At 45.1% G+C, this 1,153,433-nt stretch overlaps 1 protein-coding gene across 2 annotated transcripts; it reads right to left on the bottom strand.

Moving 5' to 3' along the window:
- Positions 1 to 400,692: 400,692 nt before the first annotated feature.
- ADGRL1 (adhesion G protein-coupled receptor L1) lies at positions 400,693 to 962,580 on the bottom strand. 2 transcript variants are annotated; one of them, XM_069231717.1, is made up of 23 exons: positions 960,838 to 962,580; positions 780,703 to 780,885; positions 655,721 to 655,934; positions 607,967 to 608,076; positions 549,908 to 550,708; positions 517,713 to 518,027; positions 512,807 to 512,910; positions 507,372 to 507,557; positions 505,173 to 505,211; positions 502,518 to 502,701; positions 500,803 to 500,925; positions 499,885 to 500,090; positions 484,272 to 484,442; positions 439,318 to 439,527; positions 436,618 to 436,838; positions 435,392 to 435,458; positions 427,864 to 427,955; positions 420,992 to 421,160; positions 416,488 to 416,616; positions 414,367 to 414,463; positions 409,480 to 409,608; positions 408,647 to 408,695; positions 400,693 to 403,854 (listed from the first exon to the last, which is right to left on the bottom strand). In XM_069231717.1, exons 2-23 carry the CDS (start codon positions 780,770 to 780,772, stop codon positions 403,761 to 403,763), a joined length of 3,780 nt encoding a protein of 1,259 aa, XP_069087818.1. In that variant the 5' UTR covers positions 780,773 to 780,885; positions 960,838 to 962,580; the 3' UTR covers positions 400,693 to 403,760. The 2 variants fall into 2 exon arrangements, with proteins under 2 accessions (XP_069087818.1, XP_069087817.1); XM_069231716.1 differs by having other exon boundaries at positions 408,678 to 408,695.
- Between the last annotated feature and the right edge of the window lie 190,853 nt (positions 962,581 to 1,153,433).

Here is a 1,153,433-nt window from a genome sequence, read left to right as displayed (position 1 = left end):
TGAAATGTACTCTTCCTCAGTCTCATCTGTTTCCTGCTTTCTGCTCAAGAAATTCAATTGCTCCAAAATATCACTGGGCTGTACCAAAAACATAGGGCCTGATTACAACTTTGGAGGACGGTGGTAATCCGTCCCAAATGTGACGGATCTACCACCTACGGTATTACGAGTCCATTATATCCTATGGAACTCGTAATACGGTAGGTGGTATATCCGTCACATTTGGGACGGATTAACACCGTCCTCCAAAGTTGTAATCAGGCCCATAGTATTTAACCTTTGTATTACCTCAGTATAAACATTCCAGTTATCACAATTATCGGAGGGTGGACTTAATATTGGTAAGTGGTCAAATATTTGTTGTCCCTCTGTGCAAAGGTAACTAAATAGTAGTGCCAATTTTCTCTTAGGTGAATAATTTCCTGGATCAATTACAATTGCAAAGTTTTCAAATGAACGATACAAAATTTTCCATGGTATCTTTGGTTTTGCATGAAGTGGTAAAAATGAAGTTAGTTGTACCACTTGTTGAGAGTTTGCCATGCTTTTGAAAGTATTTCATTAATAGAACTAACAAATGCAATGTGATGTACAAGTACTGATGATTACAAATTCAGATGTATTTGCAGTCAATATCCTTTAAAATACCATGCATTTATATGCTGCAACATTTTATGCCCCCAATCCAATATGGCAGTTAAGCGTAGCTTTGTAATAACAGCAGTACTCACGTTAGCGTCTTGAAGTGTTTCATGCATGCGCGAGGCAAGCGAAAAGCAATTTTTGCTCCAATGAGTCAAATTCCCAATATGGTACAAGAAAATCAATGGAGCCCGAATCAAAGATTGTTCTTCATAACGTAGTGGATCCAGTAGGTGGCAGTAACCAAGAACAATGTCACCTCTTGGACAAATTCACAGCCAATCAATGAAATCTGGAAAAGCACACAAAAATCTGGGTGGGCTCCAGCAGCTCATCGCCACATATAGAAAGGTGAGAAATATGGACGCAGAAACTGAGGAGTTCAACTCTCTTTAAAGTTTATTCCATAAAGTGCAGGAGCCCACGACAAGCATTCTGGTACTGTGCCTTCCATTTGCCACTGCTTCGCATCAGCATTTGAAACTTACAGCTCAAGTCGGCAGTTGCGGGACATCAATTGAAGAACAATAATACAGTGTGTGCAACAGCACAATTGAAACATAACAATTTCATAACACATTCATGTTTGGTATGATTAGTAATAAAGAATGGACTAACTATATGTATACATCATTACATGCACCCACCTTCATTCAGTTCACTCAGGACTGCAGCCTCCACTCCAGTGGCCTGTCCAAATAGCAGGCTCTACACCTTTTTGGTGGGACACATCGATGTGTCTGATGAAGACCACTGCCGCAAGACCCACACCTGCACAGGATAAAGTGCTGCAACTGTAGAAATAGCTTCTGAAATCCAGACCAAACCAACAGAAAGTGCTCTCTTTGGCTTGTTCTAGGCTGATGCAGGATAGCCCTGATATACATGCACTGTATGGGCAACAGGTTAGGGCAGTGGCAGTGGCACCAATACCTAACACCCCTCCATACCACAGGAATTTGAATGGGACATAAGGAGATTTTTCTTCACAGACTCATATTTACTACACTTGGAAGTTGCAAAGATACTGAGACACTCAGCCTGAGGATAAGGTAGATTGGTTCTAGATCATACACACTAAGCACTAAGCAGGAGAAGGGTGAAAGTGTGCATTCATACTGGGTGTTGTGGGCACCGCCGCGGGGTCATTGTGAGTATCGACGCTGTCTGGTGTTTACCTACACTTGCCCCTATCTTGTGTGCCAGCGCTACTGTGGTTAGGGTGTACCACAGTTTCTTCCACTGCCGGAGCAGTGTGTTTGAGTGTCTCAAATATTTTTGAATCTTCCCAGCCTAGTAAATCTGAGTCTGTGAAGGTAAATCTCCTTATCTCCCCTTCATAACCTGTTGCCCACACAGTGCATGTATGTCAGGGCCTTCCTGCTGCAGCCTAGAAGCAGCCAAAGAGAGTACTTTCTGTTCGTATGGCCTGACATATCTTGTGGTAAAACTATTTAGCAGCTGATCCCCTCCCACCAGTTTCTGTAGGATGGCTCAGCAAGCAGCAGTGTCACTCTTGTAAACATCTTTTTGTGTGGTAGGGGAATTAAGTGGAGTAGACGTCCTAGAGCCAGCATCACCTTTGGCTAACATCTGTCTTTGCAATGTGGGGGAATTATGTGGTTTGGATGTTGTAGAGCCTGACGCAGGAAGGCTGTGCCTTTTGTTCTCGAGCTGCGTTTTCATAATAATAATCACCTCCTGACACATTTTGGTGTTATGCATTACATGGTGAACGTATGTACACCTTTCCCAAATGAGATCATGCATCCCATCACTCCTCCTTCCCTCATCATCTGAGTTGTTGTAGAAGCTTTGTTGCTACTTAGGGCTGATCGGCTTTGGCTCTGCTACCCCCCCCTTTGTGTACCTTCTTTCACTATATGATTGTATTCTTGTTTATATTTAATAATAGTGTGAGCCACTTCCTTCTTTACCGCGGCCAGAGAAGGCATATCTAATTCCTTTGCAAGTTCTATTTTTGTCACTTCCTCATTCAACAGGCTCCGCTCTAGAGTGCAACTCTCTTGTTCTTTGTTTGCCAGCTGCTGTGCAGCCATCTCTGTGTTCAGCCTCTGCAGTGAAGCTGTCGGGCAATGTTGTCTCTCTCATTCTGCCCATCACAATATCCTCTAACACAGGGTCTTCTCTCTCAATTTGTTCCTGCGATGGTGCACTCACTACAGGAAGTGACTGGAATGCCCAAATCACTTCTTGTTGTGTCTTCCTCCAGTTCTCTTTAACCTTTTGCTCTGTTACAGTTTGAAGGAAACCATTGTTTATTTCAAGCAATTCTTTGTGTACTTTGTCCTTCACATCACTTGTTGCCCTCAAATCACGCAACGTGGCATGCCACATCCAAAAAGCTTCCCATTTATGTGGTTTTATTTTCCTTTTTCCCTTTAGGATCAATATCTGTCGCAGGTAAGATGGTTTAGCCATGTCATAAGTGCCAGTCAGTGGGAATTGTAAGTCTGGTCTCTTGGCTGTCAGTGAATGCCATTTCTCAAGGTACAACAGTGCCCCTAGACCTTGATGTGTGGCTACCTGAAAGGATGGAGAATCCTTTTTTTGGGGGGCGGGAGGCAGTTTACTAACATCAAGCTTGCTCTTACTAAATGGGTTACCCATATTGTGAAGGTAACTGCTGACCTTGTTGCAGATACTTTGACAAAAACTGGAAAAGTCCTACTTAAGAAAGTCTTTGTTTAAGGGCCTAATGCCATAGGTTTCAAATGATTCAGGTAGACAAAATTTCAGGAGGCGTCGTTGTTGATCCAAAATGTACTCATTTATTTTGTATGAAGAGAACAAAATATTTCCAAAATAGGATACATCAGTAAATGGATCCAGAGAGAAGACAACAGGGTCAGCCAACACGTGTTTCGCCCCACCAGGCGCGTAAGCCGGGGCTTTCTCAAGGCTGAAAGAAAAGGGAAACAGAATCCAACTGAGGATAATACAGTATTAGCGAGAAGGGTTATTATCACTTTGCCCACACAGGAGTTGCCCCTGACCGCATCTCTCATTTCAGTTCCTGGCGGAAGCCATTGCACTGTGTTCCTTATCAGGCCATTTGCAGCTGCCACTGACTGCAGTCGGCCTGACCGAGGACTGCACCTACAAGATTGATGTTGGCCAAGCTAGACTGCACTGTAGAAAGGTAAGAAAGTTGGACGCGGGAACTGAGGAGTTTAATTTTCTTCAAGTTTATTCCATAAAGTACAGGAGCCCACCAACCAGCATCCTCGTACTGTGCCTTCCGTTTGCAACTGCTTTGCATTAGCATTCAGAACTCACAGCTCGAGTAGGCAATAATGGGCCATCAAGTAAAGAACAACAATGATAGTGTGTGCAACGGCACAATTGAAACATAACAATTTCATAACACATTCATGTTTGGTATCGCTAGTAATAAATAAAGGGCTAACTATATATATATATATATATATATATACATATATATATATATAATAATTACATCTTCTTCCCCTTTAAAGAAACTAAAGGACTTTTTACTGTAAGTGTTAATAAAGAAAAAAATCATTGTACTTTATTGTTCCTGTACATCAAGTGATGGTCTGGTTACTGTATCCATATCATCATGTGAAGTGCCTGTGTCCATTGTGTCACATGAAGTATCTGCAGTGCTTTGAGACTGACGCACAGAAGTCCCTTGTGGATCTACCATGCCAGTGGTTTATGAACCAAAGTGCGGTTGTGAGTGAACAAGCACATTCCTGTTCCATGTACACTCATTATCAAAAGACTAGTGAGAAATATCATTTAAATCATTATTTTGCTCATTTCTGTTCAATATTTGAACAGGTCAAGAAAAAACCGAAGCACTTTTTTTTTACCTTGACTGGACTGTTGATCATTATCCAATCTCCAATACTGAAATCCTGACCATTGACCTTATGTTTAGAATCATAATACATCTTTTGTAACTTTTGTTTTTGGAAGGTGTTATGTATAATTTTTTGTTTGTCAATACATGCACAGCAATTTGATTTGGTATTTATTTCCTTGATCCAATCTGGACATTCATCTGATCTATGATCCCTTTTTTAAGCAAAAGAAGGAATAGAGAGATCCCAGTAGTAGAGTGCGGGGTAATTAGATAAGACCAAGTTTTCCTCTACAAATGCATTAGTGGAAAGGGCTGTTTGTATCCCCTCCTTCATGAATTTGTTCATTCGTTCAACAAGTCTGTTAGAAGAAGGGGAATACTGAGCCACCTTAAGATGTTTGATATGATGAGACAAGAAAAAGTTACTCATCTGTGTTGAAATAAAATGTGAACCATTATCTGTTATCAATTCTTTAGGAGTGCCCTCAGTATTAAAACAACAGCAAAGATGTCGAGGGCAGACGTAAATTCAAAGTATACCCACTTAAAATAATAGTCTATTAAAACCATAAGATACTTTTTGTCTGCAGGCAACAGATCAAAGGAACCAGCAAAATCTAGGGCAACTTTGCTCCACGCCTCATTTGGTATTGGGGCAGCACGCAGAGGGGCCGTTCCTTGAACCACCCTTTTCTTACCAAATCCATAGCCATTTGAAGAATTTCATAGTTTTGTGTGGCATCTAACCAGTCCTTATAATGTACCACACCTGTTGATTCCAACATATCTTCTACACTTGCCACAACACATTAGACATAATCTTTTATAGCAATTTGTGGATTATCTTGTAAAGGCATTCTAGAGAGACAATCAGAGATGATATTTCAGCCTCCCAGATATGCATCTGATCACAAAATTGAACTCTGGTAAATGAGACAACAGCCTCACCAATCTTGCTGAGGCTTTGCCTAATCCATTGCCATTTAATAATTGTAACAGAGATTTGTGATCAGTAACAATCTCAAATTGTGTTCCCTATAAGTATTTCTTGAATTTTTCCACAGGCCAGGAACAGGCAAGAGTCCCTCTATCGTGCTATAGTCAGACTCTGTTTGCGTAAGACTTTTGGATGTGAAACCAATTGTATTCTCCTTTCCAGAAATCCATTGACACAGCACCTAGTCCACACTGACTAGCATCAACAGTGAGAAAGCATTTTTGACCTGAAATGTAAGGTGTCAACACAGGAGCATTGAAGATCAAATGTTCAACATTCTGAAAGGCTTGATCAGAGATGGCTTCCCATATGAATGACAATCCTTTCTTAAGTAAAGAATGTAGAGGCTGCACAACTTGAGCATACCCAGATACAAACCTGGAGTAATATTCACTCATGCCTAAGAAAGATCTCAATGTGTCTTTTTTCTTTTGGAGGATGTACCTCTGCATTGGCTTGAGTGAGTGAAAACTTGGGTCTAATCCCAGTGGAAGTAATAATTTGACCCAAATAATCCAAGTTGTTTGTGAGGAGTTTGCATTTATCATGAACCAGAGTGATTCCCACATCCCTAAAAATGTTAAAAAAATTTCTTAAAATTACCTTGTGATTTGAGACAGTTTTTGAGAATATTAGTACATCACCCTGAGATGCTTGTACACTATCAATCCCTTTCAAAATGTAATCCATAATTTTTTGGTAAGTGCTTGCTGCTGAGACAAGACCAAAAAGTTATCTCTAAAACTTGCCCCAGATGGGGTCACAAAGATGGTTAGGTCACATGATTCTGGGTAAACGGGTTCTGTTGATATGCAGATTTTAATTCCAAAAGGCCAAAAACTTTTGCAACCCCAATGTTTGCAAGTAAGCCTTGGATTTATGGGAGTAGGAGGCAGTCAATAACAATATTCTTATTTAGGGTGCCTAGATCCACGTACAGACAAATATCTCCAGTCATTTTGCATACTACTACAATGGGATTGACCCATTCAGATGAGACTGTGGTGGTAATTTTGCCTTCCATAACTAATTTGTCTAACACATGTTGGAGATCATCCCTTACACTCGGTGGAATTGGTCTGATCTTATGTGCAACAGGAATGGCATTCTTTTTAAGTTTAATTACATGTTCAAATTTGGTGATCTTGCCAATCTTAGAGTTAAATACTTCTGGAAAACTTCCTAAAAGCTTTTGTACATCATTCTCATCATTTATGCATGTTATCAGAGCAACCTGTGTGTCATTCAGTTGTACTGGATTGTCTGAACCTGGAACAAGGTTCAGGCCATCAGTGCTAAATTCTGCCACCCCACAATGTTTTTGCCTTTAACTGCAACGTATATCTTGGTCATAACTTATCTATCCAAACATGAAGGAGTTTCAGCAAATTAGCCCAGCAAATCAAAGTTGTTATCTCCATAAGCCCTAGGTGAAATATCTATTTGTTGTAATTGTATCTTTGAAGGCCATTGTTGGGTATAAAACTGATCTGAAATTATAGTGATAGGAGAACCAGAGTCCACCATAATGTTAGAGCAAAATCACCAATCATTACATCATAGAACAGATTCTTGGCATTGGGACTTACTGGGACACTGGGAAACAGCAGTGTCAATAGTTTAAAGCATTTTTTGGAACTCATCTTGCAACCAGCTATCACTTAGGAGCACATTGCTCACCTGTACTACATTCTTTCCTCTACTCACAGACTGAAAATAACCCACTTTGTGACATTTGAGGCATTTCTTACCTAAAGCTGGACATGTAAGAGTATTACTCAGATGTGAACGAGAAGCACAACGGAAACATACAGTACCAGATTTCTTTTGAATAGGTTTGATTTCTCTGTTTTTTAAAGAAATTGCATGAACAGTTTTGATTTCATGGATTAAATTAACACTAGAATTATTGGGTAGGTCATTTGAAATACATTTGGAAGAAGCAATAGCACGTTCAGTCCCTCTTGCTATGTCAATAACTTCAGTGAGTGAAGGATCTTTACAACTCAAAATTCACTTTTGGATTTTTTTAGAATAACAGCTGTAGAAAAATTGATCTCTAATGTAAGTATCCAGTGCTGGTCCAAAATTGCAATTGAATGCCAGGTTTTTGAGAGCTGAAATGTACTCTTCCTCAGTCTCATCTGTTTCCTGCTTTCTGCTCAAGAAATTCAATTGCTCCAAAATATCACTGGGCTGTACCAAAAACATGGTATTTAACCTTTGTATTACCTCAGTATAAACATTCCAGTTATCACAATTATCGGAGGGTGGACTTAATATTGGTAAGTGGTGAAATATTTGTTGTCCCTCTGTGCAAAGGTAACTAAGTAGTAGTGCCAATTTTCTCTTAGGTGAATAATTTCCTGGATCAATTACAATTGCAAAGTTTTCAAATGAACAATGCAAAATTTTCCATGGTATCTTTGGTTTTGCATGAAGTGGTAAAAATGAAGTTAGTTGTACCACTTGTTGAGAGTTTGCCATGCTTTTGAAAGTATTTCATTAATAGAACTAACGAATGCAATGTGATGTACAAGTATTGATGATGACAAATTCAGATGTATTTGCAGTCAATATCCTTTAAAATACCATGCATTTATATGCTGCAACATTTTATGCCCCCAATCCAATATGGCAGCTAAGCGTAGCTTTGTAATAACAGCAGTACTCACGTTGGCGTCTTGAAGTGTTTCATGCATGCGCGAGGCAAGCGAAAAGCAATTTTTGCTCCAATGAGTCAAATTCCCAATATGGTACAAGAAAATCAATGGAGCCCGAATCAAAGATTGTTCTTCATAACGTAGTGGATCCAGTAGGTGGCAGTAACCAAGAACAATGTCACCTCTTGGACAACTTCACAGCCAATCGATGAAATCTGGAAAAGCACACAAAAATCTGGGTGGGCTCCAGCAGCTCATCGCCACATATAGAAAGGTGAGAAATATGGACGCAGAAACTGAGGAGTTCAACTCTCTTTAAAGTTTATTCCATAAAGTGCAGGAGCCCACGACAAGCATTCTGGTACTGTGCCTTCCATTTGCCACTGCTTCGCATCAGCATTTGAAACTTACAGCTCAAGTCGGCAGTTGTGGACATCAATTAAAGAACAATAATACAGTGTGTGCAACAGCACAATTGAAACATAACAATTTCATAACACATTCATGTTTGGTATGATTAGTAATAAAGAATGGACTAACTATATGTATACATCATTACATGCACCCACCTTCATTCAGTTCACTCAGGACTGCAGCCTCCACTCCAGTGGCCTGTCCAAATAGCAGGCTCTACACCTTTTTGGTGGGACACATCGATGTGTCTGATGAAGACCACTGCCGCAAGACCCACACCTGCACAGGATAAGGTGCTGCAACTGTAGAAATAGCTTCTGAAATCCAGACCAAACCAACAGAAAGTGCTCTCTTTGGCTTGTTCTAGGCTGATGCAGGATAGCCCTGATATACATGCACTGTATGGACAACAGGTTAGGGCAGTGGCAGAGGCACCAATACCTAACACCCCAGCCATACCACAGGAATTTGAATGGGACATACGGAGATTTTTCTTCACAGACTCATATTTACTACACTTGGAAGTTGCAAAGATACTGAGACACTCAGCCTGAGGATAAGGTAGATTGGTTCTAGATCATACACACTAAGCAGTAAGCAGGTGAAGGGTGAAAGTGTGCATTCATACTGGGTGTTGTGGGCACCGCCGCGGGGTCATTGTGAGTATCGACGCTGTCTGTGGTTTACCTACACTTGCCCCTATCTTGTGTGCCAGCGCTACTGTGGTTAGGGTGTACCACAGTTTCTTCCACTGCCGGAGCAGTGTGTTTGAGTGTCTCAAATATTTTTGAATCTTCCCAGCTTAGTAAATCTGAGTCTGTGAAGGTAAATCTCCTTATCTCCCCTTCATAACCTGTTGCCCACACAGTGCATGTATGTCAGGGCCTTCCTGCTGCAGCCTAGAAGCAGCCAAAGAGAGTACTTTCTGTTCATATGGCCTGACATATCTTGTGGTAAAACTATTTAGCAGCTGATCTCCTCCCACCAGTTTCTGTAGGATGGCTCAGCAAGCAGCAGTGTCACTCTTGTAAACATCTTTTTGTGTGGTAGGCGAATTAAGTGGAGTAGACGTCCTAGAGCCAGCATCACCTTTGGCTAACATCTGTCTTTGCAATGTGGGGGAATTATGTGGTTTGGATGTTGTAGAGCCTGACGCAGGAAGGCTGTGCCTTTTGTTCTCGAGCTGCGTTTTCATAATAATAATCACCTCCTGACACATTTTGGTGTTATGCATTACATGGTGAGCGTATGTACACCTTTCCCAAATGAGATCATGCATCCCATCACTCCTCCTTCCCTCATCATCTGAGTTGTTGTAGAAGCTTTGTTGCTACTTAGGGCTGATCGGCTTTGGCTCTGCTACCCCCCCTTTGTGTACCTTCTTTCACTATATGATTGTGTTCTTGTTTATATTTAATAATAGTGTGAGCCACTTCCTTCTTTACCGCGGCCAGAGAAGGCATATCTAATTCCTTTGCAAGTTCTATTTTTGTCCCTTCCTCATTCAACAGGCTCCACTCTAGAGTGCGACTCTCTTGTTCTTTGTTTGCCAGCTGCTGTGCAGCCATCTCTGTGTTCAGCCTCTGCAGTGAAGCTGTCGGGCAATGTTGTCTCTCTCATTCTGCCCATCACAATATCCTCTAACACAGGGTCTTCTCTCTCAATTTGTTCCTGCGATGGTGCACTCACTACAGGAAGTGACTGGAATGCCCAAATCACTTCTAGTTGTGTCTTCCTCCAGTTCTCTTTAACCTTTTGCTCTGTTACAGTTTGAAGGAAACCATTGTTTATTTCAAGCAATTCTTTGTGTACTTTGTCCTTCACATCACTTGTTGCCCTCAAATCACGCAACGTGGCATGCCACATCCAAAAAGCTTCCCATTTATGTGGTTTTATTTTCCTTTTTCCCTTTAGGATCAATATCTGTCGCAGGTAAGATGGTTTAGCCATGTCATAAGTGCCAGTCAGTGGGAATTGTAAGTCTGGTCTCTTGGCTGTCAGTGAATGCCATTTCTCAAGGTACAACAGTGCCCCTAGACCTTGATGTGTGGCTACCTGAAAGGCTGGAGAATCCTTTTTTGGGGGGGCGGGAGGCAGTTTACTAACATCAAGCTTGCTCTTACTAAATGGTTTACCCATATTGTGAAGGTAACTGCTGACCTTGTTGCAGATACTTTGACAAAAACTGGAAAAGTCCTACTTAAGAAAGTCTTTGTTTAAGGGCCTAATGCCATAGGTTTCAGATGATTCAGGTAGACAAAATTTCAGGAGGCGTCGTTGTTGATCCAAAATGTACTCATTTATTTTGTATGAAGAGAACAAAATATTTCCAAAATAGGATACATCAGTAAATGGATCCAGAGAGAAGACAACAGGGTCAGCCAACACGTGTTTCGCCCCACCAGGCGCGTAAGCCGGGGCTTTCTCAAGGCTGAAAGAAAAGGGAAACAGAATCCAACTGAGGATAATACAGTATTAGCGAGAAGGGTTATTATCACTTTGCCCACACAGGAGTTGCCCCTGACCGCATCTCTCATTTCAGTTCCTGGCGGAAGCCATTGCACTGTGTTCCTTATCAGGCCATTTGCAGCTGCCACTGACTGCAGTCGGCCTGACCGAGGACTGCACCTACAAGATTGATGTTGGCCAAGCTAGACTGCACTGTAGAAAGGTAAGAAAGTTGGACGCGGGAACTGAGGAGTTTAATTTTCTTCAAGTTTATTCCATAAAGTACAGGAGCCCACCAACCAGCATCCTCGTACTGTGCCTTCCGTTTGCAACTGCTTTGCATTAGCATTCAGAACTCACAGCTCGAGTAGGCAATAATGGGCCATCAAGTAAAGAACAACAATGATAGTGTGTGCAACGGCACAATTGAAACATAACAATTTCATAACACATTCATGTTTGGTATTGCTAGTAATAAATAAAGGGCTAACTATATATATATATATATATATATACATATATATATATATAATAATTACATCTTCTTCCCCTTTAAAGAAACTAAAGGACTTTTTACTGTAAGTGTTAATAAAGAAAAAAATCATTGTACTTTATTGTTCCTGTACATCAAGTGATGGTCTGGTTACTGTATCCATATCATCATGTGAAGTGCCTGTGTCCATTGTGTCACATGAAGTATCTGCAGTGCTTTGAGACTGACGCACAGAAGTCCCTTGTGGATCTACCATGCCAGTGGTTTATGAACCAAAGTGCGGTTGTGAGTGAACAAGCACATTCCTGTTCCATGTACACTCATTATCAAAAGACTAGTGAGAAATATCATTTAAATCATTATTTTGCTCATTTCTGTTCAATATTTGAACAGGTCAAGAAAAAACCGAAGCACTTTTTTTTTACCTTGACTGGACTGTTGATCATTATCCAATCTCCAATACTGAAATCCTGACCATTGACCTTATGTTTAGAATCATAATAATTCTTTGGTAACTTTTGTTTTTGGAAGGTGTCATGTATAATTTTTTGTTTGTCAATACATGCACAGCAATTTGATTTGGCATTTATTTCCTTGATCCAATCTGGACATTCATCGGATCTCTGATCCCTTTTTTAAGCAAAAGAAGGAATAGAGAGATCCCAGTAGTAGAGTGCGGGGTAATTAGATAAGACCAAGTTTTCCTCTACAAATGCATTAGTGGAAAGGGCTGTTTGTATCCCCTCCTTCATGAATTTGTTCATTCGTTCAACAAGTCTGTTAGAAGAAGGGGAATACTGAGCCACCTTAAGATGTTTGATATGATGAGACAAGAAAAAGTTACTCATCTGTGTTGACATAAAATGTGAACCATTATCTGTTATCAATTCTTTAGGAGTGCCCTCAGTATTAAAACAACAGCAAAGATGTCGAGGGCAGACGTAAATTCAAAGTATACCCACTTAAAATAATAGTCAATTAAAACCATAAGATACTTTTTGTCTGCAGGCAACAGATCAAAGGAACCAGCAAAATCTAGGGCAACTTTGCTCCACGCCTCATTTGGTATTGGGGCAGCACGCAGAGGGGCGTTAGAAGTTTTCAAGTGTTTGTCTGATAATAAGCATGTTTGACATCTATTAATCCACTCTGAAACATTATTATCCATTGAGGGCATCCAAAAATGGAGTGTTAGACTCCTACAGGTTCTGCCTACCCCTAAATGTCCTTCATGTGCAGCTTCAATGAGTTCATTACGCAGTGACACTGGTGGAACACTTACATCAGCATGCATAATAACCCCTTTCACAATGGATAACTCTGTGGCAATTAGTGCAAAAGGTTTATGAAGCAACAGAAGAGACCGTTCCTTGAACTACCCTTTTCTTACCAAATCCATAGCCATTTGAAGAATTTCATAGTTTTGTGTGGCATCTAACCAGTCCTTATAATGTACCACACCTGTTGATTCCAACATATCTTCTACACTTGCCACAACACATTATACATAATCTTTTATAGCAATTTGTGGATTATCTTGTAAAGGCATTCTAGAGAGACAATCAGAGATGATATTTCAGCCTCCCAGATATGCATCTGATCACAAAATTGAACGCTGGTAAATGAGACAACAGCCTCACCAATCTTGCTGAGGCTTTGCCTAATCCATTGCCATTTAATAATTGTAACAGAGATTTGTGATCAGTAACAATCTCAAATTGTGTTCCCTATAAGTATTTCTTGAATTTTTCCACAGGCCAGGAACAGGCAAGAGCCCCTCTATCGTGCTATAGTCAGACTCTGTTTGCGTAAGACTTTTGGATGTGAAACCAATTGTATTCTCCTTTCCAGAAATCCATTGACACAGCACCTAGTCCACACTGACTAGCATCAACAGTGAGAAAGCATTTTTGACCTGAAATGTAAGGTGTCAACACAGGAGCATTGAAGATCAAATGTTCAACATTCTGAAAGGCTTGATCAGAGATGGCTTCCCATATGAATGACACTCCTTTCTTAAGTAAAGAATGTAGAGGCTGCACAACTTGAGCATACCCAGATACAAACCTGGAGTAATATTCACTCATGCCTAAGAAAGATCTCAATGTGTCTTTTTTCTTTTGGAGGATGTACCTCTGCAATGGCTTGAGTGAGTGAAAACTTGGGTCTAATCCCAGTGGAAGTAATAATTTGACCCAAATAATCCAAGTTGTTTGTGAGGAGTTTGCATTTATCATGAACCAGAGTGATTCCCACATCCCTAAAAATGTTTTAAAATGTTCTTAAAATTACCTTCTGATTTGAGACAGTTTTTGAGAATATTAGTACATCACCCTGAGATGCTTGTACACTATCAATCCCTTTCAAAATGTAATCCATAATTTTTTGGTAAGTGCTTGCTGCTGAGACAAGACCAAAAAGTTATCTCTAAAACTTGCCCCAGATGGGGTCACAAAGATGGTTAGGTCACATGATTCTGGGTAAACGGGATCTGTTGATATGCAGATTTTAAGTCCAAAAGGCAAAAACTTTTGCAACCCCAATGTTTGCAAGTAAGTCTTGGATTTATGGGAGTGGGAGGCAGTCAATAACAATATTCTTATTTAGGGTGCCTAGATCCACGTACAGACAAATATCTCCAGTCATTTTGCATACTACTACAATGGGATTGACCCATTCAGATGAGACTGTGGTGGTAATTTTGCCTTCCTTAACTAATTTGTCTAACACATGTTGGAGATCATCCCTTACACTCGGTGGAATTGGTCTGATCTTATGTGCAACAGGAATGGCATTCTTTTTAAGTTTAATTACATGTTCAAATTTGGTGATCTTGCCAATCTTAGAGTTAAATACTTCTGGAAAACTTCCTAAAAGCTGTTGTACATCATTCTCATCATTTATGTATGTTATCAGAGCAACCTGTATGTCATTCAGTTGTACTGGATTGTCTGAACCTGGAACAAAGTTCAGGCCATCAGTGCTAAATTCTGCCACACCACAATGTTTTTGCCTTTAACTGCAACGTATATCTTGGTCATAACTTATCTATCCAAACATGAAGGAGTTTCAGCAAATTAGCCCAGCAAATCAAAGTTGTTATCTCCATAAGCCCTAGGTGAAATATCTATTTGTTGTAATTGTATCTTTGAAGGCCATTGTTGGGTATAAAACTGATCTGAAATTATAGTGATAGGAGAACCAGAGTCCACCATAATGTTAGAGCAAAATCACCAATCATTACATCATAGAACAGATTCTTGGCTTTGGGACTTACTGGGACACTGGGAAACAGCAGTGTCAATAGTTAAAAGCATTTTTTGGAACTCATCTTGCAACCAACTATCACTTAGGAGCACATTGCTCACCTGTACTACATTCTTTCCTCTACTCCCAGACTGAAAATAACCCACTTTGTGACATTTGAGGCATTTCTTACCTAATGCTGGACATGTAAGAGTATTACTCAGATGTGAACGAGAAGCACAACGGAAACATACAGTACCAGATTTCTTTTGAATAGGTTTGATTTCTCTGTTTTTTAAAGAAATTGCATGAACAGTTTTGATTTCATGGACTAAATTAACACTAGAATTATTAGGTAGGTCATTTGAAATACATTTGGAAGAAGCAATAGCACGTTCAGTCCCTCTTGCTATGTCAATAACTTCAGTGAGTGAAGGATCTTTACAACTCAAAATTCACTTTTGGATTTTTTTAGAATAACAGCTGTAGAAAAATTGATCTCTAATGTAAGTATCCAGAGCTGGTCCAAAATTGCAATTGAATGCCAGGTTTTTGAGAGCTGAAATGTACTCTTCCTCAGTCTCATCTGTTTCCTGCTTTCTGCTCAAGAAATTCAATTGCTCCAAAATATCACTGGGCTGTACCAAAAACATAGTATTTAACCTTTGTATTACCTCAGTATAAACATTCCAGTTATCACAATTATCGGAGGGTGGACTTAATATTGGTAAGTGGTCAAATATTTGTTGTCCCTCTGTGCAAAGGTAACTAAATAGTAGTGCCAATTTTCTCTTAGGTGAATAATTTCCTGGATCAATTACAATTGCAAAGTTTTCAAATGAACAATACAAATTTTTCCATGGTATCTTTGGTTTTGCATGAAGTGGTAAAAATGAAGTTAGTTGTACCACTTGTTGAGAGTTTGCCATGCTTTTGAAAGTATTTCATTAATAGAACTAACAAATGCAATGTGATGTACAAGTATTGATGATGACAAATTCAGATGTATTTGCAGTCAATATCCTTTAAAATACCATGCATTTATATGCTGCAACATTTTATGCCCCCAATCCAATATGGCAGCTAAGCGTAGCTTTGTAATAACAGCAGTACTCACGTTAGCGTCTTGAAGTGTTTCATGCATGCGCGAGGCAAGCGAAAAGCAATTTTTGCTCCAATGAGTCAAATTCCCAATATGGTACAAGAAAATCAATGGAGCCCGAATCAAAGATTGTTCTTCATAACGTAGTGGATCCAGTAGGTGGCAGTAACCAAGAACAATGTCACCTCTTGGACAAATTCACAGCCAATCGATGAAATCTGGAAAAGCACACAAAAATCTGGGTGGGCTCCAGCAGCTCATCGCCACATATAGAAAGGTGAGAAATATGGACGCAGAAACTGAGGAGTTCAACTCTCTTTAAAGTTTATTCCATAAAGTGCAGGAGCCCACGACAAGCATTCTGGTACTGTGCCTTCCATTTGCCACTGCTTCGCATCAGCATTTGAAACTTACAGCTCAAGTCGGCAGTTGCGGACATCAATTAAAGAACAATAATACAGTGTGTGCAACAGCACAATTGAAACATAACAATTTCATAACACATTCATGTTTGGTATGATTAGTAATAAAGAATGGACTAACTATATGTATACATCATTACATGCACCCACCTTCATTCAGTTCACTCAGGACTGCAGCCTCCACGCCAGTGGCCTGTCCAAATAGCAGGCTCTACACCTTTTTGGTGGGACACATCGATGTGTCTGATGAAGACCACTGCCGCAAGACCCACACCTGCACAGGATAAGGTGCTGCAACTGTAGAAATAGCTTCTGAAATCCAGACCAAACCAACAGAAAGTGCTCTCTTTGGCTTGTTCTAGGCTGATGCAGGATAGCCCTGATATACATGAACTGTATGGACAACAGGTTAGGGCAGTGGCAGAGGCACCAATACCTAACACCCCAGCCATACCACAGGAATTTGAATGGGACATACGGAGATTTTTCTTCACAGACTCATATTTACTACACTTGGAAGTTGCAAAGATACTGAGACACTGAGCCTGAGGATAAGGTAGATTGGTTCTAGATCATACACACTAAGCACTAAGCAGGAGAAGGGTGAAAGTGTGCATTCATACTGGGTGTTGTCGGCATTGCCGCGGGGTCATTATGAGTATCGACGCTGTCTGTGGTTTACCTACACTTGCCCCTATCTTGTGTGCCAGCGCTACTGTGGTTAGGGTGTACCACAGTTTCTTCCACTGCCGGAGCAGTGTGTTTGAGTGTCTCAAATATTTTTTAATCTTCCCAGCTTAGTAAATCTGAGTCTGTGAAGGTAAATCTCCTTATCTCCCCTTCATAACCTGTTGCCCACACAGTGCATGTATGTCAGGGCCTTCCTGCTGCAGCCTAGAAGCAGCCAAAGAGAGTACTTTCTGTTCGTATGGCCTGACATATCTTGTGGTAAAACTATTTAGCAGCTGATCTCCTCCCACCAGTTTCTATAGGATGGCTCAGCAAGCAGCAGTGTCACTCTTGTAAACATCTTTTTGTGTGGTAGGGGAATGAAGTGGAGTAGACGTCCTAGAGCCAGCATCACCTTTGGCTAACATCTGTCTTTGCAATGTGGGGGAATTATGTGGTTTGGATGTTGTAGAGCCTGGCGCAGGAAGGCTGTGCCTTTTGTTCTCGAGCTGCGTTTTCATAATAATAATCACCTCCTGACACATTTTGGTGTTATGCATTACATGGTGAGCGTATGTACACCTTTCCCAAATGAGATCATGCATCCCATCACTCCTCCTTCCCTCATCATCTGAGTTGTTGTAGAAGCTTTGTTGCTACTTAGGGCTGATCGGCTTTGGCTCTGCTACCCCCCCTTTGTGTACCTTCTTTCACTATATGATTGTATTCTTGTTTATATTTAATAATAGTGTGAGCCACTTCCTTCTTTACCGCGGCCAGAGAAGGCATATCTAATTCCTTTGCAAGTTCTATTTTTGTCACTTCCTCATTCAACAGGCTCCGCTCTAGAGTGCGACTCTCTTGTTCTTTGTTTGCCAGCTGCTGTGCAGCCATCTCTGTGTTCAGCCTCTGCAGTGAAGCTGTCGGGCAATGTTGTCTCTCTCATTCTGCCCATCACAATATCCTCTAACACAGGGTCTTCTCTCTCAATTTGTTCCTGCGATGGTGCACTCACTACAGGAAGTGACTGGAATGCCCAAATCACTTCTAGTTGTGTCTTCCTCCAGTTCTCTTTAACCTTTTGCTCTGTTACAGTTTGAAGGAAACCATTGTTTAGTTCAAGCAATTCTTTGTGTACTTTGTCCTTCACATCACTTGTTGCCCTCAAATCACGCAATGTGGCATCCCACATCCAAAAAGCTTCCCATTTATGTGGTTTTATTTTCCTTTTTCCCTTTAGGATCAATATCTGTCACAGGGAAGATGGTTTAGCCATGTCATAAGTGCCAGTCAGTGGGAATTGTAAGTCTGGTCTCTTGGCTGTCAGTGAATGCCATTTCTCAAGGTACAACAGTGCCCCTAGACCTTGATGTGTGGCTACCTGAAAGGCTGGAGAATCCTTTTTTGGGGGGGCGGGAGGCAGTTTACTAACATCAAGCTTGCTCTTACTAAATGGGTTACCCATATTGTGAAGGTAACTGTTGACCTTGTTGCAGATACTTTGACAAAAACTGGAAAAGTCCTACTTAAGAAAGTCTTTGTTTAAGGGCCTAATGCCATGGGTTTCAGATGATTCAGGTAGACAAAATTTCAGGAGGCGTCGTTGTTGATCCAAAATGTACTCATTTATTTTGTATGAAGAAAACAAAATATTTCCAAAATAGGATACATCAGTAAATGGATCCAGAGAGAAGACAACAGGGTCAGCCAACACGTGTTTCGCCCCACCAGGCGCGTAAGCCGGGGCTTTCTCAAGGCTGAAAGAAAAGGGAAACAGAATCCAACTGAGGATAATACAGTATTAGCGAGAAGGGTTATTATCACTTTGCCCACACAGGAGTTGCCCCTGACCACATATCTCATTTCAGTTCCTGGCGGAAGCCATTGCACTGTGTTCCTTATCAGGCCATTTGCAGCTGCCACTGACTGCAGTCGGCCTGACCGAGGACTGCACCTACAAGATTGATGTTGGCCAAGCTAGACTGCACTGTAGAAAGGTAAGAAAGTTGGACGCGGGAACTGAGGAGTTTAATTTTCTTCAAGTTTATTCCATAAAGTACAGGAGCCCACCAACCAGCATCTCGTACTGTGCCTTCCGTTTGAAACTGCTTTGCATTAGCATTCAGAACTCACAGCTCGAGTAGGCAATAATGGGCCATCAAGTAAAGAACAACAATGATAGTGTGTGCAACGGCACAATTGAAACATAACAATTTCATAACACATTCATGTTTGGTATCGCTAGTAATAAATAAAGGGCTAACTATATATATATATATATATATATACATATATATATATAATAATTACATCTTCTTCCCCTTTAAAGAAACTAAAGTACTTTTTACTGTAAGTGTTAATAAAGAAAAAAATCATTGTACTTTATTGTTCCTGTACATCAAGTGATGGTCTGGTTACTGTATCCATATCATCATGTGAAGTGCCTGTGTCCATTGTGTCACATGAAGTATCTGCAGTGCTTTGAGACTGACGCACAGAAGTCCCTTGTGGATCTACCATGCCAGTGGTTTATGAACCAAAGTGCGGTTGTGAGTGAACAAGCACATTCCTGTTCCATGTACACTCATTATCAAAAGACTAGTGAGAAATATCATTTAAATCATTATTTTGCTCATTTCTGTTCAATATTTGAACAGGTCAAGAAAAAACCGAAGCACTTTTTTTTTACCTTGACTGGACTGTTGATCATTATCCAATCTCCAATACTGAAATCCTGACCATTGACCTTATGTTTAGAATCAAAATACATCTTTTGTAACTTTTGTTTTTGGAAGGTGTTATGTATAATTTTTTGTTTGTCAATACATGCACAGCAATTTGATTTGGTATTTATTTCCTTGATCCAATCTGGACATTCATCGGATCTATGATCCCTTTTTTAAGCAAAAGAAGGAATAGAGAGATCCCAGTAGTAGAGTGCGGGGTAATTAGATAAGACCAAGTTTTCCTCTACAAATGCATTAGTGGAAAGGGCTGTTTGTATCCCCTCCTTCATGAATTTGTTCATTCGTTCAACAAGTCTGTTAGAAGAAGGGGAATACTGAGCCACCTTAAGATGTTTGATATGATGAGACAAGAAAAAGTTACTCATCTGTGTTGAAATAAAATGTGAACCATTATCTGTTATCAATTCTTTAGGAGTGCCCTCAGTATTAAAACAACAGCAAAGATGTCGAGGGCAGACGTAAATTCAAAGTATACCCACTTAAAATAATAGTCTATTAAAACCATAAGATACTTTTTGTCTGCAGGCAACAGATCAAAGGAACCAGCAAAATCTAGGGCAACTTTGCTCCACGCCTCATTTGGTATTGGGGCAGCACGCAGAGGGGCCGTTCCTTGAACCACCCTTTTCTTACCAAATCCATAGCCATTTGAAGAATTTCATAGTTTTGTGTGGCATCTAACCAGTCCTTATAATGTACCACACCTGTTGATTCCAACATATGTTCTACACTTGCCACAACACATTAGACATAATCTTTTAAAGCAATTTGTGGATTATCTTGTAAAGGCATTCTAGAGAGACAATCAGAGATGATATTTCAGCCTCCCAGATATGCATCTGATCACAAAATTGAACTCTGGTAAATGAGACAACAGCCTCACCAATCTTGCTGAGGCTTTGCCTAATCCATTGCCATTTAATAATTGTAACAGAGATTTGTGATCAGTAACAATCTCAAATTGTGTTCCCTATAAGTATTTCTTGAATTTTTCCACAGGCCAGGAACAGGCAAGAGTCCCTCTATCGTGCTATAGTCAGACTCTGTTTGCGTAAGACTTTTGGATGTGAAACCAATTGTATTCTCCTTTCCAGAAATCCATTGACACAGCACCTAGTCCACACTGACTAGCATCAACAGTGAGAAAGCATTTTTGACCTGAAATGTAAGGTGTCAACACAGGAGCATTGAAGATCAAATGTTCAACATTCTGAAAGGCTTGATCAGAGATGGCTTCCCATATGAATGACACTCCTTTCTTAAGTAAAGAATGTAGAGGCTGCACAACTTGAGCATACCCAGATACAAACCTGGAGTAATATTCACTCATGCCTAAGAAAGATCTCAATGTGTCTTTTTTCTTTTGGAGGATGTACCTCTGCATTGGCTTGAGTGAGTGAAAACTTGGGTCTAATCCCAGTGGAAGTAATAATTTGACCCAAATAATCCAAGTTGTTTGTGAGGAGTTTGCATTTATCATGAACCAGAGTGATTCCCACATCCCTAAAAATGTTAAAAAATGTTCTTAAAATTACCTTGTGATTTGAGACAGTTTTTGAGAATATTAGTACATCACCCTGAGATGCTTGTACACTATCAATCCCTTTCAAAATGTAATCCATAATTTTTTGGTAAGTGCTTGCTGCTGAGACAAGACCAAAAAGTTATCTCTAAAACTTGCCCCAGATGGGGTCACAAAGATGGTTAGGTCACATGATTCTGGGTAAACGGGATCTGTTGATATGCAGATTTTAAGTCCAAAAGGCCAAAAACATTTGCAACCCCAATGTTTGCAAGTAAGTCTTGGATTTATGGGAGTAGGAGGCAGTCAATAACAATATTCTTATTTAGGGTGCCTAGATCCACGTACAGACAAATATCTCCAGTCATTTTGCATACTACTACAATGGGATTGACCCATTCAGATGAGACTGTGGTGGTAATTTTGCCTTCCATAACTAATTTGTCTAACACATGTTGGAGATCATCCCTTACACTCGGTGGAATTGGTCTGATCTTATGTGCAACAGGAATGGCATTCTTTTTAAGTTTAATTACATGTTCAAATTTGGTGATCTTGCCAATCTTAGAGTTAAATACGTCTGGAAAACTTCCTAAAAGCTTTTGTACATCATTCTCATCATTTATGTATGTTATCAGAGCAACCTGTGTGTCATTCAGTTGTACTGGATTGTCTGAACCTGGAACAAGGTTCAGGCCATCACTGCTAAATTCTGCCACCCCACAATGTTTTTGCCTTTAACTGCAACGTATATCTTGGTCATAACTTATCTATCCAAACATGAAGGAGTTTCAGCAAATTAGCCCAGCAAATCAAAGTTGTTATCTCCATAAGCCCTAGGTGAAATATCTATTTGTTGTAATTGTATCTTTGAAGGCCATTGTTGGGTATAAAACTGATCTGAAATTATAGTGATAGGAGAATCAGAGTCCACCATAATGTTAGAGCAAAATCACCAATCATTACATCATAGAACAGATTCTTGGCTTTGGGACTTACTGGGACACTGAGAAACAGCAGTGTCAATAGTTAAAAGCATTTTGTGGAACTCATCTTGCAACCAACTATCACTTAGTAGCACATTGCTCACCTGTACTACATTCTTTCCTCTACTCACAGACTGAAAATAACCCACTTTGTGACATTTGAGGCATTTCTTACCTAAAGCTGGACATGTAAGAGTATTACTCAGATGTGAACGAGAAGCACAACGGAAACATACAGTACCAGATTTCTTTTGAATAGGTTTGATTTCTCTGTTTTTTAAAGAAATTGCATGAACAGTTTTGATTTCATGGACTAAATTAACACTAGAATTATTGGGTAGGTCATTTGAAATACATTTGGAAGAAGCAATAGCACGTTCAGTCCCTCTTGCTATGTCAATAACTTCAGTGAGTGAAGGATCTTTACAACTCAAAATTCACTTTTGGATTTTTTTAGAATAACAGCTGTAGAAAAATTGATCTCTAATGTAAGTATCCAGTGCTGGTCCAAAATTGCAATTGAATGCCAGGTTTTTGAGAGCTGAAATGTACTCTTCCTCAGTCTCATCTGTTTCCTGCTTTCTGCTCAAGAAATTCAATTGCTCCAAAATATCACTGGGCTGTACCAAAAACATAGTATTTAACCTTTGTATTACCTCAGTATAAACATTCCAGTTATCACAATTATCGGAGGGTGGACTTAATATTGGTAAGTGGTCAAATATTTGTTGTCCCTCTGTGCAAAGGTAACTAAATAGTAGTGCCAATTTTCTCTTAGGTGAATAATTTCCTGGATCAATTACAATTGCAAAGTTTTCAAATGAACAATACACAATTTTCCATGGTATCTTTGGTTTTGCATGAAGTGGTAAAAATGAAGTTAGTTGTACCACTTGTTGAGAGTTTGCCATGCTTTTGAAAGTATTTCATTAATAGAACTAACAAATGCAATGTGATGTACAAGTATTGATGATGACAAATTCAGATGTATTTGCAGTCAATATCCTTTAAAATACCATGCATTTATATGCTGCAACATTTTATGCCCCCAATCCAATATGGCAGCTAAGCGTAGCTTTGTAATAACAGCAGTACTCACGTTAGCGTCTTGAAGTGTTTCATGCATGCGCGAGGCAAGCGAAAAGCAATTTTTGCTCCAATGAGTCAAATTCCCAATATGGTACAAGAAAATCAATGGAGCCCGAATCAAAGATTGTTCTTCATAACGTAGTGGATCCAGTAGGTGGCAGTAACCAAGAACAATGTCACCTCTTGGACAAATTCACAGCCAATCGATGAAATCTGGAAAAGCACACAAAAATCTGGGTGGGCTCCAGCAGCTCATCGGCACATATAGAAAGGTGAGAAATATGGACGCAGAAACTGAGGAGTTCAACTCTCTTTAAAGTTTATTCCATAAAGTGCAGGAGCCCACGACAAGCATTCTGGTACTGTGCCTTCCATTTGCCACTGCTTCGCATCAGCATTTGAAACTTACAGCTCAAGTCGGCAGTTGTGGACATCAATTAAAGAACAATAATACAGTGTGTGCAACAGCACAATTGAAACATAACAATTTCATAACACATTCATGTTTGGTATGATTAGTAATAAAGAATGGACTAACTATATGTATACATCATTACATGCACCCACCTTCATTCAGTTCACTCAGGACTGCAGCCTCCACTACAGTGGCCTGTCCAAATAGCAGGCTCTACACCTTTTTGGTGGGACACATCGATGTGTCTGATGAAGACCACTGCCGCAAGACCCACACCTGCACAGGATAAGGTGCTGCAACTGTAGAAATAGCTTCTGAAATCCAGACCAAACCAACAGAAAGTGCTCTCTTTGGCTTGTTCTAGGCTGATGCAGGATAGCCCTGATATACATGCACTGTATGGACAACAGGTTAGGGCAGTGGCAGAGGCACCAATACCTAACACCCCAGCCATACCACAGGAATTTGAATGGGACATACAGAGATTTTTCTTCACAGACTCATATTTACTACACTTGGAAGTTGCAAAGATACTGAGACACTCAGCCTGAGGATAAGGTAGATTGGTTCTAGATCATACACACTAAGCACTAAGCAGGAGAAGGGTGAAAGTGTGCATTCATACTGGGTGTTGTGGGCACCGCCGCGGGGTCATTGTGAGTATCGACGCTGTCTGGTGTTTACCTACACTTGCCCCTATCTTGTGTGCCAGCGCTACTGTGGTTAGGGTGTACCACAGTTTCTTCCACTGCCGGAGCAGTGTGTTTGAGTGTCTCAAATATTTTTGAATCTTCCCAGCCTAGTAAATCTGAGTCTGTGAAGGTAAATCTCCTTATCTCCCCTTCATAACCTGTTGCCCACACAGTGCATGTATGTCAGGGCCTTCCTGCTGCAGCCTAGAAGCAGCCAAAGAGAGTACTTTCTGTTCGTATGGCCTGACATATCTTGTGGTAAAACTATTTAGCAGCTGATCCCCTCCCACCAGTTTCTGTAGGATGGCTCAGCAAGCAGCAGTGTCACTCTTGTAAACATCTTTTTGTGTGGTAGGGGAATTAAGTGGAGTAGACGTCCTAGAGCCAGCATCACCTTTGGCTAACATCTGTCTTTGCAATGTGGGGGAATTATGTGGTTTGGATGTTGTAGAGCCTGACGCAGGAAGGCTGTGCCTTTTGTTCTCGAGCTGCGTTTTCATAATAATAATCACCTCCTGACACATTTTGGTGTTATGCATTACATGGTGAGCGTATGTACACCTTTCCCAAATGAGATCATGCATCCCATCACTCCTCCTTCCCTCATCATCTGAGTTGTTGTAGAAGCTTTGTTGCTACTTAGGGCTGATCGGCTTTGGCTCTGCTACCCCCCCCCTTTGTGTACCTTCTTGCACTATATGATTGTATTCTTGTTTATATTTAATATTAGTGTGAGCCACTTCCTTCTTTACCCCGGCCAGAGAAGGCATATCTAATTCCTTTGCAAGTTCTATTTTTGTCACTTCCTCATTCAACAGGCTCCGCTCTAGAGTGCAACTCTCTTGTTCTTTGTTTGCCAGCTGCTGTGCAGCCATCTCTGTGTTCAGCCTCTGCAGTGAAGCTGTCGGGCAATGTTGTCTCTCTCATTCTGCCCATCACAATATCCTCTAACACAGGGTCTTCTCTCTCAATTTGTTCCTGCGATGGTGCACTCACTACAGGAAGTGACTGGAATGCCCAAATCACTTCTAGTTGTGTCTTCCTCCAGTTCTCTTTAACCTTTTGCTCTGTTACAGTTTGAAGGAAACCATTGTTTAGTTCAAGCAATTCTTTGTGTACTTTGTCCTTCACATCACTTGTTGCCCTCAAATCACGCAATGTGGCATCCCACATCCAAAAAGCTTCCCATTTATGTGGTTTTATTTTCCTTTTTCCCTTTAGGATCAATATCTGTCACAGGGAAGATGGTTTAGCCATGTCATAAGTGCCAGTCAGTGGGAATTGTAAGTCTGGTCTCTTGGCTGTCAGTGAATGCCATTTCTCAAGGTACAACAGTGCCCCTAGACCTTGATGTGTGGCTACCTGAAAGGCTGGAGAATCCTTTTTTGGGGGGGGCGGGAGGCAGTTTACTAACATCAAGCTTGCTCTTACTAAATGGGTTACCCATATTGTGAAGGTAACTGTTGACCTTGTTGCAGATACTTTGACAAAAACTGGAAAAGTCCTACTTAAGAAAGTCTTTGTTTAAGGGCCTAATGCCATAGGTTTCAGATGATTCAGGTAGACAAAATTTCAGGAGGCGTCGTTGTTGATCCAAAATGTACTCATTTATTTTGTATGAAGAAAACAAAATATTTCCAAAATAGGATACATCAGTAAATGGATCCAGAGAGAAGACAACAGGGTCAGCCAACACGTGTTTCGCCCCACCAGGCGCATAAGCCGGGGCTTTCTCAAGGCTGAAAGAAAAGGGAAACAGAATCCAACTGAGGATAATACAGTATTAGCGAGAAGGGTTATTATCACTTTGCCCACACAGGAGTTGCCCCTGACCACATATCTCATTTCAGTTCCTGGCGGAAGCCATTGCACTGTGTTCCTTATCAGGCCATTTGCAGCTGCCACTGACTGCAGTCGGCCTGACCGAGGACTGCACCTACAAGATTGATGTTGGCCAAGCTAGACTGCACTGTAGAAAGGTAAGAAAGTTGGACGCGGGAACTGAGGAGTTTAATTTTCTTCAAGTTTATTCCATAAAGTACAGGAGCCCACCAACCAGCATCCTCGTACTGTGCCTTCCGTTTGAAACTGCTTTGCATTAGCATTCAGAACTCACAGCTCGAGTAGGCAATAATGGGCCATCAAGTAAAGAACAACAATGATAGTGTGTGCAACGGCACAATTGAAACATAACAATTTCATAACACATTCATGTTTGGTATCGCTAGTAATAAATAAAGGGCTAACTATATATATATATATATATACATATATATATATAATAATTACATCTTCTTCCCCTTTAAAGAAACTAAAGTACTTTTTACTGTAAGTGTTAATAAAGAAAAAAATCATTGTACTTTATTGTTCCTGTACATCAAGTGATGGTCTGGTTACTGTATCCATATCATCATGTGAAGTGCCTGTGTCCATTGTGTCACATGAAGTATCTGCAGTGCTTTGAGACTGACGCACAGAAGTCCCTTGTGGATCTACCATGCCAGTGGTTTATGAACCAAAGTGCGGTTGTGAGTGAACAAGCAAATTCCTGTTCCATGTACACTCATTATCAAAAGACTAGTGAGAAATATCATTTAAATCATTATTTTGCTCATTTCTGTTCAATATTTGAACAGGTCAAGAAAAAACCGAAGCACTTTTTTTTTACCTTGACTGGACTGTTGATCATTATCCAATCTCCAATACTGAAATCCTGACCATTGACCTTATGTTTAGAATCAAAATACATCTTTTGTAACTTTTGTTTTTGGAAGGTGTTATGTATAATTTTTTGTTTGTCAATACATGCACAGCAATTTGATTTGGTATTTATTTCCTTGATCCAATCTGGACATTCATCGGATCTATGATCCCTTTTTTAAGCAAAAGAAGGAATAGAGAGATCCCAGTAGTAGAGTGCGGGGTAATTAGATAAGACCAAGTTTTCCTCTACAAATGCATTAGTGGAAAGGGCTGTTTGTATCCCCTCCTTCATGAATTTGTTCATTCGTTCAACAAGTCTGTTAGAAGAAGGGGAATACTGAGCCACCTTAAGATGTTTGATATGATGAGACAAGAAAAAGTTACTCATCTGTGTTGAAATAAAATGTGAACCATTATCTGTTATCAATTCTTTAGGAGTGCCCTCAGTATTAAAACAACAGCAAAGATGTCGAGGGCAGACGTAAATTCAAAGTATACCCACTTAAAATAATAGTCTATTAAAACCATAAGATACTTTTTGTCTGCAGGCAACAGATCAAAGGAACCAGCAAAATCTAGGGCAACTTTGCTCCACGCCTCATTTGGTATTGGGGCAGCACGCAGAGGGGCCGTTCCTTGAACCACCCTTTTCTTACCAAATCCATAGCCATTTGAAGAATTTCATAGTTTTGTGTGGCATCTAACCAGTCCTTATAATGTACCACACCTGTTGATTCCAACATATGTTCTACACTTGCCACAACACATTAGACATAATCTTTTAAAGCAATTTGTGGATTATCTTGTAAAGGCATTCTAGAGAGACAATCAGAGATGATATTTCAGCCTCCCAGATATGCATCTGATCACAAAATTGAACTCTGGTAAATGAGACAACAGCCTCACCAATCTTGCTGAGGCTTTGCCTAATCCATTGCCATTTAATAATTGTAACAGAGATTTGTGATCAGTAACAATCTCAAATTGTGTTCCCTATAAGTATTTCTTGAATTTTTCCACAGGCCAGGAACAGGCAAGAGTCCCTCTATCGTGCTATAGTCAGACTCTGTTTGCGTAAGACTTTTGGATGTGAAACCAATTGTATTCTCCTTTCCAGAAATCCATTGACACAGCACCTAGTCCACACTGACTAGCATCAACAGTGAGAAAGCATTTTTGACCTGAAATGTAAGGTGTCAACACAGGAGCATTGAAGATCAAATGTTCAACATTCTGAAAGGCTTGATCAGAGATGGCTTCCCATATGAATGACACTCCTTTCTTAAGTAAAGAATGTAGAGGCTGCACAACTTGAGCATACCCAGATACAAACCTGGAGTAATATTCACTCATGCCTAAGAAAGATCTCAATGTGTCTTTTTTCTTTTGGAGGATGTACCTCTGCATTGGCTTGAGTGAGTGAAAACTTGGGTCTAATCCCAGTGGAAGTAATAATTTGACCCAAATAATCCAAGTTGTTTGTGAGGAGTTTGCATTTATCATGAACCAGAGTGATTCCCACATCCCTAAAAATGTTAAAAAATGTTCTTAAAATTACCTTGTGATTTGAGACAGTTTTTGAGAATATTAGTACATCACCCTGAGATGCTTGTACACTATCAATCCCTTTCAAAATGTAATCCATAATTTTTTGGTAAGTGCTTGCTGCTGAGACAAGACCAAAAAGTTATCTCTAAAACTTGCCCCAGATGGGGTCACAAAGATGGTTAGGTCACATGATTCTGGGTAAACGGGATCTGTTGATATGCAGATTTTAAGTCCAAAAGGCCAAAAACATTTGCAACCCCAATGTTTGCAAGTAAGTCTTGGATTTATGGGAGTAGGAGGCAGTCAATAACAATATTCTTATTTAGGGTGCCTAGATCCACGTACAGACAAATATCTCCAGTCATTTTGCATACTACTACAATGGGATTGACCCATTCAGATGAGACTGTGGTGGTAATTTTGCCTTCCATAACTAATTTGTCTAACACATGTTGGAGATCATCCCTTACACTCGGTGGAATTGGTCTGATCTTATGTGCAACAGGAATGGCATTCTTTTTAAGTTTAATTACATGTTCAAATTTGGTGATCTTGCCAATCTTAGAGTTAAATACTTCTGGAAAACTTCCTAAAAGCTTTTGTACATCATTCTCATCATTTATGTATGTTATCAGAGCAACCTGTGTGTCATTCAGTTGTACTGGATTGTCTGAACCTGGAACAAGGTTCAGGCCATCACTGCTAAATTCTGCCACCCCACAATGTTTTTGCCTTTAACTGCAACGTATATCTTGGTCATAACTTATCTATCCAAACATGAAGGAGTTTCAGCAAATTAGCCCAGCAAATCAAAGTTGTTATCTCCATAAGCCCTAGGTGAAATATCTATTTGTTGTAATTGTATCTTTGAAGGCCATTGTTGGGTATAAAACTGATCTGAAATTATAGTGATAGGAGAACCAGAGTCCACCATAATGTTAGAGCAAAATCACCAATCATTACATCATAGAACAGATTCTTGGCTTTGGGACTTACTGGGACACTGAGAAACAGCAGTGTCAATAGTTAAAAGCATTTTGTGGAACTCATCTTGCAACCAACTATCACTTAGTAGCACATTGCTCACCTGTACTACATTCTTTCCTCTACTCACAGACTGAAAATAACCCACTTTGTGACATTTGAGGCATTTCTTACCTAAAGCTGGACATGTAAGAGTATTACTCAGATGTGAACGAGAAGCACAACGGAAACATACAGTACCAGATTTCTTTTGAATAGGTTTGATTTCTCTGTTTTTTAAAGAAATTGCATGAACAGTTTTGATTTCATGGACTAAATTAACACTAGAATTATTGGGTAGGTCATTTGAAATACATTTGGAAGAAGCAATAGCACGTTCAGTCCCTCTTGCTATGTCAATAACTTCAGTGAGTGAAGGATCTTTACAACTCAAAATTCACTTTTGGATTTTTTTAGAATAACAGCTGTAGAAAAATTGATCTCTAATGTAAGTATCCAGTGCTGGTCCAAAATTGCAATTGAATGCCAGGTTTTTGAGAGATGAAATGTACTCTTCCTCAGTCTCATCTGTTTCCTGCTTTCTGCTCAAGAAATTCAATTGCTCCAAAATATCACTGGGCTGTACCAAAAACATAGTATTTAACCTTTGTATTACCTCAGTATAAACATTCCAGTTATCACAATTATCGGAGGGTGGACTTAATATTGGTAAGTGGTCAAATATTTGTTGTCCCTCTGTGCAAAGGTAACTAAATAGTAGTGCCAATTTTCTCTTAGGTGAATAATTTCCTGGATCAATTACAATTGCAAAGTTTTCAAATGAACAATACACAATTTTCCATGGTATCTTTGGTTTTGCATGAAGTGGTAAAAATGAAGTTAGTTGTACCACTTGTTGAGAGTTTGCCATGCTTTTGAAAGTATTTCATTAATAGAACTAACAAATGCAATGTGATGTACAAGTATTGATGATGACAAATTCAGATGTATTTGCAGTCAATATCCTTTAAAATACCATGCATTTATATGCTGCAACATTTTATGCCCCTAATCCAATATGGCAGCTAAGCGTAGCTTTGTAATAACAGCAGTACTCACGTTAGCGTCTTGAAGTGTTTCATGCATGCGCGAGGCAAGCGAAAAGCAATTTTTGCTCCAATGAGTCAAATTCCCAATATGGTACAAGAAAATCAATGGAGCCCGAATCAAAGATTGTTCTTCATAACGTAGTGGATCCAGTAGGTGGCAGTAACCAAGAACAATGTCACCTCTTGGACAAATTCACAGCCAATCGATGAAATCTGGAAAAGCACACAAAAATCTGGGTGGGCTCCAGCAGCTCATCGCCACATATAGAAAGGTGAGAAATATGGACGCAGAAACTGAGGAGTTCAACTCTCTTTAAAGTTTATTCCATAAAGTGCAGGAGCCCACGACAAGCATTCTGGTACTGTGCCTTCCATTTGCCACTGCTTCGCATCAGCATTTGAAACTTACAGCTCAAGTCGGCAGTTGCGGACATCAATTAAAGAACAATAATACAGTGTGTGCAACAGCACAACTGAAACATAACAATTTCATAACACATTCATGTTTGGTATGATTAGTAATAAAGAATGGACTAACTATATGCATACATCATTACATGCACCTACCTTCATTCAGTTCACTCAGGACTGCAGCCTCCACTCCAGTGGCCTGTCCAAATAGCAGGCTCTACACCTTTTTGGTGGGACACATCGATGTGTCTGATGAAGACCACTGCCGCAAGACCCACACCTGCACAGGATAAGGTGCTGCAACTGTAGAAATAGCTTCTGAAATCCAGACCAAACCAACAGAAAGTGCTCTCTTTGGCTTGTTCTAGGCTGATGCAGGATAGCCCTGATATACATGCACTGTATGGACAACAGGTTAGGTGTATTTACTACACTTGGAAGTTGCAAAGATACTGAGACACTCAGCCTGAGGATAAGGTAGATTGGTTCTAGATCATACACACTAAGCACTAAGCAGGTGAAGGGTGAAAGTGTGCATTCATACTGGGTGTTGTGGGCACCGCCGCGGGGTCATTGTGAGTATCGACGCTGTCTGTGGTTTACCTACACTTGCCCCTATCTTGTGTGCCAGCGCTACTGTGGTTAGGGTGTACCACAGTTTCTTCCACTGCCGGAGCAGTGTGTTTGAGTGTCTCAAATATTTTTGAATCTTCCCAGCCTAGTAAATCTGAGTCTGTGAAGGAAAATCTCCTTATCTCCCCTTCATAACCTGTTGCCCACACAGTGCATGTATGTCAGGGCCTTCCTGCTGCAGCCTAGAAGCAGCCAAAGAGAGTACTTTCTGTTCATATGGCCTGACATATCTTGTGGTAAAACTATTTAGCAGCTGATCTCCTCCCACCAGTTTATGTAGGATGGCTCAGCAAGCAGCAGTGTCACTCTTGTAAACATCTTTTTGTATGGTAGGCGAATTAAGTGGAGTAGACGTCCTAGAGCCAGCATCACCTTTGGCTAACATCTGTCTTTGCAATGTGGGGGAATTATGTGGTTTGGACGTTGTAGAGCCTGGCGCAGGAAGGCTGTGCCTTTTGTTCTTGAGCTGCGTTTTCATAATAATAATCACCTCCTGACACATTTTGGTGTTGTGCATTATATGGTGAGCGTATGTACACCTTTCCCAAATGAGATCATGCATCCCATCACTCCTCCTTCCCTCATCATCTGAGTTGTTGTAGAAGCTTTGTTGCTACTTAGGGCTGATCGGCTTTGGCTCTGCTACCCCCCCTTTGTGTACCTTCTTTCACTATATGATTGTATTCTTGTTTATATTTAATAATAGTGTGAGCCACTTCCTTCTTTACCGCGGCCAGAGAAGGCATATCTAATTCCTTTGCAAGTTCTATTTTTGTCACTTCCTCATTCATCAGGCTCCGCTCTAGAGTGCGACTCTCTTGTTCTTTGTTTGCCAGCTGCTGTGCAGCCATCTCTGTGTTCAGCCTCTGCAGTGAAGCTGTCGGGCAATGTTGTCTCTCTCATTCTGCCCATCACAATATCCTCTAACACAGGGTCTTCTCTCTCAATTTGTTCCTGCGATGGTGCACTCACTACAGGAAGTGACTGGAATGCCCAAATCACTTCTAGTTGTGTCTTCCTCCAGTTCTCTTTAACCTTTTGCTCTGTTACAGTTTGAAGGAAACCATTGTTTAGTTCAAGCAATTCTTTGTGTACTTTGTCCTTCACATCACTTGTTGCCCTCAAATCACGCAACGTGGCATCCCACATCCAAAAAGCTTCCCATTTATGTGGTTTTATTTTCCTTTTTCCCTTTAGGATCAATATCTGTCGCAGGTAAGATGGTTTAGCCATGTCATAAGTGCCAGTCAGTGGGAATTGTAAGTCTGGTCTCTTGGCTGTCAGTGAATGCCATTTCTCAAGGTACAACAGTGCCCCTAGACCTTGATGTGTGGCTACCTGAAAGGCTGGAGAATCCTTTTTTGGGGGGGCGGGAGGCAGTTTACTAACATCAAGCTTGCTCTTACTAAATGGGTTACCCATATAGTGAAGGTAACTGCTGACCTTGTTGCAGATACTTTGACAAAAACTGGAAAAGTCCTACTTAAGAAAGTCTTTGTTTAAGGGCCTAATGCCATAGGTTTCAGATGATTCAGGTAGACAAAATTTCAGAAGGCGGCGTTGTTGATCCAAAATGTACTCATTTATTTTGTATGAAGAAAACAAAATATTTCCAAAATAGGATACATCAGTAAATGGATTCAGAGAGAAGACAATAGGGTCAGCCAACACGTGTTTCGCCCCACCAGGCGCGTAAGCCGGGACTTTCTCAAGGCTGAAAGAAAAGGGAAATAGAATCCAACTGAGGATAATACAGTATTAGCGAGAAGGGTTATTAGAAAAAGGCAGCACCGAAAGGTGAGAAGTTCCAAAGTACGTGCAAAGGTGATCAGGTGCTAATTAATCCCAGATAAGAGGATACATGTGAGCATTATTGAAGGTAAGTGAGAGATAGTGAAGAAGATTGACCCACGGTATAAAATACTTGTTAGTTATTGAGACTGATAAGAAGAGGTAATGTAAATGTATGAATCGGTAAGCAAGCTACTGAGGTATAACAGGAGTGTAATAGGCATAACCTTAGAGTTAGAGACAATAAGTAAATAAACCGTGAGTGAGGGGTGAATGGTATAAACTGTGTACTACGTTATGATGCCTGTGATTAAAGTGAAGTATTTAAAATGAGGAAGGGAGAGTGAAAAAATGTGCAAGATGAGAATTAAGATGATAATTAAATGAGCTGATGTACCGGGGGGTGTGACATAAAATCAGGCGTACCCTTAGAATAAAGTTCTGCAACATAAGTCACTTGTTGTATACATAATTAGGTGTTTTCAATAATCTGCAATGAATACATACAACAGACATATAATGTTTGCCATAAATATAAATCCAAAAAAGAGCACTAATACACATAAGCATTATAATCTGCAATACAATTATTAGCTGGCCGTCACTCAGAATAGGATGCTAATAAAAAATGGAGAAACAATGTATCCTGCTAATGCGGTGAAACTATGACAAAAGGGACAATACGTGACTTGAAAAAATAGTGTGTAACTTAAAGCAGGGAAAAGATTTGAGGACGGGGCTTCTATTGTTCTAGTTAATAATACCCCGTACTAATGGGAGAATAACTACAATGAAGTTGGGCGGCAAAACAAAGGTGCAAAGTATTAATGTTTGAATGGTGGTGCTAAAATGCAACCTCCTAAGCTCACATGAAAAGAGCATCAGGATTCGAAGAATTGCGTCCGTCTCCTGTAGGAAAACGGGACGGATGCGAGAATGCCTGCATAGTATTTATAAACTGTGCCGAACATAAAAGGATCGAAGAGTCCTTCCTCGATGATGTTAGCAAGGTGAGGAAAGGGAGAAGGAACTACCTTGGCCACAGATGGGAGGCGCCATCTTGGGCCAAGTATAAGAGAGCTGCCATCTTGTAATGAAAAATAACAATATTAAGAAATAGGTTAAAAGAAGATAGAAGAGAGATTAATGGAGGCTAAATAGGAGAAAAAATAATGGAATTAAAAAATATAAGAAAAAAGATTGAAGTCCTAATTAAAAGATAAAAGTAAGAATAAGGGGAAAGGACAGGAATAAATAAAAAGCAAAGAAAGGGTGAAGAAAATATGAATAAGGAAAAAAGGGAAAAAAAAAGGAAAAAGTGGAAAAAAGGAAAAAAAGTGAAAGTCTTATGAGATAACACAAGATGTTTGTGCAGCGTTGGAAAAATGTAAAGAAGAGGGTAACCAGAAATAAAGGGAGAACAGTTTATAGACATAACTTCCTGAGTACAGATCACCAAACGTAATTCAATGTAATTGTACGAGTGACCTGAGTGAGGAATTTGGAGTAGTGTGAGTCACAATAAAAAAATTGCTATAGGGAATTTAAGTAAAAAATGAAAATAACAGAAAAAGCTAAGAGCACAATAACCAGAGAGGCATAAAAATAAACGATAATATATGAAAACCATCATATGAATGCTGAGAGGAAGCCAATCTGATCAGGACAAACAAATAGAGTAAGTGCTTTGGCGAGTACAGATTACATTAACCAGAAATGCCACTCATGGTCTTTATTAAGTCCATTGTTCACTGTATCATACTTGATTATGAGACGACTTTCTTCCTGACGTAAACGTACAAGTATGTTACTGCCTCATGCGGATGATGTAATTCGTCAGAGTCCACTGAAGGTAAAAGTACGTTGATGGGAGTGAAATTCAATAAAATGTTCAACTAATGGTGCTTTTGTGTCTAACTTCTGTATGTTCCGATAGTGTTCTTGAATCCTAATTTTTAAAACACAGGTGGTACTGCCTATATAGGCTTGATTACATGGGCACCAGATGGCATAAACGACATGGGAGCTATCACAATTGATGAAGTCATGAATGTGATGAGTTTGGTTATTGATGGTGACTAGTTTAGATTTAGAAAGACCCAGCTTTCATACAGAACATTTGCTGCAGGTGTGGAAACCTCTTGGTTTATGCGGAAGAAAGGTAGAAACTGGCTTCTCTTGGAAAAACGATGAACATAATTTGTTGCGAAGGTTAGGGGCCCTTCTGAAGCCGATTTGAGGGTGATCAGTGATATGTTGATTAACGGAAGGATTGTTCAATAATAAATACCAGTATTTTCTCAATAATTTCCGAATACGGTGATGGCCATAATGATACACTGTGATGAACCGGATAACCGGATTTCTACTGGTCTGTTGAGATTTATTAAGCAATTGATTGCGATCCATGTCTCTCATTTTTTTCCTCATGTTTTTGAGTGAATTGCGGTTGTAGCCCCTAATTGTCAGTCTCCTAGTCATTTGAGTAGAAATAGCGTCATAATCAGAGATATTAGTGCAATTGAGTCTGGCTCTCCTGAATTCACCTTTAGGAATATTGCGAATAGTGCTAGAAGGATGACAGCTGGTGGCATGAAGGATTGAGTTAGCTGCTGTTGTTTTCCGGAAGAACTTGGTCTGAAGTTTATTGTCTTCTATAAATATCAAGAGATCAACATACTCAATTGAGGAGTTGGAGATTTGATAAGTGATCTCGATATCCCAAATGTTGTGTGTTAATGTCTGAATGAATTAGTGAAGAAGAGCCTTCTGACCTTGCGAAATTAGCAAGATGTCGTCAATATAATGACCCCAAACAATTATATGTTGGGTAAATTGATCCGATCGGTCACTCCAAAGCCAGGAATTTTTCACTGCTCCCATAAGGATACAAGCGTAAGGCGGAGCAAATTGTGCCCCCATCGCTGTCCCTTGGAGTTGTAAATAAAAGTGGCCGTCGAAGAGGAAATAGTTATTTTCGAGACAGAATTTAAGCATATCCAATATCATAGAATTGTGTGCCATGTGTTTGACAGATTTCGTGGAGAGACATTTGCTCACTGCTGTTAGGCCATCACTATGTTTAATAGAGGTGTAGAGGCTAACAACATCGATGGTGACAAGAAAATAATCAGGTTGCCACTCAATGTTCTGTAACTTTTGTAAAATATCTTTAGTATCTCTGACATAGGAGGGTAGATTGAGCATAAATGGCTGGAGCTCCTTATCAATTAGAGAGCCCAACTTGGAACATACAGAATTCACTCCTGAGATTATAGGTCTGCCCTTTGGTGGATGGCCTTTTTTGTGAATTTTAGGTAGGAGATATAGGCGGTCATTCTGACCCTGGCAGTAAAAACCGCCAGGGCCGAGGTCCGCAGGAGCACCGCCAACAGGCTGGCGGTGCTCCTTTGGGCATTCTGACTGCGGCGGTACAGCTGCGGCCAGAAACGGAAAGTCGGCGGTGTACCGCCGGCTTTCCACTGCCCAGGGGAATCCTCCATGGCGGCGCAATGGGGATTCCGACCCCCATACCGCCATCCTGTTCCTGGCGGTTTCGTCCGCCAGGAACAGGATGGCGGTATGGGGTGTCGTGGGGCCCCTGGGGGCCCCTGCAGTGCCCATGCCAATGGCAATGGGCACTGCAGGGGCCAATGGCAGGGGCCAATGGCATGGGCACTGCAGGGGCCCCCGTAAGAGGGCCCCACTTAGAATTTCAGTGTCTGCTTAGCAGACACTGAAATTCGCGACGGGTGCTACTGCACCCGTCGCACCCCTTCCACTCCGCTGGCTCCATTCGGAGCCGGCTTCCTCGTGGAAGGGTGTTTCCCGCTGGGCTGGGGGGCGGCCTTTTGGCGGTCGCCCGCCAGCCCAGTGGGAAACCCAGAATGACCGCTGCGGTCTCTTGACCGCGGTACGGTCTTCTGGCGGTTCCCGCTTGGCGGGCGGCTCCCGCCGCCCGCCAAGCTTGGAATCACCCCCATAATGTAGGAACAGTAGGAAATTGAGGAAAAAGGGCAGATTTTTCTTGGTTTGAAAGGATATGGCGTGAATGCCAGAGCTCCAAGAGATCAGACAGTCTTTGTTGTATTTCCGCTGTTGGATTGTGTGAAAGTTTTTTGTAACAATTCTTGTCCTGGAGATGTCAATAGGCTTCCTTCAAGTAATCATGAGTGTTAAGGATGACAATATTCCTGCCTTTATCGGCCTCTTTGATGATAATATGACTTTTAGAAGACAAGTGTGTTAAAGCTGATGCTTTTTCTCTGTTAATATTGGAAGGTAAGTATTTTCGTTGATCACAACACCGTTTATATTCACGGTCTAAGTCTCTCAACACTGCCGTTGAAAAGAGATCTATAGAATTACCTGCCGAGAGAATAGGAGTAAAGATTTATTTGGGTCTTAAGTCAAAAGGATAGTATTGGTTAGTCTCAAGGTCGAGTTCAGGTGCTATGGAGGAGAGTGAGAGATCTGGTTCAACTATATTAGAAAGATTGCAAAGGAGAGAGATGTCAGTAAGGTCCTGAATGGAGATATCCCTCAGACTCTGTTCAGGAGAAGGTGGAGTAAAAGATGGAGACATAGAAGAAAAGAAAGACTTAAGTTTAAGGTGACGTATGAATTTAAAGAAATCAATTTTGGTTTGAGGATATCCCAGAAATTAGTAGGCCAGAAGGACAGGCCACGATTCAAAATAGATTGATCAGTTGGGGAGAGTTCATGATCGGAAAGGTTAACTATCAGTAGTTCAGAGATCATGGTTGGGTTGTTTTGCTGCGAGCTCTGGTCTGTATGTCTGAAGTACTGGGAATGGCTATTGAAGTATCTGGTGGTGTTGCTCGTATATCTTGTAGAGTTCCCAGGCGATAACGCATTGCCTCTTCTAAAAAATTGACTTGAGGTCTAGTCGAAGGGCAGCTTTCAGAATCGTCTGAGGATTCAATTTCAGATGACGGAAGAGTGTCAGGGCAAGTTTGTATATCCAGGGAAAGGTTAGAGTCCTTAATATTGTCGTACTTTTTACTAAAGGTATAAACTCTACCATGTTGGTAGTCATACAAATCTCTTCTAAATTTCCGATTCTTTCTCTGTATTAGATCCTCCTCATACCGATCTATAACACTATTAAGAATAGTATAGTTTTTAGTAGTTATCTCTCCCCAATTGGCTTCCTCAATCCGTTGTGTCAGATTATCCACTTCTTTACGATATTTTTCGTATTCTTCTTCAGATATTTCAATGAACTGTTTGATCATATTGATTGATGCCATTTTCAGGTTAGCTTCCCATTTTTGTAAATGTTCTTGTTGCAGATACTGCTAGGGACAATGCAGTCGTTCTGCTACCAGTCCTCCATAAAGCATTCACCGGTAGGAAGGAAAGGTAAAGGCTGAATGTGTTGAGTTTTTCCCTCAGTGTCCTTGTACAGCCAGATATAAGGTGATAGAAAGCATGAATGAGTAACGTGTCTGTACTCCCTTGTGTTCCTCCCCGCCAGGGAGTTTGCGGCTGAGTACAGATGAAGCTGAACTGAATCCACAGCCAGCAACACACAGATTATGCAGATAGTGGAGAACTGTACATGCACTTGCAGTCATACACATATAACGTGATAAGCGGGGAACTGTTCCCTGAGCTAAATTGGTGTTCGTACCCGTGCACCAATGTCTCTGGAGTATATGGCCAAAGGATGGGGGGGTGAAATATAAGCAGTATAGGGAGGAAATCAATGGAAATAAGAACCGTAATGTAACCTAACGGTAATGTACTATTCAAAAAGATGACTATAAAATCAGGAAATATTTTACAATCTTTGCATGGCACATAGAAGACCAAGCATAGAATCTTACAAAGTCCTGATAAAGGATAGCAGCATATTATTATCAGTTCGTCAAAATGTCAAAATACCCCAACATGAACAAGCATTTGCAATGCATTGGGTCTCGTGCTTGCTTGAGTTAGACTTATTAGCATTCTAAATTCCTAACTGGACTTTTCTTGCCACATCAATTGAAAATGAAAAGTAAAACAGTTGGCATAAGCAAGCCGATTCAAAGTGCCATTGCCGCCAAGAGCATGAGCGCAAAGGAGAGAGACCAAAGGAAAAAGAAGTATCGGCAATCATGCAATAATCCATGTAACAGAGTTAATGTCCAAGGCGGTAATAAAACCACCCCAAGGAGGGACAAAAGTAAAGCATTTACCAATTATAACAAAGGATTTTTGAAAGGCGAGCCCATGAACGAGTGATAATAATGGGGGTGCGGTGCGCCTGGTTAAAAGCTCACAGATAGATTACAACAGGTCAAAGCGCATGCGCGCTCGACCTAAAAAGACCTCTACCAGAACCAGCAAGCCATGACAATGACTGATACTAATAATTACATAGTGAAAGCAAATGCAATACATATAGATATCACAATAAAACACAATTTAAAACCCAAACAGCCGCAACTGCCACCCCTCTCTTCTACCCAGGATCCCACTGATCCTGGGGACAACCGAAGGCTATCTCGGGCACCAGGCATCTGGCACTGAAAAAGAGAGTGGAGGAGAGGACAGAGAACCAGAGCACCACCTGCACGCCGGACCTCGCGGACCGCTTCCACCCCAAAACTGACTGAAGACCTTCAATTCATTACATAACCTGCACACTCAGCTCCATCAGCCGCAAAAACACAAGGAGAGCTCAGCCAGCTCACATCAAGGCTCACACCTGCACCTCTGCAGGAGAACTTATTCTGTGGAGGCCCACTATCTCAAAGTCACTGGAAATGGTCCCACATGGACATCTATCATGACACACAAGGCAATAAACAAAGAAGGCCAGGAAGAGCAAACAACCGTAGAAATATTAAAAAGACAATCTCAACAGGCACAACCGATGCCATTGGGGAAGGAGGGGAAGAGGAGAGAAAAGAGAGTACAGGAGCAAGATCTTCGCCAAGAAGGTGACATGTACTCACGGCCACATCAGACTCTCCACAGCGAGGGCTGCACAGGGATACACCAGAGGTCCACAAACTGGCCCCAGGGCAGGCTGGGGAAGCAGGGACGCCGGGTAACAGATCAATCTTCAGGTCACATTCTCCATCATCTGTAGAAGTAGCTCCTTAAATCCAGGCCAAACCAAAGACAGACAACACCCAGCTGTAGTGAGAAAGAAAATGTAATACCATGACATAGAGCAATAGACCCTCACCTCTAGTTTTCAATTGCAGAAGTAAAACATGATCTTTTATTCCTGTAAACCACAAAGGGTGGTTTCATTACGTGCCATATTTATACTTTTTGACGCAAAACTGCGCTAACGCAGTTTTGCGTCAAAAAAATTAGCGCCGGCTAACGCCATTCTGAAGCGCCATGCGGGCGCCGTATTTATTCAATGACGTTAGCCGGCGTTAGCCGCCGGCGCTGCCTGGTGTGCGTGAAAAAAAACGACGTACACCAGGCAGCGCCGGCGTAGGGGGATATGGAGCTTGGGCGCCAAAAAATGGGGCAAGTCAGGCTGAGGCAAATTTTTCGCCTCAACCCGATTTGCGCCATTTTTTTCGACTCCCAACCCCCATTGAAATGACTCCTGTCTTAGCAAAGACAGGAGTCATGCCCCCTTGCCCAATGGCCATGCCCAGGGGACTTATGTCCCCTGGGCATGGTCATTGGGCATAGTGGCATGTAGGGGGGCACAAATCAGGCCCCCCATGCCACAAAAAAAAAAAAAAAAAAACTTACCTGAACTTACCTTAATGACCCTGGGATGGGTCCCTCCAGCGTTGTGTGTCCTCCTGGGGTGGGCAAGGGTGGCAGGGGGTGTCCCTGGGGGCTTGGGAGGGCACCTCTGGCCTCCTTCCGAGCCCACAGGTCCCTTAACGCCTGCCCTGACCAAGCGCTAAAAAATGGTGCAAAAGCGGGCGGACGTCATTTTTTTGGACCCGCCCACTCCCGGGCGTGAATTTTGCCCGGGAGTGTAAATACGGCGCACATGCCTCGGAGTCAATTTTTTAGACGGGAACGCCTACCTTGCATATCATTAACGCAAAGTAGGTGTCCACACTAAAAAATGACGCAAACTCCATGGACTTTGGCGCTAGACGCGTCTAACGCCAAAGTATAAATATGGAGTTAGTTTTGCGTCGGAATTGCGTAAAAAAAAACGACGCAATTCCGGCGCAAACAAAGTATAAATATGCCCCTAAGTGTCCAATGAGAATTTAGCACATAGCCATTTCTCGGCAATTACACATATACAGATCATATGTCCAGTATTACTGAATTCTAAACAAGTAAATAGAAATATACATATCTTCCCCATAGTATCAGTTGGGGACTTTTCAAGATTGAGAAATATGTCAGGCATAGGCAGGTGTCTTGATACAATAATAAAACATAGTGCTGACCTAGCATGCTCAGGTATATCATGAGTGCTGTCTCTTGAGCAAGCCTTGCATCAAATTATGTTTAAAGTATAAAATCAGAAAAACAATGATTCATCAAGGTCATGTGATTCAACAACTGGCAGTGCCTTATCACTGAGTATCACTGGAATTTCCAGAAAACACCATGGATTCCTTACCATATAAAAATTGGGATTCCGCACAACCTCTCTAATAGAAGCTGAGTGTGCGCTCCTGCCAGGCATGCAAGAGGGCCACCTTGGTACAAAGCAGCAACAAAAGGACTTGTAAAAACTTGCATATCCCATGGAGGGGTAAGACGAAGCATAGACTGAGCACATTTGAATCGTGGGCTCCTATAAACTGCACCTGAGCCTGGTTCATGCTACTGCTGAGTCACCGCAGAGAGGTAACACAGAATTAGGGGGCTCATTCTGGAGCAAGAAGAGAGCGATTGGGGTGGGTATAAAGCCATCAGCAGATGACTCTTAGGAACATTGACTTTTGTTGTCATTTACATTGTACAGCGTTTAGTACAACTGATGATTAAAGTACTTTCTTTCTTGAAAAAAGAAGTACCAGGATCGACATTGAGATTATTGTGTCCATTTGTCAATTGTTGAGAGCCCTGAGCCCGAACACCCACACACCACCACCCAAACACCCACACATCACCGCCCGCTATGACTGTTTGCTCTGGCTACCAGGAGGGTCCATTGTGGAAGGGGTTGTCCTTGGCCCAACTTGCAGAGCCATAATACAACAGGCAAGGGGGACATCAGTGCAGAGCAATCTCAACCCCATGGTTAAAGCTTAGAAGGCCCTGCAAGCCCATTGACCACCTGGACCTGGGTCTGACATGCGATCCACCACTAATTTTCTATGAATCACTACATGGACACAAGTCCCATGTGAAAGAAAGGCACACTTTGTACACCCATCCAGACCACAAAATCCTGCTGAAGGTTGTCTTTACCTTTTCACATAAAAAGGCTTGGTGCCCTGGGCATTACAAATGTAAAATACTGTGGATGTGTGCAGTGAGGTAACTCAGGGCATTGGTGCATGCTCCCAAAACCATGCAGAGGACATTCCATTCCCCAAAGAGGCTTAGGTGATGCTAAAATGTGTAGATGCTAGATATAGGGGGTCATTCTGACCCTGGCGGTCTTGGACCGCCAGGGTCACGAATGACGGAAGCACCGCCAACAGGCTGGCGGTGCTTCAAATGGCATTCTGACCGCGGCGGTAAAGCCGCGGTCGCCCTGCCGGGGCCGGTGGTTTTCCGCCGTTTTTGCCCTGGCTGGGAGAATCCGCCAGGGCAGCGCTGCAAACAGCGCTGCCCTGGGGATTCTGACCCCCGTACCGCCAGCCTGTTTCTGGCGGTTTTCACCGCCAGGAAGAGGCTGGTGTTAAGGGGTGTCCTGGGGCCCCTGGGGGCCCCTGCACTGCCCATGCCAGTGGCATGGGCAGTGAAGGGGCCCCCTAACAGGGCCCCGGCCAGCTTTTCACTGTCTGCCTAGCAGACAGTGAAAAGCGCGACGGATGCAACTGCACCCGTCGCACCGCCGCAACACCGCCGGCTCCATTCGGAGCCAGCTCCTGTGTTGCGGCCTCATTCCCGCTGGGCCGGCGGGAATGTTGGAATGGGGACTGCGGAAAGTAGCCGCCCACCAGAGTTGGAATCACCCCCATAATGCTTACACATTTGTGGTCAATAGTTCAGAATCTAATATACATGGTGGAGAAATTCCATATAAAATGATTGCACAGCAAACTAGGTTCAAAAGGAAGGATCCTTAAGAACATATTGTTTGAGATTAAAAACAGGTGTTAGAGGCAGCATTAATGAGCTGGTTCAGTGATAGCTGTAGTCTAGAAGCCCAACTATTAGCCGCTGAACATGTTTTTTCATTATATCTATAACACAAAGCCTTGAGAAGGCCTTGAGAACAAGTTACTTATCTTCAGTAGTGCTCTTTCTACCATTAGATTCCTTAGCTTTTGAATAGTTCCCCTGGTGCTAGACTTGATCTCTAAACCTTTGGTGCTGGCTCCATATCAGTGTGGAAGCTGTGCATGTGTGATGTCAATAGAGCCACTGTGTTACACTGATGTCAGTTCCCTCCCTCTATTTTCACAAGCCCCTAGAAGCAAAGACCAGCATAGCATCAGATCAAGCATGGATGTGCAGTGCAACAAACTAATTTAGAACCATTTTAGAAGAAGGAATCTATGATCATACTTCAGAAAGTGGAGGAAAAAGGGTTGGTGAGCAACGTGCAGGTACATAGAGTATCCATCCACCAGAAAGATTATTGCCAAAAATAAGTAACTTTTCTCCTGATAGGTACTTGTGCTTGCTGATTCCTCACCATTTGAGTAGATGCCAGAACAGTACCTGCTAGGTAGTGGGTCTGGAGGAATGATCAGATAAGAAAATCCTACAGCAAATGTCACTGAAAATATGGAAAAAGGAGGTGGCCCACTTTTGCTAATGCATGAATTAGGAGGAAAATGTGCAGAATTGTACATGATCAGGGAAGAATACAGACCTAGAATGCTCATGATGTCCAAATAGAGAGCCCAGGATAGGATGCAGTGAAGCAAGGACAGGGACAAAGAAACATGTATTCATAAATGCAGCTGGAAGTACAAGGCCATAGAAAGCTTGAGTCATAACTTGATAACACATGCACAGGGAGGGTGCACAGTCCGATCCAGGTTACAAGGGAAAGGGTACACCATGGTTTTGGAAAGGGAACACAATAAGTTTTGATGCTTGAAGGCCAGCAGCTGCACAAGGGAGGACAGAGCCTGTTTCCAAACATGTTTCCAAGCATGGAGCTAGCTGAGGGAAAAAACTTACTGATAGGCTTCAGAATGTGAGATCAAAAGTACTTGCGGTTTTATTAACAATTGTGTTGATGACAGATGTGTAACCTTTGCTTTTCTGTAAATGCGCAATTAGATGCTTTCTCAAGGAGAAATGTGGCTTTGTGCTAATGTACGTAGAGATAACAATGTACCAAGCAAGTGCTTAGATCAAAGTGCATGACGAGTGAAAAGACGCATTCAAAGCACTTAAAAAGTATAAAAGGAGTTGTTTGTACTGACAGATCTGAGTGCGGGATCAGTCACAGAGCTGTGCTGCCCTCCCGGACGTTATTCATAAATGCTCATATTATTTGCCAAACAGAGTTGTGTCGTTCTTTTCATTTCCTGACTCTACAACATCTGGCGAGCCAGCCAGGAGCTATCTTCTCTTTCCCGGACTGCAGCTGAAGGAGGCACCACCTGCACTGCTTGAATAGAACACTGCGTGCAAAAAAAACAGGTGAGCTTACACCTGCCTATTCAAACAGGCAGTCAGGAATTCCAGATGTTGCTGTCCTAAAGGGTGGAGAGAGGTTGGGCTTCATACCTTATTATTTTTAATTGCATGATTCTTTTTGGCAACTATGATACGAGAAAATGCATGCATGATTTATGTGGGGTTTAAATGCAATGGTGTTGTTATGCTCAAAATGAACTGTGATTTCCCGGTCAGACCGGAAGACTAGCTAGTGGGACTAAATGCAATGTTTTGTTGGTATGGTACAAATGAATTGTGATTTCCCGATCAGACCGGAAGACTAGCTAGTGTGTCAGGCAGCAGTGCATTACCCAGGGGGCAGGCCCTGGAAGAGACATCCATTTGGGAATGCCTACCAGGTATCCCGGTTAGATCCGGAGAATCATAGTAGAAATAGTAAGGTGGACCTAGTACCAAGTGTGAAGTCTGACATGGTAACAGAAAACCTTGCTCTGAGTGAGTCAGATGCCCGGTTCACCAAATTCCCAGATTTAATAACATCTGGAAGGCGTCTTTGAGGGAGAGCGACAAAGGCTGAGATATCAGTGGGGAGTCTGACGTTTCGGTAAGGGGCAACCCAATGGTTGGTGTCAGTTGACTTTGCCCTGAGCACAGTCAGACCCGTGGTTACAAACCTAAAAACCGAAATAGTAACAAGTGGATGTATGTTATGAGTAATGAGTAAGAAAGAGGACAAAAATAGTATAGTGTTTTACAATCATAAGGGTCAGGTTATAGAGAAATGGCAGGTGTCCCCACCAGTTGTCACACAGTCAGATATAAGTGAGGAGGAGAGGGTGCGAGATCGCTGCCATATTTTTGACATCCCAATAGACACCCTTCAAGCGTCCCGTAAGTGAGGAATAATTAGTGTAGATAAAAACACAGGGGGGGGCAGAATAAACAGTCCCAAAGTAAGTGAAGGTTGATAACAAATCCCTATGAGTGAGGTTGATGATTCTCTGTGGCAGGAAACAGATACCATTGAGTTAGAACTAGTGTTTAAATGGGCTCACAGACAACCCCCATGCCCATGCAACACCCGCGGTTTGAAATAATAACACAATCACCCCTTGTACTAGAGGCTCTTCTTGATGCATTTCTCACAGATATTCGTAATTTTACAGTCTTAAACAATGAATAGCCCAACACATCCCGAGCACCACAAGTAGTTATCTACATACATGACAACGTTATAACATGCATTCCATCAGGTACTAATCCACTCAGACCCCCATAAATTCACCCGCCCCAGACATCACCATAGAAGAAGTGTTACACAGATTGGCGATAAGTATGGCTGACGTTCACCAATTCGGTCTCATAACAATATATGTAAAGTCAGGTAATACTGAGTAGGACTGCCCCTACACATCACTGCTATAGGTCAGTAACAGTGGTAAAGTGAAATACAAATTAAGAAGAGAGACAAGAGCTGAAAAGAAATACACAGCACAGCAGTCAGACTGCAAGAGGTACGCATAGGAAACACCCGTCCTGTGGGGACCATGGATACCCCTCTGGACCATATGATAAAACGTTCCCTTCAGACAAGAAAAGAATACTAAAATATTGTAAGCAGTGGCACAAAGGCACTGAGAATAACGCTCAACCATGGCCAAAGGAACGGACATTTGATGAGGACATAGCTGAACATACATTGACTTACATTTGTTCAACGGATAAGAAAAAGAAAAGACAGAAGAGGGAAGCTATTCTGTCACTATGGCGGGTAGTCTGTCATGAGAAAACAAAGGTAAAATCAACAGAGCCTGAAGAAGTAGTGGCACAAACACAAACAGAATCCCCAGGAGAGTCACTAGGGGAGCCCCCGCCTTATGGTCTTTACCCTGTTCTGCCAGCTGCAGGATTCCAAGATCCAGTTCGGGTTGAGCCTAAGGAGGAGAGGTTAGAGGTGCAGGGAGCTGAGGTAACCCTCTCTTCCGTCCCATCAGCTCCTTGATCCGACTCTGATCAGAGCTGGAGAGACAGGCTAATAAGTGAGTTGCAACACACGGTGAGACAGACAGAGCAATCTAGGAGCCTTGCCCCCCTCTGGGGACAATGAACTACAGGAAATGTCATTCTTAGGCTTGGAGACACATCTGCAGACACACTGAGAGAGGCAGCAGAGGAGTGGATAGAAGAGGAAGAAGAATGGGGTAGATGTAGAGACGCCACAATATAAGGAGCCCCCGGATGGCTCGCAGGGGCAGATGATGATGATTGGGACAATGGATTTAATAGGAGTGCACATGAACAAGGGGTTAACAGAAGGTTATACAATTTTCACCCGCGCCTTACACGAGAATTAGTAATGACAGCAAGAGGTGCCACAGATACATAAAGACGGTTGATCCTAAAAACAAGGTCAGAATTGACACCTATAGAGATAAAAGAGCAAGAGGAGGGTAGCTATTATTGTCACCCTTTCTCAGATGAATTGGCGAGGTGGACTAAAAGAGAAAGAAGGAAGCCATGGCCCCGACAAGGGTCTTTTCAACCCTTTGATTTAGCGACAGCAGAAGATTGCATACGGCAGGGACGGGGTGACCAAGATTGGAACTACCCCTACATGCAAGAATGCCTTGCAGTTTGGGAGAAGTATGCCGTAGACAAACCAACTAACGTGACACGCAGTACTAGACCAGATCCAAGGTTAAGTCTCAGGTCAGGAAGCCCTCGACCAATAACTCAGTTGCCCCTTATTTTTATTGGAGGACAAGTGGCAACGTACGTGCCACGGCCTCAAATGGACCATTTTATTTTTTAAAAGAGCACTACCCCGCTGTCTGAAGGTGCAGGAAAAATGGATAGGATGCTTTGAAAAACACACTGCCGGGATTTACCTTGGCTTAGGTGATGTCAAAAGCCTGCTCAGCTCATTAGTGGGGGACAAAGTAAACACAATTTTTGTTAGGGCAGGGTTCCCTCAAGTAACACTGATAAATACACAGTTTGACGGGTCATCTTTTAACAATGTCCGCCAACATGTTTAGGATGCACTTCGACGGACGTATCCAGATAGACCAGACATTGAAGCCCTTATGGCAGAAAGTATAAAGCCAATTGAGGATATTGCAGAATTCATTACTAGAATGAAAGAACGATGGGTGCAGAAGGTAGGATGTAACTGGGAAAACACGGGAGGAAATGCAATTTTGTTTTATAATATATTAAGGCGAGGCCTTCCCACTGATATACAAGCAAGCTTAGATGGAGTGGTGGGAATAGCGGCTAAACCATGGCCCGAAATACAGGCCCACATAATACATTATTTTAAGCAAAAACAAGAAAAAGACAAGGAAAGGGCAGAACAGGCAGAAAGGGCCGCAGCGAAGTTGGTGCAACAAAAACTTAAGAAGCTGAGTAAAGAAGGGGCACTTGTGACTCCACCACCAATGACTGTCACAATGCCAGTACAGGTACAAGCACCAGGAGGACAACCATTAAGTGATACAAGGAAGGAGCAGGGGAGTTTTGCAGGATAGCAAGGGTCAACACAAGGGAAAAGACCAGGGAGCTATGGGGCAGGACAACAATGTTATTATTGTGGTAAGATGGGCCATTTTGCAAGAGTATGCAGAGCCAGGAAAAAAGATGAGAGAGTACAAGGTTGGACAACCCCGCAGGGGCAGGTGAGGCCTCAACAGATGTAATGGGCACCCCGGCAACAAGCAATGCAGGGCCCCCAAGCCCAGTGCGTTGCACCCCAAGGGCCAATGTCGCAGGGCAGACCCCAAGGCATCAACAACACTACGGGAGGACAGACACAGGTCCAGGTGGGAGGGGTAACAGTGCAAGGGGGAAACCCCTTCCATACATCACCTCAAATGTTTGGGGGAACACCAACTCAAAATGATACTCAATGACAGAGCCCGCAGATGGCCACTGTGTGTCCGATACTATCGGTATCCCGCAGGTCAGATGAGGAACCCACTGTGACGGTAGCCATAGAAGGTCACCCCTACAGGTTTTTAATTGATACTGGGGCCACCAAATCGTGTATAAAGGAAGGAACACTACCACTTTCTTGTAACTCAATGGACACACAAGGGTTTTCTGGGGCTGTGAGGAGGGTTACATTCACCAAATCAGTAAGTATGATTGTAGGAGATAAACAAATTGAAGGACCACTACTGAACTCCCCAGGGTCACCAGTCAGTCTTCTTGGGAGAGACCTAATGAGTAAATTGAACATGACCATCTCTTTCCTGGAGGATGGGTCAATGGTATGTTACACACCAAGTGTCAGACCAAGCAGGATATTGTCCCTCAGAGCTGTTCCTGTTGATAGAGAGGCTTTTTTGCACGGTATATATGCCTTGATAGCGCACACACCAGCGCTTCAAGGGAAAACAGTGCAATTACCAAAGGAACTACTGTCCAGGCCTGACGAGCCTGTGGATCCCATAAAGAACCTGAAATTATATTGGAAATATCCGCCCTTGAAATAAGATCAACATATGCCGTGCTATGTGGGCATCAATAATATTCACAGATCCTGGGGTTAAATTAAGTGATATATCGGACGAAGAAATATTTGATGATTGCCCTCTAATTGAGACAGTTGTGTTTGAGATGGACATTGCCATTAGAGTGCAGTTACAATGCAGAACAGTGTCCACACATGCACAAGACAGAGAGACTTGGCAAAAGTTCCACAGGTGTTGTGGACAAAGAGTCCATATGATGTGGGACTGATCAAAGGAGCTGAGCCTGTGAAATTTACATTGAAACCTGGAGCAATTCTGTCCACGATACGCCAGTACCCCTTGTCCAAGGAGGCAGAAGAGGGCTTTCTCCCTACAATACAAGCATTACTTGAGCAAGGAGTAATATATGAGAGGTCGACATTGTGCAACACCCCGATTTTTCCGATACGTAAGGCAAAGGGGGGGTACTTGGAGAATGATTCAGGATTTACGCTCCCTAAACGATGTAGTGATACCAGAATTTCCAGTGGTAGCAGACCCATCCGTCATACTAACAAACATTCCTAAAGAAGCCACTTATTTCTCAGTGGTCGATTTGAAGAATGCGTTTTTCAGCATTCCACTGCATTGTGACAGCCAATATTTGACTGGATTCACATTTAGACAGACTCAATACTGCTATAGGCGTCTTCCACAAGGCTTCTGTGAGTCCCCGAGCATTTTCAACAGAACAGTGAAAAAGGATTTAGCAAACATAAAATGCAAGAGTACTCTGTTACAATATGTGGATGATATCATGGTTTGTAGTGCTACTGAAGACATAAGTAGAGGTGACACCATTGGTCTTCCTTGTATGCTTGCAGAAAAAGGTTACAAAGTGGACAGAAATAAATTGCAGTATGTGCAGAAGAAGTTCACTACTTGGGACAGATAATATCTAAAGATGGGAAGAGGGTGACACCGGACAGAGTAGAGAGCATCAGGAACATGTCTAAGCCCACAACCACAAAACAAATGCAGAAGTTTTTAGGACCCTGCAACTATGGGAGGCATTGGGTATTCGATCACACCACTCTGACCCCACCACCTCTAACTGCTTTAAAAGAGTCCCACACAAATGCAAACAAAATAGACTGGACTGATGAAAGGGAGACAGCCTTCATGGAGCTAAAGAGAGCAATCACAAATCCTCCAGTGTGAGATACACCTGATTATAATAAAACATTCTACCTCTTCTGTCATTGTAATGGAACAACAATGACAGCAGTACTAACTCAAAAGACATCTATGGGACACAAACCAATTGCTTCTAAGGAGACTACTGGACTTTGAGCAGCAAGATCGTCCACGGTGTGGGAGACTGAGTCTGACCCACGGTGGGTGACACCTGTCGCTCTAAATCCGGGTTGTGCTCCGGCTAACTAGCAGTGCCTCTTCGCTACCAGAAGATAGAGGTGATTGGGCAGCTGAGCGCATGACATATTAGGCTTCTCAGGGAAGTCGTGGTCACTCAGGTCACATCCGGTTCTCTCATTCACAATTCGGTCCCATATATTAATGACAATAAGAAGCAGTATGAGTTTTAATGACTGGTTTAATAAAACAACTGCATTTTAGATAGCAAAGCGTGATCTGCAATAACCAGGACGACACAACATGACAATACTAAAATGGTGACGAGGAGAGTGAAGCATAAGAATAATGCTATCATATTGTCACTAGGATTTATGGACTATTTCCTATCTAAGTCATAATCTTAGCACAGCATGTTAAGCTCTAATTCTGCCTTTCAGGTTCCCCCGGGAGGACATCAGCCCTCATACCTGAGCAAAGGCCTGTAGTCTGCTTTAGCATCTGCAGCGAAGCATTCAGCAATCAGCATACAGTAGTGGTTCCCTGCCTGGAATCTCCCTCTTAATGTGTAATGGGACTAGGAAGTGTTTTTATAATAACACAGCTGATGTTCTAAGAAAATGTCCCTACGTAAGGATGTGTATTTTCTACGAATGTTGGAGACTAAACTTCTACCACGTTCATCGCCAATGCACCAAACTGTAGCATTGACTGAAGCACAAAGTGATCAAGAATGTCTTGTTTGAGAACACAGTGCTGGGCTAAGCAAAAACAGTGCTGGGCTAAGCAAAAACAGTTAGATAGATGAAAATAAAACAAGACCGTAAAACTGGTTATTGTAAAAATAACAATGCGAAGCCGATTCAAATATATCTAGGTCAAAGTGCACAGCGGCCTGGTGTGTTAAACTAACGTGCATGGAGCTATAACTAAAATGGCTACACAACAGCCTACTACAGTGGGCTGCTAGATCCCGTCATGAAAGGGCATTATCCATGTGAGCAAGCACTGGCCACAGCAGCTTTTGCAGTTCAAAAGAGCACCACCATAGTGATGGGATCACCTTTAACACTGTATGTAGAGCATGCAGTGTTTGCTATCTTGCAAAAGAGCAAGAGCACCCTTACAACTCAAAGGGTATCCGGATATGAAGTAATACTTTCAATGCCATTCTTGCAAGTGGTATGGTGTCACACAGTTAATCCAGCAACGTTCTTTGCACACCCAGTTTCTGACGATGAACAAGTACACAACTGTGCCACTTACACCCCAGAAGAAGAGAGCAGGGTAGGAGAAGACCCCATTCCTGGGAGCACGTTGCCTTTTGTCGATGGGCTCTCTTTCATAGATCAGGAGACTGGGATTATGCACTCAGGAGCAGCCGTCGTAAAAGCCGAACAACAGGGATCCTCTGACACCTTACAGATAGTGAGTCAAATACCACTTCCATCCCATTTCTCAGCACAAGCTGCAGAATTAGTGCCCATTATTGAAGCGCTGCAACACGCCGAAGGACTGGAGGTTACCATTTATTCAGATTGAGCATATGTCACCACCACTATACATTCCAGCATTCACCGGTGGGAAAGGAGGGGATTTCTCAAATCTGATGGATCCCCTGTAATGCATAAAGATTTATTGACACAATTGATAAAGGCTTTAATTCTGCCATCCAAGGTAGCAGTTATAAAATGTGCCGCACACACCAATCAGCAAGACCTTGTCTCCAGGGGGAATGCCTTGGCATACTGGGCAACAAAGGAAGCAGCTAAAACATCTCCAAATTATAGTGAACAGGATGAACACACATTAGGGATGATGACAAGCAGACAACAGAATGCTACTGAATTACCACCCCCATAAACAGAGACAGCACAATTACATTTACCCAAATTGCAAGAACAGCACTACCTCATGAAAGGGAGTTGCGGGAGCAGCGAGGGTGTATACAGTCACCAACAGAGTTTATCTATAGGCAAGAAAGCACAGGTAAACCAGTAATGCCACAAGCCCTGTTGTATGCAGCCTTAGAGCAACTACACCTCCCTGCACACACTACCAAGGAATATCTTCTTGCTACGGTACAGACAGATTGGTTCATTCCACAATTATCTGAAATAATTACTATGTACATTGCAGAATGTGCAGTATGCCAACAATATAGCCCTAGACCCACATTAAAAGTAATTATCTCAACAATACCACGTCCGACAGGCCCATTTAAAAATTTACATTTAGATTTTGTTGACATGATTGAGAGATGTAACAATTACAGATACCTTATTGTGGTGGTCTGTCCCTTTTCAAGATGGATCGAGGCAGGACCATGTGTACATAAGGATGCTAAAGCAGCAGCCAACTTTCTGATAAGAGAGGTGATACCTAGGTGGGGAATCGCAGAAGCGATCCGCTCAGATAACGGCACACACTTTGTTAAGGCAATGTTTGAGCACATCTGCACCTCTCTAGGAATAAAGCATAAATTGTCATCTGTTTATCATCCCGAAAGTAATGGTGTAGTGGAACGCCTTAACGGCCTGTTAAAAAACAAAATTAGTAAATTATGTGCCACACTGCAGAAAAACTGGCTATATTGCCTTCCACTAGCTTTATATGCCCTCAGGAACCAAACAGGAAGTGATCATCACTGGACCCTTCACCAGATAGTGACAGGGTGTTCTATGCCAACTCCTTTAACGATAGCTCGACAGAAGACAGATGCTCAAAAGACAGCTGAGGTTTTAGGACAGGAGATGACTAGTTATTTATTTCAGTTATTGAAGTCTGTCAAGTTCTTCTCTAAACAGGTGTTACGACAGGAGAAGTGCACCACCGCAGCCCAGCAGACCAGTCCAATTTCCATTGGCCAGCAAGTGTACATCCGCAATTTTGTACGACGATGGAGAGACGGCAAGTTCGAGGGCCCCTACTTAGTTACCCAGAGCACCCCAACAGCAGTGAAGGTGGAGGGCAGGAAACCATAGATACATCTGTCAGACGTTCAACTGGCCCCTGCTTCATGTCACGCATCACCATCTTCACAGGAACTTTTAGAGGAGGGCAAAGAAAAAGACGAAGGACAACGTAATTTCTAAAGAGGCCAGTGGAGCTCCTATTCAATACTGCTAGTGGACAGTTATGTATTTCAATTTTGTTTTTCTGTTCATGTCTTGTTATGCTAGCAATTACATTTCCATAGCATTTTAGCCCATGCATGGCAATGTGTCAGTATACTAAGCGCTTGCAGAGAGAAGTATATAAGTATGAAAATGTATCCCATAATATTCATGTTAGTTTGTTAGACAACATATGGTACCAGCATATAACAGAGATAGGCATGCAGACTACTAATAAATCATGTTTAGTTTGTTCCCTGATTCCACATGCTAGTGACACAGACAGGCTATACTCATCAAAAGAGATACCCCCTAATGTTACTCAATGTTTATTACATTTGTATCTTTGCAGAATGGGAGCACAAATTTAACCCTTACAGATAAGACAGGGAGAGTTCCTAGTAAACACCACACAATATGATGAGGTGTTAGCCGATATATAACAAATGTCCTGACAGACTGCAAGGAGTTATTAGTGAAGTTAGAAACAATGGCTGGGACAGGGGTCATGAGGTACAAGAGTAAAAGATGGAAAACTAGAATACTAAAGCCGGGATTCCTGGGAATATCACAACCTACACTTTTCTGTAAAAATTATTCAGCCACACCTATGCCCCATGATTGTCAGGAGAGGCCATATTTTCGAGTAAATGGATCAGTATACGTTTATGGTCAGTGGTACTATGGCGCAACATTTGGATGTAGAGCTCTCTCTCTCTATGGATGGGAAATCAGAGTGACAATAGCACGCGACAAAAATTTTACACAATATGGGACGAAAATATATCTAAATTATCTTGGTTAGAAACGCCATCTGCTCTTCGAGCAGGTAGAACACCAATTGTTTTCTTTTTATGTTTCAGAGGGAATGGAATGGTCCCGGTAGGGAGGAACATCAATTGTATCACCACAAGGTACAATGCTGACATACAATGGGGCACCTCCAGTCTGATGGACTACTATTGGAAATGCGGAGAATGGCTGTATACGCGACTTCCTTCCGGATGGAGAGGTCTTTGTTCCTTGGTTACTGTGCACACACCCTCCTTGGTGATTCCAGGGGGGGACATCTCAAAGTTACATGACCACCTCATGAGCCGTCCAACCACCTTGCTACACCATCAGAACAAGAGATCTGCAGATTATTTAGTCACAACAACCTGGAAAGATGTTCCACAAGAGCACAGGTTGTTCAATGATGCCCAGTTGTTCTTCGGACGCATCTTCCCATTTGTCCAAGCAAAGGCAACTGTCTGCTGGCTGCAGATAACACAATGGGAATTGATGAAGACAATTAACGCAACTGAAGATGGTTTTAATGCAGTCAAGGAAGAAATGCGGGCTCTGAGGGTGATGCTTATGCAACATAGGTATGTGCTAGACTTGATGACGGCCATGGAGGGTGGGGTCTGTGCCAAAATCGGAATTGCATGCTGTACATATGTGCCAGCTAACGATGCAGACAAAGGAACAATAAAGGAGGCCATACAGACTCTACATAACCTACGGAAGAAGATGGCAAATGAGGGGGGCGCCCCTGGCGAATGGTTTTCAGGGTGGTTTGTATGGATGCCATCCTGGTTGTCAGGACTGGTTAAGGGGTTACTCCCGATACTTGTGGTGATCCTATTAATGTTTTGTATCTTCCAGGTAGTGGTAGGATTCTGCAAGAGAGTTAGCCAGAAGTTGAGTGGGATGTTCACTATTAGGGTAGCCAGGAAAGTGCAGGAGGACGAGGACAACATATATACACTAATAAATGTATGTAGCAGGGAAGGTGAGGAAGTAGTTGAAAGTTCAACTAAAGGGGGGAATGTTACTGAAAATATGGAAAAGGAGGAGGCCCACGTTTGCTAACGCATGAATTAGGGACAAAGAAACGTTTATTGATAAATGCAGCTAGAAGTAGAAAGCCATAGAAAGCTTGGGTCTTAACTTGATAACACATGCACTTTCCGATCCACGTTACAAGGGAAAGGGTACACCATGGTTTTGGAAAGGGAACACAATAAGTTTTGATGCTTGAAGGTCAGCAGCTGCACAAGGGAGGAGAGACAGAAATGTTTCCAAGTGTGGAGCTAGCCGAGGAAAAAACGTACTGATAGGTTTCAGAACGTGAGATCAAAAGTACTTACGGTTTTATTAACAAATGTGTTCATGACAGATGTGTAACCTTTTCTGTAAATGTGCAATTAGATGCTTTCTCAAGGAGAAATGTGGCTTTGTGCTAACGTACTGTACGTAGAGATAAAAATATACCAAGCAAGCGCTTAGATAAAAGTGCATGACGAGTGATAAGACGCATCCAAAGCATTAAAAAAGTTTAAAAAGGAGTTGTTTGTACTGACAGAGTTGAGTGGGGTATCAATCAATCAATCAATCAATCATGGTATTTATAAAGCGCGCTATGTACCCGTCAGGGTTTCGAGGCTCTGAGGGGGGGGGGGGGGGGAGCGCTGCTGGATTAGCGGTCGAAGAGCCAGGTCTTGAGGAGCCTTCTGAATGTGAGGAGGTCCTGGGTCTGGCGAAGAGATGTGGGGAGAGAGTTCCAGGTCTTGGCGGCGAGGAAGGAGAAGGATCTGCCGCCGGATGTCTTGCGCTGGATTCGGGGTACGATGGCGAGGGCGAGGTTGGCGGATCGGAGTTGACGTGTTGGAGTGTAGAAGTTGAGTCTGGTGTTGAGGTAGGAGGGTCCGGTGTTGTGAAGTGCCTTGTGAGCGTGGGTCAGGAGTTTGAAGGTTATCCTCTTGTCTACCGGGAGCCAGTGGAGTTCCTTTAGGTGAGGGGAGATGTGACTTCGGCAAGGTATGTTGAGGATCAGTCGGGCGGAGGCATTTTGGATACGTTGGAGGCGTTTGATGTCTTTGGTTGGTATGCCTGTGTAGAGTGCGTTGCCGTAGTCAAGTCTGCTGCTGACGAGGGCCTGGGTCACCGTCTTTCTGGTTTCTGTTGGAATCCACTTGAAGATTCTGCGGAGCATTCGAAGGGTGTTGAAACAGGAGGAGGAGACGGCGCTGACCTGTTTGGACATGGTGAGGGCGGAGTCCAGGATGAAGCCGAGGTTTCTTGCGTGGCTGGCAGGGGTGGGTGGGAGTCCGAGGACGGAGGGCCACCATGAGTCGTTCCAGGCCGAGGGGGTGCGTCCGAGGATGAGGACTTCCGTCTTGTCGGAGTTGAGTTTCAGGCGACTGTTGTTCATCCAATCGGCGATGGATTTTAGTCCCTCGTGGAGGTTTGTTTTGGCGGTGAGCGGGTCTTTGGTCAGGGAGAGGACGAGCTGGGTATCGTCGGCGTAGGAGATGATGCTGAGGTGGTGTTGGCGGGCCAGTTGAGCGAGGGGGGCCATGTAGACGTTGAACAACGTGGGACTGAGGGAGGATCCTTGGGGGACGCCGCAGATGAGGTTGGTGGCTTTGGAGCGGAAAGGGGAGAGACAGACTCTCTGCGTTCTGTCGGAGAGGAAGGATGAGATCCAGTGGAGGGCTTTATCTTGGATGCCGGCATCTTGGAGGCGGGTCAGTAGGGTGCGGTGGCAGACGGTGTCAAAAGCGGCTGATAGGTCGAGGAGGATGAGGGCTGAGGTTTCGCCGTTGTCCATTTGATGTCTGATGTCATCTGTGGCGGCGAGGAGGGCAGTCTCAGTGCTGTGGTTTCGTCTGAATCCGGATTGTGAGGGGTCCAGGATGGAATTGTCTTCGAGGAAGTGGGTGAGCTGAGTGTTGACGATCTTCTCGATGACTTTCGCTGGAAAAGGGAGGAGAGAGATCGGACGGAAGTTTTTGAGGTCGTTGGGGTCAGCCTTGGGTTTTTTGAGGAGGGGTTGGATTTCTGCGTGTTTCCAGCGGTCCGGGAAGGTGGCAGAAGTGAAGGATAGGTTGATGATCTTGCGGAGTTCGGGGGCGATGGTGGCGTTGGCTGAGTTGAAAACATGGTGGGGGCAGGGGTCCGTGGGGGAGCCTGAGTGGATGGTGTTCATGGTTGCTATGGTTTCTGCCTCGTCCACGTGGGTCCAGGCGGTGAGGCGGCAGTCGCGGGAGGAGACGTCAGGGGTGAGGTCTGGCGGTGAACCGGTGATGAAGCTGTCGTGGATGGTGGTGATTTTCTGGTGGAAGAAGGTGGAGAGATCGTCGCAGAGTTTCTGGGAGGGCGGGATGTCGTTGGAGTTGGCTTTCGGATTGGAGAGTTCCTTCACGATGCCGAAGAGTTCTTTGCAGTCGTGGGTGTTGTTGATGCGTTCGGTGAAGTGGGCGCGCTTGGCGGTGCGGATCCGTTGGTGGTGTTCGCGGTTGGCGTTTTTGAGGGCGGCGAGGTTGTCGGGTGTGCGTTCTTGGATCCATTTCTTTTTGAGCTTCTGGCAGTTGCTTTTGGAGGTGGTGAGATCGTCTGTGAACCAGGCTGGTTTTTTCTTTCCTTGGATGGTGGTGGGTTTCTTGAGAGGGGCAAGGGTGTTGGCGCAGTCGAGGATCCATTGATGGAGGTTGATGGCGGCTGTGCTCGGGTCGATTGCGTCGGGTGGAGGGTTGTTGCTGAGGGTGCTGGTCAGTTGTTCTTGGGTGACTTTGCCCCAGCGGCGGTGGGGAGGTAGCTGGATGCGGTGTTGCTCTGTGGTTTTCTTATAGGTGAAATGGACACAGTGATGGTCAGTCCAGTGGAGTTCGGAGGTGTGGTTGAAGGAAATGTGGTTGCTAGAGGTGAAGAGGGGGTCAAGGGTGTGACCGGCGATGTGGGTAGGCGTGTTGACTAGCTGTCGGAGACCGAGGTTGAGGAGGTTGGAGGTCAGTGACGCTGTGTTGACGTCGTTGGCATTTTCCAGATGGTAGTTCAGATCTCCCAGGAGGATGTAATCCGGGGAAGCGAGGGCGTGGGTGCTTGCAAGGTCGGCGATGGTGTCGTTGAAGGGGGCTCTTGGTCCTGGTGGGCGGTAAATGAGGGTTCCTCTGAGGGTCGTGTTGGGGTCCGTGTGGATCTGGAAGTGGAGGTGTTCTGCTGTCCTGAGGGTGTCGTCCGAGTGGGTGTGGATTTTGAGGGTAGCTTTGTGAGCGATGGCTATTCCGCCGCCGATTCCGTTGGTTCGATCTCTTCTGGTGATTTTGTAGCCGTCCGGTATGGCGATGGCGATGTCCGGAGACGAGGAGTCGTTCCACCAGGTTTCGGTCAGGAAAGCCACGTCAGGAGCAGTGGTGTCGAGCAAATCCCAGAGCTCGATGGCGTGTTTTCGTGCGGAGCGGGTGTTGATGAGGATGCAGTTCAGGTGGTTGGGGTTGGATGTTTTCGTAGTTGGAATGGTCGTTCTGGTGCAGGAGAAGTTGCAGGTACGGCAGGAAAAAGGTCCTTTCGTGTGCTTCGGGGATGCCCGGTAGCATTCAGTGGAGGGGCCGGGGTTGAAGGCGCGGAGTTCGTTGATCGAGTAGCGGATGCGGGGGCGCGAGGGCCAGGGAGTGTGGCGCTGGGCGCGGTCCAGGCGCGGACGGGCGCAGACGGGCATGCCCCTGGCGCGCCTCCGGCGCGCCAGCGGCGCGCCCGCTGCGCGGACGCGCAGCGCCAGCCATTAAGAAGGGAGGGGGGAGGGAGGAGCAGCTGGGAGGCGGGAGGGAGCGGCAAATGGGGGCGCGAGGGGGGCGGGGCCGCAGGGAGGCAGCGGCAGGGAACGAGGAGCGCACAAGGGGCAGAAACACTGAAAAACGAGCAAAATACGAGCAGATACAATAAGAAAAATCACACAATCAGAAAAACAGTATGGCACAATTTACGATCGGGGAGACAGCAATCAGGGGGGCACAAAGGGGGCAGAAGCGCCGGCGGCGAGGCGCTGAAAAAGCGAGAAAAATGAAAAAACACTTACGGGACGGCGGAAGCGGCACACGGGTCAAGCGAAGCTAGTCAGAGCCCACTAGACCCCAGGGATGAGGCGCAGGAGGATGCCTGCGGGTGGAGGAGGGCCTCGAACACGCAAACAGCAGCGTGGTCAGGGGACAGAGGCAGGAGGCAGCAGGTTGGTGCTGCGGTCGTGGGGGGCGAGCTCAGGACCTGAAACAGGTCAGAGGTCGCTCACTCGCGACGCGCAGCGCCAGCCATTAAGAAGGGAGGGGGGAGGGAGGAGCAGCTGGGAGGCGGGAGGGAGCGGCAAATGGGGGCGCGAGGGGGGCGGGGCCGCAGGGAGGCAGCGGCAGGGAACGAGGAGCGCACAAGGGGCAGAAACACTGAAAAACGAGCAAAATACGAGCAGATACAATAAGAAAAATCACACAATCAGAAAAACAGTATGGCACAATTTACGATCGGGGAGACAGCAATCAGGGGGGCACAAAGGGGGCAGAAGCGCCGGCGGCGAGGCGCTGAAAAAGCGAGAAAAATGAAAAAACACTTACGGGACGGCGGAAGCGGCACACGGGTCAAGCGAAGCTAGTCAGAGCCCACTAGACCCCAGGGATGAGGCGCAGGAGGATGCCTGCGGGTGGAGGAGGGCCTCGAACACGCAAACAGCAGCGTGGTCAGGGGACAGAGGCAGGAGGCAGCAGGTTGGCGCTGCGGTCGTGGGGGGCGAGCTCAGGACCTGAAACAGGTCAGAGGTCGCAGAGCTGTGCTGCCCTCCCGGCCATTATTCTTAAATGCTCATAATATTTGCCAAATAGAGTTGTGTCGTTCTTTTCATTTCCTGACCCTACAACACACAGAACAAGTGAAACGGCCATCCCTTCTCACCTCTGGTTCCAATCAACAGTGCTTTGCAAAGGTGTGGAAGGAAGTCCTTGTTGCCACACTACAAATCTCACCCAAAATCAATCAATCAGTAGATTTGTAGAGCGATATTTGCCACCCATGAAGGTATCCAGGCACTGGAAGGGTCCAGTTGCTTAAGTCTTCAGGGACTTTTGAAACTCTGGAAAAGATGGGGAGTTCTGTAGATGAAAAGGTAGCTCGTTCAATGTTTTCACTGCTAGGTAGGAGAAGGAACGACCTCCACATCTGCTTTGTCTGATGCAGGGGGGTGAGGGTTAGAGAAAGGCATGCACAGCGGAGGTGGTCTGGTGGGCTGATGGAAGTTCAGACAGTGGTTCAAGTAGGTGGGTCTGCAGTTGTGTAGAACTTAGTATGCAGGGATCAGAAGTTTTAACTGGCATATTTTCTGTACAGGACGCCAGTGGAGTTCCCTGAGGAAGGGGGTGATGTGGGTTCATCTAGGGAGATCCAGGAGAAGTCTGGCTGCAGTGTTCTGTATGGCCTGTAGTTGAAGGAAGAGGTGAGCTGCCATCCCTGCATAGAGAGCGTTGCTGTAGTCCAGTCCACTGGAGATGATGACCTGGGTGGTGGTGTGTCTGGATCTTTGATTGAGCCATTTGAATATCTTATGAAGCATGCAGAGGATGATGAAGCAGGAGGAGGAGATGGAGGTGACCTGAGTTGCCATGGGTAGCTTGTCATCCTGAATGATGTATAGTTTCTTAGCATGGTCAATGGGGGTAGGAGTAGGTCCAAGTTCTGAGGGCCACCAGGATGCGTCCCAAGGGAAACTTTTGTTTCCAAAAATCAGTACTTCTGTCTTGTCTGTGTTGAGCTTCAGGCAGTTGCCCTTCATCCAGTTGGTGATATCTGTCATGCATTTGTGGAAGTTGGTCTTGGTGTTGGTGGTGTTTATGGAGAGGGAAAGGATAAGTGGTGTGTTGTCACTTAGGATATGATGTTGAGTCAGTGGGTTTTGGCAATGCTGGTTAGAGGTGTCAAATAAGTATTGAATACGGGCTGAGCGAGGATCCTTGGGGTACTCATGAATGATTTCCTTGGGTTCAGAGGTAAAGAGGAGGAACAAGGTGATCCGCTTGAGGGTGGCTCCTTGGATGCCTATGTTGTACAGCTTTGTGAAGAGTGTGTGGTAGGAGACCGTATCAAAGGCTTCAGAGAGGTCTGGAAGGGCCAGAGCCTTAGTCTCTCCTCAGTCGAGAAGGAATCAGATGTCATTGATAGCTGCTTGAGGGCTGTCTCAATGCTGTGGTTGCTGCGGAATCCAGTATGGGAGGAGTAGAATAGGAGATTCCATTCCAGATGTGAGGAGATTTGTTGGTTGATGACGTTTTCTAATACTTTGGCCGGGAACGGGAGCAGGGAAATTGGTTGGTAGTTGTTGAGTTCACTGGGGTCTGCCGATGATTGTTTTAGTAGGGCATTGACTTTTGCGTCTTACCAGTCTTCAGGTAAGGTAACTGTCGCAATTGAAGTGTTGAACAAGGTAGTGAGTACGTGGCTGATTCTGGCTTTGGCTAAGTTGAAGAAGTGGTGAGGGCATGGTTTGGTTGGGGCCCTGAATTGGCCCAGTTCATGGCGGAGATGGTATCCTGCGGGGCGAGCTTGCTCCATTCGGTTAGTCAGATGTCTGTGATGGTAGTGGGGTCATAGTGTTGCTTGAAGAAGTCGGTGACCTTGGGCTGAGGTTTGACGTTTCTGTAGATGTTTGGTGATCTTGTTGTGGAAGAAGTTTGCAAGATTGTCGCAGTGTTCCTGTGAGAGGGTAATGTTGTTAGTTGCAGCTGAGAGGTTGGAGAATTCTTTGATGATGTTGAAGGGTTAATTTCTGTTACTGGAGCTTGATTCGATGCACAAGAATAAGGTGTTTTTCTTTGATTCTCTCAACTGTCTTTGGTAGAGGTTGAGGGCTGTCTTGAAGGTGGTCTTGTCAGTAGTCTCCTTGCTGGTGCACCATCTCCTTTCCAGCTATTTACAGTGTCGTTTAGCGGTTTTGAGGTCTTCAGTGTATCATCTAGCCTGCCTGGTGGACCTTCTGTGGGTTTTGTTGCAGATAGGAGTGATGCTGTTGGCGCAATTGGTGATCCAATTGTTGATGTTTCTGACATTTTGGTCTAGGTTGTTGGAGGAGATGGGGTGGGTGATGTTGAGGGCATTGATCCATATGTCCTTTGAGACTTTGCTCCAGCTGCAGTGGGGGAGTTTGGCAGACTAGGGGAGAGGGCCATGAGCTGGTGATGTTGAAGTGGACGATGGGGTGGTCAGTCCAGTTGAGTTGACGAGAAAAAACTTGTAGTCTTGGGCTGGGGATTGCAGTCCTACATACTAGATGGTAACCTTCCCTATTTTCAATCTCTCCAAAGCTGAGCCAGTTTTGCCTCTGAACAGACAAGACCCATCAAAGGCATATCCATGAGACGTGCCTGCATATCACAGAGAAGCCAATGAGCCTCAACAATATGTGCCTCAGGCCCATGGAAGAACACACAGCCCTGGCCATACAGCCTACTGAGTCCAGGACTGCCCAGATCATCTGCCTGGAAGCTTCCAGGCCATCCCTCACCACTTCATCAAAATGCCCTTCAAGTGGTTTGGTAAGTTCAGAACCAGTAGTTCTCCATCTGCCTTGATATATCTGGCAAGCAGACCATTGGCTTTCATGGACCGGAAGGCTAAATAGCCAGCATGGAAAATTGTCTTCCACACCTTCTCCAATTTTGAGAATTCACTGTCTAGGCAGCCATAGGGAAAGCCAGTGCGTTCTGTTTAGTACATTACCAAACTTTCTGGGGAATGATGGGACAATCATCTGTTTCACTGCTAGGATAGAATTGGCTTTGTCCCAAGCCGCTTTCATGGGGTCCAGCAAGGCTTCTTTGAAGTAAACAGCAGTTCACTGAAGATGGCTGTAGGTTCTCTGTTAGGATATTGGACCTGGTCTCCACCATAGGTAGGGGTAGTTCAAACACTTTTTTTACCTTCCTCAGCACAACATAGAAGTTACTTACTATGGGGAGCAGTTCCTGTGTAGCACTCCATCTCTCTTTCCAGGGATGTGTCCAATCCACTGGCATTTTTCAATACCAAGTAACAAGTCGTATCGAAGAGGCAGAAGTGAGAAAATTGGCTGCCTCAGTGCTATCATTGTTATGAGGCACCACCTTAGACATTTTGATGTTGTCAGAGTCTGACCTGAAGACATCCTCCATTGTTTGCCAATATTGTTGGCGTGATATGAGTACAGGTCAGGATTCCTCTTTGTACCTTGCTTCTTCAGCCAGCCTCCGAGCCTCCCTCATAGATCTCATTATAAAGTGTTTTTTTAGGATTGTACCTGGGGAGGAACCTGTGCTGGTGTTGGTAATACCTGCGATGGTGTTAGTATCTGGGTTTGGTGGTGGAACTTCTGGCAGAGGGCATGGCAATGGAAAAGCTCCAGCTGCCGCCGGAGGTGTGCCATGAAGAAGCTTATGATGCTGGGTGGCTCGGAGGACAGACACTCTGGTGATATCCTAAATGGTCTCATGGACCCCAAAGGCACACCAAAAGGGAGTGCTGCATTCCTGAATAATACCATCATGGCATGCTGCAACTATGCCACGTCGGCGCCCTGTGTTGGGAATTTCAAGTAAGCCAGAATAGATGCCAACCCTGGCTCAGGAGCTAGAGGAGGCAGAAGGAGCACTGAGGAAGATTCTTGGGCCAGTGGTGCTGTTGGTAGCGGCTCCATGGGTCGAGAGATGTTGACAAGCTGCAGTTTAGAGAGAACTGAAGTGACTTACCTTGAGTGACATCGAGGTGAATTGTCATCTCTTCTACTCTATTAATGTTTTTCTCTTCTCCTTTGATGTTTTGGAGGATGGAGGAGAACTCAACGTTGAGACCAAACAGTGCAAATGGTGTATAGGGGTTTAACATGCTCCATTCCAAATTTGCAGTTACATATTTTGCACTGGTTTTTAATGGCCCAGTCATGATCGAGAAAGAAGTGGAAAAGGCAAAGGGCCTCATTACGACTTCCCGAAGCCGCTGCAGGCAAGACCGCCAGTACTGGAGGTCTTTTGCCTGCCATATTTTGAGTGTTCCGCTGGGCCAGCAGGCAAAAACAGTGTTTTCTCCTGCTGTCAGTGGAACACTCACCACAGCATTGACGGCAGCTCGTAATTGAGCTGGTGGCAATGTTGTGGTGCATCGGGTGTGACAGCACCCATTGTGCATTTCACTGCCTATAATTCGGGCAGTGAAATGCGGGGCCCCTGCACTGCCCATGCCAAGTGCAAGGGCAGTGCAGGCACCTCCAGATCCCCCATTCTGCTGACCTTTCCATTGAAAGGCTGGTGGATGCAGACTCGTAATCCCCAGGGCAGCACTTCTTACTGCACCGCCCTGGCGGATTACAACTGCCGGGACCGCCAGGCTGCAGGCTGGCGGTGTCGGCAGTTGGACCGTGGCTGCTCTGCCATGGTCATTACCTGTCTGCAGCGGGCCGACCGCCATCGCGAGGCTGGTAATGAGGCCCAAAGTCAGCGACAGAGTGAGAGGCACTGCTGGAATCACCCATGCTTTGGTGTAATTAAAAGCCACCCATCACAGAGTGGCCATTACATACCTGAGTTAATATTTTGCTAGGACTATCAGGCACTTTGAAATCCAGACATACGGTGGAAAAATGAAATCAAATGAAGAGGAAAAATATTTGAGATCCATATGAGAATCCTGACTGAACTGTTAAGGAAGTAGTTTACGCTGGTTAATTATAACAGCATCCAGATGTGTTTAAACGTACAGTGTTTTTAAAGATGTAAACTCTTGGGAGCTCTGAAGCTCTGCCAATGCACCTTATTCTTGACCAGCCCAGCATCACAATCAGGCCTTTCCATAGCAGTGCTGAAATCCATGTAGAGCCCTAGCACTGTGCCTCACACTGTAACGGCAGCACAGTGCAGCGCCCTCTGCTTTTCAAGTGCTGCATCCTTCCCCATCTCTGACAGTGTTCCACCAGACTTACCAGCAACACCCTACGCCATCCTAATGATAAGAGTTTTGTGATGGTTTACCAAGGTACCCTATGGCAGATTCATGGAAAGTGGCGCTGCACCGAGTGCAGTACCACTTTCCCTGCGCCCCTTAGCACCCTCCTACCACCACCTTGTGTGCACCGTATTTAAAATATGGCACACCATGGTGAGGGTAGGTGGCAATAGCATACGTTTTCATGACGCCATTGATGTACTCTGCAGGAGTAGCACCAAAATATTGGTGTTACTCCTACAGAAAACATAGGGCCCCATTACAAAGAATGGAAGGCCCCTTTTAATGCCTGCTCTTGATAGATTCCCTTATGCCTAACGGGCATACATTATGACAGGCGCAGGCATAATGTAGCACAAAGGGTCACAGGATGGCACAATGCATGCATTGCACCACCCTGTAAATAAGGCAATGGGATTTCGGCCTTGTTGGGCCACATTACTGTAAAAAACAATTACGTTAATGTGGCGCGAGGTGGCGCTAGGGGCCTATAAATATGTGCCCCGTCCCTGACCATCAGCACTCTAGTAATCAACTCCCTGGCGAGATTCAAATAAGGCTTTTATGCATCCCTGTCCTGCTTATTCAGAAACATCCTTGTCCTGTCACTGGTGAGCTACATATACAGCGCTACAATTCGAAAAAGCAGTGCAGTTTGAGGTGTGTTATACACAGTGCTTAATTTGTATTTGTAAATAAAACGTGCTGGTGCCCAAAGCCCTCCTCTTAAACATGCGGCTGCTGCAAATAAATGTGCTAACACGGAATACTGAGGCAGAGTAATCCTGAAGCCATCTCGGTCCTCTTAAGTCCATTTAAAGCCTGTCCCTGTCCCTTCAGCTCACTCTTGCAGTTGTCTGCTTTCTCCCATTGTGGCGCTTTTTCATGTTTCTCTTCCCCTGTCTTTCCCATATGTGTCTTTCGCTTGCAGTAAATGCTTGAGGCAGAAAAATAAGTGCCGTCCCTCAAAGATAAGTACCGGTGCTTCGTACAGGAAACAACAAGTACAAATTAAGTACTGGTTATACATAAATATTTAGTATCACTTGGAATTGTCAAGTTTATTTGTCTAGCCCCCAGCAACATTGGTATTAAATCTTAAATTATAGTTGGATAAAGAAACAGTTATTGCATATAGAGAAGTTGTGCAGAGAAGAAGTGGTTTAACTAAGAACACACACGTTGTTAAGTGTGTATACTGGCGAAGGGTGGACGTCATAGGAGGGAGACAGTATCCTTTAGCACAGAAAGGTTAAGCAACAGTAACTCTCCGGCACAACACCTTAATAGACAATTATTTTCTGGCTCTGTCACTTCATGTGTGGCATAGCAACTGCGGAGGGCACAATCACTGGAACTCTGGGGCACTTAAGCCCATATTTATAATCTGTTTGTGCCGGATTTGCACCATTTAATTTTTTTAAACAAATCCGGTACAAACTTAACTCCATATGTATGTTTTGATCTAGACACGTCTAGCGTCACAATACTGGAGTAACGTCATTTATTGTCTGCGGAAAAATACCTTGTGTCAGTGAGATGCAAGGTAGGCGCTCCTTGGCAAAAAATGACACTTACGGCCATATTTTTATTTTTTTACACAAAACTGCACCAATGCAGTTTTGGGTCAAAAAGTTTAACGCCATTTCATTGTGCCACCCGGCGCGTCAAATTTATACTTTGACGCATGTTGGCGCAAACCACTACTTAGAGTCATTTTTTTTACTCAAACCAATGCGCCACATTGTAAAGGAAAACGTTAACGCAGCAAAAAGTACTTTAATCCGGTTTACGACATTGCAAACCGGAAATGCGCCATTTTTTGATGCAATAGCGTCAAAAAGCAGCGCAAACACAGCAAAATGTGTAAAGGAGCCCCAAAATAGATTCCAGAAGCTATGAGAGACCCCAGGAAGATGACAACCGACCAGGAACCAGCCAGGAGGACCCACACAAGACAAATGAAGTGTCGGTTCAGTGAAGAGGAGCATGAAATACTGGTGAAAGAGGTGACGGAACAACAGCACCAACTTTTTGTCACTTCTAAATTGCCAATAGGTAGGAGAGAGGCAATTTGGCAACACATTTTCGATAAAATCAACAGTGTGGCAGAAGTACGGAGAACAGTCACTGAGTGCAAGAAACGCTGGCATGACTGCAAGCGCAGGACCAAGGAAAAGATGGTCAGGAACAGGAAGGCAGCACTGCAGACAGGAGGTGGGAGTCCAGCACCGCAGGAGGCCCTGGACCACATAGAGGAGATGGTGGCAGCCGTCATCCCTGAGGAGCTCGTCACAGGGATTCAAGGACAGGACAGCACAGACTACCAGGAGACAACACAGATGCAGGGTAAGTGGCATGGGGAGCTAAAATGCCTAATTGTTTACTGCAAGCATGGGGGGACATACCTACTACACAATGAATGTAAGCCATGATAATCAGGTAGTGGAAAGGGGAAAGGGGCACAGCACAGGGCACGGGCTGTGCAGGGCAAACCTGGGGCACAGCACAACACTACACCAACAACCTTTGCATGGGGGTACTCAGCCATGCCAAGAATGTTTGAGAAGCAAAGCCAGCCCAGGAGGGTAGGGTACAACGTAAAACTGGCCTGCTGGAATTGTCACTATATGAACTAGGGCTCAATTTCCAGTCTCAGGCCATATCCGCAAGTGGTATTTACCACTGACAACAGTTGCCACTACCACCTCTGCTGTGTCTGCAGGTCAAGTAGCAAATGGCTTTTATGTGCCCATGGATCAAACACACTCAAATTAGAGGGTTCAGGATGACAACGTTATCAGTCCCCTATAATGAATATAAATATGCAAATCCTGTCAAATGCCCATGTCCATAGGCGCAACAAACATCAGGTATTGTATGTAACATTATGAGGTACACAGCAGTAATATCATACCCATGCTGCACGTGTCAGGGTCTACCCTGTGCCTGGGTCACAATATCAGCAATGCCACCATGCAACATCTCAAGTGTCATAGTGCTAAGACAAAAGCATTGAGGGGGAGGACATATGTTTCCAGTTCGTGAGACATCCCCCCACAATCATAAGAGGAAATGGAACACTGCTAGGACCATCATTGCAATCCAATGTAGCACACATTTCCCAACATCAGCAGTACACACTACCAATGCTGACACCTGTATCGTGCCATGCCAATGCAATACATAGTATATGCTAGGTCTCAGCAACATGTAGGTGGATGTGAAATATCAGATACTGGGTCAGTTCCAGATGTTAAGTGTGGTGCAAGTGCCATCAAAACACCCACAGCCAGTGCAGGCCACACCATGATAATGGAAGTAGATGGAGAGTTGAGTAGGACAATAAGGTGGCAATATACAATTTGGGCAGAACCTACACCTAGAGGATGTGACGCACACATTTCCCCAAACTGCCCACACTACATGTGACATGCAGGTGGGGCAGAGGCCTGGGAGCATGCTAATCTTAATGACAGGAACAATGAACAGGAATCAAGATCACAATGTGCAACTAACAGGAAGTCAGGCACGTCACATTACAAATGCCACAACACAGACACACTAATTGTACAATATCTCATTGCAGAGGACAATGGCTCTCCTGGGGATATGCCTGTCCTGGACTTCCCTGATGACATGGATGACGAGCTGACAAACATCAGCCAGCAGACCCACCAAGATGTCCTTGGAACCCTCCAGACCCCACCTACAGTCACAAGGAGGAGCACAGAAGGAGCAGCCATCACAGAGGACCCACCCACCACCCCAATTGTATGACCTGCCAGCTCCAACCCAGCTGAGGACTCTGATGACACTGGCACCAGCTTTGAGAGGACTGTAGTTGGAGTACAGCGGGAGCTGGCTAAGGAGGTGCGGGTGGGGATGCAAAATATGGCAGCCAGCCTAGAGGGGGTGCGTTAGTGCATGATGTCATCTGCAGAACAGGCAGCAGCCATGCAAGGGCGAACATCTATCCTGCAAGAACTTCAACAAAGTGTGAAGGAAATCAACACAGCAGTAAGGGAGTTGCCAAAACACCTCGCACACCAAACCTTTCACTGCGTGCACAAATGCAATATTGACCCCCTCAGGGCCGACCTGGCTGCCTACCACAGTGATGTAGCTGCTATACCTAGGAACCAGCAGCTCCTCCTTGCTGGCATACTGCCCTTAATAGCCCCACAGTTGGCAGCTACTGGGAATTCTGACTCCATGTCTTCAAACACTGAAGTGTTTGTTGCCCCTTCAAACCCACCACCACCAAGGGCATAGGAGACAACACACACATCAGAAGATGAAGACGTGGAACAGATCACCTTCACCCGTAAGAGTACCCAGTAGCCCAAGTCCATGCCAAGTGGGCACTTATATCGTAGGTCCTGTGCTTGTCAAAATGCCAGTCTTGCAACAGCTGCTCACATGCACTGTTCTCCAGCCACTGTTTCCCTTGACACTAAGTTCTGTGATTGTCTCTCACTACCTCATTGGCAAGTCATGTTCCTCTGCACTGTATGATACTTCACCCCAGCATGTCCAATGACATGTCCCATTGCACCTGTGTAGAATCACAATAGAATGTGTCACACCAATGGACTCACAATCCTGGACTATGTAAATATTGCACTACAGCACTTTAAAATAAATAGCACTTACACAACCATTTTGTCTCTGTGTAATGTGACTCTCTGTAGGAGATTAGTGATGTATGTCACATGTCAATGGCCATAGAATGTCAATACAACTGCCTTGAAAGATTGTGGGCTGATAACTATGCACTGGGGTCTAGATTGTGTCATCATCTGTGCTTCCTGATGGTTATTTCTGAAGTAAATAGAAAAATAACACTATAATGTTCCAAGGGATGTTTAAGCAGAAAATCAATGTGTTCAAATTTTCCTTCTAGACAGTCTTTAGGTATGGGACATCTGACTCTAAACTTTAATCACACACACACACACACACACCATACAGCAGGAATAGATGTGTATGGACAAATATGTAACCTGGCAGTACACTGTAAGAAATGATAGGTGTGAGTTATGTATACAGAACTACATAAGATTATACCATCACTCACCTTATCAGGGTTCACATGAACATCAGGCTGCAGGCAGACGTACCACAGTGCTCAAGATTCCAAATCTGGTCTCAAACTATGACAGATTGAAAACATACATCCAAACTTAACAACACATTGGGAACCACAGTAACCTTGAGTGGTGGGTGCAATGGATGGCAGATGCATAGAGAAGTAGCTTTGGTGTAGCTGGCAATGTGACAGCTCAGTTGGAAGTGAGAATAACCATGTCAATAATGGGATTTGGATGCAGGATGGAACACAAATGCTAATACTACATTGACACTGTTCACCCATGCCAAGGCCCTGATCCCCAAGCATATGACACATATTGTTAAGGAGTACCTAAATATTTATTTAACAGTAAAAAACGGATACTAAAACTAGGGGAAACACCCTAACTAACCTAACCTATCCTAACTACACATTACCCACAACTGGCCCTAACTACCCTAATCTATACTCATCACATTTAACTAAACACTCTAAACATCAACCCCCCCACTCCCCTTATATGACGGGACAGACGTAGGACGACATATACTAACCTAAACACATACTATCTTATCCTAAACAAACATATATTTTTTGGGATTTAAAAAAAATAAATGTTTTTTTATTTATACACCAAAAACCCCAACATCATCCCCCAAACACAAATAAAACAAAAAATATAATCCCCTCCACCCCCAACCCACTTATACTAACTAAACTAACAGCCCATTCTAACCTAACACTATGCCCCCTAAACCCACTAAATATAAGAACCAGGAAAGAGGAGGGAAGGGAGGGAATCATGGCTGAGGGTCCAACAGTTACACGTTCCGCAGGATCTTCTTTATCCCACGCAGTCGCCTGCTATTGCGGGACACCTCCTGCTGCAGCCTGTCCATCCTTCGCAACATCCGTTGCATGTCACGTCGCATGTTCATAAATTCCACATTGTCAATGACTGCAGCAGGGGTGGTCTGTGTGCCACTAGCGTATTGTTGTGCTGGTGCCATGTTTGGAGGGGGAGGTGCAGGAGCTGCTGTTAGTGATCCAGGAGCGGATGATGTAGAGGGACCTGCAACGGTGGCTGTCATCCTTGGTGCCACTTGGATTTGAGTGGTGGTGCTGGTGGTGGCGGCTGTTGTTGACATGGATGGGGCCCCTCGGGCAAATGCCCTCTAGACCCCTGTGGCTCTCTCATGGCGATAACGCCGTGCCATGTGGCGGAACCCAGACTCCACATCCAGAATGTGGCGGTAACACATAACCCTCCTCAGGAATTCTCGGATCTGATTGGCATCCATATTGGCAGCTGTAAAAAAAGAGGAAGCCAAACATTAGTTACATCATTGTGTGATACATCTACTGATGATAGTCAAACACTTCCTCACAATTAGCTTAAGCAGCCCAAATCACAGTACAGATCATAGATTGACTCTGAGGAAGTACATGCCAAAGCAGCCTACACATCTCCTAACTAACAGCACAGTAATGCTCTAAAAGGTGTGTACCTACTTAAATGATCTATGCATCATTGTTCTGCCATTAGTCACATTACAAATGCTGCAAGTAGTCCACATGTGACAGGCCAACTAATGACTATCTTTGGGATGACAATCAAGGTCCACAAGATCTGTGATTTGTAAATGGAATTGCCTGGACGGTATGCAGTTGATAATCATGAGGGGGTATCCTAGGTCGGAACAAATGATTGTTGGAATTACATGTCTGTCTTCTACACTGGGATCCTCACACCTAGGTACACATATTTCATAAACCTAACACTGTGCCTCAGGGGGTCATGGACATGCAACACATACTTTCAAACATCAAGGACAGCCAGGAAGCTGTGGACAGCTGTCCATGGGTTTAGTCAGTCCACCACAGATAAGGAGGGCTGCCAACTAGGATAGACACAGACATTGGACAATCACATCCACATTTATGTTCCTAATTGCGGACAATTGTCCACATCATTTGCTATCACTAATACCTTTCCAAAAACAAGCCCATAAATGCAAGCACCCATCTGGGCATGAGCTGCCTGCACACCTATGACATTCTACTCAAGTGCTATATAAACGTAGCACAACATGTGGAGCTAGATGCTGCTAGGAAGTCAAACATACATTCCTACATGTTCATTAGTTAACAGGGAGGCTCAAGTCTGTGGGTAATACTTCGGCATCACTGCTCTGTGTGAATCAGGGTATGACTTACTGACTAAATCATGAAAATGGCTACGTCCAAAATTTTAATTGGCATAAATGTCCAACTCAAATATGGAAAAACAAGGCCAACTCCAGTCAAGGCACATATCAGATCACATCATATCTTGCTATGTGTCCGACACACAGGAGTCAATCACACAACAGCTGCAAACACAACACAGAACTAACATATCAACACTTACTGGATATGTCTGGGTCCGCAAATTGAGGCACTTCTCTGGGTTCGCAAATCGAGCCACTTCTCTAATTGTGTAGGGGCCTGGTCCACCTATAAAACATGGAAGGGTGAAATGTGCTCAATGTCTTCACACTGTACAACACTTGGAACAACAAATCGCTGTGTGTGACAATATATATGATAGACCAGCACCTCAGGCATGTAGACACCCCAACAGACATACCACTGCAAACATGTATTGACCCTGTCACTCCAGTGAGTGATACACACACATATGCACACAGGCAGTGGCCCTAACAATCATGTGGTGACAAACCTGATTACTCAATTGGTTGCAGATTAATTTATAGAGGGTACTCCATGTCTTCATTTGTTGTTATGAGAGACATGCCAAGCCACAATCCAAGTGCACTGGAAAACCAGTCACTCAGGTATTGTGGCTTGTGCATCAAGGGACAATCAGTTACTGTGTGATGTTCATGTGGGTTTAGTTTAGCTCATGATTTATTATGCTTTCCATGGTCAATTATATGTATACCTGTGTTGTCTGTAGGTTACATATGTCACATTGCCAGTGTACCCAGAGCCGGATATGCCTCCTATGACACCATGATGGCAGGGATCCTGTTTGTTACTTGATGACAATCTTACGCTAAACATGGATTGGCCATTTATTTAAATCAAAACAACCAAGAAATATATGCTGACTGTGTCTATTTTGATCATCTGTGACAGAATGCATGGGCACAGGTGTAGTCATTGCACCTGAAATGTGTTACTCATGGCCCTGTGTACCTATATCGGGTATTGTAAATCACAGTTAGCCACAATCATCATCTTACATTTGCCAAGTTGAGTGATCTGTTGGTATACAACGAACTGACCCTGTCCCCTAATTGAAACATGGTTTAGCAAATGTCCTACTGTGGCAATCTTGATGAGGTAGGTCTCAGTTTGTATGCACCTTGGGAATGGCAGCAGTCACAGGAATGCTTACAAATTCCCCCGCATTCAAAGATCAATATATTTTTCATGGATAACCAATTTCATGGGGTGCAGTTTTGGAATTACCGCTAGGGACCAATGGATGTATAATGGCTGTGAGCCTCATTTTTCAACGCATATGCAGCAAAATTTGACGCATATGCTCTTCCCAGACCTGATAACTTTCTTGTGGCCCTTCCCCACCTTGGAAGGTGTCGCAGCTGACTCCACACTCCCACCTGTACCTCTGGGAGTGGCTTTGGTGGCTGGAGTCTTCCCCCTCTTCCGCCGGGCACTGGCCAACTTTAGATGCTTCACAGGAGGGGGACTGTCTGTGCTGTGGCTCTGTGCCACACTGGCTGCCCTGGTGGCCGGTGCACTCCAGATTCCGGTGACTACAGGCACCACTGGTCCCGGAGATGTTGTGGCTGAGGTGCTAGGTTTGGACCTGGAGAGTCTGGCCTTAGGAGGCGGACGGGGTGGGGACGGTGTGGGAAAGAGGTCAAGGTTGGACAGGAAAAGTTTTTGGGAAACACTGGAACGGGTAGCTGGAGGGAGTTTGGGAGTGGAGGAAGAGGTTGTGGTTGTAGGAGGTGTTGGTTTGGTGACTTTGGGTGAAGGTGCATGCGCTGGAGGCTGTCGTGAGGTGGATGGCTTATTGGGTGGGTGTGTGCCTGCCTTTGTGTATCTTGGGAGGTGGCGTCACAGACACTCAGGGAGAGGACACAGGGGAAGTGTGAATGGCAGTGGGGGTGGTGACTGCACGTGAGCGGGGTGTGGTGGCGTGTGTGCTGGTGATGGCAGTAGTGGGTGTAGATGTAGTGCATGTAGGTGTGAGTGTAGACGAGACTGGGAGGGAGGAGGGAGATGAGGAGGAGGGGGACACAGTGGAGGCAGTGGATGTTGGTGTGTCTGCATGTGTGTGATGCTTGCGTGAGTACCTGTGGGATGTGTGGTGCTTATGTTTGCCTGAGATTACCTTGTGTGTTGAGGTGTGTGCATGCTGGTCTGAAGGTGTGCTTGGGATAGGCTGAGGTAGATGGGATTGGGTCTGGGTGGAGGAAGTTGGAGGGGGGAGGCTAGAGACAGGGACAATGGCTGCCATCAATGCTGAGGCCAGAGTTTGAAAAGCTCCCTGAAGGGCCGCCTGACCAGAATGAATGCCCTCCAGGAATGCATTTGTTTTTATTTGCAACTGCCTTTCTACATCCTGGATGGCATTCAAAATGGTAGACTGCCCAACAGTGAGGGACCTGAGGAGGTCAATGGCCTCCTCACTGAGGGCAGCAGGGGTGACTGGGGCAGGGCCTGAGGTGCCTGGGTGAAGGTGATGCCCAACCTCCTGGGTGAGCGGGCACGGGGCAAAGGCTGAGGGGCTGCTGGGAGGGCGGTGCTGGTAGGGGGGGTGGTGGCTGTACATGTAGATGCGGGGGGCACAGATGTTGCCGCCACCACAAGGGAGCTCCCATCAGAGGACGAGTCTGTGTCACTGGTGTCAGCTCCTGTCCCTGCCGTGGAGCTCCCCCTCGCCCTCCGTCCCACTGGTGTACTCCGACTCTGTTGTCTCACCCTCCAGGGCCATGTGGGATACAGCTCCCTCCTGCTCCGCTGCCACTGCTCCTCCGCCTGATGATGCTAACGCACACAAGAACAGGGAGACCACAAAAAGGGGGGGGGGGGCGACAGAAGAAAGACATTTTGAGTGCATGCATTACCGCTACCATTGGCGGACACGACAGACACTGAAGCCCCCTGCACTACGCCGCACACTTGGCCTCCACTGTTCAATCCCTGGGACATGGCCTACAAGGCTATGGACGACATCTGCGCACATCGATTTCAGAGGAGCCTGACTAGGTGTACTTGGCACTGTACACAGGTGGGGTGGGGTGCCACAGGCTCTGCCAGCACAAGGGGACCTTGCCTCCTAAACTCGCCCTGGTCTAGGGAAACCCACAGCCCACCTCCCCCACCCAGACACCTCCACTGCGCGCAAAATCAGCAGAATGAGAGTGTACTCACCCCCTTGTGGCTGCGGTGATGCCCCCAAGCGCCCATCCGACTCCGGGTACGCCACCGCCAGGATCCTGAACATCATGGGGGTCATGGTGCGACGGGCACCCCTCCCACGTTGGAAGGCCATCCCCAGCTGGGCCTCCGCCGTCTTCTTGCTCCAGCGGCGAATGTCCTCCCATCTTTTACGGCAGTGAGTGCTCCGTCTGTGGTAGACCCCCAGGGTCCGGACGTCCTTGGCGATGGCACGCCAAATATTTTTTTTCTGGTGGGCGCTGACCTACAAGGATTGTACAGGGGGAAAAGAAATGTTATTACCAAATGCACTGTCACAGTCATTGGCCCCCATCCCTACCCTTGCCATGATGCACATGCACTCACCGTCATTTCATGCACACCTCAATCTCCCCCCCATCCCATCTTTCATCCACCCCACTCCACACAGGCATAGCCCATACAGCATGCTCCCAGTGTATTTACCAGTTTGTCTGGAGGACCGTAGAGTAGCGTGTACTGGGGGAGGACCCCATCCACGAGTTTCTCCAACTCCTCCGATGTGAAGGCAGGGACCCTTTCCCCAATCGCACGAGCCATTGTCTCTTCCCGACCAAGGTCACAGCAGCACTTGCAGTGTAGGTCCTCTCCTGTCGAAGATCAGGTATTGAATGATTGAACAGATAGAAAATGGCGGTCACGTCCGCGGCGGTGCGTACTGTCACCGCTGGCGTACATCGTCATTGGCTCCTGGGACCCATAGGGTCCAATGTTAACCAATGCAGGATTGCGTCGCGGTCTTCGACCGCCTACCGCGATAGTGTACAACGCCAGCCCAGTTACCTTACATCCCATTGTCCCACTTTACAGGTCAGGCAGCCGCCATTTCAAGGGCCCACATGGCTTAATTTTTAACTGCGTCACACATACCTAGGCCTAGCCTCAACACACATACAGGCCAAATATCGGATTATGATTCGTGTTCGGTGTAAGCTGTGTTTATGTACCTCTGAGTTGTTTGACTCTGTGCTCGCTGTTGTCCTTCATAGGCACCGTCCGCTGGGACATGTGAGGAGATGGCTGCATCCTCCGGTGTATAGACCGCTGGAGGACCTGTTGACAATGGAGGAAAGACATGTGATCATCACCTACAGGCTTGACCATGCCATAATCCAGGAACTGTGTGCCCAGCTGGAGCCAGACCTGATGTCAGCTATCCGCCTTCACACAGGAATCCTCCCTCAAGTGCAGGTGCTGTCAGTACTCCATTTCCTTGCAAGTGGGTCATTTCAAACAGCAGTGGCCATAGCATCAGGGATATCCCAGCCTATGTTTTCCAACGTGTTGTCCAGAGTGTTGTCTGCCCTGCTGAAACACATGCGGAACTACATTGTTTTCCCTCAGGTGGAGGATTTGCTTACAGTGAAAGGAGACTTCTATGCCCTGGGACATATCCCCAGGATCATAGGAGCCATTGATGGGACACATGTGGCTTTGGTACCCCCCCGCAGGAGTGAACAGGTGTACAGAAACCAGAAGAGTTATCATTCCATGAATGTGCAGATGGTGTGTTTTGCAGACCAGTACATCTCCCATGTTAATGCCAAATTCCCTGGCTCAGTGCATGACGCTTACATCCTGCAGAATAGCAGCATCCCTTATGTGATGGGTCAACTCCAGAAGCACTGTGTGTGGCTATTAGGTGAGCAGCTGGAAGCAAGTCAGTGGGAATGGTTGTCTGGGTCTGGGGATATCCCTACAGGTTAGTGTGTGTCTAACAGTTGTCCCTCGCCATTTGCAGGTGACTCTGGTTACCCCAACCTGTCATGGCTACTGACCCCAGTGAGGAATCCCAGGACAAGGACAGAGGAACGCTACAATGAGGCCCATGGGCGAACTCGGCGGTTAATAGAGCCGACCTTCGGCCTCCTGAAGGCCAGGTTCAGGTGCCTACATATGACAGGTGGTTCCCTATTCTACTCACCAAAGAAGGTGTGCCAGGTCATTGTGGCCTGCTGTATGCTTCACAACTTGGCTTTGCGACGACAGGTGCCTTTTCTGCAGGAGGATGGTCCAGATGGCGGTGTTGTTGCAGCTGTGGAGCCTGTGGACAGTGAAGACGAGGAAGCAGAAGAAGAGGACATGGACAACAGGAACTCAGTGATCCAGCAATATTTCCAGTGAGACACAGGTAAGAATACAAACCTGCCTACTGCATGTACTTTAACACTACTACCTCTCTACTGTCTGTCGTTTTCACCCAGTGTATGGTCACTGAGTTGTGACTTTCCCTTACGATTTCACAGATCTGGGTCCCACTGTGTGACATCTGCTTTGATCCTCATGGACTAGAGCTGTGTGAAATAGGTATGTTGACATTACAATTGAAAGAGCATTTTGCCACAGTAATTGCTAATACACTATTCCAAAATCACAGATTGTGTTGTGCTTCAAGGGTGTTTATTTAAGTGCTCAATATTGGAAGGGGTTGCAAAATGGTGAGGGTTGATGGTGGCGGAATGTCTATGGCAGAGTCCAGTCTATTAGTCTCACAGGTGCATTGTCCAAAGGGGTGTAGGAAGTGGAGCTGGGGCAGTTTAAGGATGGACAGGGTGACAAAGTGGGACAGAAGGATAACATTCAGGGTGGTCTCATTTCTTGGCGGGGGTCTTGGCATCGTTCTCTGTCTTTGTCCTGGATCTCAGGGACCGTTTGCGGGGTGGTTCTCCCTCTGCAGGGGGTGGGGTGCTGGTGTGGTGGTCCTGTGGCGGTGCCTCCTGTCCACTAGCGCCAGCGGAGGTGGTGGGCAGTTCATCGTCCATGCTAGTGTCAGGGGCCCCTTGTTGTGCCACAGTGTCCCTCCTGGTGTTGAGTAATTCCTTAGGCACCCCTACTATGGTGCCCAGGATGGAATTGATGGTTCTGAGTTCCTCCCTGAAGCCCAAATACTGTTCCTCCTGCAGGCGCTGGGTCTCCTGAAACTTGGCCAGTACCGTTGCCATCGTCTCCTGGGAGTGGTGGTAGGTTCCCATGATGGAGGAGAGGGCCTCGTGGAGAGTGGGTTTCCTGGGCCTGTCCTCCCCCTGTCGCACAGCAGCCCTCCCAGTTCCCCTGTGTTCCTGGGCCTCCGTCCCCTGGACCGTGTGCCCACTACCACTGCCCCCAAGTCCCTGTTGTTGTTGGGGTGGTGGGTTAGCCTGGGTTCCCTGTAGTGGTGGACACACTGCTGATTGACGTGTCCTGGGGACAGAGGTATGGGCCCGCTGGGTGGGTGCAGTGCTGGTGTTTCCAGAGGGGGGAAGCTCTGTGGTGGCCTGTGACTGTGTGAGGGGAACCGACTGTCCAGAGGTCCCCGATGGGCCGGGCTGGTCATCTAGATCCAGTTGGACAGAGCTGCTGTCATCACTGTGGGCCTCTTCTGTTGGTGGTGTGGTCATGTGTGGACCCTCCTGTCCGGTGACGTTGGGTAGGGGTCCTGCAGGGGTATAAAAGGATGTTTATTACATCTGTGTGTGCCATGGTGTGCAATGGGTGGGTGTCCGTGTACCCCAGTACTTGCATTCCTGTGTAGGACCTTGTGTGATGATGGTTTAGGGGGGTGTATGGGTATGTGCAGTGGCCATGCTTTGGTGATGGGTGTCCATGCTTTGTTGTTGCATGCAGGGCTTGGTGTTGGGATGTGTGGGTTGTGATAGTGGAACATTTGTGAGGAATAGGAGTGATGGGGGTGAGGGTGAGGGTGAGGGTATGTGATGGCTTGCAGGTAGGGTGGGGGATGTAATAGTTAAGATTTGACTTACCAGAGTCCATTCCGCCTCTACTCCTGCGAGGCCCTCAGGATGCAGTATCGCCAAGACCTGCTCCTCCCATGTTGTTAGTTGTGGGGGAGGAGGTGGGGGTCCGCCGCCAGTCCGCTGAACCCCAAGGTGGTATCTTGAGATCATGGAACGCACCTTCCCCTGTAGGTCGATCCACCTCTTCCTGATGTCATCCCGATTTCTTGGGTGCTGTCCCACTGCGTTGACCCTGTCCACTATTCTTCGCCATAGCTCCATCTTCCTAGCTATGGAGGTGTGCTGCACCTGTGATCCGAATAGCTGTGGCTCTACCCGGACGATTTCCTCCACCATGACCCTGAGCCCCTCCTCAGAGAACCTGGGGTGTCTTTGCTGTGCCATGGGGTGGTGTGGGTGATGTGGGGTGGTGTGTGTAGTGATAAGTGGGCTGATATTTAGTGGTGTGTTGTGTGAGGTGCGTGGAAGTTCTGTGGGTGATGGTATTGTGTGCCTGTGGATGCTTTCTAGTTGTTTGTGGTGTCTCTATCTGGCCTTCATTCGGGATTTTGGTTGTAGGGGTTTGTGGGTGTGTGTTTTATATTGTATTGGGTGTGTGGGTGTGGTGTGTGTATGTGTATCAGGTGTGTGTGTTTTCAAATTGTCCAATGTGGCTGTGTATTGTAAATGTGTGTGTATTTTGAGCGCGGCAGTGTGTACCGCCAAAGGAATACCGCGGTTGAAAGACCGCCACGTGGATTCGTGTGTCGTGATAGTGTGGGCGTATTTCTGTTGCCGTGACGGTGGAGGTTTTGTTTTCACCAGTTTATCACTGACCTTTGGTGTGGCGGACTTGTGTGGGTGTCTGAATTTTGGCGGTTTCCGTGCTGTGGGTCATAATAGCTGTGGCGGAATTCCGCAGCCGCGGCGGTGTGTTGGCGGTCTTCTGCATGGCGGTAAGCGGCTTTTACCGCCAATGTTGTAATGACCCCCATTGTGTTTTGTGCTGAAGGCACCGTACCAAATCTATGCATAGAGCCATAGTACACTGTCACTGTTTGTCACTCATGAATACATGAAACCCAGACAAGGGATGGGGGCTGGATTTGGCTATTTGAATACATGTCCCAGACCATAATACGATAAGTAAACTGATTAAACCATACCATACAGTTGAGGATTCATCATAGATCTACCAGACACAATACCCCAGAAGGAAAGAGACTGCATGGAAAGCAACTATGTGACAAATGTAGCCACAGGGTACCTCTATGGTAATGCAAAGACAGGAACCAGTCAGGCTAACAGGATGCAGGGTCAGTCAGGAACAAAAATGAACAAGGCAAATACACAGTGAGCAGACTCTGACTGGGAAAAGCTGGAACAACACTGTGGGAAGTAAAACCTCTACTTGTGCTGTGGGCTGCAACGTTGGACAATACCCCAAGGCCTGTGTTACACAAGTGATTTATACGGCAATGCACAACAAGAATATTCAGAAAATGTCAGCTTCTAAGCAGTTCCAGGCAGCAGCAAGTGCATGGCAGAGTCAAATGGCTGGTCTGCATGGAAGTGCTCATAGGCGTGTGCAGCTTCAGTCTCTCACAAGTCCTGTAGGTGAGAATCAAGTTCAAAGGGCCCACAGTACCTTTCACATGGGAAGCAATGGACAGCTGATTACAGGTCCTACCGAATACCAGGCAGTGCATTATCGGACCTGAAGCCCATGTAGACAGATGAACTATGAGTATGGCATGCCATACTAAAGAGGGAAGCACACAGCAGTCAGAATGGGAGTCTGCGCAGGGCATGTCTTGTGAGCAATGCTTGTCATACGTAGGGCACTCGTGCTATCTATTTTCAGCTTAGATGGACTTCTTGTCACACATGCTCCTTGCAAAGATAGCTGATGTCACACTTACTGCTATCAGGGGCGTAGTCATACATTCCTGTTACCAATGCAATAGTACATCCACTGCCTCATGTATGAAACACCATTTAACCTTATGATTCATCGTGTCTTAGTTCGTATGTCATGTGCTACAATGGCCCATGTTGGCAACATGGATGTGTCTCAGAGATGCAGTCCTCTGATTTTGCCCTTCACATGTGAAATAGACACGACACATGTCATTTCCACTGTGTGTGATGTGGGGTGTACATTTATACCCATCAAACGTGATGTGGCTTTTTCAGTATCCTAATCTGTATTTCTGCAATACTCCATGAGGCTAAACTCTGATTATGATTCCTACGGATCATGTGATGCATAAATAATTACACAGACCATGATTGAGTGATGAAGTGAGGTGTTTAATGACATATGGTAAGAAAGTGGTGATGGTGACTATAGTTAAAAGACATTTTGTACAATGTGTTGTCTCCGACGCAATCCTGCTGCAGTGTTTGGATGGTCCCCTTCATGTTACCAAACAGCATCCTCCTCATCCTCCTCTTCAGGCATTTGTGGGTCTGGTTCATAGAGGGGAATGTTCCTCCTTACACAAATGTTGTGCAGGATGGCACAGGTCAAAATGATCTTGCGCACCATTTCAGGGAAGTATAGGAGGCTGCCTCCGGTGATGTCCTGGCACCTGAATCTTGACTTCAGGATGCCAAAAGTCCTCTCTACTATGGTGCATCTCCTCCAATGTGCCTCATTATAGGCACGCTCTGCTGCAGTGCTTGGGTTTGCAAATGTGGTCATGATTCAAGGCTGGATCCCATACCCCTGATCAGCTGAAAGAGAAAATGAGTGTAAATATTTGGATGTTGCTTCCACCTTGAATAGAACTTTGCACGGCAGTTGTTATCTTGTGTCGTCTGTGACTCATTTGTGTTTGTGTTATTGTGTTGGATCCTAGGCTTCTAGGATGTTCTATCAGCATTGGGTTGTTTCTTTACCTAAACTGGTGTTTGGCTGATTGACCGGATATCAGAGGTATATTTGTAAACTTACAGTACATTGTGTATCTCCCATGCATTATGTCATGTGAAAGAAGTGTCCATGTGTCTTCACTGGAGGTGACATGATACTTCCACACAAAGAATCAATTCCACTGTGGTGGTAACACGGTTGCACTATGTGGCCTGAACATCCCATCCAATTCAACATATGTAATAGCATGTGAAAAACAACATTGAGGCCCTTTGATTTGGGTAGGTGACAATGTACAACACATTTCCATAAGTTTGCAGCACTGAAGTGTTGACAACTGACAAGGCACAAATATCCCATGTGCGACAAGTTCTGTGCAAACCTATTTTTCTGCCCTCACCGAGTTGGCTCATGTGCAAACGTATACCTACACTACTTAACCTGGTCCAGGTAACCTGGCTAACTTTGTTGTGGGGTGAAGGTTTAAGTGTCAGAAGGTCCATATGCCTGTACATCTTTAGTGTATATGTGTAATTGTCTCAATCTGTATGTGAAGCAATGTGCACTTTGCAATAATGTCACATCAATATGTGTTCTTAGCACAGTCCACTTGCTGATTGGTAGCGGGCAATGTCACCCCAGGAGTGATGTGAGATGTTGGTACTGCCTCAATGATTCCATGTCACCTTCACTAGAGTCATCACCATCATGCAATGTGTCTCATGGTGTTTAACCTGCAGCGAACCACATTACACATCCCTTACACAGTACGTATTTGTTGGAAGGGTGTGTGATTGAGTGTTATTGATGTGATATTGTAAGATTCATCTTCCAAGATGTACTGCCAGTTAAGGCCATGTCATTGTCACTGTGTGGTTTTAAATTGGTCCCTTGTGGCTCTGGAGTGGCATCTGTTGGTTTTTGCATCTGTAATTTGTTCGTAGGTGGGTATCCCATTGGGTCAGGATATCAAACATGACTATCAGTGTCACAACCTCAGTGTCTTCCTGACCACATGTTAATGGAGTGGTGTATGGGTTGTGTGTCCTACAGGGTTGCTGGGCAGTGTGTATATTACTAGGTTTCTATACTTACCAACAAGTAGGCCATTTCCATATCGTCCATCCTGGAAGTGTTGATTGATGGTGCAGTGGCGGAAGCTGAATAAATCATGTACACTCCCAGGATACTTTGCCACAATGTTGGTGATCAATCCCCGGTGATCCACAATGGCCTGCACATTGATGAAGTGTGTGTGCTTCCTGTTGCGGTATAGATGCTCGGTTGCAGCAGGTGTCACAATCCGTACATGTGTGCAGTCAATGGCACCAAGCACGTGTGAGAAGCCATTGATTTGGTAGAAGCCCTGTTTGGTCTTCTGCTGCTTCTGCTGTGTGTTGGGGAAGCTGATGTGGTGGGTTGTGAGGGAGATGATAGCGTTCAGTACCTTGGGTAGGAAGACAGAGAATGAGGACTGTGAGATCCCGGCAACCAGTGCACCAGTGGTTTGAAAAGAGCCAGTTGGCAACATGTGGAGGACAGCTGCAGCTTGGTCTCTGGTGGAATGATGTGGGGTGTCTGCAAGCTGGGTGCCAACTGTGGCTCAATGTGGCGCAGCAGCTGCTGTATGGCTTGCCAGTTTAAACTGTACCTCTGGATGGTGTCATGTTCCCGGAGGCCCTGAAGGGTTGTCCTGGTCGGGAATATCCTGTCCTGCCTTCTGCGTTGCCTTTGGGGTCTCTGCTGGTGTGGTGGAAGCTGCTGCTGTTGGTCCTGTGCTCTGCGTCTTTGTGCATGCTGGATGAATAGCACCTCCATGTCTTCCTTTTGGAGCTCTGATGTTGCTTCAGTGGGTTTTCCTTAAGTACTGGTGTGTTTGCCCCATTTTAATGCCTGCCCTGACCCAGGCGTTAATTTTTGACGTAAATCGGGCTGTGTGTCATTTTTCGCCTCCGCCTCCCAGCCGTGCGGGATTTTTGCACATTTGGATAAATATGGCGCACAAATGTTTAAGTGAATTTTTGGATGGGAATGCCTACCTTGCATGCCATTAACGCAAGGCAGTTTTCACGCATCCAGAAAATGACGCACACTGCGAAATGTTGATGTTCGCGGGGTCGGGCGTCAAAGTATAAATTTGGTGTTAGGTTTGCACTGAATTTGCGTAAAAAAATTATGCAAATCCGGAGCAAGCAGAGTATAAATATGCCCCTTAGGCCTTTGTGCCTTATTTATCCTGCAGTGCAAAAATCATGCATGGGAGGAGGAGGGCCTTAAATAATGGCGCTAAGCCTGCTTAGCACCATTATTTAACGCCTGGGTATCGGCAGGCGTTAGGGGACCTGTGGGCCATTTTCTATGGTCAGAGACCATGGAACCAGCCCACAGGGGCCCTTTCCTATACCCAGGGACACCCCCAGCCACACCTGGAGGACACCTAAGAATGGGGGGACCCATCCCAGGTAAGTCCAGGTGAATTTTCTGATTTATTTTAAAAGTGCCATAGGGGGCCTAACTTGGGCCCCCCTACAGTGGTGCCCAATGGCCATGCCCAGGGGACATAAGTCCCCTGGTCACGGCCACTGGGCTGGGGGGCATGACTCCTGTCTTTACTAAGACAGGAGTCATGTCCATCGGGGTTGTGCACCAAAACAATGACGCTAGTCAGGTTAGAGTCATTTGTTTGACTTTAACCTGCCTAACGCCATTCATTCCCGCACAACCTCCAGTTTGCCCTACTCCTCCCTTACCCAGTTAGCTTCATTTATTTTCCTTTACATTCCTTTAATATAGCGCCTGGAGGCGTCCTGGAATGGTGCTAGCCGGCGCTATACTTTTTGACGCAAACCTGCGCAAATGCAGGTTTGCGTCAAAAAGTATAAATCTGGGCCTCAATTGTTAACACAGTCCTTTTACAATGCAATGGTCCAATCGTAAAAATCAACTAATGTTGTTGTGCCACAGAATATATGTATTGTCATTTTTCAGTGTCATTTCTCAGTGAGTGTCAGAATATTTTCCTTACAGTTCCTGTAACAGAGAATTATTTTCCTTAGAATGGTAATTCTTCTTATAATTTTGAAGGATAATTGTTCTTGTCACAGTAACTTACAGTGGCAATTAATTATATGGATTATTCTTGTGATGCCATAATGTTTCAAATAAGTACTCATTTTTCAATGGCTCAGTCATTTTCTGCTGGACACAATATGGCATACACGCTTGCATGATCCTTTTAGATGCACATTAAAACATACAGAATTGTGTGGGCACACTCACAGACACACAAAAACCTTAACTCAACAGTCCTCATTGAATAGACCTTAGAAGGATGAAAAGCATAGACAGCCAAAACGAGGTTCAAACCAGCAACTTCAAACCACATAATGAACATGATCACCATGCAGGACTGTATTGAGCGGGACCCAGACAAATTTACGTTCCAGCCACTATTTTTGAGCCGGATCCACAATCCGTTCCAGCCCCTGCCTTGTGTCCCTGTTCAGTGTACAAACATGAGGACACATGTAACGGCACATGGACATTCAGGAGCAGATTTAAGGGCCCCTTGCGCCACTTTAGCTCCACCTTAGCATCATTTTTTTGATGCTAAGACAGCGCTAAGGTGGCCTTTTCCCCACAACATATTTACAAAGTGGCGCAATACATGCATTACGCCACTTTGTAGCCCTTGTGCCACATTATGCCTCTGCAAGGCATGATGTATGCAAGAGGGGGTGTTTCCTTATAAGAAAGCCTGAAAAAACGATGCAGTGAAATTTAAAAGGTTTCACTGTAGCATTTTTTTCTGCAATTTTTAACTCCTGCTACACTAGCGTGAAAATGTTTGACGCTAGTGTAGCAAAGCGCCACAATAGCGTAATTTTTTTTGACGCTATTGTTCTAACAGCGCACACGGTGGCATTAGGGAGATTTAGGGGGGTGCAAGAAAAGTGGTGCTGCATTGGATGCATAGCCACTCCTCTTAATTCGGCCCCCAGTGTTTTGGAGGTTTTGTATACGAGCAATCTGCAAGGTACGCATAGATTCTTTTTTTCTTCCCAGAATGGTTTGGAGGCCAGTATCTGACTACAGTGACTATTAGTAATTCCTTTTATCCAAGTAGTTCATGGACCTGTACCAAGTGCTGGAAGTCAAAGAGAGCATAGCCAGATTCTCACACCTTGTTTCCAGATGCAGCAGTTCAATATGGCAATAAAGCCCACGCTCCATAAATTACTAATAGATAAAGTGATAGGAAAGTGCTTTCTGTCTTTCTCAAGCTCCATATTTGCGTGAACTGTTGTATAGGAATGTCAGGTGTGGATGCACATTAATAATAACTAGCTACCTAGATACAACTTTTTTAATACAGCACTCCAAATCACACTTCTGCCTTTTCTAGTAGCATACTTAACAAGTGCTACTATTATCATATTTAATGAAGTAATTGTAACCCAAATGAATTAGCTAACAGTAACATAGGTTACTGAATAATGGTACTTTGCAGAGTCTGCTTTCAAACTTTTGACTTTAAGATTATACTATGTTTCACTCACCATTTCACTCATCATTGGGCCATTGTGGCAGATCAACTGGTGTTTGGCTTTTGATATTAGGCATTAGTATTACCAAGTAGAACTTGCTTTACCAACGTCACTGTCATGAAAGATTAAGGCCCATATTTATACTTTTTTAGCGCCGCATTTGCGCCGCTTTTTGACGCAAAAACGGCGCAAACTTACAAAATGCAATTGTGGGGCATATTTATACTCTGTTTGCGCCGGAATTGCGTCGTTTTTTTTTTACGCAATTCCGACGCAAAACTAACTCCATATTTATACTTTGGCGTTAGACGCGTCTAGCGCCAAAGTCCATGGAGTTTGCGTCATTTTTTTGCGTGGACACCTACTTTGCGTTAATGATATGCAAGGTAGGTTCCCGTCTAAAAAATTGACTCCGAGGCATGTGCGCCGTATTTACACTCCCGGGCAAAATTCACGCCCGGGAGTGGGCGGGTCAAAAAAAATGACGTACGGCCGCTTTTGCGGCGTTTTTTACCGCCTGGTCAGGGCAGGCGTTAAGGGACCTGTGGGCTCGGAAGGAGCCCAGAGGTGCCCTCCCATGCCCCCAGGGACCCACCCTGTCACCCTTGCCCACCCCAGGAGGACGCCTAAGGATGGAGGGACCCATCCCAGGGACATTAAGGTAAGTTCAGGTAAGTGTTTTTTTTTTTTTTTTTGTGGCATAGGGGGGCCTGATTTGTGCCCCCCTACATGCCACTATGCCCAATGACCATGCCCAGGGGACAGAAGTCCCCTGGGCATGGCCATTGGGCAAGGGGGCATGACTCCTGTCTTTGCTAAGACAGGAGTAATTTCTATGGGGGTTGGGAGTCGAAAAAAATGGCGCAAATCGGGTTGAGGCAAAAAATTTGCCTCAGCCTGACTTGCCCCATTTTTTGGCGCCCAAGCTCCAGATCCCCCTACGCCGGCGCTGCCTGGTGTACGTAGTTTTTTTTCACGCACACCAGGCAGCGCCGGCGGCTAACGCCGGCTAACGTCATTGAATAAATACGGCGCCCGTATGGCGCTTCAGAATGGCGTTAGCCGGCGCTAATTTTTGGGACGCAAAACTGCGTTAGCGCAGTTTTGCGTCAAAAAGTATAAATATGGCCCTGTATTTTGTTTGTTTGCGCCGTTTTTGCGTCAAAAAGCGGCGTAAATGCGGCGCTAAAAAAGTATAAATATGGGCCTAAGTTACTTTGCAGATTACGTGCCATGGGTGCATAATCCACTGAGCTACTGCACCAAGAATGTGACCAGTGGGTTTAATGAGGATCTCTCAAACAACCACATTAACCCATTAAGTAGTCTTAAAAATAATATGGCTCTGAGCCCTACAGATTATGCTCTGCTTTAGGCACATTAACTCTCTAAATTTTTGTATGATTCAAATCTGTTACTCGCAGTTACACAATGATCTCTCCAGCAAGTGTAGAGACACCTGAGCTACCTTACTAGTATTATACCCTGACACTTGCTGGATTCACATGCATCTGCAGCAGGTTCCTTGACTCCAAACTATCTACAATGCAGCATGTTTGTGACAAATTAATTAGGGCAGAACAGCTTCACTATCACATTTTCAATTTCTTGACAGCTTATTTTTGGGAGGAAAATGTACAAATAGCGAATTTATGCTGACTAACCATAGATCAACTTTCACTGTCTTCATAGTGCCACCCAGTCAGGACTCCACCCCTCATGACTGTGCCCTATTTTGTCAATGGTAACAATCTCTGGCTCAATCCATTTGGGAGGTTCCAAAATAATATTTCTGTGTTGCCACCAGTTGCGACTGCTACCAGGAAGGGGTGGGGGATAGGGGTGAGGAGGGCAGAGCGCGGGAAGGGCAGTTAAATAAAAAAAATAATAAACTTACCTGTCTCTCTGTGATGCGCCACTCCACTCCAGCCGCCTGGTCTTCTCTACCCAACCAATCACAACGCTTCTTTCATGTTGTTACACAGCATGAAAGAAGTGCTGGGGGTGACCTGAGCAGGCAGAATTGCCGCTCAGGGTAATAATGGGGCACTGCGCTTGGTCTCCACCTAGCTGTAAAATACAGCCGGGTTGAGAGTTTCTAAGTGTGCATACCACTCCTCCTCCACTGGACATAGAGGAGGCTGGCCCCGCCCTGCCCTATGAAGGCGGAAAAATAAAGGGATAATAAAATACTTTTATTATCCCTGTATTTTTCTGCTTTTCGTCAGTGGGGCAAAGCTTCTTCAGCATAGTGGAGGTACCGCTCCTGGTTGCCACATTGGTCCATTAAGCTCTAACACAGGATAGATCTTTTAGTAAAGTGCATCCACCAGAACTATAGCTCAGTGGGTCAAGGTTCAGGCACAGGTCTGTGTGTGTAGCCAGCATGTCTGAGAATGTAATATTGGTAAAGTACATCAGGTGGTTAGTGTGTTTACTGTAGACATCTGCGAGTAATCTACAAGTCACAGGTTTATAAAAATAATGCTCATAAAATCTCAGAATGTTACTAGAGAATACCAATTCTCCAATTATCATGCAGCAAGAAACTTGATTTCATTAAAGACAATGGAGGCTAACATTATGCATTCATCCTTTACTGCTGCCCCAAACTGTAGAAAGTGGAATTTTAAAAGTACTATCATTTTGTAACAACCAGGCACATTCCTCTTAGTGCTGCGACGAAGCAAATGAAAAACTTCAGACTTGATGGTGAAACTTTTCTTTTTACAAGGAAGCGTCTGAAGGAGAAAATACATGAGGTAGTACCATAACTCCTTACAAAAGCAGAAAAACTTCAATCTGTAAATGGAGAGCAGCAAATACATGGATTTAAACAACAACTCTTTCTTTCCCCTTTTTCTTTTCTTTTTTTAAAATCTGTTACACAAGGGTGTGGTGGGAGGGATAATGTTAGCCTCTGTTGTCTTTAATTAAATCAGAATTGTCTCTTCATGATATTTGGAGAATCGTCATTTCATTAGAAGACCGGAGGCCACCATTATGCATGTTTAAAGCTCTCTAGCGCCAGACTGCTCACATGCTCCACTGGTTTAAGATAAACCTTTGCATAAGTGCTAGCACTTGACCAGTCGGCTGCCTTCAAAATATCAGTAAGTGTTCCACCAGCCCAGAAAAGTTACTAGACATTGCCCCCCTAGAAGAGTGAGCTCCAAACCTGGATAAATCAATTCCAGCTTCAGACATCACTGCTCTTACCCACCAGGAAATAGTAGTAGTTGATACAGCCCTATAGGATATCACATATGAAATTAGTAACTGATCCTCACCATCCGCTCTATACTCCAGCATCCTCTGCTCGTAGACTTTCATACAATTCACAACACAATTTCTTGCACTCATTGAAAAAGGTTAGAAAATGTTCTCAGATGTCGTCTTAGTCCTTTTCCAGATGTCAAACTGAACCCCATCTGGGGAGTAGAACCTATTGCATATTTTGAAAGCCTTAACATCAGACACTCTTCTGAAAGAGATACGACAAAGCAAACTTGCCAATTTTCAAGATATTTGTCCCAAAGAAAGGTAAACATTATATAGCCAAGAGATGAAAAGGTCAAAAACTTTATTAACATTCCACAAAGATTCTCAACCGGCCTTAGGAGGCCTCTTAAGCCTAACACCTTTCATAACTCTGTGGACCAAAGGGTCACTGCCAATAGCAAGGTTATTAACTAGAGAATGCCCTGCAGAAATACCTGACCTGTAACAGTAAACTGTTCTGTAGGAGAGACCTGACCTGAAATGTTCAGCAAGATAGTTTGCAACCTCTACTATAGGAGCCTGAATGGGATCCAGATTCCTCTCAATGCACCAACAACACCACTTCCTCCATACTCCTCTGTATCTTTTCCTGGTAGCTTGTGCCCAGGATTCATCTAATAATTCTTTAGCCTGTCCTGAAAGGCCCATGTATCTAGAAGATCCCCTTATGTCCTCCACACAAGAAGGTTCAAAGTCTCTTTGAGTACCAAAGGATGTTCCTCCCCGTCCTGACCTTCCAACAGGCCTGGATACACCGGAATCAAACAAGGCATTTATACTGTTAGCTTCATCACCCCAGGAAACCACACCTGATAAGTCCAAAAGGAAGTTACCAGGACAATATTGCAACATTCCCTTCAAACTTTTAAAAACACTCTCTGAGCCAGGGCAAACGGTGTGAATGCATAACAATTCCCTCCTCTCCAGCTCTGTACGAAAGAATCCACTGCTAACGTCCTGGGATTGGGCCTCTAACTGTAATAGTTTGTTACCTGGAATGGCAGTCTGCTGGCAAATAAGTCTACCGGCAAAGGGCTCCAGAGATTCTGAATCTGATCAAAATACACCGGATTCAGCTTCCAGTTGCTGGAATCCCTAAAAACCTTGAGTTCTAATTTGCTCTCTGGTTCTGTTGACCTGAAATGAACTTTCAGCACAACCTTCTGATCCCAAAAAAATACAAAAGTTTCTTGACTAGGTACGATAAAGGCCTTGACCTTGGTCCCCCTAAACAATTGATGTAAGAAATGGCAGTGAAATTGTCCATCCTGATCAATACTACACTGTTTGTTAAGGTGGATTTGAAACTCATTAAGGCATTCAGGCCTGCTAACATTTCTAAGAGGTTTATGTACAAAGTTTGTTCTTCCCTGGACTATCTCCCTACAGTCTCTACCTCTCCTTGTCTTGCACCCCAACCAAGGCTGCTTGCACCCGATTCCACAGTAAATTCCGGGATATTCCCAAATGTAGCCTTGCCATTCCAACGTCCTAGGTGGTTCAACAACCATTCTAGATCCTCTTGAGTGCCCTGGGATAGAGGGACTGTATCTGCATCCCAAAGACCCTTCCTCAGTCCCATTGTCTTGAGTCTCTACAGAGCCCTGGAATGCAAAGGACCCAGAGAAATAGCTTGAATAGCGCAACACAGGAGTCCTATCATCCTTGCTAGATCCCTCAGAGTCATCCTTTCTTTGTGAGGACATGACCCACGTCTTTCTTTATTTTGGAAAGTTTTTTCGAGGAAAGCATAGTTGGCCCAGATTGGTATTCACCTGAAAACCCAGAAACTCCAGAACTTGTGAAGGGGACAAGACTGACTTCTCTAAATTGATAATAAATCCTAAGGATTCCAAGAGTTTTCTGGTCCACCTCATGTGTTTCAATAGCTCTTTTTGATCTTGAGACATCAGTAATGTATCATCCAGATAAAGACTGTGATCACATAGCCTATTTCTGATTCCAAAACCTCGGCACTCGTCATTTTTGCAACATGAGAACAACCTTTGAATCTACCAGTGTAATTTGCTCCTGATCCAAAGATAACTCTCTTGGTTGACAAATTTGAAGAGGGGTATCCCAAAAATCTATTTTGAAACCTTTCATGTTGTGTAATACCCATGAATCTTTTGTTATGGTTAGCCAATTTTGTGTGAAGATTCGTAATCTCCCCTACCTTTGTATGGGAAGAACCAACTAAAGGAGGGACACTTCTTGTTATCCCCAGCTTCTTACAATTTTCCTCTGCCAGAGGAACAGGATGCTCGGCCTCTTTAAGGAGTCCTTCTGTAGCCTCATTGGTCTTGGTAATAGGATTTGGACTTTTGCATACCACAGGCGACAGCCAGTCCCCTCCTGTCAGCCCTTCCAAAATCTCTACTATTGAACATGCAATGCATGATATATTGGGCTATGTTGAAGGCAGTGAAAGTTGAAACGTACTTGTCTAGGGTCCTAAGAAAGCTTTCCTCAAAAGCAGACCATTAGGATCACTTGAGGATTCTTTGTTTGCTAAATCCCCTAAATTTGGATTTATTCACATTAGAAAAGCCCTCCGTCTTTTGGCTATAAGGCCAGCATTAGAATTGCCAAGCAGGCATAAAGCCCTTTGGCCCCATTCTCTAAGTAACTCGACATCAATGGGGACTTGTTTGAAACTAGCTTCCTCCACCATATTCAAAATCCTGGAAAGAGGGCCCAGGATGTTTAGTCCTCGGTCCTGGCATTGTTTAAGGGAATGTTCCAGCCCTTTCCTAGGATCTTTTCCTGATTTGAACAAGAAGGTGGATAGCTCTGGATTCAGATTAGGGGTGATTCCGGCTTTGTTATCCAGGAAGGGTCTAGGGCACTTCACTCTCATTAAATTACGAGTCTCTCTGTTCAGAGGCTTGCGGATCCACAATTTAATAAAATAACTAACATGGTACTTAGGCCACCAGTTTGATCCCCTTCGGTGTGTAATAAGAGTAGTGTTAAACATATCTGCAGCCCTTGGGTCCTTAATAGCTTTGGAAGTTGAAGGCTTTTCCAAGTCAACCTCAAGAAAATCAGTATATAGGACTTCCTGTGGATCAAAGATATATTCATCCACCAGATCCATATTACTGTCATAAAATTAAATCATCACTAGATGTATGTTGGAAGTACAAGACAAAAGGATGATGGACGGAGTGCTGACAATGCAAACACTCACCCCCAGTCACAGATCTGGGTTTAATCCATTGTTCTTTTGCTCACCATGCCACCCCAGTTTGGATCCAGCCAAATGCAAACCAGTCTTGACCCTGTTCCTCATGGGGACAGTCCAGCACGAACTGCCAGGCCAGGTCCTCCCTGGACCGGAAACAAGCATCCTGGAACTGGTTTCAGGGTATCACCCTTCATCAGCCAGGCTAGCTTGAATCCAGTGGCACAGTGAGCAAGGGACCCACATCTGGGCATACCCTTCCCACTTAGGGCAACTTTAGCAACTCAAAAGAACGATGGACGGAGTGCTGACAATGCAAATACTCACCCCCAGTCACAGATTTGGGTTTAATTCATCATTCATTTGCTCACCATACCACCCCAGTTTGGACCCAGCCATATGCAAACCAGTCTTGACCATGTTCCTCATGGGAACAGTCCAGCCCGAACTGCCAGACCAGGTCCTCCCTGGACCAGAAACAAGCATCTTGGGTTTCAGGGTATCACCCTTCATCAGCCAGGCTAGCTTGAATCCAGTGGCACAGTGAGCAAAGGACCCATGTCTGGGCATACCCTTCCCACTTAGGGCAACTGTGGCAACACAAAAGAATGATGGACAGAGTGCTGACAATGCAAACACTCACCCCCAGTCACAGATCTGGGTTTAATCCATCGTTCTATTGCTCACCATGCCACCCCAGTTCGGACCCAGCCAAATGCAAATCAGTCCTTACCCTGTTCCTCATGGGAACAGTCCAGCCCGAACTGCCAGGCCACGTACTCCCTGGACCGGAAACAAGCATCCTGGGACCGGTTTCAGGTTATCACACTTCAACAGCCAGGCTAGCTTGAATCCAGTGGCACAGTGAGCAAGGGACTCACGTCTGGGCATACCCTTCCCTCTTAGGGTAACTTTAGCAACACAATCAATCAATCAAAAAATTTATGAAGTGCGCTACTCACCCGATAGGGTCTCAAGGCGGCGTTGGGGGGTGGGGGCTGCCGTATTACTGCTCAAAAAGCCATGTCTTTAGGTGCTTTCTGAAAGTCAGGAGGTCCTGGGTCTTGCGTAGGATGGTGGGGAGAGAGTTCCAGGTCTTGGAGGTGAGGTAGGAGAAGGATCTGCCTCCGGAGGTGGTGCGTTGGATGTGGGGGACTGTGGCATGGGCGAGGTCAGCAGAGAAGAGGAGTTGAGTGGCTGCGTGGAAGTGCACTCGTTCGTTGAGGTTGGCTGGTCCAGTGTTGTGGAGGGATTTGTGAGCGTAGATGAGGACTTTAAAGACGATCCTCTTGCTGTTGGGCAGCCAGTGAAGGGATCTGAGGTGAGCGGAGATGTGTTAGTGGCGTGGGAGGTTGAGGGTGAGACGTGGGGCTGTATTCTTGATACTCTGGAGTTTCTGCTGAAACTTGGCTGTGGTACCAGGGTAGAGGGCGTTTCTGTAGTCTAATCTGCTGCTGATGAGTGCATGGGTGATGGTTTTTCTGGTTTCTATGGGAATCCATTTGAAGGCCTTCCGTAGCATGCGAAGGGTGTAGAAACAGGAGGATGATATGGTGTTGATTTGCTGGGCCATGGAGACAGATGAGTCTAGGATGATGCCGAGGTTGCGTGCGTGGGTGGAGGGTGTTGGGGGTGGTCCAAGGGCAGTGGGCCACCATGAGTCGTCCCATACTGTCTTGTTGGGGCCGAAGATGATGAATTTTGTTTTGTTGGAGTTGAGTCTGAGGTGGCTTGCTGTCATCCATTTGACGGTGTCGAGGAGTCTGGCGTGGAGGTTTGTCTTGGCGGTGGAGGGGTTCCTGGTGAGGGAGATGATGAGCTGGGCATCGTCTGCGTATGAGATGATGGTGATTCCGTGGGGGCAGAGGCTGTTGGCGAGCGGGGCCATGTAAATGTTGAAGAGGGTAGGGCTGAGGGAGGACCCTTGGGGGACCCCCCAGATGATCTTGGTTGCTGGGGACTGGAAGGAGGGAGGCGGACTTTCTGGGTTCTTTCGGCGAGGAAGGAGGTGAGCCAGTCTAGGGCCTTGTGCCGGATTCCTGCGTCGAAAAGGCGTGCGCAGAGGATTTTGTGGCAAACAGTGTCGAAGGCTGCGGAGAGGTCCAGGAGGATGAGTACGACGGTCTCGCCCTTGTCGACTCTGGTTCTGATGTCATCAGTGCAGGCGATGAGGGCATTCTCAGTGCTGTGGTTCTTGCGAAATCCAGACTGGGAGGTGTTGAGTCCATTGTTTTCCTCTAGGAAGTGAGACAGTTGGGAGTTCACTATCTTCTCACCGACCTTGGTGGGGAAGGGGAGAAGAGAAATGGGGCGGTAGTTGGTGAGGTATTCCGGGTCTGCTTTGGGTTATTTGAGGAGTGCAGTGACTTTGGCGTGCTTCCAGGTGTCTGGGAAGGTTGTGGCGTCGAAGGAGCTGTTGATTACGGCACGGAGCTGGGGAGCGATGAATGGGCTGGCCTTGTTGAAGATGTGGTGGGGGCAGGGGTCTGTGGGGGAGCCTGAGTGGATGGATTTCATGGTTTGTTCGGTATCTTCGTCATTGGTGGGGGTCCAGTTGTGGAGTTGGTTGGGGTGGGGGGGTGTTGTGTTGTTGGTCATGTCCGTGGTGTCGGTGGTGGTGGTGGGTGCGGATGGAGTGAAGCTGTTGCGTATGTCTATGATTTTGAGGTGGAAGTAATTGGAAAGGGAGTTGCAAAGGTTTTGTGTGTGAGGGGGGTTGATGGTGCAGGATTTGGGTTTGGCGAGCTCTTTGATGATGGTAAAGAGTTCCTTGCTGTTATGTGAGTTACTATCTATGCGTTCTTTGTAGTAGACCCTTTTGGTGGCCCGGATGAGTTGGTGCTGTTTGCGTATAGCAGTTTTGAGGGTGGAGAAGTTGTTCATGGAGGGCTCTTGGCGCCATGCTTTCTCAGTTTTGCGGCATTCACGCTTGGAGGCTTGGAGTTCAGTGGTGAACCAGGGGGCGGTCTTGATGTTGCGGGTGTTGTTGTTACTTTTCAGTGAGGCGAGGGAGTCTACGCAGGTTGTTAGCCAGTGCGTGAGGTTCTGAGCAGCGATGTTAGGGTTGTTGGTGAACGAGGGTGGAGTTTTTGTGAGCTTGGCGTTCAGGTGTTCTATGGGGATCTTGTCCCACATTCGGTAGGGTGTGGTATGTTGTAGGTAGTGGGTGGAGGGGTTTCGTGAAGGAGAAGTGGACGCAGTGGTGGTCAGTCCAGTGGATTTCGGTGGTGGGTGTGAATATGATGTGGTTGCTGGAGGTGAAGATTGCGTCCAGCGTGTGTCCTGCTGAGTGACTGGGTGAGGTGACCAGTTGTTTGAGTCCTAGGTTTGTGAGGTTGTCTAGCAGGGTTGTGAAGTTGTGGTCGTGGGTGTTTTCCAGGTGAAAGTTGAGGTCACCAAGGATAATATAGTCTGTGGAGGTGAGGGCGTGGGAGCTGATGGTATCAGCGATGGCGTCACAGAAAGGGGGGCGGGGGCCTGGTGGTCTGTAAATTAGGGTTCCTCTGAGGGTGGTGTTGGCGTTTAAGTGAATTAAGAAGTGTAGGTGTTCTGCTCTGTCTAGGGTGTCGAGGGTGTTGGTGGTGATCTTGATGGTGCTTTTGTGTATGATGGCGATGCCTCCTCCTGGTTTGTGTATGCGGTCTCTGCAAGAGATTTTGTAGCCTTCTGGGACTGCTATGGCTATGTCGGGTTCTGATGAGGGGTTCAGCCAAGTTTCCGTGAGGAAGGTGATGTCAGGGGAGTGTGTAGTGATCAAGTCCCAGAGCTCTATGGCGTGCCTGTGAACGGAGCGGGTGTTTAGGAGTATGCAGTTAAAGTGGTTGCGGGGGCTGTTGTGGTTGTGGTGCGTGTTGGTGTAGTTGTGGTGCGTGTTAGTGTTGTTGGTGTTTGTGGGAGTGCAGAAGCGGCATACGTGACATGTGAACGGTCCGTGTGTGTGCTTGGGGTTGGCCTGAGTGAGGTGGGGTGTTGTCCTGGTTTGAGGGTGTGGAGTATGGTGGAGGAGTAATGCTGCCTTGGTGGGTTGGGGCAGCGAGGGCCAGGGGGACCGGCGCTGGGCGCGGTCCAGGCAAGGACGGGCGCAGATGGGCTTGCCTCTGGCGCGCCTTTGGCGCGGCTGCCATTAAGAAGGGGAGGTGGGAGGGAGGAACAGCTGGGAGGCGGGAGGTGGGAGCGAATGGGGGTGGGAGGGGGTGGGGCCGCAGGGACGCAGTGGCAGGGAAGAACACAAGAGGATGATGGACGGAGTGCTGACAATGCAAACACTCACCCCCAGTCACAGATCTGGGTTTAATCCATTGTTCTTTTGCTCACCATGCCACCCCAGTTTGGACCCAGCCATATGCAAATCAGTCTTGACCCTGTTCCTCATGAGAACTGTCCAGCCCAAACTGCCAGGCCATGTCCTCCCTGGACTGGAAACAAGCATCCGCGTTGGACACCCTGGTCTTTTGTTGTTCCCAGGCTACACTGTCTCATGTCCTTATTGACATAAGGCATCTCATTTGAAAAATACTTGCTTTTCTTTAATGCTTTACCCACTTTTTTGGTTACAACAGGAGATTCCTCCTAAGATAGGGAAAATGATCCTCCTCTGAGAAAGGGCCTCTTTTTCTCTTACTAATCTAGCTTCAATAGTGTGCTTAAGAGTACTTTTAACTCTTTATCCAAATAGTTTCTAATAACATCCTCACTGAGGGGAGGGGCAGAGGCCACTTGAAAGGATGATTGCTCAGACATAATTAGCAAGAGGTTTGAAAAACTCAAAACCAGCTTATTTCTAAACAAAATCCCTTGGAAGCTCTTGCTTACAGTCTTTAGTTTTAATTTGTTTGACTAAAACGTCAGCAAGCCCTTTGATGCCAGTTGCGTCTCTTTCGAGCTAAAAACTGCATCACTTTTAATATGAGTTACCATAGTAACGCTCATGAGGCATCACAAAACATATTGATGCCCAAATAAATATGGCCATAAGCAGCGAGTCCTCTTTCTATTTTTAACATGGATTCTGCCATCAATACCTTCAACCACAAAAAAGGCGCCCTCAGGCGTCGCTCTATGCTGGACGTGCTCCATGGAGAAGAGCAATCAAAGTAAGTGGCCCGCCCTTAGGCTTCGCACTCTAGGAGCATCCTGCTGGCTGAAAGGAGACCTGGAGCTAGGGAAGTGAGCCAAGTAACTCACTCCCCGGTTTCAAAAAGACGGGATTCAAAACGTGAGGAAATGTTTCCTAATTTGCACGCTTTAATCGCTTGTTTTGGCCTCAAAGAACTCGCAGACAGTGCAGGCGCCTTTGAAGACGTTGCAGAAAATGATATGAAAAAAGAAGGACATGATACCAAAAAATACTAGAAACCCGATCATAAATCGGGACACACTTACAGTGACACCAGTCAATTTAGTGTAAAAGGTCATCTATTTAGGACAGGATTTACCAAAAATACAACATATAACTTTTTGAACATTTCCCCAAACCTTAAAGAACCCCAACTTTTCAATATTTCCTTGCTCATCTTGTTTCTTCAAATCCGTACTTCGTTTCCCCTCCCCTAGACACTCCCCTATTCCTTTTTATGCCCTACTTTCTACGTGCATCACCCCCCACTCTGCTCCTTCTCCTCCTTGTTTTTCCCCTTGGAAGGGTGGTCAAGCCCGCATCTGGATCTCCACCCCCCCCATCTACTGCCTTAACTCTTCTACTCCACCTGCCCTAACTGACTCCTCACAACCCTTGCCTGTCCGTCCTCCTGACTCTCAGAGTCTCCCTTATACCCCATTCTCCTAAAGATTGCCGGGTGGGTGGGCGGACAAATTCTGCTCCGTAAAACAGTCGGCGCGGAAAGAGGTTGTTCCTTTCCCCCACCCCCCTTTTAAACCTTCCCTAACTCCCTCCCCCACTTACCTGATACCCAATCCTGTCCTCCTTCATCACTTCCACTCCAGAAAGAGCCCGCGGAGACACTAGCGCAGTGCTCTCTTCTCCGCGGGCCCCTTCATCGGGACACACTTACAGTGACACCAGTCAATTTAGTGTAAAAGGTCATTTATTTAGGACAGGATTTACCAAAAATACAACATATAACTTTTCAACATTTCCCCAAACCTTTAAGAACCCCAACTTTTCAATATTTCCTTGCTCATCTTGTTTTTTCAAATCCGTAATTCGTTTCCCCTCCCCTAGACACTCCCCTATTCCTTTTTATGCCCTACTTCCTACGTGCATCCCCCCCACTCTGCTCCTTCTAAACCTTGTTTTTCCCCTTGGAAGGGTGGTCAAGCCCGCATCTGGCTCTCCACCCTCCCCTATCTACTGCCAACCAGCAAAACCCGCTAGGCGTTTTGCTGCCCCACCCCAGGCACAACATTTTCCTGACCAGTTTGCTTCCTTTTTATTTTTATAAACCTTATACTTGTTCTCTAACCCACAAATTTTCTCCCCATAACTCTTCTAACAGCAATCTCAAATCTGTCAAATAATACGCATTGCCCAACTGCGACAGGTGCACTCCGTCCGCTCTGAACAGTGCCCCCTCTTGCTCTTTTATGTCCTCGTGCTTCAGGACCTTAATCCCTTTTGCCCAGCAAAATACCCTCATTGCCCTGTTCAGTTTTTTCCGAGCCCGTTCCACTGCTGCATGTTTAACCGCCCCTCTCCAGACTCTCCTGGGCACAAACTCCATCCACACCAAACATGTACCCTGTAGATTCAGTTTTAGCAGCTCAAGATCCCTCTGCATATGCTGTATTAGTGTCAGCCCTGATAATTTCACCATGTCATTTTCACCTAGGTGAATCACCAGCAAATCCGGGCACCCCCATACTGGCAAGTTAGCAGTGATAAATGGTAGCAAACTGCCCCACCTCATGCCGCTTTTTCCCCACCATATGACTTCATGGCGACTGCTGGGGAGTCCCAATGATCTACCGTAAATTTGCTTCTCCGCAAACTTCGCCACCCAATGCATGAAGGAATGGCCGACCAGCCATGTCACCGTCTTATCCTTCTGTGGCAAGGCCACACATCCTGTAAAGAAAAAACACTGTAATATCTGTTCCAAAACCCCCAAACTCTCCCATAGCATCCTTCAACCACCAGCCCCACCCCTTATCCCTGTACCCCTCATGGCCTCACATAACGCTCGCAGCATCTAGATTTCCATCTGCCTATAGCCTTTATTCTGGCCCAATCCCACCCCAAATGCGCCGCTGCTGTAGCTGCCCCAATTCTAAAGGAATGCGTACCAAAATCCATCGGTCTTCGACCTATCCTTCTTAGCGCCATCCTCAACACCTGCAAGAGCTGTTAGCTTGTAACCTTGCACCCTCCCTGTGTACAAACACTCCATTATCCCCTGCCCCGATTAACCTTTTTCTAAACGCCAACCATTCTCTCACTGGGCATGCTGCTACATTCCCCCCCCTTGTCCAGCCACACCCATCTTCCTTTTCCCAACTGATCAGTCTTTGATCGCCTAATCCAAATTCCCAGCCTCTCCCCATGCATGCAAACCTCCCTGACCTTGACCCCTACCATCTTACCTACCCCCAACAATCCGGACACCTGAAATGCCCCAAAAAACATCCACACCATACAAAGCCGGAACAATGCCAACTCATTCTCATCCCTACAGCACACTGGCAACACATGCAGGAGTTCAAGAAGTAATTCGAAAGTGATGGGCTCCCTGGCTGCTTTACCCGCCTCCGTCCTAACCCTACCCCAACCTTTTAAAATTTTTCCCAACAAATCGTTACGCGCTGGATCAATACCAAAGAGAAGTTTTCCATAAAAGGGAACCCCTGCCTGTTTTCCTCCAATTGTCGCCGGGGATAAGCCCTCCTTAATGAGGAACAGCACAAAACGCAACGCGCATGCCTCAAGGTCCTGCGATCCTTGTGACCAAAATCCACCTACACACAACTCAAAAGATTGGAACTCCCACCATGCAAGCCTGTAAGTCCGCCTTGTAGACACCGCAATGGACTTCTCCACCAGCCCCGTTATCATCATGCCCCCCCACTCCCAAATGTCTGGCGGGACCGCAGTCTTGCTCCATTCCGCTGCTGGGGCCAATTTGCGAAAACGCTGCCACTGTGAAGGAGACAGGGAATCTGCAATCTCGTTATATATGTGTGCTGCTTTAAAAATAACATTTAATGATAAACAACGCAGCATAAATTGGCGCAACAAGCGCAGTACCCTGAGATCCCTTGCTCTCTGTCTATTCACCAACTCCACCCTTCCGGCCATGACAGATGGTGAATCAGCCGAAATTCCCCCTCTGCTTTTTTGGGTACGACCCCCGGAGGTGATATCATCAATTGCTTACTTGGCCAGTCGTAAAAGGGGCCTACAATTCTCCCAAGTGATACCTCCTTCGCCAATTTTTCTCGCACCACGTGTGGCTGTTCTTTTGCGGATCGCAAATTCTCCGCCCATCTCCTACGCCGAGGACCTTGATATCCCACCGACAACCTTCTCTAAAGCCCCACTCCAGCTTCCTGGCCTTATCCTGATCTGGGTAAATGCTCAACCAAGGCAGCAGAGTCTCTAGCCTAATTGGCGTAGGACCCCTTTGACACAGCAGCGTTTTGCATGCCCCGTCCTCTGGCCGCCCTCCATTGTTCCGCTGGACTGGAGAGGGAAAAACATTGAGTGACTGGATGACGACCCCCGCACTTGGAGCAGTTCTGTTTGAAACGGCACTGTTGCCATGAGCAGAAACCTTTGTTAAAGTTCCAACAAGCCCCCGTGGTGGGCACTGGGGTCTTGTTAACCCCACCCGCCCCTCCCTGGGCGGGACGAGACTGAAAAGGTTTATATACCACCAGCACCTACCACTTGCTGTGTGTGTGGACGCTGAGGATTGCGCCGATGCCATCCATTGCATCCATAGCTCGGGGTCTACATCCCCCCAAGGCTTGTCGGGATTAACGCTCACTCTGGCCCTAAATTCCTCATCATAACTGAGCCATGCAAAACCCCCAAAGTGCATCTGTGCCTTCCGTATAATGTCCATATATTTGAAAAGCTCTATGGCTCTGTCCTGGTATTTTTCGTAATATATACTAGCAAAAATCAAAAAGGCTGACGTCCAATTGTCCATCGTGATGGGTACCCTGGGCCTGCGTGCCAGCTCCCACTCTTCCTCCTTTGACCCTTCCTTTGCCTGGATGTCCCTGTGTAGTAGTTTAAAAACGTCTACATACTCATGTTTCCAAATCTTTGTTTTAGTCTTATCCGCCACATGTGACCCCAGTGGCATGGCCTGGCCCATATAGGGGAGCCGTTTCCAATGTCCTCCCCCCTCCTTGTCTTCTGGCCCTGTAGTTTCCCCGGCCTTCTGTGTGTCCGTCTCCTTGCCTGCCATGGTAGGTACGTCTTTTGCCTTAGCTGTGTCACCCTCTTTACTCGCCCCACCCATGGCTGGAGACAAAACTGACCCATCACTCACACCTATGGATTTTCGCGTGCATGCGCCCCTGTCAGCTGTCCCATCACCCCAAACTGACCACCTGCCACCTTTACCTTTTTCCATGTTCCGGAATGGCCTAGCCGCCTTCCTCATCACACGGCCGCGTGCCGCCATGTGGCGCCCTCCAGATGGCCCTTCAACTGCCCCGGCATCCTGCAAAACAAAAACAGAAGAATAGGTTGCGCCACTCTTGCGCCCTCGTCCCGCCCTCCCGTGACTCTGCTCACCTCTTCCTCCCGGAGCTCTCCTTCTTCCCACTCGTCCCCTTCCTCCTCATAATCGAGTTCACACTCCTCATCTCCCTCCCAATCACATCTATTTGAGCCATAGCCCTTGTGCTTCGCTGCGGTCTCAGCTGTAACTTCATGCCCCTCATGGCGCCAACCATCTGTGTGGTGCCCACGATCCCTCGGTGTAGAGAAGGCCGCCGCAGACCCCTCTATGGCTTCAGACCAACGTGATGGGACCGTGTTGCACCCCGCTGGTATCCTTTTCTTCCTGCCTGCCTCCACTGCCGGCATTGATCTGCTACTTCCCCCGTGACCGTGTGCGTCACTGGGGCTTCCCGCGCCGGCCGCCCCTCCGGCTGCCAAAGCCTCCTGACCCCTCCCTGTTTCTACCTGCGGTACCCACACCCAACTCCCAGCTCCTGAGCTGGATGGCGGCGGCCCCATAGCGTCACCAGGCTCCCTGAACCTCTTACTCATCTCACCCCTGGCCCCGTTTTCCTCCCGGTCCCAGCACAATTGTGCCCACCTGGCTTCTGTTTCCGTGACGACCCTGCGTTGCTCCCTGATCCTGGCCTCAAGGTCCAAGGCCTCTGCGGGGTCCCAACCTCCTAAAACCATGGGGCCTGGGTGGGGGAACGCCCGTTGCCCCCTCTGCCTCCTTTGCCTTGCTGGTCTTGCCCAAACTGGGCACTACTTTTAGTTTGGACGCTCCCCCCCTGCCTTTAGCTGTGTACTTCCCCCGTTTTCTGGCTGGGGCCCCGGGGCCTCCGATGGGGGCGGGTCCCCCCTTTGGGCAAGACAAGTCCAAAGGCGTCCAGGCGTTGCTGGTGCCGGGCAGGGGCTGCCCCTCTGCCTCTGTGTAAAATTCAGGGCCCGCGGGCCCTCCCTGTACCATCTGCTCGGCTTGGGGCCCTTCAGGGTCCTTAGTAAGGGCCCTAGCCACTGGGGTCTCCTCCACTATTTGGCCCCCTTCCGTCCCTACCTCTACCTACATGGGGGCCTGGCGTGCCTCGCACTCGCTCCCCTGGGGTGCTGACCCTCTCGTGGCCCCCCCCTCCTCTCCTGCCTCTGAATTTGGGGATTGACAAGCGGCAATAACAGCCGCTATCCGGCTCGACGCAGCCCGCGTCGGCCGTGACATACCTACCCAGGCCTGGTCTAAAACCCCAGGCCTGAGCAGGTCGGAACGGCCGGCTTCGCCAAGAACACGAAGCGCGGCCTTCACGCCTCTGCGTCATGGCTGGTTGCCATGGCGCCCACGCGGGTAACAGCGGCTCAGCCGCGTTCAATTCTTTTTACAAAAAACCCGCCACGATGGGGGGAGGCTTTCCCGCCCCTTCCGCGTCGCGCGCGACATTAATTATTTTAATAGAATGCGTAGGCGAAAGCCTCGTGACAGGGGCTTCCCTACGTTCTCCCTGAGCTGCTGCCTTACCGCCATTCCGTTGGAGGCGGCACGTTCCTGCCCGCCTCCGCGCTAATTCCCCACTGTCCGCCCGGCTAACTGGGAAGGCCGCACCCTCGCCGACCAACTTTCCCCCGGATCGACCAAATCCCGCTCCGTAAAACAGTCAGCACGGAAAGAGGTCGTTCCTTTCCCCCACTCCCCTTTTAAACCTTCCCTAACTTCCTCCCCCACTTACCTGATACCCAATCCTGTCCTCCTTCGTCACTTCCACTTCCAAAAGAGCCCGCGGAGACACTAGCGCAGTGCTCTCTTCTCCGCGGGCCCCGCCATTGGAGGGGTGAAAGTTATATTCATCTAAATCAGTAAGTAAATCTAACAGTCATGGAGGCAGATTTAAGAGCCCTCAGCGCCACCGGAGCATCACTTCTGGTTGTGCTAACCATGGCTCCATATTTACAAGGAGGTGTAACGTCACTTTATGTGGCGTTATGCATCCTTGTAAATATGGGCCCCTCAAATGCAGTTTCCTGCACCTGAGGGGCGTGCAATGGGTGTTGCTGTGGGCGTTCCATCGCAACACTCATTGCTTTTTTTGCTGCCCCACATTTATGAGTAATCGTAAACCTGTGGCAGAGCCAAAAACGAACGCCGCCCCAGGGGTGGCATTAGCATGGCAAAAAGTGGAGGAATGCTTTTATTCCTCATCATTTTTTTGCCTTTTCCATGGGTGCTGCATTCTGCAGCACACACAGAAAGAGCAAAATGCAATGGGTGATTGTTTATGTGCAGTAAGGAGTCCCTTCCAAAATGATGTTTTGGTACTTCTAAATGTGCTGCATTTTGCAGCACACAAAGAAGTGCCAAATCGCCATTATAGATTGTTTATGTGCAGGAAGGGACATCTTCCTGCACATAAACAATGTATCCCCTCTACACAGGCAGCTTAATTGAGAGCCGGCAGAGGGGGAAATGCATAATACGGTGCATCCCTGCATTTCAAAAGTGGTGCAGTACGGCGCTGCTTTTTTTGGCGCAGCACTGCGTTGCGCCACTTTTGAATAAATCAGGGCCTTAATATGAAGCGGTACTCACCTGTTTATCAGTAAATCAGGATAACATTTATAATACCAGCAAAATATATATAATGAATAAGCACAAATGAAAAAGACACTTATCTTGTTGAGGAGCAGCCAATAAAAGAGGAATGTGCCTAGTTGTTATGGACCGATATTACTTTTAAAATTCCACTTTGGAATTTCCTGTTTATGATGTATTTATTGTTCTGTAAAGGGCTGCAGTTTGGGGCAGCAATAAAGGATTACTGCATAATGGTAGCCTCTGGTCTTGTAATGAAATTACTTATAACCTGTGGGTCATAAGTATGAACCCAAATAAGAAGGTTTAGTGGGAATGTGAAACAAGAAATGCAAGGGGATGGGTGTGTGTGATGCAGGTGGCATGGGACAGTAGCTACCTAGGGGTAGGTAGCGGGTACTCCCTTACATAAATTTGCAGTGGCACCCCTTCTGGTTTGTTATGCCCCTGGTTTTAGCTGAGGCACCTGTTCCAACTATGAAAGGCAGATCACCATTATGATGTTTCAAAATGGGTGTAATGGTAAAGGCGGATTGAAAGGCTAAACATGCTTGTTCTTGTTCAGTGCTCCAAATGAAAGGCACCCCCTTCTGGGTGAATCGAATAATGGGTGAGATTAGTGAAGAGAATGACAGAATAATTTGGAGACAGAAGTTGGAAAACATTTCAAATCTTTCAGTCTCTTTAATGGATTTGGATAGTGGGTCACTGTAAAACTGCATGCACCTTTGCTTGAGCCGTTTATTTTCATTGCTTGGGCAGAACTAGCGTATCCAAAAATATGCCTAATGCAAATTGAAGTTCACAGTCATATACCTTACCATATAGTCTGATTCGTCTGAAATGTAGTAAAACGTCACTGTCATGTTCTCCATGGTCTTGCAAGTAGTTGGAGAAGATCAAAATGTCATATAATTAGACTACTACATATTGATCTACTAAGTCTCCTAAAAGATCATTAATAAAGTGTTGGAAAGCAGCTGACACATTACAAATTATTCAAGAGGACTATATTTTGTGTTGAATGCTGTCATCCACTCATCTCCTTGGCCAATAAGAACTAGATTGTACCAAGGAGGTCTAGTTCAATGAATACTCGAACAGTCTGTAGTTGGTCTATTGCAGTGAAGGCATTGCATTTGTGGTAACAATGGAAGGTAGTGTGTGTAGTAAATATATACGTTCAGTCAAAGCAAAAATCACCAGTTCTACAAGGTAAGTATTTTTATATTTTGCTTGTATTGCTTTAATTGATATGCATGTTAATCACAAGTATGTTACATAATCACCAATTTGATTCCATTTAAAAGTTTCACAAACTCAAGAAAAAAACTAAGAAATCACAATTCATGAAATGTTTACAATGCAAAGTAGTGATACACAAACGCAGGAGATGCAAACAATACATAGTTATTAACCAAAGATGCTGGATATACCACCACGTATTTCATGGACTTAATCCGCTTCTCCAGAGCTGAAAGGGATATGATGGTAGGACTTACTGAAAGGAAAATAAATTGAGCACAGACATTAGGTTAAAAAAAGTTAACAAATTTTATAGCCTGAATAGTGTAACTCAAAATCGGAGAATGGCCTAATACAGAATACAATGTCAAAGACCACCAGAAACCCAGAGAAGTAAAGGAAGCAATGGTAATAAAAAGAAGAAGATAAAAGTTAAAGAAAAAAGCAGATACAGATCAAAGATAATATGTAAAGATATAGAATGAAGACAAAAGAAAGTGTAAAAAGGTAGACAGATGTGTGTAGTTATGTCAGAACGAGGGTAACCTATAAATCTCATGTGACTAGTGTCCTGAAGAAGTGACAGTTACTTCACTGAGTCGTTAGTTAGATTACTATCCTACATTCCAAAATGATATATATTACACTCAAGTGAGACTCACCATAAATTACTCTACAACTGTCCCAAAATGCTTAAATGTCTCAAGAGAATCGTTACTTATCCCCAAAAGATTCCTATCTGAAGATACAAAATAATCATTACATAAGAATGTAATATGCAAAGATACAATAACATCTTAAGTAGCCTAATAGATATTACCAGCATCTCCAACTGAGCCTGAACCAAAAAATCCACAGATAGGTTTGCCTCTCAGACCATTGCTTGTAAAATGAAAAGGTACGCATTCACTGTCCACATTCTCATCAAAATTCACCTATAAAATAACAGATAACGCTTCAATTTGAGATAACTAGTATTAATCACATATAGAAAAAAACAAGTATTAAACACTGTTGCGTTTGTGCCAAATCACTTAAAAGTGATTCTTTAGCCACGCTCACACCTTGCGACATGATCGCTACTCCTAATATCCCAAAATGAAGTATAATCTAAATGTATTATTGCTAGCCTCGCCCCATGCCAGAGGCCCTTATTTTTCTAAAACATTAAGATGGACAGCTTCATTTATGAATCCCTACTCACCATAAGTATTCAAAAAATATCCTCACTAGATTGCTTCTGCAATGGCATATTTATACTTTATTTGCACCTCCTTAGCATCATATTTTTGACGCTAAAACATCGCAAACTTAACTCCATATTTACATTTTGACGCTAGACCTGTCTAGCATCAAAATACTGAATTTATCGTCATTTTTTGGATACGTGAACCCACCTTGGGTCAATGGATTGCAAGGTAAGTGTTCCCATCCCAAAAATGAGGCTAAGCCCTTAGGGCCATATTTATCCCCACCTGCAAAAATGGCAAGAGGCAGACCAAAATATTGACGCTAAGCTTGTTTAACGTCATTATTTAACAGCTGGGTCAAACCAGGTGTTAAAATACCGGTGGACCCATATCCATGGCCAAACACCATGGAATGGGCCCACAGGTGCCCACTCCCAAGCCCCAAGTCCCACCCGCACCAGAGGGACACCATAGGAAGGGGACCCCATCCCAGATGAGTAAGGTAAGTATTTATTAACATTTTATTACAGTGCCATTGAGGGCCCTTGCATGGGGCCCCCCTGCCTGCCACTGGGTGTAATATCCCTGCCCAGGAGACAATGGTCCCCTCTGCTGGCCATTGGGGTGGTGGGCATGACTCCTGTCCCTCCTGCTAAGACAGGAGTCATCTTTGGGTGGTTGTGTGTCTAGAAATGACGGTATGCTGGTTACCGTCATTTTCTGTCGCACAACCTCTTTTCCCATACCGCCACTCATCACCCGGCTAGTGACTTTTTTTGTGACGCTAGCCCACGCTTAGCGCCGGCTTCTGCCATTCCTTAAATATGGTGTGTGGGTGGTGCTGTAGAATGGCGCAAGCCGGCGCTAAACTTTTTGATGCAAAACTGCATTTGCGCAGTTTTGTGTCACAAAGTATAAATCTGGGCCCAAGTATCCATTCTCATTTCACTAAACCAAGCAGAAGACACCCTGTGATTTTCATTGCAAAACACTCACGCTACTCCTAATGTCCACAAAATGAACTATAATCAAAATGTATTATTGCTAAACTTGCCCCATGTTGGTGACTGTTAGGCCCATATTTATACTTTTTGACGCAAAACTGCGCTAACGCAGTTTTGCGTCAAAAAAATTAGCGCCGGCTAACGCCATTCTGAAGCACCATGCGGGCGCTGTATTTAATCAATAACGTTAGCCGGCGTTAGCCGCCGGCGCTGCCTGGTGTGCGTGGAAAAAAACGACGTACACCAGGCAGCGCCGGCGTAGGGGGATATGGGGCTTGGGCGTCAAGAAATGGGGCAAGTCAGGTTGAGGCAAATTTTTCGCCTCAACCCGATTTGCGCCATTTTTTTTCACTCCCAACTCCCATAGAAATGACTCCTGTCTTAGCAAAGACAGGAGTCATGCCCCCTTGCCCAATGGCCATGCCCAGGGGACTTCTGTCCCCTGGGCATGGTCATTGGGCATAGTGGCATGTAGGGGGGCACAAATCAGGCCCCCCTATGCCACAACAACAAACAAAAAAAATGACTTACCTGAACTTACCTAAATGTCCCTGGGATGGATCCCTCCAGCCTTGGGTGTCCTCCTGGGGTGGGCAAGGGTGACAGGGGGTGTCCCTGGGGGCATGGGAGGGCACCTCTGGGCTCCTTCAGAGCCCACAGGTCCCTTAACGCCTGCCTTTTGCAGGCGCTAAAAAACGGCGCAAAAGCGGCCGTACGTCATTTGTTTTGACCCGCCCACTCCCGGGTGTGAATTTTGCCCGGGAGTATAAATACGACGCACATGCCTCGGAGTCAATTTTTTAGACGGGAACGCCTACCTTGCATCTCATTAACGCAAAGTAGGTGTCCACGCTAAAAAATGACGCAAACTCCATGGACTTTGGCGCTAGACGCGTCTAACGCCAATGTATAAATATGGAGTTAGTTTTGCGTCGGAATTGCGATACAACGCAATTCCGGCGCAAACGGAGTATAAATATGCCCCTTAGTGCTCTAAATCATTAAAGGTAGGCAGCTTCAATTGTGAATCCGTACTCACCTTAAGTATTAAAAAAATATCCTCGCTAGATTGCTTCCACATTGGCATGATTCAGAGCATCCATTCTCATCTCGCTATAATGTTACAAATCCACAGCTCTTAACATGGCTCTCCACGTTCATGTTTCAATCTTCTTGCGATACAGTGTCATACCTTGTTGGGCACTTTATCACTAAAGAAAAACAAAATATACACAACGTAATTTCTATAATATGTAATTTATCTCAAACTAAATTATCTATTATAGCCTTAAATTACTCTTTATTAGAACATTGGAATGCTTGGGGCTCCATTGAAAACAATGGAGTGCTGTGGGCTTTTACTGGCCGGTAAAAGCCCGCAGCGCCAACATTCCAATGTTCGCTTTGTTCACAGCAACAGCTGTGAACAAAGCCTCACGGAGCCCGAGGGGTTTTTAATTCCGTCGGGCTCCGTGAACATTTTTTTTTTTAATAGAACATTCTGTCCTGAGTGGCAGAATGTTCTAATAGCCTTAGAACCCGCTGTAGCGGGCTCTACCGGCTATTAAAGTCCCTCTCCCTTGGCTTCGAGCCTTCGGCTCGGGCATTTAACGCGGGGAGCGGGCCTTTAATAGCCGGTAGAGCCCGCTACGGCGGGTTCTAAGGCTATAGTAATTCACACGCTAACTAAACTCTTGCAGCCTAGCTTTTCAATAAATACCTATCATCAAAGAGCTTCCACCTTCATCTTCAAGAATCCCATGAGATGCCCTGCATTCAACAGAGCCCTTTATATAGTTACCGTAATCATACAACTAATTGCACCTGGAGAAGTGCCTTATTGTCCCTAGGGGGCCACGGACCACAGGTTGGGAACCACTGAACTAAAGTATTAGGTTAGGTTTATGCCACTGTGCTACAGAGTCATCTTAAGTACCACACCACAACTAGCGAGAGATATGCCAATCCTTAATTCAAGGGTACTGTTCTTCTTGCACATTGAATTGTTACCACAACCTTTTCATTCTAAATTATGATTTAACAAATACAACAAATATGTGTCTTTAGTACAACCAAAAGTACAAAATGCTTTGAAAGCACTCAGGTGATTGAAAACTAAAATAGATGTTGTTACATAGTGGCTAATGACCTTGGTCTCAAACCCTTGTATATTAAGAACTTAAACACTGAATGAATACTGCTACTCTATCAATTAGCCTTGAGTACATCACCACATCTAATTAGAAATAAACAAACTTCAAGCTCAGTCTCAAACCCATATAATTAAAAGTATTATGGAGTCCCTTCAGTGGCTTAAACTAGGATAGCAATTCCTCTAGCACATTGTTTTATATCAAAACTTAAAAGATAATATAGAACAACGCCGAACAAAAAGGTTTGAGCAATTTTGACAATAAAAATGTATTACCTAGGTAAATCGTAAGGATTATCATTCACCATACATAATCACCATTAAGCTCACCATTCCAGTTGGTCACTATAAGAATGACCCTATCAAATATTGATAAAAGTCATTAGTCCATGCCCTTTGAAGAATTCTTGTTTAGTTTAATCAAGATTAAAGAGCAAAATTACAGAAATATTCACAGAAAAACCTAAACATTGTACAAATCCTATCATAACTCTGGCCACTGGGTTACCTCACAGATTTCGGAAACAACATGAAAATCATATTACACCAAGCAGCACAGCAAATTCCCATAAGGCGATAAGGCCTGTAAATAAATGTGTATGTACCTATGAATATATTGGATTTCTAATATTCAAGCGTCAGAGAATAGTATATAAATTCTAATCAATATTCAAACTGAACCTAACTGTTTGTAATTTATTAATCCACCAGTTTTCTTTGCACCTCCGTTGAAGTTCTTTGTCTCCATTTCTAAGGTGTTTGGGTATATGTCCAGTGCCTGTCAAGGAGATGTGACTGAGTTGTATGTGTTGATGTTTATCTCTAAAATGCATTGCAATAGGAAGTTTTGTATGGCATTGAGGTGTTCTTTCCACCTCTCCTTAAGCGGTCTTATCGTTGAACCTGCATATTGTAATGAGCAAACAATTAACCATGTAAACACAATAGACAGTGTTACCGTTCATAAAGGTTTGGATATTGAATACTTGGGAGTGATCATGATTCGGAAATATTACAGTTTTGTCTTTGACATATTTGCAACAGATACATCCACCACATCTATAATATCCTACAGGTTTGTTGCCCAGCCAGGTCTTAGATTTGACCTCTCTTTTTCATGCCTAGTCACTGAGACTAAGGGTACAGTGGACTCTCCCTCCCATTAGAAGAGGTGGATTTCAACAGTGCTCATGGTGGCAAAAATATGCATTGTACAACACTGGCGACCCAGGCCATACCCATGCATGTAGAGTTAATGACTGAACTATTCAGGATAACCACATATGAGAGGCACATGTATAAACTGCAAGACAAGCTTCCCTTGTTTGACAGTGTATGAGGACTATTGTATACCTCATTGAACAGTAGCACATAGTCTGTCTGATGCCTCCCTCCACAACTCCTATTGTGAAAGGCACCATTATAGTGAGGTACGAGTAGGAGGGGATAAGGACAGCCAATAACTGACCCTTAAACACAATGGCAGGACCAGCTAAAAAGGGTTGCTTTTGTATGACATGAGAGGGGGCGAGAGCTGACGCCTGCATTGAGTTGGTGTGAAGCACTTGTTAAGGGTATGGACGGGGCACTTGGTGTGATGTGTGATGTGGTAGCTTTCTATGTTTCTTCTTATTTCTGTATGAAGTTGGATTTTATATGTCACAAATATTATTTCCTGTGATATAATATATTATTATTATATTTTACTGTACTGTTATGTATACTCTCACAAATGGTGATCATAGAATGGCTGTACATTGAAAGATGAAGAATTCAAAACAATGTGTTTATATTCCTGTTGTAACTTTGTTAAAATATTGTAATATTGGATGAAGATATCTGTGTGTATTCTAAGAACATATCCCATTGTGTAGATTAATTGGAAACTCAATAAAGAAAGAAACAAAAATAAAGAAAAGGTAGGTCCTGCTATGATGTCAGAATGCATCTATTCCAGATGGGCCGTTAAACATAACATGAATAAAGATTTAGGCCCTCATTACAACCCTGGCAGTCGGTGTTAAAACGGTGGTAATACCGGCAACAGGCCCACGGTAAAAGAAATGAGATTTTGACCATGGCGGTTACCGCCATCCAAGACCGCCACTTTAACACACCGACCACCAGGGTAGTAACGGCCGCTGGGCTGGAGACTTTGGTCTCCAGCCCGGCGGATGTCACAATCCCACCCTCGGGATTACGACCCGGCCTACTGCCATGGTTTTCGTGCCAATCTTACCGCTATGAAAAACCATGGCGGTAGGCAGTATCAGTGCCAGGGAATCCCTTCCCTGGCACTGATAGAGGTCTACCCCGCTCCCCTCCCCCTCACTAGAACCCTCCCCAACCCTCACCCTCCCTCTCCTGCCCCCCCACACATATACACCCACACGCGCACCCATATACACACATGCACACATGCATACTCACTCTCACCCATGCATGCACACATACATACCCACACACTGCAACACACACCAACATAACTTGTCACACTCATGCATTCACAACACACAACACTCACAATCACTCATTCACGCATGCATCCTACGTGACCCACACCTGCATGCATGCATACCAATACATACACCCCCCCACATACATACAACACCCCCCACCACTCTCTCCGGTCGGAGAACCTGACTTACCTGCTTGCAGGGAGTCCTCCGGCTGGAGACGGTCTGCAGCCCTGCTGTCAGCAGCAGCGTCCGCCAGCAAAACACTGCCAGACCGTATCATTGGTCATGATATGGCCGGCGGTGTTTTGCTGGCGTGGCGGTGCTGCTGTCAGCAGCGCGACCTTACCGCAGTCCGCCGCCACGACTGTCAGCGGTGTTCTGCCAGCATTCTGGCGGAATACCGTCGGCGGTCATGATACTCGTAGACGGCTGGTAGCCACGGCGGTGGTATGTTGGCGGCCGTTGCTGTGGCGGTAGGCGGTCAATATTGCCAATGTTGTAATGAGGGCCTTAGTATCCTTTGTCATATCCCTGGGCGTCACTGGATTTCCATCAACTCTCTCGACTAGCTGTGCCTTTTCTTTGGCAACCAATGGCATATCAATGCTCATGTCAAAGGAGTAATCTATGAAGGATCCATAGGCTCCAGAATCATCTTAGAATTCAACAATTAGTGTACCTGTCAGAGAGGAAAGAATCATGTCCACAACAAAATGTGCTTTACTTATAGTGGGAATAACTGCCATCGAGCTTGAACCAGTCCTCCTGATCAAGAAAAAGCTAGGGAGTTTTCCAATAGCTGCGGACAATTTCTTTCGACATGACCAGGCTGTCTGCAGTACATATGCAGGGGCTCCTCCCTTCTTCATTCTTGCTTCTCATTAGATCTTTTTTTCATAACCCATCCAATGTGCAGTACCTGTTTAATTTCTGAGGCACAAGAGTGAGCTAATATTGAGGCCTGTACACCATTGCAGGTCTTACTAAATGTATTTTCAGTTCTCTCTTCCATCCCATTAACTGCTGATCAATTTGCAGAGTTAAGTTGATTAACTGTTGATTAGCGACAATAGATGGTATGGGGCATATTTATAAGCCGCTAGAGCCACCTTGCGCCACATTTGCGGCATTTATTTTGACGAAAACGTGGCATTAAGGTGGCATTTCCCACAAGCCATATTTAGAAAGTGGTGCAATGCTTGCATTGCATCACTTTGTAAACACTTGAGCCACATTATGCCTGCGCCAGGCATAATGTGTGCAAGGGGGCGTTCCCCAACTTAGGGGCCTGAAAAAATGTCACAAGGAAATCTAAGAGATTTCCTTGTGCCATTTTTATCAGCACATTTAATGCCTGCTCGGAGCCGGTGTTAAAAGGGGGCATACCATTATTGATAATGGGCTCCTCTGGGTCAACATTTTGGCGCTACTCCTGCAGGGCACATCAAAAGCTTCACAAAAATGATGCTATTGCCCCCTACCCTACACCATGGTGCACTATAATTTAAATATGGTGCACACATGGTGGCGGTAGGAGGGAGCTAAGGGGCACAAGGAAAGAGATGCTGCACTGGGTGCAGTGCCATGTCCTTTAAATCTGCCCCAATGTTCTTAAGTTCACCCTCTAAATCATGGTAGAAAGTGCCTGGAGCCGTTTTGGAGGTTCAAGAGACTTCAGATAATGATCACTGGAACTAAGCACTATAAGCCACAATCTCCACTGAGTAATCTAGCACAAGGGTTGACCCAATATGCAAATCAGAAACCAAGGGCAGCTAAACTGATAACAACAAACAGTAGTTCATCTAGAGAAGCATAATCCACCCAATAAAAGGAACAAATTACCGGAACATAATGTCCAACCAATCAGAATTAAATTGTTAAAAGTACAGTTAGTAGCATGTATGCTATGTATTGGCATTCAAGTGCTCTGAAAAGTGACACAGTATGATAAACGTGAAGGAGTGATGTATGTAAACAGAGAAGTACGAATGGCTCTTGACCCAAGAAAGTATATACCATCGGGGGTCAGCGAGCCTATGCACCGGATTACAGGTCAGGATTTATTTTCTGACTCATGCGTACCTCCTTTTTCACGCACAGGTACAAATCAGAAGTTAAGTGTTATTTCTATCCGATGCCTTAAATACCTCAACCTTTGTTAAAATTTGGCAGGTCAAAACCTGTGGAATATAACAGGAGAAAACCATACAGTAATTACCATATCATGCAGATTTTGGTCCATTGAAAACCAAAATCCACGTTATCCCCCAGGAGCTCAGAATAGGTGCTATTTATCAGACTCGATAAATAATAAACCCCGTGGTATGAATATTTACCAGGTGTGCTAAATAGCATCTATACTTGTAATCAGGCCCTAAGTGTTTTCTATTCAATGGCATTTCAACCTCTATGATGAGTTTGAGGCCATCATTAGGACAAGGAACAGTGCAGTGTGCCCTTCAAATTTTTTGGTTATTAAATCCCAATGGCTACTATTGCACCAATATGCAATGATGTAATTCAGTTCAGTTCGCCTCTACAGTAACATATGAGGCTATTGTCTGCCACCGATTGAGGACACTTCACCCCAACCAACTTCTCCTCATAGGACATATGGACATTACTCATATTATTGACCTTAGGGGCCAATGCACCACCCCTTCTTCCCTCACATTTTAGATAAGATACATTTCTCTCTTCCTTTTGTCTATCTCATATCACTGGATTTTCAGCTAACCTTGTTCTCTATGTATCCCCTCTCAGAACCCCTAATCTACTTCTCTGTCCATGAGTATAGCATGTTTGATAATTAGTGGAATTCTTCCCCTTTCTTTTTCTATGTCAATTTGACAAATACTCTACTATTTATTACTGTACATAGAATGGTCAGCTGGACTGTCTCTTACCTTAATTAATTTTTCAGACCATAGTGCTCTGCACCGTTCCCCACTACAGTTAGTTGATGACCTCCCACTAATCATAGCGGTCGAAGTGCCATTAACTACATAACACATTCTCTGTATGTGTACATCACTCCTGCAAGTTTGTTGCACCGTGTGAACACTTTTCAGAGCATTTGAATGCAAATATATAGCATACATGCTAACAAATATATTTATTACAATATGTTTCTCATTGGTTGGACATTATGTTTTGATGATTTGTTCCTTTTTAGGTGAGTTATGCATCCATATGTTGTTAAAATTATGATTTAAATAAATATGCACTGAACCATTTTCAAACACTGCTCAGAATCTGTTTAAGAGTGCCTCAAACTGAAAAAGACATGGGTCTTGTTTAGTAATCAAAGCATCCTTCATCAGACAAGACAAAATAAATGAAATCTTGTCTGCGGTAATGCTAAAGAGTGATGAACAACTCATAAAATGTAATGACTCCCTGCTGAAAAAGCAGAAAATGATTTTGGTCCCCCATATATTTTCAGGTGGGGCTAACCCAAGATTTACCACGGATGAATTTCTGGGTGGGGATGTTAGCTGATTCACCTCTAATCTTTTGAGTTAAATACAGACCCCGGAGAACCCATTGGATTGAGAAGAGCAGATGCTGGTAAAGCCATAGTTTGACTTTGAAACTTGTTGAGTTTGTCTAAGAAGAGATTTTGATCAACTTTTGCTGTCTCTATTTCTTTCTGGTAGCCTTCAATGGCTTGTAAAAGTGAGGGAAGGAATTAACACCGGGTACCTTGTGTAGCCTGGTAAGGTGTCAGGAGTTTCTACTTTTCAGATACAACCCCAAGGCACACCTTGAGCCTGATTCCAAGTACTCACTGTTAAAAACCGCTAGGCCCTAGGGATATCAATGGAGATGGGTGGGGAAAAAAAGGCCCTTTGGACTTTGAGGACACCATCACTCTCTCTCTGTACTTGTCTACCAACTGTTGTGAGGCACAGAATATTAGATACAGTGATATCAGGATTACCACAGTACTTAATATTTGTGCTAGGTTTTGTACTTATAAATGGTCCTGAAAAGAATGTTGGGATTGTTGTCAAACACAGAATTTCAGTCTATTTCTGAGTTAGCAGCCTCGCCTTTGGCTTATTGTACTTTTGAATCCTTAGCTCAACAATCTCTGTGGGCTTTGCTATCATAGCAAGTACACTGGTAAAGAAACATCCCGTGAAGGAAGTTGATGAGAGGAATCTCTGTGTCTTTTCCCCATGAGCCTAGGTATTCATCTTTGTGGAATGTCAACAAAGCCTTAATGTTTTTTAAATTTAAAATTGTTACCCTCAAATGCTGATCTTTCCTGTAAACAGTTATCAACCAAATTAACCATTTGACTTTGTTAGTTACTTTGTTTCTGGGGTGCAGATGTGACTGCCCTGGACCATGAAGGAAGAATCTTTAAACCAGACGGTTTGTTGTTTGTTGTGGCAAGAAGAACTTAAAAGCATAAAAGAACTATTTCCTAATCAGCCTTTCCAGACAATCCAAAATTATATTTTGCCTAATGCTGGATAAGAAGATAAAACGCAAGAATATGGGCCCAGAAGAGCTAAGTATCTCTTTATCTCCTTTGTCCAACCCTTTTATTGTTTCTACAGCTACACTGACTTGTAATAGTATTTTGGCGATGGCACAACCAGGGATTGATGTGTAGAAATTCTCAGGTCACTCGGTTAGAGGCACTAAGACTACTAAGTTCCTCTTATCAGGAGTCAGGTTAGAAGATGGTATGAAGATTCATCTAAATATTGCACATTTAAGAAGTTTTACTTTAAACCCATTCCATCCATAGTTTTACAGGTGGCCTCTAAGCTTTGAACTACCATAGTCCTCGTATCTGGTCATGTCATCAAACACAAACTTTCCTGGCTTTCGTGTCTAAAACTTTTAATTCTGTTAATGACATAGAAACATGGATACTTCCTGTATCCAGCCTTGTTGTGGTTTAAATGGAAACAACTGGATTTTGTTCTTTAATGTTTACTTATTTGTTTTATTTTTTCTGGGAGGTGACGAGAAACAGGATCATTCTTGAGTCTTAGAAGTTTGATCTTCGCAGCAAAGAAATTATGACAAAATGGCAGTGATTGATTACTGAGGTTGCATATTTTGAATACTCAACTTTAACAAACCGAGGGCCCCTGCTACAATCCAAGGAGCAGCTCCCAGGGGAATATCACATATAGAAACAGAAAACAGCCGCTGCTCCAAACTTTTACAAAATGGTAATAACTCCTATGGATATAACTTCAAAATAGTAAAGGAGCCATATATAAAGAAAACATGTTTACAGAATTTATTTGATAAACCACTGTAGGAAAGAACCATCTTGCCTGGCATGTTACCCCCATATTTCACTGTATGTATGTTGTTTTAGCCCTTGTGTCACTGGGATCCTGCCAGGCAGGACCCCAGTGCTCATAGTATGCGTCCTGTATGTGTTCCCTGTGTGGTGCCTAACTGTTATCACTGAGGCTCTGCTAACCAGAACCTCAGTGATTATGCTCTCTCTGCTTTCTAAATTTGTCACTGCAGGCTAGTGACTAAATTTACCAATTCTCATTGGCACACTGGTACACCCATATAATTCCCTTGTATACGGTACTGAGGTACCCAGGGTATCTATGGGATGCAGCATTTCTTTTGCCACCCATAGGGAGCTCAGTCAATTCTTACACAGGCCTGCCACTGCAGCCTGCGTGAAATAACGTACACGTTATTTCAGAGCCATTTTCACTGCACATTAGTAACTTATAAGTCACCCATATGTCTAACCTTCACCTGATGAAAGTTGGGTGCCAAGTTACTTAGTGTGTGGACACCCTGGCACTAGCCAAGGTGCCCCCACATCGTTCAGGGCAAATTCCCCAGACTTTGTGAGTGCGGGGACACCATTACACACGTGCACTATACATAGGTCACTACCTATGTATAGCGTCACAATGGTAACTCCGGACATGGCCATGTAACAAGTCTAAGATTATGGAATTGTCACCCCAACACCATTCTGGTATTGGGGGAGACAATTCCATGATCCCCTGGGTCTCTAGCACAGAACCCGGGTACTGCCAAACTGCCTTTCCGGGGTTTCCACTGCAGCTGCTGCTGCCAACCCCTCAGACAGGTTTCTGCCCTCCTGGGGTCCAGGCAGCCCTGGCCCAGGAAGGCAGAACAAAGGATTTCCTCTGATAGAGGGGGTTACACCCTCTCCCTTTGGAAATAGGTGTGAAGGGCTGGGGAGGAGTGGCCTCCCCCAGCCTCTGGAAATGCTTTGATGGGCACAGATGGTGCCCATGTCTGCATAAGCCAGTCTACACTGGTTCAGGGATCCCCCAGCCCTGCTCTGGCGCGAAACTGGACAAAGGAAAGGGGAGTGACCACTCCCCTGACCAGTACCTACCAGGGGAGGTGCCCAGAGCTTCTCCAGTGTGTCCCAGACCTCTGCCATCAGAGACCCCCTCTGATAGGCTCTTACCTTTCTTGGTAGCCAATCCTCCTTTCTTGGTAGCCAAACCTCCTTTTCTGGCTAGTTAGGGACTCTGCTTTGGGGAATTCTTCACATAACGAATGCAAGAGCTCACCAGAGTTCCTCTGCATCTCCCTCTTCGACTTCTACCAAGGATCGACCGCTGACTGCTCCAGGGCGCCTGCAAAACCGCAACAAAGTATCAAGACGACTACCAGCAACATTGTAGCACCTCATCCTGACGGCTTTCTCAACTGTTTCCTGGTGGTGCAGGCTCTGGGGGTCGCCTGCCTTTACCCTGCACCAGAAGCCAAGAAGAAATCTCTTGTGGGTCGACGGAATCTTCCTCCTGCTAACGCAGGCACCAAAAGACTGCATCACCGGTCCTCTGGGTCCCCTCTCATCCTGACGAGCGTGGTCCCTGGAACACAGGAACTCTATCCAAGTGACTCCCACAGTCCAGTGACTCTTCAGTCCAAGTTTGGTGGAGGTAAGTCCTTGCCTCCCCACGCTAGACTGCAAACCAGTGTACTGCATGATTTGCATCTGCTCTGGCTTCTGTGCACTCTTCCAGGATTTTCTTCGTGCACAGCCTAGCCTGGGTCCCCAGCACGTCGTCCTGCTGTGCCCAACCTGCTGAGTAGGCCTCCGAGGTCGTGGGACACTCCTTTGTAACTCTGCGTGGACTCCAGTTCACAAATCTTCCAAGTGCCTGTTCAGGTACTTCTGCGGGTGCTGCCTGCTTCTGTGAGGGCTCTCTGAGTTGCTGAGTGCCCCATCTGTCTCCTCTTCCAAGAGGCAACATCCTGGTCCTTCCTGGTCCTCAGCAGCACCTAAAAACCTCTACCATGACCCTTCCAGCTAGCAAGGCTTGTTTGCAGTATTTCTGCGTGGGAACACTTCTGCAACCTTCATCGCAACGTGGGACATCTTCCTTCCAAAGGAAAAGTTCCTAGTCCTCTTCGTTCTTGCAGAATTCCAAGCTTCTTCCATCCAGAGGCAGGTTCCTTACACCTTCATCCGGGGTTTCCTGGGCTCCTGCCCCCCTAGACACTGTCGCCACTATTGGACTTGGTCCCCTTGCTTTGCAGGTCCTCAGGTCCAGGAATCCGTTTTCAGTGCACTGCTGGTGTTTGTGGTTCTTGCAGAATCCCCCTATCACGACTATTGTGCTCTTTTGGGGTAGCAGGTGTACTTTACTCCTACTTTTCAGTGTCTTCGGGTGGGGTACCTTGGACACCCTGACTGTTTTCTTACAGTCCCAGCGACCCTCTACAAACTCCCATAGGTCTGGGGTCCATTCGTGTTTCGCATTCCACTTTTGGAGTATATGGTTTGTGTTGCCCCTAGACCTATGCTTGCCTATTGCAACTTACTGTAATTCTACATTGTTTGCATTACTTTTCTGACTCTTACTTACCTATTTGTGGTTTGTGTACATATAACTTGTGTATATTACTTACATTCTTACTGAGGGTACTCACTGAGATACTTGTGGCATATTGTCATAAAAATAAAGTACCTTTATTTTTAGTAACTTGAGTATTGTGTTTTCTTAAGATATTGTGCATATGATATAAGTGGTATAGTAGGAACGTTGCATGTCTCCTAGTTCAGCCTAAGCTGCTTTGCTATAGCTACCATCTATCAGCCTAAGCTGCTAGAAACACCTCTATTCTACTAATAAGGGATAGCTGGACCTGGCACAAGGTGTAAGTACCTTTGGTCCCCACTACAAACCAGGCCTTTCTCCTACAAACACACTAGTATATGATTACATTACATAGAAACATATTAATTCTGGGTAATGTATATATAGATAGATAGATACACACACACACACTACTCAGAATTGATATGTTTTCATGTAATGTAATCATACATTAATGTGGTTTATCAAATACATTTTGTAAACATTTTTTCTTCATCTATGGCCCCTTTTCTATTTTGAAGTTATATCCTTTAGGAGTGGTTCCCATTTTTATAAATTTCGTAGCAGCGGCTGTTTTGTGTTTCCACATGTTTTGCATGTCATTTGGGTTCTGGATATTGTAGTTTTTGTGTAACATTAGTATTAAGCTGCTGTGGAATAAAGACAAAGGAAAGTAAAACATAATCATCACCTGCTTCTCTTTAATAGAATTCACAATTTCAGATGCAAATGGAAGAAACTGAGTTGTTTGCAATTCCTCTTCACTTTTATTTGTTATCAACAAAGCACAGAATACATAATAAAAATTTATTTACACTCAAATGTTAATTTGAAATAGTACTCATTAACCCACACCACATCAGTTAACAGCATAATCTATAAATGAATGTCCTTCATTTGCTGCCCTATCAGTTAAGTGTCACTATGCAACTTTATTAATTTTTATTGTATATATAATTATACATATTTTATTTCTCTGTAGTTGTCTGGCGTACACGGGTACAAAAACACTGGTGTTTTGTTTATTTGTTTTTCAAAAACTTTCTCTCTTCAGTAGTTCTGCGTTCACACGATCCTAGGGGGCTCAGTGCCAGGGACCTGACGTAAGCGTGGATCTGCTCTCTCTTCAATGTGCATGCTTGTAATTCTGCATTGCCCGTGGGTATTTCATTCGGCTCTCCAGCAGCTGTGAGTTCCTCTGTCTTTAGCTCATGGAACATGTCTGAGATAGAAAACATGAAAACTGACTGGCAGGCCTCTGACATTGCAGCAGCACTTTGTTTTGTGGACTAATGTCCGGGACCACAAAAATGGAAATATCTTTGCCTTCCCTTGAAGTCTCCTTGACTCCATGGTGTTTCAGTCAACTGATTAGGCTAATAGGTGTATCACTGAGAGTCAGAGGCATTTGTCTCAATGTGTATGTAAAAGCATCCTTCTTCTATCTCGGAGCAGGCTATTATGTTGCACACTCACATAAGTATAAACATATTATAAAACTCTTGGGTTCCTTTATAAATTGGGAAAAGTCTCACCTAGCACCAACTCAAACCTGGGGTTTCTAGGATTTCCATCAGTCCTGGTGAGGTCTTCAAGATGTGCATTTACAGTCTTCGCAATGGTTCCACAACTTGTGTGGTCGATGATGGTGCAGAACACTTCTGTGTTTTTGTGACTCGCTGTGTTTTGTGTTCACCATGGAATCCATCACAAAGGATGGCTTCTTTCTGTTTGCAGGTTTCCCTCTTCTCTACATGGATCCAAATGGAAATCCGTAAAACATTCTGGTTAGGCCCTTTTTCTAGATGCATTAGGAGTGTCATAGGAACCATGAATGTCCCAGAATTTTCAATATTAACTATTAATATTGTTAGAGAATCTTGGACCCTAAATCCTCGAATGGTTATCAAGCAGCTAATCTGAGCAGCAATCTGAGGTTTGCTGGTGTCTGGGAAAACACCTGGATTATGTTACAGTGATTGCTGTAGATGTGGTACATTTTCTTTCATCCCTCTTGAAGGGGAAAATCATTTAGAGCCATCACTTAGTTTCAGTGAGGAATATCTAAGGGTCATGAACTGGTTGATGGAGTTTCAGTAAGGTCCCAAGCAATTGTATGTAAGTTACAGTGTTGTCTTAATACTTTTTGGTTCCATGAGCAATAAATATTTTGAGAGCACCTCTTCAAAAGAACTTTAAATTCTATTACCCATTTTCTGCTAATTCAAGCCTGGATGATGCCAAACAAACTTTCATAAATGGGGGTACTGGACACACAAATGATTAAGATGACATTGGGCAAAGAGAGACAGAGGTAGGAGCAGGCTAAGGGGCGAAAAGTAGACAGACAGAAATAGACAGAGGTGAGGCCGAGAGAAAGTTTACTTTTCCAGAGGACCCTTGGTAGGTAGGGACACTAGGCAATTGCTCACTTTGCCCAACCATAAAAGGCAGGAAATTGTTCACATCACCTGCAGCTAAATATAATTCTGTAAGCTACAATAATTTGGTTGTGAATTTTCTTAACAGGTGGCCAAAAACAAGACTCTGTCATTGAAACGAAGCTCAGCAAAATTATCTATATGTTTACTTTCTGGAGAGTTTCTGATGTAAATGTTTTGTATACCAATAACAGACGTTTTACTGCTTATGGTAATGATAATGGCAAACTTTATGTGAGTAAATGTTTGAAAGTCTATGAGGCCAAAACAGTTAATTTCAGAAATCCTGGTTCAGCACCCCTTGGCCCAGATTTACAACAAAGTGGCACATCAGCTGTGATGCACCACTTTTCTTGCGCCCCTCCCACACCCCCTAACGACACCATGTGTGCGCTGTATTTACAATACGGCACACAATGGCATACGTTAGGACAATAGCATCAGAATTTATTATGATATTGTGGAACTTTGCAGGATTAGTACTAATCCTACAAAGTAAAGGGAGGCCCATTGAAAGTAATGGGCATGTCATTTTAACACCTGCTCTGACCAGGCACTAAAAATGACACTAAAAATGGCATAGTGAAATGTTGTAAATTTCACTGCAACATTTTTACAGGCATCCCTGCGTGGGAACGCCCCCTTGCATACATTATGCCTCTCCCAAGCATAATGCGGCACAAGAGGTTAGAAAGTGGCACAATGCAAGCTTTGGGCCACTTTGTAAATATGGCTAAGGAGAATTGTCTCCTTTACTCCACATTAACATAAAAAAATTACGCTAGTGTGGCGCTAAGAGGCACTAAGGCTCTAAGACTATGACATAGTAATAGTTATTAACAAAAGCTTTTCCCCACTGGTGCAATGTCATAAAGAATATCCAATGTACTCTGGTAGAGCTGTCGCAGAGCCTGTCAGTTCAATGCTGACAGAGCAGATAGCACCTCATTGGGAGAGGAAGAAGGAAAGCACAGAGGGTGGTGAGGATGGTTGCCAGGGGCTAGTTTTCTAAATATTTGGGATCTGGAGGAGAGGCGACTTTATGTGTGGCTCTGTCACAGCTATAGATACTTATCGTGCATGGGGCCCTTATTTACAAGCAGGCTGTGCCGCTGGTGTGTCACTTTTTTTGATGCACTGGCGGTGCAGGCTGCAGGGCCTTATTTACAAGGCCAAGCAAAGTCACTTGCGTGGCTTTTCATGGGCTTGTAAATAAGGTCCCCTTTCACGCATGACTCTGCGTTCCATAGGTATGGAATCTAATGCACTCCAAGATTTGCAAAGTTTCGTAAACCTGGGAATGCATCAGTTTCCTATGCCACCCCAGGGATGGCGTAAGGGTAGAGCCACGGGGAGCCATACATTTATTTCTCCCTGATTTTTCCTCTTTCTATTTGTGCTGCATTCTGCAGCACAGATAGAAGTAGGAAAATGGCGCTGGTGATTGTTTTTGTGCAGGAAGGTGTCCCTTCCTCCACAAAACCAATTATACCCGCAACACAGGCATCCTTGCACCATTGTGCAAGGGTGCCTGCGTTGGCTCATGGCAGCAATTTGTGCGGCAGCCCGGGGGACAAGGACAGGAATGCACTGTATCTTGTAAATTCAGTGCATTCCTGCCTTTTTGTTTTGACGTGTGCCAAAACTTTGTAAATGAGGCCTTCAATTTCCACCGTAGGTGTTTGATGGACTTCTGAAGAACATTCACACCTTGCCCCATTGAATCTCAACCTCCTCTATGTTAGAGCGCAGAGACCTCCGGGATAAAGAGAAAAGGGGTAAAAAGACAACAACCAGTAATGAATCCGATCCGGTCAATTAGTGGCACCTAAAAGAGAAGATAGGAACACTGATTACTGCTTCTCTATTTCTTTAGTGGTCATGTACACCTAGAATAAAAACCCACCTATTGGTTGACACATTATTTCTTGTCTGACTGCCTCCCTGTAGAAATGTGTACGTACATATAAGTAGCTGGAACACAAAAGGTGCCAAGGAAGCATGAACTTAGAATTTAGGGTGACATTATTATATTCTTTCAAATCATGTGTGCCAATAATCCTTGAGTACAATTACCTGGAAATTAAAACATCAATGTCCATGACATTCTTTTCATGCCACATAATAACTTCGATCTGTTTAGTGCACCTCTACTAGTCTTTCATATGAACAATTATAAATAGATGCTGCTTTTATGTTCAATTAATTCATTAACAGAAAAAACTACTTTTAGTCACCAGACGGCAATGTTGAACCTTCATTAAGCACCATTGAATCAACTTGTGTCAAACATTTTATGATTTACTGTCTCCTTAAAGTATACAAGATAAACACAAAAATTAATTAGCTTCTGTAGAGCAGCATTCCTTAAAACAGTTATCAAAACACACAAAACTTTTTTCTTCCAGACTAGCAGACAAGAGTCCTGAAAACAGTATATCAAGAAAAGCGGAGGTTATGCGCCCGGCCTCCGTGGCTACCACAGTAACAACAGCTGGGAAGCACAGATCTCTGTTCGGTCTGTTTAAATACTCACCACTGTTTTGCACGTGACTGCAGTCTCAACCATTAGACCATTAATCCAAATGTACACACGTCTGCCAAGCATGCTTAGAAGTTCAGTTAAGTCCAGTCCTTTCTTGTTTACTGCAGTAACTGGAGGGACGCTGCAAAACTTGTGTTAAGGGAACACCCATCTATGATTCCACCCATCTATTTTTTCCTCTCTCCGACTGTAAGAAAGAGTATTACTCCTCAGCACCTGTGTATTAGTTTAAAGCAGGACAGAAGAAAAGGGGGGACATCTTGTATTCCATTGGCGCAAGAGTAATGAAGACAAGAATTCTTCCATTTAATTATTCATAACTTTGCACGAATAAGCTGACAATTCCAAAGCGTGAACCAGGTGCTACATGTGAAGGTGCAGTGAAAGTGAAAATAAGTTAAGAATGTGTAAAAGAACATCTTGCGAGCATACCGATAGAGTATCTTAACCAACAGGATGTACATTTCAGGGTGAAAACCTTTTAGATAGCTAAATAGATTGAACCAACTTCCCAAAGTCCGGCAATCAATGCAAATTCGGTTAAGATTACAAGTAGACGTTTCAACCCCCTAAAGATTATTTGACAGGGACTTCATCAGGACAGAAAGTGTAGCAACCTAGAAAGGGAAAGGAATTGTCAGAATGTAATATAGATGGGTAAAACATTGGAATCTCATGATAGGTCCCATACTACTGCTCACCTGACGCAAGAGGTGACCTGAAACAATTATTATGTTAAAAAAAAAAAAAGCAGACAATTATTGTCCTATGAAAAGGCAAAATTACATAAAAAAGGAAACAAATCAAGGATAACTTACGGATATAAATGCCGGGCCAACAAACAAAGATGTTTAACGACAAACCCAAATTGTGTCCCCAAATAGTTATAACAAAGCTACCCACAGACAATTTGCCAAAAGTAAAAAAAATGCATTGACCAACATCCAAGGTTAGCTCATAAAGCCAAGTGCAGGACAGAAAGCTGTGGCGATAGCAAAATAGAGAATGTCACCAAAAGTATAGTTATTCACGGTCAAAACCAGTTAGTAGGACTGAAAAGTGACCCAGTCACAATACAAAATAATAACGACATACATAGAGTAGAGCCTACTGACAAGTGCAAAGGAAGTCAAAAGCAGGCAGAGGATGTTGCATGCTGAGGATAGATCCAAAGATACAAAAAAGATTATGTTAAGGCAAACTGGGGGTATCTTCATTATCGACATCCAAATACCTACAGGCATAAAAGCAGCCAGGACCTAAGTCAAAAAATACATATAAAAACTGTTAGAAATGGGGTCTTTGGTTGACAGTCAGGTTACCCCCTGTTCAAGCAAGGACCCTCACTCTAGTCAGGGTAAAAGAGAATCACCCTCAGCTAAACCCTGCTTACCCCCTTGGTAGCTTGGCAGAGCAGTAGGCTTACCTTCAGAGTGCTAGGTGTAAAGTATTTGTACCAACGTACACAGTAACTTAATGAAAACACTACAAAATGACACAACACAGGTTTAGAAAAATAGGAAATATTTATCTAAACAAAACAAGACCAAAACGACAAAAATCCACCATACACAAGTCAAGTTCTCAATAAAAATGCAAAAAGAGTCTTTCAGTAGTTTTGAACACACACTAGCGCTGCTAGCGTGAAAATTTACCTGGTGCGCGTCAACAACAACCCCGCACGGGTGGGTTTGCTTCAAAAGTAACCCCGCACGTCGGTATGTGAGTTGGTAATCCAGCTGCACGATGATCCGAAATCCCCGCAGCGCAGGTTGTGATCTCACAGCCTCCGTCAGCGAAGCTGCGCGTCGTTTCTCCTGCTCCGTGCATTGATTCTTCGGTCGCGTTTCCTGCGAGCGTCGTTTTCTCAGCTGCGGAGCCGGCGGCGAGTCGTTTTTTCAGCCGCAGATCGGAGTCGTGTCAATCTTTTCCCCGCACAGCGCTCTGTGCATGCATTTCCTTGTCTTTAGGCTGCCAACTTCTCCTTTCAGGGTCCCAGGAACTGGATGGGCACCACAGGGCAAAGTAGGAGTCTCTCCAGAGACTCCAGGTGCTGTCCCTGAGACTTCAAACAACAGGAGGCAAGCTCTAGATCAAGCCCTTGGAGATTTCTTCTCAAGATGGAAGGCACACAAAGTCCAGTCTTTGCCCTCTTACTCTGGCAGAAGCAGCAACTGCAGGATAGCTCCACAAAGCACAGTCACAGACAGGGCAGCTCTTCTTCCTCAGCTACTCAGCTCTTCTCCAGGCAGAGGTTCCTCTTGGTTCCAGAAGTGTTTCTAAAGTTTGTGGTTTTGGGTGCCATTATTATACCCAATTTCTCTTTTGAAGTAGGCCTACTTCAAAGTAGAGTCTCTTTTGAATGTGAAATCCTGCCTTGTCCAGGCCAGGCCCCAGACACTCACCCTCCCTCCTAGCACAGATGGCTCATCAGGATATGCAGGCTACACCCCAGCTCCCTTTGTGTCACTGTCTAGTGTGAGGTGCAACCAGCCCAACTGTCAAACTGACCCAGACAGGGAATCCACAAACAGGCAGAGTCACAGAAATGGTATAGGCAAGAAAATGCCCACTTTCTAAAAGTGGCATTTTCAAACACACAATCTTAAAATCAACTTTACTAAAAGATGTATTTTTAAATTGTGAGCTCAGAGACCCCAAACTCCACATGTCCATCCGCTCCCAAAGGGAATCTACACTTTAATCAGATTTATAGGTAGCCACTATGTTAACCTATGAGAGGGACAGGCCTTGCAACAGTGAAAAACAAATTTAACAATATTTCACTGTCAGGACCTATAAACCACGTTACTAAATGTCCTACCTTAACCATACACTGCACCCTGCCCTTGGGGCTACCCAGGGCCTACCTTAGGGGTGTCTGATAGATAAGAAAAGGGACGGTTTAGGCCTGGCAAGTGGGTACACTTGCCAAGTCGAATTTACAGTTACAACTGCACACACAGACACTGCAGTGGCAGGTCTGAGACATGATTACAGAGCTACTTATGTGGGTGGCACAACCAGTGCTGCAGGCCCACTAATAGCATTTGATTTACAGGCCCTGGCACCTCTAGTGCCCTTTACTAGGGACTTACTAGTAAATCAAATATGCCAATCATGGATAAACCAATTACATACAATTTACACAGAGAGCATATGCATTTTAGCACTGGTTAGCAGTGGTAAAGTGCTCAGAGTTCAAAAGCCATCAGCAACAGGTCAGAAAAAATAGGAGGCAGGAGGCAAAAAGACTGGGGACGACCCTGCATAAGCAAAAAAGTCCAACAAAAACTATGTGAACTATCAGAATAATGAATAGATTGCCCTACAAACATAAAGACATACCAGTGTGCATCAATAAAATAAATTCTAGCTGTCACAATAAGAATTTTCAATTCTATTAAGGACATGGAGGCGAGAATTATGCTTCTCTTTCTTTCTTTACTGTAATTCAACAGCAGCCAATCAAATTAAACATAAGAAAAAAACTACACCCCCCTTGAACCCAAGTCCACATATCACAGGGTCCAATAACCAACTATACAGCCCCTTAAGACTCATTGCCACCATTTTAACTCCTCTTTGTTTGCTGCTCTACAGCCAGATAAGTACACCTTTGCTCTCAATATCATTGTTATTGCACTGCATTACTGTTTTTCTTACTATGATTATTGCTTAGCGTTATGTTCAGAGTGTCCAGCCGGTATCTTGCGCCATAGAGTTTATAACAGTATCTCGGCACAGTTTTTTCCTTTGGGCCTCTGGTAGAAACTTACCTTTGTTTTTGGGAATTCTGTTGTCTATTTTGTTATCAATTTTGCTGTCTATTTTCCCTTTGCAGGGGAGCGCGCTGGGCCTTTGAGGCCACGAGTCACATTGTAGGCCTCTTTTCTGTGCAGCGAGAGAGGGAGCGGGACGCGGCCGCCATCTTGGTTTGGCCACAACACCCATTCTAGTCCTTCGGGACGTTAACAGCACATGGGCATACGTGCATCCAGCGCGCTTGATTTCAACACGTGACAGAGGTTCGGACAGCGATCTGTGGTGCGCTTTACAGCTGTCGGGCACAAATCCATTAAAAAATTTGCCTCCAGTGTGCATAGTCTGCTCCCCACACCCTGAGGTATCGAAGTGTGCCCAGGGTTGTAAAATTGGCATAGGCTCTGTCTAAAGTGATCTTGTAGGCACCTGAGCGAGTCTATTCTAGACTGTTTCTGCCAGGGTTGCTCTTCCCCCTTCATCGCAGCTTGTTACGTTGGCTATTTCCTGCATTGAAAGTGTGTGCCAGCACTTTTGAGTGAGCATCATGGCTCAATACAATCCCTATGAGGAAGATATCAATGAGTATCAGGAGTTACCTACTTCCTTTGAGGAGACTCTAGTAGAGGCACTGGACAATGACGTCCAGCTGCTTGCCAACAAGGCTTTGGCCAAGGCCCTAGGCCCCTAACTTTCCACTTTAAGGGATTCACACGGCAACAGGGTTGGCTTCTGCCCCTCGCCACGTCTGTGGACCTTGCGGCCTAACCTTATGTTTAATTTGATTGGCTACTGTTGAATTACAGTAAAGAAAGAGAAGCATAATCAGAGCCTTCGGTCCCGACATAGAATCACCAATCTAAGCAGCACATGAAAGGTCTATGTGTATGAGCCTTAGGATGTATTCAAGATGTGTATATAGTAGGGAGATAGAGAAAGGATTAATAATGTAACTGACTAAGTGGTAGGTGCCATGTTGGACTGTGACAGCCCGCATTGTTACCATCCAAATCCGGACAAGCATCTTTACAAACATACAGGAACAAGACCCACATGAAACTAGAAATGAAACGCAATATAAATGTAATTATAAACTGTCCTACAAAAATTAAGACATGCTGGTGTGTGTGAATCACAAATCCAGGTTCCACATGAAAGATCTACCCGGTGAAACCTCAGGACGAACTTGTGACGTATATGTACTGGAGGGATCAAGGAAGGACTAACAAATTGTTCTTGACTGTGTGGAAAGTGCCATGTTGGACAGTATCAGTCCTCATTGTAACCATCCAAAATCTGACAAAAGACTCTTCAGCATACAGGAAAATGAACCGTAAGTCAAATATACTGTTATACATAAAACACCATTCCAAATGTACCATAAGCGAATACCACGTTCATGCAGTGTAACATGCTCAGCAGTGATAATAGCAAAAATAGGACTTGTGATATCTTAACCTTCCAATAAGTCTGTTCTAACATCAGCCCAAGTCAGCATATCAAGGATGTGAGGGAATCAGGGAAGGACAGAGATAGAACAGAAGGAAAGATGGTAAGAGGGAACTAGATAGCAAGACAATTCAAATTTTTCTCCAACAGTACTCCAAAATGATAATCCACAGAAGTGATACGTATTGAGGAAAGCACCAGTTAGGCAATAATTTGCATCCCCCTTGGAATCATTAAACATACACTTAGAAGTTTGTTTAAAATCATCTTGAGTGTACAATAGGTGGCAGACGAAATAAAAAAAAATAACAATGTTAGAAAATAAGAGGAACATATCATAAACCAAACCTAATTATAGAAACATATCCACTGATTAACTTGCCATTGCTGTAGATAGTTGACTTCATTCATCATTTGTGTTCAGACCAATGTCCATTGACTTCAGACTTTTGAACCATCAGAAGCCGACATTTGGTTTGATGATTGCCACCTCTTGGGTTCCGTGTCAGTACCTCTACACTTGCCATCTTATTTCATCAAAAGAATGTCCATATACCTTGAAATGTTCAACCAACAGAGCTCCAATGGTCCCACCATTGATTTTCCAGTGGCGATGGAGTATTCGTACCTTGACCTTTTGTGATGATTGTCCAATGTAATTTTTTTGACATGGGCACAGGATGGCATAAATTATCCCACTCGTATTGCAATTGGAGAAGGCATTCAATTCAACTTTAACATTTTCATGTTCAAAGGTCTTGGTTTCAAAACAGTATTTACATGCCATACAATTGCCACACTAAAAATGTCCCTATAGAGGTGGAAGGCCCCACTGTGATTGCATTGATGGGGCATAGGCAGGGGGAGAGCAACCCTGATTTTCTTTATCTCTGATATTAACCCCTCTTTTAAATGAACAAAGTAGTACGTCAGTGCAGTTCAGAGACCCCTGGATCAAATGCCAATGTTTATGTACAATCATTTTGATGGCATTATTGTCTGTACTGAGATGTTGAAGCGATCCTGTCCAACCTGATGGGTTTTCAAAACCAACAGGGCATTACGTTTGGTGTGCCATGCCCTCTTAAATGCTTTTTAAAGGAGTCTTATGGGGTAGCCATGTGCACTAACTGAGACATTAAAGAATCAGATTCCCTAAAAAAATCACTCTTTAAAGTACAATTCCTACGTACTCTCGGAAATTGTCCCTAGGGCAAGTTGTCTCACAGCCCTCTGAGATGATGACTGGAATACGTCAATAGTGAGTTCTCCAGAAGCATTCCTTTACAGTGTGATATAAAGTATACCCTCACTCACTTTGCTATTCAATTCAAAGAAATCAATGTTATTCATGTCATACTGCATGAGGAATTGTATGTCTGGTGATGTGTTATTGGGCTACTGTAAAAACGTCTCAACAGATGTGATGTGCACTTCCTAAATCATAAAGACGTAATCTAACTAGTGGCACCACATAGTTATATTTAGTTTGAAAGGGTTTTCTTCATTGTAAAAATGTGTCCATTCGTAATCAACCATGAACAAATTAGCTAGATCCGGGACAAATACAGCTCCCATCGCAACTCCTTTGCTTTGGTAATAAAAAGTGTACATGAACTGAAAAACATTTTTGAGAGATCGATTTCTGTAAGTTGAACTATAAACTCTGAATGGGGATGTTCCTTTGATTCCAAAATACTAGAGACCACCCACATTACCTCTTGTTGGGGCATGTTAGTATAGAGCACTTGTATATCTAATGTGACTAAAGGGGGTTGAAAGTAGCTGAAGAGTGTACCCTGTATGAGTTGAATCAAGTTCATACTGTCCCGAACATAGGAGTGAGTTAGAGGAACAAGAGGTTTAAGGAAAATGTTAAAGTATTGACACAGTGGTCCCAATAGTGATCTGTAGCCAGAGACAACGGGTCAGCCAGGAGGTTTAGTCAAATTTGTATGTTTCATAGGTAAAATGTATATCGCTGGAATTCTGGGGTGTTTGAGATTCAGTAAGATATATTCATTCTTAGTAGAAAAGCCTTCTTGCACACCTCTATTAGTGTGAGCTGGGAACAGAGATTGTACCTCTAATGAAATATCATATTTTTTAACCCACTATAGTGTTCTTCAACAGAGAGTTTCCTGTGAAATTATGTGCAGTGTGAATCTTTGTCCTGGACCACAACCCCACCACCTTTCTCCGCAGGTTCGATTATAATGTCAAGATTGGCTGTCAAAGCTTGTAGTGCAGCGTTTTCTTCTTTGGATAGGTTGCATTTGATGTACTTGTGTGTGCTGGCAATCTTATTATTGTCTCTCAGGACAATTTTCTCAAAGGTAATAATCTCTGCATGAATGATACTAGAAAGAGGGTTAAAGGTAGAGGTGGGTCTTAATCCAGTGCTACTGTGATCTCTGAGAACTCTTTGTTGGCAAAAATGTCTTCGCCTTATTTTTAGAAAACATCTTTATTTCTAGTTTAACTCGTTATCTAGAAAGGGTTGTGTTTAGTTGTGGGAACAAAACGTAAACCCTTACTTAATAAGAATCTTTTGTGTGAAGTCAAAGACAGAAGTATGAGTGGTGAGTTCTAGATTGGGTCCGACTGTGACACCTGCACTCCGTATACTTAACTTATCTAGACACGCATTGACTTCGCACCACAGTTGTGAACAGATCCGAAATATGTTTGCCACCCATTGTTCACATGACATGAACCAATTTATTTTTTCTTGTAAAACTCATAACTGTCAAGGCAACAATGGAGTCTCACTGCATGTATTGTAGGAGAACTTTATGTCACCCAAATGCAAACGATTTATGAAAAGCTGGGTGGAGACCCATAATTAATTACAAAATACATTAAAAACTGCCAACATAAGGTTAGCATCCTTCCCATCTCATCCTGGTATCTGTGGCTAACCTAGCATGTATATTTTCTCAATCCAAGATGGCGGCGGGTAGCACTTCTAGAGTTAAGGTGGGAACGGATATTATATAACACTGTACCATCCAGCACTTTTACCTGGATGTCCACTCTGTTGAGTTTCTCCCGTGTCCTAGCAGTTTGCACCTGGCTCCCCACCTGTATGCACCTTGATTGTTTTGCCACTGTTTCGGTTTCCTTTGGTGCCTACGTGCTTGTCCTTCTGCATCTACACTCCTGCAATTTGCTGCTACCAATCCTGCTTATAAATAATTGACATTCTCTCTATACCATTGTACCTAAGTCTTCCGCAGGAGGTTACTCACACAATGGGTGATGTTGCACTCCCAACCTACAGTGGTGAGTACAACAAATAGTGCAAATATTACTCACTGTAACACTCCTGAATTCTCTGTGTCTGATATGTACACTGTGTATTAGCACACATGGTGGATGAGTAAAGAGAGAGCGGTACTGTCCTCCGACGTCCTCAGGGACACTACAGTATTTATCTCTTCGCTTCCCTTTCCCCTATTTCCTCCGAAAGCCTTTTGTGTAGTGCTTGTTTACAATTAAGGCCCATACTTATACTTTTTGATGCAAATCAGCGCTAGCGTAGATTTGTGTCAAAAAGTTAACCGCCGGCTAACGCCATTCCAACGCACCAGCTGGGTGCCTTATTTATGAAATGACATTAGCCGGCGCTGCGGCCTGGTTAGTGTCAAAATAAATGACTCTAACCGGGCAGCGGAGGCGAAGGGAAGAATGGGGGTTGTGCGTCAAAGAGTGGTGCAAGTCAGGTTACAGTCAAAAATACTTTTTTGACGCACAACACCCATGGAAATGACTCCTGTCTTAGCAAAGGCAGGAGTCATGCCCCCTTGCCGAATGGCCATGCCCAGGGGACTTCTGTCCCCTGGGCATGTAGGGGGGCCCAAGTTAGGCCCCCCTATGCCACTTAAAAAAATAAAAATAAAATACTTACCTCTACTTACCATAGATGGGTCCCCCCCATCCATGGGTGTCCTCCGGGGGTGGGCGAGGGTGGCAGTGGGTGTCCCTGGGGGTGGGGAAGGGCACCTGTGGACTGCTTCCATGGTCAGAGACCATGGAAATGTGCCCACAGGTCCTTTAATGCCTGCCCTGACCCAGGCGTTAAAAAATGACTCTAAACTGGTTTAGAGTAATTTTTTAAGGCCCTCCCCCTCCTGTGCGTCATTTTTGCACAGGAGTATAATTAAGGCGCATAGGTCTTAGAGTCATTATTTTGCCCTGGAAAGCCTACCTTGCATCTCAGTAACGCAAGGTAGGTTTCCACAGTAAAAAAATGACTCAAACTCGATAAATTTGGTGCTAGACGGGTCTAGCCCCAAAGTATAAGTATGGAGTTAAGTTTGCGCCGGATTTGCATAAAAAAAAAGTGATCCAAAACCGGCTCAAACAGAGTATAAATATGCCCTTAAGTATTTGCACTCAGGTCCAAGGGGAGGCACATGGTCGGCGTTGGCATCCTCAGTACTAACTATTCAGAGTTTGCCAGGCCATACATGGATCCTGCTGTGATTCCTTTCTCTTTCTTGTACAAATTGAAAAAAATGGAAATGACAAAAGCCAAACAAATTCCCTTGTTAGACAGACTAAACCATTTTCAAAGTCAAGCTACAGCTTTCCCAGGATGCTCTTCCCAATCCACCGGGTCCTCGGGTGTCTGCATTTAACTCACAAATGAATGGATTGGGGTTAATTCTGCCTACATCCCCACCCATAAACCTGTCTGTGCCAATTCGTGTGTTAGCTCCTCCTCACGAATGTACACAAAATAATTCTCTGCTTTTCCAGATTGTCAATTGCGTTTCATCACTCTTTAGTACTTATACAGACAAGATTTTGCTTATTCTGTTTTATCTGATGAAGGAACCTTTGACTTGGGTCACACCTTTGATTCTTAAACAAGATCCATGTCTTTTTCAATGTAAGGCATTTGAAATAGATTCCCAGCAGTGTTTGAGAGACGTCAAACAAAACAGGAAGCTCACACTGTGAAGGATAATTGGATACTGTGGATTATATTGCCCAGTTCCAGCAATTATTATCTAAAGCCACTGAGACCGATGAAGATGCATCCACCACTTTCTACGATGCTAAAGAGTGAACTTAAGGATGCATTGCCAATGAATGCTAATCACCCCACAATTTATGTGGCATTAACCAACTTATGGGCATATTTAAGAGCCCCTAGCGCCATCTGCCGGCACATTAGCATCATTTTTTATAACGCTAATGTGGCGTTAGATTGCCAAAATCCCCGTGCCATGTTTACAAAGAGGCGCAATGCATGCATTGCGCCAATTTGTAACCCTTTGCGCTACATTATTCCTGCGCCAAGCATAATGTATGCAGAGGACGCATTCCCCTGTTTGGGGGTGTGGGGGTGAACAAATGGCGCAAGGAGGTCTTACAGATTTCCTTTCATCATTTTTTTGGGGAACTTTTAACACCTGTTCAGAGCAGGCGTTAAAAAGGGGCACACCATTGAATACAATGGGGCCCTGTGTACTCTGCAGGATTAGCGCCAATATTTTGGTGCTACTCCTGCAGAGTACATCAATAGCATCAATACAATTTTCGCTATTGCCCCCTACCTGTGCCATGCTGTGCAGTATTTTAAATACGGCACGCACATGGTGGCAGTAGGGGGTGCTAAAGGGTGTCAGAAAAGTGGCACTGTGTGCAGCGCCACCTTTCTTAAATAGTCCCCTTAATGCTGCAAATCGACCTACAAGTAATGGGACAGACGAGAGAATGGAAAATACATTTTGCAAGACCTGCAGTGGTCTACAGGTCTCCTACATTTACTCTCTCTAAGACCTCAGCATTTGAATAGCTAATGCAAATAGGATTAGTTAGGAAAAAATATCTAATGGGGGAAAAATAATGAAGAAGGAAGGAGCGCCTGTGCATGGATTGCAGACAGCCTGGTCATTTCATAAAAAAGTGCTCACAGATTTGGAAAACTCTGTAGCTTGTCATAGTGTAGTGGGACGGAGTCGAGCTTGATGCCATTAATTCCTGTTACAAGTGAAGCACATTTTTTAATGGACATGATTCTTTCCTTATTAACAGTTCCACTAAATGTTGTGGTGCTGGTGTATTTTGCAGCCTTTGATTCCTTTGCGGATTACTCTTTTGCCATAAAAATGGATATTCCATTGGTAACCAAAAAAGGCAGAGCTCAACAGAGCAATTGATAGAAAACGATTAACCCCCAGGAATTTAACAAAGGAAATGAAACAATTGTTCATTATATCTTTAACTGGCCATCTGGAATAGATTATTTTCGACATAGCAGTACCTACCATTCCTATCATTCTGGGAACAACCTGTTTTAAAAACATAACCAGGTCAATACCAAGGAACTATTTGCTTTTCCTCATGGTAGTGTCAAGAAACATGGTTTCAGACTCCACTCTCTATAGTTACTAATACCAAGGAAGCATAGATAACGACAGAATACAAGCAGTTTGAGAATGTCTTTTTGAAAAGGCACTGATCAATTACCTCCGCAGAGAACATGCACTTACACAGGAAGAAAAAGAACATAAAAAGTATATTGCTGACAACAAATGATAAACCTGTGACATATTGTATACTTTTTGTTGAAAAATTCTGTCTAGTGGCATAACAAGTGTGCTATGGTCCTTAGTGCAAGCAAGGAAAATGGGATCCTGACTGCTGTTTGGTAATAACAAGCATTTGCAATGCAATATGGCTTGAATTTGCTTGGGTTAGAGCTATTTGCATTGTAAATGCATAACTGGACTTTTCTTGCACATAAATTGGTCAACCCAACCTCATAATTTTGTCTTTTCCTGCCACATAATTCCAGTGGTCCTGCATATAACTTAAACACTTCGATTTACCATTTCCATCTATCTGTAGCCAAAAAATGAAAATGTTGCCATTTAGCATCCTAATTAAATCTGCCATGCTAATTCCAATAGAATACCACTTTCACCACTCCACCATCAGAGTTGCTGGCTGGCTGACACAGTTCCCCAAAAAAAGACACACGACAGTCAGGGGAGAGAAATAAACTAGAAGGGTCACCCAAACATATCAAGAGTGTTCAAACAGTCATAGTGTAATAAGGATGTTAAGTTGGCTTGTATCATGGTCATAACTGCAACAAGGAGAAATTAATAAAACATGTAGAATTTTCATGTAAATCCAATCAGAAGACTTTATCAGAAATAAACCTTTGGTATTGTACTGTAATGCTCAGAATAGACTAGCAAGCTTACTACAATGAAAGTGCAAACCAGTCCTTTAAAACACAAACTACCCCCAAGTATAAAACAAAACTTACAACCATGTGAGCACTTAAAAAGGCACTGAATGGTGGGAGGGGTTATTGTTTTGGGTCCCCACTAACCTAGTGTGGGGACCGAAAGATGATGTAGACAGAAAGAGTACATTGTGGTGAACGTTATGAGCAAAAATGTTTTGTCAAAGTAATGCCCTGAAGCATTATGGGGCAAGTTTTCGTGCCTGCAAGTATTGTAGTATGTTGACTGTAATGCTTATAACAGCTCCTAGAGGACCCCACAATAAAAATAGCATTTGTAAGAAACATGCTCATGTAACCATATAGTTAGTCCCTAGAGAACATAATCACATGAAAAGAGAATGGCTGTAAGTAATGCCACGTAGCCATATATTTAGTCCCTAGAGGGTGTAGTGCACTATACATTTTGAAGACTATCAGGCCTACTGAAATGATATAACAAACAAGGCCCTTAAAATAAAATTACTGTCAGCTGCAAAACAAAAGTTCCAGCTATGAATTAACTTTAATAAAAAATAAATAAAAAAAAACTGAATGGTGGGAGGGGTTATTATTTTGGGGTCCACACTGACCTAGTGTGAGGACCCAGAGATGATGTAGACAGAAAGAGCATGTTGTGGTGCATGTTTTGAAGGTGGTCCCATTGTCCTAGAACCACCACAGGCTGAGTTATGAGCAAAAATGTTTTGTAAAAGTAATGCCCTGCAAAGCATTATGGGGTGAGTTTCCATGCCACAAATATTGTACTATGTTGATATGTTGACTGCAGTGCTTAGAACAGCCCCTAGAGAACACCACAATGCAAAGCTAGGTTGTAGCAAATAAACATCCATGTAGGAAAGTGCCTCTTTTGACATGGTTACCCCCTTCCACTTTTTGCCTGGTATTTGATGTGGTTCCAAATTTGTTAGTGCCCACGGCCCATGCTAATCAGATCTGCTGGGCCAGATCTCTTTCCCAAAATTGTTGTGATGCATCGGCACAGTAACTGGGAAAACCATTATGTGCCACTATAAGTCCCTAGTAAATGATACTAAGGTACAAAGGACATGAGGTACTAAGGGTAGGCCTTTGAGGGCAGCAGTACAGATTGTGCCGCCCTCAGAGACCATGCATCCAAGGGCACACAGCACTGCCATTGCAGGATGAGTGTCCTGGTGCAATTCTAAATTGCAAAACTGACATAGCACACAACCTGTGTGCCCTGTCCACTATGCACTGCGTGCAATATATATAAGTCCCCCCTCTGGCAGGCCTTCCAACCCTAAGGCAGGGTGCCCCATAGTACATGTATGGACCCTACGGTGTCCCTGCCAAAAAGCCATTTTACATGCATGTGTTGGACACTGGTCAGTATGAGTTTCACAGCTACATGATGGTCACTCTGCACCGTAGGTTGCTTGGTATCAAACAACTCAGAATAATAAATCCAAACTGGTACTAGTACTGGATTTATTACAAAATGTAACCAGGGCCACCTTAGAGGAGATCATTGCAAAAACTAACTACCCTGGCATGGTTGCTGTCCGGACACAACCAGCCTGCCACCACCAGACAGGATTCTGGAACCCTGGAGTGAGAGCCTGTCCTTGCAAGGTCCAGAGAATAAAGCCCTTCCTAGGCAGAGGTGTTACACCTCCTCCCCCAGGAATGTGCACTGTCCTGCCAGCGAGCTTCAAAGGCCTTGCTGCCCTTGAAACTCAAACCCCAGCCCTACTGCTAGCAGGAGATGGCAGCCCCTGTTGCAAACCCCCACTTTTGGCAAGAGCAGTGGTGGGAAAGCACAACAAAGAAAGGAGGAGTGGTCACCACCAGCTTGCACCACCCCTAAAGTGTTGCATGCGAGGTGACCTCTTCATTTCATTTTCCTCCAACTTACATGGTAGGAAAATAGACTATCAGGGATAGGGAAGTGACCTCTGCCCACAAGAAATGGTCACATAGTGGGTGTAGCCACCCTAAGGTAGATGACCCATTGGTCACTACTAGGTACTCCCCTAAGCCCACTAAATGCAGAACATAGTGGGCACCCCTAGACCTGCAGATCAGATTCCAAATACACAAGAAGACCAGCAACAAAGAAGACCCAAGGCTCAAGAACTGCATTCCTGCCACACAAAGTAAAAGGCACCAAACCCAGCCTGCTGCACCCAGGACTCGACAATCGCTGCTGAGGGGTTGCTCGGACATCTGCCGGACTCTAAAAATCCCCAGAGCACCTCCACTATTCTACAAATTACTGAAGAGCTCCCTCCAGAGCGAAGGCATGACTCTCCTGCAACAAAGACTAAAAGACCAGTAAAGTCCAGTTCACTGACCGGTTGCTGACCAAGGAATTGGATGCCGCAGCCAGACCAAATTTCACCTGATGGACCGTGAGGATAAAACCTGCAAGTGTGCCCAGTTTGGTGGCAATGCAACCCTCCAGTGGCTGAACTGTGCAATAGCCCTAGGTACTGTCACTCAGCGACGGACACCAGGAAGAAAAGTTCACTTCGGACTCCAAAAGGACCAGGAGGAAGCCCCAGTCAAGGGACTTCAGAAACCATCAGAATCACCCACCAGAGTGGCCTTGTGACCTGCAAGCGGCCCTCAAAGTGACCTCCCTACTGCTTCCAAGGGCACCTTTGCGCACAGCCCTTGGCTTATCTGTCTGCTCTGCACTGAGCCTCCCTGGGCCCTGCACTAGAGAACCAGCAGTGCTCTAAGGGTCCCTCATCCCTTGCAACCTCTTCACTCCAAGGGGAACCACCACACTCACCTTGAAGTCCACCTGTGCATTGCTGTTCCAAGTCGTCCCCCGCAGTGGTCCTGCGTCAGCTCCAAGGACTTTTCAGCAGCTCTTCCCCCCACAACCGGGAACCACCTAAACTCCTCCGGCTGGCTCACAGGACTTCTAGATGACCTTGACCTTAGAACAATAGGAGACATTGGTAAACGCATTGCCTGATTCTATAGACATTTTAATGTTTTCTCCCATTGATTCTTATGGTGCGTAATTAAGCACAAAAGACTATTTTTGCTAAACTTTGAAAAATTATAGCTTGAAAAATACTTACCCAATTCTGATGATCTTGGTCTTAAAAATTATATAAAAATCTGAAGTAGTTTTGTAAATTGGTCTTGAGTTATTCCTTTGAGTGTGTGTCTTCATATATTGATACTGTGAGTACAACAAAGGCTTTGCACTTCTCCAATATTGGCCTAACTGCTCGACCAAGCAACCATAAAAATTAGAGCATTAGCTGGTCTAGTTTTTACCTCTGTAAACCAAAGTGTGGTTGCATGGACTCTCTGCACAGTGTGCCCAGCTTTGTAGACTACAAAGAGAGCCAGCCTCCTACAATCCAAGTCGCCAGTTATATGTCAAAGTACCAACTTTAGGTCAGGCTGCAATGTCCAACCCAGCACAGAGCTCAAACAGGAGAGTATCTTTTCCTAGTATGGATTCAGGACCGGACAACTCCATGTAGTGTGTATGAAGTCTCTACCTCGTGCAGAGCAGGGAAGACAAGAGGGGGGAGCCACAACACCCATCATTCATAATCTGTGCCATGTGAGTTATACCCAGTGGCGGTATTTGGGTTGCATGAGACAAAACTTAATCTATAATGCCTATTCTATTGGGGAAGCCCGAGCCTCCCTCTAGTATTCATATGCAAGGGGGCCCAGATCCCCCTCCCATGCCAAGCGCAGTTTTTCAAAGGAGTCAGCCATGTTTTTAATTAAAAAGCGATAAACATGGGCAATTTTATGGTCACCCAATTCTCCTACAAGTAATTTCACCTCTAGGGGATTGAAACAAAACTCAGGAAGCACCTTCAGTACCAAGACAAGATTGTAAGCAACAAATAATTGATTACGTTAGGGCTGGCTTTAGGGGAGTGTGACCGGTGTGTTCACACTGGGCGCTGACATGCAAGGGTGCACTGTGTTTAGCAATAGCTTACGAAGTCCAGCTTTCAAACAGCAATACAAAAGTCAAGATAACTCTTGTGATTAATGTTCCTGCTAGAGAGAGAAATCGGAGTTTTGTCAAATGGCAGTTTTGACTTACCATAAATTAGCGCATCGCTATCACACTTAGTAAGGAGATTCTACAACATTGCTTGTCCCTTGACTATGCCTTACACATCCCTTGATTCAAGTATGTTAAGGCCTCCTTTCAGGAACTAGGTAGGAGCAGTGCTTAATTTGCAAACAAAAACACATGCCAATGCCCAGAGCTCTCCTTTGAAGCACACGACTGCTGCAATTAAATGTGCGAACACAGAATACTCAGGCAGCGTAATCCTAAAGCCATCTCGGGGCTCTTTAATCCATTTACAGGCACTACCTGCCCCTTCAGCTCACTCTTTCAGCTTTCTGCTTTCTACCTTTGTGACGTTTTTTTGTTTTTCTCTTCCTCTGTCTTTCTCATATCTGTCTTTTGCTTGCAGTAAAAGCCTGATGCAGAAAAATAACTGCTGGCCCTCAAAAATAAGTGCTGGTACCCCAACTGGAAACCACAGGCTCAAATTGAGCACTGGGTAGGAGTGAGCTTTTCAGTTCCCCGGAGGGGATTTGTAAGGCTGATGATGCCTGGGTTAAAGCTCACTTCTTTAGACAAAGGCTTTTGGACAGAGAAGGGTCTGCTTTAGCCAAGCGCTGTGCCCATCGACATATCATATTGAAGGCAGTGTCATCCAAACAACCCTATCTTCTAATCTTTAAGAACAGACATAAGGGATTCCTGTTATTCAGGTTTCGATTGGATTTATTACTGTATCCGGTAGCTTACCCTGCGGGCAAGTTCAGGGGGTACAAATTTGCACCCTGCAGTTGTGACACTAAGGGCCAGATGTAGCAAATGTTTGCGAGTCGCAAATGGCTTGCAGCGCTATTTGCGACCCCGCAAAATGCAAAATGGGATGTTCAAATCCCATTTCGGAGTACCAAATAGCGATGCGACCCATTACCGACTCGCAAAAATTGCAACCTGATTTTGGGACCCGCAATTAGGAAGTCGCAAACCGTGTGCAAAAGCCAGTCGCAAATTGCGACTAGTCGCAAAAAGCCTGTTTTGCACACCCAGATTACCACTGATTCAGAGCAGGTGGTAACCAGAACCAAAGTATAAAAGGAGACATAGAAGGCATCTGGGCCACTCAAAATGGCTGCACTATATGTGATTGCATGGAGGAGGAGAGTCCAGGCTGCCCAGCAGAGGAGGAGGAGGCAGAGTCAGGAGAGGAAATACCGAACCAGGCAGACACTATTTCAACAAACTGAGGAGGAGATTTATGATAAATACTGACTGAACAGCGCTGTTATCTTAGAGATTATTGAACTGCTGAAACCTCAGCTTGAACGCCAGACAATGCGCGGCAGCGCCATCCCCACACATGTGCAAGTGCTATGCTCACTGCACCTCTTGGCCTCGAGTAGCTTTCAGGGAGTGATTGCTGTGGCAGGTGGGGTATCCCAAAATGCACTCTCACGATTCTTCAGACGTTTCCTAGATGCCATACTCGCACACATGTCCAGATATATATACCTTCCCAGAAATGAGTCAGAAATGAACAGCACCAAGTTGGACTTCTACAGAATTGCCAACTTTCCCCATGTAATAGGGTTTGTGGACGGGACACATATACCAATTTGCCCACCAGCAAATCTGGAATATGTGTTCCGCAATAGGAAATGTACCCACTCACTAAACATCCAGGTGGTATGTGATGGCCATAATGTCATTACTGACATTGTGGCTAAATATCCAGGGAGAACACATGATGCATACATATTCAGGCACAGTGGGATACACCAACGCCTAGAATGTGGGGAGTTTGGAGAAGGATATTTTTTAGGTACTGGCGAGTACACTCTGAAGCCTTACATACATGTCACTGCGTAACCCTGTGATGCCCTTCTAAATTTGCCTCTTTTGTCAAACAGGTGACAGTGCATCTGCCCTGAGACCATGGATACTCACCCTATACCTAACACCTGGCGATCAGAATGAGAGGCGATACAACATTGCACATCGGCGGTCCAGAACTGTAGTCGAGAGGACGTTTGGCTTGTTGAAGTCAAGATTCCGATGCCTCCACAAAAGTGGAGGAGCACTTCAGTATGCCCCAGAAACATCATGCAAGATATTTGCCACCTGTGCCATCCTACACAACATTGCCACCAGACATGGGCTATATCTCACCCCTGAAAACACAGATTCGGAGGATGAGGAGTAAGAGCTACCAAACCAACAGCCTGGGGATAGAAGCATCGCAATGGAGGGCAGACAGAGACGGAACCACATTGCAACCCACTACTTTGGCAGGTACGTAGGAACTGTGACAACACTCACTAATGTAAGACACACATAGCCCAGTTGTGTAGTCAAACAAACTAACCCTTTTATTGCAGGACTATAATGTTGAAATAATTGTGAACTATAGTACAGTGTGGAAAAAAACAAGTGTAATCTGACACATTATGTCCATATGCCTCTGTAACAGTACGTGTCAGTAGCTCACAGCCTCCTGCGACTGCGGCCCCCATGGCTCACTCCAGCTTGGTCCCCTGAGCCTGCCGTGCACTGCTACTCTGCAACACATGTGCATCAGTGGCAGACACACTACTCACAGTGGAGCCCTCTTCACTCTCCTGCAGGGTATCCCCAATGCCCCTTGCAGCCTGTCTGGTCTCCAGCAGATCCACCACATGGCTGATGCGGCCAAGTCCTCGTGCCACATCTCCTGCAAAATGCCCCAGCTCCACTTGCAGGCTGACAGTGCGCCTTGACAGGCAGGTTGTATTGGTTGCCAGGTGCCCTATGGACACACCTAGCCTGTCTAAACAGGCAGCAGTGTTGCGCTCCCTGCGCCGTGCCTGTGCCCTGTCAGCCACCAGTTCCCAGACCAAATTGTCTATGGAGTTAGTCAGGTTACCCAAGTGAGTGTTCATTGTTGTGAACTGGTTGTCCACATTTGCCAGCCCATGCGTGATAGTGGTCTGCAGTCTTGAGAGGTTACGGTTCATTAACCTCATTTGTCTATTTTGCAGGCGCTGACTCTGCAATAAGGATGCCTCAATTCCCACAAAATCCCCATAGGACACATCCTCCCTATCAATCAATCAATCAAAAAAATTTATAGAGCGCGCTACTCACCCGTGAGGGTCTCAAGGCGCTAGTGGAGGGGGGTGAGGGGGGCTACTGTTCGAACAGCCATGTCTAGAGGTTTTTTCTGAAGAGTAGGAGATCTTTGTTTTTTTTTAGGTTGGTGGGGAGGGAGTTCCAGGTTGTGGGGGCGAGGTAGGAGAAGGCCCTGCCTTCTGTGGTGGTTCGGTGGATGCGGGGGACTCTAGCTAGTGCGAGGTCGGCTGATCGGAGGTTGCGGGTGGGAGTGTGGAAGTTCACTCTTTCGTTGAGGTAGGTCGGGCCGGTGTTGTGGAAGGATTTGTATGCATGGATGAGAATCTTGAAAGTGATTCTCTTGTCTATGGGGAGCCAGTGAAGAGATTTGAAGTGTGGTGAGATTCATTCGTGGCGGGGGAGGCCAAGGACGAGGCGTGCGGCTGTGTTCTGGATTCTCTGGAGTTTGCGTTTGAGTTTGAGTGTGGTGCTGGCGTAGAGGGTGTTACCGTAGTCAAGTCTGCTGCTGATGAGTGCATGGGTGACTGTCTTCCTGGTCTCTGGGGGAATCCATTTGAAGGATTTTTTTAGTTTGTGGAGTGTGTGGAAGCAGGAGGAGGTTAGTGCATTGATTTGTTGTGTCATGGAGAGGGAGGGGTCCAGGATGATGCAGAGGTTGCGTGCGTGGTTTGCGGGGGTGAGTGCGGGCCTAGGGCGGTGGGCCACCAGGAGTCGTCCCATATGGTTTTGTTGGGGCCGAAGATGATGATCTCAGTTTTGTTGGAGTTAAGCTTGAGGTGGTTAGTTGTCATCCAGTTGGCGGTGTCGAGGAGAGCAGCGTGTAGGTTAGTTTTGGCGGTGGTGGGGTTGCGGGTGAAGGAGAGGATGAGTTGGGTGTCATCTGCGTAGGAGAGGATAGTGATTCCGTGTGGTCGGAGGATGTTGGCCAGGGGGATCATGTAAATGTTGAAGAGTGTGGGGCTGAGGGAGGACCCTTGGGGGACTCCGCAGATGATCTTGGTAGCAGTGGAGTGGAAAGGTGGAAGGCGGACTCTCTGGGTCCGGTCGGTGAGGAAGGAGGTGAGCCAGTCTAAGGCTTTGCGGCGAATTCCTATGTTGTGTGGGCGTGTGCGGAGTGTGTGGTGGCAGACAGTGTCAAAGGCTGCGGAGAAGTCTAGGAGGATGAGTGCGACGGTCTCGCCTTTGTCGACTTTGGTCCTGATGTCGTCAGTGCATGCGATGAGGGCGGTTTCCGTGCTGTGGTTCTTGCAGAACCCGGATTGTGAGGGGTCAAGAGTGTTGTTTTCTTTGAGGAAGTGGGACAGGCGGGCGTCAATCTTGGCGCGGAAAGGGAGGAGGGAGATGGTGCGATAGGTGGAGAGGATCTCCGGGTCGGCTTTGTTTTTTTTTAGGAGAGCGGTGAATTCTGCGTGCTTCCAGGGGTCTGGGTAGGTGGCGGAGTCGAAAGAAGAGTTGATTATGTCGCGGAGTATGGGGGCGATGGTTGGGCTGGCTTCGTTGTAGATGCGATGTGGACAGGGGTCGGAGGGGGATCTGGAGTGGATGGAGTTCATGGTTTTTTCGGTTTCTTCGTGTGGGGTGGGGGCCCAGGTGGTGAGTGTGGTGGGGGGTCGTGAGTGGGGGTTGAGTTGGGTGAGTGAGGGGTGTGTGTGGTGGGTGTGTGTGGTATGAAGCTGTTGTGGATGTCCAGGATTTTGTGGTGGAAGTGGTTGGAGAGGGCGTCACATAGGGGCTGTGTGTGTGTGGGGTCTATGTTGCTGGCTTTGGGTTTGGCAAGTTCTTTAATGATGGTGAAGAGTTCTTTGCTGTTTTGAGAGTTGTTGTCAAGGCGTGTCTTGTAGTGATCTCTTTTGGCGGTGCGTATGCGTTGGTGATGGGTGCGAATGGTGGCTTTGAGGGTGGAGAAGTTGGTTGTAGAGGGTTCTTGTTGCCATATTTTCTCCGCTTGGCGGCATTTGCGCTTGGAGTTTGGGGATGAACCATGGGGCGTTCTTGAGGTTGCGGGTGGCGATGTGTTTTCTGAGGGGGCTAGTGTGTCTGTGCAGGTAGTGATCCATTTAGAGAGGTTGTGTGCTCCTGCGTTGGGGTCGTTGGTGTGGGGGGGGAGGTTGTGAGCCCATTGGGAGTTCAGGCGTTCTGTGGGGATCTTGTCCCACATGCGGTAGGGTGTGGTGTGTTGATGGCGGTGTGTGGGGGGTTTGGTGAAGGAGAAGTGGACGCAGTGGTGGTCAGTCCAGAGCAGTTCGGTGGTGTGGGTGTAGGCTATGTGTTGGCTTGAGCTGAAAATTGCGTTGAGCATGTGGGTGGGTGCGGTGACCAGTTGTTTGAGTCTGAGGTTGGTAATGTTGTCTATGAGGGAGGTAGAGTTGTAGTCTTGAAGGTTCTCCAAGTGAAAGTTGAAATCACCGAGGAGGATGTAGTCTGTGGAGGTGAGGGCGTGCGAGCTGATGTTGTCGGCGATGGTGTCGCAGAAGGCAGGGCGTGGTCCTGGTGGTCTGTAGATTAGTGTACCTCTGAGGGTGGAGTTGTTGTTAATGTGGATTAGGAAGTGCATGTGTTCTGTGTTGTCGATAGTGTCTTGGGAGCTGGTGGTGACTTTGATGGTGTCCCTGTGTAGGATGGCGATGCCACCACCTGGCCTGTTGAGGCGGTCTTTGCATTGGAGTTTGTATCCCTTGGGGGTGGCGATGGCTATGTCGGGTTCCGAGGAGGGGTTGGTCCAGGTTTCCGTGAGGAAGGCGATGTCAGGTGAGTGTGATGTGATGAGGTCGCAGAGTTCTATGGCATGTTTGTGAAGGGAGCGGGTGTTGAGGAGTACACAGTTGAGGTGGTTGTGGTGGGTGGTGTTGGTGTGGTGCATGAGGGTGTTGTTGCGGGGTGTGTTCTGGTTGTGGGGTGGTGTGCTGCGGGGCAGGTTGGTGGGGGTGGGGGCAGAGCAGGTGTGTATTACATTGGGGGTGCTGTGTTTGTTGTCTGGGGGGTCGCTATGGTTGGTGTGTGGTGTGAGGGATGAGGAGCAGGAGAAATGTCAGGTGTGGCAGGTGAAGGGGCCATGAGTGTGTGTGGGGCTGGAAAGGGTGCAGCTGGGGCGAGGGCTTGGGTTGAGTGAGTGGAGGGTGAGGGGGGAGTAGATTTGTCTGAGGGGGTTGGGGGGCTGGCGCTGGGTGCAGTCTTGGCGCGGATGGGTGCAGACAGGCTTACCTTTGGTGCACCTTTGGCAAAAAAACAAAGGAAAACGGACGGTGAGGAGGTGGGGGGAGGCCGGAGGGGCCCCTGGGATGCAGCGGCAAGGGAAAGGAGAAAAAGATGGAAAATGGACGGTGAGGAGGTTGGGGGAGGTAGGAGGGGCCGCGGGGACGCAACGGCAAGGGAAAGGAGAAAAAGATGAAAAACGGACGGTGAGTAGGTGGGGGGAGGCGGGAGGGGCCGCGGGGACGCAGCGGCAAAGGTAAGGAGAAAAAGATGGAAGACGGATGGTGAGGGGGTGGGGGAGGCGGGAGGGGCCGCGGGGATGCAGCAGCGGGGATTTTAAGCAAAAGGGAATGGCCAAGTGGAGGTGGCGTGGGGCGGTGGTGCGAGGAGCGACCAAGGGTTGTTCCTTGTTACAGTGCCACGGCTGCCATAAATGGGGAGGAGGGAGGGAATGGCAGCTGGGAGGAGGGAGGTCTGGGCGAATGGGAAGGCTGGGGGGGTGGGGCCGCAGGGATTAGCCGCGGCGGGAAAAAAACAAAAGGAAAACGGATGGTGAGGAGGTGGGGGATGTGGGAGGGGCCGTGGGGACACAGCGGTAAGGGAAAGGAGAAAAAGATGGAAAACAGACGGTGAGGAAGTGGGGGGAGGCGGGAGGGGCCGCGGTGACGCAGCGGCAAGGGAAAGGAGAAAAAGATGGAAAACGGACGGTGAGGAGGTGGGGGGAGGCGGGAGGGGCCGCGGGGCGCAGCTGCAAGGGAAAGGAGAAAAAGATGGAAAACGGATGGTGAGGAGGTGGGGGAAGCGGGAGGGGCCGCGGGGACGCAGCAGCAAGGGAAAGGAGAAAAAGATGGAAAACGGACGGTGAGGAGGTGGAGGGAGGTGGGAGGGGCCGTGGGGACGCAGCGGCGGGGATTTTAAGCAAAAGGGAATGGCCAAGTGGAGGTGGCGCGGGGCGGCGGTGCGAGGAGCGACCAAGGGTTGCTCCCTGTTACCGCGCCGCGGATGCCATAAATGGGGAGGAGGGAGGGAGTGGCTGCTGGGAGAAGGGAGGTCTGGGCGAATGGGAAGGCTGGGGGGGTGGGGCCGCAGGGATTAGCAGCGGCGGGAAAAAAACAAAAGGAAAACGGACGGTGAGGAGGCGGGGGGAGGCGGGAGGGGCCGCGGTGACGCAGCAGCAAGGTAAAGGAGAAAAAGATGGAAAACGGACGGTGAGGAGGTGGGGGGAGGCGGGAGGGGCCGCGGGGACGCAGCGGCAAGGGAAAGGAGAAAAAGATGGAAAACGGATGGTGAGGAGGTGGGGGGAGGTGGGAGGGGCTGAGGGGACGCAGCGGCAAGGGAAAGTAGAAAAAGCTGGAAAACGGATGGTGAGGAGGTGGGGGGAGGCGGGAGGGGCCGTAGGGACGCAGCGGCGGGGATTTTAAGCAAAAGGGAACGGCCAAGTGGAGGTGGCGCGGGGCGCCTGATGATCCATGTGTTTGCCTTTCCATAGGCATTGGCCCTGGTGTCCCAAAGGCTGCCTCCATACCCAGAGCAGGGTCGTCCATGGTCTCCTGTGCCAATTCCACGGGTGGTGTTGTCCTGCACTCCCCTGTGGTGTCTGTGCCATGTTCCTCTCCCTGCACAGTGGCGCTGATGGGGGGGGCCTTGTGGGAGACCTGTGGGACATAGGGGATACACTGTCAGTATCGCACATATGTTAGATGCCTCAAAATAAACATTTGCCTATATTTTGACTATTGTACTACATTGCCCATAATGCACTATTCTATAGGTTGCAAAACTGTGAATGCAGCTACTCAGTAGGTGCCTGCTGATATCTACTGTGATTGTGTGCATAGTGCATATGCTGGTGTAAATGCATTTATTTTGGTACTTACTTTTTGATGTTCCTGGTGCAGAACTGTCTACGTCTCCAATGCCCAGTACAGCCTCCGGCTCCAGAGTTGTCTCCACCATGCTTTCGATTGCTGTAGGGGCTGGAACAGTAGATGGCCCTCCTCCAGTGCCATGCATCTCCCTCATGCGCTCCACCACCCTCTCCTTGGTCCTGGAGCGAAGGTCATACCACCTTTTGCGGATTTCATCCAGGGTGCGGTGGCTGACACCAATGGCATTGATTTTGTTCTGGATGTCCTGCCAGATCTTGTTTTTTTGGGTGTCAGGGACACTCATTGCTGCCTTGCCAAATAATTCTTCATGGTGCAGGCAGCACTCCTCGGTCAGCACCTCCAACTCCTCCTCAGAAAACTTGATTTTGCGTTTTCTGCCTTCACTGGGTGTCTCCTTGTCCTGTGTAGCCATTGTTGCTGCAGCTCCTCTCACCTGGGTGTGGCTCTGCAATTTGGGCTGGGTGGGCTCTTCCCTCTTCCCTCTTCCATGTAGTTACTTCCTGGTTCTGATGTGATCACTGATAACCAGGAAGTGGATATTTCAAAAGTTAAATTCCACCTGCATGCAATTTGCGAGTCAGTCGCAATTTACGACACCGGACCACACCCTTAGTGCAAATTGCGAACTCGCTAAAAGCGAGGTCGCAAAATGTGGTGCGACTCCGCTGCGATTCACTATTTGGAATAGCAATTTTGACTAGAAAATCGTTTTGCAAGTCAGAAATAGTGATTCGCATGGCGTCACTATTTCCGACTCGCAATTTTTTGCATTCCTACATCTGGCCCTAAGTCCCCGCAGGATACCTTGCATTTCATTATGTTTTGCAATTTTTATGCAATACCCCCCAGGGTCTATCTCATCCCTGCCTTGAAGAGAGCAAACCTTTCTCAAGTAAGACCAGCTCTTATGTATCTGCAGATGCTCTCGGGGGACATTATTTTTAAAGTACTTAGCTTCCTGAAAGTTGCTGTAAGACTGAGGAACAGTAGTGATTAAGGTTTGAAGCGTTTTACGGTGTTGTAATTTGTTATGACGTAGTGTACCATTATTTTAGCACATTTAGGCTGTATTAAGGCTCGCTGCCATTTTATGTAGTGCCTTGCAAATATTTATTGCTGATTTTATTAGCTGCTCGTTGCATAGTCTTGCTTTTATGGATTGTACATTCACAACTAAATAAAGCTAGTTTGATTGATTTATGATAGAGGGTTAATATTCCTGCTGCAAAGAACAGCCCTATATTTTATGTTGGTACCTGAGTAGACTAGTAAAGGCAGCCTTTACTAGGGCTTTAAAACAAATTAATGCATGTGAGAGAGAGGCACTGGAGAGATGAGGGGCAGTATTCCTTGGTGGTAGTAAGGTCATCTGCGAAGGAGGTGATGGGGGGGGGCACCAAAAAAGATTGTTGCACCGGGCACCACCAGTGCTAAAGCCGGCCTTGAAATACGCTGTAAATTGTATTCACCTTAGAGGTTTGGTAAGATTTGAGGATCGTCATATCTCCAAGGTTGTAGATCCCTATAGCTTCCCACTTTAAAACTCCCTTAGTGTAGTGACCTGTTGCAGCACAGTTCTCACCCAGTGTGGTGTTTGTTTAGTCAGTGAAACACATCCAAGCTCAAATACCTCAAGGTGACTTTCCAAACAGTTAATAACAATTTGGTTGCCGGGGAGCAAAGAAAACCCTGCTTCCATATAATATATGTTGCACAGAGACTGCACTCATCACCCATTTTTCAGCAGTGTATGTGGGGGTCTCCCTGGCTACTGCAACACCATTCATTTTCTGATCAGTCAATGAGACGCTCTATGCTATATAGTAAGACTGGATCTGGATGTCCACGGCCGTGATCCCTCACTCATAAGTAGATTTAAGACACTTTGGGGGTCATTCTGACCCTGGCGGTCACCGACCGCCAGGGCCAACGACCGCGGAAGCACCGCCAACAGGCTGGCGGTGCTTCCTGGGCCATTCTGACCGCGGCGGTAAAGCCGCGGTCAGGAAAGGGGAACCGGCGGTTTCCCGCCGGTTTCCCGCCGGTTTACCCCTGGCCCAGGGAATCCTCCATGGCGGCACTGCTTGCAGCGCCGCCATGGGGATTCCGACCCCCTTCCCGCCATCCTGTTCCTGGCGGTTTTTACCGCCAGGAACAGGATGGCGGGAACGGGTGTCGTGGGGCCCCTGGGGGCCCCTGCACTGCCCATGCCACTGGCATGGGCAGTGCAGGGGCCCCCTAACAGGGCCCCACAAAGATTTTCAGTGTCTGCTTTGCAGACACTGAAAATCGCGACGGGTGCCACTGCACCCGTCGCACCCATGCAAATCCGCCGGCTCCATTCGGAGCCGGCTTCCTCTTTGCAGGGGCTTTCCCGCTGGGCCGGCGGGCGATCTTTTGGAGATCGCCCGCCGGCCCAGCGGGAAAGTCAGAATGACCGCCGCGGTCATTTGACCGCGGTGCAGTCTTTTGGTGGTCTCTGCCCGGCGGGCGGCGGCCGCCGCCCGCCAGGGTCGGAATGACCCCCTTTCTCAGAGATATGGGTGGGAAGCCATGTTTCCATAAGAAGCTCTTCACGATAGTCTAGTTCAGTAAATAATGAGTGTAGTAACTCAAACTGGACATTTTGCAAATGGTAAAGAAAGCAGGGCAGCACTACCATTTAGAAAATGGCAGAGCTGCCTAAAAGAGATAGGTGGTGCTGTGGCCGAAACTTGATAGCAGTGGCACCAAGGAGGGGTTCCAGGGGCAACACTGTCTCATTCCTCCATGTCTGGGGAAGGGCTCAGATGTCTTGCAGCCCACTCAAACTTTGGCTGTCAGGCCTGTATATAGAAGTCGTACATAGGCAATAAAAGTTGGGTCCAAAGTTGAGCCATTGAAGGAGAGTGATCAGGTACCCCCACCTCATAGAGTTAAACACCTTCTCAATATCTGCAAGCAAGACCACAGTCGTACTCAGCAGATGATCTGCCAAGGACACAGGGCACTATACAGTCGACAGATATTGGGTCTAGTAGCTCGTCGGTGCATGAACCCCGATTGATCTTAATGGACTAGTGAGAGGATCACTGTGATCTGACGATAAGCTAGTGCTTTTGCTACACTCTGGATCTCTGTATTGAGGAGGGAGATAGGGTGCTATGAAAAGCATAGGTGGGCGTCCAGGCTTTGAGAACATAGCGATTTCCGCTGTACGCATGTGAGGGGGCGATAGCTGCTTCTGATTGGCCTCCCACAGAGCGCCCTCAAAGGAGTCCATAAGCGTATTAGCAGAGCGTTTAAAGAGTTCAACTGGACCTTTGGAGGTAATGACCCCGGAAGTAGAATCTGTATCCCACCCTTCACTACTGTTTAACATCGTGGTACTGTTTCTCTTTTTATGCCACCGTAGTACAAACTGTATTATGAGTTGTATGAAATGTGAGGTGCTCTTACGCACTCTTAGACCTTGAATTATGCTTATAGAAAACGTCAAAATAAAAAGTGAAAAAAACCAAGCATTTTCAATGCACTAGGGCAGTGGTTCCCAACCTTTTGATTTCTGTGGACCCCCACATTAACATTAATGGAACCCAGGGACCCCCACTGAATCATCATGGGAATCCGGGGACCCCCGCCTGAGTCATTACCGGAAGCTGGGGACCTAATTTGTCAATATTCGAAATATGTTTTAATTTTCTAGGCTCTCGCGAACCCCCTGAGAAGGCTTCGCGGACCCCCAGGGGTCCCGGACCACAGGTTGGGAACCACTGCACTAGGGTCTCACATTTCTCTGTATTACAGCTATTAGCAGTTGTAAACTCCCAACCAGATTTTTCTTGCCACATTGAAAGAAAAAAACAGCGCGATTGCGCTGCTATAGTTCACTCGTAATGAAACCTATCGGCAAAAGTGCAATTATCTACGTGACCGGCAGAAGTGAAATTAACTATATAACAGGGTCGATGTTATGCAAAGCGCTGGACTTATGCCAAGCGAGATCGCGCTGCGAACAAAAGATAAAAAGTAGTCCACAAACATGACAGGAAACAGCGAGCCTCACATGTTTTCAATACTTGGTCGCTGCGCTCGAGGAGGGCTAACCACCGGAAAAGGCATGACCTATGCGTGCCTTCCACTAATGAAAGCAAGCAGATTTTAATAGGCAAGCCCACGAACCAATGAAAGACACTGACTTGATGTGGACAGGGCTCCGAACCCTTTTCTAACTCCTAAAGCGCCTCGCAAGCGAAATGCATGCGCAAGCGCATGCGACGCAGCTCGACCCTAAAAACTGAGTTAGCCTTATCCTTATTTACTGTCAGATAATTATTTTTACAGTATTATACGGAACTATCTGATCTGCTCTGCATCTCAGCTACCGATTTTGAAAACTGTACGAAATGCTAGTACTTTGCCCATGTTACCTAAAAGCTGCCAAACACTGCGTCCATAATGAGTTAGGAGGAATGTAATTTCAGATTTTTTGTCAATAATGCTTCTAGATAATTTGGATAAGGAAGTCATGAAGGATAATGAGAGGGTTTGTATGGCTAGTACTCAGAAAAAACATGTCCTGGATTGTGCAAATTTGGCATAACTCCAAGAAGTTAGGCACGTATCATATCACTAGCGGCAGCTCCTCCGCTATGGCGCAGGAACATCGCCCCCGCCTGCAGGAGCAGCTGCGAACCTTGTACAATAAAACGATAATAAACTGTGTTTATTATCGTTTTATTATTAAAGGGGCAGGGCCATGGGGCATGACAAGGGATGGGTGCTCAGTTCGCAAGTATGTTTGGCCAGCTGTTTTGGGCTAGCCAAACACACATGCGCACAGGGCTCTCTCCAACCCGGCATTGTGTTGCAGGGTTGGAGACAGCAGGCAGAGGTGCCCACTCTGCCTCGCAGCACCAAGGCAGGGCGCCCTGGTCAATCCTAATGCTGCTTACATGGTGCGAGCAGCATGAAAGCAGCATTAGGATTGGCTGAGGGGCAGGCTGGGAGCCTGTGCCTACTGTGAGTGAGGACTGAAGAGCGGCGCGGAGGAGGCAGAGAGAAAGGTATATATTTTTATATTATTGTATTTTTTGTTTGTCCTTCCCCACCACCCGCCACGGGCCCCCGCAAGCCGCACCTGTATATGACACCATAGACACACCATTTCACACCACGTACAGAGAATGCAAGAACCCATCAGAATGTAATAGAAAGAAGCAGTAATGCAGTACTTTATTATCATTTGTATAGTATTTCCCTAATCCTTTAGTGATACAAAGTGCACATATGACTGAAATGATGCTTAATTTCTTTTCTTAATGCTTTGAACCCCTTCATAACATCAGGCACCATGTAAACAAAAAGTGAATGACATTATATATTCTGGCATCAGGTTTTATAACTGATTCTAATGAATGCCTCAGCCCTGCACACATATCCTCTTTCCTGATCACGTGTTGCCTTGAGGAGAGTATCGCATGGATGCTGTGGGCCCCATTCACTGTGAACTTCATATGGATATTTTATTCCGCAGATGCTGTTTTGAGATTGGGTGGATGCAATCTCGGGCCTCATAACAGCCTGGATCCCTAGGTTTGCATCTACCAAGGGTACCTTCCTTTATCCCAGTGAACTTTCTTAGCCCTCTTTTCTATGTGGCTCAAACTCTATATGCAGACCACTTAATAGGAGGAAATGCCTTTTGCAGCCCGACTATCCTGACTTCTCCTCTACACCTATGAGTAAGTGCAGCAACATGCTTGTTTATCTCACAATTCGAACAGTTTCAGTCATATCCAAACACCAAAATATCAGGGGCAGTGGCAATTTTAGAAGAAAATGAGCAGAAAAGATTAGTTGTGGCCCCTGCCCATTGGCAATGGAGAACTGCCACCTAAGGGATAGCTCAGGTGTTTGGTGCTGGCCTATGGCTAGACTGAGAGATGGCTCAGCTACGTGGAGCCTGAACACATATTTTTTGTATAACATGAGAAATAACTCTGCCGCATAAATATGCAGTTTCTCTGAGTGTATCATAAGGCAAATGTGGGATTTTATTTTACAAAAGCTTTGTGTGTTTTTCTTCGGGATGTTGTCTATGCAGAGGAAGTACACAAGCAGTCCCCAGGTGTATACATTGTATTGCTTTGTCTTGCTTCATAAAACTATTGTAGTTTGGCAGCAAAATGTTTCAGGAACCTTTTTGTGCTATCAAACTAACTCTGGGTCTGTCAACAGCAGCACAACTCTCAATAGGCTACACATGCAAATGCATTGCACAGTGAATGTAATCTTTGGGCATTACTTGCTCCAATGACAAACTGGTAACCATGTTGTCTGCCTAGTATCTCACTTGTGCTGTAATCATGGTTGTCCCTTTCTCTACACAAGTCAGGCTAATTCCTATAAGTAATATAATCTTTTAGAGACAGCCATGAGTGAGAATATGGTTATTCTTCTTGAAGGAATTTTGGAAAAAATATGTTAACACGTGTTGCATTTTATATTGCACATTGCCGCTGCAGGATTTGAAAACAACAGATTTTTTAGTGAATTTGACACTTTATGTTGGGAGCTTCAGAACGGAACTGAAAGCATGGTTATTATTATAACCTATGCTATTAAGTGCCTCAATTTATGTTTCTGTGGGAGTGATCTCTTTGCAGAACATTGGCCGTCAGACACATATTTTAGATGTTGTGAGGATTTCGGTGTAATATATGATGTGGTTGTGGGGGTCTGATCATGGAATACACTTGCTAAAACTGTCTTGGGCACAGTCAGCCTCATTTCAACAACCTTAAGCTCAACTCTGTGTAACTACGGCTTTCAAGCAGCAAGGCTTGCACAAATGTACTTAGTGTAAATCAGTTAACAGTATCATATAACAAAATAAAAAAAGTCACAAAACAGGAAAGAACCAGGACACCAATTTATAAAAATAGATTATATTTGTATGACTTTTAGAGACCTTGATGAGGAAAATCCATGGTAGGGCTCCGGAAATACAGATTGTATCACTTTTAAATCCAACCACAAACAAGCATTGGTCAACAAAAACTTTGGAAACTTTTCAAAAGTTTGTAAAAGTTTGTTCGGTTACTGCAGCCTGGTTTGGGTGCCCAAATCCAACAGGATGAAGGTCTAGGGCCCATGGGGGTTGATCTGAACATTTACCTGGCCATCAGAGCATTTTCCAGTCCAGTTCCAAACTTTACAGCATGACTGTTTGTTAGAAATGGGGTCTCTAGTTGGCAGTGGTTTGCACCATGTTCAAGTAGGGACCCTCACTTTAGTCAGGGTAAGGGAGTCACACAGCTAAGATAATCCCTGCTTACCCCCTTGGTAGTTTGTGTAAAGTATTTGTACACACACACAGAGTAACACAGTGAAAACACCACAAAAGTACTCCACACCAGTTTAGAAAAATAGCCAATATTTATCCAAGTAAAACAAGACCAAAGCGACAAAAATCAAACATACATAAGTAAAGATACACATTTTCAGAGATTAAGGCCCTCATTTTGACTTCGGTGGTCTTTTTGAAAGACTGCGAAGCTGCTGCAACCAGCAGACTGCCAGTGCTGGCTGTCTGCTGACCACCATGTTAGGCATCATAAGACTGGGCGGAGGTCTGACTCCAAAGAGGCAGCTGCATCGCCAGCACTGCCTCAGCAGCAAGACTCTGCCCTCTGTATTACGAGGCGTAATATGGCTTGGCGGAGTCTTGCTAGCATGGTGGTGCTGGCGATGCAAGACCGCCAGGACCCATCCCCTCAAAGACGACCTTCTCGACGGAGAAGGTAAGTGATCTTCCGAAAGGGAGGGGGTGGGGTCAGGGGTGGGGAGGGTTGGGTGCATGTGTGTGGTGTGTGCGTGTATTTGTGCGAAAGTGGGGGTGTCTATGAATGTATGCGTATGCTGAGGGTTTTGTATGTGAATGCATGCCTACATAAAGAGGTGGGGGGTGTTTGTAAGTGTGTGGATGGATGGGGGAGGTGTGTGCATGTGTGTGGACGTGTGGGGGTCCATGTGCCGGTGACAGGAATGGAGATTCCTGTCGCCAGGTGCATTTCTGCCAGGGTTTTCATGACGGGGTGACTGCCACGGAAAGCCTAGTGGTCTGCAGCAGTGTAGTCCGGCCAGCAGGCTAAGACCTGCTGCAGGGTTGGAGGTGCTCCTTGCCGGCCGCAGTGGTGCAATCGCACCGGCAGGCCAGTCGCATTGTAGAGGTTTGGTGTCTGCCAAACTGCACAACTTTTGATGTGGTGGTCTTTACTGCCGCGTCCATGGCGGTAAGACTGCCACGGCGAGGCTGGCGGTTTGATGACCGCCAGCCTTGTGATGAGGGCCTAAACCTTAGTATAAAGCTTAGAAAAACAATAGCTCCAACTGGGACTATCACAGCATCTTGACGGAGTCATTCCCAACAGTCCAACACCACACACGAGGGAGTGTGGCCTGGACATGGAGTCACACGGACCACAGGTATAGTATCTTGGAAAATGATGAGTAAACAAAGACGATGCAAAGAGTCCAGTAGGTGAGGGGTCATTGGTGCCGGTGGAGCGTTGGTTCCTTACTGCCACCAGGAAGGCGAGGCGTCGGTTTGTTACTGCTAGGCAGGGGAGGTGAGGCATCAGTTCCTTATGATAACAGGGGAGGTGATGGGGCATTGGTTGTGAGGCGTTGGTTCCTTACGACCCAATGGGTTAGATGAATCCAACAGGTCAAGACGCAAGCCCTAGACTTTGCGGTGTTGTGATCACACCACAGGCCACAGATGTTGTGTGAGGAGTCAGAGTCAGGTGTCCCGAATGTCGGGGACACAGCACTCGGGACTCACACTATGGTGGGACTTTGGAGGCGCTGCGGTGGAGTAGGGCCTGTGTTGCTGGTCGCGGTCTTTGCACTCAGTGGGGACCATGGCTTTGATGCAAGCAATGGCGTGGAGTCAGAGAGCGGGGCCTTTTCGGAAGTTGCTATGGTGTCGATGTGCTTAGTTTCTTCTTGGTTGCACCAGAGCTCACTTCCAAGGGTCCAGGAACTGGATGTGGCACCACTTGGCAAGCCAGGACTCTCAGCAAGATAGGCCAAGTGCTGGCAGGTGAAGACTTTGATGGCTGTGAAACTTCTTAACAGGAAAAAGCTCAGGATGTAGAAAGCAAAGTCCACTCCTTTCACTCCTAGGACAGAAGCAGCAAGCAGCAGGCAAGCATAACAAAGCAACAGGCAGAGTGGCAGTCCCTCCTAAACTATCTAGCTCTTCTTCCTGGCAGAGCAACCTCAGTCCAGAAGCATTCTAATTATGTGGTGTCAGAGATCCAGTAATTATACCCTTTTCTGTCTTTGAAGTAGGCAAACTTCAAGGAGAAGTCTTTGAAATGCACAATACCCTGCCTTTCCCTGCCCTGGTCCCAGACACACTCCAGGGGATTGGAGATTGATTTATGTGAGGACTGGCACAGCCTTATCCAGGTGCAAGTGTCAGCTCCCCACACTGCTCTAGCTCAGGAAGACCCATCATACTGGTGATGGGCCATTAGGAATTGTGGGGCACATCTCAGCTCCCTTTGCGTGACTGTCTAGAGTGATTGCACAAACAGCCCAACTGTCATTCTGACCCAAACGTGTTTTCAGCAGACACGCAGAGGCAGAGAATGGTTAAGCAAGAAAATGCCCACTTTCTAAAAGTGGCATTTTTGAACTCAGGGTGCAACAACCAACGTCTCCAAAAAGAGTATTTTTAAATTACGAGTTCAGAGACCCCAATCTCCAAAGCGCTATCTGCTCCCAATGGGAAATTACACTTAAAAGATATTTAAAGGCAATCCCCATGTTACCCTATGTGCAAGATAGCCTTGAAAACCAAATTTAGCAGTATTTCACTATCAGGACAAGTAAAACACACCATTTCATGTCCTATCTATTAAATACACTGCACCCTATGCTGGGGCTGCCTTGGGCCTACTCTAGGGGTGACCTGCATGTAGTAAGAGGGAAGGTTTGGGCTTGGCCAAGTGGGTGAACTTGCTGGGCCAAAATGGCAGTTTAAAACTGCACACACAGACACTGCAATGGCAGGTGTGAGACAGGTGGCACATTAGGTGGCAGAATCAGGGCTGCAGGCCCCTTAGTAGTATTTGATTTACAGGTCCTGGGCATACATAGCGCACTTTACTAAGGACTTACTAGTAAATCAAATATGCCAATCATGGAGAAACCAATCACCAATACATTTTAAACGGAGAGCATATGCACTTTAGCACTGGTTAGTAGTGTGAAGTGCCCAGACTCCTAAAGCCAACAAAAACAGGTCAGACAAAATAGGAGGAAGAAGGCAAAACGTTTGGGGATAACCCTGCACAAAGGGCCGGATCCTGCACTGCCATAGACTACAATGAAGTGTTCTTGATGCTGGGGATGCAAGATGAAAAGATGCTGAAGGATGTTCTGGTTGCTGTGCGGTTGATGGGGTCCCCTTTGTGGTGATTTTGCAGTCCATGTGAGATGTGGGGGGACTTTGGCCACAGATGTTGGGATCCTACGAAGTCCTCTTCGATCCAGTAGGACAGATGCGGCTGGGCTACTTGTCTCCGGGCACAGCACTTGTAGTGAAAAACCTTTGGTGGAGGCTGGTGCCCCTCTATAGCAACTAATCTGGACTCTTGATGATACTTCCTGGTCTGGCTGACTTGGGTGCAACTTTTGACCATCAAAATTCGGCCTCTTGGGGGACCCAGTGGCTGGGAGCTGTGGATCTTCTGCTGTGGCTGCCAACTCGTCGGTTTGGGCGTCTTCAGCTCTTTTGTCCCTGGAGCTGGTTCCTGAGGATCAGCTCACTGGTCCTTGGAGTCACGATTTTGGTCTGGCGCTGGAGCATGACTTTCCCCCACGCCAGGACCCACAGGCACCCAGGTTCACAAGCTCAAAGTGCAGAAGGTGCAATCCAGCTGACAGTGCAGCCTCTCTTTGTGCAGGTCCAAAGAGCAGCAGGGCAGTCCTTCTTCAGACCTTGTTGCAGTTTTGGTGTGATCTGAGGTTCAGGGTGCCAGGGGTGCCATATTTATCCCCGGAAAGTGCCCCGAGGGGACCCCAGGGTCTCTAGCCAATGGGCTACCAGTTCCTCTCCCTTTTGGGTGACAAGTTTCCAGAGAAGTGCTGTATGTGGCAATCCCAGGGTGCACTTTATAGCCACCATTAAGATGTTGGAGCCTTCTGTTGACTGTAAGGAGCTTAGTTGCCCACCCTAGAGGTGTAGCTACCTTGGTGCAACATGCCCACAGAAAAAACGATTTGGGCACTAGACTTCACTCTCCATCTGGCCCTGTCTCTAGCATGTCTATCTGATCAAAGCGGAGTCTCTCAGGAATGTTATTGCCATTTGTCCACCAAAAGCGGCTTCCCCCTTGAAGCTCACCTTTTTGGCTAACACACAGAGTGGCTTCCTACCAAGGGGAGATAACACCTCGCCCTTTCATAAAAGTCTATTGTTCCTTGGCATGCAAGTCATTCACACTGCTCTCCAGGTGGGCAGAAAGCTGTCTGTTGGCCAGTGACCATGTGGAGATACTGTACCGGCTGAGTCACAGAGTGGCAACTTTCTAAAAGTTGCATTACTTTAATAATGACATTAAATTAAACTTGGGCATCAGGTCAGGTTTAATGACACGATTAATTTGATGCCTTACAGTAGCCAGGTAGGTAGTCCCATTCAGAAGTTAGCCAGGCTTGGATGCCAGCCAGTAACCCTGTTCTAGCCAAAGGGGCTAATAACCTTTCCACAGCAAAACAGCAGTTTACAGGTGTTGATGCTAAGACATATATAAAAATATATATCTTATTTAATAATATACAGCTCCCTGCCATAGAGCTCTGTAGGCCTGCCTTAGGAGAGACTGACATATATTGTTAAGGGAAGTGGAAAGTTGAACTAACAATGTAGACACTGCCCTTCCAGTCTGCAGTGGCAGACTAGGAGCTATTTTGTACTTGGTCACACTCAGAGTGGCATAATCAGTGCGGCAGCCCTGGACATGCTGCCTTACATACCTGTGGTACCATGGGTACCATATACTATGGACTTATAAGTAAGTCAGTACTTACCAATTGGGTATAGCCGATTCGACGTACACTTTGTAAGGGATTAGAATGCTGACCCTGGGGTCTGGTTAGCAGGCCTCAGTGCACTCTCAGAGTGGAAAAAACCAGCAGCATCTGTCCAAATATGTGGGAGTGAACATACAAAACGAGGCATTTCCTTGCAGATGTTCTGAACTTGTAGGAATACGTAATCCACTACATGCTTGAACACAATCTGGTGAAATGCTATTTCAAAGCAAATATACTTTTGCCGGTTCTTTATGCCTGGTGGCTTCCTGCATGGACGTAGCTCAGTTATCCTGTGGAATCCCAATTTTTCTATGTAATATGGAATCCATCTTATTTTTAATAAATCCTGTGATACTCAATGATAATACCGCCTGTTGTTGAACCATATGACCTTGATGAGCCATTATTTTTCTCAGTTTATGCTTGAAATGCAATATGATGCAAGGCTTGCTCAAGAGACAGCACTCGTGATGTACCACAGTATGCTAGCACAGCATAATTGTTCTATTATTGAATCAAGACACCTACCATTGGCTAACGTATTTCTCTTTCCCAAAAGTCCCCAGCTGATATTGTGGGGAACATGTGATTATTACTGTGTAGCTGCTTATAATGCAGTATTACTGTATGGTTTGATTGGATATTGTATATAAATGTTATGAAATCTTGCCTGGAGATAGCTGAAGATGTGATATGTACGTTTGTGATTTATGAGAAATAACCATGTACTCAATTCTTATTGGACGATCAACGGAAAGACCCTTTGTGGTTTGCAGGAATAAAAGATTATGGTGGTCATTATGACCCTGGCGGTCTTCTAACCGCCAGGGTTAACATGGCAGTATCACCGCCAACTGGCTGGCGCTAATGATCGTTAAATTATGACCATGGCCACGATCCCTCTCATAGACATCCAATGTACCACACCAACCACCAGCGCGGTATGAACACCGAACACAGCGGTAGCCACCTATAGGCATGCGGAAGACAAGGATCTGCCCACCATATAATGACATAGCACACAGCCTTGATTTCCGGGGCGGTAGCAACAACACCAAAAGCCTGGTGGAAACACATCATTTAAAAAGAGACACTCACCTCCAGGGACACACAGGAGTCTGCAGCCGCCATGGAGCCAGAACTGCAAGTAACCCGATGTTGTACCACTCCATGGCTGTCCTGGAGCACCAACGCTGATGAAAACGATGACTGTGAGTACAGCTGCCTAGCACATAAGTGTGGTATGGCGGAGCGACACACACATGTACAACACACACTATACACACTCCACACACCCAGAAACACATGCACAGGAAAATACCAGTAACAGAGCCCCTGAGTAAATAAACCCAGGACACATACACAGTCCCAACTACTGTATTCCTTTTGTATGAATATGTAAAATGCAAAACATGCACAACTGCAGAAATAAATAAATGCAGGCCCAAATGCCAGTCCAAAGACACTAATGCCCACAGGGCAAAGTCCAAGCCCTAACTTGACTCCTGGCATGGGGACTCCACTGTTCAGGGGCATCATATTGGAAATGGGCAGGCAACTCAGGGGGCTGGGGGGTTGGGGTGGGTGGGGGTTGCAAATCATTGTGAGGGGGCCTCCTCCCACTGGTTCTGGAGTGGGCTTCCTGCCCACAGGTTGAGTAGGGGGCTTCCTGCCCACTGGTTCTGGAGGGGGCGTCCTGCCCACAGGTTATGGAGGGGGCTTCCTACCCACAGGTTGAGGCGGGGGCTTCCTGCCCACTGTTTCTGGATGGGGCTTTCTGCCTACAGGTTGAGAAGGTTTCTGCACACAGGTTGAGGAGGGGGCTTCCTGCCCACTGGTTCTGGAGGGGGCTTTCTGCGCGCAGGTTGAGGAGGGGGCTTGCTGCGCACATGTTGAGGAGGGGGCTTTCTGCCCACTGGTTCTGGAGGGGACTGCCTGCCCACAGGGTGAGGAGGGGGCTTCTTGCCCACTGGTTCTGGAGGGGGCTGCCTGCCCAAAGGTTCTGGAGGGGGTTGTCGGCCCAAGGTTTAGGAGGAGGCTGCCTGCCCACTGGTTATTGATGGTGCACCTTTGCCTCTGGTTCCGGATGATGCTCCTTGGCCTCTGGTTCCAGATGCTGCTCCTTGGCCACAATTTTGAGTGGGGGCTCCTTGGCCATAGTTTCGAGTGGGGCCTCCTTGTCCAGGGATTTTGTTGGGGCCTCTTTGTCCAGACCAGATATTTCTGTGGGGCCTCCTTGGCCTTGGATATCTGGGGGACCTTCTTGGCCTTGGAAGTCTGGGGGGCCTCCTTTGCCTTGGATTTCTGGGAGGCTTCCTTGGCCTTGGATTTCTGGGGGGCCTCATTGGCCGTGGATGTCTAAGGGGCATCCTAGGAGCTGGATTTCTGGGGGGCCTCCTTGGCCTGGGATTTCTGGGGGATCTCCTTGTCCTTGGATGTCTGGGGGGTCTCCTTGGCCTTTGATTTCTGGGGGGCTCCTTGACCTGAGCTTTCTTGGGGTCTCCTTGGCCTGCGATTTCTGGGAGGCCTCCTTGGCCTAGGATGTCTGCGAGGCCTCCTTGGCCTTGGATTTCTAGGGGGCTTCCTTGGCTTTGGATTTCTGGGGGGGCTCCTTGGCCTTGGATTTCTGGGGGGCCTCCTTGGCCTTTGATTTTTGTGGGGCCTCCTTGAGCACGGTGTTCGTTGGGGCCTCATTGGCCCTAGGTTTTGGAGGTGGCCGCATGGTCTTGCCAGTCGTTTTATGAGGGGGTCGCACATTAGCCCTCCGTTTTGGGGAAGAGGAGTGTCCTTGGTGTGGGGGGCTGGCTTCTCACTCATGCGCCCCTTAGTGGCAGCTGGAGACTTTGAGGGTGGAGCTGTGTCAGATTGGGTGCTTGAGGTACTGGGCTGGGGTGGTGTGACCTTCTTATGAGCAGGACGGGGGGAAGAGGAGGGAAGGGTTCAAGGTGGGCAAGGAAAAGCTTCTTAGGGACAATGGTGCAGGATGTGGGAGGAGGGATGGGAGAAGAGGCAGAGGAAGTGGTTGTAGGAGGAATAGGTGTGCTGGACTTGGGTGTAGGTGCACGGACAGTGTGCGTGTGTGAGGTGAATGGCTGTTGGGGGTCTGAGTGCGAGCACATGTGTGTTACTGGAGGGGGGCAGACTGGGTGGGGGAGGTCAAACATGACGTGTGTATGGATGTTGTGGTGTCTGCAAGTGAGGTGGGTGTGCTGCATGAGAAGGTGGTGGTGGTGACTGCACATGTGGTGTGTGGGATGTGTGGTGTGTGTCTCCGGGTTTGCTGTTGTGGTGAATATGGGCAAGGCTGTGCAGGTGGCAGGATCTAGGACTGACGATGCAGTGCATACAGGTGTGAGTGCAGATGTGACTGTGAGGGAGGGGGGAGACAGTGGAAGCAGTGGATCATGTGTGTACGAATGCTTGAGGACTTAAGTGTGCTGCTTGTGTTTGTGCGTGCATGCTTGTCAGAATCTGTGCGTGGGATGGGTTGGGGGTGAGAAGACTGGGACTGGGTAGTGGTACTTGGAGGGGGGACGGATGAAACAGGATCACTGGCCGCTGTCAGTGAAGAGGCCAGAGCCTGAAACGATCTCTGTAGGGCCGCCAACTCACCGTGGATGCCCTCCAGGAAGGCACTGCATTGCTGCATCTGGGATGCCAGCCCCTGGATGGCATTCACAATGGTTGACTGCCCTACAGAGATGAATCTCAGGTGGTCAATAGCCTCCTCACTGAGAGTAGCACCTGAGGTTCCTGGGGCGAAGGAGATGCCCACCCTCCTGGGTGAGCATGCACGGGCAACTCGGTTGGGGGCAACTGGGAGCACGGTGCTGGTATGGGGGTGGCAGTAGAACCTGTAGCTGGGGTGGTCCCAGAGGGGTCCGCCACCACTAGGGAGCTCCCATCGGAAGACGAATCAGAGTCAGTGTAGACACCTCCTGTCCCCGGCGTGGTGCTCCTCTCGCCCTCTGTCCCACTGGTCCTCTCGGCATCAGTGGACTCTGCCTCCTGGGTACCGTGGGCTGCTGCTCCCTCGCTCGCTGGTGTCCCTGCTTGTCCACCAGATGATACTATTGCACACAGGGACAGGATCTCAAAAGGAGAGAGTGGGAGAGAGAGAGAGAAAGGGAGCACAGGGTCAATCTCAGCACCAACAGCACAGATGGCAGACACATCAATGTCACACACTGAGACTGAGAATGGGCAGTATGGACCACATTGGCATAACACTGCCAGCTACACACCAACTGGGACCAGCTAAGCCCTGTCTGACATGGGAAGCCACCTACCTGGCTAACTAATACATTATTTCCACCCTATTAACCTGAGCTGGCCCACGCAACAATACCTGAACTGGCATATTGGGGTATCCACTGACTAGTACCCTGCACCCAAATTCCATACCAGTCAACAAAGATGGTTGACAAACACACTGTACTCACCCCCATATGGCTGCTGTGATGCCCCCAAGCGCCCATCCAGCTCTGGATAGGCCACCGCCAGTATGCAGGCCATCAGGGGAGTCAGGTTCCAACGAGCACCCGTCCCTCATTGGGAAGCCATCCCCAGCTAGGTCTCTGCGGTCTTACGGGCCCAGCCTCTCAGGTCCTCCCACCGCTTTCTGCAGTAAGTGCTCCACCTGCTATAGACCCCCAGGGTCCGCATGTCCTTGGCGATGGCACACCACAAACCCTTCTTCTGATGGGCGCCGACCTGCAGAGGAAACACAGAAAGCAGGACACCATGAACCTGACAATCCAGCCTGTCACATATGGCCCACAAAAAGCATTTCACCTCATCAGGCACACACATGACCTGCATTGACGCTGCCACCAGCCATACCCCCCCAACCTGGCACACTGCCAGCACACACAGACATTTCCATGCAGTCATGTCGCATGCAACATACCCATGGTGTACTCACCTTTTGGTCTGGAGGCTCATACAACTGGCCATACTGGGGTAGGACCATGTCCACAAGGCACTCCAACTCCTCCGATGTGACGGCTGGGGCCCTTTCCCCTGTTGCACGAGCCATGGCAGGTTCAAGACACAGGTCACAGCAGCACACGCAGTAGAGATGTCGTCCTGTGGAAAGTCAGGAATCAAGTGAAGTGGTAGAAAGGAAATGGCGGTCACGTCCGTGGCGGTGAACACTGTCACTATCGACGTTGATCATCACTGGTTCCCATTATCCATTGAGGACCAAGTTAGCCAATGAGGAATTGCACGGCGGTGCAGACCGCCTTCCGCCATGACGTGAACACCAGGGGAGTGAGGTCACTTCCACCTGTCCTTGAACACAGGACAGGTGAGTGCCATTTTTTAATGCTGGGACACATGTACAGATGAATTAGAGCCTCATTGTAGTCAAATGTACTCACCTACACTCTCCAGTGTCCAACATACAAACATGCTCGGTGTACACTGCTGTAGTGTCTCCATGGTTCGTGTTGTCACTCCTTTCTTACATTTGGGTCCCTTAAGTACTAACCACTGTGGAGGAATAGAAGGAAGCACACACCTGTGTACAGACCCTTTGTGGACTTGGCTACACTGGAGGACCAGCACATCATACTTACCTATCGTCTGGACAGGTCCACAATCACAGAGCTGAGTGAACAACTGGAGCCTAACCTGCTACATGCCATCCATAGCCCCACAGCAATCCCCCCTTTTGTGCAGGTACTCTCAGTGCTCCATTGCCTGGCAACAGATTCTTTCCAGATGACAGTGGGCTTAGCTGCAGGGATGTCACAGCCAATATTCTCTATTGTGCTGGCAAAGGTCTTGTCTGCCTTGCTCAAACACATGTGCAGCTACATCGCATTCCCCCAGATAGATGATTTACCCACTGTGAAGGCTGGATTCTATGCAATGGGACATATACCACATGTTATTGGGGCCATCAATGGGACCTATATTGCCTTAGTCCCTCCCAGGGCCAATGAGCAAGTGTACAGGAATCAGAAGAGTTTACACTCACTCAATGCGCAGATGGTGTGCCTTGCTGACCAGAACATCTCCCACGTCACTGCCAAGTATCCAGGGTCGGTGCATGATGCCTTTGTCCCGAGGAATAGCAGTGTCCCAAAGCTGGTGGCACAACTACAGAGGCACAGAATGTGGCTTATAGGTGAGCCTGTGTTCCCCACCCAATGTTTCTGAGTGTATGCCTTCACGAGTCATAGCCCATGAGATTGTGCAGGGCTAATGTGTGTCCCTTACTTCTTGCAGGTTAATCCGGCTACCCAAAACTGTCATGGCTCATGACCCCTGTTAGAAATCCTAGAAAAGGGGCTGAAAATCGGTACAATGGTGCTCATGGGCGTACCAGGAGGATTGTAGAAAGGACCTTCGGGCTCCTGATGGCTAGGTTCAGGTGCCTCCATATGACAGGTGGATCCCTATGCTACTCCCCTGAGAAGGTCTGCAGAATCGTTGTTGTGTGCTGCATGTTGCACAATTTGGCCCTCAGACGGCATGTAGCCTATCTGCAGGAGGAGGGGGGTGACAATGCAGCAGTGAACACTGAGGACAGTGAGGAGGAGGTCGAGGAGAAGGATGTGGACAACAGGTCACATTTGATCCAGCAGTACTTCCAATGACACTCAGTTAAGACTGTTGAAGTAAACATTTCTACATTTTAGTGTTGTACTGTGTGACTGCAGCATAATGCCGGTCATTCCCTTTGCATTCCACCTGACTATCCCCTATGCCTTCCCTTATTGCAGATGTTGGTGTTGTTCCAACAGTGTACTGCTGTGATGTGTAAAGACTGCTGAGACACATTTGTTGGATGGATCAACATGTTACTGGACATTTACACAGGATCATGCCGTTCATTACATTGTACATTACCTGTAGATAAAACACTATTACTCAAGTTTTGTCCAAGGGTGTTTATTGAAAATTATTCTACAATGGAGTGGGGTGATGGTTGGGAATAGTCCAGGGTAGTGGTCCAGTCTGTTTGTAGCACAGGTCCAGTGCCCAAGGGGCCATAGGAAGAGGAGCAATGGTAGTTCAAAGTGGACAAGGTGACACAGTGGAACACAAGGGGGACATTCAGGAGGGGCTCATTTCCTGGCGGTGGCCTTTGTCTTGGCAAGTGCCTCTGGTGCCTGTCTGGGTCTCAGGGAACGTTTGTGGGGTGGTTCATCTTCTGCAGGGGGAGGGGTGCTGGTGGCCTGTGGATCCTGTGGCAGGGCCTCCTGTCCACTAGCTGCAGCAGATGTGGAGGTCTAGTCAGTAGACTGGCTAGTGGAAGAGGCCCGCTGGTGTGATGTGTAGTCCCTCATGATGTTGGCCATATCACCCAGCACCCCTGCAATGGAGACCATGGTGGTGTTCAGGGCCTGCAATTCTTTCTTGATCTCCTGGCGGTATTCCTCCTGAAGCCGCTGGTTCTACTGCATGATGTCTATCACCTGACCCATCTTGTCCTGGGATTGTTGGTAAGCCCCCAAGACATTAGTGAGTGCCTCCTGGACAGTGAGTTCCCTGGGCCTGTCCTCCCCCTGGTGCACAACTGTCCTCTGAGTATCCCTAGCCCCCTGTGCCTGTGTCCCCTGAACAGTGTGCCCACTGCCACTAACCCCAGGACTCTTATTGTCTTGCCTGTGAGGTGTGGACTAGGGTCCCTGTACAGGTGGTCACACTGCTGATTGACGTGTCCTGGGGACAGAGGTCTGGGGATGTTGGGTGGCTGCTGTGGTGTTGGGTACTGAGGGGGAGGCTCTGTGGTGGACTGGGTGTGGGCTGGGGTAGCCGACTGACCAGTTGCACCTGATGGGCTAGGGAGTTCATCCAGATCCAGAACTCCAGAGCTGCTGTCATCACTGGGGGCATCTTTTGGTGGGGGACTGGGTAGCCGTGGCACCTCCTTGTCACTGAGATTGTCTGGGGCACCAGTGGGGATGTAAGTGGTGCATTATGCTACATGTCTGTGACATATTCTGCATTCCTAGCTTCCCCTATATTGTTGATATTACCCTGCCACCTTTGTTAGTGTATGGTGATGTATTGTGGGATTGTTAGTTCTCTATGCTGTGCATGCATTGGTGGTGTGTGTACATACAGGGCTGGAAGGGATGTGTATGCAGTGGGCATAGCATGCAGGGCTTGCCGTTTAGGTGTGTTAATTGTGGTGGTGCACTGTGTGGGACGATGTGGAGTGATAGGTGTCAGGGTGAGGGGTGGTGGTGGCATGCGGAAATGGGGAGGTGATAAGTAGTAAATGTTGACTCACCAATGTCCAGTCCTCTGGCAACTCCAGTGAGTCCCTCAGGATTGTCAAGACTTGGTCCTCCCATGCTGTCAGCTGTGCAGGAGGAGGTAGGGATCCACCGCCAGTCCTCTGGTTGGCAAGCTGGTGCTTTGCAGCTATAGAACGTGCCTTCCCCCGTAGGGCGTTCCACCTCTTCCTGATGTCGTCCAGTGTTCGTGGATGCTGTCCCACGGCATTCACCCTCTCCACAATCCTCCGCCATAGCTCCGTCTTCCTGGAAATGGATATCTGCTGGATCTGTGCTCCAAACAGCTGTGGCTCTACCCTCACTATTTCCGCAACTCCTCATTAGTGAAACGGGGGTACCTTTGTGGGGTCATGGGTATTGTGTGGTGTGTGTTTTGTGCAGAGGGTGTTGAGTATTGCTGTGGGGTGTGGTGTGTGTGTGAAGTTGTCTCTGTGATTTGCTACTGTGGTCTTTTCATGTTAGCAAAGGATTGTGGGTGATGTGGGTGTGTGTTTTATAGTGCTGTTATTGAGTGTGTGGGGTGTGTGTAATTGTGTCAGGTGTGGGTTTTTTGTTCTGGCCACTGTTGTATTGTTTTGTCTTTGGGTGGCCTTATCCACTGCGCTGGTGTTCACCGACAATGGTTTATCGTTGTTGGATGTCTACTGTGGTGATTGGTAGGTAATCATTTGGAGGGCGTGGTATTGGTGGCGTAACAATATGGGTGGTAGTACCGACAGTTTATCACATTCAGTGGGTCTGGCGGATTTGTGGCTGTGGCTGTTTTCTGTCGATTTGGTATGTATGTGTCATAATGTGGTTGACAGATGTCCGCCTCGCTGGCGGCAGTCAGCACGGCGGTATTCGGTATTTACTTCCATGGTCATAATGAGGCCTATGTGTTTGTTCTGCAGTTTAGACATTTGGCTTTTGAGTCAGTTGACCCCATGCCACATTAAATACATTTTTCCTATCTACTATAGCTGGATGGTCTGTGTCTTTGATTGGGCCCGAATTTCCAGGCACCTTAACAGGTGGTGCAGAATGCACCCCTGGGTGTGACCTGTTACCTGGCTTGCCCTGCGGACCTCCAGCCTTCCCCTATGCAGCCCTCGCCTTGGAGAGTTTGGGGAAGCCGTGAGTAGACGTCACCTCCTCGGAGCAGGTCTTGCTTCTGTCCTCTCTTTCTCTCTCTTCTCTACCCTTTTCCTCCCATGGAGTTGCATGTGCCAATTTAAATTGTCCTGTGTATCTTTTTTCCCTTTGGCCGTTTGGCTTTTTTTTGGCCCTCTTTGTTTATTGCCTCCTTTGTCATGATAAGTGTCTGTGTGGGACTATTTCTAGGGCCTCAGAGTTGGTGGTCCTCGGCCTCATTAAATATAATGCAGAGGAACCTGTGAAGGTCCTGATGTGTGTGTGGGGGAGGGGTAATGCTCTCCCTGGGTTTCACAGCTTGTGGTGCTGTGGGTGGGGTTTGTCAATGTGGTTTTGGGTCAGTGGTGGACCATCCAGTCGGGCAGGCATGGGGTGCTCTACTGGCTTTTTCTCCCCTCCTCCTCTGACTGTTCTGGTGCCGGACGCCAAGTACCTAGGGTGGCCTCTAGTTGTCCCAAGTTTTAGTGAGATCATGGGTACAAGAGGAGGGGCGGTATTCTCAGTCTGGTGTTTCACTGCATTATGTGCATATGTTTTATCTTGCATTTTGCTAGTGCCATGTTGTTAACAGTGTTGGAGATTGTAATGTCTTGTGTGTTCTGTTGAAGGCCTCTTATATTGGGGTAATATGACATTTTCACGAACTGACAACATTATGCTACTACCTTTAACCATGACATTCAGTATTATTGCATTGTGACTCTTATGCGCCATGTCAGGACTGTAGAATATTCCCTGATTTTTTATTCATCTTTCTGAATAGTACATTACCATTAGACTACATCACGGTCCTTCTCTGGATCAATTCCTTCCCCACACTACTCATATTTCACATTACCATCATTCGGGAATACATTCCCGGGATACTGGTGCATGTGTAGGGAGTGCCAATATATTTAGGGATAGTCCCTTGCTTATTATGTTATATGTGTATGACTGCAAGCGCATGCACAGTTCACCCCTATCTGCATAACCTGTGTGCAGCTGCCTGTGGATTCAGTCAGCTTCATTTGCATCCAGCCGCAAACTCCCCAAAGGGGAGGACTGCAAGGGGACTTATTCATGCTCTCCTATCACCTTGTTTTCTGGCTGTACAAGGACGCCGAGGGAAAAACTTAGCACCTTCAGTCTCTTCTTTCTCCTTCCCATTGGTGAATGCTTCATGGTGAACTGGCAATGAATGAAACATTTCAAGAATGAAGCACTGAACGCTTCACCTGCACTAACAAACAGGCTGCTGGCTGATTGATTGTGATGGCTGTAGTGCACCGTATGCTTTCCCATTGTGCACCTTGGGCATGAGTGGTGGAACAAGTTCACTGACCCTTTCTAAGGATAACTGAATTATCTGTATGAAGCAACAGAGTCAGTTAACTGCACACAATGGGGAACCCATTTTGCAAAAGTGACAACACCAGTCAACCCACTCCCCCAAAAGAGTCTCCAGCCTTCCAGGAATCTACATGATAAGGGCTTGGGGCACTCCTATACCTTGATAAATGGCATGCACTGACAGCAAAAAGAGCAGGCTGACTGACACATGTGACATGGCTAAACTGTCTTACTTGCGACAGATAATGATTTTAAAGGGAAAGAAAAAGATCAGACCACTTGAATGGGAAGCATTTTGGATGTGGGATGCGACCTTGCGGGATTTTAGGGCAACCAGTGATGTGAAGGAGAAGGTGCATAAGGAGCTTCTCGAACTAAAAAAGGCCTTCCTTCAGAGTATGGTGGAACAGAAGGTCAAAGAAAACTGGCGGAGAGCACAGTTAGAAGAAATAGGAGTTTCCCTCACTCTTCCTGTGGTAAGTGCACCACCACAGGAACAGGAGAACCCATTGCTCGAGGATACCTTGATGGGTAGAATGGGAAACATTCCACAGGTGACTATCCCCACTAGTGATCAACCACCTGACAGCTCCACATCAGGGGCTGAACCCACTGTGCTGTCTTCGATGCACCATGCAGAGAAGAAATGAGGAAGCTGCACCCTAGTGTGGCACCTGGTGGATGAGGAAGCTGCTAAAATAGATTACGAGAAGGAGTTAGACATGGAATGTTTAGCTGAAGTGAAAAGGGAAGTGGCCCACGCTGTGGAAAAATGTTATAAGGAATACGAGCGAATATCTAAAAATGCGGAGACAAGGGTCTAATGCAGCCGAAGTTCATCAGTACTAAATGGCAACAGATGTTTCAGGACGATTCAGCTGATGAGGGGATGGGATGTGGAGGAATTTATGACTTAATATGTGATATGTGCACATATGCACGTAACTTTGCACATACAATCAAAATGTTTCAGGAAGCACTTAGCAACCTGAACACCCAGTCAGGGAATTGAAGGCACAATCTCTCCACACCTGGCTCTAGAACACCCACCTCACACAATCCCCCCACCTTCCATAGAAAGATGTTTACTAAGGGAGATGCTTCTAAATGCCTCTCCATTCTACAGGAACTACTGGAGGGTGGCCAGTCGGTAGAAAGTTTCACCTCTAGACACAACAGGTCATACCAAGAAAATGTGTTGCCTTTTGCTCTTTTCGAGGGTGATGAAAAAAGCCCCCTCAGATCCCCCTGACAATGGTAGAACCCCCCCACCCATGCCACAGGAATATACACGGGGCAGGGAAGGCTTTCTTTCATGGATGCAGACTTACAAAGTTGGGAGGACAAAAAAATATTTGACCCTATCAGAAGCCCCTCACCCCTGCAGGCAGAGACCCCCCGGTACCCGTACTGACCCCACCAACCCCCAATCCACATACGCACACACCACAATTACATACATACATGCACACATCCACGCTCACTCATTCACACACATGCACACATGGCTACAAAACCCCCCCACCACCATGGACATGCACACATACTTCCCCTACCACCACATACACGCACACATGTTCCCCCATCCCCGCATACACGGATTCACACAAGCACACAAACAATTGCACACACGCACACAACACTCAACATCCCCCCTCCCCTGTTGGACGATCACCTTACCTGGTGGTTGCGGTGGTCGCCTGAGAGGGAATGGGGTCCTTGGCGCTTGCTCCACTGTCAGCACCCTACCAACACAACACGGCCATGCCATTTACAATGTTGTAATACGGCAGGTGGTGTTGTGGTGACATGGCGGTGGCGGCGGAGCAAGCTCCACTAGACTGCCGGCTGCTAGTATGGCTGCTGGCGGCTTCCCTGCCAAATAGTGGTGGAGAGCAGCCAGCAGCCATAATACGGCGGCCTTCAGACTGCCAAACCTGGCAGTCATATGGTGGCGGTGACTTTGGTGGTCTATGAAATAGACCGCCAAAGTCATAATGAGGGCCTATGTCTCACAAGGTAATGCCTCCATTGATGGTGAGGCAACAAGAATTGCTCTGACTGGATGTGAGTTATAAATGGTTCAAATGGTATTCGCCCCTCAAATAAAGGAGATTGTCTATATGTTGACGCCAAGTACATTCAACAACATGCTGGGAGGAACAGGAAGAATGGAAAAAAGGAGGTTGTGCAAAGACAGATTGGGTTTGGACAGGTCCGAATGGTAAAATATGTCTACCTCTGGCAATGCTCCTTTCTATGGCTCGCCTTTTCCTCGGCCCTTCACATGTGAGACAAGATGGTATAATTCGGTTGTTTTCCCAGAGTTGGTACAACACAAGATGTTGTCAATGTGCTGAACACCTATGTAGGCAAGTACTGTTTGTGCACAATACAATACAGGGAAGAGTACACCAACTGCACCAGGCTACTTTCCACCGCTGCGTGGACCCTTTGAGAATTTACAAATGGATTTCATTGATATGCCTACTACACGGAAGTACAGATACATGCTGGTTATAGTGTGCATGTTTAACAAATGGACTAGGGCCTATCCAACAAAAAAACTGTGATGCACAAACCATTGTTAAATGTCTTTTGAAAGAACTTATCCCACGGTTTGGGATACCAGTACTTCTGAGTTCTGACAATGGACTGGGATTTATTTCCCATGTGATTGAAGGCATATGTAAAGAGCTGGGGGGGTCACACAAAAACTACATTGTGCATATCACCCTCCTGTGGCAGGAGCTGTTGAAAGGAGGGAAAAGGCATTGAAAAACAAGGTAGGGAGAATGTGTGCATCCACTGAACTGTCCTGGATTGATGTATTTCCACTAGCCTTTTTGGCAATGAGATGAACCCCTGACAGAGTAACCAGACTCAGTCCTCAGTCACAAAATGTTGTTTGGCCGCTACATGAACATACCAGGCCACCTGTCAATCACTCCATTGTCAATAACCGTTGACCTCTTGTTGCAATATTGTAAGAATCTAACAGAAGCATTACATTGTCTTCATTGCCAGGTGCTGCAGGCATTACTAGACATCACCCTCAACAACTGGACCCACATCAACACGGAAGAAACCAAATCCATCATGAACTCTATCCACTCCGGCGCCCCTTCGGACCCCTGCCCGCACTTCATCTTTAACAAAGCCGACGACATCATCGCCCCGCACCTCCAGACCGTCATCAACTCTTCTTTTTCTTCTGCTACCTTCCCCGAATGCTGGAAGCACGCTGAAGTCAACGCCCTACTAAAGAAACCTACGGCTGACCCAAGCGACCTGAAAAACTTCCGCCCCATCTCTCTTCTACCTTTCCCAGCCAAGGTAATAGAAAAGACCGTCAACAAACAGCTGACCACCTTCCTGGAAGACAACAACCTGCTCGACCCTTCACAAACCGGATTCCGAACCAACCACAGCACGGAAACCGCCCTCATCTCAGTCACAGACGACATCAGAACCCTGATGGACAACGGTGAAACAGTCGCCCTCATTCTCCTCGACCTCTCGGCTGCCTTTGACACCGTCTGTCACCGCACCCTAATCACCCGCCTGCGCTCCACCGGGATCCAAGGCCAGGCCCTGGACTGGATCGCCTCCTTCCTCGCTAACCGCTCCCAAAGAGTTTACCTCCCTCCGTTTCGCTCAGAACCCACCAAGATCATCTGCGGCGTACCTCAAGGCTCATCGCTCAGCCCGACACTCTTCAATGTCTACATGAGCCCCCTCGCCGACATCGTACACAAGCACGACATCATCATCACCTCCTACGCCGACGACACCCAACTTGTACTCTCCCTCACCAAGGACCCCGCCAGCGCCAAGACCAACCTACAAGAGGGTATGAAGGACGTCGCAGATTGGATGAGGCTCAGCCGCCTAAAGCTAAACTCTGAAAAAACGGAAGTCCTCATCCTCGGCAACACCCCGTCCGCCTGGGACGACTCCTGGTGGCCCACGGCCCTCGGCACCGCACCGACCCCCGCAGACCACGCCCGCAACCTCGGCTTCATCTTGGACCCTCTTCTCACCATGACCAAGCAAGTCAACGCCGTGTCCTCCGCCTGCTTCCTCACTCTCCGCATGCTCTGCAAGATCTTCCGCTGGATCCCCGCCGACACCAGAAAAACCGTGACCCACGCCCTTGTCACGAGTCGCCTGGACTACGGCAACACCCTCTACGCCGGGACCACCGCCAAACTCCAAAACCGCCTGCAACGCATCCAAAACGCCTCGGCCCGCCTCATCCTCGACGTACCCCGCAACAGCCACATCTCCGCACACCTGAGACACCTGCATTGGCTCCCAGTCAGCAAAAGGATCACCTTCCGTCTTCTCACCCACGCACACAAAGCCCTCCACAACAAGGGACCGGAATACCTCAACAGACGCCTCAGCTTCTACGTCCCCACCCGCCCCCTCCGCTCCGCTGGCCTCGCACTTGCTGCCGTCCCTCGCACCCGCCGCTCCACGGCGGGTGGGAGATCTTTCTCCTTCCTGGCGGCCAAGACCTGGAACTCCCTCCCCACCAGCCTCAGGACCACCCAGGACCACTCCGCTTTCCGGAGACTCCTAAAGACTTGGCTGTTCGAGCAGCGATAACCCCCCCTTTCCCCCCTAGCGCCTTGAGACCCGCACGGGTGAGTAGCGCGCTTTATAAATGTTAATGATTTGATTTGATTTGAAGAGAACACACTACCAGAACACAGACTACAGCCAGGAGACCTAGTGTGGGTAAAAGCACATTCTCAATGATACTGCCTTCAGCCATGGTGGAGGAGACCATACCAGGTCCTCCTGATAACTGCCACAGCTGTTAAGTGTGCAGGGCAACCATCTTGGATCCACAGTTTACACACTAAGAAGACAGTAGACCCAGAACACCAAAAGCAGGAGCTACTGGTGGTGTCTGTACCAATTTCATCATTGGCATCAAGATGCCACCTCTGGTCAACAAGGGCTGCTCATGCTGCACCTCTTTCAGGAGTACAGGATGCAAGCGGGTCCTGTTAGGGCTGCTCGTGCTGCATACCCTCAGGAGACAGTGGGTGTAAGCCCCCCCTATGTCCACACTGCAAAGCACCCAAGTGGGCACTAAATGCTGGTTTACCTTTGATGCCACACTAGAGAGGTTCCACAGATTCTGATGCCACCAACTTTCAGTCCATTCTACTGTGACCAATGTTGCTGATCCGGTTGGATAAATTAGCCAGCTACACAGACTACCACTGCCACATTGAGGATTTCAATGTTTATCCAACTGCGAGGACAATGCGAAGAATGAAGGAAGAAGAAAAAAGGCCATGGGTGCTGACAGCTATTTGTACGCCTGGCCCAGGAATAATAGTGACAACAATAGTAACAGTATTTGCTAATGAAATATATATACCTTTCTTGGATAACCCAAAGGCCCTAAATGAAACCAAAATTTTATATCAAGAACAACCACATTTAAAGATCCACAATTCAGTGGTGGCAGCTTGGTGCATAAGGTACTCCAAGGATAATGGTTCAGTAAATACCAACAAAAAACGATGGGCCTTGCACAATACTGAAGGTGCTTAGTTATGAGAGGTCGGCGGCACATTTGATATGTGAGGAGCACCCACTAGGATAGAAACCTAGCATATGTGTGGGCACTAGTAAGTGCAGCATGTATGCAAACTTAGACAGGATAAAGGATGGACCGATGCAACTGTCACTCCAGTTGGAAGGGCCTGAGGGACTCTTCTTTATATGTGGAAGTCAGCATACTTCTGGCTGCTTGCTGGATGGTATGGTAGCTGTTACCCTTTACTGGTACTGCCACAGATGACCCATATTACTAATATGTCACTGACAAGTCGTTTGATGAGCTTAGGGGCCCGGAGCAGGAGGATGGCCACCTGCATAGACAATACCTTCAAGGTTATCAGTTTGACGACACCCCCTATAGGGGATTTACTCAACATCAAAAATATGCCAACTGCAGAGGTTAATAGAAAAATTTGCAGATTTCACAGCAGCGGCCCTAGGGAACATAACAGAAGAACTAACTGCCATGAGGGCCGTGGTGGTTCAAAACCATATTGCGCTAGATATTCTCCTGGCAAAGGAGGGCGGGGTATGTCAGGTGATTTACCAGGCCTGTTGTGAGTATATACTGGATAACAGCAGTAGTATCACTAGTGCCATAGGGAAAATCAGAAAGGTCCAAAAGGAGGCAGGGGGAATACATACAGAGAAACGTTGAGAACATGGCTTAGCAATTGGGGATCCTGGTTGTTAGAAGGCCATAATGATAGGAATTGTAGCTGTGATAACACTGTGGGGGTCATTCAGACCCCGGTGGGCGGCGGGAGCCGCCCGCCTGGAGGGAACCGCCATTCTGGCTTTCCCGCTGGGCTGGCGGGCGACCGCCAGAAGGCCGCCCGCCAGCCCAGCGGGAAACCCCTTCCCACGAGGAAGCCGGCTCCGAATGGAGCCGGCGGAGTGGGAAGGTGCGACGGGTGCAGTTGCACCCGTCGCGAATTTCAGTGTCTGCTGAGCAGACACTGAAATTCTTTGTGGGGCCCTCTTACGGGGGCCCCTGCAGTGCCCATGCCATTGGCATGGGCACTGCAGGGGCCCCCAGGGGCCCCACGACACCCCATACCGCCATCCTGTTCCTGGCGGGCGAACCGCCAGGAACAGGATGGCGGTATGGGGTGTCGGAATCCCCATGGCGGCGCAGCAAGCTGCGCCGCCATGGAGGATTCCTGAGGGCATCGGAAAACCGGCAGGAGACCGCCGGTTTTCCTGTTCTGACCGCGGCCAAACCGCCGCGGTCAGAATGCCCTGCGGGGCACCGCCAGCCTGTTGGCGGTGCTCCCGCATCCCCGGCCCCGGCGGTCCTTGACCGCCGGGGTCGGAATGACCCCCTGTGTGTCTTTATACAGGTATGCCCCCCCTGCATTGACATATTCTTCGCAAATTGCTGCAGTAGAACAAGGCCCTCCCTGCATTGTAAATCAAAAGAACATAGGAACTAGAATACAGGGGGGCAGTGAGGAGGTATTCCCATTGAATGAGTTTGTGTAGGGTGTCATTGAGTGTCAGAGAGTGGAATGTGGAATCCTATTTTTCCTATATGATACGGAATCCATCTTGTTTTTTATTTTATCCTATGATACTCAATGATTATACTGCCTGTTGTTGAACCATGTGACCTTGATTAACCATTGTTTTTCTCAGTTTATGTTAGAAATGCAATATGATGCAAGGCTTGCTCTAGAGACAGCACTCGTGATGTACCACAGCATGCTAGCACAGCATAATTGTTCTATTATTGGATCAAGACATCTGCCATTGGATAACTTATTTCTCAATCCCGAAAGTCCCTTGCTGATATTGTGGGGAACATGTGATTATTACTGTGTATTTGCTTATAATGCAGTATTACCATATGATTTAATTGGATATTATATAACTGTTATGAAATCTTGCCCGGAGATAGCTGAACATGTGATATGTACGTTTGTGATTTACGAAAAATAAACATGTACTCAATTCTTATTGGACAATCAATGGAAACACCCTTTGTGGTTTGCAGGAATAAAAGATTACAACCCTGGCGGTTGGTGTTAAAGTGGCGTTAATACTGCCAACAGTCCAGCAGTAATTACCACCAAATTATGACCATGGCGGAAAGATCTCCGATAGACAGCCAATGTACCCACCGACCGCAAGGGTGGAAATAACAGCCAGCACTGCGGTAGCCGCCTACAGCCAGCGGAAGTCAATGTTCCACCCACCATATTAAGAGACATCAATCTGCCACCTTTTCTGGGGCGGTACCAACAACATCAAAAGCCTGGCAGAAACAGACCTGAGAAGGGAAAGGACTCACCATTGGAGACACAGGGAAGAACCACACCGCCATGGAGCCCAAGCTGCATGTCTTCCCCATGATCTTCTACGTGCTGCTCCACCACGAACACCAACGCCGGTGAAGACGACGACGGTGAGTACAGCCGCCTAGCACACAAGGGAGGGAGGGAGGGAGGAAAACGAGAGTGACACACACACGCACCACACAAACCCCAAACACCATACACACAATCAACTGCATTACTAAAACATTTCTACCCTGTACCTCGGATGCAAGGACAAAATGATTTTGCAAAAGTGAATGTAATGAGAGCAACACATCAAGAAAAATAAGTTAAGCAAGGTAATAGATATATACATATGTACACAAAAAGAGACACACCCCAGTCCACAATGTTTGTAGGCCACAGGGCCACAGGACAAAGTCCAAGGCCACACATGTCACCTGCCTCAACATGGAGAGAGCACTGCAGGGGCATCAGTTGGTAAATAGGCAGGCACCTCAGGGGATGGGGACGGGGGGAACCTCAGCCGGGAGATGGAACAAGACCACTTGTTCTGGAGGGGGCAACATGCCCTGTGCTTGGTCTGGGGAGTGCAAGGCCACAGTCTCTTGAGTGGGTGACTTGCCCACTTGCTCTGGAGGGGGCAACATGCCCTGTGCTTGGTCCTGGGGAATGCAGGGCCACAGTCTCTCGAGTGGGTGACTTGCCCACTTGCTCTGGAGGGGTCAACATGCCCTGTGCTTGGTCCTGGGGAGTGCAAGGCCACAGTCTCTCAGGTGGGTGACTTACCCACTTGCTTTGGAGAGGGCCTCATGCCCTGTGCTCATGATCCTGGGGAGTCTTGGGTATGTGGGTGTCTTACCCACTGGTTCTGGAGGGGGCCTCGTGCCCTGTGCTCTTGAACCTGGGGAGTGCAAGGTCCCAGTCTCTCAGGTGGGTGTCATACCCACTGGATTTGCAGGGGGCAGGCCGTACAGCAGACCATGGAGGCAGGATTACATACTGTCCGCCGGCGGTGACGGCTGCTCAATGGAGGTGGTGGTGCTGCTGGTCTGGGGAGGCTCCTGCCCATTCCCTGCAACCTCAGACGGCTGCTCAATGGAGGTGGTGGTGCTGCTGGTGGGGGGAGGCTCCTGCCCACCCCCTGCAACTTCAGACAGCTGCTCAATGGAGGTGGTGATGCTGCTGGTGGGGGGTGGCTCCTGCCCAACCCCTGCAACCTCGAACGGTTGCCCACTGGAAGTGGTGGTGCTGTTGGGGGGGCTCCTGCCCATCCCCTGCAACCTCGGACGGCTGCCCACCGGAGGTGGTGGTGCTGCTGGGAGGGGGGAGGCACCTGCCCATCCCCTGCAACCTCGGTTGGCTTCTCAATGGAGGTAATGGTGCTGCTGGGGGGGAGGCTCCTGCCCATCCCCTGCAACCTCGGACAGCTGCCCAATGGAGGTGGCGGTGCTGATGTGGGGGGGTGGAGGCTATGGTTGAGGGTGGGGGCTACGTCACAGTTACTGCCCCAGACCCCTTGCTCTTCCTGCTTGCTGGTGCAGGTTCCTTTGTCTTCCTGGCAGCTGGGGCATGCTCCTTTCCCTTCTTAGCAGCTGCTGGGGCAGGCTCCTTTCCCCTCTTGCCTGCTGGGGCAGGCTTCTTGCTCTTTCTAGCAGCTGAGGCAGGCTCCTTTCCCTTGTGGCTACCTGGTGCAGGCTCCTTCACCTTCAGGACATGTGGCCTGGATCCTTTTCCACCACAAGTGGATGTGGTGACGACTGGGTCCGTGGACTGGGTGGCTGAGGTGCTTGGCTGGGTTCTTCCCACCCTGGCCATACGTGCAGGACAGTGGGGAGGAGGGGTAGGGAAGAGGTCAATGGTGGATAGGAACAGTTTTTTAGGGGCATTGGGGCGGAAAGAGGGAGAAGGAATGGGAGTGGAGGAAGAGGGAGTGGTTGTTGGAGGTGTCTGTCTGTTGATTTTGAGTTCAGGTGCATGGGCTGGATGCAGTTGTGAGGTGGATGGCTGGTGTCTGAGTGCTTGCATTTGTGTACCTTAGGAGGGATGGGACAGACACAGTGGGGGAGGACACAGGAGACATGTGCATGGCTGTTGTGGAAGTGTCTGCCAGTGAGGTGTGTGTTCTGCTTGGTGTGGTGATGATGCTGGTAGTGAATGATGATGTAGTGCATGCAGGTGGTGGAGGAGGTGGAAGAAGGGGAGACAGTGGAAATAGTGGATGTTGTTGTGTATGGATGGTGTTTGTGTGAGTACCTGTGTAATGAAGTGTGGTGCTTGTGTTTGCCTCTACCACTCTTGTGTGTTGTCTTGTGTGCATGCTCGTCTGCCTGTGTGCTTGGGATAAGTTGGGGTTGAGGAGAACAGGACTGGGAAGAGGAAGCTGGAGGGGGGGCGTGGAAACAGTGACAATGGCTGTCATCAGAGAGGAGGCCAGAGCCTGGATCGATCTCTGTTGGGCCGCCAATCCAGTGTGAATGCCCTCCAAGAATGCATTAGTCTGTTGCATCTGGGCTGCCAGCCCCTAGATGGCATTCACAATGGTTGACTGCTCTACAGAGATGGATCTCAGGAGGTCAATAGCCTCCTCACTCAGGGCAGCAGGAGGCTGCCTGGGGCGAAGGAGATGCCCACCCTCCTGGGTGAGCGGGCACGGGAAACTCAATGAGGGGCTGCTGGGAGGGTGATGCTGGCACAGGGGTGGTGGCTGTACCTGTAGCTGGGGTGGTCACAGAGGAGTCCGCCACTACCAGAGAGCTTCCATCGGAGGAGGTATCTGTGTCAGAACTGTCCCCTCCAGTCTCCGCCATGGTGCTCCCCTCGCCCTCCATCCCACTTGTGTCCTCGGCGTCAGTGGACTCTGCCTCCTGGGTCCTGTGGGATGCAGCTCCTTCTGTTGCTGTTGCCCCTGCTCCTCTGCCAGATGATGCTAATGCACATAAGCACAGGATGACAAAACAATAAGGGGGGAAGAGATAAAGGATACACTTGGTCAGTGGCTGCACCAACACCACCATTGGCGTACACAGCACCCTCACACACAGGGAACAGCCCTACGCAATATGCCATAGCACTACCAGAGAAACAGTTAGCAGCCAAGGCATGGGGAGGGGCACACACCGCCAAATGCAGCACACCTGGGACCCACGCAGCCCTGACCAGTAGTGGATGCCTATGAGCTAGGTAGCAGGATTATGCCTTCAGAACCTTAGCCACCAGGTGACCTACACTGCAATGTCAGGCCTGGCCTAGGGGCACCCACTGACACACATCCCCCACCCTAATACCACCCTACCATGCGTACGTTGTAATGATGGGCACTATACTCACCCCCTTGTGGCTGCTGTGATGCCCTCAAGCACCCGTCCAGCTCAGGAAAGGCCACCCCCAGTAGGCTGGTCAGGGTTTGACGGGCACTTCTTCCTCGTTGGGAGGCCATCCCCAGCTGGGCCTCTGCCGTCTTCCGTGCCCAGAGTCTCAGGTCCTCCCACTGTTTCTGACAGTGGGTTCTCCGCCTGCCGTATACCCTGAGGGTTCGCACGTCCTTGACAATGACACACCATGTACTCTTCTTTTGATGGACGCTGACCTGCAGAGGAAATACACACAGGAAAATAGAATTAGTCAAACAGTCCTGCCTGTTACACTTATTGCCCACCATACACCTTCACAATACCATTTACACACACATGGCCCAGCACACAACAAATACGCCGCCCAGAGGACATCCACCCACCCCCCTTACACGAGGCTTTCACACACACCACTCTATGCATTCATGCCACATGCATCGTGCCCACAGTGTACTCACCTGTTGGTCTGGAGGCCCATACAGCAGTCAGTACTGGGGTGGGACCCCATCCACGAGTCTCTCCAACTCCGCCGAAGTGAAGGCTGGGGCCCTTTCCGCAGTCACAGGGGCCATGGTAGGATCCATACACAGGTAACAGCAGCACACGCAGTGTAGGTCCTCTCCTGTTGAAGATCAGGTAGCAAGTGAGGAATGAGATAGAAAATGGTGGTCCGGTCCACAGCGGTGCATACCGCCACCGCCGGCGTAGATCACCATTGCCACTGTAACCCATAGGGCCCAATGTTATCCAATGAGGAGTTGCGCGGCAGTTTCTGACCGCCTCCCGCCATGGCACACAACGTCAGCGGAATTACCTCACTTCCACCTGTCCCTCCACATAGGACAGGCGGACGCCATTTCAGGGGAGGGGCAGGCCCTGGATAATTGCTGCGTCACTGGTGAAATTAGGACATATTAGACAAATCACACTTACCCATTACAAGTTAACAGCATGCAAAGTTTTGTTGTAGCCCCATTGTTCAGTTTGTGACCAGCTCCTCACTCTTTTGCCCCCATTGATTGCTACTGCTGCAGATGAATAGGAGATGGAGACATACCCCCATGTACAGACCCCTGGTGGACTTGGCAACAATGGAGGACAGGCACATTATCCTCACATGTAGACTTGACAGGGCCACAGTCACAGAGTTGTGTTCCCAATTGGAGCCTGACCTGATATCTGATATCTGTCACCCACTGGGATCCCCCCACTTGTGCAAGTTCTTTCAGTGCTCCATTTTCTGGCAGCTGGTTCTTTCCAAGTGACAGTGGGCTGGGCAGCAGGAATGTCACAGCCAATGTTCTCAATAGTGCTAACAAGAGTGTTGTGTGGCCTGATTAAACACATGGATATCTACATTGTATTTCCTCAGGTTTAAGATTTGGCCACAGTGAAGGGAAAGTTCTATGCAATGGGACATATCCCCAACATAATTGGTGTGATTGATGGAACATGTATTGCATTTGTCCCCCACCCCCCATCAGAATGAACAGGTGTACAGAAATCGGAAGAATTTCCACTCTATGAATGTACAGATGGTGTGCCTGGTGGACCAGCACATCTCCCACATCAATGCTATGTATCCTGGGTCAGTGCATGATGCTTTTTTCCTGAGGAATAGCAGCATCCCAAATGTGATGGGCCAACTACAGAGGCACAGGGTGTGGATAATAGGTGAGCCCTGGTTCACCCCCAGTAGATGTTGGTGTATGGGTATGGTGTGGGCCATATGGGATAATGTGTGGCTAAATGTTGTCCCTCACAATTTGCAGGTGACTCTGGTTACCCCACCCTATCATGGCTGCTGACCCCCTGTGAGGAATGCCAGGACAAGGGCAGAAGAACGTTATAATGAGGCTGATGGGCGAACCAGAAGGATAATAGAAAGGACCTTGGACCTCATGAAGGCCAGGTTCCGGTGCCTCCATCTAACAGTTGGATCCCTGTGCTACTCACCCAAGAAGGTCTGCCAGATAGTACTGGCTTGCTGCATGTTGCACAACCTTTCCCTGAGATGCCATGTGCCTTTTCTTCAGAAGGAGGATGCTGGAGATGCCCATGTGGCAGCAGTGGACCCTGTGGACACTGAGGATGAGGAGGCAGAGGATGAGGATGAGGACAACAGAACATCAGTGATCAGACAATACTTCCAGTGACACACAGGTAAGACAGTGTTACTTCACATTTCAATTACATTTGTTTGGATTTCTGTGGCACTGGCATGCTGTTAATTTCCACTTCTATGCCCACTTACTGTACCCTCTGGCAATTCATTTTGCAGATGTTGGTGACCTGACATATGCTCCTGGTGCGATCACTGCAGATAGCTACAGGTCATTAATCTATGCTCATTTTCTGTGCAGTTGAATTGCAATGTTTGTACATGTTTAAATGAATACATGCTTGATAAGTTTGACTCCAAACTTATTTTTTATTGAAGTGCTAAGATATAGATGGGTAAGTGCAATGGGATGGGGTGATGATGGAGGAAAGTCCAGGGTATTGTTCCAGTCTGTTTGTAGCACAGGTGCACTGTCCAAGGGGACATAGGAAGGGGACCAATGGCAGTTTAAGGTGGACATGGTGACAGAGTGGGACACAAGGGTGACAATCAGGAGACTGTCATTTCCTGTCCGGGTCTTGTCGATAGTCTCTGGCTTCTGTCACGCTCGCAGGGAACGTTTGCGGGGTGGTTCTCCTTCTGCAGGGGGGAGTGTAGGATGCTGGCCTGGTTTGTAGTGGGTACCTTGGGTACTTACACCTTACACCAGGTCCAGTTATCCCCTATTAGTGAAATGTAGTGTGTTCTAGCAGCTTAGGCTGATATAGGTAGCTGTAGCAGAGCAGCTTAGGCTGAACTAGGAGACATGCAAAGCTCCTGCAATACCACTTATAGTTACACAGTACCTATACACAAGTAAAGACCATATTCAGTGTTACCAAAAATAAAGGTCGTTTATTTGGGTGACACAAGGCCAAAAATATCTTAGAGTCAATATTCCTTCTGGAGGCAAGTATTATACACAATATATACACTAGACACCAAAATAAGGTAAGTAATTAGACATAGGATAGTGCAAACAATAGGAAATGCTATAGAATGCAGTGGGAGAAAATAGGTCTAGGAGCAATACAAACCATATACTAAGAAAGTGGAATGCGACTCACAAATTCCCCCCTAGACAAGTATAGTGTGTAGAGAATCACTGGGAGGGTAAGAGTACAGTAAAGGTAAGTAAATTACCCCACCCCAGAGCCCAGAAAAGCAGGAGTAAAGTACTGCAAATTTCCTTAGGACACACTGCAAGTCGTGATTAGAGTTATTGCTAGAACCAAGCAAGATTACAAACAACAAATGGTGTATTCCTGGACCTGAAGACCTGCAAAGGAAGGAGACCAAGTCCAAAAGTCGAAAGAATTTCCAGGAAGGACAGGAGCCCCTGTCAACCCAGAAGAAGGTGCAAGGGAAGAGTCCCAGGTTGGACGAAGACTTCAGAAATGCACCCAAGGAAGATGTCAGCGGGTTCCTGCACGATGCACTGGATATCCCACGAAGAGAAGTTGGATGCAGGCAAGTTTTGGCGCTGGATTCCTCCAAAATGCCTTGGTTCCGGCAAAGTTGCTTTTTGCATCAAAGTGGCACTATCTGGACCCAGGAGGGACCTGGGGGCCTCAACTCTGTGTGAGGAGGAAGAGGGGGCTTTCAGCACTTTAGAGAACCCTCAGAACACCAGATAGCAACCCACGGGAGTCCCAGGACGCAGGGACAAAGGAGGTGCAAAATGCGGTTGGTGCAGCACTACAAAGGAAGGTCCCACGCCTCCGGAGAACAACTCAGTGAGTTGAGCGTTACAGGATAGAGTGCTAAGGAACCTGGGCCAGGCTGTGCATGAAGGAATTTTGCAAATAGTGCACAGAGGCTATAGGAGGTAAAGAAGACGCAGTGCACAAGGGTACTGTCGTTCTCGGGGAAGGCAAGGTTTTACTTCCTCCAAATTGGGACAGCAGGACCTCAGGACATTCTGTGTCAATGGGGTCCACCCTCTGTGTTCCAAGGAGCACGCTCGTCGCCAGCAGAGGAGTCCAAGAGAACCAGTCATCGACTTAGAAGGTGCATGCATGAGCAGGGAAGTGACTCCGTCACTTCACAGGAGATTTCTTCGGTCCTTCTGGTGCAGGGTGAAGACAGGGAGTCCCCAGAGCGTGCACACCATGGAAACTGTTCCAGTTGCTGGCTGGAGCTGAAGTTGCAGAGGAAAAGTAGCCCTTCTGGATACTTTGTTACTGTTACAGTGGCTCCTGGAGCAGTCTGCGGTTGATCCAAGGTCAGAGGATGAAGTAGTAGTTGCAGAGGATTCCTGCTGGAAACTTGCAAGTACAATCTGAAGAGAAACCCACGGAGAGACAATAATAGTCCTGAGAGGGGGATTGGCTACCTTATCAGGTATGGACCTATCAGGTGGGGTCTCTGACGTCACCTACTGGCGCTGGCCACTAAGAGGCCTCCAGAGTGTCCCCACACCGTGCAAAGCAAGATGGCTGAAGTCTGGGACACACTGGAGGAGCTCTGGGCACCACCCCTGGGGTGGTGATGGACAGGGGAGTGGTCACTCCTCTTTCCTTTATCCAGTTTCACACCAGAGCAGGGACTGGGGGTCCCTGAACCGGTGTAGCCTGGCTTATGCAAGGAGGGCACCATCTGTGTCCTTCAAAGCATTTCCAGAGGCTGGGGACACCTTACATGGCCATATTCGGAGTTACCATTGTGAAGCTACATATAGGTTTTGACTTATATGTAGTGCACGCGTGTAATAGCGCCCCCGCACTCGCAAAGTCCCGGGAATTGGCCCTGAACTATGTGGGGGCACCTTTGCTAGTGCAAGGGTACCTTCACACTTAGTAACTTTGCACCTAACCTTCAGTAAAGGAAGGTTAGACATATAGGTGACTTATAAGTTATTTAAGTGCAGTGAAAATGGCTGTGAAATAATGTGCGCACTATTTCATGCAGGCTGCAATGGCAGGCCTGTGGAAGAGTTTGTCTGAGCTCCTTATAGGTGGCAAAAGAAATGCTGCAGCCATAAGGATCTCCTGGAACCCCACTGCCCTGGGTACCTAGGTACCATATAAAAGGGACTTATAAGGGGGGTCCAGTGTGCCTATTGAAATTGGTAAATGAAGTCACTAGCCTATAGCGACAAATTTAAAAGCAGAGAGAGCATAAGCACTGTGGTTTTGGTTAGCAGAGCCTCAGTGACACAGTCAAGCACTACACACACACACACATTAGGCCATAAACTATGAGCACTGAGGTCCTGACCAGCAGGATCCCAGTGAGACAGGCAAATACATACTGAGATACAGGTAAAAATGGGGGTAACATGCCAAGAAAGATGGTACTTTCCTACAAGGGGTGCTGGTGGCCTGTGAGTCCTGTGGCGGGGCCTCCTAGCCACTAGCGGCAGTGGAGGTGGAAGGCTGTTCAGATGTCTGGCTAGTGGCAGGGGCCCGCTGTTGTGTGACTGCCTCCCTCATAATGTTGGCCATGTCTGCCAGCACCCCTGCTATGGAGATCATGGTGTTGTTGATGGCCTGCAAGTCCTTCCTGATCCCCTGGTACTGTCCCTCCAGCAGCCGCCTGTTCTCCTGCACATTGTCCAGGATCTGGCCCATCGTGTCCTGGGAATGTTGATATGATCCCAGGATCTCTACAAGTGGCTCCTGGAGAGTCGTTTCCCTAGGGCCTGTCTTCTCCCTGGCGCACAGTAGTCCTCCCAGTGTCCCTGGTGGCCTGTGCCTCTGTCCCCTGGACCGTGTGCCCACTGCCAGTGACCCCAGGTCCCTGATTGTCATGGGTATGAGGTGTGGCCTGGGGTCCCTGTAGAAGTGGACACACTGCTGATTGACGTGTCCTGGGGACAGAGGTGTGGGTACGCTGGGTAGGTGCTGTGGTGGTGTTTCCTGATGGGTAAGTCTCTGTGGTGGTGTGTGACTGGGCCTGGGTAACCGGCTGTCCAGAGGTCCCTGATGGGCCAGGATGGTCATCCAGATCCTGAAGACCAGAGTTGCTGTCATCACTGTGGGCCTCTTCTGTTGGGGGACTGGATATTGCTGGCACCTCCTCTCAGCTGACATTGGCCTGGGTACCTGTGGGGATGTAAATGATGTGTTATGGTTTCTGTGTCTGACATATTGTGCATCCGTGGCTTGCCCTCTTTCGTTGTATTTGCCCTGGCAGCTTTCACTTGTGTACATTGGTGTATAGTGGGATGATTAGTTCTCTATAGTGCACATGCATTAGTGATGAGTGTCCATGCAGGGCAGTGTGTGATGTCCATGCATTGGTAGAGCATGCAGGGCTTGGCATTGGGATGAGTGAGATGTGATGGTGGGGTGTGTGGGTAGTGGTGGAGTGATTGGAGTGAGGGTGGAGGTATGTGATGGCATGCATGCAGGGGGGTAGTAGTAGTAGAGAGTTGACTTACCAGAGTCCAGTCCTCCTCCTACTCCGGCCAAGCCCTCAGGATGCAGTATTGCCAAGACTTGCTCCTCCCATGCTGTGAGTTGTGGGGGAGGAGGTGGGGGTCCACTGCCAGTCCTCTGTACAGCGAGCTGGTGTCTTGCTGCAATGGAACATACCTTTCCCCACAGGTCGTTCCACCTCTTCCTGATGTCATCCCTAGTTCTTGGGTGCTGTCCCACAGCCTTGACCCTGTCCATGATTCTCCGCCGTAGCTCCATCTTCCTAGCTATCGATATCTGCTGCACCTGTGCTCCAAATAGCTGTGGCTCTACCCTGATGATTTCCTCCACCATGAGCCTTAGCTCCTCCTCTGTGAAGCGGGGGTGTCTTTGTGGTGCCATGGGTGTTGTGTGAGGTGTGTAGGTGAGGGTGTGTTGGGTAATATGTTGGGGTGTGTAATGTGGAGTGCATGAGTGGTATAGGTGTGAGTAGTGTGTGGCTTTGGTTGTGTCTGTGGTCTTGCTGTCTCTCTGCTGGCAATTGTTTGTAATGGTAAAGGGTTGTGGGTAATGTGGGTGGGTGTTTTATAGTGGTGTGGGTGTGGTGTGTGTATGGGTGTCTGGTGTGTGTTGTTTGAATTGTCCAATGTGGTGTTGTTTTGTTTGTGTGTGTCCATTTTGATCGTGGCGGTATGTACCGCCAATGGTTTACCGCCTTTGAATGTCCGCTGTGGTGATTCGTGGGTCATAATGTGGTGGGCGTAGTTCTGTTGGCGTAACGGTGTGGGTTTTGATACCGCCAGTTTATCACTGACCTTTGGTGTGGCGGAATTGTGTATGTGGCTGAATACTGACCGGTTGGTGTATGTGTTTCGTAATATGGTGAACGGATATCTGCTGTGGCGGCGGTAAGTTGGCATCCGTCAGCGTGGCGGTAAGTGGGATTTACCGCAATGTCATAATGAGGGCCTTTGTGTTACTTCTGCAATTTGGACATTTGGCTTTGGAGTCAGTTGTCCCTGTGTCACGTTAAATACAATTTTCTTATCTACTATAGCTGGATGGTCTCTGTCTTTGATTGGGCCTGATTTTCTAGGCACTTCCACAATCTCATACAAGAACTGCTAAATGCTAACAACAAATGTTTTATTGTGATTTAGTGCAGGATTCTGTCATAGACATTAACAGATGGTAGGTAATAGTACCAATTACCCATTGATTGGTGCTCACGTACTCAATCTCAAAAAGAAAGAAAGATGCACTAAGAATCAAACCTGTGAATTGCCAGTCACAGAATCAGAATTGTTGTGTTAACCTGCTAAGCTCTCTATTCTGAGACTTATGCCTGTGTGCGGCCTCAAACAAGTGGAAGTTGCAATGTCCCAAAGAGCAGACCTAAAGCACACCTTTGGTCAACAATCAGGCAGCAGCTTTTCTCTGAAGATGGAAATAAAACAATTTCATGAGCTCACTGTCATTTCCAAGAAGGCATTGTAAAAAGGGTTGCGGTCTTGAACCACCATTTTTTGCAAACTGGTCATAAAGTACTTTCTATTGAAATCTGTAGAAGCTCCTTCTTAGCTGTCAAATGGTGCACCCCATTTAAAGAGCTTTGTCAGTAGCAAATAAACATTGCCAAATTTCCTAAAGCATGTTTGTTATACTTGTCTCGGGTTTTTTTGCCAGTATGTTTAAAATGTTCAGTTTATCAATCTAGTTTCTTGTATTGGCTCCATAGATAGTTCTGCCACATTGTTGGTAGTGTTAGCCTCACCTCCATTGGCTAACGAGTTAGGTAGCCCCATCTAATTCACCCACTTCTTGATGTTTGTTGTTCCCCTGTTAGCTGTCAGGCCAGGCCCGTAGCCAGGAGTGTACGTTGACAAAGAAATGTTTTCATGATGGAGGAGGGGCGAGTTGAATGTGGTAGCTTCCAAAAAACAAACTGTGATATTTTAAAGCCCAAATTATTTTTGTTCTATGCTGTTGTCCCTAGAGGTGAACTTGGGAGACAAATAGTACATTTGAAGGATGTTAGTTGAAGCTGAACTTCCTTTAAAGGCATCATTATATGAAGGATATCAGATTCCCTCATGAAATCTGTCAGAACAGGAATTTCCATAGTTGCACATATAGCACATTGGGCTACGATATTGGCGTAAAACTAACCAGAATATGAAAACAAGTTTGCATGGGACTTGGATGTTCTCTTGCAATGGACTTATGCCATAAGTAGTGCAATATAGAACATTACAAAGCACACTGGAGCAGTTAAATTAATTAAAAGAGGATCAATTTGAAGACAACTTTACAGCTGGAGAATCTCCCCCATGGATTATTCGAGAGTATTTAAGCTAATAACACATTTTGATGTGCAAAGGGTCAGCAACACTGATGAAAACTCAACATGAAAAGATAACCTAATTGGCAAGGGAGTAGCCAGAAAATTAACATATGTCCCGCTGTGAACCAAAGCTCTTATGGCACCATGAAGCAAGTCATAGCGACCTTCCCCCCAGCAGCTATCTTGTCTCTTTCACCCAAGCATCTATCCATCTATCCATTCATCCTTGTACCCACCCGCTGACATCCACCATTTCACCTTTACTTTCTGTAATCCATTGAAATTTACAGCCATCATTCAGTCTGACACCCTTACGTCCATCCCTCCACCCATCCAAATCCAAACCTTTCTATCCTTATTCAAACCTATCCATCAAAACTATCTATCCATCCATTCACTCAGTCTTCCATCCTTTCACTTATCCATCTTCCATTCATCCATCCATTCATCCTTTCAATCCTCCATCCATCCTTTCATTAATCTATCCAACCTTTCACTTCATCCACCCTTTCTCTCCATCATTCATCTTCCCTTTCATTCATCCATCTATCCACCCTTTTACTCAGCCATCCGTCCTTTCACTCATCCATCGATCATTTTATCCATCTATCCACTTATCCATCCATCCGTTCACACTTTCACTTATCTATCCGTCCACCCTTTCTTTCAGCCATCTATCCAACCTCCCTTACACGCATCCATCCATTCTTTCACTTATCCATTCTTACAGCCCTTGTTTCACTCATTCATCCATCCATCCATCCATCTATTTGCTCATCCCTCCATACTTTCACTCATTCATCTACCCACCCTTTCTCTCATCATCCAGCCACCCTTTCACTCACTCACCCATCCATCCATTCACCCTTTTACTCAACCATCCATTATCCTTCCTTTCAGTCATCCTTCCTTTCACACATTCATCCATGCATCTATCCATCAACCATTTCACTCACTCATCCATCCATCCATTCTTCCTTTCACTCACTAACCCTTTCATGTTAATTACGAGCCTTTGTCTGCTGAGTTGTAGACAGATGAGACCCATCAAAAACCCCACTCCCACTGTAGCTGCTAAAACAGCGGGTTGACGGCTCCCATGTTCATAGGATTGGGGTTTCAGTCAGAAAATACTTCAAGAAATCCAAGAGTAAAATACAAGTCAAACGGAGCGTTGTAAGCAATGTTTTGGAAAGATATTTGTGCACACTGTTAATGGGTTATTATCAAGTGCTGGGTTTAGTAAATATAATGTTTGTAAGTGATATATATTAGTGCCAACTACCTGCTGTAGGTTCCAATGTATGTGCTAGTATTCCATCAGTGACCACCAAGAGGTCTAAAAAAACTCCAGTCTTAAAAATAATTCCCAGCCCTCATGCCTTTCAGAAACTACCACTACTATTCTGAAGAAAGGTGTTACTTATCAATAACTTATAGCCCATCAATACCCTATAGCTCATACTCTGCAAATGTATATAAATGCAAGGTCTAAGCCAGCTCCAAAATAGTCACAAACCTGACAAAACTATTATTTGTATGTATTCACTTTTTAGATCTCCTCGTAGATCTCCATTACCCTGACCACAATGGCTAGTACTTCCCTAACTAATAAACAAAGCCAGTGCCCTGGATATTAAAATCTTCTGATCGATGGAATAAAGATTCACCAGAGAAAGATACTCTAAGTATGGCATTGAAAACAGATAATGTTTCAATTCAAAATCCTAGAAAATGGGCACCTGGTTCAGAGAAAATGCCCCTTTTTGCATGGCTACCCACATTTTTGTACTGAAATTTATTGCTGGTTTTTAGACTCTGCACACTGGGGCACTGTGGTCTAGTACCAGGTGTATGTGCTTTGACCACTAAAACATGTCCAAATTGGATACTCCCTGATTATTATTATTTTTTAACTTTTCTTTAAGATTATAGTATATAGTGTGGAAGTACACGCATGGCATGAAAAGATAAATGTCACCTGTGGTCAGAAGCACTTATTGTGCCGTCCACTAGAATGACAAAGGAAGACTTGACTTTAGGCCTACCACAGTATCCTGACTCCTGCAGTGTAATTCCTGCAATGTAATAACTGCAGTGTAGCCAACCCAAATTTATTAATGCATAGTTAGTTAAAACCATTGCATGTTGGATATACAGTCGAAAAAACAATTAAAATATCACCATACTACACCATGTAACCATTGTAACATATAGATAAAAACTTTAACTGATTGGATTAATTGGATATTAAAGTGTACCTTGATAACAAGAAATTCGGATCTAGACCCAGTGGATTGGTGGCCTAAGCCTTAAAAAGTGAAGGGGCTGGAGCTAGCTGTTCACTAAAGTGCCAAAGGAAACAGAAATCAATCATGATTGTTCAAGACAAGTTCAGAAAACCCTCCTAAGTGTCTACCAATTGGAAGAGCAATTTTTTAACATGCAAGATAAATTTAGTAGCTCTAGCCACTAGATGAATGTTTTGCCCATCTAAAAGCGCAAACAATGCTGTGTGACAAGTTCTAATTCGTAGGGCTTTCACTGAGGGACGTAACAGTTTCTTTCTCATTAACAGGACCGCCGGACAAACACACAAGAAATGTCAAATACGTTCAGTTGACAAGCTGCAAAGGAGGCAAGAAATGGAATGGAATCAAGTCCTTAGATGGGGAAACACCCATGCGGATTTGAAGAAGAGAATGTTGGATGGGGCCAGCTAAATGGATCGTAAGTAGAGCTGGGGATTCCAGGCAATATAAGTGTGCAAGACTGACCAGCCATGATGTTGACTTGTCCAAGAATGAAGTTTGGAAGCCTTGCTAATACTGTTTTTTAGCAGAGGGAAGGGGGTGTTGGTGTCCCATGCAGCCTATAAGTTTAAGTTAGCCAAGGGTTGCCTGAGTACGTATGATTAGCATGAGCTACTGTCAGGTTGCAGCCCATTTCCTTCCAGCATAGGGCAGCCAATATGCCAGCGGGAGCAGCTCTTAATTTCCAGCACATTTTTTTTATTGCCCCCAAACTGATCAGCACTTGATGGAACAATCCAAATTCCAACCCCACCTGAGCTTGCGATTAATGCTTTGGTAGATGGAAAAGGTGTTTGAACAAGGCTGACTGTAAGCGTTTAAGGAGAGGGGCGTCGCGCCCTTTAAGTAGCTCCAATCCATAGGTTAGCGATGGAAGGAATTTTTCTCTGATTACCTGCAAAAGATAAATCTGCAATGTACCGCTCAGCTTTTTTTTGTAACTGTGAAAGCAAAACATAGTTTGTGAGCCACCCTTTGTATTTGCAATAAATGTTCTTTGTATGTTAAAGATGCGTCCAGCGTTACGTAAAGATATTTATAATGTTTGACTAGCACTATGTGTTTGCCAGCAGCCACCCATTGGTACTTGATGTGACTGGTGTTATGTGTGCCCGAAAAGCAGATCACTTTGGTCTTGTTTTGATTTAGCTCAAGACCCCATGTGGTCAGGTATTTTACCAGTTTGGCAATTAAATGCTGGAGACGCAACTTTGTCTGTCTGAAGAGCACGATATCATCTGCGTGTTGTAGGATGCACACCTGTTCGTTCGCTAGTTTTGGGGGGTTGCTTGCCACTCCTGCTAATCTGGAATCAAGATCTGCCATATAGATGTTAAATAAGGCTGGAGTGAGCACGCACCCCTGTTTTAGTACATTGTATATAGGGATCTTCTGGGCGATTCTATCGCCATTTCCAGTTTTAACCTGTACCCAGGTATCTGTGTGTAGGGTTCTGATTACATCTAGCAGATTTTGTAGTATACCCCAGCTGGCTATTTCTGACCATAGTTTTTGGTGCGGCACCTCATCAAAGGTGGCTTTTAAGTCAACGAAGCAGGCATAAAGTGAATGTGTTTTCTCTTGGCTTTTTCAGCAAGAAATGAGACTGCCAAAAGATTGATTGAGTATTCATTTCTGCACTAAAACTCGTCTGTGTTTTTGGGATGATATTGGAGGCGGAAGTCCATGCTTCCAATTCCAGTAGTAGGTTAGAGGCAAAGATCTTGGCTTCCATGTCTATCAGTGCAATTAAACATTAGTTTGTTGGGTCTAATCTCGAACCAGCTGTGAGTATGGGATTCAAAATGCTGCCTCTCCATGACGGTGGTATAACATTGGCGGGAAAAGCCTGTGTGAATAGTGGAGTAAGGATCGATGCCCAGAAGGGTTAGGCTTCCTTGAATAAACGGTTAGGGAGATCATTCAGACCAGGAGCCCTGTCAGATCTCAACTTCTTGAAGGTTAACTGCAGTTGTGCCTAGGGCAGCCAATGTGTCTCCAAAGGAGATTGAGATTGAGAAGTTAAAGAAGCACGTTCCACTCTAGGCAGGGTGGACAGCGTGTTCCTTACTTCCTGGTCCCCTGAGAATGCTGCCATAATGAAAGCTGACCATTCTGCTTCCAAAATTCCTGCATTATGATGGCTGTTTCTCCCGTTTGCAAGGAAATTAATTTCAGCCCAAAAGAGGTGGCTATTTTTCGTTTTTCATGTGTGAAAAAGTTCCACCAAACTTGGGTCTGGTAAGGCTGCTTAGCAGACCAAATGATGTTCTTGTATTGTTGTCTTAAGGCAATGATTTGTTTTCTGAAATCGTAGCCAGCAGTTGGGACATACTTCTGGAGCTTTCTGACGACAATGTTTAGTTTTCTTTTTTCCAGCCGAAGGGCATTGGTAAACCATGTGGCCCCTCCCTTGGTGGTTTTACAATTTTTTGCTCTGGTTGCTGCAAAGTGACTCTGGAGTGTTGTAGCTAAGGTCTTCGAGAAGTGTATCAAATGTGGATCATAAATGGGGTAATGGTGTCGTGCAAAGTTGAGTATGAAATGAATTAAGGACTCAGTTTCTGCTCCTTTCCATGTCAAACGCCTTGGGTTATAGGCACTTGGGGTGATCAACAGGTCGTTCGCATGAGATGCTTTGGGACTATTTAACAGGAGTTCGATGTGTGGTGGGAGTAGTCACTCTCTACTCTGTCAAGGATACTGTAGTGAGTGATCATTGGAAGTCACTCCAAGTCAACAAAAGTATAATCCAGGGTGGAAGAGGACTTGTTCATGACTCTGGTAAAGGCTGCTGGTTGGTCATGAGGGAGCCGGCCAGTGAGGTTGAGTATGTACAGGCCTCTGCGTTCCAAAGCCATGACGCATTCTTTCCCAGGCCGGTCATTTTTGTAGAATGAAGTTATTACCAGGGGGATTTTGGTATTCGCAATCAACAGTGAAAAGTGATTATAATTGATGTTGCATTCTAACAGGTGCATGTTGAAGCCCCCCGATAGGACCAACCTTACAAGGTAAAATGTTTAGTAAAGATTTAACTAGTTCATATAAAACTTCTAGTTTCCCCACTTTGTCTTTTTTTTGTATGCATATAGACATTGCACAGTAAGAGGCAGGGCTCATGGTCTAAATGTGAGGTAGTTAGGGAAGTAAATTTAGCACATCAGGCCCATGAAAAGGCCAAGTCAATTGGAGCATGTTGCCATAATAGATGTGATCCAACGTATGTTGACATTCCACCTGATGCTCTGCCTGCCTTTGTTAGTTTCTTGGCAGCTAGGTGGTATTCCTTAAAGACTGTGATGGAAGTCGGCTGCTCCGACCATGTTTCCTGCAACAGCAAAATGTTGTATTTTGACAGATGTTTGATGAAATCTTCCTCTTCCACCTTGTTGCCTAGGCTTTTTATGTTCCACGAGCACAGGTTTAATAAGCTGGGGTTGTGGCTGCTTGAGATTCATGCCGCCATCTTGTCCCCCTCCCGAGGCACGTGGTTCGCTAGCAAAAGATACTTGTCTCATGTAACTGGGTGCACCAGGAGCCGTTGTTTGCTGAATCATAAAATTCAAGGGAGTATTGGGAGGCGGTTCGAGAGGGCCAATTGCTACCCATAGCTTCCCGGTGCTCTGGTTGTTACTCCTCATAAATAGACTCTGTTTTGGATGATGGGGACTAGGATAGGGCTCTGATACAGTCTTTGTCAGTTTGATGCCCCATCTTAGAAAACTGTCCCTGTTTTGCCATACTAGTGCGGCAGTCCTAGTATCAGACCAGGTGACCACTATTGTTTCTCTTCCTGGTCTGTACACGGGGGGGATGTCTCCATCTCCTATTCATCCGCAGCGGTAGCAATCTATGGGGCAAAAGAGGGAGGAGCCAGTCTCAAACTGAACAATGGAGATACAACAGAACTTTGCATGCTGTTAACTTATAATGAGTAAGTGTGATTTGTCCAGTATGTCCTAATTTCACCAGTGACGCAGCAATTTTCCAGGGCCTGCCCCCCCTCGAAATGGCGTCCGCCTGTCCTGTGTGAGGGACAGGTGGAAGTGAGGTAATTCCGCTGACGTTGTGCACCGTTGCGGGAGGCGGTCGGGAACCGCCGTTGTGTACCGTTGCGGGAGGCGGTCGGGAACCGCCGTGCAATTCCTCATTGGTTAGCATTGGGCCCTATGGGTTACAGTGGCCAATGGTGATCTACGCCAGAGATGACGGTATGCACCGCCGCGGACGTGACAACCATTTTCTATTTCATCCCTCACTTGCTACCTGATCTTCAAAAAGAAAGGACCTACGATGCATGTGCTGCTGTGACCTGTGTCCGGAACCTACCATGGCCTGTGTGATTGGGGAAAGGGCCCCAGCCTTCACTTCGGCGGAGTTGAGAGACTGGTGGATGGGGTCCTACCCCAGTACGGACTGCTGTACGGGCCTCCAGACCAACAGATGAGTACACTGTGGGCACAATGCATGTTGCATGAATGCATGGAGCGGTGTGTGAAGGCCTTGTGTATGAGGAGTGGGTGGATGTCCTCTGGGCGGCGTATTGGTTGTGTGCTGGGCCATGTGTGTGTAAATGGTGATGTGAAGGGGTATGGTGGGCCGTAATTATAAGAGGCAGGACTGTTTTACTAATTCCATTTTCCTGTGTGTATTGCCTCTGCAGGTTAGTGCCCATCAAAAGAAGGGTATATGGCATGACATCACCAAGGACATGTGGACCCTGGGGGTCTACGGCAGGCGGAGCACCCACTGTTAAAAACGGTGGGAGGATCTGAGACACTGGGCATGGAAGACGGCGGAGGCCCAGCTGGGGATGGCCTCCCAACGAGGAAGGGGTGCCCATCGAACCCTAACCCCCCCCATGGCCCACATACTGGCGGTGGCCTATCCTGAGCTGGATGGGCGCTTGAGGGCATCACAGCAGCCACACGGTGGTGAGTACAGTGCCCATCATTACAATTTACGCTTGGTAGGGTGGTATCCGGGTGGGGGATGTGTGTCAGTGGGTGCCCCTAGGTGAGGCCTGACATTGCAGCGTAGGTCCCCTGGTGGCTAGGGTTCAGAAGGGAAAATCTTGCAACCTAGCTCATAGGCATCCACTACTACGCAAGGAGGATAGCATTAAGCGGGTGCGACTATGAAATGGTACAGGTCATGCCTGCCCCACTGGCTAAGGAAGAAAGTGCATACTTTGATCCCAAACGTGTTCCACAGCAGACTGGGGAGCAAGAATTAGAAGAATGGAGGAGGGGTGGCTGCAGAAAGAATGAAGAGAGAGTTTGGTAGCCCCAAATGGTAAGATATGTTTGCCATCCACATTACTCCCCTCCATGACCCGCCTTTTTCATGATCCCTCACATGTGGGGCGGGATGGGATGATCCGGCTGTTTTCCCAGTGTTAGTTCAATACTAAGGCCCATATTTATACTTTTTAAGCGACGCATTTGCGTTGTTTTTTTATGCAAAATCGGCGCAAACTTGCAAAATACCATTGTATTTTCTAAGTTTGCGCCGATTTTGCGTCAAAAAAACGACACAAATGCGGCGCTAAAAAATTATAAATATGGGCCTAAGTTTTGGCAATATACAGAACATTTGTGTAAGAAGTACACTATCTGTGCACAGTACAACACAGGCAAGGGTACACCCACTGCTCCAGGCCACTTCAATCGCCACACAGACTTTTTGAGAGTCTTCAAATGGACTTCATTGAAATGCCCCCACGCACAAATTCAGATACGTCCTAGTAATAGTTTGCATGTTCAGCAAATGGACGGAAGCGTACCCCACCAAGAACTGCGATGCAGAGAGAGTTGCTAAATGCCTTCTAAAAGAGCTAATACCACGCTTTGGGGTATCGACTCTTTTATGGTCTGACAATGGACCAGGATTAATTTCACATGTGATTCAGGGCCTTTGTCAAGGTTAGGAATAACACAGAAGTTGCACTGTGTGTACCACCCACCTGCAGCAGGAGGTGTTGAGAGAAAAAATGGGGTACTAAAGAACAAAATAGGGAAAATATTTGCAGCGACTGAACTATCATGGATTGATGCACTGGTGCTGGCGTTGCTTGCTTTGAGAAGCACCCTCAACAGGGTTACAAAATTAAGCCCCCATGAGGTGGTATTCGGGCGCTCTATGCATGTCCGTCACGCCACTGGCAGTGACAGATGATCTATTGTACAATATTACAAAAAAATAACAGACATTGCGTTATTTCCACCTCATGGTACTGCAGGCTTAGCCAGAAGAAGAAACACCACCAGATCATGGACTGCAGCCTGGGGATTGGGTCTGGGTCAAGGCCCACACCAGGCGCCACTGTCTACAACCGAGGTGGAAAGGACCCTACCAGATCTTACTGACAACAGCCACAGCGGTCAAGTGGGAAGGGCTAACATCCTGGATCCACAGCACCCACACCAAGAAGGCCGCGGGACCAATGGATCTCCAACAGCCGCCTGCGGTGTTGCTAAAATGCCCAACACCACCGCACCAATACAATCTCCGATCAACCAGCCAGACAAGTCAATACTGAAGGGACTGCTCGTGCTGCACCCCCTACAGGAGCAAGGAGGTGCAAGCGGGTCCTGTGGTGACTCTTCATAGGACTGCTTGTGCTGCACACCTCAGGAGCCACAGGGTGCAAGCGGGTCCTGTCTGCATATATCTACAAAGAACCTTGGTTGGCGTCAAGTGCTAGTTAACCTCTGACTCCAAACTATGAGGTACCACCGAGGGAACAAGAGGAAAGAAGACAGCAGCATAAGGATTACACTTGAGATTCCGGATAACGACCTGGGAGCAGCTGCAGATTGTGAATAGTCTCATCGATAAGAAGAATAATGCCTGGAAGAAAGAAAGAAGAAAGAAATGGCCTGCAGTATTGACTGCCATATGTACCCCAGTTCCAGGAATAATTTTGACAATAATAATAAGAGTATATGCAAATGAAATTTATATACTCTTTTTGGATGAGGACAATTATATAAATAAAAGTGAACATGGGCATGCAAATACTTCAATGGGAAGGGACACAGGACAGCTGGAAGAGGTGAGGAGCAGGGGAAAGACATCATGGGGCGAGAATGAGGAAACTTAAACTGATAACACATTTGTGCAAATGGTTAGATTTTATAAAGAAGCTGCAAATGTCTCTGATTGCTATATATGTACCCACCTGCCCCGTCCTCTGTCTCTCTCCTGTTTTCTAAGGACATTGGGCCACATGTACCAAAGTTTTGAGAGTCGCAAATTGGTCGCAGCACTATTTGCGACCGTGCAAAAAGCGAAATGGTGTGTTCCAATGCCATTTTGGAGTCCCCAATAGCGATGCGACAATTACCGACTCGCAAAAATTGCGACTCGCAATTAAGAAATTGCAATTTGCGAGTCGCAATCCGCATGTACAAGGTAGTCGCTAATTGCGAATAGTCGCAAAAAGCCTGTTTTGCACACCCAGATTAACACTGATTCCAAACAGGTGGTAACCAGAACCAAAGAATAAAAGCAGACCCAGAAGGCATCAGGGTTTATCAAAATGGCTGCATGTGATTGCATGGAGGAAGAGAGTCCAGGCTGCCCAGCAGAGGAGGAGGAGGCAGAGACAGGAGAGGATATACAGAACCAGGCAGACCATTTTTCAACAAACTGAGGAGGAAATATATGACAAATACAGAACGAGCAGCGCAGTTATCTTAGAGATTATTGAACTGCTGAAACCTCAGCTAGAACGCCAGACTTTGCACAGCTGCTCTATCCCCACACATGTGCAAGTGCTCTGCTCACTGCACCTCTTGGCCTCGGGTAGCTACCAGGGGGCGATTGCTGTTGCTGGTGGGGTGTCCCAAAGTGCCCTGTCACGATTCTTTAGACGGTTCTTAGATGCCATACTCGCACACATGTCCAGATACATATACCTTCCCAGGAATGAGGAGGAAATACACAACACCAAGTTGGACTTCTACAGAATTGCAAACGTTCCCCATGTAATAGGGTGTGTGGACGGGACACATATACCTATTTGCCCACCTGCAAATCTGGAAAATGTGTTCCACAATAGGCAATGTACTCACTCACTCAACATCCAGGTGGTATGTGATGCCCATAATGTAATAACTGACACAGTGGCAAAATTTCCAGGGAGTACACATGATGCATACATATTCAGGCACAGTGGGATACACCAACGCCTAGAACATGGGGAGTTTGGCAAAGGATATTTATTAGGTATTGTGTAGTACACACCGATGTCTTAAATACATGTCACTGCATAACCACGTGAAGCCATGCTCATATCTCTGAGGCCATGGATACTCACCCCATACCTAACACCGGCCAATCCGAATGAGAGGCGCTACAACATTGGACATCGGCTAACCAGAACTGTCATTGAGAGGACCTTTGGCATGTTGAAGTCACGTTTTTGATGCCTGCACAAAAGTGGAGGGGCACTCCAGTATGCCCAGAGACTGCATGCAAGATTGTGACAACATGTGCCACCCTACACAACATAGCAACCAGACGTGGGCTACATCTCACCCTAGATGACACAGATTCGGAGAATGAGGAGCAATAACCACCACAACGACAGCCTGGGGATGGTAGCATCACAATGGAGGGCAGACAGAGACGGACCACATTCCAACTCACTACTTTGGCAGGTACGTGGCAACCGTTACAGCACTCACAAATGTAAGACACACATAGCCAGGTTGTGCAAAACAAAAAAATCCCTTTATTGTCAGGAGTGTAATAATGAACTGTTGACATCTAAACAGCAATAAAAACATAAAATGTTAAAACGTATGTCACATTTACATCATATGCCTCAGGCAAATCCCATATTAGCAAAATCACACCCTCCTGTGACTACGGCCACCATGGCCCGATCCTGGTTGGTCCCCTGATGTTCTGCGGGCACTGCTACTCTGCAGGATGGGTGCATCTGAGGCAGAAACGCTGCTCACACTGGAGATGTCCTCACTATCCTGAGGGGTATCGCCAATGCCCCTTGCTGCCAGGGTGGTCTGTATTACGTCCATTGCATGACTGATGCGCCCTAGTCCCCTTGCTACATCACAGGCAAAATGCCCAAGTTCCACCTGTAGAGTTACAGTGCGCCTTGACAGGCAGGTAGTAGTGGTTTGCGAGGCGGCCAATCGACTGACTCAGCCGGTCCAAATGGGCAGCAGTGTTGCGCTCTCTGCGCCTTGCATGGGCCCTATCCCCCACCATTTCCCTGCACAGGTCATTGATGGCGGTGGTGAGGTTTGCCATGTTGTTGTTCATGGTGTTGAATTGTGTGTCAACATTAGCAAACACCTGTGAGGGAGGGTCTGTTGCAGTCTGTGCAGGTTCCTGTTCATTAACCGCATATGTTTATTTTGCAGGTGGTGACTGCTCAGTAAGGATGCCTCTAGTCCTAGGAATTGTTCACCTGTGACATCCTCCTCACCTGCTGACTGTGTTTGACGTTGCGTCTCCGCCCAGACCCAGCTGACCTATGTGGCCGACTCACACTCATCTGTGGCCCCGGTGTCAGGTTGCCTGTCTCAGTGTCCACATCTGTTTCCTCGGTGGTCTCACGTGCATGGTGGACAAGTGGTGTGGTCATGCATTCCCCTGCTGATACACTGGTTTCCTCGTCTGCTTTGATGGTGGCAGATTCATCTCCCTGCACCGTATGGTCATTGGTGGGAACTTGTGGGAGACCTGTGGGACACAGGGGATACACTGTCAGTGCCTCTCATATGTGTGGTGTATCAAAATAAATATTCCTCAAAAGTTGGACTACTGCACTACATTGCCCATAATGCATTGTTCTGTAGGTTGCAATATATGCATGGAACAAATTTGGAGGATGCATGCTTTTGTGTACTGTGGTTGTTTCATGGTGCATTGAATGGTGTAAATAAGTGAGAGTTGATACTTACTTTTGGATGTTCCCGGTGCTGAACTGTCCAGTTCCCCAATTCCTACGACAGCATAAGGGCTCCAGAGTGGTCTCCACCATGCTCTCAATGGCTCTAGGAGGTGGTACTATGGATGGTCCTCCACCAGTTCCGTGCGCCTCCCTCATCTGCTCTGCCACCCTTTCTTTGGTCCTGGACCTGAGGTCGTACCACCTTTTGCGGACCTCAACAATGGTGCAATGGCTGACTCCTATCGCATTGATCTTATTCTGAATGTCCTGCCAGATCTTCTTCTTCTGTGTGTCAGGGACACTCATTGCTGCCTTGCCAAACAGAACCTCATGGTGCAGCAGCACTCCTCAGTCAGTACCTCCAACTCCTTATCAGAAAACTTCAGTTTCCTCTTCCTCCCTGCAGTGTATGTCTCCTCTCAGCTGGGTGTGCCTCTGCTGTCTGTGCTGGGTAGACTCCTCCCAGTTCCATGGGGGGTACTTCCTGGTTCTGATGTCATCACTCAGAACCAGGAAGTGTGCTTCCTTCTTTTTTTTTGGCACCCGCCCGCAAATTGCGACACAGTCGCAAATTGCATCTCCGGGCCACACCCTTGTACAATTTGCAAAATAGCAATTTGTGATTTTGCAAATTGCAATGCGACTCAGCACCGAATCGCAAAATGGAATTGCGATTTCTACTTGCATCCCCTTTTGCGAGTCAGAAATAGCGATTCGCATTGAGCCGCTATTTCCAGCTCGCAATTCTTTAGCTTCGTACATGTAGCCCTAAGACTCTTAGGGCCTGATTCCCCCCCGCCAGCCAAACGGGAACTGCCACTTGGCCGCTCCGCGGTCAAAAGACCGCGGAGGCCATTCTGGCTTTCCCGCTGGGCCGGCGGGCGCCCGCCAAAGGAGCGCCCGCCGGCCCAGCGGGAAAGGCCCTGCAACAATGAAGTCGGCTCCGAATGGAGGCGGCGGAGTTGCAGGGGTGCAACGGGTGCAGTTACACCCGTCGCGATTTTTACTGTCTGCAATGCAGACAGTGAAAATCTTTCTGGGGCCCTGTTAGGGGGCCCCTGCACTGCCCATGCCAGTGGCATGGGCAGTGCAGGGGCCCCCAGGGGCCCCACGACACCCGTTCCTGCCATCCTGGTTCTGGAAACCAGGCTGGCGGGAAGGGGGTCGGAATCCCGCCATGGAGGATTCTCCCAGCCGGGGGTAATCCGGCGGGAAACCGCCGGACCCGGCTGGGCGACCGCGGCTGTGAATACATAAGGAAGCACTGCCAGCCTGTTGGCGGTGCTTCCGTGGTCGTCGACCCTGGCGGTCGATGACCGCCAGGGTCAGAATGACCCCCTTATTCTTTTTTTAATTTATAATTTGACTTGTGTATGGTAGATTTTTATTGTCTTGGTCTTGTTTTGTTTAGAAAAATATTACCTATTTTTCTAAACCTGTGTTGTGTAATTTTGTAGTGGGTTCACTGGGTTACTGTATGTGGTGGTATGAATACTTTACACATTGCTTCTGAAGTTAAGCCTGCCTGCTCGTGCCAAGTTACCAAGGGGGTTAGCAGGGTTTAACTGAGGGTGAGTCTCCTTTACCCTGACTAGAATGAGGGTCCTTGCTTTGACAGGGGGTAACCTGACTGCCAACCAAAGACCCCATTTCTAACATTGGTGATCAGCGGTAGGGATTGGACTTGTATTTGTACTTGACTTACAGTGATTTAGTGTACACTACTGTTTTCAGTGCAGACCATTACGTGACCGCATACTATTGTCTTTGTGATTTGTGCTTTTTTCTATTTTTGGACTTTTCCCTGCTTTCATATTTTGGGTGATCTTCTTTGTTGATTTTTGAAAATCTATTGGGAACTCTCTGTTCTTTTTGGGACTTTGCATCTGTGAATGAACCTTACCAACATGCCTCAGTCTGGGGATGCACCAGCTGTGTCCGCAAAGGCTGTTTTTGAGTTGGATAAGCTGGAGAGTTACACAGTTGCTCAACTGAAACGGTTTTGTAAGGATCTTGCCTGCCCCATCAAGAGCTCCTCCAGGAAGGTGGAGCTGCAAAAGGCATCGAGGGCCTGGGTGGCAGCTAAGGAGGCTGGAGGACACACAGAGGAGGAGGATGAGGGTGAGGAGGTGCAGAGAGTTCATAATGGTGTAGTGGATGTACCTGTTAGGCCTTGGGGGAGGGTCTCCAGGATAGGTAGCAGTGTGTCATCCATAGGTCTGACTCCTGAGGAGTTGCAGGACAGACAGGAAGAGAGGGCTCACCAGTTGGAGTTTGAGAGGCTGAGGATGGCCTTAGAAGAGAAAAGGGTAATCTTGGCTTATGACCTAAGATTGATGAAGCTGGAAGTCATGAGGGCTGAGTCCAGCTTAAATGGTGGCAGCAAAAATCTTATGTCCAGTGCTGATGAAGAAGTGCACATGCCCAGAGACTTGGTGCCCAACTTAAAGGAGGGGGTTTACATGCACCAGGAGGTTCAGGGGTATGAAGTAGCTCCAGTGGTGCGCAGGGTTCCTGAGGTAGCTGGGGGAACTGGCATGAGCAGTCATACGCCTACTGGTATGAGGGACACTCCTCTGGCTCTAGGTGAGAGTGACAGGGAGAGGGGTTCCCCCAGGTAGAGGTCCTGGTTATGGAATATAGAGACATCCCAGACGAGTGTGGGTTATGTGACAGGGACAGTCAGGTACTGTCCCACCAGTCTCAAGAGGGTGATGTGGGGCACTTTTTGAAGGCTGAGTTACTGGATGGTTGGGTGAAGGGTAGTTTGGTTAATTCATGTGGGGGGCTGTGTGATGTAATTGCTAGAGAGCATATGTCCAGTCCCTGTTTTCCAGAGGTACGCCAACACCAGGTGGAGTTTGAGTTCTCTGACCCCAGGGAACTTACACTGGAGGCAGACCTCTGGGTGAGTACCAGAGAGTCTGAAGAGGCATTTGGGGGTGTTCCTGAAGGGAGTGGCCTAGGTGTTTCCCAACCAGGTGAGGTGGGAAAGGCTTGCAGTGTCCCAGGTAGGACCCAGTGTAGTAGGATGGGTGAGGGATCCCATGTCCAGTCTCAGAGGAGAGGGAATGGGGTTGGGCTGAGTCCCAGGGTGCCCGAGATCCAGTCCCAGGTCCTGGAGGGTTCCATGAGTGAACACTAGGAGGGGAGCCTAGCCTGTACCATAGAGCCATCTGCTGATGGAGACCCAATAGTGTCAAGAGAACTTGGCGGTCGGCTGTAGCCAGCGCACCACCAGTTCTGGTGTCTGGCAGCACCACTCCTAGTGATGGGGTGCAAAAATCCAGACAGAAGGTTGAGAGGGGGTTGAGGGCCCCAGTGGAGAACCTGGAGGGTCAGGGGTTAGCTGAGGTCAGAGCGCCCCAGGAATGACCTTGGTGATACCATTTCTGGCCGGGGGGGGGAACCAGGCCCTGCCAGGTGGGCAGAGGTCAGGGGACCAGCACCAGCCAGACTCTCATGTGGCCCTTAGGGAAGGTGTTTCCCTTGAGGGGGATAGGTGTGCTCCCAAGGAAGTTCTGGGTTGTCAGACAATGGTCCAGTCTGAGGGTACAGACCCTAGACTGGAGGATCAGGTGCAGAGGGTAAACTCTGACCTGATGGGGGGGGGGGGGTGGTTGGCCCAAACACCCACCCCGTATGACTTTTAGGGGCACTCTCCATGGTGGGGTGCAGATCCCTGGGACTAGGGACAGGGGTGGGAGAGACACACCACTGATCCCAGTTCAATCTAAGGTTACAGACCCTGGATTGAAGGGCCAGGTTTAGGGTGTCTCCCCTGACTTTGAGGGAGGGGCTACTTCTAACAGTGCCCCTACTATGTTGTATTCTTGGGGGGGCACTCTGAGGTGAGGGAGGGCAGGGGGAGAGAAGCCACGCCCCTGGCCCTGGTCCAGCCTGAAGGTGCAGTCCCCAGGCTGGAAGACCAGTTGCAGGTTAACATCCCTGCACTGGTGGGAGAATTCTGCAGGTCTGCTTCGTTAGGCATCCTGACAATTCTGGACTCTGGGGGTGCTGCTCCTGGGGGGAGGGTACAGAGGCCCGGAGGGGAGGACCAATGTCAGGCTGTCATCCCTGACCTGGTGGAAGGGGGAGTGGTCAAAGGGTGCCAGGCACCTGGGGCTACGGCCCCCCACTCTCCACAGTCACATTGGTTGGAGAGCCTTGAAAGGCCTGGGGCCTGGCTCTCATACCTGACAGCTGTGAGTGCCCACTGTGGCTTCTTTTCCTTGTGGACAGAGTTTCCCCTGGGGAGGGGGGACTGGAGTCACACCCCGGGGGTGAAGTGGGCCACACCACTGTTGTGGCCATGGTGGTACTGTCTTCCCCCTGGGATACATCTGTGAGCAAAGTAAGGTTAGGTGCTGCATGGGTTAGCTTAGTGGGCCCTGAGAGTATGGACAGAGGGATCCAACTGGAGTAAGGTAGGCGTAGAACTGGAACATGCCCCTGCTGTGTAGGGCTTATGTGTTTTACATGTCCTGACAGTGAAATACTGCCAAATTTGTTTTTCACTGTTTCAAGGCCTATCTCTCTAATAGGTTAACATGGGGGCTGCCTTTAAATATCATTGAAGCGCAGATTCCATTTGGGAGCAGATGGAAATCTGGAGTTTTGGGTCTCCGAATTCACAATCTAAAAATACATCTTTTAGGGAAGTTGGTTTTTAGATTGTGTGTTTGAAAATGCCACTTTAAGAAAGTAGGGATTTTCTTGCTTAAACCATTCTGTGACTCTGCCTGTTTGTGAATTCCCTGTCTGGGTCAGTTTGACAGTTGGGCTGTTTGCACCTCTCCTCTAGACAGTGACACAAAGGGAGCTGGGGTGTAGCCTGCATATCCTGAGTGCCATCTGGGCTGAGGGGAGGGGAGGAGTGGTCACTTACACCTGAAAGAACTGTGCCTGCCCTCACACAATGCAGTCTCCAACCCCCTGGTGTGTGTCTGGGGCCAGGCCTGGGCAAGGCAGGATTTGAAAACAACAGAGACTTCTCTTTGAAGTAGGCCTACTCCAAAGGCAGAAAGGGGTGTAAGAAGAGCACCCAAAACCCCTGAAAATCAGATTACTTCTGGAATCAAGAGGAACCTCTGCCCGGGAGAAGAGCTGGAGAAGCTGGAGGAGGAGTACTGCCACTTGCCTGTGACTGTGCTTTGCTGTGTTGGCCTGCAGTAGCTTCTTCTGCCTGAGAGAGGACAAAGACTGACATTTGTGTGACTTTCCATTGGTGAAGAATCTTCAAGGGCTTGCCGCCTGTTGTTGAAGTCTCAGGGACAACAAATACTTCTCTCTGCCAGAACTTGGGCTTTCTGCTGAGAGTCCTGCCTGCAAAGTGGTGTCCTAACCTGTCTCTGGGCCCTTGAAAGGTGCAGCTGGTGGAAAAGGACAGAAATCTACGCAAAGACCGCCATGTGGGGAAACCTTGAACGCACCACCTGCCTCGCGGCTGCTAAACGACACGCCACCAGCCTCGCAGATAAAATCGACGCTCTGGCTGCATCGTGGCTGGGAGATCCATGGAACACGGCTGGAAAATTACGTGCAACACCCACAGCGGCTGCTGTTAACAACGCAAGCGCCCACGCAGCGTGGTTTCTTGACACCGCACGACCGGATTTCAACGCAAGATCGCTGGGCGTGGAAAATGAAAGCAAAGCCTGCCTGGACCCGAGGTGCCCGTCCAGGATTGACGCATCACTCTCTTGTGAGAAAGAAGAAACGACGCACCCAACCGGAAAAGTAACGATACACGGTGTTGCTTTGAGTGAGAAATCGATGCATCGCTGCCCTTCTTCAACGCACTCCTGCCCGTGAGGCTTTATTTTGATGCTACCAAGGTACTTTTGTGCAATAACAGCATTCTCACTGTTTTCCTAAGGATTAAGACTCTTAGGGGCATATTTATACTCTGTTTGCGCCGGATTTGCGTCGTTTTTTTTAACGCAAATCCGACGCAAAACTAACTCCATATTTATACTTTGGCGTTAGACCCGTCTAGCGCCAAAGATCTTGGAGTTTGCGTCATTTTTTAGCGTGGACACCTTCCTTGCGTTAATGATATGCAAGGTAGGCGTTCCCGTCTAAAAAATTACTCCGAGGCATGTGCGCTGTATTTACACTCCTGGGCAAAAATGACGCCCGGGAGTGGACGGGTCAAAAAAAATGACGTCCAGCCGCTTTAGCGGCATTTTTTAACGCCTGGTCAGGGCAGGCGTTAAGTGACCTGTGGGCTCGGAAGGAACCCAGAGGTGCCCTCCCATGCCCCCAGGGACACCCCCTGCCACCCTTGCCCACCCCAGGAGGACGCCCAAGGATGGAGGGACCCATCCCCGGGAACTTAAGGTAAGTTCAGGTAAGTATTATTTTTTTTTTTTTTGGGTGGCATAGGGGGGCCTGATTTGTGCCCCCCTACATGCCACTATGCCCAATGACCATGCCCAGGGGACATAAGTCCACTGGGCATCGCCATTGGGCAAGGGGGCATGACTCTTGTCTTTGCTAAGACAGGAGTCATTTCAATGGGGGTTTGGGGGTCTAAAAAAATGGCGCTTATCGGGTTGAGGCGAAAATTTTGCCTCAGCCTGACTTGCCCCATTTTTTGGCGCCCAAGCTCCATTTTCCCCTACGCCGGCGCTGCCTGGTGTAAGTCATTTTTTTTTACGCACACCAGGCAGCTCCGCCGGCTAACGTCATTCCATAAATAAGGCGCACGCATGGCGCTTTGGAATGGCGTTAAATTTTTTGACGCACAACTGCGTTGGCGCAGTTGTGCGCCAAAAAGTATAAATACGGCCCTTATTCTTTTTAAAATCTATAGCTTGATTTGTGTATGTCAGATTTTTATAGTTTTGGTCTTGTTTTGTTTAGATAAATATTACCTATTTTTCTAAACCTGTGTTGTGTCATTTTGTAGTGGGTTCACAGGGTTACTGTGTGTGGTGGTACAAATACTTTACACATTGCTTCTGAAGTTAAGCCTGCCTGCTCGTGCCAAGCTACCAAGGGGGTGAGCAGGGGTTAACTGAGGGTGAGTCTCCTTTACCCTGACTTGAGTGAGGGTCCTTGCTTGGACAGGGGGTAACCTGACTGCCAACCAAAGATCCCATTTCTAACAACCCAGGTTTTGTCCTTACAGACTTCCTGCCTCCGGGTTTGTTGTGGGTAGAGTGCTTGGTTCCACCTTCAAATCAAAGCCTCAGTTTAGTGTTGTCTAAGATACTTTTTTTGGATTTGCCCTGACACATTGCATTTTGGGCCTGCTTGCCTGTAAAGCAAGCAGGAACTACTGCAAACAGAGGTTGGCTAAGGTCTTTGGGTGTCCCCATCCACAATCTGATGAACCCTAAAAAGCTTGACCTTCACCCAGCCTTCCTCAGACCTCTGCTGGACTTGCCAAGGATTCCAGAAGGTCCAAACCTGTTGCATTTGGCCTGTGTGATCAGTGAGAAAGACCTGAGGCCAGTGGACCTGTTTACACTTGAAATTCAACGAAAGAAGAGTCTTCAACGATCATTAAGTCTGATCGCCTGGGTGGGTCCAGGAACATAAAAAAGTCAAAGAGGATATTCTTGTGAAGAATCCCAGCTGACCAGTGACAACTGGACTTAGACTGGACTTTCCTGATGCCCTCTGTCTGACACACTGAGACTCTCTAAGTGCACCCCCAGGGGTCCTTTGAGCCTATGGAAGTGTACTCCTATGATTGTTTCTGCGCCAAAAGAAGTTTGGTAATTCTTTCAAAAGTTTTGCTCCTGAGCTTTAAAGGGATCAACCTCGAAAGGTATCCAGCTGGCAGTTCCACAGCATCGGATCTTGTTTCATGTTTTTCTCAGAAAAACAACAAAGCCCCATATAGATTGGAACTTAAAAACATTTTTAAGCTTCTCAATTTCCAGGCCCTAGTGTGGCCAATCTATGTGTTGTATCTTATCTGCTCTCAATTGTGCTTTTGTGTTTGACCTCAAATCACACCTAGGTACCAGACTACAGCGACCATTGTCTACCATTGACAATTTGCACTTTATTCGTTCTATATTCACTTAAATCTTTAAAAATGTATATCTCTGGTTTCCCTTATTGGATTTGTGCCATTTTGATGTAATTTTGCGTATTATGTTTTTCTTTCTTTTGATAATAGTGGGATTTTGACTGTGTTGTGGTTTAGAATCTGTAATTGTATTGTTGCTTTCAAATGTTTTATGATTTTCTCTAAGCTAAACCTGTCTGCTCCGTGCAATATCCACAGGTTTAAATGACTGAAACCTTTGACTGGACCTAGCACGTTAATTACCTTATTACTTGTACTACCATTCATCATAATGAATAATTCACTTTTCCACACTACTGATGTTTTATAGTGTTGTGGTGTATATACTCTTGACCCAAATGGCACAGAGTGTGGGAGGGGATATGCAGGCCCAATGTTCTCCAGATGCCTACTGAGAAAGGAGGCTCTCCACCTGAAAATATTTTACAAAATTAGCTGAACAATGCTCCTTACAGTACAGTGTTCATGTAAATATGCTAAAAATGAGTCCAAACTTCAGTGTGTAAGTTTCATCTTAGATTCTACCTTGCATGACATTTATTACAATCTCATGAAATGGGTGCCCACATCAGAACCAGTATTTTAGAAGAGGTAGGCACTGTCATGCCAATTTCAAGAAATACTATCACAATGTCAGGGTTAACGTTATACTATGAGTAGGTGAGATCGTGCCATAGATGCCCTCAGTAGGGCAAGAATTACCTCCAGTATGCTAAGCTCTTATATGAGCATCAAATACTACAAAATATTTTGATATGAAATAGTTACATGTTCTTGCTTAAGTAGACACTTGGGCCCACAGTTATACTTTTTTAGCGCCGAATTTGCGCCGCTTTTTGACGCAAAAACAGTGCAAACTTACAAAATACAATTGTATTTTGCAAGTTTGCGCAACTTTTGCGTCAAAAAATGACGCAAATGCGGCGTTAAAAAAGTATAAATATGGGCCTTGATTTTACAAAGCAAGAGGAACATGATATGTACTGAAATTGAGTGAATCTCTCCCATTACTAAATATTCGGCATTGTGTTATGGTGTAGCACTGATACACTTGGGGTCCACTAGGAACTTGATTTTGGAAGTTGTGCACCAATCATATGTTACTGTGAATGCAGGGAATACAATGAAGAAAACACACAGCAGCATTTAAGGCCTTTTCATATACTCACTCTGCAAGCAAGTCCCACTTTCCAAATCAAGGTGCTTCCACTCTTTTCCAATTGCCTGGCAGGCCTTGTCTCATGGACTCACTGTGGTTGAAAGTTCAGTGCCTGTAATACAGCCAATGCAGCTTGATTTGCATAGTGGCTGGCAGTTACAGGCCATGCACTGTCAGTCAATTGTAAGCATGACACAAGTCATGTCATTGGCTTTGGAGTGCTGTAGAGAGATGTGTGAAATATTTGTTAGACCTGTTGTCTTTTACAGACCAACAGTGTATCAGAGGTCTTTACAACAAACATTGTGTTTGTGTGTGAAAGTCTGAAACGGGACCCACTGACTCCAGATGTTGGGGACTTTTTTCCACATTACTCTGAGGGTGAGGACCTGCTCAGCTGAGGCTGTTCTGCAAAACTTTACAACTATATTTTAAGTGGAGGCCAGATATGTTAGCAAAACATTCAGGAAAATCTTAATTTGGAATATGTAATATTACATATTAAATAGGTATTTTTAATAGAATAACATGTCATTCACATAAGAAGCTTGATTGCTACAGAAGCGGTTTATTAGCACTGATGGCAGATGTGTATTGTTACTCATTTGGTGTGCTCTTTTTATCTGTCTCGAAAGGATAAATGGTTGAGTGAACCCACTGGGAGTTGAGTCTCTGCACAAGTTCCTGCAGAGGATCTAACAGGGTACTTAATTACCAAACCTCAAAGCACCTTCAGAAATTAACAACGTGGAACGACTTAACACGTGGGGTGATTCCAGCCCTTAATATCATAATAATAACTTGTAATAAAACTTGCCTTTTATATAGCACCTAGTACAAGAGTTTTATACTTTCAAATGGTTGTAAATAACAAGCATTATTAGTCAATTAATTGTAGTCAATTTATAAACCTGTGAAGGATAAAAGGCTGAGCTGACCCAGCCAGATATTCAAACTCATGAAATATCGTGGAAGACTTGAAGTGGCTTAAGAAAGGTCAATAGAGACATAAGATTGTTGGCTTAAGGTGTTGTATGCTCAAATATAATATGATTGATTGGAAAGAAACTGACATCTACTCTGTCCACCTGAATGTTGAATTGATGTTGCTTAACACATGTTTCTCTATAACCATTACCCGTCCATTTGTTTCTCCCTGGGGTTTTCTCACTCACAGTCTTCACTCCTTTTTTCCCTTATGTTCATTCTCTCTCAAGAGATTTTCACGTTCTTTGTCACCATTTTCTCTCATACTTCACTTACCCTGTTCAACTTGCCCTCTTACTAATAGGGTGTAAAAAGTGCTAGTTTATCACCAGACCAACCATAAGCAGCAGCAGGCCGTTTCAGGTCCTATTCTGCCTAGCAGACCAAAGGAAGCAAAGGGCCTTATGGCAGGTGACATTCAATCACATTGAAGGCACAGGCGCCTATATATTTATTTAGCTTTAGTGGTAATAGTGAGTTCATATCCTCAGGGAATGGTGGGGTATTCGGATTACCCCCTATTAAAAAATGGTAATAAATGTAACAAAAATGTACATTTTCTAGCTCAATGCTCCAAATATATGGGCACCCTTACTACACAGCAGCAAAGTATGCAAAGCAAGATGAATGAATGAGAGCACTATGAGACGATGATACCAGACTCTGCTGTACAAATGTCATTAACATAGCATCATGTATGCACCAGTAAGGAAATATAAGCACTCACTGAAAACACTGAGTGTGTTGTTTATTCCATTGGGCATCAACTATTGCCAAGCATTGACCTCTTTGCCTTTTTGTAATGCAGGACGAAATCACAAAATATAAGTGTTAGTGATAGTCCATAAAAAAGGGGCCTGGGCTGTGAGATGGTGAAGTGAAAGTTGTTAGTTCAAATTTTTCATGAATCATTAATCTGTTTTGCATAGCCCTAAAGCTTGAAATGGGTATTTAAAAGCACGGTCTCCATAAATGAAACTGGACATGTTTTGCAAAAGGCTCTCAAGATTACCTAGTCTTCTCCTAGCAGCTGTGTTTAAATTGTTACAAAATAAGTGCAGTGGAGCTCCCAGCCAGTTCTTCTGAATACCAGCTACCCAATGCTGATTCCACCTAATGCTTCATTTTTCCACCACTATGCCCGTCATGTCTCTATCTCACTCTTGCAGGTCCTTATTTTATCCCCAGCCTTTCGCATTGTCACTGTCTCCTATCTTTCTCTCCTGCTTTTCACTCCTCTTTGTACCTTCTTGTTTGCTTTTTTGCTCTCGGTTAAATTCTGATCATGAAAACAGAACCCCCACTGCCCAAAAATTGGTGCTGTGTGACCACTGGATAAATTAGGCACTGCATAACAGTGGATGTCTTTAAAGTGACTGCCAGTTCAAGAATGGAGTTCTGCGAGACACAGAAACAGTAGAATCATGGTAATTGGCTAACTTAACATGCTTCCTAGCAGGCAAAATCAATTGTATTGTCATGAGAGGGACTGGGGATAAAACGGGCCATGACCGGATTTAGAGAACCACAAATAGGCCAAAAGTAGTAGGAAACTAGTGAGGGATTACATCATGGGCATTTACTTGCAGCCACACCTGGACTGGCTGTGGGCAGAAGTTACTGGGTCATGTCACTTACTACATGGTGGTCCCCAGTTCTGTCTGAATGTCTTGGGGAGACACAGGCATTCAAACTCAAGTCTCAGATGCATTAACTCAACAGTGAGAAAGAAGGTCAAGCTTTTGGTGTGACTTGCACCCTCCTAGGGTGGTGGTGTTCAGGCCTTGTGAGTTGCCCGACTGCAGGCCCTTGTGTATCTCCTGCCATGCTGTTGGCCTGGACGGCTGAGAAAACAAGCCGGTAAATCTGTCGGTCACTGTGAAATGGGCTTGGTGTAATAACAGTGCAGAGCACAGAGACGCTGGTCAGCGATGATGGCATCTGTCAGCACCTGAACCCACAAGTGGGTGACACTGGACATCTTTGAAGGTGGAAGTCACTAGTATAAACAATATTCAAAGTTGGGCCAGAGACACTGCTAGGTTGTGGTTCATGCTGTATTAGTGCAACTGAGAGCTTACTGGATGAGCTGCAGCATCACTATCGTGCCCTGTGCAACAAATTGATAAAGGCTATAGGTGCAAAAAGAAAGCTGATGATGCCCAAGCATGGCACATGTGCAGTTGGCAGCAGCAGTAAATTATGTGCACAACTCGATGTCAGTATGCCGAGGGGCACTGGCCTGGGAAGTGCATAGGCAGCCTCTCTAGTGGTGATAGATGATAACTCTGGCTGCAGAGGCCAGCAAGTGCTTGTTCAGGCAGGAACTTGACTTTGCACTCAGCCTCCACCAATCGCCCTAGTGTTTGCTTTCCTGTCTAAAGGTAGCTTCCTGCCTACCCGCACCCCAAGCTGACTTGACATGCATACCATCACACCATGACCTGGCAACTCTTCAGCTTCCAGCAACTGGAGGCAGGGTCAGACTGGGAACTAAAAGCACCTATTGTAAAAATTCCCATACCAGCCATACATTGGAACACTGTGAGTGAACTCAGCGAGTGAATCCAATGCTGTCCAGTGGTGTATTTGAGGGAGGGGGAGTCACCTCTAATCAGTGGTGACTGGTGATTTTGTAGAGGGTTGGGAGGTAAATATCAACCCTGAATTGGACTGACTGAGTGAACAAGCAAGCAAGCCTGACTTCCACATGAGTGCAAGAAGATGTTCTCCTACTCAAAAAGTTTTGAAACCATTAGGCCAAATAGGGTCTTTACAACACTATTCTCAAATAAATTGTAAAAATGCCACAGGTTCTGACGGTGGACTTCTGTAATATTCCACTACTTTCACCCACCCCAAATTATTTTGAGAAAATGGTGAAGTGGTGAATATTTCTAAGAGATGCCACACATAATAAAGACGGTTCAGTAAATAGACTTTCACATGGCATGATTCTTTCCTTCTACAATTTTTACTTCCTGACATTTTGCAATCCTGTCCTTCCTTTTCAGTCACATGCCATGACTTAAATGTGTGTGTGTGTGCATGAGTGTTTGTGGGGGCATTCACACACAGATCTATTCATTTTGGGTAAAACATCGGCTTTTCAATTCCTGATGATACAAGAATTTTGCTAATACAAGTTAATAATTTTTAAATAATAAAAATAACTCTCTAAAACATAAGCTGATCACTTTCTTGAAACAAAATAATTTTGCCCTGAAAGACAAGCTTTTCATTTTTAGTAAATGCCTGGTGTTCAGCTACCCGTTTGTTGTTTTCATCACACATCCACATGTACTCCTGCCACATAAGGAAAGATTTTCCCTTGCATGACAGCATTCAAGTTTTAATGAGGATGACTTTCTGTCACAATAAAATTCATGTTTTGTACAACATTAAGCGCTGCAATGTTGATGCCTCTAAGTGCTGTACATAACAGGTATCGCCTAGATACCCTATCAGGTGATTAGCAGCACTTTATAAATCCTGAATGATTAACAGTAACTCAGTTTACCAAACTCAGAGGGATGGAAAACTTACTTGGTATGCTGAGATTATAACTTATGATTTGGAGATCTTACACAGATGTCAGGGTGAGTGTGAAACTGACAAAGATAAACCAAGTAGTTAAAGATGAATTTTGTTTAAAAGAACCTTGACTTGTCGCAAAACACAATTTTGTCATGAAAACAGGAAAAATGTAAAGTTCTGCAAAACTTCTCAGTGATTGCAATCTGTATTGCATTGCTGAAAAACAAAAATAGTCTCAATAATAAATTTGTAAATGCCGGCAATATAGCAGTTTGCAAAATAAGGTGTAGGTGTTTATACCCAGCACACTGGCTCGTTCACTGTGTGGAGCAGATGAATTTTGTATGTTTACATGTTGCCCATGTTTAGAGACCCCTCATCCCATTCCACTGAGAGCTCTGTAGTGTCTTGGGCCCTATTCCCGCTTACTATATAGAATGACCACACGGACACCAGTAGGTAGGGTAGAGAACTGGCCTCGAGCATGTGCACTTGGGCTCCTTTATTGGCAGGGACACCTGACCGGTGACGCGTGTTGGATGTGTGTGGGTGTAAAGTCCAGCCCTTGGTGAGTGGCTGGCAAACTACTAGGTGCAGAAGTGCACGTGTGCATTGAGCAGGACACTACACCTTTCAACAATAAAAGCAAACTAACTCACTGTCTCATGCTTTCAAGTTACCGAGGCAGTCCTCCTGAATGTGGAAACACCTCTGTGATTCCTTGGGCCCACCAGTGCTTCTAATTCACAGAAACCACAGACAGGAGAACACAGCGTCGTCTGCAAATGCCAACTCTCCTCTTTTTTACCGATGCCCGCTTAACCCTGGTGTGCACCACGCTTTTGCTTTCTAAGCACCAGCACGCAAGCTAGGCATGCGTAGTCAAAGCATGAATTTAAAATGGTGCAGTGGACGGTTGTAATAAACACAAAGCTCGCTTCAACTTTTTAATTGCATGTTTAGACAACTTGTGGGCGACGGCAAGGAAGCATCAGAAAACCTGACCCGTTTAGGATGCCACAATCAAATTAAGAGGGGCCCAGCCCCTCTGGGCCACCCCCCGGCTACGAGCCTGTATCAGGCCAGGTAAAAGTATCGGAGGCAACACACACTCAACTTTTTTTAATGGAAATTAATATAAATTGCCCTCTTCAGTTATTCTTGCAGACTGTTCGCTGCAGTCACGCGGTACAAAATGAGGCTGGGGTGAACACATTTCATGGCTGTTCTTAGCCCCAAGACCACCCCTGAGTTCCCCTCATCGCTAATGGAGCCGGGTGGCTCCCTGCACATGGTTTACTTGCCCCACTGATTGTGTTTAGTAAGAACTAAGGGGCCGTGGGCGTTGTGTGTGTAAATATATTTGCCAATCGGCTTACTAATGGGTTAAAATGCATCAAATATTCTTGTTTGCTCTTGGGCCACATGGAATGAGACAGCACTGGTCGACACCATGAGAATGTTCTTTTTTAGGTCAGAGACCAGGAATTAGTATGTCAATATGAGTGACGGCAATTAAAGTACTGACCTCAGGGTGGCAGCCAAGCTCCATACGAGTATTTCGCTTTCCTCTGCACGCCGGCTGATTCAAAATATCGCATAACAATTATCAACTAGTATCGGCAGACGTCAGTGCTCTGTTCGGAGAAACAGGGCACTGTAATAGGGAGGGGTGGGGAGGAAAAGATTAAGGCATAGGTGTAAGGCATTTCCTGCAGTGGACAAAGTTGTTTAAAATGGAGACGTCTCTCCTGTGGGCATCATGGTTCACTATGAGCAACTTAATAAAAACAAGCACTGGCAAAGCCAATGGTTCTCACCTTTGAAAGAGCTATGGGCTTTGCCAATGTGTTTCACCCATGTTGTACACCAGGGTGGCTGCTGTTAAGCACGGCTAAAAGTTAGAGGCGTAGAGGAGAGTGGCGTGGAGTGCCGTAGAGTGAAGTGGCGAAGAGTGGAGTAGAGTGTCGTAGGTTGAACTGGCAGAGAGTGGAGCTGCATAGAGTGGTGTACAGTGGAGTGGTGTAGAGTAGAGTGGACTTGTGTAGAGTGAATTGGCACCTAGTGTTGCAAAGTATTGTGGCTTAGAGTGTAGTGGCGTAGAGTGCAGAAGCATATAATTCAGCAGCATTCAAACAGCGTAGTAGAATGGCGTATATTAAAGTTCTACATAGTAGAGGGCAGTGCCATAGAGTGCGATGGTGTAGAGTAGAGTGGAGTGGGTAGAGTACAGTGACATGGGGTGCAGTGGTGCAGAGAAGAGTAGAACGGCATAGTGTATAGTGGCACAGAGTGGGGCAGAGTAGAGTGGCGTAGACTGGTGCACAATAGAGTGTAGTGCCATAGAGTGCAGTGGTGTAAAGTGCTGCAGTGTGCTGTGGCATAGTATGGAGTGATGCAGAGCAGAGTGACATAGCGTTCAGTGGCGGAGAGTCCAGTGTTGCAGAGTAGAGTGATACAGAGTGAAGTGTGTGCAGTGGTATAGAATAGTGTAGAGTGTATTTACGTAGAGTACAGTGGCATAGAATAGAGTGGTGTTGAGTAGAGTGACATAGAGTGCAGTGGTGCAGACTAGAGTTCAGTGAGTAGAGTGGTGCAGAGTAGAGTGCAGTAGCACAGAGTGGCATACAGTTGTGTGGCATAGAGTAGACTGGACTGTTGTAAAGTGCATTGGCATAGATTGTTGCAGAGTATAGTGGCGTAGAGTGCAGCAGCACGGAATTCAGCAGTGTGAAATGTTGCATTGTAGAATACAGTGTCGTAAATTAGTGGTGTATAGTAGTAGCATTGGCACAGAGTGCAGAGGTGCAGAGTTGAGTGGTGAAGAGTAGAGTAGCATAGAGTGCAGTGGTATAGAGTACAGTGGCATAGAGTGCAGTGGTGTAGAGTGGCATAGAGTGCAGTCATGGGAGGGAATCGATGTAAGTGGCTAAACAAGGACAGCCCACTTTTAAATGTTGATCGTGTAACGTTTTACAAAAACTGACCACTCATTTAGGAGGTTCTTTTACTTGAAGGAGAGACTGATTTACATTGTAGGTGTCTGGAATTACGATAAGAGTATTCCCTCGCATCTCTGCTCGGTGCTGTATCTGGTGATGGTTCAGATGTTTCAGATGAAAGGACTAGATTTGAGACAGGCAGGCAGGCATCTGCTGTCTGTCATTTGTGAGTCCGAGACACATGCCTCTGAAGTGGGAACAGTGGGGGTTTTATGTGTTCTGTCAGCACCCAGTGCTCCGACGTATAAGGTCCCAAGGAAATAACACATTGGATGTGTGGCCACGGAGGGGGACAACCAGACCCACTAAGTTGCATAGGGCAGGACTTGGAAGTGTTCAGTCTGTCGACCTGTGGGTGGGAGTGTGATGTCCAACCAAGACTTGCATGTTTTGTTCTATAAAAGTTTCAGTGTCAGCTGAACCCTGATTAAAGCTCTTGCGGACATCCTCAAAGCACCCAATGTCTCTTCTTGTGAAGCAGACCAGTTGACCAGTAGTAACTGATCTGGCACTGGAGTTGGTGAATATTCATTTTTGGAACTGGAAAGTGAGTGGCCACTTGTGAGTACTGTGCAGGAACTTTCATTGACCGTCCATGCAGAATGTAGCAGCCATGTGGAATTCAACCGCCTCTTTCAAACTTACAACTTACCAGTGATCCAGTTGTTGTTGTTTTAGCCTTAGTTTAATCTTAAAATACTTTCTCATTTGGGAACTGTCCTGAGTGGCTCCTGGTTCCAAGTGTCACGCTGGTACTGCTAATTCTTAACACACATTCTCTGCACTACTGAAGGGTGGATGAGGCTGTCTTAAAGAAACAATGCCTGGATTTAAAAAGCTCTAGCGCCACATTAGCATTATATTTTTGACGCTAATGTTGTTAGGCTTCAAGAATCGCAGCACTATATTTGCATGCATTGCGCCACTTTGTAACCCCCTGAGCCACGTTATGCCTATGCCAGGTGTAATTGTTGCAAGGGGGTGTTCCCCTATAAGGGGGCTGAAAAAATGGAGCGATGAAATCTAAAACTTTTCTTTGTGCCATTTTTAGCGGCATTTTTTAATGCCGCTCTGGGCAGGCGTCAAAAGGAGTCACACCATTTATTAAAACGGGCCTGTATGTACTTTGCAGGACTAGCGGCAAAATTGTTGGCGCTAATTCTGCAAACACATCAATAGCGACAAAAAGTTTGACACTATTGCCCCTACCCTGCACCATGTTGCACTGTCTATTGAATACGGCACACACATGGTGGCGGTCGGGGGGCACTAGAAAAGCAGTGCCAATGCAGTGCCACTTTTCTCAAATATTCCCCAATGTGTGCCTGGTGAGGGGCTGGGTGTAAAAGAGTAACAGCACAAGAGACAGTGAAGTGGAGAGCTTTACTAAACAAATTCCATCCACCATCAGTTGATGACTGACTGACTGGAATACACAGTCAGCACATATGACAGCATTGGAATCATGGAATGCATCTGAAAGGACTGAACCGTATCGGAGGGGGATTCCTAGGGATGGAAGATACCCCGCATCTTCCTTCAACACAGAGAAGAAAGCTCACAACAGGAAGAATGCATAAAACAACTAATCATACACTCAGATAAACAACACAGACGTTTGCGAGCCTTGTTAGTGGCAAAAAAAGGTGCAGAAACATCTGAAGTTATCTGCCTCTGAAAGCCACAGCGCTGGAATCTAAATAGACTAAGGGGCATATTTACAAAGAACTGGGGCAGTTTGGTGCTGTGCCAAAATTGGCAGTGCCACACTGTGTCAGTTCTGAAACACAGGGATGTGCCGTATTTACAAAAATATTGCACATCCCTGAGTTTCCCTCTGTACTGGTGCTAAATTAGCTGCTTAGCATTAACACAGCCACCCCTGCACCATGGTGCAAGGATGGCTGCGTTGTGAGGGAGAATGTTTTTTGAAGGAAGGGACACCTTCCTGCAAAAAAAGCAATATTCAATGGCAATTTGCTCCTTCTATGTGTGCTCCAGAATGCAGCACACACAGAAAGAGCAAAAAAAGTGGAAAAATAAAAGCCTTTCTCCTCATTGCACTATCCTAACACCACCCCTGGGGTGGCGCTAGATACTGACGCTGCCACAGATTTTCCATTTCTTGTAAATCTGGTGCAGAGTCAAAATGCAATGGGTGTTGCTGTGGAATGGCCACAGCAACACCCATTTCACGCTCCTTCCACACAAAGTGCTGCATGTTAAGGGGCCGTATTTACAAGGTGGTGTTAAGCCACAAAAAGTGGCTTAATGCCGCCTTGTAACCATGGCGCAGGCAACAGCGCCACTGCAGAGTCACAAGAAATGAGGGCTAGGGGCTTGTAAATATACGCCTAAATGTTCCAAACAAGGTCAAATGACGCCACCCTCATAACTCTACTTAAAGAGCCATGGACATTATGGGGCTCATTACAACCCTGGTGGTCAAAGACCGCCAGGGTTGTTTTGGCGATTGTACCGCCAACAGGCTAGTGGTACAATCTGCCTCATTACGACCGCGGTGGAAGCGCTGCGGTCACACCACCGGGCCCGGCTGTTTACCGCAATGGTAGTCCCGGCGGTTTAATCCTCCAGGGCAGCGCTGCTTGCAGCGCTGGCCAAGGGATTACGAGTCCCCTTCCCGCCAGCCTTTCCATGGCGGTAGAGACCGCCATGGAAAGGCTGGCGGGAAGGGGAGTCGCGGGGCCCCTGGGGGCCCCTGCACTGCCCATGCACTTCTGCCCCGCCCTCTGTCTACTGGGCCTGTTCCCCATACCAGCCCCCAAGAAAGTCAGAAATAGATCCCTAGACTTGGCCTTGGTGCTGGCTAGATGCCTGGCAGCCATGGCCTGGAAGTTTCACAAGGGCTTGTCACTGGAGGCGTGCAGAAGAGGTGTGAATGGGTGCGGGTTAAGATGCAGGCTTTACGGAGGGAGGTGGCACAGGGGGTGCGAGCCGGCCCCATTGCCTCCGTGTTGGCCAAGGTGGTGGATGCCTAGGAGATGGGTGGGCAGGTCAAAAACCGGGCAGAGGAGGAAGCGGTACATCCATCTCAGACACGGTCCAATCCGGCCTGCCGGGCCAGCGAGAGCCCAAATGGAAAGAACACCACATTGATACCCAGCCAGTACACACCCCTACGACAGGCGAAAGCGGATAATGAACGGTAACCCACAGACTCTCATCGCTCTCTGGAGTACAGGCAGCGCACAGAGAGGCTGGATGCTCCCCTGGCCGGACTAAAGTAGAGGCCTCTCGACTTGAGTAGATGTCCCGGAATGACACAATACCCCTCCCACACTGACTAACCCCCCCATAGTACAATATGTCACATCTACCACTGAAATAACGAGACACACAGGTGCTTTGCTCGGAGTTTTGTTCAGAGTTTATTTAGTTAATAATGATCATTATAGTACTTAAGACGTTTGGCATGCAATTCTCCAATGTAAGACGTGTATGTGCACGTACAATATGTAAATAGTTCTGAACCACTCTGGCTATTACATTCTTTGGATGTGGGCTAATCCTCACTACTGAGAACACCATGGGATAGGAATCCTTATTAATATATAGATCTAAGAATATACTAAATAAATGACAACAAGATGTGAGATGTAATGTTTCTGAAAATGCCAATAAACAGAGTTTAAAAAAAATCCATGATGACTTGTAGGTAGGCATTTTTCACTTAATGGATGCTTGTAACCAACTAGGCCTTGACCATTCACAGTGTTGTGGATAAGCTCAGGCACCATACACATCCCTTCCTCTAGTTCTTTCTCTTGATCTTCATACTCTTTGGAATTCAAGTCTGGCGAGTTACTTCGTCTAAACATTCGAAATGAGATGCATTCATTGTCACAATTGCTCTTTACTCTGTGACTGATATTATGCTACCTTTAACTGAGTAACTTTCAGGAAGGTACTTTTGAAAGAAGCATCTGATGTTCATAATTGTGGTGCTTCAGCAGTACCAAGTCACCGGGTCTGATATCTGTTTCTGTTGTATAATGACAGGATGCAGCACATTATTTCATCTTCTCTTTTGCAAGACTATTAACAGACTATTTCGTGTTTGGATGGAATATTTTTCGCGATCTGAGCCAGTCATATATTAATTATCCTTCCAAACATCAACTTTAACAGACCTTTTACAGTGGTGGAATAAGGCGTTTCTCTGTAATCACGTGACAGAGGTAGTTGGAAATGATGCTTTCTGCAATTGCTTTGCCTTTCGAATGGATCTTTTTTATCGTGGCCATGATGCTTTCTGCATTGCCATTTGCTTGATGGGACGTTGGAGTAATCTTCGTATGATTTATTCTTAAGTAACAATTCCTTGGAAATTTGAGCCATTAAATGATGGCCCGGTTTCAGGTTTCAATGCTGTACTCCATTCGGTGAATAATTCGACAAGAACTGGAAGGACCATTGCTGCAGAAGTTGTAGACACCTGTTTCCCCACAGGGACCCAGGAATATTCCTCAATCACGACGCATAAATAGTGGTCCGGTTTCATTGTACCATAGAAGTCTACAGCGACCGGTGTCCAACAGTCTCTGCAATGTTTGTCATTAACAATAGTGCAGGTGAATTCTGTTTCCCAACTGTTTGACAAAACTGACATTTTTATATGGTGTGCTCAACCACAAACTTACATTTCTGGAACCAAACTTGTTCCCCCAGTAATTTCTTTATCCAAATTACGTTAATTCGAGACATCAACCACCCATTTTCGCATGGTTTGTGACATTACTACTTATTTTGTCTTAACAGTAATCCATTGCTGATATGGTTACTTCTTCATGTAGCTGCTTAAATATTAAAATCTCATCACATTTCACTAGGATTTTCATGATTTGCTGCGGAGTTAACAAGTTTCTTCGTGTTGTTTTTTATTAATTGTGGTTCCTCTTGGATCATTATATGTTCTTTAGTTACCTTTTCTATATCTTCAATTGTTAGTTTTTAAGGGTTTGACTCTGATAAACAAAAATGTTTATATACTCTCCTGTATCGTGATATGCATTCAGCTGCAATGTATTATTTGCTAGGTTTGTGCACAACTTTAAAATTGTAGTCCTTGAGTCTCATTAACCACCTTTCAATCTGTAGCAGCATTTTTAGGGTCGAGCCTGCGTTGCATGCGCTCGCGCATGCGTATCGCAGCGAGACACTTTAGTGTTTAGAAAAGGGCTCGGAGCCCTGTCAACGTCACGTCAGTGTTTTTTATTGGTTAGTGGGCTTGCCTAATAAAATCGGCTTGCTTTGATTAGTCGAAGGCACGCATACGTCATGCCTTTTCCGGTGGCCAGCCCTCCTCGAGCGCAGCGACCATGTACAGAAAACATGCGAGGCTCGCTGTTTTCCATCGGGCTCGTGGACTTCTTTTTCTCTCATTTACAAGCGTGATCTCGCTTGGCAGAAGTCGAGCGCTTTACATAATTAATTTAACTTTTTCGGGTTATGTACATAAATGCACTTTTGCCCGATAGGTGAAAAGTCGGGTTAGGAGTTTACAACGCGATCAGCTCTAACACGAGCAAACGCGAGACCCGTTGCATTTCAAATGCTTGTTTTGGGGATTTCCACATGTTGCAACAAGGGCCTGACGCTCTGTCACAGTCGTAAACTGTTTTCCATATGAAGTAAATTATGATATTCACATGCTGACATAACAGACAAACCTTCTTTTTCTGCTTGAGAATACAACTTTTCTATTTATGTCAGGCTTCGGCTTGCATACAATATTGTTTTCCTTTGCCAATCTCTTACCGGTTCCAAGAATAGCTCCAAAGCCAATGGGATTGGCTCCACCACTAATTCTGTGCACATCTGTGTTTTGAAATAAGCCATGTTTCCAGCAGCAAATGCCCTTTTTCTTATTTTTTCAAATGCTCTGTCACAATCTTCTGTCCATTCGAATGCATGACTTGCTCTAGTTAGCTCTCATAGTGGAGCACTAAAGACTGTGAACTGAGCTCCTTGTTCCCCACCCCCAGAAATTACAGTGCTTCTTATACATTCTGAGGAACTGTTGATTTTCATATGGTTTCTACTTTGCTTGGGTCTGGCCGCATACCTTCCCTCGCGAATATATGCCCAAAAAAACCCAATTCCTTTTGTTCAGCTCACAATTGTCTGCCTTTAATGTTAAACCAGCTTCTAATATTTGTGTATACACTTATGACAATGCACGGTTGCGTTCCTCTTGTGTTTTTCCACACACCAGTATGCCATTGATGTAGTTCAGGCTAGTTTTGCCAGATCTTACTACTTTCCTGGTGATTTCTTGGACATTTCTGAGCTACTGGTGATATGCCAAAATTTCGAATATTGAAATATACCTTAATGTGTTGAGAAAACTCCAGTGCATCTTGATTGTTTATGCAGTTCCAGCGGAAGGTACCATTTTCATGAATCTAATTTAAAAAAACACAGCATCTCAGTTTAAACAACTGATTTGGTTGGTCAAAGGTAGGCCATGGTGTTGTTGTTCCGGCTCTATGGCCGTGTTAGGAATGCGCATGTCAACATAGATGCAAATTTTTTCTGTCCTCTTTTTGGCACTGCCACAATGGGAAACACCCACAGGGTTGGTAAGGTAATGCGTTCTACAATATCTTGGTCCAGCAAACTTTGGGGTTCTTTTTCAACCTTTTGTTGGAGATGCATTGGCATCCTCCTATGATGTTAGAAACTGCTTTTATCACTTCATTTTAGTGAAGAGTGATTTGCAAAGGCTTAACTTTCCCTAACCATTGAAACAAATATAGGAAAAGCTGCACTGTTTGATGATCCTCCATTTTTCTAAAAGTCATGGCAACCAGTCCCATTAGCTAGGCAGTCATGTTAATCAGCAAACAAGGTGGCAATATGTTTGTTTTCAGCGCACATATTTCCTCTCAAGATAATGTATAACCATATGTTATGAACTTTTCACATTTGCCCCTATTCTCCATAGGACTGTGTGCTCCCTATTGAAATGTTTTGACATTGGATGGCTTAAGGACAGGTTTGTTGCCCATTTTTAGGTTTTGCCTGCACAGCACTTGCGCTGTGACGAAATCCTTTGTCTTCGAACTGGAAAGAGACTTACAGCCTGCCCACCTGCTTACAATCCACCCACAGTCTTCCCATTACTTAGCATTGACTGGCTTCTCCGGTCACTCTCCTTTCTTTGCTTTTCATTGGTCAGCAGGAATCCTCACGTCATCAGGTTGTACTTTCTCTCTCCTCCTCTGGGCTTTAGCTCTTCTCTGGAGTTTTGACCAAGTACTGCTTCCGGTTGGTGAGGAGTGGCTGGTGGCCAGTGTCCTTCTATATGCAGTGGACTGCTGAGGTACTTCTTTTTTACTTCATTCCCAGCCATTGGTGTGCCTGCAACGTTGTCATTTGTCCTTACGCTTGCCAGGCCTTCACAAGTGTGAAAGCTGAACTAATTAACTAATGTTTTACGTTTATTATTGGTTAAGAATTTGCATATAATTAAGCTAATATGGAAAATAACGTGTGACTTACAAAATGTGCCCACTTGAGTGGCAACCATATAATACGTAATGCTTTTATTAAATGCATATTATTATTAGTTGAAGTGCTGGAGTAAAGAAAAATGGTAGTAGAGTGTTATATTAATGCTTTTACATTATGTTTTTAGCTTTATTAATTATAGGCCTTAAGTTAGTGAGGTTTGGGCCTAGTCCGCACAGCCTCATATTAAGCTGCAATGTTTAATACAATTGTGGGAATGTATGTCCAGAGATATCAATGCATTTATCGTTCACACTGTGTTGACCAAACATTTAGCAGATGTCTTTAACTTTCTCATGAGAGCTGCCTGCTACAATGTCTTGTATTAAAAATTGAAACCTTGTAATGTTTGAGGCATGAGACAGTGATGTTCCCAGGAACCAACAATGGATGCAATGACTGGAGTAGGGACTGAAACAAGAAGGTTACCTTACGAGTCAGACAACGGGAACAGGAGAAGAGGAGCCAATCATCAACATGTGAAAGTCAGTTTAGTTATATCTTAGGTTTGGGGTTTCATTTCTATTGGAATATTTGTAAATGTACAATGTTCTGACCAATGACAAAGAGGGAAGTTCTTTAGGACACTCTAACTTAGCCCGACTGCACAGAGGAAAGGGATGCTCCTTTCCATCCTGATTTTCCCTGTAGAGGTTCCATTTGAGCAGCTGAACGGTTCCTGATGACTTTATTTCTATCTTTGACTTTATTGCTTACATTTTCTAATGCTAATCCCTTAGATATTGTGCTTAAATGGTTCAGATTGCTTAGTGTTCCTCGTCTCTGAACCATTTCCCATTCACTGCCTGTTACTGAAGCTGACCAGACAGATGTTCAACTGACGAAGAGAATCGCAACTTGCTGATCCATATTGAGGAGAGGTATAACAAACGCTATTGTCCTTGTTGTAGGTTATGCTCTTTGTTTCTAGGTACCAACCGCTAATTTGATAGAGGCATAGCTAGTTGTTTTCCAAATTAACTTTAACCAAAGTGTTTTGCTTGAAGCCCAAACATGCTATTCTAATCAGAAAGTTAGTTAGGTTGCCCTGGAACTGCTAACCATTTGCTATTAACAAAGAGTTGATGTTGTTCACCTGTTGAATCTAGATGTATGTCATTTCTATTGTGCAGTTATTCTTGCTCTTAATTTGTACCGTGACTCTTGAATGCTTAACTGTTAATGCTTTAGTCAAACTGAGATTCTTTAGAAAATTTGGCCAACTGGTGTTACTCATGTACGTTTACCATTTGGTTTTGAGATTAATTAACATGATATTAGCATTGTTAATATAGGGAAATAAACTTTTTAACTTCTACATAAAGGTGTGGTTATTCATGGCCAAATGGATCATGGTGTGTGAAGATTATTGACTCCAAAAATGATTGTTTATTAATTGTGTTGAAAGGGCTGATGTATAATTGGAGCTTCTGCTGGAATCACTCCAAGCATAGTTAAAAGGTCTGTCGAACCTCTAACGCGTCCCCTTACAAATTAAATGATAAAAGACCAAATAAGGTCAGATGGGCTCACACGAGTACTGACGTTCTGTTTGACTCTGCAGTGACTGCCGCTCGTTGCTACCGCCTCTTGTTTGCTTCTCAAGGTGGATCCAGGGATTGTAAAAATAGCTGATCTGTTACTGTCTCCCAAGCCCTTCTTCCACCCCGGTCTATACAGCTCTGTGCATTGGAGAAGATGGTGGCATGTGAGCTGGATGGGGCAGCACCTGAAAACAATAACAGTATCATGTGAGTGGGGTCACAACCTTGGGTATGAAAAGGGACTGTACATTTCGTGTGCCATTTTCTTTCAAATGAACATGGTGCAAACGGTCTGTAATTAGGAGTTAGTTTGGGTCCAAAACAAACTGAAACCACAAGGACCCCTGCACAGCTCAGTGAACGCGCCTCAGTTATGCCCCGCTGCTCTGCTGCTGAGGTGATCGCCCCGCCTCCCTGTATCCCATCCAGGGTACGTACTCCGCCCCCACAACATTTCGGAGCATGCTCAGGTGGTGACGCACATGCTTGACGACTTTCCCCGCGCTGCAAGCCCACCTTGGGCACGGGCTATATATGTTTGATGCGCTTCAGCCAAAGTCACGGTAATGCTGAATAAGGCGCTTTGGTTGAAGGTGCTCGTTGTCTCTTGCTGAGCAGCAACACATTTGTGTGTTTCCGACGTGTTCTCGATTTTTTTTTAATAGGGCCCTCAATGCTCAGGTTTTTCCTATTCAATGTGCTTTCAGTTTTTTTGGGGCATGGCACAATGAGTTTATTCACTGAGCGTCGGTGACGCGCTAGACCGCTTTGGAGCTTGGAATGGAGTAAGTGGGGTTGGCACAAGATCACACATTATAGCTTAAAAATGGGTCCAGTTTTGTAAAACAGGCCTTTTGTTTCTTCAGTCCACCTATTAGCCTCTAAGTAATTGAAGATGGTGTAAGCATTGTACTCTTCTGGCCTTCGCTGGCTTATGCAGCAGCACTCAAAAGCCGGTTCAACAACTCTGTAAAATACTTCTATCAAAAACAGTAAGTTGACCATTGTCATGTGTGAAGAGTCACAGTGAACTTCACGCGGTCCGGTTTTGCTTTCCTTTTATATATTTAAAACGAAAACTATCAGGATTCGGTTAGTTACTCAAATTTTACAATGGACACGTTGAAATGTCAACTGCATGCTGTAATATCAGTCTAAAGTAATTATAGTAGTAATGAAGTAGTGTAGGAGCGGAGGGCAGCCTTCTGCTCTAAAAGCCAAGGGATATAAATGTTACATACAGATCTCTTCTCAGACGGTACTTGGACTGTTAAGTGCTATTCTGCAGCTTGTCTGAGCAAGGATGCGGTCTGCCCCGACAGGCGAATGTACATTGTTCTTTTCACTGTATTGCTAAATATTGCTGTGATGGCCAACCCAGACAGTAAAAGTCCACTCTCTATCTCTGTCTCTCCTTCTTTCACTCATGGTATACTTCTCTCTTCATCCCTCCATTCTCGCTCTCTTTCTCCCTTTCTCTCTGTCTTCTGCTTTTGATCCATCTCTCACTCCTCCTTCCTGTTTTTCTCCCTCGGCCTCTACTCTCCCCACTCCTTACCCCTCTTTCTCCCTTGTTTTTATCTCTCTCCCTACGTTTATCTCCCTCTTCGCTACTCACTCCTGCTCTCTGCCCTCCCTTTTTTGTCTCTGTCTTCATGTCACTCATGCATATTCCTTTAGTATCTGGGTGAGCAACAAAACATTCTCACAATAAAAAAAGCAGATAATGTTATTAATAAAAGGACCCAAAGGCGAAACCTACTGGATTTGCCAATGCTTGTTTAATACTTAGTTCTTCACATAATGTTGCAGGTTGTGCCACTATCTAATACAAATGTGGCTAAGTGCTTCCCAACTTTGAGTTTTATTTATCTAATTTTTATCTACAACGTTTATTTCCTTTTTATTTTTACCTTCCATCATGTTCATACGTTCGGTAAGTTTCCTTTCAGGGGATACTTCCTTGTTTTTTCTATTTATACGTTGTGCATCTGTCTTACGTGTTGTCCACCTCATTTGTTGCTAATGTCATGGATAATATGATCTCTTGGCTTATTTTCTTTTGCTTTGCTGACAGATGCAAAATGATTATACTTCTCATATTTACGGCATTTTTGTCCTTGTAGTGGACATGTCTCAGGATACGGAAACGACAGCCCACATTTAGGACAGAACTTACTTTCCGATTCATTTTCTTGCCAGGTTCTTCGAATATTTGTTTTTTGTTATTTCCATTCTTCATACTTGTTCTACAATTTTACATCCTCCAGTTTCCCCGTCTGTTGCATAAGCTCCCGCTATGATTGTCTGTTCTATATAATTGTAGTGTTTTTATAAAATCCATTGCTTTCCTCTACAATGTAACCCTGCATTCCTTTGAATAGCATTCTTCTATTACTTGAAGTCTTTTTGCCTCTTCATATTGATCTTGTGAGATTCGCAATAAGTTGCATAGTTGTGCAACGACAGTGGACTCATCCTCTTCATGATATCCCATATTAAAAATGTACCTCTCACGATTAAAGTTTCTTTATGGCTCGAATTGTTATTTTAGACATCGTATTATCCCTTCACATGTCTCTGACCAGCAGGCTACATTAGTAGTAACTCTTAAACATCACCTCCCTCTAAGTTTGAAAACAGATCTTTCTTGTTCATAATTATGTCTGTTGCACTTGGCTTGCAGGTCATTTTGAAAACTGTGCATCATTTATCCCGTCTTGATACTATGGCTTAGGTTTCTGACATATCAAATGGTGGAGGCTTTCTAAACACTCTACTTGCTATGATTTCTTCTTCATTGTGCCATCTAGTTGTACTCTGTCATAGGCACTGGGAGTAGCTGTGCAGGGTGTGTAGCAGCACCCCAAAATAACTTGCTTGAGTTCAGATTGTGAATTAACAACAAAGATGTTTTTAAATTTTGTTTTTATCTTGTCACCTTTGCTGTGTGTTTAAAGATAGAGGTCAAATGTCAGACTAAGGGGGTCATTATGAACTTGGCGGTCGAGACTGCCATGCCGGCGGCAGTGGAAATCTCTACCATTGGCATATGAACACTGTGGGGACCGCCACAGGCGGCCCTCCACCACCGCCGCCAGGCAGGCTGACGATGGTGGAATTCTTCATCCGACAGGGCAGCACTGCAAGTGGCGCTGCCCTCCGGATAAAGAACCTGTGTTCTGCCAACCATTCCCTGGCGGTTTCACCCACCAGGAAAAGGCTGGCAGAAGGGGTGCTCTGGGGGGCCCCTGCACTGTCCATGCGCTGGGCATGGGCAGTGGAAGGGCCCCCGTGCACAGCCCCGTCATGCAGGTCACTGCCCGATTTACAGGCAGTGATTTGCGCGATGGGTGCTGCAGCACCCGCCGCACTGCGGCATTGACGACGGCTCCATGTGGAGCCATCGGCAATGTCCAGGCCCAGTATTCCGCTGGGTCGGTGGGGTCCTCAACAGGCTGGCGGTCTGTTTATAATGAGGGCCTATGTCATCTGACAGATTACCGATTGTTCTTTTACCTGGAGATTGGTATTTACTTTTCTTTCCCTGACTGCAAATTGAGAGGATTTTGTAAAGAGAGCTATTTGTTAATCTTGGTGGGATAAAGGCAATTTGAAATATAAGGCTGTAAGATGTCATTTTTTAACACACAAAAAAAATAAATGCCTTTAAATAAACTGTAAAAAAAAATCAGATACATCAGCTGTTAGTAAAGCTAAAATTAAGCACATTTGTTTGTAAGTCTAAAGTGTGCTGGAAAGATTGTAATAAGATCAAAACAAATTAAGATAGTTTACTTGACAATCCGCAAATGATAAATATGTGCTTAAAGGCAATTTACATACATTATAATTTGTGCTCTATATAGTTGTACAAGCAAAATGGGGGGGGGGGATCCTTGTAAATTTAGATACAATTTCAACGGAAAATGCTCTGTCTATAAATCACAATGTATGACCATAACATGCTTTAGTAATATATTTGTAACAGTGGGCTCCAAAATACACCACAGGCTACATCCCATACCCTTACCGTTTGCCTGTTGAATGGGCTCATTTGCTATACTTGTGCTTTGTGTGATGCTTGGATTTTTCACAATCTGTATGACTTCAGTGATGTAACACTGGTTGCAGTACCCCCATTCTGAAAATGGTTCCAGCGCCAATGTATTGCATGACATTATTTGATTAGATGACCCAGATTTGACATAATTTCCTGCATTTATCACTTCTTCTTGTGACATTTTTTTATTTTCACTTATGTATGTTTTTGTCCTTATTGTAAGAGATCAGATGACTAATACATGTTTTTACTTTTTGATTTTTTGGGATAGACTCAGAATCTGAAACATCACAAATGTACTGTTTGTCCACACAAGTCATATACACTATTGATCAGGCACTTCTCCTGTTTTTCTTCTTCTTTCCTTTTTTAGCAGTTTTTTCCTTGCGCAACCTTTCCACTCATTATCACTGTCAAAGAGCAATTATCATACAAGCCATTAGCTGAACAGGTTCTTTATTAACCAAAACAGGGTGCACAAACAACTGATGTTTCCGACTCTTAACAGACACGGCACCGAAATGTAAACATCCCAAACTAGGTCATAAGGAACCCACCTTCATCATAGCTCAATTTATCCAGTAGGATATCGAGCTGGTCTCGTCCTCGGCCACGGTCGCCATATGCTGTGGATGAGGCCAGCTCGTCCTGCACCCGGCCCACGGGGGGGGCTTCCCCTTCCACCCCCGACCTTCTCCAGCAATCTGATGACATCAGGGCGCTCACAGTGCGCCAATGTCATCAAATGCTGCCGAGGACGTGCTGGAAGCCATTGGCTTCCAGCGCGTGGAGAGAGAGGACGCACAAAAGGTAAGTCCTTCTCTTTGGGTTTTTTTTTGGGGGGGAAAACAGACACAGGGGGAAGGAAATAGTTTTCCCTTTCCCCCTGTGCCTGTTTTCAATGGATTCCTGCTCCATGATCGCGGGCGAGGCCTGCGATCATGGAGCAGGAATCCACCACTAGACACCAGGGATGATTTTTTTTTTTAGTTCATTTTGGGGAGCGACCCCTGAGGCAAGGGTCACTTCCCTGGGGGCATAATTATATCCATGTTTCGGCCCCCCCAGGGGGCAGATTGGCCGTTTTTTCGGACGATCTGCCCCCGGGGGGGTCAAAACCCACTAGACTCCAGGAACTATATTTATGATAATGTTTTAGGGCAGCGACCCCTTAGGCAAGGGTCGCTGCCCTGGGGGCAATATTTTTTTATATGTTTTGGCCCCCCTGGGGCTAGATCGGCCATGTTTTCAGCCTATCTCGCCCCCAGGGGGGTCAAAACCCACTAGGCCCCAGGGATTCTGTTGTGTGTGTGTTTGTGTCTGGGGGGCACCCCTTGGGCAAGGGTCACCCCCCCCCCCCAAGGGGGCACAGAACTGTTGGCTATTTCAGCCCACTTTGGGAGCAGATTGGCCTATTTTTTTAGGCCCATCTGCCCCCAAGGGGGTAGAATCCACTTAGGCACCAGGGATCTTGTGTGTGTGTGTGTGTGTATTGTGTGGGGGTGTGGCCTCTTTGGTAAGGATTGGTCCCCCAAAGGGGGCACATTACTGCCCATTTCTGCCCCCTTGGCCCCTTTGGGGGCAGATCGGCCTATTTTTTTAGGCCCACCTTCCTCAATGGGGGCAGAAGCCACCAAGACGCCAGGGATTTTTTTCCCCCTTTGTTTTTTTTTGTTGGGGGGGCTTCCCCTTTAGCAGGGGTTGCCCCCCCAAATGGAGCAGAGAACTGTTGGTCATTTCTGCCCCACTTTGGAGCAGATCAGCCTATTTTTTAGGCCCATCTGCCCACAAGGGGGGGGGGGGGCAGAATCCACTTAGGTACCAGGGATCTTGTGTGTGTGTTTGATGTGGGGGGGCACAGAACTGTTGGCCATTTCTGAGATCAGCCTATTTTTTGTAGGCCTATCTGCCTCAAAGAGGACAGAATCCACTTAGGCACCGTGGCAAATTTTTAAATGCTTGGCGGGGGGGTGTTTGCCAACTGGCAAAAGGTTTACATTTGTGATTATAACAGTTTATTTCTTCTTTTCGATCTAGTTCAAAGCTTTTGCTTCCTTTGCTGTGGCTCCTTGCGGTTTTGGCACTGGTTGACCTGCGGTTTGCGTAGTTGCATGTTTTAGGTAAGTAAAAACAATTTACTCCAAAGGAGTAATGTTGCCATGCATGAATGACATGTGTGTAGGTGGTGTCCTAAATGCAGGATTGTGTGTGAAAATGTCCTTAGATTTGTGCACAATGATGTTTGTGTTGTCGTATGTCTAATTTGCTTTTCGTTTTTCTTTTTAGTGGGATATCATTGGTGATTGCTGTGTCTGTGCAGAGTAGTTGCTGGTGAGTCTAGCTTTTTCAGGCAAGTGAGTGGTATAGTTTTTGAGTACATAACTCTTTTGATAAAGCCACACTTTGTGTATTACTTATTTTAGACAGTTCTGGTTGTTGTTGGCACATTTGTCAAGTTACACTTCTTGTAAGGATCATGGCTAGCCGCAGAGTGACCGTTCAGCAGGTTGTTGGCATGCTTTTTGAGTCGTCTTCTGACCATGATTATGAGACTGACTCTGAGGCAGAGTTGGAAGCGAGAGATCCTGGCAGTAAGTTTTCTGTCCGAGAGGAATCTTCTGATGACGATCCCACTCTGAGTGCAGATGAAGGGCCTGTTTTAGAGGAGGACACTGATGTGCCAATAGTGCAGCAGCCTGGGTCTGAAAGGTTTCCCAATGGAAGACCTGACACATGGGTTGCCCCAAACATGAAGTATCCACAGTTGCCTGCCTCTACTGGTCTCCCAGGGTGTAGCGTAAATATGGAAAACTTTTTGCCTGTCAATTTCTTTGAGTTGTTGATGGATGATGTATTTTTGGAAGAGATTGTTGAGCAGACTAATTTGTATGTGGAGCAGTATTTGAGGGACAACGCTGCCAGACTTAGGCCTCAGTCTAGAGCTACCCAGTGGGTTCCCACAAATCTGGAAGAGATCAAAAAGTTCTTGGGTTTGACTTTTACAATGGGGTTGATAAGGAAGCTGTCACTGGCTTCTTATTGGTCTACTAGTCCCTTGATGGCAACGGCTATATTTCCTGCAACCATGACTCGGAATTGGTATTTGCTTCTTCTTCGGATGCTGCACTTTGTTGACAATGCTTTAGCCTTGCCTCAAAATCACCTGATTGCGACAGTCTATTTATTTAAGATTATACCTGTACTTGATCATTTTGCAGATCGATTTTCAGAGGGGTACGTTCCAGGCAAAGAAATAAGTGTGGACGAGCCTTTGGTCCTGTTCAAGGGACGTTTGGTTTTTAAGCAGTACATTCCTAGCAAGAGGGCACGTTATGGAATAAAATTGTATATGCTGTCAGAAAGTAGTACAGGATATGTTCCGGGTTTTCTCTGGTAGAGATGCCAGTATTGACCCCCCTGGTTGTCCACCCACTTTTGGAGTTAGTGAGAAAATGTGTGGGAACTTGGTAGATGACTGTTACCATTTGTACGTAGATAACTTCCACACTGGAGTGCAGTTGTTCAAGGAATTGTTCAGAGTGTACACTGTTGCTTGTGGCACACTCCATTCTAACTAGAAAGACTATCCAAGGGAGCTTGCGTGTAAACAATTTGAGAGGAGACAGTGTAGTGCCTTGCATAGTAATGAGCTGCTAGCTCTGAAATTTACAGACAGGAGGGATGTGTACATGCTAAATACCATCCATGATGAGAGTACTTCCCCTGTGACTGTTTGGGGTCAGGTTGTGGAAGTGTGCAAACCTGCATGCATTTTTGACTACAATAAGCACATGGGTGGTGTTGATAGAGAAGATCAGAGGTTCAAACCTTACATTGCTCTTTGTAAGCCTTACGTGTGGTATAAAAAGTTAGCCATCCATTTGTTTCATTTGGAAACTTTTAATGCTTTTATTGTGTTCAAGGATTGTTCCCCTGAGTCAAGGATGAACTTTTGTTAAATTTCAGGAGTCAGTGCTAGTGAGTTTTATTGTGGCGGAACAGGCAAGAGTTCCTAGAGTAGCAGTGGTGGAGGATGTGGCTAGATTGAAAGATCACCACTTCCCTGATCACATTCCTCCCACTCCCAAAAAAGACTTGCCCACTCAGAAATGTAGGCCCTGATTTATACTTTTTGATGCAAACCTGCGCTAATGCAGGTTTGTGTCAAAAACTATAGCGCCAGCTTGCGCCATTCGAGGACGCCAGCCAGGCGTCATATTAATAGAATGGCGCAATCCGGCACAAAGGGTAGGCTAGCATCAGAAAAATGTACATTAACCGAGTGGGGGTATGGGAGATGGGTGTTTAGCACCAGAAAATGACGCTAGGCTGGTTAGAGTAAAAAAAGACGACTAACCAGATTAGCATCATTTAATGGTGCCATGCCACATGACTCCTGCCTTTGAGAAGCCAGGAGTCATGCCCACCAGCCCAATGGCCAGCACAGGAGATGAGGGTCCCCTGGACATGGCCATTGCACCCTGTGCCATGTATGGCATTTAAAAAAAAGGTAAATACTTACCTTTACCTACCTGTACTTAGCTGGAATGGGGTCCCCCATCCTCCACTGTCCCTCTGGTGTGGGTGGGGGTGTCCCGGGGGCCTGGGGAGGGCACCTGGGGACTCATTCCATGGTGTTCCACCATGGAAATGAGCCCACAGGTCCCCTAACCCCTGCCCTGACCCAGGTGTTAAATAATGGCGCTAAGCAAACTTAGCGCCATTATTTAGGCCTGCCTCCCTCCTGTGCACAATTTTTGCATGGGAGGATAAATAAGGCGCAAGGGCCTTAGAGTCATTTTTTGCTGGGGAACGCCTACCTTGCATCTCATTGATGCAGGGTAGTTTTCTGTTGGCAAAAATGACTTTAACTCCAATATTTTGATGCTAGACAGGTCTAGCGTCAAAATATAAATATGGAGTTAAGTTTGCACTGAAATTGTGTAAAAAAAATGATGCTATTTCAGCTCAGAGTAGAAATATGCCCCATAGAGTCTGTGCCCGAAGAGGTATCTGGAGGGAGAGCCGGATGTACTGCCCGCCTGGACTGTCCTTCAAAGCCTTGGCTGTGTGTGGCTGGCTGTTTCAGGAGTTACCACACACAGAAGAATTACTGGGAACTACTGTGAGCGTAAACTGGCGTTTTATATTTTCATATGTCCAGTTTCACGGTTGGCATTACGGTCATGTATTCAGTTAGAACTTTTGTGTCTGTAGAGTTGTACTTATTTATAATTAGTTAGTGGTTTCTTTGTTGTTTAAAAACAAAAAAAAGTGATGGCAGTGTGCATGGAGTGGCGCTTGGCTGGTGGTGTGTGTGGAGTGGAGCTTGGCTTGTGGTGTGCGCGGGGTGGCGCTTGGCTTGCAGTGTGCGTGGGGTGGTGCTTGGCTGGCGGTGTGCGTGGGGTGGCGCTTGCCTGGCGGTGTGTTTGGAGTGGCGCTTGGCTGGCGGTGTGCGTGGAGTGGCGCTTGGCTTGTGGTGCCAGCCAAACAGCAGTCTCACACTCCTATCAGCTGGTGTGATTGCTGTATCAGGCATGTGGGCGTATGAAAGTGGTGGGCCCTTGACTGGCACTATCTGTCGATGCGAGTGTTATAATGTGCTGGGCCCATGGCTGGCGGCGTGAATGGTCTTGTGCATGTCATGTATGAAAGGTATGTGAATGGACTGAATAGCGGTTGGTGCCTTGGTGCTCCTTTACAGCTCATGAGCTGTGAGTCATTGGTTCAGTTTTTTGGCTTTTCAGTTATTAACAGTGCATTTCATTTTTGTGAAATTTCTTGGTAATAAAATTGGATCTACTGATCCATCACTCGCCCTCGTGCCAAATCCAACCAGTATGTGTGGTAAAAATGACAAAACCTGCTCCACTGTCATCCGGCATCGCAGCACACCTGTGACACGCCAGGTGTTTCGGGTGGGACCCCGATGATGAAGCATGCCACCAACTTGGTTGGTGGGTGAGGTATCTTTCTAACATAACCTAAGTGTGTTTCTTTTCACAATTTTAGTGTTTGGAACATCACAGAAGTATGTGGATACATGAAAATGATCTATTACAAAACTACCTGTGTTTGGGGGGGGGCACTTACGTTTTTGATCCCGGGTGCGGCCTCCATCTAGGGAAACATACCAAACCCAGACATTTTTTTAAACTAGACACCCAGAGGACTCCAGGGAGGTGTGGCTTGCATGGATCCCCCAACATTTTTCTTACACAGACTCCTCTGCAAACCTCAAAATTTGCTTAAAAAAGCATATTTTACTCACTTTTCTTGGTAGGATCACCGCTCCGTCACAAATTTCCTCACTTGTGTGGGTCCCAAGGCAGAGTCAGCCTAAAGATGTTTGAAAGAACAATATGTGCTTATCATCTTGCTGTGCTATCTCCTCAATCTCTGCAGGTTTTTGGCCTTTTTCTTTTGCAGGCACCTGGGCCACCCACACAAGTAGGTATCATTTTTATCGGGAGACTTGGGGGAACGCTGGGTGGAAGGAAATGTGTAGCTCCTCTCAGAATACAGAACTGTCTGTCACGGAAATGTGAGGAAAAAGTGTTTTTTTGGCCAAATTTTGAGGTTTGCAAAGGATTCTGGGTAACAGAACCTAGTGAGAGCCCCACAAGTCACCCCATCTTTAATACCCCTAGGTGTCTAGTTTTAAAAAATGCACAGGTTTGGTACATTTCCCTAGGTGCTGGCTGAGCTAGAGGCCAAAATCCCCAGCTAGGCACTTTGCAAAAAACAGCTTTGTTTTCTTTGGGAAAATGTGATGTGTCCACGTTATGTTTTGGGGCATGTCCTGTCCCGGGCACTAGGCCTACCTACACAAGTGAGGTTACATTTATATTAGGAGACTTGGAGGAACGTTGAGTGGGAGGAAATTTGTAAGTCCTCTCAGATTCCAGAACTTTCTGTCACGGAAATGTGAGGAAAAAGTGTTTTTTTTGGCCAAATTGTGAGGTTTGCAAAGGATTCTGGGTAACAGAACCTAGTGAGAGCCCCACAAGTCACCCCTTTTTAGGTTTCCCTAGGTGTCTAGTTTTAAAAAATGAACAGGTTTGGTAGGTTTTCTTAGGTGCCAGCTGAGAAAGAGATCAATATCCGCAGCTAGGCACTTTCCAAAAAACACGTCAGTTTTCAATGTAAAAATGTGATGTGCCCATGTTGCTTTTTCTGTTGTGGGGCATTAGGCCTACCCATGCACGTGAGGTACCATTTTTATCAGGAGACTAGGGGGAACACAGAATAGCAGAACAAGTGTTATTGCCCCTTATCTTTCTCTACATTCTTTCCTTCCAAATGTAAGACAGTGTGTAAAAAAGACATCTATTTGAGAAATGCCCTGTAATTCACATGCTAGTATGGGCAGCCTGGAATTCAGAGATGTGCAAATAACCACTGCTTCTCAACACCTTATCTTGTGCCCATTCTGTAAATACAAAGGTTTCCTTGATACCTATTTTTCACTCTTTATATTTCACCAAATGAATTGCTGTATACCAGGTATACAAGGAAACCCCATTGCAAGGTGCAGCTCATTTATTGGCCCTGGGAACCTAGGGTTCTTGATGAACCTACAAGCTCAATATATCCCGCAACCAGAAGAGTCCAGCAGACGTAACGGTATATTACTTTTGAAAATCTGACATCGCAGGAAAAAGTTACAGAGTAAACGTGGGAAAAATGTTTTTTTTCACCTCAATTTCGATATTCTTTTTATTTCAGTTGTTATTTCCTGTAGGAAAACCTTGTAGGATCCACACAATTGACCCCTTTGTGAATTCAGAATGTTGTCTACTTTTCAGAAATGTTTAGCTTTCTGGGATCCAGCATTGGTTTCACACCCATTTCTGTCACTAACTGGAAGGAGGCTTAAAGCACAAAAAATAGTAAAAATGGGGTGTGTCCCAGTAAAATGCCAAAATTGTGCTGAAAAATGCTGATTCAAGTCTGCCTGTTCCTGAAAGCTCGGAAGATGGTGATGTTAGCACCGCAAAAACTTTGTTGATGCCATTTTCAGAGAAAATAACACAAGCCTTCTTCTACAGCCCACTTTTCCCATTAATAAAAAATCGCTGTAATTTGGCTAATTTCTTGGTCTCCTCAAGGAGAACCCACAAACTCTGGGTACCCCTAGAATCCCTAGGATGTTGGAAAAAAAGGACGCAAATTTGGCGTGGGTAGCTTATGTGGACAAAATGATGTGGGCCTAAGCGCGAACTGCCCCAAATAGCCAAAAAACAGGCCTGCCACCTGAGGGGGGAAAGGCCTGACAGCGAAGGGGTTAAAGATCCATGGCAATACATCCACAAGAACAGGAGAATAAAAAATGCAATCTGAAAAGGAAGGAATGATAGTGTAGAGAGAGATTACAAAAGGACAAAAGGAAGATAATACAATTATAAATTTACAATGAAACATTCCTTGAAATAGCACATTTTCCTACATAGCCTAACTCTTCTAACCTCAGTAGCAAGTCTCCCATTTCCAACACCATGTACATAGGATTAACTGTCCTCCAGCCAATTAGGTTTTTTGTGTCATTTGATCCTGCATAGAAGCTTCACTCTCTACCTCCTTTTCAACCACAGAGGCATGACTCAAATTCTAGATGTACCCATCACCATCCTTTACTGTTTTGTAGAACAAGCTTATCATCCTGACAGGGTTGGTAAATTTGGACCAAGCAATACATCCCAGAGGAGCTTTTTTAACATAGTGCCTCCAAATTCCACTTTGGACAGACAAGTGGGATGTTTCCTATCACAGACGTTGTTTCTGTACCAACATCTTATTTCTTCCTTCTTCCTTCTTCCTCCATGCACCCTCCACAGACATATCCACTCATCCTTTATTTCACTGCATCCAACCAGTCACAAATCTCTTATTTGGTCTCCTACCACAAAATAATATAAAAGGTGATATTACACTTGTCGTATGGGGAGACATTCTGTGGTTCAACAGTAAATCCAGCACTTTCTCCTTTCAACTTATCCCTTTAACCCAGGCCAACTGAACACATTCCTTTAACATTCTACTAAACCGTTCGATGCCTTAATTCAACTGAGGGTGGTGTAAAGCACACTTTCTGTACCCAACATTGTTTTTTAAGAACCCTTCCATTTTCTCAGAGTAGAACTGTGTTCCATTGACTGTCAAAGGGTTATATGGCAACCCCTCCTCATGAACATCTCCTCCATAAACTTACTTACTCCTTGAGAAGATATCTTATTCACCCAAGCAGCCTCAGTCCACCGGGAAAATAAATCAACCAGAACCAACAAATACAGAGTGGCACTTTCCCCCTTTATATTTTCCACTACATCAAGAGCAATTTCATTCTAAAGCTGAATGGGAATAACGGGACTCACCAGTGGAGGAACACAAGGTTTGGTAATGTTATCGCTATTCATAGATATACTACATTCCCCGACTGCTCTCTCAATCTCCATGTCCTTCCGGGCCACAGCTAGCGACACCACGCTTTCTCTTTGGATTTTACAATTCCTAAGTACTATTCATGGACTAGTTTAACTAAATGAACCCTCCAACATTTAGGTGGAAGTAAACATGTCTATCTAAATAGCAAATCATTAATCATAGTTAACTCATCTTTCATCAGCCAGAATGGTCTCACTTGCTTCCTAATGTACTCTTCTTACTAGACCATGCTTTTCCAAATAAAGCTGGATCTCTTTTAAATATGTGTCATTCCCCAGTTGCTCCCAACACCTTTCCTCCAAAAACCACTCCCTCGGTGACAACACAAACCTTCTCCTGGACTCCCTTCAGCTTCACAATCACCTCCCTCTGTGACTTCCATGCTGCAAAAGTGTATTTTTGCAGAGCCACCACCCATTACGTATCCTACTTGCCAAAGAGTTCTATTCTTTTTTGTGAAAATCTCTTTCAGAAACTTGTGGGCAGTTTTTACCATGAACTTTTCACCCCACAAAACACACCAGAGGATATTATCAGGGGCGGCTCCTTCACAAGGGTGGAGGAGCGTCACCCTTTCCCACCCCCCCACAAGCAGCAGGAGCATATATGTTGGGCCAGCCGTCTGTGTTACTGGGCTGGAGAGAGACTGCACAGTCTGCCTGGTAGCGCCCTGGCTGGGTGCTCCCAGCCAATCATGACGCTGCTTTGAGCAGCATCAGGATTGGCTGCAGGCTGGGAGACTGTGCTTGCAGCCTGGAGCAACGGGAGAGGAGTGGATGGAGTGGCGCAGCGTGGGAAAAAGGTAAGTTTGATTTTTATTTATTTATTTATTTTTAGCCCTGCCCCTACCCCCTCCCCGCCACGCGCCATGCCGCCCCTTTTCCCTCCCTGCTGCCGCGACTGATATTCATGGCTCAGTTAGTCACCATGGGATCTGTTTCAACTTTTGAAGAAAACGTGATTGTCACCTCATCTCTATCTTCCCTCTACAAAATCACCAATCATATTCTCTTAAAACTGGCACTGGCATTGGTAACAATTACTGACCCTCTTCCAGGAACATATGCCTGGAAAGAAGGCTCTGCCTTGAGATTACGCTTCAGATCTCTCTGGCCATACAAAATTAGTATTTCTTTTAAAAAAAACGTTTGTTGACTCAGGTTTGACTGCAAATTCTCAACAAACCGCTATAGTGTTAACCTTACCTAAGAAGGTCAGTGGTTAATTGTTATGTGCCGGAAGCCCATCTAATGGTTTTCCTCAAATCATTCTTGGATTTCACTTCATCTGCAGTTACTAGATGGCTCAAATAATTGAACTCTGTTCTACCTAAGAAATGTTTCCACATCTTGAGTGTTATCTCCCTTTCCTTGAACTCATTCAAACCCACCTCTACATGCTCATCATGGTCTCTTCTCACCTGCCCAAAAATCAAGATATCATCTTGAAAGAATCTTACTCCAAGCAAATTTCATAACATGTTGTGCATATATTGTTGGACAAATGATGTGCCAGATATTAAATACATTGTTATGGATGGATGGGCTTCCAACTGGGTGATAAAGGCATTAAGGGCCAGATGTACAAAGCTTTTTTCTTGTCACAAACGGTGAATGGGGCCATTTGCGAAAAGAAAAAAACATTTCCTCATGAACAAACACAATTTTGCAATTCGGTAATCTATTTACCGAATCGCAAAAAGGGGTGTTCCTTTCTAATTGTGAGTCTCAGTGGTATGTATGATTGTTTTGTGACCGTGAGTGCGGCCGCAAAACAATTGCAGTTAACACCAATTTCAAATTGGTGTTAACCCATTCACGGGACCTATTCCCCTTTGTGAATGGAAGAAAAAATATTTTTTCAGAGCAGGTAGTGGTCCGACGGACCACTAGCTACTCTGAAATAATGAAATGAAAACTTTTCATTTTTTTATTTGAAATGCATCCCGTTTTCCTTTAAGGAAAACGGGCTGCATTTAAAAAAAAATAAACTGATTTATTTAAAAAGCAGACATAGACATGGTGGTCTGCTGTCCCCAGCAGGCCACCATCCCTGTGAGTGCAGCCATTCCCAATGGGGTCAGAAATTGTACCTACCTCATGAATATTGATGAGGTAGGTCATTTGCGACCCCACTGGCAATAAGAAACAGTGTACTTAACACTGTTGTACATTTTGTTTTGTGACTCGCATTTTGTGATTCCCAAAAGGATCACAAATTGTGAGTCGCAAAATAAAAGGTCATACATCTAGCCCTAATTTCTTGGCTATCTTTGTGCAGCTGAATCTGGTGACGTGATGAGGCTAGATCAAACTTTGTGAAATGATTCACCCGAGATACCCTTAACATCATCCCTCAGATTTTTGGGAGTGGGAACCTGTCAAGTTTCCTGCTTTGTTTATCACCCTAAGATCACATTCCTTTTTGGTGTCAACAATAGGTGCCAGCTATTTGGTTGCTTCAACAGGTTTGATCACCTCACTCTGACATAGTGTCTCCAAATCTTTCATCACACCCACATGTACACCCAAAGACAAACTGCTGATCTTAGACATGACAGGAATGGCAGCTTTTTTTACTTCTATTCGTGCATGGTACACTTAAGGCAACCCAAATTATTTCTAAAAACTTCAAGAAACAATTTCTCAAAATCCACTCCCTCCTCTGGCTCCTCTTGGACTTGCACCTGTGGTACAACATTAGGATACAAGAAAATGGTATGTTCTTTTTGATGGAGGCTAACCCAGATTGAATCCCTGCGAATGTGTGATATTCTCTTCCTTGTGCCCAGAATACAGCTGCATTCCTCCTGGGGCAGCCGGGGCGGCTCCTCCGTTAGAGTGGAGGAGTGCCGACCCCCCAACCAGCAGCAGAAGCTGCAAACCATTCACAACGAAAGGATAATAAGCTATGTTTATTATCCTTTTGTTGTGAAAGGGGCGGGCCATAGGAGGGATGAGCAGTGAGGGGGAGTGCACAGAACTTCCCCTCAGAGCGCCTGTGTGTTTGGCTGTCTGTCTCGGGCCTGCCAAACACACATGCGCAGTAGGCTCTTTCCAGCCCAGCAACACTGTTTCTGGGCTGGAGAGAGCATGCACAGGCGCTCCCAGCCATTCCTGATGCTGCTCCAAGCAGTGTCAGGATTGGCCCCAGGGAAGGCTGGAGCCTGTGCCTGCAGAAACAATGGAAAGGGGAGCGGTGTGGCACGGGTCCGCGGATCAGGTACGTTTACATTTCTTAAATTTATTAAATGTACCCCCTTCTCTCCCCCCCAATGCAGCACCCACACAGCCCCTTGTTAATACAGCAAGCAGCAACTGTGGGGCAGTCCTTTCTGTTTGGACTGTGCCATTTGGTCTCACTGATGTCAAGCAGGGCAAGGTTATATTTTTTCGTCTCCGCTGCCACTTGGGCTGTGTTGCTTATCTCATGCATGGTCCTTATGTCCCATGTCTCAATGCTGATGGGCTTGGTTCAAAGCAGGTGGATCAGCTTTGTGACTTCCAGAGATCTCTGGCTTTCACCATAAGGCATCATAGCTCTCCGTGTAGGAGATTCCTGGAGAAATGTCTTGAGAGAAACATCACCATACTGATAAGACACCTCAAATTCAAGATTCGAAGCAACAACGCTCGGTACGAAGAAGTCATGGGCAACCATGGCCTTGGCGACTTGAACAATATTGGTGAAAGGCTCACAAATCTCTGTGCCCTGAATAGTCTGGTGATAGGTTGTAGTGTATTCCCACACAAAAGAATACAAAACGCAACATGGGTGTCACCAGACCATTCAACAGAGAATCAGATTGACCATGTCTGCATTGCGAAGAAGTTCCGGAGATCCCTGTAGGATGTGGTAGTGATCACAAGAGTGGATGTGGTGTCAGAACATCACCTTGTCGTGGCTAGGCTAAAGCCAAAGCTGAAGAAAGCATGGATCGAACTGACAAAACTGATAGAACAACACCATCCTCAAAGATGCACAGAAACAGAATGAATACGCAGTCACCCTCAGTATCAAATTTCAGGTCCTTCAAAAACTAGAGGATGACAGAGACGCAGTAGAAAGTCAGTGGGAGAAGTTCAACAAAAAAGAGTCATCAACCTGCCAGAAGTTACTGGGTCAAAGGAAATACCAGCATAAACAACCGAGACTCTCCGCAAAATCCAAGAGAGAAAGGAAAAGAAAGTTGCAGTCAATACCAGCCAAATAAGAGCAGAAAAAGTGAAAGCTCTAGGCTAATACACCAAAAGCAACAAGGAAGCAAAGAGAAGCTTAAGAGCACAAAAGTGAAGAATCATCAGTGGCCTGGCCACAGAAGCTCAAGAAGCAGTAATCCATGGAAACTTGGAAGAACTCTACGACCTAACAAGGAAACTCTCTGGCAGACACAGCAAGCCAGAAAGACCTGTTCAAGACAAAGCTGGGAAGAAAATCATTGGTAGCAAAGGACAACAAGATGAGAGGAATTCGTATGTTTAGAAATGCGGAAAGATACTCCCGTAGGAGTAAAAACTCTACCTGCAATATCCAAGCCTTTGACATCTGAAACACTTCTGCATGAAATTAAACAAAGCAGCATAGTTAATTTTACTGATAATTGTTTTCTTGAAAGACCTTCATTGGTTGGCCAAGCCACCAAGAATCTTAATATAACGTTGACATCCCAAAGAGATGAATATTTTGGGAGAGGGTGGCGAAGCATATGATCGCCACGCAATAACTTACAAATTAACTGGTGCTCACCCACTGGTTTACCCTCAACATGGGGATGTTTAGCCGAAATGGCAGATCTAAAATTATTCACTGTCCTGTATGCAAGTCCCTGAGCCGCAACATGAGACAAAAAGTTTGCTATCATTTGCACTGAGGCCCCCAAGGAATCCACATTCCTTTGACTGCACCAATCCAACCATCTCCTCCAGGCGGAGGCATATCTTTTATGCATACTAGGTGCCAAGGATTGGGAAAGGAAGAATCTAGTGTCTTCTGAAATTTCAGGACCTTGAGGGGGGTCCCCCGATATCCTCCAGGCCATGTGAAATAATTGTTCCTCCAGAATCAGGGGTTGAGGATTCCCCATGGGATCCAATAATAGGTCCCTTGACGGAAGGATTCGAATTGGAGCGGCACAGCATAAGGTCAGCGCCATCGGTAACTAAGATTGTGCCTTCCAAAACGGTGTTATCAGAATCAATTCCGCTTTCTGCCAAATGACTTGCAAGAGAACTCGAGGGATCATGGGAAACAGGGGAAAGGCGAAGTGCACATCCCCTTTCCAGTCCTGGAGAAAAGCATCTGAACAGAGGGCATTCGGATCCGGTCTCCAACTGAAGAAGAGCGGGATATGAGTATTCAGATGGAAGGCAAAAAGATCTATTTTGGACGGGCCCCAGAGATGATTCAGGAATTGAAATATCCTGGGATGGAGATGCCAATCGCTCGGATCTCTCAGATGCCTGGAATTCCAGTCCGCCACTTTATTCACTTTCCCTGGAATATATTCCGCTGACACAGAAATCTGACGAGCTAGGCAAAAATGCCAGAAGTCTTCGGCAATCTCTACCAACATCCTGGACCGGGTTTCCCCCAGCTTGCTGATATATCGAACTGCTGGAATATTGTCCATTTTCAGGAGAATACAACATTTCGATTTGGAGGGGGACAATGTCTTTACTGCAAAAGAACCCGCCAGAAGTTCTAGGCAATTGATATGCAGTTGAAGCTCCTCTAGAGACCAACGACCCCCCGTCTCTCTCTGGCCACACCTGGCACCACAGCCCCATCTGCTGGCATCTGACTCTATGACCACTTCTGGAACCGAGGTGAAAATCGCTCTGCCATTCCAAGCGTCCATATGATTCAGCCACCATTGAAGCTCCGTCCGGGCTTCGTGAGACAGAACAATCAACTCGGAGTACGTCAGACCTTTCTGAAGATGAAGAATCTTTAACCTTTGAAGGGCACGATAGTGAAGGGGTCCCGGGAAAATGGCCCGAATAGATGATGCTAGGAGGCCCACCAGACGGGCAAGTACCCTCAAGGAAATTGAATGAGCAGACAAAGCTTTCCTCAACTCTTTCTTTATAGCAAGTCTTTTGGTCAATGGCAATTTCAACAGAGTTGCGATGGAATCTATCCTGAACCCTAAGAATTCTATGTTCTGTACTGGTTGTAGCTGAGATTTCTCCACATTTATAATGAAGCTGAGATCTTGTAGGAGCTGCATAGTCCATGAAAGATGGAGACGAGCAAGACGCTCCTCTTGGGCCATAATGAGAATGTCGTCTAGATAAATTATCAGATGAACTCCTTTTTCCCTAAACCACTGCATCACCGGGCGCATTACTTTTGTGAAGCACCAAGGGGCCGAAGAAATACCGAAAGGGAGGGCTGAAAATTTGTAACATCAGTTTCTCCAAAGGAATTGAAGAAATCTGCGATGTGGAGCAAAAATTGGAATGGTCAAATACGCGTCCTTGAGATCCAGGCGGACCATTCAATCTCCTTCCTGTAAAAGATCTCTGAGAAGATGGATACCTTCCATCTTGAAGTGTCGATACACTAGCCAGAAATTGAAATGTCTCAGGTTGAGGACTAAACGAGACCCCCCTCCCTTCTTCTGAACCAGAAAAATTGTACTTATAAAACCTCTTGGGTGAGGACATGATTCGACAATCGCGCATTTTTGGAGCTGAGTCCCTAACTCTTGATCTATAAAAAGCATCTCCTGTTGGGAAAAACTGAGAGGAGGCTGGATCTCGGATTGACATGGTTCTAAATAAAACTCTAGATGATAGCCTGAAATTGTTTTCAACACCCAAGCGTCTTGAGTAATCAAATGCCAATTTTTGAACAAAACGACTCACTCTTCCCCCCAAAACAACCTCTGTGTATGATATTAGATTTACCTGCTTAAGAGGTGTTTTGTCCGTAGTATCCTTCTCTGTGAGGTCCTCAGGGGTTACGACCCTTGTAACCGCGACATCTGTTTGGATAGAAGTTGGAATTGGACTGACAAGTGGATTCTCCATGGTTTCTTTGGTAGGGGTGACAGGTCTGGGAGGAGAAGCGATCTGACGAGCGACCTCTGAAATGCCCGGCCCTATGAAAAAGGCCACTGTTAAACACTTATTATAATAGGAGTCTGTTCCTTGTCTAATGCTGAAAAGGTAGCGACGTATTTGGCAAGGTCCTTGACAAACCTATCACCGAACAAAAGGCCTTTGGCAGCCGGTCCAGCGTCCGCTGAAGCCAGTTCTGCAAGCTTTGGGTTGATGCGAAGTAAGAATGATTTCCTGCGTTCAGTGGACATTGAACAATTAGCTTTGCCCAGCAGGCAAATGGCCCTTTGTGCCCATTCTAGCAAAGTGTCTGGGTCAATGGGCTCCTGCGATTCCTTGGCTTGGATTGCTAGGTCCAGGATTTTGGTTAGAGGACCTGAGATATCCAGAAGTTTGTCCTGGCAACCGCGCCAGGCTCTATCAATACCCTTCTTTGGATCTTTGGAGAACTTCTTAAGAAATGTTATCATATGTGTGCCTAATTTGGGAGTCTCCGCTACCTTTCCCTCGAGAGCCGGCCGAGGGCCCTCTGAACGTAGAGTACTATGAATGTCTTTTTCAATACTCTTCCTGAGTCTGGATTGTACATAAGCAGCCACTTCCGGACACGGTGTCCATTTTCTTGATTTGGGGTGAATGATATCATCAGGATCGAAGAGCAAGTTCTTCGCCGGAGGGGGAGAAAGGTCAGAATTGTTGCGTTTGCCTTTGTGCTTATCTGAAGAGGACTTATCTTCAGAATCAGATGTGGAAGAAGTGTCTTAGGAATTGCATCTTGACTGCGTCATTGGATCAGCGCTCTGATCAAAAAAGGCGCTGTATTCGTGATCATTTAATACCGAGTTAATGGTATGCTCAAAGGGTCCAAATCAGACAGGCCAGGCTTATTTATTTCAACCTCATTTGGGGTGGGGTTCCCCGAGCCTGCGCCAAATCGCCTGCGGCCAAAACTAAATATAGGCTGAGCAAAAGGGTGCAAAGCCTTCACCAAAGCCTTATTTACAGAGTCCTGCGCATGGAAATCAAGAGCCTCGACCAGGCGTTCCTCCATGTGTTGGCCTTCTGTATACTCCCCATAATAATCATCCTGATGTGCCATGCTGGCAGTTTGAGGTAATATCAAGCAGAGGTCCCAATTATAGTGTTGTAAAAAAGTCAGCAATGGGGGGGGGGAAGCCCTGGTGCCAAAAGGTCTAACAGATCTCTGCAGGTGAAATGAAGATAGCAATCAGGGGGAAAGGGAGCCTGGCACTTAATCTCCTCGAGCAAGGCTCTAACACTATTATTACAGCCCTAACGGGCATTAGAGGGGAGCCTGGAATCGGCATGTGTCCAGCTCTCAAGGCTGCCGATCGCGCGCTGGCAAACTCAAAAGATTCAAGATTTGCGCAAGCGTGAACGCAGCCAGAGAATGCAGACTGTGCTGCGGAGGCCGCGCTTCCCCAGAGGCACCCCCAACGGCTGTTTCGCAGGGAAAATGATTTGAAAGATAATTTCCTAGCAACGCGGCAAAACCGCCAAAAGGAAATTTATAACAGCGCTTGAAGGCAATTGCCGCGCTCGTTAAAAAGGCACATAAGTAAACAATGCGAAAAGTACACAAAGCTAAAATGTACAAATACACAGAAATGAGGCACTTATCTCTTGTGCGAAACAGCAAAGAAAGAGGACGGACTTTGCTTGCTTTGTGCTATACATGAGATAGTGGAGCCTGGCTGTAGGGTCATTACCTGGCTTGTGTTTATGGGAAATGTAGTTTTTCATGTTTTATTGTTTCTATTGGCTGCTGTGTGTTGCAGTAAAGATAAGAGATAAGCATAATCCGAAGCCTCCTGTCCTGACATAGAATCTTAACCACGACTAGTGCGGAATTCCAGGAGGCGGTCGGACACAGGGAGATGCGTAACACTAGACCGCGACCCCCTCTTTGGTTGCCTTCTTCTCCTCACTTCCAGGTTTGTCTGAGCCGCCCGACCCGAGAAGGGATGATCGGCAATAGTTGTGACAATGTGTGGAGACTCAGAGAAAGAAAGATAAGAAGGCTCCGCTTGGCTCAAGCTGAATGCCTAACTCAGATATAGATTTCAATTGGTGATTGTTCTTCCGAACCCTGCTCTTCCTGTCCTTCCTTGATTCAGTTTTGCAAAGAAAAAGCAGCCTTCTGGTAAATGAGGGACATAGTTTTGTGCCTACCAGGAATGGAAACGAAAATAAAACCCCACTGGGTATACCGTATGACTGCCCAGGGATACGCATGGAATCCTGTGTCTTGCACAACTTTCCACATGGATTCCGAGGAAAGTTTGTGAATCTCAGAAGGAGATAAATCTACAGTTAAAACAGGAGTAAATCGGCGAGTGTCGATTTACTGGTTTCTTTGTGAATCAAGCAGAATGTAAGCCTTTTTAATGACCAGAGTATGCTTTCTGAGTTCTTGAAAGTTATGTCTGGGAGACAATGGGGCTGATTCAAAAGCCCCTAGTGCCACATTAGCGGCATTCCTTTTTTAATGATAATGTGGTCCAACGAGACCAAAATCGCCACACCATATTTACAAAGTGGCATAATGCATGCATTACGCCATTTTGTAACACTTTATGCTACATTATGCCTGCACCAGGCATAATGTATGCAAAGGGGGTGTTCTCCTATTAGCGGGACCGAAAAATGGCACAAAGAAATCTAAGAGATATCTTTGTGTCATTTTTTTGGCACTTTAAATGCCAGCTCGGAGCATGCGTTAAAAGGAGGCACACCATTATTTACAATGGGCCTCAGTGAGCTTTGCAGGATTAGTGTCAACATTTTTTACGCTAATCCTGCAAAGCTCCGAACAAGCTTCAAAAATGTTGATGCTATTTCCCCTAACTACCGCCATGGTGCGCCATATCTTAGGTACGGCGCACAAATGGTGGCATTAGGGAGGTCCTAGGAGGTGCAAGAAAAGTGGTGCTGCACTAGGTGCAGCGTAACTTTTCATAAATCAGGCCCATTGTGTTTTAGGACCTGAAAGCTTGTTTATAATGACTTTGGTGATAGACTGGAAATTATGTTATTCTGGGCATTGTAAGCATGTGAAATGCAATTCAATTTTCAAAATGCAAACTGTAATTCAGAATGTGTAGATTGCATACCGATGCAAGAATTCAACTCCCTACCACCCCAACCTCAATTACTGTAATTTGATTTGATCTTTTTTGCACGCGGCATTAGGTTCATCTCAAAAGACTTCTTGATGCTGAAAGAATTGCTACAAACTACACCCAGTAAAAATAGAGAAGTCAAGCCATTGAGCTAAGATGAAAAAAATTACCAAAACAAACAGCTCTTCAAAACTTTTCTGGAAGCAAGAAGTCTGTAGATTGATCTTAGCTGAGCAACGAGGCTGTGCAGGGTTTGGCATCTAGGATTCTGAGTTAACATGCTCTAGTGCAAATTTGATTTGAATTGAAGAGTAAGGGTCTGTATGTGCTATAATAAAAGTGTCCTTGAAAAAGGCTTGTCAGTCCCATAGAACAACTTATACTTCATTAACATGCTGACACTCTATCTTACATGTAACCAATGCAGAGCTTCCTGAGGCTTAAAGACATGATCAGGCAAAGGGGCGTCACCCCAGTGCTTTTAGCGGAAGGAAAAATGAAATAACTGAGCGTTCTTATCATTTTATTTTTCAGCTGAGCCAGGTTAGGGCGGGGCAGGGCTGGAGGAGGTTGAAGGGAGGAGTGGTTTGTACACCAAAAGTCCGCGTGTGTTTGGCCGGCTGTGTTGGGCCGGCGAAACACACATGCCACTTTGCATTTCTCCTCCCGGCTGTATTGCACAGCCCGGAGGAGAAAGTGCACAGGCCTTCACTCCCTCTGTGAGTGCCGAAGCAGGCCGCTCACACAAATCACGACGCTGCTGTCATGCTGGTAACAGCAGCTTCGTGATTGGTTGAGGGGACTCTGGGAGCTTTTGCGCTTTGTGGACAAGGAGAATGGAGGAGACAAATCTGTTATTCCCCCCCCCCCGTACCGCCACCCCCATTCAGTGGCAGCCATCACCGCTCTTCAGCCGTGCCACTCTCTGGACCTCAAGTTTGAACCTTCTGAAGCTTAGCAAGGACAAGCTCATGGAGATCCACATAAAAGATCTTGTAGTAATTGATCTGAGATAGCACACAGACTAATACAATTTTGGCATTAGTGCAGGAGCAGACGTTTTGGAACACAGAAACAGAGAGCATCACATTAGTTTGCTACTTAAGTTTGAATTCCTTGTGTAGGACAACTGCTTGGGATTTTACTCATGCTGGTGGTTCAGCATGAATACTCATTTGGGATGGCTGGATCGAGTTATTGCTGTTTTCACTTTTGCCCTCCACCAGAAATTTGATTGGCCTGTTTTTTTTTATTTTACAAAGCTCTGACTCATCCAGATCTGAATTACAGGTAGGCGAACCAAAGAAGGCTTGATCCAGATGCCCAGCTCTAGCTCAGCTCGAGGCCCTCCTGTGCCTCGAACCCACACTGTGGAGAGGGTTCATGAGGCTTATGCCTGCCACCCAAACTCTAACCTAATGTGCCATCGAATTAAAGGCAAAGCATTTTGTGATGTTATTCTGCGAAAAAGATCCCCATTTAATGGCTGAATTGCATAATGTGAAACAAGCAAATCTTGGACCAATCCTCCTCTTTACCACTTGACCAAATTGTGTCATCCTATGCAGTTATTTTATTTCACTAATCCTACTTTTTCTTCATTATCACATTTGAGAGCACCTTATAATACATGAGTTCAGGGTGTGCACTGCACAAAAATCTCTCTTATGTTTAGTTTAATAGACTGCAGTGCTGCTTAATGGAGCAATAACAAGCTAAGCCTGATAGCGGGTGCACATTACAACTGACTTGCCACTTGGTTAACTAATGGCTTTGTCATCAAGGTGGGGGAGGAGGAAGGTCATGCATGTTTCTTCCTTCAAGTTTAAAAATGAATGTCTGATGATAAACCAAAGTAAAAAGTGGAAATGTGCTTGGTCGCCTTTCTGTTTTCAACCTTAATAAGGGCAGGTAAGAGCGTAAGACAGGTTCTCTGGTGCTCCCAGCTAGGTTTCTGTAGTATAGATAACAATATATACAGATACAACTATGTCCAAACCGCTTAGATGTTGGTTGTGAAATGACCCCTAGTCAAAGTGTACTGCCTGCATTCCTAAGGAGGTGGCTATGACGCTAGAAACAGAAGAGTGGAGGGATGGAGACAGGACTGCCTTTTGAAATCCTATGTGACCTTTTTAGCAAGGGATTGCTGATTGTTCCTTCCTGAGCACTGCGTTTGGTTAATGGTGGGGGAATAAGGGTGAGCCAGCAGAGAGAGCTGCTAGTGACAAAGACGTTTCTAGAGAGAGCCTGGGTCCTTTATTTTCCCTTGAGTGGCCCATCCTGAAAGGTTGATGACACCATGGTGCAGAGCTTTGCACCTATTGTGCTCATGTGGTACTCCTTGGTGTCAGCATCAACACTACTGAGGTGATGAGCCATCACCTTGCACAAAGAATATGTCTGTGCTTCCAAGGGAAATGAACTGTGAAACGAAACCAGGAAAACCATTTTTAAACCCAGAAAGTGGATCGTCATCCTCTGTTTAAAAATACCATATAAAGGTGGGTCCTAAACCTTCCAGCTTTGTTTCAGTTTGGGCTGCTTCACTGCGCGAGAAGAACTGGTGTGTATCAGGAAGGGTGTCGCTATCTGCCTGTCTCCTGAAGATTAGGAGACATCAGCTGGTTTCTGAAAATCTTGCTGAAAGAAGCAGCAGGAATGCTGGCCTGTTGAGAGGGGAGAGGCTAGTCCCTTAGTAGTCTACCTACCCAGGGAGGAGAACCCAGCTGCTAAGCCTGCTGTGACGATCAACCCAGAGGGAGCATATAGGAGAGAGTGCCAAGAGGATCCATGAAGTCCAGGGTCACTCTTTCTCCTTTTCTGACCACTGAGTTAGTCTTAAAGAGTGGGGCCTGTAACCGGGCATCCGTCGACGCCGGTTCACGCGCGACCACAGAGGCTGTGTTTACATACCCCCGGGGCACTCGAGAGAGTCCCGGGGGAATGACGTCAGACGCAGAAGGCGTCTCATGGAGCATGAAAAAGAAAGACGGACGATTCAGTCGTCATCAGGAAGAAGAGAAGGAGACCGGAGAAACGCGCACGGAAGGGAGAGAAACGCTGGAGCGGCAGAACGTGGATACAGAGCCCAAATGCGACAGGAGGAACGCCAGAGAAGGGGGGAGACCTTAGGGCGCCTCCCGTCCCTACCGAAGAGAAGTCGGGAGACCACGAAGGGGCCAGCCACGTCCCAGGAGGGGCGTGGCACCCACAGGTACGTTCGTACCTAAACTGGGCTTTCTGGCCGGGGTGGTTAAGGGTAAAAGAAGTAAGGGAGGGGAAGACGGGGAGTAAGGAGGGGAGGTCCTGTAAGGAAGGGAAAACCCTGTAAAAAGGGGAAACCATACTGATTCTCCCTCCCTAACCTCACTGTGAGGGGAAGTCCGTCGAAGGAAACTGTGAAGAAACTAGAATACTCATGGGAAGGTGACAGTCACTATTGAATAGAAGTGTCCCACCACATACCCCCACACGTACCTCCCCTCCCATCACCCCACTAACCCTAATTAAATCCTGCCTTACCGCCACACTTACCTATTTTTCTGCTCTTCTTTTCTTCTGGGGAAACCTGGGCTGCCGCCTCGAGGGAAAGACCAGACCTCTTTCCATTTGGGAACAAGCCAGATTGGACACCAATTAAAATCCTGACAAGAGAAAAAGGACCCAGATGAATAACAGGAAGCAGACCTGGGACATAAGAATAAAAAAGGACAACCTTAATTAATACTAAATAAACCACTTATCCACTCAAGCCTTTGCCTATAGAGTTATTCCAATATCTCTCCCACCTGGAGATAAAGAACCCCATTACAGGTCCATATTTTTTTTTAAAATGATGCGATGAGGCGCCGTAGGCCAGCTTGTTGCACCGTGCTGTGTCATTAGGAAAGTGGAGGGATGTGTTGTAGTTACAGCAATATGACGCATCCCTGTACAGCACTACGGCGCACAATTGGCTACCTTGTGCCAATGCCGGCACCCTTGCACCATGGTGCAAGGGTGCCTTCATTGCAGTGGTGATTATTTATGTGTAGGAAGGGACACCTTCCTGCACATAAGCAATCATTACTGCCATTTTCTCCTTCTATGTGTGCTTCAGAATGCAGCACACATAGAAAGACCAAAAAACAAGGGAAATAAAGTTATTTCTCCTCGTTGCATCACTTTTACATCACTGCTGGGGTGGTGTAGGAAACTGATGCATTCCCAGGTTTACAAAACCTTGTAGGTGTAGGAATGCACCAGATTCCATGGTTGTTGTTGACACTTCATCTGGTGGTAACACCAGTTCAGATAATGATAGTTCATCATCAGATAATATGCGGCAACGTCGTGGACGACGTGGGCAACACCGGGGAAGGTGGAATCACCCACCTATGTTACCCCCCTGCCCACCATACCATAATCAACAATGGGGTTGGCCTTCCCAATATGGACTCCCACCTCAATACCAGGCGCCCTTTTTCCAACACCCTGCACAATGGTCTTTTCCTGAGCCACCGCAGCCTTTTTTAGACAGAGGCAACGGGAGGGGAAAAGGAAAAAGGAAAGAGGTACATTGGAGGCCAAGAGAGGACACCCCAGAGAATACTGCACAAAGGGAACCCCTCCCAGGGACAAGCAAAACACTGTAACGAGCCTGACGGATAATCAAACAGATAACATTATCAATCTGAGTAACCGGGTTCTGAGTGAAATTGAAACTAAGGCACTAAACAAGGGCTTAAACTTTGTGCCCACGCCCAACATTGACTTATTTAAAACCCGAACAGAACTAGCGGGTTTGTTCCGAAAAATACGCTTGAAAACGTTCTTTTTGGGTAAACATTACGAGGCCTCAGAAAAAAACCCTGGTCTACGCCCCAAGTCCACTTTCTGCCCAACCACGGGACAGATGCCCACCGAGGTCCTGGCTTTTGAGAAATCAGTATCCCTAAAGGTCAACGCACTTACTAGGACCACCAAAAAAACATACCATAATATGAGTACGGCCGAACTTTCAGCTCTGAAAGGCCTAACATCTGACCCCATGATAATCATTAAACCAGCAGACAAAGGGGGAGCAACGGTAATTTCTCCACTTAAAATGTATAGAGATGAGTGCGAACGTCTGTTGGGTAATACCCACCATTATAAACGCTTATCTCGAGACCCCACACCTGATATTCAAGACGAAATTTCCTTTTTCGTGATGAAAGGCATGGAGAACGACTGGATTACTCGACATGAGGCAGACTTCCTGATACAGGCTAACCCTAGGATTCCCTATTTTTATATTCTCCCAAAAATGCATAAAGGGAAAATTCCCCCACCAGGGAGACCTATTGTATCCGGGATCGGATCGGTTCTAGAACCCCTGTCTCAATTTGTGGATTTCTTCCTTCAGCCATTGGTCAGAAGAATTCCTACTTACCTAAAAGATACGACGGATGTGTTAGTCTTATTAGACTCTGTGGCTTTTGACACAACTAGAGAACTGTTGATCACCCTGGATGTGGAATCCCTGTACACCAACATTCCCCAGGAGGCCACTCTGCAGGTCATTAGCGACCTTTTGGAAGCCAATAGAGGAGAGTCACGTACACCCCCTGACTTCATACTGGACCTGGCACATTTGGCTCTCACAAGGAACTATTTCAAGTTTGAGGATAACTTTTTCTTGCAAATACAGGGTACATCTATGGGTAGCACTTTCGCACCTAGCTTGGCATGTCTCTATGTTGATCACTTTGAGAGACAGGTAGTCAACCACGATGACAACCCGTTTTTCCAGCAGATTAAACTCTGGAAACGATATATAGATGATATTCTATTGGTCTGGACAGGAACTAGAGATGAGGCTATGAATTTTGTAAATTGGTTGAATACAGCTAACCCTTTCCTGAACTTCACCATGACCATAGGTGACAACCAACTAGCATTTCTTGACTTATCAATCTATGAAAGCAATGGGGCTCTAGCCACAGAGGTCTATTATAAACCCACAGACCGGAATAACCTGCTCCAATTCCAAAGCTTCCACCCAAGGTCCCTGAGGGAGAATCTCCCTGTTGGTCAATTTTTACGTCTGCGACGGAATTGTTCCACCCTCACAGACTACCGTAAACACGCTGAGAAATTGGCTAGTAAGCTGCAAACCAAGGATTATCCTACACATCTGGTGAAGAGAGCATACAAAAGAGCGGGGAATAATAATAGGGATCAACTACTACAACCACGCACTAGGACGTCTGACACTGAACAAATTGTGTGTGTGACTACTTTTAACCCACTATCCAATAAGATTCAGAAAATCATCAAAGATGAGTGGAAAATCCTTATATCTGGGGGTTTACCTTTTCAGCAGCCACTACATGCGTTTAAAAGAGCCACAAACATACGGGACATGGTTGTCCACACAAGACCCAAAGAAAAAAACAATTCCCTAACGACACAAACCACACTATGAGGCCTCCCACCACCAAGAGGACACTACCCATGTGGCAACTGCAGTGTCTGCTGTTTCACTAAAAAATCAACCACAATAGACCTAGACCTTAAGACTCCATGGGCTCAAAGATCCCTAACCAACTGTAACAGCAAAAACGTGATCTATTTGATTAGATGCCCCTGTAACCTTAAATACGTGGGAATGACATTTAGAAAGGTCGCCACAAGAATCTGTGAACATAGGAGTACGATCCGTTGTAAACGAGAGGCTACTAAATTGACTAACCACTTCCTTCTGGAAAAACATTCTGCAGATGACTTAAACTGGACGGTCATTGAGCAACTACCTCCATCGTCCTCCAATATGACACAGAGACTGCTCCAGACCGAACAACGCTGGGTCTGGAGATTACACACGGACACCAATGGTCTTAATGATGAGATCCCCTGGTTCACACTCAATAAATGATTTCTCTTACTAATCTATGAGTCCTCCCTTCCGTCCGCTTCTGCCCTATCTTTTTCTCCCCCCCCCTTCTTTTCTTTCCCCACCCCCTCCCCTGATCCTTCACGGGACTTTGCCCTGGGACCACTCTGTTCTTTTACCCCCTACTTTGTTTCTATCCCCCTCACTCCCGTCATCTTGCCATTTCTGCCTCCCCTTCCTTGTACTACATATCTATTTCTTTCCCTCTTCTTCGTTTCCCCCTCCCGATTTGCCCCTTTCATCTCCTGTTCTCTTCCCCAAAACCCTCCCCTCTCTCCTTTTCTTTTCTCGGATTTTTTATTTTTCTCCCCTTCCCCCCCTTTTTTCTACTGCCCCTCCCCTGGTTGTCACCCCCTCCCTCCCTCCCTTTTCCTTTTCTTCCCGTTCTGTCTCTCCCCCCCCGGTTGCATTTCTTTAACCACACCCAACCCCCCCCCCTGTTCGTTTTTTTCCCACTTCCCCCTCCTCCCTTTCTTTTGTCCCCCCTTTCCCCCCCCACCTTTCTTTCCTTCGTCCTTTCCTTCTTTTTTCTTTTTTGGCCCTTTGGGCCACGGGACCGCTGGGAACTACATTTCCCAGCGGCCACTGGAAACGCGAGGCTTCCGCTGGTGGCGCTCGGGCCGGAATCTTCCGGCTCGGGCTCCACCATTGCACTCGCCCGCATTCATGCCGGCGCCCCGGCTCAGCTGGGGCGCCCGCGGGTGCGGTAAAGCACATCGAGGGCAGCAACGTAAAGAGGCCCGCCCTTGCACTCGATCACATTCATGCCGGCGCCCCGGCTTTGCCGGTGCGCCCGCCATTACGGCAATCATATCGAGGCTAGCAACGCAACGAGGCCCGCGGCGGTGATTAACCTCAATTGAACTCCAATTAACGCGCAAACAGGGCGCACCTGGAATATCTTACAGCCATAAATAGACCGTTCTCCCTCAGCCACTTGTCTCAAGCGGTCCAAGGAGAGGACGAAATAGGCGCACGGCGAGCGTCCCCTTTGATGTAGTGAGTGGCATACCGGATCACAGGCAGCACAGATAAGCCCTTATTGCTTTTAATCTTACTTTTTATGTCTATTGTCTATAGCCACTTCGGTTTCTCTTAACCAGTATTTTTCTACCAGCAATAGTGGGTTCCTAATGGGAACTTGCTCCCCCCTAATGCTCCCTCTGTATCTATTCTGCCTACTTCTGTTCCTCTCCTCACTTCGTCTTTATGTTCATCTCTTTCCCTTAGTGTGTGACTATAAGGGGACACTCCCCCTCCTGGATACCAGAGGCTAGCAGCCTCTAAGAAAAGGGTAAGAACTATAATTCCCTGCAGTGATAGGACTGTCCACTTGTGTAGATATACCCACTCAGTCACTCCACGCATGTATTTTACCTTTTTGAACATATGTGTTTCGTGCATGAATGCATCCCCTTGACACGTGTGTAATTGGTTGGTTTTGCAGTGCTGTGTGCCACCAGTGTGCTAATTATTTGTTTATCCCCCATAGGCCGCCTCAAGGTAATTCCTTGGGTAAGGTAGATCTTTCATTTTTCATTTTTTCACTCTTTGATTTCCACATAGAGTATTTTCCTCCAACGTGAGACGTAGGGATCCTAGGCCCTGACGAATGCCCCGAGACCTTCATTGGCTCACTTCTGAGGGCAGAAACATGTTGGCTATTAATTAGTTAGGTGACCCTGTGAGTCCTTGTCCTCACAGAGGTGTCCCAACCCCCCTTTTTAACTACACCAGTCAGACACCACTATTAAATTTGTTGCTCTTCACAGGTGTCTGCTTAGGTGTTTTTAGTTTTTTCAGTAGATTAGCTGGATCCCGATCTTTCCAGAAACAAGTTTATTTACGCACTCCCTCCTGTTCCTTTAACAGTGAGGTTGAGTCCGCCCAGGTGGCACTGTCCTACCTGGGTGGGTCTAGGTGGTCAAATGATGAAGCATGACACTATATAGTGTGTGAGACCACCTAGTCCGTAAAAGGAAATCCCTTTTTCCCCCCCCCGTTGTTCCTCTCCGTATATGTACTCGGCAGTTTCCAACTGACATTCCACTGACATTACCCTTCCAAATAGGAATACATACAACCCAGGGCTACGCTGATATCCGCGACGTCCTCTTTTAGAGAACCCCGTACTTTCGTGTGTATTTTGAATTATAGGGAGTTAAGTACGGAGTGTTCCTCCATATTTATCCCCCCTCCTCCCTCTTCCTCTCTCCATGTGTAATGATAGTTGAGCAGCTGCTAGCTGCGAGAGTCCCCTCTAGTGAGAAATTATTGCTCCTTTGTCCAGGACCACACACCAACACTAAGGTTGTTTGTCTTCTTCCTTTTTTTCCCCTCTCCCCCTACTGCCTCATAACGGTGTTCTTTCTTCCCCAGTATAGCGGAAGGACTCTCCTTCAGTGATGAGGATCTGACAGCCATTCTGTCGGCCCCCTCACTTCTTGGTGATACAACCCTCTCCAAGAGTTTGTCCCAGTTGGGCGACTGGGACACACTAGTAGAACTAAAACGATCTCATGTCAAAACTATTCTCCACGGGGCCGTTCTGACTGAATACCTCCGGAGCAATACAGCACCAAACGGATTGTTGGTCACCAATGCCCCACGTATATTCCTTGAAGATCTAGAATTTAGAAAGGATTGGGCCTTGATAGCATGGAAGTGTACCAGAGATTGGCTCATCCTGATCATAAAAACAGCGACAAGGTTATCCGAGGCACTTCTAATTCAGATAAAAACGAGTGAGAATAACCTAAAATCAGGGATGAGCATTCTCTCCTTTAAAAAGAAACTAGAGGAGGTAAACAAAAATATGAACGAGCATAAGGAATATCTCACTCAGCGAAAGATTTCTAAATTCCAAAAAGATCTCGATCGGTTCTCCCACGAGAAGATATACCCTTACACCAAATCGGATTATGTAGCAAAAACTAACAACATATCCGACACTTCATCTGGTGGTAACACCAGTTCAGATAATGATAGTTCATCATCAGATAATATGCGGCAACGTCGTGGACGACGTGGGCAACGCCGGGGAAGGTGGAATCACCCACCTATGTTACCCCCCTGCCCACCATACCATAATCAACAATGGGGTTGGCCTTCCCAATATGGACTCCCACCTCAATACCAGGCGCCCTTTTTCCAACACCCTGCACAATGGTCTTTTCCTGAGCCACCGCAGCCTTTTTTAGACAGAGGCAACGGGAGGGGAAAAGGAAAAAGGAAAGAGGTACATTGGAGGCCAAGAGAGGACACCCCAGAGAATACTGCACAAAGGGAACCCCTCCCAGGGACAAGCAAAACACTGTAACGAGCCTGACGGATAATCAAACAGATAACATTATCAATCTGAGTAACCGGGTTCTGAGTGAAATTGAAACTAAGGCACTAAACAAGGGCTTAAACTTTGTGCCCACGCCCAACATTGACTTATTTAAAACCCGAACAGAACTAGCGGGTTTGTTCCGAAAAATACGCTTGAAAACGTTCTTTTTGGGTAAACATTACGAGGCCTCAGAAAAAAACCCTGGTCTACGCCCCAAGTCCACTTTCTGCCCAACCACGGGACAGATGCCCACCGAGGTCCTGGCTTTTGAGAAATCAGTATCCCTAAAGGTCAACGCACTTACTAGGACCACCAAAAAAACATACCATAATATGAGTACGGCCGAACTTTCAGCTCTGAAAGGCCTAACATCTGACCCCATGATAATCATTAAACCAGCAGACAAAGGGGGAGCAACGGTAATTTCTCCACTTAAAATGTATAGAGATGAGTGCGAACGTCTGTTGGGTAATACCCACCATTATAAACGCTTATCTCGAGACCCCACACCTGATATTCAAGACGAAATTTCCTTTTTCGTGATGAAAGGCATGGAGAACAACTGGATTACTCGACATGAGGCAGACTTCCTGATACAGGCTAACCCTAGGATTCCCTATTTTTATATTCTCCCAAAAATGCATAAAGGGAAAATTCCCCCACCAGGGAGACCTATTGTATCCGGGATCGGATCGGTTCTAGAACCCCTGTCTCAATTTGTGGATTTCTTCCTTCAGCCATTGGTCAGAAGAATTCCTACTTACCTAAAAGATACGACGGATGTGTTAGTCTTATTAGACTCTGTGGCTTTTGACACAACTAGAGAACTGTTGATCACCCTGGATGTGGAATCCCTGTACACCAACATTCCCCAGGAGGCCACTCTGCAGGTCATTAGCGACCTTTTGGAAGCCAATAGAGGAGAGTCACGTACACCCCCTGACTTCATACTGGACCTGGCACATTTGGCTCTCACAAGGAACTATTTCAAGTTTGAGGATAACTTTTTCTTGCAAATACAGGGTACATCTATGGGTAGCACTTTCGCACCTAGCTTGGCATGTCTCTATGTTGATCACTTTGAGAGACAGGTAGTCAACCACGATGACAACCCGTTTTTCCAGCAGATTAAACTCTGGAAACGATATATAGATGATATTCTATTGGTCTGGACAGGAACTAGAGATGAGGCTATGAATTTTGTAAATTGGTTGAATACAGCTAACCCTTTCCTGAACTTCACCATGACCATAGGTGACAACCAACTAGCATTTCTTGACTTATCAATCTATGAAAGCAATGGGGCTCTAGCCACAGAGGTCTATTATAAACCCACAGACCGGAATAACCTGCTCCAATTCCAAAGCTTCCACCCAAGGTCCCTGAGGGAGAATCTCCCTGTTGGTCAATTTTTACGTCTGCCACGGAATTGTTCCACCCTCACAGACTACCGTAAACACGCTGAGAAATTGGCTAGTAAGCTGCAAACCAAGGATTATCCTACACATCTGGTGAAGAGAGCATACAAAAGAGCGGGGAATAATAATAGGGATCAACTACTACAACCACGCACTAGGACGTCTGACACTGAACAAATTGTGTGTGTGACTACTTTTAACCCACTATCCAATAAGATTCAGAAAATCATCAAAGATGAGTGGAAAATCCTTATATCTGGGGGTTTACCTTTTCAGCAGCCACTACATGCGTTTAAAAGAGCCACAAACATACGGGACATGGTTGTCCACACAAGACCCAAAGAAAAAAACAATTCCCTAACGACACAAACCACACTATGAGGCCTCCCACCACCAAGAGGACACTACCCATGTGGCAACTGCAGTGTCTGCTGTTTCACTAAAAAATCAACCACAATAGACCTAGACCTTAAGACTCCATGGGCTCAAAGATCCCTAACCAACTGTAACAGCAAAAACGTGATCTATTTGATTAGATGCCCCTGTAACCTTAAATACGTGGGAATGACATTTAGAAAGGTCGCCACAAGAATCTGTGAACATAGGAGTACGATCCGTTGTAAACGAGAGGCTACTAAATTGACTAACCACTTCCTTCTGGAAAAACATTCTGCAGATGACTTAAACTGGACGGTCATTGAGCAACTACCTCCATCGTCCTCCAATATGACACAGAGACTGCTCCAGACCGAACAACGCTGGGTCTGGAGATTACACACGGACACCAATGGTCTTAATGATGAGATCCCCTGGTTCACACTCAATAAATGATTTCTCTTACTAATCTATGAGTCCTCCCTTCCGTCCGCTTCTGCCCTATCTTTTTCTCCCCCCCCCCTTCTTTTCTTTCCCCACCCCCTCCCCTGATCCTTCACGGGACTTTGCCCTGGGACCACTCTGTTCTTTTACCCCCTACTTTGTTTCTATCCCCCACACTCCCGTCATCTTGCCATTTCTGCCTCCCCTTCCTTGTACTACATATCTATTTCTTTCCCTCTCCTTCGTTTCCCCCTCCCGATTTGCCCCTTTCATCTCCTGTTCTCTTCCCCAAAACCCTCCCCTCTCTCCTTTTCTTTTCTCGGATTTTTTATTTTTCTCCCCTTCCCCCCCCTTTTTTCTACTGCCCCTCCCCTGGTTGTCACCCCCTCCCTCCCTCCCTTTTCCTTTTCTTCCCGTTCTGTCTCTCCCCCCCCGGTTGCATTTCTTTAACCACACCCAACCCCCCCCCCTGTTCGTTTTTTTCCCACTTCCCCCTCCTCCCTTTCTTTTGTCCCCCCTTCCCCCCCCCCCACCTTTCTTTCCTTCGTCCTTTCCTTCTTTTTTCTTTTTTGGCCCTTTGGGCCACGGGACCGCTGGGAACTACATTTCCCAGCGGCCACTGGAAACGCGAGGCTTCCGCTGGTGGCGCTCGGGCCGGAATCTTCCGGCTCGGGCTCCACCATTGCACTCGCCCGCATTCATGCCGGCGCCCCGGCTCAGCTGGGGCGCCCGCGGGTGCGGTAAAGCACATCGAGGGCAGCAACGTAAAGAGGCCCGCCCTTGCACTCGATCACATTCATGCCGGCGCCCCGGCTTTGCCGGTGCGCCCGCCATTACGGCAATCATATCGAGGCTAGCAACGCAACGAGGCCCGCGGCGGTGATTAACCTCAATTGAACTCCAATTAACGCGCAAACAGGGCGCACCTGGAATATCTTACAGCCATAAATAGACCGTTCTCCCTCAGCCACTTGTCTCAAGCGGTCCAAGGAGAGGACGAAATAGGCGCACGGCGAGCGTCCCCTTTGATGTAGTGAGTGGCATACCGGATCACAGGCAGCACAGATAAGCCCTTATTGCTTTTAATCTTACTTTTTATGTCTATTGTCTATAGCCACTTCGGTTTCTCTTAACCAGTATTTTTCTACCAGCAATAGTGGGTTCCTAATGGGAACTTGCTCCCCCCTAATGCTCCCTCTGTATCTATTCTGCCTACTTCTGTTCCTCTCCTCACTTCGTCTTTATGTTCATCTCTTTCCCTTAGTGTGTGACTATAAGGGGACACTCCCCCTCCTGGATACCAGAGGCTAGCAGCCTCTAAGAAAAGGGTAAGAACTATAATTCCCTGCAGTGATAGGACTGTCCACTTGTGTAGATATACCCACTCAGTCACTCCACGCATGTATTTTACCTTTTTGAACATATGTGTTTCGTGCATGAATGCATCCCCTTGACACGTGTGTAATTGGTTGGTTTTGCAGTGCTGTGTGCCACCAGTGTGCTAATTATTTGTTTATCCCCCATAGGCCGCCTCAAGGTAATTCCTTGGGTAAGGTAGATCTTTCATTTTTCATTTTTTCACTCTTTGATTTCCACATAGAGTATGTTCCTCCAACGTGAGACGTAGGGATCCTAGGCCCTGACGAATGCCCCGAGACCTTCATTGGCTCACTTCTGAGGGCAGAAACATGTTGGCTATTAATTAGTTAGGTGACCCTGTGAGTCCTTGTCCTCACAGAGGTGTCCCAACCCCCCTTTTTAACTACACCAGTCAGACACCACTATTAAATTTGTTGCTCTTCACAGGTGTCTGCTTAGGTGTTTTTAGTTTTTTCAGTAGATTAGCTGGATCCCGATCTTTCCAGAAACAAGTTTATTTACGCACTCCCTCCTGTTCCTTTAACAGTGAGGTTGAGTCCGCCCAGGTGGCACTGTCCTACCTGGGTGGGTCTAGGTGGTCAAATGATGAAGCATGACACTATATAGTGTGTGAGACCACCTAGTCCGTAAAAGGAAATCCCTTTTTCCCCCCCCCGTTGTTCCTCTCCGTATATGTACTCGGCAGTTTCCAACTGACATTCCACTGACATTACCCTTCCAAATAGGAATACATACAACCCAGGGCTACGCTGATATCCGCGACGTCCTCTTTTAGAGAACCCCGTACTTTCGTGTGTATTTTGAATTATAGGGAGTTAAGTACGGAGTGTTCCTCCATATTTATCCCCCCTCCTCCCTCTTCCTCTCTCCATGTGTAATGATAGTTGAGCAGCTGCTAGCTGCGAGAGTCCCCTCTAGTGAGAAATTATTGCTCCTTTGTCCAGGACCACACACCAACACTAAGGTTGTTTGTCTTCTTCCTTTTTTTCCCCTCTCCCCCTACTGCCTCATAACGGTGTTCTTTCTTCCCCAGTATAGCGGAAGGACTCTCCTTCAGTGATGAGGATCTGACAGCCATTCTGTCGGCCCCCTCACTTCTTGGTGATACAACCCTCTCCAAGAGTTTGTCCCAGTTGGGCGACTGGGACACACTAGTAGAACTAAAACGATCTCATGTCAAAACTATTCTCCACGGGGCCGTTCTGACTGAATACCTCCGGAGCAATACAGCACCAAACGGATTGTTGGTCACCAATGCCCCACGTATATTCCTTGAAGATCTAGAATTTAGAAAGGATTGGGCCTTGATAGCATGGAAGTGTACCAGAGATTGGCTCATCCTGATCATAAAAACAGCGACAAGGTTATCCGAGGCACTTCTAATTCAGATAAAAACGAGTGAGAATAACCTAAAATCAGGGATGAGCATTCTCTCCTTTAAAAAGAAACTAGAGGAGGTAAACAAAAATATGAACGAGCATAAGGAATATCTCACTCAGCGAAAGATTTCTAAATTCCAAAAAGATCTCGATCGGTTCTCCCACGAGAAGATATACCCTTACACCAAATCGGATTATGTAGCAAAAACTAACAACATATCCGACACTTCATCTGGTGGTAACACCAGTTCAGATAATGATAGTTCATCATCAGATAATATGCGGCAACGTCGTGGACGACGTGGGCAACGCCGGGGAAGGTGGAATCACCCACCTATGTTACCCCCCTGCCCACCATACCATAATCAACAATGGGGTTGGCCTTCCCAATATGGACTCCCACCTCAATACCAGGCGCCCTTTTTCCAACAGCCTGCACAATGGTCTTTTCCTGAGCCACCGCAGCCTTTTTTAGACAGAGGCAACGGGAGGGGAAAAGGAAAAAGGAAAGAGGTACATTGGAGGCCAAGAGAGGACACCCCAGAGAATACTGCACAAAGGGAACCCCTCCCAGGGACAAGCAAAACACTGTAACGAGCCTGACGGATAATCAAACAGATAACATTATCAATCTGAGTAACCGGGTTCTGAGTGAAATTGAAACTAAGGCACTAAACAAGGGCTTAAACTTTGTGCCCACGCCCAACATTGACTTATTTAAAACCCGAACAGAACTAGCGGGTTTGTTCCGAAAAATACGCTTGAAAACGTTCTTTTTGGGTAAACATTACGAGGCCTCAGAAAAAAACCCTGGTCTACGCCCCAAGTCCACTTTCTGCCCAACCACGGGACAGATGCCCACCGAGGTCCTGGCTTTTGAGAAATCAGTATCCCTAAAGGTCAACGCACTTACTAGGACCACCAAAAAAACATACCATAATATGAGTACGGCCGAACTTTCAGCTCTGAAAGGCCTAACATCTGACCCCATGATAATCATTAAACCAGCAGACAAAGGGGGAGCAACGGTAATTTCTCCACTTAAAATGTATAGAGATGAGTGCGAACGTCTGTTGGGTAATACCCACCATTATAAACGCTTATCTCGAGACCCCACACCTGATATTCAAGACGAAATTTCCTTTTTCGTGATGAAAGGCATGGAGAACAACTGGATTACTCGACATGAGGCAGACTTCCTGATACAGGCTAACCCTAGGATTCCCTATTTTTATATTCTCCCAAAAATGCATAAAGGGAAAATTCCCCCACCAGGGAGACCTATTGTATCCGGGATCGGATCGGTTCTAGAACCCCTGTCTCAATTTGTGGATTTCTTCCTTCAGCCATTGGTCAGAAGAATTCCTACTTACCTAAAAGATACGACGGATGTGTTAGTCTTATTAGACTCTGTGGCTTTTGACACAACTAGAGAACTGTTGATCACCCTGGATGTGGAATCCCTGTACACCAACATTCCCCAGGAGGCCACTCTGCAGGTCATTAGCGACCTTTTGGAAGCCAATAGAGGAGAGTCACGTACACCCCCTGACTTCATACTGGACCTGGCACATTTGGCTCTCACAAGGAACTATTTCAAGTTTGAGGATAACTTTTTCTTGCAAATACAGGGTACATCTATGGGTAGCACTTTCGCACCTAGCTTGGCATGTCTCTATGTTGATCACTTTGAGAGACAGGTAGTCAACCACGATGACAACCCGTTTTTCCAGCAGATTAAACTCTGGAAACGATATATAGATGATATTCTATTGGTCTGGACAGGAACTAGAGATGAGGCTATGAATTTTGTAAATTGGTTGAATACAGCTAACCCTTTCCTGAACTTCACCATGACCATAGGTGACAACCAACTAGCATTTCTTGACTTATCAATCTATGAAAGCAATGGGGCTCTAGCCACAGAGGTCTATTATAAACCCACAGACCGGAATAACCTGCTCCAATTCCAAAGCTTCCACCCAAGGTCCCTGAGGGAGAATCTCCCTGTTGGTCAATTTTTACGTCTGCGACGGAATTGTTCCACCCTCACAGACTACCGTAAACACGCTGAGAAATTGGCTAGTAAGCTGCAAACCAAGGATTATCCTACACATCTGGTGAAGAGAGCATACAAAAGAGCGGGGAATAATAATAGGGATCAACTACTACAACCACGCACTAGGACGTCTGACACTGAACAAATTGTGTGTGTGACTACTTTTAACCCACTATCCAATAAGATTCAGAAAATCATCAAAGATGAGTGGAAAATCCTTATATCTGGGGGTTTACCTTTTCAGCAGCCACTACATGCGTTTAAAAGAGCCACAAACATACGGGACATGGTTGTCCACACAAGACCCAAAGAAAAAAACAATTCCCTAACGACACAAACCACACTATGAGGCCTCCCACCACCAAGAGGACACTACCCATGTGGCAACTGCAGTGTCTGCTGTTTCACTAAAAAATCAACCACAATAGACCTAGACCTTAAGACTCCATGGGCTCAAAGATCCCTAACCAACTGTAACAGCAAAAACGTGATCTATTTGATTAGATGCCCCTGTAACCTTAAATACGTGGGAATGACATTTAGAAAGGTCGCCACAAGAATCTGTGAACATAGGAGTACGATCCGTTGTAAACGAGAGGCTACTAAATTGACTAACCACTTCCTTCTGGAAAAACATTCTGCAGATGACTTAAACTGGACGGTCATTGAGCAACTACCTCCATCGTCCTCCAATATGACACAGAGACTGCTCCAGACCGAACAACGCTGGGTCTGGAGATTACACACGGACACCAATGGTCTTAATGATGAGATCCTCTGGTTCACACTCAATAAATGATTTCTCTTACTAATCTATGAGTCCTCCCTTCCGTCCGCTTCTGCCCTATCTTTTTCTCCCCCCCCCCCTTCTTTTCTTTCCCCACCCCCTCCCCTGATCCTTCACGGGACTTTGCCCTGGGACCACTCTGTTCTTTTACCCCCTACTTTGTTTCTATCCCCCACACTCCCGTCATCTTGCCATTTCTGCCTCCCCTTCCTTGTACTACATATCTATTTCTTTCCCTCTTCTTCGTTTCCCCCTCCCGATTTGCCCCTTTCATCTCCTGTTCTCTTCCCCAAAACCCTCCCCTCTCTCCTTTTCTTTTCTCGGATTTTTTATTTTTCTCCCCTTCCCCTCCTTTTTTCTACTGCCCCTCCTCTGGTTGTCACCCCCTCCCTCCCTCCCTTTTCCTTTTCTTCCCGTTCTGTCTCTCCCCCCCCGGTTGCATTTCTTTAACCACACCCAACCCCCCCCCCTGTTCGTTTTTTTCCCACTTCCCCCTCCTCCCTTTCTTTTGTTCCCCCTTTCCCCCCCCCCACCTTTCTTTCCTTCGTCCTTTCCTTCTTTTTTCTTTTTTGGCCCTTTGGGCCACGGGACCGCTGGGAACTACATTTCCCAGCGGCCACTGGAAACGCGAGGCTTCCGCTGGTGGCGCTCGGGCCGGAATCTTCCGGCTCGGGCTCCACCATTGCACTCGCCCGCATTCATGCCGGCGCCCCGGCTCAGCTGGGGCGCCCGCGGGTGCGGTAAAGCACATCGAGGGCAGCAACGTAAAGAGGCCCGCCCTTGCACTCGATCACATTCATGCCGGCGCCCCGGCTTTGCCGGTGCGCCCGCCATTACGGCAATCATATCGAGGCTAGCAACGCAACGAGGCCCGCGGCGGTGATTAACCTCAATTGAACTCCAATTAACGCGCAAACAGGGCGCACCTGGAATATCTTACAGCCATAAATAGACCGTTCTCCCTCAGCCACTTGTCTCAAGCGGTCCAAGGAGAGGACGAAATAGGCGCACGGCGAGCGTCCCCTTTGATGTAGTGAGTGGCATACCGGATCACAGGCAGCACAGATAAGCCCTTATTGCTTTTAATCTTACTTTTTATGTCTATTGTCTATAGCCACTTCGGTTTCTCTTAACCAGTATTTTTCTACCAGCAATAGTGGGTTCCTAATGGGAACTTGCTCCCCCCTAATGCTCCCTCTGTATCTATTCTGCCTACTTCTGTTCCTCTCCTCACTTCGTCTTTATGTTCATCTCTTTCCCTTAGTGTGTGACTATAAGGGGACACTCCCCCTCCTGGATACCAGAGGCTAGCAGCCTCTAAGAAAAGGGTAAGAACTATAATTCCCTGCAGTGATAGGACTGTCCACTTGTGTAGATATACCCACTCAGTCACTCCACGCATGTATTTTACCTTTTTGAACATATGTGTTTCGTGCATGAATGCATCCCCTTGACACGTGTGTAATTGGTTGGTTTTGCAGTGCTGTGTGCCACCAGTGTGCTAATTATTTGTTTATCCCCCATAGGCCGCCTCAAGGTAATTCCTTGGGTAAGGTAGATCTTTCATTTTTCATTTTTTCACTCTTTGATTTCCACATAGAGTATGTTCCTCCAACGTGAGACGTAGGGATCCTAGGCCCTGACGAATGCCCCGAGACCTTCATTGGCTCACTTCTGAGGGCAGAAACATGTTGGCTATTAATTAGTTAGGTGACCCTGTGAGTCCTTGTCCTCACAGAGGTGTCCCAACCCCCCTTTTTAACTACACCAGTCAGACACCACTATTAAATTTGTTGCTCTTCACAGGTGTCTGCTTAGGTGTTTTTAGTTTTTTCAGTAGATTAGCTGGATCCCGATCTTTCCAGAAACAAGTTTATTTACGCACTCCCTCCTGTTCCTTTAACAGTGAGGTTGAGTCCGCCCAGGTGGCACTGTCCTACCTGGGTGGGTCTAGGTGGTCAAATGATGAAGCATGACACTATATAGTGTGTGAGACCACCTAGTCCGTAAAAGGAAATCCCTTTTTCCCCCCCCCGTTGTTCCTCTCCGTATATGTACTCGGCAGTTTCCAACTGACATTCCACTGACATTACCCTTCCAAATAGGAATACATACAACCCAGGGCTACGCTGATATCCGCGACGTCCTCTTTTAGAGAACCCCGTACTTTCGTGTGTATTTTGAATTATAGGGAGTTAAGTACGGAGTGTTCCTCCATATTTATCCCCCCTCCTCCCTCTTCCTCTCTCCATGTGTAATGATAGTTGAGCAGCTGCTAGCTGCGAGAGTCCCCTCTAGTGAGTAATTATTGCTCCTTTGTCCAGGACCACACACCAACACTAAGGTTGTTTGTCTTCTTCCTTTTTTTCCCCTCTCCCCCTACTGCCTCATAACGGTGTTCTTTCTTCCCCAGTATAGCGGAAGGACTCTCCTTCAGTGATGAGGATCTGACAGCCATTCTGTCGGCCCCCTCACTTCTTGGTGATACAACCCTCTCCAAGAGTTTGTCCCAGTTGGGCGACTGGGAAACACTAGTAGAACTAAAACGATCTCATGTCAAAACTATTCTCCACGGGGCCGTTCTGACTGAATACCTCCGGAGCAATACAGCACCAAACGGATTGTTGGTCACCAATGCCCCACGTATATTCCTTGAAGATCTAGAATTTAGAAAGGATTGGGCCTTGATAGCATGGAAGTGTACCAGAGATTGGCTCATCCTGATCATAAAAACAGCGACAAGGTTATCCGAGGCACTTCTAATTCAGATAAAAACGAGTGAGAATAACCTAAAATCAGGGATGAGCATTCTCTCCTTTAAAAAGAAACTAGAGGAGGTAAACAAAAATATGAACGAGCATAAGGAATATCTCACTCAGCGAAAGATTTCTAAATTCCAAAAAGATCTCGATCGGTTCTCCCACGAGAAGATATACCCTTACACCAAATCGGATTATGTAGCAAAAACTAACAACATATCCGACACTTCATCTGGTGGTAACACCAGTTCAGATAATGATAGTTCATCATCAGATAATATGCGGCAACGTCGTGGACGACGTGGGCAACGCCGGGGAAGGTGGAATCACCCACCTATGTTACCCCCCTGCCCACCATACCATAATCAACAATGGGGTTGGCCTTCCCAATATGGACTCCCACCTCAATACCAGGCGCCCTTTTTCCAACACCCTGCACAATGGTCTTTTCCTGAGCCACCGCAGCCTTTTTTAGACAGAGGCAACGGAAGGGGAAAAGGAAAAAGGAAAGAGGTACATTGGAGGCCAAGAGAGGACACCCCAGAGAATACTGCACAAAGGGAACCCCTCCCAGGGACAAGCAAAACACTGTAACGAGCCTGACGGATAATCAAACAGATAACATTATCAATCTGAGTAACCGGGTTCTGAGTGAAATTGAAACTAAGGCACTAAACAAGGGCTTAAACTTTGTGCCCACGCCCAACATTGACTTATTTAAAACCCGAACAGAACTAGCGGGTTTGTTCCGAAAAATACGCTTGAAAACGTTCTTTTTGGGTAAACATTACGAGGCCTCAGAAAAAAACACTGGTCTACGCCCCAAGTCCACTTTCTGCCCAACCACGGGACAGATGCCCCCCGAGGTCCTGGCTTTTGAGAAATCAGTATCCCTAAAGGTCAACGCACTTACTGGGACCACCAAAAAAACATACCATAATATGAGTACGGCCGAACTTTCAGCTCTGAAAGGCCTAACATCTGACCCCATGATAATCATTAAACCAGCAGACAAAGGGGGAGCAACGGTAATTTCTCCACTTAAAATGTATAGAGATGAGTGCGAACGTCTGTTGGGTAATACCCACCATTATAAACGCTTATCTCGAGACCCCACACCTGATATTCAAGACGAAATTTCCTTTTTCGTGATGAAAGGCATGGAGAACGACTGGATTACTCGACATGAGGCAGACTTCCTGATACAGGCTAACCCTAGGATTCCCTATTTTTATATTCTCCCAAAAATGCATAAAGGGAAAATTCCCCCACCAGGGAGACCTATTGTATCCGGGATCGGATCGGTTCTAGAACCCCTGTCTCAATTTGTGGATTTCTTCCTTCAGCCATTGGTCAGAAGAATTCCTACTTACCTAAAAGATACGACGGATGTGTTAGTCTTATTAGACTCTGTGGCTTTTGACACAACTAGAGAACTGTTGATCACCCTGGATGTGGAATCCCTGTACACCAACATTCCCCAGGAGGCCACTCTGCAGGTCATTAGCGACCTTTTGGAAGCCAATAGAGGAGAGTCACGTACACCCCCTGACTTCATACTGGACCTGGCACATTTGGCTCTCACAAGGAACTATTTCAAGTTTGAGGATAACTTTTTCTTGCAAATACAGGGTACATCTATGGGTAGCACTTTCGCACCTAGCTTGGCATGTCTCTATGTTGATCACTTTGAGAGACAGGTAGTCAACCACGATGACAACCCGTTTTTCCAGCAGATTAAACTCTGGAAACGATATATAGATGATATTCTATTGGTCTGGACAGGAACTAGAGATGAGGCTATGAATTTTGTAAATTGGTTGAATACAGCTAACCCTTTCCTGAACTTCACCATGACCATAGGTGACAACCAACTAGCATTTCTTGACTTATCAATCTATGAAAGCAATGGGGCTCTAGCCACAGAGGTCTATTATAAACCCACAGACCGGAATAACCTGCTCCAATTCCAAAGCTTCCACCCAAGGTCCCTGAGGGAGAATCTCCCTGTTAGTCAATTTTTACATCTGCGACGGAATTGTTCCACCCTCACAGACTACCGTAAACACGCTGAGAAATTGGCTAGTAAGCTGCAAACCAAGGATTATCCTACACATCTGGTGAAGAGAGCATACAAAAGAGCGGGGAATAATAATAGGGATCAACTACTACAACCACGCACTAGGACGTCTGACACTGAACAAATTGTGTGTGTGACTACTTTTAACCCACTATCCAATAAGATTCAGAAAATCATCAAAGATGAGTGGAAAATCCTTATATCTGGGGGTTTACCTTTTCAGCAGCCACTACATGCGTTTAAAAGAGCCACAAACATACGGGACATGGTTGTCCACACAAGACCCAAAGAAAAAAACAATTCCCTAACAACACAAACCACACTATGGGGCCTCCCACCACCAAGAGGACACTACCCATGTGGCAACTGCAGTGTCTGCTGTTTCACTAAAAAATCAACCACAATAGACCTTGACCTTAAGACTCCATGGGCTCAAAGATCCCTAACCAACTGTAACAGCAAAAACGTGATCTATTTGATTAGATGCCCCTGTAACCTTAAATACGTGGGAATGACATCTAGAAAGGTCGCCACAAGAATCTGTGAACATAGGAGTACGATCCGTTGTAAACGAGAGGCTACTAAATTGACTAACCACTTCCTTCTGGAAAAACATTCTGCAGATGACTTAAACTGGACGGTCATTGAGCAACTACCTCCATCGTCCTCCAATATGACACAGAGACTGCTCCAGACCGAACAACGCTGGGTCTGGAGATTACACACGGACACCAATGGTCTTAATGATGAGATCCCCTGGTTCACACTCAATAAATGATTTCTCTTACTAATCTATGAGTCCTCCCTTCCGTCCGCTTCTGCCCTATCTTTTTCTCCCCCCCCCTTCTTTTCTTTCCCCACCCCCTCCCCTGATCCTTCACGGGACTTTGCCCTGGGACCACTCTGTTCTTTTACCCCCTACTTTGTTTCTATCCCCCTCACTCCCGTCATCTTGCCATTTCTGCCTCCCCTTCCTTGTACTACATATCTATTTCTTTCCCTCTTCTTCGTTTCCCCCTCCCGATTTGCCCCTTTCATCTCCTGTTCTCTTCCCTAAAACCCTCCCCTCTCTCCTTTTCTTTTCTCGGATTTTTTATTTTTCTCCCCTTCCCCCCCCTTTTTTCTACTGCCCCCCCCCTGGTTGTCACCCCCTCCCTTCCTCCCTTTTCCTTTTCTTCCCGTTCTGTCTCTCCCCCCCCGGTTGCATTTCTTTAACCACACCCAACCCCCCCCCCTGTTCGTTTTTTTCCCACTTCCCCCTCCTCCCTTTCTTTTGTCCCCCCTTTCCCCCCCCCCCACCTTTCTTTCCTTCGTCCTTTCCTTCTTTTTTCTTTTTTGGCCCTTTGGGCCACGGGACCGCTGGGAACTACATTTCCCAGCGGCCACTGGAAACGCGAGGCTTCCGCTGGTGGCGCTCGCGCCGGAACCTTCCGGCTCGGGCTCCACCATTGCACTCGCCCGCATTCATGCGGCGCCCCGGCTCAGCTGGGGCGCCCGCGGGTGCGGTAAAGCACATCGAGGCCAGCAACGTAAAGAGGCTCGCCCTTGCACTCGATCACATTCATGCCGGCACCCCGGCTTTGCCGGTGCGCCCGCCATTATGGTAATCATATCGAGGCTAGCAACGCAACGAGGCCCTCGGCGGTGATTAACCTCAATTGAACTCCAATTAACGCGCAAACAGGGCGCACCTGGAATATCTTACAGCCATAAATAGACCGTTCTCCCTCAGCCACTTGTCTCAAGCGGTCCAAGGAGAGGACGAAATAGGCGCACGGCGAGCGTCCCCTTTGATGTAGTGAGTGGCATACCGGATCACAGGCAGCACAGATAAGCCCTTATTGCTTTTAATCTTACTTTTTATGTCTATTGTTTATAGCCACTTCGGTTTCTCTTAACCAGTATTTTTCTACCAGCAATAGTGGGTTCCTAATGGGAACTTGCTCCCCCCTAATGCTCCCTCTGTATCTATTCTGCCTACTTCTGTTCCTCTCCTCACTTCGTCTTTATGTTCATCTCTTTCCCTTAGTGTGTGACTATAAGGGGACACTCCCCCTCCTGGATACCAGAGGCTAGCAGCCTCTAAGAAAAGGGTAAGAACTATAATTCCCTGCAGTGATAGGACTGTCCACTTGTGTAGATATACCCACTCAGTCACTCCACGCATGTATTTTACCTTTTTGAACATATGTGTTTCGTGCATGAATGCATCCCCTTGACACGTGTGTAATTGGTTGGTTTTGCAGTGCTGTGTGCCACCAGTGTGCTAATTATTTGTTTATCCCCCATAGGCCGCCTCAAGGTAATTCCTTGGGTAAGGTAGATCTTTCATTTTTCATTTTTTCACTCTTTGATTTCCACATAGAGTATTTTCCTCCAACGTGAGACGTAGGGATCCTAGGCCCTGACGAATGCCCCGAGACCTTCATTGGCTCACTTCTGAGGGCAGAAACATGTTGGCTATTAATTAGTTAGGTGACCCTGTGAGTCCTTGTCCTCACAGAGGTGTCCCAACCCCCCTTTTTAACTACACCAGTCAGACACCACTATTAAATTTGTTGCTCTTCACAGGTGTCTGCTTAGGTGTTTTTAGTTTTTTCAGTAGATTAGCTGGATCCCGATCTTTCCAGAAACAAGTTTATTTACGCACTCCCTCCTGTTCCTTTAACAGTGAGGTTGAGTCCGCCCAGGTGGCACTGTCCTACCTGGGTGGGTCTAGGTGGTCAAATGATGAAGCATGACACTATATAGTGTGTGAGACCACCTAGTCCGTAAAAGGAAATCCCTTTCCCCCCCCCCCCTGTTGTTCCTCTCCGTATATGTACTCGGCAGTTTCCAACTGACATTCCACTGACATTACCCTTCCAAATAGGAATACATACAACCCAGGGCTACGCTGATATCCGCGACGTCCTCTTTTAGAGAACCCCGTACTTTCGTGTGTATGTTGTGTGGGAACACCCACAGCAACACCCATGAAACGCCCCTTTTGTGCATAGTTATCCGTAAAAGGGGACCATATTTACAAGGCCTGAAAAACCACGCAAGTTAGCTTTATGTGGCCTTGTAAATGTGTGCGGGCACACTGCATCGGCCGAGGGTCACAAAAGTGATTTAGCTGTAGGGGCCTTGTAAAAACGCCCCTAAATGTCATGTCCATCTTACCAGTGTCAGTCGCAAAGTAAATACTGCCTGGTTTGTAGACCATCACGGGAAAAACACAGATGTCCTTTGCTGACTCTGCTTTCATTGGGACTTGGACTGAAGGCAGAAGATCCTTCTACCCCAATGGCTGAAGCACACTGCTAGGGATGTCTGCTGTGCCAACTGGCCGACCATGAAAGAAGTAGGTGGGGTTGACCGAATGAGTCCTGGTCAGCAGCACAGCCTCTCACTGGCAAACCCATGTTTGGTAATCCTGAGTGGTCACCAAAAATGGCGCAGTGAAATCTACAAGGTTTCACTGCAACATTTTTCCCATTATTTTTAACGCCTGCTCAGGGCAAGTGTTAATGTGACTGGCACATAGTAATCCATGGGCCTCCACACTGCTTTGCTGTACTAGAGCCATAATTTATGGCACTAATCCAGCAAAGCGCCACAATAGCGTAATAAATTATGATGCTATTGCGGAAATGAGCTTCATGGCGTGCCGTATTGTAAATACAGTGCAACCATGGTGTTGTTAGGTCGGGCATGGACGGTGCCCTAGATCTTTCTGTGGAGACAGTGCCTGTTCACAGCCACAGTGGCTTTTCCTGAGAGCCAGGGGATGCCAGTGACCAAGCCGGGTGCAGGTCCAGAGGCCCCGGGGTTCAGAGGCTTAGGCGCCCACTCAACTCTGATTATTGCTGTATTTTACTAGTCGACCAGTGGCCAAGCGGGCATATGCTTGCTTGCCCTAGGGTTCAATGTCACCTGACGGCTTTGTTGAACAGTGAAGGTTCCGCTATAAGGGAGCATGGCTTTTGGAGAGACAAGGTGCACGTTTTACCGATCAGGATGTCCCAGGATGCCAGAGGGTGGGGTTAAACAAAAAAAGTGCCAGTCCAGAGTGGTGGCCATATAATTATTCAGTGGGGAGCAGCTTGAGGCCCCACCAGCCCCTTGAACGCCGCCATTTCATTTACTAAGCAAACATGCCTCACGTGGCCAAAAAGGCTTATAGAAACCAATGAGAACAGGCTGAGAGATTGAAGAGACATAGAAGGGTCTAAGAATGTACAATAAATAGTGACTTTGTCTGCTGAAATCTAAAGCCGTCCCTTTGTGAAGCAACAGAGGCAGTGACTGTACACTAGTAAAATGGATTTTATGCAGTTGGCTACTTTCTAAAGGAACAAAAGTATTGAAAGGATGCGTGTACGTGGACTATATGCCTTTGTACACCTTGTAAAGCAACAAAGGGAGAGAAGGGAAGCTTGTGCAGCCACTAGCTGATTTTGGCCAATTCTAAAGCAAAAAGTGGAGTGAAGAGAGGAATGTGCCTGACTACATGACTGTCTACTTTGTGAAACAAAAAGGGCAGTGAATGGATACTTGCACGTGAACTATTTTCATTTGTGAAGCAACAATGGAAAGAAAAGACGGTTCCTACTTTGAATGAGAGAGAAGAGGGTGCACTTTGATTCAAACGCTTCCCTTCAAACCTAAAGACTAATAGAACTTGAGTATTTCCGTGCCTTTTGTCGAAAAACGTACCGAGTGTTTCTTTGGAAATGTCGAATGTTAATAAATTCCCCAATGCAACATGCATGAGTATTTATTATATTGAAACATTTAACAATGTAAAAATGTAAATAGCTGCTTTAAAAGTTTTATCAGATTTTTACATATCACCTGTTTGATTTACATGATATCTTTTTATGTGCTCGGCTCGAAGTTGCCTCTCAGGGCCAAGCTACATCGCCAGCTCAGCTGTGGCTTCGTGCTGCCTATCCATATTGTGGCTAGCCCACGACCTACCACAGATGTATTCTATAACTGGCATACTGGCAGTTTTCTGTGGAAGGCCTCCCTGTGTGTTCTTGGCACTTCCGTTGTCGAAATTACAACTCATACCCATCTCTTGTGCTGTACTGTCTTCCAGTTGCTTTCCAAAGTTAAACACGCATTGCCAAAGTCAACACTTCTGATCTTGGCAAGCTGGTGCAGAATTTACTTTTAATTTTTTTTGCTGAAGGCATATCCGATAAAATAGACAAAAAGCATGTCACCATCTAAATGTGGCATCCATATGGTTGAATAAAAATCTGAAACTTAAGAAACACTGACTAATATCACCGTTTTACAAATGATGTTTTTCAAATAACAAGACTTTGGATTAGCACCATGCATTTTATTATTATTTTTGTGAGAACACACGAATAAATAAAAACCTAACTAAACACTAAACTAGAAGGTGATACACTCTCACTTACACACTTCAGAGCAGCAGCAGAATCTTTTGCACTTCTCTAGAACTTCCTAGGGCTCAATCGACTAGCCCCTGGCCCAGCAGACACTGAAGGACACACGCACAACCTTGAGTTTTGCACAGCGGCCTAAAAGAGAAATTGCAATACTGACTTTCTGGGCTGATCAGCTCGTGGGAAGCAATCCTGCACGAGTCTTACAAGCCAAAACCTTTCATGAAAGAACCAACCTTTTTGCAAAGAAACAGATGTGAGATGATACCGGAGGGCTTTCCCAGCCTGTTGAAGCAGCCCCCAATAGGCGTGCGCCCAGCAGACAGTACAGAAGCCCCCATCAATACCATAGAACGGCAATTGACAGCGGCGCTGCACAGAGAACTCCACTGGGGGAAAAACACAAGCATGAAAAGAAAGTGATTGAAGCAAAAAGAAGATAGAAGGTCACTGGGATATTTGACCCAGTCGATCCCCAGAGGTCCTTATCAGGCTTCAAAATAAACATCGTTATTAGAGACAAAATGTTTTTATCTGAAGGATAGAATAGGAACCTGGGGAACGTGTTCAGATCATCTAGAACGTTTTATACCGGGCAGTTTAAAGTTTATGGCCAAGTGCAATGTTAAGCACAACAAAAACAGGATCCGGATTATATTAAAAGAAAGAAGGGAAAAAATAACAGTGGTAAAAATAGGGCTCGTAGTAATAGAATATATTTTTTCTGATGCTAAAACTGCAGTATTTTAAGGGAAACATGAACTGACAAACTATGTCAGACGAAGGAGCGAGAAATTGAGTTAAGGCACACACAGATGGGAGGGAGAGAGAAAAGTAAAAACATTAAAAACAAATACTGGGGTTGAGGGAAGAGACTATGGTCTCACCAAGTTAAAAAACATAATTGGGGCAGTAGGGGGAAACAGATCCCACTCTACAAACATTTCAGCAGATGCGCTTTAGAGAAAGCAAATTGTTGTGCTATACATCAATGTTTTTCTGCAGCATTACAAAAAAGATCTGCTTTAACTAATTTTCAAAACAAGTTTGCTCGTGCATAAATTGCTTGGTGTGACTGAGGTGCAATTTTTCAGCTTGACTAAGTTAGTGCTGGGTTGCTGTTTCATATTGTCTTACGTGGTGGTGGTCATGGTGGTAGTTGTGGTGGCAGCGGCAGTGTATCTCAAGCCTTTTGGACAATTTAGCATGACACTGGAGCACTTGTTGAAGGCGGCAGCACCCTAGCATTGATCCCCGATGGACTTCTCGGACCCCATTCTTATTAATGCCTTTATACTTAGGCTACTTGCTAGAATAGCCTGTGCAATTACCCAGGGCAGGTCTACACTGAGGTCAAATGCTAGGCTTGTATCTTGAGTTTGAAGACCTCATATGAGGATTTTCACAAGTTTGGATGCAACTTATCCTTTGGCTCTATTATAGTGCAGAGTCCATCTGTGGCCACAAGCTCTAGATTTTTGCTAGAGTCATGTTCACTGTACTTTGATTTCTGGAGCAGAGAAGCGTACACTGTGCCGGTCTCTGTGAATAGGGGGTGGTTGATGGGTCTCAGAAGTTGCAGCCAGGAGACATTTCAGTAGAAAGGTGACTAGAGTTAGTTAAGAGAAGTTATCATATAATTACAAGCTGTGTTCCCCCAGACTGCTCTTCTACCCAACATGAATGTCAATTCACCGAAATGTTTTTGACCTCTGGCTCCTAATTTAGTTTTTTTGGGTGAGGGTTAGCTTTCCAAATGTAAAAAAAAAACTGCAGGAAGAATTTGTGCGTTCCACTTTCAAATGGAAAGTGCTATCGGCAAAGTGCTGTGGCATGTGGTTTCTATGAGTTCCATATCTGTTACAGTCCTTGGCAAACATTACCCTTATAATGTGTCTTCCACTCACTTTCTATGAGTCACCAAAACCTCTGTGGGTTAAAATTGAGTACAGATTATGTAAACAGAGAATTTGTCCTCTCTTTATGAGATTTCTTAGGCACAGTGTATGAAGGTGGCTCTCTATCCCAGTTTATGATATGCATTTGAGTACAGACTGTATTAACCCTTTGGATGCTCAGCCATTTCCAGTGGCGGCCGGTAATTTTAGGATGGAGGGGGGCGGGAAGCACACTCACACTCATGCATTCACACACGCTTGCACATCCATTCACAACACTCATCAGCATTCAAACATACTTTCATGCACCAAATATTCATTTAAAAAACACACACACACACACACACACACACACACACACACACACACACAAACACACACACACACACATACACTCTTACCTTCAGCCTCGGAGGTCCCAGGAGGGTTGGGACTGCTGCCTTCCCTCACTGGCTGACCTGGTCAGCCAGCGAGGGAAGGCAGCAGTCTCAACTTCGTCACAGAGTGGGATGGGGTCAGTGAGACTTCTGACCCCTCCCCACTCTGTGACAAGGTCCTAAACCTGAAGCGCCCAAGTCGAAGTCAATGGGTGACACTTCCCCTCGTCACCGAGGGGAAGGGCCTCAAGACACCTTTGCTGAGCTGAGGAGGTCACGCCCATAGGAGCTGTGACCTCTTCAGTCCAGCAAAGTTCAGCTCAGACAGCCAGGAGTCTGCGCAAATCGCGCACGTCTCTCTCCTGGCTGCCTGAGCTGAACATGAAGAGTGTCTGTCAGGCTGACCTTTGCTCAGCCTGACAGACAGTCTTCATGAGGGGCAAAAGGTGGGGTGGAGGAGGGGGCGTGGCCCCTCCGCCCTAAAGGACGGGCGCGGCTGGCCATTTCTCCCTAGAATGCTAAACCCTTTTTTAGCTATTTGGGGTAGTTTGCGCCTAGTCCTCCATAACTTTTTTCCACTTAAGGTATCCCCACCAAATATGCACCCTTTTTTCCAACATCCTTGGGATTCCAAAGTTACACAGGGTTTATGAATTCCCCTAGAGGGGACTGCGGAAACAGCCAAAATATAGCTACATTTTAGTTTTTGGGAAAAAAAGGAAAAAAGTGCTCCACAAAAAAGTGTATTATTATTTTTTTTTTTAAATAGGCATCAATGAAAGGTTTGCTGTATGAAAGTCACCATTTTCCCGGCTTTCAGGAACATGGAGAGCTGAAACAAAAAAACAATTTATTTTACTACAGTTTTGTCATTTTTCCCAATTTTTGCGCTTTTAACCTACATCCAGTTTGTGATGGAAAGCGGGGTGAAACCCATGGGTGATCCTGGAAAGCTATAGATTTCTGAAAAGTAGACAAACTTCAGCAAGTGGTCATTTATGTATATCCCTCAAGGCTTTCCTAAAGAAACGAACTATTGAAATAAAAAAATATTGCAAATGCTTAGGAAAAAAAGTCTATTTGTGAAACATTTTCCAGAGCCAACAACTGAACTGCACCTTACTGTGGTTGTTCATTGTGTACCAGTGATAAAGCAATTCATATGGTAAAATATAAGACTGAGAAATGGGTTTCAAGGAAATCTATGTATTTCTGAAATAGACACCAGATCAGGAGTTTAGGAACAGTGGATATTTGTACATCCCTGATTTTGTGGGTACCCATGCTAGCATGTGATTCAGAGCGCATTTTTGAAAATGTTTTCTTTCTTGCACACTGGCTTATATTTGGAAGGCACACATGCAAAGAAATACAATTGGTGATAACAAATATTCTAATATTCTCTATTCCAACATGTCTGCCAATAAAAATGGTACCTCACTTGTGAGGGTAGGCCTAGTGCCTGCCACAGGAAAGGGCCCAGAACACAACGTGGACACAACAAATTTTGTTAATTGAAAACTGACGCTTTTTACAATGTGGCTAGCAGTGGATTTTGGCCCATAGCTCAGCTAGCACCTAGTGAAAACTAGCAAACCTGTAAAAAAATTTAAACTAGACAGCTAGGGAAATGCAGGCTGGGTGACTTGTTTTTCTACCCAGACGTCCTGGCAAATCTCAAGGGTTGTCTAAAAACACACATTTTCCTCATATTTCTGTGAGGAGAATTTCTGGATTCTGTGCAGAGCCATGAATTTCAAACCACCCAGCATTTCTCCAAGTTTTCTGATAAAAATGGTACCTCACTTGTGTGGGTAGGGATTGTGCCTGCAACAGGAAAGCCCCCAAAATGCAACATGGACACATCACATTTTTCCACTGAAAACTGACCGTTTTTTGCAACGTGGCTAATGTGGAGTTTGGGCTCTAGCTCAGCTGGCACCTATGGAAACCTAGCAAACCTGCACATTTTTGAAAACTAGACACCCAAGCGTATCCAGGGAGGGGTGGCCTGCATGGCTTTCACTGGGATTTCTTAACAAGAAGTCCCTGCAAACATCAAACTTTGACAAAAAAACAAATTTTCCTCTCATTTCTGTGATGGAAAGATCTGGACTCCACAGGGACTAACAAATTTCCTACCACCTACCATTCCCCCCGGCCTCCTGATAAACATGGTACCTCACTTGTGTAGCTGGGCGTAGTGCCTGCAATAGGAACATATCAAACCAAGGTCGAAGAGTTTCCTTTTGGAGGAATCCCACTGACTTTAGTTTGATCCGTTCTTGCTGCAGGCACTAGGCCTACCCACACAAGTGGGCAGCATTTTATTGAGACAAGTAAGGGCATGCTGGGTACTTGGAATTTTGGGGATTCCTTTTTATTCTGGAAGAAAATGTCACAAAACTACAATGAAAAAGTGTGATTTTAGGCACATTTTGAAGTATGTAGGAAAGTGGGGTACGAAAAGTTTGTGGGATCAATGAGAGGCACACCACCCTGTACTCCCCTGGGTGTGTAGTTTTCAGAAATGCCTGGGTTTAGTAAGTTTCCCTGGGCGATTGGCTGGTAGTGTGTGTGTGTACTGACCAGCAGCCAGTCACACACACTAGGAGTGGGTGGTGAGCACCGCAACCCTGGTGGAGCTAATGGGTTTTTGGCACTCCCGCTTCGCTTAGAGCTCAGAGTCCACCCAAAAACTCCACTAGCCCCTCCAGCGGAGCATATCTCACCGCATGCACATTGCAGCCCAATTATGGGTCACACAGCGCAAGGGCAGACAGTCTGCGCTTGCGCTGTGTAGCCCATAACTGGGCTGCCGTGCGCACTCTCGGCTCGGTGTTGGCGTGGCAGCATGGAGCTGCTGCCAGCACCAGCTCCGGACCAGAACCAGCAGGGGGCAGGGAGAGGCAGAGAGCGGCTGACAACGAGGAATCAGGTGAGTCCTAGTTTTTTTTTGTTTTCACTGTGCACATTTGTGCACAAGAGGCCTGAAACCGCAGCTTTCGCTGCCTATGGCCCTGGCCTGAATTCAAGCCAGGGCCAGAGACAGCAAAAGAAAACTGCTGTTTCTGGCCTCCTGTGCACCTGCTTGCCCTGTGTGCAGTGCACACGGTACAGGCTAGTCACAAGAGGCCTGAAACGGCAGCTTTCACTATCTTCAACCTCTCCTGAATGCACCCAATCTTGGAAGCGCTAAGCAGGGTCGGGCCTGGCTGGCCAGGCCTTACCCTGCTTAGCGATTTCGAGATCAGATGCATTCAGGACTCCGCGGCTCACGGAACTCCACCTCCACGTAATTCCACAGAATTTTTAATCAACTCCGCGGAGTGGAACGCCGTGAACTCCACCCAGGCCTAACACACACACATATTGCCAGGCAGCTGCCACTACCCTCACCTCCTCCCCCACAACTCACATCTTGGGAGGAGAAGGTCTTGACCATCCTGCATCCCGAGGGCCTGACTGAATACCTAGAGGACTGGACTCTGGTGAATGTACACAACCTCCATCTCACACAACTGTCTTGTACTGCATGCTTCCTCAACACCCAGTGGACTGCATGTCTCACTACACATCACACCTATCCACCTAATGCCCCTCTCCTGCATTCCACACCTCCACTCAGCCCAAATGCCCACACAGCCCTTGGAAAAGGTGCGCCTACCATGGCTAAAACTAACATTACGACTCAATGCACAAGGCTATCTACCTGAATACCTGGACTGTGCACACCAGATCACATCCCTTGCATGAATGCCTATTGGACTAGTCATACTAACTAGATGTTATGACAGGGGACCACAACATGGCAATGACAGCAATGCAATGGAACAACACAATGCCAAACAAGGCCAAAACATAGCTGCAGCACTGTGACTAATCCAATTGGCCACTAATCAGGATTCACAACCCAGAATGTCACCCACCATGGTATGGTATGTCAGATGGTAGATACCATGCACAGCATGCACAGACAGCTGATTTAACCTTGCATACTCCCATACCCTCCACCCACTGGGACACCATGCTGCCCCTTTTACCACTCACAACTACCAGGGCTGAATAGTCACTAGCTGACAGTGCAGAACAGTCTTGTGAACTATCAGTCTGCACCAGTACCCATTTACACAGCGAGATGTACTAAAACTGAATGACACCTACCTAAATGGAGAATGGAACACATGTCACATACCACTACCTAACACCAATGGTATGCTGGGCAGCATCTGTCATTGTCATTGTTGGGAAGAATGTCAAGCAACCGTATGAATATAAAAAAGAGTGAACCAAACACATTTTCAATATGTAACTCGCTCTCTCACTCCATCCCCAGGCACCCCTGCCAGTGCTGCCATGGAGAGGATACCAGAGACTGCCAGCCCACCACAGGATGAAGGCCCCAGTGAGGGCAACACGCCTGGATGTCTGGACACTGATGACCTAACTGGTCCATCAGGGACATCTGATCAGTCTACCACTCCCTGTCTCGCCCTGCCCACAACATTCCCCCAAAATCATATGGCCTCAACATCACAGCCTACCCTTTGTCCCCAAACCTGTGTCCCACGACAGATCAAACTATTGATCCACAGTACAGGGACTTGAATCGACCCCTCACATCCCAGACAATGAAGTTCCTGCAAACACTGGGAGAGGGCACACCGTGCCAGGGGCACATGAGGACAGAGGGAGTGGGAGGGAAGGTGTGGGCCAGAGGATGGGGTCCTCAAGGGACTCTACTGACCAGGCTACCATTTCTCAAGTCCTGTGAGCATACCAACAATCCCAGGACAGGATGGGCCGGATCATAACCACGTTGGGGGAAAACCAAAGGCTGCAGAGTGAATGCCATCAGGAGGTCATGCAGCAGTGGCAGGCCTACAATGCCACCATGGCCTCCATTGCAGGGGTGCTGAGGGATATCAACACCATCCTGCGTGCTTCCTCCACCTACCAGCAGGCCCCTTCCGCTATCAACATAACATCACACCCATCTATGTCAGTGGTAGCCAACGGAATGGAGGCCCTGCCAGGGGAACCACAGGCATCAGTCACCCTTCTCTCTGTATCTGATGAACCACCCCCCCCCCCCAAACGTGGATGTCCATCCAGACATCCAGCTGGAGCAGATGGCAAGACCACACCCACTGCCAGGAGGTGACCCTCACCTGATTTGTCTCCCTTGTGTGCCACTGAGACACCCTGTTGATTGTTCAATGACATAACTCCATCTTCCCATTGACAATTTGACTCTGGACCTGTGTAACCAACAGCTGTACCACATACTCTGATGATTTAATCTACCACAACCCAACTCATCACCTCTTGGACAATGTTTGCACCACTTGTGTATGCTACCATTTCAATGTATGCACAATAAACACCAACGGAACACAGCTACTGTATAAGTGTCTTCATTACAACTTCACCAAAAGTCATGATTGCCATATGTGAGATGGCTATGCAAACCCACATCCAAAAGGCAGAGTAATGGACAGGAGAGGGAGGCATCCTCAGCAGGAGACATGTCAGACAGTCCACAATCCTGAGCCACATAAGAGTATAGTCAGCATGCAAACCTGCAAAAAGACAATTACAGAGAGTACCATCAGGATGGAAGGCGTGGAGCCACACAAAGCACATATGCAGCATATAGAGGTCATCCCCAGTGTAGGTTACCACCTAACCAGGGTCCCCCAGAGATTACCTATACAACATCATTCACAGTATATTAATCATGTAGCACTGTAGCTTGCATCTGTCATTTACAACTCTCAATTCTCTAATCATTCAGCTATGGCTAGTGACTATAAAGGCCTAAACCATTGGTAGCAGAGGCACACGTATTCTTAACACAGTCAGTCGGTGGAATGACATGACTACAGGAGAATGCAGCACACATTTACCATTACTGGTCTGTACATTGAAGATTAAAATCAAGGTCACTTCAGTGGGTACACTTGTTAGATATGAGAAATTGTAACTGTGCATATGATCTACAAACTGTCTACTACCCCAACACACACATAAGGATAGGACCACATCACACCACCACTGATGAGTTAACTCTGGGGGACTACTGTCAGAATTTCATGAGGATATTCAACACTTGCCAAAACAAAATCACCATACCTGTACATCACTGGAAGTACTGATTGATGGGCTCAGTCCTAGAGTCAGCTGTACCTTCCTCCTCTGCCTCCTCATCACTTACCATGTCAGTATTACCAGCCACTGGTCCAGCTGCCTCACCCTCATCAGCTACCAGTGGTATCTGGCGTCTCAGGTCCAGATTATGCAGCATGCAGCAGGCTATTACTTTCTGGCATACCTTTTGGGGTGAGTAGAGGAGGGCACCTCCAGATAGGTCCAGACTCTTGAATCTGGCTTTCAGGGGGCCAAATGTCCTTTCTATCACATGCCTCGTTCTCTCGGGGGCCTCATTGAAACGGACTTCCCCATCCATGGCAGGGTACCTCCTTGGTTTCAGCAGCCAGGGAAGGTTAAGATAGCCAGAGTCACCTGTGTGTAAAAATGTAGGACCAGTGACATAACAGGTACAGTAACAGGGAAGAATATGATGACAGATGCAATCACAATGAACCAGATCTAAATTGATACATACCAAGAAGCCAGGCCCTCTCTGTGTGTAGTCGTGCCATCATGTGTGGGCTGTGACCTGTGAGATGTATTGGTCTGCCAGACACACCAGCTGAAAATTAAGGGAGTGGTAGTTCTTCCTGTTTCTATACAGCTGCTCTTTGGCACTGGAAGGAACCAGAGCTATATGGGTGCCATCAATGGCCCCTATCACATGAGGGATGTGTCCCATACCATAAAAGTCTGCCTTCACATAGGCCAAATCTGCACTTTGGGGGAACCTGATATAGCTGTTCAGGTGTTTCAACAATGCACACTGTACATCCTTCAAAACTAGACTGATAATTTGCTGTGACATCCCTGCTGCCAAACCCACTGTACTCTGAAAGGAGCCTGTGGCAAGAAAGTGTAGCACTGACAGGACTTGTACCGTGGGAGGGATGGAGTAGGGGTTGTGTATGGCTGGTAAGAGATCAGGCTCCAACTATGTACATAGATCCGTGATGGTCCGACGATTCAGACTATGGTGGTCATTCCAAGTTTGGCGGGCGGCGGTTGCCGCCCGCCAAACTTACGCCGTCACTTGGCCGCTCCGCGGTCAAAAGACCGCGGGGGCCATTCAGACTTTCCCGCTGGGCCGGCGGGCGCCCGCCAAGGGAGCACCCGCCGGCCCAGCGGGAAAGGCCCTGCAACACAGAAGCCGGCTCCGAATGGAGCCGGCGGTGTTGCAGGGGTGCGACGGGTGCAGTTGCACCCGTCGCGATTTTCACTGTCTGCTATGCAGACAGTGAAAATTATGCTGGGGCCCTGTTAGGGGGCCCCTGCACTGCCCATGCCAGTGGCATGGGCAGTGCAGGGGCCCCCAGGGGCCCCACGACACCCGTTCCCGCCATCCTGTTCCTGGCGGTAAAAACCGCCAGAAACAGGCTGGCAGGAAGGGGGTCGGAATCCTTGCAGCGCCGCCATGGAGGATTCTCCCAGCCGGGGGAAATCTGGCGGGAAACCGCCAGACCCGGCTGGGCGACCGCGGCAAATGCCAAATGAAGCACCGCCAGCCTGTTGGCAGTGCTTCCGTCGACATCCACCCTGGCGGTCTATGACCGCCAGGGTTGGAATGAGGGCCTATATGCCTGCCCTCCCGGGTTGCAAAGTCAACTAGTGGGTGGTACACTGGTGGCTGTCTCAATCTCCTCATGGCATCAAATCTAGGTAGAGAGGAGAGAATGTACCTTAAGAAAAGGACTTTACACATGTAAGCTGAACCTTTCAAAATTAGCACACACCTAACACTATCGGACATGCGTAGCACTGCAGACATATACATAAATGGGCATGCAGATGCGATTTGGTCACCAGCCTTGCAGCACAATGCTGAACGTGTAAGTCGTTCAGAACACGCACATGTGTTAGCACTGCTATGATGGCACAACATGGGGTTACTCACCAATTTGACCTAATATATTTATGGCGCACATAAATTGGCACATCAATGCATGAGATGTGCACAAATGGCAGCCACCTGTCCTGCAGCACTGGACAGATGGAAGTGACCTAAGTTCTCCGGCATATGTCGTCATGGTGGTAGGCGGTCACTACTGCTGTGCCACTTGTCATTGGTTCACATTGATGTCTATGGGGGATTGGGGCCAATGGCAATGACCACCGGCAGTGACGTTCCTGTACATGGCGGCCGTGACCACCATTTTCTGCAGCCTGCTCATTTGATTCCTGACACTTTTGCCAGCAAGGCCTCCATGACCTGAGCTGCTGTGTACTGTCTCTGGGAGCCATCATGCCACACCCTGCAGGTGATAGGGCCCCAGCCTTCACCCCAGAGGAGCTGGAGAAGCTTGTGAATGGGGTCCTACCCCTGTATGAACAGCTGTATGGTGTACCAGAGGAACAGATGAGTACAATGCCATAGTCATGTGTAATAGGGGTGAGTGTGATGGTGAATGTGGTAAGTGTACTGGTGAGGGAGTATAGATGCTTGCAGGGGGCATGAAGTGAAGGCATGTGGGCAGTCAGGATGGGTATGTGTGGGTACTTGGTGAGTCAGAAGTGTATATGCCTCTCCTGTTAGTATGGTACCAGTGTACATGTCTTTCTCCTTTTGTTTGTGCCATCCATGCAGGTGTACGCCCATCAGAAGAAAGGGATCTGGCGTGCCATCACCAAGGAAGTGTGGACCCTGGGGGTTCATGGCCGGCGGAGCACCCATTGTAGCAAACGGTGGGAGGACCTGAGATGCTGGGCCCAGCAGATCGCAGAGGCCCAGCTGGGGATGTCCTTTAAACAAGGGAGGGGTGCCTGTCAGACCCTGACCCCCCCCAATGGCCCACGTATTGGCGGTGGCCTACCTTGAGGTTGTTTGAGGGCAGCACAGCAGCCACAAGGGGTAAGTATTGATTGTAACCTGAACTTGCATAGAGTTTATGGGATTAGCTGCCTCACAGTAGCTATAGTGGAAATGTACTACATGAAAATAGACTTAGGGGTAATGGGTAGTAACCACCCAGCCTGAGCATTAGTTGTAGATGTGTCTTGAAGGTTTGCTGTCAGTGGATGTACTTCTCCCCATATCCAGTATTCTCCATGTCTGCATTGTGGAGTTGGTCAAATCAGATTGGCACATGTGTGACTCCATCCTGCCTTTACTATGGATGGGAGCGTGTGTACCACCCTTGCCATTGAGTATGACTTGCTTCATCCCTTGGCATTTGGGCATTTGTGGCTCTAAGGTGTCAGTTCACTCACATATGTATGGCACACATGGTATATGCAACAGTGTGACTCTGCTTTTGTCACAGGGACAATAGTAATCAGGTATTGGTAATGGTGTTGACTCCATGTGAGTCAGCCATTACATTTCCACCACAGATGTGGCTTGTGTATGACTGGACTAATGGCTCGACACTTGCATCCCCATATATTGGTAATCTGCCATCTATTGGATATGGGAAGGTTAGTCAAGTAGGCTCATTTGTAATGTAGCTTTGAAATGGTCTGATTGCAAACATCATACATTTGTAAGTGCTAGACTTGTGGGGATGAAACCTTAAACACAATGGGATAGCGCTAGAGGTGGTAAGTGCCCAGACAGACCCCTTCATTCACAGTGTGTAATGTAAGTACCATGTATGCCAAAGCCCTAGCAGTTACGGTGCTACACAGCTTATTGTCTGCCTACATCATGTCACAATTTTTACTTGGGGGCACATCTGATGAAATGTGAACATGTCAGCTAGCCTTGGCCTCGCTGAAGTGGGTGATTAGGACAGGGCAGGACAGGATTGCGTTTTGTATTACTAAAGAAATGTTGATGTGAGATGTATGTTGCATTTCCACTGCTGAGACAACCCTATGTAGTAGTGTGATGTGTTGTCAGTGCCAAGGCAGGGCTGTTGGGCCATATATGCATATTGCAACCATGTATTGAGCATCAGAGATGTGTCTTGTCAGGAGTTAGGAACAGGTATTCTCTAATCAGGAATGGTGTGATTGAGGGAGGTGTTATGATGTTGTGAAGTCCTACTGGTGAAAATGCATGTGTGGTGGTTTTGTCTATGGACCATGATGTCATATGTGTGTTCCAGATACTCATTAGTTGTGACACTGCAATTAGTGAATGGGTATAGATGTGTTATATGTGCAACATGGGCCATTGTAGATGCACTTAGATGTATGGTTATTTGTGATAGACATGTAATTGGTGTTTGGAGATATTCCTCTATGATTGGTTTAGACCGATCATATGCCTGTACCCATGGCTTTAATGTACACATCACATGTCACATGTATGGATGTTCAACTTACAGTAGCTTAATCAGTCATTAGTGAGAAATTACCATAATTGTACAGAGTGTTATGTCAGCCATGTAATGTGACAGGCAGATGCTGTGTGGTGTGTGAGTGTAGTAGTATTCACTGATATGGATATCTCACAAAGGTTATGGACTAATCAGCTGTCGTAGCTGTACAGGCCTGATGCTTTGGGCCATGCGACCCAGAGTGCTGCTACCAGTGACAGCGACAGACCCAGTGGCATGGAAGGTGATGGGAGTGCCACCGGGGAGACCGGACCATCAACATCATCTTCAGAATCCTGCTCCAGTGGACACTCCCTGGCAGTGGCAGACCCTTCTGGGACCACCCCAGCACCATCATTGTCTGCCACGCCCCTTACTACCACTGCCCTCCCTGTAGCTCCCCACCCAGATGCCCTTGCCCGCTCACCCAGGAGGGTGGGCATCTCCTTTGCCACAGGCATCTCTGCCCCTGTCCCAGTCAGCCCTGCTGCCATCAGTGAGGAGGCTATTGACCTCCAGAGGTCGATCTCTGTGGGTCAGTCGACCATGTGCATGCCACCCAGGGACTGGCAGCTCAAGTCCAACAGAGCAATGCGTTCCTGGATGGCATTCACGGTGCACTGTTGCCCTACAGAGATCCTTTCAGGCTCTGGCCTCCACACTGATGTCAACCAGTCACTCTTTGTCTACGTCCCGCCTCCACCTACCTCTACCCAAACCCCTCTTCCCAAACCCAGCCAAAGCACATGGACACACAAGCATGCATCCACCTCAACAGTTAAAAGTACCACTGACAAACACAAGCACCACAAGACACATGGACCAAAGCCAAAGCACATGGACACACAAGCATGCATCCACCTCAACAGTTAAAAGTACCACTGACAAACACAAGCACCACAAGACCCACAGCATGCAAACAAACAACACCCACCTGCAGACACACCAACATCCAGCGCCTCGACCGAAACCCCCACCTTCACAGACACTACAGCAGACACACTTGCACCCGCCACACCAACTTTGACAGATCCTGCCACAATCCTATCTTACCCTTATCGTCAGCACAATAGCAGACCCACAGATATCCGCCCCAGTCACCAGATCTGCACGCACCACAACCACTGACACACTCACATGCAGCACATCTACCATACCTGCAGTCACTACCCCAACAGACAGTTACCCACCCAGCATGGTATTTCCCAGCACCTCCTCCCCCAAAAACACATAAACGCCCACATTCACCCACCCAACAGACACCCACCACCCACAAGCATTCATCCCATGTACTTGCACCCAAGACACCCACACCTACACCTCCTACAACCACTCCTTCTACCTCTACTCCCAAACCCTTTTGCCATGGCCACCCTCGTGTGTCTAAAAAGCATTTCCTCTCAGAGTTTTTCCTGTTCCCTACTCCTCCTTCACCCCGTGTTACCCCCAAATGGTCTCTATCCCTCCCCAAGTCTAGCCCTTCCACCTCCAAGGACTCCCTCTGCCAAGAAGTCGAACCCTCCAAAGCCCAAGCCCAAGGACCCCCCTCCCAAGCCGAAGCCCAAACCCAAAGACACCCCTCCCAAACCCAAACCCAACCCCCTGATCCCCCCAACCTCCCCAACCCCTGGGGTGTCTGCCTGCCCTCTTGATGCCCTTTCCCTGTGGAGGTCATTTCGCAGTGAGGAGTCAAGTAGGGGCACTCAGTGGTGCCATTTGTGCCTTTGGCATTTTGGACATTGGCATGCCCCATTGGCTGATATTTGTATATAGTTATTTATTTTCTTGCCTAACAAATGCTTTTAATACATCTGGCCCAACCTGTTGTTGGATTCGATGGTAACATACTTGTCTTGCCTTTCTTTCCACATGGCTGTATTGTATTTGGCACCTTTGGTTTGTTTGTGTGTGACATGTGTGTGTGTGTGGGGGGGTTGTGCTAGCTGTAGTGTCTGGCCCGCATGTGTGTGTGTCCCGGCTTTTGTGACTCTGTGAAAGCTGTGTATTGTGTGTAGGATATGGCTGTGTTTGGTACATGCATGTGTGTTGATAACTTGTGTATTGTTTGTGTTGAGATGTGTAATGGTGGTGTTGTGTGTCCTTGTGTGATTATTGTGTGTGCCTGCGTGTGTGCGGTGATGGATATGTCAGATGCATTGTGTGTTGTATTAGTGTGGTATGACGTATGTTTCGTTGTATGGCTGTGTGATTGTGTGTATTGTATGTCAGGTGTTGTTACATGTTGTAGTATCTATGTGGTGTCATGTGGAGGTGTGTACTGAAAGTGCTTGACGAAGCGTATGTGTAGTTACGTTTGTGGTGTTGTTGTGTGAATCGGTGCTGTTGTGTATTGTTGTGTATGATTGTGCTGGTGCTTTGTATCTGTAAGTTGCTGTGTGCCTTGCACATGTGTTGGCCGTGGTGTGTGTAGTATGGGTGTGCATGTGTGTTGTGTGGGTCTGTGTGTGTGTATGTAGGTGTGTGTGTATGTGCGTGTGTTTGTGTGGCTACGCGTGTGTCACCGTCGCCAGGATGTGTATGATGTGTGTGCGTGTGTACTTTGGGTTTTCCCTACAGTGTCAGGTAGGTGTGTATACTCACAGATTTTGTCTTTGTCGCTGCCGCTGGGAGCTCCGGAGTCATTGTGTGAGCAGGAGCAGTGGGAGGACTTCCAGTTCGGGTTCCATGGCGGCTCCAGAATGGTTGGTGCTCCTGAAGGTGTGTCTCCTTTTATATAGTTGGTTTCTGCCAGGGTATTTGTAGTGGTTCGACCCCGGCGGAAACCTTGGCGGTGTGCAGCCTCATAATGTGTCCGGCAGGAACACGGTCCCCGCCAGCCTGAAGGTGTCTACCGCCATCCGTGGCGGCCTGACCGCACTGGCGGTAGTTTGGCTGTCTTCTGTTGGGAAGACAGCCATGCTCATAATTTGGCGGTCTTCTCCGCTGGTCTGTTGGCGGTACAACCGCTGCTGCCGACATATCGGTCATGGAACCACAATGTCTTAAAAATACAGGACTCCAGGTCATTTGTTTAGCAGGTAACTTATTCAGAATTATATTTCAGTTTGATCATTTTACTTTTCACTGTGGTTCTTGGGACTCTCCAAACAAAAATTGAAAACCTTTCAATGTCTCTTTCATCTAGTCCAGTCTTTGTCAGATATGTCCAATCAGGAGCTGTGTACTTCTTGTTCAGAACTCTTTTTCTTATTGCACCACTTGTTGTTGTACCCCCTTCTGATTATTCTCCAATATTCACTTCAACATCTTTGATAACACCTCCTTTGATTGAGTCAGCTGATTTTGCACCAATTTGTGCAGGATCTTTTTTCTTGCTCTATTTTTCTCCCTCTTACTTTTAAACAGACGAGCTTGAGACAGACGAGCTGGAGTGAAACTTCACTTTTGCCGGCCTGCTTCTTCTTGTTTTGCTTGTTTTTCTTTACCCCTCTCTGGATCCATGTATCAAACATTTTATTTCTCTATTACTACCTTGATGAACTAGACCATAACCGCATGCCTTCACGTGGAATTCATAGCAATTTGGAAATATATCCAATTCCTTCTTTAGTTGGCCAGCAGACTGATTTAAAATGAATGATCTAACTCCTCCAGAAGTAGCACGTTTATGTTTCAAAGACAGCACAAAATCTCATTGCATGTTTTTATGTTGAAAGGCATCACTAAAATGTCAGTTGCACATTTAACCACTAAGGCTTCGAATTTCCAAAGGACTACTAGAAAGTGATTTTCTTTGGACATTGTGTACAGGAAAATAAACAATAAGCACAACCTTACAGAATAGACTTTTTCTGCACATTCATAATGACAGCATGGAGATTTCGGTACATAACCTCATAACTGTGCAAAAGTACATTGTTTGGTCCGAGGAAGCTAGAAAATGTTACTTCATGTAGATAGAAAGACCATGACTGGAGCTGAATTTCAATGATTTTCTAAAAGGTAATGAAACAAAATATTAGTGAACAACATATAAATATGCACTTTTCATAATGTAGCCTCGTGCAACCCGGCTATGCGAACTAAAAAACCTCTATGTTAATGATTATTTTTCTAAGGCAATTTACTTTCTCACATTGTGTTTCCCTGAGGAACTTTCAGGCCTCGAATTGGAAGCAAGGCTGAGCTTAGTTCGTGGCTTAGCAACAAACTGACACCCCTGTGGAGGAACGCATGGTGTGTTTCGAATCTTGTAATGTGGTTTGCTGAAGGCTTACTTTTTGCACTCATTCACGGGTGATGCTCACATTTCTTCTCATCTGTGTTACCCATCATCAGTCTGGGGGTTTTACTACCTCATTAAAGCACCTGTTTATCAAGCGCATACCAACTACACACTACTGTCTTCATGCTTTCATTCTAAGCGATGTGCACACCTGTTCTCATTACGCTTGTGTTGCAATGAATGCAAGTATAATTTAGTTTTTTTGGCTTGTTGTAACAGAGACTGAAATGTATGGTGTGAGCGTCTTCAAAAATGCACCTGTGAGAGTATTTGATGAGGCATTATTTGGGTTCAGTTCAACACAAGACTAAGGGCCTGATTTTGGATTTGATGGATGGGGTTACTAGTCGCAAACATGACCCATATCCCGTCCACAGTAATGCAATTCCATTTTATCCTAGGGAAATCTTAATTCGGCGGACGGGATATCCGTCACGTGTGTGATGGTGTAACCCGGGGTCTGCCAAACTCTAAAAATCAGGCCCAGTTGTTTGTCGTTTTTAAAAACTTTACTCATCCAGCGCAAGAAGTTTAACATAATACAAAGTAGTTTATTTTTCCTTTTATGGGACCTACGTGCAATGGATGCACAACTCCACATTGAATGTAATGCTGCATAAGGAGAGATTTAGTGGCACACAACTGACGTTTCGGCAATTGTTGGTTGCTTCAATATGCAATCTATGATCCCACCTCCATGATTTTTGGAATATCCAGGAGATCCATCAATTGATTGGAGACATTGGTGTGATGCATTTGGAACCTATTTGGGTGCTACTAGAGCACAAAGATTTAGGCCAGAACGGAAATAATGTTTACTTCTTCATTCATTAAGTTTTGAAGGGAGGGCAATTTATTAACAATTACCTGAACTGACACTAAATGCTGATGAGGAACTGGATAATTCTGAAGAGGGGGTGAAAAAATCAGAAGCTCATTTTGATGTCTTGCCCAGCTTAGTGGTTCTTAGACACAAAGAGATATCAATTCCAAGCATAAAGTGTAGACACCCACATAGCAGCTAAGTTTTCAAATTGCTTGTTTGATATTTCTGTGTATCTAGAGTGATTATATGTGGCATTTAAATGCCATAGGTCTGACTCTCGGAGTGACACTTTGCAAACGAGTAAATCAAAGCAGTTATGCCCATGTGGCGAGACAGATGTCCGCAATTAGCTCTTTCTGTACAGTATAATGGAATATAAAGAGCTTCAAACCAGCTGTTATTGTGCACAGCAGCTACAAATCTACAACAATCAAAAGCTATAAACCACTAACTCTCTGTGTACTGCAAGAAGGGCTGCCATCTGAATATTTAATAACCGTCCAGTCCTATATTTTTAAATCCAGGCCAGTAAATATATCAGGGAATGCAGTGAAATCAGGCATTTTTTTCCTTTTTGAGACATAAACCTAAATAGCAAACACATACAATCTTTTAATAAGTTGAGATCTGTGTCAATTGTTTGAGAATGATTATTAGAGCAAGCAGATGGATACTTGTGTGGCCATTTAAAAATGTTGACATATATAATATAAATATCCTCCTTGTTTGACAGGCTGGCCTTCATGGCGTTTGGAAGTGACAGCACAGCTACAACAGGCCTTCCACCCTCTTTCTCCATTTTCTGAGTCCTGCCACAGCTGAGGCCCAAGACACCTGGAGGCAGCGTCCCAGCGCCCAGCAACACTAGCAAGCTTTTTCACAGCTTCATTATTTACAAGCTTGCAAAAGCAAAGTTAAAAGCTAGGCAGATGTCACTCTTACTTTCCTCTCCATTAAAGACACTTATGTCCATGATATGTAGTGACCTTGATGCTCTCTTTTCTTACATAATCCAGTGGCATTACTCAATAGACCCAGCTAAGCTAATTGCTCTGGCATTTCTCATGCCTTGGAAAGCATGTGACCCAGAGCTGAGTTCTTGTAGCTCCGGGAAGTGCTGGCCTTAGGATATTTTGGGCACTGTGCAGAATACTCTATGAGCCCTTCATGACACAAGTCAAATTTTTTTTTATTGCTAATCATTTTATTTCAGTGGATTGTTAACAAGTACAAAAAGTAAAATTTTACTTACAAGTGCACCTGTAATAGAATAATATATAATGCTGCTTCTTCGCATAAATGGAACTTTGCTTGTTTCCTGTCCTGCAAATTGTTTTTATTAATTTACTGTAGTTGAGAGTTCGTCCAACTTCATGTTCAACTGATATCAGTGCCAAGCCAGTCAGCTGGTCCTCAGCTATTGAAGAGCACAAGTAATTCTAAATAATTTTCAACTTTGAGAAGGATCGCTCCCCAGAGGCTACTGTGACAGGAACTGTCAAAAACATTCTAAGAATGATGTTTAAATTGGGATAAATGTCATGCAAGTGGTTGTCATACATGTATTTGAGAACAGAGAGAGCAGTCACAGTACATGCTGCAACTGTATTAGGATGGCTTTTCTTGGACAGACCCTGGAAGCTTTGAATTTCTGTGATAAGTTAATCTCCTGCAATGTCTTCTTAAAAATATGTAGCTGCATCTTTGTGCTTTTTCTCGAGCTCTCCTTTTTCTAAGGATTCTCTGAGATGACTTGGTGCACAAACCCATATCTGTTCTTGATTTGTTACCATTTGTTCAAAGCGTTCTTCCAGTTTGCCCCTTCCTGATCAACAATGACTTTGAAGTATTCAATTTAGAATTTTTCTTCTCCCCCCAATTACTGGATCATCTTCTCCTTCATAATCAAAATGTTTCTTCCTTCTTGCAATCCTCTCAGTCTCAAAGGTGGTCTTTACTGGATCAGCAATCCATGAGGCTATCTCAGGGGCAACTTCAATATCGTTATCAAATCCTGTGTTACAATACTCTCGCAGTAAAACCCAGTCCTTTTCAGCACAGCAATGGCAACATCTAACTCCATGTCAATACTTTGCATTAATTAGCTAACTTTATGAATTTGACCTAAAATTCCATACCAGATAACAATGGCAATAAGAAATGGAAATGAGTGAACCTCATTCTGTAAACGCTGGGTCTCAGAGAATGTCTGTCCATCCAGTTAGGCACATCCACAGCGTTTATCAATGCTCTGTAAACATCAGGGGAATAGTTGAACAGAACCTTCACACTCTCAATTCAGTTCTCCCATCATGTGTCTGATGGCCTCTTTATGAATGCAGTGCTCACTAAACAGGTAAGTATGACCCATCGTTTTGTTGATGCTGCAAACCTTTTATATTCTCTGCAAATACCCAAAGAAGGGGAGTGCTGTAGTTGATGACTTTGATGCACCACACAAGACTATATTGAGAGGGATGAAAATTGCTTTGGGGTTTGTGCTTCTGAATCCTTGGTGAGGTGCCCTGCAGCAGAGGAAGGATAGATCCTACACCACATTCAACAGCTTGAGCTCCTAATCTAAAGTGGAAAATAGCTGACCGTTCACAGCCTGCGCTTTAAAATGAGCTACACCCCAGGCTACAAGTTAAAACAACAAGATCTGCGTCATCCTTGATGCACGTTAAAACAAGTTGCTTGAACTTCTCACATTGCAGATAATGGGGAAATGTACTTACTGGATAATAATGAATCGAGACAGCGTTTATGAATCGCTCTGCCCTGTGATATGGCCTCATACACAATGTACCGTGTACGCTGCTGCTTTTTGTCCTGCTGTGCACATTTGATAACTCACACTGGCCAATGTAGAGGAGGCTGCCGAAGTTCCTGCGGCGCAGCAGATTACAACAATGAGGTAACCTGCAGCGCACGATCCGAAAGTATTCCACAGAGGCACTATGCCCTTATGTTACCTGCTACTGTTCTGTGATCTCAGAGCTAGAAGTGGCATAGCCAGTGTTTACAGAAACCATGAAAAGCCTTCCGCTTTCTGTGGGATGTGTCAGTTTACAGGGCTTCTGAGGCGCACACACTCTCTTCTGTCTCCTTGCCCTATTATTCTTTCATTACCTCCATAGCTGACTGTGCACAGCTCTTCTTCAGCTGAGAGTGCTGGCTGACGAGAGCACCAGCGCCGAGGAGAAGGTACTCTGATGTCGATGGTAAATTTCTGTGAAATTTTCTGAGACATTTCCAGGCCCCTCCTAAGTTGCGGATCCTGTGTGACTGCACGGTTCACACACCCTAAGGCTGGCCCTGCGCCATGAGGTTTAATCACAGGAGAGGGAGGTGAGGTGACTTGCCCAGGCATCAAGAAGATGCACAAGCTTTTCTTCCCCATGGCAACCTCACATCGCTTTGACCTGCCTCTGACTGGCGTTACCCGGGCCACACAACAGGCTGCCAGGAGCAGATCAGACCTCATGCTGAGAGTGCCTGGAGCATTATGGAAAGTGAATATACAGACAGTCTAGAAGAGACAGCCACATTGCGTGACTAACAGATTTCAGTGCGATGATTCAGGGTCAGTCGCTGAAAAGCGTTAGACTAACCCTTTATGCGTACCACTTGGCCAGGCTGCTCCTATATTCCTGCACTTTCTCAATTCATTTCAGAGTTTTAATTTGGGGAATTCATGGATCAGCTAGTTTGAGACCAATTTGTAAGTCACTGTTCCGATAAACGCAGAAGAGCATATTTCTGGTATGGTTCCTCATGACACGCCAAAGTGAGAAACAACATGTCCAGTCAGAAATGCAATTTGTAGGCACTGTAACAATATGAGGCACTTCATTAATATGTTTTAAAGTTTAAAACATGGTTTGAATAAGGTTGTGGTTGTATGTGAGAAAGGTACAGTTGTGCCCACAGTTCAATCCATACAGATTAACCTGCAAGACATGGTTTTGGTTGTGAAGGTTGCTAATATTAGATCTGGTGAACCCACGAAAAGTGTTGATCCATATGTTGATATCAAAGTGGGCAACAAAGTATTTCACATTGGGGGATTCTGTAGCAAGAATTATCACAATAACAAGTATTCTCCTTGAAAGAATATGGGGAAATAGGGAACAACAACTCCCAGACAGGTCTCCTGAATCTTCTGGAGGAGGGAGTATTAACTTAAGGGTTTTGTTCACGTATGTTCTTGAGATCAAAGGAAGTTGTATACAAGGTAAGGTTTACATTGTGGTCAATGGTTTAACCATATTGTGTTGGTTTCCCCAGAGTCTTTTTGGAATAGTTTTGAAGTCCAGTGCGAAAGATCTGGTACTGGTTATTTGTTTTAATATATTTATTATTTAACATTTTAGCAAATGCAGCAAAAACATAACAGAAACTCACAACTTATCAATATTATTATTTCCCACACCCTTAAGTCAAGAGTCATATACCAAATTATCCTTCCCATTCAAGTACATTGTAAACATATACACAATACCAGTATTTAATACCGACATTGATAAATTAAGGCCCAAATTGAAGAAGGACCTAGTGTCACATTAGCGTCATTTTTTTACGCAATGTGGCGTTAGGTTAGCAAAAACACCACGCCAAATTTACAAAGTGGTGCAATGCACGCATTGTGCCACTTTGTAAACCCTTGCGCCACATTATGCCTGCACCTGGCATAATGTATGCAAGGGGGGCGTTCCTCCATTAGGAGGCCTAGAAAAATGGCACAGTGGAATCTATAAGATTCCACTGCTCCATTTTTCTCGTCATTCTTAACACCTGTTCAGTGCAGGCATTAAATTGAGGCACACCATTGTTTATAATGGTCCTCTATGTACTTTGCAGCATTAGCACCAAACTTTTTGGCACTAATCCTACAAAGTACCACAATAGCATGAGAAATTATGATGCTATTGATTCTAACGTGCGCCATGGTGCGCTGTATCATTAATGCAGCGCACGCATGGTGGCATTAGGGGGGCGCAATGGGGTGCAGGAAGAGTGGCGCTTCATGAAATGATGGAAGCAGTGTGTCTTTGCTGTATAATACACACCAGCGGTTCGAGCGCAAGAGCAAAGAGCAGCAACGACAGGGGGCACACCTGTCAAGTCCCTCTGCCAATAGGAAATTCCACTGATGTCTGTTCATGAATGCAAAACCTACCTACTGGGTTAGTGTACAAAAGTTTAATTCAGTGCAGGAATGGTTGTGGCATCCCAATTCGTCTCAGGACTGTAAACATAACTCCCCATTCAATGGAATCAAATGCTTAAGAGGTGTTAGAAATGGGGTCTTTGGTTGACAGACAGGTTACCCCCTGTTCAAGCAAGGACCCTCACTCTAGTCAGGGTAAAAGAGAATCACCCTCAGCTAACCCCTGCTAAACCCCTTGGTAGCTTGGCAGAGCAGTAGGCTTAACTTCAGATTGCTAGGTGTAAAGTATTGTACCAACACACACAGTAACTTAATGAAAACACTACAAAATGACACAACACAGGTTTAGAAAAATAGGAAATATTTATCTAAACAAAACAAGACCAAAACGACAAAAATCCACCATACACAAGTCAAGTTATCAATTAAAAATCAAAAAGAGTCTTTAAGTAGTTTTAAACACACACTAGCGCTGCTAGAGTGAAAATGTACCTGGTGCGCGTCAAAAATAGCCCCGCACGGGCAGGTGTGACTCAAAAATCCAGCTGCACGATGATCCGAAAATCCCGCAGCGCAGGTTGTGATCTCACAGCCCCCGTCAGCGATGCTGCGCGTTGTTTCTCCTGCTCCGTGCGTCGATTCTTCGGTCGCGTTTCCTGCGAGCGTTGTTTCTCAGCTGCGGAGCCGGCACCGCGTCGTTTTTTCAGCCGCAGATCGGATTCGCGTCAATCTTTTCCCCGCACGGCGCTCTGTGCGTGTATTTTCTTGTCTTTAGGCTGCCAGCTTCTCCTTTCAGGGTCCCAGGACCTGGATGGGCACCACAGGGCAGAGTAGGAGTCTCTCCAGAGACTCCAGGTACTGGCAGAGAGAAGTCTTTGCTGTCCCTGAGACTTCAAACAACAGGAGGCAAGCTCTAGATCAAGCCCTTGGAGATTTCTTCTCACAATGGAAGGCACACAAAGTCCAGTCTTTGCCCTCTTACTCTGGCAGAAGCAGCAACTGCAGGATAGCTCCACAAAGCACAGTCACGGGCAGGGCAGCTCTTCTTCCTCAGCTACTCAGCTCTTCTCCAGGCAGAGGTTCCTCTTGGTTCCAGAAGTGTTTCTAAAGTCTGTGGTTTTGGGTGCCCTTTTTATACCCAATTTCTCCTTTGAAGTAGGCCTACTTCAAAGTAAAGTCTCTTTGGAATGTGAAATCCTGCCTTGCCCAGGCCAGGCCCCAAACACTCACCAGGGGGTTGGAGACTGCATTGTGTGAGGGCAGGCACAGCCCTTTCAGGTGTGAATGACCACTTCTCCCCTCCCTCCTAGAACAGATGGCTCATCAGGATATGCAGGCTAGACCCCAGCTCCCTTTGTGTCACTGTCTAGTGTGAAGTGCAACCAGCCCAACTGTCAAACTGACCCAGACAGGGAATCCACAAACAGGCAGAGTCACAGAAATGGTATAGGCAAGAAAATGCTCACTTTCTAAAAGTGGCATTTTCAAACACACAATCTTAAAATCAACTTTACTAAAAGATGTATTTTTAAATTGTGAGCTCAGAGACCCCAAACTCCATATGCCCATCCGCTCCCAAAGGGAATCTACACTTTTATCAGATTTAAAGGTAGCCCCCATGTTAACCTATGATAGGGACAGGCCTTGCAACAGTGAAAAACGAATTTAGCAATATTTCTCTGTCAGGACATATAAAACACATTACTTTATGTCCTACCTTAACCATACACTGCACCCTGCCCTTGGGGCCACCTAGGGCCTACCTTAGGGGTGTCTTACATGTAAGAAAAGGGAAGGTTTAGGCCTGGCAAGTGGGTACACTTGCCAAGTCGAATTTACAGTTAAAACTGCACACACAGACACTGCAGTGGCAGGTCTGAGTCATGATTACAGAGCTACTTATGTGGATGGCACAACCAGTGCTGCAGGCCCACTAGTAGCATTTGATTTACAGGCCCTGGGCACCTCTAGTGCACTGTACCAGGGACTTATTAATAAATCAAATATGCCAATCATGGATAAACCAATCACATACACATTTTGTAGAGGAGCACTTGCACGTTAGCACTGGTTAGCAGTGGTAAAGTGCCCAGAGTAACAAAAACAGTAAAATCAGAGTCCAGCACACATCAACAACCTGGAGAACAGAGGCAAAAAGTTAAGGGAGACCACGCCAAGGATGAAAAGTCTAACGAGAGGCATCCGAAAGAACCCCAGCTGCTGATATAGAAGGGTCTAAATAATATAGAAGTGCAAACAGGGTGCACAAGTTATGGACAGAAAATCTAGAGGGGATAAACCCCGACTCCTCAGGTAGCACCAATGTGGGGAGAAGCGACTGCAGTCTTGCCGCTATAACTTTAGCTAGTATTTTTGTACTGATATTTATGAGTGGTAACTGTCTATATGATTCACATTGTTCTGGTGCTTTATCTGGGAGCATTAGCATCACAATTAAGGCTTCTCTCAGGGAGGGAGGCAACTTCTGTTCTTGATAAGCTAATCAAGTGTGGGACTAATAAATCAGCAAACTCTTTATGGAATTCCACAGTTAAACCGTCCAACCCTGGCGCTTTCTCATTAGGGAGTTGTTGTATTACATTTTTTATCTCCTCTATCGTTTGGGGCTGCACTAGAGATTCACATTGCTCTGTTGAGGCCAGGTCAGTGCCACATCATCTCAGTAGGCATGAGTTTCAGCCACCGTGACCAGCAGGCGAGAGCCATACAAGATACAGTAAAACTGTGTGAAGGCCTGAAGGATCGTTACAGTGCAATAAAGCTCTTGTGTGTCCAGAGTGGTTATATTTAGGATATGTTCCTGCCCTTTTGAGAGCCTAAACTTATTTGCTAAACTGTGGCCAGGGCGGCCTCCCTCACCATATGTTCTCACTAGATGTTGTTTCCATAGGAACTGCTGTTCCTTGGTCACCAGGTGTTGAAAGTTCAGGAGCTCTTCACAGATAACAGCTAAAGTGGTCCCCTGCGGGTCTAAGTGGTATTCCCTCTCTAGAGCACATAGTTTGTCTTTCGTGTTTTGTAATTGAGTATGAATTGCCTTCAGTACACTGGCCTGTTTAGCAATGCAAGCAACCCTAATCATGACCATGAACGCCTCCCAGATAATGGCCTTTCTCTCCACTGTTCCCGCATTTAGTCCAAAATAGTCAACTATGTATTTTTTAAGCTTGCCGTGGAAGACAGCACCTAATAGTGCAGTCGCCCTAAACTGCCACTTGTATGGGGGAATACGCAGTGTTGGTGGTGAGATCTTTAGCAGTACCAGTGAGTGGTCAGATAATATCTTGGACATAGGTGTGACCTCTAGCAGCCATGAGCACATGTCCCTAGAAATCAGCTGGTAGTCTAGCTTAGACCACGAGCCATGAACAAAGGATGTGAACGTGCCCACCCGGGTCCCCCGGTGACTTAGTCTCCAGGCACCTACCAAGCCATAATCTTCTATCCCAGCCTGTATCACTGCAGCCGACTGTTTACCATGCCGGTCTGTGGTCACTGACCTATCTGTCTTGGGTTCAAGGTAGATGTTAAGGTTTCCACCATAGTACATTCAATGATGACAGCTTGTGAATATGTTGCCACACTTAGGGGCATATTTATACTCTGTTTGTGCCGGATTTGCGTCATTTATTTATGCAAATTCGGCGTAAACGTAACTCCATATTTATACTTTGGCGCTAGACCCGTCTAGCGCCAAATTTATGGAGTTAAAGTCATTTTTTTACCAGGGAAACCTACCTTGCGTTAATTACATGCAAGGCAGGCGCTCCCGGGCAAAAAATGACTCAAAGGCATTTGCGCCTTATTTATACTCCCATGCAGAAACGGCGTACGGGAGGGGGAGGGCCTTAAAAAATAACTCTAAACTGGTTTAGAGTCATTTTTTAACGCCTGGGTCAGGGCAGGTGTTAAGGGACCTGTGGGCTCATTTCCATGGTCTCTGACCATGGAAGCAGTCCACAGGTGCCCATCTCTGCCCCCAAGGATGCCCTCTGCCACCCTCGCCCACCCCTGGAGGACACCCATGGATGGGGGGACCAATCTACGGTAAGTAGAGGTAAGTATTTTTTTTACGTAGAAGTGGCATAGGGGGGCCTGACTGAGGCCCCCCCTACACGCCACTGTGCCCATTGGCCATGCCCAGGGGACAGATGTCCCCTGCACATGGCCATTGGGCAGGGTGGCATGACTCCTGTTTTTGCTAAGACAGGAGTCATTTCCATGGGGGTTGTGTGTCAAAAAATGACGCTAGTCAGGTTAGACACAATATTTTTGACTCTAACCTGACTTGCACCATTCTTTGGCGCACAACCCCCAGTCTTCCCTACACCTCCGCTGCCCGGTTACCGTCATTTATTTTGAAGCTAACCAGGCTGCAGCGCCGACTACCATCATTCCATAAATAAGGCGCCCGTCTGGCACGTTGGAATGGCAGTAGCCGGCGTTATACTTTTTGACGCAAACCGGTGCTAGCGCAGATTTGTGTCAAAAAGTATAAATATGGGCCTTGTTGTAGAATTCCGAATCGTCTACATTAGATCCCTATGTGTTGATCAATGTCACTGAGGTATTCCATAGCTGACCCAGAGTGATCGCTAGCCTGCCCTGCTCATCTACTACCGAGTGTGTGACAGTGAAGGGTACCCCCTTCTTAAACAGAATAGGAACTCATATGGAATATGATGAATAGGATAAAGCTAATTTATACTCTACCCACTGGACTCCAACAGCATTCTCTGTCGCCCCTGTAAGGTGCGTTTCTTTGAGGAAAGCTATTTGTATACCCTGTCTGTCTAAGTAGCAGAGTATCAGCCTAGTTTTCCGGGAATTGTTAAGTCCCCATTCGTTCCACGTTAGGAGTGAAATAATGTTCTGTTGTCAGTCCACTTTGGTAATAAAGTGAGTGCTGTGTCCTCTCAAATTTGATGGATCTGTCTACCAGGCTTAGGGTTATATAAGATTTGTGCGATGACGTGATGACCGTGCAAACGAAGAACACATTTTCCATCCCCCTCTCACTTCAGCAACCCAACCTTGCTAAAGACTTTCCGAAAAGCAACAAACTCCAGAAAACACCAATTTTGAAAACAACACAACATGTATACAGGCGTTCTACTTATCAAAGTCATGTGAGGTGCTCCCTTGGGGGGCCGCCGGAGGCCCAGTGCCCCTCCTATGGTGAGGAGGTGGCACGGGTAAGATTATGTTCGCCACTCTGATTTATCTTGTAGTCCACTGAGCTGAACACGAAGCCCAGCCACCATTCCAGTCCCGATTGAACTACAGCTCAACAGACCAGCTCCCAGTCTTAGTGGAGGACCAGGTTAGTCGTCACCTGCATCCTCATCTGCTTTACCGCGGTTTTTATTCCTGGATGCAATGGTCTTAAGGAAGTCTTTCGCTGCCTTGGGAGTCATGAAAATTCTCTGTCTCCTTTCCAATTGACGCGAAGTCTCGCAGGGTACAGCATTGAATACTGAAGGCCCAGTCTCTGCAGCTACCTTTTGACAGACAGAAATTCTTGACTGGCTGTCTGCACTGAAACTGTGAAGTCCGGATAGAAAGAGATCTGGTTGCTCTGTAAATTAAGCTCCCCCCTTTTCTGTGCCGTTCTGAGCACCACATCCCGGTCTCGGTAATTCAAAAGGGGCACGATTATGGGTCGCAGAGGTGTACCTGGTGAATCAGCAATCAGTGACCACATTTGACCACCAGCATATTTGACAGGCTCTGAGCTCTGAACAAAGTAGTTATCATCTGTCTGCTCAACATATAGCTAATCTTCCCAATATTAGTGTATTTCGGTACTCCTCTAATTCGTGAATTGTTTCTGTGGGAGCAAGCTTTTAAGACCTAACTTTTGGGGTGGATCGCCACCAGGATCTTTTCCATTTCCAGGCCCAAGGTCTGAAGTTCATCTTCATTGGACGAGAGTCACTGCTCCGCCATTGTAAACATGGATGCCTGCTCATCAAGTTTTGCCACAAGGTGGTCCATGCGTAAGTTTAGGCAGTTGATTTTTCCTTCGATTGATTGTAGGCTTTGTTGAATAGCATGTAGTGTAGCCTCCAGTGCAGGGGACCCTGTGCTACTACATCTGCACTGTTCACTAGGGACAGGTCCTGCACTGCCTTTGCTGAGCGCCTGTCCTCCAATGTGATGCGTGCTTTATTTTCAGCCACTTCCCTCGTTCTGCAGGAGTAGGTGTATCTATCTATTTACAGGGGTTACTGCGTAGTGAGTGTGGCCAGGGGCCCAGTCTTTGAGGTATATTTCTTCACCCACCCCGAACTACGTTGAGCCTGTGTAGACCGTCTTGCACCCACATCCGGCCGTCCCGTTGGTGCCTCTTATTCGCATTCACCAGTTCTGTACAGTCAAGCCCAGGCTAGCAGCCACATTCAAAGAACCTCAGTAATCACCTCGGCAGTTTAACGTCATGGCTTGTCCATCTTTTACCATGCACTGGTTAGGGTTGTTTCTTTTGCAAGCAGGTGTGCAGCCCCGATTTTCCACTTGGTGTCTGTCAAGCCTTCTTGGGTGCTTCCTAAATCGTCGGCTCAACCCCCGTCCTCGCCCCAAGTGCGATGACTTGCCAGCACGCCTGAGCCCAGGCCACAGCACCTCTTCTGTGTGCCGCTACAACAGTCCGGTGCAGGGGTGTACACCGCCACTTGGTTCTGCCGCACCTCCGGAGCGCAGGCACACCAGGGGTGTCTAGCAGGTGTATTTCCCAGTTCTCTCCATCCTGGGCGCTAGAAGCCTGAAGTGCCCAGCTGCCCCCTCTCATCTGACACGTGTGGCCTCTTCACCCACCCGTCTTCCGCCGGGAGGCACTGATGTCATCCTATGGCTACCCGAGGTTGTTAGCGGCGGCCGCGGTCTGTAAGGAGAGTCATGTCCTCCCAGGGCAAGGGTTTTTTGGACACCGGGCGCGCCACACCAGTTTACTGCTGCTCTGCATACAGTTGTATGCTGCTGTTTTAAATTCGGCTGCGCTGTCTGGGCGGCAGGCCTGAAAAACTCTGTCCGATCAGTTCCCCTCCGCCACTTCAGGCTGTCCGCTGACGTCAAAGTACTGCAGTTACATACTGGCTTGCATAGTTGATGTTATATATAATGTCATTATGGCTGGATTATCGTCGGATTGATATGCCCAGCCAGAAGAGCTACACTACTGTGCAGCCATCTTGCCGTGGGCTCTCTAGCGCCCCCAGGTACTGGTTATTTTTGAGGAAGAATTGGTTGAAAATGTATTTAGCCATTTTCCTAAATACTTTCAGGGTCATTGGGAAAGATAACTGGGTTCAAGCATAAGATCAGGACAAAAGCAATTCCTCTTAAGCACAACGTGTAGGGAATTTAATTTAGCATCAGTAAAAATTTAGAGAAATAACTTGAACTGTTGTCTGAACAAGATATCATTGATCCTACTGGGTCTTCCCTATGGCTTTTTCCTTTAGTAGTAGCATGCAAATGAAAAAGAGAGCACAGAGGTTTTGTCAATTTACGTAGTTTAAATACATAGATGTAGGTGAATTCCCACTTTTGCCCAACATCAATGAGATACTACCTAAACATAATGGCTTTGAATGGTTTACTGAATTGGATTCGGCTTGAGCCTATCACACGTTGAGCTTGAGCCAAATTCCTGTAATTTTACAGTACTTGGTTCTCCATAAGAATGACATTTGGCTGGGATCAACTGCATCTGTTTTAGGAGGATTATGGATCACATGCCAAAGGATATCAGAGAGGTCATTGTGTTTCAAAATGATATTTGGATTTTTGTTTTCACTCGTTTGGAACATGATAGCATTTTGGAACTAGTTTTGTCTGTTTTCCAGGCAAGAGGAGTATGTTCTTCAGAAAGAGAAATGTTACTTTTTGAAAAAAGATGTAGAGTATCCTAGACATGGAGTTTGAAGGATGGAATTTTCCTTCATCCTGGTTTGATTCAGGCCATCAAATATGCTTTTCCTCCCATTGAGAAGACTAAATTAAATATTTCTTAGCTATATGCAAATTCTACTCAAGATTTCTATCTGAGTATGGTTTACCATATGTGGTCTTTCATACATGCTGTGGAAGGATGTTCATTGATCTGGAGCAATGATTGTGAGAATCCATATGAGTGGAGGATAAAGGGAGTGGGTAGGAGCTGAGGGTCTCTAAAAATGTATGATCCGTCATTACCCTGCATTGTTCCTGATTATGACAGTAATATTGGACTGGGGGTCTCTTTTGGCTTAAGAGTCATGAAAGGATCAGCTCACCGTTAGTTATCCTTCCAGAAGCCTCAAGAAGACAAAAACATTTTTTTCAGTAATTGAGAAAGAGCATTTCTGTGTTTATGGGCTGTGGAAAAGTTTCATGAATATTTGTGGAGAACGAAATGTACAAGTTTAACCTATGATAAGAAACTTGTTTCTGTTCTCAGTGGTGAAACTATTAAAAGTTACACCCCCATTGTATGCCTGTTCTCATTTTGCAGTATCAGTTTGTCAATCATTATATTCCTGATAGAAATAACTACATGGTGGATTATCTGCCCAGATTTTCTCTCCAGACTGAGAGAGAAGCTGAAGTCAAGGATGAGTTCGAAAATTGTTTTGATAGAAGCAGTTGATGTAGATAAACAAAGGGCCAGATTCAAGAAAAGTGGTGCTACATTACATGTAGCTCCACTTTCCTTACTGCCCTGTGCCACTTTGTAAATTTGGTGTGGCGATTTTGGCCTCATTGGGCCACATTAGAGAAAAACTAAATTACGCTAATGTGGCACAAGGAGGTACTAGGGGCTCTTAAATATGCCCCGAAGTGCCATAGCTGAAGGTGAGTGAAAATGCCCTTCAGAGCATGATTCAGTATTGGAAAACGTTGTAAGTTTTGTCAAGACAGGCTGGCCTAGATAACAGGATTTTGAGAGTAGGGTACATCCTTTTGTCAGGGTGGCTGATGAGGTGACAGTAGAGGATGGATTGTTGATTCATGCTGACAAGCTACTTCCTCCGGGAGAATTGAGGTCAGCCAGTATGTCCAATGCCCACAGGGGTCATTTAGGTTTCACTATGACCAAGTGTGGGGCTTTTTTAAATGGCCTGGAATGGACAAAGATGTTGAGGAGGTGGTTTAAAATTGTACGATTTGTGCTGGATGTGATACAAATGTGTTTTTAACTCCGTCCTTCAACCTATTGAGGTTGATGGTCCTTGAGTTAATTCAGAACTAGAACTTACAGGGCCTCTAAATTCATTATTATCACAGGTTGATGTGCAGTAGTTTTAGTCAACTTCTATTGTAAGTGGCCGGCAGTCACATTTTTATCACACCCTAACTCCTTGAATGTGGTTTAATTTTGTAAGGATGTGGTTTCTACATCAGGGTTCCTGGAATACTTAGCATCAGACAATGGTGTTCAATTTGTAAATAAATAACTGTGTTAAGCAGTTGAGGAGTTTGCTTTGTCACCCCCAAACCAATAGTTCAGTTTAATGGATAAATTGTATGGTGGGTAAGTATGTATAATGGTCACTTGTCAACAGAAGCGATGTTTAGTACAATGTTTTAATTCTGTTTGACACTACACAGTAAGGCAGGTATGTCACCTTTCCAACTTTTGAGGAGGAAGAAACCAGTGTCTAAATTGCACCCTATGTGGATGAGAAGATTATTGGATCATGGTGGTGAACTATCAGATATAGATTGTATGGTGAGGAGAAAATGTTGATACGGCTGAGGTCAAGCAGAAAAGGGACTTTAACAGAAACAAGAGTACCAAACTCAAAAATGGTGATAATGGTCATGTTTTGCATGTCAGAAAGACTAATCACAACACTAAGAAGCATTTGTGATCAGGCTGTTTTTGACACGTTTGTGGAAATATTGTCAGAGTTAATGGTCATTACTGGTGGAACAAGGAGAGGCTGTTAAAGATGGAGGAATGTTCTAGAAAGCAGGTGTCTGAGGATGAGCGCATTTCATTTGGGTTCCACATCTAAGGTCACTCCAAGTCATAGGAGAACACGTTGTGTAGATCTTCTGTACAGTTCATGTGTTGAGGTTGAACTGGATTATTTACTGTCTCCTTTTCTCATGTTTACAAATTTGTTATGTTGAGATCTGTGTATCTCACATTTATACAGTTTTGTTGTGTTTGTTTGAATGAGAAGTGCTCTATGTAGTGTTTGTGGTCTGTTCAAGGGAGTACTGGTTGAATGTGAGTGAGATGCATGTTCTTTGTTTCCAACAATTTTAGTAATTTTCCAAAAGTCCTGGCAATACCAGAATATAAACGTGAGTAACATATGAACCACCATGGCATTTATGTAAAACGCATGATCACATCACAAACGCATTATCAAGACACAATCCACATTTGTGTTTCGATTATAATATTCAACCATGTATCTTCTACCAACCATTTATTCATTTGTATCCCTAATGGAAATGCCCCCAGATGAACTGCCTTTTTTGGGGCACAACCTTGTGCCTAGTGGACAGTATTTTCTGCTTGCATACACCAGTCCATATTCTGGGTCTAATGTGTTACACCAGGCGTCACACTGCTTCTCCATATTTTTTAATGTCTACCCTTGCCATGATCAAAGCAACATTTCATAACAGAAGAGCATAAATGGGCAGTGTCTGACCTTCCCGCATACCAAGGCACACCTCCATTTACTCAATTGTGTTTCCATCTCAGTGACTCTTTCCAACTGGTGGTGTACCCCTAGCCAGAAATCGTGTAGATTTGGACATTTCCATAACATGTGTACCAGTGCTCCCTGTTGACTACAGCTCCACAAGTATCTGCCAGTGTCTAGCCTGCCAATCTCAAGCAGCCTAGTTCTAGTTAATATGAGCAGTGTAGTACTTTGAGCTGGATCAATCTGAAACCAGATCAAATTCTGACCTCCCTGGGTACTTACAGATCTCATCCCAGTCTGTATCATCTAGGATCCCCAGATCTCACTCCCATCTGAAATTAAATCTGACATTTACTTAACGGTGTTTTAAAAATCTGTGACACTGCATTTTTGTATAACATGGCCTCTAACAGTCTGAATTCTTATGGTGTTTCCTCTACCATATCTTGCATGTGAGAGGCATATTTAACTAAGGTGTGTCAATCCTGGAAGTATTTTCAATATTGAGAGTCAGCAAGTTCAAATTGTCATTGGAGTTCACCAAATGCCAGCATGACTAGCATGTCCAGTATGTCCCTGATTTTGGAACTAACTAAAAGGCTTCATTTCTGAAACACTTCTAGTCTGATTAAGTCTGCCATAATAGCTGAGTTCCACAGGGTTGTTTCCAGGGTACATTTTCCTTGCCACCCTGTTACATGGGTAGTTTTCTTCTGCTCATACTGATACATCGCACCCAAAACATAGAACAACCTCTATCAACCCATCAGAGCCTCCTCCTCGCTCTTGAGTTCTGCAAGAAGCTGAAGATTTGACTCTTCATATGAGCACCTTGGGGACCACACCTAAGCACCTGCCCAAGCGCCAGGATACCCTCTTAGGTGATTAGTGCACTATAAAAATCAATATAACATAACATATTTTTTATAACCGTCACCACTGAGACCTGCCTAAAACAAGGGTTTCCTGACCATACAACTCGCTCTGGTATTCATGTGGGGACATGTCCTCCTGGCCTTCAAGAGGTGTTCATGATGCATTGCAAATTCCCAATCATTTACTACCAGCAGCTGGGCTGTCCAACAGTAGAGCTTCAGATCTGGCAGTACAATTCCTACATTATATGGGTACTGCATCAAACTATTTAGAGTTATCCTTGGGGATCAACAATCCCGAAAGAGGAATCTTATAACACCATTGAAAGCATCAACAAAAATCTTTCCAGTACCTCATGGAGTGTTTTTTGCAACATACAAACAGTTTGGTAGGAGAATCATCTTATATAACACTGTTTTCCCTATCAGCAATATAGGGAGACACTAGGCAACATCTGAGTAAAATGCAAGTTCTCACTTACATCTGAAAAGTTGCATGGTTGACAGAATATTTTGATTTGAAAGATGATAGTTTGAGGTCACCTTAAAGATGGATGGTGTGGTGTCGGTCTGCTGTACATGTCTGCTCAAATAAACACCTGTGGAAGTATTCAAGGAGTTGGTTGTCATTTTCTTTTGGGGACCTCTATAAGATTGTTATGCAGGGTAGTTACTCTATGTAGGCCACTCAGGATATAACTTTATGGAGGGGGTCAAGTTGGCTAAAGTTTGTTTGTTAGGAGCTAACTTAGAAGTGTAAGGACGAATACACCAAAAATGGCTAGGTATGATTATTGATGTGAATAAAGGATTTTAATTGTTTGAAGAATGCAAAGTGAAAGAAAACATAAGATAAATAACTGTGAAATGTACACTGCAAAGTGACTGGGGTCTTACAGTAAGACATCTGATGTTCAAGCTTTGGATGTTTCAAGTAGTGTCTATCTGCCTGTGTGAGTGAACTTATTTCTGACTATGAGGACTAAACTATGTCTTCCAGTATTTTATGCCCTTTTTTCCATTGAATGCAAAGCTATGTGTGGTGGGGTGTGTGAAGGATTATAAATACAGAGCTAAAGTTGTGGGGCGTTGGAGTGGCAAGTTTGTATAGTATTGAAAACAAAACATACCACATATTCTCACACTGGTATGTTGGTTAAGGGTGGTAAAGAAAGAGACTGATATTGAGCTTTCGGTCATTGGTATACATTCTGCAAAGGATGCTATAGCAGCTAAAATACTTATGGTCTAGATCTGCAGCTCCGTCCTATTCCCTTAGAGGGGAGATAAGTTATCTTGGGATCCTATAAAGAAGACAGTGGAATATCTTGGATTTCTGTTAACTTTGACTTAATTATCCTGGGATTATTGTAAGGAAAATGGTCGAGTATCTGTGATATTTGTTATCTTTGATTTGAGTGTCCTGGGATTCTCATAAAAGAGAGAGTGAAGTATCTTGGATTTCTGTTAACTTTAGCAATGACAATGGTAATCTGGAAATTCTCAGAAAGGACAGAGTGAAGTTTCTTTGATTTGTGTTAATTTTGTCTTGGTTATCCTGGAATTCCAATGAAGGAGGCAACAGAGAATCTTCAATGTTTGTTTACTTGAACATGGCTATCCTAGATTTGACATAAAAGGGATAGTTGGGTGTCTGTGTTCATGCTAATTTTAATTTGATTGTGAGACTATCATGAAAGACAAGGTGGAGTACCTTGAATTTTTGTTTACTACAATTGATTGCCATTACTTCTGCCCTACTCTTAAGTAGCTGTGTTATCGGTCTTAGAACCTCAGGTGTCAGGGGTCAAAAAGGCTGTGGCAAGAATTAAAAGTGAATAGAGCTCTAAGAGCTCTTTTTATTTTATGTAGGTTCTGATCCTCAGCAGAAAATAAAAGGCTACTGTGTGACTAAGGGTGAGGAAAGAAGACATAGGCTTCTGTATGGCTAAGGGTGGAAAATGGAGTCAAACCATTGAAATCGACAGATCATGGCCAGATCCAAATTAAGACCATTTGAGGCAGCTGCCTTATGCTGTTAACTTAAAGGGGTCAAGCAGGTGCCAGATTTTAAAAAAAGACTAAATAAAGACATTGCCGCAGTTGGAAAGGCTTGCACTAGAGATGCATCAGTGGCAAATGTACTGTTATTCCCTCAGTTAACCAGGCATTTTGGTGAATTTATGTAAATGCAAAAATCCTGTGTTATTGGGGAATACATGCATGGAATATCCTGTCAGAAATGTTGGTGTTCTCATGACACAAATGCATCGCTGATCACATAATTGAATGTGTTAATATGTATAATTTTTTCTTTGTATTAAAGACCTACATTCTTCAATTTCCTAGTATAAATATCTGAGATTTGTTGGTGGGGCCTGCACAATGCTACTCTTATTCCTATAAAATTCTTTATACTGCTATTATTCTGCCATCAATGCAGTTGTAATCTTAGTAAACACATCTTTTTTATCTTGGTCTAAAGGTCTGTTCTTTCTTGATAAGAACGCCTTAGTTGTGCTGTGATGATGAGAGGACTAGCCTGTATTAAACAACGTTTTGTCCTGGTATAAAAATCTGCATTTTTGTTCCATCAGACTAATTGTGGTCTTCTGTAGAAAATGAAAGGTCCAAGCTCATCCTTTTGTTCCATAGGAGATCCCCATCCCTGCTTAGTTAATGCAAGACCATTAACTACTATTAGGTCCTGCATGTTCACCATCATCCTGGTAAAGATGTTGGTCTTATCTAGTATGAAGGCCTAAGATATCATGGGGCCCCTAGAGCCTCCTTGCGCCACATTAGCGTCTTTTTTGTTTTGTTTTTACTAAGGTGGCTCAACGAGGCCAAAATCGCCATGCCAAATTTACAAAGTGGTGCAATGAATGCATTGCGCCACTTTGTAACCAATTGTGCTACCTTATGCCTGCGCCAGGCATAATGTATGCAAATGGGGCATTCCCCCATTAGTGGGGCTGAAAAAATGGTGCAAAGAAATCTAAGAGATTTTGTGCGTCATTTTTTTCGGCACCTTTAATGCCTGCTTAGCGCAGGCATTAAAAGGAGGCACACCATTGTTTACAATGAACCTCAGAGTTTTGCAGGATTAGCGTCAAAATTGTTGATGCTAATCCTTCAAAGCTCTGAACTAGCTTCAAAAATGTTGATGCAAGTTCCCCTAACTACCGCCATTGTGCACGTATATTAGATACAGAGCACACATGGTGGCGTTAGGGGGGCGCTAAGGGGTGCAAGAAAAGTGGCACTTCTTAAATCAAGCCCCATGGTTTTGCAGAAATAAAGTAAATGTTATGACTTTGCCTTTCTGGTAACCTCTGTTATTCTGCATGTTTCTTATTGACCGTGATGCTTCTGTTTTTCAAGTAGAAATTCCTTTGCTCAACTTGTACATATGCATTTGTTTTGCTGGTACAAAAGCCATTAAAACCCATGTTATCCCATTATAAATCTGTATCTTGTTCTTTTATAAATGTTGTTGCTCACTTGTAAAAAATCCTGAGCAATCCTTGTGTGTATTCATGCGTTCTCAAAACCTTAGCATTTATCTTTTGGAATCCCCATATTAAGACATGAAAACCTCACCACTTGCTGCTTGGTATACTTCATCATCAGACTTGCTTCTTATTGAGAAAGCAAATGATTTGCATATCCCAATGGACTCCCATGTGTGTGGGCTCTTGGTGGAGACCTTTAGAAGAATCATTCCAATCAACTGTGAGAATGATGTTACAGGTATGGGACCCTCAAAAGATAGAGTGACATTACCCGAAGGTGAACAATAAGACAATAAAACTTTGTATTAATGTTCTCTGTGGTAGGAATAAAATCATTTAGAGGATCCAGAGGATTTCTATTAGCCCCTTTTTGTTTTATAAAGTGATGAACATATTTTTGTCCCCCATCCCAGTGGTCGCTAATCTGCTCCATTACAAGGATCATGGGACCATATTCTGAGTCAGGCTCGGTTGCGGGGACAGCTGCGGATAGGATCATGATATTTCCATACTTTACCAGCGAGGTCCAGAAGTAGCAGGCTTCCTTTTTGGACACTAAAAAACACCTCTGCAAAATGGGGGTACAATAAGCGATGCTCTTTCTGGCCAAATTGCGAGTCACAACGAAGGAGAGAATGCAGTTTTTTGCATCACCAAAAGAGGTGAGGGAATGGATCGATGAGCACCAGCACTCAGCAGCCTCCCTGGGGCCTTGATGAGACGTTTGACCTCCGGGAAATTGTCCCAGAGAAGAGCGAGCAGTGGTAGCTGAGCAATACCTTCTAAGCTGCAGGTGCAGCAGAAACAATTGAAAGCAGTGGAGATGGCTACTATCATGAGTCTGCTGGTGACAAGCCCCCCCCTTGATAGTTGGAGATGAGGATGAGATGAGTGGACCTCGGTGTCCACGATGGGCTTGAATGTTGCATTACCGTGAGTGACACCCCACACTGTGGATGATCTTCTCTGACTGTTGCTGATGATCCTGGCTGGGGGTTTCTGATTCGGGGAGGCCTGTGGTGAGGAAACAAGACCTCCGTGAGATTGAAAACCTATAAGTAAGCTGGGCACCCATAGTCTTGAGGGATGTTGCGTGGGTGCTGTTCATAGATGGAGTGGTGCGAGGGTGGGAGGTGTGCATGCAGGAGCTAGCCTTCTTATTTGGTTTGCATGCATTGCTGACATGAATGGCTTAAGCTATAGTGCTGATGTGGATGGGGGGATGTTACCTTCGTGCCCTGGGGTTGGGGAGTTGGGATTGTTCTGTTTGTTGGTATTTGGTTGAGCTGTACTACTGGTGAGGAACCTACCTTGCCGAGGATCTTATGGGGTGGACAGAATATGGAGTCCGGGACGTGGGTTGGTGGTGGAGAATTCATATACCATGATACAATGGCTGCCTCCCTGCTATATAAATTTATGTTCTGGAATATGAGGGGGCTCAATAACATATCTGAGTGTTATAAAGTACACTAATACCTCAAGCGGTGGTGGATGAAGGTGGCCTTGCTGCTGGAGACCCACGTGAAAGCAGCTGAGGGCTTAGTGCTCCACAGGCGATGGTGGGGTGAATCCTCCTATACCACCTTCTCAGCATTTGCACGTAGTGTTTTTATCTGGATTCAACTGGGAGTCCTGTTTAAAAAAACAGGGGAGCTAGTGGGTCCGGCTCGGGGATCTATAGTAATCACAGGGAGATTGGCTGGACGGGACCTGATGATTGTTAGTATATATTTCCCTAATATGGACCAGGTGGGTTTCCTGGAAGCGCTCTCTTGAGTATTGGCTCCATATCTGGTGCACCTGTTCTATTAGAGGGGGATCTTAATAGTGTTGTGGACCCTACCTCGGATAGGTCTCACTCCTCCTGAGGGACTGACCGGTCGTCAAGATGGGGAGGAAGTGTGTGGGATAGCAGGGGTAGTGGGGGCTTATTGACTCATGGAGACACACTCACCCCTGAGACAAGTAAAATTCTTTCTATTCAAGCATCCATGATCTACATGTTCATCTGGCCATGTTGGGGTGCGGGTGGCAGTATAGGAGGTGGAGTACTTAGCTAGGACAATACTGGACCATAACCCAGTGCTATTGAAGGACCTGGTCTTTCAACACCTGATAGCAGAGGGGATTGAGCATACTACAGCTTGGGACATGGAGCTTGGGCGTCAAAAAATGGGGCAAGTCAGGCTGAGGCAAATTTTTCGCCTCAACCCGATTTGCGCCATTTTTTTCGACTCCCAAACCCCATAGAAAAGACTCCTGTCTTAGCAAAGACAGGAGTCATGCCCCCTTGCCCAATGGCCATGCCCAGGGGACTTCTGTCCCCTGGGCATGGTCATTGGGCATAGTGGCATGTAGGGGGGCACAAATCAGGCCCCCTTATGCCACAAAAAAAAAACAAAAAAAGTACTTACCTGAAGTTACCTTAATGTCCCTGGGATGGGTCCCTCCAGCCTTGGGTGTCCTCCTGGGGTGGGCAAGGGTGACAGGGGGTGTCCCTGGGGGCATGGGAGGGCACCTCTGGGCTCCTTCCGAGCCCACAGGTCCCTTAACGCCTGCCTTGTCCAGGCGCTAAAAAACGGCGCAAAAGCGTACGTACGTCATTTTTTTTGACCCGCCCACTCCCGGGCGTGAATTTTGCCCGGGAGTGTAAATACGGCGCACATGCCGCGGAGTAAATTTTTTAGACGGGAACGCCTACCTTGCATCTCATTAACGCAAAGTAGGTGTCCACGCTAAAAAATGACGCAAACTCCATGGACTTTGGCGCTAGACGCGTCTAACGCCAAAGTATAAATATGGAGTTAGTTTTGCGGCGGAATTGCGTAAAAAAAAGCTACGCAATTCCGGCGCAAACAGAGTATAAATATGCCCCCTAATATCCAAACACTCAAGGCCGACTTGAGTGACAGTAATAGATTATTTTTAGGAATGGGGCCTTGGCTGGCAGTGAGGTTACCCCCTGCCCAAACAAGGACCATCACTCTAGTCAAGGTAAAAGAGAATCGCCCTCAGCTAACCCCCGCTCACCCCCTTGGTAGCTTGGCACAAGCAGACAGGCGTAACTGCAGAGTGCTAGGTGTAAAGTATTTGTGCCAACACACACAGTAACTTAATGATAACACTACAAAATCATTCAACACAGGTTTAGAAAAATAGAAAATATTTATCTAAACAAAACAAGACCAAAATGACAAAAATCCACAATACACAAGTGAAGTTATTAATTAAAAACCAAAAAGGGTCTTAATGTAATTTTAAACACAACGTTAATGCTGTTAGCGTGGAAATGTACTTGGGTGCATCAAAAATAACCCAGAATGGGCGAGTGTGTGTCAGAAGGGCTTGCGATGGGTCGATATCGCTCACGAACGAGACCGTGCATCGTTTCTCCTTCAGTTGAGTCGGCATGCATTGTTTCTTCTCTCCTCAGGAGAACGATGCGTCTATTCGAACGGCACTCTCTGGTCTGGGCAGGCCTTGCATCATTTTTACACGCCAAGCGATGTTTGCGTCGGAAATCCTGCCACACGATGATCCGAAAACCACGCAGCACGGGTTGCAATCTCACCAGCCTCCATCAGTGATGCTGCGCATCGTTTCTCCAGCCACATGCATCGATCTTCCAGCCGCGCTGAAGGGGAGTGTCGATTTTCAGCTGCGAATCTGGCGGCGCGTCAATTTTTCAGCCGCGGATCAGAGTTGCGTCACTCTTTTCCCCGCACGGCAGTCGTGCGTGGATTTCTCACTCTTGGGCTGCCAGCTTCTCCTCTCAGGGTCCCAGGAACTGGATGGGCACGACTTGGCAGAGTAGGAGTCTCAGCAGAGGCTCCAGCTGCTGGTAGAGAGAAGTCTTTGCTGTCCCTGAGACTTCAAACAACAGGAGGCAAGCTCTAAATCAATGCCTTGGAGAGTTCTTCACAAGAAGGAAGGCAGACAAAGTCCAGTCTTTGTCCTCTAGCACAGGCAGAAGCAGCAACTGCAGGATAGCTCCACAAAGCACAGGCAGGGCAGCTCTTCTTCCTCAACTCTTCAGCTCTTCTCCAGGCAGAGGTTCCTCTTGGTTTCCAGAAGTGTTCTAAAGTCTGTGGTTTTGGGTGCCCTTCTTATACCCATTTTGCCCTTTGAAGTAGGAGTACTTCAAAGAAAAGTCTCTCTTGTTTGTGAAATCCTGCCTTGCCCAGGCCAGGCCCCAGACACACACCAAGGGGTTGGAGACTGCATTGTGTGAGGGCAGGCACAGACCTTTCAGGTGTGAGTGACCACTCCTCCCTTCCCTTCTAGCACAGATTGCCCATCAGGAAATGCAGACTACACCCCAGCTCCCTTTGTGTCACTGTCTAGTGAGAGGAATCCACAAACAGGCAGAATCACAGAAATGGTTTAAGCAAGAAAATGCCCACTTTCTAAAAGTGGCATTTTCAAACACACAATCTTAAAATCAACTTTCCCAAAAGATGTATTTTTAAATTGTGAGCTCAGAGCCCCCAAACTCCACATGTCTATTCGCTCCCAAAGGGAATCTACACTTTAATCATATTTAAAGGTAGCCCCCATGTTAACCTATGAGAGCGACTGGCCTTGCAAAATTAAAAAACGAATTTAGCAATATGTCACTGTCAGGACATATAAAACACATTACTATGTGTCCTACCTTAACCATACACTGCACCCTGCCCCTGGGGCTACCTAGGGCCTACCTTAGGGGTGCCTTACATGTAAGAAAAGGGAAGGTTTTTGCCTGGCAAGTGGAATTTACAGTTAAAACTGCACACACAGACAGTGCTGCGGCAGGTCTGAGCCATGTTTACAGGGCTACTCACGTGGGTAGCACAAGCAGTGCTGCAGGCCCACTAGTAGCATTTGATTTACAGGCCCTGGGCACTTTTACAGCACTTTACTAGGGACCTACTAGTAAATCAAATATGCCAATCATGGATAAACCAATCAACAATACAATACAATTCACACAGAGAGCATATGCACTTTAGCACTGGTTAGCGGTGGTAAAGTGCTCAGAGTTCTAAAGCCAACAAAACAGGTCAGAATAAATAGGAGGAAGGAGTCAAAAAGATTGGGGATGACCTTGCAAAAAGGGCAAATTCCAACAATTATTCATGAAAAGAAACAAGACAAATGAGAAGAGCAACTTCACAGAAATATGCTCAATTGTTAGCACGCACTGAAAACTAACAAAGTGAACATGCCTCTTGATAAAACACTGCAAATCAGTGCAAACACAGGTGCCAAATTATATGCTAATAAAACACTACATGCAGGTCCTTATTCCTATAAATATAGTGCCAACCATTGTTAATCACTACACCCACTCCTACCCTAAACTTTAGGGATTAGGGCCTCTGGTCTGGCACTAGGGATGATGCCCCTTGTAGTCACACACTGCAGAAGGAATAAAAGACTAAGAAAGTGGGCATTGGTTCATGTCATTGAGAGAGCGTAGTCTGAATATGTTAATTATTAGAAGTAATGCTTATATAAATGCCTAACAAATGCCGCATAGAAAATGACAATGAATAGTAATTTGCTTAATGTGCATTCGAATTATGTCAATGAAACATAGAAATATCATTGTGTGTGTACAAATTAATATTAGTTATGGGAAAATGATTGTTTGCATTATGATTAATCAAACTCATATTGGCGTTTACAATATTGCATTAAACCCGTAGGCCTTAAGTTAGCGTGAGCTGTGGATTAGCTGCCTAGCTCTCATATGAAAGTATTTTTCTCTGTTTTCCAGTGTGCTGACTCACAATAGGGAACCAAACTCATAAAATTCTATCAAAGGGTGTGGTTATTCATGACTGAAAGGTCATGGTTGCGCCGACAATTTGATCAATGTCTTTATTCAAAGTAAAGTATATTGTGGTGATAAGTATTGATGAAATTATTGACATATTGCTTGACATATTGATTAGTTATCTCGTCCTACGGTGTCTCACCACTGGGTCAAAAGATTCATTGGCCTAAAACGAGTCCTGATGTGTATAAAATTGACATAAAGGGACACGTTATCAGTTCTGGTAGCAGAGGATGGTTTGGCCCTTGGGGGCCCTAGGACGGAGATTCATTGTTTAATTTGTTTTTCTGTGATAATGCAAATTGGAGGAATGATGGGTTTCTAAGTTCATCATGACTTTCCCGGGATCTCGGAGCCTGCCTAAGTGAGTTGGGAATGTTCTCGGCGCTATAATGTATGTGGTTTAGGGTTTTTTGCGCTTGCTTAGCTTATGCCTTTTGCAGAAGACTGTGAAGATTTGTGTGTATTAGGTCAAATTAAGTGTTGTTTAGCAGGAGTGGGCGTACTCCGCGGTATGAGAGTAGGGAAGTTGGCGTACTTCATGTGAGTGTGGTGCTTAATGCTCAAAAATTATCCACATCGTTGGTTGTTGTGTACGGACCTGTTGAGGTCTAAGACTCAAGAGTATGTAGACAAGTGTGGGAGACACTTGGGGTTATGTTGTAATCTGTGCGGTTTAATAGGTCAATCGGGCGTGGTTGACAAGTCAAGTTTGAATCATATTGTTTGTGTGAAACCTTCGATGGAGATTTGACAAATTCTAAAGTGCACTAGAAGGAGTCATTGACAAGTCGAGAGTAGAAATTGCGGGTCGAATTCTGCTTGGGTATGCGGGAACTGATAAGGAGAGAGTAGCGGCCGAGGCTTCAAATGAAAACTCTGTAAAGTTCTGAAGCTAATGTGTTACCCTTCCTGTAGTAAACCGGCAGATTTGTATTGTCATTTAAGTTGCTCGCAATAATTGCATTAGCTTGTGTGGGTTTGTATGGGTTCAGTGAAGAGCGGACGAGCCGAAAGACTTTGTCAGCTGCAGTGTGTGTGAGTGTGACGTCAGTGGTGTCGCGCTGAGATAGGTCGGTTGTCGAGAGGGGTTGCGCACGGATTGGCTGCCGTCCGTGAGAGGCAATAGGTTGAGAAAGGCGGGTGAAGAGTGTCCTGGGAACTAAGTCAATTCTGATTAAATATAGAATAAAAGAAAATCACAAAAATGAATTTTGTTAAAGCATTCAAGAGCGCTTTGAAGGGAGATACCTATATCATAGCGACTGATGGGGAGCCTACACCACACAAAGGTACCCCAGCTTATATAGTTATGGAAGAAAATGGTGTCGCTCCTTGTTTATGGATGAAACAGTGGTGCAAACTAACAGAGAAAGAGGGATGTTTAGCGTTTCCGGAATATGGTACATTCAATACGAGGATCCTTGCGCGATTGAGGTGGATGTTAAGTGAACAGAAACCACCTCCGAGCTCAGCACAATATGAGGCGTTAGCGGTTTGGGATCTGATGGCTCTTAAACAAAAGCAAGAGAAATTTCAGAAAAGATTGCGAAAGGCAGAAAAATCTTATGCGGAAGCTAGATGGGATGATGAGAGTAAAATGTGGAGAAGGGGAATAGTTGATGGAATAAAACTGTTTCCAGCAATAGCACAAGGGGAAGAAGCACAGTGAAAGAAAGACTCAGAAAAAGCAGACTCAGGCAAATCTAAAGAAAATAAAAGATCTTGGGAAGAGGAGGATGATTCAGATGATGAGGAATTTCTGGACAGATTATTACCTGATCGTCCGCCACCTTATGCAGTGAGCGACAGTGTCCCAAGTACTAGCATGGATCCTGGGAACCAGACGCAAGAAAAAGGAGCTGCTGATACGGCACAGACTAGTGATATGACTTCGTTACAGAATGGTGTCAGTGTATCCACTGCTCCAGACATACCGATACAGTTGCAGCCTCTCACTGCTTGAGACTACTACAAATTTGATAGTGCCGCCAGACCCGATATACACAAAGCCAAAGCTAATACAGATTGAATCAACACCGAAATTAGTGTCCCAGCCGCAACCACAACTAATGCCAGGATACAATCCAGTAACTGGTCCACCATTAGTACCAGTCCCTTGTACATTAGAGCAGACTTATGGAGCGCTGTTCCACGCAGTTTGGGTACGGGTCAGACACCTGCTGCCATATCATTACCAATTACTGTCGGTCCACCAGTGCCATTGTATGCACAGGGTAAACCTGGCGTATGTGATCAGGGAGTAAAGACTCAAGGTGCGATAAGAGGAGGGTCTACGGGAACTCCACAGATTATGGCCCCAGGAGAACAAGCAGTTGAGCTACCAAGGTCTTTAATAGACCTTAGTCCAGTGGGAGCACCCATTGAAGCAATGCGTCAAGCAGGGTTAGGAGTTTTAACTCCACAGACAATGAGTATAAACACCTCGCATTCACCAATGATGCATGCAGGGAACATTTCATTGCAGGGTTTCACAGTCCAGCAGTTAAACGATTGGTTAGAAAAGACTTATACTTCACAAAAGACTGCAGTGGTGACAATCGAACCAGAAAAAGAAAAACAGGACGAATTCCTGAACTTTGTAAGACTAGGGGCAGAAGCTGCTGAGTTAGTAGAAGGTACAATGGGGGTAAACAGACTGGAGTCATACACAGAGCCAGAATTGAGATACCTATGCCCCAAGATTACCAAAGAAGTGGGCAAGGTGCATCAGAGATTAGCGAACCTGGCGGATAAATATAACATTGATATCGGAAACACTAAACATTTGAAAAGAAGTTACAGATTAGATTTTGACTCAAAAGATTTTGAACACATGAGGTCTGCAGGAATGAAGGCACATTTGAGAGAATTATTACAAAGCACACAAATTTGGGGTGCCCTGGAGAAATGGGAAGGCAGATGGGCAAAGAAAACAGATATGGGAAAAGGAGACAGTCCAGGGTCTAATCAAGCTAAGGCTTCACCCGATTTAGAATCAGTAAAAATATTACCTATGAGAGAAACAGCTGGTGGTGTCTTAGTTCATGTGCCATGGACCAGAGGAGACATTCTATCCTTTACCAATGATTATCCCAGATTGAGAGAGAAACCGATTGAGTGGTATCAACAGACAGATAGGTTCGTGAAACTTGCGAAGTGTCTCTGGGAAGACTTGAATACCTTGTTTGAGATCATTGTTCCGCCTGATTTGTGGCTTGAATGTAAGAGAGGAGTCGATTGTCCGACAAAGGAACCAGCGAGGGATAAGGTGACGGGGGCACCTTCTGAAGAGGTGATGAAGTATTATCATAAGGTGATTGAGTTTTTGAAACAAAAGGTGTCGCCGAAGATGACTGATTGGCAGAAAATCAACTGGACTTCTCAAGAGGTCAAGGAATCAATACATGCCTATTACGAAAGATTGTTAAAGGCATTTAAACATTACAGTGGTACTGAGACTATTGAACCAAAGGATATGAACCATCTTGTGTTTAGATTTGTTGAAGGGTTGTGACCAGAGGTTAGCCAGATGATTAAGAATCATTTGATTTGTTAACAAGCTAAACCGATTGATGAAGTGTTGCAGTATGCAAAGTACTGTAGCGATGAAATTGAGTTGAAACAGAAAAAGTTGAAAGAAAAGGTGATGGTGATGCAGATAAGGGCTGCACAAGCAGGAATACAAGGAAATGGAGTTCAACAGATGATACAGCAGCAACCGCAAATGAACGGCGTGTTTCAGACCCAACCGAGGGGTCGAGGTCGGGGGTTTGTGAACCGTGGTTCAGACATGAATACGGTTGTGATTCAAAATGATGTTCAAGGGATGAAAAATATATCACCATGTCACATGTGCGGGGGCGCGGGGCATTGGAAGTGGGAGTGCCCGAATATGGTGCAGGATGGTGCTGTTCAGCAAGGTGCTAACATTGGTGCGTTACAAAATTCACGAGGTCCGAAAATTAGACATCAAAGCCCGAATTTTCAGGGCAATCCAGTACAAATGCAAGGGGTACAGCCTATGCAGCAAATGCAAATGCCACGTTTTCAGTCAGTACAATTGCAACCAGTACAACAGCAGATTCCCATGGTGCCTAGACAGCAAATGCAATTACCAATGGCTCCGATGGGGCAGCAACAGGTGATGGTTCCTCAGCAGGTCACAGGTCAAGTAATGAGCCAAAATAATACAGTACAACAGTTCCCATTACGAGGTGAAAACAGCATGAATGAGTAATGGTCAGATGATAGTTCAGACAGTGAAGAGTGTAGACTTGCAGCGTCCCTAGAAGTGGATCAAAGGGGCCCATATGTAGAAGGGAAGGTGATGGGCTACAGGGTCTTGTTTCTGGTGGATACAGGAGCTACACGTTCCACAGTTAGAAGTGCAGAGGTCCCGAGATTGCCTCTTTCAGGACGTACCATAAGAGTGGTCGGAGTGGCAAACCAGTATCTGACAAATCCGGTCACGGATCCAGTGCAGGTGGAGATTGGCAACTTTCAGGCACTGCACAGGTTTGTAGTCTGTGACTCAAGTCCGGTATCCCTACTGGGGAGAGACTTACTGTGCAAGACAAAATGTTCAATTACCTGTTCCAATGACGGAATTGAAGTACAAACAAATAGTGGCGATGAGGGAGACGAAGGGCAATTCTCAGAAGATGAAACAGGAACAGCCAATGAAGATTACCCTTTAATTACCTTGTTCCCAATGCTTACCTTGATTGACTTGCCTGTTGAGTTGCAAGGGACAGTAACAGAGAAAGTGTGGGATCTGACTGGAAAGGAAGTAGGCTTAATAAAGGGGGTAGAACCAGTTAAAGTCCAAATAAAGTCAGATGCAGTGTTCCCTCAAGTACCACAGTACCACATGACACAGGACGTTCTCATCGAGGTGTCACAAATCATTGCAGATTTTCTTAGACAAGGGGTTTTGAAAGAAGTTTTGAGCAGTCCATGTAACTCTCCAATAATGGGATTGATTGTGGAAAGGTCCGAATTGTACAGGATTTGAGGAAAATAAATGAAATTGTGATAAAATGTTGCCCTGTGGTACCCAACCCAGCAGTAATAATGTTTCAGGTTCCTTGTGATGCTGAATGGTTTACCGTAATGGACCTATCACAAGCCTTCTTTTCGATACCTCTTCATGAGGACAGCCAATTTTTGTTCAGTTTCAAATTCCTGGATAAGGTGTACAGTTGGTGTAGAATTCCTCAAGGGTTCTCTGAGTCACCATCCATCTTCAATCAGATATTGAAGAAGGATTTGGAGCCACTGGTGCTGCCTTTTAATTCAACTCTTGTACAGTACATTGATGATTTTCTCATTGCATCCAAAACCAGAGACAGCTGTAAGTATGATACCATTGCATTACTAAATCATCTGGGGAAAAATGGACATAAGGTGTCACCCAGAAAGCTACAATACTGTCAGAAGGAGGTTAAATACTTAGGGCATTTGATTGAAAAGGGTTCCAGGAGAATATCAAAGGAACGAATAACAGAGATGTCAGGATGTTTTGGGGAATAGTGGGTTACTGTCGTTAGTGGATACCCAACTTCTCGATCATTTCAAAACCATTGATAAAGCTAACAGGCAAAGAGATTAAGGATGAGCCATATACTATAACCTTGTCCAAGGAAGAACTTGAGTCCTTTATGGCGCTAAGAGAATGTATGTGCAGGGCACCAGCATTAGGAATGCCAGACTATGAGAAACCTTTTCTGTTGTTCTGTCATGAACGTGATGCTTGTTCTTTGTCTGTCTTAACACAGGTCCATGGAGATGCGAATCGCCCTGTAGCATATTTTTCAGCTACCTTAGACCCTGTCGCAGAAGACTTACTGGGTTGCTTGCGCGCAGTTGCAGCAGTTGGTCAGAGTCTCACACAATGTGAAGGCATTGTCATGGGACATCCTATAACAGTAATGGTTCTACATTCAGTTGAAATACTGTTGACTCGGACTAAAACTCAGCACATGACAAATGCACGGCTCACTAGGTATGAGACGATCATACTGGGGTCACCAAATGTCACGCTCAAGCGGTGCAGTGTATTGAACCCGGCAACTTTACTTCCTGTTGAAAACACTGAGATCAAAAATGAGGAAGAATTTGAAGATGATTGTCTTGAGGTGACTGAATTGTGCACCAAACCTCGTCCAGATATTCAGGACACTCAATTGAAAGAAAATGACTACATCATGTTTGTTGATGGGTCCTGTCTTAGAGATTCTACCAGAACACTGAGAGCTGGTTATGCGGTATGTACTATAACCGGCATCGTCGAAGCCTCCTGGCTCGAAAGAGTGTTTTCCGCACAAGTGGCAGAACTGATCGCCCTTACTAAGGCATGCCACGCAGCTGTAAATTTGAAAGTCACTATCTATACTGACAGCAGATAAGGATTTGGAATCGTGCATGATTTTGGCCAACTTTGGTCCCACAGAGGTTTCATGACCTCATCTGGTTCACCTGTGAAAAATGGTGAAAACATAAAAGATTTGTTACATGCAATTCAGTTACTTCTTGAAATTGTCGTGGTGAAATGCAGTGCTCACACTAGATCACAAGACTTTGTGTCCATGGGAAACGGTTATGCAGATCAGGTCGCAAGGTTTTGTGCCCTGAACTGTATATCGTTCAAGGAGCAATGGGAACTACTGCCGCAGACTGAAAATGACACATGTTTGAATCTTGCATTGCGGGTAGTTGATACTTTAGATGAGTTAAAGACTTACAAAGTTGTGCAAGTAAAGAAGAAAAACGTTCTTGGCAAAGAATGCAATGTACCCAGAGAGCTAAAATATGGATTTCAGAGGAAGGAAAATTAGTCTTACCAAATTGTCTTTTATCACAATTTGCCCGACTATATCATGGACAGGCTCATCTTGGGAGGGACGCAATGATCAGGTCATTTAAAATTGATTGGTTCAATCCCAAATTCAGACATGCTGCCGAAGTCATTTGTCACAGGTGCATCATCTGTCAGCAGATGAATGCGGGAAAAAGGACAGTGGTAACTTTGAGCCACATTGGGAGAGCTGGAGGTCCATTTAGCAAGATGCAAATGGATTTCATTGAGATGCCTGTTTGTGGAGGATTGAAGTATGTGCTGGTGATTGTGTGTGTTTTCAGTCACTGGATTGAGGCATACCCTGCACGAAGAAATTACAGTCTTACAGTTGCAAAACTACTACTTAGGGAACTAATACCAAGATTCGGGTTTCCGGTCACTATAGAATCAGATAGGGGCAGACACTTCGACAATGAGGTGATCAAACTTCTGTGTGCCGCACTTAACATCGAACAGAAGCTGCATTGTAGCTATCGCCCTGAATCATCAGGACTAGTAGAACAAATGAACGGCACCTTGAAATCGAGAATGGCAAAAATGTGTGCAGCTACTAATATGAAGTGGCCAGATGCATTACCTCTAGTGCTGATGTCGATGAGAAACACCCCAGATAAGAAAACGGGATTGTCCCCCCATGAAATCCTCATGGGTAGAGCTATGAGGTTACCAGCAGTACCTGCCAATGCTCTAATGAATATTACAGATGATATGGTGTTGGATTACTGCAAAAGTTTGGCTGATGTGATTCGCTCTTTCTCTCACCAGGTGGAAGCTAATACTTTGCCACCGATTGGGGATCCAGGCCACTCTCTGCAAGCTGGTGACTGGGTGGTTGTCAAAAAGCATGTGAGAAAGTCGTGTCTGGAGCCACGCTGGAAAGGACCCTATCAAGTGATCCTGACAACTACCACTGCTGTAAAAGGTGCTGGAATCAAACTGGATACATGCTAGTCACACCAAAAAGGCAACATGTCCAGATGAAGAAGAGCTCGAAATTACCAGCATGCCTGTTTCAGAAGGACAAGTCCCAGGTCTAGAGAACAGTCAAGAAAGATCTGAGACTGCTGGAGAACTCACTAAGAACAGCCTCGTCCCTCAAGCAATCAATGAGTTCGAGAGAGGTGACAGAGAGCCTATCTCAGTAGAAACGACAAGAGAACAAAATCAAGAAGAAGTTCTCCCAGAAATAGACAGATACGGGCTGGAACTTGAACCTGGTACTGACCCAGAAGAAGAAGAAGGAGAAATAGTAGAGAGAGGTCAGAGTGAGCCGAAATCTCCTGAGTCAATTGCAGGTCCATCAAGCGAAAACACCATAGTACAAGAGGAGGGTGCTGTCCAAAGTCCTGAAAAGACGAATCAAACGCATAAGAGTAAGGACAGACCAAACAAACCACTTTCTAAAATAAGAGGTGTGCCAAGAAACACAATAATAGAGGAAAGCGATACATCTCGAATAGAAGACTTAAGCGAAGGAGAACAACAAGGTGAACATAAGTTAAAAAGAAAAATAATTGCAAACAGGAGATATACAGGTCCTGAATGGGCGTATGCTACAACATCTGAATGGCAACAAGAATTCCTGGCATTCTGTTTTGATCGAGAAGTACCAGGCCAATACTACGGTACCTAAACGAATCTGAAGAAATCTTGGTTAAACTTTGAAACTGAAAAGTGAAAGAGAAAAAGAGAGACTTTATAAACTACCGGAAGTGACACTAAAACCGAATTGACTTTAAGAAAACCTGATTGAGACAAGCTGCTAACCTGATTTGACAAGAAAAGGGGTCCTGGAGTGAGTGAAGACGCTATAAATATAAGCAAGAAAAAGTTTGAATCACTCTCTGGTTGATTGTTATTCTGCTATCTGATTGTATACAGACATGGCTAATAATAGGAGTGGTAGCAAAAAAAGTAAAGTGTGTGGATGGTTGAGCCTTATAGTAGGTATTGTGTGTGCAATAATGATAGTGGGTGTGATTGTAGGAATGCCGTGGTTTGAGAAAAAGACTATCAATGCTACATCAAAACCTGAAACTACCACACTAACACCGTGGGAAAAATTTGAGCAGGATGCACGACACATGCATGAAGGAACTAATGCAAAAGGGGAACTTTCTACTAATGTCTTCTATTGCTTACTAAATGAGTATGTGGAAACTATGGATGCGAAAGATTGTTATGTGTGTACTAAGATTCCTTCATCTGTACAGGAGGGAGTTACTTATCATAGCCTCCCTTTAACTTATGGAATTAGCTGTAGCTTGCTATTAACAAGATTCTATAATCAAGAGCACGTGCAATACTTTTATTCAAACTTAGATGTTGTGTTTTCTTTTGTTCCTGTGATTGAATTTTTGAATAAGCTAGCTAAAGAATATGATATAAAAATAGTTAGAGGATTCTTTGAGCCAACGCTTACATTTGGGACAGCTTATGCACATCGCAATAATTTGACTTGCTTATTATCACCTGTTGAAAAGAGCTTTTTAGATCATACTGATGATAGACGCAAAGCATTGAAAGAAAGGTTAGACAAGGGGTTAGAGAAACGCACATACGCAAATGATTATGCTTACACCGCAATCAAAACACAAGGGAAATTAGCTATAGACGCATTACACGTAGGTAGGCTTTGTATATATAGGCCAAAATCCGAGCAAGACAATCTGTTTGTGGGAACGAGTGAATGCAGGCATGTGTTTTTGTTTCAGAGTAAATGGACCTTTATGTTGAATGGACAAGATCCAGCGATCACTGGAATCTATTACATCTGTGGGCTAAATGCATATTACCGTCTCCCTAAGGGATGGTATGGGACATGTTATTTGGGAATAGTATTCCCCAAAATTTACCAGATTGATGACTTAAAACAAATACCTAAGACGTCTGAATTACAACATCCGAGACAAAAACGAGAATCAGTGGCGGCTGTCATTGGCGACATATTTGGAGCTATAATCCCTTCAGTAGGGGTTATCTTAAACTCTATGAAGATACATAAGTTGTCTACTATTGTGGATAACATGTTGACAAATTTTACAGGGGCTATACTCCTGATGGATACTGAACTTGCTGCAGAAAGAGCTATGACTCTTCAAAACCGGCTTGCTTTAGACATTCTTTTAGCAAAGAGTGGGGGGGTCTGCAAAATTCTCAATGAGCGTCATTGTTGTTCATTCATCCCAGATAATAGTAAAAAGATTAGAAGTATGCTTACTAACCTTACTAGAGATAGTACAGATTTAAAGGATTTGAAAGAACTTGGTGTTTGGGAGAAATTTGGAAAGGGAATTGCCAGAGTTGGGAGCTGGTTTACCAATATTTGGAATGGGGTACTTGCAAAAATATTAATGGGGTTACTAATTGTCTTAATCTGTCTATTAGGGTTATGGGGGGCATGCAAAATTAATGACAAAATAAAGAGAGACTGGACAAAAGAACAAGAAGAAATGAAGAAAGTGAAAGGGAGAAAATATTCAATGAAATTTGGGAAAGTTCACATAAAGGGCAAGATGTTGAAATGCGCATTATGCGCAAGGCAAGAAATTGAAAGAGTTTGTGTGATGACGAACGCCATCAGAGGAGGAATTGAGAGAGCGTAGTCTGAATATGTTAATTATTAGAAGTAATGCTTATATAAATGCCTAACAAATGCCGCATAGAAAATGACAATGAATAGTAATTTGCTTAATGTGCATTCGAATTATGTCAATGAAACATAGAAATATCATTGTGTGTGTACAAATTAATATTAGTTATGGGAAAATGATTGTTTGCATTATGAGTAATCAAACTCATATTGGCATTTACAACATTGCATTAAACCCGTAGGCCTTAAGTTAGCGTGAGCTGTGGATTAGCTGCCTAGCTCTCATATTAAAGCATTTTTCTCTGTTTTCCAGTGTGCTGACTCTCAAAGGGCCATGACCCAGCATTTGTTCTTTTCCTTCGTTTTATGTAACTAACTTCATCCTGTTCCCATCCGCATGCTAGCTGCCTTAGTATAAGTTTTATACAGAATTTGAAACAAAAGTATACGAAAGAATGTACAAGGACATTTGACCATGGATAAAGAAGCTCATGACCCGAGAGACGTGCCAAGACGGTGATGAAACCCCCCGGATGTGCCACCTCCGAAGACGTCAATTATGAAGACAAATCAAAGTGTTGTGAATTATCGTGGGGTGACAATTGGGATTACCTAATGTATAATTTGATAGGTCAAAGATAAAGGGGTATAGCAAATATCCAATAGAATTTTGGGGGAAGGGGTTACAAAAAAGGGATAAAAACTCATGTCACGGAAGGGACAGAAAAACTAGGTAGGGAATGCTATCGAATTCATCCAGAAACTCTGTCACTCTGTTTGGTGACTTTGAAACTTAATAAACTATCCTTACCCATAGACTGCCTTTATGCTTCTCCTCCTTATGAGGGAAGTGTCTTTTGTCCTCTAGATGAAGTTAGACTGATGGTGTTTCGATTGATGTCCTGAAGAAGAAGACTGATCCTGTGTGCTGACCTATCATTGGAGGGCAATTATGACAATGCTATTGCAATTTGTCTGTTTGCTTTTCCTTTCTCGGTACCAACTGCTGTATTTTTTAATAGAGACCATAGTTAGATGTTTTTTCTAAATTGGTGTTCCAAATTATTTTGCATGAAGTCCAACATGCTGATGCTAATTAGTGGTTAGACTAGGAAATCACCTGACTGACAATTAAGACTAAATGGACGTTGCACTATGCTGAACTAAGATTTGCATCATATTCTCAGTCTCCAATCTATGTTGACGATATGTTATGCTCTAATGATCGTGATTCTTGCACTAATGAAATGTTATTATAATTGCCATAAGTGTGGTTATGTTCTTATGTTTGACTTTGAGATTGATGCTTCTACTAGTAGATTGTAACCAATAGGGAATAAAACTCATAACATTCTATCAAAGGGTCTGGTTATTCATGACTGAAAGGTCATGGTTGTGCCGACGATTTGATCAATGTCTTTATTCAAAGTAAAGTATATTGTGGTGATAAGTATTGATGAAATTATTGACATATTGCTTGAAATATTGATTAGTTATCTCGTCCTATGGTGTCTCACCACTGGGCCAAAAGATTTGTTGGCCTAAAACGAGTCCTGATGTGTATAAAATTGACATAAAGGGACGCGTTATCATCATCTATACACATCCTGTTCAGTCCTGGCGTGGGATGAACACAGTGCTCCATATTGCACATTTGTGCCACCACAGTGGGCATTGAATGTGGCTGGAGAATTTCTCAAAGTAATATTCGTGCGTATATTGTTTTCTATATTCAACCACAGGATGTATGGAACTAACATCCATGGGATGTTATGTGCCCATCATTCAGGAATATAACAAATTGTTTTTGTAGGAAGGATCTCAGGCTCTAATTGTTAGACTCAATATAAGGTAGTCCAAGCAATCTCCACAGGTAAGGTAAAGAATTATAAAGCGTACAACCCCCATGAACCCCGGTATGTATATCATTACTGGTCACATTATTCTAAGGGAATCACAACTTGTGCTCCGTATGCATAGACTACATGGTGAGGTAATCCGAATCATCTATTCAGGCAGAGCAGAGGACTCGTAAGAATAACATTACTGGTGACAACCTGCTAACTATTAAAAAGGCAGTCTGACACTTTGTAAGGAATGAAGTCTGCGTGGGCAGGTGACCCTGCTGTGTGCTAGTCCCCTGTGTCCACCGCACTTACTTCATCAAAGGGTGCATCATGTTTCCGCACCTACTGCAGCCTCCTCCAAGCTGCTTGCCTGAGAGTGTGTAGAAGGATAAACTCCCCTATAAGCACCCGCTGGGGTGCTGGCACCATATCGAACCTGCGCCCATTGGCTGCGTCATCAGTATGCTGTTGTGTGTGGGGGCTAATGGGACATGGAGTCGCTTGCTTGTCTATCTCCCCAGGTGTGTCGGGCCCCAACCCGATTGTTATCATGTGGTGGCGCTGCATATACAAACTATATTACGGACCCTTGGTACATGGTTGGGGGAAGGAGGATAATAGCATATGGTTTACTAGTCACTGATGCAGTCTCAAAAAGGATTATAATATTGGATCTAACACAATGTGTATCAGTGTATGTCTGTGTTACCACCGTGGTGCTGCTTGTATGATATTAAATCAAAGGAAAATTCAAAAAGTCAATGGCATGTCGCTATAAACTGCCACCTGTACTCAATGTATGTCTGTGCTGCCACTGAGGGGCTGCTTGTTTGATATTGAATCAAAAATAAATCAATGGCATGTTGCTATGAAATACCATCTGTACTCAATAGATCATTTAGGCTTTTCTGAGAATAAAATCTAGTGTATAGCTTACTTTTGTAACAATGACCTTTGTATCTTGTCATTTAACCCATGTATGCATGCCTGCAGACACTAAACCCATCTCTGTATTGCAGGAGGAGCTGGCTCATATCTGCTTTTGTTTGTCTCAGTTTATCAATGACATACCACATAATGTCATCTGTGCTGTGATTTTTCATGATGTAGTGGCTGGTACGTTTTGTCAAATCTCGTCTGCATCGTATAGTACTCCTATGTTCACAAATACGGCTTTGAACCCTTCTTGTCGTCATGCCAATGTACTTTAAGTTACAGGGACAGTATATGACGTAGATCACATTTTTGCTGTTACAGCTAGTTAGTGACCTCAATTCCCATAGTGTTGGTAGATCCAAGTCTAGGGTTGTTGTCTTTTTGGTAAATTTGTACATGCTGCATTTCCCACATGGGAGGTGGCCTGATGGTGGAGGTAAGTGCCACAGTGTTGATTGCATAGCTGTTGGTACCTTATCTTGAGGTTATGTGTGGACAATCGTATCTCGAATAGTTTTAGCCTTTCTAAAAGCATGTAATGTCTGCAAGAAGGGGATTCCCCCTGAAGTCAATATTTTCCATTTGTCCTTAATGATCTTTTGTACTTGGTTGGAGAGAGGATTGAAAGTAGAAATGCAAATGATTATTTCTTCTTTTGGTTTTTGGAAGGAATCCAACCATTGTTCCCTGTTATTATATGCCCTCTTTTAATCTCTCCATATTAAGTGATCCAGGTAATTCTTTTCAGTTAATTTGTTGAACAGTCTTTTTGGATGTTTGGTGTAATCTGCTAGATTAGAGCAGTTTTGTCTAAGTCGAGGGAACTGGCCTATGAGTAGATTCTACTTTAAGGTTAGTCGGTGGAAACTCTCAAATTGGAGTAGGTTGTTCCTGTCTGTCGGTTTATAATGCACTTGTGTCTCTAAAAGCCGATCTTTTGCTTGGATCAAGAGATCCAGGTAAGGTAGTTTCATGTCCTCTATGTTTATAGCAGACCGTAGGTATGGGTTAGCCATTCATTGAACACTAATGCCTCACTCCTTGCTCCTGACCATATTAGTAGTACGTCATCAATGTAATGCTTCCATAGCCTAATTTGGTTCAGAAACGGTTTGGAGGGGTGAAAGGTGTACTCTGTCTCAAAGGAATCGACACAGAGACATGCCAGACTTGGGGCAAATCTACTCCCCATCAATGCCCCATGTACCTGCAGAAAAGAAATCACCCTAAAATTCAAAATAATTCCTACTCAGTGCCAGGTAGACTAAATCTAGTATGAACTCAGCTCATTTAGTTCTCTTCAGGAGTTCATCTATGACTCCAAGAGTCGCTTCTTGAGGTATATTGGTGTACAGGGATTCTACATCTAAGGTGATGAGTAATTCCGTTTCTTTATCAAAGTGCATCCCTTGCAAAAGTTTCAGGACATCTTTTATGTCTTGTGAATAGGTTGGTATCTTTTTGACAAGGGTTTGGAGGTAAATGTCACAGAACTGTGACAGAGGTTCGAAAACTGACCCTATGCCCGATACAATTGGTCTCCCAGGGGAGGGATTTTGCCCTTGTGAATTTTAGGGAGTATGTAGAAGTATGGTATTTTTGGACTGGTTTGGATCAAAAAGGCTGCTTCATGTTTCGTGAACGGGTCTCTGGCTAGCTGCTTATACTTCCGGGAGTCATTCAACAGATGTGGGCATTTTCACCTGTACATCTCTGATGGCATAATGACTGTGGCCCCACCTTATTCCGCAGGTTATATGATAATATTTATATCTGATGCTATGCGGTGTAGGGCTTCCTTTTTCATTTTACTAGTATTATGAAAAGTTTTTGGGACGACTCACGGATTTCTCAAAGGCCAGTACCTCTGGTGGCATAAGATTAGTCGGGGAAAGAAAGTAGATTTAGGGGGCAGACCAGTGTTCTTATGTTGTTCAGTATTAGCAATTGGATGTTCCAAAAGATGTCTTTACTTCAATCTCCGGGTACTCAGATTTATGACAATGTTCTGCCTAGTCGTTATATCTTGCTTGTACGGGGAGTATTCTCTTTTTCGAGACTGGACTTATGTGTCTCCTCTCTGGGTTTCCAACTCACCCCTTTCTTCTTTCCTCTACCCCACCCCTGGCCTCTTGCAAAAAAGCGTTATTTGCATATGTTCAAGGGTCAGACTGTGGGGGGTACATGGATGTAGCATATTTGGGAGGTAGCCCGTAATGCGGTGTCCAACCCCAGGCTTGGCCATTCGTTGGAAAAAACAGACTTGTCATTGGTGGTTGGTTCCAGCGGCCCCTCTGGAAACCCCTCCTCCTTCTTCTTCTTTGCCGGATGACCTGGTAGGAGTCACTGTCTGAATCAGGTGCATCTCACCGTGAGGTTGAGTCCGCCCTGGTCGCATTGTCCTACTAGGGTGGAGGTAGGTGGTCTATGATGAAGCATGACACTATTTAGTGTTTGAGTGCACCTGTTCCATAAGGAGGAATTTCCTTCATAGGTCTAAATACAAGAGTCTTTAATAAGAACCCCTAAGAAAATACTGATAGGATCACAACCAAAGCGGTTGCTACTGATAGATTGATCATATCTCCTCCACACCCATTGTGTACACTGTTTTGATTATGGGAGGAAGTGTGTAGGTTTACCTCTCCTCTCTCTGTTTGTGTAAGGTGTGAAGAAGCAAAGACCTGGTAATCTGACTTTCCAACTAGAGTTGCTGGAGGTCAAAGAACAGTTGGCCAGCCAGGTGGAGAAGCTTTGTTGCATTGACTACCATGCATATGTGATCCAGGCACATGCAAAGCATGATAAATGGGGCAACCTTGGCTAGGTTGGCTAATCTGACTAAATGAGGTTCTCTGATTATGGAACTGGAATCAGCATGGGCAAGAGAATTCCCAGGGAAGACACTATAAATGAGAGATTTCGGAAGTACTATGCATCCTTCTATGAGTGTTGCTGATCAAGACTTAATGGGATTGGCTTCTTTCCTGGATCCACTCCCAACTTTACTTCACACTAGGGAGGAGGTCCTTGCACTGGGTGCTGATATAGAGCTGTCAGAGATCAAAGCTGCAGTGAAACATATGGTCTGGGGAAAGGTGCCAGGCACAGATGGGCTATCAGTCTAATTTTGCACCATGTATATAGAGGCCCTCGCTCCTAAGTTGGTGGAGGACGGTGGTACCTCAGGTTGTATCCCGGCTTCCACCTGCGAGACACTTGTGGTCCCCTTATTGAAACTGAACCGCCCCCCATAATATGAAGGCATATTAACCCCTATCGATGCTAAACATAAATTATAAAATCTTAGGCCCAATCCTAGTGATGCACATAATATGCCTTGCCTGCTGAATACAGATGAAGTGGGGTTCAATCAAGGCCGGAGCACAGTGCTTAATATCCACAGGCTATTAGTCCTGTTGGCTTATGATTAAAGGACAGTAGCTGTCATGGCAGTGGATATAGAGAAGGCTTTTGATAGCCTGGAGTGGGATTTGCTCTCTAGGGTGTTGCAAAAGGATGGGGATGGGCTGCATTTGTAAGTTGGACTAAACTTCTATATTTGCACCCATGGCTAGACTATGGGGAGGTGGTGTGATTTCTGAGGAATACGTTGTGGGTTGTGGGACTCAACAGGGTTGCCAACTATCTCTGTTGCTCTTCACTTTGCCAGTTGAACCGCTGGCCTGCAGCTCAAAATCAGGAACTGCTTATATCGGCGTAGGGATGTGGGGCTCAAACCATTATGTAGCCTTGTATGCCATTGATATGCTCTTATTTCTTAAGGATGTAGCTGGGGATGCAGTGCAAGCGGTGGACCTACTCGATCAGTTCAGTGCAGTGTCAGGCCTGAGGGGCAATTGGCAAAAGTCTAGCTTGTCCCCCTTGAGCCTAGAGGGCCAGCCAGCCGACCCCAAGGGGGTTGAAATTTGAGCCCAAGTGCTGACAGTATCTAGGAGTCAAAATATACATTGATGTACGGGTCGTGCTTGAGGACAACGTAAAAGCAGCTGATAGGGCTTTGGGGGCCAGTATTGATTTTTGGAAAATGCTACCGATCTCTGTAGCTGGCCACATAGCTGTTCCTAAAATGGTCACTCTTACCTGGCTGCTGTATTTTTTTGCAGTTCTTCCCATAGTGATACCCTGTGGTTTGTTTTGGGAAATTGACTCTTTGATGATCTTGTTTGTGTCTGGCTCTGGCAGGTGCAGGGTGGCGATGGCCAAATTACAATGTCTGGTTTGTTTTGGGAAATTGACTCTTTGATGATCTTGTTTGTGTCTGGCTCTGGCAGGCGCAGGGTGGCGATGGCCAAATTACAATGTCCGGTCATGAATGGTGGCCTGGCAACCCCGGACTTTGAGGCTTACTATTTGGCAGCGCTGATGCAATGGTTTACTCAATGGGTGGCTAGTGGTCTGATTCTGGAGGGTGCAGCGGGCCCTTTGGGCCCTCCGTCTCATGCGGTCTTCTGGTTTCTCTTGAACCCCAGGTGAGTAACTGGAGGTGACTTGGTGGAACTTCATGGTTATAAAACACTGTTGATTGTGGTGCCTGCGGAAGGCCCAGACAAGCTTCCCATATTCCCCAGATATACCACTACAGTGGCTGGAGGCACTGCCTCGTTGGGTGGGAACTGGAGGGACCTAATTTAATGGGCAGCACACAGCATTGCCAGGTTAGGAGACCTATATTGCACAGAGGAAATGCTCACATTTGAAGACATTCAACTAGAGCCCGTACTCCTGAGGAGGTATTTCTGCTGTATGGAGCAGTGACTGCAGCAATCAGGAAACATTGGGGGCTGAAACAGCTGAACCACCCACATACCAGAGCTGCCATACTGTATGCACAACCAATGGTACGCATAAGGCAGTCCCATGCTAATTACACCACTGATGAACCTCAAGAAGACGTTGGGGCCCTCAAACCAGAAGCAGATTGTGTGAAGATACTATATCAGGTTCCTAAAGTGTATAGAAAGGCCTGTTTTAAATTGATTAATTGATACTTCCTGTACAGGGCATATCTTACACCCAGTAAAGAAAACAAGTTCTATTAGGCAGCCGAAGCAGCATGCCACAATGTGGGGAAGTGGCGACTGAAATATTCCATATGGCTTGGGCATGTCCCTCCCTTTTGGGATTTTGGGAGGAAGTTGTGCAGTGTCCTAACGAGGTTAGGTGGTGTACTATACAATGCTCCCTGGGGACCTGCTTGCTGGGTTGGTACCCACGCCTGAACAAACATAAAGTTACTTCTAGATTCACTGACTTGGCATTGATCTTAGCTAAATGTGAGATTACGATAAACTGGAAGGTGGCTGGAGACCCGAGGGTGAGCAAATGGCGTAGTGAGCTTTGCAGATGGCTGGGTTTTAAAAGTGGTGTCTTGTTGCGAAAGGCGAAGATGTGTTATGGCTCCCTTGAAGTGGCATGTGATTGGGATGGTTTGGTTAAAATATCTGAAGGAACTGGACCTACAGACACCAGCTGTATCCTCGGAGACTGAGGTGGTTGTGAGGAGGGAGTACTCCTGAGATGCAGAGGGGTGCTCTGGACCTGGACTCTGAGCTACCACAACCTAGTTCTTGAGATCTTCAGTAGAGTACAGTGGTAGTGTTTTGTAGCCATTTTAGTTATAGCTTCATACACGTTACTTTAGCAAACTAAGCCTGCTGCTGTGCACTTTAACCTAGACATATTTTATTCAGCTTCTTTTTATTATTTTAACAATAGCCACATTTGAAGTCTTGTTTTATTTTCTCTATCTAGCTGTTCTTTGCGTAGGCCAGCACTGCGTTCTGAAACAAGACATTTCTTTCACTCTGTGCTTTTCTCAAGGCTGCAGTAAGATAAGTTGCCGGCAAACGTGGTACGCTTTGTCTCTAATGTTCACAGAAACATACCCAATTTTACGTGGGGATCCTTTCTTGGAACATCAGCTGTTTTATTATAAAAACACTACTTTGACCAATGTACGTTAGAGGGATATTCCAGCCAGATGACCACGACTGTATGCTGATTGCTTAGCTGCAGCTGCTTATGTAGACTACAGGCCTCTTGCTCAGGAATGAGGGATGATGTCTTCCCAGGGGAACTTGAAGGGCAGAATTAGAGCGATTTTAGTGACAAAATGGTAGCGTTATTTTTATGTTTCACTCTCCTTGTCACAATTATAATCCTGTCATGCTTCATCGTCCTAGTTATTGCAATACACGCTTTATTATCTAAGATGTAGCTACAATAATAAAATCTTATTGAACTATATTCTGCCTCTATCCTTGCATAAGTGAGACTAATGGAACTGAGAGAAACGGATGAGATCTGAGTGAGCATGATTTCCCTGAGGAGTTGCCCAATCATCCCTGCTCTTGGGTGGAGATGAGGCACTGCAAGTTAGCCAGAACAAAACCTGGATTAGGCCGACAGGTGTCGCCTGTAGTGGATTCAGACTCAGTCCCCCACAGTGCAAGTGATTCTCCTGCCCAAATCCAGTAGTCTCATTAGGATAATGAGAGCCTATGTGACAGCAGGGCTAGCCTATGTTGTGCTCTAGGGTTGTCTTGATTAATAGCTGTATGGCGTTTTTTTCTACTTTTTTCTTAGTTGATTTGTTTTTTTCTTGTTAGTGGAGTGTTATGGGGAAGGGGGAGGGATGGGCAAGGAGGTCCTGGGGATGGCATGGATCGCTAGAGGGTGAAGTCTGGGGGTAGAGGGAACAGTGAAGGGCTGATGGGCACTCTTCTTCAGGTGGGTCCATTGAGGGTCAGTGGCATTCTCCCAGGGCCAAACTATGGGACCCACTTAAAAAAACACTTTATCCCCCTAATTTTCTGTGACTGTTATTGTGTATGAACGTGGATGTGCATTGAGAAACAATTGAAAAATGAACAAAACTAAACCATCCTTGTGAAAGACTTTGAGATCTGGAAAAAATATAGCATATGACATGTTATTCAAATACCTCTCTGTAAAAGAATACTGTAAGACATGCTGTTTCTCTGCACATATGAAAAAGATGAACACAAATGTCAAGATGGGGATGTAGTATGTGAATTAGTCTTACCCTACATAGGCCCAGACCTAAGAGGGCCTAGCGCCATCTAACAACACAGTAGAGTCTTTTTTTATGCTAATGTGGCATTAGCTGGCAAAAATCGCCATGCCAGATTTACAAGGTGGCGGAATGCTTGCATTGAACCACTTTGTAATCTCTTGCACCACATTATGCCTGCATTAGGCATAATGTATGCAAGGAGGGCTTTACGGCATTTTGGGGGGCCGAAAAAATTGCGCAAAGATATCTAAGAGATTTCATTGCATCATTTTTTCCGGCATTTTTAACGCCTGCTTAGAGCAGGTGTTAAAAGGAGACTCCCAATGGTTTAATGGGCCTCTAAGTGCTTTGCAGGATTAGTGTCAACATTTTTTTAGGTTAATCCTGCAAAGCCCCGAACTAACATCAAAAATTATGACACTAGTTCCCTAACTACTGCCATGGAGCGCCGCATATTAAATACAGCGCACATATGGTGGCGGTAGGGGTGTGCTAAGGGGCGCAAGGAAAGTGGCACTACACTAGGTGCGGCACCACTTTTCATAAATCTGCCCCATAATCTCTAAAAGGGCCTCGTGGAAGGGGAGCCATTGTAACTCTCTGAGTCAAACCATGTATGGAAAAAATAATTAGGTAATGATACTCATTCGGGAATCTCAGTGAGTGGCAAACAGAAAGAAACCCACATCATAACCTTAGTGAAGGATCTATGGCCCTCATTACAACCCTGGCGGCCAGTGATAAAGCAGCAGTAATACCACCATCAGGCCGCCAACAAAAATGGAATTATGACCACGAGGGAAACCGCTCACACAGACAGACACTTTAACACACCGACCGCCACGGCGGTAGCCAAAATCACCACGATGGTAACCGCCAACAGCCAGGCGGAAGACAATGTACCGCCCACACTATTACAACAGACCTATCCGCCACCTTTTCTAGGGCGGTACCAACGACATCAAAAGCACAGCGGAAACAGTGCACAGAAGGGAAATGACTCACCCCTGGAGACTTAAGGAAGAACCACGCCGTCATGGAGCCCGAGTTGCAGGTGTTCCCCATGCTCGTCTATCTCCTTCTTCACCATGAATACCAACGCCGGTGAAGACAACCACTGTGAGTACTGCCGCCTAGCACACATGGGAGGGGGGAGAAAAAAGAGAGTGACACACACATGCAACACGCAACACTCCCACCCCCAACACCATACACACAAACAGATGCAGTAACATAAAAGATCCACCGCGTACCCCTCAGGAATATTGCAAGGACAAAAGGAAGTGATTAAAGTGAGTGTAATCAGATAAAATACTAGAAATACGTCCTTCAAAATCAAAACAGTATATACATATATGTAAATGGAGGGGCACTGCCCGGTCCACAATGTCCGTGGGCCACAGGGCCACATCACATAGGCCAAGACCGCACTTGACTCCTGCCCCAACACGGAGAGAACACTGCAGGGGCATCAGGTCGAAAATACACAGGCACCTCAGGGGGCTGGGAATGGGGAGTCACCTCAGTCGGAAGATGAAACAACAGCACTTGTCCTGGAGGGGGCAACATGCCTTGTGCGATGTCCTGGGGAGTGCCACAATCTCTCAAGTGGGTGATCTGCCCACTTCTTGGTCGTGGGGAGTGCAAGGCCACAGTCTCTCAAGTGGGTGGTTTGCCCACTGCTTGGTCCTGGGGAATGCAAGGCCACAGTCTCTCTAGTGGATGGCTTCTCCACTGGTTCTGGAGGGGGCTTTGTGCCCAGTGTGCTTCATCCTGGCAAGGATGAAGTGAGTGGATGCCTGCTTCCACTGGTTCTGGAGGGGACTTTGTGCCTAGTGATGCAGCACATGGGGAGTGGAAGGACTCAGTCTCTCACCTGGGTGTCACACCCATAGGATATGCATGGGCCAGGACGCACTACAGTGCATGGAGGAAGGACTACACACTGCCCGCCGGCGGTGACGGCTGCTCAGTGGTGGCAGTGGCGGGGCTGGTGTCGGGAATGCCCGTGGTGGGGGGAGGCTCCAGCCCATCCCCTGCAGCCTCGGACAGCTGCCCACTGGGGCTGCTGCTGCTGGCACTGCTGCAGGCAGTGATGCTGGTGGCGGTGCTGGTGTCGGGAATGCCTGTGGTGGGGGGAGGCTCCAGCCCTTCCCCTGCAGCCTCGGATGGCTGAACCGCCATGGTTGGTGGTGGGGGCTCTGATTCAGTCCCTGCACCAGGCCTCCTGACCTTCCTGCCTGCAGGGGCAGGCCCCTTGCCCTTGCCCTTCCCAGCTTGTGGTGCCTCCTTGCCCTTGTCCTTCACAGCTGGTAGTGCCTCCTTGCCCTTGCCCTTCACAGCTGGTGGTGCCTTCTTGCTCTTGCCCTTCCCAGCTTGTGGTGCCTCCTTGCCCTTGTCCTTCACAGCTGGTGGTGCCTCCTTTCCCTTCACAGCTGGTGGTGCCTCCTTGCCCTTGCCCTTCACAGCTGGTGGTGCCTTCTTGTCCTTCCCTTTGGCAGCTGGTACAGACACACTGTTAGTTGTTATGGCTGGTTCCCTGGAGCCTCTCCCACCTGCAGTAGCTGCCAACACTACTGTGGCTGTGGACTGGGTGGCTGAGGTGCTAGCCTGGGTTCTGACCACCCTGGTCCGACGTGAAGGATGGGGGGGAGGCGTAGGGAAGAGGTCAACGGTGGAGAGGAAAAGCTTCTTAGGGACACTGGGGCAGGAAGAGGGTGAAGGTCTGGGACTGGAGGAAGAGGGAGTGGTTGTAGGAGGTGTCAGTCTGCTGTGTTTGGGTGTAGGTGCATGAGCTGGATGCTGTTGTGAGGTGGATGGCTGTTGGGTGTCTGAGTGCTTGTGTTTGTGTACTTTGGGAGGAGGGGCACTGACATAGTGGGAGAGGACACAGGGGACGTGTGCGTGGAAGTGAGGGTGGTGACTGCCAGTGAGGGGTGTGTAGTGATAGGCGTGATGGTGATGGAGGTAGTGGATGAGGATGTAGTGCATGCAGGTGTGAGTGGAGACACCACTGGGAGGGTGGTGGAAGATGAGGAGGAGGGGGACACAGTGGAGGCAGTGGATGTAGGTGTGTCGGATTCTGGATGGTGTTTGTGCGAGTACCTGTGGGATGATGTGTGGTGCTTCTGTTTGCCTGAGCCACTCCTGTGTGTTGTCTTGGGTGCATACTGTTCTGAATGTTTGCTTGGGATAGGTTGGGGTTCAGGGGAATAAGACTGGGCAGAGGAAGTTGGAGGGGGAGGCTAGAGACAGGGACAATGGCTGCCATCAGGGAGGAGGCCAGAGCCTGGATTGATCTCTGTGGGGCCGCCATGCCAGAGTGAATGCCCTCCAAGAATGCATTAGTTTGTTGCAAATGGCCTGCCAGCCCCTGGATGGCATTCACTATGGTTGACTGCCCAACAGAGATGGATGCAGGAGGTCAATAGCCTCCTCACTCAGGGCGGCAGGGCTAACTGGGGCAGGACCTGAGGTGCCTGGGGCGAAGGAGATGCCCACCCTCCTGGGTGAGCGGGCATGGGAAACTCGCTGAGAGGTTGCTGGGAGGGTGGTGCTGGTACGGTGGGGTGGCAGCTGTACCTGTAGTTGGGGTGGGCACAAGGTGTCTGCCACCACCAGGGAGCTTCCATCGGAGCAGGTATCACAGTCAGGACTGTCCCCTCCTGTCTCCGCTGTGGTGCTCCCATCAGCCGCCGTCCTACTGGTGCCCTCACCGTCTGTGGATTCGGCCTCCTGGGCCATGTGGGATGCAGCTCCCTCCATCGCCAGTGCCTCTGCTCCTCCGCCAGATGATGCTAATGCACACAAGGATAAGGTGACAAAACAAAAAAAGGGGGGGGACAAAGGATGCACTTGGCCAATGGCTGCCCCAACACCACCGTTGGTGTACACAGCATACTCACAGAGAGAACAGGCCTACGCACTATGCAATGCACTACAAGTCACAATGCTAGTCACCAGCCCTAGAACAGGCATACCTAAGGGCAATAGCAGCATACCTGAGATCCACAGACCCCTGCCCAGTAGTGGAGGCCTACTAGCTTGGTTGGAGGACTTTCACATCAGACCCCTGCCCAACATGGGACCTACCATGCTATGTCCTGCCTGGCCTAGGGGCACCCACAGGCCCACATCCCCCACCCAGAGACCACCCCACCACACGCAATTTGCAGATTTGGAAACTGTACCCACCCCCTTGTGGCTGCTGTGATGGCCTCAAGCGCCCATCAAGCTCCAGATAGGCTACTGCCAGTATGCGGAACATCAGGGGGGTCAGGGTTCAACGGGCACCCCTTCTTCATTGGGAGGCCATTCCCCAGCTGGGCCTCCACCACCTTCCGTGCCCAGCGTCTCAGGTCCTCCCACTGTTTCCGACAGTGGGTGCTCCGCCTGCCGTAGACCCCCAGGGTCCGGACGTCCTTGGCTATGGCACGCCATCTACCCTTTTTCTGATGGGCGTTGACCTGCAGAAAAATAAACATAGAAAAAGGTATAAGCCATACAGTCCGGCACCTTACACTCATGGCCCACCATATCCCTCACATGCAAATGCTCATCGTTTTGCCCCCTCGATTGCAGCCGCTGCGGATGAACAGGAGATAGAGACACCCCTGTGTACAGACCCCTGGTGGACTTGGCAACAATGGAGGACAGGGACATTATCCTCACCTACAGACTTAACAGGGCCACAATCCAAGAGCTGTGTACCCAATTGGAGCCAAACCTGATATCTGCTATCTTTCACCCCACTGGGATCCCCCCTCTTGTGCAGGTGCTATTTGTGCTCCATTTCTTGGCAACTGGTTCTTTCCAAGTGACAGTGGACTTGGCAGCAAGAATGTCACAGCCAATGTTCTCAATAGTGCTAACAAACATGCACAGCTACATTGTTTTCACCCAGGTGGAGGATTTGGCCACAGTGAAAGCTGACTTCCATGCAATAGGACATATCCCCAACATTATTGGGGCAATTGATAGTACACATATTGCCTTTGTCCCCCCCCCCCCCAGAGAAATGAACAGGTGTTCAGAAATCGAAAGAGGTTTCACTCGATGAATGTTCAGATAGTGTGCCTGGCGGACCAGTACATCTCCCATGTCAATGCAAAGTATTCTGGCTCTGGACATGATGCCTATATCCTGAGGAATAGCAGCATCCCATATGTGATGGCACAACTCCAGAGGCACTGGGTGTGGCTAATAGGTGAGCCCATGGTTCCCAGTATATGTTAGTGTATGGGTATGGGGTTGGCCCTAAGGGTTCGTGTGTGTCTAACAGGTATCCCTCGATATTTCCAGGTGACTCTGGGCACCCCTACCTCTCATGGCTACTGACCCCAGAGAGGAATCCCAGAACAAGGGCAGAGGAACATTACAATGAGGCACATGGGCAAACAAGAAGGATTATAGAGAGGACATTCGGCCTCCTGAAGGCCAGCTTTCGTGCCTTCATCTAACGGGTGGTTCCCTGTGCTACTAACCCAAGAAGGTCTGCCAGATCGTCGTGGCATGTTGTATGTTGCACAACCTTGCTCTACATCACCCGGTGCCTTATCTGCAGGAGGATGAGGCTGGAGATGGGCGTGTGGCAGCAGTGGACCCTGTGGACAGTGACGAAGAGGAGGCAGAGGATGAGGATGAGGACAACAGAACATCAATCATCCGACAGTACTTCCAGTGACACACAGGTAGGACACTGTAACTTCACCTCCCATTGAGTTTTGTGTTGGATATTGTCACTGGCAGGCTGATTTTCCCACTACTATGGCCACTTACTGTACCCTTTGGCATGTCTATTTTCAGATATCTGTGCCCCACTCTGGCTCCTGGTGGGTTGACTGCAGCCAACTACAGGTCATACCTACGTATACATTACTGTACAGTTGCATTGCAATGTTTACAGCTTGTTAAACAAATACATAGTTCAATCAATTGACAGACTTGTATTTTTTACAAGGGTGTTTATTTATGTGCTAATAAGTGGAAGGGGTATTGCAATGGGCTGGGGTGGTGGTGGAGGAGAGTCCAAGGTAAAGTTCCAGTCTATTTGTATCACAGGTGCACTGTCCAAGGGGGCATAGGAAGTGGAGCAATGGTAGTTCAAGGTGGACAGGGTGACAGAGTGGGACACAAGGGTGACATTCAGGAGAGTCTTATTTCCTGGTGGGGGTCTTGGAAATATTCTCTGGCTTCTGCCTGGATCGCAGGGACTTTTTGCGGGGTGGTTCTCCTTCTGCAGGGGGAGGGGTGCTGATGGCCTCCTGTCCACAAACATCAGTGGAGATGGAAGGCTGTTCATCGGTTTGGCTAGTGTCAGGGGCCAATTGGTGTGCCACTGCCTCCCTCATGGTGTTGGCCATGTCTTCAAGCACCCCTGCAATGGTGAGCACAGTGGTGTGGATGGCCTTCAGGTCCTCCCTGATACCCAGGTACTGTCTTTCCTGCAGCTGCTGGGTCTCCTGCAACTTGGCCAGTATCTGGCCCATCGTCTCCTGGGAATGGTGGTATGCTCCCAGGATGCTGGTGAGTGTCTCATGGAGAGTCGATTCCCTGGGCCTGTCCTCCCCCATCACACAGCAGTCCTCCCAGCTTCCCTGTTGTCCTGTGCCTCTGTCCCTCGTACTGTGTGACCCCTGCCACTAACCCCAGGTCCCGGATTGTCCTGTGTTTGTGGGGTGGCCTGGGGTCCCTGTAGTGGTAGACACACTGCTGATTGACGTGTCCTGGGCACAGTGGTATGGGCCCGCTGGGTGGGTGCTGTGCTGGTGTTTCCTGAGGGGGGAGGCTCTGTGGTTGTCTGTGATTGTGCCTGGGTAACTGTCTGTCCGGAGGTACCTTATGGGCCAGGTTGGTCATCCTGATCCAGGCGTGCAGAGCTGCTGTCATCACTGTGGGCCTCTTCTGGGGGGGGACTGGATGTTGCTGCCCCCTCCTCTCCGGTGACGTTGTGTGGGGGACCTGTGGGGATGTAAATGCAGTGTTATTGTTTCTGCGTGTGCCATCTCGTGCATGGGTGTGTTGCCCTCTATGGTTGTTATTGCCCTGGCAGCTTAGGCTTGTGTGAGTGGTGATTTGGTGGACTAGGTGACTGTCTCAAGTGTGCATGCTTTGGTGATGGGTGTCCATGCAGGTCTGTGATGGGTGTCCATGCATTGGTGTTGCATGCAGGGCTGGGTTGTGGGAGGGGTGGGTTGTGATGGTGGGGTGTGTGGGAGGTGGTGGAGTGATGGGAGTGAGGGTGAGGGTGGGGGTATGTGATAGCATGCAGGTAGGGGGGTGAAAGTAGTAAAGATTTGACTTAGCAGAGTCCAGCCCTCCTGCTACTCCTGCCATGCCCTCAAGATACAGTATTGCCAAGACTTTCTCCTCCCATGTTGTTAGTTGTGGGGGAGGTGGTGGGGGTCCACTGCCAGTCCTCTGTACTGCTATCTGGTGTCTTGCTACCACGGAATGCACTTACCCCCGTAGGTCGTTCCACCTCTTCCTGATGTCATCCCTTGTTCTTGGGTGCTGTCCCACAGCATTGACCCTGTCCATGATTCTCCGCCATAACTCCATTTACCTGGCAATGGATGTTTGATGCACCTATGATCCGAATAGCTGTGGCTCTACCTGGATGATTTCCTCCACCATGACCCTTGGCTCCTCCTCTGAGAACCTGGGGTGTCTTTGTGGTGCCATGGGTGAAGTGTGTGTGGTGTGTGTGAGGGTGTGTGGGGTGATGTATTGGGGTGTGTGCTGTAAGGTACGTGGATGGTGTATGGGTGATGGCGTATAGTGGCTCTGGTTCTGTGGGTGCTGTTGGATGGTCTCTCTCAGTTGGCAATATTTTTAAGTCATAAGGGGTTGTGGGTAGTGTGGGTGTGTGTTTTATAGTGTTGTGGGTGTGGTGTATGTATGTGTGTCAGGTGCGTGTAGTTTGGATTTTCCAATGTCGTGTGGTTTTGTATGTGTGTATGTATTTTGAGTGCGGCGGTATGTACCGCCAATGGTTTAGCGCCATTGAATGTCTGCTGTGGTGATTCGTGGATCATAATGTGATGGGTGTAGTTCTGTTGGCGTAATGGTGTGGGTTTGGATACCGCCAGTTTATCACTGACCTTTGGGCTGGCGGACTTGTGTGTGTGTCTGTATAGTGACGTATTGCTAAGTGGTCTACTCAAAATCTAAATTGGGAGAAAGCCTTGTTTTTATTGGTTCCAAAAACCACAATAATCAAAGCAAATGCCCAGGTTAATGAGTAGGTTTGCAAGGCAAGTGAGTATATAGTAGCAATATTATATCTAACATTGTATACCTAAAAGTGATATACTATATATATATATATATATATATATATATATATATATATATATATATATATATAAAAAAAACCAAAGGTCACAAGGACGTTATAGTTGGGTTCTGAATTTACTCGTTCAAAACCATAGAAATTCAGCAGTTGTAGTTATAGTTCTTTCAAGTAACTAAAGCTCGCGCCCTAAGGTAACTATAACTTGTGCCCTTGCCACACACAGTTTTCTTATCAATAATATTATTGCAAACGTCGCAGCGATATCAAAGATGCCATACAAGATCTCATCAATGACATAATATGTGGAGTAATTAGCTATGCATGGCGAAGACGCAAGTTATAGTTACCTTAGGGCGCGAGTTATAGTACAACACACATTATACACAGACAATGAATCGTACATGTGTAAATCAATATATAGGAAATGTTACATAAAACAATGAGAATTACAAGGTATGGGAATCATATGTCATCCATACTGGTAGGCAGTATATTTTAAGAGTGGTTGGTCTGGAGAAGCACAAGCCTAGGATTTAAAATGTAACACAGTGGCAAGAGTTGCCTTTACTGATAAGAATTTATTTCCTCTCAAATAAACCCTTTTAGCAACCTGATGATGATGAAAGATTGGAGAAAAAATATAAGATTCTGAAACTATGCTTATTAGTTAGCAGGAAGAACTTGAATGCCAGTTTAGAACTTACTGTGCTTTATTAGAATGATTGTAACTTATGAACTGTAATTAACAAAAAAGATCTTTGTGACAAAAGTGATAACCCACTGAGATATCTACGTAAAATATAATTCTATAATCTGCATGTTACAATTGCTTTGCAGCAGGCACACTAACCCTCTGTACTACTTGATGATGAATCAAAACTGTGAAACTCAGACCTCTCCAGTAGGCATATTAATCACCAGAGTTATTTCACATTGTTATTATTGCTTGGCCATTGCTGGACATACAAGGAACTCTGCTGTAAGTGCTTTTAACCTCATACAAATGCGCCCCCCGAGCTTGGCTCCTATTGAGATGGCACATGTCACACTGGCCTAAAACTGCAACTGGCTGCAGTCGCTGCAATGCAAATGATAGTAATCCCAATGCATAGTTTAGATAAAATCCTAGGTTTATACCAGAATAATTCAAACTTTTTTACCCTCAGATGAGACAGGCATCTACAAAGATTGTGTGACTGCTCTTAAAGTAGCTTTCTTCTGATTGTGGCCTCAAAGCATTCCTTGATGGCCAGTACCGTGGAAGGCACTCAAGATTTATTCGTCTGATGGGCTTGAAGAAAACTGAATTACACAAAAGAAGATAATGAAAAAGTGGATAACTGTGAGACTACAAGTATTTTACTGTCAAGCAAGCTGTAGGGGTCAAAGCAAAGAGGCCACAGCTTCACTGGATGCTCATACTTGAAAAATGAGAAGCAAGCCAGTTGTTTCTGTGCAGACACAGAACTGACTTTTCAAATGTAGCATATATAGATATATATATATATATATTTATATATATATATATATATATATATATATATATATATATATATATATATATATATATATATACCTAGTTTCTATATAAAAAGCATTTTCTAGTTACCTATATCTTTGGCGCCACTTGGCAAATCTTCACAAAACCTTTCAAAAAAATTTGACAGTCATGTCATGTGCTGTCTGGAAAGTTTTGCGGTGATCTTTTCTGAGGGTCTGAGAAAAACAAATTTTCCCCATTCATTTTCCATAAGGATTTTGAACAGGGATAGCGCCAAAACCACTGGATGGAATTACACCAAATTTGGCAGAAAGGTAGGTCCTGGTCCAGAAAGCTACCTTTTTTTGTTTTTTTGGTGTAAATTTGTTCAGTGTTTTTTGAGAAATTAAGGGGAAAACAAATGTGTATATATAGTGATGCAAAGGATTTGCAACCCTCCCCATCTCGTGCTGAGATCTGATTGGCTGACAATACTTCAACTATTAAGCTGTTGAAGAGTTGCCAGTCATCTTGGGACTTGGCTTCAGCTGAGCCCCAGGAAAAAAAGCTGAGTGCCAGAAAAAGGGTAAAAAAGAAAGAAAAGGGGTTAAGGTACAAACATCTTGACCCCTTAGCTCTGATGCTGGGGTCCCAAAGGGACCTACTCAGGTTCAAAAAGCACTTTAATAAATTTTATGGCCAGATTTGCGGTGGATCCGTGGATCAGCTGTAAAAAATTAAAAAATGAAGTGCGGGCTCCCGTGCTTCCTTATTATAAAGTCCCTGGGTGAGTCAAGTCCTTGGGGCATTTGCTGAATAATGAGGGGGCTGCCTGGCCCCTTGCAGCTCCCCCGGGGATCGCCACCTCCCTGAGGCTTATAAACAATATGCAGGGGCTGGGAGCCCCTCACTGCCCGAGGACCACTATCTCCTCAGGGCTATAAATAATATGCGGGGAGTCAAGCGCTCCCCCGCTGCCCCGGGAATCACCATCTCCCCAGGGTAAATATTTAAAAAAGAAAGCGAGTCCCTTTGGGACCCCCAAACCCCAGGGATCACCACCTTTTCTGTTAAAAGCAGCTGCCTGCCTGCTAGAGCACTGGGACTGTGGTAGTGGCCTTGAGGCTTCCCCCTTGGTCCCAGATAGTACGTAAGGGCAAATTATAAAAAAAAAATTAAAAAAATCCAGGGATCACAGGGGGAGCCCTTCAGGCTCCCCTGCAGTCCTTGGCAGCCCGTGAGGGCAAATTATTAGAAAAGAACAAAAAAATACCCAGGGATCACAGGGAGGCCTTGAGGCTTCCCCAATGGTACCTGATAGCTCATAAAGGACTTCTTATAAAATGTACTTAAAAACATACATGGACCACAGGGACCCTTTGAGTAACCCTTCCATCCCCCGTGGTCTAAGAAATCCCATAAAGGGCTTTAAAAGAAACTAAAAAAGTAAATAAGTCAGTGTGAAGGTCACATACCTTCACACTGATGGTTCAGGGTTTGAGTCTAGCTTGACTTGTTTGCCCAGTTTTTTTTTTTATTAAGTAAAAATGTTTAAGTATCATACTGAAAGGTGATCTTACTCTTTTTGAATAACAAATAAATTTTTCTTTTAAAATTGTGCAGAAATATCTCATTCTAAGTATATCATACATCAAAGCCTAAAAAACTTGACATCTCTCACCCTCTCACTTTTTGTCTCTCTTTCAATCTCTTTCTACCACTCACGCGCCCACTCAGACACTTATCCACCCACTCACAGAACCACTCAGACACTCACGCACCCACTCAAAGCCTTGTGCACCCACTCACAGCCCCAGTCAAACCCTCACGCACCCACCCACAGACCCACTCGTACAGTTACCCATCTACTCACAGACCCCGTCAAACTCTCAAACACCCACTCACAGACCCACTCACAGACTCATGCACCCACTCAGAGACCCACACACAAACTGATGCACCCACTAAAACACTGATGTATGCTCTCTCACACCCAGATACTCTTAGAGCCACTCTCAACCCCAGATGCACCCTCTCACTCCTATTTTGACACCCAGAGAAACAGTGGCCAATTTCCGCCACGCACGGGCATAGGAATGTGCACAACATAGAGCTGGATGGTTAGGAAGGATGACCAAAGGGTCTGGCTGCAGGCCATGTTAGCGAGCAACCTCTACTGCGCACAGGCGAAGGTTGTGCATGGTGGAAGGTTGGGTGCTGAAAGGGGGTTGGTCTGCAGCCAGGCCCTGTGGCCAACGGCCAATTAAAGTGAATATACATACATATATATACATATACATATATATATATATATATACATATATATATATATATATATATATATATACACACACATAAATATTTATATATACACACACACACACAGTGTGTGATGCATATTTACATCAGGACAAAATAGTTATCCGATGTAAAAGTAACAGAAGCTTTAATACCAGGATCACAAAGGCATTCATATCAGAGAAGCAACATCTTGTTCTTTCCTGCTATTATTCCCTTTAGAATTCTGATACAAATGCCTTGGTAAGCCTGTTATCATCTCATCAGAATAAAATCTTTATTCAGTTTTGCCTTCTTAAAACCAAAAAAGAAAAGCATTCACGAATCAATTGGAAGCAACATAGCTTAAAACGATTTAGAGCACTGTAGAAGAAAGGTAAAAAAAATTACAAGCATATACTGGAATAGCCGTTGGGTAAAATTGTAACATGAACAGCGCAAGAACAAAAAATGAAAGAATGGTCTGACATTAATAGCACTTACAAAAAACTAGAAAAGTTGTAGAGACAAACCAATCCGATAACGTCTACATATAAGTTAAGGACTGTTTGGTCTCTCTAAAACCAACTTGTTGAGTAATTGTGTAATTTAGCATGGTATCCTTTATCCTGGGCCAGTGGAATTAAGTCAATCAATCAATCAATTGTTTTTAGAGCGCGCTACTCATCCATAGTGTCTCAAGGCACTGCAGGGTATGTCCTCAGGGTTCAATCGAAGAGCCAGGTCTTGAGGTCCTTCCTGAAATGAGGTAGCGATGGCGACTGTCTGAGGTGGAGAGGTAAGCTGTTCCAACCTTTTGCTGCCAGGTGGGTGAAAGATCTTCCTCCAGCTAAGGACTTCTTTATGCGGGGTACGTTGGCGAGCGACTGCTTGGAAGAGGGGAGAGGTGTGGAAGGGGAGTACCAGTTGAGGTGGTGGTTGAGGTAGTTGGGTCCGATGTTGTGGTGGGCTCTGTAGGTATGTAAGAGGAGTTTGAAGTTGATCCTCTTCTTGATGGTGAGGCAGTGGAGGTCTCTCAGGTGTCTTGTGATGTGTTCTCAGGGGGATTGTTCAGGACAAGTCTGGCAGCGGCGTTCTGGATTTGTTACAGCTTGCCCATGTTCTTCTTGGAGGCTCCAGCACAGAGAGTGTTGCCGTAGTCAAGTCTGCTCATGATCAGGGCGTGTGTCACGGTTTTTCATCAGTGAGCTGGTATCCATCTGAAGATCTTCCTTAGGAGTCGGAGGGTGTGGAAGCAGGTGGATGCGACAGAGCTGACCTGTTTAGTCATGGTAAGCGCTGAGTCGAGGACAACACCAAGGTTTTGTGTGTGGTTTGTGGGGATGGGTGGGCTACCGAATGTTGAGGGCCACCAGGAGTCATCCCAGACTGAGGAGGAAGGTGCCAGGATGAGGATATTGGGCTTGTGGCAGGGAAGCCCCAAATTATGCAGCTAGTTAGCACCAAATTATGTGGCAAGAAAAGACAAATTATGCGTCATAATGCTGCACATTTTTGTGATAGTATTAATTCATTATTTTATAATTTTTACACATGTTAATACTATCTGGGCAAAGATTTCACCTCATTAGTGTCACGTTAACAAATAAGGGGCAGATTTAAGAAAAGTGGCGCTGCAACCAGTGCAGCACCACTTTCCTTGTACCCCTTAGCGCCCCAATCCCGCCACCATGTTTGCGCTGTATTTAAAATATGGCGCCTCATGGCGCAGGGAAGGGGCAATAATGTCAGAATTTTTGGCGCTATTGATGTACTGTTCAGGGTTAGCACCAAAATGTTAGCGCGAACCCTGAACAGTACATAGGGGCCCATTGTAACCAAAGGTGTGCCCCCTTTTAATGCCTGCTCTGAGCAGGCGTTAAAAGTGCCCCAAAAAATTATGCAAAGAAATCTTTTAGATTTCTTTGCCCCATTTTGTGGCCGCCCTAACGGGGGAACGTCCGCCTTGCATACATAATGCCTGGTGCAAGCATAATGTGGCACAAGGTGTTACAAAGTGGCATAATGCATGCATTGCACCACTTTGTAAATCTGGTGCAAGGTTTTTGCCATAATAATGCCACATTAGTGTCAAATAAATGATGCTAATTTTGCGATATTATGGCGCAAGGGACTTCTAAATCTGCCCCTAAATATGAAAATAAGCAAATGAATGATGCCCACTTAACCTTTGCGAAGGGCCTTCCACTGCGCGGAAACTCGTCACTGTGTTTTAGTAACTTTTGATCCATTTGAGCTTGAAATAATTTTTTGGGGTAAAATCTGCATAACACGCAGCAGATGATGGATTATGTGGCAAATGTAGCAAATCCAAAATGATGTGAAAAAAGCTACTGCCGCAGAATCGCATAATTCCAACTGCCCTTCCTTTATTCCATGCTGATCTAAATGAATAGCATTTCCTGGCATTAATTAGGAATGTTATACGCCCCCTACACAAGTTTGCCTGCTTGCCAAAGTTTCACAGTTCACCTTCTCCTACGATTGTGCAAATATTTTCTTTGCATTGTATATTTTTCCCACATAGATAATTTTCACTCTAATCAAACACGGTCGAATTGGAAAATGTATGCAGATTTTTAATATTTTTTTTTTACGTTTAACTTTTTCCTGGTCTTCTCTATCCACAGTAGCAAAATTATGCAAAATCTTTCTTGGTATGTTTAACTTTTATGGAGATTTTCTATGCACAAAAACATTGTGTAGGTGAAGACAACTAAGGCCCTCTTTAGACCTTGTGGGAGAGAGGGGACAGCCTCCCTCTGTCAATGTAGGCAGTGGCGGAAGTGGGATAGTGTCAACCAGATTTCGTTTTTACTGCCAGTGGCTTCCCAAATTACTACCATTTCCAAAGCGGGTGGTGCTATTCACTAGCAATTCTTATACCACCTGGTACGGTGGAAGGATTGAGGTGGAGTGGCGACAGTCCTTCAGTGGGGCTCAGGAAATCCCAGGGGATAGCTCCACGTGCCTGACACACGTGCTATTTGGGCTGCAGTGCTCAATATGTAAAAGAAAGTGTGCTGCAGTGCTCAGTTTGACACTTTAGTTTCTGGTGCTTGGCACCGGTTCTTAACTAACAACACCATCACTTTTGACATTCTGCCACATGGTGGCCCTGTTTGTCTAGTTTAGAGATGAGCAAAACAACAGTTGATTAATTCTATATACATTAAAAATGAATAATACCTGCCGCCCAAGTCAATCGTTTAGTTTTGTTTCTCTAGTGTAGTCTGAATTGTCACACTTTTAGGTGTCTGATGGTTAGTAGTTGTGTTGGTACTGTCACTTGCAGTGCTGGTAATGGCAATGAGTGGCGCAAGGTGCAGTGGCCTCCTGACGAGAGCCCTGGCCCTTATTTTCTTTTTTTCAAATTAAGCACTTGAGTGCTGGTGCCCAAAGCTCCTGCTCAGAAGCCAGCATCTGGTGCTATTACATGTTCTGCAGAGAATACTAAAGCTGAATTGTCTTAAATCCATCTCCTCGCGTTTTACTCCACCACCAGACATTCCTTCCCCTATATCTCTCTTGCAGGTTCCTGCATTCTCCCTTCGTCACTGGGATCTTGTCTTTCTCAGCCTCCGCCTTTTCACTTTGTGTGTTTAGCTCTCTCTTGCTCTTGGTAAATGTCTCGTGCATAAAAATAAGTGCAGGGATGTGGCCTGGATGCCGATTAAGATGGCCGCAACTCTTTAGAGCTCCGCATGGCTCCGGCGGCATTTGGAAGACACAGAATGAGAAGGACGTCTTTAACGTCCTTTCTCCTGCAGCATGTAAAACAAAGGTGAGTTGCTTCAAGAATTTGGGGCATGTTTACAGGCCCCTTGCTCCACCTTAACACCACTTTAACATCATTTTTATGATGCTAGGGTGCGCTAAGGTGACCATTCCCCCACAGCACATTTACAAAGTGGTGCAATGCATGCATTGCTTTACTTTGCAACCCCTTGCCAGGCATAATGTATGCAGGGGGAGGCATGCCTATGCGGGGAGGCCCGTAAAATGGCGCACTGAAATTTACAAGATTTCACTGCAAAAATAATTCCACTCAGGGCAGGAGTTAAAGTGACACACCCATAATAATCTATGGGCCTCCCTGTGCTTTCCTGCACTAGACCAACATTTTTGGTGCTAGTGCAGCAAAGCGCCACAACAGCGTAAAAAATGTTGACACTGATGTGGTAACAACCGACATGGTGCACTGTACTGTAAACACGGTGCAACCATAGTGTTGTTAGTGGTGGCAAGGAGGATGCAAGAAAAGTGGTACATAGGGACTGATGCGCCACTTTCTTGTAAATATGCCCATTTGTTTTTATTTTATAAATACATGCAAAATTATATGCCTTTCTTACCAATGTAAGATGTGCGTCTTGACGGCCTCAACACGTCTGAAGTAATTCTCCTCTTAGTGAACATTCTATGCATTCCTGAGCCTGCCGAGGAATACTTTCGATGGCCCTGGCATGAAAATCCTTACAATAGCAATTCTCAGAAAGCTTTAACAGTATTATTTGGAAGACACCATGGGAGTTACTGTTTTGACCTGAGGTAATTTAAATCCTTACTGAGAATAGATTCTTCAACAGTTGGATCACTAACTTTTGGAGATATTCACCTTGTAAAATACAATTTACATCATCACAGTGACTTATGTCATTTTTCAAACATCCTTATTGCACATTCATTAATGACATTGTCTTAGTGGCTTTTATTGCATATTGCAGGCAATTGGATAGTCTTGAGGTAACGCTGTTCTGTTGATTTTCGAATTGACTTTTATTAACCAATACATTGCTCTCCTCCAAGCTACTATTGACTTCATATGAACTTTGAGTGTGTATTTGTATGGGGAACTCTTGAAAAGGGCAAAGTTACTTCAATTCAAATAGCCCTTCCAAACCTGCCTCTTCTTTTCACCTCCAACACAACCATCCAATCAAGTCAAACTCTCTGGTCAACATGGACAAAGCCTCAGATTTCTTATAAAACTGCACCACATCATCTTAGCAAACTGCTATTATTCCTGAGAAATCCAACACTAATGCCTCAGTCAAGCGACCAATAAAAAGACTGTGGCTCGCCTGCTAAATCGCCTACTCCTCTTACACTGGATGATGTCAAGGAAGAACTATGGGCTTTAAAACCCTTTATGATAGACACAAATGCCTCCCTAGAGCATTGAAGAAAAATGGACCTTGCATGATCAGTGTATTTCAACTCTGGAACACTGAGTGAGCAATCTTGAGGGGCTATCTCCTACTACTTCTAAGATAACATAAAGACATTGTCCAACTCAAACGCCTTACAGAAAATTAGCAAAATAGGAATAGGAGAAATAATCTTCACTTATATGGTATTCCAGAGGGTTCAGAGGGTCCTAACATGATTCATTCCTCCAATTGGCGATTCCCTTCATTTTAAATATTCAGGCCCATATTTATACTTTTTTAGCTTCGCATTTGTGCTGCTTTTTGACGCAAAAGCCGTGCAAATTTACAAAATACAATTGTATTTTGTAAGTTTGCACGGCTTTTGCGTCAATAAAGGACGCAAATGTGGCGCTAAAAAAGTATAAATATGGGCCTCAGTCCTCTATTCCTCTATCCATTCAAAAAGCCCATCGCCTTGGCCCACATCCATCTTCAGGTACTATCTCTCACCCTAGAGGTATCATCATACTGTTTCTACAATTTACAGACCTAATGCATTTGCTTTCTGTTGCTAAGAATGCCAAATTGCTACAGTAGTCAGGTCATAGGGTATTCTTCACACAGGATGTCTTCCCTTTGGCTGCAGCTCATTCAAAGCAATTTCTTGATCTTTGACCTCAATTGAGATCCACGAATATTCGCTATGTTGTACTACACCCATGCCACTTCAAAATCACCTTTAAGGACAAGTCATATTCTTTTGAAGAACCTGTAGACTTCCATTTTTGACGCAAAAGCCGTGCAAACTTAGGGGCATCATCTATAACATGACTCTTCTCATGCTTCAAATTTCAGATGTTCATTCTTCTAAACTTGAATAGGATTATATGACATTTAACCAGTACCATTGTCTTTTTTTCCTACTTTCATTCTTATATTTTCTTATGGATAATCTTAGTGTACATGGTAACATCTATTGATGTTTATTTCTTTAATGCTAGTTATTAATACTTGTTCATGTGGTCCCTCTTCCTTGTTTCAGTCAGACCCCACTGTGGATTTCTAGTGTTGTCTTCTCTCTCTTGCCTGATCATATCATTCTATATGCTATTCTTCCTTTGTTCAATGGTAAGTGTGGTATTTTCTTTTAGTGGTTCACATGTAATAGAATTTTGACAATGTTGTTCAATATATATGCATATAGTTTTATCTACTCGCTTCTTCTGTCCTTTTTCCATATATCTTATTTTTCTCATACTGATCATTAGTCGCTGGTACTGTGCCTATCTTCTCAGGTGTTCCACTATCCCTTTCCCTTTGTGGAATCTTCTTTGTCTTCTTCTCTTGCATCTATGGACCTCAGTCCTTGTGATGCCATATTTATGTATATCCTATTTTTCAAAGGTTGTGTGCCTTCATTGTTCTCTTTGCTCTTCACCTCTACTCTCTTTCTCCTTTTCTATCTCTTTTTCTCCGAAAGATATGCTTTGTCTTGTAAAATTACTTAATCGACAACTGTATATATTTTTTCTAATTCAATGCAACTTAACGCAATTTCTTGGAATATAAAGGGGCTTAAAAACCCTGTTAAACATCAGCGAGTCTCATCTCATCTTGCTTGTTTGAAAAGTCATATTGCATTGTTGCAGGAGGCACATCTCAGTGACCTAGAAGCAGCTAAACTAAAGAGGCAATGGATATGTAATGTTTTTGTATCCCCCTCCCAAACCAACAAACACAGAGTTATAATACTAGGCCACAAATCAGTACATCAAATCATAGACTCACAACACCTTGACTCAGAGGGAAGATGGCTAATAGTAACACTTACAATAGTGGATATCACACTCTCAATACTCAATTTATATGGCCGTACACACCCTAAATCCAATTTCTGGAAAAACATATCACATACTCTCAGAGAACATGCCTCAGACAACGTGTTAGTTGGAGGGGACTTTATTAAACTCAGATCTATACCAATCTCAGATCATGTTCCACTGTTAACTGATCTTGACATTCTTTCTAGCAAAACTACTAAATCCTCTTAACAAATCAATAATTTGTTACTCTTTGACGCTGCTGTTCTCAGATCTTATACTGCTTTCATCAGTAAATTATTCCATTTTAATTACAATTATTATACATCATTTCCTTCAGTCTGGGATGCCATTAATGCTGCCTTGAGAGTCTTCAGAATAGGTTTCCTTCATTCCAAGAAAATAACAACCAACAGAAATCTGGGTCTACTTTGATAACCATTAAATCCCTAGAACACAAGTCTCATACTAGGAAAAATAACAAATCAGACCTAGATACCTTAATTAATGCTGAAATCGAGTTTAACACATTTTCTACTGAACAAGCATGTAGTACTCTTCTTAAAATTAATACCAAGTATTATGGGGGCACTAATAGATCAGGTTCCCTCTTGGCCTGTTTCTTAAAAGGCAGACAGGAAAAATCGACAATCAAATCCAACACTGCAAAAAGCAGAGGCCAGGGGTTCAGCGATTCCGATATTGTAGCATGTTTCGCCTCTTACTACAAAGCTCTATAAGGCAGATTTATGGATAGTGGTGCTGCACCGAGTGCAGCGCCTCTTTCCCTGCACCCCATAGCACCCCCGTACTGCCACCATGTGTGGGCACCGTATTTAAAATATGGCACACCATCGCGCAGGGTAGGGGGCAATAGCATCATTTCTCATGGCGCTACTGATGTACACTGCAGGAGTAGAGCCAAAATATTGGCACTACTCCTGCAGAGTACATAGGGCTAAAGAATGGAATCCCCCTTTTAACGTGTGCTCTTGAGCAGGCATTAAAAGTGCCAAAAAAAATGGAGCAAGGAAATCTCATAGATTTCTCTACACATTTTTATGGCTCCCCTAACGAGGTAACGTCCCCTTTGTATACATTAGGCCTGGCGCAGGCATAATGTAGCGCAAAGGGTTACAGAGTGGCGCCATGCATGCATGGCGACACCATGTAAATACTGCACGGGGATTTCAGCCTGATTGGGCCACATCAACATCCAAAATAATTACGTTAATGTGGCGCTAGGTGGCGCTAGGGCACGAACACACACCATCAGAAGAGTCTCTTGCCGTATATTTCTCCAAACGTAAACTAAAAACTGCACCATCACCAGATATTTTTGTCCTGGAACAGCCACTTCAAATTGAACAATTACTATCAGCTGCCTAATCCCTCCCAAAAGGTAAAACTTCTATCTCTGATGGCTTCATAATAGAATTTTATCTTTGTTTTGCTAAGCTTTTATTTCCTAAACTCTTCAAGCTCTTTACCTACTCCATCAATTCTAATTACGCTTCTGGCTCTTTTTTGGAGGCTATCATTTGCTTAATTGCCAAAAAGGATTGTGATGTGACTCAATGTAAAAATTACAGACCCATTTCTTTAACTAACACATATTGCAAATGTTTTGCTAAAGCTTTAGCCTTGTGTCTACTTCCTTTTATGTCTAATCTTATTGATGTCCATCAATCGGCTTTATTCCTAACAGAAATGTATCGGACAACTCTCAAACCTTCTTAACTATCCCTTAAAAAAGCCCAAAAGATACAAGCATTCCTAGCAGCTGTATCACTTGATGCAAAAAAAGCCTTTGATGGGGTTAACTGGGCTTTCTCAATGAAGGCCTTGCAATGGCATGGCATTGGATCAAACGTCCTTCAGTTCATCTCTTTACTTTAGTCCTCCCCTCAATCTTTGGTGCTTGTCAATGGTATAAGATCTTCTTACTTTCCTCTACAAAAAGGAACGTGCCAAGGTTGCCCTTTATCACCTTTACTATTTGTTTTAGCACTAGAACCTTTTCTTCACCAATTGAGAACTAATGAAAATTTTACTGGCTTTGAAGTCCATGATTCTCATATCAAATTTACAGCCTTTGCAGGTGACATTCCTTTCTTTGTGTGCAGCCCTGGAAGATCTCTTCCTGCTTTCCTTTATGAACGTGATCTCTATTCTACAGTATCAGGCTATAAATTAAACATGGACAAAACCGTTTTGTTACTCTCAAATGAATACTGCTCTAAAGCTATATATGAAGAATCAGGTCTCTCCTGGAATTTAACTAAGATTAAATGCTTAGGAATATGGTACAGGAACACTCTTAAGGATACAACTAAAACTAACTCAGAAATTATATCAGAAAGACTATCAATTATTTCCTAGAAATGGTCTTTGTAATATCTTTACTGATGGGGTTGTCTAGACCAATTTTCACCTTATGATGCTCCCATTTCATTCATCTAAAAATCTTTTTCGTCGCAATTCAAAAAAATTCTTTCCAAGATCATCTGGCATGGTAAAACTCCTAGAGTCGAGTTATCAAGGTTAAAGAATCCTAAATCTAGTGGGGGTGTTAACTTACTTGACCTGGTCAATTATCACAAGCTTTCGGCATCAAGAAACTCCAACCTTAACAGTCACCATTGACCGACACCCATCCGAAACTATGGTTTTCATTGTAACAAGCAATTATAGCATCTTTTCCACACAATCATATTCTTTTTATGACTAATCCTCCTAAATATTGGATATCTAACACCATATCTCATGTGTATACTCTTTTAAAACTGTTTTATGTTTTCACTTTATCTCCTATTGATCAATTCCTTAACAGCCCTATTTGGTATAATACATTTTTTTTTTAAAGAGGGATGATTTTATTCTGGAAGACATGGGTTAACAAAGGCATCTTACTGATTTCTTAACTTTATAATGCAGGGTCTCTTATTCCTTTCTCTGAATTAACTTTCATTTACAATTCAAAGTCCCGTATGTGATCCCAATATCATGGAATCTGATTCACAAAACTCTTTCGCAACAATTCCCTTAGACATGGCTCATTCATGCTCCCCTTCTCACCCTATTGTCAAGTTTATCTACTGTAAAGCAGCCCACATCTATAAGCTTCTGACCACATCTGACTTTAACAGACTCAAAACACATGTTGAGACACTATGGGAAACTACTTTTGGTATCTCTTGCCCATTGATACTTGGGTTAAAATGTGTACAAAAAATTCACTCCACTGCCCGCACAGCTGGTCTAACACAAACACTTTTTTTACAGGACACTTTTTTATACTCCTACCCGACTCTTTAAAACCACAATTACACAACATGACACCTTCTGACACTGTAATACTCAATCGGGTACAGACTTCCATATGTTTTTTTAATGTCCAACTCTGTCTACATTCTGGCTCTCATAATGGTAATGATTTACTGATATTATTCATGTGCACATACCATTTGCACACAGTCTGCTTTTTTTAGGTAGTGCTTATGTCTTCTGGAATTCGAACAAAATACTTGGTAAACTACTTGACCTACTGCTGTCTGTAGCTGTTTCTGTTATTACCTCCAATTGGAAATCTTCTGACAAGCTTAATCTTCTACCGTGGTGGAGTTTAGGCCCATATTTATGGAACCTTAATGTCACCTTAGCGACATTTATTTTGGTACTAAAAAGGTGCTAACCTAACTCCATATTTATATTTTTACGCTATACCCGTCTAATGTCAAAATACTGGAGTTAGTGCCATTTCTAGGATGCGTGAACCCACCTTGCATCATTTAGATGCAAGGTAGGCGTTCCCATCCTAAAACTGACACTAGCCGCCCCAGCGCCATATTTAACTACCGGTGCAGAAAAGACGCAAGGGTGGGAGGCGATTTAGACTTAGCGCCATTATTTACCACCTTGGTCAGACCAGGCGTTAGAGTGCAGGTAGGCCCATTTCAATGTTAAACACCATGGAATGGGCACAAAGATGCCCACCACAAGCACCGGCAACACCACCACCCACACCACAGGGACACTACAGGAGGAGGGAGCCCATGCCAGGTAAGTGTTTGTGTATGTGTGTGGTGTGCCACTGGGGGCCCCTTACATGGGGCCCCACTGCCTGGCACTGGGTATGCAGGGCTTGCCCAAGGGACACTGGTCCCCTGTGGTTGGCATTGGGATGGTGGACATGACACCTGTCTATAGTTAGACAGGACTCATGTTTTTGTCTGCTTGTGCATCAAAAATGATGCTAGGCTGATTAGCAGCAGAAACGGCCTTCGTTGTTTCTGACCCACTAGTGCCATTCCCACTAACACCATCCCACCCACCCCTGCTAGCGATTCGTTTTTTACGCTAGCCATTCCTTAGCGCCATTGTGCGTCGTTTCATATATATGGTGCATGGATGGCATTAAGGAATGGCAGTTTTGCACCATTTCCCATAAATATGCCGCTTAGTTTGTTATCACCTCTGGCTTTACAGCTATAACACTGATTCATTACAGCTATCAAACTTACCCTGTTATGGATGCCACGTACCACTTACTTATCATGTTCTGCTAAGGGACATATGTCTGTGTCTACCTGATTACCTGATTGGATACCCCCTTTAAGACACTTTTTTTTACAAGTGCTATATGTTAATGTTCTGAACACAGTTCATATCTTTAAAAATGTTGTTGAATTTGCTATTAATTGTATATTACATCTTCTTCCATTCTTTCAGGGCCATGTGCAATCACCTTTCTTCTTCTCCCTTTCTTTCTTCTTTCTTCTGTCCTTTTTATCCAAAAATATGATTTTTCAATTTACATTGCTCTCTCGTGCTCTCTTTTTTACTTGTGATAACCTGTTTTGGCCAGGTGAACACTCTCCGCGCACACAGCACCACCGAGCCGTGCCCGTGTCTCCCCCTCCCCGGCCTCGCTGCACCAAGGGATCGAGGCCCTCCTGGACCCGATCCTCCCTGGTGCCTAGTGGTAAGCGCTAGACTGCTTTTCTATTTTCTTTTCTTTTCCTCTCTTTCTTGTATTCTTTGTTTTTGGTAATTCTGTGCCTTGCTAATCTCTTTGCCTTTTCACTTTTTTCTTGCTTTCTGCTCTCTTGTTTATTTCCTTTATTGCGCCTTTATTTTCCCGCTCTCTCACTCCGTTTCTCCCCTCGCGCCGCTGTGTCCCTGCGGCCCCGCCCCCCTCGCGCCCCCATTCGCCCACGCTTCCGCCTCCCAGCTGCTCCTCCCTCCCCCTCTCCTTCTTAATGGCGGTCGCTGTGCGCTAAGGTGAGTGACCCCTGACCTGTTTTGGCCAGATGAACACTCCCCGCGCGCACAGCACCACCGAGCCGTGCCCATGTCTCCCCCTCCCCACCCTCGCTGCTCCAAGGGATCGAGGCCCTCCTGGACCCGATCCTCCCTGGTGCCTAGTGGTAAGCGCTAGAGTGCGTTTCTATTTTCTTTTCTTTTCCTCTCTTTCTTGTATTCTTTGTTTTTGGTAATTCTGTGCCTTGCTAATCTCTTTGCCTTTTCACTTTTTTCTTGCTTTCTGCTCTCCTGTTCATTTCCTTTATTGCGCCTTTATTTTCCCGCTCTCTCACTCCGTCTCTCCCCTCCCGCCGCTGCGTCCCTGCGAACCCGCCCCCCTCGCGCCCCCATTCGCCCACGCCACCCGCCTCCCAGCTGCTCCTCCCCTTCTTAATGGCAGTCGCTACTCGCTGAAGTGAGTGACCCCTGACCTGTTTTGGCCAGGTGAACACTCCCCGCACGCACAGCACCACCGAGCCGTGCCCGTGTCTCCCCCTCCCTGCCCTCGCTGCTTCAAGTGATCGAGGTCCTCCTGGACCCGATCCTCCCTGGTGCCTAGTGGTAAGCGCTAGAGTGCTTTTCTATTTTCTTTTCCTCTATTTCTTGTATTCTTTGTTTTTGGTAAATCTGTGCCCGTCTGCGCCCGTCCGCGCCTGGACCGCGCCCAGCGCCAGAACCCCTGGACACCACAACAGCCATACCACCAGACTTCTCTACGACGCCAGCACCCTCCTTGCACTCAACACCGGTCGTGGCACCACCTGCGTCCAGGTCACCCCAAAATGCACTCACGGACCCTTTGCCTGCCGCACCTGTAGCTTCGCCTGCGACAGAGCCGCTAAACATCCCAGGACCGGATCCAACCACCTCCACTGCATACTCCTCAACACCCGCTCCGTACGCAAGCATGCCATCGAGCTCTGGGACCTGCTCGACTCCACCACCCCTGACGTAGCCTTCCTGACCGAAACCTGGTGGAATGACTCCTCGGCGCCTGACATCGCCATAGCCATCCCGGACGGCTACAAGATCTCCCGCAGGGACCGCGTCAACGGCATCAGAGGAGGCATAGCCATCGTCCACAAGGCCACCCTCGAAGTCCACACCCACCTGGATGACACCCTCAAGTCCGCCGAACACCTGCACTTCCGAATCCACACCGACCCCAACACCACCCTCAGAGGAACACTCGTCTACAGACCCCCCCGGGCCCAGGGCACCGTTCAGCAACGCCATCGCCGACCTCACCAGCACCCACGCACTCGCCTCCACGGATTACATCCTGCTTGGGGACCTAAACTTCCACCTTGAGAACTACAATGATGCCAACTCCACCACCCTGATCGACATCCTCGCCAACCTCGGTCTCAGACAACTTGTCACTGCACCCACCCACGCCGCCGGCCACACACTGGGCCCCATCTTCTCCACAAGCGACCACATCACCTTCAACCACACCACCGAACTCCACTGGACCGACCACCACTGCATCCACTTCACTTTCAAGAAACAAACCAAACACCACCACACCGAGCGACCAGCCCGTCGGTGCTGGAGCAAAGTTACCGAAGACCAGCTGACCAACGCCCTAGCCCAGAGACCGCCTAACGAACCCACCGACCCTGACAGCGCAGCCCACAACCTCCGGCAATGGATCAACGACTGCGCCAACCACCTCGCACCACTCAAAAAGCCATCCAACGACCAAACCAGCAAAAAAGCCACCAGGTTCACCAACGACCTCCAAGCCTCCAAGCGCAACTGCCGAAAACTCAAGAAGAAATGGCTCCACGAACGCACACCCGACAGCCACACAGCACTCAAGGACGCCACACGCAGACATCACCAACTCCACAGGCTAGCCAAGAGATCCTCCTTCAAAACGCGCCTGGAGAACAACGCGCAGGACAGCAAAGAGCTCTTCAACATCGTGAAGGAACTCTCCAACCCCAGCGCCATCATCAACGACATCCCACCCTCCCAAGAACTGTGCGACGCTCTGGCCACCACTTTCAACCGGAAGATCACCGACATCCACGACAGCTTCAACACCTCAACCACCCCAACCACGCCAATCTCCTCAGCCACGAACCCCACCCGCACCAACCGCCTGACCTCATGGACCACCGTCAATGACGACGAGACATGCAAGACCATGAACTCCATCCACTCAGGATCACCATCAAACCCGTGCCCACACTACATATACAACAAAGCAGACACTACCATCGCACCCCAACTACGGAAGGTCATCAACATCTCCTTCGAAACAGCGAGATTCCTGGAAAGCTGGAAGCACGCCAAAATCAACGCCCTTCTCAAAAAAACAAAGGTGGACCCCAAGGACCTCAAGAATTTCTGGCCCATCTCCCTGCTCCCTTTCCCGGCGAAGGTCATCGAGAAAATCGTTAACACACAACTGACCCGCTACCTCGAAGACAACAACATCCTCAACCCCTCCCAGTCCGGATTCAGACAGAACCACAGCACCGAGACCACACTTCTCGCCGCCACAGACGACATCAGAAGCCAACTCGACAATGGCGAAACATCAGCCCTCATCCTCCTAGACCTGTCAGCCGCCTTCGACATGGTCTGCCACCACACTCTGAAAATCCGCCTCTACAAAGCTGGGATCCAATTGAACGCCCTCGACTGGACCACATCCTTCCTCTCCGGCAGAACCCAGAGAGTCTGCCTCCCTCCCTTCCAATCCGAAGCCACCAACATCATCTGCGGCGTACCCCAGGGTTCATCCCTCAGCCCGACGCTGTTCAATATCTACATGGCCCCCCTCGCACAAGTGGCCCGCCAACACAACCTCAACATCATCTCCTACGCCGACGACACCCAACTCATCCTTTCCCTCACCAAGGACCGGCACACCGCCAAAACCAACCTTCACGAGGGTATGAAGGCCATCGCCGACTGGATGAGAGGCAGCCGTCTGAAACTGAACTCGGACAAGACGGAGGTCCTCATCCTAGGGCCCACCCCCTCCGCCTGGGACGACTTGTGGTGGCCAACCTCACTGGGTGCCCCACCAACTCCAACCGACCACGCACGCAACCTTGGCTTCATCCTCGACTCATCCCTCTCCATGTCAAAACAGGCCAACGCCATCTTCTCCTCCTGCTACAACACCCTCTGCATGCTCAGCACGATCTACAAGTGGATCCCGACCGAAACAAGAAAAACAGTGACACAGGCCCTCGGCAGCAGCAGGCTTGACTACGGCAACGTACTCTACGCAGGCATCCCATCCAAGCACTTGCAACCCATCCAACGCATCCAAAACGCCTCCGCTCGACTAATCCTCAACGTACCTCGCCGCAACCACATCACCCCCCACCTGAGAAACCTTCACTGGCTCCCCGTCGACAAGAGGATCACCTTCAAGCTCCTCATCCACGCACACAAAGCACTCCACAACACCGGGCCAGCCTACCTCAACCACAGACTCAGCGTCTACATCCCCACCTGACAACTCCGCTCTTCCAACCTCGCCCTCACCACCGTCCCCCGCATCCAACAAACATCCTCCGGCGGCAGATCCTTCTCCTACCTCGCCGCAAAGACCTGGAACTCCCTCCCGACCAACCTAAGAAAGACCCAAGACCTGCTCACCTTCAGAAGACACCTCAAGACCTGGCTCTTCGAGCAGTAGCAGCACCCCACCCCCCCACCACACAGCGCCTTGAGACCCTCGCGGGTATGTAGTGCGCTTTACAAGTATTATGATTGATTGATTGATTGATTGATAACATATTTTTTGTATATCTCTTGTATTATTGTATATTACCCCTTATCTGATAATGCAATGTTGGAAGATATATAATTTCTTATGGTTCAATAAAATCTATTTAAAAATAAAGGTAAAATAAGCGCTGCTCCTCAAAAATGAGTGCCGGTCGGCCCCACTCACAACCACCATCTAAAATAAAGCTCTCTGTGGATTCCCTCAATCATGCGGAAAGCCTTCTTTAAGTCCTGTACTGGTAATCCCAACAATTACCTTTCCGGAATGAGCACATAGTCCATGTCAACAGGGAAACCATTCTACTGCATTGGTGTCAATTGGTGTCAAAGGGAACCCACCTACTCCAGGAATGGCTATCCTTTGAGTTCCCAGTGCACAGACCACAGGGCCCTGGTGAACCTCCGATAACTCCTGTGCCAATGCCACAAACTTGCAGGGTTACAACAAGTAGATCACAAGGTTTTCTTGGTGGTCCAGGTGCCTCCACGAGATGCCATTCCTGCCATGTGACAAGCTGCCAGGACAACATGGACATCAGGATGGTGGTGCTTGCATGGCCATGCTGACTTCTGAATCATCCCCAACCCACCCCTGCTCACCACTATCTATATTATGATCACGCATGTAATTAAGGATAGAGTGCCAGCTCCAGAATGTTTCTAGATAACTTTGCACATGTCAGAGTTACCCTGGTGTGATTGCTTGCATTATTATGGTATAAATACCTGTGCTGACATTGTACAAATGTCGGTGTTATCTTGGTGTGAATGGATATGTCTTTCTAGTACTAATGCTTGCTGTGCCCTGATTCTAAAGCATGTGTCAAAATGGAATAAATGCACACGTTACACAGGTATACACTTCTAAAATATACAGTTATAAATGCATGTGGCAACCGAATACACCATGAAATAAACATTAATTTTATATTGGTATAAATTCATGTGTTTACAACAATGAATTCCTATCCTCTGCTTGTTTTACTGCTTATTGTAGCTTCTCATTGTGGTCTATTTTATCATGCCGTAAACTTCTGTGTGTTATTGTCACAGATGCCTCCGTTTCTAGGACACATACATGCCCTATGCTTTGATTAATTCCTGTTTCTTCCTGGCATGTATTCATATAAGCAGTGTGTCCTTATGTGTAATTCTCTATGAATACCAGTATTATCCTTGTAGAAATATTTTCAAATGCCGTGGTATTATGTTATAAACGCCTCAAGGCCTGATTTAACTGTTGATGTAAAGGGTAATTTTGCGCTATGGTGATTTTGAAACAGGCAGACTGAAGGTTTGATGATGGCAGAGAATACTCCATCTTTGCCGTGGCCACACCCCTCCAACAGCCTGACAACTTAAGTGCCATCGAGGTTTTGGCTAAGTGCCGGTCCACCTAAGCTAGGTAGATCGACATACAGCTGATTGTCAATGCTTGTCACCACCAGAAAATACTTGACGATAAGGGCACTGAAAAGCTCTCAATACCTCCCTCGCCTTGGGCGACAACTCCCATAGTGAAGAGGCATTTTCTTTTTTCTTTTCAAAAATAGAATCACACTTTGGGATTTTCTTTTTAAAAATTAAAACAAAAGTTGTAAGTTTGCCATGCAGCTCCATCATGTCAAACTTACAATGTACTGACAGGAACCACCATGATGCTGGTTCTTGCAAATGCTAGAAATTTCCTCTAGGCTGGCAGACATTTCTAAATTTGGCGGGAGGCACCTCCGTTACGGTGAATGAGTAATTTATTGTTATCCAGATATAAATGCCTGTGTTATCCTAAACTAAGGGGGATGCTTATGTCGGGGGTTGACAAAAACATAGTGCAAACATGATGCAAGCCCAAAATGTGATTTATGAAGCCATACAAGGCCCCCTTGCGTGGCTCTTAGTGGCTCATAAATCTGGAGCAAAGCAATGCAATGCACATTGCTGCGTGCCAGTGCAGGGACAAAGGCAGGAATGCATAGGATTCTTTTAGATACAGCACATTTCTGCCCTTTCCCTGTGACGCAGTGCAGCTCAGCGTAGCAAGGTAACATTTTACGCTGCATCACTTGGCCATAAATCTGGCCATTAATGCTTTTGTTATCCTGGTGTGCACACCAACTTCACCAGTGTGCATTATTAAAAATACCTGCTCACTGTACACAATGCATTTGCTGCCTGCAACACTTTTGCCACAGTACGATCTATTCTGGAAGAACTGAATTGAGAGTGACCAGGAAAATGCAAGCATGTTTCAGGTTCTGTCTTACTAGTCCTTTCCAACATCCATTCCTTTGCCTAAAGGGGGCATGTAGTGGTGCAAGGATTAGACATTTCACCATTCATCATTAACATCGGCAGGGAATCACTGGCTGTGGTCATGTATATTTCAGTCTGGAGTTCCAGATGTATGTTGGTGACCAGCTAGTGGTTCCATTAACGTGGGAGGATCTGGGCTGAAGGATACCACCTAAGGAGAGGAGTGTTTATGCAAGTGTGGATGCAATCGACAGTGAGACGAGACAGAATTTGTTAAGGATTACCAGCCACTCACTGGAGGGTCTGTTTGCAGGCCCACCTTATTGTTACAGATTCCATTTAGTGTCCGGAAGCAATAGATCACACCATACAGCCCAAGAGAATTGCATAATCTGTGGTTAAATTTCAATCAGACCTTTTTTGGAATCAGGGTCACTAAAACCGTAAAACACTGCAACCACTAAGTATGATACACCCGACTTTTGCAATCAGATGTTAATTGATTTGCACTTTACTTGACCTGGCATTTGCTTCCCTGGAATTACCTCATTATCAGTTTCACTTTGCATTTACTGAGTCATACTGTTAATTTGCTGAAAGTGTCAAGAAAACAAAGTTTACCCCAAATATTGTTTAGCAGCAAGGTTGTTAGTAAATAATTGGGATTAAGGTATTTTTGCTTAATTTATGGTTAGATTGGGGCTAATACTACTGGAATAAAGTCGAAAATAATTATAATAAAATAAATGAATGGTTACTGTTAAACTAATATTAGTGGAAATATATTTAACTTGAAATAAATTGTTGACATTTATACTTATGACTAGGATTGATCGCAAAAGCAATAACGTTACAGAATAAAGTTGAATTAATTCAATTTAATAATACAAAAAGAAAATGTTGCACTGTGTTGCAAGAAAATGTATATTTTTTAATATAATTTAATTTAAATCAGGGTTCTTGTAAGAATTAATTTATTGCAACAGGTTAATTTAATTTGGATTAAATAATTTTAATCGATTTCATAATAGGAATGTGGCTAGCATTCTGACTCCCATATCGTTAATATTTTTTAATTCAAATACATTTCTATAGAGTTGGGCTTCAAGGCTGTGTTAATTTATTATAATGAAAAATAATTAAATGTAGAGGTGGTTTGGGTTAATGTTAAAATAAGGTGTATGTAAATATGTAACTTAAACAACGAATTTCATTCAATTAGAATTATGGTAAGGTTTAGCATTAAGGAAAAGCGATGCTATTAAATCAAAATCAAGAGTAAGCATTATAGTAAAGTTTAGGGGTGGGGAGCAAATATTGGTGTGTTCTTAAATGTAGATTCTTTGTTTTAGAAAAGTCTACATTTCAGCCAATATACCTTTATTTTGTGGAAAGTGTCAAAGTGAAGGAGAATGTAATGAATTAGAGAGTTTGGCTATATTGATCTGCCCATTAAGGATAATGAAAAGTCCTCAACAAGGTGTTTGTCTTCCAACTGCACACTCATTTTAGAGAACCCTTCCATACATCCACAGAGAATACACTTTGACACTTTTATGGGCATCTTCCAACCAGAGGCTTGACAAAGTTAATTAAGTCTTTCATGGGTAAACAGAAGGTGCAGATCAGTCAGTTTCTAGTTGTCCAAAAGCAAGGTTGCTAAGAATGGTGACATGATGTTTGAGACTTGAAGAGTTCTGTATGCTTGCCCACTGTTTAGCTGAGCCCAAGACTTGGTTTAAAAACAAGAAACTTGTCTAACCTGAAAGCTGTGTGTTGGCAATTTCCTATTAGGCATGGTACCTAACTAATTTCTATAGCTACTCAATGTCCCCAAGATCAAAATCGGAGTGCCACCTGGTTGTGGTAAACTTCAAGAGAGTAATAACTGGTAAAATACGTTCTCGAATAGAGCTCACAGCAAACTAGATTTTCTCCTGATAAATTCAGGAAAGATACATTTTTCCATCATTTTGGAACTCAAACATATCTAGACCATTTTTACATAAAATAGACCTGTATGGTACCCACAGTTGCATCAAGCACTGAAAATCAAGTAATGATCTGGGACCGGTTGTCTTGTTGATCAATCACTTAAAGGAGAACATGGGTGATGGTCTCTTTTACTGGCTTTTCCTAATAATTGCTTTGCTACAGAAGAAATGCCAGAGCCGTGGCAAGTTCCTGTAAAATTCCTTGCATTCATAAAGGGAATTGAAATTCACCTTAATAATTATTGGTTACTTTTAATGAAGTTTCTGGCAAAAACTCCACTTGAAACCTTTAACAGCATTTAGCAGCATGGGTTAAAACTAACAATATCATTCTGCAATTTTAATCTGCCTTTAAGGGGGTTTCAATCCTCCAGAAATCAAGGGTCTTAGCACTATTAGCAAATCAAGCCTTAGTCAGAGGTAACATCCTAAAATGTTGAATGTCGGAGATCCACAGAACTTGGTGCACCTAATTGCAGCTCCCTTGTACTGATACGTGGACCTATATTTCTTGAAGGAGCAAGAGTAATGGATATAAGAAAATGTATTGCTCTTCAGGAGGTTAACAATATTATAGCCTTAGAACCCGCCATAGCGGGCTCTACCGGCTATTAAAGGCCCGCTCCCGAGTTAAATGCCCGAGCCGAAGGCGAGGGCATTTAACAAGGGAAAGGGCCTTTAATAGCCGGTAGAGCCTGCTACAGCGGGTTCTAAGGCTATTAGAACATTCTGCCACTCAGGGCAGAATGTTCTCTTAAAAAAAACAAATTGTTCACGGAGCCCGAGGGGATTAGAATCCCCTCGGGCTCCGTGAGGCTTTGTTCACAGCTGCTGCTGTGAACAAAGCCCATTGGAATGTTGGCGCTGCGGGCTTTTACCGGCCAGTAAAAGCCCGCAGCACTCCATTGTTTTCAATGGAGCTGCCAACTTCCAATGTTCTAATATGTGTTAGCTTCACATCTTTTAATTATTCTTCTTAGCAACGTCAAGCATAAGCTCAACCAGTTAAGCCGTGAAAATTGATCTTTTTCTGGCAATGTATGTGTGTGGGATTAAATAAAAAAAACACAAAGAGTCCCTTTTGAATCCACCTAGCTATGGTAACTGAAACATATTCAAGTGCTATACTATGACAGTAGTTTATTCATATTTGATCAAACTGGTAAGGTGCTGCAACATGATCTCGAAGTTCGGCCTCTTACTCTGGAAACCAATTATCTGAAAATTAATCAAAGTGAAACTTGTATTACATTTGGCAAGAAAAATTATTATGGTCTCTGGTTTATGGAATGTTCACAATTGTCTGCAGTCCTGAACTATTGCTACCTGGCAATTATGCTTGATAATCATCTCTCTTCGGAGATCATATATGAGAATAAGAAAAGCTCTGTCAATATTCTCTCTAATGTTCTCATACATGCTCAATAGAGAGGTTATTGTTTAAGGCCGCTAAAGAAGTCTTGCATGGTAAAAACAGTTCATGTTTTGACTTATTGGTTGTATATTTGGTTAATGGTGATGAGTAAATGCCCATGCTATTCAATTTTTGCTGGCCATTGATTCTTAGGCTACCAAAGTGGTGGATGCAAGAGTTAAATTAGGTGTCAAATTCACATGGATTTTGGCACTCAAGGCGATGTTCAAATGTTTTTTCCTTTTAAAATGTTGTTCGGAATACTTTGTAGTATAAATAAAAATCAAGCTGTTCAAACGCAAAATGGGAGAATGTGCATCCCCTGTCACCTTTTGCATGTTGTACCTAGAAACACTGCATTTATCAGAGTTTTTTCATCCAACGATCAATAAGTAATGTTGCTATGAGCAGTCTGTGATTAAAATCGTCCTACTCTATCTCTTGTTCTGCTTATGAACATATGAGTGTACAAAATGTATATGATAGTTTTTATAAACACAAAGAACTAGAATATCAAGAAGTTTTCGACTAGGACATGTCTTTATATTGGACAATACTTTGAGATGGAAGATGATCACTGTAGTTAATTGCCGTTGCTGCTTTTGTGGCCCTAGTATTTAATGCCTCAATTGTGCATGAATCTCCTTATACAGTGCTCGTCATATGAACGTTTGTACTTGGTCCCTACACTTCATGATTCTGATGCATTGTGTCTCCTTTTGAACAGTTACACTTTTAAGAATCGAAAATCAGTAGAAAGATTCTGTTGTAAATTTTATTTGCTTATTAAAACATAAAATTGTTTTATCAAGTACTGAATTATTGAATCATGTTTTGTAAATTATGTCTATTCTGTATTTTATGAATGATGATAAATTGATTTGTTTGATGGTTTTAATCTTTTGGTATTTGTAAACTAATGAAGTGAAATAAATTAAACATACATCGCTAAGTCATATCTTGGTGACACATGCAACACAAAAATGAGCATCATCCCCAGCCAGACCTATGTTCTAATGTGGCTAATACACTTGCAGGAAAGGACCTTATCTCCCGCCATAGGGTTCATGGTGATTTTCAATTAAGTCTATACAACAAGGCTAAACTCTCTTGCACAATTTCCTATAGGTACAAAGGTGTGTGGGTAGTGATTTGGTGTTTCAGATTTGTGTGCCTCTTGTATGCTGATGGCAGTTCGTACAGTTATGTTTATTCTCAATCTCATAGCTAATTATGTTAATTAGGCAATTATTATTGACACAAAATGGGTAGGTTCTAAATTCACAAGGGCAACTGCTGAAGCTTTAAAGATGTGTTTTACGTCAATTTCCGTTCAAAATCAGGTCATTGGAGTACTTAGATAAAAGCTGAAATGTTCCTACCCCGCAGAGGTGTGGACAGATGTATCTATGATGATTCACTCTGAATAATTAAAGTTTACATGCAAACTACATACGTGTGAGGAACCAAACTGCATGATTGTGTCTACTATTCTCCCTGACCTCTTTTTAATCGCATTTCCATTCTCCAGACAGCAATATCAATGCTACAATTTAAACAGAAACCCTTTCCCTGCCATGCCTACCATGGGCATTAACCCCACGTCCTTCCCTCGCTTGAAGTCACCACCAATGAGAGCTAGCAAGCAATAACCACTGGGCAACTGCAGTTCAATACTCAAACGCCAACAAGTTTTTTTCTTCGAAAACAAAAAAGAAAGTAATGTAAAAAATAATTTTACTTCCTAGAGGACGGATCTCTGGATCCCAGACCAGCCATTAATTGCAGCTCCTGTGAAATTATATAGGGCTTGATAAAGGTAGAAGAAGAGACCCATGTGGCTGACCTCAAATTCTCAGCAATCGTGGATCCCTGTAACTCTGCCATGGAAAGGTAAATATTCCATGTTGATAAAGGAGGTATCTAGTCCCTGCCATATAGGTCAACGAAATCAGGAAACTGATCCAACTACTCAGAAGAAAGTTGCTAGTTTTCCACTTTTCCTAGCTAGGCAAAAATTAGCAAAAATGGACTCCACACGTCTATAATGTGCCACCCTCTGCATGTAAGTAAGCAGAGCCACTCTCCTATCCAAACAATGAAGTTTACTTTCATCTTCGAAGATGGAAATGGGTAGAATTAAGAGAGAATTAAGTCCTGCTCTCTGTGGAAAGGAGAATTAGGTTTGAAAACAAAGGAAGCAATTGGTGTCAGTACAATCCTATCCATAGAAATCCTACAGAAAGGATGTTGATATGACAGGGTGCAAAGTTTCCTGACAAAAGGGACGGCCACTAAAAATAAGGTTTTAAGAGTTTGAATTACGATCTGTAAATCCACTGCCTCAGAAGAGTCAAAAGGGTAATCTTCAATGCCTATAGAACACTTAAAAGAACCCAAGATGGAAATAGTCTAGGAGGTATCAGAAAGATGTTAGATACTACTAGTCCATCATCATCCCATAGGATTTTCCAGGAGTTCCTAAAAGCCTTAGGGCCTTATTTATACTTTTTGGTGTAAAACTGCACTAACGCAGTTTTGCACCAAAAAGTTTTGCACCGGCTTGCACCATTTTTTAGCACCAGCTGGGCACCATATTTATGGAATGGTGCAAGCGGGTGCAAAGGGTAGGCTAGCGTAAAAACAAAATGACGTTAGGCAGGTTAGAGTCAAAATAAATGACTCTAACCAGATTAGCTTAATTTTTTTATGCTAATGGGCATATTTATACTCTGTTTGCACCGAATTAACGTCATTTTTTTAACTCTAATTTGGTGCAAAACTAACTCCATATTTATACTTTGGTGCTAGACCCGTCTAGCGCCAAATTTATGGAGTTAAAGTCATTTTTTTGAAGTGGAAACCTACCTTGCCTTAATGAGATGCAAGGAAGGCGTTCCCGTGCAACAAAAATGACTCTATGGACTTAACGCCATATTTATAATCCCATGCAAAAATGGTGCAAGGGGGAAGGAGGGGTCACAAAATGAGGCAAAGCTTGCTTTGCCCCATTTTGTAAAGCCTGGGTCAGGGCAGGCGTTAGGGGACCTGTGGGCCTATTTCCATGGTAGAACACCATGGAATAAGCCCACAGGTGCCTTCCCCAGGCCCCAGGGGCACTCCCACCCACACCAGAGGGACTGCGGTGGATGGGGGACCCCATCCCAGGTAAGTACAGGTAAGATTGCATTTTATTCTTTAAAGTGCCATAAGGGGCCCTGAAATGGGCCCCCATACATTGCACAGGGTGCAATGGCCATGCCCAGGGGACCCCTGTCCTCTGTGCTGGCCACTGGGGTGGTGGGCATGACTCCTGCCTTTTCTAAGGCAGGCAGGAGTCATGTGGCATGGTAGGTTTAGCACCATAAAATGACGCTAATCTGGTTTTACTCTAACCTGCCTAAAGTCATTTTTTGGTGCTAAATCCTCTTCTTCTATACTGCCAGCCCCACCCGACTAAATTCATTTTTTTTTCTCTAGCCTACCCTTTGCAACGGCTTGCACCAATACATAAATATGGTGCCCAGCTTGTGCACAGAAATGGTGCAAGCAGGTGCTAAACTTTTTGGTGCAAAACTGAGTTCGTGCAGTTTTGCAGCAAAAAGTATGAATAAGGGACAATATTTTGTAAGTTTGCACCACTTTTGCATCAAAAAATTACGTTAATGCGGCGCAAAAAAAGTATAAATCAGGGTCGTGGTGCTAGACAGGTCTAGCACCAAAGTATAAATATAGAGTTAGTTTTACACCAAATTAGAGTAAAAAAAATGCACTAATTCGGTGCAAACAGAGTATAAATATGCTGCAGAGTCTAAATATGCCCCTAAATATGGCGTTAAGGACATAGAGTAATTTTTTGCACGGGAACGCATACCTTGCATCGCATTAAGGCAAGGTAGGTCTCCATTTCAAAAAAATTACTTTAACTTCATAAATTTGGCGCTAGACGGGTGTAGCACCAAAGTATAAATATGGAGTTCGTTTTGCACCGAATTAGAGTAAAAAAAAAATGACGCTAATTCGGTGCAAACAGAGTATAAATATGCCCCTTAGTATCTTCCCCCTGCATCTTAAAGGTGGCCCCGCCCAAATTTAGAGCCAATCTGTAAAAATTCCCAAATTCTGATTGAATCTACACTAGTGGGATCCAAACCTTTTTTACGTACCATCCACTAAAAGGGACCCATGTCTCCCATTTGATTTAAGGGTGCAAGGCCTTCTGGAAGTCTGTAGGGTAGAAGCTCACTCTTCTGGTAGACCCCTTTTTCTCAAATCCTTCCACTCAACTTCCAATCCATCAATTTGAGTTGTAGGTTCCATTGTTAAGTTTCCTTCAAAGTCATCAGACGATGAAACCTGTTGGAGCATGCCATGTTGGCGGAACCAAAACAACCTGAACCTTCTCTTTCCTCACTCTCAAGAGAGATGGTTGGATCAGGGCAAAAGGAGAAATGCATAGAAGAGACCATAAGGCCCCCTGCATGACAGAGCAGCTATAGTGCGAGCTTCTTCCTCTCTTCTTGCACAAAACTTTTAGAGTTTGGCATTTATCCTGAAAGCAAAGAGATCAATCGCAGGAAGACTCCTGATAATGAACAATAAGATCGAACACCCTTGCATGAAGGGAGAAGTCCACCAACGAGAGATCTCTCTGCTCAGATTATCTGCAAATGTGTTGTAAATCTCGTGAATATGGATTGCTGAGATTGATACAGGTCTCCTTTTTTTCCAGTGAAAGTTTTTGCAGGATCCTGGCAAGGGAGCAATACCATGTACCCCCCTGATTGTTGAAATATGCCTTGACCGTTATGTTATCTGTACTGATGAGCAGCAACATGCTGCTGATCTGAGGAGTAAGATATTTTAGAGTCAGTTGAACAGCTTTCTACTTCCTCCAGTTGGAAGTTTTCGGACTCTGCCAAAAGGACCAGAATTCCTGGAACTACTGCACTCCCAGCCACGCTTCCGGTCCTTGTACACCTTCAAGGAAATTGTTTGCCTGTGTCACTAACGTAAATTCCTCTTCATATGATGGTCCACCCTGAATCTCATTGCCAAATCCTGCAAAGCTGTAGACCAGTTCCTCAGCATCCATACCATGACATTGTATAGAAGAAGCCCTGCTCGTAGAATTATTAAATATTAAGTGCAGCTGCATGGTTTCCCTGAGCGTGTAAACATTAGTGCTCTCTGCAGCATCAGATCTCTGACATGGGACTGGATTCTATGTGCTCTATTTTCAGGCAGAATCACTATCCCACTAAGCATGCAAGGCAGGACTGGCCCTACCAGGCACTGGGTGTTTCCCCGGGAGGCTGGAAGGGTGGGGGATGCTTTTGTTACTGGAAGGCTGCTTTTGTAGCAGTGCAACAGTTTAAACACATTGCAGAGTTTCTTGTATATCCAACTATTTTCAGGCAACAATAAAAGTGCTAGGATGACTTGGTAATTAATGTACCTGTTGGAGAGAGATCAGAGTTTGTCTAGTGGTAGTTTTGACTCATCTAAGGTAGTGCAGAGGGTTAATGTGCCTGCTGCATAGAACTTGTGCTATGCAGACTACAGAACAGTATTTTGTGTGCATAGCTCAGTTTTTGTCATAGAGATCCTTTTGTTACTGTGCAGTTAATAAATTACAATCATAATGTAGCACAGTGAGCTATGAACTGCCATCAAAGAGCTGTATTATTCCCCAGTCTTTGATTATCCTAATCTTGCTAAAAGGGTTTGTTTCGGTAGAAATAAATTATTAGTAAAGTCAACCCTAACCATTGTGTTACATTCTGAATCCTGAGTTATGCTTCCGCAGACCAAGCACTCTTTGAAGAACCCCAGTACAAATTGTGGTACCCTAGTGCTCTGTAAGGTCATCATTTACTATGCTTAACAGGCTTAGGTTGAACTTTTCCTAATTTATAAGGAATCCATGGTCGTGAAGTAGTCAGAACCCTGTGGTAATTAGAAAGCTCCAGCCCCCTTGACAATGCTTGGATCAGCCAGTCTTTCAAGTATGGGTGTAGAAATATCCCCTTTAGATGAAGCAGGAAAACTTGGGAAAGCCCTCAGAGAGGATTTGAAGCTGAAGGACAGCATTCCGAACTGGTAGAGAAATTTTCCACTGTAAACCACTAAATATCTTTGGTGAATTCCTGGATAGGTATGTGCAGATATGCGTCCTCTAAATCCATAGAAGTGAGAAAGTCTAGGGAATGTATCATGGGAATAATGGATTGAACAGTGCCCATTTAGAAATGGACTGTCCTTACCCAGGAGTTCGCCTACTTTTAGTCCAGGAGTCCTGGACTGGTCTGAAGGCACCGGAACCTTCTGAACAGGAAAAAGGATTGAGTAGCCCCCCTTCTTTTTTGTAATGCTGGTACTGGAATGATGACTCTTTTATTCCAATAATGTCAAGATCACTGCAAGAAGAGCTGCTCATTTGTGATATCTTATGGTAACTGATTATAGATGATATCCATCTTGGGTGGGCATTCTAAGGAGTCTATAGTCTATAACACAGCCATTCTTGACTACACTCATAACCATCAATCCGACACATTCTTTTCTGAGGCCCGATGACATTCCTGTGCTCTTTCACCAGCGGCTCCCAAGACCTTGAGAACAGCATTGTTGTCAGCATTTTCTATTCACTGACCGTGTCTGTTTTCAGACATCTCTCTTGGGTGAGGACTTATTTGGCTGGTTCTTTCTTGTCCTGAAAGAAGATCATTTAGATTCCTTCTTGGGGTAAGACTTACGGAGTTACCCCAGAATCTTTGAGAGCTTGCTGACTTGTTCTTTTAAGGTAAGGCCTGCTTCAGCTCTTTCAATGCCTTAGTTATGATTGTGTCCAACTGCCCTCTAAACAACATACAGCCATCAAAAGAGATGTCTATCAGTGTTGTCTTCTCAGCTGCCTCTGCCTTTCATTCCTTCATCCAGAGGTTCCTTCTACCAGATATTACTGGGCCACTGGCCACATCTGTCGCTCTAATCACAGTCTGGCCTTCTGTCCCACAGCTACCAGTAATTCAGAACATTCCTTTCCCTCCTGGGTGGATACCTCTAATTCACCCATAGACTGGGCCACATGGGCTGAGTAAATACTTGCCTTCAGAGCCACGTTCTCAACTGAAAACACTTTTCTTAGAGCAGTCTTTCCCCTTATTTGATGCACAATCTGTCGGATTTATCCAAGTTCTACCAGTTAAGGTAGCCAAGATAGCATCCCCCTTAATGTTATGCGGCAGAGAACCCTCCCCTTGCTGAAACATATAAAGCTTTTGGAGCAATATAGGCACTGATGGCTGATCCAACTTCTCCCCATTCACTCAGCACTAAGGGCCAGATGTAGCAAAGGTTTTTCCCATTCTGTGTCTATGGGAAAAAGTGTTCGTACATATGGCCCTAAATTCTTTATTTTCCCATGAAATGGCATGGCCACCGCGGACAGCTTCACATGCTGGGGTAAAAGGGTTTCCCTCTCATTACCCTGAGAAGGAGAAAACATGAAATTCTCCGTGATGAGAGATAGGATGCCCAGCATCTCCTCTGTCCTGACATATTTGCCAGACTATGTCCTGGAAACATTGGAGTTCGAAGAAGAAGGCTCCTCGGGTGGAACCGAATGCCACATCTTTACCCGCTTTGGCCCCTGGGCTATCTTTTTAGATTTATCTCGATAGGATCTCAAAAATGCTCTCTATTGTCCTTCACTTTCAGTTGTTTTCACCTTGAAATTCAGTTTTGTGCTGGTTTGGCATGTGCTGTGCTCATCTGTACACACATTCGTAAGAGGGATTGTTACACAACTTTACGTGGAGTAGCAGCGCACAATTCATTTTCCAAATGCCTAATGACCACAGGATGTGTGAATTTCGCATCATGCTTCTCAGTTTCATGGCTTTCTTTTTTGCTAATTTCTTCAATTTCCAATACATCAAGGCAATTTGTATGTTAACAGATTTTATTTCATTTTCTTAATATACAATCTCCAGTACTTATATCATAAATCGGCATACCACACCTAGAATGAAAATCTGACATCCTATCATGCTGTAAATTGCATATGTTGCCCCGATGCACTGAGGGCCTACCGGTTCTTCTTCTGGGGTACTTCTAAAACATATGAATGCCAGTACTGTATAAGATATGCGGAAGGCGCATGCAAAGGTGCGCAGTGCCCCAATAGTGTAATGAGAAGAACCGGTCGGTCCGCAGTGTCTCGGGGCAACATATGCAATTTACAGCACGATTGGATGTAAAATTTTCATTCTAAGAAGCATGGTATACCGATTTATATGAATATTGAAGATTGTATAATAAGAAAATGATACAATAAAATCTGTTTAACGTACATATTGTCTTGGTAGATTGGAAATTAGCAACAAAGAAACACATGAAAGTGAGAAGCATGATGTGAAACTCACAGAGCCTGTGGTCATTAGGCATTTGGAAAATGAATTGTGCGCCATTGCAGTACTCCAAGTACAATTGTATTGTAATTGTATTTATATAGCGCTTACTACCCCTGATGAGGTGTCGAAGCGCTTTTCGGTGAGTAGCACGCTAGAAATCCCCATATATTTTTAGATTTCCTGGCCAATGAATTAGTAACTGCCCCTGTCAATCATATCCTGAGTCTCGGCAGGCATTATCAGAGGTGGCATGGCCCTGGAGGGAGAGTGATGGTCTGCCGACCTAGACCGTCTGGCCAGGATTGTACCCTCATCATCAGTGGAGGAAGACAAGATTTCCCTTCTCTTGGTTGATCTCTTGCCCACTATGGCTAGCCAACAAATGGTACAGACCCAAGTCATACTGCTGTCTCAAATTGTCTAGCAGAACTCAGAAACAAGCAATGAAGTGCACCATTTTTGCAAATTGACACATGACCCCTGAGCATATGAGGACCAATCCTCGTCTGTCAAACACAAGCATCTCTGTCCTTTAAAAACAGGTAAGAAATTGAGTCCTTACACAGCAACTCTCCCACACAATGTCACCTGAGAGAGCTCAACTGTCTGCATGATGCACTGTAACAAGTGAGATGATGCTGCTTTCCAACATGGAAGCACAGCCCCAGCCACTTGGGAGTGGTCCGAACTCCATCACAGCCGATGCTGCGAATGCTGCTAAGGACTACCTTGCAGTCCAACATAATGGCAGCACGCAATTAGAGATCTGCCTGTTAGAGACTGCAACACATTCTGAGAGGGAAGCTAATCCAGTGACGATCTCCAGAAAATAAAATAAAAATGCCGCCAAGGTCCCACCACCGCCATCTCATGGTAAGTCTTGAACAGCACGGAAAAACAGGGAAGCTGGGAATGAGTTGCTTTTGTTTAGAATGCAGCATTGGTACTGGCGTCTCAAGAGGCTAGGGTGCGGGTGCCTCTTTACTGATGAATTCAAGAGAGGAAGGTACGTATGGGTAAGCTCATGTTACTCTCCCTTCCTGATGGTGGGAAAATATTTACTTCAATTATAAATAAGGCTCTAATAAGATCAGGTACAAGGTCAGCTCCTCTCAGCCTGACTGAGTGTTGGGATGTAAAGAGGTTGTGAGTCAAGGATTCTGTGGAAAAGTATACTGTTAATCACTGACAGCTTTTTCAACTTAACCAGATTTATCTACTGCACTACCGCTCATTTATAATGCACAAGCTTAGTCTCTTGAATAAAGACTTGTGCTCAACTTGTGGCGTGCTGAAACTTAATCTTACATGTGTTTTGTGATTATATAATTTTTAATTGTTAAAGGGAGAGTTTATTGTAAGGATTTAGGGTCTCATTTAGACTCTTAGGTCCATATTTATACTTTTTTAGCGCCGCATTTGCGTCATTTTTTTACACAAAAGCGGCGTAAACATACAAAATATAATTGTATTTTGTACGTTTGTGCTGCTTTTGCGTCAGAAAATGATGCAAATGCGGCGCAAAAAAAGTATAAATATGGGCCTTACAGCAACCTGCCAGGTGGGTGGAAGTCATGGCCTGTGTCACCCTTGAGGAGCACTGTCCACCACATTTAAAAATCACCTTCTGCTTAGCAGATATCTGACTGCTGTGAAGTGAGCTGCTGCCACAGTGGCTCCCAACACTGTTGAAAAAAGTTGCTGAGTGAGTCATTTTTAAAGCACCTACTATGCAATATTTATTTTGATCAGAGAAAACAAAAACCCAAAAGAGAAGTTTGTTTTTACAGACCAAAATATTAAAGGCCCATATGTGCAAGGAGCTTTTCCCACCATGTGTGTTGGTGAGAGTTAATATTTCTTTCCCTGCCCAAAAAGGGGTAGGGAAAATGAGGGAAAGTCATACAGTTGTCTGCTCTCAACAGAGCAGGATGACCATCACTGTGACCACTGGTCTTGTAGTGGTTGGGCCCCTGAGTCAATAATTACAACATTCAGAGGCAGCGAAGACTCCACCAAAGATAACCCAATAGTTTCCTCGATTCTAAATAGAGGAAGGAAACTGCAGGTTTGGTGGGGAGGGCAAAGCCTTATTTATAAAATAATGAGTGCTGGTGCCCAAAGCGCAGCTCAGAAGCCCGTGGCCAGTACTATTAAATGTCAGCGTGCTGAATACCAAGGCTGCGCAGGCCTGAATCCTCTCAGACCCCTTTAAACCACTGCCAGACACTCCTTGTCCCTTTGTCTCCCTCTTATAGGTTCCTGCTTTCTCCCTTGGTAACGGTTCTCCGTCTTCACTTCCTCCTTTTGAGTGTTTTCCCCTCTTCCCCTCAGAACTGCCTAGGGAGGCAAAATAGGTACCAGTCCCTACAAATGAGTGCCCCCACCAGCAACCATGGGATCAAATTAAGCACTGGAGGAGGGAGGCTTATGACATCCCTCGCGCTCCCACAAACTCTAGCTAATGCCCTAAGTTCTATGCAAGCCCTGACTTGCTTCTTGAAAAAGAAACATCATTTTTGGCTCAGTATACACATCAGATGTCTTTCAAGGCATTTAATCGGTAAAGCTATTTTAGTTGCCAGAAGCATTATATTAAAAATGTGAAAGAGTAAACTATGTCTCATACTGGTTATTGATGAGCGGATCTGAGCTGCATGCTGGTCAACTTCCTGTTTGGCAACTTTGCTTTCATGTCAAATTCCCCTACTCTAATCTGTGATATTATTTTTTCATCTGTTGTGTTACCTTTGTATCTCTTGTCTTCACCTCGATCAGCTCTAGAGCTGGCATGGTTTGTGTCCTATTATTGTAAATGATTTTTGTTTCTCTGGCACTATGCTGTAGGTACTGCGATATTTGGACGTCACATGCATAGACTCTTTTCTGTTATGCTGGCTTGTAAATGAAAAATGAAGAGAATAACATACAGCTGTCAAAGAAAGGCAGTTTTGAAGTGGTATAATCCACTCCGTGAGCACGGGAAAAATCAAATCAAATCAATATTTATTTTGTGCCAAAAACCCTGCACCCAGTATCTACACCTGTCCGAATTAATGATAGAGGAGCTGAACATCCTCTCATTTTAGAAACCTCTGAGGGCAGGTCAAGACCTTACTATCACTCAAAGGCACTCCATGCCTGCAAATTACCTCTACTTTTAATGTTGTCACTTACAGAATATTTACTTGAGGGCTGATGCAGTTTAGGTGTTACTCAGTTATGTGCTCGAATGTGATAACCTCAGGGTGGACATTTCTACAGTCACTATATGTAGGTATCCACTTAGGTTTCACAGGCTTGCTTCTCTCAGAATAGGGCAGCTAAGGCTGCATAGTTATTTTTTAGCGGTGGAGTTTTGGAAAGTTTACGATTTTCACCCTCTGAGAAATTTGAAAACTTTCCTACTTTAACTTCAAGTTCACTCAGGGTTCACTCATACACACCTTTTCTGCACACCGCGAGGTCTTTTTTGCATTTTGCGAGGTAATTTTCAATCCAATTGACCCCAGTTTGGAAATATATGCAGACGTTTTCCTGCAAATCTATCTTTTGCTGTTTTTTTCAAATGCATGTCGAATTTTTACCTGCAAGTTTACATTTCCCACCATAAATTGTTACAAAAGTCACGAATTTCATGCACTTGTGGCAAAGCGCAAAATGGTGCAACCTATACAAAGTTTTCCATAGAACTTGGCATGAGTTTCAAACGGAAAACCGAGCCACTTTGAACATCTGCAATGACAACTAAACATTTTACCCAAATTCCAATGGCAACACTCAAAAAGCATATCAAGTCTTCATAGTAACTGCCTATGAATTTGCATTTCCATTTAAGATGTTCTGTATGTCTTGAGTTTCACTACAACCAAAGAACTCTTGTGACACTCATTCCGGTGCAGGATGCCCAGCCACCAAAACTGAAGGGATTGTGGATCCATCAATTTCCTGATCATTCGTATGCTGAAACGTCGCCCTTGGGTCTTTTTAAACTGGTGTTGGTTGATCCAATAAATGTACTCAGTGGACAGGAATATCATTTTGAAATTTTTAAGAATTTCATAGCTCACCTCTTCCAGGCAGCCATCTGCCACTTCTGGTACATTTTCAAAAGTCTACTTCAGAACATGTGCCAATTTCCACACATAATGGAACTTTCACAGGGTTACTCCTGGTACCTTGCCCTAAAACTGCAATAAATATAGTAACATAAACACCTTTAAACGTGAAAAACAAAAATGGGTCCAGCACTGGGAAAGCATCCAGAAATCAGAATTCCTTTATTTGTATTTTTATTTCACTCCACAATGGTTCCATTTTTTTATTGATATTTTTTCACCTTGTTTTCCTTAGGTTTTTATCTTTTAATGCACTCGACCCAGAGTTGGTTTGGCATAGTGAAAAGGACAAAAAATATATATATAGCTTTGACGTAACAAAATAATAAATAATTGACAACAATCCTCTCTCTGATTTTTTTACAAGACCTAAATTAAAAACGAAAGAAAAGAAACGTGGACAGCTGTGTGAGTGTGTGCCATATATACAAGTAATGCCGTAAATATATATACCACACACATGTGCGTGCCCTCACACACACACACACACACACACAGAGGGATAGGCTGATGGCCTAACAGGTTGTCTGACAGGAAGTGAAACAGCCTTACGAAATCAAGAAAAATGAACCCCACATTTCCAGTCCAATCATAATTAATGAGTCCTTTAAGTCTTTCTCAGCTCACCTCGCTGCCCCATGACCTTGCATGCAGACATAGGCAGCATGAAAAAAGTTGCACTTTCCCAGTGTTTGCTTGCCCAAGTGTTACACCATCACTTCTTAACCTTTGTCTGCTAACATTGGCTGATTTTGCTGAGTCGGTCAGATGAAATAAGCTGGCAAGAACACACCTAGTGGTGCGTCCTCTTTTAATGCACCCGCCATACACTCTGTGACTTGTGTTGTTGCAGAAGCTCAGGGGTCCTCTCACTGCCTTATTTGTGCTTCCATAAGCTCTCTACAAATTAAAAAAAGCACACCCGCATTCCGTCAAGTATGACCTGCCTCATCACCGACCATCATCCATACTCAAGAGCTTTGCAAACAATACCAGCTGAATACCCCCAGATATCACTAGAAAATAAGAACTCACTGACTACGGCAATACACTCAGAAGGCCCTCAGAGAAACCAAAGAAACAAGTTCAGCCCCATTTGTAAGGTGGGGGGAAGCCTTTCAGGAGAACAGGATGGGGAAATCCTCGTTGGATGACATGAAAACCCAAAATGTTGAGGTAGAACATGCTAAATGGAGACCAGTTAATTCACTTTAAAATTACACTCAACATTTTCCATCCGGCACAATAACAAAGGCATTATGTATAACCTCAGGGGCTCCTTAATCTAATTCACTTCACAGGCTGGCAGCACTTGCATTTCACAGTGCTAAGAGGTGTTGGTATATCAATACTATGATATGAGTGATGGCATGGAGGGATCTACTGTCAACAACAAACTTGAACTTAACAGCTAGGGGGGAATGGTGCAAGATTTTGAAATTCCAGAGACATGCCATGCTTGATTGGATTCCGTAGGTTACAGTGATTTGTAGATGGAAATTCTGGAAAGGATAATGGTTTTGGTGATGAGACAGGGTAGTTTCTTAATCTTATCAACTCTGTTCTTAAGAGAGCTGGAGCAATGACTCATCAAGGCACCAGTCCAAGAAAGAAGACAAGTTCAAAATAGAGGGCGGGCAATCCCTCCTAAGGCAGGCAACAGCTAGATCACAGTTGGCAACTTCTGAAGAGCTCTCTTGTTTGATGCTGCTGTGGGAAAATTGAGGGCATTTACTTGGCGCTTCAGCTAATTTGCGCTGATGTGTGTACGAACAAAAGAAATGTATTGACCTGAAAAGAGCAAAGACGGGGAGATGTACCGAGCGACTTTGAGGTTGTATTGAAGTGCTCACTGTGATCAGCCTGCATGTGCTTGATGCTAAAGTTGGTGTTTGCTCAGTCCAAGAGGTGGACTGGCTTACAGGGAATCCAGACAATGTTCTGAGAGGCGCGAGCCTTTGAAGGGCTTACAGATATGGAGTTGAGCCACTCACATGGGGCTACACCAGGCTGCTTATTGATGCCTATGAAGTAGCAGAAGCATTGTGAACTACTTGAAATGGTAATTTAGCAGCAGTGATCAGTGTGACAAAAAACAAGAAGGCAATGAAAGTTTGTGAGATTTGGGCCACTTGTGAGGTGTGCGCTCTCCTCTGCTGGCATTTTAGAAGCATTAGACTATCAATAAATCTGGCTCAGTTTAAAGGAAGACTGTTCCGGTCAAAACTGGAATAAACACTTTGTGAGGAGCCCAATTCATTTCTACTGATCTCAATGATCATGGTGAAGGCGGCAGAGATGGAATGGCAAAGCAATTGGCGTCCGTGGGTCTAACCTCGGAGGGCTTACCAAATCGCCAAAGAGGGAGCCATGCGGGCAAGAGAAGAACAATTTAGATTCTCTGTGCGTTTTGTGCTTTGTGCATATTTTAATCTGCTTGCTTGGGCTGCACATCCTGAACCTTTCAGCCATTCCCCACTGGGGCACAGCGGATCTGAGGGATGGCAGGGCATTGGCGGCCAAGGTGGTATTCCCGTGAACAGCATTCCATCTCATCACCATTCTCTTGCATGGGGAAGCATGTGAAAGATTGCCTCCAACAGCTGATTTTTGCATCCTGCACAAAGTCTAAAGCCTCAGCGTGGCAACTACTGAAACACTGTCTTTCGAAAACAAATGTAGCCTTGTTGTTCAGGCGCTTCCTGATAACTGTGCTAAATTATCAGCAACAGCAGTTCATTATGGGCTCTGGGTGGATGAGCAGAGCAAGATGGCTACCACATGGCTGTTGCAAAAATAGAAAAAAAACATATTTTGGATTTACTCGTGGCTGATGTCTGTCAAAGCAGTGGCAACCAAATGCTACAGTAAGGAAATGTGAATGGTATGTGACTCTTGCACGTGTTTTAAAATTACAGTTTGTGGAGCCCAATGCTCTGGCACAAAGGGATTAAGATCTTTTAAAGACTCCCTGTTCATACGTTGGGTGTAACTTGAGCTGGATGCCAGCCACATGATCTGAAACAACAACACTGCATTTTAGCCATACGCCTTATACCAGACAATGTTTACTGATAAGGGGAAGTGTACCGGGTATATATTCCTAGAATGGACTGCATCCTCCCATAGTTCTTTATGAAGGGGTTTCATCCCAGAATCAAAGCAGAGGAAGGCAAAATGTATAGAGCTTCAAAGGCTTGACTCTGAATGGCCGAAGGAAATACGACAATAGAGCTGTCATAAGAAGTCAAATAGCTTTCAAGTGACACATTACACTTCTGTATTTAGGGAGGTGGAGTTCTGGCGACCAACTAGATCCTAGCCCTGCCTGAAACATGTTGAAATAAGTGGCATTTATTGGCCGTACTAGTAACTGAAAGGGTTCATAGCTGTAAAAGGAAAGGCATTGGACTGTTTGTTAGGTAAAACTCCAGGATGACAATAAGAGAAAGACTTAATTAATAAGAAACAAATTAGCTCAGTAGGTTAGAACACAGGTGTAATCTGCATGGATGCTGCAGATATGTGGTGGACTCCAGCCTGCTCAGTGTACCAAAGCCATCGTGAAATGAGATGAACCTGATCCACTCAGTGATTTTAATTTAGGGGTATTTCAAATAAGTCTAGCGCCATGGTGTACACAACAAAAACCATCCTAGCTTCTAAGAGAACAGCCCCGCTTCCCAGCATGCTTGTGCTGTAACTGACCCAGATGGAAACTAGGGGACCTTTCAGAGATGTACATATCACTTCTGAGAAGTAATTGACGATGGATCAGATCCAACAAAAGTTTTCGCTCTTCGCTTTTGGGGCTTCTTTTAAGCTCCTCTGAGGCACCAACTGCCTTGTAGTGGCTGCACCTTCCCTCCCTCATGTACTCTACCGCAGGCAAAGGGTAGGAGGATGGGGACCACAATGTTGGTTATCACATTGATACTGTCACTCTAATTGGATGAGGGGAGACATTTCATTTCATGTCATGGGTGAACAACACATTCCTAGAGTCAATCTGCAAAGCCCTTGAGATGCCAGAAGGTTTGGACGATGGCGCATAATCTGGACCGGGAGAGTAAAAACCAATAGGAAACGGCTATGAAAGAAGATGCACTATGGAATAAGAGTATGATGTCACTAACATCTATATTCCAGTACCTGCATGTAAAAATGTAGTGCCTGCGGACCAGTGTATTATGTATGCTCTTGACACAACTCATAACATCAGAAGATTCATTGTCCATTTAAATAGACGATACTTTAAGTGATTAAAAAATATATAATTTTTATAGCCTGATATTTCTGCTGTCTAGGAAATCGAACTTCAACAGTCAATTCAAAATATCAGTGCGGAATACTGAAATCCTAGCCGATCAGTGTTTTTTTTAGTTGCTGGTGCATGGAAAAAGAATGCATGTTTTTCTCAAAATTCTCTGCAGCTTCACCAAGCAACAGCTTTAGAAGAGTTGCAAATTTAGGAGAGATGCAAGCAGAACATTCATATCCCTGCTGTGCCTTACACGACTCTTTTCTGTGCTTCAACCAACGACACTAAGAGCGATAACTTTACCTTACATTATCTCTAGCTTGTTCTATAGCTATCCATAGCTATGAGCCACCTTTCAATATGTATGTCCCTGTCTTTTGTGGGACCTTCGCTTTCCCTATAACATATGATTGATGAGGTGCTGATGGCATAGTGTGATAGTGACGGGGGAATCCTAAGAATTACAGGAAATCAGGTTAGGAATCTCCACTTGGTTGCGAGCTGGACATTTGTGAGCTCTGCGCTAAACACTTAACATTAGCAAAGAAACCAAGTATCCTGCAAAGAACGGACCATGTGACCAACAAACTATTCCATAATCTACCCACATATGTTCCCAAAGCGTGACATGTCTCTCCCAACTCCTCGGAATAGCCTCCTCACTAGGCTTGGACTCCTATGCTTCTGATTGAGTCACACCTTCTGCCAAGGCACTATACTTTGGAACTCCCTGTTCGGATTACCCTTACCATCGAAACACGCACAGGGGAACTGGTTCTTAAAATCTCACCTACAACAGTGAGGCCACTCCTTCCCCCGGTGCAGGTTTAGTGCCAAGAAGTCACTGTGCCTGTAGTGTGGTGCATAATAAACTACTCATTCACCCTTTTCCTCCTCCTTTTTCACTAAGACCAAAAATCAAAACAGTAGGGGAAAATGAATAACAGTATCTTTGGGTCTTGCAGCAGGGACTCACCAGCTCTGCAGTGGCAGTGAGTGACCATGATGGACGGCACGCATGGACTTTCTGTTGGAGGTGGGTGGAGTATGTCAAAGGTCACAGAGAATCAATGCTAGTACATGGAATATATTACATACAAATTGTGCCAAAATGTTTTTTTCTTTTTTTGATCGTAAAAAAAGCCAGCTCCCCGTTATTCCTCAACTTTCCCACCTTTGACTCTGTGCTACCCATTGCTATGAGGGTGGAGGGTAACAGATGAAAGTCCCCTCCCTCTACCACCTCCACAGTTTCTCAAATAAAATCAGAAACAGAGCTGTCATCTTCCAGTGAGCGGATTTCAACGTTTCGTTGCCCTCCCCCCATTTTTATTTACAGTTTCACAACTTTGTTTTAATTCTTGGTCCCCCATACCTAGAAAGGAAATCTGCTAACAACCTATCCTCCTTTTCCCCAAGGAAGAGTCAGAGCAAAGTTGTGCTTCAAAGAGGGGGGTTGTTTTTGTTGTAAAAAGAAAACTGAAATGTTCAGTCCATTTTCAGGAGAGAGGGTTCGCGGAAACCCACCTAGGAAACTCCTCAATGTTCACGTCTTCCCCAACATTCAGGCCAGTCTAATAAAGAGGCCTTCTCCTCAACGCAGCTAAAACAGAAACCTCTAAGAAGTAACATTTTCCACACTGCCCGGGCAACTGCCCGTCATAGCTGCAGTGCATACATTTCATCACTAGAGGGCACAGTTTGAGACAGGAATACTTATAGCCAATTTTCTCTTTAGCAGGTACATATTTTATGTAACTAGTAGGAAAAGGGGCATACCCAAGCCAATTGTGGAACCACATCTTACATGTAACCACACCTTCTTGTCCATGACAAGAAAGGGCTAATCCAACAGTTATATTCTGGAAAGCAGAAAGAATGCATTAAGGAGAAACGGTGACCGACAGCACCTCCTGGATTAAACATTTTACCCCAGACCCCTTTCTTGTGCGATTACCAGCCTGGCCAGTGCCTAGAAACAGGCACAGATCTCAGAGGAGAAAGAGCGAGGCTGTGGAACAGGGCAAGGCGCTGCAACACTTGGGAAAAACCAATGAGGGCCATCACTGTTCACCAGAGAGAAGAAACTGCACGAGCTCCTGTTACTGCCATAACTCCTCCAAGACAATGTATATATAATTTTAAGAAAGTAACTGAAAACATAAAAGGAAACACATGTTTCTGATTTCCGGGAGTCTTTGTATATGCCATCTGGCATCACTATTTTCCAATCATTGAAATGTCTTTCGGAATCCACGTTTCACATTGGTTACATCTGTTTTCTCGTGTAGCAGTCACCATCTCTTCCCTTCCCAGGCAGCAAATTTCCTTCGGGTTACATCTCCTCTGTGTACACTACTTTTTAGTCCATTTCCTGATCTCTGTATCCTGAATTCCCTCTGGAAGTAATCTTCTTTCCCCATCCTGCTCTGTCTTTCCACTGATCAACAGACAAATACTGGAAGGTGAGCACCTTGTAATTAAACTGAGTTTCCACAAAACAGAGCCATTTTAGTTCTTTATAGATAAATAGGAGAAAAACAGCAATTTTTGGCAATCGCGACATAAAAGGAGCCACAGAGCCCAATTTCACCGCTCAGCCTCACAACGTGTGTCCAAGTCACTCACAGGAATAAAGTCTATAATAGCAACCCATTTCCAGGGTCCAAACTGGTTCAAGTCTGGGTTTCTATTGGTGAGATTCTGGTTTTGCATCCCTGTATCCTGGTTTCTCATTGGCTGCTGTCTGATTTTGTATCCCTGTATTCTGGTTTGCCAATGGCTGAAATCCAGTTTCCCACACCTGTGTCCAACATTTCTGTTGGGTACAATGTCCTTTCCTCCCTCCCTCCCTTCATCCCCAGGAAGTGTAGCCTCGTCAGTTTATCTCAACATCTGATTAGGTCAGGAATCTCTGGGCTGCGTGGCTCAAGGACAGAAGGGGCTTCAGAGGGCTGGGGGAGAAATGCAAATTAAGAGGCAGACAGAAAGCCACAGTGCACAGAGACCCTTCTGTTTCAAAGCAGCTTTTTCCTTGAACCTTTTCCCCTTCCCCCTCCCACTGTTCATTTTTGATTTAAACAATAACATTAACAGTAACTTTATAGTCCTTTTTCTTGTGGACTTCTCCATCTCTCCTTCCTCTTCTTTCATGGACGTATTTCCCAGAAATAATAGCCCTCTCTTCTTTGTGCTTTTCTTCCCGCCATCCCGCCCCTTGGCCAGAGGTTGATGTTGGCATCAAACCCTGTCCCCAAACTGGGTGTCTATATCTCTGCTAGTGTGTGCGTTACCTTCCACTTTCTAAATTGTTTCTTCCAAAAAATAAGGCGGCATTCTTCTCTTTGCTATTTCCTCCCTCTGTCCTCCTCCCCCGCCCACCCCTACCTTTAACCCAAGACCCCTCCCCACCTCACTTCCCTTGACTCAAAAATAAAAGCTCAGGCATGAACAAGGGCCCCCCGTTCCCTACTTTGGGGGAGAGGGGTCAGGGATTTCGATTTTCAGGAGAGTTCAAAGGTTCATTCCCTGTGAGCTCAGAGGCTGGTGACGAGCTGCATTTGGCCCTCACCTTCGGACATTGTTCCTTCCAGCCCTGCCTGCACCAGGTAGCCCTCGTTGCCCGGTCTTTGCACCTGGTAGTACCCTTGGAGCTGACTCCGGGGAACAAGGCTGGGCCGGTTGGTGTAGTAGATCTCACTGAGGGCAGGAGGGCGGGGTAACACTTCCCCCACCATCACCACAGCTGCTTCAGGGCTGCTGTCAGGGTAAGGTGAGTCCCTCAGGTTGGTCATGCTCGTATATAGGGAGTCTCTGTTGGGGGAGGTGGCTTGGCCATCAGCCGCCTCCGTCAGGTCCGCTGTGCAGCTCTCAGACTCCTCCAGATCGCTCTGGTACAGAATGGACTGAGCTCTCTGAAGCAGCAGAGGCTCTTCTAGAGCTTTGTACATGAGTTCGATCTCTGTGTTCTCTTCGTGGGTCAGGGAAGGGGCGTCAGGGACAATGGCATCGTCCTCACTACTGGCGCCCCCTCCATTAGAGGTGGCAGCAGGCTCACCTGCCCCGTGGCCACGTGTGGTAGTGCCAGCACCACGCAGATTGTTGTGCACCAGTTCAGAGATGATCATCTTTTCGAAGGCAGCAGCATCGGCCAGGTTGCGGCGGCAGTCGGCCATCTTGCCTCCATCCGGGGGAAAGTCACCACTGCGGAGGGAGTAGCTGTTGTTGAAGTTGCCGTTGAGTGGGAGGGTATCCATGCCACAATTGTCCCGGTTGCTGGTCAGGGCGTGCTCTAGAAGAAGGAAGAAATATAGAGAGAGGAATCATATTGGAATGATATGAAGGAGGTCAGAGCAAAGCCCCACATCAAGGGGAAATGCACAACACCCTACATAGTACCGGAACGAAGAAAAACTAAGAACATTTTTGTTGCAGTAGGGAGCAGTTGAATGGAGGATTAAAGGAGCCTACACATTGTATGTAAAACATTCTAGTCAACAAATAATAACTTAATTGCATTATACCAAGAAATGCTCATGTAAGGCAACAACAATATGCTGGAACTGATATCAGACATTGGGTGCAATGACTCCCCTTTAGTATTTGAGGAAGCCATATGAAAGTTTTAAATTTCCTCTTAGTTCTTGCCTAAACCCTACACATTGCACTGGATTGTCGATCATCTCTCAGTAATGAAAAACATGAAAATACCGTGCCATTGTCACCTGCGCATTTTGCTCGCATAACTTCATGCCATTTCCTTGGTCCATAGAGCATCTATGAAAAAACTCTACCTCTGCAGATCTCCCTTTTTATACCCTGGGGCCAAATATCCCCAACAGAAATACCTGTGCCTCCCTCCTATACTTTTGTTCAGAGTTTTTGACACCCAAGAACATTATTTCTGTCAGTGCACTGTGGTGACCCTGTCCGGTCCTTCTGTATATGGCTGTATGCCAGAGTATCAAGCACAAAAATACAAAAATATGCTGCAAACATAGTGCAGCCAGAGTATCAACTATCACAATATTGTGAACCAAATATAGATTTACTACTCTTAACTACAAATCTACATAACCTGAAGATGTCAAGGTACACAGATTTGGAGTTAATAATAGTAAATCTATACTGACCTATTTATACTAACCTTGTGAAATTGTGCAGGTCGATATTCTGACTACAAAAATTTTGTGGAGCAATAGTTAAAGCACAATATTCGGGTGGAATAGCTCGTAGAGACTAGTATCTTTTTCTGACGAGTTGCTTTACTCCGTCCAGGCTCGCGTTTACTAGATGAATGTGTTGGCTTCCGTCACATCAACAGCCTTATCTATTCTTAGGCCTCAGTAACAGTCTCACTTATTTTCAAGTTACAGGGATTACAATAGTCTTTTTGAGATTTTCACTTGAAACCACGAGGTTTCTGAAGTTAATCTACAACAGATGGATTGGTATACCTTCCTCGAAGAGATAATACCGTGCCAAATGGTGGTTATAACTGACCTGTCTCAATCCTAAGGGTTATCAGGTAGAAGATGGGCTGTTCAGTAGCAGAAGCATATCAATTTACAGAGCGTAGAGAAGACTGCCAACACACATGCCAAGCCCACACAATGAGCCCAAGATGGCTTCACTTCAGAGTAGCAGCCCTCCCACTTTGCTCCACAAACACATCTGGTGGAAGCTCTTGCACTTCCTTGGAGTCCTCTATTCGGCCTTTCGTATCTCATCTCTCTCTTCATATTTAGGCCTTTGCATCTCCCTTCCACTGGGCTTCTCCACCCACAATTAAGGGCACTGCTTTGTAGATGCTGCATGTTTTCTCTCTCTTGAAGATGGTTACATGCCCGCTCACTGTCACCACTTCCTCTTGGCATCACTGAATGCCATCTACAAAGAGGCAAACCTTCCCCTTCCAATCAAATATACAGGGAGTGCAGAATTATTAGGCAAGTTGTATTTTTGAGGATTAATTTTATTATTGAACAACAACCATGTTCTCAATGAACCCAAAAAACTCATTAATATCAAAGCTGAATATTTTTGGAAGTAGTTTTTAGTTTGTTTTTAGTTTTAGCTATGTTAGGGGGATATCTGTGTGTGCAGGTGACTATTACTGTGCATAATTATTAGGCAACTTAACAACAAAAAAAATATATACCCATTTCAATTATTTATTATTACCAGTGAAACCAATATAACATCTCAACATTCACAAATATACATTTCTGACATTCAAAAACAAAACAAAAACAAATCAGTGACCAATATAGCCACCTTTCTTTGCAAGGACACTCAAAAGCCTGCCATCCATGGATTCTGTCAGTGTTTTGATCTGTTCACCATCAACATTGCGTGCAGCAGCAACCACAGCCTCCCAGACACTGTTCAGAGAGGTGTACCGTTTTCCCTCCTTGTAAATCTCACATTTGATGATGGACCACAGGTTCTCAATGGGGTTCAGATCAGGTGAACAAGGAGGCCATGTCATTAGATTTCCTTCTTTTATACCCTTTCTTGCCAGCCACGCTGTGGAGTACTTGGACGCGTGTGATGGAGCATTGTCCTGCATGAAAATCATGTTTTTCTTGAAGGATGCAGACTGCTTCCTGTACCACTGCTTGAAGAAGGTGTCTTCCAGGAACTGGCAGTAGGACTGGGAGTTGAGCTTGACTCCATCCTCAACCCGAAAAGGCCCCACAAGCTCATCTTTGATGATACCAGCCCAAACCAGTACTCCACCTCCACCTTGCTGGCGTCTGAGTCGGACTGGAGCTCTCTGCCCTTTACCAATCCAGCCACGGGCCCATCCATCTGGCCCATCAAGACTCACTCTCATTTCATCAGTCCATAAAACCTTAGAAAAATCAGTCTTGAGATATTTATTGGCCCAGTCTTGACGTTTCAGCTTGTGTGTCTTGTTCAGTGGTGGTCGTCTTTCAGCCTTTCTTACCTTGGCCATGTCTCTGAGTATTGCACACCTTGTGCTTTTGGGCACTCCAGTGATGTTGCAGCTCTGAAATATGGCCAAACTGGTGGCAAGTGGCATCGTGGCAGCTGCACGCTTGACTTTTCTCAGTTCATGGGCAGTTATTTTGCGCCTTGGTTTTTCCACACGCTTCTTGCGACCCTGTTGACTATTTTGAATGAAACGCTTGATTGTTCGATGATCACGCTTCAGAAGCTTTGCAATTTTAAGAGTGCTGCATCCCTCTGCAAGATATCTCACTATTTTTGACTTTTCTGAGCCTGTCAAGTCCTTCTTTTGACCCATTTTGCCAAAGGAAAGGAAGTTGCCTAATAATTATGCACACCTGATATAGGGTGTTGATGTCATTAGACCACACCCCTTCTCATTACAGAGATGCACATCACCTAATATGCTTAATTGGTAGTAGGCTTTCGAGCCTATACAGCTTGGAGTAAGACAACATGCATAAAGAGGATGATGTGGTCAAAATACTTATTTGCCTAATAATTCTGCACTCCCTGTAGTGGCATATGGAGGCAATAGGGAGAAAAGGATAATTCCTGACCCAGTGGCACCATTCTCTCCAGTCTTCTGAACTTTCTGCCTCCTATTACTTTGTCAGTTCTGGCTCGTCACCCTGCAGCCCTCAGCTAGGTTGCTTGGCCACCTTTACAGCCTTCTATGTAGAACAACACCAGAGACCCTGATGAGGCCTAAGTTGCCCACATCCGTCCCTCTCCTTTCATCGGGTCTTAGAATACGGCTTCAGATGCATCTATATGATATGTCTAGCAATACTTCATGCTGCCTTAGATTCTGTCACTAGGTGATTGCACCAGTTTTGATTTCTTACATTTTATCTTAATTATCCCCTTATCAGCGTCAACATTACTGGCCTATAATTGCCCTCGCCCATATTTCCATTTTACTAGGTTATCACAACATTGTCTCTTTTGTAGTCCTCAACTACTAGCATGTCTGCTTGAGAAGCTGAACTAGGTTGTCGGTGGTGTTTCTACTATGAACTATGCTCTTGTATTATTTTATGATTTACGCTGTTCAACTACATCATCTTGGATCCATTTAATCAAGTAAATCCTTTCACAACTTTTTGCCTCCCATTTGAAGCATTTTCAGCGGAACTTTGGGCAAGCGTCAAAACATTGTACTGTGTACACTTCACGGACATAGTTGGTAAATAACCTGGCCATTCCTGCTTTCCACCACAAACCTTTCTGCATCCCTTTCATGCGTACAACTCAACTCTTCTATCCCCTAGCTAATGTATCAAAAACTTGCTTTATTTTCTTTCAGCTTGTCACTGTTTTCATAATGCTTGGTACATAGCTCACTTACACTCCTTCCCATCAACCACCACTCTACTTTTGGTACTCTGCCCTAAATTTACTGCAGTATTTCTCTAGCTTGAGAGTCTGAATTGTTTCTTACGAATCTCTTTAACTTTGTTTGTTTCCTCTACTCTACTGAACCACTCCTCCCTGCGCGCACCTCTGACATAGCACCATTTTTTGTAAAGTTGACTTTCTTAACATCCACTTGCATTGGCTTAGTATGGACTGACTTGGATACTACACTACAGGGTAACTGGGTCATGTACCCCAATACATGCGGGCTCCAGAAGTCAGATACTCCATTACTAGTATTACGAGGCACTATTCTCTGTTAATCCCAGGCCTCATACTCCATTACTACCAAGCTGTATTTCCCATACCTTTGCTGTGAGGAGCCATACCTCATTAATACCAGTCTTTTATATCCAATCACGACCAACCTATGTACCCATTTACTCGTATTGCTTATTTAAAGCACGGGGAACGGATCCAAGAAATTTGAGCTGTAATTTGCCAGAATTGATACAGAGCTCCAATAACGGTCCATTAGGTGACGGTGGAGACGGAGATGTACGGAACTCTGATAGTACTAGTAACTCAATGCACAAATGAGCCTTACACGGAGAAGATATGCCCGTCGTCACAGAGATTGCCAGTCTTCTTCTACTGCTATTTCCAACCTTGCTCTACCTCACTTCTCAGTTTCTGCCCTCTCCCCTCCCAACCCCAGCCTGTCCAACTAGCAAGGAAGGAAACATTACTGCGCAATGGAACTGGAAAGGAGGGACGTACTGGACTCTCGGAAGCTCCCTGTCACAGGTCCGGTGGTAAGGAAAGGAGGAAGACAGAGAGAGAGAGAAAAACAAAGAAAAGAGACAAGAGGTTAGCATGAGGCAGAAGAAGCACAATTTTAGGTAACACATGTGCAGGCAGAGGCCTGGCTTCTAGACACCCTGACATGCAAACCCTTTGGTGCCATAACTCTCAACAATAGAGGGCATCTAACCCCTCTCAACTGCCACTATATTTCTCCTAGAACAATCAGAAATACCTTCCCATTCTGGCTTTTTACTTCCTCAAAAGATAATATCCATTAACACACCTCTTCAGCAATCGACGGTTGATCCCTAAGCCTGGACCGTCTCCCACTACAGGCTCTGCTGCAGGTGCCCATTCAATTCTTGCCGAATGATATAGATAGGGCCCCCACTTCTTCCACCTTGCGCTCAGCCTGGGGTGGATCTAGCCCATGAGGTTCCTCCCCTGTGTATGTTGTAGGTATGAGATGTTTGCTGCACCTGCTACCTCCTTTCCCTACACACATCTCTCTTCTATAGCCTTTCTGTACAGTTATTGAAAGGCTCCTTTGTGAGAGATAGGGGTGCTTGCTTGAACTTATAAGCTCATGCCCTACATTGGTAAATGTATTAACAGGACATATATTTTACAGATGTTGCTTAACAGCAAGTGAGATTCCCCTTTACAAGGGAGTTTGGTAGAAGTGTCAATCATGGAGGTGATGCATGAGACTGGTTGGCCTACATGGCTGAGGAGGGCATTGGTGGTGGGCATAACACAAGACTGGATTCTGTACCTGGGGAGTTGAAGACTGGAGGTGAAGACGGGTTGAATCCCACCGACTCAGCGATCAGAGTGTTGTAAGGGCTGGTCCCGCTACGAGTCTGCAACACTGGGTTGGTCAGGAGATGATTACCCATGGTTCCTAGAGGGGGGAAAAGACAGCAAAAGAGGATATCTCTATTGCTTTTGTCTAGTACTGAAAAAATACATGTTATTCTTCCAGAGTGGTAGATCGATGTGCAACAAGCATAATTATCGTGTGGCTGAATAATCACACAGGGCTGGCACTGGTCTCAAGACACTTGGGAAGACCATGAAAGTGGTCTGCACAAGGAAAGTTGTCCAAAGCCTTTTTTATCCGATCTTTTCGGTTAAGATGAGCGAGCTTCCAGAATGTTACAGTTCACTTCTAGTTACACAGTGCAGGGAGCCCAAGGTTCCAGAACGTCACACTCCTTAATAACTGTACGAGCCTTCCTCCCAACTGACATGGTCACTTGCAACAGTGCCTCAAGATGACAATGGAATTAGTGTGAATTTAGGGAAGCACGGATCGGGCTCAATGGAGGGTGGTACAGTATTTGTGCAGGTCACTGTGGGACAGGAACTCGCCATCTAGGGTGAATGTGAACTACAGTTGCCCCATTTTGCTACAGTACAATCTCAGCCACAAATGCAAAGGGCATTACAAGCAAGACCTGCAATTTCTGCAATATTTGTACACATGTAAAACCTAAAGAAGCTTGGCTAGCCAGACACCAGAAGTCCTAAATTATTAATTTCCTCTACTAGTTAGATATACCTTTCCTCTTTTTTTGTGCACACCAGGAATGCAATAATTTGCTTTACACTGTAAGTCATGAGTTTACTTAATTGCCTGTTGCAGGAATATTAAAAACTTTAAGCTCAGTTACACCTTTGATAAAAGAGGCTTTGCTTGGTTAAGAGACTTCTCTGTGATTGGACTAGGGACTTATAGTCAACGTAGTGGCTCATTATAGTCTCATAGACCAATGCTGAAGGTTATATCAGTTGTTAAAGTCCCTCAAACCGAGCTGTAGGCTCGAGCTGGGGGCAAGAGCCTAAAGGGAGGGACAGAGCATTTAACAACTGATAAAGCCCGAGGCAGAAGGTTTATAAGGCTATTAGAACATTCCACCCACTGAGGGTATAATGTTCTAAATCTAAAAAGGAAAAACAAAAAGATAAACATTAGACTGTTGGGGCAGAAAGCGTATATCAGCTATTATTAGCTGAGTCACTTCATAGTCTTCAGTGGAGCTCCCAACATTCCAATCTTCTAATATTCATTACCACTGCATTTGGCATGCATATAGTGTATAACAAATGATCAATGAGTTAATAATGGATTGCATGAGCCCCTCTGCACAGTGTTGCAAGTTACATCACTATAAGGTTGGATTGGTTGATGTCAGGTGGGAGGGGCTGCTAAGGGGTAGCGATAGTTTACTTATGCCAGAGTGTCCTTAATGTACTGGTATGATGCACAACTGCTGGTTATGTTAGTGGGCAGCTTTCAGAATGTGAAGTAGTGAAGTGAGTTTGTGGAGAGGTTGTCATGCTGGAAAGATACTGGGAAATGTTTGCCAAAAATCGCTAAATGTTTCTGGTGAACCAGTGGTATGTGATGTCTGGTAGAGGCTCCATAAGGGACAGCTCTGCAAGTAGACTTTGGTTAGAGGTGAGTGCTATGGTGCTCATTGCAAGCTACATATGATAGTGGACAGAGCTGGATAATGGATATTTGGTGAGACACAGTCTTGTAGGGTGCTATTGAGATGTGTCTGAATGTTGGGTACAAATTAGTAGGTAAATGGTGAGATGCCGCTAAATGTAGGTGAAAGTTTGGGAATGTTCACCCTAACAATCTACAGAGCAGTAGCTGACCTCTCTTTTCTGAGAAAGCTCCATGAGAAGACTGCCACATCTCGAATTCTAGCCCACATTATTGAATCTGTTGAGCACATTGTAGTCTGATCCTGCCCTTGACCAGCACTGAATCAGCTAGACCTCAGACACTAGATGGCACACCTACCATTCTGGATGAGGGCAACACCTGCCCATTGATAACACTGGATCTCATGGTGGCATTTCACACCATCAATGGCAATTAACTAGAGTATACACTATCAGGGAGAATGGGTTTTGTTAGAAAGATTCAAATGGCCCAACTGTTTCTCTCTTTTGAATCACCTTCACTCCATTCATGGGCATTCTGCAAGTCTCATTTCTTTTGGGCCTCCTGTTGAACTTATATATAGAGGCCCCTAATACTAGGTGAAAGGACTTAAACAGCTCTTTTTGTCAGTACAATAATGCTATGCAGCTGCATCTGAGAGTGTTGCATCCAGCCAGCATTACCCACTTGAAAACAGCCCTAAATAAACTAAATATCAGGACGAGAACATTCTTTTTAAAAACGTATCCTGCTAAAACTGAGTTTATACTTCTCCAGTGACACCCCCAGCAGACCAAGAATGTCTCAAGACCTTATCTTCTCTGTGGATCGCTTTCTTCCTAGTTTCTTACACCAAATCTTTCGGGGTTAGAAACATGGGTAGCTCCTTCGCCAGCAGCTGCCAAACTTCTACACTATAACGTCAATAAACTATGTTTATTATCGTTGTAGTGTAGAAGGGTAGTGTAGGAGTGCTCAGCATTCCCCCTCAGTACGCATGTAAGTTTGGCTGTCCATCTCAGGCCGGCCAAACATACATGCGCACTAAGCTCTGTCCAACCTGGCCAGTAGTGCCAGGTTGGAGAGAGCGGGCAGACCCTCAAGGTCTGCCTAGGAGCGCAGATGCTGGGCGCTCCAACCAATCCGAACGCTGCTGTCATGCTGCCAGCAGTATGACAGCAGCGTTCAGATTGACCGCAGGGCAGGCTGGGAGCCTGTGCCTGTGGCAAAGGAAAGAGGAGTGGTGTAGGCGGCGGCGGGGCATTCAGATAATGTTTTTTGTTTAATTATAAATTTTTCTTCACTTGATATTGGACTGATATAGCCTCAGTTAAGAAACCCGAGCTGTAAACTAAGCCTTCAACCTACCTAGCACCCACGCGGTGGAACATGAACCAGAATATAACAAACTGAACCTGGCCTTCCAGGCATTCAGAAGCAAGTTGAAGACTCATGTCTTCAGACTTTACTTTTCAAACTCACTATCCTCTCTGTCTTAACCTTGTTTCATCTATTAAACTTGCTACTTAAATGTTATCTATTGGTGCTGCACTTATTATAAAGCTCTCCCCTGCAGATAGGTTTGTGCTAGTAAAGTGTTGGAGAGACATTAATTATTAGATGTCAGTCGGTCACGTGCTGTTAAGATGCTGGTGAATTTTAGAGATAAATTGGTAGGTGCTAGCGAGATGTGGAAGAATCTTAGATACAGTCTGATAGGTGCAGGTGAGACAATGCATAAAGATAGAGTGCTGGTGAGATATTTGTGAATCTAAGACATACAGGTTGGCGCTGGATGTGAAGTTTGTGGTTGTTACAGAAAGGTTGGTAGGCACTTGCGAGAACTTACATAACTTTAGAGACAGGTGATTCGGGTAAGGCAGGATGGTTTTGAAGGTGACTGGAACACTGGTAGGGTGCAAGTGAGGGAGGCTGACAGCTAGTGGAATGCCACTGCCAATTGGTAGGCTGCCAGTGATATTTGGCAAAATATTGGAAGGCCTGTGGATAGGCAGACAAGGAGATAAAGGGGGTTATTACAACTTTGGAGGAGGTGTTAATCCGTCCCAAAAGTGACGGTAAAGTGACGGATATACCACCAGCCGTATTACCAGTCCATTATATCCTATGGAACTCGTAATACGGCTGGTGGTAAATCCGTCACTTTACCGTCACTTTTGGGACGGATTAACACCTCCTCCAAAGTTGTAATAACCCCCAATGTATCTTGCTGAGGGTCAGTAAGAGGTCAGCACAAAAAGGGGCAAAAGCCAAGCTGTGATTGAAAGTATTACTGTGGAATAAGAAAATAAGGAAAGAGATCGAGTTATCTTGGATATTCAAGTGGTTTTCGCTGCAACCTTGACCGCTGTCATGATTGTTGGCACCCTAGGTGAACTGAAATTATGCTTGCTCCCACCCAACAATAGGATTACAGCAAATCTTAAACTGAAAATATTTTTAAACCAATTTATTAACTACACTGACACCCTCATGGAAACAAAACAATGTTTTGGGAACCAATGTTTTAGGATTAAACTCTTTTCAGGACTTACTTTCTTCCTTTGGTTCAACACTTGGACCCCTCCCCTAATTGCTTCTTATTCCATTATAGATTATATGGAGCAGTCCTTCTCAATTCGAGATGCTACTTAAATGAGCATAGGATGCCGCCCCTTTGAGCTCAACAGCAGCATGCCAAGTGCTCGGAATATTTGGACATGGCCATGCTGAATAACACTTATCCGGGATCATGTGTGGCTGGCTGTGTATGAACTAAAGGGATGTTACGGGATCTGAAAGGCTTTGTTTCGGCCCCTTTTGACACTTACTTTGACAGTAAGAAGAAGGGCTCTTGGAGTCTTCCTCTGATCTGCGAGGTTTGTGGGAAATCCGTTTGGTGCTTTTTCAATCTATTGAGTTTGCTGAATGCGGTGGTGGGCGTGCTTAGGTTCACGGACAGCTATAGTTATGCATATCTGTGAAATATATTGTGAACTTTTGACAACCACAATTTGACCACATTTTTGACCACACTTTTGATGCTGGGGTGCTCCTTTGCTCTGCCTTAGCGTGGCAAAGTGTAATCTGATCATCTTCAGATGTGGGTGAAGACCCTTAACCGCATTCTCCAGGACTTTGGATGAAGACTGCGTGTAGAAGGCCAGCAGTGGGAAGTAGAAAAGGGACCACGCTACTCACCACGGTTCAATGTCGGCGTGCTGGTGATATCACCGGCCATGAAGGAGGACTCGGTCTGCTTCCGAACGGTGTCATTCCACATTCGTCTGATTCGACTCTGTGGGCATTAAAAAACAATCATGAGACGAGCCGGAGTCGCTCGTGCCAAGCAGGCTCCTATTAATACAAGAAGCTGTTCCTGAAGGACACCCCAGAATCCTGACCAGGCGTCTCTTCTAGTACGTGTGGTCACATCCCCAGACATTCAGTCAGCACACATGGCCCCTGCTTTATCTTCCAGTATAATATTCACTTTTCTCGCTAATGGTGTGGCTAAGTACATCTCTAATCTGGAGTAAATACTGTCTGGTCAGGTGTTGCATTTCACTAGATCAGATGAAAAGAAGCAAAGCTCTCCAAGTTAGACAAGACTCAGCAATACTGACGGCAGCGATGCCACATACTAGGCCTCTGCTACAGAGATCTATGCCCGGCATCAGTTACACCTGAAACAGAGTGTAAAAATATATTATTCAAAAATACCTACTGCAAAATGTACGCTGCTAAAATATCGACCTTGCATACATACCACTTTACAAAACGCTGACCTGTATTTTTCCTGAACACAGCCAGACTGACAACCCACATATCTTAAGGCTGGGGTAATATACTTTTTCAGCTCAAGTCCCCGCATATTTCCGGGAAAGAGTCTGATGGTGGTATTTTGGTGCAGGTCGGAAATTTTGTAGAGATCTATTTATTTAATGTTGAAATTTCTCTGTATCATGAATTCTGTGCTTTGGCAAAAGACTGCAGAACCAAAACATGTTTGGGGACGGGAAGTAGTACAACAGGAGTGCTCTCTTACGTACTCCTGCATGTGCACAGCAAAGTGGCCACATTCCCTTTCGTTTGTACCAAGAGTACTTCTTTACATACTCCAAGATGCCTATGTTAATAGGCCCCTATGTCTTCCCATGCTCCACCTTGCTTGCAGTCTGCTCACTGGTTTTTGAGTTGGTTGGTATTGTGGATGGACGAACGGAAAGCTTCAGCATAAAAAGGGCATTGGTGTGCCTCTATTATTGTTGAATGCTACAACATGCTTGGATGATACTCCTATGACCTCATACGTTCTTGTATTTCAGCAAGGCTCCCACTGTAGTGTTTTCAGATGCCAGCCGGGGCCTGCGTCACTGTAACTGTGCAATATTCCATACCGATATCTGCAAAGAGGGCACCAATGACATGTAATGGATCCCCGATAAGATGGAATCCTTGATCGTGGCTCTAGAAAGCTGCTTGAAATGAGGTCAGAGTGAACTCGAGATCTAACTAATCAATATAACCTACAACCCTCCCAGCATATGACTGATGCTACCCCAGCCCTCTGACCAGTTACACTCTAGTCCCTGAGCCATATCTTTATTTCAATGGACCACATAGAATGAAATTTTACTGAGTAGCTCGAACTAAGCATTTTCTGAGCAACAGCATCCCTGAAGTCACAGAAACCAAGCTATCCTACACGTGGCGGTCACCTTCTTCCACCTATCCAATGCCAGCGAAGGCTGGTGGAGGACTACTCCATTATAGTAAGAGATTAAAACATTCTACCATGGCATGTCTCACATGGACAAGGTTCATGCTGGAAAATATTATACTTAAGCAACTCTGTATGCACCTCTGTATGGCGCCATACCATGGGCCAATGGACTTCAATGGTTTGTCCTACCTGTCAGTTCCTTACTTTCTGGCATTGGCAACACCAGCCGTGTCTGCAAGCCTGTGAAGTTTGGTGCTCAATATAAACCATTGAGCAAAGGCCACACACTTCCCTGCCAAGGCCCCACTCCACACACACAGCAGCATGCCAAATAAGTCAACAACGGACAAAACCTATTCTTTGACAATGTCTTGTAGACACATGAAAAACTCCAGCCCAATAAGCCTTAAAAACACTGCAATGACCAGAAATCTCTGGCTTACACTGCATCTTCAACCTTGGATGAGAAGGGGAGGAGTGTCCAATGACCTAGGTGGCAAGTGGCACTATTTGAGGATAACACCTTCTACCTCCTTCCCTTCCTCTCAGTTGGTTTGATGCAGTGGCCTGCAAGGACCAGCTCAGCAGTGACATACCTGCGTCCCGGTGTAGTAGCGGTTGTTGCTTCTCATGGCCGAGGTCTTGAGGGAACCATGGGCGCCTCCTGGTGGGCTCCGCACACAGCAGTACGAGTGGCGCAGGCACTTGCTATACTCCTTGTGTACCTGGAAACGAAGCGTGGATCTTTATTGGATGAAGCGGCATAGGGAGAAGAAAGGGGACAGCACTGATGTAGGATAACTGTACATGTGGGTAATACCATGGTGAAACCAATCGCTCCCTCTACACTAAGGAATTGGGCTGAAATCAGAGGAGGCTGTGGACACAGATAACAATGGCTTTTGCTGGTTGATTAGGTAGTCCCCAATTTATACCTTTTTAATCCGCAGGAGTTATGGGCTGAAGTTTAAATGGAAATATAGGAATGAAAGTAATCACTATTCAAAGTGCCTGTTTCTTCAACAGAAGGATCGGTACTCTCCCACTGAATGCATTGCAGTGTTGAGAAGTGCAGGTCCTCAGAACCTGCCCATTTAGAGCACTGGTCAATTGTGTTATTTGAAAGGACAAGTGTGTTGTACAATGCTGGGGTATTAAGTTGCACTGAGATCTACAGTACTTAACAAAAATTGTGCAGCTACCCCATGTTTTTCTTTGGAACATGCTACTGCCATTGCTGGGTGCTGGGGTTACCACAATCCAAGGCTGCCTAGTTTTGATTTCACCTCATGTCTCGCTTCCATTACCCTACCGCCATCTTTCTCACTCTTGCAGATTCTCTTTCATCTCTGCTTTCTCGCTTAGCCACTGTTTTCCTTTATATTCTGTTACATTTTTGCCCTCTTTTGACCTCTTTAGCTCTTGCTCTGGGTGAAAGTGAGATGATGAAAAATAAGTCTGGGCCGGACCCCAAACATGAGTGCCAGTACCCTCCGTCTGTAAGCACCGGCACAAATTAAGCACAGCAAACAGTACATTCAGCACCACTTATGCTTAGATATGAACTCGCCCCCTTGCACATGCCCACTACAGCAGGTATACCACAATATTCTACTGTTTATCTGTTACAACAAACAGACTCCGAGGAGGCACAACAGAACCAAGCAGAGTCTTTCCTTTCTCTCTGCAGTAAGACCATGGACGCCTGGCGGCTGCTTACATTCCAAGCACAGTGGGGGTGGCCAAGTGCTCCGCCACTCTGCTTCCAGCACTTCCCTCTTCTTGCAAGGGTAAGTGCCGGGAAAGCTTGCCTTGTCGAGTGCTCGGATGTGCTGCCAAAGGGTGAGGAGCTTGCCAAGAACTCATAATTACTCGCAGGTGCTGCTTAAACAGATGAAACCACCTTTGCCTCCTGTGCTTTGGTTTGGGCGAAGGCGGAGACAGCTGAATCGGCCATCTGTGAAAGAGAGCGCCCAAGGCAACGGCGCATCTTCGAGTGGCACGGCTTCCAACCTGTAGCAGGTAAATGAAAGGCCAGCAGCCCAAACCGTACAGCTTTGTACAGCATCAAAGGAACATGTCCTGCGTCAGTGAAAATTGGCCCTACAAAACACAAACCAAGCAACCACTCCGATCAGCAAAACACTGGAGCTGCAAGAGGAAGAACTAGCAATCAAACCCACCTTAACCTAAACGCAGGAGCTGCAAGAGGTAAACAAACATTTGCAATGCAACGGGTCTCATGCTTGCTCGCGTTACAGCTATTAGCATTGTAAGCTCTTAACCGGACTTTTCTTGCCACTTAAACTAATAATGAAAAGTAAAACAGTTTCACATATGCGAGGCGATGGTCGCCATGAGTGTGAACGAGACACAGAAAAGGAAACAGAAGTTCACTCGCAGTGAAACTTATCGGCAAAAGTGCAATTATCCATGTAACAGGGTCGATGTCTTGCAAAGCGCACAACTTCTGCCCAGTGAGTTCGTGTTGTGCAGGAAATGAAAAGATAAAGTAGTCTAGAAACCAGCTGACAACACAGAGCCTTGTATGTTTTCAATAGTTTACTGGTGCGCTCAAGGAGGGCTAAACACCAGAAAAGGCATGACGTATGCATGCCTTTCACAAATAGAATCAATCGATTTTTAAAAGGCAAGCCCACAAACTAATTAAGGTGACAGGCGTGACATGGGCGTTGTTAGAAGCCCACAGAGAGATTACAACATGGTCCAGAGCGCTTGCATGTGCTCATCCCTAAACAGACAATTGCACCAGACAACAATAAACAAGTAAACCAGACACAAACGCCAATTGTGCCCCCCAGGGCACTTTGTATAATACGACCCTTGGTAGTTAACCTTCTTTGAGTCTCCAGAGACTGCCAAGCTAGGGTGGCCCAGTAACTGCTCATCAATGACCCGTCTCTGGATTCCAAGTTCATTATTTATTTTTATGTATTCTAAACATGTATATAACACACCTGGGCCAGCATGGCTGTGCTGTGAAGGGCTGCAAAGCAGATCAGTCCTTGCAAGGACAGTACAGGTCTCCAGTAAACTGGTATGTCTCCCTCTGCAAAAATAACCCCACCTGGAGGGAAAATGTCAACCATCACAACAGTCTAACCACTGGCTCTATACTGGTCAGCAGTATACTAGAAATGCAGTATAGTAGAAATGTTGAACACTGTTTTGGTTGATGAGACCTTGGGTGACCTAGCCAACTAAGTGGTCTGCAAATGTCATACCTTCAGGAGCTCCTACAATCTTGGAGGGTCACAGCTTGGCATTATTATCTCATCTCAGGGTCATTCTTCAAACAGAAGGCCATTTTTAAAGAAATGCAGATATCCATCAAAAGGTTGGGCCAGGGTAGTTCTACTCTGGCAAAATAATTGTGACTGACGGTAAAGAAAGGGCATCACTGGGTAACCACCATGTCCCTCACCCACAGAAACATTTGGATTGGGGCAGGGGACAGGAGAGGTGTACATGGAGCCTCCTGTGACCAAGATTGATACCAGCACCCTCTTGCAAAGGCAATAAATATCTTTAGAAGCTCAAGTTGAGTCCAGCAATCATTCACTCAGGTCCACATACAATACCAATCACACACACACACACATACACACGCTTGCTGAGAAGCCTCTCATGCATATCTGAGGCATCATGAAAGATAGAATGAATAAAAGGAAGGTTTGCAGAGTGTCTCTACAAATCTGTCTTTCATTCATTCTTTCATAATGCCTGAGGTATGCGAGGCTACAGAGGTCGACAAAGGAAGAAAAGGAAGGTACTTAGGTCAGCATTTGTTAACCCACTTCTCACTTGCTTCACTGAATAAAAATAAAGAAGCTCCAAAATGATCCTCGAAAGATGATCCTCATTTACCTACGCTACACATACTTTGCCCATGTGGAGCTGGTTGACTGTCCTCTGACTAGAGCCAGCAGACTTGCTTCCTGCCTATAGATTATGCTACCACCACTGTAAGTCAACACTTAGTTCATGGGAGGGGATAGTATCCATCCTTGCAAAGAGGGATGAACTGTGGGTGCCTTCCTGCTTCTAGAACCAGATCTATTTTTCACATCTTTAAAACAGGGGTATGTCCAGTGTGGATGCATCACTGTCCAGTCCTCCAGGGAGAAAACACACAGGGCTATCCAGAAAAAACACACAGGACCAGTCAGCAGAATTTGGACAAAGCCATGCTGAAGACTTTTGTCCCAACTGAAAGGTTAGAATTCTGAGCTGAGTTGTACTTTACCACACCCTGTAATTATTGAGTGCATTATATACCTCATCCTTTGTTAAATGTCCGCAGCTCAAACCTTCCAGAATCTAACAGGTGAAAACAGTACTGCTTTTACCATGACTTGTTGATTTTGGCACAGTAAAAACCGAGATTCAGGTTACTCCCCAAAAACTCGTAATAGGTGCTATTTATCGTACACGATAAATCAAATGCCCCAGGGTATCTGCATTTATCAGGTGCAATAAATACGGCACGTAACATCTGGTCACTAGTAAAGAGGGCCATAGCATTATAATGGAGGACAGTGGAGTGTTCTAGTTGCCTCGGTTGGTGTCGTGTAGGTGTAGTCTATCCATAACAGATCGTGGTCAGTGACTGTGGCAGTGTACATGTTTGGTTTTGGGCTTGTTGATTCACTAGCAACAGATGATGCTGTGGGATTATGGCTATCCAGGCAATGCCATCTTCCTCATACATTACCAGGTGTGCCCCAAATCCCAACCGTTTAGAGTGTTTTACTCAGTACAGCCACTCTGAATTTTACTTTATATAGGATCTCACAAACCAACTGGTGGCTGGTTGCTTTTAAATAGAGGTAATTTATTCATAGTATGTGGCTACAGGAGCCAATCCGAATCCCCAGTTAAATTAACCGTGGCAAATTAGGCATTAGATGATTTGTTGAGTTGTTCTCTGAATAAGCCAGCAGCACAGCCATTGATGGGGAGCGTATGGGTACTACAGGCCCTCACCGCGTGTGGTTTGAGTGTAGGTATCAATGGAGACATGGCCAAACACAGTGCATGGGGTTAACACTATTTTATGGATAGTAGCATGTAAGTTACCTTCTTTTGCAGGGCACAGTGAAATATGAAGATGAACATTCCCTGGAAAGCATTGAAGGTGGTAAACAAGTACGCCATGACGATGGACTCCTTGTTAATGAAGAGGAGACCAAAGGCCCAGGTGAGTCCAAGAAGGAAGAGGAGGGCTATCGCTCCCAGTGCCCAGGATCTGCAACACGAACAGAGAGAGAGAGAACGGATACATAAGAAACACAAACACCACCGAAAGGCAAGGAAAGATGAGCGAGATAATGAATGAATAAAGAAACCACAGAGAGAGAAAGAAAAGAGGCAAAAAAAGAAGGCCAAACAAATATATGGAAGAATGGAGAATAAAATACACCTCTTTTAAAATTACTTTGGAGCTTTTTTTTTTTTTAGCAAAATCAGGATGCACATCCTCATGTGACAATGGAAACCCGCCGTATTTGCTGTTGGAGCCCCTTTATTAGGTCAGTGTGAACTCCGGATTCCTGCTGCTTTTCAAACCCATTTGGACATGACGGTGCTTTCCAGTGTTACATGCTAGCAAATTACTCATGAATAACATAGTTGACCCTATGTTGTTTGGACCCTAGAATCCTGCTACCAGTCAGGGCTCCTCCTGTTCTCAGACTCTAAAGTCACTATAAGAACTAAAAACTTTTCCGGTCAGAAGTTGTTGTTCTCTCTGAGCTGTGGGTCGCCTCTACTTCTATCACGGGGTGTTGGACTCTATGGTCAGTGAGGTACCTCCCCTTAATTCATGGCGTGGTTGTCTGTGGTCAGTATGAGGACCCCCTTGTGTTGAGTGTTTTTTTGTTTATATTCAGTATGACCATCTCCATCTGTCTTCATAGTTAGTGAAAGCCATCTCCTTCTGTCACAGTGGTCAGGTCTCTATGGCCATTGAAGGACCCTCTTGTTCGCTCACAGTGTACTGGTCTGTGTGATTATTGAGGGTGTGGTCTATACAGTCAGTAAGGATCTTCTAAAACTGTTAAAATGTCAAGGTGTTGGCTCTGTAGCCACTGCCTGTGTCCCATGTATGACATGGTGCAGCAACAGTCCTTGGCCACCCTGCTCATCCCTTTCCCACTGCATCGTCTTACTGGCCTGTGAAGTCAGTGGTGTGGGGCCTACACTGTCGGTCAACTTGGCAAAATAAGTTCTTATAGCCAATGGGGAACAGGGATCAATAAGTATCTGGGCTACAGCAAACATTTGCATGCTAACCTTCATTTTCTAGAAAACCCACAAAATTATATCAACCTTTTAGTTTTGTTTGGATGATGTGCTAATTCAGCTGAAGAGCAGGAAGCTCCTGCCATCTTCTACATACAGTACCAGCGGTGCACCAAAAGCCAGCCGTTTAGAGTGTTTTACTCAGCCAACCACTCTAAATTTTATTTATGTAGGATCTCACACTAGTCCTGAGTTATTAATCAATTACAACCGGAGAAATAAAAAGGGACCAGTGCCGAGTGAATGCATAGAAAAAGTCAGGGATGTACTTAGTTTAAGGCAAATCAGGATCTTTCCCAGACAGGCGGTCAACCAGTGAAAAGCTGCTATGGCAGATGCAAAGCCACTTCCGCGTTGGGCCTGGCGTATATTGCAAGGAGCCTAGGCTAGCGTGCCGCTAAATAAAAAACGAAGAGAAGATAATGCCAGGAAGGATAGTGGAGTCATCAGAAAAAGAATACATTCTGAACAGGTTAGCTGAGCAAGGGGCTGGAGCATAGATGGAGGGAAGCGTAGGCGAGGCAGGAGAGCAAAGATGAGGAGTTGAGGGAGGAAGGAGCATTGATAGAAGGAGGTAAGAGAGAGTGCTAATACCAAAGGGCATATGGGATTGGATTCAGAAAGAGAATCGTCAATGCAAAGGGGATAAGGGATGCTGAAGAGCTTAGGGGAGAAATGAGCAGCATCGTTACCAAGAGGATTATGGGAAGGAAGATGCTAGCACAACAAATGATGTAGGAGGTGAAACATCAATACAGAGGAGCGTGAAGAAAACAGCAGCATTATAGAGGATATTAGGCAGAGGGAGACTGAAAGCAAGAAACAAGGAGTCCAATTGGAAGTGGACTGTACAGTGGGAGGGTATGTACTGCAGTGAAAACCGATGCTCTAGGCTGTGGCATTTCATGGGGTGTAGAAAATACCCCAAACTCCTAGCATTCCCCAGAAAAATGAGAAAGTACATGCGGATTTGGTGCATTATTCACCAAATCCTGTGTGTATGGCAATTTAGTGCCCATTTCCCTCCTATACATTTTTGATAAGTTTGAGCTGGGAAATTTACCTCTGGAAATAATGGGTGGGTGCAGCGTTTGCCACACAAGTTATAATTCTGATGCCGGAAATCAGAAGCGGCTGCCCAGGGACTGGAATTTCAACCTCACTTGTAATCAGGAGGAAGAACATGGATAGAGGATGGATGGTGGTGGAAGTGTAACAGGGTAGTAAGCCTGGGCATCACATGGGGTAGCGTAGGAGCAATGATGTAATTAGGCTCGGGGACATAACAAGGGCAATTTGCGGATGCTCATTCTGGGAGAGGGATGAATGAACACAGTGAAAAGCAGAGAGCGGTAGGTCAGTCACCACTAGTTTCTAGGAATTCCTGATGGGACCGCTAGTTACTGTGCTCATTATGAATGGCAAGGTCAGGGAAAATTCCATGGACCAGTCATGTTCCCCCTAGAGATTTTGATTGGAAGCCACTAAGATCTCCAGGGGAAACTGCAGAGCAGATTGAGCTATTACTGGGGGAACCTGATCCGGAATCACCAGTTCCCCAGGTAATTCTCCATTATTCATGGGATTCTTAGGAATCAACCAGGAATTCTCATTGATTCCGCACTTCCTCAATTGATGGGACCTCCGGTATTGTTAACTATGGGTTAACAATACCGGAGTTAACAATACCGGTCACAGGTATTGATCAGGACACTTACAATGAATACAAATATACAGTTACAGACTGATGAATGTCCTACCAATTAGAGTCGGTATTTTGAAGTGAGAACCAGTCAGGTGTACTATAGCAAATAGTTGGGGTTTAACCTGAGGGGTTCCCAGCTTAAATTGTACATTTTTTCTAAATCTGATTGCGTGCCTCTACTAAGTCATATGCTTTGGGCTTTTGAGGTTATGTCTATTGGTGCTACTTATTGGTGATCAAAATCAGGGTACTCTACAACTCTTGCTGGATTGGCGACTCAATGGACTGTTTGCTTCACTAGCCTTGTGGAACATTCTCGACTCATCCGAGTGAAGGTTGAGGCTGTGCTTCATTCCAGTCATTACCATAATCAGACTTGAGGTGTGGTACCAGAATACCACTTATAAAATATAGACCTGCAACAATTCAGACTCCAAGATATTGATTTGTACAATAATGCTGAGATAGGTACAGAGTAGTAAGTTTGCACTCCCCTCTTGATGCTTATGTTGACAATAATGTGCATATCTATATTGTAGGAGGCTGGACTGGCTTGTAGTGAGTACCAAGGGGTACTTGCACCTTGCACCAGGCCCAGTTATCCCTTATTAGTGTATAGGGTGTCTAGCAGCTTAGGCTGATAGATAATGGTAGCTTAGCAGAGCAGCTTAGGCTGAACTAGGAGACGTGTGAAGCTACTACAGTACCACTTAGTGTCATATGCACAATATCATAAGAAAACACAATACACAGTTATACTAAAAATAAAGGTACTTTATTTTTATGACAATATGCCAAAGTATCTCAGAGTGTACCCTCAGTGAGAGGATAGGAAATATACACAAGATATATATACACAATACCAAAAATATGCAGTATAGTCTTAGAAAACAGTGCAAACAATGTATAGTTACAATAGGATGCAATGGGGACACATAGGGATAGGGGCAACACAAACCATATACTCCAAAAGTGGAATGCGAACCACGAATGGACCCCAAACCTATGTGACCTTGTAGAGGGTCGCTGGGACTATTAGAAAATAGTGAGGGTTAGAAAAATAGCCCACCCCAAGACCCTGAAAATTGAGTGCAAAGTGCACTAAAGTTCCCCTAAGGACAAAGAAGTCGTGTTAGAGGAATAATGCAGGAAAGACACAAACCAACAATGCAACAACAATGGATTTCCAATCTAGGGTACCTGTGGAACAAGGGGACCAAGTCCAAAAGTCACAAGCAAGTCGGAGATGGGCATATGCCCAGGAAATGCCAGCTGTGGGTGCAAAGAAGCTTCTACTGGACAGAAGAAGCTGAGGTTTCTGCAGGAACGAAAAGGGCTAGAGACTTCCCCTTTGGTGGACGGATCCCTCTCGCCGTGGAGAGTCGTGCAGAAGTATTTTCCCGCCGAAAGAACGCCAAAAAGCCTTGCTAGCTGCAAATCGTGCGGTTAGCGTTTTTGGATGCTGCTGTGGCCCAGGAGGGACCAGGAGGTCGCAAATTGGACCGGGAGGTAGAGGGGACGTCGAGCAAGACAAGGAGCCCTCTTAGCAGCAGGTAGCACCCGGTGAAGTGGCAGAAACAGGCACTACGAGGATGCGTGAAACGGTGCTCACCCGAAGTTACACAAAGGAGTCCCACGTCGCCGGAGACCAACTTAGAAAGTCGTGCAATGCAGGTTAGAGTGCCGTGGACCCAGGCTTGGCTGTGCACAAAGGATTTCCGCCGGAAGTGCACAGGGGCCGGAGTAGCTGCAAAAGTCGCGGTTCCCAGCAATGCAGTCTAGCGAGGTGAGGCAAGGACTTACCTCCACCAAACTTGGACTGAAGAGTCACTGGACTGTGGGGGTCACTTGGACAGAGTTGCTGGATTCGAGGGACCTCGCTCGTCGTGCTGAGAGGAGACCCAAGGGACCGGTAATGCAGCTTTTTGGTACCTGCGGTTGCAGGGGGAAGATTCCGTCGACCCACGGGAGATTTCTTCGGAGCTTCTAGTGCAGAGAGGAGGCAGACTACCCCCACAGCATGCACCACCAGGAAAACAGTCGAGAAGGCGGCAGGATCAGCGTTACAGAGTTGCAGTAGTCGTCTTTGCTACTATGTTGCAGGTTTGCAGGCTTCCAGCGCGGTCAGCAGTCGATTCCTTGGCAGAAGGTGAAGAGAGAGATGCAGAGGAACTCGGCTGAGCTCTTGCATTCGTTATCTAAAATTTCCCCAGAGCCACAGACCCTAAATAGCCAGAAAAGAGGGTTTGGCTACCTAGGAGAGAGGATAGGCTAGCAACACCTGAAGGAGCCTATCAGAAGGAGTCTTTGACGTCACCTGGTGGCACTGGCCACTCAGAGCAGTCCAGTGTGCCAGCAGCACCTCTGTTTCCAAGATGGCAGAGGTCTGGAGCACACTGGAGGAGCTCTGGGCACCTCCCAGGGGAGGTACAGGTCAGGGGAGTGGTCACTCCCCTTTCCTTTGTCCAGTTTCGCGCCAGAGCAGGGCTAAGGGGTCCCCTGAACCGGTGTAGACTGGCTTATGCAGAATTGGGCACATCTGTGCCCAAGAAAGCATTTCCAGAGGCTGGGGGAGGCTACTCCTCCCCTGCCTTCACACCATTTTCCAAAGGGAGAGGGTGTAACACCCTCTCTCAGAGGAAGTCCTTTGTTCTGTCATCCTGGGCCAGGCCTGGCTGGACCCCAGGAGGGCAGATGCCTGTCTGAGGGGTTGGCAGCAGCAGCAGCTGCAGTGAAACCCCAGGAAGGGCAGTTTGGCAGTACTAGGGTCTGTGCTACAGACCACTGGTATCATGGGATTGTGCCAACTATGCCAGGATGGCATAGAGGGGGCAATTCCATGATCCTAGACATGTTACATGGCCATATTCGGAGTTACCATTGTGAAGCTACATATAGGTAGTGACCTATATGTAGTGCACACGTGTAATGGTGTCCCCGCACTCACAATGTCAGGGAAATTGGCCCTGAACAATGTGGGGGCACCTTGGCTAGTGCCAGGGTGCCCTCACACTAAGTAATTTTGCACCTAACCTTTACCAGGTAAAGGTTAGACATATAGGTGACTTATAAGTTACTTAAGTGCAGTGTAAAATGGCTGTGAAATAACGTGGACGTTATTTCACTCAGGCTGCAGTGGCAGGCCTGTGTAAGAATTGTCAGAGCTCCCTATGGGTGGCAAAAGAAATGCTGCAGCCCATAGGGATCTCCTGGAACCCAAATACCCTGGGTACCTCAGTACCATATACTAGGGAATTATAAGGGTGTTCCAGTAAGCCAATGTAAATTGGTAAAAATAGTCACTAGCCTGTTAGTGACAATTTGGAAAGAAATGAGAGAGCATAAACACTGAGGTTCTGATTAGCAGAGCCTCAGTGAGACAGTTAGTCACTACACAGGTAACACATTCAGGCACACTTATGAGCACTGGGGCCCTGGTGAACAGGGTCCCAGTGACACATACAACTAAAACAACATATATACAGTGAAAAATGGGGGTAACATGCCAGGCAAGATGGTACTTTCCTACATATATCACAGAGTCTATATGTTTGCATGTCAACATTTTTGTGGATAAATATTGCAACATATAACTAAGTCTCGCGTAAGGAGATGGTTATTAATTCACAGAAGATCTTAGATATAAAAGTCAATGTAAACCCTTTCAGGAAGTGGAAAGTTCACTCACACTTGGCCATTCAACAGAAATGCTTGAACTTGACAGACCTTTTTGTTCTCTGTTTCCCTCATCCCAGGTTCACACGCCTCAGGACAATTGCCCCCAATGTTTTGGGAGTTATTCTGATCTTTCCACCGTGAGAAACAGAGCATGTGTATTGTCCAGTATTGTTATTTAGGTGAGTGGTCTGTGGAAGCTGCCTCTGGCTAGAGGGGGCTAACCACTGCGAAGAACACACAAAACAGACAAACGCACACCACTTACTTGATGTTATCCAGGCGGCTGGAGTCAGGCTTCAGGACGGAGGTGTTCCGTATCATTTTGTGAAGAGTGATCATCAAAAATATCAGGTTAATCTGAGGGGGGAGAAGGAAGAGATGAGATTCCTCCGCATGCACTGAGGAGAACCACTTAAAGTGCAGCACATAGGTTGCTGGTGTAAAAAATACTCTTGCTATAATAATGAGACTGCTAGATTTAGGCAGCAGCGCCACCAGATACAAGGGACTGAGCCTCATCCTGCACCGTGTGACAGCTGTCAGCCTAACCCTTCTGGCCAGCTAGCAGCACCTCACGTGTACCCGAGAGTAAAAGGTGATTTGTGGCAGTCCTTAGCATGTCATCAGGATTTCTCTGGGAAATTGTGGTGGAACAGATCTTACCCCTTTCTCTCAGTCATATATGTCTCACACATATAAAGGCAAAACAGAAGCAGGACTAGGTTCAATATGTTTTATTGAATCATCTGCATTCTATGTAAAAAAACATGTATTGTGATTATGAGTGTGATAAAACATAATAAAAGCAAGACAGTGACTAGGAAAGTGAAACATAAGAAAAGTCTCACCATACTGTCACAACAACAATTCTAAAATCCTTACCTGCACTACTAAGATTCTCTACAAGAGCATGGAAGTGTAAGCCCTAATCTGCCCATCAGGCCCCTTGGGAGAACCCCATCACCCGTACCTGTGTTTGCAGGTAGAGAAGAGGTCTGTTGGTCTACTGAGAGTTCTCCCACATGGAGGGAGAGACTGTGGCAGGTCTCAGCAGAAACTGCAAAGGCGGTGTGCAGTGTATGATGGCAACTGGTTGGAATTTCCCTCTATCATGTGGAGGAAATTAGATGTTTTATAATAAAACATCTGGTGTTCTGAGAAAACTGTCCTGACATGACAACACAGATATTTCTGTGTCTAAGAGTTGAGGACTTGATGAATGCTTTGTAGCAGCAATAATTAACTTATCATGTGCAACCTTGCAAAGAATGAGAATGTCGTGCAGAGAAAAGAATAACAGAAGTCTGTGTTAAAGGACAAGCTGATAATAAGAGAAACATCTCCACTCAAAGAAGATTTCTGCTAAAATAATATAAAAATAAAAATGCATGCCCAGAGTCAAAGGGCACAAGCTGCAGTCCTAGGCAAAATAACATACCTGTGTAATAGCTAAAGTAACCTCATGGCACCCTCCCCATTGACAGTTCAAAGAGTATCGGTCCCTAACAAAGCCTAAAGCAAAACTGCCATTTCTACATCTGTAAGTTTACAAGAAATACTAAAATGTACACAATGAAATGTCCATGTTGACAAGCAAACAAACAAAAATATGGACCAAATTAAAACTGATCAATTTAGAATTTAGAAACATAACATGAAAAATAGGGCCAAATAACAATAGGTCAGCAATATTCATGGCTTAAAAAATTTGCCAATTTCATAAATTTTAAAAGCATCCAGGAAAGAGCCCACTTTGGCAGATGTTAATGCAACCAATTAATTGGCAAAGAAAGTGAGAGAGCGCTAATGTGCCCTTGCCTCAGCCCCAGCTGGGGCGGCAGCGCAGTGCCAGGTGTTGTAGCACCAAGAGCCACTTGGTCCTCAAAGGGTGACTCATAGGAAGCTTCCTGCAACAAACACAATCTCAATGTGCATGTCTGTTTCTTAAAGCAGACAAGGATAAACCTGGCCCTTTACACTTGCATTTAGAGCCATGTGTGGCCCACATCATAAAACTTCATCCTTGTAAGCACTCAGCCTTCCTTTGTTTCACACACAAATTAGTATTTCGCAACCGGCCTTCCCCCAAAGACCCTTTTCTCCACACTGGGAGTGAGGTCCACACTTTTGTTGCTACCTTACCCCCTGCCACTACCCTACTAATGGGCACCTTCTTTAATCTACTCTGTGACACACTGGTAGGGAACTGCCACACAGGTAGTGGGCCCCTCCATCTTTCTTGCCATGAAAACTACCTGAGTGCCACAATGATAGCGGTCTACTTCCACTGCTTTTTCTGCAGAACCCATACTGGCCCCACTGATTTGGGTTTGCCTCTGTAATTATCACTGGAAGAGCTGCCTTTGTGCCACACTTGTAAGGGCAGCCACACTAGTGGGAACCTATTCACATCACTCTTACCTTGAGAACTCACTATGTTCCACATTGGTGCACAAGCAGGCCGCCTCCATGACCCTTTCACTGAGCTCTCTTTCGCGCCTCTACAATTACACAGGCAGTTCCCTCTGTGTCATAAGGGTAAGGGGTAGCTCCAGCACTTTTAGTATGAGAATTCTCTGTGTACAACACAAGTAGAGTGCCATCTTTGTCTCCCATAACCTAATAGCTCCCTCAGACATCAGTATATATCTCTTTTTTTCCCATAGCTGTAACCCAACACTGTATGAGAAGTGCCAATGGGGCAAGCATAGCCAAATTAAGGTATATGGGGGACACCTTGAGTTTCCCCAACACATTCTACTATCAGAGGCCACCATTATTAGAACCAGCGGTTGCTTCTGACCACATTAAAGACTTTGGTTAATTATTAGGGGTATGGTGCGTACACGAGAGAGACACTGGCATAAAGTCAGGCATCAGTGGCACTAGGAATCAAATTCGACACCCATGACAATGAGGTACTGACAGAGGCACACACTCTACTCTACCGATGATTCAGTAGACATCCACAACGTCACTGGGCCCCTCATACCACAATAACTACATGTCTGTAGTCTGTCAACAAATCTTTTGACTAGGCCAACTACACTATGGTCCGAAGTCAAGATGTGCCACCATAGGGTCATGATGAACAATGTGTAGGAACTGTATTTTCCTGTGGAGCAAGGATGATAATTGTGCTCCTTTGATCACAGCATATATTTATTGTCAACGAGGTCAGCTCTAATTCAAAGATTACACAAAGTTTTTTGTGTCAGCCCTAGGGGTGGGGCAGTCAATTGAAAGCACCCTAGCCCCTGTGCCACACAGTCCTTTGGATAAGATATCATATTATTCATTCAATAACAGACATCATCCAGTCAATCCGTTGATTGGAGTGGAGTCCAAGCCCGGACTTGCCATTCTGCTACTCTAATTTTTCCAGTGGGCTGCAGGTTATGGGGTTGCTTTCAGGGCCATGGCTCAACCTTGCCCCCACACCCCATTCTAACCACAGACTCCCGTATTCTGGGTTTGGTTTTAACAATTTTGAAAGAGGTGATTTTTCTTTCTGGGGCTCGGTTAGGTTCTTGAGGAGAGATGAATGCAATGAATGTGTGATTTCATACATAAATATGAAGTTTAACTTTTTAAACCATGACTGTAATGGTTCTTAAAGCAAGAAAAGTGTTTCAATTGTGTTTCTTAGGTTTATCAACTTCTCTGTAGCTTAGGGAAGTGATTATGGCAGTCTTTTTTCTATATTTTGTGTACTGATGAAAAATATCCCTGAAATATGAGGCAAAGAAAAATCAAATTTCAAAACGACTTCCAGCTTTGGAGCCTCAGTAAAGCTAGGTCACTAGTTAACATCCATTTAGTCTCATCCGCTAATCCTTTTTGATTTAGGATCCCTACAAATCCCATACACAGATTTGCCTTCCAATTACTTACATCGGCAGAAGGATAACGCCTGGTCTATAGCGCATCCAACTATTAACTTCCATTTTTTCTATAGGAGTTATTGATTCCAATAACTTTAGGTCTGCCGACTATTTGAGATTTAAACAAGTGACATGTCATCCAAAAAATTTTACATAGAATTTTATGACTTCCTCTACCAAGGAATTAACTAAAGCTCCTTCCATTGGTTGGAAGGTAGCCAAAGTGGGGAGACATAAGGCAATAGGGAGAATGGAGGGGCAAGATGTTTCGAGGCTCAGTGCTTAATTTGTGCTTGTTGTTTCCGGTGCTGAGCACTGGCACTTATTTTTGAGGGCTGGCGCTTAGTCTTCTGCCTCAAGCATTTACAAGCAAAAGACACATATGGGAAAGAAGGAGGAAGAGAAAAACGAAAAAGCGTCATGATGAGAGAAAGCAGAAAGCTGCTAGAGTGAGCTGAAGGGGCAGGGAGTGGCTTTATATGGATTGAAGAGGCCCGAGATGGCATCGGGATTACGCTGCCTCAGTATTCCGAGTTCGTACATTTAATTGCAGCAGTTGCGTGTTTAAGAGGAGGGCTTTGAGCACCGGCACCTTTTTTTATTTACAAATTAAGCACTGTTGAGGCTGTTCTGTTAAGTGGAGGTATTCACAATTCTGGGGGTCGAAAATATCAATAAATCATTGGGAAGCTCCTTAGTTGGGCAAAAGGCTTTTTCTCATTTCTTTGCGATTTGCCATGTCATGGAAAATGATGAATGATAAATATGTTCCATGACCAAATTATAGCTAGAAAGATTTGATGAAGATAGTATGTTCTTTGTGTACTCTGGTGCCTCAAAATATTCCTTGTATCGTGTATGGATCACACAGGTACTAGCAACACATCGCTGGGGGTTCAAGTTGTGGCATGATCAAGATGGAAAAATTAATTTTTAAACGTTTATGGGTGGTTTTGATTCTTGTTTATTTTTGTATGGCACTCGTCAATGGTAGTAGCTATCTTAATGGGATGGACAATTAGGATGTCCTTGAGGTTTGTCGTATCTAGTATCCTTACGTCAAAGGCATTGAAATTATTCTGTAGACCAGGCCTGTATCAAGTTAGCACCTTCCTGCACAGATGTGCTCTGCTTGGGACTTGCTGCTGGGGTGTGGACAGTACTTGATGTTGGGGAGAAGATAAGTTATAATAGATTGCTGTGGAGTTGTTTGGGGTTTCAAGGTTGAGATTACTCCAAGATCATGAGTGTGGACTAGCTCCAGGATGTGGACGTGTGTGTGTGAACTTGCTCGCTGTTTGTGTGACTCCCAGACCTACCATTCCTAACTACTTCCGGTGCTGCCCTGTACTCAGGACTTTCCTTCCGTATGTTGGTACTTGGGGGTCACATCTTAGGATGTAGTAGATCATTGCCACAACGAATCATGTGGCTGGACTATTTGTGCATCAGGAAGCCGAGTGTGTGGCACCTTTTTTAGGTTCTAAAGAGATGGGTTTACAGGTTGTGCAAGGGGAAGCACTGAGTGGCGGGTGACCCTGTTGGTAAAGAGTCTGCACGGTGTTTGCATGACAAAGATTTTTCACGGCGCTTAGAAGGAACCCTGTGCAAGGGTCAAGCTGCTGTACACAAACAAATGGAGTGTTTGTCAGTCAGACACAACCCACCGATATGGATTGTTTCCACAGACCTTCAAGACATGAACAAAGTCACAACGTCACCTCCTGGACCTGAACCATAGATATAAGCGAAGTCCTACGACATGTAATTTACGAAGAAACATTAAGACAATCACACCTTACTCAAACAATATTCTGTGTGGTGGGAAAAAATAAGCATAATCATTAATTTCTGACAAATACAGCATCTTCACTAGGCTGCATCCAGCCACACACACACAGAGGCACACGTACATGCATACCCACATATGCAGAACACAAGCGCACATGCAGCACAAACACGCATGCACACACAAAATTACACTCACACATATATGCGCTCTCATGCATGCCAGTCTACACGGAAAACACCCACATACACGCACACATACAAAGTTTCTCTTGAGCCCACTCCCCGCAGTCCGCCTCGGATCGATCCTGGCAGATTAGGCCTCTGATGTGGTTTCACTGTTTGACAAACTCCTTCTTTTTTCCGTATTGATCCCCTCTCTGGCCTGCTCTACGATCCTGCCCCGGGGTGCGGGGAGCGGGCTCCGAAGAACAACAACTTTCTAGCGGAGTCGCACTCATTAATATTTCTAATCACACCGCAGCAAGGGCTCTGTGAAAATAGACTTTGTACCGCCGCTCCAGCTAGCCTGAGATGCAGACGTGGCCCCGGGGTCGCTTCGGGATCCGGGGATGCGAGCGCGAGAGCACCTGCTGCTGCTGTAGAGCGAGGCCTTCTCACTGTATAAATCAAAAGTCTGCTGGGGGGGGGGGGAGTTAGAGTCTGGGAAACTGGCAGTCTCTTCTAAACCCCAAACCACACATACCCGGGTACAACAAATATGCTAGACCAGGACTGGCCCCGATGAACTGCGGTGGTGGAAAACTTTTCATTGTGGGGGGTGCTGCCATCAATTTCCATTACCGAAGACCTCATAGAGATTGTGCAAAATCCAAGGTCACACAAAGAACAAGCGTAATGAATGAGACAGGCACGTTCGTATGTAGCCACCAGGGGCGCGTTTTGGAGCATACTGTTGCAAATCTATTACTTTAACTGACAGCACATTTTCCATTGAAATGGACACAACATTCACACTAATGTGCAATTTTACTGATAGAACAATAACACAAATGGAACTGGGTTTCTGCAATCATGTATCATTTGCACATCAATAAGTGTCCTGACTTGTTTTGATTCTATTAAAATGTTTGTTTCCATCACACTTCAGATTTACAAAAATTACAGAATTAACTTTGTGTTGTCCTAACTGCTGATATCGTTTAAAATATTTGTACAGTTCACTTACAGAAATTTACATTTTGTTGTGTGTTAGAAAAAAATCCCTGATATTCTGCAGCCTTCTTTTCACTCTCAGTACCCAAGGAAAATCGTCAGATAGTTCACCTTACAAAATGCTCTAAATTTACATTTAGAGAAAGTTAAACCCCAATCTCCATGTTAAAAGAACAAACATCAATGTGTGAGAAGACATAGCATGACATTTGACCTTTGCCTTTGAATGCACTACAACTGTCAAGGTAAAAACAAACTTACAGGCATCTTTATTGTGGATTCACCTACTGAACTGCTGCAGCACTCCTCCTTCCAGTATTTATGATGATGAAAACAGCTCAGAGCACCAAGCTAGACCCATAGTGCTCCACCCAGTTAGCACAAAATCCGCATATTCGAATAGTGACAGCATCTTATAGGCCAGAACTAGTATCTTCATATGGGCCCAACCACCAACGTGAAAAGCAAGTAAGCTGGACCCAGTCATGAATGAATTATATCAGCTGAGAGGACCATTCTAGCCCTCCACTGGGCTGGCATAGAGACTGGGAAATCAGAACACTAGAACATTTTAAAGAGACAGAACCACCAGTAACATATGGGCATCACCACTAACATGATAGCTCAAACAGCACAAAGGCTCAAAAGATGACATCCACTCCAGAGACCAAGGGACTCCCCGAAATTCCTCTGATGCATCAGCAGTTCTGGGAACTAAGCAAACTAGCAACATCAACGAAAGAACTACCACTATTTAGAGAAACTAGCCATCAGTGTAAGGGCCAGCCTAAACCCTACCAGAGATAACAAGGTTGTGTGTGCCAGTGATGTCAGCTGCAAAGGTCAAGCTACCCCTATGGTTCTCTTCTAGGTAGCATATGGAAGCAGGCTCTTGGACGTTCCAAGTGTTACACCCAGCAAGGGAAGGAGTCCTAGAATACTCACCACAATTACGAAGGAAACTGGCCCGATGAAGCTCCAGATGAAGTAATTATCCACCCGCAGCCAGCAGCTAGCAAAGAGAAGACACAATTAGCACTACTGATTCAGTCATCTTCTCACCAACCTCATTTTTACCCTTGATCCTCCATCCTAAACCTATTTTTCAGAAAATAGCAAGAAGAATAGTTTTTGGGTTATTCTGCAGATTGCCGTGGGGTCCTTAAAGATGTGTTCTTAGAGAACAAGGTTTACTTAATAGAACCCAACTTACATATCTCCAGCCCAATTGTGGAGACTCTTAATGAAAATATTAAGAACCTCTGGTAGGACATAGATTGCAAGGACAGTCCTATAAAACAGAATCTAATGCAGGTCTGTGGGACTTCTACAACAACTTTGATGGTAAATTTGGCAATTCTTAAAAACTGGGTAACGAGGTAAGCAGTACAGAAGACCGAGGTGGACTACAAAAATAGACTGGGAAGCTGCATTTTTGGATATGACACCCAGAGTTTAACAATCTGAACTATGTCTATACCATGGGCAATGAGGGATAGGATGTAGTAAGTGTGATGGCCAGCTGCATGTGAAAGTGTACACATATTTGGACAGGAACCTCAAATGTAACTCAGGAGCAAACAAATCAAACCATTTCTAGATTGGAGCTTAAAAGGCGTAATACAGAGATAGGAACTGATAATTTCACTTTTCCGTGTGCTGGTTATAGTACAGTTTCAATATCACAGTTTGGTTGACTCCACTTTGGCATATGTATGGATAGGATTTGCACCGGATCCTTGGGATGGGCTATAGGCGAGAGAACATTAATGTAGGATGATTCCTGTGCTATAACAAGGTTGAAGATGGTGACCTAGAGATCCACAGTTGTTAGTATACCACTTATTCTTTCAGTACAGCAGAAGGTGGATATGACACTGCACAAGTCCTGTGCAATTATATTACCTCACTGTCAAGGAAGCAGTGAGTTCCAACATCTTTAACATACTGCAGAATGATGTGCTCTCACTTCTCTCTAAAACTATAGACTGTGCTTCCTGCAGCATTTGACACAACATGGGTCAGACCTCACACAGAGCTGTGTTTCATCCTTTGGTATTTTAGTTCCCAAACTGAATATTCAATAACATCCAATATATACTTGCTCTTCGGCCACTAACAGGCTTGGCTATGGCACCCCAGAGAACCCCCAGCCTATGAACAATACTTACGCCTTCTCTGTGCCATAGCTGCGATAGTCGATGGCAGCAGCGATGCCCACCACCAGGGCTGGGAAAAAGTATCCACACAGGTAGTAATATTTCTTGCGTGAATATTCACTCTCAAAGACCTCGACCAGCATCAGGTAGAGATGGACACCCTCCAGGCACATCCAGGAGAAGGCAGCCAGAAAAAAATAATGCAGCAGGCCAGCAAAGATAGGACAGGCAATCTAGATCAGACAGAAGCAGAAAGGAAGACAGGTGGGTGTGAAAGAGTCAGAGGTAAATAGGGAGAAATAGAAATAAAGCTAATGAGGGATAGGCAGAGATAGAAAATGAGAGCTACGTATGGTGAGATATCAGACAAACACAGAATACAGGAGAGAATGTAACTGCTAGAGGATCAAATATGAAAAAGCTGGAGGCAGTGGAAGAGTTGGAAGAAAATAAAGAGAAGTAGGTGTGGGAATATTAAGGGTAAGTGAACGGATGAGGGGGAAGGTGTGAATAGCTAAGCATTAACTGTAGCGAATGAAAGGTGAGTATGAGGAGATCTGTAGAATGCATTGAGATTTTTTATGAACAGAGCAGAAGTAAACCAAAGAAAAGAGTAGTACCAAATAGAGTTGTATTGGAATCAACAAGATTGTTAATCAGACCCCGTGCAAGAGGTGGGCAGAAGCTGTGTGAAGGAGAGGCATGTGTTCTACTGCATCTGACCATGGACAGAGAAATATAAGGAAGTTTGCTTTAATTAGCTGCTAGCTTATATACCAAGGAAGTGTGGATAAGAAGAGCTGGCCAAATGTGTGTGCAGAAAACACATTGCCCACAGGCAGTGCATGGTGCAGAATTGTAGATTTTGTGCGATGTTACTTGCTTAATGGGGGCATGAAAAGGACAAACAGGATATTACATGGTATCTGGCATACAGTACACTATGGAAACAGATGCAAAAAGGCAATAAATTGTGGTTCGTTGCTTATTATGGAATTTAACGTTTTGGGTATCATCCAGAGTTTAATGGGTAAACTAAAAGTACAAATTTCAGTCTAGCAATATTTTATATGTTTTATACATGAACCTTAAAATCATTGGGCAGAGCCATACATATGATTGAGTCTTCTAAAAGAAAATCAATCTTTTTAAAGCAGAATTTCATCCATTTTATTGTGCATGGTCCCACCATTTCTTTTAAAAATGGTTTGAGTAGTTCAAATGAATAAATAAATAAACAAACAAATAATTTAAAATGTATTCTTATGATGCGACAGGACAATTCAGGTGCAGTAAATATGCTGATACAGTTATAGCACCACAGGTGTAAAAGGACCATCGGAAACTGGAAAGGAAAGAGTATCTATAGAGGAATCCTAGACAAAAGGTCGAGGGGAGCTTTGATGTTAGATACTGAGATTAACAGAGACTGGTGAGTGACTAGACACTCTAACAGCGTATGAGATAAATAGAAGTTATGGGGAGTTTATGAACACAAACTGGTAGAAGAGACAGCAGGCAACAAAAACTGCTTTAGAGAGCACACAATGAAATACATGTTTCTAAAAGAGACACAATGGAGCCTGCTGCAGAGGAAAGGCACATAAGCCTATGTAACAGTTACTGGGAAACATATACTAGTTTGAAATAGATTGATGGAAGAAAGGTTGGGGTAAGATATATGTATAAGTATGGACTGTTAAAGATTCTTAGGACAACAGGCACTCAGCTAAAAAGGAAAGAAGCAAAATAGAGCAGTGCATGAGTGACAGGTATTCTAGACAAAAATAGACATGAAAAAAGAGGAAAGGAAGTGACAGATAAGAGAACACTGTGCGTCGATAGTTAAGGCTTAGACTGTACCTGCTTGCCCATGCAAAAAAGCCACCCGCTTTTAAAATGTACTTGTCACAGCTGACAGGAGAAGGTAGAAACAAGCTATCTTTATCTATGTATCTGCTATGTCTTCTTTGCTTCTTCCTCACTACCTAATCTGTATCCTGTGGACCTTTCCCTGGATCCTCCAAACATTCTCCATTGGTCCCTGATGCCCCACCACAAGCCATATTCCTCCTTCTACAGACTTCATTCTATTTTCTATGAATTAAATCCTTCTCATTTTTGTTTCCATTTCTGTTACCACCTTCTTTCTCTTTCCCTAGCTGTTGTCCTTTCCCCTCTTATATATTCCTGTGTTGTATATTACCCATCACCAAACGTGTCTCTGTGTCAGTTTCCCATCTTATCTTTTTCTGCGTTTTCTCCATCTACTCCCTTCTTTTTACTATTTCTAGTGCCCTGTCTTTCTTACCAGTGGTAGTCCCTCTCTCACAGTTTGTTTCCCTCTTATCCAAAGTATAGCCTGTCAATCATGCTCCCCTTCCAGATTTTGGGCCCTCTTCCTCCGCACCTATCAAGTTCTCCCCACTCTACATGCACATCAACTATGGACATTGTTCATCCCTCTCAGTGTTCTTTCCTCTCCTTTCTTTCCTGCCCCTTATTCCTCTGACTTTACTTGTCCCTTTTTCCATCTTTATATGGTCACCATATTCCCTCTGCTCCTGAGTCTGTTGCCCTCTCTTTTTCCATTTTGATGTCCTTCCCATTACTCTATTTCCTTTTGTCTCCCCATCCTTTTCTGCAGACTTCTGTCTTCTACTACGATATTAGCCTCACACATCAAGCTTGACCTTGTCCTAGTCTTCTCACCTCATACTGTGTCTTATCGATGCCAATGAGAAACAGTAATTCAGCGATGAATAGGTTGATACACAGGTTCTTATGGATAGTGTTGCGGTCAGTTTGGAGTCCGCGTAGGAAGCAGAAAGTAGAGATACAGATGGCCAGGCAGACAAGCGAAATCACGATGCCCACCCAGGTGATGACAGACAGCAGCAGCTCATTGATATGGCCTTCGTACTGGGAAAGGAGAGCAAAGAACATTTTAAGTGAAACAGAGTCTCAATGAGACAGTCAATTGATGAGGAAATTTAAGCGTAGGAGAGCCTGCAATACTCATGAAAAACAAAGAAAGCGAGGTTTGCATGGTTGAGTTAAATGAAGGGTGATATAGAGTTTGAGTAAGATAATACATGGATACTTCCCATTACACTTTTGAAAAGTATCATTAAGGAGTCTACCCTCCATTTTCATTAATATAGCTCTAGTGGCTTCAACTCACTAGCTCTACTGAAGATTCTAAGTTGATGCAGTACCATTTCTCTCATAAACAATATTGACAAACTGGTGAAAATGGTCTAGAAGACTCATCATTGCACTTACATTTTCCCAAAAGTGCCCTCCAGCCACTGTATCATCTACATACCTGAACATATATCCCTATCTATACCCCTACTAAGAGAGTGAATGACAATGGAAGGAAGAAAGTGATGTCCAATTGTAATGGCTACAGAGCTGGCTTGAATGTAGCAATGCACTTAAATACAGTTAACAACTGTTCAGTCAAAAAATGTCAAACCACGTTAAAACGATCACAGTCACATGTAGCCTTGGACAGGCCTGAAACAACCATTCAAACAAAAGACTGACCACATTTCTTGAATAGGGAGGTGGTTTATTTGACAGATTGCCTCGTGAACGAGTGGTGGGCAGCTGGATTAGAGTTTAACTAATAGAGTTCTTGAAAAAAGTTAAGTGTTTGACTGGATAGCAATAGGTTAGCTAGTTCATTTAGAGGTTAAAGTGTGGGTTGATTAGATGAGGTGCTTGAAGGAAGATTGTGGAAGTGAAGTGGATTTGTCTTTTCCAGTGGCGTAACAAAACTTAAAAAGGCCCTCCCCGCAAAGTACCTGTAGTGGCCTGCCCTCGTGCACAGTGTACTGCGGGGGCCTTTGTTACACCCCGGTCTTTCTACTAGTGGGAGATACACTCATAGACAGCAGTTGAGTGTAAGCAATGCAGTAGGGTGCACAAAGAAAAGTAATTGGCAGATGGTTGTTAGTGTGAGTGTGACTGGTTTAGGATTGTGTCGATTGTTGTACAGATTCACAGACTGATACGTTAATTAGAAAGTTGTTGAACAGGTGGGGCAGTGAATGGAGTGGATCGATAAATGGATGAGTCGTATCTAAATATACACATCAATAGATTGTTTTTGCAGCTATGCTGAGGTGTTGGTAAGTTAATTGTTAAGTGGTTGCCTACATTCTTAGTTGTACGATGATTTGGTAGAACTACATAAATGCTGCAGGGTTTAGGAGACGGAATGACTGGGTGGGTGATCTCGACAGATGGGGAGTGCTGCTCTGGTTTGAGAGGTGGCAAATGAGTGGATGGGTGTCTTTTCTGTGTACCTGGAGTAGTAATTATATGGATGGTTCAGTGAATGCACAAATAGCTTTGTCAGAAGATAGGTGAATGAATCGAAAGTGTATGATTGGCTTAGAGAGTCAAAAGATTTTGCAAGACTAGATCATTGGGTGAGTGGTGGTTGGCTACTTTGATAAGTGGATCTATGGCATGTAAACAGAACGATGAGCTGGTGGGGCTTTACTTTCTTCTAGGTGTCATTATATAGATCCGTTGGTGTGTGATGTGTGAATAGATTAATGAGTAGATGGATGGATGGTAGTTAATTAGATGGACAAGTGGGAGGGAAAAGCATATGTAAATGGCCAGTGGATGGGAATATGAGGGATATTTTCTTAATGGACTGGTTGTGTGTATGGATAAACTGATGAGTGTTATGTAGGTAATCATTTTGTGGGCAGAATGTGAGCGAGTGAGTAAAATAATTAGTTGTAAGAAAGCTGGGTTGATGTATACCTTAGCACATTAGGCAATGAGAGGTGGCAAGTTAGATTAACAGATTATGGTTGGAAGAATACTTGAGTATTACATGGGGGATATGTGGGTAAAAAGGTGGGTTGCTGTGTGGTAAGATTTGCTGATGGATCAGTGCATCAGTAGTTGAATGAGGAATGAATAGATTATTGACTGGAACAGTGACAGATGATAGGACTGGGGGTGATGTTGGCAGGGCACAAACATTTTAGTTCTTTCAGGAAGGGAAAATGTATCTTTGTCAAATCATTGAAATTAAGAAAATGACGTGTACAAGAGAATCTACATGAAGGAAACGGGATCTCATCGTAAGATGTTTCAGTCAAAAAGAACTGAATTCAGTTTGGCATCAGCCCTTCCAGCAGGAAAAGAAAGGCGCTGCGTTGAATTAATCCAGAACCATCAAACTACAGCCTGCCCAGAAGATGGAAGTCTTCTCAAGACCACTGCCCAACTCTCAAGAACACATTGCTACACTGTCCCATTAGTCTCTAGGAATACAACGAAAGGCTCCCCTTAGCTGTATCTTAAGCAAGAAACTGAGGTTCCGATTGAATGTCATTGCATGACACAGATTTAATCATTTTGGGCAAGTCAGCCTTTCACCCCTGCCAGATTTTCAAAAATGGATCCTTTTGAGTTAGGTCAAACCAATTACAGTTTTAGGAGACGCAGACAGTTCAATTCTGCTTTAAGTGCAGATCTAAAGATATCCACGTATCTCTGAGCAACAAACACGTTGAAGTTATAACATTTACCCAACGCCCAAAGAAATGATCAGTTTGGCAACATAAGCCTGCGCATTACAATTTACTTAGCATAATTATAGCATAACATATTAATTTCCTTTAGAGAGACTTTACATGGACTCTTCCGCTTCTCCCCCCTTCTTTTGTCTCCCATTCAGTCTGAATGTGTTTTTGTCTGTGAGGGAAGTACAGCTGCGGTAACCTGTTCAGGTAATATCAATCGGGTATACATCACCAACAAGTTACAATGCTGAAAACGAAGGAACTACAACCTGAAGCGGGTTGTTGAAGCAGAATGAGGTCACATCAGTGATTAGTTTGAAGCCCTGCCAATAGCATTGAATTCTGAATTTGTATTCACTATATAAAGCGACAGGGAGCAAAACCCTATTGAAGATCACTATGGCACCAAAACGAATTAATCTGCAACCAAAGCTAGACTGCTTCCTTACACAATTGTACCTCCTCATTGGGCTTCACATGGCGAAAGGATGAACTGCCCTAGCAAATACCCTAACTTAAGAAGAATTTGCAATGCAACAGGTCTCACATTTTTTCGAGTTAGAGCTATTAGCGTTATAAACTCATAACTGGACTTTTCTTGCCACATAAATTGAAAATTAAAAGTAAAACAGTTTCACAGTGCCACGGCCCACCAGGAGCATCAGAGTGAAGAGACACACAAAAGGAAAAAGAAGTTCGCTCGCAGTCAAACTTATCGGCCGAAGTGCAATTAGCCGTGTAACAGGACCGATGGCCAAGGCAGTAGCAAAACCTCCCCAAGGAAGGACAAATGCAAGCCATTTACCAACGTCATCAAAGGATTTTTGAAGGGCAAGCCCATGAACGAGTGGTAGTGACGGGTGTGATGTGGGCATTGTTAAAAGCCCAGCTACATACCAACACGTTGGAAAAGCAGCGCTTGTACGCTGCTATACTCTACCGAAAAATGTGGCTGCTGATACAAGCTTGAGGAAATTGTTGCAGAATGGCTGGCTATTGCGTGGGACCCACACTTGTCACCATTGGGTCTCAACCTGTCCCCTATATTTCAGATGTAAAGGGACATTAGTCCAAAGCGATTAATGAGTTGTCTTTGCACCATCCACCACAATATCGAAATATATATTTTGACTCGCAACATGGCCACTAAAACCCACACATGTACATCGCCTCTTATAGGCAGTTTCTGAGAGGCTAATAAAACTATGACACATTGTGACTGACAGAAGCCTCTGGGGAGGATTACACCACGTATAGAGTGGGAAATTGGGTACTACTGCTAAGAAGGAAAGAGTGAGTCGATGCTTTGCCTTGCCTCAATGAAACAAAGACTGAAAAGAGAGGAAGAGATTTATGATTGGCTTTAGTTGGCTGTGTCGCACAAATCTAAGCTCTTCCTCTCTTGAGCTCCAACCACTGCTATTGTCTATATACCAACAGAAGCTAATTACAATACGTAGTTGACAGTAATGAAAGGCCAGCCTGACTAACCAAGTTGACCAATGAAACTTAATAGTACAACCATTAATGGGCACCATAGCTTCGCTACCAACAGAGACTTTAGCTCTGACTAGGAACCTGATCTCCATTGCACACTGGTGTTGAGGAATAATGCAACAGATGCACAAACAGAACGATGCAACAAAAGCTGCGCTTGCAGGTTTCACATAAAGACGGACTATGACTACTGTTCTGACCGAATTATAAAAAGAATGCAAACAGGTCTTAGAACAGATGCTTGTTCAAACTAGAGGATTTGAATAATGTTTTCACATAGTAGGTGGAATGACTAAATGTTAGCAGTGTTCCTACTGACTTGTTATTGCTCATAAAAGCTGCTTGTTTTGATGTACAACATGTGCCCAAAACAACGTGTATTACACAAAAAACGATTACCTAAATGTGTTTATTCTTATGATGTACCAGATATCAGTATCACACTGTGCATAACAAGCAGGGAAGAAAATACTGACAATGCAAAAGATAATAATAATATAGATATTAACTGGATTAATATGTTAATGTAGCACTATTTATGCCCTTGTGCATTTAATTTATACATAATTAATATATATTTTGTTCCATGGGATAGTCAGACATCTCGTCTTGTCTGGTTTTAGTTAAGAATCGAATGCAAGACGAGAACTAGGATGTAAACATACCACATTAAATTTACACCACAACGTCCCGAGATTTACTTCCCTCCACTCAACAACGCAATGGGTAAGTCATTATTCCACGCGCCTCACCAGAAGACACATTCTGATAGTTTAGACTCCGAATGGGGCTTGCTATTTATGTGAACAGGTCAATATACAATCATACTAGATCAGGATGTAAATCTGCAGGCAATATATTTTGAGACTGACCTACTTCCATTCTTTACAACCATCCAAAGCGTCTACCTTCTTTGCTTCCGCATAGAAAATGATACCTACACTACAGAACCTTCTGAGTATGTTACGCAATACAGGCCTCCACTACCACAAGGTTGCTTGTTATTTACCGTTTATGGGCCAGACGTATGTACATTGGATTCAATAATAATGGTCACAACTTGCAGACTTTTAGTAAATCCAATGGTCTTTTGCGAACCAACCTACATACTGATAGATCAGCCACAAAGAACCAAACTGCAGTGGGCTGTAATTCGACCTACCTCCTGAATATTAATGAGATAGGGTACAAATTGTGACACTATGATTCATTGCCATAACAGATATGGCGGCCTGCTGAGGTCAGCAAACAACATTGTCTATGACTGTTTTTTTTTTATTGCAGCCCATTTTCCTTAAAGGCAAATGTGGTGCACTTACAAAAAAAATAAAACATTTGTAAAGCTATTTTTAGAGTAGGCAGTGGTTCCATTGCTTTGGTTCCTGCCTACTATTAAAAAATATTTTTTTGATCATCCACAAAAAGGGAAGATGTCCCCTTCTTATTTGTGACTGGGTTACCACCTCCTTCGAGATGTTGGTATAATATTGTTTTGTGACCACATTTTGGTCGCAAACCATTAATACATACCATAAGGAATCACTATTTGGAATGGACATCCTAAACACGCCCCTTTCACATAGCGATTCCTTATGATTTCCTAAACCCATTTAACGATTTGGTAATATGTTTTCGAATCGCTATGTGGATTTAGTACATGCGAAAAACAAATCTGCTTGTCACAAACCCTGCAATTTAGCTAATCACTCCGTTTGCAATAAGGAAATATGTTAGATCTGGCGTTAAGCTAAGGTAAAAATTACCTATTAAGATCATACTCTGACTCAATGTGTTTTATGCTCTGGTGCTGTGTATTAACTTTTACTATGAAATGTTCTCAAAATAACATGTTACTGTGTTTCATTAGAATATTTACTAGAACAAGAAATGTAATGAATTTTAATTTTCAGCATTAGACAAGTAAAGTATACGTTACAGTGATTACTAGTAAAGCTCATAATGAAAATACCTTAATCTAGTTAGCATCCTGGTGAAATACAGAAAGCATGATATTTCTGAGAACATTTTGTACCTAAACCAACCACTTCAGCCTTGAAAAAGCCCTCAGCTTACGTGCCAGTAGAGAGCAAAAACACATATTGGCAGAACCATGTTTCAAGGAAAAAGATTTGCTTCACCAAGAAATAAGAATAATCATAAAAACTAACAATAAATGTTGCACTATGCTCTACATTAATACTTGCTTGTTATATTTGTGTCATTCATAACAGAACCATTGATGTTCACACTCTCAGAAATTTTTTAGCTTCATAGGTAGTGAGCCAGCGGCGGTTCCTCCATCGGAGCGGAGGAGGGCTGACCCCGCACACTGCTGTAGAAAGAGTGAAAAATAAAATGGTAAGAACATGATTCTATTACCATTTCATTTTGTACTCTCTGCAGAATGGAGTGTGAGGGCGGGCCAGTGTGTCAAATCGGCAGCAATGAGGAGTAGCCACTTCAGTTTAAAGTGTGCATGTGGGTTTGGCCTGCTCTCATACTAAGGCCAGCCCGACATGTGCAATTCAAACCTTTCAACCCAGCTGTGAGACAGCTGGGTTGGAGAGCAGGCACAGGGCTTCAGTGCCTTTTAGAACACTGAGGCAGCCTGCTCCATCCAATCCAGACACTTCACTCATGCTGCTTAACAGCATGAGAGAAGCATCTGGATTGGATAAGGCAGTTGACTATGTGACATCACCTAACGCTCGGAGTCTGGTGCCCGGGATGGGAGAGCATCGAGGACGTGCTGCAGGATGAGGTAAGTAAAATTTTATTTTTCTCTTTTTCAATTGTTTATTGTAATGTGTTTTGATCTAATATTGCAATGTATGTAATGTAAATGCATGTAGCACCCTATTGTTTATTTAGTAGCACCAACGGCCACTGCTGTGGGCCCGTAACCACCAGAAGAGTGTCTGTAACATAGGGTGACAGATTTGTAAATCCAAAAACTGGGACACTGCAGAAAAATAGAAGTAGGACTATTATTTTACATTGACCGAGGGGGCCAGAATGACTTAAAAGACAGCTTCACCCACGTAGAAAACACGGACCCCGAGGCACTAGGGGGAGTAAATTAAATACAGCTTTCACACAGGATATAAGTGCTATTTAACCTGATTTCTGAAAAGCTTTGTACTAAATCTTGCATTGAAACAAATAAAAGCTTGTCTACCAGGACAATTGACGAATTTAGTGAATTCTGCAGGGACGGATGCTTAAAAACCGAGACTTTCCCGGCAAATCCGAGACGAGTGGTCACCCTACTGTAACACCACAGTGACAGTTCCCAAATCTAGCTATTCAAAAGGGACTATTTGGAGTTGGAGCCTTTTTTCTTACAAGCCATTTAATGTCATCGACTGGCACTGAACCATGCGGGAGATAATGGAGCCAAGAATTATGCAACAGGGGGAAATGCCTGATATAAAAAGTGTAACCTTTTAGTTGAAATGCAGAATGACAGAACTCATAATTTGTTCAATTTGCCAAGCCACAGAAATGGAAACAGTATTTTTAAGGTAGAACTCATTAAACAAATATAAAGGGGTTAAGAAACCCTGTGGAGGAAAAGGCGTTATCAGGGATGAAAAAAAAGTTTGGTCGAGGGAGACCTCCTCTAATAAGAAAGAATAAAATAAGGAGGGTGGTACACCTCCTTACCATTAAAACACCCCAAAATTCGCGTGATTTTCAAATGTATTTCTTTCAATCAAAATTAATTATCGGCTTCTCGCAGCCGAAAATACAAAACAGTAAGGAATACACTACACAGCGAGGGCCAACCTCCAGCAAGTGCCAGTCCAGTGAACAAATATGGCCCTATGGCATTGCAAACATCCGGTAGTTTGTCACAGAAAAGTCGAAAGTGCCAACAGAGCTGCTCTCACTGCCGGCTCCGGTGTTTTTCGTATTCCTCTTCCTCTATCACCATTTTGATTGTTTTAGTTCACGTTTGCTCTCATGGTGTAAAGTATCTTAGTCACAGTTTTTTGGATAGCACAGGATAAAAACATGAATGGCGTCTAGGCGCCTCAGGGAGGTTAGATTGTGTATCTGTGGCATGTAGTGGATTAAGGTCATTGCACTGTCCTCCAGATGTAGCAACATATGTAGCAACATATTAGTCAGGGCCATTGGAATTATGTGATTTTGCAGCTGCGGCAATTTTTTCATAATTATAGATTTGTTGCATTTGCCATGTAATTCCTTATCTCGTGCATAACCTGCAGATTTTGGGGGGAAAATGATGTTTCTAGCTCAAACGGTTTAAAAATTATTAAAAACTGAGCGAAACGTGTTGTTACGTGGTGGAAGGCTCTTAGATTGGCCCCCTACTGTTGCTTATTGCTATATTTGGGTGTTAAACTGTAACTAATGAGGTGCAACTAATGCCCAGGGTTAGCAGGTTTAAAGTGACAAAATAATGAAGTAATACTGTCTCAAAATGTGCAGCATAATACTACATTATTTGCCTTTGCTTGCTGCATTATTTACTCAACCATGCTGCCTAATTTGGACCTCCCCTGCCGCATAATTCCAATGTTCCTGATACTAGTTTAGACAGGTGACAAAAGACTTCAGACTCCATGCCGATTCAGGAAAGGCACTTTCTCCTGAAACTTACTAAATACCAACTGAAGTGCCTCTGTTGTGTCAAACGTAATGGTGGGTTTGAGAGGAAATATATGGAAAATGAATGCAGAGTGGACAAAATGAGATTGTGAAAAAGAGACGAAAGAAGCATCTGGCTAGGGATGGTGGATTTGGGTGAGGAAGCAGAAGTAAAATGATGAGAGAGAAGGTGCGGATGTCTGTGCATCGCCCCACCCGGAAAAATGTCCCCAGGCACTGCCCAGAGATGAAAAATAAAATGGTGTTAAAGTTAGTTTATCATCATTTTATTTTTCATCCTCCGTCCTGAACCGAGTGTCAGAACAGTGCAGGGCTACTTAAGTGCCAGCAGCAGGGAGGAGTGGTGGGCTGTCTGTGCACTTGTTTAAAGTGTGCAGGTCCCTTTGGCCGGCCGTCTTGCGATGGCCAGCAAGACATGCGCACTTTAAACCTCTAAACTCAGCTGTCCTAGACAGCTGGGTTGAGAGCTAGTACAGGCCTCGAGTGCCCTCAGAACTGCCAAGAGGAGCCACCCTTTCCAATCCTGGTGCTGGTGCTGCTTTCTTGCTGGTTACCAGCATGAGAGCAATGCCAGGATTGGTTAAGGGAGTAGGATGGGGCCTGAGATGGAGGCTGGAGTGAAGAAGGAAACCAGAGCGAGGAAGATGTGTCTGTCAGCAACTTAAAACAAGCTACATTATTTTTGAATTTATCCCGTCCCTTCCATGTAATGCACGTGTGCTTGCACCCACCTCCACAATTTCACTCACCCCACCACTCTTGGTGGTTGTAAGCTGCCTCTGCGTTTTGGTGCACTTTCTGAGGTAAACGTGAACAATATTGAGGCACAGGGCAACAGTACCAGAATACTGTAGATTATTGGATGCAAACAATATGTGCGTTTAAGTGGGTTTGGGTACAAAATCAAGATAGTGCAAAAAATGCCAAACCACATAGGTGAAAAAGGAGGTTGGCACGAAAAGCGTGCAACGAATACACAGGGCCTAGCACGTGGGCTGGGCCCAAACGCGCGTAATGTCTGTTGCACAGGTCAGTTCAAAGTTCAAAGTATGGTGGGCACTACATGGATTTCAAATTAAGAGAATTAATTAACTATCAGGATGTTGCGAACCAAATTCATTTACTTTAGGTGCACAAATCAGAGTAGTAAACATAAACAATTGACAATGTGTTTTGTTAAAGTATATATAAGGAGAAACACACCCCACTGTTAAATATTTAAAGAGCATTACAAAAATATTAGAAACCTGCTTTTAATATACTCCCTTATGGAAACAAAATGTAAAACAAGTTGTGTCTAATAAAGGAATTCTGTGCAAGCAACTGTATTTTTCTTCTTCAAAAACACCCTCCACATGATAAATGAGGGGAAAGGACAGTTTACACAAACAGAGAATCACTGGTACATTTAAAAGAAGATGGGGAGTGGTCAGCATAGAAAAGGTAGTAGTGGATGCAAGGCCAACAGAAAGAAAGACAAACCAAATAGGAAAGTCGAAAGAATGTGGGGAGATTCAGGGCACAAGTCGGGGGTACACACGGGTACACATCGTCCACCCACTTTTTTCACAAGATGAACGCTGTCCACCCTGAAAAGTAGTTGTGCCGCACTGTAATATGCTGAACTCGTCCTGGTGTAATGTTTAAACACCGCAACGCCTTCAGCAGCGCCTGCATATTGTCTGCTTTCCTTCTGAGCAGCAACGTGCAGGCTGCAAAGAGGAGGCTTTTTTTTTTTATTCGAGCAGTGGCCACAACAAAGGCTGAAGTTAAGTGGCCATCAGACCTCCTTTTGTTCTCACTGGAGCTATCTGGAGCTTCACAACTAGCTGCAAATGCAAAGGAGGGGAAACAAAGGCACACGGATTGTTGTGACTTCACAGGTACTTAAGAGAGTAATGATTTTAACTTTGGTCAATCCCTGGATATAAGAGATATGCATGCACAGTAAGAATGTCAGATATGCTGGTCTGTTTCTGTATGTACACAAATAGCAAGTTAAATATAACTATTTTGTTTTATTTCTTTTATAGTGCTACTTATCCCAGTGCAGGCTGTCAGAGCGCTTTACGTCATATGTATAAATTATACATTGGTAATAAATCATAAAAGTGTAAATCTATGTACATGATGTGTTACATAGCAATAGTGAGGATTACAAAATGTAGGAACCACATTTCCTTCATAGCTCGCTGTGCTATATTAGAAGGATTACAATGTATGACCTGCAAGTAACAAAGGGATCTCCATGGTAAAAGCAGTAGCCCAATTAGTTATCTACATAAAATAAGAAATCTATCATGATGTGCTTTGCAGGAGACACGTCCCTCTATTTGATTCAAAACTGGGACTAGACACGACGCACATCTTTCCAACCAATGTGATGACCACCAGAGTGATCTTGCCATTATTATTATTACCTGAGATTTTCGGGCAAGCAAAGCTCTTTGCAGCAGGTGCCTTAACCCCATAAGATTTTTTAAATGCAGTCTTTGCAACTAATTAAGCAGAACAGATTTATTGCCATGTTTCTCCTTGTGTCAATATGTTTGTGGCAGAGAGTTAAAAAAATACATATGGAAATTGAGGCCCAGATTTTGCATCAGGGTTGTGTCGCTTTTTTGGCACAACCCCAAAGCAAAATCTCATTTGTTTAATCTAATAATTTGGTCAAATGTACTCCTTATAGACCGCCAAACATATGTGTGAGGTCTTAAGACCAGATGTCACTCCTTGTGATGTCACTTCCTGTGAGGTTATGGGTTGTAATGCCACCTCCTGTGATGCCACTTGCATGTCACGCACCATGATGTCACATGCTGTTATTTCATGTGCCATGATGTAATTTGTATACTCTCTAACTTGGTTAGTCCCCCACTTCTTTTTTTAGGACCTGTGCCCTAGGGAGATACGAAAGAAAGATGTAGTAAGCATATAAGTAAGATGGGTAGATAGAAAGATACATTTATATAAAGAAGACAGGAGAGGTTAAAAAACAAAAACAGAGGTTGAAAGAAGGAGGAAAGGTGAGTCAATATTGGAAAGTGTGGAAAATGTACGTCCCAGTCAAGAGATGTCTATATTATTTTTGCCAGGAACTTTATCTGGGCTCAGGTCACAAACGTGATGTGGGGGCCTTCTCTACTTGTATGGTGACACTATACAGTGGCGAAGGTAACCCGGCTTATCGAGAACATATCACAAAAACTAGCTATGTGACAGTGCGAGCCCATGAAAAGATTGGGCCTTGTGGCAAATAGCCTCAACGGCTCTCCTCCTGGGGGGGGGAAATATAGTTGAGCAGGGTACTGAAAAGCAAAACCAAGGAGATATTAAGATATTAATCCATAAAGCAGTGATTCCTAACCTGTGTTCCGGGGACCCCTTTGGGTCCGTGAAGCCTCCTCACTGCTGAGAAAATTAAATAATATTAAAAGATTAGGCCCCCTCCTTTCAGTAATGACTCAGTGGGTGGTACCCAGATTCCAATAATGATTCAGTGGGGGTCCGCGGGTTCTTGTATTGAAGAAGTGGTGGGGTCCACAGAAGTCAAAAGGTGGGAACCACTGCTATAAATCAAAGAACGGGATTTTAACAATAGAAAGAGGAGTCAATGAAAAATGCCAAATTTGTTATTATTCGCCAATTTAAATAGCAGCAACTGTAAAACATTCTTTCAGTATAATAGTTTAAAGTAAGGAGTTACTCTCAAATAGTGCAGTGTAAACAGTGCACTATGTATAATGCCATTGAATTAATGAAGAAATATTCCCTCAGTCAAAATGTTTTCATCTGTTACCCCCTTATAGGAAAGTGAGCTACTTTTACAGAACTCCTGGAAACCATGATAGACTTTACAACTTTTGAGGACTTTAGTAAAACAGCTCTGCAGGCCGATTCTTTTCATCGCTATTAATGGTTCTTCATTTTTGTAAGACACACATATTATATTCCAGAATGGTGGAATGAGTAACAGATTTCTCCACAAGGCATCACAGTAGGTCACTGGAAAGTATATAAAAGTCAAAATGTCTACTTCACAGAGCCTGCAACAGCCGTCCAGCAGAACGGGTTGAGTAGGTACCAACACCTGGCTTAGATCTCACCCCAAATCACAGTTTTCCCAGAGCTGTGGCTAAGACATCCATGCATACTTTTCACAAGATATTGCTGTTACCAAAAGACGGTATTGCATCCAAAGTGCCAACCGAAATGACACCACAACTCTCAAATTATAACACAAAATGCAACAAATTCTGGAAGGTTTACTATGATTTACCAACACAAATGGGCCACATTATTCCTTCATTGTTAATGTATCTCTAGACAGTACTTGTGATGGAGGTTCCATACAAGCACAGCAGATATGCATAAGATTTGGGGGAATGTGGGAGTAGAGTTGCTTATTCAAAGTATCATACCTGGTCCAAAAGGGCACTGTGTAGACTGCCACGTTTATCTCTTCAGGCAATCATCAAAGTACCTGCCCAAGCTAGCACTCCAGTCACCCAACCATGTACTTTCATTCCAATGAAATGCAATACAGTGCCACAGAAACACAGACACATAGAATTCTCTGCAGAACTTCCACCAGTCACCATCCTGCCAGTGCTCAGGATATTAATACTAAACTTGTAGTATCACTATCAGTATCAAACTTTATTGGTACAGGCTTCAGCTGAGGCCAAACATACAAAACAACAAGAAACAATTTAAATACAATTGGAATATATATGTGTTAGTACATTTGTAAAAAAAAAAAAAACACAAAAAAAAAAGTACCAAGTACATTCACTTGGAGGGGACATTATGACATGATAGGCTTTCTTTGGCAATAGATACCCATTTCTTAAAATGGGTACAAAAAAACCTATGCCTTGGATAATGATAAGTGACTAAAACATGATCTAAATTCTGGTCCCGCATCCTTATAAAGTGGACATAGCCACTGATTCAAACGGAGATCCTTACAAGAGCCAAAAACCATCTCTAGTGGTAATATATAAGAAATTATTCAAAATATTATTATTCAAATATTATCCTCTAATGACCAGCCTACATAGGCATGTATTTTACCTACCACTTCTCAATTAACAATTACATTATTTTCTAGGGAATGACAATGAAAAATATTCAATCTATAACTTGTATATGAAATTGCTGTTTTCAGGGCTAATCTATGCTGGCTATAAGACCAATTTCTTAAATAGTTTATTGAGAAGCCCAAAATTGACAACACATATTTAAGCTCTGAGAGAAAGTTTTATTGGGCCTAAGGTTTAGTACAAGTTATGTTTTAAATGTTATCACAATGATCCAACACTGGTATGTAGGTGTTTATATCCCCAGTGAAACACTGATACGAAACAGAGGGCATAAGATCTTGAGAGCCCAAAATCTAGGAGCTGTACTGAATGGAAGACTTATCCCAATACAGGGAGTGCAAGATCTTTCGCTCTGTTTTTTGGACAAAATACTAATAGTTCAAGGGTATATATTTTATTCCACAAAATAATGTTGGGGGGAATCTTTCATTTATAAATCATAATTAAATGGTTTGTCTGCTGCTGACTGAATGGAAAAAATTTTTTAATGCCACACCACGCTCAATTGCCTCTAGCAGTGGGTGAATACATTCTGGTTTCAATAGGTGTAATATATAGTTTTTATAACAGCACCATTTCAGAACTCTGCAGATCATTGACTTCATAAACTTGTGCAATATAGTGTCACCACTCTTGCTGCGGAATGATGATGTCAGAATTATTTACTTTCGTTGAGCATTTCTTTGCAATAATTTGGCAAAAATGTCTAAGCCACCCTTTCCAGATCATGCCAGAGCAGATCAGCTTGGTTTTGTTTGATTTAAGTCTCTGTTTCCTTCTAGACCCTTTTTGATGGCTTATGTTGACTGGTCTGTTAGATGAAGAGGAGAAAAATTGAGAACATCTTAGCCTATTTAGTTCTTTAAATAGATCACAATACTATTCATCTCTGGAAATAATTTTCTATTTTCTCACCTTAAATCTCTGCTCCATAGCTGATAATGTTGTAACTGAGAGACAATGTTCAAAAGTATTAATGATTACATTGTCTCTTGCTTGTTGTATTAGATCTATGAAAGCGGGAAGCATGTCATTAATTGTTCAAAACACCTTAGAATTCCAGTTTCTGCAGCCACAGCTTTTTATAATTTTAGTTGCATCACCACTGAGAATCCGGATATTAATCTCTTCTTAGGTAAATGGTAATTTGATACTAGTAATAGAATGGTGACTAACAATTTTGGATATTATAACCCTTACAGAGACCCCATTACGTAAGGAATAGTTGGAAATAATATAATATAATACTGAGGGCACAAATGGTCTCCAACTTCTAGGTTTAGCAAGAATATTCTGTTCAATGCGACCATTATCTATTAAACTTCATATTTTCCTGAGTTTTAAAGGTAATAGAGTGCGGTTTATCTAGCATGGAAAGTTTGCAATAGGAATCAAGCAATCCTGCTCAAGGACTTCATCTCTAAAAGCATAGAATACGTTTTGGATATTTTATTTTTTGAAATCCCCCAGGATTAATATTCATCCAGGCAGATTGAATTTGTTTTTTTAAAAAAACCAACTTAGAGAATTCAACTATTTTCATATTATTCTCATTACCTGGTGTAAAAAAATACATTAAACAAAAAGCAAGGATATTACTTACCCATGAGTGGATCTTTAAAAGTGAATTTTATTCTTTGTGTTTGAATGTTGGGTAATAATAAAATTTCATAAGCCAACTTAAAATTGACAGAAAGAAGAATAGACAAACTCCCACATGCATGACCAACAGAGCTAGATGAAGTGGACGTATTAATTAGGGGTGTGTGAAATAATTTGCTTTTTGCGTGATTACAGCAACATTCTGTGTATTTACATGAAATGTAAATCCATCATTTTGCACTATGTTTTAGCATAAAATGTATCAGTTCGTCAATTTTTGTCACAAGAATGCATTTAAACAAAAGCCCTATAAACAACAGCTGTGCTCATTCTGTAATTCTTTTGCAGCATTTTTTTTTTACCAAGAATTACCCATTCACAATAAATTTTTGCCACAAATGATGCATAACTACCCGAAGTACCATATTGTCACAGATTTGCAAATTACACACAATAAGTGTAATGCAAAATTCCCAAAAATATGTGAATTACACTAGTGTAATTTGAATTTCGCCCAGGCCTACTATTAATCACGTAATATATATTTTTTTTAAGTCAGGGGTGGACTAGGCTTCCTGTAGACAGATTTTATCTGCTTTGAAATTCACTAAGAATGTCTTTTTCCAGGTGTTGAGCCCAGCCAGGTTCGAGGACAAAACTAATAAATTTGAGCTAAAATAGGGAATAGTTGGCGCCTGAATGGTTATTTTTTTAAGGAGCACCTGCTAACTAAACCCAGTTTTTTTAATTAGCAGTATGCTTTAGATTGTTTTTGCCACTTTAGGCTTATTACAGTACATCCAGAGGAACCACAAACAATAGTGAGGGAATATTTTGTGTCAACAGTTAAAGTTAATGGCCAATGAGCACAGTATTACTGAAGCTTTTATTTGCTCAAGGTAATATAATACCATTGCTTGCAAGAGAGTTCTGTATAAGGTGGACATCAATGTCACAACTTTGAAAAATGTAACTGAAAATTAAAATAACTAAAGAAATTAAAGTAGGAATACACTCTACTTGTTAGAATGGCTGATATATGTTTTTTGATTAGTTACTTATTTAATATCAGCTGACTGACTCATCAGCAAGTGTGGGTGCAAATGAAGGAATAATAATATCCAAAATCTATTTTGTGGTGTACTTCCTGTTACAAAATGTAATGTTGTAAACACCGTAGTAATTTCTAATGATATTTGAGAACTCGAAGGAGCACATGTCGACTGAGAAGTATATGATGTAAAATTTTAATGCTCCTCAATTATTTACACTTTCCTTTCTTGAAACTCTGTAGCGTGAGAATTTAATCTGGGTCCAGTGGAAGACTCTATCATAGCCTCCGTAGATGTAAAACCGGGTAAAGTATTGCTTTCTTCAAGGAACCCGGTAAATTTTGGAAATGCAGATGCCTAGATCTATATTTTTAATGTGTTTTTCATTTTTTTTCCCCATGACTTATTTCTTATGTTGCCTATTTAGATTTATTGTCACTGTTTAAAGAGAAATAGGTTGTATTTTAGTATCTAGTTTATTCACTCCATTCTCTCCTTTCTTATCACCCATTTTAATCTTAGTTCTTTCCCGAATGTGCATTTCTTTGATGATAATATATTGCACTTCTGGACGTCTGCTGAAACTGAATAAAGAGGAGCTTCGCTTGTATTAACCTTGGGTGGCTCTACTGACGGAGTTGTTGTCTCTTCATAAAACATCTTTTTTAAGTGAATAGGCAATATCATGACCTATTGTGTGTATAGGTCCCTTTTTGGAATCCGGTTCTTTCCTTTTCCTCAAGGATAGGTAACTTTTACTTGTTTATTTAACTTAGACATTGGTCTTAGGACTTACTGAGCTGGGGTCACCTTATACATTTCTTACGTTACTCAAAGGATTTAAATTCACTTTGTGGCCTAGCTTCAGTACTGTAAGGATAAGAGACAGAACCCCTCATTACGACCCTGGCGGTCTTCAGACCGTCAGGGCAGTGGTGGCAGTCTGGCCGCTGCCAAACAGGTGGTCCAATCGGTTTGCCGGCGGTCAGACTGACACATTATGACCGTGGCGGATGGGCCACGGTCAGACCGCCAGCACTGCCAGTTTCCCTCCACTGGAGGGACTGGTGGTTCTGGCGGTCCTAATTCACCCTGGGGATTAGAACTCCCTCTTTCCGCCAGCTTTTACATGACGGTTTCACCGCCATGTAAAAGCTGGCAGAGACGGGGTGCAGTGGGCCCCAAAGGGAGCCCTGCATTGCCCATGCACTTGACATGGACAGTGCAGGGGCCCCCATGGACAGCCCCATCAGGCTTTTCACTGTCTGCATTGAAGACAGTAAAAAGCGCGACGGGTGCTGTTGCACCCTACGCACCGCAACATTGCCACCGGCTCAATTGTGAGCTGGCGTCAATGTTGTGGCTGTTCCCTGCAGGGCCAGAGGGCAGAAACAGTGTTTCTGCCTGCTGGATCAGCAGGGAACTTGTAATGGGGCCCGCGGGAAGGCAGCCAAACTGGGGGCAACCTGACCACCGGAGTTTGGCGGGCGGCCTTTTCCGCCCCCCAAACTCATAATGAGCCTCAGAGTTTCTAAACCATGATCTGTGTTGCAGGTAGATTTTTCAAATAAAGAGAAAATTGGTCAAACCGTTCTGTTTAAGGCCTGAAATGCTTCAGGCAAACATATGCAATATCTAGGCGGTTAAAACAACCGTCTAAATGCAAGGCCGAAGTATCCGATAGTTTGGGTTCCAGAATCGAACTGTCCCTAAGTGTACTTTTAAAAAGATTCAATGATGCTTTGGAAGGCCTGTTCTGAGGTGGGGGGATCACTAGAATAATCTCAACATCCTGGAGTACAGTCCAGTTGTACCTCTTTATGCGAGTTTGAGGACTCTTTCATCTGTGATTTAGCTGATGTTAAAGAAGAAAGATTTCCTTTCATAATAGCAACATCATTCTGCTTTTTTTTAGTAGACCGAAGTGTTTTTTGGCTGGGCTTGTTTTCCCTACATCTGGGACTAACAATTATCAATCGCAAGGTGTATTAGATTTTGTAAAAAGAAAAGGAGGGAATGGATGAGAAGCCAGACAGATTATCCACGAATAAAGATGTACGCCTAGATGATTTTACATACTGAGACACAGAAGGTCCCCTAATAGAAAAAGTTCTGGTACGAAGTTTTCTAAATGCAGGAAAAGTCCCCTGTTTTTTACAGTAGAGTATTAACACAAAATAAACAATACTAGAAAGTGTATGGGGCTTATCAAGGCAACCCATATGTACCATTCACCTGCAGCATGTTCGTTCATGCGAAACACAGTGATGCGGACACGACTATTGGATAGCTTCATTCTCAAATGTACCTCACAAATATCCAAACCAACCAACAGACCTGTACTTAAACTTGTACTTGGTCAGTCAGTAAAAAAGGCTCAGCTCTACTCATCTGCACAAGAGCTGCAAACTGTGCCGCTCCCACCTTCTCTAACCTTGTTCAATCTTAACCAACCCTGTTTTCCCATCTCTTCATCTGAGGCTTGGAATAATCCAGTTGGCAGCGTGTCAATAGCTCTACTATTGGCGCAGCGGTACAGTCCTGGTAGAAGGACCTCACAGTTATCTTATGCCTTGTAAAATCCCTCAATGAGGATAATTCGTCACTAGACTAGGCCACGTGGGACACTTATCTCCACTTATCACTCCCCTTCTATTCTATCTAGCCGTCTACCCCACACCTAGACTTCCAAGCTCTTCTAGGAGGTTAGAGGCGCCTACTGCCAGTCGGTTTGTAGCACTGGAAGTAAAAGTGGAGTGAGAGGGAAAGTCATAAAACTGGAAGAACAATGTCAACTAAAGCAAAGAGGTAGGTTAAAGTGGCACATTAGCACTTCCGTTCGCCAGCTGTGGTCCGACTGCAGTCCCCCCTGTAGTCTGCTCCCTTAATATGCTCATGATCTTTCCTCAACTGTGGCTCAGGTCTTTTACAGTGTGTCTCACCTGAAAAGACTAAAACTCAGCAGTTAGGCGAGAGGTCTGAGTCCACATGGCCCGTAGAGCCTGCTCAGTCTAAACAAGCAAACAAACGAAGGAGGGATGTGAGGTACTAAGCCAAGGCTGAAGGGCACAAGCGCTGGTTGGCGACCCATTCATAGAGTAGATTGTTTGACAATATATGTAATCACGAGCAGAACGTACAACGGCAGAGAAGGAGCATCCCAAACTTTGGGATTCAAGGCAGCACCCTTACAGGCCTGCAAAAGTCTCAGAAACACCAAGCCTCAAGATTCAGCTCTGTCAACTCTCCTGACACACTGTATAGGAGACCAGTTTCACTGTATGCCACATCCTTTGTCTTTCAATCCAAGGGAGTGTTCCTTACCTCTACCTCACACCCGCAAGCAGGAAGTTGGGAATGACTTTCTATGGGATGACTGACAAAAATACCATCAGCCCTGATTCAGACGGGGAAACTAATGATTTTTACGCTAAAAATGGCTTTATTTTATCTGTCTACTGCTTGAAATTTCTTCTGCTTATAAAAGAAGTCTATGTGGAAAATACGTTCTCCTGATTTGTTTTTCAAAATCTCCCACTTTCCTGGTCTAAAGTGTTGGCGTACATGGATTATACTATATAAATGTAAATGTAAAAAAAAAATAAGGGTAGGTCGAGAGACAGCAACTTCAGGTTTTGCAAGGACTGGGATAAAAATGTCATGCTAAACCAAAAGGTCAGTAGTTGTTTAAGCCATGTTAGGTGCTACGAGTAAACAAGCATTGACAAAGCTAATTGGCCTTGTCTAAGTGATTGTGTTCTAGCCATGTTGTACACCAGTGTGGCTGCTGTTCAGCATGGCTAAAAGTAAGTGGCATGGAGTGGGGAGGGGTAGATTGGAGTGGAGTAGACTGGGGTAGAGTGGTAAATGGTAGATTGGGTTACAGTGAAGTGGGGTAGAGCGGGTGGATTAGAGTGCAGGAGCTGGGCAGATTAGCATGGTAGATTGAGGTGGAGTAGGCTAGATAAGGGTGAGTGGGGTAGACTGGAGTGGAATGGGGTAGATTGGACTTTGATACATTGGGGTAGATTGGTGTGGAGTGGGGTAGATTGCGGAAGAATGGAGCATAGTGGATTGGGGTTGATTGGAGTGGGGTAGATTAATGTGGGTACACTAGAGTGGAATGGGGTACACTGGAGTGCAGTGGGGTAGATTGGAATGGGGTGGGTTAGATTGGAGTGGAATGGGGTAGAATAGAGTGGAGCAGGGTAGACTGGAGTGAGATAGATAGGAGTGGGGTAGATAGCAGTAGATGGGAGTAGAGTGGATTGGAATTGAGTAGGTTGGAGTGGAGTTGGATAGAGTGGTGTGGGGTAGATTGGGATGGGGTAGACTGGAGTGGGGTAAATTGGAGTGGATTGAAGAAGACTGGAGTGGAGTAGATTGGGGTAGGATTGAGTGGGGTGGATTGGTTGGGGTAGATTGGAGTAGGGTAGTTTGGGGTGGAGTCGGGTATGGTAGACTGTAGTGGGGTGGATTTGGGTAAAGTGGGTAAGATTGGACTGGAGTGGGGAGGATATGAGTGGCATGTGGTTGTATGGAGTGAAGTTGTTTGGGGTATATTGGGTAAAGTAAAATGGAGTGTGGTAGACTAGGGTAGAGTGGAGTGAGGTAGATTGGGTGGATTGAAGTGGGTAGACTGGAGGGGGTAGTTTGGGGTAGAATGAAGTGGGGTAGATTGGAGTGGGGATGGATAGATTGGAGTGGAGTTGAGATTGGAGTGGAATGAGGTAGATTGGAGAAGAGTGGAGTGTAATGGGGCAGATTAGGGTGCAGTGGGGTAGATTGGGTAGATTAGAGTACATTGTAATGGAGTGGGTAGATTATATTGGGGTAGATTGAAGAGGGATGATTGGAGTGGGATAGATTGAATTGGGGTAGAATGTGGTGGGATAGAGTGGGGTGGGGTATATTGTAGCAGGGTGGGTGGAGTAGGATGAAGTAGGGTAGAATGGGGTAGAGTAGGCTGGAGTGGAGTTGTTTGGAATTAAGTAGATTAGGGTGGGGTAAATTAGGGTGGGGTAGATTGGATTAAGGTTGATTGGAGTGGGGTGGACTGGGCTGGGGTGGAGTGGGTTAGACTGGAGTGGAGTGTAAAAGATTTGAGTGGAGTATGGTAGATTTGAGTGGGGTAGATTGGAGTGAAGTGGAGTGGGTTCGATTTTAGTCGAGTGGAGTGTGCCAGAGAGGAGTTGGGTAGACTAGGGGAGTAGAGTAGATTGGAGTGGAGTGGAGTGGAGTGGGATGGAGTGGGCTTGAGTGGGCTGGATTGGGATGGAGTGGGGTGGGTGGTATTGAGTGGGGTTGGGCTGGGGTGAGTGGAGTAGACTGGAGAGGGGTAGATTGGGGTGGAGTGAAGCAGATTGGAGTGTGGTAGTTTGAAGTAGAATGGAGTAGGGTGGAGTGGGGTAGAATGGGGGAGAGTGGAGTGAGATATATTTGGGTAAACTGGAGCAGAGTATGGTTGTTTGGGAAAGAGTGGAGTGCAGTGGGTTGGGGTAGATTGGCTAGACTGGAGTGGATATGAGTAGACTGGAGTGAAGTGGGGTGGGGTAGACTGGAGTTGAGTGGGGTATATTGGAATGAAGAGGAGTAGGCTTGATGGGAGTGGGGAAGATTGGGGTGGGGTAAATTGGAGTGACGTGGGTAGACAGGAGTGGGATATTTTGGGTAGATATTGGCGTGGGGTAGACTAGAGATGGGCAGATTGGAGTGGGGCGGATTGGATGGGGTAGATTGGACATGGGTAGTTTGGGGTGGAGTGAGGTAGGGTAGATTGGAGTGGAGTGAATCGGGGTGGAGTGGGTTAGATTGAACTGGAGTGGGGTAGATTTGAATGGCATGTGGTAGATTAGAGTGAAGTGTAGTGGGGTAGATTGGGTACAGTGGAATGGAGTGTGGTAAATTGGGGTAGAGGGGAGTGGGGTAGACTGAGTGCATTGGATGGGGAAGACTGGAGTGGAAAAGATGGGGTAGAGTGGAGTGGGGTAGATTGGAGTGGAGTGGGGAGGAGTGGAGCTGGATAGAGTGGAGTGGAGGGAGATATATTGGGAAAGAGTGGAGTGGGGTAGACTGGAGTGCATTGGGGTAGATTAGGGTGGGGTACAGTGGGGTAGATTGTGTGGATTATAGTAGGGTAAATGGGAATGGAGTAGGGCAGATTGAAGAGGGATGATTGGAGTGGGGTAGTTTTAAGTGGAGTAGATTGGAGTGGATTACATAGGGGTAGATTGGGGAGGGGTAGGTTGGAGTAGGGTAGATGGGTAAGAGTTTGGGGGTAGGTTGTAGTGAAGTGGATTTGGGTGGAGTGGAGTGTGTTAGAGTGGAGTGGGGTTGATTGGAGTGGGTTAGATTATGGTAGATTGGAGTAGGGTGGATTGTGGGGGAGTGGGGTAGAGTGGAGAGGAGTTGGATAGATTGCAGTGGAATTTGGAGTGGAGTGGGGTAAATTGGAGTGCAGTAAATTGACGTGGAGTAGATTTGAGAGTGTTAGATTGCAGTTAGATTGCATGAGTGGAGTGGGTTGGACTCAGGTGCATTCGAGTGGGGTGGATTGGGGTAGATTGGAAAGTGGTCGATTGGACTGGAGTGGAATGGGGTAGACTGTGTAGATGGAGTAGAATGGGGTAGATTTGAGTACAGTGGGTTTGATTTGGGTTAGGCTGAGTGGAGTGGTGAAGTGTGGAGTATGCATGGTGTGGTAGCGCACTGCCATTACAGAAACACATTTCAATTTAAATGACCATTACATTTGCACAAAAATATGGTTTTACTGCACATAAACGATAATGTGTGCAAATGTCATCACCTAGTGTATTGATGTGTTGCAGTGGTATTCAAATATTTGTTTCCACCACGCTTCGGAATTACAAATATTCTAAAATATCAGCACAATTCATTATTTTTGTTGTGTGCTAGAAAAAAAGAACATCCTTTCTTGTCTTACATGGGTACTCAGCAGAATTGTCACATAAATTATTTCACTTTGAAGTTATAGAAAGAAAAATAAACACAAAGCTTCCTGGAAGGGAGAGCCTGACATTTGACATCAGTCTTTGAATGCTCAGCAAATATGACAAGATAAGAACAAGATTTAAAGGCCTGTTTACAAAAAGGGAGTTTGTGGAAGACTACAGTAAACAGAGTTTAGGCCAGTGGTTCCCAACCTGTGGTCCGCGGACCTCCAGGGGTCCGTGATACATTCCAAGGGGGTCAGCAGGCCTGGTCTAGGAGAAAGGCACTTCTCCAGTGGGGCCTCAGACAAACATGTGTGTTGTGTTTTTATATTTATTACTTCCTTTGTTCAGCAGTTTTAAAAGCACTGCAAAGCTCGTGTACAACAAAAATAAGTGTCAAGAGAACTCTATTGATTAATGTACCTGCTGGAGAGGAATGAGAGTTTTGGGCAGTGGCAGTTTTGACTTAAAGGTAGCACAGATGGTTAATATGCCTGATGCAAAGAACATGTATCTTGCAAAGAACAGTATTTTATGTGCATGGCACAGTGGGTTACTGCTTTTGTCACAGAGATTCTTTTGTTACTGTGCAGTTCATAATAATAATCTAGCACAGTGAGCTATGAACTGCCATTAAAGACCTACATGCAAACCACATGGCACAAATTAAAAAGTTGTTTTTTCCCTAGTCTTTCATTTTCCTTATGCTGCTAAAAAAGGTTTGCTTGTGCAGAAATACATTCTTATTACTAACATTCTCGCTAATCACTGTGCTGTGTTCTCAATCCAAAATTTGTGCTTCTCCAGACCAAGCACTCTTAGAAAATGCCTACCAGTGTGGATGACATGTGAATCCTACACCTTGAGTCCCCTGTAAAGTGCCCTGACATCCTACAGTGGTATGAGAGGTGCTTTAAAACAAAAGAAGTACATATGGCGGAGAGGCTAGGGAGAGATGAGAGGCTCCTATGGTTTACTTCCTTCCCCCATCACTCATTTATGTGAAAAAGCTTTCTCAGATCTTACATACCTAACAAATATTAAAACAGAAATCGCTCTGGAAATGTAGAATCTGACCTGAGGATTCACCTTTCCTAAATAAAACCAAACAATGAAAAGGTAGTCGCCGAGATGCAGCGCCAACCTTCCCAATAAAATGTTTTGATTTTTGCATAATTTTTTCAATATAAAAGAATTATATCTTTAGTAATTTGAGTATTTGTTTGGTGTGTACTTGGTATATTTTTTGTGAATTATAGTTTTAATGCTTGAAATTTAAATCGTACAAATTGCTGGGGGTCCCCTGCTTCCAGTTATGATTCATTGGGGTCCTCAGGAGTCAAAAGGTTGGGAACCACTGGTTTAGTCGACTGGGGGGGACAAACTAAATCTGTAGCACCTAAAGCACATAAAGCCAACAAACAGAAAGCCAGAAATGTGAGTTACAAACCACAAAGCCAATGCTAGTCAATAGGTGGAATGCATTCCTAGGTCAACTTTCTGAAAGTCCCCAAGATGTCTTTGGCAAACCAGACAGCTGTGCTGTCTGATAGACTATGGTCTACAAAAGAGGTGGACAGGAAGGCAGAATCAAAACAGAAAAAGAAGATAGACAGAAAGATCTAGGAAGGAAGGTTGGCAAAAGAAGAAGCAGATACAGAGAGCAGATATATCATAGACAAGGGCTGACAAAACAGGAAGGAAAAAAAGAGGTTAGTGGAACAAGATAAATTCAGAAAGACTTAAAGAGTGACAGCTAAAGAAAGGGGTAGACTGGAAAAGAAAAGAATGATGCAGACACACACATATACAAAGATAGGAAGAGAGGACAATAGAATTGTTTAGTAGTCAAGAAGATATTGACAGAACTGAATTAGAAGCCAAGAAGACAGAAAGAGGGATAAAGAGAAAAAGAGCGAGAGAAAGAGAGACAGAGAGACAGACAGCCAGACAGACAGAACGGAAAAGACAGGGCAAGGCAGAGAAAGTCTGACAGAAAATGAGTTAGAAAAAGAGGGTAGACAGGAAGAGAAGTGGACAAATATTTGCTTGGAAGAAAGTTAGGCAATGGGAGATGTTGATAGGAACTCACAATGCAAAAAAAAAAAAAAAAAAAGGTGAAAACGCTGCACAGTAGAAATGTGGCAACACATGGCTTTCACACTCTCAAATAAAGCTTTTTCATCCAACGCCACTTTTAAAAGCCATTGCATCCTCATCTCTCCCTCAACCCCTACATCTTCTTCTTAAGACTGCAACTACGAGATGTGTGTCCTCATCTTCAAAACAATTTTGATCTCAAATATCTTTTAACAATTTTGAAGGTCTGAATGTAGGCAAAGCGGAACCCATCTCAGAAAGAATTTCATGCTTTAAACAAAAGCTCCAAAATGTCCTGAATATTTTCTTGCATCACAGACGAATATTCCGGGTATTAGACGGCACAAACCGGCGACCTTATTCCACTTCCAATAATCAGTTTAACGAGAAATATTTAATTCTCTATCTCTACACAACACTTTTCAATGGCTTCATTGGGTCATTTACCACTTCACCTGTGTTTTGCCAACCCCACGCCACTCTCTCCGTTTCTGTCCCAAAATTCCTTAGGAGGTGAGCAAATCGCCACTGGATGCAAATACTGAGTAGCTGCTATTTCACTGACACTGCTTAGGAAGTCAACCTAAACACTTTTGTCAATATCCATAAAATGATTGATTGCTGCAACTGTACTGACCATGCATCAAAATTAAATGCAGACCATTTTGATGAAAAGAAAACCCAGACATGCAACAAAAACGTTAGTGGCTCCATTTTGGTATATAGACTGCATCGTCAATGAAACTCACCCTCTGATCATTCTTATTAATGATGGACCCAGTCCGTGCACCAAAAAGCAGTTTTTCAAAACAGTGACAAACGTGGGCATCAAAGCAAAAAAAAAAAAAAGTAGAAAAAGAATAATTTGACAATAACAAAAAGATATCTGTCATCCATGGTGGTTGACTGATAAATGCTTTGCTTTGTGCATTTCACGGTTCAATCTATGTTAGAAGCACTAAAGAAAGTTACAAGCCCTGCCTTGTGCTTCATATACATGCCTAAGGACTTTTATTTTTTATTCAACAGACTTCAACATTGCAAGGCATACTGGAGCAGTTTTGGGTGAATTATTTCCGTAGTAAAGATTATATGTGAAGGCATGGCCAAAGTGGGCCATTGCCCAGGGCCCCCAACTTCCAAGGGTCCCCCTGGGAAAGCAAACGTTCTCTCTATTAAACCTTTGTTTATTCGATTTCTGCCTCTAAACCTCTCTCCCTCTCTGCCTACATCTATCTACCTCTGTTTCTCCAGCCCGTGTCATCTTAATGATTTTTGTGATGGGGTCCCAAGCAGGACATATTTCAACTGTTTTCTGTGACCTGTTACAGTTTTAACAAACAATAAAGTATTGTTTGGTATAATGTTGGCTTGAATTAGCAGTAAATGGGTGCTATAATTCAGATTTGTACAGTACAGGAGCCCCCAAATACATATCTTACCTGGAACCCCCAAAATTCTGAAGATGTTGCTGACCGATTCTCAGGGTCGGACTGGCCTATAGGGCAATCAGGCAAAGCCTGAAGGGCTTGCCTGACAGATCAGCGTAGGAGCTCTTTTTTAATATTAAAAACAAACATTGTCTTAGCACGTTCAACGACTCCCATAACTTACAAAACACACAGTCCGACCCTGCTGATTCTTATAAGCCAGGACAAAGTCACAACAATTGATTTATTATGAAAGCAAAGTTGCTGTCCATTCTGACTTCCCTTTCTGAACGTAATTAAAACGCTCGGAATTTTTTTTGTGCAATTGTTTTTTTATGGCGTTCTTGTGCCAGTGAAGTTGACCTCACACAAGATGAATGATCTCGCCTGAATGTAGTTCTGCAGTCATATCACATTCCCAAACAGTGGAACTAAACAAGAGAACACACTTAACACAAGAACGTATACAGGTGGCGCCTGTCTTCATTGATGCGTGACAATGGCGTCTCATTTAGAGTGCTGATTGGTGGATACCTCTTTCCTACCATCTTCTGAGTGCTTATTGGTGCGATGTCCTTTACTCCCTTACTCCTAGGTACTGGTTGGTGCGTAGGCCTTGTCTTGACTACTCCTGAAAGCTGTTTGGTGGCTTGACCTTGTCTTCCCGGCTCGTAGGTGATGGATGACTGATGCTCAGGCATCCTCTTACCCTCTCCTGATTGCTGAATGGCGGGCTGTCCTTGTCTTTCCTTTGTTACTGGCCGACCTGTGACCTATTGCTCCCTGACTGGCAGTAGGCCCACGTCGTATACCTTCATTTGTGCTGACTTGTGGACATTCCCCGTCTTGGCCCTTCACGTTTGCTGACTTGTCCCCTTATCCACCTGCCACAACTTTCATGTGCAGATTGGTTTCCTGTTGCTCCCCTGAGTTATCCCTTCCTGTGTAGTGATTGACAATCTGCTCCTCCTGTTTTGTCCCATATTGCCTACATTTTGGCTGCCTGCTTCGTCCATGTCTTACCTTTATCTGTGTCCTGAATTTTGCCATGACCATTCATATATCAACGCCTTCTTTCTCCCAGTTGGTCACCCCGCCTGCCTATCCTTCACCACCACTGTGTATTAAAACTCCTGAAAATAGTCATCCTATTTTCATGGACAGACAGCTGTGACTTATTCAAATAGTCCTTGCAAACACGTACAATTTCACATTTTCAAATATTCATGTCAGCTGTGAAAAAATTGTTAGTTATTAGGCAATACTTCCCAATGCATGCAAGATAATAAGTCATCCTAGAAATGAATAGAGAGGAACACACAATAGCAAATGTGGATTGAGAATCGGGGAGGGTTTGGGAAGAACAAGAGAAGCTAGAAATGAAATAGACTGAGAGCGAGAGAGTGGGAGAGAGAGGAATTTTGAGAACAATGACACTGTGGATTTCTATAGCTCCATCCATCAGAGGCTCTCGCTTTGGCAATCAGGCTGCACAGCGCTGCCAATAAAGCACTATGAGTGCGTTGAAGTGACGAGGGATGATAGAGAGAGAAGGCAAGCCACAGCCACCTGCCTCCCGTCACATTCCGCCCGATGCTCTCTCCCCGTACTATTGCTTTCGGTCCACCATCATGCCCTGTCTTTCCTCTTGCACACCTCCACATCCACACTCCACCACATCTCCGACTTTCTCCTCCTCGGTCTCAGCCCTCCATCACCATCTCGCCTTTCAATTCCCTCACTCTTCTCTCCTGTCCCTTTTCTCACCTCACTAACCCCCTCTCTTCTGCCTCCTGCATCTCTGACTCCTCACTCCTCCATCATTCTTTCTTCTTCTCCATTTCTCCCTACACTGAGTCTCTCTCTTTCAATTCTGCCTCCACCTTTCAGCTAGCCGCCATCTTGCTCTCCTTCTCCAATCACTTTCTCTCCACCCTCTTTTTTATTCCCGTTCTCCTCTATATCTGTTTCCCTGCTGTACTCATTCCCTTTCATCTCTGATTCACTCTACTTTTTTCTACCTTTCCTAACTTTTTTCGCATTCCTATAGCCAAGCCTGTTCTGAAGACCCTGGGGCAGCAGGGGAGTATTAAGTAGTGCAATAACTTCCCCTTTTCCTAGGCCATTGGGGCTAATACTTCCAATGGTCAGATGAGCCCCCCATTAGTTTATTTGACACTCCATTGCTTAACGTGATTGAATGTTCAAGGCCTACTTCAGAAGGTAGTTAGATTAAACAGAATGCTTCGGTTACCACAATTAATAAAGGTGAATGAGCAGTCAGACATGTTGCTTCCTAGAGGAATAGCTCTTTAATGTGACATTAAGAAATAAAGAACACAACAGTTATATTTAGAAGAATGCAACACTCTTCATTCCTGGGATATGACCCCAGGCACAACCGTAAGATATTCCATTGGGCCCGGAAAGTTTGCAATGTAAGCCTAAGGGCCTGGTTTTCTAGAACTTCCAAAATATCCGAACTTTTTTTATCACTATTGGGTTTACACCACCACGGGCATAAATTACAGCCAAGGGACAAGTCTGGTGGGTGCAGTTTATATGAAACTAGGTATGCTAACCGACTGTGTAGTTTAAGTTCCTGTATGCTCAGTGCCTAGGCAGGGGTCCAGCTCCAATCAGGTCATGTAATTTATTTGAAAATCGCACCTCGTGGCGTTTTATGCTCTAGCATGGCCGACAATGTTTTGGCTGGAACTGGATGGCGAATTTAGCTCTGACTCAGACAGTTGTGCAACAAAGTAGTAAACACCTGGTTTATGCTCTGGGTCTGTCACTAGGAAGCTAAATGTTTCTGGTCCACCACATGAATTCAGCTCTATGGAAAAATAGCCCCAGTCCCGGCCCTGCTTTCATACATGTGCAGCTGAAGTACAGCATTCAATGACAGTGCAGAATCCTCATATCACCTCCCCTTTCCTCTTGTAAAGCAGGCAGTATCATTTTAACTGTATTTTATCCCAAGCCTTAATATAACTGTTTGCCTTTAGATCTAGGTATCTATGCAGTGTAAGGTTTGCAATGTTTGCACTGATTTCTAATCTATTGTTCTTACTGGACTGACTAACATTTAATAGCACACATCAAACAGAACATAGCACACACATGCAACAAATCACTGGGTGGTGGACTGTCTTAATGCTTCCAACAGAGAGCACTTTAGACAGAAGACCATGCACTCTCTGAATGACAGTTCTTCACATTACGTCAGTCACATCAATGCCATGCTCAGACTATCTCTAACCACCAGAGAAGGGGCATATCATTGACCCATGGGACCCATGGGATTAACAGGCAATGAATAAATCCCTCTGACCTCACTCTGCTGGCACTAGTATCTTACTTCCACAGCTCAATTAGTTTTATATTACTTCTAACTGTCCAACAAGCCAAGCCGAAATACTGTACTGACTAGTACATCAACCATCTACAAAACAGGCAAGTCACAACACACAGTCCTCTTGTTGGATCAGAACGTACACAGAGCCATTAAGAGACAAGAAGACACAAGTCATCCGACATTTGTTAGTGTAGTAACTCTCTAAAAATCTGAATACCAAGGCTCCCAAGAGAGGCAACAGCAAAGAGACAAAACTGCTAGTGAGTGCTCAGTCTCAAAAGAGAGCAATGGCTACCAGCTCTACACAGCCCGAAAAAATGAATCAAGAAGCTCATATTAACAATATTCGCTCAGATCATCAAACAAGGCTCACAGAAAAAACACAAGTCTGTCAGACATGAGCTAAACATCCCAGCTCCAAGCTGCAGCTTAGGTTGAAAAGCATCTGACAACAGTTGATGCCCGACAACTAGAAAATCACCTGAAGACTCAAGGATCACCTCATCACAGGCTGCTAAGTCAACCAAATCACGCCAAAGTCAAAAGACCTTCCTTGCAGGAAAACACCTGGAAATACATCAGACCCAGACAACATGTCTGCACAATCTCTTGGATAAACTGAAATACTAGTTACACCAAGGGCGTGGAGACATCTGTACAGACAACCATCAAAATATGCGTTGGAGTAAGAGGATCTACTCCAATGCGAAAAGCATCACAAGAAACTCGGATGACTCAGTACAAGCACCTGCTACACAAACACTCCATACTAGCTGGATATGCATAAGAACATTGTCATTACCCCTTCCTCCGAGACAGGATCAGCCCGACTAAAATGACAAACTTAAATTTGCAAGACATGAAGACACTAAGGAATCTTCTCCTCGAGCAGTCAGGGATGGGGGGTTCTCATCTGTCATTAAAAAAGGGAGATATGTGATATCAGAGATGTATTGCTTATCTTTAAGGATGTAAGAGATATTGTGTGTGTCAGGAGGACACTACGACCATGTGCACAAGGACAATGGACACCACTTCCTGTGGGTAGATGAGAAACGGGTTATTACCGCAAGGGGCATTACAGGGACGGCGCAGTGGAGATTAGCACCCCCCATCAGTAGAAAACCAGATGTAGTGTAGCGTGCACCAGAAGAAAAGATTAGTGAGGCATATGTGTCTGTCTCATCATTTATCTTTGAGCCCTGCTAACACGACACAACAAAGTAATGATATATGTTTTATTATATAGTTGTTTCGTCAAGCACTTCATTTTAATGGGAAACCACTTCATGGTGCTGATAACTACATCGTCAGCAGTTTCATTTGGGGAAAAAACTCTTCCAATGCAGTAGGAAGTGACCTTAAAATGGGCAGAGTGTGACACGAAGATTATTTCCATGCTCCTAGGGAGGAAGATCTGTATTTTTAGGAAATCTGTTGTTTCTTAAGGAGTTGGGGGTAATCCCAATAGTCACAAGGTGAGAAGAGACAGCCTCTTTAAAAAGAGTTGTCGTAAATTTCCATCCAAATGTGGCCACATTTGGTTGGTTTCTAATGTCTTGTTTAAGTGAGTTCCAAAGGTGTGTGTTTTACAGCACAGATCGCTCTACCTCCATTAGTCTCGCAGTTAAAGCTCACCCTTGTGATCAGACATGATAATCTTGACCTCAAGTTAAGGAAGGATGTATAATGGTGGCCAAGCTTTGAAACTTCTGCAAACTTTATTTTTGGACTGCTAAGAACCACCAGGTGACAAATGTTAAACTAGGGGAACTCTGAAGAGGAACTGTAAAACGTTGTGGTTTGTAAAAGCTGGAAAAGAGAATGCGGGACTTTGATTTATACTCCCATGACCCCTGTTCACCTCGATAAATCTCGTCACATTTCCCCCCTTTTTCCCATAACATCCTTTTTCAGATATGCTCACTCATCTCTGTTTCACAATTTTTCTCTGTTGTCAATGTTTTATTGACACTGCTCTCTTCCAGATAGCTTGTCGCTCCCCACCCTTTCTTTGTTCTCCCGACTTTAAATCTCGTACTTGCTCTTTTCCTCTGTCTCACATCTGCCCGTTTTCGTCTCGCACCTTGTTTTTTGGTCTGTTTACATACAGCTTTGGCTAGTGTGCATTGCTTCACACTATAAAAACATAAAAAAATCCTAATAAACATCCTTTCCTGTACTTCCTTTACAAGAAGCTTTTGTTTCAATATATTATATTATTTTGACAAAAAATGTTTTAAAATATTGGCCCACCCTTAACACTTATTTTTTATTTTATTTCTACTGAAGTCTTTTCATTTATTTTCATAAGCTTCCTCTTATAAATGCGTATATATCCACCAACCATGCAAATGAGAGGACCCCCATCGTATCACCCAAAGCCTAATGTCTCCATTAACCACGCTACGGGGGCAATCCCTCCCATACACCATACCCGTTATGTGACCATCTACCATGGCAAAAGCACAGCTTTCCAAACGTAAAAAACTATTCACAGCTACCACTCAGCAAACATGGAGAACTGTTTACTGTTTTGAAATGTTTATGTTTTTATTCATTAATGCTTATTAAATACATACTGTTATTTATTTTTTTAGAAATGCTGCAGATATTTGCCATGTGTTTCTTACAGGTTATAAATAAAGCGAACTTCCAAAACTGAGTCCAATTTAATAAAATCAAAATGTTAATTTTGTCTAGAATGCCATTTGTAGATTGGTCAAACCCGTTCTGATTTTCACAATGTGAAGGTTTGAATAAGAGGTTTAATTTAGTCCATATTTGGAGACAGTTTTTATCACATGCTGCAGATGGGGGAGCTTAGTAAAAGGGATTCAGCCCTTTTTACATCTTTTCCGTAGATAACTTTTGCTGTTTTTTGTTGAAAGATCTATTGTGTACTATACTAATACCCACAGTGCGATTTGGGTCAGCCCATACTCATCATTGGTTGAACGAACGTCTTGTCAGTCTCATTGGCTTGCTTCCTATTTGATTACTTTCATTCTTATTGTCTTTAGCCCTCCTGTGGAGCATAGTTTCTCCACTATCTTTTGATGGATGATGCCTATCCTTCCACTGCTTACATTCAGGGAACTACTTTTTTTCTTTCGCTTTAAGCACTCCATGGGAGTCCTTGTGTTTACTTGATCTCTTCTCCCCTCTTATCTGTGTGTTGCTTTCCCCTCACTTCTCTGCCCACGTGTGTACTCAGTGCTATTGTTCCACCCACCAGCTCCTCTGTTGCTTCCCTTCCCTGTTTTTTCTATTACCGACTCCCGTCGCCCCAAAAGGCTACTCTATTGCTCTGTCACCCCGTTTCTCTCAACGCTGCCTGCCATGGTCACTGACGTCCTAACCCCACTATCTCCCAGTCTTCCTTTATCCTTCGCCCCTCCATGTCCCCTTTATTTTTTTATAATGTCATAATATTTTTTTTTACCTTTTATGGGAGCCAGCAATTGAAATGTACTACCAATTTACTACCAAGTCACTTATTTCTGTAAGGGCTCTCTTTTGGTACCTTTTATTTTTGGGAAGTTACAGCTGCACGATTGGTATGTGCCAGCTTGGAACGGTAAATTTCAAGAAAATGGCTGCTGCGTCATGACGTGTGCGTACGTACACATTACTGCACATTGCTTTGCCACAATTTTTTTTGCCACTGCTGTTCCTCATCAGCAATAGCCATTGTTTTCTCTTTTCCAAAGGAAACTACCACTGGCTACAATCACTGACAAAGCAAAAGGTGACACTTGTTGGCTTTGCCAATGCTCGTTTCAATCCGCCGGTGAATGCCTCACACACACTCATTTTGTCCTGCAGTCCCTTTCCTCTCCGTTCTTCTTTACGGCACCTCTCTTTACCTCATTTCGGGCATCTCTTTATCCCTCTCCTTCACCCATCCTCTAACTGCATTCTCTGCCAAGTGCCCATTCACTCCTATGTTCTCGTCCTCCTTTCCTCCCCTGCCTTTCTCTCTTCTTTCCTCGTCTCTGTTTCTGCCTGTCTAATCTTTGCATTTCCCCCCACTTCATTTTCTCCTTTTCCATAACTGAACATCGCTTTCCGCTCTCTCGAATCGTCTTCAACTTGTCTCCATATTGCATATCTCTCCCTTTGCCCCATCTCGCCTTCTTTCTCGTTCTCCCGTCCACGCATGTCTAGCCCTTGTTTATTTTCCCTCTCTCCATCTCTTGCTCCCCTTCTTTCCCCCTCACCTCATATTCCACCTGCCCCCTCTTTACCCTTTCCCTTTTGCCCCTTTCCCGCTACTCAGTCCCTTGTACACGTGCCCTTAGCCCCGCCTTCTCTTCCTCCTTTGCTTAAACTCGTCTTTCTTTCCCTCCAGTGCTTCCCTGTCCCTCCCGTGTTCTCCCCCTCCTCTCATCCTCCTACAGCTACTCCCCCAGGTCTTTTTTTCCCCCAACTCCAGCCAGTCTTACTTTAGTTCACCCTTTTTTCTCCTTTGTCTTTCCTCCCTTCTCCCCCCTACTGTTTCTCTCAGGTAATGTCTTCCGTTCCCTCCCTCCCTCTTCCCATCAACTCGTCTTAAATCTCTCCCCGCTCCTCTGTCTCCCTCCGCCTTTCCCTCTCTCGCTTCTCCTGCCTCCCACATTTCTGGCCCTCGTCTTTTCGCACCCCCTTTTTTTTTAACCCTCTGCCTCCTTTTTTCTCCCCCTTCCTCTCTCTCTCGCTCCATTTCTTTCGTCTCCCCCTCGTCCTCTCCCTCCGTCTTCCCCCTCTCTTCTTCTCTCACCTGCCCTCCACCCCCTCCTTAGCGCTCACATTTAGCTTTTCTCAGAAGCGTTTGATTCCCATTTTAGCCCGGGAAGAGGAGAGAGCGGTCCGCTGCCTTTGAAGGTGGCGCTGTATGCGGCCCTCGAAAGGAATCAATGAGCCAGGGGGAGGTGGGTGGGGGAACCGGGGGGGGGGGGGGGGGGGGGGGGGGGTATGAGAGGTAGTTTGAGGGAGGACGCGTGGAAGGGGGCTGCCAGCGTCACATCACAAAGGAAAGTCACCTTTCCCTCTACTTCAGAAGATAAAGCGCTCATTAAGTGACATTTTAACAACAGCAAAAGATTATTAAAAAGCGCGAAGAACAAATGGGAACATCACGAAGCAGCTGCTTTGAAAAGAACGCCCTCCGCGGGGAGGTTGTCTAAGCAAATATCTGGCATGTTGTTATCCAACATTCACTGAAAACAGAAGGCTCACACATATGGTAATGTGGTGGTTTTTAGAAAGGGAGGGGTGTTTTGGAGATTGGGTCAGTCTTGTGTTCACACAAAACAGGTGCACAGCGGCAGGCTTGCAAGATTCCTCCAAGCAGACAGAACAACAGCGCTGCAAGCACCTCTAACACACAGACCGGGGTACAGTTATACATTAACATAGCGCTTATGACCCGTATGTGGCCGTTGAAGCGCTTGCTCATGGATTGCACGCTACCCTGTCTAGGCTATGTAGTCCCTCTTTTGATCCTAACCTACGTAGGAAGTGCGCATGTCAGTTTGGCCGGCCGTCAGTTAGAAACTCTCCATCCGGTGGAGCCCAAGCACAGTGCCCCACTCCCTACCTGATAGATCACAGCACTTCTTTCATGTTGTGTAACAGCATGAAAGAAGCGTTGTGATTGGTTTGGGAGAGAAGACGTGGCGGCTGGAGTGGAGGGGGCAGGTACGTTTTTTTTGTTTTGTTTAACTGCCCACCCACGCCCGCTCCACGTGCTGCCCCCCACCCCTTTCTGGTAGTAGCCGTGACTCGTACTGTGCAGGCCTAAACAGCAGCATATACTGCCCACTACCCACACACATACTGAGGTATAGCACAGGCTCAGAGCTCTCACGTTTCTTTGCATTTTGGGACTTGTACTCATGGTTTTATAATTGGACAAATGATACTACAAATTCCAGAATGCAATAAGCCTGGAGTAGCTAGTTACTCATGCATTGACTTGAAAACTTGATTTTTTAGCAGTGTGGCAGTGGAAAACACACATACACACACACACACACACACACACACACACACGCATGCACACCAGGAATAGCACAGGGAGCTCCAAAGCAGACTTAAAAAGCTGTAGACCTGCCACAAATGTTCAAAGGGGCGAGAGTGGTGGCAACTGTGTTGGCAAGAAATGGATGGAGGACAGGACTGAGCAAAAAAGATTTTTGTGAGACAGAATCAGGCAGCTCAATCTCATAAACCAGTGCCCAGCACTAGGGTAATCTACAAAGATCAGATGATGGGTTACACTACACACCCGGGACAAATGTTCATGTGCTAAAATGGGCTGGAGGTTGAATATGTAGTAGTTGCTAAATTATGGCTGATACCTCTGGTGGTAAAAAAAAAAGCAACACTTTTGAGAAACACCCTTTTTTGAATATTGTGAATCTGGCCTGAGAACATTAGAGCAAATTACAATAGAACTAGTTTACGTTACACATTTTTATCACAAGATGTTGAGTCAAAGCCACGATCTGAACCTTGTTCCTCATGTTCCAAGATCTGCAACACTAGTCACTAGACCACATATATTCCCTTGTGATTGCCACAGGCTTTAGAAGCTGGAAAAGGTAAAATCAGAAAACCAAGAAGAAGAATCTATTTGGATAGACACACACAGGGTCAGATTGGGTAGGCAAGCATTCGGCTGGTGACCGAAGGCCCACTGCCTGAGGCTAGATGTGGGAATGTTTTTTGGCCCTGAGCCCCTCTCTATCCTATCACAGACTGTTTATCGTCCATTTCTGTCTGCGGCCCATTGCCACATACAAACTGACAATGGGCCAGCCCCAGCAGGCATAGCATGTGGTGCACCTCCCTTGCCTTGGCCCTTAAGCATGACAAGGAGGTTTCGCTGAAGGAGATGCTGCTTTTGAGTAGAAAGGTTCATACTTACCTCACAAGGGGAAGTGGTGCGGGTCATTGAGGGCATTCTGTTTTTGTTCAGGAGTGCAGCTAGCATTGCTGCAGCTCCTGCAGTCCACCAGGGTCTGAGGGAATAGCCTTTCCACCCACCTGGCCCCCAGTATAGGTTGTTCTTATGATTAGTCACTGTGTTGACCCTTTCAAACCAGCCTTTTGAAGAAATGGTTTAAGGAGGAATGCAAGTGGCAGTACTGCTGCAGCTTGATTGGGTGTCAGATTTGCACTTCAGGGCTAAGAAGTGAAGCGCCCAGGTCTGAGACAATCAGTGATTCTCCCTGGTCTCCAGGTGCTTTTCCAGGTTGAAGAGGTCATGCCCACAGGAGCTGTGATTTCTTTAGCCCAGCAATGTTCGACTGAGACAGCCAGGAGCCGGTGCATTTTGCACATGTCTAGTTCCTGGCTGCCTGACCAGAAAAGAAAGAGTAAACAAATAGAAATAATGGACGGAATGCGGAACCAATCAAACATTCACCCCCAGTCATGGATATGGGTTTAATCCATCAAGTCTTTTGCTCATCATTCCACCCCAGTTTGGACCCAGCCATATGCAAATCCGGCTTGACCCTGTTCCCCATGGGAACAGTCCAGCCCGAACTGCCAGGCCAGGTCCTCCCTGGATTGGAAACAAGCATGCTGGGAAAATAAAGAGTGTCTGTCAGGCTGACCTTTGCTCAGCCTGACAGATCCTCTTTATGGTGCCAAAAAAGTGAGGGGGCATGGTCCCTCAGCCCATTAGGATGTGCCATGGCAGAATCTCTCTACAGTCAGCTAAACTTGACTGAACTAAGAGTGTTCTTTCAGTCTAGCCTTTGTTCATGACTGGATGCAGTGCTTTATGTGAGACGACAAAGGTGTGGGTGGGGTCTATAAAAAAGCATAATTAGGAATGCTATCCAAGAAGCTTTGCCTCCTTGTGTCTCAAACAGCATGCACCTAGCCAGTGTTTGGTTGCCTCTCTGTTAGTTTTCTCTTTTGCATTCAGACATAACAAAGCAACAAACATATGCCTAAAACAAGCTTGACCTATCGCCTTTGCTAGTGCTTGTTAGCAGTATCAGATACATAGGTAACAAGATTAATTTTGTTGTGAATAATTAGAATTGAAAGTGTTTCAAATCTGAAATTATGAGACTGTGAACTAAACATTGCTAAAGTCTGTGGGCTGTATGGTGGTCTTCAGAGCGTCCCAGTCACTCCTGCTCTCCCCTTCACATTATTGTACTCTTCAGTCTCTCACTTTCGTAAACACTTGCATCCTTTTTTCTCCTGACAACTTTCTGACTATCCTCCTTCTGAATCTCTAAGGCACATTTCTGGCCTCTTCAGCACTGTCTCCTTCTGCAGGTATTCATTTAATATATGTAGCCTGAACACCTTTATGACTCGCTTAAAGAGACTGTTAGAAACTCCAAATGCAATGTCTTTAGCCTCAGCTCCTACACTCTGAATCGAGGCCTCTCATAAACACTGATGCTCGACCTCAAGTCACTTAGACACCTTAAGGCTACTGAGGTCCAAGTGTTCATTAAACAAAAGTAAGGAGAAACCTAAAGAAAAACAACATCAGGAAAATGCAAAAACTGTTAAGGAACACAAGATGAAGTAAAACTTGAAATGTAAATAGGAACTGTATTGCTGACAGGGATTACATTTAGAGACTTTAAGCCTTTGTTGAGAAATAGATTGGTATTTTGCCTATAAAGAAAAGGACGTGTTGTGGGGGAATGTCGACTGCATGGTGAATGGGGTGTCTTTTCCTGCTTTTCCTGCTTGACTGCATGAGAATCTCACTTTTGTTTTGGGCCCTAACATCATGCTTATACAGTGAGCTCAGTGGCCTAGGTCTGTGCCTGACAATGTGCGGTCCATGACCTATCCTGTAACCTGGAGGGTTACACCAACCTGGTCCTTAGAGAAGACAGCTGACTAATTCCCTTGTCATTACTTGAAGTGGCGGTGGCAGTGTAAATGATTTTATGATAGTGTGACCAGAATGTGCTTTATTGTGCCAGTAAAAGTGTGGTCTATGAACCTCTCTCCTGTAAAGTTCTGCATTTATCTGAATACCTAAACATCCCATGTACCAGTTTTTGTAAACTGAGGGAGTGATACCTGCATGGTGATGGATTCTATGTGTGTGAGAGTCTGGATACTAAGCTACAGGGATCTATTTTTGATGTCCTTGGTTTAGCATGGCCAAAGGTGGAAGATGAGGATAGCTTTTACATACAATGGAAGTTTATTGTCTACATTTCTGTAGCTGGAGAATGGAGATCCAGACACTGAAATGGGGAGGATGGAGGCAGAGCTACCATTAGAAATTATCTGAAGAACTTATTAGCAAGGCACTGCTGATTAGTTCTTACTGAGCATTGATATTTGCTGGATGATAAGAGTGAGCAGTGCAGGGCTGGACTGCAGTTTCTATTGTTTAAGTTGAAAAGGATTCTAGGCCAGGCATTCTATTGTATCTGTCCCTGATTACTGCTTCAGGAAGGTTGATGACAGCCAGGTACATACAGCTCAGACTTCATTGTTGTCATATTTTGGATACTCCTGCATGGATCCGAACCCAGTAGTCCCTGCTGTCACAAGCATCACTTTAAAGAAAGGCTGCATTTGGTGAAACACTTGAGAAGGACACTTGAAAAAGAACTAGTCCAACATGGTTCTGAGCTTTGAGACAGCTGATCCACATCCCCTGTCTGGAAATCTGCACTAATATGGTATTCAAACCATCCCACTTTGTTCCAGTCCCAAGTTCTTTGTGATCAAGGAAGAGGGCGCTCACCAGAGTACTCGAAGACTTGCTGAGTAACCATGGTTGTTGTTCTCCTAACAGCTAGTCTCTCAGAGTTGATGGGACATTATCTGACGTCTGCACTGCTGAAGAAGTTGAGGGTCTACCTGGTGCCTAGGAGCCTGCATGCGTGCCAAGAGAGGAAAAGGGTTTGCAGACCCTGCCACAGGAGAGTGTGTCCAGGAGACAAAGCCCAACATGTTCATGGCTTGAGGGGCACTGACACAACATGGACTGCATTAGTAAGTGAAGCAAGCAAGGTCATGTAATGAATGTGGGTCTCCTGGTCTTTCAGTGCAGTTTGAGAACTGTCCCAAAAACTTCATCAAATCAAGTGTGGCTGAGCTGCTGACAGCTGCTGCAGGCCATGAGACAGTGCTGTTGCTGCTGATGACGGAAAGAAAGAAGACGCTCCAGTGTTAAGTGGATGTTGATCAGCATGGGAAGCCACAAAAAACTTCTGCTGCTAGTGGAGCCGCAGTTGACCCGATTGGCTGCAACTGCCAAAGAAACTGTACTATGACATTCAGACCTGCCATGCTGTAATCATCCATCAATGCTGAGACTAAGGACGGGCTGTCATGACAGTGGAATATCACTTGATCTATGACTTGTGCAAAGGATTAAGACATGTCTGAGGAAATCAGACACTGGGTCTGACTTCCCATAATAAACCTGGGAAAAGATTTATTGAACTGAGTTGCACTTCTAAATCTTTGGGGTTTATAGTGACAAAATCTGGCCTATGCCTATTTACGGCTCTGCAACAGAATACTGGGAGCTTTAGCTGTTAAAGTAAGTCACATTGGGGGAGGGAGTGAGAACAGAGGGATGGTGTGCTGTTAATGAGATCGCAACCCGGGGTACAACAAAGTATTTCCTAATCTACCTGAATTGTGTAGTATTTAATTCTGCTGTGTGTTTAAAGGACTCTTTTTCACACAAAAAACAAACACTGGGCTGGACTTTAAGTTATTGTGCCTGTTGGTTGGCAGTTGAGTTCTGAGCTCTTGACACACACACTACTGAGCTGAAAAGCCAGTGACTCTTCACCCTTGCTACCATGACAGTCAACCGTGGAAAGGGTTGTACTTGCCCAATTTGCAGAGCCACTATAGGGCAGAACCCAGTACACCAATAGCAGATGACCTCAACCACAACATTTGTGGCCCAGTAGCACCTGTCAGCCCTGCAGCTCCCGAATGGGGTCTGACAAGATGAAAACAGCCTGATTGGAACCTGTTTCAAAGTAAGCTTTTAATTACAGAAAGCTCTGGTTGGATAGCTTTCTTGACTATTTCATTTCCCTGTTCCTCATGCAATGACTTCCCTCCCTATTCTTGTGTTTGACCCATTCCTGAAGAATTTAGGTTTTACCCCGACGTTTGGTTGGTTGAGTGTACCCATTCACTTTTGAAATCAGAGAACTATTTTACTTTCTACTATCTTCTTATTATAGCAAATAAAGTTCCAAGAGGGCCAAACATTACTAGGAACACTTCCATGATGGCTGCCATGCTGCATCTGCACGCAATGTGACGACCATCTTGGGAGAGTAAAAAAATAAAATGTCATGGTAGTTAGTGCAGCTATGGGCTTTGCCATATTTACACCACATTGGCAAAACCAGTAATGGCATACTAAAAGCACTGGCAGAGCAAAGTTAACTGGCTTTACAAACGTTAAACTCATAGTATGTATTTTCCATTCTACCCTGAAACAGGGAGGAACAATTGAAGGAAATTCTAAAATTCAGCAACCAATAACTGAGAATATCACAAACTCTTGTCATTATCTGAAGAACATCAATTGACTATCATTGACAAGACTACCACCTCTGTCGAGGTTGGTTACTGCAGAAAGATGTTTGCTGGAGCATATAATAAAATAACACATTCATTATATAAAATTAAGAAGTCACCAGAATTATTAGGGCATTTCACAGGTCACCAGTCACAAAAAAGGACCCTAGCTGACTGACCCAGCAGAAGCCGACTGTAGGATTTGGTATTTCCACAAGTAAACATTGTTGGACCGACCGACAACATCACATATGACTACTTGTCCCGCATATGTCAAGACAAGCTTTTTATGAAGCACGAACGCTTTGGGTGGCTTCCCTGTGGACAAGAACAAGTATAAAGCAACTGGTTGATTTTCGATATTTGCTCCCAGTTTGACAAACAATCATTGGCAAAGCCAATATGTCTTGCCTATGTGATAACTATCGGTTTTGTCACTGTCTTTCAGTCATATTGTACAGCAGCATGTGTGCTATGTAACATGGTTGAAAGTTAGGGGAAAAAAGTGCTATAACATGCCAACACTGGCCACGTCAGAGCTCTTTTTTATCTGGTGAGAGGGGTTGTGCAGGGAACACAAAGTGGGGTTGGGGCAGGACAAAACAACTCAGGAGGAGGGTGGAAATGATGGGGCAGGCAACACAAGACAGGATGTTGTGGGAGTGATGGGGCAGCCAACACAGTAAGGGGGGATGGGAGGGATCGGGAAAGCAAGACCAGGTTGGAGGGACGGGGCAACAGCAACAATGTGGGACAGTAGTGGTGGGGGATGAGAGATGGCCTGTAAACATATGCACTATCATAGAATGCTGCAACTAAAAGAAAAAATTAGTCCTCAAAGTGCAAGCAGCAGAAGGACACTGGGTAACGAAGAGATACTTGAGCCATGCTCCAGGGGAAGGACAAACACACAAAGAGGAAGTAATCCTGGCACATGCTGATCACAGAGGAGCAGGGAAATGAGAGGGACGATGACACCAACTAGTGGTATGCAGTGGGTGCGCTTTACGCCTCCTGTGAGTAAACAAAAGGTCTTGCAAGAGACAGCTCATGTGCTGTCTCAGGGGAGACCTACAAACTGAAGGAAATTTAACAGTAGTAAGACAGCTGACAAAACACCACCCAGCATTTGCAACAGTATCTTCCAGTTATACATGTCAGTCGAGGTAAACAAAATGTGTTATTTACTGCAAATCTAGGGCTAGATGTATCAAGCTACCGCTTCGCATTTCTTAAATAGCAATTTTAAAGAAATCGCTCTTTGAGAAATGCAAAATAGGATGTATGAAAATTGTGATTCGGTAATTGCGGTTTCTTAAAAATCGCTATTAGCGAATCGCAATTAGGGAATGGTCGCCCATAAGTGTGAATGGTTTTGTATTTCCGAATTTGTGAATTAATGTTTGGAATTTGCAAACTAGGTAATGCAAATCCCAGGGTGCTCGGGGCCCAAGGCCCCTTTGGCTGCACCCCATAAAATATTTGTGGCCATATAAAGCGCACACATGCCCTAGGGACATGTGTGCGCTACATGTCATTTTAAAAAATGCATTTTTAATGCATTTTTAAAAACTGCACGTTTACCACCAAACTTCAATTTGTGGTAATTGCATTTCCTAAATGCCAAATTCGCATTTAGGAAATGCATGATACATGTGCACTGGTAATCGCAAATAGGTATTCCCTATTTAAGATTACCTATTTAGGGAAGCGTGATTTGCGATTCCCTAAATGGAGTCTCAGGGAATCACTATTTCATCAATTCCTCAAAATTGCACTGTTAATACCTTTCATACATTCTGAAAGGCATTTTTGCATTCGGTGGAATTTTGAAATTCGCACCATTTGCAAATGCAAAATCCTTTCATACATCTAGCCCCTAGTTGGTTCCACCAAAAAGCATATTAACACTCCCAACTCTAGTTCTGAACGCCACGTCTCCAGGATCTTGACAGATTTCAGCCAGTCTAAATATGGGCAACCAAGATGATGTCAAGAGGCTAAGGAACTTGAGCCGGTACACACTGGGAAGGAAGCAACACTATACAAGAGGCACACACATTTCAGTGAAAAAGCGCTGAAAAAAAAATTGCATTAGAGCAGTGGAGTTGGTGGGAGTTCAAGTGTGACCGTAGCACATGAATCAGCAGTTATTCTAAGCACAAAATAAACTTGCACCAAAAGTGCTGTACTGAAACAGTAAAATTAATGAAAATGACAAGGTAGATGCTTTGGGAGCATTTTGTTTGCCTGGAAGGGTGTAGGTTGGGTAGTGTTGTATGCATCTACTGCTTGCAGCAGTACTAACTGTCCACAAGAACACCATTCACTGCCATATTCACTTTCATATACACCTGTTGCTTGCATCATCATCATCAATTTTTCAACTTTGTTAGCATAGATATCCTTTGTTGGCAGCAGAATAACCTGTGTTACAACCTACCTGACTTTCACAGCGAAAACACCACCTATCAGCCACAACGAGCATTAAACTTGTGTTTACTGCCTGTGATGTTGCATGCCCGTCACAATGAACAGTACAAAATTGACTTTGACAACTGTGGTGCCTCCTGTACCATGTTCATTTTCTTAGTTGACAGGTGGCGGCAGAAATACTCTAAACCGATTTTTACGATTCAAATATTTTGCGACTGTTTTACGCAGTGGCATCTGCCAAGCGGACAGGCAGAATTGAAAACTTGTCAGCCATATTGCAGAAATGTACTAGCCCCTGTGGTTGAGATGTCCCCTCACTTCAACACAAATGGCATGTCCAGACAGGTTACGACATTATACTTCACACACAGCTGTCTTGACACTTACTATCTCCCGGTGCGCCATCAGTATGGCAAAGTTGGTGAGGTGGCTGCAGGCGCAAGTGGTATGAGTCGTATTGGTGTCCACCAGCCGGCAACCTTGTGTCGACCAGTATCCCATCATGGAGCGCTCCGAGTAATTCCAGAACGAGCAGTTGGCGTTGAAGTGGCTCTTGGTCTGTATTGGAAAAGTATTCAAGAATTTAATGGCATTCTAGGTACATAGTTACTACTATCAACTATGTGCAGATTAATATATATAAAGTTATACAGGATAAGGGAGGCACCATTACGAGCTAGGATGCGGCAATAAGGATGATAGGCACAGGCTTCATTGTGATAGGTACAGTACAGCAAATATTTTATGTTTTAATGCTGTTCCCTGAATCCCACCTATTATTAATCGTCAGTTAAAAGGCATGCAGATTCTGCGTTGGGCGTTACAAATGGATTAGGACCCTCAAGCACCGAAGAATTCAAGAACCCAAGAGTCTTCCATGCCTCCTCTCAAACTGTAGACAATCTTTCTGTGTCCGCAACTTCTGGTGAATTTCAACACAGGGAATGTTTTGAGAGGTCACAGTTGTCAGTAGAAAGCTTTGTGATCGCACTGTTATCAATGCTAAGCCTTGTGATGTCACCGTCATTATTGACAGCTAGGTGATGCCATGGTGATCAACGTAAAGCTGTGTGAAGCTTCATTAATGAGCGCAAAGCGGTGGGATCTCATCTCACAGCCATCGATGCAGTCATCAATTAAAATGTGTGATGTCATTCATCAATGCAATGCATTATGATGTCACCGTAATCATCTAAAGCTGTGCGACGCCACAGTGATGAGCAGTGTGGCAGTCCTTGTGATGTTACCGTCACCAACGGAAAGCCTGGCATTGTGACAGTCGATACTGCCAAAACTTGTGGATTCATGTGTCAGTGATGGGGCTTCTGGTGTCACATCAGACACCGATATGCCTTGTGCTGCATTGTACTTTAGCATTTTCATAAGCCTTTCCTACCACTCTCGAGCACACTCAAATCCTTGGTGATGTCACGATCATCAAATGAATACCCAGTGAAGCAAGACCCAAGATAGAATGCCCTACAGCAGTGGTTCCCAACTTTTAGACTTCTGTGGACCCCCACTTTATCAGTACTGGAACCTGGGGACCCCCACTGAATCACTAATGGAATCTGAGGACCCCCCAATGAGTCATTACTGAAAGCTGAGGTCCTAATCTGTTAATGTTATTACATTTTCTAAGCATCCATGGCCCTCCTGAGGAGGTTTTGAGGACCCTCAGGGTTCCCCGGACCACAGGTTGGGAACTACTGTCCTACGGTGTGAGCTTCATCAACTAACTGCACAATGTCTATTCCATCAGTGGCAAGCCCTGTGAAGTCACACTCCTCTATTACTATCCTATACCTCTCACATAAATGATAAGCCATGTGACGTCACGCCCATACACTTCTAGGCTCTAAATGTCACATGAATGACAAGCCATGTGACGTCACGCCCATCCATGCCTAACCTCTGAATGTTTGTCCCATCAGTGACAAGCCATGTGACGACACGCTTATCCAGGCTTAGCTTCTCTATGTCACACCTTGTAATGCCAAGCCATGTGACTCCAGACAACACCTGCCTATTGAAAACAGAGTCATGTCACAGTAGTAAATGCCAGAATTTCTGAGCAGTATGCATCGGTGCTCTCTGGGCCCGTTATTCAGACATTTACCACGGTTTTTACACCAGGAGTAGGGTGACCACCCATCCGTAAATTTCACAGACTGTCCGTAATTTCGCCCTGCCGTCCGTTGTCCGTGAGGAAACCTTTAACGGACGGCATTTGTCCGTAATTTCAGCCTTTCACCTAAAGGACAAGGGAAGGCAGGGCGAAATTACGGGCAGATGAGTTTCCCCAGCAGGTTTCAAAGGCAGGGAGTCTCCTGTGCTCTGAGGGAGGGAGGGGCAGACAGATAAGAATCAGACCTTCTTGCCAGGGGGTCTCCTTCCCTAAAGACATGCAAATGTGCACAACTGGTAAATCTGCAAATACAAAAGGGCTTGAAAACCGCATTGACTTTACTAAAAGGAGTCACTTGAAGTTTTCTGATGGCAAAGACATTACTTTTAGAGAGGTGTTGTAATGGTGTTCCAAGGTGAGCTGTGGAGTGTGTGGTTTTAATGGAGTGTTGTACATTTTTTTAGTATTAGGTAGAAACTGTATATTATTCAAATCTGTATTTCAGAAGCACTTTTTTTTAATTTAACCAAAATGTATTTGAGCTTTTTGTAGCAGCCTTTATTATGATGTAATTGTATTTTTCACAGTTCTTTCAGGTACTTCGGTACCTCATAGTACTAACAAACATTGGCAAAGCAATAGGTCTCATCTACAAAAGAGTTATTGGCTTTGTTAATGTGTTTTAGCCATTAGCCATGTTATACACCAGAGTAGCTGCTGTTCAGCATGGCTTAAAGTTAGTGGCATAGTGGTGTGGAGTGGAGTAGAGTAGCATAGGAGCAGTGGCGTAAAGCCCAGTGGTGCAAAGTACAGTGCAGCGGGGTACAGTGCAGTTGTATAGAGTGTGTTAGCGTAGAGTGCAGTGGTTTAGAGTGCAGTGGCATGGAGTTGCGTAGGACAGAGTAGAGTGGCATAGAGTGCAGTGGAGTAGAGTTGCATACATTAGAGTGGCAGAGAGAGCAGTAGCGTAGAGTGGTGCAGTGGCATAGATTGCAGAGTAGACTCACGTTGCAGGGAGTGCAGTGGTGTAGTGTAGAGTGGTGCAAAGTGCTGTAGAGTGGAGTGATGCAGAGTAGAGTGGCATAGAGTGCAGTGGCATAGAATGCAGTAGTATATAGTACATCGGTGTATAGTACAGTGGTGGAGAGTGCAACGCTGCAGAGTAGAGTGTCAGTGCAGTGATGGAGAGTGGAGTAGAGTGGCACAGAGAGCAATGGCGTAGAGTACCGTGGTAAAGAGTAGAGGGCAGTGGCGTACAGTGCAGTTTAGAGTGCATTGGCGCAGAGTGCAGTGGCATAGAGTGGCATGGGGTAGAGTTACATAGAGTGCAGTGGAGTAGAGTGGCATACAATAGAGTAGCAGAGTGCAGTAATGCAGAGTGGTGCAGTGTCATAGAGTGCAGAGTAGATTCGTGGCACAGAGTGCAGTGGTGTAGAGTGGTGCGGAGTGGAGTATTGTAGAGTGGTGTAGAGTAGAGTATAGTGCCTAGAGTGCAGTGACGTAGAGTGGTGTAGAGTGCAGAGTTGCAAAGTAGAGTGACAGTGTAGTGGTGTAGAGTGGTACAGATAACAGTGGCATAGAGTACAGTGGTGCAGAGTAAAGGGCAGTGGCATACAGTGCAGTTGTTTAGATTGCACTGGTGTAGAGTGCAGTTGCATATAGTGGCATTGGGCAGAGTAGAGTGGCATAGAATGCAGTGAAATAGAGTATATTGGTGCAGAATGCAGTAGTACAGGGCAGAGTGGTGTAGAATATAGTGGTGGCCAGTGCAGTGTTGCAGAGTGTCAGCGTGCAGTGGTGTAGAGTGCATTGAACTAGAGTGCAGTGGTCAGAGTGGTATAGAGTACAGTGGCGTAGAATAGATTGTTTCAGAGTAGAGTGCAGTTGCATAGAGTGGAGAGTGCAGTGGAATAGAATGCAGTGGCATAAAGTAGATTATTTCACAGTAGAGTGAGGTGGCTTAGAATGGAGAGGTGCAGGTTATAGTGGAGTTGCATAAAGTGGCATAGAGTGTGATGGTATAAAGTAGTGTAGAGTGCCGTGGCATAGAGTGCAGGGGTGCAGAGTAGATTAGAGTGATGTACAGTGTATTGATGTAGAGTGCAGGGGCATAGAGTTGAGTGTTACAGAGTAAACTGCATTAGCATAGAGTGTATTAGCTTAGAGTGCAGTGGCGTACAGTATAGTGTTGCAGAGTGGCAGAGAGTGGAGTTGTGCGGATTAGATTGGTGTTGCCTAGACTGGAGTGGTATGGCGTGCAGACGAGCAGAGCGCAGTGGTGTAGAGAGGCATAAAGTGCAGTGGCATAGAGTAGAGTAGTACAGAGGAGAGTAGAGAGGCATAGTGTGAAGTAGCATAGAGAGCAGTGGCATAATGTGGAGTGGTTCCGAATGGAGAAGGGTGCAGTGGCATGGAGTCGAGTAGAGTGATCCAGACTAGGGTGCAGTGGCGTGTAGTGGTGCAGAGCAGAGTGGAGTGCAGTATGGATGATATGCTAACACACTGCCATTACAGACAACATATTTTTGATTGAAATGACCATTACATTTGCACAGATATACAGTTTTTCGAATCAAACTACACTGTGCACAGATGATGATGTGTGGAAATTGCATCACCTAATGCAATGATTTGTTTTAATCATGTAAAGGTATTTGTTTCCAGCACAGTTCAGAATTAACAAAAATGTTCTTGATTTGTACTTCTAATTCTGATATATTCTGAAGTTTATTTAAATGTTGTCATGTGATAGAAAAAACTCTTTCCTAACCCCAGTATCCAGCAAGGTTGTCGCACAAATCCTCTCACTTTGAAGTCAGAGAAAGGAAAGTAAACACTAAGTTCCCACCAAAGACAGAGCCTGACATTTGACTTTGTTCTTTGAATGCACAGCAAATATGATAAGATAAGAACAAGATTTACAGGCCTGTTTACAGAAAGGCACTCGGCAGGATACTGTAAATAAGGTTTTGGCAAGGGAAGGGCCGAATTCAAGCTGCATAGCCTAAAACAAATAAAGCCAGCAAATTGAAAGCAACTAAATTGTGAGTTACAAACCGCAAGGTCAATGGCAAGCAACGGGCAGAATGCATTCACAAAGAAGCGCTATGAATTTACTTAAAGTGACAGCTGTGGGGTACTTTGTGGGGAAAGTCCAATATTTTAGCCCATATCTTGCAGAGGTTTGGCTACATCAATCACCCAGGTAGTATGACGAGAAGACCTGGAGTGGTTTCCATGTTGCAGGATAGGTCTGTACACCCATTCTATCAGTTTGCCACCATTTCCTATGGTACAGAGCTTCTAGCACACCTCTTGTAGGGTTAGTGCTAGGTGGCAGACATGAAATAGGGCATTTAATGAGTCCCCAATTTTAAGACACCTGCAACAGGCCACTGATGGAGTTGCTCTGAGCACAGCCATCCTGTGCGAGTGGGAAGGCTTAGCAAAGGTAGTGCAGGAGCCTAGGGTTTCTTTGTGTCAGTTTACAGGTTCTGGCAAGCCAAGAGAAAGCTGTGCATGATAACCCCGGATGGTGATCTGTAGAATGGTCAGTAGAAACAATGAGCAGTGCATTAAGCCTTCCTTAAAAGTCTTTACTGGTAAACCCCATCTCATGCAGGGAGGTGAGCAGAAAGCCAGTGAGCCACCCATTGGACCTGTGCAGCTGAATAATAGCATCCCAAGTCCAGAAGACCTAATGCACCCGCAGTCACAGTTAGCTTTAGAGTGGAAAGAGCTCCCAATGGTGCCGCAGTGACCAAATCAGATGTGTGGCCTATCTGAAGAAGGAATGAAGTACGAGCAGGGAAAGGTTTGCAAAATAATACTATCATTGGGGTAGCACACCATCTTCACTAGTGCCACGTGGCCTTTACAGAAAGCAGAAGAGAAGACCAAAAAGTAAACTGGGCTTGGAGGGACCATTCGCTCTGCCGAGATTTTCATTCTGGAAATCAGTGTAAGAATGGTAGATATTAATCACTAGGTATCAAAAGGTAACTGGTTCCCAGTTCAATCTGAGATCTAATTGTATATGAAGGCAAAAACAGTGCCATATGTTAAAGAAACACTAATTACATTTTAAAATTTCTAAATTTTGTTTGTGCAATTTACATCCCAAATATTTTGAAGATTCTATGTGTACTTTACCCTTAGGGACAACCCAGATCTCTAGTTTGGCTTTTGCTCAATTTCAAAACCATATAAAGACATGGACACAGCGGGCAATTGCCTTGCACAACCTTGCAAGGGGTCTGGCCCCTGCTCAACCTTCAAAAGCACTAACAGCGGACCATTGCACCAGAAGAGTTTGCCAACGTTGATGGGTGTTGCTTGTTCAACCACTTGACAGTGCCCCTTCTGTTTCGCTCCTGTGTGCAGAGACAACTAACTCCCCAGGTGGTCAATACCTTCAAATAGTCTTGGTGGACCCATCTTGTCTGATTTTAGGAATTGTCCCACCTTGTTCTTCTCTTCTTTATTTATCCAGTTCTTAGCAACAACCCTTTGAATTACTTGCCGTGGATCTCACATTTGATCTCACTTTCATCCTCCTCTTTGATTATCTTTGATTGGTGTTCCGGGCTCCCATTTCTGAGATAAATGTGGAGTTCCATTCATACACTCTAGTGCAGTGAGACTACAGACAAGTTATAGGTACATCACATCCTGACATTAGGTGTGAGACTGTCGCCCACACCATCTGCCCTGCCTCTTTAAAAAAACAAATTAGGTTGAAAGTCCATGGGCGGTTGGGGTAAGCCAGATGTTTTTGTTCAATTTGTTTAAACTAGCATAAGGTTAATTACCTTAATGTGTCCCAAACTGTTTGCCAGGGGTTTTAAAATGTTCAGAAACATAATCAAATTTTTGCTGCCATTCATAGTTTGCTACCTCCCACAACAGCATAGAGCATGGGAATAGGTCACCCTACTTCAGCCATTGGCTCTCTCACACTGTGAGTGACAGTACTTTGTCTGTTCAGGTGTGCACAATCTCCTAAAAAGAAGTCCACCTCAGTGTCAGTGGTAATGGCAAATAATTTTCTTTTGCAGTCTTATTTTCTTTAAATTTTTATCCATTTATAGCTTTCCTTTTGTGTTTGAACGGTGTCTTCAAGTTACAGACATTCAAAACCAATAGTCAGTGTCACATGAATTATGCGATTCTGCAGCAAATAGTTTTTTCTCAAAATTATGGATTTGCTGCATTTACCACATAATACACCACCTGATGAATAATTTGCAGATTTGAAGAAAAAATGGTTCTAAGTCAAACGGATCAAAAGTTACTAAAAACACAGCGGCGTGTTTGCACACAGTGAAGTGCCCTTTGCAAATGTTTACTGGTCACCTTTCGTTTGCTTATTTCTATATTCAGTTGTTAAACTGATACTATTGGAGTGAAATATTGCCAAGACAGTATTATCATGTGTAAAAATGACAAAATAATGACTTAATACTAAATAAAAATGTGCCACATTTTGCAGCATAGTTTGGCTTTTTTTACTGCATAATTTAGTCAAACCTGCTGCACAGTATGGTGCTCCTTTGCCACATAATTCTAGTGGTTATGCTAATAGTATATTTTCTTTGTTTTCTTAAGAATGATATTTCCCAGTTCTCTGTATCGGAATTAAAAGGGTTTTCCTGAATGTATGCTAAGAGGGACCCATATTATTATAATAATTATATGTTGTATATTTGCACAATGCTTTTTTTCTTGGACATTTGCTTTTTAACAATCTTTATGGGAAATTTATGTTTAGTTTTCAGAAGTTATATATGATTGTGCTTATGGCTATTTACCCACTGATTTTAATGATATTTTAGTATAATATTCAACTTGGGATTGTTATATTATATATTAGTATTTTTAATGTCTTACCGTTGAATGTATTTATTTATCTTTCATGGCGCAGTGCCGAAATAAAGATTGAATACATGAATTATAATATTGATAGTCAATGGTTAATTTAGAATTTTTATTGCAAGCATGCAGCCACCACTTTAAGAGGGAGAGTGTTTTCTTTTTTCCATCTCCTTATTTTTGTTTCATGTGTTTGCAATAAAGAACGCCATTAAACATTTGTATAAGCCTTCCACAGCCTGACATGGTTGTTTGCCAAGGGTTGTCCAACACTGATTTTCTGGTTGTAGGTCAACACCCTTTCTTCCCTGATACCATCAGCTTTCCTTTCATGATGGATGTTGGTCGCCTCGGAATATGGTTATGTTATTCCCTCCTGGAGATCTACTCACTGGAAGACAACCACAACTGACACACTGCATAAACTGTGAGTTATCTTTTTGTATTATTATATTTTTGTATTATGTATTATTAAAGCTCATTTTGGTAAAAAAAAAAAAGAAAATATTAACTGACGACAGCGGTCTGGTGAACCTCCCTTACTGTGAGCTAAAAAGATTAGAAGGAAACCAGTTGACACCAGATCCCAAGAGCATTAGGAAAACAGGAGATATCACATTTTCTGATGCTGGTCAGCCAGGCCCGATCCTACTTAGCGCTTCCGAGATCAGACGCATTGAATAGAGGGCCGTAGGCAATGATAGCTGCAGATTCAAGCCTCTTGTGCACCGGCCTGTCCAGGTGGGAAAGGCTGGTGCACAAGAGGCCTGAAACGACAGCTTTCGCTGCCTACGCCCCTGGACTGAAATCAGGCCAGGGCCATAGGAAGTGAAAGCTGCTGTTTCAAGCCTTTTGTGCACAAGTGTGCACAATGAGAAAAAAAAACGAGGACTCACCTGTGCCTGGCGCTCTGCCTCTCGGTGACCCCTACTCCCGAGACCAGTCTGGGCTGCTGGCGGAAGGAGGCCTGAAGGATCCAGTCTGGAGCTGGTGTCAGCAGCAGCTCCATGCTGCCACGCCAACGTCGAGCTGAGAGTGCACACTGCAGCCCAGTTGTGGGCTACACAGCACAAGCACAGACTGTCTGCGCTTACGCTGTGTGGCTCGTAATTGAGCTGCAGTGCGTACATGGTGAGCTCCACTATGCTGGCGGGGCTAGCAGAGTTTTTGGGCAAACTCCACGCTCAAAGTGACTCGCCGCCCACGCCTAGTACTGAGGTGTTGATACAGAAATAAAATTGGTTTGAAATAAATGTAAGGGGAAATATAGTGTTTTAGTCAGTTGACTCATAATATACATTTGGAGGGGATGCCAATAGAGAGAGATTGCTGCCTATGTCCAGTATCCCCATTCCACATCTGTTTACTCAGGTTAGTCCTTTTCTCTGCCGCTAAATACCAGTGGCGGACGGCAGCTTTAGGAGGGAGGGGGGCGGGCGGGAAGCACAAACACACACTCATTCTTTCACACACAGACACGCATGCACGCACATCCATTAGCAACACTCATACCATTCAAACATGCACGCACCAAACATTCATTTTAAAACATCACACACACATTCATTCTTTCACACACACACGCACGCACATCCATTACCACTCCTAACATTCAAACATGCACACATGCACCAAACATTCATTTTAAAAGATCACACACACTAATTCTTTCACACACACACGCACGCACATCCATTAACAACCCTCATAACACTCAAACATGCACGCATGCACCAAACATTCAATTGAAAATATCACACACACACACTCACACTCACACACACACACACACAGACTTACCTTCAGCCTCCAGGTCCCAGGAGGGTTGGGACTGCTGCCTTCCCCCATTGGCTGACTTTAGGTCAGCCAATGAGGGAAGGCAGTAGTCCCAGCCTCATCACAGAGTGGGATGGGGTCAGTGAGACTGCTGACCCCACCCCACTCTGTGATCGAAATGTCACTGATTGACACTCGCCCTGGGCGCTTCAGGGCTTAAACCTGAAGCGCCCAGGTCGAAGTCAATGGGTGACGCGTTCCTCGTCACCCAGGGGAGGGCATCGAGGCACCTTTGCTGAGCCGAGGATGTCACGCCCATAGGAGCTGTGACCTCCTCAGCCCAGCAAAGTTCGGCTCAGGCAGCCAGTAGTCTTCGCAAATCGCGCATGGCTCACTCCTGGCTGTCTGAGCTAAGAGTGTCTGTCAGGCTGGCCTTTGTTCAGCCTGACAGACACTCTTCATGAGGGGCAAAAGGTGGGGGGGGGGTGGCCCCTCCGCCCTAAAGGACGGGTCGCCTCTGCTGAATACAACACTATTTTTAAAATAGTACCATTACGTTAGACAGCCAAGTTATTTTTTTTACTTTGATTCAAATGTATATGAGCAGATTTTTTAAAGGTCCCGGAAACTATTTACAGACAGATCTCATACTTAAATATAATAAAAGATATGTGCTTTAAGGGGTAACAAGACTCTCCAACGGAGTTGCTGTTCGGACATTTAAATTTCATTTTTAGTTGTTCTCAGTTTCTTTTGCCAGCAGTTGTATGCACCTGGGTTCAAAATAATATTTAGTGTGAGTTAAAAAGGAAATTACGAAATATATCTAAAAATATATATTTATTGTCCATAAATTGTTTAGCTGTATAAACTATCAACAATTGCAGTGAACGTTAATTAATAACACCATTTTTAAATGAGTAATAATGTAGATGAGACTGAATCATGAGGCTCCTACTTAACAACAGAGTGAAAGCTGTCATTGGCTACACAATTTTCACAGGCTCGGAACAATTTAAATATAAAACAAATTGAAAGGAACGTTTTCTGAGACTCATTTATTAGGAACTTGCAGCAGCAGAGATAAGAAATATTTTCATGCACATATTCATCCTGCTGCACAGGAAAGTGAATGATTCCAAAGCTGTCTTTTCCAGCAGCAGGCCTCCCAGTGCAAATGCATTGTGTGTGCTAGGTGAACAGTCTGGTTAGGGTTGAGCTTGCGTCGCAGGTGCTTATGCATGCGTTTCGCTTCCAAGATGCTTTAGGAATTAGAAAAGGGCTTGGAGCCCCGTTCACGTCACGTCAGTTGTCACATGCCTTTTCCGGTGGTTAGCCCTCCTCGAGCGCAGCGACCAAGTATTGAAAACATGTGAGGCTCGCTGTTTCCCGTCCGGTTTGTGGACTACTTTTTATCTTTTGTTTGCAGCGCGAACTCACTTGGCAGAAGTCGAGCGCTTTGCATAACATCAACGATGTTAAATAGTTAATTGCACTTTTGCCGGTTACGTAGATAATTGCACTTTTGCCGATAGGTTTCATTACGAGTGGACTGTAGCGTAGTGACATGTGGGCTGACACTGTAATGAGGTTTGTCTCAATTACTATTTATAAACCTCCTGCGTAGGTTTCAACCAGCTAGGAGCCAATCAAAATATAGCATTATTGAGAATGTTCAGATGTCTGATTTTCAGTGCTAAATTGTGTAAATGCAGTTACTTCTTGCTTTGCAGTATATTTCTCAGTCACTAATGTTTTGACCGTTTGGCTCTCTAGTTACACCCTCTTTCAAATTTTGGTCAACAATTGGGCATTGCACATGGTGGCTGCATTGTGACACCTCAGAGCACGTTTTGTGCTACTGACAATGAGGAAGACATAATGATAGGTAGGGGCTCTAGGTGCTATGTACGGTCAAACTAGCAAACAGGAGTTTCTGAGAAATATAGGGCTTTACCTTCACCAGCCCAACTTTAGGCGGTGACTTTAGGAGAGCAGGATAACACGGCCCTCTTAATAATACTCCAAAAAATAATCTGATTGGCTACCTTTGGGCTTAAAAGATTCTTGGCTCACAGCAAGCCCCTGAATAAAGATGTGAACAGAAAATGAGATGTGCTGACCTGTAGGCAAGAGAACGTTGCACGAAGGTGGTGAGATAACTGGCAGAAAGAGCAATATTAGGTGTGCTGCGTGTTGGGGAGTGTCTTCCTTGAATTCTGAGTCTGGGAGGCCGGCGGAGTGGTCTGCAAAGGAATACCGCTGTGGATGTGGAAGATGGATGCCAGGCGCACAAGTCCCATGCATTTCCCAGAAATTGACCGATTAAAACAATAATGAACACAAAGCATTTTTTTACGTTTAGGCTGGCTTGTTGAATCTAATGGAAGTCTTCATTTTAATGCATGCTGGTCATTGCCAGGTCTTTCGCACAGGGAAAGATTTCCAGTTCTTGGCTTGATATCTCTCTCAAGCAAACAAACTCAAATATTGAACTGTGAGTTCTCAATTAGTCAAAACCCTTTTGTTCTTTACTGGCCTCTGCGGTGTTCCAGTTGCTGATTGGTAAATCATAGAAACCAAATGTACTCCGAAAAAGATCTGACTTTCTGCACTGCCAAGGAAGAGAGATTAAGAGCCAGCTGTAGGTACGTTGCAAATTGCAACTTGCAATTTGCTATGCAGAAAGGTGTCTCAGACATCTTCTGCGACTCGCAATGGGGTCGCAAAGACCCACCTCATTAATATTAATGAGGTGGGTCGCAGTTTGCTACCCCATTGCGAGTCTGGGCACTCATGGGGATGGTGGCCTGCTGGAGACAGCAGACCACCATGTCCGTGACTGCTTTACAATAAAGCATTTTTTTTTTTTCCATCTGCAGCCCGTTTTCCTTAAAGGAAAACGAGCTGCACTTGGAAAAAAATACCGAAACCTTTTGTTTCGATTTTTTTCAGAGCAGGCAGTGGTCCATAGGACCACTACCTGCTCTGAAAAAATATTTTTGTGATCATTCACAAAAGAGAAGGGGTCCCATGGGGACCCCTTCCCATTTGCGAATGAGTTACTATCCACTTCAAGTGGATGGTAACTGCGACATCGCGTTGCGATTCGCAAATAGGAAGAGAACACCCCTTCCTATTTGCGAGTCGGAAACGCATTTTGCGAGTCGGTTCCGACTCGCAAAATGCGTTTCTGCATCACGTGTGGGCTTTTGCGCCTCGCAAACAGCATTTTTCGCCGTTTGCGAGGCGCAAAAGCCTTGCTACATCTGGCCCTAAATATCTTGCTGTGTTTCTACAGGGAATGGATGGGCTTGCGAGAAAATGTGCCCCCTACCCTAAAGCAGGGGAGCCACCTGTTCAGTTGGAGTCACAAGGCACTGTTTTGGCCTGAGGCCTACAGACATGGACATAGTTTGGTTTGGTTTGGTTTGGTATCAATGACCAAGTGATTACCAATCTCAGTATTCAAGTGATTACCAATCTCATGTATGCCTAGTAGAAGGATTTTTTTCTGTTCTTTACAAGCAACCGAGAGCAGAGAAAAATCAGTCTTGTTTTAGGGGATTGTTAGTTAGTTTAAGATTTACTTGTAACCAGTATCTTAAATTAATGTACAGGGAAATAAGAGAGTGTGCCGAAAAAATGGAGCGAGAGGATGCTATTCAGCCAAAACACTTGAAAAAAATTGATTGACAGAACAATCACCTTTACTAATTCCGGTTCGGCTCCAGGCGGGATAAGTGCTGTTACTGCAACAAGAACTTTGAGAGATTGGAGCACATTCTTCCAATTTCCTAGTTGCAGTCAACCAGAAATCCAAAATATTTCCCTTGACTTTCCTGCTGGGTTGCTTACATTTGCACCCTCAATCACAACTCTATTTTAAAACAGGGCAATAATATGGGGCTAAAGTTTACTGATGAATGTGAATGTTAATACCTACCTCGGCACAAAGCAGTAAACATAGACGATCGAACTCTGACCTATTGCCCAGCTTCTCCTTTTATTCTTCTAATCAAACACTGTGTTACCTTCTAAGGTCTTGCCTTATTTCAACTTCCTTCCCCAATGGAACCCGTTTGATCAGAATGTGTTAAAGAATAGGGTGAACAACCTTCCTTCACCTTATCACTGCTGCTGCTTTCATGACTGAAATGTATTTTCTCTCTAGACACTTGTTTGCCTCTATGGGGCAGAGGGTTGGGTGGAGGGAAAGTATAATGCACCGGAAACAGTTTGTATGTGATGCAGAGTCTGGGTGAACTTTCCCTGCTAAGCCATGTGGAGAATTTACAAACATTCCTAGTTGCTGAGGTGTGTATTGTGTAGAAGAGGTGAGGGATGCATATTTCATCCTAATATATACTACCCAGTGACGGTCACCACTAGGAATAGTTAGGACCTAATTTCTATAGAAAAAGTGTTTTTTGTTTGGCTAATAACTTTGGCGCCGTTTCATGAATCTTTACACATTTTTTCAAGTAAATACAACACTCATTTCAGCTGCTGTATGGAAAGTTTTGGGGTGATCCATCAAGTGGGGGCCGTGAAAAAGGGTGGTCCCAAAATGTGTTTTCCCCATTCATTTTTCCATAGGGATTTTGAACAGCGATAGCACCCAAACCACTGGAAGGAATTACACCAAATTTGGCAGAAAGGTAGCTCTTGGTACAGAAAGTGACCTTTTTGTTTTTTGGTGTAAATCTGTTCAGTAGTTTTTGAAATATTAAAGAAATCCAAATTTGTGTGTGTATATATATATATATATATGTGGAAGTGTTGGCAGCCATGTTGGGACTCGACTAGATGTAAAAAAACAAAAGGGTTCAGGGTAATGTCACCCTGATCCGTTAGGTCTGGCGCTGGGGTCCCAGAGGGAGCTTCCCTCTAACCCCCCCCAGCTAAAAAGCATTTTTTAAAACATTTTCGCCTTAATTTGCGACGCATCCAGTGAAAATTAAAAAAAAAAAAACAATCTCTAAGGTGCCCTAAGGTAACTATAACTTGTGTCCTCGCCATGCATTGCTAATTACCCCACAAATTACATCACTCATGAAATCTTTGATAATATCATTGATAATATCAATGTAATACTTACGGTAAAATATTTGACAAAAAAACTGTGCATGGTGGGGACAGAATTTATAGTTACCTTAGTGCAGGAGTTATTGTTACTTGAGATAACTAACTATAACAGGTGAATTACTATGGTTTTGTATGTTTAAAATGTGAGCCTAACAATAACTTCCCTGTAACCTTTGTTTTTTTAGGTGAAATATATATATATATATATATATATATATATATATATATATTTATGTATGTTTTTGAAGTGCATTGTGGCAAAAAGTGAATCTGTGTGTCACTGTTTCTTATGATACACACAAAAGGTGATGGGAGGAATAACTAGGGCAAAACTGATCCGGGGTTACTTGTGTTCCAGTTCAGGGAGTGTCTGGCAGTTCAGGCTGTACTGTTCCCATGAACAGCAGGGCGAAGACTGATTTGTATATGGCTGGGTCCAAAGTAAGGTGGCATGGTGAGCAAAATAATGTTGGGTGGAGATGCTACCATAAGCGAACTCCAGTGATTAGACAAATTGCAAGCATTCCTTCTATCACCTTTTGTGTGTTTCTTGTACTGCACTAAGTGGCATGGGTATGCCCAGACATGGGTCCCATGCTCCCTGTGTCACTGGAACCAAGTTGTACATGACTGATGTGATGAGCCCATAACTGGGGACCTGGCGTGGCAGTTTGGGCTGGACTGTTCCCATGAGGAACAGGGTCAAGGCTGACTTACATATAGCTTGGTCCAGGCTGAGGTGGCATGGTCAGCAAACGAACCATGGATGGGAATGCTAGTGCGTGTGATCGCCAGTGGTTAGACAATTTGCAAGTATTCCTCCCATCATCTTTTTTGTGTTTTATGTTTCAGATGATAGTCAGCAGCCAAAGAACCCTCTTCATGGACCAAACAGCTCAGGAGCTATGTCAGTGTGTTGCTAAGACAGCATTAAGCCCCACACACGGAGTGATCATTAAATAACTTGGTAGGGCTGGTCAGTCCCATGCCAATTAAGCTGCCCTAACTGAGCTTTAGCTGAGCTCTACTAGCCTTTCAGAGGTGCCCACCTCTCGGAAATTCACCTGACTCCGGTACAGGCCTGGCCCCCTTGGCCAGTGCCGACTCTGTCCCCAGGTAAGCTTTGGCTGCACATACCTCCAGGTGGGGGAGGGTGAAGATGACGGGGTCCATGAGGAAGACACGGCTGGACTCCTTGTTGATGGAGGCCGCAATCACCTGGGAGTTGACCTCCAGGGAAGGGGTGGGAGAGCTGTAGTCCCCAGTGATCTTCACTGTTGCATTCTCTGTAGACAGGAAGGCACCTAGGTTGTTGTAGAGGATGAAGACCACCTTAACCACACCTGTGAGGGGAAAATGGGGGCATGAGAGTCATATCCAAATATGTTTTTGTGACAGATCACACCAAAGAATAATTAGAAAGCACAGTCTGTGATATGAGTTATATTCCACATCATGCAAGAGGAAGTAGTACACAGGTTGAAAAGTGAAACAGAAAAAAAGACTATGATCTCATCTTTTGAGCCTAGTGCCCCTCTCAATGGCAGGCAGACTCTCTCGCTAACAAATCAACACTAGAACCTAACACATCATTTCTGCTCTCCTCACAGACAGAGAGCTTCTCTTATTCACTTACAAATCATCTCTGCACCAGAGTATAATGCAGTGTGCTTGAACACCTCAGAGGCAGGAAGTTTTTCCCACTCACTTACAAACCATGCCCCTGCACCAGACCGTATTGCAGGGTTTGCACACCTCAGAGGCAGGGATCTTCTTGCACACACTTAAATTTGCAAACCATTACCATCACTAGAGTCTAATGTAGTGTTTCTGCGCATCTCACAGGCAGGGAGCTTCTCTCATTCACTCACCGCAACCCCCGCACCATAGCATACTGCAGTGTTTGCACACCTCAGAGGAAGGGAGCAACCGCATCACTATGCATGGGAAGCTGTTGCCAATGATGACTCAGACTCTTCTTGGTAACGTTCGTTCAGCTCTGCTGCTTAGTCCCACACATACTGCAGCAACAGAGTTGCCAGCACCTGCACTCACCATTGCGGCTGTTCTGTTTGATGGTGTTGGCTGACAGCTGGATGGAGCTTTCACTAAGGTTCTCCTGTGGGAACACCAGCTCATGCACTTGCTCTTCAGTGTTCAGAAGTGTCACCTCGAGTACTGAGGGAGAAAAAGGAGGGAGACTAAGAGACATGGTGACAAGACACCAACAGATGAACAATGGTACAGAGAGTGTGAAACACTGCCAGAGAAGAGTGAGAGATTTTACATGAAGAATGAAGACGGAGGGGTCAGTGATAGGACAGAGCTTGAAAAGAGAGAATGCAGAGACTTTACAGAGGAGTAGGACTGCGAGAATTGACAGTGATGATCCAGATTTAAAGATGGGGTAGAAAGGACAGGACATACAATAGGGCATGTGGGAGCTTGGACATGGAGGAATGAGAATTTTAACAGAGGGAGAGTGAGAGACGGGGCAGTGAGAAATGCTTGATTCAGCAGAAAAGGAGAGCAAGAGAGTGATAAAGAATATAATACAACTGGTCAGAGAGAAGAGAGGGGATTATGAGGAGGAGGGAATAGAGAATAAGAGCCTGAAGGGAGGAGACTACGATTCACAAAGAAGATAACACAACTGGACTGAAAAGAGAGAGAGTAATAGATTGGAGTAAGAGGAGTGAGAGACTAGAGAGTAAAGGAATGGAGGGAGGTGAGCCAGAGACTGAACAGGTAGTAATACGAGATTTTACAGAGGAAGAGGCCTGGCTGAAAGGAAGGAGCTGAGGAAGACATAGACCAGAGAGGAGGAAGGAATTGGACAGAGAGGAGGGGGAGTAAAAGATTTAGCAGGGAGAAGGGTAAATAAGAGATGTTACACAGATGACGGAGAAGAGGAGGTGGGTCGAAGAGGGAGCATCGCTATTGTTAATAAAATGTGATCCTTGCTGTTAGAGGCCGATGGAATTGCTGTGCCAGCTGTGTGCAGCCTCAACATCACCAGCCCACCTGCAGAGTATGGGTGCAGTCGACTCTCCCCAGTTACCACTCAGGTGCCCTAGATCCATCTCACGTTCCCGTCCCATGATCTCCCAGGCATTCTCCCATCCTCTGGACTTCACCCTCCATCCCCTCTAACGTTCTAGAGCTCTCCTCTTACTCCTTCACCTCATTAAGCGGCTTAGGCCTAATTTAGAGTTTGGCGGATGGGTTACTCCTTCACAAACTTGACGGATATCCAGTCCGCCGTATTATGATTTCCATAGGCTAAAATGGAATCGGAATACGGCGGATGGGATATCAGTCACATTGTGACGAATTACTCCCTTCCGCCAAAGTCTAGATCAGGCCCAAAAAGATTGACAAAGTAGACAACACAACTGAATAGAAAGGCGAGAAAGTAAAAGAGAGAATAGAGAGTAAGAGAATGGAGGGAGGAGAGTAAGAGATTGGATGGGTAGGTTTCTTCTCTTTTATGTCAGCTCTCTCCCCCACTGCATCTTCCTTGCTGTAGATAGGACTTTCTGTTCCTCTTCAGTGTCTCATGCCTCATCATTGCCCTCAGTCAGAGACAGCATGGGATTAGCTGTACTGTCCTCTGCCCTATCCCACTTGGACAGGGTCTGCCTTATAGCTCCCTTCAGTTCCCTGAGCTTCTACATTCACCCATCTCCAGATCTGACTCATCCTTTGTAGTAGCCAGCATCAGCCCTCCTCTATCTGGGGCCTGAATCCCTGTTAGGAGCGGTACTCACCCACGTTGGTCTTGGCGGTGATGAATCGTGCGGGTTCCTTAAAGTTGTCTGCCAGCAGGAAAGCACCCTCCTCCACAATGTCCAGCAGCATAGTGGCTGTGTGCACCTGTTCTGTTGCATTCATGTCCTTCCATGACTCAAGGGCCTCAGGCCGCAGTAAGTTGTCCACTGTCTCAACCACCGCCTGCCGGGAAGCACAGGAACAATAGCGCAGGTTTGCCTTACACTTGACTCTTTATGCTACCAGATCTCCCCATGAATCTAAATCCAGGGTGAACAGGCCACATCTACTTTCATAACAGGAATAGGATTTCTGCAGAGCTCAGACAATTTATTTTAAATTTTTGTGATTGTATTTATAAAGTTGTCTTCCAGGTAGAAGTAGCGTCACATCACTATGACAGTGACTAGGGGCAGGTGAAATATTTACTTTACATACACAGACATGAGAAGCCTGGAACTGCCTAGCACCATGAAAAAATATAATATTCCAACTTCACTTGTTTCCTCCATGCAAAGTAAAAGTCATCAAGAAAATGCCATGATGACGAATTGCTGGTCTAGGATGTGCTGTGTGTGTGTGGGGGGGGCGGGTCTTCCGGAACACAAAATTGTCAATATCAGTTTTTCCTGCTCTAGAATATCATGTGGATTGGTTATCCTAGACAACAGGCCTGGGAATGGGATCAGGACTGCCTCAAGATTTTTCTGATGTCCTTTTATTCTGTCCATCACCACCAAAGAAAACCTGGTGGTGACGAACAGAAAGATAAAAATAATGACTCCCACGCCCAGGTAAAAAAAGCACCAGGGTATGGACTCATTAGTTATTTTTTTCAAGCATAAGTTCCAATGTGGGAATTTGTTTTTCATAAACAAAATGTTTAATAGATGGCCATCAATTTGGTGCCCTCAGAGAAACTGCTGTCATGGGGGTTCCTCAGAAGATACAAGGAACACTGATAGCCCTATAATGATCTCTAAATACAGCAGTGATCTCAAAATATGGAGGCCTTTTGTCCATCAGGGTGGCAGAGATAATGTCCTCCACAACCCTGATAGATGGAGTAAAGACTGCCATACTTTAAATTATGTCCTAATGAACCTCACACATCTCTAGTTGGGATTACATTAAGGATGAAGTTCATGAGTATATCTAAGGAATAAGACATGAAAGAGTCCTACTGCCTTCCAAATGTGAATCTCCAACCGACTACTGAGGAAGCCTTGAGAGACCCCACAAGAGTCATGCACTTGCCAAGAAATGGCTACCTCATGGGTCTTGTATTGGGCATATGATTAGACTGGAAAATCACAAAAGGACTAAAAAGAAAGCAACTTTACACAAGGGGAGCGTGAAGTTTAAATTTTGGCAGCAAAGGTTTGCAAAGTAGATAAATCTGTAAAAGATTTTTCTAAAATAATGTGTTGCTAAAGGTGGGTTTTTGCTGGTAGTTTTCATCATAAAGCCCATTTCTAGAGAGTTAATTCTTGCCACAATTGTTCATTAAAAATGTTGCTCCCTTTGCAATAGCCGAAAAGGTTTGAAAAAAATAAAGTTGTCAATTTTGAATAGGAAAGTCTTCACGCACCCCGATGTTACCACTGCCCGCAGCAACTCCGCTGTCCCCAGATGGACCCTACTAAGCAGCCTACACACTGTCTCCACACCCTCGTCAACCACTAACATGTGTCCGCCTTTGTGGCATACAGTATCCCACAGTCACACAACTGTTTGCAAACAAGCCCTCTCTTCAAGGGTGGTGAGTTTTGAAGCAATGCCAGTTATGGAATTACTTAGTTTGAAAGTATTGTCAGTAACATAGCAAGCTATTAAACCTTTCACAGGCCTGATCCAGGTGTTATTGCCATTGCTGGTTTGGGTCAGCAGTGTGATTGTGGATTGTTTTACATCTTAAGTGCTGTTATTGTGCCTCATGTCACGAGGCACTGCTTGGCATCAAACCCTATGAATATGTTGTTAAACACAATCCCTTAATACTAGCCAAAATACTAGGGAGAAGGAGGGTGGCTTTTAACCAACACTGTGTTGTAAAGCAAACCTCATTCCCACCTGTGATTACCATAACAGACCCAGACCGTGTCTGCCCAAGGCACCTCAAACCTCTTCTACGACACCCAGACCAACATCGAGCCTTTCTAATACTGGTCAGCCATGATCTAAACCGTCGAATGAGAGTAAAATCCGATCACATGCAAAAAGTCTGACTGACACATCTCATACCTGACCCACAGCATTTCCTTCAATTATAGAATGAGGACCACATGTAGCAATGCCAATGTACCACAAACCTAAACTTCAGCAACTCCTCTGAATATGGTATGAGGTACTGCCCATTGCCCTGCCAGTGCATCTTAAGCTCGACTGAAAGCTTTGATTATGATTAAAGGTACCAGGACTGACACCTAGTCCAGCCAATGCATTCCAGTTCTTATGTCACCTCTGACGTTAAGACACAGTCTTCTACTGAATTAACTTGGTATTTCCTCCTTCCCATTTCTTCCCTCCCACTGGTTACTTCAGAACCATGTCTGATGAGTGAAGCCCTGCATCTTGCATTTTCCATCCCTGCCTACACCAGAATTAATCAGTTCCATGGTGCCCCATCACGGAAGCCATGTCTACAAACTCACCTTGAGGTAGTCTTTGCAGGTCTTTTCTCTCTTGTGCATCTGAGGTAACAGTTGGAAAAACAGAAAAGAGACAAATTTAAAACATTCTTTCTCATTCCCTCATTACCCTAAGTTACAGATATGTTTCACACAGAGCTGTTCGATTGGGATGGTCTGATGGATGCTGACCCAACAGGACAAGGGACTGACCTGCTGTGAACATCACAGCAGCTGTAACATTGCTTCGGATTGGTTCTAGGACATCTCCCCTGACAATGGGGAAAACAAAAAGTAGATGGCTACAATGCTTGAATTCATGTCATCCATTGGCAATTACTCAGGGTCACATTGCAGTCCATTTTTCTGCCCATTATGCCACTCTAAAGAGAGACCGGCCACATGCAAATCTCACTGGTCCTGCTAAAATAAAAACAGGTCACCATGAACTGCCAGACCAAGGCCCCTCCAACTGGTAGCAACACAAGGGAACACAAGTAGTTTTGGCCTAATTATGCCTTAACAGTGAGATATAGCTTGATTTACAGCACAGTGAGCATGGACCTCATGTCTGGGCATACACGCCACACTTAGGGTGTCGTACTCAGGAAAACAAAAAGATAATAGATGGAATCTTTGAAATAATATGAGCCACTGCTAATAACTTGGGGCCGCATTTCAGACCATACTTTTTTGCCCTATATGCCACTTCAGACAGAACAGCCTGAACTGCCTGACCAGACCCCCCTCTAGATGTCAACACAAGCAATCCAATGAGAGTGGGGCAGCAAATGTACTGAGACATCAGACATCAGACCACATGGAGTGCTCAGGACTACACCAAATAAAATTGGCTGGGCATTGGAGGGGTGCCACTGCCACTGAAGAGAATAGCCTATAATTTACATTCAAGGTTTTACAACAGACCAAAAAATTGGCGAAGAAGAGGTCTCTATTTTGCATCTAAGATCCTTTAGGGGTTAACTCGAGAATAAGGAACTGACGTTAAAGAAATATCCTCAGCTAATGGCCGTCATGAGTTAGATTGAGAAAACAGTGTTAACGGTATCCGCTTATCCAGGAGTCTCCAGGATTGAATTCCAGACAGAATACAGGCTTTCAAAGATGCCTGCTTATCTGTCAGCCTTAGGGATAGTGCAAGAGAGAGGAGAATTGTTAACGATATATGCATATGTAAGGGTATTGAAAGTTTCGTCTGAGATAGGGGTGATGGAGATATTGGCACACTAGGAGCTTTCAGGATTTTATCTTAGACTGAGCAATCGGTGCTGATATACACATGCTGTGAAATATCAAGGGTTTGTCTTTGACTGAGGAATTAGTAATATCTGATTCAACTCCTGTTGAATGCAGATCTCTTCTTTGCCAATGTTTCAATCTGTTGTGAATCCCTGAAATCATTGAAAATTGATAATTTCCTTACTCCGAGGTATCCTAGGCACGCATATCTTATCATTCCCATATCATTACTAGTTATTTTGCATTGTAAGAATTCTTGCCACTAAGACTACCACAGTTCTACTGATATCAAGCCTCATTTACTTCTTCGAGAACTCATCTGTTTCTCAGCAGGACTTTTAGTAACAACGCCCTGATTATTTTTAGGAAACATTCATGCTAGGTGGATCTCTGTCCTTGCTAATGTCCTAATAAAGTATTTCCTAAAGTTGTGTTTACCAATAGAAAGGAAAGTGCATGTTCTACTGTAGATTGGAAATACTTGTGTGCCTTTGGAGAATGTTCACGAGAGCGTGAGTGTTTGTGTACATGCAATGTTCAACATTTTTTCAATAGACAGAGTAGATCTTGAAATCAGCCCATTAATCCTCTGCCTGTAGGGGGGGATTGGCCTCCAAACATGGAATTAAGATATTCCCTGCTGTCGGTGTGTGCACCATCCATGTAATGAACACTTGGACAGAAGAAAGCTAAGAACTAGTCTATCTCCTTATAAGGCATAACTTGCAATTCTCCTTGAAAGAGGAAGAGTAACGTTAAAAGTATGGGACAACCCAGCGTGTGATTGAAACAGGTATTTTGTGGGCGAACTCTATGATGGGAACATGCATACTATGGCACAACTAGTAGCAAGAGCCACCATGCCACAGCCCTAGCAGTAGTACATAGGGTGGAGCAACGACCATGTCTTTGCCAATGAGTAGTAAATGCCACACACCATACCAGTGGACACTTCACGATTACCTTATTGTAGTTCTTGCCGGCTGACTCCCTCTCTGTGGGCCGCAGTATCTGCATTTGTGAATCCAGGATGTCCAAAAGTTGTTCCATCAGCTTCACAGAGGAGCTGACGTCCCCAGCGTAGATAGGCCCCCGAGTGTGGCGTGCCAGCTCACCTGCAATGGCGGGAGCATTCTCCCCATTTTTAATCTGTGCCAGCAAAGACATGATAAATGTTAGGATTAGTGTGCTGGAATGGACACCTATAGGCCTGATCCTAGCACTGGGAATCCAAGTCAGTTTAAAGAAACAATTCTGTTAGACTCACTGTTGTGTCACCTCCATTTTCACAGCTTTGTAGTTGCCTGTTACACTGAACAACGAATAACTTTACACTGAACTGCTAATAACTTTCTTGAAGGTTTAATTAAAAAGTATGCATAAAACCTCCTTAAGAGTGTACATCGACTAAAGCGCCTTCTTGAAAAGATCTATCCGAATTGGTCCAGGGTAGAAAATGACATAAGGAGATGATATAGGGATCCTCCCAAAAGCTGAAAGTCCCATTCACGTACCCATATGAATGTCTGCTCTCGGCTATAGCAGAGACTGCTAGACACAACTACACCAGACTGGTCATGATGAATCACTCTGGGCTAAATCAGACCCTTTGCTTAGTTTGGGGAACATCTGCTCAAATGTTTTGAGAAAATTATAAATAATAATTTTAAAAAGCAAAATCTATGTATATCTGGCACTGCATTAGAGCCGTGAGTGCACGGTCCTGGTCGGTGCCAGGTTCACCCTCACTGGGTACACCATGTGCATACTGGGGCTCCGCATACAGTTAGTGCGCATGGTCATGGCACGCGGCTATTTCACAGCACTGGTATGCTCATAATGCTGCTCTGTTCTTCTCTGTAGGCAAACCAGCTAAACACCTCCTGTGGGAGACTGTTTGCTGAGTGCACAAGACATGCACTGTGCTGCGTCCCCAAAGGAACACTTGGTGCACCGCTTCCTTGGAGGCACATGGGTATGGTGCCCACCGAGAGCTTGTTTGCCCCGGTTACTGCTTCAGTAACACAGCACAAGGACAAAGGCGTGACCATATTCACATAGAGCCACACCGCTTGCAATGATGACCATCCATAAATGTTGTGTGAGTGTGGTATGTGACATTCCAAAAAGGCTTTCCAAGCATCTAGGCCCATGCCACTATGTGGACGTCCCTACTGCAGCTCAGAAAGCTGGTGGATATCCATGCAGCACACCCAGGGCACTTCCATCATCAGGTCTATGGAGCACTAAGCTTCAAACCCTGTTTGTGAACTCACATTTTAAATGGCATCACATCTAAAAGGCTGAGAGGATACTACTACTTTTTTGGCATCTATTGGGTACAGCAAAAGTCCAATAGCAGTGGCATCTTAGGGCAGGGTACAGACAAACTCAAAGCACTTGTTAAAGTATATGATTACAGCACCCCAGAACCCAAGGTTAAGATTATTTCCTAATCACAGTAGTAAAAAAACAAATCACTTCCCTAACAAAACTTGAGAGTAAGAAGCTTCTGGTTCCTCTCCAAACTCTAAACACCACTGAAGATCAACAACAACAGTGTACTATGCAAACATCACTCACCCATGCCCTTCTCTGGGACGTGTGCATAATGGCACAAAAGCCATCACAAATTACATCATCAGTGATATCAAAAGAAGTGACCAGCAGCGTCATTGACAATGTAATTTCCATTGCCCTATGTGTCTGCAGAAAATAAAGACTGCTAAAAGCACACAATAGTAATACATATCCTCAGGTGTTAGCTCAAGATAGAAGGCTGCAGTACCACTTTCTCCCTACAGATGGCCCCGCAAAGGATACACACAGAACCAAGACTGCTGTCCTGTTAATGAGCAAAATTCAATAGACGCCCAAGCAAAGTAAAGGCAATCACTCTCAAACCATAAAAAAACACATACGACAAGTGTTTTACCTAATAATGGAATAAGGAGTTTCCTCAGTGATATATCTTCGGAGTACGGACTCTGTTTACATTATGCATGCTCTCCCCGTGGATACCAGTGGGGCCTGTAGTGCTTTTTTCGCCATTGCATGGGCACACGAACTACTACTCTTAAAATAACAAAAGTGCCTCAGCAGAACAAAAGCAGTGGTACAGTTAACAGCTGATCACCCTCATCGCACACGTTGTTATGAAATAAACACAGTAACAACGTCTTTAAGTACATTTCCAGGGGTTCAAGCCTATGCATGCCTGCGTATGCAGGCCCAGCGCCGTACCCTCAAGTCAGACATAGCTAAGGTTCTGCTATTTCACCATTATGTTCCAGTTTTTTAATGGTTTTGTTTGTACCAAACATGTCAGGCTTCTACCCTGTTAATAAGAGTCAGTAGCACGCATATGGACGCCTGTGTGCTCAAAAGAGCTGCATGAGAGGTCTGTCTCTTGGGATAGTGGATTAGGAAGTATTTTGTGCCCTAGGCACTCTCTGCCCCCTACCCTAGTTTCTTTCGAACTGTGTCAGACTCTTGGCTCTTTTCCTGACCATCCTCCTCTGTCCCTTTCCCCTAGTTTCTTTCGAACTGTGTCAGACTCTTGGCTCTTCTCCTGACCATCCTCCTCTGTCCCTTTCTGCTCTCCTCTCCTTCCTCACTCTTCTCTCTACTGATGAGCAGATTTTGCAGGAAAGTTCTCTCACAAAACCTTTCTGTGCAAGAATCTTTGTTCGATTGTGAAATTTTACAAAGGACACACACGTTGTAACTTTTGTGAAGGGAAACCACTGTGCTCTCCCTCAAATTCGCTGGTGGAATTTTAGTTCCACACAATCTAAGATACATCTTTTCATTTAGAAATAAAGGATTTTCACACAAACATCAGTCATTTAGTGCAGCTTACTTTATTATGCTCTAAATAATCACTATACCCCCCGATCTCTGGAGCCACAGAGTATATAACTCCCACTTAAATAATCTTACAAATATTTGGGAGTCTGGATGATTAGCACATTCATACTTTGACTTCAATTGATATTTTTAATTGCAATGCTTATTTTCACTTACATACCACTTGTGTATTTTTCTTTCCTTATCCTTACATTACCTGAAATTATTTCACTAAGATCTTTTTAGCGTTTAAAGGCAGAATTGTATGCTTACAACGCCCATATGAAAATGTATTTTATTGTCAATTATTTTCTTTGAATGTCACTGAGTTGGTAAAATTCTAAAATGTTGCTAGAATGAACCAAGGAGCAGATGTGGCTATTCTGTATCTTTTCTCCTCAAAAACCTTGTAGGTGTCATTGGCACAGATTTTTGTAGAGTCTTGATCCTTTGTTATGGCTCCTTGAAATATCAGTGCACCTGTGCCTGTGTATGTGGCAGGGCCGGTAGGGGTTGAAGAACGACACTATGCCTTGTTGCAAAATTCTGCAGCATATACTTGCCTGTCAGTGTGCTGAGTTCCAAATGTGTTTTCTTATAGAAATTAACTGTGATGTTCATGCATGTTTAAGGAGAACAAATTTGGACATTACAAAAGTGGCTAGCTATATGACCTTAAGTGTCCTCTACCATAATTGAGTGTGTGATTTACAAAGGCCATTACCGATCATATCATATCTGATCGTGTAATATAACAAGCTGGAGCTAATTTCAGAAATTCCACGTAAAGGTGGGCAACGGGCAATTTTCAGGGCTCCTGGGTTGGCCATTTTGACATAGTTTACCTGTTACTGGTGACATGAGAGTAATTCTCAAATGTGCATTTACACACAAAAAAAAAAAAAGCTAAATCCCTAAACCAAATACTTATTTTCTTGTGTTTTAAAAATGTGAATGTAAACGTAAAGGCTACTTTTCCAGTTGCTTTTACATTTATTGTCTATGTACCTGCTAGCCTTTCTTGGTTAATGTCTTATTGACATTTCAAATCCCTTATAAAATGTCTAGGCCTGTAAATACCCTAAACGTGGTTACCGGATAGATTAAACAGCGGCCCTCTGGGATTCCATGCTGATGCATTTTCGAAGCACTTGGGTCTAATGTTACATGCTCTAGGCATGTACAGTGGAGTAAAATGTGTAACAGTCAATATTTCAATCTTGATTGATAACTGAGCTCAGCTACGCAGCATCCTGTGGTTCTTTAAAATTTGGTCTCACTTCTTAAGAATGTATTTTTTGGCAATTTAAATGAAACATTACTCTGTTGTTAGTATTTAAGTTCTCACAAGAAATGTAAAAATGAAGGGCCTGATTCAGAGTTTGGGGGGGAAGAGTTATTCCATCATAAATGTGACAAATATCCCTTCTGCCTTATTACAGGTGCATTATATCCCTTGGCACTTGTAATAAGGTGGATGGGATATCCATAACCCATTCTTCCAAATTCTAGATCAGGCCCTAACTCTTCTGTACATATTAAGATTTTTTTTAACGTTGTTTTGTTTTGATTTTCCTTGACAATATGTCTCCTGTTCCTTGCAATATCACTTTAAAATATATTTAAGAGGAATCAATAAGGTAATTTAAGGTTAGATTACGTGTGTAAAACGCTCACTAGTTAGTGAGAGTTCTACTTATACAAGTGACCCATCAAACCTGGCCTCTGGTATTGTGGGGTTAGGAATGGCAATGAGACAGCCCAGGTTATCTTGACAGAGAAACAAGGTTGATATTTCTCAGAGGGTGGCTTCTCAGGAGAACAAGCACTGAGAAAGCCATAAATCTGGCTTACAATTTGAGCCCTGACTAAAATATTTTTCAAACCCTGCTGCAGTTAAAAACAGAACAAACAACAATTTCTTTCTGTGAAAATAAATAATTTAGTGTATTGAGAGACAGTGTACTTTTGAGATTTAAAACAGTCCATAATGCACTGCAGTGTAAGAAGTACACCGGAGGTGGGGAATGATACTCTAAAAGCCAAAAGCACTGGGTGGAAAGGTATATTCTTGTGGGGCAGATCTAAAGTCCACCCTATGAATAATTTAAAGAATGGTTAACAATAGGTCAAAAGACAGCTGTCCTGTCAAGCCAGACCTAAACAGAGGACATATGATGGAGTGCCATTTCTGAACTGTACAAATAGACTGTGAATGAACCATTGGCAGGGCTGATGTACTTTAAACATGTAAGCATATGATGTGCTTTTTATTTGAAAGTGTTTTCTAGTGTATTTCAGTTTCTCTGTCGCACTGTGACGATTTGTGTAACTTTTGTGCTATTGTTAGTTCATCCTTTGCTGGCACAAAATGAACAAATGAACTGTTGTTCTTTGCCCTTTTATTGTTACATCCAACATAATATAAGCTTTCCCTTCAATAAACAAAAATATGTTTCAAAACACGGCTAGAAACCCATTCCTAATTGGTCTCCCCGAATTTCGACAAGGTACGAGGCATTTACCAGATGAGTTCGCAGACCACCTACCTTCTGAGCCACTTGGCTGACCCAAGGGGACGTGCAGTTGCTTAGGTCTGGGCCCCTCGGATTCCAGGCACCCAGTGTTTGCAAGCACTGAAACGAGGCGATTCCTGAAGAGACAGAAGTGAAGAGAGGCGGGCAGAGGAGCGGGGGAGGAAGGGATGGGGGAAGAGGGAAAGATAGGAAAAGGGAAAGAGAGGGAGAGAGGCGGGTGGGAGAGACAGGCAGAGCGAGAAATAGTCGAAGAGGGAGTTGTGGGGGAGAGAGAAATAGTGGGCGAGAGGGGGCGCGTGGTTTACGGGAAATGCATTGAGGGCAGGCAGAGAGCCAAGAAAGATTGAGATGAAAAGAAAATTATAAGATAGGAAAAATGTTGGGGAGCAAAAAATAGGAGGCGAGAAAGACAATTGGAGAAGAAAGAGGAGAGCGAGTAAGAGAAGGCCGTGGGGAGAATATAAAGTATGATATCAGAACAAGGAGGAGGGGTGGGGCAGATGAGGAATGGAGGAGACAGGAAAGGGAACAGAATGTCGAAAAGTAATGGGGTGGGAGAGAGAGAAGACAAGGAAACATACAGTGGAGCAGCAAAGCGGAGAATGAGGGGGGGAGGATGTCAGAAAGGGAAAGAGCGAGCGGGGAGGTAGGGACAAAGGGGAACAGACAGAACCAAGGAAGAGGAGCAGCAGATCACAAGGAGGCAGGAGGGGGCAGAATACAGCGGGGGAGAAAGAAGGGGACAAGTGATAAAATGTGGAAAGAGACATCAAGGAGAAGGGAGAGGCGAAGAAAGAGAACAGTTAGCAGATGGTCTCAGACCGCAGACACCATGAAACATACCGTCCTTCTCCAAGGGGATTAATACTAAATTAAGTGAAATGGGCAACAAGAAACATTGCGTCCCTTTGTATAGGGATAATTCACAGTAACACGTTTGGGCTACCAGCCGGGACTGTCCTTGAGACGGGGGAGGGACGGTACTATACAAGTGATACAGGCCTACAAGGCCGGGACTGTCTGTGAGACGGGGGAGGGACGGTATTATACAAGTGATACAGGCCCACAAGGGCAGGGCTGTCTGTGAGGCGCGGAAGGGACAGTACCGTACTTGGGATACACCTTACAGGCCGGGACTGTCTGTGAGGCGGGGGAGGGACGGTATTATACAAGTGATACAGGCCTACAAGGCCGGGACTGTCTGTGAGACGGGGGAGGGACGGTATTATACAAGTGATACAGGCCTACAAGGCCGGGACTGTCTGTGAGACGGGGGAGGGACGGTATTATACAAGTGATACAGGCCTACAAGGCCGGGACTGTCTGTGAGGCGCGGAAGGGACAGTACCGTACTTGGGATACCACCTTACAGGCCGGGACTGTCTGTGAGGCGGGGGAAGGACGGTACTATACAAGTGATACAGGCCCACAAGGGCAGGGCTGTCTGTGAGGCGCGGAAGGGACAGTACCGTACTTGGGATACACCTTACAGGCCGGGACTGTCTGTGAGGCGGGGGAGGGACGGTATAATACAAGTGATACAGGCCTACAAGGCCGGGACTGTCTGTGAGGCGGGGGAGGGACGGTATTATACAAGTGATACAGGCCTACAAGGCCGGGACTGTCTGTGAGGCGCGGAAGGGACAGTACCGTACTTGGGATACACCTTACAGGCCGGGACTGTCTGTGAGGCTGGGGAGGGACGGTACCATACTTAAGATACCACCTTAGAGGCCGGGACTGTCTGTGAGGTGGGGGAGGGACGGTACTATATAAGTGATACAGGCCCACAAGGCCAGGGCTGTCTGTGAGGCGCGGAAGGGACACTACCGTACTTCGGATTCACCTTACAGGCCGGGACTGTCTGTGAGGCTGGGGAGGGACAGTACCGTATTTGGGATACCACCTTACAGGCAAGGAAAGTCTGTGAGGCGGGGGAGGGACGGTACTATACAAGTGATACAGGCCCACAAGGGCAGGGCTGTCTGTGAGGCGCGGAATGGACAGTACCGTACTTCGGATACACCTTACAGGCCGGGACTGTCTGTGAGGTGGGGGATGGACCTTGCTGTATATGGGACACCACCCTACAAGGCCATGACTGTCTTTGGGGTGGGGGGTAGACAGTACAATACATAGGATACCATCCTACAAGACCAGAACAGTCTGTGATGTAGGGGATGGATAGTACTCTACATGGGATACCCCCCACAAGGACGGGACTGTCTGTGAAGCAGGGGATGGACAGTACTATACGTAGGGTACCATCTATCAAGGCCTTGACTGTCTTTGGGGTGGGGGATAGACAGTAGTGGTTAGGGGATACCACCCTCCAAGGCCGGAACTGTCTGTGATGTGGGGGGTGGACAGTCCTGCACATGGGCTACCACCCAATGAGAACGGGACTCTCTGTAAAGGAGGCGATGGACAGTACTACACGTGTACCACTACAAGAGGACGGGACTGATGGTGAGGCAGGGGATATACAATACTATAAGTAGGGTACCACTAAACTAGGACAGTACTGTTGGTGAGGCAGTGGATGAACACTACAATACGTGAGGTACCACCCCAAGCACCGAACTGTTGGTGAGGCGGTGGACAATACGATACATGGGGTACCATCACACAAGGTCGTGGCTAGCTGTGAAGTATGGGATTGGATTGACCACCCCATCAGAAACAGGCTGTATTTAAGGCAGGGGATGTACCGTACTATATTCATGGCCATTGGAATTATGGGATTCTGTGGCCGTAATGTTTTCTGCGAATTATGGATTTGCCAACCATGCCACATAATCTTTAACATACTTTTCAGATTTTAACAACAAATTGCTTCTAGCTCAAACGGATCAAAAGTTACAAAAACATTGCCACACTTGTTGCTAAGCAATGACAAGAACTGTGTCAAGCAGTGACAGGTCTCCTTTCCTTTGCTGATTGCTGCATCTTGGTATGAAATTGATACCAACGAGGCGCAACCTCTACCCAGGCGGTGTTTACGTTACAAAATGACAAAACAGCAAAGTAGGACTGTGTCACAACCACCATATACTTTTTCTTCCCTAAGAGTATCATTTTAAAACAGCTGCATTATTTGTTCCTACTACGTCACATAAATCCAGTGCTTCTGAACGTATGTGGGCCACCACGCCACAAGGTTGACACTGGCCATGGGGACAGGGAATGTACAATTTCAGGTGGGCTCTCTTCTCAGATGGGAGAACTGGAACGTGATCAGAGATAGTGTACATTTTCTCTGTCAGCTCTCTGTCGAGTATAGTCTAAAAGGGACTAGTTTTCTCATTTTCTAAGAACCTCTGGTAGTGGCTGTCTGAGTCCACGGGCCTGATTCACAAAGCCATTCACACTCATGATTTCTAAGCAAAACTCGCAGAATTTATGCCTGGTGGTGTTCACAAAAGGCGATTTGACAGCTGTAAATCCATTTACTCCTGCAAAATGGTAAGCCAAGAGTGCATACAATTCTGTCGTATTAACTCCCAAGCAAGGGGTGAGAAAATGAAAGGTTGAAAGAACGGAGAAAAACAAAAAGAGTGCCATTGCACACTGGGGCTGCCTAGGCGGAAGGGTACCCTGTGCATAATTCTGCACTGGGAAAACTGGAAAGCCAAAAAATAGCAAATTACATTCCCTCTAGAATACTTGGGGATCTGTAAATGCAACAGCTTTCTTGGTGTCCTGCTGGGAATGCGCCTGTAGGGAAAGATCGTAAATGTGTGCACGGGAGTACTTTTATGTGTGCAGATTTATGGTTCCCTTTGTGAACCGGAAACCACACCTTGCCTTCAATCTTGTAACCCTCTATTCAATAATCTTGTGCCTCTCCATTTCTAAACGCATAGCCAAATAATTCACCCTGTGCCCAACAACTACACCCTTTACCAATCACACGCCTTTTCCCAACTGTTATCCCACTGCCAGCCTTTCACCTGCCTAGTCCTACCTTGTTCCGTCTGTCTTTAGCAAGCAGCTCAGTCACCCAGACAGGACTGACCAATCTGCATCAATAGCCAAGCATTGATTCTTCCAATCAATGACCTGACCTGTCCTCTCCCATGGCAAACCCTCCCTTTAACTCCTCCAACCCAAAACCTGCACCACCCAAAACTATAGTTTGCTGATACCAACCTATGATCCAACCGGACTTACAACCGCTCTTTGCCTTTTGCCTTATTGATCTGTTTTACCCATGAATCACAATATCTTCAGCAACACACTGACCGACCTTGCTAGTCAAGCACTGGACCGATCTACAAGTTGTGAAACCCATCTATCCCTTGGCAATAACTGAACCATGCTATCCCGTATATCCAATAAGTTCTGCCATATACTGACCGGCCGTGTTGCCAACCTTTCTCAACAACTCCATAGACTTGTTAAAAAAGTATTGAAAACTCCCTGCCGATCATATGGCATGCCATGCCATGCTGTCCTTCAACTGCTACATCCTATTGACCAGCAATGACCATCCTGCACCACAAGTATTCTTTCTCTACTAAAAATGACCCACTCCACTTCAGATCATATATTCTCACACCAAAACAAATCACCTCCTACCACTGACCTCAGGCTGTATGCCAAACCAACTGTTCTATTCCAATCTATTTAAAATTAGGAACAATCCACCCCTACCCAGAATCCCTTGACACTGCTGCACAACAAATGGCTCGTCCAGTGGCAGCACAATTCGACAATGACATCTTTACACCGCTGCTGTAATATCCTATGTTGACGATTACACCCCTCCACCTAACCACACATCTATGTGTGCCAAATCACTGCCACACTTTACCTAATGGCATGCCCAGTCAGTTATCTGTGTGGATGAGTTCCTCGCTCTGCGGTGTAGAACTGTGATAAAGCCTAACAAACATCTACAAATCTTGCATTGTACCTCTTGTGCCCTTGGGGCATGGACGTTCCACCAACATGCCCTGCTGGGTGGCAGGCCACTGCACCCTGCGAACCTCCTTGGCTTCACAGAAGACCTCCGGAAAGATGTGCTGATTGGAGGATGGTGGCTTGCGAGTGCTGGGGATGGACGCGGTGACTGGGTGGAGATCAGGTATCATCTGGTTAATAGCTCCGATGGGATGGGTGGTAAGTGGTGTTCGCCGGACAGTGGTGGTGGCAGACGGTGAAGACGTAGTGGTGACAGTTGTAGGTTTTACAGTCGTTGTTGTGCTGCTTGGAGTGGAAGTCACTGGACCTGAAAAAGCACAGAAGGAAAATAAGTGAACCTTGTAGGTTTGATAAAATTACAGTGTTCTAGGCCAACATGTATTGTGTGGTACACATACTCGTGGACCATCAGTTCCTCTGTGAGCATCTTGTGATGTACATTGGTGACGTGCAGTGCCAACGGGGACTGCAAACACCAGGCCCTTTAATCCACCCAGACCTAGAGTACACTGGAGAGACTGGCTTAAATCAAAAGGAGCAAGGAATACATGATGCCTTGTCTATACATGAAACACATACACAGCTCTTCCAAAAACATTGGGCCCTTTTCGAAAAAGTAAATTATGTCATAAACTTACGTTTATAACCAAACGTACCTGTTTTACATGTGCCAGGATGTCACAAAGAGATTCCTGGCAGGTGGACTTCTCTGCCACAAGTTCGGAGCTCGTAAATGCCACTTAAAGGGCAGGAAAAATGGCGTTCCTCGGTGTGGTTAGCCTTGGAAGTTTGGTAACGCGTGCAAGCATGGATATCTGGGGGCTTTTACAAGCTCCTTTCTTTCCCCGTTTCCACCCTGGAAACAGTGGGATTTTTACTAGACCCTTTTCTCAGTGGAAAGGGGAATGGATAACCCACTGACATGGTGGTGGTACAGCTTTCCAGATGTACTTCTGTGAAAGTCAGAAAATTACGTTTAGGTGGAGGCAAAGATCTCTATCTATGATTTTCTGACCTTCTTTGTAAATCTGGTGCATAGGCTCGAAAATATAAATGCAAAAATCTCAACTTCATATAGGTATCTACCTTATAAAAAAAAATCACCTGTTTTAATTCTTAAATATAGTCAAGATTGCTTCCCCCATTATACAAATTTTTATGAGGAGATACTTATGTAAGTTTAGAATTTTGGCAGTCTACGTTTTGAGTCAGTGTTTTTGAAATCTATTATATGCTAGTAGAAACACGCATCACCATCTTTTCCCCTCGGTCATCACCACACACACCCACATACACACACACATAGTTGTGCGGATCTGCCATTTACGTCCACGAAGGGTTAATTTACTGCTCTAACTTCAAATTCACTTGGTTAACCAGGAAAGTTATACACTTTGATCAAAGCAACCTCTGCTGCTTGAAGGCTTTGAAAGAAAACAGACATTTATAAGTAGGGAGGTGCTTCAAAAGCACTGTATGGATGCTTTTGATAAGTGACTACATCCCCCGGTTAAGAGCATCCCCAAAGTGATGCCAACACGTGTCCACAGAGCCATGTTGAAATACCACACACACACCACATTTAATCCCCGCTACCCTTACCCGACCCATACTAATTGATAAAAAGTTTGGAAAAGCTACTGCTCGGAAGAAAGCAAACCATAGTCTACCTGCATACATGCTTGGCTCATCCAGGCGGTTATTTGAGTTAAGCTCAATAACTCCTATCGAATTCGTAGGACCCGACACAATTTCAAATTTTGTTGGACTGAGAGTTTAACAGCAACCTTGAGCTGGCTATTCCACTCCTCTAAAGCTTTGATTACAAATTTTTCATACTATTGTACGAGAAACGAAGTAAGATTGGTTCAACTGGAAATTAGATTTATGTATTGTTTTGTAACAATCTGATATTTTTAAATTAAGAAAAAAATATTTTATTGTAGGTTATAATTGTCTTCAAATAAATTGTGTGTGAGACGGCTGATGGAACAAATAATTAATATCTTCCAATATAACTAAATCCACCACATAATTTTGCTGTAAGGCATTAGGCTCTGGAATACACTGGAGCGGCCATTTATTCTATTTCGTGTTCGACAGTTTGTCACTTCTTTAAGTGGTAGGAGCATGTGGAGTTAGCTTAGGTTTTGGAAGAATTTGCTTTTTTTCAATTGTGTATTTGAAGCAATTCACTTTATGCATCATTGTGTGGCATTGATCACTTGGTCCATTAGATAGGCTCACTAATAGCTTGTATTTTACTCTTGCTAATCAATCAGGAGAATACTTGACTCAGACCAAGCTTCAACCTACAATTTCCTTGTAAAACGATCGGATCAGACCTCAGAAGTAACTTTATACAATGCACTACGCCACTGCTGGTGTTTCCTGCCTGAAACAGGGCTTTAAAATGAATAATGCACCTATGAGTTAGAAATCCCCTTTTGCATTTTTAATCTTCTTCTGAAAGATGTAATCAGATCTTTCTAGTTCTTAAGAAATAAATTCACTCCACTTTTCAAAAGTGAGGAGGAAAATACTCTTCCTTCGAAACATTATCTAGTGCCCAAGTACCACCAAATGATTAAGCTCGTTGTGTTTCTTAGAAATTCCAGAAATATTTGCACATAAGAAATAATGTAATGTTTTAAAACGTTTATAAATGTGAATTTTGAATGTTGCATGAATTCAGTGCTTATATAGTTTTATAACAAATCACAAATGAACTCTTCTATAATTAAAACATGAAAAAAACATATTACTGACAAGAGAGCTCGGCAGCGCGTGGAAATGAAATGCACCAGTCACCGAAAACATTAATTACAATTTTCACATATCTCAGTTTGCAGGGTGTGTTGGAAAGGAATCTTGCAGCTCCGTGAGCTGCTTCTATATTGTTTCCCGTTTTCGCCCAAGAAGGTGAAGTCGGTGTTTCCCACCCCTGTTTTGTTTGGCCTGTCACCTGCTTCATGCGTGTTTTCGCAAGCAGTGCAGAACGTCCTGCCTAGTGGGAAATTTGGAGGTTTCGCTAAACTCTCAAAGTTGTCACTTGTTACCCCTTGTGACACCATAGGCCTGTCTAGTGTTTTTATTTTAAAAGAGCTCTTAGCATTCTGGGACTTGTAGGCTCACACTTTTAAGGGGAAACCCAACATAGTAAGACCTAGCATGCAAAGTAACCTTGGCTAGAAAGTCTGAGTCTGCTAAGCTGTCACAAATAACCTCCCACTGTGTATAGATAATGCTTATGCTATGAATTTATGTTCTTTATGAAAAAAAAAATCTTCATTGCTATTAGTGCCTCTCTGGCCAGTGTGGGTCAGTTCTTCCAACAAGGTAAGGACGATAGTGGGGAAATTCTCTGGAGGTGCTAGGACAGAAGCGCTGCAGACCCCTGGCACCAAAACTACAGACTCAGAATTTAAATGGATGCGAGGAAGAGACTGCCTGCCCCTTCACACAGAAACAATGAGAAAGAAAAAGGGCAGTGTTGGATTTGAGCTGGTGGTCGCAGGTAGGGGCCACCAGAAATCATTTTTTGGGACCAGCACCTATTTTTCTGCATCAGACATTTTCCGAGAGCAAAAGAGGGAAAACAAACAAATTAGAATGCGGAAGAGAAAGATGAAAAAATGTATAAAGGAAGACACCGGGAACATGCAAAAGTGAGATAAGGGGCCAGGGGGTGTCTGGTGCTGGGTTATAGAGGCATCAAGTGGATTCACTGGTATTTAATTCCACAGACCGCCTTGGGTGCTCTGACATTTAATTCCACAGGCTGTGGGCTTCAGAGTAGAGCTTTGGACACCGGCACTCATTCTTCAAATTAAGCACTGGAAAAAGGGGCAGCACTGAGACCACCTCGAATGAAAAATCCCCCTGCCTCTGCTTCAGACATAGACACTGCCTGGTCTCCAGCTTGCAGGTAGCCATTTCAACTTTTTTTCATCCCTGTTTGTCTCTGCCATGTCTTTCCCATCCTGCCACTGCATACTCAAAATCTGCTGGTAGATGGTAGCTTGCATGAACTATTTTTATTTGAAAACGTATTTACTAAAATTACTTCCACTTATCACAAGTTGCAGCTTTTTCTTGCTCTCATACTAGGAGTTCTTTTTTCATGAGTGTCAATTTGACAACATGTTATGAGTAGCGGAAGTGACATCACACACCATGTGATCCCTTACACATGATTGCTTTCACTCATTACTCTAGCTCACCCACAGGGAGATAACATAATGCTGGAGGAAACAAAGAATGCATTGGGTGGTCCATGACCCGGCAGAGATGATGTCAGAACTGGAACCCAGGTGAAATTCTCTATCCATCTGTTGATTTGTTAAAAAAAAAGGAAATAGCAAAGCCCTTCTCAAGAGCCATTTGCACCACCCATTGCCCCTGCCAGCGCAGGTAATGGCAATGCCATCACAAATACTAACCATTACCCTTCTACAAGATTGGGGCTGCAGTCTGTGTACCTTAGGGGCTGTGGACATCATCGCCAAGAAAGCATTGGGTCCCAGGAGGCAGCCCAATTGACTCTGTGCACCTGAGGAGATTCGAGTGATATTAGGTGCGATATGCGTCCCTGCAGAGTGGGACGCATGCTGGACGTGACTGGGCCCGTCTGTGCTGGACAAGACTGGGCAACACCTCTTTCATTTGGCCTCACATATGTAATAAGATAATACAGGGGAAACTTTTGATCATAGTTACACTTATTTAGATCATGGGTAAAAGGACATTGAAAGGACCAGGGGCTGCTAATACAGAGGGATCAGAGACATCTGTTAGCAGGACTGCGTCTCCCATAACCAATTATTTAACAACAGTAATGGGTGCCCTCGACTCTGAAATTGGGCGGGTCGAAGAGCAGATTAAGGCTGTGAGACGAACCTCCCTTCCAGTGACTGATCCAAAAGCCTTGACCCCCTTAGTAGAGCCTATTGGTGGTTCGATAGACTTGACCACTGATCAGCAGAGGATTATTGAGCCCCAGGTAATTACTGGTTTGAATTTAGACTTAGTAGGCGGGCAGGTTGGGTCTGCCGTAATTTACACTCAAGACCTTAATGCCTTGATGGTGCAAACGCTGGAAGTTGGTCTGACTCATGCTGGTGACTTGCACGCTGTTACTACTGCGGCTTTCCGTTCTTAATCCAATTCTCCACCAACCAAACATCCTTGTCGAAACAAACAGCAGTCAGATAAAAAGAAGCCTCATTGTCAGCCGGCTGCTCAGAATGTTTTGACAGTATCACCTGAATTGATTGCAATCACGGCCCATAGATAGTACTGACTATATTTGTGCTCTCGTTAAATCTTGTTGTGATGATGTTTTTAATAGGATTGTGTCACTAATGGTTGATCTGAAGAAGCAGCTGCTTACCAAGTTAGAACAAAGCCAGAGGGATATTGTAAATACAAGTGCTCAAGGCCAGGAGGCTAATCCTGTGAATAAAACCAATATTTCGCTGGCTTCCCAGTCGTCATCTTCGAGGAATTTCCTTCTTAACCCCACTGTTGGACAGAAACAGTTAAATAAGACACTGAAGGCGCAACCATTGTCCTATTCCGAGTACCTTAAATTCAAACCAGGTTGGCGTACAGGCAAGGGCACTTAATTGTCCCGAGGCAGTGGCTCCCCCGCCATAACCCTTGTCCATTTCTTCACGTAAACCACACTTACATCTCACCCCGAGTCAACCCCATATGCTATTGTTCTGGACCAAGCCCCTTTCTTGGTGGGTAGGGAAATTGAAAGGAATGAGGATTTGAAACGGAAAGTAATACATTGGTTTGGCGTCAAGGTTGGGAGGCTAATAGATCTATCTTCTGAGATCTTGATAGTCAGGCGGGTGGCATTCATTGGGTTTCGCTGAGCCCTTCCTGATATGAATTGTTTGTTTGTAAACTTTAGATCTCCTGGGCTGGCGAGGAGGTTATTATGTTCCTTGAAAGGCCGAATGGATTCTTATCACCACATAAGGGCGTTCCCCTTAGGTTATTTTTCTGCATCTTGGCTGTTCTCAGAAAGGGGCTCAATGGCTAGCCCTGAGTTAAATTCTTGTCCGCCCCCACATTGTAAGTTTCCCCAATTGCATTTAAATAATTGTTTTTCTCCCTTGAGTATTCTAGAGGAGAACATCTCCTACATACTTTAGACCCTGATGGCCCTATTATAAATTCACTGGTAGACCTTGACCACTCCCTGGCGGAAGTTCTCAGTTCCTCTACATCAATGAATAGCCTTGAGATCCAAGGACCAGGGATGGAAGTCGCTAAGGCCTCTTCTGCTGGGGATTACCCAGTTAATGTATTGTCTAGGAATGTTCCAGGGATTCGATCCAAAGTGGGCATTGAGTATTGTAAGGACTTTGGTGGAGGTTTTGAGCTGGTCTGCCTGCAGGAGACTTGGTCAGTGACAGATTTTCAGTTCAATGGGTTCCATTCTTTTTGTACCCTTGCCTTACCCACCTAAATCACATAATTGATGTCCTGTAAAGAACAAGATTTTTCACCTTCGTTCCAGCTGCTTTTAATAACGGGGTTGGTGGATTTTATGGTGGTTCATTTTATCACAATATTTTTGATCAACAGAACTCTAGTGTTGCAGATATGTTGAATGAGGCAGTCGGGGAGGCAAAATCTCCTTCCCGTTCTAAGTGTACCCTGTGGGCTGGAGACTTTAATTGCACACTTTGCAAATTTAGTCTGTGGCTTATAAAACGAGAGGGGTCAGTCAATGACACATTTTAGACATTCTCAATATGGTGAAGCTTTAAATAACATTGTCATTTTTAATGATTTCATTTTTCTGTCTGACTGTGGTAGCAAAAACCTTCCTATTTTCCTCACCTTTTTGAGGGGAAACAAGCCGAGTGCAATCGCCTTTATGTTGATCTCTAATAATTATAGCCTCTGTATCATGGATTTTCACGCTATTCCACATTGTGCTAGTGACCATAGCCCACTAGTATATAATTATTAAAAAGAAGAGCTCTGTTTGGGCATTGCACCCGGTCCCCATGTCATATGGTGCTACTTAGGGACCTAAACTACAATGGGAGCAGATTGATGTGAGGGCCTTTGAGGCCAAAATTGTTAGGGATAAGGCTCAGTGCCTTGAGACTCTCACGAGTGAGTAGTGCACTTTACAAATCCCCTGATTGATTGATTGATTAATTAACAGCTGTTTGTCAACTGAGTCTTCATTTAATGTTTGAGTTTTTGTATCATACTGTATCTACTGAGTTGGTTGTTAAATGGCCGCCTTTATTTGCACAGTCCCATTGGTGGTTCAGTAATGTTTGCACGTGAGCCCATAAACATCTGAAGGCTATCCTCCATGCTAGCCCTAGAGATAATGATCGTGTTAGAGCTGCCCAGAAGAACTACAAGGCTATTCTTGAAGCTAAAAAGAAAGAACTGAGAGATGAAGCTTGGTCCGATTTAGAGGCAGCCGTCATCTTAGGGGCTCAAGGAAATTTTGGGAGCTTGTGTATCGAAGGCCTCGATACTAAAATAGGTTGCTCAATCTCTGGAAATGAGTGGGCTGCTCATTTTACTTACATTTTTAACCCTTTAGGTAAAAAGACTGTAGATGAGAAAAGGGATTGTTTGGCAAATAGTGACCCCAACCATGCCATCCAATTTAGTAAATCTATTACCATAAAGGACGTAGAGACAGCCATCAACCAGGGCACTTACCAGAAAGGCCGGGACCAGATGGCATTCCTTTAGGTGTTTTGAAACACAAGCCTGACCTTTGGGCTCCAACTCTCACAAATGTTTTCAGAGCAGCCGTTCTTGACTCACTTACAGTTACTTGGAAGGAATCAATTGTGGTTCTAATTATTGAAAAAGAGGATAGAAATGATCTGGTGTGTTATAGACTGATTTCCATGATTGATGCCACTGCTAAGGTCTTGGGCAGAGTACTGCTAGTCCGATTGGAGGCATGGGCAAACAACAATAATATTCTATTGAAAACCCAATATGGATTTAGAAAGGGTCATGGAACAGTTGAACAGTGTCTCAGTTTAGCTCTAATCATTAGCAAATATACCAGGTCCATGAAGAGCTCAATACATCTGCCCTTCATGGACTTGCCGAGTGCTTTCAACACTGTCAGTTGGAGAAATTATGGAGCATAATGGAGGATATGAGGGGGGAAGAGCCATTTCTAACACTTCTCTGGAGACTCCATTGGAACACCACTGTGAGAATAAGATACGCCCTGGGAGGTGATGCTACTGTCAATATTGTTACTACTGTAGGGGTTCGCCAGGGGTGCATTTTGACTCTATTTCTGTTCCTTGTCTACATAAATGGCCTAGAGGATTTGTTGTTACAGAAGAATCTAGCTTACCCTAAAGCTGGTAGCAGTTTTGTTGCATCGCTGCTTTATGCAGATGACAGTTTTCTAGCAAGTACTGCAAACAGCCTACAGAAGGTACTAAATGTTTTTGTGGAATTTATATCCTCATTGGACCTAAAGATAACACAAAAAAAAACATATATCATGGTCTGTGGCCTGAAAGCAACTAAGACCAAGACTTTTTACGTACAAGGTAACCTGTTGGGCAAAGTTCCTAGTTTTTGCTTCTGTGGGTTCTTTTTAGCAATCAGATGAATTGTTGGGCCTTGGCTATAACAAGAGTGCAGCATCTTAATAGAATTGTAAACATGTTTTTTAGTTTTGCAGCCAGACTTGGGCAGAAACCTGTTGAAGAATTGGTAGTAATGTACAAAGCAAAATCGTTGAGAACACTTTCCTCAGGAGATTGTTGATGGTTCTGCAAGGGGCCTCTACCTCCTCCTATCACTCAGAAGTGTGGCTTAGCTAGTTATAAGACCCCATAGGTATTGCTCCTTTATTTTTGTGGTCTAAAATAGGGTCTACTCCAGGATTAGAACTTTCTAGGCACATTATTCCTGAGTGTCCGTCATATTATCACTATGAAAAAGCCCTTGGATAGGATATATTAAGCGCACCTTTGACACCTTGGGTTATGTTACGTTTTTTTTGATGATCCAACCCACATTCCCACTTCTGCCAAATGTCTCTTGAAAGTGGCTAACGCGGAAAGACCTTTGGCTACCCGCCAATGAAAGCTCCCAGTTTTTTCCCTTACGAATGATTGCAATCTTGCTGCTTCTGTTTTAAGTGTCGGTTTTATCTTTCATTTGTTTTCATTCCCCAGTATAGATTTTATCTGACGAAATTTTACCTGGGCACAGTTCACTTTTTAGTGGCTTTTCCAACTCACGGTGGATGGCTTGATAAACTACCTCCTTGCCCATGTGATAATGTTTCAACACAATCAACTACCCATTTACATTTTTCTGCCCTTCACTTTAAGGCCAACTTTTTTGCTCCCATTATTAAGACAATCTAAGCCTGGCACTTTTCAAGAGGGCCTTAACCTTTTGCATTCACTTGGGCCCAAGGACATTTGTCTGGTCATTATTATCTTTATAAGGGGGCCCTTTCGATTAGGAAGAGATACGCTTGACGACCACCCTGAGTTTGACAGATTCTATTGATTTAGTAGAATGTTAATTTTCATAATTGTGTCTTTTATCAGCTTTTTATTAATTTAACATTTGTATTATGTATCATGATTGTTGGTTTTATGTTGAAAATGCCCTGTGCTTTTATGACTCAATGGAATCGGATAAAGTTTTATGACTGATTTAATGGAAGTATGGCAATTTGGGCTATGCCAGGCCACCTTACGCTTAAAAATGGCCTGGATGACTGGTCTCATTCATTTTTAATATACATTAAATTATGAAATACGCAATGTGCTAACATCAAAAATAGACAAGCAGTGCCACCTTGTGGTAGACTGCCATACGTTCTGATGTTGAGAATTAAGAGCAAGTGCTGAGAACCAGCAAACACCATCTCAAATTAACCACCTTTTGAGCCCCTAATCAATCCATGTATGATTATGTTATAATCCTCCATTCAAATCCTGTGTTTCTTTCCTTACGCAGTGTCACATTTCCATACCCACCTTGTGCGCTCCTAGCCCAGTCACACTCTGATCCTGCTACAGCCAAGGTCTCTATCTCTTCACCTTCTCTCTCCACCTAAACCCTGTCACTGTCTTCCTTGGGCTGTCTCTCAAGCCCATGCACCATCTAATCCAGGGGTCTCCAACCTTTGCACTAACAAGAGATACTTATGTTAAATGAAAATCATCATGGGCTACTAATAATATGAAAGTTGTACACATCAAACAAGATTACATTAGTGACCACCATAAGCAAGGTTACCAGCTGTGATCACCTCACTGCAGGACTATGAACATTATTGCACAAGCGGCTTAGTTAATTAGGAATGCCTCTAGAAGGGGAATGCATAACAGCCACAGGTGCAATGCTCCCTGGCACCAAGGTAATAATATTAGTAATACGTCTGTCAAGGCTGCATAATTTATCATTCAGATATCAGCTTTAAATAGATTTTGAAAATTATGGGTTCTGAGAATACACACATTTTCATACAAAATACATGCTTCTCAATTTTGGTATAAGTATATAATTCATACTAAACAAAAGCTTCTAATTTAGTAGGCAGGACTGCACACAGGAGAGCTACTCACAGGTAGCTGGAGAGCTACCAGTAGCTCACTAGCTACTCATTTGAGAAGCCTGATGTAATTCCACCTGATCACTCTGTCTGGTTCCAGTGGCGTAACAAAGGCCCGCACAGCTCCCGCGATGCGGGGGTGGGGGGGGGGGGTATTCCGAGCTCCAAAGGCCCCCCCTGAGCAGTTTACCCGGGCCTGAGAACTCCTGAGTAAGTTCTGAGTAACTCCAGACAGGAGGTCCCTCTAAATACTTTGCTCAGGGGCCCCCTCAAGCTTTGTTCCGCCACTGCCGGTTCTTGCACTCTCGTGCTATCTCCATATTACTTCTCTCGCTCTTAAATCCAGCGGTTCTCTCCCATTAGGTAATCTCTTATTCTCCTTCTCTTCTCCTCCTTTGTGCTCCAAGGCCCATCACTCTCCGTCTCTTTTTCTGAACACCACCCTGTCTACTTGAATGACGTTCCTCTTCCTTAATTAGCCCCTCTACCTCATCCACCTTACACTCACAGCCTAACACGCTCTGTATTTGCATCTTTTACAGACGTGTTATTTGCCTTGAATCTCCTCTCTCCCGAGATCCTGCATTTCTCTTCTTCCGCTGGACTCTTAGGCTGCACCCGCCCTTCTGTTTCCAAGCACCCCCATCAGTCTTTTTTTTAACTCTTTTGCAGCCTTGAACCCCTCCGCGTGACCTAACACCGCTTAAGGATTGTGTTTCTCTTCTTCATCTTACTTTTTCCACCTTCACTTTATGACACTGTTGCGGCGCTGCTCTGTCTCTCTCACCCCAACCCCCGAGTCCCCTTAACGCTTCGTGTTCCGTGCTCTGGCTAAACTGTTAGAGGCCTGCTCTCTGCCCCCACTCCCGGCGCTCCCTAGAGCCTTTCCTCGAGGTCCCCTGTGATTTTTACACCAGTATAATCTTACCGTTCCTGTCGGTTCCCAGTGGTCTCCGTACAAATGGCTTCCTTCCCTGGCCCCTCCCCGCCCAGCCTCCGAGCTGTCAACCACCCGGGGCAAGCCAGCCTCTTTAGCGCTTACCGCTTTGAATGTGTGCTCCAGTGCACTTTTGTCTTCTCCCCCTCCAGTGCTTACCTGGATTTAATGTATTTGTATTCATTCCTAGGATGTATAATGTGGAGCTTTACATGTAACTCTTCAGGAACAACAGAACGTCATATAGGAATCGTATAACTTAAATTATTACAGGTCATGTACCTCTGAAGGGGGTATGATTAATTATTCATTTTTGCAGTTTCGTAAACATCATTGCCAATCAAAACTCAACCAGTGTCCCTGAAGTAATGGTGTTCAAGCATCGGTATCCAAAATCACCAGCGGACATCCGACAGCCAGTTCAGAATTCAGAGCAATACTCTAACGAGGCCCTAGAGGGCGCCAGAGCGCTGTACATGTTGCTGTGTGTTTTACGGGCAGAAGCATTTCACTGAACTATGAGAAGAAATGTACACGACGGAAGAGGATGTACTTAAAAGAGCGTGCTTGGGACGGGCAGAACCTGTCCATATAGCAAACGAAGGAGCAAACACAGTGAGAGAACGTTCGGATGTGTGCACGTTCGATAAGCAAGGATTTCGCTTTGTCCCGACTGCGCTCTTGTGTGGTCTCTGGTCAGCGTGCACTGAACGGGGTCAGAGGGTGGCGCGAGTTGTTGGTGAGAGCGCGTCTAGTGCGCGGCTCATAAGGTCAGGTTTAGGCATGCACTGGGCAGTAAAGTGGCCCAAGCTGTCGGGCCTGGAGTTAGCTGACAGCCCCGGTGCAAGGACTTAGTGAGAAAAAACGTATATTTTGCCAGGCAGGCGTCTTCTTTTCCCTAGCAACAAGGCTACCGTAGTCTCTGCCGCAATGGCCTTAATGGAGCGGTGGCCTCGTTAGCAGGTGCTTACCAGGCGATTGTTTGGGGTCAGTGGTTGGATTACATTTTGTCCGTACATCCTGGAAGTTTCTATTTCCTATTGGAGACAGGTTTTTTAGGGCAGCGTTGAAGGCCAAGAACAACGGGCAGTGGCCTAACGAAACTGGACCGCTACCCCCTGCAAGAGCACGGAGGGGGCCTCCCTCCGGAGTCACTCAGGTTAAGTACTGTGCAGAGCTTCCCGTCGCCCCGCACCGCGGGGGCTGCGGGGGGCCTTTGTTACGCCACTGACAACAGGCCAGGCCTACCGAGGCTTTGCACTGGAGTGCCTTGGGTCCTGATGTTACTCTTCGCTGTCATCTAGAGTGGCTGGGGAGGCTGCGGAGGTGGGGCTTTGGCAGGGGCGAACAGGCTGTAACAATGTTCTGGGCGTGTCAATGTGTTCAACCATATATGTTCCATTGGGTCACTCACGTCAGAAAAGGGGGTACAGGAGTGAGGATGGGTGGTGGGAAGTAGTTCAAACTCACCCATCCATCCATTTGTTTTAATCATCCATTCTTTACCCATTCCATCCGTCTATTTACCATTTACCCATTCGTTCACAGATCCACCCATCGATCCATCAATACATTCCTTAACCCATCCAATCACTTTTCTGTCCATCTGTCATCCATCCTTTCGCCCTTCATCCCGACCTCACCTTTTCCCTCTACCATCTTTCTTTCCTTTCTCCCCCATCCTTATTTTCTCCACTTTACCTTTCTCTCAACAGTTTCTTTTGTTTCTCTCCCTTTCTGTCCTTTCCCCGTGTTCATCATTTCTTGTTCTTGGCTTAACTGTACTGGATCATTCAGCATCCCTTGGCTGCCACCCTCAGCCGTACCCTGTATTCCATGACAGAGTTGTTTGTGAGCTTTTGTCTGCAGATCTGCCGACAGAAGACACGTTTTACTGAGATACTGCTTCCCAGCCCCTCGGGCTCAGTGCCACCCTCCTCCACGTAGCTGCTAAAGAGGGGTTCAAGTGCCACACTCTGCCTCTGTGCACGTGTGTGTTAATCTACACACCATATGTTCTCTTGTAGGGACTGAAGTCCAGAGCTTCCTTTCCCCGCTGTATTCTGGGACTAGTATTTTTCCTTAAACGTTTTTCCGTGGCAGAGGGGTTTTGCTTTGTGGGCTTTAAACCGGAGACCGCAGTTGCCATGTGTGTTAGTTGGCGTTAGAGTCTGCATTGTGAGGAGGCACCCAGAGGACTCCTCCTTTCAACCAGAAGGGAGAAATCTTCCTGAAGGAATGTGTGACAGTCTGACTTTTAGCAGTATGGTTTGGGCTATCTGAGCACAACCTCTTTAAGTGCTGTCTTTCCACCCCAGTGTAAAGTCCAGTGAGTGCAGAAAAAAACAGGTAATCCATTATTTTTTGCAGTTTTATATAGCGCAAACTTCACTGGAAGGTATGGGAGCGCATTACATGCATACCAATCACATTATGCAAGGACACATTCATTTTTGTATTTTTTTTTTAGGCTGAAGAAGATTACTGGGGACCCGAGCCTGATTCTCTAGTTCCAAAGTCGGCAGCTCTGGTCATTACGCCACACCCTCTCCCTTGTACTGAACATGCTGCTGCTATAATTTTAAAACAAGGAAAAACATATAAACATGCTGGGACGAAAGCTTGACTTAAGTCAGCCAGTGGTAGTTATGCTAGGCTGCATAGAGCCTGTGTTTTTTTGTTTACTGTGCCACTCCTGACGTGGACCAATCTAATGCAAATTAGACTTACTCCTTCTTCAATGGGAACCATCCAGCCTGAACTGCCAGGCTGCATACCCATTGAGCAGGAAAAAAAGCACCTCCAGACAACTTTCAGGCTCCTTAGGCCTCATCATGAGGTGCAAGTTGAGACCTATGGCATAGCAAAGGCCCATGCTTTACGTAAGTACCGAGGTGGTTGTACCATAGGATTCAAGCTGCACTTTCCTTATGAAGCCCTACAAGTTTGTTCCGGTAGCCGCAGTGGTAAACACTGAACCAAGACTGGTCTGTGGCACCAGAGGACCCTCTGAAAATGTTGAATGCAAACTCTGTGAATGTAATCCAATCTCCCCACCCAATCCAAAACCCCAGGTGGAATTTTTGTTGAAAGCTCAGCAGTAAGACTTAAACCTACTGAGCTACCCTGAACTTAAATGAAGCATACATTGAGGCTGCTAAACTCTGTGCAACATAACTAAAGAACGCATAACCTCCCCTGATGTCGCGCCCTGAGAAGCACCACTACAGGCTATTTCTCATCAAACCCTACTCTTCTCTCCCTGGCTCCCCAGGACCACCTCACCACTCTCGTCGGTTCCACTCCACCACCGCTCCCTTACCATCTGCACTACTCTTGTTCTGCATGCCTTTGGTTTGTTCTAGGTTTTTGCTGCACACCACATACATAGACACCTTGGTTACAGTGAACTTGAAGTTCTAGTAGTTAATAGGAATGGAAGTGGGCTACAATAAAATGGTGCACTAAAAACGTAGGGCCTAGTGAGAGGGTTCACCCTGGCCCCACTTGTAAGACACATCCCCCAAAAACAGGATGTGGTCTCCAAAGGCTTTAAGTGGACCGGGTCCCTCGGTAGTATTTCAGAACGGACATCGAAACGGGTCCCTCTCTGGCCCAATATTCATGTCCTTAACTACATGTAGCAAAACACACGATTTCTAAAAAATAACTATAATAAATGTTCAGGTAATCTAAGGAAGTTGTTTAATTCCCGTTTATACTTCGCATGTTTATAATTGAGCCTACCAATCCAACAGTGTTAACTATTTCCAGGATGTTGTGTTGATGTATTTTTTTCCTACACCATATTAGTCATACATAGATAGGTATGCTTTGAAGTGAGTTGCCTCCAAGTGTGGCCACAATTAAGAGGTCTAGAGTTGAAGCTGGAGGCCGTGCCAGTTTCTCGCAGTGCCTGTCCGTGGGGAAAAAACGTGCTCTGAAAACATGAGAATCCAATTCTTAGTGTGTCTGCAGAGCGCACACAGACAACCATTGACAAAGCGAGTAGTCCAAGCTGGTTTTAGGTGGATGTCAGACGTTCTGTTATATCTGGCTGCAATCACAGAATTCTCAGAGAGACCACAAAATTCAGGTTGAGTGGCACACCATGGGAATCACAGAAATTTAGTTTACATGGCTAAGCCACACCCATACCTGGTAGGCCACACCCCGTTGAAGACCCCTCACTTTTTTCATCCACTTAGGCACATATTTATACCTTTTTAGCGCCACATTTCGTCATTTTTTGACGCAAAAGCGGTGCAAACTTACAAAATACAATTGTATTTTGTAAGTTTGCGCCGCTTTTGCATCAAAAAGCGGCGCAAATGCAGCGCTAAAAAAGTATAAATATGGGCCTTAAAGTCCTGTTTTAGATGCACCTTAATTTGAACCGTAACCGTGAGCTGTCTCATGTAGCGCGAACTGCAAACTAGCATTACATCTTGGCGCTTGGGTTTCCTTGAGGATATAGATTTCGTATTTGTGAAAACTGCGTGGTCAGGTTAACTGGAGAAGAAGGAAAGCGCTCAGCATTAGAAGTATCAATCAAGTTCTGTTATCTGCCTGCCAGTGGACGCAGATGTTATCCCGCGGCCATCAGGGGGCTCTACGTGCTTATGGGAATCGAAGCGCAGGGGCGTCTGTGAGGTGAAATATTTCAGGAGCTAGTCACCCGCTGCCTCGAGCAACGTGTAGGCAGGTTTGAAAATCATTAGGGCCAACTCAGTCCTGCATTCTGCCCAGGTCGATACAAAGATAACAATAGAGGAGTAAACGTTTGTTTTTGCAGCGCTGTCAAATGGAAAATCTGTGGTAGCAAAGAGTTGCATGTTTTTATAATAAATACAGTAACGCATAGATTAAAGTTACAGATGAGAAAAGAGCAAGCTCTGTGCTGTCAAAATACACTCTAGGACAGTGATTCCTAACCTGTGGTCCGGGGACCCCCGGGGGCCTGCAACTGCTTAGAAAATTAAACAATATTAACAGATTAGGTCCCCAGCTTTCAGTAATGACTTATTAGGGGGTCCTAAGACTCCAATAATGAGTCAGTGGGGGTCCCCGGGTTCCAGTAATCATAAAGTGGGGGGTCCACAAAAGTCAAAAGGTTGGGAACCACTTCTCTAGGACAGCACAAGGGGTTCGCAACCTATCTTGATGGTCTGTGCGGGATGCTACTTTTGAAAGGGCGATTTAACAAAATGGCGGAAGAGGTGAGCTGAATATCAATACGTTTCCTTCAGGTGGTGTTTAGAGAGGCCAAACATCTAAAAGGAGACTGTTAAAAAGATGTAGGGATATTTTCAGTGGTAGGAGTGACACGGTGGAAGGGTTGGAGACCCAAGTAAAAAGGTGTTCTTTGTAGAACAGGGTGCACGGGTGCATGGACGCCAATTCACCAAAATGCCGGGGGTAGCGAAGTGACATCACAGGCCTTTTGACTTTCACTCACACACATACCTGCACATCCACACAAATTCACACTTATTGCACATACTCACATAAACACACTCTCACCCGCAAGTACGCACACAACATACATTTAAAAGGTGCTTGAAATGGAAAAATAAAAGTGCAGGTACTCTGCACCAGAGTACCTGCTTTTTCCTGAGACGTGCCGGTACGCTCCAATTAAGAGTATTCCTTTTTTCATAAGAAGTGCAGGTACTCTCCCTCTCAAATTAAAAACGTGCCGGTACTCAGTACTGGCCAGTACCGGCCCATTTACAGCACTGCATTTAAAAGCATTTTTACTTACCTCAGCTCCATGGAAGGGCATATTCCAGCTAACTGTACCCCATCTGTGTTACACTAATAGTAAATGATATTTTATTATTCACTATCAATGTAGTAAAAATTGAAAGAAAACAAAGCGAGTGGAGTCGCATCTGACATCCATAAGGAGGAGCTACCACTGTACTCCTGGCACTGATTTGCCACCTTAGAGGACAGGGGTTGCAAAGGGCAAGCCAGGGGTCGCAGCTTTACGGGTCGTAAATGACGCCTATGCACGGGTGGCTCACTCTTCCAGGGTTTCAGAATCCGAGGAGGAGAAAAAGGATCTCAAAACTCTCTTAGTTGAGAAAGACTTTGGATGAACCTCTGGTCGCTTCTCCGCATCCCCTTTTCTGGCCTCTGGAACATCCTGATAGAATCTGCTGATCTTTCTCCTGAGTCAAGCTGCTGGCTGTGTGTGTGTTCTTTGTTGCTTATCTGTTGTGTTTATGTTGATTGTTATCTCTGTTCTTCTTCCTCTCTTGTAAAGGGCTCTGATGCTCTTGGGCGAGGTACGTGCTATCTAAAACCACAGAAATAAATCCAATATGAATGAGAACAGCTGCAGCTGGATTGGAAAAGGAAACCAGGGTACAAGGTACGATATAAAGATTAAACAGACATGGGCGCCTATGTCTGCCACTGTACTCGTTGGCACCCGTGGCACGGCGTAAAATGATGCCTCTCCCAGCCCCCACCAGAATGTTATGAGAGACCCCACTAGTCGCCCATGCGTCACAGGTATTGAGTGGCCTTGGGTAGCTCCCTGAAGGGCTGTGGGCTCTTTATGTTTTGGGGCCCTGCTCATGGACGTCACTTTACCGAAATGCCAAGGGTAGCGGAAGTGACATCACACCTTTGACCTTCACTTTCACACACACACATATTTACACATACACACAAATACACACGTACACACACTCTCTTTCACATAAATACACTCCCACCCACAAGCACACACACAACGTACATTTAAAAGCGTTTTTACTTACCCCCCCCCCCCCCCCCCCGCCATGGGAGGGCATATTCCAGCTAAATGTCCTTCATGTTTATTACACTAATAGTGAATAATATACTATTATTCACTATTAGTGTGATAGAAAATTGCCTGAAAACAAAGAGCGGAGCCCCAACTAACGTCCTCATGGATGGGCTGCCACAGTGTTCCTAGAACTGGATTTACCTTCTCTAAGGCCAGGGCTCGAAGAGGCAGTGCCAGGGGTAGCAAAGGGCACCCGCGACCCCTGCGACTTTGCTGGTTCACAGTCCTTAGCAGAACCATTATGCTGCATATAATGTGGCACTGATAGACTAAAAGACAATGAAATACGTTTTAGGACAGGCTGAAGCAGATTACACATATTACTAACTACACTATCTATAACGCGTTAGGATGTGAAAAAATGGCTATAGAAAACTACGACAGTGAAGTAACACATTAACTGCAAATCATACAACTATAAGATGTACAATGCAAAGGAGAGCAAGAAGAAAGAAAGGCTGCCAAGGTCAAGGACCACACCTGACAGACATCGATGCCAATTTGCTTGAGTGCAGCCACAACACACGTTTGTGGGTCCTATCAACGCACAACGCATGTTACCACTCTCGGAAGGAACCTTTGACCTTTCGAACCTTTGACCTACAAGTTACAGAGTTCTGTGGCGGGTGCCAATCTACCAAACTACTTACTGTTTGGCAAACACAAGGTTTTCAACATGATGCTGTTTGGGTTTTTAAAAAGAGTTGCATGTTTCCTAATCCTGCCTCACAGCTAGAGATTTGAAAAAGTGGGAACAGATGAGGAGGCTTGAACAAATGTAATCAAATCTAAGTTAAGTGGTGCAAAATTTACGAATATAAAATGTAAAAAGGTGAAAAAAAAATCCCCTGAATGAGTGATGCTGAAGGCCTGGGTTCATGTGCTCATTCATATCTTGCAGGTGCCGGGCCCCCAGGAGGGCGCCCTGATAGGAGTGGGTGTGAATATTCATGATTTAAGAAAGTCGCTTTCTGCTGATTGAACCTTAATGAAGTATTGCTTTACAAGTGAAAAATAGTAATTAAATGGCGTAGAATGAAATGCACGCCGTAAGCTCCACCAAGAGGGCAGAGCCGTTCGGCTGTACCATTTCGAAGAGGGGCCAAGGCCTCATCAAGTTCAGCTGAGACAAGATGGCCACCAGGCCGCACTCCAGTTTACAGTAAAGGGACCACGCCTTGTCTCCTGACTACGTTACGTGGCACCCTTTTCAAGCCACCGTAAGTTCTGGCCCCTCACCCAACGACGCTACACACACTGAAGTCCAGCCTTCCTGCTCATCTGATACTTCGGCCAAAACTCCGCAAGCGGCTGTTGGCATCCACAGCCCTCAGGAGCCCGTGTGGACGCCGTGCCAGTTTCCATTAAGAGCCCCATCCGAGGCCAGTCCTTGGCGTGTTCGCGCCATGCTGCGATCACTCCCCCCTCCCAACGCTGCCTCCGCAGACTCACAGACGCCTTGTCAATAGAAGAGTAGGACAGTGTTACTATTTAATTTGATTAATTAGAAAGTCTTTTCCCCCATAAGACCTCTTGCATCAGCTTCAACAGCTGCAAGCCTTGCCACGTGCCTCCCGGAGGAGCTCCTTGGACCAATCCACCCGCCTCACACCTCCAGTGGAAACGAGAGCGAGGTGTGTGCGTGCGCGCAGACAGCCTTCTGTAGGAACTGCGGGGAGCCCGATCGCTTTCGCCATTGGCTGCAGGTGCGCAGGTTGTTGATCTTACAGGGTGCCAACGGAGCACTCCAGTTCTACCTTCAAAGAATCGTCATCTAAATCGTAGAGAGTACGGTAGATTGGGCATTTTACCATAAATGGCAACATTTAGAAGACAAAAGTGATAGATTTCTATAAAAAAATCGGGAGAATGTATTTCACCCATTGACTTCTATTGGAGTCTGAATCAGGTTACTGTTATGGATGGGATTTGCAAGTCTGCTGCTGCAGGAACAGGGGTGGCTCCTTCCCTTTGGCAAAGGAGCGTCACCCCCCGTGGCCGAGCCAGCAGCAGAAAAAAAAACCATAGTCGTTTAATTTTTCTGCTGCTGGCTCAGCAAGCAGTGCAGGTAGGGGCGGGGTGGGGCTGGGAGGTGGGAGGTGGAGGAGGAGTGTGCACCTAAGTGCGCATGTGTGTTCGGCCGGATATCTCGGACCGACCAAACACACATGCGCACTTAGGTTTCTCCAGCCCAGCTGTGATTAACAGCCGGACTGGAGAAACTACACAGACCCCAGGGCTGTGTCTGAGCAGAAGTCCGAGCTGCTCAGGCCAATCCTGGCACCTCTTTCATGCTAGGTTTAGCATGAAAGCAGCACCAGGATTTCCGGGGAGCCTGTGCTGGTGTCCCAGTGAATACTGGGACACCACATTGAGGGAACAGGAGCGAGGAGGCAGGAGACAGCAGTAAGGTACGTTTATTTTTATTCCACCCCACCTCCTTCTTCGTCCTCCCCCGCCTCTCCCCTTCAGATTTGCGGCAGCCACTGCTGTGCAGGATCAGATATTAGATACGCAAATTAACTTTTTTTTCCCTACCTGTAAGGAGCACAGAGAAAGCGTTATGGCAGACAGAGAGAACATGCTGCAAGTGCTGTGCACTGGCCTGCAGGAGCAGGTTACTGGCAGTACATTCTCTGAGTAACACAATACTCGGCCCTGTCAGCAGAGGAATTTAATTTTTACATGCAGGAATCGGGAGGCGGGAGACTAGCCTTGAAATCTGTAGCCTCCAGCCTGAATCAGAAGGGTTGCATGTATGTTGTACCACCATGGGTCTCCCTGAGACAGAGTCGACATGGGAGTAAAATAGGCCAGTGCTCCAAAATATAAAAGGGCTCCATTGGTGAAGTAGATAGTTAAAAAAGTGATAAATGTTTGCAAATTGGGCAGTTTGGAACTTGTAAAGACTTTATGTGTAAGTGCTCTGCAAGGTATAGAAGACTGCAATTTTTTTTCATAACAGGGAAATCAACAATAAAAACCTGCCCAGGAGACCTTTAAACAGGTCCACACCCTGATTTGCCAGCCCAGCCCATCGGGCACTGCCTGATAGCCCTAAGGGTCAGTCCAAGCCTCCACTGAGATGTAGAAAAGTGCAATATCCTACAGTAAAGACCCCTCTTCTACAGAATCTGGGACCTTCTGAATCATTTCCATAGGTCTTGATGGGATGTGCCCCAGTGGGGTAATTTATGGCATCCAGTAATTTTTGGCACCAGAATCATTGGTTTGAGTAGTGGTTGCCGTGTTGCTCCAACCTGCTGTTTAGAGTGGTTGTTTGCCTGGTTTTCCTACCACTTCCCTGCTGTTATTGGAACCGAAATGGAATTCAGTGTACTAGAAGGAGAGCCACCTGCAAGACTGAGCCTAAACGCTAGCTTTTTTTTAAGCCATCTTTTTTGGAATTTTCTTTTTGTTTTGTATCAACAGTACTGGGGGTATCTCGGTGCATACAGCCCTTGCAGTTATATCTCTACAAGCAGTTAGTAACCAGAGCCCCATATCCTTGTACACACATTGGCAGAAATCAGAAAATACATGCTCCACTAAGTCAACCAACATTTCAAACTGTGAGCCAGCTCAACTGCAGACGTGAAGAGTAAAAAGAAGGTGGGAAAAGACAGTCATTGTGCTGTTGTGGCACGCAGACCAACCATGGTATCTACCTGGGTGTGACAGGCCCTTTGTTAGTTCTCAAGTTGTGGTTTGGAAAGCATTATCAGTACGCTCGCCATGCTCTGCCCATGCCTAACCACAATTTTTAAGACCCCAGACCTACCCCTCAAAATCTGACCAGTTGGCTTAGTCCAATACCCCTCTGTACATAGTGTGATTGTAAAGGTTAGGTTTAATGTCCTTTATATATAGAATTTGACTCTAATACCTTGGTGTAGCAGCATCTCTGTGCACAGTTTGATTTTGTTTGCTGTGTTTAGTCACCTAGTTGTGAATTGTCACACTCCAAGGACTAGGCTTTAATGCCTTCTCTGTAAATAGTCTGCTACGCATGGTCTGACCCTAAAGGCAAGCTTTTTACTATTGGTGTTTCATGCCAAGTACATAACTGCGTTGTACCGAACAATATTCATAAGGTGATCCCATGATTCCATTTCATGGGATACCATATTTTCAGTCATGGTGCTTCATGTAATAGATTCATTCAAGTATTCCATCTAACCCTTTTTTTACCATGATCATTTAATAAACCAAAGCTTGCTAGGAGCTGTTGTGTGGAGGACTTTAGTTAGACCAATGGGCCTAAGGTATCAGAGAACAGTGGTCTGTCCCAGGACAACATGTGTTTTGAATCCTAGGGTCCTGGGACTTCAGGTCCCCATGTCAGTGTGTGCATAATTATAAGGGTCAGAGCACTGGGGTAAGCCGCGACAAACATCTTGCTTTCTTCAATTAGTTCTCAAAACTTTGATGTTGCATTGCTTTTTGGTTGGTGGTGGTTTTAAGAAACTTTCACTTTATGCTACTCATATTTGTATAGCACAAGGATGTCTCTGGTGTAGCCTCCTGACACTCTTGGGCTGTCCACATGTGCTGCGTGTGTGCAGCTGCATGCATATAGGACACTTGTGAACATATCCCACAGAGCAAGCACAGCTCGGCATGTGGATGGGAACAGACAGACCATGCTTTCATAGGTTAGCTTGGTGGACACGGTCTCCCAATAAATGTTGTATGGTCGAGGAAGTAACTCCCTGGTGGATCCATATATCAATGTCTTGCGGGGAGAAGCTGGTTGACAGTGATTTCGCACTGAAGGAGGCCCGGACTGGGCAGAAGTTGAATGAGGCTGGTGGCCGGGGAAGTGGGAAGAACTGTTGTCAAGAGAGTGACTACAGCAAATATTCACCCTTGAGCTGTGGTGGTTTTGAAGAAACTGGAAAGCCATACACGAGATGGGGTGCATGAAATTGTGATACCTTTGGCTTATACATAAGCCACAAGTACTACCTCATGCACAGTGTCTTGAGCACAAGAGGCAGGAGATCTGGCTGTATTCAGTTGTGTTTGAGAGTGACATGTTGCTATCTGTATAACCCTTAGTGCTATGTTCATAGCACAAGACTATGGGGTAGGTGCATGCAGCGGGTTCTGCTATTTTAGCTGCATTGAATTTAGAGATGTAGGATTGGTAGGTTGAGGTTCTGTTTGTGTTTAGTAGTGGCCCTGTTTATTGCTGGGCTGTGGTTGCAGTGGTTCAGCGTTGATGATATACCAACAGTAGTAGGTGTTGAGAAGTGATATGGAAAGTCTTGAGTGTGGCTTGTGTGTCGAGCAGGATGTGTTGGGTGCGCCATGGTACAGTGGTGCATTTCTTGTCTTCAGTTCGTTATGCAAGCCTTGAACAATTCTGGTTGTATACGGAGCATTTGAAGAGCCACATGTTTCAAGTTTTGTGTCCCTTCATGCTGCTTTAGCTGCACAAGAGTGTGGTGTTTATCCTTGTGTTAGATTCTGATACAGTAGGGGTGCTGGGATGTAGATTCATTGGTTAGAATTAATTTTCTGTTTAGCATCGGATGTGCTGGGCACTGTCGTGTGGTTATAGTGATGCATTTCACATCTTTGAGTTATGTTGTGAGTCCTGAGCTATTTTGAATGTATTCAACATTGTTAAAGAACAACACATTTCCAACTGTATAGTCTTTGATACAGGGCTCATTGCATGAAAGTGTGTTGTTGCTGCATTTAAAGTGTGCTGATGTACTGGTAACACAGAGATGTAGAACATATGGTTGTGGATTCTGTTTGTACTCAGTACTGGCAGGGAAGAATTCAGAGTTTAGGGTAGAGTTGTGCATCCATCATCTTTGTGTTGCATTGTTGGTCTTCGGGTGTTACATATTTCCACTTGGTGTTGCGTTGGTTGTATCTACTGAGTCTTAAAGAATTATATGGCATTGAGCGATTGTCTGGATGGGTTTGAGTGCTGGTTGTGTTAAGAACTGCTGTGTAGGATGTTTAGATATAAGTACAGTGAAGAATGTCACGTCTTTGGATAGTGTGGTAGGTCTTGAAGCAATAGGAGTATGTACAATGGAGTTGAAAAGCCACGTATTTACTGTGCTTGCTTTTGTGTTGGTTTCATGCAAGTGTGATGTTGGCAAATTTAGTGTTTTTAAAACCTTACATGCAGCCATCTTTTAGCTGCTTGTGTTGAAAGACCTCTTGTGGGCAATACCAATACTGACAGTGGGCTTTGGGTCGGTCTTTTGGTTAGCAATGGTTGGCTGTCTTGTTATTTTCATTTGTTTGTCTCTCAGTCAAAGGCTTTCTTTCCTTTCTTGATTTTTAACTTCCCTTCAAGGATAGCCTCTTCGTAATCAATTCTATTGGATGCCTTGGATCCTTCCACTGATCACATTTAGGGAACTGCTTCTTTTTGCTATTAGCACTCAGTGGGATGTATATATGTAATTGCTCTCTCCCCTGTATGCTTCTTCCCCCTTCAGATTTCTGCCCTGCTCCCTTCGACCCCCAAGCTTGTCTGTGGTTTTCCCACCCCTTATTGTTAAGTTAAGCTAGGAATGTTTTTCTCCTTTTACCTCCTCCTGCTCCTCGGTTGCTTTCACCTCTTGCTCTCCATTTACAGTGGTGATTACTCCCTCCCCCAGTCCCGTGCTCCCCCAACCTTCCTCTCCACCCCCGTCCTTTTTTCTTTTTTCCAATTCACTGCCAGCCCATTCCTTTCTGAAAAGGCTTGTTGACACATAATGTACTTATTTATTTAAATTTACTGACACACAGTTTATTTTTATTTTTTTAAGTACTGACACAGTTTTTTGTAATTTTTATTTACTGTCACAAGATGGGTGGTCATGTTGGTATGCTAAATAAAACAAACCAAAAAACAACTGGCAGATGCATTAGGAAGTATGTGTGCGCATGCATGGAAATGCAGAACGCATACGCCTCATAATGCTGGGCTGCCATAGCCTCATGAAGCATACGTGCAAGCGCGTGATGGCTCATCTGCACGTGCACATCATTGCATTTTTTTCCCAATGGCTTTCAGCATCTGCAATTATCTTTTTATTTCTGCTGATGTAAACAGCACCAGCAGAAAGCATTGGCCTAGCCGATAGGTCTCCATGCCACAAGGCGAGACCTACTGGCGTTTGTGAAGTTTATTGGTGATTGGCAGTACTGGGTGCTGAGGCATAAGCTGTGTGGATTTCAGTTCTGCTTTATTAGGGCGCCGCGGTGAATTTCAAACCTTTGGGTTGTGTTTCAGGTCTTGGGCCATTCTAGGTGTGGTGAGAGCTCCTTAAGATCGACAAATTTCCACTTGTATGGCCATTGCTGCAGTGTTCTCTGCAAGAGTCATGCAAAAGAGGTCATACTCCGACCCACAGAAACACGTCAGAGATGGTGGAAAGACTTCCTGGACTCCTCCATTTTGTTAGAAAGCAAACTCACAGGAGAGGGATTCTGGGGAGTCACATGAACAGTTACAGCGGATTTAAATCATGGTAGACGGATAAAAGATTCATTTATTTATACCAGTGATATGCTACCTCTTTTCAAGTAGGGCAAATGTAATGCCCTAAAGTTTATCAGACACAATTGTTATCAAGCATTGGCAAAGCGAACAAGGCAGGCTTTAATTTGCAGTTACTTGTGACCCAAACGTTCACAAATGCTATTCAGCACATTGAAACCTACTCTGTTGACTTTGCCAGTGCTGGAGAAAAAGTAACCTTCCTTACAAAATACATTTAGGAGATAAAAAAGTGAATATGACGAACACTGCGATAACTGAGTGTACTTTCTAGATAGTCCCTCATGGAAACAATTCCTGGAAGAAGGAATGATACACCAAATAATAAAAACTCCTCTTTATATTTTAAAGGATTTGTTACAATATGTCACACAGAACAGCTCCACTGCAAAGCCACACCTAAAATCCCAAAAAAGAATGACAAAAATTCAGTCTGGCGTGACAGGCAATTACTGCCTAAACCGATTAAGTAGCACACAAATGCCTTGACTCACATAACATTTTATTCAGCTATCAGGGGACCACTCCAAACCCAAAGCATTTTCCTTTTTTATCCTAAAGCCAAGTGTGCCTGAGTTCAGGAAGTAAAGAAAACCGAGTGACTCGAATTACAAGACAAGCGTTTGCAATGCAGTAGGTCTCGCATTTGCTTGAGTTACAGCTACTGTTGTTGTAAATGCATAACTGGACTTTTCTTGCCATATAAATTGGTCAACCCTGCCGCATAATTCGGTCCTCTCTGCCACATAATTCCAGTAGCCCAAGTATAACTAAAAAGCACTTCCATTTACCTTCTTCCTCTAGCTGAGGCAACAAATGAAAATATTGTCATTATTTATTATATACTGAGTGGAGACTACACAAGGGCGTGCCTTGGGAGGTTAGTCTAGGTGAGGCTACAACGGAGAGGAGGGCAGCCAGCATGGTGCTGTGCTTTAGAGGACAGCTGGGCATTGCTTGAGGAAAGAGGGTCCGGGTGTTGCTTGCACAGGACTCAGCAGAGGGTAGAAGGTGCTCTGAAATACCGCAAGTACAGATAAACTAAAAATCATTTTAATCAAACTATTTTTCATTAGCCTGATAATATTCTAGTTTAGTCATTAATACTTCAAACGTAACAAGCATGTAAATATGTTGGTTGATTCACTTTGTATTTCATTCAGAGGTAACGTTTTTAAATGTTTTGGACGAGACATATTCCAGTCTCTAGTAGACAGAAAACACATTCTATCCCTTTATAAAGAGTTTTAAGAAATTATTAAATATGATACATCTTAACATTGTCATATGTACTCATACTTTAAAAGCAGCATTTACCAAGTTATTACAGAAATCAATGCAAATGGTATTAGAAACTTGTCTAGCTTAATTTGTCACCTTGTAAATACGGGGTGTTGCAACACTGATTCCCTATGGTGAGGCGGCTGCCTTTAACTATCAGCTTACTTGTAAAGTGTTAAAAGAGAAAGAAAGCAATGCCAAAATATACTGCCTAAAACAGTCCTAGAAAAACTACCCTCTCTGCTATGCATGTAATTTTCATTAGACACATATAATACTTGATAAGGGACAGGCAGGTCTGTCTCTCGATGGTTGAATATGCTCTCTTTCATACATTAGTTCATTTTAAAAGCTTGGCTCACCACAAATGTACTTTGGCCTACACTTCAAGCCTTACAAATCAGGCGGGAGGTTCCCTCCTGTCTCCAGACAGAAGATGTCAGTCATTCCTCTTTCCACTCTAAGCAACGTCAATATGTGGTGCCAAGAGGTTGTAATGAAGCAGATTTTAAACTTACTGACCGACTACAAGGCTGTACTCCAAGAGACTATATGGCTGTGGGTTCCATGGAGCTCTTCGATTGGTTAGAAAAATATGAGTTGCACCAGGAAACAGACAGCTAGCCCAGTCTCAAAGATACATTATTGCAGCGGAAGAGACTATCCCTCCCCCACTGCACCGGAAGAGAAGTTCCCTCTGTTCTGGAACGTGAGCCTCAGCAGCAAGAGAGCTGGTTTCGTGTAATATTTGGTATTCAAGGGAAAACGTGTGACTTCTGTTCTTTGGGTCTTTTCAGATGTCTGCCCCATTGTGCAGCTCCCATGGCTCCTTGATAGCCCACCCACCCAAGAATAGGCGAACCGCAGCCCTGCCTTGGCATGGGGAGACTGAAGCACCAGCGCTCAAAGTTAAGCTGCTGCTGTGAACACCCATTTCGCTGTACTGATCGGGACACGCTGACTCAGCAGGTGACGTTGAAGCACTGAACGGGTTCCATTTGTATATCTTGCCCCCTACACAGACTACAAGCACTGACAGCCTCATGACAGTCACATCAAAATTGACACATGAAAAATAAACCAAGAAAACAAACTGAGATCTGAAATGTGAAAGGAATATTTAAGGGTAAATAAGAGACACTAGAAAAAACAAGTAGTAGCACAGGAAGGACGGCACCAAGGACGGGTGGGAGGGTGTGCGATCAAGGAGGCAACAGATGGGCAGAGGTGGCCAACAAAAAGGATCAATCAGTTAAATCCTCTGGGAGTAGGTGCCATCACACGCTGTAACAGGAGAAAGCGTGAACGTAGTGTGATGGACAACAAAAATGTCCTCTTAGTGAAATTGCCTGGGATGGAGTTAGGCACAAAAGGGAGGGACATTTAGAAAAATGCACCAGTAAAAAGGAAGCATTTAAGACAAGCACAACAAAGAACAAATGGTAAGAGTGGGTGTGGTTAAAAGCCCATAGATTGAATATAACATGTCTTGCTGACAGCGCTGCACGCTGTCTACATTCAACCTAAAAAAGGACTAGACTAGCTAGCTTTGCAGAACACGCAAAGGTGGATGTGAGTGCTGCAGCCATCATGTAAAATTAGGCTTTTGTCATGCTCTACAGTGGGCAAGGTGCCCTGGAACGACAGAAAATAATTATTTTAAAATCAAATCATTAAGGGAAAATTACATTTCTCTAAAAAAATACTGCATGTTGATCCACTGGCAATTATAATAAAAACTAGCAAGAGGAACATCATTTTGCGGTTATTAAAAAATGTCAGTATTTGCTGTACTTTTGAAATTGGTGCACAGACCCTGATTAGATTTCTGATTAAAACATTGGTGACCTCGCCCCTGCATGGCTGTTTCCGTCAGTGTTCTTGCTCAGTCTGTATTTTTAAACTTAAAGTGGTGCACCACAGTAGCAGACTCCTCAATATTTCCAGGATCATGTGTGAGTAGCTCATCCACGCTGTTTTTGCTTTTCATTGTGGAACGTTTATTTCAGACTTTAAAATGGGATAAAGGGGACTGCCAATCCCAGAATGCAGAGAAATAAACTTGGAATGCGTGGTCTACTCACGTGTTGAACTGGGAAAGTTGTGAGCTCTGCAACAGTTAGAGTATGTGTCAGGGTAAGGTGACCAGACATCCCCAATTTCCCCAGCCAGAGCCCGGGTTTTCATAGTCTGTCCCGGAGACCCGACAGCTATGATGGAAAGTGATAAATGTACTGTTTTTTGGGGGGTGAGCATGCACAGTAGACTTATCAAATTTTGTATTTGGTTATAAAAATAACCACAGTACAAAAATAAACACTTCAGTAAAAACATAAAATGACGAAAAGTCCTGAATACACGAATAAAAATATAAAAACGAACAATTCACAGAATTAAGCCAACATATTTCACATTTTAAAGAAGACAGTAGACTTAATATAGAGTTCAGGCTCATATTTCCATCAGATCTCTCCTTTTAAATCACCACAGGGACAAAATGAATTGTTTGAGAGGTTTTTTTAAAGACTCCATTGCTGTGCTGCAGTGTCTTAGAGAAGCAGAAAAGCAGGATTCAGAGAGTGGCACAACTGCATCTGAGAATACCCTCAGCTGACACACAGGCTCATGAGCTTTCCCCTCAGCTTCATCACAACTAGACTTGGGGAAAATTTCATTTTGCGGCGTAATCACAGTAATCTTATGTTACTCTTTTGATGCGAAATTACCAAAAATTACACCATTACACCAGTTTGCGTAGTTATGAGTAATTTGGCACAAAAACCTACTGCCAGTGTACAGGAACCATGAACCTTAATAAGCCGCTGCTGCTGTTCGTGTTCTGTTGCATGAAGCACAATTTTCTCAGTTCAAAGTGCATCCTCTGGTCCATTTTGGACAGAAAAGTACATTTTGCTTTAAGAAAATAGTGCTACTAAGCTACACTCCTCACATAATTCTGCATGATCTCACATAAATTTGCTGTAATTTCCCATAATTACACTACAGCAAATTAGACGAGTTGCACCCATCCATAATCACAAAATGTGGTACAAAAAGAGAGTTTTTTTTCCTCGTTATAAAGTCCTGGCTTTATAAATTATAATTAATTTATATATAATATTTATAACATGGCACTTTCAGTTTTCTTTTTACCTTCATAGATGCAAAACTACAAGTCCCAGATTGCAACCATACTGAATGAGCTACTCATGGGGAAACTTTGACTAGGTTAAGCCTAATGAAATCGACCAATAGGTGCACCTTCTAAAATGCTAAGCTTTTTAAAATCTTTCTTACATATAGTCTGTCTCAGAGGTTTGTGGGATGTACACGTGGAGTTCGTCTATGGCCCCGATGTACATTCAATATAATTAGGGAGGCAAGTTTTCATGTATTTTGGTGCTGAATTAATCTTTAGCCCTGATCAGAGCACAATTTCGCTAACACAAACAATATTACACATAATAGTTTTGTTTAATTCCCCTTAATGCCATTTGTCTGTCTTTCCAATGCTGGACCAGCACTGTCAGTTAAGTCCTTCTGTGACCCTCAATCATTGCAAAATTATAGTCCTGTCTGTGGACTGTCCCAGTTTGGGTTTCAGTCTAGCCAGGAAGCTGTGTTTTTTCAATTCTGAGAGTAAAATGTAAGGCAGTCCAGCCAATGGAATTTGTAATAGTCCCAATTTTGGTGCAAGGATTGGGGGCATCAGTAGGAAAAATAAACAGACACCAGTCAAATTAAGGCTTAACATCTGAAGGTTATTAAATAAACTTCCTGCATCCTGGGTAAGTTCATGGCATCCATGGTCCTTTTTTCAGTAGTTTAAAAAAAAAAAAAAACTTTTTCTGGAATTAAAAAATGTCCCAAAATGTTTAATTAAAATAGTGCTTACTACTACTTGGCATTGCCGACACAGGCATTGACAAAAGACTATGGGCCTGATTTAGAACTTGGCGGATGGAATACTCAGTCACAAATTTGATGGATATCCCATCCTTTGTATTACGATCCCCATAGGGTATAATGGGATTGCAATACAGTAACATGTTTGTGACGGAGTATTGCCCACCGCCAAGTTCCAACTCAGGCCCTAAATGTTGGTCCCAGAGTGCAGAAATAGACAACAGACTGGAAGTTTGTTGATTTATAAAAAAAAACAGTGGAAATACTGTAGTTCAGTTTGTGACCCCTGTCTGGTTGATAGGACTGAAATCAGCCTTCATGTCCCTGAAGGGTCTGGAAACATTGGGATTTGCTACATCATCCGAATTTAATGTACAAAAGCTACAGCTCTAATTGGATAAAGCACTGAGTGAGGAGAAAACATGTGGTCAAGTAGACCAGCAGCGATTTAGAGGAGGAGATCCAACCACTATGTCAGAAGGACCTGATGTCTTGGAAGCCACTTGACGGAGCCAATAAATGTTCATCTGTGCCTTGGTGCTGCTAACCAGAAAAGTAATCATCCCACCACTGGAAACCATGGGATAACGGGGTTGTACACCACAGCATCACTTAAAAAAGGCAAACTAGAGGAATTTTTAATGTGGACTTCTAACAACGGAGCAAAGGTTTTTGCTGCTCCAGCTGAAGTGCCATTTTGCTGCCAACTATGCTGTATTCTGAGTCTCAGTTGCTGCTATTAGGGGTAATCTGGTGTACCCTGGTATGGTGCTCTGGATCGGCTGCTCAGTACTGTCTTGTGCTAGACCAAATTCTCCACAGAGGGCTACTAATTAACTTGCTGGTAGTAGAACTGAAGAGACACATACTGCTGCACGTGAGAATAATGCTGTTCTTGCTGATTAGGCTTCTTCTCAGAGGGAACCTTAGCAGGAAGAGCACCAGTAAATTTGAGTTGTAAATGTTATTTGTGCAACCAGATCAAAAACCACGGTAGAGAAGGGCAGACCTTGGCTACTCTGACTAATGTTTTCAGTTATTAGTCCAAACTCTAGCCCTCTCGTAGTGTATAATGGGCAGCAACATAAAGAGAAGTGAAAGTGCAAAAATCTTACCTGTGCTGGGATCTGGGGCTCCAAATTCCAGGGCATACCGCACCACAAAGTAATTGTTCCAGACGTAAAGCTGGCTGTCTCGGGGGTTATAATCCACTGAGGACACAAACTGGTAAGGGTTGGGGAAGGCCAACGACACGGGCTCTTCACGGTTCATGTTGGTGTTGAAAGCATAGTCGATACGGTTGCCTGCTGCCTCACTGTCATCGTCAACATAGACTGAGCGCACCACATACAGGACGCCACATGCCATGAAGGCATTGGAGGCCGAGCGCTTGTCATAGCCTGTGTCCCAGGTGCCCTCGAAACGTAGGGTGTAGGGGTTGAGCTGGCTCACCACCAGTCTCCCATTGTTAGTCTCAGTGGCGTATATTACCCAGAGGCCGTTCTCATCCACTGCCAGGTCGATGTCTGTTTTTCCACCCCAGCGATAGGGCGAGGTGTCGTGGTAGTTGGCAGTAGAGATAATGGCCTCGCCACTCTTGATGCGAGTCCGTAGGTCAAACTTTACAATGTTTCGAGTCCTCTCCTTGTTGTAAAAAACAGCCCCATCGTACACCACAAAGCCTGTCCCGTCGACCCGGTTGGGCAGCCGGTACGTTGTGGTGTGGCGCCCACTGATGTAGTCCTCCCATGTGGCATATTCGGTCAAGGTGTCTGTCCGATATGGAATCCAGGGCATTACGTAGATGCGGTCACCCGCCTGCAGGGGATCCTTGCACCATGCTCCAGACATGTGCTCCGACTCATGGGTAGACGTGGCTTCCAGAACCTTCTGCAATGTTCCCGGACAGACAAAAACTAGAAGCCGGAGAGCAGAGGCAGTAAGAAAAGATAGAAAGAAGGAAGGCGGAGAGGAGGAAGGTAATGGAGAGAGAGATGAATAAAGTGGATGAGATAAAGAGGGAGCAAAGAGAGATTAAAGGCAGAACAAAGTGGATGTGGGACGGAGACGGAGAGAGAGCAAGTGGGAAATTAAGAGTAATGGGAGAGAAAGAGTGGAGAGAGGGATGAGAGAATTTAGAAGAGAGACCATAAGAAAAGCAGATAAAAGTTAGGAAAATGCAGTTAAAGGAAATAAAAATAGGTAGGAGAAGAAGGGCACAGAAGAGAAGTGAGAGATAAAGAGAAATAAGAGAGAGGGATAACAGAGACACGGAAGAGGGGAGAGTGAGAGAGGAGAGGGATGGTGTGGAGAAGAGAAAACAGGGAGGAGAGTGAGTGATAGAGGGATAAGAAGAGAAAGAGATGAAGAGAGAAGAGAGACGATTGAGAGGAAGAAATGAGAGGAGGGAGAGATAGAAATGGATAATAGTGAAGGAGACCAAAGTATGAGGATGGGTGAAAAGAATTGGGGAGGGGCAGAAAAGAGGAGGTGGGCGTACATTGTGCATCAGTTGAAGATACAATGAAAGAGTAAAAAGGAAGGGAAGTTTCAAAAGGATTTAGGAAAAGCCGAGAAGGGTGAGAGTAGACAACAAAAGGTGGATGATAGCATTAGTGAGGACGGAACAAAGGTGTAATTTTGAAGGAAAGAAAAGAGTTAGAAGGAGCAACAGACAATGCAATGGTGTGAATGAATTTGTGAGATAGCCAGGGTGCAGCAGAGAGACAAGATTTGGGAAAAGAATGGTGACAGAGAAAAGAGACAGAGAAAACAGAAAGAGACAGCACGGAAACAGCGAGAGAGGCAAGGAAAGTAAGAAAGAGAAACAGAGAGTTAGTCGTGAACAGACCCAACCAAGCAAAGATCACTCTAAGCAATTTTCAAACTCATTGCTTTTAGCAAGAAGCTGCCAATCATGTCCACCACAAACTGTTATTGGCAAGACAACTCATTTTCAACTTTTGGGAAAGGGTATGGAGGGAGGGGAAGTAGAGGAAAAAAGATTGAATATGAATTGGAAGAAAATGGCCCCTCCCTCCGTTTCCTATCCCTCCATATTATACTCAGAAGGAGAAACGGATGTCCTATGTACAAGGGAAGGTAAGTGGTGACAGTGTTTCAATTTGTCAACATGAGATTAGAGAAAGGTGTTTTTTTACCCAATTCAATTTGTTTCAGCATTACCATCTGACCCTACGGTGACCTGAAACATTTTTTCAATGCTACTATGCTCAGCTTATTCAAACCATGGCCCTAGTCAGATGGAAGGTACTACAGACTTGGTTGAGCACAATGACACCGGGTCGACATATGTACTAGCTGTGGGTGAATATTGTCATAGTGGCTGAAAGATGTTGCAATGGTCCGGTGCCTTATCCCCTATCATCAGGACATGCTATCCTGCACCTGCATATTGTGTCGGAGACCCAGGCACTTCTGACTTGCTGAAAAGTGGGAATAAGGATATTAGGGAACTGTTGTAAGGGTTTAACGTTTAACACTAAGACAGAAAATATGACTGAAGAGCTCATTGAAGGGCAAGTTGTGGTGAATTTGATCAACCATATGCTGTGGGGCAACAACCGCAATAAACAACCAAGCCTACCTAGCATTCTCGTGATCAGAACAGCACCGAGACCAGATATCGCCCTAAGCAACAATTCACAGTTCCTGGATAAAAGGTTATTACGGTTCTTCACACACACCTTGAAGAGTATGCCACCTCAGTAGGAAGCTAGTATCAAAGGTGGAATTAGGAACAAAAGGCAAAATCCCAACCTCCAGCAACAAAATAATTTCTTTCATGTACCAACTCATGGTGAAGATGAAAGGGATTACTGCTGCCCACCGCTTCTCTTGTAGGATCCCCTCACGCTGTGGGGAAAAGGGACAAACTAAAGGAAACAAACAAGCCAACTTCGCACCTTCCCCTGAGGATGTCTAATATAATTTAATACATTCGCCTGCATCAATTGGTGCAATCATAGACGATCCAAAAATGATAGTAAATCACTGCAAACATTGTGCCTTTAAAATGGTTGAAAAATGATTATTTTAAAATGCAGATGGGAAGCAGTACAAAGAGATGCTGGAAGGGACGTTTACAGCAGACAAATAAACACCTTCTGCTCCAGGGAAAGCTAGCCCCAGTCCAAGTAACCGTCGAAGTTGTGGTGAGGGACAGGGCAGGAAGGAACGGGTTAGAGTGGGAAAAATGGTGAGAGCGGGGAGTGTGGCGATTCGCATAAGTAAGAAATTAGAAAGTATGTGGCAAAAGGAACATGGCCACTGAAGACAAAGGGCAGCGATCAGTGACCAGCATGGCTGCAATAGATAATACTGTGCACTTTGACCTCCTGCATTGCATCTTGGGCAGTATGTGTACCTAGGTTTGTTTCTTATTGTCCACCACCCGGTGCCATTATAGCCAGTTAAGGAAAGGGACAAGGGTGTAATGGCAGCTTGGTAGGTAGGAGGAAGGAGCACAATGTAGAACATCAATTGTTGTGGGCAATCTCAATGTTACCGTTTTTGATAGCAATGTTCTTTCTCTGGACATAAAATCCAGACGTCGAAAGGCACCAGTAGCTAAAACCCAGCATTAATGGGTTGCTTTAGTTTGGAAAAATTGCCATGGAGTACTTTTAAATATAAAGTGGATTCCAGTAATAAGGGTGGTTAAAGGAACATTTCCGTGGTAAGTACAGCTCCTGAGAGTTCCAACGTTGTCCTTCCTGTGGAAGTAATTCCTGTTATTACAACCTTCTTCACATAAGAACATCACACCCCCGCTCCCAGGACACTCCGTTTGTCAGAGTGATTCCTGATGTGAGAGCATTTCCACACGGTCCCCGGGTAGAAGTATTAAAAGAATCCACTGTATATTTCTATCAATTGTCTCCTTATTTTGGTTTTATTAGAATGAAAGTGTTGCCCTCTAAATCCAGAACATTTAGGCAGTATTGTAGTATTGTGCTCCTTCCCCCTTTGTCTCCGATTCTCTTCCATCAAAATCAAATTTAGAAATTACGTGAAAACGTAGTTAGGTGTGAACTGTCTGGATGTCAACCCTGCAGTGAAGAAGCAAATCATATGATTAGCAACCCAAACAAGACAGGTTCTGAGGTGTGACCACTTCGCATCTCCTGGTGCCTCAATGCTGCCGCATCCCAGAATACACCTGGAAAAGAGCCATTCCACACAGCATACAGTTAATAAGGGAAAGAAACAAGATAGGTGCACTGCTGAAGCTAAAATGGAGACTCCAAGCTTAGAGATGACATGAACAGCCACTTGAAGAGGTCTTCTGAATGGTCAACTGAAAAGGAAAAAAGGGATTCAGAAAGTACAGTTAATGCTGTGGAATGAATGTAATGGTATGTTATGTGAATTGCATAAAATAACTCAAATAATTGTAAATACGGTGTGTTTTGTGGCAGGTGTTGCTTGAGGCAGGAGATATCTTGAATAAGTAATTCACTAGAGATGTGGATTGGGGGGCACACATTTTATCCTGAGTTTAAATGTAGACTCCTAACCCTTCCAGGCGAACTTTGAGGTGGGTTGTAACACGCCTGATTTACTCTGAACTCGTGTGACTGCAATACCCTGGTAATAGTTTGCAATCAGGGAAGGCAAACATGTAAGGAACATAAAGAAAACTCAGATTTGTTCTTGCACGTTTGTCCAATTTGGGTCCATGTGTGTCCGGGTATGAAGAACATGCGACGATTAAAGACTGGATTTAACTTCCTGTCCTTATGGAAACTTTGTAATAATAGATGGAGGAAAGGTTTTCTTTCCTCAGTGGTTTTCATTCCTATTACAAAAAAACAAGCTCTCAGCTAGCTTTGCGGGAAGAAGCACCAACGAAAGGGTGGTTTTCATGCCATTCTTCAGATCCTTCTTTACCAGGCCGAGGATCTTTACTGATAGAACAACCAATGATGCAGCCCTTCAGAGAATAACAATTTGCCAAGTGGTAATCTCATTTAGAATCCTGATAGTGTGAAAAACCCAATATGCACTTCACACCGACAAGGTGGGGTTGAAAATATGTCTGCTCCTTGATAGTTTCCACACTGCACAAGCTTCTGATATCAACCTGAGATTTTAATATGAAAATATGGAGCCAAGAAGTAGGACTCCTTCAGGGAAAATCTGTGAAGCCATATCCTCTGATTGTGTCTTTATTTTGGTGAAAATCCATTGATAAGGGGTTGCAGGGTGTTTGGAGGTGATGTGGACTCTGGCATCTTTGCAGTTATGCGGAACGCATCCTCTATACTGGATTTTTCAAGGGACAATTGTTTTCCATATTCGTACTTGCTCTATGAAAGACATAACTTTACTGAAAAACCATAGACATTCTGTACATGCCTGTTATTGTTGAGATTAACAGGTTTATATTATAATCTTTGCGGAAAAAACATACATATCTATGGTTAGGTCCACTTTCTATCTAGTGTTGGTGAGAATTTATAACAAATGCACTAATGATTTTGAAATGTACCACAATGCTCAACGATATCCACAATATGGTATATTTATGCCGTAGTTATCTTAAGGTAGGTGCAATTGCTTTAAAATATGAGCCTGAAAAATATTTTTCATCAGGAGATTGTGATTTACATAGAAATGATAATAGCAAATCCTGGTACCAGCATCCTTTGTTTAAATCTGGGACTGCACATGCAAAGGCTTCAGTGTATGAAGCCCACTGGAACATTCTTCACATCAGAATCAGTTGTCGATGATGGAAATCCTCTGTCAAAACCAGGTTGGCCACCCGTCCATTAGCCTAAGGATTACAGGAAAGTTTGGAATTGCCCATCAATAGTGTTGCAGTGGGCAAATGCCTGCCCACAAGAAAGTGCTGCACTTCAGAGAGAGTTACTGAACTGCATTACCTTATGTCAGTTACTGAGAACTTCTTGACTTCAAAAGTGTTTTATTCTCAAAACATGCATATCTTCATTAGGATTTATGCTGCTTTACCTAGCTATTTTAACTTTTTATGAGGAGTCCTCCATTGATTCAATCATATATATCTTGCATATGTGCCAATTGGGCCCGATGGGATGTGAAAGACTGGGTTATGTGACACACTTCCCACTTTTTACAAAGAAATTCTTTAAATATGTTCAGAGTTTCTGAAGCAATGTTTAAAAGTTGAATTACTGAAAATCTGAGCAACTTTAGTGATATAAATTATCCTAGATCGCCATCAAGAACAAACATTCTGCTGACATTTTGTGTTTACATTCAGATTTACATGATGCTTCTGTTGCTAAGGAAGTAATATAGGAATTCCCACATTAGATGGCATTAAAAATTAGACTAGGCTAGGCTAGTTACGGCTGATTCAATGAACCTTTTGCCAGAAGATCAACATGTGTAGAGGTGATAAATAATATGTAAACTGGCCACTGGTAATCCTAAGCCACACCACACGTTAAAGTCTTTTACAGTCATTATTTGCCAGTGGTAACTACCTTCTGCCCTCTCAACCAGATAATGTAGTAACAGCAGAAAGACAGACCGCTTCGTACCTGCGAGGAGTGGTTGTCTTTGAGGAAGATCAAGTTTAACAACTTGACAGTGTAAACAAAATGTAATAACTCTTCGATTTCCATTTATAAGAGCTACCTACATCATTAGGTCAAGTGGGAGGTGGCTCTCATTTGTATCTGGATGGATGAGTGACATGAAATTTTCACTAAAATAAAGGTTCAAGTTAATATTATCTTTCAGCATATGCATCTTAACTGTAACAAGACTTATAGACTGTTCCTGCAAAGTTTCATCTATTGATGTTATAGACCAGACTTCATGGCTGTTGCATTTACTGCACAAGAATGTATTCACAGCATCATTTTCAGGACAATTCCAGTCCAGTCTTTCATATTTGTTCAAAGGGATAACAGACCCACTGTCCGAAGTTTAGAATAAGTGGTTAAAGATCAAGGGCGATCACACACCTTCCACCTTCTTGCTCATTCTTTCTCCCTTTCTAATTACCAAAGTGTAGCTATGCGGATAAAAAGAAAAAATGTATCCTCAACCGATCAGAATTGTAAGGGAACATTGATAGTCTGTTCATCCTCTCTGATCACATCCTCTATTAAGCGTCAGTCTGGTTCAACCAGATTATTATGCAGATGTACGTTTATGAGCTAGATACAGAGATGAGCAATTACTAACATCTCCAACTATGCTGTACAATGGCTGAATCCAGGCAGATTTTCAGGGTAACCTTTTCAGTATGGAAAGGTTTCGGGTTTAGACTAATTGCATGTAAATGTATCCTATCTGGATACCCTAAAGCTCTGGCATGGTTTAGATCCCTATAGTCTATTAGACAAAACACCGTTTTATACAGCAATACCACGTTGCCTTATTATGTTATGTGTATTTGTAAAGTGCACAACTCACCCGGGCGGTATCCTGGAGCTGAAGCTGTACGGGCCAAGCCTGAGTCGGAACTAGGTGAAGAGCCAGGTCTACAGTTTCTTGCTGAATTGTGCCAATTTAGGGTATTTCACGCCATAAATGTAGTGACCTGTTGTCGGCAGTCACTCCTGGTGGTATGAAGGACTGTACAACCTGAGCTCCTCTTGTGTGTCTCCTGTAAGCACTCTGATAGGTCTTGTATTAGGAGTACAGTACCCAGGCCTCGGAGAAGGGAAAGTGAACTACTCTGTTGGTCTGTCAGAGGAATGTTGGGTCCAAGCAGATTTGAATTTTGGCCTCTGTTTCACTAAGTGCCGGCAGAGAGATTTCACAGCCAATATTAGGTGCTCCTGCTTTTATTTAAATTGAGACATAATCTGGTTGCTTGATTTTCTGTTCTTTCTATTATCATATTCTAGCAGGTTGGCCTGTTTACAGGATGTGGCTGCAATCCAGACATGTCCTTTCGGGGCTCCGGGTACAAAGATATTGAAAACAGTACGACCAAGCTCAGCAGTGACTGAAGCACCACCTAACAGATAGTTCTGTTGAGAAGACCATGGCAGGTAGTCCACCTTGTGCTTCCTGCACGTTTCCTCAATAGGCAGGTGCTTCTGGAAGACTTCAGCTTACACTGGAGTGCCATTGCTTATCTATATTTCTGGAGAAAGCCCTGCATGGGATGCTCTCTATCTTGGGGACAATACCAACTTGTTGCCTGGGGGCGCAGGGCATCCCCATCTAAACAAGTCATCCTGGCCCAGAATGGGACAGGCTTCTGTCGCTTTCTGGTGTGGAGTGGCTGGAATTTTGTTCATTCATGTTTAACACTTTTGCCAAATTCTGGACGTTTGGGTGGGCTATAATAAAGTACCACTGGAGGATCAACACGTTTCACTGAAAGGTTCGTGACTGAATACAGAAGCCCCCGAAAATCCCATCTTTAGATTTCCACCACTTGGGTGGGAGATGTAATAGTGCAAACTTGCCTCTAACACAACGAAATGTTGGTTGTGACGGAAATTGAGTTTTACTTTCTGAGGTGATGGCCAAAAAGGAAGGCAGTTTTCCTGGGTAGGAAATATGACCTTGAGTTTAGTCAAATGTTCCAGAGAAATATTATGCTGTCAATGTTAATTAAATTCTTTTATTGAAAACTAAAGAGACAAATCGCAATGAAAGTAAAATTTACTAAGAGGATTAGAAAAAGAACTGATCTGCAAGTCAAACAACTGAATATTTCAGAAGCGATCGTCAAGGCTTTTGTCACTTTAATACAAAATAGAGCCAACTTAGTGGGTGAACTCATGAAAACTACTCACTGATGTAATAAACAATAGTGAGGGAAACTCTGAAAAGCACGGAATCAACTTTTCTTGTTGCTTTAGCCAATACACTAAGTTAGTGTTACAGTGACTGCTGAATTGATTTCTGTTTGTTCACATGGGCTAGCCGCTAACTCTAATTCCAGTTGGTATAAACTTGCTGAAATGAGGATTTGTGACATTAAGTAGCTAGCAGTGCTGAAGACCCACCACTGTCAAGAATGACCCTTTTCAGGGGTGGAGAGGGAATAAACAAACTGTGAGTTGCATGAGCTACAGAAAATGGAAAACATGGTAAATTGACAGATTGGATATGTATGAATGATAGGCTTCATCCACGCAGAAGTGCTATGAAACATCAAATCCCCATAATCGGGGGTGAGAGAAAAATCAGGCTGAGGTACATACAGGAAAGAACTTGAAATACTCCTCTACACATTTTAAGCACTCATGTGTACAGCAAAGTCAAGGGGAAGATTTGGTAGAACACTTCTTTTCCTTCTCCAGAAAAGAACAAGCACCACAGCTACTCATCTTGTCTCACGTGTGTTGTTTGGGTGTTGCTGAGACGTGGGTTGTCTTCTGCGGGTGGGGCAGTGGTATACATAGTGCACTCAGGAAGCTGACTGCCTTTGGGCCTAACTGCGTTTGTGACTCAAGTGCCCAAGGGCATGGTTAGCCTATAATCCACACATCTCTCTCAAGTTCCATAGAGGAGGAAAGTGCTCTGGATGACTTTTTAAAGAGGTGGGTCTAATGGCAAGGCTGAGGTTGGAAAAGCCAATACGGAACAGAGATTGAAAGAAAGAACCCATGGACAATTGGGGGGAAGGAGATAAGGGAAGGTAACTCCCTCAGGGAGCCCTAGAAAAAGAGGCGGCAACACGAGGAGAGGAAAGACAGTGCAATCCAGGCTGGAGGACAGAAGACTTCTTTAAGCCGGGGGAGATGATTCGCATCCAGAATTTGAGTACTGCTAAAACGTGCATTGCCATGTCTAAAGAGGAATAACCCCAGAGGCTGTTGAGAGGAGATCATATTTAAAGTGGGATACAGACTAGTATCTGATGGTGAGTAACTTGGCCTACAGAATAAACCCTTATATGTATCCTGATGTGTGCCTGCTCCGTGAATAGTTGGCAGGTACAGAGGAAAGTGTCCTCAGTGTCTCCCAGGAACTTGGCCGACCAGTAGAACTATAAGAAAGGACATTCCAATCCGTACCTTGAAAAGTCATCATATTTTTCTTTATTTTAGAGAAACTGGGTTGGAAAAAGATGGTGACATATTTTTGTGATAAGGAATATTAGGAGGAGAAGATAGAGGCTACCAGGGGAGTGGAAGCTCTCCCTCTACGAAGCTCTGCTCGTGAGTCAAGAGAAGTGATGCCAAGGAAACAGCAGGATGCTGACTTTGGCAATCAACATGAGACGGGGGCATTGGAGGCCATCAAAAAAGGATGCCTAATCAATTTAGGCTACACCTCTTTAGATACCAACTTCTCAATGCATTTCTAATTAATCTTGTGGCACACTAGAATACTATCTTCTTGGGAGTTCTTCTCATTGCAGATCCGGGTGCCATAATAGAGATTCTGATGGTTGGCTTGAGTTAACATTTGGACATAGACTGTTCTCAGAAGTAAGCTGGTGAGGGATCTAACTTCTGCATTTCTGGAAAGGACTGAAACTTGCTGAACTATTGCCTTTCAATGTATCTTCATGCTACAACTGGACTAGTGAAGCGTTGAACGGCCTGTTACTGCAATGTTGTATCCTCCAAGGAAGTTAACTCAATACTTTCACATGGAACAAAATAACAGCATTTTCTGTACAGATTGTACAAAAATAGAAGTGTTGTCTGTACCTTTATAAACATCCATTGCCTGATGGAGGAATATAATGCAAGGCAAGCGTAATGACCCTGAGTCTGAGGGCACCAAGGTATAAATTTTCTTTTGAGTTACATCCACTGGTCTCTGGGATTTGTTGATAACTCTAGCACACAGGAAATTGAGAAGCAACTGGACTCTCAAATCAACCACACACAAAAAGGCTCATCTCAAAAAGCCTCTAGAGTGACAACCGTACATAATTGAAACTACTCCAAATAGGTACGCTCCAACCAACACCCACACAGTAAATCCCTGCACTTTCCTATGCTACTTTTATGCCCTAATGTTGGGCAGTCACTAATTTCTTTTATTTCCAGGGAGTCCAGGTGACAACTGATAATTAGTGACATGACCTTAGTGGTGATTGAACTACTAAACACACTGCCCATTAAAGGAGCCTCTGATGAGTATGAATCTGAGGATGGGCTGCCTCCTTCTGCATATAAAGTGATGGATATTCCTGAACTACCTTGATTTTTATCCATTTTGAACCTGTGAATCAGCACTACACAATTCTGCATGGTTCAGATTGCACCAGAGACTTCCAGCATTTATCAAGGAAGTCCACTAAACTAATTCAAACAACTGTTTCTCTTATTAAGGGGGTCATCTGGAGTCATGTTTGTAAAATGTATATCTCTGACTCCCCCGAATGAATAAAGTCTCTGAGGTCAAGAGAAAGTGTATCCTCAGGGATTTGATGTAATCAGGCAGGGTTATAACTCAAGTCTCTGAGGTCAAGTCAAAGGACATGAGACGCTGCCCTGATTAACCCAAGACCCTGAGATCAAGGGAAAGGGTAAGGGCCCTGATTAACTCAAGTACTGAAGGTCAAGCCAACATTACCATGTGTTGCTTGACAGACAGATGTGAGTTGTGGTGTGCATCTACACACATTTGCAGAGTCCAAATGGTGAACTGAGAAGAAGATGCCCTGATCTGTAGTCGACCAGACAAAATCAAATAGGACTTTCATGGCACTTAAGAAAATCTGATGAACCACTGACAGCTGAGCGAAGACTTCTACATCTGCAGAGACACCGAATGGCCTCTCTTTGCTAATATTGACCCATCACGAAGTAGAGTAATATCACATTGTCCCTCTGTGGTTAAATGTCCACATACACCCCATAAAACCCACTTAATTGTACAGGCCCCTTTCTTGACAGAAACCGTGTTGGAGCCAAAGGCACAATGTAGTGCATGTCCAGAGGCAAGAAATAACTGAAACTGAAGTTTACTATAAGGGAACTAAAACGATATGACCACTTCAAGACCGTCAAATTACATTTGTACTAAGTAGAGATTAGCTGACCCAAAACAATCAGCTAGAAGAGGTGAGGAATATTGGATTCAGCACTTAAGACATTTGTTTCAACGTTGCTGCTGGTGCCTCCGAACATATCCCAGGGGGTGTGAAACTAAGTGAACATCATAGTTCCTTGTGCAACTCCAAATGTTGTAGATTGAAAGCCCTAAAAATCATTATGTCCCTGATTTCTTATGATGATCAACAAGTGGGTTTGGGACATCTTCATCACATTTAAGAAGTATCAGATCATTGGATTGCTGAGAGCTCATTTGAAGACAGCAGAGATGCTCAGGGACAATGATGGCTGCTACAGAATAGACTTTCTACTCCAACATTCCAATGTTTGTCTTTCTGCTTTCCTCTTTTTAATTTTATAACCTCCATCCTGGGTGCGTGGAATGTTCTATTAGCATTAGAGAATTTCTGTCTCTGGCTATAATGGATCCTAAAGGCTCCTATCCTCGTTATAGGCCCTCACCTGTGGCCCTGGGTCTATATTGCAGGTTCACGGCCTTTAACAATGTTATACCCTTGGCAGCATGCTTTAATTCTTTATTATACTCCTCTGCAGCAGTATATAATTCTATATTTAAAAGACGACTGGGCTTTAGCCAACTGGCTCATTTTACAATGATCACACTATATATAGAGGAACATGACGTAAAGGTTGAGACTGTTCAAGTTGGGGGGAGTGAAGAGTTACGTTTCACCCTGGGTAAATAAAGAGAGAACATGGCAGCACTGCTTCACTGCAGAAGACTGAATGCCTCCACACTGCACAGGTACAGGTGGATGGCTGAACACCACAATACCAGTACCAGCAAAACGATAATCCATTTCTGATTTGGTTGTTAAAAGTTGATATAAAAAGGCATTTCTTGTGAACGTTACACCCTCGATCTCCCTCTCAAGGGTTTAAAAAGAAATCAAAGAGAACCATGATAACAAGGCAGAGGGGTACGGAATCTATGATGAAACCAAAACTTCAAAAAAGTCTTGGGTTGTTGAAGGAGGACAGTGGATCACATGATATGACGTTTGATCGAGTGGACATCGTGATGGCAATATGTTCATGGGTGGAAGGGAAGCAGGTCTGAGATAGAAAGGCGAAGGCATCATTCTAGTTGTTGATGTGAAGGTTGCATGATTGGTATGGAGGGCATTGGGCATGGACAGCACGGTCAAGGCAAATGGACTGGAATTGATCATCCATGACTAAGGAATTACTAGCAGCCCTTTGTGAAGGGCGGAGGGTGTGGCATGCTGCCAAGAGGAGTTTGGGTGATCTGGGAGGTCTCGTCTGCATAGGCCACATACGCTGGGAATATTCTGATCTTTCTGCGCGAGGCTGGCAAAAGAAGAGTGTGTGAGGTCGGTACAGACAAGGCATTCATGCTGCATCAACGACCGTTCTGCAAATCTGGCCGAGATACACTCAAACCTCATAACTCGAGCCTGGCTCTGGGACCTTCTTTGTGCGCTGCTTCCCTGTCTCCTGCAGCCCCTGTGCTGCATAATTATCAGGTACGTCTCCAAGTGATCCGATCTCCTATGCAGGTTCTTCAGTCAGCACTAATTTGCTGTAATTGGGGCTAATGAAATTCCGCTGGGCTGTTACACCACGGATGTCTTCACCAGCCCAGTCCAAGGCCTCTGCTGATGACTTGGCACGATAGAGGGCACACTGCACGTGCTACAACAGGGGACCAGTGACTTAAAAAAGCAGAGAAGGATGCAGTCAACATTAATTGGGCATATTGCTGCCCCCAATTAGAATAAAGCGGAAAACAAACTAACAAGCCTGCAAAGTGGCCAGAAAAGTCAGAGTAGCCTATTGTGGCACGGGGCAGGCAAATGATCGGCCTATGAAACCGTGGGCTTATGTAGTGCATGTAAGTCCGAAGGTATAAAGTTGTCGGCCAGACATCTCTAGGCTAGACATACAGTTTATGTAAATAAATCTTATCTTCTTTTATAAATACTTATTTGCTGTTTTGTCTTGTTGTGCTTGTGTGTGATGGGTTGCTGTTAGTGGTTGTGAGATCTTGAAAACTGATGGTTTTCTTTAGCTTTTGGAAGATGGCGCACTATGATTGAACCCCTAACATAGGTGCAAGATTGGCCCACCCTCTGTCTCTGGCAATTTTCTTCTTCCCATGGTCGCCATCTTGAGGCAACATGTTTCATCGGAGGTGGCTTGCTGAGCGAAGGATGTGGGTTAACAACTTTTGTATTTTTGCAAGCAGAGCCAGGGTGGTGTAATGGCAGATGCCATGAAGGAGCACTAGACCTTGGCTCGGCCACAAATCAATATAGTTTAAGTAATCAGGGTTATGTGCCTGAATTTCTGGCTAACCTGTTGTTTTTCTCAGTACTTTGATTTGGTTTTTTTTACGCTAAAGTGTGGTTTTTGCTTAGACTTAGGTACACTAGCCCAGACCACTGTGACACATTTATTTTTGTTGATAAATACTGGCCGTTCCTTAGTGTAGATTTTCCTTTAGCTCTAGGATGATGGTGGCTCAGTGTAGTAGATTGGTGTCCGTGAGGCAGTATGTTTCTTGGTGTCACTCTTGGACACAACTAAAAGGAGCTCCATTTTGTTGAGACAAAGCGATTTTCCATTTTCTATTATTGTGGTGGAAAGCGTCAATCAAGAGTTTTGGTTAATGAAATGGATTGGGTCCTTATAAAAGAGGAGGCTAGACTACACACACACAGTGGAAATTACTCCCTAGTCATCTTAAATTACATTTTTAGAAGGGCACAATAATTAGGCAGGAACTTGGCAAAATAGTTAGAGTAATCATGGGTTGAAAACACCACTCGTTTAATACCACAAATGTCTTAATTGTTGTCAAAAGGCGGTACAGAAAAAATATAATTCAGCTTTTTTAAATCATCCAATTCATTTCGATGTTTGAGAAGAGAAGTTACCACCAGTGGATAAATCGTGAGTGTTTGGTGTGAGCAGACACCAGTTTTGGCTTCCCTGTGATGTCACAGAGTAGCATGAGGATTCTGGAGACATGACCTCTTTGGCGATTCATAAAACACAGGTTTCAATTGATGTTGGCCAAAGGTTGCAAAAGCAGAACCACAATTTACCATGAGTTGATGTCAACGGGTTAACCTGATTACCTCTGATGTTATATGTAGATGGTCTGTAAGCATGGCAAGCGACTGGAGCTATGCATCAATGAAGGACCAAATTATGCGGAAAGATTGACTAAATTGGGTGGCAAGAAAAGGCTGATTATGAGGCATAATGTGGCATATTCTGTTGCCACATTTCGCTACTTTATCATTTTAACACTTTAATACTTCCTAGGCAAAAGTTTTACTTCAATAGTAGCAGTTTACTGCCTGAATATAGCAATAAGCAACTAAAAGGTGACCAGGTAACTTTTGCAAAGGAACTCCCATTATTGTGAACCACAGATGGTCCTTTTATTTCTAATAACGTTTGATCCGTTTGGGTCAAAGGCACTTCTTTTGTTGACATTTTTAAATTTTGCATCACAGGACTGTCGCTATAAATCCATAAGTAGACAAAGAACTCGGCAGAATTGCTTACTTTCAGAGGCCCCATTTATAGGGTCCTGTGGCAATCCCTATAGTAGATCAACACTGGCCATCTGTCACACAATGCTGTCACGTTCAATAGGTGGCATCGCACACCAGCCAGAGGTGGTCCTCAAAATGAGAAGTGCGTCTAGGGGACGCATGATGAAGTGTGCACGCTTTCATGGAATTCTGGAAACGGAACCTGGTTCTGGAGTCAAAGTTGCACCAGTGCTCAGAACTACCACAGAACTGACTCCAGGAAGTGAATTGGGCTTAGGTTTTTGAATTGGCCAATTACAAAAAGTACTAGCCACGAAACCAAACCAGAACCTCCAAGTTGGTGTTAGCAGCTCCCTTCTCACTGGTCATGTGATGTAGACATCCAGCTTTGCAAGAGAGCAGTGGCCAGGGGTAGGTGATCCCTGTGGCAGCTCCACTTGACGGTCCTATTGTTCAAAGAGTTGGTGTTAGCCTCCTGTTACGTAGGCACACTCGCCTGAAGCAATGTGCTCATATCTTGTCATGCCACCTGGGCTCCTAGCCACGTTCTAGTTTCCTTGTTCTGTCTGTGCTTTGTCAGGGCTTTCGTTAGAGCCAATCTGTGTAGCTGTTCAGTTTGTGCTTAGTTAAACACTTTCCTACAGATTTAGGGAGCAGGTTCATGCTGTATTTATTTTTAGAGATGATTTGTTTGTCAGGTGTTACAGGCCTAGGTAAGGCTTGCTTTGGGCACAATATATGTTTGCAGGTGAAAACATCCTACGCAATAGACTGGAAAGTGTTACTTTGCCGGAATATTGAATTCGCACGTTCACCTGGTGTATTCAGCATTGCTACATACAGCTCAAGAGTGTAGATTATGCATTGAGGTTGTATTTTAGTACCAGTTATACTGTAGTGCTCCTTTCTGCGATTTCACATGCTTTGCTTCGCACTCTTGTGCAGTGTTCAGGCTGCTGTGACTGTTCTGCACAAGGCATGTTTATAAGCTAAGCGCCAGTCGTGCATTGGAGCAAAGTGAGGCGCTGTTTCTTCGTATTACTGTTATGTCTACGGCAGACTCAGTGTCAAGTGTTTGATTTTTTGTTGGATTTTGTTTGGTTTCTCGTGCTGCGTCTCAGGTTAGTAGCAGCTGTGCAGATCTTGTACTAGTTACGTACTGTGGTAAGTACGGTGTCCCTTGGTACTGGCAAATTTCTTGTCTATTGTATGTTGTATGATGGACCTCCTGATTAAGACTACTTTATCTTTGCTGGGGTACCAGCAACTTGGTACCATACGCATCCTCCATTTCATGCGGCTTTGAGATCACTCTGTTTTCTTCCTGTCTGTCTATGCTGGGCTTCTGCCTTTGCCTGAGACTGCAGTTGTCGCTATCAGAGTAACTTACTACTGACTGACAACAAAATAGAAACAGAGCTCTCTGTAGACAATACCCTGTTTTCAGAAAAGATTAAATAAAATATTCCAATTTATGTCTCTTTTCCCAGATACATACGGTTCCAACGACTGACATGGATGTCCTCATTTGATGTTTTTTGGCCACTAATCTTCCCAGAAGACTCCTCTTTCCTGGTGGGCCTTGGTTGAAGGTGGATGTTTTGGACTTTGATAAACACCGGTCGACGGGTAGGACCACTGAAATTATGTGGCAAAGGAGGCCCAAATTAAGTATCAGGGTTGACACAATTATGCACCAAAAAGGGAAATATGCAGCATAACGCAGTACACTCGTGGCAGTGTAAGTCACTATGTTGTCATATTATGGGACATTAGTACTATCTGGACAAAGGTTTCATCTCATTAGTACTAGTAAAACACCCAAACATAGCAAACAGCAACAGACATGTGACCGGTTAACCGTCCCAGGGGTCTGCCATAGCGGGGAAGCAGATGAGACTCTTTTTAATGTAATTTTTGAGCTCGAATAACCGTTTGAGCGAGAAGCATAGTTGTTTGTTGCAATCTATAAATTATGTAGCAAGCAGACAGTGGGTTATGTGGCAGTTGTGCTAAATCTACACTAATACGGGATGCTGCAGCAGAAACATCTGATTCTTATGCAGAAAGCCACTGTTCATAGGTCTGCTTTGGATGAGCATTGATCTGTAACGTACTTTAAATTACCCGTACCTAGACAAATACTGTTCCACAGACTACTATGCATGGTCCTCTCTCCTGTGAACACGACCCCCGCTTACTACTGTCCAGTAGTTTGCTGAGATGCTCCAGCGTTAGGTGGGCACGCCTCCTTAGTAAAGAGGTTCCTCTAGTGAAGATGTCAGTTTCGGACGAACACTGTCCCATTCATTAAGGTTATTGTCCCAGTTTTCTGATGAACATTGGCTCACAGGTTAGAGTTGGTTCGTCAGCCTTTACAGAAGCACAGACCCCTCCATTAGAATGGAATTTCCTGTTTAGGAGTAAATATCCCTGTGGATTGTGATTCAAGAACAGGGGTAGGTTTTGTGTTTGTTTTCAGTGAATAATGACACTTAGGATAATCCCTTGAGGTCCATTCTCTAAAGTAGACAACTTTTCTTTAACATTGATTATTCGTCTTTATGGCATTGTAGACAAAGCTGTTATAATAGATTCTTGGTCAGTCACTTGTGACAATTACCCTCATTTTCAGACCAGCACCGATCTAAATCTTACTGGATTGATATCTGTGAGCCACAAAAAAATCACAATCAATCAATCTGTTCCTGAACGTCTTCCATGCGTTTTTTAATGACCCTGGCTGAATTCCATGTTCTGTTGTTCGTGGTCTCTTAGGAAGAGCAAGTTTGTTTGTCAGGCGTTACTATGGGAATCTACTACCACATACATGACATTTCATGCGATTTTGTTTTGGTTTGACACTTAGTATTATGTTGAGGTTACCAGAAATCTTTGGATATGTGCGTCCTCGGATGGTGAGTGTCCAACCAATCACGAAGTGCAACTGCAACATGAACCAGGAAGTAAAACTGTGACATGAACCAAAAAGTTAGATCATATTATTGAAGCAGGGTGTGCATGAAGCGTTTTAATTGGGAGTAAAATCATTAACCTCGGAAATGAAACATTAACACTGCAAACAATAAAGTTGGTCAATAAAATGTGAACACCTGTAAATGAAAAATGTTAATGGAAGTCTCCAAACCTTAAAAGAAAGAAAGCATGTTTTAGGATAACCAGTTTTTGGGCTTGTCAGATATAGTCTTGTAGATACTTTGTGGCACAACAGGGAGGGCACATTACACTTACATAGTTTCCTTCGCCATGATCTCTCCAATTCCCACCATGTTCTTGAGGATTGTACAGTTTCTACCTCACAACTGATTAATGAGGCACATTTTGGAGTGAGGGTGAACAATTTTAGCAAATGTACTGGATTAACAGAATGGCTTGCCAATCCGTGAAGAAAACCTGCTCTATTTTAGTCACAGGTTACTTTTCTTAAACAGAATTGGCTTTCCCATAAAACAGATTTAGGATTTTTTGTAGGAATGAAGTAACCTTCCAAATGCCATATTACTTCAACACTCTAGATATAATTTACAAGAGGAAACTCATGGGTTGATGTGGTGCCAGCCTATGTGTTTTACCTTTTTACTTTATTACAAGTATCTCAATTTATGGTTGGCTGTGTGACATGTGCGCATGGAGAAGAACAGGAGGAGAGAGGGAAGTATGTTAGATTGGGGCGCCTGGCTACACTAATCAGAGCATTAATTTGCCATAGGTAATGCCAATGCTTTCATAGCTTCACCGCTTATAGATTTTGAAACCACCATGCAGGGGCATCCTAACTCAACCAGCAGATCCTGATTAACCAACTCAGAGCCTGCGCTACCCCATCCCCTGGGTGTGCTACAAACTCAGCCTGCTCCATCATGTCAGTCTTCAGTATGTTCCTCACTAACACCACCACTGTTTGCCCAGGTACATAAATCCTCTGGCTATACTTTCACCCTTTTTCTGTTGTCAACGTCTCTGCCTCTTTGCACAAGGTTAGCATCACATCTTATCACAGTGATAATCTAGCACACAGAGAGACTTGTCACTGTTCAACTAGGTTTTGGGAACCATCAAAATATTGTGTTCAATGTGAGGAAGGGCATTTTCCTCCACCAGGAGTCTCTGTCCGTCCCTGCCCTTTGAGGCAAGGCCAGCTTTGTCCTTTCCCACCAGTTCTGGGTCTGTCCCCTCACATTCCCATAACTGGAGGAGATGCCTTTCGTGATTTCATATTGACACTTCACATTCAGATTGTGTTTGCATGCCTTTCCACATGTTTGTGGCATGTCCATGCTTCTTCTAGCCCAGCATCTGCTCAGTCAGTTGGGCCTGTGTCTACTCTTTGCCAGGCTATACACCTAGCCGTTTTCGTCAGACTCTGTCTGCCCTTCCTTGGGTTTATGTCTGTTCACTGTCAGTTTCTGCTACGGCACAGGGCACAGGACACCGAGGCCTTTATCTGCCTTTGAAGGATTTTCTTGCTTCTCACTGCTAAGCGTCTGCCTGCTTTCGCACTGACCGTGCCACTACCAAGCCCTGTGGGTCCAGAAATGTCTTCTTCCATTGCTCTCTTTGGTAACCCATCTTGCCATGTTTATGCTCTCCACCAAGGCTAGCTCTTCTACGTCTTCACCTAGGGACCTGCCAACTCCACACATCATGTATCTGCGGTCCCTAAGATTATTCCTGGGGAGCTCTGTTGAGCCAGGTCTTCAGCAAAGCATATCCCTGCCTTCTGCGCTTTGTTTAGCCCACCAAGGGCTCGCCTTAGCCCATCATCCATGGCATGATTCTCCCAAAGTCTACATAAGCCACTGCTCCAATGATCCTTGTATTATCCCATTTCTCTTAGCCATTTCTGTGCTTGCCACAGTTTCTACATATGCTATTGGTCCTAATGGGCTTGCTTTATCTCTCTGTCTTGGTCATTTTCTTATTTCTCCTCATAGTTCTCTTGGTACATATAGCTTCCCAGGCCAACCTTCACACTTGTCATCACTCCATAGGGGCTGCTTTAGCTCACCCCCCTTATCCAGGTGTCATTTCTTCCCAATTTCTCTCTCAGTATATATACAAATCACCAGGGCCTTGCTACCCTCCAAGTCAGCAATGGGGGGGGGGTGCATCACCGGGCAAGGCATACCGCCTACTATCACAGCAAACACTGGGTCAACACATTTTACAGTGTCCCAGTAATGATGACATGCACTCCGGTCAACTGTGCTCACCAAACCAATTTTATTGCATCTTCATAGTAACAGCAACTCTCGGAAGACCCAACACGTTTCAGTGCATCCAGCACCTTTATCACGGGTGACCCCGTGTATATAACCTTGTAAATATATATATATGTGCTCCCGCAGGGCTTTCTTTATTTGACTCCCTTGGTTACTGTTTTTTTTTTAACTCAAACGTTATTATTTTCCTTTGAGTAAGTAAATTCGTACAGATGTTGTCTTTTCTAACCATGTGTCATGGACAATGCATTGTCATATGTGCATCTTACAAGACGATTGTGATCATACAAGCCTATAAATCAAGCCTACTAGGTGCATAACAATAGGTGCTTTCTGTATAGCCTCCTCTACATATGTCACCACTCCCCAGGGTTTGCCTTAGCTCGTTCCTTTAGACATTGTTGTCTTTTCTCTGACTGACCAATATACATCTAGCATCTCTGATACCAATATCTTTGCAATTACTCTCTTGGGGCTCATTTTAGCTCACTCCATTGGCCTTTGTTTTCTCTTCTATGCCTCTACACATACAATCGAACCCTGTGACTTGCTTTGCCTCCCTCGCTTGGCCACTGTCTTCTCCTCCCAGTCTTTTTCTACCCGGGGGCTTCCTTTAGCTCTCTCCCTTGGCTACCCAGACCTCTTCATATGTCACTGGCTCCCATGCGGCCTGCTTTAGGCTTACTATCCTTGTCCCTTTTCTTCTCTTCCGAGCCTTTACATACGTAATTGCTCATAGTGGTGTTGATTTTGCTCACTCCTGTGACAATCGTGTGGGTCTCCCTGCCTCTGTGTACGTCACTGAAAACCAAGATTTGTTTAGTTCTTTGACCTGCCCATTGTCTTTTCCCCTGTTCCATCTCTACACATGGCTGGTGGCCCAGGCCACCCTCTATGTATGTAATCACTTCCAATGGCTTTCTTTCCACTCTTTACATCAGTGTCTGAGGTCACACGCAGTCTTTCATGGGACCTGTTGCCACCCCAAAGTATATGAATAGACATGATTTGTACTACGGGTATAATGATAGAGAGATGAAAATTCAGATTCACAAAAGGACACATTGATGCAAATATGGCCCCCGTGGAAAGCCTACGGGGTCTCATAACCCCCCCTCAAGACAGGCAGAAGGGGCCTTGGCCAATAACAGTTCAATGCGTGAGCATGACTGGAACTTGCACGAAAAATAGGAACTTAACTAAACAGAAAAAACATCAGAGTATGCGCAATGATCAAAATGAATTAGTGAATAAAATCTGCATTATTTTGGAAGCATATTTATTCTACAGGTGTTGTCATATTTTAATGTGTGCTTAAAGTGGAGAAAGCGTACTTTAACCCAATTGAATAACCCTGTATGATGTTCACCCGCCACTGGAAGAGGTTGTCGCAAATGACTTCTCAAAATAACTAAACATAGAAAACAGACACATCGAAAAATCCCCATCCCAACCACCCACACCTAAAAAAACAAAGTGAAATAAATCGAAGGACCCCGGGGTGGAGGTGGGTGAAGAGATGGTAAAAGGAGAGAGGGATAAAAGCAGAGAAATTGGGGAAGAGAGAAAGAGTGCTGGGAGCTAGAGGGGGAGGTGGGGTGGGTTACATGGTTGGAGAATAGAACCCCGAGGGAGAAAGAATGAAGGTAAGAGGCAGAAAAGAACAGTTAGCTAGGATGAAAGAGAGAGTCGTGGAGATGAGAGAGGGTGAAGGTGTGAGATAGAGAGGAGCGTATTGCTAGGGTGAGAGACAGAGTGAGGGGAAAGAGGGGAGACAGCTAAAATGAGAAAGGAAGAAATGGCCAGGGAGAAACAAAATGGGGCATACAGATAGTATGAGAGAGAGATGTGGGAAACCGGGTGGAAGAGCTGGTGGTGGTGGGAGCTTTTGAGAGGGAGATGAGGGAGACCCTGGATGAGACAATGGCAAGGGAGGACGTGGAGAAAGCTAGGGTGAGAGACAGAAAAGAAGGAAAAGGAAAGAGTGCGAAAGAGCTGGAGAAAGAGTGAAAGAAAGAGAGACCTAGAGAAGGAGGTGGCATAAGAGATAGTCGGCCTAAGGAGACATAAGTGTGAAGAACGATGTATGGAGGGAGACAGGAGAGATGTATGGTCAAAAGAAACATTAATTTAGCGTGATAGATAAAGAAGCGAATATGGGAGATAGTGATGTGTGTAGAGTGAGAAATAGAGCTAGAGTGAGGGACAAACAGGTTTCGAAAAAGCATAAGGGAAGCCAGGAAAGAGAATGGAGACAGGAGATTGAGCACCAAGAAAGGCACAAAGGAGAAGGTGGGAAATATGGGAGAAAATACATCGAGACAAAGAGAAACCAAGAGAGAAGGAGAGAAAAATAAACAAGTAGAAAACTACACAGAGAGAGGGGGCTTGAGAAAATGAGAGAGCTATTGAGTGAAAGAAAGAAGAGACGAGAGAGTAATAAATAAAGTGAGAGAGAAAGGAAGAAAAAGGAGAGAAAGAGATTTTGAGACAGACAGAGCGAGTGAGAGGGAGCAATGAAGAGGAGAACGAGCAAGGCGGAGGATGTGTCTGAAAAAGCCCAAGGTATCCGGATATCGGTTGCCATGGAAACATGGGGACGAAGAGCAGGAGGAAGCTGAAAGAATTAGGCTGCGGATGGCATATCTAAGCTGACACAAGGACGAAGAAGCAGCCATGAGGCAGAAGAGACAAGAGTCCCAACACACTGATCCCTAAAAGGAGGCAAGGGGCACGAACACAAGGTGAACCCTCAGCATAGCAGGTAAGAGGTAAGAGGGAACATTCAAATCATCTCTCCCCTCGACCTGGAGATCAGAAACCACTTACGAGGGTTACAATAGGGCAAAGCTTTCCCTTTCCTTTGGCAGACCTTTCCTCCATACATTCTTTCCAAAAGGGACATTTTTGGCCCATACCCATGATTGTCTCAGTAGGCCAACTATCATGACCTTCCCACATGACTAACTCCCACAATGTTTATGACCTTTCTAGCAGGCCAAAATTCATGACCTTCCCAGTTAACCAGCTCCCATGATTTTTTTTATGCAGGCCAACTTCCATGACCTTCCAGATGATCATCTCCCATAACTAATGCCCATGACCTTCCTGGGTAGACACCTCTTGTGACGTTTCTGGTTGACAAACTCCATGAACATTTACTTTTAGAATTCATTTCATGACTGCTCTGAGGACAAATTATCGCAGCCCAAACCCAAAAACATGTTGGCTGGCTAGCTTTGATAAACTTATGGTTGAGTTGGCCGTGTTCAACAACCTTTCGGTTAGCCTACTTTATGAACGATTCAGTTGGTCAACTGCTGTGGCCTTTTCTACAGTTAGCTCATGCTCCATGACTTTCCTAGTTACCCAACTCCCATTACCTTCTTGGTTGTCAATAAAAGTCTCATGATACACACTGTTAATCAACTCCCACAAGCTTACCAGTTAGCCAACTCCCATGGCCTTCTTGGTTGTCAAACCAACTTCCATGATATTATTCTTTAAATAACACGCATGACCTTTCTGGTTAGACAACTCCCCTCACCATGCTGGTTGGCCAACTCTCATGTGTTTCAAAGCTGGATAACATGTGACCTTCTCAATCGGCTAATCACCAACATCAAATCAGTTCATCAGGTGCACTACACTTCTTTGGATCTCCCTACGCGTCCCCGGATTGACAATAAAGGTCATAAAACAGATATGGACTCCTGTCCCTTTGATTCCACCCACTGTTCCTGATTCTTCACTTGTGACATATTTCAAAACAAAATTAAGTTTTTCACATGAAGCCACGCCCCCTCTCTGAACACTGGTTCCACAATAAGACGTACAGTGATTCTATAATTCCTTGTGTTCCTGTGTTGCTGTCGCTGAAATCGAACAGTGAGATTATGCATACCATAGTGAAGGAGAGGGTTTCCCTTCAAAACTGATCTTGTCTAACAAACTTAGAACAGTACAGGTATAATAAGTAAAGGGTTTAGCATCCTACATTGAGGATTACGCCCCAAAGATCTGATGGGGGACAAGCTGGCCTCTTTCAAGGAATGCTCAGTGGTATCTCTTGTTATTTGGTGAGAGCCACTAAATCCCGACTGTAACTGAAATGTGGGCGAAGCGATATTGCGGAGAGGGACAAAGGTAAGGAAAGGAAGAGGTAAGTGGTGAGGCGGGAAGGAGAAAGAAGGATCACCAGGGTGGGATATGGAGAAAATGGGAGTATACAAGAAAACATGGCCACAAAAGAATTAAAAAAACAAGGTGCTGGGTTAAGGAGGAAAAGGAGGCGGGAGTCTGTGAGATGCAGTCTTTACCTTTCTGCTCCACTTCTAATTAAGCATCGGAAAAGAGAGAGAAAAAAATGAAAAAAAGTGCAAGAGAAAAAGAGATTAAGTTGTTTCGCTCCCCTTCTTTCTCAAAGAAACCTTTGCTTCATTCACTTTTCTTTAAATTCACCCCCCTCCCAACCTTCTAGATTGTCTCTTTTGAGACAGCAGCCAAGACATCTGCTTTCTTGCGTTTTTCTTTAAAAAACGGTATAGATTTTACTCCTGGATGTTTCAATAATCCGCAACATCGTCCTAAAACCAATAAAAATGTAAGCAAATCCAAAAAATCAAAATCAAAAATAAACTTAAGACAGGAAATAAGAGAAAGCAAGAGAGGTAGATGCCCCACCTTTCACAGAGTTTGCAAGGTAGGAAGAGGGCGAAGATAATAGAGGGGTGAAAGAGAGGAAGGAAGAGGTTTGGAGAAAGAAATAGAGGAAGGGGATATTTAAAGGAAAATGGGGGAATTAGAAGAAAACAGGAAGAAGGTGTGAGAAGGTGGGAGGGTGAGATACAGGGAGAGATGGATACATGTAGGCAGGGAGAGAAGGACGAGTACAAATAAATGTGGAATGGCTAAGCACAAAGGGGAGGAAGGGACGTGGGGCAGAGAGATAAGCAGTGTCCTTGTTTAGAAAGAGATGTGATGGAAGAAGAGGGTGAGAGAAAGAAGAGGAAGGGACGCAGGTTTAAGGATAGCAGAAAAGGTGAAACATTCAGTATCTATATGAGTGGCAGAAAGTTGGGTGAGTAAGGAGGAAAGAAGGGGAGAGGATGATGGAGAGCAGAAGCCAGAGAAAAGTGGGAGAGGGAGGTACATGAAGCCAGGAGAAGGCAGAGGTTTGTGTTGCTACTTTAGAAAAAGGGCCGAAAGGAGGAGATCTATGGCCTCTCCCCCACCTGTGCCAGGGCTGGGAGTCGTACACATGCCTCCGGCTTCTTGCACCAGTTTCAGGGATCTACACAAGCATGCCAACCTCTCCTGCTCACTGCACGGCTGAGGAGTCTTCATGTCCCCCCTCATCCGCATCGCCAGTACATTTGAGGGCCTTCTGACTGGGACCCCGCATTATTTTTCATATCTGAAGGCCAGCAGCAACACACACTCCGAGTATCCAAGCTGGACAACCGAAGGAGCAGGACAAATGCAATCACCAGTGATGCACAATAATCAGGGGAGGCCAAGGAGGGAAAGGGTATCTCAATGGGAAACACTCAAGAGTTGGTCCCTCCTCCATTCTTAATGGTCATTATTTGTGCAGACAGACCCAATTCACGTGCATCACTCCACTTCACGTGCATCACTCCACTTCATGCGCATCACTCCAATTCACGCGCATCAATCCACTTCGCGCATCACCTCACCATGAGTACTGCCGTCACTTCACCTGTCGTGTTACCCTTTTGTTTGGTCGAGGAAGTGGGTTCAGTGCATTTCCCTCATCCTACTCTCCAGTATATCAGCTTCTGCCATGTCTGCGCCTTTCTTAGCAAAATTTACCCAGTCTCTGAATACAAGGTATTTGTAGAGTTTAGGCGAATTGTCAAAACTGTGATTTACATCCCAGCTTTGTGAAAGTATGCCTTCTGTTTCTACTAATGCGTCATCTAAGAGCCAGCCTTTGCTGAGCTAATCAGGGCCTACTTTTACAGGTCAGTATCCTCATTTTGCAAGTCTGGCTTCTATTTCCACTAATCTGCCTAGTGACAGCCAACCTTTGCAGAGATAAACTGGAGGCCTGCTTTCATAGTCTGTGTTTCTCAGATCTATTCCTCTAATCTTCCTGGTAACAGGCAAACATTTTTCAGATGAACTAGTAGTCTGCTTTGAAAGTTTTTTGGGTCCTCTTTATCCAAATTTGACTGCTATTTCCACTAATCTGCCTGCTAACAGCCAGATACTATTTCTATAGACTGAAGTCATGAGTACTTATGGGGATCGCTAAGAGAGAGGAGTGATGAGTGAGGGAGGTACTTCTATGCTCTTGAATAGATTGTGGCTAATAGGGTAGGGGCAAGACCAAGCTTCAAAGTATGAGAGGTGCGTCCTCACCCAATGGGGCTATACCTACTTCCTGCAGAAATGTTCTGGTTGTTCTTTTTGCAGATCAATATCAAGAACCCGATCCCGCCAATCTAAGCCAGAGAAGATTATGGGTAACTTTTCCTCTTGCCCGTGCTTGCTATCCAAAGAGCAGTACCAAATCAGTCACCGGCGGAAAAGGCCTAGAGGGCCCTCAATAAAAAAATGAGCAGTCACAAAGTTTAAAATCATTTGATGCTTGGGGTAAATGAAAACTTTGGGAACAGAGTCTGCTGTTTGGAGTCAGCTGGAAGCTGACAGTAGGTTTTGGGTCAGGGGATATACACATGGCATGTCTCCGTGCTTGCCTACGTGGTCAAGGATCCTCAGAAGAACACACGATTCCCAGCAGGAAGAAGTAGCCTGTCAAAAGACTGCCATAAGACTGCTTCCTTCAGCCTGATTAAACCCAGGCTCAGATGAATAGAGCAGGGCACACAGAGGGCTGAACCCTGCTTGTCTCTGAACTGCCTGAATCGATTAGGGATACCTCTGGAGAACAGCCCTCTTTTTGATGGCAGCTATTTACCCGACGGATCAGGAAACACTGGACCTTGTCTTTTCAGGCTTGCCTCACTCCACACTCAAAACATTCACTAGGTCCTGTACTTAACTCTGCCATACTCAAAGTGTAATTTTATGGTCCCAAAGCAGTTTTAGTGTGACAGTCTTATAAACTCATGCCCTACCAGCACAAAGAGCTCAATGCCACTATCTAATTTGTTGTCCGCAAGGAAGCAGACGTCCTGTTTTCTCATATGGGCCTTGGGCTCACTGCCTTCTTCTAACAATCATGTTTTTTTCATGTTTAGGTTCTAGGCTCAGTGCATTCTTCATTCTACCCTACCACTCACTGCACAAGCATTCCAGCCAGGATGGGATTGTATGACTTTCTTACCCAAAAAGTTGATTGAAGCTCTGGATACAACCTGTGTGTAATGGCTGATAGACTAAACGAGCTTTGTAAAACTTCTAGTTTTGGAGGTGGCTTTCAGAAACTTCCACTCACCGGCTTTGCTAGTCCACTTATGGCTCAGCTAGCCCTCAAGTTTGACTGGTGCGACCTTAAGGTGAGCCACATGTGGTTCAAGTAGGCTTTTTGTCCTATCTCAGTTTGTGGATAGCAAAAATATGATTTTGTGGTAGCTGGGCTAAAGGTAAATGCCTCAGTGCGCATGTGTTTTTGCCTGGCCCTCTTGAGCTAGCCAAACACACATGTGCACTGTGCTCTCTCCAACCCGGCACTGTGTTGCCAGGCTGGAGACAGCAGGCAGAGACTATTACTCTGCTTTGGAGCACCCTGGCTTGGCGCTCTGGCCAATCTGAACGCTACTATCCTGCTGGCCGCAGGGCAGACTGGGAGCCTTTACCTGCAGCTACAATAGAGGCAGAGGAGCAGTGCGGTGGTGTCGGCGGCAGGGGGAAATCAGGTGTTTTTTTAAAATTAATTTTCCTCCCCATGCCCCTCAACATGTGCCGTCCCACTCTTTCAACGCGCTGTGAGCCGCTCCTGTTCCTCTTATATAATTAATAATTATAATTAACCACCGAAATCACAACTTCATACAGTGGGAGCTATCACATGCCCATTTTGAGGCAGAGGAGAGAGTGTGAGTGCTCCTTTAAGGAGGCCGGGCCTATGGAGGGGTACAGGAAGTATGCAAAGCCCTACCGGAAGGGTACACATAGAAAAAGTCAATTCAGACAACTTTAGTTGAGAAAACGAGCGTGACAAGACAGGAAATTAAGTAGAAATTATAAAGTCACGATGTTGACCTTTCGGCTATGACGTTGCCATAATCAGTATTTCAATAATTTGATCACTTTTGTTGGACAAACTGTGTTGGCTATTCCATATTAATTGCTCAAAATGTCATTGGGGAAAAAGCGCAGACGATCTGATTGCAGGCTGCCTCGCAGTATTTTTAGTCCATGGGAAAGGGAGGGGACATGCAGATGAGCTCATCAGCCAATTGGAAGGCCGCGGAGGCAGGTGGTGGCGCCATGAATTAATCACTCATTTCAGAAGTCAGATCCGGCATCTTCTGTCAGAAAGTTCAGCAGATGGCGGGAACTGCCTCCAAATGCTCCCCCACATGCGGCACCTACTCCCTAGCAGGCGCTGACACAGAGGTGAAAGTTTCCTTCCTTCACCAGTCCCTTCCGGCTGGACCATGCTCGACTGCAACACCGTCCACGCGGGCTCTCTTGATACTAGCGGCTGCACGAGTGGACTGCATTGTTAACAGCCCCTCACCCTCCTGCGCACCTTAACAGTCCCCGCAGTGGATGCGGAGCCATGGGGGGCGACGTAATCAGAGGGATGCACGACACTAATCAACTCAATTTACCTCTTCAGCTATTTATAAGCACGGCTTCAGTCTCTCACTTTCTACCGGATCTCGCCATCTGCCTCTGTATGTCGCTCACCTTTTCACATGTACCTTTTTCCCTACACACCTGATTTCGATAACAGTGCCCAACTTAACCGAGCGCCGCAGGTATCCATCCTTCCATTGTGGTGCCCATCTATACTTGTCACATTTTGTTGTTTATCCCTTGTTGCCTTCATTCGTCTGTGCATCCATCCATTGCACCCGACCCTGAATATACCCATACAATGCTTGATGAATTGAGTCCTAAAACAATCCATCCATCAATCTATCCATCATCTCACCCACAAAACCCTTCGCTATATCTACCCCGGCTCACACCCATGTGTCCAGCTAACAATCCGTTCATGCCCTCACTCAACAGACTGAACACTGATCTCACACATCCACTTTCCTCCAACCCATCCATCTCTGACATATCTAACACTATTTGTTTTTCAAAAGACATATATTTCCTGTGCGTTGCTGCGTGCCTTTCTTTGCTCACCATGCATCGTGTTTCCACCTGTCTTCAGTGTTTTTCATCTCTTTCTGTACCTCACATGACACCCTCATGCTCACCTATGGCGCTTCGATGCGTCTGGTGTAAGCTGGCAATACTGAATCCCAAATATTCACAGGTCCCAATTTTGTGACCACAATATCGCATGACAACATTTCGGCAGGTACATCTCTATATTTTTCTCTGTCTAAATCCGCATTCATGTACTTTGGTGACATATAGATTTCTCTAAGTACACAGATGTGGAATAGTAAATGGAGGATTTTCCAACTTCTGTAGGAAATGCTAAAACCTGATAAAAATGCGCTGGAAATTCAGCCAGTGGATAGGAAAACAGGATGCATTTCAAACAAAAAAATGAAAGGTTTTCTTTTCATTTTTTCAGAGTAGGCATTGGTCCGTGGGACCACTAACTGCACTAAAAAAATATTTTCGCTTTCATTCACAAAGGGGAGGTGGTCCCTTGGGGACTCCTTCCCATTTGCAAATTGGTTACTACCAATTTGAAATATGTGTTAACTGCGATTGTTTTGCGACCGCATTCAGGGTCACAAAACAATCATACATACCACTGCAAATCGCAGTTAGGAAGGGACACCCCTTCCTAACTGTATCTCGCAAACCCTTTTTGCGATTTGCTAAATACATTTCTGAATCGCAAAATTTGGTTTGTACATTGGGAAATGCTTTTTCCTTGTCTCAAACGGTCGAATTCTGCGAATCAGGCCGTTTTTGACAAGAAAAAAGCTTTGTACATCTGGCCCTTAGTGCTTTACAGGATGTACAGTTTCGAAAAACTAAATCGCAGAGCACCTCTGATTATGGCCCTAGCCAAGCGACCCTAGTGGCAGCTCAATACCAAAGTTCCTTCCGAAAACTCAGCAAAGACCAACGTGGCAACTGAAAGCTTGTATGGACTGCTGTCTGACATACAACGAGAAGTACTGCTGCTCAGGTCTCCTTCTTCCTGCATCGCTAGCCTTGACCCTGCTCAAGTGGTTGTAGACCTGGTTGGTACCAATCAGGAGATCTAAAAGACATGCAAAGACCTATGGGGTTAGCTCAAAGGCTATTTAGATATGTGATTGGCTTCAAATGCCTTGGCCCTCCACTTGATCGGGCCTTCTTCTCCCCAGACTCTTAGTACTCCACTTTTTCAAGGTAAGTGCTACCTTAAACTGCATCACTCCCTTGTGCTCTTCAGGTGTTGTTATCTCTCTGACACAATATGAACAAATTTACTTTAACATTAAGGGGCAGACTTATGGAAAGTGGCGCTGCACCAAGTGCAGCGCCACTTTCGCTGCGCCCCTTAGCACCCCCCTACCACCACCATTATTCATGACGCTATTGATGTACTCTGCAACAGTAGCGCCAAAATATTGGTGCTACTCCTGCAGAGTACATAGGGCCCCATTCTAGCGAATTGAAGCCCCCTTTAAACGTCTGCTCTTGAGCAGGCATTAAAAGTGTGATAAAAAATGGTGCAAGGAAATCACATAGATTTCCTTACACCATTTTCCCGGCTCCCCTAATGGGGGAACGCCTCCTTTGCATACATTATGCCTGGTGCAGGCATAATGTAGCACAAAGGGTTACAGAGTGGCGCAATGCATGCATTGCGCTACCCTGTATTTACAGCGCGGGGGTTAACGTCTTAAATAATTACGTTAAGGTGGTGCAAGGGCATTATAAATATGCCCCTAAATATCTTACATTGATTTGTCCTAAACTATCAGGCTGCTACAACTTCCTATTCTTGAGTACATGTCCTCCACCAAAGTGCTGTGTTCATCTGTTGTAAGAGCAGCAACAGACATGTACGCCTAATCTACTGTTCTTCAACTGATTGAATGTATCAAGACAAGAAGGAATATGTAATATTCAAAATCGGTAGTTATCATATCACACTTGGCCGATCCTCTCTTCCCTTATCACTGATCCTCAGTAAACTGGTCTTCAAGCTAGCTCCTTCTTCAGTGTCCAAAGTCACAGCTCTTTGACATACAGGCTCTTTGCATCCTGCCTTTTCCTTCACATGGATGTTGCCAAGACAGACTCTGAGAAGTAGGTCCTCTATCCTACACCAACCCCCTTCAATTTTACAGTTGTGTATTTGTTCACATGACTCAACAAATTTAGGTTAAAAAACACAAGTCTTTTGGTATTTTTAAATGATGGCAACAAATTCAACAAGATTACATAGGCCTCTCGAATTTTATTACAATTACAATGCAATACTGGGGAAGGGTGTCTAATCTGAAATACCTGGGAATCCCTATTACTATGGGACTAGACCACACATTGGAGGACAACCTTGAACCTTTGTTCCTTAAGATACAATCTGATAGTTTGTGGTGGTCTGCACTCAAGGTATCAATGTGTGGTCCAGATATATAAAATGAATATAGTGCCTCATGTGAACTACATTTTTGCCCTCTTACAGATAAAAATACCACCAAGATTGGTTAAGGAGCTAACTATCTTGATAAAGCCATTTGTTAGGAAAGGGAGGAAACGACAAGTTAAAATGGGGAAATACAAACAACCACACAAAGCGGGGAATTGAGATTACTCCACATCAAAACGTACTGGCTGGTATGCCAACTTATACAAATGAGGTACATGATGCACCACACCGTTGCTACACCACAGTGGGTTTACATAGAGAAAGTTCTGATGGTTAACATAGGACCTCTTCATTTATTATACATGGAAGATAAGAAGAAACTGACATCAAGACACCAGTACTCAATGCTTTGAAACAGGGTGGATAGGGTTCACTCTCTGAGGGGGAAGATAGCAGAATTCATTTATAAAGGCACCTATTTGGCACAAATGTAGCATCAAAATAAGAGGGGTAAAACCTATCTGAAAGATGTTCATATCTCAGAGGATACACAAGGTCGATCAACTCATCATGGTGGGTAGACTGAAGACATATGCAGAAATGAAGGCAGAGATTGGTACCCCGCAAATCCTCTCTTGGGATTTCCAATGAATTAGTCACTATCCTCCCAGACTACCCTCACCAGCTCTCAACACATTAGAGGACTCAACCATAGTCCAATAGCTACACAACTGGGGTATGTTTAAGGGAGCAGTCCCAGGAACATGTAAACTCCTCATAAACCCCTGGTTTTCCATACCCTCATAGGCCTCACTGAAGGTTTGGTGTTCCGCCTCCTACATATGGACTATACTGATGAAGACAGGAGATTTGATGTCCACATATGACAAATCCTTACGAGAAGCCCCCTTACATAGCACTGGTTCACAAAGAGACTTAGCACTACTGGGATACGGCCAGAGCTAGACGATGGAGGTGTGATCGTCCTGACAATGATATAGTGCACTTAACGGTGGGAATACCCAGCATTAGAGGGATTTTATAAAGCTGTATGAGACATCATGAAAGACAAGGGAGGGTTAAGGGATGTACTATGCAACATACTGCCCTCCTACATGACAGTAGTGAGTACTCTAAGCTAATGTATGCAAAGGTGGTTCACCACTGCATTAACAGTAGCCAAGATCAGTGTACTCCATCTTTGAAAAAACACGAGCAGCATAGATTGAACGAGAGATTTATTGCATGACTCTCCATGTGGATAAATTTGAAGCCAATGGGGAAGAGTTTTTTCACCACCCACTATAGTTTAAATCCAACGAAACCTACCCATGCAAGCTTTCACAACACAATGGTTGTTGTAAAACGTATGGTGATGCTAAAAAGGTACATCAGATATTCTGTCAGATAGGTTAGATGCAGCCCAGTTCGAGACGCTGGAGCGAGGGAGATGAATAAAGCCTTATGACTGCTGGTCAAAAGATATGCTAACTCAATGTTAAGGATGGAGTCCTTAGTTTACACCTATGAGGGAAAGGCTTGAACACAATGAATTACAACCTGAGGGAATTACATCCGCGCCAAACAATAGTCGTGTGGGTCCTAGCTTGTATGGTGGTAAAAAAAGTGATCAATTACTTAAGAGTGTTTAATGTATCCTGTTGTTTTATGTGAAATAAGGTAGACATTTAGACTAGCTTATGATGGGAGTATACACAAAGCCTAGAAGGAGAGAGGGAATATACTAAAATTTAAAGTCTGGGATATAAGTAACAATCAGATTATGGGTCACACACACATTGACTCTTCGCTAAACCTGCTAAGTTAAATGTGACACTGTTGTAATATTTCAATAAAAGTGGTAAAATAATGAAATACTGGGCTAGGAAATGCACGGTTATTCTTTTTTGACAATTCTATGAATGTCAGTCCATGCTCGTGTATTATTTTACTTTCTTTGATTCCCTCACTGTCAAGCCATGCACTGACCGAATTACTATCTTTTCCATTGTGCTATTATAGAAAATACTTTCACTGACAATTCAAGTACAAATTCTGAGATCTACTCTCTGTTGGTCCCATCACCTTATTGAACTCCATCTAAATTCTAGAGACTTCAACCAATCTATCCCGATGCCACAGCTTGCGTCCATTCAAATCATTCACACAGTTCACCAAAATTATAGAAACCATCCTCTGTCCCTGTGGGTACACCACCACCATGATCTGCAAATTGGCCCTCACCCTCACTAATCAAAAAATTACACTGTTGAACTGGTCCAATCATTTTTCAATTCAATATCAAATCATCCATGGAAAGAAATTTCCTTTATCATGTGGAGTGAGCTCCAAATACTTTGGCATGAAATCCAACCTCGCTTCTGTCAATTTTGAACCTCTCATAACAGAACAACTTCAGATGTGCCCCCAACAAGCCAATATATGGTTTTGCTCTCATCATGTCTCTAGAATGATGCACTGTCCTCCATTACTGATCGTCTGGCCCAACTTAGACGTCACCTCTAATAGCTGAAAGCGCTAAAGATTCAACTTTCCATTTACGCACCATGTAGGCACTTAAAAAAGCACTTTGAACTTGAAAACACCTTCTTGAAAAATCATCCTCTCTATTACTAACGATTTCATATAGTGAAGTAGCAAGTGCGTCCACGAGTGAGCAGGTCAATCACTGCACTTTGAAACGCTTCCATGATAAAAAGCTTCTTATCTTCAGGTCTAATTCAGAACATAAACCATTCTGCTTGCCCACTGGCTACCCACTTGAAATTATTTGCTGTTGTAAATGTGCTGGTCCTTTTGCCATTTCCATATCAATTCAATATCTAAAGGACATCCAGAAAATAAATCTCTTGCCTCATTGCGATAATTAACTTCAAATGTCATAAGCTGGACCTCTAACTCTAAAGAATGGATGAAGAATGCTCTGACCAACTTTCACTTTTAAGATGAATTTGTGAATTCCCACTCCTTGCTGGTATGGTTCAAACACAGCTACAACCTGGATCAAATCATAATCAGGAAAGCTCTCTATAGACCATATTCTCAGAAAATTACTATCCAATCTCTACAATACTATTTCTGTAGAAGGTCCTTCAAAGAACGGCTACTGTTCAATTGCACTACTGCCTCGAAAACCAGTCCTTGGGTACCAGCAATCCATGTTTCGCTGTTTTACAGGAACTGAATTGCCGTACTTGATAATTAAACACATTAAGGCCACTGTGCCTTATCAAACTTCATGGATTGGCTTCTGTTGTTCTTAGTCACTCCGTCCTGCTCAGCGATCAAGGAGATACACTTGTGGTGTCGCCCAAGACTGGGGCCTATTTTAGACTTTTCCTAAACGGCTGAAGCTTGCAAACCTATCAAGCTCTACTTTTCAGATCATCAGCTAGGGAATCTCTTCAGAAGTATTTTCTTCCATCGTTCCTTTTCAGTATTTAAATTAAAACCACTTCATGTCAATGACTCTAAACCTACTTCAGTGCTCATCAAAGATGGACATTATTTGCTTGGACTTTCAACGGCTCTAAACATACTTCAGTCCTCATCCGAAGATGAACATTATTTGCTTGGACTTTCTCTCCAATGATGCTAAGAATTAGAAGTTGAATGAATTCAGCCCATCAGTTTTAGAAAATCAGAGACAATCATCTACAGACATAATGTCCTCATCTTGACTCTAGTCTACAGTGATACAACATTTTCTTGCATGTTCAGTCTCAATTCAACTCTGACCATGAAAGCGCTAGTCAATCAAGCTATGAAAACAAAAAACACCATCAATTAAAGTTAATCCGTTGTGATCGGACGTTTCTGCATGAAAATCATATGCCTACAACAGCCGAGCCATCAATAAATCCTGCCTCTATTGTTATAATTTATTTTACTCGGAGCTTCCCAAAAAACGCATTAGTCAATTCAGAGAATTGAATATAATGCAGCTCAAATAATTACTGAAGTATGCATATGCTCACACTGCGGTATTTCTCAGGAAACTCCACTACCTGCCAGTCAACGCTCATATTTAAAATGGTCTCATTTCCACCCACAGAAAATGCCAATTCATTGGGAAACCTTGTCCACTCATTCCCTGCCTAGTATTTGTTCAAATGACCAGGGTACATTGAATGGTGCAGGTACTTGGAAATTTGTCCTTGGTGGTTGTTCCTACACGTATGGGGCACCCACTCTCTGGAAGTTCTCTATTCACCTCACACAGTGAAACAAATCTATATCTGGTACAGCAATTTTTTTTATAAAAATACATGTCAGCTCTGATACCAATCAGCTTGCTCTTACTGGAACTTCTGTGGCACATATTTTAATCAACACACCTTTGGATGCCTCTTTGCTGGTTTGGGAGTTATATTTACTCAGCGTCTTTTTGCGCACTCTGTTTTATTATATAGTGATTCCTGTTGTGGCAAACTTTAGGTTCCCCAGAGGCGGGTCCATTGAGTACGGTTAACTCATTTTGAAAGCCAGATACGAAAAGACAGAGATGAGTCCCCCTAAAATCTTCCACAGCAGTGGTCAGTTGGTCTTGCATAGTGACAGATGATAGGCATCCTTACAAAGTCTGCATTCTACTGGGCCTTAGGTATGGATCCTCAGTAGTTGGTAGCTCTACCTGGTAGTTTTGCAGACTCAAGGATCTCTTTGTTGCTACACATGGTGGTCTCCAGGAGCCCTACCTTAATCTCATGGCAGACCGAATAGCAGGGGTGACCATTATATATCCAGGAGGTCCGGATCCATCACAGGATTTTAGGACAATCACATACTATGTAACGTATTTGCAAGTATATTTATTGCAGATAATGTCTTGTATAGATTTCTTTAATATATGGGAGTGATCTGGACTTGTGTTGTTGATCTCTCCCCTACATGTTTCTTTAGAACCAAATCCTGTTGAGTTTACATACACTCCTTCAATATACAGACAAATAAGGCCAGATTAAGTCTTTCCATTATGACACCTTTTTTTATATCCTCTGTTCTTATTCCATTAATTTCTTGCCACTTTTGAATCATATTAAATTAACTAAACTCGTATCTGGGCATTGTTGTTCATCTCTCTTCGAGAAGAAGGAATTAAATAATTCATGCTTGGAGTGCTTCACCCTCTCTCTGTTTTCCGCGTGCCTACGCTAATGTTTTGTACATGACGCTGAGAGGATGGAGGCAAAATAGACCATCAATGTGAACACAATACCAATAGAGCTAAGACTGGGGTAACAATATTATCCGTACAAATTCAGAAGAAAGAGGATGACCCAGCTACTATTATATACTTTCTAATTGCACTGAATCATTTGCCCAGCGTTCACCTCCAACTCTCCCATTGCATTCACCTTCCATTACTGTATCTACAAATTCCCTGTTCTACCTTCTTTAGGATAGACCTGACATGTTGCTTAAGCAACATACAGCCCACCTTTCTGTCCCAAAGTCCCCAGCTTCTGAAACAACATCCCTTTTTTCCACTTTCTTCTACAAGTCAAGCTTCTTTGCTTTTACATGCTCTACAAGGCAAGCCAACACCATGTATGGCACATATGCCATTTCCAAAGCTGATAATAGATTTCCAAAACTACAACACTTGTGTGGATCAAATCCCACTCATTCTTTAATCTGATTTAAGTCCAACCATTGTGTATCCAAACTTTGTGCTGTCACTACATCCTGGGCTGCCTGTATCTCAATCTTGCCATAGCCAGTGACCTTCATAGCATTTCCTCAACCCCCGTCAATGACGCAGACATCTTGGAAGGGTTTTGGCAGCGTCAAAGCATGGCTCAATGCGGACATCGGGCCCACGGCCATTAATATATATAACTGCAGGTGTGCAAGAAATGCTTGGTATCCCTAGAGAGGGGACCGGCCAGTGGGAAAACATCAAATCAAAGACATTCAGCAAGGGAAATTGTAATTATTCACACCTGTAAAACACTCATTTTCCCAGAAAGTGGCTCCGGCAGGGGGTTGGCATAATGCCGGGGAGAAAGCAACCTCAGTCAGCAAGCGCAGGCATGTGGGACCGACGACGAGGCGATCCCATTAAACAGAGGCGGGGTGGTGGGCAAGTAGACATTGAGCGAGCTAGAGAAGGACAACAATGTAAGTGAAGAGGGACAAGAGAAGGACAAAAAAGACTGTCTTAAGAAGACAGTGAAAGCAGTAAGAAAGGAAGACGAAGATGGGTGATGGCAGGGAACAAACGGAGAAAGATCAGGGGAGACGTGTTCCATGCATGGGGGCAGATGAAGAGTCAAAGAGGTGAAAGAGGAACAGAGTCGGAGGGAAATGATGGACAGAAAGGAAGACGAGAAAAAGCTAAAGAAGTAAGGAAAAGAGTAAGAGAAAGAAAGGGTTTGTATTCATTTTCATACAGTGTCAAATACAGTCAATATATAGCAAATCAAACAGTCAGAGGAGAGAATGCACCATATTCCCGCCATCACATTGCCACCTGCTGGAGGGAAGGAGATGTTAGTTGGGGACGAAGGCAGCTGGAAAGAAAACATACGGGTTAAACCAAAAGATACATCTATGCACTGTCACACCCCTGTCAACAGTGAGCTTTGAGAGTGTTACCCTGGTGAGTCAGCCCAGCTCTCTTCAACCCTATACCATGTCTCCATAGGGATCGCAAAGCGGACTGTCCAATGAGGAAGAAGAAAGGGACACCCAAGTTCTACACCCCTTCTACTTAGTGACTAAGAAAACTATCTCGGGCAAGGGGAGATAAGGTATTTCTAGTGGTACATTCCTAATTCTTAGTGACATGCAAGCAGACTTTCTGACTTTCTGATGAAGGAAAATAAGGGGACACCCTGAAACCTGCACCCTATCTCTTAGTAGAGCAGTGAAAGAAGGGGACGCGCTAGTTGTACACTGAAGTCCCTTAGTGACCACAAAGCAGACTGTTTGACGAAGGATAACACGATACCCCACTCTTCAGTGATGAGAGAATGGACTCTCTCAGGCATGGGAACAGTACACTTCTACTCCTCAGTGATCAGAGCGCAGACTTCTGGTGGAGAATCAAGGACACTCCCTAATTCTACAGCTTTAACTCTTCCTGACTAGCCCCAGCAACCAGATAGTGAACTATTGAATAGTGGCGAACAGAGGGCTAACCTAGTCCTACACGCAATGCTTCAGTGCCCAGAGAGTGGACTGTCCTGTGAAAGAGGAACACATTAATCCTACATCCCTGAGCCTCATTACCACTAGGCACTCAATAACCGTGAGCAACTCCAGAGCAAACTGAGAAGCAGAAGGCAGTGCTGTCCACTTTAACACTACACACACTGTGACTGCTCCATGTCACCAGAGCAGGCTGGACAGTAGAACCAGGAGCTTCCATCTTTGATTCTATGCCCTGTGACACTCAGAGATGCCTTCATGCGAATTCCAAGGCTGGATGAAAGAGTGAATGTCACCCTAATATCACCGACCCTATCCGTAGGTGTTTTTTGGGAGTTTTGTCCAATTAGAACCCATCTCCAAAAACAACCTGTCAGAGCAGATCTGGGATGAGAGCCAAAGCAAGGCTCACCACGTCTTCTCCCTAAAGCCGGGAGCTTTAAGGAAGCAGTGTGTGGGAGCACTTTACCATAGCTTGTAGATGAAGGTCAGGGAGGGAGAATCAAGGTTCGATGGCTGAACTCATGAATAAACTCAAGCCTGCACCGAGGGAGAATCATTACCGGATGCTTTGAATCAGTACATAAGGCCACACTCCATCTACGTTTTAATGGCCCAACACACTGGTCCCAATACGACAGTTGGAATGCTGTTCTATTGGTCTGGGTTCCCACCAAACAAGTGTCTCAGCTGTGAAGCGTCCATTGTTCGCTTGTGGTAGGCAAGATCAGGCTCCATGGGTGTGCGAGAGCACCAGTGCTTTGCAAACACAGTCTGTGGAGTATTTTCAGGTGAGGTGTTTTAAAGCCCTGTTTGTGCCTCCACCAGATCTTCCAAGATCTGGGGCCAGAAGGCTTTATCGTTCTGTTATCCTTTCTCTACACACAACTACTTTTCTATGTCCTGCTTTGCTACAGCTGGGCAAACAGACAATGTCCTTTGCCTTAAACTGCTATTCCCTCGCTGCTGCCTTCTACCTTATTGGAAATGGGAACTACCAGTGACCAACGACACAAAGAACAGCTCCTTCACTTGCTCAGGCCGCCTGTTAGGTATCACTGCTCTTTGCTTCCTCCCGTGGGGTGAGATGGGCTGCTCCTTCTGCCTGCCCGGCTTCCAACCCCTGTCGGGCTGGCAGAGTTGTAAGGTTTTGATGTCACCCTTATTACTGCCTCTTGCGTCGTCCCCTTATCTCTTCAGTATTTATTTCATTGTGTCTGCGAGGACAATATAACTTGCCAGAGGAACCAAGAATATCAGCACTTTCCCTGTTCGTATTTACTGATTTACCTTTTGGGACGCATCAAATGGGCCTTACAGATCTTATTTTTGTCAGGTTCAGTTTCCCATTGTTGTCCCTCTCTCATATTGTTACTGCGTCACTGCTTTTCTAAATTGGTGGGGGGTCTTTTTCCCATGACCCTCTTTTAGTGACTCAGGACTCTTGCCACTTGGGCTGAAAGCATCCGCACGTGACTGAAAATGCCCTGATTAGAGATCTGCACCACCGAATTGGGAACACTTCTGATTGGCTTTAATGAGAGGCGGACTCTCATGAAAATACAATCAGTCGTGGGATCAGTAGGGAGTGAGCTGGCATGTACAGCCCTGCGGCTCCGGGCTGCCGTTTTGCCCAGGTAGGCTAGAATTGCAAATACACATTTTCCAGGGGAAAAAAACTTGCTAAAAAATTGTGTTGCAATATACGGATTTCTCGGCGTAATTAGGTCAACTTTATTTATAGAGGTACGCCAGAATAACTACAAATTAGGTTGGTCTTTTTTATTCTCCAGACGTTCGTGTCCTATGTCAATTTATCAACAAGGAGAGGCATACCCGTTGCTTTGAATAGGGAATATAGGAGACACTAATGAGGGTGTGCATATAAGGAGCACACAAAAGGCAGCCATTTTGAAATTCGACCCTGATACTGAGAAGTACCCCTGAGAAGTGTCCAGTTGGCCTTCTTCGGCTCCTGGTGTGATGGGTGAATCCAATTATAATGCTACTGTTATTAGGGATGGTGGTCTTGGAAGGGCAGAATCTTCTACTGGGGATAAGGCAAGGGAGCTCAAAGTAGCAGACCTCACCACTCATTTCAGAGCATTACTAACCCTCCACAGTTTTTGAATATAATAGCAACATTGCTCTATTCCTTAGAAGGCAAGGATTCTTACACATGTTACTCAAAAATGCTACCAGGCAAAGAGGGTGCTCTTGAGTTACAAGGACCATGTCTTCGACTTCCGAAGTGTTTTTTGATGCACACTCTGTAGTAGTTGGGGCAATTAACATTTCTTTGTCCGTATCCTCCTTCAAAATATCAAGTCCTTGAGAAATATTGTGTCCACAAGAACAGTTTCTAACAACCTAAAACTGTGACCACAGTGGGTAATCAGACCGTGTCCTCTCGGGCCCTGACACATTATTGTATACTTTCATCTCCACCTCAATTCCAGTGTATCTGAAACTTTCTGGAAGGTCTGATTATAGAGGTTGTGCGTGCATCATTTTTTATTAAAACTTGGAATCGAGTCTTTTTTTGGTCTTGAAAAACCTGGTTCAAGAAATCAGAGAAAGAGCATTCTGACTCTCTTCTGAAATGTTACATTTTTCATGGAGTAGAAGAGCGTTTCTTTCTTGTGGTCTGGCCTCACAATGCACAAAAGTGCCCATTAGCCACTACAAGAAGCTTCTTTTGTGGAAAGGTGTATCAAACACTCAAGTAGGGTTCTCGGTCATTAATAACAGAGATGCTTGCCAACATGGATATGGGAGTGGAGTACCCACCACAGAACTTCCTTGGTACAAAACAACTGGCTATGCTACAGCAGGAGTACACACTCTCTGGTATCAGGTTTGAGGTCTTTTGGAGTTATAATTGCCTCTTTTGCCTTTTTGGTTCAATTGGTAAATTGGGCATATATATTTGCTACCACCAGAAACATGAATCTCATGTAAGAGAGATATAGGTCTTCACCTAATCGGTGTCCTCTTAGCTGGACCAACTATTTTTGTCATACAAAGAGACAATGTTTAGTGCAAAATCCTTTTAACGTAATATAAGTCTTCATCCGCCATCACTGACTGCTACCACTTTGTTCTAGGTCCACATCAGTTTTGCTCTTCTCACCATGGAATTGTTGTGCGCTTCCAGTGCAACTGGAGAGAGTGTAGATATTCCAAGGACTTCAAGAGGACTTGTGATTCCTAAAGACGAGTCATGTGCCATGACCAAACAGTAGTTGAAGCACAGTGAGAATTATATTAATGCAGTGAACCAGTAAGTGGTGTAAAAGTGTACAAACCTTTTGTGTGCCTAGGTGAATAAAACAATTTCAACCATGAGGAAAGAAACACGGGGTAAAATTGGTTCATATACAAAGTTCTCTTATTAGGAACCCTTTGTTTTTTGCTGATGGTGATAGGTATAGAAATGAAACGTAGACAGAAGGGAATATACTTGTGGATATATGGTTGGGCATGCTAAAGGGATTCACAGCCTGCTATCTGCCTCAGCTGCCACAACAGGTTATTAGAGCTGATGGGAAGAGCTTTCCCATCCTAACTTGCTGACAAGTATTCCCAATTAGAGTGAGGCTGTCCAAAGCTAGACAAATATACTGGTGAACTGATTGCTGACACGTTTGATCTAGACAAAAGAGCCCCTTCTCTAGACTCTTAAGAGTAAGTTCTTAGACAGCTCTACTAGCTAGATGAGACAGATTCATGCCTTGGAAAACCAAGACCTCTCTTCTTATCAGTCTATAAAATGGCAACATTTGAAGTCATTTATCCCTGTGGTAGAGGTCTGAGTACAGAGCACAGATTTGCATAGAGAATGGCTTGCGAAGCCAAGAGTTCTGCCCATCGATGGAATAGGCGAAGGCCTATCAGAAAGGAGAGCTTGGTATATGTTGCAGAGCATCATATACATTTTGCTGGTGATTGGCTCTCAGGAACAAACTTTGGTCTCTCCAAAAGAGATCTCAAAAAGGCCACGACAGACAGCTCAGGTCTTTCAGCGCAAGTCATAGGGATGAGGGCAGTGGGGACAGACACTTCCTTCTTAAAGGGGATGGGGAACATTTTAATATCTCAGTAGCCTTGTGGGTGTAAAGGAGAGCCCACTTTCTGAAGGTGCAGTGTGAATTTTGAATGCTCGACTCCTGCTTGAATGTTTTATACCAATTTATTTTCCCTTGGCCCACTCTGGTCCACCCATCGCCACACATGCTTAATAATCCCTGGACTGGGGTAGGCTGCAAGGCTCCTTCCAAATCAAGAGCTGCACCGGAGGATTGCTGAATGGACAAGGAGTGTGGAGGAGTGATGCTCAGGTTGAGTGCTAGGAACACAAGTTAAGATGATGGAAGATGAGAGTAGAAGGATATAGGAAAGCACATGATTGGAGGGTGGCAGAGGGGCGGTCTAGATAACAAAGAAAGTGGTGAAGTGAGAAAGGAATTGGGGAACTCGAGAGGAGGAACCCAGAGAAAGGAGTAAGAATGGGGGAAGTTTGGAGGAAGAAGAGCTAGGACTGGGGCATGAGGAGAAACGGAGACAAGAGGCAAGGAGAGGTGTCTGGGGTGGTAAGATGGCCAGCGGGAGATGAAGTGGAGCAATGGTAGGTGGCAGGGCAGGAGCGAGGAGGAAAGAGGGGGCTTGGGAGAAAGAATTGGAGGAAAGCCAGGAAGTAGGAGAAAAGTCAGGAGGAGGGCGTGGAGCCAGGGTCGAGGAGTGGACTAAAGATCCAAATAAGGACTTAGGAAAGGGGTGCAGTGTCAAGAGATGAGGAGCGGCAGCAGGAATAATAAGGTGGTCGGGGTGAGGAATAAGGAGAGAGGAGTGAAGTTAGGAGGAAGGACAGGAGCCAATATGGACTGGAAGGAGAGGACTCTGGGCCTGATTACGATTTTTTCAGACGGGGTTACTCCATCACAAACGTGACGGAAATCCCATCCACGGTATTAGATTCCATTATATCCTATGGGGATCGTAATATGCCGGATGGAATATCCATCACGTTTGTGACGGAGTATTCCATCTTTCGAGGTCGTAATCAGGCTATAATCAGGAATGACGTGGAGAGGAAAGGCGAGACCTAAAGGAGGCAATATGCGAGGGGATGTAAACATGACTGTATGAAGGGCGGGAAACAGGAGAGTTGAAACGGTCGAGATAACTAGGAGGATCGGGAAGAGGAGGAATAAAGAAAAGAAAAATGTTTTGACAGAGAAAGGAACAAGAAAAGAGGCGAGGCAAGAAATCAGAGGGGAGCAGAGGACAGAAAGAAAGATAGGAAGAGGGGTGTGAAAGGGAGGGTGGGATGTACGAAAGATGTTGAAAAGAAACAGGAAAGACAAGAAGACAGTCGAGTTGGAGCAGAGAGAAAGAAGAAAACAAAACAACAATGCGAGAAACAAAGAGCGCATGAGGGAGAGGAGTAAGATGAGAACAAAAGAGTGTGAAATAAAATAATTCAGGGGAGGGAAGAGTAGAGAATGGATTAAAGGGGAAGAAGCGAGAAGAATGAGAAGGGAGGGGGAAGAGCGAGAGACAAGAGAAGGTGATCCTGACAGAGGTAAACGGATGAGAGAATGGTGGGGAGTGAGGAGAAAGTAAGGGAGAGGAAAAGAAGGCCGAATCAGGAGAGACACGAAATAGAGAGGGAAGGGAAGCAAAGAAGAAATAGACGAAGATGAGTGAGAGACGAGAGAAAGAGAGAGTAGAGGGAAGGGAAGAATGACAGAATGAAAGGGACTGCAGTGGAGTCCGTAGGAACATATAAGGGAAAAAAGAGTGTTGGGGAAAGAAGGATGAAAGAATAAAGGAAGGAGGAGGAGGAGAGGAATATGGAAAAGTGGCGAGATGTGGTGAAGGCTTAGGTGTAGGGGAGAGACGTACTTGTGCCTGGGGGAGAGAGTATAGTGTGAGAATGGAAGAGAACTATTAGAGGATTGAGAATATAGAAGAATGGCAGGATGGAAGAGAAGAAAGAAAAGTGAGAGAGCGAAGGAGAGATGAAGATGGGAGGGTGGAGCAGAGAGAACGGTGAGCAGTGAAAGAGGCGGGCAATGAACAGGAATGAAAGAGGGAGGTTTGTATAAAAGCGAGGATGTGGAGACTGAGGAGAGAAGGCAGCGCAGATGGCCCACAGGGGGGAGGACAAAGAATGCTAACACGGAGAGAATCGAAGAGTAAAGGAAACCGAGAGGGGATTCGGGGGGTGGGCTGGTGCTGGAGGAGGGGAGGGGACAGACGTTGGCGGCACCCGTGGTGAGATGCGCAGCTGCTGCTGTCTTTAACCTCCCAGCCTTCCCGTCTGTTTCTCTTCTGGTCTCAAACACGTGCCCATCTGACACCCCTCTGCCTTCAGATGGGCGGGCAGGTCCCTTGCAGTGCCCGTGGGCCCTCGGAGTCTCTTCTCACATCGCTGTAAACCAGCCATGCGGTACACGGAGGCAGCCCGCCAGGAGCAAGAGCAAGGCAGGATGGGTAACACGGCGGTCGTGGCACGAGAGACGAGGCTGTGTGACAGGGTCTCTCCGATGGGATATTTCAAACAGCGGTGGCGGCAACTGGTGTGTCCACTGACACATGCAAGATGGCGGCAGCGCCTCAGCCGGTAGACCGTGGCTGCATCGCACGGTATCTCCATGCAAGACTGTGACCGTGCCACGAATCTCTGATTGGATGCGTGGAAGACTTTTGGGGTCCCTGGGGGCGTGTTCTCTGGCACAGGGGAGACTGCAGCCGTGCCACACGGTCACTGACTTGGCACATTCAAACCGGCTGCATGAGCATATCTTTTCTCAGATGCAACAACTGAGACTACGGCAGAGCCCTAGGGTGTCTTGCCTGACATGGACTGTGACCGTGCCAGGGTCTCTAGGTCGGGGCACATGCAATACTTCTGTGATGGCACTGGGTCTCTTCACTGCTACAGGATCTCTCTTAAGAGGCACACGTGAGGTGGGGACAGCGGTCGAGTCAGAGGGCCTCAGCATGGACACACAAGACCGTGGTCACTTCATTAGCATGTTCACAACTGTGGCAGTGCCACTTGGTTCCAATGTACCATCAGTTATGAGTCTGATACGGTGGCAATTTAGTGGCCTAATGCAAAACTGAGGCCATGGCGCTATGTCTATCCAAAAGCGTGCCTGAGACCATTGCTGTACCACACCTTCTCTCTGCTCGCACATTTCAAACTGCCAGAGGAGCACATGGCCTCCCTGATAAAACATGTGAGACTATGCCAGTGGCACATTTAGTATATACTGGCACATGTATGACTGTGACGGTTCTGCAGGGTGTTTCAAAGTCAGGCTTGCTCTGCTGGAACCAGTGGAACTACAGTGGTTCTTGCCATTGCCCATGCAAAACTGTGGCAGTGCCACTGGGTATGCCCACTAGTGCATGCAAGACTTCTTTGGTGGCAGAGGCCACCCTCCTGGCGTTCTGCATAAAACTACAACAGCATCATGGCCCCCCCCCACTGGCACATGCCACGTTTGTGCACTTCCTATGATTTTATTCCACTCTCTTGATACACTAAACCAGCCTTTCTCTCTACCACCGAATAAATCAGCCAGGGGGGACAATAAATTACAGTTATTAGTGGTGGACATAAGGAAACATAACAGTGTACCCTGCTTCTCCGTGTCCTGGACAATCATTATTTCATACTCTTGAGCAACAATAACATTAGCTCGTCACTAACTACACTGTTCGCATGAGCACCCTTTGGATACCTATTTTTGGATTTGACTAGTACGTCCCCAAGGACCTTGAGGTTCATCTAACAATGTTTTCAAGCCTTAGAGAGTATATTTTGTGTCCTGGACACTTAGGCATAGAGATGTCTGCATGGTGTCCCTGCACTTGGGGTACGGAAAAGTGTTGCGGATGCGTCTCATCAAAGCAGGGGATCGCTTGATCTGAATGCTGAAACAAATAATGATTGAACAGGAAAGAAACGTCTTTAAGGAGTCCTCAGGTAGCCACTTGGAAATTTGCGATCCATCTTGGAATGGTAGACTTCACTTTGAAAACAATGGTCATCACTACTTGGTAACAGAAGCCTGAAAATAAGGCAATTGTTTTACCACATGGCCCAATTTGTCATGAACTAGAGAAAACAGTTTTGATTATTTTGAAACCTCATATGGTCACATCGCTCTAAATCTAAAACGATCTTTGTTTTACAAATGACTGCCACAGAGCTGCATGCCTGGCCCTAGAATATATCTTTCTTCTATGAGCAGAGCCCATCCTTGTTCAGAAAAACATACCAGCCATTTGGAAGAAAGTGAATTAAAATCACTTTGGCAAACCCATCACTAAGAACACTGTGACATGAACATTATTTCAAAATAGCTAACATGGAGGATTATTTTCAGTTTTATGACTTGTGATCATTCAAGAGAACTTATTTTCCTCAAAGACACAGTGCTGCAAAATTGGCTCCTGCTAAAAGATCCCATAAATTGAACTATTTCTAGTCTAAGGACAGGATTACGATGTGGTCTGTATATTGCAACCCTAGCGCAAACCCCTGCTTCACACAGGTCAGAATTATGAGTTGTTAGTTATTTAAGACACCCCATAAGTATTGGATGTGTTAAATAATTCAACCACTGTTAAATTTTGACAGAAAATTAACAGGGCAAAACAATATAATATTTACTGTATCATGCGGATATTGCTGCATTAAACACCAAAATCTGCATGTTTTTCCCCAACTACTGGTACTAGGTGGGATTCATCGCACTCGATAAGTAATGTATCCCATGGTATCAAATTCATTAGGTGAGCTAAAATGCACCTATACTTTTAGGTGCCTTAATCAGGTCCTACGAGAACTGGAAGCAAATGCAGTGCTAACAGCAGCTCTTCATCAGTTAATCTTATTCCACTTTCTATGGCTGCTTCTGACTCTTGTGTAGATGAATCCCTGAAGAAAGATGTTTGCTCTGAGGTGGAACTATTTCTGCATGGAAAGATATTGAAGAATTACTTTCGTTGCAAGCAGTGTACATATAATGTACATGTCTCTGTCCCATTTATCATAAAATAACAGGAGTCCAACAGAAAGCAAGAAAGTCTCTTCAGGAAAGTCCTGAAGTTAAAACAAAAGTTGTAAATTATTTTGATTTTTCTTCTGTTCCAAGGGACATAGAAATTTCCATGCAGCCGGTTTGCTCCCATTGTCTTAGTATCTTGTGAGGCTCAGCTCTTCCAGTGGCTCAATAACACTATTCCAGGAAGGAACCCCTCAGTTCTAGCTCAAGTGGTAAACGGGCCTGGATCTGTCATGTCTGTAGGGGTCCGGCGGATGTTTGCCCCCAACCCCTACTTCACCTGGTGACTCATCTAGACTCTACTTTGGGACACCGGGAGACGTGTTTACTGTGCTCCAATCTCAAAGGGCTGCAACAGAAGGATGTGAGTGAAAATGAAAAGGTTAAGAATCACATTTGATGAAGCTAAGATAACTCATTATCCCTGGAGCAACCCTATCCAACACCATCTGTCCCCCAACACCCTGGACAGAGGCTGCATCTGTGAGGGAAAAAACAAAGTACAATTCACAGTCCAGACTTTCACTTCCGAACAAAACATTTTAGGATGAGGGAGTCAACTCTTTAATCCTCAATTTGGCCTGCAGGCCTGCTTCTGAAGTACAATGCAGTAGAATGCTGTGTCTCAGTGTGCACCAGGAGGGAGATCCAAATACGTAGCCTTATTCACATCAGTCAGTGGGAATAGGGACATTGAGTTTGCCAACCCTATGCCATTCTTTCACTACCCCTCCTGTGTTGTGTGTTGAGCTGTGGCTTATAGTTGCAGGGAATTTTTATGTATGCAATATATTGATGTGTCTCGCAGAAAAAAGTACCGCTTTGCCCGATTAATGGACACCAACCTGTCCTGATTTTTTTGGGTCTCTATTGCCAAGCAGGCCTGTCTAGTCATAAAACCTGTCTTGTGTATGTATGCCTGACAAAAGAGACCACATTAGTTAAAAATGCAGATGCTTTGTTTTTCCCAATCCTTCTGTTTGGCCGACTGGACTGCAAATGACAGCTGAAATCCCACATTATCGGCTGCATCGGCAAAGGAGTCTTCAATCGTTTACTGATCATCATTTAGCACTATCGATTCTCCTTACCTTACCCCGGTCAATTACCACCATAAGCATGGTTTGGCACTCAACCAAGGTAGCCATCAGCATGGTTTAGCACTCAACCAAGGTAGCCATCAGCATGGTTTAGCACCGCATCAAGTGGCCCAAATTGTACTCGTTGTCTTTTGTTACTTTCAAGTCCAACCATTGGTGCAAACAGATTTTTTTGTAAATATTGAAACTACTACAGAATAACCAAAGATTGGTTGCTTCAATTGTTTGTTGTGGCCTTTACTTGTCACTTGTATATTGAATAAAAAGGGTTGTATGTATGGACTGGGTTGCTACAATAACAAGATATTTAGCTTGTAGGCAGTTTAGAGTAGCTTTTCTACCTGCTTTGCTGACAAACACCAAGAGGCTAGTGGTGCTTTTCCAGCAACAATATTTTCATAGATTCATGTACCTTTCAAATATTCCACGTTGTCAGGATAGGACCTGACGACGGGGGATAATTCAAAAGCATGGGGTCTTGTGACACATACCAAGATGGGTGAACTAGGGTTGCAGACAAGTGGACTGCCACGGATTTAACACGTCTGCCATTTAATATAGTATTTCGCTTTACTAATTTGTGCATTAACGCATCTTTTCTGAACTCTTAACAAATGCCAAAGGATGGACAAAGAATGGAGAGCTTGCAGCGGAAGGGGGAAAGGGCCGCGTAAAAGGGAACATATTAAAAAGCTTGCAGATGAATGGGGGAAATAAGGTAACACAGGAAGTTAATGAATGTTCTTTACAAAACCTGTCTGTAATGGATTGATGATAGGTACTCTCGATTATTGGCAAATGAGACCAGAGAGATTAAGTCATTTGTGAAAGATCACTGTCTAGTCAAATGGGAAGCTGAGATTTAAATCCACACATCCTGGTTAAATAGACTGCAAAGTTGTCACTTGACAACAACTCACTGCCTATAATGCGCTTTACGCAATACATTTTGTGCACTAAGGAGCGGGTATTCTGAGTGTGACTAGGGTAATATGTACATGGCAAGGCGGGGCCCAGAGCATGCTCCTGTACACTGATAATAATCAATGGCGGTTTCTCAGCCCTGCTTCCAGCAGGCACGTGCCTTGTACAGAGATGGAATGTAAAAACGTGGGAAAGTCGAAGATGGACGGAGGGAGGCGAGGAATGGACAATAAAGGAGGAGACCCGGAAGTCATATTCTGACAAGAACTGAGAGATTCATAAAATGGAATAAAGGCGGGGGGCAGAATCCGAGTCCCGGGGTCATTCATATGTGTAAAGTTCTGAGGCACAGATTTTCCCGTCCTAAATAGAGTGGCATTTTGCACAACCAACTCCCTGCCTTTGCTGTTTTGGCCTACTCTGAAGGCCACCTCGATTACTGGCAGCAGCCCCGCAGAGCCTTCCCACCGACACAGCCAGTGCAGAGCTCGTGGCAGCGGGGCGGTGCACCTGTGAGGGAACGCACGCGCCATGGAGGCGTCAGCGTCCCTGGGAGAAGCTACTGCACCTACAAGGGGCTCAGGCGGAATGTTGTATCTGATCAACAACAACAAAAGCTGGAGCAGCGATGCCCCCACGGAACACATGCTCACACCGCCGCCCCCTGGGCCGCTCTCCCCTCGCCTCTATTTATAATGCCAGGGTGTTTGGAGATGCCGTTGGATACCTAGTGATGTTTCTGCAGGGGATGGGCCCTAGGGATGGGCCCCGGGGACGGAGCTAAAGCGACTCTCACATGCTGACGGGAGGGCAGAGGGGTAGAGGATGAGGCAACATTGTCCGTTCCCACCTGACAGCAGCAGCAGGAGGAGGGTGAAGAGAGGCGAGGAGGTGCGCGGAGCACTCATCTCATGGAAAGAGTTGAACAGGCATGGGTATGTAACTAAAGGACAGGCTAGGCATGCATCAATAGGCATTAATATGACACAAAAAGGCAGGCTATGGGTACATGGACAGGCAAGGCCAGCCTTTAGCACGGGCGAGGTGTGCCCAGACCTAGGGCATCAATATTCTGAGGGGGCCATGGAGCTGTGTGCATTAAGATTATGCCAAGAGCAGCGCCCTTTTCATCTTGCTCCAGCCTTGTCCTTATCCCTGTCTGTTCGTTTCTGTCTGATTTGCCAGTTTAAAGGTGATTTAGTCCTTTATTATCATACAGCGAGCAATGTTTTTCGCACCCATTCAGCCCCCTTTCTTGCCCTCCTTTCACCCTCTGACCCCTGCTGACACACACAAACAAATCCTTCATCTGCGTGAGGCAGCAGAGCTATCAGTGATCTAGATGAGCTAGGGGATGTCCGGGGATGTTTGTGTTCAGGGGCAGTCCCTGCTCACCCAGGTACTGACCAGTGACCAGTAAAGGGACCCCCTGGTACCTCATTTAAATCACTACCATCAGCAAGGACGCCAGATTTCTCGCCGCCCACACCCAGGGCGCTATCTTAGCAAAGGCCGACTCTGAGGGCAGGCATGACTATGTTACCAGAGGGCAAACTAGAGGCACATGGGCAGCCATGAATATGACACCAAAAAGCAGGATAGAGACACGTGGAAATTAATTTAATTGAAAAACATGAGCGGCCAAGAGAAATAAGGCAGCAGATGGGACAAGCCATATTGAAAACACAACCAGTCAGTCGCCTGGTACAAGGAATCCTGAAAACTAGTCAATGTGAAGCAACAAACAATCTTCTAAACTAATCAGTCATTCTGATCGGGACAAGTGATGCTGAAAAAACAGCCAATCCGACTCGGTAAGTATTTAGAATATCAGGGGAATAACTCTCCAGAAAATTTGTACCTCTCAGGAGGACAATCAAGTCACGAAACCGTCAGTCACATAGGATATGTGATGGGGATGGAATTAGCAATCCTGTAATCTAGTCGATCAGATAAAACAAGCAATTCTGGAAAGGCAGCCCACAAGGTGGTGAATGCAATCCTGAACCTTGTCAGTCAGGTATCACATGTAATACTGTAAAATCCAGCTAACTGAATTGACGTAAACATTTATGGAAATCTAGCCACTCGGATGGGATATTTGATCTACAAAACTAGTCAATCGGATGGGTTAACAAATGCTGGAAAACAGCTACTCTAATAGGACAATGAATAAAGGCAAATGAACCAATCGTATAGGATCAGAGAGCTTAAATACCAATCAGCTGAATGCTACGAGCAATCTTGGAAGCTAGTCAACTGGATAGAACAATCCTGGAAACACAGTAATCAGATGCACATAATAATCTGGATAGGGTGAATGATGCTGCCAAACCATTCAATCAGAGCGAATTAGCAATAGTGGAAACATGTCAATCAGATGGGAAAAGCATTTATGGAAATAAAGACACATGGAAGTTATAAGCAAGCATTCCTGTAAATTAGGCTGCCAAATGGGTGTTGGAATGCTTGTAAACCAGTCAATCAGACGGGAAGCATGGTACTAAAAAGAATCAGTCACATGTGAAAGAAATCGGAGATCACCACATTGTCATACAACTGCACTAGAGCCACCACATTAACCCACATATACATCAAAACGTATATATGAAATGTAAGCAGCCAAAACATCGACACCACCACCCTCATTACGAGTTAGGCAAAGTGGAATTCTAGTACTGAATTCTGCCCCAACTGATCACCAGTCAGTTGATATTCCTGCACCCAGTTTTCCCTGGACCCAATGTTACCAGTCAGTAATTCTGGTAGGTAAAATAGATGAGGCTTTGGCTTCTAAAGCAGCCAAGCACCGTCCCTCTCTCCATGCAGACTTTTTTCTTTAGCAAGAGAGGAATTTGCTCCCCTCTGCCAAAACTAATCTTCCCCTTCCCCTCTGCTCTTCCAATATATCTATCTCCACCGCCACCCCAGACAGAAAACTGTGAGCACATTTTTCACCTACTCAGAGCAGGTGCTAAAGGTGTGTTCATCCCCTTGGAATACCATGAGTAATACTGTATGGCAAGTCTGTGCCATACAGTCACTCCCCATTCAAAGGGGTCTAACCTATAGAGGAGTATAATATGCAGATATAATGATCAGAAAGAGTAATTCCAGTCACAGGAATCCACTCCCATATTTACTCCTAACTTCTAATCAGTGCCATACTAATTTATTTCTCTGCATCGACCCAAACTCTAATTCTTCAGTTTCCACTAAAATTGACCTTGACTCTAATCCTAAACTCTTTTTGAATCCGTGACCAAATCCCAACTGAATCCCGACCCCCTCCTCTTACCCTCCCCTTATTCTCAACTTAACCCTGAGAATAATCCTATAGCTCAAACCTTAAACTCTACCCAAAACCTAACCCTACATTTTCCATTTCTCTACCCGTAGCCCAAATCCTGAACCTTCTGTTAACATTAAGCCCAAAGCTAAACCTAAGAATAAACATCACCATAAACATATCATAGCCCTAAATCTAAAATTATTCCTTGCCAAATTCTAAAAAATTACCCTTTATGTATCTTACTTGATATGCAGTGGTAGTCTTGTTAGTGGTGAGCACTGATGTAGTGCCTTCTAGTAACTGTACTTGATGTGGTGGGGTGAACCTGGGCCTGCAATTCTAGAGAATAGCTAGATGGCAGGTGCAAGCTACATTCGAAATTAGTGAAATGATTGGGGCAAGCAATGTTGGAAACTAGTTGGAAGGATTAAGCTCAGTTGAAAACTAGTCAACCAGATGGAACCAACAAGTATGGCAATTCAGTTAATGGATACGATAGGCGATGTCAGAAACTAGCCAATCTGGGGGAAAACTAGACATTTTAATAGAATAATCAATTATTCAGAACTAGTCAATTCGCTCTGGCGAGCAATCCTAGAAAAGCATCCAGTTGTGTGGAAAAAAATGTTATACGAAAACAGCTAACTTGATGAGACAAAGTGTACTTATAATCCTGCTAATTTAGTTAAGACATCAGTTGTGGAAATTCACCAGTGGTATTGGGTAACCATTCCTGATAAAAACAGTTAACTGGAAAACATAAACAATCCTTCTAAACAACTCATTAACCTAAGAAACATGATCTTGAGAAGCAAGTCAGTCAGCTGAGACACACAACTTCAAACAAAATAGTTGAACGGGATGAAAAACAGATCCTGGGAAATTACTTCATTTGAGTGGACAAAAATCCAAAGAAATCAGCAAATAAGATGGGCTGAGGAACATGGGGAAGTTAAATCATCTTAAAGGAAGCCAAGAGGAGCCCTGAGAAAATCAACAACTAATTGATCTGAAGGACCAATTATTCATCTAAAAAGAACAAATATCCTGAAAATCTTCCTGTTGAGTTCAAATTAATTTCTTCAGTCCATCAGGTGTTGCTCACTCTGACTGCAGCAACACAAAGTCCAGCCTCCGCTGGTTGGAGAGGAAAAAACTGTGCCAGAGACAGGTGAAGGTTCCTGCAGTACACATCTCTGCCCTTCACCACTGATTAGTAAGTGGGCCTCGCTCGCATATGGCCTGCTGCATGAAAAAAATGGTCCTGGATCATACAAATGCACTTTTAAATACTGAATAGACATTATGAAGCGGGTAATAAGAAGGAATGTACTGGATCAAGGCGCAACAGAAATTTGCAGGTGAGTTGGGGTGGGCAGACTAATGAGATTTTGGAATTCTCCACAATGGAGGGGCACCCAGGGTGGAACCACTAGGCCTTCCACCATAGCCCACCAGATCCCAGGTGGTGTGTACTAATTACTTAAGTGTATATGTACCAATTGCTTGTAATACTTACACTGTCTATGCTTATCCATTGCAGCATTCTACATTATAATATTTTTAAACCCCTGTTTACTAATATTTTTTTATTTTGTTGCTCCTCAAAATAAAAAAAATACAAGGCCATAGAATGACTGATTGTTATGGTATATTCATGGGCACTGGGAATGAACCAATTGTAGCTGATTATATTTCCATGTAGGACAATTCAAAACTGATAATTAAGCAACCCCATAATGACTTGAGCAGATAGATGTCACCATTGATATTATTATTCTGTTAGCAGGCTTTGGCTGACAGTAGTTTTGTATTGCCTTCTTCAGGATTTTGCTATCTTATAACAATATCTAAAATGCACCTTCCTTTTCAATTCTTAAACATCTTTTGCAGGTGATCCTGCCCCTCTCATATTCAAACTTAGCGTTCAAGCAGTTAATAGATCATTTTTGTGTTGCCAGTTACTGAAGCCACACATTTTAGTTGGAGATGTACATAACGTTATATCCACTACTGTGGGCAATCATTTTTTCTGGGATCTAGGGTCTGTTTTCAAAAGTACTCAGTATGTTTTGTGAATCTGAATATAGAATACAGAAAACAACGACTACATGTTAATACTTTAGAAAATGTATGTTACCATTCCAAACTGAAATCTATGACATTTACGAGTATCAAACTGTAAACTGCTCATTAACTTCCTCAAAGAGACCCGGTATAAAAATGCATATGTATCTCCTATTATATACATCTCTAAGGAACGACTAGGGCTTTTTATTATAAGAAAATTAAAGAAGGCTAGACAAAAATATCCAACACTGAAACATTCCAATATCAAAACACCTACTTGTGCACAATAGCCCCTGATGTAATTTAGGAAATATGTATATTTGAACTTTAAGTAGTTAGGTATTGACATGTAATTTTGATACCACTAGATCTATTAAAATCATCGCCATTATTTCAGTGTATGGTGACTTGTAATGCTCACAGAGTTTGCTTTCTTATAGTTTTATACTCAAACAATAGGATCTTGGAGATTTACTGCACATCATGGAAAGGATTCATTGGTTGAGCCAGTGTTGGGCTTTTATAATAATTGTAGCAATGTGGCAATGGTGCCTCATTATCTATTCTGATGGCATGAATGGTATTGCAACAAATGTCAAAAAGACCCATATGGAGAGGACAATTTGGAAAAATTGGTACTTGGTTCACTAAGGTGAGTGAGTTGGCACCTACTGTGGATGTTTCTTTGAGAAATCTACTACATCTCGCAGCTGGCCTACCACAAAGGTATGAACCTAATGATGGTTGCACAACTTTCCATTTCAGCACCTCTATCCTAGACATCTCAACTCAGAACAGCTGGGTTAATGGGAGACAGCGTCACAGTAGGCACAATCTCCCCTTAACATGCCCAGTGTAATTGAAACAACAGTTTTGGGCCCTCTGACACTCCAGGGATGTTGTGAGTTTGATGTGCCTGACTAGGGTTGTGAGATGGAGGACCGAAGGAAAATGTATTCTGCCATAATGCTATTTGTTGTCTTACTATTCCGCTCGTCATCGTCCCCTTATTTTCTAATGCATTCCTGCCTCTAATACAGATGTATTGTGTTTGAAAAGTGTACCACAGACCCCTTCAGAGTGTACACAAACATATTAAGTTGCCCAGTAGAAGGTACATCTAAGCATATCTGACATGGATGGCCAAACAGTTCAACAACAACTACTTACAAGCTCAGCTACCTCCCTGCTGGGAAGCTCAAATGACAGTCCCACGACTGTCACTCAGTTCTACTCGTTGCACCACAGAGTGGAACGTTTCTATTCCATACTTCTCTATCTATATACTGAGAGTGAGGACATAAGAGTTAGAAACTGCTAATGGATTTGCTTTGACCTCATGCAAAAGGGCAGACAAATTCACTGCCTCTTGCGAAGCAGGATCTTAAAGACAAAAATAGAGCATAGTGTCACGCTCACACAATTGAACTCCATTGGCGGGGGGAGTAGACCCTAAGCTGTTTTCTCATTGTAGAACCACAGTGCATGTTTGGAAATGACCCCAGGTTTCTTAGAACTCAGTGGCCATACCATTGTGTCCAGAGACTACAGTTTGGAATTTGAAGCTTGGCCTAAAGTCGCAGACAGTAAGGTATGAGCTGAGGAAACTTATAGCTGAGGTTGAAGGATGAAAACAAGAGGCACTAGAGGAGGTTGGGAGACATTAGTAACTTTTCAGATTTCCCCTTCAACAAAATTATTTGCATTCCTTGGAAGTTCCATGGTCCAAGAAAAAACGTTTTCAATGTTAAATGTCTTTGTGATGCTGAAGCGGGTACCCTGTGTGTCCCGAAAATACTATTTCTGGCCTTTGGAATCACACCTTTCTGATGGACTTATGCCCTTGATGAATAATCTTAAGATGGGTTCAGGACTCTCATGAGGGTTTCCGTTTGCTTATGTCTGGACCCCAAACATGTCAATTTCCCACAGGCACCATCCCCCTGGAGGTTATGACACAATGACTTCTGAAATGCAGAACCAGGCTCGTTCTATGGATCTCCCTCTTGTGGTGCACACACTTTCTGGGGAGAAGAACATTTTGACAGATGAATGACAAGAGCACTTACTGTAAGGGACGCAGTCATACTGGACCTCCAGGTACTTGTAGGTTCCGGGGCAAGGGTCTGGGAAGGCCTCCGAACCAGCAACCACCACACACTGGGTGCGGTTGTTACACCTGGAAGAGAGAAAAGAAGCATCAGTGGATTTTTCATGCAGACAAGTAATTCTCAGACTGCATTTCACAGCGGAAGACCTTCGTGCTTACATCAGACGCATATATATATATAAAACCTCTGTCTTTGTCAGGATCAGCAATGGTCTAGGACACAGTATTTCCTGCGGTCATCGTGAGACAGCAGTGGTGGCTGTACGGCAACAAGGTGCATCAGTTTTCCCAAGATATAAGAAAGGTGGGACTGAGGTCATGTGGACTTGGGCGATTAAGAACTTTACAAGTGTCAGTGGAAAGACACCGGAGGACAAAAGTCAAGGCAAGATGGGATTAATCATGAGGTAGTGGACCACATAAGCATGCCCCCACCTCAGGAAGAAGACCCTCAAGGGACATCAGGAGACAACAGCGATAAGATCTTCAAGAGCCCCATCATAGTGTTTGTTTTTTAATCACTTTTGGCTTCTCTGCTGTTAAAGACACACACTGGCTCTGCTGATATTGACCTCATCGCAGTGGAGTGCGTTTGGACCCCCCATAGTAATAAACGTCCTGCAACTGTGCCCAACCCCTGCTGGTATCAACTGAGTAGGTGCCAAGGTTCTATTGACATTGTCAATAATTGTAACCATTTTTCTGCTGGTGTTGACCCACGCCATTATTCGGCCCGGTCTGTATCCCTGAATCTGTGACTCTTCTTACAGGCAAGAGCCTGTGCTTCAGTTGATGTTGGCTCCAGTTATCACCCCTGTTTCACTTGGGTTCATTCCCATCAGGTGCATGTGTTGCTAGCTTTGTGTCTTGTGTACGCCCTTCTTTCAATTATTGTCATTCTGTAACACCCTTTCCTACTTTTTACAACCTACACCTATTTTCTGTTATTGTGCCAATGGTATACCAATGATACTTTCAACGGGTCCAGCAACAACCCGTGTTTCTGACATGGTCGCTAGGCTTTACCTTGTTTCTGATATTTTTCCTCACCTCTTCCATTTTTCAGCTGTATTGCACATCCAACAGACTAGTGTGTGCTTTTTTGCCCAACCACGCCCTCCTGGACACTTCCTACAGACCTTTCTGTGTTATTTTGTCCTGCACTCGACCGTCTGTGAAGATCTATCATACTTATCTTCGCACTTTGCCCAGCCCATCCCGCCTCCTTCCCTTCATATTTGCAGCCCTACTTGGACTATTTTACCTAGCTTGAACCCTTTTTGTGCACATATGGCATATCTATCAGAACACATTCACCCAGCCTACATCACTCTTTCTGTTACTGCTACCAGAGACGTTTTAAGGCACAAACAAAGTGGGCAATTGCCCAGTGCCCTCACCATCCAACAGGCCCCAGGGAAACTGAACTATTTCTTTATCTCAACCGTAAACATATTATTTAATATTACTTGGCGTTATGGGGTGGAATTCGCAGAATACATTTCCGAGTTGCTCTGAACAGGGGCCCCTAGCATATTTTTTTGCCTGGGGCCTCCACAATCCTTAAAATAACACTGACTTTCACCGGGTCACACACCTACGTATGTGTCTGCTCCAAACGTGACCCTGTTCCCTCTGCCCCACACTGCTCCCCCGGTCCCAGCTCTGCTCTACGCTCTTCACCATCCAATTAGACGTCAGAGCGGCCCTGCTTGGTATGCATTGAAATCATTTCAATAACTATTTTTTGCATAACACCAATTACAACTTTACACCCTGATAAGAGCTTCTGTGGGCCTTGTCAGTACATGCCCAGAAACTGATGAGACCTCTGCCAGACTGGCACTTCCTCCAGCGCTCTGCCCTGGGCTCACACACCAGAGCACAGCTTGGTGCAGCACAAGCCAGAGCAAACCGTGTAACAACCACCAAGAACAAATCTGGGACAGTACAGTACATGCCATAGCCAAAGACGACTGAGCAGATCTGATACAGTACAATCCAATGCAAAGCTTGTAACAGTTCCAAGTAAACCCCCAAAAAACAAACCAGATGAGACCTTGTAACAACCCAATATAAACCAGCAAAAAACAACAAGAGCAGCCCTTGCGATAATAAAAACGAACGACCTAAAGCAAACCAACCCACGGGCAAACCTTATAAGAGAAGCCCAAAGCAAACCCTGTAACCAACAGCCCAAAAACTAACCCCATAAACGCAACTTAAACACGTCTTGTAATAACCCAAAATAATCTTTCTAAACCCACTCCAAAGTAAACATCCTAAAAATAGAAAAACAACCGGAGCAAGCCTTGTGACTACCACACAAAGCAAACCGTATCAAAAAAGTAGACCTAAATCGGGTACAGAACAAGATAAAATAAACCTTATTACAACACAGTCCAAACCTTCAACAAACAACATGGAACAAACCTCATAAAAACAATTCAAACTAAATCTTGTAACAACCTTGAGCAAACATTGATACAACCAAAAGCAAACCTTGCAATGAGAACACAGATACAACTTTCTCAGAATAACCCAGAGCAAAGCTCTTACAGTACGACCAAAGCTTTGTACAAAGAACCTAAAACACATCTCATGCAGCACAGTGCATGCCAGTCAAAACCTTGTATAAAACGAATAATCAAACCTGATAAAGTACAACCCAAAGCAAACCTTGTAAATGCTAAGAACAACTTCCCTAATAACTCAGAGGAAATCCTGTACTTGTAATCCAAAGTGGACTTCCTGACAGCAACTGGACCACCACTTGTAATTAAGAAAATCAAATCCTCTAGAAATCACTCCAGCAATGCTCGTAACAACAGTGTAAAGAAAATCTTCCTCTATCAGATACCTTGTCCTCTCCCCCATTCTCCAAAGGATGCCCCCATCTCGGTTACAATGCCGTCAACTTTATTCTTCTCACAGCTTCCCTGTCTCAATTAGAATGGTGTCACCTATATACTCCTCTCAAAACACATATCCACGTGAAACTCATTTTCCATCAATTCAAATATTATAGCAGAAAAATCCTGCTACTGGTTAACTCATACAAAAAATTCTTAAGTGAAGACGAAAATCATCTGTGTAGAATCTTTCAATAAACTCCACTGGATCCAGTACCAACACATATGTGAAAAACCTGTTTTTAATGCTCTGGAAGCTGCATCAGCATATAATGGTGAATCATTTTTATAGTCATACTTTAGGAAAATAAACAAATAGTGATAGTTGAAACAAGTGATCCCCAAGTGAGAGAAGAGACACCACACTATAAAGCAATAAAGAAATTGCTTATAGTTCTGTGATCTTTGGCGTATCTCACAAAGACAGCCTCCTATTAAGTTATGAAGTATGCATGTCAATACATTGACTGATAATTCAAAACATAATCGAAAAGGATTTGTCTGAATAACGTGTCAACGCATTTCAACCCTATGCTGGATTCTAGAGTCTCATCAGGCCAAAAAATGACCTGGGGATTGGTGAAAGGTTGGAATTATTAAAGCCTCAGTTGGATGTCGAATATTGGTATCACTGTCTGACCCAGAATGGTGCTTTTGTCACCTTAATTTAACAGCTGGGTAGACTGGCAGCATCTTCCCACAGTGGGGAAAGCTGTATTTTCTTAATTCTGAAGTCTGTAGCCCTTGTATCCAGACTTCAGAATTAAGAAAATACACCATTGAGAAAATACACCATTCCCCAGGTCATTTTTTGTCCTGATGAGACCCTAGAATCCAGCATGAGGGTCAAAATGCCGTTGACATGTTAATGGGAAAAGACTTCTTCGATTATGTTTTGGATCATCAATCAATGTATTGACAAGCATACTTCATAACTTAATAAGAGGCTGTCTCTGTGAGATACACCAACGATCACAGAACTATAAGCAATTTCTTTATTGCTTTATGGTGTGGTGTCTCCTCTCACTTGGGGATCACTTGTTTCAACTATCACTCTTAGTTTATTTTCCTAAAGTATGATTATAAAAATGATTCACCATTATATGCTGATGCAGCTTCCAAAGCATTAAAAACACGTTTTTCACATATGTGTTGGTACTGGATTCAGTGGAGTCTTTTTGAAAGATTCTAGAGAGATGATTTTCGTCTTCATTTAACATTTTTTTATATCAGTTAACTAGTAGCAAGATATTTCTGCTATAATATTTAAATTAATTGAAAATGAGTTTCACGTGGATATGTGTTTTGTGATAATTATACCCAGGTTCCTGTGGACATTCTGGGTTGCTCTTGTATTTGTTCAGTACCTATATACTCCTGGCACAGCCCCCTCGTCACCGTGCACTCAGCTCTGCTATCCTGGTACAGTTACCACAGTTACTCTCTCTCGGTCACAATGCCCTCAGTTCTATTCTCCTCGCACAGCTCCTCTCCGTTGCCATGCCCTCACCTCTGTCCTCCTCTTACCGCTCCCTCTTTCAGTTATTAAGCCCCACCTCTGAGCCAACAAAGTGTCCTCCTTTTAAGTGCCATGCCTTTATCCCCTTTCTCTCCACAGCCCCACCAGGCCGGGCTGGCCGTTCTAGGTACCAGGCATTTTTTCCAGTGGGAAAGGAAAGTGAGGTCAGTTCTACTGCTGGTGGGGGTGGGTTTTGTTGCTGGAGAGCAGGTTTCCTGCCTTTGCTGCTTCATCGCTTTACAAGCAAATAATTAAAAATAAATAATTTGAAGCATGCTGGTCAGACCATGCTTTCTTCAAAACCATATGTCTTTGCATTTGGCTGGCTCTTGGCCCCTGCAGGGTCATCAGAGCAGCACTGTCATTGTTTTAGAGATGCAGCTATAACTTTTGCCCTGGGTTCCTTTTAGTATGTTTGCTTCTTATTATTACAAGGTCACCTCTTGTTGCTTTTCTGACATCTTTAAAGGTGCTCTTATGTGATGACGAAGGTTGAGGTGGCACTGTGGTAAAATATTTGCCTAGGCTAACACAATGTGTTCAAGTGGAGGCTGGAATTGAGTCCTGGTTTCACACTGTGCAATTCTGTCACTATGTTTGTCTCTTTCTCGCTCATGTTCTAAATCAAAGCTTAAGCCTCTGCGGCAATAAATAAGCACACAGTGTTAAATGGATCCAGGTTACGCATGTCTTACAGGGGTTTTGGTGGTAGTTTTGTGAAAGGATGATGTTTTAATGCAGTAGCTAAAATGAAAACGAAAGCACCAACCCTTGATGATTGTATTGAGACAATTTGCTCCATGTACTTAAAAGACTTTATTCATTGTCATCCATCATTGAATTAATTTATCCACCCACTCCTCACTCCAAGATTTGCAATTTGTTTTCTAAAATGGTTAGGGGAAGAAACTCCCAAACCCCTGCTGCAGTGCTCACACTTGCTCGCTACATATAGCATGAGGTGTGATCAGACAAAACTTGCCAGGGCTGCTTTTGGTTCCCAATCCAGTCCTGGCCCCTTCTCTTACCATGGCCTCATCACTGTTCTCAACACTGAATCATCCCGTCTCTTACTCCAGTGCCCTCTCCCCTCTTTTTTAGGTCAAGCCTAGGCAGCGTGCAAACGCTGACTCTCGGCATGCTGTAACCTACATCTGTGGGCTTGCACCACGCCCATCTCACGTCCATCACTTTCATTCGTTCCGTGGCCTGCTTTTCAAAAATCCCTTGATTTGTTAGGTAAATGCTTTACATTTGTCCTGCCTTGAGGCTGCTTTGTTACCGCCTTGGGACTGACCCTGTTATATGGCTTATTGGACAATCGGCCATATACCTTAGTGTGGCGCACTACTTTTTTCTTTTACCTAGTCACTTCGTGCTACGTGGCTTGATCGTAAGAGCGCTTTACACGAGGATGTGAAGTTTCATATAGCGCGACCTCGAGATGAGGAGCACTTTACATGAGTATCACTTACGAACAAGTTTAGCAATTAAAAAATATACAAACTGGAGCATTTAAAATAGAAAAAAAACACACAGAAATCCTCAAAGCAGCTCTTTCGGCACAGCAGGAGAACTGATACTACAATATTCACTGCACTGAGGAAACTCACCCCATAATGCTTTGCAGGGCATTTTCTTTTTTAAAACATTTCTGCCCACAATTCAGCCTGTTGTGGTCCTACGACAATGGGACCACCACCAAACCATTCAGCACAGCACACTCGTTCTGTCTAGGTCATCTCTGGGTCCCCACACTAGGGTGGTGGGGGGTCACAATCGTAAGCTCTCCCAGCATTCAATATCGTTTTATGCTCTCTCATGGCTGGAACTTTTGTTTTACAGCTGGGAGTAGTTTGTGTTTTAAGGGCCTTGTTTGTAATAGTATTGCAGTTGGCCTGAAAATGTGTAAGACACTACGCTCTCTAGGGTTTACATATATGGCTACACTGCATTACTTTCTGTCATTCTGTTTTCATATCATTATGCCCCCTAGGGGCTGACTATATGGTTACATGACCATGTTTCTTACAAATGTTATTGCTATGGTGGTGCCCTCTAGGGGCTGTTCTGAGCATCACAGTCAAGATACTACAATATCCGCTGCACTTGGAAACTCGCCCACAAAACATATTTTCCTATAACTCACTGCATGACGTGCTCGTTCTGTCTAGGTCATCTCTGGGTCCCCACACTAGGTTGGCGTGACCCCAAAATAATCATATAAAAAAATATAATAAATAATGGCAATATTTTCATTTTTTCTGCAGATAGATGAAGATGGTAAATGGAAGTGCTTTATTTATATGCAGGGCCGCTGGAATTATGTGGCAGAGAGGACCAAATTATGCGGCAGGTGTGAAAAATGTATGTGGCAAGAAAAGTCCAGTCATGCATTTACAACACCATCTAGCAAACGTGAGACCTATTGCATTGCAAATGATTTTCTCATGCAGTATCCTTTCTATTTCCCTTTGTTAGTCCCCCTGCCTCTCGATTCCCTTATCTTACCGGTCTCCTCGCCTCTCTCCTCTGTTGCCTTACTCTTGGCCTCGCTTCTCCTCGTGCAGGGCCCTCTCACCGCTCCTCTAACCTTCCCTATGCTCTTACCCGCCCTCTTCTCCTGCCCCCCTCTCCTAGCCCTTCCTTCCCCCTTCTCTCCCGCTCTTCCCTCCTCTCCAGCTTCCCCTATTCTCTCTCTCTTTCAATTACTGCGACTGTCAGGATTTAGCGAACGAATCATTCGTTTGTGGGAGAGGGGGCCGGGGAAGTGATGGAAAATGGGGGATATTACCCGGCAGGAGCGGAAGCAGCAGAATAATTGCAAAAAACAGATTAGGTTTGTATAATAGTTTTTCTTTTTCCTTGACAACGAGGACGTCTGGAAAATCTTTATTGCTTTGCAGGGTATGGCTTCCGACCCCCGTGTGAAAGCAGCAAGTGTGCAGGAAAGGTAGAGGGAGGCAGAGGATAAACTGCCTGACAGTCTCTCACCTCTAATGGGGTGAACGCTTCTGTGACGGAGGCCCAACCGGAGAGGGAGGGGAGAGGGGAGAGGCGACAGACAGGGGAGGAGCAGACGGATGGAACAGAGGAGGAGGCAGCCGTGGAAATTGCAACAGCAGAGGAGAAGAGCAAGAGAAACAGTACTCGGGGGCCAGGGGGACAAAAACGAATGTAATGGAGAAGGATACGAGGGAAATGAGAGAAACAATTGGGGAAAAAGGAAAGAGGTAAAGGGAAACCGGTTGAAAAACGTAAATTGCAATTTAGAATTCGGGGAAAAAGGAACAGAAAAGATGAAATGAGAAAAAGAAAACAGAATGAGCAAACAAAGTGGCAATACAAGGAAGCAGAAAGACAAAGAAACACTGGAGGACTGAGCCACAGTATGGTGGAAACAGATTCGGTGTGAAAATAGAAAATGTTATTTCCTTAACGTAAAATTACCCTGAATGGATTTTCTACGGAGGACATTCAATCGTCAGAGACGATTCTGTCCATGGTATTCAGTCCCGCAGGGTAATGTGAAAACTTGGCCAAAGATAGTAAAGGGTCTGCCACACAATCTTCTGTTGCAGAGCCGTCATCCTGCTTGGTGTAGCAAAGTGAAAAATCACCAAGGAACAGGCGGCAGACTTTCCTAAATGGTGAATATCATGCCCTACTTCTTAACATGGTGGAAAATAAGGCCTGGTAAAATGAAAAGCAGGTGCGAGAGAGATTAATAGAAGAAATAACAAAGATTGCTAAAGAAAAGAAGCGAATTGACAAAGAAGAGGGAGGAGTGCTAGATATAGAGAAAGAGAGGTGAAAGAAAGGCAGCAGAGGAACTGAGTGAAAGGATAAGAAACAGAAAAAGAGTAATAATTAAACAAGTAATAAGCGATAGACAATGAAAGAAGAAACCATAATGGAAAATAAATCCCCCCCAAAAAAGAATGAAACATTATCAGAAAAGAAGAGAAAAAGTGAAAGAAACAAAGTCAAAAGGGAGGAAAGTAAAGATAAGAAAACGGAGAGGAAAGAAAACATTTGTGTGTGCACTACCAAGTAAAGTGTCTTGATTTGTTTTGATCATATTCTTAAATATTTACATTTTGTTGTGTGTAACATGAGGCCATCTTTCAGCCTTTTCTTTCACACTGCTTGTACCCCAGCAAGATTGTCACATAATTTAATTTACTTTTCTTTCTCTGACTGCAAGGTGAGAGGTGTTTGTAAACACGAATCTCCATGTTAAAAAAGCAGCAATTTCTCATAAGACAACCCCTAATCTAAAAGCATCTTTATTTATTGCTTGAAATTTCATCAAATATTGTCTTGTGACCAACCAGTGGGTCACGACACAGCTTGGAAATGCTGAACTGGAAGATCCATGGACTCACATAGTGGTGGAGCTGCCCCTCGTGGTGGTGAATACTGAGAATGCGACTGAAGTTGTCTGGCTGTACGTTGAAGACCCTAGCTTGCTGAATAGCTGTCAGGGTAATGCGGTTAAAAATCGACCATAGCCAGACCTCAATCTTTAGCTGATGGTGGAGAGGAGGGTTGTGGCTGTCAGGCTGCTCATTAAGAAATACTTGGGGTCTTGAGCCTAATTTAACCAGAACGTTCTTCCTAATTGTTAAGGGAAACATGTCAAGGCCAAGAAAGTTGGTGGTATCTTCTGGGTAGTGGGCATTAATAAAAACAATGCTGGATTATCCCTGATTGGATCTTGACTCTCAGTGATGGCATCAATACTAAAATAAGTTGGCTGGAGAGGACGAACTACTGGACACATTTAACCCAAAAGGCACTGGCAACCTTGGAGTTTGTTTCTGGAACAGGTGGCCAGAAGCTGGGGGAAGAATTGGGAATGCACCCTTAGAGCTCCTGTGGTTCTAAAAATATGAGCATCTTAATGCTGCTGCTGAGCATTAAGAAATATCATGCTTGCACCAAGCAGAAGCATATCTTGACCAACTAGGCACCTTCCTTTGGTGTCTAAAGACCAGCGGATGGGTTTTTACTCTTTCTGCATCATTGGATGAAGCAGGACACATGTATATATAGACACCACCATAATGGGCACATTTCAGAGTGTATGGGTGGGGGTGGCAGAGGAGGGTGGAGAGTGACAGCACATGTGGTTGGGGGCAAGCAAAGCCTAGGCCGGGTAACCCTGCTGTTGAAAGGGACAAAGGCCTAGCTATGCCTGGGTTTGGATGGTGTAGGGCAGGTCAGGAGAACCAAAGCTGTGCCCTGGCTTTGAGAAATGTCCTTAAAGCAGGGTACATGGTTGGAGTGGCCCATAGGGTAGTCAGGCAGTGCCTGATGGGCTGGTTTGATAGGTCAGTGTGTGGGCCAGTTTTATGGCTAGGTGGGACGGTTTTTACTGTTTATTCCCCTGATATTACCACTTCTTTCACTATATGCTTTGCTAATGGGGGCCACTTTTAATTTTAATGTCCAGTCCTATTTTTTGCCCGTCTGACCCTGGCAGGGTATGGCTGCTTACCTATCAAATGCTTGAGCAGCAGTGAGTATGTTTCCTGCTGCCACAGAAGGTTGCTGAGGCTGACTCGCCATCTCCTTTGAAAAGTCTTTGCGAGCTTTGCACTCAACCAACGCTACAAAGTGACGTTGTTACTCGTTGTCGCTTTACAATACTCTTAAAACAATAAATACATAAACAATACAAATCTGCTAATCCCGGAACTGCTTCTCTTCTTACTTGTTCCACATATCAGTTTGGCCACAGACATTTGTAAAAAGAAAACATGAAATGGTTTATTGTAAACGTGTCTCCCTGCGTTCTTTCAAGGAAATGATTCATGCAAAAAAAACGCACTGTTCGAAGACAAGCGAGAAGTGGGATAACAGAGGGAGATGAGGGTGAGCAGAAGGTAACAGAGAATGGATGGTAACTGGAGGAAGATAAAAATAAAGAGAAAGGAAAAGAGCGAAAGAAAAAGAAAATGGAAAATAGAGAGGGAGTGAAATAAAAAGTAAGAGGAGAAGATCATCAGGGAGACAAAGAGCGCATTTGGTGAAAACATATATTTGTAGCGAGAGAAAGAGAGAGATTAAAAATCCGAAGAGGCGAGGGATGAGAGAAAAAAAGAAAATACTGTTTGCGAAAAGGGGCAGGAGATGATGTGGTAAAATACAAAGGGAGGAATCGGGAAGCAGGAGCTAAGGTACAAAAAACGGAGACAAAGAGAGAGAGGAGAGATTGTGGAGGCAGAAGAGAAAGAGACAATCCGACAGGTGAAACGTGAGGCCGGGAGACTCTTACATGACAATCAAGGAAGGAATAATGATAATCAGAGAACTAGGTTCAGAAACAATATCCGTGCGAGCAGAACGGTTTCCCTCCCTCTGCATCCTTCCCTGCTGAGGGCGAGAGAGTTGCCATGGTTACTGCTCCATCCCTCGCAGACACCCCTACCTCTTCCCCTTTCACTTTGTCTATGATAAATCTCCAGACTGCAGATACGCACTGAACTCCTCAGCCCCTGCGGGCTGAAGCGTATACACCAGCAGGACAGGTAAACAAGGGGTCACAGAGTGGTGGTGGGCAGGGACACCCGAGCAGGAACCGAACCCTAAAGGTGGGAGGCATGGGGGTGCAAACTAGCAGTGCAAGAGCTGATCCCCAGTGCTGGGTGTATGGGGCGATGCAAGCCAGAAGAGCAGGGGTTGAGTCCCAAAGGTGGGAGGCCTGAGGGCGTTATTAAACCAGGAGTAACCCCTAAACGTTAGGGTCATGGGGAATGGGGTGCACGCTAGCAGAGCAGGACGTAATCCACACAGGTGGAAGGTGGGGGATCTCCCGGAAGACCAAGAACTGATGTCCAAGGGATGGCAAGGGAGAGGATGTGTATCACTCAAGGGAATGCGATATATGAGACCTGTGCACCACCGTGTGGGAGGAGCATGAGTTGTCCATTGCTGAGGGATGCTGGAATACTAGAGCTGTCCATCACTGAGGGCCGGGGGCATAGATTATCTATCACTTTGGTGTGTGGGGGGAGGGGTAATAAAAGGCTGTCCATCACTGAGGGTGAGGAACATGGACTGTGCATCGCTGATCTGGAGGGACATGACCTGCCAGAGGAAAAAAGGGGCAAAATCTTTCCACCAAAGGTAGAAGGGCCATGACTTGCCAATCAATGAAGGGAAATGTCCATCACTGAGAAGGAGAAAGGGACATGGCCAGTCTATTGCTGAGTGGGAGGGACAACACTTCACGAACCCTTCCATTCAATGAAAGATAGGTACAAGACCTATGCATCTCTGTAATAGTAGTACTATTGTATTTGCATCATGAATGTACTGAATTAGAAGAGAAAACAGAAAAAGGACAAGTAAGAGAAAAAGAGCAGGTAGTGTGGGCTGGCCATATTTACACATAAACTAGAATAAGCACTGGAAATTCCAGTACGTTTCTCCTCTTGACTTCGCCAGTGCTGGTCAACATGAGGCAAAAAAGCCTCTGCATGATGATGTATATATGTGCGCCATCAAGCATGCCCATGTAACATGTATACACCATAATGTTATGCCAGCATAAAGTTTCATGTTGCATACTTGAGCATAAGTCAGCAGAGGTGCGAGTAGGGGCTGGAATTATCAAGTAAACACAACTGTTGAGTAGGACAGTGAGTAGTGATTGGTAGGAGAGCAATGCGAATGGGCGGTGCTATAAAATATTCCAAACAGGACGGAGGGAGGAAGGGGGGACTGGGGAAACTACAGATGAGCTGTAGGGTGCAAAAGCAACACTGAAAGTGCAAGGGGAGACATGAAGGGGGAAGCACACAAGGGAGAAAGGGATAGAGCAAGAAAGCACATGGGCTCCCATTGAGTGCTAAAAGCAAAAGAGAAACAATAGACCCCTGAATGTAAGCAGTGGAAGGATTCAAGTCATCCAATGAAAAAGGTGGTAACCAAGCAATGCTCCAAGGGAGGGACAAATACAAGAAGAGGAATTAAAGGCATTATAAGAAGCCAGCAAATGAGATTGACAAGATATCGAACCAACGATAAGCAACAGGGTGAACCAAAGTCGACTGTAAATATTGGCATTGTCCACAATAGGTCTTTCAACAATAAACAGCTGCAGCTGACTTGTGGTGAGACCTACGACGTGGTTAGTCAAGGCATTACATATGAAATGAGACCCCCAATGATTATTTCTTTGAAGAACAACACTTTCAAATTCATACAACAGCAATTTTTGGACCTAATACACGTCCCTCATATTTGTTTGTAAAAGCACAAATAAAGTCAGTTGATGCTTGAACCAATTCTGAACAATAGAATTAAATTCTATTAGTACGCCTTATGTTGTCATTTATCCTACCGTCAAAACAAAATAAAGTTTCCGATTTTTTTTCTTGTTCCAGCATGATTAAACATCAGCCATAAATATTTAGCCCTGTAAAAATATCGTGGGTGGCGTAAACATATTCTGCTCTCTGTTGTTCCTTCCAATTCATTATATTACCCACAGAGCACTACAACATTAGCATAAACTATTACAGATTCGGAGGGTAACATGTACTGAGCCTCAAAAAGACTGCTGTGCTCGTGATGATAGATTTTAGCCAATACCCACTTGTCTCTTGCAGGTACATGTGTGCAGTCTAGTAACATTGCAGTCTCTGCTGCTGTCCGAGGTGCTAACTGTACTCAGGGAATCAAAACGACAGCCTCTGGTGCTGTCCTTAGTGCTGACAGTACTTACTGCAGTAAATTCGCCGACGTACTGCTATCCCTTGTGCCGACGGCGCTGTAAAGTAAAAGTTCGGAGGTGCTGCAGTACCTGGTCCTGGAAATCTCCGTGAAGTAATATTACAATCTGCACTGTTATCCACAGTTCTGCCTGTGCAGTGAAATTACATTCTGTGTTACTGTCCTCGGTGCTGCCAGTGCAGTGACAATACAACTCTTGTTCATAGTGCACATTCCAGCCCATGCTGCTGTCTATGGTGCTGAATGTTTCTGTCTACCATGTGAACTACGCAGCAACATAATCGTAGAGGTTAACCGTACTCGGTGCAGTCGCGGTACAGACTCTCTCGCTGTCCACGGTGCTGATTTCGACATATCTTCTTTTTGCCAGGCCGTGCCCCAACATTGTTGGTTCAAGCCTGGACTAACCGTCAGGGCCTCCAGAACATCCCATTCAGGCATCCAACCTCCCCCCCCCCATCCCGTATCCAATGGTCTCGTCTATTTTCAGATGTTGTCTCGCTATGTTACAACACGGTACCCGCACAGGCCTCTCTATGTGAGGTCAACCTTCAGGGGTCTGAGGAGCCTATAGTCACACACACCCCTGCATCAAACCCCATCCCAGAGGCCCACGCATATTAAATGATTTTTACTCACGTTTCCGTTTCAGTGGTGAGAAGCTTTCAACTCAGCGCCCGCGCAAAACTGATTTCATCTGCACAAATCTTCACTCTACTGAATGATTTATGGGTTTAAGAGCGGCCTCCGCGGGGCCGAAGCACTCGAGATGTACTGCTGAAGACTGGGCGGTGCGAAGTCACCTGCCCCCCCCACTCCCTTCCACACACCCACACTCAGCAGACAAGGCTGCACTTCTGAGTGAGACGCCCTCGCCATCTTGTAAAAGAGGACCATTGGTCTAACTTTCTATTACTGAACTGATGACTAAACCACAGTGCTTCATTTGTATAAAAGAAAATACATGCGGAGGTATGAGTAAACAGAGTGCTTCATTTATAAACAAGCATTAGCACGCCTGTGCTGTAGAGCATTAGCAAAATGAAATGCTTTTGCCAATGCTGTACAGCATTGTGAGAAAAAAAATAGAAAAACAGCACAATGGCGTACGTGTGCATGAGTGCATACGTGTTGCAATGCTATAACAGCCTAACATGATGACACGTGCACAAATGTGCGTCACCCTATCCACATGCAAATGACATGACACAACAGCCATTTTGTTGATTTTTCTTTTGTTTGCCGTTTGAAGATGGCGGTAAATAAAAAAAATGCATTAAAAGGGTGTGTAAAACACTTTGTGAAAAGGGAGTGGCCCGGATAAAAATGGCAGCTGCCAGATCCTACAAAAATGTATATTTTTAAAGGTCTGTCAGGGGAGGGGAGCGGAAGCCATGAAGAAAGGGTGTAGGAGCAATTAATGCAGACTGGGGAGGCAAAAGGGAGTGCTGGGGGGGGGCAACAGACGATAACGTCGGAGTTATTGAAGCAATGGGTGAGATGAAGTTCAAGGAAAGGAGGGAGCGGCATAGGGTGGGGTGGGTGAGGATAGTTGATGGGAAGCTGCAAAAGGGGAAGGAGGGAGCAAGAAAATGTGTGATAGAGAAATAGAGAAAGTAAAAAGTGATACTCTTAATGTGGGCAGTGGAAGGATACAAGTCATTCAGTCAAAAGAATGGTAAGGAAGCTATGGTCCAAGAGACACCCACAAGAAGATGAAGGAAATGCATTAGCAGTGTTGGAATGTCATACAGAGAAATGTGACAGTGCCAGAACGGATGGTCTGAAAGGTCTTTTTGGGCTGGATTTTGACTGTTTTTGGGACTCTTTTATGATCTGATGGGCTGGTGTTTACTGTAGATTTTCCTGACATTACCACAAACATTGCCTGCAGCAAGCACAACTGTATGCAGCTTACCGTGCCTATCAAAACACCTATACAGTTTTTCTTTGCAAATTCAAAATTGCCCAGTCTTGCAAATTTGGACCACTTTTTCAGCTATCTGATTGGCTAATGGAGCCCACTTCTATTTGGTACCCTATCTATTTTCTGTCCCAGTCTGACCTCGCTATTGGTACAAAGCAGGCAAATAAGAGTAAGAAGAAAGCCAACCAACAGTAAGAAACGCATGACTCTAAGTTGACTGAGCTTTTTATATGGGCCACAAACAGCCTTTCATCTGTAGGTGAGGCCTAAAAAGTAAATAAGTGCGGGGACTGTAGTGGTTCTTAGGAGCTCAACCCTGGCACTGATGAATGCCAGGATTGCTGAACACCAATGTTGCGTAGTCTTGATTCCAACCTCATGTCTTTTTCTTCCACTGCCCTACAGTTCCTGCCTCTTCATGCCACTATTTGAGGTTGTGATTTTCTGTCACTCTTTTCCTATCTTTCACTTCCTTCATCAATCTACTTTTTCTGCCTTCCTCTCTCTTGCTCTAGGTCAAAAGTCTTATGATGAAAAACAAATCTCATTCTATGTAAATGAGTGCCAGAGTCCACTACCTGCAACCACGGCACCAATTAGACACTGATAAATGATGGTGCTGCGGTAGAGCTGATACAGTAGCGTCAGCACACAACATATACATCCAGGGCTCTGAGCTGCGACACTAGGAGATGAGTCAACTTTTGGTCATGATGTTGGCCCACTTATGCAGTCCCTATGCACAATGCTTGTTTGATTTTGCACCAGGGTGGAAATGCTATGCAACTTACACTGAGCACAAACATGCCATGATACGTTACGTACATTGATGAAGAGATAGCAGATGCCAACACAGGAGCTCTCATTTCATTACAGCCACACTCCAGCAAAACTAGAGCTTCATTGATGAAGTCGGGCAAAGTTGGCAACTTTGTACTCAATGGGGTACATAAGGTTCTCCGGCAAGGCCATTCCAGTGAGTCTACCACCATTCTTGCACTTGCCAGCAGGGGCAATGGTGGAGGAGCGTCGCCCTACTGTCTGAGTCACCAGATGAAAATAAACAGTTTGTTTTGCAGTACAGGGAGGGGTGGGGCAGTGATGAGCCTGGGAGCAGGGGGAGTCACAGGGACCAGTTCACTGCAGCACCCCTCCCCCCATGCACACAAGACTTGAACAGTTCCCAACTGCTGCCAAAGTTAGGATACATTTTTTAGAACATTTGTTGAGGCTGCAACTCAACAAAGCTAGTGAAGTTGTAAAAACGTAACGACGTTACGACTCTACGCACTGTGCCCCCACACACTCCTATGAAACACCCAGATGAGGGGAAATATATCTTGCATTTATGAGAATATTAGTAGAAAAGCCTAGTTCACTTCCGCCTCTGAACTTTGAAATTATTGCTCTCCCAGCAGAGAAGTGAAGAGGTAGTTCGTAACTACCCATGTGCACCCTTTAATCACATAATTCTCACTAACTAGAACATGACAAACAATTTCCTTCAAAAAATTTATATTTGAAAAACATGTCATCACATCAAGGTACAGGATCAGTTTTTTCATATCTGAAAAGATATCCAGAATTAGTAATCAATCCCAATATGTGTGACACGAGACCGATAATATGTTTTAAAAACAGTTTAACAAATATAAGTCTTTTACTGAAATGAAATCCTTCGAAGTCATTTGGTAATTAGTAAACGTATTAATGTCCGAAATCACTTGTATGCGCTGCAATGACAACTTTAGGGTTTGTAGTGCAGTCTGGAAATATTTTGAGGAGACAAAATAAAAAAGATTGAATTATGAAAAATAAACCCAATATTATTATAAGGCCTGCCGCTCTCTTCACTACACCTACAATTGCAACGGTGTAAATTGTTATGTAGGCTGCAGGAATTGAAAATGAAAAGTAAGCAAACATAGGGTTGAGGTTGGGTGCACGAAGGTGGGGTGTTTGGGAAAGGGATGTCCCACCATGTAAAATAACAGTTTATTTAAAGTGTCTGCCTTCTCAAATTGATATTAGAATTAGGACATCTGTATATTTTTACATTGTTTTATGGGCTATTCCACCAATGTGTTACTGTATTCTGAATGAATGAATTCTTATGCTATGTTAACGGGCATTTGTGCAGTATTCAGACCATTCTAAATTTGATTAACTCGTATTATCTTGTAGGCCTCAGAGTCAATGCATTGACTAATGCTAAAGCCACTGGAATTAAACAGCCGAGGAGGACCACATTGTGCAGTAAAGTTGACTAAATGATGTGGCAAGAAAAGACAAATTAGGTGACGTAATGCAGCACATTTTGAAGCAGTATTACTTCACTATTTTGTAATTTTTTACACTTGTTAACACTGTATGGATAAAGGTATCACTTTGTTAGTAAACTCCCAGTTATAGCAATCAGCAATTGAAAGGTGACCTGCCTCTGTAAGTCAAAAGCCCTGCCACTGTGTAGTAACGTGTATGGCAATGCTTTTAGTAGCCCTTGATCCGTTTGAGCTAGAAATAACATTTTTTTCTATAACATCTTCAAATTATGCAGCAGTCGATGGGTTTGTGACAAATGCAGCAAATTATAGCCATGCAGAAAACAATTCAGCAGCATAATCTCATCATTTCAGTGGCCTTGACTAACACTACAGTCCAGTCAGGATAAATCCACATCATTAACTACAAAGAGCTGGTGGTCAAAAGTCATTGAATACCTTAAGGTGAGATACAGCTCAAACTACAGCATTTCTTGGGGGCTCTGAGGAAACCTGCAGATCACAATCTGATGGTCGGAGATCTTAGTACTGGGGCACCTGCGTGTGAATGTGGCACTGGGGCCTTGAATGGTTTTTAGTTCCTAGGGCCATAGACAGCAGGGCTACCTGTGTCCTTTTACAAATATCCAAGGCTCCTATGGCACATTTAAAACACTGAGTTCTCTTTTGACTACTGTCAAAAAGACTAAAACGAATTGAAAAGCGAGGGAAGGCACCTCTGCAGGTTGGTGGAGGTGCACTATGAAAAGCAGCCACCAAGACACGACTGGATACCCATGTACAGGAGTGTACATTGTGTCATAACAAAAGCGAGAATTGTGGCCAACCCATTGGGCTGGAATTGACATATGTGGTCTAAATGCTGCTACAGGAAGTGTACTGCTACACCTTAGATAGACTCTTCTCAGGTGTCACCTGAACAGCTCATCGATCAAAGGTCACTGATACAGCTCATTGATCAAAGGTCACCTGTACAGCTCATTGATCAAAGGTCACCTTTACAGCTCATTGATCGAAGGTCACCTGTACCCCTCATCGATCAAAGGTCACCTATACAGCTCATTTTTCGAAGGTCACTTGTACAGCTCACTGATCAAAGGTCACCTGTACCCCTCAACGATCAAAGGTCACCTATACAGCTCATTTTTCGAAGGTCACTTGTACAGCTCACTGATCAAAGGTCACCTGTAGAGCTCATCGACTGAAAGGCACCTGTCCCGCTCATTGATTGAATATCACCTGTACAGCTCACTGATTGAAGGTCACCTGTACAGATTTTTGATCGAAGGTCATCTGTACAGCTTATCGATCAAAGGTCAGATAAATTGTCAGAGCTCGTCAGAAGGGTCAGCATTGATGGCTGCCATGTTTTTCCCCCAGCAATGATCACAATGGATTCATTCGATAAGACCTTTTAGAGGCAAGCTGCCCTGGTCTGCCCCCCTCCTTTTGTAAAGGACTGGCAGAGGTAACAGTAAGCTGTATTAGGACCCCCTAGCGTCCGCACTCGATGATTGGTAAGAACCCTGGTCACAAGATGCTGAATTTGGCAGACCACCTGTCTCCTTTCAACAATATCAAAAACGTTTTGTGTAGCATAGAGCGTATGCAGGTTTTACCACCCTCCGGTCCCAGATCCTTCATTAAAAAAAAAAAGAAGTGAATCTCGTGGCTATATCGTTGAGGTGCGAATTTAACACTGTCAGGTAAGTCCTTACATTAAGGCGCCAAGTATGGTAGATGGTGCTGTGTGCCGCTCGTGCGACCCAACCTGAAGGACCCTCCCTTTAGCTAAGGTCGGCAGTAGGTGTCATCGGGTGAGTGAGCCCGCTCTCACGACCTGTCTGAGAGAACCCTTAGAGTTCACAGACTTCAGTGGATGTCCACTGCTAGGGGTGCACATGCCCCTTCGGTCCATCTGGTTTAAAGGGTCCTGTATGCCACTGAGACCGCCAGTTAACGTGTTTTGATGGTGAGGAGAACTTCCTTCCCCCACCCTGATGTGTCCTCTTAAAGCCTAAGGACACTGGCAGTCACCTTCTGCAGGCAATGACGGGCTCCAGGGCCTGCCTCCCCCCAACGCCTCTTGCATCAGCCACCGCACTGTGAGCAGGTGGCGTGCCCTTAACGAGAGGCATACCTGCACAGCTCACCCGGGCCCCAGGGGGAGTCGAGAAAGAGAGCAGCCCAAGAGCACACACAGCAGGGTAGCCTCAGCCTCGCCCTCCTTAAAGAGACAGGCGACCGCGAAGGAGGAAGGGGCGACTGGGCCTATGGTAACCAACGGTGGGAACGTACGCCCCGTGAATCCAAGGGACATAGAAGGGGCGCCCTGTGCATGTAGAGTGCACTGAACATTGTGGCGCTTAAACCTCTGGTTTAACGCTGGGTCACACTTCTTAGGCCATATTAGCTGGGATTTATGCCGCATCCAACCCGCTCCTGTAACAAGTGCTACGAAGGAAGGGTTTAGTCCGTGCCTGCCAAAGGAGGCCTGTTTCTAATGTGCCCAAGGGCAGTTCGTGAGCGCCGGGTGGCGCGGCCTGCTCTTGCAGGTTTTGCAGTCAGTGGCGCTGATCTGGTGAGAGAAGGGTTGTCTGCTGCTCATGTCATGTAGAATCAGGTGCGGGGCGGCGTCATCAGAGCCTGGAGTTGGGGTGCCCTTTGGTGTGGAAGGCCGGACGCTGATGGACCACTATATTTGGGTCGGAGACCGCTGTGTTTAGACCTTGAGCTGGTACAACCTACAGGCTTTAGGGCTTTACGCCGTTACGCAGGCACTCTGTTTCAGGCATAAACCCTCACGCGATGCAGTTGAGCAGTCCTTGCTGTCGGACTCTCGGAGGGAGCCGGCCGCGTTAGGTTGATCTTGCACGTGCCAGTGCGTGGTACTGAGCCCGGAGTTAATCGGACAGGTGCACTGGTGGACTGGAGCTAAAAGCAAACCTGGAAAATGTGTCCATTCCAGCCCCATGTTGTATGGATTTGAGACTATCTCCGGAAGATTTTGAGAGATAAATTATAAAGCTTTCTAAAAGTAAACTGTGTGGGGTCAGTGTGCCAGGCTAGACAGCTGTTAACCACTGGCCCGTCTACCCTTCAAATCAGCCCCTGGTCTCCAGCCTATGAGGGATTTTCACTACGTCTGAGAGGGCCTGTCCAGTCCTGGATAGGTGTAGAGGCACCACTCAGTTATGCTGTGGACGTACAGTTTCTGGGTAAAGAAAGATAGCAATGGCCATTTAAACTTTATTCTGTATGGTAGTCGGGGGGCTGTCGTACTCTGAGGCGTGGTGGTAGGACAGCCTTCAGTTTGTGCTGGTTCAACATCTCAAACAGTTTATGGTGATAGCTGCTCTAATTCCTGAACATGGAATGTTTCCTGAACTGGGGACACACTGATGATATGGCCTCTAAATCAGGCATGATGCTCTAGATGTGACCACCAGAACTGAACTGGGTACAAGACTGCAAATGTATTCTCTGGAACACTGGCAGGGGCTTAGCTTTAGTGGCGTGTTTGTGTGTGAGGGCGGGGGGGGGGGGGTGGTGAGTGGTCTCGGGTGTTACACCCACCTAATAAATCTATTTTCTGGAAAATGTTTGGGTACAAGTGCTTTCAGTCGGTTATGGTGACGTGTCTGTCGGATTTCAGAAGGAATTTTTACATACACACAGACAAAAACGAACATACTCTCTCCCTTTCTGCTTTGAAAGTCTTCAAAAATATTGGTTATTTTACAAAATATTGTGCTTTGTTCCACTTAGTACTGTACCAATCCGCATTTGTCTACCTTTCCACTGCCCCTTTATTCCCTCTCATGCTCCCTGCTTGTCATACAGTGTATTTTGACATGATATCCCAGCATGATTGTTGGAAAATATGAAGCTCACACCACCCAATCTCACTGGCCAAGCTATGCCTCTGTACGCTGGGCATGATGCTGCAGACGTGACGTATGGAACTAAGCGTGATACTGGAAAAGTGACCTCTAGAATTGTGTGTTGTACTAGAGATATGGTCTCTAGAATGGTATATGGTACTGGAGAAGTGGCCCCAATAACTGTACGGGATACTGCAGGTGTGGTGTCTAGAACTGTGTGTAATGTTTAAGATGTGGCCTGTAGAACTGTGTGTGACAGTGGAGATATGGTGTCTACAGATGTGTGTGATGCTGCAGATGTGACATCTAGAATTGTGTGGGGTACTGGAGCTATGGCCTCTAGAACTGTATTGGAGATGTGGCTTCTTGTAGAGAGGCGTAGCTTCCATTGGTACAGCAAATGCAATGGCAGGGGGCCCACAGAACCTTGAATATTGCTGTACTCCTGAATTCAAGCAGTGGCAAGGGGCCCATATCCTTCTTTGCTTTAGGGCCCATGGCATGCTGACTATATGACTGCCTTACATCTGTGTGCAATACTGCAGATGTGGCCTCTGGAACTGTGCATAATACCGGAGAATTGGTCCCCAGAACTGAGAATGATACTGGAGATGTGGCCTCTAGAATTGTGTGTAATACTTGAAAAGTGGCCTCTAGAACAGTGTGTGATATTGCAGGTGTGTTCTCTAGAATTGTGTGTAATACTTAAGATGTGGTCTTTAGAACTGTGTGTGATAGTGGAAATGTGACTTCTAGAAATGTCCATGATACTGCAGTTATGACATCTAGACTTGTATGGGGGTACTGTAGACGGGGCCTCTAGAACTGTGTGTGATATTGCAGATGTGGCCTATAGCAATGTGCACAATACTGCAGAGGTGGCCTCTGGAATTGTACATGAAACTGGAGAAGTGGCCTCTAGAACGGTGTGTGATACTGCAGATGCCGTCTCTAGAACTGCACGAGACACTGTAGATGAGACAACTCTATAACTGGGTATGAAAGTCCAGGGGAAACCTCTAGAACTGGACACAATACTTCAGAACAGACCTCTTGAGCTGATCACAGTTTTGCAAAAGACAACCGAGAGCTCCTAAATTTGACACTGTAGCCTGTGCAAGTCCTCAGTACTCCATCAAAGCCAAAAGAATGGAAGGCATTGTGTCAGGTTAGGCCTTCTGAAATGCACGCAATGGGGGTGAGGGTGGGGGGGGGTTGCCTGTATACAGCGAACCAAGTACCGGTTCCTGTGATAACCCCAACCTCGTAGTATCTCCTTGATAAATTCTGGCAAGTCAAACTTGCAGAAATTTATCACGTGGTAAAAGCTAATAAAAATGGAAACCGTTCAGAATTCAATGGGTTAATTGTCAGTTCCTCATGTCTCATTTTTAAGTTGAAACTGGGAATAAGAGGTATTTCTCAAAAGTAGTAAATTTACTGCACTGGGTTAATGTTATTTTTCACATGAGGTAAATACCTAAGCTGCATTCGGCCCTACTCCTAATGATGGCATCTAGTGTACAATGCAGGCACAGGGACACTTTTAATCCAGAGAATTGCTGCATAGTTCATAGGGGGAGTTTCACTTTATACAAATAATTTGTAACTGTTAGAAATGGGGTTTCTGGTTGGCTAGGGAACAAACCTAAGCCAGGGAGAACCCACCCACTCTAGTCAGGGTAAGGGAGTTACCCACCCAAGATAACCACTGCAAACCCCCTTGGTAGCTTGGTGCAAGCAGTCCGGCCTAACCCAGAGGCAATTTGTAAAGCTTTACACAACACACATGATGCACTATCCTCACCACAAAGGTAACACAACACCAGCTTATCTAAAAATAAACTGTTTTGTACACAACATAATAAGACCAAACACAACATGTCAGAATACCCCGCTACACAAGCAGTTGTCAGAATACTACACAGTACTATTACTCTGCGAAAGCCAGCCGTAGTCACATATAACACATAGGTTACTGGTTATCCTGCAACATAAGCAGTATTCAGGTAAACATTCCCAAAATGGACATATCAGGGTAAAAGTACATATTACCAGAAAGGCATAAGATCACAGTAAGCATGTTACTAAAAATGCACTTGCGCTAGTAAACATACCATCCAAAATGCCCATAAAACTAACATCAGGGCATCAGAGAACACATGGAATGAAAGTCATGAAAACATATCACCATGAATGCATGGGTCATAGTAAAATGCATATCCTAAATACCCAGACATCATCACTGAAATTATGCGTAGATTGGAACATTCTCAAGTGCCCATATCATCATCAGCATATTTCTAGAGGTGCCACAAACCTGAAATGATGCGTGCAAAAAGGGGACATCGGTACCCCAATATCGGAGGTCCCGCCCTCTAGTTTACACACCTGCTGTGCTGCAGGGTTAATTATGTCAGGACCGGGGAACTCCGTTAAGGGTCACCACCCCAGCCTGCTTAAGCATCCTCAGCAGCGGGGGCCCAGAAGGAACGGGGGTCCAGCAGGTACGGGCGGCCGAGCGGGGACAGGTGTCACCAACCTGCCCGTGAGCCACAAAGCATGGATAGGGGGCCCAGCGGGAACGGGTTTCCTCCGTCATGGTTTTCCACCCACCCGCTAGCCTCAGCAGCCAACAGAAAGGAGGTCCGGAGAGAGTGAGGGACCTCCAATGAGGTCTCCTCTCCTCTAGGCGATGTGCTTGCATCCAACGTGGTGCACCAACCTCCTTTCCCCTGGGCCGCAGCAGTGAACACACAAGAAGAGGGGCCCACCGGTGCCCCAGGGGGGCTCTTCATAGCACACCACGCCCGGGGGGCACCACCAGGAGTGCGCTACCTCTAGATCTCGCTCCATCGTGCCCCGGGGGCACCTCCCTGAGTGAGTTCCAGAGGCCCTGGAACGTCACAGCCTGCCAGGATCACGGATTTCTCTCTTGGAGAGAGGCAGGAGAGCGTTTTCAAAGCCCAAAGAATAAATCAAGTAGGGCACTCCTCTATGCACTGTAAGGGCCTAGTAAAAGGGCTCCTTATGCGCTACGCTCCGTTACAGGAGCCTTCACAGCCAGTGCTGTCCTTGTGCAGGGAAACAAGTATTTGCAAGGGGGGGGGGTGCAGGGATCACAGCAGCCAGACCCTGGGGGACACAAGTTTCGCACAGGTGGCAGTAGGGCCCAACAGCAGGCCAGAACAAGAGGGATGCTGTCAATGGCAATTCCTCCTAGTGACCTAGCAGGTCACAGGTCAGCACAGCAGCAGCAGTCCGAGGCAGTGCTTGGTGAGTCCTTCCAGCAGCATTCTGTGTCCAAAAGTCTCTTCCGGTTTCAAGGTGACTCCTTTAGCATGGGGAAAATCCACTGTACTTATACTCAGTTTTTGCATAACACTCACAAAGAGGGGGAGAAGAGGTTCCAACCAGTTACAACTGGTTCTAGGAGTGTCCTCTCTCTCCTCCAGCACAGGCTCCAGACATCAGTTGGGGTTAAACGAGAGCCCTTTGTGTGAGTCCAGGGCACAGCCTTTACTAATGCAGGTGTGCCCTGCCTCTCCTTCTCTCAGCCCAGGAAGACCATTCAATATGCAGTTGCACCTCTGTGACACCCCAGCCTCCCTGTGTACAGGCTGTCTGAAAAGTATACACACAGACCACCTGACATTGTGCCCCAGACATAGACTGGAGTCAAGCTGCAAAACACCAGAGTCATAACACAGAGAAATGATCACTTTTTAGAAGTGGCATTTCTATAATGGTAATAAAAAATTCACCACCACCAGTAAGCAGAATTTCTCACTACCATTACAACCATACCAAATATGCCTACGCTACCCCTCATAAATCAGACAATACCCCCTATACATAAGGCAGGGCATTTACAATGCAATCCTATAAGCAAGGTAGCACTCACAGCAGTGAAAAAACAAATAGGCTGTTTGTCACTACCAGGACAGGCCATGCAACCAGGCACATGTCCTGCCTTCTACATACATAGCACCCTGCCCACAGGGATAGCTAGGGCCTACCTTAGGGGTGACATACATGTAGTAAAAGGGGAGTTCTGGGCCTGGCAAGTAAATTTAGATGCCAGTTCTCTCTGGCAGTATACTGCACACTCAGGGCCTGGGCCTGAGACAGGTTTGAAAGGCTACTGCTGTGGATGGTGCAAGCAGTGCTGCAAGCCCACAAGTAGCATTTAATTTACAGGCCCTGGGCATAGGGATACCACTATACAAGGGACTTACAGGTAAATAAATGTGCCAATTAGGTGTAAGCCAATCATACCAACTTTAGAAGGGAGAGCGCCTGAACTTTAGCACTGATCAGCAGTGATAAAGCGCTCAGAGTCCTAGAGCCAACAGTAAGAGGTCAAAAAAAATAGGAGGAAGTAGGCAAAACGCTTGGGGATGACCCTACAAAAAGGGCCAGGTCCAACAGCAACTTAAATGTGCAGATTATGCATTTACATTAAGAACGCTGTACTGTAGACAGAGGCACTCCAAAGCCTAATATACATCACAGTAGCTCAGCACTCTAGGCATAGGGATAATGTTTATAACTAGTGCACATTCCACAAGGAAACTGTACCATAGACCAAAGGGGCCCGTAACCCCAGAGTGAATATTATACAAGGGTGTACACCTGGCACAGGGGTTCTGCTGACTCTGTGGTGCTCCGTACTCTACGGAGAACATTACACAGCGGTGCTCCTGACCGTAGAGAGCACTTTACTCAGGAGAGCTCCTGATCATAGAGAATATATTACACATGGGTGCTCCTAACCCTAGAGAGAGTTACCCAGTTGCGCTTCGGACTCTGCAGAGAACATTACACAGAAGTGCTCCTGACTCTACAGAGCACATTGCACAGGTGAGCGCTAGACCACAGAGTGCACATTACACAAGGGCGCTGTACACCAGGCACAGGGGTGCTCCTGGAACCAGGGACCGCATTATGCGTAACACAGAGGAGCTTCTGACCCTGGAGAGTATATTACACAGGGGCGCGCCTGGCCCTGGAGAGTGGATTAAATAGGGCCACGCCTGACGCTGGAAATACAATACGCAGGGGCCCTCCTGTCCCTATGGAGTGGATTAAACAGAGCCACACCGGACATGGACTCCTCAATCCTGAAGAATACATTACACCAGGGTGCTCCTTAACTTAGAGTAATGGTCTTCAAACTTTTTAATGCGGCGTTCCCCTTAGGGAAGAAAAAAAGTAATTGGGCCCCCCTGCAAATATGTCACAATTATTCCATTAAATTGCCAATGTTTAAATATATCTGGAAACTATTTAAACATTGTAGTTAGGTTCTGAGACTGTTTTAAAAAATGCAATCAAATACATGATGCCAAACACACTATTCTGGTCAGGCAGGCCTCACTGCTGTGTAAAAGTGTCCACAGTGTGATTATTGGAAGTGGGGTGGGGGTTTTGAAGACTGTTGGAAATGGTCCTTTTTGCAGGGTTATCCCCAAACCTTTTGCCTTCTTCCTCCTATTTTTTCAGGTCTGTTTTTCTGCTTTATTGTCTATGCTCACTTTACCACAGCTAATCAGTGCTAAAGTGCAAGTGCTCCCTAGGTAAATTGTACGGTTGATTGGTTTATCCATGATTGGCATATTTGATTTACTGGTAAGTCCCTAGTAACGTGCACTGGAGGTGCCCAGGGCCTGTACATCAAATGCTACTAGTGGGCCTGCAGCACTGGTTGTGCCACCCACATTAGAAGCCCTGTAAACATGGCTCAGACCTGTCACTGCAGTGTCTGTGTGTGCAGTTTTAAACTGCCAATTCGATTTGGCAAGTGTACCCACTTACCAGGCCTAAACCTTCCCTTTTACTACATGCCAGGCCCCCTAAGTGGCCCCATGGGCAGGGTACAGTGTATGTTTAAGGTAGGACATATACTAGTGTGTTTTATATGTCCTAACAGTGAAATACTGCCAAATTTGGTTTTCACTGTGCAAGGCCTATCTCGCTCATAGGTTAACATGGGGGCTACCTTCAAATATCCTTAATGTGTAGATTCCCTTTGAGAGCAGATCAAAATGTGGAGTTTAGGGTCTCTTAACTCACAATTTAAAAATACATCTTTTAGTGAAGTTGGATTTTAAATTGACTGTTTGAAAGTAGGCATTTTCTTGCTTAAACCATTCTGTGACTATGCTTGTTTGTGGATTGTCTGTCTGGATCAGTTTGACAGTTGGGCTGTTTGGTACCTCTCTAGACAGCGACCTAAAAGGGGTGGGGGTGTAGCCTGCTTATTCTGATGAGCCATCTGAGCTATAGGGGAGGGAGGAGTGATCATTCACACCAGAAAGGACTATGCCTGCCCTCACACAATGCAGCCCCCGACCCCCTGGTGTGCGTCTGGGGCCTTGCCTGGACAAGGAAGGATCCTGCAAACACTTGAGAGTTTGCTTTGAACTTTGCCAACTTCAAAGGCAGAACAGAAGAAGAAGAACCAAAGCCCCAGACTTTTAGAATATTTCTGGAATCTAGAGGAACCTCTGCCCAGGAGAAGAGCTGAAGAGCTGAGGGAGGAGTATTGTCTCTTTGCTGTGGTGCTTTGCTGGACTGGCCTGCACTTGCTGCTTCTGCCTGAAAAGAGTGCAATGGGTGAACTTTGCTGTGTGTCCTGCTTGAGAAAGTTCTCCAAGGGCTTGGAGTAGAGCTTGCCTCCTGCTGGAAGTCTCAGGGATATTAAAGACTTTAGTTTCCTACAGCACTTGAAACTGTGTGTTTTGTGCTGTTCAAGGAGAAAAACCACCATAACGCCATCAACGCCGCCACTGGCCTGCACCCTGACCTGCTGACGCCGCAAGGAGCCGCACTGCCCCGCTCTGCATCCCGACCCTGGTTTCACAGACGCCGTCATCAGACGACTTCACTTAGCCGCTGCTCGCACTGCGACCTGTGGGCTCTCCACTCCGGCATTGCCTGCTCACACCGCAGCCTGGGCATCCCCGACGACGACGCTCCTGCTGACACCGGTGCCGCTGCCTGCACCTTTGCCTGTGGACACCGCTAGTGAGGAGCATGAAGCACCGTCCCGTCGTGCACCGCAGCCCCGGTCTACCAACGCCAGCACCATCAACTCCAGTGTCGTCACCAGGCATCCCTGCCTGAACCATGGCCTGTGGACACCGCTTGTGAGGGTCATGAAGCACCGTCCCGTCTTGCACCACTGGCTTGTGCCTACCGACGACAGTGCTTCCGCAAGGACGACGCCACTGCCTGCACCGTGACTTATGGGCACCGCATGTTGCACCGCCCCACTTCACACCGCAGCCCTGGTCTCCCCGATGCCAGTGCATGCCATCACCGAGCCGCTGCCTGCACCGTGACCTGTGAGCACCGCAACTCGCATCGTTCCACTGCGCACCGCAGCCTCGATGCCATCAACGCCGGCGCACCTGACTTCATCAGCCTGGAGTTCGATCTGGAAGGCTTGTGACCTCAAGGGCCCGGCGACTCCTGCACCGACTCTGCAACCGATAAAGCGATGTCAGCGAAGCTGCTCCCCGGAGCTCACCGCGAGGATCACAACGCCCTACAAATCCAAGGTACTGTTTGTGGGTCTTCCTGACACCGTAGCTGGCCCGCAATGCTGCAGCCAGCCTGAACTGTTGGTTTTGTTGCTCACGATGCCGTGATAGCCCCAGGTGGAGCTATTGACTTCAAGGAACTGTATTATTGAGTAAATCTTGCGGAATTCATATTTTTATTACTGTATGTTGTATTTGTATCGTATTTGGTCTTGCTTTAATTAGATAAATATTGGCTATTTTTCTAAAACCGGTGTGGTGTACTTTTGTAGTGTTTTCATTGTGTTACTGTGTGTTATGTGCAAATGCTTTACACATCGCTTCTGAGATAAGCCTGACTGCTCGTGCCAAGCTACCAAGGGGGTGAGCAGGGGTTATCTGAGGGGGTATCTCCCTTATCCTGATTAGAGTGAGGGTCCCTACTTGGACAGGGTTCAAACTGACTGTCAACTAGAAACCATATTTCTAAAAAATAGCATTTGGAGTCTCTTCCCTCATGACACATATTCTGATCGTGGATGTAACTAGCACAACATGTTAGTGATGGCTCATTACAGAAATTAAAACAAAACCCTTTTATCAGCATAATGCTTCTATTGGCCACAGTCTGGCGCCCCCTGCAATCACTTGAGGACTCCCTATGGGGGCCCGCCCCCAAGTTTGAAGATCCCTGACTTAGAGCGTACATTACTGCAGATCCTTACAATTACAGAGTCGTCTGGAGAGTGCATTACTTAGGGACCATCTGCACCTAGAGAGTGCATTGCACTGGGGCGCCCTTGATACCAGAGATTGGATAATACAGGTGCACTCCCGACCTTAAAGAGTGCATTACATACTGGCGCTTCTCACTTTGGAACAAGCATTACACAGATTACCGCCCCGCTCTGCAGAACGCATTACACAGGAACGCTTCTGGCCCTGCATTACTGTAACCCATGTCGCGCCTGAATCTGAAGAGAACATTATATAATGCCTCTCCTGGCCTTAGAGAGTTCATTACTCAAAGGCACACTTGGCCCTAAAGATTGTATTACACGAGGGCACTCCTAACACTGGATAGTGTATTGCACAGGGGTGCTTCTTACTCCGGAGAGTACATTATACACGGCGAGCCTGCCTCTGGAGAGTGCACGACATGGTCACTCCTGACCTTACAGAGTGAAGTGCACAGACGAACTCCTAATTCTGGAGAGTGCATTACACGGGGGCTTTTCTGAACCTAGAGAGAACATTACACGGGGGTGCGCCTGACTCCGGAGTGTACATTATAAGGGTGTTTGTCTCGCATTTTAAATATCGTTTGAGAGCAGCTCTGCTAATGTTGCGTGACCCTGAAGCACTGGAGAGGAAAGGGGGGTTGTAGTAATGGAAAGGACGGGGTGGGGCGGCAAGGGGGGTCAGGTTGCGAGGATCCCGTTACTGGAACTGCTGACTCTTTTTACTGGAAAAGGAAAAGCTCTTTAAGGAGAACAGAAGGAATATCGATCTGGGAGTCTAGCACATGTCCCTGCCCTTCACTCATCCGCCCCACCTTTCACCCTGCCAAAACATTGCCCCCTCCCCTCCTATCCACTTACCTTCCTCATTCCACACCCCAGCACCCCGCCCTTGACCCCTCCTAAGCACTGCAATGGGCCGGGCCTGCACACTGCCCTCCACTGGGCTCCACCTCTCTTACACCCTGCCCTCCACATCTTCCACACGGTGCCCTCCACCCCTCAAACACATGGCCATCCACCAAACCTACACACTGCAGACTAAGGATCACCCCATCTAGGCGCTGCCCTCATTTCTCCCCCGCCCTACCCCGTCTGCACCCCTCACACACACTGCTCCCATCTCCCTCTTGCATATTCGTTGCCCACCATTCTCCGATCCCTAACCCCATGCGTCCACTGGCTCCCCTTTTCTGACGGCCTTCCCACGACCCCATCCATTCTCAGTGCCCCTCCAGCTACCCCAATCTTCCCCCTGCCTCCGGTGCATCCTCTACTCCCACTGCACTGTCTCCACCCCCTCCCTTATGGCTTATAGCATCCACACCTTGCATTATGGAACTTGTAGTTTCGTTTTTCAACTGAACGTATGGACGAAAAAAATCTTGCATACAAAATTATGTTGAGTCAAAAGTCTAGTTGTCCCACGCGGCATGGTGCCACTTGGCAACACCAAGACAAAGGCATCCATAAAGAATGCTGTCACATTTTGGAAACTTTTGCAGCTAGGAAAGGATCCTGGACTAGAATCCCTGTCTCCAAACAGGACACCCACTTCATGGGCCCCAATAAACCATACACTATGCCCCACCCTCAGAATGAGAACCAAACCATGGACACATTCTTATTGCATATTAAATTGCAAATACTCCAAAACAAAACATCTCATTGGCCAGCACACATACCACATCAGTTCAAACACACTGGCCACCTCATGCTTATCAACTCGCATGTTGCAGATCTCCACTCCCCTGACACTGCAAAGATCATAAATCACATAATGCAACCTTAACTGACTGTTCATCGTACAAACACGACAGCCACATCCACAAACGCCTTAGATGCCCCCATCTTCACAATATACAGTGGTCAATATGTCAACCACACACAACAGGTGAAATACTCACAATCGACAACAAGACCTGACCTCGCACCCATAATGAACCAGAAACACTCAAGTCATTCAAGTTCCCTATCTGTCTCTTCTGCATCTGAGTGTCAGAGACATCCACCGTCAACCTGATCTTCAGATCTCCCCCCACCTCCCTAGGCACAACTAGGACTTTAAAGAAGCCCTTGCAGACCTCATCTCTTCTGCCTCCATTCAACGCATCCATCCAACATTATTGGGAGATTTTAACTTCCATGGAAAAAATAAAAAAAGAAATGAAAGGATATCCGGCTGCTCACAATTCAACCTTGAAAATCCAGCAGCACATCACAGAAGCTACCCTCTCCAAAAACAACAAACTCATCCTCATAAATGCTTTCTATAAGGCTGCCAAAAATAAAGCATTAGAAGGCAAATACTGTACAATGCAGTCAAAGAGTACGTCAATCCCCTGACAAAACCACCAATCCCAAAAACAGCTCACTTCTTGAGAAAGATGATAAAATCAAAACTGGCATTATAACCAGCAGCCCTTTAGTCTAACTCCAAATTCCCTTAGTCTACCCAAAGCAGACATCATCTGGCCTCCTCTCACATTCTCAGCTCATTATCAACTTTAACTCTACAACATATGATGGCAATATTCTGCCCTCATCCTTGACTAAATACAGCCACGAAGATGCTCTTGCAACATATAATGGCAATATTCTGCCATTATCCTTGATTAAATACGGCCAGGAAGATGCTCTCGCACCCCTGTTCAATATTGTCAAAGCCTTTATCGGTTATGGAACCTTTTTATAAGACCACAAAACACGGCTGATCTTCCATCTGGTAAAATAAATCCTACACTGGATACCGACAATATTACCACCATCATAAAATTAAAAAATAATCTAGAAAGCAGTTTGGGTTGAACTTCAAAACCACTGCAACAAGAATAACCTGTTGCAGGACTATTAATCTGGCTCCAGATCAGTCGGCAGCTTGGTGGTTGCCATTGTTTAAGTAATTTACAGTGCCCCCCTGCTCAGACTCTCTGAAGCCTTCCATGTATTCAGCTACCAAGCAGGCCGTGAAACCATGCGGAGGCTTCTCTGACACAGTCATGCAATTGTTCAGCTGCTATCTAACCACCTACCACCAACTGGTCCAGAAAGGATCCTCAGGATTCCCAAAAACTCCTTGTATCATGTGGAGTACCCCTGAGTTTCATATCGTCAGCCACTTCAGGGAATTCATCACCAGCATCACAACTCACCTATGAGGATGGTGATTATGACACACAACTCTATCTAAAAAAGTTAATGGTTCAGAGCATTCAGTGTCCCAAAACCTGCATCTGACTCATAGAGTACTGGATGTCAAGAGCCTACTTCAAAGGTAACCTCGGAATTCTTCTTGTTCACCAACTGCACCAAACAACCATTTATTCAGGCATGGCCGTCTGAACTTATCCTGAGTGGCTCAAACCCCCAGCTATATGTTGCTGCAAAACCTCTTCGATTTATGCCCAGCTCAAGCGTTCATTAAACATATTATCACAAAGAAACCAAAAGAAGCATAATACCATATGTCTTTCCAGGAAAAGGTGAACCTATTCCCATTAGAAACTAACTTCAGAATGACGGACCAAGTCTTAGTCCTCTTTCACCTGGATGAAGCATACAATCTACTCTAAGGCGCCCAACCCAATGGTGGCCTGACCTCAAGAGCATCTTCTACCATGCAGCACATCAGCTAAAATAGGGCTGACTACATCATCCTTGTATGCTGAGGGATCTCAAATGACTTCTCCTTTATGCCTGTATCATCATGTATAATGCTTCTAGAAATACTGCTGCTGCATTCCTGGCCAAGAAAATCACCACTACAGGCAGACGGCACCACACAAGGTGCTAGGGCCTTGCGAGAATGGAAACAAAGAAAGGGAAAAAAGGAAATATAGACAAAAGGAAATCCTGCTCTATACATGCACACAGGATCGGCATTATCCTCATGCTCATCAGTACTTTTGCTGTTCCTACCTACCTGAAAGTGAGACAGTGACTAAAGACCCATCATTTCGGAGAACACCACCTCCTCACCCAAGAGAAATCAGCTGCCCCAACAATATTCTACCTCATTTTAAACAATCATTTTAAACATTTTAAAGAATCATCAATCCTACTGCCGAACTCTCAAGTCTTGTTTGGCGCTCTTCTCCTAGCAAGCTAGGCTCAAACTGTATAAACACCATCACCTGCACACAATCATGCATACATCCATACACACCTCCATTTCCTTCCATGGTCCAGTTTCTTAGCGCTTTTCTTGCCTCTCAGGCGCTCCACTGACAGTGACAGCCATGTATTTTCTAATGGCTTTTTCTATTCCAGCACAGGGGAAGTGCGACAAGTAAGGAAAAGCGAGGAAGAAGCATAGAGTAAGTGCAGCATATATTTCCTGAATGTCACTTTCTCGGAGTTTCTCTACTTACCTTTCCCTATCCTCTCCCGCCCTCCACACTCTCACTTTTTAGAGATGTCCTTATGCTTCGCCCTTTTTAATCTTCTCCCTTTATGTTTTTTGTCCTTTCTCTGGCTCTAGTCAGTCCCCTCCTCTGTTGATTGCCTCCCTCTTCAGCCTGGAAAAATGTCTCCCCTTGATTCGCTTTTGTCCATTATCATTTAGTACACTGATTCTTACCTTCCTAACATATTTGACTCCCTTCCTCCTCATTCCATTCTCTTCCTCCATCTTCCTCTCTAGATCGTCATATCGAATATGTGATGGAACAACTAGGTCCTAAACAACTACTTGCCTAAACCACTACTGCTAAACAACTAAAAAGTCTCTACAACGAAGTACTGAACAACTACTGTCTAAACAACTATTTTGCCTGATTAACGACTGCCTGAACACCGAATTTTAAGGTAAGTTTTTCTTTTTTATGGTTTATTAGAGATTTTTTTAGTTGTTTAGCAGTAGTGGTTTAGGCAAGTAGTTGTTTAGGGCCTAGTTGTTAAGGATGTTTCCCCTAAATCTCCATGTTTCTTCCTTCACGACACTGTCCTCTTCCTCTCATCAAGTTACATGTTCAACACACTTATCGTTTTTGACCCTGACAGCTTCTTCCCCCTTCCTTTCCTGTTCTACCTCTCTTCTCTCCTCTTCCTTCCCGACATCTTCATTCCTGCCTGCTCACCATTACCATGGCTACTTCATGCATGTTTAACAACTTCCTGATCCTGCCACCTCTCCTTTCTCTTTCCATTTATATCCTGCCAACACGTTTCAGCCCTTTCTTGACTTCTCCATCTTCACACTTTAATTTTTATCATACATCATTACTACTTTTCCTGTAATGTCCAAACGCGCTTTCTTGGTGCCTCAATCTAATCCAAAGCAGATCTTTGCACACTACAACTTACAGGCAAATGCTAAATAATTGTTCCTTCATGACTGTCTGTGATTATGGTAAGAGACAGGACATTTTAGGTACAATTTGAAAGCATAACAACATTCCTGAATCTAGTTGGCAGAACCGTGAAGTCACTAGCATCAAACGCAACAGACATGTGTTATAGAATAGGTATCACATCCTCAGTTTCATCAGCCCATCACCACATTTTTAACATCTTAAAATGTTCTCTTAGTGTCTTCATTTAAAACAATCCTCTGGGCTTCCAATCGCCTAGGAGACTGTATATCTCCGTATGATCATCATGGTTGTCCTTCACAGTGTTTCATATGGCAATGGCAGGGTATGGCTTATTATGAACAGGTTGGTCATTTGATGGTTGGCAGGGTCTAGTGTAACCGTCTTAATGAGATTGCTAGTTCACTATTGCTTCACAACTTCCAGAAATTTGGATTTGGAATAGAGTGCATTCATTTTATGAGTAGGCAAAACAGCACGACAGGCTTCCTTTCACAAGGACTTGGTTTTGAAGGCTAGTTGGTGTTGCAAAATTACCCTTTTTTGGTGGTCAGCCCCAGTTTTTAAATTTTTAGGGACTCACCTTCAGATAATCCTGAAATCTATCACTGGGACACTTTTATGCAAAGCCAGTGTATGTGCTCTGTCCCATAACACACGTCAAGATTGGTTTAAAAAGTGATTAGCACATTTAACGTTTATATAACACTGTAGTATATGGTGCTGAAGTACATCTAAGGCAAGGAAAGTTAATGCTAGTTTTGGACTACAGCACCTACTGTACCATTCAATAAAGTATCTTGAAACCTGGATTCACGCCTACCCTGTGTAGTCTGACCATAACGGCTTGAACCCAGTTGCACGGACTTGTCAAAATCCCCCATTTAATAAGTAGAAAAACATGAGTTTAAATATTAGGTAAGTCAGCAGGGTTCATAATATTTTAGAATGGGACATGTGCCGTATGCCACGTTTCCCCAGAGATGAGCCACAAATCAACATTATCACGGTCAGGCTGTAGCTGGGACATAGAAAAAAGTCAATATATTGATCATACACTTTGACCTATACTTTTTCACCTGTACCACCTACAGACTCTATTCAAATACGTTTATATTATATAATTTTATATTTAATACAAATCCTTTCTCATGCTGAAGCCAGATTTTTATTACATATTTATTAAATATATTACAAAAGTAACTTTTAAAATGTTACCTTTACCCTGTCTAAAGCTCCTGAAGGCTTATTTGCATTAGCGCTCCAGGACCTGCCAGGCATATACTTACCCTAAACTAGGTCTGAAAACTGCTCTGAGAGGAGAGACAATGGATTGGAAGTGGGGATGTGTGTTCTTGCCCTGGTAGGCAGACCAGCTGGGATGGGTGCAGGAACATGATTAACTCCAAAAGGGCTTGTCCTCCCACATGCAAATGACAGACAACACTTGGCAAGCCCTATGCTTTATACTCATAGGCTGGCACCAAACCCAGTGGGAGGAAAGTTACCCATAGACCGGTTTTGAGTGACCACAGAGTAGAGGACTGCTCATTACCCTGTCACACCTCTGGGTGGGCACACGTTCTGCAGAAGTGTAAAAGGGCTTCCCCATCGTTAGTTTTGAGAGTGTCGGGGCACTGAGGGATTGTTTGTAGTAAGGCAACCAAACATTATTGAAAAAGTGGTTAGGCTTGCCCCGAAGATTTTGTACCCCATTGGTTAGGAATATCCAGGAGATGCCCCCACCAGCTGGTGCCTGGCGCAAATTTGGCATCCCTCAAAAACTCTCCTCCGAACACTTCCCGGACCTGTGGAAGATCAGAAGAGGACTGAACCTGCTTTCTGTGACCTGAGAGGAGTCCTGAAAGAGTGGACCTGCTCTCTTTTGAACACAGAAAAAAGAAATGAACTCCAAGGATCAGTTGGATGACATTATAGAAGGACAAAACACGCTGCAAAAGGCCTTTCCCTGAAGTACCCAGTGGCAGCTGGACCTGGGCTTTATTGTTGGACTCTGCTGGACACCTTGAGAGTGTCTATGTGCCCTCCCATCATGTGCTGTGACTCTAAGAACTGTACTCCTAAGGCTATTAGAACACCAGACAAAGTTTGGAAACTTAGGAAAACATTTCCTCCAGACCTTCAGGGAAAGCAGAGGCAAAAAGTATTCAACTGGCAGTCCCATGGTGTTGGATTTAATTTCATGTTTGCTATTCTCAAGCCTCCCTTCACCTCAGAAAAAATGACTTAGTTCCATTCTGAATTGGGACTTTCAATGAGAAATCTCCACTCCAGAGGTGCTGCATGGCCAACCTGCTGTAAGTATCTGGCATTCGGTTCCACTGTGGCGACTGCAGTTTCAGCAGCTGTCCACTCAAGAAGGATTTTTCCTCTCAAAAAGTGAAAAAACATCTTTCTGGATTGTGGTTTGGAAACTTTTTGACTTCCAGACTTTCATCAGGACCAATCCATTTGTTGTGTCCAATCGGGCTTTATTGGGAATAGCCTCAAATTGCGCTTATTCTACTGTGTCCATAGGCTATCATGCTGGTTTGTGCTTTTTCTTGCTATTTTTACTTAATTTGTTGGAATTCACATCTGCAGTTCCCCCATTTTTGGACTTTGTTGTTTTGGTCTCATTTTACTCACATCATTTTTCTCTTTATTTTAAAGTTGGCTGTGGAATTTTATTGTGTTTTGTGTGACTTGTTATATTATTTATCCACTGCTTAAATACTTTACATGTTGCCTTTGATTTAAGCCTGACTGCTTTGTTTCACATTATCAGGGATTGAACACAGGTATATTCTATTGAATGTGTGTGCTATCTAGCAGGTAGTCACATTAACCTGTGAGATGGACATTTGTCCATTTAACATAATAATTCACCTTCCTACAGTTGGTATCTGTCATGCCAAAATGGGATTTGCCTGTGCCTTCAATGGTAATTGGTGAAAATGGCAGAGCAGGAGTTGGTTACAGAGAAAATATCGCGTGATCGATACTTAGAGGTAGGCTGTATTACGCTACAGTAACATTTTCTTTCACTATGTTAATTGGCAGTAGATTAGTTTTCTTGGAAATCATTTTGCATTTTTCAATACCAGTAATTCAAATTCCAGGAACAGCATCAGAGATTGCCACAGACTAATATTAGGGATTGTGAGAATTGTATGAAGGGCTGGGGAAGATGTTAAGGCAGACTAAATGGTGTTTATGAATTTAAAAAAGTCCCGTCAGACGAAATGATGCATGAAAAGATGTTTTTTTTTTTAAAGCGTTCTAACTCATGAAACGGATGTGCATTCATATTGTACAAGAAGCATTCTACACAGGCTTGAACACTGGTTGACAGAAATTGTAAGGTATTTTTGTGGTGTAATCGTATTTCTTTAAAAAAATTTTTTTTAGATTATTTGTAAATTACTGTTCAAAAGAATGGGTAATTTTACATCTGCTTCATTTGTAAAATTGAGTTAGTGTTGGCAAGTGAGGTTCAAAGTTGATCGTAAAAAATGTAAGATATGTGGCTGGACATGGAGAGATTAGATACATTTTCCTGGATTTTTTAAGAATGTGTTACTTCAATAAGAATAAGCAGCACAAAGTCTGACCTCTAATTAATGGTCTCAATGGCATTTCCAAGCAATGCCGTAGTTAAATTAAATAAACCTGCAATCAGAATAGTAATGTGACAAAAAGTGGCAGGTTCTTTATACTTTTTACGGATGGCCTCAATCCGATATTTGAAATAACGTTTGGGAAGATTTGAGAATTAGAGAGAAGGTATGTGGTTGTTTCAGAGCATGGGTTTCCAGCTCCACCACTGGTAAGCCTGTATGTCCACCATGCTCGCGTTTTATTTAGAGATTAGAGGACCCCTATGCTTTAAAAAGCATTAGTTCTGTATGGTGGTCTGTAAATAAACAATAGCGCGCCGATGAAAGTGAGAGTTAGGTAGTGTTAGCATAGATGTTTAAATCAGTGAAGCATATGTTAGCTAAAATGTAAATACAGCTATTAATTAAAAAAAAAAAGTATCTGCCAGCATCCACGACCAAGTAATATTTGTTACAGCGTAGACGTAGAGCGTTATGAAGTGGATTTGGAATAGCTGGATAGAGGAATCATCCAATCAGGTTTCATTAATGGTCGCAATATCAGTAAGCGCTGAAAGAGCCACTGTCCCTGGCTAAGCATACCTCACAAAAATAACATGAAGAAAATGAAAAAGAAAACATGCTGTCGCTTAAATGTAATGGTCATGTTTGCAATAAAAAATAAATATAGACAGATTAATAATTGTATATAATTTTAATAACACACAACTGATGTCCCCTAGAATACAGGTGTGCTTAGAACAAATATAGAAACCCTTTTTCGTTTTAATGCACAGCACAGAAAAATGATTTATATTCTCAAAAAGGAAATTGTGGATTTGAATTACTGTAATCTACAGACACTGTTTAAACAAACAAGGATGATTAAAAAAATAAAAATGATAAAGACTGGAAAGGAAAAAGCATTGTTTCACTTGCTTTAACACTGCATAGCCCTTCTCTTAGGCTGCTGCGCACAGGGGAACAGGCATAATGCTGTCAGTTGCATTGCAAGTCACCCAATGGCTGAAGGGGGCGGACACACTTACCCATGTTGTACAGTGTTGGTGGGCAGAAGCAAAATGTGAATGAAAGTTTAACACATAAATGAGTGAAGACGGCTGACACATACGCATTGTTATATGTATGTATTTTCTATGATTTTTTTAAACTAATACCCAAGGCTGGCCAAAACAGTTGATGATGTCTCTAAGCCAGGCTTAAATATCATCCCCTGCGCTAAGCTGGGACAGTGCTTAGCTTGCCTCTGCGGAGAGTTTCGGATTGGGGATATTTTGATAAATGATGAAATTATGAGTAGATGAGTAATGTGCACAATTATGGGTGTAATGTTAAGTGTTTAGACTTGAGGCACCATAAGAAAGGGCTCAGAAACTTGTGTCTGCAGCAGACTCGTTATTATCAGAAAATGTAGGCATAGCCGGTCTTTACCAGTCTTAAGTGGCAGAACCAGTGCCTAATTTGTAAATAAAAAGGTGCCGGTGCTCAAAGCCCTCCTGTTTAACATGCGGCTGCTGCAATTGAATGTGCGAACACGGAATACTGAGGCAGCGTAATCCTGAAGCAATCTCGGGCTTCTTCAAGCCATTTAAAGCCACTCCCTACCCCTTCAGCTCACTCTTGCAACTTTCTGCTTTATCCCATTGTGACGCTTTTTCGTTTTTGTCTTCCTCTGTCTTTCCCAGATGTGTCTTTTGCTTGCAGTAAATGCTTGAGGCAGAAAAATAAGTGCCAGCTCTGAAAAATAAGTGCTGATGCTCTGCACCAGAAACAACAAGCACAAATTAAGCACTGGGCGGAACCTCTTGCTCACCGTCTTTAAAATACAATATGATATGCCCCCATGGTGGTCACACATACAACCATTTCAGTAATGCCCTTGTGTTCCAATGAATGGCTCAGGCACTCAATACCCTCCGCCCTTTCATTTCTCCCTTTTTAGCCCCAGTATAAACCCTGCTCTTCTTTGCTGTTTGACGTTCAGCATGATTGTGTGGTCCAGCCCACGACTAGAGTCGTCTGCAAGTAGGTAAAATTCAAGATAAGAACCCCTCTTACAAAAACATTCTTACAAAGGAATAACAGACAGGCATGGTAGACTACAGGAAATACAAAACAGCGCCTTTCGTTTGGCCTGCGTAGCTGTGATAAAAATAGCTTGAGAAAGAAGGTGTAGTTACAATTATTTAATCCCCAAAAGAGGTGGCGTTTGGCACACTGATGCAGTAAGGGCCGCCTTCCTGTGCGGCCCTGCGTCAGAGGGAAAGGGCAGGAATGTGCTGTAATTGTGGCATATGGTGCATTCCTGTCCTTTCCTACTGTGCTGGCACCATTTTGACAGCCTAGCGCCAACGCAGGCACCCTGGCACCATGGTGCAAGGGTGACTGCATTGTTGCCAGGATTGTGTTTGTGCAGGAAGGGGAAGACCTTCCTGCTCTAAAACAATCCCGAGAGGCTTTTTCCTCTTTCTATGTGTGCTGAAGAATGTCTTTCCATGTGTGCTGCCATAAAGCAATAACGCGTTCTCTCACTGGCCTCAAGGCTCATAAGCAACTCAGCATTCATTCAGTAATGGCAAACATCGCAAACAATGCAGTGTATAGTCTTAAAGACATGAAGGATTGTAAACAATGCCGCTTACTTCTACTGACATTAACAAGAAAGCATTCTTTCACTGAGGTCCTGCATTATAAAGAGTGCAGCACTCAATACACCATTCTCTTACTTATTTCACATACCTCAACCACTGCAATATTCTCCCACTGACATCAAAAATCTTAGTCAGTGCAACAATAAATGCACATTCTCTCGCTGCCATGCTATCTCATAACCAACAGAGCATTACCTCTCTGGCATCGTAGATCACATACAATATTGCATTCCCCGCTGTCGTAATAGACTACAAACAATGCATCATTTAGTACATAATTCTGTCATTGACATATATCATAAACAATCGTATACAAGAACAGTGGTTCCCCCACACAATCAGCATATGTTCAGGTAACTACTATACTTAGAAAAGCAACTAAATCACACAAAAATGAAGGAGACAAAAAGCACCTGAATAAGTCTGATCACTGTATTAAGTCCAATAAAACACTTTACTAATTCACAACGTGCGGTTTAGTGAGGACAATGCAGTGATAAAGTGTTGAATGCCAAGTAAAGTGCAAATAATGCTTGAAAAAACACTCTCGCCCCCCCAAAAAAAAGAGCACAGTTGAGCTATTTCATTAGCGGGATCACTACCAAAGAACTCTTACTTTTAAAAAAAGATCCTTCATAGAATTCATGCCAACCATTAGCATAATGTTGACGTTTTGATCCTACCACAATAATCATAGGGCCTTCATCAGGATAAGAGCTCATTTATTGCATTTGAGGATCCACAGGGTAGGTTCAGTCAATCCTGATGCAAGTGTTAGAAGAGGAATACATCACAGATTATGCAGGGTATCAGCAAAAATTGACAGCATTGTACCACTAGGAAAGCTCACAACACTGCGGGTCAATGGGAAACAAAGCGAGGTCTGCAATAGTCAGGGTTTATGCTACACAAACGTAGTCGCTTACCCTATTTATTCCTCATGAGATATAAACAAAGCAGCCTTCACTCTCTGACATCATACCGAATAAGCAATCCAGCATTCTTTCGCTGACATTATGTAGCATAACCAAAATAGCCGTCTTTCACTGACATTATAAGTCATAATTAATGCAGCAGTCTCTCACTCACATAATGCATCCCAAGCAATGCAGCATTTCCGGATGTCATAGACTGTAAACAACGGGGCATTCTCCTGCTGATTTCATGTGTTGTTAACTATTCAGAATTCCTTCACTTACATCATACTCCCACAAACACTGCAGCAGTCCTTCACAGACATCACAAACATTAAAAACTGCAGCACTCAGATCCTGATTCACAAAGGTAACTTACACTTTTGGGTAATTCACACTTTGGAGTACGTTTACTACTTTTCAGCATTCACAAACACTGAGTGTAAATTTACTACAAACATGTATGTTATATGTCTTCACCCTCAGAAGCATACCAGTTAGCTTACTCTTGTATAGGGCCCTCCCTGACCAAGTGGCGTAGCGTGGGTTGTCAGCACCCGGGGCAAGGCAAGTAATTTGCGCCCCCTAACCCGTGGATTTTAGCACTCGCGAGCGCGCCCCCCCCCCAGATGTTGCGCCCGGTGCGGCCGGCCCCCCCTGCACCCCCCACGCTACGCCACTGCCCTGACCATCCCTAAATGCTGTTTACTCCTTCCTAATCCCATCCCCTTTTGGAGTAAGTCTGCCCCTTTTAAAAACCCCTCCCTGATGTTCCACCCACATTTACTACTACAACGTAGGTAGACTTCAAAGTCAGGGCAGAGAACCGTATGCACACATTGGTATAGGTAACTGTGAAAGTGTAAAGGCGACACATAGATTGTGTATAGCACTTTGTCTATGTTTTGTAGTATTAGAAGGTGCAGTTAGTGAATCAGGCTCACGGTGACCAACTCACAGGCTCCTCTCATGAATAATGCAGCATTCTCTCATTGACGTTTTATATTATAAACATGCACCGTCCTCTCACTTACAACATACCACAAACACTGCAGCATCCTCCCAGTGGCATCACAGGTCATAAGTATTGCACTGTGCTCCCAGTGACATCAAATGTCAAACAATGTAGCATTCCCTTTGTGACGTCTTCAGAATTGCAGTGTGCTCCCAGTGACATCAAAGGTCAACAATGCTGCGTTCTCTCAGTGACTTCACAGTTAAAAAACAAAACGGTATTCTCTCACTGACTTAAACATTAGAACCAATGCGACATTATCACGGCAGTGTCACAATTCATAAACAGTGCAGTGTTCTAACAATGATATCACTGGCTGTTAACACTGCTGCAGTTACTCTGTGATGTCATAGGCAGTAACACGTCATTAACTGGCTCTGTATGCAAATTATTGAGCAAGCTCGCCCTAGCTCTGCTGGCATTCTGCTCCCCACTTCTACCACTGCTCACAATGGAGTTGAGTTGAAGGCCTACTCTACTCTAGTGACCTTCTCATAATATTCCTGGCTCGGGCACTCTTCTTATAACAGACATTCAGGTCCAAGGGACGCGAAAGAGGACTGGAGAAACAAGCACAAGTGGACTGGAGAACACAGTGAAAGAGGGCTGGAGACAGAAGTGAAAGCTTGTGTACCTGGGATAGGACTCACAGTCACATTTGCATTGAGGCTGCGTGGCATGGAGCCTGGAATGACGTTTAGCCAATCAGAAGCACTCGTGCTTCACAGAGCACCCAGCAGCCCACGAGCCAGGTCACCACATCAAACACACATCAATTGATGAGTGATGCAGTTCCGTAAAGGGGGCATCAGTAGGAAAGCGATATACGCTGGAAGATTTCACTCCTGCAGCAGGACATCCGACACAATGTGGCACCAGCTGCAAGATGCCACCTGTGGAAAGGCGTCACCATTAACACGATATACTGTACACAAAGGTCCAGTAGGATTTTCATTCATAGGTTAACATCTGCAGATTGTGCCTGTATGCACTAGTATCACCTGTACAGTTATTTACTATGAATAGTACACTGTATCACATCCAAAAATTACACATGGCCACTCAAATCAGTTTGTATTCAGTGTATTGAGAGATAAGTAAACAAAGTGCAGACTGCGCAGTGCTCTGTGTGGTGCAGCTATTTACATATTGCCATAAAAACACATACCGATTGTCTGGTGAATATTACATAAAGTACAACAGAAAACCCCTAGGAGTACAGAATTATCAAAGTGTGAAACTGATCACAATCCTTTGTGATCTTATCCTGACGTATCTATTTCTGTCAGTATGGCATGATAGATCACAACGTATAATGTAACCCCTCTTTATTTTTTTCCCTATAACGGAGCATAAAGACAACTGGCTTAATCCCGATGAGACCCTTATAGTGATGGTTGGGTCGAAACGCCTACGCACGTCTTGGATTGTATTGTGTGATCAGTGTCACGCTTGAGTAATTTTGGAACCATAGTTTTTTTTCTCCGTGTAATTAGTAGGTATGATACTGCATATAATTTATAGTAAATACCTTAAGGGATGATACTTGCACATACATTTGCAGTCTGCAGATGCTGACCTATGAATGAATCCCACTGGACGTTTATGTGCAGTGAATCTGAGTTACCTTAGTCCGGGTTGGGCAAAAAGTGTTATTGTTCATGTTAATCAATACCATTAACAAGACCGCATGAGTTTGAAGGAAGCACAGTTCGGGTAGTGCCACAACCGTAAGGAGGCACCAGTGGCGAGGCTGCACCAATAAAAAAGCAGCACAAATCAGACAGTGCCACTGTCGTAATGGGAATGTCCTCTGCACGGTAAGTGGGTGTGTGCCTCCGCCGTGTTTGTAATGGGAATGTCCTCTGCACGGTAAGTGGGTGTGTGCCTCCGCCGTGTTTGTAACGGGAATGTCCTCTGCACGGTAAGTGGGTGTGTGCCTCCGCCGTGTTTGTAACGGGAATGTCCTCTGCACGGTAAGTGGGTGTGTGCCTCCGCCGTGTTTGTAACGGGAATGTCCTCTGCACGGTAAGTGGGTGTGTGCCTCCGCCGTGTTTGTAACGGGAATGTCCTCTGCACGGTAAGTGGGTGTGTGCCTCCGCCGTGTTTGTAACGGGAATGTCCTGTGCACGGTAAGTGGGTGTGTGCCTCCGCCGTTATTGACCAGACTCTTTGTGAAACTGGCATTCTGACTTCTTGCTGCCCAGCTGAAACAATAATGTATCATGTACTCCGAGGCCTCGGCCTGTCCACAGTAATCTAAGGTACAGAAACTGAGCTTTAAGGGTACACTAGACCTGCCCTCTATGATGACATGGGACTACTGCCCATAGCTTGGATTATTAGTCTCAAGCAGTGATACAACATACCAATTGTTGTGATTGACAGTGCTGAATGGACCTTTTTTTCAGATTCAGGTGGAGTGAGGTGCCTACTGGCCCGACTTGTGTAAAGCTCCACGTAAGCTCCTCCTAACACCCAGACCGTTTGTTGACAGTGTGTGCATGTGTGTGTTGGTTGGTGTGGTATCGATACTAGTATGACTCAATGTTGTTGCGGAGTATGGTTGCTGGGATCAGTTTTGGGACTGGGCCTAGTTTGACATGGTAAAAGATGGCAGGTGGACTACAGCTTCCCCATAGGGTGGAAGTGTATTGCCTGTATTCCTGCAGTTAAAGGGAGGAGCTTTAGACACTGCACTTAGAGAGCTGCCCTTAGGATTTCTGCGAGGGCATTTTAATGGGTGATTGCTGATTGGGCCTTCCTGAGCACTATCGTTTGGTGGATTATGGAGGAATGGCGGTGAGTCAGCGGTTTCTGTTATTAAAGCTAGGTTTCTAGCCAAGGCTTGCCCTTTTGTTTTTCCCTGATTGCTATTTCAGTGAGGCAGAGGCTAATTATTTCCAGGTGCATATTTCCCACATTCCCTTGTGCTCATGTTTTGAGAAACAACTGCTCGGTGCCAGCATCATCACTATCTGCTGTGACAACCATCACTTTGCACTATGGCTGTTTCTGCAATAAAGTCAGAAAATTAATTCCGAACATTACCCACCATATATATGTTCTTAGACTTTAGTCAGTGGCTTACCATCCGCTGTTTGGACAACTAGTATAAAAGTGAGGTCCAAACTACCACACTTTGTTCTAGTTCCAAATTCATAACCAAGGAAGGGGTTACTCTGCAGAATACGCAAAGCGCTGCTGTGATCCAGGGCTTGTGTAAGCCCGACAGTCAGTATCCCAAAGGTAAGGGGACATTTCCTTTAGTCTGTGGACTTTCTGAAAAGCCGAGGTTTGCTGTGTAGCACCTAGAAATCTTCCTGCACCCTCAGAGAGGGAATGAGAGTGCCTCGCCTGGCAGGAAGAAAGGCTGCCAGACACAAACATAGCCATGCGCACCATCCAGAAGAGACGGCATGCGCAGGAGTGTGACCGGGGCTGATCTGAGCTGTCAGGGTCATCTGCCTTATCTGCTTTGTTCATATGGTGATGCATGTGAAGTGACAAGAACACCCTGGCTGACAGTGTGCTGTGTGGCATTATGGCAGCTACCTGAGGAACCTAACATTGCTGCAGCTCTGACGTGCAGTATTCAAAGACATCAGCAGCGTGGTAGGAGAGGACACCCACCGCCTGGAGCTCGCAACTGCTGAAGACAGGTGACCGGTGAAAAGGCTTGCCCTGATGCTGCTTCAGTGACAATATCTGAGATGTGGGGCCACCACGACTATCTGTCGCTGAGAGAGATACCTCCCATGTGACACCGAAGGACACACTGCAACAATTGCAGCACTGAGCCACATTTACGCAGACAGGTAAACGTGAGACTGTGCTGAGACCCGGAGAGACTGTATCTTGTGCTAGAGGAATAGAAATGCACATTCAGATGAGTAATTGTTGCCATAACTAACACTTTCGCAAGATGCAAATTTGACAGACCTATGGGTTCCAGAATCTAGCAATGCTTCCTTAAGTCAATTAGCAAACTTGTGCTTGTGCTGATTAACCGCTATACATTCAGAACTTTGGTGGGGGTTTTCCACTGTACCATGAATGTTGTGGGGAAAAACTGTAGCAAATTTTCTAGGACAATGTGGTTGGAGTGGAAACTACAGACATTGTTAGAATGTTTTAGAAACCTGTAGTTGACCATATTTCCATGGATAGGCTTTAATTTTGCTGTGCTAATAAAGTACTTTTTTTTACTAAAACAAGCAGTGGGCTGGACAGTACATCAATGACTCTGATTGATGATTTTTGAGTTTCGAGTCTCTGGCCCCATAGTTATTGCCCTAAATAATCTTTGACTGCTTGCCTTTGCTACCCTGAGAGTCAAGTACAGAAAGCGGTGTCCTTTCCCCTATTTGCAGAGCCATAGTATGAAGGGCCACAAAACTACAGTCGCAGATGACTTCAATCACCACAGGTGGGTCCCGGTAGCACCCGGAAGCCCTATGATACCCCTAAATGGCGTCTGACAGCAATCAATGAGAGGATGGCACCATTGAGAATGTGGCATTATTGGCAAGATAACACCTGTAGAAAGGTATCACAGTTCAGATAGTGACACCACTGCAAAAGTTTCAGGGGTGGGAAGGTGGCATAAGTTGCAATGTGGCACGTGTATGAAGCTGGCATTGGTAGAATGGAAGCAACCCCTTACCTTTGTGACATGATCTTGAACGCATCTGGCAGGTAGCACTGGACGTTCTCCATCTGGAACGGGTCAGCATCACAGATCTTGTCGTCTGTCCGTCCATAGTTGGCATTCTCCACCATGATGACATCACTCCCCGGGCAGCGGAGTTCAATTGGGTAGCCCTCGCAAGCCAACTCTCGCCGCATGAGCCCAAACGGGAGGGCAGCCCGACTCAGACCTGCAAGGGACAGAAGTGGATATTAAACTCATGCCTTGAGAGAGCCAGTACTAATTTCTGAAATAGATGAATAGTATTTACATTCAGAGCAATAATAAAATACAACCACAGGGCAGAATTTAATTACTACACATATAAATTAGTGCATTATCTTCTTCCATTTCACTAACTAAATGAGACCCTGTCAAAGTAAACAACTAGTCTTTTGTATCCAACTAAATACTATGAAGGTGCCCCGAAGAAGCCCGGCAGGGACAGTAAAAGCTGTAGTGAACAGGAGTAGTTTTGACACAAGAATGAGGTTGTATAGTCTATGCCACTTGGCACCGCGGCTCGCTCATCCTCACTGCCTGCTTTACTCTTACAGCTATGGGTCAATGTCTATGCACATCTCATCCCTAATAACACAGGGTTCCTATATGTCATCATAGTGGGATGCTATGAAGTTGTTCTGTTGGTCTGTACGGCAAGTCTGTGGCTCATTGGCAGAAAATGTGAAGCAGTGGTAAAGGTTGGAATCAGGCTAAGTGCTGAATGGGACCAGCAGCACTTAAGATGACACTCCCTTCCATAGCATGTGTGGAGAGAAGTGCATGACCTTGAAAGTATGGACATTCCCCTGTATGCGAGCACGTGGGCATGGTTATGCTGTACTCTGCTTCATGTGGTTGGGCTCCATTGTTGACCAAGCATAGCTCTCCTTGGCCCGGCGCCATTTTGAACCAGTGTATAATGCACCCCAAGAAGCTGGTAAAGGGCGATAGACTACCCCATTCCAAAACAGAGGCACTCGCCAGGCTTCTGGTCCAGAGGTCGAGAAGCAACTCTCAATGATGAATATTCTAGTGCAGATGGGCTGCAGATATTTGCATCCGCCAACTCCTCACCCATTTTTATGTCCTCGTAGCTTGAAGACCCCCAACTGTGAAGATGCCACTCAAATCTGCCAAGTTCCGCTCACAGCAATGAGGGGTTTCATTCATATTTCCTCACACTTTTATTCTGGTCAATTAACTCGCTCAAGACTCTTTCAGCGGAATGAATTATTGCAAAATGCCACGTTGGAGGTTGCACGGCTTCCCTTAAACACGGATCCTGGCTAGCGACGTGGGAATGCAGAGGACCTTGGTATCACAGCAACACAACAGTGGCTGCTGGATGGTCACTAGTGCTTGGCCAATGGTGCTGCCCAGACCGCAGAAGTTTTAAAACGCATTATTACCCAGAATGAAGTCATATCCATGCATTATTTTGCATGTCTCAGAAGAACGACACAAATAACACAGAGTAGTTGGTTCAATAAATCTCCTTTGCTCTGTCAGAGCTGCACTGTTGAAAAATGAACACGAGAAACATCTGGCGCATGCGCATTGCTGCTGAAAAACTGCAACAAACTGCACAAACTGACTCCGCCCTTCAGACAAACTGGGTTTTCAAAACTGAATTCCACAAACCAGATAAAGTTTCCATTTGATCTCCGGCGTTAATGGCACTCATTAACACATTTCATTAACATTCTCCAAACCTGTTAATAAAGATTACAGAAAATAAAACAGTACACTTCCAAATTCCATTTACTTCTTTCAGCATCATTTTAACATTTGAAAAAGCACATCTTGTTCATGCCACCCTGGGCGAAGCTAATACTGTGTAACATAAAAAAATAGGTTTCTGTGATTTATGAGGTTGTGATGCCAGCCAGGCGCCCCGGTGACATTAATAAACTGTGCAGCCTTTGCGCTTTTAAATTAGGAATGTAGACAGACTGAAAGTCTAGATGTCAAGCAACATATAACATATATACAAGAATCTCGAGCAAGTTAATTATCTGGAATAAAAGTTGGGGGAACGTGAAAGGTGCAGCTAATCATCACTGCTGTGAGTAGAAGTTGGATGAAATGTAACTGGATCCCTTCAAAACAGTCACAATAAATAATATATATTTTCCCTTTAATACAACTGCACGAAAAATGCCAGAATTTACCTGACAACACTGATTGCCACAATTTGGTGCAGATCCGTCAACGGGGCCGGAGTTATAGGGTTGAAAAGTGCCTACCCTGGTGACTACATATGTATTTGTATGGAAACCTTTTTAGCAGGAATTGCTCTATCAACGAAGATGTAATGCCTATAAAAATAGTTTATCTTAGTTTGCAATGAATTCGGGATGTTTTGGTTGGAAAGCCAACCTTAGTCACATTGGTCGCCATTATCACACACGTGTATCTAAAGGAGCATTTGCTTCATAGTTACATATACATTTACAGAAAACATTTCCTTCATTGGCTACACAATGTCAAATCACATGGTAAATTAAGTTCACTGTGTCCGCCATCTTGCAGTGGTAAAAACAGCAACTTTAATAGTTTTATAACAGGTATTATTTTTTCTTTGTAATGAATGAAAACTTCCTTTCAGCAACGTTTCACAAGGAATGTATTTGTTCCATTAATTATATACTTAGGTCCACCTCAAATTAAGAAACCTTGTGTTCATGCACAGAGGCATCTGGACATTTAGCCATGCTCTGCACTTATTCTCAACACCACAAGAGCAAGTTTCAGCAATGAGGGCTTCAAACGAAAAGAATGATTGTAAAATGGCATTGACAGTGTTTTCTAACACAGGTCTACGGGATAACAGTTAACCCTTTAGATCTGTGGATCCAAACTCTGCATTTATATTTATCTTTTTTAATTTTGAGGGATGATGTGCCCTTTTGTAATACATCTCATCCTCATTGTGATTTTGGTATTCTGTCCTCATGCACACCGTGTAAGAAATTTGATTATTATTTGGTGTGGGTAACTGCCACGTCAATTTATAATCAATAAGAGTGTGAACCCTAAAAGTCACTAAATTAACCTGAGCTGAAACGTTTGGTTTCTAACGCAAATAGCAGAGACGCTTACCTTACAGCAACATGGAAAGTATTTATGCAGGACCCAAATGGTAATGCAGACAAAAAAGCAAAATAATAAAAATCCCACACAGAATTAAAAAAATAGAGTAAATTTGATATACAAAATGACACCACAGTGAGAAAAATCCAATGAGGGGATTTTTTAAAATGTTAACTAGCAGTGGTGTAAAGAAGCACACAGCACCAATGATAGTCATTGTTCACGGTAGACCAGAGACAGGTACACCCTTGTCATATACTTTACCTTCTGACTTTAGTCCTTTAAGTCCCAATCTACCACGGGAGTACACTTTTAAAGCCCACCTGGACCTATGAGAAGGAACTTTGAGACTCACAATTTGTCAGACAGAGGCCAACAGCAGAGTCTATTTCAGGTCCAATTGCCACTGGTTAGTTGGGCAGTTACAGGAAACACTTCTTAAGCTTGTTGTATCCCTGTAGCTTGAACAGGAGGTCTGCCATATAGCAGTCGGGGTCCAGTTTTTTGTCCTGGGTACAAGAGAGATCAGGTCCAATCCTTCAGGGCTCCCCTCCGGCCACTGATCTGAGTCCAGTCCTCTTCTGTTCTTCCTCATGTTTTGAAGTGGGTGTCTGGTAGTATCACACGAGACAGTAGGTACACACAAGAATTTTCTTGGCATCCTATTCCCTTCCTTTCAAGGGCACCCCAAGTGTTATGTGTGAACTTAACAGACCTGTCAAGAAGAATTTGACACTGTAATGTCAAAAAGGATCCTCACAGCCCCAACTGTTCCACTGAGCTCACATTAGGCATCTCTGCCCATTCTGGTAGACCTGACGCTCACGTTGGCCTATTATGTAGCTCCTGGTAGGAATTTCACACATCATTCATACCTTTTTCAGGCCAAGTAACTGCTGGGTGAAGTAGGAGAATTTATACAAATTAGCATCTATAACTCATACCATAAGGTAACTATAACTCGCGCCCTCACCATGCACTGCTTATTACCCCACAAATTACGGCACTCATGACATCTTTTATGACATCACTGATAATATCACTGTAATATTTGCAGTAACATTTTTGATGAAAAAACTGTGCATGGCGGGGGCGTGAGTTATAGTTACCTTAGAGCACAAGTTATAGTTACTTGAGATAACTGTAACTGGGTTCTGTACGTTTAAAATGTGAGCCTAACTATAACGTCCTAGTAACCTTTGTTAAGTGAATTTCTATGTTTTTTTAATTCTGTTTCTTAACTATGATGTCCCTGTAACCATGTATATATATATATCTTTATATATATATATATATGTATATATATATATATATATATATATATATATATATGTATATATATATATATATATATTCACTGAAAATAACAAATGTTAAAGTGACATTATAGTTAGATATGGTAAAAAGTTCTTAGCTTATGTTGATAAATAAAACTGAAATTCATTGAAAAAACAAAGTTTGAAGTAATGGTCTAGTTAGGTGTTGAAATGAGATAAAAACGAGCATTTATAAAAACAAAAAAAACACTGAAATTCACAAGTTATAGTTCACTGAGTTTACTAATCTTAAGCCCCACCATGCACTGCTTCGGAACTCATATATTGCATCACTCATGATGAAGTGTCATCACTGGAGTCATCAATGATAGCATCTCAAATTACATCAGGAAACAGAAAATGGCTGAAACGCTTACCTCGCCATATCTATCTATCCATCTATCTATCTATCTATCTATCTATCTATCTATCTATCTATCTATCTATCTATCTATCTATCTATCTATCTATCTATCTATCTATCTATCTACATACCTTTTTCCACTAAAGGATTATGGGGATGTTATAGTTATGTTCAGATTTTACACACACAAAACCATAGAAATTACAGAAATATAGTTAGAGTTATTTCAAGTAACTATAACTCGTGCCCTAAGGTAACTATAACTTGTGCCCTTGCCATGCAAGTTGTCTCATCAATAATTTTAATGCAAATGTTACAGTGATATTACTAATGATGTCATAAAAGATGTCATGAGTGATGTAATATCTGGAGTACTTAGCAGTGCACGGCAAGGGTGCAAGTTATAGTTACCTCAGGTGCTCCTGCCCATCTACCTCCTGCCCTCTGTTATCTGAAACCATGTCCCTACCCCATTCCTCCTGCCCTCAGTGGTGCAATGTGCCATACTTGCCAACATTTTGAACTTGGCAACATGGAGATTTTGAAAACAAACCTGGGTAATTGATTTTCCCTATTGACTTACATTGAAAAGGAGATTTTAGGCAGGAGACCCTGCTCTTTTCATCTTAAAAACATCAAGAGTCCCCTGCCTGAATCAGATCTGTTGGCAGGTATGGTTGTACTGCCACTGCCTCTTCTTTCTGCCCTCAATGGTCTGTTATATTGCCACAGCCTCTCTTGCCTGTTCTGCATGGTTGGTTGCCCCTGCCCCTCCCGCCTGTCCAGAGTGGTCAACTTGTTGACTCTGTAACCTCCTCCCTGCCCTCAATTATCTGAGTCCGTGCCCCTGACATCTGCCTCCCTACAATATTCTAAAGAACAACTAGATTGCTATCATTCTATATTTATTACAAAAGTGTGGCACTTCTGACTTCATCTTAATGTAATCAAAACTATAATACTTAAAGCATTTCCTTTAGAAATTATAAAAATGAGAGTGTCTTATTCCCATAAAAAAATATGGTTAGTGGTCTAAAAAAACTACAATAAGGACACATTTTCTGAGTTTTCAAAAAGCGACAAAGTACTTTTAAACTAATTGCTATCTTGATGTTTTTTTATCCAGTTGATCACTTGATTATATGTTGCACTTAGGGGAGAGAATGAGACATTATGGCCAGAGCTGCAGACTTTGCAACTGGGGAACCAGGTTCGAGTTACGGCGTCAGCTCAACACCCTATGATTCTGGGCAAATCACGTAGGGTCTCATTACGAGTCTGGTGATCCCAGGACCGCCAGCCTCATGGTGGCGGTCAAACCACCACAACTTTGGCGGTCTGCCTCCCACATTACAACCCTGGTGGGTGGACCCACCAGGGGACCTCAGTCCTTGCTGGAAACATGGTTCCAGATGTGGTGACGGCAGCCGGAGTTGTAACCAGCCACGGTGGCAATGAACTCAGCGCTGCCAGGCTGATTACAACCCCACTTTCCCCCAGCCTTTTCATGGTGGGGATCCTGTCATGGAAAGGCTGGTGGAAAGCCAGTGCAGGGGCCACCCTGTCCAGCACCGTCGGAATTCCAAGGTACTACTTAAGGGCGCTGAGACCAATATCGTAGCACTGCTCCCGTTGGTCAGCCCGGCGGCAAGGCGTAATACAATGTTGCCGCCGGTCACCCCGGCAGGAGCATTGTGATAGGCTTGGGGAAAATGTCACCACCATGGCAGTGGAGTACTCTCCGTGGCTTTGGTGGTCCCGTGGTGGGACCACCAAAGTCGTAATCAGGCTCTTAATCTCCCCATGCCTAAAACCGAAAAGGAATATGTCCTTGTGCAATATACCTGAAGCTCATATAAAGCACTCCAATACCTTTGGGTCAAGTCTGTGATATATATTAACTTGCAGTGTGTTGTTGGTGTTGAAAGTGCATGTTTTGGTTTACATGTCAGAATGTTTTCATGAAATAGAAAAGGAAGATATTTGAGAACTCACTTAAAACATGTGCTAATTTTTCTTTCTTCAGCAATAACCATAATGTCTATGACAAAATGAAGCTCCTCATTTTGTTCCTTTCTAAATTAAATGTTTTAAGTTTTACCAGTTTGATTCATTCTAAATGGCTTCAGGTCTGCCGCACTTTTGTAATAAGTAAGACAGTTAGCGCTCAATTTGTTCTTTAGATCACTCTGGGAGGATTAGTAGAACACAAAGGAATCAACTGATAGGATGCTTCTGTTGAAGTAAAAAAGTAATATACTTGATAACTCACATAAAACGTACCTAATTATTCTTCCTACAGCACTAACCATAACTTCTATGACAAAATTAGCCCCCTCATTTTGTTCTTTACTAAATGAAATGTTTTCAGTTTTACCAGTTTGATTTAATCAAGATGGCTTCAGGTGTGCTACACTTTTGTCATATGTAAGACTCTTACCGCTCTAGCTGTTCTGTAAAAGACTCTGAGAGACTGCAGTAGAACACAAGAATAACAAATGACAGGCTGCTCCTGTTGGAAGTACATGTTTTACGGAGAATGTCAGACTCATTCTCATATAGCTGAGAAAGATAGTGTGAATTTACAGAAAATATGCTCGTCTTTTAGCTTCTGGAGCACCTTCCATAACCTCTATGGGAAAATCATGAGAAAACTGTTTTCTCTCAATCATGATTTATGTAATCCCAGCAGAAGGCTTTTTCACAGGATAGAATCATCTGAGCACAAATGATTTATATTGTAACTAAAACCCTTTATACGTTCACCTTTTTGTGACCCTCATAACCTGCCATTCACTACAATGCATTTCAGTGGGTGCTATCATGTATACTGGTTCCACGGAGGCTGCTATCACTTTCTGGTTGAAGTACTGATAGCCAATCAGATCTCACCATGAAATCTGTGATTAGGCTCCGCCCAGATATGCAAATTTAGATTTCTTTTAATAGCTCAAAAACTACTGAAAGAATTTACAACAAATTACAAAAAGTGTGCTTTCTGGACCAAGATCTACCTTCATGCCAAATTTGGTGTAATTCTGTTCAAGAGTTTGGGCTGCAGTCGGTCTAAAATCTCTATGGGAAACACACTTTTTAAACCCCCCCTTTTTTTCTCAGCCCTCACTTAACGGATTACCCCGAAACTTTACATGCGCAACAAGACACAACAAGACGCTTTTTAAAACAAATGTCATTACGTTTTGTCAAACGGTGCCAAAGATATAACTAAGGCAAAAAACGCATTTTCTCTGGAAACTAGGTCCTATGATTAATATATATATATATATATATATATATATATATATATATATATACACACACACATACACACACCACGAAGTTGTGAAATTTGTGGATAAAACGACTAGTTTTTAGCGATTCCTTGGAGTGTCTGTGGATATCATGGCAACGAGAGGGAAATGTGTGGAAATATATATATATATATATATATATATATATATATATATATATATATATATATATATACATGACTCTATATATAGAGAGATGAAGCTGTTTGTGTATATATATATACATATATATACACATATATACATATATGTGTGTAAACACAAACAAATACAAACAGAAATGCGCATACACACTAAGCTAAGTGCAGACTTGGCATCCAGAGCAGACGTCTGCGGCTCTCATGATCTTGTTTTGAATGACATTTTATCTGAGTTCCGGTACTGAATTGAACAAAACTTACTGGAAAGGCTAAAAAGGTATCATTTGATTTAAATTGACCATGTATTTGGGCCATAACAAAAAACAGACCTGTCACTTCTATTTACGAGTAACTGATCAAACGTTAGGCAGATGCCAGGCATGCGCATTTGCCAATCTGAGCTAAGGGTGATACTGAAATATTAACTAAATGGAAAGAGGTGTCACTCGCGCACAAAAGACAAAATATGAAACACAAAAAACAAAACACTGTTGCAAACCTCATATATATTAAAAATCATTAAAGGACGCATCATTTTCAGCACACTAGATATATTCTACAGCCTTCTACTGTTCTTGTAAATTAAGAACTGCATCTCCTTGCAACACTTTACTTCATGTACTGTACTATTTTTATATATATATATATATATATATATATATATATATATATATATATATATATATATATATATATATGTGTGTGTCTATAGAAAAATAGTATATATATATATATATACTGCAAAAAGGATACGTGATGCCACTATGATTCTCTATGTAGAGGGGCTTTTCAGTGTATCTTTTCATCCAGTCTTCATCATCAACAATCTCCCACAATAAGCATTCTGGAGCTGTACTTTGTGTGAAGACATCTGCTTGGGTTTGAGACACTGTGATACATTGTAAACAATGGTCCATTTAAAATCATAAGTAATAAACTCAGCTGAAAAAGTACCTTGCAAAGGCCACTAGAAAACGTTTGATAAAGGCACATCATATACATAAAATGCCACTAATCATTAGCTCTGCACCCATACCCAGCTTCCAGTGCACTACTCACAAGCCAACCCAACTTCAGAGCGACAGATCACTAATGACATCAAACAGTAACACCACATATCACATTGTTAAGGAATCCATTCGGGCTTCATATCGGGCACACAAGCCAAGCTCCGAATGTACTAGGTCAGTGGTTCCCAACCTGTGGTCCGCGGACCCCTGGGGGTCCGCAAAGCCTCCTCAGGGGGTCAGCAACTGCTTGGAAAATTAAATAATATTAACAGATTAGGTCCTCAGCTTTCAGTAATGACTCAGTTGGGGGCCCCCGAATTCCAATAATCATTCAGTGGGGGTCCCCAGGTTCCAGTAAGGATAAAGTGGGGGTCCACAGAAGTCAAAAGGTTGGAAACCACTGTACTACGTATATGGCATGATTCTTTAAATAATATTTCACAGTGGGTGCTATTTATGCCAGGAACAGGCTACAATTTTCTTTACAATCTGCGACTTTTGACACCAATTTCAAAAACAAGTAGTAGAAAATTATAGTCCCAATATTGTTTTTATTTTTGCATTATTGTTTTGAATTCGATATTTATTTCTGTATACATTCCTTTGAAGGGCAGAGTTCAGCCAGAGAACTTGGGTTGTTCTCACTATGGATAGGTGGAGGTACAGTGAGCGTAGATGTGCTAGGAAAAAGTGACTGAGGCCAGAAAAGGACTGCTGTGCCCCCTTCTAACTAGGACAACGCATGGACTTCACTATTTACTACTGCATGCAGCTATGCATGTGCAGAGTTTCAGATTTTGTACTCTGCAAAGTTTGCACTAATACCTGGTTTACCGTCTCACAAAGATTGTGGTTCTGCATTTCACAATAAACTTGACTGCACTGCTGTGCTTTAAGTATGTAGGTACCCCCAGGGACTGAGCATCTACACTTCTTAATCTGAAATGGAGAGAACTATTGCGGCTTAGTCAGTGCTTAATTTGTAATAAAAAATGTGCCGGTGCTCAAAGCCCTCCTCTTAAATACGCGTCTGCTGCAATTAAATGTGGGAACACAGAATACTGAGGCAGCGTAATCCTGAAGCCATCTCGGGCCTCTTCAAACCACTTAAGCCACTCCCTGCCCCTTCAGCTCACTTTTGAAGCTTTCTGCTTTCTCCCATTGTGTTGCTTTTTCGCTTTTCTCTTTGTCTTTTCCATATGTGTGTTTTGTTTGCAGCAAATGCTTGAGGCAGAAGAATAAGCGACGGCCCTCAAAAATAAGTACTGGTGATTAGCACTGGTATTAGTTATGGAGCAACACTTTTAATGGGAACTTACAAGCACTTCTAGCAACTGGGCCCTCTGGGATAGTGTGCTCCTGCACTTTTATATTTCAGTTTCAAGCACTGCAACATAAGATTTTTTTCACATAATTGAACCCAGTCAAGCTGGAAAATATATGGAGAATTATTGTCTGCTAGTGTACCCCTTGCAGAACTTTTCTATGTAGCATAGCATTGCAAAGCAGATGAGCACTCACTGTTTTCAGCATAGCTCATTTCATGTAGAACCTTTTTTAGAGTTAAATAAAGATATTTGGACAAAACCTTTGCAAAAGTGATGAATTTAACCTGGAAGTGGCAAAACAAAAAACTTTTCAAAGTTTACTGCAGACCTTTGCGAAGTTTACAAAAACTTTTTGCAACTTCGTACATCCGTATATGTAACTTTCTTCTCACCTCGGAGAAAAAAAAGCTTGAATAATAAACCTAACATTGTTTTTAAAGATCTTCGAAAACAGAATCGGAATTTATGTCACCTAGATTAAGAGGTTTATTTTGTTTTGCGATTTTATATAGTGCGAACTAGACCCAAAGGCATTGAGCGCTATACATGAGCACCAGTTATGTTACACATAGGGTGACCAGGCGTCCTGGATTTGCTGGACAATCCCGGTTTTTCGCCAGGAGCCCGGAAGATTTTGGGAAATTTAGCTCATGTCCTGGTTTTTAGAAAGGGTTGACTGAAAACGGTGGGAGGTGCCTCTTTTATGTTTTTCAAAGCAGGAATAGTTAACAGCTGTTATAAGGAAGCAATTTAAATAAAGTGTGATCCTGGTTTTAAAAATGGTGTTTTATTTATGTTCTTAATGCCTCTGCTGTAATTCTGTGTGGATGAGTGCTGTCATCCTGTGCACTCGGTTGAAGTAAAATTGTAGTCCTTCTTCTGTTATGCTGGAATATCCCATTTTTTGGCATTCAAATTATGGTCACCAAAGTTACACAAGAACACATTTATTTTTGGTAGGAGCAGGGAGATTAAGGGGGTCATTCTAACCCTGGCGGTAAAAACCGCCAGGGCGAATGACCGCGGTAGCACCGCCAACAGGCTGGCGGTGCACCGCTGGGCATTCTGACCGCGGCGGTTCAGCCGCGGCCAGAAACGGAAAGTCGGCGGTGTACCGCCGACTTTCCGCTGCCCTTGAGAATCCTCCATGGCGGCGGAGCGCGCTCCGCCGCCATGGGGATTCTGACACCCCCTACCGCCATCCTGTTCCTGGCGGGTCTCCCGCCAGGAACAGGATGGCGGTAGGGGGTGCCGCGGGGCCCCTGTAAGAGGGCCCCAAAAGGAATTTCAGTGTCTGCCTAGCAGACACTGAAATTCGCGACGGGTGCTACTGCACCCGTCGCACTCCAGCAACTCCGCCGGCTCCATTCGGAGCCGGCTTCATCGTTGCTGGGTCTTTCCCGCTGTGCTGGCGGGCGGCCTTTTGGCGGTCGCCCGCCAGCACAGCGGGAAAGCCAGAATGGCTGCCGCGGTCTTGTGACCGCGGTGCGGTCATTTGGCGGTAACCGCATGGCGGGCGGCGACCGCCACCCGCCGCGGTTAGAATCACCGCCTAAGTGTATTGCCCAGAATCACATGATGTTGCGCTGATGCAGAGACTCGAACCTGGTTCCCCAGCTCCAAAGTCGGCAGGTTCCCCCAGACATCTCCCAAGATCCAGTCTGCCCAGTTTCTCCTAGCCAAGATTTCCACCAGGACATTCCAATGCATCCTAAATGGCGAGACCGTCCAGTTGTTCAACGGCCTTTCATTACTATTCTCAATGTTCTTTTCAGCATGATCACACTGGCTTTCGGTGGCTAGCAGCGGAGATACTAGATTATTCATCTAGGTCATCAGGCTTATTGCATACAGACCAACTAGGACACGCATTGTGATACTTCCCGACTCCATTCATATCTCAAATATCTGGACATCACATACCAGTGGGCTCTGCTTATCTCTGCCCTATGTCTGGATTGGCCATCGCCTTCAGAACTGCATCATCCCTACCAGGGCTTATTGCAAAACAAGCTTGAAAACCTATTTGATTATGCAGTATAATTGATTGGCCACACAACCATTTATGTCTGCACATTATCCAGTTGGACTACCTCTAAGGGCCATGAGGCCTTGTAGCTTGTAACAACTCTCTACAGAAGAACAATATTACTAGTCTAGCCTAGGGTGACCAGATGTCCCGGATTTCCTCGGACAGTCCTGGTTTTTAGAGGACTGTCATGGTGTCCCATCGCTTTTGTTCATTTTAAATAAATGTCCTGGTTTTTGGTTCAAAGGTCAGGTCCAGCTGCAAGTCATAAGTGAAAGGTATGCTCTCCTTTCACACGCAGCACTAGAGGCTTAAATAACTGAATAAGTAATTTATTGATTTCTGCCGTCTGCTGCTGCCCACACACACATATAGACACACACATTTACAGGACAGGACAGATATAAAGGTGACACTAAAGACTTTAGTCCTTCTTTTATGTCTCATCTGTCCCGCTCTTTTTCTTTTCAAAATCTGCTCACCCTAGTCTAGCCATCATGTTTCTCCTATTATGGACCGTAACATTTCCACAACCCCTGCCTGCCTGTACAGCCCATCCTTGGGACAACCTTCCACCAGTACAACTATTGGTGTCTTGGGCTGCCAGTCCACCTCTTAGCCAATCACCCACTAGATCACTTCACAGAATTCTGATTGGCAGGTCCAGGTCCTTTCCACCACATGAGAGGTCTATCGTGACACCTCTAGAAAAGCAAAGGAAGGCAGCACTTTTTCTGCACGCTTTGAAATTCTGCAATATGACATCACCTACAGAGCTGCTACTTCTTAAGTTTCAAAAATATTGATGCCCAAGGATTCTTAAAACATTTCTAGAAATGCAGAGCGCCAGAATGACGCTGAATGCTAGCCAACTTAAAAGCGACTGCTCTCATCGATGCTACATTAATATCACACTTAGGATTAAAGCGGCGCCGCCATGTACAAATACGCAATATGGAAGGCACTTTAGTAGCATAAACGGCCTCAATAAACCCTGATAATCCGGGCCCGGAACACAATGGCGCAGCGTGTCTGTGCCGCCTTGACGGCTACTGAAGCTGTCAAGCTGGAAGAATGGGAAAGAGAGGTACCCAAAATGTGTAGAGTGTAAATGAGGGAGATTTTAAAAGTCTAATTAAAAGACGCCGTTGCTCCTTCCAGGTAAAGGACGAGATTCTGAAACAGTGCAGCATGACTGAGCCAAAGTAGGGAAGGCACTCTCGGCTCTCATACACTGGCAGCGCGCTGTTTGTCTGGTTCGCCCACGGCGACATGTCTGTGTCATGGTTCTCTTGAGGTGCCCGGCTCTTGTTGCTATGCTGGCCTCATTGGCGGCTGTCATGCTCTTTTGAGATGTAACACTTCCTCCTAGATCCACTGCAGGTATGTAAGTGTCGTAACGGTCAGAGTGTAGGTCTGTCATCTATATCTAAGGCTTTTGACTTCAGAGGGGAGCATAAAACCACTGATCCAGTGCCAGTTTACCGGAACCATTTCTGACCAGAAGGGGCGCTGGAGTCTGCGCAGAAGAAGGCCGCAGACATAAATGGAATTTTCTAGTGTCTTTTCTTTCATTTATTTTTTACAGAGGTTCTGTTTCACCTGAGTTTTCCCCAACGTCAAAGGAGTACAATTCAAGGCACGCATCCCGTTAATACGGTATGCTATGCAGCGGCAAAGAGACTGGTTTGGGGAGAAAATGTTTCCCACAAAAAACATTTCAATCTAAATAGTCAACAGCTGTAAAAAAAAAAAAAAGTGTGTGACATTTTGCAGCTGTAAAAGACATTTTTGCAAATTTTCAGGATAAAACTGCTTGTATAGACCTAGTCCAGATAAACATTATGGAAAAACACACATATACACACGAGATAACGAAATAACACGCATGTGTTACATTGTTTGAGCAAAAATATGAATATTAAGGATCGCAAATCATTTTAAACCATGCAGGTAAGATAATTTGGAGTCTATAGAAAATGACCACACCAGAAGGTCCATCAATAACAGCCATAGTAAAAGCAGAATGATTTTCACAGGACGCTTTTTCACCCATAGTCCCCACTAAATACAAGAGCCAACATGTTGTCATTTGACTTTAGTCATGATCTTTTGATTAGGATAAAATAATATATTTAAATGGGGGTACTAGAGTGCCGGCGAGCAAGATGGGCGCACCTCAGTGAGGCTCCTGCCTCCCAGGGCTATATCTGGTAAAATCCACATGAAGATTGCCACCATCGTGCCTTAAATAAACATTGCTGCCCGCTGACACCGCATGTAGGAGGCAGAAAAGTGTGCTGCAGGGGCTCGACCAACAAAGAGGACAGTGACCTTATAAATGTGCTTGGCCTCTGTGAGGTGAAAACATGGCGACTCGCGGATGTGGCTGGGCTTGGACCGCGTACTGGCCCCAGAAGCAGCGCAGAAGAGGATAACGGAGCTGTAGAGGTCGTGGGGGAGGCATGACACCGGCCACAAGGCACTTCCTTTGAAGCTGTGTGGACTGAGTTGAGTTCAGAACTTGCAGCCTGACCAGCGAGGTGTGTGTGGTAGAGGGACAGCGGCCTGGAGAGTGTCTGTGACCTGGGCTTTCTGGATGGGCTGTGTGGGCCACTGTCGGCTTAGATTACTGCCTCTGCCCGGGGATCGCCGTTGGGGACAACGAAGTAGAGCAGCGCCAGAGACATATGAGGCATAAGAGGTCTCGGGCGGGCCCGTGAGCGAGTGAGCGGGCTACTTGGTGGCCGAGGCTGGCCAGCTGGGCAGCACTCTGAGAGGGCCTGGTGGCGTGCTGGAGGCTGGATTGGCAAGTGGAAGGATTGTCGGCCTGGGGGGACTGTCGGGCTGAAGACTTGAGTGCAGCAAGCTCCGTAGATCGTCGTGTCCAGGGAGTGGTGCCTCTCCTGTGAGCACTATTAGCCAGCATTGTATACTGGAAGGCTGCCTGACAGTCTCACACTGAGCCCACTGACAGCTGGACAGATGTTGCAGGAACAAAGTTGTCCTTGTATATTTGACCCACGCTGATGGCGCTCTACTCACCATATGAATTGCCAGGTGGGGCTGGAGATATATGCTACTCCACCACATGCATTGACACACGACTGCCTGCCTGGCCTGCTCTCCTCTGGCCTTCTCGTGCCCCTCTGGTGCCCAACCAAGGAGAGCCAAGTCATTAAGAGGTAGTGTTATTGTTGAGGCTGGTGCGGGAGGGGCATAGTGGTTTACAATTTCAACTGATCGCCACCATATCTACTCACTGCTGCTGTCATTGTGTACTGTGATCCAGTCAGATTGCCCTTGTTGACTTGACTAGAGGGCATGGGGAAGCACGACATGAGAAAACCGGGCTGCAATTTGACCTGTGCAAATCCACCCATGCTGTGGGGACCCTGCTGACAGGGGCAACTCGAAAGAGCAAACCATTGAGGACCCATCCGGACCAGACAATATGAAATCATTACTGCTCGCAACGCAGCAAAGCTTCACCTCCATTGAATCCAAAATGGATACCGTGTGCACTCGCATGGACTTCATCATGCATAAATTGGAAAAGCATGATGGATGCATAGCTGAAACTGAACAACGTCTGTATGTGGTGGAAGACGCTTTCATGGAAAGGAGTGAGCAACTTTTGAATATGGAAAAAGTACTTAAAATAATTTCTGCTAAAAACGAAGACCTTGAAGCGAGATCTCCCAGAAACAATCTGAGCATTATGGGTATCCCCGAAACTACAAACACCGGGAAGATGAAAGAATTTGTAGAACACCTTTTAATCACAGTCTTTGGGCCGAAACCCTTCTCCAAAATCCTCATTGTGGGATGAGTACACCATGCCTTGATGGCATGACCTCCTCTGGGTGTAGCTGGGTGACCCATCATTGCCTGGCTGTTTAACTACAGGGCCAGGGACACGGTACTACTGCTGGCCAGAGAGAGGCATACGTTACAATTAGAAGGGATCACCATGTCCATTTACCCTGCCTTCACTTTGGCAGTCCAGGAAGCACGCAGAAAATACACTCCCATCAAGCAGACATTACAGCAAGATAACATTCAATGTGCAATGCTTTATCCAACAAGACTTTCCATTACTCATCAAGACAAGGCTCAAACCTTCAGTAACCCCCAGCAGGCTGGCGAGTACCTGAAGAGGAACCTTGGAAGAAATCCCCCCCCTTCAGATCAACACAGATGTGCAGACCTCCCTCGCCATTTTCGGAGGTGGAATGATTCAGGCTGGCTGAAGCATGGCTGGGGGCAGGGAGAAGAGACATCTTGAAAAGTTCTGAACTCTGTGGGCTGTCTGGGGGGGCATGCTGGCATGGGCTGTTCATCATTATGGCAGGTCTAAGTGTACTAGAGTGAATGGACGAATGTAACATGCAGCAATGGGGCCATAATGGGAATCCTATATATTCTCCCTAGGCTCTCTTGTTTACATGAGGAGGAACTTTCAGTCACTCTAACTGAGCACTGCAAAGGTTATCCCTGGGTATTGAATTTGCCTGCTCTGGTATCTTCTCCTTTTTCTGATTTCACACATCTATAAATACTACAACCTTTCACTACACTTTCAGTATCCTCATCTGTTACTCTAACCTGCTGCCCTTTTCATCACTGTAACTAGCTTCTGTTCTTTTCTAGCTCTCCTGACGCTATTTGTTCTCTTCTGTTTGATTTATTTAAGTTGCCCACGTGGGCCTCAGAGATTTCTTATTTTTTACTTTCTCTCTAAGTTCTGGCACCATGCTGGATGCGCTAGTTTTTTAATTGAGGGAGGGAAGAGTTCCTCTGGGGGGTTAGGGACATCAGGGGGGGGGGAAGGGAGCTGTTAAATGTTTCGCACCTTGGATATTCCGTCCATAACGCAGTAAGACATACGTAATCCGTATGTATGACATTCCCTATCGTGCTGGGTAAAACTCTAATGGATACTTTACCCTCCACCCACCATGGCTGACACCAGCTACACGCAGTGTGGGGATTCACAACACCAGTACAGTTGTCTCACATGGAATGTAAGGGGACTGGGTGACCTGTGCAAGCTCCAACATATATTGGCATACCTAGATAGACAACAGGTTAACATAGTTCTGATCCTGGAAACACATATTGGGCTGTCCGCGCGTGTGGCTTTCGCCTCCTGCTGGGCATTCCACAGAAGCTTCGCATCCTACTCCACATATGCGAGGGGCACTGCGACACTTGTACAAAAGGTCAACCCGTATGTTCATATCAGCGATATTATGGACCCACAGGGATGCTACACTATCATAGGGGGTAGGCTTGCTTCCATATCAGTTGCTATTCTTTATTGCTATGGCACTAATAGTGACAAGCCCAATTTATTTGATCGAATATGGGAGGGCGTGGGCTGTACCGGGGCTACACAGGATTTCTGAGGGGCGACTTTAACATTGCTCTAAATGTGCAATATGACAAATCCTGGCCCACAATGTCTGAGCATCCCAATGCATGCTGGTGCATCCAACATATAATTGAAGAACACAGCTTGCTGGACGCATGGAGAACTCTCCACCCAGAGAAGTGGGAAGGCACTTTTTATTCAGGTGTGCACAATAGCTGGTCCAGAATAAATTATTAGTTCATAACTAGGGGGATAGGGCCCTGGCTGTGCGAGATGCGCCACCTAGCTCGTACCTATTAAGACCCCTGTCCAGTGCTCATGACTCTCCGCCCTCAGATAACCCCTTCCTCTCTGGCCACTTGGCGACTTAGCCCGACGCTTCTTTTAGATGAGCCCTTTTGGGAGGAACTGAGACAGGAGGTGGTGACCTTCTTTGACAGAAACAAGGACTCAGTTCGGAGGATTGGCACAATCTGGGAAGCATTTAAGGTCACCATGCGAGGCCTGTGCCTTGCTCAGAGTGGGGGGATTCTCTGCTCTATCCAGGACTATCTTGGCAAAATGGAACAAGACCTTGAGAAATTGGAGGATTGCGTGGAGGAACCCCGGACTCCGTAGTGACCGGTAAGATTACAGAAGCCATCTCGGACTATCAGGACACGGCAAAGTGGGAGTGCATCTATCAGGGCAAATACTTTAGGGAGAGAAGCTATGGGGAGAGACCGGGAGGTGCATTGGTGGCACCCACACATGGATAATGCCAATGTCAAACTCGAAATCCACGATGACCGTAACATCACAGTAAGGGACAGCTCAGAGATTCAATAGTTGTTCTCTAGTCACTATCAAAACTTATACACTTCTAGTAGAATGCAGGCAGTGAACATAGATGCATATCTTGAGGACACAGCATTGGGATGGCTTAGTGATGCTCATAGGGAGTAGTTATCTGCAGATACTGAAGCAGACAAAATTAGGGAAGCCGTCAAGCAATTCCAATCCGGGAAAACCCCAGGATCTGATGGGCTTCCTGCAGACCTTTATACAACATATAGTGGTATCCTTGTCCCTATTTCAAAATCAATATATTGTGATACAAGGAAGACTGGTCACCTGCCTCCCACTATGTAGGAGGTGAAGATCATTACTTTATATAAGGCTGTTAAGCCTGCTGACCTTTGTGACTCAAACAGGCCCCTATTCCTTATAAACTGTGATGTGAAGATTCTTGCAAAAGTGCTGACAAATCATCTCGGTCCCCTTATGCCCTCCCTGGTTCTCCCAGACCAGTCGGGATTCATCCCTGGTCTATCCACGACGCATAACTTGCGTAACCTTTTTGTGATTCTTCAGGACATAAACCCAGAGCTGGTTGCTGTGGCCGTGTTCTTAGATTCCACCAAGGCTTTTGATTCGGTTAAATGGGATTATCTGTGGGTGGTGCTGAGACGAATGGGCTTATCACCCCCCTTTGTGGCATGGACTGAACTGTTATACTCCCAACCCACAGCCAAAGTACAGGTTAATGGGACAAGCTCTTCCCCTTTTTCCATACAGCGAGGCACTCAACAGGGGTGCCCTTTGTCACCCCTGCTTTTCGCGCTAGCGATAGAGCCCCTCGCCGCCAAGTTATGACAACATCACTGGGAACATGCCATACGATATCCCTCCCAACATATTCTGGTGTCATTATATGTCAATGATGTTGCCTTTTACCCCAGGGACCACCACATTAGCCTGAATGCGTGGCTTCGCAAATTAGTTTGGTTTGGGGCAATTTCTGGCATTCAGATTAACTGGGAGAGGTTCCATATTTCCCACCTTAACCCAAACTCCACCCCATTTCAGCCTGACTACCAACTACAGTGGTGCGAACCCGACCTCCGGTATCTGGGGATAGTGATCACCAGAGACAAAGAGATGAACTGATCAGATCGAATTATGGTAGTGCACATTCCGCAATCACTGACAAGATTACAAGATGATATCATTGCTCCTCTCCCTTATGGGACACATCTCACTAATGAAAATGGTGATTTTGCCCAAATTGCTGTATCTATTTATTAACATCCCTTTCTCCCCAGGGCGACACTTCTTCAAAGCACTTAGAATACAATTACTGCAATTAGCATGGGTGGGTAAACAATCATGCATGCAATGGAATATTCTCACGCAACCCTTTACTAGGGGAAGCTTTGAGACTCCAGACATGCAGTTATATTTTTGGGCTGCTGTGGTGCACCATTCAATACACTGGTATCGCCCCGCTCCTTATATGCCGCACCTGGTGGTAGAACAGGGATACATGGCACCAATTCTGTCCACAGCCTATCTGGGCGCAGGGGGGAGGATCACCCGACAGCTGACTCCGCAGTGGCATGCACAACCGCAGCGTGGCTTAGATTGGCGAAGCCTGTGCTACCATTACCCTACAACTTTGCACTCCCAGTGACACATGAAACAGCTTGTAGGACTATGCTCCAGAAATCTGGGCTGAATACATGGGGGGATCTGTACATGAATGGTATATTTAAGGACCAAGATGTTTTTTTTGCTGGTGAAACAATGACTCCATTAGGTGTATTTTATCATCTGCGATTACGACAATGTTAGGGCAGTCACTCCTGACTTCCCACATGAACCTCCCACATTTAATACACTGCATGTCCTACTCAACTCTACTGGCCTTAGATACTTGCTATAGCTTCTTTATCACTCGGCCGAGCTTGAACAGCCTGGAGGGTGGGTGCCACCCGTGCTGGGTGGGAAGAGGAGCTTGGGATGCCTCTCACAGATAAACAGTAGTTGTACTGCTGCAAACAGATGGAGTACATCTCCTCCAGTAGCAGACTTTGAATAATTAATTTTAAATTCTTACATCGGATATACTACACGCCAGCTAGACTGCACCACTGTCGTCTGTGGGCTGACGATAGATGTGACCGGTGTGGTGAAGAGGGGGCCAGCTTCCTGCATTTAGCCTGGTCCTGTGGTCCGATTCAGAAGTATTGGCAAGACATAGCAGAGGCACTAACACAGATAGCAGGGCACTCCGTTAGTCTCCCGCCACTGCTGGCATTATTGAGGCACACTGGAGACATATCAGAGGTATTTAGGAACTATGTACCGCTCTGTCTGTTACTCACTAAATGCAGGGTTGCATGCAGGTGGGGCAGAGGACGGGCACAAAAATTCAAGGAATGGAAACACAACCTAATGTATTGTCAGGACCAGTTCACCACATATGCAGAACTTTTGCCCCCCTCCTCTAGACCTGAGAACCTTTGAAAACATACCTGTTTATGCAGCGGGGGTATGGACTCCTCAAGGGACTTCCATGCAGTAGCATTTGCCTGTGCTGTGCATACAGTAGATACCTTATGACATTGGAGCATCCTTTTGAACAGTAATTTGCTCTACCTCATCTTGTTAATGTATATATTTGTGCCCCAGCGGTGAGGTAGCGTCGTCTAGACCATTGTAAAGGCATAGCAACATTATCGTATACTGATGTCGCTGTGACCCTATTAGCTGATGGGGGGATCTTTTACTGAAACTGTGAATTGTCACCAGGTGGACATAATTTCTGTGTAAAAACTAATTTATGTGCACCAAAAGGTTGTTGACTGATGCCAAAGTTGGACTATATGTTGTGATAAATTTTTAAAAACAAACATAAAACTAATGAGGTCTCCTGAACAGGGAGGATATGCAACTAGGTCTGGGGTAAGGTCAGGCATGCCGACAGAAGCCTAACAGGGACCCCCTGTGGTACTATGGGGCCCAAAGGTGCTCAGAATGGAATTTTATTAACTACAAAATTACTACATTGCCTTTGTTTGACTTGGTGAAGGTTTCAAAATCAAAATCTATAGTTCTTGTTGGAGAACTGTTAACTGTGGCTGCTTTCTCTTTTCAGTTGGCTCTTTGTTGATTGATCTTCCAAAGACATGACGATATCTTCAATAAATAATTGCATATATTCTCGTTTTTTGGGGAATTCAAAAAAATATATATGTTTATTATTCTTAATTATGGTCCCTTTTAGCCAGGCCTGTTCATCCATTGGTTTATTGTTGTTTCATTCACATTTTGACTCTGCCCTCTACAGCATGCATGACGGGGCAATGGGTCACCTCACTTCAGCCATTGGCTAACATCGCTGTGAGTGATGGCATTTGTCCTTTTACAAGGAGCACATCTGCACACAAAATAGTTCCTTTCAGAGCTAGGCACTTCTTTGGGAATGTGTGCTGTTTGAGAGGCAAAAATATGTTTACTGTCAGCCAATTTTTATTTATATATGGAAGAGGGCCCTGCAGCTTCCCCAACAATCAAGGTTTACAAACACCATGACAAAAAAAAAGTACTGACAAGGTCAAAATGATGGCAACCATCACCAAACCATTACTAACGCATGCTAAAGAAGTCCAATTAAAGTGGCCCACTCATTATTAAACATTGTGACTGCGATGGAACACTTATATGGAAAACATCCCTATAGCATGATGTTTATTTAGAGATTCTGATACCCCATAAGAAGCTTTGTAAGTGTCTACTTTTAGCGATGATAAATCAGGTCGAAATATTATGTCGTGACTTCGTCTAGACTTTAAGGAAAGGATGTCCTTAATTCAACAACGCTAACACAACATTTCATGGTCTAAGGTACTTCATGTCCGCTATACAATCAGCTCGAAATTTCTATTTTAAGATCAGGGTCGAACAACTAACTGCAGATACCAAAGAAATGAAGCAGGCAGAACAGAGGAACAATTTAGTGGAACGCTTCCCACTTGACTGATGACAAGCAAAGCCACCTGATCTTCAGAAAGACTCTGAAGCACATTTCTTCAGAGAGACCTAGGCAGAGGAGCTCAGTCATCGACTGTAATTGGCAACAATAGCCAGAATTTTAAATTATTATGGGATTAGCTTTTATCTCTCTATAACCCGCCGCCTTTTGCCCCAGGCGCTGTCCTGCGATAGTAACAGTCAAGCTTATCCCTTATTAAACCGGCAGAACGGAGATGAACAGCGCCGCCATCGTATCATGGTAACTGATCTGCTATTGCCACTGCTCTGGTTAGTGTTGGGTGTCAATTAGAACTGTGAACTACTGTCTCCATCTTTCATTCCCTAACTTTAGCTCTACAAACAGATAAATCTCTGAAAATAGTCAAGTTCACTAAACTTTACTGGTTCTGAGAAATGTTGCAAAATATGTCTGGCAGGTTTGAGTAGGACATGTTAAGCGGAAGAAAGGCTTGCCCAAGCACCTCTGCCTAATGTTATGCACTTACGGCAGCTGCAACTCTTTCCCTTCCCCAGTTCTGTATGTGCAGCAGTCATCTTTGTGAGAGCCTGGGGCCTTCATGCTATTCCATACCTGACCACAGGCAAACTTGGCAAGGATGACCTAAGGTTTTGCAACACTGGAGATATCAATAGGAAAGTGCGACATAATGTAATAATGGTTATGACAACTTCTTTATGCATCCTTTCTGTCATGTTAATCCCAGGAACACTTTGAAGGCTCATTCAATTGCACGTAGCATTATACAAAATGAACTAAAATAAATATGTTGTTAGCAGACTGACTAATGAATATGGCAAATTAATTTCATGTTTATTAAGGTGATTTTTACCTCAGTAGCAAGGCACAAGACCACTTTTATTTGTTTCACAGAATGCATGTTAAATCAAAAAAAAAAAAAGTTGTTTGGGAGATCCAAACCTGGAACCAACATATCTAATGTACTTTGCCAATGGAGAGAAACCCCTTAGTTTGGCATGTATAAAGGTACTGCCACCCAAACACAAAAGAACAATTTTTAGGGGTCGTATAGACAGGGCATGCTCTGTCACTTTGAGACGTTTTGTTTTCTTAACAGTGGGCATAGGAGCAGTCCCCATGGCTTACCACTGGTTTACTTCATTGTCACTCTTATTGGCTTGCTTCTTATTGGTCAGCTGTTGAAGACCTCCTTCTTCTTTGTGAGTCTGTCACTACCCTGGATTATGAATGCATTACTTGTTTCCTTCCACTGCTCATTTTTCTAGGCACTCATTTCTTTGTGTCTAAGCACTCTCCCAGAGTGTGTATTTTTCAGCTGCCACCCTTGTCTACTCCTTGATCCTCTGTGTTCCTTCCTCATCTGTGCTGCTTACCTCCATCCACCCTCCCTCAACCTGTCACTACCCCGGAATATAAATGCATTTCTTGTTTCAATCCACTGCTCATTTTTACGGACTATATTTTTCTGTGCTTAAGCACTCTCCCAGAGTGTGTATTTTTCAGCTGCTACACTTGTGTACTCCTGGATCCTCTGTGTTCCTTCCTCATCTGTGTTGCTTGCCTCAATCCGCCCTCCCTCTATTGTTGTTTGTGTTACTTATTTCCACCCATTCTCCCTCCCTCTGTCTCTGGTTGTTTACCCCCTCCATCCATCCCTCTGTTACCTCCCACCCAGCTTCCCACACTCCATTGTTGTTTGCCCCAACTTTCCTTCCCTTTCTGTTTGTGTGTGTTGGTGCTTATCCCCAACACCCTCTGTTGTCCATCAGCTTAGGCCCTCCTCTCACCCCCATTATCAGTGTTGCCTCCCAACTGACCCCCTCCTTCCATGTTGCCCCATGCCTCCCATGATGCCACCCCACTTCCCTCCATGTTACCTCTCACCCAGAAACATTATGAAGTGGCCAGCGTTGGCGCATCATAGCACTTTTTGACCCACACTCTCCATTGTCCATGTTGCCCTCATTCCACATGTTCTTCCTCCCTCAGTGTAGTGTCCTGTCCTGCAGCATTACAAAAAAGTACTACGATGTGGCTAGTGCTGGCCACATCATAACACTTTCTTTTTTTACCTTCAGCCAAGCAATGCACAGCAGCAGTGCTGCTGTACAATATGGCTAAAAGTAATTGGCAATTGAATAGCCCTCTCGTAGATGAGACGTAGTGGCTATTGGCTTTGCCAATGCTTGTTACCTTTTTGAAGTTAATGGGCTAGCAGGCTGACCAGCTGCAGTCATAACAGTTTCCACTGTCGGTAGGCATAACTTTTGCTGCTCGCTGAGCGAGATCCTCTGGGGTGGGCAGTGTCTGCATTTATCAATCCTCTCATAAGGTACTCACACTTAAAAGAGAGTCAATAGCAGTTATCACAGCACCAGCAAAATCCAACTTGTACACCCTGGCGACCCGCATGACAAGCAACACCTGGTCTCGTGCTCAAGATCCACACCTATGCACTCCAGTCTTTCCCCTCAATTCCAGGAGGTTCTTTGAATTCATGTCTTCTATAAACATATTCCTACTCTTCTTGACTTTTGCTGTGGAGTCTCTTTCATTGACATCACAGTGGCTCCCGAATCACTGCACTGAAATGCTTGATATAATTGGCAGCCACAACAAATCAATTTAAATTGATCCAGTGGGTGCAGAAATCTCCTAGTACCGGTGGGGCGAGGGAACTTCTCCACCGTAAGATCTAAGCACTGGCTGCCAGTAACAGTCTTACAACTCTATGCCATGCACAGAGAGCACTTTGGAGCATAAATAACCCGAAACCACTTCATATATGAACAAGATGCTATGGGACGCAGTCACTGATTAGTGGCTCTAGGATACTGTGCAGTAGCCAAGAGATGCAGACTGCAGCGTAACCGTAGATGGGAACGCTTGAGCCATTGGCATCATTTCCTTCCACTCAGGGATCAGGTTTGGCAGTGGACCTCAGATGCCAATTCAAGGCTGGTCTTCCTGACCAAACAATAATTAAATTACCTACTCTCCCACCCAGATATTTTAGATCTCTTATGTCATAACTAACCGGTTTCAAGTTCTCAGTAGTTGCCGCTTTGGCACACAGTACTCTTCATCACATTCACTCATCCAGAGGCGCAGGTTGCACAAGAAGTCCCTGTAGAGGAAACTATGCTGGAAAACTCTGTATCTGCTAGGTGAGCCCAACTCAAGCTGCATCCTTGAAAGCACGGGACGTGGGCTAAGAAAGCCACAATGTTTGAGGGGTCAAGACCCTGAGCTCCTCAACTGTTCATTGGAGCATATCTTGGAGTAGGATTACCTACGTTCACGATAGGCCTGATAAGATATACAGGCCAAACCCTGTATTTATGTTTGACGGTGACTTCCCCACCCAAGATAGCTCTCCAGGAGCCACTGTACAAATTTTAACATGCATCCTTCTCCCAGGAAGAAGGATGACCAAGCAACAGTTGTAGTCAGTGTTCTTTATGCCTTGTTCACAGTCTTATTTTCTCTGTACTGTTCTCTTGGTCAGCAGTGCAGGAGCGAGAGTTGACTCCACCATGGGTTGCAGCGCAAAGCTGGGAACCCCCCCACTTATTTGGGTAACAGCACTGCAAGTGAAAGATGAGTGTGCATTACTAAGTATAACAGCATTTCTAATAATGAAAATACGGTTGATTTCCCAAGTCAATGAAAAACATGCCTGACAGAAACAACCATGGTCTCTCTTTTAGATTGATCATAAGTGAAATGAGCCCGGGTGATGCATGCACATGACATTAACATGTCAAGATTCATGTCTATGTCATCAGACCACTGTGTAGAACCTGTGTGGCAGAAAGTTCAAACAAGAGACTGAGTGCTATGCCTTGAGTTTGTAGATGAAACAATTATCAAGCTTCCCACCCAGACCTTTTGCTGAACACCAAGACCCTCTCCTTGTCCTCCACCACCTAGATAGTCTCCTAACCTCTACACTCAGATTTCTTCATGGCTCTCTACCACACAGACCTTCTTCCTCTTTCTCTTTCACACAAATTCTCTCCTAAATCTCCAAAGTTGTGAGTGGGTACATCAGCTTATGATGCACTTCTACTCTCCCTCCAGGGACCTTCACATTCTCAACTATTAATGCTGATTCTTTGTTGTCTCAAGAGTCTATGCAGTCTCTCTCTTTAAAAGTGCTACTTTATTGCCTCTCCTTCCTTATGTGGTCTCTCCCATACATGCTGCTACTCTGTGGCCCTTCATGGTCCCTGGGGCCCCTCTCTCCTTGGCTGCTACTCTGCGATTGCCAAGACCATGAATGGCCACTTTCCTCCTGGCTACCTCTGATCTGCGACTATGAAAGCCTTTTTGTCACCTTTCCTTTACCATGCTGCTGTTCTCGTGTCACCATGGGACCTGTGCAGCCTCTTACGCCCATGCCACTGCTGTGTGGTACTAGAGCATCCAATAGGCCTCTTTGCAAAACATTGCTTCTCTCCATCTCTTCCTGGAATGTGTGGTCTCTTCTCAACCATACATTTGATCCCCCAACCCATGTGCGATCCTCCACATTCTTCTTGCCTCGTCCTGGGATCCATGACCCTTAGAACTGAATCATTTTCCTTTCACGGTTACATCACTTAAGAGCTATACATACTTCCAGATGCAAGAGGGGTGGTTTGTGGCCTCTGAACTAGGGTGACCAACCATCCATAAATTTCATGGACCACCCATTATTTGAGCCTTTTGTCCGTGATGATCTCTTCAAGAAAGCCTTTTGTCCATAATTTTGGACATTGGAGCAAGCTGCGCTGCCCCCTGCAAGAAGCCTCAGAGCTCTGTAACTCTCACTAAATGGACCTGAAGCAATCCCTCCCCAAACTGGCACAGACTGGTATCAGCCCATAATCATTCTGATTGCTGGCAATTATCACATACAGAATGATAACGTGCCTCTCTGTGCAGTTATAGCATTTGTGGGCCTCCTCCTGTCCCAGCCTAGGGCATGGCATTCTGCTTTTCTTCAGGGGCTGGTGTCACTTCACCAAGGGCCAAGCTCAGAGGAAGTGGGAAATTGCATTTTGGCACTTCTTACAGGGTTAAATGCACAGACCTCAGGACCCTTGTGTGCCAGCAATTTATATGCTAAAAATGTCAATTTAATTCTGGTGATTAATGGATATGAGAGATATGAGTTTTGACTCATCTTTAAGTAGCGTAGCAGGATAGTGTGCCTCTACCAAAACACAATGTGTAACACGCAGATAAAATATTTTTTTATGTAGACAGCTCAGTGGGTTACTGTTTTTGTTGCAGGGACCCTTTTGTTAATTTAATTCATGAAATACAATCCTACTATGGCACAATGAGCTATGACCCAAAATCAAATAGCAGCAATGAAACTGCAAGGCACAGGTTTACAGCCTTATTGTTTTCTCTAATCTTTCATTATTCTAAGGTTGATCAATAGTGTTACTTTGGATAATAATAATTACTTATTAGTAAACACAACCCCAACCACAATGTTATGTTTTAAATTCTGAGTTTGTACTTCTCCAGACTAAGCGGTGGTAACATATAATGCCTACCAGTTTGGATGACATGTGACTCCCACACGTTGTAGTCCTCATTGTCCTAAGCAGGGCCAGTAGATTTATGTGTCCAGGGTGGGCCAAGTTATGAGGCAAGGTTGAGTAAATTATGCAGCAAGAAAAGGCAAATTGTGTGGCGTAATGGAGCACATGTTGGAATAGTATTACTTAATTATTTTGCCATTTTTAAACTTGTTAACACTGTCTGGGCATAGGTTTCACCTCATAAGGGCCAGTTTAACTCCCACATTTAGCAATAAGGAACAGAAAGATGACCATTCAACCTTTGCAAAGGATCTTCCACTTCGGGGAAACATGTGTTGCTGCGTTTTTAGTAACATTTGAACCATTTGAGCTAAAATCTGCAGAAAATGAAGCAAATGATGGATTATGTGCCAAATTAGCAGATCTATAATTATGCCAAAATTGCAACGGTTGGACAATTGAATAATTCCAGTGGCCCTGGCCTCAAATAACATTTTCTATACATTGGCTAACAAACTTTCTCTCCTGTTCCCACTCACAGGGCCCTCCTCTCCTTCAAGCTATGCCTCGATCTACTCGCAAGTTTGGTTAATCTTTACATGCACTGCAGTAGTATGCTCATGTCTCCATTGAAACAAATGGCTGAGAATTTTAAACTGAAAGCCAGTGCGTTAGTCGAGTTAAGTTGGCTCTGTCAGCCTTAAAAGATGTGTGACTTGAACTTTATTTTGCTGTTCAAGTCTCAGTTTTTAAAAAATATGACTGCTAGCTGGGAGAGGAACCAGGGATTAGAGTACTTTTGTTTGTGAGCTTGCAGAAAACTACGCAAACCATTATGCTCTAGGAAATGCACGACCACTGTCTCAACAGTTTATATAGAGTAGAGTTTATGCGATGTTGGTGTAGTCCGCAATGGATGCAAAAGTAACAAGGCTAAACATGAAGCAGACTAAGAATCGACGTCTCACAAACTGCATTATAATGAGATAAGGAGTTAACTATCTACCCCTTCTGAAGACGTCCAACCTTCAGTGGTGCATGGGGATGCATTGCGTGTCAATGATGAAAGCCCTCTTAAACTCATTGTGATCTGAAGACATAGTAGTTCAGAAATGTCTTAACCATATTTCGTATCTAAATAACTTGCAGTGGCTGTGCTTACCTCCCCAGGTTTAAATCATTCTACCTTCCCATTCAAACATGACTGTATAATAGGAGGCATGTTGTACAATTTGGAAATAAGTTGTCTGAATGTTTAAATTGGCCATATAAGACACATCATAAATTCACACCTCACTTTCTAGCCGGTGGAGGGTAATGATTTTAACATGGGTTGCCAAAGTTCTGATTCAACTATAGGCCCACTCGAGACAAGCCAAGATAATTTAATTTATTTACAGAGGCATATAAACTTGGTTAGATGCTTTCAACGGGTAAGTCCACCTCTGCCACCATGTACTTGATTCACAAAGTCGCAATGTACGGCATGTGTATCAATCCAGGTAATGCTGCCTTTAGTCTTCACCCTTTCTACCTCAAACAATTGGGTACTGATAATGGTCAAATTTTCCTCTTTAACAGAATTAATGAGATATTGAGCAACAGAACACCATGTATCTCCTCTACAGCATCACCCACAAGAACACCCTAAATGTACACACTTCACACCCTTGCACAGCCAGCCTAGGACCAAGTGCACAAAGTCTAGTAAACTATCACACATACTACCCAGCCTTATGAGGTTGAGTTGAGAAGGTGAATGTGCAATGAAGATTCATTTAATTTTCTTTTCAGCTTGTCTCAAGTGCTGTGTGTTCAAGAATAGAGGGAAAATATCAGGCTGTATTGTATTATACATTTCTGCTTATTCCTTTAACATGTGCATTGGTGTTTATAAAAGTCTGTAACTTTGCAGTCAAAGACAGAATAGTAAAGTGGACTAGTTGACAGTTTTGTTGTGGTGGTAAAGAGCGTGTGAAAACAAAGGATGTAAGCTGTGAGTTTTTTTGTAACACACAACAACTTTTAAATAACTGTGAATAAACTGTGCAAATGTTTCAAAACATATCAGCAGTTAGGAAACCACAAATGGACCACTTGTTTGTAATTCAGATGTGTGATGGAAACAGAGTTTTAATAGGATCGAACAATCAAGACACTTTACTTGGTGATGTTCAAACTATACATATTTGTTGAATAAAACGTCATGTTGGCATGTTGCCTCCATTTCAATGGAAAATGTTCTGTATGTTAAAGGCAGTGCCTCCTTCTGACCTACAATAATGCCTCCACAATGTATACAGTTTCTAGACTGTAGTACAGTGGTTCCCAACCTTTTGACTTCTGTGGACCCCCATTTTATCAATACTGGAGCCCGGGGACCCCCACTGACTCATTATTGGAAACCGGGGACCCCCACTGATTCATTACTGATAGTTGGAACCTAATATTATTAAATTTTCTAAGCAGTCACAGGCCCCCTGAGGAGGCTTCGCGGACCCCCAGGGGTCCCCGGCCCACAGGTTGGGAACCACTGCTGTAGTAAACTTGCAATAAGAATCTGCAGTGTACAGCTGATAGAAATGAAACATCCCAATCAGTATACGATTTCCCATATACAGGTAAAAAAAAGGAGGTCTGATGTATGGCTAGCCAGGGCATTATATAGTAATGTCAACTCCTACCTAACCGTTCTGGCCCACAATAATACCATAACACTTAGCAGTGTGCAGCCAATTATAGCTCATGCAGGCTGGTTAATAACTCCCTTTCCTGCATAATACTCTTACCCTCACACAAGACCTGTCCGCTATGGGTCTTAGCCATCACTGAATACTTTACCAGCCCCTAAACCAGTCATCACCAGCTGAACAGACAATGAATACCTGAAGTAATCTGACACACAAAGCTGGCCACTTGGAGGGTTGCACTCTAGCCCAGCAAAGCATGTCCCAATTAGCTGCATTCTATGCATGCTGCTTTACATCTCACAATGGCACTCAGATATGATAACAAATCCATCCGAGCAGATTACCCTGACCACTTCTCTCACCAAACATGACTGCTCAGGACCATGAATTGTAAAAAAAAATATCAGACTGGACAACCCAGTGCAGTAACCATACAACTAGATTATGATTATATGAAATAACTCAAAAAGACCTGCACAGTTGCTCAAAGCCGAGCGCATACCAAAAAAGCATGACGTACACGATTGTCTTGACCAAATATAAGATTATTTTGAACTTGTACTTATGTTGGTTGTCTATTTACTTACATATATACTATTGCGCAACCTTTCCTGATGTTTTTGTAAAACTTACCTTTTGTCTCGAATTTGTGTCCTGAATTTTGACCTTTTGTCCTGAATTTTTGTTCTGAATTTTGCCCCTTTGTCTTGATATTTTACACTCACCATCTTGAATTTGCACCTATGCCAGTCAGTCCCCCTATCTGATATCTGCCTCCAATTGTATAACTTCCAAGATCTCGTGGCGGCTACCTACCGCTTTTAAGGTAGTCTACTCCAGCTTTTTATGGCTTCCCAAACAAACAGCCCATCACAGTATTGCTTGTGAACTTCAGCACTCTCAAAGCTCACCACCCGGCTCCGCTTCTCAGATGTGTGATCCAGAACGCATTTGTTCCTGATTACCTTCCTGAAGTAGGCCAGACCTGCCCCCAGGTACCTTAAATTGGCAGCTTCACCAGACCGAGGCTCTCTGGATGGTCTCAGTCTCAGCACAGAGATATGGTTTGCTTGTATTTCTCCCACCTTCCTGCTTGTTGATTGGCTAACCTTGCTGGTACAGCTCTCAGTCTACTTGGAGAGTTCCCAGGCGCCCGTATTTTTAAGTCACTCATGTATTTGTGTTGTCCTTGGGCTCTCCCCAGGATATGCCCTCTTCAGGTTTCATAATATGCAGTCTAGATTTAATTAGGGACACAACTTTCTTTAGGGCACCTTGCTATCGGAAACTATCCGATGTTCCCATTTACTTCCGTATCATTGTTATCTTTGGCACTACCACATAAACATTTTTCGTTAATATAGCCACTATCATCGTCATTTTTTTATATATCACGTTGCAAACCCACCAACATCTAGCTAAAGCAAAGTGAGCTGAGAAGAATGCTTAAAAGTGTAATGCTGTTTCTTGAAATGCTCAGGTCCTGCAGTAGTAAGATCCAAAACGAGCTGACCTCTGCTGAGAAGTACCCTTACGCTCCTTAACATCCACGTTTTACTCTGTTTTCTGAAAGAGGTTTCCCACTTGGTCGCATCTGAGCAGCTATTTCTCTTTTGAAGTTTCTATTGTGGAATTCAAACATTGTTGTCCACTGCCAGACTCTCAGCATATGGCAAGACCTACACAGAAGCGCGAGGGAAATGGGAGAGGAAATGTATTATTTATCTCGCACTTCCAGTGGACCCCACTCCAAGATGGCAACTGTTATAAAAAATTCAAGTTAAAATCAAAACTGAGACCTTCAAATCCTGATGTTCTTAAAAGTTAGCCCATCTCTGTTCCTGGCTAGCATTGTAGTCTGCAAGCACTCTTGCCCTGAGGCCTCTTAGAAGAAGCAGTCGCAGCCTGTGGGGAGGTGTCCCAGGACCCCTAGAGCACAGACTGCGTCTGTTCTTTGGTATCACTGGTACACTCCAACCATCCGATGGGCCTCTGAAAGGTACTGTCCTGCCAAGAACTATCCAGGTTCTTTTAATGGCCCTTTTTTATGGGCACTAGTACTGTTCACTTTTCCTACTGCCACTGAGAGGTATTAAAATCTGGGACGACATCCATGTTCCCCTAAAGATCAAGGGCAGGTGTCCCACATTGTGCTTCTTCGACATCATTGTGGATGCTAGAAAGGGAGTACTAGACTTCCAGCCCTAAACAAATAATAGCCACAGTGGCAACTAAGGTAAGAGGCAGCCAGTAGGGCAAGAAGCCCGCTTTTCCCATTAAAACAGCCTTTCATTTTAAAAAAGAAGGACTTTCTTTGATTAGCCAATAAATACGTGCGACCCCTCTTGGCGCTCCACCGTGGCGCTAACAAGGGTCGGATGGCGCACGGGGAGGTCGGTCTTTGTGGAGGGCCACCTCAAGGTTTCAGAGGAAGAAGAAAGGCACGAGAAGGAGAGATAATGAACTGTAAAAATATCAGCCTTTTGTTGGCAAAGTCAATCGAGGCATCAGGGGGGAGCCATGGTCCCCGGCTTTGTGCGCGTGGAAGAATAGAGGCGAAGCTGCCATTCTAAAACGGACGATCTCCTGGAGTCCATGCGCAGCATGAAGTCAGGTGCTTTATTAATATTTCATTCTGCCTGTGAATATCTGTCGATGGTGGTATGGACCCCCCAACTTCGCCTAGATAGGCTCTTCTGGCCCATTCAGCCCACACTAGGGGCGGAGAGAGCAAGTGCATCGAAGAATGTCGCAAGGAAACACGCCATCTCTCCCACCCCCCTCTTCGTTACCACAGCTGCAGTGCTTTCTTCTGAAGTGAGAGAGTGAGGAGGGGCATGTTTTTGGTACAAAGTTGGATAGAGATCAGAAATAAAGTGTCGTATTTAAAGTGGGGCCTGGAGACAGGATGGGCAAGAAGGCAAGAAGGAGCTGGGAGATGAAATGAGAGGTACATCCCAAGAGAAAGCGACCACAGATATAGAAGTTAGATTTAAAAAGAATAAGTAGAGGAAATATCTGACACAGTGACAAAATAGATGGAGCAAGAATTACAAAGCAACAAAAAATCAGAATGTTAGCGCCAGAGGATAGGGAGGATAGGAAGAGAACAATAATATTGGGACAATAGAGAGTAAAAGACAGAGACAGAAGTGAAGGAAAGAGTAGTACAACGGTGTAAAAAATAAGGTAGGTGTGGCTGGAAAGTTTTACAAGTATGTTGGCCTCCCTGTTGTACTATCAACAGGAAAGCACTTTGAAATCATTAATGGGAACTATCGTGCTTTATGAAATATGCACAATATTAAAAACTGACACAGTGGGAATCCTGAAGTCTAACAGAGGCCTGGACTTGTGCTATCTGTCAGATCAGAGATGCAACGGGTCACAGACCATGGTGGGTGAACTCACATAATTTTTCCTATGAAACTGTGAAATTCCATGAAAGAAACTGTAAAGCTGTGGTTACAGAGTGAAATGTGGTTTGCTGGTGAACCTGTGTGACTTTTTCACACAAATGTGGATTTCAGGTAAAAAAAAAAGTCTTGTGAGATACTGGTAAGGGTCTAGTCAAACAAAAAAAAGTGTCTAGGTGATTTTTTGCACTGATGAGCCTCGTGTGAGTAAAAATTACACGAAATTATGTTAAGTGGAATTTCAATCAATTTTAGGAATTTCGAATAACACCGTGACAAATATCCAGTCCGCCGTATTAGGATTCCATTATAATCTATGGAGATCGTAATACGGCGGACAAGCTATCTGTAACGTTTGTGATGCAGTATTCCTTCCGCCGAGATCTAAATCACGCCCAAAGTTTGTGAATTATGTAAATTTCTCCAGCATAATTAAAAGTTCACCCCAGCCTAGTTACAGGACAACTGCAGGTCCTGGATGTCAAGACTTCTGTTAATGGTTTCACCTTGGCTTAAGTCTCAAGTGTTAAGTGTGTTTAACGTGTTTAGAACTGTCCTGGCCCAAAGTGAGGTCAGACCCATCTGTGATGACTGTGGCACACGAAGACCTGGAGGTTAGGTGTTGTTGCACGAGCCCAGGATGGGAGTCTTCCTCTTGCAGGAAATGTAACCGTGGCCAGGGGGCGCATTTGGCAGTCTGCGTGGCTGTGGAGGGCCAGATAGGACAGGCTGGCAAAAAATGTAACTCAGGGGCATTCAAAGAGTCCCACGAAAGGTTGCAAGGGCAGAGTGTGTGAGGGCACAGAGAGGACGAGCTGGTCAGAGAGTTTAACAAGGGAGATGGGATCAGAGCCCAGAGAGGACAGGCCGGACAAAAGGAATGCGAACGGACCCAGGAAGAAAAGTATGGGAGAGAGTGCAATGGGGAAATATGGTGAGGGTACAGAGCGGACAGGCTGAGCAGAGAGTTTAACAGGGGAGATGGGAATAGAGGACAAGTTGAACAACCAGTGTAACAGGGAAGAATGCCAAGAAAGCACTGAGAGGACAGGCTGTACAGGAAGTCTAACAGGAGGGATAAAAGCAGATCCCAAAATGGACCGGATGCAAAGAGACTGGAACAGGGATATCAACAATGCCCAGTGCCTACAGGCTATGAAGGCAGCATAACAGGAGGGATGGAAACAGTGCCCAGAGAGTGCAGGCCGTTGGCAAAAGGAATTACAGTCCTGGAGAGGTCAGGTGGGAAGTCAGTGGAGCAGGGGAGACAGGCAGAGCCCTGTAGCGGACAGTCCGAACAGAGAATGTTAGAGGGAGGTAGACAGAGTGCAGAGATGACAGGCTGTGCAGAGAGTACAATAGGGAGAAGGATAGATGGGCCCCAGGGGACAGACTGGTGAAGAAAGTGTAACAGAGAAGAATACGAAAAGGACTCAGGGAGGATTGACGGGGCTGGGAGTGTAACATACAGATGTTGGCAGAGAGAACAGGTTGAGCAGAAAGTATAAGAAAGTAGATGGAAACAGTTCAGAAGGAACAGGCTGTGGAGTGTGTGTAGCAGGGTGATATTGGAAGGGGGTATTGGACCTTAACTTCACAGACCTAACATTGGGGGTCATTACATCGCACAAGATACACTGCGAGTCCTGACATCACAGGGAAGTTTTCAGTCTTTTACTTCGCAGGCAAGATCCTTTTTTTAGCTATTTATGTGACCTAACGTTAATACTGTATGTGTACATATTTCTATATGTATGTGTTTGTGTGTCTATGTGTTACTAAAGATGGGCAAGCCACTAAATGCTTGAGCCAATGTCTGTCTTAGCTTCAGACATTAGACCTGGAGCCCAAAATGAGCTAAGCTTTCATGCTGCTTTTGCCTGCCACCTACACTCCAACCTCATGTGCCAATAATTAAAGAGAAACATTCATCTTTTATGTAAAACAGTAGCGAGGAAGGGATATCAATCTAATGGCTGAACGGCACAGTATGAAACCAGTAAACCTGGAACCAATCCTAGCTTCAATGCTTGACCAAACCGTGTGATGCTAGGCAAATATTCTATTTCACTGACCCTGCAGGGCAGATATGTCAGCTCCCACGGAGCACAGGAGTCCAGAAGGGACAGGCCGCGCTGCCGGTGCGCACATCTTGTTAACTTTAAACATCCAAGCGTCGCAAAGGAGGGGCAGAGCCCTTTCCGGACGATAAGGGATTTTCCACGGCGCGGGGGGGCGTGGGTTATTTTCATATCGGAGGTAGAGGCCCCCTGCCACATGTTAGTCACAGACGGCCACGGATTTCAGAATTTCGACAGAACCCGGATCGCTGTGAAGTACAAACAGCAGGACCAAGGCCTTGGAGTGAGGAGAGGCTGTGCTAACAGCCGCATGAGGGGTCAGGTTCATCTAGCAGGCTGTGAAATAAATTTTGGGGAATTCAATGCTAGCGCCAGGAGGTGGGAAAGGGAGGCACTGATATACTGTGTTTAGTGTTTGTCATTTGTGAGGCGCCGCTGTGAGGGCATTTCATGCGAGACAAGTCTGACGAGGATAAAAAATAGAAATGTACAGTGGAAATATAAAGGAGTCTCGGAAAGGTGAGCAGTGGATGAGGAGGATGCCATGCAGGCGGGCGGGGGACAACAGGAAGGGGTGCGAGGTCATCAATGGGGAGGGGGGGGGGGGTAAAGGAGGTTGAGGAAGAAAGAGACAGGAGGAGAAGCAGAGTTTATGGGGAAAGGAGGGGAGAGGAGAGTTACGGGGAAAAGGAGAAATAAATGGGAGAGCGCCGAGAGAATAAAAAACGGAGAAGGGGAGGAAAAGTGGTTAGAGAAAAAACAGGAGAAAGGCAAGACAAAATGTCAGGTGAAGGGGATAAAATAAAAAGGGATAAGGAAAAGGAAAGAAAATGGGGTAAGAGTCGTGAAAGGCGGAGAGATACACGACCAAGAAAGAAGAGGAGTAACTGATTAAGGTGAGAGGTACAAGTGATTGAGAGTCGTAAGAGAAGAAGGAGGGAAGGGGAGAGAATGAGAGTAAGAAGAGGAGGACACAGTGGTCAGGCTAAAGAGAAAAAGGGCCGAGAGTAAAAAAAAAAAAGAATAAAAACAGACGTGAGGGGGGAATTGATAGGAGAAGCAGTGAGGATAACCATGAGAGAAGCAGTGAGGGTAATCATGGAAGGAAAAGGGGGGAGAGGATAGAGAGCCGATGAAGGCATTGGAGGGTGAAAAGATAAGTGAAAATGGGTAAACGAGTAAGTGAATGAGAAATAGATGTGAGAGCATAAGAGAAGGGGCAAGGAAGGCCTGGAGAGGAAGAAAAGAATGAGTGATAACACTTAGGGAAGATCAGGCGGGAGAGACAAGAGAGTGAGCAGAGAGGAAACAGGGCTAGGAGGACGCCATGAATGTGTTTCCATCTCTTTCCAAGTCCTTAGGACGCCATGCTCCCGATTTATGGACCTCTGCTCATAGGAATAGATGCCGGCAGCCATGTTCCCCCACTACAGGACCACCTCTCTCATGCTAGATACGGTGTACGCAAATCGCAATCCTGCTCATAAATCCCCATGATAGTCTACCTTGTTGAGAAGTCCCTATATGGATTTGCGGGGTGTAGGTTGGTCAATAAGATTGGAAGAGGGTGTGAACTTCAGATTTCCCAACAATCACGCTGACATATAATGTGAACATAAATTATTTGACAAGAAGGGTGAATGAGAGGAGCTTAAGGGGCAGTGGAAAGGAGAGAGGAATGCAAATTGGTAGGGGTACTAAGTGAAAGAAACTCAACATTTGTAAAATAACCAACATTTTGAGGACTTACAAAACAAAGATGAGCAAGAGTGTTTGTGTTTTGTCAGTGCGTATGCAAAAATCCCCAGTGAAATCCAACAGACACCTCACCATATCTGAATGAAAGCACTTGTACCTATCTATTCATCAGAGAATACATTAGGTGGGTGTAACACCCCGAAACACCCTCCCTGAAGCTACGCCCCTTTGGATTTGTTTATCATACTTCTTTAATGCAGGCCGGAGGACACATCAACATACAGTCCAAACCAAGTTCCACTGTGAGTGCTTAAAGGAAAAGTCTACAAAGCAAGCATTTATTCCAGATAGGCTAGCTACCCCGAATTTGATTTGAGCCCTGTACATGAACAGAGCTCACCCCCTCTCCACCATACCAAAAACAGAATTACTGCTGAACACCTTGGTTTAGAACTTTGAAGAGCAGCACCTTGACCATGCACCGACAGGACTTTTGCTGCACTCAGATATTAATGGATATGTTTGTTGTGGCTCTGTAATGTTTGAAGGGAGGGACATGCCTGCCTTCTGGAGAGCTAAACAGAATTTCTCCCAGCAGGAGCTACCTGTGACCTTTCCAGAACAGCCTGCCCAGAGTGGGCCAGAGGCAGTGGTACTCTGGGGACTGAATGAATAGATTCTACAGTCCAAGAGAAAGACAAAGGTGAATGAAAAAGTGTAGGACAGTTGCTCTGCAGTAGTGACTTGCTCTGACAAAGTTATGCCGCTGCACTGAGGCAGTCACAGATCTGGGTTAAATACATCATTCTTTTGCTCACCATGCCACCCCAGTTTGGCCCCAGCCATATGCAAATCAGTCTTGACCCTTCTCTCCATAGGAACAGTCCAGCCTGAACTGCCAGGCCAAGTCCTCCCTTAACCAGAAAGAAGCATCCTGGGACCGGTTTCGGGACATCACCCCACATCAGCCAGGCTAGCTTGAATCCAGTGGCACAGTGAGCAAGGGACCCATGTCTGGGCATACCCTGGCCACTTAGGACGACTTTTGCAAAAACAAAGGGATGATGGATGGAGTGCTGAAACTTTTGAAACACTCATCCCAGTCACGGTTTCTGTGTTAAATCCAGCACTCTTTTGTTCACCATGCCACCCCAGTTTGGACCCAGCCATATGCAAATCAGTCTTGACCATGTTCCCCAGAAAAGTTGAATCATTCCGTCCATCATTTTATTTTGCGATATTGCTATGTGTGCCCTAAGTGGCTGGGACAGTGGTTCCCAACCTGTGGTCCAGGGACCACTTGGGATCCACAAAGCCTCCTCAGGGTGTCCGCGACTGCTTAGAAAATTAAATAATATTAACAGATTAGGTCCCCAGCTTTCAGTAATGACTCAGTGGGGGGTCCCCGGATTCGATTCCAAAAATGTTTCAGTGGGGGTCCCCCGTTTCCAGTGATGATAAAGCAGGGCTCCACAGAAGTCAAAAGGTTGAGAACCACTGGGCTAGGGTATGCCCAGAGGTGGGCCCTTTGCCTGCTGCCCCACTGGATGATGAGGGGTGATACCCTGAAACCAGTCCTAGGATGCTCGTTTCCAGACCAGGGAGGACCTGGCTTGGCAGCTTGGGCTTGACTGTTCCCAATTGAAGCAGGGTCAAGACTGATTTGCATATGGATGGTCCCAACTGGGGTGACATGGTGAGCAAAAGAACAATGGATTAAACCCAGATCTGTGACTTGGGGTGAGTGTTTGAAAAGTTTCAACACTCCGTCCACCATTTTATTTTTTGATGCTGCTGTGTTGTTAAATTTGCTAACATTCCTGGGAGTGATACCCAGGTACCACAGCTGGACTCCGATCTTGATTCTGTGAGCCTCCTTTGGGGTTGTGAGGGGCGTCCAGGGACACTTTGGGCTGCCTAAAGGAATTTAGCTGATGATGGTCCAATAGTGCTGACCTCCCATTGATGAGAACAAGAAACTTCTTCTGTGTTCTCTGAATACCTCCAAGTTCCTTCAACAGAAATCCCAAGTTCTAGATACCCACCCCTACAGTGACCCACCAGAAAAATATTTTTTGACAGCCACTAGGTGGGCAAGACATATCGATTTTTTAAATGTTCTCACTCTTCCTAGAAAAGATACATGGGCATAAAAAATGTACAGCTCGGCTTCTTGAATGTAGACCTCACTTCCCAACCTTAACTTCTTGTTCCCACTAGCCTAAGTAATTACATTCATCAAGGTCAACCATACACTGAGAGGCAATGAAAGATATTGCAAACTTTTGATTGCACTGGGCTTCAAAAACAGAGTTGAGGCCAGTGACTAACTTGGGCTGGTGTTAGTCAGAGGGGCCCATTGTCCACGAGCAGCAGAAGGGTAAATGCACAAATGGGAAAGAAGTAGGAAGAGAAAGACGGAAAACCCACGGCAAAGTGAGAAAGCAGGAACCTGGAAATGTCTGGTAGTGGATGGAACAGCTATGAGGTCAATTCAGCACTACACAGCCTTTGTATTTGGTGCACTAACCTTTAAAAGCACCCGCAGTGGGTTTCTGATTTCTGGGCACTGGCACTCATTCTATTACAAATTAAGCACTGTATTAAATTTCTCCTATTTCACTGGATATTGAGTGGACTTTTCATAGACATTTGGCTGAAGTTTCCTCAGAAGTAGCCTAGTCAAATGAACTCACCCTGGACTGGAATCAGTATCAGACCAGGCAATAATGTTCAAATCAGGCCCACCCTGCCAGAGGCCATGGCACCTTGGTTGTATCATAGCCGCCATTCTTCTCTGAAGGCAGCCCTACAGCCTACTAGAAAAATAACGGAGTGACAGAATAGCTGGTTCTGCCTTTGCGAAGCAACAACTTACCTGTACCAAATTTGTGGTGACCTTTATTCCAGATCTGACAGGTGCCTACGAGTACTTTCTAACAATTTGTTTACTCTGCTATACAAACAATAATGATCCCTGATGGCCCAAGTATTGACTTTTACCTTGTGTAGTAATGTTGCCCCATAGTAAGGAAGAGCAATACATTTGGTATGGTAAGCTACAGTAAGGGAATCGTTTTAGGTCTTACCTGCTGTTGTCGAAAGACTCATTGGGTACAACACCAATACTTTGAGTGGGCTGTGGGTCACCCGTTGCTTATTATTGGGTGAGTGTCTTGTTAATCTAATTTGTTTGTTACTTGTTTGTAGTGTCTTGTTAATCCCTCAAATGGAGCGAAGTTTCTTCACCATTCTTTGGACTGGATGATTGCATCCTTCCACAGCTGAAATCTGGGAACTATTTTTTTCCATTTTGTTTCAGCACTCCATGAAAGTTCATGTGTTTTCTTGCCATTTTCCCAGTGTGCTGCTCCCCCTTATTCTGTTTTGCTTCACTAGCTCATCCATTAGTTTTCTGCCCACCCTGCTCTTCTCTACATTTTTCTCTAACTTCTACACCTCCCTTGCTTACTTTCACTCTGCAGGGTTGAATTAACCCACTTCCCTCTAACTCCCAGTTGCTCCCCTGTCCATTCCATTTTTCTTTTCTTTTTCTTTTACAGAGAACTTTGCAGGTAAAGTTTACTATGAGGCTGGTGCTTTATCTAATATGTGCACTCATACACTTTTTGTTCTGCTCCATTATGTATGCCCAGCATCAAGGAATGGTAAACTAAATCTAAAAACAAAAAAATGCATCATGATGCATATGTTTGCATGGTGGTGACACATGAGCATGTAAACATCATCACACCAAGACTAGCCATACTGGCTTTTTTCTCAAAGCTTTTCAGCATCAGGAGCAACCTTTTTTTAAAATGTTTGGATTGGTAAAGCCAAAATGTTAGCTGTTCCATTTGAAAGGCAAGACTTATTGGCTTTGGCAATGCTTGTTGAGTGGGTCATGGCTCAGCAACTCTTAGTGCTCAGCACATGTACTTTTTGCTATTGTGGTAAATTTTAACTGTGAAAGAATAAGTACATGCAGCTTTTTGAAAGAATATTGTTTTATGTATGTGGTTTTATGTTTGAATGTATGTGGTTATTCTTATAATGCCTAGCATTGTAGCTATGATAGTAATCTAATGGTATCATGGAGATGTATTACTTTTCAAAGAAGTACCTTTGGCTGAACACTGACATTCATTGAGTATGATAATTCTTGTGTTAAATTCATGGCCACTGCAATTACGCTATTGTGCCGCCACAGCATTTTCTGCATAATTATGAATTTACCGCACTTGTCACATATTCCACCATCTGTTGGATAATTTGTAGACTTCAGCTAAACGTATTTCTTGTTCAAGCGCATACATTTACTAAAAAAGTGCCACATGTAGTACCACACAGGGCAGATTCTTTGCAAAGATTCATTTTCACTATGCAGTTGTTGATTCTAGTATCCTGGTGCTAAACTGATACTAATGAGGTAAAACTTTTGTCTAGACCTTACTCACCTGCGTTAAAATCACATAGTCAATCTTTACTGCCACATAATGTGTCCCTTCGCATAGTGTAATTTGTCTTTTCTTGCTTAGTAATGAAATTAAACTATCTGCAAAACTGGATCCTCCAATGCAGAATAAATCCATTTGCCCCGGTTATAGTTGATCGGAAGCCCAGCCTTACAGCACCTCCCCTCATTAAGCCTTGACGGCTCACCAGCCCTATAACATAAATATTTGTAAAGCACACATAAACCTTAGGTATCTAGGCGCTGAATAACAGATGTTTACTGTTACCCAACTCAATATCAGAATTTTTAGATGAAAGGTTAAGCGGACCCGCAGGGATTTGAACCTGTGCCCATGAGGACAAACAAAGGTTCCTACAGTGGATGCATTAGGCCACTAAGCCACCAGACCAGCCTATCACTGGATAGTCCAGATGACTTAAGAATTACTGGCTAACCTTTGTGTGCAACTGCACCAAGGGACCTTGGGCAGTGAAAAGAGGCAGTACCACAATGGGTACTTTCTACTTCTGCCACCTGGCCAAGGCAGCAATCTGTCTGAAGTTACATTTTAAGTAGACATGGAGTCTGGGAGGGGGGGTCAGTGCCACATCTCCTCTAAGTCAACCAGATTTTGAATCCTAAATACAGGAACATTTCGCAAAAAAACAAAAGGAGGATTACAATTGTATAGAAACAGAGCGGCACAAAATGAGATCCCTCATCGACCTGAAATCACAGAAGAGGCACTGAGAAAATGAAAACATACATTTTCATAAACTTAGTAAGATGTATTTTTAATCAATTGCTTTCTTACAATAGCTGCTACCTAGCCCTGCTATGTAGCCTATAAAAGCATGACTCCTGTTTTCCATCGACCCTCTCGAAAAACCGGGTCACGAGTCAAATTTGCTTAAAACTGGCGAGACATCTGGTGAAAAACCGGAACTGTCCCGGCAGATCCGGGAGGCTAGGTCACCCTTTTTCTCTCTCTCTCTCTCTCTCTCTAGAAATAGGATGACCACGCGTCCCGGATGTGCCGGGACGGTCCCGGTTTTGCACCAGATGACTCGGCAGTTTTAGGCAAATTTGGCTCGTGTCCCGGTTTTTGGAGAAGGCGTGGTGTGTGTGTGCGTATATATGTGTGTGTATGTGTGCGCGTGGAGAGAGTTTACTGTTGCCCTTCGAAGGTAGTCCCACCAGTTTGATCAGTGGCCCAATGTGCCCCACCCCCATATTTCACCTTTAAAGACGCCTCTGTGCGTAGGAAAGTGGAATGGTTGACTTCCCAAGTGGATGGCATTGAAGACACTCCAATGTGGACGGGCGAAGGTCCCATGTGCCAAACGTGTCTGATTTAATTTGATATCTCCAGTCCCCACACCTGGCATTCCTTAGCAGGCGAGTGTGGTGGGAGGGGTAGGGGGCTCCCAGTCCCAGAATGGATTCTGTTCTCCACTTCCTCCTCTCACCTGGTTCACCCTTCCACATTGCTGGGGTGTGAGACTTTTAATCAAGCTGCTGTCGCGCCACCGTGTCGCCCCAAACCTCTGCTTGCAAGCCAGTCCCCCACGTCTGGCGGAACGGAAATTGCATCTGTGTCTGGACCACAGGGTCATGTTAACACTTATTATTGAGGAGCGAGCAGGCGCTGCACTGCGCCGGGGTGTGCATGCCTCGGGCCGAGGAGCTGAGCTGTGGTTGTGTGGTGCGTGCTTGGAGGTCGAGGAGCTGGGCTGGGGTGTCTGCAGGCTGAGGAGCTGGGCTGTGGTGCCTTCAGGCTGAGGAGCTGGGCTGTGGTTGTGTGGTGCGTGCCCGCAGGCCGAAGAGCTGGGCTGGGGTGTCTGCAGGCTGAGGAGCTGGACTGTGGTACAGGCAGGCAGAGGAGCTTGGCTGTGGTGCCTTCAGGCTGAGGAGCTGGGCTGTGGTTGTGTGGTGTGGGCCTGCAGGCTGAGGAGCTGGGCTGTGGTTGTGTGGTGTGGGCCTGCAGGCTGAGGAGCTGGGATGTGGTACCTGCAGGCTGAGGAGCTGGGATGTGGTTGTGTGGTGGGTGCCTGCAGGCTGAGGAGCTGGGCTGTGTTTGTGTGGTCCCTGCAGGCTGAAGAGCTGGGCTGTGGTGTCTGCAGGCCGAGAAGCTGGGGTGTAGTGCCTGCAGGCTGAGGAGCTGGGCTGTAGCGCCTGCAGTCTGAGGAGCTGGGCTGTGATTGTGTGGTACCTTCAGGCTGAGGAGCTGGGCTGTGGTGTCTTCAGGTTGAGGAGCTAGGCTGTGGTATAGGCAGATCAAGGAGCTTGGCTGTGGTGCCTCCATGTTGAGGAGTTGGGCTGTGGTTGTGTGGTGTGTGCCTGCAGGCTGAGGAGCTGGGCTGTGGTTGTGTGGTACCTGCAGGCTGAGGAGCTGGGCTGTGGTTGTGTAGTGGGTGCCTGCAGGCTGAGGAGCTGGGCTGTGTTTGTGTGGTCCCCGCAGGCTGATGAGTTGGGCTGTGGTGTCTGCAGAGCGAGAAGCTGAGCTGTAGTGCCTGCATGCAGAGGAGCTGGGTTGTAATTGTGTGGTACCTGCAGGCCGAGGAGCTGGGCTGTGGTGTCTGCAGGCTGAGGAGCTGGGCTGTGGTACAGACAGGCAGAGGAGCTTGGCTGTGGTGCCTCCAGGCTGAGGAGCTGGGCTGTGGTTGTGTGGTGTGTGCCTGCAGGCTGAGGAGCTGAACTGTGGTTCTGTGGTACCTGAAGGCTGAGGAGCAGGGCTGTGGTTGTGTGGTGGGTGCCTGCAAGCTGAGGAGCTGGGCTGTGTTTGTGTGGTCCCCTCAGGCTGGTGAGTTGGGATGTGGTGTCTGCAGGCCAAGAAGCTGGGCTGTAGTGCCTGCAGGCTGAGGAGCTGGGCTGTGGTTGTGGGGTGCGTGCCCGCAGGCTGAGGAGCTGGGCTGGGGTGTCTGCAGGCTGAGGAGCTGGACTGTGGTACAGGCAGGCAGAGGAGCTTGGCTGTGGTGCCTTCAGGCTGAGGAGCTGGGCTGTGGTTGTGTGGTGTGGGCCTGCAGGCTGAGGAGCTGGGCTGTGGTACCTGCATGCTGAGGAGCTGGGATGTGGTTGTGTGGTGGGGGCCTGCAGGCTGAGGAGCTGGGCTGTGTTTGTGTGGTCCCTGCAGGCTGAAGAGCTGGGCTGTGGTGTCTGCAGGCCGAGAAGCTGGGATGTAGTGCCTGCAGGCTGAGGAGCTGGGCTGTAGCGCCTGCAGGCTGAGGAGCTGGGCTGTGATTGTGTGGTACCTTCAGGCCGAGGAGCTGGGCTGTGGTGTCTGCAGGCTGAGGAGCTAGGCTGTGGTATAGGCAGATCAAGGAGCTTGGCTGTGGTGCCTCCATGTTGAGGAGTTGGGCTGTGGTTGTGTGGTGTGTGCCTGCAGGCTGAGGAGCTGGGCTGTGGTTGTGTGGTACCTGCAGGCTGAGGAGCTGGGCTGTGGTTGTGTAGTGGGTGCCTGCAGGCTGAGGAGCTGGGCTGTGTTTGTGTGGTCCCTGCAGGCTGATGAGTTGGGCTGTGGTGTCTGCAGAGCGAGAAGCTGAGCTGTAGTGCCTGCATGCAGAGGAGCTGGGTTGTAATTGTGTGGTACCTGCAGGCCGAGGAGCTGGGCTGTGGTGTCTGCAGGCTGAGGAGCTGGGCTGTGGTACAGACAGGCAGAGGAGCTTGGCTGTGGTGCCTCCAAGCTGAGGAGCTGGGCTGTGGTTGTGTGGTGTGTGCCTGCAGGCTGAGGAGCTGAACTGTGGTTGTGTGGTACCTGAAGGCTGAGGAGCTGGGCTGTGGTTGTGTGGTGGGTGCCTGCAATCTGAGGAGCTGGGCTGTGTTTGTGTGGTCCCTGCAGGCTGATGAGTTGGGATGTGGTGTCTGCAGGCCAAGAAGCTGGGCTGTAGTGCCTGCAGGCTGAGGAGCTGGGCTGTGGTTGTGGGGTGTGTGCCTGCAGGCCGAGGAGCTTGGCTGTTGTGTCTGCAGGCTGAGGAGCAGGGCTGTGGTTGTGTGGTGTGTGCCTGCCGGCCAAGGAGCTGGGCTGTGGTTGTGTGGTATGTGCCTGCGAGCCAAGGAGCTGGGCTGTAGTGTCCGCAGGCTGAGGAGCTGGGCTGTGGTTGTGTGGTGTGTGCCTACAGGCTGAGGAGCTGGGCTGTGGTTGTGTGGTACCTTCAGGCTGAGGAGCTGGTCTGCGGTTGTGTTGTGGGTGCATGCAGGCTGATGAGCTGGGCTGGGTTTGTGTGGTCCCTGAAGGCTGATGAACTGGGCTGTGATGTCTGCAGGCCGAGAAGCTGGGCTGTAGTGCCTGCATGCAGAGGAGCTGGGTTGTAATTGTGTGGTACCTGCAGGCCGAGGAGCTGGGCTGTGGTGTCTGCAGGCTGAGGAGCTGGGCTGTGGTACAGGCAGGCAGAGGAGCTTGGCTGTGGTGCCTCCAGGCTGAGGAGCTGGGCTGTGGTTGTGTGGTGTGTGCCTGCAGGCTGAGGAGCTGGGCTGTGGTTGTGTGGTACCTGAAGGCCGAGGAGCTGGGCTGTGGTTGTGTGGTGGGTGCCTGCAGGCTGAGCAGCTGGGCTGTGTTTGTGTGGTCCCTGCAGGCTGATGAGCTGGGATGTGGTGTCTGCAGGCCAAGAAGCTGGGCTGTGGTGCCTGCAGGCTGAGGAGCTGGGCTGTGGTTGTGGGGTGTGTGCCTGCAGGCCGAGGAGCTTGGCTGTTGTGTCCGCAGGCTGAGGAGCTGGGCTGTGGTTGTGTGGTGTATGCCTCCAGGCCGAGGAGCTGGGCTGTGGTTGTGTGGTGTGTGCCTGCAGGCCAAGGAGCTGGGCTGTAGTGTCCGCAGGCTGAGGAGCTGGGCTGTGGTTGTGTGGTGTATGCCTGCATGCTGAGTAGCTGGGCTGTGGTTGTGTGGGGCATGCCTGCAGGCTGAGGAGCTGGGCTGCGGTTGTGTGGTGTGTGCCTACAGGCTGAGGAGCTGGGCTGTGGGTGTGTGGTGCCTACAGGCCAAGGAGCTGGGCTGCGGTTGTGAGTGCCTGCAGGCTGATGAGCTGGGCTGGGTTTGTGTGGTCCCTGCAGGCTGATGAACTGGGCTGTGGTGTCTGCAGGCCGAGAAGATGGGCTGTAGTGCCTGCATGCTGAGGAGCCAGGCTGTGGTACAGGCACGCCGAGTAGCTTGGCTCTGGTGCCTTCAGGCTGAGGAGCTGGGCTGTGGTTGTGTGGTGTGTGCCTGCAGGCTGAGGAGCAGGGCTGTGTTTGTGTGGTCCCTGCAGGCTGAAGAGCTGGGCTGTGGTGTCTGCAGGCCGAGAAGCTGGGCTGTAGTGCCTGCAGGCTGAGGTGCTGGGTTGTGGTTGTGTGGTACCTGCAGGCAAAGGAGCTGGGCTGTGGTGTCTGCAGGCTGAGGTGCTGGGCTGTGGTACAGGCAGGCAGAGGAGCTTGGCTGTGGTGCCTCCAGGCTGAGGAGCTGGGCTGTGGTTGTGTGGTGTGTGCCTGTAGGCTGAGTAGCTAGGCTGTGTTTGTGTGGTACCTGCAGGCTGAGGAGCTGGGCTGTGGTTGTGTGGTGTATGCCTGCAGACCGAGGAGCTGGGCTGTGGTTGTGTGGTGCGTGCCTGCAGACGGAGGAGCTGGGCTGTGGTTGTGTGGTGTGTGCCTGCAGGCTGAGGAGCTGGGCTGTGGTTGTGTGGTACCTGCAGGCTGAGGAGCTGGGCTGTGGTTGTGTAGTGGGTGCCTGCAGGCTGAGGAGCTGGGCTGTGTTTGTGTGGTCCCTGCAGGCTGATGAGTTGGGCTGTGGTGTCTGCAGAGCGAGAAGCTGAGCTGTAGTGCCTGCATGCAGAGGAGCTGGGTTGTAATTGTGTGGTACCTGCAGGCCGAGGAGCTGGGCTGTGGTGTCTGCAGGCTGAGGAGCTGGGCTGTGGTACAGACAGGCAGAGGAGCTTGGCTGTGGTGCCTCCAAGCTGAGGAGCTGGGCTGTGGTTGTGTGGTGTGTGCCTGCAGGCTGAGGAGCTGAACTGTGGTTGTGTGGTACCTGAAGGCTGAGGAGCTGGGCTGTGGTTGTGTGGTGGGTGCCTGCAATCTGAGGAGCTGGGCTGTGTTTGTGTGGTCCCTGCAGGCTGATGAGTTGGGATGTGGTGTCTGCAGGCCAAGAAGCTGGGCTGTAGTGCCTGCAGGCTGAGGAGCTGGGCTGTGGTTGTGGGGTGTGTGCCTGCAGGCCGAGGAGCTTGGCTGTTGTGTCTGCAGGCTGAGGAGCAGGGCTGTGGTTGTGTGGTGTATGCCTGCAGGCCAAGGAGCTGGGCTGTGGTTGTGTGGTATGTGCCTGCGAGCCAAGGAGCTGGGCTGTAGTGTCCGCAGGCTGAGGAGCTGGGCTGTGGTTGTGTGGTGTGTGCCTACAGGCTGAGGAGCTGGGCTGTGGTTGTGTGGTACCTTCAGGCTGAGGAGCTGGTCTGCGGTTGTGTTGTGGGTGCATGCAGGCTGATGAGCTGGGCTGGGTTTGTGTGGTCCCTGAAGGCTGATGAACTGGGCTGTGATGTCTGCAGGCCGAGAAGCTGGGCTGTAGTGCCTGCATGCAGAGGAGCTGGGTTGTAATTGTGTGGTACCTGCAGGCCGAGGAGCTGGGCTGTGGAGTCTGCAGGCTGAGGAGCTGGGCTGTGGTACAGGCAGGCAGAGGAGCTTGGCTGTGGTGCCTCCAGGCTGAGTAGCTAGGCTGTGTTTGTGTGGTACCTGCAGGCTGAGGAGCTGGGCTGTGGTTGTGTGGTGTATGCCTGCAGACCGAGGAGCTGGGCTGTGGTTGTGTGGTGCGTGCCTGCAGACGGAGGAGCTGGGCTGTGGTTGTGTGGTGTGTGCCTGCAGGCTGAGGAGCTGGGCTGTGGTTGTGTGGTACCTGCAGGCTGAGGAGCTGGGCTGTGGTTGTGTAGTGGGTGCCTGCAGGCTGAGGAGCTGGGCTGTGTTTGTGTGGTCCCTGCAGGCTGATGAGTTGGGCTGTGGTGTCTGCAGAGCGAGAAGCTGAGCTGTAGTGCCTGCATGCAGAGGAGCTGGGTTGTAATTGTGTGGTACCTGCAGGCCGAGGAGCTGGGCTGTGGTGTCTGCAGGCTGAGGAGCTGGGCTGTGGTACAGACAGGCAGAGGAGCTTGGCTGTGGTGCCTCCAAGCTGAGGAGCTGGGCTGTGGTTGTGTGGTGTGTGCCTGCAGGCTGAGGAGCTGAACTGTGGTTGTGTGGTACCTGAAGGCTGAGGAGCTGGGCTGTGGTTGTGTGGTGGGTGCCTGCAATCTGAGGAGCTGGGCTGTGTTTGTGTGGTCCCTGCAGGCTGATGAGTTGGGATGTGGTGTCTGCAGGCCAAGAAGCTGGGCTGTAGTGCCTGCAGGCTGAGGAGCTGGGCTGTGGTTGTGGGGTGTGTGCCTGCAGGCCGAGGAGCTTGGCTGTTGTGTCTGCAGGCTGAGGAGCAGGGCTGTGGTTGTGTGGTGTATGCCTGCAGGCCAAGGAGCTGGGCTGTGGTTGTGTGGTATGTGCCTGCGAGCCAAGGAGCTGGGCTGTAGTGTCCGCAGGCTGAGGAGCTGGGCTGTGGTTGTGTGGTGTGTGCCTACAGGCTGAGGAGCTGGGCTGTGGTTGTGTGGTACCTTCAGGCTGAGGAGCTGGTCTGCGGTTGTGTTGTGGGTGCATGCAGGCTGATGAGCTGGGCTGGGTTTGTGTGGTCCCTGAAGGCTGATGAACTGGGCTGTGATGTCTGCAGGCCGAGAAGCTGGGCTGTAGTGCCTGCATGCAGAGGAGCTGGGTTGTAATTGTGTGGTACCTGCAGGCCGAGGAGCTGGGCTGTGGAGTCTGCAGGCTGAGGAGCTGGGCTGTGGTACAGGCAGGCAGAGGAGCTTGGCTGTGGTGCCTCCAGGCTGAGGAGCTGGGCTGTGGTTGTGTGGTGTGTGCCTGCAGGCTGAGGAGCTGGGCTGTGGTTGTGTGGTACCTGAAGGCCGAGGAGCTGGGCTGTGGTTGTGTGGTGGGTGCCTGCAGGCTGAGCAGCTGGGCTGTGTTTGTGTGGTCCCTGCAGGCTGATGAGCTGGGATGTGGTGTCTGCAGGCCAAGAAGCTGGGCTGTGGTGCCTGCAGGCTGAGGAGCTGGGCTGTGGTTGTGGGGTGTGTGCCTGCAGGCCGAGGAGCTTGGCTGTTGTGTCCGCAGGCTGAGGAGCTGGGCTGTGGTTGTGTGGTGTATGCCTCCAGGCCGAGGAGCTGGGCTGTGGTTGTGTGGTGTGTGCCTGCAGGCCAAGGAGCTGGGCTGTAGTGTCCGCAGGCTGAGGAGCTGGGCTGTGGTTGTGTGGTGTATGCCTGCATGCTGAGTAGCTGGGCTGTGGTTGTGTGGGGCATGCCTGCAGGCTGAGGAGCTGGGCTGCGGTTGTGTGGTGTGTGCCTACAGGCTGAGGAGCTGGGCTGTGGGTGTGTGGTGCCTACAGGCCAAGGAGCTGGGCTGCGGTTGTGAGTGCCTGCAGGCTGATGAGCTGGGCTGGGTTTGTGTGGTCCCTGCAGGCTGATGAACTGGGCTGTGGTGTCTGCAGGCCGAGAAGATGGGCTGTAGTGCCTGCATGCTGAGGAGCCAGGCTGTGGTACAGGCACGCCGAGTAGCTTGGCTCTGGTGCCTCCAGGCTGAGGAGCTGGGCTGTGGTTGTGTGGTGTGTGCCTGCAGGCTGAGGAGCAGGGCTGTGTTTGTGTGGTCCCTGCAGGCTGAAGAGCTGGGCTGTGGTGTCTGCAGGCCGAGAAGCTGGGCTGTAGTGCCTGCAGGCTGAGGTGCTGGGTTGTGGTTGTGTGGTACCTGCAGGCAAAGGAGCTGGGCTGTGGTGTCTGCAGGCTGAGGTGCTGGGCTGTGGTACAGGCAGGCAGAGGAGCTTGGCTGTGGTGCCTCCAGGCTGAGGAGCTGGGCTGTGGTTGTGTGGTGTGTGCCTGTAGGCTGAGGAGCTGGGCTGTGGTTGTGTGGTATCTGCAGGCTGAGGAGCTGGGCTGTGGTTGTGTGGTGTGTGCCTGCAGGCTGAGTAGCTAGGCTGTGTTTGTGTGGTACCTGCAGGCTGAGGAGCTGGGCTGTGGTTGTGTGGTGTATGCCTGCAGGCCGAGGAGCTGGGCTGTGGTTGTGTGGTGCGTGCCTGCAGACGGAGGAGCTGGGCTGCGGTTGTGTGGTGTGTGCCTGCAGTCTGAGGAGCTGGGCTGTGGTTGTGTGGTACCTGCAGGCTGAGGAGCTGGGCTGTGTTTGTGTGGTCCCTGCAGGCTGATGAGCTGGGCTGTGGTGTCTGCAGGCCGAGAAGCAGGCTGTAGTACCTGCAGGCTGAGGAGCTAGGCTGCTGTTGTGTGGTGCATGCCTGCAGGCCACGGAGCTGGGCTGTGGTTGTGTGGTGCGTGCCTGCAGGCTGAGGAGCTGGGCTGGCGTTGTGTGGTGCGTGCCTGCAGGCTGAGGAGCTGGGCTGTGGTTGTGTGCTGCGTGCCTGGAGGCTGAGGAGCTAGGCTGCCATTGTGTGGTGCGTGCCTGCAGGCAGAGGAGCTGGGCTGTGGTTGTGTGGTGCGTTTTTGCAGGCTGAGGAGCTGGGCTGGCGTTGTGTGGGGCATGCCTGCAGGCTGTGGAATTGGGCTGCGGTTGTGTGGTGCGTGCCTGCAGGCTGAGCAACTGGGCTGCAGTTGTGTGGTGCGTGCCTGCAGGCAGAGGAGCTGGGCTGTGGTTGTGTGGTGCGTGCCTGCAGGCCGAGGTGCTGGGCTGCCGTTATGTGGTGCGTGCCTGCAGGCAGAGGAGCTGGGCTGTGGTTGTGTGGTGCGTGCCTGGAGGCTGAGGAACTGGGCTGTGGTTGTGTGGTGCGTGCCTGCAGTCTGAGGAGCGGGGCTGTGGTTGTGTGGTGCGTGCCTGCAGTCTGAGGAGCTGGGCTGGCGTTGTGTGGTGCGTGCCTGCAGGCAGAGGAACTGGGCTGCGGTTGTGTGGTGCGTGCCTGCAGGCGGAGGAGCTGGGCTGCAGTTGTGTGGTGCGTGCCTGCAGGCAGAGGAGCTGGGCTGTGATTGTGTGGTGCGTGCCTGCAGGCCGAGGAGCTGGGCTGCCGTTGTGTGGTGTGTGCCTGCAGGCAGAGGAGCTGGGCTGTGGTTGTGTGGTGCGTGCTTGCAGGCTTAGGAACTGGGCTGCGGTTGTGTGGTGCGTGCCTGCAGGCTGAGGAGCTGGGCTGCAGTTGTGTGGTGCGAGCCTGCAGGCAGAGGAGCTGGGCTGCGGTTGTGTGGTGCGTGCCTGCAGGCCGAGGAGCTGGGCTGCCGTTGTGTGGTGCGTGCCTGCAGGCCGAGGAGCTGGGCTGCCGTTGTGTGGTGCGTGCCTGCAGGCAGAGTAGCTGGGCTGCCGTTGTGTGGTGCGTGCCTGCAGGCAGAGGAGCTGGGCTGTGGTTGTGTGGTGCGTGCCTGCAGGCTTAGGAACTGGGCTGCGGTTGTGTGGTGCGTGCCTGCAGTCTGAGGAGCTGGGCTGGCGTTGTGTGGTGCGTGCCTGCAGGCCAAGGTGCTGGGCTGCCGTTGTGTGGTGCGTGCCTGCAGGCAGAAGAGCTGGGCTGTGTTTGTGTGGTGCGTGCCTGCAGGCTGAGGAGCTGGGCTGGTGTTGTGTGGTGCGTGCCTGCAGGCCGAGGAGCTGGGCTGTGGTTGTGTGGTGCGTGCCTGCAGGCCAAGGTGCTGGGCTGCCGTTGTGTGGTGCGTGCCTGCAGGCAGAAGAGCTGGGCTGTGTTTGTGTGGTGCGTGCCTGCAGGCTGAGGAGCTGGGCTGGTGTTGTGTGGTGCGTGCCTGCAGGCCGAGGAGCTGGGCTGTGGTTGTGTGGTGCGTGCCTGCAGGCTGAGGAACTGGGCTGCGGTTGTGTGGTGCGTGCCTGCAGGCTGAGGAACTGGGCTGCGGTTGTGTGGTGCGTGCCTGCAGGCCGAGGTGCTGGGCTGCCGTTGTGTGGTGCGTGCCTGCAGGCAGAGGAGCTGGGCTGTGGTTGTGTGGTGCGTGCCTGCAGGCTGAGGAACTGGGCTGCGGTTGTGTGGTGCGTGCCTGCAGGCTGAGGAGCTGGGCTGCAGTTGTGTGGTCCTTGCAGGCTGAGGAGCTGGGCTGTGGTTGTGTGGTGCGTGCCTGCAGGCCGAGGTGCTGGGCTGCCGTTATGTGGTGCGTGCCTGCAGGCAGAGGAGCTGGGCTGTGGTTGTGTGGTGCGTGCCTGGAGGCTGAGGAACTGGGCTGTGGTTGTGTGGTGCGTGCCTGCAGTCTGAGGAGCGGGGCTGTGGTTGTGTGGTGCGTGCCTGCAGTCTGAGGAGCTGGGCTGGCGTTGTGTGGTGCGTGCCTGCAGGCAGAGGAACTGGGCTGCGGTTGTGTGGTGCGTGCCTGCAGGCGGAGGAGCTGGGCTGCAGTTGTGTGGTGCGTGCCTGCAGGCAGAGGAGCTGGGCTGTGATTGTGTGGTGCGTGCCTGCAGGCCGAGGAGCTGGGCTGCCGTTGTGTGGTGTGTGCCTGCAGGCAGAGGAGCTGGGCTGTGGTTGTGTGGTGCGTGCCTGCAGGCTTAGGAACTGGGCTGCGGTTGTGTGGTGCGTGCCTGCAGGCTGAGGAGCTGGGCTGCAGTTGTGTGGTGCGAGCCTGCAGGCAGAGGAGCTGGGCTGCGGTTGTGTGGTGCGTGCCTGCAGGCCGAGGAGCTGGGCTGCCGTTGTGTGGTGCGTGCCTGCAGGCCGAGGAGCTGGGCTGCCGTTGTGTGGTGCGTGCCTGCAGGCAGAGTAGCTGGGCTGCCGTTGTGTGGTGCGTGCCTGCAGGCAGAGGAGCTGGGCTGTGGTTGTGTGGTGCGTGCCTGCAGGCTTAGGAACTGGGCTGCGGTTGTGTGGTGCGTGCCTGCAGTCTGAGGAGCTGGGCTGGCGTTGTGTGGTGCGTGCCTGCAGGCCAAGGTGCTGGGCTGCCGTTGTGTGGTGCGTGCCTGCAGGCAGAAGAGCTGGGCTGTGTTTGTGTGGTGCGTGCCTGCAGGCTGAGGAGCTGGGCTGGTGTTGTGTGGTGCGTGCCTGCAGGCCGAGGAGCTGGGCTGTGGTTGTGTGGTGCGTGCCTGCAGGCCAAGGTGCTGGGCTGCCGTTGTGTGGTGCGTGCCTGCAGGCAGAAGAGCTGGGCTGTGTTTGTGTGGTGCGTGCCTGCAGGCTGAGGAGCTGGGCTGGTGTTGTGTGGTGCGTGCCTGCAGGCCGAGGAGCTGGGCTGTGGTTGTGTGGTGCGTGCCTGCAGGCTGAGGAACTGGGCTGCGGTTGTGTGGTGCGTGCCTGCAGGCTGAGGAACTGGGCTGCGGTTGTGTGGTGCGTGCCTGCAGGCCGAGGTGCTGGGCTGCCGTTGTGTGGTGCGTGCCTGCAGGCAGAGGAGCTGGGCTGTGGTTGTGTGGTGCGTGCCTGCAGGCTGAGGAACTGGGCTGCGGTTGTGTGGTGCGTGCCTGCAGGCTGAGGAGCTGGGCTGCAGTTGTGTGGTCCTTGCAGGCTGAGGAGCTGGGCTGCGGTTGTGTGGTGCGTGCCTGCAGACTGGAGTTCCAGCTCCGAGCGGGGTGGTGGAGCTCATGAACAGGACGCAGATTTGGACCTCAAATCAAAGCGGGTGTCTCCAGGCTTTGGTGTAACACAAAATGATGCCCCCCTCCAGAATGTGATGAGCGGCCAGAGTCTTCCATATCTTGACTGAATGGGGGCCTCTATAAAGGATTGGAGGCCCCTGAAGAGCTGCCCCTTGTGCCGCAGGGGCAGCCCTGTCTTCAGGCTGCTGGGGGAGACTATCGCCAGGTGCAGGCTCAAATCCCCAAGCCAGGCTCTGACCTGCTCTCTGGAGTGCTCCTAATCAAATTGCAATTCTCTCTGACTAGCAAACTCTTAGGCACACTCCAAACCTTGCCAGAGAGACCCTTTAAGTGCTCCACCCCCCTCCCCAGTGGGCTTCCGGCCATGCGCCAGCTCTGTCTCGGTCACCAGGCATGTTCCGTTTCACGCTCGCTGCAGCAGCCACTACGAGGTTTCTAATCACCTTCTAACTTTCTTGCCTCTTGTTAGTTACTCGCCTTGCTCCATTTCGCAAGCTCTCTCTCTGCCTCTATCATTCACTTACCAGGTTCCATCCGTCTTTCTCTCTCTTGTCAGTCACTTGGCATGCTCGATCCCTCTCTTCTGAGTCACTTACCAGGTCCATCTCTCTCTCTTGTAAGTTACTCGTCATGCTCCATCTCTCTTGCTCTCTCTCTCTCTTGTAAATAACTCGCCAAGTTCCATTGGTCTCTCGCGCTCTCTCCTCACTCTCCTTGCTCCATCTCACTCACTTTCTCTCTCTTGTAAGTCAATCGTCATGCTGCATCTTTGTCTTTCTATCTCTGTCTCTTGTAAGCCACTTAGCAGGTTCCATCTCTCTCTCCCTCCCTCTCTCTCATCAGTCACTTGGCATGCTCAATGTCTCTTGCTCTCTCTCTGTCTTGTGTGATTCGCCAAGTACCATTCCTCTCTCTCATAAGTTACTTGTCATGCTGCATCTCTCTTGCACTTTCTCTCTTGTAAGTCACTCGCCATGCTCCATCCGTCTCTCGCTCTCTTCTCACGCGCCATGTTCATCTCACTTGCTTTCTCTCTCTCTTGTAAGTGAATCGTCATGCTGCATCTTTCTTGCTTTCTCTCTCTGTCTCTCTTTCTCCCCCTCTCTCGTAAGTAACTTACCAGATGCTCCATGTCTCTTTCTGTCTCTCTCTGTCTTTCTGTTGTCACTCGCCAAGTTACATCTATTTCTCTCTCTCAAATTACTCATCATGCCCCACCTCTCTTGCTTTTTCTGTCGTGTAACTCACTCACCATGCTCCATCTGTCTCTCTCTCTCTCCTCACTCACCAAGCTCCATCTCCATCTCACTCGGTTTCTCTCTCTTGTAAGTCAATCCCCATGCTGCATCGCTGCATCTCTCTTGCACTCTGTCTCTTGTCACTTGCATATTCCATCTCTCTCGCTGAGCAAAGCAAACATTCACCCCCAGTCACAAAGATCTGGGTTTAATCCATCGTTTTGTTGCCCACCACAGCATTCCAGTTTGGACCCAACCATATGCAAATCAATTTTGACCCTTTTCCCTATGGGAACAGTCCTGCCCCAACTGCCAGGCCAGGTCCTCCCTGAACCGGAAACAAGCATCCTGGTACCGGTTTCAGGATATCAGCCCTCATCAGCCAAGATAGCTTTAATCCAGTGGCGCAGTGAGCACTGGTCCCACGTCTGTGCAAACCTTTGCCACTTAGGGTGACAAAAGCAAAAAAACAGATGACGGAATGCTGAACAATGCAAACATTCACCCCAGTTGCAAAGTTCTTGGTATAATCCAATGGGATTACCAAAGTGATCTCTAGGATAGTTTATCTATACTGTAATTCAGACCTGTTACCATTTGCTTTCCTCCAGCATAAATACAGCCTCTCTAATATGGATTTTTACGCTCTTCCACAAATTAAAGCTAAAATCTCTAAAGTCGGACATGTCCATAGCTCACCCCTGATACCTAAACTCCAAGTACTCCTCAAGAGTGATCACACTTCTTCAAAGGGGTACGAACTACTTACTTCTAGTAAAAATCGATGCCAATCACCGCTCGCACAAAAATAGTCCACCTGTTTTTCGCCCAAGGACCCAATCCCTCCCAGTGCACGTTTCTGGTCAAAAGTAGGACTTGACTTATTTAAGCACAAACTAATACCATACCTTACCAAACTAAATTTTTCGCAACACACTTCAGTTACCTCTACTCCAATGAAACTATTTTGACTTAAACTTAAAAGGACTATTACATGCTGATCATGAGATCTACCCAACGGCGATGACAAACATGTTCTTCTCCCGTCCGAATTTGAAAGAGTTCTGGCAGGATATAACAACATAACTTTAAATGATGTTTAGTCAGCCTATGCACCTGTCTTTCCCAGCTTTGTACTGAGCCCACTCCTGGCAAAGCCCCCTATTGTACTCCCAGACACAGATCTCTCGTTCTTAGACCTTCTGCCCACCATCGCCATTAAAATAATTCTAATAGAATGGAAATCCAATAAAAATGTTTCATACCATACCTGGTGGGCTTGGGTCACTTATCTAAGAAGCACCCACATTACACAAATGCAGGACAAAACAAAACCAACCACATTGCAACGTATCTGGAAAAAGCTTGACCTCTTTAGGCAGGACCACCCTACTTGAGGAAATCCTCTCTTTTTATGTAATCCATTTGCCACTTCAACTCCGTCTGCCTCTAGGTAATGGTCAGTACCCTCCTCCCCAAAATATGGCACTTCCCTCCCCATGTCCCACCTGTCTTTATAATAGAAACTCAGATCGCACCTATGATGTACGTTCCATCCACCCCAACCGCAGTTGCACCGTACTACTAGAGATATATCTGATTTATGTTACTGCTCACCTCAAAGACCCGCTATCTCATCACCACAGAACATTATGATTACAAATGTACATGTCTGGTCAAGACTTTTTCTCTTCTGATTATTCCTCTCTCCCCCTACTTTGATTATGCTGTATTTTATTCATACCATGTACCCTAAAAACTCAATAAAATGTTCTGAACAAAAAAAAAGAAAGTCGGTACGAAGCGTCGATTGTAAAAATCAATTTCTCATATCCCGCTTCTCTCATCACCCACACCCTGTTGACTCTTTTCGGTTTTATTTATCGTTTTTCTCTTTTATGTTAGATTTTTATGTACCTCTGCATTCTACCCCCTCTCTCTGCTAGTCCTCGTGCTCTCGTCCTTCCCTCCCACCTCTCACTCTTTCTCCCCCTTGTCTCCCTCCCCCGCCAGTCCCCTTCTTCCTTCACCGCAGCATCTGTTGCTTTCCATGATTAACCAGAAAATGATGTCAGGTTTGACCCAATCTGCTCCTCCAAGAGGGGGTGGGGTGAGGCAGAGGAGGGAGGAGGAGGGAGCACAAAACATAGACGAGGGGGAACAACAGAGAGAGGAGAGGGAGTGTGAACTGAAGGGAAGCGCAGACCTAGACCAGGGAAGAATTAAAAAATGGCAAGTTAGAAGGGGTGAGCAGCAGTGAGAGAGAATATAACACATGGGGGGGAGAGTATGACAGTAAGAGGAACATGAATAAGGATGGGTGAGTAAAGAAAGAAGGACAGAGAAATACAGTGGGAATGAGCGCATAGAAAATACAGGAAGTTGAAAAAATAAAGGTTGGTGTACAAGAAAGGGAGGGAAACGAGGTTGCACAAGAGAGAATGAGAGGGTACGTGATAGGTTAAAGCACACAAGAGATGGGCGATATGGGTGATACCATCGTCAAAGGTCGATCAGAGGGAGAGCACATGGGGAAAGAAGAGGAAAGAGCGTGCTCGAGTCTAAGAAGGAAACGTCAAAGAGAAATAGTGTGCAAGTGAAGGGAAGAGAAAAGAGCAGATGAAGTAAAGCTAGTCAAGAGAGGGAAAGAAATCAGCAAGAGGTGAGAGCAGAAGAGAGAATGAGGAGAAGAGCAAAGAGGTGAGAAAACAAGAGAAAGAGAGAAAGCAGTAGCTTGAGGGAGGGAGTGCAGGAGACAGAAAACAGGAGAAGATAGTTTAAGTGAGAAGGAAGCAAATGGCAGGGTAGCAGAGCAAGCGAGGGAGCACACCAAAGAAGACAAGCATTGGCAAAGGCAATAGGTGGGATGGGTAATGGGGGGTGCATAAGGGTGGGGTGAGTGAGGGGTGATTAAAAGGTGGCAGGGGTGAGTGCATGTACATTATGGGACGGTAAAAAAGCATTATGAAGCAGCTTCCCATTGACATCTCTCAGTGGGAGGGGGAGAAGAAAAAAAAGGAGAAGCGAGAGGGTGGTGGGGGAGCAGAAATAGATGGGAGACAGGCTCTTGGGGGGGAATAAACAGGATGAAGGTGGTGGAGGGAGAAGAAACTAGAGGGAGGAGGGTGGAGGAAGGTAAAAAAGTGCTATGAAACAGTCAACGTTGATCGCACCATAGCGTCTTTTTAAAAAAAGAAATAGTACCTGAGTCACAACATGAGCAGCGAATGACCAGCGGAGCAACATTACTTAAAGTTAATTAATCTGTGCTTGGTCCATGCACCAACAAAAGAAAAGGAAGTAACACATAGCAAGCACTGCCCAATTAGAAGGCAGCAACGACTGAGTCCTTGTGGTTTCGAATCAGGACACCGTGTCAACTCAGAACACAGAGAGTAACTCAGAATTGGCTGTTCACAGAGTATTGGCACACTGGTGGCCCATGGATCACAAGAACTTGTTTGCTAGCGGTAGTGCTGCTCAGGGGGCAATATAACCCTAGTGTACCCCTAGAGAACAGGCATTAGGTTCAGTCATTCGGATGTGATACAGGGAGACCCTGGCTTCACTCTGCTGCTCAAGCAATTGTCCCTTTTCTCACTGCATGGTAGATATTTAGTTCAAGGCAGGGAATGAGCACGTTTTTGAGCTGCAATGGCGCCAACCTTACACTGTCAACGACTACCAAGCACCCTTTTTAAAACCAGGGGCACTATTTTGTAGCCTTGCTTTATGAATGCATGACTAGATTGGAATGAAGGAAATGCCTAACACTTGCGCTTTTGAGTCTTGGATATCGATCCCAAGGTAAGTGTGGGTTCTCTGCCAGGCTGGAGCATGGTCCACTGGCAAAATTGCCCCAAAGACTACCTCTGATTCCCAGAAGCCTAGAGGGCACGGTGCAGTGGTGTAGCAAAGATGCCAGGGGTACCTACGCAAGCAACATAAATAGCCCCTAGTTCTTTCTTTGGTAATAAAACTAGCTATATTTGGGATGCGGTGTGCCCCTCACACCTCTGGGCTCTGATACCACTGCCCATGCTGAACTATTGATAGCTACGTCCCCGCAGTAGTGCCTGACATTCGAAGATCCCCACTTGCAGGACCTTTTGCTTGAAGATATAGTGACTGTCCCCCTGGATACGCAGCTTCCATATATAGGGGTATATATATATATATATATTGTAATTTGTATAGGGTCTTTCAAACAGACCTCTTCATCAGTTATTCTGTTGTTGTCTCATTCAAATTTTTCTTCCATCTACTACAGCATGGAGTAATGGGTCAGCCATTGGCTAAATTCACTGAGAGTGACAGCATTCTTCTCTCTCACAAGAAGCACATCTGCACACAAAAGTAGCTACCTTCAGTTCCAGAGACAAAAAAAGTTTTCCTTTTGGCCATTTTTTTTTTAACATTGACCAGGACCTGGCAGATCCCCCAACAATAACATCTTTCAAAAAGCATGACAAAACAAGGATCGACAAAGCCAAATGTCTAGCAGCAACACCACAATGCATACAAACCTGCTCAGTTACCCGTTACATTCCTCAGTAGATCATAAAGGCAAAATTAAATGTATATTGTCGTAAACTACAATGGAGAGAATGAATGACAACTCGGGAGACTACAAGTACCATAATGGCAAGCTCAAGATGAACTACAGAGAGGCAACAAATATATAGCATTCTGGAACTCACATTTAAAAAGGAGAATCAAGCTGATTGTCTGGCAGCAGCTGAACACCCTTGTTAAGGCTTTTCACCATTCGTCACTCACCTGTGCTGTCTGGTCGAGCTCAAGGCGAGTGATCTCAGGAGGTGGTGACGCTGTGTGATACAGAGGAGAGCAAAATGTAGCAAAGGAGCAGGTTCTGTCTCGACTACATTTTGACACCAAAAATAAGCTAGGCAGCAAAACTAGACCAGAGGAGGTTCGTTTGTCCCAGAAGCTGTCTTTATTGTGGCAACACGACGGGTAAAGGGTTTGTACAGCATCATTCAAACCCTAAAAAATAGTTTGTATTAACATGGCTTCGAATTTGTAGCGTTTACCTTTGCACACCTTGGCACTGTTCAAGGTCATAAGTAAGGTAAGAGGCTGGACTACCTAAAGACCCCAGGAAGGATGCTGCCTCCATTTTACAGCCAGAATGTGACATAAGCTTGGCTGGCCCCAAGGCACACCAGCGGGATAGACCCTTGTCGTAGGGGGTAAAGCATAGCAAACGTTCACAGACGGATAAACGTGGCACAGCAAAGGTCCCAGGACTAATTCTCTTGGCACACCAGGGCAGTGCTCTTGGCAGGAGAACACGAATAGCATGCAGAGTCGTTCTAGAGTACAATGTTCTACCGCCATGTTTCAGAAGAGAGAGGGCCTGATTACAACTTTGGAGGAAGGTGTTAATCCGTCCCAAACGTGACGGATATACCACCAGCCGTATTACGAGTCCATTATATCCTATGGAACTCGTAATATGGCTGGTGGTATACCCGTCACATTTGGGATGGATTAACATCTCCTCCAAAGTTGTAATCAAGCCCAGAGGGTTGATACTCTGGTGCTGGGGGGACCTCAGTGCCTGCTGTAAAGGGGTGGATCCAGTTTAAAAAGAACCAATTTGGAGGAAGGGGCGTATTCTTGTTGGTCTTAACCTTGGGGTTAAAGCAAAGAATCTGAGATCTGGACAGAAGATCAACTAGCCTCTGTACTAGACACGGTCAAGGTCAATTCAAGATTGGGCTGAGGCAAAGTCTTCTGTGGGCTCACCCTTGTAGGGGAGGCTTACCCATGTGAGCAAAGCTGACAACTGCTAAAAATAAATGGGGTGGTAGAGGTAATTAACATACGCCAGGCACTTCGCTATAATAGGAAGTGTTGTCACAACCCATCCTGCTCTTCACTTTAATGAGAATGGGACTATTCAACAAAGACTGAACGGTATAATTTGATAAATATGTTTATACAAGTATACAAATATATATTATATGCATGTATATATTCACTATATATGCACAGAACAGCACTAGCCTCTAAAGCCTGCACCCACATGCAACAAAACACAGTGACACAAGACCTCATACACACTCTTCACTGCAGAGATAGACCATTCGGTTAGTATCGTACTTCTCTCAGCAATAAAACACTAGGAAGACAACCATACCACAAGGAAAACAGAACACATGAAACGTATCCCACATGCTTTCGGCACTTCTTAGAGATGCCACATAGCCAGGAACCTCATGTACAGCCTGGCAACAGGTATCCCACTGACCTAAGATGTAAGTAAACAAATTGTAGTGTCCTTTGGCCAAGTCTCTTCCTTGCTAAGTTCACATATTCTGGCTAAATGAGTTAGACACTGCCAACCAACCATCTGGTTTGAACACTTACAATCCTTCGGTAGATGAATCCACAGCTGAACCCTGACGTCAAACATTGAAATCAATAGTTTTGGAGGGCAGCAGGAACTTTAATGCTTAGTATATGATAACCCAGGCTCCAGACTGTGAGGAAAGCACAGATTCATGTGGAGCTTCTTAATGGAAATTCCAAAACACTACGACGCCGTAGTAGTGGAGGGAGTATACTATGCATGTGCTAAACATATGTTAACGCAATATAACCTTACCTAACCGAGTTTAATCTAATCTGTACTAACTTAACATAAATTAGTATCCAACCCTAAACTAATACTGGACTACCAACCACAGGAAGACTAGAGAAGAAACCAGACATTGTATTCTCTGGTCGTGGGAGGCCGGGGAATGAAATAAGGCATCATGGCCTCTGAAGAACCCATCATAAAAAGAATGGAGATCAGCAGAGGCGTCATCGGTTGAGGAAGGCCAAGTACGTAGAAAGTGAAGATCAATGGAGACATTGTGCACTTTTAACGGCCACCATGGGAAGACTGGAGATCAACTGAGACCTTGTAAGCTCTCAACAAGGGAATATTCGAAATTAACAGGGCTTGTATAGCTTCCAGAAGGCTGTCTGCAGAAATCCTTGTAACACAATGCGTCATCACAATCTCTGGACTGTCCAACATGTGAAGATGAGTATGAATCAGCGCTGCTGCTATATGAGATGTCAAAGATAACCTTCTCTCTTGTCCAGATCTTTCTCACTGCCTACAAAGCAAAACTCCTTGAGTACAGACACAATGTGCTAATCATCACCTAGCAGTAGAATGCAGACTGAAGTGATTATTCACAGGACTGGAACATAAAATACTGCATTTACCCTCAGTTTACAGATGATTTGTGTTGCACTATGAGAATGCCTTGCGAAAGCTCTGTGGCCAGCAGAGCCAAAGCTAAACCTTTGTGTATTAATTTGTTTGGAGTTAAGAGTAAGTCTAGATGACCATTCAATAGTATTAAACGAGCATCAATAAATCAATAAATACTTAACCCATTTCATATAAGAGTATTGAATATGCAGTGGGCAGAGCTACAAGCCCCTTTCCTTATTTCAGTTTCCACTTTTATCTGCGAGAGGGCCAATTCCAGCAGGGCTTCGGCACCTTATGATAATATCATGGATTTATCACTACAAACCGAAAGTCCAACCATTTAAAACTCAACCCAACTAAAACAGAATTTCTTTTGGTCTCACCTCCAATAGCAAAAACGCATGTACAAGAATGGATAGGCAACCTTCCCACCTTCGAAGGCCACCCTGCCATTGTCACGAGTGCCAGATCACAAACTTTTTTGCCCCCGGGTTAGAAAACTCAGAGTGTTCGCGTCACTGAATGCCACCACTTGGGCTTAGCATGACTTAATACAGCGGCAGGGGCTTGTTCTCCTATACTCTCCGCAAGTGCCACTGGGGTGGTGTACATGGTATGCACTGTGGAGAGACGGGGGATTCGTGGATGCCATGCGAAGACTGACAATCACAAAGATGGGGGATTTCTTCTGGGAAGGGAGCATGGACACATGGGAGGAGATCTTGGAATGGGTAGACGGGACAACTCCCCTTTTAAAATATCAGTACTACCGGCTCCGACATGCAATGGGAGCATTACTGGGGTAGAAGATGAGGGAGCCACCGGAGGTACGACCCCTGTCTTTGGTGCTTACTGAGGTACAGCAGCGGCGCTTGATATTCCAGTTGTATGTCTATACACAAAAAGAACGTACACATTAACTCACAAAGGCAAGACTTGAGTGGAAGCGAGATCTGGGAGTGCAGCTCACAGACGAGCAGTAGTGGTATTGCTGCTCAAAAACCCGTGAGGTATCCCTAAATGGCAGACACCGCCTGATACATTTTAAATACATCACCAGAGTATATTACACTCCCATGAGGCTACATAGATATGGACACCGGTCAGATGCCAGGTGTCCATGATGTGGAGAGGACCATGCTGACTTCCTCAATATGGCATGGATGTGCCCTGGGGTCTATCGCTTTTGGGACCAAGTACTCACTGAACTAGAGAACATAGGAGGGCACAGGCTAGATCATGAGCCACTTTTGGCATTACTGCTTTGGGACAGGGGAGTGCCAAAATTGAGTCGCCGAGTTACAGCGATCGAGCTGCTGCTAGCAAAACGACACATAGCAATGAGATGGGACCGGGGTCCAGTACCCACAATATCCGAATGGCATAGAGATATGGTATATTGCAATATCCAGACACACGTATACAACGAGCTGGCACCCACTACCAGTAGACCAGCACGGTACTGCAATGTATACAAACAATACTTAATTGGTGAAGAAACAGGAGAACCAGAGGGTGGGATACTGAATGAGGACAGGACTAGTTTACCTTAAGCGCACACCACCACCTTTGGATGCTTAGCGGCGACCTACCGTAGACCATCAGATGTGAGTTGATGAATAATGTGGAGGGGGGAGCACGGGGGTTCCGCACAACATGACATAAACACACTGTTGGATAAACAACATAATGTACTATGCTTGCAGAGATGAAATGTACACTGAAATAGGCCACATAAGATGTAATGTGTATTGCTGTGCTCATTAGTTGAACATTCTACATACCGTAAATTTAATAATGGAATACATACTAGGATGTGCCATTGAAATGTACTGTGTGCTGATGTACTCGCTTGCTGCGATCATTTGTATGAAAAAGCATAAATAAAACAATAAAAAAATAAAATACAAAAAACTGTGCATGACACCAACTTAGCAGCTTTGGGGCATCAGACAAATGATTCTGGAACAAGACCTCAAAACAGTTGTTCCGTCTGTAATACTTTCTAGACTAGACTATGGAATTGGCCTTCTCTCAGGCATTCCCAAAGGTCACCTAGGCCCACTGAGAGCAACTCTACATGCTGTAGCACGCTTTGTCGTAGGTCTCAAGAAATTCAACTACATTTCCCCTGCCTGGATAGCCCTCCAATGGCTCACCATTGAAGCACAGGCCCAATTCAAAATCACTTGCATCACCCACAGAGCACTGCACTCCTCTTCACCCTCCTATCTAAATGAGAAACTGAAAATCCCCAGAGCAAATATGGGTTCCAGCAATGCTCATTCCCTGCTCCTGGAACCCCCCACAGTAAGGCGAAAATGATACATTAATAATGGCAGCGCCACTAGAATCTGGAACTCTGCCTCCCTTACTCCGTCTATCCACCTGCATAGCAACCTTCAAAAAGGACCTCAAGCTCCTCCATTTTTATAGACATCTTGGTTAATTCACCCTTGACCAGACTTATTTACTTTCTCCAATGTGTCCTAATCTGCTTCGCTTACCTGTTCATGTCCTCGGCCCTATTGGTGTAACTGTCTCCTGTGGAAATTCCTGTATACTTACATTGAAATAAATGTCCGAGTTCAATTACTATTAATGTAGCCCAATGCAACTCAGTATTCTGTGTGTTGTAAAGCGCCGTAATGCCTTCAGGCCATGTCCGAGCTATCTAAAATTGAAAATAAATAAATGAATTCTTAAGATGAGCAGTAACTTGCTGTAGTGGCGGAATAAAGGCTGGGCTTTCAGAAACACTTTCACGCCCCATGGCGGCCTGCTGTGGCACCTGTCATTTCCTCCTCTGTGTTCCTTACGAGATTTACAGCATCTCATTCCAGTACCTGGATGGCAGAAACGTCATCTCATCACCCATTGAAGCTGAGGTCCTTCAGCTTGCGTCAAACTACTTACGAACAACTAAACTTCTTGAATGGGGTTCCTTTACTCTATACAAATTACCAGTTACAGTCAGGGCACAAGTCAGGGGTACATGTGGGTACACAGTGTCTCCCCACTATTTTCACAAGGTGGATACTGTCCACCCTGCCAAGTAGCTGTGCCATACTGTAATATGCTGAACTCATCCCAGTGTAATGTTTAAACACCAAAACACATTCAGCAGCGCTTGCAGGTTATCTGCTTTCCTTCTGAGCAGCAACGTGCAGGTGGCGGTAAGGTGGGCAGTTTAAATTCAAGCTGGGACCAAAGCAAAAGCCAAAGTTATGTGGCCATCAGGCCTCCTTTTATTCTCACCGGAGCTATCTGGCGCTCCACACTTAGCTGCATTGAAGGGGAAACAAAGGCACATGGTTTGTGGTCACTTCACAGGTATTTAAGAGGGGCATGGAAGTTACTTTAGTCAGTCCTGGTAATTAAGAGATATGCATAAGAATGTCAGGTATGCTGGTCTGTTCCTGTATTTACACCAATAGCAACTTAAATATCACTATTTTGTTTTATTTCTTTTATAGTGCTACTTATCCCAATGCAGTGTGTCAGAGCGCTTTACATTATATATACACATTATACACTGACAACAAATCACAAAAGTATAAATCTATGTACAGGATGTGTTACATATGATAGTGAGGGTTACAAGGTGTAGGAGGCACATGTCCTTCATAGTTCACTGTGCTAAATTAGAAGGATTACAATGTATGAACTACAAGAAACAAAAGGATTGCCATGTTAAACCACTAGCCCACTTACCTATCTAGATAAAATAAAAATCTGTCATGATGTGCTTTGCAGGAAATATGTTAACCCTCTATGCTACTTTGACCCCAAACAGTCTAGACACAACAAACATCTCTCCAGCAAACGTGTTAACCACCAGAGTTATCTTACCATTATTACTATTCCCTGAGATTTACGCAGCATACAAAGCTCTCTGCAGCAGGTGCCTTAACCCCATAAGAGTGTTAAAATGCAGTCTGTGCAACCAATTAAGCAGAACAGGTTTATTGCAAAATTTCTCCTTGTGTCAATTTCTTTAAAAAAATATATATATATTAAATTGAGGCCCAGGTATTGCCTCAGGGTTGTGTCACGTTTTTGGCACAACCCCAAAGCAAGATCTCATTTGTTAAATCTGGTAATTCGCTCAAATGTAATCCTTGTAGACCTGCAAAATATATGTGTGAGGTCTTAAGATCAGATGTCACTTATTGTTAAGTCACTTCCTGTGAAGTTATGCGTTGTAATGCTAGGTCCTGTCATGTCACTTCCTGTGATGCCACTTGCAATGTCACACGCTGTAAAATCATGCACCGTAATGTCACTTGTATAATATATAACTTGTTAGTCCCCCCACTTTTTTTTTGTTTTAGGACTTGTGCCCTGGTTACACTGTATGGCTCCTCGCCTTTATGCCGGGCAAATTCACTCATTTTCGTTGAGGACCTTCACTCTTTTAGACACCACAAGTCCACATCTTTACATTGCACAACTTCCCTCCTTTACACATTATACAACTTCCTTCCTTTATGCATTACAGCTCATCTTCTTTACACCGTTTAATTTCATTTATTTAAACCGTGAAACTTGCGTCCTTTGCAGTCTACATCGGTGGTTCCCAACCTTTTGACTCCTGAGGACCCCCACTGAATCACTCCTGGAAGCTAACTTTTCAATGTTTGGTTTTATTTAGGAAAGCGTAATGCTCAGGCCAGACTCTACATTTCCCAAGCAATTTTTGTTTTTATTTTTTAGATACATAAGATGTGAGAAAGCTTTTTCATATAATATGTGGTAGGGAAAGGAAGTAAAATCTTATGGGACTCATCTTTCCATAGCCTATCTGTCACATGTATTTAATATGTTTTATAGCATACCAATGTAGGGTGTCAGAGCACTTTACAGGGGACTACAAGGTGTAGGATTTACATGTCTTCCATGCTGGTAAGCTTTTCTAAGAGTGCTTGGTCTGAAGAAGCACAAACTCAGGATTCAGAACATAACACAGTGGTTAGTGTTGACTTTAATAATAATGTATTCCTATGCAAGAAAATCTTTTTTAGTAGCATAGGAAAGACTGGGAAAAAACATAACTTTCTAATTTGTTCCATGCAGTTTTTTGTTGGCAGTTCATAGCTCACTGTGCTAGATTACGATTGTAAATTATGAACTGCACAGTAACAAAATAATCTCTGTGACAAAAGCAGTAACTCACTGTGCTATGCACATAAAATACTTTTCTTTGCATGGTACCCGTTCTTTGCAGCAGGCATACTAACCATCTATGCTACCTTAGATGAGTCAAAACTGCCACTATACAAAACTTCCATCCCTCTCCAACAGGTACATTAATCACCAGAGTTAGCTTGATGGTTTTGTTTTAGTTGGAAAGCTGATGGATGCACAAGGAACTTTGCAGTTCTTTTTAAAGCTGCTACACAAATGGACTAACAAATATAAAAAAACACACAGGTGTTTCTGTAAAGGCCCCAGCCGGAGAAGTGCTTTCTTTCCAGCCCAGACCTGCAGACCCCCTGGGAATGTGTCTCGGACCCCTAGAGGGTCTGCAGACCACAGGCAGGGAACCGCTGGTGTACACCGTACAAACTTCATCCCCTACAATGCACAACATCCTTCATTTACCACATGCAAAGCCCTTCGTTTATAAATTACAAATTTACTCCTTTACACTGTACAACTTCTCATCTTTACACCATAGAACTTCCATGATTTAAACCATGCAATTTCCCTCCTCTACACTGCACAACTTTCTACCTTTACAACGTCCCACCTTTACAATGTACTACTTCCCACCTTTAGTCTGTACAACACACTACCTTTACACCATAAAACGCCCCACCTTTACACTGTAAAACTGGAGTATTTTAACATGTACACCTTCCTTCCTTTACACTCTACAAGCGTTCACCTTTACACAGTACAACTTCTCCCTATACACTCTACAACTTCTCTCTTTTACATGGTAAAACATACATCTTTTGCACTGTACAACTTTACTCCTTTACATCATACAATTTCCATGCTTTACACCAGTGGTTCCCAACCTTTTGACTACTGTGGACCCCCACTTTACCATTATTGGAACCTGGGGACCCCCACTGAATCATTATTGGAATTTGGGGACCCCCACTGAGTCATTACTGGAAGCTGGGGACCCAATCTGTTAAAATTTTTGATTTTCTAACCAGTCGCAGATCCCCTGAGGAGACTTTGCAGACCCCCAGAATTCCTCAGACCACAGGTTGGGAACCACTGCTTTACACTGTACAACTCACATCCATTTCACTGTACAGTTTTGTTTCTTTACACCACTGGTTCTTACCCTTTTGACAGCTGTGGACCCTCACGGAAACATTCCTGAAATCTAGGGATCCCCGGTGAGTAGTTATTGGAAGCCTTGGATAACCAGCCTAAGCATTTTCTATGATCTGAACTTCAAAATAGTACACAAAAGTATAAAAACGTATATTTCAAACATATGTCCTAATTTAGGAATATTTAGTTCAATTCACAACCAAATTTAGAAAAGTTTTCAAATTTGCTTCTTTGTATTTAATAGTATATCATTTTGTAAAACAGGTGTGGACCACCCAAAGAGGCCATGCGGATCCCAGGGGTCACCTGATCAGAGGTTTAGAACTACTGATTTACACAGTGAAGCTTCCTTCCTTATGGGGCTCATCTTTTCTCTTTTACATTGTACAACTTCTTTCATTTATGCAGTGGAACTCCCTTCCTTTTTAGTGTACAGTTTCCCTCCTTTACATTGTAGAATCTCACATATTTACACTGTTTAACTTCCATTATTTACACAATACAACTTATCTCCTTTACACGTACAACTTTGTTCCTTTACAGCTTATCACTTTCCTTCTTGGAAAAGTACAACCTCCCTCCCCTACACCATACATCATTCCTGCTACACAATGTACAATTACTTTCTTTACACTCTACAGTTTTGGTCATTTAAAAAGTACAACTTCCCACCTTTGAAATGTGCAGATTCCCCCCTTGAAACAGTACAGATTTGCTCCCTTAAGCGATGCAGTTTCCCTCCCCCACACTATACAACTTCCCTCATTTACAATATATATGTTTTCTCCTTTAAACCATGCAAATTCCCTCCCTTCCAATCCATAAGCCCCAGCCCTCACCATTATTGCCCTCACCTAAAATTACACCTAGTGACTAACACAAGCCTCCAAAGGCTGGTCGTTAACTTTTGTGGATTCTCAGTAAGAACAATCAAATCTGAGGCACAGATTTTTAGTGGAAAAAGGACATCTTAATCTACATCCAGATTTTTTACATTTTGACTTTACTGCGAGATTTTCGATATTTTTTTAATTTCCAGAGTTTGCAGATGTTTTGAAAATATCTCTCAGATGTACAATATTTTAGAGAATTCTTTCAGATTGTGGGTATTTGGAGAAATAAGCAACAAAGTGTATACTTTTTAGAAATTACTGATAGATATTCTGTCTCTGAACATTTTGTCGAGGCAGGGAGCTACAGAGGGGTCCGAAAGAACGGCAGAGTACGTAAATGAGAAATACTGCTGCCACTGACTGTGCTACTAATTTCATATCTCATCATTTTAGATGAGTGGCTGGCGGGTCTGAGCAGTGGGTACTGGAAAACTGAGTACCCTTTTCAGAGCGTTGCCTGCTTTACTGATACAATAACCCTCTGGAAGCTCTCCTCCACCCCTTATGAATTAATGTGGAAAGTCCCTGTATAATCTTGGGGTGACTATGTTGCAAGTGGAGGCTGAAGAAGTTAGTACAGAGATAAAAAGTATTTCTATTGCACTTTAAAAAAAAAAACTTTCAAGAATGTTAAAAAATAAAGCAAGCAAATGTTGGTGCTTGTTCGCGCCACTATCTCTTGCATTTTATTTGAAGAACAAAATATGTTTTCACAGTAATTCCTGCAGATTCATTAAGATCTTCTGAAAAAGTTCATGTTATATGCCTGAACAAATCTGAAAGAAAAACATTGGGAGGTGTTCACAATTTGTTTTGAAGATTTGAATGCTTAAAGTCATCATTGACACTTGGTTGATTTCCGTGTGCACCATAGGAGGGCTTGAAGGATTACCAGAGGTCTCCATCAATAGATATTTAGCTAGCCATCCAAAACTCCTTGATCTATTTGGATGCCTTTGCCCTCCTTATGAGGTACCCTGTTTTTGGACCGATATTTATCCGGCCTTGACCAAACATAATGCCACTGGGCCAAAATTCTTTGGGACCAATAAATAATTCCTAGTTAAGAATTTGTCCCCAAAAATGGGGAATAACACACAAAATCCACACGTCCTGCTGATTATCAGGCACCTGATAAATTTCAGCAAGCAGACCTACCGAAATATATGAGGGGAAACAGCAGGAGCGAGGTTTTACCTGCCAAACTCCTACTTGCGATATGTGCCGTAACACGTTACGGCACGTATCGCAATTAACCAGGCCATCCGTAATGAGGGCCTTTGTTTCTTTCACTCATCTATTGTAAAGACCAACTAAACTGAAGATGTTCACCATTCACAAAGCTTGAGAAGTTGCAAAAATTGCCCAAGCAGAGCTTTACTGTGCGCTGGAGCTAATTATCTCTGTAACAGAACCCAGCTAAGGCAGAATATGTATGGAGACTTTTTATTATTACATGTTGCTGAGCTTTTTTCAGCACAAAGACAAATATTTTCAGTTTTTTCACCCAGATCTCTTATGCCCAATGGCAATTGTTTGTACAGTTTTTTGCAAGTTCACAGCCACAGATTTATTATGCACGATGATATGTTGCGCAGGCGAAGGACACAAAAGGTATGATTACAAGTGGCCTGTTAAATTACGATCCCATTACAATTACAAGTGGTGCGGTATTTATTGCACCTGATAACTACATTGTGCGATAAATATCGTGACATTCATTACATTTTGGCAGGTCAAAACTTCCAGAATTTCATACAATGAAAGGAGAGGTATTTACTGGATATGAGGATTTTGGTGCAATAAGCGCCAAAATCTGCATGTTTTTCCCAAAACCTCAGACTGTGCGTTAATGTTAATTAAAGGATCCGATTACTTCTGGGCACCTTGGTGTCGGATTTTTATCAGATATTATGAGGGTAGTGGCATTGTGTTTTGCCATAATGCCATCACTCACAGAAAAATTAACTAATAGCTAAGTTGGCTGGCCCACTGCCTCATGCTATATGATCTTGTCGGTGGGTGGAAGGAACAGCCCAACAGATGAGGAGGACTGTCAGAAACTCTTTCTACAAGAGTGTACATATATGTGTCTGTGTGCATTGTGTAAAACTTATTTTGGCAAAACAAAAGATATTGGCTCACGCCATGCCAAAAAATGGAGGGGTCACTGAAAAAATATCTCCTAACATCAACATTGTGGAAGGCACTTGATCGCTCACGCAGCTCCTTGAGACTGGCTCAAAGTTTTGAACAAGCAGTCTATTAAGGAGTGTCTCAAATATTTAAGCCTAATCGTTCAATGCTTAATTTCAGCAGAAAAAATAAAAGTTGTCTTCCACATGCCCATCCTATGCTTTATTTCAAAACCGAAGCCATACTTCAGTTGTAGTGGGACAGGCCTAATAAATTGACCTCGTTCTTTCGAGCTCAAGGAGAAGAGACTCCTTGAAGGCAGTGGGATGGGGACAGACACAGGCACCAACAAGAAGTATGTGCCCTCCGCTATGATGCCCCATTGCCAATGACTGGGAGAACCTCTAACAGCACATGCAGGATATTTTCATCCTCATGGAAGACTGCCACACTTTTTGTGTCATCAAATATTTATTCATATTTCCCAAAGAGTAAGACCACTTGAAAACAATAATTGAGATAAAAAGCAAAATGATAAAAACATCAGTATAAATATCATATCATTGAAAAGTTAATTCGAATTTAGAAAGAAAGAGGAAACGGAGTCAAGATAGCCTTTTATGACCAATTTTAAAGACGGCTTTAACAGTGGGTTTCATTCTCAGGAGAAAACTGCAAATCATCTGAAATCAGGTACTTAAAGACATTTCTATGTTTATGGCTAACAACAGCTCCCCGTCCTTTAAGCCAGCTATGGGAATTGCATGTCAGTGTTGTCATAAACATGTTGGAAAAACTGCTGTAACTAAAAATAAATTGCTCCTTTTAGCGGGGCACGATTTTGTCAGTAAGCCTGTAAGCGGGGTGCCTTGTGTGGGTGGCTATTTTAATCGCGCGTTATTTTGGAATGGTGGGAGGGACCGGAAGCCATTAGAGCATTATTCTTAGAACATTATTGTAAGATCAGTGGGCTTATTTGGGGAAGGATATATCGGTGGTGGGCTATATTGTTAGAAACTATTTTAGCTAGAATGTTATTTTGGTGGTGAATTATCCTATTCTATAATGTTTCTATGAGTGAATTATTTTGAGTGGGCTATTTTGGTAGGGGTCTATGTTAGCTGTAGGGTATACCGCTAATTGCACATTGTGCCAATTAATTATTTTGGTAAAGGCTTACGTTGCAAAGGAGTCATAATAACAATGAATTGTTTTGGTTGTTGGCTATGTTTCCAGGTCGTCCGTTTCGTTTTGTGCACTATTTTATTTGTCTTTGCTAACAGGTTGTTTAAGAGCTGTTCTATTCGTTTATTTTGATATAAGGATAGTTTTTTATTTGGGATGTATATATTTTGGTAAGTGGTTATTTTTGGTGTGTTTTGTATTGTTGATAGAGAATTTGTTAATGGCCAGTTGAGAAACAGATTATTTTTGCAGGGGGTTATTTTGTTATTCTGTTATTACATCGGTGACAAGTTTTGTTAAAGATTTATTTTTGATAAATAAAACAGTTTTCATTGTGTATATCTTGGCTGTAGACTTTTTTTGCTTTGGTGTAGGAATGGTTTGGCTGCAATTTAGATAGGTGCTTTAATTTTAGATATTTTGATTTCGATATATTTTAATGTTTGGTCATAGTATACACTTCAGCATTGGGCTGTTGTGGTTGTGAGCTACTTAGTTTGTGTTTGTTTGGTACTAGGGTGTTTTACTGTACATTGATACACGGACAACAGGGAGAAAGATGCACAGATGCACGGGTCGGTAGATACACAGATATAGCCAGATATTTAGGAACACTCATTCACTCCTGCACAATAAACAGATAGAAAAAGGCACGAAAACATAGATACATAAATACATAGAAAAAAAACAAAGACTGTAGTAGCAGGTACAAATAACACAGAATGGCATGACATGCCATCACAAAACAAAAAAATGCAAAACTAAACATACCAGAACATGTTTGTTGGTAAAGTGGACCTTTCTCTAACGAAAGTATTTCTTGGTGATAGTATTTCTTGGCGTTGATCAAAAACGTCTATTGTTTCCCAGCTAAATTGAGTTAATTGTATGGACCTTGGTGGATGAAAGGCTGCGTGAAACACTGGGATTTCAACAGGCATGTTCCACATGGGTCAACAGAGACCCCGTAAGGCATGTGTTAATGCTCCAAGTCACACCATATGCACTAACTACAGGCACAAAAATATATAGATAGATAGATAGATCACAGCACATTTGTTTTAATTTTAGTTAAGCCTGGCACACTTCTTCCAGCAGGTTTGCGTGGTTTCCGAAGGCCAAGGGCAGACTGAAGGTGGGTAAATGTAGAAAGGCCACACCACATTCAATGATGCCAGGGTGCCCAACACTGGTCCAACAGCCTGCTTACATGACACTGTTCACCTTCTTTGCCTTATCTTCTGCCAGCCTCTTTTTTATTTTTTTTCAGGGATGCCCCCCAGTATTGCTACTTTATATTTATGCTTTTTATGTGGTGTGGTGCCTCTGTGCCTCCTTTCAGTTTGTCTAGCGGTGCCCTGTAGCTCTGTGTGCTGGCTCCATGCATGTTTTGTTAAGTGGTGAAGAGCAGTGGTGCCGGGGTACCGGTGTACCGGGTAAGAGGTGGCACCAGTGGTGTCTTCACATGAGATGGAGACATGGCAGCATTTTGACTGCATAACATTTACTGAGGTAGAATTTCACGTTACCTAGACCCTCATAAGAGTTGTGTGCAATCCATTGTGCAAATTGCATTCCCTCCTATTACCAGTTTCTCCAGCTATGCTATTTAGTGGATACACAATTAATCCAACATGGGGAGTGTCGGACCTCGCAATGGGAACTAACATGCTAATTGTGCATGATTTCCCCCACATCTTGTGCCCGAGTTGGAATCCCGTTTTGGTAGCAGTTTAGGGTCATTTGGGATTTGCCACTAACATGTAGCGAGGACCACAGTGTCTAGATTAGACATGGACCTCATGCGTGGTGGGTCTGTATGGCTAGAGGCTATTATGCAGGCAGACCCATTGAGGGATGGGCTAATATGTGGGTGGGCTGTGTGGTTCGACAGTCTCCTATGATGGCAGACTGGATGGGTTTGGAACTGTTTCTCGAGCACACAAGATGTCCTGGGGCTGTTATGCAGGCAGACTGTGTGGGTCTGGGAATGGTTATGTGAATAGATTCTGTAGTCGATGATCCTCTATAGGAAGAGTGTGTGGACAGAGGTTCTTATGGGGTGATACTAAAGGCTGCAGGCTCATATTAGCATTAATGTAAACACTGGGCACTGCCCACTCAGCGGTGTTTGGGTTTGGCCAAGAGGTGATGGAAAAGCACAGAGCACTGATGATGAAAGAGCACTGGGCGGGGCGACACAGACTCTTCGTACGCAACCTATAGTAACACCTACACTAAAACTGGAGGAGCAAATTCATCTGTTTTCACTACTAAATGTGGCAGGTTATGCTTGGTCTGTTTCATATTTATGCCCAGGTGAAATTTAAATTGCACCTTCGTAATTGGCATAATTTCTGGACTTTTGCATCACCCTTACTACTCAAAATTCCCAAATTGAAATCATTATGCCACATCATGCAATAGCACTGTGTTCATGGTAAAAAAATATAGCAGGGAAACAACTCAAATGACCAGAACACAAGCAGCTGCCATTCACTGTACTTGCGTTTTTAGCACTGTTTTATTTCATTAATGTACGCTTGTGTCCAAAATGAACGCAAGAATGCATTTTTTGCGGTGAATGCCATACGTGTATTTCACACACTTCTGTGTAACCTATAATATTCCTGAAATTTTATGTAATAACGCAAAAGCAAATTATGTGAATTTCACACACCCTAGTCATACTCTGAAGACAAACTGTCCTACTGAATTGTGCTGCATGTGGGTGCATGGCAGTAGCGCCAAGTAGTTCCTTTGGGCAAGCTTGTCAAACGAGTTTAAAGTGGACTTGAGCGCTGTGGAACATTAACAACAAGAAAAGCAGCTCACGCAATAACCCCACGTTGGTAATTAAGAATATGTGGCTAAAGGTGGTAATCAAAGGCTGTCAGATCGAGTCTGCTACCAGTGTAATATTTGTTGCAATGGTGTGTATACAGCATGTGAATTTACAGTACATGGGTATCCTAAGAAAATGACATGGATCATGTCCTCTGGACCATCGATGAAACTTGTATACGGTTGACCCATTAGCAAAATAGTATAGAAGGAGCTCCAACATCAGTGACAGGAAGGATTGATGCCACTTATCTCATTAAATGTTGTGTCCCATGTGGACAGAGGAGGAGTGTTGCACTTACTGGTAGTGGATAGTGATACCATGACCCTTCAGATGTTAAACGTGGTGCACATCCGGAGGGTTTAGTTTGGGGGACTATCTGAAAACGCAAAGAACAAGTATAAAACCGTGTAGTAGAGACTCTTTGCGAGAGAACAAGGGGTTTGTTTCTGTGGGCAGGTGGTCCAGGGTTTGGGTGAGCGGAGTTGGCAGGAGGCCCCTGAAGCTTGTAAGCGGAAGAGTAGTGAGCGGCCGAGACAGAGACTGGAGTGTAGCAATAGGACTGCCTGTAGGTCAATAAGTGAGAATGATGACTCGTGAGGGAAGAAGCTGGAGGTCTGATGTGGCGGGAAGATGTAAAAGGTGGTGGAGTTTGAAGGGTAAGAGATTTTTGAAGTTGTACAAGAACTAGAGGCCTGAACAGAAATCAACACACCAGGATGTATGACCCGGTGAACTAAAGGTGGGGATGGGGAGTAAAGTGCGGTGGGGGAGATAGCCAACAAAATGAATGGAAAAACACAACCACTTCACCCCAGGGAAATACATATTAGGAAAATGCTATTTTCCTTCACCTGCGTATTTCAGAGTTCCTGGTTTTTACCTTTTGTGAAGGTAGTAGCATTTTGAGGTTTCCCGTCACAACGTTTTTTACTCCATGTAGTGACATCATTTTCACACCAACGCTAACCTAACCTTACTCAGTGTGTGCAAAAGTCGTAATTCCATGCAGGAAAATAAGAAAATTACGTTGTATAGCCCTTTCCTATGCCCAATGATGTTGTAGAAAAAACCCTGATTGTTTTCTGCCAGTTATGTCTTCCACAGAATCCTTTTTTCCGTTAAAGATATACGGGTATATAAGCATCATTAATTGTCGAAAAAACTCATGATTTTCACACTGATATCCCGAAGTGATAACTTTGTAAATGTTTCAAGAAAGCAACAGAAAAGATGCAAAACATGCTATAAACATGCTATAAACTCGGGAACTTTCATTGTCATGAACCTGACTGTTCGCAGAAAGGATGGAGCTTTTTCTATGACAGTCAGGCAAGCACTGGCTACTAGATGACTCCGGACTATAAAAAAGGGCTCCCAGTTTTATGGTATTTATTTTTAGATATTTCTGTCTGCAGTTTTACATATTTATTTGTTGCTCTGTTGCTATTTTGTGTTTTGTGAAATGATTAACCGAAATATTTCCACTTTTATTTAACTGAATAAGAATCTCTTGCAGTTGGACATCTCAGGCATTTCAGAGCTCTAAAAAGCCATATATAACAAATCACTCATGTGTGATACACTAACATGACATTAACATTGCAGGACAATACACAACTGCAATGGTTTAAAGTTTCATTAGAAAAATGTTCCCCCTTTTTTTTAACACACTTTCTTGTTAGTCTAAACAGCTATTGGCCTATATTTTTCGATATTTATAAATAAATATAGATGGAATGTTTTTTCTGTCTGTATTTATCTGTAAAAAATCAACAAAAATGGAAAACTGGGACTTTTAACTACAAATAAGTGTGCAGAGCCTGTGAGGAAGGAAAATGACTTGTAATCAGTTGCTGATTGTATTTCAGGGTTTGACTGCCAAGGAAGGAGGTGCCTGGCATCAGATCCCACTCCTGGGCAGCCACGGGCACTCCTGGGAAGACCACTGGTGAACCAGCTTCAGCCGATAGGTAATCTCCCCGCAAGGTTGCTACATCTGTACAAGACCGGTGATTTCATTGCTAAAGTATCAAATTGTGAAGTAGACAACACTTGGCAGTGAGACAAGGGCTTTTAGGGGATGGATGTACCTGCCTCATTTGCATAATGTATTCCTCCCAGAAAGCACGATATTTTACACTCTTTCCTTAATGCCTGAGAGATCTGAAAGCTGGTGTAAGCTTCCGAGAGCTACGTATGGAGGGCCTGCAGCTGCCAGCTGGGATACATACACTCACCAAGACTGCAACAAGAGCGCTCCACAGATGGTACATTCAACAGAAATAATCTCCTACTCAACACTTCCACTTAAAGAGGGCCAGAGGATTTGGGGGAGGGGTGACGTGAAATTAGAAATGCCTTGCGATAGCTCACAAATTTAGGGATCAGCCTGGTTTAGTCTCATTTGCGATCTTATAGACTCCCAGAAGTTAAACAGGGTTGGCCTGGGAACCCCCAAGCAGCCCTGGCAAATTTTGACAGATGAGCCCCTTTATGGTGCATAGCAAGCAAGAGCAACGAGTGAGCCTGACCACTACAAGGAGGGTTGGAGGGGGTTCTCAAACCCAAGAAAATTTAGAAAAATTGTGCATTCTACAACACATTTTTCATTATATATTCAATTGTTTTCGTTTTTAAAGCATAGTAAATGATGACCTTACAGTCCAATGGGATACGGCAATCTTTATTGGTTCCCTCACTATCACCCTTGAATGATTTCCTCACTATCTCCGTCTAACAGTGCCTCTCATCTGTCTATAGCCCCTCTCTCACGTGTAATTTATTTGTTTTATAGCGCCTCCTGACCAGCGTGGGGTGTTGGAGCACTTTACATCACATGCACATTCAAAGACAATGAATCATATGTGTGTAAATCAGTGTATAGAAAATGTTACATAGGACAAAGGGGACTACAAGGTGTAGGATTCACATGTCATCCATGCTGGTAGGTATTTTTTAAGATTGCTTGGTCTTGAGAAGCATAAACCCAGGATCCAGAATGTAACACAGTGGTTAGGGCTGACGTTACTAATAATAATTTATTTCTACCTAAACAAGCCCTTATTAGCAAAAATAGGATAATGAAAGTCTGGGAAAAACATAATTTTCTAACCTAGATTACAAAATGTAATTTATGAACTGCACAGTAACAAAAGGATCTCTGTGACAAAAGCAGTAACCCACTGAGCTATGCACATAAAATATTGTTCTGTGACCTGCATAGTACATGTTCTTTGCAGGAGGCATATTAACCCTCTGCGCCACCTTAGATGAGTCAAAACTGCCACTAGACAAAACTCCGGTCTCCCTCCAGCAGGCACAATAATCACCAGAGTTATCGAAGCACTTTTACTGTTGCCTGAAGGCTGTTGGGTATACAATGAACTCTGCAGTGCTTTTAAAATTGCTGCACTGCTACAAAACCGGCCCCAGTAACAAAAGTGGCCCCCACCCTTCCAGCCTTCCGCTGAAACGCAGATGCCCAGTATGGCCAGTCGGACATTGAAGGACAAAACTTGTATATGCTAATATTTGACGATTGCTCATTAATGTTAGTGTGTTAGCCCCCTGGCTCATTCATGCTCAATCCGCAGAGTTGCTCCCGCACTTCATGCAATCAGGACATCATGGGGCTTATTTACAAGACTGGTGGTGCAGGGAGGCGCAGCAAGGCTCTTGCTGCGCCACCCTGCGCCACCGGGAAAGGGCAGAAATGTGCCGTATCTACAAGATACGGTCCATTTCTTTCCTCTCCCTCTGTGCTGGCACACAGATTGCTGCCTAGCGCTGAAGCAAGATGCCGGCATTGTGGGGAAGATTGTTTTTGTGGAGGATGGGGCACCTCCCTGCACAAAAACAATCGAGAGGTGTTTTCCTCTTTCTATGTGTGCTGCATAATGCAGGACACAAAGAAAGAGGACAAAACAGGGAAAAATAATGGTATTTCTCTCTGTTGTGGCACTTCTATGCCACCTCTGAGGTGGTGTAGGAATCTGATGCATTCCCAGACTTGTAAATCTGGGAATGCATCAGATTGCTTGGCGTTCCATTGGTGTTGTGTGGGAACATCCCAAGCAACACCTATGGAACGCCCCTTTCACACAGTTTTATGTGTAAAAGGGGCCCATCCTTACAAGGCCATGAAAAGCCACGCAAGGTGGCTTTGATTGGCCTTGTAATTATGGGCTGGCACACTGCGCCACAGGAGCATAAAAAAAATGGCACTCCGGTGGTGTGCCACTAGTAATATTTTCAGTTACAAACTAAAAATGGGGTAGCTCATTTGGTCCAATAGAAGTGACTTAAAATTACCACACCCAGAATACATTAGAGTAGTCTGTACAGATGCTGGATCAATGTGGCAACTCTAGGACAGAGGCAGGAAAAGATTTGGGATGATATATGTCACTTCCTATTATCAAAACCGGTGATTATCCCTAGAAAATTGAAGGGGTTGGTGTAACTTGTGTAAGTATGTGTAGCATAATCAAACAGAATTCTATGAGATTACACTGAGTTGCACAAGAAGAGTAATTCTACATTTTGCCCCTTTGCGCCCAAAATAGATGTGGGGATGCATTTTTTGCGGTAAGAAATAGTGCTAAATGCAGCAGCACACAATGAGCAAGTGCAAGCAGCTGCCCTTGCAAGCTAAATGGGTTCTTGCGGTACAATTGTTTCCCAACTTAGTTTTAGGATTTAGTGCTATTTTCTTAGCACAAAATGCACCCTAGCATTCAAAATGGATGTGAAGATGTATTTTTGCACCAAGAAATAGCGCTAAATACAGCAGAACACGATTAGCATGTGCCTGCTCGCTAACAGTGCTCTCGTAGTAGGATATTTTCCCCCAAATTACCCGAGCAGGAGAAATGTCGTAATTGTCAGTAATTCTGCATCAAAGGGTAACTATGAATTATCAAAATTAAATTACTCTGATTACTCTGGCACAATTGAAATTACACCCAGGCTTCCTGAAAATACAAGGGGACAACTCCTGCAATGGAAGAGGATGACTTCCTACAGTGAAACAACTTGCTGTTTAAGTACATATGTCCTAGAAAGGTGTTCCACAGCCAGCATGCTTGGAATAGAATGCATCCAGTGGAGGAAGTCTTTTGACGTGTGGTGTAAAGGAGTTAGCCCATGGTTTCCCAAAGTATCTGTGTATGCAGCAGGGGCCTGCAGGTTTCAAATGTGGTGGGGCGCAATGGAGCCAAACGCACCATATTTCAGGCTCCCCGCAGTGCAGCACTTATCGCTCTTGTCCACAAGCAGGAATGGAAGGACTTCATTCCATCTTAGTGGAACGGGGTTCTAACAAATCCTGGAGCTCCGCTCATGCTATGAGAGCAGCTCCAGCATTGGTGGGAGCAGGCTAACCTAGTGTTCATTTTGAGGCTGGGAGCTTGTACCAGCAATCCCCCAGCTGTTGGCAGCCCCATAGATTCCTGGGTCTACAGTGTGCATGTCGGGCTGGCCGTTCCTAGAAAGTTGGCCAACCAGACATGCAGACTATAAGGGACAGAAGTGTTTCTGTAATTGCAGGAATTAGCCCACTTCATTCCCTCACGCTTGCACTGTACACAGTGCGAGCGTGAAGGCAAAATAAAATGGCATTATCATCACATTTTATTTAGGTTTGCCTGCTGCCTTGCAACAGGCGGTGTGAACATCTTCTGCTATTACGGAGGAACCACTCTTGGGTGTATGTGGTTCCAAGAAGGTAAGAGCAGTTGTGCAAACATCTCGAAGCACTGCACAGAGCTCCAGTGGATGCAGGGATCAAATAGCATTACAAACCCAGCAGAAGAAAAGGTGTTTTAGTCACTACTGGAAGAGGGAATTATTTTAATTAAATTGTGAGGAAACAACGGTTGGTTTCAGAAAAGAGGCGTCTGGAGCTTAAACTCCAGAGTCACCAGCTAGCCCTCAACTTGCAATAATATAATAAAAAACGTCTAAGGTTGCGGCTATTTAATTCTTTTGGTCAGGGTGAGTGCTAAAAATAGATATACAGGAACCACAAAGGATTCTCTTTTTCCTTACAGATCAAGCATTTTTATCCTTTTAGTAGCCTAAGAGAGACATTTTGTGCCAAATGGAGCTTGTTTTGCGCAACTGAAAATGTCAAGGCATTAATCTGGTTTGACGTGGATTAGAGCCCATACTATTCTCGTTCAAAGAAGGATTAAAGGAATTTACTTCTCAGAGACGGAGTTAATATAACCATTGGTGGCTGGTGAACTTTGAAAGAGGTGGGGTGTAATGCCTACCAGGAATTCACCACATTTTTTTTAATTTGCCTCACTCATACTCTCACATTTACTCTCTTCCCCCTCGCTCACTCTAACTCACATTCTGTTACTTACGCATACTCACTCATACTCACTCCCACTCACTGCTACACACAAACATACTAAGACCCACTGGCTCTCGTTCTCACTCTCACCCTTACACACAATCGCCCTTTCACATTTACTGACTCTGGGCCCTGATGCAACTTCACCTGCTGCACCATTAATAGCTGTACCTCAGACTTACTTCCACTCCCTCTCACAATCACCAATCACTCACCCCAACACACTCACACTCACTTTCACTTATTCATACAAACTCTCAAATGTTGATTCTCGTTCAAATTCAATTTCATTGACACTCACAAACACACTCACACTTTACTCAGTTCCATTCTCTTTCACTCACAAACCCATACATACATGAACAGAGAAATAACATTTACTTACCTTGCTTCCTTTGCAGCCGAGCAGGAATCTGGTTCTGGACATTACAACTAGCAAGTCATGATTGCCACAGAGGAGCCAGGCAGAGCAGCAAGGGAAGGTTTGAAAAGGGAAGACCCACCTCAGTCCTTTCCCCAGCTTCTTCATAGGACAGAAAGCACAGACCTATCAGAAGCTGGGACAAAGCTTTGGATCCTGCCCCTGCTGCTCTGTGTGACTTCTTATTGTCTGCAGAGATACACTGGCACTTGCCCTGACAGCCACATTTTAGCAGATATGCTGTGCTGCCTGAGCCATGTGTAGCATGCCTGCTAAATAAAACAGATTGTGCCTTTGTGAGGGGACTGTAGTTGAACTATGATCCTTAGACATGCGCAATCCAGACTTCCACCTACAGAGTTTAGTGTTTCAACCGCACTCTGTAACTGGATGTTGCCTCAGTCTTCTCAGGCCCATCCTCCTACTCCTGGCATCAGGAGTCTGGAAACAAGGCCAAGAGGGCTGTTCTGCCCACTGATATGGCTCATGAAAATACAAAAGCTGTCTTTTTTTTATTAAATAATGTGTAGTGTCGGACTTGGAGAGACAATGTGCAGAACGGGTGGCTTCACAGGAGGCAGGCGGGCCACACACTGGAGCCTGTTACTAGGAGCCGCTGTGGAATTCATTGACTACAGCATGAGAAGTAGGGGTAGAGAGGTGAGGGTAGAAGAGTAAGCTCTTTATGGGGCCACCATTGTAGATCCTACAGAAGGTTTTTCTTCTTGTGTGGCGATTGCTCAACCTTGTATGGTTTTAAGTAGTAGGCCTGGTGCTGTTCATCATCCAGGAGATTTCACTTGATCAATGTTACTTGTTCCTTACCCACAGGAGGAGTTTAGAAGGGGAACTAAAAAGCCAGTCAAGAAACTAAAAGTTTGCATCCTGTGCACATCTAGTGTTAACCACATGTCTATCGAGGAGCCTGGGTAGCTTGCATCCCTGTGTGGGAATACCCTCCTTGTCATATCTTGTAGGTACATCATTGTGTGCGATGCAAAAAAAGGGATGCTAACTAGAAGAGTCTAGAGAGAGTCAGACCCTATAAGAAATGTTCACTCACACACCTCCTTGGAACCCAACTTCCTAAACTCCACATAAACAAAGACGATATTAAAACAGTGTCAGAGTCAATAGCTTTCCCCAATACATAGATTCTAAATATGTAGGACAGCTAACACATGCATGAGTCCACATAGCTTCTCAAACTTGGAAAGCAACCTGCAACAATGCCCTGTTATCCAAGTTGGGTCGATACTAAGGACTTACCCAGTCCCATCCCTCTCAGATGGACAGAGGTAAAGTAGTGCTCCTCCAAATGCATAAACAGCACCTTGGGAGAGGACCCCTTGCCTCAGATGCATTTTACAGGTGACGAACAATAGAACAAAAAATAGTTCTTACTCCTTCTCGCTGAAACATCACAGCCCAATTGACCATTGAGTTTGCCTGCAAGAATATGTCACTTCTTGAACCGTGAGTCATTCTCTAAAGACGCCTGGGCATGCTACGGGCCTTGCAGGCTCAGGGATTTTCTTGGAGCTACACTGCTGCTACATGACCCGCGATTAAACATTCACTAGCTCTTCATAAACTGAATGTGGTGTAGCCTTATTCCTGATGAGGTTGGTGTAAACCTCTGGCTGATTCTTTTGCCTGCAGTTGCATCCACATCTAGTTCTTTGACTCCATTGACTGGCAAAGTCGTGTGAATGTCCCCTACATCTGTATAGGAGATCAGTTGTTCCTCAACAGAGTAAATGCATTATAAAGCTCCATGCGTGGGCAGACTAATACAACCAGAGGCCTAGTAGAATATGGCTGCAGCCCATTTTCTAAAGTCATACTATGTTCCATAGCCCACTTGGTGTATACCACAGCGTGTAGATTGTCTGGAACAGAACAAGAGGTTATTAAATCTTGCAGCTTGTGTGGATGACTATGGACAGCAGGAATCATGCATAACTGAGGGTTATCAACATAGTCATCTTCAAACTTATGATGTTATGTCAGTAGTGTGTCATGTTGACTCCAAAAACAAGCCCTATGCTTGGCGGGACAGAAGGAAAAGTTAGTGATCACATGCACAGATGCAGCCCTAAATCAGTAGTGGACCAATCTTGTAAGTTTTAATGCCGCCGGCCAACTGAGCACTCACTTTTGTTATTCAAGTGGCATTCCATCTAGAAAACTCTGTCTCAAGTTTGAGATTGGCAAAATAAACTACTGGACTTTATCTTTTTTTTTTTTTATCTGAATGTTTTTGGTCATATGATCTACATTGTGCAGTCCATGTTGCTGAAGATCAGCTCTAGACAGTTGCCAAACATGTTGACACATTTTTAGGCTTTTTCTCCAATGACACTGGGTCGGATTTTCATTGCTACCTACAGGAGGTAAGTTAGAGATCTCCTACGCAACTTTAGCACATGCAAGAGAGTTCGGAATGTGCTGCCCCATCCATGGACAGAGGCTGGCTGCCCTATCAGGAAGTACCTGGAGGGCCTTCGCCTTCATAAGGCTGGGAAGGCTGAGGAAGAATCTCCATGCCACTGACTTTGGACCAGTGCCTAGTTTGTTAATAAAAAAGTGCCAGGGCCCTCATGAGGGGGCCACTGGAGATTGCACCACCCACTCACCCTGCCAGCGCTGCCAATGACAGTAGCAATACAACTAATTACCATTACACTATTGAACGTGTTACAATTTAGGCTATTCCAGGCTTCCAAAACTGTAATATTGGCTTTGCTGGCAGGTATTAGTCATTTTAATGTATATTGCAATAATAAAACAACTGTTGTTGGGCTCATCTCTAAAGTAGACAAACAGCGCCACTATGTGGCAGACTGCCTTAGGTGCCTGTGTGGAAAATTAATTGTTAGTGCTGAGCACCGGAAACCACTGAAACAAATTAAGCACTGCCTTAACTCAGTCATCCTGTTTTACCAAAATCCTGCTTTATCTAAATTGGTGGCTTTTCCTTAAATCTTCGAATTTCCCTACCGACCAACCCACCATGTCCAATGGGCAGCAGGCTTTCAAGTCTGGTTAAGTGTGTAACTGGCATCTGTCTCCTGAGGGTATGGTGGTGTGTGTCAATGTAATGCAATTGTTTTTGTTAATTCTGGGGAAAATACAGCAACATAAATACAGCAAAGGACGTTTTTGCAAGAGAAAGAATAGAAAAAAACTTAAGGGTGCATTTAAGTAAAATATATATTTTTTTTCAAGTATTTGCAAGCACTGTTGAAACTTGAGAAGTTGAAAAACTTAGCAATCTTTGCACGAACACGGCTTGTCAATATCAAAACTTTTCAGGTGTAAATTTAATTTGCCCATATCCATACAAAAGGCACACTTGGACCTGGGTACAAACTGAAAAGCAGTGCTTGAAACTCAGTGCTAGCCAGGTAGGGTTGGGAGTCCTCGCTCTGAAAGCAAGTGCGACGGAACAGAAAGTATGCAAGTACTGGCTTCCCTTGGATGCTTTTTGCAGCAAGGCAAGTCCCATAACTCTGGCTAACATTTGTTCCTGCTGCTGTCTCTTTATTTCCAGTAGTAGCAAGTGTCATAGATGCCAACGGGAAAGAAAAAAGTAGCAGCTGCGCCTTCTGATTATCATAAATTGGCAATCAAAAAAAGTCCTTGTGACTGTGATGTTAAATTGGTAACCATTCATGTGACTAAATTTGCCCTGATTTTATTTTTTTAAATACCTAGTACACGAAGGCTAGTTTTTCAGGCTATTTACATAAGATAAACTTACATACAATTACGATAAGTGGAAGACATTTACTTATTGGGTGGTCAGCTCAACTAACTCAGTGACTAACACTGGAACCACCACTTGTTCCTCCGCCTCAAATCCTGCTCGTTTTCATAGAAGGCAGGAGTTAATATCACGGAGTGCTGCAGAGACAGAGACCCCTAAGTCTGGCTAAAGATACAGATCCATTGGAGAGCAAAATGGCCGCCATTTGCAGCTCGGTCTCTCACACCCCAGTACCAGAACGGAGGGTGTGCACATTCTGCCGCCTGAGGCCTCTTGCTCGCTCCCTCTACCCCCGCACACTCTCTCCCGCTTCACCTCGATGCGGGCCTGTGCCAGTTATTTAAAAGCTCATTTGTCTTGGGTGCGTTTTGCTGATTTGGCGCGTCTGGCGTTGGCCAGCAGAGCCGGGAGCAGCTGGAGCCATCATGGCCGCCATCAGTGCAGGCAAGGTTCCACGCTGATGTTCAGTGGCAGGAGCAGCCATGGCCTGATGGGATGTCGACAGGTGGCAATGAATATCCGGAGGCCAGAAATAGGTATCATGCGTGACGTTCCATTCTCGATCTGTTGGCACCTCAGGAAATGTTAATTCACAGGAATGATATGAATGGCGGCGAGCCAGCCCAGCGCTGCCACCGCGCCTCCAACCTGCACTGCTCTGCTGCTCCATTATCCCATGCAGCTCTGCAAAGGCGGTTCAAAGCGGTGTTTTAAATGGAAATATAGACGTTTGGGTCCTGAATACGCTGAGTATCTGGTTGCTGCCAGGAAATGCTGGTACACCCTTATTAAAAGTACTGCACTAGTGCTGAGAAGTGCTGGTACTCTCCATTTCAAATGAAAGCAGTGCAGGCACTAATAACCTGCCTGTTTAAAGCATTGCCTCAAACCTGCCTTGCGGCACCTCTGCTATTTCAATACTGAGACCGTGTCGAGCCACTGAAGACACCTCAATCCTCTACCTCAATCATGGCATTCCTAAACTGGGATTCCTTAAAGCTCTGCGAAGGCACTTGCCTGCTGCTTCAATACTGGGGCCACATGCAGTTCTTTAAAGGCACCTCGGCCTGCCCTGTCGGACCCTATTCTACACCTCCATGGACAGCCTGTGCAGCGATGCCAAGGTACCGCAACCCTGCTATGCATCGCGCGTTATTCCAATAATGAGACTCCATGCAGCTCTGAAGAGGCACCTCAAGCATGCACTACGGCACCGTATATCCTGCACCAATTCAGAGACCTTATGGAGCCTTTCACAGGCACTACAGCCTGCAGTGACCACGTGCAGCTCTGTAGATGTACCTCGATCTGTAGCACCTCTGCTATTCCTGTACCGGGAACACCTGCAGCTTTTTAAAAGCACTCACGTTCTGTTAAGCAGCACATCTGCTATTCAAGTGCGGGGAAACCATGCAAGTATGAGAAGGCAGCGCCCACCTGCCCTGCAGCGCCTTCTGCCACACAAACTCTGAGGCAGCTCTACAAAAGCACCTCCGTTCTGCCGTGTAGCACCCAATACCCACACCCCATGCAGCTCAGCAAAGGCGGCTCGGGGCTGACACGCAGCGCCACTGCTACTCCGTTAATGGGACGCCATGCAAACATGAAAACACACCTCGGTCCTGCCGTGCATCGCCTCCTGCTGCACCAGTACTGAGGCCCCGTACGGCTCATTCAAGACCAAAAGCACTACATTGTTCCAATACTTAGACGCCACGACTGCTTTGCAAAGGTGGCTTCTTCCCGCCTTTTAAATACTAGGGCGCCGTGCAGCTCTGCAAAAGTATCCCAATCCACGCCAACCGCAATCGGTTTTCGAAATTAGGAGACCTCAATAGTTCAACAAAGGCACCACAACCCTGCGCTACAGCGCCCCTTTTATTCCAAAACTCAAAGACCATGCAGCTCCGCAAAGGCACCTCGATCGGCGCTGTAGCGCCCCTGCCGTTCCAATACTGAAACCTCAAATATGATGCAAAACACCCAATCCCGTCACACAACAGGGCCTTGCTTTACTAATGCCACCACATCGTGCAGCCATGCGAAGGCACCTCACCCCAGGTCAAAAAACCCTAATTATTAAATAATGAGACCTCAATGCAGCACTGCAAGGGCACATCGATCCATCCCCGCAGTACTCCATGCCATTCCATAACTAGGGCACAATGGAGCCTTGAAAAGGCACCTGAGCCCTGCCAAGTAGGATCCGGATGACCTCAAATGGCTCGATGGAGGCACCTTAGCCCTCATCGGCAGCATGTCTGCTACTGCAATCCTCAAACACCATGCAGCCCTTTAGGCAGTGCTTAATTTGTAAATAAAAACGTGCCGGTGCCCAAAGCCTTCCTCTTAAACGCGCGGCTGCTGCAATCAAATGCGGGGAACACGGAATACAGAGGCTGCGTAATCCTGAAGCCATCTCGGGCGTCTTCAATGCATACAAAGCCACTCCCTGCCTCTTCAGCTCACTCTTGCAGCTTTCTGCTTTCTCCCTTTGTGACGCTTTTTCGTTTTTCCCTTTTTCTGTCTTTCCCATAAGTGTCTTTTGCTCGCAGCAAATGCTTGAGGCAGAAGAATAAGCCCCGGCCCTCAAAAATAAGTGCCGGTGCTCCGCACCGGAAACAACAAGCACAAATTAAGCTGCAGCAGCACCTACTATTCCAGTACTCGACTCCAACCCCATGCAGCTCTGCAAAGGCAACTCAATGCTGTCCTGAACCACCTATGCTATTACAGAGCCCATCAGAGCTCTGCAAAGGCACCTCAGTTCTGTCCCGCAGCACCCAATGTTGTGTTGTATTATATTAGGTAATCTTGTTGAGTGAACTAATCACCCATGAGGGTATCCAGGAGCTTGAGCAGATGAATTGGTATACGATCCCTGCAGGAGTTATTCAAAGAGACCGGTCTTCAACTCTTGAGGAACATAAGAAATGAGGAGGAGGCTGTTATGTGCTGGGGATGGGTGTCCTTTTTTTGGATATGATGAAGGAGGAGCAACCTCCTGCTTTGTTTTTGTGAATATGGGGGTGTATGCGAGCCAGAGTGAGATAAAGTATATATGTGTTGTTGGCAGATGAATGTGTATGAGCTTTAAAGGTATGCTGGGCTGATGTTATGTAGGGCTTTGCATGTGTGAGTGAGAAGTTTGAATTGGCTGCATTTCAGAATAGGGGGGCCAGTGAAGTTCCTTGAGGTGCAGAGCGATGTGGGTGAGCTTGGGAGGTCTTGTTTGAGTCTTGTGGCGGCTTTCTGGATAGTCTGCAGTTTTTGTAGGAGTTGCTTCAGATTCTGACATAGTGTGCTGCCGCAGTCAGGCCTGCATGTGATGAGTACTTGGGTGATGGTCTGTCCGATGTTCCGTGGTAGCTACTCTGGGGTAGCCACTTGAAGGTCTTACATAGCATGCATAGGATGTGGAAGCAGGAAGTGTTCACTACATTGACTTGTGACTTCATGGGGAGGTTTCTAGCTGGTTGGCGGGGGTTGGTCCTAGCTCTCATGACCACCAGGTGGAATTCCAGGTGAAGGCCTTGTTACTAAGGTCAGAACATCCGTCTTATCATAATTAAGCATCAGGCAGTCTGTTCTCATCCAGTCTGCTACTATGGTCATGCAGTTGGTGAAGTTGGTCCTGGTAGTTGTAGTTTTGTCTGTCAGGGAGAGGATGAGTTAGGTGTTGTCAGCATATGAGATCACTGAGATGTCTTCAGATCAGATGAAGTTGGCTAGGGGGTCATGTAGATGTTGAAGAGGCCAGGACTGAGGGAAGAACTCCATGGGACTCTGCAAGTCAGTTTCTTAGTTCCTCAACTGAGGAGAAATGGCAGCTGTAATCCTACTGGATCTCTCTGTGGTGTTCGATACAATCTCCCACCACACTCTCCTCACGAGATTCTGCAACATAGGCATTCAACAAAACACCCTCAAGTGGTTCGCCTCTTTTCTCTCAGGCCGCAGTCAAAGCATCCGTCTTTTTTCCTTCACTTCCACACCCAAGACCATCAACTTCGGAGTACCCCAAGGATCTTCTCTCAGCCCAACCCTTTTTAACATCTACATGACCCCCCTCGCTGACATCGTCAGATCCCAGGGACTCAACATAGTCTCCTAGGCCGATGACACCCAACTGATTCTCTCGCTCACCGAGCACCCCACAATGCCAAAACCAACTTCCGGAATGCCATGACCAATGTAGCAACATGGATTAAAGACATCTGCCTCAAACCTAACACTGACAAAACAGAAGTCCTGATCTCGGGAAGAACACCTCTGTATGGAACCACAGCTGGTGGCCAGCAGAACTCAGACCAACACCCACTCCATCTGACCACACACAAAACCTCAGCATCATCCTTGATAGCCAACTGTCCCTGAACCAGTCACCTCCTTCTGCTTCTACGTACTCCGAATACTCCGCAGAATCTTCAAATGGACCCCAACCGACACTTGAAAATACATCATGCACTGGTCACCAGCCACCTCGACTATGGCAATGCTCTCTACGCCGGAATTTTCACCCAGCTTCTCAAAAGACTCAAGAATTTACAGAACACCACAGCCAGACTTATCCTGAACCTTTCCAAATGCACCAGCATCACCTCTCACCTCAGGGACCTCCACTGGCTCCCGATTGAGAAGAGATGCCAGTTCAAATCCTCATACTGGTGCACGAAGCTCTACATAATCAAAGGCCAGACTACATCAACCACTGATTAAGCTTTCACATCCTGGCAAGAGAGCTGCTCTCTGTTACACACACCCCTCACATCTATCGCACCTGCAGCAGGGGTGCTCCTTCTCCTATGTTGCAGCCAAGTCCTGGAACAACCTGCCCCTCCACCTCCAGACAGCTCCCTCCTTGGCATTTTTCAGAAAATGGCTCAAGACATGGCTCTTCAACAGAGATACGACACCCTCAGCTCCCAGATTCCCTTAGGGGTGATAGTGCTGTGCTTCACAAAAGACTGATTGAGTGATTGATTGAAATGGTGGCATACTAAAGTTTTGGGTTCTTCCTGTAATGAAGGCGCAGATCCAGGGGAGCACTGGTCATTTGAAGCGTATGTCGTGGAGTCTTCTGATCAGATTGTAGTGGGAGATGGTTTTAAATGCTGCAGATAGGTCAAGTAGGATGAAGGCTGCTCTTTCTTTGTGGCCAAGGACGGTCCTAATGTTGTCGGTGGCTGCAATGAGTGCTACTTTGGTGCTTGGCTTTTCAAGGTTTGGGATATCGTGCAGCACTACAAAAGAAACATCTATACCACCCTGTGAAACTCTGCTGAACAAGGACAGGAACGCTATACTGTTCGTACTAATCTACAAAGACACCTCTATCATCCCTTGATGCAACAGCTGCTACTTAGACACGAGAGCTGTACTGAGCTCCACAAAGACACCTCAATCCTGTTCTGAAGCGGCCCTGTTTTTCCCACACTTGGAGCCCATGCAGCTCTGCAACAGCTCCTTAATCCATGCCTGCAGCACCCTCAAATGAACTGCCCTTCTCATACTCCAGTACTTACCTGCACTTTGTTCTTCCACTTCCACTCTTCCCCTCTCAATGTCTGCCTTCCTTCCTCCTCCTTCCAGCCATTCGAACTCTCTTGTATCTCCTGTTTCCCCTTCTGCAACCTTGGCTTGTTTCTCTCCTTCTAATTTTCTCTTAGTGTTTGTTCACCCTTCTGACCTTTACCCGGCTCTCTTCATTCATCTGAAGTTCTTCCCTCGATTTTCCCTCTTCCAGGACAAATATTCCTCTCCTGGTTATCACAAAACACACTTATTACCTGCTTCCTCTAACTCTTCTTCCCTATCTCTGCTCTGTTTCCACCTCCCTTCTCATTAGCATGTACTCACGATTATTGGCTGGTCCCTTCTTGTCTGCATTTCTCTTGTTTGCCCTCTCATGGCCTTCCTCTACCCCATGTCTTACCTCCCTTTCTCCTTGATGCGCAAAGACCCCTTTTTATCACCTGAGTTCATCTCATTTCCCTCCCCCTTTTCTTACTGCACACCTCTTCGTCCATCTTCTCTCTATATTGTATTCACACATGCCCACCCCTGCACCTGCACCACCTCTCATTTTCTTTTGTCTCTCATTTCTTTCTCTCCCTCTCTCCTCATCTTGGCATATAGGGCTTGATTAAGTGTTTGGTGGATGGGAAAGCTTGTCTGCCAAACTCCCGACAGGGAGCCCGCTGCCTTCGTGGCGACCACGCCACCGGTGTTATGAACAGTTTCCCACTAGGTCGGCAGGCGGGAACCTCAGTTTCCGCCTGCTGGCCTAGCGGGAAACAGGCCACAGCTTTGTCACTGGCTCGTAATCAAGCAGGTGGAAATGCTGTAGCCCTTAGGGTGCACGAGCACCCTCGCAATGTTCACTGTCTGCACAGTCTGTCTGCTAAATACTGCAATGGTGCTGGGCAGGGGGGGCCCCTGCACTGCCCATGCCAAGTGCATGGGTAGCGCAGGGTCCCCCTGTGGCTCCCAGCACCTGTTCTCCGGCAGCCTTTTCATGGCGGTGTTGCATGCAGCACTGCCCTGGGGGATTACGATAACCACCACCAGGCCACCGGGATCATGGATCCTCACGGTCTGACCTCCAGGGTTTTAATGTGGCGGTCAGACTATTGCGGCGGTCCTGACCGCCATCAAGAGTGTGGCGGTCTGAAGACCGCCACACTCGTAATGAGGCCCATAGTCCTCTTCCCATTTCTTTTTTTTTTTTTTTTCTCTCTCTCTCTCTCTCTCTCTCTCTCTCTCTCTGTCTTTCTCTTTCTCTCTCTCCTTGGCCCACACACCTCTTCTGATTCCCCCGCACCTCCTTTAACCCTCACACCTGTTTTTCTCCCCTCCCTTTCTCTCCCTCTCTCTCCTCCTTGGCACACACCCTCCTCTCTTCACCCCCTCTCATCCTCATTTCTCCCCTCCCTCTCGCTTCCTGGCTCTCTCCTCGGCACATACACCTTGTCTGCACCTAATTTCCTTCCTCCCTCTAATCTTTTTTCCTCATCTCCATTTCCCCCCTCTCTTCTCCTTGGCACACACCTGCTCTCCTTTCTTTCTCTCATGTCTGTTTCTGCCCTCCCTTTAACTCCTTTCTTCTCCTTAGCACACACACCTACTCTGATTATCAGCTGCGCCGCCTCTCATGTTTTTTCCTTCTTATTTTTCTACCCAAGACCCAAGCTTCAGAGATGACAAAAGGCCATGCGGCCTGGTCCTGGAGAGGACGGTGTGTTCCGCGCACAGTGTCACCATCCCTACAGGGACCAGGCCTTGAATCAGCTCTCAAATACCAATTTAAAGTGTGCTCCGCACAAGAGTCATTCATTGCAGCGAAGAGAGAGAGAGACGGAGAGACAGAGGGAGGGTGAGAGAGAGAGAGACAGCAAGAGAGGAAAAGGAATAGCAGCTCACACAGCAACATAAAAGCGCTGCCACCATTAGCTGGGGAAGAAAGGCGGCTTAAAGAGGCAGCAATTTTCAGCTTTTCTTCAGACTCCTGGCTGAGCCTTTCAACTAGAAGTGTCAGATGTCCTTGCTTGCTTGGCAGGTAGAGGAAGGGGGTGAGCGGGCCGCTGCCAGACTTTTGGGATAAAGCCCACACCAGTGTTGAGTACAGCACGGAGGATTTTTTTGTTCTCCAGTGATTTTCCAATTTCTCTATGATTTTGGCTCTCTTACCACCATTTTGCTTGGTCCAGTGCTTCGTTTGCTGCGGTGTACGTTACGTCAGCCAAAAGCATAATTCCTGATGCAGCACCTGGATAGATATGACGGATGCAGGGATTTAGCTCTCTTTGTGAAGAAGACCTATATTTTGAGGACAAAGTTCTTCAAATGACTAAAATCAGGCTTAAAAAGAGCAGAAAGGGAGAACAAGGTTAAACTGATGGCTAGTATTACCTAATAGTCACAGACTACTGACTTAGATGCAAGATCCTATTGGCAGCGACCAAATGGCACATTCATGTGATCATTGGCTTTGGCCAGCTGGCTTGACTTTTTACCGTCAGTAAGCACCCATACGCTGTCAAGGTCCTCTCCTGAACACGCATTTAAGAACTTCTCCTGATTGAGAATTTATGGTTCTCTCATGAACTTGCAGCTAAGGTTCCCTCCTCCCTGCTTTGTTACAGTCCTCTATTCAATGTGCATTTATGGTCCTCTCCCAAGTGCGCAGTTAAGGTACACTCACGACCTTGCAGTCAACGTCGACTACTGATCGCACGGTTACAACATCTCTGGGATGCACTGTTACGAAGAGCAAACTCTTGATCTCTTGCCTACAAGAGTCTGAGTGAAGCTTTCTGCCAATGGTACAACATGAAACAGGTGTAAACTTGAAGAGCCAGGGAATACAAACTGACAAACTAGGCTACTGGACACTTGGAAGAGCCTGGCTGCAATGTTAGGATGTATTGGGATCTGTATTGCACCAACGTGGCTTCAGTTGAGTCTTTCAGGGCTTGAGATCATGTTATGTCCTTCTGATGAGAGCGTAATGTGCATAAAGGAACGAGGAAGATAGGCATGAAAGAACCTAAACAGAGGAAGGAGGAAAATATGGGTAGAATGAGACTGATACATTCAGGCTCCTTAGCACTTAATGCAACAAACTGGCAGTTGACACTCACCAGGGGAATTGACTGCGTAAAGGAAGCACACAAGCCTAGCAATGGAGGAGTCCAGTGCAGTGACTGCTAGCTTCAGGCCCGTAGCAAAATGGTTCACTGGGGCCTATAAAGAGCAAGCAGACCTTTCAAGACATTATGCACTGAAAACAAAATATGCTCAGGAGTCTCTTGGATCCTAACAAGACATCTGTACCATTGATATCGGAAAATACCTGCGAAGAACTACAGGGAGTGCAGAATTATTAGGCAAGTTGTATTTTTGAGGATTAATTGTATTATTGAACAACAACCATGTTCTCAATGAACCCAAAAAAATCATTAATATCAAAGCTGAATATTTTTGGAAGTAGTTTTTAGTTTGTTTTTAGTTTTAGCTATGTTAGGGGGATATCTGTGTGTGCAGGTGACTATTACTGTGCATAATTATTAGGCAATTTAACAAAAAACAAATATATACCCATTTCAATTATTTATTATTACCAGTGAAACCAATATAACATCTCAACATTCACAAATATACATTTCTGACATTCAAAAACAAAACAAAAACAAATCAGTGACCAATATAGCCACCTTTCTTTGCAAGGACACTCAAAAGCCTGCCATCCATGGATTCTGTCAGTGTTTTGATCTGTTCACCATCAACATTGCGTGCAGCAGCAACCACAGCCTCCCAGACACTGTTCAGAGAGGTGTACTGTTTTCCCTCCTTGTAAATCTCACATTTGATGATGGACCACAGGTTCTCAATGGGGTTCAGATCAGGTGAACAAGGAGGCCATGTCATTAGATTTCCTTCTTTTATACCCTTTCTTGCCAGCCACGCTGTGGAGTACTTGGACGCGTGTGATGAAGCATTGCCCTGCATGAAAATCATGTTTTTCTTGAAGGATGCAGACTTCTTCCTGTACCACTGCTTGAAGAAGGTGTCTTCCAGGAACTGGCAGTAGGACTGGGAGTTGAGCTTGACTCCATCCTCAACCCGAAAAGGCCCCACAAGCTCATCTTTGATGATACCAGCCCAAACCAGTACTCCACCTCCACCTTGCTGGCATCTGAGTCGGACTGGAGCTCTCTGCCCTTTACCAATCCAGCCACGGGTCCATCCATCTGGCCCATCAAGACTCACTCTCATTTCATCAGTCCATAAAACCTTAGAAAAATCAGTCTTGTGATATTTCTTGGCCCAGTCTTGACGTTTCAGCTTGTGTGTCTTGTTCAGTGGTGGTCGTCTTTCAGCCTTTCTTACCTTGGCCATGTCTCTGAGTATTGCACACCTTGTGCTTTTGGGCACTCCAGTGATGTTGCAGCTCTGAAATATGGCCAAACTGGTGGCAAGTGGCATCGTGGCAGCTGCACGCTTGACTTTTCTCAGTTCATGGGCAGTTATTTTGCGCCTTGGTTTTTCCACACGCTTCTTGCGACCCTGTTGACTATTTTGAATGAAACGCTTGATTGTTCGATGATCACGCTTCAGAAGCTTTGCAATTTTAAGAGTGCTGCATCCCTCTGCAAGATATCTCACTATTCTTGACTTTTCTGAGCCTGTCAAGTCCTTCTTTTGACCCATTTTGCCAAAGGAAAGGAAGTTGCCTAATAATTATGCACACCTGATATAGGGTGTTGATGTCATTAGACCACACCCCTTCTCATTACAGAGATGCACATCACCTAATATGCTTAATTGGTAGTAGGCTTTCGAGCCTATACAGCTTGGAGTAAGACAACATGCATAAAGAGGATGATGTGCTCAAAATACTCATTTGCCTAATAATTCTGCACTCCCTGTAGTTGACTTTGTTTGTTAAAAAAGTGGCAGATATTATGTCTGCTCTCACAGTAGTTCAGTTGGCTGAAATGCTGGCTCTTTGATCCAGCTCCAGTATAGGAAGCTAGCCCAGAAGGAACTAAAAACCTGCCATATTTGTGACATATTTGTGGCCGGAAGTTCAGAAAATGGAACAATGAGCTCTGTTGGATTTTTCCCAATTCTTGACCATACTGAGGTTAATTAAATTGCGATCCCCTTAGATTCTTTCCATCAATCTAAGTTAAGCCTTTTAGATCCTGAGGTACTTCAAAGAGTGGTTGAAGTACTCTACTCCTCACTGAAAGCAGGACGAAGCCCGGAGGCCTGGAAATATGCTATGGTTCTTCCTCTCCTCAAAAAAAAACAGTCTCTACCCTGCTCTCTGGGAAAACTTTAGACCAATCTCCTTGTTGCTCATCCTTGTGAAAGGTTTTGGAGGAACATGTCAACTCTCAGCCAACGGCCTTTGTGGACAATCATAATGGTCTGGACCCATCAAAGTCGGGCTTCCGGGCTGGACACAGTATGGAATCCGCTCTCCTGGGGGGAGGTCACAGAACATCTTAGATGGATTATGGACGAGTGCAGTACGACCACACTGATCATACTTGATCTCAGTGCAGCACTCAATAGTGTTTCCAACTCCACTCTCCAGCAAAGGCTAGCATCTCTGGGGCTACAAGGCATGGCACTAGCATAGCTATCCTTATTTCTGGAGAACTTCTCATTTCAGGTCTTTTCTGGCAGTAACAGATCAAAGGCACATACATTAAAGCAGGGTGTTTACCTGGGCTCGGTGCTGAGCCTAACGCTTTATAACTATGTGCGCCCCCTTGCCGAGTTGGTGGAGAGCTGAGGTCTGACTATGGTCTCTTATGTGGACAACACTGAGATCATCTTCTTTCTGTCACCAACACAAGGAAATAGCTCCAGCACCCTACATTTTGGCCTGTGTGTGAACTCTGTGTGGATGGGCACCATTTCTCCCAAGATGAATGGAGAGAGGATGGAGGTTATGGTCCTGGGGAAGAATCCCCAGTTATGGGGCCCTCAGCATTGGCCGGATGCTTTGAGACACCTTCCGGACCGCTCAGTGCAGGTAAAGAACCTTGGCTTCTGGTTAGATGCGAAGCTCATGATGAAGCCCCAAGTAGGTAAGGTAACTTCCACCTGCTTTGCAGTTTGAGGTGGATTAGAAAGATCACTGGTATGCTACCTCATTATGTTCAGAAAAACAGTGACCCAAGCCCTGATCCTGTCTAGAGTTGATCATGGAAACATCTTATGCTTGGGGGACGAGAAGGCCGTTATCCGGTGCTTGGAAATAGTACAAAATGAAGCAGCCAGGCTACGTTTTCATCTTCAAAATATGCGCTGGTGTCTCATTTGCTTCGCTAACTTCACTGGCTGCCCCTAGACAAGCGCATTCAGTTTAAAGCTCTGTGCTACATGCACAGGGCTATATCAGGCTCTGTCCTGCAGTTCATAAAGGATCTGGTGTCACATAAGCCCACGGCATGATCCGGTCATACTCCCAGTCCCTGTGCAAAGTGGCAAGAATTCACAGAGCACGCACGGGGGGGCCGCTCTTTTTTGGTATTAGGGTTCAAAGCTTTGGAGCAAACTCCCAGAGTCCTTGCGGCTCCACGCCACACTTGTGTTGACGGTCGTACCGTTGCACTCCGGGTGGTTTGACCGTCTAATCACGATTCTGGCAGGCAGACCCACCAGGGGACCGTCCTCTCCGCCAGGGACATCGTTCCAGATGGGCTGACGGCGGTCTTAGTTGTAATCAGCCAGGGTCGTGCTGAACTCAGCGCCGCCTGCCTGATTACAACCTTGTTCTCGGCCAGCCTTATCATGGCGGTTTCCCCATGAGTGAGAACAAGTGCAGGGGGCCACAGGGGGACCTCCACACTACCCATGCCCATAGCATAGGCACTGTCGGAATGCACACTGTCTGCTGTGCAGACAGTGTGCATTCCGAAGGTGGTGATAGGCCCCCTCAGTGCTACAAGATAGCACTTGGCCTCTTTAAGGGCACCGAGTGCTATCTCGTAGCACTGTTCCTGCCGGTCTGACTGTCCGGAACGCTCTATTTCAATGTTTCCGCCCGTCAGCCTGACGTAAACATTATAATGGGGTGGGGACCTGGTGGTGGCGTCCTCCCCGCTAGTTTGGCAGTCCTACGTTGGGACCGAAAAACTCATAATCGGCCCCACAGTTCACAAAACAAAACTTTCATTTTTTTTGCAGTTTCATGCCAGGCCAGTGTCCCACATTTTCACATTGGGTTACTGTTATAACACAGATCTCTCCCCAGGAGTGGGTTATTGCACCTGCATTTATTTAGTGATGAGACAACTGCTTCTGTGATACCAATCAACACGTTTTGACTATGGAAATGAGGGGGAAGAAGGCAGGATTTGGTAAAGAGGAAGAAGGACAAGAGGCGGAAGAGAATGCACTGGAAGCTAAGCAGGTAAGGGACGTAGGGTAAGCAGAGGTCCCAAATTTTCCTGGAAAGTCCCGGTTTTCAGTAGACAGTCCTGACGTTCCAACGCTTCACTCAACTTTAAATACACTTCCTAGTTTTTGTGGCAAAGGTAAAGTCATCCTGCAACTTGGAACGTTTGAAACAACTTAAGTAATTTATCCTTTTCTTTTGGGGCCACTGGAAGAAGTCATTTGCATGCCTCAGCAGAGGGGAGACAAAGTGGGGTGGTGGTGGATGAGAGTAGGGGGCACAGGGCGGAGGTCCTGCCAAAGCTAATGTTATGTAAAGGTAGTCTTGTACACAAAGAGTTCAGTAGAACAAGAGTGCTACAACGGTTTTCAGGGTTTGAAAGACACGTCTCCCTCTGCCGTGTTTTTGATGGGAAATCTGGTCATCCTAACAGAGTAGAGGTTTACAGTGCAAATGTGATGGGCACACCACAGGAGAAAGATCGTGGGATGGGAAGAGAGCAGAGTGGTTTAAAATTGATCTCCACTGGAAAGAGAAGAGATGGTGGCATGAGAAAGAAAGATATAAAATGAAAGAATGAAGGTTCAGAGTTAGCAGAGAAAGTCTTGACTTAAAGTCAGGGATGAGGTGGTGGAGAAGGAAACAAAGAAGAAGAATTATCAAACAGAGGAAAAAGAATATGGGGTGGATTAGGGCAGATGTTGAATAAAGATGAGGCATAGAAGGATGAGAAGACAAAAGGCACTCAATACAAAAATATATAGTTTAAGGGCTAGCTAAAAAATGGATAGGCGAACCAGAATATCAAACTGCTCTGGGAACGTCGTTGCTGGGGCACAAAGTGGTTTTGAAGATGCCCTCAAAGATGATGGGAGAACACAATGGCCAAATTGAGGACAGATTATACTAGGGAGGTGAACTATGCATTCACTCATTTCATGAAAAAGGATGCACAGCAGAGTGATTACGCACACAACCTGTAAAGAGTACCATGTTCCTGTCAGCTGAAGGGGATGTTACATCTTCTTGAACAGAAGCACTGTACCTAGAAGATAATTAGGTTCTACTGTGAATCCAAATTCCCAGTAGGCATGCCATCTGCAGGCTTGTTTTAAAATGTTTCATATTTTTGTAGTACTGTAACATGGTTTGTAGCATGATTTTATACCTACCTAAAATCTCCTGGTGATATTAGCACACACTGACCTCCGTGGTGGCAAAGGACATCCTCTCCATGGATTTGAGAACAATGTCGCCCTCTGCTAGAACTGGCCAGCTAGGGTCCCCATCCACAAAATGGTGAGCAGGCAGACTCAGCGTTGCTGTGGAACCTAGTGGCCAATCAAAATTAAGGCCCTCATTATGAGTGTGGCGATCTTACCGCCCTGACCCAGCTGTAAAGACCACCGCATTACAAGTAGACTGGTTTGGCCAAAGCCAATCCACTGCCCGCCGGTGTGGTTGTACCAATGCAGCTGGCGGTGAACTCCTCCAGGCCAGTGGCAGGCCGCAGACTGCCGGCCGTATTAGGAGGCAGCATACCGCCAGACTTTTTGCGGCGGTCGCCCCGCCACGAAAAGCCAGGTGGTAACGCATCCGGCGACAGGAATCCCATTCCTGATGCCAGTACTCGTACCCCCACATGTCCACACACATGCACACTTCCCCCACCCACCCATACACTTCCAAACACCCCCCACCCAACCGCACACATCCGTACTAACACCCCAACCCGTTCTCACACTGACATACACATGCCCTCACTCACACATGCGCACCCCCTCCACATTCATGCAAACCCCACACCCTTCACACACGCATACATTCACACACACCCATCCACACACTTCCATACAAACACCCCCTCATCTGCACACTTCCAAACACCACATCAGCACACTTCCATACAAATACCCCCACATCTGCACACTTCAATACAAACACCCCCACCCGACCGCATGCATACACAGACACCCCCACTCACTCGCACACAGACACCCCCACTCACTTGCATGCATACACAGATACCCCCACTCACTCACACACATACACACAGACATCCCCACTCACTTGCACGCATACACACAGACACCCCCACTCACTCGCACACATACACAGACACCTCCTACTCACTCGCATCCCAATACCCACTTCCCTCTGCATACATGCAGACACACACACCCTCCAAGCACACATACATACACACACGCACTCACGCATTCCCATTCCACTACACATACACGCACACACCACACACATGCACCCAACACCTCCCCCACCCCCTTTCGGATGATCCACTTACCTGTTTCGGCAAGGTGGTTGTCTGGGAGGGGATGGGTCCCGGCATCTGCCACCGCCACCACCGCACCGCCATACCGGACATCGCTGCGCCATATTACGCATCATAATACGGCAGGCGGAGTCCTGTTAGCATGGCAGTGCTGGTGGTGGAACTGCCTCTCTTTCTCTATTGGCCAGGCCGACGGGGTCGGATTTCCCCCATAAACGGGCAGAAATCCAAAGCAACTCCAAATATGCCGGTCTTCAGACCGCCAACACTGGTGGTCTGTTGGCAGAAGCTGCATTGGCGGTCTTGCAAAAAGACCGCCCATGTCATAATGAGGCCTAAGTATTTTCTGAGTTCTCATGCAGTACTGCTGCAACATGTGAGAAAAAACTTGTTGCAGCTGAGTTCTGCAGTTTTTTTTCACTTTTCAGCTGCAGCAATCATACTTTCCATACATTTCCTTTGTGATTTACCACAATGCTGTGTAGCCACAGTTTCTTTTTTTTACATGTGCTGGCTGGTTGCAAAGGATCGATTGTCAACTTACCAAGAACTTTGAGTTAGCTTAAAGCTACCCATTGCTTGCCATCAGTTGGCTTTAATATCACTCTCATTTGCTTGCTTCTTATTTGAAGGTTTGCTTCATCCATCATATGTTTGTTCCTTCCCTGCAGTCTATCCTCTTTACCTGTGTCCTTAAATTTCTCATGTTTAGGGAACTACTTGCTTCTTTTTGTTTAAACACACCATGAGAGTGCTTGTATTTTCTAGTTGTCCCTTTTTTGTGCATCACCCCCACTCCTGTGCTCTGTGCTCTCCCTCATTGGTGTGCTTCCTTTCCCTGCCCTACATTTTGCTCTTCCTCCTCTGTATGGTTCTCTCTCCCAGTTCCTGTGTGCTCTTTCTCCATTGCGTACTTCTCCCCTTCCCCTGTTTTGCTGTGCCTCTTGAGCTGCCTTTCACCTCCATCTGGCCATTACTTGTTGCTTCCTACCCTCACTCACTCCTCTGTTGCCCTCCACCCCTGCAGCAGGCAACCTACCTGGCATCTCCTTAAAATGGATGGATCATACTATCTCATGTGGATGGGGGGAGGCGCAGAACATGGTTAGCCAAAAAATGCCACCCACTGATCTTTGAAATCTTCCAGTCTACTGCCTTCTCACTTTATGACTCCGTGAAGTGTACTCTGGGAAACATAGACCAGCACTAACACATCCCCTTGTATTGTAGGACAATAGAATATTTCTGGCTGTGTGAGGTGACAGGGAAGTGTATGAGCTCCATGAGGACTCATTATGGCTCTGATGCAGCAACAGTCGTCAGTGTTTTGGGCCGGGAGGTAAGTACGTAGTCTGTTCTGCCAGCTTCCTTGGAAAAGGGGTTCATATTGCAAATAACATGTGAGTATTTGAAATTTACCAGAAAACAAAAACAAAGCTAAATGAAGAGCAGAATTGAAGAGACTCGGAAATTCTGGTCATTCCGCAGCACAAACACACCATACACACTGCACATCTGGTAAAGAGAATAAAGAGGCAACATGAATTTTGGAACGTAAATTTTTCATATTTTAGAAAAATAATGGTTTACTAACATACATTCAAAATGTTTAATACTTTTTCTGTACAGAAGGCCTAAATTGCAAAATAGTTTCGGTACATAATATGTGAAAATCTTGCAAAATGTTTGTGTTTTCTGTGTATTATTCATTGGGAGGTCGTCCATGTGAAAAATTTGTGTGAGGTTTGCCACACATGCAAAAGGTGAGTGAGATGCCAGCTTATTGTATTGCCCATACAATTTCTATAGTCACTTGGTGACTGAACATTGGTCGTGCAGTTCAGGAAAGAGATTTTCTACCCAATCTAAGACTTCTGATAGAAAAAATGTGGTAAAAAACGTAAACGTTCCCAAAATAGAAAGTACGTGGAAATTCAATGATCAGTGTTATCATTTGATTACCGGGCCCAAATTTCAGTCTCCTCTCATGTAACGTTGGAATCTAGATGCTTCAGAAAAACATCAGTACCTTTATCTCTATGAAGGCCAGTGGATGACTCAAATATTGATTGCAGAATAACGTGCAACATGAATATCATGTTAAAAATACCATCACTTAAAGAATATTGAGGAATAGACTATATAGTTTGCTTTAATATAGTTAAAAATAGATAATGTTTTTTAATTAATTTAAAATATCAGTTAGGTGTAGTTTAATAAATCAGTTTGGGTGTTAATGTTATGAGTATAAGTAAATATTTTTAAAATATCGTTTGTAATTTTTAATATGTTATTGTTTTTAGATTTAATTCGTAATTTATAATGTAGTAGCAGATTGTTGAGTTTGTAAGAGAAGAGAAGAGGATAATATTTAAATTATAATCTCTGGATTTCTAATGTTAATTTTAAATTGTACTTTAAATATCTAATGGGTTACTAGTTTTATAAATTGTTTAATTGTTGTTCCGTTTATTTAAATTATTTTTTTTATCCTAATATATTTTCGTCCCTTAATTGATCATTTGTATTCTAGTAGTGGGTTGCTGGATTTGCAGAATAGGGTAGTAGTTATTTTAATGGACTTTTTATGGTATTTAAGAATTTAGTTGATAATTATGCAGATGTTTTTAATTGATTCATTATTATGTACAGATTTTGTTTTATAGTCAATGTTATAACTAGTGCATTTAATAATAACACTTGTAAAATGTATTTTATATGTATGTTTTATTTTCTTTGTCTTAAGTACTATTTTAATTTTATTGCTGTTTTATTAACTATTCAAAATAATTTTTTGATGTTTGTATTTTTGGGTGGTAGGGGGTGAAGTGAATTTTACTTCAATTAATTTTAATATTTAATTTATTTGATAATTTGTTTTATTATTTTCTAATTCAAATTTACATTTATGAATGTACATTCTTTATTTTTTAGTACTTGTATGATGTTAGGTGCTGACATGTTTTCAACAAAATGATTATGGGTTGGAATGTTTTTTATAACCCATTGAAGGTCCAACACTTTCCCTTCTGTTGCTTAGATGGAAGTGGAAATAGTAAATCTAACCTCTCTGTCTAACACTTTCCCTAATGCTGCATAGACTAAATTATGGAATAGTAAATCTAACTCCTCTGAAGTCCAACATTTCCCCTTCTGTTGCTTGGAAAGGAGTAGGAATAGAAAATCTAATTCGTTTGAAGTACTACACCTAAGCTGTTGCTTATTCTGAAGTGTGAATAGTAAATCTAACCCCTCCCAAGTCCAACACCTTCCCTACCATGCTTATACTGGAGTTAGAATAGTACATCTTGCCCCTCTGAAATCTAACACCTTCCCTTACTGTTGCTTGTATAGGAGTGGGAATAGTACATCTAGCCTCTCTAAAGTCCAGCACTTTCAGTAGTGCTGGGTATACTGGAGTGGGATTAGTAAATGTAAATTCTCCAAAGTCTGGTTTTCTGTGCATTTGAGTGATATGAGTAAATCTAATGCTTGCAAGGAATAACAGTTTCCTATTTTTATTTTAAATTGGAGTTATAGTAATCATTTTTCCTACTATTGTTTACTTTTAATTGTTTTTATCATTTTCAATATTTTTTAATTGATATCATGGGCCTGATTTAGATATTGGTGGACGAGTCACTCTGTTACAATGGTGACGGATATCCCATCTGCTGAAATCTAAATCCCATTATGTCCTATGGGATTTAGACTTTGGTGGATGGGATATCCGTCACAGTTGTGACTGAGTAACTCATCCGCCAATATGTAAATCAAGCCCAATATGTCAACATTTTTATTTTTTATTTAAAATTATATTTAAATTAATTTTAGTAACTTAATTCGTTATATTTTTACTACATATTTTAAATGTAATTTGTTGTTACTGTTAATATTTTTTTGTGATTTTATTTGTATAAATTTCGTTTTGATTTGTAGATTCATATAAATAAACTCTTGAGGTAAGATAAGATAACTTACCTTTTATTTCCTGATATTATCTTCCACTATAATTTTGACATGATATTTTTGTACTTTACAGTGTAAGTATATAAACAATACATTTTTATAAGTGATGTTTTTGACACAATATTCATGACAATTGTTATTTTTTTTTCTAGATATTGTCATACAACTATTAGAATATTTTGAGGCCCCCTTACAGATCTAAAGTCTCAGTGTGCATCACATTCCTGTTCACTTAAAAGCACAATTTCAGGGAGACAGGATAAGTTCAAGGATTTTATACATTTTGGGATGCAGCAGAACCGTTCCCCTTCCAGACATCGTTCTTCAAAGGCATCAGTTTTACAGCAGTGGTCAAATATGAGAAACAGGAGGCACCTTTTGACTAATAAAACTTACAATGTGCTGCTGTATGTTAAAATTATGAAAATGAGATTTTTAGATGTAAATTGGACTGCATTTTTCCTCTATTTTCACATAAACAAACCGTCACAGAAGCCTTTCATCTCCCCTACTAGCCAGTCAATACCCAGTGCCTGCTTCCCTCCTTACCACCTCCTCAATACAAGCTCTTAAAGCAAAAAGAGAATGCGCAATAACAGCTCTGCAGAAAACAATTGATACAGAATTAAGCATGATATAGTAAATGAGGTCAGTGGTTAGAATGTGCTCCTGTTCAATGTATGGGATTAGAAATTGTAAACTTTCTCAGATTAACAGATGAAACTTGGCTACTCTGTCTACCACAATAGATTCTTGTAGGTCTTTTAATGTTGAATAACTGAGATTGAAGTAAGGTCTTGAATGAGGTAGGGTTAAATGCAAGTGCTAGAATTGCATTTTTTTTATCTGAAAAAAGACGGAGAGCAGGTTAGCACTAGAGTTAGAGTAAGGGATAGTGGGCTTAGGAAAGGAATACAGAGCTGTTACTTTTGGCAAATGGGCTAGGTTGGCTAGAGCAAATAAAATAGGTTATGACAGTGTTGGGATTACAACAAGTATGATTAGATGTAGTATAAAACTTAAGACGTGCTTCTATACATGCAATATTCTCCATCATACTTACATCTGACATTTGAAATCTAAAACCAGCCTCTGTGCCCTTTTGGTTTATTGACCTCACGCTCTGGGGTGGCAGGTGTACAAGGTCTCCAAAATGCTATGGTCTGACATAAAATATCATGTGACAATGTTCCTAGGCTCAGGTGGGTTGTTAATTTTTGTATTTTTTTCTATCCATTTCAGTTTGAATTTAAACATTTCTGCGGATCTTCTCTGCACAGCTGTGCCCGCAAATGGATCAGAGCCTGGAATACGGATGCTCCCAGTGACTGTCAGTCACAGATGTCTTTGCCCATAGTCACACGTTCACTTCTGACCTCGTGTGTCTTTCGGAAGGAGCCTTTGCTAAGGGCACATGGGCTAATTGTCAGTACAAGGCCTGGATGGCGCACTGATGGAAATGACAAAAATGTTTGTCAGTCGCTTTAAATTCAGCTCTAAATGGGACAAGGATCCTGGCTGGTCAGCTCCCAAAAAAATCTGCCAAACTATAGATCTGGAGTTCAAGGGGTCGATTCACACAGCTTTTTCAATCACTAAGCAGACATACACCTGCAAAAGTCATAATGTATGCCTATGAAAACTCATGACATACAACGGTACAGTCAACGAGTGTAGGCATGTTCTATGTGCATGAGGTTTAAGCAATGCATGCATCCCTTATGGCATAGTATGCTATAGGCATTTGGGTACAGCCTTTCTATAATTAATATGGCCTGGTAGCTTAGAGTCTGGGTGCCACAACTTCAAACTAGGAACAAAAAAGCAGGCTTTCCAAGAGGAGAGACTAGAAAGTGGCCAAGGTCAAACCATGAAAACTACTCATACAGTAACCACTTTTAGGGTAGTCAGAAGGATTTGGAAGTTCACAAGATTTACTCATCTGTGGCCAAACCTCCACCCAGATGGACAGGGCACAGGTTTTACAGAACATATCATGAAGGACCTCATTTGAGGAAGCTCTTTCATGGTGCATGCAGGAAGAGGAGGTGTATAAGGGATGCAAGATAATGCAAAATGAAAGAATGGAATGTGAATATCATTTTACCGTTAGTGAATTTTTATAACTACGCTTCTTATGGTATACATTATGCTGTTGTGGAGAGAGAAAACTATGTGCAAGTCCCCAGTTAACGTACATTCAATACATATAAATATGCAATGTAAGTAAGGCATACATTACATGAGTCGCACTACCACGTAAGTGGGCCAGCAAAGTGTTGTAATTTACGCTTCTGAGTAAACGTTTCTGAGCAAGCTCCTGAGCAAGGCAAACAATTAGGAATATTTTTTTAATGAGAGAAATATTGTTTTTTATGGAGCTCAATGTCTTTATTAATTTTATATTTTTATATTTCAGTAAAGGATTCTTTCTATTCTAGAGGGAGGCAGAAGAGCGAGGAGCTTGAATGTAAGCTTCTGACCCATTGTCAGTCACCTTTTTTAAAGCATTGCAGGGGCAAATAACTGACCTGCTGGCTCTACATTCCTTGGCATTGGAAATGGGCAAATTACCTCCTAGAGCGGAGGACGTGCTTGGGTCCAGGAAGTGCCCATTCAACCCTGGAATTCTCTATTTCTAGCCAAATACTTACTGGTGTGCCTACGTTGGGCCATCAGTATTGTGGGTAGGGAGTGCACAATGACTCTATTTGGTATGGCTGGGGTCCCCATTTTTGGGGACTATGACTTATCTTTCATCAGGTTTTGACCCATAGCAAGAGAGGGAAAGACAGGAAAAGGAGAAAGAAGAAGGAAGAGAAATATAGGAAACACTGGCGAAGGGTGAAGCGAGATGCAGTGGCATAACAAAACTTGAGGGGTGCCCCTGCAAAGTACATGGACCCTCCTCCCTAGTCAGGATCTCTCAGTCCGCCCATGCAAAGTGTACTGTGCTGAGGGCCCGTACGACAGAAACTATTGTTACACCAGTGTAGAGATGAAAAAGAATGTGCAAGAATGAGATAAAAAGACTGGAGGTGTAGGAACGTAGAATGAGGTGGAATCAAAACTAGGTAGCCTTGGTATTCAGCAATCCCCGTATTCTGCAAGGTCGGCATAGGACAACTTTAAAAATCTTTATGCCTCTGTGCTTAATATGTATGTAATTATTTAAAAAACATGCTTGGATTCTGTGTCGAAAGAAAATTACAAAGAAAGGGGCTGATGTCTGGGTCCCTTTGTTGGCTGTAGGTGACGGATCTGGCACCTTCATGTAGGGGAGTAACTTGCAGTTCAACGACAGAGATAATGGGTGACCTGCCTATAACAAAGGTTTGTGTCAAGCTGTGTGGGTGTCCAGCAGTGCCTATGTAAAAGAGGTTAACGTTAATGAGTGCTAGAGTCCAGCAATGAGTATATATTTATTAGGTCAAAGTGTTAAGATCAAACTGTTTCGGTGACCAGCACTGTGTATGTAGATGTAGTGTGTTGGTGTGTGGTGGTTTCCATGTGACAAAGGATATGATCGGGGTATCTTAGTGAATGGTAGTGTGTATGTGGCAGAGGTTTTGGCCAGGGTGTGCTGGTAAGCAGTAGTGTGTATGTGGGAGAGGTTGAAGATGGGGCCTGACTCACAAAGGTAAACTTAGACGTTTGGTCTAAACTTAGATCAAAGGTCTAAGTTTACGACTTTCGGAATTCACGAAGTGCATTTACAAGTAGTATCTTTACATCTGCACTTGTGCACGGATCCCCCTCCGCCCTCCGAATGCAGACGTAATGATACTACTCGTAACTGCTCTTTGTGAATTCCCAAAGTCGTAAACTTAGACGTTTGGTCTAAGTCTACACCAAACGTCTAACTTTACCTCTGTGAATCGGGCCCAGTATGTGCTGGTGAACTGTAGTGTGGATGTGACCGTTTTTATGGTCAGGGTGTTTTGGGGAGCAGTGGTACATATGTGGCAGAGGTTTTGGTCGGGGTGTGCTGGTAAGTAGTAGTATGCATGGGGCACAGATTATGGTTAGTGTGTGGTGAGCAGCACTGTGTTTGTGGTAGAACTAATGGTCAGGGTGAGTTGCTGCCCTGCAGTCTGAACTACAATAAAACTCTAATAAACTTTTGCCCCCTAATAACCACCAGACAATGGACATGAAAGACTGTTGGATCTAAACAGAGCACGGTGGGAGAAGACGTCAGACCAATATGTGTTTGTTTTATCTTGACCTTTTGTGGACTGCACTGCTATCCGTATGGCCATCTTAGCACGAAAGAAAAAAAGGCACAATTAGTACAGAGCAGAGCCTCCCCAGACCAGTCAGATGTTAAACGGATATGTCGGACCTGCCACACTACTCCTGTGACTGTGGGTCAGTGGGATCTGAAGGAGCACGTGCCCTAGTGTTGAATACCCGTCAGAGACCCAAAACTCACAACCTTAAGTTGCAGGCCCCGTGCGAGTCGTGGCACGGTGGCCTGAATGTTCCTGCTGACCAATGGCGCACAAACAGTGCAAGGAATGGCGGTGCGGAAGTGGGTCAGGGCCTGAGGTCGGGCCGTAGTGGAGCTCAGGACACGCAGAGCAGCGCGCGCTGCCAGACCACCGCTTCCTGAAGGAACGTCGCGCCAGGCGCGTCAAGCGTGGCGCACTCAATGCCAACAGGCCCGGGTCCAGATTTAGCAAGGACGTCTGATGTGTAAATAGTGAGGGGAAGCGGCTGGTCCCGCGTCTGGCGAGCAGAGATTCGGCGCTGGACACGCGCCAAAACGGCGAGCCTCTTCCCTTCCCCTGAAAAAGACGAGTCTGCAAGAGCGAACTCTCAATTCTTTTAAGATATGGATGGGGTGAAATGACCCCAGGCGCAGAAACTTACTGCTGCAAGAGCTAACTCAGCAGGGGAGCGAAGAGGAGGGGCCCCTGGACTGCTGGCTGTCCACAGACCCAGCTCCGTGTGAAGACGAGCCTTCTGCTGCCCACATACCCACCTCTCTTCAGAGAGGCGACGTCCGGCTATCAACAGACCCGATTCTGTCGTGATGACTTGTCTCCTCGCTGTCCACTAAATCAGCGCTTAATGCCGAGTCGAGGCGCTTGCCGTCCACTCTACGTTGAGATGCAACACCTGGCTGCCCCCAGACTAAACTGTGTGCTCAACTGCTGTAGACAGAACCATCTCTCCGCAGAGAAGCAGCTCGTGGCTGTCCACAGACCTACGGGTCTGCAGAGAAGACGACCATGGGTGTGCTCAGGCCCAGCTCTATAGAACCGAGTCTTCTGCTTTCCACATACCCAGCCCTACGCAGTGAAGCACCTCTTGGCTGTCCACAGACTTACCTGTACGTAAAAAGCACCTCCTGACAGGTCTACCTCTGTATAGACGAGCCTTCTGCTATCCACAGACCCGGCTCTACACAAATAAGCTACTCCTGGTATCCCACAGACCCACCTCTGCTTTGGAAGCAACTACTGACTGTCTCCAGACCCACCTTTGTAGGGACGAGTTTCCTGACAGTTCACAGACCTAGGGACAGATTTATGACAAAGTGGCACAGCGCAGTGTAGCAAGTCACTTTGCTGTGTTGCGTCACTTGGAAAGGGCAGGAATGACCCATATTTAAAGAAAATTGCATATTCCTGTCCATTCCCCCTGCGTTGGTGCACAATGGGCTGCTTAGCACCAACGCACGTACCCTTGCACTAAGGTGCAAGGGTGTCTGCATTGTAGCTGGGATTGTTTTTGTGCAGGAAGGGGCACCATTCTGCACAAAAACAATCCCGGGAGGCTTTTTAAAATGAGGAGAAATAAAGATATTTCTCCTCATTGCGCCTCCCCTCAGGAGGTGTATGTTTTTGGCGCATCCTCAGGTTTACCTGGGTTGGTTAATCTGGGAATATATGAAAATCCATGGGTGTTGCGTGGAAACACCCACAGCAACACCCATGGAAGGCCTCCCTTGTGCAGAATAAAGCAACACAGCGATTTGCGCTACCTTTTCTAACTCTGTATCTATGAGGCCATTCAAAGCGAGGCAAAGTTGCTTTGCGTGCCTCATAGATATGGTTGCGAGGAATGTGCCGCCGCTGCGTCACAAAAAGTGAACCAACAGCCAGCGACGGTTTCTCCTTGAGGGCGGGAGAGTTGCCCCCCCCCCCAGATCACGGCGAGCCACGCTAAAGGTGAAGAATAAAATGGCAATGAAATTATTTCATTGCTATTTTATTTTTAACGTAGTGCGCCGCAGCCTGCCCCGGAGCAATAAGGGGCATGTCTTCTTTTTACTGAGGACTATAGCAGTGCTGGCCAGACACTTCAAAGTGCGCATGTGAGTTTGATCGCAGACTTGCACTGCCAAACCCGCATGCGCACTTTGAAGCTATCCAACCAGCTGCCTTGGACAGTTGGATGGCGGCCAGGCACAGGCCTAAAGGGCCTTAATGAGTGCCCAGCCAGGACGCTCCATCCATCCTGGCACTGCTCTCATGCTGGCGGCCAACAGTATGAGAGCAGCACCAGAATTGCTTAGGGAAGTTTCTGCTTCCACTCGTGTCGGTCGGTGATTAGGAAGGACACAGAGGACGATGCAGGCCGGGCAAGTACAATTATTTTATTTTTAATTGTAATATAATGCATACTCATATATTTATTGTGCATGGTTGTTTACTGTTTTCGTCTTTAGATGCAGTGGGGCACTTCGCTCGCCCCACCACTTTGATATATTAGCGGCCACTGCTTGCAACAGCGGCAAAATGGGCTCATAAATATGTCCCTTAGTTCTCAGCAGGGGTGAAACTTGTGCCTTCCACAGACCCAAAACTCCTCAGAGAAGCAACTCCAGGGGGTTCACAAACCCATTTTTTTATAGAGACAAGACTCCTGGGTGTCTACACACCCAAATACACCCAGCTCTCTCCTCCTGCTGTCCAAAGGCCTAACTCCCCACAAAGAAGCAACTCTTTGCTGTCCACAGACCCAACTCTCTGCAGATACGGAACTCTTGGCTGCCCAGTGACACCAAACTCATTCATTTGCCACCTGCTTTATTTGCCCTTTTCTCTATAAGAAGGTAATAAGTGTTTAATAAATGCAATTATAATACAAAGCAGTCTAAAGCCCTATTAACTCTTTGCAAGCCACAAGCGTGCTCATTCACCCAGGTGTGGCTCACAGACATCCTGAAAGATGCACCAGGCCCATCTGCACATGAGTTCCATCTATGCGTCCCAGCTTCTAACCATAGGATGAGGTGGTGGCTGGGCTCCTCTCCTGCCATGTTATTTCCCCCTTCCTATCAAATGGTCCCTCTCTGATTTTTCAGCACTTTCCTCTGGTTTAAGCCCCCCTCTGTCACTTTAGTGTCCGCCCATCCTGTGCTTCAGCCCATCCTGTTGAACTTTATACTTTCATTCGAGTGCTGTCTTCCACCTCTATGATTTAATCCTTCTCCCCTCTATATACACTTCATCTTTCATTCACTCCTCGCCCTCTTTTAGTCCACTTTCTTCACCATTTGCTCCCTCCTTCCTCCGCATTCACCCTCCTCTGCCCTCTCTCCTCTTGCACCCCACCTCTCCTTCCTCTGCGCTCTCCCATCCCTTTTTACTTCATTTTCTTCAACATTCACTCCACTCTTCCTATGAGCTCTTACTCTCTCCCCTCTTTTACTTCATCCTCTTCACCATTTACACACTCCTTCCGCTGCAATGTTCCTCCTCTGCTCCCTCCACTTTTTTACTTCATCCTCTTAACCCCTCACTCCCATCTTTCTCTGCTCCTCCCTTTGCGCTGCCTCGCCTTTTACTTCAGCCCTTCCTCCCCTCGGACCCCTTACTTCTTACCACTGATAGTCCTTTTACTTCCTCCGCCCCCTCGCTTCCTCTATTTAATCCACTCTCGTTTCCACCTCATATTTTACTTCCTCCCCTGCCCCCTTCTTCCTATTTTACATCCTTGCTTTTTCCTCTTCGCCGTTTTATTTCCTATCCTCTTTCTTCTCTTTTACACTTTTAGTCAATCTGCTCCCTCTGCCTACTTTTACTTTTCAATTTCCTTACCCTCTCATCACCACCTCTATTTCGTATTCTCTTCTCTGTTTCCCTCTTCATTTGACTTCCTCTGTTCTCCCAGTTACTCCTTCTTCCCTCTGTTGTCTCTGTTTTGCACCTGCCCCTTCCCTCCCTCTTCTCTCTTGGCCACTTTCACATTTCCCGTCTTCCCTCTCTTCCTCAGGCCTTTTCCTCTTTCTTCCTCCCTCCTATAGCTACTCCCCCCTACTATTACCGCCCATTTCTCCCTACGACACGCTTTCACGCCACCGTCATCACATTTCTTTCTTTCTCTCGCCTCCTATGACCCCTCTACTTTACTCCCTTTCTGACCTTTCCCTCTGTTCTCCTCCAGCTTCCATAGTTCTCTTACTTTCCGTTTCTTACTCTCCACTTATGCTCCTGCTACTTCTCTTTCTGTTGTTCCTCGCCTCATCTCACCCCCCCGTTCCCACCTCCTCCCTCTCCTTTCCGCCCCAACTGTCTTCTCTCAGGCTTCCCCAGCTCGCTCCCCTTCTCTTTTTGCACCCCCAGCTCTCTCCCCTTCCTTCCCCCACCTCCCAGCAATCTTCCCCTCTCTTTTTGCATTCCCGCTCGCAGCTCTCTCCCCTTGCCTCCCCCTCCCCAGCTCCCTCTAGCTGCAGCCACAAAAGTAATCTAATAATGGCGCCGGTTCTGTGGCAGGCCGGCCTCTGTAATCTTGTGCCTGTAATTGCTGCGTACGTGGTTTAGCTCGGAGGAGTTAATGGAGACTCGCAGTGTAGCACGGGGTAATTAGTTGTTTTTAAATAAACTGCAGGCACACTTTAATTAAGCCCGCCGTGTGAAAGGTGTGGTGTTATAGCAGAACAAAGCACAGTCGGCTGGGAGGGGGAGGCGGAAGCGGGGGCAGATGGAGAAACGCTGAAAGCCAGGAAAGGATGCAGGTCTCTTTATCTTTGGTTTCGTTAACAGCTGTTTGGGGATACAAACACTCGGCTGGATGGGAAACCAAGCGCCTGTTTCCCCCCACACAAAACATGGCTTCAGAGCTACGTTTGGTTGCGGGAAAAGAAGAAAGACTTCTGGAAACTAGAAAGGGACAAAGGACGCGGCGCCACACACCACCTTACCCCTGGACTGAGGGTGGTGGAGCGAGGCAGAGAGAGGGGGCGAGCGAGGGAAGGGAGGCAGATGAGAAAGGGAGGGAGAAACCTTAAGTGAGGTAAAGGGAGAGGCGAGGAAAGAAGCAGGGGAAGGAAAGAAAGGGGGCAAGCGAAAGGAAATAGGGCTGCAAAGTAGGCAGTCGCGAGAGAAAAAAGAAAGAGACATTCAAAAAGTAGGAGAGGTAGTAGATAAGGGGAGACATGGGGAGTGGGCAGGGAGTTTGGTGTTCTATTGTAGGGATTATATGCAGGGGCGGCTGCTGCCAGGAAGGGCTGGTGGGGCAGCGCGTGGAGCAGGGGGGTGGGTTAGGCAATAATAACATAAAATAAAAATATATACATTTACCTGCCAACTCGCACTTGCCTCCGTTGCTCACGCCGCCTCGGTACTTGCCCACCCAATCCAGATGCTTCTCTCATGCCGTTACACAGCATGAAAGAAGCACCAGGATTGGCCTGAGTGGGCTGAACTGCTGCTCAGGGAGGGAGTGTGAGCCTGCGCTCGATCTCCACCCAGCTGTGAAATACAGCCGGGTGGTTCGAAGGTGTACATGTCAGTGGCCGGCCAAACTGACGTGCACTTAGAGTGCTCCTCCCTGATGACGAGGAGGATGGTGGCCCCGTCCCAGAATCAGCTGAAATATAAAATGATAATTTATTATCATTTTATTTTTCTGCTGCTTTTTAGCAGTGGGGTGACGCTCGTCCACCAGAGTGAAGAGGCTGCCCCTGATTGTATGGCCACTTGGAATTCTTGAGTGGGGAACATGGACTTTGATATGTCTCAAGCTTCATCTTCTTTGGCAGCACTAACACTTCAGCAAATAACCCCGAGTGGCCTTTGAATCACTAGCTGGAAATTAATGTTCCAAACAGATGTAAAGGACCTTAACTTGCAATCCGACCTGAAGAATACAAAGTACAATTTTGCTGGTGGATGAATCCTTACAAATACCTTTTCAGAAACTGGGTTTGGGTGAACTCACTTTGGAGGTTTGTGCAGCAATGCTTGTCTTCATTTTTGAGGATTAATTTCACTGGATCGTTGAAGATGTTACGTATGGCAATGGATATGTACAATTTCTTTGTGATGCAGTATTCAAGTAGATGAACTAGACTATGGGCCCTTTATGAGTTATCAATTACGGTTGATCAGTTTTATTGCGGATTGTGAAGCATTGATTTTATGAGTTAAGATGGTTATGTTGGTCTGTTTTTGAATGGATTTAGCCCTGAAGAAGCAGATATTACGTGAAACACGTGTTGGCAACTGAAGTGAATGGCAACTTCAGCTACGTCTTGTGGATTTTGGCAACTATAATCAATATATGATGTACATGCTATGAACATTATAGGTGTAATTATGATGTACATGTAATGAATATTATAGGTGCATTTAACTGCTGAAAATGTTATATGGGAAACAATTCTCATGATCAGATAGATGATAGACATAGTGATTACACTTCCGGAGATTGACTCAGTCACCCTGGTGTCCTGAGATATAGACACACAGTTAAGGACATGCTGCTAACCTAAAACAGCAGTACTACTGCGAGACAGAAACAGAAAACGGTGAAGATGTGTGTTGAGTTCTGAAGGTCACATCTTTAAAAGCACATTTATCGGCTACAGGCTGTGAAATGGGATTTACTACCATGGCACAGGGCCTTGGCACCTTAGGAATAGAGATAGAAGAACTTTAACCTGTGTAGTCTATGGGGGGGGGATACATATTTGACAAAAGGTGAATGTCAACACAAGAAGGAGCCTGATCTTCATCATCAAGGAGGGACTATATGAAGTTCTCGCTCCCATTGAAAGTGGTGAGTGTGTTGACCCTATTTATGGTGGGAGAGGTGGATGGAAAGAAACAATGAACAGCTGCATTGGAAGATAAAAACAGAGCCAGGGGTTAGGAAAGAGTGTACACTGGCAGCAGTATAGGTAGAATAAATCCATGTGGTGGACTTTATCTGTGATCAATATTTATGGACTGTAGTACACGTCTTTCTCCTAGATTTTGATGAACTTATAAGCCTTGAAGGTAAATGTTTTGAATGCAGTTCCTGAAATGGTGGCCAAGTATTGATGGCTGAATTTGGCATTTATAGCAGGTTAGGGCTATAACTGATGTGTCTTGAGTATGGCAGGTAATGAATGTACAAAATTCCAAATGAGATGATGCCGTTATGGTGTCACAGGAAAGACAGGTAAAATGCTGCCCAACTCCTCTGTTAGCTAGGAGCTGCCAACCATGCAGCAGGAGTGGAACAGTGGCAGGACCATTAAGCAGGTTTAAGTGCTAAAGGATACGTGCCCCTTTATGTATGGTTCTCTTTCACACAATCATCCATCCACCTCAGTTGGAAACTTCTTCTGGTCAGTGTAGTGTGTATAACCACTTCCTACATCCTGCTACAAGAAGAAAGGCTGCAGTGCCTTGTGCTCTACCAAGGTTTTGGTTATCACTATATCTCCTCGTCTGTTCTTTTGTGAAATGACAATGAAAATATTGGCCAAAGTGACCGGCCATGTCTAGAGAAGTCAAAGCGAGTGGCAAGTGTGCAATTCTGATTACCTTAAGAAGGAATTCAATGAGTTGGTCAGTGCAATCACAAGACTTTTACTTAGCTGATGATGTGTCTGTGGCTCATGTGCTGGTGTGTGGTGGAATTCTCCAGCATGGTGTTACTTTTGTGGTTAGATACTGGGGATCAAAGTGAAAAGGGGTCTGTACCAGTAAGGCAATATCAGAAAGGTAAATAGCAGAGGCGTCATTGCTTTTACTGAGGCCTTCGTTCTCTGCCGCTTCATCGGTTTGATCACAATTTACAGAGCACCACCACCTGCATGGTTGGGAAAAGGTTATAAATATCTCTACTTTCGAAAATAAATTACAGTGAATAAACACGTTATATGTATCAACATGTGGATAACACTTTCATCATTTCTTCACACTACCCATCGCACACTTATTTCGCGAAAGACCTCAAATATCTTTTTGAGCAATATGTGCAAGCATAACCTTCTGAATCAAGGTGCTTCTTCCAGGACTACCTTGAAGAGGACTATGTATGATCTTCCTCCCATGGTCTGCAAAATAATATCTGAACTACCACTCACCGTCTCTGTACTGCTTTAACAAGTCATATCCACTCTTCCATAATCATTGCTTTCTGCATGAATAACTGATACCATCATTTAGTATCATTTTGCCAGTCTGATTAACTGTCTTTAAATAACATGCCCAAGTGCTCAGTCTATATTGACTTCTCTAGATTCCTACCCAGAATTCATCTTTTTAATTTTGGCTGATTATTTTGATCGTGATTACTCCCATAAATTAGCATACCTTGCTTTGACTATCATGTTACAGGAATTTATTTTCACCGTGTAATCTAGAGAATGATGTTATTAAGGGAGCCCTTCCAAGGTACTGAGTGCCCCTACTATGCTCTTCTAGTTGCATCACAGCTCCGATTATACATTTTACGTTGGGTTATACTCGCACTACAAGAATTAAAATAAAATAAGTGCGCTCAATAGCATTATTAGCTAATTAGCTACACTAATAATGAATGATCCAAAGAAGTCTTAGCTAGTTCTTCTAACTAATGTCTATTATCAAATCGAATGCCTGAGAACGTGAGAGGTACCCTGTGCAGTGGCATGGAGTATGTCTACTAGATTACACTGAATTAACTAGCAACTTCTGGCACGCCAAGGCACCGCAGGGATGTATTCTCTAGGGAAAATCATCCACACAGTGCTTTAATGAGAATCGCTGAGCAGGTCTCTTATCATATCGACTGTTAACTGGCAAAATTCCTTAATAGGACATACTCCACGGCAGTCTTAGACTAGAGCTGCTAGAGCCCAGTGCCTTAACTACCAGCATTCAAACAGTTACAGCGTTATTGAGTGCTGCTAGTTTGTGTTCTTTAGTATCCCATGCAAATCACGGTGGTGGGACTTTAAGAGTGCCGTACACTAGCTACCCGCTTAGCTTACACAAGTAGATAATGCTTAGAAACAACACTAACAGCTATGTTAAAGTGCAATTGATTTGTGAGGAGATCCATGACTAACTTAGATATGCTCAATGCTTAGGGTCTGATTTAGATGTTGGCAGAAAGAGTACTCGGTCACAATAGTGACAGAGGCCCCTTTCCACCAACCTGAAGGTCCACCTGCCTGATTTACAGACGGGTGGACCTTTAGTATGTAGATAGCAAAGACCAGGACTTCTCCCTTGCCTACATACCCCTATAACGGCCTGACAGAGTAAGAGTCATTGGAAGTTTAGCAATGTGTCTGCCCACCCGATTCAAAGTGGGCGGACACATAGCCATTTTTCACTTTTACAAACCGCCCTTAAAACTTGGCGGTATGTAAAAGTAAAAACTTTTCACAGGCTCCCATGCAAAGGGGTAATTTTCTTTTTATTTTAAAAAACAAAATCCAATTTCGAGATTTTGTTTTTGAAATTCAAAAATAAAATCAAAGTGTGCTGTGTGGCGGCGTCATGTTGACGAGCAGCAAGGCACGCTTTCATTCCATTTACAAGAACCACTGTGAGGGTCCATTGTTTTTACACAAATAAGTGCTGAACCCAAAGATTTGCTCAGAAGCCTGCAGGTGATGCTACCGAAGGTAGGGAAGCTTAGTACCAAGCAGTCTTAATTCTGTCTCAAGCCTCGTTCATAAACCACCCTACACTCTCTGCCCCTTTATCTCACTTTTGTAGGTTCTTTTTCATTCCTGCTTTTCGTTTTATTACTGTTTTCCTTTTGTATTTTTCTTCCAAGTCTCCCCCTTCCCGATTACTGTCTTTCTCTCCCTTTTTCTTAGTGAAAGTCTGATGATGAAAAATAAGTCCCAAGTCCCCGTTCCCAAAACTGAATGTAGGTGGGCATTTGCGTCTGCAGAATTTTTTTCAGGGGAGACATAATTTTAATGGGGGCTGCGGCCGTACTAGTGCAGGCAGCGTAACACTATGGCAGCCGTAGTGTTACGCTGCACTGTGAGCCTGTAACACCAGGCTGTATCTAAATCCGGGGGGGGGGGAGGCAAGCGCCCTCCCACCTTTCCACCCACTGCAGACACTCATGTAGGTAGAAACACTTGCAACTGCCGGCTCAAATTAAGCACTGGCTATGTTAAGCAATATACTTAATAGACCTTTGTGAAAGACCATGCTGGACAAGTGTTAACTAGTAACAGTGAAAGTTAGTGAATTATTTGTTACCATGTGTGGCAAAAGAGCATAGCTAACTACTTCTGAAATGTTAGTGAGCTTTTACAACCGATATTTATTAACGGGCTGTTATGGAGCAGAATTAATTATCACTACCGGATTCACACATTATCTATAAATGTTCATTAATAAGGGCTGTTCTCGGGAAGAAATCCCAAGTGCTCCCAGGTGTTGCTGCAAACTAGCAATCGTCAGTCACACACACCTGTTTGGAAAAATTATTAATAAGTCCTGCAAATGTATGTACTCAGTGTCGGCAGTTGTTGCAGTCGGCATTTGGAACCTTGGGCGATACAGGCCGTGGTGTCCTTCAGGCTTCCAGTGATACATAATCCCCCCTCGCTGAATGAACCCATTGACCTGGTCCTTTACTGAATATCCGAGATCAGGATAAGCGCATCATCGAGCTACTGGTGCTGCCATTTGTTACCTCACAATTTGTCTGCCTTTGTAAGATTATTTTATGATTTGTCTGCTTTTGCCACGTCAGTGGCTAGTTTACTTTATAATTTGACTGCTTTTGCCACCCACTTCACTGGCTAGTTTACTTTATAATATGTCTGCTTGTGCCACCCACTTCACTGGCTAGTTTACTTTATAATTTGTCTGCTTTTGCCACCCACTTCACTGGCTAGTTTACTTTATAATTTGTATGCTTTTGGCACCCACTTTACTGGCTAGTTTACTTTATAATTTGTCTGCTTTTGCCACCCACTTCACTGACTAGTTTACTTTATAATTTGACTGCTTTTGCCACCCACTTCACTGGCTAGTTTACTTTATAATTTGTCTGCTTTTGCCACCCCCTTCACTGGCTAGTTTACTTTATAATTTGCCTGCTTTTGCCACCCACTTCACTGGCTAGTTTACTTTATAATTTGTCTGCTTTTGCCACCCACTTCACTGGCTAGTTTACTTTATAATTTGACTGCTTTTGCCACCCACTTCACTGACTAGTTAACTTTATAATTTGACTGCTTTTGCCACCCTCTTAACTGGCTAGTTTACTTTATAATTTGTATGCTATTGCCACCCACTTCACTGTTGCCACCCACTTCACTGGCTAGTTTACTTTATAATTTGTATGCTATTGCCACCCACTTCACTGTTGCCACTCACTTCACTGGCTAGTGTACTTCATAATTTGACTGCTTTTGCCACCCACTTCACTGGCTAGTTTACTTTATAATTTGTCTGCTTTTGCCACCCACTTCACTGGCTAGTTTACTTTATAATTTGTATGCTATTGCCACCCACTTCACTGGCTAGTTTACTTTATAATTTGACTGCTTTTGCCACCTACTTCACTGGCTAGTTTACTTTATAATTTGTATGCTATTGCCACCCACTTCACTGTTGACACCCACTTCACTGGCTAGTTTACTTTATAATTTGACTGATTTTGCCACCCACTTCACTGGCTAGTTTACTTTATAATTTGACTGCTTTTGCCACCCACTTCACTGGCTAGTTTACTTTATAATTTGTCTTCTTTTGTCATTAGACTAACTAGTTTATCTTACAATGGGGCATATTTACGTGCCCCTTCTGCTGCCTTAGTGCTGCCATAGCGTCATTTTGTTGACTCTAAGGCGGTGCTAAGGTGGCCTTTCCCCCATGCCAGATTTACAAAGTGGTGCAATGCATGCATTGCGCCACGTTGTAACCTCTTGCACCACATTATGCCCGCGTCAGGCATAATGTATGCAAGGGGACGTTCCCACGCCGGGATTCCCGAAAAAATGGCAGGCTTTAAAAAAACGCACGCATTAAAATCAATGGGCCTCCTGGTGCACTGCTGCACTATCGTCAAAATGTTTTACGCTAGTGCAGCAAAGCACCACAATAGCCTAAAAAATTATGACGATGTTGTGGTAACGACCACCATGGTGTGACGTATTGTAAATACAGGGCAACCATGTTGTCGTTAGTTGGGGCAAGGGCAACTCAAGAGAAGTGGCGCATCAGGACCAATGCGCCACTGTCTCATGAATATGCCCCAATCTGTTTGATTTTGCCATTGTACTGGCTACTTTATAATTTGTCGACTTTTTGTTTTTGTCATTGTACTGGCTAGTCTTCTTCATAATTTACCTGCTTTTGTCACTGCATGGACAAGTTTACTTTATAATTTGTCTGCTTTTGCCACTTCACTGGCTAGTCTGCTTTATAATTTGTCTTCTTTTCCCATTATACTTGCTAGTTTACCTTATGTGCTTGATTTTTCCACTGCACAGGCTAGCTTTCTTTATAATGTGTCTGCTTTTGCCACTTCAGTGGCTAGTTTACTTTATAATTTGTCTGTTTTTGCCACCGCATGGGCTGGTTTACTTCATAATTTGTCTTCTTTTGCCATTACACTGGCTTGTTTATCTTACAATGTGTTTGATTTTGCCATTCTGCTGTCTCCTGTTCTTTATAATTTGTCTGTTTTTGCCACTGCATGGGCTGGTTTACTTCATAATTTGTCTTCTTTTGCCATTACACTGGCTAGTTTATCTTACAATGTGTTTGATTTTGCCATTCTGCTGTCTCCTGTTGTTTATAATCTGTCTGCCTTTGCCACTGCAGGGGCTGGTTTACTTTATAATGTGTCTTCTTTTACACTGGCTAGTTTATCTTACAATGTGTTTGATTTTGCCTTTGTACTGGCTACTTTACTTAATAATTTGCCTGCTTTTGCCACTGCAGAGGCTGGTTTACTTTATAATGTGTCTTCTTTGCCATTACTCTGGCTAGTTTATCTTACAATGTGTTTGATTTTGCCATTCTGCTGTCTCCTGTTATTTATAATCTGTCTGCCTTTGCCACTGCAGGGGCTGGTTTACTTTATAATGTGTCTTCTTTTACACTGGCTAGTTTATCTTACAATGTGTTTGATTTTGCCATTCTGCTGGGTACTTTTCTTTATAATCTGTCTGCTTTTGCCACTGCGGGGGCTAGGTTACTTTATAATGTGTTTGCTTTTGCCACTGTACTGGACAGTGCTATGAGCGAATCACAGCATTTGACTACTGCATCCCTCTCCTAGGCTGTAACTTTCGGATGTGTTTTCAAGGGCACTGCTTGAATAATGGACATGCCTTTGTAGCTGGTGTGTCCAATGAAAGTCCTGAAGGAACGAATCAATGGAAACACTAAAATACAAGCACAGGCTATGAAGATGAGTTCTATTTAGATTAACTGCATCTAAATATAGCCTGTGTGAGACTACTCCCTTCCCTTCTGGACATTCAGTTGATACCCCTGCTTTGCACACGCTTTGATATATATCCAAAGTACATCAGAAAGTTCTGAGTAGGAAACCTGTTAGTGGAAATGTGCTAGCTCAGAGTTTCTTCATCATTTGGGCACATTAATGCTTGCATTCCACTTTGTAAAAGACCAACTGCATCTCGCTCCCTCCCTCAGTGCTCCATGCTTGGTAGGCCTGGATCATATTTACATGAGGACCAGAGAGCGAGAGTGCTATTTTACACCAGAATCTAGATTTGCTCTCTAGAGGCCGAGGCAGTGTTAACAGTTGTTGATCTATTTGACAGGAGCTCAGCATGCACTTCTTTTCAGCAGACAAAAATGTGATAAGCACTAAAGTTGATGACAACTACTGTAGCATTAGAGGGGGGACTAGAAAAAGTCCAAAAGCATCAGTTTTCAGAGGAGACTTTAGTTCCATAATCCACGACTAACCTTTGTCCGTAAATGTGTTGCATTTTTGTATGTTGAGCGCCTGAATGTCGGTTTGATCCAGGTGGCAATACAATGTTATCTGTACTTTCTCGGATGGGCCTTACCTTGTGCTGCAGAAGCGAGCCACACTGTTGCCATGCAGAGCGCCAAGAGTGCATGGATGAAGGTTGCCATGCTGCCCTTCCTGGCTTGCTCTTCCTCACTGTAGGGATGCTCAGCAATGGAAACCAAAGAGGTCTCCAGGCATCACTGATTTGGCTGGGGATTCGGGGTGTCCGACTGGGAGCCTGAAAAAATCAAGGCAAAAAAACATTCAGGAAATGCTAGCGAATACCACCAATCAAATGAGAGCAGGACAATAACTCGATTAAATGAGAGCATAACAAGAATCCAACCAGATGAGAGCAGGTAGTGAACCAGAAGCAATATATTGAATCAGGTGACAGCAAGACTTGATACCAATCCGCCAAGAGCAGGATATTAACCCAATCAGATGACACAAAGACTTAAACCCGTCATATGAAAGCATGAATATAATGAAATCAGATGAAAACTTGAAACTAGTCTGGGGAAAGCAAGGAGTGGCCTAATCAGACAAGATCAGGGCGGGCAACCAATCAGATAAGAATGCAATACTAACCTAATATCTAAGAGAGCAGGCAATTAAACCAATCAGATTAAAGCATGAAATGAACCCAATCATTCGGGAGCATGATAATAAACCAACCAGATGAGAGCAAGTCATGCAACCAATCAAACGAAAGTAAGACTTAAAACCAATCGGATGGTATCTGAACATGTATAAGACGAGAGCAGGAAATTATTAACCCAATCAGACAACAGCTAGACATTAAACTAATTCCAAAGGAGCAGGGCACTGACTCAATCATATGGGTGTAGTCTAAAAGATTATGACATTGAGACATTAGAACAGACACTGGAGAGGCCAGAATTTTCTGAGATGAGAGCAGGACATTAGCCAATCAGAAAAGACCAGGAAACGAACCCAATCTGACAACAGTAAAAAATGAAATCAAACAAAAAGAGCGAGCCATGCAACCAAACTGATGACACCAAAATATAATATCAGAACATGAAAAAAACATGAAACAAACCAGGCAGGCCCTCCTCAGATGATAAGCAACATAGTCAATTCAGTTCAAACTACTACATGATGTGTAATACCATTTCAGCTCTACGTGTATTTTTTTTCTAATTTGCAATTTTTCAGATAGGCTGCACCAAGCATGTCGAACATGAAGTAACAGCTCATCTAATACGTCTTGGGTGATTTATACGTAAACTACCAGACCCATTGCCCAATGTGGCTGAGGGATTAGGAGAAGTGTGATCAACACCTTAAAACAGGCAACAAAAGAGGGATCAGGGTGACAACTGGCAAAGAAAACTAATTGACCAAGAAAACAAACTGCGAAAGACTGAAAAAAGCAGACAACACAAAGTAAGATAATGTTCGGAAACAGTCTAGTATTTTGTAGCAGTCAGAATAATCCCCAGGAGGGTTTCCCCCAAAGAGTGTAACATTTATTTTAGCAATAGTTTGCGAGATGTGTATAAAGGCAAAGAGCCATCACATAGAAAGTACTTGTCTCCACTGACGTTCTTCTTCAACGATTCCCACTTAAGTATACCCGTTGGAGTCTGATATCAGGTGGAGCGTTTCTAAAAAGAAATTTAGAGACCTCTAGCCCGGCCCAAGGCTCAGAAATGCCTGGAAAGACTGGCACGGTGAATGACGGTCCCAGTGTTAGTGGCCATTCAGATGCACCACCATTTTGATCAGTCTGACAATGAAGATGGAGAATAATTTGAGTGGTAAGCACATAAACTTAAAGAACTCAATGATACAATGCTCAAATATTATCCATCCGCACAGCCCAAGCCTAACCGAACAAAACGATAGCAAAGCCTTTAATATAATACCTAAATGTAGAAAGTGGGCAGAGGAACAATTAAAGATGTTTCCTGATCTCAAACAGGAGAAAATAAACCAAACTGACAAAGATTATTACAGTAAAATCGACGAAATGGGCTGCTCTCTAATTTTAAACATTAAATAAGACACCCAAGAAACTCAGCACATTTTATATATTTTTTTTTACATTGGAAAAACAAAAATCTCACAAAACAGGCTTTGATGGTGAAACAGATCTACATATTTAAAGTACAGAAATTAAATAAAGGAAATGAATGTATACAGTTGATCTGGTTGGTAAAATAGGTTGGATTACGTTCTCACATTTTTTACTACTGGTTGGGAAAAACAAATAAAAAATGTGCATTCATTTTTGCTAGCAAGTGGAGGAATATCCTTAACAGTTATTTTCAAACAAGTGTCTATGTAAGAATGTACACCCAAAAACTAAGCTCCGGGGCAACTTTTAGGTGAAAAGTTATTGTATGTCACCTAATTCCGCTGGCAAAACTAAAAATATGCACGACTAGTTATTTTTCTGAGTTGCCGGCTATGAGCTGTACTCAGCGAGAGACTTGCATTCTAACAGGACTGATTTACTATGAGCAAGCATGGTACCATTTTACTCCCACAAACAGTCCGCCAACAATGTTCTTTACGTCACATCCGAGAGGACACCTGTAGAGTACCAGAAGCGACTTCAGCCTCCATGCCTCTGTCTATCAAGTCATCGACTGTTGAGGTGATGTGACAGCTCAGTTTGCATTGTCCTTATACAGAACGGGCCGGCACACTGATGGCCATTCTTTGACTACTCTAAAGACATTTCATCTCTCACCTCAAAGTCAGTCCATTGTCCTGATACTTCTGTGCATTACATCACATGATTGTCGTGTGGAAACAATGGCATTGACTGGATACTAATCATATTATAGGGAATCCGCTGTACTCAAAGCTCAATAAAGGGGTCAGAATTTTCAAAATGTGCTGGAAAGAATCTCACGAAGGACCCACTTTTTCTCCAGCCCCCACCTCCACTAGGGCAGCTATGTTGGCTGCCAATGAGCAGAGGAGTATCTTTAAGACTCTCTTCATCATCTGCAGTTCGATCTCCAGCAGGATTCCATCCTTCCTAAATCGAAAACTCACAATCACGTTCTTCTCCTGAGTCCTTCACTTCACAAACTCGGCGCTGCTCTGGATTTCTCCTTCCCAGAGGATAAGGAAAGGAAGATGTGCTTTTCTGATTGTTGCTCCTAAACGCTAGAACATATTTCCTCTATCTGTGCAGATGACCATGGCTCACCTTTTCCGAACCAAATCTTATTCAATAAGCCTTTTAAAGTTGATTGTTGAGTATCTATTATGGAGTGGCTTCCGGTAGTTAAGTGTCAATAGACCCATTGAGGGGTATATTGCACTTTATAAATAACAGGATTGTAAGGGTGACGATGATGTGGAGGAGGAGGAGGGTAAATATTTCTAAACCAGCAGAGACAGTACTCTAATCATCAGCTGTCTCCATCTGGAGAGGGAGGGGTCTGTCAACATGATCAAGGAGCTGAAAGGATGTGTACCTTGCAAACACAGCAGAGATTACATCACAAGGGCCTCAGTAACTAGGATCTCACTTCCAGAGAACGAAGGGATCCTTGAACTGGAACAGATGGCCATATGGACGTTTCGAAGGTGGACGACAGAGTTTATTCAACTCTTGTGGAGTGGGACAATGGCTTCAATGAAGAAATGGCAGGTGAGGTTAACCTATGGATGAGATTGGAGTGAGCCTTTAAAGTCAGGTTAGGAGACTAAACAAGGGAATATGTGTTCTGGTCAGCTATGCAAAGTCCAGGGGCACTAATGAGAAGAGACAGCAAAGTCACAAGGACCTGCTTCGTAGCATGCAAAGGCCACCTAAATGAGCTCTCTCATTGTGGGGGCCATCCTCTTTATTCTTCATGCGACCATTTTGAGCATTTTGAGGTTGGTGTTCAAGACTACATTTACCACTTGGATACAAAGACTACAAGCTGAGAACTGCTAATTCATATTGCTGTTTCACCCTACCTGACTATCTCGAAATCAGTATTATCATTTTTTGTGTATAGTTTTTGTGAATATTGGAGAAGTTTTATGAAAACTTTTGAACTTTTTTCTTGACCTCATCTGTTTAATAAAGCAAGAAGAATTTGCTGACAATGCGTGTTGTGGCCTTAGAAGGTGAGACTGGAGCTTCATTTGGCAGGTGAGTGTGCAGCACCCTTATGCAAGAAGAGTGTGGGGGTCAGCTTGGCGTGCACATCCTTGACCATCTTACACAGTGAGATTGAAACTGTGCTCACAGGGACAGTTCACAGTACCATCTTACAGTGAGAATGGAGCTCCACAGGAGGTGAATCAACAGCACCATCTTACAAGGGAATTCAGGAGCTCTACACAGTGGGTGAATCTAGGGCTTACGAGGTTAGAAGAGAGCTCAGCTCAGTTGGTAAATTAGTGTACCGTCTTATAAAGTGAAGCTGTAGCAATGCAAAAGAGTCATTGTACCATTTTACAAGACAAGACCGGCAAGAGGTGAGTCAACAGTACCACCTTACAAGGTGAGACCGGAGCTCTGCTTAATCGACTACCCACAGCACCAACTTACAAGATCAGAATAGAGTTTTGTTCAGGTGGTGAGTCTAAGAAGACACATGTCCTGTTCAGGCAGTGAACCAATGGCACTGTCTCCTAAAGTGAGACAAGACCTCTACTCAGTGGGTGAGTAGTGGCACCATCTGGAGTCAGCTGCAGAGCTCAGTGGGCTGGTGCACTGCACCAGCTTGCAAGGTAAGATGGGGACTGTGTTGCCTTGGCCAATAAAGCCATTGCTTTCTTGAACAGGGGCCCAAGGGAAGGGCCCGAATACAGTAATACATCAAGGTGTGGCTGTCACTTGAAAGAAGGAGACAGTTCTCTTGAGCCAAAAAGCAGCTGAACAATTATTTTTAAAGAAAACAGTCACTTGTCAAGCATGAGAATCTCAGAAATAGCAAACATTTTGTACAGCCTTTACTCTCACCGTGTGCTGTTCCTAAACAGTCTTGCTTGAACTAGCAGCTTTGACATAAATAGATGTCTCGTCTTTCGTCAACCCACCAAGGCATTTGCTCTGCAGTCACTTGGTCGTCATATAGAGTTTGTTCAGAAGCTAATGTCTAGAAACAGGGATATTGCAAAGAGAGGTTTTTCATGTAGCCTATGTTACCAGTTCTGCTATTAAGCAGATCATTGCCATCTAAATTACATTTCCAACAGCACAAGCAATGCTCGCATGCATCTGTACCGTGAGGATTTCTCGGTTGGATTACGCATATATGAAAGCTGTAAACGACAGCTAAGAGGTAGTAGTTAGGAACAAGTAAGCTTGTTGCTGTCCCAAAACTCATTCACGGAAAACAGACTCTTCTTCCTTACTACTCACTTACCATTTATTTGAGAGACCTAATTACTATCAACACGACCTATGAAAAGGTAGTCGGGTGAATCGGTCTGTAATAAGGATACCTGCCTGTTACTTGCTGAACAACCTTACCAAGCTTTACGTGAGAAAAAGGCCTCTGTGGGTGTACCACTGGTTTCAGTGTGTGAGCAGCCTCTTTACTGTCTACTAGTCCTTTGTTGAGTGAGCTATTACCCTATAAATCAATTATTGTCTCAGTTGAGTTAATAGTCTCTTTTTAGTCCTCAATGCTCCCTTTGATAGTGTGAACTCTCCATTAGTGGTCACTTATTTATTTGGCTGAGTTAGTATTTTCATTACTCTACCTCTGATAAAGGACCTGTCTCTCTAATAGCCCTTCCCGATCTTCATTGAAGGAGCAAGCTCTCCATCACACTATCCCTCTCATTTTTCCCAATGCACTTTGTACGCATCCATCTCCCCTGTTACGCGAGTGGTGTCTCCAGTAGTCTATCCTTGCCTTTAATGAGTGGTTGACCTCTCTATCGGTCTCCCCCTTACTTTGTTGAGTGAACCTTCACAATACTGGTGCACGCCTGCCTCTGATCCAGCAGGCTCTTCATTATCTGTGAGTTGTCTATTTCTTACTCTACTCTTGCCTCCATTGTGTGACTAGCCTCTCTGGTAGTCCGTCACACTTCCATTTAGTGAGCTTTGTGTCCGTGACTCTACTCTTTCACTTTATCTCTTCCCCTCAATCATTTTCTACTCATCTCCTCTCTAATGAACCCTCTGCATCCATTAAGTGAACTGCCTCTCTATCCGTCTACTCCTGCAACCACTGAGTAAGCTGTTACTATCCACTTCTGTCTATCTCCACTGAGTGAGCAGCCTTGCTATCAGTTTATGCTTGCCTCAGTGAGTCAGCTAGCTGTCTCTTTCTACCCCTGCATTAACTGAGCGTGCTGACTCTCCATTAGTTCACCACTGCCCCCGTTGAGTGAGCGGTCCTTCTAGCGGTCTGTGCCTGCCACCACTGAGTAAGAAGTCTGTCCATTAAGCTAATGCTACTTCCGTGAGCGAGACATTTCACTATTGGAAAAGACCAGCCTCCGTTGAGTCGCGGTCCTTCCATTGCTGTAGAGAGAGTCATCTATTCATTAAGCTACCCTTGCTATGCTGAAGGCGCAATCTATCTTTCAATCTGCCACTGCTTCCGGTTAGTAAGCCAGCTCTATGTTTTTACACCGTGCTTCCATTGAGTGAGGGAAATGTACATAAGTTCACCAGTCTCTGTCTCTTCGGCCTACTATCAGAGTCTGTTTAGTCCGAACTGTCTAATGACGGCTTTGTCTCCGCTGAGTGGATATTCTCTCCATCAGTCCAGGGCTGTGTCTGGGCCACTTCTCAGTCCATGCCTAGGGTGACCACCCGTCCGTAATTTTCGCAGACTGCTTGTAATTTCGCCCTGCCGTCCGCTGTCCATAGTGAAAGGCTTAACGGACACCATTTGGCCATAATTTTAGCCTTTCACCTAAAGAACAAAAGTAATTAGGACAGATCAGTTTTCCCAGCTGGACTGAAAGGCAGGGAGTCTCCTGTGCTCAGAGGGAGGGAGAGGCAGAGAGATAAGAAACAGGCCTGCTTGCCAGGGTGTCTCCTTCCCTAAAGAAATGCAAATGTACGTAACTGGTAAATCTGTAAATGTGAAGGGGTTTGGAAACCTGCATTGTCTTTAATCAAAGGAGCCACTTAAAAGCTTTCTGATGATATCTGAAGATATTTTCTTTTAGAGAGGTACTGTAATGGTATTCCAAAGTGAGCTGTGGAGTTTGTGGTTTTAATGGGCTGTTATAAAAAAAGTTAGTACTAGGTATAAACTGTATATTATTCAAATCTGTATTTTAGAAGGACTTTTTTTATTTAACCAAAATGTATTTGCGCATTTTGTAGCAGCCTATATTATGATGTGTGTAATGCATGTTCAAAATAAGGGTGTACACATTCACAGTTCTTTCAGGGACCTCTGTACCTCATAGTACTAACAAACATTGGCAAAGCCAATATGTCTCGTCTACGCAAGAGTTATTGGCTTTGCAAATGTGTTTTAGCCATGTTATACACCAGAGTGGCTGCTGTTCAGCATGGCTAAACGTTAGTGGCATAGTGGTGTAGAGTGGAGTAGAGTGGCATAGGAGCAGTGGCGTAGAGCACAGTGGTGCAGAGTAGAGTGTAGGGGGGTACTGTGCAGTTGTTTGAAGTGCATTGGCGTAGAGTGCAGTGGTTTAGAGTGCAGTGGCATGGAGTGGCACGGGGCAGAGTAGAGTGGCATAGAGTGCAGTGGAGTAGAGTGGCATACAATAAAGTGGCAGAGAGTGCAGTAGTGTAGAGTGGTGCAGTGGCATAGAGTGCAGAGTAGACTCGCGTGGCATAGAGTGCAGTGGCGTAAAGTTCTGCTGAGTGGAATAGTGTAGAGTGGTGCAGTGCAGTGTATAGTGCTGTAGAATGCAGTGCGTAGAGTGAAGTGATGCAGAGTAGAGTGGCATAGAGTGCAGTGGAATAGAGTGCAGTGGCACAGAATGTAGTAGTACAGAGTAGAGTGGTGTAGAGTACAGTGGCAGAGAGTGCAATGTTGCAGAGTAGAGTGTCAGTGCAGTGGTGTAGAGTGGAGTAGAGTGGTACAGAGAGCAGTGGCGTAGAGTACAGTGGTGCAGAGTAAAGGACAGTGGCGTACAGTGCAGTTGTTTAGAGTACATTGGCGTAGAGTGCAGTGACATAGATTGACATGGGGCAGAGTAGAGTGGCATAGAGTGCAGTGGAGTAGTGTGGCATACAATAGAGTGGCAGAGAGTGCAGAGTATGGCACAGAGTGCAGTGGCGTAGAGTGTAGTGTAGAGTAGTGCAGAGCAGAGTATATTGCTACAAAGTGCAGTGGCATAGAGTGGAGTTATGCAGAGTAGAGTGGGTAGAGTGCAGTGCAATAGAGTGTATTACAGTCTACAGTACAGAGTATATTGCTGTAAAGTGCAGTGGCGTAGAGTGGAGTTATGCAGAGTAGAGTGTCAGAGTGCAGTGGTGTATAATGCAGTTGTTTAGAGTGCACTGGCGTAGAGTGCAGTGGTTTAGAGTGCAGAGAAGCAGAGTGGCGTAGAGTGCAGTGGTGTAGAATAGATTGTTTCAGAGTATAGTGCAGTGGCATAGAGTGGAGAGGTGCAGGGTAGGATGCAGTGGTATAGAATGCAGTGGCATAGAGTGGATTGTTTCACATAAGAGTGAAGTGGCGTAGAGTGGAGAGGTGCAGGGTAGAGTGGTGTTGCGTAGAGTGGTATAGAGTGTGATGGCATAGAGTAAAGTGGTGTAGAGTGCAGTGGCATAGAGTGCAGTGGTGCAGAGTAGATTAGAGTGACATACAGTGTATTGATGTAGAGTGCATGGGCATAGGGTTGAGTGTTACAGAGTAAAGTGCACTAGCATAGAGTGTATTAGCATAGAGTGCAGTGGCGTACAGTGCTGCAGAGTGCCATGGAGTGGAGTTGAGCGGACTAGAGTGGTGTTGCCTAGACTGGAGTGATATAGCATGCACAGAAGCAGAGCGCAGTAGTGTAGAGAGGATCTATGAATGTACTTAAAGTGACAGTTGCGGGATACTTTGTGGGGAAAGTCCACTATTTTAGTCCAGTCTGTATCTTGCAGAGGTTTGGCCACATCAGTCACCCAGGTAGTATGGCGAGAAGACCAGGAGTGGTCTCCATGTTGTAGGTAAGGTCTGTACACTCATTCTATCAGTTTACCACCAGTCCCTATGGTGTAAGCTGTGCATGATAACCCCGGATGGTGATCCATAGAATGATCAGTAGGAAACAATGAGCAGTGCAGTAAGCCCTCCTTAAAAGTCTTTATGGATAAACCCATTCTCATGCAGGGGAGTGGGCAGAAAACCAGGAAGCCACCCATTGGACCTGTGCAGCTGAATAATAGTGTTCTAAGCCCAGAAGGCCTAATCCACCCACAGTCACGGGTAGCTTTAGAGTGGAAAGAGCTACTTGACGGCGCCCCAGTGACCAAAATCAGATGTGTGGCAAGTCTGAAGAAGGAATGAAGGACAAGTAGGGGAAGGTTTGAAAAATAATACTATCATCAGGGTAGCCCTCCATCGTCACTAGTGCCACATGGCCCATTACAGAAAGCAAAAGAGAAGACCAAAAAGCAAACTGGGCTCAGAGAGACCGTGATGCTCTGCCGAGATTGCCATATTGCAAATCCATGGGAGAATGGTAGATATTAATCACAATGTATCGAAAGGTAACTGGTACCCAGTTCAATCCGAGGTCTGAATGTATATGATGGGGAAAAACAGTGACATATGTTAAAGAAACACTAATTACATTTTAAAATTTGTACATTGTGTTTGTGCAATTTACATCCCAAATATTTTGAAAATTATATGTGTACTTGGCACTTAGGGATAACCTGGATCACTAGTTTGGCTCCATTTCAAAACCATTTTAAGACATGGACAAAGTGGGCAATTGCCTTGCACAACCTTGCAAGGGGTCTGGCCCCTGTTCACCCTTCACAAGCACAAACTGCGGACCATTTAACCAGAAGAGTTTGCCAAGGTGGATGGGTGCTGCTTGTTCAACCACTTGACAGTGCCTCTTCCGTTTCTCTCTGCAGAGATAACTCCCCAGGTACCCAATTTCTTCAGTTAGTCTTGGTGGACCCATCTTGTCTGATTTTAGGAATTATTCCCACCTTCTTCTTCTCTTCCTTATTTATCCAGTTCTTAGCAACAACCCTTTGAATCAGTTGCTGTGGTTCTCCCATTTGATCTCGATTTCATCCTCCTCTTTTATTATCTTTGATTGTTAGTCCTGGCTCCTAGTTCTGAGATAAATGTAGAGTCCCAGACATACACTCTAGTGCTGTGAGTCTACTGAAAAGTTGTGGGTACCTCACATCCTGACATTAGGTGTGAGACTATCGCCCACACCATCTGCCCTGTCTCATTATTTTTTTTAGGGTCGAGCCTGCGTTGCATACGCTCGCGCGCATGCGCATCGCAGCGAGACTTTTTAGGGTTTAGAAAAGGGCTCGTAGCCCTCTCGACGTCATGTCAGTGTTTTTCATTGGTTCGTGGGCTTGCCTATTAAAATCTGCTTGCTTTCATTAGACGAGGGCATGCATACGTCGTGCCTTTTCCGGTGGCTAGTCCTCCTCGAGCGCATCGACCATGTACAGAAAACATGCGAGGCTCGCTGTTTTCTGTCCGGCTCGTGGACTTAATTTTTCTCTAATTTACTAGCGCGATTTCGCTCAGCAGAAGTCGAGCGTTTTACATAGTTAATTGCACTTTTTCGGGTTACGTACATAATTGCACTTTTGCCGATAGGTGAAAAGTCGGGTTAGGAGTTTACAACGTTATCAGCTCTAACATGAGCAAACGCGAGACCCGTTGCATTGCAAATGCTTGTTTTAGGTTGAAAGTCCATGGGCGGTTGGGGTGAGCCAGATGTTTTTGTTCAATTGGTTTAAACTAACATAAGATCAATTACCTCAATGTTTCCCAAACTGTTTGCCAGGGGTTTTAAAATGTTCAGAAACATACTCAAAATGTAGCTGTTACCTTCTCTTCAAGAAAGATTGGGTAGATTTGAATGGGGGTGATGGCCTTGACACAGTGCTAAAGGGCAGCAATTTACTACTGAACAAGGACATAATGTGGCAATCACAAAAAGACCACAATGAATAAATAGTGCTATGTTAAAAAAGAGTAAATAAATTCACTGACAACATAGTGAGGCATGGCCTCTCCTGGGTGTGTCTGTAAAACTGACATTTGTTCTTGAATTTTTGTCCTGAATTTTGACCCTTTGTCCTGAATTTTTTTACAGTCCTGTCCAGAATTTGCCTCAATACCGGGTGGTCACCCTATCCACGCCTGTCTCCAGCTCAGTTAGCCATATTTCCTTTACCCCAGCTCTAGTGATGCGGATCGAGCAGTCTCTACTGTTCTAACCTGGTCTTCGCTGACAGAGTTGTCTCTTTCTCTAGTCTATTGCTACCTCGGGTGAGTGTACAGTCTTCCTATCTCTCTACCACCTCGTCTGAAGGGTGGGCCTGCCAGTCAGTGTGGCCCCGCCTTCGCTGAGTGAGCCATCTCTCATTACATTACACCTCTCTGTCTCTGCCGTCGGCCTTCCGCGCCCATCCATCGTCCCGTCTAATGATCTCCCTGTCTTGGCTGCAGCCTGTCTACTGCACTCAGCGCACTCTGTTTTACATGCATCGCTCTCTTTCCGACTGATAATCGGCGGGCTCCTTCCGTCGGCAGATCTGTCTCTGCTCCTGTAATAACGCCTCGATGTTCTCTCCACAGCGCCTCGCCTCGTTCTGTCGCTAATAACCTTCCCCTCAGTCTGCGGGCCGAGGATTCATCTCCGCGCCCATCATTCCACATTTACATCCGCGCCTCTTCCAGGGCCTGCAGTGGGCGCGCGGCGCTCTGCAGTCGGCGCGTGCTCTCGCTCTGCAATAATCCAATCACGCTCTCTCTTCGCATCAGGCTCCCTCCATCTCACCCTCTCGTAACCTTGTGATGCGTTTTGTACGTGGAGCCCTCCCAACCTACCTCCCTCCCTTCACAACCCGGCCAGGCATCGCTTCCCTTTTTCCCGATTTTACTCATTTTCTCTATGCTCCCCTCCTTCCTTGCGCGCGCCCACAACAAATTAACATGGCAAACGGAGCTAGAGTCGAGCCAAGGTTTTGGCTTGGCTCTTAGAGCCTGTGCATAAGCCAAGCCCATAAAATGTTTGCATTTAAACCAGACAACGAAAATCGTGGAAAATATGCTAACATCGCTTCAGAATTCAAAACTGTGCATTTGTTTAGTGTGGACGCTTTAAAGTTAATACGTCACGTTATAGTAGTACACTGAGGAGTACTTATTAAAAGTGATAGTTTTTTTAAATAGGAACTCAGAACCATCCCTGCCCCACCCTGGCCCTTAGACAGTTGTCAGGTGAACCCTATATGTGTCATAGATTGTTACAGCTAAAGCCACCTTATAGTCTATTAAGTGATATACAATAGGTTTTTCTACAGCAGGTATTCCGAACACGCCTATTTGAAGATGCTATTTCATATCAGGTAGTGAAGAAAAAGGAGGATTGGTAAAATAAAAAATGTGCCTAAATTCACACATTTTGGTTAGGTAGAAGCTGCTAGCCTGTCCTTTGGGGCTGATGGGCCATGCCCTCTCACCTTTTTCCCCTCATGAAGAGTTGCAGTCAGGCTGAGCAAAGGTCAGCCTGACAGACACTCTTCATGTTCAGATCAGGCAACCATGAGCTAGACATGCAGTTATTTGCACAGGCTCCTGGCTGTCTGAGCTGAACTTTGCTGGGCTGAAGAGGTAACAGCTCCTATGGGTGTGCCTGGAAGCCCCCGTAATGAGGGAAGCATCACCCATTGACTCTGACATGGGCGCTTCAGGTTTAATCCCTGAAGCACAACAGAGTGGGGTGGGATCGGCAGTCTCACTGACCCCATCCCACTCTGTGACGAAGTTGGGACTGCTGCCTTCCCTCTTTGGCTGAAGGCAGCAGTCCCAACCCTCCTGGGACCTTAGAGGCTGAGCTGAAGATAAGTGTGTGTGTGTGTTTTTAAATAAATGGTGCGTGCGTGTATGTTTGAATGCTTGATAATGAGTGTTGTGAATGGATGTGCATGTGCGCCCGTGTATGAATGAATGAGTGTGAGTGTGAATGTGCGTCCCGCCTGCCCCCCCCCCTCCTAAAATTACCGGCTGCCACTGTTAAGTAGGGAAGTCTGATTAATCCAGATTTTCTGTTTTCACTTTGTGCAAGTCAGACACTAAGTGGGTGCCTGTTTTTCAATTTCAACTAGAATGTTAATGCTTTGTTTTGACATATTTGTGCATGAGGGTAAAGCGAGTTTGCCCAGCAGAAGCCACATGAAGGCTTGGCTCGTTATAGGTTTTAGATTCCAATAAGACCTCGAGCTGAGCCAGAACCAGGCTTCAGCCTTGAACCTGACCCGAGCTTTCAGGTGCTCACCCACCTCTATGTCTTTGTTACTGCTTCAGTCTCTCCTTCACTTGTTTCCTGAATCTCTTTCTCTGTGGCCTTACTCCACTTCTTTCTCTTCTGTTTTTCCCTAGTACCTTCCCTCATGCCCCTTTCCTTTGTGCTCCAGCCCCCATCTCCTCTACCCGTGTTTTGTAAATGGTCCCTGGTCTCTTTCTTTCTCCACAGACTCCTTTCAGTGACCCCCACTGCTTACCTTTCCCCTGCTTTCCCATTGTCCGCCCACTACCCCTCTCTCACCTTCTGTTTGAGCGCCCTCATTTCGGTTCCTTCTGCTTCTCTCCCAGTTTCCTAACCTTTTTCTTCTCCTCATTTTGTCACTCTCACTGAAGCTTGCACTGTTCCTCTACTTTCCTCTATCTGTTTTTCCTCCACCCCTCCTGAAAACGCCTCTCTACTTCCTTCTCTGTCAGTAACATTGGACCTCTGCTCTGAACATTCATCTCTCTGGGCTCCATTGACTATCTCTCTTCGTTGTTATGTCTTCTTACTTCCTGCCTGGAACTTTGTGTTCATTTTCTCTCTTTCACTGCCCTTCTCCTCTCTTTTCTATTCTTTTTGCTTCCCTCTCTGATTTTCTTTTTGTGTCCATCATGTGAATATATATATAAATATACGTATTATGCACATATTACATTTTGTTTGCGCTAGCGTAATCGGGCGTAGTTTCTAGCATTTCGGGTATTCATTGTTACCCAAAATACCACAATTTCACCTTTGTGCCCTGTTGTGTGAGAGGTTTAAGATGTAATTTAGTTAAGAATCCTAATGCATGAGCACAGGAACAACGCAAGTAGCTGCTGGCATCACATGCAATGTTCTACTTTATTTTAGTGCAAAACATGCCTACGGGTTCAAAATGAAGACAAGGACTCTTTTTGGGCTAAAAAATAGTCGAAAATGATGGATTAGCATTTTGCATAATTCCACTTTTTTGGTATTTAGCATAATTTCTGAAAAGGAAATTATGTAAATTTTGCCCAGATATAATAATTCTACCCTTCTCCCTTTAGCAATCCCATGTAGTTTATTCCCCCCCCCCCATCACGTCTATCCCTTATTCTCCTTCCTCCTGTCTCTGTCTCTCCTCTGTAGTCCATTTTTCTTTTGGCACTGTCTACCCCCTACCCCAGACCCATTCTGAACAGCTTGGATGTGTCATAATTGCACACATAAATACACCACCACTAAGCACGATAAATAACGTGTCCCAGATATATATCCTGAAAGCATGCTTTGAATCACAAAAATGTGCTTATTGGAGAACTGCTACAAAATTATTTTAATTCAGTTCCAAAAAAACGTATCTGCTACATTTCATGTTTTAGTAGAGGGGGCGCCTGACTCCATGTCATCAGGGACACTCAGCAGTCCCAGGTGTTTATACCTACAAATCATTGCTGTCAGGTGTGTTAGACTCATTAGTTCAATGCAAGCATAGGACTACATTCCCAGAATGCTTTGAGTTGTCACGTGACAGACATGGCCTGCTTTCCATGATGACACGCAGTAAGGAGGCCGTGCCACCACCACATCGGAGTAAGCTCTCACCTTCCCATTCCTGCGGCTGTGAGAATGAGTTGCTTTGTCACTTGAGCACCCTTTGACCGTGTCCTGGAAAACAGGTAAAGCAGTGTAGCACCTTGTTTCTTTCCTGCTCCGCTGTAGACGACTGCACAAAAGATGCTCCCTTTCCTCTCCCTGAAGACTGTTTGCTCTTTTTTGTTACCTGTATAGTTGTGAAGGAGATGGTTTGCTATTTCACTGGCACATGAGACTGAAGCAGAAAGAGTATGCCACATATTTATTGCATGGATCAAATATGTATGTGTGTCTACATATACACACATACAAATAAAAAATAAACATCTCTCACTCTCGCTCTCTCTTTATTATATATATATATATATATATATATATATATATATATATATATATATATATATACATATATATATATATATATATATATATATACATATACACACAGCGATACATAGATAGATAGATTTCCAAACCATATCACCCATTGTTCTCATTCATCTACTCTGCTAGGATTCCTCGCCACCCAGTTTTTCATTCTAGACACATTTTTGTTACCTTTCCCTCCAATACTCATTGTTATCTATTCCACCCCCCCTCCAAATACCCCTGTATTTTGCGGTCTTTCACTTTCTCATCAACTCGCCTTTACTGATGAAAATTGTCACAAAAAATAAGGATCCATGCTGGGGAGCAGCCCTAAAAGTCTTGTGATATGCTAAGGAGCCAATTCAATCATATGCTAAATTTAAAGGCAATAAAAGTGTTTTTTTTATTTATTTATCTGAATTCTGCAAGTCTTAATAGCAATAGTTTCAGATGCTGTATCGATTTAAAAATATTGTAAAGTTCCATTCCAAGCCTGGATTTGGTGAAGTGCTCTTCAAGAAAAAAAGGCCTTTCTTACTTATTTTTCGATAAAACGTTTTATTGGCATTTTTAGTTCAAAGCCTACCAGACAGCACAGCTGTCAGGTTTGATAAAGACACCTTGGAGACATTCAGAAAGCTTCCCTGGCAATGCATTCCGCCTGTTGTTTACCATTGGCTTTGTGTATTTTAACTCACATTTTCTTGATTTCTATTTGCAGGCCTTATTTGTTTTAGGCTGTTCAGGGTGAGATCATCCCTCTAAAGGAATAGAGTCCTTTCACACTGACTCCCCTTGTATTCTTCCAAAAGTGCTCCTTTCTGTAAAAAGGCCTGTAAATCTTGTTCTTATCATGTCACATTTGCTGTGCATTCAAAGACTGAGGTCAAATGTAAAGCTCTGTCTTGTGTGGAAGTTTGGTGTATACTTTCTTTCTCTGACTTCAAAATGAGAGATTTGACAATCTTGCTGGATACTGGAGGTAGTAAAGGTTTTTTTTCTAGCACACAAAACAATTAAATGAACTGTGAAAGTATTGTGGAATATACCAGAATTGGGAGCACAAATGAAGCACATTTTGTGTTAATTCTGAAGTGTGTTGAAACAAATAATGTATTATGATATAAAGAAATCATTAGACTAGGTGATGCCATTTCCTCACATTAGAGCTTGTGAGCCGTAGAATTTTATTAGTATAACTGTATTTGTGTGAAATATAATGGTCATTACAATTGAAAATGTGTTGTCTGTAATGGCAGTGCACTACCACACCATACATATTTCACTCTACACCACTCTATTCTACTCTACACCACTCCCTGGCACTGCAGTCTAGTCTGCAACACTCCACTTTACACCACTCCATGCCATTGTACTCTGTAGCACTACAATCTATTCTACTCTGCACCACTCCACTTTACACCACTGTACTATATGCCACTTCACTCTGTGCCTCTCTACTCTATGCCAATACACTCTACACCACTCCAGAATAGGCCACTCCAATCTACTGTGCACAACTCCACTCTGCAACACTGCACTCTACGCCAATGCACTTTACTCTGTAACACTCAACTCTATATCCCTGCACTCTACGCCCCTCTAATCTAATCTGCACCTCTGCACTCTTTACACAACTTTACTCTACACCGTTACACTTTATGCCACTCTACTCTATGCCACTGTACTCTACCTTGCACCACTTCACTCTACTCTCAAACAATCTAGGCCACTGCAATCTACACCACTGCACCATGTGCCACTCTGCACCACCCCGTGCTACTGTGCTGTATGAAACTCTATTCTAAACCTCTGCACTCTATACCAATGAATTCTATACAACTGCACAAAGTGTCACTGAACTCTAAGCCACTGAACTGTACTCTACACCACTGCTTTCTATACCACTTCAATCTACACTACTCTACTGCACTCTATGTAAATACACTCTAGGCCATTGTACTCTGCATCACTGCACTCTTCGCCACTGTACACTGTATTACTCCATTCTACACAACAGCACTCAATGCAAATCAACTCTGCACCACTCTACACCATTGCACTCTATGCCACACTACTCTACACTACTCCACTCTGCACTATTGCACTCTACTATGCATAACATTAATTTACGCCATTGCATTCTACAATTCTGCATTGTATGCCTCTGAATTCTGTGCTGCTGCACTATCCTCTACTCCGCTCTACACCATTATACTTTCAACTGTCCACTCTATGCCCCTCCATGCCACTGCACTCTACTCTACTCTGCAGCACTGCTCTCTATGCCACTGACCTATATGGCACTGCACTCTACTCTACACCACTGTAGTCAACGCCACTCTACGCCACTGCACTCTATACCAATGCACTCCATGCCAATATACTGTACATTACTGCAATGTATGCTGCTCTACTCTACATCACTCCACTCTATGCCACTGTATTCTACAGCACTATATTCTACTCTTCACCACTTTATGCTACTCTACTCTGCATCACTGTAGGCCACTGTACTCTGTGCCACTCTATTCTGCACCACTACACTTTATACCACTCTACTCTATGCTACTCATCTCTACACTGCACATCTCCAGTCTGCATAAATGCACTCTACGCCACTGCACTGTTCAATGCAACACTCTAATCTATGCCACTGCATTCTACAGCCCTGCATTGTACGTTGCTGAATTCTATGCTGCTGCACTCTATGACACTGCACTCTACACAACTATACTCTGCAATATGCTATGCCAGTACATTCTACACCAGTCCACTGTATTCTGTCGCTCCACTGTATGCCACTCCATGGAACTCCACTCTATGGCACTCCAATGTGACACCCCCTGTGGCTCCTCTCTACAACAGTCTACTCCACTCTTTCCCATTCCACACAACGCCACTCTCTTCTACTCCACTAATTTCTATGCATGCTGAATAGCAGCCAAGCTGGTATACAACAAGGCCAAAACACATTGGCAAAGCCAATAGCTCTTTCATAGGTGAGAACTACTGGCTTTTCCATTGCTTTTCTATTATTGCAGTGTATCGCAACAAATCTTAACCATCATTAATCAGCACAAATACATGCATTTCTCCCCACATACAATTGCATTTACATACTTTGAAGCCGATTTTTTAAAAACACACTGGCATTTCTTATGACCATGAGACAAATAGTCCCACTTAACCACTCCCTCAGCTCCCCTCACACTGCCCCTCTTTCTTCTCCGGTGTTCCCTCATGCTTTTGTTATCCTCGAGTGTTTAAAGAAAGTACCCATGGAGCCGAACTAGCACCAGGGTGTATGAGGGATGCTCCTCTCCTCAGTTACAGATAACTGGAGGGCTGGGATTTCTACTTCAAATTGGGTGGCCTTAAATCATGCTTTTAGCACCCATACCCGGGTATAAACTTCCGCTCCACTGCTACATTGCCTTGCACTCAAGGCATACAGCCACAGTTGGACTGGGACAAAAAATAGGTCTGGGCACCACAACAAAAGTGGTGCCCATTAGTGAAGCAGATAGCTAAGAAAAGTGGCTCAAGTGGCAAAACAGACCCGTTTTGCACGTATAAAGACATACTGTATGGGAAGTATGGGAGATTGCATGCATTTGTGCTTGCTCCAGGAAATGTTTGTGGTGATGCCAGGTGTACCTACAGTAAAAAGTGCCCAAGCTGGCCATAAAACAGATCACAAAGTGCTCAAACGCCAACCCGTGCACTGACCTCCTAGACCTTCCCATCGGACACTGCCTAGTGGCCCTATATGTCAGTCCAATCCTACATATAGCTCAGTACCGGTTGGGGTTACCAGATGGCTTGCCATACTCCTGTTTTTTTTATTTATTTTTTACAATGCATTGTTTTCCGCTGTACTACTTAAATTGATTCAGCTGAGCAGAGCCAAGGCCACAATTCACAGAATGCACTGATTGGTTAAATGAGGGGTTTCAGTGGCATGCAGCAATCTGGAAACACTAGTTCCGGGTGAACGAGCAAGTGCTCTGTTATAAGTGGGCCCTAGGACAGCTTGGGAACACCACTGTGAGTGGCTAAAAGCAGTTACTTACCTGTATCAATAGGTTTGCAGCTTCATGCTTTCTAGATGCACATGAAAACCAAGAGAAAAACAAACAAAAAAACATGTAAAACGCGAAGAAAAACATGTTTCTTTGTAACATCATTCCATACCGATCGAGACAGTGCTTCTGAGCCTAGAGATAGTGCTTCCGGCCCTAAAGCGCAAAAACAGAATATGAAGATTCCAAATGCATTTTTGCGCATTGGGGGATTACGGCCAATGCAAATTTGAGTCGTATAGACACCACCTACGACTGACGCCCAAAAAACATTCCTCTAATATGGCTTTAGGAACAGAACCAATAGATGGTTGAGCAGTTTTTGCCAAGTGACTCCAGAATAGGCTCACGCTGCAAAAGTTAACTATATAAAATACACAATCTCCGACGTAAATCACATCCATTTACTAATCTGCTCTCCCAGCATATTTCTCTCTGCAATAATCACACAGATCCCTCCACCCAACTCCCCCCAGGATATAACAGCGCTGATTTCAAAATTTAGCACCGGGAAAGGGAAAATATAGCAGCAACATAACTGTAATTTTAGCAGCAATTATGCTTAATTAAAAAAAAGCCTACATTGCGACAACACTGTCAAGAAAGCAGTGCAGGTGCCCCATTGTGCGCTCTGCTGATTTAAGACGCGCCATTCTAGAGCGCACTTCGCTTCTGAAGCGACGTGTGGAGCGGAAACACGTGCGGTGCTCGTCCAACGCAAACACGTGTCATTGGCCCGCCCTACAGTGTAATTGAAGGCAGTGGCGTGGCAATACTAGAATAGGGCAGAATTGTGCGCCAGTTATGGCAACATTTATGACATTTTTCATGGGGCTTAAAATTAAAAAGTTTTGCATTTTTTTTTTGTTCAAAAGTCTGCTTTAATTTTTACTGTGCAAGATTAAATACATAATTATGTGGAAAAGAACCAGTTGAGTTTTGCAGCACAGTATGAGCGTAGACTGCTGCAGAAATAAAGCAAATGTAATTGACAACTATGTTTCATGGTCATTAATTGGCATGAAGCAGCTCTTGGGATGATTAGCTATGTCACAGTGGGGTTGTTTACGTCTCCAGAACCCCAAGAACGCATAAGTGGCCTTTAATATACCATAGAAGGAGATGTGGTTGAGTGGCCAACTTGTCTTGGATCAAGGAGCCCTACATTCTAATCTCACTTTCACAACTTGACTGAATTACCCATTTTTTTTGTCAGATTAAGATTTTAGCTGGGTGAGGTGCTAAATGAGGAAGATGTGATATCAGGATGAGTGCCAGTGCCAAGTGCCTTATAAGGGCCAAACAATACCTTAGGTACATAGCATTCTGTGCTTAAGGGAACCGGCCAGTGAAGAGAGTGGATGTAAAAGTTGAGATAACAGCCATTCGTTGTGTATGGCGAAGGCTTTGCATATCATACTGAGATGGCACCACCTGAGAGGGCTGGATGTCTAAAGGACATTGGTTGGGGAAAAAGACGAGCTCAATGTTTTAACAGTTTGAGGGCGCCACGGTTATTACCAGCTCCATGGCAATGTAGAATGATGTCAGAGATGGGAGCATTGGTGCTTAGTAGATCTAAAAGGAAGCCACGGAAAAGAGATTGGAATTAGGTATTTTTTGTGAATCAAATTAACAGAAAAACAGCTTATTTGAATAAATCTGAATGGACTAATTGGAATTATTTTTTCTAGAAATGACAACTGAATGAAAGATGTCCAAAAAATGAGTAAGTATTAATTTACAAACAGATGGAAGACTCAGATAATTTAAAATAAAGAATGTAGAAATCTGTACAGTGAATTTTCTGAGTACAAATACGTCCGTAGTTTTATACATTTGGAGAATGTATTGTTAGAAACATTTAAATGGTGTGCTGTCCATCAAAACAGAATAGACTGAGTACTTTAAGAGACCAGAAAAACAAGAATTACATAAACACCCCAAATGTTAACATAATTATCAGTAGGAATAACCAAGTAATGATAAATAATTACACATGAACACAAACTACAGTGCAGCGTACTTTTAAACGAAAATAAATCGGGTGGAATAGCATCATGCCACAGAAAGGGCAGCCAAACTGAGGCCCTTAATGAGGAAAGAGGAGCACTTTTGAGCTGGGAGAGATAAGGAAGTAGAAAAGTAAATAAAAGGGCGAAATTCAACACTTAGCCTCCTTAAAGGATTGCATGGGTTAATAGAGAGAGGACCTGGGATAAAAAGGCCCGAGGTGAGGAAAGGAAAATTAGGTCATTTGAGGTTTCCCCTATGAACAAAGTTCCAAATAATTTCATACCAAAACCGCTGGATTAAAAAAAAAAAAAAATCATAAATCATAAAAATTCCGGCACATTGTTTTCAAAGAAATTGAAGTAATTTATTTTTAAATTATAAAAATTGAAGCACTGACGCAAACACTTAGATTCAGGGAGGCTGTTGTAGGGATCCCAATAATTTCTATAACTATGATAAGTCCAGAGAGGTGCTGTGACACTTCAACTAATTATTTATGGGTAGTGGAGCAAGTGATTTATAAATATTAGAAAAAGACTGAAACGAATCCCATCTAAACTGCTCTTCTTAAATATAAATGATCAAGTCTGGGTGACAGACAACAAAAGTTCAAATATTCTATTTCAGAATTATCCTAATTTGACCACAACTGTTTATCGAGCCCCTTTTAAAGCAATCCGTTATCACTCATGGAAAGTGATGGTTGCTCAGGGGGTAGACTTTGGAGCGCAAAAAACACGTTTATAGGAGGGCTTTAACGATCCATAACACGGTGTCAGTCCACAAGGAAGCCGCTTGAGTGATGTGAGTCTCAAGCACAATGCGTGGCTAGGCCGGTGTGCAAGCCCCTTAGTGGTGCTAGCCAACGTCAATCATGTAAGTTAGGAATGGGAGACGAGTCACATTTTTCAAACATGTTGCCGAGACTATGGACTGCAATCGATGGATATGAGCTCATTCAAGGGTTTCCTATTCATAGAAAAGTGTTCTTTAGCGAGATCGCGGTCTCAGCAGGTGTCAGAGCATCAATAAGGTGCTTCAGGGTCAACCACATATATTGTAATAAGACAGTGTTTGACTAGGTCGGAGGCCTGAGGCGGGTCAAGCTTCTTCATGGATGCTAGGGCTCTGGAGGCATGTCAATGGAGGACAGCTTTTTTTCCAAACTCTAACTAGGTGCAGAGAAGGGGGTTTGCCAAAGATAACCTTGCTTCAGTAGAACAGGGAATTTATTGGGGCTTCAATTTTCCAATCCTTAATCAGATAAAACTTTGCTGTGACAATATGAGAGGTCCCATTGTTTTAATGGGCACCATATAGTCCACAAAAAGGAAGGAAGAAAAAAGCAGGGGCTCTGGAAGGTCGAATGGCGGAACTGCCGCAGCACCTGCAACAATAACCGTACAGGTGGTAGGGACAAGCTGGTAACATACGAAATAAGTATGTTTTGGGTCACTCTGTTTTTAGTAGCGTTCTCTTGCTTTCACAATGTGCAATGAAAGCATCCGCAAATGGGGGCCAAACCTTGAACAAGCTGAACACATTTAGAGAAATCTGCTTCAATCATCTCTTGCCTTACTGCATTAAGGCACACTTTCTTGTAAAATAGTAATGACCCTGACACCCTAGAGGTTTTCTTCAAGGCGTGGGGATACTTTTCCTATTTTTATGTTCCAGGCCACTAGGCTTTCCCTAACGGCTAACAGCTCCAAACAAGAACAAAAATACCTCTGAACGTCCACCCTAAATAGAGCAGACAGACTGGTCCTTACAGCTATAGCCATAAGTAGAAGATTTCCCCCAGTGGAGCCAGCAGGGTCCATGCGAGCAGAAACATGACAGTCCGCGCAACTCTAAATAGAGTGGAAAGACTATCAGTACACAACATGCAACACATATAGCAGGCAACAGGCTGGCTCGCCCTTTCCCACTATGTACTTGTCTTGGGCCTTTGGGTGGGGGGGGGTGATGAGGTCCAAGTAAGTGCTATAAGTGACATGACTCCCTTGAATAATGTGTAGCTACAGGGACATGATCCTAACACCTTCCATGTAGCATAACCATGTAGCAAAACATCCTGAACATTCAAGGGGCTTAGGACAAGTACACTGGCAAGAGATTATCCAAAGTGCTCCCTGGAATATGGTTGAGCCCATCCTCGTTTTTAGGGACCAGGATGAGATACAATGATGACACATGGCACCGATAAGGTATGTGAGAATCTAAAAAACAAACAACTAAGGTTCGGGACTAGTGAGACCCAATATTTGTTTTTTCATAGGATACCTTTTTGTGACATTTGTTCAAGAAGGGAGGACGCATCCCCTAGGTTTTCCTCTCTTCTCCTGTGTTGCTTTGAAGTGACCTGCTGGTCTCTCCTTTGCTATCCTGTGTGGTCTGTGCCTAGTGAATATAGCCCATGGGAGTTTCCCAAAGAGGTAATAGGTATTCAAAATATTGACTTTTATAAAGATATTGGGTACTATGTAATATTTTTTTATCATCACTTTTTTAAGAAGGCCCTTCTGAAATTTCTGTGCAAGGTGGGTAATTAATTCAATTTTGCAATGCATGAATGACATGAAATTTTAGAAATTACCCAAGCATGTCATTTTGCACACATGTGTTTCCCTTCGGAGACTGGTTCAAGCCGAAAATATCTTCTGGGTGACATTTTCCCTTTCAACCAGTCCACCTGCCGGTGTCTCAAGCGACTTTTTAACATGCGAGGTATGCCCTTATGTTCAATATTTACTTACCGCAAAGTGTATTTCGCAAAAGGTATGTGCAATTTCACATAATATTCCTGAAATTTAATATATTTTTTTAGGTACACTATTTTGCACACCTCAAATTTCAAGCAGTCCTTATTTCTAAAACATTAATTTACAGCAATTGTATAAGCAAGGACTTTTTTTCCTAGGATCATTAGGCTTCACCAGCTGCTGTCAACCCTGGCCAAGGGAACTGTATCATTTGTAAGGAAAAGGATATGAGTAAAGTTCCATTGCACTCCGGCAACATCCAGATCTGGGCCCTCAGGCACTACATTGCCGCCAGTCATTCACAGAAGCAAAACAGCCTGCATGAAAACTGGGAGCAGAGCAGTGCTGAGGAGGCAATCATATGCAGTGCATGCTGAACCTCACCCCACCAGCCCTCCAGAAGCTCCTGCCTGTCATGAAATATCCCAATTACACTGGAAGGCAGGTCGCCTTTGTTAATGTACAAACTGAATAGAGTAGACACTATAATGCAGTCCTGCGAGGACAATTATTTCACCAAAATGAGGCCTGGGACATTACCTCCTTTATATACCCCTCCATAGCAATATTGCTTGTGCATGGATGTATAATGAAATTCAGCAATCCTGACTCCATGCCCATTATAGCTGCTGGGAGCCACAGTTTCTCCCAATTGACTCAATCAAATGATCTGTGCAGGTCCGCGAAGGCAAACACAATTTTCTTTTTCTTGACAGCTCCGCACTTCCGCAATTAACAGGACTATATTAAAACGCTGCTTCACTGTCTTCATTCCGCTTCCACAGCCAAGAGGTAAATCAGACACAACATTTGCAGGTCCTGAGGAGAGATTCATGCAATCTTGTAAATGTTTACAGTAAACGTTGGGGTAAGCTTTTTGTAGATGAGTTAGACGCCCAGTTCCCATCTTGTAAACCATACCATCCATTTATTCCTTGAGGGTGGATCTGGTTGTGTTCATTGTGACTGTATCATTAGTAGTAGCTTTCAGCAAAAATGGGCTTCAGACCTCGGCATTTGACTACACAAGGCTGAGCTTCTTCTTCTTCAGGAACACTACTCCACTAGCCTACGGCTTGTTGAGCGCAGGCCTCAAGTCCAGCCTTCTTAATGAGTGTCACCTTTTTTCAAAGATATAAACTGGAAGCTTCTGTTTAAATGCCCCACCATCCAAGACATAGGGCCTGATTACAACTTTGGAGGAAGGAGTTAATCCGTCCCAAATGTGATGGATATACCACCAGCCGTATTACGAGTCCATTATATCCTATGAAACTCGTAATACGGCTGGTGGTATATCCGTCACATTTGTGACGGATTAACACCTCCTCCAAAGTTGTAATCAGGCCCATAGTCTCTTTTATGCATTAATATTTGTGTCTGGGCAGATTCAGTGATGTGCTTCTCTGTTTGCTACTTTTCTCCAAAAACTCACTATGTCATTGAAGGTGGCGGAAATTTGCAAACCAGCCAATGTGGTTTCTTGTAGTATTTCATTTAGTTCTGTGAATGAGGAGTGCACGGTATGTCATGGCTCGTTGAAACTCGTCTCTTTTTACAGTGAAGATTCACTCTCATTAGGAGTAAAGCAACTGCACGTTGAGGTACTTATTGAACCAACCCTTTGGCGGTGGTCCTCGAGATGAAGAAGACTTAATGAAATTAATCATATCTATTTTAGTTAATATATTTAGATTGGTGAATGCTGGGTAAAGATTAGTGTTAATCACCAGGATTGCCTCGAGTAAGGCTTCTAGGTAAAGCCAACGCTCCAAGACTCTCCTGCATTTTTCCCTAGAACATTTTCTTCTTTTATTCCATGTTTGTGGCAAACTGTCTTGCAATTCAGTTGGAAATTTTGACTGACTTTCATGGGGTGCTAGTGGTTCATTTGTTTTAATTGCTACTGTTGCGTTACTCTTTGACGGAGGCTTTAGTTTACCTTTGACGATCCAGATGCAATTTAGGATGCACAGAATATCAATAATAGAGCATGGTGTAGCAGAACCTACTCACTCTAGCATTCACCAGTGCTGGGATGTGATGACGTAATCAGCCATGTTATTTGCACAGTTGTGCCCTATGAAGCAAGAGTCCGATTGGCGTATAACTCTTCTAACAAGAGTCAACCCTTATCCTTCACCAGGTTTCTCAGATTCGGGCAGCTCTCAAGACTGATCAACAAATATTCAACCTACTCTTTAACCGAGTTACAAGAGTACCTGTTGATAAGGTGTTTGATGATGTGCATCCATTTGCAGACTTTAGACTACACACATCTTACAACAGTAATTCCACCTATGCCTTATTCTGCTTAGATCACATCAAGCTAATCTGAAGAAACAGCTGACAAGGCACCATTCTGCAGGAAAAGCAAAGCATCTAGTGCCTAGTCTTCATTGGAAGCTTCTTGAACTTTATGAAAGGTCAACCAGTGCCTTTTCCACGGTTGCATGCAACTATATCACAGATGAAATATCGACCTAAGTTGTTTCCCACTTACATCGTCAAAGTAAGTATAGATTTGCGTTTCTTCCATCCATATCACCTTACTTTGCATTGTAAGTCCTATAGAGTGATGCAATAGTTTTCTAAGTGGATTTTTCAATCACAATATATTGTGGTAGAACATCCTCATCCACCACCACAATTAAATATTCCAACCAAAAAGTCAAGCAGGGATGTCAGGACAGAGCAGTCATTGAACATATGATAAGATGAGAGTTGCACTGTTTATAAAGAAGTCAGTAGAGCTGCAGACAGCGGGTGCCCTCTGTAGAGGTGGTTGAACTAGGCAAAGTCAGGCATATGTCAGACTCTGCCTCATCCCTCATGACCTGCCAGAGGTATAGCCCTTTTGGGGAATCACCATATTTCACAGAACGTCCACGCGTCCCTTGGTGGTCCAATGAGACAGACGTGGAGGTTAACTTCCATTACATGTGTCGTTTTGCTCCTGGTCCCATTGCCGCAGTTCAAGAGGGTGCTGCATAAAGCATCCTCATTCTTCATAAAGTCAATGATATCAGCCTCATTAAAACCCTCCTTGATGGATCTCGCCATATCTTTTTCCCCTGTTCCTCCTCTAAGTCTTTAATCCGATTAGCATTCTGTGGCTCATGCCTCTTGTGAAGGATTTTCTCTGGAATGGTGTCTTGTGCCCTTTGGGGATTTACACACATGGTGGTCTTTGTACTCAACTAGGTGGGGCTCTCCTGCTATCTGAACATCATGAGCACACTGATCTGATTTGACTTGGCTATTTTTCTGGCTCTTTGACCCATGGGTATCACTTATCAAGGAAAAAAGTGAGAAGAAGAGGTGAGAAATGTGGAAGAGTTTTTGCTGGCTTAAGATGGACCTACATACCCCGCACCTTCCTGCCCGCTCAATGACACATGACACTCTCAAGTCCACCTCTCACTATCATCTCTCAGTTTGTCAACACCTTCACACACATTACCTGTTACTTGTCACCCCACCACTCCTTGCCCAGCAATGCCTGTTCCACACTTTCACTATCTTTTTAAAGCATGAATTATGCAGCACTAAACCCAGAAAACATCACTAGTCCATCTCTTTTTCTCGCTAACTCTCTACTTTCTAGACTCTCATCATTGTCTATTTTGCTAGCCACTTAGCTACTCGCTTTATTTCACCTCTCTCTATCCTAATAGAAACTTCCAAAACTCACTATTCCACATATCCTCTATTTTCCTTACAATACCTATTACACGCCCTATTTTACATCTCTTTCCAGGTAGTACTTCTTCACAGACTCCAGTTTACCTCACCTTACCCAGGTAGCAGCAGCTTCACATAGTTGGGTGCTATCCTGATAATGCTAACCCCCAAACTCTATTTCCCATCTCATTCTCCTGACAGCACCAGCTACACCCAACCTTTTTTGCTTGTGTCCATCCTCAGAGCAACTGATGCATAGTTTATTATTTCACCTCGCCCTACCTAATAGCACCATCTAGAAAGATTCAGGCCCATATTTATACTTTTTTAGCGTCGCATTAGCATAATTTTTTGACGCAAAAGCGGCGCAAACTTACAAAATACAGTTGTATTTTGTAAGTTTGCGCCGCTTTTGCGTTCAGAAGCGGTGCAAATGCAGCGCAAAAAAAGTATAAATATGGGCCCCAGTTTCAGATTTCCCTATCCTGCTAGTACCAGGTAAACAGATATTTCACTCCTCCCTATCTGACCGTACCAGCTCCATTTCACTTCTCCAACACTTGATTTAACTTTATGTCTGCATTTTACACATCCCTATCCCAACAGTACCAACCGTACACACTCTGTTTCAGACCTCCCATGCCCTTATCAGGCTTGTTTCACTCATTCAATTGCACATCTGTGATCTGATGCCTCCTCCAAACTCTTTGTTTCACTGCTCATCGCCCTACTCCACTCTAATGCACCTCTGCCTGCCACCCCAGATTCCTTCATTTCTTGTCAAAAGCCTCCAACTGCTGCATTGGACTCAACTCCTCACAGCGCCTTGGCACCCTTCACGTCAGTAGGCCACCTCCATGCGATGGCTCTCAGCCTCTGCCTCCAATATCCTCCCTCCTCGCTCTCCCATCCTACTGGCTCCTTCAGAGGTTCAGACCATTTCAGTAATGGGCGCCCGCTCCTGTCTACGGGAAACAGATTGAGTGAATTTAATCATCTATCATAAATCCTCCAAATTGACACAATAAATCCAACAGGCACTAAGTAAATCATTTTCTACAGATTATTACATTTGTGTTAGAGTCAATACGATCAATTGGAAGAGAGAGAAAACAGGCTTTGTCTCGTAGGAGTGCCTTTACTGGTATTCGCTCACGGAGAGAACCCAGCTCCCTACTGGAAACCTTAAAAGACCCAGTCTTAGTGCAATGTGACTCAGCCGACATGACCACACATGCTATCTGCAAGCTCTCTCTGAGGTATGGAGTACTCCCAGCTACCCTAGAGCCAGCCTTAGAAGCTGCCATGAACTAGACCACTGACCATGCCATAGACATTGCCTTGCATTACAGAGTATGGTGAGGCCACGCTAAAGGCCCAAATAATATTTCAGAGTCTGTACTCAACACTGCACCAGCCTGACAAGAGCATGGCCGTAGTCTATCCAACAACTTTGTTGTTTACTCTGCCACTGACATAGCCATGGATCATGTCATAAACTTTACTAAAGTCTCTGCAAGGATGCTGAAGACGACTTTCACCAACTACACTTTACCACACACTTTCCAATGGACTCTGCCAGAGACTTTACTGTAGATTAGCATGCGCTTTGCCAAAGACTGCACACTCCCTGAAGCAGACTTGGCCCTAGACTCTGCTATGGAAGAGACCATGCCTTGGTCTTTTCCAAAGTTTCTGGAGCAGACTTTCATAAACACTCTTTTGCAGGCGGTACTGTAAATGTTGTCACTGACTTGACCATAGACATGGCCACCAACTGTTTTATAGACTCTGCTATATTCTTTCCAATACAGTCTGATACAGGTTCTGTCGTAGATGCTGTAACAGACTCAACCACAGGCTTTGCAGTGGCAGAGATCCAGCTATGGATTTTAACACATTTAACACCGACTTTTATCACTTGATGTCATAGACGTCATTGTCTCGATCATAGACCTATCCATGGACTCTGGCATAAGCTCTACTGTAATCTTTCAGATAGACTCTGATGAAGGCTCTGTTGTGGACTCGGCCATAGACTTGGCCACTGCCTCTCTTGTAGACTCTATCGTAGATGTTCATATTAACTTCGCTTTAGATGCAGCCCACAATTTAGCCAATGACTCATCCTTTCTAGGGGAGGTTAAATCGCAGGCTGGCACTGCACCATTCCCATCTATAGGAAAGGACTCATCTCTTCTTGTCTTAAAAAACCCGGCTGGCCATGAGACCTAAACCGATGCAGTTCCTTCCACCAACAGTCATGTCCTTGTCATGCTTCAGGTGGGTGTTGGGATGATCTTAGAACTTCCGCTTGCTTTTCCCTTCTGACTCTACTGACTTTTTTTTCTCCAGGTCTCGAACAGCCAAGCACTCACCAGCAAAGCGGATTCAAAACAGGCATTCTTTACTTTCCTAAAAATAATTTAGTCGCCCAAATGTACAAGCACTTCCGCCAGCAGAAAGCTTATGGTCGCTAAGGCTGCCTTCTCTCTAACAAATGATACTGAACACACTTTGCTCGAAACAGCCTTAAAGGTGTCCAGTAATGGTGAGCCTCGCTACTCCCAAAGCATGTCAGCCATGTAAAGTTGGTGAGTCCCAAATAGAAGTATTGAAAGGTTGGTTGGCATCTTTGGCTGACGTTATGCTGTCTACAATGATCTTGCCATCGGATTTTCATACTAATTATGACTTGGTAAGCAGGCAAGATCATTCAGTGGACTAATGTATCCACTGTAGAGATCTATAGTTTAAACCCCAACAGGTTTACTCAGCTTCCATTCTTCTGGGCTTATAAAGTGTGTTCCATTGAGCTAGGTGTTAATTAACACCTATTATCAGTGCCTAGAGACCAAATAGTGGAGTAAGCTATATAGGTGTAGTAATTATTAAGGGTTTTTGCTCTGAATAATCTTATCCAGAAAGTTGGCCTTTTTTAGGGGTAATAGTGCACAGCCTCATCCTCATCTCATCCTCCTTGTACCATGATTCTATTTAGAGATATCACAAAGGGCTGTAAGGAGATGCCAGCTGTAAAAACGAGCATTTGCAATGCAATAGATTTTGCATTTGCTTGAGTTAGAGCTATTGGCATTATAAATATATAACTGGATTTGTCTTGCCACATAAATTGGTCAGCCTTGCCTCATAATTTTTTTTCCTGACACATAATTCCAGTGGCCCTGCAGATAACTAAAGCACTTCTATTTACCTTCTTCCTCTATCTGCAGCAAAAAATGAAAATGTTGACATTTAGCATACTAATTTAATTGTGCCATGTTAATTCCAGTAGAATGCCACTTTCACCACCCCACCATCACATTTGACCCAATTCCCCCCAAAAAGACACAAGACAGCCACAGAGGAGAACTAAACTAGAAGGTTCACCCAAACATATCAAAAGTGTTCAAACAGTCATAGTGTGACAAGGATGTTAAGCTGGCCTGAATAATGGTCATAGTTGTATATGGGGAGATTATTAAAACATATACAATTATCATTTAAACCTTTTTCTGAAATAAACGTTTGGCATTAGACTCTAATGCTCAAAACAGCCTCTAGACGGCACCATAACAAAAATATAATTTGTTAGAAACATCGTAATGTAACTATATTATTAGCCCCTACAGAACATAACACCATGAAAAAAACAAGGGAAAGTAATGCAATGTAACCATAAACGTGGCCCCTAGAAAGCATTTTTAGGGTTAGCAGGCTTACTGTAATGATATTATAAACAAGGCCTTTAAAACAAAACTTCACCTAGCTATAAAACAAAAGATCTAGCCATGCCAAAGTTTAACAGACATTGAATGGTGGGAGGGGTTATTATTTTGGAGTCCCCACTAACATAGCGTGGGGACTCAGAGATGATGTAGACTGAAAGAGCACATTCTTGTCAATGTTTTGAAGGTCGTCCCATTGTCCGAGGACCACCACAGGCTGAGTTATGAGCAAAAATAATGTTTTGTGAAAGTAATCCCTTGCAAAGCATTATGTGGCAAGTTTGTGTGCCACAAATATTTTAATATGTTGATTGGAATGTAATGCTTAGAGGACACTACAATGAAAATATAATTTGTAACAAACATGATCATGTATTTATATAGTTAGCCCCTACACGGCATAACCACACCAAAAATGGCAATAAATAATGCAGAGTAACTATATATGTAACCCCTAGTGGGCTTTGCACATTTTCATGGGTAGCAAGCCTATAGCAATAATACTACTAACAAGGCCCTTAAAACACAAGCTATTCTTAGCTGGAAAACAAAAGTTCCAGCAATGAAAATGCTTAAATAGATACTGAATTGTGGGAGAGGTTATTATTTTGGAGTCCAACTAACCTAGTGTGGGGACCTTAAGATCACAGACTGAAAGAACACATCATGCTGAACATTTTGGTGGTGGCCCATTTGTCCTAGGACCACCACAGGCTGGGTTATGGACAAAATGTTGTGAAAAAGAATGCTTGAAAAGCATTATGGGTTGAGTTTTCCCCAGTGTAGTGAATACTATAGTATCGGATCTTCTGCTGTGCCGGGAGAGCCACTTTCATTTTGAGGAGTTCTGTTTTATGTGAAGCATTTACCAATTACTAGTGTTTTAAGAGGAGAGCTACAAGAAATGACTCTGATAAGGTAACTGTGAACAAAATGACCAGCACTTCAATACCGCCGATTGAGTTCACGCTGTTGTGCCTGTTCGCGCTGTGAGCACAATGGCTGCCATGCAGCATGAAGGGAAGAGGAAAAAAACATAGTTTACTCATGCAGAAGTATATCGGCAATAGTGCAGTTTGCAAGGCGTGACAAAAACAGCCTCAAGGCGGGACAAATGTAAAGCAATTTCTAATGATATCAAGGGATTTTTTGAACAGCAAGCCCACGGATGAGTGAAAGTGATGGGCATGAGATGGGCGTGGTTAAAAGCCCACAATACTTACAACAGGTCAAGCGCGCTAATAACCCAGTAATGTTAATCGTCTAAAAGCAGGGACATCATACATGTTCACAGCGTTCGTTGCTTCTCAATGGTGCCACAAGCATGTCCTATCAAAGAACTAGAACAAACACTTAGCAATATGTATGCAGCAGTATGTAATGGTATGTCTGTAGGTGGGCATAATCTCAGTCATGAAGTCGAACAATTTGAAAAATCACATGTTCCTTAAATGGTTGTATGATGGAACCATGCATGCGGCAATTACGCATGCCTGAACAACGCAGTCGGAACAACGACCACATTGTTTCCACGCATGCCTTTACCACGCATGCATTTACAACTATTTATTGTTGTAAAGGCATTTGTGGAAATGGCATGCGTGTTTGTCGCATGCCACCCCCCTAAAAACAGAAGATCCCCGACCCCTCCACCCCTAAAAACTACCCCAATATCCCCACCCACCCTGAGCCATAAAACCTACCCCACCCCGAAAAATAAAACAACCAAACCCCTAAAAACTAAATTATCCTGACTCCCCTGCCCCACCCCTAAAAACAGGAGTACCCCTATCCCCCACCTTAAAAACTACACTGATATCCCCATCCACCCTGAGCCCTAAAACCGACCCCCACCCCCAAAATAAAACTACCCAACCCCTAAAAACAAAATTACCCGACCCCCCCAGCCTGCCCCCAAAAACCCAACCCCCCACCTGCCCTGTATACAAAATTACCCCAACCCTAAAAACCCGACCCCCAAACCTGCCCTAAATACAAAAGTACCCTCACCCCACCCCTAAAAACCCGCCCTTGCCCTAAATAAAAAATTACCCCAACCACCCACCCCTAATAACCCGCCCCTACCTGCCCTAAATACAAAATTACCCCAACCCCCACCCCTAAAAACCAGACCCCCCACAAGCCCTGAATACAAAATTACCTCAACCCCCTACCCACGCCCCTAAAAACCCGACCCCCCACCTGCCCTGAATACAAAATTACCCCAACCCCCACCCCTAAAAACCAAACCCCTCCACCCACCCTAAATACAAAATTACCCGACCCCTCACCCCCAAAAAACCGTCCCCGCCCCAAATACAAAATTACCCCAACCTCCCCACCCCTAATAATCCTCCCCCACACACCCTACATACAAAATTACTCCAACCAGCCAGATTTGAAGTCCTTTGCTTCTGCTGGAAACAATTTCAGTGCCACGTGAGGTTGCTCTGGACAAGGGCCGAATCAGGGCAGCATGGCAGCCTTCACATCTCTCAGCGCCCTCCCTACCTCCTGATTGAAAGCTCCCCACCCCTGCAAGGGTTTGCGTCCCACGTACCCAGCTCAGCACAGAGCTGTGCCCACCATCTCTGGTTGGGAAGATCTCAGCCATGAATGTTTGCCCCACCCCTTTCTCAAGTCCTTCCCCAGCACCTCCTAACTGTTGATGGTGAAGGCCTGCAGGCAGCCATGATTTTATAGCATGATACAAAGAGAAGGGGGGTAGTGGCCTATTGCTAGACCAGTGGTCAGAGGTGTTGAGAGGGTGTGCAACATGATTGTTCCTTGAGTGTGAGGCATGAGAGCAGTGAGCATCGAATCGATGATCATTGAGCATAAAGTAAAAGACCTGTGAGCATCAGAACAAGAGATGCATATAAACCATGAGAGCAGCGAACGCCTAATCGAGAGATCAGTGAGCACAAGGCATGAGAGCAGTGAGTAACTGATCCATGAGTATAAGACATCAGAAAAGTGATCACCTAACCTAGTGGTCAGTGAGTAAAAAGTATGAGAGCAGTGACCAATGGAGAAGTCAGAGGGTATAAATTATGAAATAGATTGAGTGTCCAACTGAGTAGTCACTGAGTGTAAAGAATGAGTGCCTTTGGGCATCAGACCAAGGGGGTTATAAGTCAGGAAAGCAGTGAGTGCCTAATCGAGAGATCTAAGAGTATAAAGCATGAGAGTAGTGAGCACCTAATCAAGAGATTAGTGAATATATTAGGTATAAGAGCAGTGAGCGCCTGATCCATGGCTACATGAAATGAGAGTAGAGAGCACCCATGAGTACAAACCATGAGACCAGTGAGCATCTAATCGAGAGCCTAGTGAGTATATGGTATGAAGGAAGTGAGTTCCCGATCTAGAGGTCAAGGAGAGTAAGGCATAAAAGCAGTGAACTCCCATTCCATGAGTATACAGTATGAGAAAAGTGAGCTCCTGATTGAGAGGTAAATGAACATAAGGTCAGAGAGCAGCGAACGGCCGATCGAGAGGTCAGTGAGTAAAAGGCAAAAAATCAGTAACCATCTGATGAAGAGGTCCGTGAAAATAGGGTATGAAAGTAGTTAGTGACCAATTAAGAGGTGGAGTTTTTAACATACTAGCCCTGTAGACAAAAAGCAAAAACAATCAGTGGCTTTCAATGCCAGCATGCACACACCCTTAGGAGAAGGGTAGCTCACTGTATGTTGTTAAGGGACACTGGACAGAACTCGCCAAGTAATGAATGCCTTTAAAGTCTGTGCCCAACTGAAGATAGGACTTAGATCTGGAGGAGACTCTAATACCACACAGCTTGGAATTCTCAGTAGCCTATAACTCCCAATACTGGCCAAACTGGCAATTCTGAGGCACTCAGAATGCAGTAGAAGTGCTTGGAGTCATTCCTTGACCAAAGAGGTGCTAGATTCTTCTGGTCTTTAGGAAAACCCCTTCTTTAATTGCCACGTATTACCTACATGTACAAGAAGGCCTATTTAATTTAAGTGATACCCCTGACCACAACTCAGGTTTATTGAGTGTTATTTATTGAGCTGCACAGTATCTGGGTTTCTAATCCTTTTGAGCACTTCGACTTAACATCCCTAGTAGTGTAGGACTGCGGAAGGAAGTATATCTGTTTTCCAGCAGGTCTGAAACACTATTGGGAGCTTGGGACATTAATGGAAGTCAGGTGCATAAATCAGAGAAGAGCTAGGCTAAAACTGAACAAAATGAGAACTATCAAGTGTGTACCGGGCTTGTATAGAGCATTGAGGATAGCAAAGAAACATCAGGCAGGAGAATTTGCACTTGGACTGTCAGGGCAGCAAGCTACCAACTGTTTTGTCTAATATACATGCATCTGCAAGTTGCTGGTCTGGGTACGGCCTCAGCCATGATCACTGGGGCTCTCCCGGCTGATGCTTGTCTACCTTTGGGAGCAGGGGTGTAGCTTGGTCAGTAAGATTGGTGTGGAGTGAACTTCAAATTTTCCGACAATCAGGGTGGCATATAATGTTTAAGTACATTATATGACCAGCAAGAGGTATGGCAGGGTCTAAGGAGCAGTTAAAATAGAGAGGAATGCGGATTAATAGGGGTGTTAAGTGAGGGAAAACACAATAATTTGTAAAATGACCAATATTTTTGATGAATTTAAAAACAGAGAAGGATAGAGTTTGTGTGCGTTTTTGTCTGAATATATGTAAAAATTCCTGGAGAAATGTGGCAGACATCTCACCATTCCCAACTGGAAGCATCTGTACCCAACAATTTATCAGAAAATTCATTTATTAGGGGGTGTAGCACCCCCTCCCCCCATTCCTGAAGATGCGCCCCTGTTTGGGAGTTTGAAAGGGGTCCAGAGCATGAGTCCCTGCTTAAATTCTGGCTTCATTCAGCCAAGCAGGTGTACGTAGAATCTAGGCCTCTTAAAGTCTGTATAGTTCTGCTCAGGTTGCCAGTCTTGATTGCTCTTCCACTTCCTTTCTCCTTCCTGAGGTGTATTTGTTTAGCAGTAGGCAGTATGCCTGTGTTACAAAACACTAATAAGAAAATAACATGGTGTATGGCTACTGTTCATGTCACCAATACCCATTCGTACCCTTTTGGAATCCTCTCACTCGTCTGATAGCATCTCTATCTGGTGTTACTATATGTATTATTGGACCTGATCTGATCACCTGTGTTTCTGGTTTACACGTACCCCTCTGCCTAGGTTGCTTCTGTGTAGCTGCCTACATGTTATAGTCCTTGCTACAGGTATAATTTGCACGTTTCTCTCACAGATACTCTCACCAATCACACTGCTAGGTGCTGCATACAGTAACATGAACAACACCCTTGTGACCACACAACCTTCACGGTGTAGTTTGCTATTGATGTGGGTAAATGCCTCAGTGCCCCACATGAGAGTAATCAATTAATGCTGCAATACAATACAGTACTATGCAAAATAATAGCACCTTACCCTCTTTCCCACGCTACATGGACAGTGCTCAATATGTAAAAGGATGTTCTTTATGGATGGGCTTAACTTGTCATTTGCTGTAGCGTAATCATGCATCATTACAGCAAAATTATGTAAGATTACCCAGAGCTATGCGAGAAGAGTAACCCAGCATGGAGCACCATTTTCTTAGCTCAAAATGCACCCTTCTGTCCAAAATGGACTTGATGCATTTTGCGCAGAAAATAGTGCTAAATGCAACAGAACGCTCGTGCTTGCTCAGTTCGATGTTCCTGTGGTAGGACATTTGTGCCACATTTCTCAGAATTATGCGGACGGACATAAAAATTTATTTTTTTGGTAATTTCGTGTAAAAAGTTAATACAAAATTACCAATATTACTTAGATTAGTCTGGCGTAATTAAAATGTCACTCACGCGTAATGTTGTCAGTGGCCTAACAAAACTTGAGGGGCCCCCTGCAAAGTACATGGAGGGTCCCCCTCCCCACCCAGTCAAGAGCTCTCAGGCCAGGGGCCTGCGCCCATGCAGTGTACTGTGCTGAGGGGACCCCGAGGAGCTCGGAATCGGGGGCCATTGTCACGCCAGTGAATGTTATTCCAAATTGCACGGAGGGGCTAGACTTAACTCCTAGCTTTCTCTGCTCGTAACCAACTTCCTGGTTTCAATCCTGGTGATGTCTTCCCTCCTCGTCTTGCATTGGAAACTTGAGGGGTGAGGTATGGTGGTTGCTTCTTTACCAGTGGTGAAGCTGAGGGGCCTCCAAACAGGATAACGCCAGCATTCAACCCTCTGCCTTTTTCTCATTTTTGACCTCTTAGTGAGCCCTCCTCTTCACCCAAGTAAGATTTACGGCAGATCTTTTTTTGAAACAAAATGAAGGATTAAAATGAAGGGAGGGGCTGGCCGGGGAGAGCCGCGTGCCAGCAGTTTTCCTCACCGTTCTTTTTCAATGTAGGGTGGCCTCTTTCTCTGTCCACTCTGCCCTCCCCCTTCGAGCTCACCTGAATATATTCAGAGATCGCAGCCTTGTAGGGCAGAAGCGATCCAAATCCTCAGACAAATGCATGAAAATCTGCAGAAAATGTTTCACATTTTTGGAAGGGATGGGTAATATGTGTGAGGTAACCAAATACATTTTTGGAGTCGGTGATGGAAGTGTGAGAGGTATTGCCGAGGACTGGAGGTTCCCACAGAGGGAAGTAAACAGGTCTTTAAGTGATGCAGGTCCAGGTGTTAGTCAGTCACAGTAAGTACTCTAGAGGTTCCCTACTATTGTTGGTCATTCTTCTCAAACGTCTGGTTCATCTTCTTTACATTCCGTGCCCGTCACTCAGGCAACACTCATGGTTTCTCGAAAGAGTGGGCGAGTGGCCCTATATTCGTCACAAGCTCTTCGTGCTAAGGGGTCCCTTTCTATTCAGAAAGGAAGGTAGAGACTGCCAGCTTGTTCCCACCTGGTAGGGAAGAGTTGCTTGTCAGTCCAAAATCATGAAACCTTCGTCTTTGCAGGCCCTGCTTCCGGACAAGCAGATTTTTAAGTTCGTAGGGAGCTGGACAGGGGTCCAAATCCAGTGACAGGTAGTTATTCTATTCATAAGCTGGATGCTAACCTGTACGAGACAAGGGCTCCTTGGCAGGCTTTCTCCCGGAGCTGCAACAACCGAACTGGGTTTAACTGGAGTGAGATGTTAAATCCTGGTCCAAGCCAGAAATCTGCAAAACAACTTCTGCAAGCAGGATAGAGGTCAAGGCACAAAGGCAAGGAGAGTGATACCATGTCCACCAGCGCCCCACCCAGGTAGGATCATGGGAATGCAGCCATAGCATAGAGATACAAACTCGAGGGGGAGGATTGGCCAAGTAATGGAGGACATGGCCAAAGGCAAACACTCCTAGACTCAGAGATCACAATATGTGTGCCTCAAGCAGGCAGAGTTGAACCCTGCCTGGCGGCAGAAGAGAGATGGCACAAACCAGATGGCACGTTGGTGACCTTTGGCTCATAGACCACTAGGTAAAATCTGCTGCAAACTGAAACTTTACGTAGGGAAAAGGCAATATGTTTTAAAGAGGCAAGACACATGCCAATGAGGTCGGAACTTTCACCTTTACACGTTATGCTTTGCTTGTTATGTTACACTATGCAGTGACTTTATGTAGTGTCACAATCCAGAAGCGTCTAGAAGCAAGTATAAAGGCAGGAGACTATCGGAGTTTGGTTCACCAAATATGCTCCATCGAGCAGGAGCAGATGCCATGACTTCATAATATTCTCAAGGTCAGCAGTTGTACATGGTCACTCTCACCAACTGGTAACTCATTCATGGGGTGTTTCAAGCGAGAATAGGAAGGTCACAAGCCCTGGTTTATGTGTTTCCTGCTGCTGCTGGCAAGGATAGCCTTTGTCTGAACTAAGACACACTTAAAAAAGCGCACTACACACCAATCTCCCTCTGTGGCTTGGTTCGCAGACTACATCCTTACTCCCCATGGTACCCACTAAAGAGATCACATGGAGAGCCTGAAAGAGGGATTATCCAGCATCGCCCATTGATCACTGCTCCCCGACTGGCACAGACAGACAGTCTGTCCCTGAGATACTCCAGGCCCTCCCTAGAGTGCACCTAGGCGATCAATACCAACCTCAGAGAGCTGCACAGTGGGCAGCTAAGTGTTACGTGGCCCTCTTAACATACTTAAATGCTTTGAAATGGACCGCAGAGCCTGGCCTCCTCAGCTGGTGAAGTGCAGGCCCTGGCCAAAGCCGCATGTGGCCTTGTCCCACTTCCGTTCTGTTTCCCTCTCTGGGTTGCTGCTATCTGTATGGCAACACAGAGAAGTCCCATCATACCACCCACCTCTAAATCAACCCCAAAGTCTACAGCAACACAAAGAAGACAGAAGGAACTCTCATCATATCACCCACCAGTATATCAACACCTAACTCTATGGCAGCAAAGGGAAGGTGGAAGGACCTTCCATTATACTACCCACCTCTAACTCAATCTCTAACTCCACAGTAACACAGGGAAGGTAGAACGAGCATCATATCACCCACCTCCAAATCAACTCCTAAGTCTATGGTACCACAAAGAAGACAGAAGAAACTGTCATCATACCACCCACCTGCAAATCAACACCTAACTCTATGGCAACACAGAGAAGATGGAAGGACTTCCCATTATGCCTCACCTCTAGACAACCTCCACAGCAGCACAGGGAAGTAGGAAGGACATCCCATCATATTACCCTCCGCTAACTCAGCAGCAACACCAGGAAGGTACAACTCCCATCATATCACTCCCCTTTAATTCAACTCCTACGTATACGGCAACACAAGAAGACTGAAGGAACTCTCATCATACCACCCACCTGTAAGTCAACATCTAACTTTATGGCAACACAGTGAATATGGAAGGCCCTCCCATCATACCATCCACCTTTAACTCAACCTCTAACTCTACAGAAACACAGGGGAGATGGAAGGACCTCCCATCATGTCAGCTACCTGTAAATCAACACCTAACTCTATGGCAACGCTGGGAACATGGAAGGACTCCCCATCATGCCCCACCTCTAAATCAACCCCCACTTCCATAGCAACACAGGGAAGAAGGAAGCAACTCCCATCATACCACCCACCTGTATGTCAACACCTAACTTTATGGCAACACAGGGAAGATGTAAGGACCTCCCATCATACTATCCACCTCTAACTCAACCTCTAACTCTACAGAAACACAGGGGAGATGGAAGGATCTCCCATCATACCAGCTACATGTAAAACAACACCTAACTCTATGGCAACACTGGGAAGATTGAAGGACTTCCCATCATTCCCCCACCTCTAAATCAACCCCCACTTCCACAGCAACACAGGGAGGACGGAAGGACCTCCCATCATACCACAACTGATAAGTCAACACCTAAGTCTATGACAACCCAGGGAAGATGGAAGGACCTCCCATCATACTACCAACCTCTAACCCATCCTCTAACTCTACAGATACACAGGGAAGTAGGAAGGACATCCCATCATACTACCCACCGCTAACTCAACAGCAACACAGGGAAGGTAGAACTCCCATCATATCACTCCCCTTCATTTCAACTCCTACGTTTACTGCAACACAAAGAAGACTGAAGGAACTCTCATCATACCACGCACCTGTAAAGCAACACCTAACTTTATGGAAACACAAGGGAGAAGGAAGGAATTCCCATCATACTACCCACCTCTACCTCAACCTCTAACTCTACAGCAACACAGGGAAGATGGAAGGACACCCCATCATACTACACACCTCTGACTCAACCCCTAACTCTACACAACACAAGGAAGATGGAAAGACCTCCCATTATACCACCCCCGTAAATCAACACCTAACTATATGGCAACATAGGGAATAAAGAAGGACTTCCCATCAAACACCCACCTCTAAATCAACCTCCGAGTCAAAGGCAACACAAAGCAGAAGGGAGGAACTCCCATAAACCACCCACCTCTAGATCAACCCCTAACTCTAAGGCAACAAAGAAGAGAAGGAAGGAACTCACATATTTTTATTTGTCCGAAGCCATGTAGCTACCCTCCTCTAAATCAACCCCTAAATATAAAGGAACACAGAGAATAATGGAAAGAACACCCATCTTTTTTCAGAGGCCCTCTTACAGGCCTCCTCTAAGCCAACTTCTGAATCTACAATTGTACCAGGAGGTGTGTGAATATTTACACTCTTCATTAACCTAGGAACAAATTCAGGGTTAGGAAACATTGAAAATATTACACAGCACATAAAGCACAATCCAAATACAACTGTTACTAAACTCAGCTTCTTTGAGCCACTTCCAATGTATCGATCAGCTACATAAACATAAGAAAGCCTGGTACCTCATAGTGACATGAGGTACCAGGCCTTCATACAATGAAACATCGAACAAGTATATACATTTCCAAATTAATTGAAAGAGCAAGGAGGAATAGTTCCCACTTGCTAATGCTGCCTGTAGTGCTGCCACTAACACTGCTACTGATACTACTTTTACCGGTAATATATCGGGCATACCTCACCTACTACTACTAGTAACTGGTACCACTAATAGAAGTAGTAGAACACAAAGACGTGCACGTTGTAGTGATACTAGAAGTATGTTTGTCTGTCAGACTGCAGCTACTTCCAAAGGTATGAGTGCTTTTACTACTACTACACCAATACTACCACACATACTGCTACATGAGTAGTACTAGAGATGCCAATACTCCAAGTCATATTACCAAAAGCTGTCCACTAAGGAGTACTACCCAAATACAATACATACTACAAGTGCCATTTTCAGTGAGACCTGTACTACTACTCATTACTACAAGTAGAGCAACTAGAAATGTGATTATTACAACAACTGATTCCTCTACTCTAGGTCTTGTCACTAAAGGCGGTGTGCCAAGACTACTACTGGTGCAACTGATAAGTCTACAATTCCTACTAGAATTAATACAAAAGGTGCTACTTTAACCATTACTAGAAGTACTGTACCAAGTACTAATAATGTTTAATTGAATGAGTATGTTTTCTTGGCACTTATTTAAAACCATCCCAATACATGTACTTGCATACAGAATAGAGGGAAGAAACAACAAAACCTATTTAATTTTAGAAGAATTTCCTTATAAAATCATAGTTGAAAATGTTTCCCTTACAGCACTGACCATCGTTTGTTCACAGAAGCTAAAATACTTCATTACATCGGGGAGACTGAACTAAACCCATTGAGCAGTCGAAAACAATTCAGCACAAATTCAACAGACCAAGCAGTTTCTGATAAGCGATCTCTACTGTTCTAATATTAAAGCACTAGAGCACACTCCCTCTGGCAGTTAAGTCACTTGGTTCAGTCCTTCATAGCCACCCCTGTAAACCATACCCTCAGAGTTGTAGGTGGTTGCCACTCATGGAAAGCCAAAACACAGGTGAGTACCTGCCTTAATAAATTTTGGTTTTGTCTACGTTCTGTGTGTAACTTCAATTAAACGTACAGTACTACTTGGAGTAACGCTTGTTTTTCGCGTTCGAGTCTAGAGGGTCAGGTGTTTTCTTTAATTTGTAAGAAAAATAATTAGTTTGCAGGAGCGGCTGGGATAGTAAAGGCTGGAGTAGTCAGCAGATGACATCCTGGGGAATCAAATGAATTGACTATCACACTTCAAGCCTAGGTTCCTTACTATACTTAATGGCACAGGGAAAGGCCCTGCGGCTGCAAGCCTGTAGGAGTCAATCTACTACTGTTGCCACGTTTCTGACTACTAGTGCTACAAGTATCTGTACTACTATAAGTGATGTTGCAAATACTTTGTGTTTTCCTACTGGTGCCCCATCTAGTGTGAAACTAACTAGTAATGTTAGTAAGTCTGCTATCGACGCCAGCATTACAAGTCACGTTACTACATTTACTGCTCCTATTACCAGTACATGTATAGCCACCTATTATCAGGAATGCAACACACTCTTCACACTTTATCTTGGTCCTTTAGTGATAACATCAATGGTCAGGTCATTCTGAGTAAGTAACTTGATGAGTAAGTTACTCTGTGCAGTCGGCCTGATGTTATGGGGATTCGTTGAGGGTGAAGTGGATGAGGTGTTCGACCATGTTGTCTCTTCGATGCCTAGAAGTTACAAAGTTCTTGCAGGAACTCCATGCCCACCTCGCTGTCTGCCTAGGCTGTGGTTCAACTAGTGGGACGGAGCTTGGCAGCATTTAACATTACTCGTCGACGCAGATGCGAGTGGTGTATTTTATTACTCATTCTCAAGCAGGCAAGGTGTCTATTTATACCCACGCTAGCTTTGCTATGTGTTCCTTCTTCACTCGAACCAGAAAATGGGCTTCGATGAGCCTTTTCAAGCTCTGGAGACAGGAGCTTCGTCACCACGGACAATACCAGAAAAGGGTGGGGGGGGGGAGTCATTCAGCGCCAGAGAAACGAGGAGGAAGTTCAGCTCCAGGGACACGGTGGGCGTAGGGTGACCAATTGTTCCTAGATTTGCTAGGACAGTGTCTGATTTTTTTTTTTACCAGTTGCCCTGGAAGATTTCGGCAAATTAGCACATATATCGGTTTTTAGAGAGGCTGGACATAAAACATAAGGAAGCACATTTTGATGTTTTCCACCGCAGGATGCGTTTTTATCAGAAACCAATTTAATTAACACACTGAAGGCCGAGATTAAGCTTGCATTTAATTTAGTGTCTAACTGCCTCGTTGTCTGTATTTCTTTTGTGACGACAGCTGCCATTTAGGTCATTCTGTGCCATTTGGTTGATGGGAAATTTTAGCCCTTCTTTTATGCTCGCTAAATGTCCCAGGTATTTTTTCTTTTTTTTAAATCTGGCACCATAGGATTGCGGTGGAGTGATAGTCAGGTCAAAAAAAGAGGAACGAGGGGAGCCCCGGCACCACTTACAGCACCAAATACAGGAGGAGGAGCTTCAGTGCCACCGACAGCGCAACTCCCTTGCGGAGAAGCATCGGTTTCACCGACAGCACGAGAGTCAGCACCATACAGACAGAGCTGGAGTAGTAAGATTCGGACCTGTGACCGAGAAGGAACAGCTTCAGCACTAGTGACCTCCACAAAGACAGGAAGCTGATATTCGTCACCACCCGCAGATCTTGGAACACGTGGAGGAGCTCCAGCACCCCGACAGCACCAGAGAGGGGGGTGGGGTTCAACACCACAGTCTGCACTAAAGACAAGGGGACCTTCAGCACCACTGACGGCTCCACAAGATGGCGGAGCGGCTTCAGCACCACGGACAGCTCCAGAGGCAGGCAGCGGAATGTCATCCCCTATTGCTCCTCACACTAGTTCGCCTGCCTCTGAATCTGCAAGGCCATAATGAAAGGCTTGGGGTCTGCAGAGAGCTTCCAAGATGAATATATCTCCCCGCCTCCTTCCTTCCCTTTCAAGGCGGCTTCCCATTGCCGAGTCCGCGTGCATCACTACACCGCATTTACTGCTTGATTTTCGACGCTGACGAAGGTTGTAAAATGGCGGCACATATGGTTAATGTTTTCTTGCACGCACTTACATTTTTGTCGCTGCTCAGTGAGTGAGGTTCACACAGGCAGATCTGCCCCCTGAGGATTGTTACCCGCATGAATGGCTTTTAAAGGTTAAATTCGAATCTGCACAGGGAAGGCAGGAACACACACGGAAACAAACGACGACCCACACCCTGGAAATACCACACGCGCGCACGTACACACTCACTCACGTATATATACACAACATGACAAACACACGACCGCGTGCACACAATCAGACCAGTACATAACCTCTGAAAATCAATCCAGCACACATACCATCATATCAGCACTCAAGCACACACACCGACACACGCTTTCATAGAAGACAGTCATAGAGTAGGTATACACAGACAAAAGGAGCAGGTAGTAGCAACATTAAGCAACCAGACAAAGGAAGGGACGGAACAGTGAAAACTGGACAATCATAGGGCTGCTGCACACATAGAACCACGAAGTAGGCCCACATGCAACCTCTGAGCGTACACACACAGGAAATGTATGCAAACACAGATAAAGAACAGTCCCGCTATGCCATCACGCAACAGCACTACACAGAAAATCATGGAACAGTTGCCCTTGGCTCTGATGGAGCAGAACACAACTGACAACCACACAACTGTTACACACAGACAGCGACAAAGCAGCTATACACAAATTTTAACAGGGCTGCAAATAAAGGCAGTGACACAACAGTAACACAGAGTCAATCACGACACACACTCAATCTCAGAGCAGCTGCACACAAGAAAATAAGGACACCGCTCACGGAGGCAGGTAGAGTGCAGTCAAACTTCGCACCAAACAGCTTTATAGAATCAATCAGAGAACAGCTGCACAGGATAATCACAGAACAGCTTTAAAGAGGAACAGCTACATGGATCAAGCATTTAACAGCTCTACTGAGGCACAGTTACACAAGGCAATCACAGTACAGCTTTAAGCAAACAATCCGTAATCAGCCCACGGGATGGTCGCAGAACAGATTTAAACAGGTAACAACAGAGCAGTTACACAGGGCAGTCTCAGAGAGACTACAGACAGCAATATACACACAATCACAGAAAGTAGCCACACAGAGCAATAACAGAGGAGAAACACACCGGCTATTGCAAACCATTCATACATAGTCAATCACAGAGAAACATCATGAAGGAAATCATGAACAAACTATACGTTTTGCAGTAAATACTGGTAATTTTATCAAAGCTGGAGGCTCAAGCTCAACACCTCAGTGAAGACATGGAATTTACCTCTGGTAACTTTGTTAACACTGGTTATTCTCAGAGCTACTGAAATTGTCCAAATTTTAGGCCTAGATGTTTTCTGCATGATTATGGAATTACTGTACAAGCCACATAATCCACCACCTGCTGCATAACTTGCAGATTTCAACAAACAACGTGTTTCTAGTTAACACGGTTCAAAAAGTTACCATGACAAATATCACCAGATGTGGTGCAGTGCAGTGGCAGAAACTTTGCAAGGTTAACTGGTCACTTTTCAGTTTCTGCTGTCAATATTCAGGTGCTAAAGTGGTGCAATGAGGTAAAGATTGGTCAAGAAGTTTTAATGTGTCTTAAAATGACCAAAAGCCAAAGCTTGTGCCACATTATGCCACACAGTTTGCATTTTCTTCCCTGATAAATTTATCAGTTCTGCTGCATAGCACGGTCCTCCTTTTGCTGTGTTTATCCAGTAATCTGGATTATGCCTCACATTTAGCACCAACCTCTTAAATATATAGCTAACATATGTATAATACCTTTAGGCAATGACAGTGCTGTACTGGCCTTTACCACAGCATTACAGCGAGCAAAATATGTTTAATTAGGAATCACGAGTCTCGTGGCTGACTCTTGAAGGGCAGTCAGTGGGCTCTCTACCCGGTAGGGGTTATGGGTTGAGCTCTGACTGATAAGAAACATCAGCATTCATGCAGCAAAGGGGGTAGAAGGCTGCTGCAATGGGCCTCGAAAGGCAAAGATGGAAGTCATTAACTTATTCATGAGATTCCAGATCTGAAAGAGCATACGCTACGGAATATACTCAGTTACAAAGTTCCCAGTTTTGGTAGCAGAACTGCATAAACAAGAATCCAGGAAAGAGGCTAGCCAATCACAGTGCAAGTGTCTGAAGCAAAGGACTCCCACCCATCAGACATGACCATCCGATACTTCATCACTCTATAGAGAGAAATCAGAGCGGACATTTGCAGTGTGGCAGTTCTAGTTCACGAGCCCCTGTGGAATGGAATTGGAAATTATTTCTCCCTCTGCTCAACAAATCACCCACCATATTAATTTCTCTCGATATTCAAAGACAATGAGCCTGGATCAGATTCTCGTTGCTGTCCTAAAAACCTGAATGCTACTCTTGGGGGGACTCCTGGCTCTGGTCCTTGATTTCTGTTATAGAGCTGGTACTATTCCCAAATCATGGACTGGAATTATAATTCTTCCTCTTTTTAACAAAAGTCTTGGGCGCCACATTCAATGATGTAGACAAATGCCCATCTTGATTTAGTAGGGAAAATATTTGCAAAGAGCATTTTAGAAAAAAATACATGGGTTAGAGAAAAACAATAATACACTGTAAACGATTATCTTTTAAACTCAATTGTTCCACGAGCAACAATACAACTAGATAAAGATGTGGGGTTGAAGAAGCAACCTGTTTATGTTGGTTTTGTGTGATTTTTTTAATGGCATTCGATTTTACTGTTGTGGAAAAACCTTATGAACTTCGGTATCCGCCTGAGCTATTAAGACTATTAGAAGCTTTACATTCCTCTGTCTGGTGCAGAGTGTTGCTAGGAAGCGACAGAGCATTCTCTAGCAAGATTAGTACACACCATGGCATGAAACAGGGATTCCTCCTTGCCTCAACCTTTGTCATTCTATCTACATGATTTGTCATCTCCTTTTTTTATCGTATCAATAATTTCCCCTAGCACTTACGTTCCTTTCATAGACACTCGCTTTTATATGCTGACAACCTAATTTCATTTGATCTTATTACCATAGGTCTACAGCATAACCTAGATACATTGCACTATGATGTTGGTAAATATTATATCATAATAACTGTTCAGAAAATTGAAATAGTTATATTGAAAGCAGAGGGAAAAAGGTAGTGTAGGTGGAAGGTGAGATCTGTGTCACTGGAGTGTGGTAAAACGTACCCCTACTCAGATAGATTTTTTGGGGGTATTCTAAGCCATAAACCTCAGATCATTTGCCATCAAGAACTATTTCTTAAGGGAATGCCTCAGGTGGGTTTTTTACTTCAGTTGGGAAAAGGCATTTTAATCACTTATTGGAGGTTTATAAAGCAAATACCCCCTCAATCATACTCTAAGGAGTTGAATACCTTCCTCACTGCCCATGGACTTCTGTTTAAAAAACAGATTAAACGATATTGTGTTCCTAATTTATGGTGAATTCGTCCGCCCAAGTACAAGCTCTAGGGCTGGAATTTGGCCTCTACAGTGTTCATTTTTTAGCGTGTTTTGCAGTAGTAGTGTGCTGGGGCAATACATTATTGCAGAAGAAACACTTAGATGGTTATTAGAAATAAACTGTTACCGGGGGTAATCTGAAACAATTTTTTTTTCAGAATTACCATTTTCCACTAACAAGGTTAGGCTTATGTAGAGATCATTTAAATGACTGCTGACATAGCCAATTAAGATTATCCCTAAAACAGTGGCACTCTTAGCAAGTTCTGAAATGGATCACTCTCCCTGTTACTCCTTAAAGAGAAACAATGCGATTGCTAAGTCCGTGAATCTAAATAGGATGCAGTCTTATTTCGTTTTTTCACTCAAATAGAAGGTTTTTATTCCTATTGGGGTCCGATAGACTGGGCGTGGAAGAATATTCTTTCTCAATAATGGATCTACACCGTATGTAAGGAGGGGGTATAGAATCCAATCAATTGTTTGTCTATCCTTCACTTTGCAACATCAGAGGTTTTATTACCTCTTTGTAAAGAAGGAAGTTGGCACTGAAAATGATATCTTAGCTTTTTAAGATGAATTATCCCCCACCATTCCTGTATGAGCAAAGGTTGTTTTGTATATATCCAATAATGCCCTATGAACCCCAAATACCTATTCACGAGTGTAAGAGTGCAAACAGTGATATATTTGCCTTAATGTCCCCAGCTATGCCAAAAGGTACAGCATTTATTGTTAATATGACCCCATCATCTAGACTGATCTTGGGATGCACACTCTGTTATTAAGGTATACCTGAGGGGGAAGATGTGGCCTAAGTGCCAGAACGGCTGACTTCAGAACTCAGGAACCTGTTTTGAGCCATGGCGGCAGCTCAACATCCTGTGAGTTTGGGAAAATTAGTCTGAACCGTTCTACACAAGATGGCTGTACTGGGATCTACAGTCTCTACCTCTACACTATTTACCTGTGCAGACCTCCCCCATGCACCTGGAGTCGGTACTCCCCTAACCTACTTGCCTGTACAGGGATTTACGCCATCCAGTGTTTCTCTACATGTTCTCCTGCAGTCAGTGCATGCCTGAAAAAACATTCTCATTTTCTCTGGTTTCTGCCTAATGAGGGATGAGGTCCAGAATATGGGGCAGTCTTCCCAGCCAAGTAGGACATGTGAAAGAAAGGGGGAGATGCTACTGACGAATAGACACATCTCGCTCTGTAAGAAACTGAGACTCTTGTGGCTGATATCTCCCCCCTGTTGATCACGGCATGTACGAGCCTTTTCAGGGATATCAGCTTCTGAACATGAAAAGCACTCACAGGATGTTCCACTTCATTCCAACTATCAGAAAAGATCTGAAGAACAGTGGAGTGATCTGGAACACTGCTCACATGTCCCTTTCACAGGTCAAAAATAGCTTCTAAAATAGACAGCTTTACATTTCTGAAAGCTGGCCCAGCAGCCGCGCTCGTGTGCCAAGGCATGGGCCCTTTCATATGGAAAGAGAGGCAGAGTTGCCTTTTTGATGCCCCCCGGAACCAACAGTATCAAAGGATGCAACTTTAATTCTGAGGCATTGCGTTCCTTTGTGATAGGCAGGCGAAACAAAAGGAAAGCAGATTTAATAAGGGATGTTGACTGTCGAGAAACGCTTTAGAAAGACTATGCAGAAGTGCAGCTTTAAGACATCTCCAAAAGTTCCACTGCACCACACTACACACAATTAAAGACTTCTATGATTGGGCAACAACAGAAAACACTGGTGCTCAATCCAACCTCGTATGTGCCTTTGTCTCCATGATCACAATCTCACAAGAACTATTTTATTAGGTAGTGCATGTGCCCATGATCCTCCTCTTTACTCATCCTGTAGCCTTGGTGGAGCGCATAATGCATCTCCCATGATCCTCTGCTCGCTACACCTAGTAGACTAGATATATCAGGCTATGCTTTTTCCCATAATCCTTTGCTCTCTTCAACTTGTAGCCTGGGTAGATCAGGATCTGCGTGTTTCCATGATCCCCTTATCACTTCAAAATATGACAGGTTTAGATCAGGCTGTTCATGTTGCCATAACACCCGGCTCTCTCCATCTTGCAACAGGAGTGGATGAGGGTGTGAAAGCTCTCATGATCCTTTGACCTCTATATTGTGCAGCCTGAGTATATAAGGCTGCACATTCTCCCGAGATCCTCTTGGATGTTCATCTTGTAACCTAAAAAGATCTGGTTGTGCATGCGTTCATGATCCTTTGCACGCTCTCCAGCTGTAGCCTAGGTAGCTCTGACTGTACAGTCTACCATGATCCTCTGCTATCTTCTTCGTGGAACCTAGGTAGATCCGGCTGTGCATACTCCCATGATCCTCTGCTTCCTTTTTCTGGGAATAAGTGAACATCAGACTGTACCTGTTTCCATTCTCCTCTGTGCTCTACCTCTAATTATGTGGCGTTTCAACAGTAGATCACTTGCAGCACGTCATTTCACTGAGGCACACTCCTACAAACTTTGGAACCGCATTCCTCCTTCACCAGGTACCAAATATCATGTCATTTGCAGATGATTTATGAGTTAATTGCCAATTGGAATAAATACTGAGGTGGGTGTCCGTGAGTAAAAGATCCTGTAGGGGACCCACACACTGTATCAATGCAGATTCAACCGATGCGGTCAGAATTCTGGATGTGGGGGTCATACAATGCTTTTGAGAATTTGACAAATTACATAACCTGTTCTTCAAGCTTTCACTGTCCTAACTCACTGCCTTACTCTCTCCCCGTAGCTTTTCCTTAGTACATAGCTCCTCCTTGCTTCCCGTCCCTCCCTCCCAACCACAGAGGTAACTTCCAGCACGGTTCCAAGCACACGTAGTAGGAGCTGTTTTATAGCATGGCCCTATGCTAATTTCCCAGTGATAAATCACCCCTGTACCAAAAGATCACAAATTCGGAGCACTTTACATTGCAAGGCAACCACCAATAGTTTAGGAAACTTATGGAAAGCAATCAGTTTCCGATAGGCGTTCAACACGCACACAGACACCCGCAGACCAACTGCACTGTGATCCAGAGCCCAGCACTTTCCCCCACCCCAGGGCAAGCTTCATCTAATAAATTATGCACATAGTGTCATTATCACTATGGTTTAACGGTGTTATTAAATGTTTGATGTTCTGTAATGTTCCAAAGTACTCCCATGTGATGGCATGGAGGTGCTACACAAGATGCAATTAATAAACAAGCACACAAGAGGAGGCGGTGAGCTTCACCGCGGCCGACCCCCAGTAGTGAGCGTGATGCTTTCCACAACCTATCCAAGTCCAAAAGGAGGCACACAAACACAGAAGAACTTAAACACACTCTGGGCACCATTTTCCATAGTGCGATGGTACTCACAGAGATGGTGTTTATCAGGCCTTGGTGTTCAACATATGAGGAATAGATTCCAAATGATGTAGTTCAAACAAAAGTATGTGAAGGTTTCACCTCATAAAGAGGACATTTGATTACATAGATGTCAAAGGGATCAAACCTTGTCTAATTTCTAACGATATTCCAAGATTATGAATGGAAAATAACAGGTGATGTGTGTTGGAAATAAATTATTAGGAGATATTTTTATATATATTTCCTACTATAAGCGTAAAAATAATATATATGTGCTTTACTGTTCATTCATGGGAATTTCTTAAACATTGTAAACACTGCTCCCCACACATGCTAAATGTTTGATTGAAATACCAGTCAGTAGGTAGTGGCCAGTGCAGGGCCACGGTCATCAGATGACCCGATTTATAATGTGTCTTAAGTTTTTTGCAGCACACAAGCCAAACTTTATTGCCATACAGTATGTGCAAAAGACCATCATGTTTTCCAATATGAGCCTCAAACCTTATAGGCAACGTAATACTGGTGATAGTACATAAGATTATAACAATTAACAATTGCATTCAGTGAAATTTACCACGCAATTGTTGCATGCAAAGTCCACCAACTTATAGGTGGCATCTATCAGTAAAGTATCCACTCAACCATCAAGTGTCCACATACTGTGGAGAGATATTGGGCCACTATGGAATATTCATCCACGATCCGGTTATGCAAGTCAAAAGCATGCAATACAAAGATATATGCAAAGATGTTACAAAGATATATGCATCATACAGTAATATTCCTGATGCAGTATTGCTGGCCTTACAACATGGCTGATATATAAGAGTCTGTTTTTTTGGAAGTGATCCCACCATTGGCCCAAGTTTTTCTGGTGCTTGCAGGCACAAGCTTTATAATTCGGCTCTTTGATGAGCAAGTACCTGCCACCCCTCTCAACCATTCTTCTGGGGAAGGGGCTGTATCAGATTGCCAAGATTTCACTATATATTTTTCGACTAGTATACACCATGCTCACCAAAGTCCTTTCCCGTCTACTATTTCCAGGAATATCAGCTTGGTAGGTAAGTCAGTGAGTCGCCTCCAGACCTTTGTTAGAGAGTGTGTGATGGAATTCTAGGGCCTTTGAAGCACAGGACAGTTACAGACAATGGAAGCAATCGCCCAGATCCTGGTGACATCTGTTGCAGTCAGTCAATGGTGCCTTGCCCATTCTCCAAAGTCAGACAGAAGTAAAATACATTCTAGGGAGGTACTGAAGTTGGATTGGTTGCAGCCTGGTGGGGACAGAAAGACATCAGCACAACTCTCTTGCCTATTTCCTCTAGCGGTGTCCAGATCAACCCCCTACTTGGCTCTCAGATCCTAGAAAAGATCTGGGGTGTTGCACACTAGTGCTTGATATATTCTCAGAATGGCTGCATGACCCAGGCAACCCATTGTCACGCAGGCCTGCAGTGGTCTACGCTCCTCTGTATCATGCCCATGTGACTTCAGTGTGTGTCGCAGTTGTATGCATACAACTGTCATGTGTGGACTGTAAACTCGTCCTGTGAGGTAGCAAATCCTTTATGTGTACGGTGTGTCTAAAACAATGCAGTGCCGCCGACCCTGCTGTACCTCTTCTGTGTGTACCCGGACTTTACAAGTCTACTCATATGATGTACTCGTTGCATGTGTACGTGAAGCCTACTCGTGATGCTTTTGCTGCCCCTCTCATGGACACGACTTCGTTTGTTACAAACTTCGTTTATCATTGTATGATGGGTTGATTACCCTAACTAGAATATTATTATTACTGTTCATATTATTATTCTTTGATAAAAAAGAATAACAGTAATAATAATAATAATAATTTTAAAAAAATACTACACGTAAAGCGTGGTCTAGTGATTCTTATATTGTACATTTTCTAATAGGGTTATTATTATTAATAATAATAATACATACATATTCTTGTGAGAAAAGCTACAGCATAAGCATCACAATAGTACGTTTCAAATATACATCAAAACAGGCACATTATGTTGAGTGGAATCATTGCCAATAACACTAATAATTAGTGATAAATAATAATAATAATAATATGAAAGGGAGCACAAACGGAGTTTCTAACGGGGCCTCTTGTATTTGGCTCCACCCCCTCTGCCGCAGAACCTCCTCTCACTGAGCTATCCTTCTTGTCCTCTAGGAGGTGCGCCAGGCTTTTCTCGGCAGACACCAAGTTAACCCCAGCTTTCATTAGGCACCCACAAAGCATGCAGCCTGCCTAACAGCGCGCATGCCCAGGAGGCGACGGGTGAGCGGGACCTGCCCCAGGCGCCAAGAGCCGGATCAGTTTTTGGAGGCCCTGCTGGGATTATGACACTTGCGTTGTCCGGTGTCAAAGGTCAGGCGGAACGTGACAGCACTAACACAAGATGATGTGAAATCAATGTCAGGACGCAGGCTGTGGACACCAGGAAATCCAGCCGGACCGTAGAAACAGTATCGACAAAATGCCACCCCCCATTACTCCCAGCGGCCTGCTCCCCCGGCGCCGGCAGGGGTTTATTTACAAGGCCGCCTCGCTGCTACCTTCTGTGTGAGTGGGGGGAGGTGGAGTCGTCAGGTTTCCACGGGGGACATGACCTGCCGCCTCTGCCACCAGGCACAGATGAATGGGCCTAGGCTCGGTGTGTGACGTGTTGTCGGGGGCCGGGGCCTGCTGCCGCCTCTCGCGTGGTTAGTGCAGCCGCACTGGCCCGCGGGGGCTACGAAGCGATGGGCCGGCGGCAGGGCCTAGCATGTGGGGAAGCTAGAGCTGTGCGGCCTACAGCAGGCTGCCACTGGTCTGTGCACACCACGGAGACCAGACACCAATGCATCGAGGGCACGGGCAGAGCAGGCTGCACTGAAACGCACAGGTCTGCAAAATGTGCATTAAACACGCGGATGGGTGCACCGTGCACTTTCAAATGCACATATGTGTAGAGTCAAACTGCGGACGGCTGAATCAACGACTTTGTTGCACGATAGCCACACATGAGAGGTTCATACTCAATGAATGTAAAGGCAAACCATTTGCATACTGATAAATGGGAAGGTCGGCCGTGTATCTGGCATTCACGGACACACACCCGCATAAAATCACATTTATATATGCATGGCGACACTGTAAACAAAGATACATGTGTGACATATACTAAAACACTTGCATATGCACAGTATAGGCACAGGCAACTATGCACCAGCCTTTGATATATACACAGCTCGCACTGGGGAGTGACACAGGGACCCTGCATGTATTAAAGCACAGTAGTTTGTTCAAAATAAAGCATAAACGTGACTTACGTCCACATGCCCTTAATTCTGCCACTTGGTGGACTTGCTTCTGTTGCTCCAGATGCCCACGGATCATCAGTCAAACCCACTAAAGTGGACACTAACGCAGGAAAAGCCTGTCAGTCTGAACAGGCTTGGCACGGTGGAAGTGGGGGGAGCGGTGGGGGGGGGGGCTAAGTGGGGGGGGACTGACTGGGAACTATGGGCAGATCGAGGTCTGGAAGGGGGTCCTGCCACTGGGTGCTGTGTGTGCATGCAGTTTATGTGCTTTGCACTGCATGTGCCGTTTGTGCATCACCTAAGGCCACTTTAAGGTATTCAGTATCATTGACCGGGCCTATATTTCCAGTCGCAGTTTCTATGGCTATTGTCTTACTATAGAAAGCATCTCAGATTCAGCCCTGAGGCTAGGGGAAGCTATGACAAAGGCCTCTCTATGCTAAGGGAGTGTCAGGGTTCGGCCTTCAGTGGGCCAGAAAGCTTTCACTCAACTCCTGAGGCCTCCGTGCACTCAGGACCACTAAGCACACTAGGAGGGTGCATGCGTGGGAACCCCACCCAGCTCTCCCTCCAGCTCCTCCCTTCAATTCCACACGTAAATCTGTTAGGGAGAGAGAAACAGTAGGGAGGCCAGTTTTGATTCCTGACCCTTGGGGGACGGCAGTGGAGGGGGCAATCGCGGACACTCCATTGTGACAGCATAACTTGGCTGTGCCATTAAGTCTCATAAACGTGAAATAAAAGAGTGGTTATTTTCCTATGTAAATGTGTAAAAACGTTTTTTCATATAACAAGGTACACTGAAATGCATACAAGTGAAGTGAATCTAGGAATATAACTTTTTAAGTAAACTACATTTATAATCTTTTGCAAGTATGTTTTGGCTATAGTATTTTAGAAATGTTATTTCCATAATCATTTTATATTCAGCATGAGAAACTTGTGGAAAAACCCTTTAAACTAAAAATATATTCATGTTATTTTAGCGTGGTCAGAGTGAAGGCCAGAGTTCTTTATGTATTTCTAATGTTTAAGGTGAAAGCTTGTTTTATTGCATATCTTCCTGGGCTGCAGGAACCATGGTACGAGTCTTTGGCTAATAAGGATACCATTGTTTGAAGAAGGTAAGAAGGCCTGAGAAGACCTGTTATGAAGGTTGAGAAGTGTAACTTAAAGATGCCAGCCAAAGTCCTATCTGAAATTCCTGAGCATGGGTGAACTGATTTTGTTTCAAAGGCTCAACTGTCAAGTAGACAAATGATTTACAGAACTGCTGTTCAGTGGAAGGGTTTGGCTGTGATGTCAGCTTCCGGAAGAGTCAAGATTTAAGTGGGGTTTACTTAATTGCAGATTCAGATACTCTTGCCCCTAGGTCAGAGTGGACCTCTCTGAGGTACAGACTTTACACTTTATTTTACTAAGTCGCTTCATGCTATTCACACCTCTCTTTACAGAAACCTCTACAGCAGTTCTGTTGTGCTGATATGTTTCCCTGAATTTTATAGATTTTAAAATAGACGGAAATTAGATCAAATCGTTAGGCAGAGCAACTTGAGCTTGGATTTAAAGCACCAGATGCTTTTCCTTATTTCCTGCATTATCGCAATTCAAATATTGGTTTTGCAAATGCTGATTACATTTAATGTTGTGAAATGCTTTAATTCTCCTCTGGTGATTTTGGACATTAATGCCATGGTTTTGAGACTCATTTATGTAAGTTTGACTTTGAGTCTGCTAAGAAGCCATTTGAACTTACATTGGTCTCTGGGATTCAATGTATGGCCAGCAGGTTATACTGTAATTTGTATTATGATGTGTGTTTCCTCACCCCTCGGAACGTAAGAAATATTCATCGTGCCCCAGATTTTAGAAATAGTGCCCAGAGCTGGATCACCATTCTGATGTCATCTGTATTGCCAGATCTTCATTCCTTTCACTGTCACCTCTGAATTTCAAATCATTGTCACCCCGTTTCCCCTGATTTCTAACTTTCTGTCACTCTCGGTGTGTCCAACTCACTCTCAAACCCATATCCCTTCAATTTCTGTCAACCCCGATTCATCTAATTGGTGCGCCCCTTACCGTTCGCTATTACTTCCTGGTGACAAACTCACTGCTGTGCCCTGAGCCCTGGTGACTTTGTACTTTCTCTTACCGTCAGACCTCAGTTCTTCTCAAAACCACCCCTAATTTCTAAGTCATTGCCACTCTCTGATTTCTTACTCTGCATAATTGTGTGATTTATTTTCTAGCTCACTGTGGAGCACAGATCCCACTCACGCCGACCTTTCTCTTACTGCCACGTCCCTCTTCATCCCCAGATTTCTAACTCACTGCTGGACCCCGGAATCCTCTCACGGTCACCCCTGATTTCTGAATCACTGTCCTCCCTCATATTTCTGACTCTCACCACGCTATCCAACTCATCGTCTTTCACTGATATCTAACCCACTTCCACTCACTGATATCCAGCTCACTGTCACTCACTGATAGCTAACCCACTATCGCTCACTGATATCCAACTCCGTCACTCACTGATACCTAACCCGCTGTCACTCACTGATATCCAATTCACTGTCACTCAGTGATATCTAACCCATTGCTGCTCACTGATATCCAACTCACTGTCACTCACTGATAGCTAACCCATTGTCACTCACTGATATCCAACTCACTGATATTTACCCCACTGCTGCTCACTGATATCCAACTCACAGTCACTCACTGATAGCTAAACAGTGTCACTCACTGATATTTAACCCACTGCGGCTTACTGATATCCAACTCACTGTCAATGATTTATATGTAACCCACTGTCAGGCATCAACCGTTCCTGCCTGTCCCCCAGTTTTCTCTAGCCTGGATGTGGACCCTCTCTATTCACACGCCTTCGAAAATACAGACTGACTCTGCTACAAGTTTTCCTAAACGCAGCTGCAAGACTAATTGTGCACACTAATAATACGAAAACCTCACCAGCACTAAAACTCTGAAATTGGTCCCAGCGGAGAGCAGCGGAATGTTCACGATATGTCCATAATCTACACACCTTGCGCGTTAACGCTCTAACCTACCAATGCACGCACAATACTAATCCTAAGGAAGGGCAGGAAGAACAAAAGGTCTGACACCAGTAATTCCAGAATTTCGCAAGTTAAAATATCTCAACCAGTTTCCCTCTGGGGCGGCCTCTAGAATCTGGCACAGATGCAACCCAGATCTAAGGAACACCACTACACACACTGCATTTAAAATGGGTATGAAATAACTTTTAACTACCAATAATACATCTTTTCCAATGAGCTTATATTTCCCTTTAAATAAGAATAGCCGACCTTAGTTGCGTACAACCATAGGCGTCTCTAGGCTGGGAGCAATTGTCTACCCCACAGGCAAGGCATATCCCAGGAATCGGGGGGCCAGCAAGACAAAACCATTACTAGTGAAAATGTCTGAACGTCGGACTCTAGATTGATGAACCTTTCCTGCAGAAACAACCACTCACAGATCGACGAAGCTCAGAATATTGTGTAAAAAATCATTATCAAATTTAAACAAATAATCAAATTGTAAAAATGCAATTATTGCACACCTGGTTTCTGCAAATGTTTTGTGCTCTATTTGTAAAGCATTCTGTTGTCTACCTGAAGCGGGTAATGCTATACTAAAACATAAATAAATCTAACACACATAGGTCTATCATCACCCTTTTCTTCAAGGGTGTCATGGGGGCGGGGGAGGCGATCACTGGAATTTTCATACTGCTCACAGCGGTTGTCAGCCTGTTCCTAAGGGAAAATAGTTTTTGCAGATAGGAGAAATGAGGCACCACTTCCCCCACAATGCAGACAGGAAACAGCACATCTGATGGGAGACCTTGCTTCACCAATCAGAGGACAGTATGCTGGTTCATCTCCTTGGCTCCTTCAAATATAGCCATCAGCTGATCACAGGATGAACACATTGACACTACGGGGTCGCAAAATGGCAATAGTTTGTGGAAAATTTCACAAAAACAATGCAAGATTACACCAAATGTTTCTTGATGGCCTTTATCTCTCATGAGAATTGAACACAGAGGGCATTCTTAATACACAACAGTCTTGCTTGATTCTAGCAAGAGACTGGTTCGAGAAGAAAAGTTCCCTCTGCCGTAATTTTTCTGCTCCAGAGAGACATTTTCTGCTTCAACTAGTCTCCCACTGGTTAAAATCATGGATAATCTCACACCCGCAAAATCTCCTGAAATGTTGCACGTTCATGTGACATGAATTGTTATAAGATTTCTTCTAAGCTAAAATAAAATGCCTGGACCTAATCTACACACAATACAGATACATTATGATGCATACAGGACCCCAAACATAGTTGCACTTCGCTCTAAATTGTGCAAGTTTCAGTGTATTTCAGTGCACATGATTAAGAATATGATTACTGTACAGTAACATACACTGATAAATGCACAATGTGGACTACATCTCTGTGACCTCTCCTCAGTATGAACTAAAATGCATACAGTAGGCCAGGCAGGGTGGCTCCACAACCCAAGATAATGACTGCGCATGTGCATTGGAAGACAACAGTGGCACGTGCATGTGCAGTAGGGACCAGATATTGCTGAGAATACGTTCCTGCCCTTACAAAGTGGCCATCCTTAGCAAATCAATATTAAATTTGTTATTGGCTCAGAAAATACCTTCAGCCATTTAGGATTATTCCCTGAAGGCTTTTCTTTTCAGAGTTCACATCGCCAATGAGATAATAATATCTACAATATCGCTAACAGATCAATATCTTTTCACAGTTACAGGGGTCTTGGGGGACTGGCGTTGGCCTTGGTCTAAGGGAGCTGGACGGAGTAGTGAGAGAAAGTCTCCATTTTGTCCCTGGGCTCAGAGAACATGCACAGCGTTGATTATTGTTGCTCAGGGTCAATACCCATAGCATGTTTCTGGGGCTTAGCTTGTGCCTCTACTGTTGGTGCTGCATGTTGTGGAAGCGTGCACTGCTGCTGACAATGCTGTACCTGTGTTGTCGGGCGGTACGGGGTGGGGTGTGTGGCTTGCACTGCCTGTGCTGAACGAGGGGGAAGCTTGCCCTGCTGCTGCCCAATGCTGCGTCTGTGTTGTTGATGGAGCTGGCATGATTGGTTGCACTGCCTGTGCTGTACGTGGGGGGAAGCTTGCCCTGCTGCTGCCCATGCTGTGTCTGTGTTGTCCGGTGATGGCGGAGGGGGGTTGTATGGTTTGCACTGGTTGTGCCCTATGTCGGGGAAGCTTGCACTGCTGCTGCCCATGCTGCATCTGTGTTGTTGGTGGAGTTGGCATGATTGGCTTGTGTAGCCTGTGCTCTATGTGGGGGAAGCTTGCCCTGCTGCTGCCCAATGCTGTGTCTGTGTTGTTGGTGGAGCTGGCATGATTGGTTGCACTGCCTGTGCTGTACGTGGGGGGAAGCTTGCCCTGCTGCTGCCCATGCTGTGTCTGTGTTGTCAGGTGATGGCGGAGGGGGGTTGTATGGTTTGCATTGGTTGTGCCCTATGTGGGGGAAGCTTGCACTGCTGCTGCCCATGCTGCACCTGTGTTGTTGGTGGAGTTGGCATGATTGGCTTGTGCAGCCTGTGCTTTATGTGGGGGAAGCTTGCACTGCTGCTGCCCATGCTGCACCTCTGTTGTTGGTGGGGCTGGCATGTATGGCTGCCACTGGATTTGCTGTATGTGGGGAAGCTTGCACTGCTGTTGATCATGCTGCACCTGTGCTCTTGGTTGAGGTGGCATGTATGGCTTTCTGTTTGTGTGCTGTAAGTGGAGACACTTGCACTGCTGATACCCATGCTGCATGTGTGTTGTTGGTGGAAGTGGCGTGTTTGTCTTGCACCACATGTGCTGTATATGGGGGAAGCATGCACTGCTGCTGATGTGCTGCAACTGTGTTGTTGGGAGATGGCGGGGAAGCAGCATGTATGGCTTGCCCTGCCTGTGCTGTATGTGGGGGAAACGTGCAATACTGCTGAACATGTTCCACCCATGTTCTTGATGGAGGTGGCGTGTATGGCTTGCACTGCCTGTGCCGTATGTGGGGGACACACGCATTGCTGCTGACCATGCTGCACCTGTATTCTTGGTGGAGGTGCTGTGTGTGGCTTCCAATTTGTGTCCTGTATGTGGGGGAAGAGTGCACTGCTGCTGCCCATGACGCAACTGTGTTTTCGGGGGATGGTGTGTTTGGGCTGCGCTGCCTGGGCTGTATGTGGGGGAAGCGTGCATTGCTGCTGTCCATGCTGCACCTGTGTTTCGTCAGGGGATGGCGGGGTGGCATGTATGGCTTACACTGACTGTGCAGTATCTGGGGGAAGCCGGCACTTCTGCTGCCCATGCCGCACCTGTGTTCTTTGTGGGGGTGGCATGTACATCTTGCACAGTATGTACTGTATGTAGGGGAAGTGTGCACTGCTTCTGACCATACTGCACTGGTGTTGCGGGGGCAGCAAGGGGTGGCATGTATGGCTTGCACTGTCTGTGCTGAACTAGGGGGAAGTTTGCACTGCTGCTGCCCATGCCGCACCTGTGTTGTTGGTGGGGGTGGCATGTACAGCTTGCACAGCCTTTGCTGTATGTAGGGGAAGTGTGCACTGCTGCTGACCGTGCTGCACCGGTGTTGCGGGGGCAGCAAAGTGTGGCGTGTATGGCTTGCACTGTCTGTGCTGAACGAGGGGGAAGCTTGCACTGCTGCTGCCCATGCCGCACCTGTGTTGTTGGTGGGGGTGGCGTGTATGCTTGCACTGCCTGTGCTGTATGTGGGAGAAGCGTACACTGCAACTGCTCATGCTGCACTTGTGTTTTTGGTGGACTTGGCATGTTTGACTTGCACTCCCTGTGCTGTACATGGTGGAAGCGTACACTGCTGCTTCTCCTGCTGTACCATGGATGTCATTTAGGGGTCGCAGCCCCTTTGCTACCCCTGGTACAGCCTTTTCAACCCCTGGCCTCAGAGGTGGCAAAGACAGTGCCAGGAACACAGGGGTGACTCTTGGCTCCTTATTTTCGGTGCAGTGTTTGCTATACTAATAGTGAAAAATATTCCATTATTCACTATTAGTGTAATAAAAAATGGAGCTTAATTACCTGGAATTGACCTCTGAAGGCAGCTAAAGTAAGTAAAAAATGCATTTAATTGTATGTTGTGTGTGCTTGTGGGTGGGAGCGTGTTTATGTGAGCGACAGTGTGTGTGAGTGACTGAATTTAATTTAGTGTTGTTTTATGCTTGCAAATCTGTTTTAGGCCCTAGAATACCAAAGGTAATTCTTGTCTGCCTGTGGTAAAATGATGGTGCAGGCATACTTGAGGCAATTCATAGCCTGACAGACAGCAGTGACAAAATACGCGTGGCACATTGGAGGTAATTTTTGGAATAATGAGCACCCGTGGTAAAACACTGTTAGTGGCATACTAGAAGTAATGCCAGGACTAGTACGTTGGAGGTATTTCTTGGCACAAAGGAGGACAGCGTAACATATAGGAGGAGGGAAAACATGACAAAATGCTGACCATGACGTACTAAGTTAATTTTAACTATACATGATATATAGATGGCATAAATGGAAACACTCTGGCACCGGAATACCAGGGCACCCATGGCATATGGTGCATCCATGTCAAAATTCTGTCCAATGGTAAGTTTTGACATAGGTGGTATCCATAGCACATTTTGTGAAAAATGGGGTCTATTCCTAAGGAGCATCAGGTTTCAAGGGCTTGGCACACCAAAGAAGAAATTGAAAATTCAATAAGTGTAATTTCAGAGCCTATGACGTTTACATTTGTGAAATGTATTTGAAAATTTATATCACCAAATTCTTTTCACATTTTTCTTAGGCGAGGACGGAACACATTAATACAGTTTGCTTTGCTTGGTCACTACAATACAGGAGTAAGGTTTACTTCCCAGAAATGTCAAAGCTCAAATCAGCATAGGGGGTGCCTAATATAGATGTTTTGAAGTCATCATAGTTAAGGTCATATGATGTGAGTTTCTTGAAAAAAAGAAACGGGCTCAAGGGTCATATGATGCCACTTCCTGTGATGGCATTAAGGTCGAACGGCATGTGGTGTCACTTTCGCTACCCCTGGCATTTTGTGGAAATGACGCCCACGTGCTGCACCTGTGTTTTTGATGAAGGTGGCATGTTTGTCTTGCACTACCTGTGCTGCATATGGCAGAAGCTTGCATTGCTGCTACTCATTCAGACCTGGGTGTACGAGGTATTTTGTACTTTTGCTGCTACAGCCTGTGTTTTGTGTGGGGAAGCTTGTGCTTTTTCTACTCACATTGTGTGAGTGTTTTTTGTGTGTGTGGGGGACGTCTGTGCTGCGGCTGTTGCCTGTGTGTTGGGTGTGTGATGATTCCACTGCTGCTCTCTAAACTAGTTCTTGTGCTTGTGTGTTTCGTGGGTGTTTGTACACCTGCTACTGCCTGTGCTGAGTATGGAGGAAGCTCACACAGCTGCTGCCCGTGCAGTACGTGTGCTGTGTGTTGGTGGAAAGCTTGCATTGCTGTTACTGTCTGTGCTGCGTGTAGGGGACACTTGCACAGTTGGTGCCTAGTCTGTATCATTGCCGTTGGTTATTGAAGATTGCTATTAATATGTCAACTTTTAATGATTCACACTGCAATAGAATTCTGAAAAAGTGGCTGAAGAATTTAGGTATGGCTCCTTCTGTGTGCAGCCACAAACAGAGGACGCATGGAAAGCGAGGAAAATTTAAGGATAGCCCCCACCGTAAGGCATTTTGTACTGGAGCTTCTCGGGAGTGCTTCACTAGACATTTAGGAATAAGCATGTAGATGCCACTATGGTGGTGTAGTCAGGTTGCCATAAGCCCCAGTACAAGGGAAGGAATGGGCCCTTGGGCTGCTGTTTAAATTGTAAAATACAATAATAATCAAGATTTGGTGAGCCCCTCAAGCCCCTGGGACCTGCTGCCACTACATCTGCTGCACTAATGTAAGCTACGCCCCTGTACCACTCAGAAGACATTTAGGGTCCTATGGGGTTGGCATGGGTTTGGCACATTTTTATATACTTCACAAGCATGGTTCATACTCTTACAGGTTGCCTCTATCCTCCACCTACACATAGCAGTGGACGTACTCACAGTTCTTTCATACTGCCGGTTTGGTTACTCACATTTCATTAATTTTAGTAGTCAAATAGTTCCTCAGTCAGTACTGGGAATCTCCTGACATGTGTTTCTTGATGATTATGTGGACAAAAGTTCCAAATTTCCAGTTGGCATGGGTAGTAGTGAGAGAGAAGGTGGGAAAGTCAGGGCATTTGGTGTCACGCTTCGATCTTAAACATCATGGTCCAGGTAGTAATTGTCCCTACCTACTCATAAAGAATGAAATCAAGCTGGTACCAACAAATTGTGCCACAAACTAAAACTGCTCTGAGTTCAAAGAGGACTCTGCAGTGTGTGGATGATCCTAGAGGTTGTTATTCCTATTGTTTGTTGCAATCAATGATTTTTACCATATTTGAAATGAAATATAATGAAATTTATACTTATAAAGCGCGCCATTGCCCGAGGGCATCTTGCCACTTTTTTTTAAACAAAAAAATAATGCTGCTTCTTATTAATTACCCACAAGGTTCATTACCTTCACAAACACCACTCTGAGAGCTCCCAAACAGAAGGAAACTCAACAGCAATGAATGGACATCTTTGGCCTCTCATCACACCCATTGTATTCCAACAACACAGGGATCGGAGTTTATCCAGTACGATAACTAGAACCAACTTACTCTTACTGACCCAAAAATGGGGCATAACATGCAGATTTTGGTCCTTCCCGTGTTATCTACCAGAGGAGAATGTGTGTGTGGAGGGTGTTGGTGCTTATCACACAAATCATAATTTGTGGTACTGCACACATAATTAATCAGGCCGACCATAATCAAGGTCTTTGAGAGATGTCCATCTTACACTGTCACGGTCATCTTTTAATTGACACTCCCTATACAAGTGGTAGTTCTTCATTAAAAAAGCAAGTACTCCCAGCCTTAGCTTAGATTCTGAGATGAATATCCCTGCTTTGCAGCTGTAGGGGCTGTGCAGTTTGTAGATGAAAGTAACGAATGTTAACTTTTGCTGTACGTGTGATCAGAAGATTTTCCCAAATGTATTCTCTTGATATATTACAGAGGTTGCAATATTTTGATCGAGAAGTTAGAGAGTACCAACTAAGTGGAGGTGTCAAGCCAGAATGCAGTATGGCTACCCTCCAAATCCCACATACATACATTATATAAACGTTGATGGCAGATGAGGGTCTCTTAACCCATCCAGTCGGCCCATTTTCTAAACCTCATACCACGATAATTCCTCCTCCAGGCCTTGCTGTAGTGCAAGCATTTTGTTGTGAAATTGAAGCAGGAGCTCTTTGCCAAGATGGTGGCTCCAATACTTTTCCAGTACTGTAAGCAGCTGTGCACTGCTCCGGCAGTGGTGCACACATTCTGGAACACTTCCAGCCACCCACAGGCCCAACACATTTAGCAAGGTGTGAGGGTGGCACCATCAGAGCCCCACCGTGGAGATCTAGCACCTTCACTGAAGTGGGGTACAATCTTTTGCTCTCAGATGCAGTACCCTACCATAGATAATTGAAGAGGATGACAAATCTGTCCCCGTGCCAGCGGCGCCACCCATGTCGGGAGCTTGCTCCCCAAGCACCCGGCTCAGGCAAGGCTTTCATTAACATGGGTGTATTATCTGCATCTCAAAGGAAATAACAAGTCAGAGCCTGGTAATCTCATTGCGATGAAGCGCTAGATAAAAAAAAAGCACCAGGCAGCCAGCGAGACGTGGGAATCTACAACTCACGCCGAGGATGCCAGACAGGATTCCTCCCCACAGCTCGACCTTAAATAATTAACAAACAAACAAACCAGGGATTAGTCACGCTAATTCAGGCACAGACAAAAGCCGTTATTCAGGAACCGACAAAGCACTTTCATAAGGTCTCTCCTTCCACGCGCCTCATACAGAGGCAAGACAGTATGGTGCAAGGCTTGCCTTGAAGAAAGAATGCAACAGAAAGGGTGGATGGGAAATAAACACGAACTTCAATCCAGCTGTTGAAACAAGGATCCAAAAGCACACTTCGGACAAGGAGAGAGAACCTTGGGATGCTTCCACCCAATGAAAGTGTGAGCATCCTTGTTGTAGAAGAATGGGTGGCACAAGGGTCTGACAGACTATGATTTTAGTCAAACCAATCAGCATGCACCCAACAAAACCTACTATTGATGGGAAGGTGGATGCAGACCAGTAGATCAGTACTCAACGCAATGCAACCATGGCTGTATTCAACCATCAGAAGATATCATAAAAGGGTGGGTGATGCATGGGTCAGACAAACCCAACTGTTGTATTTAGCACTCAACAGAGCATCCTTTACAATTAAGGGGGTGACCCAGACCTTTTTAACCTAACAACGGCCGCAAACACACATAAGAGAACTAGAAAATGGACAGATGAATACTTCAGCCCATGGATGGCTGTGAGCACCCAACAGAGCATTCAGACAGATGAGTACTTCTACCCGACCACTGCAGTGAGAAATCAACAGAATAGGTTATGAAAGGCCAAATGGCCAGACAACAACAGTTAAATATATACAACCCAAATGTGGTCGTGAGCTGCCAAAGCACATGTCATAGGAGGGGAGATTGTCAGGGAAACTGTAGATAACTACTTAAACCCAGCAGTGGCCACAGGAACTCAACAGAATGCATTGTAGGAGGCAGGCTGGAATAGGCAACCAACAGGGGGAAGTTCATCCCAACCAATGTTATGTGCAACGGAGCATGCCAAACAAGAGATGACTTGCAGGGGCTTGAAAGGTGGCACACCAACCCGACCATGGCTATGAGAAGCCAAGCATGTGCTAGGAGAATGGATGAAGCAGGTGACTGGTATACAAATACTGCAACTGTGAATCTTGCGCAAGGAGTGTGGGGCACAGTAAAACCTCACGCTAACTATTTCAATAAGCACCCATAATAACTTAACAGAGCTAAGGCTATGGGTGCATACTGGAGAAAGCCAGCAGGCCATGAATGGCACAGGAACACTTCAACCCTACTTGAAGCATGCCATAGGCGTACCAGCTGCACGGGGCTAGGTGTGGGAATGTTTGAAACAAACACAGCCTTTGTTACACAACAGAGCATTACGGCTGTCTCAGGCAAACACACCAGTCCTGCAAAGCAGGAATCTATCCATTGCCTGGAGTGCTCAGTAAAGCACTTCAGAGGAGGCTGAAGTAGGGAGCAGTGGGTGCTAGTTTAGGAATACCTAATTCTAGTTCTAGGCTTGAGTATGGGCACAGTAAGACAGGGGAAGATGGGCAGGAAAGGAATATCTTTATCTAGCCATAGTTTTGGGGCGCTTAGTGCAGCACAGTAGCATTGTGTGGCGTTATGAGGGGTGGGTGGGTCTAGTGCAAAACTACATGAAGCCACTCATGGCATGAATGTTATGTAGCTGGATTTGTATAACGCGACTTGATACGGTATCCAGGCGATGGATTTGTGGCTGATCGATGGACTAAATGTCCGTCTAGTAAATAAGCATACCGGTTCTCTACCACAGTTTCCCTAAGAGCATCACCCAGAGATGCACACATGCACATCGTTCTGTGGCTTAATCCCACATCGCTATGCACCGAGCAGGATGTGCACACATGCCTCAACTAACAGGCATAGCATGGTCCACAGCTGGATGGACCAGCCTGGAAGCATCATGCGTGGCTGGTGGAGGTGGTTCGGGGAGAATGACAATGCCCCTCTGATCCTCCTCCTTTCACAATCAATGAATCCTGTCTCTAGCCCAGCTGTCCGCACTGCCTGCTGGCCAGGCCCTGGCAGACGGCCACTCGCCGATTATTGTTGGCGGCCCACACTGCCCTTGTTCCCGCGCCGCCCACCGCTCCCGGCCGGGTCTCGACACCACCGTGGACAGCGGCCGATCAGGCCGGCAGATGTTATCAAGATGGATTAGAGATCACAATGTTTCCATGCCCCTCCACCCCCCGGCGAGGACTGGAGGTCCCCAAGCACAAGCCCAGATTAATCCGGGGCGCAGCTGGTGCAGAGAAAGCCCTCGCGCCCTGCAGATCAGAGCGATGAGTCACGTCTCGGAAAAAAAACAACCCCAGATTGACTAGCCAGCTGATGCCCAGCCCTGAATGACTGACCAGTAGAACATTATCATGTGAACATCGATACAAACCACGAAATAGCCGCCACAGTACCAGCACTTCCTGCCAATAGCAATCCCACAACCTCAACGAATTTCGGAGGCTTGACTATATAAATATCCTGGTATATTTTTCAGAGGCAGCACTAACACCTCTGTAACCATGGTTAGTTCTCACTTTATGAGTAAAAAAACAACTGCTCTATTTGTAGTAACTTAGTCGTGGTTAGCCAAATTTGCTCAAAACTATCGAAAAAACGTGAAGCTGATTTGTACACTATCCATTAAAGCTTCACGCAATTTGAGCATGTGAGGAAAAATTAGTGTGGGGTGTGTCTCAAACTTTGAGTTCTCATTTTTAAATACCGCAGGGAGTTTTGGGTTCGGCCACTGAAAAAAAGGGGAAAGATTGGCACGAAATTGTTCATGCTCAGTATGTATGCAAAACTATTCAGTGTTTTCATTAGTTTTCCCTTGAAAATGTTTACACTTCTAGGGCAGCAATAGGTCAAAGTCAGTCCATGAAATCATAATTTTCAAGAATTCATGAAAATGTAATTTTGGTGTTTGGCACTAAACTATTTAATCCATGCGCCATTTTGTTTTGGTATCAGCTGCTGAAACGTTGTGGGAAAGAGTGATACCAACTTGCTAATGCACACATTTTTTTCATATTTGTAGTTAATCGATTGAGTTACTTCTCTGAAGTTTTAAATGAAAAATGTATATCTCTATGGGCTGTCATTAGAACAAAGTCAGCATATGTCGATATTCGGAGCTAAATAATTTGCTAGATTAGGGGTTGGGGGAGGCTGATCAGGGGGAAGTGTGCTCCTCAGGAATGATGGGCGGGTGGTACAGTCCAGAGGACTGGGGCCTTTCGGGTGGCACTGGGAGGCAGTTGTGGGAGATAGGTATAAGGATGGGCTAGTTAGGCTGCCAGTCACCATTTTGTGAAGTGTTGTACATAGAGGCTGGTAGAATAGGTTAGGTGAGGGAGGTATGTTTTTTCTCACCCTCCCAACACAGAGCTGTATGTTTTTTTTGGGAAGTGTAATATCTGGAAAGTTTTGATGGAATAGGTGTGCAAGGGGTTCAATAATAGTTGGATGACATCGCTCGAGGCAGGTGCACAGGTGGTTTGCCTAGAAGTTGGCATGGTTCAATCAGTTCATTGCTGTTGGGGTGGGGGAAGCAATTTGAAGGGGGAGAGGAGGGAATATGTTCACAGTTGTTGAAGGCAGGAAGTTAAATGTTACTGTTATTGTCAGTTCAGAAAAAGAATGTAGATACAGGGCAGGTAGGACGGTTGGGGTAAGAAGCTTGATATATTAGTGAGGACTGTAGTTTTGTAAGGTGAATTGCCTAGGGATGTTCTTTGTTTTGATGTCACATGCGGTTGGTGCTGGTTTCGATGTCACGAACCGCATGGAAACCAGCACCAACCGCATGAGGGAACTCTTCAACGTAGTCAAAGATTTCTCTAGCCTGTCAGCCACAAATAACACTATCAGCCCCTCCCAAGAATTTTGCGACACCCTATTGGACTTTTTCCACCACAACCATCATCTCCTTCATCCAGTCCAGGGCACCCACCGACCCCTGCTCCCACCACCTTTTCAACCGGGGAACTAAAGAAATAGGCAACAAACCCACCAACATCCTCAATGCCTCCATCACCACTGCAACCTTTCCCAACAAATGGAAACATGGGGCGGTCAGACCCCTCCTGAAGAAGCCCTCAGCTGACCCCAGTGAACTCAAAAATGACCACCCCATCTCTCTGCTCCCGTAGCCTGTCAAAGTCCTGGAGAAGGTCATAAACCTGCAGCTCACAGAACATCTGGAAAAAAACCAGGTTGCTTGATGCTTTCTAATCCAGCTTCCATGATAGCTTCCCAATCCTGCTTCCTTGATAGCGGCCACAGACAAAATTGGATCCCTCCTTGACCATGGGGAGACAGCAGCCTTGATCCTACTCGAGTTATCAGTGGTTTTCCACACCATATCCCACCACACCCACATCAACAGAGTCAACAGCACTGGCATCCAGGGTAATGCCCTCACATGAATTGCCTCTTTCCTCACAGGAAGAACACAAAGGATCCAACTACCACCCTTCACCTCAGAACCTAAGAACATCAACTGCGGCGTACCCCAAGGATCTTTCCTCAGCCCAACACTCTTCAACCCCTACATGACCCCGCTCATGGACATTGTCATATCCCACAGACTCAACATAATATCCTAAGCAAGCGACACAGCAACTCATCCTCTCACACATGAAGACATCTCCATCATCAGAATGTATTAACGCAATGCCTTGACCAGTGTCACCGACTGGATGAGAACCAGCCTCAAGCTAAACACGGAGAAAAAAGAAGTGCTAATCTTCAAGAAAAACACCTCCCTGTCGGACAACAGCTGGTGGCTATCCAAGCTAGGTCCTACACCCACCACAACAGACCACGCCCACAACCTCTGCTTCATCCTTGACAGTGAACTTACCATGAAACATTAAATCAATACAGTCTCCTCATCCTGCTTCCACACCCTCTGCATGCTCCATAGGATCTTCAAACGGATCCCCACTGAAACAAAGAAGCCTGTCAACCAGGCCATCATCACAGGCCGACTTGACTACAGCAACACAGTCTACGACAACATCTCCACCCAACTTCTCAAGAAGTTACAGGTCATACAGAGCGGAGCTGCCAGACTCATCCTAGACCTCTCTAAATGAACCCAATCATCCCCCCGCCTGAGGAACCTCCACTGGCACCCCATCCAGAAGAGATGCCAGTTCAAGATTCTCAAGCATGCCTGCAAAGCCTTACACAACCAGGGACCTACATACATCAACCACCGCATTAACTTCCACAAACCCTAAAGACACCTATGCTCCACCTCTTGGCCCTTGCACACGTCCCTCGTATACATCGCAGTGGAGGTCGTTCCTGCTCATACTTCGCATCATAGATCTGGAACGACCTGCCCCTCCACCTTCGCACCTTGCCCTCCCTGACCGGCTTCAGGAAGAGGCTTTAGACATGGCCCTTCCGATGAGGCCCTGCAACCACAGTGCCCAGATACCCCCAGGGGTGATAGTGCTGCACTACGCAAATGAGAATAGATTAATTTTTGTGCACTTGTTTCAATAAAGCAGCCCGTTCCACACTATCATGTGTCAGCGGTCTGTGCTTTGCCAAGGGCCATTTTGTGAAGCCTCTGGAACCCAGACAGTCCAGAGAAGACAGTAAGTAATTAAATTTGCAGTGTTAAAGGCAGGGCTTTAAGTGAACTGTGTTCCGCTGGTGCTCAGCACTGGCAGTTCTAAATAGCAAGTGCTGAGACCGGTCCCTATTGGGCTGTCCATCTCTGCCCTCAATCTCAGGGTGAAAAAAAGAGTCTTAACGCTGTAGCAGTGTCACCCTGCGTTGCCTCTCATCTTTTCAGAACTGAAGCATTTTCTAAATGTTATACAACAAAGCCATAATTGGTACTTATTTATTTTATGCAACTAACAACAATTGACAAAGCCAATGGTCCTGGTTTGTTGTAGGCGTACTGATGTATCTGGATGCAATGACAGAAAGAAGCAGCAAAATACCAGTCAGTCGGCACACTATGCTAAGCAAAGATTTTTAGCTTATGTGTTTTTAAGCCACGCCCTTACTTACCTTTGCCACACCCCTTAGACAGCCCCCACGTTTTTTTCATCCCACTTAAAGCTCGGGTTAAGGGCTGTGCATGATGAGCACATCCTACCTTGAAGTGAGCACTTCATATACCAGAAAAGTGAGAAAGGCCCTTCCTCCCACAAAAAATATACATTTTAGGAGTGCGGTCTGTGGACTTCAGTGTGAAATTAGTGGACCAAGGGGCACATTTTTCAGCTGAATCTAAACATAGGGTGACCAAAATGTGTACATATTTGTTCCCAAACTAAATAGAGCTCTTTGGCACCCAACCGAAAAAATATCTTTGAGGGAAGGCTATGACTCTATCAGTAGACCATGTGGAAATAGGGAGGGAGTCTGAACACACTACATGACCAAAGGTCTGATGGGCATGGCCTAATTTACCTGTGAGTTTGTGTGCAGAGGCTAATGACCATATAGGGCAAAGCTAAAGTGGGCGTCCTCCACTGGGCACAACGGACAGAGCTAATGGCCATGCCATGTGGACTCTAGAGGAAGGAGGACTATGCACAGAGAGTTGCTGAATGCACATTCAAATTCAAAAACATGACCAGTGAGGAGGGGCAGGAGTTTAGGCAAAAATGTTAAGTAGATTCTTAACCACTGAAAAAAAAAACGAAATGTCACAGTAAGAAGGAGTTATAACTATAATCAAAAACAAAACACTGAAATGTGCCAGGTGTGATGAGCTATGCAACTATAAATACTGACTAAAGCACAGCCCGACCTCAAATATGATGGCATCACAACTGACACCATTGATGACATCATTGGTAATAGTTTATTCTCCAATGACATGATTGATGAAATCACTACTTTAAGTGCAGTGAACCACTACTCTCAGCAAGCAGGTCTAGTGAAGAATAACCACAGTTGAAAGCCTGAGGCTAGCAGTACATAACGTCAAGGGCAAAACTAGATGGAAGGCTGTAGTACCATTTTCAACATGTAGATATCCCTACAAGACATTCAACTCGAAATAAAGCTACATTTCGACTGTCAGCAATAAAAAAGAGCAATGATCTGCACTCTCAATGAAGTACCGAAGATGTCATTTGTGGGAGACATCATGCCTGAAGTCATAGACATTGCATAGAGGCTCATTATAACTGGAAATGTTCAGTGGTGTTTAGATTTTGGACAATAATTTAGATTTTCCTTAACAAATGTTTTTTTATTGAATATAAATCTGTCATGTTTTCACAGTTTTTGAAACAGATATATACATAATGCCGGGACACTGCACAGCAAAGTGTTTCCTTTTTCTCTGATAAAGACACACATGCACACACAAAGAACTCGAATTTGAATCTGTTAGTTGCAGCCTACACAAAGACCACTCTGTTACAGGCTTAACATCACTGTGCCCCCACATCCAAGGTCAACAGCCCTATTTACGGCCTCTCCCAAGTTTCAAGTCCTCAACTATGTTTCTTCCAACACACCCTGTAATTAACTACTTAAATCCAGTTGCCTTTGGTTGATGAACCTAGACTAACTAACTCAAAGGGACGCTTGTGCAAGGCCTGGTAGGAAAGAGCGAGGCACGTATTTCAAAAAGAGCAGTAATACAAATCTTAGTTCTTTCTACCTTCTCTCATCATTTGGCTACTTAAAATGCACTTCCCGAAGTCAGCGAGAACGTCCAAAACTCTTTGTCTGGTACTAGCTTTTATCTGTGCTAGACCAGCACAGAGGCTTGAAGTAGGTATGGTGCCCTACTAGTCTCCTACAGTGACTGTTCCAGAAAGGGTTACCTGCCTACAGTCCCCTCTGATAAGACACTGCACGCACATCAAAAATGCAATGACCCTCAGCGATCCCCAAAGTAACAATTCCTCTCCAACAGAGTGTCAGACTCTCATATAATGACCCACGCAATGACCCCCCCAAAACAGAGCTCCTAACTGATATAGACTGTCCGCTCAATAAAAGGCACAACTCCCAAAATCTGCATCGGGAATATAATAACCCTGAAACTGACTCTCAAGGCACAGCTTCCCTTTGGGATGAGCTGCACCATCCCTGTCATAAGGATCTCCACAATGACGCCCGAAATGAACTAGATCTCTTATGAAATACTCTGACACCCAAATAAACAGCTCCCTCTGACAGACTACCATACCCTGAAACCTGGGCCGGCTCTAGGGCAGTGCAACAGGTGCGGCAGCACTGGGCGCTGACCTGCAGGGAGGCACTGTTATTTAGCAATAACTTACGATTTAAAAGCATCCCTTGAAGAGTTACTTGTGCATCCAGCCTTCAGGCAACAATATAAATGTCAAGATAACTATTGTGATTAATATTCCAGCTGGAGAGAGATCGAAGTTTTTTCTAGTGGCAGTTTAAAAAGTATCACAGAGGGTTAATGTGCCTGCTGAAAAGAACAGATGTGTAGTTTATTTGTCTTGCTGAGGAGATTAGTAAAGCCAGCCCTTATGAGTGATTTAAAACAAATGAAATGTATGTGAGAGAGGGGCTATGGAGAGATGAGGGGCACTTTTGCTGGGTGGTAGGGAGAGGAGGAGTCAAGGGGGCGGGGCACCAAAAAGATTGTTGCACTGGGCGCCACCAGGGCTGAAGCTGCCTGAAACAATCACTCTTCCAGTGCATCCCAAGTAACTAACTCCATGTGACAGACTACCACACCATGAAACAATCACCCTTCCAGTGTAGGAACTGTAAGAGTTAATCTCCTCTCCGCACCCCTGTGCTCAAATATCCCCCAAAAATGTTCACAGCACGTAATTCAAATCTGCCAGCAAAAGGTCTCTGAAACCCTTGAGCCTGGATTTTGGTCTTTGCAGCCCACCGAGAGGATCTACATAAACTAAAAATCTTGATTGTGTACCCCAAATATTTCTGCTCTAGTTCTGTCTGTAGGGTGAATCCATATGCCCTCCTAAGCTCAAGTTTTGGCTCCTGATATCTCTAGTCACCACTATGCATTACCCAACAGCAAATTGGCCCCAAAATCTTTCTGCTGTATTCGTATGGTGGGCCATCAGGAATCCCACAAAGCTTTCTGGCAGTCTGTCAGCCTGTCAGCAGGAATACAGCCAAGTTGAGTTTCCATGACTCCCACACTATCAAAATCCCCTTACATTGCCCATCAGCTGGCAGTGCTCAAACTTTATCGCTCTATGGCGGCCCACCAGAATGGCCTCCGCTCCGCCTCCTGGCGCTCATCCAATGACTCTGTAAGTTCAAACGTCAGCATATGTGAGAATCTTAGAGCGTTTTTGCCATCTGCTATTGATCTCCAAATCCAAAAGGCAGCCAAAGAGCTTTTCAGCTTTCACCCACCAGGGCGCCCAGATGGGAGATTTACAAAGATTAAAGGATGCAGGATCCTCTGTGCAGCTCGACGGGGGATTCAACCAACTCCACACACACACCCACACATACACATAATGCATAGCGAAACATTTTCATATCTTTGCCTTTTGTCCACTCTCATTCACGGTCTGTCTTCTGCACATGCCCATCGCTTTCGCAAAATGACAACCTCTTTCCGACATTTCCCCAAAAGAGATGTTGAGCCGCATTGAATCATGAAATAATTTTTCAAGAGGGAGGGTGTGGGTGTAAATTTAGCGAGGATATAGTGTGATTGAGGCAAGCCTGGAGGACAAAGAAAGCTTTACAAAGTGAAAAATCAAACAAGTTGCTAGTCTTCTTTGAGTCCGATTAACCCTCCATGCCGCTGCCTAATTTAGAAAGCCCTTAAGCAACTCTTTCTATACACATCAATTAGCTGCCACGTGAATGTCATTGAAAGTAACTCTTTTTGTTAATGTTAGATATGAAGCCCAGCCTCTTATGAGCTCCTCGTATAAGAACACCCCCTTTTAGAATATTTCCTCCATCAGACTTCTGTGATGAAGCCATTCTTTTCATAACCATTTCTGTTGGAGTGATGCGATGGTCCGTGATGCTGAACACATCTTGCCTGTAGGCCAGCTACTATTTCTGTTCCAGATTCCACGCTAATTATCCACAATCCTAGAAGACCAGAAAAATCCCCCAAATAACCACTTTGCTCACTGCTCTAGCACACCCACCAGCCTCCAAAAACAATTGTACAACAATAACACCCACATCATTTCTCCCAACTAATCATCTGAAGCCCACAAAATGTTCTAAAATATGCTTGTAGTGAGGCACCAACCCTCTTTTACATGATTCTAAGGGCTAGATATACAAAGGCTTTTTTGTGGCCGTCAACACCCCAATTAGCAGAATCTGTCCTTTTGCAATTGTAAAAATGCATTTTGGTATGTACAAACCACAAATTTTGATTCAGCAAAACATTAAAGAATTGCAATTTGGGTTAGCGACCTACTACCGATTCGTGTTTTGGAAGGAGCGTGTTTAGGGTATCCCTTTCAACCACCCAATCTGAATGGTATGTATTTATATTTTGCAACACAAATTCAGTTGCAAAACATTAATACTTTACCGACTACAAACATATAGTGTTAAGCTATTTGACAATAATAAAAAAATATTTTTTAAGGGTAAGCGGCTGTCCCATAGACCACTGCCTATTCTTAAAATTTTTTAGTAACATTTATTTGAAAAATACCCTATTATCCATTATGAAAAACAGCCTGCATTTGGAAACAAACAATTGCTATATTTAAAAGCAATAACAGCCATGTGTTGGCTGTAACCCCAAGTGGGTCACAAATTGAGACCTATCTCATTAATATTAATGAGGTAGGTTGATTTGCGAACTAGTAGGAAACAGTACTTTACAAAGCAACCTATAAATACATAGGTTAGTTTGCAAAATACTTCACTGGTAACAAAAATACTGGTTGCAAATTGTGACCAGTATCTTGTGGCCAATGGTCATACATTTGGCCCTACATGACCATAATCCTGTCGATTAAACATATGCAATGTACAATTGCTAGAATTCAAGTAGGAGTTCACAGATAGGAAAAGTTCGCTGCAGCACTTTGGCAACTTCAATTGTTCCCCATCAAAACATGGTGCTGCTCCAGGGTTGAAACACAGACTTGCAAGCACTATCTCCCATTGAAGGAGCTACAGAAGTATTGGCTCAAAAATTATCACACATTACCTTATTGCTCTCTCAGTGACTGTCCTGCAGCAGGCAGGTGCACCCCAACTTCACTGTGCCTTAAACTGTACCGGACTGTCGAGATATGTATGCATCCTCTACAGATGGACAGATATGCATCCTCTAATGACGGCTTGATTGCTCATTTGAGGAGAGTCCAAGATAATTTGCAAAAAAAACATACAGGGAAGTCGAAAAAATATGGAATAGAATGCTGCCAAGAGGATTCACTGTGGTAATTCAGAGCTGTCTCATGTATTAAAGTACATTTATATTGTGTTAATGAGTTTCCGTAAGAGACAAGCAGTATGTGTCCAGATGATGGTCTTTAACTCTCTGGGCCAGAACAACTCAAGATGGACCTCAACTGTGAGGGGCAATAGGGAGTCAAGAGTGGCTTGTGGTTTATAGGGAGGGAATGTGTCCCAGCAAGTCAGGTCGAACTGTTTCTGAGAGGCTGAAAGATTGGCCCCCTTTGGAAATAGAATGCCATACAGAGGAATTCAAATGACTTATAACCTATTATACAGTTTCTATCTGTGAATTATTTTTAGTCAGCTTTGGAGGAGCCATTCATTCTACTTCAAGCTCCTGCTTCCTCATCGTCGCCATGGCAAAATACTTCATGAACACTCATGTGTAGGGTCTTCCTCCATGTCCTTTATCCAGCACCCAACCGCATGGAAATCCTGCTGCCAGGCTGAAAAAAACAAAAGCCTTCTTGTTTTAAGTCAGTGGCATCTGCCTCCGCTCATTTTCTTCCCCTATAATTATCTACAACAAAGGCTCCATTCTAGAACTGACCTGAAAGAACAACTATCTCTGCAGACACTCTTACTCCCCTTGAAGAACCACAAGAACTGGCCTATATAAGAAAATAATCATGGGTCTCACTAGAAATATGACCCTGGGGCTAATGTTACAGCCATTTTCCAATCTCTCCAGGCCTCCAACTATATCAGATGTTTGTGTTCGGAACTATCCTCCTCTGTAAAGAGGAAACCAAAAGATAGATCTGCCTCACAGATGTAGGGATCCTTCCCCAGATACAAGGCATAGGTTGAAGCTGTGGACATAGAGAGTATCAATGAGGAAGGACACTGTTTCGCTAGTTGATATCTTTGTAGAATAACTATATTAGAGCTTTCCTTGAGTATATCCCGTGCCTCGTAGCAGGAGCACTACAGATGGACTTGAGGAGTTAATTTGAGAACTGAAAATTAAGATTTTGAACATGGTTATCAGTGTCACACATTGGTTTCCCACAAAACAAATCACACTCAAATTCAAGTAGTCTACTTTGGGGCTACCGGCTCCTCTCACTCTCTCTCCATACACGATTAACATGACTTCTGCTTCCTGGTTGTTGTTCTTCTCTTCCGTCGCCCTTCCAGATACAGTCATCCTGTGAGACTAGCTTGCATTGACCTACTTTCTGAACACGCCTTAATCATTTATGTTACTGTGCGCTTCCAGAGCTCATGCTTTTCCACCCCTGTTATGTATTGAAACAATTCATCACGAGATGTAGGGAGGGAGAAGAGAGGCAGCCGACTGGCAAAGAAAGAATGGAGAGATTCTGCACGCCATGCAAGACCGAAGTTGATGCTATCGGTGAATCGTCACCCCCCTCTCCCAACCCACACCCGGCATCGCAATTGTACGTACAGAAATGGACAGACTGGCATTTTGGGGAAAAAAGAGCTTAGACATGGCCAGTGTGTAAGAAACACTGGAATGGACAGTTGTCTGCCGAAACCTGGGGCTGGTGGCTACACGCCAATAAGGTTAAGAGAAGAAATCAATCTTCTGATCTACGTTAACAGTATCGAAAAGGAATCAAGTCTTTTGTAAATTTCTCATTCTGCTTCCTCAAGACCTTCCCCTACACACAAAGAAAAAGTGAAGCATTTTTAATTTAAAAATCTTAGTAATGAGCTCACCCCGGGGGATCGATATGTGGCGCGTTTATTGATTTTGAGATTGCTAATACTGTGATTTTTCTTTCTACAGCTGACAGCTCAGAGTAGAAAAGGCTGTTGAGAATTTGACAAGTTGACTGCCTTTGACAAATCACTGCATACACGTATTTGGTGTTGATGTTTGTGCCAGAGATTATCTGCATTCAGAGTTCAGGCTCCTCCACAACAAATAAGTTGCGCTGAAGTTGAGGAACGAGAACATTCTAGCTCAAAGAACTTCCATGATCTGAAAAAGCCACAAAATGGACTCAAACCCTTGAGTTTCTTAACATTCCCACTAGAGGAAAATATTAGGCTGCAAATCGCTATGAAAGTAATATCTTCCTCGAGGACACCCGCTTTGAAAATAGTAAATTGCCACATTTCTGTGGAAGCAATTAATGTTACAGGAGGAATTCCCTCTGAAGGATATCCTAAAATATAATTTGTAACGATTTTTTTGAAGAAGCTTGTGTTGTTATACAAAGACTCCCCTTGCGAATTACATTTTTTTGTTATGCAAGCAAACTTTGCATAATTCCCGATTTTTTTTGTTACATGAAATGTGTGAAATGTTCATCTTTTTGTATATCGCACAAAATATGATTTTTGCCGGGTGGAGATTGATTCAAGTTCAAAATGTGTTTGATATAGACATTTTCCCAGTGAACAATACATTTTCTCCTCCAATCAATTTCCTGCCACTATCTTGCATAACTGTTTTGGGTGAGGTATACCAGCACAGAGAAAGGGCACTTGATATTGCATGTATTTTGCATAGTATGTGTAACATCACAGCAAATAATCAAAAACAAAACGTCACAAATTTTGCACACATATGCTGCTTCTCTAATTAGTATGTGTACTCGCATATCCAGGGATACCCCTTTTAAATTTAGGGTTCTCCTGTAAACAGTTGCAGAACAAGCAGTATATTATGGTGAAAAAATACAAATATGCTTTATTGTATCTTGTTAAAAAGATGAAGGATCCAAAATGCACTACATGGTGATAACTCTCACTCAAACATATCATCATTTCACCAGTCTCCCTGGCTTTCTAAAGAGGTTATCACACAGATATGTTTTGCAACCATACATGCAAATAGAGCCCATTTTAAAAACTCAAAACTCCCTAGGAAAAGTCCAGGTTTAGCCAATTTACCAACCCGAGCCAGGGAATCTGGCAGAATGTAACCCATAAACCTCCTATGCATTTCTAGAAAGTGGTGCATACAAGGCAACAATCAGTCCTGCAAGACAATATCATTTTTTTGTTTTGTTAGTGAATTGTAAAACTATTTTCACCATTAATGGACAAACACAAGAAATCCACATTAAGGGCCTGATTCTAACTTTGGAGGACGGTGTTATATCCTATGGAACTCGTAATACGGTAGGTGGTATATCCGCCACTTTTGGGACGGTTTAACACCGTCCTCCAAAGTTAGAATCAGGCCCTAAATGTTTAAAATGATTTATTAAAATATTAAACATTAATGTGCTCTTTAAGTGAAGAATTGAAGAATGTATGACTAGATGCCACTATATAATCAATAACGCTGTGTCAATGAAATCTATTAATAAACAACATAATATAAAGAACTGCAACATTTTGATGGTATTCATTGAATTCGGCTATTAAGTAATGAACCTGGTAATCAGCCGCTCCCTATTAGCTCCACGCCAAACCTTCTTAGCCCCAAAGTAGTCATCTGAATTTCTTAGGTGGAGCCTAACCTGCATTTCTTAGCCGAACAAAGGAATTGTTGTCAGTCTGCTTCTGTGTTTTTCGGGAGGTCACTCTATGTGTCAGATATGGCATACTCGAATGGGACAGGGCCTGCCCGTAAGGAGCCGATAGACTTCACTAAAACTATTTGCAAAACATCTCACACAAAGCTCCTAGGAAAAGCTGAAGATCCCTCTCTCCTTGAATATATGTCTATACCAGACTTAAATACTCTTCCCTGAATATTGTGAAAAGACAAGACCTCGTGATGCATGATGTGAAATGCAATAATTTGCATATAGAATTCTGTTGCACGTTTACTAAAGCACACTACACATTGTAAATTATATATATATATATATATATATATATATATATATATATATATGAATAATTGACGGATTACCAACCTATAGAGAAGCAACATTTTACATGTTGCACATGTGTAATTCAGACTAAACGCACACGTTTATAATGACAAATGCCCACTCAAATACATGAACCTATGAAATGCAATAAGGGCCATAAGCAGAAAACACAAATCACATGTCGACACCTCTACTTGTCCATTAAAAAATATTTCCTCTATCAATCAAAAATGAAAGCCGTTAATTGCCACAGATCTAATTCAGTTGGAAGAAGGGATACATGTACTTAGCCAATGGTAAGATTTCTAGTATACCATACAATTAAAGTTCGGTCTCCTACCACGAGGGATTTGAAAATATCTATTGCCCTATATATTGTAAACATTGGCATCTTATGTGTGTAAGGGAGATAAATCATTATGAACTTGCATAATTATATGCTCAGAGGACAACCATCCATAAGAGGCCACAAATATAAGATTAATCTCATAAGTAATAAATATAAAAATAAACATATATATGGATTAAAGCTATTCTCATCCCAAAATATTAAAATGCTACAATAGTTAATACATGTCATTGTGTATGGGAGAAGTCTTATGAAGAGGCAGAAATATAAAGCACTATATAAAAATAGCACAGGATTGAACAATTTTGAACCTATTAGGGCATAAAGCTGCCAGCACAAGGATTAATCTTGATTCCAGATGTCTTAACCACAGTTTTTCTGTTGTCATGTCAATAATGTTCAACTATGTGGCATAAGTCTGCAAACTTCAACGAGGACAAATTGTCTTGTTTGTCTTTAAAATGAATAGCAATGGAATATGGAATAATGTTAATCTACGTAGCATATCTGCCGGCAGGGTGAAAATCCATTTTGAAGATATCCATATCATATAATGCACCTATATAGTCCTAAATTATTTGCTTTTCTTCCTATTCCTAGCCTAGCCAGCCCCTTTTTGTATTTGAAGTCTAAAAGCCTGTGGTTTCACTCAGCAATTCTTCTCAAGGCAAACTCCATAGGCTTGGCCAAAGTTTGTCTCTTACATTTTTTGGTGAGCACCACAGCCTTCTACCTATCTTATAGTAAAGAAACTTTTGGATTTTGGGTTGACATTATTGGTATTAAAGTATCTAGGACCTAAAGATATTGTAATATACATTATAGGATTCCCAAGAGTGAGGCTCGGTGGAAGGGAGCATAAACAGATGTCTAAAAAGAACCCACTCAAGGAATCAATGGGTGACTTGTACATACTCAAGATCATAAGTGTTGGTCGTATGAGTGCAGGGTGACAAACTTGTTCTGTACAGTAAGCAGGAACCACATGCACACTGGCTGGTTCAGCTCTTAAATTCATATCTTGCCAACTCTCAAACAGCTCTTGCTATTCCCCACGTGCATAAAAGAGGCAACCAATGCACGATATTGATGCAGTCGCACAAAGAATTGGTGTACCATAAGGATCAGCAGTGCAAGCTTCCTTCACACAAACAGGACACAGAGAGCAAGTTACTGCAGTGTGAGCTTCGAACGTGTGAAGCATAGGGAGCATTTATACAAACATCTCTCACACAGAAAACCAAACACACTAGCAGAAACAACTGAACCCTATGTCATGCAACATATGTGCAGCACAGACAGAAACAGTGCAAGCTTCACTCACACACAATCAGAACTTGAAAAGCACGAGCAGCAGATGTTTACGGTTCCCTCAAGCATCGATAGCAGGAACACCACAGTCAAGTAGAAATGCAAGGTGCTCTCAAGAACACTGTGGTGACACATCAAGGTTAGCAGGCATTTAATGTTCCCACACATACACAGAAAATTTACACCATATGCACTACACAGAAGAGGTGGCAGCAGTCCAAGCTTCTTTTTACCCAGACCCGAAAGGGACATTGGAGCTTCAATCACTTCTACGGCAAGCAGAAGCAGAACAAACTTCTACTTGGCGCAAACACAGATCATTTTTACTTAGACCCCAATGCACTTTAACCTAATTATAGATGGGAAGAGGATAATTCAGTTCTACTACATCATCAGTCATTGAACTATTGATTAAAAACATCATTACTGACAAGAATTTGTGTTAATTTTATTGGTCATTTATAATGTACAGCAGTCCAATTTTAATTACAATTGTCTGCCGACTCATTCCCTTCTTAAAGGACACAAACAACCTGTCATGTGACTTGTGGTCACAATTAACTTTGCCACAGCTTCAGCACCAGCGGAGAGGTCAACCACTTTATCAGATGCTATGTTTACGAGATGCCCAGATCCCACACATTACAAACCCATACAGTCTAAAAGGTATTCAGCATTACTCTCCTTAAAAAAAGATCCAGCTGGGTCCCACTTAACAAGGTACTGACCACGTGGCTATATTAATGTTTGGTCCATCTTAATTAGTTACAGTACTTGAGAGTTATTAGATTCTGCCTAATATCAATAACAGTCAGCAAGAAAGATTATTAGTGGGGAAGAGAGTTTGTGAAACCACAATGACTATCAATGCTCAGAACCAATGACCACAGCTGCTAATAACCTGCCATGCTAGGGATTGCTGAACATGGAGGGCATTTCTTAGTGACAATTAGAACCAATGGTCATGGTTGACAATGGTCCATCATCAGTAATGAAAGGAACCATCGAACGCCATTTCTATTGGTCACTGACTCTTGGATTGAGAATTATGGCTGTAAGTGTTTTAATGGTCAATGATGTAAAGAATCATTGAACAGCATTAACTTTGGTTAGTATCTCTGGGAACCAGTGGTTATTGTTCTGAGTGGTTAATAGTCAACAGTGTTAAGAATCACCCAATAATTAGGGATGACATGGTTATCTACTTATTGAAACAATGACCATGGATCATAGTGGACAATGATAAATGATGTGAGGATTCACTCGTGGACCAAGGATTGATAAGCGTGTTTTGGAATCAATGACCATGGCTACCAATTGCCAATGGTCTACAATATTAGAAATTTCTCATTGATAAGGAGGGGCATTGGTTTGTGACTCTGGGAACCATGGTACACAATGGTTAGCTGTACGGGGAATTATTGACCTGCAATGGAAGTAGTGAGTGTACATTGGAATTAGTGATTAGCGATAGCGTATGCTTATATTACCAGGAATGCGTGATCAACGTGGACAGCAACTAATGAGCTAGTGACTCACAAAACACTGTAGATAAATTGTCAGAGTTGGCAGGGACACATCATACCCCAAAGTGTAAAAGGCCTAATAACACTGGCATTTTTTAATTCATGGTAGGTACCATACAGTCTATGTGTTACTCTAGTGGATCAGGAGAGGTCAGGGAATTTTGGTATGATTGCCATAGTTGACAAAGAAATAGGATGGTTTTTATAGCTATGATTGGTGAGACCTGACTGGGAAAAGCCACACAAGACTGGTAGGATACACAGATGAAGGAAACTCTGGACTAAGGGTGGTACCAGTCAACTGCTGTAGAAGTGAAAGCTCTAGTTTGGCAGTAGACAACATTGTCAGGATACATACAAAGAAGATGCAGCAGCCAACTATGGGCTAGAAAAAATTAAGGTTGGTATTAATTGAAAATAGGAATTCCAATCAGACTGTAATAAACATAATTTAGTCCTTCAAAATTTAGATTTGTTGTATCCAAATTCCAGAATATAATCTGAAAAGAGAAAAGATCAAGATTTAAAATTTATTTAGAGAAGTGAGTAGTATGATGGGAGCCATTGGCTACAATCAGGGGTTACCCAGTCATGCTTTCAAGCAAGGCCCACAAAAGGAAGCTTTAGCTATCATCTAGTACATGGATCTGGAAGCTGGGTACTGCTGAGCAAAGTTGCTAAAATCTAGTGACATTCTGATCTGCTCTCTAGCAGGATCAGCAAGAATGTGAAATTAGCAAAATGTAAAGGATGGAAGTGCTATAATTAATTTCTGCAAACTGGTAATTACCTTTGGTAGCATAATGAAAACCTATAATTGTTGATACTCTAAGCCCCTACAGAAAAGAATCAACTATACACCATTGGGGATTAACCCCACCCACAAAGAAGCAGTTGACTTCAAATTACACAAATATATACTCTTTTCAAGAGACCCTAAGCAATCCTCAGAAATCTCATTTCAGCTTTTTTGGGCCTCTCCAGTGGCATAGCCAGAGTTAGCCCCAACTTGCAGTGAGACAGAAATTTACACTTAAGGAGGACCTCTCAGATGAAGTCCAATAAGGCTAAATGCATCAGTGATTGCGCTCCAATTCAGTAGGCCTATGCCACATTAATTTGGGCTGGGCTGCTCACTATGTTGATATTTCAATACTCATTTATTTGTGGTTGATTCCCGTTTGTAACAGCACAGATTAATTAAAAACTATGGAATAAATTGCTATGCAGAGATTCCCTGGAAATTAGGTTTATTTCAATAAACTCCATCACTCAATTTGTTGCTGCCCTCCAGTGAGAGAATGACTCAGGCCCTCATTCTGACCTTGGCGGGCGGCGGAGGCCGCCCGCCAAAGTCCCGCCGTCAGATTACCGTTCCGCGGTCGAAAGACCGCGGCGGTAATTCTGACTTTCCCGCTGGGCTGGCGGGCGGTCGCCTTCAGGCCGCCCGCCAGCCCAGCGGGAAAGAGGCTTCCACGATGAAGCCGGCTCGGAATCGAGCCGGCGGAGTGGAAGCTGTGCGACGGGTGCAGTTGCACCCGTCGCGTATTTCACTGTCTGCGCAGCAGACAGTGAAATACATTTAGGGGCCCTCTTACGGGGGCCCCTGCAATGCCCATGCCAGTGGCATGGGCACTGCAGGGGCCCCCAGGGGCCCCGCGACCCCCCCTACCGCCATCCGGATCCCGGCGGTCGGACCGCCGGGATCTGGATGGCGGTAGGGGGGGTCGGAATCCCCTCAGCGGCGCAGCAAGCTGCGCCGCCTTGGAGGATTCAATGGGGCGGCGGTACACTGGCGGGAGCCCGCCAGTGGTGCCGGTCCGACCGCGGCTTTACCGCCGCGGTCGGAATCCCCATTGGAGCACCGCCGGCCTGTCGGCGGTGCTCCCGCGGTCCTCCGCCCTGGCGGTCAAAGACCGCCAGGGTCAGAATGACCGCCTCAGTGTCTAGCAACTTGTATAGTTGGAAGCAAACAATGGCAAAGACAATATTTAGCTGCCTGTAATGGAGTCTTTGAAAAAGTACAAACCAAGGTGGCCAGTGAAAGTCTTTTATATTGTCTGGCAGCAATCACGATAATGTGCATTGATTAATGAAATAGCACAGGGATCCCACAAGCAGAAAATCAAAGGTTAGAGTCAGCAAATTTACCAAAGAAGTGGGTCTAAGTTAGGGTTAGCAGAGTGTTGAGAAAAGAATACCTTTTGCATGATGGCCATGGAAACCATTGAACTTGGCAAGTAGAGGAGTATTGTGCACGGTTTGAGTGACCTCTAGAAACAGACATAAGCAATACTGGAAGTCTCTGAATTCGTTAGCTGTGGTCAGCAGCCATGGAACTCTTCCACATTAGTGGCAGTCTTTGTTACTGTTAGTCAGTAGTAAAAGTCATTAGTGAGTTTTGGGAGTATTTGATGATTAATGTTAGTTGTCCTAGGAGAGATCAGCTGTCATCTGCACTTAGTCATTGCATGCTGTAGTCGATGGCCCTGGGCCTAGGTGTTCACCAGAAGCCATGTTCAAGGGCCTTGTGACGTACAGTTCATTTGAAGCGTGGGCAGCGGCCTTGGACTGGCTAGTAATTAGTGTCAGTCATCAGTGACCTAGGAAATCAGGGAGATGGTATCACGTCTAACTTCCTTGACCGTGGGTTCAACATGCAGCTTTATTTTAAAATAAAAAACTCTGCAAAAATTTGCAGCTACTGCCACTTGTGACCTTGAGAAAGATTGTTTCTCTCTCTGTGTCTTCACTTTACAAAATAAAATGTTATTGAATATTCAATTATCCTGGCTAGTCTGGTTTATCCTCTTCACAAATACAATCTGAAGTTTGGCAAACGTGCTCCTTCTTCCATTCTGAAGGTGATATAGTAATTTCCATAACCCCGTCGCAGGCTGAGATAGGCCGCTCAACTGCCTTCATTGAAGACAGCGCAGACTGCTCCATCCTCAACTTGAAAGAGCCTCATCTGGCACTTGAAAGATGGAGGCTGCAGCGACACCAAATCGGCTGCTGGCTGCTTCGCTGAGCTCTCTTGAGCATACAAAGTCTGCTCTCCAGCCCTCTAGCTCTCAATCCCAACGGCCCACCTCAATATTAACACTGAACGGTCAAATGTTCTACTTCCCTGGAGGCCATACACCAGCTAGTGTTTAGGAGCACTAATTACATTGTGCACTGACCCTTGAGGTGGCTGCACCACTCTCTCTAAAATACACAGATGTAGAGAGCGTGACCCTGTTAGGCCGAACATGTCACCTGAAGCACGTTGATTATCTGAGTGTGGATTGCCAAGGTTACCTCAAAGGGGTGTCTGAAATGTTGTATTAGAAAGAGTTCAGACCCCTGAAGAAACCTCACACCTGCTCTATGCCTAAACCACGGATTTCTGAAGAAGATCTTATTTTAAGTGTGAAACATTGTGTTTCATAGACAGTATGGCATGCAAGTATAGAAAAAATATTGAGATTTCTCTTAAGGTTAAACATGCAAGGTCTGAGAAGAAGAGGAACAGACAGAGTTACACGGCGAATATATGGCAGGGTGCTCTACATATTGTGTGTTGTGTCCTATGGTGAAAGTGTATATATCATTCATACATATCTCGAACGAAGAAGCCTGGCCCTTTTGAGGTAAGGATACTGAAATCTTCAAACATAAAGATTCACTATATATACTATGTTATGGTGCTTTGAGTTTGCAATAAAAGCACATTTAATTGTGTTGATATTTGAAAGAAAAGTGGGGGATATTTCTTTGCTCAGTTCTAGGACGGCGTCATTAATCAAGGCAAAGAAGGGTGTAAATCGAAGAACAAATTAGGGGCCTGATGTACAAAGATAACTTCGCAAATATTGGTTGGAAATTGTGCACCACTTTTTTGCAAATTAAATATGATATTCCGAACTAACATTTGTAACAATAGATCAGTTCACAAAAAAACAGATTCCAGGGGGGTGCAAAGTGGATGAGTTACAGAAATTAATGTTAATTAGGCTGGTTGCAATTTTTAACCCTTGTGATTGGCTGCAATCACTGGGATGGTGGCTTGCAAGGGACAGGGGAGCACAATACCTGTGGCTGTGCTCCAAAACTAAAAACTTTAGTTTAAGCTTTTTTTCTTAAAGCATCCTGAGTTTCGTGGGAATAGGGATGGGGGGAGGTTGGGTAAAAAAGATGTTTTCTGTTTTGGAAAACTTCAGTGACAGCAGGCAATGATCCCCTGGCCCATTGCCTAGTCCCCATGAACCAGCCATAATGATTGCCAAAGGGAATGTGTCAATCATTTGCTAATCTGTTACTACCCCAAAATGGGAGTCGGAAACTGGTTAATCGTTTGCGACCGGAATTTTGGTCGCAACACTTCGATACACCAGGATCCGAAACACTACTAGGCAGGGAGGCCCAAAAGGTGCCCATTGCAAAAGTGACCCGAAAACCATTTCTAAACTCATTTATCAATTCGGAAATACTTTGCCAAATAACTAAATGGTTTAGTATATTGGAAAAAAAGCTTTATACCAGTTACAAACCATGCGATTCGGTAAATCAGGAGGTTTGCAGCTGCTGAAAAGCGTTGTACTTGAGGCTCTAGCTGTCTTTGCTCAGCTGTGATACTATTAAAATAGCACGGGGACTTGAAATCTTATTAGTAAGTTTCAATTCAAGAAAAAGGTCTGAAGGCTTTTCTGACAGGTGGGTTTGGGCCGCATGTGATTAGTTTGTAAATTGTACAGCACGCAGAGTTATAAAGAAGGAAAAGAGAGGGTGAGTTGAACATTGTGACAACTCTTGGGTGTTCCATTTGAGTTACTATTGGTTTAAATAAAAAAATGCACGGACTCGGATCTTTGTTGAAGAAAATGGCAAAAAGATCCAGAAAAACACTTTTTAATTTTTGGACAAATGTAAAAAATCGGGATACCTTAGCACATTTAAGTAGAAAATTGAGAGCAGTCATGAAAACAATCCTGTGTCAGGGTTGTTCCCTGCTAAATGTGAAATGACACCAAATCTGCGGGAGGTAGATTTGCATTTAATGACTATACCTTTATTTGATCATATTTGTTGGCTTTGCACTTTCAAAACAGCTCCCTTGGAGAAATGGGACATTACATCTTGCTAATTGTGCTCATTTTAAATTCATTACTTAAATATTGAATACTGTGAATTCCCGATGCATTTAAGGAGTGGGGAAGGGTTAGGGATGGAACAAAATAGCTTGGGGACCTGTTGAGGAGTGAAAATAGGAACCTCTGGGAGTTAAAATAGGCCCAACGGTGGATTCAGTGTTGTTTGGTACAAAAAAAATCCTCCAATTTGTGGAGAAAGGGATAAATCTTCTTTTCCAGAACTATCTGCCGGTGAATTCTGCCAGAGGGGTCACCACGCCAGAGACTGCACCAATGGAGGATGTACCGAATTCTCCAGGAACCGAGAGATTTTCGTTATCATTTACATATAAATCCAGGCTTATTTTACCGAAAAGCAGCAGAGGTAGCCTGCAGAGACTGGGGAGAAGAGAGCGCAGCACTACACTGGGCTGGAAAGATGTCAGGTCAAGCCAGTAGGAGGTGAAAGTGCAGCGCAACAGAGCCAGAAGGAATTCTTTGAGGCTGCTTAGCATTGGATGAGACTGTGTAGAGCTCAAGGACACTGGAGGTGAATGTGAAGGGCTGCAGAGCACTGGAGGTGGGAGTCAGGGCAGCTATGCAATGGAGGGGGCTGTGCAGGGCGGCAGTCCTCTGGAAGTCAGTGCAGAGATCAGCAGAGCCCTGTAAGTGACTGTGTACTGGTGCGGAGCACTGACGTGAGACTGAAGGGCAGTACAGAAGCGGAGGTGAGAGTGGGGACTGCAGTGCTCTGGAGAGGAGTGTGAAGCACTGTAGGTGAAAGTGTGAGGGAAATAGAGCCCTGCAAGTAGCAGGGCAGCAAAGCACCGGAGGTGAGGGTGTAGAGTACCGCAGCACAGGAGGTGAGAGTACAGGTCAGTACAGCACTGGAGGTGAGAGTGTAGAGTACCGCAGCACTGGAGGTGAGAGTACAGGTCAGTACAGCACTGGAGGTGAGAGTGTAGAGTACCGCAGCACTGGAGGTGAGAGTACAGGTCAGTACAGCACTGGAGGTGAGAGTAAAGGAAAGTGCAGCACCGGAGGTGAGGGTGTAGATTACCGCAGCACTGGAGGTGAGAGTACAGGTCAGTACAGCACTGGAGGGGAGAGTGTAGTGTACCGCAGCACTGGAGGTGAGAGTACGGGTCAGTACAGCACTGGAGGTGAGAGTAAAGGAAAGTGCAGCACCGGAGGTGAGGGTGTAGAGTATCGCAGCACTGGAGGTGAGAGTGTAGAGTACCGCAGCACTGGAGGTGAGAGTACAGGTCAGTACAACAATGGAGGTGAGAGTAAAGGAAAGTGCAGTACTGGAGGTGAGAGTGTAGAGTACTGCAGCACCGGAGGTGAGAGTACAGGTCAGTACAGCACTGGAGGTGGGAATAAAAGAAAGTGCAGCACCGGAGGTGAGAGTGTAGAGTACCGCAGGACTGGAGCTGAGAGTGTAGAGTACTGCAGCACTGGAGGTGAGAGTAAAGGTCAGTACAGCACTGGAGGTGAGAGTGTAGAGTACCGCAGCACTGGAGGTGAGGGTGTAGAGTACCGCAGCACTGGAGGTGAGAGTACAGGTCAGTACAGCACTGGAGGTGAGAATAAAGGAAAGTGCAGCACCAGAGGTGAGGGTGAGAGTAAAGGTCAGTACAGCACTGGAGGTGAGAGTGTAGAGTACCGCAGCACTGGAGGTGAGAGTGTAGAGTACAGCAGCACTGGAGGTGAGAGTACAGGTCAGTACAGCACTGGAGGTGAGAGTAAAGGAAAGTGCAGCACCGGAGGTGAGAGTGTACAGTACCGCAGCACTGGAGGTGAGAGTACAGTCAGTACAGCACTGGAGGTGAGAATAAAGGAAAGTGCACCACCAGAGGTGAGGGTGAGAGTACAGGTCAGTACAGCACTGGAGGTGAGAGTAAAGGAAAATGCAGCACCGGAGGTGAGGGTGTAGATTACCGCAGCACTGGAGGTGAGAGTACAGGTCAATACAGCACTGGAGGTGAGAGTGTAGAGTACCGCAGCACTGGAGGTGAGAGTACGGGTCAGTACAGCACTGGAGGTGAGAGAAAAGGAAAGTGCAGCACCGGAGGTGAGGGTGTAGAGTACTGCAGCACTGGAGGTGAGAGTGTAGAGTACCGCAGCACTGGAGGTGAGAGTACAGGTCAGTACAACACTGGAGGTGAGAGTAAAGGAAAGTGCAGCACTGGAGGTGAGAGTGTAGAGTACCGCAGCACTGGAGGTGAGAGTACAGGTCAGTACAGCACTGGAGGTGGGAATAAAGGAAAGTGCAGCACCGGAGGTGAGAGTGTAGAGTACCGCAGGACTGGAGGTGAGAGTGTAGAGTACCGCAGCATTGGAGGTGAGAGTAAAGGTCAGTACAGCACTGGAGGTGAGAGTGTAGAGTACCGCAGCACTGGAGGTAAGGGTGTAGAGTACCGCAGCACTGGAGGTGAGAGTACAGGTCAGTACAGCATTGGAAGTGAGAATAAAGGAAAGTACAGCACCAGAGGTGAGGGTGAGAGTAAAGGTCAGTACAGCACTGGAGGTGAGAGTGTAGAGTACCGCAGCACTGGAGGTGAGAGTGTAGAGTACTGCAGCACTGGAGGTGAGAGTACAGGTCAGTACAGCACTGGAGGTGAGAGTACAGGTCAGTACATCACTGGAGGTGAGAGTAAAGGAAAGTGCAGCACCAGAGGTGAGGGTGAGAGTAAAGGTCAGTACAGCACTGGAGGTGAGAGTGTAGAGTACCGCAGCACTGGAGGTGAGAGTACAGGTCAGTACAGCACTGGAGGTGAGAGTAAAGGAAAGTGCAGCACCGGTGGTGAGAGTGTAGAGTAACTCGACCAACAGAGGTGAGAGTGAAAGGCAGTAAAGCACAGGAGGTGAGAGTGAAGGACATTACAGCACCGGAGGTGAGAGTAACGGACATTGCAGCAATGGAGATAAGAGCACGGAACAGTACAGCCCCGGAGGTGACAGTGCAGGGTAACTCTGCAAGGGAGGTGAGAGTTAAGGACCGTGCAGCACTGAGGTGAGAGTGCAGTGGGGAAGCGGAGCACACGGTACGGGAGACTCGGGGAGCGCCGTAGAGCTATGAAGGGAGGTGGGGGCATGATTTTTGCAGCAGGGCGCCTTAAGGACTTGAAAGGCAAAACACGACCTTCTCAGCGCCGAGTCGACAGCACGGTGGGGAAAGGGAGCTCGCTTCTAGATACTTCTGAGTCATGGTAGAGTGAGGCACGGGGAGGCTCAAGGTGTAAGCTGGTCATTAGTGCAGCCATGACAGCGGAGGTCTCACAGGAGCTTAAGCGGAAGTGACAGCCGCTCCGAGACCTCCGGGCTCAGATATTCCTGTGCTGGGCGGCAGAGGGGGTGCTTGAAATCCGCGCCTATTCCTCGTGGCGGGAATCAAGCAGCCCATTATCATGATCACGTACCTCGGTGTGCCGACAGAGCGCGCGAGAAGGCGGCCGATGCACCGTTCCCTGGAGCCGGGGCCCTCACGGGAGCTAGCATCCTTCAAGCCTCCCGGGAGCAGCGCATTTACACCATCTCGCGCGAGCAGCACTACATTCCAAAGGTGTAGGCACCTCTACACCAGCCCGGGACCCACCGCCATCTTCCACCGGGGCGACACTGCACCACTAACTGGACGAGCTGGCACACCTGCATCAATCCACCCCTTCACACCACGCTCTGAAGGGAGAATCGGGCGCCATTGCTAAACGTGCCCCGTTAGCCGCCCCACTGCTATAGCCCACACCCACTCATCCATTGCAAAGTTCTCCTACACGACTCCACACTGACGAAGCCCCTACACCTTGCCCCCTAACCAGGGCATGTACACCATTCCCATACGAGGGGCACTACACGCCATGGCTCATATACAATCGCTGACCCGATGACCCCTACACCATCCTCCAATCCTAGACTCCTGTATCATCACCCAGAACTAGTGCTTAATTTGTGTTTGTTGTTTCCGGTGCTGAGCACCGGCACTTATTTTTTGAGGACCGGGGTTTATTCTTCTGCCTAAAGCATTTGCTGCGAGCAAAAGACACTTATGGGAAAGAAGGGTGAATGGAAAAACGAAAAAGCGTCACAAAGGGAGAAAGTAGAAAGCTGCAGGATGAGCTGAAGGGGAAGGGGGTGGCTTTATATGGATTTAAGAGGCCCGAGTTGACTTCAGGATTACGCCGCCTCAGTATTCCGTGTTCCCACATTTAATTGCAGCAGCCGCATGTTTAAGGGGAGGGCTTTGGGCACCGGCACCTTTTTTATTTACAAATTAAGCACTGTCCAGAACCCTTACCCGATCCCAGTCGCCTGGGCCCCTTTCGCATCCCACATGTCCGTCACTCTACTCAGTCACCATGTGCAGCGCCTCTGCATTTTCTACCTTGTCAGAACTACACCTTGCCCCACAGTGAAAGGCCCTACACCATGCCCCACAGTTAGGACCCTAAATCCATCCACAAATTGCAAGGCCACTACTTCGTGCCCTACACCGTGCTTTTACACCATATTGTCACTGCTCCTATATCATGCCACAGTAGCAGGGTACCTAGGTATTCTCTACACCACACCTTATTTCCAGACTTATGCACACTATCTGGCACTCTGTGTTCACACTTCACCCCGCGAAGAGCCCCAGATTTAAAACCACAGTGCTGTGCCTACACAGCACACCAAGCTACAAAATCTGCGACAGCCCCGCAGAGCATCGGGACAGGTAGCACTGCACACAGAAGACAGATTGATTGATTTTTGGTTTGATAAAGCGCACAAATACCGGGGGTATCCTGCTGCTGAAATCTGTATTATGGGGAGAAAAATGGTTAAGGCACTTGGAAAATATAGGTTTTCAAGGCTCAACGAAATCTAAGTAAATAAGGCTCTGGATGCACGTTCAGAGGTAAGATGTTCCATGCTCTGGCCACCACCACAGAGAATGCCAAACCACCCAGCCGCTCCTTTCAGTAACTACAGACCGCCACCAGATAGGAGGCCGAAGAGCATAGAGATCTAACAGGAGTATACTTTGAAAAACATGAAGAGATATGGTTTTTCTCTAGGGAGGTAGAGTGCTCAATCTTGTGACTGAAGCAGAGTGCCTTCAAAAGGCTTTTTTGGTGTATAGAAAGCCCGTGGAGTGACCTAAGATGAGAAGAAATGCTAGCAAGTTTAGAAATTCCCAACAATAAACTTTCTGTGGCGTTTTAAATAATCTGCAACTTGCGAGTCGAGTAGAGAGGGAGGCTCACATATAGAGCATTGCAGTAGTCCAGTTTTCTTGTCATCATTGACTGGATCGGCTGCTGTCTGTACTCCAAAGGAATAAAAGGAAGGTTCTTTATAAGCCACTTCAAAATAGGAAAATAGGATGATGTAAGTTTCTGAATGAGCACCTCAAAAGAGAGATTTATGTCAAAAGTGACTTCCAGATTGCAAACCTTTGTGGCTTTGACCGGGCAGGACCCCATAGAGTGGGGCCACCAGGATGAAGACCTGGCTGAGGCAATACCAAACATCAGAACTTCTGTTTTGCCCCAGGTCAGCCTGAAGGAATAGGAATTCTTCTAGTCTGCTACAGCCACCATGCATGATTTAAAACAATCTTAAAATATGACTCAGTCATCTAGTTAAAAAATCAGCTGCATATCATCAGCCCGGGCATAGACTTAGAATCCAAATGATTTTTATTAGTTCTGTTGAGAGGAGCACCATATAGAGATTGAATAAGGTGAGGTTAATAGCAGACCCCCGAGGAACTCCACATGCTTGACCTCTGAATGCTGAGTGTTCTGGGCCTTGTAGGATCGCTTGTGACCTGGAGTCCAGAAAGGATCTGAACCAGTTCAGAACCGTATCTTGCAGACCTGAGAGGGCGAGTCTCCAGCAGAATGTTGACAGATGGCGTAGAAAGTCACTGATAGATGTAACAGAATTAGGGCCGCTGATCCATCAGTTTCCAGTATCATGCAGATTGTGTTGCAATCGGTGATCAACGCGGTCTTGGTACTTAGGGTGGGGCCGAAGCCCGACTGAACATTAGTCAGAAAGTTGCTACTCTCAATGTGCTAGGAGTGTTGGTGATTTACCCAGCTTTCCAAGAGTTTAGAATTGGGAGGCTAGAGAGGACCACATGAACAGCACTTAAGCTAGTGAAAGAAAGAAGCACAATTTATTTAATTGCTTATTGTAAACCATTTGTTATGGTTACCACTGAGAAGGCAACAGAGACAATAGTTCAAAACATGCTTCTATAAACTAGAATATGGTGCCATGTGGACCCCAAATTTTACTTCCCTGCTCATAATATTAAAGCATTAAGTAGGTAATCCGCCCACTTCATTTTTAGGAATGATTAGTTATTGTAGCCTGTGAACCCCTATTGCTCACTCTGATCAGTGAATGTTATTGGTGACCAATATCAATCAGCGCTTAGAAGCCCCTGTTTGAGTGCCTGTCACACTTTACACATATCAATCAAATCAAATACTACATTTTAGTAAATAGGGGGTGCCTCCAGATCTAATCCAATGTTCTCCCCATGTAGACCCAGACCTTATGGTGCCATAACAGTGGGACCTAGAGAAGGATCACTTCCAGAGTGGTTTATAGTTGGTGACCACATGCCACTATAATGCTGTCCTGCTGTCACAGATCAGGTAGCCTTAAGTGAGAAAGCCTGATCACTTGGGGCCTGAGCAAACTGTGCTTATGAACCTGAGAAGGTATTTGTAGGCATAAGCCAATTCTGGCATTAGGAGGGTTCTGCGTGGCCCCAGCACTGTGTCAATGTTCCTTACCGAAAATAGCATTTGAAATCTTGAAAATGGGTTGCCATTTCATTGAGCACAACCAAGGGCATCTGAAGGTGGCGTCTTGACAAACTGGTCAGTGTCAGTCCTCATTCAAGAGCAGCATTGTCCTGCTACTGGGAACAGTATTCCATTTTCTTGTGGCGTCCATAAGCTTCTGACCTAAAAAATAAGGGTCTATAATTCTCTGTTGGCATGCTTAGACTACAGCAATGCACTAAATGAAGCAACCACTCATGTCTGACTACACTCTACCAACTAGTACAGAACATGCCAAGCTTGGAAGCAGATGCAGGTTTCTCTCTTAAAGTACACGCAGAAACCGCATATTTTTATCTATTATTTATCTGTTGCCTTCTGCAACCAAATCAAGTAGTCAGTAATGATTGCCTTCAGGATTGTATGCAGTAGTAATTCAAGATACATACAGGTCAAGCTGGTACATATGTGCTCTCATATGAAGACCCTTAGGTATTCAGTGGTAGCTCTTCTGATTGGACTAAGGATACTACACCAAACGAAGAGCAGACACACATTCAAGAGCAGACATGGTGGTGTTTTCAACAAATACCCTGAAGAAGGCTTGCTATTGAAATGTGAATGTTGAAACGTTGGCAACATGTTTTAAATAGTTTGTCTTCCTGACAACTTTACAAATGTAGATGAAATTGAGGATCTTTTCTTTGGCACTGCTTTCTTGCATGACTTGAGTAGTGTGGTAATGCAAAATGAATAAACACAATGACTACCTTTAGTGTTGGAATTAATTTGTCCAAGGGAAAGGAAGTATATTACCAACTGGAATTAAAATCACAGAAATATAAAAAAGAGAAGATTGTTTCCACACACTGACTCTTTCAATTGAAATGAGGTCTTTGCAGAGAATTTTACATTGCAGTGACTCTGCGACCTTTAATGTGATAGTCTTAAAATATGATGTGACTCTTGCTCCCCAACCTTTGGATGCACACTGATACTGTTCCTCCTCAACTGCCTAGCTCATTTCTGCGGCCTAGCCTACCCCACCTACTTATATTTTATGTCTATGCATTAGTTGATCATCTTTGTAAAATTTTCTGATGCTTTTTTTGGTGGTGGCTATTACGACCATAAAACAACTAATGATCCCAATGGGGTGGTAATGCAATAAACGGTAGGCAGCAGACTCCATTGGTCTACTGAAAAGTCCCTTCCAAAGACACACCAGGGCTCATTTCATCATGACTCTATGCTTCTAGATATCAGGATTTTAACTTGAAAAGCAAATGCATTTTGGGAGTTGAGGTCTTTGGCTCACAATGGAATCAACATGACCTCAAGTCTGCAGTCCCGGTGAGTTGGAGGTATGTATGAAGCGGTGTCCCCCTGAGTATTTTGTGTGGCGGTAATGGACAAGACTCCCTGATGCTGAAAAGTGTCTGTAGGTGACAAAGGGACATTATAAAACAATTCAAGGAATTACATAAAATACACTCTTTTGATCAACATCTTGCATTAAAAGGATGGGAAGGCTCACTCAACCATCGACCCAACTGCAGAGTTAGTGACTGGTGCTTCTCTTCAATAGTGAGATATTCCAAGGGGACTTGAAATGCGTAGTAGTGAAGCCAACGAAAGAAAGACTAGTGCAACACAGAGATTCTAACCAGTGAGCTCTGAAGAACTGGCTCTTAGATCCGATATGACATACCATCCCCACCTGGATATTCTTGTTTCATAAACATTTTTGAGTTAAGCCCATCTCCAGTGGAGTTTGGAAGCAGCTGGTGTGACTTTGATCTCATTGAGGACCTCCACTGATATCAGTTCTGCAGACTGTGCCTTAGTGGCACCTCTTCTGAATGCTTTAAAGGACAGAAAGAAAGTCAAACCCCTCCAGTACTGTGAGCCAGGAAGTCAAAGACTTCCATAGATTGCATTATGTTTAAAATAGGTCTTCCAACTTTTGAGACTTATTAACTTATTGAGCAACAAAAACAACATCCTTCCAACCACACACCCTACATGATGTAGCGCACTACTCATGCAGGCAAGCGGCTCAGCACCCTAAGTAGTGATAGTAAGTGCTATATAAATGCTGTAATACAATACAATACTGTAGGTGCCCCATGGTTATTTTGTGTTCTGGCAATGGGCAGTCTGTACCACAGACTGCTTGATGAATCTGTAGATGATGGCTGAAAATGAGGAGAAACCACTTCTGTTAACAACCATGATGGTTTTTACCTGACATCACTATTTTGCTAGCTATAGTTTAGGATGCACACAAATGGTTTTCTGGAGCAGTCAGTCAATTGTACAATCAAGAACAAAGCTATTCCAGACTCAGGCTGCCATGGTAGCCAGTACCTGTACCATTTTATTTATTGATTGCTTTTCTTTCACATCCTGGATGCTGAACAATCCACTATTTGTGGACAGAGGCACACACAATAGTCTATAAAGTGACGCATCTCATAGACAGAAAAATACATTCGGATTGTACATGTGGTAAACTGAAGCCTGTTTCGTGAATGCTGTATTAACAAAAGGTTAAGTAAATCCTAAACTAAACCTTTCAAAAGCCAGACCTAAAACCTGAAAACATCAAATGGACAAAAGTACCGAGTGGATGCCGCGAAGAGGAGATAGTCGAAGTGTCAAATTAGAATGCTTCTCAAGCACTGCAGATTTGGAACAGTCTCGCCTTCCAGACAAGTGGTTGATATTCTGTGTCCAGACTCATTGCTCAATTGCAAAAATAATTTCGGCAACTCTGAAGAATACACTGGCCCACCAAACATCTCCATGTCTTGCGTGAGTTACTAGAGTCTAGAAGATTGTTTGGTGAAGACTAGCGACATTGGGCACAATGGCTGTGCCCTCCAGTCAGTGACAACCCACTACAATGCTTTCATATTAGACACGAACTGCAGAAGAGACCTGTCTCCCTAAAGTGGGCTGGCTGCTGTCGAGCATCGCCACAGCCTTCCAAACTACCACTTGTGGGCAAGCTGAACATAGGGGTATATGAAACTCAACATTTGCATTTCTTTAAATAACATTCCTGAAATTTAGCTTTTTTGCTGGTATCACGTGCAAGTTTTATGAAATGTCATACCTCTTGGAAAAAAGTAATGCACGATACCGACATGTGAATGATTTGAGCAGCAAATGCCTCTGGGAAAGGCATTTTCTGCTTAAGCCAGTATTAAAATTTAGATACATTTTGGGAATTTCAAAAAAGTGACATTCTGGAATTTTACCCTAGCAAGTCAAAAATGGCTCAGGCCCAGTGATCTTTTTCTGCAACAGGTGTTGTGCCTAGAATCAGCTCCTGCTATAGAGTTGACTATATGACACAAGTTCAAATGTTCGCTCATTGACCAACTGATTTAGATCAGAGAATCACACCTTTTTTCCTTCGCATCCATCCACTCCAATTAGCCTGGTCTCCCCGCCATGTCCAACTGGCTCTGATCCCTTCACAGCATTCTCTTTCCTTCTCTTGGCAGGTATGGTGTTTTAATGAGTATGTTGGCTGGGATGCAGAGTATGGTTCACTCCCCACAAGAGAGCTTAGCTGATTAGCCGCAATGAAAATTCTGATGGACAAATTCGACTAGCGGTAGGGGCACCTATGCTGCTAGAGCTACAATAAACAATGAGACCCAATGAGTTGGCAAATGGAGCATCTGGTTATGTTATGTGCAATGAAACTGAAATCTCTATTAAGAATTAGACTCCAAACTGGTTTCTACTGTATTAATGTCCTTCTAATAGGCTCTCTGTGGATTCTGATACAGTCTTTTGTGTGATTCTATATCTTGACAGCCGTATGGTGGGTCTCCATGCCACACAACCAGCCACTGCCACACAACCCACTGCTACTCTTCACTGACTCCATGGAGTCAGCTTCTTGTGAGATCTTATTGGCTGATGACCTTACCATGGGGTCTTTCCTCCCACACAACCGACCTTTCCTCTTCGCTGATGCCCCGTCTTAAGTCTACGACAGCCACATGACAGATCCAACCACCGTTGAGGCATGAACGGCTGAATAAAACATGTGTACTGCGTACCCGTCTCTGAGGGTCTGTCATTGTCTGCCAGAACTGCAGGATCAGTCTTCAGACTCAGACAGCCCTCCCCTCGCCGGTCTGCACGCCACAATGCTGAGTATGATTACCATAGAGATCAGATAAAAAGGCTAGAGGGCCTTGCAACGGCATTCAAAGGAATGCTGGAGCGTCTGCTGCTCGCGGCACGGCGCTGAGACAAAAGGGAGGCCGCCATGTTGACCCCGGTCTATTTCAGCGGTGGAGGATCGCATACAGGAACGATTTGCTCACTGTTCTGTGAATGTAATGCACTTAAACCCCTGAACTGGAAGAAGCTTAGAAGGCTGGGAAGAGAGGAAGAATAGCGGAGAAACATGAAAACTTAGGGATAGATATGTGCTAATGATATTCTAAATTGTTGTCTGTGCCTGGCTGGATAGCAGACCCTGCAAGAGAGACGTAATGGTCGAATCAAGAGGTAGACTTGAAAATTGCAAGCAAGTGCTAACCACAGATACCAAGAGGAATGGAGAGTGAGTTTGCTGACAATGGCATGCTTAGGGATTGTTGGAATTTTCGCCTTATCAGGTAAGAAAACACTCACTAGCCAGAAGTGCATAAAACATCTCCGAATAAGAGTTTGGTCAATGGAATGTACTAATGTCTCCCATCAATGGGGCGATACAGTGCAGAATGAATGAGGTAATAGAGTATGTTGGAGTTGTGACGAATTAGAGAGTTGACTAGATGAGAGAGGACTTAACAGAGAAGCTGTGCAGCTGAGATGTTTTGTTTCTGCAATAAACTTGATTTCTTAGGTTGTCTCTGGATTCATCACATTCAATGTCGCCCTGGCAATGACTGATTTGAAGATATCCGCTATGTGTACAACTAATTCCGCTTTTGAATGCCTCAGTGCCGCCAGGCCATTGACCCCAAGCTGCACCAATATGATTCCCAATAAACGCTAAGCCCATTGCCTACTGGGAGTAGATAAAGGGTCTTCTATCATGCTGTGATATGAGACACCTTCCTAGGGTGGATTAGAAGAAACTGAGAGTCCGACAGTCCTGGGGTGCCCCTTTCTCTCTACCGATCTGTAAGTTGTTCACTTGTTGATCATCATATTGCATTAGTGTTAGTTCTGCTCTAATCATGGAGCTCTGCCCTTTCCTCCCTGAGTATTCGATCGTCAATGAACATGTTGCCCTCATATTGAATCTGCTACAGTTCCCGATCTCTGCTCCCTTTCTTCCTATCCACCAAAATACACTGTTGTTGATGTACATACTGCACTCATGTTGATGCACTTCCTCCTTCTTCTCCAAATCACCGAATATTTGACGACCACACTGCACTGATGCAGGTTCCTCTACTGCTTCTTGAGCTTTGCTCCTTTCTTCTCTCTTCAGGTCTACTGCTCTTATGTGTGTCCTCAGAGGTGCCTGGAGCTCTGCCTTCCCCATTGGTCCCTCTGAGAGACACACTGATGAACATGTTGCATGCAAGGTGGGTCTGCTACTATGCTGGTACCTGATCCCTTCCTGTCTGAGTCACTCCATCTCCGACGGACACACAGCACTAATGGCGATTCTGCTACCGTTCTCTGACTCATCTGCCAATTCTGTCAATTGTTCTTCATATCCAATACCCGCTCTTTTTTGTAGGCCTGGGAGAAATTAAAATTACGCCTGTATCATTCGTAAAATTCTGGAAATTTTGTATTATGCTTGTTATGAGAAACTACCAAAAGTTTGCCATGTAGCATAATTACACAGCATTCACAGTTAAAAAAAATCACTGCAAACACAACAATTGTGATAAAAATGTATTGTGAACGTATAGGAACAACAGAATGCAAGCAGCTGTTGTTCACATTGATTTTCTTTTTGCCCTTTTAATGTAAATGTGTCCCCACATAAAAAATTGACATAAGGGCGCACTTCACACTAAAATATAGCTGTAAACAATAGATTCACATTTCACGTAACTTCTTCTAATTTTGCTGAAGTTTAACCTAATTACACAAATGCAAATAATGCAAATTTCACACACTCCTAGTTTCCAGGACAGGTGAAGTCACAGCACCATGACACTACTGAAAGATCAAACAACTCTGCACTAACTTGTGAGTGAATAAATACACCTCAAATATGGCTAAAGGCCAAGCTCACTGCATCAATATGAAGGACATGAACCCCTCCTGGACCAGCAGCCTATATCCTGTCAAGAGGGAGGGATCCTGTCCCTGCAGTCTAGGAGATCTATAAAAAAAGAACACAAACTGCAGCCTGGATCCAAACTCAAAATGGATAAACAGTTTGCTTTTTGTGAAGCTTAAATTGCCTAAACCTATTAGTTTCTTGAGGAACTCATTCTGTCTGTTGGACCTTTCCCGTTTGGCAGGGTTGATCCCAAACTTCCTGCCTTCTTCCTCCTATTTTTTCTGACATTTTTTGTTGGCTTTAGAACTCTGGGCACTTTTCTACTGATGACCAGTACTAAAGTGCATATGCTCTCTGTCTAAATTGTATTGGTGATTGGTTTCTCCATGATTGGCACATTTGATTTACTAGTAAGTCCATAGTGTAGTGCACCAGGTGTGCCTAGTGCCTGTAAATCAAATGCTACTAATAGACCTGCAGCACTGATTGTGCCACCGACGAAACCAAACATGTCTCAGGCTTTCCATTGCAGCACCTATGTGCACTTGCCATTTCGACCTGGCAAGTGCACCAACCTGCCATGCCCAAACCTTCCATTTTACTACATGTGAGTCACCCCTAAAGTAGATCCAAGGCAGTCCCATGGGCAGGGTGCAGTGTATTTAAAAGCTAGGACATGTACTTGTGTGTTTTACCTGTCCTGATAGTGAAATGCTGCTAAAATAATTTTTCACTATTGAAAGGGCTATTTCTCCCATATGGTAACAGGTGGAATTGCCGTGAAATGTCTCTTAATTCTAATTTCCCATTGGGAGCCGTTAGAGATATGGGATTTGGGGTCTCTGAATTCACAATTTAAAAATGTATCTTTTGGTGAAGTTGCTTTCTGAATTGTGAGTTTGAAAATGCCACTTTTAGAAAGTGGGCATTTTCTTGCTTAACCATTCTGTGCTTCTGCCTGTCTGTTAAATACACGTCTGGGTCAGGATGGCAGTTGGGCTGTTTGTTTATTCACTCTAGACAGTCACACAAATGGAGCTAAGGTGTGCTCTGCATATCCTGATGACCCACCACCAGGCTGATGGGTTTTCCTGAGCTAGAGTGGTGGGAGGAGCTGACACTTGCACCTGAATAGGGCTGTGCCTGTCCTCACACAAAACAGTCTCCAATCACTGCAGCGTATTTAGGGCCAGGGCAGGGAAAGGCAGGGTCTTGTGCACTACAAAGACTTCTCTTTGAAGTTTGCCTACTTCAAAGACAGAAATGGGTATAAGTACTGGACCTCTGACACCACATAGTTAGAACACTTCTGAACTGAGGACATTGTGCCAGGAAGAAGGGCTGGATGCTGTAGGAGGAACTGCCACTCTGCCTCTTGCTTTGTTGTGCTGGCTTGCTGCTTCTTTCATGAGAGTGAAAGGACTGGACTTTGCTTCCCACATCCTGCTTTCCATGCTCCTCCAAGGGCTTGAACTGAGCCTGCCTTCTGTTAAGTCTTAGAGCCATCAAAGACTTGACCTACCAGCACCTGGGTTTTCTTGCTGAGAGTCCTGACTTGCCAAGCGGTGCCAAATTCAGTTGCTGGGCCCTTGGAAATGAGCTCTGGTGCAACTAAGAAGAAACTCAGCACATCGACTCCAGAGGACTTTGAAACCGGCACCGTTCTCTGACTCCACACAGCCGTGGTGCCCGCTGAGTGCAACGACCATGACCTGCAACACAGGCCTGATGCCACTGCAATGCCTCCGAAGTCCTGCTACAGCATGAGTCTCGAGTGCTGTGTCACCGACATCCATGACACCCGACTCCGCTGCAGCACCTGTTGCCTCACGGTGTGATTGCTATTGTGTTTCTAAACACTTTACCAAGATTTAATCTTTGAAAATGTATATCTTTACTTGTGTATGTTAGTTTTTTGTTATTTAGGTCTTGTTTTACTCAGATAAATACTGGCTAGTTTTCTAAAGTGATGTGGAGTACTTTTGTGGTGTCTTCAGTGTGTGTGTGTGTGTGTGTGTACACAAATACTTTACACATTGACTCTGAAATAAGCCTGACTACTTCTGCCAAGCTACCAATGGGGTGTGTGGGGGTTATCTTAGCTGAGTGGCTCCCTCACCCTGACTAGAGTGAGGGTCCCTACTTGGACAGGGTGCAAACCACTGCCAACTAGAAACCCAATTTCTAACACTGTTCTTTCTGGCTTCAGTGCTACAGATTCCAAACAGAAAACCCAAAATATTACTGACTTGCTCAAATTCGGTCACATCCAAGGGAGGATGCAGCCAGCCAGCCAGCCAGCCCTCTGTCATGAGAGGCACCCCTAAGTTAGCCATACCTTTCAAGCTGCCACCACTCTGCTTTCTCTATGGTTATGCACAGTCACAAAATTGGTTTATCCACTTTAATGCAGCTCTGGGGAAAACCACAGTGGCTCAAAGTTACTGTATATTTTTTCAGTCTTCATGAAGTTCTTTGGAAATCTGTAACTTCGCAAAGGTGCAGAATTGTTTTTGTTATTTTAGTGAAGGTCTACAGGAAACTACAACGTCTCAAAAGGATGTTTGCAAACTTTGTGAAGGTCTGTGTAAAACTACATCACTATGATGTTGCAAAGCGTTTTGCTTTGCCACATTTGTTTGAGAAGCGTTTTTGAGACAATTAATAGCAAATATATTGTTATCAAACACTAAAGAAATGATTCTGTACCAAAATGCCTTTTTAGAAAAACTGAGGGGCATACTTACAAAACGTTTGCACCACCAGTACTTCACTTTTTTATGATGCGCCGGCAGCACTTTCTTTGCTCCATATTTGCAAAGTGATGCATCTAGGCAGATGTGTTACTTTTCATTGGGATGTGTAGTTTTTTCCTTCATCGTAATCATCTGTGTCATGTTAAAACAGATATATGCAAAGTAGGCGTTACTTGGTAAGATCCCCCATAAAACTGACGCAGTGGTATTTATGACTTTTTCGTAAAGTCATTCATCATCAGATAGTGGGACGCTACGCTTGAGATGTGTCAAAATTCCTGTCTCTAAAATCTATGGGTAGGAATGACACATTGACTGTTGCAGAGGAATTTGACCAGCTGAAGTGATTTGAAACAGTGTGATCAGCAATCAACTCGCATCCCCGCAACATGTAAGTGCACACATAAGGTAGGTAACACACTAAATCACACATTACACACCATTAATGACTTTTGTCACAAATACATAGGCACAGTGGTACACATAAGTACACAATGCCCACTTGTATGCGTGACCTCCAGAAGCAATGTAATAGAGCGCAAGGTGAGTTTTTCACCTTTTGACACTCAATACATTGGTCCCTCTACAGTAGGCTACTTGCGTCAGTCAAAACTGATGCCTCGCCTCTTTTTTGATACATTGCTGTAGTTGTGTCAGTTTTATGACCAACTACAGCCATGTGCCACTTTTGGGCTGGATGCCTTGCGGCATCCTTCCCACGGATACGTCAGTTCAACACATCCTTGGAACCTTGCGTCATGGAGCCCCATATTATAAATATGGCGCATCCATCACGTTGTAAGGAATTGTCACACCGGCACAAAAAAATGTGACGCATTGCTGCCTTGGCGCAGCAGCGTATCATTTCTTGTAAATTTGGTCCTTAGTACCTCATTCTGTACGTCGGCGAATCCCCTTTTGTGGTTGTACCCTAATCAGGATTATAACATGAAAGCTAACTTCGCAGACTGGATTTTTTTGCATGTAATTTGGTCTTCAAATATAATCTGGAGTAAAAGCCATGCATTTAAAATGTTTAACAAGAAAATACCCTACTCCTTGCTACTGCCATTTATCAAATGTACAATTTGATCCCAGGACAATACGCAAATTGCAGGCCTTTTAGCTTGGTGTCTAAATAATGCTATTGTGCACAGAATAGCTCTGTGAAAGGTTTCCTTGCAGAGGAAATTTCACCAGAGATTTGCCATTATGCTCAGAAAAAGGTTTACAAAAGGTGAGCTGACGGAGAAAAAGTCTGCAAACATTTGCAATCATGCATAGAAAAGTTTGACTAAAGAAGTTTGCAGGGACAAATTCCGCAAACACCTGCCATTATGCATAGAAACGTGAGGTGAATTGTAAACTAGTTGAGAAAAAAACTACTAATTTTAGGCGAGTTTGAAGACAAAAGCTCTGCAAATTATAAACCCGCATAGAACAATCCTGCCCACCGTTTATAGTTTGACTGAGTTTAGTTCCAGTGAAACTGATATTACAGTACGCAAGAAAATATTTGCACAGGTAAGGGTACACCGGGATTCCCCCAAAGAGCAAATGACAGGATCTCTGCAATACTTCACTGGAAAAAACACCACAAACCCAAATTTTGGAGTTTAAGGTTTCAATTTCCCATTATACGACTGGGCCATAAGGCTGCAAATTGCAATCGGCAAAAAAAGCCTCTAGAGGCACAAGATGACAGTCCTGGCATGGGGTCACTATGAGATGCATTATAGAGCTTTTGATTTGTCCAGGAGCTCTATTGGTAACCTTGGCTCCAGTGTGTTTTGTTTCACTCTTTTGCCTTAGTGCCTTGTCGAGGTGTGGCTATGCCCCCATACCATGCCTCAATTCCAGCTCTGCTAACCTGGACTAGCAAACCCCGATCCTAATTTACGTTAGGAGCATTTGTAATAGTTGTTTCGCATGGTATTGAAGTGGTGTCTTAGACTAAATGTTCTTTTCACGCAGTCCTGGTGTTGCCATCGTTCATTAGTGTATGGTTCTTGTATTGTGTGTGGGTTAGTAACTTTTTGTTCAGTGTCTCGTTTAGTGATAGTTTGTGTAGGATATTGTGAAGGTGAAATGCGCTGATGGTGCTAAGGATATATGTGGTGTGTTAGGCATATTGATGGGACTTGGCCGTTTTTCTCGACACTGGGTGATGAAAACCTGCACGTGCCACGCGGACGGCTTATTCCATGGCGTGCACTAAAAAAAACTATTTTTTTCTGATATAACATAACAAATTGTCTCCGGGCCTTCTATTCTCCGAGATGCAGATGGTTTTACGTTACAATCCAGGCAAAAGGCAAAGGTCGAGTCGTCACGCGTATTGTTCTACAGATCTAAAAAATAAACAAACATGCCTGCCAGTGTGACCAAAGCACGCTCTCCAATGTGCTGTCACAGCTGCCAGGGTCGTGCTAGCAAAGTCAGGCTGGCATGCTGAGCGGGCAAAGGAACATGATAGAAGCTTTAGAAGCGCATTGTAGACGTATTAGGGACACTTATATTCCCTGTGAGGCTTCCTACAAAGGCTCAGAAAAAGGCGCTGAAGAATAAAGATTTCCACCCCCTCCGAGATAAGAAAGTGAAGAAAATTGCCCCTTATTCCAGCAGAGTAGGAGAACGCAGAAAAGAACGAGGATCCTGAAGAAAGAAGCACTGGCGGGGGGCTCCGCTCCAGCCTTAAACTAGGGCCGTGCTGGCATCAGCTGTGATAATGTGCTGCATTAACCAGGAGCAGAACAGGATGGGCGCCATCTTGGAATCAGCATGGGAGGGAATGTCTTGTTCCGTAACCACTCACAGCATCAATTGATTGGGAACAAGTGCGGCATGAGAGTTCTCAAACAAGAGATGTTGCTCAGTGGGCCTGTAACTTCTAACCAATGGGAAAACGCCTCTAAAACCAGACATAACAACTAGGATGGTGACTGTAAACACGACATGAATGGAAAAATGTCAATCAATCGCAACTGCTATGAAGTCCTTTGTCAGCATTCCATGACGGAATTTTAGGTACTCTTTACCATTAAAGACAGATGTCAACCAGATGAAAATTACTTTTGCTCTGTCCCATAAAAACTTGATCCATGCTGACCCATATGAACACCTTTGTCATTAAGAGGGCAGTGGCTAGTTGGGCTCGACTAAATGGCGCAAAAAAGGACACTAGGTGCCCCATAACTGCTCCCTTATTGGGGAGGCTCTTGAACAGCATCCCCAATGTTTGTTCCACGCCTTTTGAGGAGGCATTATTTGCCGCAGTATTTACTACAGCTTTTTATGGCGCTTTTCGTGTTAGCGAATTAGTGGGATCTTCCAAGGGTGACCACTCCGGAGGCCTTCAGTGGTCCGACGTACGAATCATCCCGGGGTTGGTGACAATTCAATTGCAAAAGTCCAAGACAGATCAATTGAGAAAGGGCTCACACATTGAACTTAGAGCAGCACCAGGGTCTCCGTTATGCCCGGTGAGTCGCTTGAGATCGTACTTGTAGGCCCGCCCACCCTCTGGGTCATCTGCCCTTTTTCTACACGCAAACAGGGAATGCTTATCACAGTACCAATTTTTGGCAGTATTGAAGGTGACTCTTGGGGCCGCAGGGGTGGACCCTCAGAGGTACTCCTCCCATTCTTTCAGGATTGGGGCGACAATCTTAGCGGCTGGTGCAGGGATGTCAGTAGCAGACGTAAAGTCCATCAGGAGATGGTCATCCAATTGTTATAAGCGCTACATTAGACCTGAATTGCAATGATGGGTGTTCCCTCACCCATGGTTTGTGAAATGTGTGTTGGTTACTTATACAATTTTCTTTCGTTTCAGTTCAATGCCGTCTCACATGGTTTGGGTACTAGGGCATTCTTTTGTCCGGCGGGCGGCCTACAGATTGCAACTGCTCCGTAAACCTAAGCCGGTGGCGATTCAGGATGTGGCTTTTCGTTGGTGTGGGGTTGGTGGACTAGGAATCACGTAGCTCCAGCAACTCGTGGAAATGGCAAGAAGGTGCGAGGGACTACAGTTCCCGGATCTCATGTTATTCATATTGGTGGCAATGACTTGGTGCGAATGGGACGCAAAGCACTCAGGGAAACTATTTTTGCAGAAATCACCAAGTTATCCAAAGAGTTCCCGAACGCGGCCATCGCATGGTCGCATATGGTGCCTCGCCGCAACTGGGGTCCAAACATTAAATCAAGGACAATCAATGTGTCTGTTCGTAGGCTCAACGTTGAAATGGCTTGTGCCCGGGTCCTGGCCACTTATGGAACATTCCGCATAAACTTCTAAAAGGACCAGATATGTTCCACAGAGATATGGTACATTTATCTGACGCGGGAACAGATCAATTTATTGTGGACATTTGGTCCTTCTCTCGCAGCTTGTTTGGGGTGGGGAGGGTGAAGGACCTTTGGGCCCCTGGTCGTCCTCGTGGCGGGAGAGGAAGTACTAGAGTCACCATAACCAACAGATGGGTCTCCAAGGCTGGGGCCCCGGGATAACACCAGAGGTAGGATCCTGAAGTCCTGAACCAACCTGGGGATGTACACACCTGCTTCAGGAGTAGGGAGCCCAAATCGCTGGGGCGGCCATGGGCTCCTGCTGCTGGCTGCCCTGTTACACCCCCTTGGCAGATTGGCGTTTGGGGAGGGGGCGGAACCCTGAGCATGAGGACAAGGAACGGTGAAGTCGGGGGAGCCACCCCCTCTAGGGATACAGGTGAGGTACGGATCACCTGTGTGGCCCAAAAGAGGTTCAGGACAGGAAGGGATCCTGTCACATTGATTTATGGTTGATGAATAAACCTTATTGAAATGGTTTTTATAAATATGTTTTTGAAGATTGTTTTTGCAGGTGAATTATTACTGTTTGTGTTTTATAAAATAATTGGTAAAAGATATAAATAAAATTCCTTCCAGCAAATAATTTTGTCAGTCTGCATGTGGCAGGTGTTGGGGTGAGGGCTCTCTGGTGGTCTCTGGGTTCTATGGTAAAGCACCCCCCCCAAAAAATGGGGGGAGCGCGACCCCTTAGTACTCGGAGCCGCCATGGCCCACACCTCCCGCACCAGTTGTGCGTCGGGCTGGCCATAGGCACCTCCGCCCTCACACATCGGGAGGTGTGGGGGTGGAAGTAATGCTTAGGGATTTGCGGGGGCGCGTCGCTTCCAGATCCGTCCACCAGTGAGGGGGGCTATTTAAGTGCCCCCCCTAGAAAGGCTCGGCCTTTTCGTTTGCGGCAGTCAGGAGTACCTGGATGCAGCGTCATCCCACCCGCCCACTCCCTTGTTTTTGAGGTTGGAGAGGAAGTACTAAAACACCATAACCAACAGAGGGGTCCCCAAGGCTGAGGCCCCAGGATAACACCAGAGGTAGGATCTTGAAGTCCTGAACCAACCTGCGGATGTACACACCAGCTTTGGGGGTAGGGAGCCCAGATTGCTGGGGTGGCCAAGGGGCTGCCGCTCCTGGCTGCCCCATTACACCCCCTTGGCAGATTGGTGTTTGGGGAGGGGGGGGGGACCTTGAGCATGAGGACAAGGAACAGTGAAGTTGGGGGAGCCGTCCCCCCAGGGATACAGGTGAGGTATGGTTCACCTGTGTGGTCCAAAGGAAATTCAGGACAGGAAGGGATCCTGTCACATTGATTTATGGTTGATAAATAAACATTATTGAAATGTTTTTTATAAATGTTTTTTATAAATATGTTTTTGAAGATTGTTTTTGCAGGTGAATTATTACTGTTTGTGTTTTATGAAATAATTAGTAAAAGATATAAATAAAACTCCTTCCAACAAATAAGCTTTGTCGGTCTGCGTGTGGCAGGTGTTGGGGTGAGAGCTCTCTGGTGGTCTCTGGGTTCTAAGATTGTGTGGTCCTTATCGAATGCTGCAGTTCTAGTCTCTGTGACAAAATTAACTGGGGTACAATGCCACTTTTGTGGTTTGAGGGAACCTCCCTAAATTTAGGGGGCATTTCCAACTCTGATTGTCAATGAGACGTGAGATTCAAGACTGCAATTCATCTGGCATTGCTCTTTTTTCCTGCATGGATGGATGGGCTGTTCAGGCAGCATTTGGAACAGGGCCACTATCGTTAATTCCCTGTTGGTAGAGATACCTCTGAGGCAAAAGTGATGTCTGGAATGCAACCTAGACAAAATCCAAAAGGTTATTGTTAATTTGAATTTCTAGTCACTCCTTCCTTCCTACATACATCTTTCACTTAACTTGTAGCTAAAGTTAAAAACTCAACAGGTTAGCATTACAAGAGTTTTTTGGGGGTAAAAATGAGTGTGACAAAATTGTATTTGCAGCTTTAGATTTTTCAGAGGACATGTTCAAATGTTGGACAATTTATATTAAAAATAGATAAAAAGTATACATAGAGTAAAAAAATTGTCTAAAAATCTACGCCATAAAACTAGTGATCTTACTTATTACCATGGATATTGCGTCTCCAGTCACACCTATTGAGTTGATATTGGTGTGATACAACATTCCTTGCGGCATCAGACCATTATGCACAAAGACTATTTATTAAGTGCCTCCATCCCACTTCCCATATTTTCCTGTTTTGACAATGTCTTCTTTCGAAGGCCCTAATTTTGTTAGTGTTCTGGATACTCACCTTCATTCAATACTTAATTTGTAAATGAGTAAAAGCAGAGGGTCAAATTATTTATAGCAGCCTCCCGCTGGTGCTGCCATGTGCTGGAGTGCCTGAAATATGGTGCCACAATATTGTTGCCTAAGTATCATCTGACAAAAATATAATGTCCTAAATACGGGGAAAAAAGTGGCAAATATTGTTTTAAAAATATTGCTCCATTGGCGGGGATAGCAGGAAATGTACACACAACAGAGTGATATTTTTGTAAACAATATTCTGGCCACGCTATATTCATGGTGGGCAACATTTTGGGTAATGATATCCTGACGTTTGACAATTGCTGGATGCCAAGGCTGCCTAGTCACTAGCCCATCTCATTCATCTATCTTCCACCACAATAAACAGCCTATCTCTTTATCTCACTCTTGTTGTTTCTTTTTCAGCTTTCTGCCTCCCTTTCTCTTCCCCCTTTTTTCTGCCTTCTTGTCTCTTGCTCTGGATCAAAGTCTGAAGCTGAAAAATTAGAACCTGTTCCCAACAATGAGTGCAAGGGTCCACCATCGATAACCACTGTCACTAATTAAGCACTTGCTTCACGTGTGAGGTGGACACACCATCAGGATCCCCATTCGTAGCTCCTTACCACATTTGTAGGTAAAATTGAGTATTTATGCTCTTGGGAAGATGTAAACTACTGAGAGTGTGAATGAGTGCACACAAACATCTACACAGTACTCTGTGTTCTGGGAAGTGGTGATGCAGAAGTACCGGAGACTGGGACATGGGAAGATGCAAGGAGAAGGGTGAGGCAGGCATTCAGAGAAGTTGGATTAGGTGGCGATTCTACAGCAGAATGTGGCAGAAAAGGGGTAAAGAGATACACGCCAGGAGGAAAGAATGGAGGCTCAAACCACATAAGTGACCATGAAAGATAGGTAGGGATGAGTAGAGGTTTTTGGTGGTTAGGTAATGAAAGGAGGAAGGCATGGACGTCAAGTCACAAAAATGCCAGGGGTGGCAGAAGTGACATCACATGCCCTTTTACCTTCACTTTCATTCACACAGACATACTTACACATGCACACAAAATCACACTTACATAACACCATCTCTCACATTAACACACTCTCACCCGCAAGCGCACACACAACATACACTTAAAAGCATTTTTTACTTACCTCAGCTGCCAAGCCAAGGAAGGGCATATTCCAGCTAATTGTACTCCATTTTCATTACCTAATAGTGAAAGTATATTATTGTTCACTATTAGTGTAATTAACAGAAATCAAAGAGAGTGGAGCCCCAACTGACCTCCACAAGGGCGAGCTGCCACTGTCTTCCTGGCACTTAATTTGCCATCTCTGAGGCCAGGGGTCGCAAAGGCAGTGCCAGGGGTCGCAAAAGGCAAGCCAGTGGTCGCAGCTGCGACCCTTGGTGACCCCTAAAAGGCGTCCATGGAGGAAGGCTTTGGAGTGGTGGAGATGCAGTGGATAGAGTAGTGAATGGACGTCACTGATCAGTGAGTGGCTTAACTGGTAAATGCCCCAGCCTGCCAGAACTGGGTGATGCAGAGAACTGGGTACTATAAAGAACTTGGTGGTACACAGAACAGTGGTACACAAAAATGAGTTATCCACAGAATTGGGTGGCACACAGAACAGTATTACATAGAAGTGGATGGTAGACACAGAACGGCGTTATAGAGAACTGGGTGATAAATGGAACTGGGTAGTACACAGAAATGGGTGGTACACAGAACTGGGTGTACACAGAACTGGGTGGTACACAGAACGGTATTACACAGAACTTCCATGATGACATTGAGAACGGGGTGGCGCGCAGAACTCAAGGATACACAGAACTGTGAGATAAGTAAAACTGGTTGGTACACAGAACCGAGTGGCACACCCTCGGAACTTCTTCCACGACAGGACAGGGAATGAATGAGTTTATCCAGTCAACGAACAGTAAAATGCCAAGCCTGCCCCAGTATAAAACGGTGAGTTGCTCACCCTGTCCGAAAGAGGTGCAAAGGATGTGCCTTTTATCACCACAGGGTCTGCGACTGTCCCAGTTTGTCCCACCAGGGAGCAGTGAATGGCCGAGCCGGTCCCTGGGCCAGGATAGAGCGGAGAATCAACTATGTACACAATTGAGCAGCATAGACTGACCTACCAGGACTAAGCGATGCACACGCTAAGCCTGTCCCGCGACTGAGCAGTGAGTGGCTTGGGTTGCATCGGTTGTGTGGTGCACATGCTATCCTCCCCCAGGGTAGGACAGTGAATGCCTCGGACTGCCACGATTGAGTGGCACCGAGTCCCATCGGCCTGGACTGAGGGGTGAACGACTGAGGCTGCCCCAAGGCAGAGCAGTGAATGGCTGAGTCTGCCTCAAAACTGACTGTTAAACAGACGAGCCCGTCCGAGGACAGCACGTTGAATGGCTGAACCTGCCAGGACTGAGCGCTGAAAGGCTCAGTCGCGCTGGAGCGGAGAACGGCTAAATCAGTCACAGACCTGAGTAGTGAACGGCTGAGCATGTGCCCGGAATGGAGCAGTGAGCAGACTGAGCGGGCCTCAGGGTAGAGAGGTGAATGACTGTCCCGCTATCCGTAGCCCCTCCCCCCGGCGTCTCTCTTCCGGGCAGAGTGTAATGCAGCGGCCCCCGGGCGCCGGCGGGTATTGATAGCTGCCCGGACACCATGTCTCCGAGCATCAGTCCTAATGCACTAAACTGCAGGCAGCTCGGGATAATTAGCAGCAGTGTTAATCATTACGAGGCTTAGCACAGCTAATTCTGTTGATGCGAACAGTGAAATGAACACTGGGAACCATCAAAAATCTATACCGGAGGGCGTCCCCTCGGCCGGGTGCTCGGTGTGTGTGTGCCATAATGGAAGGGAGTCTGTTCCCATACACTGTTTTTATTCTCTCTCTCTGAGTGTGTCTCTAAGGCCCCGAGTGTGCCTGTTTCCCAGCTCCGGGGCTGCCTGCGTTTCCCTGAAAGTCTCTGCTTCGGCTCCCCAAGTCCACGAGGGTTTGTTACCCCACATTCATAGTGTCTGTCCAGTTCCAATCTCAGACTCCATGAGTGAGCCTGCTTCCACTCTCTGAGTCAACGAGGGTGCCTGTTTCCGCTCCTTGGGTCAGTGGCGGCTGGTCATTTTAAGAGGGGGGGGGGGTGTGGCACACACACACACACACACATACATAGTTACATCCATCCATTCACAACACTCACTACCAAATATTCAAACATACACGCACACAACAAACATGAATTGAAAAAAACCACTTACCTGCAGCTCTGCCTCTGAGGTCCCAGGAAAGTTGGGACTGCTGCCTTTCCTCATTGGTTGACATTAGGTCAGCCAATGGGGGAAGGCAGCAGTCCCAGCCTCGTCACAAAGTGGGATGGGGTCAGTGAGACTACTGACCCAACCCCACTCTGTGGCGAAGTGTCACTGATTAACGCATGGCCCTGGGTGCTTAAAACTGAAGTGCCCAGGTTCGAGGCAATCTGTGACGCTTCTCCTCATCACTGAGGGGGAGGGCCTCGAGGACCTTTGCTGGGCTGATTAGGTCTCACCCACAGGAGCTTTGACTTCTTCAGCCCAGCAAAGTTCAGCTCAGGCAGCCAGGAGCCTGCGCATTAGGGGCATGTCTAGCTCCTGGCTGCCAAACCTGAAAGTGAGGAGTGTCTGTCAGGCTGACCCTTGCTCAGTCTGACAGACTCTCTTCTTGAGGGGCAAAGTGTGAGAGGGCGTGGCCCTTCAGCCCCAACTGTCCGGCTGAAGATGATGCTCCCTCTCATTGAGTCCTGGGTATTTCTGCTTCGACACCCCAAGTCCACAAAGGTTTGTTACCAGGCGTGTAGCTCCAGGGGGGTGTTGGGGTGTTACACCACCATAAAAATTTATTCTGTAGAAAATAGTTGGGTACAAGCACTTTCAGTTGGGTAATGTGAAGGGTCTGTTGGATTTCACCAGGGATTTTTACATGCCCACAGTGACAAAAACATGCACACTCGCTATCATCCATGTATTGAAGGCCTTAAAAAATGTTGATTAGTTTAAAAAAGATTGCGTTGTAAGTATCCCTAGCAATCCGCACTCCTCTCTTTCTCCACTGCCTCTTAAGCCTCCCTTTTGTCCCGCTTCTCATATAACGTGTTTTAACAAAATGTCCCAGCGTGACTGTTGGGAAATCTGAAGTTCACACCCCTCCAATCATACTGACCAAACTATACCCCCGTTTGTTACCCTACCCTCATAGTGTCTGTGTATCTCCAATCTCTGACTCCATGAGTGAACCTGCTTCCAGTCTCTGAGTCAACAAGGGTGTCTGTGTTTGCTTCTTTGGTCACTGAATATCTATTGAGCCTCTCATGGGGTCCCAGGTATTTCTGCTTCCACTTTCTGAGGTCATAGGTTTGTCTGCATCCAGTACCACAGTCCTTGAACAAGTCTTTTTCTAGTCCCAGAGTCTTTGAGTGAGCCTGTTCACACACTGAGTCAATGAATGTGTGTGGTCCCACATTCTTAGTATCTCAGCTTCCACTTCCTAGGGCCATGAGTGTGTCGGCTTCCAGTCCAAGAGTGAGTTTGTTTGCAGTTTCATGGTGCCCGAGTAAGCCTTTTTTAAAACTTTTTGAATCAACTTTTGTCTGTTTACACTCGAGGTTAGCGAATGTGTATGCTCCAGCTCACTGATTCCCTCAAGACTTTGGATTCCATTTCCTGAGCCTCTGCTGTCCATCAACAGCGCCTGAAAGTCTATGAGTGAGTCCATGAGTGAGTCTGCTTTGCCACCAGACTCTCCGAGTACATCACTGTGTATGTTCCCACTCACTGAGTCAGAGTGTTTCTGCTTCCACTTCTGAGACAGTGAGTGTGGCTGCTGTCAGTCTCCTGGGGGCCAATCGTCTGCACCCAGGCTTTGCTCTCTTGCGTGAACAGATATGTGGATATATTACCATTTTAAATGTTCTGCAGCGTTTAATGCTGGCACTACCAACAAGGTTAAGCTCCTGTGAAGAGCTTTAATGAAAGTGAAAACTAACTTTGCTGTTTAAATGAGAGAAGATTGCCTCGTTGAGAACTGATTAGTATTTTACTGCTAAAATGAAGATTGAAAAAGCAAATAGTAATTACAAGGACAGCATCTACTACAACTCTATGAGCCTTTATTAAAGGCACTGACCTGTGATGCAATTATGCTATTGAAGTGTGCTTAAAATCGGTGTTGCTGTTTTCACTCTGACTCACTGATTGGGTCTGCTTCCATTCTAAGTCCATTACACTGTCTGCTTCCGGTAAGTCCATTAGGGCACCTGCTTCTACTCGAGTCCAGAGTGTGTCCATTTCTACTTTGCAGGCCAATGAGTTTGTCTGCTACATTTCTTCCAGTCTCCGAGTGCATGTGCCCACATCTTGAGTTCTCAAGTGCCTGTTTCTTTACCTTGAGTTCCTAAGTGCCTGCTTCACCATCTTGCGTTCTCAAGAATCTGATTCCACACTATGCGTTCCCAATTGTCTGCATCCACACCTTGCGTTCCCAAGTGTCCGCACCGACCTCTTGCATTCCCAGGTTGGTCTGCTTCCACACCTTGCATTCCCGAGTTTGTCTGCTTCCACACCTTGCGTTCCTGAGTTAGCCTGCTTGCACACCTTGCATTCCCGAGTTGGTCTGCTTCCACACCTTGCATTCCCGAGTTGGTCTGCTTCCACACCTTGCGTTCCTGAGTTAGCCTGCTTCCACACCTTGCATTCCCGAGTTGGTCTGCTTCCACACCTTGCATTCCCGAGTTGGTCTGCTTCCACACCTTGCATTCCCGAGTTTGTCTGCTTCCTCACCTTGCATTCCCGAGTTTGTCTGCTTCCACACCTTGCGTTCCCGAGTAGGTCAGCTTCCTCACCTTGCATTCCCGAGTTGGTCTGCTTCCCCACCTTGCATTCCCGAGTTGGTCTGCTTCCACAACTTGCGTTCCTGAGTTGGTCGGCTTCCACCCCTTCAGTTCTTGAGTCAGCCTGTTCAGGGTTTTAAGTGGGATGAAATAAGTGGGAGGTTTCAAAAAGGGTAGGGTCCTGTGTAATTAAAGACATGGCTTTAGAACGTAAACTAAATTTCTGTGATTCCCGTAGTGTGCCATCCAACCAGTATTTTGGTTCTTCTCTGAGTTTTCTGTTACCCAGATATAGAACACAACGCTCACTCACACCTAAAACTAACCAAGACTGTTGGCTTTATCAATGGTTGTTAGTCATTTAAAATAAATGAGCTACAGCAATGCTTTTGTCGTAAATAATTAATATTGAAAATGTTTCAATGCTGAAATTGTGAGACTCTCAATTCACATATGTTAGACATGTTCGCCCTGTTTCTCGCCACATCTCATCCAACTGCAAATCCTACCTCTCATCTGTTTCCTATCCAACACCATCTTTTCACTCTCTCCTGAAGGTAATTCTTCACATCTCTGTCACTTCACCATCCCCCAATGTACCCACTCACCTGCAGACACTGAATTTTCCTTGACTTTTATCTTGTCAATATTTTGACAACTGTGTACCTCCTTCACACATATTTTCAAAGAATCACAATTGCAACTGGAATAAGTGACAATTGCTTTGAGCGCTTTGCAGAGAGGCCAGGGACTGGATGACCAGTATTCTCAACACCTTTGGGACCTACTGAAGACACAGTTAGAAACTTACACTGCCCTCAGTCTCCACTCTAGAGCTCCCCATTGTGGCCTGGAGGTGACTCAATTTAAATTGTGCGCTACACAGGAATAATATGATATACGAAAAAAACCTACAAAAACACATTATAAAAACTTATCGAACACTCTTATGGAATACAAAATTAAACAAAAAGTGAAATATAAACAGGAACTAAATCGGTGATATGGATTACCCTAATGTTTTTTACATTCATCGTTTAAAAAGCAATCCATGTCTTTGCCACTAAAGTTAAGGTCATGAATGTAGGGCCCAAAACGGACACATTTCAATGTCGGGTTTTAATTACTACCTGGTCTCAGTGGCAGAGGGTTCAGCCCACTAAAAGCCCTGTGCCTAACTCTACTGAGTAAGCAAGTATGCCCAGTGTCTCTCCCAGTACAAAGCCTGCCCCTTTCTTCCACTCCCTGTACCTGTTCACACTCTCCTAAGTGTATGATTTTGCTTTCTGCCACTTTCTGAGGTCATGAGGTTTTCTCTTTCCAATTCCAGAGGCCACCTCTGCGCCTACTCGCACTCCCTTAAGCATACAGACTGCTGCACAGGGTGGGCGTTCTCTGCACAAGGGTGAGGACCTGCAGGCTTCCCTTTTGCTTGGAGCAGTACCAGGGGCCTTTGCCTCAGACACTCAGTAGCTGTCTCGCTAAAGAGTGTAATCCACATGTCAACAGGCCTCTGCTGTCCCCCAACAGCGCCTGAGAGTCACCCTGAGCTGTGTGCCCAGCAACAGCACTCTGTTATGAAAGAGATTTCCAAGTTGGGGGTCTCAATTCACAATCCAACAAACAACTAATGCATCCCATATCTCTCAATCCCCTTCCCCAATGTAATAAATGAAATCCTAGGACCCACCAGGTGAGAATCTGGATGCCTCACAGGAAGAGAGCTTCTCTGAGCTGGTGGAGAAGAGCCGCAGCTCAGCTTAGACTGGGGCCTGTGCAGAGGACAGACTCAAGGACAAGCCAGCACTGGAGCCGCAGGACCACAGTCCTGCTGATGAAAGGCCAAGTCCGCCCTGCGTACTCACCACAAGATACACTGCTTCCGAGTCATGGTGCATAAAGTAATCGGCTTTCACTGTAACCCACATCCTGAAGCCTTTGCTTCCCAGTGCGCGCCTCCTCCTACACGGATACTCCGAGATCTCTGTGTGTTCCCAAGACTGGGACATGCTGACTGATAGTCCAGGCTTAAGATACAGCCCCCATTGTTGTTTTGCTTTCAGCAATTTCGGAAGTGTTTTTTTCCTCCTTGGGCTTTCTTGGTGCTGCACTGCATGGACTTATGAGACTGACGCTCCATGCAACCGCAAACTTACTATGAGCACAGGGGTGTTCTGAGAGATCATCTAAACACCTACTCTCGTCTGAGGATCTCTGATGTATTGCAAGGGCATCTCTCACAGTTTGATACCATCCTTAGGTGCCAAATTCTAGTGCTGATTGCTATCCTGTAAGTAGCATCCATCGCACAAAACTTTGAAGAACTTTGAGTGTCAACCGGCTGTGGTGTATTTACAGACCCTCCTTTTTAATTAGGGTGCACCACCATTTGAAAGGAATGTTACCGCCTATGTCTTGTCTGTGGGGTCGGGCTTTGCATTTTGGTATTCAAGAACCTCAAAGATGGGGCACTGCTTGCTAAGACTTTGCTGGGATGCCCTTGCAAAGCATGGGAATTTGGCGAGATCCAAGACAGACAGAGATACATTTGTAGTAAAAGTTATGTCAGGCCTTTGAGTCGTTGACCACAGATCCTTTTAGACTGAGGTGGCCACGCCCCTGGGCCGGTGTCTGAAGACTTCCTAATCCTTCTGAACCCTCTGCTGTAAGTGAGCACTGGACACATTGGGGCATTGGCTGACTCACAATGTGCCAGAATCTTCTGAAATTGTTTAGAGATAATATTGTCCCTGGCATTTAAACGCGCCAGTGCGAGGGCCCATAGGAGGTAAGGCCTCATGCTACGTGATGTTTGACCCCCTTTTTTTGCAGGCTTTTATTTACTGTACAGGCTTTTATTTATTGTGTTTTTAGTTATGTGTGTGTTTTTTACTTCAAGTGGTGATTATTTTGGGTTCTCTCTTGCAGTGGGGACGGAGTGAAGGGCCTGTTAGAGCCTGTATTTTGACGATTACTTGGAGGTCATTTTGATAGTGCCGTCACGTTGCCACGCATCATGCAGAGAAAAGAAGCGTGCTAGTTTTTGGATGCTCCTGCACAGAGGATGTGCTTGCCCCCGCTGGTGTGCAGACTCGTTGCTGGTGCGCTGAAGGCGTGCCTAAGGCAAGCCCATCTGTGCCTGTTCGTCCTCGAATGGGCCCAGGGGCCAGGGATGCTGCCAGTTTGAGGGCAGAAGATCATCACTTGACTTACTCTAGGCAAGCTCTCTTGGACTTGGAGGATAAGGTGAGATATACGGGAGAGGAGACTTGATCTCGGGCAGATGGAACAGTGGCATTGTGGGAGCCGTAATTGGACCACAGGGAACCTAGAGGGGAGAGAAGAGCGGGCCACTAACATAAGTCCCTCCAGTTATACATGGGACGAAAATGCAGGAGTGAACTTAAAGTTGGAGAATGATCTCAGATGTGCATTTTGAATGCATGCTCCTTAATAAAACATAGTTTGGAGATTGGGGAGGCAATGGAAGCAGCCCAGCTAGACTGTTTATTTGTGACAGAGACCTGGGCCAAGGAACACTCAGGCCCAGATTTTGCTATTGCTTTACCTCCTGGCTTTGAGGTTCTATCAAAGAATAGATAGAACTAGTCACAGGGGGGAGGTCTAGCTACCATTTTTAGAGAACAGTTGAGCTGTACTCTCAAACCCAGTAAAACACCATTTGGAGGTTGCGAAAAGGACACTTCAAAATCTTGTTTAACAAACTAAGGGGACTGGAGGGCCTGCTGATCTACTGTCCACCTGCCCCCAGGAAGCAATCTATCGCTAATTGGCACCAAGTGTTGGAGCCCATCATTTCTTGTAATAATTTGGTGATCTTGGAGGGATTCAAATATTTTTGTTTTAGAGGACGAACATGATCTTGGTACGGCAGCATTTCTGGATCTTATGTGAAGTTTTGGCCTGATTCAATGGGTCAAGTTACCGACCCATGTAGAGAACAAATCCTAGATGGAATTTTCTCCACTCAGGAGACCTTGACCATCAGCGAGTGCTCGCAGCTAGAATGGTCCGATCATAATATAATCTTGTTCAAGGTCCACGAGACTCAGGACAGGAATATAAGGGGAGCTCCACTAAGAGTACCAGGAATTGGGGAAAAATGAAAGTGGAGGGGTTTGTCCATGCCTTGGTAAACAACAAGGAGAAGGTTCTTTTGGACCCAGGTCCTTTGGCAGAGAACTTCAATAACTGGGTCAGATTGGCAGTAGAAGAGGCTGCCTCTTTAAGGAGATCTAGTGTTAAGAGTAGGAAGAAACCTTCAGTCCTGTGGTTCTCTGTGGAGCTCAAGGAGCTTCAAAGGCAGCGTAGGAGACAGGAGCGGAGATGGAGAATGGACTCCAATCAGGAAGAGCAACTGAAACTCAGGGAGCTCAGTCTCTAATACAGAGGTGCTATTAAATCAGCAAAATCTAATTATTTTGCCTAGAGGATCAGATTGACTATTAGTGTCCCAAGAGACTTGTTCAACACAGTGCTGACCCTTAGGGCTCCCCCTATGCAACATGAGGTTGAGAATTCTCAGCTCTTCTGTGATAAAGTGGCAGAGTTCTATAAAGAGAAGATATTGAAGATCCATGCGAAGTTCAAAGCTCCCACCGATGGTTCTGAGACAGCTGGATTTCAATCTCCAGAGATCAAGGAAGAAAGGGTCTTAGACCAACAAAACCCCAGGTGCTTAGACAGATTCTCCCACTGCTGGACGATAAGATCAAAACTCTGTTGGCTGGAACTACGTTGGGGTCCCCAGATGACCTTGTCCACCTGGTGTCCTGCAGCTGGTCCTGGAACTAATGGCAGAGGCTTTAGAGAAGATCTTTTTGGAGATCGTAGAGTGTGGGGGGTACCCACATACCTGGAAGGAGGCAGGTCATCCCTGTGAAGAAGAAGCCAGATGGACACCCCAGCGATTTGAAAAACCTTTGCCCCATCTCTCTGTTGCTATCCCCTGCTAAGATTCTGGAGAAGCACATCAATAAGGAACTGTCTGAATACATCTATGATTTTGACTTCCTGGACCCATCGCAGAATGGATTCCGGAAGCATCACAGTACAGAATTTCCACTTATTTCCACCAAGGATTCTATTCGTAGGAAAGTTGATCAGGGAGGGGTGGTTACATTGGTCCTGTTAGACCTGTCATCTGCCTTTGACACCATTTCTCCATCCTTGTTGGGGGCGAAGGTGTGGCAGGTCGGGCTGAAGGACACTACCCTTAAGGTGCTGGAGATGTGTTTAGTTGACAGGACTATTACAGTCAGCTACAGAGATTTCAAAGCAGCGTCCTTTCCACTTCTGTGCAGGGTCCGAAAAGGGGCATCCCTAAATCCCACCTTCTTCAATTTGTAAGTCACAACTTTGTGCTCCTTTGGCATCCAGGTTTCATCCTGCATGGATGATATCCAGATCAGTGTGTCCATCTCTGATAATTGGGATGAGGTAGCAGACATGTTCAGGAGATATATGGGAGGGCTCAGCAGATGGATGAGAGAAAATTAATTGAAAATTAATGGGGAGTGTTAGAAATGGGGTTTTTGGTTGGCAGTCAGGTTACCCCCTGTCCAAGCAAAAGCCCTCACTCTAGTCAGGGTAAGTCACACACAATCCAAGATTATCCTGTGCCCACCCTCTGGTAGCTTGGCACGAACAGTCAGGCTTAACTTAGAAGGCAATGGGTAAAGTATTTGTGCAATAAATCATACAATACCACCATATACCACCACAAAAATACACCACACAGTGTTTAGAAAAATATATAATATTTATCAGGATAATTGTAGGCCAAAACGAATAAAGTTGCAATGTGAATTTGTAGAGATATCACTGAAAAGTGATATAAAATATCTTAAGTCTTTAAAAAGCAAACAAAGTCTCTTTCAAGCACAAAGTACCTGGTTTGGAGTGGAAAATCTCCTCAGAGGGCCACAGAAGAAGAGATGCGTGGAAAAAGGGTGTGTGCGTCGATTTCTCCCCAGCACACACGGACTTGCGTCGTTATTTTTCATGCGGGGAAGTCGTGCGTCATTTTCCGGCGTGCGGACAGTCTCTTTCTGTGGATCGCAGGGATTACCAGATGTCCCGGGTCTGTGCGTGGATTTTCCTGCTTGTTTTCCGGCTGCGCGTCGTTCTGCGGGGCTGCGCGTCAAAATTTTCGATCTCACGGCAGGCGTCGCGTCGATTTCTCCTCTGGAGGTCGAGCGGCGTTGTCCTTGCGAAGCCGTGCATCGAAGTTCCGGTCGTCCCGAAGGCGTCGCGTCGATCAGCGTCGGTGTGCGGCGTTTTTCTCGCCGCGGAACAAGCTGTGTGTCGAAAATTTCGGCGCACGGAGCGTCCAAGTAAAAAAGAGAAGTCGTTTTGGTCCTGAGACTTCAGGGAACAGGAGGCAAGCTCTATCCAAGCCCTTGGAGAGCACTTTCACAGCCAGACAAGAGTTCAGCAAGGCAGCAGGCCAACAGCAAGGCAGCAGTCCTTTGTAGAAAGCAGACAGATGAGTCCTTTGAGCAGCCAGGCAGTTCTTCTTGGCAGGATGTAGTTTCTGGTTCAGGTTTCTTCTCCAGCAAGTGTCTGATGAGGTAGGGCAGAGGCCCTGTTTTATACCCAAATGTGCCTTTGAAGTGGGGGAGACTTCAAAGAGTGGCTAAGAAGTGCACCAGGTTCCCTTTCAGTTCAATCCTGTCTGCCAGGGTCCCAGTAGGGGGTGTGGCAGTCCTTTGTGTGAGAGCAGGCCCTCCACCCTCCCAGCCCAGGAAGACCCATTCAAAATGCAGATGTATGCAAGTGAGGCTGAGTACCCTGTGTTTGGGGTGTGTCTGAGTGAATGCACAAGGAGCTGTCAACTAAGCCCAGCCAGACGTGGATTGTAAGGCACAGAAAGATTTAAGTGCAAAGAAATGCTCACTTTCTAAAAGTGGCATTTCTAGAATAGTAATATTAAATCCAACTTCACCAGTCAGCAGGATTTTATATTACCATTCTGGCCATACTAAATATGACCTTCCTACTCCTTTCAGATCAGCAGCTACCACTTCAATACTGTATGAGGGAAGCCCCAATGTTAGCCTATGAAGGGAGCAGGGCTCACAGTAGTGCAAAAACGAATTTAGGAGTTTTACACTACCAGGACATGTAAACTACACAGGTACATGTCCTGCCTTTCACCCACACAGCACCCTGCTCTAGGGGTTACCTAGGGCACACATTAGAGGTGACTTATATGTGGAGAAAGGGGAGGTTTAGGCTTGGCAAGTACTTTTAAATGCCAAGTCGAGGTGACAGTGAAACTGCACACACAGGCCTTGCAGTGGCAGGCCTGAGACAAGGCAAAGGGGTTACTTAAGTGGTTGGCACAACCAGTGCTGCAGGCCCACTAGTAGCATTTAATCTACAGGCCCTAGGCACAGAGAGTGCACATTACTAGGGACTTATAAGTAAATTAAATAGTCCAATCAGGTATGATTCAAGGTTACCATGTTTTAAGGGAGAGAGCATATGCACTTTAGCACTGGTTAGCAGTGGTAAAGCGCGCAGTCTAAAAGCCAGCAAAAACAGTGTCCAAAAAGTGAAGGGAGGCAGGCAAAAAGTTAGGGGTGACCACCCTAAGGCTGTCAGGTCTAACAGGGAGAATATGCAGATTATGCTGTTCGGTGTGGACAGCTCCATTTGTAATAACCGCTGGTGGCCAGACAGCTGTGGTTCACTACCTGCCCCTGTTAGGTTGGCCAAAAACCTGGGTGTCATGTTTGATAACACCTTGTCTTTTGACACCCACGTTAAAAGAATTTTGAGCTCATGCTTCTGGATGATTGGAATTTTGAAGACAATTTAGTTTTTTCCTCTAAAGGAGCTCAGGGCAGCGTTGGCCACTGCCCTGATCACCTCACGCTTCGATTACTGCAATGCTGTATATCTTAATATGAACCAACTTTCATTAAACAAGCTCCAAACCATCCAGAATATGGCAGCCAGTCTGGCCCTGTGACTTCCCAGACATTGCTTGGTTGGAGATGGCTTGAGATCCCTGCGTTGGCTGCCTGTAAAGAACTGGGTTCTTGTTAAAGCACTCTGTTTGACGAATAAAGCTCTGTGTGCTGAGGGGTCGCAATATCTCAAGACGGCCCTGAAGTGGTATGTACCCACGAGAGATCAGCGGGACAGTTTAAAAAGATGGTACCACGATGCAGGAAAGCAAGATGGGGTGAGCGCACCTTCACGGTAGTGGCGGCTAGGTTATGGAACTCCCTTCCTATGCATATCAGGGGCCTGAGTTTGCACCTGATGTTTTGCTAGCAAGTTAAAACGTGGCTTTTTTTAAAATAGTCTTTGCCGGGGACTGTATTTATTTTGTTGTTTGTTCTGAGTCTAGGTGGTTTTGCTTCCCCGAGCTTGCTTCCTCCTAGTGCTTTGATGTCTTGTAGGTCTAATGTGCCTTATAAATGTCAAATACAAATGTTAACCACCCTACATTTCATGTCTGTAAATGAATACCTCTTATGTTTAATTAATTTGTCTCCAAAGAGACACTGAGATTTATTTTCTGTTATTACAGTTTGATAATGTCTGTGTTAAAAAAAACAGTAAATCTTAGCCTCCTCCTACAATGATGTTTTCCAGCGCAGGCTCAAGAGGGTCGGATCCATACCAAATTTTTAGGATAACCATTAGCCATGTAAATGTGTTCATTTAGATCAACTGCATTTAAATCTATCCAGTGCTTGAATTGGAAATACAGAAGTGCATGTACTCTCTGTTTAGAATACCTGTTTGTTCCTGAGGAGCGCTGGTACTCATCCACTGTAGTGTATTGCAACAGTACTGAGAAGTGCAGGTACTCAGTACCGGACAGCACCTGCCCATTTAAAGCACTGAATCTATATCATTTGGATAGCTGGAAGGTTTGACATGATTTGGTCCACTCTGTCCCACATTGGACACCACTGTCCTAGAGGAGGCCTTGGCTTCTCAACCGAGAGTCAGGAATACAAAGATAGACTTAGCTAGTTGTGTAGACATCAACAGTGTTCGCAGCCCCAGAACACCATTGGTAATCAGCGAAACCCGACAAGGACACCTCCCAGTAAGCACTGACTACAGTCATATCTGGAGAAAGGGCCTGATAAGATGCAAGCAACCTCTCTGAAGTCTGGGAAAAGAGCATTGCTATTCATAGGACACAAGTGCTACTTAGACTGACACACAATGAACTAGAGAGGTATTCAGATCTTCAGTCTGATTTTTTCTACTAATGAAAAGCCAAGCGCTCTGGTGTCCGACCAGATTGTAATCTGACAACGAGCCTGTTCTTTATTGCAGTAATATAATCAAGGTCTATGGGCTCATTTCTTAGAAAGAATGAAAGTGTTTAAGGCAATTCGAGTCAATCTACTAAGGTATTTCACTCAGGGCTTGAACTCTAGCAGGGGCAGTAAATCTGCTAATCCCTTTTAACTATTTTAACTTCAGAAAGAAAAACAAGAAATCAAAAAGTGAGCGCTAAGAAGTCACAGAAATACATGTATCACTTTATTTCTTTATTTCACATATGTTCATAAAACACATGATTACCAAAGGAATAAAACTGCTTTACACAATAACAATAAATGTGACCCAAGGGCTCAGCAAACAAGGAGGAGGTGTTGAGAGATACAATATAAAAAGCTGAGTTAACAGAGAAATATAATGAGGAGGTGGGAGATCAGGAGAATGGGAGGAGTTATAGTGGCGAGAGGAAGAATGTGGGAATGGAGAATAGGGAAATGACATTGAACTGGGGAGCACAGAAGAGGGAGGAAGGAAAAGTGTGATAAAATTGAAGTAGCGTGGGCGGTGGTCGCCAGTGCAAATGTTAAGGGGGGGGGGAGCGGGAGAACAATGGGGATGGGGGAAACAGTGAGATAAAAAATAAAAACAATAAAACGTACCTTTCCCGCTGACTCCTGTTACCTTGTTTGCCACTCCTCTTCTTGTGGTGTCCCAGCATTCACTGGGACACCAGCACAGGCTCCCCAGCAATCCTGGTGCTGCTTTCATGCTAAACCTAGCATGAAGGCACTGCCAGGATTGGTCTGAAAGGCTCGGACTGCCACTCAGACACAGCCCTGGGGTCTGTGCAGTTTGATCAGCTGGGCTGGAGAAACCTAAGTGTGCATGTCTGTTTGGATAGTCTGAGAAGGTCGACCAAACACACATGCGCACTTAGATGCACTCCTTCCTCTCCCCCCCCCACCTCCCATGATTCAGCCCCTCACCTACCTTGCACTTCTGGCAGAACCATCAGATGCAGTCAACTATTGTTTTACTTTTCATCTCCTGGCTTTAGGCCAAGGGGGGGACACTTCACTGCCATTGTGGAGGAGCCACCCCTGAGTGTGGGTAAAGATGGGAAGAACGAAGGAAAACTGACAAATAGTGCATGTTGCACTGATCGGTTTTGATAATGGAAACAGGAACACAATTGCAATCCTGTGCTACTTTGCAGAATTATTGGCTCAAGCACAGTTTAAACATGTGTCTTTAACAGACGACAGAAGGATAGAAGGGTTTGTGCAGTTCTGATTTGAGTTGGCAGAGTGCTCCAAAAAATTGTGGCTTTTCTTGTGAAAAACGAGGTTTTCTTTGCTTCTGAGATTTCTGGTTCTTCCTGAGACCTTGGAAAAAATGGTCAAATAGTGCAAGCCTCCAAGTGGATTGCATTGAAGGCTAGGCAACAGAGCTTGAACTAATGCAAGGCCAGAGAGTGGGGAGACATGGATGATTTTCTTGCTTCGGGGTTCAATCAATGACTTCTATATTTTGAGTCCCTGAAGTTTTCTTAAACTGACAATTTATTTTCATTCAGTGGCTCTCCTAGCACCTTTCCCACTAAGTGCCCAGATCATGCATTTATAACCACCATTATTTGTTCTGCTTTCCAGTTTGCTCTCAGAATCGAAAACAACATATCTGGTAGATTCTATCTAGTCCTCGCCATTTCACCTAACTACTGACTTCTACTTGTTTCCTTGGAAGTCACTTACTACCAAAAGTTCAGTCGACGAAATAAACATTTACACTTCTGCTTCAAATAAAGGTGAGGTCATTGACCAAGTTCCCTGGGGGACATTGGAAGTCTTACACCACAAAAGGTGGCAGTCTACAGCGCCCCTGGCCTCAACCACAAGTACAATGGCATCATCGTACCATGACAATACAAACATTTTGACAGTGACCGGTGAGAAGAGAAATAAATTAACTTGCATTAACCTTTCATATTAGTTTATTCGACTTGCTTGTTTCACATAATAGACAAAAATAAGATTAAAATTCCCTGGGAGGGTCTAAAGTAAGTACCACAGTGCAACCCTCTGACTTTGGACTATGAAACCTCTCAAACTACCTCCATCATCTTCCCTGTTAAAAACTGTAAGTGTGGTGGACAGCTCTGGGGCTATCCATGCTGCTGAAATCTCACAGGCTGACACTGGGCCAGTTTATGCAGAAAAGACCCTTATGTAAAGCTAATTGCATAACTGAAGGTAAAAGAGTTCGCAAAACCTAAATCAGGGCCCCAACTAAAGGCTCTGACTTTGTTTTAATGGTGAGGGTTTGAGACTTCTGTTTTGTGCCATTAGTTTTCTTTTTTGCTGCTCTATTACAGTAAGACGCTTATGGGGGTGTTATCTAAGTAGTAATCCGACTCGACATTCATATTTACTGTGTATGTGATAATCAGTGGTGTTATGCTTTAGCTGGACTTGACTGCCACCTCCCAGGAGCTACTGTACAACTGTTCAGCCAAGCTATCCCATAGAGACAAGGTGGCTCTGCAGACCCAGCTTCCCATCACAAACCCAGTAGGCAGCTTCCTGGTTTGTGGGAAACACCTGCATTCTCACTCTTGAACTTCCCTGGTCTAAGACCAGACACTCAACAGCCATTATTGCTTAATGTTTCAGTTATTTGCACATACTGTATTTCGTTTTTACTGTTCTGTTGTCCTACTAATATTTTGAAAACATTCCCTTTCAATTAAATATTTCTGACTGGAAAGTGATCATTGTTAAGTTTGATAGACTTCTGTGTTACTCTGTATCTGAAATCAGCCTCCTGACCATCTCCTCGAAAAAGCCTTGACTGCTCAGCCACCGCTACCAATGATTGGTCAAGAAGATCGAGGAAGTCTTGGCTAACCTTTCGGAACACCAGTAACCAGAGTCCTGGGGCAGTGAGGAGCACCAGCACTGATGATGAGGAGCACAAAACCTGCCCAGAGACTTGGAGAAAAGGCCTGACAGCCCCACTGTTGATAACTTGAACTCCATTTTGTTTACCCACATGTTTAGAGGCATGAGGTGGAAGCGTGAGCACAATGGGTCGAAAGGGACAACTACAGGTAAGTGTTCATACTCTGGCTATGAACTGAAAGGACAGAGGAGAGAATGGTGTTCAGGTGAAAGGGGACATTCCAGAGTCAGAGGAACAAGCAGGACCAAAAGGGGGCCAAGGAAGGAAGGCGAGAGGAGAGAAGGGTGGTGCGGAGCAGAGAGAACAAGAGATTGAAAGGGTGAAAGGGAGGGTGGAGGGCGAGGACAGGAATAGGCTTTAAGTTAAACTAAGGAAAGGTGAAACAAATTCTTTGACAGGTTTGGTGGTCAGGGTGAATGCTGATTAGAGAGAAAGGTCAAGCAAAAACTGGAAGGTTGCAGCTAAAGAAATTCATAGCGTTTTAGGACCTGTGGGAGTGAATAAAAAGGAGGGTGGGAGTCAAGATGGGAGGGAGTTTTAATATTGAAGGTGGGAAAGAAGAGTAGAATCATTGGCACGAAGAAGTAGAGCACAGCACACAGCCAAAAGTCAGAATTGATGGAAGTCTGGGTGGAGAGGGAGAGACGGGTGACACCCAGATTATAGGCAGAAGAGGGACATGAGTGTCTGTGAGGGGGGAGAGATAGAGGATGGTCCTGGAGAGGCACGAGGACCTTAACAAGGTAAGGACTTCAGGTTTGGAGGGGTGGACCCAGGGCAGAAGCTGTGTATCCAAGATGAGAAGGCTAAGTACAGGAGGTGACGAAGACGTGCGAAAGACTGAAGGTGTGTGGGGAATGAATTTCACCTCCACCACATCCTCTGCAGGTGATGCAAGGTGCTTTCTAGCCCGAGGACTGAAAAGATAAGTCAACAAAACTGATGCAGGTGGGAGACTCCTGATTTTTTAAGCCAAAATGGCTTTATTTTACATTCCTCCCGCCTAAAATGTTTTCTGCTTTAATGTAAATAAATGGGGGAAATCATTTCCCCCAATTCTTTTTTCAAAATTCCCCCTCTTGTCAGCTTCAAATATAGCATCGTCTTTCTCTGCTGAAGAAATTAAGGTGTGCTGAAACTGTATACCACGTCTCTGCACGTGACTCAAGAGGTCAGAGGTTCGGAGCCAGGAAAAGAGGTGCTCCTCAGCTTGGGGGGGAAGGGCACTGGGCGCGTGTGCCCGGAATTAATCCAACTCTCACCCTTCAGCCCCGAATGTAGCGCAGGCGACAGGACAGAGGTAAAAGGCTAGACACCTTCTGGGCAGGGCACTGAGCAGGGCCGCCTCTTTCTAAGCCGCGAAGGTGAATGATTGAAGGTGAGCAAAGAACACCCCTCGGTCACTGCATGCGACTAAGGAAAGGTCAAGCATCAAAGCTGCCTTCTGGGTAGGGCACGACCTTCTCTTTCTAGACTGCGGGGGCGATGAAGTGAAGGTGGAAGGTGTGCACAGAACATCCCTCAATCAGTTCCTGGGACAGGTGAGAGGTCAAGGGTGAAAGGTGCCTTCTGGGCAGCGCACTGAACTCGGCCTGCTCTTCTCTAGGCTGCGGAGGGGGTGAAGTGAAGGTGAAAGGTTGGAGGTTTGCACAAAACACCCCTCAATCACTGTGTGTGACAAGTGAGAGGGATGGGGTAAAAGGTGCCTTCGGGGCCGAGGTGGAGGTCAGCATACCCTGCCCTTTCCCGCTGCAGAAGTAATGAAGTGACGTAAGCGAGGGGTCAATGGTGAAATGTGGCTTCCGCTGGGATCTGAGGCTGGCATGCTACTGCTGTGATGCGAGATGAAGTTTTAACAAAACTGCCAGAGGATCGGGTCGAAGCGCGAGCCCCTCGGTGCAGGGTGGGGGGGGGGAGGTTTCAGTAGCTCCCCCAAACGCTTCAGGGGGCTCCAATGAAGTCCAAAGCCAATGTAACTGTGAGACATGGGAACTAAGGGGCACTCCTCGCATTCTGCAGGGGGCTCCATCAAATTGGGCTACAAAGGATAGATTGCCGGGGGCTCATACCTCACATTTCACCTGGGCACGATTTGCCACGGTTACAGGGGGCGGGGCAGGGTGGCACGTGGGGGGCGGGGTAAAGGACTTTGAATTAAAAATAAATAAACGTACCTCCGCTCCACTTCTCGCCACCGCTTCTCCGTCTTCCATCTTGCAGTGCAGGCACAGGCTCCCAGTCTGCCCTGCGGCCAATCCTGATGCTGATCAAAGCAGCGTCAGGATAGGCTGGGAGTGCCCAGACTGGGAGCCTACTGCACATGAGTGTTTGGCTGGACTGAGACGGCTGGCCAAACATACATTCACAGTGAGGGGAGTGCACAGTGCACTCCCCTCACTGCTAGTCACCCCATGGCCCCGCCCCTTTCGCAAAGAAGTGACAATGAACATAGTTTATTGTCCCTTCCTTGTGGAAGGTTTGCAGTTTCTGCTGCTGGTGGGGAGGGGGGAGGGAGAGGAGAGGAGGGGATGCTCCACTGCCCAAACAGAGGAGCTGCCACAGATTTCACCCCCTGAATATCAGGGACCCGGGCTCAGAGCAGGTCTGGTTTACTTACGCTAGCACAGAATAAGGAATTGGAGAAAGCAGATGGAGGAGCGTAACAGGCAGGAAGGCTGGAAAGGAGACCACGAGGTAAGCGGTGAGAAGAGGGGTGGAAAAGGGATGACGTGAGAAATGGACGGAAATGAAGGAGGGAGGGAGAGAGGGCGAGAAGAGAAAAGGAATGAGGAGGAAGAGAGAAGTTTCCAAGGGTTGAATTCATGCTGGTGGAGTGAGATACTTAATAGGAGGATAGGGGATGAAAGCAGAGAGGTAAGCTAGGCCGAAAAGGAGAAAATGGGCGATGTGCGCATGAGTAGCAGGTGACAGTGTCCAACACACAATCTGAGGAAAGGCAGACACACAGGTACTGCACGTGTGGAGTCGAGAAAGGAAAGGACAAACCGAACACTGACTAATCCCAGGGGACGTCAGGACAGGAAGTGACCGAGGTTGGAAAGGGATGAACATGCGCAGACACAGGACGCAGGACGAAGAAGCTGTGGGGATACGGACGACTGCTGTATGTGGAGGTGGGCAAGCCACTGAAAGTTCCAGCCTGACGCCCGGCTCTGGCTCTACTCAAGGTCCCACTGGAACCTCAAGTCCGCAACGAGCTGAGCTTTCCCGTGTCTTCTACCTGTCTACCTCTACCCATGATGTGCCATTGAAGTCAGAGCTGCTAACTGGACCTGGGAAACCAGGTTTGAGTGTCAGCAGTGGCCCAACATTCAGTGATTGCCTAAAAAACATGAATGTGACCCTGCTTACTGTAACTGGTGCTTAACTAAATCTCTCCAATACATTTTGGTCAGGTTTGCGCTGTATAAAAACTGCAGAAAAATGACCCAGGGGGTCAAGAAAGGATTACCATAAAAAAGAGAGACAAATTGATGCCCATTCAGAATACTCTCTGTATCATAATCTATTACGTTTGACTTAAGAATCTATAATGTTGCTCTATAATCATGTGGGCAACATTCAGGGTTCACATGACAACTGTCGCCTCTTGATTCGCTAATGGCCCTAAGTTCATAATTAAAAGCTATCACTTTAAATAACTGCTTCTCGGTGCAGTGTTATAATGCGACCTATTAATATCAAAGCTTTCATATATTATTAAAGAAATATACTGTGATTTTTGAGGATACTTAACCATATTTTAGGTGATGCTGGCTGTATGATACACATAGCAAACGTTTTCAGGGCTCGGCTGCTGCACCCTTGGCTGGGCTCCGGCTCGGTATTCCCTGTTAATTTGTTGCCTCGCCCACCTCTAACTGTATGTAGCGCTGAGATACATAAATACATATATATATATATATATATATATATATATATATATATATATATATATATATATATATATATATATATATATGTTTTTTTTTTCAAACGAAAATATCCACAGCGACCGGAGCCAAATGTGGCAGTGCTCCGTGCGTGCGTTAAAGACAAGTCTCCATCACTCCAGAGATTCGTAATGCAGGTATTTTACGAATCTCTGGAGTGATGGAGACTTGTCTTTAACGCACGGAGCATTGCCACATTTGGCTCCGGTCGCTGTGGATATTTTCGTTTGAAGTTATTGGGGGTCGCGACCCGTCTCCGTCTGCCGCGTGGTGGCCACGACGATGCGGCTTGATTGTTTCTTGTTGGATATATATATATATATATATATATATATATATATATATATATATATATATATATATATATATATATATATATATATATATATATATATATATATATATATATATATATATATATATATATATATATATATATATATATATATATATATAAACCGGTACCTGGTCTTTCGGGCCTGCTTACTCCGCGGCACCCGCGCCCCGGGATACATTAGGTGAGAACAGATAATCTCACAGTTAAAGGCGCACACCACGAGACGACAGCTAAACCCGCGAGTACAGGCACGGGACTGCTAGATTTACACTGGGACTCGGGGGTGTTTCTTCACTCCCCCTGCCCCCCTCCACCTGGGGTGGGGAAGGCCTGGCTCACAAGTAAAGGAGCAGGCGCCTACTTCTCCCGCTCTCCTTCGGTGTGTATTCGCATAGGACGGGGTGCATGTCTCCTGAACCCCACAGCAGGCGGGCGGAGGCCCCGCCCCTCCTGCCTGTACATGATATTTCACAGGGTAATTACCAGGCGAGGCAGCACAGACCGGCCCAGCGGGGAAACTGCTAGTTAGGGAAACGGCAGATAATTTGGCAGATATGGCAATGAGAGAGGCGAGCCCTCCTTCTGTACAAAACCAGCGCCTTGAATCACACTTTGCAGCCGCTCGGTGACAGAAGGACGGGATGGGTGCCCGCTCAAAGCAAGGCAAGGGGTTCAGAATGACAAACAACAGTAAATTGTTGCCGTTATCTTGTGGTTTTGTAGCGCTGTCACTGCTAATCACTTTATGGACACTCAATTAGTCGGCCTCGGAAAGTTGAAACGCAAAGTCGACCCCTTTGATTAGTAAATTGCATTCTGAAGGTTGCAGACAGAAAGCTGCAGCAAGTGCCTTATCCGTTGGGTTATGTTGTCTACACTGGGGCCTGTGCCCATTAGGCACATGTCACACTCAAAACCCTGCTGGGCATACCTCCAATGATCTGCGACCAAATGCATCAAGAGCACGAGAGAATATGAGGTGTGCACCAAATCTGCGACGCGTATATGTCTCCTGCTAAAAAGTTGTGGACCAATATGCACCACAACCGCCTGTGATGTATGTGTGTTGTGTTTGCTGCGTACGAGTTGTGTGGGTAGTGATCTCACTTTTTACAGCCCGTGGTGTGTTTGCGTGGTGTATGAAGAGATTACCAATAGCGCGCATGTGTGCACAGTGGGTTTAACTTTCCTACGTTTGCTGCTGTCACCTGACAGCAGCATGCCCTTTTGTGGCTTGTGGGTGTGCAACGATTGGGGTGCTGGTAAACGGAGTATGATGTGCGTCACTGGGCCTGCCTCTGCTGCTCTATTTAGGAAAGCGCGAGTACCGGTGAACGCAGCTTGCACGTGAAGTGCGTGATTGTTTTGCTCCGGATACTGTACGTGCGTCGCCCCCGTCCACCACGAAGCCCCGGTTCCTTGCCGGTTAAGCCTCCATTGGCTTTAAGCACTCAGGCCAATCAGCGCACAGTGGCTATTCTCACGTAGTCGGGGCTCAAAGGGCACAGGTGGGCGGATTACCTAGCCCGGAAGGGAGTCCTGACGAATTATAGTGGCAAACACGCAAAGGACATCACCACGGCAACTGGCAGTCCCAATCTCAGCGCTTCGATCTGGGCGAATAGTACTCCTGCCCTCTAGGTAGGAGGGCCGGCGACCAATCCTCCCTGCCCTGTAGCCGGGAAGGATGTTGATGAATGCTTTCTACCCTACAGCCGGAACGGCTGACAAATCTCCCGGGTTCATCAGCAGAAAGTCTGTTGTCGAATTGTCCCGACCCTCTAGCTGTAGGGACGTGAGACAAGTTCTTCCTCCCACTAGTCAGTGTAACTGGTGATCATTTCGAGCTGCTCTATGCGCATAGCGCCTGGCGACGAGTTGCTCCTACCTCAAGCCTGGTGTATGTTGGGGTGCTTTGTGGTGCCCAATGCCCGCGAAGGCTCCTCCGTAGGGGTCCCCTGAAGCTCACAAGCCTGGCTTCTTCTGGAAGTCAGTCACTTTGGTCACAATCACAGTCTCTCATAAACTAGGTCACATCATCACATTATCCGTCAAAGACAAATGTCCCCGAGCCCATGAGATCATGCCTAAAACAACAAAAATTGAAGGCAACGGTATCATATAATATAATAGTGGTATACGTTTTTGCACATTCTGCACCGACGGATCTCTACTCCTCTTAGAGCAGGGCAGCATCTGAAAAACCCAGGAGAAGCCTGCAACATGCTGAAACGCTTTAGTGACTTTGAAATGTCCTTGAAAAGTGCCTGTCTTCAGCAGACCGTCACTTCAAAGATGGTACTGCTGGGAACTCATGAAGTCATTGTGAGATCTCCCACGCAATCGCTAGGTGAAGAAAATGGGAAAATGGGGAGCTGCAGCTTCTGGGGTATCATCCCTGCTGCTTGGAAAATATGTGACTGTAAGGTGGCTAACGAAACCCAATGAGAGAGGTAAGTTTTTTTTTTTTGCAACGTTTACGAAGAGCTATGGAAAACTTTACCACATTCAGATGAAATGCACACAACTTTTGCAACAATTTATGTGCCTTTCTTTAACACATAAAGAGCCTAAATAAGATATGCCCTAAAAAAACAGATACAGCAGCACTAAGATGTTGGAGGACGCAAGCCTTCTGTGGTAAATTGCTGGCTGTCTCGCTCGCCATTCTTGTGGTTCACCTGCCTCATTTAGATATAGAGCTGTTAGGCTTGTGGTATCAAAGCCTCCACGGGCCCCTTCTTAGGATACCCACTGCCAGCGGCCTATCTGCTGCAGAGCCACTGTCTTTTCAGTGTTGGAACGCTTAATCTATTTAGAGAAGGCCATCCAATGCTGACTTTTCCTGCCCAAATCCACCAGTCGAGACATGGTGGTCTACCACATGTCACCTATACAAGGAGCAAAGCACCCTAAGGTAATATAAGTCACACCGATGCTCTGCACAGTTTTTGCATCAATAGTTTTGTTGCAAATGTTGCAGTGATAATATCAAAGATGGCATAGAAGATGTCATCAATGATATAATATGTGGAGTAATTAGCTGTGCATGGCGAAGGGCACAAGTTATAGTTACCCTAGGGCGCGAGTTACAGTTACTTAAAATAACTCTAACTATAACTGCTGAATTTCTATGGCTTTGCATGAGTAAATTCAGAAGCTAACTATAACGTCCCTGTAACCTTTGTTTTTTTCAGTGAATTTCTATAGTTTTTTAACGTAAAATAATTTTAATTACTATATGTTAATCCAACCACTGCTGCACATGGCAGGGCCTGGCTAGTGGCCAGGCCCTGCAGCCAAGCCCTTATAACCACCCAACTTCATGCCACACTTTGCGCAGGAGGGGTTAGCCACAGAGCCCGTTTCTGATAGTGGATCTGTGAGTGAGTATGAGTGTCTGAGTGGGTGCATGAGCATCTGAGTGGGCGCATGAGTCTGAGTGCATGTATGAGTGAATGAATTCGTGTATGAATGAGTGTGAATGTTTAAAAAAAAAATATCCGAGAATATTTAGGGATATTTGAGGATATGCACAATGAAGAAAAATCATTTAAAACACATAGGGCCTGATTACAACTTTGGAGGAGGTGTTAATCCGTCCCAAATGTGACGGATATACCACCAGCCGTATTACGAGTTCCATAGGATATAATGGACTCGTAATACGTCTGGTGGTATATCCGGCACTTTACCGTCACTTTTGGGACGGATTAACACCTCCTCCAAAGGTGTAATCAGGCCCATAATTTGACCTTAAACACCCCTATGTCACAACCTTGGGGTCAAGATACCTCCACCCTGACCACTTATGCCACTTTCAACCCCAGGGGCCATGTCCTGTGAAATAAACTGGGGGCTGCAACTTTTTAGGCAGGTTGCAGCCAGCCAATTACAGGGCTTCTGTTCGCACATGCATTCGTGAAAATTCACTAATATTCGTGGATAGAGATATACTTCACTTAAAAAAACATAACATTTATTGAAAAAAATTAAGGTTAAAGTGATATTATATCTAGGAATTGTCATAATATAAAACTCTAAATTAAAAACAAAATATGAGAAATGAATCAACAAAAAGTTTAAAGGGCTTTTATAGTTAAGTGAAAATGTCAGTTGTAGTTAGTTCAAGTAACTATAATTCCTGCCCTAAACTATAACTCACACCCTTGCCACACACTGCTAATTACCTCACTTACTACAATACTCATGACATGTTCCATTACATTATTGATAACAACTGCAACATCTGTAATGACATCATTGATAACAACACTGTGCATGGCGGAGACACAAGTTATAGTTGCTTGACTTAACCTCAGCTGGGGAATTTGAGGGGCTATGTTAGTTTAAAACAGTATGTTTTAACTAACATTTTCACTGAACTAGAACATCCACTTAACCTTTGTTTTATTCAGTGAATATATGTATTTGTATACACATGCATTCACACAAACATACACAAAAATCTACAGATATAAATAATAACACACAGAAGTTATCTCTGCCTCAGATGTAGCATCCCTCTTCAGAGATGCATAAGTAGCTCCTCCTCTGTACTCACTAAGCACTACGCTTCCTATTCTGATGTAAACCCGACACAACTGCCGTACAGCAAAAAAACATTTTTCCTCTTAAGCATGCTATTGAGTTACAAATACTGCTTCCCTCCTCACTCTTGCATGGCCGTGAGTGGCAATGGGTTCTTTGCTACTCACCCAGGTATCACTGGAATTCTGGAAAAGATTAATTTCACCACATGCTTCCATGGACACGTTTTTTTCATGTACAAAGTTCCAGCCTGTGCCCCTACTGACTCCTACACCTAGAGACCCTAGGGACCTAGTCTCCAAATGTAATATAATATCCTACTGACTCTTACTTCCTCCTTGCTGAGTTGAGTGTGCCATTTTGTATGTACACTGTATGTTTGTATTGAAACAATGCATTTTTTTCAATGCCCATAGCAAAGGCAAGACCAGATACAAGCATAGTTTCCTGCCCTTAGCCCCAAACATGCCCTGCAAATGTTACTTAAGGTGTCGCAGCAGACACCTGACCTAGATGCTGTGTCTGGAAATAATTCAAAATGCACAGTTTATCTTCCCCAGTCTCACACCTCCAACCTTGTGCACTGTCAGATCACACCTTCATGCCTTCCAATAGTCTGTAATATCACAGAGCCTCGAACACCTCTTCCAGGTGACATCTTCCATGCCTCCACCTCACTCTTCCTCAGCACTTCCTGCTCACCCTGCATACCTTTTCTCACAGAACCCATCTGTAATGAGCACACTGCACCTTGTCCCCCTTAATCCATGAACATACGACTCTATAAAAGAATGATGCTTACTGTATACTTTCCAGTGCTGGTGTCATTCATATGATTCTATAATGAAGAAGGAAAATGTATCTGTAACTACAACTCTTCACCGTCGTCATCTTTCATATGATCTGATGCTTGAGATTAACAAGTTATTTACCTGTAACTACAGTTTTCAAGCCTTAGTATCTCTCATAGGATCCAATGCAAAATAACAAGTAGTTGCTTACTTGTAATTTTGTAATTACAGTTCTCCCATGTTAGCATCTTTTTAAAGAATCAACACTGAAGAACAAGTTACTTACATTTAGTTACTGGTGTTCAGTGTTATCTTTCATAGTTATTACAAAGTCTCACAGGTTCTAATAGGAGCCAATGGGGTCCTTAGTAGGAAATCCGTTCTGTCTTGTGTTAAAATAACTCCTGGTTCCTATTCTGTGGCATCAAACCCAAAGGAAACTTCTTTCAGAGTTTATCATGATTCCACTCTCAGCTAACAGTTCCTCTCCTCAACCTCTGCCCCTGGAGAATAGGATCTCTTATCATGATACTGTTTTCGTCATGCCTGGTAGTCTATCGGGTTTGTCTCCAGAATATTGAGAAAAAAATATTGTGGGGCCAAATACTTACTGCTATATATATATATATATATGGGAGAACACTTCATGCAGCGTTTCCTTGCCGCGCCTGATCGCTAATGGTGCCAGTCCTTGACGTGCGCCACATCGTCTAACATCCAAAACTTCCTTAAAGTATTATGAAACTGAAAGTTTTATTGCCAGAAACAGGAACGCGTTTCGGTGTTACCGCCTTGTTGACAAAGGCGGAAACGCCGAAACGCGTTCCTGTTTCTGGCAATAAAACTTTCAGTTTATTCATTCGTGGAGTGCTGTATGCCTTAAATACTTTAAGGAAGTGTTGGATATATATATATATATATTTACAATAATCAAATCCCTTTCAGGATTAGAGTGACACAAATTATGCAAAAAAGAAGAGAGAACTTTTGATAGTTCCCAAGATTAAGTGGAGAGCTGCTCCAGTAAGGAGCACCCTGCAACACCAGCGACACCCTAGATTTGCTCACCTCAAATGTATGTTTATCTAGCAAAGTTTTTAAGCATAGGATCAGCACAGTGCTATCCACGCTGAGCTAGATAGGGACAAAGTATTTTGCTATTTGTACAGCAAAATCTTTAAGCATAGGATTTACTCAGTGCCATTCTCGCCCAGCTGTAATATAACAAAAGCCATTCACCACTCCAGGCACAGTGTTACAGCTTTGGACTGGCAAAATACCATCCAAGCCAACCTGGAATAAGTAAAAGCAACCCCTGACACATGTTTCGCTATCATTATAGCTCTTCCGAGGGGTTTAGCTATGTCCAGACACAAGGGAGCACAAGTCAAAACAAATCACTTTCAGGGTTAGAGTGACACAAATTATGCAAAAAAGAAGAGAGAACTCTGGGTAGTTCCCAAGTTTAGACGGAGAGCAAAATTAGCTAGAAAAACAGACATTTGAGATGAGCAAATAAACCCTTTCCTACCCATACACACTTGCCTTAATTATATTTCTCAACTGATAGGGCTCAATATTTTGGTTTCACAATATTTTTCCTTGCAATCTTGACATACAATCAGTCTTCTACTGCAGGCATCTCAAATGAGTAGCATGTGAGCTATTGGTAGCTCTCCTGTTTGCAGCCCAGTCTACTAAATTAAAATGTTCTATTTCTTTTACTTGGCTAAAGACACAGACACACACTCCATCCCTGTCTGATGCACAGAGATCATTTCCTGTAATCTTGCCAAAGGTGGGCACAAATGTAATCTTGTATGATGTAGTTGTTGTTACAACACTAATAACTTTAGTAGCTCGGGATGATTTTCATTGAACATACGTAACTCTTATTACAGAAAAGATTGGAGACCCCTGGTCTCTTGAGTGTGCCTTCAAGTTTAAGTGCAAAGTTCTCAGGCCACCTATAATGCTATGAGGATCCTAGTGGGGAACAAACACACAGGTGTGGTTTGGGGCTGGAAGTCATGAGACTCGATCAGCACCCATGAGCAAACTCATGGGCTAGTGCCAGCCCAACATCAATATTTCTAAAGTTCCAACAGTGCCAAGAGGCAGTTGAGCAGGGGGGTGGTACGCCACTAAAAAACAGCATAACAAGTTGCTACAGATGTGTTCTGTGGAGCTCCAGCTCAATCCCATTTTCCTCCCTCATAAAGACATGAGCTGGCCTATAACGAAGTTGGGAGATTTCAGACATGACAATTAATCTGAGAGGCCAGCAGAACTGGAGAAGAGCCTGCCACACGGATGCATGTTCCCCAAACCTGCAGACTGATCAGTGGAAATGTCAGACAGCCCCACACCGTGGAGGACACCTACCCCGAATGCAAGATGACCCCCATCGCATTCTCGCTGCAAAGAACGTGCCTTTAAGCCACGTCCTACCTTCGACCCGCTAAGCAGGCGACTTGCACCCCTTGTGCGACATGTTCAAGAGCGGCTGCAGTTCAGGACTGGTGACTCATACACTGATGCGGAGTCAGAAACAGCAGCTGCTTCTGCTGCTACTATCATTTTTGTCTAGAATAATACAAATCTTTTTCTCATCATGCAAATTAGAACTTGTTTTGCCCAGCACTGCAAAAAAAGGACAAAATAGCAGTTTTATTTTGGAGCCTGCCATCTCCTTTCTCCATCTCAGTTGTAGATAATTTGTGCTTGCACATCAGTGTCGATTACGTCGTATGAGGAGAAGTTTGGCAGAACCCCCTTACAAAGGCCTCCAGAATGCTATGTTAGCACAAACCATCATTTACAAGTCAGATATAAGTTTGCCCCTCTGTCCATGGTGCTGACTGCGTTGTGCCGTAACATTAGAGTCTGTGCTGCTGTCTATGGTGCTGACTGCGCTGTGCAGTAACAATATAGCATGTGTTTTAATGTAAAAATTACCGTGTGCTGCTCTTCACGTTGCTGAGTGTACTCGCTGAAGTAATATTACAGATTGTGCTGCAGTCCGCCACGCTGACTGCGCTGCTCAGTAAATATTAGTGGGGTTGCTGTCCGTGGTGCTGACCGCGCTGTGCGGTAACATTACAGTCTTTGCTGCTGTTCGTGGTGCTGACTCTACCCAGTGCATTAACTTTAACGTCTGAGCAGCTGTCCATACCACTTTGCGTACTTACTTAGGTTACACCATTACAGCCCTGCTTTTAATATGGAGAATTCAAATCTGCCATTGTGTTTCAAGACACCTTTCTACTCCTCTAATTATATTTTGTTTAGAGTGCCGAGAAATACAGCCTTCATGTTGAAAAAACAAGAACACGCTAGCATTTTTGTTTTACATAAAAGACGTAAAAGCAGTATTTGACCACTTGAAACAGTCCAAGCTTTCCGCAAAACCCTTTTGCATAAAATGTGAATGTTACATGTTGGAGGAGGTTGTAGGTGCGTGTCCTTTGCGTAACACCTGCAAATATATTGCCTAGCAAGCTGCCATCTTTTAACAAAACGAGTACCTCCAACGTACATCAGAACTGTACATACAGTTACAAGAGGGTGACACCAGGCGCTACAAAAATTTCACTACAAAAATGTTGTATTATGAACAATTACACACTTGTGATAAATTTGCTCCATAGCTCTCCCTGCCACTCCTACTCTCTGCACGGTGTCGCAGGATCTCCATGGCTTGAAACTTTTTTCAGGTGACTATCAAACCTGATAAAACCCTCACTTCAACATCCTTTATTGTAATCATTAGTAACATAAAAATGTGACTTGAAATTCCAGACTTGCGGGTAAACGAAGTAATCTTTTTAAAATGCATGTTAAAATGTTTTTTTTTAATTTTAGTTGAAGTAATTACAGGAAATAAGTGTAGGAAAGTAAGTTTTGCAAAACCATGGATTAAAAACAGGCCAGTAGCTGTTATCCTCATTGCGTACTGATGGCCGCTCACTTTAAAATCTTGGGTCCAACTCATGAAAAAAAGTCGTACATCTGGACTATATTTAAGTCTTTGTGCTGGTGTAAATATACCACACATCTGCACCAGGCACAGGTTTTTAGACACACCTTTGGGAAAGTCAGGCGGCTCTTCCAATTGGCTGTTTTTCCCACTTCAGAATTTCTTTATTTTGTTTGACTTTTTATCTAGCGTATCCAAGACACAGGTGCATCACGGCGCATTACAAAGAAAAGGAGTGTGCATATTATTATAGAAGGAAGCAACAGTATGAAAAAAGAACTTAATAAGCTCAAAAAGATGTAATACAGGAGAGGCAGGTAACTGTAGGTGTTGGATGCATTATGAAGAATTAGGAGTAGGGAGTATCGGGCATGTCAAAAGCCAACAAAGGTCAGAGAGGAGTCGGAAGACCACTGGCAGGCAGAGACACCGTGATGAAGTATGTGTGTGTTGGGGGAGGTGAAATACTGATCAAGAAGAACGTGTTTAAGTTTTAAGTTGAAAGTGAGTAAAGAGGAAATTGTAAGAGTTGGAAGAGGGACAGCATTTCAAACGCCTAGAACACATACAGCGAAAGACTGCTTCAGAGTATCTTCCTGTGGAAAAGTCGGATGGTAGGGTCCGAGCGGCCTGCTTCAGAGATTAGTAGTACTGTGGTATACAGATGAGGCAAGGGAAAAACAGAAGACAAGCAGTTTTAACACGAAATGTTTCCTTGTGCTGAAAAATTGATGCGGGTACGCATTTAGTTCTAAAATATAGCGTGAATTGATGGATTTGCATTTCACGTAAGTATATGTGATTTTGCTCTAATGTCCTGTAATGACACAAAACCAATTACGTGAATTTCGCACACCCCTCCAGACAAAGAGGCTTTGAGCATAGCACGGCGGGATACCTGCAAATACAAAATTGCCTATTCGATGCATAAATTACTTGTTTGAGGTCTTGTTTTCAGAGGAGGAATTTGAGTCCATGAAGCAACCAAAGCCAATATTAAGCAAAGGTAGCCATGCTAGTGATGTGCTCCTGAAGGTGTAAGTGGGAGTACAGACTGAATCACGAGGGAGTGACATTTTCAATGATGTGTAGGTTGCAGTCAAGGAAATGGGAAAGGGATTGTGATGAGATGAGGTGTTATGTCTTTTGGCTTTGAGATTGAGATGGTGCCTTGTCATCCATTATTGAATGTTTTCTAGAGTGGAAAAGACCGCACGTGGGAAGGTAGCCTCCTTTGCAAAATCCCCCATTCCCCATGGGGAAAACATTTTTCCTTCTGGAGAAAGCACTTTCCCTACACTACCACCAAATGTGAAGGCAATCTGTAGCGACCCCCCATCCCTTTTCCCTGGAATTAGAGTTACTCCAGCCCTCAATGACCATTTCATTGGTAGGAAGCAGTTAGATCGCTGTTTGGTCATGCCCACACATGCATTGGTTTGTAGAATTCAAGCTTCCAAGGCAAAGCGCACCTTGGAAAGTCCTCTTCACACATTCTTGAGTGGTGTTTAGGAGTGAGGATTTATCCACATTTGTGGCAAAGTTGTTGTGCTCATTAAACTATTGACGCTCATGAGGAATCTCTTTGTGGATTCACGTTTACAACTGAATTTACCTTTGTGTACCGGGCCATTAAATGGGAGACGGTCCAAACAATCTTTACTTACTGTCTCTATGGCTGTGCTATGCTTGAGATACTCGCTGAAATGACCCCAAATCCTCATAACTCGAGGGCGTGGAGCCATGCACTGAAATAGAGAATTCTTATTAAGTTAATTTCGAGCACAGTCCAGTTGACTGCGTTTTCTTCCTTCTTATTCCGATTTACTGCAAGGCAGATGATGGAACAAGCTATCAAATGCTGCATCACTTGCAAACATTGTCCAATGTAATAAATCGCTATTCTTGTGCTCTGAGACCCTTAAAACGTATTTTATACATGTTTCTAGAGCTTGTCCACCTTGTAAATTGTCTTCAACAGTCATCAAACAGGGTCTCCTATAGTTGGGAAGAGTGTTCCGTTGCAGTTTGTGGACGCAGGTCAGATTACACCCGAGACTGCATCAACAATTCCAAGATCGATTGCGACTCAACTGAAACAAGGTTGTCTGTTGGCTCCAGTTCTACTTAATTTGCTGGTCTCTGGTTTGCTCTCGACCTCGTCAGCTGTTAATAGCAATCTACAGGCAGCTGCCTGATTGCCTGCATTGGCTCCATTGTGCGCAGATGACTCGCTGCCCTGGGACAAGGATCCAGCCGGTCAAAAGCGCCAGTTGGACCCGTTAGCCGCCTAAACAAGTTCCAAATCATTGCTGATTAACCTTTTCAGGATGGACATCATGGCTTTTGGCAGGGAGACCTTTTCATACTACTGAGGGAGTGAGGCCAAGAAAACCCAGGTATGATGGGATTAGGATTCTGTTAAAGGGACAGGCACTGGAACAATGTTATTGAAGAAAGATTGTGGTGACCGTACAGGAAATAATACTAGTGCTATATTGACCACTTAAAAAGGACACTCCACAAACTGATAGGTGGTCAGAGCTCTACTTTGTAAAGTCGTTCCATATCATGAGGTTGGTGGTCAGTGGTCATTGCAAGTGTCTCGTTCAGTTTTTTTTTCAATTATTTTAGAATGAACAATGCCTTGGAGGTGTCAGATCACTTAACAAAGGACACACTGGTCCATAGTTATAATGTAATATGGATAATAAAGACATTTTAAAAACAAGTTTGCAGTGAGATGAGTAAAGTTACAATCATAGTGACCAAGCATGTACATACATACGTGACAGATGTTATACCACAGGCAAATTACTGAACAGATAAATGCCTAACATTTATAAATACATTCTGAAAGTCGATTCTGAACAAGAAACCTACCTTCAAGATGTTAAAGCCTACAGTATATTTATTGAAATGAAAGGGGAGTGTTTCATATTCGAAGATCAACAAAGGAGTACCCAACAATATGCAAAATTCTATGGCATAAATTGATGGAATCATGTGCTAGATACTCAATTATGCACGACCTTTTAGGTGCATGGACGTATATTGGACAGAATTACCAATTCAAACCAAATGCATTCTTTGGATATATGGCCAAAATATTGTATCAATATTGTTTTACTGTACTACACGGACCGCCACATGTGCAGGGGCAACTTTAAACCTTAATGAATTGTTTACATAGATATTTTTTGAGAGTCAAGTATATGTCTCATATATTTCTTCCCATATTTTGCATAGATTTCCTTTTTTGAGGTGATTCAGAAAAATAAACAGGAACAGAGTTATAAATCTTTGCAGAGCAGTGATTTTCACACTTACACATCCTCATTATTTACTAGGTAGTATTGTCCACGGGACAGGCATTCATGGAAGCATGAACAGAAGCAATGTAAATTAGCATTTAATGCACAGTTTTCTGCTATTTGGGAAATATGTTTACAGATGGAGAAACTAATTTCTGTACACCTACATTAAATATGGAGACATAATTTGCATACTTACTGCAGCCATTTGGCTATGTGCATAAACTTTGTGTTAAAATTAATTTGGGAAGTTAGTAATTACCTCTAAAGGTATAACTTTGCATTGTTTCACTACTTTCAAAATAGTTAGCTCTTGTTCGACCAAAAGGAGAAAATAATTTCCCACTCCAAGCCCTATGCATGCTGTTCTAGAAAGCCTCCCATTGAGACAGATTTTTATTGGTAGTAAGTGGATTTCGTTTTGCACGTCAAGGGGAAACCTAGCTGCCACTTTTGAGCTGGGTTTTTCCTGCCAAATACTAGGGCTTTCCTCCAACTTTAAACTAGGATTTAGAATTTAAAATTCAAACTATAATTGTAAAATGTAAAATAGTAGTTAGATTTTAGAATTTATTCCAAGCTGTTGTTACGATGTTCTGATTGACACGGCTGCTTCCAAGAATAAGGAGACTTCTATTTTGATTAAATGAGCAAAATAAAGAAGTAATGTGTGTGACTTAAAAACGTGATCCACACTAAAAATAAATATGGGGTTAAAAAAACGGGAACATAGTGCACAGTTTGGGGATTCAACTCACAGTTCCAATATGTAAATACCAAATGTTTGTTTCAATGTAAAATAAAATAAAAACTAATGTATGAGTATTTTCCGTCACAGGGAGAATTTCTCAAAATATTGCAGATGTTTCATATATGGTCTATCTCTCATGCTGCAGATACAGCTACCAATATAGCATTTTTTTATAGTCCCTAAAATTAATAACACATTATGTTGCAGAGTCTTGAATCACCATGAACAAGGGTTCTCACTTTCCCAGGCAAAATTGCTCCAATGCCGATGGTAAATCAACAATTGTTTCCCTGAATTTTTCTTTTCTGATTCTCTTGGAGGTTATTTAAATAATCCTTGACTGGAAATGTAATTGTACAACTGGTAAATCTTTGTTTTGAGGCTCTATAATGTAACCTCATATGCTATTAACCACAGTGTGAAGCTTACATTTCTAATTATTTGACTGGCCAATTTAAGCACAAACACTTGGAACTCGTGAACATAACCCTTTTTAGGAAAACTAAAATCTAGCCTTCAATCAATAAACTGTAATCACTTAGAAACAACAGAACATGTGGATCACTTGCTGGCACTGTTCCCCATTTGTCTGAAAACGTTCCGTTCACTAACCTGTCCTTCTCAAGGTCATGACTGCATCCCTCAGTGTGCACTCAACAAACTGTGTAAGGTTGTAGTAAATATGTGTGGTAAAACATAGAAATGATGTGGAACAAAGTACATTTGCCTGCTGTGTATTGGTATTCCATCTCTTAAGCCTCTGTTTAATGTGAACAATCTTTGGTATGTAAAATAAACCCTGCAGCACTTACTGGAAGGATCATCCTCGAAGGAAGTACGAGCTTTGCTTCGCTTTATAAGTAACCCCTTGATGATTCGAGAAATTTAAGATGGTTGCATTGATTGTGCATTGATAGGATATTTAAATGGACGCCAGGCAGTTTAAGCAAGGGGCAGTGATTTCTTCCATTACAGACAGTGTTTGTACAGTTTACATTGCTTTTATGCTTTAAAGTGATGGATTTGGATAGTGATATTTATTGAAATATTTTGTCTGCCGATGTATTTGTTATGGCATTTGCTGAAACAACAATAAATGTGTGGAATGGGAAACATCATTTTGAAATGCTAATGCAACATTGAACTTTGAGTAATACACAATAAATGCACATCAAGATCTCATTATGATCCAATAAGTATGATTCAACTCAATTTGGCAATCACAATACAAAAAAATTCTATATACTTCCATGAGGCTATTATTATCCACCGTAGATAGTTCATGTTACATAACTTGAATTCAATAATGAAAGCTCTGCTCAGAATGTTTTTACAAAGAAGCAACTGAGGTATAACTACGGCTATTATAACCCAATGAAGAGGCTTTATTTTAATTTCAATGTAATCTAGCAGCGAACAGACTCTTTTAAAGAGATTGTTAAAATCAAGCTCCAACTGTTATAATCCACTGTATCTAATTAAACTCTGGCAAATGTATTCCAAGTAATAATTGCAAACAGGAATTTATAATCCATACAAGACGGTTTAATGCTGAAAGGATAATCCAATGGATATCTTTGAATGCTGTATTCCAGGAATTAGGGTGTATATCAGGGCAGTTTAAAACAGGCATGGGGATGGTTCAACATGGGTTTATATAATCCAATGGAAAGAACATCACACAGACTGTTATAGTTCGATTGTATAATACAGAAAAGGTTGCTCAACACTAACCATTGTAATACACATAGGTAACTGAACACAGACTTGTATAATGCCATGAAGCTAACTGAAGATACACTACTCCAGCCTAAAGGAAACACTTCAACAAAAACTGTTGTAGTACAATGGAGAAACTTCAACACAGTCCGTTGTTATCTAAATGTGATACCTCAACACAAAGTGTTACAATCCTGATGAACATAAACCTCTTATAGTCAAAAAGAGAGAAGTCAACACAGACTGTTATTTCCCATTCAAGACAGCTAAACAAACTGAATTCAACGGATCTAGTTCAACTTAGTTGTTACAATCCAATGGAAATAGCTCAACATCAGCTGTTCTAGAACAATGACAATAACCCATGAAACATTTAATTCAAGCATTGTGGTGATAGCTCAATTTATGCCATTATGAAGGAAAGAAGAAGTCAACTCACATCATTATAGTCCAATGGGTGCAACTCTGCAAACATGGCTACAAGAGATATATTTCAACACAATGTTCCATACCTGACTGACGAAAGCACAGGACAGGATATTATTATTCAATTGAGACAGTCTCACATAAGCTTTTATAGCAAAACCCAGATACTTCTAAAACAGAATGCTAACCCAAAGGAGATAACTTAACCTGACTGCAATAACCCACTGAGGCTAGCCCAGATCTGATAGTATAGTTAAATTAACCTATCCAAGCTCTGACTTTTATAATCCAATGGAGAGCCAGCAATTGAGACAATCAAAATAGGTTTATAAAGTGTGTATATACTCAAAGGGTATCCTGGACCTAGAAGCAACATTGAGACGTCAGATATTATAATAATTATCCATCAGAGAATTTTTAGAGAGACAGGGTTTAACTGCTTTGTGAAAAGACAGGAGTTGGTTGAGTGCTAGTAGAAAACTGGCAGAGAATTCCAAGGTGTAGCAGTTGAGATGGAAAAAGTGTGGCCCTCGGATCTTTGAGTACAGTATCTGGGAATTAGCAAGAGATGGGTGAAGTTGATCTTAGAACACAGCGTGGAAGAAGTGGCCCAAATCTGACCTGCAGATACTTAAGGCCAAAACAATGGAAGTCCCAGAACAACATACACAGCGATCTGAAATGAATGTGTGCTTTTAGGAGGAGTCAAATAAGTGACTTGAGAGGAGCAGCAGAGGAGGAATGAGAATACAGAACGAAAGCCAAACAAGCATCTGCATTTTGTACACATTGTAGCTGTGTCGAGATGTCAGATGGAGATGCCAAAAAAAGGGCATTACAGTACTTCAGAGGACTGCGAATAGTGGCTTGGTTGAGTGTAGGCTGGAAGAAAGGGCAGGATTTTCCTCAGAATCTTCAACAGAATAAAACTAGACAAGGAGAGTTTGTTAACATGGGCTGAAAGGGATAGGTCCAGATCAATGATGAAACTTAAGTTTTTACCATGATTACTGGGGTCCATGATTACTGGTGGGCCAAAGGCAGAGGGCCAAATGTTAGTGAGATTCAGCAGATGAGAGTTGCAATTTGAAAATCTACGAATATCTGTCTTGCCTAAGTGTAATCTTAAAGAATTGTTGCACGTCCACTCAGCAATGCAGAGCGGGCAGTTTTAAAAGATAGTAACTGACTGAGGAGAATCATTGCTATAAGAGAAAAGAATATGAGTATACTCCCTGTAGCTCGTGAAAGTAAGGCCAAATGAGCAGATGAGTGAAGCGAGTGCAAGTACATAAAAGTTAAGCAGAGTTGGGTTAAGAGATGAGTACTGCGGTAAGCCAGAGTTAGGAAGACAGCTTGGTACTTGTTGTTAAGAAAAGATTTTATCCATTTGAGGTTGGCCCATAATATCTGCATTTACCAGTTGCTGCAAGAGAATCTGGTAGGAGACAGTGTTGAGGGCAGTTGACAACTCATGCAAGACCAAGGCTGGAGATTGTCCTTGGTTTGCCTTCACACAAAGTTAATCAATGATGCAACCCAGCATCCTTGCTTCCAGGCTCCGTGCTATGAGAATGTCTGAAGCTAGATTGGGCTGAATCAAGAATGTGATTAGCTTCCAAATATAGCATAATCAAAAAAGGATAAGGTAGCCCTTGTTCAAAAAGTATTGGAAATGACAGCACACATCTAATTCCACAACCCCCACAAGGCCAACCGAGGTTTAGAACCTTAACAGGTTGCCTTGGTGGGGTTCTGTAATTAGGCATGTGCAGTCATTTCCAGTCTTTTTTGAACAAGGGATGCCTTATTCTTTAACTAAGTCATGACTTCTAGGAGTTGGTGAGCTTTTCACAAAAATCTCATAATTCCCCTCCTTTTGTGTGGAATATAGTTTTCAAACATGAAAAGAGTTGTTTATTGAAGAGTTGTATTGGAAAAGGAAGAAGAAAAGTAGGTCTGAGGTTGCCAAGAATATACAGATCGGCCGACGACTTTTTCAGAGAGATATGACCAAGGCCTTTTTCCAGTCACCTAGGACCAATACAGTAGAGACAGATTTGTTAAAGGCAGGGAGTACAGCTCAGAGTGGAACCAGGGAAAACCAAGTTGACCTCCAATTGGAGATAAAGCATGGATAGAGGTAAGAATTCAGTAAGAGAGCAGCTAACAAGTAAAGAGTGAGGGAGGATTGTTACTTTGCAAGACAGTTTCAGAAGGCATAAGTAAAGCTGACTGTGTAGACCAGGAAGATCTTTTGTGCTGCAGATGTTAATTTTATCATCAAATATGTCATAGAGACTACTGCAGAGTGACTGAAAGGGCTTAAGCAAAGGCAGTTTGGTCAGGTCATAGCACGTGCTATCGTAAACATTTCTCTTGAAGCATTATTAACGCTAAGAATTTTGGAAGCATTATAGCTTGTCTCCATTGTTTAAATAAGCTTTTTGTAGGAAAACTGAGTAGTTTATGGCATAGTCTTTTTTGGCCGGTGATAGTCCTATGGCCAGGTTTGTTGTAGTTTTTTTACAATGGAGTGTCTCCTCCCTTAAAGAGGAGGAGTCAAGGGGGCAGAGGTGCTATGATGGACATCTTCACATTGCCGGAGATCCAGTGTCAGAGTTATCTCCTTATTCTGATTGATCAGTTAATGATGAGAGAGCTACTAGAAATGAACAGTGGTAGACTAGCACACGAGGTCAGAACGTTTGCCAGAAGCGGGTCTTCTCTGGCTAGCTCTGAGGAACACAATCAAACTTGGATGCATAGTTGAAAAGTTCAAATGGAATCAAGTAATGGTCAGGTCAAGCAAGTGGATGGTTTTGGTGGCTCACATTATTCCACTGCAAAGTGGAATCACAACATTGCTCGTGGGTATGGGTGGGCCCTTTACCTAACTGATGCAAATTTAGGACTGCTAACAAATCCATAAGAGATGACATTAGCCAGAATGACTTTAGCCAGGTCGCCGTCCCAAACATTAGAGTCCCCATGTAGGAGAACCTTAGAATGACTCAGAATCAGTTTGGATAAAAAGCCAAGTTGCCAAATGTTTGGCATGTGAAAGGGGAACCTATAGCATACATCTCCTGCAGTAGAACTGGTTGGTAAAAGACAGATGGTAAAGCAAAGAATTTCAGCGACAGCTAAGAATTTAGAGAGAGCCTGGAAATGGTTAGTCCTCCATTAAACAGGATTGCAAACCTGCCACACTTGACAGAGCGGGTAGCGTTCACAACAGGAATCTCAAGGTGAGGGACGATGGGATGGGACAGCAAGACAGAAAAGGTTTAAAGCAAGCAAATCAGTGCATGACTGACTTATGGCTTCTCCTTATCTTCATACTCCTGGAAGGGTCTGCTATATGTTGAGCAGCAAGGATTGCAATGGGCGTGGACAGGGCATGGACTGGCACAGAAGACATCAAGTTAGGTACACCAGTGATGCACCCACTGCATATCCATGGTCCTAGTGGCTTTAAATGGCTATCCAATACATGTCAGAGGGTGCATGACATGAAGGTGCGGCTAGGCAATGCACCAAGTGCACCTAGTAGGAAGAAACAAGTAATCCAGTGGAGATATTTCGACACTTTTATTGCAAAGCAGAGCGCACAGTAAAGAATGGAGGTAGCTCATAACAGACAGTTATAACCCAACAGCGACCACTCAACACAAGCTGCTAAAATCCAACAAAGAATGAGAGCTCAACAAAGAAGTGATACCTGCATATATTCAGCTATCTCAGCCAAATATATTTTAAATGAAATAGGTCATCTCAGACCACTCAAGTCCACTTGTGACAGGCCGTTGCAGCCCATTAAAGTGGGGTCAGCTGAGGATAGTACAGACAGATGTTAATAATTCAACAACAGCTATGTTTTAACATCAGAGGTAGTGCAGATATTTAATCGCAAAATAGCCTAGTGTTGTGTATGTGAAACACCACACTGATGCAAGATAATACCTTTTGGCATTGAGACTTGATGGTTAAATAAAATATGCATATTTGAATATATAAAATATTAGGCAACCATGGAATGTGCCATGAACCTATAATAGCACAGACTGTTATAATCCACGAATTATTCTGCTCTCAGAACAATACAGTACAACAATTATATGTAAACGTATACTGTTGGAACACAGTATCCTAAGGTAAACCGAGGCAGCTATTTTGCAACTAAGGACAGTGTTTGTGTAGCTATATACTATATATCAGTTTTTATATTTGAATCAAAGGTATACAAATCCGCAAGACAATTTGAGATCACCAGAAAATTACAATCAAAAAGGCAGAACAATTCAAACTACTAGGCTCCAATAACAGAGTCGTATCAAATTAACAGGCATAATGTAACCGCCCCTTCTGCACAAATATTTGTAGAGTTTATCTAATGACTGAGCTTCACCTGTCACTCAGTTATTTCGGCTAAAGAAAACTATGAAAAAATTTAGAATCACATCTCCGAAATTATTTTACACATTTCTTTTTTTTATACTTAAAACCAAGTAACTTTTTTATGAAATTGTGTTTTATTTATTATATAAATGTTTTTTTTAATTAAACCACGTGAAGTTCACGCTGTTAAACTTCATATAGCTCAACTTTCACAGTTAGATCATAAGACATGATAAACTACTTAAATTTTTCTTTAAGCAGTTAAGTGTTTACATTAGTATTTTGCCTCTCAAAGTAAACAAAATGTCAAGCTGAATGGCGTTTGTCGGCGAGTCCGAGTACCGTTTTGTGAAGAAAAAAAATACCCCCTTGAAGTTAGTTCACCTTAGTGAGGCTGTGTTGGTTCAGATGAGATGACTCAAAGTTAGGCTACAGAAACAGAATCCAAAGCCACCCTAACAGGAGAGATATCAATGGCAAACGGAGAGCGGGCCCAGTGTTTCTGTACAGGGTGATGGACTCACAATAGATCAAGCCACAGATGCAGCAGAAGCTTCTGCAAAGAAACATCCATTTCTGAAAAGGGTTTCCAGCACCCTTTTATTAAAGTTGGTCCATACAAGTAGAGGCTTCCCAATATAATTCCGACCTTGCTGTGAATTGAAAACCTTGTCCCATTTAATGTTCCTATGAAAACTCTTACAAAGTTGAAAAATGCGGCAGATATGTAGAAATTGGTGGTACGTTTACCATTGAAATATTTTAGGGGTCTAGACAAGGGGTGTCCATTACCCAAAAAGTGAGCCATTGCTGTTTAAGTGAAACTGAGGGCCACTGGCAAAATGAAACACACTCCTGTTGCCACAAGGGTGAGTTAATATGTACTTGTATATGATAAAAAGGATTACTTTGATAGTTACCTGTGAGGCCCAGATCCGCAAATTTAGCCAAGTTCTTATAGATTAAACATTTCCATACACTCTTCATACCTCCAAATTTATGGATAACTACACTGCAATCTAGATATTGGCTACTGCCTCGGGTAAGAATTTATAGCTTGGTTTCACCAGACAGGCCTCTTGCAAAATTTTGATATAATGACAATTATTACTCGCTGGCTTTCACATATTAAGATGCAAATGCTATGGGATAGAGCATTTTACAAAATGTAGGAAGCAGAGGTTGCAGGTAATGTGAAAGGTAGTCTGTATGTTATCAGGTCCTGCCTTCATCCGGGAACAAGCAGTCTTATTAAGGCCCCATACTTCACATCATTTGAGGAATTTCATGTTTTGCTCGTTACATGAAATTATGCCATTACACCACTTAGTGTGAATACGTGCCATCTGCAATAAAACTTCACCCTAAAAGTGCAATTTGCAGTAAAAATGTACCATGAACGTGCGGATACAGCAGAAAGGAAGCGTCTGTTTACGATAATTTTGTTTAAATGTGCTGTCACGCCAAAAATTGGCAAGAGGATACATTTTGAGAAGAAATATAGCACAAAATGATGGTTTTGTAGTTCACATGACTACATATAATTTTGCCTCATTATGCCATAATTTCATGTAATTACACAAAAGCAAATTACGCAAATCCCTAATCTTATTTCGACATTCACTGGATGCTGACAGTTCCATCAATAAATTATTGTGGTACTATCAATTTTCCATAGCCTTTAGTTTTCACTCCTTCATCAACAGAATTGTTCTACCTATTCAAGTTCTTTTCCCAACATCACAATTCCATAATTTCATTGATACAGGGATGTTGAAGGGCATTTATCTGCTGATACTCAAGGAGACTGAGTGATGTACTGTTTTCAACAGAAAGGGAAATGTGGGATCAAGGGACAATATTTGGAATTGATGGTGAGAAGCCCAGATGTTATGAACTCCATGGGTGACTTCCTTGGATGAATCCATGACAAGAAACCAGGATAATCTTGCGGCTAAAAATAAAGAACTGTAAAAAAAAAAATTACAACTCCACTGGCAAGCCCTCCTGCCTTTCTTCAAATGTATTCTGGAAGAAAAGGGAAAAATAGTTCTCTTCATTTGCTATCTATAACATGTCGTCTTCAAACCATGACTGTCCTGAAGAAGGCTGTTGCATTCATAAAACAGCAACTAGCTTTTTGATGTGTACTCAATAATTTAAAAATGTGTCTAGTAATAATGAGAAGAATCACAAAGGACTCACTGGCTTAGAAATAGGGGCATTGTAGAAATTTGTATATCAACGTAGATGAAATTTGTTGTTCCAACATGTTGTATCTTAGCATGTAAGGACAGTGGTAAACTGAAAATCTACTTGAGATACAGGTATGTGGTTTGTATTATAAATGTTTAGGTAAACTTTCTATGAAAACAATTGTTTCATAAAATAATGAGATATTTATGCTAGGGCAAATATATTGTATTTTTTTAAGATGTCAGTGTCAGAAGAGTAAATATTTACCTTTGCTTTGGATACATTGAGATGGGATCTATTTGTCCTATTGGCTGTCTTTCATCCACTTTTCCTATATAGTTTGATGCACCTCAAGGTACCAATGCACCAGTGCCAATTCTTGCCCAGTGAGCAATTGATGGCTGAAATGATGAGGCAGAAGGAGTAAGAATTACTGGGATGAAGACATAAATAATGATAGTCAAGGATGAGATAAGTGCTTTGGGGCTGCAAAGAGAACAGGGAAGCAGGGAAGATCAAAAGGTTGTGGTAAAGTCGATGGGTTAGTAATAGGGGACTGAGTGAGTGAAACAAACATGAGGCACGACATTAAGTGCTGGAGGGATGGTAGAGATCGTAGACATGTGTGAGGCAACAAGTGAGCAACGGGAAAAAAAATATATGTGGCATGACATGAGTCAAAAGAAAGATTAGGAGAAATGTTCAGCAGAACAAGAGAATGAGGCAGAGAGAAAAGAATAGGAGAGGCAATGGATAGAAGTTGGCAAAACCAGACGTAGGATACATTCGATGTTTATCTGTAAAAATATGCAAGGGGGCGATGTATTTCTCAGGAGGGCACTATGGCTGGCACTGCCCCTTACAGCACTGCCCAATATTAACCATCACACAACATAAGTGCGAAATTTTGAACTATTCAGATCACCTCAACCTGTAAGGATGGCTTGGACCTGCTGGCTATATTATTTATTAAAGTATATTAAATACTTTGCTGACGATCTCTGCACAAAACAGACTGCCACCCCCCTGTGGTAGGCTGTCATAAATAATTTTTGAGTTTAAAAATAAGTACTGATGCCAAGTACCTCAAAACACCTACACGAATTAAGCACTGGATACAGCGGACAAGAGCAACCAGAAAAGATGAAAGAGATCAGAGGAAGTCAAGGCATTGGATGCAGCGAGCAACAGCATGGTGGAGGGTGGGAGGCCTTGATGCATTGGGGGTGGCAATGACAGCAAGGACGAGGGGCTGATAAAGAAAGGAATTTGGTGAAGAGAGTGTAGAGATGTAGGGGTGTGGTGAAGGAAGCCATGAGCAGAGGCAGCGATAGGTGAAAGACCGCTGAAAGAAGAACGGCACCCTTTTACTTAGGCTTTCCACTTAAACATCAAGGACAGGAATATTGCAATAATTTCATTATTGGCCCTTTCGAATAGACATACCATAATCGTAAATATGTGCATGGTGAGCACTGCAACCAGAGGTGGCTTTAGGCACCGGTGACCGGAGCCACTCTTGTCATTGGTTGTGTATGACTGCACAACAGCTCGTTGAACCTATGCACAATACATCAAGTACAACAGTAGCTTAAAGGGAATTTCTTCCCTAGTGAGTCGAACAATTATGAACAATTATAAATCTCCTAATTACCAGCCTCGCTCCTACTATTTGCTCTATCAATTAAATCTGTAATTAAAGGATTTCATCACTCTGGTAATTTCCTCACCACAGCACTATCTTTGGGTTCTGCCTTAATACACAGTCTGGATTTTTCGATGCAGGAACAATGATCTCCAACAACCACGGAGTAATCTGTTACAATTAGGACTGTCAGTCCTGGTGTCCCATACACTGCGCAGTGCGTTTCAGCTCATTGCCTTGCAATGGAAAAACCACATTTTAGTATATGTGACTAATTTTAGGCTTATTCTGTGGCAGAACAACATTTGGCATGAAAACGAATGCAGCATTTGGACCCCGTGATTGAGCTTATTTCTCCTTTATGATCGGGGCGTCCAATTTGCACCCAGGAACTTGGTATTTTAAGATTAAAAAATTCCTAGCATCCTGTCCTGGTCTTAAGTCAGGACGGCTTTTAAGAATTTTTTTGAGGCAAAGAAGGACCGTTTTCAGTTTGGGGTTCACTGACATCTTTGTCCCTACCCTGCATGGGCCCTCCTTCGCTAACACAATGTCTCTGACACTACTGGCCCTAGGTATCTCCAACTACCCTCCCCACACTCTCTGTCAAAACAGCATTTCACTTACCTGATGATTAACTTATGAAAAAAACGTAAGTGCAGGGGCCTAATGGTTTCTTCTCAGGAGCCACCACTTAGTATTTGCTGGGTTTGCCAAATACCAAGGCCACCTAGTCTTGATTCGACCTGGTGCCTCCTTCTTCTATCCTCCTTCAGTTGCTGTCTTTATCTCATTCATGGACGTTCTTTTAGATCCTGATTCCCTCATTTCTTGTTTCTCCCTGTTTCTGTCATTCTCTTTCTTGCTCCAGGTCAAAGTTACATGATGAAAAGTGAGGACCCAATTTTGAGTCCTGGACAGAGTAGCATTTGTCAGGATGGCGATGGACAATACTTCCGCCATCCCAAGAAATACTACACCCACCAAATTTAGAGATGATCGCTGGCCTTGCAGTTCTCTTTGTACATTGCAAGGAGTTGCTATCTCTGTGGCTCCCCTCAATGTACTAAAGATTGATATTTGGCTGTCATCAGTTTTGATCACCATTCGCCAATTTTTTTACTTTTTTTGTTTTTGAAATTTAAACTCCTAAAATGGGAGTTTGTTTTTGAAAAAAAATAAAAACTTTTCATCCTTACATCAGGGTTGAGGCGGATCATTATTTTTTGCTCCTGACTTACACCTCCAGGTTTTACCTGGTGGTTATGGACTGGAAAAAGCCAATACACATTCACCGTAAATAAAGCAGATATTGTAATGTCCTTTCTCCACCAATCCCTACTCCGTATGACCATCGGAGGAAGTATTCTGTCAATGGAGCCAACAAGGGCTCTATCGACTGAATATTAAAGAGGAATGCGGAGCAAGCATTTGACAGGCAGGGTAATCAGTCACATCTGCAGTAGAGTATCCAGTCTGCAATCTCTAAATTGGGTCTTAAATCCGGGCTCAAGAAATTAGTGCTGATGCTCGCCATGTGCAAGCACCGGCATAAATTAAGCACTGCCCCATTCCATGTTCTTTTTGCTACTCTTGAATGTTTGAAAGTGCTCTGTTGATTTACATCTTAGTTTTTTTATTGGTCACGTGCAAACTTCCATGTCGACAACATGTACTGTGGCTTCAGGGGGGGGTTCTTGACAAACAACCTAATGATACATAGTGTGTTCCTTAACAGGGGCACTTATAAGGGGAAATGCCTTCTCTAAGGTTCTTAAAGGAAAATGTTTCTATAACGAGGTCTCTAAGGCAGTCATATGCTCTTCTAACAAAGCCCCCTAAAAGAAAATGTTTCTTTAACAAGGTCTCTAAGGTGGTGATATGCTCTTCTAACAAAGGTGCTTAGAGGACAATGTTTCCATAACAAGGTCTCCTAAAGGGATAAGTTTAGAGAATAAGAGCTCTGATGAGGGTGGAAGATGTTCCAATAAGAGATGGTCCTAAAGGGAAAATTTTCTATTATAGATGTTCTAGACAGAGAGTACTCCAATAGCAATTTTTCTTTAAGGAAATATATTCCTATAACAGGATCTGGGAAGAGGAATGCTTATATAAGGAGGTCAGTATTCCTATCAGAAGAGGATGGAGAATGATTCTACATCATTTCTTAAATGCAAATCTTCCTATCTCAATTTTTCAACAACAGAAAGCTCCTAAGAAGGGGTGCATAGGAGCTAATTTTCCAAACAATTGAGATATAAGTAATGACGTGCTCTTCTAACAGAGGTTTTTACATGGGAGTGCCTCCATACAGGATCACTGAAGAATATTTCCAGAAAATAGAATTTTTCTGCATTTTACTCATAATAAAGCAATTAATTATGCTTGGGACCAGGTACCTCTATTTTTTTTACATATAGACAGGACTTTCAAATTAGAGCATCAAGTACAGCACACTCATCATTCTATGGAAATCTTTCTTGTACAGTTTAGGAATTGCTCTGAAGCACACCTGCTATAGTATTGGCCATCAGGTCAGAGAATCCCAAATATTCTGGGTACTGCAACTCAGCCTATGCGTTCCCACTTCTGGTGTGAGGATCACCTTCCACTTCAGCCAGAGTGTTTGCATCAGGGACAAGCAAGCACCCCTTTAATCATAAGCGGCAGACACAGTATCCGCAATACGAGGCTCAAACACTATCAGTTAAGCTGATACTGGAATACCAGTTCACGGGTGGCACTGCCCAACAAGACACCATTTTGATTTAAGGAATGGTGCATCTTGAACCAACTGGAATACATGGAACATCACTGAAGACAAAGTCTATCCGTGTTATGGAAAACTTAACGCAACACTTTGAGGTTAAAGGGAACACCCAAATGAATTCCATTTTGTTATAAGAGACAGAACAACCTAATGCCTGGGCATTAGCAGAATTCCTCCCACTGCCCAAACCAGATAAACTATGAGGCACGGGGTGACCAGCCATTTCAAACTTTCCAGGAGAGTCCGGGCAAATTTGAAAAACAAATTGCACATTCCCCAGTTTTCAGTAAGGAATCACTGAACCCAGTGCGAGGCAGGCTTTCATATTTTCCAGTGCATGTCTAGGCAAGAGCCCTCATCAGGAAGCAATTAAGTTAACACGGCTGCCACTGTGTTTAATGTCTCACAGTGACTTAATGTCTGTTTTCTACGATGGCGATGGGTGTAAATTCAGCCATCCGTGTTCCTGTTTGTCGATGCAAATTGTAGTCCTACTTCTATGTTTATGGAATCCCCAAATTTTGGTTTTCACATTCTGGTCACCCTACAGCAGCATCAGCATAGCGACGCCGTGCACGAGATGCCACACGACGCCATATTTGTCGCTGCTCCACGCGCACTGCTTGCCTTCCTACCCTCTCCTCGTGCATCCTGCTCTCACCATCCATTCTTCGGAGCGAGCCTGGAAGAGCGCCAGGCTTCCGGGCACGTGCTTGGGAATCGTGCGCGCCAACAGCGCGCTGTATCCAGGCAGAGGTGCGGGACAGGAAAGCAGCAGCGAGCGCGCTAAGCAGGGAGGGGGGTAGTAAAGGATTGCGCGCCTGTCTCCGTTAAAAAGCATTAGCTGAAGCCCCCAATACAGAAACGGACCTTTACTGAGTTACATATCCCCGGTTAAGAGGGGAGTAAGTGGGTAAGGATAGTCCCCGGCGGCGAGCATGTGTGTGCTGTGCGAGTGTGTGTGTTTGCGTGCGTGAAGGAACAGCCGATGAGCTCTTAATAAATGCACTGCTGGTGCCAGAGGGGCCTCTGGGAAATATCCGTGCCATAGAAATACGATTTTAAAACGCACTGCAAAGCGTTGCTGTAAATTGCCCGCGGAACATGGAGCAAAATAACATTCAGCGAAGACCTGCTTGGCGTACTAATCTGGGAGCGGGAAAAACACACACAAGCGCAAAGAAACACACACAACCAGAGGCGGGCGCTGCAGCCGCATCGTTTGTTCACTGGCAGGTATAAACACTGACAACACACACAACTAGAGGCATGCACTGCTGTTGCAAGGGAGCATCCACTGAAAGCTTGAAAATAGTGGCACACAGCGAAACACAAACAGGAGCAGACACAAACAGGGGCAGGGATTGCAGCTGTAACGGTCGTCCATTCACATGTGAAAAACAGCAACGCACACTCACAAACACGCATCCAGATGCGACAGGTGCAACGCGGATCCATTTGCAGGATTGGATACTCGGAAATGCACACAAACAGCTACACAGACAACAAAGGGCGGTAACGGCATACAAAAGTGTATTTTCGCAGGCTTAGAATCAACGACACACAAACGCATAAGAGTCACGCACTGCTTCGTCACGTGCCCATTGACATCATGGCAGACAAGGGCATACCTACGCACACAGACACTAAAAGGACTGCACTCATCCGGAGGCAAGTGCTGCTGTGGGAGTGTGTGTGATAAACTTAGACACACTAACATTAACTCATGGAAAGGAACACACCACAGGTGCAAGCTGTTGGGCTTTACTGACAGGCTTGCACACCGCGAAGGACCCACACACGAACACAGCCGGAAGCGCAGGTCCTGCAGCATGTACCCACTTTAAGGAACGCTGATAATATTTGGGAAACTACAGAGAAATAGTGAATGAAATGATGCGCGCACACACACAAAGCTAACACACAAGGCCGCAGACGCAGCTATATTTCACACACACACGTAAAAAGCGATCCACTTTACTGCTATGAGATACCAAAACACGCACAGAGTTTTAACGCGCACGGGGTATCTGAAATGTGCATGAAGTTGGGTACATGTTTCCACAACATGACTCCAATTTAACACTGAGATTGCAGCCAGTGGTGGCGATATTACATTGTTCTTTTGGAATGCTTTACTAGCCTTCTAGTGGCATAATTCTTCCAAAATTCTTTGCAATATCAAGGTCATGGGAGGTGAACAACAGTTTAGTGACACTGTAATAAAATATGGTTGTTAAAAAGCCAAATAATCTACCTTTGGCACCGGCGCCGCTGGCGTCCACCATTATTTTGCAATGACGCTTGAGTGGGGTGACTGGTCTTTTGTTACCCCAACATGTTTCACAACATTTCTCTGGGCCTACTTGCCTTTATCCTTCTGCTTTGTCCTCAACATGGATACTTCCTGATACCACAAAGCTGTCAAGATTTGATGGTGCCTGTGTTAACTGGCGGCTAAGATGAGGCGGTACATTGAAGCTGTTGGCATGTGATGTACCAGTCTGGGTTGAAATTTAATGCTCACTAAATCAGAGGGATCAGTCATGGACAGTCAACTCAACCAATGTGCCAACACTATTCAGGAAGCATTGGTGGGCGCGCACTTCCTGCAGTGGTTTCAAGAAGAGACTTGGGATTTTTCAATGGACTCAAGTCCTCAATATCACCCTTGTCCAAGAGCAATAGAACAGTCCTTTTTTGTCTAGAGAGTGTCTTCTCATTTCTGGTGTCCTCCTGCATGACGTTGCCCATTAGCCCACCTCGATAACAGAAATAGTCCACATTGGGGCCCACAGATCCAAATGGAACTCACATATGGAAAAAGTAGGAAGCTTGGCGTACAAAACTGGCACATGACTCACTAAGGCTGTTCTCCACACAGAGATGCCCCCTATTTTTGCAGAAATATTTGTCAACTTTGTGGGCACTTGTCAACATTTGCTGTTCCTTTTCCAACACTTATCTATGTTTCTAAACTTGTAGTGGATAGAGTTAGATGTATCCCCCCCAACAGTAGCAAAGTGCATAAAATACTCACAATTTCCGAGGCCTTGTGTACAAACCAGAATCATTTTGTGTGTAAATATGCTCAACATAAGAAGACATATGGACCAAGCCTTTTTTGTTACAGCCAATATATTTTCTAACCCTACACTTGCATATTTATTAACACTGATATTCTATACGTGTGCAGCTAGGGAGAACATGGGCCTGAGAGGAACGTTATAGGTATGATACTTTTCCATCATGTGCCATTGCAGGTTTTGTGAATGGGGAAGCAAATCGTAAATGTCCTCAATGTGCTACTTAATTCGCTTGGGGATGTACAACGTTTTTGAGAATAGGGTCTTATGTCATTTATAAATTGGTCTGTTTACACCCTGGTGTCGATGCCTGCAACCGGCTGCTTCTACAGGCTTCTGAGTCGACGTCTCATCATAGGATCCACCAGGCATTCTCTATCCCGGGAACCACGTTATGGAATTCTCTTAGCTGTCAATTAGCAGATCTTCCCTGCCATTGAGGTGGTGTTCCCTTCAGGGATTCTTGTTCTGAGTGACGCAAATGTGTCTCAATGGGGCGTCAACATAATCGTCTCTCACAAAAGGCCATACAAATGTTTGTAGTGGCATAACTAGGCTCTACGTAGTTCCTTTCCTTTGTGGTCAGACTTCATTGAAGGTTTGGTACCCTAGAAAGGAAATTGTTGAAACTTCTCGGTTCCACAGGTGAGTAATCAGAAGGTGGAACAGTTCAGACATGCAATGTCAAGAAGAGACCGCAGGCTCATTCTAGTACAACGCTCTTTATCACAGTTATTAATAAGAATTAATTATCGCTCATACAGTCCACACTTTACAGAATGAAGTCTAATGCAGGTGCTGTTAACAGATCTTTTTTCGGCCTGAGACGAATGCTCTGCTGAACATAACTGATGCCAAATTATGAAGCTTCGATACAGTGTTCTGCACATGTGTGTGGTACATATGAAATTGAAAGTTAAAATACTTAATAAAAAGGGTTTTGAAGGAGGCTTTACCTGTGTGAGACATTAGTACGAGATTTTACCCATCAGTGTTAGGAAATCAGGTGACAAAACATCATTGCAGTCTTGATCATGGCAGCAGCCATTTTGGATTCAGTGTGAACAGGTGTAAATGTTACACCTGACGTAAAGCGTGTTGGGATCATTAGCACACTAACAGTGAAGTGGGCCAAGTGCTCCCTCAGAGCCCTTATCCTCAGAACGAGCAGTTCTGCTCTATAAGACTGTGCATCTCCTGGAGAAAGAGGCAGCACTCAAGTTGGTATTGCTGAGGAGTCATTGACATGGGTATTGTCCTGCATGCCACGGTGGAATCAGAATAGCTGATGGGTCATTCCCAAGGACAGAAGAATTGATACCTGCCTCAGGTGGTGCAGGACTGGGGCTACTAGTCAGGAATAAGCTGGAGATGGGTCAGGAATTCTAGATATGGTGAGTGTGTGGTAGTGCTAATTCCTGGACTGCCCTCGGTGTGAAGTTGCTGATGGAGCTCTTCCGATACAAATGGAGCTCTGGTGCTGATCTATTTTGAGATGTCAAGATAAATGACCCTGAGTTACTAAAATAATGAGTCCTAAATACCAATTGCAATTACCTTGTGACAGGACTCGGGCACTGGGAGAAGGTCATCTTGTAAACAAAAATGAAGAACTTTTAATGGTCATATATTGTGTTTGACCATTAAAAGTTAACATGACCACCACCAGGCCTTGCATATCTCTTGGCCACTGTCCCTCACAAAGAACCCTAAAAATAAACCCTGTCATTGGTTTTCAGTGGTAGGTAACCTTGTCAACCTCACACTCTGGAACCATAAAACTCATGATCCTGACCTTCGTCTCCTTATTGACGCACCCGCTATGTCAGTAAACAATGCAAAAGCTTTGAATCTGGAGACACATCCCATCACTACACAGCCATTCATGCACAATGCGGCCTCTTACACATAATCTCTCTAACAGAGGTACCCCTGACTGCTCACGTCTGGTGCATCCCCACACAAATCCTGGAAACAAGTCAATCACGGCTAGTGCATCCTCACACAACTCCTGGGAACAAACCACTCACGCCTGGTGCATTCTCACACAACTCCTGGGATCAAACCACTCACGCCTAGTGCATTCTCAGCATCTCCTGAGAAAAAATCACTCATGCCTGGTGTATCCTCACACAATTCCTGGGAACAAGCCACTCACACTGGGTGCATCGTCACACAACTCCTCACCGCAGAACACTCATGGGTGGTACACCCTCACACAGCCCCCTCGTTGCGAACTAGTCGCAACTGCACACTTATGCTCTTTAAACTGTCATTGTTTAACCCGCTCTGTGTATGAATGCCATTATTTGTGCAGGTCAATATGTTGGCGATTTAAGATGGATTTAATTGACACAATTGTCAATCCAAGATTAACGCATATTACTTTAAATGCGGGCGAGAGCTGACCTTTAGTAGGGTAGTGTTATTAGAACACTAAAAAGGCAACAACATGTTCATTCAGAGAGTTCCAGAGTAATCCTCAGGAGTGAGGTACTGATGGAGTTCTGGAGCAGCCCTATTTGGTAAGTCGATTTCGACAGAGGTCCTCATTGGTGAGATGCTCACAGATCTAGAGAAGTTCCCAGTGGTGAGTTGCTCCTGGAGTTCTAAAGACGTCATCAGTGGTAATATGCTCATGCTGCTCTGTGGTGTCTGGTGCCAAGCATGCACAGTTCTAGAGTGCTACTCAGTGCTTAAATGCAGATAACATTTTAGCGCATTCTTCTGCTGAGGTGCTCACAGAGTTCCAGAGTGGTAAGGTGTTCATGGATTTCTAGAGTACTTCTAACTTGAAAGTTGCTCATGGAATGCTAGGGGACACTTCAGTGGTCAGTGGATCCTGCAGTTCTAGAGAGGACATGAGTAGTAATATTCTAATCTGGAGAGGTTCCAAGCATTCAGCGGAAAGGTTCCCAGCATTCTAAAAAAGTCACTGGTGGTGAATTTCTAGACTGGGGCTCAGTGGTTGAATGCTGGTCACATTCTAGAGGAGTCTTCAGAGCTGAGGTGCTCACTGAGTTCCAAGGGTACCTCTCTCTGAGCTTCTCATAAAGTTCTAGAGTGGTCCTCACTAGTGAGGTGTTCGCTTGGCTTTAGAAGAGTTCTCTGTTGAGATGCTCCTGAAGTGTGAGTGCGGTCATTGCTGATAAGGTGAGAGGGGAGCTCTGGGGCGCTGTCCAGTGGTGAGATGCTCAGAGTTCTGGAAGGGTCTGCAGATGTAACCCACATTTGCAGTTCTGGTGCAATGCTCAGTTGTAAGATGCTGGTAAAGTTCTAGAGCAGCCTTCAGTGGTGAGGTGTTCACAATGAATGATCCTCAGTGGGTAGGCACTAATCGAGTTCTAGAGTCACCATTACCCTCGCCCTCTCACAGCTGCCTGTCTGCCTACCTAACTATATGTTGGCTTGTTCTCTCCTATCCTTCCATCTGTCTGTGCTCCCAGATGCGAGTTATTGTTCCAGCGTTTCCTCCCACCTGTAAGCCTGGTTTTTCAAGACAGCTCCGTGTGCTGACGTCCAAACTCTCCGTGTGATGTGACGGAAGAATACTCCATGCCACCAGCTCGCTGTGGTTACACACAACCACAAAGGTATGCACCACACTGCTTGTCTTGTTTCAATCACTCTAACAATAGAAACTGCAGCGAAAACACTACCAGTGGCTTCAGATGGAGGAGACAGAGACAAATCAGGCCAGCGTACTGCTTCCGGGCAGTTTTTGTGGTAGTGTTTGTTTATTACAGAAAGACAGACACCACAGCATCGCAGGGCGGAATGATACAGTGTAGACATGTTTAAAAGAACCATAGAGATATAGTGATCATATGGAATACAGAGGCACACTTCCATGATGCAGGCACCAGACACACACACACACACACGTAGTGACTGGAGTCATATCATGCACATACAAAGAAGGCTATAGCGGTTTGAACGCGGGCATACAAACATAGCCACAAACGTCACCGACTTGCAGCTGCATGTACAGACATCAAAAACACACAGAGCTCTCCAATATTGTGCACGTTCAGGCAGAATGACAGACGCAAAACACCCCGCGTTAATTCATACAGACACTAATTGGAACAGGCAACAGTGGCAAAGCTGCCGAGATACCACAGCCAAGCGCATAAACACACACGAAGAGACAACCAGAGACCGACAGCTTCGTCTCCTTTCACTGCTTCACCCCTACTCCCCTTCGACACATCTGCAGAAATTGTGCTAGACACGTATCACACACATGCATGCACACACACAGGCTGCCAGGCGCAAAACGCAGAGAGCCGCTTCATCATTAAACACCAGAGGAAGTGCAAAAGACTACCATTTACCCAGAAAACGGCAGGACAAGGCCACGGGGAGGTGAGCGTGCCACCTCGCCTCGAAGACGCGGGCTCGCACGCGAAGCACACACGTAAACACCTCGCCATTGTTCTGCACCGCCCGACGTGCGAGTCATACAAATGCACAGGCCGCGCGCTGGGGAGGGGAGGGAGATAGGGCTGCGAGGACTGCAGTCATCAGGCGAATGGCACTCATTCACAGGCGTCCTTCCACCCCAGTGCCGCGTGGCACCCCTACTCTCTCCACCCCATCGCCTAGGAGCCTCTCCCCACTTCAGCCAGCTGCTCGCCCCCTCCACCGCCATGTCTCCCCTCGTCCTCCTCCAGCCCTCTGCTGCTCCGTCGCGTGCCATCTTTTTTTCCTGCCTGCTATTGTCTCAATTTCTCTATCTGTCCGTCGTTTATCTTCCGCCTTCTTTTGCCCTCCCCAACAGGCAAGCGACGAGCACGGTCCGTTCTCTCTCCCGCTCGCCTGAGGAGGCAAGGACGACGGCTGTTTTTCGCTCCTCACAGAGCCGCGCATGAGTGAAATATTTTTACCTAGCTTTCGCGGTCTTTTCCGTCGTGCGCGTACACACATGCAGACACATATCTGCATGTACACATGATATACCCACGGACATGAAAGATGGGCGAGTAGATTCCACCATACACCCCAAAACCCACAGAGCCGCCATCACGCAGTCCACCCCATTACTCTGCAATTCCGTCCCCTTCACAGCACCCCTTTGAAAAGCAAGCGCTTGAGGGTAAACAGAGCAAGGGCCGCGGGCTCCGTGTGTTTCCCAAGGCTGCACCCGCTCCCAAGACACAGAGGGTGGGAAAGACGCAGCCCCCGCCAGCCGACAGCTGAGATACCCGATGGGGCTGCTGCTTTTACACGGTAGGTACTCGAGAGCGGATCGGAAGATTGGTTATTGAAACATCTGCTTTCATGCACACAATGAGGGTAGTGAGATATTTTTTTGAAAAAAAGACACGACACTTTGACCCCTTGTAACTGCAGTCTCTCTCAAGAGACACTAAATCACAATTTCCACTGAGAAAAACAGCAGACTTGTGCCTCAGTAACACCGAACTCCCCAAACCACGCTGTAATGGATCAAATAAAAGCACAAAGACCACACTACATCTACTTTAACCAGTGGAACCAAGGCCCTCTGAATCATGGCAACCTACAATCACCTAAACCAGCCCATCTCAATTCCTAACCAGGCACCAGGGAAACCATTTACACCAGAGTCATCACCAGCCAGCAAAGGAAAGCGAACAACAACCCTCTAAATCATAGCAAACTACTGCTAAGTAACCACAGTGCGCTGTAGCTGTCGAAACCAGAACAACCGGTAGCCCCTAAATCAAAGCGAACTACAGCTCCCTAACAAAGCACAGTGCATGCCCATCAACCAGAGTGCACCACAGCCATCTATACCATACCACACTACCTTCCCTAGAACAGGTAGCAAAGCCAACTCATCAGACCGTTAAACAGTCCTCTACAAACCGGTATTAACAGCAATCCAGAGCAACTTCAAGTCTTGTAGCACAAAACGACTCGCAGCTCCTTAAGTCAGTCTAGTCCCCTAAACCAGCAAAACAGGAGTAAACACTGGCCACCAACTCACTACTAATGGCACCAAGGCTATCAAATGCAATGGAACTAGTACTATCCCAAACTGGGGGGAACCCCATCCAACAAAGTACTGATCCTATTAAAAATAATACAGAACAGCCAATTTTGAAGTTAAGAGCCAGGGTCTTCATATAAGATCCTGGAGCCACTCAGGTAGGAAGTTCAGTTCCTTACTTCGTGTTAGGTCCTTAGGTTACATCAACAGTAGGTAGAACCTGTCAGGGCTCCATCTTTCATCCGCTGGTCCCTATCTCCTAGCTTCCACTCCACACATAACATGCTATTACATCATCTATTCTCAGCATTCACAACACCTGCTCAGACATACAGGCAATGAGAACAGATAGAATACTGCAAACCTCCATTCCATACAACCAACAAAACAGGTCCTCCCTTGCACAAAAACAGTCACCCAATAGCAACAACCTGTTAAATTCTCCAATACCCATACAGACACCTAAAGACAACAAAAAGCAGTCACAAACACTGTGATGGATCAAGACATGAGGATCCACATACATAATGTCAAAGAAATGAGACAACAAATAGGTTGTGACCATCATTGCACAATAGACCAAAACATGCATGTCGTAAGACATTTTTGGACAAGACGCTCTGCATACTCATAATGATGCCATAAAATATGCATTTAGGACATATAGGCCCTCATTCTGACCTTGGCGGGCGGTGGAGGCCGCCCGCCAAAGTCCCGCCGTCAGATTACCGTTCCGCGGTCGAAAGACCGCGGCGGTAATTCTGACTTTCCCGCTGGGCTGGCGGGCGGTCGCCTTCAGACCGCCCGCCAGCCCAGCGGGAAAGAGGCTTCCACTATGAAGCCGGCTCGGAATCGAGCCGGCGGAGTGGAAGCTGTGCGACGGGTGCAGTTGCACCCGTCGCGTATTTCACTGTCTGCGCGGCAGACAGTGAAATACATGTAGGGGCCCTCTTACGGGGGCCCCTGCAATGCCCATGCCAGTGGCATGGGCACTGCAGGGGCCCCCAGGGGCCCCGCGACCCCCCCTACCGCCATCCGGTTCCCGGCGGTCGGACCGCCGGGATCTGGATGGCGGTAGGGGGGGTCAGAATCCCCGCGGCGGTGCAGCAAGCTGCGCCGCCGTGGAGGATTCTATGGGGCGGCGGTACACTGGCGGGAGCCCGCCAGTGGTGCCGGTCCGACCGCGGCTTTACCGCCGCGGTCGGAATCCCCATTGGAGCACCGCCGGCCTGTCGGCGGTGCTCCCGCGGTCCTCCGCCCTGGCGGTCAAAGACCGCCAGGGTCAGAATGACCACCATAGTCACGACGCCTAGTCATGCAACAGCCAGGGCATGGAACGCACTGCTTGCTTCAACAAAGGATTTCATAGTCTTCCCTAAGTCTACATATTCAATTCAAAAATACAGAACAAAAATAGAAAGTTTTCAATGCATCACCTCAATTCAAAATTCCCACAACCAAAATTTGTCATCACAACTACACCCAATGTCCCCATAATCCAAACATACTAAATAGTAAAGTACACACCTTCACCGTCCTCCACAAGCATCACACACATCCCAAGAGGGTAAACATATTGTACCACACACTTACACAAAATAGTGCAGCACAACACACCAGTACACCCAGTCAAAGTAGCTGAAGAAACCAACACGATCAAGAGACAATTTACACAGATACCATACATTTGTATTGCTTCCAATAACACTATTTGCAAAGTTCACATGAAAAGTGCCAAGCATGATATGCAGAAGTACCTATATATCTAGCTTACTATCCATGTAAATTCATAACCAAATGTGTACATGCTTACTCAAGGCTTATTACTTGTGGTTTAATGACTGATTCCTTATTTTTTTATTGCCTCTACAAATATTTAGAAGTATTACTTGAATAATTTCTCCTGAACAACTGTTGTTGATACTATCATCCAAAACTACCACTGCACACCAAACCTATAGCAAGCATATCTACCTAAACATATTCAACAGTATAAAGAGCAACCACCATGATCCTAACATTCCCCAACAAGCATTTGCAATGCAATGGTTCTCGCATTTGCTCGAGTTAGAGCTATTAGCGTTGTCAATTCCTAACTGCCGTTATCCATGTAACAGGGTTAATGTCCAAGGCAGTAACAAAACCGCCCCAAGGCGGGACAAACGTAAAGCATTCACCAATGATAACAAAGGATTTTTGAAAGGCAAGCCCATGAACGAGTGATAGTGATGGGCATGCAGTGATTGTGGTTAAAAGCCCACAGTTAGATAACAACACGTGAGAACGCTTCCGCGGTCAACCTAAAAGGAAGGAGCCCAGCCAGTGCAGCGTGGTGCCAAATCAAATAAGAATTGGCAAAGCCAGTAGGATGTTTGACTTTATCAATGTTTATTTTGTCATTTTTGTCCTAAACTTTAAAGTTAGGGAAGTGGCCAGGTCCTCATAAATTTTTGAAAACATGTTTTTAAAAAGCCCACATTGGCATAGTAGCCCCTGGATGAAGGAACTGCTTGTTTGTGGGTGTGCAACTTGTGGAAGGGCAGAATGCTATCACACTGACGTTAGCCAGTGGCTGAAGAGGACTGGGCCTTTACCCCATCCTTCAAATGAGAATGGCACAGTAACAGACTAATGAATAAAGAGGGTTGGCTGAAATACCCCAAAAGTAAGTTATTCATATAATTTTAGTAAAATCACAAGGTATTGGCTAACAACAGACCTAACAACCAAATTATTTTCTACATCTACTAATGTTTTAACAAAACTAATAATGATCCTCCATAACAGTGTAGAGACACCCTCACAAAACACAACTCAAGCAGTCTCTTACAAAAAGGTAAAATCAGTGAAACAAAGCTAGGATAACCCAAGCACACCTAAACCACAACAATCACAACTCACCAATACTCCAGGGGCTCAACAGCCCAAGGAAATCGATCAACACAGTTCATGCAAACCAAAGAAGGCACACCTCATGAAAATGTCACAGACAAACCACCCAAAGAGAACCATTTCTACAGATCAAACCAGGGTAACCATTAACCACCAAAAACAAGAGGAACCACATCATGAAACTAGACGACACACAGCCCTATTACAATAGAAGCACATCCCAATTATTTCAGAGCACCAATAACTTCACTTATGATTTTCACTCTCTTTATTCTATATATTTGAGTTACTCCTATTCTGAGTAACATGGCTCCCGTGGGGGAAAGCACCTGTAGTCACACATTCATCAAGGTCAACCACCCATATCCAAACCTACTGCGTTCCTGCATGAGAACTGGTTACGTATGAAGCACCCGAGCAATGCATGCCTTAGTGTGTGTGCGTTTTATATTTTCAGAGCAAAATCAGCTCCTGGAAATTTGGCCTCGAAGAAGCCATTGTGACTTTATTAGCACATTTTGTTTTATCTGAAACTTGTTGACCAGTCACTGACCAATCACCAAGATGTGTGAAAAAAATCACAGTTTCACTGGACATCCACTACTGTTTTTAATTCTGCCCCGGGAGTCATTTATCAAATTTATTTGCAAACTGGTAGACATCCTGGAGATAGTTTTAAAATTTGAAGAGTCTTTTTTTTCACTTCACTTTGAAGATAAAAAAGCAGCTCCATTGCAATCAGGGGTTGCAGCACACCTAAGTTGCACTCAGTGACTTAAGTGGGAACCCGATGATGAAGCATGCCATCAACTAGGTTGATGAGTGAGGGTTCTTCTCAAAAACCTATTTGGTTTTCACGAATGAGAGTCAATTGGCATGATTGACACATGAGAGATGATGTAATAGGCTTGTTCTATGCATATTTACATACCCAAGGCTCCAATGACATCAACATAATCCAAGACCACTTAATTTAGTACTCCAAAACTATGATATTTGAATATCACAAACCAGAGATACTAAAGCCCCAAACCAGCGACACCAGAAGACAAAGAAAGAGAAACCATCACTTTGTCTACTAAATCTGTGATAGCTACCACATACTCTCACCCATAATGTCACAACTTGAAAACTAGAGTCAAAATAAGCCCCAAACCAGTGCTACCGTAGTACCAGAGAGATACTTTTGAACCATCAACCTATAAGTAATATAGCCCCAACAAGCTTGTGACCATTATATTAACAACTATGGACCCCAACCTAGAAATGTATTATATCTAAAAACAAAACAGAGCCAATTCTTCAAGAACCTGGTGCCTCAAACCGAAGTTTATAGACTCCCAAATTTATCATAACAACATGATTCAAACAAGCCCAACAACATCTGTAAAAAAAAAAGCTAAGCTAGCTCTACTCAGGACAGTCCCCAAGCTAGAAAGACTACACATTGTAACCCAACGGTACCAACAAGAAAAGACATCCTCAGCACATCAGAATAATATCAGTCATAAAAATGAGAGAAACTACCAATTGTAAAACAAACTACAGCCTTCCAATTGAAGGAGCAGGACATTGTATGCCTAAACTTCCACAGGGCCACAATGATGCAGCCAGAATTATCTGGAATTACTACCAAAACTAAAATTACATTTTGAGGCATAAAAACCACAGTACCCTCCCAACTCCAGATTCTACAGAGAATTTCTGAAAGACACAGCTTTAAAGACCCTGACAAACCTAGCACACCCAAATGAACATCAACCACAACTGTCATGTCCTAGAGAACTCCAAACCTCCAAAAAGCAAACTCCTACTGCATGAACCACAGGGTATCCCCACAACATCTCAGACGTGTATGGAACTAGGAGTCCCTGAAACAAGTGGCACCATGGTAGATATGCACAGAAAGCCCTGCCCATGTACTTGGGGAAATGATACCCCAAAGTAGTTCCCCAAAATGTTCCAAACTAGCAAGGGCCTTCTTACCCATCCCTGCTCACTCACCAGAAGCACTTACTGTGAGCCCCTTTATTAAAATGTAATCAGCCTATGCCTGACTATACGGAGCAATCCCAAACCTAATATCCCAGCCGACTCTGACAGTGATGCAGTCACCACTGACACTCAGAATGACCACCTCTTGTCTCAGTTGTTACTAGTGCAGAGTCATACACTCATCTTCACCAAGTGCATCGTTCCACCACCGCACATCACGATTCCAGATTCTTGTGCTATCACATTAGAGTTCTAGGGTCCATTGCCTTCCAGTGAAAACGAAAGATACTTTGAATCTCATACTCTTTTGGCACTCAGTGGGTGGCCTGAATAACGCAGTAAAAAAGGCAAGACTTTTACCACCATCACACACGAGCAGCACAAGACAAAAAAGACAAAACTTGAACACAAGTCTGTGATTCCACTGCAAGATGGCACAAGCCCTAGCTTTCACTGGCAGCTGCAACATCCGTAGGTTCAACTGTGATCATGCCCAAGCCCAGAACCCAACCAACAGAACTCTGAATGCCACTTACATTTAGTAATATCCTTATATCTCACCAACTCATGCCTTCATAAAGATCAGGCGTACGTCTCAGACCACATCATCCTCCAATGTGATACTCAGACTTCACCATGAACCTCAGATCCCATCATCCAACATTAGCCACAGACAACATCACAAACCTCAAATCCCATCAACAATCACACTGCATCGACACACATAGTGAACCTTGGACCCCATCAATACCCAGCATGGCCCTGAGACCTCCTTGCGAGCCTCAGAGCCAAATAACACCAAATTTGAGCCACAGATAATATCCTAAGCCTTGGACTCTACTGCTAATATAAGAGAGTCACAGTTATGAGAGCTCTTAAATCCCATCCTACGACTACAGTCCATTGACACCCAAAGCAAGCATGTACCATTCAGAATGATCCAAACCACAGCCAGAGGCATAGACCATGCCCTATTATATCCAGTATGTATATGAGCCATGACCCCCAACCAAAACACAAATCCTTCCGCATGGCCAACTTCATCCAACATGCAGCCCACCCTGTTGCCATCTGGTATGCTCACCAGAACCCATCCACTGTATGCAAAAACCCGAGCACCATCCAATATATACCTGGCCCCATTTATTTATTTAATAAATACACTAAACCGTTTTGCAATTCAGGATGAGCCAAACCATCAAATACACTAAACACCAGTCCCTCAAACACGTATCTCAAACCCATCTACCCTCTAATAACTCTAGAAGACATCCAATTCAGACACTAAGTCCCAGACAAAATTTCATTTAGATTGGCGTAGTGTGGCAGAATTTAGATCATTCTGTGTTAGGATTATTATGCAAAATGTCCGAGATTCCACTATTATGCCAAGTCGCATAAATTAGATTTGGTTAGGGTAAAAATCCTATTGTGGGAGTACAGGAACACTATGAATGAACAAAAATGTGAGCGACTGGGTGCCTCGCATGCAATTTTGCTCTTCATTTCTGCAAAATGCGATCCCGAGTTCAAAACGGACATGAGGATGCATTTCATGCTACAAACTAGCACAAGTTGCAGGGTAGGGATTTTACATAAAAACGTGTAATTTTGGGTGGGACAGGACGCAAGTTTCTCTTTAAACCCTAATACTGGGCATGAATGAGATACAGAAACCATATTGTCACCCAAATTGAGTCAAACAGGACGCAGAATGCATGGCACTTGTCCTAGCACACCCAGTGTGAACCACAGTCACCACAGTCACAGTAAACCAATCCTGCCACACAAACTACAAGAGCCCTTGACCCCATCTACCATATATCTTATGTCCTACACCCATCTGCACAAGTACGACAAGCCACCTCAATCAAAAGTATACACAAAATATTATTGCCATTTAATAAGAATCCTGGACTTTTTCATCCATATAATAATATGTATCACCTAACAATATTAGTGCCAGACCCTATGTATTAACTACACTAGACCCCATGGTTACTCTGTAGGCTTAGAATGCCATCGCCACAAAGCAGAACTCACAGAACTTAGCAAATTTATAGTCCAAACTATACCGCGTTCAGCATGAGCCCCACGCCTTCTTGCCACCTAATATGAGTAAAATAACTCAATCACAATTGTCATTCTGTAAAAAGACCCATAACACCTATCTTCAGACATTATATATTTCTGCAAACTCAAACCATATCCACCTCTGTATGAGCCCCCACCCCTATCCGTATTTTCCAAATTTCATAGCACCCAATATGATCTCCAAACAGCATAACATAGCACACCAATTGCCATCCAGTTAATTACCTCCGCCAATGTAAACAAATACGCATTGCCATGCAGTGTGTGCTAGAGACCACATCCAATGTATTCCCACAAGTCCATATCACACGATATATGAGCCTGGCCTCTATTACAAACGCAATCGCCAAGCATTATAGGTGCGAGATCCTACAAAATACAACCTCAGGCCCTCTCACCAAGCGCTATGAATCAAACCATATTGCTGCAAGTATGACTAAGACACTCCTTGTAGTGCATACACCAATCAATGTTGCCTTACACCCAGCCAAAACCAACTTCATAGATAAACCAGCTCCCATCCAAACCTAACGAGATCCCTCAACACCACCAAAAGCAAATTACAAATCTTATTTCCACCCTGCATGAGTGAGACTCTCATGCAACTAACACATCAATCCCTAGTGCAATCTAGTAAGAATCAAGACCCAATTCAAAACACAAACCAGTTCCTATCAGAAGCATAAGCCACAAGCTCAGTCAAATACATCTGCAAACTATCACAGCGCTATATGAAATCGCATTCCCATATAATGCTTATCCCAGCCTGTATCTCACTCCAGTATGACCTTCTGTTGGTACTGATGGTCTACTTGAGCCCCCGACTTCATCTGGCGCATGTAGCACATACTTTCTCACCCAACGTGAAATCTTAGATTCTGTCTAGAATACTCTAGACTGTCATCACCCAGCTTGTGCCTCAGAACCCATCCAGCACACACGCATGCAGGAGCAGTGGCATGATGCAAAACAATGCCCCTGCTTCAGAATATGAAATGGGGCCCCTTAGTCTCCCATACCTGAGAGATTTTCATGGGCCTTGGGCTGAATGGGGGGCCCTCATGGTGTGTGGGTTTGTGGGGGGGGGGCTGAAAGGTTGTCCCTTCCCTTGTGCTGCAGGGTGTGCTATGCCCCTGCACAGGAGCCCATAGCCAGTCAATGAGTCTAAGAAGATTCTACCCAATGAGTACTTTACATTCTATGCCCATGCAGTATGAGTGTCAGAACTTATCCAATTCTTACTGCAACCTACTCAAGCCAACACAAGTCAAAGGTCCACTACGATGTATATCCCACATGGGCAAGATTCCACAGGAGCATCGATCCCCATATACCTCTGCCATCCAGCATGGGTCCCTAAACCCCTTACTGAAGCATACTCCACTCTCTAATGCCAACTAGCATATCACAAAGACTTAATCCAATGTATACCCACACCCTATCCAGAACCAGCTAGTTAACGCACTAAACTTAACACCACCAAAAAGATGATCCACGGACAACATCGAGCAGTGTACCACGAACCCTATTACTATTCTACATAAGCCCCAGAACCCATCCAATGCATAGAATGAATGTGGATTGCTATCAGTATGAACCCCAAATCCTACTCTGTCCATCATTAAAGAGCCCGTTCAACCAATACAAGGAACCCAAGCTCCAAACATGTTACTGATTATCAGAACCCACCCTGACCCCATTCAATGCATACACCAATCCCTATCTCCAATATGATAAGCAAAATACGCTATTCAATAAATACTAAAATCCAAAAGACATCCAGTATGATCGAAAGACACCATCTAACATATACATCAAATCCTAATGCTATTAATTGTGATCCCCAGACCCAATGCACTGCACACAACAAGTCTCATTTGCACCTAACATGATTCCAAAATGCCATACAATTGACATGCCAAACCATATCTTCATTCTCATCCACCGAACTGAAATGAGTGCATTTCTGTAGACCACACTACCCAACTAGCTTTCTTGGCCAATGCAGAAATCAAACACTGTAGCCATCAAACATGATCGTTGAGCCCATCCAATTCACACGCTAAACCATATCGGCATCCGGCATGATCACTGGACTCATCCAATGTGTACGCAAAATCCTACTGACATTCAATATGATCTGAAAACTCATTTACTGCACACTCTAAATACCAAAGGCATCAAGTATTATCCCCAAATATCATAGTAGGCATTCACCAAACCCTTTCTAAATCCGGTTTGAGTAAAACATCTGCCACGACACAGACCAAATGCTATCACCATCCATCATGGTCCCCGATCCAATCAAAGTAATAATCTAAATCCTCTGGGTGTCTAAGAATGGCCCCAGAAGCATCCAACACAAAAAAACAAACCTTACTGCTGTACAGATTGTGCGAAAGACCATCATGGTTTCCAATATGAGCCTCAAACCTCATAAGCAACCAGCACCAGTCCCAAATCTCATCATCTAGCATGAGCCATAACGTCCACCATGAAGCTCGGGAAACAGCCTCCGCCACACATGAGCCCCAGGCTCCACCATGAAAAGCATGAACCAGTCTCTACCACATGAGCCACAGCCTTCATAGTGCATGGTCCAGCTTCCACCCAGGTTAGCTGAGCAGCGATATTCATCTTGAGGTGTTTGTTTTTATTGGCCCCAGTCATCCCTCTGTCATCAATATTCATTGTATGTACTGGGCTACCCTAGCCCAAACATTACTGGTCTGAACAAACACCATGATAGATGCTCCTTTATCTGCCATGATGTGTGCTTTCCTAATGGGACAATTCTGAAGGGTGCATGGGCTGACTGCTGCCTTTACTGGTCCTCACCGTCAGTTGGGCTTTCCAGCAAGCTCCGATCATTCACCACCACCACAGCTCTTGAAGCACTGAAAAGTGCTGAGCACCAGACAGGTGATAGGGAGGTCATCGGCTAAGACCAAAGACAAGAGTCGAGACAACTTTGCACGACAGTCAATAGCACAGGGGCTGGGAAACACTTACCTTCCTCAGCCTTCATCCATGAGGTGCTTCAGATGGCACACCATGCCAATCTTGGCACTAACCAAGCCCGTCGACGTCCATCTAATGGAGAGGTGTCTCTGCAACGAATCTCGTCTGAATGTTCGTTCTTTAGCAATCCGACGACCAGAGGGAAAAGATACTGCGGACAACACAGTACAGGTTCTTATTTCATTTGAGCATCAGATCTTAAGAATTTAAACGCTCCCAGAGCCAGTCTGTCTATTGGGTCATCAGTTCAGTTTGGGCATACGGAGAAGATAGCTCAGTAGTGTATTGACCCTGCTGCAACAATCCGTGTACAACCTGCGGGCCACAGGTTCGATCTAACGGGATCAAATCAACCCCCCATCCGTCGAATTCAATAAAAGGAGAGTTGTTGGGAGGGACGGTCGTAATACAGTGCTAAAAACATCCAGGCGAACAGCACGGAGCACTATACTGATATGAAATGATTACATTCGTCGTCACTGGTGTAGACCTCCCCCAACCCACCAAACCCACACTCTTCGACGCCCTTGGCTGGCTCGCTCTGTCGGTGCCTCATCGAAACCTCCCCAACCTCAGCGCCCGTCTTCCCCTCTCTGCCGCCTCCATCACTGACCCGGCCCCCAGTGACAGCACCATGCTGATGGGTACACTTCCAAACGCCCGGGCATCGAAGGGGAGGGCAGACACATGCTCGACTGGCGGGAAAGGCCGTGCTTTGAGCGAATTTTCATTTAGTTGGCAGCGATTGGGGTCTTCGTATTATTATAAAATATAAGTCTTGGGCAGGGCATAAAGAGGGCTACTGTGGAGTCCAGGTAAACAAGTGCCCTTCTTCGTGGTCGTGGATTTTAATCTAGGTTTCAGCGCTGTCCAGCCGCATAGTGTTATGCCTCATAGCCATGGTCATGGCTGCCCCATAGCCGATGATAACAGTACAAGGCGATGGCGGTGGAGATGCGCCGTCTAATTCAGCAGAAGGGCACGGGAGCCTGCTATGTATGAGATGCTGGGGGTTACTAAATGGCACGCTAGGGAGATTGAAGTGTTACGCTAGGGTCGTCGAGGTGTCACGTTGTCACGCAAGGGAGGGTAAGACGGGTTGTAGAACCTGTGCGCTATTTGCGTTGACCTGGCGCGCTGTGGTGGTCAAGATGGGGCTTCCAGGAAGATGGCACTCTGGGCTGATGAAGACGGCACGCGAGGGCGGCTGGTTGCGCTCGGTATTGCGATTTGCGCGCCTTGCTTTTCCCAGGTGATAGGCGAATCTGCGTTTGGATGTTCATGGAGCTTCAACAATGCGGCTTTCCTCCCACCTCCTCCGCCCTCCGTGATATGTTCGCCCCCACCCCTGCGAGGGGCGCAGCTGCACGGCAAGGAGCCCGCGGTCCTCAGCCGGAGAGGGAAGGGGAGAGAGTGCTCGCCTCCATCACTGGGCTAAGACGGAAGGACCACGGACCTCGGAGGCGGGCAGCAGGACCGCGGCTCGATGAAGGGGGAATGGTACCTGTCCTAGCGACCGACCTCATCCGTCGGTGCTAGAGACCCGGGGTGGATCACCTGGGTCCAGGGCTCTCCTCTGAGGGCGTCCACGTTCCTTCAGCCCCTGGGGTGCCTGGTGTCTCTGGTAGGGGGTGCGAAAGGATGCAGTGCAGACAGAACAGACACCAGAGGCTGGGCAGCAGCAGCAGTGAGGTGTTTCATTCAGTCTCCATCCGCAGGCACCGACGGAGAAAACGCGGAGCGCGGACTCGCGGACGGGAGGGCAGCAGTGGCAGAGTGAGAGGAGCCAGCCTAGAAGCAGCGAAGGAAGGAGGCAGGGGGTGCTAAACTCAGCACTGGAGTACAGCAGGATGGATTGGGCATAAGGAGATGGTGAGAGAGACCGCATTGGAGTCACAAAGGGAGGGAAAGCACAGGGACACGTTTTTCAGAAAGGCAGGGCTGGGGAACTTAAACAAAGGGGTCTGGAGTGAACAAGGAGAGCAGGAGCCCCAAGACTGGAGTAACAAAGGTAGGGAGACCAAGAAGAACAGGAACTGTTGGAAACCCAGGATTGGATTATAAAATGGCGAGAGCACAAGGGGGACAGGCAGTGCTTAATTTGTGAAAAAATTAACACCAGGACCCTGCCACTTGCACCACCCATTCCACTTACCAGCACATCCGAAGAGAGTACCAAAAACATTAATAACCATCACACACCTTCAAGAGTGATAATTCTGACTACTCCAGGCCCCCAAGCTATAAGAATAGCTTTGGCGGCAGGTATTAGTAATTTTTAATGTCTGTTGAATTAATAAACAACTGTTATGCTGATCGCTAAATTAGACAAACAGTGCCACCATGTGGCAAACTGCCATAAGTGCCAGTGTTGGCAATTAAGTGCTGGTGTAGAGCACTGGAAATACCAGCTCAAATTAAGCACTGGAAATATAGGAGGGTGGAAATCAAGCACAGGAACACCGGAGGGAGGGCCTGAGTTCAAGATAGACAGTGGAAAACACAGGACTGAAGTAACAAAGGGAGGAGGCAGAGGGAAATAGGGGAGATGGGAACCAAGGTTTGGAGTAGCTAAATGAGGGAATTGGAGTGTACAAGTTAAGGATGAGCCCAAGAGAAACATATGTAGGAAGATCGAGGTAGACTGATAATATTTTAAATATAGACCTAGAGTACCAAAATGATAGGACTGGAGTTCACAAGGATAGGAGGAGTTCCATGATAGGAATAACTAAGGGAGGTAGGAGAACAAGGAGACGGGGCTATTGGAATCCCAGGATTAAAGAACCAGAGAGAGAGTGCAAGGGACACAGTAGCAAGTATAAATGCAGGCCTGGAGTACCAAAGGAGAAGGCTGAGTTCAAAGGCAGAGATGCTGGTAAACAGGACTGGAGTAACGAAATGAGGGAGAGGGAAAGAAACCAGGTTGGAAACAGAAGACAGGTGAAGCAACATGAAAAGACTGCTGTGCAGAAGGTGAGGAGAATCCCTAAGTCTGGAGCAACAAAAGGAGGGAGACCAATAGAGCAATGAGGCCTGTTGGGAACCCAGGACATTAGCGCCGAAGGGATGGAGTGCAAGGGAAACAGGGGTGGCTGAAAACCCAGCACGGGAATACCCAAAGGAGGGACTGAGTACTATCAAAAAGGTGGGAGACATAGACCTGGAGTAACAAAGGTAGGAGGCAAAGGAGTCCAGAGTTCTTGGAAATCCAGGACTGTAGTGGAAAACTGAGGGACTTGGAGTGTATAAGGTGAGAATGAGCCCCATGAATGGAGTAACAAAAAGAGGGAGATAAAGGGATAATGAACTATCAAAACCCAGGAATGGGATAGAAAAATGAGAGGACTGGAGTTCACAAGTTGAGGAAGACTTCCACAGTTAGAGTAACAAAGGAGGGGGATGCCTAAAGCGACAGCGGTATCATAAAACCAGCGTTGAAAAAACAAAGGGAGGGAGTGGAAAAGCACATCTGCAGGTAGAAACCCATGACTGGAGTACCAAAGGGAGGGACTGAGTACATAGGGAGAGCATGAGCGCTGGGAATGGAGTGCCCAAGAGATGGATAGAGTGCAAAGAGAGTAAGAAATACAGGGCTGGAGTAACAAAGGAAGGCAGACGAAGGAGGCTGGGTTGTTGGAAACCCAGGACTGGAGTATTAACTAAAGAGGCTGAGCTCAGAGGGAGAGGAGGAGTGCCATGACCAGAGTAGACAAAGGAGGGACATTGAGAAAATGGGCCATTTGGAAACCAGAGCTTGAGGAACAAATGGATGCAGGGTAGGCAGGGTCTCTTGGAAGTCCAGGAGGAACACAGAGGTGGAGTGCATGCAATGTAGACAGCAATTGTATGAAACCGAGCATTTAAGTCCCAAAGGGAGGGAGCACAACTGTGATAAGGAATGCTGGAAACCTGTCCGGAAGTGCTAAAAGAAGTACAGAGTGAAGGTGCGAGAGCCGCAACTGGAGTGCCAAGGGAATGAGACTGCATGCATAGAGTGACAGTGAAATATGGACACGAATACCGAAAGAGGGAGGGTTGGTATTGTTCCCTATGGTAGATGTATATGCACACAAGGGTAGAGGCGAGGAGGATAGAGCAAGAAAAAGGCTACCTTTATGGTGACTATGACTCTCATGTCTGTAGAGTCTACCAGCCCATAAATATCCTGCCATCTAGTGGCAGAACTAGAAACTGCTCTTCAAATGCGCTCATTTCTAAGATTTGTGCTGCTGGCATTGTATATGCCGTACAGCTCAACCTTTGCCATGCACCTGTCTGTTGGACAATTTTGCACCCAGGCCAGTTCCCCCTTTTAAATTGCAGCCCATCAGCCTGGTGATTTGTAAAGAAGGCGAATGGTAGGTGATAGTGGAAACAAGTGAGATCCTGGGGATTAGCTAGAACAAGGTCACCAATAGGACAACTGTATCCTATTCTTACTTCCTTGGTCTACCCCTAATGTGTTCCTAAGTTCACCAAAGGTACCAGAAAAATTAAATCACGTTGACAGGTATTTGGGACTCTCTTAGACCACAGCAGCAATCTGTTTCCAATCAATCTTCAGTTCAGGAGACTCTTTAAATTACATTATTATGATCAGTTTTCAACTAGACATCTACCTTATCAAGAGCTGCCATCAAAAGAATTCCATACCTAGTACTAGTTCTCACATTCCACTTGACTCTAGCCCCCTACTCCTTGTATCCTTTTAATTATGTATCTTTTTTCTCCCAATGCTCTTAAGTGCCCGACTTGAGGTGTGATGTTTCCAAAATAAGGAAACATTCAATGCTTTACCCATCACTGGATAACCACTAAGTTTTTAAAACTTTATCTGGCCAAGAAGGACATGTTAATTACTACTAGGACCTCTATTGAGAAGTAGAATCCTACATTTTGGCTAGACACCATAGGTCCTGTGCTCATCCGTGTCACTACTGAAAATAACTTTAGGGTCACTCTTCAAGCGCTTGAGTTTAAAGTTGTGTCTCCAATCGCAAATATCTAAGGTTACATGCTCCTGATTTTAGCATCTCAAGAAAACGGAAGAACATTTGCTTTTCCTGCCAACTCATTATCACAAACAATTGGTCGCTTCTTTGATTCAGTTACATCTAGATGATACCAAATTCTTGCTTTTTGACTTTCCCTAAGAAGCTAATTGAAAGACATCTACCTATTTAAAATGCAGCACCCCACAATTTTGCATGCAGAACAATCAATGACCATATTACTCCAATTGCTATCCAGCTTCACTGGCTTCCAATGGCTCAACAAACCCAATTTAAAACTTTTGTCGTTCTACACAATAGTCTACACAGACACTTCCTGTCTTTCCGGTCAAGTAAATTCAATATTCATGCTCCATCTCGTAGCCTCAGTTCAGGTACCAAAGTTCTCCTAGATGCTCCTAAAATTCATGCTTTCTCCTTTGGCAAAAGAGCTTTCTCCTCTACAATAGTCAAGGAATGGAACTCATTAACGATAAACGTAAGTACCTGTTTTCTGTGGCTAGGTTTCAAAAGGTATTGAAACACCAGCTTTTCAAGGTCACTTTCAATTTGTCTTTAATCTCCTTAGTTACTCCTACCATCGGCTTATTTTAATTGTCACCAGTAAGTTATGGTGATTGTGTGCTCAAAAATACCCTTAACACAAAGAGAAAAATGAAAGGGAGGGAGGAAAAGCAGCTTGTAACAGCCCATGATCTAAGAGAAAAGGGATTATCAAACATCACCGTAGGAAGAAGAGTCTAGAATGTGCTGCTTGGAGAAGGCATTTGCGGTAGACATGTGGCTGCTGTGCAGGTAAGAACATGCGTAAAGAATGCCCCAGATACTGCCTAGGGTCTGGCGGAGTATGTTGAGACATTTAATTGACAATATTTTCTTATAGGTACAACAAATGTCGAAGTCCAATCTAGTAGTGGTTTGTGTAGGACATTTTCCTGCATCCCCACTGTCACAGGTAACAAGACCTAGTCAAAGATCTGATCACTAGAACATAGCTCGCTTGTGCTCGCCATGAACAATCTGACAGTATGCTCCATGTTAAAGCTGCACGACACCTCTTAATCTGAGGAGCAGCTCAGCAGCTGAAGGAGAACTGGGAGACAAATTGCATCATTTATATCACATTCAGAGACCATAAAATGGCTGAGCATCAAGAATAATCCTTAGTTACTTTAATTACTCTTGACAGGATGATGCCACAGAGGTAACAGAAAAACTTCTCGAACTAGTCCAGCATTAGTCCATTTCTTAGGTACATTTGAGCCCTGTAAACCAAGAGTAGATGCTATCTTTATTTGTGAATCCCAAGGCCTCAAAGGGAGCATTGAGGCCTGTCTTGGTCCGCGGCTACTGCACAGGGTACCTGCTCTCTGATTCAAAAGCCATGTAATGTGGAAGAGCAGGAGACAAATTAATTTGGAGAGTGCCCATTCTCACGGGTCTACTGTCAGCCTCAAGCACTGTAGTTATTTTCTGATAAATACGGAAGCTATGGTGTTAGCGTTTTACATTCCACTTTGACTCTGAGCAGAGAACAAGACCTATAATGCCATGAAGGGTGCCCAGAATTCTAGCTAAGTATGTGTAGGGAATAATCATGTTTGTTTCACTTGGCATTAATTTATCAATTCTTCGTAGTGTTCCCTCAGGCATCCTTAAAAGAGACCGCAATGATGCAACTTGTAGTTGTTCTAGATAGAAGGAAGCACCACATCAGTAGGTTTGGATGAATGACCCATTATCTCAAGGATGGAAGGGGAATCAGTATGAATTTAGAAGGTATGTTACCCTTCTGCCTCGTAATATCTTTTACAAGACATTTCACCACCTAGCACTGCGTTGCATAGGTAACCAACACCACAGTTACAGGCAGCATTATGTCAGGACCTGGAGACAAGGAGCCGGGGACATCTTCCTGTAAAGAAAAAATAAAGTGGAGGAATACAAGAGTGGTGGTGTGGGGCGGTTCTCTTCATAAAAGGAATGAAGGAAAGGCAGGTAGACCTCACTTCCGGTTTGCAGTCCACCAATAACAGAAAAAGAGGTCACTTTTTCCAAACAACAATAATATGGGCAACTACAAACACAAAAAGGAAGCAGGTAAATGGGGAAATGTGCCAAGAATTAGCATCAGATGGAAAAACTATCACAGGACAAACACCCGCGCAAAAAGTGCATTGTTGTGAGTATCACAGGGAAATGTCCCCAAGTGAGTTTGTACTGTGTCCAAAAGCTGATCTAATTGCTCTGCCAGAATACATTGTTTATAGCCATCGGTCTGGAGGGTGCCTGTACTAGGAAGTCTTTCAGATAAGACTAGCAAGTTCACAGACATAAAAAAGTCACAAGTGGTGCTGATATTTTAGTAAGGGAGGCTGTAACTTGCTATAGCGTAGTTTCTCGAAATTCAGGCAAAATTACATTAGATCACGCAGGATTACTCGAGGAGCATAACCCAGTATGTAGCGTTATTTTCTTTGTGCAAAATGCACCCTTGCTTCCAAAATTGACTCAAAGATGCATTTAGAGCTGCGAAAATAGCGATAAGTGCAATAGCATATGAACAGCAGCAGCCAGCAGTCGCCCTCACTTGCTAAGTTCATTGTGCATGACCTCCTGTGGTAGGAGTTTTGTGCCAAATTACTCATAATTATGTAACCCAACATAATTGCTTAATTTTCCAGTAATTTAGCATCTAAAAAGTAATGTAAAATTACTGATATTACTCTGACATAATTACAATTTCACCCAGGCATACTAAGTAATGGACTGTAGCATGTGATCAAATTGGCCTTAGTTTTGAAAATTTGATATGTATGGACTAGTTAGAATAAGGCTGGGACTAAAACGGTACTAACTTGATAAGAATCCACCAATTAGGCTCTACTTAAGCACTTCATTCAGTGAGGGTCCTAATAAATTGTCCACATCGAATCTCAGGTCAATAACTTTATCATACTTTGAAAGCTTCAGCACAGCAGAATCTTGCACAAGGCCTCACCAAGTTTGAACTGTCATCATTTTGTCTTTGTGTAAGGTAACAGTTTATATATATCCGTTCTGTAGTTCTTGAGATACTTGGCTCCCTGTCCATTTGAAAGGACTTAGCTCGAACCTTGTGGGGGCCCATCATCCACATTGCAGACTAAGCTGGCAACTCTGAGAGACAAAGACAGGGCTCATAACACCTGAGTCTCCTTAGGGCAATGGTGCTACATTTGGATAAAATATGTTGATGAGTCAACCCCCAGTGCAGAAATGCACTTATTTTCCAGTAGCAAGGTTGATGCCTTACTGTACAGCATTTCAACCACCTTTGGAAAGACCAAGAAATATGTCCTTAAGGTCAGTGGTAGAAGCACAATCGGTGCCTGTATCATTATCAGAATGCACCAACCCTGGCTACTGTTAGGAGGAGCAGCACTGGAGGTGCTGAATGAAGGTCTTGGGTGGAAGGGAGGTAACCGCTGTCCAAAGGCCCACAGTGATTGGAAGAGGAAGGAAAGATTAGCATAGGGTGATGGCGCAGAGGCCAGATGGCCATTCTAAGATGTTATCGTGCAATGCATGTAAACTAGAATTTTACTTTCCCTACTTCACAACAAGATGATCTTGGTCGAGGCCCTCTGTTGGCAACTGAGATTGAGGAGACCATCGCAATCCTGAGGGATGCAGGCAGGCTGCCACCACAGTTGCTGAGATCCCCCATAATGGAGAAGGAGACAGATAGACCCACAAGGACGGTGTTGGCAGGGGGTCTGGGTAATAGTCTTTGCTTATGGCTACCCTCCACATCAGGGAGAGGCAGGGAGGGAATGGAAGAACTAAAATCATTCTCAAAAGCAAGAAAAATTGGCATTGAAAGACCCCAGAGGTGATGAAAGACATGAGCAGCCCACCTTGCGAAGGAGGGGGATTTTAGGATTAACAAAGATAGTCAGAACACAGCCCTGTAGCAGTGGGGCTCAAATAAGGCCTGAGAAAAAGAAAGGAATAAAGTGGGAGACACCTCCAATAAAGAATGGGGGGTGAAAAGCAGGATTGAACAACACAGCCCAGGTGAAGGGCAAAAACAAAGAAGCCCCAGTCTAAGAACAGGTTGCACCAACAGGCACGAAGAGGCACTCTGCAAGGAGGATATAGAGAGTAAATACCAAGCATCGTGCAGAGAAGCTGATGCAGGACCTCTAATGAGTGGTGAGGCGGCTGAGACATTGGCAGTAGACTGGTAGAGGCATAATGCATTAGCTGGTAAACTGGGAGAGACATGGTGTTCCCCCCATGATGGGGAGAGCTGGGCCATGGAGCAAACAAACACAGGTGGTAGAAAAGCCATGGCACCGCCTAGGGTGAGAGATGCTGGCTTCGGGTCCTGGATCCCAATCTAAAGGAGCTGACTTGCTTCTGTGAGTGTCTGCAATGCTGCTGACAAAGTTGGTTGACAAAGAGTGGCAGATTTGCTTAGAAAGGTGAGGGGGAAGAGGAGAGGGAGCTCTCTGCCATAAGAGGAGAGATGGAGCAAGATAAAGAGCCACAGTCAGATAGTAAGGTGCCTGCAGCCAGGGGCACAACAGGCTTCTTCCGGATTGACAGTAGTTGTCATACACTGAATGGGCCATGGGTCTGAGGAATGGGGAAAAGTGGCAAGTGCAAAAAGGAGTCACAAATGTGCGGAGTGACATGCAGACGTGGCTGAGTTTTTTTAAGCACGGCAGTTGTGTCACATTGTGGCTTGAGGAGGATCCAAGGGACTGGCTAGTTTAAATCTTTTCTGACATATTGAGCAGGTTACGTTTTGGGGAGTACAGGAGAAACTGACGTTGTGTTAAGAGATGGCCAGAAGTGTGGAGTCAGAAATGACACAGCACAATGTTTTTAGAATTCTTTCCAGTAGTACAGCCATGTGGTTGTGGGGTGAGGAACTCAAAGATAGAAGAGTGATTTTTGTAGTGGACAAGCAACAACTTGTGCACTTGATAAACAAAATGTTGACAAGGGATGGGTACGTGCTGTGAGAGGATTGGTGCAGAAATGTCTGAAGTGGAATATGATGCTCAGAACAAGGCTTATACCGGGATTGCAAAATTGACTGGTTGATGCACTATCCTGTTCACAGTAGGTGAGGTTCTGTGGTTTGGCTCTGGACAATGACTGACAGGTGACCCCAGTACCACCAGATATGTAGAAGATTGGCATATGTGACTGATGTATTTGGCTGAGACATAGCTGGCAAATATAAAATGGAAAACATACAGGATGACATGGACAGAGTTTGTGAACTCCGGAACTAAAAAGAAAACCAGAGGAGGGGTCTAGAGAACAGGTGAGCTGGCCTGGTAAATTTCTTGATAAACCTTGTTGAAAGAGTGCTGGCACCAGAGACTATTGATGGAAAGTTGGTTGAGTTCACCTTCTACAGAAGGTGTTTCTATGGATATGAGCAGTGGAAGTAGGAGGGATGAACTAGGGAGTATTCTTCAAGGTTGGGCTTGGGAAAGATGTGGGCATCAATGAAACAGGATGGATAAAGGTTGAGATACTGAATAAAGTAACGGCCTGACTTAGTTCTGTGTGTGCATCTATTTGGGAATATCAGCTATTTAAGTCTATATTTTGGTTACATTTTTTTGGGGTAGTCAAAGTGGCAGAGGTGGTAGGGGCAAGGAGGTGCAGTGGATTGTTATGTGAGGAAGTGAAGTTAGAGGAAGTTTTGGATGTGTGTAAGGGTGCAAAACCAATCAGAGAGAAAAAGGGAGAAAGCATGTAAGTCCATTGAATGCAGAAGAGATATGCTCAGTGAGGTAAATGAAGAGATTTCTGCAGCTGGAAGAGAAGGAGGCAAACATGCTCATTGCCCATGAGGATGTAAGGGCAGTGTCCGGCGGACAGGGGTTGGGAGTGTTGAGACTATGGGGGTCATTACGAGTTTGGCGGTCTCAGGATTGGCATGTTGGCAGTGGCGTTCCGACCACCAACAGGCTGGTGAAGAAGACCGCCAAACTATGACATTGGCAGTATTCAGTACAGAATACAGCCAAAGCACCACTGGCACCACCACAGTGGTCTGGCTGCCATGGATGATGATAGCCACCTGCAGGCCAGTGGAGACCATGTTTCTGCCGGACAGATAACGAGGTTGCACACTACCAAGGTTTTTGCCGCAGTCGCACCACCACGGAAAGCCAGGCAGAAACCAACTGCATAAAAGGAGACACTCACCTTCAGGAAGCCATACTCGCCCGGAGCTGCCATGGAACCAGAACTCCACATCATTCAGCTGCTCCTACTTGCCCAGATACGATGGAATCAATGCTGAAGACGACAACAGCAACCATGAGTACACACAGTTACCTATCACTGTTGTAAATTGCCAAAGTTCGTACGCTCACAAAACATACCAATTGATACTGGGGGCGAGGTCCACACACACACACACACGTAACTTGACACTGACAAGCACACTCACAGACAGCCACATACACACACATGCATACACAGTACATACACTACGGTCATCACACACACGTCAAAAACAGACACCTACTCCTGGAACCACAGCACCAGCACAGTCACCACAACCACAACACCACCAATGCTTTGGCAGACAATACACAGTGACAAATTACACACACACAACATACCACCAACAGGGAACGAACACACACTGTCACACAACAATACAACGCATCATTCGACATACCCAGCAAACACACATCACAACGTGTCTGGCATACCATGCACCAAACACGCACACACACAAAGTCAAAGCACACAAAGCCACACAATCCTGAATCAAACACGTCAACACAAACACCACTCAATACCATGACAACACATGTCCCCAACATACACATGTCTAATACACAACACACACTCATCACTGGGGAACAAATGCACTGCACACAACATCACGTGCTTCCCAGACAAAACCGGCAGCACAAGCACCACCTACACACAAATACACGCATACAATGTCAGCCATTCCCAAATATGCTTTAAGAAAAGAAATGCAGGACAAATATGTATCATTGGAACCAACAACTGGTTGGTCCAATTATGTATTCAAAGTGATAATAAATATGAAAATGTCCAAGGCAATAGGCTAGTTCAAATAAAAACAGTGCAGCATGCACTTGATGCATGCCCTAAACTTGACTCCTGACTGCCATGTAACCTCCAGAGGTAGGGGCATCAAGTTGGCAGGCAGGAACCTCAGGGATTATCAGCTGGGGGTGTGGAGAGGGGGTTTGGTCTTCGGCTTGGGAGGGGGTCCTTTGGGATTGGGCTTGGGGTGGGGTTTAGGTCTAAGCTTAGGGGAGGGTTTAGTTATCTTGGGAGGGGTAGACTTCTTGGCGGGGAGGGGCATGGGTGCCTGCGGGGGGGGTCTTGGAGGTGGAAGGGACGGGCCTGCAGAGGGAAACAGAGCATTTAGGGGCCTCACGAGGGGTAAGAGGAGTAGGGTAAAGGTCAAAACATAAAAGGAACACTTTTTTAGACACGGGGACGGTCATCATAGGGGGATTTGGGAGTAGAGGATGAGGGAGTGGTTGTCTGACGTGCCAGTGTTGTGGGCGCATGTGTGTGAGAGGTATGCTTGTGGGTGGTGGGTGTCTGTTGGGTGGGTGAGTGAGGACGTTTATGTGCATGGGTCTCGGGTGTGGAGGTGCTGGGGGATGCTGTGATGGTGGGTGCATGACTTTCTGTGGAGGTAGTGACTGCAGGTTTGCTAGATATGCTGCATATAGAAGTGTCACTGGTTGTGATGTCTGTGAGTGTGGTGACTGGGGTGGATGTCAAAGGGTCTGCTGTGATGCTGTCTGTGGGTAGGATTGGTGTGGTGGCTGCATCTGTTAATGTTGGTGTGGAGTCTGCAAGTGTGTCAGGTATGCTGTCAGTGATGCTGGGGATGGTGGTGGCGTCAGGGCAGGAAGTGATTGTGTGTGTGTAGGTGTATGTTTCTTGTGTGCATGCCAGTGGTGTGTCTTGTGGTGCTTGTGTTTGTCTGATCTACCCTTGGATGTTGAGGTGGATGCATGCCTGTCTGTCTGTGTATCTTGGCTGGGTCGGCGAAGAAGGGTTTGTGTTTGGAAAGAGGTGGAGGGGACTGGAGATAAAGGACTGGAGATAAAGGGTGACTGGCTGCCATCAGTGTGGAGCCCAGAGCCTGAAAGGATCTCTGTAGGCCAGCCAGTGCACTGTGAATTCCCTTCAGGAATGCATTACTCTGAGTTGCCAGTCCCTGGATGGCATTCACAATGGTCAACTGACTCACAGAGAATGACCTTAGAAGATGAATAGCCTCCTCACTGAGGGCAGCAGGGCTGAGAGGGGCAGAGGTGCCTGTGGCAAAGGAGACACCCACCCTCTTCGGTGAGCGGGCAGTGCCAATTGGGTGGGCAACTACAGGGAGGGTGGTGGTAGTAAGAGGGGTGGTGGACTTAGATGGTGCTGGAGTAGTCCCAGATAGGTCCGCCACCGCCAGGGAGTTTCCACTGGAGGAGGATTCCTAAGATGAAGAACTGGATCCTGTCTCCCCCGTGGCATTCCCCTCGGCCTCCGGGCCACTGGGTCCCTTAGTGTTGGTGGTATCATGACTTCGGGCCCCATGGCCAGCAGCTTCCCCACTCGGCTGTGCCCCGTCTCCTTCACCTGTCAACACTGATGCTGAGAAACAGAAAGAGCGGTAGGGTCATCACATTCTTTACATACATTATACCATACACAACAGTAGCATCACATCTATGTGTAAAACACCCCAAGGTAGGAACCATCTTGAGCCAACATCATGTCACAACAACATAATTTCACTACCCCGTTTGACAAGAATGTCACACACAACATAGGCCAACTATCTCAACACTATATCACCATCCTGTCAGTACAGCTATAACAAACCCTATACCAGCACAAGATGAATTTCCAACGTTAAAAGTATGTCCCTATACACAGCATCACTGTGAAACTTTGATCCATCAACGGGAATTAGTGTTGACTGTGATATCACATTCATACATACTCCAAATCTACACTTTCTCAGTCCATTAACAGATGTCATGTCCTATGAAAGTTCCCTCATCACGTTCCAATTATACCTAAGCATATTGCTTAGCAATCACATTCATAACTTGTAACTGTGTTTATGACATTCACAAATGCAAAAACCACGGATGCACCTACTCCATTTGGCATATCCAAAGTTGGAGTACAAACGATTTAATATGCATTTTTAACAACACATGCATCAATGGTGTTATCACTAAGGTTGATACACACTTTGTGGACCTACTCAACTTAGCAATTCTCACATAGTAAACACAGTCAAGTACAACAATAGGGGCCTACCCAGCACACAGTATTTACACACAGACCACCCTGGGAACCATACCAAAACCTTCAATACAATGAACATCTGACATGTGCATGAAGGCCACATACAGTACTAATAATACTGATGATCATCAAACTCACATCAACATTATCCAAAGCACAACATGACTATCAATTCTTCAGACATGAGTAACTGAACATCTTTGGAGTAAAGGCAAACTGACAGAAACAAGCTCGTAAATGACCATGTTTGAGACATACACTTAGAGTGCAGCAAATTGACTGATAACATAAACCATTACACCAACATGTGAATGTCAACAACAAAACCAGCAACACAATGAAGTCAGTGCAAATTGAGCTTAGCCATCTAAACAGATTCAGAATAGCTACAATAAGTATGCCATATTTGGATCAGAAATCTGGAAAATTGCAGAAAGTACGTAAATCAGTGCATATTGTACCATTTAGGAGATGCCCTGTTCAATGTAGTATGCCCACAATATATTGGCTAAGGGAATAGCAGGCTAACCACTTACCTTCACATTATCAGGTACACAGGAGAAAAGGTTTGAACTCACATTTGTATGACAGGTCTTGCACTGGGAATGTAGAACTACCTCCATGCTATTCATCACGTAGGATGTCCACCCTGATTATACATCACAGTTTTCCAATGTACAGTCCTCACTTAACTATGGGGACACCTCCTCACACCTCAGAGTAAGTGTAGCAAGCATGTCATTAGAATGTTCAGATTGAGATCAGAGCCTCCCATGAACTTTAATTTAGGTCACAATTCATGATGAATTGGCCTGTTTCTCACCTGTCAGATACTATGTTGCACATAGAGCTAGATCCAGTGGAATAGGAATGGACAGAGACCAAAGACCTGAACAACTTATCAACAAGATACCTGGTGCCATATGTATTAAAGCATGTTCCCACATGTTCCCATAGACACAGAATGGGTAAAATCCTTTGGTACATCTGGCCCCTGGAGTATAGATCAGTGGGTGGTAAGGATGACCCAGGTTATAAATAGAGCAGTATAGTGGCACACATATGACACCATCACATGTGCATCACCACGTGCTTCAATCCAATATGGTTCACACTGGTGAGTTTAATGTCCCTATACACACTAGAAGCTCCACACCTGTATGTCAATGTCAAAACTTGTACACCTAGGTGTATATAGGGGACCATTTGCCTTTAGCTCTTACCACATTGCCACTGCTTAAATACTCACACATCATACACTAAACTGGCAGAGGGATGTACATGTGTGTAGTCAGTACTTACCCCTTGTGGCTGTTGTGCTGCCCTCAAACACCCATCCAACTCAGGGCAGGCCACCACCAATATGCGGGCCATTAGGGGACTCAGTGTTCATTGGGCACCCCTCCATTGTTGGGAGGACATCCCCAGCTGGGCCTCTGCGGTCTTCCGGGCCCAGCATCTCAGGTCCTCCCACTGTTTCCTACAGTGGGTCCTCCGCTGGCTGTGGACCCCCAGGGTCCACACTTGCTTGTCGATGGCACGCCAGAGTCCCTTCTTTTGATGGGCGTTGACCTAGATGGATTACACAGAAAAAGGGAAAAAGTTATCTACATGCTTTATCCAAACACTAGTGGTCTGAACACTTCAGTCACATTAAGTTGGCAAGCATACCCTTCCTCTCAGTCCAAACCCATTCATGATTTACCATCTGCAGCCAGCCCATGTGTGGAGTGGACTCTCCCATACAACATGCATGAACAGTACCTGGTATTGGCTAGACACACATGACCAGGCCACAGTATTATCAATAACATGGTGTGTCTCTAGGAACATTTCTCATACCATTAATGTTGTACTTGCTTCAATCTATGATGTGTATAAAGGAAGTTAGATTACACACTAGCTACCATGTATCAATACTGGATGTCTGCCTCTGCACATATACACATTCACATTCACCCAGACATTATTGCCCAATCCCTCATTACCTCACTTTCCATGTACACCATCATACACTCCACGTCACACACATTGGTATACCATAGGACTCACCTACTCCTCTGGTGCACCATATAGCTGTTCATACAGGGGTAGGACCTCACCCACAAGCTTCTCCAGCTCTTCTGGAGTGAAGGCTGGGGCCCTATCTCCGCACGAGATGGCATGATAGTTCCCAGAGGCAGTGCACATCAGCTCAGGTAGTGGTGGTCTTGATGATAGCAGTGTCAGGAATCAAGTGACCATAACAGCAGAAAATGGCGGTCACATCCTCCAGGTACATGGCCGTCACTGCCGGCTCACAGCACCATTGGCCCAGGTGCGCTAAAGGCAGCAATCTGTTCCAATGGCAATGTGCACCGCAGTTGTGACTGCCTACTGCGATGATGACTTCCGCCGGCAGAGTTAGGTCACTTCCTCATGAGGAATCTCTATTTTGCACGAACTATTACTAAATGCTGCCTTCAGGTTTAGTAGTCTAATTCTGCATGTGTGTAGTAAAAGCTGGGTAACAGAGGAATTGGTGGTAATGTAAATGATAACATGTTCTCAACATCCTATGGGCGACAACAATGGAGTATAGGTGAAACAAATATGTGTCACATGTAAACTAGGTTGGACTATGAAGCCTTGACAGTCACAGATAAATATGCAAGTCTAGTACATCAGAGGATTCATTGAATGTGAACCAAGGGGGCTGTCATAGGATGCTTAGCAACAAACTGTACTTCTAATGCCATATGTTGTACCTGACATCATATGGGTGATTTCTATTTGAACATATCCATTATGTGTACATTGTCAAAGTCACCTACAATCATTGTTTTCCACATAGTTACCCTGGCATGAGGAGAGGACGACAACTTCTAGTGTACCACCAACTAGTAGACCTCGACCCCATGGAGGAAAGACACATAGGGGGTCTTTACAACATTGGCGGTAAAAGCCGCTTTCCGCCGTGCAGAAGACCGCCAATACACCGCCGCGGCCGCGGAATTCCGCCACAGCTATTATGACACACATCTCGGAATCCGCCAAAACTCAGACACCCACACAAGTCCGCCACACCAAAGGTCAGTGATAAACTGGCGAAAACAAAACCTCCACCGTCATGCCAACAGAAAAACGCCCATGCAATCACGACCCACGAATCCACGCGGCGGTCTTTCAACCGCGGTATTCCATTGGCGGTACACACCGCCGCACTCAAAATACACACACATCTCCAAAACACCGCCACATTGGACAATTCAAAATACACACACCTGATACACATACAAACACCACTCCCACACACCAAACACAATATAAAACACACACCCACATCACCCACAAACCTCTACGACCAAAAATTAGAGACAAAGGCGACAGAGAGATAGCACAGCAATAGGCAACCCCACCACACAGAGGCACACAACACCATCACCCAGACAACATCCACGCACAAAATACCACACACCACTACACATCACCACACTCATTACCACATACACCCCACACACATCACCTACACCACCCCATGGCACGCCAAAGACACCCCAGGTTTTCGGAGGAGGAGCTCAGGGTCATGGTGGAGGAAATCGTAAGGGTAGAGCCACAGCTATTTGGATCACAGGTGCATTGCACCTCTATAGCTAGGACGATGGAGCTATGGCGGAGAATCGTCGACAGGGTCAACGCAGTGGGACAGCACCCAAGAAATCGGGAGGACATCCGGAAGAGGTGGAACGACCTACGGGGGAAGGTGCGTTCAGTGGTCTCCAGGCACAACATCGCGATTCAGCGGACTGGCGGCGGACCCCCACCTCCTCCCCCACAACTAACAACATGGGTGGAGCAGGTCTTGACCATTATGCATCCAGAGGGCCTCGGAGGAGTCGGTGGAGGAATGGACACTGGTAGGTCTAATCTTAACTATAATATCCCCCACCCTACCTGCATGCTATCACACACCCCCACCCTCGCCCCCTCCCCTATCACTCCAACTCCTCACTAATGTACTAATAACACTAACCACACATCCCAACACTAAGCCCTGCATGACACAACAAAGCATGGACACCCATCACTAAAGCATGCCCACTGCACATACCCATAACAACCCCCCATCCATCATCACACAAGCCCCCACACAGGAATGCTAGCACAGGGGTACACGCTCACCCACCCATTGCACACCATGATACACACAGATGCAATAATCATGCTTTTACACCCCTGCAGGGCCACTACCTAACGCCACCAGACAGGAGGGTCCAGACATCTCCACCCCACCCACAGAAGAGGCCCACAGTGATGGCAGCAGCTCTGGCCAACTGGATCCAGATGACCAGCCCGGACCATCGTGGGCCTCGGGACAGTCGGTTCCCCTTGCACAGGCACAGCCCAACACTGACCTTCCACCCTCTGGTAACACCAGCACAGCACCCACCCAGCGGGCCCATGCCTCCGTACCCAGGACACGTCAATCAGCTGTGTGTTCACCACTACAGGGAACCCAGGATAACTCACCACCCCAACAACAACAGGGACCTGGGGGCAGTGGGCACACGGTCCAGGGGACAGAGGCACAGGAACACAGGGGAACTGGGAGGGCTGCTGTGCGACAGTGGGCGGACAGGCCCAGGGAACCCACTCTCCACGAGGCCCTCTCCTCCATCATGGGAGCCTACCACCACTCCCAGGAGACGATGGCTACGGTCCTGGCCAAGTTTCAGGAGACCCAGCGCATGCAGGATGAACAGTATTTGGGGTTCAGGGAGGAGCTCAGAACCATCAGCTCCGCCCTGGGCACCATCGTAGGGGTGCTGATGGACATACAGAAGACCATGAGGGACACCGTGGCACTCCAAGGGGCCCCTGACACTAGCCTGGACGATGAACTGCCCACCACCTCCGCCAGCGCTAGTGGACAGGACGCCCCGCCACAGGACCACCACACCATCACCCCACCCTCGGCAGACAGACAACCACCCCGCAAGCGGTCCCTGAGATCCAGGAACTGGACAGAGCACGATGGCAAGACCCCCGCCAAGAAATGAGACCACCCTGATTGACATCCCATTGTCCCACTTTGTTACCCTGTCCAGATTGGAACTGCCCCAGCTCCACTTCCTATGCCCATACGGGCAGTACACCTGTGAGACTAATAGACTGGACTCTGCCATGGACATTCCTCCACCATCACCCATCACCATTTTGCCACCCCCTCCAATAATTAGCACTTCAATAAACACCCTTGAACCACAAAACAATCTAGAGTCAGTCTGTGATTTTGAAAATGTGGATTATCTATGACAATGACAAAATCCGTTCGAAAATGTAATGTCAACATACCTATGTAACACATCACAAGCCCATGAAGGATGCAAGCAGATGACACACGTTGGTAACCACACCTGTGAAACCGTAATGGAAATGTACCACTCAGTTAGCAAATACTGCTTCAAATTGACAGACAGGATAGAGGTAGAAGTGTGAAAGTAAATATATTAGTAAAAAAATTCTTCTCACCTGTGTGTCACTGGAAATATTGCTGTATGACAGAGTCCCTGTTATCAATGTCTTCTTCCTCTGCTTCCTCCTCATCACTGTCCACAGGCTCCACAGCTGCCACAACACCATCATCTGGACCATCCTCCTGCAGAAAAGGCACCTGGCGTCGCAAAGCAAGATTGTGAAGCATACAGCAGGCGATGATGATCTGGCACACCTTCCTTGGTGAGTAGAATAGGGAACCACCTGTCATATGGAGGCACCTGAACCTGGCTTTCAAGAGGCCGAAGGTGCGTTCGATCACCCTCCTAGTCCGCCCATAGGCCTCATTGTAGCATTCCTCTGCCCTGGTCCTGGGATTCCTCACTGGGGTCAATAACCATGACAGGTTGGGGTAACCAGAGTCCCCTAATAGTCACACACGGTGCCTCTGGAGTTGACCCATCACATAAGGGATGCTGCTATTCCGCAGGATGTAGGCGTCATGCACTGAGCCAGGGAACATAGCATTTACCTGCGAGATGTACTGGTCTGCCAAACGTACCAGTTGTACATTCATCGAATGATAACTCTTCCGGTTCCTGTACACCTGTTCACTCCTGTGGGGGGGGGACCAAAGCCACATGGGTCCCATCAATGGCACCTATGATGTTGGGGATGTGTCCCAGGGCATAGAAGTCACCTTTCACTGTAGCCAAATCCTCCACCTGAGGGAAAACGATGTAGCTCCTCACGTGTTTCAGCAGGGCAGACAACACTCTGGACAATACGTTAGAAAACATAGGCTGGAATATCCCTGATGCCATGGCCACTGTTGTCTGAAATGACCCACTTGCTGGGAAATGGAGTACTGACAGCACCTGCACTTGAGGGGGGATACCTGGGGGATGGCGGATTGGTGACATCAGATCTGGCTCCAACTGGGTACACAGTTCCTGGATTGTGGCACGGTCAAACCTGTAGGTGATGATTAAATGTCGCTCCTCCATTGTCAACAGGTCCACCAGCGGTCGGTACACCGGAGGATTCCGCCATCTCCTCACATGTCCCAGCTGACGGTGCCTAGGAAGGACAACAGCGACCACAGAGTCAACCAATTCTGAGGTATGTACCCACAGCTACACAGAACACGACACAAAATACAAAAATCTTCCTGTATGTGTGTTGAGTCCAGGCCTAGGTATGTGTGACGCAGTTGTAAATGAAGCCATGTGGGTCCCTGAAATGGCGGATGCCTGACCTCTAAAGTGGGACAATGGGATGTGAGGTAACTGCGCTGGCGTTTTACACCGTCGCTGTAGGCGGTCCAAGACCGCGGTGCAATGCTGCATTGGTTAATATTGGACCCTATGGGTCCCAGGAGCCAATGACGAAGTGCGCCGGCGGTGATGATACGCACCACCGTGGACGTCACCGCCGCGGACGTCACCGCCATTTTCTATCTGTTCAATCACTCGATACCTGATCTTCGACAGGAGAGGACCTACACTGCAAGTGCTGCTGTGACCTCGGTCTGGAAGAGACAATGGCACATGTGTCTGGGGAAAGGGCCCCTGCCTTCACTGCACAGGAGTTGGAGAAGCTCGTGGATGGGGTCCTCCCCCAGTACACGCTACTCTACGGTCCTCCAGACCAACAGGTGAGTACATAGGGTGCAAGTTGTATGGGCTATGCCTGGGTGGAGAGGGCTGGATGTAAGTAGGAAGGGGGCAGAGTTATGCGAGCATGAAGGACTGTGAATGCATGTGCCACATGGCAAGGGTAGGGATGTGGGCCACTCACTTCGACGGTGCAGTTGTTAATGACTTCTCTTCTTCCCCTGTACATTTCATGTAGGTCAGCGCCCACCAGAAGAAGGATATTTGGCGTGCCATCGCCAAGGAAGTCCGGACCCTGCGGGTCCACCAGAGATGGAGCACCCACTGCCGTAAAAGATGGGAGGACATTGGCCGCTGGAGCAAGAAGACGGCTGAGGCTCAGCTGGGGATGGCCTCCCAACGTGGGAGGGGTGCCCGTCGCACCATGACCCCCCTGATGTTCCGGATCCTGGCGGTGGCCTACTCTGAGTTGGATGGGCGCATGAGGGCATCACAGCAGACACAAGGGGGTGAATACACTCACATTCTCATGACTTTGCGCGCAGTGGAGGGGTCTGGGTGGGGGAGGAGGGCTGTGGGTTTCCCCAGGCCAGGGCGAGTTCCGTAGGCTAGGCCCCTCCGTAAAACAGGCAATGTGCCGCTCCACCCCACCTCTGTAGAGTGTCAAAAACAGTTATACATGCCCCTGTGTCATCTATGTGGGCAGATGACACTCATAGGCAAGTAGGCCATATCCCAGGAACTGCATCTGTAGAGGCCAAGAGCACGGCGTAGTGCAGGGGGCAGCTGTGTCTGTATTGTCTGCCAACGGTAGCGGTAAGCCATGCACTCAACCTGTCTTTCTTCTGTTTCCCCACCCCTTTTTGTGCTCTCCCTGTTCTTTTGTGCATCAGCATCGTCAGGCGGAGGTACAGGGGCACCGGAGCACGAGGGGGCTGCGTCCCACATGGCCATGGAGGGCCACACCACGGACTCCGAATACACCAGTGGGACGGAGGGCAAGGGGAGCTTCATAGCGGTCAGCGGATCAGCAAACAGCGACACAGACTCATCCTACGATGGGAGCTCCCTTGTGGTGGCGGCACCATCTGTGCCCCCCACTTCTACAGGTACAGCGCCACCCCCCCCTACCAGCACCACCCTCCCAGCAGCCCCTCAGCCTTCGCCCCGTGCCCGCTCATCCAGGAGGGTGGGCATCACCTTCGCCCCAGGCACCTCAGCCCCTGCCCCTGTCACCCCTGCTGCCCTCAGTGAGGAGGCCATTGACCTCCTCAGGTCACTCACTGTTGGGCAGTCTACCATTGTGAATGCCATCCAGGGTGTAGAAAGGGAGTTGCAACACACCAATGCATTCCTGGAGGGCATTCATTCTGGTCAGGCTGCCCATCATCGAACCCTGCAATCTCTGGCCTCAGCACTGATGGCAGCCATTGTCCCTGTGTCTAGCCTCCTCCCTCCAACTTCCTCCACCCAGACCCAATCCCCTGTACCTCAACCTATCCCAAGCACACCATCAGACCAGCCTGCACACACCTCAACACACAAGGGCAGCTCAGGCAAACATAGGCACCACACATCCCACAGGCACTCACACAAGCATCACCCACATACAGACACAGCAACATCCACTGCCTCCACTGTGTCCCCCTCCTTGTCGTCTCCCTCCTCCCTCCCAGTCTCGTCTACACTCTCACCTGCATGCACTGCCACAACAGCCACTAGGACTCGCATCAGAACACCCAGCACCACACCCCGCTCACCTGCACTCACCACCCCCACTACCATTTACACGTCCCCTGTGTCCTCTCCCAGTGTGTCTGTGACGCCCCCTCCCAAAGTACACAAACGCGGGCACACACACACCCAACATCCATCCACCTCACGACAGTCTCCAGAACATGCACCTGCACCCAAATCACCAAAAGTTACACCTCCTACAACCACCTCCTCTTCCTCCATTCCCAGACCCCCTCCAGCTACCCGTCCCAGTGTTCGTCAGAAACTTTTCCTGAGCAACCTTGACCTCTGTCCCATCACCCCCCCCTCCAATTCATAGGTCCCGTAGTAGCACCTCAGCCAAAAAGATTCCGGTACCAGTGATGCCTGTTTGAGGTATGTGGAGTGCTCCGGGCACCAGGGCAGCCAGTGTGACACGGAGCCAAAGCACTGCCAGTCCACCCCCTGTGAAGCACCAGAAGTTGGACAGTGCCCGATGGGAGAGCGGGAAGACACTTGCTGGCAAAGCCCCCCACAAGGGTCCCGGGGGGAGTGTTGAGTCAGCTGCGACTCCTCCCAAGGTGGTGAAGGGGCAGAAGAAGTCTCCAAAGTCTGGGAAGAGCAGCACGGCAGAGAAGGCCGCCATCCTCCCCGATGCCCAAGACGCCACCGCCAGCCCCATCGTCACTGGTCAGGAGACCACCGCCAGAGTCAGTGCCCAGGAGGGCAGCACTATTGTCACTGGTCAGGAGACCACCGCCGGAGTCAGTGCCCAGGAGGGCAGCACTATCGTCACTGGTCAGGAGACCACCGCCGGAGTCAGTGCCCAGGAGGACCCCGCCAGCCACAGCCCCGCTGGGCAATGAGGGACCGCCATGGCACACACCACAGCACAGGTCAGAGACAGCAAAGTCAAGCACCGCTGAACAGGGCAAAGACCACCATGGCAAGCACCGCTGAACAGGGCAAGCACCGCTGAACAGGGCAAAGATGGCCATGGCAAGCACCGCTGAACAGGGCAAGCACCACTGAACAGGGCAAAGACCGCCATGGCAAGCACCGCTGAACAGGGCAAGCACCGCTGAACAGGCCAGAGACAGCAAAGTCAAGCACCGCTGAACAGGGCAAAGACCGCCATGGCAAGCACCGCTGAACAGGGCAAGCATCGCTGAACAGGGCAAAGGGCAAAGACCGCCATGGCAAGCACCGCTGAACAGGGCAAGCATCGCTGAACAGGGCAAAGACCGCCATGGCAAGCACTGCTGAACAGGGCAAGCACCGCTGAACAGGGCAAAGACCGCCATGGCAAGCACCGCTGAACAGGGCAAAGACCGCCATGGCAAGCACCGCTGAACAGGGCAAGCACCGCCAACTCAAGCACCGCTAGCCCATGAGCGGCAGTGGCAGTGACGCAACAGGGACCGTCACAGGGTGAGTGATGCACTCTGGGCACCAGTCCCCCTCCAGAACCAGTGGAGACATGCATCCACTCCATCTATCCTTGGCAGGATCAAGCACTCTGGGCACCAGTCCCCCTGCAGAACCAGTGGAGACATGCATCCACTCCATCTATCCTGCACAGGATGAAGCACTCTGGGCACCAGTCCCCTCCAGAACCAGTGGAGACTGTTATCCACTTGAGAGACTGTGGCTTTGCACTCCCCAGGATGGTAGAGTGGGCAAGCCACCCACTGTAGAGACTTGTGAGACTGTGGCTTTGCACTCCCCAGGATACAGCAGTGGGCAAACCACCCACTGAAAAGACTTGTGACACTTTGGCTTTGCACTCCCCAGGATGGTACAGTGGGCAAGCCACCCACTGTAGAGACTTGAGAGACTGTGGCTTTGCACTCCCCAGGATGGTAAGGTGGGCAACCCACCCACTGTAGAGACTTGAGAGACTGTGGCTTTGCACTCCCCAGGATGGTACAGTGGGCAACCCACCCACTGTAGAGACTTGTGAGACTGTGGCTTTGCACTCCCCAGGATGGTACAGTGGGCAACCCACCCACTGTAGAGACTTGAGAGACTGTGGCTTTGCACTCCCCAGGATGGTACAGTGGGCAACCCACCCACTGTAGAGACTTGATAGACTGTGGCTTTGCACTCCCCAGGATGGTACAGTGGGCAACCCACCCACTGTAGAGACTTGAGAGACTGTGGCTTTGCACTCCCCAGGATGGTACAGTGGGCAACCCACCCACTGTAGAGACTTGATAGACTGTGGCTTTGCACTCCCCAGGATGGTACAGTGGGCAACCCACCCACTGTAGAGACTTGTGAGACTGTGGCTTTGCACTCCCCAGGATGGTACAGTGGGCAACCCACCCACTGTAGAGACTTGAGAGACATGTGGCTTTGCACTCCCCAGGATACAGCAGTGGGCAACCACCCACTGTAGAGACTTGAGAGACTGTGGCTTTGCACTCCCCAGGATACATCAATGGGCATGGAGCCCCGTCGTGGATCTGGCGTGGTGCAGTCATCCGGCTGAGGTGCCCCCCCTTCCCTTCCCCCTGAGGTGCCTGTTGTATTTCTATCTGATGCCCCTGCAGTGTTTTCTCCGTTCCAGGACAGGTATTGTGTGTGGGCCCCACCCATGCATTTTGGGCCCAGTGGTCCACGGACATTGAAATGTGCATACCTGTACTACTAATCGTGATGTATATATTTGGAATGTGTATATATTGATGTCTATATGAGCTAACTGTTTTTTGATACATTACAATGGTTGAACTCATTTCCTTTTGTCTTAGCATTCTTCCGGGGGGGTTGGGGGTTGTTACTTTGATGTTCGGAAATGCATTGGTGTGTGTGTTGTAGTGGGTGAGGGTCGGGTTGGGGGTGGGGGTGTTGCATGTGTGTGTCCGTGACTTTTGCCTCCCCCCTCCCCTATGTCGTAGGTGCAGTACTCACCGTTGTCTTTGGCGCCGCCGTTGCTGATGTTCGTAGAGGAGCAGGAAGACAAGCGCAGGGAGTATTTGGAGTTCCGGCTCCATGGTGCCCTCCTTCCTCGTGGAGTTTGTTCAGGTGAGCATTTTCCCATTGAAATGTCTGTTTCTGCCATGTTTTTATCCACAGTGAATCCACCCCGGAAAAGGTGGCGGATTGGCCTGTTGTAATACTGTGGGCGGTACTTTGTCTTCCGCCTGTCTGTTGGCGGTGACCGCAGCGCTGCTTGTCTGTACCGCCGTGGCAGTCAGAGTGTTAAAGTGGCTGTCTATGTTGGCGGTTTCCGCCACGGTCATAATTCCCTTTTTTTTCCCGCCGGCCTGTTTGCGGTCTTACCGCCGCTTTAACACCGTCCACCAGGGTTGTAATGACCCCCATAATACAGATCCATCGCCTGAATAGGCATACAATCATGGATCTCTGTGACCAGTTGGAGCCAGATCTGATGCCTGCCATTTGCAATCCCAATAGCATACCTCCCATTGTCATGTCAGTGCTACAGTTCCTGGCCACTGGGTCCTAATACAACTGCAGGAATATCTCAGCCCATGTTCAGTCTGGTTTTAAAGGATGTACTGTGTGCATTGCTGAAACACCTGGACAGCTACATCAGGTTTCCCCAGCATGTGGAATTGGCCTCTGTGAAGGCAGATATTAATGCTTTGGGACACATTCCACATGTCGTTGGAACCATAGTGCACCCATGTAGCCTTGGTTCCCACCATTGCCAATGAATAGGTATACAGGAACAGGAAAAACTACCACTCAATCAACGTCCAAGTGGTGTGTTTGACAGACCAGTACATTTCACAAGTCCGTGCAAAGTTTCCAGGATTAGTCCATGATTCCTTCATCATGCAGAACAGCAATATCCCACTGCTGATGACACGACTACACAGAGAGGGCCTGGCTGGTTGATGAGTCACATTTGCAAAGTTTATCTTGTGCTAACACAAATGGGCATGTCCAAGATATATGTTTGTGTTGTTGTAACTGTTCCTTACAGGGGACTCTGACTATCCAAAACCACCCTTGGTTGTTGACACCAGTGAGGTAGCCAATCACGCCAGGGGAAGTCCGCTACAATGAGGCCCACAGAAAGACAAGGCACGTCGTGGAGCAGACTTTTGGGCTCTTGAAGGCAAGATTTTTCTGACTGGACGTATCTGGAAGAGCCCCCCTCCACTCACCCAACAAGGTATGTCATATAACCGTTGCCTGCTGCATGCTCCACAGCCTTGCCCTGACACGTCAGATTCCATTCACACCAGATGAGGGGGAGCCAGCAGAACCTGTGGGTGGAAATGCAGATTTGCCAATTGATGACAAGGGGTGGGCGAAGAAATCCACTCCGCCAGCGGAGTTTGTGGAGTTTTCCCCACTTTGCACTCGATGCAGAGTTCCAAAAAACTCTGCAGATTGATGTGGAGCAGAGTTTTTTCTGTCGCTCACCAGCATTAAGTTGGTAAGCACGAGCGAGAGAAATCGTCAAGTTGGCGAGTGCAAGCTAGATTTCTGAACGCCAGCGGTTGCGGGAGGCAGCAACTGCTAGCGATGAGAAAGCTGCTGCTTGCACAGAGGAAGCTGCGGCTTGAGTAAAAAATATATTTGAGTGGCAAAAAAAAAGGAAGCGCCCTCTGGTGCTCTGCGTGATCCCGTTCGCACTGCTTTTACAGTGCAGGAGACACTCCAGTGCTGAAAATAAGTCCAAACAGTGCACCTTACCCAAACTCCGCTGCTCACAGAACTCCACGTAGCGCTGTAGAGTTTTTCAGCACTTCACTGAGTTCTGCATAGCAGAACTCCATGAACTCTGCCCAGGCCTAGTGACGATGAGCCTGATGAAGATGAACCTGGAAACTTCAGGGCAGATCTAATCAATCAGTACATCAACTTACTAAAGGTATGTGATGTCTCCTTAATATTGAGATTTTATGTTTTTAAACTACAATTGATGGCTGACACGTCACCTCCTATTTATCATCATCTGTGAGGTCTTAGTTGGCTCCAATGCCAATGAGTCAGGTATGCATGCAGATTGTAAGTTAATATTGTGTACAGTACAGTGTGGTATACATTGTCCTGAGATGTTACTGCACAAGCAAAGTCACACTTGTTCAAATGACTTGTCAGAATTGATGTATGTTTACAGCTATGTCCTATACCCCATCTCTGTCAATCACAGATTTGCTGAGTTTCTGTTTGGCTCTTCATCATTGGCAAGTCACAGACAGTGTCAGATGGGAATTGCAGGCAGATTTGAGAAGTGATATGGATGAATACAGGTATAGATTAGCATGAATTTGTGGAGTGTAAATAATATGACCAGACTGTCAGGAGGCTGGGCTGGAAGTGTTGTTCCCACCACGGAGACCTGTTTGGTACTGGTGGTGGTCAAATGGTGTCATGTGTGTGTCTATATGTATCTGACACATTTTAAAGTGTTGCACCATAGCCCCCACCATCATAATGGTTTCTGTTGTATGTGATTTACCTTGAACATAGATGTCAATGTGTTCCTAATTTGCAGTCCAATGCCATGTATCGGTGGACTGACATAGGTGAGTGGCAAGCTTACAGGTACAGGACCATGGTAAGTGAAATATGCAAGGACTGGGGACGTCACTACTGATGTCTGTCTGAATCATGGTGAATGACTATTAGTGAGCTAAGGTATGGGTAAGTGATAAGGCTTTCCCAGGTGATGCAAAGGACCAATCTGTATGGCTCCTGACTTGTAGGGTGAGTGACATGGTCCTAAAATCTGTATCCTGTGGTTTGGTAGTGTGTGACACCTAAGCTGAAATCTGGTGTCACTAGCAGTACTACTCTTTCTGCTGTTAGCAAATCTAGATATAAATGTGTGGAGATGTCCAAAACAGCTGTTTTTGCTTATATCAATGTAACAATCCCAATGTAATGAGTCCCCTGGTGATAAAGTACACATGTGATGTCCATAACAAAGGCTGTACAATACAGAGTGACATATTGATAATATAATAGTCATACATGACTGTAGCACATGGTTGATAAATGACACACAGAACCTGTTTAAGGTGTATTTATTGGGGAGTGCAAAAGAATATGTGTGAATTGAAACAGAAATAACAGAAAGCAAACAGTAAAGGGTTCAGTCATTGTGGCTGAAATTATCAGGGTAGCCGCTACACCATTTGGAAACACAACTGCAGTGTACTTGTAACATAGGAAAATGGATTTAGGTTTCAGAACAGTCAACAGGGTGTATCTGTGGCACACAAGGGGAAATAGTCAGGAGAGGTTCACTTCCTAGCAGTGGGTCTTGGTGGACATCCACGTTTGCGGGGCCTCCTCTTCTACAGAAGGTGGGGTGTCTGAAGCATGTCCTTCTCCTAGCAGTGCCTCCCTTCACTAGCAGCCACAGATGTAGAAGGGCCAGATGAGTCATTACTAGTGGCAGAGGCCTAATGTTGTTGGGCAGACCTACTCAGGGTAATGTTGATGTCCCTCAGCCCCCCAGCAATGGAAGCCAGAATGGCATTTTGTGCATGCCACTGCTGCATGAATTCCTGGTGGTTGTGCCTCTGCAGCTGTTGGATTTCCCCCATCATGGTGACTACCTGGCCCATCATGCATTGAGAATTTTGGTAGGCTCCCATGACTTGGGAGATGGTTTCCTGGTCAGTATTGTCCCTTTGAGCCCCATCCTCTGGGCCACACCCATCCCTCCCAGGCACCCTACCCCCACGTGCCTGTGCAGCTGGTACAGTGTGCCCACTCCCAGTGGTGGCAGGACCATCATTGTCAGGCGTGTCAAGAGGAGACTCCGGTACCTGTACTGGGGTGCATACAATGGATGAAACAGTCCTTAAGATACAGGTTTGGGGCTGAATGGTTGCCTGTGATGTAGATGCAACAGAGCTGGGAGGACTGGATGTGGGCAGGGTGAGGCTGACAGTTGTTGACTGACCAGGTGTCCCTGATGGGCCAGCTTAGTCGTCAGTGTCCAAACATGCAGGGGTGTTGTCCTCACTGGGACCTTCATCCACAGGGGTAATGGCTGTCTCTGGTATCCTCTCCATGGTGACAATGGCAAGGTTACCTGTGGGAGAAGTGGAACACAGTATTGCTGTAAGTGCTACAAGTGGTGTTTCAATTTGAGTATGAGTGAAGTTGTGTGAGATGCACACAGTGCCTTAACATGATCCCCAGAAATGACAGTGACAGCTGCTGGCAAATCTCACTTAGTACAACATGAGACTCTGAAATGTCCATACCACACACCAGACTGCTTATACCCTCTTATGTTGTCTGACTATTGATATTGGTGTTAACCTTTGTTGCTTAGTGAAGTGTCTGACATGGTACATGGCACAAAAAGCCACACAATGCACAATAGTGTCAAAGTAGCGACACAGTATGGTAGCAAGCAATTGACATTGACCTCTATGTGCATGTACTGCATGAGCATCCACTTTGGCATCTATATTCCCCCCTCCGGTGAGTCAATTCCATTCTTTGCATTGTTTTTCTAAGGGCAGTTTGATAGGGCACTCAGCAGTAGCTGTGTTTTGCTTGAAATGATAGTTGGAGTGGGCCATTACCATAAACTGTTTCACAGTGGAACATTTTTGATGGGTTACATTGGTAGTTATTTTCACATGCATAACATCTTACATTTGGTGCATTGTTCAGGTTTTCATTATGGTGGAATATTGCCTTCTGGAAGTTGTAGTGCTATCAGTTCCCCGTACTTCACATGCCATTCCCAAGGGCTATGGAGCAAGGTGAGTTTAGTGGACATGTGGCATGCCAGGGAGGAATAATGGAGCATTTGGACAGATGGGTGGACAGTGGTTTGTTAATTGAGGTGGGATAAGGTGGTGAGGGAGCATGCAGGACAAAACAACTGGGTGACATGAATGTTGTAGGGACTTACCAGACTCCACTCCCCCAAATATTCCAGTCAGGCCCTCAGGATGCAGTATGTCCAAGACCTTCTCCTCCCAAGATGTGAAAGTAGGGAGAGAAGGTGGGAGCCCACCGCCAGTCTTCAGTACCACTAGCTGGTGCCTGGATACCATGGAATACACCTTCCCCCGGAGTTCGTTCTACCTCTTCCTGATGTCCTCCCATGTGCGTGGATAGGTGCCGATAGCATCAACCCTTTCGACTATTCTTTGCCGCAACTCCATTTTCCTGGCTATTGATGTTTGCTGGACCTGTGCTCCGAACAGGTGTGGCTCTTCCCTGACAATTTCACCCATCATGACCCGCAATTCATCATCAGTGAGACATGGGTGTTTTTGTGGGGACATGGCAGTGGTGGTAGAGACAGTGAGGTAGTGTTAAAAAGTTGGAAAATGTAACCAAAAGTGAGTGATGAGGTGTAGGTGCTGTGATGTGAGTGGGTGATGGTTGTTGTATATGAAAGTTATTTGTGCGTTGTGTATGCTGTGCAGGTGTGTGTTGAAATGTGTGTAGGAAGCAACAGTTGTGGTAGTAAATCTGTGATAGTTATTTCTCCTCTGTGGCTGTGTGTGGCATTCTGTTTGCAAAGGATTGTGGGTTGTGTAGGGGTGTGTAATATAGTGGCGTGTGTAGGTGAGTCAAGTGTGTGGATGTGTGCCAGGTTTGGGATATTCAAACTATCCAATGTGTTGTTGTGTTCAGTGTGATGTGAGTTGAGAGTGCCGTGGTTCACACCGAAAATGGTTTTCCACCATGGATGAACCACTGTAGTGATTTGTGGATCGTAATATGATGGGTGGATTTTTGTTGGACTGGCGATGCTGGTGGTGGGACTGCCTCTTTTTCGTCCTTTAGTGTCCTGGCGGTTTTGATATTTGGTTGTTTTTTGGCAGACTTCACAGTGTAACTCTTATTACGGCGGTTGGATTACCGCCAAAATGGTCGTCTTTTGGAGGCCGCCTCCACAGGGGTCTTCCCAAAAGACTGCCAAACTCCAAATGAGGCCGTATGTCTGAGACCGGAGGTCACAAAGGATGGTAAGTAGAGACTGCATTTATACCAGATAAAAGCATTACCTGAGGGGTTCACATTAGGATTTACCCAAGAAAAAGTGAAGAGAGTGGAAATATAGAGAAATTAATGTTTGTGGGGGCTCTATGAGACTTTGGTTGGGGCAATGAGTATCAAAGGCAATCAAAGTAATTTGTCCCACAATCCAAATAGCGCAGAATGTTAGGAGGAACGAGAAATTAATTTGTAGGCACTCCATCTAGAAATGGCCAGTGAAGCATGCAGTAGGCAGTGCTATGGTCAACAGTTGGAATTAACATCTAAAGATGTGGTAGTGAGGTGGTCTGGTGCTGGAGGCATGAGATAGGGACAGATGATACCCATATTATTAGAAATGAGGAAAAATGCCCCAAGCCTGACATGGTGTTGATGCACTTGGGGAAAATGTGTTGGTGCAATCCACAGGCCTGTAATTAATGAAGACTAGGAAAAAAGAGCTTTCAAAATTGAGGGGTAAATGTGTACAGACAAAAGAGCTATCGACACAGCTGATGTCCAGGAGAATTTAGTGGGGGGTGAACAAGACTGCAGCACATGGGCTGTGAAAGAATTAAACAAGGAGGTTTTGGAGTACTGCAAGAAATAAAGGATAGGAGTGATCAGGCAAGTGGAGAGTGTATTTGAATGTCCAGTCATGTTTTGGTATGATGGAGATCACTGGCCCCCAGTGGGAAACAACATTTATGTGGGAAAACCGATGAAGGTGTTGGGGGACTGAAAAAGTACAGTGAAAAGACAGATAGAACCTCTCACTGGATGGTTTTTCCACTTGTGGTGTGATGACTCAAAGATCAGAAATAGGGGGCTGGTGAAGGAAAGAAGGGGCAATTAGAAGAGAAGAAAGGAAAACAAGATCAGTGAAGAACTATGCTTGATCCCGGGCAGGCAGGATATGCATAAAAAAGAAATGGAAGAGGAAATAAGAGTTTAAAGGAACAGCTAGATATAAGTTTATTAAAAGTTGATTACAAGTTCTAAGGTAAAAATTAGAGTTGGTGGAGATGTGTAGGAGTGCAAAATTGTTTAGCGGGTGAGGGAAGCTTTAGTCATATTTTGTTTATGCTTTGATTTAGGGATTGATAGATTGTAAGGCATATATAAAGGGTGTTTGTAACATGAGCCCAGCTTGCTCCTAAATAAAGCATTGTTTTCCACGTAACTAGATATGGTGTCAACATAATTCTTCATGCAACGTGGCCCCTGGGTAGAGAGGAGAAAATTGCCCTCTCTGCCTGGGGTGACTGGGAGAGGAGAGAAGGATGGGACATGGGGTGATGAGTCACCGGCTGGGCAGCTGCTGGCTGACATCACCACGCAATGCGTGTGGAGTAGGTTTTGTTTTTCATGCTGCACGACAAAACATTCAACTTGCGAAATGGCGAAGAGCCTTCGTTCGTAGGTTGGACAGATAGCATGTTGGATAGTGTGAGTAGTAATTTGCCACATCTCCTAGGAGTCAAACTTCCATAAGAGAGAGAAAGAAATAGAGTTGTCTTTACTAATGCATTCTGGTAGGGACAGACCGCCAACACATATGAATCTTGAAGATTTTCTGACAGGAATAAAGAGTTGATCCAGAGGCACTGTTTTCACTCTCTACAATCAGATGATGAAAGAGACTGTTGAGGCTATTGACCTCCTGACACTGAGTATGTGTATCGAAGACCTGAGCAACAAACACATCAGATTCAAACAAGTGGCTTGTGGGAGTGTCCCCTCGGCTGGTGAAGATACCTCCAGTTGCCTGTGCTGATACCTATGTCTTTTTAGCAAGATAACATGGTGTGGTGTCACTGGAGACTTTGAAAAACTTGGCCTCTTCCACTTGTTATGGTGTGCGAATTTGATGTATGTGAATTCATGGAAAACAAAAACTGATAAACCACTTTGGAGGAAACTAAATCATGGAAATCAATTTTTAAGGAAAGAGAATTTTAAGGAAATACAAATAGGTTGAAAAATAAAGGTAACATTTTAAAGGAAAGACAAGTTTAAGGAAAAGTACAAACTTGCATTTGTCTTGGGTGGAGTTTAGGACTATTGAGGGTTTTTTGGGTCCAGGGATGGGTAATGTTTAGGGGTAAGCAGGGGGTTTTAGGAGTCAGGAATGAGTGGCAGTCAGGTATAGAAAGGGATATTTAGGGTGGATGGAGCTTAGGGGATTTTAGGGTTTGTGGATGAGTGGAATTTATGAGTGTGAGTTGTTTTGAGGGTTTAGGGATGGACGAAGTGTAGGGGTGTTGAGTGTTGTTAGCATTCATGGTATGGCTGAACTTAGAGCTGCTGAGGGTGTTTAAGGTTCAGTGATGGAGAGAGGTTAGGGGTGGTTAAGTGTTTAGGGTTCAGGTTTTGGTGGAGTTTAGGGTAGTGAAGGATGTTAGGGATTCAGAGATGAGTGGAGTTTAGATGTTTTTTGGGGGTTCAGGGAAGGGTAGAGTGTAGGTGAGGTAAGAGGTTTTTTGGGATTATGGATATCTGGTGTTTATGGGCGGTTAGTTTTTTTTTAGGGTTTAGGAAGGGTGGAGTTTAAAGGTAATGAGGGGTTTGTAGGGTTCTGGGATGGGTGGAATGCAGGGGCAGAAAGGGCTTTTAGGACTCAGGGATGAGTGTAGTTTAGGTGTAGTGAGGGGTTTTAGGTTTCTGGGATAGGTAACGTTTAGGGGTAGAAAGGGCTTGTAGGGTTCAGCTATGAGTGTAGGTTAGGTTTGGTGAGGGTTTTTAGGGACAGGGATTGATGCTTTTTTGGGTTGTAAGGGGTTCAGGGATGGATGGTGTTTAGGGGTGGTGAGGGGTCAACGAATTAAAAACATCCAATGTAATTATTTGACATTGTAAAAGAAATGAATCTGAACTTATGCCTCCTGAAGTAAAGCACTGAAATATATACCTCCGACAAACTCTATGATCTGTAATAATTGTATTTACACTTTAAAAAATAAAGCATGCAAAAACAATTTTAAACATAAAAGACATTATATACATTGGTTTCTATAAAATGGTAAATGCCGTTCTTTCTCCAAATTTCCATCGAACAATTTGGGTGAAATGGTTTCTTGGTAATGGTATTCTATTAAATTGTTTTTCTGTGAAAACACCTACAACCCTGGGAATTTGGTTGGTGTTGCTCGACTCTCCTATACCTTCTGCACTAAAAGCTAGAATAGTATTTAACCACCAGGGAGGAGGAGGAGTCATAAACAGCATGCACATTTGCCCATCTTGGATTGTTTTGTGTTTATAAGAACCACCCCACCCCAATTCCAATAAGTGTTCCAGTGTGCAATGAAGCATGTGCACGGATGGGTGGCCATTTTGAACTGAATTTTTTTGAAAATGCGTGCACATGCATTATGATGTCAGAACATGTGTATGCCTTGGAATGAAAAAGTCTCCATTTTAGTTTTTTTATTAGTTTTATTTAACAATTTATGATGCCTGGCAGCCATTTCTGAAGAACAGATTAAACTATAAAACAGTAAGTGCACAAGAGTAAAAATAAAGGAGTGTAGTAGTGTGCTGCTTCAAGGCCCTTGCAAAATGTATTAGAAAAATAAAATCAAAAATTTAGGAAGAAAAATAAAAAGCGCACCCACAATTTATGACAGCCTCTCCTTTACGACAAAGACCCTGATAAGTAAGTGGCCAGTTTAAAGCTTTCACAAGATTACACTTTAACATGCCCATTTACATTGAGTCTCTCCCTGGGAATATCAAAAGTGGCCTCACACAAACTGGTTTGGTAACCTCTAAATTTAGGCCTCGATGGGGGACAGGCTGAAAATATATATCTCTCAATCTTAGAATTGCAGCTTTATAAGTTCTTTGCAGATTTGACTGAAGGAGTGGGTCCTCACCTTCCACATTCCTCTATCTTCTTCTCACTGTGCCTCCTAGGAAGGTAGCTGTAACCCCCTCTTCTCTTCCTCAGCCCTACAGGCCCCCGCGAAGTCATGCAAGGGGAATCTACCCTTCTGAAGGTCTCTCCTGCAAAGAGCAGGAAGTGTGCACACCTGTGGCAGAGAAAGTGAATGCAGACCATTTACATCAGTGATAAGCACTCATATAATGAGTTTCACAATTTCGCTTCATGTTTTAAGTCCAACATATGGACTGAGAAGCCAGTTACTGGATTTTTAATATGCTGAGTTAAAACATCAGTAGTGTTCAGTAGACAATAGGGACAAGAGCCATAAAAAGTGGATTTTCTAGTGATAACAATGAAATACAAAAAACAGAACGTCAAGAACAAATCTCACCTGTATGAGCTCTTGGACCAGGGAAACCTGATAATTCTCGACATGAAGAGTGGAAACATGGAGCTGGTGTAAGTACATGGATGGGACTGGAGAACACAAGGACAGTGAGGGATCCATGGGAATGTACTGAGGAGAGAGCATGAATACAAAGTGTTAGAAGAGGGGTAAACCAGGATTGGAAAACAGCAAGAGCTTTCATGATTCAGTGTTCCATCCATGAGAAATGAGAAACTGATCCTTTCTGACTTTTTCCTCTGAGTCTTCTACTTGTAGCCGCAATGAGATAGACCAGACTGCAAAAACCAGATGCTCAGAAATAAAAATTCAGCTGGATGCACAACTCACACACAGAATAGGAAAGCTTGAGAGATCCACTACGAGACTGCACCTGAAAATCAAGAAATGCAAGAGTAAGAGGGGAGAGGTGCTAAGTTTCTTAGCACAGACAGACTGAAAAGAAAGAGTAGGACACATTGGACTAGTGTACCAAAGTGAGCAGCCCGCCAGATTGCTACCCCACTCAATGTCATCTGGACACCATGTTTCTCCTCCAGACTTTTCATTTGAAGATCGCTGTTGTGAGGAATGCTACTGCAAGGTGTGCAATGGAGGAAAACAAGGCTGCATTATCAAGGATTCATTAAGCTGCCCATGAAAATGGGAAATATGATGTCCTCAACATTGAGTAAGGTGGTAAAGTTAGGACATGGAGATGGGCCTGAGTTTGAAAATATGGCTGCAGTGCTAAAGGGAGACAAGTTTCTTACAAAGTATAGCAAGGAGTGAAGCAAATGCAGTTCGGAAGTGTAAAGGAAGTCATCTGGGTACTGTGGAGGGGCCAAGGAGAAGTCAAATCGTAGGGTTTATCCTTTGGGATGGAAGTGGAGGGAAGACAAGTGGAAAATTCGGGACTAGATTTTCAAAAGAAGCGAGCAAAAGCGCATCAAGAACTCAAGTGAACAGAAAATCCAGGCCTGAGGGGACGGATGGGGGTATTCCGGGAGGGCAACTTTGGGGGGAGGGGACCACTAAAGTGCCAAACAAGCAGGCCAGAGCAATCTTTTATAAAGGAGACACAAGATATCAAGATAATGTTTTAAGTTGATTCATTCACAGTCGGGATCGAGAGGTCAAGGGAAAAGGTAAAAGGAGGAAGGTACAAGGGGAGTCAGACAATCATAGGTACTGGTGTTTGTTGCTGCTTGGCACTCGCACTTATTTTTTGACACCAACACATATAGGACGTTCAACAGCAGACCATTTAAGATTGCAAAATACATAAAACAAATACCACGACCTCCAGGCCACTTTTACAGCTGTGGATGGCCAGGGATAGTCCAAAGTGTCACATCTGCAGAAATGTGATGGGAAGTCGGTAACATTGGTGCTTGTATTTTGCTCACTGGCAGTGAAAGTGGGCACTGACAGCTGCACTGGCCTCCTAAGACATCGTTGGCCCCGGCACTGGATTCTACACACTAACTTCAGGCATATTTAGTATTAAAGGTGGATGTGAGTGAAGGACAGGTTTCTTTAGGGTAATTGAAGCAGTAGTGGTTTCAGATTTTTTTTAAACGTTAGGTGTCAAAAGTATAGTGTAGGGCTCAGCGGAAGTGAATTTTGTAATCTTGTTGTGCTGCGAGAGAAGATGTGAGATGTCTGCTCATTCTTGAATGTTGTGGTTCAAGGAGAAGAGAGTGTGCGCTGTAGAAAAGTCATTGTCCATCAGTAAGCTTTGGCTTTTCTTTCAAGTATATATATGAGGCAGTTTTTAAGACTTTGTGGGTGATGCAGGCTGTCTTGAACTGACCTCTAGCTTCAACAGTGTGAAGCAAAAGAAATCAGTAAATGATCCAACCAATCCACAAGTATCATCACCAGTGGACACTATTAACCCCGTGTAGATGATTAAGTCAAGTGTTACGCCACTAATGAGGATAGGTTTAAGGGGGAGTTGCACAAAAGTTTGGTGTCTCATAAGAATGAAGTGAAAAATGTAATCACAGTGTCAGAATCTGGAACCATAAGGGGATTAGAAATTTTATATATACATTCTTCAATGAAGGTACAGTTACCACCCATTACGATTAGTATTATTTTGGGAGTGTTGCATGGGTATACTTCCAGAAGTATGCACACAAATGAGGTATATTGGATCACACGAAGCAGTTTGGAATAGACAGAATTCTTACGCATTGCTACGCCGCCTCCTCCAGTAATATCAATGTTACTTGGCTGAGAAATGAATGCAGGAGAACTGAGATCCCACCAACAGAATTAGGCAAGAAATGATCTCAAAGTGGCCTGCATCCCAGACATAATAGCCCTCATTATGACACTGGGGGTTGGTGGAGGCCGCCTGCCAATGCCATCCCGCCATCAGGCCGCCTGTGAGGCCTGAACCTCGCTGGACCTACTTCCTCCGCCTCCTAATGGAGCATGCAGCAATGTGGCGGTGCAGCAGCACCCGTAGGGCATTCCACTGCCCGTATGGGCTGTGCATGGGAGCCCCTACACTGCCCATGCCAAGTGCCTTCTGCACTGCACGGGACCCCAGGGGCCCCCGAGTCCCCCACACCACCAGCCTTCCTATGGCGGTGTTTACCACCATGGACAGGCTGGCGGATTGGGACTCGTAATCCCCAGGGCAGTGCTGCTTGCAGCGCTGCCCTGGTGTATTACAACCGCAGGGACCGTCAGGCTGGAGGATGGCAGCAGCCTGGCAGTGTCTGCGGTTTGGGAGTGGCGGCTCTACCACAGTCATTATATTGCAGTTGGACTGCCACTTTGGCAGCGGTCCGACTGTGACCCTGGCGGTCTAGTGACCGCCAGGGTCATAATGACCCCCAGTGTCACTCAAGAAAATTGCATAATGATGGCTGTGAGTCTAAACATCAAATCATTTGAGCAATTACTTCAACATGGCTGGGAACCAACACATAAGGTTCGTTGAGAAGTGTGTCCAAGATCGCCAGCATCTTCCACATTGCAGCAGTCAAGAAAATTTCCCAAAGACAAGTGGGACTGATGGGAATCCTCAAACACAGACAGTTAGAAGTCAGCTCAAAGATTTCACTCATAAAGTCAACTGAGACAATTTTAAAATTGCATGGATCCTACACAAAGAGCAACGTATTGAATGGCCCGTAGATACAGTGTATCACAAACATCAGGTTAGTCGAGATCTGACTCTAAGTTGACTGGCTTCTCACATGTAAGCTCCGCCAAAGAAATGGCTATATGAAGTACAAAGAACCTCTTCTATTATTGCTTCATAGATGTGCATGCACCGCAGAGGGAACATGTGTGTATACTTCAGTCTATGGAAGATCTCCCCTCTCTGTGTGGCATCATTAGAAAGAATCCAGCTTATTGAGAGCACCCTGTATGGTTAAGGTCAACTCTAAGAGTGGCGCATTTCTACCCAGACCTCGGTGATCAACAATAGCAATTGCTATAAGTGTGCTAAGAATTCCACTTTTCTAACTAAAAACATTTTTTACTCCAACTCTTGCCTGATGAGCTTTCTGTGATCATCCCCTTATCTGCGCATCTTGAGGTCTGTCTTCGTCCCTGTATACTGCAGTTTTGCCATTCTACCCTTGCACAAAGTTTCCTTTTGGTGCTGTAAAGATGGGCTCCAGTTCCCTACATAATTAATGGACCAAAGTCAGTGGTATAACAAAATTTGAGGAGGCCCACCCACAAAATATATGGAGGGGGCCCTCCACGCTCCAGACTCAGTCAGGAGCACTCAGCCAGGGGTCTGCAACCCGTGAATAGTGCCGGGGGTGCGGGGCTGGAGCTCAGGAGTCCCCTGCACTGTAGGTGCTGTGAAGGCTTTTGTCACACTATTGACCAGATTGAACTCAGTTCCTATTGCAATGACAGTTGAAAGCAGTCCCACTCTCAGGCTGAAATCCTAATGAGAGAAAGGTTCCTTATCAGGCAAGCCTAGGAACATTTGAAACTAATCCTAACTTCTTAGCAATTAATGTGATTTTGCAAGAAAGACGATTGTTTGAAGCAAACGTGGGGCACTTTGAGCGCAAACATCTACTGTACCTCAACTAAGGTATATGTTTATTGCAATATTATATATGAAAGGGTCATGCAGACTAATTTGTTTCATAGTTCGCTTTTACTTACAAATTCATTATAAGTGGGCTGATAACTGATGAATCCACTGAGTCAGAATTTACCAAGTGTGATAAATACCACTCAGTTATACATTTTTTCTCATTAATGCAGAATTACATCCAGGTTTTGGTGCTTATATCACTAAAATGTGCATGTCTCAGTATTTCCTGGGTGTTTTTCCCCAATAAATTTGGGCACACCTGACCTGCCAAAATTGATATGGGACATGCAATTTTTATCACAATACTCATAATCCGACATGTGTGGTTATCGGAATTTAACAACCTACTCATAATGAGGGTCAGAGTGTCTTTGTAAAGATGAGGTGTTGAGTCTCGTCACAGTTTCATATCATTGCAGTGTGTTGGAGTCCTTCAACAATTGCTCCAGTGATGAATGTATGGTTTTTAAGGGTTGATGATGATAACAAAGTTTGAAAGTACACGCAAAGCAAGCGCCCTTGTTGTTTTGGTTATGTAAGCAAAAGTTATAGAATTCTATAGACAAAGTAGATGCCTATAGCCACCCCCAACTTCCACTATAGTCGCCAAAGCCATTGCATTCCCACCCAATAGCCTTTCATGACATGAAGTTTAAGATGAACCATGTCATTGAGGCTCAATACCACATTCCTAGGTTTTCTTTCGATATCCCACAGCCCCATTATACTACTACTATGACAATTCCAATTAGCAATCCAATTTTTATCTTTTAGAATCACAATTCTTAAATTCTAGTCTGCCATCACCCAACTTTTCTGAGTTACACGAAACTTTCAGAACTTTCTGAGGCTCAAACCACTGACGTTCCCACTTATGTACCTACCTAGATTGTCCTTCATCACTTTCCACACTTCTGATACATTTCCTATTGTAAAAATATAATTTATGTTTGAAATGACTGATTGCTCCTGCTCTCTCTAGAGTTTTTCTTGGATCTTCTCTCACAATTTCCTTCTGCAACCATACTGGGCTGTCCTGGGACACCTTCCTCTCATAATCTCGAATGGTGTAAAATCAGTATTTTCATTTACTGTAGTCCAGAACATCCAAATTGTTTTGAATATTTGCACCACACAATCCTTCCTACTCTTATTTCTAACTGAATTCCGCCCTTCAAGAATTCTGTTCAACCTTTCAATAATACAATTCCCACTAGGATTATAAACAGAAGTGGTGCAATATTTTACTCCAATCTTATCCAAATATGTTTTTGCCTTGTGAGACAAAACCTGGATCCCATAGCCGCTCTGCATCTGCTTTATTTACCACTTCTATCACAGGCTACCTTGAGAAATAGCCAATGAGGGCAATAACAAATTGAGATGAACCACCAATTGGACCAATAATATAAATGTCAACTACATTCCCAGGTTTATCTAGAACAGTAGGCAATCATATAGAGGTGGGCATAACGTTTGTAATGATTTGTCTGAGTCCTCACGATTCATGCTCTCTCTAACTACCCTCTCATTTGCCAAATCATCTCCAGGCTACCCAAACCAAAATGCTACCATTGTTTAGTCTTAATGAAATCAAGGTGTCCCTCGTGACACTGTTTAATCACCTCATTCCTTAATGACATATGTGGCATCACCATATCACATCTCATACCCACTATATTCAAAACCGAAAATTAATTAGGGACTCTCCAGAACCATTTTAATTCCAGTTTAAACAATTCCTTCCTTTGCCACCCATTCTTCACACAAGGCAAAACATCCTGCAAAGCAACATCATCCCCATACTTTTGAACCTATGTGGATTTCTTTATACATGAAAGAACATTATTTGTATAAATGCAATCTGAAACTCCTTCCACTCATTGTGCATGCATTCCTTCAGATTTGTAGGCATTCTTGAAAGGAAATCAGCAATGACATTATTATTTTCCAGCACATAAACAACTTCATATACACAATCAGGCTACCTCATGGACATGCTTACAATTCTTGCCAACCCTTTTACAATTCCTTTGGTAGTCTGTAATTGATTAACGGTTTGTACCGACTTTTGAAAATGAAAGGCTTGCCCTAAAATACACAACCTAAAGTATTCTTGGGCCACTCACAGTCAAGGGTTTCTCTTTCAATAACAGAGTATTTATCTTCCACTTGCAATAATGAACACAATGCGTAAGCAATGACATTTTCCTTTACTTCGTTGTCAATTTGTGATGATACACCACCTAATCCCTTACATCCTATGAGTATAAAGAAAACCATATTTGTTTACTTTCTTGCTGAGGGGTAATCATTTGGTAAGCCACAGAGAGCTCTTTGGTAGAAACAAATTTGGTACCCCTAACAAGAGCTAGCATTTCTGAACCTTTTGTAAACTACTCTATGACAAAAGTATCATCAACATGGTGTAAATTTATGCAAAGTCTAATGTTTCCATTGCTACTGCAGGCAATCACCACAGTGAAACTCTGATGAAAGCCACTAATTGTTCTATGATACCACATTCAACTGATTCATCCCACCCCTTTGGACTTCCTCTCTGAACAACAGAGGAATGTTTCTAACATGCATGCATTATCCTTCAACAAAATGTTTGTGTTCCAGACCTATTAACCTCACAGTGGTACCAATATACTGAACACATCCGGAAATGTCTTAAACATGCATTTACCAGTAGACTCTCCCTCATTAACAATCAAAACAGGATGAGGAGTATTGGGATCCAATAACATATGCAAGTTTACTTTATCAAACTAACCAAAAACTGAGGTCTCTTTTTTGCAACATAAAGTTTACTCACAGTGCTCCAGTTCTTATATTCAAAAATGAAATATTTACAACCCTACTTCTCAATTTTTACACTTGTGTGTCCCTCGGCTTGAATAACTTTATCCAGTTCTCTCCACAAACTCCGTCATTAGTACATCTTCATTAACAATTAAATATGGGGAACGAAAATCAGCATAAATGTTGATGTGGCCACATCCCAAACTCATTTCACACATAGGCTTCTTTTTTCTTATTACTCATACATTTAAAACAAAATTATTTTCCATTTTAGAAATATTTTTTACACATAATAGATCTTCCCCACTTGAACTTTATTCTTCCAGCATTTGATTTTTCCACCCTTCTTTCTGCATATTTTAGTGAAATTTACAACCAAACCACACCAACTGTACTTAAAGCAATACACAGTTCGCAAGCATGTTGACGTTTGCTGAAACAACTATAGCATATCGGAGAACCATTTTTCTTGTCACTCGTAGATATTACTCCTTCTCTCCTAGGGCCAGATGTATCATGAAGGCCTTTTGCGATTCGGAAATAGCGATTTTTAAGAAATCACTATTTCCGACTCGCAAAATGGCATGTATCACATTTGCGAATCGGTAATAGCGATTTCTTAAAAATCGCAAATGCTATTACCGAATCACAAATTGCGATACCGGCCCCATTCGCACCTATGGGCCTGTTGGCCCATATCTGCAAATTTTTGGCATTTCCAAAATTGTGATTTCTTAACCAGAAATCGTAATTTTGAAAATGCAAAACCCCAGGGTGCTGGGGGCCTAAGGCCCTCTCTGCTGCACCACAAAAAATGTTTTGGGGACATGTAAGGTGCACACATGCCAAAGGGGCAGGTGTGCTTTACATGTACATTTTAAAAATGCATTTTAAATGCATTTTTAAATTTTGCACATGGTTACCACCATGTTCAACCTGGTGGTAAATAGCGATTCCTAAATGCCCAAATCGCATTTAGGAATGGCTTCATACATGTGCTAAGAAATCGCAAATAAGGAATCCTTATTTGCGATTTCTTATTTAGAGAGTCGAAATTTGCGACTCTCTAAACAGGGTTGCAATTTTATGGAATCGCAATTTTTTTGCGATTCCTTAAAATTGCGTTCAGAATGTCTTTCATACATTCTGAACTGGCTTTTTGCATTCACAAACGGGCATTCGCACCGTTTGCGAATGCAAAAAACCTTGATAAATCTGGCCCCTTAGTTCTGTAAGAATATCCATCTTTCCTATCCTCCAGTTTCGCAACCATTTCAAGCTTTTAAATACCCCTCTTACTTTCTAATTTCACTTTTTTCCACACTTTCCAGACATGAAAGCCTTCCTAACTATAGTCAAACTGTTTTTCATTTACGGGTCCCTATTCACCCATTAACACTTGTAGCTCTGGCTAACACAAATGCATTACAACTTGTTCTTGCATGAACTCCTCCTGTAGCCCACCAAATGTACAACCAAGTGATTTTTCTTTAAGGCAGAAACATAACCATCAATCAGTTCATTCACTTCTTGTTTTCTCTGAAATAATTACATCTCTCAATGCTTAGGCACACTTTGAGGGCAAAATAAGACAATAATCTGCATTTGCCTTGTCAAAGACATTGATACCCCCTGCTCCCACTTCGTTCTGCATTTGATTGAATGTGTTTATCCCATTAGTTCCAAGGGATATAAAACTAATTATGTTCTTTTTTTGCTCTGCAGACTTAGGGTCTCATTATGAGTGTGGTGGTCCAAGGACCGCCACACTTGCAGTGACGGTCGAACCGCTGCACTTCAGGCAGTCCGACCACCAGATTACAACCCTGGCGGTGGGACTCATAAGGGGATCCCCCCCCCACCCAACACCCTTGGAATGCGCATGTCTGCAAAGCAGACAGTGCACATACCAAGGGAGCTCGTTGTTATGGTATTGGCCCCGCTCCCTTAAAGGATCTGAGGGAATCTCGTAGCACTGTTCCCGCTGGACAGCCCAGCAGGAATGTCATAGTAGAATGTGCCCACCGATTGGCCCAGCGGGAACATAATATTATGATGAGGTGGGGGGAAACCCCTGGTATGATGGTCGCATCCTCCCTGCGGTTTTGGGACCTCCAAAGTCGTAATAAGGCCCATAATCATTCTTTTATCAATGATTGTCATATAGTTTAAAAAATACTCCATCCATTCTGAGCACTTCATGCAAAATTGCCCACCAGCTGTTCAGAAACCTTCTAATGTCCTAATTAAAAAAAATGTGTGTGTCCATTGTGTTAGATAGTGTCCACGCTTCACCTAAAGTAGGACCAGCACACTGTTCTTGTTCACACTTATAAGGTCATTGTTGTCAGTACCAATAAGCTATAAATAGAAGTACTTGAAAGCATGCCTAGAGTCATTCCAAATGTATGGCTGAAGGGTGGTGCTAATATACAACAGTCAAAGGCTTATGCTCTGTACTATAAACTGCATGAATTAAAAAAAAGATTAGATTCTTTTAAGAGTATATTATGAGTAGTAATAAAGAACACATCTCTGAAGAACAACCAGTAATTACATCAGGTTATATACAAGTGCTTCGGAATATTTCTTGACCAGTGCTTGTGGAAGAAATCGCGTTTTACACAAACCACAGCTTTTTGACTTTTCCAAGATGGTGGCACGTTGTGTACTGTCACACGACCTTTAAAAATCTACTCTTCACGTAATAAGCAACTGCACAAGATGGTGAGGTGCACTCCGGTCCCACGTGAAGCAGACAACTTGTGATGTACACTCAAGAGCAGTTTGGGAGCTGTAGCTAAGGATCACTCTTCAAAGATGCTCCATGAGCTTGTTATGCCTCACAACAACATATTTCAAATACGGTTCCGGAAGTTTCCTATACACTGCCCAAGTCATCATCATCTTTATTCAGATTTACGACAAAGCCACAAAAGCTGCTAACAGCAATTGCTACTGCCCCAAGTGGTTGTTCTAAAGCTCCAAAATGAAAACATGTTCAAGGCTGTGGAAATTCGTGCTCGAGGTTAAGCTCACTGCCACTTCTTACCTCGTGCAGAGCACCGTAGCAATAGGGTTGCGCATGTAAGGTTTATTCCAACATATTAACCTGGAGACAGCGTGGCACACTGGCTCCTGAGAGCTGTACCGAACAACCATCGTCTGTCCTCTGGGAGCTCGAGAGGCTGCATTCTATTCTGCAGCAAGAGAACAGCTGCAGTGCATAAGTTGAACCAGCACAACAGACTTATATTAAAATTGTTTCCAGGACATCTTTCTGCTTCCAACCCAGCTTTGATTGCATGTTGCTTCTGGTCAGATCCACCCAACCAATCGGATCACAGTTTAATATTACAATGGTTCTTAAGGGGGCACTCTAAGATCGACGCATTGTGGCGTGACATGGGTGAATTTCCCGGTAACCCTTACATGCCTGACCCGCACTGTGAACTCCCCATGTCCATTCCACATACAAGTCCTTTGAGGTGGCCAAAACTTCACACAGTGCGTCTCACTGGATGCGCCACCGTGATCCCACAGGACTGGGGGCTGTACATGTCAGCATGCATTGCCTGAAGGAATGTATCAAGACACCTGCCCCTGATTACAGATTTGCTCTTAAAAAGCAGTTACAAGTGCTGCGCTTTTTGTCGCACCCGGTAATTACCAGCTGCAATAAAAAATGCTACCTTTAAAAAGAAAAATCGTCAGGCCAAATGTCCTGAAATTTAACAAGGGACAAAGGACCGGCATTTCCCGGGACTTGCGCATGCTGGTGTGACTAGTAAAAAATCTGCATGTTATTCCCCAAAAAGTCTGCTGGTGATAATTATCGCATTCTAATAAATTCCAAATACTTTGGTGTCGGATTTGAACGGATTGGTTAATGATCACACTGAACACGGGCCGCCTGTAATCAGGCCCCCTGCCAAGCCACATTCCCTCCATCCCTCCGGTGCACCTCTAGCCTGCCCTCCCTGCACTCTGCCTGTCCCTTCGCAGTGCACCTTGGTCCCGACTGGATTCTGGGACCTGCAGAAGAGAATTTCTACTTCGGCCTGTCTCGCTCTCCTGCCCCACCATTCGCGAACATCGGATTGTGTCCAGGATCTGAGAAGGCTCTGGCTACCAGGAAACTTGGAAACGATATCCCTGTGGAGGGCAGGAGGGCAAGAAGCCCTTTGCCAACTGTTCCATCCTTCCAGCCCTGTGCCGAGCAGGCCCTATCGGAGCCGAATGCCTCGCTGCTAATGGAATCGAAGACCAAAGTGTTAATCAAAAATCAATTAGTTTCCAGAGTGAAGGCTTCGCAAATAGGACTTCCAGAAATCCCTCTCTCTGCCCCCCCGGGGCTCGCTTTTTTACCCCATTTTGACGCCACCGTCTCCGAGAAGGCTGGGTTTGATTTACGAGAAGGCGCTGTCATCTCAGCCTCGGCAGGGGGTGTAATATCGTGAGAGATACGTGCTGCAAGATGGAGGTTGGGTGGGGCTGGAGCGGGGCCGAGACAACCTAATTTGTGAAATAAAAATAAACCTTGGGCGCCAATGGCTTGTCTCGCCCCCATCCGTCGCAGCAACCAGCAATTTACCAGAAGAGCAGGCAGAGAGCAGACTGGCACAGGAGGGAGGCCGACGTACCCTCTGGGAAGGTGGAGGGAGGGTGGTGAAGACACAGGGAGGGCAGGAACCACGGGCAGGGAGACCTGGCAGAAGTGGGGGACGGTGGGTGAGAAGATGGTGACTGACAGAAGCTCGCACAGGGTGAACAAGGACAACAAAAAGAAGAAAAAGAATAACAGCCACTACCACAGCAACAACACTAGTAATGTAATAATAATAATGATAATAATAACAATAATAATAACACCTTATTATCAACCTCAGGGAGCTGAGAGTCTATGATGACATCTCTGCTTGATTTCCTTTCCCTGGGAGACCCAGACAGCCATCAAACACAGAATCAAACATCAGGCATCATACATCTCCTCACCAGGCTAAGGAAGCTTCCAACAACCCGTAACCCCCCCCCCCCCCCACATCTGCTGTTAGAGGGCACCCCTTTCCTCTTCCTCTTCCATTTCAGTATAAGATTTGCGCCTTCTCAGTTACTGAAGGGTTCCCATACACTGTAGTCTCTTCAGTGCCATCTACAGTCATTAGAAACCAGTGACCAAATAATATTAATACCTGACCTTAGTGAGTTAATCGCCCATCTTGTGTAACCGTTCCACTTGTGAATTTTTACTCACCAGAGTATCTCCACCCTTTTTTCTCTTTGGCTTATTGGTGCTAGGGCCTTCTTATAAAAAATACATTCAGTAAAATTGGCACACTTAAAAAAGGAGCACGCACCATTTCCAGCAGAGAGGGAGAATGTTTTGTAGATTAGAGAAGACGTGGAAGGGAAACAGCCGTATCTCCCCAGTCAAATTCAGGCCAGGATGGACTGTAAAGCAAAACCAACTCTGGAAAAATTTGAAAACCAACCCCACACCGCAGGAGGCTGTCACTGGTCGAGCAGTACAGGGCTTTGGGGGCTTTAATTGTTAGTTCATGGCAGTCAATCGAGCTTTGAAAGCAACCCCCCCACACAGACTGCAGCCCCCTACAAAAATGACAGAATGTGCAGTCCAGTCCTGAGATTAAAATGCCAATACTCCTGTGCCCGGCTCTTCCAGTCACATGACTTTCCATGGGTTTGGGACACCTCAACCCTATAATCCTCAGCCCTCTAAAATATGAATCATCTTCCAACGGCCTCCTAATTGCAGAGTGAAGGGGAGATGCCCTCTGGAGCATTTTTTGCAAGCTCCTTGTCTAAACGGCCTAGGGCTGTGCTGAGGTGCACTGAGCGGTCCCTTGAATTAGTGGCCACCTGTACATGCCAAATGGGCCACCGACCCTTATGAAGTACCTTCAATTTATTATCTGGGGCTGATAATGAATGGGGGTCTTGTGGCTTGTCAGATCCACTAATACATGCCCAAGGCTGATACATGTCTATGACTGAATGAATGACCACATGTCTATGTCACATACTCAGTAGGAGAATCGTATGATGGATGCAACAAGAAATGTAGGCTCTGGCCTTTTTTCTGAAGGTGCGGTTTTTGGCTTCACTGTGGACTCGTCATAGGGAGCTTGTTCCAGAGCTGAAGTCCTTGAACAGCTAAGCCCATGTCTCTCTTCAAGTTAGAGCATGAAGGCAGGAGCTGCCCAAGATACCCGTTGAATGACTATAGGATAGCTCCATGCATGTTCCATTGTAGTTGTTGTTGTATGGTTGAACCTTCCAATTGATGCATTTGTTGCTGAGGTACAAAGTATGAAAGGTGAGTGGGCTTCGTCTAGTTGTTAGTCTTGGTGTAGTTTTGGTGTCTGGGGTCATTTCATTGAGGCTCCCTCTTTGGTACAGCACATCTTGTGTGGTTAGTAAGTGAAAGAGTGTTTTAAACTGCAGGTGTCCAAAGTTTGTTTACAAGGACACAGTCATACCTGATATAAACAATTCCATCATACATTAATTGTATATGAATTTATCTTATGTTGGATATCCTGAAAATCTGTAATGGCCTTTTCCCTTTTGGGGGCACCCTGTAAGAAACAACACTTGATGAATCAAAACAAAATGGCAACATGGTCTGTGTACCAATCTTATGTCCTCAAAAATAGTGTTTGATTGACAAATGTGCAGGAGACAGATCATAAGAGAGTGATTCAAAGAATGTAGATTTGCTCTGAAGATGTCCTGCTCAAGAATTACTGAAAAAGATAGTGAAAGAGGTCCTGAATCCAGAGGTGGCTGTGGCAAAGGCGCTTTGGCCCATGGAACACAGAGAAAAATTGGGATTTCATAGTTGTGTGGAGTTAGAGATCGTAAGACCATTTTGCATTATGGGAATAGCCATGGTAATTTTCATTCACCATGACCTCTTCCCTTCAAACAAGAAGGCCTGGTGAGTCCCAACGCTGTGACAGAGAGAAATCATACAGCTTCATCACTAACAACAACCTCGCTTTCAAAACCTATGTTGCAAAGACAGGCCAGCCATGACATTGATGCTAGATCAACCCTCAAGGTCGCTCTCAGCCGCTACCACCACCGTCTGAGAGACACCCAGAGCGGATCTCTCATTAACTTCATCAAAACTAACTCCAACAATGGCAAAGAGATCTTATCCATCATCAAGGAGTGCACCCCCCAGAAGCTTTAGCCAACTTCATCACTCACATATACATGTCACACACACATCACGCCACAGCTCAGAGAACTTCACTGGCTGCCGATAGACAAACTATGCCAATGTAAACTCCTCACACAGGCATACAAGGCACTGCACAACGAAGGACCAGCATACCTCAACTGTGGACTTCACTTCCACCAACCCACCAGACTCCTACGTTCAGCTTCACTTTATCTCACACACACCACCTAGATCCACAGAACCAGCATGGGTGGCCTAGCAACCTCCACACATCAGGGCCGCCTCCTCACTTCGTGAATTCCACAGGAGGTTAAACACTTGGCTCTTCAACTAATCTCCTGCAGACGACCTACACACCTGCTCCCGCACCTGGATACCTTTCAGGTGATAAGTTGCGCTCTACCAATCCATAAAACATGACATAACAATCAGCATGGCATCAATGATGAAACAAACAGAAAATGAAAAAACAACTACCTGCAACTGGCTTGAGGACCACAGTCCAAGCGCTGATCCCATCTCACTGGATGGTAGAACTGCCCTTCTAACAGCATCTCAAACTAGATTGGCCTCACCCAAAGGTGTCCTGAAAGCCAGGGCTCACCTCAAGTTGAAGCCTGGTTGTCTTGTTTGTAAGATTATTAAACAGGGCTGACCTCTGCACTGAAAGGAACATGGGCTTCAGGGACCAGCCTAAACAATGATTCCTCTGGATTCTCACTACAAACACAGTCTAAAGTTTATGTGCACATCCTTCTGTGACCTATGTAACTATTGTAAGAAGTGAATTTTATTTAAACTTTCATTATAGTGACACATCCGTCGATCCGCCCGTTCATTGATCCATCTATTTATCCATTCATCCAACCACCATTGCCACTTCCACCACCAATTCGTAAGCAATCTACACCCACCCACCACTTACCTACCCATACATATCCACTCGTAAACTCATCCATCCATTATTCAGCCGCTTAGACCAACCCATCAATTCATTAATCCAAACATCCTTACTCCCTTCCACCCCTTTTCCCCTCACACCGGACCTTCCATTTTCTCACACCGGGTGGAAGATAAAACCAACGCACCCCCAACCCCGCAACAAAAATTCCCGATCTTGGGATGCACTTGGCCAGTTCAGCGGTTATTTTAGGATAGCTCTTGAATGAGCTAATTGAGCTTTTTGCATTAAAAATTGAACAGGAGATCTGCCAATATCGGAGTACCCTCTGATAAATGCATGTATTGGATAGAAGTGCTTCGAGCGTATGAAGTCTTTAATCTTCTCACGGAAAATCCATGACTCTGAGGCTTCTCTGTGGCGTCGGCCCCGCCCCTCTCACATCCTTGCTGATGCCAGTGAGAGAAGCTCGTGCAGGGACACCAGCAGCCTCTGCTTTCTCGCCTTCCCATCACGGGGTGGAACAGACTCTGTCCCAGCCCGACCGGCCTCTCAAGGCAGCTGCCTGCTGGGAAATCAACGACTCTGCCGTGATATGGTAAACGTTGGACAACGACGATCAATCAACTGCTTGCTCAGTTTCTACCAAAACCTCCCGAAATGATGGCTTTTTGGAGAGACTGAAAACATAAAAATTCGGCCAACGTAGGCCTAGGAGATAGATCCGTTCCAGATTTTTAGGATAACCACTGGCTTTGAAAATGTTCTGTTTTACGATTAATTGTATGGAAATTTACCGTTGTTGATATCCTGAAAAAATTGCAATGGATTCTTCCCTCTTGAATTAACATTGGATACCACAGAACTGGAACTTGAGACTTCCCTGCTGAGCTCCTATTATCTTAACATTCTATTCCCCTAGGCCAGGGGCGCCCACTGTAGGTCCAAGAGACACATTTTCGCAGTTTTCATGTGGCCACATAAACTAAATGTACATAAGATTATCTAAATGAGAATATTTTAATTTTTAGTTATTAAAAAATGTAAACTGTGGCATTCTATCCGTGAGAGCAAAATTTCCAATGATGAAACATGTCTCATTTTGTTTAAAAGCTAAGGGCCTGATTTAAAAGATGGCGTAGGGGGTAACTCCATCACAAACGTGACGGATATCCCATCCAACATATTAGGATCCCATAATAGCCTATGGAGACCGTAACATGGCGGACTAGGTATCTGTCATGTTTGTGACGAGAAACCCCAGTGGCAGCAGCCAGATATGTAAAGGAGTGGATCGGAGGTGGGGGGAGATGACGAACAAAGGGGAAACATTAAAAATGGCTGAGCCCACAACTATTTGACTTCCACATACTGGCGGTTAATTCCACATCAACGGGCAGGGGATGGTGCATGGGCAAGCCAGGTGTTGGTAAGACTGCCAGTGCAGTGTACCCACTGCACTTGGCACTATGAGTCACGTGTTGGGATGGCGGCTGGTAAAATGTCTGCACATGGTCGCTCAGTGGGGCACACACTAGACAATATAGATGGATCAAATGGAGACAGTGCCAGTTGTGGCCTGCAGTGGGTGTAACAGGACACGCTGCATCCAGCCCTGTAAATCAGGCAGTGGAAAGTGCAAAGGGCCAAAGTATGGGGCACCCTACATTGCCCATGCCGAGTACATGGGCTGTGCAGGGCCACCAAAGGGCACACCACACCACTTCATCAACAACCATTTCATGGGGGTTACACCACCGTGCAAAGGCTGGAAGAAATTTGGAAATATACCTGGAGGGTAGTGTTGAACGTATCACAGGTCTGGTGTCACAGGACTGATGCCTTAACCAGTCCCTAGCTGCTGGTAACCTGCCATGTCCAGGCCATTGGCCCATGGGGCATTACACATTGACAACAGTTGCCACTACCACCTGTGCTATAGGGAGTGAACAATTACACAGTGTCAGTCAGGTGCCCCTTGGACTGTTGCACATGAAATATGAACCTACCTCAGGCCGTGACTTGAGTACAACTCCTCAGAATTGGTAATCTCCATGGACACATTTACCATCAGGCACTGTCACAAACAAAATGATGTACACATCAGAAATGTCATACCCATATTGGCCATCCCTAGGTTCAAACCTGAGCTTTTATCACCTGACCTATACTGTCACCATGCTGCACTCATGTATCATAGTGTAAGGAGGGCTGCATTGAGGGGGAGGACATAGGTGTTCAGTAAAGTAAACAACCTACTCGGACAGGAGTAGAAACTGTACTCTGCCAGGTCCATGAGTGCTATGCAAAGTAGCACACAAAGACAAATCACAACATGAGGAGACATCAATGGCAACAAAAGCACAGTGTGGCAACTATGCCATCCCTGGTGTGGTGCAAGGTCTCAGGACAGCATGGGTGTATGTGAAACATGTAAGACTGGGACAGGTGAAAATTGCCATTTGTGGTGCTGTGGCATGCCACAGCAACACACATTGCAAGGCAACACTATGCAAATGGATGCAAAGGGAGGGTAGAACAAAATAAGAGGCGGTCAAAACACTATAAGGATAGACAACACAGCATCAAATTCACATTGATCAGGGCCACTACTCCTCTTCTGAAGTGTCAAATTTTCAAACATACATCACCTGAAACTTGATGGTGTTATTGTGAGTATGGGATGATGTTGTTTACCATAAGGGTTCAGTGTTGATAGGTACACATGCAAGCCTGATCAAAAAGTCTGTCACCCACACAGTGAGCATCACATCTACCTACACACTAGTTGATCCCCCCGTGTACCCCAGGGGGTATGGCCATGCAGATCAACAGCTCAACTGTCCAGTTCATCCACCAATGCATGCCCACTCATACATGGAGTCAGGGGGTAGACCATAATTTCGGTGATGGAAAAATATGAAGCTGGTATCCATAGGTCTCTCAATTCTACATTCATGTGTCCAGGTGTAGACACCCATCAATACCTAATCAGCCACTACCATTCCTTACACACCCATAACCATGCCAGCACACAATTGTACTTGACCTGCATGCACGCCTATCACATTCCAATTACTTGTCACGTAAGTGGACTACAAGATTATTGGCATCATGCTAGGAGACAAATGCTGACACGTTCCTACATGTACATCACAATACAGAGGTGGCCCAATTTGTCAAGAAAATGGTGCATCACTATGTTGTGTGAATGACGGTGTGTTCCAGTGCCATTACATACACAACGGTGCACATCTTAGTCACATAAGGAGCTACATGTGGCTTGTCATCACCTTGATATGACTTGTGCCCTTGCATGGGGAACCCCTTAAATGTGACACACTGTCACCATCCATCCTAATCTGCTTTCTGATAATTTTACAGCTCATCCCTCCTAGCATTGGGTGCTGAACTCATGATTCACTTACACTAAACACTTCAACACTACACAGGACAGACAAAATGACACTTACTGGGTACATCTGGGTCCTCAAATCTTGCCACTTCACCTATGATGCAGGGGGGAGGTCAACCTGAAATATATGGTTGGAAAACCATGATCAGTACCACATAACTGTCACTACTAGTGGACAACATGTAGCAGTATGTACTATTTCAGAAGAGTGAGGTATTCATCCAGGTTGTGGACAGTGTAACAGACACACCACTGCATACTCACAATGAGACTGTCACTCTGGTGTATGAGAGACATACATCTGCACTCTTAAGTGGGCCTGAAACTCGTGTAGGGCTACACCCTGCAACAACCATGGTTGGCCAATCTGTAGAAGATGGAACTCCATGGTATGAGGGGGAGTTGAGTGACAGATAAATTACACGACCCTTGTTCTCTGCAAGACAACTGTTGCAGGTATTTTGGCTTGTCCTGCAAGGCATACAGAGGCACTTTGTGGAGGACTAGCGGCAAAATAGTTAGTCTGCAATTCATATGTATTGTGTAATCAATGACTGATGTGTCACAATTGGCTGATGGCATCAAATGGCCCATTGTCAGTGCCCCCTAAGGCGTGTATTCCCCCTTTGTAAACATAATGGCAGGGCTGATGCATGTTAAACTCTGATATTATTGCACCATATATGGATTGTCGTACTTAGTTATCACAATCCACTCACAAATGGTATGCTGTCAGTGTTTAACCTTATCATACATGACGCAATGCTGGGGCACAGATATTGCCATGGCCCTTGAAATGTGTGACTTAGTGACGGATGTGCATGACTATGCAAACTTCTGACTTGCATTGGTTAAATGTTAGGATATGTGAAGCCCATGTCTATACTGGCACAGTGACACTCCATTCTGGTTGCATGCGACCTGTCCACATGCATTGCATGTAGCACACCTACACATCTGCTACTGGCATTCAAGTGCAGTGAACAGTAATTAGTTAGCCAATGGGGTACTCAGCAACAGCCCAACCAATCACCACACCAAGATGGTCGAGAAGATTCTGCTCCCTGCCCACAAGGTCAGCCCAGCGATGCTTCAGCTGATGGTCATTGCGACTGGTGTGGTACACCCTCTTCAGGTGGTGGAGCACCTTTCCCCACCACAGCCGCCTTGCCTCCGTACGGTAGCCCTGGATCACACAGCCACCCATCTCTAACATCAATGGGAGGTAGTAGGCTACCAACCAAATAAATCCTTCCAGCTCCTCCTTCCCCATTCTGGTCAGCCTCCCCCTTCCAGACATTGCACTGGGGTACAGGTAGGAATAAATGTTAGACAGTACAATGGAAAAAAAAGAGTAATGAAAGGAAACTTAACACCAAAACATTCTATAACCCAACTAACCCACCTATAGAAATAACCCAGACAGACACCCGAGAGCACAAGTACAAGGTAAAACACACTGAACACAACAAATTCACAGACACTGGTACAAATGACAAATAAATACAACAGTAAACACAGCAAGAGGGACAGCACAAGATAGACTAAATCGCAAGAAGACACCACCAACTGCAAAACACAACCACACAGTCAAAAGAGGCACAGACTCTAAAGAGAAAGTGAAAGTACACCCACTGGACCATGCCTGTAAACAGGGTATCCTAATACATCACTTCCTGTGCCATTGCATCACGTTTTCTGTTAGGCGTGTATTTTTTTGATGCATCTGATATTTGCGTGAGTATTTCTGACGCATTACTTACGTGCGTCTATTTATATTGATGCATAACCTTTATGCGTCGATTTAACAGTAAATCAGCATTGCGAGGAGTACGAAGGTGGAAAATACGCTAAAGGCCCCTGGTTCATGTACTTTGCATTTGCGGATATTTCCGACGCATTTGCGTATTTTTTTTTAACTCTAATTGTTATTGCGTGATTTTGGGATTTGTTGATGTATGCACCCTGTATCAACATAATAATTGTATGTACTGAGCTGCAGTTTGGCATTTTGTGCCTGGCCACATGTGGTAGTCCATTGTACAATGTAATTTGTGTGTGCTTGTTGTGTTACACCAATGTGTGTATCACAGAATCAGCGGCATGCAAATGTATACACGTCATGCATATGTCTGTATGTGTGACAACAGTGTATCCCCATATGTATGGCAGTCAGTACTAAGCAAGCGTCATGGTATGTGATTGTGATTTGTGTTCACTTATGTGCTGTGTGTGGTTGTCTTACAGAGCATCACATTTCATGCAACATTCACAGCTCAGGGATTGTTGATGATAGCTGTTGATTGCAAATTGGCAACCGTTATGCAACAAATGTCTCCATATGTTGATCTTGAGTATATGGATGACTTGTGTGTGGACTACACATTTGTCTGACATGCATACATCTTTGCTACATATTGTGATTGACACACTCTGCCTACCTTCCTAACATTCCATGTATTGAACACAATAGCCAGTTGAAAATCTGATCATTTTGCTTTGTATTACAATTACTTTGTGATGGACATGCAATCCTAGCTGTATATGTTCTCATCCATTCTGATGTGCATTCCATAGACGTTTGTCCAAAGTGTGAGGTCCTGTGTACTCTGTGACTGGATTGGGCATCATGGCAGTGCCAGATGTGATTTCCATGGATTTACTGTGCATGCTCCATTTCTCCCATTGCTTTTCATAGCTGGGGTAATCATGTTGGGCATTGTCATCAATGATATCCCAACCTTGTCACACATGCCCCATGTAGCCATTGCAAATCTCACACTGAGTTGAGTTAGAAGTCTGTTCAACCATTACCGCCCCACCATATTTTGGCATCCACTGCCTCCTGTGTGGACCCCTTATTTAGTTCATTTTTAGACATGTTGTTGTGTGTGAAGTGCTATTGTTATACAAGTTGGCAACGTGGATGTAAATTATATGTAGTGGTCCATAAACTGTGTCCTTCAGTTGTCACATTCAAGTGATGGGGCTAACTGTTATGTGTGTGATGGTAGCAGTCCACGCTTACACTTCACATGTGATGTTGCTACAGTACTCCTCAGATTTGTATTTGTGACATGCTCCCTGAGGTTAGACTGATAATCCTAAAGTATATGTTGGAGAGATTGAAGACACCAAAGCCAGATTGTGTGGATGAGTGATATGGCATGGCAGTTGATATTAGGATCTGGTTGTGGCCCATATGTATCTGTGTTTTGGTGTGAGTTCCTAACCTTGTGTGATCTTTCCTCAGCACTAGGTTGTTAGACATGACAATCTTGTATATGGGTCAAGGACCTAGAACACTTGATTTGGATTCCACACTGATAGTCATTCTGTATGTACCATGCGTTTTGTAGTGCTCTTTTGTATCAGTGTGCTATCCGTAGAGGGGACATGACACGTCCTGACAACATAATTGGGTCAGATGTGGTGGCACTACAGTACCTGGTCACCCCATACCTTTTGCCATGTATCATTGCAGATAAGGTGTGACACTTAGGGCCTGATTTATGAAAAGTTAGATTCATGTTTATGTCATTTTTTGATGCAAAAGTGGAGCTAACTTACAAAATATTATTATATTTTGTAAAATTATTATATTTTGTAAGTTTGCGCTGCTTTTGCATCAAAAAAATGATGTAAACGCAGCACTAACTTTTCATAAATGAGGCCCTTAGGGCCTATGAAATTGGTTAGTGTGACTGCACAACATGCCTCCTAAATTGGCTTCTGTGTCCTGCAACATTTCAACAATGCAAGGATGCCCCCTGTGTGACATGTTACTTGGCAACCCTTTGTTGTTCCCTGCGCCAGTTGTACATGTGTAGCCATGCACCAACGCTACCTACCCTACACCAGGGTACTTGGCTATCTGTCATGTGGAGGAGGATGTATCTGTGCTGTACAGTACACCGCCATGGCCTTTATAGATTTATCATCAGCATTTGACTGCGTACTACATGAGAAGCTGTGGGACATCTTAAGCGGTATGGGGGTAGAACCATCAATAATTCAGTTTATACAGGACCTGTATACTGGGTGTAGAGCAAGAGTGAGGTACGGGCTAAGAGGGGAATGTACCAGGCCATTCAACATACATAGAGGAGTGCGCCAAGGCTGCGTACTCGCTCCATTCCTGTTCTCAATATATATAAATAATTTAGAATGTGAGCTGATAAGTAAATGTAAAGATCTTCCCCAAATAGGTAATCGTGCTGTCCCGGCGCTACTCTATGCAGATGACGCAGTGCTTATGGCCAGGACACCACTTGCCCTCCAAAAACTTTTAACTGCCTGCATTACTTTTATGACAGACCTGGGACTTACCGTTAACCATTCTAAAACTTTTATAATGAACTACGGTAGGAAATATGGTAAGACTTATAATACTACTATCCAGGAGGGGAAGGTGGAAATAGCCCGAACATTCTCATACCTGGGCATAATGTTTGACAAACAGGGTTCCTGGTCACATTGTATGAAAACAAAAAAAGATCTGATTATTAAGACAATGGCGGCTCTGAGTTTTTTTTCAAAAAGGCTTGGGGGATTACCCCGCTGAACATGGTAAAAATCTACAGAGCCAAGTGTATCCCGGCTGCCATGTACGGATCAGGTATCTGGGGGTATATTAATTTTAAACCGATCCAGACGGTGGAAAATGATTTCTTCAGACACCTGTTAATGGTATCTAACGCACATCGTCATATATCAGTCGCATGGGGCTAGGGGTCTCGTTTTTAGCTGATTTGATAAAGATCCAGCCACTACGATTATGGCACAAAGTCTGGACTTCTGAGCATACTGGATTAAATAAGGCTATCTGACTGTATGACGTCAACATACTAGTCAAGGGTCCCCTGGTTGAGATATATTATGACCTTTTTTTGAAAACATGGGCAGTAAAGAATATTATACAAACCCAGACTCACTGGGAAAAATCACCAGGAAGGAACTGAGGGCCTCAACATTAAAGTATCTACAAGAATTGCGATGGGAGGTAGAATCAAAAAAGTCCAGCGTTATGTCTAACCAACTAATTTTGTCTGTGGAGGGCATGCAGCCCTACCTGGTAAACGTGGAAATCACCGGCATCGCTTTGTTCTTACAAGATTGAGGCTGGACACCTTCCATCGCTTGGTGACCTTTCCAACTATGAATGACTGGAGCACTACCTTAAGGCCATGTCCCGTGACGCAAAGGCATCCCAAACCACGATTCATGTGGTTTTATTTTGCAAATTTTACACTAAACAGTGAAAAGCGCCTTTTAGTGCCCCTTTTAAGATCGACTAATTTGCGTCAGTGCCGTAGCGCGTATGTTAGACTTCAGGTTTTATCTTCTACTGAAATGTGTGGAATTTTAGCTGATTTTTTATGTTCTGTATTAACTGTAAGAAAGTTAATGGGGTTATTGGTGTAATTTTAACCAGTCTATTTAAATACTGGTGATTGGGAAATCCGATGATATGTTTTTTATCTTTGATATTTATTTTTATTATTTAATTCTATTTATTGTGCTATTATATATAAATGTGTTTTTTGATACTTTTATGACTTGCTTAAAGTCGAATAAAGTTTGTACTACTACTACTACTCCTACAGCGCCATGGACATATGCTTTTTTGATGGCCAATTGGCTCTTTCTGTGTGTGCAGCTGTGTGCAGCATGCATTTGTGCTCATTCATCTGAGTTCATAGCAGCGTCTACCTCCTATTTGCAAACTGCATACTGCACCCTTGCCGAGGTACTTTTTTGTTGGCACTTCCTGAGGTCTTAGGGGACAGCAACATGTGAGTCTGCACCTTAGTGCTATGTATCTTGTAGTGGCAGACCTGCAGCAAGAAACATTGCACACCCCTTACGCGCTACATGCAGCATAGTAGGGTGGCCAATTTAGGATGTGTCTTAAAGTAATGTAGAGATGGTCATCTGCCAAGATGTACATAAAGTGCAGGACATGACTATGAAACTGTGGGCTATAACATTGTTCCCTTGGTGTTCCAGAGTGGCAGCTAATGTTTGTGGCAGCCATGAGGTGTCCAGGGGTGTGTATCCTATTGTCACAGGATGATAAACATAACTAGCAGTGTCTCTCCTATGTTCCAAAACAATACTGTACATTTCTACTGTCGACACATGTACAGTGCAGGCTATGGGATGTAGCTCTGCTACTTAGCAAATGTGAGGTCAGTGATGTCCTGTTGTCTCCTACTGGGTCCCACTGTGACATCCATGATCTGTACTGTCTGACTGTGTCTCTGTGCCTTGTTAGGCCATTTCTTATATCTGGTACAGACATGATGGTGTTGTGAGTCAGTGAGTGTTGCCCTACAGTGACTGTGGTACCACTTCTAACACATCTGGCACATGGTATGTGTTGGTGATTGATCTTGTATTGCTATGTGTGTGAGCCACTGTGTCAGGCAGTTGTCTTTGCATACTACAGGTAAGTTAGGTATGTGTTGATGAGATGCAGTAGGTATTGGCGCAAGTTGTGTGGTGTTTGATATTTGTTCTGGCAGTGATTAGCACGACATGGCTCGAGACATCTGTGCCTATTTGGAAGTTACATGACATGGGCATGGTGTATGTCCTTGACGTGTCTGTGCTATTGTTTGTAGTGTGTGTGATGTGTGCATAGTAGGCAACCTGAGGCCACTTGTAGTGGTTGGTGTAGTTCTGCTGTTTTTAAAGGGTACAATTATGCACCTGTCCCTCCTGTGGTGTTCCTGTCAAGTTGTGGGTGTGTTACATACATGTGGGTGTGTGTATCGGTGTTGTGCACTGATTGTGCTGTACTGCAGCATGTTGCATATGTGTTATCACCTGCACATGTGTGTTACCCTGGCCATATGTTTCTGTAATGGTGTATATCTTGTGTGTCTGACAGAGTTGGGGTGTTGTGTGTACATTACTAGATTTGTAGACCTACCCACAGGTAGGCTGTTTCCAAATTGTCCATCCTGGAACTGTTCATTAATCGTACTGAGCCGGAATATGTAGGCGTCATGGACACTCCCAGGATACTTGGCCAAAATGTTTATGAATAATCCGCACTAGTCTACTATGCCTTGCACATTAATAGAATGCGTGTGCCTGTGATTCCGGTATAAGTGCTCTGTTGCTGCAGGTGGTACGAGCCGGACATGGGTGCAGTCCATTGAACCGAGCACATGCGGGAAACCATGGATTTGTTAGACTCCCTGTTTGTTCTCCTGCTGCTTTTGCTGTGTGTTGGTGAATCTGATGTGGCGGGTGTCAGGGAGATGATGGCGTCTAAGACCTTTGGCAGGAATGCAGAGAATGACGGCTGTGATACACCACTAACCAGTGCACCCGTTGTTTGGAATGAGCCACTTGCCAGCATGTGCAGGACAGCAAGCAGCTTTGTTATAGGTGGTATGTTGTGTGGGGTCTGCAGGGTGGCTGCAGTTTGCGGGTCAATGTTGTGCAGCAGGTGTCTTATGGCTTGCCGGTTCAGTCTATAAGTCCTAATGATGTCCAGGTCCCTGAGACCAAGGAGGGTTGTCCTGGTTCTGAAGACCCTCTCCTGCCTTCTGCGTTGCCTTTGTGGGCTGCGTTGTGGTGGTGGTGATTGCTGGAGTTGTTGCTGTCCTCTGTGCCGTTTAGCAAGCTGTATCAGTATCACCTCCATCTTCTCCTGTGGGTTGTGATGTTGCTTCTGTGTGTTTTCCTTAAGTAGTGGTGTGTTTGCCCCATTTATTGCCTGCACTGACAAAGGCATTAAATTGTGATGCAAATCGATGTTTGAGTCATTTTTTGGGTCCGCCTCCCACCCGTGCGTCTTTTTTGCCCAGGTGGATAAATATGGCGCTAGGGTGTTTGAGTCATTTTTTTGGAGGGGAAAGCATGTAATGCATCTCATTGAAGCAAGGAGGTTTCATGCATCCGAACAATGATGTTAACACCATTATTTTGACACTAGACCGGTCTAGCATCAAAATATAAATATGGAGTTAGGTTTGTGCCGGATTTGCATAAAAAAATGATGCAATTCCGGTGCAAACAGAGTATAATTATGCCCCCAAGTGCACTCTCCCATCTCCCTGTGGCCCAACCCTGCCCCTCCCTACACCTGCTGGCTGAGCCATCAGATAAAAAAATTTAAAATAAAACAATAGCAAGCTATCATTTTATTTGTCATCTGCTGGCTCATCCAGGGGGGCGATGCCCCTCTGCCACTGCGGAGGAGCCACCCCTGAGTAACACATCCTCCAAACTCTAAATCAGGCCCTAAATTGTCGAATTAGGGAAATTATGCTAGTTCAACAAATATTTCAGCCACCCACAGTTCAGTCACAAAAGCCCATGGTTGACAAAATGAGAAGTGACGGGCACAGCTTGTAGCTGCGGGCACTCAGCCTCCCTGAGTTCTTTCTGAGAGATGCAAACAAAAATTGCTCTCATGACCTATTGTGAACATTTGATTGCCCAAATGATGCCCCAAAACCAGGGAGGGGTGGCTGTAAGGAACCAGATGGAAGTACTCAACATATTTCCTGTTTATGATAAACATACTCCATTTTATTTCAAAGGAAGAAGCCAAGCAAGGCAACTTCATTTTGCATCACCCATCAGTACAGAAAATAACATGACAGCACCATGCACTCCTCCCCCCTTGCTGGGTAGTGGCACACCTAACATCCTCTTCATCACACAGACCCAGCTCAACCCCTCAACGGCTCCTGCACAAGCTGGGACGAGGACTCTCTATCATCTACAAGGAATCCAACATATGCACAACATCCACAGGGAACACCTCAGTGCCTAATTTGTAAATAAAAACGTGCCAGTGCCTAAAGCTCTCCTCTGAAACACATGGCTGCGCATTTAAATGTACAAGCAGCATAATACTGAGGCAGCGTAATCCTAAAGCCATCTCAGGCCTCTTTAATTCACTTACAGCCATTCCCTGCTCCTTCAGCTCACTCTTGCAGCTTTCTGCTTTCTCCCTTTGTGCCGCTTTTCCATATTTCTCTTCCTCCGTCTTTCCCAAATGGTTTTTTTGCTCGCAGTAAATGCTGGATGCAGAAAAATAAGTGCCGGCCTCCAAAAATAAGTGCCAGTGCCCCACACCGGAAATCACCAACACAAATTAAGCACTGGAACACCTACACTTCAAGCAGCAGATCTTTATCGTTCTGCTCACCCTCAACTCCAGAGCCTACATTCCTCTTAGTGACCTCAACATTCATCTGGAAGACTAAAAATACCTCTGCTTCACTGTATTCCCTGAAGCGTGAGCAACATTGGACTCACCCAGCTCGCCCCAAAACCAACACATACCGCAGGACCCATACTGGATGTTCTCTTCACCACAAGTGACAGCATCAAATACAACTCCACCACACCACTCATATGGATCGGCCACTCCATCCTCCACTTCTCAATCAACACATCTCAAGTCAACACACCTACCAGGTTCAGCATTCCAAGCTACAGCTCTGGCAAAATTATTGAAGCAGACTGACTCAGCCCCCTCAGCTTGGATCAACCAAGACCCAGAGACATCTTCAACAAGGACACCAACAACTTCAACAACTGGTTCAAGAACTGTGCAGACTCCCTCACAACTATTAAATCCAAAAAGCACAGTAAATCACACAAGCAAGCCAGCTGGTACACTGAAGACCTCTGGGACACCAAACAACACTGTAAACACTAGGAAGGAAATGGGGAGCCAGCCACAACACCACTAACAGAACTACTTACAGGCTGCACTCAGACACTATCAGCAGTAAATAAGAGACACCAAGGAAAAGCGCTAATGGACTGCATCGAAGGAGCTTCAACAGCTGCAGGGAGATCTTCTCTATTGGTAAGTATTTTACCTCGCCCTCAGCCACTGTCACCCACATCACTGCCTCTCTGCAACTCTGCAACTCTGTAACAACCTGTCCAACTTCTTCTACAGCAAAATCACCAACATCTATTGCAAATTCACACACCAAACCAACCCCAGAGAACTCATTGCTAACCTACCCACCACCAACCAACACTGCCACCTGACCAAATGAACAACCATCACCAGAAACACACAGCAGCAATCATGTGGACCTTCCACTCAGCTGCACACATGGACCCATGCCCCGCCTCATCTACAACCTGAGAATATCACAAATCAGCACCACCCTGTCCCACATCATCACCATCTCCATCGCATCTACCACTGTCTCGGATGAATGGAAACTTGCAGGAATCAACAATCTCCTCAAGAGATGACAGCTGAACTGAATGAACTAGGCAACGTCTGACCCATCTCCCAACATCCCTAACCAGCCAAATTGATTGATAGGGCCATCAAGAAGCAACTCACAAACCACCGTGAACTTCAGTACCTTCTAGACAACACTCAACCAGGATTAAAAAAGAACCACCTCACAGAAACAGCACTCATCACAGCCAACAACATTCGAATCATCCTGGATGGAGGAGAAACAGCAGCCCTCACCCTGCTCGACTTTCTGTGGCCTTCCACATTGTCTCCCATAGCACCTTCACCAGAAAGTTCAACAAGTTTGGCATACAAGGATCTGCTCCCAAATTGATCTGTTCCTTCCTCACAGGAGGAAGCCAAAGGGTCATGCTGCCACCCTTCACATCAGAGACTAAGAAATTGAATTGCCTCATAACACTAGACGGACCCTCACTCAAGCACTAGTCACTAGAAGGCTGGACTACAACAACACTCTCGGCCAAAGTATAGCCTCAGAATGCTGGTTATACAATAAAACAAATATTATGAATTACACCTCTATGCTACTGGACACTTTAGCTGCTGTGGTACCTCAGTTAGCACAATGAAATAGAATAACATTTCTGGATTGCCTCATAAAGGATTATACCCCAATCACACCTCAGAGATGAAGTCCAAAGGGACTGAGAGAAGTCTGGGTTATGTGTGCACCCGTTCGGAGGAAACCTGGACTGGTGGTTCCATCATGGCTACTCCTAATGGAGCAGGACCATGACTGGTTTGCTTATGGTTGCCCCATTGTCTGGAATGATGCAGTGGGCATGTGGCCCCCATGGCTGAGACTTTTGCAAGCATTCCACCCATCACATGTTTTTCTTCTAATGTGGCTTCATAAAGGCATATGACAGGTAACAGTGGAACCATAGCTGGGCATCTTGTGACACTACAGCAGTCTAGTAGAGGTTAATATATGCCAACCACCTCTATTTTGGCTAGCCAGATTATATTATAAGACACCTAGGAGTGTTTTTAATACAGTGGCACGTCTTGTAGTCCACAAATACCGTCTGTATATTCGTGCATTTGGGGTCTCAGTATAAAGGAAAAATTTGCTATCTCAGAGCCTAACGTTTCTAACCATCAAAGGAGTGATGGATAAGCATTGCTCCTTTGGCTGTGCAAGGTTGTGCAAAGTTGTGTCCTCTGGCTCCAAAGTTGTGTGAACCATGTATACTCTTCACGAGGTGAAGTAACATCATCTGTTGGGCTGAATAACCCATGGTGGGGACATTGTTAAGGAGGAAATCTAGTGATGGCCTGGGCTGTAACCCTATCAGCATAGGTAACAGGTGCAGGAAGATAAGGGAGAAAGGACAGGGGGTGAGGGAATAGTGGCAGGCCATGGAAGGAGATACCTCCGATGTTAAGAGCAGGGTTCTAGAGGACAGACAGTGGACGGTGGAGGAGCTGGACTTTGCACATTGCCTAGAAAAGTGAAGGTAGAGCAGTGGATGGGGAATTGCTATCAAGTAGCATTAAGTAGCATCAGTCCCCCCTCTGTTCAGCGTGGCCCTTCACTGCAGCACAACCAGTTTTATGAGAAGTATGAGGAAAAATCAAGCACAAAAATATTGTGGTACAAAAATATAGCTGTCAAAATATTGACAAGCAAAAAAATCGACTTTACATCCATACAAAGTAAAGTACAAGAATATCAACTACAAAAATACTGTGGTCAAAATATCCACAATGTATTGGTAATTTTATTGGTTTAAATATGATTATTATTGTTTTTAAAATAAGTAACACATTTAAAAATACATAACATAAAAATAATCTATTATCCTTTAAAAAAATTAATTCCTCAAAATACATGTATCTTGAAAATAATTTACAATTATTAAACACATTCTAATATTAAATTATACATTATAATATATGTTGACATGTAAAGCATGTTTATTAAAAATTAAGTAATAAAGTATTTATTTATCAATACTTTTTAAAATACTTAACTCATGTTAAATACATTAAACAATTTAATTTTTTTCATAAATATTTGACAAAAACTAATTTCTATAAATACTAAATCACATAACATTAGATGCAGATTTTGTTTATGTTTGGGTGTGTAGCTTTTAAATCTAGCCAATAATTCAAGGGACAATCTACTGTAAAGAAAAAAAAATCTCTTTACCCAGTCTGTTTGGGGTTTTTGACTGAGGCGGTCATTATGACCGCGGCGGGCGGCCGCCGCCGCCCGCCATGCAGTCACCGCCAAATGGCCGCTCCGCAGTCAGGAGACCGCGGATGCCATTCTGGCTTTCCCGCTGGGCCGGCGGGCGACCGCCAAAAGGGAGCCCGCCGGCCCAGCGGGAAAGGCCCTGCAACGAGGAAGCCGGCTCCGAATGGAGCCGGCGGAGTTGCAGGGGTGCGACGGGTGCAGTTGCACCCGTTGCGATTTTCACTGTCTGCAAAGCAGACAGTGAAAATTTTCATGGGGCCCTGTTAGGGGGCCCCTGCACTGCCCATGCCAGTGGCATGGGCAGTACAGGGGCCCCCAGTGGCCCCACGACACCCGTTCCCGCCATCCTGTTCCTGGCGGTAAGAACCGCCAGAAACAGGGTGGCGGGAAGGGGGTCGGAATCCCCATGGCAGCGCTGCTTGCCCTGGGCCAGGGGAAAACCGGCGGGAAACCGCCGGTTCCCCTTTTCTGACTGCGGCTTTACCGCCGCGGTCAGAATGGCCCTGGAAGCACCGCCAGCCTGTTGGCGGTGCTTCCGTGGTCCCCGGCCCTGACGGTCATGGACCACCAGGGTCGGAATGACCCCCTGAATGTGCTAAACTTCTATAGACGACCCGTTTAACCTTACCCTAGCATAATTGCTAACCCCCAGCAACTCTGAATGCTAAAGCACAACCTTACTGATACCTTAAATTTTAATTGAACCATATCAAGCTCTAAACATTAACCTAATGCTCAAGCTAAAGAGTCCTCTACTCTGATCTTTAGTTGAGCCCAGATCCTAATCTTAAACTTACCCCTTATACTAACACTGCTCCTTACACTTGTAACATTAACATTGACAAAAAGCTAAACTATAAACTCTAACAAAGCCTACCTCTTAGTTCAATATCAGTTGTTACCATGCAGGCACTTACCATGCATACCTTTACCATGCATATAAAACATGCTGAACTTTACAGCGTGTTTTGACACACACACACAAAGGTTAAAGTCACATTATAGTGGTCAATTTGTCAGTGACAACACTAACAATTTGAACTAAAAAAAGACAGAAATTCACCAGTTAGAGTTAGCAGGGCTAACTATAACTTGCACCACGCCATGCAGTGCTTAAGACCTTACATATGACATCACTCATGACATGTTCTATGACATCATTTATGACATCACTGAGGACATGCTAAATGACATCACTATAACTGATGAAGTTCTGTGTTTTTGTTAGTTTAAAATGTTAATGTTGTCACTGACAAATTCACCTAACTAAAACATTACTTTAACCCTTGTTTATTCAGTGGATTTCTGAGGTTTTTTTCAATTAAAAACAGATCTTTTTTATCACACCTAACTAGAACGCTACTTTAAGCTTTGTTTTTTTTTACTGAATGTCTAGGGTTTTTTAAGGTACAGTAATATTTAATTACAATACGTAAATCCAACCCCCGATGCACACGGCCTGCATGGTGGGGGATAGCTGCAGTGTCTCAACAGTGGCCAGGTCCAGCATCTTACCCCCCACCTGCAGCAAACCCAATGTTGTGCACTGCCTTCGGTGGTGCGCAGTAGGGAGTTGGCTACAAGACAAGGCCTGCGGCCAGGCCCTATTGCAAACCTCTGTAAAGGCAGACAACCCTATAATGTGCAGGGCATTTGGTCGTACATGGCGGGAGATTGGCTGCTGGGCCGGGCCACTGGTCACTTTGCCCACACGCAGCCAATCCCACGCTGCGCACTGCCTTTGGCAGTTGGCCCCAAGACCAGGCCTGCGGCCAGGCCCTGTTGCCAGCCCCTGTAAAGGCAGTCAACCCCATACTGCGCAGGGCCTTCGGTCGTGCATGGGGGGGATTGGCCACAGAGCAATCCCCGTACCGGCAGCCAACCCCATACTGCGCAGGGCCTTCAGTCATGCGTGGTGGGGCATTGGCCAACGGACCTGGCCACATGACCCATATGCACCAACTCCACACTGTGCATGGCCTTCAGCAGTGCCTATCTACAGGCCAGGCCCTTTGACCACCCCCTAAAGCCAGCCAACCCCACACTGCGCATGGGCTTTGGCCGTGTGCAGCAGCAGGATTTTGGCCACAAGCCTTGGTACACGCAAAGCTCACGTTTAGCGGAAAATGGTGCTGCCCTGGACCAGGAGGGACCCGGTGGCCTCTACCCAGGAGGGGGGAGACAAAGGGCTCTCTCAGCAACTCAGAGAGCCCTCAGAAGACCAGGCAGTGTGCACAGGAGTTCCACAGAATAGGGACAACGAAGGTGTGAATGGAGGCCCATGCAGCATGAAACAAAGGGATCACACGCCGCCGGAGAACCACTCAGGAAGCTGTGCATCACAGGATGGAGTGCTGGGGGCCTAAGTTGTGCTGTGCACAAAGAACTTCTTGGAAGGTCGAGCACAAGCCTTGGCAACTGCAAATAACGCAGTGCACCGGGGTAGTGTCTTGCATGGGGAGGCAAGCTCTTACCTCCACCAAAGTTGGACAGCTGGACCTTGGGACTGTCGGAGTCACTTTAGTCTACCACCTGTGTTGCTGAATCCACGCTTGTCATCTGGAGAGGGGACCCACGCCACCGGTCATCACTGCAGAGAGGTGCCTGCTGATGCAGGAAAGTGACTCCATCACTCCACGGGAGATTCCTTTGGCTCTTCTGGTGCAGGCTCAAGACAGGCAGTCCTCAGAGGATGCACGACCAGGAAACTGCTACAGTTGCTGCCAGGAGCTGAAGTTACAATGTTGCAGAAGTCGTCTTTGCTTCTTTGTTGCTGTTTGTAGAGTTCCTGGAGGTGTTCAGCAGTGGTTCCGTCGGTAGAAGATGAAGTAAAGGACGCTGAGGATTCCTGCTGGAGTCTTGCAATGTGAATCTGAAGAAACACCCAGAGAATAGATCCTAAATAGCCCTGAAAGGGAGATTGGTCACCTAACCAGGTAAGCAACTATCAGGGGAGGGCTCTGGCATCACCTGCTGGCACTGGCCACTCATATGGTCCCAGAGTGCCCCATCACTTTGGAATCCAAGATGGCAAAGCCCAGGGACACTCTGGAAGAGCTCTGGGCACCACCCCTGGGGTGGTGGTGGATAGGGGAGTGGTCACTCCCCTTTCCTTTGTCTGATTTTGCACCAGAGCAGGGACTGGGGGTCCTTGATACTGTGCAGACTGGATTATACAAGGAGGGCACCATCTGTGACCTTCAAGGCATTTCCAGAGGCTCTGGGAGGCTCACCCTCCCATGCCTGTAACACCTATTTCCAAAGGGAGAGGGTGTAACACCCCTCTCCCAAAGGAAGTCCTTTGTTCTGCATTTCTGGGCTTGAGCTGCCCAAGCAACAGGAGGGTAGAAACCTGTCTGTGAGGTGGCAGCAGCTGGGGCTGCCTAGAAAACCTCAGAAGGCTCGTATGGCAGTACCAGGGTCTACTGTGGAGCCCCCGGAGTGCATGGAATTGTGCAACCCATACTGGAATCATTATTGGGGTACAATTCCTAGTTGTTAGACACTTTACATGGCCATATTTGGGGTTTCCATTGTGAAGATGGACATATGTATTGACCTATGTCCAGTGCACACGTAAAATAGCAGCCCGCACTCACCAAGTCTGAGAAAATGGCCCTGAACGATGTGGGGGCACCTCCCTCTGCTAGTGCAGGGGTGCTCTCACACACAGGTACGTTGCACCCATCCTTCAGGGTTAGAAGGCCTGACAGATAGGTGACTTAAAAGTGACGTAGTGCAGTGAAAATGGCTGTGAAAGTGTGCACCCAACATTTCACGCAGGCTACAATGGCAGTCCTGCAGAAGCCTTTGCATGGGCTCCCTATGGGTGGCAAAAGTAATGCTGCAGCCCATAAGTATCCCCTGGAACCCCAATGCCCTGGGTACCTAGGTACGATATACTAGGGTCTTATAAGGGGTGACCAGTATGCCAATTTGGAGTGAAATACTGGGTTACCATTATGTAGAGATAAATTTGGGAACAGAGAGATCATAAGCACTGGGGTCCTGGCTGTCAGGATCCCAGTGACACAGTCAAAACACACTAAAAAACAGACCAAAAATGAGGGTAATCATGCTAGAAAGAGGCTACTTTCTCACAGCCGCACACTCCACTTCTGGTGCTGGTGACACGGGAAACCAATCATGGTAATATCCATAAACCAAAAAGAATTCAGTGCACTCCTGGAATCCAATTTTATTGCCTTTATTTGTTCAACAGCAACCACCAACGTGTTTCAACTCGCGCGTCTTGATCACAGTCAGTCAGTATGAGTCTTTCCACTGTTTCTAAATATATACTGTTGTTCCACCCTGTCATTTATGAGGCATTCTGGATGTTTAAGTTCTCCATTTTAGCTACAATATAGAACAACAAACATAACAATACAATGCATTTCATGATGATATTGCCAAAATACTAACTTTATCATATGTGGAGATGCTATAGGGGAATTGTGGAGAGTCTTGTTGAGACATGTATACCACATTGCATATGTTCCCAAAAGCGAATGGCCTGTGCGTTGCATTGATTGCACTGACTGCGATATCCATTCATGGTAAACAATGCCATTTTCATTTGCCAGTGTTATACGTCATAAATAGTTCAATACTCAAGCATAACTATTTTACATAATACAATTCATCAACTGCAATGTGCTATTGTTATACGATTCATGTCTACTCATACAATACTATAAATATGGTGGCTTCTCGTGGCTAAGTGCTGCCCCAACTTTTACTGGTGTATGTGGTAATCTGTTGCTGATTCGTATAGGGCGGAGTGCCCAGTGTAGAAATACATGTGATACAGAACCGCATACAATATGTGTCCATGCAGTGTGCACTTTGCTGCATAGTGTAATAATGATACTATAATTATACTATCAATGTCTGTTCAGGATGAATGCCCCTATTAAGCCATAACGCTGATTATTATGTAGCATTGTTTGTAGGTGTGTTGAAACATCATTATCTATCTCCTTCCCAACAGGCCAATCCCCACATGTCCTCTGAATGTCCTACTTAAATCATGATGAGTCCATCTCATCTCACCTCATTACCCAACCATCTCCCTGTAAACTAAATATACGTAAAGTGAAATATAGAATGCAAAAAGTTAGTTCATATATTAAAATGCCTAGAAAGATGTCATCAGGTGTAAACACAAGTCTCAGTTCCTCCAAATGAGTATGAAGCTCCTTATCGGTGTTAAGTCCTATTGGTGACTTGGTGTATAACTTAATGAGATATCTACTCTCTAATCTTCACAGTCTAAGAGTTCTATCACTACCATGTTCATCTTTCTTGACCTGAGCTATGCCAAAAAACTCCAGTCATTGGTATGTTCCTTGATGTAGTGTTCAGCAACAGCATAGCTCTTCTCATGTGTTCTATAGCTCTTATATGTTCAAGTATTCTCTTCTTTAAAGAGCACATGGTGCTCCCTATATACTGTCATCCACTCTCACATTCTATTAGGTAAACAACATATTGACTGGTGCATGTTATCCTTTGCATAATGCTGATTTCTCTACCATTTTGTTACATGCATTGTTTAACATATTTTGCCTCTGTGCATGCTTTTCAATTATTGCACTTGTAAAATCCTTTGTTGTCTCTTGTCAGCCAATTCTGCACTGTCAGTGATGTATAGTAGCTCTTGACAAGCATGTTCTTTGGGGATAGCCCAATGCGAATCAGTAACAGATTACCACATGCGCCAGTAAAAGTTGGGAATGCAGTGAGCCACGAGAAGCCACCATATTTAAAGTATCGTACGGGTGGACATGAATCGAATAACAATAGCACATTGCATTAGATTAATTGTAATATGTAAAATAGTTATGCTTGAGTATTGAATTCATTATGCCGTATAACAATGGCATATACAAATGAAATAGCATTGTTTACCATGAATGGATATTTGCATCAATGCAACGCACAGGCCATTCAATTGGCTTCTAAAGGGTTTCTAAAAGGTATTAAACCCAAGCTTTACCCCTATGAATCGCTTCTTAATACCTGGATGGTGTTATTTTAATCATATTGAGGATACCACCCTAATAAAATGGACACTTTTTGTGGTATATCCAGAGATATTTTTAAATAGTATCTGGACCTGAGTTCCTTGTCCAGTTAGATAATATCTATGAATTCCCTCGAGGTATACCCACTTGAGGTAAAGTCCGCGCTGGTAGTATTATCTTACCGGGGTGGGAAGAGGTGGCCTATGAAGAAGCATGTCGCATCACGTGAGTGAGCCCACCTTGTCAAAATCTTTGGGATGTCACGGAACTCCTGAAGAGGAACGGTTACAATATAGACTCTTAACAGCAGTTATAGATTTATGGTGTAGGAGTACCATGCACTATGTGTGTTGTTGATACGAAGTGAAGCTAGCTTGGCACTATATTAAGAGTCAACATTCTCCCTACATGTTATGTGGGGAGCATGGATTTATTGCACTGGTTAGCACAGCACTCTCCATCCATGTGCTGGGTTGGGGCGGGACTGTTTTTTTGTTTTAGCACTCAGGGGGTTATTCTAACTTTGGAGGAGTGTTAATCCGTCCCAAAAGTGACGGTAAAGTGACGGATATACCACCAGCCGTATTACGAGTTCCATAGGATATAATGGACTCGTAATACGGCTGGTGGTAAATCCGTAACTTTTCCGTCACTTTTGGGACGGATTAACACCTCCTCCAAAGTTAGAAGAACCCCCTCAGTGTCTAAGCCATTCGGGAGTCTCGAGGTAGCATCCAGAGTAGGCCTGGACGGAACTTGCTGAGTTTCACTCCGTGGAATTCTGCAGAGTTATTAAAAAACTCTGTGAGATTGTGCAGAGTTCTGCGAGCAGGCGGAACCAGGCACGTCCCTCAGCTTGTGCTGATTTTTAGTTCCATGAGTGTCTTCCGCACTGTAAATGCGTGAACGGCACCGCGTGGAGTAACAGAGGGCTCTGCTTCTTTCTGCTGCTGAAGTAGATTTTCTAATTGAGTGGCAGCTTTCTCAATGTGAAGTGTCGTGACCTGCCATGACCACCCGCATTGAGAAATCTCACCGGGCGGCGTTCTAGTGTTTGAAAATCGTACTAAGGATCGCAAATTCTTGCTCATGCTTGCCAACTTAATGTTGGCTAGCTACACGTGAGAAAAAAACTCTGCCACGAGGGGTTGGCAGAGTTTTCCCAGAACTCCACCCTCCAAGTGGGGCGCAGAGTGAGCAAAACTCCACAAACTCCTCTGGCGAAGCAACATTTTTCAGCCACCCTGAATCCAGAGCCTCTGACTGTGCGCTATTGTGTGTGTTCTTAGAGGAAGGCTGCACACTTGCCTGTACTCAACTACTGGTGAGGCAGGCAACATTATTTAAGCAGGAAATACCACCATTGCTGTAACAGAGGACAGGAAAGCCGTTGATCAGTGCAGAAGTTGAGGGGACATGCGGGTACACTTCTTCTACCCACTGTTTTCCCAGGGTAGATGCAGCCTCTCCTGCCAAGAAGTTGGGCCTCACAGAAATATACTGAACTTGTCCCAGTGTACATATTCACAAGCGCCTGTATGTGGTCTACTTTCATTCCGAGCAGAAACCTGCAGGGGAGGGGTCTTTGTTGTTTTAAATTCCAGCTGAGCCCAAAACAAAGGCCAAAGTTAAGGGGCCATCAGGCCTCCTCTTGATTGAGTACCATGTCTGAGAGACCTATATTCATGACCATCAATAAAAGGAAACATATACAATAACTTTTATGAAAATCAGCCTGAACCTGCCTCCCATATCAGAGATAATTATTGCAAACCTCACCCAAAGCATCAATGTGTGTGTAATAGGAGGAATGAACAGCAATGACTGCCTTTTTGTGGTCTCGATTTATCATCTTCAATGAGCAGTCACAGGGTTCTCATCAGAAGTGCAGCTTGATTCATGTGTTAGCATGTAGTTCGTCAGGAGCCCATGCCAAGCGGCTGCTACTGGGTATTTATGCAAGCCTTTGTTATCTTCCCTGTGCAGTGCTCTGCTTTCAGCATGTGCCCAGGCATCCATGGAGAGGACCCAGCTGGTGAATGGTAGGTGATTTCCACCTGCGTGTAATTTGCCACTTACCTAGGAGAAGTGCTAAGTCTATGAATCGCTTAATAGCTTGGATCTTCTTAGTGCGGCGCAACAGACCCAGCAGGCATACTTCCCAGGTATTTAACCAAGTGTTCCCCATGCATCGTGGCAGTTGGGTTGTTATGTGTATTCTGTAGTGGGAGAGGAATGGACACAACCAAAACATGTATAAAGAGTCAGCGTCCAGTGTATGACAATAAGGACAGGTAACGTCAGTGCAATGGAAATATTGATTAGGCTTTTGGAGGTGTAAGGCAGGCCCTATGAAATACATAATATTATATTAGCTGAGATGTGTTTTGTGGGATGCCAATTAAGGGCATGCCAGAATGCATTGCCATTCCTTGTGGGTGGATGGTTAGCTTTGATCAGTAACCCAGTGGTGTCACAACCGGCTAAGGATGTGGCAGCGTGAAAGCACAGGCAGCTAGTTAATCACCTTGTGAGGTGGCCGGTTTCCCCCATTACATGAATGCATTGCATTGTAAGATGCATATCTAATTCTTGTTGGATGTCACCCCATTGTGCGCTCAATGACCGTATGATGGAAGTGTATAGTAAGAACTACCCGAGGGGGAAGCCAGCATCAACAATGAGCTCCTCTATGGAGGGGAGTGCACCATCGTGATAGATGTCCCTTAGCGTGTGTATCCCTATCTCATGCCAGTGGCCCAATTTCTATAGTGTTGTCATCACAGCACCAAGCAGCATGCCAAGAAGCAGTATGGCTGGGACAGAAGGCGGGAGCAATCAGGTGAGAAAAAAACTCCTCTTAAAGCAGTGGTAAGCCACTTGTAGCATGAGTGACTGAAGTAGCGGCACCTTAGTGTGTGGGTGGAACAAGTTTATTATGCAGGGCAATTTCCATAGGGGATGAATGGTAGCTGAGTCCTCCAGCTGGCCACTGGCCATCTGGCCACCTACTGCAGTTGGGAGGCCAGGTAGTAGTGCTTGAAGTTCGGCATGCCCAGGCTGTCCACATCTGGTGGGAGGTAGAGTGAAAGGACTCACCATTGGAGAGACAAGGAAGAACCACACCGCCATGGAACCAGAACTGCAAGTGTTCCCGATGAAATTCTACGTTCTGCTCCACCACGAACACCAGTGCCGGTGAAGACAATGACAGTGAGTACAGCTGCCTAGCACAGAAGGGAGGGGGGGAGGAAAATGAGAGTGACACACACACGCACCATTCACACCCCAGACACACACACCATACACACAACCAGTTGCCCAAGACAACAAGTTAATCTCCCGTAAATCAGCTGAATAATGCAAGGACAACAGGAATTGACTAAAGTGATTGTAATAAGATCAACACAGTAGAAATAATAATTTTGCCAATGCAACAGTTGTGTACAAATGCACAAAAAATGGACACTGCCCAGTCCTTGTTCATGTGGGCCACAGGGCAAAGTCCAAGGCCCCCTTTTATACCTGCATCAATATGGAGAGAACACTGCAGGGGCATCAGTTGGCAAATAGGAAGGCACCTCAGTGGGAGGGGGACACCTCAGCCAGATGTGGAAACAAGACCACTTGTTATGGAGGGGACAACATGCCCTGTGCTGGATCCTGGGGAGTGCAAGGCCACAGTCTCTCAAGTGGGTGACTTGCCCACTGGTTCTGGAGGGGACAGGCCGCACAGCAGCCCATGGAGACTGGATCACATTGTGTCCGCCGGTGGTGATGCCTGCACTGTGGTGGTGGTGGTAATGGTAGGCTCCTGCTCAGCCCCTGCACCCTGCGATGCCTGCACTGTGGTGGTGGTGGAGGTAGTGGAAGGATCCTGCTCAGCCCCTGCACTCACTGATGGCTGCACAACCACAGTTGGTGGTGGGGGCTCTATGACAGCTGCTGGTGTAGGCTCCGTCCCCTTCTTGCTTGCTGGTGCAGGCTCCTTCACCTTCTTGCTTGCTGGTGCAGGCTTCTTCCCCTTCTTGCTTGCTGCTGCAGGCTCCTTCCCCTTTCTGCTGGCTGGTTCAGGCTCCTTCACCTTCTTGCTTGCTGATGCAGGCTCCTTCCCTTTCTTGCTTGCTGGTGCAGGCCCCTTATCCTTCTTGCTTTCTGGTGCAGGCTCATTCCCCTTTCTGCTGGCTGGTTCAGGCTGCTTCACCTTCTTGCTTGCTGGTGCAGGCTTCTTCCCTTTCTTACTTGCTGGTGCAGGCTCCTTCCCCTTCTTGCTTGCTGGTGCAGGCTCCTTCCCCTTTCTGCTGGCTAGTGCAGGCTCCTTCCGCTTTCTGCTGGCTGGTGCAGGCTCCTTCCCCTTCAGGATTTGTGGCCTGGAATCCTTCCCATAACGAGTAGGTGTGGATGGAAGTGGGCCTGTGGACTGTGTGGCTGAGGTGCTTGGCTGGCTTCTTGATACCCTGACCATACTGCAGTATGGGGGGAGTGGGAGGGAAGAGGACAATGGTGGAAAGGAAAAGCTTTTTAGGGACATTGGGGTGGGAAGAGGGAGAAGTAATGGAGGTGGAGGATGAGGGCGTGTTGCTGGAGGTGTCTGCTGGATTTGGGTGCAGGTGCATTGGCTGTATGCTGTTGTGAGGTGGATGGCTGTTGGGTGTCTGAGGACTTGTGTTTGTGTAGCTTAGGAGGGGGGACAGACATGGTGGAGAGGACACAGGGGACGTGTGCATGGCTGTTGTGGAGGTGTCTGCCAGTGAGGTGCGTGTTCTGCTTGGTGTGGTGATGATGCAGGTAGTGGATGGTGATGTAGTGCATGCAGGTGTGAGTGTGGACGTGACTGGGTGGGAGGTAGAGGAGGAGGAAGAGGGGGAGACAGTGGAAATAGTGGATGTTGTTGTGTCTGCAACTGGATGGTGTTTGTGTGAGTGCCTGTGGGATGAAGTGTGGTGCTTGTGTTTGCCTGTGACACTCTTGGGTGTTGTCCTGTGTGCATGCTCGTCTGGCTGTGTGCTTGGGATGGGTTGAGGAGAATGGGATTGGGAAGTGGAATTTGGAGGGGGGACGGTAGAAACAGGGACAATGGCTGCCATCAAAGAAGAGGCCAGAGTCTGAATCGATCTCTTTTGGGCCACCAATCCAGTATGAATGCCCTACAGGAATGCATTAGATTGTTGCATCTGGGCTGCCAGCCCCTGGATGGCATTCACAATGGTTGACTGCCCAACAGAGATGGATCTCAGGAGGTCAAAAGCTTCCTCACTCAGGGCAGCCTGGCTGACTGGGGCAGGGCCTGAGGTGCCTAGGGCAAAGGAGATGGCCACCCTCCTGGGTGAACGGGCACGGAAAACTCACTGAGGGGCTGCCTGTGAGGGCGGTGCTAGTACCAGGGTGGCAGCTCTACCTGTAGCTGGGGTGGTCACAGAGGTGTCTGCCACCATCTGAGGAGGTATTTGAGTCTGTATTGTCCCCTCCAGTGTCCGCCGTGGTGCTCCCCTCACCCTCCGTCCCACTGGTGCCCTCAGCGTTGATGGACTCTGCCTCCTGGGACCTGTGGGACGCAGCTCCCTCCGTCAACGGTGCCTCTGCTCCTCCGCCAGATGATATTAATGCACATAAGGACAGGATGACAAAACAAGAAAGGGGGAGAGGGACAAAGCATGCACTGGGTCAATGACTGCACGAACACCACCGTTGGTGCACACAGCACCCTCACACACAGGGAACAGGCCTAGACACTATGCATTGCACTTCCAGTGATATTACTAGCCACCAAGGCATGAGGAGGAGCACACACCGCCAACTGCTGCACACCTGGGACCCACGCAGCCCTGACCAGTAGTGGATGCTAACAAGCTAGGTAGCCATAATTTTCCATTCAGGCCACCAGAGGACATACGCTGCTATGTCTGACCTGGCCTAAGGGCACTCAAGGACAAACACCCACCACCCGGATACCACCCCACCAGGTGTAAGCTGTAATGATAGCCACTGCACTCCCCCCCTTGTGGCTGCTGTGTTGCCCTCAAGCGCCCATCCAGCTCTGGCTAGGCCACCGCCAGTATGCGGGCATTAGGGGGGTCAGGGTTCGACGGGCACCCCTTCCTCATTGGGAGGCCATTCCCATCTGGGCCTTGGTGGTCTTCCGTGCCCAGCACCTCAGGTCCTCCCACCGTTTGCGACAGTGGGTGCTCCGCCTGCCATAGACCCCCAGGGTCCGCACCTCCTTGCCGATGGCACGCCATATACCTTTTTTTTGATAGGCACTGACCTGCAGAGGCAATACAGACAGGAAAACACCGTTATACAAACAGTCTAGCCTGTCACACTTACATAGACCACCATACCCCTTTCCATCACCATTGGCACATACATAGCCCAGCTCACAATCTATACACTGCCAACAGATAATCCCCCCTTACACAATGCCTTCACACACATCTCCATGCATCCATGCCACATGCATCGTGCCCACAGTGTGCTCACCTGTTGGTCTGGAGGCTAATACAGCTGTCCGTACTGGGTAGTACCCCATCCACCAGTCACTCCAACTCCTCAGAAGCGAAGGCTGGGGCCCTTTCCCCGGTTAACCGGGCATGGTAGGTTCCAGACACAGGTCACAGCAGAACATGCAGTGTAGGTTCTCTCCTATGGAAGGTCAGGTAACAAGTGAGGAATATGATAGAAAATGGCGGTCACGTCTGCGGCGGTGCATACCATCACCGCCGGCGTAGATCACCATTGGCCACTGTAACACATAGGGCCCAATATTAAACAATGAGGAGTTGCACGGCGGTTCCTGACCACCTCCCCCCACTGCGCACAACGTCAGCGGAATTAACTCACTTCCAGCTGTCCCTCCACACAGGACAGGCAGACGCCATTTTTGGGGGGGGGGGCTATGGAATAATGCTGTGTCACAGGAGAAATAGGCACATACTGGACAAATCACACTGACCCATTACATGTTCACAGAATGCAAACTTCTGTTGTGGCTCTATTGTGCAGTTTGTAACAGGCTCCTCACTCTTGTGTCCTATTGATTCCTACCACTGCGGATGAATATGAGATGGAGACATACCCCCGTGTACAGACCCCTGGTGGACTTGGCTACACTTGAGGACAGGCACATAATACTCACCTATAGACTGGACAGGGTCACAATCTCAATTGGAGCCTGACCTGATATCTGCTAACCGTCACCCCACTGGGATCCTCCCTCTTGTGCAAGTTCCATGAGTGCTTCATTTCCTGGCAACTGGTTCTTTTCAAGTGACAGTGGGCTTGCCAACAGGAATGTCACAGCCAATGTTCTCAATAGTGCGGACAAGAGTGTTGTCTGCCCTGATAAAACACATGTGCAGCTACATTACATTCTCCCAGGTTGAGGATTTGGCCACTGTGAAGGCCGAGGTTTATGCAATGGGACATATCCCCAATATAATTGGTGCAATTGATGGAACACATATTGCATTTGTCCCCCCACTGCCAGAATGAACAGGTGTTCAGGAATCATAAGAGTTTCCACTCCATGATTTGCAGATGGTGTGCTTGGCGGACTAGTACATCTCCCACGTCATTACTAAGTATCCTGGGGCGGTGCATGATGCCTTTGTCCTAAGGAATAGCAGCATCCCAAATGTGATGGCCCAACTACAGAGGCACAGGGTGTGGCTTATAGGTGAGCCCTGGTTCCCACCCAGTAAATGTTGGTGTATGGGTATGGCGTGGGGCATTTAGGATAGTGTATGGCTAAATGTTGTCCCTCAATAATTGCAGGTGACTCTGGTTACCCAAACCTATCATGGCTGCTGACCCCTGTGACTAATGCCAGGGCAAGGGCAGAAGAACGTTGTAATGAGGAACATGGGCGAAATAGAAGGATAATTGAGAGAACCTTTGGCCTCCTGAAGGCTAGGTTTCGGTGCCTCCATCTAACAGGTGGATCCCTGTGCTACTCACCAAGAAGGTCTGCCAGATAGTGGTGGCATGCTGCATGTTGCACAACCTGGCCCTCAGATGACATGTCCCTTTTCTGCAGCAGGAGGAGACTGGAGGTGCCCTTTTGGCAGCAGTGGACCCTGTGGACAGTGAGGATGAGGAGGCAGAGGATGAAGATGAGGACAACAGAATATCTGTGATCCGTCAATACTTCCAATGACACACAGGTAAGACAGTGTAACTTTACATTTCAATGACTTTGGTTGTATTCTGTGTGCCTTTGGCATGCTGGTAATTCCCAATTCAATGCCCACTTACTGTTCCCTCTGGATACTCATTTTGCAGATGTTGGTGATAAGATAAATACTCCTGGTGTGATCACTACAGCCAGCTACAGGTGCTTAAATCTATGCTCATTCTATGTACAGTTCATTTGCAATGGCTGTACCTGTTTCAAACAATACATATTTGATATACATGACATACTCGATATCGATATTTTTCAAAGGGTGTTTATTGAAGTGCTAACATATAGGGGGACTGTGCAGTGGGATGGGCGATGATGGAGGAAAGTCCAGGGTATTGTTCCAGTCTGTTTGTAGCACAGGTGCATTGTCCAAGGGGACATAGGAAGGGTAGCAATGGCAGTTCAAGGTGGGCAGGGTGACTGAGTGGGACACAAGGGGTACAATCAGGAGAGTCTCATTTCCTGGTGGGGGGTATTGGCAAGTGTCTCTGGCTTCTGTCTGGATCGCAGGGAACGTTTGAATAGTTCACCTTCAGCAGGGGAAGGGGTGGTGGTGGCCTGTGAGTCCTGTGGCGGGGCCTCCTGGTCACTAGCGGCGGCGGAAGTGGAAGGCTTTTCAGATGACTGGCTAGTGGCAGGGGCCCGCTGGTGTGACACTGCCTCCCTCATAATGTTGGCCGTGTGTAGGAAGTTGGCTCTGTATGCACTATTTCAAAGTAAGGAATAGTATGCACAGAGTCCAAGGGTTCCCCTTAGAGGTAAGATAGTGGCAAAAAGAGATAATTCTAATGCTCTGTTTTGTGGTAGTGTGGTCGAGCAGTAGGCTTATCAAAGGAGTAGTGTTAAGCATTTGTTGTACATACACAAGCAATAAATGAGGAACACACACTCAAAGACAATTCCAGGCCAATAGGTTTTCGTATAGAAAAATATATTATCTTAGTTTATTTTAAGAACCACAGGTTCAAGATTTACATGTAATACTTCAAATGAAAGGTATTGCAGGTAAGTACTTTAGGAACTTTGAATTAGCAAAATAGCATATACAGTTTTCACATAAATGACATATAGCTATTTTAAAACTAGACAGTGCAATTTTCAACAGTTCCTGGGGGGAGTAAGAGTTTGTTAGTTTTTTCAGGTAAGTAAACCACCTACGGGGTTCAAGTTTGGGTCCAAGGTAGCCCACTGTTGGGGGTTCAGAGCAACCCCAAAGTCACCACACCAGCAGCTCAGGGCCGGTCAGGTGCAGAGGTCAAAGTGGTGCCCAAAACGCATAGGCTTCAATGGAGAAGGGGGTGCCCCGGTTCCAGTCTGCCAGCAGGTAAGTACCCACGTCTTCGGAGGGCAGACCAGGGGGGTTTTGTAGGGCACCGGGGGGGACACAAGTCCACACAGAAAGTACACCCTCAGCGGCACGGGGGCGGCCGGGTGCAGTGTGCAAACAAGCGTTGGGTTTGTATTAGAAAGCAATGGGAGACCAAGGGGTCTCTTCAGCGATGCAGGCAGGCAAGGGGGGGGCTCCTCGGGGTAGCGTTCACCTGGGCAAGGAAGAGGGCCTCCTGGGGGTCACTCCTGCACTGGAGTTCGGATCCTTCAGGTCCTGGGGGCTGCGGGTGCAGTGTCCCTACCAGGCATCGGGTTCTTAGAAGCAGGCATTCGTGGTCCGGGGGAGCCTCAGGATTCCCTCTGCAGGCGTCGCTGTGGGGGCTCAGGGGGGTCAACTCTGGCTACTCACGGTCTTGTAGTCACCGGGGAGTCCTCCCTGAAGTGGTTGTTCTCTGCAAGTCGAGCCGGGGGCGTCGGGTGCAGTGTGTCAAGTCTCACGCTTCCGGCGGGAAACACGAGTTGTTTCAAAGTTGCTTCTTTGTTGCAAAGTTGCAGTCTTTGGTGAACAGAGCCGCTGTCCTCTGGAGTTCTTGGTCCTTCTAGATGCAGGGCAGTTCTCAGAGGCTTCAGAGGTCGCTGGTCCCTGGGGAGAGCGTCGCTGGAGCAGTGTCTTTAGAAGTGGGGAGACAGGCCGGTAGAGCTGGGGCCAAAGCAGTTGGTGTCTCCGTCTTCTTTGCAGGGTTTTTCAGCTTAGCAGTGCTCTTCTTCTTAGGTTGCAGGAATCTGAGTTCCTAGGTTCTGGGGAGCCCTTAAATACTAAATTTAAGGGCGTGTTTAGGTCTGGGGGGTTAGTAGCCAATGGCTACTAGCCCTGAGGGTGGGTACACCCTCTTTGTGCCTCCTCCCTGAGGGGAGGGGGCACATTCCTATCCCTATTGGGGGAATCCTCCATCTGCAAGATGGAGGATTTCTAAAAGTCAGAGTCACCTCAGCTCAGGACCCTTAGGGGCTGTCCTGACTGGCCAGTGACTCCTCCTTCTTTTTCTCATTATCTCCTCCGGCCTTGCCGCCAAAAGTGGGGCCGTGGCCGGAGGGGGCGGGCAACTCCACTAGCTGGAGTGCCCTGGGGTGCTGTAACAAAGGGGGTGAGCCTTTGAGGCTCACCGCCAGGTGTTACATTTCCTGCAGGGGGAGGTGGGAAGCACCTCCACCCAGTACAGGATTTGTTACTAGCCACAGAGTGACAAAGGCACTCTCCCCATGTGGCCAGCAACATGTCTCGAGTGTGGCAGGCTGCTAAAACCAGTCAGCCTACACGGATAGTCGGTTAAGGTTTCAGGGGGCACCTCTAAGGTGCCCTCTGGGGTGTATGTTACAATAAAATGTACACTGGCATCAGTGTGCGTTTATTGTGCTGAGAAGTTTGATACCAAACTTCACAGTTTTCAGTGTAGCCATTATGGTGCTGTGGAGTTCGTGCATGACAGACTCCCAGACCATATACTCTTATGGCTACCCTGCACTTACAATGTCTAAGGTTTTGCTTAGACACTGTAGGGGCATAGTGCTCATGCTCTTGTGCCCTCACCTATGGTATAGTGCACCCTGCCTTAGGGCTGTAAGGCCTGCTAGAGGGGTGACTTATCTATACTTCATAGGCAGTGTGAGGTTGGCATGGCACCCTGAGGGGAGTGCCATGTCGACTTAGTCTTTTTATCCCCACTAGCACACACAAGCTGGCAAGCAGTGTGTCTGTGCTGAGTGAGGGGTCCCCAGGGTGGCATAAGATATGCTGCAGCCCTTAGAGACCTTCCCTGACATCAGGGTCCTTGGTACCAGGGGTGCCAGTTACAAGGGACTTACCTGGATGCCAGGGTGTGCAAATTGTGGAAACAAAAGTACAGGGTAGGGAAAGAACACTGGTGCTGGGGCCTGGTTAGCAGGCCTCAGCACACTTTCAAATCAAAACTTTGCATCAGCAAAGGCAAAAAGTCAGGGGGTAACCATGCCAAGGAGGCATTTCCTTACACCGTGTCTGCCAGCACCCCTGCTATTGAGATCAGGGTGTTGTTGATGGCCTGCAAGTCCTCCCTGATCCCCTAGTACTGTCCCTCCTGTAGCCGCCTGTTCTCCTGCATATTGTCCAGGATCTGGGAATGTTGGTAGCCTACCAGGATCTCAGAGGGTGCCTCCTGGAGAGTCGGTTCCCTCGGCCTGTCCTCCTCCTGGCGCACAGCACTTCTCTCAGTTTCCCTGTTGGCCTGTGCCTCTGTCCCCTGAACGGTGTGCTCACTGCCACTGACCCCACGTCCCTGATTCTCTTGTGTGCGTGATGTGGCCTGGGGTCCCTGTACAGGTGGACACACTGCTAATTGACGTGTCCTGGGGACAGAGGTGTGAGTATGCTGGGTGGGTGCTGTGGTGGTGTTTCCTGAAGGGGGAGACTCTGTGCTGGTCTGTGACTGGGCTTGGGTAACCGGCTGTCCAGTGGATCCTGATGGGCCAGTTAGGTCATCCAGAACCTGAAGTCCAGAGTTACTGTCATCACTGTGGGCCTTTACAGTTGGGGGACTGGATAGTGCTGGCACCTCCTATCCGGTGACATTGGCTGGGGTACCTTTGGGGATGTAAATGATGTGTTATGGTTGATGTGTATGACATATTGTGCGTCCCTGGCTTCCCCTCTATGGTTGGTTGTGCCCTGCCAGCTTCCACTTTTGATTTTTGGTGTATGGTGGGATTGTTAGATCTCTATGCTGTGCATGCTTCAGTGATGGGTGTCCATGCAGGGCTGTGAAAGGTGTCCATGCATTGGTACAGCATGCAGGGCTTCACATTGGGAATAGTGATATGTGATGGTGGAGTGTGTGGGATGTAGGAGAGTAATGGGAGTGAGGGTGAGGGTATGTGATGGCATGCAGGTAGGGGGGTGATAATAGTAGAGAGTTGACTTACCAGAGTCCAGTCCTCCTCCGACTCCGGCCAGGCCCTCAGGATGCAGTATTGCCAAGACTTGCTCCTCCCATGCTGTGAGTTGTGGGGGAGGAGATGGGGGTCCACCGCCAATCCTCATAGCGAGCTGGTGTCTTGCTGCTATGGAACGTACCTTCCCCCGTAGGTCGTTCCACCTCTTCCTGATGTCATCCCTTGTTCTGGTGTTCTGGGGTGCTGTTCCACTTTATTGACCCTGTCCATGATTCTCCACCACAGCTACATCTTCCTAGCTATAGATATTTGCTGCACCTGTGCTCCAAATAGCTGTGGTTCTACCCTGACAATTTCCTCCACCAGGACCCTTAGCTCCTCCTCTGTGAAACGGGGTTTCTTTGTGGTGCCATGGGTGCTATGTGTGGTGTTTTTGGTAATGTTTTGGGATGTGTGATGTGGAGTGCGTGAGTGGTGTATGGGTGTGAGTGGTGTGTGGCTCTAGTTGTCTCAGTGGTCTTGGTGTCAGTCTTGTTCCAATGATTTGTAATCGTAAAGGGTTGTGGGTAATGTGGGTGTGTGTTTTATAGAGGTGTGGGTGTGTGGGTGTGGGGTGGGTATCGGTGTCAATTGTGTGTTGTTTGAATTGTCCAATGTGGAGTTGTTTTGTCTGTGGGCGCCCATTGTGAGCGCAGCGGTATGTACCGCCAATGGTTTACCGCTGTTGAATGTCTGCTGTGTTCATTCATGGGTCATAATGTGATGGGAATTGTTCTGTTGGCGTAACTGTGTGGATTTTGATACCGGCACTTTAGCACTGACCTTTGGACTGGCAGATTTGTGTATGTGGCTGTATTCTGTCGGATTGGTGTGTGTGTGTCATAACATGTTGAACTGATTTCCGCCGCCACGGCAATAAGTTGGTGGCCGTCAGCGTGGCGGTAAGCGGGATTTACCGCCAATGTCATAATGAGGGCCTAAGTCTTGAAATTTGCTGGTCACTTTGGTTTTGGAGGTGTGGGAGAACCAGTGAAGTAGACAATGACCTAGGGTTGTGAGGATATTCCTGTCTATCAATTCCGCTAGTGTGTGTGACCTTCTCCCAATATGTATTTAAGTGAGAGTAAGCCCACGTCATATGTAAAAAGTTAGCACCCACCCAAGATGGGGGTCCCAAATCATCCTCCTAGCTGGACCTAAGGGCCTCAAGCGGGAGCAATGTGTCTGTTTGCAGTGATCTATATAGACATGTGATAGCCTTCTAAGTGCTGGCTGACAGGGCCACATATTGACAATAGAGATGAGCCTGGGTTCAGTGCCACCTGATCTTCAGTGTCAGCGGAGGGTGACTGTCACTAACCCTTGGAGCAGAAAATTACCCTGGGGTAGGTCAAAGTCTGCCTGAAAGTCTTCGAAGGGAAGAAGATTCAACTTGCGGAACAGATCTCCAATCTTATCAACCTCTGCTGTCATCCAACCCTGAAGCCCACCCTAATTCCCCCCATGCAGCACTGATGTCAGTATTTTAAGTGGCAAGTCTGGTGAGTAAGGAACCCGGAGATGTGTTGTCCGCAAGCAGTAGGCCCAACAATTCCGAATACCAGTGAACTCTCTTGGGTCATTCACTATGGTGTGACCCACTCTCAGTACTGTTTTTACAAGGTCCTCTAAGGAAAGGACAAATGGGTACATTTGCCTACCTGGTGTTTGTCTGCCTGCTATTCACTGGGTGTACCATTGGAGTTGGGCTACCAAATAGTACGATTCAAAGTGGGACTACCAGTCCTCCCTGGGAGGTTGGGCGTTGCAGTGTGGCAAGTATCACTTGCCGACGACTCTGGCCCCGGATGAAAGGCACTAATAAAGCATTGAGTTCCATAAAGAATGATCTGGGTACCCAGAGGGGGAGCGCCCTGAAAAAGGTATGCAAATTGAGGCAATCCCACCATATTTAATATGGCTATCCAGTCTGCCACTGAAATCTGAAAGGTCCTTCAAGAATCCATATGTGACTTTGTGCTTCTAATCACAAGTCCCAAGTTCCCATTGAATGTGTCAGATTGCTTACGGAAGACTTTCACTCCCAGGTAGAAGAGACATTGAGGTTCCCAAAGGAGGTTACCCAGAAATTTGGGGGCTCTAACAGGCTCCTTATTAGGGAATAGTCTGTTTTTCTGCCAATTCACTTTTGAATCTGACAGAGTGCTGATGCTCTTCAATAGAGCTCTGCCCCCACCAAAGGTCATCCTCAATATCGTTGAGAAAGATCAGGAGATCGTCGACATACAGTACTACCATCTGGGTGGTGATGCCCACTTGAATGCCTCTTTAATTGGTCCCTGACTGAGCCAAGTATGCAAGGGGTTCCATACTTATCGCAAATAGTTGTAACGAGATAAGGCAGCCTTGTTGTGTAACTGCTTAACAGTATAACTGTCTGAGATGGTGTGTCCCAGGCAGACTCGATGGTGTTGTTAGTATATAGGAGACATATCCAGTCTACAAAGGCTATACCCAGCCCCATGTGTGTCATAACCCCATATAGGTAGTCCCACTGTAGGCTAATGAAGTCCTTCTCAATGTCTACGGCCAGGACAGCTGCTCTCTCCCTGTCATATGTGGAGGCCTCCAGGAGCGTCAAAAGATGCCTCACTTTGAGTGCAGTATTCCGTCCTAGAATAAAGCCCGCTTGGTCAGGGTGAATTAATTTGTCATGAATGGGAGCAGTCTGTTGACCAAGATTTTGCTCAGAATTATATAATCAATATTTAGCATTGAGAGTGGCCGGTATGCCTTTAAATCCGTCGCTGGCCTCCCAGGTTTCAGTAGGGGCACAACAAGTGCATCCCTGGAGGTTTGTGGGATGCCTGCAAAATATCTAGCAGTGTTGCACCTGGCTTTTTTTGCAGGACCATCCCCAGTCTTTTTGCCTCCTAATTTTTCTGACCAGTTTCTGTTGGCTTTAGAATTCTGGGCACTTTACCACTGCTAAAACAGTGCTAAAGTGCATATGCTGTCTGTGTAAATTGTACTGGTGATTGGTTTTTCCAATATTGGTATATTTGATTTACTGGTAAGTCCCTAGTTAAGTGCACTAGAGGTGCCCAGAGCCTGTAAATCAAATGCTACTAGTGGGCCTGCAGCACTGCTTGTGCCACCTACTTTAGTAGCCCTGTAAACATGGTCCAGACCTCCACCATCATTGTCTGCGTGTGCAGTTTTAAACTGCCATTTCGACTTGGCAAGCGTACCCACTTGCCAGGCCTAAACCTTCCCTTTTACTACATGTCAGGCACCCCTAAGGTAGGCCCTAGGTAGCTCTAGGGGCAAGGTGCAGTGTATGTTTAAGGTAGGACATATGCTAGTCTGTTTTATATGTTCTAACAGTGAAATACTGCCAAATTCAGTTTTCACTGTGCAAGGCCTATCCCTCTCATAGGTTAACATATGGGCTGCCTTTAAATATCTTTAAAGCGCAGATTCCCTTTGAGAGCAGATATAAAGTTGGAGTTTAGGGTCTCTGAACTCACAATTTAAAAATACATCTTTTAGTGAAGTTAGGCTCATATTTATACTCTGTTTGCGCCAGATTTCCGTCCTTTTTTCTTTTACGCAACTCCTGTGCAAACTTAACTCCATATTTATATTTTGGCGCTAGACATGTCTAGCGCCAAGATATTGGAATGACAAAATTTTTTGCCTGTGGAAAACTACCTTGCATCAATGAAACCATGGAAATTGCTCACAGGTGGCCCCAGGGACACCCCCTCCCACCCCAACCCACAGCAGGAGGTCACCTACAGATGGGGGACGCATCCGAAGGTAAGTCCGGGTGAGTTTTTTTTTTTTTTTTTTTTACCAATGCTGCTCAGGGGCCCTTTCTTGGGGCCCCCTGCACGGCACTGACCCCAGTGGCCATGCCCAGGGGACATGTGTCCTCTGGGCATGGCCATTAGGGTGGTGGGCATGGCTCCTGTCTTTGCTGAGACAGGAGCCATGGCCATGAGGCTTGTGCACCAGAAAATGGCACTACACTTCTTAGAGGCATTTTCTTTGCCTCTAAACAGTGTAGCGCCATCATCTGGTGCACAAGCCTGGTTCCCCCTACGCCTCCTGTTTGCTTCCTTTACAAGGACACTAACAGGGCCTTAGTGCCGGCTAGCGCCTTTCCATAAATATGGTGCCGGCGTCAGGGAATGGTGCTAGCCGGCGCTATAATTTTTGCCACAAACCTGAGCTAGCGCAGGTTTGCGGCAAAAAGTATAAATCTGCCCCTTAGTATTTAAATTGTCTGTTTGAAAATGCCACTTTTAGAAAGTAGGCATTTTCTTGTTTAAACCATTCTGTGACTCTGCCTGTTTGTGGATTGTCTGTCTGGGTCAGTTTGACAGTTGGGCTGTTTTGCACCTCTCTAGACAGTGACACAAAAGGGGGTGGGGGTGTAGCCTGCATATCCTGATGAGACATTTGAGCTAGAGGGGAGGGAGGTAGTGGTCGTTCACACCTGAAAGGACTGTACCTGCCCTCACACAATGCAGTCTCCGACCCCCTGGTGTGCGTCTGGGCCTGGCCTGGACAAGGAAGGATCTTGCAAACACTTGAGACTCTGAAGTTTGCCAACTTCAAAGGCAGGACAGGGTATAAGAAGAAGACCCAAAACCCCAGACTTTTAGAATCTTTCTGGAATCAAGATGAACCTCTGCCAAGGAGAAGACCTGAAGAGCTGGGGGAGGAGTACTGTCCCTTTGCTGTGTTGCTTTGCTGGACTGTCCTGCAGTTGCTGCTTCTGTCTCACACGAGTGCAACGGGTGAACTTTGCTGTGTGTCCTGCTTGAGAAAGTTCTCCAAGGGCTTGGAGTATAGTTTGCCTCCTGTTGGAAGTCTCAGGGACACCAAAGACTTCAGTTTCCTTGACCTGCAGCACTGGGAACTGTGTGTTTAGTGCTGCTCAAGAGAATAAACCACTGCAACGCCACCAACGACTCCGCTGGTCTACACTGTGACCTGCCAACACCGCACAGAGTTGCATTGCCCCGCTTCGCACCACGACCCTGGTCTTACCGACACTGTCATCGAACGACTTCACTGAGCCGCTGCTTGCACCGCAACCTGTGGGCCCGCACTCTGGCAATGCCTGGTCACACTGCAGCCTGGGCATCCCTGATGCTGCCGAACCAGCTCACACCAGTGCCGCTGCCTGCACCGTGGCCTGTGGACACCGCTCGTGAGGTACGCAAAGCACCTTCCCCTTCCATACCGCAGCCCTGGTCCACCGACGCTAGCATCATCGGCTTCCTACCTGCTCCGTGGCCTGTGGACACCACTCGTGAGGGTCACAAAGCACCATCCAGTCCCGTCCCGCACCGCTGGCTTGGGCCTGCTGATTACAGTGCATCAGCAATGACAATGCCGCTGCCTGCACTGTGACCTGGTGACAACGCATGTTGCACTGCCCTGCTTCACACCGCAGCCCTGGGCTCACCGATGCCGCTGGACGCCGTCACAGAGCCACTGCCTGCATAGTGACCTGTGCAGGTTGCATCGTCCCGCTTCGCCCCGCAGCCTCAACGCCATCCACGCCAGCACTCCCGACTTCATCAGTCCGGAGCTCGATCCGCACGCATGTGATTTCAAGGGCCCGACGACTCCCACACTGACTCCGGATCTGACACCGCGACGTCGGCGACGCTGCTCTCCGCGAGCTGACTATGCCCTTCAAATCCAAGGTACTGTTTGCGGGTCTTCCTGACACAGTAGCTGGTCTGCGACACCGCAGCCGGCTGGAACTGTTGGTTTTGTTGATCAGGATGCCCTGATAGACGCAGGTGGAGCTATTGACTTCAAGGAACTGTATTTTTAAGATAAATCTTACAAAATTCATATCTTTAGCACTGTATGTGGGATGTTTATAGTTTTGGTCTTGTTTTACAAATATAAATATTGGCTATTTTTCTAAAACTGGTGGGGTGTCCTTTTGTAGTGTTTTCACTTATTAATGTGTGTTATGTGCAAATGCTTTACACATTGCTTCTGAGATAAGCCTGACTGCTCGTGCCAAGCTACCAAGGGAGTGAACAGGGGTTATCTGACCGGGTATGTCCCTTTTCCTGATTAGAGTGAGGGTCCCTACTTGGACAGTGTGCAAACCGACTGTCAACTAGAGACCCTATTTCTAACAAGCAGCATTACAAAGGTTAGTTATTTTAGGGGTGAGCTCTGTGAAATAGATGGCATAAAACTCAGCCAGTAGTCTGTTGGATCTTGGAGTTTTATCTCTCGCAAGTCCCTGAATTTACCCTAGTATTTCTGGCAGGGAGATGTGAGCACCAAGGCCTTCAGCCTCCCCGACTGTAAAGCATGGGAGGGTGACTGTCACAAAGAATTCCTGCAAAACTGTCTCATCATTTAGGGTCCTACTCATGTATAAGTCCTGGTAATACCTTTTGAAGCAGTTATTAATGTCAGTTTGGGAGTAGAGAGCATCTTTTGTAGGAGAAGTTAACTCTACTATGGTCGTCCCTCTTCTAGCAGGATTGGCTAACCATGCCAATAATCAGCCAGTGCTGTAATGATCTGCATGTGACCTCTCCATGTAGGCCCTGTAGTCAAAAGATCAAAGGGACTCAATATGAGCCGCAACTCATTTTCCGATCTCTAACAGCGCCTGGTGTAATTCCGGGTGACCAGGATGTAGCATTTCTGTATCCCGAGTGTTTTCTCAGCTTCAGAGAGCTCTCTGAGCAGCGTGGTCTAGACGCCCATTGACTCAGCCAGACAGTGACTGTGGAGCACAGATTTAAATGTGTCCCACTCCACCTGGGTGTTGGAGGCAGTTCCAGTGTTATCAGAAAAGAAGGCCCCTATCTTCTCCCTAATTGCTTCTTTATACAACAGGACTTCTAATGATTCAGGCTTCAACTTTCAGGTGGGAATCTTTGAAGGCAATTTATGCCAGCGCAGATATAAAAGGACTGGGTTATGGTCTGAGATGGTGGGAGTGAGATTTGCATGAATGCTTCGTGTATGTCCCTCTGTGAATGTATACTAGGTATCTGCCCCCAAGTTTATGGTGACTATGGGATGATGCTGCTGCTCCTCTCAACCAGGTGAGCAGTACTCCACCCTTGTCAGAGTGACAGTGCATCCTAACAATGTGGACTGCATAATTAGGGCAGCGCAGTTCTTCTAGTAGGTCAGCATGTTTGCTCCATGCCCATCCAAGTGCTCTCTTCCACCCGGGGTCGTCTGTGCCCATCCGAGGTGCAGCAACTTCTGATCCACCTCTGAGACCTCTTTACTTTGTTGGTATCTCATGTTCAGGGCATTCCCCAGGCAGTGACGCCTAATCACTATCTCAAAGGCATCCCATTCAATAAGAAGGGAAGAGGCAGTATCTCTGTTACTGTCAAAGTATTTAGAGATACAGCTGACTAATGAAACCCTGAATGGTAGGTCTTCGAGCAGAGGTGCTTGGAGGCACCACATGAGGATGGGGGAGGTGCTGTAGTCCCAACATAAGCGCATGTGCTCTGGATTGTGGAAGAGTGTGCCCTGCCCAAATAATCTATTTGTGTGATATGGGGTAGTATGTCTGCTGCAGTGATGAGGCAATCTATTCGTATGTGCAGATCTGGATCATAAGAGTAAAATTAGTAGACCTTTGGGTGTCTGTTGTGCTTGTGCCAGACATCTGTCAGGTGCCATTTCTTTAACCAAGTTTTAACACATTTGAGTTGACTGCAGTGGATCCGTCCAGATATATGTTTAGCACACTATTAAAATCTCCCCTATCATCCATGAGAGGCCACTCCGGCATGAAATCACCCCATATAACCTGTGCCAAAATGTTACTTGTTTGCAGTTGTTCACAGAGACTGCACAAGCAACAGCTGGTGGTCCTCTAATCAGCCCTCTACAAAAAATAAATGGCCTTCAGGGTCTATTGCTGTGTTGTCTACCATCAATGGGACTCCAGCTCGGATCCACACCAATACCCTGTGGGCATCGGTGGAGTAGTTGGTGGAGTGGACTTGGCCTCTCCACCATTTCTGTAGGCGGAAGGCCTCCACCTGTGTGAGGTGGGTGTCTTGAAGAAAGGCTATTTGTGTTTTTCTATGGCACATGAATGAATAAGCTACATATCTGTGGGAAGGCGTGTGCTTTCCTTGGACATTCCATGTTAAGACCTTAGTACCAGTCGACATGGTAGTGATTAACTAAGTGACCGCCCAGTTACCACCCTGTGGACGGGGCCAGGCATGAATGGGGGAGTGCAATGGACAGGTGCATGCTACAATGGTGGCCAAACACACAACAACAGCAAATATCATGAATTACCATAGGGAGCAGAGATGCAACAGCATCCTGCCCAAACCTGTAACTGTCACTTGCCAGCCTCTGGTACCTGGTCGCAGGGCATTAGACATTGTGTGCAGTAGGTGAGTGCAGTGATCCCTAGCGTGTTACAACATTGTGGTTCTCTGTGGCTGTGGTAACCCACATGCAGGGGGCAGTGGGGTAAGGCACTTCCACCCGGAAAGGGGGCTGGGCAGGCACCTGCATCGATGCCAGATCCATTGGCCAGATCCATCTCCACCAGTCTCAGGGGGGTTTCCTGTTAATGGGAGAAACAAGCATAACTCGCAGACTATACTGGGGGCAACCACCCTGGTTGCTAATAGCCCTGGGAAGGGAAAGCCACGTGCTCTGGTGCCGCAGCAATGTCTGATATATAAGTTCAATGTGGGGGTTGTAAGTGTAAAGTCAATGTATTTCGTCTGCTGTTTGTGGGTTTACAATGGGCGGTGTGCCAAGGTTCGGTGGGAATAAGACAGATGAGGCAGAGCCCCTGTCACTGGTGAATGTAGTGTTGCCTTCTTCCGCATCTGATGATGGAGCTGAGTCTCGGAACACTGCCACCGCCTGCAGCACACTTCTCATCTCCTGTATTAACTGTTCCAGGTCAGGGGATCGGGGAAGCCTTGGGCTCCCATCCCCCATCTCAACTGTGTATCTCCGTCAGACCCAAACAGAGGGGCACTTGTTGGGAGGCAGTGCCTGGGATGAGGGAGAACCTGCACCACTGAGACACTCTGCCCACTCCCAGGCCTCTTTGGGATCAATGAAGAAATGTGACTATCGACCTGGACCTGGAGGCGGGCCAGGAACAGGAGTGAATACCTGAGGTTAGAGTCATGCAGGTTGATTTTGACCACTAAAAATGTGTGTTTTTGCTGTTGTACTGCGACCGTGCAGTCGGAGAAGATCATCACTCTCATGTTTATTGTCAGAATAAAGGAAGAGGCCTCGGTCTCTATAATGTAGAAGCCAAGCCACTAATGGTCTAGGGGGTGCACCCAGGGAAAGACACCACAATGGCACCCTTTGTGCTTGTTCAATCGAGAAGAACATTGAAAGGGCAGAGGCCTTCCACACCTTCAGGGACTCCCACTATCCACACATTGTTTCTGTGCGAGCATCCTTCGGCAACCTCCTCCCTGTTTTTCAAGGTGCGCATTTGATTCTGCAACTCACATATTTGGGTTTACATTTCCTGTGTTTGTGGCTGAGGAATATCCAGGTCCTGCATCATTGTGCGGACCCTATCAGTGAGTCTGCTGTGGTTGTCTCTTAGCAGCGAGAGGTCCTTTCCTACTATATCAATTTTGTTTTCCAGAGACAACCAGGACCTTTCGATAGCCGCTAAGACTATGTCAAGTTTGCTTCCACCGTGGTGGGTTTTACAGGAGGTACTCCAGATGCAGCTTCATGCACTGATAGCAGCTGTGGTCCTTGGTGGCACTCCACTGTAAGCATTGCTCCAGAGTGAAGGCGTCCCATTGTCACTGTCCCTTCTGTAATGTCCTGCAGTGGATGGAGGTTGTGTCCCCTGGACGGGGCCAGCTTGCAAGCGCCAGTCTCAGCATGAGCAGCTCAATGAGGCTTTCAGTTGGTTCAGTATGGCAAAATGAGTTCAGGGGACTCAAGGATTGCCAGTAGCAGGCCCACTTGTGGGCACCAGTCAGTCGAGGCGCAACCCGCAGCATGTCCCGCCTGTTAATGCAGGGCGACTCCACAAGTTCTACTCAGCTCCTCTGCAGGCATATTAAGGGACAGGAGAAGCAACTGTCCAGAAATCTACAGGTGTGCACCGGTGACCCAGCGCTCCCATTCCCCCATAGTGCAGAAGCCCGATCCTCATCCCAGGCAGCCACTGATGAGCTCCACCCACTGGTTATGCATATCAGTGAGTCGCTTAGTATCCATGCACCTGAGCCCATGCTGAACTTAGGACCTGCTTGTGAAACTCCAGTCAAGCACAATGTGACTTAAGGGACCTCTCAGGCCTCGACCACCCCCCACCTTGCTCCCGAAAGTGACTCAAAAACAGGGTGTTCCCACCACCATCAGCTGCAACAGAATAGTAGGCATTTCAGGGCTTCTCTAGTCAGAGCAGCTGCCTGACGCTCAGAACCAGCAGTCTGGCAGTCTCAGTGCTCCATCAGCAGGGCCTATATTCACGGCTGTCACAGTCACACCAAGACCCATAGCAGGGGACTCAAGCCTCATTGCCAGCAGCAAGACTCAGGGCACAGGTCCTTTTTTCCCCATTGCCCAGCGCTGGGCCACAGTGCCTCACCTGGTAGGCCTGACAGCCCTGGAAATTCCACTCCGAGGCCATACCGGCCGATGGACCGCCTCTTCACTGGCGGTTGGCCCCGCCACAGAACCTGGGTCCAGGCTGCAGTGCACTGTGCAGCTGGTTATAGCAGGCCATGGGACGGGTGCTCAAGTTGCCACTGGAACTTCAATGTTCAGGCTCCTCCGATTCCCCAGAAGCTCCCTGCATCGATCCTGGGCAAATCAGCGGTCCAATTGCAGCCAGGCATGGGTATACAAGTCAGATCGTCGGATCAGGTAGCGGAATTCCCCTATCAAGCGTTCGCCATCTTGACTATCATAGCAACGCCCCCAAGAATATCAGATGTGTTGATCTGTCGCAGCAGTTACACAAATAACAATTCAAATACAACTGTTTAGTTTTATATCTTTTATATCGCTATGCGTCCCAATTCAATTTGTCGGAGGGCTTACATTACATGTACACATTATAAATTGCCTGTGAATCATGTGTGTACATCAATGTACAGGATGTGTTCCATAAGACATTGAGGGTTTTAAGGTGTAGGTGTCACATGTTCATATGCTACTTTGATTCAAAACTGGGACTATACAAAACACAAAATTCAGCACGTTACCAGCGTTATCTTACCATTATTATTATTCCAGGTAATTTGCTGGGCACACAAAGATCTGTGCAGCATATGCTTTACCCCTCTACAATATTTTAAACTGCAAACTATGCAACCAATTAAGTAGAACAGATTTATTGCCATTTGCTCCTTGTTGCCAATTTCTTTATGGCACAGTTTAAAAAAAAATGCATAAGTTGAGGCCCAGATTGTGCGTCTGTGTTGTTCACTTTTTTAGCACTACTACTATGCAAAATTTAATTTGGTATTATTGTAATGCACTCAAATGTACTCCTGACAGACCTGCTAAAGATATGTGTGATGTCTTAAGATCTGATGTCACTTATTGTGATGTCACTTCCAGCGACCTTATAGTTTGTGATGCACTTCCTGTGATGCCATGTGTGATGTGATGCTCCATGATATCACGCAGTGTGATGTCACGCACCATGATGTAATTTGCATACTGCATAGCTTAGTTTGTCCCTCCACTTCTTTTTTAGGATTTGTGTCCTGCTCAGGATAAGCAAAAGAATATTGAACCACGCACGGCATGTGGAGAAGGCCCTCCAAATTTCTAGGACTGAACTCCAATCCCTGACTAAAAAGGCTGTGGGTCCTGCCTTAGAGTTTCAAACAAAGAGACAAAACGTGGACCTGGAGGAGACTAAGATCAGAGAGGCAACTATGTCCAAGGGCCAACATTTTGAGATCTACTGGTTCATATTAGAGAAGTACTGGGCTTTGAAGCAAAAAATCCCAGACCAAGAGAGATTTTAATTGCAATATGATGGTGTGGAAACTGATGACCAGCTTCTTCATGTCGTGATTAAGGACATTGTGTTCAAAGAGTGGAGGGATCTAGTTAAAGCAGCAGTCCCACAATTTATTTGCAAGAAGTACTTCCTAAATAAGTTTGTTACTGATTTTCCGAAAGTAAACACAATACTGTCATCTATGGCGTCTACCTCAATCTTAGCATATGAGGAAGCAACTTTACCAAGTGTAGTCAATAAAAAATGAATTCTACTTTAAAAAGATCCTATGCTGTTGCGAATTTTACTTTGAGAGCAGATGCGTGCTCTGCATATGCCACTAAAGTCCTTTTGAAAGACTTTCAGGCGGGATATGATTGTTTGTAGGATAACGAGGCTCCAAATAACCTCCAAATAACCTTAACTTAGCTAATATGGAGTTGGTTTCCAAGGGCCAGATGTACCAAAGGGTTTTTCCCATTCTGTGTCAATGGGAAAATGTGTTCGTACATATGGCCCCAAGTCTCTATCTTAGGTCGCATTTGACAGTCTGTTGGCATCAGCGTCAGTGACAGACGCAGCTGTCTGGACAACTGTTACTGGTTAAAATCATGGAAACTGGATCATGGGAAAATATCCCTAATAAAAAAACGTCTATTTTCTGGTCCTAAACAATCTGGATTGGAACTGGACGAATGGTTAAAAAAGGCAACAGATAAGAAAACATCCTCAAGCCTTTTAAGTTGTCCTCAAACAAAAAAAAATAATTATCGGGAAGAAATGCAATCTGAGCTTACAAGAAAGATGTCCCTTTCGTGCCCGGCCCCTAGACGAGGGGCCATCCGACTTACCACCCCCACAGGACAAGGTACAAGTCAGAAATTACTATATGGAGGTGGAAGAAGATTGCAATCTTTCGGCAACTTCTTTTAAAGGTGTTTAGCAGAGACGTGAGTTCTAACCCCGGCTCCACAAGGATAGCTAATTCTGTTCGAACAGGAGCCTTCTGTAGCATGCTTTGTACCTACTGTCTTACGAAAAGAAATATTAAAAGAACAAGCAATATTATCAGACATCCAGGCTCTCCTTCTGAAGCAAGCAATAGCACCAGTTCTAAAATGCAGACAGAGAACAGGTTTGTACGATATCCTATTTCTAATACCAAAGGTGGATAGGACACTCCGACCAGTGATGAACTTAAAAGCACTAAACAAATATGTATGTGTTTGACTTTTAAAATGGTACAATACTAAACATGAGTCCCCTAATTTCTCAAGGAGATTTTTTGGCGACGGAAGATCTTCAGGACACCTCCTCCCATGTCCCAGTTCATGCGGACAGTCAGCAGTTCCAGCGGTTCCCATTAGGAAAGAACCACTACCAATCCCAAGCTCTGCCTTTCAGTTTGGTGACATCTTCCACTGTTTTACAAAGGTATTAGCCTCAATCGTTACATACCTGCATTTGCAAGAGATATATTTTTCCATATCTTGCTGACTGGTTGTTGTGTGCTTCTTCCCTATCTAAAACTCAGAGCAATGTGGAAATGGTGACTCATGTCCTGCAGAAGCTCAGTGTCCTCATTAATCTCCAGAAGTCACAGCTGATTGCGACTCAGTCCAAATTTTCATTGGAGCACTGTTCGACACACCGCTGGGTTATTGAGTTTCTACCCCACTCCAGAATCCTAACAATTCAGTCTATCAGAGACTGTTTTCAAAAACCAGAGACTCAACAAGAGCTTGGTTGAAACACAGAGGTTAACGTCTTCTTCAACATGGGCAATGTATCACTTGAAGCCTCTTGTGAGTCATATCCTACAATATCCTACAATATTGTTTCCTCAGCTCTCATACTTATGATTTTCTGATACCTGTAACATCCAGATACAAACACAACTGCAGTGGTGGTTGACGGACAGCACTCTATGAGTGGATGTTCTTGCCTATCCAATTCCCCTTCTGTTGTCCATGGTTGCCAGTCTCTCTATTTGGGGAGCAACACTGTTCGGGCAGGAGTCCTTGGTCAGACTGGGAAAGGTTTGTTCCTCCAACTAGAGGAAACCATCAGCAATCTGGAAGACTTTGCAGGCTTTTTCCGACCAGATGAAGTACAGAAATGTCATAGTGAAAAGAGACAGTCAAGTGACACCGTGTTACCTAAATTGACAGGGAGCGACTACGAGCAAGGATTTGAATGCAATATTATCTCAAATGCAGGGGCCTAGATACTCTTTATAAGTTTTTAAACGGTCTATACCCATGGACGATTGAACTTTTAAACAGACTCACTCAGTTGTAACATTCCATCCTCAATGACATACCACCTGTCTGTTGCCCTGTTCAATTAAATGTGTGCCAACTTCAGCACCCCTTGGATAGACCTGTTTGCGTCCTAGAGTAATGGTTTGCTACCTGCCTTTTACACAAAAATCTGGCGTCCCAAGGCAGTGGATGTGCTGTCGGTCACATGGTCGATGGGCACTCTATATTCCTTCCTGCCAATTCCCCTTCTCCTGAACTATCGAAAGGGGACTTCTTCTAACTACTATACCATTCTCTACCTCATCAGCCTTCAGCCCTGCCACTAGTCCAACTCCGCGACCTTCAGCTGATGGCCTCGTACTTGAGAGGATAAGTCCGGAAAGTTTGAAATTTTCTAGAGAAGTGACCATTGACATCCAAATGTCAAGAAAACTCTCAGCTCTAACTTTGTATGAAAAACACCGGGTTACCTTCCAAAAAATGTGTTCTTCCTGTAATCTGTCAATGGATTCCTTCTTAGGACTGGATTTCTTAAGGGATCGGTTTTTATAGGACCTATATCCTACAACCATTTCACACAATGGTCTGCTATTAGAGGTCTTAGGATAGGAGGTGATTGGTTGAAGGTCTCTCTTCCTGTCTTTAGAGTTTAAAAAAGTTTTAGGCTGAAAATACCTGCTGTTCCTCTTCCAGTTCTATCATGGGACCTTTTGGTATTCCTGAATGGCCTCCAAAAAATAACTTTTTAACCCAGGGAACAGACTGATTTGGTTGTCTCCTAAAACCACCCTTCTGGTAAGGGTCACATCTGTGCAAAGGTTGGGCGAGATGTTTGCATTGGTAATTTCATAACTCTATCTCACACCTTTTCCTGATTGTGTTGTCCTCAGAATAGATTCACGTTTCATACCAAAGGTTCTTTCCATCTTTCTCAGTAGAGTGTTCTTCCACTGCTTTACTCAGAAACAGACTCTCATATTCTATCTTCATTTGATGCCAGTAGGTCTCTTAAGATATACTTATATCGCACTGAAGATTTTTGATCATCAAACTCCGCTTCCTACGATTCGGCAAATAGAGATAAAAGTAATTGCATAGATGGGTATGACAAGCTATATCTCAGGCTTACAAAGTAAAGAATGTAGAAACTTCCTCAAACATCCAGGGTCATTCACCTAGACCAGTATTCAAATCTTGGGATGAGGTGGGTGGAGTATCCCTTCAAGAACCTTGCACACCAGCCATCTGGTCCTCACACCACACTTTGTAAAACATTACGGAGTAGATCTGTCTAATTCTAATTAATTTAAATTTGGCACTAAAGTTTTGTTAATAGTAATGAAGTAATTGTTTGTTGAATAAAATAACTTTCACCATCAGCAAAACTTTCACCGTCAGCAATTTATCGGTGCAAATGGCCTGAACTTGGTAAATCCTTACTAAGGGGGTCATTCCTACCCTGGCGGTCTACGACCGCCAGGGTAGGTGACGGAGGAAGCACCGCCAACAGGCTGGCGGTGCTTCCGGGGGCATTCTGACCGCGGCGGTAAAGCCGCGGTCAGAAAAGGGAAGCCGGCGGTTTCCCGCCGGCTTCCCGCTGCCCCAGGGAATCCTCCACGGCGGCGCTGCAAGCAGCGCCGCCATGGGGATTCCGACCCCCTTCCCGCCAGCCTGGTTCTGGTGGTTTTCACCGCCAGAACCTGGCTGGCGGGAACGGGTGTTGTGGGGCCCCTGGGGGCCCCTGCAGCGCCCATGCCACTGGCATGGGCACTGCAGGGGCCCCTAACAGGGCCCCTCATAGATTTTCAGTGTCTGCGTGGCAGACACTGAAAATCGCGACGGGTGCAACTGCACCCGTCGCACCCCTTCCACTCCGCCGGCTCCATTCGGAGCCGGCATCCTCGTGGAAGGGGGTTTCACGCTGGGCGGGCGGGCGGCCTTCTGGCGGTCGCCCGCCAGCCCAGCGGGAAACTCAGAATGACCGCCGCGGTCTTTTGACCGTGGTATGGTCTTCTGGCGGTTCCCGCTTGGCGGGAGGCGACCGCCGCCCGCCAATCTAGGAATGACCCCCTAAGTAACTACTGGGACAAGAAGGACTAGATGAGGTGGTAACGTAACAATTACTTACTGTTAATTGTTTTGTCAGAGGCGGGCATATCTCACGAAGTAATTGCTGGGACAAGAAGGACTTCGAATTTGGGTAATGAAGATTACCAGTAAGTAATTGTTGCTTTCCCATTGAATGACATGGTATAGCAGCAAAATCTGAAACTGGACCTATTTCCTTTTAGAAGTGTGCCAGTTTATTGATTTTTTTAGTACTGCTTCAGGGTATTGAGATGGTCTTTTTAAAAGTGTTTCTCGTTTGGCTATGGAAACGTTGTTCATAGTGCTTTGAAAAAAAGAGTTTATGGCAGTTTGTTGAGTAAGAAATTGTCAAGTAAGCTTAAAATGTATATAAATGTTTTAATTAGTTTTGTCTGTTCTCAAGAATATCGCAGAGGTGAAGAGTGTGTTGTGAGACAGTGTTAATTGAATTTTCCTCCCTACTGTTCAAGGGAGTGCTGTGTTTGTGTGGTAAGAAGAATGATCAGTTGTCCGGTGTCGTCTCTAAGCCAGATGATAGGGTTCAAAGGTATATGTGCACTGTGTGTGGTGTGAGACTATGTTGGAAACTACTGTGATGTGGAGTTGTATTTACGATTCAAGAGAGGCCTTGATGTTATAGGATGAGTGAGGGTTGGAAGAAAACCAGTGCAAAATTCATGAAATGCCCTGCTTTGGAATGAGTGAGGGTTGAAAGATACCTCATGTGCTACTCAGAAGAGGTCCTGTTAAGTGATGAATGAGGGCTGAAAGACACCCATTACGTACTGGAAGAGTGAGTGATGAAAGATACCAATTCCTGTGTTTCAGTTGACTGGTTAGGGTGTTCCTTGTTGGGTGATTGTTGGTAGTGTGTTAAGTTCCTGGGCGGAGGTTCCTGGAAACATACTTTGTCATGTTGATATGTTATTGTGTGTCCCTGTTCTTGGCTTTTTAGCTTGTTCTAGGTTTGTCATGTAGAGAGTCTCGTCATCTTGTTTGTGCAATGTTGTCTTGTCAGATATGTTTTCAAAGGAGGGAAGTGTGTTGTCTCTTGCTTTCTCTGTGTTCTTGGTGTCCCTGCCCACTATGATTTTTGATGCTACCTGGAATGTTACTATGTCACTTGGATTGTTGGTCTGATAATTAAACTAGTAGAGAGGTGAGAATGAGCATGGAAATCCCATGCTCCTGGTGGGGTATCCTGTACATATACAACTGTAACCTGCAACAGATCAAGATATTCTTAAACGATCTGCGAATAAAGAAGCCACCTTTTTGTACTGTGGAGTCCAGATTGATTACTGTGCACAAGGGACTTCATTACAGGCTGGTAAGTTGAGAATGAACTATACTTAGCTTGAGAAGGAAAATCTTCGCCCACGCATTCTAGGCAGGACAGTGCTCACTGCTCTTTTTCAGAAATAAGCTTTTACCGCCAAGAAGCCCTGCCTGACCTGTCCGTGGCTTGGTTTTCGGTCATCAGTCTACTGGGGACCACCCCTTGCCACAAGCTGCGATGCAGTCTTTCTAAGGTAGCAGGGAGGTGATGCTAGAGCTGGAAGGATGGCTGTGAATCAGGCAGGCCCAGACAGTGACTGATGGGCGCCTGCACGCCACGAAGGCCGATGAAAGCAGACATCATGAAAGATAGCAGGCGGCCGCCTCCCCTCCCGTCTCTCTCCCATTGCCAGGGCGGAATATAAATTCACAGTTGACAAACAGGGCAGCTTCGCCGTTTTCTGTGAAATCAGCAGTTTCCCGGGCTTGTTGCAAGGCTGAAAAAATAGATCTTTTCTTTGTTCCGCTAAAAAAATATTGCATCTAATATCAAACGTTTAATGCATGTTTTAATCTTAAGAAGAAAGTGCTGGCTAAGACTGATCTTTTTTTAAATGTATTTTTCTTAGTTCAGTGTATCTTCTGTGGGCGACCGGAAGGCAGAGGTTGTCACGTCCAGACTCCTTCCCACGCACACGTGCACATTGCTCATGCTGGGCTATACTCATATGTCCCAGACCTCCACTCAGAGTTCATTCCACTAATATATAAATCCACTCCATGTTCTTCTTCACTCCAGAAATCAATCATGGGACACAAATATCTAGGGCCAGCCCTTTTTTTTCAATAAAATAAGGCCTTTTCCTAAAGGGACAGAAATGCTGGCCGAGCACGTTCTCTCTATAGCACTGCACTGAAGGTCAATCCAGGGGCACATAAATCCAGGCCAGAATATTTTCCTTTCCACAACTTTTTCTTAGAGCCCACAAAAAAGGGTGTGTATATAAGTCTCGGCCATTTATTATTCTCTTCAGAACTTCACATACACTCAGGAAACTAGGAGTCCAATCCAGGGTACAGAAAAATCCAGGCCACTACTTCTTCTCTACATGCCTGTACTCAGAGCCCATTTCAGAGACCCAATTCCATTTCGCCTATCGGGCCGCACTCAAAGTCCATTGCAAGAGTTACTGAAACCAGAGCAAAGTTTTTCTTTTCCCAAGGGCTGCAGTCATAACCCAGACCGAGGGTGTAGAAGTCCAGTCCTGGTTTTTCTTCTGTTCCAATTCAGTGGCAACAAATCAAGAGCCAGTTCTTCTTTAAGAGGCTGCATCTAGAGCCCATTCCTCTGGCAGCGAAAACAGACAAGGCTCTTTTTCCTCCGTCTAGGCTCACACTGTTCTCATCCTTCAGGGTGTACTACCACAATATTGAGTTTTAAAGATCGTCCTGTCACAATATTGTATCCATAAAATGACTGCAACAATATTGTGATGGTAAGAATTTTAGATAAGGGTAGATTTATTGTTCTTAACTCCTCCTCTCCAAACCTAGGCCTGGGCGGAGTTCGCATGACCGCGCTACGTGGAACTCTGCAAAGTCTCAAAAAACTCGGTCAGCCAACCCAGAGTTTCTTGCCACACCCATTCACGGAACGTTTAATGTCACTGGCAACGCGAAGTACGTCCTCACATTGGAATTCTCGCGCAGTGGCAGTGGCAGTTCGCATGGGCAGTGGCAGTTCGCATGGGCGCGGCCCTCTTGTTTTTTTTTGCTTGTTATGGTTCTGGGGCCTACTTTTATATCCCTCTATATCTGTCCCACACTTATAAAACCTATTCCACCCTAGTTTCGGTTTATTATATTACCTTTTCTCTTTGTGTTTTTATATTTTAGCTTTTCCCCAAAAAAAATTCGTGTTTTTTTGCAACTTTTTTACTTTTTAATTTTTTTTGCATTACTTTCCTTTTTTTCCCTTCCTTCTTCTTTATCTCTCCCCCCCCCCCAAGTCACCAGTGCCATGGCAAAGCAGGGGAGCAGCAGCGCCACACCCCTAACCACCTTTGTCAGCCACCTTCCTTGTGGGTGGCGGGACATGAAGGGGTGCAGCCCGTGCCATTTTTACCAAGATTGAGGAGGCTGCTTTACCTCCCCTCCACCTTGGCAGCAGGCGGCAGATCCAGGTCTGGGTAGGCCTCTGGGAGCTCCTGCAATGCTGGTAGAGGGTGCGCCGCAGCTCTAGGGTCCGGTGCACCCAGCAACAGCTAATGCACCAGTGGGCTGATATCCTGGACTGTGAAACAAACCTGCTCGACCTGCTAGGCATACAGGTTGCGGGGCTCGGTGAGTAATAATTAATTATTAGTTGTGTTTTATGCTAATAGCTTCTTCCCAAATAGCAAGCATGCTGCTCACACGCAGGTAAGTTAACTTTATGTTATAAATATATTATGTGATCGTCATCTAGACAGGTGCTTGGCGCTACCTAATTGTACTTGTTTTTGGTGCTTGCTTGGGTTGATTAAAAAGTAATGCAGAGACTCCTACTGTGCCCTGTCTAAGATAGTCATAGTTAATATTAGTATTAGTGAGTTAGCAGGTTCTCTCATTTCTGTGTGCCTTTATTTTTTGTAGCTCGTACAGTGCCAACTGCCAAGCAATTTCCCAGTGATGTGTAGTAGTTTTGCATTCATTCATCCAATCTATGCATTGAGAGATTGAGAATGAGATGAGACCTGTAGAAATCAATAATTGCAATTTATTAATAATTCGAAAATGTAGTTTAGGAAATTTGGAATAAGGTTAGGAAATTTGGAATAGGATGGTCCATGATACTAGTATTATTATTATACAGGCACTCTGAACCTCTGTTGTAGAAATGTTACTGCGTTTTCCTTTTGCTTAAAAAAATTAATATTCTTGGAGAGATTATTTATTATCAGTACCACAAATCTTTTCAAATATGTTTTCTTACATCACCCAGGATCCAGGGGCAGGAAGAGGACTGGTGAGGCGAGTGAAGGAGGTGAAGGTGGCCCCTCCACAAGTGCTGGTGCAGATGGTTATGCTGGCCTAAGTCCTCCTGTTGTTTGTAGTATTAATATTTCTTTCCTTAACTTTTACCACTACACATTTAAAATTATCTTCTACCTTTTTACTGTGCCTGTCTCCAATTTTTTTTCCAATTCCACTTCAATTTATCTGTTTCGTAAATTCTTCTTATCCCTGCATTATCCTAGTTACTTGTTTTCTATATTTCAAGTTTCTTTACTTCAAACTGTCTGGCTGTACTAGTCTGTCCGTAGCTTCCTTTCCTCTGCTTTGTCACTGAGCTTTTTCTCTTCCCTTATATATCTTACCTTGTGGAGTGGTGGTAAGGCTCAGAGGACTCATGTACTGAAGACTGCATGCCCATGTGAGGGATTCTACGCATGTTTCGTGAGAAGGCTTTCTTTTTCTTGCTCAAGCTCAATCATTTAAAAAGGAAAAAAAGTGTTTTTAAACATGGTCATGTAATTGTTTGTACCCTGCAATGTTGTGTATGTATAATTAGTATACTAGCAGTTGATGACTACCGCTATGGTTGGAAGTATGAGGAGGCTGACCCCATTGCATTAGCCAACCAAGGCCATATGTCCTTCATTGACCAATTCCTGTACCCTTTTATTTCTCATAGAAAAATTCTGATTCATCAATAGCTAGTTCTGCTCCTCCATTACCAAACATTATTTTACTTGACTTCCTGGCTTTAAAAAAATTGCCAACCAACAAAATGCCCACCTGATATTTTGATAGAAGCGAAGTCTGTAACCAAAATATAGTGATGTATTGTGGGTGTATTTTGCTATTAAAAAAAAGTAGGGGGAGGCGTATCTGGCGTCTAAATTGTGTAATGTTTTTTTCTAGCCGCACCGACCACCAGTGCTGGGACCAGCAGCGACAGCACCAGTGCAGACACGGCTGCGGGAGCAGATGAGGGGGGAGTCTCAGCGGCTGAAGTGGCGGGCGGTGGTAAGTCCTATTGCTTGCTTATTGACAATTAGTAATATTGTCACTACAAGGGTGTACTAGTGTTGTCGACTCACATGTCAACACCCTGCTTTAGCAGATTAATGGCCTCCTCTATCTGCAACTCAGCAGACAAAGGTTCTTAAAATGGAAGGATGGGTGAAATATAATGTGAGTGAAAGGATGTGTGGATGAAAGGGTGCATAATAATCATATAGGTGGTGATGAGGATGATAGGATGCATGGGTGGGTGAAGGATGGATGAAAGGGTATACGGGTGAAAGGATACCTCCCCGGTGGGTGAAAGGGTATGGGTGAAAAGATTACATGCTTGGATGGGTGAATGGACTCCTCAGGTGGGTTGAATCTCTTGGATGGGGGAATGGGTGAAAGAATGCATGGGTGAGTATTGGGTAAATGGAGGTTGGTGTAAGGTTAGTTGAGAGCCATGTTTGAAATTTGTATGGTTTTAAATGGTGAAGAACTGGATGACAGAATGTAAAGCTTAAATAGTGTGTTTTAAAGTGAAGGATGAAGAATAAGAGTACTAGAAGAACAACTTTGCAATGATGAATAGATAAAAGCTTGGTATGTAGAAACAAAGGAGCTCTTTTGGATAGGGGTGTTCTTCTCACCTACTTTACTTGCTTGTAATGCTTTTTATCAAAGGTTTTGATTCAAAGGGTTGGATGGTATTTCAGAATATTCCCTTGACTCACAGTATTTTTTAAAGTGAGGCAGGTAATATGTATCCCAGCATCCATTAAACATCACCTCCCTCGCCATGGCCTTTCACTAGTGCCACCCATGATGACAAAACAGCTGCATGGTTCAATTCGGCAGAATCAGCACTGCAATGTTGGCTGTGCAATGTGCATCTGTCTGGTTAAGTTAAGTTAATGTGTCAAACACTTTTCAGTGCATGGCAATGCAAAAACAAGGTGTGTTTCCCTTCCCTCCCAGTGCCCACAGAGTCAGCCGCTTCCTAGTAATTCACTCCTGTAATCTTTCTTAAGTTCTGTTCCAGCCTTCTGAATAATTTGAAAAATCAATTTGTTTAGCCAAGTGATATAAATATAATTCATTATGGCTTCAATAATGGATATACTTCTTTTCAAATTTTTCCCTTTCAACATTTGCCAACCACAGTGAGTCACACTACTAGAAAAACCTTAGGCACATGATGATGATGAGGAATTGATTGATCAGTAAATTGTATACTCTACCTAGCCATCCTAGTCCCCTCTACCTTACCCTGCAGTTGAGTAAGTTAAGAAGATTCCTTTCCTTACTGCAAAGCAAATGTATTATTTTGGAAAAAAGTAGCTATTACAAAGTGTGGTGGAGGAGGGTCATGAGGACAGTAAGTAAAGTGGTACTAAGTAAGTGCCTTGATTTTCCTGAATGGTTTAGTGTGTGACAAATGCGCAAAATAAAAAAAATAATTAAAAAAAAAAATATATATATATATATATATCCCATATCCCATTCTGTAATCCTTTCCCTGCACTGCAGTGCATCACTTTTCCCACGTCTACTTACGGCAGACAGGATGTCTGCATGATTGATTTTATTATACTACTTGGCGTATTTCATTCTTAGTATTCATCGGCCTTGTAGTCTGGGTACAATTCAAAGGCATTTATTTAGGAGAAGATTTTAAGATAATTTTCTAGTACAGCTGTCCCAGCTGCAGAAAGTAAATAGTACGACTAGACCGCCAGCTGAGCTACCAATGCTACCATTAATTTAGCACAACAGGAGAGAGAAGAAAACTTGTACTCCATAGAGCATAATGGCTGTCACTGTTATCACCTTAAAAGTGAATGGCCTGAGGTGACCACCAAATGTACTGCTACTGTGCCACTACGCTCCATGATTTTAAACAAGTGTTTTGCTCAGAGCATTGTTTACAGTTTCTCTTTTTTCTTTCTTGATATAGCTATTCCTGCTGGTTCTCCATCACGGCAGGAAATAACAGCCCGGCATTGGCGGTAGAAGCTGACGGGCCTACGGGCCGAGTATCACCAGCTGGTGTTCCTCGAGGAGGAGAAGGAGGAGGCGACAGCAGCAATCGCTGCCAGGACTCAGGGCCCCGGCTTCTCTAGCTCAACAACACCAGCACTGCCATTCCAGGCCAGCCGCCCACCGCCATACTCTCATTCCTGTCCCCCCCACCACTGCTGGAACCATTTTCCAATGCTGCATTCTTCAATGTCTGGCACTTTTAGAGGCCCGGCAGGCACGCATGGGGGGCTTCTTAGACAAATCCTGGTCCACCTTTAGTGCCCACTTCTGCCCCCTTTTTAACCTTTTATTTTGGTGGGTGGGATTTGTGAGTGAAGAGGGTGGGAATGGGTTTTTGGGCTCTGGACTTTTCAACTCTGTTTTGTGTTTTATGGTCATTGGTTGGGGGAAAGAGACATTTGTTTGGGGATAGCGGTGGCCCAGTTGTGAGTGGAAGGCGTAGGAATTTATTATTTTTGTTAGGGACCGAGAGAATAAATATTTATTTACAGTTGTTTATGCCTAAAATCTTTTGGGGGGTCTTTTACTTCACACTGCTGCCTTTGCGCAGTATGTTTTTCACATCTGCTGATAGTGTATTCTTTCTAGTGCAGCATGTTTTAAAATCTGCTAATATGTATAACAATTATTTATGCAGTTAGGTACCCGTATCCTAAAACTCTCTAAACCTCTGCAGTGTATTCTACAACATTTGACCCATAGGAGTGGGGCAGAGAGATTTGCAATTGCCAATTATATTGCCTTAACTAAAAGTACAACAATGCTCCATAATTCTCTTACCTGAATAGATGAAGCAAGGGATGCATGGTTTCTCAAGGTGCCATGGTGGTGTAATAGTAGCATGGTACTGCACCAACAGTTAGGGCATCGGAAGCGAGGTCCCACTCCACCTCGGTGAACTCAAATGAAGATCCTGCACACTGAGTTGGTGTTGCATCCACCACATCTGCCCCACCAAGTTTGTGATTAATCAATGGTGTAAATTATTAAGTAACACCTCAATAAATCACACAGCCGAGGGGAAGAGAGTTAGGGATTTGATGAAAGGATGGGAAAGGGATTTGGGGAAAGGTGCGACAAAAAGACATACACTACCCAAACACAATATTCATCTGGGAAATGATCAGCAGTCTGTTGTAGGAGGAAAAGAAAAAATGAATATGTGAGACACAGATAACGTTACATTCTGTCAGCCCCAGTGAGACCCAAGTTGTTATAATATGTATCTAAAAATGTTCGGTTACCTATGTTTGCTAAATACTATGTAGAATTAATATTGGGGTGAAGCTAACACAAAGTTCTAAAAAAAGATTATTGAAAGAAAAATGATACTAGTCTGTATTGCCAAATTGGATGGTGCATCTGCATTCTTCTTGGATTGCCACGTCAGTCTTCCTCTGTGCCTGCCTGAAGCGGTCCGATAAGGTAAACATGAGTGTTATGGTGCAGGAGACGAGAAGGCCTGCAGATTGTAAAACTTAATTGATTATCATGATATTGTAGAATCAAGAAGGATTGAATAGAAGGTAAACTTTATGAGGAGTAGTGTACCAAGAAGACTCAGCGGTGGCAGAGCAAGAGCAAAGACTTTTGCGATAATTCATTTTATGTCTGATGTGTGATCACTTAAGTGAGAGCAATTACAACAACCAACAATTACTGACAAGTGGCTGCATGTAACAGGGTGATCAAACTCGCAACTGTCATGATCATCATAACATTTAGAGAGAGCACGTTCATAATGTGACATCATCCATTACAAGTCTGCGTCCTCCAGTTACCTACAAAAAAAAAAAAAAAACAACCACATAGTTTCAAGTTTGAGCTAGCCAGCACACACACGCAGCAGAATTGCATTTCCCAAATCAAGTAATTGATGCGCCTCGCTTCACCAGTCCGCAGATTGGAATGGGCCTCTTAGACTCATCACCATCCATGTTGATTTCCATGAAGTTGATAACTTCCTTCTTCTGGCAGTTGTTTAAGTTATCAATTCATGTTCTGAGTCCTTCCATCATCCCCCAGACTCTGATTATAGATTATTATGTCCAACTCCATATCAACTGCTCCCGAGAGTCACAGTCTCCCTACCCAATTGAGATAAAGCGACCTGTAGCACATAGCTGTGTTTAACAACAAGAGTAACATTGAGAAGTTTTTTTTTTCTTGACTAGATTTTTGTTTGTTAGCTCAATGGACTAGTCGGGTCTTCTTTGACAAATGTGAACCAGAAAACAAGGCACCAGAAAAGAAACCAGTGTGAAAACTCTGGCAAACAAATGTTGCTAAGTGTCAAAGGGGAAGGGAAAAAAATCACCTTCAGGAAAAAAAAAAATATCAACCATTATTAGGCCACCAACATTGTAAATCAATCACAACACAAACACAAGCAAGCTTAATAATATAGTTAAACAATAAACACCCAATCTCACTATCTGCCACCACTAGACATGAGTCACATGAACCATCTCAGCATTGAAACAAGTATCCCTCATATCACTTGGGGCATATAACATTACTTACCTGTTCCACTCAAAAGTCCTTGAAGTGATTTTGGGGGTGAGTGGACTTCTTCAGTGCACACTGGTCCAACTCCAATCCGGCCATACATTTGCCTAAAACAGTTCATTCGTCATTTAGATAGAAACAAACAATATAAAATAATAACGTTCCCCAAGCAAGCTGTATTCTTTTTTTTTCTAAGCAGTTTATCAATAGAAGAAAGGAGAAAGTCCAGGTCTAGCCAGGGAAGTTTGTTCATCCTGCAACTCCGGTGGTTCACCCAGACGTTGGTCAGCTAACACACTACTATGACCTGAGTCGGACCAATCACCCCCATCCATCACCTGTTGTACTTCAGGTATGCTGTAATTCGGGGGTATAAGGTGCTGATTCATTTTTATCATGGTCAATCGCTCAACGTTTTGGGGCCAGAGACTGGTCCTTCTCACTGTGACAACTGCACCAGCTGCACTGAACACAAGCCCAGAAGATACACTGGCTACAGGGCAACTCAGATACTTTATTGCCAGCCTGCTGAGCACTGGCTTTTGGTTCCTCTTCCCATACCAATACACCAATGGGTTTTGATCCATATAGACCTCTGTTGGGTCATCCAGGTAGGCTTGGACCATCCTCTCAATACTTATCGGTGCTCCACCTTGCTCGACCTCTTTTGCCTTCACCTCTGCAGTGGGCTTAAGCCCTGCCTTTAGAAACCAATCAAATGAAGATTTTTAGGGCTGCTGCTTCTGTTCTTGTTGTTGTTGCTGGTGTTGATTTTGGCTGCTGTGAGCCAACAGCACTGTCCGCAAGCTCAATGGAAGTTGTAGGCTGCACCCCAGAACTTCCGCCCATGAGCGGGCCTCTAATTTCCAGCTGTTCTTTTTCTAGGTCTCTGGCTTGCTCAGCAATCCACATCTTGTAGGTTGAAACATCCCAGTCTGAAAAAGGAATGAAAGTGGCCAGTATCTGTTTGTACTGTGAGTCAAGAATTGTGGCACAGATGTAAAGTTGGGATGACACAATGTCCCTTTGTAGACTTGTATTAACAGATAAGCAAAGGATTAAGCTCTCCACCAACTCCTGCGCATCTGTTTTTTCATCCACACCTGTATACGTTTCAGACACCTCCTATAGCTGTTTCTTCAGCATATGAACCAGTGGGAAAGCTTCCCCATTGTACAGTCCCTCTTGTTGACTTTCCGTGTGAAAATTTCAAAAGCAAGCAGTATCTCTGTCAGGCATTTGACCAGGCCCCATTGGTCTATCTCAATGATGATGCTTTTCACAGCTGCATTCCCTCATTGCATGACATAATCATTGCTCGGTCTCTGCTGGTCAAATAGACGCTGCAACATGTAATAAGTTGAATTCCAACATGTTGGCACCTCCTTAAAAGGGCTTTAACTGGCATCTATTATCATGCTAGATAATCCTCAACAGCTTGTGGGCTTTAAAAGAATGGCTAAAATGAGCGCAGATTCTTTAGCATGTGGACAGTAAGTTGCTGACAGGGAGTTCTTTTTTGAGAAAGCCCTGTACAATGATGTGTATGCAGTGTGCCAAACACAGGACCCTGAAATAGCCACCATGTGACATGGTCTTAACTATATGACTGCCATTGTCCATCACAACAAATCCAATGTTAAGCCCTCTGGGGCGCAGCCATTCAAAGATCTTGTTGTTAAAGTCATCCAAGATGTTTGCAGCTGTATGGGATTTCTTCATGGTGAACATAGCTACTGTTGCATGCTTCTGAGCACCATTACAAATTTCAGCACTGTCAACACCTGCAGATATAATTTCTCTAAACCCCCACAAAAGAGATCCAGTGTGCAGTGATGCATATGCAATCAGTGGCTTGGTAACTGGTCCACATGTCTGTCGTCAAGTGGATTGTGTGGACAGCACTCTGCTGCAAAGCATATCCAACCAATTCCAGCACATCGTGATGTAGCACTGGAACAGCAACTCTGGTGAAATAGGTCCGTTGGGGAACCTTCCATTACGGGCAGATGGCCACCACAAATTCTAGAAAACCCACTCTTTCCACAAAAGAAAAAGGGAGGAGGTCCAACTCTAACATTTTAGCTAGCTTCCCGTTGTACAACCGTGCCGTTGGATGGTTGCATTTGTACTGCCCCTCCTGCCTAAACATGGCAGTATTAGTAGCCAGGAATTGTTTCTTTACTGGTGCCACTGATGCAGATGACTTCAAAGCCGAAGGTGGTGGTAGGCTCAAAGTGTGTCTCAGGGGGGCAGCCACTGCATGTTCTTGCCTTGGTGTTTTGACCTGACTGAGTCTTCCTGTGCCATTACAATACTACTACATTGCTGGAGAAAGGGCTTATTTGTGTAAAGCAAATGTCACCCTCTTCTTCACATTCATCTTCCACCATGATTGGAACTGCTTTCAACACCTTCACCAACACCACTTGCAGGCTTTTGGCCGCTAACGTGCACCTCCCAGCGGATTGTGTGGTGTTTTCTCAAATGAGTTGTTTGGCCTCCAGTTTCATAGTTTGTACCAAGCTTACCCCGACTAACACTTGCTCATCAAATGGAGAATATGGAAATGTTTGGCTACTTTTCACTAACCATAAATAAGTCCCAAACTAGGGAGGTCAACTTTCTAACACTGGCGCCACTGCCAATATCTGAAGAAGTAGCGGTAGGTGGATGTTATTTTGATGATGTCTGCCTCTCTGCAGTGCCTTCTTCTACTGAGGTGGCTGTGGATGTAGGTCGCAGTCGTGGCCTTGTAAATATGGAAGCTGGTGGAAGTTATTATGAAATAATACAGTGTATCCTTATTAAAATCACACCAACATTAATGTTCATTATCATGTACACTCTTGAAGGATAAGAAAGAGCAACAACTACAACATACAGAGTGTAACTGCTAGCTTTATGTGCATGTGGCACTTAAGAAAATGCTGGTGACAAATGGAATAGTCCTTGAATAATGTGATGTAGAGCAACTGTACACCAATGGCAGATATGGGGCTACTGGGGGAAATGGAAAAAATAAAAGAAATAAATTAAAATAACAAAAAAAAAAAAAGTATTGGACTTTATTTAAAAAGAAAATCTAAAAGCAATTAAAATGAATAAAATAAAGTTTGTGAAACAAATTATTACAAAAAAAAAAGAATAACATTAAAAAAATAGAAATAAATTGCTGATTTGCTAGAGGAATGGGACTATCATGAAAAACCACAGGGATTTGGGAGACAAGTAGTGGTGCAGGTGAAAAATGCAAAAAAAAGTATACAATAAAATATAAAACACTGCTCATACAGTACATTTAGTAATAAGCATTGACCTATTAGACCTGAAGCATAACACACAAAATGTCCGGCAGCCACATGCTCAAACAACAAGGAGGCATGGCCACCACAACAAAGAAGAACACATGCAGGCCTAAAGGCACACTGGCCTCCTGCACAAAATAACCAGTAGCCACATGGTCAAACAACAACCAGCAAGGAGGCATGGCCACCACAACAAAGAAAAACACATGCAGGACTACTGGCTGCCTAGACAAAATGGTCACCGGCCACCTGGCCAAACAATAAGCAGGATGAATAGAGAGATCTATGGGAGTGAGACAGGTGGGTCAATTTGGGAGACAAGAAACAGAGAAAGGCTAATGAGCAAGAGAGATAGGCCAATGTGGAGGGGGCCCAGTAAAAACAAGCACTGGCAAAGCCAAAAGGTCTCGCCTATACAAGAGCTACTGGCTTTGGCAATGTGTTTTGCCATGTTGCACACCAGTGTGGATGCTGTTCGGCATGGCTAAAAGTGGTGTGTGGTGTCAGAGTGGAGTGGAGTGGGGGAGTAGTGTTTTGTAGAGTGAATCTGTTGGAATGTCATAGAATGGAATAGGAGGAGTAGAGTGTCATAGAGTTGATTAGAGGGGAATAGAGTTCAGTGGTTCAGTGGCAGAGAGTGTCATGGAGTGGAGTGGGGTGGCATAGGGTGGAGTGGGTTGGAGTGGCTTGAGGTAGTTGGGTGGATTGGACTGGAATAGAGTGGGGTGGATTGGATTGGAGTAGAGTGGGATGGATTGGCTTCGGGTAGAATGGGGCAGATTAAGTGGAGTGGGGTAGATTGGTGTGGGTGGATTGGATTGGGGTAGAGTGGGGTGTATTGAGTGGAGTGGGAGGTATTGGTGTGGGGTGGATTGAAATGGGTGAGGGGGATGGGATTTGGATGGATTTATGTGGTGTGGATTAGATTGTATTGGGTGGGTGGTTTGGATTGGAGTGATTGGGCTCGGGTGGATTGGATTGGAGTGAGTGGATTAAATTGAACTGGAGTGGAGTGAATTGGATTCACTGGATTAGAGTGGAGTGGATTCGACTGGAGTGGGATGGGGTGTATAGGATTGGAGTGGATTGGATTGGAGTGGGGTGGACTGGATTGAATTGGTTTGGGGTGGGGTGGATTGAGGTGGGCTGGTTAGATTGGAGTGAGGTGAAATGGATGGATTGGAGTGGGTTAGACTGAACTGGGATGGGGTGGGGTGTATTGGATTGGGATAGAGTGGGTGGATTGGAGTAGAATGTGGCAGATTTGGGTGGGGTGGACTGGAGTGGGTGAGGTGGATTGTAGTGGGGTGCACTGCAATGGAGTGGGGTGGATTGAAATGGGGTGGGGTGGATTGGATTGCTGTGTAGTGGACTGCAGTGGGATGGATTGGATCGGAGTTGGGTGGATGGATTGGATTGAGTGTGGTGGATTGGATTGGCGTGGATTGGATGGGGTAGAATGGAGTGGAGTGGATTGTTGGGGATTGGACTGGAGTGGGGTAAATTGAATTGGAGTGTGTTGGTTCAGATTTGAGTAGGGTGGATTGGATTGGAGTGGGGTGGATTGGACTGGAATGGGGTAGATTCGATTGGTGTAGTTTGGATTGATTGGAGAGTGGTGGACTGGATTGAAGTGGGGTAGATTAAGGTGGTTTGGAGTGGGGTGGGTTGGACTGGAGTAGAGTAGAGTGGATTAATGTGGACTGGATTGGGCTGGAGTGGGTGGATTAAAGTGGATTGTATTGGAGTGGGATGGACTAGGGTGGTGTGGATTGGAGTGAGGTGGATTGGGTAGAAGTGGAGTTGGGTGTAGTGGGGGGGGTTGGATTTGAGTAGGATGGGTTGGATTGGAGTGGGGTGGGGTGGGATGGACTGGAGTGGAGTGGGATAGATTGGAGTCAGTTGGATTGGAGTTGGGTGGGGTGAGGTGGATTGGACTGGAGTGGATTGGGGTGGATGGGGTGGGGTGGATTGGATTGGGGTGAGGTGTATTGGATTGGAGTAGGGTAGATTAGACTGGGCTGGATTGGGGTGGATTGGATTAGTGTGGGTGGATTGGATTGGTGTGGTGGACTGGATTGTGGTGGATTGGAGTGGGGTGAATTGGGATAGAGAGGGCTGGATTGGATTGAGGTGAGGTGGATTGGATTAGAGTGTGGCAGATTGTTTTGGATTGGAGTGAGTTGTTTGAGTTTGGAGTGAGGCAGAGTGTAGTGGTCAGGTTGGAGTGGGGCAGATTGGAATGGATTGTAGTGGGGCAGTTGTTTTGGATTGAAGTAGGGCAGATTGGAGTGGGGCATACTGTTTTGAGTTGGAGTGGGGCAGTCTGGAATGGGACAGATTGTTTTGGATTGGAGTGGGGCAGATTGCTTTGGATTGGAGTGGGTCAGATTGCATTGGGGTGGATTGGAGTGGAGTGGATTGGATTGGAGTGGGATAGATTGGGTTGGTGTGGGGTGGGGTGAATTGAATTGGAGTGGGGCATATTGTTTTGGATTGGAATGGGGCAGATTAGAGTGGAGCAGATCTTCTTGGATTGGAGTGGGGCAGACTGGAGTGGGGCAGATTGGAGTGGAGCAGATGGTTTTGGACTGGAGTGGGGTACATTTGAGTGGGACAGATGGATTTGAATTTGAGTGGGGCAGATAGGAGTGTGGCAGATTTGAGTGGGCATATTGTTTTGGATTGAAGTTGGGCAGATTGGAATGAGGTAGACTTGAAGGGGTCAGATTGTTTTGGATTGGAGTGGATCCGATTGTTTTGGATTGGAGTGCAGCAGATTGTTTTTGGTTGGAGTGGGGCAGATTGTTTTGGAGTAGTGAAGATTGTTTTGGATTGGAGTGGGGCAGTCTCGATTGAGGTGGGTTGAAGTTGATTGGATTGGGGTGAGTGGTTTGGATGGGAGTGGGGTGGATTGATATGGGGTATTGTGAGGTGGACTTTGATGGATTGGAGTGAGGGGGATTGGAGTGAGGTGGATTAGCATGCACTGCACGATTATGAATTAAAGCGTCATTTCAGAGATTGCACATATTAAAGAAACAATGTCACTTTGCAATATTTCATGCAAGATAATCATCATCTTGCGAAGAGTGCTCACAAGCAGAAACAAAAGAAAACATGAGTGAACAGTAAGAAAAGACAATTTGACAAAATAAAAGAAAGTTAGCCATAAAAAATAAAACTTTGCAAATGCGTTTGTCCTACTGGGCACATTTTTACCAGTCACAAGCCTTCTGTTTGCAGGGCACTAGAAGTTGAAAAGAACAAAATAGTACCTCAATCACATCGGGAGCAGGGGATGTACACTGATTAAGTTGAATCATTCAGTCCTTGGTCCCTGCTCCACAGACAGGAATGTAAATGATGTTGTGCTAGCTATGGCCAGTAACAAGGATGTAAACAAGAGTGCCACGCTAGCCAACAATTAATAAGCAACAGGTGGGCTCCAAGCTCTCCACTGGACATAACAGAGTCTAGCAAGCGAGACGCATGTGCTAGCATATGCACTTGCAGGCTCGACCCTCAAAGTGTACCTGCCCAACAAGATAGCTAAATGAGGCAGTAAGAACAATAAAACATTCAGGTCAAAGAGACAAGCAGGGCAATTAAAGAAACATGTCAAAGACATGAAGAACAAAAAGCGTAATAAAACATAGGCAAGTAGACAAGTGTAGCAATGCAACAGGTTGGATAGTAGGATAGACAGGCAAATAGAGAGGCTTGGTGGGAATGAGACAGGCATGGCAATTATTAGAGAGCTAGAGTCATGGGATATGTGTGGCTATAAGGCAATTAGTCGAAACAGTAAAACACAAAAAGCAGTTAGAGAGGCAGAGCAGTGAGACCGGGAAAAAAGAGATACGTACATCAATGAGGCAGGCAAACCGTAAGGCAAGCAGATCAGTGAGACGTGTTGGCCACCAGAAGTGCAGGCCCAGGAACGCTGTCTCCCCATGAAAGCCTGGTACAAAAAGGAGTGTGACTCCCTCCGGGCGCTATGATGGATGGACCCGCCATGTCATATGAAGATTAGAACACAGACATGGGGTAAATAATGATGCCCAAAGAGGCCAAGTGGGAAGACACATGCAAATATTTCAGGCAGAGGACCAAAAGATGGAGAAGAAGAGACAGGAGAGCAGAGAGGGAAATACTGGCACTGAAGGAACATAGATGAATAGTGATGTAGCATTTTCATCCTTTGCAGGAATCAATTCTCTTTGAGGTTAATGAATCTTTGGACCCAGTAAGTAGTGTGATAGAACCATCAGTAGAATTTCAATTCAGGAATAAAGTTAATGGATTTATTCCAAACACAATCTCAAAATCATGTAGACAATGCGCAAAACCAGGTTAAAAAGATACATAATAGCCAAAGTGTACCCAAGGCATTAAAATAGGTTTAAGTGAACTAGCATTAACAAAACCTAGCATTCAAGAAGAATAATACGTATCATAAGCGAGAATATATGAGTTACAGAGATAAGTCGTTGCTCAGATTTAACAATCATCAGTCAATTCAAATTAACAGAATCAATAAACTTTGGCTAGGCACAGATCAACACTACAACTAACCAAATCAGGGAAATATGTGTATGAGGAGAAACACACGCGGAGAAAAGACAAAAAGCACATAGAGAACAAAAATAATTTGGAAAAAATAATCTTTGACTGCAGGTCACTAAGTTAGGCAAACAATAGACAAAAAGAGAAAGCATCAGCATATCAGAAGCTTGATCTAGAGTCTTCTGAAAGGGAATAAAATGATTTATAAGTCTGTATGAGCATCTTGTGGGACAAAAGCAGAGAGGAAGATACCTCTCCAAGGGCATAGCACTCAGGGACTCTTCATCGGTAAAGCATCTGCAAGCATCAGGGCAGCATCTGGGAACTGATCAAAGTCCAAATGTCCAGCAATATATTAGAATACCCAAAGCATCCTAATTCCTCAAACGTATCAGGCCATATCAAGTGGAAGGGACATCATCTATTAGAAATCAATCACACAACTCTAAGTTGAAACATCTCAATTCTTTCCCAGGTCTGTCTTCCATCTGTGTGACTCCACGCAAGTTTCAAACAATTGTATACAATGTCAGTCCATGTTCCACAATGTTCTTTCAACAAGAACACTGTGCTACATTCTCTCTGTGCTTAAACAATAGAGACTATTATCAACTAGCTAAGCTTCTCATGAGAACAGAACCTAAAAGAAAGTTCATGTTAGAAGATGAATCAGTATTCCTAGCACAATTACAAATTACAAGCTTCAACAGGTCTCACTCATGCTAATACAAGAGAATTATAATACTACATTTAATTAATACATTTTAGTAAAACCCATATAATATACAAATTTATAAATTCAGCATCAATAATACTTCATTAATATGAATCATACATTTCATGTTAAACGGAAAGCTTTGCTAATGCATTCCATTAGGTACAACAGAGAAGTGCGTTTCTCTCATTTTTACAAGTATTTTTATATGCACTTAGTCTAGATTCTGCATTATGTTCAAACATCATTTTTGTCCCTCTAACATGTGACTTAATTCAAATACCACCTAAGTTCAGCTCTGAAATACAAGAAAATGCACATTTAAATTGTATGTCAGTGAAGCTTCTAAGTTTAACTGTTAGCACTTGTATTAACATAGGAACATCACAGGGGCTCTACTAAAATGTAGACTACATTAGTAGAGAGAGGAGGGGAGAAAAAGGAAGTCAGGAGCAAGATTGAGAAAATGAGAGAAAATTAGAGAATACGTCAAAAAGTCTATACAGGAAGCAACCTCAGATAGGATTAAAGAAGAGGAAGAGAGGGGGGAGTGGGATTTAAACGAGGAGGGAAGGCAAGAGAAGGGCAAAGGGAGAGCTGAAAGTGAATCAGATGTCTTCTTCTTCTTCTGGTCCTACTGGCTTCAGGAAGCTCTTCATGTGTGAGAGGTGAATCTTCCAGTTCTTCCTGCTGGCCAGGAGTTGGGGGTTTAGGATTACAAAGGCCCACCAAGATTACAAAGTGGAAGACGCCCTTTGAAAATGGAGCATTGTGAGAATCACAGTTCATATGAAGCCTGCAGTGGTTTGCAGGGCAGAAGAGTGGGTTTAACTGCTGTGGCCAAGGTCGGACTGGCCGTATCATCCAGTGGGCACTTCCCCGGGAGGTTGGAAGGGTGGAGGCCGCTTTTGTTACTGGTATATGGTTTTGTACAAGTGCAACAGTTTTAAAAGCACTGTAGAGTTCCTTGTATATCCAATAGTTTTCAGGCAACAATAAAAGTGCTTAGTGTATCTGCTGGAGAAAGACCGTTTTGTCTAGTGGCAGTTTTGACTCATCTAAGGTAGCGCAGAAGGTTAATATGCCTGCTGCAAAGAGTGTGTATTATGCAGATCACATAACAGTATTTATGTGCATAGCTCAGTGGGTTACTGCTTTTGTCACAGAGATCCTTTTGTTACTGTGCAATTCAGCAAATACAATCGTGACCTAGGTTAGAAAGTTATGTTTTTTCCAAGTCTTTCATTATCCTAATTTTGCTAAAAAGAGTTTGTTTGGGTAGAAACTGATTCTTCTTAGTAAAGTCAACCCTAACCACTGTGTTACATTCTTAATCCTGAGTTTATGCATTCCCAGACCACGCACTCTTTAAAAATGCCTCACAGTATGGATGACATGTGAACAGACTCGGATTGGGAAAGGGGCAGTCAGGAATTGGGCATTGGGCTTGAGCCTTAGGGTCGCCTGAGGGCAATCTTTTTTAGAGCCTTAGTAACCAGTTACAGAGTCTTGGGGCCAGCATCATGGGCAGGCAGGCTCTCAGAGGATGGAGGTTTACAGTGGCACTATGTCAGTATAATTCAGGTGCTGGTACACCAGCTTAGCCCATGTGAGGACGACACAGACCCCCAGAAGCAGGGTCCCACTCCCCTGCCTTGCTGTCAAACTGAGGCGGGGGATGGGAGGGTACAGCAGCCTCCTGGGTGGCAGGTGCTGTGGCCGTTGGGCTGTCTGCACCTCATCTACACCCTCCTCCCACTCAAGCTAGACTGTGGCCAGGTGTTTTTCGGGCCCTTGGGCCATGCTCATCTTGGCCCTCCCATGTGTCAGATCCAGCCCAGCAGCAGTGTTTTTACCCTTTCCCATCAGGCCAACACTTTCAGGCCATGGTTAGAGGGGGAAAAGGGAGCATGCAGGAACCTCTCTTGGGGCCAAGTGTTGTCACTTCAGCTCCTGTGTATTTTAGGCCTCGGTGGAGGTAACTGTGCCTTTGCATGGGACTAGCCAAGAGGCCACCTTTCCCACAGAAACAAAATAGACAGTGTGAAAACTACGTTCCAGTCCCAGCATCAGTTCACCATCCTGTGATTCTGGGCACATTACTTCATCTCCCAAGGCCTTTAATAAAAACGAATTTGATCTTTTGTAATGTAACTTGTGTGCATGCAAATTGTTGTAATGTCTTCGCCCAAGTTCATGTTATATAAAATGACACAAACACAAAATATGCAGCCAGATTCTGCAAACATCCGCACATTATAAATAAACAGGACTCTTTATATAAAACATCTGCACTCATTTATAACATGGCTTTTCTGACTTTGTCTAGTTCACCTATCAGTGACTGATCATAACTGTAGCTCTAGTACACATTTTTGTACCAGCCAGAAACCAGTCATACCAGCAAGAAAATGGACAGGTGGCAACCCTAGCCAGATCCGGTGCTGTGGCCCATTGGCCATTATATTTATCCTCGCCCACCAGGCCAGACTTCAGTGCTTCGAGTTTTCATCAATTCTACTGGCTTTATAAGCTTTTAATTTAACAAATATTTCTCTAAAATCACTCCAGTGATAATAACCAACTGGCGATCCATGAAGGGCAATCCGGGAATGTGGGCCACTTTTATGGGAGAAGCCAGGTTTAATTGTATTCCCAATCTAACCCTGCATGTGAATCCTACACCTTCTAGCCCCCTTTGTAACATTTTCTATCCACTGATTTACACACACATAATTCATTATCTTTGTATGTGTGTGTGTTGTAAAGTGCTCTAACACCCTACGCTGATAAAGGAGGCGCTATAAAACAAATGAACTACATGTGAGAGAGAAGCTATAGAGAGATGAGAGCCACTGTTGGAGGGTGATAGTAAGGGAATGATTGAAGAGCCCCAATAAAGATTGCCTATCATAGTACGCTGAAAGGTCATCATTTACTATGCTTTGAAAACGAATACAATTAAATATATAATAAAAAATGTGTCGTATAATGCACCGTTTTCCCCACTTTTTCTTGGGTAAGAGAAACCCAATCCAACCCTCCCTTGTAGTGGACAGGCTCGCTCGCTGTTCTTGCTTGCTATGCACCTTAAGGGGGCTGGTCTGACAAAATTTGCCAGGGCTGCTTTGGGTTCCCGGTCTGGCCCTGGCAGTGCTGGTTGTTGTAAGATGACTTGGGGGAATGAGGAGGGGGCTATCATTAGCCGTGGGCACGCAGCAGCAACAAAGCATACTGAGTCAGGGTCATCGAGTGACTGGGTCATAGCATTCCGATGGCCATTTACTGATCTATTCTTTGAACCCCACCTGTTGGGTGCTTGTGACGCACAGCCGTCCCCACTGTGGGGGCTGAGTGGCTCACTATAGTTACAATTTGGCTGGATAAAGGGTTTTGAGAGGATTTTATTGTGGCCCAGGGCTGGTTGGATCTTGAGTAGATTTTGACTACATCACAATTGGGGTAAGGCAAAGGGTTTCTTCAACAATATCTGATCTCAGCTTTTTGTGGAAGTGTTTTTCCTTCATAGTTTGGTGACCCGCTGAATTTTTCACAGTGATTCAGCAGGTCTGAGTAATGTGGCATCCGAGGGATTTTAAGAGGCTGGCAGACTGGCCCTAGTTGATATAGATATTCTCATTGCGCAGTGGTGGGACATTTCTCATCTGCTGACAAGTACTAGAAACAGAAAAGTACTTCAGATCAGGGCACAAGAGCAGAATTGTTTGTCCGTTCAGCCCCAACTGGGGGGATTAGGCATGACATAGCATCAGCGCCCTGGAAGCACTCTTTGGGGCCACACTGGTGTTCAGGGTATAGATCTTCAAAGTACTTTTTCACCTCAAGAGAGCAAAATAGTGCCAGTTACCAATCAGCAATGGGCATTGCTTACTTTTTACGCTGCCGGCTGGTCATGGAAGAAGCCATTTTGTACCCAGATCTGTGACTGGGGAGTGAATGTTTGATTTGTTCTGTATTCTATCATCAGTTGTTTTTGCATTTGTTGCCCTAAGTGGGAAGGGTGTGCCCAGATGTGGGCCCTGTGCTTGCTATATCACCTGATTCAAGCTATCCTAGCTGATGAGGGGTGATGCCCCAAAAGCGGTCCCAGGATGCTTGTTTCTGGTCCAGGGAGGACCTGGCCTGACAGTCCGGGCTGGACTGCTCCCCCGGGGGACAGGTCAAGACTGACTTGCATATGGCTGGGTCCAAATTGGAATGGCATGGCAAGCAAAAAAAATGATAGATTAAACCCAGATATGTGACTAGAGGTGAATGTTTGATTTGTTCTACATTCCGTCCATCATCTGTTGTTTTTGCATTCGTCGCCCTAAGTGGGAAGAGTATACCTAGACGTGGGTCCCATGCTTGCTATGCCACTCAATTCAAGCTAGCCTGGCTGATGAGAGGTGATACCCCAAAACCGGTCCCAAGATGCTTGTTTCTGGTCCAGGGAGGACCTGGCCTGGAAGTTCAGACTGGACTGTTCCCAAGGGGGACAAGGTCAAGACTGACTTGCAGATAGCTGGGTCCAAACTGGAATGGCATGGCAAGCAAAAAAACTGATAGATTAAACCCAGATATGTGACTGGTGTGAATGTTTAATTTGTTCTACATTCCGTCCATCATCTGTTGTTTTTGCATTTGTCGCCCTAAGTGGGAAGGGTATATCTAGACGTGGGTCCCGTGCTTGCTATGCCACCTGATTCAAGCTAGCCTGGCTGATGAGGGGTGGGTCCAAGGATTAACCCAGATATGTGACTGGGGGTGAATGTTAGATTTATTCCGTCCATCATCTTTTTTTTTGCATTTATTGAAAAACCAATCAAAGGCATGGTGGTCTGCTGACCCCAGGAGGCCACCAACCCTGTGATTGTTGCCATTCACAAATTTGCGACCTGCCCCATAAATATTGATGAGGCAGGTCCTTTGCGACCAACTTGCAAATCGCAAACAACATGGTTGACACTGTTGTACATTTTGTGTTGTGACTCGCAAATTGCGGTTCACAAAAAATCACAAGTTACGAGTCGCAAAACAAAATGTTTGTACATCTGGCCCCAGGTTCGAGTCCCTGTGTCAGCTGAACATCCTGTGATTCTGACCAAACGACTTAGAGACAGATTTAAGAAAAGTGGCAGTGTACCCATTGCAGCACCACCTTTCTTGTTCCCCCTTAGCGCCCCCCTAACGCCACCATGTGTGCGTCGTATGTAAGATACGGCGCACCACGGCGGTAGTTACAGGGGCGGCTCCTCCGCTATGGCGGAGGAGCGTAGCCCCCTCACCAGCAGCAGGAGCTGAAAGCCTTAAAAACTTAAAAGGGTGAGGCCATGGGATGACGAGCACTGAGGGTAGTGCACAGTGCACTTCCCTCAGTGCGCAAGTATGTTTGACCGGCTGTCTCGGGCCAGCCAAACACACATGCGCACAGGGCTCTCTCCTACCCGGCACTGTAGAGCAGGCCCAGGCACCTAGTATGCATTGGAGTGCCCAGCCAGGGTGCTCCAGCCAATCATACTGCTGTTCTTAGCAGCCTCATGACTGGCCGCAGGGCAGGCTGGGAGCCTTCGCTTGGTGTGCGGTGGACAGCTGCGATGTTCAGGTAAGTATTTTTTTTTTTTTTTTTTTATACCCCCCACCCCGCCACTTTGCCCAGTCGCCAGCTGCGACTGAGTAGTTAGGGAACTAGTGTCAAAATGTTTGACGCTAGTTCAGAGATTTGCAGGATTAGCATAAAAAAAAATTACGCTAATCCTGCAAAGTCCATCAGGCCATTATGCCTCCTCTTAATGCCTGCTCTGAGCAGGCGTTAAAAGTGCTGAAAAAATGGTGCAAAGAAATCTCTGAGATTTCTTTTCGCCATTTTTACGGCCCCACTAACGGGGGAATGCCCCCTTTGCATACATTATGCATGACACATGCATGATGGAGCGCGAAGGGTTACAAAGTGGCGCAATGCACGCATTGCGCTATTTCATAAATCTGGTGCAATGTGTTTGGTCATCTAATGCCACATTAACATTTTAAAAAACAATGCTAATGTGTCATTAGCTGGTGCAAGGGGCTTTTCTATATGCCCCTTAATCTTCCATGCATAAAAACAGATAAAAATTTGAACTTGTCCTTGTGTAATGTAACTGGTGCTCATGCAAAGGGCTCCAGTACCTTTGGGTCCAGTTCACGCTATATTATTAAAAAAAAGAAGAAAAAAAGAAAAGAAAGAAAAGAAAAAGGAGAGCAAGGGAAACACAAACAGCATGAAGGAGAAAAATAGATAAATTGGTAGAGAGGACATTGAAGAATGAGAGAGCAAGAGTGGGAGTTGTGGCAGAGAAAGAGAGGGGAAGGACTGCGAAGAATGGACAGAAAAGAAAATACAGTGGTGACAAGAAGAGTAAAAGAACAAAGGGGGTAACAAGAACAAAATAAAGATAGGAGAAGAGAGGGAAAGAGAATGGAAGAAGTGAGAGTGACAGAGATAGTTAGAAAAACATGGAATATAGGCAGGAGAGAGGAGGAAGAAGGGAAAGAGAGAATGAGTGCGCGGGGAAGAGACAAGAGGGAGGGAGAGGGTAAGCAAGGGAGAGATAGTGGGTTGCACAGGGTAGGACGAGAACTGCACTGAACCTACTAGCCCCGGGTGTGAATTTATCTATTCCCAAACATTAGCCTGCTGTCAGTTTTTGGGTCATAACATTATGAAGGAAGCTCTCACATGCCGCAGAAACATTTTTCTTCTTTCTATTTCACTGTTTCCCCACATAGAACAGAACAAATGGGCAGATTAATAGCACAGTGACCTCAAACAAGCATTGGCAAAGCCAATAGGTCTCACCTTTACAAGAGCTATTGGCTTTGTTTTGCCATGTTGTACACCAGTGAGGTGGATTGGATTTAAGTGGGATGGTGTGGATTGGATTGGGATGGGGCAGGTTGGATTGGGCTGGGTGTGTTGGATTGGATTGCGGTGGATTGGGGTGGATTGGGGTGGATTGGAGTGGATTGAAGTGAGTGGATTGCATGGAGGTGGCCTGGATTGTAGTGTGGTCGGTGGATGGACTGGATTAGAGTGTGGTGGATTGGAGTGGGGGAGGCTGGATGGATTGGATTGTAGTGTGGTGGACTGAACTGGGAACTGGTGGGATGGATTGGGTAGATTGTGGTGGCTTGGAGTGGAGTCAGATGGATTGGAGTGGGGTAGATTGAGGTGGGGTGAACTGGAGGAGGTGGATTGGATTGGGGTGGGGTGGGATGGATTGGATCAGGGTGGGATGGACGGGACTGGTCTGGGTAGATTGCACTAAGGTGAGGTAGTATGGATTGGTATGGGGTGAAATGGACTGCAGTGGGGTGGACTGGAGAGGGGTGGACTGTCAACTAGCTTTAAAAAATAAAATATTGCAATTTTGTGTGTCCTACTGGGCACATTTTTGCCAGTCTCAAGCTTTCTGTTTGCAGGGCATTAGAAGTTAAAAAGAACAAATAGTACTTCGATCATGTTGGGAGCAGTGGACGAGCACTAATTATGGTGAATTAATTAGTGCTAGATCAGAATGGAAATGTTGCCAGGCGTACCTTGATGAATTACAAGATTGTAAAGAAGAGTGCCACACAAACCAACAAATGGTGGGCCACAGGCCAGCTCCAAGCCCTTTACTGAACACAACAAAGTCTTGGAAGCGAGACGCATGCGCTCACAGCCTTGATCTTAAAAAGCCCTGAGGCACAGGGTGGAGGGCCTGGGGGAGTTTGAGGCCACAGGGGGCATCGCTGGATTACCTGCACCAAGATTTAATCATACCAGGGCATGTGGGAAGCAGTGGGGTGCTTGTGACCTCCCCACATGAGCCCAGTGAACAGCTGGATTATACACAGAGAGCTCTCAGAGTGAAGGTTTTCAACAGATCTATCTCAGCAGGTAATGTCTGAGGGGCAGGGGTGTCCAACAACTGGAGCCATGCACATGCCATGACGTCAGCAGATTATTTTTTCACCTTTTTTGAAAGAGTGGAGTGGCACAGAATAGATTGATGCAGGATGGAGTGGCAAAGAGTAGATTGGCTTTGAGTGGTGTGGCATAGAGTACAGTATTCTTGAGTGCCATAGAGTAGAGTGCCGTAGAGTAGAATGGTGCAGATTGGTGCAGAGGTGAGTGGCATATGGTGGGATGGAGTTGATTATAGAGGCATGGAGTAGAGTGGAGTAGTGTAGTTTGGCATGGCATAGAGTAGTAAGAGCAGAGTAGAGTGCTGCAGAGTGGAATTGTGTAGAATAGCATTGTCAACACCAGGACAGTGCGCGCTCTACGGGCATCTAGAATGCAAAAACCCAACACTCGCAAGATAATGTAATTTATGCATTGTGATGATATGTTATTGTTTAACCTTTTGCATTGCAGAATTCCATCCAAAAGATTCATTTTTAAGGTGCTTATAAATACTGTACATTTGCAATGTATTGCTGCAGACATTCAGAGTGTGTTAGGGTGTGGTCCCTTTCCAGGGCCTTCTAGAGACTTTCCCTGCAACATGCTTGGGCGTGGTTCTAGGCTGGGCCAAGGCTCTATAAAAGAGAGTCAGTCCAACTTCCAGTGCTCACTATTCAGAGGTCCCGGTGCAGAGCAGCAGCTTCTTCCTGAGCTCCTGTCCCGGAGGCCTATTTGGATTTTCCAGTCTTCTGCACTCATCTCTCATTGGTGATCACTGTTTCCAGGCGGTAAGACGGTGTTTGGACATTTCCCAACACCGTAATTGAGAATTTTCATATTCTTGACTTTCATTCTTAAATGAATAACAGATTACTTGTGCGCTGCCATTTTTTGACATTTGTATGGTGGTTTGCAAATAGGCAGGACGCGCAATTTATTCCATAAAGATTTGACTTCGTTATTACATTGTTGTTCATTGCGCGCTGATATTTCTTGACATTTACATGATGTTTTACGAGTTGGCAAGACGTGCAACTCGTTTCATGAGCATTTAACTTTGTTGTTCATTGCACGCTACCTTTTCTTGACATTTACATGGTGGCATTCGAATCGGCGAAACGCGCAATTCACTTCTTGTGTGTAATTCATGCTGTTCATTGTGCGCTACCATTTTCTGGCATTTACATGGTGGCATTCGAATCGGCAACACGCGCGATTCTTTCCTTGAGTGTTTTTTCATGTTATTCATTGTGCGCTACCATTTCTTGGCATTTGCATGGTGGCATTTGAATCGACAAGACGCGCGATTCTTTCCCTGAGTGCTTTTCATGTTGTTCATTGTGCGCTAACTTTTGTTGGCATTTCTATGGTGGCATTTGAATCGGCAAGACGCGCAATTCTTTCCTTGTGTATAAATAATGTAACTTACTGTGCGCTACTATTCTAAGACATTTTCTTGGTAGCATTTCAAATTGACACATTGCGTGATTTATTCCTTGAATCTACGTTGTGTGATTTCATGGTGCACATTCCTTTATGGTGTTTAATACTCATATAAAAATCTGCAATGTGCGCAATTCACTTCCCAATGTTTTTTTCTGAGAAGAACACAACAATACCAGAGTTCTAGATGTAATGCTGTGTGTTCCTGATATGTATTCTTAAAAGGAGATTCATATGGTTGTTTAGAAATTGCTCAGAGTGTTTCCTGATTCTCATGCTAAAGAAAGTATTTGAATCTGAAAGTCCTATTTAACTTTTCCTGTTTCCTCCTCAGGTATTCGGTCATCTAAAGCCTAGTCAGTTTTAGGACTATTCTAGGGTTGTTCATGTTTTTTCGGAAAAAAGACGAAGCTTAGAGTTGTAGCATGGTACTGAATTCATGAGATGTAATTTTTATGTTGTGTTTTAACCTTTCGCTTCCTACAGGTCTCCTTCCCAGCTGGTCCCGTCCTAATCCCCTTTTCCCCACTTGGACTCTCTTAGACTCTGTGATAAATCTAATCAGAGTATTGGAGCTGTCTTGTGGTGGAAGTGTTGGGAACGTGCACAGACCCCGAGGATCTGGTGACTCTGACAGAATAGGGAGCCCACAAATTATTATCCTCCTGGTTTGTGTATGTTCTCAGCATGGCCACACTGGACGAGCTAGTCAAGGCTATCACCCAGCTCCAGTCAGAAGTGGTATCATCAAAGGATTTGACAAATAGTCTAGCTAAGAGGGTGAGTTAGTTACAGAATAAGGATGAGAAGAAAGAACAAAGTCCCACAGGTGTGTCTTGGCCAGGTACTTCTTCTCAGACTTCTGGAGGTAATCCGACTAACATTTCCCTCAATGTTCCTTCAGCCATTCCTTTAGCTCCCCCAGAACGCTTCTCAGGTGATCCCTTGAAAGTGCAATCTTTTCTGGTTCAAGTGGAACTTCACTTCACCTGCAGACCACATACTTTCCCCGATGCCCAGTCTAAAGTAGCTTTCTTGTTGTCATATCTGTCTGGAGATGCAGCTACCTGGGCTATTCCTCTTGTGCGTAAAAATAGTCCCCTGTTGTACAACTGGAAAAATTTTGTTCATGAATTTGAGAGAGTTTTCGACCGTAGAACTGTAACACAGTCAGCAGATTGTGAATTATTAGGCTTACGCCAAGGGAATCAGGACTTAGGGGGTCATTCCGACCCTGGCGGTCCATGACCGGCAGGGCCGGGGACCGCGGAAGCACCGCCAACAGGCTGGCGGTGCTTCCTGGGCCATTCTGACCGTGGCGGTAAAGCCGCGGTCAGAAAAGGGCAACCGGCGGTTTCCCGCCGGTTTACCCCTGGCCCAGGGAATCCTTCATGGCGGCGCTGCTTGCAGCGCCGCCATGGGGATTCCGACCCCCTTCCCGCCATCCTGTTCCTGGCGGTTTTTACCGCCAGGAACAGGATGGCGGGAACGGGTGTCGTGGGGCCCCTGGGGGCCCCTGCACTGCCCATGCCACTGGCATGGGCAGTGCAGGGCCCCCCTAACAGGGCCCCATGAAGATTTTCAGTGTCTGCTTTGCAGACACTGAAAATCGCGACGGGTGCCACTGCACCCGTCGCACCCCTACAACTCCGCCGGCTCCATTCGGAGCCGGCTTCATTGTTGAGGGGGGTTTCCTGCTGGGCCGGCGGGCGGCCTTCTGGCGGTCGCCCGCCGGCCCACCGGGAAAGCCAGAATGGCCGCCGCGGTCTTTTGACCGCGGTGTGGTCATTCGGCGGTTCCCTCCAGGCGGGCGGCTCCCGCCGCCCGCCGGGGTCAGAATGACCCCCTTAGTGTCATATTTAGCCAACTTTAATCTGCTGGTCGCTGAGACATCCTGGCCTGAAAAAAAACAAGCAGCCTTGTTTTACAGGGGACTCAAAGAGGAGCTAAAAGGCATTTTAGCGCAAATCGACCCACAACCTGCAAACTGTCAAGATTTAATAAACCTTGTCTTGAGGCTTGATCATCGTTTAAATGAACGAAAAGGAGCGCGTAAAAAGACTGAAAAACATTCTTGGCATGCTCATGATAACAAAGACTCAAGAACTCTGAGAGAAAGAACGTCGGAACCGGTGGAAATTGGAACCATCAGGAGACCTTTGACCAAAGATGAAAAGGACCTACGCAGAAAAAATGGGCAATGTCTCTATTGTGGGCGGAAAGGTCATTTTGCCAAAGATTGTCCAATCAAAACAAAGAGCAAGCGAGGCCCAGTTCAGAAAGTTGCAACCAATGCATCAGTCGAGTCGGAAAATCTAAAGCACCCAAGTTGCAGAGAAGGGTTGCTCTTGGGTGTCACCGTGGATCCTTCACAATCCAAACATCTAAAATTGGGAATAAGAGTTCAGGTCAAGAAAAAGACCTATTTCAAGAAGGCTCTATTCGACTCTGGGGCTACCGGAAACTTTGTTGACGCCCAATTGGTTCGTGCATGGGGGATCCCATGTATTGAAAAGAAGACCCCGGAAACCATCCAGGCAGTTGATGGAAAACTCTTGACTGGAGGTCCGATAACTCTTCAGACTGTCCCCTTGACAATAATTTGTGAAGGTAAAAATCAAAGAAAGAAACATAAAGAGGAACTCATCCTTGACGTGATCCATGCTCCCCAGTATGGGATCATCCTTGGCTTGCCATGGTTAACTCATCACAATCCAGAGATTAATTGGGCAGAACGAAAGATCGTGTTCTCATCAGTGCTATGTAAAGAACATTGTCTCCAAAGGACTCAAGAATCGGAAGTTCGCCATTCTTACATAGCTACCGCCGCAGAGAAAGAAGTTCAGTTGCCCAAACAGTATTTGTCTTATGAAGATGTATTTGATGAGAAGGAAGCAGAGAACTTACCTCCTCATAGATCTTATGACTGTCAAATTGATCTAGTCCCAGGGGGGATACTTCCCAACTGTCGTGTGTATGCCCTGTCAGAACATGAAAATCAACATTTACGAAAATACTTGGATCAATTCTTAGAGAATGGTTTCATCCGCCCCTTTAAGTCTCCCACAGCTTCTCCTTTGTTTTTTGTTTCAAAAGCGAACGGAGAGCTTCGAACTTGTATCGACTATAGGGGCTTGAATAAAATCACCATCAAGAACAAATATCCTTTGCCTCTAATTCCGGTCTTACTGGAACAAGTAAAGAAAGCAAAAATCTACACAAAGCTTGATCTTCGAGGTGCTTACCATTTGGTCACAATGAGAGAGGGTGACGAATGGAAAACGGCATTCAAAACAAGATATGGCCTTTTTGAATACACCGTCATGCCTTTTGGTTTGTGCAATGCTCCAGCAGCATTTAAATTTTTCTTAAACGACGTTCTTAGAGAGTACCTCGATATCTTTGCCATAGTTTACATTGATGACATTTTGATCTACTCAGACAATGAGAATGAACATGTTCAACATGTCAAGAACATTTTGGCAGCCCTTCGTAAACACCATTTATATTGCAAGCTAACCAAGTGTGAGTTTCATGTTAGCACAGTTGAGTTTTTAGGGGTTATCCTTACCCCTCAAGGTATGGTGATGGCAGAAAGGAAAGTAAAAGCTGTATCTGAATGGCCCATCCCAAAGACTGTTCGTGATGTACAATGTTTCCTGGGCTTTGCAAATTTTTACTGGAGGTTCATCAATCATTTCTCCCAGACAGTGGCTCCAATTACTAAGTTATTAAGAAAGAAAGAAAAATGTGCATGGTCCCCAGAAGCAGACCAAGCCTTTTCAACTTTGAAAGAAGCTTTCTCCACTGCCCCAGTCTTGACTCATCCAGATTCGGATCGACCTTTCATAGTGGAAGCTGATGCTTCAGATGTGGCGATAGGAGCAGTCTTGTCACAACGAAACAAAGACACTGGTCAGCTTCATCCTGTAGCTTACATGTCTCGGAAGTTGAACGAAGCCAAACAGAACTATGTCATTGCTGAAAAAGAGCTTCTGGCGATTTGTGACGCCTTTAAAGAATGGAGACATCATTTGTTGGGAGCTAAATATACTGTCACAGTATATACTGATCATCGCAATCTTCAATTCATGAGTTCTGCCAGACTTTTGACTCCTCTGCAATTACGCTGGATGCTGTTTTTTGCCGAGTTTGATTTTGTGGTAACCTTCCGGCCTGGTAAAGATAATCGCAAAGCTGACGCCTTGTCCCGCCAAAAGTCTACCACATTGCCTGCAGTTCAAACCTCCAGAGCTATCATTGCTCCTGACAAGGTCCTATGTATCATAAAAACAGAAGATTTCTTTGAAGACATCCGCAATTCATTCACTGTTGAAAAATGGCAGACGTGGGCCCAAGCAGATCCGAAAAGATCAATCAAGCAAGGATTACCCTTTCACGATGCTCGTTTGTTCGTGCCCACTACCAAACTTCGCAAGATAGTGTTTCATTGGTTGCATGTTATACCTACAGTAGGTCACCCTGGAACTCCTAAAACTCTTGAATTAATTCAACGCTATTTTTGGAGGCCTACCTTAACAAAGGATGTAAAAACAATGGTAAACAACTGCGAAGTCTGTGCTCGCACTAAAACAAGTCATTCAAAACCGAAAGGGTTGTTACACCCACTCCCAACCCCAAGTCGTCCGTGGGAACACATCTCTTTAGACTTTATTACAGGTCTGCCAGTGGTTCAACAGCATTCAGTAATTCTGGTGGTAGTAGATAGTCTCACAAAATATGGACATTTCATTGCCTGTAAGAAATTACCCACCTCTAGTGAACTGGCAACTATCTTACTGAATAGAGTGGTTCGTTATCATGGACTGCCAAAAGTGATCCTCTCCGATCGGGGATCGCAATTTGCCTCCAACTTTTGGAAGACATGGTGTAAAACACTCCAAGTGACATCTACCCTATCTACTAGCCACCATCCTCAAACAGATGGTCAAACGGAGAGACTAAATCAGACTTTGAAGCAATACCTACGTGCTTACGCTGAAAAAGCACTTAATTCATGGACATCAATGCTCTGGTTAGCTGAGTTAGCCTACAACAATTCCTTCCACACTTCTACTGGTGTTACACCCTTCTTTGGTTTGTTTGGCTATCATCCTGACACCTTGCCCATCACAATTCCTCAAGAAAGTTCTCTCACTCCAGCTGTGTCAGAAATCATTCAACATTTGCATCAAACTCAGAAATCGATTCAACAACATTTAGAAAAAGCCAAAAAAAAATACAAAAAGCATTATGACAAGAAACATTGTGAGGGACCGCAGTATCGACCTGGTGACAAAGTGTGGCTTTCCACAAAACATATAGACTTCAAGAAGAAGCACATGTTCAACCCCAAATTTATAGGTCCTTACACTGTTCTTCAGCAAATCAAACCTGTGAACTATAAACTACAATTGCCAAAATCATACGGATTCATCCAGTGTTCCATACTTCCCTCTTAAAAAAGGCAGTCCAAAAGGTCCACCCTCATCCAGCTCCTGTTCTAGTACAGGGGGAAGAAGAATATGAAGTCAAGAAAGTGTTGGACTCTAAACTGAGAGGGCGTAACCTATGGTACTTAATCTCATGGAAAGGTTATGGCCCTGAAAGTAATTCATGGGTTTCCGCATCTGATGTTCATGCTCCAGTACTTGCGAGACACTTTCATCGTCTCAATCCAGATAAACCAGGCCCTAGAGCGCACCTGGGAGAGGGGAGTACTGTCAACACCAGGACAGTGCGCGCTCTACGGGCATCTAGAATGCAAAAACCCAACACTCGCAAGATAATGTAATTTATGCATTGTGATGATATGTTATTGTTTAACCTTTTGCACTGCAGAATTCCATTCAAAAGATTCATTTTTAAGGTGCTTATAAATACTGTACATTTGCAATGTATTGCTGCAGACATTCAGAGTGTGTTAGGGTGTGGTCCCTTTCCAGGGCCTTCTAGAGACTTTCCCTGCAACATGCCTGGGTGTGGTTCTAGGCTGGGCCAAGACTCTATAAAAGAGAGTCAGCCCAACTTCCAGTGCTCACTATTCAGAGGTCCCGGTGCAGAGCAGCAGCTTCTTCCTGAGCTCCTGTCCCGGAGTAATTCATGCTGTTCATTGTGCGCTACCATTTTCTGGCAATTACATGGTGGCATTCGAATCGGCAACACGCGCGATTCTTTCCTTGAGTGTTTTTTCATGTTATTCATTGTGCGCTACCATTTCTTGGCATTTGCATGGTGGCATTTGAATCGGCAAGACGCGCAATTCTTTCCTCGTGTATAAATAATGTAAATTACTGTGCGCTACTATTCTAAGACATTTTCTTGGTAGCATTTCAAGTTGACACGTTGCGTGATTTATTCCTTGAATCTACGTTGTGTGATTTCATGGTGCACATTCCTTTATGGTGTTTAATACTCATATAAAAATCTGCAATGTGCGCAATTCACTTCCCAATGTTTTTTCTGAGAAGAACACAACAATACCAGAGTTCTAGATGTAATGCTGTGTGTTCCTGATATGTATTCTTAAAAGGAGATTCATATGGTTGTTTAGAAATTACTCAGAGTGTTTCCTGATTCTCATGCTAAAGAAAGTATTCGAATCTGAAAGTCCTATTTAACTTTTCCTGTTTCCTCCTCAGGTAGTCGGTCATCTAAAGCCTAGTCAGTTTTAGGACTATTCTAGGGTTGTTCATGTTTTTTCGGAAAAAAGACGAAGCTTAGAGTTGTAGCATGGTACTGAATTCATGAGATGTAATTTTGATGTCGTGTTTTAACCTTTTGCTTTCTACAGGTCTCCTTCCCAGCTGGTCCCGTCCTAATCCCCTTTTCCACACTTGGACTCTCTTAGACTCTGTGATAAATCTAATCAGAGTATTGGAGCTGTCTTGTGGTGGAAGTGTTGGGAACGTGCACAGACCCCGAGGATCTGGTGACTCTGACAAGCATAGAGTATATTGACAGGGGGTTGGGTGGAGTAGTGTAGAGTGGTGTAGAGCGGAGTGGCATACAGCAGCTCTGTGTGGTGTGGAGTGGAGAGGAGTAGTATAGAGTGGCATAGAGTAGAGTGGTATAGAGTTGAGTTATGCAGAGAAGAGTGGCATGGCATGGAGTGGTGTAGAGAGGAACAGAGTGAAGAAGAGTGGTGTAAAGTGCAGTAGACTGTCATGATGTAGAGTGGCATAGAGTAAACTGGAGTAGAGTGGCTTAGAGTAGACTGCCATAGAGTTGAGTGACAATAAATAGAGTGGTGCAGAGTAAAGTGGCATGGCGTAGAGTGGAGCGGTGTAGAGTTAAGTGGCACACAGTAGAGTGGAGTGGCATGGGGTGGGGTGGAGTAGCGTAGAGTGGTGTAGAGTGGAGTCGCATGGAGCGGCATTGTGTGGTGTGGAGTGGAGTTCTGTAGAGCTCAGTGGCATAGATCTGAGTGTTCTAGAGTGCTGTATAATGGCATTGTGTGGAGTGGAGTGGTTTAAAGTAGAGTGGGGTAGAGTAGAGTGGCAGGGAATGCAGTGGTAAGGCACATAGTGGAGTGGCATAGAGTTGAATGGAGTGGAGTTTAGTGGCATAGAGTAGACTCACAGAGTGGGGTAGTGTAAAGTAGAGTGGTGTGGCACAGAGTAGAGTCACGTAGATTAGAGTGGTGTAGAATGACAAAGAATAAAGTGGAATAGAGTGGGGTGGAGTGGTGTAGAGTGGTGACTAGTGGGGTAGAGTAGATTGGTGTAGGGTGGAGGGACGTAGAGTGGAGTGGCCTGGAGTGCTGATGAGTGGAGTGGCATAGAATAGAATAGCATAGGGTGGCACAGAGGTGAGTGGAATAGCGTGGGGTGGAGAGGAGTAGAGTGTTGTGGATTAGAGCTGAGTTGTTTTTGAGTGTTGTGGCGTACAGTGGCATAGCACAAAGTGGAGTGGTGTAGAGTGGAGCTGCGTATAGTGGCATAGAGTAGAGTGGCATGGGGTGGAGTGGCGTAGAGTGGTGTACAGTTGAGTGGAGTAGAGTGTAGAGTGAAGTGACATACAGCAGCGTAGCGTGGAGTGGCGTAAATTAGAGCGTCATAGAGTAGAGTGGGGCAGGGTAGAGTGGCATGGTGTAGAGTGGTGTAGATTGGAGTAGAGTGAAGTAGATTTCTTGGAGAGTGGAATAGAGTGGAGTGGCATGATGTGGTTTATAGTGGCATGAAGTAGAGTGGCTTAGAGTAGAGTGGCATTAAATAGAGTGGCATAGAGTACAGAGACATAGAGTAGAGTGGGGTAGGATAGAGTTGGGCGGAGCGGAGTAGAGTGATATAGAGTGGAGTGGCACAGAGTAGAGTGACATGCCATAGAGTGATGTGACACAGACTAGAGTGGCATAGCATAGAGTGGAGTAGAGTGTGTGGAGTAGAGTGGCATAGAGTAGAGTGGAGTAGCATAGAGTAGAGTGGCATAGAGTGGAGTGATGTAGAGTGCTGTATAATGGAATTTTGTCGAGTGTAGTGATGTAGAGTAGAGTGGTCTTGATTGACAAAGAGTAGAGTGGTGTGGAGTGGAGTGGTGTGGAGTGGCATGGAGTGACATGGAGGGGCATAGAGTGGATTAGCATAGAATGGAGTGGTGTAGAGTAGACTCGCACAGGGTAGAGTTGAGTGACGTACAGTAGAGTGGTGTGACACAGAGAAGAGTGGTGAGGTGTAGAGTGGTGTATACTGGCATTCAGTAAAGTGTCATAGAATGAGGTAGAGTGAAGTAAAGTGCTGACTATGGGTTTAGAGTGGCTTGAAGTACAGTGGTGTAGAGTGGAGTGGAGTAGCAAGGTATAGAGTAGAGTGGCATGAGTTGGAGTGTTGTAAAGTGGTATACAGTTGAGTGGAGTAAAGTGGTGTAGAGTGGAGTGGCGTAGAGCGGCATTGTGTGGGGTGGAGTGATGTAGAGAAGAGTGGCATAGAGTAGAATGGCCAGGAGTTGGGTGGCACAGGGTAGATTGGCGTGGTGCAGAGTGGAATAGAGTGGAGTGGCATGGAGTGGAGTAGAGTGGCATAGGGTAGAGTGGCTTAGAGTTAAGTGACTAGAGTAACATAGAGTAGATTGGCATTAAATAGAGTGGTGTGGAGTGGCAAAGAATGAAGTTGAGTGGAGTAGAGTGGCCAAGAGTGGAGTGGCATAGAGTGGAGTGGCTCAGAGTAGAGTGACATGGCATAGAGTGAATTGGTGCAGAGTAGAGCGGCATAGCGTAGAGTTGAGTGGCATGGAGTAGAGTGGCATAGAGTGGCATGGAGTTGAGTGGCATAGACTAGAGTGGAGTGGCTTAGAGTTCAGTGGCATAGAGAACAGTGGCATACAGTGGAGTGGTGTATAGTGCTGTATAATGGCAGTGTGTGCAGTGGAGTGATGTAGAGTAAAGTGGTGTAGAGTAGAGTGACGAAGAGTAGAGTGGCGTGGAGTAGAGTGGAGTGGAATGGCATGGAATGGAGTGACATGGAGGGAGTGGAGTGGCATAGAGTGAGTGGCATAGAGTAGATTCACACAGAGTAGAGTGGAGTGGCGTAGTGTAGAGTGGTGTAGAGTGTCATGGAGTAAAGTGGCATAGAATGGGGTTTAGTGGCGTAGATTGGTGACTAGTGGTGTAGAGTGGCTTGGAGCGGAGTGGTGTAGAGTGGAGTGGAGAAGCATGGAGTGGAGTAGTGTGCTGTAGAGTAGATGCGTAGAATAGAGTGGTGTAGAGTAGAGGACATTGCGTGATGTGGAGTGCAGTAGAGTACCATGGAGTAGAATGGCATGGATTATAGTGGAGTGCCGTAGAGTACAGTGGCATAGAGTAGAGTAGAGTGGCATAGAGTAGAGTAGTATAGAGTGCAGTGGAGTGGAATAACAAAGAGTGGCATAAAGTAGAGTGGCATAGAGTAGAATGGCATAGAGTTCAGTAGCGTAGTGTGCTATAGAGTGTTGTTGTGTGGAGTGGAGTAGAGTGGGGTAGAGTTGAGTGGAGTGGCATAGAATTGTGTAGGGTAGAGTGGCATAGAGTGGAGTAGAGTGGCATAGAGTGAAGTGGAGTGACATATAGAGTGGAGTAGAGTGGCATAGAGTGAAATTGAGTGGTGTAGAGTTGAGTAGCGAAGAACAGAGTGGCATAGAGTGGAGTGCCATAGGGAAGGGTGGAATAGGGTAGAGTGGCGGGGAGTATTAGTTTGGAATAAACTGGTGTGGAGTGGCGTAGATTGGCGTAGAGTGATGTGTGGTGGCATGGAGTGGCAGAGCATAGAGTGGAGTGGCATAGAATAGAGTGGCATAGAGTAGAGTGGTGTAAAGTGGAGTGAGGTGGTGTAGGGTGGTGCCGAGTCAAAGAGTGTAGAGTGAGGCACAGTAGAGTAGTGTAGAGTGGAGTGGAGTGCCATAGAGTGGCGTTGTGTGGAGTTAAGTGACGTAGAGTAGGGTGGAGTGGAGTGGCATTGAGTAGAGTGACTTGGGGTAGAGTGCAGTGGAGTACAGTGGCATGGAGTGGGGTGGCATAAAGTGGAGTGGAGTAGAGCAGAGTGAGGTAGAGTAGAGTGGTTGGAGTAGATTAGTGGAGTGGCGTAGAGTAGAGTGGAGTGGCTTAGAGAACAGTGATATAGAGAGGAGTTATGTATAGTGGTGTAGAGTGTAGCGTGAAGTAGCGTAGAGTAGTACAGTTGTGGGTGTAAGTAACTAAAACATAAAGAGAGACAGTAGATACTGTGAAAGCAACATAAATAAGATGCAAAGTAGGAAAGCACGTTGTATTTCGAGGAATATTACGGAAACACAATAGTGCATTGCAAAGGGAAGAGCTAGCACAAGAAAAGAAGGTAAGCCTGCAGGAGCAAAGCAATAGAAAGATTGCAAATGTGTGTGACCATAAAAACAACTAATGGGGTGCTGTGGGCGTGTTGTAAGCCCAATGACTTGTAAACAATACATCCTGCAGCAAAGCATTTGCGCTGTGTAGATGAGACGTAAAAAATCATGGGTACACAGTTTCGGTGAAGGTTCGTGAACATTTCAGAGTTTCTTGTGGCTGAAGTACAAAACAATCATGCAATTTTCATATATGGAGAATGTTGGTGCCTTGATTCACTCATCCTCCTAGCCTCCCCCACCCAGCCAATAGAATGCAGAAGTGGAATTCCAAGAACTATGGCTGTTTCGATACTGCGTTCTGCAAAAAAAGAAATGGTCAGCCACAGTGATCGAGCACAAATGAGGAGAGAGAGGGAAATAAATATTGAGAGAATGGGGCACGGAAAGAGACATACAAAGAGAACAAGAGAAAACAAAAGCGAGCAAGTGAGGTTATGAGGACTTTTTCAAGGAAGAGTAGAACTTACAGGTGCTATTGGGCATTAGCTGTGTTAATTGAGGACACTTACCACAGGCATCGAGGAGCCCCCAGAAATAATGACACTCAATACTTCACTGTGCAGGAAAAGTACTTTAATGCACGCAAAACCACAGATGATGCATATAATTACAAATACCCTCAATTTACAGTAGGTACAACAATATACCAAGTAGTGGACAAATTCTTGGTGGGAATAATAGTTTTAAAAACTTCCTAAATGTGGCCTCGCAGATACACGGAGTACAAATTACCTACCCTAAATATGTATTATAGAGAGGAATTAACCCAATAAGTTGAACTGTTGACATTATCAGCATGGTACCTAGGCGGTCATTATGACTTTGGCAGTATTTGCCACCTACTGCCGCGGTGACAGCCGCCAACATACCTCCACGGAGACAAACATCCGTCTGCCATATAATGGATACTGCTGGATTTCCTCCACAGTTTGAGTGGAAATTTGACAGTATCCATGCTGGTGGTGTTCTGGCGTTGCTATCACCAGCATCGCCCGCCAGTAGAATGCTGTCAGCCGTATTATGACCATTAATACGGCCTGGCGGTGTTCTGCTGGCTGGGCGGTGCTGGTGGTAGCAGCACCCCTTCCCCTTCCCTGGCAGACGACCTCCTCACCGGACAAGGTAAGTTGGTCGTCCGACAGGGGAGGGGGGTGGGAGGGTGGGGGGTGTTGTGTGTGAGTGTGTGGTGTCTGCATGTGTGTAAGAATGTGTGTGTGCGTGTGTGTATGCGACTGTGAGTGTTGTGTTGTATTCGGTGTTGTATGTGTGTGAGTGAAAGCATGTGTGAATGGTGAAGAGAGTGCGTGTCTGCATGGCAGTGTGTATGCATATGACTGAATGCATGTTTGGATGTATGTGTGTATGCATGCCTTAATGCATGTGAGTATCTGTAAGTGAATGCATGCATGGATGAGAGTAAGTGGATGCCTGTGAGTGTATGTGTGCATGTATGCAGGGATGGGGTTGAGGGGGTGCTATGTGTGAGGGGTGGGGAGGGCTGTGACCGCAGGGGGGGGTGGGAGTGCAATGTGTGGGGCGCAATGTGTGTAGGGCGGGTGAGCGGGTCAGGTGCTTGCTGGGGGGGGGAGCTTTCTACCTGTGATAGGGAAGGAATTCCCTGTCACCGGTAGCCCTACCGCCATAGTTTTCGTGGCGGTGCTACCGCTGCAGAAACCATGACGGTAGGCCAGCTCATAATGCCACCGGCGGTGTGCTGTGGACCGTCAGGTCGGAGTTGTATATCTCTGCGATACATACCGCTGCGGTGGTGTGAGTGGAGCTGTGGCAGGTTGGCAGCAGCCAACCTGCCACACTCATAATGTGGTGGCACACACGGCCAGCCTGTTGGAGGTGTTACCGCCACAGTAACCTTGGCGGTCAGAAGACCTCCAGGCTCATAATGAGGGCCTTAGTGACAAACTGCATGCCTTCAGGCACTAATCTGGAAAACCACAACATCCTTAAGTAGTTCTAGTCTAATAACATGACATCTTCACAAACATCCAGGTTTACAGACTTTGCCAACGTAATAATGGTCAACAAGAAAGACCTACTGTCCTAGACAATGCATTCATATTAGTTAAACAAGATGTGAAGGCATCAGTACCATTGAATCACTACTCTAAGGCACTTACCTAAAGAAATTTAAAATAATCTTCAGCCACACGTAATGCTTTTAAACATTAACAACAATTCCCTCACCTAAGAGAAAAACAACAATTTGGCCCGCCAAGAGGACATGCATACTACGATTAACAAAGGACTCTCACCCAAGAATTAGGCAAAACTCGAGTCAGACTCAATCTTTGACTTTTGGAGAGACAGGTCCCCTGCGACTATCCCCTTGTGTGCATTGGTTACTTAGCAGCCATCAGTACTCTGTATTCTTTGTCAGGCTCACCACTATAGGGCCCTACTAAAGGCAGATCCAAAGGGGTCAGCTCTGTATGGGTACGCTCCTGGTCATCTGCAACAGTTTCTTCTTCCTGGGCTAGGGCTCCAGCTACCAACACCACCTTCCAGAGGCCTCCTGACGCCCAGGTTAGGCTGAACTGAGATCTCTGTCCTTCGTGCACAGCTGTGGTCTACTTTTCTAGAGCATGTTTTCCTCCAATACACAACTCCAATACCCTGCTTCACAATATGTTAAGCCTCTTTCCTCGGGGCATATGCAGCTTTTCCATCAGGGCTAGGATCCAAGCCCCTTGAGCAGCTCCTCAGTAACCAAGAAACTGGGCTGATGACTACACATCCATGCTTCTCCTCTGGGATTTGCTGTCCATCAGTTCTGTTTCTTTAGCAGGCATTCCTCCTTTCTCCAGATACTCTATAGACCTCCTTGAATGACTTTTCCCATGCTGATCTTAAGGGTAAGGAAGGTTGCAATCTAAGATCCTGGCACTGATGCTCGAATAATTCCCATCTACTAAAATGAGTAAATCCTGTCACTGTTCCAGAATAATACTGGCACCTTGCCTTAGTTTCTAGTTGCTCAGGGCCTGATTCACAAAGGGCCTCCACAGTTGCAGTGGAGGCCACGCAGTCATGGCAGGACTTCGGTACTGCAGTTTCCCATTGAAGATGTCCCGCTGCAAATGTTGGACCCCTACCATGAGTGTGGGATCCCAGATGCAACTGCGGAGGCCCTTGGTACCTCAGGCCCATAGTATTTCCCATAGTCTTGTAGAGCAGTAATGTAAATTATATAGATCCTTTTCTGGAAGTGGTATAGGCAGGGCCTGATGTATGGCACATTAGTCCCAGACTGGTCAGGCTAAGGTTTTAGTCATTCGACGTCAGTGTTAATCTGGTTTATAGGACAATTAGGCAGTGCTTGACAGGCTGCACTAAATGGTCAATGTGTGGGCTGTTTTGTCGGCTGTTCGTGACCCTATTTTATGGTCTGCTGGATGGGTTTTCACAGGTAATTTTCCTGACATTAATACAAGCATTGCTTACAGCAAGCTCAACTACACACATTCTTCCATACCCAGCAAACAACTTATACTGTGTGCCTTTACAAGTTTAAAACTACCCCTATTTGCAAACATAGCACCAGTTTTTAGCTATCTAATTCCTTAATGGGGGCCACGTTTATTTTGGTGCTCGATCTATTGTTTAGGCCCCAGTCAGTCTCTGTTCAAAGTAAAGCAAGAAGAAAGGTTAGAGCCGGAAGTTTGCTGTCAGAGAAACACAAAACAAAGGCACAATGAATAAGGAGTAAGAGGACTTTGCAGCCAGCTCCTACACAACACTGTCTGCAGAAACGTCCTGGGGGAAGAAAGGAGGAGAAACGGGGCACGACCTGCCCCCATATTTCAATGGGGACCTGACTCCATCCTTCCTTTCACAGGAGCCTGCTCCATTCCACTGGACCGCAGGAATGTGCCTACAATCTATATCCCTGTCAGCCAGCCTCTTGCCACCCTTGATTTTCTCACAATCAGGAGATTTAAAAAGGAGCCATGTTCTCATACAGTGTGGCACAAAATGCACACTTCGTGTTCATTCTAATCCACACATGTAGCATGCATCGTGCACTTGCACTCCATACACATGTGCCCTGCAACCTACCCAGAACCCCTTTGCCCTAACTGTTCGCAGGCCATTTATTAAAAGGGTGTAGTTTATAATCCAATGTTAACAGATTTTACATAGTGTGAGATCCACTGGCGAAGCTCACAGTACACAGCTGAGGCCCAAACACCAGAGGTCAGTATGAGTGAAAAACTTGTGAACTTTAACCTTTTATAACCCATTTCTCCAATAGAGAAAGAACAAGAGAAAAAAACGCAAGGGATTTACAGAGCACCTTAATGAAAGACAGGAGGATATTTAAAGAGCGAGAATAAAGTGAAGAGAAAGTTTGTTTCCACTTAGATATGGCGGCGTCAGCATTTACAATATTCATGTGTTGGTTCCCTGCGAGACTACAGTGAATTCAGGCACCTGCACACTCTTACATCGCTGCTTAATTTAAAGCCAGTATTACATTAAGTGTAAACAATCACCTTACAGACATTTTGCCGTCATTACCGTTCATTAGAGGAGCCCGGCTCTTCAGCAGACTGCAAATTTCAGAAAATCCTGGGGTCTCTCTGGAGACCAACACTGGTATACTCTCAATACTGAAGCTCTTTCGTCTGAGCACAACCAGGCCTTCTCTACAGTATTGGGGCCCCATGATTTGCTGCAGAGGAAATTCTAAATGAATAATTGATCTGTTTTTTAAGCATTTTCTCGGCAGAGCAACTGCTGGAAAGTGGAGCTCTTCCGTGGCAACAGTGGGGAAGATTTTAAGGGGCATATTTAAGAGCCCCTAGCACCTCCTTGTGCCACATTAGCATCATTTTTTTTTACACTAATGTGGCCCAACCAGGCCAAAATCGCCACTCCATATTTACAAAGTAGTGCAATGCATGCATTGCACCACTTTGCAACCCCTTGCACCGCATTATGCCTGCGCCAGGCATAATATATGCAAGTGGGGGTGCTCCCCCCTCAGTGGGGCTGAAAAAATGGCACAAAGAAATCTAAGAGATTTCTTTGTAGCATTTGTATAGGCATTTTTAAAGACTGCACAGAGCAGGCATTGAAATGAGGCTCCAATCTTTTCAATGGGACTCTAGGGGCCATATTCATACTTTTTGACGCACAACTGCGCCAACGCAGTTGTGCGTCAAAAATTTTACCGCCGGCTAACGCCATTCCAACGCCCCATGCAGGCGCCTTATTTATGTAATGACGTTAGCTGGCGCTGCGGACTGGTCTGTGTAAAAAAAAATGACTCACACAGGCAGCGCCGGCGTATGGGAAAATGAGGGTTGTGCGTCAAAAAATGGTGCAAGTCAGGTCTGAGGCAAAAATCAGGCCTTAAACCGGATCTGCGCCATTTTTTTTTACGCCCAACCCCCATTGACATGACTCCTGTCTTAGCAAAGACAGGAGTCATGCCCCCTTGCCCAATGGCCATGCCCAGGGGACTTATGTCCCCTGGGCATGGCCATTGGGCATAGTGGCATGTAGGGGGGCCCAAATCAGGCCCCCCTATGCCACTTAAAAAAAAACAGAAAAAAATACTTACCAGAACTTACCTTTCCTTCCCATGGGATGGGTCCCTCCATCCTTAGGTGTCCTCCTGGGGTGGGCAAGGGTGGCAGGGGGTGTGCCTGGGGTCCCTGACCCAGGCGTTAAAAAACGGCGCCCATCAGGCTGTGCGCCGTTTTTTAAGGCCCACCCCCTCCTGTGCGTCAAAATGACACCAGAGTATAAATAAGGCGCACAGGCCTTAAAGTCATTTTTTTGAAGGGAACGCCTACCTTGCATATCATTAACGCAAGGCAGGTTCCCCCTTCCAAAAAATGACGCACATGGTTGGATTTTGACGTCCGCGGGGTCGGGCGTCAAAGTATAAATATGGGGCAGGGTTTGCGCCGAATGTGCCTCAACATTTTTGACGCACATTCGACGCAAGCAGAGTATAAATATGCCCCTTGGTGCTTTGCAGGATTATCGTCAAAATGTGTGACGCTAATACGGCAAAGTGCCAAACTAGTGACAAAAATGTTGACGCTAGTTCTCTAACTTCTTCCATGGTGCGCTGTATGCTAAATACGCCGCACTCATGGTGGCGTTAGAGGAGTGCTAAGAGGCGCAAGGAAAGTGGCGCTGAACTGGGTGCAGTGCCACCTTTCTTAAATATGCCCCTAAGTATTCTCAGTTAACAGTGGAGATTGCATAATTTCACACTTCACAAACAAGTGCAAAGTTCTCTGAGTTTAACCGAGATATGCCTAGTTTTACTTCTCCCATAGTCCATCCCTGAAGCCAGATGGTCCACTCAACAATGACAGACATTAGGCTGCAGGGCTTTGCGTTTCCACACTGCAACGTAGGGTGACCACTTCCGTACAGGTCTCTGAGGCAGGGCCAGCTTTAGGGCACTGTGACTGTGGTGGGGGCTCTGTGTTTAAAAGTAACTTGTGGAGGAAACGTCCTAAACAATGTGTTGTGGACAGCGCGGACGTTTACTACGCAAGCGTAACTACACTTGCCGGAACAATGACTGCCTTTTTCTGTGCCTTAACCACGCATGCGCCTAACTACGCATATGTGTGGTTAAAGCACAGAAAAAGTCAGAGTGGATCGTGAGAGGACGTGGTGAGGTAAGTGGGGCTGGGGCAGGGTTGGGGGTTAGTTTTTAGGGGTTGGGCGTGGATTAAGGGCTTGGGATGGGTCAGGCTTTTTTGGGGGGGGGCTCGGTGGGGTGTTGGGTAGTTTTGTTAAAGGCTTAGGGGGGTCGTTCAATTTTTTTTAGGGGTGGGGTGGGGGTTTGGGTATTTCTTTTAGGGCTTAGGTTGAGGGGCGGGGTAGTTTATTGTTTATTTCTGTCATACAACCAACTTATGGGTTTATAAGAACTTGAATTTTCCTGTGGGTCCAGCGGTTTCAGGAACAATAAAAATGTCAAGATAACTTCGGTGATTAATGTTATTGCCGGAGAGAGAGCAGAATTTTGCCTAGTGGAAGGTTTTACTCATCATAAAGTAGCTCACAAGGATAATGTGCCTGCTTCCAAGAACTTATATCATGCAGATTAAAAAACATGGTGTGTGTGAGCTGTGAGTATCGCTTTATGAATTTAATGAAATGTAAGTCAGAGAGGGGCTATGGAGAGATGAGGAGCACTGCTGTAGGCTTGCAGTGAGGGAATCCAGGGAGAAGGAGGTCATGGGGGAGGTGCCGAAAGAGACTGTTGCACTGGGTGTCACCAGCGCTAAAGTCAACCCTATTCTGAGGTTTCCAGTCCTGGATGTATGTGTGATAACCTAATACATTCCGGATGGTGTAGTCTTGCTTTACTTCCATTGAACTCATTACACAAACACACATGAAAACAATGATTTGAAAATAAAAATGTTCAGGTCTTTTGGCAATGTCCGCAATGACTGGAGTGAGGTGGTCATCATCCTGGGTGCAGCAGAGAAACACAAGCGCAGTAGCTCGGCCACGCCATCTACTTTCCCCAGTCCAATAAGTCACACAATTAGGCTTTCAGCAGCAGGTAAAGAAATCAGGAGCTGCTTAGCAAAAGGTTAAGTGGCTGCTACTACTGGTCCTATGCAGAATTGGGAAAGATCTTAAAGAAGTCAAATACTCCCCTTAAACTCCCCCCACCCAAGGCACTATAGAGAAAACTTTACCCGCCCTTACTCGGTGACATAACGGTTTGACATCACTAAATAATTAATTAAAAAGACACGTTGATCAAGCTGCCTTCCTTTATTTCTTAATCAAGTGTGACCACCTCGCAGCTACAATAGTTCCACCAAAAGTATTTCTGGAAAACAAGTTGCAAAATGGTGCTTTTTGAAGGCTAAATTAAAAGGGCAAATTATAATGCAATTATAATGCAAAATGTGTGATTTCAATAAATGCGTGACACATTATTTGCCCTTTCCTTTATCTGGCTCGTATGTTATTTTAACTCACGCCGCGGCACAAAATGGTTGCTAATACGCCCGTGAAGGGCTTTTTATGAAAAAAATCCACACCTATAGCACAAAACTTTCTTCACCAATGACCTAGGAAGTAGTCTTGTCTGGAAAACCAACACTGTTAATACGAATCTTAGCAAGCCCTTACCTTTACGTTCAAATTTCTCACATTTAAAATGTTGCAAATAGCAGCAGAACACAAATGTCATGCATACAACTCTTTGAATAAAAGGCACACTTCTTTTATTTGGCTCATGGCCTGCACTCGTTTAAAAACTGTCACAGTATTGATTTTCTTCTGTATTCACACTGTAGGACTTCTGGAAACCGGCCCTTTCACAAACAGCATTTATGAGTTTATTTGGAAAAAGAAAACGCTTTCATGTTGAAGACTTCAGACTTAAAACCGAGATGTTTGGATTGTTCTGGTTTCTAATCGCTCCTGTTTAAAAATCTGCTTTTGGGACATAGCCTACACCCATTGACTAGTGTAAATAGCAATTTATTAGGACAGACTTGCTCATCGTAATAATACATTAACATAACTGGAACTTTAAATGAACAACTTTTCATCTTTAACCTCTGGAACTCCCCCATCTTTCATTCTCACTTCTTTCCCCCACTTATCCTTCGTTCACCCTGCCTCGACTTCCATTCCACCACACATCCCCCTTTTCCTTTCATCCCCTGTCTGAATAGGGCATCCCCCAATCTGCCACCCTTCACCTGCTTCTTTTTTCCCCCTGGAAGGGTGGACTGGCACGCATCTGGCTCTCCACCCTCCCCCACCTACTGCCTGCACCGAGCAACCTGCCCTAACACTGGCAACAAATCCCCCCCCACTGAAACCCCCAAACGCACCCCCCCTTCTCCAGTGCACCACCCCTTTGCTTCATGTAGGGCAGGTGGGTGGCCAACCTCAGCGCAGCGCAACAAGCTGGCGCTGAAGAGGCCGATCCCTTCTCAAGCCCCTCCCTATATATATCCTCCCCCCAGACCCTTCCTTGAAAACTCCCCCCAAGCCTATCCTAGCCGCGGCCATCTACTTCCAGCTCGAATGCTCCTGTGGAAAGACTGGACTGCATCCAGCTCTCCACAGGGCCCAACATTGGGACATAGACTCCGACACCCGTTGACTAGTGTAAAAGGCCATTTATTAGGACAGGCTTGCTCATCGTAATAATACATTAACATAACTGGAACTTTAAATGACCAACGTTTCATCTTTAACCTCTGGAACTCCCCCGTCTTCCATTCTCACTTCATTCCCCCACTTATCCTTTCTTCACCCAGCCTTGGCTTCCATTCTCCCACACAAACACCTTTTCCTGTTGTCCCCTGTCTGAATAAGGCATCCCCCAATCTGTCATCCTTCACCTGCTTCTTTTCCCTCTCGGAAGGGTGGACAGGCCATCTGACTCTCTGCCCTCCCCCACCTACTGCCACCCAGCACAAACCCTATTGGCGTTTTACTGCCCCACCAACGAACCTACTGCAACACCTCATGCCCTTCCAACAGGCTCACTCCACCAAAATTTCTCCCCACACAGATTGGTCTGCAAGAAACGCAACTCCAACATGTAATGGGCATTTCCCATATCTGAGAGATGCACACCATAATCCCTGAAAAGCACTTGCTCATCCTCTTTTATCCCATTGTGCATCAGCACTTTAATGTCATGCGCCCAGCATAAAACCCGCATAGCCCTATTGAGCTTCCTCCGAGCCCTTTCAATAGCCCCATGTTTCAATGCTCCTCTCCATTTCCTCCTGGGCACAAATTTAGTCCACACTAAACAAGTCCCATGCATGTTGTGCTGCAGCAGTGCCAGATCCCATTGCATGTGTTGTAGTAGGGTGAGCCCAGAGAGATGGGCCAGATCATTCTCCCCAGAGTGTAACACCAATATGTCAGGACATCCTTGTGTCAGCATAATCAATGTGATAAAAGGAAGCAAATTGCCCCACCTCATTCCGCTCTTTCCCCACCACAACACCTCATGCCTGCTAGCCAGAAGTCCCAGAGATCGTCGATAAACCGGCTTCTCTGCATATTTATCCGCCCAACGAATGAAATAGTGTCCGACCAACCATGTGACCACCTTATCTTTCTCCAGGCCACGCACAAAACCTGGAAGTAGAAACAAATGTCAGAGTTCAATAATATCTCCCCCCCATCTCATAAACCCCACATCTGAAGAACAAACCCCAGCCCCAAACTTGACACACCTACCACATCCCTGAAAAGCATCAAATCATGCACTTACATATATCTCTCAACATTTAGACCGCTGCCACCCAGTACGCCTGATTTGATCCCAATCCCACACCAACCAGGCCGCCTCAGACGCTGTGCCAATCCTGAACGAGTGAGTAGCAAAATTACCTGCCTGCCTCTCTAGGAGCCTCAAAACTATTCTCAAAATGAACAACTGGAAAGCTGTAAGCTTCTTACCATTCTCATGACAAAATACACTCTCCTATCGACCCACCCTGTGCACCTTAAAATTGTCTCATTCCCACACTGGGCATGCCTCCAACACCCCCTCCTTGTCCAATCATATCCACTTCCCCTTTCCCATTTGATCCGTCTTTGATCGCCTCAACCAGATCCCCAAGCACTCACCCTGCCTTTGCACATCCCCCACACTTACACCACAAGCTTTCACCACACCCAATAATTCAGACACACGGAATGCCCCAAAAAACATCCATATCATACACAAACGAAAAAAAGTCACCACATGGGCATTCACACAGCAAACAGACAGGACATGCTAAATGTCCAAAAGCAAATAAAACGTAATAGCTTCACGCACCGCACCGGACCTTGCTCGCATTATCCCCCAACCTTTCAGCATTTGTCCCAAAATGTCATTCTTCACCAGGTCCCATCCAAAAAACAACTTCCCATAAAGACTCTCCTGCCAACTTGCCCCCTATCGTGGCTAGCGATAAACCCTTCTGAAGAAAAATATAACAAAACGCAGCACTCGAGCCTTAAGCATGCCTTGCTCCTGCCTGCAGAACTGCCCCCAAAAACATAAAAATCCTGAAATTCTAACCATGTAAGACAATAACTCCTGAGGGTTGATTCAGCTAGTGACATCTCCACCAGTCTCATGATCATCATGCCCCCCACTCCCAAATGTCTGCTGGGACAGCTGTCTTGTGCTCCTCTGCGCCGGGTGCCAATTGGCGGAAACGCTGTCACTGCAAACGAGACAGGGAATCTGCAATGGAATTGTTAACCCCTGGAATATGTGCAGCCTTAAATATGATATTCAAAGTCAAGCAATGCAACATAAACCTCCTCACCAACCGCAGTACACTGAGATCCCTGGCCCTCTGCCTGTTCACCAATTCAACCACTGCCAGATTATCTACTTGGAACATCACTGTCCTTTTGGCCAGTTCATCAACCCACACCGACAAAGCCACCAGCAGAGGAAAGAATTTCAAAAAGGTAATGCTCCTGCCTTGACTCAACCATTGCGCAGGTCATGTCTCTGCACACCACTGCCCGTCCCAGAAAAGACCAAAACCAGAGGCACCCGCAACATACGAAATAATCTGCACCTGCCAGACAGTGTCTTCCTCCCGAAAGGACATGAACACCCCCTTGAACTGTGTCAAGAACAGGTCCCATACCTTGATGTCTTCTCGCAAACCCAGGGTGAGCCAAATCCTGTGATGAGGGAGGGATGCACCTGACATCGCCAGCCATATGCGCCTGCAGGAAGTCCTACCACCCCGGGCCACCCTACATGCAAAGTTAAGGAAACCCAGGAGTTTTTGGGCCACGTGCAGTACACTCTTCTGTTTCGACCTGATCTGCATCAAAAACAGGAGACTCTCCTCAACCTACACAGGAGGCAGAACCACCATGACAGCCATTGTGTCTAGTTCGATGCTCAAAAAGGTGAAAACACAGCTAGGGCCCTCTGTCTTATCAGGAGCCAAGGGCTCCCAAAAATCCAGAGGCAATTGCTCAAACACTGTAGTGCCCTACCACACGAGTCAGAATGTGGCATCCCCACAAAAACAAAATCGTCCAAATAGTGCGAAACCGTCCAATGCCCACTCACCTAAATAAAAACTCACTACAAGAAGGTACTGAATGCCTCAAACAATGCACAGGAAATCGCGCACCCCATGGACAGCACTCTGTCCATGTAAATGGCCACACCCAACTGCATCCCCAGCTGAGAGAAGTCATCGGGGTGAATGGGGAACAACTAGAAAGCAGCCTAGATGTTGCACTTAGCCAGCTCAGCACCCTTGCCACACCTCCTTATGAGCCGAATGGCATCCTCTTCCAAGACGTACACCACTCGTGTATTCTTCAGTGCGATTAAATCATTCCCCGATGCCCCTTCAGGCCATGACAACTGATGTGTCATCCGGAAATCCCCTTTGCTCTTTCTTGGTACCACCCCCAAAGGTGAAATCATCAAATCATCCATGGGTCACTCATAAAAGGGGCCCGCAATTCTACCCTCTGCCACTTCCTTAGTCAGTTTAGTCACCACTACTTCAGGCATGGCCTTAGCTGACTGCAAATTGTCTGCTCATCTCCTCAACCGTGACCCTTGGTATCCCGTACCGGAAACAATCCCTGAAACCTCATTCCAATTGGAGCGCCATGTCCGCATCCGGGTATATGCGTAACCAGGGCAGTAACCTCTCCAACTTAATTGAAGTTGGCACCTTCGGCCCAAGACCACCTTGCCCCCCTCTGCCCCTGGTAGATCTCCACTGCTCCGCCTGACTATCAAGGGAAAAACATTGCATAACTGGGTGTTTCCCTCCACATCTGGAACACTTGCGTTTAAATTTACAGGGGTGCCGGAAGCAAAACCCCTTGTTGAAGTTCCAGCATGCTCCTGAGCTAGGCACTGTGGCCCTCTGAGCCACACCCACCCCTCCCTGAGTGGGACGCTGCTGAAACGGCTTGTAAACCACTGGGAGACCACTAGCCGTGTGGGTGGATGCCACTGAATGTGAAGAGGCCATCCATTGCATCCACAACTTCGAATCCACGTCACCCCATGGCTTTTCAGGATTAATGCTCACTCTGGCCCTGAACTCTTCATTATTGCTCAGCCATGCAAAACCCCCAAAATGCATTTGGACTTTACGAATGATGTCCATGTATTTAAACATGGCAATGGCCCTGTCTGGGTATTTTTCACAGTAGATACTGGCGTAAATCAAAAATGCAGAGGTCCAATTGTCCGTAGTTATGGGGACCCTAGGCCTATGCCCAAACTCCCACTCCTCTTCGTTAGAACCTTCCTTTGCCTGAATATCCCTGTGAAAGAGTTTGAACACGTCAACATACTTGTGTTTCTGTATCCTTGCTTTAGTCTTATCCGCTACATGCGACCCCAAAGGCATGGTGAGTCCCATATATGGGAGTCTTTTCGTGTGTCCGGCCCCATCCTTGGTGTCATCTTCCTTATCCCTGCTTGCCTCCCCGTCCTCGCCCTGTGGCGGCAGCACTGTTTCAGCTACCTGGTACTTACTGCACGAAAATTCCACACCTGTACAAGGCGTAGTGTGTATTGAGTCCTCCCCGCACCAATAGACTTGTATTGAGCCGTGACGGCCCTGCCCCTCCAATACCCCCACGGGGCCCATCAGTCCCCCTTACCTTGGACACCGTAGCCAGGAGTACCAGCATCCAACAGTGACTTGAGCCCGCCGCCTTCTTTGCGGGAGACCTCGTGCCCTCGTGTGCCAGATGTTGAAGCCTGCAAAACAGTAAGAGAAGAGGGTGTTGCGCCGCTCCTGTGCCCCTTCCCCTTCTCTTGTACCCCGCTCACCTCTTTGTTGCGAATCTCCCCATCCTCCAGTCATCCAGGTCCTCCTCATAATTCAACTCAAACACATCCTCCTCATCTACGCCACATACTTTATCAGGACCTGCTGCATCAACCACGTTGTGTTCTTCATCCAGCCCAAGTCCCACATGGCATAAGCCAGGAGTGTGCTTCATGCATTTTCCGCTGTGTAGAGAAGGCTGCCGAAGACTCCTCTATGGCTTCTGACCAACGTCCTGGGGCCGTGTTGCGCCCCGTTGGCTTTGCCACCTTTCTGCCAAGCTTTGACGTTGGCGTTGACTCCCTGCACCGCACTGGGCCGTGAGCGCCCTGTGTTGCCGTCACGCTGCCTGGCCCACCAGCTGCACCAGCCTCCTGATCCTTAACCCACTCCTCATAAGGGACCCACACCCAGCCGCCCTGCCCGAAACATGCCCTTTTTTGTGGCCCCCACTAACTCCCACTGACTTCCTCTTCACCTGCCGTCACCTCCCTTCCGCCCCCATTCTCCTTGCATAACTTGACCCACTTTTCCTCCGTCTCCGCGACTAGCTTCCTCTGCTCTTGAATCCAGGCCTCAATGTACACTGCCAACCAGTCAGTGGATGGATGCTGCTGTGTCTCCAGCCCACCCTGTCCTTGGCCACGCGCCCGTCAACATTTCCCATGCACGCCTCAAACCTGCCTCCCCCTACTACCAACCAGTGTACTCCCCAGGGCCCCACCTGCAGCTGGGCGTACCTTTCTCCCCTTCCCTTTGCTACCCCCCAGCCCCTGTCCCTTGCCTTTCTTATGTACTGCCACTGGGAAACCAGCCGCAGAGAGGTCCAGGGGCTGCTCCAGCCCACCTGGCCCACCTGGCCCCTGCCCTGCCTGCTAAATATCCATATCCTGTATCAGGCCCTGCTCAGAGGGGCCTACCCAGCTCCTAGCTGGCCCTCTACTCTCAGGCTCCATTCCCCCTGCCCTGCATCTATTAGGGGCTCCCCCTGCTGCCCCTCTGTCACACAATGAGAAGGGAGGTGGATGTGCTGCACCCGCACCCTTTTTGCCTTTTTCCCTGTCCCTTTTGATGGGGAGCAGCATGCGGCAGCCGCCGCCGCCACTCCCTGTGTCGCCGGGCACGGCACAGGTGACATCCCTACCCAGGCCTGGTCTAAGACGCCTGGCCTGAGCAGGTCACTACGGCCAGCTTCACCCAAAATGTAAATCGCGGCCCGAACTGCTTCTGCATCATGGCCCGCGGCCATGATTAATAGCACTACACGCATGTGTCACTCCCCAACGCGGATCGGCCAACCTCAGCGCAGCGAGACAAGCTGGCGCAGACGAGGCCGATACCTTCTCCAGCCCATCCATATATGCCCTCCCCCTAGACCCTCCCTTGAAACCCCCCAGCCTATCCTAGCACCAGCCATCTACTTCTGGCCCAAATGCTCCCGTGGAAAGACTGGACTGCGTCCAGCTCTCCACAGGGTCCTACGTATTGAGTCTGCACATTTAAAGATCCTGTTGTTATGCTGAGGGTTATTTCCTAAAAGCGTGTTCTGCCAGCATGGTGGTAGCTGCCTCATGGGAAAGTCACAAAACCTCTAACCTGCCTGTCCAGCAAGGTGGAATTGCTGTCACCAATGTGGATATGGGAAATATTTCTCTAGAGTAAATGTGCATTTCTAGCAACCACATTACAAATATCCCTCACATGAGTGGATTTTGAACAACTTAATTTAGTGATTGAATTTTATTTCTGTCACACCAGGGACATATTTATGCAGTTTCTTGGCAGGCTGCCCTAGAGGAGGTAAAGGCAAAAATGTTGGTGGACTGGTAAACCTAAAATAGAGGTTTTGTCCAATACTGTGTGCAGCGCCCCCCCCCCCCGCCAACCCCTTCCTCTGGCAGCTGATATGACATTCAGGATGCATAGCAGGATATCTCTATGTCAGGATTAAAGCTTGGGACAGAAATACCACTCGACCTGCTCTCAGGGGCTGGAAGAGATAGAAGATGGGTCAGTGAAAACGTAAAAGATTCAGAACACTGGATCACTAACTTGAGACCCTTGCTCTGCTCTTTTATGGGATCTGAGGTCAATTTCAGATCGTTGGTAGCCGAGCTTTGTATCAGATCTGTGAGGACTCGTGCACCTTGCCTGGCAATGAATTGTTAGTTGCACTGGCTCTTTGCTTACACTGAGGGCCTAATTTACAAGAGACCTGTGCTGCCGGAACGTCACTTTTTATGATGCTCCAGTGAAGCAGGCCTCTCAATCATATCTATGAGATGACACAAAGCCACCCTCGAAGATATGGATCGTAATATGCAGCGTAAAGTGACGCCTTGCATTACTCTACATCAGGGATACTCAAAGTACGGCCAGCGGGCCTCACGCAGCCCCTCTGACATTTACATGCGGCCCCTGGGGCAACAGGAGCACTGGGCAGCTGTTTGCTCGACTCCACACTAACAAAAATATTAAATGCACACACAATCATTTATTTCAAACTTCATTTGTGTTAAAGAAAGGAAGTAACTAGGGAGTCCTGCACTTTAGAAACGTCTTCATTTTTAAAGACATCTTGCAGCATAAGTGTAAAACTAAGACAGACTCTTCAAAATTAATTAAGTGTATTTAGTTAACATGAAGAACCTTTTCGCCTTAGTACAATTTATTTTATCAGTGCATTGAGATGTATTCATTTTAAAGTGATAGTTTTCAAGCATAAATTTGGAAACATTAATTATTTCCCTTACCCTGATAACACCACCAACAGTAAATTAAAGAGGCAAGTCACTTGGTATGTGCACTTTATGGGTGGCCTGGGTTCCCATCATACATAAACAACATTATAGTTTATTAAATCAAACATAGAAGCAGGTTTTGTGCAGCGCACACCATGAATCATGTATTTCAAGGTCATCTTAAATGTGATAATGCAGAAAAAGGAGGGAAAGTGAGACTAAACAATTGCCTAGGATCACACAATTTAAAAAGTGGGTAAGCCGGGATTAATTCCAGGTTTTCTGGTTTCTCATTGTTTATTTCAGCCACTAGATGTATATCCTTTGCTTCCCCTACACCTTCCTTGCCACCAATCCCCCTAGTCACCCCACCCAACCGCCACCACCCTGGCATCAATGCGGCCCCCAGGCACGTCACAGACCAAACTTTTTGGCCCCTGGGAAAATGTTTTGGGAGTACCCATGCTCTACATCAAGGAGGTGTTCCATGGACGTTGCAGTGGGCTTTCCCACACAACATCCATGGATTTTGACACCTTCCCAGAATTGCAACAATCTGTAAACCTGGGAATGCATCAAAACTGTGGGACTCCCCAAGGGAGGCATAACAAGGAGAAATAACTTTATTTCTCCTTGTTTTTTCCTCTTTCTGTGTGTGCTGAAACGTCTCCATTGATTGTTTTGTGCAGGAAGGTGTCCCTTTCTGCAAAAAAACAATTTTTCCAACAAAACAGACACCCTTGCATCATGGTTCTAGGATGCCTGCATTGGCGCTTAGCAGCAATTTCTGCACCAGCTGAAAGGACAGGAATGCACTGTATCATGTAAATATGATGCATGCCTGCTCTTCCAATTTGGCGTAGGGCAGCACAGCTAAAAGACTTGCAGCACTGCCCTACGTCAAATGTTTGTAAATGAGGCCCTTAGTTCACACCTGTGCTTTGTTCCTTCACCTCACCTTTTTTAACTCCTCTTTCGATTCTCTCAGTATTCCCAGTCCCTTACATATTATTAGTTCAATGTGCGGTTGTGATGTGTTATATTTCTCTTAATTTGCCCCTCACAGTTTGACCAGTGTGCTGTTAGCAGCAATGTGGACAGTCAGCTGGTTTTGGGATTGGCTTATGCTCATAAGCGCCAAAACCCACTATTGAGACTGGTGAGCCATCTGTTTGTGTGTCTGTTTCATGTGGCATTCCTAAAAGTGCACCATACTTACCAATCCCTTCTTGCCATACACCTCTGTCAACTTTGCAAACGCTGTTAACAACTGTCCGTGACTTATCACCCACTAAGAGACAGATCAGTTCGGTATTGACGTCTCTGTCTCTCACCTTCCCTGTTTTCTATACATTCCTATTGGAGACAACAAGTTCTGTTTTGCGATTAATATAGAGACTCAAAGGCAGCCAGGATTTTCAGCATGTCCATAAATCCAGAACCTGACACTCCAAATGTACTTATTCCCTGCCTACTCAATAGGTCATGGAAAGTAAGGGTGGGTGGATGGCTCATTCTCCATTTTTGACCATTGCTCTGTTTCCACCTAGCCCAAAATCGGATCCAAAAAATCTGCTAAAATACTAAATACAATTCCTTTCCATGACAATAACAACTTCATCCACCTTTTAAACTACTTGACTGTGTAGTGTTTTTGTTTCCAGGTGAAAACAAAATACCCTAATCTTTTATGAAGTACAACACTCAAGGGATTTAAAAGGTATTAACACAACCTAGTGAGTGTTTCTCACTTTTAGAAAGCATGGGTACAGCTATCAGAGCTGAAAAGCATGCAGACATTTTCTGCAGACCTACCACACAAAGAGATGAAGTTGGTCATGTATAACTGCAGGAAAATGTCTATAATTCAAGGCTCAAAGAAGTCTTGCCTTTTTAGGATCAGAGCCCTCGCACACTCTAAGGTGGCATGCTTCATCTTCAAGAACCTCCTCACCCCATGAAAATGAATTCAATGTTGTGGGCTACAACTTCCTTGCCCAGACAAAATGGAAGCAACCTAAGGAGCTCTCTGGAGTGTTTTGCTAGATCAAGAGCTATCCCCTTGAGAGCTTGGTGTGGGTGGGGCATGTGTCCACGGGCAAAGTACTTGTGACTTCAGGAAAATATATTAAAACTGCCTTATGGTGGACTAGCAATTTTAGTAAAAGCCCCCATTAGGCACATTAAAACTTATGCAGGAGTGAAACCTTCAACCCAATTAATACCACGTCGACATGTTTCTAACTATCTTAGGAACCTATTGGAGGTTCTGGGCATTCATCAGGATAAGTACATTTCTAATTGAAAGTGAAAATATTTGAAAAGCGAGAAGCAGTTTTATACTGTCAATGTGGCCCACAGTTAAATTCATAAATGTTTTTTTCACCTGGATGAACTCAGAGGACAGTGGACTGTGAACAGCCCTGTTTATGTTCACCAGTCAAGGTTTGAGCTGAAGCCTAGCACTTGACATGAAGGCGGTGCCTGTAACAGTAGACCTACATGATTTAACTGTGGGCCACATTAGACAGGCAGCTTTGAATGAATTGGGCGTGCACTTCCTTCTGGGGGTCATCGCCAGTGCAGATGCTGGCAAGTTCCCTTAGGTGGGCATAGAAGAGGTAATTGACTCGCCCTCTCATTGTCAGATTTGGCGTAACTTAACTCTCTCAAAGTCTGGGTTCATTTGGGGATCAAATTATGCATTGAGGGCCACTATGGTCTCATCATAGTCATCATCAACAGTGCCAAGCAGGTTGCAGAATAATTTGAAGATGTTTTCACCTGCATGCTAGCATAGTCGGGATGGTTTTGTTCCGCAATCAGTCTCTTTTGTATCATTAAAATAGTTGTTCAGAAGTGCCAGCCATGTGTGCAACCATGCAGCAGCAGTCGCTGGGTCAGTGAGTTTGCCAAACAGTGGCTGAGGATTAGACGCACAAACAATGGCATGGACAGGCATAAGGTGTTGCAGTGGTGGTGCTGGAGCATGCAAAGGGGAGAAGACTGCTGGTAGGGTGCAGCTTTCATGTTTTTCTACTGGGCCGAACAGGCATGGTTGGAGTGTCAGACAGCTGGGTACTGCACCGACAGTGCGGAGGTATGATCGACAAAGCGGTAGGGCAGATGAGCTGGAACTCACCACAAAAAACATTGTAACTGACTTATTGGTGCCACTCACAGGTACTGATTGGTGCCACTCAAGGTTGAGGCGATGCACGCTGAGAAGGTCTGGTGGCAAGTGCCAATGCAATGTAGCATTAAGTGCCCTTTACCAGGGTAGAGGCTCAAGTTGCTGCTACAGCTCTAGTATGACTGTTGATGGATACAGGCACACCTTTGGGGGCAGGGCCGTGCACACTGTGTAGTGTAGACAGCAACATCCACAATGGGTGCAGCGGGCCGACAATACCTTGTTGCCACTGTAGTGGCGCAGTGTGAGGCCTACTGTCAGTGCATAGAAGGGAGTCAGATACAGATGGCATGTTTCAAACTCCCCCATGAAAGTGGATGGGTTGTTCCTCTTTCAATTCCTTTTTCCATGACTTGTAGCCTGGGTCAGGGGTGTGCGCATGTCAGTGTGACGTCACAGGGTGCGGCCCTGTGCTGTCTTACATCCCAACTCAGCAAACATTATGTCCTCCCTCCACCCCTTGTGTTATCTCCCTAAGCCATACTGTGGTCTGAGGACAGAAGGCCTTTGTCTCCATGTGGGCCATCTTCCACCCCCACGTGGCACTTTAGCATCAGGCATCCCTGCACGATCCCCAACCTCCATTCCCGCCATACTTTCTCAGCAGAGACAGTTTTCCATTCGCATGATGTCCTGCTCACGTGGGGCATCCTAGAGCTGGAAAACAACTGTTTCGAGAACGTAATGCTGGCATGTTAATAATGAGATTGTCGAAGTCCATCAGAATCCGAAAACTTCGCCTGAATTTGTTGATGAGTAGTTGCCAAATTCGCCAAACTTTGCAGGTGAAGGGAAAATGTTTGCTTTCTTCTGCTCAAAGAGCAGAGAGCTGGCTCTGTCAAGTGTTTAGCAAAGCAGCTAAGTACAGGTCTTCTAAGACACTTGAACAAGAAGAACCAGGGCAAAACCCTGATGCCCAGGAGTGTGGTGTCAAAGGAACAGTCCTGCCTCCAACTAAATTCAAGCTTTGCACCTCACCTCATCCAGAATAATCTTCCAAAGTAGTGACTCATTTATCAGATTGACGTGCTTTACCCTGAATTGCCTTCTGGTAAAACTATTCCTCAGCCTTCCCTGAAATGTGCTAGCACAAATAAATATCTATTTTTGATATATACTGTCAGTTTCTCCGTTATTTGCAAGGGTTTGGATAGTGACTTCAGACTGTGAATTCAGGTCCATCTGACATGAGACGTTGGTCGGTGCAAAGAGTTCTGCCAACCCCTGCCTATCTGGACCCAAAGAGAACATTAGTGGGTCTATACAGAGTACAGAGGGCTCAGGTCAAGGGCCACAGACCACTGCCACAACTAGCTCGCTGTCGGCTTCTCACTGGCTTGCCGTGTCTTTGGCCATCAACAAGATTGTTGGAGAGCCAGACATAACCAAATATGAACCCTCCCGGGGACACTTACTTCCCATTTACTCCAAGGCAGGACTCAGCTAGACGAACTCTGCGTGGACGTGACACGGCTGCCTGCTTATGAGCCTGTTTGTGGACTAGAGGCATCACCAGTACAAGGAAGATTCCAGCTGTTAAACCCGGTAACATCTGCCTAGTTTAACCCTGAGATGATGATGCCAGTACAAGTGAGGACAAGCAGAATTTTTGTTCTAGCAATAAAACGTTTTAGCCAGGGTATTTAGAATGACCACACACGGATTAATAGCATGAAGTAGTGACTCTGACTGGCAGATATATTCCACAGCAGTGGTATGAGAATTCTTGCCACCTTTTGGTGCCCCCATTGAACAGCGCACACATTCTACCTTGCAAGATGGAAGCGCTTCTCTGTGCCTCCCATTGTGTACTGCAAGAGTGTCCAGAATGACCTAGTTTCCCCTTTGGTTGTGATCAGTGTGGTGTCGAAGTCCAGCAACCACTAGTCAAGTAACAAATCCTGCCCCTCCACACAGTTCCTTCTGGAGCCCAAAAGCTGTCCCAGGCAGGTAAGGCCCAGGTGCGTCCCGTCCTTTAGGGCGGAAGGGCCACGCCTCCCCACCTTTTGCCCCTCATGAAGAGTGCCGGTCAGGCTGAAAAAAGGTCAGCCTGACAGACACTCTTCATGTTCAGGTCAGGCAGCCAGGAGCAGACATGCGCGATTTGGGCAGACTCCTGGCTGCCTGAGCTGAACTTTGCTGGGCTGCAGAGGTCACAGCTCCTGTGGGTGTGACCTCCTCGGATCAGCAAAGGTGCCTTGAGGCCCTCCCCCAGGTGACGAGGGACGCGTCACCCATTGACTTCGACCTGGACGCTTCAGGTTTAAGCCCTGAAGCGCCCAGGGAGAGTGTCAATCAGTGACACCTCATCACAGAGTGGGGTGGGGTCAGCAGTCTCACAGACCCCATCCCACTCTGTGACGAAGTTGGGACTGCTGCTCCCTCACTGGCTGACCTAAGGTCAGCCAGTGAGGGAAGGCAGCAGTCCCAACCCTCCTGGGACCTCCGAGGCTGAAGGTAAGTGTGTGTGTGATATTTTTAAATGAATGTTTTGTGCGTGAGTGCATGCTTGAATGTTGATGAGTGTTGTTAATGGATGTGTGTGCGTGTGTGTGTGTGTGAAAGAATGAGTGTGAGTGTGCTTCCTGCCCGCTCCCCGTCCTAAAACTGCCGGCTTCCACTGGTAAGGCCCCAATAGCCTAGAAAAGCTTCCACCGTAATGAACACTTCCCTAAATATCACCTTCTAGAGGCAACCAGAAGCTCTGTACGTATCCACAACACTACCTGAGCCTTCCGGATTCTTGTGTGTTAAATTTATGTCCTACCAACATCAACAATACCAGCCTAAACAAATATAGAATGTGCTACATTTCCTGTCACTACCTTATTAAGGGCCAGATGTAGCAAGTTCCGATTTTGCGAATTGGAAATTGTGAGTCGGTGCAACTCGCAATTTCTGATTCGCAAAATCGGATGCAGAACGGTGTCTCAGACACTGTCTGCGATTCGCTATGGGGTCGCAAACAGCCAACTCATTAATATTAATGAGGTGGGTCGCATTTTGCGACCCCATAGCGAGTCCCTGCACTCACAGGGATGGTGGCCTGCTGAAGACAGCAGACCCCCATGTCTGTGACTGCTTTTTAAATAAAGCAGTTTTTTTTCTAATTTTGCAACCCGTTTTCCTTAAAGGAAAACGAGTTGCAAAATAAAAAAAAATAACGAAACTATTTGGTTTCGTTTTTTCAGAGTAGGCAGTGGTCCATTGGACCACTGCCTGCTCTGAAAAAAACTTTTTGCCAACATTCACAAGGGGGAAGGGGTCCCATGGGGACCCCTTCCCTTTTGCGAATGGGTTACCACCAGTGTGACACTGGTCGTAACTGCGAATTGCTTTGCGACCGCATTTGCGGTCACAAAGCAATTTAGCATTGCAATGCGAGTCGCAAAGGTCCGGCAGAGAAGGGGTGCTCTATGTATGTATGTGGCATCACATGCTGATTCTGCAGTCTGTTTTGGAGCTGATCTAGGACTCACCAAATTGACGAGCCCAACCAAAATGTTGTCCAAAAGCGTGTCAGGTCATACGTGAATCCTTCTGTTGGAACAGTAGCCGAAAACCTTACTGGGCGATCCTGACTAGACGTGCAGTGGATGACTGCAAAACGCTCACCGCCCTTCAGTAAAACAAATCAGTGAGGATTTTCTATTTTTCTGTAGTGCGTCATCCTTTATGACATACACAGATCTTGTCCTGCTGATCTCTGCGCTGGAAACATTTCCAGTTAGGTGTACAGTGAAGCCCCAGATAGGCCTGTTCAGTTTTGTGATCTTTCACTCCTTGCTCCATCATGCTGCTCGTGCACTCCCTGCTCCCTCGTGCTGATGAAGCAGCAGGCAGCCTGACAAAATTTGGTACATGAGCCTCCCACTGTGCTGAAACAGTTCACAGGAGTAAGACTGACCTGCCAAGAGTGGTAAAGTTCTTCAGGCGGTAATGGATGGGTATAGCAAACAACAGTGTTGAGTTGGTAGGTTAGTAGGGATAAGCTTTACCCCACTCCTGACCAAACGTAGCTGGAGAAGACATTCTGGTGAGTGTATTCTTCTTCCAATAACCAGAGAGTAGTCAGTGGTTTTGAAGTAGATTTATTGGTGTAACAGACCCACAACCCTTGAGGCGTCCAGCAAGCTCAACAACTCCAGGTAACTGTTGTTACCTCAGAATTCCAGAACCTACCATCAGTCCTAAAGAATGCAGTAATACATCATAAAGTAAATGGAACATAACAATACAGTGCATATCATAAGATAAAACAAAGGTAATACAAGGCAATGCCATACAATCTAGAAATGAGGTAAGGCACATACTACAGAAAACCAAGGGGTAGGCTCTTTTGCACCTGTGGACACTGAAAAGTCTAATGCTAGAAGCTCACACAAGCCCCCACTGGCATATTAACATTGTTGAATCCAAACTCTTTTTATATGGTCTTCGGCCAAAACCCAAAAGCATCAGTAAAAATCAACTGAGCTGCCTTGGAATCTATACCAATAATTGTGATGCCATTGTTGTAGACCTACCAGACAGACAATGATAAATTGTATTCTTTAATTGTGTCTTTTGAATAGTGAACAGAGAAGTGGTGTTAAGAGCTTGTTAATGACTAAAAATCTTAGCCCAAAACAGAACTTTCACCCAAACAGAGGGGGGCAGGAGCCATTTTTCTTCTCAAAGCTGTGTACAATGATATAGGGCCATACATCAACAGCAGTGCCCGTTTTTCACCGGAGTGAATGGATGTAGGAAGTGTGGGGGATGAGGGGGATGTAAGCCCCCCCCAGATTTTGGAATGTGGGGGACACGGGGGACGAGGGTGGGGGAACAAGGGGACAAAAGAATTTCCCCTCTCACTTCTATCTTGCAGGGCCATTTCATCCGGATGTATTTTGACATTTTCAGAAGAGCCTGCACAGACTTTCAGAAGCACTTTTATTCCTTCTGGGCAACTTGAAAGAGGGCTTTCCCATTGTAAATTTCTGCTGGCCCAGGACAAAGGTTGAAATTGAGGGGCCATCAGGCCTCCTTTTGTTTGATTATTCTAGCTGGAAGCTATTTGGAGCCTCACACCTAGCTGCTATTTAGGAAACAAATGCACAAAGCTTGCTATTACTTCACAGGTACTTAAGAAGGCACAGTTTTCACTTTGTTCAGTCCCTGCACATAAGAGCAAGATGTGCACTGTAAGAATGTCAAATGTGTTGGTCTGCCCCAGTATTTACACAAATAACAATTTACATCAATAAATGTTGTATTTCTTTTATAGCGCTCCTCAACCCAATGCAGGGTGCCCAAGCGCTTTACATCATACACATTATTATTATTCCGTGAGATATATTTGGCATACAAAGACCTCTTCAGCAGATGCCTTAGCCCCCCACAAGATATTTTAAAATGCAGACTTTGACCCAATTAAGCAGAACTGATTTATTGCCACATTTCTCCCTTATGCCAGTTTCTTAGTGGCAGAGCCTATAAAAAATAAATGTAAACATTGAGGCCCAGATTTTGTGTCATGGTTGCCTAACTTTTTTGGCACAACCCCAAAGCAAAATCGAATTTGTTAAATATAGTAATGCGCTCATGATAGACCTGCTAAACATATGTTCTGAGGTGTTAACCCCTTAGTTGCCAGGCCTTTTTTTTTGCTATTTGGGGCAGTTTGCGCTTAGGCCCTCATAACTTTTTGTCCACATAAGCTACCCATGCCAAATGTGCGTCCTTTTTTTTCAACATCCTAGGGATTCTAGAGGTACCCAGAATTTGTGGGTTCCCCTGAAGGAGACCAAGAAATTAGCCAAAATACAGCAAAAGTTTTGTTTTAAAAATAAAAATGAGAAAAAAGGGCGGCAGAAGAAGCCTTGTGCTTTTTTCCCTGAAAATGGCATTGACAAAGGGTTGATGTATCTAAAATAACCAGCTACCCAGCTTTCAGGGACCGGCAGACTTGAATCAGAAACCCACATTTTTCAACACAATTTTGGCATTTTACTGGGCATACCACATTTTTACTATTGTTTGTGCTTTTAGCCACCTTCCACTTAGTAACAGAAATGGGTGTGAAACAAATGCTGGACCCCAGAAAGATAACCATTTCTGAAAAGTAGACAACATTCTGAATTCAGCAAGGGGTCATTTGTGTAGATCCTACAAGGTTTTCCTGCAGAAAATAACAGCTGAAATAAAAGAATATTGAAATTGAGGTGAAAAAAACAGCCATTTTTCTCCACATTTTACTCTGTAACCTTTTCCTGCGAAGTCAGTTTTTTTTAAAGCAATATACTGTTACATCTGCTGGTCTCTTCTGGTTGCGGGGATATATAGGGCTTGTAGGTTCCTCAAGAACCCCAGGTACCCAGAGCCAATAACTGAGCTGCACCTTGCAATGGGTTGTCATTCTATACCGGGTATGCAGCAATTAATTTGCTGAAATATAAAGAGTGAAAAATAGGTATCAAGAAAACCTTTGTATTTCCAAAATGGGCACAAGATAAGGTGTTGAGAAGCAGTGGTTATTTGCACATCTCTGAATTCCGGGGTGCCCATACTAGCATGTGAATTACAGGGCATTTCTCAAATAGACTTCTTTTTTATATACTGTCTTACATTTGGAAGGAAAAATTGTAGAGAAAGACAAGGAGCAATAACACTCCCCCCTCCCTTCTTAATGGCTGGCGCTGCGCGTCGCCAGTGAGCGAGTTCGGACCTGGTTCAGGTCCTGAACTCGCCCCTCACGACCGCAGCACCAACCTGCTGCCTTCTGCCTCTGCCCCACGACCACGCTGCCGTCTGCGTGTTCGAGGCCCTCCTCCACCCGCAGGCATCCTCCTGCGCCTCCTCCCTGGTGGCTAGTGGGCTCACTTGACCCGAGTGCCGCTTCCGCCGTCCCGTAAGTTTGTTTTTCAGCTTTTTTCCGCTTTTCTGCGCCTCGCCGCCGGCGCTTTTTGCCCCATTGTGCCCCCCTGATTGCTGTCTCCCCGATCGTATTTAGTGCCAGTATTGTGTCCATATTGTGTTTTTTCCTGCATTTGTGACTGTTTTTGCCCGATTTCTGTGCCTTTCGCCCCTTGTGCGCTCCTCGACCCCAGCCGCTGCTTCCCTGCGGCCCCGCCCCCCTCGCGCCCCCATTTGCCGCTCCCTCCCGCCTCCCGCCTCCCAGCTGCTCCTCCCTCCCCCCTCCCTTCTTAATGGCTGGCGCTGCGCGTCGCCAGTGAGCGAGTTCGGACCTGGTTCAGGTCCTGAACTCGCCCCTCACGACCGCAGCACCAACCTGCTGCCTTCTGCCTCTGCCCCACGACCACGCTGCCGTCTGCGTGTTCGAGGCCCTCCTCCACCCGCAGGCATCCTCCTGCGCCTCCTCCCTGGTGGCTAGTGGGCTCACTTGACCCGAGTGCCGCTTCCGCTGTCCCGTAAGTTTGTTTTTCAGCTTTTTTCCGCTTTTCTGCGCCTCGCCGCCGGCGCTTTTTGCCCCATTGTGCCCCCCTGATTGCTGTCTCCCCGATCGTATTTAGTGCCAGTATTGTGTCCATATTGTGTTTTTTCCTGCATTTGTGACTGTTTTTGCCCGATTTCTGTGCCTTTCGCCCCTTGTGCGCTCCTCGACCCCAGCCGCTGCTTCCCTGCGGCCCCGCCCCCCTCGCGCCCCCATTTGCCGCTCCCTTCCACCTCCCGCCTCCCAGCTGCTCCTCCCTCCCCCCTCCCTTCTTAATGGCTGGCGCTGCGCGTCCGCGCCGGAGGCGCGCCAGAGGCAAGCCCGTCTGCGCCCGTCCGCGCCTGGACCGCGCCCAGCGCCACCCCCCCTGGTCCTTGCGCCTCCCGCGCCCACTTCTCGGCCGAAGAGCTCCGCGCCCTCAACCCCGGGCCCTCCACTGAATGCTTCCGGGCATCCCCGAAGCTCACTAAAGGACCTTTCTCCTGTCACATTCAGAAGGCTCCTCAAGACCTGGCTCTTCGACCGCTAAACAGCCTCTCCACCCCCCCCCACCTCAGCGCCTCGAAACCCTAACGGGTACATAGCGCGCTTTATAAATACTATGATTGATTGATTGATTGACTTGTTTTGCTATTCTGTGTTCCCCCAAGTCTCCCGATGAAAATGGTACCTCACTTGCATGGGTAGGCCTAATGCTTGCGATAGGAAACGCAACATGGACACATCCAATTTTTACATTGAAATCTGATGTGTTTTTTGCAAAGTGTCTAGCTGTAGATTTTGGCCTGTAGTTTAGCCGGCACCCAGGGAAACCTACAAAACCTATGCATTTTTTAAAACTAGACACCTAGGGGAATCCACAATGGGGTGACTTGTGGGGCTCTCACCAGGTTCTGTTACCCAGAATCCTTTCCAAACCTCAAAATTTGGCCAAAAATACACTTTTTCCTCACATTTCGGTGACAGAAAGTTCTGGAATCTGAGAGGAGCCACAAATGTCCTTCCTGCAAAAGGAAATGCCCCAAAACACGATATGGACACATCAAAATTATCAAATACTAAACTACCTGTTTTTGCGGGGGCTTGTGTTTTTGGTCCTGGGCTCAGCAGCCATATAGGGAAACCTACCAAACCCAAACATTTCTGAAAACTAGACACCTGAGGGAATCCAGAGAGATGTGACTTGCATGGATACCCCAATGTTTTCTTACCCAGACTCCTCAGCAAACCTCAAATTTAGCTAAAAAAATCACATTTTTATCACATTTCTTTGTGGGATCAACGCACCAGGACAAATTCCCTACCACCCGACGTTCCCCTCAGTCTCCCGGTAAAAATGATACCTCACTTGTGTAGGTGAGCCAAGTGCCTTCATAATAGTTAAGTTCTGACATCTTTTCTTCATAATCGGTGACATGATGCATCAGAAGTAGCTGATCATAAAGAAATTAATGACTGCTGTTTATACAGGGATCACAGAATCCCATGTATTAAATATTAAATAGTCTGTAACACCAAAAGCTTCTTCAGTGTAAATGCTCCCAGTTTTGACTGATGTGGAGCTGACCTGCCCAGGATGGCACAGAGGAGCAGAAGTGTTATTAGAACTACAGTTTCAGAGCACAGTTTACAATTATTGTACCTGATGGCTTTTGATATCTCTAGCGCAGTTTCAATTTGCATGAGGTGAGAGGCATGACCGGTGCAGGGCACAAAAGGTATGTTCTTCCTTCTCTCCCTCCTACCTTTATTTGCTTGGTGCATGAAGATGCAAGGTTATTCAACGTGTTTTTTCACATTTGGTCTAAATACTTTGGGAATGTAAATAACAATAGAACATACTTTCAAACTGACAACATGCTTTCTTTTCGCATACAATGGGCAATTGGTATAGGGTCAATTGAGAAGTCCCCAAAGCTGTTGTTGTCCCCGCCAGAAATGTATTGTCTCCTGTGCCCCTGCTGGAGTGTTTCTATTTCAGCTTCCATTTTACTAACACATTTCTCTTCCTAATTAAATGCCTTTGGCTGAACATTTACCTACACAGTTACATTAATGTATTGGGGGGGGGGGCTACTGGTACGAAGCAATTCTGTGACTTTCTGATGCGTTTTCCCCATAATTTGCCAAAATTGCCACATAATCTATCCGTAATTGCCAGATTTTAACAAAAAATGTTGTTTCTAGCTTAAACAGAAAAAAAACTGAAAAAAGTGTCACACTTGGTGTCACACAGTGGTGAAACCATTGAAAAGGGAATCTGGTCACCTTTCACTTATAGATTGCTTTGTTAAACGGTTATAACTGAGGCGAAACTTTAGCCTATACTGTATTTATGGGTGCTAAAATTACACAATATTGAAATAATACTAACACAGTATCTACTCCATATACCAGATAATTTGTCTTTTTTATTGCAAAATGAGGTCAATCATACTGCATAAATTGGTCCTCTAATGTCTCATAATTCCCTTGCCTGTTTTGCATAACTTGAGAGTCTTCACGTCTTCTCTGAGGCAGCCTTGTCTGCTTGATCTTAGCTATTAATATTATTTGGATGTTTTTTGCCTTTCTTCAAGTTTTCAAGGTTCTGTATTAACTTTTGCTCAAAATAAGAGCCTGATTTATAGTATTACAAACAGGGTACTCTGTCGCAAAGACAAAGGAGTACCCTTTCTGCCAAACCTTTGGTCCATCCTGGAGAGCTAACCTTAAGCTACCCGTCGATGAAGCCTGGGTTAGCTCCGTCGATGGAAACTTCTTTTGATGGCACGATTGGAGGGGGACCCTTCGGAGGAACATTAAACCACCTGCCCAACGCAGGATGGACAATGGAATGCCATTTTAACTCTGTTTGTTTACCTGGCTGTGAGGGACAGAAAATAATAATGACCCACAGACCATGAGAGAAAACTCCCAGGATGAGGGGGAGTTGTTCGTTTTTTGTTTTTAAGAAAGAAACATGGACGTCATGTATGGGTCGCCAGGCATCCTCTAGCCCTCTATGGCACTGTGCTTTGCTCCACTGGCCTGAAAGCAGAGTCACACACTTGCAAAATTATTTAGTGTTGCAAGTGAAGCAGGCCCCAATAAAAGGGCATCTCGGTACCCCTGCTGCCTCTGAGCGTGTGAAGAAAGCGATAAATAACGGGGTAGGAAGGGGGAGATAGAGAGAGGTGGCAGAGGGAAATACTATGAGGGGAAATTAGGGGAAAATAATGAACGGAAGAGCAGCAAGAGGGCTCTAAGGAGGAACAGGAGGTGTGTGTGTGAGAGACAGACAGGGATTGAAAGGAATAAAAGAAAGGTGTGAGAAGAGCGATATAGACATGTGTGAAAGGTCGGAGGGACAGGTAGTCAAAGGGGGTGACAGTTTGAGATATCATATAGCCAGAGACGGACGAGAAAGTGATACAGAAGAGAGACAGAAGGGGGCGGAGATACAGGGGTGAGAAAAGTGAAAAAGAGGCACAGGAAGACGGGTGTAGGCGAGACTTGATAGAAAAATAACCATCTGAGACGGACAAGTAAGACAAAGCTGAGAGAGAGTGGGGACAGGTGAGAGACTACTGGGAAATAATCTGTCCACAGAGAAGGAAAGGCAGATGGCGGAGAGACAATTGAGGGAGGTGACAAGGACAGTGATGAGAGAGACACACCTCAGAGAGGAGGAAAGACAAATATGGGAGATAAGCAGGTTAAAAAGACAAGTGAAGAGACAGGTAAGAAAGACAGAGGAAAGCGGCGGTGAGGTGGACAGACGAGCATGTGACAGCTGAAAGAAGGGGGACAACTGAGAGGTTAAACAGTTTAGAGATACAGACAGGGACAGGTTAGAGAAAACAACAGAGGGAGCGCTGTCGAGGAGGAAAGGTGAGAGATATGGGGTGATATTAAGGCACAAACAGGTGAGAAAGTGACAGAAAATGGAGTAGAAGCGGTGGGAGACAGGTGAAAAAACTGAAGCGAAAAAAACTGAGAGAGGGGAAGACGTGAAGTATAAGGAGATCAGTGAGAATGACACTTTTGAGATAGAGGAGAAAAGGGGTGAGAAAGAGGCCGCAATACATGAGAAAGACAGGTGGGAGAGATAATAAAAAAGACTGACTGCTGAGAAACAGCAGAGGCAAAGGTAGCAGGAGATCAAAGAGCGTATAACATCATTTCCTTCTATATCATTAGGGGGGTCACAAGACATGTGATGTCACTTCTGCTTCCCCAAGCATTTTGCTGACAACCTCCATGGAAAGAAACACCTGTTTTGGGAGTTTATTTGTGAAATGCAAAACCTCGGGAAAAGTTTGTTGAACGGTTGTCAACCTGGTGGACTATACTTCGCCCGCCACACCTTAAATCAGCCGTTAAGTGTTTTCCACAGTAAAATATAAGTTTTACTCTAATTGAACTCACCCAAGCTAGAAAATGCAAGTCAATGTTTTTCCGTGCAGGTGTACATTTTGCGAACATTTCTGTGCACAATGGCTTTGTGCAGGAAAAGAAAACTAAGGAGCGCCTTTGAAGTAGATGGGGAGGCCTGGCAGATGACTCATTCGGTCCTCAACTCTGCCTGCTTGGCACAGGGTTGCCAGTCCAATCCAGAAATTCTCACAAGCTGAGCAAGGATTTTTCTGGCAAAAGTACTTTTACCAATGTTCTGTAAACAATGACGTCAAAACTTGAATGTTGGTTGGCCACATTATTATGGTTGTCACTTCTCATTTTTTATTCAGAAATGTGACTCCAAAATAAATTTAAAAAAATCAGTGGTGGTGATGGGCATGGATTGCAGAGTATCATAGAACTGAGTCAGACGCATTAACCGTCCATAGCTTCACAAGCGAAAGGGTCCCATATCACTATCAACAGCCCACAGGAGCAGGCAGGGGTTTGGTTGAGAAGCTTTTTTTTCTGCCTATGTGGATGGAGTGTTTTGGTGTGATTACAAAGGTAGTAGCCAACAAGATCAGAACTGTGTTCCATTGTGGCTGCAGCATAACAAATTAAAGGTCTGGCAATCTCACACATTAATAGACACCATGCCCGTTAACCCTTTCTCAAGAACCACCCCTTGAACACCCTTTCCCTTAAGGGCTCTTCTCCCACCCCACCCATCAATAAAGGCAAACTTTAAAGGCAGGCTTCCTGTCCCACTGCACTGAATAATGGCAGGGTTGTCAAGGCCCTCCTATGCTCTTATCTACTCCAGGGCAGACCTTTAGCTCAGGAAATACTGCCGCCATCTTCTTCTGGGGTCTGTGATTTTCAGGTGCCAGTGCCCAGGTGGGGAGGTCGAACTACAGATAACTCAAAGAGGGGATGTTTGTAAGGTAGTCTGAGATCTGCAAGGGCTTTAGGGACAAAACAACGACTATGGGAGTGATCCTAGAGCCATTTTCCAAATGTCAGTGATGATATCATTATTTCTAAATGGCAAAATATGAGAAAACTACTTCGGTAAAGTGAGAAGGGACGTGCTATAGGAAAGGCAAGTCCTAGACTGACTGTCAGGATATGAGTCCCTCACCAACTCATGCAATCTCCACACCTGATTTTTTTTTTTTTAATTTATATTTTCACCTTTAGCATGCATGGTACTAGACTAAGGGCCTGATTTAGGTCTTGGGGGAGGGGAATATTCCATCACAAATGTGACAGATATCCCATACGCCTTACTTCGATTCCATGATATCCTATGTAGATCATAATAAGGCGGACGGGTATCCGTCACGTTTGTGACTGAGTATTCCCTCCAGCACAAGATCTAAATCAGGCCCTTAGAAACCTAGATGATTGTCTTTTTAACCTAAAAGGATATGCCACACCTGGCCACAGCTCCGCAAGCATTTCTAACTCTTGTCTGTATTAGGATTCCATGCCAGAATTTAGGCCCTCATGTACAAAGTGTTTTATGGTAACATACTCTCAGATTCAGTCAATCTAAATCCATAGGACCGCTGCCTACTGCTAAAAAAGGTTTGTGTAACTTTTCATTGATTTTTTAATCGCAACCCGTTTTCCTATATGGTGTGCAATTTGCAACAACTTTTACTGAACGGATTCTTTGCGCATAAGTGCATGATAAGCAAAAACGTCTGATAGGCATTGCATATCCTAAATATTATTTACAATATTATCATTGCATTAACTGTGGATATTCTATTGTTAACTCCAAAGGGGCTGTATACTTGTAAACAAAATTTAGGGCATGATATTCTTGTGAGACCATATTTTGTTTTTCAAACGTTTAGCGTGAACAATTTATTTTCGGTCCTTTAAGACTATCCAAGTGAATAAAGTAAAGTAATTTTACACTTCATAGAAGGCAGGAAGGTGGAGGTGTGTGGGTACCTAACCCTGTGCCAAGGTGTCTGTGTGTTAATATGTCAGTATCTGATAATGTGGCTAAGCCCTAACTTATGTGTGTGCTAATGTGCGTGTTCTGTTATTTATTAGGGCAGGAAGATATTCCTGCATGTCAGACTACGTTTGTCGAAATTCTAGTCAACCAATTACAAATGGCTTCTTTTTAGTTCATCTAGTTGGTGGCCTACAGATTTTTAAACAGAGGGTGTAAGGAATTTGCATTTTCGTTCAGTGAAGTATACACCGTTTCCAGTGATAATGTACCTATTGCTGTAAATGGCATTAGTTGGAGTTCCCTTGCGAGACTTTTCGCGCAGAAAAGTAGTACGAAAGACCAGCAGGAGAACATTCTCATGGCAAAACATTTTCTGCTTATATCTATCGTCAAAAAGCATATGAGGTTTATGCTTTATGCAAAATGATGAGGTTTTGTACATTTCGCATAACACCAAAATCTGGAACTAGGCAAGATGACACTTTCGTGACAAAAAATCCACACAGGCCTAATTTACTCAACTATAATAGAGAAAACTCAATGATGTCTCGGAAACACTTACCAGAATAGAAAGCCGGGATACCCACTGGGACAAAAGCTCCTACCCCTGTGGAAAGCTAGTTCTTAGTTAGGCAAATACTGTTTTTCTGCGACAGCCTTGCCTATCCCCTAGTAAATGGAAGGCATCTTCAGATAATGTGTGTTGTGTTACTTTAAAATTAAACTAGAATCAAAACAACAAAAACTGGATCAGTCACTACAAAGTGATAGGGTTTTTACACCGACAGTTTCATTCCACATGGCTTCTCCAAGCTGCATGGACAGTCAATGAAGGTTTCCGCGCAGTGCTCACAAGTGGCCACTGGAATCTTCTTCACCCTCCAGTTACTTAGCTCAGCTCCATGCTCCAGGCTGCGTCTAGTTTTCAGTCAGGCACGAGGGGCTGGATGGGAGACAGTCAGCTAATGCAGACAGAGTGCGGTGCTTCCAGACTTCACAGAGTCCCTGCGGGTTGTCTTTGGCTTGTGTCTCCACAGCAAAGAGGGTCTCTCTGTCTTCTCTGAGTCTGCCTAATACTTCTTGGCTATCAGTCTAGTCTTTGGTGTAGATACCAAACTCTTTCTCTTCCTCTACCTCTTCCTCTTCTCTTCCTAGAGTCCTCTTTTCGGACACTGATTCACAGCAAGTGAAAGTTAGATTTGTCAATTACATTCCAGTTGCAACAAATAATTTTCTCTAAGTCCAATGGCCAACCAGTTACATGTAGTTAAGTGAACTGCTTCAAAAGAAGAGTCCTCTTGTGCTCTTTAATAGCCTAGTGAGGTACTGGGGGATCAGTCTAAGCTGACTCTTTTGCACAACAAAACACACAAGGCGTGATCGGGGTGGTCACTCCCCTCACTCACACTTCAGCAGTATTTCATTGTTGCTAAGCCCTACTCTAAGGAAGTTTGTGGTACTTTTCGTCTTTCCTCCCTGGGCAGACATCCAGCTGTGCTCTGTCCTTTGAGACCTTCAGACGTCCAAGCTCCTGTGGCTAACAGGCCACACAAAACCTCTCCCCACTTCATGAGTCTGTGCCCCAGTCTCACAAGTGACAGACAGCAGAAGTATGCCAGCGTCAAATCAAATGTTCTCTCTGAAACACTATCAGATGTGACACCTAGCAGAGATGGGGGAACCACATTCTAATTTGGCTCCACCCACAATGTACTACGGCCACTGAATTACAGCAAAAACACTGCTAAATGAGTGGTGAGTTCAGAGTTTTCCAAGTATTACAACAGTAATATTTATTACTTGGTTGCCCTTGTTTAGCCCATTTACATTGATTTCCACCCATGGAATACCAATGCTCGTCTTGCCAACTTGATTTGGTGGTTGGGATCTGGCCATAGGTACCAATGGAGAGCAGGCTTAATATATGTATATGTGTATATATATATATATATATATATATATATATATATATATATATATACATATATTATATATATATACATATATATATTCACTGAAAGAAACAAAGCTTACACAGACGTTATAGTTAGGAAATAGAATTTAAAAAACTTTAGAAATTGTCTGGAAAAAAAACAAAGCTTACAGGGACGTTATAGCTATGTTCTGAATTTACTCTTACAAAACCATAGAAATTCAGCAGATATAGTTAGAGTTAATTCAAGTAACTATAACTTGCACACTAAGGTGACTATAACTCACATTTGTCTAATGCATTTTATTATTATTCTTTTTTGTCAGACAATTAAATCACAGCATAGCCAAGCACTCATATTGTATACTTTCAACCAGCTTTGTCACTGAAGACAAATTAACTATTTTCAGGTGGAGGTGAACAATTTGTAAAGGTTATGTGCAGTTACACAAAGTGAAGGAAGAAATGGGTAAAGTGACCTGAACCATTGAGGCATGCTGTATGCTGCAGTGGTCGGAAGCAAAATATGAATGACAATTTAACTGACGAATGGATGAATTCTGCTCATCCTAAGGCTCTTTAAGTATGTATACTATGGAAGGCTTTTTGCAAAATCAGTGGCCTGGAGAGACAGCTGCAGCTGTCTCTAAGTCTCGACCTTAAAAGAGGGGTGGCGGGTGGAGGAAGCAGAGAGGATTCTTGGCTGAGGTGTAGTTGTGCTGGGGCTTGTGCGTAATAAGGGAATCAGCTGTGGGAACAAAAGGACTGAAAAGTCCCTAATATGGGTTTATAAGCCTATTCCAAGAAGTACCCCAGCCCCACAATGCTGTGCACCTGGCATAATATCCGACTGAAGCTAGAGAATAATGCAGCCTAGGAAGTCCCCTGCGTTAAAAGTAGCTTGGTTCATCAGATGGTCTTTCTAAATGACCTATCCTGCCTAGCTTAAAGGCACAGTTCCTCACTCTGCAGAGCAATTTCTGCATTTATTCATAACTTCTAGGACTAGTTTAAAAACAATGGATTTATAAAAAAGACACAGAGGAGTTAGAAGGAAACAAAAAAAGAGATCAGTTAAGATTATTTAGACTTAATTGATATGTAATAGTAGCTCACAAAATTAAAATCAACTCCACAATCTTACTTGTCTTTAAGAGGGTATCAACAAGGTCTTGCTTATTCATGGTGAAAAATCCAGTTCTCTCTTTGAGACAAGGTCACTCTCATTTATCTTCAACCAGGAGAGGGATTCAAATGATCACTTTAGGGAGTTTGCCATTAGGTAATATTCCTGATGGATAGCCAAGTTGCCTGTTTCTCAGCCTTTTATTTGTTGTCATAATTGACTTAAGAATCATCATTAACTTGTGCCTTGAAGACTAACTACTAGCGATAGACTCAGCCTGCAGTTCAATCAATCAATAGTTTATTCGGTCCAAATTTAGGCCATTTTTAGAAGTAAACATACATACATAGAAATAAAAACCATAAACCAATGCATAGTAAAAGGAAGAATAAAAAAGGATCGTATAGCTACCTAAAAAAAATTCATAAATAATTGAAGAAAGGAAAATACTCAGGGTGGTCTCTGAATCTTGCCCTATACATAATACTGAACACTAAAATAATACTAATCAATTATTAAAAAACATAAAAACTGTTGTAAAACGAGTCACTGTATAAAATCAGACATTTACACTCCAGAAAATAGCACAGATTAAAAAAAAGTTAAGAAGTCGGGCAGTGAGAAATGATGCCCTAGATTAGTCAGTTCTATTGGATAAGTTAATCAAATAGGTTGCAACTTAACATTTGTAGAATTATATGTGTTAGTAAGCTGTAAAACACTTTAGTTGTGGTAACCCACTAAACAACATACTCGGGGATACAATCTTTTATCTTCGATAGGTCTCAGTTTTAGTTAGAGTCCCAGGCTAATATGACAGAATACTGGTTTACTGGCTGCTAGACCGCTCTTCGACTGGTGGATTAGGGTCTAAAATAATCCTGCTGCGAATTTTCCATGCTGCTGCCAAATATTTAGAAACAGTGCTCACTATCAGTATGGAAGTATCATATTTGCATATTCTAAGTACACTATTGCGAGATGGCGAAAGCAGTGTTCTGCACAGAGGGGTAATCCACTTCCCTCGGGGACATTTGTACAGAGGACAAAAAAATAGGACGTGTTCAGAAGTTTCCTTACATAGGTGACAGTTTATACATTTGTCCGATGGAGAGCTATTAGTCGACCAGCCGGCCGTGAAGCTGTTGACTGCCAATGTTCCGTACCTGAATTGAAGTAATAAGGAGCGAGCACGGGCTGGTATAGGGAGGTCCAGGAAGCTTTCAGACAGAGGTACATGCTTGACCAGCAGGAACTCTGCTGTCAGCCGACCTGAACCATTTGAGCCGAGAGATTCCTCATGGATCTTTTCCCAATAATGGTCTTTGATCAGGCGTTTAGCGTTGCCAGGAATCATCTCGGGATTCTCCCAGTAATGGGATAGACTCAGTTTAGTCCATGCTGCTTTCATCTCCCTAAGCCACCGTACTTTTTCCCATCCATAACGGGGTGGCAATAGTTCTTTAACTGCTGCCCTGTAGGGTTCGAGTTCATCCGTTTTCCATAGTCTGATCCAGTACAGGAGTGGTCTTAGATATGCTATGTCTTTGATACTGTTTAGACCCAAGTCCAGTCTAAGGGGGAGCATTGGTGTGCCCTTCCCCAGTCTGGATATGTGTCTGAGAAAGTTATTTTCTTTGGTTTGAAGAGTATCCATTTGTCTGTGAGATCCCCAAAGTTCTGCTCCATACAGGGCAGCGGCACGGATTTGTGCTTTGTATATTTCAGAGATGAGGATCAGAGGGGGGCTTATTGCGGTGCTAGCTTTACGTCCTATTACTCCACATCTTTGGCTGATTGTTAGTGCCCCTTTCCTTATAGCTGGATCCCAACCGCCCTTGTCAGATAGTCTGATGCCCAGATAGTCATATTCCGTTACTCTCTCCAAGAGAATTGAATCCATCTTTGTATTTACGCTGAGCTTCTTTTTCCTGGCACTGTATATCATGAGTTTGGTTTTCTTAAGATTTATGTCTAGCCCATAGTCTCTGCAGTATACACCGAACTGGTTAACCAGATTTTGTATTCCCATGGATGATTTAGACAGGAGAATAGTGTCATCTGCATAGAGTAAGCAAGGGACTTTGGTTCCGGCCTGCTTGGGGAAATCATTTGTGCAATTTACTAAATACTTGATACAGTTATTTATGTATAAAAGAAAAAGGGTTGGGGCCAAAACACACCCCTTTCTGACTCCTCTCTCAATAGCCACTGGTTCAGTAAGATCACCATTCTTGCCATTCCTAATTTGGGCATAGGTATTCTCATGTAGTCGGGCGATAAGTTTCAAAAGGCCATGTGGGACACCCATATTGGCTAGTGTCAGCCATAACTGATTTCTAGGGACCAGATCAAACGCGGCTCTAAGATCGATAAAGACTAGATAAAGGTTACCCCCTCCTACTTCTACAGTTTTCCATTTTATTGTTAGAAATCTTAGTGCCTGGTCTATGGTACTGACTGCTGGTCTGAACCCTGCTTGTATATCAGAAATGGCATTGGTTTCCAAAATCCATTCCTCTAGACAGGACAAAATTTGCTTTGCAAAGATTTTTTGGAAGTTGTCGAGTAAGGAGATTGGGCGGTAGTTAACAGGGTTAGAGGGGTTGCCTTTCTTAAAGATGGGAACTATCTCTGCTCCCAACCAAGAGCTCGGGACAGGTGCTCCTGCAGCTATTGCATTAGAGATGAGGTTTAAATAAGGGGCCCAAACATCTGGGTTAGTCTTGTAGAGATCACCTGGTATTTTATCAAGGCCGGGGGCCTTTCCCCATTTCAATGAGGCAATCGCAGCCTTAGTTTCTGCCAGGGTAAATTCAATTTTGGGGGTCTCGGTAGTCATGATGTGAGTCAGTTCCCTGGCGGTAACACCGGTAGTCCCAAGATATAATCGGGAAAAATGATCGGTCCACTCTACAGGGAGTATTGAGGCGCCAGGCAAACAGTTAGGTTCGTCGCTGGCATCAGCCACCAATTTCCAAAATTTCGAGGTGTCATTTATTTTAGCAGATTCCAGGAGGGAGACCCATCTTGATTCGTCCCATTTCCTACGGGCTCTACCTTGTTCCTGTTTATATACTTTCCTAGCTTCCCTTATACAATCTATCTGACCTCCTCTTAAAGCTCTCAGCAATTTGTGCTGTGCTTCTCTGCATGCGGCGTTGAACCATCTTGCATTACATTTCTTTTTAGGTTCTTTCGCCGACTCTTTGGTAAATAGATTTTTTAAAGAGTTAAAAAAATGTGTGTGGGCTGCTATAAGCCCACCACTATCTTCTGGAGATTGAGATATATGAACCATGTGATCAGCCAGCTGCCTATACGCCGTTGTCAAAGTGGTTGTGTCAGTGTTCAAGGATTCCCATCTAACATTTCGTCTATTGTTGGTCAGTGCGAGCTGTTGTCCGTAGGTCTTGGGACAGGAGACTTCAGGAAAGGTAGTAAATTCCTAAGAGATAAAATCAATGGTTCGTGGTCACTTTCCTCATGTTCTACAATATTCATGTCGACCATATGGCCCCACAAGCGGATATCGAGCAAGATATAGTCTATCTGGCTCTTCTGTAACCCGCGCCTAAATGTAGGGTGGAGATTAGGGTCCGAACGGGAACGACCATTACAAGCCCGCAAGCCATGTGCCAGTGTAATGTCCATAACCTGGTGTGATAATCTATTGATTTTTGGTCTTTTTCTTGACACCAGCTGGGGGATGCCCCAATAAGCGTCTTCATCTTTATATAGTTCCTGGGCCAGCGAATAGGGTTCAAAAGTGGCATTAAAATCTCCAGCAATAAGAATAAAATGAGAAGGTGATTTATAGGTAAGAAAACTGTCCAAAATAGTCAATGCGTCGGACTCATGTTTGCTGCCCAGGCTCCTATTGTAGATATTAATTATTAAAAGTGATTTCTCTCTAAGAGATGGTATTGATAAACCCATTAAATCAGGGCAGCCCAAGTCAATTATTTCAATCCGACATTTAAAAGAGCAACTGAGCCATATTAGCAGGCCACCTGAGGGCCTCCCTGAATTCGCCTTAATTGCTGGGACCCAGTAACTTTTGTAACCAATTCTATATTTGGGCTCCAGTGCCCATGTTTCTTGGAAAAGACATATTTTGTGTTCGTCTATAAATTTGCCCCATTCAGGGTTGTTCATTTTGTTCTCCAACCCTGCAATATTCCAACTAAGGATGGTATCTAGGCCGTCTATTTTGTCATGAGGAGCTTCGGCCACAGGGTTCTCTCTTGGAAATGGGGTACCGTGGGGAAATTTTATACCCTTTTCAGTCGTATTTGGGATTCCTGCTACGTTAATGCCCGGGATGTTTCTTGCCCCATCTAAATCGGGGGGTGACCTGAGCTGTTCGGATGCCTGGAGTGGAGGCGGGTCTCTGCGTTTGCTGTGATCTGGTAAGTCTGTGGCTAAGTTAATCTCAATCACCATGTGCTCCTTATCTGCACCCCCGGTGTGGCTTTCAGAACACTTGGATGGATCTAACTGAGCAAGTGCGGGAATTGGGATAGGCTCGCTGGTGTCGATGGTAGGAGTATGTTCAACCGCATGGTTGTTTTGCCCAGCTTCATAAGTTTCATTTTTCCCAGCTATAGGATACTTTTTGTCCCAGTTGTTTGAACCTTGGGAGTAGGGTAAACTATACATAATGCTTACTTTTAGTCAGTCGTTTTCAGAAAGTGTGGGCGAAGAAGCATTACAACTTGGCCTAAAATCAGGTGGCATCTGTGCCCTAGAAAGACCTCTGGGTGACATTGTCACCCCCTTAGTGCTTGGTACAGCTTTATGGGGGTAGAAAGCCTGGAGCCTACAGAGTGAGATTACCCCCCCTAGGGGATTAGAATGACACACATTTAGGGAAAGCTGTTGAACAAGGGAAGGCGTATCAAAATTAACAACAATACAGTCCCCTGTACCAGGATTTTTGAGTGGGCCCACCCATCCCACCCTCCTCACCATCAGTATTGAGGGTATCATATGGAAGGCGAATCTAGCGTGTCTGTGTAACCAGTGGATGACCTTGTTTTTCAGTTCTGTGAATGATTCGGAAATGTTGGATTTGAGCTTAGGGACATTCGTAATAACTAGCACATAGGGGCAAGCTTCCGGTGGTAGATGTAAAGTTCTCAAATTAGTTCCTGGATCCCTACACATCTGGTCTGCTGGAATGTTGGAGTGGTTCCTATGCAGTTTGGTGCCCATATTTATGGAAGAGGCAATTTCACCAGTCCGCCTTGGGTGAAGGGAATCACTCTTTGGGTGCCAAGTTTTAGGGGGATTGGCCAGATTAGCTGTGGAGAGCTTCGCTGGTAGGTGTAGAGAGTCAGAGCAAGGTGGTTGAGGCTTGTGAACCGTGCTTGGGGATAAATGAGGAATACTGGCACTGTTAACAGGGGGGCATGGGGGAGAGTGATGTTGCAAGTAATGCAGGTCCGATGAGGAGGAGGAGATTGGCTGGTTAAGTTTAATGAGAGCGTCGAGTTTCTCCTCAATAGCTGATAGGCGGGTTGTTATAGGGTGTAGTTTTTTTAAGAGCTCATCTTTTATAAAGTCTGTAATAAAAGCTGTGTCCAGATTGCCGTAGCAGGTAGTTTTGGCAGGTATGCAATCCTTAGATCGAGTAGACACAGCATGATTGGGGGAGTCCAAAACTCGGGGCCGTTTATTCTTTAGGTTCACCTCCCCTCGCTTCCTTTTGCCCTTTGAGCTATGCTTTGGGGAGGATACGGGCCTGTTTGGCATAGGCTGGGTAGATTCTGAAGGGTGTATAACTCTGCCCAGGGGCTCTGCATTAGATATTCGGGCAGTTAGGGTGGTTAGTGGTGGTGATGCTGCCGGGGCAGGCTGGGAAGCTGGTGGGTAGAAAGGTTGTAATGGGGTTTTCAGTGGAGCGTCAGTTAATGGGGGAGCAGTTAGACGGCGCTCCACCAGTTCAATTTCTTTTTCTAATGCCCCTACCGCTTTTTGGAGGAAGCCATCTAAAGTCTTGTTGTTGCCTGCTTCTTCCAAAGGCATCCCCCCCTTCCGTCTACCCATCTTGTTTTGGTAAGACACTCAGGTCCGCCCCCAAAGTTTAGCAATCTATTTCCGGAGACGCTCTTCCTCACCTTGTCTCACCCTATTTTGCTCTACTGGAGCTTTTGTTAGGATAGGCTGAGAAGCCTAAGGGGCCTAAAGAACTGCTCACCTATGTTACGAGGGTGTCCGGGTGAGTAAAAGGTGGTCGTCCGCTGGTCAGCTGCCTTGGGAGTCAGGATGGGAATGGTATGGCCCGGCCCGGCCTCCTCAGATCGTACGTTTGAATTAGAAGGGCTTCTGTCCTTCAAGAGCTCCCAGGTGGTCTTGGCAGCAACGTGCTTCCTGTATGCGAAAGAGGGGTGGCCCAGCCCAGCCTCTTTCGGGCGATGACGGGCAAGGACGGGCCCGCCCTTGGCCCGGGCTTAGCCCGCGCGCGTCCCGCGCGGCGGGAGCGCTTGACGAATTTAAAGGGCTCCTGCCCTGGCTACGCGGCTTCGCGTCTCTCCCGGGGCTTTCCCGGCCCCAATCAGCGCTTCCCGCGACGGCGGGAGCGCTTGACGAATTTAAAGGGCTCCTGCCCTGGCTACGCGGCTTCGCGTCTCTCCCGGGGCTTTCCTGGCCCCAATCAGCCTGCAGTTGGTGTGCCACCATCACGAGATTCAAGTCTGTCATTGTCTTTGCTGAAGGCTTCACACTCAGCAGACCTTGCATCATGGTATATTACAACCCTGCACACCACACCTCACCTCACCTCCTTGTAAGCTGCTTCTGGGGTGACGTTACCAGTACTTTTTTTCTAGTGGTAGTAGATGTCTGCTTCCACCTGAAGTTGCATTTGGGTTAACCTCACATATAGTGTTCTGCCAATAGTATTGCAACCACACACCTAACACAGGGCCACTGAAATATTCCAGTTTGCAATCTTGGCATTTTCTGCATATTTATGGATTTGGCACACATGTGACATAATCCATAATTTGCTGCATAACCGGCAGATGTTATCAAATATGTGCTTCTAGCTCAAATGGACCAAAGTTACTAAAAACTCAGCTATGCATGCTGATGTGTGGTGGAAGGCACTAGGCAAAGGCTGAGTGGTCACTTTGCTGTCCTTTATTGCTATGTTTGCATGTAAAACTGGTACAAATGAGCTATAACCATTGCCCAGACAGTGTCAACATGTGTGCAAATGACTACATAATGAAGTAATACTATCAAAAAATTTGCTGCATTGTGCCACATAATTTGCCATTTCTTTCCACGTCATTTAGTCAACCAGCCACATAACTTAGTCCTTTGCAGACACAATACCAGTAGCCCTGTTATGAGGGTTCTAGAAACAGGAAATGTCTGCATTTAATGTAAGTCGTATCCTGGTTCCTCTCACTGGCAATTTCCTGTTGGTAGTGTGCTAGCAATGAACTTACAACATTAGCACCACTTAATTGACTCTATACTTCCCTCTACTGTTGGGTTTGCAACCTCTTTGAACATCTAATTTCCTTGTTGACATTATCTGATAGATGTTACAGAGATGTTATTATTTAGCACTGTTACACTTGTGCTTTCTATGATCTGAGCAACTCTTGGACACCCTGAGATATCACATTTGTGATGTTGCAGTAATCTTCTCACCTATTTGATTGCAACTGGGTTCACATAACCTGATAAACTCCCAGCATGCACCATACTCTCACTTCCAGGAATGAGGTGTGAATGGAACATCCTGACATTCAGTGCACATCATTCTTTGTTAACATTAACAGGTGCAAAACACGTCACCCTCTAAACTGTGAATGACACTCGCCAGTGCAAAGCAAGAAGGAGATACCCAGAGGCTGTGCTTGAAATGGAATTTTAAAAGTACAGGCACTCATTACACCAAAGCTAGTGGCATTACATAACCCTCTGTAGTGCGGGGGCCCTCGAGCTCCGGGGACCCCCCTCAGAAAAAGTAGTAGGTGGTAGGCTGGGGAGGTGGCCCATATACTTTGCCAGAGTTCCCTTTCAAGTTTTGTTACACCAGTGACCAAAGCACCTGTTTGCTGCTGGGACATGCTGGTACTCTCCCTTTAAAAGTAATGGAACAGTTCTGAAAAGTGACAGTACTATCCCTTCCAAACAAAGAGAGCTCCAAGATTACATTAATGTATATTGCACACTAAGGAGTCTACTCACAAAGGTAAATTTACATGTGAGTATATATACATGTCTGAGTTTACTCTTACACGTTGTTGTAAATTTACATTTATGCTATTCACCGTTTATGAGTGTAAATTTACAGCAAAGTTTAGGCACAGAAGTCTCCATCCCCTAAATTCTAAATGTAAAGCACTGCTCATAGGTGGACAAAGGCATTGTTGTGTAAATATTTAAGCCATGTTGTAAACACGTTGTTTTAGCTAACTAGGCCTGCAGCTGTGCACTTCAATACAGTCACGTTTTATTCAGTATTGCTTTATTTTTCTAGCAATAGCTACTTTAGAAGTTCTGTTTTATTTTCTCTATCTTGTTCTTTCCCCTAGGAAAGCAACACGTTCTTAGTAGAACATTTATTTCACTTTGTGCTTTTTTCAAGGCTACAGGTGGATGGGGTTGCCGACAAACGTGGTACGCTGTGTCTTCAGAATTCACAGAAAAACACACACTCGTATGTGGGGACCATTTCTTAGAATGTCAGCTGTTTTAGTATAAAAACACCCCTTAGTCCCAGACACGTTAGAGGGAGATTCCACCCAGATGACCCCGACTGTATGCTGAATGCTGCAAGCTTCGCTACAGCTACTTGCTTAGATGACCGAACCATGATCCAGTTGGGGATGGTGTCTCTTTAGAACTCATGCCTTCTTTTCAGGTATGAGGGATAAAGTTCTCCCAGGGGGAAATCCGAAGGGCAGATTAGGTTTAGTATGCTGTGCTCATACTTAGCATAGTTGAGGGGTTATAGATCCACTCCCTGGTTTAGATAGCATGGTAGGACTGTTTTTGTGCTTTACACTTTTAGTCACATGCCTGCTCCTATTGTTATCTATCATTCTCGTTATTGCAGTGCATATGCTTTTATCTAAGATGCAGATATTTTAATAAATGTTTATTTAAATATATTCTGCCTCTGTTGTCTTTGCCTGAGTGAGATCTTGGTAACTGAGAGAAAGGGATGCGATCTGATGTAGAACGATTTCCTGGGGAGTCTATCTTACCATGAGCCCGGTTGCCACAATCATCTCGGTCAGAGATAGGGTGCTACTAGTTAGCCGGAAACCCCAGAATGGGCTGACAAGTGTCACCTGGTGTGGAAGTGTACCCAGTACACAAATGTAATGTAAGAGCAAAAATAAAGAAGCACACACAAACATGTGAGATCACAGAAAATCTGAAAAGGCATGAATGCACGTAGATACAAACATAAATGAATATAAAGATGCTCCATCGACATCTAATGAGAAACACATGACAGAAAGGTGCAGGAAGGCCAATGCAAATTGACAAAGAGCAACACAAGCACAGGAACAAAGATAGGTTCATACAGCAAATGACACCCTGATTGTTATAACAAATGGAATCAACCATATATATCAATATAGAGACAAATACACCCATAGGGATTATTTCCTCTCAGCTGAATTTTTTTGTGGGCAAAGCCGTCCAACCACAACTTATTACACTGCACCTCCCTTGAGTGCTGTGTCTTTTACCTCCAGAACTCAATGTGCAGCTTGGTGAGATGTATAAGCCGCAGGAGAATCAGGTGCAGGGTTTCTGACAGGACCCACTCAGTAATCCGGTCTGAAGGTGTGTGACGTCACATCAGCACCATCACAAGGACATGTGTCATTTAGGGGTCACCAGAGGTCGCAGCTGTGACCCCCTGGTTTGCTGTTTGCGACCCCTGGCACTGCCTTTGCCATCCCTGGCCTCAGAGATGGCAAATTCTGGTGCCAGGAACACAGTGGCAGCCCCTTATGGTCGTCAGTTGCAGCTCCACTTTCTTTTCTGGCAATTTTTGATTACACTAATAGTGATTAATAATGTATTTTTAGCTGGAGTATGCCCTTCCATGGCAGCTGAGGTAAGTAAAAATGCTTTTAAATGCATGTTCTGTGTGTGCTTGTGGGTGATTGTGTGTTTATGTGAGAGAAGTGTGAATTTGTGCGTATGTTTAAGTACGTGTGTGTCAGTGTAAATGAAGGTCAAAGTGCGTGTGATGTCACTTTCGCAACCACTGGCATTTCGGTGATGTCCATGCAGAAAGCTAAGGCTGCCAGACTCTGCTCCAGGGTGGTTCTGGAAGTTCCGCTCTACTGTGACAACACGTCTATCAATATCAAAACAGAAGGCCTCTTGTATTCCTTCGTACGCACCTAACGTGACAACCCTCCTGGGCAGCACCAAGTATTGTACTTTCCCTTTTACATGAGTACACGTCTTCACATTTTGGAGTTGCTTCTTCGCTCAGGCAACAAAGAGAGGAGCCATACAGATTTTGGCTGTGGCCCCACAACAGCTTCTGATTACGAATGTGTGAAATTCACATAATCTGCTTTTGCCCGGGCGCCCATGCCGAACACATTTGGTGCTAAAACCACACGGAGCAAAGAACAGAAGCGTTGCAGTCAGCAGCTGCTCACGTACTGGTTGCTCCCCTTGTTAGTGTGGGAAGTTATTGCCACAGTGAGCAATTGTGTTACATGGTAGAATAATTCCAGGAATATTGCATAACGCAAAATTACCAAAATTAGGTGAGAATATGCCTTTGTGAAGGTAATTTTGCGTGAGCCTTCTTCTGACATGCCTGTGTCACATATGAGAGAGATGGCATTCATGAGGCGGCACATAGAAAGTGAGGCTCAGAGTGTGGCACGATACAGGGTTAGAAACGCGTTGTACTAAAGATGCCTGCGATTTCCAGAGAGCACACTACACATTGAAATGCTCTTTGTGCTGCTGTTGGTCTATGACAGTGACACTCTGCCCCTGGAGGCCTGGACCCTTGTGGGCTCCCTACTGACCCATACCCCCAGAAGCCGCAGAGGGTTAATTCTCAGCATGCATTCAGGATGAGGATGTGGTCAAATGAATACGCTGCAAACCTTGGGACCTGCAGTTCAACGCTGTCTTTGGTACCTTACTGAAAGGTATGTGATTCTCAAGCATCAATACAAGTGTCTCAGAATACCAGCTTTGGTCCGAGCGATAATGCAATTCTGGTAACGCGTTCTGTGTTATCCTGCTTTTTTAGGTCGAGCGTGCAAGCACTCTGGCCTGTTGTAATCTAATTGTGGATTTTAACCAAGCCCATCACCATCACTTGTTCATGAGCTTGACTTTCAAAAATCCTTTGTTATCACTGGTAAATGCTTTATGTTTGTCCCTCCTTGGGGCTGTTACAGCCTTGGCCATCAACCTAGTTATATGGATAATTGCCCATTTGCCGATAGGTTTGACTGAGAGCAAACTTCTTTTTCCTTTTGTGTCTCTACTTCGTGCTCATGGCGGCCGTGTCGCTTTGAATCAGCTCACTTATGTCAACTGTTTTACTTTTCATTTACAATTTATATGGCAAGAAAAGTCCAGTTGGGAATTTACAACACTAATAGCTCTAACCTGAGCAAACATGAGACCCATTGCATTGCAAATGCTTGTTTTAGTTTTGGCATGCTAAACGGTCTCTTGTTGACCCTGTGCAGCAGGGCTAGGAGACAGACCAATTGGCCTTGCTAATGCCTGTTAAATAAAAAGTTAGCTTGTATGGACAGGAGGTAGAAATAAAAGACCAAAGGAGAAAGAGGCCGTCTTTGCATTTCAAAGGGGAATCATCCCCACCCTCCAGCTACTGTGCATAACCCACTTCAAAGTTCAGACTGTGGAATGGTCCAAGGTTTCCTCAATCCACAAACGTATCTAAACAGCCTCACTTCTGTGAGCATCTTGTGCTTCATCCACTACTCTGTCTCGTCCTATGCCGCTCTCAGTCTATCCTCTATCTCCACTCTCTCACTGATCCCAAATCTCATTCTACCACTGTGATCTCCATAATAACCCTTCCTAGACTCTTCCCTCCTCTATCCCTCCTGGCTCACCCCAAACCTCAGTTTACTACTATAATCTCTCAAACAACCCTATTAAATTCCCTCTCATGTATCTCTCCTCTGACTCATTCCAAACCATGCTTTACTACTATGATCTCCCTAATCCCTTTCTACAGACTCTTTGCTCCTCCATCTCTCCTTTGTACTCATCCCAAACCTCATCTTACTACTATGCTCTCCCTATTACCACTACTGGATTCTTCCTTCTTCTATCCCTCCATTATTCTATTCAATCCAACAAACAGACTCACATGTCTTTCGCTCAAATGAACTCATACCTCCTTATACTAATACTAATTCTGTATTCATATTTTCCTATACTAGTCTATCACTAATCCTTTTAGGTTCCAGAAGTGGGTGCTACTCACCGAAAAGTGCTCTGACTCCTTGTCAGGGGTAGTAAGTGCTACACACATATAATTATGATTACAATTGCTCCAAGATGGAATCCAGTTCTCACTCGGAAGCACAATGCTCACACTCCATGCTCACCTTACTACTGGCAAGCAAGTCATTGGCTCTATAAGGTCCCACATGGATGGAGCCACTGACCTGCTTGCAGGACTTCAGAGAGACGTTTCCCCAGGAGAATCCAGTAGGAATTCCCTCTGAAAAGTGCGCAGGTAGCAAGGGCTACCATATTAATTTGCTTCCACCACTGTCTGCTGAGAAAAATGTAGTTACTCTCAAAAGAGGATGTACTTTGAGGCCTTTCCTCAAATCACAGTCACGCTTTGGGATCTCAAACTATAACACAGGAGGCCACCAGAAAACATGCAGCAATTGAAATGTTCTCTGATGTGAGAAATCAAAAATCTATAGACAGTGACTTTAGTAGCATAGAGCAAGGTACATGTTTTCTAGAGCCTGGCGCACTGTGCACAGCAACAGGTAGGCACACTGTCAGTAGGACTCCTAACCCTCACTCACAGAGGAACCCAGATACCCTCTCGGGTCAGCCTCTGAAACTCTTGGATCAGCCCATGCACACTCTCACCTCAGCACATGACCCCCACTGCCAACGCAGTTTTAGACAGATACCTACTCAGCCCGTAACGGGCTGTACATTAAGATACAAGGGGATGACCCTGTGTTCCTCAGAACCTGGGTATACATTAATAACTACTACAATTTGCTCTGTTGGATTATTTAGCTAGAAACACTTCTTTAAAAAGAAAGAAGGAGACCACATAGTTACTGGGAAACTGTAGAATCCCCTTTTTTTTTAAAGAACTGTTTCGACCTAAAGCACTGGAAGCACAGCTCCTGGCTCTTACTCTGGGCTCAGCCCCTGAGACACCTTTGAGATCAACCCCTGATACTCTGAAGTCAGCTTCAGACAGACATTGTCAGCACACACCCTGGCATTTTCTCGTTTGAGTCCCTGACACGCAGAGAGCGAAGTGGGAGGGATCTGAGGGGCACGACATGCCCATACTCTTTTTAATTTGACAAAATATGTTCCCCTACTTTATATTAAAAGGTAATAATTCCTACATTTGTGATGCCTCTGCTGCAATTGAAAGGAAGAGAGTCTCCTGTGCTATGAAGGAGAGAGAGGGACAGACAGCTGAACCAGGGCCGGCATTAGCGTGGTGCGAGCAGTGCGGCTGCACCGGGTGCTGACCTGGATTTGGGGGCACTGACTTCAGGGGGGCGCTGTTTTTTAGCAATTACTTATGAAATTTGCGATTTAAAAGCACCTGCTGAAAAGTTCCTTGTATGGCCAGCCTCCAGGAAGCAATTAAAATGTCAAGATACCTCTTGTGATCAATGTTCCTGCTACGGAGAGAGACAGGAGTTTTGTCTAGCTGCTGCTTTGACGCACCATAAAGTAGCATAAAGAGTTAACGTGCCTGCTGCATAGAACAGAACTATGTTTTATGTGGATAACTGAGTGGATTAGTAAAACCAGCCTTTACAAGCGCTTTAAAACAAATTAATGTATGTGAAATGGGGGCTATGGAGAGAAGAAGGGGCTCATTTGCAGAGTGGTGGTAAGGGATTCCAAGGAGGTGGTCATGGGGTGAGGGGCGCTAAAAAAGACTGTCGCACAGGGCGCCACCAGTGCCAAAGCCGGCCCTCAGCTGAACAATAAACAAGCTTTATTGAAAAGATGTCTGCTACCTGAAAGAATTGTAAATGTGCACATTTGTAAAGGCTGCTTTGAAGCCTGTATTGGCTTTAATTGATGGAGTCACTTGAAGAGTATTTTAGGGAGGTAATGCAAAGTGACCTCATGAGCTGCGGATTGTGTTCTTTTAATGGACAGTTATGAAAAATGTTTGCACTAAGTACAGTCTGCACATTACTCAGATCTATATTATGGAATCACTATTTATCTTAATCCTGAATCTTTTTGTGCACTTTGTGGCAGGCTATTTTATACTGTGTGTAATGCAAATTTAAAATAATGAAGTACATTTTCACAGTACTGGGACCTCTTAACACTAAAACATGCACAAGTTGCTATCCCCATTGCATTGACCAAAATCCAATTGTGTTGCTTTGGTTACACACACAGAGATCTCTTTAACCAATGGAGGTTTTAAAATGCAACATAGTGAATCTTTCACTTATTAGTTTAACTTGCATTTACTTTTCATTTAAGGTGTATGTTATTTTATATGTAGCTAATTGAAGGTGGAAGACCATGAAAACAGTTACAGAATATTTTGTTCTTTTTTAGCCATGCCTTAGATCCCGCCCGCATGTTCCCTGGCCCCACCCCCACTGGACTCGGGATCATAGTTCCCATACTTTTAATGCGCTTTGACCGCTGCTGACACACACTCAGCACAGCTCCTAGGACAGACTGTCACCACAGATGTCGTCCGACACGCGTTTCTGCACTAAGGAGGCTGAAAAGTGAATTCGTGCTGACCTCCTGTTCATGCTCTGAGCAGCTCTGCACAACTCACAACTCATAACAGCACTGAGCGTGTCCTGGCACAGTTTCAGCCAGAAAGAATGGTACCGGGGTCTCCTTGGCACCCACAGGACAGACACAGACAGCGCCGGTGCCTTTCTCGTGCCAATAACGCACCAGAGACGAGAGAGAAGAGGGGGGGGGGGTGAGAATCCAAGGAGGAGCCGTGGCAGGTGAAATAGGAAGTGTAAAAGGG

Source organism: Pleurodeles waltl, chromosome 4_2, assembly GCF_031143425.1.
Source record: "Pleurodeles waltl isolate 20211129_DDA chromosome 4_2, aPleWal1.hap1.20221129, whole genome shotgun sequence".
Classification (NCBI taxonomy): Eukaryota; Metazoa; Chordata; class Amphibia; order Caudata; family Salamandridae; genus Pleurodeles; species Pleurodeles waltl.
Note: the sequence above shows the minus strand (reverse complement) of the source record. Positions and strands in the feature narration are given on the sequence as shown.

Bases quoted from the DNA above. Each gene is read 5' to 3' on its own strand.
- ADGRL1 (XM_069231716.1), bottom strand. From the start codon at position 780,772: ATGGCAACCTTCATCCATGCACTCTTGGCGCTCTGCATGGCAACAGTG. The intron at 550,709-607,966 runs GTAAGTGCTCTT...TCCGGCTTCTAG, and splicing joins GTATGACTGCGTCCCTTACA to TTTTTGTCTGTCCGGGAACA. The intron at 502,702-505,172 runs GTGAGTTTGTAG...GCTTCCCGGCAG, and splicing joins CCTGCAAAGACTACCTCAAG to GCGGTGGTTGAGACAGTGGA.